We start from the raw sequence: 1,098,364 nt of genomic DNA, 5'->3' as shown, positions 1-1,098,364 counted from the left end.
AAAAAAGAAAAAAGGCTAAAAAGAAATACTGGAAGTGAAATGAATGCTTGATTAAAATACTAAGTAAAATGAGGACTGTGGAAATGTCATTACATTTCGTGCTTACCGTGGTCTGAATGTGTTCCCCAAAATTCTTATGTTGAAATACTAACCCCCAAGGTGATGTGTTAGAAAGTAGCCTTTTGGGAGGTGATTAAGTCATGGGGGTGGAACCTTCATGAATGGGATTTGTGCCCTTATAAAAGAGGCTCAAGGGAGCTTGTTCACCCCTTCAACCATGTAGGAGTATGCAGCAAGAAGGTTCCATCTCTGAGGCAGGGAGCTAGAAACCTCATCGGAATCCAAATCTGAGAATGCCTGATCTTGGATTCTCACCCTCCAGAATTGTGAGAAATAAATTTCTTTTGTTTAAAAGCTGCCCAGTTTATAGTGTTTTATAATAGCAGCCTAAGTGGACTAACACAGTGATTAAAAGATTTCAGAGGAAACAAAAGATTTTTAAAAGTATTAATTTTTAATTATTTACTATTATGTTTTAGAGAACAAGGTCTCACTATATTGCCCAGGTAGGTCTCAAGCTCCTGGGGCTCAAGCTATCCTGCTGCCCCTGCCTCCCTAAGTGCTGGGATTCCAGGTGTGAGCCACCATGCCCAACCACTTTTCAAATTAATTAATTAATTAATTAATTAGAGGCAGAGTCTTGCTCCGTTGCCCAGGCTGGAGTACAAGTGGCACTATTATAGCTCACTGCAGCCTCTATCTCCTGGGCTCAAGGGATCCTCCTACCTCAGCCTCCCAACATGCTGGGATTACAGGCATAAGCAACCACACGTGACTGAAGACTGTTTTTTAAGTTGGAAAGTGAAAGAAGTAGGACAGAAGTTACACAGAATATTCCAATTAAATTAATTTTTTAATAAAATAATATTTGAGGATAAACAGTAAGTTTTCTCCATTTATTCCTTATTCCCAGCTATATTTTCTGGATAGTTTGTTTTTAGACAATTTAAAATTGTTTAAAATGTAAAACAAATTCTTTTTCCTTTATTCTGGTGATTCTAGAATTTTAGGAGATATGCTTATACCTCTAATTCCTGATTTATCAACTTAACTTACTAAATATATTAATTTGTGAACTGATTTCTTGAGATGAATATTTAGATTCAACACACTTGTACTGTTTTTGTTTCCATTTTTCTTTCCTCATGTTTGATATTTATCAAAATTAAAGTTTTTGTTACCGTTGTAATTTTAATATATTTAAACCTCTGTTAGCACCCCTTCTTTTATTCCATCTTCCTTCTCCCCTACCCTGGCTAATATCCTCATTTCTATTAGCTGTACATTTATATTTTCAAATTTTCTAATAATTATGTTATGCCTACAAGTATAATCTATCTTCAGTACTTGGTTCATAGTTGATCTAAGATTTGAAAAGCAATGAGTAGCATTTACATTACTATAATTATTTAAATACTGTTCACCATTAGGCCTAATAACGTACTCAGTTTATATATATATATATATATATTTTTTTTTTTTTTTTTTAAACACAGAATCTTGCTCTGTCGCTCAGGCTGGAGTGTAGTGGCGCGATCTTGGCTCACTGCAACCTCTGCCTCCCGGGTTCATGCTGTTTTCTTGCCTTAGCCTCCAGAGTAGCTGGGACTGCAGGCGCCCGCCACTATGCCCAGCTAAATTTTTTTGTATTTTTATTAGAGACGGGGTTTCACCGTGTTAGCCAGGATGGTCTCGATCTCCTGACCTCATGATCCGCCCGCCTCAGCCTCCCAAAGTGCTGGGATTACAGGCGTGAGCCACTGCGCCTGGCCAGTTTATATTTCTTTCTCAGTAAATCCAGTGTTATAATTCCTGAGTCACTCAGAAGGGAATGTTCTTAAACATCAAAGTCAAATGACCGATTTTTTTTCTTACCTTTTATTCTTCCCTCATTTGGCAGTAATAGGCTAATGATACATTGTAGTTTCCTTTATACTTAGGCCAGGTATACAATTTCCCCTTCTTACTGTTCTGGTGAATTTTCTTCTCCTTTTTTGTCTCCTCATATTTACCTTTGTTATATCCTGATTTAAAAAAATTCAATATTGTTTTTGACTTTTTTTTTTTTTGGTTGAATACTTTCATCATGGAGGCCTGCTATAAACCATACTGGTTGCTCTCTTGGGCTGTGAACAGAGCCTGCCTTTTTACTGATTTCTTGGGATTGCTTCTCTGTTCCATGTGAATCATCTACCTTGGTGTTTTTATTTCTTTATTTTATTTCATTTTATTTATTTTGTCTTTGGTTTTGTTGGAATTCACTCTCAAGTAAAATCCTAAGAAAGAATTTATGCAATATAAAATGTGAATCCTTTGATGTCTGAAAATCTCAATTCCCCTTCTTCCTTTTATTGATGTTAGTTTATCAGGGTATGAAATTGTAGGTCAGAATTTGGAGTATAGTCACCCCTTTGGTATCTCGGGGGGATTGGTTCCAGGACCCCCACAGATACCAAAATCCATGGATGCTCAGGTCTCTTATATAAAATGGCTTAGTATTTGCCTATAACTGCACTTCTTCCCATATATTTTAAATCATGTCTAGTTTACTTATTAATGCTATATACATAGTTATTCTACTCTATTTTTAAATTACATTTTAAGGTTATTTAAATTGACTAGAAGTGTGTATGTTGTATACAGAATGATATTTTGAAGTATGTATGCTTGTAGAATGGCTAAGTTGAGCTAGTTAACATATATATTACCTTGGATGCTTATTTTTTATATTGAGAATATTTCAAATTTAAACTTTTAGTGGTTTTTCAAGTATTAAGATATTGTTATTAGGGTCTTCAAATTGTGCAATAGATCTCTTGAACTTATTCCTACTGCCTGACTGAAATTTTGTATCCTTTGACCTGTATCTCCCCAGTCCCCCTTCACCCCACCCCTATCCTCTTCCACTGTTTCTTTTTCTTTTATTGGCACACAATATTTTACATATTAATGAGGTATATGTGAGTGTTACTTGCATAGACTGTGTAATGATCAAGTCAGGGTATTTGGGGGTATCCATCATCTTGAATATTTGTCATTTCTGTACATATGGTATCATTTCAAGTCCTCTTTTGTAATTACTTTGAAATATATAAAATATTGTTACTAAGTATCATCACTATCAAAATTACCAAAGATAGGAATTTATTTCATCTAACTGTATGTTTGTACCCATAACCAACTTCTCTTCATGTTCCCCTCACACCCATCAACCCTTCCAGTCTGATATCTATCATTTTGTTCTCTGTGTACATGAGATTAAGTTTTTTAGCTCCCACATATGAGTGAGAACATGTGGCATTTATCTTTCTGTACCAGGCTTATTTCACTTAATTTAATGAACTTCAGTTCCATTCGTGTTGCTGTAAATGTTGTGATTTCATTTTTTATGACTGAATAGTATTCCATTGTGTATATATACCACATTTTCTTAATTTGTGTGTCCTTTGATAGACACTTGGGTTGATGATGTATCTTTGCTATTGTCAATAGTGCTGTGATAAATACACAAGTGCAGACATTCCTTTGATATACTGATTTCTTTTCCTTTTTATAAAGACCCAGTTAGTGGCATTGCTGGATCATACAGTAGTTCTATTTTTAGTCATCTGAGAAATCTCCATAGTCTTTGCCATAGTGGTTATACTAATTTACATTCCTACCAACAGTGTATAAAAGTTCCTTTTTCTCCAGATCCTCTGCAGCGTGTTTTTTTTGGTCTTATTAATAGCCATTTTGGCAGGGCGCGGTGGCTCGTGCCTATAATCCCAGCACTTTGGGAGGCTAAGGATGAGCTCAGGAGTTGGAGACCAGCATGGCCAACATGATGAAACCCTGTCTCTACTAAAAATACAGAAATTATCCGGGCATGGTGGTGCATGCCTGTAGTCGTAGCTGCTCGGGAGGCTGAGGGATAAGAATCACTTGAACCTGGGAGGCAGAGGTTGCAGTGAGCTAAGACTGTGCCACTGCACTCCAGCCTGGGCAATAGAGCTGTCTCCAAAAGAAAGCCATTCTAATGGTGGTAAGATGATATCTCACTGTGGTTTTGATTAAATTTCCCTGATGATTCGTGAGGTTGAACATTTTTTCATATACCTGTTGGCCATTTGTATATCTTTCAGAATGTGAATTCATGTCCTTTGCCCATGTTTTAATGTTTTTTATTTTTTGGTTTTTCTTGTTTTGGTTGTTGTGTTTTCTTTTTGAACCATTGAGTGCCTTGTGTATTCTTGTGTGTTCTTTATATTAGTCCTTTGTTGAATGAATAGTTTGCGTGTATTTTCTCCTATTCAACCAGTTGTCTCTTAATTGTTAATTGTTTCCTTCTGCCCTTCTGCTGTGCAGAAGCCTGTTAGTTTAATATAGTCCCATCTGTCCATTTTTGTTTTTGTTATCTGTGCTTTTGAAGTCTTAACCATAAAATCTTTGCCTAGACCAATGTCCTATAGTGTTCCCCTTATATTTTCTTCTAGTAGTTTTATAGTTTTAGGCCTTATGTTTAGGTGTTTAATCCATCTTGAGTTTAATACATATGGTGAGAGATAAGGGTCTAGTTTCATTCTTCTGCATACGGATATCCAGTTTTCCCAACTCGATTTATTGAGAGTGTTCTTTCCTCCAATGTATGTTCTTGGAAACTCATTGAAAATCAGTTGGCTGTAAATACATGGATTTATTTTGGGGTTCTCTGTTTTATTTGTCTGTGTGTCTATTTTTATACCAATATTATGCTGTTTTGGTTACTACAGCCTTGTAATATATTTTGAAGTCAGATAATGTGATGCCCCCGCCTTTATTCTTCTTGTTCAGGATTGCTTTGGCTAGTTCTGGCTCTTTATTGGTTTCATATGAATTTTAGGATTGTTTTTCTATTTCTGTGAAAAATTATGTTGGTATTTTGATAGCCATTGCATTGAATTTATAGATTGCTTTAGGTAGTGTGGACATTTTAACAATATTAATAATTCCAATCCCATGATGGTGGGATGGGATCTTTCTGTTTATAGCCTCTTTAACTTCTTTTATCAGTGTTTTGTAGTTTTCCCTGTGAAGGCCTTTCACCTCCTTGTTTAAATTTATTCTTTGGTGTTTTACTTTTTTCTTTGTGGCTATTGTAAATGGGATTTCCTTCTTGATATCTTTTTCAGCTATTTCATTCATTGGTGTTTACAAACACTACTGATTTTTAAATGTTGATTTTGTATCTTGCAACTTTGCTAAATTTGTTTTTTAGATCTTAAGAGTTTGTGTGTGTGTGTGTGTGTGTGTGGGTGGGTGGAGTCTTTGGGTTTTTCTAAACATAAGATCATTTCATCTGCAGAGAGGGATGATTTGACCTCCCTGTTTCCAAGTTAGATGTCTTTCTCTTGCCTGATTGCTCTGAGTAGGACTTTTAGGACTATGTGTGTGTGTGTGTTTTTTTTTTTTCTGAGACAGAGTTTTGCTCTTGTTGCCCAAGCTGGAGTGCAATGACAACATCTTGACTCACTGCAACCTCCGCCTCCTGGGTTCAAGCAATTCTCCTGTCTCAGCCTCGTGAGTAGCTGGGATTACAGATGTTCACCATCACGCCCAGCGAATTTTTTGTATTTTTAGTGGAAATGGGGTTTCACCATATTAGGCTGGTCTCGAACTCCTGACCTCAGGTGATCCTCCTGCCTTGGCCTCATAAAGTGCTGGGATTACAGATTTGAGCCACTGCACCCGGCCTTTTACTACTGTATTTGATAGGAATCATAAAAGTGTCTCATTCCAGTTCTTAGAGGGAAGGTTTTCAGTTTCATTTTGGTATGATGTTAGCTGTGGGTCTGTCAGAAATGGTCTTTATGATGTTGAAGAATATTCTTTCTATATTTAGTTTTTTGAGTGTTTTTTATCATAAAGAGATGTTTAATTTTATCTGCATCTATTGAGGTGATCTGTTTTTTGTCCTTCATTCTGTTCATATGATGTATCACATTTATTGATTTGCATATGTTGAACCATCCTTTTATCTGGGATAAAACCCACTTGAATATAATTTATTACTTTTTGATGTGATTTTTGATTCAGTTTGCTAGTATTAGTATTTGTTGAGGATTTTTACGTCCATATTCATCAGAGATATTGGCCTATAGTTTTATTTTTTTGTTGTGTTTTTGTCTGGTTTTGGTATCAGAATAATGCTGACCTTATAGAAGGAAGTTAGGGAGAATTTCCGTCTCTTCAGTTCTTTTGGGAATAGTTAGAGGAGAATTGGTGTTAATTCTTTATCAGTTTGCTAGAATTTGGCAGTAAAGCTGTCTCATTCTGGGCTTTTCTCTGTTTGGAGACTTTTTATTACTGATTTAATTTTGGTACTTGTTATTGGTCTGGCCAGGTTTTTGCTTTCTTTCTCATTCAACCTTGGTAGATTGTATTTGTCTAGAATTTATCCATTTCCTCTAGTTTTTTCAGTTGGTCTGCATATTGTTCATAATAGCCTCTGACATTCTGTGCTATCAGTTGTAATTTCTCCTTTTTCATTTCTGATTTCTTTATTTGGGTCTTCTTTTTTTTCTTGGTTAGTCTAGCTAGCAGTTTATCAATTTTATCTTTTCAAATACCCAACTTTTTGTTTCGCTAAACTTTGTAATGTTTTTCTAGTCTCTGTTTTGTTTGGTTCTGCTCTGATCTTTATTATTTATTTCCTTCTAATTTTGAGTTTGATTTGTTCTTGCTTTTCTGTTTCCTTGAGGTGCATTGTTAGATTATTTGAACTTTTTCTACTTCTTTTATGTAGATGTCTTTTGCTATAAAATTCCCTCTCAGCACTGCTTTTGTTGTATTACATGGGGTTTGATGTGTTGTGTTTCTGTTTTTACTTGTTTTAAGAAACTTTTTTATTTCCTTCTTAATTTCTACGTTGACCCAGTGGTCTGTCATTCAGGAACATATCATTTAATTTCCATGTATTTGTATAGTTTCCAAAGTTCCTTTTCAAAGTTTCCATGTATTTGTATAGTTTCCAATCAAAGTATTATTGATTTCTAGTTTTATCCCATTGTGTTCTGATAAGATATTTGGTATGATTTCAAGTATTTTAAATTTGTGGCCTAACATATGGTATAACCTGGAGAATATTCTATGCCAGTGAGAAGAATGTGTATTCTACAACTGCTGGATAAGATTTTCTGTAAATAGTCTGTTAGGTCTGTTTGGTCTAAGGTACAGTTTACGTCTTAATGTTTCTGGCCAGGTGCTGTGGCTCACACCTGTAATCCCAGCACTGTGGGAGGTTTTCTTGAGACCAGGAGTTGGAGACCAGCCTGGCCAACATGGCAAAATCCTGTCTCTACAAAAAATACAAAAATTAGCTGGGCGTGGTAGAATGTGTCTGTAGTTCCAGCTACTCATAGGCTGAGGCATGAGAATCACTTGAGCCTGGGAGGTGGAGGTTGCAGTGAGCTGAGATTGTGCCTTTGTTCTTCAGCCTAGGTGACATAGCGAGACCCTGTCTCAAAAAAAAAAAAAAAAAATTGATGTTTCTTTGTTAATTTTCTGTCTGGATGATCTGTCTGATGCTGGGAGAGCAATGTTTTGTTTAAGTCTGTAACTCTTATTGCATTGGAGTCTGTCTCTCCCTTTGGATCTAATAATTATTTGCTTCAGGTATTTCTTCTAGGTGCTTCATTGTTGGGTGCATATGTATTTAGATTTGTTATAATCTCTTGCTGAATTGATTCCTTTATTGTTCTGTGATGTTATTCTTTGCCTCTGTATACTGTTATTTGACTTAAAGTCTGTTTTATCTCATGTAAGTACTCTTGCTTGCTTTTGGTTTCTCTTAACATGGAGTATCTTTTTCCAGCTTAAAGAGCTGAAAAGTAAAGCTTTCAGTCTATGTTTCTTTACAGGTGATATGATTTTCTTGTAGACAGTATATAGTTGGGTTCTGGTTTTTAACTCATTCAGCCATTCTATACCTTTTAAGCAGAAAGTTTAATCTCTATGTTCTAGGTCATTGTTCATATGTGGTAAACTTATTTTTGGCATTTAAAAAATTGTCTTCTGGGGCCGGGTGCGGTGGCTCATGCCTGTAATCCCAACACTTTGGGAGTCTGAGGAGGGTGGATAACAAGGTGAAGAGATCGAGACCATCCTGGCCAACATGGTGAAACCCTATCTCGACTAAAAATACAAAAATTAACTGGGTTTGGTGGCTCACGCCTGTAGTCCCAGCTACTTGGGAGACTGAGGCAGGAGAATCGCTTGAACCCGGGAGGCAGAGGTTGTAGTGAGCCAACATCATCGCGCTGCTGCACTCCAGCCTGGGGACAGAGTGAGACTCTCAAAAAAAAATGTTTTCTGGTTATTTTGTATATCTCATGTTTCTTTCTCTCTTGTTTATTGTAGTTTGTTGGTTTTTTTTTTTGTAGTGGTAACATTTGAATCCTTTTTGTTCCTTATTTGTATTTGCTTTACCAGTAAGTTTTATACTTTTGTGTTTTCATGCTGATAGGTATTATCCTTTACCTTCCATGTATAGGACTCCCTTAAGCATTTCTTGTAGGTCTGTTCTAGTGGTGATAAATTTTCTCAGTTAGTCTTTCCCTTAATTTACGAAGGAATACTTTACTGGGTATAGTATTCTTGGCTGATAGTTTTTTTTTTTTTTTTTTTTTTGAGCACTGCAAATATATCACCTCATTGTCTCCTGGGCTACAAAGTTTCTGCTGAGAAATCTGTGGTTATTTGGATGGGGATTCCCTTTTATGTTACTAGATTTATTTTTTCTTATTGTTCTTAGAATCCTCTCTTTGTTTTTAACTTTAAACATTTCACTGTAATGTGCTGTGGAGAACACCTTTTTGGGTTTTACATATTTGGAATCTCTGAATTTACTGTATCTGGATGTTTAAGTGTCTTGTTTTATGTGAGAACATTTCAGCCCTTATTTTATTAAATAGGTTTTAGGTTTTCTTTTTCTTTTTTTTAAAATAATTTTTTTTTTTTTTTGAGATGGAGTCTCATTGTGTTGCACAGGCTGGAGTGCAGTGGCATGATCTTAGTTCACTGCAACTTCCACCTCCCAGGTTCAAGCAATCCTCCTGCCTCAGTCCCCCAAGTAGCTGGGATTACAGGCATGTGCCACCACGCCTGGCTAATTTTTGTATCTTTAGTAGAGATGGGATTTCACCATGTTGCCCAGGTTGATCTCGAACTTCTGACCTCAAGTAATCTGCCTGCCTCAGCCTCCCAAAGTGGTACAGGCATGAGCCACTGCACCTGGCCATTAAATAGGTTTTCGGTGCCTTTAACCTTCTCTTCATTTTTCTGGAACACCCAGCATTCAAATATTTGGTTACAGTATGGTGCTCTGTATGTCACATAGGCTTTGTTCATTCTTACTATTTTTTCTTTTTTTTGCATGTGTGTGTTACTGAGTTATTTCAAAAGGCCTAGGTTTAGATTCTGAAATTCTTTCCTCTGGTTAATCTAGTCTGTTGTTGAAGCTTTCAAATGTATTTGTCATTTCATGTATTGAATTCTTTTATTTTAGGATATCTGGGTTTTTAAAAATACCTATCTACTGGTAATTTCTCATTTATATCCTGAATTGCTTTTCTGATTTCTTTGTATTGTTCATCTGTGTTCTCTTACATCTCACTAAGCTTTAATAACATTATTTTGAATTATTTCTCCAGCATCTTATAAATTTCATTTTTATTGGAATATAATGCTGGAGAATTATTTTGTTTCTCTGGCTGTGTCACATTTCCTTTCTTTTTTTATGTTTCTTGTCTCCTTTATATTGATATTTGCATGTCTGGTGTAACAGTCACTTGTTTTAATTTTTTGTATTGGCTTTTGCAGGGCCAGACCTTTTCCTAAAAGTGTGCCTATGTTGTTGGTTGGGTAGGGTGCTTTAGCTTTGATTCTGGGTGCATGCAGTAGTGTAGTCTCTATGCAGTTTCTTAGACTTTAAGCAGCTTCAGTGATGTTTGTGATTTCATCATTCGCTTAGGCTGTAGCTATTAGTGGAGGCTGTGGTGAGGTGTTGCTGGATATAGGGATGCCAGGTGGGCCAGGCTGTCTTCAGGGCCCAGTAGTGGGAACAGTGAGCTGAGTGTGCCTGTCCTTGGGCCTCTGGGTGGCCATACACAGATACAGGTATTAACAGGTCCCAAGTAGCCTGTTCTTGGGCTTCCGGGTAGCTTTCTTGGGTGCTGGTAGTTGCATTGGTGGGCCAGGGGGGTGGGTTGTTGGGCCCCTGGGCAGCGTGTGTATCATGGGCAGTGTCTGTAGTGGTGGTAAGACAACTTTTGAGTTTCCAGATGGCACACACTTGTTTTGGAAATGGCTGTGTGGGGCTGAGTGGGCCAGTCCCCAGGCCCTCGGGGCACGTGCCAGTAGGTACCAGCTGTGATGTTAGTGGCAGGCTAAGTGAGCCCATCTTCAGGCCCCTAGGAGTAGTGCACAGATGCCAGCAGTGGTGGATGGGTTGGGGTGATCCCCACACCGCTGGATGGTGTGTTTGGAAATAGCCTGTCCTCAGTCTGTCCTGTGGTGTGCATGGGTGCAGTTTATGGTGGACACATTGGGGAGACCCTTATGTTTCCTGACAGAGCAATTGGATGGTGGCAGCTGCATTGTGGTGAGCGAAGAGAGCCCATCCTCAGGGCACACACTAGTGCACTGTTGTCCTTTTGCTGGCGGGGATGGGGTTGCTGTCAGTGCCCACAGCTGCAGGTAGGCAACTCTTAGGCTCTAGGGAGGACACACTCAACCTCTAGCATTGGTGGCAACAGCAGAAATAGTCCTCAGAAGAGTGTGTGCAAGTGCATGGCCGCTGTGCTGCTGAGGGGCGGAGAGTTGCTGCCAGTGGCGCACACTTGGGTCCCTGGTGGCAGCAGCAGTGGTGGCACACTGGAAAGCCATGCAGTTGTGTTGTGGCCCTGCTGCTGATGGAGGCAGAGTTTTTATCAATGGCAGTAGCTTTAGGCAGGCAGGTTTCAGGCTCTGGGGAACTTGTAGTACTATGGCGCCCTTTGTTCTGGGGGCAGCCTCCCTTGTGTGCTACAGTACCCAGTCCTTGGGGTACAGGATACTGTATGTGCTAGAGTGTCGGCGACCGTGTCATTCCACTGAGTCCAGTTGATGCTGTGCCACTGCAGTCATCCTGGTGAATGTAGGGGAATCAGTGCCGCTTCAGGGATGTGGAGATGCAGAGGCTGTTGAGCCCTAGAGCAGAAGGCTTAGTCTGGTGGGGCTGGATTTTGAAGTGGTACTGGGCTGCAGCAGCTTGGATTTCAGGGGCTGTGTGGTACTCGGCATGAGCTCCCTCTCTAGAGCAACGCTAACGTGCTATGTCTAGGCAGCTCCTTATGCTAGTCTGAGGGTTCTGTCCTGTCGCTAATGTTGCAGGAGTTTGCAGTGGGAATGTGGATGCCTGGGGATCCCTCACCCTTTTCCCACAGTGGAGAGCCTCTTTGGGCACCCAACTGAGCCGGCTGCCCGACTTCCTTCTCCTTCCATGCCTCAGGTATTTCCTGTCACTTGTCTGTTCAATTCCAGTGTTCTCTCTTAGGTGGTCTATTCAAAGTGTGATTATCTACATGCTATTTTGGTTCTTTGTGGAGGAGGCAAATGTCAGATGCCTCCTAGTCTGCTGTCTTGAAGCCCCTTCTCTTCTCTATTTGTATTATTTTTTATTGTTGTTTGTTTTTTTTCCCCACAAATATTGTGATCTGTGGTTGATTGATTCTGTGGATGCAGAACTCACAGTTACAGAGGAACTACTGCATATTGTTTTCTAAGTGTCAGTTAATATCAATATATCATCTTTTAATGTTGTTGGTGAGAAGTCTGAAGGAAATTTCATTTTGTTCCCTTTGTTGTTAACCTGATTTTTTTCTTATGGAAATTTGCTTTTTTCCCCCCCTTTATCTTTGGTTTCTGAGAATCACAATATAATGCATTTACATGTGAGACTCTGTTAAATTATTGTTTTGTTAGTTAAGGTTCTCTGAGAAACAGATTCCAAGATGGAATTAGACAATGAAGAGATTTATTGAGGAAGAACACCTGTGAAGGATTAAGGGGCGAGAGTGCAGAATTAGGTTGAAGAGGACTTTCGGATAATGATTCAGGTCTGTCATCAGTGAGTGGAGAGAGGGAAGGAAGAAAGATTGGGTGTAAACAGTCTTAGTGCAGCTCTGAGAAAGTCTCAAGCAGGGCAATGGCAATTCCCAGGGTAAAAATTGCCAGTTAGAATAGTCCCTCATTAGGTAGGAATGGCTGTATTCTGGATCCCGTGCTGTGTTCTGTCCTTGGCCTGGAGAATCTCCGGGGAGGAACCCGGGGAGGAACCTGGTATTTGTGTAAGTGCTGAAGGCTAAAGAACTATACCTCATAGCAGGCTTTTCTGCAGAGGAGAAACACGATTGGTGTACCGTGGCTGCCACCTTGTGTTCAGGCACTTACACCTGAAGACTCATGTTCTGAAATTCTGGGATTTTTTTTTTTTTTTTTTAATATTTTGAAAATTCCTTTTCTACTTTTCTTATATTTTTAATCTCTACTTTTTTTCTTTTTCTTTCCTTTTTTTTTTTGGTAACTTTTTACCTATAGATAATTTAATCTTTTATCTTTTGTTCTGAAAATTTTTTTCAGTTATGTATTTCTCTTGAAATTTTTTTCAGTAAACGTGTTTAATCTTCAAGAACATTTTAATTATACTTGTTTCTTTTTTTATTTTTTTATTTTTATTTATTATTATTATAATACTTTAAGTTCTAGGGTACATGTGCATAACGTGCAGGTTTGTTACATATGTATACTTGTGCCATGTTGCTGTGCTGCACCCATCAACTCGTCAGCACCCATCAACTCGTCATTTACATCAGGTATAACTCACAATGCAATCCCTCCCCCCTCCGCCCTCCCCATGATAGGCCCCGGTGTGTGATGTTCCCCTTCCTGAGTCCAAGTGATTTCATTGTTCAGCTCCCACCTATGAGTGAGAACATGTGGTGTTTGGTTTTCTGTTCTTGTGATAGTTTGCTAAGAATGATGGTTTCCAGCTGCATCCATGTCCCTACAAAGGACACAAACTCATCCTTTTTTATGGCTGCATAGTATTCCATGGTGTATATGTGCCACATTTTCTTAATCCAGTCTGTCACTGATGGACATTTGGGTTGATTCCAAGTCTTTGCTATTGTGAATAGTGCCGTGATAAACATACGTGTGCATGTGTCTTTATAGCAGCATGATTTATAATCCTTTGGGTATATACCCAGTAATGGGATGGCTGGGTCATATGGTACATCTAGTTCTAGATCTTTGAGGAATCGCCATACTGTTTTCCATAATGGTTGTTTCTTTAGTTTGTACTTTGTTTCATATATCTTGTCCTTTTTCTAAAGATTTATTATCTTCTTGAATCTCTCTATATTAAATTAGAGCTTTCTAGAAGTTGTCTTCTAAATTATCTGTTTCCTCTGGAGTTAATAATTAAATTCCGTTTGCTCCTCTTGGGTCTTCTGTCCTCACCATGCTTGCTAAGCCTTCAGTTATCCATGTTTCAGAAAGGCGAACTAGTTAACTGGTACTGGCTCGTATTTTTTTTTTAATGTAAGATGGACTTTTCCTGTTAGATGGCTTTCTCAAGTGAGAATTCAGACTGGGAGATCTTTTTTCTTGTGGGTAGGGCTTGGGGAGGGGAGTCTGTGACTGACAGGGTTTGCCTTGGGATGAACAGATAGGGACCTGGCTGGCAGGGTGAATGCTGTTCAGATGTCAGGAAGAGATCTAGTCACACTAGAAGCCTTTGCTTGTTCCAGTTTAATTTCTTTAGGCAGGATCTGTCCAGTGTTTTAGCCAGAGGTAAATCCAGGCTCACTGCCATGTGCCTGGGATTATAGGACTAGAATGGTGGTACCAAATATTTAGGTATTCTATGTACAGATCTTTAATCTTCCTCTTTTCACACTCATCCTTAATTCTGTATATAGTATAGGGAACACATCTTCAGGTACCAGCAGGTAGACCGGCGTCTAGGCCCTGGTAACAGATTCCGGGCTGTGGCTTTCTCTAGTTATTTTATCTTCCAACCTAATCCTCACTGCTCCTCCTTTCCTCCAAAAAAATGGAAAACCTCTTATTCGTCGGTGGCCTCCTTTGTTCTTTGTACTGTTAGGGGATTTCAGTCGACTCTGTGTTTTTTTCAGTGGGGTCTCAGGAGAGGCAGATGGTAAATGCATGTGCTTTGTCTGCCATCTTGAAGCTTAAGTTTTCTGTTAATGGTTACCACCTTCTGAAGTGATAGTGACATGAACAGGTAAAAGTTCAACTCAGCATTATTTTGTTTTGTTTTGTTTTTCTCCCCCTATGTTGGCAGTTGTTTTAAAAAACAGCACCCCGTTTATTACAGTTTCTTCTTTGTCCATCATTTTGCTTATCAGAAGTTACTCAAAATTTAGGGGGATATATTGTCTTTGCAGACTGTCATTTGCAGAGGAGTCATGAATAATGATTACAAAGCCCCTAGTTTAGTTCCTGAATCAAAGAATAAATGACAATATAAGAATGAATTTTTTACAGCAATATTATAATACCACATTGAATTACTACAGTGAAGTGGTTGCAATTTTCACAATAAAATATTACTAGCCCAAACACTAGACAAACTAAAATCACCCAACTGCTTACAAACCAAAGTGATCAGTGCAAGCAGTTGTTGCCTCAATAGCGAAAACCAAAATCGGTCAGGCTTTTCTGGCAGTCTCTGACATGAACACTCCATCTCTGCTCAGTGAGGACCCGGGCAGCCACACTTTGGTGTTTCTTTTTATCTAAAAAGGGTGGAGTGGATCCCCAGCTTTCTCAGTTCTGTCACCAGGTCCTCATTCTGGCACATCTGCAGAAGAATGTTACAGCCCCTCACAAACTCTCCATTGAGATATGCTTGTGACATGGTGGGCCACTTGGAAAAGTCTTTAATGCCTTGTCGGAGCTCAAGGTCATCCAGCACTTTGTAGGCCAGGTCGTCACGGAGGCTGTGCAGTTGGCAGGATATGCACCACCGCGTTGCTGAAGCCTCACTGGGACTGCTCTGGCGTCCTCTTGAGGAAGTCCAGCACCTTGTCCTTCACCAGCGCCTCTCCGCCAAGCCTCCATTGCCCAAGTCTGTCGCCCGTGCTGCATCCCCAGCACGGTAGAGCCACCACTTTTCACTGCTCATCCCCACACATTGCTGGAGCCCACAATGGCCCAGGCCCTCGAGTATTATTTTGAACTGATATACAGTAGACTTGAAAATTTCAAGAAAGACTACTTCTGGGTTCTATTTGGATAACTTTTCCCTTTGCTTTGATCTTATAACCTTTTAAATGGAAAACGAATACATGGTCCTTGAAGAAAAGTTGGAAAATGGTCAAAGATAGAAGAAAAATCACTCCAAGGCCATCACCAAAGCAGAGTTGCATTTTGCATTTACATATTTCCTTCAAGCTTTTATTCAAGTATCTTTTGAATTGTTGTAATTATATGTGTCTGTAATTTTATCTTTTTTCCTGAAACTTAATCCTCTAACATAAATCATTTTTATGTTACATACTCTTTTGTAAACTTCACTTTTAGTGTTTGTAAGTGGTCCATTTTGTGAATATAGTTTACTTGACTGTTCTTTTCTTGGTGAGCACTTAAGCTGTTTTCATTTTTTAAAAGGTTTTTAAAATAATTACATATGATGATGTAATATTAAATATCTTTATATATCCACTTTTGTTTTCTGGATTTAGGATAAGTTTAGGAATGTATTCCCAGAATTGGGGCCAGAATTTGGGGAAGGGGAGAGAGGGTAGTTAAGAAAAAAGGAGAAGATCATATTCTTTGTAACCAGGTTGATTGCAAAAAAAGACTTTTTAGGGCCAATTTGTAGACTTGGTTAGATGCTATAAAATTATTTTGTTAACATAGTGAGTGATTTTTAGTCTGTTTTTGCAGATGTGGTTCAGGGTTCATCGTGTGTCTATTTAGACAAGCATCCAGTGTTATAATCATGACAAACTAAACCTTCTGGTTTTTCAAAGTAGCAGCTACTTTTACAGAATTTGATGTGAGTGCTACAAAAGATGATGGGTTTTTTGTGTAATAGGAGAATGCTCTGATAATTTTCTACAAAGAGCAGTTAAGCAAATTATACATTGTGTTAGGTCTCTTGCTTGCAAGATGGAAATGTGACTCAAACTGCTTTGAGAAAAACAACTGAATTTTGTTTTTTGTGACTAAGAGTTTCAAGGTTTCACAGTTACATCTAATGACTTAAATTATATTATGAAAACATAGTCTTTCTGTCCTAGTCTCTTGGGCTCTGCTTTTTCTCTGTTAATTTCATTCTCAGGCACATTATCTTCCTGTGTAGGGGCAGCATCTCTAAGCTTATGTGGTATTTAGTATTTACTACTACTTCAGAAGGTGGAGAGAGTCCTTTTTTCTTTTTTTTTTTTTTAAATTGGAAAATTTCAGTAAAAGTCTTAAAGATGGCTCTAAATTTTCTGTCTTGGGGTAAATTTCCATCTCTGAACCAATCCCCTTGGCTGGGCCTTGGGATCGGGAGCTTCCCCCTGTGGCTGGGCAGGGTAATCCTCATCTGAATTATGTGGGATAAATTTCTTGTAAGTAGAGGGATTCTGTTATAAAAATGGAGTACTGTGTAGGCAGAAACAGCAGGGTCCATTTCACATAGGAATAAGCTTATTCCTCATTTCCTAGAAAGTCAGGTGTGTGTTTTAAAGGTTCCCACTTGCTGAGTAGTATTGACTCAGGTTTGTGTGAAAACGTTAAAAAAAAAAAAAGTTGATGCAGGATAAATATGAAGTCTCATTTTTCCATTTAAATTATTTTAGAAGTTGTTCTTACATCAAAGATCTATGAGTTATAAGTGAATAGAGCATAAGGTGAGTCAACAGTATAATGTGGGAGCTAAAGCAATTAAGGATGTATATAATAGAAGTTCAGTTTCCAAATTGGACCAGGCAGCAGTTTTTGGAAAACTTTGTTCATTCTGGGTGCCATATGTTAAATGTGCCTGCAGATTGCATGAACTTTGTAAATTTTACATAACTTGAGGGTACGTTTAGTTGAGAAGAGGAATCTAAGAGTATAGGAAAGGAAAATATCCTTGGTGCCAGAATTAAAAAAGGGATATTAAAACCTTTTTAATGAAAAGTGATAAAAGGATATTAAAACCAGATATAAGTTGTATGGACTAATGTTTTAATGTATAAGTTGATATAGAGATTCCTGCACAAAGCTAGGACTCTTAAAGGAGTGCTAAAAACTGAATGTAACATATCTGGAATACTTGGCAGAAACTGTACTGTAGTAATACTTAAGACTAGTTGTGACTAACAGCTTGTCCATAGACAAGCAATTCCTACTGAAATTGAGGACCCAATAAAAAGTGTGTGTATTGTATATTTCAAAATAAATAGAATAGAGTAATTCAAATGTTCAAGGGGATTGGTTTAGAGATGGAAATTTACCCCAAAACAGAAGAGTTACAGCCACCCCTAGCACAAAGAAAAGACAAATATTTAAGGTGATGGATATCCCAATTACATGGATTTGATCTTGAACTGCATGAACATATTGAATTAGCACATGTACCCTAAAAATATGTACATTTATTGTGTTTCAGTAAAGAAGTGAAAAAGGATTTAATTATGGTTTTAGGGTATCACTAAGGAAATATTCCAGTATGTTATGTCTTTTTAAGTGTATGTATCTGTAATTGCTTTATTAGTGTAAATACATACTGGCTTTCTATGTTAAAAAGCAAAAAATTCTTGCCCCCCCCCCCCCAAAAAAAAGTAAGCGTGCCACTGAGGGAAAACCAGAAGACATAATAGACTGGGAAATTAGCAACCTATGTAATTGAATTCAAAGAACAACTTGAATGAGATTTTAAAGTATATTTTAAAAATAATTTGAAAGAGAATAAAAGCCACAAAGAGCAGAGCATTATGAAAAAGTTTGAGGCATTGTTGATAAGAATCAATTAGAATGTATAGAAATGAGAAAATAGGGCCAGGCGCGGTGGCTCACACCTGTAATCCCAGCACTTTGGGAGGCCAAGGTGGCGGATCACCTGAGGTCAGGAGTTCGAGACCAGCCTGCTCAACATGGTGAAACCCCGTCTCTACTAAAAACACAAAAAATTAGCTGGGCATGGTGGTGTGCACCTGTAATCCCAGCTACTTGGGAGGCTGAGGCGTGAGAGTCACTTGAACCTGGGAGGCAGAGGTTGCAGTGAGCTGAGATCACTCCATTGTACTCCAGCCTATGTGACAGAGCAAGAGTTTGTCTAAAAATAAATAAATAAATAAATAAATGAGAAAACAGTCATTAAAAAAACGAACTCTTGCCAGGTGCAGTGGTTCATGCTTGTAATCACAGCACTTTGGGAGTCCAAGATGGGAGAATCACCTGAGCCCAGGAGTCTCTCCCAGCTTGGCAACATAGCAAGACTGTCTCAATAAGCAAACTCAAGGTGTGAGATTGGACCCAGCTAAAAAGAGAATATGTGAAATTACCAGAATATATTAACAGATAAATAAATGGGGGACGTTACGGGACAGAAGACAGAATGAAAAGTCCAATATGAGCCTTGTAGGAATTCCAGAGGGAAGACTGGAAGAGCAGCAACATTCAAAGAAATGGTACCTGAGAATTTCTCAGAGTTGATGAAAAATGTAATTCTTCAGATTGCAGAAGCACTTTGAGTCCAAAGCAGATAAATAAAAGTATATCTACACCTAAGGTCATGCCATTGGAAATCTACAGAATACGAAGGAAATTTGAAAGCAACCAGCAGGAAAAATTACCTATAAACAGCAAACTAATAGCCTTCTCATCAGTAATGATACAGGTCCAAAATTATGTATATACAGATGCTAACAAAATAAGTGATAAAATATTAACTTTGAGAGCAGGTATGATTATGGCTATCTTTTTTTGGAAAAAGGAAATGTGATCTTTCAAAAGGCAGAACATCAGAGAATCTTGGGGTTGGAGAAGACTGAAAAATGACTCAGTTCATTTCTATAGATATGGAATAGATATTTTGCTTAACCAGGGCCAGTGTGTGTTCATCCCAAGAGATCTTGTCTAATATTCAAACAGGCAGTTAGAGGAGGCTGTCCTCTTCCTATCAAGGTATGTGTTCACATGGAAATTGGGCAGCTATTTAACAGGTCTGAAGGATGTTTCTGTATTGAGACTGACCCAGTAGCCTCTGGGATTACTTCCAAACTCCTATTCTCTGAATGTTAGTAATATGAGAAACTCATTTTTGCATGTAATACTTCATATTTTTCAAAACAATCCTGTGAAGCAGTTAAGGCAGGTATTTGAATTCTCATTTTAGACATAACCTTAGGAAGCAGCTCTTTCAAATTGGGTTTTATAACTAAAACTGATTCATGATGAGGTGCTTTAAAACTTACACAGTGTGCTTCATTTTTCACTTCTGAGTTATGAAGGTTTGGACGTGGCAAAGAAAACCAGGGATTAGACATGGATTGGTATGAGGTAAAGGAAATGTGTAATCAGGAAATAAGTATTCTTCCTGCTGCTTGTTAGTAAGGGGAGAAGCATGTGCTCCTGATTAAAACTTAAGAGGCTTCTGCTTTCTAAATTGTTTTTCATTTATGGAGAAAGCTATTCCTTCAATTCTAAGGAATTGACTAGGCAGATGAATAATTGGCTCTGTTGATTAAAGTTGCACTTCTAGTATTTTTACTGGTGTTACTGAAAATGTTATCATTAGTTCATACTTTATTCAGTATTTACCTTGGATAGAGTTTTTGCCATGTTAAGTTCAGCCTGAAATGGTAAAGCTTTTAGAAACTGTAAAATGAGAGCATTATTAAAGTTGTGGATCCAGGCCAGGCATGGTGGCTTACACCTGTAATCCCAGCACTTTGGGAGGATGAGGCAGACAGATCGAGCTCAGAAGTTTGAGACCAGCCTGGCTAACATGGCGAAACCCTGCTCTACTAAAAATACAAAAAATTAGTGAGACATGGTGGCGCACGTCTGTAATCCCAGCTACTTGGGAGGCCAAGGCAAGAGAATTGCTTGAACCCTGGAGACGGAGGTTGCAGTGAGTGGAGATCAGGCCACTATACTCCAACCTATGTGACAGAGCAAGAGTCTGTCTTTAAAAACAAAACAAAAAAAATTGTGGATCCACTTGAGAGATGAGAAGTTCAAGAAAACAACCTGAAAATTAATATTTTGTTACTGCTTCACTGAACAAAATCATGTAACTGAAGTTCATCTTTCATAAGCTCTTGAAATTATGAATCTTGTTTAGAGAAAAAAAAGTCTATAGTCTCATGAGCTTTTTAAAGTAGGATATTGTTATTTTAGTTATATAGCTTTTTTTGTAACCTAAAGCAAAAAGTGAAAAATTGATTTTTTTTTTTTTTTTTTTTTTTTGAGACAGAGCCTGGCTCTGTTGCCCAGGCTGGAGTGCAGTGGCACAGTCTCAGCTCACTGCAACCTCTACCTCCTGGGCTCAAGTGATTCTCCTGCCTCAGCCTCCTGAGTAGCTGGGATTACAGGTGCATACCGCCACACCCAGCTTTTTGTATTTTTAGTAGAGATGTGGTTTTGCCATGTCGGCCAGGCTGGTCTCAAACTCCTGGCCTCAAGTGATCTGCCAGGCTTGGCCCCCCAAAGTACTGGGATTACAGGTGGGAGCCACTATCCCCAGCCAAGTGGTTTTACATTTCTTTATCTATAAAGTGAGGGAATTAGACAAGTTGATTTCTAAACGATTTTTCAATATTATAATAACATGAGTTTAACATGATAAATTATTGTGTCATTTTATGCTGTGGGTTGATTTAGTGTTTTAAAAAGTTAAACATTTGAAACATTTTAATATATAAACATTTTTAAAGAAAATTAGCTTTAGCATTTAAAATTATGTTTAATATCAATAGGTTTCATATAATAAATTTATGAAAACAGAAAACATGGCCAATTTGAAATCTTTATTAACTGGAACATAAGAGAATGTACTATTTCAAGCTAAAGGTGAACTAAGTATTTAGGAAGAGAGTTTGTTTTTTCAATCTCATGTAAAACAAAAAGTATGTGAGACAAATCTCAATCAGTTTAGAAGTTTATTGTGCCACGATTGAAGACACACCCAGGAGACAGATCTGTGCCTGTCTCCAAAGATGATTTTGAGGGCTTCAGTATTTAAAGGGGCAAAGCAGGCTGGAGGGGAAATAGGGAGTGCAGGGTCACATTACTGAATCCACACGTTGCAAGATAAAACCACATAGGGGAATAGTCAATTATGTCTTCGTCTTATGCTCAGTAAATCTGTGCTGTACACAAGATAAGGTGATAGAGTGGAGATATTTGACCTTTATCTGTAGCTCTCTGCTTAGGAACTAAAGGAAAGGCAGTTGCTTGCATGACTCAGTTTTTAGCTTAAATTTTTCCTTTTGGCCTAGTGAATTGGAGTCCCGAGTTTTTATTTTCCTTTCACATTTCTCCCCACTTTTCTTTTTAAAATCTTTCAGAGAAAGCATTTTAGAAGAAAACGATTCTCTGGTCTTGGGTTTTGTCTGATCTTTTGTGGCTAGGACAGTTTATTCCTAGACAAATAGTTCTCTATGTTGTTAGGAAGCTAATTTTTTGGCAGGTTGTGAAGTCTCATGTCCTACAAAGAGAACATAGAGGGAGGAAGAAAAACAAAAAAAGATGGAGAACAATCCTGGAATAATGACAAAGGCCATATTATATTACTCTGAAGTCCATTCATCAGTAGGCAGGTATGAAAGTGGTTTATGTATATAAGTAGGTTGCTGTTGTTTTCTTCTGAAGTTTAAGTTGTCTAGCTTCAGTTCACAGGGCTTTAAGAAAAGCGGAGTTTAATTTTCAGTGATTTCAAATCAGGAAAAAGTAGAAAACAAGAAGGAAAAGAAATAAGGAAAAGAAATTGAAAACATTATTTTGGAGAGTCATAGCCAGCAAAATTTTTAGAATTCAGTCCAAATTGTAGAAAATAATAAAAATGAAAGCATTTAGGCAAGGCTGGAGTCTAATAACAGGTATACTGTAATTTAATTTGAACAAGATTTTTCTCTCTCCAGTAACCCAATTTTATTTAAAATCATAGTAGGACCAACTTATTTGTAAAATACATTTTAGACCTATTGCACTTGGCTTGATTATTTGCATAAAGTACAGCAAGAATAATCATTTGTTATACAGGCTCTCTCCCTTTTTTTCTTTTTAATTGGCTTTGCTGGAAACTTTTTTTTATAAGGAATCTAAGATTCGACTTTCTTAAAAACCTTGAGCCCAGCCAAGGATTTATATCTGTGCCTTCAAATACCTGTGTGAATTAGGTGATTTTTTTCTCTTTTTGAGGTTCCAAGAAAACTTGGGGTTCCTGGGCCTGTCAGAAAGTGACATTCTTTACTTGCCACAGATTAGGACCCTGTAAAGAACAAGGTATGAGGCCAGTTTTTCCAAGGGGCTCCAATTATACACTTGTATAAAAGAAAATAGCTTCTTATTAAAGTTATGCAAATAACTATATTTTCATATTCTCCTGGGTGTGTCTTCAATATTGGCACAATAATTCTCACAAATAAGTTACCAAGTTTTGGAGAAATTAGGTTGAGCAAAAGGAATTATGTTTTAAATTTTTATCATAAGAGTATACATTACTGAATTGTTAAAAGCTGCAAGTAGCCTAAAAGAAAAAAAAGTTTTCTTGACTCTGAAAAACAAAACAAAAAGAATCAGCAAATGTTTTAAACAAAAAGTCATAAAAGATTATTTCCAGTCTGCTACTAGTTTAGCCCATGCAATTAACTCCTACTGTGTTCAATATTGGATCAACAAACCTCATGAATACACAGCTCTCCATAAGAATCCTGGAAGTTTTCCTCTTTATTCCAATGACACCATCTCTACATTTATCCATAAATCTACATTTAAGAGTACTCCTTGGAGTTCTATAGCTGATTAGAAACTGCCTTATAAAAGGATCAAAGTAAAACAACAATTGTGGATGACAAAAGTCTTAGAACAGCCATGTTTAAAGACACAATTGACAAGGAAATTTAGTTACTTCTCTGGCATACAATAATTTTACATAATAATCATAATTACTACTGATAACATATACTAAAACATCAGAATCACAGGAATCTCATAATTTTGGCACACATACTAATAACACATTTATATAAATATAATCCAAAGAAGGCTAAACACAATTTCATATTTGAGAATACTTCCTGTATGAATTTATTATACCAAATAAGCCAAATGTGTCTCTTGGACTTAAGGGTACTTAATGTCAAAAAATTAATGAAGACTGAATTTAGAATTTGATTTTGGAAAGTTTGTCAAATATAAAGAGTTTAAAATACTTGATATCACAAAATAGGATCACAGATCATTGTAAAATAAGTCATTCATTTAGCCAAAGTGATAAAGATTTTGTTAAAAAGGCAAAAATCTTTATTCTTTGAGAGGGGAGACTTAATTCCTCAAACAATAAGCCAAAATAAAGACAGCATAAGGCCAATTAAGTCTGTCTCTCAAACCTATTAAATTTTAATCATCTTGACCATAAAGATGGAATTTCCATAAACCTTTTTATAGTCTTTTATAATTTTTTTTTTTTTTTTTTAAGTGGGTAAGTGCTCCAAGAAAAGCTTGTTAATCTGACACGGGGGCCCAGATGCTGGTCCTGCATTAGTGTACCTTTGGTATTAATGTTTATAGAGAAACTTTGAACTAATTTTCTCTCTCAAAATCAGCCCTTACAATCTTATGCACCCACCTCTTTCAGGATAGTCCCTGGGCCTAGAGTGGTTGAATAGTTTTAATTTCTGGCCCTGTGCCTCATGAATGCAGTTCCTGATGTAATAACCTTAATTTAAAACCTTAAATCACCTTAAATTTAAAAATGTTTTAATCTCAGTTTTCCTGAGACAAACTCTCGCCTCCCCCCATACAAAACTAACAAAAAATCCACCACCTTCTGCCATGTGATTGCTTTTCAATATGGGGAGTACATTTAGATAACTTGCAAGCTAGGCTGGGCGTGGTGGCTCATGCCTGTAATCCCAGCACTTTGGGAGGCTGACGCAGGTGGATCACCTGAGGTCAGGAGTTCGAGACCAGTCTGGCCAACATGGCGAAACCCCATCTCTACTAAAAATACAAAAATTAGCCAGGCATGGTGGTGCGCACCTGTAGTCCCAGCTGTCAGGAGGCTGAGGCAGGAGAATTGCTTGATCCTGGGAGGCGGAGGTTGAAGTGAGCCAAGATTGTGCCACTGCATTCTAGCCTGGGCAACAGAGTAAGACTCTGCCTCAATCCCCCCAAAACCTTAAATTACCTTAAATTTAAAAATGTTTTTATCTCAGTTTTCCTAAGGCAAACAAAAAACAACAACAAAAAACCCCCACCACCTTCTGCAGTGTGATTGCTTTTCAATGTGGGGAGTATGTTTAGATAACCCGCAAGTCAAAACGAATGAAATGAAAACCACTGTCTTCCACAATGGTTGAACTAGTTTACAGTCCCACCAACAGTGTAAAAGTGTTCCTATTTCTCCACATCCTCTCCAGCACCTGTTGTTTCCTGACTTTTTAATGATCACCATTCTAACTGGTGTGAGATGGTATCTCGTTGTGGTTTTGATTTGCATTTCTCTGATGGCCAGTGATGATGAGCATTTTTTCATGTGTCTGTTGGCTGCATAAATGTCTTCTTTTGAGAAGTGTCTGTTCATATCCTTTGCCCACTTTTTGATGGGATTGTTTGTTTTTTTTTCTTGTAAATTTGTTTGAGTTCTTTGTAGGTTCTGGATATTAGCCCTTTGTCAGATGAGTAGATTGCAAAAATTTTCTCCCATTCTGTAGGTTGCCTGTTCACTCTGATGGTAGTTTCTTTTGCTGTGCAGAAGCTCTTTAGTTTAATTAGATCCCATTTGTCAATTTTGGCTTTTGTTGCCATTGCTTTTGGTGTTTTAGACATGAAGTCCTTGCCCATGCCTATGTCCTGAATGGTATTGCCTAGGTTTTCTTCTAGGGTTTTTATGGTTTTAGGTCTAACATTTAAGTCTCTAATCTATCTTGCATTAATTTTTGTATAAGGTTTAAGGAAGGCATCCAGTTTCAGCTTTCTACTTATGGCTAGCCAGTTTTCCCAGTACCATTTATTAAATAGGGAATCCTTTCCCCATTTCTTATTTTTGTCAGGTTTGTCAAAGATCAGATGGTTATAGATGTGTGGTATTATTTCTGAGGGCTCTGTTCAAAGACTTGGAACCAACCCAAATGTCCATCAGTGACAGACTGGATTAAGAAAATGTGGCACATATACACCATGGAATACTATGCAGCCATCAAAAAGGATGAGTTTGTGTCCTTTGTAGGGACATGGATGCAGCTGGAAACCATTATTCTCAGCAAACTATTGCAAGAACAGAAGACCAAACACCACATGTTCTCACTTATAGGTGGAAATTGATCAGTGAGAACACTTGGACACAGGAAGGGGAACATCACACACCGGGGCCTGTTGTGGGGTGGAGGGATAGCATTAGGAGATATACCTAATGTAAATGATGAGTTAATGGGTGCAGCACACCAACATGGCACATGTATACATATGTAACAAACCTGCACGTTGTGCACATGTACCCTAGAACATAAAATATAAAAAAAAAAATTGATGCTGTGGTGAGGTGGCTCACACCTGTAATCCCAGCACTTTGGGAGGCCGAAGAGGGCAGATCATGAGGTGAAGAGATCGAGAGCATCCTGGCTAACATGGTGAAATCCCGTCTATACTAAAAATACAAAAATTAGCTGGGCATGGTGGCACACCCCTATAGTCCCAGCTACTCAGGAGGCTGAGTGAGGAGAATTGCTTGAACCTGGGAGGTGGAGGTTGCAGTGAGCTGAGATCGCGCCACTGCACTCCAACCTGGCGACAGAGCGAGACTCAGTCTCAAGAAAAAAAAAAAGATGCCAAGTCAAACATAAAGTTATAGAAATCTACCATAGGATTGTATAAGGAGACCAATTTTATTTAGATTGGTAGTTTCAAATTTAGTCTCTATCTTTTAACTGGATTTCTGAGCTCTGGGCAGAGCCCACACTGAAGCCCTGGTTCTCGAAAGAGGGAAACATCATGGGCCTGTTCTGAAGAGACGAGGCCATGTAGTGCTTTTACAGTGCACTTTGTTACAAAGACTTTTCTGTAAGTGTCTAAACTATGTCCTGTCTTAAACACCCAAGAGCAGCCCCTGTGGTAATAACTATTTTAGTTAAAAACAAAACAAAACAAACAGGTAACAATACAAAAGCAAGCAGTTTAAAAATCTGAGAAACTTGTCTGTTTACACTCTTGGTGTCATAAGGAAAAACAGAGCTTCTCCCTAAAAAGGAGTCTGGAATCTTCTTTGTTTTCATTAAGGAATCCTAGGCTGTTAGAAACTGTTTTAGGTCCTTCATGCAGCAGAAGGTGGTAAGAGGAAGGAAAGATAGGTAGAAATAAATGGAAAAGGCAGAATTCAGTCTACTGAGAAGAAAAAAACTTTTTTCTCAAAAAACAAGATTCTAGGAGAGAAAGAAAGCATAAAGGCCTTTTAAATACACACACACACATCTTGATAGCAGCTTTTAATTAAGCTGACTTTCAACCATCAAACTGTTCAAAACATCCTTTTATATCTTATTACCACATTTTAGCTGGGACAAATTGCTTATATTTAAAAAGTAACATAAATATAAAAATATAAAGCCAGAAAGGACTTGATTTAAGAACCAATCCCAGGTGTCACGGTGAAAAAAGGGCAAAAGAACGAACCACAGTGTGGGGTGGTGGCCGAAGTTCTTTTGGTTTCGCTTGGCTAGCAAAAGGTAGCCTTGTTACATAAATAAAGTCCCTGTGTAGTCAAATCTTTTTTTCTTTTGCTGGCTGTTTTTTTTTTTTCCTCCTCTCTTTTTTCTTTTCCCCCAGCTGTGGGAATTTAACCAATTCAGAGGCCTTATTCCTTTTAATTTGGAATGTTCTTTTGCATTTGATCAGGTCAGGTAGAATTGGTCAAACCCAATGGGATAAAGACCGAAAAAACAAAAACAACAAAAAAACCAGAAACAAATCAACAACAACAACAACAACAAAAACAAGCAACACAAACGATGCTTGCACAATTTATATGACTACTGAACTCTTAATGGTAAGGAGAAATTAAGACCAGCTAGTTGTTAACCTTAACCTTTAGTTAATAAGGAGAATTTCCAAGACAAACCCTAGTTCAACTAACTAGGAATGGGGTCTAGGCTAAAGACACTAGGCTTCTAGTGTCCTAGAAGCAGGAAAACACTCAAACTTGCCTTCCCTGTTGGAAGCAAGCTGAAACTCCAGAAAGGTGTTGCCTGCTCTCCATTGTCATGGAAGCAGGCACACTCACTTTTTCTTGTTGGAAGCGAGTAAAACTCCAGAAAAGGAGTTGTATAGCAAAGTAAACCTTAGATCTCAATCAAATTTTGGGAGATCAGTGATTCTCTGGAAGGGAGAGCTCACAAGCCTCAGCAAATCATCCTATTTGAGCAATAAAGATAGCCCAAGCTGGTACCAAGCATCGATAGGAAATTTGTTCAAGGTCAGGGGACCTCCACTGAGCCCCTTCCTGGTCACAAATTTGTAAACCAAAAAGTTCCTGAGACAAGTCTCAACCAATTCAGAAGTTTGTTTTGCCAAGGTTGAGGACATGCCCAGGAGACAGCGTTGTGCCTTTCTGCAAAGATGATTTTTGAGGGCTTCAGTATTTAAAGGGGAAAAGCAGGCTGGAGGGGAAATTGGGAGGGTATGGTCACATTACTGAATCCACATGTTACAAGAAAAAAGGAGCAGGTAGGGGAATAGCCAATTATGCATTTGTCTCATGCTCAGTAAATCTGTGCTGTACACAAGATAAGGTGAACACAGAGTGGAGATATTTGACCTTTATCTGTAGCTATCTGCTTAGGAACTAAAGGAAAGGCAGTTGCTTGCATGACTCCACTTCCAGCGTCAGTTTTTCCTTTAGCATAATGAATTGGAGTCCAGACTTTTTATTTTCCTTTCACACTCATAAGAGATGTCTAGTAACAAAAATGTGTTCGTTTATTATTTGAAATGCTGTTTATTATTTATAATTAGGTGCAATAACCAAATAAGAATTGGACACTCTTTACTAATTGAATAGCTTTTAGACGTATCTGCTATGGCCACAGTTTTTTTTTTTTTGTAAGAGATATAGCTTTTGTTTCTTACTATGGGTCCTGATACAATTCCCAAACAATGGTGGAAATTATAAAGAAACAGATGATATGACTATTACCTGTAAATCATGACCAGAAATATAATACAGACCTACTTCATTTTGTTACACTTCATTGTGCCTCACAGATATTGTGGTTTCTTGTTTGTTTGTTTTAACATATTGAAGGTCTGTGGCAACTCTGTTGAGCAAGTCTGTCAGCACGATTTTCCCAACAGTTTGTTCTTGCTTTGTGTCTCTGTGTGACACTTTGGTAATCCTCGCAGTATTTTAGACTTTGCATTATTATTGTATCTGTTATGGTTATCTATGATCAGTCATCTTTGATGTTACTATTGTTATTTTGGTGTACCACAAACCACATCTATAGAAAATAGCTAACTGAATTGATAGATGTATGTGTTCTGACTACTCTACTTTCCCCATCTCTCCCTCTCCGTGAGCCTCCCTATTTCCTGAGATACAATCATTAAAATTAGGCCTATGGGTAACCCTACAACGACCTCTAAGTGTTCAGGTGATAGGAAAAGTCCCATGTCTCTCACTTCAAATCAAAAGCTAGAAATGATTAAGTTTCATGAGGAAGGCATGTTGAAACTAGGCCTCTTGTGCCAGACAGCCAAGTTGTGAATGCAAAGGAAAAGTTCTTGAAGGAGAGTATAGGTGCTACTTGATTGAACACATGAATGATAAGAAAGTGAAATGGCCTTAATGTTGATATGGAGAAAATTTTAGTGGTCTGGATAGAAGATGAAACCAGCTACAGCATTCTCTTAAGCCAAAGCCCTCACTCCAAGTCTATGAAGGATGAGATAGGTGAGGAAGCTGCAGGAGAAAAGTTTGAAGCTAGCAGAGAATGGTTCATGAGGTTTAGATAAAGAAGTCATCTCCCTAAAAATGCAAGATGAATCAGCAGGTGCTGATGTAGAAGTTGCAGCAAGTTATCCAGAATGTCTAGCTAAGCTCATTGATGAAGGTGGCCACACTAAACAGCAGATTTTCAGTGTAGACAAAAACAGCCTTCTGTTGTAAGAAGCAGCCATCTAGGACTTTGATAGCTAGAGAGAAGTCAATGCCTGACTTCAAAGCTTCAAAGGGCAGACTGACTCTCTTGTTAGAGGTTAATGCAACTGGTCACTTTAAGCTGAAGCCATTTGCAATTCCAAAAATCCTAGACTCCTTAAGAATTATGTTAAATCGGCCGGGCGCGGTGGCTCAAGCCTGTAATCCCAGCACTTTGGGAGGCCGAGACGTGTGGATCACGAGGTCAGGAGATCGAGACCATCCTGGCTAACACGGTGAAACCCCATCTCTACTAAAAAATACAAAAAACTAGCTGGGCGAGGTGGCGGGCGCCTGTAGTCCCAGCTACTCGGGAGGCTGAGGCAGGAGAATGGCATGAACCCGGGAGGCGGAGCTTGCAGTGAGCCGAGATCTGGCCACTGCACTCCAGCCTGGGTGACAGAGCAAGACTCTGTCTCAAAAAAACAAACAAACAAAAAAAGAGTTATGTTAAATCTACCCTGCCTGTGCTCCAGAAATGGAACAACAAAGTGTAGATGTCAGCAGATCTGTAGACAGCATAGTTTACTGAATATTTTAAGCCCACGACCTACTGCTCAGAAAAAGTTTCCTTTTAAAATTACTTCTGATTGACAATGCACCTGGTTATTAAAGAGCTCTGATGGAGCTGTGCAAGGAAATTCATGTTTTCATGCCTGTGAACACAACACCCATTCTGCAGCCCATGGATCAACGGGTAATTTTGACTTTCAAGTCTTATTTTTTAAATTTATTTTTTAGTTCAATATGGTTTTATTTAAACATGTGTACAGCTGAAGGGGGGATCTGATCTTTTGTTAGGTGAAATCAATTTTCACAGTTCATATTTGGCCATTTTAGCTTTGTAGTGAATAATAACAGAAAAGGAAGTTTCTGTTCAAGATCCTCACTCCAGCACACTCAGCCAGGTGCCTGGCAAGATGACACATTTCCTGGTCTAAAGTTCACAGCCAATCCTCTCACCCAAATGGAACACCAGTTCTCCTCCCAGCATACACACACACATACACATCTTATTTTCACTGCTCTACACAGGGCCCTGAGAATCCTTAATTTTAAAGTTGGGAAAAACGTGAAAGGATTCCTTAACTCATTGTCTGTGACAAATTCAACTACCTTTTAACTCTTAACAATTGCAAGTATAAAATATTTGAAATTTATGAGATGCTCCACTTTATGGAACAACTCAAATGCTAAAAAATTAGGTCAAGTAACATGCTTTAATATTTTAAAATGTTACTTAAAACTTATTGAGACAAGATAGCAGCACATTCTTGGTATTATAAACTCCTACTGATGACTGCTACTTGATAGCCAAAAACATTGAAAAAAGAGAAGAAACCATACTGGTATACAACAATGTCTGCAGGGAATGTCATGTTTTACTTTTTGTTAACTGAAATTAAACCTGACAAACCCAAAGATCTACAAAACTGACACTCATGTTATTTTAAATGATGAGGTAGGTTGTTTCCTATGCAGTAAAGTGAAGATAACAAAAAAATCCACACAACTTCCAAATTCTCTTAAAAAAAAAATTTCGGATTATAGTCACTTTCACAAACAAGACATTCATTCTTAAAGTAGAGAGGTTATACTCAGGCAGGTTCTGTACTTGATGTGTTACTTGGAGATTCAATAATCAGTCTTGGGTCAATCAACTCTCTCCAAAATACAGTAATTTTGCTCTCCTGTGTCACAGCGTACTCCACTACCTCGGTTCTATTTTCATTGTGATAAACCAAATCAAATTTCCCAGGTTCTCTCAAGGCAGGTAAGGATGGAAGAATTTGTGTATCTACTAGTGCTGGGTCTCTGGATTAGGGCTTAATATTCTTCTGGATGTTAGTTCTAAAAGCTTAAATGCAGTCTTTTCTCCAACTTGAGGGGCAGCTGCTTACAGTGGTAACAGACTATAGTCCTTGTGTGTCTTTACCGGATTCTGGATAATAGATGAATTTGTTACCATGTCACTTAATTGCTGTTGCCTCTGGTGGTCAGTGCTTCTATTTACAATACAGGAAACAGGATGCCATCATCCTCCACCTCTCCTCGGCATGCCCCGTCCCCTAGCTCCCTTCCAAGAAAAAAGGTTCTCTCCTCTACCCCATCCTCTTCCTAAACTAGTGGGGAGAGACACACTAGGAGAAGGACCAGGAGCCTGTCCGCCACCATTTGAGCCAGAATACCTCCATCCAGCAGCACCTGCAGTATGTGATGACAACTCTGGTCCTGGACAACCTCTTCCTGCAAAAAGGCCTACTGTCTTTAAGAAACCAGCAGCACACTCCAGGGTGCTTGATGACATCAAGCACTGGTCATCTGACTCTGAACTACAGTCTGAAATAGAAGATGTTGTTCCAGAAGTCTTGTCCTTGCTGGGGGTAAGGCTAAAGCCAGATTTTATACCCAGTTTGTCCGCAGTTGTATTTTTGGTAGAGGGTCCTTCCTTTGATAGCTCAGTTGGTAATTTCTCTGAGGAATTTCTGGCCTCCAAAGTGACTTTGCTGGGACCATCACTAATAGATTCATCACAAGACTCAGACTCCGAGAAGGAACTGGGACTCTCTTTTGAGCAAATGCTTACACTACCTTTACTTTTGGCTTTAACAGGCTGTTTCTAGCAGAACCTTTTGGAGAACTACATCTCTGATTGGCCCAGTCTTTTACTGCCTGTACTTCTGGAGACTTGGGATTCTTCGCCTTTTTTTTAATATTTACTTTTCTCTTTTTTCTTTGCTGATTTTCTTTTGGTCTCTTTGTTATCACCCGCTGTGCCACAGGTTGCTTTATTTTTTTCTCTTTTTTGTTTTTGGCTGACAGTCTGATCCGTAACAGCTTTTGGTTCCAGATCCAAGACCTTCTCATTATTGTTATTGTTCTCTTGCCTCTTCCGATGCTCCTTTGAATATTTGTAATCTGGTTCGGTTTCTCCATCCTCTAACTGAAATGCCCGCTTCTTGCTTTTCTAAGTGATAAATTAGTGTCACCATTACTGATGATTATAGAATTCTCAGCAACTCCTCTCTCTTCTAATTTAACTCTGAGGCAGCAGTTGTCTCTCACCAGGCGCACGCTCTCCCCCGGGGGCAGGAGCCCCCGCTCCAGGTAGAGGCCTAGGAGGTCCCCAGAACTGCAGCTGAAGCGCTGGTGGATGAGACTAGTGAGATCTGTGACGACTCGTCAGCTGTTCAAATCGACCAGAAGCCAGAAGGCCGTACAGTGCGGGGTAGCTGGCGGTGGGTAATCAAATTGAAGCCTTAGCCTGTTTCAGAGGCTGCCATCTTGCTCCGTGCTCAACGGAAGCCGACTTTCAAGTCTTATTGTTTAAGGAATACATTTTATAAGACTATACCTACCATAGATAGCGTTTCATCTGATGGATTTGGGAAAAGTAAAGTGAAAACCTGAAAAGGATTCACCATTCTAGATGCCATTCAGAGTATTTGTGATTCACAGGAGATCAAGGTCTCAGCTTTGTAAGTACTTTGTAAGGAGTGGATTCCGTGGATGGAATCCATGGAATGATTTTGAGGGGTCTAAGACATCAGGGGAAGAGGTCACTGCATATGTGGTAGAAATAGCAGGAAAACTAGAATCAGAAGTGGAGCCCGACAATGTGACTAAAGTGCTGCTGCAATCTCATGATAAAACTTGAACAAATGAGGAACTGCTTCTATGGATCGGTAAAAAAGTGCGTTTTTGAGGTGGAATTTACTCCTGGTGAAGATGCTGTGAACACTGTTGAAATAACAAAATACTTCAAATATTCCATACACTTAAGTCAATAAAGCTGCCGCAGAGTACAAGAGGATTAAGTCCAATTTTGAAAGAAGTTCTGTGGGTAAAAAGCTATAAAACATCATGGCATACTACAGGGAAAATGTCCACAAAAAGAAGGAATGGATGCGGCAAATTTCATTATTGTCTCATTTAAGAAATTGCCAGATCCATTCCAGCCTTCATCAACCAGTACCCCCGTCAGTCAGCAGCTATCAACATGGAGGTGATATCCTCCACCAGGAAAAAGACTGGCTGAAGGCTCAGATTATTGTTAGCATTTTTTAGCAATATTTTAAAAGTTAAGGTCTGTACATGTTTTAGACATAATGCTATTGCACACCTAATACATTTCAGTATAAACATAACTTCTATATGAATTGTGAAAAAAAATGTGTGTGTGACCTGCTATATTGTATTATTCTCTTTATTGCAGTGGTCTGGAACTGAACCTGCAGTATCTCTAAGGTACAGCTGTACCCTAATGCCAAGTTCCCCCATCTGCTAATCATTTAGTGCCTTATGGAGAAACAACTGTTTTTATCAGAAATTAGAATTTAACTTTGGTCAATATACAAAGCTGTTGATAAAGTAAGGCATACCCATGTATTTATTGACAGCTATGCAAACAATCTTACCTTTTTTTCTTCATGTTTCTTTTTAGAGAGGCAGTTTGTTTTATTTTGCTGCATTGTTACCGTAATTTCAAACTTTATAATTTAAACCTTTTTTTTCACATCTTTCCACATCCCTTTAAGTCTATCAATTTTATGTCCTTACCCAATTTCTCTCTGAAAAATGTTTTCCAGATGTAGCGATACTGTAATATTAATGCCAACCTAAATGTTAATATGCCATTCATTTGAGAAACATATTTGAGAGTCTTCTGTGTGCTAGTTTGTCCGGAATCGGTGGGTTCTTGGTCTCACTGACTTCAAGAATGAAGCTGCGGACCCTTGCAGTGAGTGTTACAGTTCTTAAAGACTGTCCGGAGTTTTTTCCTTCTGATGTTCAGACGTGTCCAGAGTTTCTTCCTTCTGGTGGGTTCATGGTCTCCGTGGCTTCAGGAGTAAAACTGCAGACCTTTGCGGTGAGTATTACAGCTCTTAAAGGCGGAGCGTCTGCAGTTATTCTTTCCTTAAATCCGGAGTTGTTCCTTCCTCCTGTTGGGCTCACGGACTCGCTGGCTTCAGGAGTGAAGCTGCAGGCCTTCGCAGGGAGTGTTATAGCTCATAAAGACCACGCAGACCCAAAGTCTGAGCAGCAGTAAGATTTATTGCAAACAGGAAAAGAACAATGCTTCCCCACCATGGAAGGTGAGGCTACAGGGTTTCCGCTGCTCGCTCTCCCAGCCTGCTTTTATTCCCTTATCTGACCCCACCCACATCCTGCTCCTTTTACAGAGAGCTGATTGGTCCGTTTTGACATGCTGCTGATTGGTGTGTTTACAAACCTTTAGCTAGACCCAGAGTGCTGATTGGTGCGTTTACAATCCTTTAGCTAGACAGAAAAGTTCTCCATGTCCCCACTAGATTAGCTAGACACAGAGCGCTGATTGGTGCTTTTACAAACCTTTAGCTAGACACAGAGTGCTGATTGGTGTGTTTACAAACCTTTAGTTAGACCCAGAGTGCTGATTGGTGCGTTTACAACCCTTTTACTAGACACAAAAGTTCTCCAAGTCCCCCCACCCATCCCAGAAACCCAGCCATCTTCATCTCTCACCCTCTGCGGCACCCAGCCCAGGCACTCTGGCAGCCCAGAGGGAGCTCCTCCCCTCATCAAGCCCTGCAGGCGCCCGCTGGCCGCGGGGCCCACTGAGCCTGCGCCCACCCGGAACCCGCGCCGGTCCGAGAGCATCGCGCGCAGCCCTGGCTCCCGCCGGTGCTTCTCCTTCCACACCTCCCTGGGAGCGGAGGGAGCCAGCTCCGGCCTCGGCCAGCTCCAGAGAGGGGCCCCACAGCGCAGCGTCAGGCTTAAGGGCTCCTCAAACGCAGCCAGAGCCGGGAGAGATCGAGGGCTGCTGGCACGTTGTCACCTCTCACTAGGCATGTTCTAAGTGCACAGGAGACAATCAAGAACAAGACGGACAAGGTCTGCTCTTGTGGGACCTTACATTCTGTTAATAGCGGGAAGACAGATTTTAACAATGGATATGTTAAAAAGGCACTTGCAAATAGTGCATGCCAAAGAAAATGAAAACACGTAATAATAGAATGTGCTCCAAAAAGCTGCTTTGAGGTGGTTAATTTTTTTAGCTGAGTTGTGAATAATAAAAAAGAATGTGAATATGGATAGGATAGCATTCCACAAATAGAAAACAAGTATAAATATGGCGCTGTGCAGAAAGAAATGGGCTTTCATTTTCAGGGAAAGAAAGATGGCTGGTATGATATGGAGTGGAGTGAGCACAGGAGAGCCTGAGAGATCAGGTCAAGAAGTAGACAGGGCCAGGTCGTGCCTATCTTTTTTTTTTTTTCTTTTTTCCAGTATCCGTATGAGAGATAGGTTATCCCTGTCTTGAAGGCCATGTTAGGAAGTTAGTATTTTATTCTAAGAACAAGATGCCAGTGGAATATTTTTATATGACCTAACAACATGTAAAATGAAAAGCACTTTTATTTGTGTGTGGAAAATGAACTTTAAGGGGAGAAAGATGGAAAGTAAAAAAATAAACTGAAAGACTATTGAAATAGTACAGCTGAGAGACAATGGCGGCAAGAAGAGATGGAGAAGGAAGAGAAGTGGATGACCTTAGGATGTATTTTAAAGTTATAGCCAAGGAGTTGCTGGTGGATTAGATGTAGAGAGTGAGAGAAAAAAGGGATCAGGAGTGACTCTTGGTTTTTGATTTGGGCAATTGGGTGAACAATAATGCCATTTATGGAAATGGGAAAAACTGGGGAGAAAAGTTCTGGAGGGGGTGAAAATCAAGAATAGAGAATTCTATTGAAGAATACAGACTAGAGATTGCCCTATTAAGTTGGAGAGGCCCATTTAGACATCCAAGTGGAGATTACTAAGAAGGAAGTAAACTCTGTGAGTCTGGAGCTTGTGGAGGAAGGCACTTTAGGGCTGGGGAAAATAATCTGGGAGTCATCAGCTTACAGGTAACCATGCCAGTGGATGAAATTATGTGGAGAGTGAATGTAGACAGACTTGTGGAAATTTTCACAGTTTACATCAAGTATGTATGGAAGTCGCTTGCCTTGGCCGGGCGCGGTGGCTCACGCCTGTAATCCCAGCACTTTGGGAGGCCGAGGCGGGCGGATCACGAGGTCAGGAGACCGAGACCATCCTGGGTAACACGGTGAAACCCCGTCTCTACTAAAAATGCAAAAAATTAGCCGGGCGAGGCGGCGGGCGCCTGTAGTCCCAGCTACTTGGGAGGCTGAGGCAGGAGAATGGCGTGAACCCGGGAGGCGGAGCTTGCAGTGAGCCGAGATCGCGCCACTGCACTCCAGCCTGGGCGACTAAGCGAGACTCTGTCTCAAAAAAAAAAAAAAAAAAAAAAAAAAAAAAAAACACTTTCAATTTAGAAACCTTTGCGATACATTTGGAAAGGCTAAAAAAAAAAAAAAAAAAAAAAAAAAAAGCGTCCATGAAATGCCTGAAAACCATGTTATCCCTTTCTGATAAATTTAAGCCTTGCAGTGCTTCTTCCAAGCCAAACATCCTCTGGCATGGTTTCCTCCTCCATGGGTCTAAAAGTTTTATGACAAAATAGAGAAATATATTTTTATTTAAGGGGATTAACCTCAGAGTGAGTGAGAACCTTCCTGCTTAGATTTGATGAATCTTTCTGGCATTGTTCTAGTAAGAGAAATTTTATCAAAAGGGAATGAGTATCAGTCTGTCTCAGACTATGTTTTACTTTTTTTCCTGTCACTTAGCTTTCTTGACTGATATGCTGCCGCTAAGTTTTAGGAGACCTTTGCATTAATCTGTTTCTCAGTAGGCTGTGCTGTGGGTATGTCTTACAAACAAGCAGCATAATTTGGCTATATACAAAGAGAATCCTTCTCTCAGGTTACTTTTCTGGATTTGAGTGTGACTTAGGAATCCTTGCATGAAATGCTATTTATCTTCCTTCAAAGGTGAGGATTTACTGGGAATGGGATTTTTCTTGTGCTAGAAAACACCCATCCTAGATTACCTTCAGTTCAAACTATTTAAAACAGCATTTCAGAAGATTTAAAATATTTTAATATTTGAAAATATTTAAAATTTTGTCTAGAATGCTCTAGTAAGCCAGAAAAATTCTAGTGACAATGTTGAAAAATTCTAGTGACAATGTTAACATTTATCCTATGAGGCTAAATGTGACCTGTATGTTCCAGAATATTCAGGTGTAGCAGAGCTTGGAAATATGTAAATTAAAATGATTTCTTCCTGTATGTTTCAACTCCAAAGCTAGTTTTGATGCTTTAATTTCATGTATATTCTAACAGATTACATGGTATTTAGTCATGTGTTGAATTTGTACAATGCATTATGCATTAGCTTTTAAAAAGTTTTCATACCTATTTGTAGTGGCTTTCTATCCAGTGATTAGGTAGGACAGCTGTTAAAATTCCTGCCACAGACAAAACTAGTAATGTGACTGGGCTGGAATCCAGAGTATATTTCTATAAGATAAGTACCCTTAAGCAAACAACAAACATAACTACAATACCAGTGTCCACCCTTTAAAATCCCAATAATTTCCTAATATCATCAAATACCACCTAACATCCAGGAACTTAATATCATAAAGATCCATTCATATTTTTGCAATTGTGCAATTGTCTTTAAATTTTTTTTTTTTTTGGTTTGAATCAGTATCTAAATAAGGTCCAAATAGTATCCTCAGAGTGTCTGTTTTACTTTTGTCTTTAAATCCATGCAAAAAAAATCTTAAAGTCTAGCTTACATAGTGTTTTAGTAAGATTATAGTATAATTGTTATATATTATCAAAGAATCTACTATGTCAAAAGAGTATTTTGGAGGAAAAAAATAAGGTAACTATGTAGATCTGAAAAAGTTTGATCAGTCAACTTTTTTTTTTTCCCCAGCCCAGAGGTCTTTTATTTATTTATTTATTTATTTATTTTTAACACCTATTATGCCATGAATTCATAAGGAATAGGTTCCAGCAGCTCAGGCTCCTTCCCATTGGTTCTCACAAAGCGTGCTTCTCTGGGTGGAACAGGCTGGCGCTTCAGTTGAACCCAGGTACCTTTCTCTTTGGCTTCTTTCTTTTTCTGATCATTTTCCTTCACGCATTTCAGGAAGCTATCCTTGGTTCTTAGAGTGCTTAATGTGCTCAATACACACATTAATTCTCTTGGCAAGAATCTTGCCCTTGTTTGTTTACAACAATGCCAACAGCATGCTGGGTAACATTGTAGACTCTTCCAGTTTTGCCATGGTAACACTTGTGAGGCATTCCTTTTTGAACAGTACCCATTCCCTTGATGTCTGCGATATCACCTTTCTTATAGATTCGCATATACGTGACCAAAGGAACAACTCCATGTTTTCTAAAAGGCCTAGAGAACATATATCGGGTGCCTCTCCTCTTTCCCTTTGTGTTAGTCATTTTGGTGAATTACTGGAAGATGGCGGTTCCGGCGGAAAGGCGATCTGTGAACTTTATGATACGATGCCAAAATAGTCTGTTGATTTTATTAATTTAGTGGAAAACATGATCAATTCAGTCAGCTCAGGTATTAACAAAACTGCAAATTAATTAGCCTTTAAAAAGTATCTTCTATTTGTTGGGTCCACATATACAGCCAAGATAATATTTATATAGGACCACAATTATATATTGACCACAATTATGTATAAGACCACTTCAGGTCAGGTGTGGTGGCTCACGCCTGTAACCTCAGCACTTTGGGAGGCCGAAGTGGGTGGATCATGAGGTTAGGAGATCGATACCATCCTGCCAACATGTTGAAACCCTGTCTCTACTAAAAATACAAAAATTAGCTGGGTGTGGTGGCGTGTGCCTGTAGTCCCAGCTACTCTGGAGGCTGAGGAATGAGAATCGCTTGAACCTGGGAGGCCCAGGTTGCAGTGAGCTGAGATCGCGCCACTGTAGTCCAGCCTGGTGACAGAGTGAGACTCCGTCTCAAAACAAAACAAAACAAAACAAAACAAAACAAAAAACGCTTGAAAATCTTTAATAATGCCACCTCAGTTGAGTAGTTCTTAGCTTTCAGAAATAATTACAACTATAGTGCAGTGCCTATTCTAATTTTAGAGCTGTCTTGTCTAACAGTTGGCTAATCACATACCAACTATGTATTCTTTTTTTTTTTTTTTGAGGCGGAGTCTCACTGTCACCAGGCTGAAGTGCAGTGCTGTGATCTTGGCTCACTGCAACTTCTGCCTCCAGGGTTCAAGCGATTCTCCTGCCTCAGCCTCCAGAGTAGTTGGGACTATAGGCTTGCGCCACCATGCCCAGCTAATTTTTATAGTTTTAGTAGAGATGGGGGTTTCACCATGTTGACCAGGATGGTCTCGATCTCTTGACCTTGTGATCTGCCTGCCTCAGCCTCCCAAAGTGCTGAGATTACAGGCGTGAGCTACTGTACCTGGCCAATTATGTATTTCTTATTAAAGATTAGAATAAAATTATATGCATAGATTAGGTTATATAGTACACACACACACTTTGTATGTGTTAGATGTGTTAGGCATAAATTCATACACTTATATGATGATCATTCTGTTGCTTTGTTATTCCATAGATTTGGTGATACTGATAAATATACCAAGGGCAGTTTCATATAATGAAGGAGTTCTATCATCTGGGTTTAAATTCTACCCAAACTCTTACTGGCTTTACGACCTTAGACACAATTGTTAATTTTTCTATGCCTGTTACCTTATACGTGAAATGAAATGATATCTACTCCAAGGTTGCTGTGAGAATTAAATGACAAAATACTTGTTTGTGAAATGCTCAAAATGGTGCTTTGCGCATAGTAAATATTTAATACATATGTTATGGCATTTCTTAGCCAATTTATTAACATTGTTTCTTAGAGAATTTACTTGTTATTTTTATTTATTTATTTTTTTGAGATGGAGTCTGGCTTTTGTCACCCAGGCTGGAGTGTAGTGGCGCGATATCGGCTCACTGCAACCTCCGCCTCCCGGGTTCAAGCTTCTCCTGCCTCAGCCTCCTGAGTAGCTGGGATTACAGTTGTCTGCCACCATGCCCAACTAATTTTTGTACTTTTAGTAGCAATGGGGTTTCGCCATGTTGGCCAGGCTGGTCTCCAACTCCTGACCTCAGGTGATCCGCCTGCCTCGGCCTCCCAAAGTGCTGGGATTACAGGCATGAGCTACCATGCCCGGCCTTAAGTGTGTATTTTGTAGCTAAAAGCTAGTCTTTTAAATACATACTTTTTATTTTAGCCATCTTCAGTAGAAGTATTTCTAAAGTGTATTAAATGCTCCATTAATTTATCCCAATATTCTGAACACAGTGTAATATTTTTATATGGATTCAAGTTCATTACAAATACTTACCATTGCCCTGTATTTTAGGCTTGTTACAGGGGTGTTGACGTCTGTTTCAAACACCAAAATGGCCTAAGACTGATTATGTTCTCGCTTTCATGAATGTGTAAGCTTCCATACCTTTCACAGTCACCTCCTTCTCTTCCCCTTCTAATCCACTGTAGACAGAGAAACCTGATGAACAGGTTTATTAGAATTATGCTGAAAAGAAGACAAAGTGAGTAGAAGGAATTGGAAATGACTCTTCTGAGTGTGACACCTTTACCCATTAGTCAGGGACTAATCCAGCGCCACGAGTCTTTTATACTTATTTCTGGATCCTTGGCTACACTTCAAATAGCTGAGGTTGTTGGATATAATGTCCGTATTAAATAAGTATTAATCTAATGACAATAGTGCTTTAAACTGAAATATGGTAGAGTCAGTTCAGTGCCATTTTGCAGCTTTATTGAGGTGTAATTGGCAAAACTTGCATATATTTAAGGTACACAATGTGTTTTGATATATGTATATACTGTGAAATGATTACAATACTCAAGCTAATTAAAATATCTATCACCTCATATAGTTACCATTTTTGGTGTGGTGAGAACACCTGAAATCTACTCTTAGCAAATTTCAAATATACATTATTAACATGTCACCCTACTGTAAATTAAATCTCCAGAATTTATTTTTATAATTGAAAGTTTGTACCCTTTGACCAGTATCTCCCCTTTTCCCCCACACAGTGACATATTTTGAAAAATCTATTTAGAACTTTCCTACAAACAACTAGGCCTTAAACTCTCAGTAGATCTTTGAGTCTCTTTCAAGTTACCGTGATTCAGTAATGCATGAAAGGATAGAAAGCAATACTCTGTCCTCCTGCCTTGGTCTCTGCTATGGTTTGAATGTGTCCCTCTCCAAAATTCATAATTTAATCCCCAATACAAGACTTGGAAAGTGGGGTCTTATAGGACAAGTTTAGGACATGAGGGCTTCACCCTCAATAATGGATTATTGATTGCCCCTATAAAAAGTGCTTACAAAAGTAGCGCTCTCTCCTCTGCCATGTCATACAATGTTGCTTTGGAGGATGTTGCATTCAAGGTGCCATCTTGGAGGTGGAGATAGGGCCCTCACCTGACACCAAACCTGCTGGTGTCTTGATCTTGGGCCTCCCAGCCTCCAGAACTGTGAGAAATCAATTAGTATTCTTTATAAATTACCCAGTTTCAGATCTTTGTAATAGCATAAAATGGACTAAAACAGTTGACTTTAGACTCAGGATTATGAAACATGTCAGTCCATGAACATTCATTTGCTGGCAACTTGGATCAGTAAATTACAAATTATTTTTAAAAATAGGAAATAACAAAATATAACGAATGCCCATGCCCAGTTACAGATAAAATGACCTTCATGCCCATCCATACTGATCCTTGTCCTCATGCCTGCCTCATAGGTAAGCAGTCTTGTGAAGAGGGTGTGAATGTTTTTTGTTTTTCATTATGAGAGAGTATATATTGAAGGATGCATTCAGAGCTAAAAGGCAAATAAACTGATAACTGACAGAATATATAAGCTTAAGGAGGAAAATGAATGACAAAATTTCTAGTGATCAAGAGTGAATTGCTTTTTAAAAACAGATGGTAAGTAGGCTGGGTGCAGTAGCTCATGCCTGTAATTCCAGCACTTTGGGAGGCGAAGGTGGGAGGATCGCTTGAGGTCAGGAGTTCAAGACCAGCCTGGCCAACATGATAAAACCCCAACTCTACTAAATACAAAAATTAGCTAGGCTTGGTGGCATATGCCTGTAGTCCCAGCTACTTGGTAGGCCCAGGAGGTGGAGGATGCAGTGTGCTGAGATTGCACCACTGCACTCCAGCCTGGGTGACAGAGTGAGACTCTGTCCCAAAAAAAAAAAAAAAAAAAAAAAAAAAAAAAATTGTAAACACTAAATTCCTATAGCATTTAGATTCCATTATACATATCTTAAGTCATGTATATAATTTAAACTGCTAATGTTTATAGCTGCTAAGATTATGACTGTTATGTTTAACTTAAAAATATGCAAAGGGGTATATTTTTAGGGGCTAGGAAAACAAGTTAGAAAACATGGGATTAGAGAATACATCTAAAAGTGAAAATTCTGGGTTACAGGGCACAGGCAACTTCAACTTTACAAGATACTGCAAGTTTGCTTTCCAAAATGGATATATCAAGTTCCAGCTGTGTTTCCTCTTCCTTGCCAACACATGGTGTATCTTGCCCTTTTAAAAAATCTTTCAGAAAGGATGATTCAAGTATCCTGAAAACTTACTTATGATACATCATCCATTTCTTTCCACAACCAGCAAACCAAATTTATTAGTATACTGTAATATCCCACAAGGACACCTAATGAGTCCTGGGGTGGCTGGAGCCTGGGTTGGTTGCCTTCTGATGCTTTCAGGCTCTTCTGAGCAGTGGGAGTGGAGCTGAGTCTGAAAGTAGGCCCCAGACAGAGAGCAAACTCACTCACTCACTACTCCTGGCCAGATGAGAATCACTGTCCATCACAGAAAAGGAGGGGCGGTCTACAAAGCTGTGAAAGCAATACATTCCAGGTGTTCAAAGAGCAGGAAGGAACCCCAAGTGTGAGGCCCCCAGGTGTGGCTAGTTGGATTTGAAAGGGTTGGGAGCTGGAGGTGGAAGGAGGGCTCCCTGCAGCCTCTAATTGCCTTCACATATATATAAAGTTGGTGGCTGTTAACTCTTCAGTGGTGTCTCACCTAACAGTAGGATTATGTAAGGGAGATCACAAATTAGAGCATCATGATTTAAAAATAATTCTAACAAACATCAATTTGAATTTAAAATTAACTCACAACATTATTTCCCAAAGAAAGAAAAAGAAGCGTTAAATTTCTTAGTTTCAACTGCATAAATTATGGGTTATTTTTAAAAAAGACCTAAAAATTACCTGTTTGTGGGGTGTTCCTCATTGGTGACAGTATTAAAACATTTTAATCAAATGTTAATTAAATCAATTAAAACATCTGGCAAGATTTTACTTGAAAGTTCCAAATTCAGTATTTTTTCCTCAAATCTTCTACATTTTTCATCATTTAATTTAAAAAAAGTAATTTTTCTCTAATTCTTTCTGGTTTATACCAGTATGCTGTAATATTTTCTATGTGTGCTACAACATGACAAAGGTTGGGAAACATTGATACAATGTGGTATGTTCCCTGGGTATCATTCACATGTGCTATGTTACTCCATTAGCACTGTGTTATGTTACTGGCTTCATAAGAATCCAATCTGATTCATGCTCTAAGTCCCAAGCAAGTTCCTGCATCTTTGTGTTCAATTTCTGCATCTTTGTGGTGGGGAAATGGAAAGTAATTTTAGATAGATATGTATATTTCATATAGTTTAATAAGCTATGTTTTGAAAATATTTAATACCTTTGTTTAAAGATGATCTCGTGTATCTGTGAGCTACTGAGCTAACAGCAATGGAAAATTTCAATGAAGAATCGGAATTTTAGCTAGACAAGTCCAATCCTTCATTTTAGAGATGAGGAAACCAAAACTGAAAGAGGTGTTTGTGCTCAAGTAGAGCCAGAGCTTAGACTGGAAAACAGATGTCAAGCCTCCAAAATTTAGAGCTTCACTACAATGACCTTAACTTGCATGCTATTCACATTAGATTTTCCTTTTTCATACATTTTGGGTATGTCTTAAATATATACTTAAACATGTTGATTCATTCAAAGGAGTTAGATGTGGCCAGGAAGTAATGAAGTGGTAAGTATAAGGACAATTATTTGTGAACACCAGATTATTCCTGGAAGAGTCAATGTCTGCAATGATAAGGAAGGGAAGATGGAAGGAAGAAAAGAAGTCCTTTTGTTTCCTATAAATAAGAGCTGTGAGTCTCAACAACCAAGAACAGAGATTAGAATACCAAAATAAAGGAATATGGGGTTTATGAAGAATTTAGTATTACCATATCCAAGTATTTCTGCATTTGGTATCTTTTAAAAAACAGCCCCTCTAGTCTATAAATTTTTACCATATTGATAATGTATTCTAGGTGCATAATATATTGAGATTTTGGGCTAAGAAATCCAGTGTTTGCTTTTAAGCTTGTATTTTGTCAAAGTGAATTTTTGTAAAAAAATTCTCCAAACTATTCAGCTAAGACTTTTTATAATGTATTCTCAAATTTAAGCTTTGCTGCACCAGAATACAACCAGAATACTAACACATTATTATACACAATGTAAGGATTATTGCAGTTTATTTAACACTAAAAGTAGTCATGCTTCATATACAATAAAATATATTACAATGATCATTTTTAATGCTTTATTCATTGATTAAAAGAATATACATTTAACATAAACCATACAACATCAGTCATCAGGTCAAACATTCAGCTGGTTTCCTTACAGTTTCTGTCAGGAGTTATTTTATCTGATCACATTTATAAGATAAAATCTCACCACATCTGGCATTTACACACACTGTGCCAGTGGATTCACACTACTGATGTACATATAAAATCCGCATGGTATGTGCTCACTGGAGACAAAACAGTGCACACCTGTCAAAAGGTCATTTTAATATAAGATGGTAAAACCATTTGTAAAACACATATAAACTTTTTTCCATAAATAGAATCATATCTGGACATCTGTTGCATAAATTGTGTTTCCAAAGCTTACAATAGAGCAGCCAGGTCTCAGCACTGCTGGGCACCCAGGTTGGCTACTTACTTTATTATTGCAGACTGTCCTTTAACATTAAATGCACAACATTCGTACCACTTAAAACTGGGGTCAGGTGGAAGTCTCACAGAGACCACGTCTGTACCGCGGTTGCCCTGAAACAGTTAATAGGCTTTTAAAGCCTCTCAGATATAACAAGGTTTTAAAACATACTTCATGGAATGTTCTTCATGTATCATAGCAGCTCATACCTGTGATAGAACAAGCTTTCAGTTTTTCCTTTCTTTCCTTTACATTCACTATTCACAGTGAAACAGGTGCATGTTTTTTTTTTTTCTTTTTTTTTTTGTTTTGTTTTTTCAGAGTTCTGAGGTTGCTGACTGAGCCACAGCACAGCTGTGTACCACAGGTCGAAATTCGACCTTAAATATTACAATCTAGCAGTATCTGGCTGGCCAGAGTGGGCCGGCCCCTGCCAGCATGTGGGCACTTCTTCATTAAGTCTATTCTTTGGCAGCTGACACGCGTGCTGACAGAGAAAAATCCAGTGACTTGTTGTTAGGGATTTCACGACTAATGTTTTTGCAAGCATGTGTATTTACAACTCTGTATTTTTATTTCCTTTAGGAGGTTTTACTCTGAAATACAGTTTCTTTCTTCCCCCACTATTTGAAATCTGGGCTAAATGAATGTGTAATGTAATTGATGAATAAAATTATGTCAGATATAGTTAAAAAAAATCCAACGATTTCAGTATTCATGTTTATGTAAATGCATTTTTTTAAAAAAAAACGATTAAGCAATGTTCTAGTACTATACAAAATTCAAAATGGTAACTGGTGATACCGACTATTAGATATGTAATGAAAGTTAAAGTCTTGGCTTTTGTGTTACAGATAATTCATTTGGGATATTATTTATCTTCCATTTGAAATCAAAATTAATGAAATGCTATCAGAATGCATGGATGCAGTGCATTGCATATAAATCTACCAGGCTATGGATATATATCTATGTATGTATAAAAATATTTTGGCTCCTGAGCTCTGAACTCTGACACACAAAGAATAAAAACGTCGAAAAGGCAGAGTAACTCAGTGAAAAATAAAGTTAGCCAGCAACCTCAGACAATCTTCGGCTGTATATCCTTAAGGTTTGGTAACAAGTCCATTAACCGTGAAAGCCCTATACATTGTCACTTTGAACTTCTAAACCAATACCCGACTACGTTCTTTGATCAAGAAGTAGAATATACATATATAATTCTATAAAGCTAATACTGATTAAACACAGCACAAAAGGATTAATTCACACTACTGAAAAAAAAAAAAAAAAACATAATAGGACCCTACTTGCATATGTAACCACAGGAATTCTACATTTAAAAAAAAGCTAAATGTCTTCACTGAAGCTTTGCATCTCTCTGTAAAAATGACGATTTGGTTCAGTGAAGACACTGAGTGATTCGATGTCCATGACTGCGTGCCAAGGTTGACCCAGGCCCAGGGATACCTGCTCAATAAGGTTATGCACTGGATCTACATCCTGGTCGGCCAGTTCACCTTGGTCAAAATCAATGCTTTCTTCGGTGACTTCAAGCACTTTCAGATCAGAGCCCCGAAGACGAGCAATGGCAATGAGGTTATGTGCCCACACCGTGTAACCTGAAAAATAAACAAAAGACAACACTGTCATTTCCTTTTCTCTTTGATAAGTTTGTCTTTTCCTCATTCAAAGCTTCTAGAGAAGCTTCAAATTTGTATCTCACTTACCATTTTGGTCTTTTTCCTTTAGAAATACATTGAAATTGGAATAGGAAACATGGTTGTATAGCCCAGAAAAAAAAAAAGGCTACAAGTTGTGTTCAAGAGTACCAATTATGATTAGATCCTTTATGATATTACTTCATTCAGTAAAACAGACATTTAAAGTATATACAAATAAATTTTACAGCTTTGGGTAACGATGTACCATAAGGATGAAATTTTTAGTTCATATATACACGTATCTGTTAACCACATATGGTAAATGTATTTTTCATTTGCGAAAATACACATATCTGTTAACCACATGTGGTAAATGTATTTTTCATTTGCGAAAAATCATCTCTCAAAATGCTTCACAAAGTTACGAAGTGACACTTTAAAGGTAAACTGTTAATTGTCAGTAGCAAATATGTATATTACAAAACAATCATGGGAATGATATACACCAACTTCAGAATAATAACTACTACTGGGAAGGAATAAAGGGGGATGAATGTGGGGAGCTTTAGCTTAAAGAAGAAAAAGGCTTTAAAAAGACTGGCTTAAATTAACTTTTAAATAACCTGATATGTCTTTACCCCACTGTGTTTACCACTTTCAGTATTGATCTAGTCTTTTCTACCACCTCTGACGACTGGCATAAAGCAAGACTTGAAAAGCAAGACATACATTCCCAAACACAAAGGGACGCTAAAAAAAAATAATGAAACAGTGCTGGTAAGATAGCTAATAAGAGAGTTTAAGACATTCTTATACACTACTTTGTAATTATCTTACAAGTATCCAAAAAGGAAGTAAATTTATTTGTCAGAATACCAACTCTCCATCCAAATGAGAACAGGTCACATTAAAATGAAAGAAGCATATCAATGGAACCATCGTTAAAAAAAATTACACACATTAATACTTTGATACCAAGAACCTAAAAGCTGAGGTAGTGAGCATGAAAGAAATAATACGTTCTCTTCCCCAGTGCTATGTTTTAAGGGGTCGGGTGATTAGAGGAAATGTATCTACCACAGGTATGTGTGCTTTCTTAGACAGTTAAATTAATTTCACTGATTTTTTTTTTTTTTTGAAATACCGCCATTCAAATGATGGACAAAAAAGTAACAGGGAAGCTGGAGCAGAACACTTAGGGTTAAATATGATTTTCCTTTTGTAAGTGATATATCTTGCAAGCTTTAGAAAGCATAAGAATCTGCATATCAAGTTGATACAAGATTTCTTGATACTATAAAGGTCAGTGATATCTCTTTACTGGCATAAAATGTTTTCGGTGTAATTCCAGTATTAGATTATAATGAACAAAATCACCTACCATGAATTGCCAGAAGAGAGAGCTTTGTGCACCTCCATGCTAATAAAACCAACGGATCTTCATTTCGGTTGTCACTAAGATCTGGAAAACCAGACGTGTCAATCACATCATTCATTAAAATAAAATGAGTGAGGAACTTGTCATATTGCCTGGATATAAGATCAACAATAGCCCCTGAAACACAAGTGATATAGCTATCAAAATGAATCCTCTCTAGTGGTATACTGGGTTTCAGAATCTTTAACATATCTTCACTCTTGATATCAAAAGCCATTATATAGACCCGAAGGTTGGTGCTCTTTCGTGACAGGGCTTTCCAATGCTCATCATTTGGCATGTTGTCCAGAGACTTGTGCATTATGGAAACACTGTGAACCAGAAGAGACAGTCGCTGCAAAGGCACATGGTTGCTATCAGTTAAGACTCTTGCCATCTCAGCTGTAAAGTCACAAAAATCCAAGGCAAGTGAGTGCAGATTCACGAATCGCTCCAGTTCAACTGCAGTAATAAGAGTGCTGTTACCAGGAATATTATTGTCAAGTAAACTCAGGTGCTCCATGGTGCTGGCAACAGCATTAGAGAGAGATGACAGTGATGTTGGCGTTACTATTTCCAGCATAAACCCACAGGACAGCCATTTCAGTTGCCTACTATTACTCAGGATTTCTTCAAACAGTTGCTGAATTCTATAAGGAAAACACATGCCACGGTGATCCCATTAACATTCAGTTCTAATCTTTTAACACTGACTTTTGAAAATAGGCAATGAAAAGCATGCAATTTTGAGATCTATTTTTCCTCATTAGGTAATTTCTATTCAACCCACAGTAAATACCATTAAAATTCACATTAAAATGTAATGAAAAGGTATATTAAACACACAGATCTATTAAACACACAGAAATATGCTCCTCATCCACGAAAAGCACCACTTATACCCGTTTAGTAGAAAAGTATGATGACATACAATTTATGTTATAGCAAAGGCAAGTAGGGAAATAATTTTAAATAGCAATAATTATTCACTTAGTTATTTGATTTGTCTTAAAGATTTATGAGATGGAATGGCAGATGCTGATCACTGTATTTCATCATTAAAACATTTCCAGGACTTATGTTCCTTTCAGGAAAAAAATCATTACTCTTCTGTTTGTATCTCATAATTTATTAGAAAAACACATTATTAATAAATAGTACAACCTCCTTTCTATTAACCATGTAACTTACTGTTTAATTTTTTTGCCATCAGGGTCCACCTTGCTGAGGTATGTATTTGACAAACTTCCTTGCTGTTGTAGAACACTTATGTCTCCAAAAAGACTAAACTTCTGAAGGTTCCTACAAGAAAAATCATTTGAAATGATTTTCTAAATAATTTATACTTAAAAAAATGTAAATATAAAAAATAAGAATATGCAAAGGGGATATTCTAGCAAGGTTTCTATTTTATAACTCACTTAGAATCCAGTTAAGTACTTTCAGATTTCTTTATACATACATTCAGATTTCTTTATGCATACAAAGCAACATGATACAGGAGAAGTGGCAAAAGCTTTAAAGAACAAGGACTATGGTATAAAGATTAGTTCAGGAACTGAATATTATAATGACTATGGAAAAGTCTCTTAATGTGCCTGAGACTCAATTCTTCATCAGTAGTAACAATACCTACCTTATAGGGTTTAGGGATAAATAACACAATGACATATGACAAACTATATAAGCTCTAAATTTTAGAGAGATGATAATTACAATATAAACATTTCCTCAAACCAGTTAATTTAGTTAACATGTTAAATGCTCCAGGGTAAATCACTGCCCTGAAGATACCTACTCAGTAAGAAATATTCCTTAACTAAAATCTAAAGAGAACCTTCTCCAGTTTTATGATCAAACCATACAGCTTATGAACAAGGGAAGTAGAAAACTACGTAAGGCTAGGTGCGGTGGCTCACACCTGTAGTCCTGGCTGGCACTTTGGGAGACCAACGCCAGGGAATCGCTTGAGGCCAGGAGTTCAAGACCAGCCTGGCGAACATGGCGAGACCTTGTCTCTACTGAAAATACAAAAATTGGCTGGGCATGGTGGCATACGCCTGTAATCCCAGCTGAACCGGGAGGCGGAGGTTGCAGTGAGCCGAGATCGTGCCACTGCACTCCAGCCTGGGAGACAGACTCTACCTAAAAAAGAAAATGATGTAAAAATCTTTTGGTTTTAGATAATTTTAGTTACAAAACATACAGCTTTCTAATAGTAAAATTGTAAATAAAATAGGAGAAAAACAAATGGATAAAGATAAAACTCCTGAGTCCAATAATAACCAACTAGAGATTCCATTTATAACATAAAATGGGATTTTAATTAAAAAATATATCATCTACAACAGTGATACAAGATTTAAATAAATGAAAAATACCTTTTCTTTTTCTTTTTTTTTTTTTTTGGAGACAGTGTCTCGCTCTGTTGTTCAGGTTGGAGTGTAGTGGTATGATCATGGCTCACTGCAGCCTCAACCTCTTGGGCTTAAGTGATCCTTCCAGTTCAGCCTCCTGAGTAGCTGGGACCACAGGCATGTGCCACAATATGTGGATAATTTGTAATATTTTGTAGAGATAAGGTCTTGCTATGTTCCTCAGGCTGGTCTTGAACTTGTGGGCTCAAGTAATCCTCCCATACTGGACTCTCAAAGGGCTGAGATTATAGGTATGAGATACCATGTCTGGCCCGAAAAATACCATTTCTTGACGGTATGTCACATTTTCTCAAGTAAATCACCTTAATTGCACTGAAAAGCCCAATGATTCTAAAATTTAGCTTGAGGAATTATCATTAATTTGTTTATTCATTTAACCAACAATTCCCTGAGGGCCTACGAAGTACCAGGAACTGTGCTATATATTAGAGACACAATAGTGATTCAGTGCTGTGAAGGACAAGTATCCATAAAAGTGGGTTATTTGGCTTTGGAGAATATAAGGTTTTATATAAAGTAGAAAAAACATATCACACTCAATTCCTAATATAATACTCAGGCGAGTCATACAATCTCAGTACTTTCCTCCTTTCAACTCAACTTTCATTTATTTGGTGGTATTAAAATACATATGGAAGAGACTTTTACTTCTTTTACAAAGAATTAAACAAGGACAACTGCCTTCCCTCTGTAAACCACTATAAAACTAGACAAAACATAAAATAATTGTTTTCAGACACTGGACAATAAGCAATATAGGACTCTGATCCTGGAAGATGGGGAAAAAATGAAGTGTGTACTATAATTGCCTGAGATTATGGCCTGGAGAGAGTTTTCAGGTTACAACATAGCCTGGTAGTCTGAGTGGAGGAGACAGAGATTTTAGGGAGTTTGCAGTCTAGAATTTTAGGGCAGAGTACCAGAGACAAAGGAAATGTACAGAGAGAGCTTCACAGATTTGCAAAGACTTCATATTACCCAGGTTTTTGGCTGAGTAATGATTTGTACACATGTGGGGCAAAACTACAAGGCTGAAGAAGAGAGTACCGCTGGAAAGCAGTAGAGTCCACACAGTGGTAAGGAAACATGGCTCACAACTAGGAGAAAAATCCGTCAACAGAAATATACTCAGAAATGGCAGATGAAGGATTTAGGGAACGAATTTAAATCAGCTATTAAAACTATACTCCATAAAACTATTTATCAATAAAAAGAATATGGATTAGAAAGGAAGAAGCAGAAGTGTCCTAATTTGCCAATTACATGATCATTTACACAAAAATTCTAAGGAATCTAAAAAAAGCTACTATGAGTTTAGTAAGGTTAATGAGTTGAGTAAGGTCACATGATACAAGGTCAATATATAAAAATCAATTGTATTTCTGCACGCTAGCAATGAACATTTGGAAATTAAAATTTAAAAAAGCACTATTTACAGTAGTATCAAAAATACAAAATATTTAGGAATCAACTGAACAGAAGTATCAATCCTATACACTGAAAACCACAAAACATTGTTGAAGTAAATCAAACAAGATCTAAGTAAATGGAATTCCACATCTGTTGGCTGGAAGTTTCAATACTGTAAACATGTCAATTCTCCCCAAATTGATCAACAGACTCAACACAATCCTAATAGGTACTATGCTTTACAACAGATCTCTAGAAATTTTTCATCTTGCAGAACAGAAATTTTATATTCATTAACAATTTTCCATTTTTCTCTCCTTACAGCCCTAGCAATCACCATTTTATTCTCTGCTTCTGGGAATTTGACTATTTTAGATACCTCACGTAAGTGGAGTCATGCAGTATGCATCCTTCTGTGACTGACTTATTTCACGTAGCATAATGTCCTGTGGGTTCATCCAGGTTGTTGCATACAGTAAGATTTCTCTCTCTTTATTTTTAAGGCTTAATATTTTTCCATTGCATGTATATATCACATTTTCTTTATTCATCTTTTGATGGACATTTGGATTGTTTTATTATATTGGCTAATGTGAATAATGGTGCACTGAACATGGGTGTGCAGATATCTTTGAGATCCTGATTACAACCTTTTTGTATACATATCCAGAAATATTCCATTACTGGATCATACAGCAGTACGATTTTTAATGAATCTCCATATTGCTTTCCACAGTGGCTGCACCATTTTACACTCCCACAAACAGTTGTATAAAAGCTCCAACTTTTCTACATCCTCACAAATGTCTATTTATTTAGAGACAGGGTCTCCGGTTACCAAGGCTGGAGTGCAGGGCGCCATCTTGTCTCACTGCAGCCTCAACTTCCCAGGCTCAGGTGATTCTCTCACCTCAGCCTCCTGAGCAGCTGGGACTACAGGTGTGCGCCACCATGCCTAGCTAACTTTTTTTGTATTTTTTAGTAGAGACAGGGTTTCACCATGTTGGCCAGGCTGGTCTTGAACTCCTAGACTCAATCAATCTGCCTGTTTCAGCCTCCCAAAGTGTTGGGATTACAGGTGTGAGCCACCAAGCCTGGCCTTAAATTTATTTTTGGTAACAGATATGCTAAGATGTGAGTTGATATCTCACTGTGGTTTTGATCTGCATTTCCATGATTAATGATACTCAGCATCTTTCCATATACCTGGAGGCCATTTGTATGTCGTCTTTGGAGAAATATCTATTTGTTTTTTGCTTGTTTTAAGATTAGGTTAGATTTGTTTTTTTTGCTATTGAGTTATACGAGTTACTTATATGTTTTGGATATTAACCTCTTACCTTGATAGATGTTTTGCTAATATTTAACTTCTATTTCTCTGTTTTCTGGACATGGAGTCTCACTCTGTGGTCCAGGCTGGAGTGCAGTGTGCCATCTCGGCTCACTGTAACCTCTGGCTCCCAGATTGAAGCAATTCTCCTGCCTCAGCCTCTCAAGTAGCTGGGATCACAGGTATGCACCACCACACCTGTTTTTTTTTCTTTTGTATTTTTTTTTTTTTAGTAGATACAGGTTTCACTATGTTGGCCAGGCTGGTCTTGAACTCCTGACCTCAGGTGATCTACGCCTCAACCTCCTTACTTTTATCTCACCTTTTTTTTTCTTTTAGACAGGGTCCTGCTGTTTCCCAGGATGGAATGCAGTGGCGTAATCATGGCTCACTGTAGCCTCGATCTCCTGGGCTCAATGGATCCTCCCACCTCGGCCTCCCAAGCAGCTGGGACTACACATGCATGCTACCACACCCAGCTACTTTTGTATTTTTTTGTAGAGATGGGGTTTTATCATGTTGTCCAGGCTGGTCTCGAGCTCCTGGGCTCAAGCAATCTGCCTGCCTCAGTCTCTTCAGCTTGCTTTTTAATTTTGTTGATTGTTTTCTTTTCTGTACAGAGCTTTTATTATGATACAGTCCCACTTGCCTATTTTTGGTTCTTTTGCCTTTGTTTTTGGTGTCAAACCACGAAGTCATTGCCAAGACCAATGCCAAGAAGCTTTCCCCCTATGTTTTCTGTGAGAAGTTTTACAGTTTCAGAATTTATATTTAAGTCTTTGATCCATTTTGCTTTGATTTCTGGCCATGGTCTACGATAGGATCCAATTTCCTTCTTTTGCCTGTGGATTTCCAGTTTACACAACACCATTTGTTGAAGAGCCTATCCTTTCCCCATTTTATGTTCTTGGTACCCTTGTCAAAGATCAGTTAATCATAAATGAGTGGGTTTATTTACGGGGTCTCTCTTCTGCTCCATTGGTCTATACATCCATCTTTATGCTACCATGATACTGTTTTGATTACTGTAGCTTTGTAATGTATTTTGAAATTAGGAAGTATGATGCCTCCAGTTTTGTTCTTTTTCAAGACTGCTCTGGCTATTTGGGGTCTTATGTAATTCCATATTAATTTTAGGGTTGTTTTTCTATTTCTGTAAAAAATGTCACTGAGGTTTTAATAGAGATTGCATTGAATCTGTAGACTGCTTTGGGTAGTATGGAGATTTTAACAATATTATTTCTTCCAATCATGAACATGAGATATTTTTCCATTTATTTGTATCTGCTTTAATTTCTTTCATCAGTAAAACTGAAGACTTTCACCTCTTTGGCTAAGTTTATTCCTAAATATTTTATTCTTTTTGATGTTACTGTCAATGGGATTTTCTTAATTTCCTGTGGGATGTATAGAACTGCAACTGATTTCTGTATGTTGGTTTTACATCCACCAACCTTGCTGAATTTGTTTATTAAGAGTTTTTTTTCGGTGGTGTCTTTAGTGTTTTCTATATATAATGCCATGTCATCTGCAGACAATTTTAGTTTTTCTTTTCAGATTTGGATGCTTTTATTTTTCTTCCCTAATTGCTCTGGCTAGGACTTCCAATACTGTGTTGAATAGAAGTGGCAAGAGCAGGCATCCACATCTTGTTCTTGATCTTAGAGGAAAAGGTTCCAGTTTTTCACTTATGAGTATGATGTTAAGCTAAGGGCTTGTCATACATGGTCATATATGGACTTTATTATAATGTTGAAGTACATTCCTTCTATGGTTAATTTTTTGAGTGCTATATCATGAAAGAATGTTGAATTTCATCAAATGCTTTTTCTGCATCTACTGACATGGTCATGATTTTTATCCATTGTTACAATGTGGCATATTATATTTATTGATGTGTATATGGTGAACCATGCCTGCATTCCAGGGATAAATCCCATTTAGGATGTATGATCCTTTTAATGTGCTGTTGAATTTGGTTTGCTAGTATTTGTTGAGGATTTTGGTATCTATGTTCATCAGAGACACTGACCTATAGTTTTATTGTTAGTGTCCTTATCTGGCTTTGGTATCACAGCAGTGCTAGGCATATAAAATGAGTTTAGAAGCGTTCCCTCTTCTTCAACTTTTTGGAAGAGTTCAAGAAGGACTGACATTAATTCTTCTTCAAATATTTGGTAGAATTCACCTGTGAAGCCATCCAGTCCTGGGTTTTTCTTTTTTGGAGGGAGGTTTTTAAAAATTATGGATTCACTCTCATTTGTTATTTGTCTGATGATATTTTATATTTCCTTCATGATTCAGTTTTGGAAGGTTTATATTTCTAGGAATTTATTTATTCTTCTAGATTATCCAATTTATTGGAAATGAAGGCTCATAGGAGTCTCTTATAGTCTTACTGTATTTTTCTGGCATCAGTTGTAATGTCTCCTCTTTCACTTCTTTGAGACTTTTGTCTTACTCTAAAGGTTTGTCAATTTTGTTTATCTTTTCAAAAAGCAACACCCAGCTTTGTTAGTCTTTACTACTGCTTTTTGTAGTCTGTATTTACTTCTGCTCTAATATTTATTATTTCCTTTCTTCTGCTAACTTTGGGCTTTGAATGTTGTTTTTCTAATTCCTTAGGGTTTAAAGTTAAGTTGTATGAATTTTTTTTCTTTTTTTTTTTTTCTTGAGATGGAGTCTTGCACTGTCACCTGGGCTGGAGTGCAGTGGTGTGATCTCGGCTCACTGCAACCTCCGCCTCCCAGGTTCAAGCAATTCTCCTGCCTCAGCCTCCCAAGTAGCTGGGGTTACAGGCAACCACCACCACACCCAGCTAATTTTTTGTAGTTTTAGTAGAGACAGGGTTTCACTATGTTGGCCAGGCTGGTCTCAAACTCCTGACCTTGTGATCCGTGTGCCTCTGCCTCCCAAAGTGCTGGGCTTACAGGCGTGAGCCACTGCACCTGGCCTTTTCTTCTTTCTTAACATTTTTTTGCTATAAATTTTCCTTTTAGTATTACTTTTGCCACTTGCTATACGTTTTGGTAAGTTTTTTTTATTTGTATCAAAATATTATTTGACTTCCCCCCCTTTTTTTTGAGACAGTCTCGCACTGTCGCCCAGGCTGGAGTGCAGTGGCGGGATCGTGGCTCGCTGCAACCTCCGCCTTCCAGGTTCAAGTCATTCTCCTGCCTCAGCCTCCCGAGTAGCTGGGACTACAGGTGTACGCCACCACGTACAGATAATTTTTGCATTTTTAGTAGAGACGGGGTTTCACAATGTTTGGCCAGGATGGTCTCGATCTCTTGACCTTCACCTTTCAAAGTGCTGAGATTACAGGCATGAGCCACTGGCATCCGGCCTGGACTTCCCTTTTAATATTATATTAATTGATATTAATATATCAATTATTAATAGATCAATTATATATTAACTAGTATATTAACATATCAATTATATATTAATTAGATATTAATATATCAATCTATATGACTTCCCTTTTAATATTTATTGACTTCCATTTCCACATATTTGTAAATTTTCCTCCTTTTACTGATTTCTAGTTTTATATTATTGTGGTCAGAAAAGATATCTGACATGATTTCAATCTTAAATTTATTAAGATTTGTTTTGTAGCCTAATGTGATTTATCCTGGAGAATGTTCCATGTGTGCTTGAGAAGAACGTGTATTCTGCTGTTGTTGGATGGAATGTTCTATATGTATCTGTTAGGTCCATTTGGCCCATAGTTTGGTTAAAATCCAGTGTTTCCTCACTGATTTTCTGTCTAAATGATTTATCCATTGTTGAGAGTGGTGTCTTGATGTCTTCTTTTATTATTATATTGTTGTTTGTTTTTCCCTTCAGGTATGTTAATATTTGCTTTACGTATTTAGGTGCCCTGATACTGGATGCATACATATTTATAATTGTTATGTTTTCCTGACTGACCCTATCATTCTATAATGACCTTGTCTCTTGTGTCAGTTTTTGACTTAAAATCTATTTTCTAAGATATAAGTATATAACTTATATACCCAGCACATGGTGGGTTCCTATTTTTTAATTCATTCAGCCACTCAATGACTTTTGATGATGGAATTTAATCCATTTATATTTAAAGTAATAATAGGTAAAGACTTACTATTGTCATTTTGTTTGTAGTTCTTTCATTCCTTTCTTCTCTTGCTATCTTCCTTTGTGATTTGATGATTTTTTTGCAGTGCTATGTATTTATCTTTTGTGTATCTACTACAGGCATAACTTGGAGATATTGCAGGTTCACTTCCAGACCACTGTGATAAAGTGAATATTGAAATAAAGAAAGTCAAATAATTTTTTGTTTTTCAAGTTAAAAAGCAATATACATACCTTAACTAAAAAATACTTTAATGCTAAAAGATGCTAACAATCACCTGAGTCTTCAGCTAGTTGTAATCTTTGGCTGGTAGAATGTCTTGCCCCAATATCGGATGGCTACTCACTGATCAGGGTGATAGTTGAAGGTTGGAGTGACTGGCAATTTCTTAAAATAAGACAATGAAGTTTGTTGCATCTGCTGACTCTTCTTTTCATGAAAGATCCTCTGTAGCATGCTATGCTGCTTAATAGCTTTTTATCCACAGTAGAGATTGTTTTTACAATTGGACTCTATCCCCTTAAACTCTGCTGCTACTGTATCAGCTCAGTTTATGGAATATTTCTTAAAGCCTTTGTTGTTATAATTTCAACAACATTCACAGCATCTTCATTAGAAGTAGATTCTAATCTCAAACACCACTTTCTTTGTTCATACACAAAAAGCAACTTCTCATGCATTCCAGTTTTATGATGAGATTGCAGCAATTTAGTCAAACCTTCAGGCTCCACTTCCAATTCTAGTTCTCTTGCAGTTTTTACCACATCTACAGTGACTTCCTCCACTGAAGTCTTGAACCCCTCAAATGATCCATGAGTGCTGGAATTCAACCTCTTACAAAGTCCTGTTAATGTTGATATTTTGATCTCCTCCCATGAATCATGAATGTTCTGAATGGCATCTAGAATGGGTGAATCCTCAGTTTACTTTTCCCAAATCTACCAGAGAAATCACTATCTATGGCAGCTATAATCTTATAAAATGTATTCCTTAAATAATAAGACTTGAAAGTCAAAATTACTCTTGGATCCACGGACTGAAGAACAGATGTTGTGTTCGCAAGCATGAAAACAACATGAATCTCCTGGTTCATCTGCATCAGAGCTCTTGAGTGACCATGTACATTGTCAATGAGATGTAATTTCAAAAGGAACCTTTTTGTAAGCAGTACCTCTCCACAGTGGGCTTAAAATAGTCAGTAAATTATGCTGTATACAGATGTGCTATCATCCATGCTTTGTTGTTCCACTTATGGAGCACAGGCAGAGTAGATTTAGCATAATTCTTAAGGGCCCTAGGATTTTTAGAATAGCAAATGAGCATTGGCCTCAACTTAAAGTGACCAGATGCATTAACCTCTAATGAGAGTCAGCCTGTCTTTTGACGCTTTAAAGTCAGGTATTGGCTTGTCTCTAGCTATCAAAGTCCTAGATGGTATCTTCTTGCAATAGAAGGCTGTTTTATCTACACTGAAAAATCTGTTGTTTACTGTAACCACATTCATCAATGACCTTAGCTAGATCTTCTGCAGCTTCCATGACAGCACCTGCTGACTCAGCTTACATTTTTGTGGAGATAACTTTTTTCTTTAAACCTCATGAACCAACCTCTACTAGTTTCAAGCTTTTTCTCCTGCAGCTTCCTTACCTCTCTCAGCCTTCATAGACTTGAACAGCATTAGAGGCTTGCTCTGGATTAGACTTTGGATTAAGGGAATGTTGTGGCTAGTTTCATCTTCTATCCAGACCACCAACACTTTATTAGCAACAAGGCCATTTCCCTTTCTTATCACTCATGTGATAGATGGAGTAGCACTTAGACTTTCTTTCAAAAACTTTTTCTTTGCATTCACAACTTGCCTGTTTGGTACAAGAGGCCTAGTTTTTGGCCTATCTGGGCTCTTGAAATGCCTTCCTTATGAAGCTTAATCATTTCTAGCTTTTGACTTGGAGTGAGAGACGTGGGACTCTTCCTTTCACTTAGCAATTAGAGGTCATTGTAGAGTTACTAATAGGCCTAATTTTTTCTTTCTTTTCTGAGACAGGGTCTTGCTCTGTTGCCCAGGCTGCAGTGCAGTGGTATAATCACAGCTCACTGCAGCCCTAATTTCCCAGGTTCAAGTGATCTTCCCACCTCAGCCTCCCAAGTAGATGGGAACACAGGTGCACACCACTATGCCCAGCTAATTTTAAAATATTATGTAGGAATGGGGGTCTATGTTCCCCAGGCTGGTCTTGAACTCCTGTGTTCAAGTGATCTTCCTGCTGCTGAGATTACAGGTGTGGGCAACTGTGAATGGCCAACTGGCCTAATTTCAATATTATTGTCTTAGGGATTTGGGCGGCTCAATGTGAGGGCAAGAAATGGGGGAAGGGCCGGTCAGTAGTCAGAACACACAAAAAATTTATAATTAAATTAGATATTTTCTATAGGTGTGGTTCGTGGGGTGCCAAAATGATTACAATAGTAACATCAAAGATTACTGACAACAGATCACATCAGATATAACAAGAGTGGGCTCAGTGTGGTGGCTTACACCTGTAATCCAAGCACTCTGGGAAGCCAAGGTGAGGATCTCTTTAGCCCAGGAGTTGAGGTTGCCATTAGCCATGATCATGCCACTGCACTCCAGCCTGGGTGTCAGAGCAAGACACTGTTTCTAAAAAATGACGACGATGACAACAACAACAACAACAACAACAACAACAACAACAAAGGTATAATAAGAAACACAATGTGAGCACATGATACTGGACAAATGGTGCCAATATAGTTGCTTGATGCAGGGTTGCCACAACCTTAATTTGTAAAAAACAAAAAACACAATACCTGTGAAGTGCAATAAAGTGAAGCATAATAAAACAAGGTATGCCTGTACATGTTTTTGCTTTATGATTACCATGCAGCTTACATAAATGATCTTATATATATAATAATGCATTTTAAGATAACAATATAATTGTATACAAAAACTGTACATATTTACTCCTGCATACTTTGCTATTGATGTTCTAATTTACATATTTTAATATTACATATCCACCAATTAATTATTGGAGTTATTCTTCATACTGTTGGCTTTTTCTTTTTTTGAGACAGAGTCTTGCTCTGTTGCCCAGGCCGGAGTGCAGTGGCATGATCTCGGCTCACTGCAACCTCTGCCTCCCAGGTTCACGTGATTCTCCTGCCTCAGTCTCCCAAGTAGCTGGGTTTACAGGTACCCGCTACCATGCCCGACTCGTTTTTGTATTTTTAGTAGAGACAAGGTTTCACTATGTTGGCCAGGCTGGTCTTGAACTCCTGACCTTAGGTGATTCGCCTGCTTTGGCCTCCCAAAGTGCTGGGATTACAGGTGTGAGCCATGGTGTCCGGCCTAATCCTGTTGGCTTTTAACATTTATACCAGAGTTACAGTGATTTATTAATCAGTAGTACAACATTACAGTATTTTCTATTTGTTTATATATTCACTAGTGAGTTTTTTACTGTCATGTGCTTTGTGTTATTTATTGTTCCTTTGTTTCATATTGAAGAACTCCCATTGGTATTTCTTGTAAGGCAGTTCTAGTAATGATACACTCCTTTAGCTTTTGTTTATCTGGTAAAATCTTTCTCTCCATTTTTGGGGGATAGCTTTGCTAGGCATACTATTTTTGGTTGACAGTTTTTTTTTCTTTTCTTTCAGCACTTATCTCACTTACTTTTTGTCTTTGATTTTTGACAATTTGATTATAATATGTGTTGGTTTCATCCTGTTTGGTATTCTTTGACCTTCACATTTCCCTCACCAGATTTGGGAAATTTTCACTCATTGTTTCTTGAAACAGCTGTCTGCTCCTTTTCTACTTCTGCGACTTCCATTGCTTATCTTTGCTTGATTGAGTTCCATAGCTTCACTCCTTTTCATTATTTTTATTTTGCTCCGCTAACTTGATAATTTCAAATGACCTGTTTTCAAGTTCACTGATTCTTTCTTCCGCTTGATCAAGTCAGCTGCTTGTTGAACTCCTGTAGTGAATTTTTCAGTTCAGTTACTGTATTCTTTCTTTTTTTTGTTTCTTTTTAATTGTTTCTTTGTTAACATCCTTACTTTGCTCATGTATTCTTTTCCTGATTTCATTTAGTTTCCTACCAGTGTTTTCATGTAACTCAGTGAGCTTCTTTAACAGGATTAATGTAAATTCTTTGTAGGTAATTAATACATCCACTTTTTTTTAATTGGTTACTAAAGAATTATTTTCTTCCTTAGATTGTGTCATGTTTTCTTGATTTTCCATGTTTATTGTATGGCTGCATTGTTGTCTGTGACTTTGAAGAAACAGTACTTTTTCCAGTCTCACAGAGTACTGTTTGCTGTAGGGGGCACCCACCCATTTCCCTTTATTCCTAGCTGTCACAGGCATCCAGGCTCCACCAGTCCTTTAGTACATGGCATGAACTGAGATGGAAATCAGCTCTTTGCATACCATACTGAAAGGCTAGAGACAAGGCTCCCTTCATTTCCCTCCTAAAGGGAAAGACTCTGTTCTGAGCCTTTTCCCAAACTTGCAGAACAGTGCCAGCTGTAGGAGGCCATTCACCCTTCTTTCATTCTCAGTTGTTCCAGGCATCTGGGCGCTATCAGTTTTTCAGCACCGGATATGAGGTGAGACAGAAATTGGCAAGAATGCACTAAGATGCCAGGAGGCCAGATGGCCAAGTGCACGCTCCATTCTTTCCTTTCCCAATGTGGGAGAAGTCATGGGTGATCCTCTTGGCTCTGAACTAAGCTAGTCTGGGGGAGAAGCTGATGTGGGCAAAGTGAATTTGCTCTCCTTACCTATCATGGTGTGGATTTTCTCAGTTATGTATGTGGCTGGGGTGCTACAACTTATTAAATGGATTCTGCATTTCTTATAAAGATATTTTAGTAGGAGTGTTGTTATTTATTTTTTTGAAACGGAGTCTTGCTCTGTTGCCCAGGCTGGAGTGCAATGGCACGACCCTGGCTCACTGTAACCTCCACATCCTGGGTTCAAGCAATTCTGCCTCAGCCTCCCAAGTAGCTGGGACTACAGGCATGCACCACTATGCCCGGCTAATTTTTGTACTTTTAGTAGAAATGGGGTTTCACCAAGTTGGCCAGGCTGGTCTTGAACTCCTGACCTCGTGATCCACCTGCCTTGGCCTCCCAAAGTGCTGGGATTACAGGTGTGAGCCACCATGCCTGGCCCAAGTATTGTTATCTTGATGTTTCTATGGGAGAGCAAAGGCTAGGACTTCCTACCCTCTGTCATCTTGCCCTCATGACAGGATTTTTAATTATGTGAAAAAATGCATGATCTAATCAATGAAAAAAGGAGTAAAACCATACACAGACTGTTATTCCAATTTTGTAGAAGGATGCATCACATTTTACCAGTGATCATATCTGGTAGACTTTTTTTTTCTTTGTAATTTTCAAGCTCTCTATTATTATAAGCACACATTACTTAAGAATTCAGAAAAAAATGCTAAATTTGATTTACAGAGCCTCTAAGTTCATAAGAACTTAATTTACTTTAAAATCATTAAAAAAATTAACAAACTGCATTACAGTAAAACTTAACAAGTTAATGTAGAGATTCTCTCTGGAATAGTTCCAGCAATACAATAATTTAAAAATGTTCTAGCAGTGTTAGAAATATGCCATTCAGGCCGGGCGCGGTGGCTCAAGCCTGTAATCCCAGCACTTTGGGAGGCCGAGACGGGCGGATCACGAGGTCAGGAGACCGAGACCATCCTGGCTAACACGGTGAAACCCCGTCTGTACTAAAAAATACAAAAAACTAGCCGGGCGAGGTGGCAGGCGCCTGTAGTCCCAGCTACTCGGGAGGCTGAGGCAGGAGAATGGCGTAAACCTGGGAGGTGGAGCTTGCAGTGAGCTGAGATCCGGCCACTGCACTCCAGCCCGGGCGACAGAGCAAGACTCTGTCTCCAAAAAAAAAAAAAAAAAAAAAAAAGAAATATGCCATTCAAAGGAAGCTGAAAAAAATTCTAATTGCAGCAACAAAATGGTAATAATCCCTTTACAGTATGGTACACAACACATGCACAAACTTTTCCTACATATGTAATGAGAGATACACTTTTAAAGCCAGAAGATTTGTGGGATTATCAAATTAATTCCTCTCCTGTTGTAGACAAAGAAATGGAAGTGACCTGTTTCAGACTACAACACTAGTTAAAGTACAGCAAGGTAGAGAACTGAGGTTTTAATTTCCACTTAGTGATGCTTCTTATAATTAAACCAGGTGCTTGAATACAATGGTTTTATTCAAGTGATAGGAAAAATTATAACTCACATATTTTAGAGCAGTATAGGATGAACATTTGCAAAAAACACTTTTAGGTACTTATTTTTCAATTCAAAATGAAAATTTATTAAGTGCTATGGAAAACAATAATTTAAAAGTTAGAAAAAACAAAAAAAATGACAACTCAAGGGCAGCTTTCAAACGTATGGTGTTGAAACTAGATTATAGACCACATGGTAAAGCCACGAAAACTGCATGTAGCCTCCAAGTGGCTCACTGTTTCAGATGGTAAAAAAGAGACTGAAAAGAACATCTAGGCAGCAATACTGGAACAGAACCTACTGGGCTGTGGTAATAAATAGATGCCTCATTTTGAGGCCAGGAGTCTATACCGTAATAAATAAGGGACTTGTGCTACATAATCCTTTTAATTAAGGTGAACTCAGTAACCTGGGTTTAATTTATTTACTCATTCATTTATTTATTGTTGAATAGCAAGTGAACTAAAGAAATCAACAGGGTTATTTCCTGCAGAATGTCACAAATAACACTTGCTTAAAAAGACATGTAACAAAAAACACTGGAAAAATATTACAGTTGGCTAGAAAGTTTCTTCAACGTACTTTGATTCCCATGGTAATACTGATAGGATATAACCTATTTACTAGTCCCTACGTAAATCCTAAAATGTGTTGTGAAATATCACAAAGTCATAAACAGTGCTTGATAATCTTTCTAAAGCATGCAAAAGGCCATATACTATCATCAAAAGAGAATGAATTTCTTCTACTTAATTTTGTCCTTCTTTAACAGTATTTTAAAGTAATGAGTTCCAGATCTAGAGCTAAAGCACATCCTTAAGCACTTACAACTTAGAAACAGCCTACACACCGCTCTCCTACAATTTGCTTATTTAATTACTAAAATATGCATATTGTGTGCCAATGACATGAAAAGTTATGGTGGTTAAGTTCTAAGTATCTGTGGGCTTATTAGATTCCTGGAATAGAAATAAAGGTTTTAAAAACAAGCTTGTTTTTAAAAATTAGATGATACCAAGGAATTACTGATAACTCTGTTAAGGTATCAATGGTATTGTAGAAATGTCCATTACATAGAATGGACATAATTTTCAGACCTGCATACTTTAGTAAGGTAAAATGGCAATGATATCTGGGATTTGCTTTAAAATACTTCAGTAAACAAGAAAGCGGCTGGGCGCCGTGGCTCACGCCTGTAATCCCAGCACTTTCGGAGGCCGAGGCGGGTGGATCACGAGGTCAGGAGATCGAGACCAACCTGGCTAACACAGTGAAACTCTGTCTCTAATGAAAATACAAAAAATTAGCTGGGCATGGTGGCAGGCGCCTGTAGTCCCAGCTACTCAGGAGGCTGAGGGAGGAGAATGGTGTGAACCCAGGAGGTAGAGCTTGCAGTGAGCCGAGACTGCACCACTGTACTCCAGCCTGGGGAACAGAGCGAAATTCCGTCTAAAAAAAAAAAAAGGCAAGCAAGCAAACGTGGTAAAATCTTCAAATTACTGAATCTGGGTGATGGTATTAATGGAGGTTCATGTGTCTAGTTTTTGTGTGTCTTAAAAATTTCACAAGTAAAATTAGAAAACAAGGCAGTCACTTCTCTAATTGTGTAACCCTAATAATTTCACTTAATTACTCTGTGCTTCAGTTTCACCATCTGTAAAATAGAAATAATAAAGAAGTCTAACTCCTAGAGTTGCTGAATACTGCTGTTAATATAGGAAAACTAGCTTAGGATTTTAGGGGATGTCAAGAACACATCCACTCAGCCCTCTGAAGCATGGCACTATGAATGGGCATTACCCAGCCCTGTGACCCTGGTGGTGACTCCTGTGGTCTAGGTGTGGATTCTAATAGGACATTGGTATGAAGGTGGGTGGCTTGAGAAGGTGGGGTTAAGATCAAAGACTCTTGCCTCAGGTCACTATGTTTCCTCTTCTTTTTCTTGAACAAAAATTGTCCTTTTGAGGTTTTGAAAAGTAGGTTTCATTTTTGAAGTTACCAGCAACAGTTGAGTAACAAACCAGATTAAAAGGTAGCCCAACTCTGGCCCTTATTTCCTCCCTTTTTTTGGTTTAACTTAAGGAGTACACGTGATGAGCATCTGCATGGAAAAACATAATTACTTTGGTCTAGTGTCACAGGTGATTAGACCACTGATTTGGATGCAAAGAGAGGAAAAAATCCACATAGGGAATACCATCGGCTTCTTCCTTTCTGCTCAGCCCTACCACATATGGACTTCATATGAGTCCACAGCCAGTATGAAGGTTAGACCTAGGCAAATTTCAGGGAGTCATGAGTTTATATGAAGCAAAAAAATGAAAGAGAAAAAAGAAGAAAAATGAAAATTTCAGGTGACCACAGTAACGAAGACCAGGAAGTTTCTGGGGGCAATTACACAGACTAAGCCAAATTTATATAACATGATATGAACAGAGCACTGTTGTGCAAGTGCTTGGTGGTAAAGGAGTTAAACACCAAAGTAAGTTATGTTTTCAGATAATAAACTGTATCTAAACCCTAGCTTTTTTTTTGAGTACAAATCTCACACACACACACACACACACACACACAAACACACACGAGTAAGAACAACCAAAAAGCAGAAAAATATTTTTAGATGTATTTAGGGAAAAGCAACTAGAAGGGCATTGTAATGTTAGAACATCATATCTAACTTTTTGTACTTTATTCCACTTCTAGAAAACCTCCAGCTAAAAATAAATACAGACCAGGCACAGTGGCTCACGCCTGTAATCTCCGCACTTCGCGAGGCTGAGGCAGGTGGACTGCCTGAGCTCAGGAGTTCAAGATCGCCCTGGGCAACATGGTGAAACTCTGTCTTTACTAAAAACACAAAAATTAGTCGGCCTTGGTGACATGCGCCTGTAGTCTCAGCTACTCAGGAGACTGAGGTAGGAGAATTGCTTGAACCCAGGAGGCGGAGGTTGCAGTGAGCCAATGTTGTGCCACTGTGTTCCAGCCTGGGCAACAGAGCTAGACTCTATCTCCAATAAAACAATAAAACAAAAAACAAAGTAAGTACAGAATCAGACTACTCATCATTTCTGTTGCTCACACCCTGGTCTAAGCCACCATTACTTCTTGCCTGGATTACTGCAACAATCTCCTAACTCTGCTTATTGCTTCCACCCTTGCCCTACTACAAGCTATTCCTAACACATTATAGACAGACTGATCCTTTTGAAACGTCAGATCACATCACTGTCTTGGCTCAAAACCCTCTGATGGCACCTCATCTAAGAGTATAAGTCAAAGTCCTTACAAGAGTCTCACAAATACCTACAGATTTCCATATCACCTTCCCCCTTACCTGGCTGACCTCGTCGATATTTCATTGCTTTCCGTGCTGTGTCTTTTTCTTTTTTCACCCTTCATAAGAATTTATTACCAGGTAGAGTGTAAAACAATAAAGCTTCTAAATGGTGACATAAGAGAATATCTTTTTGACTTTGCAGATATTTTTCTAACAAAGTTTTTGTTTCAATAGAACACAAAAATCTCTACCAATAAAGGAACAAAATGATAAACTGGAATTTTTAAAATTAAGAACTTCTAAATATTAAAAAATGCTTAAGGCTTGGCGTGATGGCTCACGCCCGTAATCCTAGCACTTTGGGAAGCCGAGGCGGGTGGACCACAAGGTCAGGAGTTTGAGACCAGCCTGGCCAACATAGTGAAACCCCGTCTCCACTAAAAATACAAAAATTAGCTGGTGTGGTGGCACGTGCCTACAGTCCCAGTTACTTGGGAGGATGAGGCAGGACAATTGCTTAAACCTGGGAAGCGGAGGTTGCAGTGAGCCGAGACCACACCATTGCACTCCAGCCTGGGTGACAGAGTGAGACTCCATCTCAAAAAAAAAAAAAAAAAAAAAGAGCTTAATATAATTAAAGAGAGAATTTTGTAATAACTACAACTATCAAAGGACTCATTTAGGACATATAAAAAGTTACCGGAAAAATACAAATTAAAAGTACAATGTAATACACTTGAAATTAAAAACACTGACACTTGCTAACACGTTAGCAAGACTGGAAAAACTGGAACTCATATATATTACTGATGAGAGTATCAAATAGACAACTCATTTTGAAAAGTTTTTCGGTTATTTCTACTAAAGCTGAGCATATGTATATGTTATGATCCAGAAATTTCATTCCTAGTTATAAGTCCAATATGAATGACTACATTAATGCACTAAAAAGAAGTGCACAAGTATGTATATAGATAGCAGCAATGATCGTTAACTACAAAAACTGGGAACAATTCATATGTCCATCAGCAATACAATAAATTATGGTCTACTCATCAATAAAAATTAATGAACAACTATTATTTTGAGGTCTCAGACATACAACATTGAGCAAAAGAGGTCAGACTCTAAAGATAACATACTGTATAATCTCACTTATATGAAGTCCAAAAAGAGGTAAAACTAATCCACGGTGTTAGAAGTCAGGATAATGGCTACCTTTGAGGTAAGGGAGTGGTAACTGGTAGGGGGCACAAAGGGAACTTCTAGGGCTCTAGCAATGTTCTATTTCTCTTTAAAAAATTACAACAACTTTTATTTTAGAATCAGGGGGTACATGTACAGGTTTGTTACAAAGGTATATTGTATAATGCTGAGGTCTGAGGTAAAAATGAATCCATCACCCAGGTAGTGAGCATAGTATCCAAGTGTTACCCTGCTGCCTCCCTCTCCACTCCTGTATTCCCCAGTGTCTACCGTTCCTATTTTTATAACTATGTGTACTCAGTGTTTAACTCCTACTTGTAAGTGAGAACGTGTGGTATTTGGTTTTCTGTTTCTGTGTTAGCTTAGGATAATGGTTTTCACCATGCTGTCTTTAAAACATGCCAGTCGTACTTGCACTACAGAGCTACTCCACTTAGTGCTACTTCTGTCTGGAATCACTTGCCCCAAAGAGACACACGGCTTGCTCCCTCCCTACCTTCAAATACCACTTCAGCAGTTGAGACCCTCTTTAACTTCCCTATTTTAAATAGCAACACTCCTAAGTCCACCATTCCCATCTCCCTTCACTGCTTTATATTTCTTCGTAGCATATATTACCAACTGAGATACTATAATTTCACTTAATGTGTTTTCTGTCTTCTTTTCCATAAGAAAAAGCTCTATGATGGCAGGGCCTTTTGATTATTGCTATATCTCCAAATACTAAAACAGGGTCTGGCATTCAAAAATATTTGTTGAATAGTATATTTACCTTAGTTCACAACAAAAATTAGTCTATTTAGCTACATCTCACACATCACAAATTTAGGGGGCAGACCAGTTTGCAGTTACATTATACATTAGGAATCCCTCTAAAACAATATATTTTCCCAGAAAACTAAAAATCCCCTTCTCAATTATTTCTTTGATGTAGTATATAGTACCAGCGGAAAACCGAAAAATGCAGCTACCTTATATTAGAGTTAATACAGCTAAGTCAAATTAGCTGTAGAAACAGAAAATAGAAACAAACAACTTAAGTCTGTATGTTAAGGCTGGGTGTGGTGACTCAGGCCTGTAATCCCAGCACTTTGGGAGGCCAAGGCAGGCCGATCATGAGTTTAGGAGATAGAGACCATCCCGGCCAATATGGTGAAACCCCATCTCTACTAAAAATAAAAAAATTAGCTGGGCGTGGTGGCGCGTGCCTGTAATCCCCGCCACTTGGGAGGCTGAGGCAGGAGAATCACTTCAACCTGGGAGTGGGAGGTGGACGTGAGCCGAGATCGTGCCACCGCACTCTAGCCTGGTGACAGTGAGACTCCATCTCAAAAAAAATGTTTATTAAAATTCCACTGAAACGAGATATCTTATTTTCTGTGCTGCACAAGAATTTCCTTATGAATTAAACAACCATCACAATTTTTTATTGTCTTATTTTTCGTCTCGGACTCCTGTTGGGACTGTTTAGCACAATTGTGACCCAATGCTTGAGATTTCAGACCTGATGACCTTGTTCTGTCTTCTGTGGGTCAGAACTGGGGAACTTCATCTATGGTAGTAAATGTTGGTAAGTTTCTTTTCATTCCAGAGGATCCAAAATTATTTCTTTAATACATAGGAACAATAGAAAAATGCAAACTGCAGCCACCTTAGAGTTATTACAGCTAAGAAGAATTAAGTTATGGAAACATAAAAGAACATGGTTCTTTAAAAAGATGCTCTTAAAAACATTAAAATCTTTTCCAATGCCATAAAAGAGATCATGACATATTTTTTTTTCCTTTTTTAAATTAATAAAAGCTAAAATAATCCACCATCATTGCATGAAATTATCTCAGGCTGGTTCTATTCTTCTTAGTCCACTTTCAGTATCATGTTTTAACATCCACATTATACTCTTTTAATAACACTATTTCCTTTCCTCACACATGCTAATGCTCATAGCCAAATCAAATGAACACAAATAATTTAGAGATGTGTTGTCCAGTAGTTTTCTATGGATGGAAGTGTTCTATTCTATGTTGTACAATATACTAGTCACTAGCCACATGTGACTATTGAGCACTCGAAATGTGGCTAGTGCAACTAATGGGATCTTTAATTTTATTTATTTAAAATTTAAATAGCTATCTGTAGCTACTGGCTGCCATATCTGACAGTATAACATTAGAATCTAGAAATAAGTCACTGGCCTACAACAGTATTCCTTATTAGCTTTATTAGGACCCGTTAACCAGAAGTTATTTCTCAGAACTTACAATTCCATCTAAGAATTGCCATCCCCCAATCTAAGAATAACTACCATCCCCAAATCCCAAAGGTTACACACAAAAGGTATATTTAAATAAAACGAACACTTAAGGTTGTTATTTAACATGCTATTAAAAGATAATTTTAACAGTAATAAGGACAAGAAAATCGAGTGAGAAAGAAATGATGAAAAATATTGTTTTTTCCTTTTCTCTTACTACTCATATCCAACTGTTAAGTACTCTGGGCTATACTTCCAAAATCCATCCGCTTTTTTTCATCTCTCCTGTCTCCATTGTAGTTCAAGCTACCATCATCTCTTGCTTAGATTACAGCAAAAGCTTCCCAACCTGTCTCCCTACTTTCTCTCTTGGTCCTTAAGTCGCTCATAAAATGGCCAGGGTGATTGTCTTAAAATACAAATGATATCACATTATTCTTGTCCTTAAAATTTTTTCAGTGACTTCTTCTATCCTTAGAATATATTCCAAACTTCATTAAATAAGCCTACCTAAACCCAATCCTTCCTTCCTTCTGCTTCTCAGAACTCATCATGGCACCATTTTCATCCTCACTTGCCACAGCCCTCTCACACTTTCTTTTCTACTGCTCGAACAGACCAAAGATTTGTCTGGCTAAAGACCTTCGTGCTTACTGTTTCTTGTGTGTGGAATGCTATTTGCTCAGATCTTCAGATGGGCAACTCTTGTCATTCATGTTGCAGCTCAAATATCCTTCTCAAAAAAGGTTTCCCCTGACACTTTACCTAATGTTGCCACCTAGTCACTATTACATCCTTCTGTTTTATTTTCAGATTTTATTTTCACAACCTGAAATAATCTTTCTTTCTTTTGTCTACTTGTTTCTTTCTTTCTTCCTCCTTTAGAATGACTCCATGAGAACAGGAAGCATGTCTTCCCTGCTTGGCACACAGTACGCTCTCAATAATTGGAGGAAAAAAACCATAGATTTTCTACAACTATCATTTTAGCTCCTAAATAAACTGATCGAGTTTGGTGAACTCTCCCAAGGCTGCCTCGGAACTAACAAATTAAAATGGAGATGTTTAATCATTCCACTCAAAAGTTGCTTAACACCCTCATTTAACACAGTCAAAAAATTTTAACTTTTTTTTCCCTTGAGTTTTAACCTATTCCATCTATCAGTTGCCAATACAGCTGTGGAATAAAAAGTCCTAAAACCTCTCAAAACAGCCTTCCAGGAGGTGAGTTTCTTTAGCCTTCCTTCTCAATAACTTTGAGGCTATCTCTAAGGAAACTTTTTGTCAGTTTTTAGGTAAGGAGTCTGCTGGGAATGCAGTGCTAAAGGAAACTAATTCTTGAACAGGGCAGATTGGTCACAGGGCCAGTATATTTTAATATATTTATTCTGTAAATCGGCTTTTTAAAGTAAATAATGAAACAAAGTAAGCTCTCAGAAATGAAACATTGTTATACATATTTATTATGCTACCACATGAGAAATATTTCAAGAAAAATAAGGCTAAAAATTGTTGGAGATAACACCTTCAAGGCATTTTCTACCATCTTAGGTAGTAATCTGAAAAGTCCAAAGAATTTTTAACTCATTTAAAAATGCATTTTTAGGCAGGGCACAGGGGATCACACCTGTAATCTGGGAGGCAGAAGTGGGTTGATCATATGAGGTCAGGCATTACAGACCAGCCTGGGCAACACAGTGAGACCCTGTCTTTACACAAAATAAAAAAAAAATATACCAGCCAGGCATAGTGGTGCATGCCTGTAGTCCTAGCTACTAGGGAGGCTGGGGTGGGTGGATCATTTGAGCCCAGGCATTTGAGGCTGCAGTGAGCTATGATCATGATTGCTCCGAGCTATGATCATGATTGCTCCATCCTGAGTCACAGAGCAAGATTCTGTCTCAGAATATTTTTAAATGGTTTTATTATTGTTTCCTGGTAGGAAACAACACAAAGGTAAGATTCTCCTTCACTGCGCCTGCCAAATCAACAAGACCCAAATCTAAGCATTATTAATAGATCCTGTTTTACTTACAGGGTATATAAGCAGACAGAGTCGTGAAATGGTCAATTTACATACAAGCAGTTAGAGCTATACCCAGAATATTAAAAAGAAAATCAATCTTATACAAAATTTCTCTGGTCTGTTACAATATGCATTCTTTTTTTAAAATTTTTTGAGATGGAGTCTGGCTCTGTCACCCAGGATGGGGTGCACTAGCATGATCTCCACTCACTGCAACTTCCGCCTCCCGAGTTCAAGCGATTCTACTGCCTCAGCTTCCTGAGTAGCTGGGATTACAGGTGTGCACTGCCACACCTGGTTAATTTTTGTATTTTTAATAGAGATGGGGTTTTGCCACATTGACTAGGCTGGTCTCGAACTCCTGACCTCAAGTGATCCACCCGCCTCGGCCTCCCAAAGTGCTGGCATTACAGGTGTGAGACACCACCCCTGGCCAACAACATGAATTCTTAAAAAAAAAAAAAAAAAAAAAAAAAGTAGTGCCCCCTAATAGCATTTCACCCAAGAAGAGTTTATGTAAAACATTTATACAGCCCATAAAAGCACAAACCAGATGAAGACAATGTGCCTGTGGCTATTGTTCAGGTATTTTTAGTGACTGAGTCCATTACCTATTATCATAAATCTCACCATGAACTCGTTTTTCCTAAGGAGTCTGAAATACAGCATTTCAATGGGCAGTACTCAACCTGACAACTGGTTTAAATGCTAAAAATGCATTTACAGATTTGTTGTTTTGCACTTCTAGGTACGATTTCTTATAGAATGACTGCAGAAGAAATTCAGCCTATGTGACCTAAAATACAGTTGAATGAGTACTTACTACCTTTCTGTTCTTACTTTTCATGAAGAAGACAGGTATCCTAGTGCCCTGTAGAGAAGCAATTTCCGAAACGTGAAGCACTGTGTTTTACCCTCAAAGAGGCACTTCTGCACCTTCTTTATCCTTATTAGTTGTTCCTAAAACCTAAGATACAGGTATGGCTACTATAATCACTGTGAGAATACATGTACATATATAACCCGGGAATCAAGCAAAACAAAACACCAATTGTCCTCTCTGAAGATCAGTACCCTTGAAAAGTTCCCACAATTCAAGTTTATACTTTCAGTTATTTTCCTGAGGGACATGAAAATAACTGGAACAAAACAAAATAACAGTCTGAATTGTATGAACTGTATAAAGGAATTCAGCACAAAGCCTGGAAGCAGAATGCTTATGATCTGGTATGATTCACACCCCCTCTTTTCTACTTATAGAATGGCAGAAATCATAAAGCAAAACCATTGTAAATTTAACTCGGAATATAAAGAGCAATGTCAAATGTCCCAAGTCTATAGTTTAAGGATTATAGAAAGAAATAATAGGCTTTACCAGTCACTGAATAAACAACCTGGTTTAAAACATTTTCGGATTTGTTAAAATTTAAAGGAAACTAGTCCTATTTATGGATTTAATATTCATATTAACTTTTCCCATATCACTGGAGTATCTCAAAACACTTTCAACAATAAAGATGAGATTAACTTATTTCCAAACATATGAATAGAATTTTTAAAAACTCTTTGATGTATCACTAGTACAAACAACATGCAATTACACTACACTTTAATTTGAGACACACAGAATGAATATGCTACCAAAGCAGCACGACATACAGCACCATGCTAATAGTAGATGACAAGCAAACCTTAAAATTAGGGATGATAGGTGTGATGTTTTTGCATAGGAGCGATAGCTGACCCAGAAAGGCAGGCATAGGTGGCCTTAGAGAGAAGCAGATTGGGATGCTAATAAAAATTGTAGGGGTAAGGAAGAGAAGGACAGGAGAATTAAGCTACAAAGATGTGAAATACCTCCATTTTGCCTATGTGTTATCCACCCATCCAACCAACCAGTTATTAAAATACTTAAAAGGAACTAGACACCGCTCAAGGCTTGTTCTTACTTGGATCAAAGGCACATACATTGTTTGGATGGTTGCATAAAAATGCAATTTGATCTCAGTACAGAAAAATCTAATTGGTACTCACTCACTGAATTCACCCTCAACCTTGGTCTCATTAGTAAGTGCTCACTGACTGCAACTTCGCAACCTTTAGGTCAGTTGGTCCTCTAGCCATACATTCAACTCTGAGAAAGTCTCTAACCTAATCAAGACCTGTTTTTAGCTTCAATGGCCTCTCCTGCCAGATAAAACCAAAGTAACGAAATGGAATGTCTTGTGAAAAGCTGGGGAAACACACACAGGCAACTGGAATAATGGAGCCATATCCCAGATACAACTTGGAGCTATATGCTTATCTCTTGACTTCTGGATTAAGACACAGAATAATGGTGAATATATATAAATATAACCTTATAATATATCTATATATCTATATATATCTCCTAGCATTAAACCAGGGACTGCTTTTAACCTTGTTCAACATAATGTTCAGTATATTTACTGCAAAAGGACACACTTTTGGAGAAAACCAATGTCGTACAGCAATGTGCAAATCACTGGATCGTATAAAGGGTCAGTTTCCTTTCTATAAAACAGGGATATTAATCATTGCCCTGCCTTACAGTGTCACTGAGAGGCTCAAATAACACAGTGAATGTGAAACTGCTGAAGTGTTTTTACTATGTAAGGTGCTCCTTTTGTGAACTTCCAAACTTTCTTCTAATAAGAGTTTTACTGTAAGGTTCTTTAGAATATCCATATACAGAAGATCTAAATTAATAGGGTTTTGGAGGTGGCGATGGAGAAAAATGACGATTGGAAGGGATACTGGGTCAGAACATAAGGTGTTGGTTCCAGAATTACAGGGAAGTCCTGATGCAAAACCAGAAGAGTTATGTGCTTACCCTTTGCAGACCCTGGCCAACTCCCTCGCTGCCCGCCCCCCTCCTCCGCCCGACTGTTACTTTTAAGTGAACTACTGGGGACAAGTTGAGTGTGGGGGTGTATGGGGAGGGTCTTTCAACCCTGAAGATCAACTTCTTCCCCAATCCCTTTAACAAACACTCCTCCTTCTCTTCCGGCCTTGTTCAGTTAGCCGAAACTATTTCTGGTAAGAAAACGGCTGTTACAAAATTTCTTTTAGGCAGCGTCCTATGAGTACTCCTTCCCCCACAATGAACTATTTCTAACAGACAGATTCAGAGTCAGAAAATCGTATTATGTGTATGTTTTGTTTCTTCCAAGGCTCACCCACAGGTCTCACCCTCCCAGCCTTAACTCTCCCATCTATAAAATGAAAAATGACAGCGCCTGTCAGCTCCATCCCACGGCCACCGAGAGGATGAATGACTGCCTAGAAGGCGCCAGAAGTGGTGTCTGTTAAACACCCAGTCCACCACTGTCTATAAAGTATCATGATGAGTCCCGTTATGCCCTTCCGCTCAAGGAAACCGCCTGGTTAGAACCAACACTTTCCGTCACTGAAGAAGGCAACGCTGAAGTTGGCCGGGCGCGTATTACGCACAGAATCTGTGTCGGGGTGCGGGAACGGAGCCACCCCCGTTACAGGGCGGGGCGGGGCTCACGACATGCCTACCTGTTGTTCCGGATGCTGACCAGGACGCAAAGCACCAGCTCCAAGTAGGTGCGCAGCACTTCCAGCCAACGAGCGGAGAGCTGCAGGGCCTCGACTTCCTCCCCTCCAGTCCCGGTGTCCGCGCCACCTCCGTCTCCTGGGCCGCCGCCGCTCAGGTAGTTCTCCGCGGCGAATTCAACACGCAGCTCCCGCACGAACCAGCCGCACTTGCGCATGAGGAATTCCAGCCGAGGCTGCTCCGCGGGCGAGACGCGGAGGCAGATGCGGAGCTGGGGCCAGAGGGCCGGATAGAAGAGGCACTCACGCCAGTGGGAGCAGGAGGCCGAGGCCCGCAGCCGGTCGGGCGCCGGCAGAAAGGAGAAGATGTGCACGATCAGCTCGCTGGGCAGCGACGCAGCGCCCGCCGCCTGCCCGCACAGAGCCATCCGGCCCCGTCGCCGGGTGCCGGCTTCCGGCCGCCCCCGCAGTACCCGGAGCAGCCCCCGCAGCCGTCGCAGCTGCTGCAGCCGTAGCCACCGCCACCGCCACCGCGCCACCCGGGCGGCCCCGGCTCGGGTTCGAGCTCCCGGCGGTCGGGGCTGCGGCACTGACAAGAACAACAACATCAATGACAAGGAAGAAGGGGGCGGAACCGTCGTGGGTCTCGGCGGAACCAACTAGAGCACAAGTTGTAGAGAGGGGGAAAGGCCTCTGCGGGCGTGGCCTGCCGGAGCCAGCCTCTGTCCTCTCAAACTCGACTCACGTGCGTCCGAGGCTGGCACACTGAATAACTGCAATGCCCTCCCTCCTAAAGTTCAGTGGCCCGGAAGCCTCAAGGCATACTGTAAGGGAAAGGCAGCTCTCCCTGCGCCAGTCGGGGGAGACAGAGAAGTGGTAGGAGCTGAGCTTGACGTCGCCTCAGGTGGGAGGAGTCCGGCGCGCACCAGCGCGACTTCCGGAAGAGGGGAGCGCCCGATTGCCTGTAGGGACGGGAGACGCGGCACGTGATCTCTGACGCACGCAGGCCGCGGGGCGGGGCGGGGCGGCACTGGGCGGGGTGGAAACAGCACTTGGCGCCCCTTACGCCTTAGGGCGGACGCTGCGCCCAGTCACATCCGTAAGTCGGTGAATTTTGGCGCTAAGTGGATGGAGGTGGCGGTACTCTGGCTTATTGCGAGAGGTCGTCACGCTTCTCTGTAAAACGTTTCTCAGTTTGGGCTGAGGACCCTGAGCCAAAGTGGCAGCATGCAGGGCCTTTCTCGGCCATCCCACCTGCCCAAAGTAGGGTTAAGAATTCCTGAGATTGCGCCGCTGAGAGGGAGCAGGGGGACGGGCTGGCTAACCCCGGCGGGCTGTGCGGGGAGGGGCGGCGTGGGGCGTGGCAGAGGCCGCGAGTGGACCTGCCCCGTCGGTCCGACCACGAAGGTGGACTTTCGCGCACTCGCTAATGTGTGGGGAAGCAGTGAGGACAGCGTCACCCTTTGGATTCAAAGGGAGAGATCCGCAGGTTGTTACCAGCCTCTTCTCCAGGGCATGAGGAAGGGTCTCTGTTCCCAGGGCTGAGATTTAAGGCTCTTATTGAAGAGAAGTTCACAGTGATGACAGAGCTTTGATTTTCTTTTTCTTCTTTTCTTTTCTTTTCTTTTCTTTTTTGCCTGTTACCCCTAACTTAGGTTGTCTAAATCATGTCCCTAACTTCACCACAGCCTACCTGCCAAGTAAACTCTGGTTGCAAAGAGTGGTGAAGTCAGAAAGGATTAAGTGACTTTATGTAATAATCGAGGGTTGCTGCTTTAGGGAGGCTGCCTCTTTATGTAATAATTGAGGGTTGCTTTAGGGAGGCTGTGATTTTGGAACAGCCTCGTTCTTTTGTGGTAAACACCAAGACTCTTTTTTTTGTTGTTGTTTTAAGGGGCGGATAGTTTAATAGGCAAGAAAGAAGGAAGAAGTAGGAAGGAAGAAGCTCCCCTCTACAGAGACAGACGGAGGGGGGGGCTCCAAAGTCGGAAGACGAGACCCCCCCCCGCCGCGTTCTAGATGTTCTTAACCCTTTGAGGGCAAAGCTCTCCGTTCATGTTTCTTAATGCCTTACATACGAGTTTGCCAACAACATGATGATGTTTATCAGTTGTGGTAGGTTACTTCTCCGAGCCCCTGTTTGCAAGAGTTTTAGGTAATTATACCTTATTAATTTTAATAAACACTTAGAGGGCGAACCGTGGGTTCGGCAGGATGAAACACTACCCATTTACCAGTTTAGAGACATTTAGGTCGTTTCCAGTTATGAATACTGTGAACATTCATATGCAAGTCTTTGTGTGGACGTATGTTTTAATTTGTCTTGGTTAGATAGGAATGAAAGTGATGGGTCGTAGAGTAGTTCTGTGTATAACTTTTTGGGAAACTGGGAAACTTTTCCAAGTGGCTACATCATTTTTCATTCCCACCAGCAATGTATGAGGGTTTCCAGCTCTGACTTTTTTTTTTGATATTCTAGAAATACACTCTAATTTGAGATTGATATTTGTTTCTTAGCATTTTGCTAGGAACAAGCTACCTTCTTGGATATTGTTAATAATTAGTCTTTAATTATTAAGAATGGTTCCTGAGTAAAATGAAAATATGTCAGTCTGCCATAAATGAAATTAATTAGTTTAGAATTTCAAACTTTCTCATTAAATGAAGTGTGATAGGAATCCTCTTTTAATAACTATAAGCTAAATAATTAGCTGTGAATCTTGCCCAGTTTCAATAATAAATCCGTGAATTCCAATGGTTGCCCAAAATTTATCTTATCAGGCCAATACATTTAGTATTAATTAAATGTATATGTGGTATGTATATTTAGCATGTTGAGTTAGATTCTTTTGACATGTATTCTATACTGCTAGAATAAAATTGACTCATATAGGGCAGAATGGAATTACATTTTGTGAAGTTATAAAATCTGAGCTATGATTCAGAGTGTGGGAGGAAGTACTGACGTTATGAAGCTCATAAGTACCTAGTAGTACTAAGCTCCAGGTTCCAAAAGTGGCATATTGTCACTATAGCAACCACCATGCTTATTTGGATTTGAAACCCAGGCAACGAGTGGTGGATAGGACTATAGCACTAAGGTAGATATGTGCTCTGGTAGATTGATATGCCTGCCTGTTGATAGTCAATGGTCTGTTCTGTTTTTCTTGTTACACTTATTATGATTAATTCTTTTAGAGAGAAATTAAGCATTTAATACTTTTATATTTCTTCTTTTCTAACATGTTAAGTTTAGTGTTTTTCCTAGTTAGGTAATTGGGATATTAAATATGTCTTTAATATAGCTTTTTTTCCATTTTTGCTTAAGTTTGGCAACTTTCTTTGGGTTAAATATAATTTTTATTGTACGGAATCACTTGCAATTTTATAATAGAAAAAAGTAACTATGACATTTTCTTTTAGCTGCATCATGAAACGCTGTTCAAGGCTACCAATAAACATGAACATTGCCTAAATTCTAATATTTCTTGAAAAAATATTGTTTTCTGAGTGATTTCTGGGTTTCAGACATTGTTGACAGGTAGAGGTGACATAATACCTTTCCAGTTTTCTCTTAGCATGCACCCATAAATTTACCTAGAGGCACAGGAGCCTCCTGGGACAATAGATCTGGGGACCTGGTTCCCGTCACCCTTGTCTGGTGGATTGAAGTGCTTCCTAGTGGGATCATATTGCAGTAAAAAGAAATGAGGGATTGAAGGGAGTTCATCTTTAGAGGGGGAAGTCTGCGATGGTGAGCTAGATGACAGAGGACCAGGTAATTGGTTTGTCAGTCTAGATGCAGCTTGTTGCTGATATCACAACTTTTTCTAACCAAGCCACTCATGAGTTGATTGTGCAAGACCTCTCTCCATAAACAGGGATTGATAATTCATGTCTCAGAGGAATCAGACAGGTGTAGTGAGAGAAGAATTGGGTCCTGTGCAACATAGGGAGATGGAAAGATTGTGTCTTACAGGAGGATGCTTTTTGCAAGTGGGAAAGTGGGTTCTGTGTTTCCAGATTTCCTAGTTTTTCAAAAGTAACTAAAATCCTCATTTTTAAAAAGGCTAAACCTTCAGGTTGCCAATTTATTTACATTAAAAATATTCTGTGGGCATAACAAAACCAGATTTAGTCTTCAGGGCACCAGATTTCAAATTCTTTACCAAAGCTCTCAAAGCTGTGGGCCAAAGCCATTTTTTGTCTCTGTAGCTAGGCCTGCTAGCTAATCCCTGCATTTTAAGTCCACTTCCAGAGCTGTTTTTTTCCCCATTCATCCCGTTTAGTTAAAAAATGAATTAAAAAGGTTTAACTTGAATGCCTCTTTTATTGCATTACTGATTTCTTCCGTTTTATTTAAGAGGATGGGTGTTTTCAGAGGTACCCTTTATTGCTTAAGTCCATATTAAAAACTGAGTGTTATGTTTAACACAGGTGATTCAACCAATAAAATTCCTTGACTTCTAGTTAAAATGAGTGATTGACTAATGATCTTCGCTGGAGTTGTGCAGCTTAGATTATAGGCAGGATCCCACAATGGGACTCACAGGACTGTTATTTAAAAGGCACAGTCTCCAAGTAGTCATTTTAATTGGGTTCCTTTGGTTGTTTAACCTAACTAGCTTAAGCACTGAGAGGATTTTCTTCCCTCCTTCCCTCTGGCCCTCTTCCTCCTCTTCCTGGAGTTTTGAGGACATCCACAGGTATCCTTTGATGCATAAGGACCAGAATGGAAAACTAAAAGCAGGAGCTAACGTTACTGTCTTCATCTCTGATACCAGAGTTATTTGGAATCTTCATCAAGCTTTTCCAGGTCATACTGGCTGAGTAATTGTAAGACTTTGTCATGAAGAAATATATTATTCATGGCTAATTACTGCAATATTCTCATTGCAAAACTTAATATTTAATCCTTTGGAAAATCTTTTTAGCCCATTATGTGCTGAAAAGGAGAAATGATGTGAATATTTTCATATAGTAGCATTCATTGGAATGTTGTCTTGCTCTAGGACAAAGGGGTTTCACTTGATGTGCCAACTGTAATTAGTTTTGGAGGCTGAGAAGTACTATGTTAAGAAAGATTTTGAGGTTGTCCTCATTCTACTGGAAGGGGTATCATTTGATTTGTGATGTCTGCCATAGTTGGAAAGAATTGGTGACCTGTTTAGTTAATTATTGTCTAATGTGACTATATGTTAGTATAATGTGACTATATCTACATTTGTTGCACAGTACATATACAATCTTTAGTGAATTGTATTCATGCTAATTCCTTATTTTGTGAATAGCAACAGATCACTTAAATAAATTTTATAAATTATTTCAAATTAGGAATTTTATAAACTACACCGTATTAAGTAAATTTTGACATTTATAAGTGAATCAGCCCTTAACTGAATTCTCTGTGAATTGGTAATCAGTCCTTCATTTATATTGAATATTAAAAGGGGAGTCATACTTTCATACCACAAGGGAAATAAAGCAAATTTTTCATTCACTTGAAGGTTATGGAATTTCTTCCATAGTATTCAGTTTATGTAGGAAGATTCTCACATCTCTAAAATCTAACCCTTTAGCAAGAAATTTCTAGTAGAAATTCATTACTTTTTTTTCTTAAAAGTAATACATGACAATGGTAACAAAAAAATCTAGTATAAAAGTACTGTTGATGAAAAGCAACAAATTTTCGTCTCTTGCCTCCCATTGTCAGTCCTACTCCCAGAAATGTTTTTAACCATTTTGGTGTTAGATTCATTAGGTAATTTTATTTCATTTAATTTATTTTTCTTTTTTTTCCCCCAAACCTTGCTCTCTTCCTTCCGCCTTCCCACCAGTAGTCCCCAGTGTCTGTTGTTGCTGTGTTTATATCCATGTGTACCCAGTGTTTAGCTCTCACTTATATGTGAGAACATTCGGTATTTGGTTTTCTGTTCCTGCATTAATTCACTTAGGATAATGGCCTCTAGCTCCATCCATGTTGCTGCAAAGGACATGATTTTTGTTATTTTTAATGGCTGTGTAGTATACCATGGTGTATATGTACCACAATTTCTTTATCCAGTTCACATGATGGGCATCTAGGTTGATTCCATGTCTTTGCTGTTATGAATAGTATTGTGGTGAACATGTGAGCATGTATGTCTTTTTGGTAGAATGATTTGTTTTCTTTTGGATATATACCCAGCAATGGGGTTGCTGGATCAAATAGTGCTTCTAAGTTCTTTGGGAAATCTCCAAACTGCTTTCCACAGTGGCTGAACTAATTTACATTTCCACCAAAGTGTGTAAGTATTCCCTTTTCTCTGCAACCCTGCCAACATCTGTTATTTTTTGACTTTTTAAATAACAGCCATTCTCACTGGTGTCAGATGGTATCTCATGGTGGTTCAGATTTGCATTTCTCTGACAGTTAGTGATGTGGAATATTTTTTCATATGTTTGTTGGGTGCTTATATGTCTTATTTAGGGAAGTGTCTATCCCTGTCTTTTGCCCATTTTTTAATGGGGTTATTTGTTTTTCGCTTGTTCAGTTGTTTAAGCTCTTTATACATTCTGGATATTAGACCTTTGTTGGTGGTATAGTTTGCAATTATTTTCTCCCGTTTTGTAGGTTGCCTGTTTACTCTGTTGATAGTTTCTTTTGCTGGGCAGAAGGTCTTTAGTTTAATTAGGTCCCACTTGTCAAATTTTGTTTTTGTTGCAATTGCTTTTGAGGACTTAGGCATAAATTATTTCCCAAGGCTGATGTCCAGAATGGTGTTTCCTAGGTTTTCTTCTAGGATTCTTACAGTTTGAGGTCTTACCATTTAAATCTTTCATCCATCTTAAGTTCATCTTTTTATATGGTGAAAGGTAGGGGTCCAGTTTAATTCTTTTGCATATGGCTAGCTAGCTACCCCAGAACCATTTATTGAATAAGGAGTCATTTCTCCATTGCTTATTTTTGTCAACTTTGTCAAGGATTACAAGGCTATAGGAGTGTGGCTTTATTTCTGGGTTCTCTATTCTGTTCATTTGTCTGTGCTGTCTGTTTTTATATCACTACTATGTTGTTTTGGTTACTGTAGCCTTATAGTACAATTTGAAGTCAGGTAATGCAATGCCTCTGGCTCTGTTCTTTTTGCCTAGGATTGCTTTCACTATTCAGACTCTTTTTTTGGTTCCATATGAATTTTAGAATAGTTTTTTCCAATTCTGTGAAAAATGACATTGGTAGTTTGTTAAGAATAGTGTTTAATCTGTACGTTGCTTTGGGAAATTTGGTTTTCTGTTCCTGCATTAATTCACTTAGGATAATGGCCTAAGTGATTTATGGCCTAAGTGTTAAAATGGCCATTTTAATAATATTTATTTTTCCAGTCCATGTGCATTGAATGTTTTTCCATTTGTTTGTGTCACTTATAATTTTTTTTCAGCAGTGTTTTGTAGTCCTTTTTGTAGAGATCTTTCACCTCCTTAGTTATATATCCCTAGGCTTTGTGTGTGTGTGTGTGTGTGTGTGTGTGTGTGTGTGTGTGTGTGGTTATTGTAAATGGGATCATGTTCTTGATTTGGTTCTCAGCTTGAACATTATTGGTGTGTAGAAATGCTACTGATTTTTGTGCATGGATTTTGTATCCTGAAACTTTACCAAAGTCATTTATCAGTTCCAGGAGCCTTTTGGTGGAGTCTTTACAGTTTTCTAGATACACAATTATATTGACAGCAAAGAGAGATAGTTTGACATCTTTTCGTATTTGGATGCCTCTTTAGGTAATTTCAAATTACATGCCTTTACTTACACTTTTTTGTCTTCTGTTTTTTTTGAGAAGGGGTCTCACTCTGTTGCCCTGGCTGTAGTGCATCAGCAGGATCATGGCTCACTGCAGCCTCAACCTCCCAGCTCAAGCAATCCTCCTGCGTCAGCCTCCCAAGTAGCTAGGACTATAGGCAGGCACCACCACACCTGGTTAATTTTTAAATTTTTTGTAGAGATGGGGTCTTCAGCTCCTGGTCTCAAGCAATCCTCCCACCTTGGCCTTCCATAGTACAAGGATTAGATGTATGGGCCAGTACGCCCAGCCACTACCTATGCTTTTTAACTGATTAACTTTAGACATCATCTGTTTACTCCCTTTTTGCAAAATATGTAGTTCAATTACATTACTCTCTTTCCGTCTTCCATATTCCTACCAATATTTGATAATTGTAATATTTTGTTTTTCTCTTGGGTTTTTTTTTTTTTTTTTTGGAGATTCAGTCTTGCTCTGTTGCCAAGGCTGGAGTATAGTGACATGATTTTGGCTCACTGCAGCCTCCACTTTCTGGGTTCTACTGCCTCAGCAATTCTACTGCCTCAGCCTCCTGAGTAGCTGGGACTCCAGGCGTGCATCATCACGCCTGGCTAATTTTTGTATTTTTAGTGGAGATGGGGTTTTACCATGTTGGTCAGGCTAGTTTTGGACTCCTGGCCTCAAGTAATCTTCCCGTTTCAGCCTTCCAAAGTGCTAGAATTACAGGCATGAGCCACCATGCCTAGCCTCTTGGTTGTTCTTACATTAATCAGCTTTTGCTACATAGCAGTCACAGTCTTTTGTCTATAATTGGCTAGATTATAGTAGATTAGATAATATTCTGCAAATATTCACTTTTTCTCCCTTTATCCACCTTTATGGAAAAAGCATACTTTCTCCCATGATTATTAATGTTGAACTTGGGTCTTATGATTTGTGTACAGTTACTTTTTCCTTTCTTCCTTTTATAAGAAGGGCTCTAATGAATAAGGATGCTAGTTGCTATAAAAGGGAAACCTGAAGATCTTAATGACAACAAAATAGCCCTGTATTTTTTTACTCCTTTAACCATCCACTGAAGGTGTTCTTGGCAGGCAGCTTTCCTTCATGTGATGATTCAGTGACCCTAATTCCTTCTGTTTTATGGTTATACCATCCTTAAAATGCTCTGTGATTCTCTGTCTCTTGTAATGGAAGGGGAGAGACAATGGAGAACGCATTTCTTAATTGCCTTAGCAAGGAAATGACAGATTACTTCCTACATTCCATTGGCTAAAACTAGACACATGGTCCTGCCTAGATGTAAAAGGCCTGAGAGATGAAGTTTTGCTACAAAGGAGGCCCATCCTTTTATTACTATTTTTAGCTGGAGGTAAATACTAGGGCCCTTGTATTTGCTGTGGACAGAGATGGAAGAAAACAGATTTGTTTGATGTGGTTTTCTTATATTCAGATCTTTAGTTAATCTCTGTTCCTAGCCTTCTCACTCTTTCCTTAATGTTCCTTAGAGATAGTTCCTCAGGTGCTCTGAACTCAGAATCTCTTAAGATTTCAGTGCACAGGCCAACTTTTATCTTGATTGCAGCTTCCTCCTAGTGATGGTGGCGGCTCATCTGGAGCAGCTGCTGCGGTTGAGCCAGCTGCAGTAGGGGAGGTGCATCTGGGGCTGTGCCCTCCGTGGAGCCAGCAGGGGGTGGGAACAGGTGATCCCAGTGGAAGCCTCACACTCTACCAAGTTGGCAGAGCAGGAGCCTGCGCTCCTAGGTGCAGCTGCAGCCACCCAGCCATGCCTCTGGACCTGGGCATCCCTGTGCTCTCTGGGGCCCAGGAAGCCTCTTTTCCCTGCAGGTTCGGAAGTGCCTGCTCCCACTCTCCCTGGCCTCTCCCTACTCTCAGTGCTCACTCTGGTGTGGAGCAAAGTTGTAGCTTAGCCCAGGCACTGTCGTGACCCAGCCAGGTGTTTGCATTCTTGGGGCAACACTGACACACCAACCCCCACCCCCCCCTGCTGCTACCTTGGGCACTGACGAGCTCAGAGGGAACTGAAACTCTGAAACTTTGGGCACTGATGAACTCAGAGGGAGGCCGGGGGTGCTGAGGGCAGCTTGGTGTGGGCCTGTGGGCTCCCCTCTGCACAGATAGCCTGGGCACAAATGGCATGTTGATGGCAACGGGAGGCAGACATATTCCTAGGTGGGAAGGGGCAGGTACCTGGTGAAACCCCGTCTTGAAGCCAGAGATGACCTGAAGCCTGGGGGCCAGGCTGTCAATTACAGGTGGAGTTCGCGACCCAGAGTGAGAACTTACGGTGTTTTTTCCATGCCTGCCCATGGCTACCCATGGATCAATCAGCATGTGTACTTCCTCCCTTCTGAGCCCATAAAAACCCTAGACTCATCCAGACTCAGATACTCTTCAGGATGACCTGCTGGTGGAAAGGAGCTACCCACTATGCATCTTCCTTTACTGTGAGCTGTTCTGCTGCTCAATAAAGCTCCTCTCTGCCTTGTTCACCCTCCAGTTGTCCATGTAACCTCATTCTTCCTGGACATGGGAGAAGAACTACGGACTCACCGAATGGTGGGTGTGAAAGCTGTAATGCTTTCCTGGCCTGCTTGCCAAGCTGCAGGCAGTGACACACTTCTGGACTGTGAGAGTGAAGAGTGACAACCCTTCTGGGGGCCCAGACCTTGGGATTTCCTGAGGCAGAACTGCTATAACACTATAGCACTCCCACCCTTTGTTGGCGCCGGGCGGCCGCCCCATGCAGTGGGAAGCAGCAGGTGGGGCTGGGCCAGCCACGGGCTGCGGTGGGGCGGTGCGACTGAAAGAGCTGTACCACAAACGAGCTTAAACACTCCCCACTGAAACGTGTTGCCGTCCCCTGCTCTCTGCACTGCAGGCAATGAGAAGGAGAGAAGAGCTGCAGCCCTTTTGGAAGCCCAGACCTTGGGGGTTCCTGCGCCAGAGCTGTGACGTGATGTAACACCGGTGCTCTGTGGTTCCTGGCATCTCCAGGCTTTTGGGTGCCACCTGGTTCCCCTTATTCAGACATTGGTCTTTGCAGCAGAAGCTGCTTGCGATACATCTGGTCCAGCCAGAGCCTCACATGGAGCCAGTGCCTGTGCTGGTGCTTGGAGCTGCCCACTCTGCGGCAGCAGCTGGTATGCCTGGCTGTGTGCAGTGGCTGGATTCCACACTTGATTGCTCATACATCCCTGTCACTGAGTGCCTGGCTCACCCTTAGCAGCCGTGGGATCCAGGCCAATAGTGAGAGCCAAGTGCAGCAGGCTGGATCGAGTGGGTGGAACAGTCCAGTGGGCGTGAGCAAAACTCAAGCAGAGGTACCGCCAGCCATGGAAGTTTCCGGCTGCAAAGTGACACCCAAAGGAGCATGGATCACTAGTATGTTATATTCTGCTTCGGTTGTCAGTACATTCTTGTCCACTTTTTGCCTTTGAGGAAATATTTGGAATTTCTTAGTGGCCAATGGTTATCTCTTTCCTAGCTGAGTTCTCTTCATTATTATACAGAGTCAAGTATCTGTACATTGTTTTTTAAATTTTAAGTTTCAGGAGTTCAGATGAAGTAAATCTGGAATACTTTCAATTAGTACCCTTAACAGAATTTTAATTTTTGAAAAAATATATGTTGCTTGAACAAGATGCATTTTCTATCTATGATGGGCTGAGGATCAATAAATAGGGGGTTCTGGAGGATATGTAAAAAGGTATAATATATAATCCTTGCAACCTGAAGAATTTCTACTCTACTCCAACTTTGATGTCACTACTGGCTTATCTTTCTAGAACATAGATTGTATCACAGTTCTTCTTCTTTTTTTTTTTTTTTTTGAGATAGAGTCTCGCTCTGTTGCCCAGGCTACAGTGCAGTGGCGTGATCTCGGCTTACTGCAACCTCCACCTCCCGGGTTCAAGTGATTCTCCTGCTTCAGCCTCCCTACTAGCTGGGATTACAAGTATGTGCCACCATGCCCAGCTAATTTTTGTGTTTTTAGTAGAGATAGGTTTTTGCCACGTTGGTCAGGCTGGTCTCGAACTCCTGCCCTCAAGTGATCTACCTACCTCTGCCTCCCAAAGTGCTGGGATTGCAGGCATGAGTCACCGCACCTGGCTATCATAGTACTTCTTTAGAAATGTTCAGTAATTTTTTTCCTTGCTCATATTTTGTGTGAACTCTGATTGGCTTTCAATACTCGCCTGTCAGTACTTGTCCTTCTACTGAGAGCTACCCAGTTTATTGTGTTATCTACATGCCATGTTCATTCTTTTACTTTTGTACATGTGGTCTCTACTCTCTAGAGTAATTATCTTTTCCATATCTGAGTCCTATTGAAACATAAATGTTGAATTCAGATTTCACTTTTTTCAAGTCTTCTGTCCTGACTACTGCAAATTTAGTAATGTTTTTCCTCTACTCAGCAACAAAGCTTATTTATCCATATTATTTGTAATTGTTTTACACTTCTTCGTGTTCTTCCTTACAAAGTATAGAAGTATACACTCTCTAAAGGAAAAGCCTTTGCTTTATACCTTTGTCATTGTCCTTCAGTGTCTAGCATGGTGAAGATTTCATGCTGAGTATATCATAAATATTTATTGACTGAAGCCCTGATTGTTTATTTCTACTCAAAGTGTGTTCTGTAGACGGATGTCAGTCCATGAACTGTTTATTACTGCTTTGCTGGAATATAAGTAAAGAAATTGAGAATAAGCTTTAGAAACTTTTATAGTCATTTGACAGGGTAGTTTTATATTGGTTGAAATTTATAATAAAAAATTTGACTTCTAATTTTCTTTTTTTTTTTTTCCTGAGACAGAGTCTCGCTCTGTCGTCTAGGCTGGAGTGCAGTGGCGCGATCTCGGCTCAGTGCAACCTCTGCCTTCTGGGTTTACGCCATTCTCCTGCCTCAGCCTCCTGAGTAGCTGGGACTACAGGCACACACCACAACGGCTGGCTAATTTTTTGTATTTTTAGTAGAGACAGGGTTTCACTGTGTTAGCTAGGATTATCTCAATGTCCTCACCTCATGATCCGCCCACCTCGGCCTTCCAAAGTGCTGGGATTACAGGCGTGAGCCACCGCCCCCGGCCTAGTTTGCATGTTTATAAAAATTTCTGGTAATCATCTTAATTTCATTTTATAAAAATATCAGTCCACAATGGCATAGAAAAACTAAAAAATGGCACCTCACTGTCGATTGCTTGAGAAGCACTGATTAGACTACAAGAGATATGAGAATTTAGCAATGAAGCGATCAGTATGTTTTGGCCTGGTAGAAGATGATTTTATGTTGGAGGTGAGATCTTTACTTGAAGGTTAAATAGCATTTGGATGGTTGTAGTGCACTGGGTTGTTTCAGGTAGGAATGATAAGGTTTTGGACCACAAATGGAGTAGAGGTGTGGTGATATGTTTTGTGGTGACCAGGGAGGAACGAGTTCTGGCAGAATTAAAAATCAAATTTATGGAAAGCTGAAGACACCAGATAAAAGGAGCATTTCCTATTTATTTGGTTACTGCTTGAGCTATGGCATGATGAAAACCTTTCATTCCCCATGTTTATGGCTGACTTTCCAGGGGACTAGTAGTACTAAATATGTTTTAAATTTTATGTATTTGAAACATTGCTTTTTAATTTAACCTTTAAAACATTAGATGGTTGACTTATTAATGTAATTGCTAAATGTATTGTAGCTTTACTATGAAGTGACGTAAGTAAAATGTATAGAAAAATAGTTGTTAAAAATTGTTTTACGCCAGGCATGGTGACTGTCGCCTGTAATCCCAGCACTTTGGGAGGCTGAGGTGGGTGGATCACCTGAGGTCAGGAGTTTGAGACCAGCCTGGGCAACATGGTGTAACCCTGTCTCTACTAAAAATACAAAATTAGCAAGGCATGGTGCTGTGTGACTGTAGTCCCAGCTACTCGGAAGGTTGAGGCAAGAAAAATCACTTGAACCCAGAAGGTGGAGGTTGCAGTGAGCGGAGATCGCACCACTACACTCCAGCCTGGGCAACAAGATTGAAAATCTGTCTCAAAAAAAAAAAAAAGAAAAAAAGAAAAAAATTGTTTTAAATAGAAAAACCCTGTTTTTATCTTGTTCTCTATTTTCCTTTGTCAGTTTCATCTTGGACCAAAGCTTTTCCTTATTATTGAATTGCAATCATGAATTCAGAGACCTGGTATTAAAAAGAATATTGATATAACCATTGTTCTTGGAGAATTAACATTTAGCTTATAGCATAAAATGTGAGCTGAACTAGTTATATTTTTTTATTGTGGTAAAATATACATAACATAGAATTTACCATTTTAACTATTTTAAGTGCACAATTCAGTGGCATTAAGTACATTCACATCATTATACAACAGTTACCACCACCCTTTTTCATATTCTCAAACCAAAACATTGTGTCCATTAGACAATAGCTCTCCATTTCCCATTTCTCCACAGAATTAGTTACTTGAAATCTACCCATTTTGGTATTTTCTTACTTGTCTTATTTGCTACTTTTATAAATGAATATATATTAAGTACTCTTTATATATATGGAATGGGGCCAGATGCTGAGCAGGGTTGAATTACAATTATAAAGAAGGCTGCACAATTTTCCATGATATTATGTGGATTCCTGGGTGACAGAGTCTTGTTGCATCACATTCTTTATCTTACATCCAAACTACAATCCAATTAAATGTGCAAAAGTATACAAGCTGATTTTTGTTTCAGAGGTTACCAGGAAAATAATAATACCAGTCTGACAATTTTAAATGAAGACTGAAGTATTGCTTTGGTTTCATCTGAGATTTTGAGTACCTAAATGAATATATTTGCAAAATTATTAAATATGAAAGTGGTGGTAGTTTGGTTATTTTTAAAATCCTGAATAAATTTTTATATTTATATGGATTTTGAGGTGTCCTGGTTTTTTTTCCTCTTTAACTTCCTTTAGTCTGTCATGTTCATTTGCACCCCTTGTTTCCCCTGATCTGTAAGTTCATCTATTTCCCATGGTGTTCTTTAGTCTTTTGGTTAGAAATCTCACCTTTTTCAGTTTCAATTCTCTCTCTGTAGTGGGGAAAACTCTCCTAATTCTGTATTTCTTAAAATTGTGAGTCACAGTTCTCGGTCTAGAACTGTGACTTGAAATTTCCACTTATATGGTCTGCTGTCACCTCAAACAAAGCATGTTTAATGTTGGACTAGTCATTTTTCCCTTAATTTTGTACACACTCCCCCCTTTTAAAAGTGGCACTATGTTCGTGTCATTTTCTAAGCTTGAAAATTTGTGGTGTTTCTTTCCCTGTTCAAGTAATAGCCAATCTCTACCAACTGTTTCTGTCTATTGTGATAATCACACCTGTCCTTTCCTTTCCATTTTTTTTCATTATGTTCAATATAGGGCCTGATCCCCTGATGCCTAGGCTGCTGCAGTAGTTCCCTACCAGTGGAATTTTCCCTCAAGTCCTTATAGCATTTTCTTTGTGAAAGTTGTGAATATTTAGATTACAGTTAATTGTGTCTCTCTCTCACATGGTCCTTTTATCTTTTCATTCCCCAGAAACCTTGCAGCATTGTTGCTACTAAACACATATTTTTGAGAATTTGAGAATATGGTATTCTAGTTATAATATTTTCTCCTTGTAATGTAGTTTGTATAGCATTGCCAGGTTCTTCATTAATTAAACAAATATTGGGTGCTATTATGTGCTAAGGACTCTTTTAGGAACTAAGGTTATAGTAAACAGCAAACAAAAACTTACGACCTTGGATGGCTTATCTTCTAGAGAAGTAAAGGACTGATAAATTAGCAAAGTACATAGCATGTTAGGCAGTGATAACTGCAAAGGAGAAAAAAAATGAATGAAGGAGGAAGACAGGGAGTATGGAGTATGAGACATTGACATTTTGTCAGAACAGGGCTTTCTGAGGGAAAAAATATTAAAAAGATTGACATTTTGGATTAAGGTGGCTAGGAAAGCCCTTCTATAAAGGTAGTGTTTGAGTAAAAACTTGAAGGAATTGAGTGAGGAAGGCAATACATATGGAGGAAGAAGGTTCGAGGCAAAGAGAAAAGCAGGTGTAAAGGACCTCAGATGCAAGTGTGCCTGTCATGTTTGAATATCGACGGGGAGCAGAGTGAGCTGGAAGATGACTATGAATATCGACGGGGAGCAGAGTGAGCTGGAAGATGACTAGTAGGAGGCAAGGGTGTGTGTTGTGGGAGAGGTATGATGTGGAAAAGTACAGATTGAATGGGGCCACATAGATCACAATTAGAGGTGTGGTTTTTACTCTGAGCTGGCTAGCCTTTGTAGGAATTTGAACATGCAAGTGACATCTGACATACAGGATAAAAGAATCATTCTGGCAATGATATTGAGGTAAGAGAGGAAGCAGAGAGGCCAGCTAGGAGCTTTGGCACAAATCCAGTGAGAGGAAGAGTCTGGTTTGGGATATACTTAAAGTAGAACTAACAGAATTTCTGATAGATTGGATGTGGGGTGTGAAGGGAAAAGAAAAGTCAAAGATTATTTGAAAATCTTTGGCCTGAGTAGCTGGAAGAATAGAGTTGCCATTAACTAAGATGGGAATAGCCCTGAGAGGAGCAGATTTGGCAGGGGGTTTTCAGGAAGTTCAGCTTTGAATGTGCTAAATTTGTGATGCTTGCTTGATGTCCAAGTTGAATGAGACGGCCTGGCTTCATGTGAGTGTAATAGATTAGACTGAAGTTCAAGAAGGAGGTCTGGGAGTTGGCATCACAGAGATAATATTTAAAACTATGAGACTCGTTGAGTCATCTAGAGAAAAAGTGTAGAGAGAAAAGAGATTACACTTTTTGAAATACTTTACTTTCATCTTTCAACTTAGTGCATACCCTCAAAGGCTGCAGGTTTTCCATGACGTTTCATAGTGGAATTAGTCAAACTGTAACACTTATGTTGCCTAAGCTCTCTTTTTGCATTGCTGCTTTCCTATGCTTATTTATTCTTTGTACGTGGAATGCTTTCTTACCTGCTTTCTACCTAACTTAAATGCAGTTTTCTCCAAGCAGCATTATCTTATTACCACAGAGTGTTACATTTCATTTTGCAAAATTTTGCATCTTTATTTCACCCCTCCTAATCTTGTCTATAAAGTTCATCATATTTTTATATATGTCTTTTTTTTTTCCTGATGAGCTAATTAGATCTATGGCTGGTACCATAATTTTGGATATTTCATCTCCACAGTGATCAGAACCCCAGTTCTACTTCACAGAGGCAATCTGTGGGGAATCAGTCTTTCCAAACACTATCAAGCTGGAGGAAGTGAGGCTGTTCAGGAATATCTGTACATTGATCCTGCTTCATCTTCTTAGGTAAAGTTGTGGCCTTATTGGCACTGGGTTTGGCTCAAGAACCAGCAAGAACCCAGATATTTGTAATTTTCCATTAAAGGGCGTAGCTTGTTAGAGTTTGTTATTCCCCAAATGGTGATGTAAGCCCTGAGCATCAAAGAGAAGTGTCACCCTAATAACTGAACTTGTTAAATATGGCAAAATGTCACCTTGTTATCTCATTGGTAGTGCATGACTCTGGAGGCCAGTGACAACTGTGTTGAGCCATGCTACATCTGTTCTTGCTCTGAGTGGCAGTCTGACTGCTAATAAGATTTTGGATCCTTAGCTAAGTAAGTCAGGAACTAAACGTAAACCTATTTTCTGTGTGTGTGTGTGTGTGCGTGTGCGCTCTTTCCTGTAGTTCATAGCTGATAGCTAATATTTGTTTAAGGTTTACTTATTATGGGCCAGACATACTTCTAATGCACTACTTGCATTAACTCTTTTAATCTTCGTAACATTCATATGAATTAGTCATCTCCATATTTATAGCCATTTTCTTTTTCTTTTTTTTTTTTTTTTTTTTGAGAAGGAGTCTCACTTTGTCGCCCAGACTGGAGTGCGGTGGCTCGCGATCTCGACTCACTGCAAGTTCCGCCTCCCGGGTTCACGCCATTCTCCTGCCTCAGCCTCCCAGTAGCTGGGACTACAGGCGCCCGCCACCACGCCCAGCTAATTTTTTGTATTTTTAGTAGAGACGGGGTTTCACCATGTTAACCAGGATGGTCTCGATCTCCTGACCTTGTGATCCACCTACCGCGGCCTCCCAAAGTGCTGGGATTACAGGCATGAGCCACCGTGCCCGGCCTTTGTAGCCATTTTCTAATAAAATTGAGGAGAAGAGAAGCTGAATAACTTTCTTTAACAGACTGTAATGTTAAATGGAGGAATGGGGTTTGATCCCAAGAAGGTTTGATTCGGAGTTTATATTTTTAACTGCTGTACTATACTAGCGATATGGTTAGCCTTTGTGTCCCCACCCAAATCTCTTCTTGAATTGTAATCCCCAGGTGTTTAGGGAGAGACCTGGTGGGAAGTGATTGCATTATGGGGTCGCTTTCCTCCATGCTGTTCTCGTGATAGTGAGTGAATTCTCATGAGATCTGATGGTTTTATAAATGGTAGTTTTTCCTGTGCTGATACACTTACTTCTCTCTCCTGCCACCATGTGAAGAGGGTCCTTGCTTCCCTTTCACCTTCCATCATGATTATAAGTTTCCTGAGGAAATAAAGCCATGTAGAGCTGTGAGTCAATTAAACCTCTTTCCTTTATAAATTACCCAGTCTCGGGGAATTCTTTATAGCAATGTGAAAACGGACAGATACAACTAGTTTATTTGAAATGCTGCAAGCCAATTTTGATTATTTCATTTTGTCTTGTGGGATGTTTCTATAATTTTAAATAATATGCTTATACTACTATTTCTTGATTTATCAACTAAGACGATAACTATTGATGACTTGATATTTAGGATGATTTACTCTTCTGCTACTCTATTGCCCTTCTTCAAACTTCATATAGTTATATATTATTGTTGTTATTTCCTGTGTTGGTTATCTTTGTGACTTCAATATGCCTGAACCTCTATTTCATGTTCCATTAACTTTTGGCAGTACTGTATCCTTTATTCCCCCTTTTATAAAGTGAGAGTTTATCACCCATACCCTCTACTTTCATTTTTACCTCCCTTCTGTCTTTTAACTTCTGTCAAATATCCGTTTACTTTAAAATTATCAAAGTTTATAATATTTATATTTTATTTAAGGAAGGCAGTATAAATTTGTGGTTAAGAATGTAGACATTGGAATTACGTTGCCTGGGTTTAACTCCAAGCACTATCACATCCTAGCTGTGTCACCTTGGCAAATTATTTAATTTCTCTGTACCTCAGTTTTCTCAGTTATAAAATGAGGATAGCATACTCTTATTTCACAGGATTATTGTGAGGATTTATGTAAAACGTTTGAAACAGGGCCTGATACATATTAAGAACTATATAAATGATTCCTATTAGTGTTATAATTATTTTGTAATCATAATGAACTCTTCCATGGTTTCAATTTATTCTAAAAGTTAAAAACCAATACATGATATTTAACTAATTAATTTGTTATGATTATACAATGGAGAATCAAATAGTACACTGTGGTTACATTTCTTTGTCTCTGTGTTCAAAGTCGTGACCCTAAAAATAATGTTTCTAGTATCAAGGTCAAATGGGTTATTTTTTCTTCCACTCCCTAAAATTTAAAACATACGATATAGTTGGGAGCAAGATGGCCGAATAGGAACAGCTCCAGTCTCCAGCTCCCAGTGCGAGCGACACAGAAGATGGGTGATTTCTGCATTTTCAATTTAGGTACCGGGTTCATCTCACTGGGGAGTGCTGGACAATCGGTGCTGGTCAGCTGGTGCAGCCCGACCAGCGAGAGCTGAAGCAGGGTGAGGCATCGCCTCACATAGGAAGCACAAGGGGGAAGGGAATCCCTTTTCCTAGCCAAGGGAAACTGAGACACACAACATCTGGAAAATTGGGTAACTCCCACCCTAATACTGTGCTTTACCAAGGGTCTTAGCAAACGGCACAGCAGGAGATTATATCCCACACCTGGCCCGGAGGGTCCCACGCCACGGAGCTTACCTCATTGCTAGCACAGCAGTCTGAGATCTAACTGCAAGGCGGCAGTGAGGCTGGGGCAGGGGCGCCTGCCATTGCTGAGGCTTAAGTAGGTAAACAAAGCCACGGGGAGGCTCGAACTGGGTGGAGCCCATCACAGCTCAAGGAGGCCTGCCTGTCTCTGTAGACTCCACCTCTGGGGAAAGGGCATAGTTAACAAAAAGAAGCAGAAACTTCTGCAGATGTTAATGACCCTGTCTGACAGCTTTGAAGAGAGCAGTGGATCTCCTAGTATGGAGGTTGAGATCTGAGAACGGACAGACTGCCTGCTCAAGTGGGTACCTGACCCCCGAGTAGCCTAACTGGGAGACATCTCCCACTAGGTGCAGACTGACACACCTCACACGGCAGGGTATACCCCGAGACGAAGCTTCCAGAGCAAGATTCAGACAGCAGCACTCGCTGTTCAGCAATATTCTATCTTCTGCAGCCTCTGCTGCTGATACACAGGCAAACAGGGTCTGAAGTGGACTTCAAGCAATCTCCAACAGACCTACAGCTGAGGGTCCTGACTGTTAGAAGGAAAACTAACAAACAGAAAGGACACCCACACCAAAACCCCATCAGTATGTCACCAGCATCAAAGACCAAAGGCAGATTAAACCACAAAGATGGGGAAAAAGCGGTTAGAAAAGCTGGAAATTCAAAAAATCAGAGCGCATCTCCACCTCCAAAGGAACGCAGCTCATCGCCAGCAACGGATCAAAGCTGGACAGAGAATGACTTTGACGAGTTGAGAGGAGAAGGCTTCAGTTGATCAAACTTCTCAGAGCTAAAGGAGGAACTACGTACCCAGTGCAAAAAAACTAAAAATGTTGAAAAAAGAATGGAAGAATGGATAACTAGAATAATCAATGCAGAGAAAGCCATAAACGAACTGACAGGGATAAAAACCATGACACGAGAAATACGTGACAAATGCACAAGCTTCAGTAACCGACTCGATCAACTGGAAGAAAGAGTATCAATGATTGAAGATCAAATAAATGAAATGAAGCGAGAGGGAAGTCTAGAGAAAAAAAGGAAAAAGAAATGAACAAAGGCTGCAAGAAGTATGGGATTATGTGAAAAGACTGAATCTACGTCTGATTGGGGTGCCTGAAAGTGAGGGGGAAAATGGAACCAAGTTGGAAAACACTCTTCAGGATATCATCCAGGAGAACTTCCCCAACCTAGTAGGGCAGGCCAACATTCAAATTCAGGAAATACAGAGAACGCCACAAAGATACTCCTCGAGAAGAGCAACTCCAAGACACATAATTGCCAGATTCACCAAAGTTGAAATGAAGGAAAAAATCTTAAGGGCAGCCGGAGAGAAAGGTCGGGTTACCCACAAAGGGAAGCCCATCAGACTAACAGCAGATCTCTCGGCAGAAACTCTCCAAGCCAGAAGAGAGTGGGGGCCAATATTCAACATTCTTAAAGAAAAGAATTTTCAACCCAGAATGTCATATCAAACCAAACTAAGTTTCATAAGTGAAGGAGAAATAAAATCCTTTACGGACAAGCAAATGCTTAGAGATTTCATCACCACCAGGCCTGCCCTACAAAAGATCCTGAAGGAAGCACTAAACATGGAAAGGAACAACCGGTACCAGCCATTGCAAAAACATGCCAAAATGTAAAGACCATCGAGGCTAGGAAGAAACTGCATCAGCTAATGAGCAAAACAAACAGCTAATATCACAATGACAGGATCAAATTCACACATAACAATATTAACCTTAAATGTAAATGGACTAAATGCTCCAATTAAAAGACACAGAGTGGCAAATTGGATAAAGAGTCAAGACCCATCAGTCTGCTGTATTCAGGAGACCCATCTCACATGCAGAGGCACACATAGGCTCAAAATAAAGGGATGGAGGAAGATCTACCAAGCAAATGAAAAACAAACAAACAAAAAGCAGGGGTTGCAATCCTAGTCTCTGATAAAACAGACTTTAAACCATCAAAGATCAAAAGAGACAAAGAAGGCCATTACATAATGGTAAAGGGATCAATTCAACAGGAAGAGCTAACTATCCTGAATATATATGCACCCAACACAGGAGCACCCAGATTCATAAAGCAAGTCCTTAGAGACTTACAAAGAGACTTAGACTCCTATACAATAATAATGGGAGACTTCAACACCCCACTGTCAACATTAGACAGATCAATGAGACAGAAAGTTAACCAGAATATACAGGAATTGAATTCATCTCTGCACCAAGTGAACCTCATAGACATCTACAGAACTCTCCACCCCAAATCAACAGACTATACATTTTTCTCAGCACCACATCACACTTATTCCAAAATTGACCACATAGTTGGAAGTAAAGCACTCCTCAGCAAATGTACAAGAACAGAAATTATAACAAACTGTCTCTCAGACCACAGTGCAATCAAACTAGAACTCAAGACTAAGAAACTCAATCAAAACCGCTCAACTACATGGAAACTGAATAACCTGCTCCTGAATGACTACTGGGTGCATAACGAAATGAAGGCATCTTTATTTCAAAGAAATAAAGATGTTCTTTGAAACCAATGAGAACAAAGATACAACATACCAGAATCTCTGGGACACATTTAAAGCAGTGTGTAGAGGGAAATTTATAGCACTAAATGCCCACAAGAGAAAGCAGGAAAGATCTAAAATTGACACTCTAACATCACAATTAAAAGAACTAGAGAAGCAAGAGCAAACACATTCAAAAGCTAGCAGAAGGCAAGAAATAACTAAGATCAGAGCAGAACTGAAGGAGATAGAGACACAAAAAACCCTCCAAAAAATCAATGAATCCAGGAGTTGGTTTTTTGAAAAGATCAACAAAATTGATAGTCCGCTAGCAAGACTAATAAGAAAAGAGAGAAGAATCAAATAGATGCAATAAAAAATGATAAAGGGATATCACCACCGACCCCACAGAAATACAAACTACCATCAGAAAATACTATAAACACCTCTATGCAAATAAACTAGAACACCTAGAAGAAATGGATAATTCCTGGACACTTACACTCTCCCAAGACTAAACCAGGAAGAAGTTGAATTCGTGAATAGACCAATAGCAGGCTCTGACATTGAGGCAATAATAGCCTACCAACCAAAAAAAATCCAGGACCAGACGAATTTACAGCCGAATTCTACCGGAGGTACAAGGAGGAGCTGGTACCATTTCTTCTGAAACTATTCCAATCAACAGAAAAAGAGGGAATCCTCCCTAACTCATTTTATGAGGCCAACATCATCCTGATACCAAAGCCTGGCAGAGACACAACAAAAAAAGAGAATTTTAGACCAGTATCCCTGATGAACATTGATGCAAATCCTCAATAAAATACTGGCTAACCGGATCCAGCAGCACATCAAAAAGCTTATCCACCATGATCAAGTGGGCTTCATCCCTGGCATGCAAGGCTGCTTCAATATATGCAAATCAATAAACGTAATCCAGCATATAAACAGAACCAAAGACAAAAACCACATGATTATCTCAATAGATGCAGAAAAGGCCTTTGACAAAATTCAACAGCCCTTATGCTAAAAACGCTCAATAAATTTGGTATTGATGGAACGTATCTCAAAATAATAAGAGCTATTTATGACAGACCCACAGCCAATATCATACTGAAAGGGCAAAAACTGGAAAAATTCCCGTTGAAAACTGGCACAAGACTGGGATGCCCTCTCTCACCACTCCTATTCAACATAGTGTTGGAAGTTCTGGCTAGGGCAATCAGGCAAGAGAAAGAAAAAAGAGTATTTAGTTAGGAAAAGAAGAAGTCAAATTGTCCCTGTTTGCAGAGGACATGATTGTGTATTTAGAAAACCCCATTGTCTCAGCCCAAAATCTTCTTAAGCTGATAAAAACTTCAGCAAAGTTTCAGGATACATAATCAATGTGCAAAAATCACAAGCATTCTTATACACCAGTAACAGACAGACAGAGAGCCAAATTATGAATGAACTCCCATTCACAATTGCTTCAAAGAGAATAAAATACCTAGGAATCCAACTTACAAGGGATGTAAAGGACCTCTTCAAGGAGAACTACAAACCACTGCTCAGTGAAATAAAAGAGGACACAAACAAATGGAAGAACATACCATGCTCATGGATAGGAAGAATCAATATCGTGAAAATGGCCATACTGCCCAAGGTAATTTATAGATTCAATGCCATCCTCATCAAGCTACCAATGAGTTTCTTCACAGAATTGGAAAAAACTGTTTTAAAGTTCATATGGAACCACAAAAGAGCCCACATTGCCAAGACAATCCTAAGTCAAAAGAATAAAGCTGGAGGCATCACGCTCCCTGACTTCAAACTATACTGCAAGGCTACAGCATGGTACTGGTACCAAAACAGAGATATAGACCAATGAAATAGAACAGAGCCCTCAGAAATAATACCATACATCTATAGCCATCTGATCTTTGACAAACCTGAGAAAAACAAATGGGGAAAGGATTCCCTATTTAATAAATGGTACTGGGAAAATTGGCTAGCCATAAGTAAAAAGCTGAAACTGGATCCTTTCCTTACTCCTTATACGAAAATTAATTCAAGATGGATTAGAGACTTAAATGTTAGACCTAAAACCATAAAAACCCTAGAAGAAAACCTAGGGAATACCATTCAGGACATAGGCATGGGCAAGGACTTCATGTCTAATACACCAAAAGCAATGACAACAGAAGCCAAAATTGACAAATGGGATCTAATTAAACTAAAGAGCTTCTGCACAACAAAAGAAACTGCCATCAGAGTGAACAGGCAACCTACAGAAAGGGAGAAAATTTTTGCAATCTACGCATCTGACAAAGGGCTAATATGCAGAACCTAGAAAGAACTCAAACAAATTACGAGAAAAAAACAACCCCATCAAAAAGTGGGCAAAGGATATGAACAGACATTTCTCAAAAGAAGACATGCATACAATTAACAGACACATGAAAAAATGCTCATCATCACTGGCCATCAGAGAAATGCAAATCAAAACCACAATGAGATATCATCTCACACCAGTTAGAATGGCAATCATTAAAAAGTCAGGAAACAACAGGTGCTGAAGAGGATGTGGAGAAATAGGAACACTTTTACACTGTTGGTGAGATTGTAAACTGGTTCAACCATTGTGGAAAACAGTATGGCGATTCCTCAAGGACCTAGAACTAGAAATACCGTATGACCCAGCCATTCCATACTGGGTATATACCCAAAGGATTATAAATCATGCTGTTATAAAGACACATGCACACATATGTTTATTGCGGCACTATTCACAATAGCAAGGACTTGAAATCAACCCAAATGTCCATCAGTGACAGACTGGATTAAGAAAATGTGGCACATACACACCATGGAATACTATGCAGCCTTAAAAAAGGACGAGTTCATGTCCTTTGTAGGGACATGGATGCAGTTGAAAACCATCATTTTCAGCAAACTATCATAAGAACAGAAAACCAAACACCGCATGTTCTCACTCATAGGTGGGAATTGAACAATGAGATCCCTTGGACTCGGGAAGGGGGACATCACACACCAGGGCGTATTATGGGGGGAGGGGAGGGATTGCATTGGGAGTTATACCTGATGTAAATGATGAGTTGATGGGTGCTGATGAGTTGATGGGTGCAGCACACCAACAGGGCATGGGTATACATATGTAACAAGCCTGCACGTTATGCACATGTACCCTAGAACTTAAAGTATAATAATAAAAAAAATTTAAAACATATGTAACATTTTAATTTTATTTATAAGTACATGATGACTTTCTTCTGTAAGTCCCCTCTCCCACGGAATTTGGAATTGCTTTTTTTTTAATTCACGAATAAGTTAGTTTAATCGTATTCTCAAAATTATCTTACATCTGTGTCACACTTGGTTGTAAGAACTCACTCTCTTTTTGGAGACAGTCCTTTAATGATCCATGAAAGAAAAAATTGATTAATTGGACTTATCAAAATTGAAGACTTTGCTCTACAAAAGATACTGTTGAGAGAATAAAAACACAGGTTATATCTGGGAGAAAACATTTTCAAATCACATATTCGTTATAGAATGGATATCCAAAATATAAGAAAAAAAATTAAGGAAACAGCCACTTTTAAAAAATGAACAAATGATCTGAACAATTGCTTCAAAAAAGACTTATGGATAGCAAATAACCATCTGTAAAAAGATCCTCAACATTATTTGCCATTATGAAAATTAAAACAGCAAGATATTACTGACATACCTATTAGACTGTTTAAGAGAAAAAAAAAACAACTGACAATACTAAATGCTGGTTATCTCACACTTGCCGCTTTGGAAGATGGTTTAGCAGTGTCTTATTAAACACACACTTACCACATGACCCATCGAAAGCACCTTTAGATATTTACCAAATTGGTTTGAAAATATAAATCCATACACGTGCTTTAATCATAGTTGCCAGGTTTGTTCATAATCATCAAAAACTAGAAGCAACCAAGAAGTTCTTTAGTAGGTGAATGCATAAACAACAGTGGTACATGCAATGGGTTATTATTCAATGATATCCAATTGATGGTACAACATGGATGCTTCTTAAATGCATTTTCCAAAGTTATAGAAGCCAGACTGAAAAGGCTACATCATATCGAATGATTCCATTCATATGGCATTCTAGAAAGGGCCAAATTTAGGAATGCAAAGCCAATCAGTGGTTGCTAGGGATTGAAGAAAGGGAAGTTTTGACTTGGGGGAAAGAATGGGGGAGTTGTAGAGTTATCAGTAAACTGTAGTGGTGGTCATATGATACTCTGCATTTGTAAAAACTGAAAGAACTTTATAGCATAAAGAGTTTTAATATGTGCAAATAAAAAAGTCAGTCAACCAAGAGTTAGGGATTCCAGAAGGGAATGCAGTGGTGACAAAAGAACCTAACAAGTGTGTTTCAGATATGTGATGTAACTTCACTAATGGGATGGGAGAAAAGGTGCTGACCTAAATAATTATTGGAAAACAGTGTTTTAACTAGAAACTGTAAGATTAAAGACAAAAGTGTACATAAATACTGCAGTTGGTAAAGTTGTTTCTCACAGGGGTATTGGTTAACAATTCTGAAACTGCTGTACATGTATACTGGAAACTGACAAGTAAATGTATTACCATACATTTGGTGATTGATGGGAGCCAAGTTTCTCACTATTGGAGAAGAAGGCTGCAGAAAAGCAAGAGAAGGATGGAATGAACCACGTGGTACTGAATTAGATTTGGAGACACCAATATGAAATTATATTTAGTTTAATATCGATACTGCTGGGCTTTGTAGCAGGTGGCTAGTTTCATAGTGTGCAGTGTTCTCATTTTCCCCCCACCATCACCCACCCAGACCACAACCCAAACACAATTGTCTTTATTTTTCTGCTTGTCTTTTTGCCAGTAGCCAAACTGTTATTTGTTCATACCTGAGATAGGTTGTTACACAAAATTCTAATGAACTAGTCCAAACGCTTAACTCTTGTAGCTGGAAGACCTTCAAACATTTTAAACAAAGAAAAAAAATCTTGTTTTTTTCTTTCTCTTTTGGATAGCATAGAGAACTTTTTATTTTTTGTGAAGTAGAATGTGAGTCCTTTTGGGTATATTGGAATTTCTCTGGGGACAATTTTGAAAGAAACTACTGCATATATCAAAAGAACATAAGGACTTCTGTTGTCCAGCTGTCTTCAAAATTTTACCTGAACACCATTAAAAAAGGCTACTAAGTAGAACTACTAAAATGAATAATAAAAGATATAAAAATGAATAATAATGAAAAAATACAAAAAAATAATAATTCAAAAGTTTACCTAGAGTACCATTTAAAAAAGGCTACTAAGTAGAGCTACTGAAATGAATAATAAAAAATATAATGTAAATTTCAAAGTAGCCTAATGTAGCAAGTTGAGAAGTAGAGCTTTTCCCATTCCCTGTGATTTTGGGCTGAGGGTCCAGAGCTGAGAACAAAGCATATTAGTGCCTGGATTTCTAAAGAAGGGATGCTGCTCCATCTGTGTGAAACTAGCTATGGCCACAGTCATTGCCAGGGAAGCCGTTCTAGGCAGTTCCTTGCATATGGTGGCTCTGTGTAGTGCCATGTGACTTTGCCAGCTTGTTTATAGCTAATTGGTGATTGTTGGGTCCAGTGCTCTTTCACTCTAAGTGTAGCCAGGCCAGTGGCCTACCAGAAGATGCAGTGAAGACAGTGCCTACGAAGAAGTGGCCATTTGCTGGCTAATAAGATATTTCTTTTTCTTTTTTCTTGTTTTTGAGACAGGGTCTCACTCTGTCACCCAGGCTGGAGTGCAGTAGTGCCATCATGGCTCACTGCAGCTTTGACCTTCTGGGCTTAAGTGATCCTCCTGCCTCAGCCTTCTCAGTAGCTGGGACTATATGTGTGCACCACCACACCTGACTGAATTTTTTTTTTTTTTTTTTTTGAGGTGAAGTTTCACTCTTGTTGCCCAGGCTGGAGTGCAACGGCATGATCTCAGTTCACCACAACCTCTGCCTCCCGGGTTCAAGCGAGTCTTTTGCCTCAGCCTCCCAAGTAGCTGGGATTACAGGTGCCCACTACCACACCTGGCTAATTTTTTTTTGTATTTTTAGTAGAGACAGGGTTTATATTTTTAGTAGAGACAAGTTTTCACCATGTTGGCCAGGCTGGTCTTGAACTCCCTGCCTCAGGTGATCCCCCTGCCTTGGCCTCCCAAAGGGCTGGGATTACAGATGTGAGCCACCACTCCTGGCCCTGGCTGATTTATTATTATTATTATTTTTTGTAGAGATGATGTCCCACTATGTTTCCCAGGCTGGTGTCAAACTTGGCTTAAGTGATCCTGTTGCCATGGCCTCCCAAAGTGGCATGACTACTGCACCTGACTGAATCTCCTTTCTGAAATTCTTTCTTTTAGTTTAGTTTTTTAGTTTTTTTGTTTGTTTGTTTTTGAGACAGAGTCTTGCTCTGTCACCCAGGCTGAAGTGCAGTGGTGTGATCTCGGCTAACTATACAATTCTTCTGCCTCAGCCTCCCGAGTAGTTGGGATTACAGGTATGCGGCACCATGCCTGGCTGATTTTTGTATTTTTAGTAGAGATGGGGTTTTGCCATGTTGGCCAAGCTGGTCTCAAACTCCTGCTCTCAAGTGATCCACCTGCCTCGGCCTCCCAAAGTGCTGGGATTACAAGTGTGAGCCACCACGCCTGGCTAGTTTTGATTTGTTTTTAAACAGAAGTTACAGCAAGATAGGCAGTTGCTTACAGGAGCAAAACCCAGTAAAGCATAGATAAATAACTGAGTCATGTCCGTGTTGAAACGTTGAAATAGAACTCCATCAACTCCTGCTAGAGCTGCCTGAATCTAAATTAAAACACTTTTTCATAGCATCAAATTCTATTTAAGTTTCATGTAAGCTTGTTTTCAGGTATAAACAGTTTTTGGTGTTGGGGGTAGGGCTCTTGTCAGTTTATGGGAGACATTCTTTTTGTTTCTGTTCTCCATACATATCCACTTGAAATCCTTATCTGAAAGGTTACTGTTGTTGCATCAGTGATTCTATTTGAAGCTTCTGCTATAATTCTTATCCACTTGAGCTATGAGGACTGACAGCATCTTCTGTTGCCTAAACATCAGGACTCCTTTAGGCTCAGGGAATGTGGTTAGATTTTGTATCTGTTAGCAAAGGAAGGCTTTAAAATTGTAAAATTGTGTTTCCTTTATAGAGTAAAATAGTATTTATTTTACAGAGTGGTAATAGTCTTAGTGTTGTTCTCCATCCTATTTAAAAAGTGTCACTATCAAACAAAAACTTCACTTCTAAGGAGAAAACATGTAATAGGATGATTGACCAGAAGGTTCAAACTATTTAATTTTGGTGGGTTTGTAATAAAACGTTAATTTGTGGGTTATATAGAAATCTCATAGGTTAAAGTAGAGGAAAGAGAGAGAGAGAGAGGAGGGAGAGAGAGAAGAGGAGAGAGAGGAGGAAAGAGGAGAGAAGAGAGAGGGGGAGAGGAGAGAGGAGGGAGAGAGAGGAGAGGAGAGGATGGAGAGAGAGAGACGACAGGAGAGAGAGAGAGAAAGGAAAGAAGGAAGGAAGGGAAGGAAGGACAGTCATCTTTTCCAGGTTTATGCTTTCCACCATGAACCCAAGAGAGTAATCCAGCTTCTATAAATAACTGCAGGCCTCACCTTGTTGCTGTAGATTTCCTAGAGGGAAATTGTATTGAAATTCTCATGATCACTGTCATGTGTCCCTGTTAAGTAGACAGTGGGGATGTCCCTCTCTCCCTCCAAGGTTGGAATGTGCGAGTTAGAAACACAGAACACACTGGGAACTCCAACTTGACCTTCTGCCTGTTCCAAATGAGGCTTTTTCTTGTTTTCCTTTCTGGTAGCTTTTCACTCTGTCTAATACCACTTGACAACCTTTTTCCATGATAGCAGCTCTCAGCACTTTTTCTTATAACTGACTTTCACCTTAGGGGGCTTTCTTTAGTAGTTGTAACTCTTACATGCAGGTTCTTAGTCATGTTTTACATCTAATGCTGAGCACAGGCTCTGGGCAGTAAGAATTTGTTGGATGAATGAAGGAATGGGCTCGTGTAGCTAGGCAGTTTAAACTAACTTTCCCAACACCATCTTTTTCTATGTATTTTAATTAATGAATGGGATCTTGCTCTGTCACCCAGGCTGAAGTGTAGTGGCATGATCAGTACAGCCTCAAATTTCTGGACTCAAGTGATTCTCCCACCTCAGCCCCCCAAGTAGTGGGACTGCAGGCTCAACACCATCTCTAAATGATAGCTTTTATCAGAGCTCCTGCCAGCCTTCTGGGGGTAGCTACATGCTCTTTACACTGCTCTTTAAAAAAGAGCAATAATGTTTAGAACCTTAATTCTATGTGTATTTATTATGTAAGGCAAGTATTAGTTGTTATTGTTATAGGAGACACAAAATAACCACAACATAATCCCTGGTTTCCAGGAGTTTTTAATATAGTGGAGGAGACAGATGTTAGTAACTTTAACGTAGGAAAGGGTAAATTCTGCAAAGACTTCATGAATGTGGTGGCTTTTGAGCAGGTCTTTGAAGGCTGGAGGAATGTAACACTTGGATATAATGCAGAAGAAAGAATGTTATTCCATGTGGAGCAACATGAGTAAAAGCATAGGAACAAGGAAGAAGGAAGCATAACTAGGAAATGAAGGCAGCACTATGCAGCTTTGTCTGTGTGTAATGACTGGGAAGATAACATGGCAACTAACCATTGTTTAAAGGATTTTGAGTGCCAAACTGAGCACTTTGGATTTTGTTTTGAGCAAAATTGAAAGCCATCAAATAGTTTTGAGCAAGGAGATGACGTATAGTAGAATTGTTTAATAAAGTGGTTTTATTATTATTATTATTACTATTATACTTTAAGTTCTAGGGTACATGTGCATAACGTGCAGGTTTGTTACATATGTATACTTGTGCCATGTTGGTGTGCTGCACTCATCAACTCGTCAGCACCCATCAACTCGTCATTTACATCAGGCATAACTCCCAATGCCATCCCTCCCCCCTCCCCTCTCCCCATGATAGGCCCCGGTGTGTGATGTTCCCCTTCCCGAGTCCAAGTGATCTCATTGTTCAGTTCCCACCTATGAGTGAGAACATGCGGTGTTTGGTTTTCTGTTCTTGTGATAGTTTGCTGAGAATGATGGTTTCCAGCTGCATCCATGTCCCTACAAAGGACATGAACTCATCCTTTTTTATGGCTGCATAGTATTCCATGGTGTATATGTGCCACATTTTCTTAATCCAGTCTGTCACTGATGGACATTTGGGTTGATTTCAAGTCTTTGCTATTGTGAATAGTGCCACAATGAACATACGTGTGCATGTGTCTTTATAGCAGCATGATTTATAATCCTTTGGGTATATACCCAGTAATGGGATGGCTGGGTCAGATGGTACTTCTAGTTCTAGATCCTTGAGGAATCACCATACTGTTTTCCATAATGGTTGAACTAGTTTACAATCCCACCAACAGTGTAAAAGTGTTCCTATTTCTCCACATCCTCTTCAGCACCTGTTGTTTCCTGACTTTTTAATGATTGCCATTCTAACTGGTGTGAGATAGTATCTCATTGTGGTTTTGATTTGCATTTCTCTGATGACCAGTGATGATGAGCATTTTTTCATGTGTCTGTTGGCTGTATGAATGTCTTCTTTTGAGAAATGTCTGTTCATATCCTTTGCCCACTTTTTGATGGGGTTGTTTGTTTTTTTCTTGTAAATTTGTTTGAGTTCTTTGTAGGTTCTGGATATTAGCCCTTTGTCAGATGAGTAGATTGCAAAAATTTTCTCCCATTCTGTAGGTTGCCTGTTCACTCTGATGGTAGTTTCTTTTGCTGTGCAGAAGCTCTTTAGTTTAATTAGATCCCATTTGTCAATTTTGGCTTTTGTTGCCGTTGCTTTTGGTGTTTTAGACATGAAGTCCTTGCCCATGCCTATGTCCTGAATGGTATTCCCTAGGTTTTCTTCTAGGGTTTTTATGGTATTAGGTCTAACATTTAAGTCTCTAATCCATCTTGAATTAATTTTCGTATAAGGAGTAAGGAAAGGATCCAGTTTCAGCTTTCCACTTATGGTTAGCCAATTTTCCCAGCACCATTTATTAAATAGGGAATCCTTTCCTCATTTCTTGTTTTTGTCAGGTTTGTCAAAGATCAGATGGCTGTAGATGTGTGGTATTATTTCTGAGTACTCTGTTCTGTTCCATTGGTCTATATATCTGTTTTGGTACCAGTACCATGCTGTTTTGGTTACTGTAGCCTTGCAGTATAGTTTGAAGTCAGGGAGCGTGATGCCTCCAGCTTTGTTCTTTTGACTTAGGATTGTCTTGGCAATGCGGGCTCTTTTGTGGTTCCATATGAACTTTAAAACAGTTTTTTCCAATTCTGTGAAGAAACTCATTGGTAGCTCGATGGGGATGGCATTGAATCTATAAATTACCTTGGGCAGTATGGCCATTTTCACGATATTGATTCTTCCTATCCATGAGCATGGTATGTTCTTCCATTTGTTTGTGTCCTCTTTTATTTCACTGAGCAGTGGTTTGTAGTTCTCCTTGAAGAGGTCCTTTACATCCCTTGTAAGTTGGATTCCTAGGTATTTTATTCTCTTTGAAGCAATTGTGAATGGAAGTTCATTCATGATTTGGATCTCTGTTTGTCTATTACTGGTGTATAAGAATGCTTGTGATTTTTGCACATTAATTTTGTATCCTGAGACTTTGCTGAAGTTTCTTATCAGCTTAAGGACATTTTGGGCTGAGACGATGGGGTTTTCTAAATACACAATCATGTCCTCTGCAAACAGGGACAATTTGACTTCTTTTCCTAACTGAATACCCTGTATTTCTTTCTCTTGCCTGATTGCCCTAGCCAGAACTTCCAACACTATGTTGAATAGGAGTGGTGAGAGAGGGCATCCCAGTCTTGTGCCACTTTTCAAAGGGAACGCTTCCAGTTTTTGTCCATTCAGTATGATATTGGCTGTGGGTTTGTCATAATTAGCTCTTATGATTTTGAGATACGTTCCATCAATACCGAATTCATAGAGAGTTTTTAGCACGAAGGGCTGTTGAATTTTGTCAAAGGCCTTTTCTGCATCTATTGAGATAATCATGTGGTTTTTGTCTTTGGTTCTGTTTATATGCTGGATTACGCTTATTGATTTGTGTATGTTGAACCAGCCTTGCATCCCAGGGATGAAGCCCACTTGATCATGGTGGATAAGCTTTTTGATGTGCTGCTGGATCCGGTTAGCCAGTATTTTATTGAGGATTTTTGCATCAATGTTCATCAGGGATATTGGTCTAAAATTCTCTTTTTTTGTTGTGTCTCTGCCAGGCTTTGGTATCAGGATGATGTTGGCCTCATAAAATGAGTTAGGGAGGATTCCCTCTTTTTCTATTGATTGGAATAGTTTCAGAAGGAATGGTACCAGCTCCTCCTTGTACCTCTGGTAGAATTCAGCTGTGAATCCATCTGGTCCTGGACTTTTTTTGGTTGGTAGGCTATTAATTATTGCCTCAATTTCAGAGCCTGCTATTGGTCTATTCAGGGATTCAGCTTCTTCCTGGTTTAGTCTTGGGAGAGTGTAAGTGTCCAGGAAAGTATCCATTTCTTCTAAATTTTGTAGTTTATTTGCATAGAGGTGTTTATAGTATTCTGTGATGGTAGTTTGTATTTCTGTGGGGTCGGTGGTGATATCCCCTTTATCATTTTTTATTGTGTCTATTTGATTCTTCTCTCTTTTCTTCTTTATTAGTGTTGCTAGTGGTCTATCAATTTTGTTGATCTTCTCAAAAAACCAACTCCTGGATTCATTGATATTTTGGAGGGTTTTTTGTGTCTCTATCTCCTTGAGTTCTGCTCTGATCTTAGTTATTTCTTGCCTTCTGCTAGCTTTTGAATGTGTTTGCTCTTGCTTCTCTAGTTCTTTTAATTGTGATGTTAGAGTGTCAATTTTAGATCTTTCCAGCTTTCTTTTGTGGGCATTTAGTGCTATAAATTTTCCTCTACACACTGCTTTAAATGTGTCCCAGAGATTCTGGTATGTTGTATCTTTGTTCTCATTGGTTTCAAAGAACATCTTTATTTCTGCCTTCATTTCGTTATGTACCCAGTAGTCATTCAGGAGCAGGTTATTCAGTTTCCATGTAGTTGAGCGGTTTTGATTGAGTTTCTTAGTCCTGAGTTCTAGTTTGATTGCACTGTGGTCTGAGAGACAGTTTGTTATAATTTCTGTTCTTGTACATTTGCTGAGGAGTGCATACTTCCTTTTATGTGGTCAATTTTGGAATAAGTGTGATGTGGTGCTGAGAAGAATGTATAGTCTGTTGATTTGGGATGGAGAGTTCTGTAGATGTCTATGAGGTCTGCTTGCTGCAGAGATGAATTCAATTCCTGGATATCCTTGTTAACTTTCTGTCTCGTTGATCTGTCTAATGTTGACAGTGGGGTGTTGAAGTCTCCCATTATTATTGTATGGGAGTCTAAGTCTCTTTGTAAGTCTCTAAGGACTTGCTTTATGAATCTGGGTGCTCCTGTATTGGGTGCATATATATTTAGGATAGTTAGCTCTTCCTGTTGAATTGATCCCTTTACCATTATGTAATGGCCTTCTTTGTCTCTTTTGATCTTTGATGGTTTAAAGTCTGTTTTATCAGAGACTAGTATTGCAACCCCTGCTTTTTTTTGTTCTCCATTTGCTTGGTAAATCTTCCTCCATCCCTTTATTTTGAGCCTATGTATGTCTCTGCATGTGAGATGGGTCTCCTGAATACAGCAGACTGATGGGTCTTGACTCTTTATCCAGTTTGCCAGTCTGTGTCTTTTAATTGGAGCATTTAGTCCATTTACATTTAAGGTTAAGATTGTTATGTGTGAACTTGATCCTGCCATTATGATATTAACTGGTTATTTTGCTCGTTAGTTGATGCAGTTTCTTCCTAGCCTCAATGGTCTTTACATTTTGGCATGTTTTTGCAATGGCTGGTACCGGTTGTTCCTTTCCATGTTTAGTGCTTCCTTCAGGGTCTCTTGTAAGGCAGGCCTAGTGGTGACAAAATCTCTAAGCATTTGCTTATCTGTAAAGGATTTCATTTCTCCTTCACTTATGAAACTTAGTTTGGCTGGATATGAAATTCTGGGTTGAAAATTCTTTTCTTTAAGAATATTGAATATTGGTCCCCACTCTCTTCTGGCTTGTAGAGTTTCTGCCGAGAGATCTGCTGTTAGTCTGATGGGCTTCCCTTTGTGGGTAACCCGACCTTTCTCTCTGGCTGTCCTTAAGATTTTTTCCTTCATTTCAACTTTGGTGAATCTGGCAATTATGTGTCTTGGAGTTGCTCTTCTCGAGGAGTATCCTTGTGGCGTTCTCTGTATTTCCTGGATTTGAATGTTGGCCTGCCCTACTAGGTTGGGGAAGTTCTCCTGGATGATATCCTGAAGAGTGTTTTCCAACTTGGTTCCATTTTCCCCCTCACTTTCAGGCACCCCAATCAGACGTAGATTTGGTCTTTTCACATAATCCCATACTTCTTGCAGCCTTTGTTCATTTCTTTTTCTTCTTTTTTCTTTTGGTTTCTCTTCTCGCTTCATTTCATTCATTTGATCCTCAATCGCAGATACTCTTTCTTCCAGTTGATCGAGTCGGTTACTGAAGCTTGTGCATTTGTCACGTATTTCTCGTGTCATGGTTTTCATCTCTTTCATTTCGTTTATGACCTTCTCTGCATTAATTACTCTAGCCATCAGTTCTTCCACTTTTTTTTCAAGATTTTTAGTTTCTTTGCGCTGGGTACGTAATTCCTCCTTTAGCTCTGAGAAATTTGATGGACTGAAGCCTTCTTCTCTCATCTCGTCAAAGTCATTCTCCGTCCAGCTTTGATCCGTTGCTGGCAATGAGCTGTGCTCCTTTGCCGGGGGAGATGCGCTCTTATTTTTTGAATTTCCAGCTTTTCTGCCCTGCTTTTTCCCCATCTTTGTGGTTTTATCTGCCTCTGGTCTTTGATGATGGTGATGTACTGATGGGGTTTTGGTGTAGGTGTCCTTCCTGTTTGATAGTTTTCCTTCTAACAGTCAGGACCCTCAGCTGTAGGTCTGTTGGAGATTGCTTGAGGTCCACTCCAGACCCTGTTTGCCTGTGTATCAGCAGCAGAGGCTGCAGAAGATAGAATATTTCTGAACAGCGAGTGTACCTGTCTGATTCTTGCTTTGGAAGCTTCCTCTCAGGGTTGTACTCCACCCTGTGAGGTGTGGGGTGTCAGACTGCCCCTAGTGGGGGATGTCTCCCAGTTAGGCTACTCAGGGGTCAGGGACCCACTGGAGCAGGGAGTCTGTCCCTTCTCAGATCTCAACCTCCGTGTTGGGAGATCCACTGCTCTCTTCAAAGCTGTCAGACAGAGTCGTTTGCGTCTGCAGAGGTTTCAGCTGTGTTTGTTATTGCCCTGTCCCCAGAGGTGGAGTCTACAGAGACAGGCAGGTTTCCTTGAGCTGCTGTGAGCTCCACCCAGTTCGAGCTTCCCAGCAGCTTTGTTTACCTACTTAAGCCTCAGCAATGGCGGGCGCCCCTCCCCCAGCCTCGCTGCTGCCTTGCCGGTAGATCACAGACTGCTGTGCTAGCAATGAGGGAGGCTCCGTGGGTGTGGGACCCTCCCGGCCAGGTGTGGGATATGATCTCCTGGTGTGCCTGTTTGCTTAAAGTGCAGTATTGGGGTGGGAGTTACCCGATTTTCCAGGTGTTGTGTGTCTCAGTTCCCCTGGCTAGGAAAAGGGATTCCCTTCCCCCTTGCGCTTCCCAGGTGAGGCAATGCCTCGCCCTGCTTCAGCTCTCGCTGGTCGGGCTGCAGCAGCTGACCAGCACCGATCGTCCGGCACTCCCCAGTGAGATGAACCCAGTACCTCAGTTGAAAATGCAGAAATCACCGGTCTTCTGTGTCGCTGGCGCTGGGAGTTGGAGACTGGAGCTGTTCCTATTCGGCCATCTTGCTCCGCCTCCCAAGAAATAATTCTTAAATATAAAGGAGCCAGAACTTCTTGGACTTGAAAATAAAGCTTTCTCTTTTCCAGTTTTTCCAGATGGCAGACAATTCTAAAATTAAGAAAAGCCTTTATGGAAGGAGAGCAAATCTAGGGTACTGTCATGAAAACATGGTTTACCATGAAGCCAAAGGAGTGATTGTAAAAATCTCAGTTCTAATACCTCAGGAAATTTAATGTCATGCCTCACACAGACAGTAGTCCCTGTAATTATCTTAAGGACATGACATGCCTTACAGATCCTCGTTATTAAAGAAAAAGTCCTTTGAGAATTTTAAGAGCATTGTCCCTCAGCACCCTTATAGGAAGCTCTGGGACTTATCTTGAAGAGATTTGTGGGTACAGATTTTGTCTAATGGAGTGGATTATAAATTGATTAACAAGAAATCCACAGAGCTTTTTGTTGTAAATTTTTTTAGAGCAGTTTTAATTTACACAAAATTAAGCTGAAAGTAGAAAGATCCTATATTCTCCCCATTCCCCTCTCTCCCTAAAATATCCCACACTATCAATATCCCTCACCAGAGTGGTACTTTTTTTTTTTTTTAAATAATCAGTGAACCTACCTTGGTACATCTTTCTCACCCAAAGTCAACAGTTGACATTAGGGTTCACTCTTGATGTTGTATATTCTATTTATACACCAATATGTTTTGACACATGTATAATGACACATATCCATCATTATAGTATCATGTGAGGTAGTTTCACTGCCCCCTAGATCCTCTGTGCTCTCCCTATTTATCTTTCCCTTCATATCCATGACAGTCACAAATCTTTTTACTGACTCTTATAGCTTTGCATTTTCCAAAATATCATGTAGCTCAGATAGTAATATACATTTGTTTCTTCCATGTCTTTTTGTGGCGTAACAGCTCATTCCTTCTTAGCACTGAATAATATTCCGAACTCTGGATGTACCAGAGTTTGTTTATCCATTCCTCTACTGAAGAACGCCTTGATTGTTCTCAGGGTTTGGCAATTATGAATGAAGCTGCTGTAAACATCTACATGCAGGTTTTTGTGTAGACGTAAGTTTTCAACTCATTTGGGCATATACCAAGGAGCATGCAATTACTGCATCGTGTGGTAAGAGTATGTTTAGTTGTGTAAGAAATTGCCAGACTGTCTTCCAAAGTGACTGTGCCATTTTGCATTTTTACCAGCAATGAATGACAGTTCCTGTTTCTCCACATCTTCACTATCATTTGGTCTTGGCAGTGTGTTGGATTTTTGCCATTCTAATAGGTGTATAGTAGTATCTCATTGCTGTTTTAATGTGCAGTTTCCTAATGACATGTGATATGGAACGTCTTTTCATATGCTTATTTTTCATTTGTATATCTTTAGTGAGGTGTCTTCATATCTTTTGTCTGCTTTTTGACTGGGGAGTTCATTTTCTTATTGTTGAATTTTAAGAATTCTTTGTATATTTAGGTAATGGTGCTTTATCAGATGTGTCCTTTGCAAATATTTTTTCCCAGTCTGTGGCTTTTTTCTCTCTTGATCCACACAGACTTTTAAAGGATTGTATCATTTTGGACTGAAAGGCACAGAGACAGTACAAAATGAAAAGAGGCCTTTGACCCCAAACTTCTACAAACAGGAAGCATGCTAAGAACATGGCTATTTTTTTATGGAAAAAAAAAAAAAAAAGAATAATTTAGAGGGTAGAACCAACAGCCCAGAGTGGAGAGCCATGAGCCACAGTGAATCATTCTTAAGGAGTACAGCTGAGCCCTAATCAAGTACTAGCACCCTTGTTCCTAGCTTGATTTCAAGCTTTTAATGGACCGATGACTTCTGTGTCTGTCCTTTCCTCCTTTTTAAATGGGAGCGTCTATAGCAGTTACCCTGTACTTGCTCCACCATTGTGCATTTGGTGTTTGTTGAGGCAGATAATTTTTCTCTTTTAGTTTATCGCTCTTGAGATCACAAGGAACTGTACGTAAGGGGCTGTACTTGAGGAACTATACCCAAGAAGTTCATCCATACCTGGACCTCAAGCCTCAGCCTGATGTTGTAGGTCTTGAGGGAGTGCATGAGTGTATTTTGCAACTGTGGTTAGAGGGTGGACTGTGGTATTTTGCATTTTCCAAAACTGACTTCAGCAATATTTGTGGTCCCACATTCTCTTCTAAACTTTGTCACTTCCCAACAAGAGTTGGAGTTTATTTCCCCTCCCCCTGAACCTGGGCTGTACTTTGCACTGTTTAATTGAATGTGGTGGGAATGAAACTATGGGACTTCCAAGGTGAGGTCATAAAAGATGGTACTGCTTCTGCCTAGCTCACTCAAGAACCCAGCCCCCATAGTGTGAGGAGGCCTAGGAGAGTTACAGAAGCCATATGTAGGTGTTCTGGCCCCAGCAAAGGTCTCATCTGACAATATCAACTATATGTTAGTGGGTGAGCATTCGTATGATTTTAGTCCCCAGCCTTTGAGACACACTAGCTGATGCTGAGGGGAGCAGAGATGAGCTATCCCCCTGAGACCTGTCCAAATATTGTTGTTTTAGGTTACTAAGTATTGGAATAATTTTTAAATGTAGCCATAGTAACTGAAATAATTAGGTTCATAGTTTTTAGGTTTATTTTTATGTTAACTTTTGGTAATAAAGTTATGTTGGCTTCATGAAATGAATTGGGAAAGATTTCATCTTTTTATTTGGTATGGGATAATTTAAATAACACTATAAATGCCCTTTTTTTTTTTTTTTTTTTTTGAGACGGAGTCTCGCTCTGTCGCCCAGGCTGGAGTGGCCAGATCTCGGCTCACTGCAAGCTCCGCCTCCTGGGTTTACGCCATTCTCCTGCCTCAGCCTCCCAAGTAGCTGGGATTACAAACGCCTGCCACCTCGCCCGGCTAGTTTTTTTGTATTTTTTAGTAGAGACGGGGTTTCACCGTGTTAGCCAGGATGGTCTCGATCTCCTGACCTCGTGATCCACCGGTCTTAGCCTCCCAAAGTGCTAGGATTACAGGCTTGAGCCACCGCGCCCAGCCAAAATGCCCATTCTTTAAAAGTTAGGTAGAACTCAGATTTGAAGGTTTTTTGGATATAATGCTATTATTACTATTGTTATTTAAAATAATGGTTACCTTCCCTTTTTTTTCTTTGCTAATTATTCATTTTGTATTTGCTTCTTGGTTCAATTTGGATTATTTATATTCTCTAGAAAATCGTACATTTATCTTTATTCCTAGTCTTGCTAATATTTTTTTTTTCCTCTTATATTCTTAGGCAGTACCATAAAGGGTTTATTTATATTTTTGGTTAAAAAAACTCTTGGAATTATTTATCAATTCTACTACTTTTTTCCCTTTTATCACCAATTACATCTGTTCATCCATCAACTCATTCACTCTTCACTTTTCTTAAAAATAATTCAGGTAAACATAATAATGTTTCTGCAGTTTCATTCTTCTTTGTAATGAAAGGATTTGGGGGCATACATTTTTATCTAACTGTGGCTATTGCTGGGTTCCATACATTTTTATGTAAAGTATTCACCTTTTCATTAGCCTCTAGAGTATTTGTAATTATTCTCTTTTATCAAAAATTAATTTTGAAGTCATTATGATGTTTCAAGCTGTTTAAAAATTATTTGTAATATTACTGTATTATGATCAATGACTATGGCCTGTTACATGTTTACTTTGAAATATTTGTTATGGTTTGCTTTGTGGAAGTTTCTATAAAACTATGAGCAAATATAATTCTTTCATTGAGGAAAGTAAGATTCTATACATAGGTAGAAAACAAATCTTTTTTTTTCTTTATTTTACTTTAAATTCCAGGATACATACGTGGAACATGCAGGTTAGTTACATAGGTATACATGTGCCATGGTGGTTTACTGCATCTATCAACTCATCATGTACGTTTTAAGCCCTGAAAGCATTAGGTATTTGTCCTGATACTCTCCCTCCCCTCACCCCCTACTCCACGGCAGGCACTGGTGTGTGTTGTCCCCCTCCCTGTGTCCATGTGTTCTCATGTTCAACTCCCACTTACGAGTGAGAACATGCAGTGTTTGGTTTTGTGTTCCTGTGTTAGTTTGCCGAGGATGATGGCTTCCAGCTTTTCATGTCCCTGCAAAGAACACGATCTAATTCCTTTTTATGGCTGCTTAATATTCCATGGTGTATATGTACCACATTTGCTTTATCCAGTCTATCATTGATGGGAGTTTGGGTTGGTTCCATGTCTTTGCTATTGTAAATAGTGCTGCAGTAAGCATACGTGTGCATGTGTCTTTATATTAGAATGATTTATATTCCTTTGGGTGTATGCCTAGTAATGGGATTGCTGGGTCAAATGGTATTTCTGGTCCTAGATCCCCAAGGAATCGCCACACTGTCTTCCACAATGGTTGCACTAATTTACATTCCCACCAACAGTGTAAAAGCATTCCTGTTTCTCCACAGCCTTGCCAGCATCAGCTTTTTCTTGATTTTTTAATAATCACCATTCTGGCTGGTGTGAGATGGTATCGCATTGTAGTTTTGATTTGCATTTCTCTAACGATAGCGATGTTGAGCTTTTTTTCATGTTTCTTGGCCACATAAATATCGTCTTTTGAGAAGTGCCTGTTCATATTCTTTGACCACTTTTTAATAGGGTTCTTTTTTTCTTGAAATTTTTTTAAGTTCCTTGTAAATTCTGGATATTAGACACTTCTCACATGGGTAGATTGCAGAAATTTTCTCCCATTCTGTAGGTTGCCTGTTCACTCTGATGATAGTTTCTTTTGCTGTGCTAAAGTTCTTTAGCTTAATTAGATTCTATTTGTCAATGTTAGCTTTTGTTGCAATTGCTTTTGGTATTTTAGTCCTGAAATCTTTGCCCATGCCTATGTCCTGAAGAGTGTTGCCTAGGTTTTCTTTCAGGGTTTTTATGGTTCTGAGTTTTACATTTAAGTCTTTAATACATCTTGAGTTAATTTTGTATAACGTGTAAGGAAGGGGTCCAATTCCAGTTTTCTGCATATGGCTAGCCAGTTTTCCCAACACCATTTATTAACTAGGGAATCCTTTCCCCATTGCTTGTTCTTGTCAGGTTTGTCAGAGATCGGATGGTTATAGATATGTGGTGTTATTTCTGAGTCCTCTCTTCTGTTCTATTGGTCTATATATCTGTTTTGGTACCAGTACCATGCTGGTTTGCTTATTGTAGCCTTGTAGTATAGTTTGAAGTCAGGTAGCATGATGTCTCTAGCTTTGTTCTTTTTGCTTAGGATTGTCTTGGCTCTATGGGCTCCTTTTTGGTGCCATATGAAATTTAAAGTAGTCTTTTCTAATTCTGTGAAGAATGTCAATGGTAGTTTGATGGGAATAGCATTGAATCTATAAATTACTTTGGGTAGTTTGGCCATTTTCATGATATTGTTTCTTCCTATCAATGAGGATGGAATGCTATTTCATTTGTGTCCTCTCTTATTTCCTTGAGCAGTGGTTTGTAGTTCTCCTTGAAGAGGTCCTTCACGTTTCTTGTTAGCTGTATTCCTAGGTATTTTCTTTTTCTTTTTCTTTTTTTTTGAGACAGAGTCTTGCTCTGTCACCCAGGCTGGAGTGCAGTGGTGCCATCTCGGCTCACTGCAACCTCTGCCTCCTGGGTTCAAGTGATTCTTCTGCCTCAGCCTCCCAAGTAGCTGGGACTGCAGGCATGCACCACCATGCCTGGCTAATTTTTTTTGTATTTTTAGGAGAGATGGGGTTTCATCTGTTAGCCAGGATGGTCTTGAACTCCTGACCTCGTGATCTGCCTGCCTTGGCCTCCCAAAGTGCTGGGATTACAGGTGTTAGCCACCACACTCGGACCATTCCTATGTATTTTGTTCTCTTTGTAGCAATTGTGAATGGGAGTTCATTCATGATTTGGCTCTTTGCTTGTATATTGTTGTTGTATGGGAATGCTTGTGATTTTTGCCATTGATTTTGTATCCTGAGACTTTGCTGAAGTTGCTTATCAGCTTAAGGAGTTTTTGGGCTGAGATGATGGGGTTTTCTAAATATAGAATCATGTCATCTGCAAACAGAGACCATTTGACTTCCTTTCTTCCTATTTGAATACTCTTTTTTTTCTTTCTCTTGCCTGATTGCCCTGGCCAGAACTTCTAATACAAGGTTGAATAGGAGTGGTGAGAGAGGACATCCTTGTCTTGTACCAGTTTTCAAAGGGAATGCTTCCAGCTTTTGCCCATTTAGTATGATGTTGGCTGTGGGTTTGTCATAAATGGCTCTTATTATTTTGAGATATGTTCCATCAATATCTAGTTTATTGAGAGTTTTTAACATGAAGGGATGCTGAATTTTATTGAAGGCCTTTTCTGCATCTAACGAGATAATCATGTCGTTTTTGTCTTTAGTTCTGTTTACATGATGAATTACATTTATTGATTTGTGTAGGTTGAACCAGCCTTGTATCCCAGGGATAAAACTGACTTGATCATGGTTGGGAAGCTTTTTGATATGCTGCTGGCATTGGTTTACCAGTATTTTATTGAGTACTTTTCACATCAGTCTTCATCAGGGGTATTAGCCTGAAATTTTCTTTCTTTCTTGTGTTTCTGCTAGATTTTGGTATCAGGATGATGCTGGCCTCTTAAAATGAGTTAGGGAAGAGTCCCTCTTTTTCTGTTGTTTGGAATTGTTTCAGAAGAAATGGTACCAGCTCCTCTTTGTACTTCTGATAGAATTTGGCTGTGAATCTCTCTGATCGTGGTCTTTTTTTAGTTCGTAGGCTACTAATTAGTGCCTCAATTTCAGAGCTTGGTATCGGGATTCGACTTCTTCCTGGTTTAGTCTTGGGAGGGTGTTTGTGTCCTAGAATTTATCCATTTTTTCTAGATTTTCTAGTTTCTTCGTGTAGAGGTGTTTATAATATTCTGTGATGGTAGTGTGTATTTGTATGGGGTCAATAGTGATACCCCCTTTATCATTTTTTCTTGTGCATATTTGATTCTTCTATCTTTTTTCTTCATTAATCCAGCCACTAGTCTATCTATTTTGTTAATTTTTTAAAAAAATCCAGCTCCTGGATTCATTGATGTTTTTGAAGGTTTTTTTCATGTATCTGTCTCCTTCAGTTCTGCTCTTAGTTATTTCTTGTCTTCTGCTAGCTTTTTTGTTTGCTCTTGCTTCCCTAGTTCTTTTAATTGCGATGTTAGGGTATCGATTTGAGATCTGTCTAGCTTTCTGATGTGGGCATTTAGTGCTAAAATTTCTGTCTTAACACTGCTTTAGCTATGTCCCAGAGAGTCTGGTACATTGCCTCTTTATTCTCATTGATTTCGAAGAACTTCTTGATTTCTGCCTTAATTTTATTATTTACTCAGGAGGCATTTGGGAGCAAGTTGTTCAGTTTCCATGTAATTGTGTGGTTTTGTGTGAGTTTCTTAATCCTGAGTTCTAATTTGATTTTACTGTGGTCTGAGACACTGAAAAACAAATCTTTGAAATAAAACTTCAGTAGATGGATTTAAGGAGAGTCACTGTGGAGACCTGACTGAATTAGTGGGTTGGAAAAATTATGAGGAATAAATATCTAAAAACTAAGAACAAATACATACAGAGAAGTAAATTATGATGAAGATATTTTACTCAAGATTCTTTTCCATACCCTTTCTATGAAATTGCTGGAGCTTGTGCATCATGAAAATAATGGCATAAACCTAGGAAGAAGAAAACAAAATTGAGGAAATGGGATCCAACACAAAAGAGAGACAACAGGATTAACTGAGTGCTCGTGAAAAGCCACAACCTGTAAATAATGCAGTTCAAATTGAAAGAGACCAGAAGTCTCAAGGAGAGACTTCTTCAAGAAGACGAAATTGGTAGAATTTGCCTAAGGAGTTTGAATGCATTGGGAATAGATTCATATCAGTTCTGGAGAACTGGGTGGATAAATTAATGTTAAGTACATAGAAAAGTTAAAAATGAAAATAATTCTCAATTCTAGGGAAAATAATCATAGTAAACTACATGATTTAGTTACCAATAATGTTTACATAGTCAGTATAAACAATGGATAGTGATATGAACAATGTATATTGATCTGTTATAACATGGTAAAATGCTATTGGGGAAACAAGATAACCTGTGTGTCGTCTGTGTGTGTGTGTGTGTGTGTGTGTGTGTGTATGTTTGTTGAAATTAGCGCTTTTATCTGGAAAATATTTAAATTATTATTTTCTGCAATAAATAATGTAGACAATAATGCCTATAACTAAAGTTAGTAATAGTATAAGACTATAAGAATGTTATTTAGGAATTTGGGGCAAATACCAAAAACCAGCAAAAAGAGTTGAAAGCAATTCAGGGAGTGAGAAATTTGAAATGTGGGGAGATCTAATTTTTTCATATCAAACCCTGTAGAAGTTTTAAATGATGTACATGTATAAATCCACTAAAAAAAGCCCCCTAAATTATAAATAAAAGGAAGTCATGAGAGAGGACAGACTTGATAGATCCAAGAGATGTAATATTAGGAGTCCTAGGAGGTGAAAAAAAAAGAAATTGTGAGAAAAAATAGTAAGAAATCTATATTAGAAGAAACCTACATCTGCAAGTTGAAGAATGCCCCAGTCTCTCACTATAATCCAAGCTTTATTTAGGATGGATGAGAAAAAAACAGATAATAGGCATATTCCTATAAAACTTTCGAACCCCAAAGATAATGATGAAATCTTACAGGGTTCCAGATAGAAAAAAACATTATTACTTGCAAAGAACAAATAGACAGACATTACATTTCCTGTGTGCAGCTCTAGAGACTGGAAGGTGGTGGGGTAATGGCAGTAGACTAGAAGATCCTAGGCTAGGCTAAGCTAAGCTATCAGTTACCTCGTAGGGAGAAAGAGGTTTGCAGATGTGTGAGAATTCAGAAATTAGAGAAGTCTTGAGAAAATACACCAATCAACAAAAGGGCTTGAACAGTGACTCTAGGATATGAGAAGATAATGAAGGGAAATAGTGGTAAGCAATGATCTTGGCAGTGTATACAATTTTCAGTCTCAGTGGTTAATGACCAACTGTTGGCAAATGTTTTCTATAAGTTTTAAAGAAGTATTCTTTTTTTCTCCTCCAGCTTTCCATTTGAAAACTTTCAAACACATAGAAAATTTAAAAGACTGTTACCTAGTTCCACCAATTTCTCTTGTGGTATTTCTCTTCTAATTCAGGTATACTCTTTGGAGGTGGCTCATTCCAGAGCAGGAGGGATAGAAAGTAAGCCTGCATTGTTTTTACTTGCCAAAAAGTAAGAGAATGATCAAAAACAGATGGGCACATGCCAAAAGGGCAGAGAGCACATGCAGAAGATTGATTGGAAAGTACTTTTCATAAGATCACCTGGAAGGGAATGAGCAAAGCAGCACTGGCAGAGGAGGTTGAGTTGTGATGCAGTTCATCTTGTGCACATGGAGAGTTCTGGACCTAGGATGACCCTTCAGAGTTGTTCTGAATTGGGTCAATGGGGCTGGGCCTTTATACCCAACATGGACCAGTCATTTGAAGTGGGCTTCCCCTAGGGAGGGGACATACCCTTGGGTTAGGAAGCTCCTTTCATAGAAGGCAATTCCTGAGGAGATGCCAGTTGTGAGCTCCCATATGCAACATTCTTGCAGCTGGGGAAGAGTGCATTGGTACTAAACTAAGTCCTGGACAGTACACCCGAGCAATCCCTACCATCGTTCACTTGCTGCATAGAATATATTCACCCCATCTGGGAACAGCAGCTCTAGTATTCTGACTGGTCTCTTTTTCTGGAAATACAGAGGAGAGTAACTAGGATTTATTCCAATCTCTTTCATTACACCTTGTCTTCAGGCCACAACTAATATTCATTGTCTCCTTCTGCTACTGATTCTAGATTTCCCCTTACCCTTGACTAACCCCTCTACTGATCTAAGCCACTTACTTTGTGGGTCACTGAGGCCTTTGTCACCATGCTTTCCTGACGCTGTGACTGTAGAATTTGTTCATTTGCTATCAAAATTGGGCAAAGGAGTATGAAGAGATACCCTTCATTTATACCCTTCATATGGCAAACATAATGTGTTCATTACCTGGGTGATAAAAATATGCTTCCCTATACTTACCATGTGACAGAAGCCCCACTTTTTCCTGATGATCAAGGTCTATTAGCCCTGCATAGATGGTGACTCCTTTTCTTGCCCTCTGGTCTCTTGGCCCAAAATGTATGAAATGACCAGGTGGCAGTTGCAGCTTAAAGTTTAATGGGCCATGTCCATTGTTGGGACCAGGACCTCTAGATTAATAGAACCTAGCATTGCAGGGATGAGAAATAAAAATAAAAATAAAAATTGCTAAGTGGGTTGACCATTGAGAATGACAGCAAGTGGGGCCATTCCTGCTGCTCCCCTTGGTTTCCTGTCTGCATTTTACCTATTGCAGATGCGGTCACTGTACAATGGTTTTTGATTTCAGGTATAACCTCATCCTGGAGCAGGTCACCCTATCCTCAAATGGTATCATCTTTAAGGGTTTGTCTCAGGCATGCCTTTAGAATGACCTTTCATTGCTTTGTCATACTAGAAGCTTCTGAATGTTGCATTTTGTGATAGAAACGGTGGGTACCATGGTCATGTGCTCACATCTCCTTTGCGGTAAAGAAAAGGATCACTCATTAACGTCCACCAGAGAACATTCTCCATGAACGCACTAAACAAGTAAGTATACAGAATACTAACCAATTGAAATTATCCAGCTTCTGTCATTGGCCCTCTTAGTGCTGGCATAATGGACAAAGCAGCCATGGTGACAGGGATGGAGGCTATGCCCGGGCCCAAAAGTATGAGTTCTCTCTCACCAAGGCTGAACTAGCTACTGCTGTGTTCACACCATGGTCATATGCTCACATCTCCTTTGCTGTAAAGAGAGCCCCTTGATCCAAGACAATGTTATGTGGAATATGGTTAAAGTGAACCAGAAGCATAAGCTCTCAGATAGTGGTTCTGGCTAAGACTCAGCAGGCAGAAAGGTCAAATCCATGTTGTAATATATGTTGATTCTTGTCTAAGTGATTTATTTCTACTTTTGGAGCGGAGAGATTCCAGTGTAATCCATTTACCAACAACTGTCTGGTTGATTTCTTTGAGGGAATGTGCTATATTGGGGGCTCAGCTTTGTGTCTGTTACTGGTAGGTTGGATAATCTGTAGTAGTATGGCAGTAGCTAGTTCAGCCTTGTTGAGAGAGAGCCCATACTGTTGGGCCCATGCATAGCCTCCATCCCTGTTACCATGGCTGCTTTGTCCCAGATTGTACTAGCAGTAAGACGACCAATGACAGAAGCTGGATAATTTCAGTTGGTTAGTATTCTGTATACTTACTTGTTTAGTGCCTTCTTCATGGAGAATGTTCTCTGGTGGGTGTTAATGAGTTACCCAAAGATCCTCACACTTCGTGTTTACCTCCCTAGGTCCATTCTCATGCCCCTTTTCCAGGAAAACCAATTAAAAGGCTTGGCAATCTTTTAGATGAGAGTTGAGGCCCTGAGCTAGCAGAGCGGCAGTGAGAATATAAATTAACGATTTATGAGTGGAATTTTAAGTTAGGCTTGTGACATTTTGGAGACCTTAAAGTTCCTAATCTGATTGATTAGGAAGATCAGAAGTTTGTTTATTTATTTATTTATTTGAGATGGAGTCTCGCTTTGTTGCCCAGGCTGGAGTGCAATGACACAATCTCAGCTTACTGCAGCCTCTGCCTCCTGGGTTCAAGTGATTCTCCTGCCTCAGCCTACTGAGTAGCTGGGATTATAGGTGCTCACTACCATGCCTGTCTAATTTTTTATTTGCTTTTAGTAGAGATGGGTTTTCACATTTTGGCCAGGCTGGTCTTGAACCCCTGACCTCAAGTGATCCACCTGCTTTGGCCTCCCAAAGTGCTGGGATTACAAGCATGAGCCACAGCGCCTGGCCAATTTATTTATTTTTAATTTCTCATTTATTTTTAATTTGGATAGGAGAACCTTATTTCTCACAAAGGGTTGCAGCCTACAGGTGGCCATTCTGACAGGCTAGGAAGCATAGCCTCCGGCCAGAAGCCATAAACAGATACTTCAAGGGGGCGGGGGTGGGCAAAGAGAGCAGGAATTTATGCTGAGCAGAATGGCCAAATATACATATTTAATAAGTTATAGAAGGAGTCATGAGTATTTATGAAAGGAGAAACATGTGCATGCATAATTGAGCTTTATACGCCTTCATGGGTCTCATGTACAAAATATGGCAGTGTTAGCACGATCTGAGGGTGGAATTGTTGGCCCTCTGATGCCAAAAGGTGAAGCAGAGGACATTAAAACCCTTATGTACATTCTTCGTAGATTGGCCAGAACCACTCCATGGTCATTGGTCTCTTACCGGGTGAAAAGGAAGGGCAGCATCAGGCTTTTGTTTGATATCAGTGGTGTAGTCTTTTGAAAGGGCTAGTTTCTGCTAAGCCCTTAGGGAAGAAAGGCTAATTATGGTTAGAAAGGTAGGGAGTATGAGATGTATCTGACTTCTCCATCCCATCAAGACTGAGAACTCAGTTTTCAAGGTTGCTCTGAGGTTACCTTGGCCAAGAAATGGTCTGTTTAATCATTTGAAGGGGTTTAGAATTTTATTTTTAGTTTACATTCTTTCCCTTTTGGCCAAGACCTGCCAGACTTTTCTTTTGTCCCATATCATTGCTGGGGTGATGTGGCTACCTGCTCCAGGTCCATCCTGTCCCTCAGTGGGACCCTTATGGTAGAGGGACTTAGAGCCAAAAGACTTACAGCCAACTAAACATTTTATGCCAGTCAAGAATGGAGGTGGGCAGGTAACCATCAACCCTTAAAACCTTTTAAGCAACATAAGAGCCAAAAACCAAAGCCAAAAAGTAAGGTTATGAAACTGACTTATCAGTTCTATGCATTGAGCTACTACAATCTTGGTGTTAGTTACCAACTTGTAGCCATTATCTATATAAAACATAAGCATTTTGCTAAAACCATTTTAAGCTTAAGGAATTTAGAGATTTTGTTGCTCTGCAATGCCTTTTGCAATCTCTTTAGTAATTTATCTTAAGGTGGCTGAAAAATTTCTTATTATGTCTTTATTTGTGTAAACCCCATAACTGGGAACAACTATACTGAGAAGGCTCTGTCACCAGGTGTCTTGATATTCTCTTAGTAATTCTCATTTAATTCTATGGAAAGCAGGAAATTCTTTATGGTTGGGATGGATGGAAAGGGACCACAAGATGGCTTAGGAGGAAAAGTCTCTCAAAAATTTGCCAGCTCTTTAGGCAATCTGTGTGCTTGTCCTGGATTTGGAGAGTCTGAACTAATTCTATAAACTGGCCCTTACAACCTCACACACCCACCTTTTCCTCCATAGTCTCTGGGCCTAGAGGGAGGGTACATCTGTTGTTTTAGCAGCAAGGCAATGGCAATGAAGAAAAGATTGGGCGCAATAAGATTGCAAATGAGGGCCATTCACAGCCTTTGTAGAATCATCTCTGGTTTTTACAATATCATGGTTCTGGTTTTCTCAGAAGAAGTATAACAGTGAGAGATAAATAACATTAATAATTTGAGAACCAAAAGAGAATGTGTGTGTCAGAATGGAAAAAGGAACCTATTCCATTAGGGAGCCAACTAAAAACATCATGCAGAAATTAATTTTAATTGAGACAAAATATTTAGGAAAAAGTTGCTCTGTAGGTTGGAGACACAAACTTTATTTTATACCAGGAGACTATTAGAAATGCTGGTACAAAACTCAAGAAAGGAGTCAGAATTCTAGACAAACACATAGCTGTGTCATAATCCTACCCATTTTATAACTGAGAAGTATGGGAGAAAAGATTGTTGTCGCCTCTAATATACCCATTATAATCTTCAACCTGCTGATTACTGGGGGTTAGGATCATGGAGGAACAAAACATAGACAACAGCTAACACAAGAAAATGGATTTAATCAGGTTTAAAGCTTAGTCTTATGTAAGAATTTAAGCATTTCATTTCAATAATGCTTAGTGTCTTGGAATAATTGTTCAGGGTCTCAGATAGCTTCTCTCCCTAAGACAACATCTGAGTATGTGGTACAGGGGTGGCTTCTATGATCTTATGGCTTAAGGAAGGCAGGATTCCCAGATTTGCATATTATCCCAAGGCTCCTCTGGTTGCCATGGCGATGTCCTTTGTTTGCTGGCTGCTGTTGCTCTCTCTCAGCATTTGGATTACTTCTCCCACAATTTAGTCAGAGCCTAGTGATGCTGCTGGTTAACAAAGCGTCTGGTATTGGGGAGCCCTTTGGATATGAGCTGGAGTCAGCTCAGCCAGGGTGGCTCATTCTGAGCCTCCATCTTCACTTCCACGCAGAAGCCTCGCCTGGCAAGCTCCCTAGCAAGATGCTGTCGGGCTGACATTTGCCAGCCTTGGGAAAGCTAAACTCATAGGCTCAGGTGCAAAGTTATTTTGATACTTTCTTGGTTATTTGCCTTTTAATTTGTTTAGTATCTATCATTGGCCACCCTCCTTCCTCTAACACATACACACACTAGAATATAAGCTCATGATAATGGGGATCTTGTAATTCCTGTTCATTGCTGAATCACAAGCTCCAGGAAAAGTACCTGTCACATCATTGGCTAATAATAGACCTCTGTTAAATCAATGAAGGGAGGAAGGACAAAAATAATAGATGAAATCCCTAAGGAAGAGCATGTCAAGTGAGAACAAGATGAGGACTAAAGTGTTTAGTACATCTTCTACTTTCTATTTTAGAGGCAGAAGGCAAAAGAGGTCCTAGGGAAGGAAAGTGAGAACTATTCAGGAGAAGTGTGCAGAGGTTGGGAGTGTAAATGTGGGGCAAGCATGCAGCAGTAGAGAGAGGTGATCACTGTTGCATAAAGTGTCAGAAGTTGAGCAGGAGTAACGGAATTGGCAACTTGAAGGTTATTGGTAATTTCAGGGAAAGTGGTACCAAGACACAAACCTGGGAAACTCAGTTTCAAGCAATTGTGCCATAAAAGGGAGAAGAGAATTGCAGCAGTTGAAGTCTTTTATGAAGATTGCAGTGAAGGGAAGAAGATACTAGGATATGCCACCTGACTCTTCAGAGTAAAAGACTCATGGAGGACTTTTTTTGCCTCCAAGATAGAAGAGACTTGGTGTGTTGGTATGTAGGGAGGAACTGGTGGAGAGGAAAATGAGGAAAAGAAGAAGATGGTTTATGAATTTAGGTCTCAGAACTTGACTGGGAAGGGATGAGATCAGCCTTAGAAAGGAAAATAGGAAAATAAGAATGGATGGAATAGGAATTCTGAAGCAAATGGGAGGAAAATAGAATTCACATCCAGTTTTGCTCAGTACAAGAGGTGTCCAGCTTATTGGCTAAGAATGTGTGTGTAGACCCTTGTGAAAATTGCATTGTGAAACAGGGCCATGTCACAAGGTGTGGCGCCTTACTGCCCACACTTCTTTGACCCTTTATTGACTCAAAGTGAGTGGCCATGCTCCCTGGAAGTTCCTTTAGAGAGAGGGCTTTAAAGAGAGTGCTTTAGACATTCTTGTTTAAATTCAGATAGGAGAGTTGGTTAAGGTCTGAGTGTCTTCTCCCTATGGAGTAATCAGTTTCTAAAGAGAGGCCCTGGGTGCCTTAGGGTTCCCTATAATCAATATGAGGATCTCAAATCTCAAACTCAACCCTGTTCATGATTCTGGGTTATGTAAGTAATATGAATAGTTTCAGTACTACAAATCTGAAGTTTCTTTGTCCCTTAGCAGTGCTGACTCATTATTAAATAAATAAAATTTATTTATGCTAAATTTTCCTCTTAGTTGATTCTCTTAAGAATATCTTGTTTTAGATTACCTTATGGTAATTAAGAGTTTATGAATTATATGCCAATGGGAAAACCTAACTTCACATATCTTTTTTATTCTGATTTCATGTATATGAATTTTGTAAAATGGAAAATTGGGCAAAGTAAAAGCCACTCCATAGACAAGGAAGTACATAATGTATATACTTGATGTTGAAATGTTTATTTAATTTTTTAAAAAAAGTTTATATAAAGTGATGTTTGCTTTGTTTATACTTTTTGATTGATCATCAATCATTTATTCATTTATTATATATTTATTAGCTATGTGCGGGTTCTGTTCCAGGTGCTAGGAATATAAATGCAGAAAAGATATAGTCCCTGAATCTTAGGAGTTTATGGTCTAGTTATGGGTGACAGTATAATCAAGTAATCAACTAAATACAATGGATAGTATATATTCTCAAAAGAGAGAGTTGTCAGTTCTGGTTAAGAAGGATGGGAAACCTCTATAAAGAAAGGTTTTACTGTTGAAATGGTGTCTGAATTCTGAAGGGCTACAAGTTGTTTTCATTAAGATTACTATTAGAGGATAAAATTTTGCAGGCAAAGAACTCATCTTATGCAAATCTGTGTTCCCATACAAGGGAAGAATTTGTCAGTAAATGAAAGATTAAGGCTCACAAAGTTTAAAATTATTATAAAAGGTATTTTTTATCAATACCAGTAGGTGGCAGTGTAATCTCATTAAAAAAAGACGGATGTAAGGATGAAAATGACTTTCCTGATTTTCCAGTCCTGGTAATGAGGGTCTTCTGGGTTAAAAATGGGTAAGAAAAAGTGGTTTTGAAATTTTTTTCTCTGCAGGCCAGCTTTTCCTTGAATAAGCTGCTGTCTCATTCCTCCCCTGCTTCTCATTCATCCTGAAAGATCTACATAAAATTGACTTGAACACCTCCCCTTCCAAGGCCTGTGGGAGTCAGAAGCCCTTCTCAAGATTTCTGCACGGCGCTGACCCAGAAACAAAACCGAGCTCCCTGCTTGATGTCCACTAAAAGCCCATTCACATAAAACATTCATGATTTTAAGTGCCTTTAGTGAAGATTTGAGGAAAGGATAGCAGCAGAGTGTATACAGCAGCAACAAAACAACCTCTAATGGATCAGGCAGCCTCTCTTGTCTCAAAATGTTCCTTGGCCACCCACCACTATGGAATTTTACTGAATTTCTTTTTGTCAGCCTTTCTGTATCCAGTTGACTCCTCTTTTTCCCTGTTCAGCCCTGTAATTTCGATTTTTTTTCTCTCTTCTCCATTCCTTCTTCACTCTACCTCTTTCTCCTTTTCTTTACCTCCCTTTTCCCTCTTCTTCTCTCTCTCTTCCTCTTTCTTTCTCCCCTCCAAACCCACTAATGTGCTCTGAGGTAGTGAGCCCTTCACTTAACAAAAATCCCTCCCTTCCTCCTCCTCCTCCCCACAATTGCCAAAAGGCAGCAGTGCCAGTTTATTACCCTGAAACAGAAAGCACGACATTAATTTCAATGTAATAAAAATGCTTTAAAAAACACTTCCCTGCAAATTATTTATTTAAATTAAGAAAATTGTGTTGGTTGCAGGTTTTTGCTAAGCAGGGTATTAATGAGTTTGTTAATATTCTCTACTCCTCCATCCATCTTCCATTTGCCTAGAAAATAAATTCCAGTTCCTATCCGACTATCAGTATTTACCTTATTTGCCATTGATGTTGTTTTTGTTTCGTTTTTCCTTTAGTGTTTATTCTTGGTCCATTTTATGCTGCTATAACACAACACCACAGACTAATTTATAAGGAATAGAAGTTTATTCGGCTCATGGTTCTGGAGGCTGGGAAGTCCAAGATCAAGGGGTTGCATCGATTGCTGACTCATAACATGGAAAGAGAGTACACTGCATAGAAGAAAGGAGGCCAAACTCATTCTTTTATCATGAGCCTACTCCTGAAATAACTCACTCTCAAGATAATGGCATTAATCCATTCATGAAGGCAGAATCCTCATGACCTAATCACCTCTTAAAGGTCCTATTTCCTAACACTGTTGCATTGGGGATTAAGTTTTCAACACATGAATATTGGGGGACACATTCAAACGATAGCAAGAGTTCTTTGTGTGACTCGGTGTGGTTCAGCAAATTGCGATTGGTCTGCTATAGTGGACTTTCCCCTCACCTCCCGAATGTTTATTTTGAAAAATTTCAGTATAAAGAAAGATGGAAGGAATTGTTGAAAGAATATGTCATCGAGTTTCTACTGTTGTTAACATCGTATCATATTTGCCTTTTCATCCATCCAACCACCCATCCATCTAGCCACCTTATAATTACTATCATTACTTATTATTACTATTATATTTAAAGACACCTCTATTAAAGCAACCATCTTATTTTTTGATTTTATTTATTTTTAAAGTTAGTTGCAGACATTAGTATAATTTACTCGTAGACATTTTAGCGTGAACATAATTAACTGGAGTATAATACTTGTTTCAAACTTCTTTTTATTTTTGAGGTAAAATTTACATACAGTGAAATCCAAATGTTAAGTTTACCACTAGATAAATTTTGATAAATGCATATGCCTGGGCTTCACAAACCCTTTTGAATATATAGAAAATTTCCAGATAATTTATTTTGTTGTTTTTTCACACACTATTTTCTAGACTTTTCCAGGCCCGAGGAAACTATCAGAGGGGAAAGTACTTGGTATAGTAAAAAAGATTTTTGTTGTGTTTGTTTTTAGGTGCAGAAACACATCACAGATTAAGGTCTGCATCTGTGCTTTTTGTTATTGTTCCAGTTTGATCTCAGTGACATTACAAGCAAGCAGAAACACTCAGACATGAAATGGCCCCTGCCTGTGAGTTAAGAGCAGGAACTAGGTCTATTTTTTTGATATGTATCTCAACTACCTGGAATACTTTATACTTTTGGCACTCAATAAATATTTGTTGCTGCCAGACGATCTGCCACAAAAATTTACTGGGTCTATTTTATGGCTATTGTTCGTTCGCCTTGAAAATAATCTTGGGATCATAGAAGTCAAAGTCATGGAGAGCAGCACAAGGTTTCTCAGCTGTTCATCAGTTCTTTACAGTAAAGCAAGGTTAAAGGTAGATGGTATGATACTGAGAGCTTCTCAAAGGTACAGAGGTGAATAGAGGAAAAAGAGCAGATAAATTCAGACAGAATGTCGTTAAGGTCCTAGCAGAAAAAAGACCTGAATTCTGAGTTCTCTTATGCTTTCTACTGGAGTTCCGACTCTGTGCTTGACCTTTCCAGGGCCTGCAGGTGCATGAAGATGGGTGGTTACTATTCCTAGAAAGTGTTTATGTAGAAAAATACTGATACATGCTGATGTGGTTTGGCTGTGTCCCCACCCAAATCTCATCTTGAATGGAACATATTGCAAAGTGATAGCATGATATTTTACTAAACTAAGTTACTGTCAAGACATTCAGAGATATTTTTAAATGGTACACCAAATTTCAACACCCTGAATGCTCACTCAAGCTGATTACAAACGATTGCTTGCCATTCTTTGTTTATGAGTGTGATTACCACCTGCAGTAACTTAGAGACAACTATTCAGGGTGAAATCTGCCTCTGAGTTGCCGTCCTGGTCACAAATCTTTTCCTTCCCATGTGGAAATCTTTTCCAGAAGAAATAATAACAATAGTATTTTGGTTAGTGTTCAGTTGTGGAGAGTAAAATGCACTCTAGCTAGTTTAAGCAGTAAGATATTCATCACGGAGCATTAAATGACTCACAGATTTTATGTTGTGTCCAGGAATGGTTCCCAAAGCGACACTGGCTGTCAAGGGATTATGCCTTTGCTACCATCAGAAAGCCATGGTATAAGAAAGATACCATCACAGCTATTAGCTCTAGAGCCTCTGCTATCAGTGGAAAATAGCCTACTAAGTTAGGAAACATTTGCTACAGCTGCTCTCCCAGGCTGTGCCACTGCAATTCTAAGGCACATAAACAAAATTGGATTGCAGACTCTAGGCTGAGTGTCATTCCTGGACATTCAACCTAGAAGTTTAACATCTGATTGTAGGAACTTAAATCTAGAATCCTAGGTGCAAGGGATTGGGAAATGGTGCAAGGGATTTAGTCCCATTATATTAAAAGAAGTTAGAATGCATGCTTGCTGGCCAGTGTTTACTAGAAATATCTAGCATTTGTCAAGAACCTGTATGTGAGTCATGGTGATTACTTCTTCACATGAATCATCTGAGTCTTATAACCACCCAATTAGGTAGTTATGTCCTATTAGTGAGATACTATTATTGTAGCCACTTTTACAGATGAGGAATCTGCTGGTAGGAAGAGTTACTTTCTCAAGCTCAGGTCACAGAACAAGAACATGGTGAAGTTGGCATTTGAACCTAATTATGTTTGACTCTAAATTCTGGAATCTGATCTCTTAACAATCATACTATACTGTTTCTACTAGTTTTTGAACTTGACAGATGATTTAGGGTATCTGGCAGAAGAAATTTCCAAGCAGCAAAGCATTCAAGATGTAACTAGGATGTGGTTAAAGGCATTCTGTTTTATAAGGGAAGCAGAGCATAACAGTTTGGAAAATTTGCAGCCTGACAAGGTGATAGAAAAGAAAATCCCATTTTCTGAGGAAAAATCCAAGCTGGCTGCAGATATTTGCATATGTAATGAGGAACTGAATGTTAATCCCCAAGACAATGGGGAAAATGTCTCTAGGGCATGTCAGAGTTCTTCATGGCAGCCCCTCCCATTACAGGCCTAGAGGCCTAGGAGGAAACAGTGGTTTTGTGGTCTGGGCCCAGGGAACCCATGCTGTGTGTGGCCTAAGGACTCGGTGCCCTATGTCCCAGCCACTCTAGCTGTGGCTGAAAGGGACCAATGTAGAGCTCAGGCCATGGCTTCAGAGGGTGCAAGCCTGCCAGTGCACAGAAGTCAAGAATTGGGGTTTGGAAACCTCTTCCTAGATTTCAGAGGATGTATGGAAGTGCCTAGATGTCCAGGCAGAAGTTTGCCACAGGCGCGGGGCCCTCATGAAGAACCTCTGCTAGGGCAGTGCAGAAGGAAAATGTCAGGTGGAAGCCCCCACACATAGTCCCCACTGGGGCACCACATAGTGGAGCTGTGAGAAGAAAGTCACCATCCTGCAGACCCCAGAATGGTAGATCCACTGACAGTGTGCACTATGTGCCTGGAAAAGCTGCAAGCACTCAACACCAGCCCATGAAAGCAGCAAGGAGTAGGGCTGTACCCTGCAAAGCCACAGGGGTGGAGCTGCCCATGACCATAGGAACCCACCTCTTACGTCAGCTTGCCCTGGATGTGAGACATGGAGTCAAAGGAGATCATTTTGGATCTTTAAAATTTGACTGCCCCGCTGGATTTTGGAGTTTCATGGGGGCTGTAACCCCTTTGTTTTGGCCAATTTCTCCCATTTGGAATGGCTGTATTTATCCATTGCCTGTACCCCCATTGTATCTAGGAAGTAACTAACTTGCTTTTGATTTTACAGGCTCATAGGCAGAAGGGACTTGCCTTGTCTCGGATGAGACTTTGGACAGTGGACTTTCGAGTTAATGCTGAAATGAGTTGAGACTTTGGGGGACTGTTGGGAAGGAATGATTGGTTTTGAAATATAAGGACATGAGATTTGGGAGGGACCAGGGGCAGAATGATATGGTTTGTCTCTGTGTCCCCACCCAGATCTCATCTTGAATTCCCATGTGTTGTGGGAGGCACCTGGTGGGAGGCGATTGAATCATGGGGGCAGGTCTTACCTGTGCTGTTCTTATGGTAGTGAATGAGTCTCACAAGATCCGATGGTTCTATAAGGGGGAGTTTATAAGCACCTTCTCTGCCTGCTGCCATCCATGTAAGATGTGACTTGCTCCTCCTTGCCTTCCAGCATGATTGTGAGGATTCCCCAGCCACATGGAACTGTAAGTTCAGTTAAACCTCTTTCTTTTGTAAATTGCCCAGTCTCAGGTATATCTTTATTAGCAGCATGAAAACAGAGTAATACAAGAGCGAAGGGGGGAAGCCCCTTAACAAAACTATCAGATCTTGTGAGAACTCACTATCACTAGAACAGCATGGAGGTCACCGCCCACATTATTCATTTACCTCCCACCAAGTCCCTCCTACGATGTGGGGATTATGTGAACTCCAGTTCGAGATGAGATTTGGGTGAGGACAGAGCTAAACCATATCCATAGTTAATAGTCACGGAAGTTGGAAATCCTGAGGCATGTGTGGACTAATTGCACATATTCCAATTTGGTTTGCATGAACAGCAAATAAAATGGAGCAGAGGAAAACATGGCTGAAAAGGCCTTGAATGCTAAGTCATTTGGAATTCCTTTTGTAGATTGTCAGGAACCCTGAAGGTTCTTGAGCAGAGGGGTTACATGAGAGCTCTGTTATATGAAGATATTAGGATCTTTTGGATAATCTGGAGTTAGAGGACTAGAGATCAAATTAGATTGGAGCTTCACCTTTACAAAAAATAAAAAAAAATTAGCCAGACATGGTGATGTGCACCTGTAGTCCAAGCTACTTGGGAGGCTGAGGTGAGAGGATCACTTGAGCCTGAGCAGTTGAGGCTGCAGTGAACCGTGATGGTGCCACTGTACTCCAGCCTGGGTGACAGAGAGAGAGCCTGTCTCAAAAAAAAAAAAAAAAAAAAAAAAAAGATTGGAAATTGACATAATGACTTTTGAGAACTGACAGATAGATACTCTAATTTGATGACAGTGAAAGATAAACTGCATATGAAGATTAGAATAAAGAGAGCTGGACTTAGCAGTTCTTAACAACTAATTGGATGTTGATAGCAAGGAAGAGAGAAGAGTCAGATTATTCTGAGGTTTTCTTCCTGGGTCATGAGAACAATGGTTTCATTAATAAAAGTGCATAAGGGCATAAGAAGTGCATAAGTTCTTAAGAAGAATATACTTACATGGGAAATTAATGAGTTCGATTTTGGATTTTTCAAGTGAGAATACTGGTGTGACAACCCAAGAGACATGGCCAAGAAATTTGGAAATGTGGAATGGAGAATCAGAAGAGAAGTCAGACTAGAAGCATAAAATTTTAAATGTATCTACTTATAGCAGTTCTCAACATAGTTGTACTTCAGTAGCACCTGGAGAGCTTTAAAAAATACGTGCGCTGGACCCCAGAGATTCTGATTTAATTGGTAAGGCTAAACATTTTGATTTAATCAGTTTGGTCAGTGATGCAGATTTAATTAGTATAGGGTAGGGACCTGGTATTTTTATAGTTTGTAAAGCTCCCCAGATGATTCTAATGTACAACCATGTTTGATAGCTACTGACAGAGGTAATTCATGAGCCATGAGGTTGGGCAGGATTTGAAAAGGATAGTAAAAAAAGAGAGAAAAGAAAGTTAATGATAGAGCCCTTTATAGCATTTATGTTCAATTAGTAGAAAGAGAAGTCAGACACTAGGCAAAGAGGTAGAAAATAAACCAGGAAAAGAGCCAGAGAGTTGAGAGGAGTCAGCAATGCCACATGCCACAGAGAGCAGAGGAGACTTCTAAGAAAGGGTTTAATAGAGGCAAGGGGTGGCATTGGAGGACATGTTATGATTTGCTTTGTACATGCTTGCTCACTGTTCTCTCCTGGTTAAGTTACAAATTCATAATTAAAAGGAAGAAGCTGAGAGATGAAAAGCTGAGAAAGTGGCTAGACAGGCAGGTTTACTGGGGTAAGCCTTGAGATGAATGAAATGATTTCAGAACTTAGTTGGAGTTTTGGAATCCAGGATTTCAGAAATGTAGCAAACCTGCTTGATGACAATCCAGTGGGCATAGTTCTGAGAGAGGAGTGGTGTAGTGAAGAGCCAAGTATGTTGTAGGAGTCTTGGTCAGACAACTGTGAGGTTACAATTCAGTGGATCTTCACATGTATGATTAAATCAGCTATGATGTGACAAGACTTGGAGTACAAAGGAGAATGCTGAACCAGATGCCTGAAGTTTTTTTAATTTTTTTAAAAATTTATTTATTTATTTATTTATTTTTTGAGACAGTCTTGCTCTGTTGCCCAGGCTGGAGTGCAGTGGTGTGATCTCGGCTCACTGCAAGCTCCGTCTCCCAGGTTCCTGCCTCAGCCTCCCAAGTAGCTGGGACTACAGGTGCCTGCCACCACGCCCAGCTAATCTTTTGTATTTTTAGTAGAGATGAGGTTTCACCATGTTAGCCAGGATGGTCTCGATCTCCTGACCTCATGATCTGCCTGCCTCGGCCTTCCAAAGTGCTGGGATTACAGGCATGAGTCACTGCGCCCGGCTGAAGTTTTTTTTTTTTTTTAGCTGCTTATTTTAAAAACTGGCACATTGCAAATGTATATGTTTATAGGGTACAATTTGATGCTTCAATACATATCTATATATGGATCATGTTGTATAATGATCCCATCAGGGTAGTTAATATGTTCTTCACTTCATGCATTTGTTTGTGGTGAGACCATTCAAAAACCTTTCCTCTAGCTATTTTGTGATATACAATATTTTGCTGTTAACCCTAGTTACCCTACTGTGCAATAGAACAGCACAGTAGAACCTATCTAATTGTAACTTTGTATCTGTTGATCAATCTCTCTCCATTTTTCTCTTCTCCCTTCCCTCCCCAGTTTCTGGTAACCATTGATCTACTCTCTGCTGCTATAAAATCAACATGTGAATTTTTTCAGATTCCATGTCTAAGTGAGATCATATGGTATTTGTCTTTCTATATCTGGCTTATTTCACTTAACATGATATCTAGATTCATCACAGATTACATCACATGGATGTTGTTGCAAATAACAGGATTTTATTCTTTTTTATGGCTGAATAGCATTGCATTGTGCATATATACCACATTTTCTGTTCATCCATTGTTGGACATATAAGTTGATTCCATATCTTGGCTATTGGAACCAGTGCTGCAATAAACATGGGGATGTATATATCTTTTCATCATACTGATCTCATTTACTTTGTATATATACCCAGCAGTGAAATTACCCGATTAGATAGTGGTTCTATTTTTAAGTTTTTGAGGAATCTCCATGTAGTTTTTTTGTAATGGCTGTATTAGCTTACAATCTCACCAACAGTGTGTAAGTGTTCCCTTTGTTTTCACATCCTTATCAACACTTGTTTTCTTTTGTATTTTTGATAATAGCCATTCTGACTGGCATGAGGTTGCATCTCATTGTGATTTTGATTTGCATTTTCCTGATAATTAGAGATGTTGCACATTTTTTCATACACCTGTTGGGCATTTTTGGTGTTCTTTTGAGAAATGTCTACTCAGATCCTTCGCTTATTTTTAAATCAGATTTTTTTTTTTTTTTTTTTTTTGCTATTGAGTTATACAAGTTTTAAAAAATATAATCTGGGCATTAACTCCTTGTCAGATATATAATTTGTGAATATTTTCTCCTATTCTGTAGGTTTTCTTTTCTCTCTATTTTTTCCATTGCTGTGCAAAAGCTTTTCATATTACTATACTCACATTTGTCTGTTTTTGCTTTTGTTGCCTGCACTTTTGAGGTCTTATTTTTTAAAAAATTATTACCCAGCCCCATGTTGTGAAGTGTTTCCTCTATGTTTTATTCTATTTTATAGTTTCAGATTTTACATTTAAATCTTTAATCCATTTTGATTTGATTTTTGTATGTGGTGCAAGGTAGAGGTCTAGTCTCATTCTTCTGTATGTGGATATCCACTTTTCCCAGCACCATTTATTGAAGAGTCTTTTTACTTTTTAATTTTATGTTTAGGGGGTGTAGGTACAGGTTTATTACACAGGTATGTTGTGTGATGCTGAGGTTTGAACTTCTAATGATCTCATGACCCAAGTGGCAAATACAGTACCTGATAGGTAGTTTTCAACACTTGCTCCTGCCTCCTTTCTCCCTTTATTTGAATTCCTAGTGTCTGTTGTTCCTGTCTTTGTACCATTTGTACCCAGTATTTAGCTTCCACTTATGAGAATATGTGGTATTTGGTTTTCTGTTCCTGAATTAATTTGTCCATGATAGTGGCCATCAGTTGCATCCATATTACTTCAAAGGACCATTTCATTCTGTTTTTATGGCTGTGTAGTATTCCATGCTGTATAAGTACCACATTTTCTTTATCCAATCCACCATTGATAGGTGCCTGGGTTGATTTCATGTCTTTGCTATTGTGAATAGTGCTGCGCTAAGCATGTGAATACATGTATCTTTTTGGTATTAATAGAATGATTTATTTTTCTTTGGGTATATACACAGTAATAGGATTGTTGGGTTGAATGATAATTTTATTTTCAGTTCTTTGAGAAATCTCCAAACTGCTTTTCACAGGGGCTGAAGTAATTTACAATCCCACCAACAATGTATGAGCATTCCCTTTTCTCTGCAACCTCACCATTATCTGTTATTTTTTGACTTTTTAATAATAGCCATTCTGGCTGGTATTAGATGATATCTCACTGTAGTTTTGATTTGCATTTCTCTAATGATTAGTGATGCTGGGCATTTTTTTGTATGTTTCTTGGCCACTTATATGTCTTCTTTTGAGAAGTGTCTGTTCATATCCTTTGCCCATTTTTATTTTTTTTAGGACAAGGCCTTGCTCTGTTGCCTAGGCCGGAGTGCAGTGGCATGATCATGACTCTCTACAGCCTCGACCTCTGGGGCTTAAGCAATCCTCCCAACTTAGCCTCTTGAGTAGCTGGGACCACAGGTATACATAAACACACCCAGCTAATTTTTAATTTTTTGGTGGAGGCGAGGTCTCATTTTATTGCCCAGGCTGGTCTTGAACTCCTGGGCTCAAGGAACTCACCCATCTCAGCCTTCAAAATTGCTGGGATTACAGCTGTGAGGCACCATGCCCAGCCTGCCCAATTTTAATGGGGTTATTTGACTTTTGCTTATTGATTTGTTTAGTTCCTTATAGATTCGGGGCACTAGTCCTTTGTTGGATGTGTAGTTTGTACATATTTTCTCCCATTCTGTAGGCTGTCTGTTTACTCTGTTGGTAGTCTCTTCTGTTGTGCAGAAACTTGTTAGTTAAGTAGATCTCACTGGTCAATTTTTGTTTTTGTTGCACTTACTTTTGAGGACTTCGTCACAAATTCTTTGCTTAGGCCAATGTCTGGAAGAGTATTTCTTAGGTTTTCTTTTAGGATTTTCATAGTTTGAAATCTTGTATTTAAGTCTTTAATCCATCTTAGTTGATTTTTACATATGGTGAGAGGTAGAGGTCCAGTTTCATTCTTCCGCATATGGTTAGTCACGTTTTGCAGCACCATTTATTGAATAGGGTGTCCTTTCCCCATTGCTTATTTTTGTTGACTTTGTCACAGATCAGGTGGATATAGGTGTGCAGCTTTATTTCAGGTATCTCTATCCTATTACATTGGTCTATGTGTCTGTTTTTGTATCAATATTATGTTGTTCTGTTTACTATAGCCTTGTAGTATAATTTGAAGTTGGGTAATGTGATGCCTCCAGCTTTGTTCTTTTTGCTTAGGATCATTTTGACTATTCAGGCTCTCTTTTGTTCAGTATGAATTTTAGAATAGTTATAATTTTGTGAAAAATGACATTGGTAATTTCATAGGAACAGCATTGAATTTGTAGATTTCATTGAGCAGTATGGCCATTTTAATGATACTGATTCTTCCAATCCATGTATATGGAATGTTTTTCCATGTGTTTGTGTCATCCCTGATTTCTTTCAGCAGTGTTTTGTAGTTCTCATTGCAGCAATCTTTAACCTCTTTGGGTCGATGTATTTCTAGGTATTTTTTCTTTTCAGCTGTTGTGAATGGGAGTGTGTTTTTGATTTGGGCAAGAGAGCAAAACTCCGTATCCAAAAAAAAAAAAAAAAAAAAAAAAAAGGAAAAATAAAGCTACTGAATTTTGTACATTGATTTTGTATTCTGAAACTTTGATTTTTTATTCTGAAACTTTGCTGAAGTTGTTTATCAGGTCTAGGAGTCTTTTGGCAGAACCTTTGGTTTTGTAAGGTATAGAATGCTATCATTAGTGAAGAGAGACAATTTGACTTCCTTTTTTTCTATTTGGATAACTTTTATTTTTGTCTCCTGATGATTGCTTTGGCTAGGACTTCCAATACTATGTTGAATACAAGTAGTGAGGTTGAAATCCTTGCTTTTTTGCAATTCTTAGATGCTTCCAACTTTGCCCATTCAGATGTTGACTGTGGGTTTGTCAGAGGTGGCACTTTTTATTTTTAGCTATGTTCCTTTGATGCCTAGTTTGTTGAGGAATTTTATCATGAAGGTATATTAGAGTTTATCAAAATCTTTTTCTGCATCTATTGAGAATTAGGGAGGAGTCTCTCCTTGATTTTTTGGAATGTTTCAATAGGATTGGTACCAGCCCTTCCTTGTATGTCTGGTAGAATTTGGCTGTGAATCCATCTAGTCCAGGGCTTTTTTTGTTTGGTTGGTAGGTATTTTTTATTACTGATTCAATTTCATTACTCATTATCGGTATGTTCAGGATTTTTGTTTCTTCCTGTTTCAATCTTAGGAGTTTTGTGTTTTCAGGAATTTATCCATTTCCTCTAGATTTTCTAATCTGTGTGCATAGCCATGTTCATAGTAGACTCTGGGGACCTTTTATGTGTCTGTGGAATCAGTTGTAATGTCACCCTTTGTCATTTATTGTGCTTACTTGGATAATCTTTTTTTCTTGGTTAATCTAGGTAGCCATCTATCAATCTTGTTTATCCTTTCAAAGAACTAATTTTTTATTTCGTTGATTCTTTATGTGGTTTCTGGATCTCAATTTCATTTAGTTCTGCTCTGATTTTAGTTATTTCTTTTCTTTACCTCCAAGATTTCAGTTTTGTCATTTTAATGTTCTTTTTAATATCTCTTTGTTGAATTTCTCATTCAGATAATGAATGTTTTCTTAGTTTCATTAAATTGTTTGTGTTCTCTTGTATCTCACTGAATTTCCTTAAGATCATTATTTTGAACTTCTTTTCAGGCATTTCATAAATGTCCTTTTCTTTGGAGCCTGTTACTGGAGACTGTGTTCCTTTGGGCGTGTCATGTCCTTACTTTTTCTTGTTTCTAGTGTCCCTTTGTTGATATCTGCACATCTAATAGTGATTTTTTTTTAAAAAATTTTATGGAGTAGCTTTTGTAGGGAGAGACTTTTTCCTGTAGATGCGTCTAGAGTATCAATTGGGTATGGTGCGTTGGCTTTATTTCTGGTGAATTCGGTAACATGGACCCCATGCAGTTTCTTCAGCTATTATTCTCATCAGTGATGTCTGTGATTGCTTCAGTGACTTAGGCTGTAGGAGTTTTGATGGTATTGGCACAGGGTTGCTGGGAGTAGGGGCACTGGTCTGATTGTCAGGCTGGGTACATGCAGTCACAGAGGGCTGACAGGCTATCTGGTGGGCTTTCCAGGGAGGCAGAGCTGCCGCTGGACTGGATGTTGGAGTTAGTGTGGGTGTGGTGGTGCCAGATGGCCCTGCAGTGGTGTATCCACGAAAGCAGGATACCACAGGAGAAGCTGTCAGGCTGGACATGGGCATGTATAGACTCAGTGATCTAGTCAGCTTTGCAGCACAGGTGTATGTGAGGTGGCTGGCCAGCTCTTCAGCAGCTTCCTTACTGTATAGGTTTGCCTGTTTCCTGTGGGGTAATGTGCCATGTAGGTTCAGATGCCAGGGTCTCAGTTGTTATATGGCCTAGGCTTCACACAGCTGGGGTCATAGTGCTGCAGGCATCCAGATGAACTTGGTAGAATGATGGTGAGTCTCAGAGACAGTGAGACTCAGTCACAGGTACTGGCTCTTAGTGCAGGGCACACTCTAGCTGTGGGTCCAGTGTCAACAGGGCATTAAGCATAGCAGTTTACATTATTGAGGTGGGAGGTGCTCAAGATAGGCTTCTCTGAGGCAATGCAGTTAAACAAACTCGATTACTCTCCAAACTGAATTTGGAGCTTTTGAGGACTGGAGGACTCTCCTGTAGCAAGGATTGCTGGCATTTGTGTTGGTAATGGGCACCACTGCATATCTGCAGCATACCTCTTCCCTATAAGAAGTTCCCCCTGACTTCAAGCTGATCTTGGGAGACAATGTGGCAAAGTCAGAATGCCTTTCTCACCTCTCTATGGTGCTATCCTGTGCTTCTATTCTCCACAGGGATTTCGTTGCTCCCTTGGTGTCTGCCAGCATACTTCCTCAGTCACTTTAGTTGACATATAGTTGTTTATTTATTGTTTTGGTCCCTTTATGTGGGACAGGAGTCAAATCAACTTGGCAACCTTTGATGATGTCACTACCTGGGATGGATGGAGTCTTATTTTGAGGGAGTGGTTTGGAGGTTGGTAATCATGGTAATGTGGATGGGAAGATAATGGTGGTTATATATAAACATGAGAGTTTCAAAGGAGAGGGCATTGTCAAGGGATATTTTTTAAAATCTGAAAATCGTAGCACGGACTTTAGAGAGTGGTAGCCCAGCATTTCCTTCTCTGGCTACATGGATCCAAAGGTGAGTGAAAGCATGTTTTCTTTCTCTCAGTATCTTTGTCACTTAACTTGTTGAATAAGTTTCTCTTTGTTAGAATTAGGTTCGGAATAACAATTTCCTTTTTGGTTACTCAGTTTTCTGAGAAGTGGAATTATCAACAAAGAAACAGGAATATTTCAGATCATCTGTATGTAAGAATCAAGTGAGATTGTATATTTCAGAGTGTTTTAAAAAGAGCAAAGTATTCCAAATATCTTTATTCCTATTAATCACATTAAAAATGGGATGAGAACTGAACTACCCATAAAGTTTCAACAAATGATGCCATTATTTTGTAGATGAGTAAAATTTTAATTAAAAAAAGACCAATATTGTATAAATTACTAAGTTCATAAGTTCTTAAGCTCTTTTATACTTGGTCCTGTGATCCTGGGTTGGGAACTCTGTAGACCCCATATTGACTTTATAAGCTGCTTTCTGTTGGGCTATGCCAGTAGGGGGTATAAAAGGGAGACTGGTAGGCCAGATGAGAAAGAAGGGACTTGATTCTTTCCCTGGGCTTCCAGCTTTCTTTCTGCCTTGTGTCTGTTCCTGTGAGCATCAGTACTGCAACACTTCTTCACCAGGCAACTAAAATTCCCTCCTATATATATATTTTGAGACAGAGTCTCCTCTGTAGCTCAAGCTGGAGTGCAGTGGTGTGATCTTGGCTCACTGCAACCTCTGCCTCCTGGGTTCAGACAATTCTTGTGCCTCAGCCTCCTGAGTAGCTGGGATTACAGGCATGTGACACCACGCCTGGCTAATTTTTTGTAGAGATGGGGTTTTGCCATGTTGGCAAGGCTAGTCTTGAACTCCTGGCCTCAGGTTGTCCACCAGTCTTGGCCTCCAAAGTGCTGGGATTATAGACCGGAGCCACTGTGCCTGGTCTCCTTCTATAGTTTATCTAAAGCTAGTATGCAAATTTTCCAACACCTGAAGAAAAAAACTTATCATGTGCAACCCCCTTTGTTCTCAACATGTGCACCAGGCAAGTGGCATCTCTTCTTCAGAGGTTTGGGTCCCCATGGGATCCTTCTTCCACATTAGTAAGTTTTAACAACCTCTTCTCTTGTTTCCCCAACTCTATGAGTGGTACCTGTTTCTGTAAAGTTGCCATCTCTCTGATTTCTTAGGGGGTCTCTTTTATCCTCCAGTTTTCAGTTCTTTGTATTAAATTCTCTCTGTCCAAATGGCTGATATGGTTTCTGCCTCTTTACTCAACCCAGACTGATAGAATTGTCATACTAATTTGTTAATTAGCAAGACAATTTAGGGTCATATCTTAACTGTACATACTGTCTAGTATTTACTATTTAGTTTATACTGTTATAATACTTAGTGAATAATGATGACATATACTAAAAATTAATTAAAACAGATATTATCTATAATAATAAAAATCAAGTTTAGCACTATGAAAAACTTACTACATTGCCTTTATTTTTATCATTTTATTTCATACTGGTGAAAACTTCATCAGAACCTTACCAACCTGTGGTGAGCCATTTAGGAACTATCTACTTAAGAAAAAGGATTAGGCTTTATGTTAAAATCTTTCACTTCAGTCAAGAATAGCACGTTTAGGTAATTTAATGGACATTTCTGAGCTCCAAATCAGTCCAGATTAAGCTCTGAATTTACTTTTGAAAGATAGAATATAAATGCCAATCACAAAAATTCAATTTGAGGTAGTTAATTTGAAAATTTCTGAGATCAGTGTTGTTCCTTTAGTATCTTTCTTCCCTGTGGAACTTTTAAATTTAAGATAGAAATCTTCAGTTTAGAAATCAGGGGAAAATGGAGACTAGGAGACAGGACTAACTTGCAGCTCACACTTAGATAGACAAAGAAGGTGTGGAGACTCACATCATGAACTTTTGTTCCAAGAACTAACACAGGAACATACCAGAAAAACTGAAAGAATTCACAAACCCTTTGAAAGCAGCAGTTTGCTGCTTCAAATGCCATGAGACAGCTGAAAATTTTTGAGTGCCCAAAGTGTGAGAAGGTGAAAGTCTGCTTCTGTCCAGACACCCTCATTGGGGAGCCTGAAAATCCAGATCATGAGAGAAGGATTTAACTTTACATAGAGCTGAAATGAATGTAGAGAGCTGAGCAAAAGATAAAAGTAGAAGAAGCAGTGGGAAAAGCCCTGTAGGCACTCCCAGTCCCCAGAAAAGCCCAGGGAAGCTATTTCTGACTTTATCTCACAGGGGTTCTTGAGGAGGGCTGCCAGTGGCATTTGGGGAGTGCCATAGGGAGAGAAAGAAACTTTCAGCTAAATGTTGTAATAATTTCAGCCAAGTGCAAATTTTCCAGGGCAGAATCTCAGGGTTGGGAAGGTGAATGGGAAGTGCAGGGTGAGCAAAGACACCGGGGTGGAGGAGGGGGTGAAGCCTGAAAGCCCTGGTTGCTCCCTCAGTGGGGACTCTTGTAGCCTGGGGCAAGTTTTCAGCCCTGCTCAGCTGAATATAAACTGAATTGCCTGGATATAAACTTGATGCTGTTGGGGGAGCATGGTGGGCAAGAGGTTGGTCTTTCTAGCTGCATAGGAGAGGGGTGAGGCCTGTCACTGCTGGCTTTCACCCACTTCCCTGGTGACCTAATATCCAGAATCTACAAGAAACTCAAACAAATTAGCAAGAAACAAACAAAGAATCCCATCAAAAAGTGAGCTAAAGACACTAATAGTTCTCAAAAGAAGAAATTTAAATGGCCAACGAACATATAAAAAATTCTCAACATCACTAATTATCAGGGAAATTCAAATTAAAACCACATTGTGATACCACCTTCTTTCTGCAAGAATGACCATAATAAAAAAAATAGATGTTGAAATGGATGTTGTGAAAAGGGAACACTTTTACATTGTAGTGGGAATGTAAGCTAGTACAACCACTATGGAAAACAGTGAGGAGACTCCTTATAGAACTAAAAGTAAATGTACCATTTGATGCAGCAGTTTCACTACTGAGTATCTACCCAGAGCAAAAGAATTCATTATGTGAGAAAGAAACTTGCACATGCATGTTTATAGCAGCACAGTCTGCAGTTGCAAAAATATGGAACCAGATCAAATGCCCATCAATCAATGAATGTATAAAGAAAATGTGGTATATTTATACTATGTGGTATATATGTATTCCATGGAATACTACTCAGCCATAAAAAGGAACAAAATAATGGAATGTATAAAGAAAATGTGATATATATATATATGTGTGTATATATATACACACACACACACATACACACACACCATGGAATACTATTCAGCCATTAAAAAAGAAGAAAATAATGGCATTCACGGCAACCTGGATGGAACTGGAGACCATTATTCTAAGTGAATTAACTCAGGAATGGAAAACCAAACATCATATGTCCTCACTCATAAGTGGGATTTAAGCTCTGAGCACACAAAGGCATCAAGAATGATACAGTGGACTTTGGGGATTCATTAGAGATTTATTAGATTTATTAGGATTTATTAGAGAAGTAAAGAAATGAAAAAATGAAGTGCTCAAGTCAAATCCAAAATGCATTTACTATTTACCAAAGAATCCAGTTAAAAGCAGTATTTAAAGAATAAATTCCCTGAAGATGTAACAACCTAAGATTTTATTCTCAAATGAGTTTTAATCTGTTTTTGCCACGTTTCACTTTCTGGTAATTTCAAATCATCCTTTCTTCATTCAGTTTCTTCCTCTCCCCCTTTTTTTCTTCCATTGGTGTATTTTCTTGGAGAAACTGTAGCCAATTCTAGTTAGTTTGAGTCAAAACATAAACTTATTAATAGAATACAGAGATAATGAACAGAATTGAATGTTGAAATAGTTGTTGTGAAAAGGGAACACTTTTACATTGTTGGTATTTACACTTTTATATTGTTGGTGGGAATGTAAGCTAGTACAACCACTATGGAAAACAGTGAGGAGATTCCTTGTAGAACTAAAAGTAGATCTACCATTTGATCCATCCAGGGGAAAGTGTTGGAGGGTGGTGAGGGATGAAAAAAATTACACATTGGGTACAGTGTATATTGCTTGGGTGATGGGTGCACCAAAATCTCAGAAATCACCACTGAAGAACTTATTCATGTAACCAAACACCACTTGTTCCCCAAAAACCTATTGATATAAAAAAAAAAGACTCTCAGGTTTGTCAAAGATCAAATGGCTGTAGATGTGTGGTATTATTTCTGAGGACTCTGTTCTGTTCCATTGGTCTATATCTCTGTTTTGGTACCAGTACCATGCTGTTTTGGTTACTGTAGCCTTGTAGTATAGTTTGAAGTCAGGTAGCGTGATGCCTCCAGCTTTGTTCTTTTGACTTAGGATTGTCTTGGAGATGCGGGCTCTTTTTTGGTTCCATATGAACTTTAAAGCAGTTTTTTCCAATTCTGTGAAGAAACTCATTGGTAGCTTGATGGGGATGGCATTGAATCTATAAATTACCTTGGGCAGTATGGCCATTTTCACGATATTGATTCTTCCTATCCATGAGCATGGTATGTTCTTCCATTTGTTTGTGTCCTCTTTGATTTCACTGAGCAGTGGTTTGTAGTTCTCCTTGAAGAGGTCCTTTACATCCCTTGTAAGTTGGATTCCTAGGTATTTTATTCTCTTTGCAGCAATTGTGAATGGAAGTTCATTCCTGATTTGGCTCTCTGTTTGTCTGTTACTGGTGTATAAGAATGCTTGTGATTTTTGCACATTAATTTTGTATCCTGAGACTTTGCTGAAGTTGCTTATCAGCTTAAGGAGATTTTGGGCTGAGACAATGGGGTTTTCTAAATATACAATCATGTCATCTGCAAACAGGGACAATTTGACTTCTTCTTTTCCTAACCGAATACCCTTGATTTCTTTCTCTTGCCTGATTGCCCTAGCCAGAACTTCCAACACTATGTTGAATAGGAGTGGTGAGAGAGGGCATCCCTGTCTTGTGCCAGTTTTCAAAGGGAATTTTTCCAGTTTTTGCCCATTCAGTATGATATTGGCTGTGGGTTTGTCATAAATAGCTCTTATGATTTTTAGGTACGTTCCATCAATACCGAATTTATTGAGCGTTTTTAGCATGAAGGGCTGTTGAATTTTGTCAAAAGCCTTTTCTGCATCAATTGAGATAATCATGTGGTTCTTGTCTTTGGTTCTGTTTATATGCTGGATTATGTTTATTGATTTGCGAATGTTGAACCAGCCTTGCATCCCAGGGATGAAGCCCACTTGATCATGGTGGATAAGCTTTTTGATGTGTTGCTGAATCCGGTTTGCCAGTATTTTATTGAGGATTTTTGCATCGATGTTCATCAGGGATATTGGTCTAAAATTCTCTCTTTTTGTTGTGTCTCGGAGAGGCTTTGGTATCAGGATGATGTTGGCCTCATAAAATGAGTTAGGGAGGATTCCCTCTTTTTCTATTGATTGGAATAGTTTCAGAAGGAATGGTACCAACTCCTCTTTGTACCTCTGGTAGAATTCAGCTGTGAATCCATCTGGTCCTGGACTTTTTTTGGTTGGTAGGCTATTAATTGTTGCCTCAATAAACAAGAAATGGGGAAAGGATTCCCTATTTAATAAATGGTGCTGGGAAAATTGGCTAGCCATAAGTAGAAAGCTGAAACTGGATCCTTTCCTTACTCCTTATACGAAAATTAATTCAAGATGGATTAGAGACTTAAATGTTAGACCTAATACCATAAAAATCCTAGAGGAAAACCTAGGTAGTACCATTCAGGACATAGGCATGGGCAAAGATTTCATGTCTAAAACACCAAAAGCAATGGCAGCAAAAGCCAAAATTGACAAATGGGATCTCATTAAACTAAAGAGTTTCTGCACAGCAAAAGACACTACCATCAGAGTGAACAGGCAACCTACAGAATGGGAGAAAATTTTTGCAATCTACTCATCTGACAAAGGGCTAATATCCAGAACCTACAAAGAACTCAAACAAATTTACAAGAAAAAAACAAACAACCCCATCAAAAAGTGGGCAAAGGACATGAACAGACATTTCTCAAAAGAAGACATTCATACAGCCAACAGACACATGAAAAAATGCTCATCATCACTGGCCATCAGAGAAATGCAAATCAAAACCACAATGAGATACCATCTCACACCAGTTAGAATGGCAATCATTAAAAAGTCAGGAAACAACAGGTGCTGGAGAGGATGTGGAGAAATAGGAACACTTTTACACTGTTGGTGGGATTGTAAACTAGTTCAACCATTATGGAAAACAGTATGGCGATTCCTCAAGGATCTAGAACTAGATGTACCATATGACCCAGCCATCCCATTACTGGGTATATACCCAAAGGATTATAAATTATGCTGCTATAAAGACACATGCACACGTATGTTTATTGCAGCACTATTCACAATAGCAAAGACTTGGAATCAACCCAAATGTCCATCAGTGACAGATTGGATTAAGAAAATGTGGCACATATATACCATGGAATACTATGCAGCCATAAAAAAGGATGAGTTTGAGTCCTTTGTAGGGACTTGGATGCAGCTGGAATCCATCATTCTTAGCAAACTATCACAAGAACAGAAAACCAAACACCGCATGTTCTCACTCATAGGTGGGAACTGAACAATGAGATCACTCGGACTCAGGAAGGGGAACATCACACACCGGGGCCTATCATGGGGAGGGGGGAGGGGGGAGAGATTGCATTGGGAGTTATACCTGATGTAAATGACGAGTTGATGGGTGCAGCACAGCAACATGGCACAAGTATACATATGTAACAAACCTGCACGTTATGCACATGTACCCTACAACTTAAAGTATAATAATAATAAATAAATAAAAATAAAAAAAAAGAAGAAGAAAAAAAAAAAAAAAAAAAAAAAAAGACTATCTTCACTAAAAAATTAAAGTGAAGTAATTATGTGAAGCCAAAGAAGGTTAGTCTCTATTCATATCTATCTCCATATTGAGTAAAAGAATTTAAAAATGAATAAATTAATGAAATAAAAAACACTTCTATTTCTTTGATGTTTCTATCCTCTTTGTTTAACTTATCTCAGAGTGCAACACAGCTTATTTTCATTAAATCATGTGTACCTGTTCTTTTCTCCCCCACCACTTTTTTTTTTTAGCATACACATTAGTGATCCAGAGCATCTTATCTTTTATATTCTGTATCCATAAACTTCTGTTTGTCTTTGAACTTTCAAAATAACAACTCTTAACTTTTAAAGTCTAAATTATATGGTCTTAAGAGTTGATCTAGTTCAGACATGGTCTCCTAATAACTTAATTTACAGAAGAAGAATTACTGTTTTAGATTAACACCAATATTTAAGTGTATATGGTGATGGTGACAGAACCAGCATTGACTTTATTTTGTTCTCTCTAAAGGAACAATTTTCTGGGTAGACATGAATACTTTAAAAACGAATCCAATGGTTATAAATATTGGCAAACATAGATTCAGGTTTAGGGGAATAATACAAACCTAAAACATATTTAAGCTAAATGATTTCAAATTATTTAATCCATCCTTCCAATTGTGGAGGTGTGTCATTTTACTAAAGCATAGTAATGTTGACTTTTCTTTATAAATGATATAGCTAGTGCTTTAAAATTTTTATTATTTGTTGGAGGTTATCACTTTAAATTATTTTTATTTCATCTAAAGATAATTTGTTTTCTCTGAACTTTGTTTAATTTTATCTTTTAGCCTAAGTCTAGCAATATACCAGATTTTGGTTGCCTCAAATGAATATGATTTTTTAATGTATTGATTTTAACTATTTTCTTTTAGTCATTCTAAAATCTTTTTAGCATTTGCCAGAAAAACTCATGAATGATCCTTAGTGATCAGAAAAGACACAGGAGTTCATAACATTGCATCGATTTAAAACAAATAAATGAGCAAAGATGGTTAAATTTATGATAATACCTGTAGTAGAATACCTTGTATGATCATTGTTTAATTCAGAAGAATTGCCCATTACCTGGAATAATCTCCAACATGTGCAGTGCGCATCCATTGACCACATCTATACAGTGACCTTCTGTAAGTTAGTTTCTGTGTGTAACAAACTTACCTAAGAGGGCATACCTTATCCAGCCTAGGTCTATTAGATTATTTCTCTAAAGAATTAAAAACTTGGTATTGAGACATACAGAAACTAGAAGTTTTGGGAATCTGGTCACATCAATGGCAATGCTCTTGAATAAAGTCCATGAGCTCTTGTTTTTGAGATCTCCAGAGTTGTGGTTATTCTTTCCAGTCCTGGGTATTATGTTTTCAATTTTTCTTCAATTCTGTTAATTATCTCTGTCTTCTATTAATAAGTTTATGTTTTGACTTAGACTAACCAGACTTGGCTACAGTTTTTTCAAGAAAATACCACAATGGAAGAAAAAAAGATGGAGGGAGAAACTGAATGAAGAAAGGATGATTTGAAATTACCAGGAAGTGGAACATGGAAAAAACGGATTAAAACTCATTTGAGAATAAAATCTTAGGTTGTTACACCTTCAGGGAATTTATTCTTTAAATATTGCTTTAAATGGAATTCTTTGGTAAATAGTAAATGCATTTTGGCTTTGATTTAACCACCTCATTCTTTTGTTTATTTCTCTAATAAACTTGCTCTCACTTTAAAAAAAAATGCCTTGTAGAACAACTCATGATAATTATTACTGTTGAGAAATAGGAGAAACATATTTTATTAGTCACAATTTTACAGAGAAACAGAACCAATAGGAGATATCGATCTATTTATCTATCATCTATCTATCTAAATATATGACTATAGATACAGATGAGGGAATTTATTATAGGAAGTGGCTCATATGGTTATGGAGGCTAAGAAGTCCCATGGCCTGCTATCTGCAAACTGGAGAACCATAAATTCTGGTGGTGTGATGCAGTGCAAGTCCAAAAGGCCTGGGAATCAGAGGGCTGTTGGGTCTAAATCCAAAAGCCCAAAAATCAGGTGTGTCAATGTCCAAAGGTAGGAGAAAATGAATCTCCGAGCTCAAGCAGAGAGAGCAAACTTGCCTTTACTTTGCCTTTTTATTCTATTCAGGCCCTCAATGGATTGAATGATGCCCACCAATATTTGTGAGAGCAGATCTTCTTTACTCAGTCTACTGATTTAAATGCTAATCTCTTCTAGAAACAGTCTCATACTCATACCCAGAAATAATGTTTAGCAGCTATCTAGATATCCCTTAGCCTAGTCAAGTTGACACACAAAATTAACCATCACAGATATTTTATTTGGCAATTGTATTAAAAGTAGACAATTTTATATCCTCCCAAAAAAGAGAGGAATAACTTTAGTGACTTTCTGTGTTTCAGAGTATTGACAATCTATACTTAGGGAAATGGCTCTTATTTATAGCAAATAGTTTGCTATATTTGACCTTAAAATACTTAGCTTTGCAAACTGTTAAACCTGAACACTGTTGTCTCAATCCGAAAATGTGGAACAATAACTCACATTGGTAAATTTTGGTTACATATGTCATTAAGATAGTTACTTACCTTTATGTGTCAGTTTATCCTACTGATGTTTATTACATACCTATTATGTGTTAGACTCTATACATATAGTGCCTGGGTTTCATCACTTAAGAAAATAGACAAAATCTCTGCTCTTGAGATGTTTATAGTCTAGTTTTAGAATGGGTACTTTTTGGGGTTGTTAATCAACTTTCTTTTTTAATCAACTTGATGTCCATTCAGATTGTATAAATTGAGACCCTGTAGGGAACTGTTTGAGTATGGGGTTAGCGGGAATGATGGAGGACAACAAAATGTCCACTATATAGACATCAAAATTGTTTAAAATATTCATAATTTTGTTCATTGATGTGGAACAGTGGTCATATTTTGATTCTCGTTAAAAATGAAATTAATATGGCAAATTGAGACTGGGAAATTTGTGAATATATATGCATATTTATAGATGCAAAAATAAATATGTATTTGCCACACACATACATATACACATGCACAAATATTGTGTAAGTATTCTTAATTAGCTATTTTGCCAGGGCCAGCCCAAGTGCTTATTTAACTAACCCCAGGAATTTTAGCACATAGAAGATATTTTAAACTACACAAAATAAACAGAAGCACAGTTTATCACTTTTATGAATTAATTGCAATATTGATATGTAATTAACTCTAACGAATTCAACAGTCATAAAGAAATCATTAAATTGATTTTTAAAACCAATCATTGTCACATTTAATTGCTGATGGCCATTTGCATTTCATAAATGTTACTACTATCTATGAATGTACCCATGTTGTGCTAATGCTAGTTTTATCTGTGAACTGAGTCATATTGGAAGTTATAGCACTGGTTTTGGTCCTTGGGCCTGAATTATTTTTGAAAATACTAAGACTGGTTACCTAGACAAGTTTTCTCTTCTGAAAACTGCATTTTCTTACTAACTTACTAGACAAATCCAACTTTTGCTATCAATTAGCAGAAGATTTTAACTGCAGTTCTCAAAGTAGTTCTCTTTTTCAGTAAGTCTGCAAGGTCAAAAATGTTGCATATTAATACTCAGAATAATTTTTCACTTTTCACCTCCAGAGACTACATAAAGTGATGACATCATGGCTCTTATGTTAATATGTTGAGTTTATTATGACTTTTAAATAAATGAATGAATAAATACATATGTAGGTATTTTCTGAGTTTCAATGTGTAATGTGATAATGAGTGATAGGATCCACATAAACAAAATCTCCTTGGGATCCTCTGTAATTGTGAAGATGATAAAGGGATCCTGAGATCAGGAAACTTGAGTATTACTGGCTTAGGATAATGTAAACAGTTATTTCAGGAAGTTAGTGTTCACAGTATAAAATTCCAAATCACTCATTTGGATATTTTATGCATTTTTCTGTGTCTTATATAGTTGCCACAGTGTGTCATATAAGCTAAGTCATAAAATGTTGTCTAAAGTGTTTTTAAAAAGTTTACAGAATGATGGTTACCAGAGGCTGGGAAGAGTAGTGGGTGGAGGTGGGGACACACAGGGATGGTTAATGGGGACAAAAATGTAGTTAGATAGAATGAATAAAATCTAGTATTTGATAGCATAACAGAGTGACTACAGTCAACAATAATTTGTTATACATTTAAAAATAACTAAAAGTATAATTGGAATGTCTGTAACACAAATAAATGATACATGTGTGAGGTGATGGATACTCATTTTTCCTGATGTGATTATCACATACTGTATGCCTGCATCAAAATACCTCATGTATCCTATAAACATTTATACCTATTACATACCCACAAAGATTAAATTTTTTTTAAAATTTACACTTTTTAAGTTGCAATAAAATATACATATAAAATGTACTTGGAAGTCCTAGCCAGAGAAATCAGGCAAGAGAAAGAAATGAAAGGCATCCAAATAGGAAAAGAAGTCAAACTGTCTCACTTTGCTGACAGTATGATTTTATACCTAGAAAACCCTAAAGACTCCACCAAAAAGCTCCTGGAACTGACAAATAACTTCAGTAAAGTTTCAGGATACAAAATCAATGTACAAAAATCAGTAGCATTTCTATACACCAATAACGTTCAAGCTGAGAGCCAAATCAAGAATGTGATTACATTTACAAAAACTTAAAAGAATGAAAATACCTAGAAATATATCTAACCAAGGAAATGAAAATATCTTTACAAGGAGAACTACAAAATGCTGTTGAAAAAAACCGGAGATGACACAAACAAATGGAAAAACATTCCATGTTCATGGACTTGAAGAATCAATATTGTAAAGGCCATTCTGCCCAATGCAATCTACAGATTCACTGCTATTCCTATCAAACTACCAATGTCATTTTTCACAGAATTAGAAAAAAATGATTCTAAAATTCTTATGGAACCAAAAAAGAGTCCAAATCACCAAAACAATCCTAAACCAAAAGAATATAGCTGGAGACATCACGTTACCCAATTTTGCAATACTATAAGGGTACAGTAACCAAAATAACATATTACTGGTACAAAGACAGACTCATAGACCAATGAAATAGGATAGAGAATCCAAAATTAAGCCACACACCCATACAGTCACCAGGTCATCGACAAAGCCAACAAAAATAAGCAATGGGGAAAGAAATCCTTATTCAATAAATGGTGGGATAGCTGGCTAGCCACAGGCTGAAGGATGAAACTGGACCTTCACCTTTCACCATATACAAGATGGATTAAAGATTTAAATGTAGACCTAGAGCTATAAGAATCCTAAAAGAGTCTCTACTAAAAATACAAAAAAATTAGCTGGGTGTGTGGCGGGCTTCTGTGGTCGCAGCTACTTGGGAGGCTGAGGCAGGAGAATGGCGTGAACCCAGGAGGCAGAACTTGCAGTGAGTGAAGATTGTACCATTGCACTCCAGCCTGGGCGACAGAGCGAGAGTCCATCTCGAAAAAAAACCAAAAAAACCAAAAAAACAAAAAAACAAAAAAAAAGAATCCTAGAAGAAAACAGGAAACAGCATTGTGGACATTGGCCTGGGAAAGAATTTATTACTAAGTCCTCACAAGCAATCTCAATTAAAATAAAAATTGACAAATGGGACCTAATTAAAGAGCTTCTGCACAATAAACTAAACTTATCAACAGAGTAAACGGACAGCCTACAGAATGGGAGAAAATATTTGCATATTGTGCATTTGACAAAGGTGTAATATCCAGAATCTGTAAGGAACTAAAACAATTCAATAAACAAAAACAACCCTATTAAAAAGTAGGCAAAATACATGAACAGATACTTTTCAAAAGAAGACACACAAGTGGCTAACAAACATATGAAAACATGTTCAATGTCTTCAATCATCATAGAAAGGCAAATCAAAACCACCGTGAGATACCATTTTACAGCAATTGGAATGGCTATTAGTCAAAACAAACAAACATGCTGGTGAGACTGCAGAGAAAAAGGAATGCTTATACACTGCTGGTGGGGATGTAAATTAGTTCGGCCACTGTGGAAAAAAGTTTAGAGATTTCTCAAAGAATTTAAAACAACTACCATCTGACTCAACAATCCCATTACAGGCTATATATCCAAAAGAAAACAAATAATTCTACCAAAAAGACACAGGCATGCACATATTCATTGCAGCATTATTTACAATAGCAAAGACATGGAATCAACCTAGGTGCCCATCAACAGTGGACTGGATGAAGAAAATGTAGTACATACACACCATGGAATACTACACAGCCATAAAAATGAAAAAATCTCCTTTGTAACAACATGGATGCAACTGGGAGCCATTACCCTAGGCAAATTATGCAGGAACAGAAATTCAAATACTGTAAGTTCACACTTATAAGTGAGAGCTAAATATTGGGTACTCATGGATATAAAGATGGCAACGATAGAAACTGGGGGCTAGTAGATGAGGGAGGAAAGGAGAAGGGAAAGAGTTGAAAAATTGTTATGTATCATGCTCAGTACCTGGGTGATGGGATTATTTGTATCACAAACCTCAGCATCATGCAGTATGCCCATGTAACAAACCAGCACATGTACCTCCTCAATGTAAAATAAAAATTGAAGTAATAAAATCAATAAATGAAAACCATCAATTATTTCACACATAAAATATCTTCCATCTTTACCATTTTTAAGTGTATAGCTCATTGGAAATAAATACATTTATATAAACATAAAATTTTCCCTTATTCCTCTCCCCTACATTTTCTGACCTCTGGTAACTATCATTCTACTCTCTATTTTTATGAGATGCACTTCTTTAGCTCCTACATATGAGTGAGAAGATGGGATATTTGTCTCTCTGCTCTTGGTTTATTTCACTTAACATAATGGTTCCATCCATGATACTGCAGATGACAGGATTTCATTATTTCTCATGTCTAAACAACATTCCATTGTGTATACATACACCACATTTTCTTTATCCATTTGTATGTTGATGGGCACTTAGGTTGACTTCGTATTTTGGCTATTGTGAATAATGCTGCAACAAATATGGGAGTGCCCATATCCCTTTGATATATTGATTTCCTTTCTTTTGGATGTGTACCCAGTAGTAGAATTATTGGATCATATAATAGTTCTATTTTTAGTCTTCTGAGGAACCTCCATAATGTTCTCCATAATGGATGTACTAATTTAAATTTCTACTAGCAGTTGTATGAGGGTTCCTCTTTCTCCGCATTGTTGCCAGCATCTGTTATTGCTTGTTTTTTTATATAAGCAATTTTGACTGAGGTAAGATGATATCTCATTGTGTTTTGATTTGCATTTCTCTGATGATTAGTGATATTGAGCACTTTTTTCATATATCTGTTGGCCATTTGCATGTCTTCTTTTGAGAATTGTCCATTCAGATCTTTGGCCCATTTTTGGTTGGATTATTATTATTATTATTTTTTGCTATTGAGTTGAGATCCTTATATATTCTGGTTATTAATCTTTTGTCAGATGGATAGTTTGCAAATTTTTTTCCCATTCTATGTGTTATCTCTTCACCTTGTTGATTCTTTCCCTTGCTGTATGGAAGCTTTGTAACTTGATATAATCCATTTGTCTATTTTTGTTTTAGTTGAGTATGCTTTTGACATTTTACACAAAAAGTTTGCCCAGATAAATGTCATGGAGTGTTTCCCCAATGTTTTCTTCTAAGTTTTGGGTCTTAGATTTAACTCTTTAATCAATTTTGATTTGATTTTGTGTATGGTGAGAGACATGGTCTAGTTTCATTTTCTCCATATCATTGTTTAGTTTTACCAGCACAATTTATTGAAAAAGCTGTCATTTTCCCATGTTTTGTTCTTGGTGCCTTTGCCTTTGCTGAAGTACAGTTGGCTGTAAATGTGTAGATTTTCATCTGGGCTCTCTGTTCCATTCAGTTTGTTGATGTGTGTGTGTTTTATGTCAGTGCCATGTGGTTTTGGTTAATATAGCTTTGTAGTAAATTTTGAAATAAGGTAATGTGATGCCTCCAGGTTCTTTTTGCCCAGGATTGCTTTGGTTTTTCAGGGTCTTTTGTGGTTCTAGAAATATTTAGGATTATTTAGGATTCTGTGAAGAATGTCATTGGTATTTTGATAAAGAATACACTGGTTCTCAGAAATACCATTTGACCCAGCAATTCCATTACTGGGTATATACCCAAAGGATTACAAATCATTCAATAAAGGCACATGCACATGTATGTTTATTGCAGTACTATTCACAATAGCAAATACATGGAATCAACCCAATGTCCATCAGTGATAGACTGGATAAAGAAAATGTGGCACATATACACCATGGAATACTATGCAGCCATAAACAAGGATGAGTTCATGTTCTTTGCAGGAAGCTGGAAACCATCATCCTCAGCAAACATAACACAGGAACAGAAAACCAAACACTGCATGTTCTCACTCGTAAGTGGGAGTTGAACAATGAGAACAGATGGACACAGGGAGGGGAACATCACACACTGCGGCCTGTCGGGGGTTTGGGGGCTAGGGGAGGGATAGCATTAGGAGAAATACCTAATGTAGATGACAGGTTGATGAGTGCAGCAAACCACCATGCCACATGTATACCTATGTAACAAACTTGCACGTTCTGCACATGTATCCCAGAACTTAAAAAAAAAAAAAAGATTACATTGGTTCTGTCAATTGCTTTGGGTAGCATTTTCATTTTAGCAATATTTGTTTTTTTAATTCAGGAACATAAAAAAATGATTACACTGGTTCTGTCAATTGCTTTGGGTAGTATTTTCATTTTAAGAATATTTGTTTTTTTAATTCAGGAACATAGAATATCTTTTTTTGGTATCCTCTTAAATTTCTTTTATCAGAGTTTTATAGCTTTTCTTGTATAGATCTTTCAATTCTTTAGTTAGATTGATTGCTAAGTATTTTCTATTTTTTTGTAGCTATTGTAAATGGGATTGATTTCTTGATTTCTTTTTCAGATTGTTTATTATTGATATTTATAAAGGCTACTAATTTTAATATGTTGATTTCATATCCTGGAACTTTACTGAATTTCTTTATGGGCTCTAACAATTTTTAAAAATGGAATCTTTATGCTTTTCATGTTTTTATGAACAAGGTTAATTTGACTTTTCTTTCTAATTTAGATGTCCTTTATTTCTTTCTCTTGCCTAATTGTTCTGGCCAGGACTTTCAGTATTATGCTGAATAAAAGTGATGATGCTGGGCATCCTTATTTTGTTCCAGTTCTTAGAGAAAAGACTTAACTTTTTCCCATTCAGCACAATGTTGGCTGTGGGGTTGTTATATATGGCTTTTATTATTTTGAGCTATGTTCCATCTATACCCACTTTGAGGGTTTTTATCATAAAGGATTTTGAAATTTATCGAATGCTTTTTCAGTATCTATTGAAAAAATTATATTGTTTTTGTTCTTGATTCTGTTAATATTATGCATTATGTTTATTGACTTGCATACGATAAACTATTCTTGCATTGCTGGAATGAATCCACTTGTTCAGGGTGAATGATCTCCTTCATGAATTACTGCATTCTATTTGCTAGTATTTTGTTGAGGATTTTTGTGTTGATGTTCATTAGTGATAGGGGCCTATATATATTTTTTGCTGTGTCCCTGTCTCATTGTGTATCAGGGTAATGCTGGCCCTATACAATGGGTTTGGATGTGTTTCTTTCTCTTTAATTTTTTTGAAGAGTTTGAGTAAAACTGGTATTAGTTGTTCTTTAAATGTTTGGTAGAAATCAACAATTAAGCCATCAGGTACTGGGCTTTTCTTTGATGGGAGACATTTTGTTATGGCTTTGATCTCATTACTTGTTACTGTTTTGTTGAGATTTTTCTATTTCTTCATGGTTCAATCTTAGTAAGTTGTATTTCTCCAGGAATGTATTCATTTCTTCTAGATTTTCCAATTTGTTGGCACATAGTTGTTCATAATAGTCTCGAATGATTCTTTGTATTTCTGAGGTCTGATTAGTTATATCTCATTTTTCATTTTTGACTTTATGTTTGAAGGGCTTCTCTTTTTTTTCCTTAGTCTAGCTTAATGTTTTTCTATTTTGTTTACCTTTTAAAAATCTTTTTATTGTGTTGATTTTCTGTGCTTTCCTTTGTTTCAATTTTATTTATTTTTATTCTTTCTTCTACTAATTTGGATTTGGTTTGTTACTGCTTTTTTATTTCCTTGATATGCATCGTTAGGTTATTTATTTGAAGTAATTCTACTTTTTTGATTTAGGCATTTATTGACATAAAATTCCCTCTTCATACTGCTTTTTCTATATTCTATAGATTTTGGTATGTGATATTTTCATTTTCATTTGTTTCAAGAAATTTAAAAGTTTTCTTCTTAAACTTCTTTTCTTAACTTCTATTTTAAGTTCAGACATAAAAGTGCAGGTTTGTTACATAGGTAAACTTGTGTCATGGGGTTTGTTGTACAGATTATTTCATCATTCAGGTATTAAGCCTATTACCCATTTGTTATTTTTTCTGATTCCCCTCCTCTCACCTGCCACCTTCCAAAAGGCCTCCAGTGTGTGTTGTTCTTCTCTATGTATTCATGTGTACTCATTAGTTAGCTCCTACTTAGAAGTGAGAACATGTGGTATTTGGTTTCCTGTTCTAGTGTTAGTTTGCTAAAGACAAGGCTCAAAATAAAGGGATGAAAGAAAATCTACCAAGCCAATGGAAAACAGAAGAAAGTAGGGATTTCAATCCTAGTTTCTGACAAAATAGACTTTAATCCAACAAAGATTGTAAAAGACAAAGAAGGGAACTACATGATGGTAAAGGGTTCGATTCACCAAGACTATCTTAACTTCTTTATTGATCTATTGGTTGTTCAGAAGCGTGTTCCTTGATTTCCATGTGTTTGTGCATTTTCTGAGGTTCTTTTTGGTATTGGTTTTTAGTTTTATCCTATTTTGGTCAGAAAAGATATTTGATATGATTTCTATTTTTTTGAATTTGTTCAGACTTGTTTTGTGGCCTAAGGTATGGTCTATTCTGGAACATGTCCCATGTCCTGATGAAAACAATATGTCTTCTGCAGCAGTTGGGTGAAATGTTCTGTAAATGTTAATTAGGCCTATTAGATCTAGTGTGTAGTTTAATTTTTTTGTTCTTTGTTGATTTTCTGTCTGGATAATCTGTCCATTACTAAGAGTGGGGTATTAAAGTCTCCTACTGTTATTGTATTGCAGCCTCTCCTTTTAGATCTATTAAAGTTTTCTTTATGTACTTGGGAACTCCAGTGTTGGGTATGTAGATTTTTATGCTTGTTATATACTCTTGTTGAGTTGAGCCCTTTGTCATTCTATAGTACTTTTTTGCCTCTTTTTACTAAAATAAATTAGACATCTATTTTATACTATAAAATAGATATACTTATTTGATATAAGTATAGTTACTCTTCCTTATTTATCATTTATCATTTAAAAAATATTTTTTTTGAGACAGAGTCTTGCTCTGTCACCCAGGCTAGAGTACAGTGCCACAATCTCAGCTCACTGCAACCTCTGCCTCCCAAGTTCAAGTGATTCTCCTACCTCAGCCTCCCCAGTAGCTGGGACTACAGGTGCACACCACCATGCCCGTTAATTTTTGTATTTTTAGTAGAGATGGGATTTCACCATGTTGGCCAGGATGGTCTAGATCTCTTGATCTTGTGATCCTCCTATGTCAGCCTCTGAAAGTGCTGGGATATCTGGCATGAGTCACTGCACCCAGCCTCATTTATCATTTTTAGTTGAATGGAATATTTTTTCCATCCTCTCACTTTCAGTCCATTTGCATCTTTCTAGGTGAAGTGGGTTTCTTGAAGGCAGCATAGAGTTGGGTTTTCGTTCTTCATCCATTCAACCATTCTATTATTGAATTGGAGAACTGATTCCATTTACATTTAGTGTTATTATTGATAAGGAAAGATTTACTACTGCCATCTTGTTACTTGCTTTCTGGTTGTTTTGAGACTCCTCTTTTCTTTTTTTTTTTTGGAGTGCAGTGGTGTGATCTCAGCTCACTGCAACCTCCGCCTCCTGGGTTCAAGCGATTCTCCTGCCTTAGCCTCCCGAGCAGCTGGGATTACAGGCACATGCCACCACGCCCAATTAATTTTTGTATTTTTAGTAGAGACAGGATTTCACCATGTTGGCCAGGATGGTCTTGATCTTTTGACCTTGTGATCCACCTGCCTCAGCCTCTCAAAGTGCTGGGATTACAGGTGTGAGCCACTGCACCCGCCATTCCTTTCTTGTTTTCTTCCTATCTTCCTTTTTGGCTAAGTGATTTTCTCTGTTAGTATGTTTGAATTCGTTGCTTTTTCTTTTTAGTGAATCTATTGTATGTTTTTGTGCTGTGGTTATCATGTGTCTTTCAAAAAACATCTTATAGTAATAACAAGTTGTTTTGAAGAGATGACAACTTATCTTTGATAAAAAATATAAGAATGTAAACAAGCACACAAAAATTATATTCTTTAACTTTATCCCCTTACCCACTTTGACTTTTAGTTGTCTCAGCTTACACTTTTTATATTATCAATCTCTTAACAGATTGCTGTAGCTATTTTTATTTTTGATAGATTTGTCTTTGGGGCTTTATACTAGAGTTATGAGTGGATTGTACACCATCATTACAGTAACAGTATTCTGGTTTTGTTTCTTTACTTAATTTCCCTAGTGAGTTTCATACCTTGAAAAGTTTTCCTTTTGCACATTAGTGTTCTTTTTTTTTTTTAATCCAAATGGAAAAAATTCCTTTTGCATTTCTTGTAAGATGGGTCTGGTGTACCACAGTACAATCAAATTAGAACTCAGGATTAAGAAACTCACTCAAAACCGTACAACTACATGGAAACTGAACAACCTGCTCCTGAATGACTACTGGGTACATAACGAAATGAAGACAGAAATAAAGATGTTCTTTGAAACCAATGAGAACAAAGACACAACATAACAGAATCTCTGTGACACATGTAAAGCAGTGTGTATAGGGAAATTTACAGCACTAAATGCCCACAAGAGAAAGCAGGAAAGATCTAAAATCGACACTGTAACATCACAATTAAAAAAATTAGAGAAGCAAGAGCAAACACATTCAAAAGCTAGCAGAAGGCAAGAAATAACTAAGATCAGAGCAGAAGTGAAGGAGATAGAGACACAAAAAACCCTTCAAAAAATCAATGAATCCAGGAGCTGTTTTTTTGAAAATACCAACAAAATTGATAGCTGCTAGCAAGACTAATAAAGAAGAAAAGAGAGAAGAATCAAATAGGCGCAATAAAAAATGATAAAGGGGATATCACCACTGATCCCACAGAAATACAAACTACCATGAGAGAATACTATAAACACCTCTACGCAAATAAACTACAAAATCTAGAAGAAATGGATACTTTCCTGGACACATTACACCTTCCCAAGACTAAACCAGGAAGAAGTTGAATCCCTGAATAGACCAATAACAGGTTCTTATATTGAGGCAATAATTAATAGCCTACCAACCAAAAAAAGTCCTGGACCAGACGGATTCACAGCCCAATTCTACCAGAGGTACAAAGAGGAGCTGGTACCATTTTTTCTGAAACTAATCCAATCAATATAAAAAGAGGGAATTCTCCCTAACTCATTTTATGAGGCCAGCATCATCCTGTTACCAAACCTGGCAGAGACACAACAAAAAAAGAGAATTTTAGACCAATATCCCTGATGAACATTGATGCAAAAATCCTCAGTAAAATGCTGACAAACCAAATCCAGCAGCACATCAAAATGCTTATCCACCATGATCAAGTGGGCTTCATCCCTGGGATGCAAGGCTGGTTCAACATATGCAAATCAATAAATGTAATCCATCATATAAACAGAACCAAAGACAAAAACCACATGATTATCTCAATAGATGCAGAAAAGGCCTTTGACAAAATTCAACAGCCCTTCATGCTGAAAACTCTCAATAAACTAGGTATTGATGGGATGTATCTCAAAATAATAAGAGCTATTTATGACAAGTCCTCAGCCAATATCATACTGAATGGGCAAAAACTGGAAACATTCCCTTTGAAAATTGGCACAAAACAGGGATGCCCTCTCTCACCATTCTTATTCAACATAGTGTTGGAATTTCTGGCCAGGCAATCAAGGGGGAGAAAGAAATAAACGGTATTCAATTAATAAATTTTGAGGAAGTCAAATTGTCCCTGTTTGTAGATGACATGATTGTATATTTAGAAAACCCCATTGTCTCAGCCCAAAATCTCCTTAAGCTGATAAGCAACTTCAGCAAAGTCTCAGGATACAAAATAAATGTGCAAAAATCATAAGCATTCCTATACACCAATAACAGACAAACAGAGAACCAAGTCATGAGTGAACTCCCATTCACAATTGCTTCAAAGAGAATAAAACACCTAGGAATGCAGCTTACAAGGGATGTGAAGGACCTCTTCAAGGAGAACTACAAACCACTGCTCAATGAAATAAAAGAGGACACAAACAAATGGAAGAACATTCCATGCTCATGGATAGGAAGAATCAATATCATGAAAATGGCCATACTGCCCAAAGTAATTTATAGATTCAATGCCATCCCCATCAAGCTACCATTGACTTTCTTCACAGAATTGGAAAAAACTGCTTTAAAGTTCATATGGAACCAAAAAAGAGCCCGCATTGCCAAGACAATCCTAAGTCAAAAGAACAAAGCTGGAGGCATCACGCTACCTGACTTCAAATTATACTACAAGGCTACAGTAACCAAAACAGCATGGTACTGGTATCAAAACAGAGATATAGACTGGATTAAGAAAATGTGGCACAGGTATACCATGGAATACTATGCAGCCATAAAAAAGGATGAGTTCATGTCCTTTGTAGGGACATGTATGAAGCTGGAAACCATCATTTGGAGCAAACTACCACATTTGCTTTATGCAATCCTCTATTGGGGGCATCCAGGTTGAGTCCATGCCTTTGCTATTGTGAATAGCATGGTGATAAACATGCCAGTGTATGTATCATTTTGTTAGAATGATTATTTTCCTTTGGGTATATACTCAGTCATGTGATTGCTGGGTTGCCTAGTAGCTCTGTTTTAAGTTCTTTGAGAGATCTCCAAATTGCTTTTCACATTTGTTGAACTACAATAATTTACATGCCCAACAACAGTGTAGAAGCATTCTTTTTTCCCCCACAACTTTGCCATCATCTATTATGTTTTGACTTTTCAATAATAGCCATTCTGACTGGTGAGATGGTATCTCATGATGGTTTTGCTTTGCATTTCTCTGATGATTAGTGATGGTGAGCATACAAGTGGCCAACAAATATATAAGAAAAGACTAGCATCTTTAAATCTCTCTCTGCTTTGTCTTTACATTGCCTCTTTTTCTGTTGCTAGTCAGATCTTTCTCTTTCTCCCTCTTAAAAGTACACTTGTAATTGCATTTAGAGTTTTCCTGGATAATCCAGAATAAGCTTTGCATCTCAAGAACCTTAATCATTTATGCAAAGATCCTTTTTTCTTTGTGGATAACATTTATAGATATTAGGACCTGATATTTTGGGGACTGCCATCAGCCTATCACAAGATAGGCTGACACAGCTTTCTAAGGAAAGATAAGGGGTAATTTGATTTTTGGCAATAACAGCCAACATTTTCATTTGAAATCTTCCCAATGGAACCTTTTAATAATGGAAAGAATGATTTGGTGTAACTTTCTGAATTGAGCTTAAAGCTGTGCTTGAAAGTTGTGCCCAATTAGCTATACGCACATCGTAAAATGATGCTTTTCAGACTTTTAACCCTTGGAAAATTAACGGGTTAAAGGGACATTCAAGTGTAATAGGCTATTATTCTACTTTCAAATGTTTTAACATGCTGGGATTATGTCCTCAGTACAAAAATTAATTCTAGGAAAAGCAACATGCTATCAAGCTATTCAGGTTCTTATTGATTATAGCAATTACAGTCCAACCAACAGATGATTAATATTGAGGAATGTTAGAGGAGTGACATTTACTTTAAGTAAAATTTTAATTGAATTATAATATACATACAGAAAAATGCAAAAAATCTTAATTGTGCAGTTTCATGAATTTTCACAAAGTGTATGAACCTATGTAAACAGCTCCTAGATTGGGAATATATTAGTAGTACCCTAAGAAGTTCTTCTTGTGCTCCCTTTCAACCACTATGCCCCCTCTGACTTCAACTGCTACATTCATTTTCATTGGTGTATAATATTATATTTTATGAATATACCATACTTTGTTTATCCATTCTCTTGGTGAATGACATTTTTTGTTTCCAGTTTCAGGATATTACAAATTGTACTTGTATGAACGTTTTGTTCATACTCTTTGGTACACATATGTATGGACATCTGTGACTATAAACCTAGAAATGAGCATGCTGGGTCATAGGGTATGAGTGTGTACAGTTTTAGTGTGTACTGCCAAACAGCTACATAGACATTGTATCATTCTCAAGTGTCACCAGTAGTGTATGAGCATTCCTGTTGCTCCATAAACTCATAAATATTTACTGTTGTCAGTCTTTTAAATTTTAGCCAAAGTGGTAGGTGGGTGATATCACATTTGTGAACTTGATTTCCATTTCTCTGATGACAGATGAGATTGAATACTTTTTCATATCCATATAGATTATTTAGATTTCTTCCGTGAAGTGCCAGTTGAGTCATTTGCTCTTTTTTTTCCTATTGGGCTGTTTTCTTCTTTTTTAAAAAACGTGCTTTGTGGTTGATGCAAGTTCTTTGTTGGATATATGTATTGCTAATATCTTCCTACTCTGTAACTTGCCTTTTCATTTTATTAGTTGTGTCTTTTGGTTATCAAAAGTTCTTAATTTTATTGTATTTCAATTTATCAATCTTTTATTTCATGAGTAACACATTTGTGTCTTATTTAAGGACCTTTGCTTACTCCAAGGTCATAAGATTGTTTTGCAGATTTATCGTCTAGAAGCTTTATTTTAAACTTTCACATTCAGCTTTATAATTCATCTGGAATTGATTTTGCACAGGGTGTGAAGTAAGGAGAAGTTTTAATTTTCTATATGGGTATGGAAACATTCATATATATATACATGATAGTGTTATCATATTCATAAATTGAGGGACCATTTGCGTGTGAGTTAGTTTTGTTTTAAACATTTGTTGAGTAACTAGTAAGTGCCAGGAGTTGTGTTTAGTACTGAGAATACGGATATAAATAATAGAGATTATTTTTTCTGAAGATAGTGTTGGTCGAATGGGTCGAAGATAATAAGTTGAATGATGATGAAAATGTGGTAATCATATAAAGAACTATATTTGGTGAGGGAAAGCAATGTATTCTTTGTGAGGAGATGAGGAAATCTGTCCTAGAGAAGGCAGCGTTTGAGCTGGGTCTTGAAAAATGAATAGGAATTTGATAAATGCATTCCATGTAGAGAGAAAAATACATGAAAAGACATAGGATTGTCAAAGGACAGGTGTGTTCATCAAATAATGAGAGGTTCACTATTTGAAGGAGCAGTGTGCAAGAAGGTAAGAGGGAGAAGGAAAAGGGAGGAAACTAGAAGATTGTAAACCATGAGGACTGCATGTGTAAAATTAGGTAATTATAAAAAACATGGCTTATTTGTCAAATGGTGAGAAATTCAATATGACTAGAAGATAGTGTTTGCATGGGAAAGAAGTGAGAGAGGAGGACTAGGGGAGGAATGAGGAGCAAATGGAGACGAGTGTGAGAGTTGGGTTGGATCTTATTGAGGAGAGCTTTCAAACAGGAAGCAGCATAATCAGATTTGATTTTTAGGAAGATGACCTTTTAGGAACTTGGAGGATAGATTAGTAGGGGGCAGATTGGAAGATGGAAATATGGTAAAAGATATGAGGCTTGGCCAAGATGTGGCAGTGGTGATGGTGCCAGATGTGGAGCTAGGAAAGAGGTCTTGGTCACTATGAAAGGTGAGGAATCAACAGGTGTGACAGATGGCTCCGGAGTTTACAGTTTAAGAGACTGAATAAATGGCCTGCCATTAACTGATACAAGAAATATTATAAGGAGGAGGTTTGGTGGTAACAAATAATTAAGATATGAACTTATTAGGTTTCAGATGCTAGTGGAATAAGTATTTGGAGATATTCAGGAAGAGTTGAGAATATGTGTGCAGAATGCAACAAAGAGATCAGGTCCATGAATATATATTGGACAATCACCAGCACATAGAAGATAGTTAAAGCTTTTAACATTTTTAGTTGTGAAAAAGTCTAAATATAAGTTTGAATATTGTCTACTTTAGATCATGACTATCGTAGTAGACAGAATAATTCTGAGCCCTAAGATTCCCTCCTCATGGTGTGCATGCCCTGTGTCATCCTCTGGACTTGAAGGTAGATGGATCTGTGAATAGGATGGGTTATCACTCCGATGATTAGGTTACTAATCAGTAGACTTTTACTTAATTAAAAAGAGATTATCCCAGGCATGGCCTGATTTATTCAGGTAAACCCTTAAAAGTGACTGAGTCTTTCCAGAAAAAGTCTTTCCTACAAGCCTTGAAAAAGGAAGGTGCCATGTTTTCAAAGAGGGCCACATGGCTAGGACCTGAGGATAGCCTTTAGGAGTGAAGAGTGATCTCTGACTGACAGCTAGCAATATACAGGGTCTTCACTTGTAAAACTGCAAGTAGTAAATTCTCCCAACAACCAGAGAGTTTGGAAAAGGATCACAAGGATGAGAAAGCATCCCTGGCTGACAGCTTGATTTTAGCCTGGTGAGATCCTGAGCAGACGATCCAGATAACACATAGCTGGACACCTGATTTACAGAAACTGTTGGATAATAAGTTTGTGTTGTTTGAAGTTTGTAGTAATTTGTAATGCAGCAATAGAAAGCAAAACGTTAAATTCCTAACTATAAAAAATTACTTTATCTCTGCCTTATTTCCCTTCTCATTATATTAATGTTAGTCCTTCAAATGGTTAATTTTATTTGTTTAACGTTTTCTGCTTCTATTTATTGTACTTTCAAACTTATGTCAGTGTCGTGATTCCTGTTAATGTGACAGGATATTAGCAATTCTACTCTTCCTTCTTCCTAGTTGCTACCTTTCACCTGGTGTGAGACTGCTGGTGAGAGAAACCTGGCTCATATTTAGGGCATCTGAGGACATGCAGTTGTACAACTAATGAAACGATTGTGTAATAAAAATGCAGTGCACCTGCTCAGAGTGAATTCTTATTAGGTAGATGTCCATAAACTATATGAGGTAATTGAAACAGGATGCATGCTTTATTTGCTAGTTGATAAAACTCAGCCGAGCCTTTCAGCGATGCTCTACCCTGCCTTGAAACCATCACTTGAGATGATCAGGGAAGACAAGTAAAAGCTGCCAGGAAAAGGCTAAAAAAGGCTAAGGGAAATTAAGTATAGAAACTCTGTTTAGGCAGCTCAGAGATAATTTAAGTTTATCTGATGTCAAGAGACTTAGTGAAGTTTAATTTAATGCTAGGAAGATAAGCAACAGCTCCATTAATTGGGAACTACCAGCATCAGATTTCCTGATCCTCTTCAATCTGCTTGTATCATTTGCTGTTAAAGAAGCCACATTTTACAGGGATCTTTGGAAGCATGCTAATAATGTCTTGCAATACCACCTTCCATGTATTCCAAGTTACTACCATTAAATTTGGTCTTTTCTATGACCAAAATTGTGTGTTTTGGGTTTCATTTTAGGTTGACTCTAAAGGTTGAAAAACCATAAACAGCATTTCTTTTCTTTTCTTTTTTTTTTTGAGACAGAGTACTGTGTCGCCCAGGCTGGAGTGCAGTGGCATGATCTCAGCTCACTGCAACCTCAGTCTGCTGGACTCAAGCGATCCTCATGCCTCCAGCCTCCTGAGTAGTTGGTGTCATGCGCATCCGTGTGAAGAGACCACCAAACAGGCTTTGTGTGAGCAATAAAGCTTTTTAATCACCTGGGTGCAGGTGGGCTGAGTCGAAAAAGAGAGTCAGCGAAGGGAGATAAGGGTGGGGCCATTTTATAGGATTTGGGTAGATAAAGGAAAATTACAGTCAGAGGGGATTTGTTCTCTGGCGGACAGGAATGGGGATCGCAAGGTGCTCAGTGGGGGAGCTTTCTGAGCCAGGATGAGCCAGGATGAGCCAGGAGAAGGACTTTCACAAGGTAATATCATCAGTTAAGGCAAGGACTGGCCATTTTCACTTCTTTTGTGGTGAAACGTCATCAGTTAAGGCAGGGATGGGCCATTTTCACTTCTTTTCTGGTGGAATGTCATCAGTTAAGGCGGGGCAGGGACTTTTCACTTCTTTTGTGATTCTTCAGTTACTTCAGGCCATCTGGGCCTATAGGGGCAAGTCACAGGGGATGTAATGGCTTGGCTTGGGCTCAGAGGCCTGACAGTTGGGATTATAGGTGTGTGCCACTATGCCTGGCTAAATTTTGTATTTTTTAAAAATAGACATGGGGTTTCACCATGTTGGCCAGGTTCATCTTGACTCCTTACCTCAAGTCATCTGCCCACCTTGGCCTCCCAAAGTGCTGGCATTACAGGCATGAGCCACCACGCCTGGCCCATAAACGGCATTTCTAATGTTATGACTGTATCATTGTTTTTGAGTTGCAAGTAGAATAAACCAATTTTAGATAAGCAAAAGGAATTATTTTTTGGTGGGGGATGGAGGGTGGGTCTCAGATTCCCTGGAATGGATGGAAAGTTTAGCGAACCAGGCTCAGAAACAGGGTGCTATCACTATAGTAAATTTGTGGTCGTGAGCAATAAAGGCTTATTTAATCACCTGGGTGCAGGTGGGCTGAGTCCGTCAGCCCATTTATAGGATTTGTAAGATAAAGGCAGTCAGCGGAACAGGAAGGGCAAGGGTGATCTTTCTGAGCCATGATGAAGCCCGGATGAGACCAGGAGAAGGACTTTCATCAACATCATCAGTTAGGACTTAACTTCTTTTGTGGTGAAATAAGTCCTAGGGTGGGGAGCTCGATAGGTTCCACCTACAGCCATAGGAGGAATGGGAGGATAGGTAGAGGAAGAATCTATCTCTCAGAAAGACTCTTTAGGATTTTATAGATGTCTTTCAAGGGTTGGGGGCCGGACATCTTGAGTACAGTTCCACTAGGAATGTACTCTGTGAAAGGGAAAGACTTACTCAAAGTAAACGGATGAATTGTTAGGAAGCATGCTTGGATGTCAGGAAGTGAAAAAAAAATATATGCTGAGGATCACATGCTGTCTAACATTAACAAGCCTGAGTAGAATCTAGGTTTTTTCAGGGCCGTAAAAGGTTAAAAAGGGATAGGGGAGGAAGGAGGGACATCATCAGACACTGAAGCGATACTGAAAAAGTCATGTCACCATTCACTAAGCAAGATCAGAAAACCACCTAAAAGGATACATCTGGGAGTTTAGACTTTTCTGCTTTAAAATGGTTATAGTCCAAATAGTGAAGAGAGATGGGAGAGTATTTTGAAGTATTTCTGCCTGGCTAGAGTTTTTTCTATCTTATTTGGTTAATTTCAGATTCAGTGTCTAGAATATTACTAAAATATTATTTCTCTTAACTTGTGACTACATAGTCAATACGGTCTATCTCTGATGAAATAAAATATGAGACTTACTCTGTTTTATTCTCCAATTGCTCTCTGACTGGAAACTATGAATAGGGTAGATTGCTCTCATTATTTTTAACCATACTGTTTTTCTTAACTTTGTTGTAGTGCTTTATTTTAGGGTTGCAGAAAGAGCTATTTGGATTCTGAAATCCTCAAGTTAACAAATGTATATGAAATGACTTTCTGAATGTCTAAGAGCTTTTTTTTTTTGAATTAGGTCTTCACTGGGATGATTAAAGTTGATAATTGGGAACTGTCTTGATACTTCAGTAAGAACATCATCTTGCCTCACTTAACATGAAAGTGGACTTCTTGGCTGTAACTTGAATAGCAGTATTTCTCCTTCCCTTCATTTAGCTAGTCAGGTCTTTGGCATAAGGTTCCTTAGAAGGAAGGTGGATACTGAAGATAGGGAGGCCTTCTTTCAGATTTTGTGAACATCCAATGGGGATGTGGTTGTGTTATAAGCCTGAAAATTGTTTACAGAAGGCTAATGTGATTGACTTCTCTATTATCACTTTAAAAAATAATTATGTGGTCAACTGCTATTTGAAAAAAGAAAATATTCTCAAATTAGATTTTTATTCCCATTTAAAAATAGAAATGTTTCATAATTGCTCAAGAAAAATAAAGCCTTTATGATTTCTTTAGGCATATGCAAAGCTAGAGGCAAAAGACTGAATAGTTTTATCTAATTGTGCTCATTTAAAAATAAGTAAAAGTTTAGTAAACTAATACCTAACTTTATTTTAATGTTCTATGTTTTACAGCTTTATAATTCAATTTATAGTGCCTATGTAGAAATTTGTTTCAGTGATTTTGGGGGGAAAAGTAGAAGTTATTTTGGAGATGGAATAAGAGAACCCATTCCTTCTTTGGCTGTCCTCTCTTACTTTTGTGACTTTTTTCTTCCTGAGACAATTTTTCTTTTCTCTTTAGAGAAACATGAAGGTCATCCTTAGTTTCTGTTTCTGCCTTATCTCCCACCATGATCAACTGCCTCATAAATATCTCAAATATCTCTGGAATCCATTCCATTCTTTCCATTCCCACTGCCCAAGTTCAGACTTACATGATCTCTTTTGGTGACAACTATGACAGTTTCCAGGCTCAGCTTCCTCCATCTCAATCCACATTTTCTTTCTTTTTCTCTCTCTCTCTCTCCTTTTTTTATTTTTTTGAGACAGAGTCTTTCTCTGTCACCCAGGCTGGACTGCAGTGGCGCCATCTTGGCTCACTGCAACCTCTGCCTCCCAGGTCCAAGCGGCAATCCACATTTTCCATTGGTATCAGAGTTTTTATTAAAAAATGCAAAATGTGTTTGCTTAAAACACTTCAGCAATTCCATCTCAATTGTGGAATGAAACCCAAACTGAGTTTGGAACATGAAGCCCTCTATGATACATCTCCTGTGCTCTTTTCTGTCTTTCTCACTGACCGCTTCTACCCACATATATTCCAGCAATACTGCACCGTTCGTAGTTTTCTGAATACTTGCTTCTCTTTAAAACCTTTATGCCTTTTCCTGTTTCTCTGATGTAATATACCCCATCCTCCATTGTTCCCCTAGCACACTCTTGTTGAGGCATTCCTTCTCTTTGATGCCTTCTGATGCTCCCAGCAAAATCAGTCACCCTCTATTGTATTACCTTTGCATATATTGTATTCTCCCTCTATTGTGTTACCTTCGTATTTGCTTTTTGTTTAGAACTGACTACTATTTTATAATTATTCATTTACTGCTCTGTTTTCCTATTTGCCTCTCAGTTTCTTGAAAGTAGAGGCTCCGGCCTAGCAGCTAGCTCCAGACTTACCATGAATTAGGTGGGAATAACTGTAGATTTTTAAGGATATATACTGGCACTCATTTTCTAATAATAAAGCTGTCATTTTTGTTTCTGGAACCAAGCCGGGTCCAGCTGTGTTTTCTTGAGGCCCAATAACGAGAAGCAGACAAACTAGGAAAGAAGGGAATTTATTGCTGTAACCGGATACAGGGAGAAGGCCGCAGCTAATTCCACCAGACCAACTCAAAGTATTACAATTTTCCTAGAGCTTATATAGGCTGGGGCTATGTGCCTACATGCAGTATAGCATTCGCCTAAGTCTATTGGTTACTAATTTTGTTTCAACTAGAAGGTCAAAGGCAAAAATGCTTGCTAAGTCCAATTAAGCCGTGAGGGTCCCAGTACCTTCAAGGCCTGTCTACTTTAGTACCAGAGTGATTATTTCTATTTTATCTCCCTTACAACTTGGTCTGAAGAGCTGCCTTAGACTCTCCAATGAGTCTATTCAAACAGCTGCTTCTGTTACCTTGATTCATTTCAGATTTCATCGACCTGGGATGGGTCCTGGCACTAGGAGTGGAAGACTGTCTCTATTATTTTGGCTTGTTCCAGGTTAGGAAGAAGCCCATGCAAGGCACTGAGTGACCATATGTTTCATTTCTAGCTTTGATGTCTGGGTACTGATTTCCCTAGGTTTGACTATTTGCTCAATGTTAAGGCAGTGCTGTGGAAATATTTCTGTGTAACTGGAGTGCTATCCAGGCCTGTCTGTGTGATTGTCAGGGAGAATTGGCCTGCCACAATTTTTTTCTCCAGTGTCAGTTACTGTGCTGGCTTCTTTAAATTTTTTGTTTCTAATCTGTAGAACAAATACTTGCAGAAAAAGCTAAAACACTTGCATTTAACAAGTGAAAACATTGAAGCTAAATTATTAAGTAATTTTCCTAAAATTACACTGTTATTAAGGGGGCAGGGCCAAAAAAAAAATCTAAGTTAAATTCATTTGATTTCCAAATCCATGTTTTCTCTATATCATGGTTCCTTCCCCACTCCTTGGTGTTGATGAATTAGGAATATAAATCATTTTGAGTCCTAATTCTTTATATATAACAACACACTGTGTAAATGTACAACACTGATTATCGTATACTAAACATATTTGTAATCTATTGCTGTGTAACAAATTAATTCCAAATTCAATCTTATCTTACAATCCTGAAAGTCGGGAATCTGGGCACAGTTTAGCTGGGTGCTTGAGGCCTCTCATAAGATTTCAGTCAAACTGTTGGCCAGGCTGCAGGCTCACTGCCAAGCTCACTCATGTGATTGTTGGCAGGATTCAGTTCTCATAGGCTTTTGGATCGAGGGCCTCAGTTCCTCACTGGCTATTGGCTGGAAGCCTCTCTCAATTCCTTGCCAATTGGGTCGCTCTCGAGGACAGCCCTCGTCAGACAGCTGGTTTTCCTCAGAATGAGCGAGAGAGGAAGAGAGAGTGAGTATCCATGACAGAAGCTACAGTCTTTATAATGTAATCTTGGAAGTGACGTCACATTACTACACAATAGAATCCATATTCGATTCATTAGAAGTCAGTCAGTAGTTAGGCTACAATCAAAGGGAGGGGATTACAGAGGGATGTTAGTGCTAAGACTTAGGGATCATTGGGACTTAGAGGCTGCCAACTGCACAAGATAATGAAAGCGTTCACTCTTAAGGGCAGAAGACAATATCATAGAAAGATGTATTCAAAGCTTTTCTAGAATAACATAATGTTGGGTTTACCATATTGTATGTAAGACAGCTACATATATATATATATATGTAAATATAATATATGTATTATATAAATATAATATATATTTATATAAATATAAATATATATTATATATATTATATATAAATATAATATAAAATATATATATAAAAATATAAATTCTGTTAGAACTGTTTAATATGGCTATATTCTGCATGTGGTCAAATTATAGCAATAGACCTACTTTTATATTCACTCTTATCTATATGAAACAATCAGACAGTTCTATGTCTCTTCTAATGCTCACTTAAAACACAAAAGATGTTGATAAGCAAATGCAATGGAGTGGCTCAAGTGGACTTTCTTTAGGGATTTTGTTTTTTAAAGGTGGTATTTTTTCATACCATTAAAAGGCTGGGTACATCTAGAGAATTACAATGAGCAGATCAGGAAGTTGTAGAATAATTTTGTAGATTTTAAAATAAGGACTACACACTGAATATAATATGTCATCTATATAAATTTATACTACTACCTGATATATTTTGACAGTGATTGATAAAGTCTAAAATTGTATTCATTGGTAAATATATTTTATAGGTTTATAAGGAACACAGGGATAGATGGATTGTTCTTACATATGCTAATGCTGAGGGCATGAGTAAAATAAAAACTTTGATGATCTGAAAATTAAATTATTTTAGGCCGAGAATGGTGGCTCATGCCTGTAATCCCAGCACTTTGGGAGGCCAAGGCAGGTGGATCACTGGAGGTCAGGAGTTTGAGACCAGCCTGGCCAACATGCTGAAACCCCGTCTCTACTAAAAATACAAAAATTAGCCAGGCGTGGTAGCATATGCATGTAATCCCAGCTACTTAGGAGGCTGAGGCGGGAGGATCACTTGAACTTGGGAGGCAGAGGTTGCAGTGAGCCAAGATTGCGCCACTGCACTCCAGCCTGGGTGACAGAGCTAGACTCTGTCTCAAAAAAAAAAAAAAAAAAAAAAAAAAAAGGAAATAAAATTAGATTAGTTTAAAGCTGGTGATTAAAACACAAAGTAATAAATAGTTGGATCCAGTGTATTTTTCCCTGAAGTTTTACCTTTATTTTAGACATGTGAGCTTAAAGGAGGAAAACAAGGAGAGATAGGCATGTAGTGTAGTGGTTAGAAACATAGACACAGGGGTTTGCAGCCTAGCTTTCATACTTTTGTCATGTGGCTTTGAGTAAGTTACTTAATTTCTCTGTGGCTCATCTTAAAATGGGAATAACTGTGTATGGTTGTTATGATTAAATTTATTCATATGTCAAATGTGCTTAGAAGAGTGCCTTGTATATTATAAGCCTAATGTAACTAACTATTTGTGCTGCTGCTGCTGATTACTATTATGTTCTATTGTTCTGTATACCCCAGCAGACTATAGTGTCTGTTCATCCTTAGCCGTTTGTCTGCCAAGTAATATTTTCTTCTTTGTTCACACTAGAGACCTAGATTACCTCAGGGATGAATATATTTAATTCAAAATGCCTTTGATAATAATGCTAAGCACTAAAATTACCCAAATTATATTTTTTAGAGTGATAAATGTCAGCTCAAAGTGTTATTCATTTTATTGTTTATTTAGTATGAACTTTGCATATGTAGGTAGTAGAGGTTCGTCTATAACATCTGATAACTTCCAGCAAATCAAAGGACCTGATTCAATGGTAAAATACTTTGAATAAGAAACTATAAATTTTTAGTATGCTGAACATTTTTTAGCTCCTAATTTAGAAAAATTAGAACAGCTGTCCTCAACATTGGATTTGTGGGTGTATTAGTTTTCTAGACCTGCTGTAAGAAAATACTAGAGGCTGGGTGGCATAAACAACAGAAATTAATTTTCTCATAGTTCTGGAGGCTAAAAGTCCAAGATCAAGGTGTTGCCAGGTTTAGTTTTCCTGAGGCCTGTCTCCTTAGCTTGCAGGTGGCTGCCTTTTCATGGTGTCCTCAGGGTGGCCTTTCCTCATGTGCTTCCCTGGTGTCTTTTCCTTTTATAAGGACATCAGTCATATCAGATTACAGGTGCCACCCTAAAGGCCTCATTTTAACCACTTTTAAAAAGACTATCTTCAAATATGGTTACATTCTGAGGTACTGGGGGTTGGGATTACAACATATGAATTTTAGGGGGATGCAATTAAACTCATAAAAGTGAGTATGCCATCAGGAAGTAAAGTCTCAAAAATGACTGCTATTTAAAACATAAATTTTACAGTCAGAACATTAATTTGCTACCAAGAATGAGTTAATGAAATAATTACTTTAGCTGATTTCACCATATTCATGAAATTTAAATAACACATTTTATATACTAGTCATATAAAGAAAGTTAATAGTAATTCATTATTTTATTTTCCAAGTATTTATTGTACACCTTCTATGAGTCAGTCTGAAGATCTTCTTAAGTGTTTCTTGTGATTCAGATCTGCTAGCAACAAACTCTCTTAGTTTTTGTGTATGACACTGCTTTTATTTCACCTTTAGTTTTAAAAAATGGTTTTACTGGATATAGGATTCTTGATTGAGAGATTATTTTTAATTTCAGTACTTTGCATCATTCCATTGCTTTCTGTCCTAATTGTTTATGATGCAAAGTCAGCTGTTAATCTTACTGTGACTCCCTTGAATGTAATCAGTCATTTTTCTCTTGTGATTTTTAAGACTTTCTCTTTGATTTTGTCTTTTAACATTTTTTGCTGTGATATGTCTGAGGGTGGATATTTTTGTGTTTATCCTGCTTGGAGTTTGTTGACTATTTTGATTGTGGAAATTTGTGTTTTTCATCAAATTTGGTAAGTTTTTAGCAATATTTCTTTGAATTTTTTTCTGTTCTTTCTCTCTCTTCTCTCTTTTTGGTTCTTCCAGTATGTGTTTGTTGATGGGCTTAATGGTATTCCACATTTCTCTTTGGCTTTGTTCATTTTTCTTCATTTTTTTTTTCTTTCTGGCATAATATTTCCAGAGCATATAATCTCTATTAATCTGTCTTCAAATTTACAGATTATTTTATCTGTCAACTTAAATTTACTTTTTGGCCCCTCTAGTTAATTTTTTATTTCAGTGGTTTTCAACTCTAGAATTTCCATTAAAAATAATTTCTGCCTGTTTGTTGGTATTATCTATTTGATAAATCACTGTTATCATACATTAAAAAATCCTTTGAACATGGTTTCCTTTAGTTCTTTTCATATATTTATAATGGGTGCTTTAGAAATATTTGCCTGCTAAGTCCAATATCTGGGCCCTTCAAAGACAGTTTCTATTGCCTCCAATTTTTTTTTTTTTTGTTTGGTCACACTTTCTCTCTTTCTTTGCATGTCCCATAATTTTTTCTTGAAAAATTGGACATTTAAGATACTGTATTGTGACAACTCTGGACACTATCTCTCTCTTTTACTTCCTAAGAATTATTGTGGTTGTTTCTTTGGTCATTTATTTGCTTGGTGACTTCTCTGGACTAATTTTATGACACATATTTTCTTTGCAGCATGAAGTCTCTAATGTTACTGTTCAGATTTTTGTTTGGTTTTTATCTTTTAGCCTGCCTCTTTAGGGGATGCCTCTGTCTCTTCATAAAACCGTAATTAGCCAAAGACATGTATGTGGCTACTATAACAGTGCAGGTAGTTTACAATTTGGTCCTGGCATTCAGCCGTTTACTAGTAGCTTAGAGGTTCTCTCTCTGGTTGCTTCTGAGAGGGCATAGTCTTTGACAGGCACAGTTTTACAAATCACCAGGGATGAGTGTGATTATATTTTTCAGTTTGATTTCTTAGGAGTCACCAATAGGTCAGTATAACTTATTCAGTAAGCGTTTGATCAGAGTTGTACTTAAGCCCTGTGAGCAAGTAAGGATTCTGTATTATATTGACAGATCTATGTGTGTTGTTTGTGAAATTCTTTCAAGTGTTCCCCACATCCTACTCTGATTAGTATTGAGTGGGTGCAGCTTAATACATGTGAACAGACTTCTGGATCTCCAGGTGTGAGTGTGATCCCGAAAAGGCTCTTGGCTGCCTCTTCCTGGTTCTCTCTGTTAAATTTTTGGCTAATTTGCCATTTCATTTGTTGCTACTGATATGAGCTATCCTCCCCACTTTAATTGTTAATCACCAAAATCTCCGTTGTTCCTGGGAGTGCCTTTAGGAATGAATTTCTCCAGGCTTTTTCCAAATAAAGTCATTCCTGTCAGTCAGAGCTTCAGAGCTCTTCATCCTTACAACCTGCGTTTCCCCTTGAGCAGAGACTCTGTGCCACTGAACTGAAGCTGGAAGTATGGACATTGACTTGCTTTTCCCAAGTGACATCCTTGCTATATGAGTGGGCACTGGTGGCAGCCTCTGATTTCCTTGGCTCATCCTTGTGAGTTGGGGAGGGGAAGGAGTGGTGCTAGTATTACCAGCCTGTGATGCTTGGAGTAGAGCCTGTGCCCTATGAGTGGTGGCTGAGTCGGGGAAGGGAGTCCCAGTCTTTTTCAGCCATTCCCCCAAGAATTGTGCTTCTATACACAGGAATGGGGATGGGGAGAAGAGATGCTGGCAGGATGAAATGATAGTCCTAGGAGCTTGGCGGAGCTGGTGAGGACTGTTTTGTTTTGTCATCTTTTTTTTTTTTTTTTTTTGCCATACCCACCTGGATTAGAGCACCTGGGTTATCTATTGCATAAAGCTAGGGGTGTGTGGGATCAGCTGTCACAGACTTTCACTGCTCTTACTGAGATTTAGGAAAATTTCCTAAATAAATTTTTTTTTTCATTTTCTGTGTGCCCTTAGGACAATTTTCAGAGAGTTTAAATCTGTGTGTGTTCTATTTTTAGTAACTTTAGTTAGATGGTTATCTTCCTGGGGAAAGGGTGCACTAGAATCCTCACATCACCTTTCTGAAATTCCAGAGACTACATTGATTGAGCTACATTCCATATCATTAATTCCTGTTGTCTTGAGTGGCGGGGTAGTTTTGGGAGAAATATTATTATGCTCCAATGACCCTATTGAAACAGATGCAATAACATTTTAACACAAAATAATTCTAGGAGTTGCAAATCTTTCTATTTGAATGTACAGTTAAAAGAAAATAAAAGACTTGCATAGTTTAGAAATAAGTACAAAACTATTTTAGCTTTTAAAATATGTATAGAATAATTATTAAGATAATTTTCTGAGTATAGCATATATTTTCCATAAATAATGATCTCTTACTATACTGTTACACTATAAAATGACATATTTTGAAATTTGTTTATTTTCATATTTAGTTTATTCTGAATTGCTCTGTTGCCATGTCAGTTGATTTTTGGGTAAGATAGTTTAATCTTTGTTTCTTAAGTTCACAAGAACTATTTGCCCACATAATCCCAACCCCACACTTTTTTATTTTTTTAAACAGATTATTTTGGTCCAGACAGCAGGCTACCAACTAGGCTTGCTGTTTGTGTGTGTGTGTATGTATGTGTGTGTGCGTGTATGTGCACATGTGTGTGATGAGGAGGCCATGAGAAATGGTCTCTTCTCCAGGCTTATCAGGAACAGGACACCTGTTTGGAAATAGGTTATCTGTGTTACTTAGGATGCAATTATGGATGCATTGAAAGCCAGGAAAGAAGTCAGATTACAGGGTATGATGCACTGGAATTAGCAAACTACAAATAGTTACTGATTGTTACTGTTTCCCGCTGCCAAAGGTCAAAGGTCATTCTGTGATTATGCTAATAACATTGTATTTGTTACTAACCTTAAGGTAATTGTGATGGGTTGAATTGTGTTCCCCCCAAAAAAGATGTTGGAGCCCTAGCCTCTAGTATCTCACAATGTGACCTTATTTGGAGGTAGGGCCTTTATAAAACTAATCAAATTAAAATGAGGTCATTACATTGGGCCCTAATCTACTATGACTGGTGTTCCTATAAAAAGGGGAAATTTGGACATAGGTAGACACACACACAGGAAAACAACATGTCAACATGAAAGCAGAGATTGGAGTGATGTGCCTATAAGCCAAGGGCCACCAAACATTGCCAGCAAACCACCAGTAGCTAGGAGAGAGGGATGGAACAGATTCTTTCTCAGTGTCCTCAGAAGAAACCAACCCTGCTGACACCTTGATCTTGCAGTCCTAGCCTCCAGAAATGGGAGAGAATCTATTTCTATTGTTTGAGCCACCCGTTTTGTGGTGTTTTGTTATAGCAGTCCCAGGAAAGTTATATAGTAACTTTTCATATTATGTTGCATAATTTTAAAAAATCTTTTAAAATAAAGATCATGTGCTATATCCATTAGTATAAATACATTCTGGGTTATAGGTTATGTTATTGCTTGTTGATACTTGACAGTCTTCCTTAAATCTAAAATTTCTTTGCCCTTCCCTTACTAAAATGTCTTAACATTAATAGTGTTGGCAGGAAGATATGTAAGTTTGTTGGGGCAATATTTGGTGCAATGAATGTTTTGATAACTGTGTGACATCTTTTGGAGTCACCATCATCTTTTCTTTTAGGAGATGTTTAGGTAGGACTTAAAACACCCTTATAGTTGTGTAAAGGACAATTTTGGAAGATAAATTACTGTGGCCAAACAAGACAGACCAGCAACTTCAACATAACTCATTCTATTTTTACTTTAATTTTTTAATTGTTTTTGTTTCTTGCTCTCTCACAAGGATTTTATGGGTCAAGTTAGGCTTTTTTTTTAAGAAATTGTTTTGCAACTTGGATCACTATCACTTTAAGTCAACTTTTGGCTAACTCAAATTTGCTGAGCAAGAGAATACAGTTATTTGTGCACGCAGTAGTAAGGGAAAGAAGAATGAATGACTTGTAACAGATCTGTGCTTACAAATGTCAAAGTTGTCAATGAGTCACTGACTTTAAAAGGTCATACCATATTATGCTTCTGTCTCTTAAACTTAGTATTGAAGACAGGATATGTGCTGTACTTCCTACTCTTAATGCATTTGTATCCCAATTTTCCATGTCAAAGTATGGCTTTACCACCTACCACTGTTTTTATATCATTCCTTCCAAGTCAAGACTTTCCTCTCCTCTGATAGGTTTATTAATCTTCAAGAGGTACTATCACTAAGGCCTCAGGCTATGGAATTTTCAATAATTTTTGGCTGATAGTGATACATGTGATTGATTTGGAACAGCCCCTCAATGTCAGAAATAAAATTGGATAAGAATTATATGAACTCTAGGATTATTGTTAAAATTCTGGTCAGCACAATTTAGTAAGAATATTATGTTATATTCCTTTTCTGCATGTCAAGTAGGTCAAACATGAACTATTTTATTTCATATCTTTATATCTACCTTTACTTATGTTTGTGTACTTGACTGGTCATGAACTGAAAGAAGAATATTGCAGTCTCCTACTGTGATTGTAGATTTATTTTTGCATTTCTGTCAGATTTTATTTTAGACTCACTAGAATTTCAAGCTATATCTTGACTATATGCTTTATCATATAATATATCCTAATTATATATATAGCCTCATTTTAAAATAACATTTGACCTTTAATTCTAACTTGTCTGATTTATTATCATTATTAATTATTATATTTACTTTTAAAAAAAGATGTCAATATCTCATTTTTTTTTTTTTTTTGAGATGGAGTCTCTCGCTCTGTTGCCACGCTGGAGTGCAGTCGCTCGATCTGGGCTCTCTGCAACCTCTGTCTCCCAGGTTCAAGTGATTTACCTGCCTCAGCCTCCCCAGTAGCTGGGACTACAGGCACGTGCCACCATGCCCGGATCATTTTTTGTATTTTTAGTAGAGATGGGGTTTCACCATGTTGGCCAGGATGGTCTTGAACTCCAGACCTCATGATCCGCCCTCCTTGGCCTCCCAAAGTGCTGGGATTACAGGCGTGAGACACTGCGCCCGGCCTAATATCTCCATATTTTTATTCTGAGTATTTTGTTTGGGATATGTCCTAGATAGATAGCTTATAGCTAGGTTTAGTAATGCAGTATGAGTTTCTATTTTTATTTATTTATTTATTTATTTTTATTTTATCCTCCCTGGGTTACTCCTTATTTATTTGTTTATTTATTTATGTATTTATTTATTTTTATTATACTTTAAGTTCTGGGGTACATGTGCAGAATGTACAGTTTTGTTACACAGGTATACTTGTGCCGTGGTAGTTTGCTGCAACCATCAACCTGTCACCTACGTTAGGTATTTCTCCGAATGCTATCCCTCCCCTAGCCTCCCGCCCCTGACAGACCGCTGTGTGTGATGTTCTCCTCCCTGTATCCATGTGTTCTCATTGTTCAACTTCCACTTATGAGTGAGAACATGTGTTTTCTGGTTTTCTGTTCCTGTGTTAGTTTGCTGAGAATGATGGTTTCCAGGTTCATCCATGTCCGTGCAAAGGACATGAACTCATCCTTTTTTATGGCTGCATAGCATTCCATGGTGTATATGTGCCACATTTTCTTTATCCACTCTATCATTAATGGACATTTATGTTTTTGCTGTTGTGAATAGTGCCGCAATAAACATATGTGTGCATGTGTCTTTATAGTAGAATGATTTATAATCCTTTTGGTATTTACCCAGTAATGGGATGGCTGGGTAAAATGGTATTTCTGGTTCCAGATCCTTGAGGAATCGCCACACTGTCTTCCACAATGGTTGAACTAATTTACACTCCCACCAACAGTGTAAAAGCATTCCTATTTCTCCACATCCCTTCCAGCATCTGTTGTTTCCTGACTTTTTAATGATCACCATTCTTGTCTTTCATAGTCCTTCAGTTTTAAGACCGGCTATGGGAGTTTGCCTTCCATTATTTTCTTGTTTGTTTTTCCTTCTCTATTCCTTGTGATCATTTCTTATGGAGCTTTGATGAAGGCTGGATCATCTGGGTTCATCCTTCCTCTGCCTTCTGTTTTCTAGGACTTCTTTGTTATTTCTGATATGCTAATGGCACTTGTTCTTGTTCTCTATACATGTGAATTTTTTTTTCATTATAAAATATAAAATATCAAAAAAATTCTAGGTATATTTTAGGCAGAAATAGGAATCAGGGGCATATTTTTGATCTGCCTTCTTACTTGTATTACTTCTATAAACATAATCATAAATTTAAATTACAGGAATAAAGTGCTTTTATTGTGATATCACCTATTTCTACTATCTGGGATGGTCACTTAATAGAGCTTACCTAAGATGACCGTTACACTATAAAATTTTATCTTAAGAAACTTTACCTTCGTAGGTAGAGTTTCCTTTGGAAGAATAAGGGGCCAAAAACTGACCACTTTAAAAGTTGTCTAGAGCTGACGGAAGATTTGAAAATCACATTCAAAGGTTTTCACCTTGAGCTGCTTTTACCTCTGCTACCTGAAGATGACATTTTTACACCAGGAAACAATTTTTATTTCTATTTTTTATTCATCGGAGTTAGCCAGTCTAGTTCCTAAGCCCTAAGGTTTAATATTAACAGACTTTTCCTTGAACATAGAGCCTTTTCAACATAAAATTGTTCTTTGGGAGTCAGAAAAGATGGACTTTGGAAAACTGCTATCCCATTAAGGGCTAATGACGAAAAGTGCAGCTTGTTTATTCACTTAAGTGCATTCATAAGTGGTGCTGCCACACAAACATGTTGGTTATTGAAACTATTTCCCACAGCATGTGCTTTTCCTGAAGAGTGTCTGCTAGTCATTTTATTAGTTTCACTTGGTTTCTTAAGCCCAGGAGAATGAGTAAAGGAATGGATGAGGTAAGAATAATAGCAGAGAAGTGACTGAATCTTGAGTTCCTCTCTTCACATCAGCATTTAAATATTCTCATCTGATCGTCTTTAAAGAGCCTCCCTCTATCCACCTCACCCTTCCCACAATTCCCCTTCCACAGTGATATCTATTTAAAAAACTGACTGTACTCTGTATGTCCATTTTCTTAACTCTCATCCTCTGCGATTAGGCTTATGCATTAGAACACTCTTGAAATTATAAGGTCACCTATCACTTCTTTGCCATTTAACCCAGTGGGAAAATGTTCATCTTTGCTCCTCAAACATTAGCAGAGCTACTCCTGTGTGCTAAGCACTGTTCTAGGTATTAGGATGCAGTGTTAAATAAGACAGAGAAAATTCCTGGTGTCATGGAGCTCACATGAACAAGAATATCAGATAGTGACAGTGTTATGATGAAAATAAAAGAGGGAGATGAGAAAGAGAGAGAATGAGTGGGGGCTACTCTAGGTTGTATGGCCTGGGATGCCTCTTTGATGAGGTACAGTTTGAGCTGATGTTTGAATACCAAGAAGGAGCGAGCCCTGCAAAGCCTCATCTTACTCACTGGTAGCATTGAAACAGCTTAACCACATCCATGATGTGATCCTGAAAGTTCTTCCTTGACTTCTATGATCATACATTTCAGGCTTTCCTATCTCCTTTGTGGCTATTATCTTTGAGTCAGTTTTGCAGGCTCATTCTCTTCTTCATCTTCCCCATCTTGAAATATTGTTGTTCATTAAGACTAGTCCTTCTTATTGTCTCCAATCTGTATTCTTCCTGAGCATAATACTCATTTATGCCATTGTCTTTATGTTTCGATCAGTTTGGATCCTCAATTTTGAGATTGCATCTGACCTCCAGGCCAAGTATCCTGCCATCTACAAAGCTCTCCACTTGGATGTTTCAGAGGCATGAATATGAAATACATCCTCTCCAAATCTTCCACCCTTCAACTTACACAAAACAGGAACCAATAATCATCCCTGTATATATTTATGTAAGTATTAAATTAATGCCTGTCACCCACAAGCCTATAAATTTCATTAAAGTAGAGACAAAATCTGGTGTTTTACCATTGTAAGCTCATGGGCTATGTAATAGTAGGTGCTCAATATATACTTGGTGATAAAGTAAATTAATATTTGGACCTAACCCTTATTTTAAAGATGACTCTGGCATACATGTGATAACTTCTGCTTAAACTAATCGATAACTCCACATATGGGTTATTTTGCAGAAAAAATGTACATAAGCTAATTTTTAGACTAATCCACATGAACTTCTCAATTACAGACAGCAAAAGTAGCAGTTTTTTTCTTCTAACAAATATGCTGGTCATTTCCTTGTTTGCCCTCAGTTCCATTCCTTGTTCTTCTCTTGCTTAAGTCTGTATTTCATGATACCAATTCCTGCAAACTACATTTACTAGACATATTTGCCACCTGGCCTCTGGTTATATTTGGCAGGAGGGAAAGAGGAGAGTATCCTCCCACCCTCACTTCTAGTGCTGTGGCTGAATTTTCTGTCTTTTTCCAGTTCTCACCAAGCAGCTAACACCGGTTCCATTTCCTGCTGGACTCCTAGACTTTGTTAGTAACATCCACTTCCTATTGCCCTAGTAGTGGCAGTAGCTTTCTGCTCTTGCTGATCTTTGGATTTTTAGCCCTTTCAGCAGCCTTATAACCAATCCTTGTGTTAAATTTCCTCTTTAGCAATACCTACTGTGGCCTTGTTTTCTTGAATGGCTCATAGGTAACACAAGCATCAAAAAGTAGGAAATTTTCCTTTCTTCTTAATTGTGTGTATGTGTGTGTGTGTGTGTATCTATCTCTCTCTCTCTCTCTCTATCTGTCTATCATCTATCTATCCATCCATCCCTCCCTCTATCCAATCAACTTCATCCACCTGGATTTGTCTGAAATGTGTCTATGAGAAACAGGAAGGTCATGTGACATAAAACCTTCCATTAATATATAACCCTGTTAGCAAACTATAGTCAGACATGATGGGATCACTTTCAGTAAATATATGTTTTTATAATATTAAACATTTTGTTTATAAAAATCTTCAAATGTACAAGGAAATACATTTAAAAATAAATAGCTATTCATGAATCCATAACCCAGATAAAAACATAATGTCTCACTTGCCATCTTTTCTACTCCTCCTCTTAGATTTAAATCCTATCTTAAAGTTGCTGTGTATTACTGTCGTACACACTCATTACACATGTGTGTATAAATGAGCATTATTTATAGTACTGATTGGTATGTTTTCAAACTTTAAATAGATGGCACTCCATTGTATGTATATTTCTTTTTCTTAGTAGCACTCAATTTTTATTTAATATTTTTCTTTATTGTAGTAAAACACATGTAACATAAAATTTACCATGTGAACCATTTTTAAGTGTATAGTTCAGTGATCTTAAGTACATTCAGAATGTTGTGCAACCATCACCACCATCCATTCCCATAACTTTTCATCTTATGAACCTGAAACTATACCCACTAAAGGGTAACTCCTTATTCTTTCCCCCACTCAGTGCTTGGCAACTGCCATTCTACTTTCTGTCTGTATGATTTTGACTACTCTAAGTACCTCATATAAGTGAAATCATACAATATTTTTCTTTTTGTGACAGGCTTGTTTCACTTAGCATAGTGTTCTCACGATTCATCCATGCTGTGGCATAATGTCAGAATCTCCTTCTTTCTCAAAGCTTAATAGTATTTCATTTTATATATATACCACATTTTGCTTATCTATTCACTTGTCAATAAACATTTGGATTGTGGCTACATTTTTAGCTACTGTAAATAATGCTGCTGTAAACATGGATGTACAAATATCTCTTTAAGACTCTGCTTACAGTTCTTTGGGATATGTACCCAGAAGCAGAAATACTGGATCATATGGTAATTCTATTTTTAATTTTTTAAGGAACTGCCATATTGTTTTCTACAGAGGCTGTACCATTTTTACATTCTCACTAACAATGTACAAGTGTTCCAGCTTCTCCATATTCTTGTCAACATTTGTTATTTTCTGTGTTTTTGTTTTTGTTTTTTGTTTTTTTTTGGTGATAGTCACCATAATAGTGGGTGTGAAGTGGTATCTCACTGTCGTTTTGGATTACATTTCTCTACTTATTAGTGATGTGAGCATTCTTTGGTGTGCCCATTGGTTACTTTTATATTTTCTTTAGAGAAATCTCTAGTCAAGTCTTTCAACCATATTTTTTTTTTGATTTTATGATTTTTTACCATAAGTTATTGGGGTACAGGTGGTATTTGGTTACATGAGTAAGTTCTTCAGTGGTATATGTGAGATTTTGGTGCACCCATTACCCAAGCAGTATACACTGCACCATATTTTTAGTCTTTTATCTTTCAACCCACTCCTGTTCTTCCCTACAAGTTCCTACAGTCCATTATTTCATTTTTAAAAAATCGTACTTTAAGTTCTGAGATACATGTGCAGAGCATGCAGGTTTGTTACATAGGCATACATGTGCCGTGGTGGTTTGCTGCACCCATCAACTCATCATCTACATTAGGTATTTCTCCTAATGCTATCCCTCCTCTTTCTCCCTACCCACCAACAGGCCCCACTGTGTAATGTTCCCCTCCCTGTGTCCGTATGTTCTCATTGTTCAACTCCCATTTATGAGTGAGAACATGTGGTGTTTGGTTTTCTGTTCCTATGTTAGTTTGCTGAGAATGATGGTTTCCAGCTTCATCCATATCCCTGCAAAGGACATGAACTCATTCTTTTTTTATGGCTGCATAGTATTCCATGTTGTATATTTGCTACATTTTCTTTATCCAGTCTATCATTGATGTGCATATGGGTTGATTCCATGACTTTGCTATCATGAATAGTGCTGCAGTAAGCATACATGTGCATGTATCTTTATAGTAGAATGATTTATAATCCTTTGGGTATATACTCAGTAATGGAATTGGTGGGTCAAATGGTATTTCTGCTTCTAGATCCTTGAGGAATTGCCACACTATCTTCCACAATGGTTGAACAAATTTATACTCCCACCAACTGTGTAAAAGTGTTCCTATTTCTCCACATCCTCTCCAGCATCTGTTGTTTCCTGACTTTTTAATGATCACCATTCTAACTGGTGTGAGATGGTATCTCATTGTGGTTTTGATTTGCATTTCTCTACTGATCAGTGATGATGAACTTTTTTTCATATGTTTGTTGGCTGCATAAATGTATTCTTTTGAGAAGTGTCTCTTCATATCCTTTGCCCACATTTTGATGGATTCTTTGCTTTTTTCTTGTAAATTTGTTTAAGTTCTTTGTAGTTTCTGGATATTAGCCCTTTGTCAGATGGATAGATTGCAAAAATTTTCTCCCATTCTGTAGGTTACCTGTTCACTCTGATGGTAGTTTCTTTGCTGTGCAGAAGCTGTTTAGTTTAATTAGATTCCATTTGTCAATTTTGGCTTTTGTTGCCATTGCTTTTGGTGTTTTATTCATGAAGTCTTTGCCCATGCCTATGTCCTGAATGGTATTTCCTAGGTTTTCTTCTAGGGTTTTTATGGTTTTGGGTCTTAGTTTAAGTCTTTAATCCATCTTGAGTTAATTTTTGTATAAGGTGTAAGGAAGGGATCCAGTTTCAGTTTTCTGCATATGGCTAGCCAGTTTTCCCAGCACCATTTATTAACTAGGGAATCCTTTCCCAATTGCTTGTTTTTGTTAGATTTGTCAAAGATCAGATGTTTGCAGATGTGTGGTATTATTTCTGAGGCCTCTGTTTTGTTCCATTGATCTGTGTATCTGTTTTAATACCAGTACCATGCTGTTTTGATTACTGTAGCCTTGTAATATAGTTTGAAGTCAGGTAGCATGATGCCTCCAGCTTAGTTCTTTTTGCTTTGGATTTTCTTGGCTATATGAGCTATTTTTTGGTTCCATATGAAATTGAAAGTAGTTATTTTCTAATTCTGTGAAGAAAGTCAATGGTAGCTTGATAGGAATAGCTTTGAATCTATAAATTATTTTGGGCACTATGGCCGTTTTCACAATACTGATTCTTTCTATCCATGAGCATGGAATATTTTTCCATTTGTTTGTGTCCTCTCTTATTTCCTTCAACAGTGGTTTGTAGTTCTCCTTGAAGAGATCCTTAACTTCCCTTGTAAGTTGTATTCCTAGATATTTTATTTACTTTGTAACAATTGTGAATGGGAGTTCACTCATGGTTTGGCTCTGTGTGTCTATTATTGGTATATAGGAATGCTTGTGATTTTTGCACTTTGATTTTGTATCCTGATACTTTGTTGAAGTTGTTTATCAGCTTATGGAGTTTTTGGGCTGAGGCAATGGATTTTTTTTTAAATTTAAAAACATGTCATCTGCAAACAGAGACAATTTGACTTCCTCTCTTCCTATTTGAATATCCTTTATTTCTTTCTCTTGCCTGATTGCCCTGGCCAGAATTTCCAATACTATATTGAATAGGAGTGGTGAGAGTCTTGTGCCAGTTTTCAAAGGGAATGCTTCCAGTTTTTGCCCATTCAGTATGATATTGGCTGTGGGTTTGTCATAAATAGCTCTTATTATTTTGACATATGTTCCATCAATACCTAGTTTATTGAGTGTTTTTAGCATGAAGCGGTGTTGAATTTTGTCAAAAGCCTTTTCTGCATCTACTGAGATAATTGTGTGGTTTTTGCCATTGGTTCTGTTTATGTGTGATGGATTATGTGTATTGGTTTGTGTATGTTGAACCAGCATTGCAACCCAGGGATGAAGCTGACTTTATGGTGGTGGATAGGCTTTTTAGTGTGCTGCTGGAGTTGGTTTACCAGTATTTTATTGAGGATTTTCACATCTGTGTTCATTAGGGATATTGGCCTGAAATTTTTTTTGTGGTTGTGTCTCTGCCAGGTTTTTGTATCAGGATGATGCTGGCCTCATAAAATGAGTTAGGGAGGAGTCCCTTTTTTACTATTGTTTGGAATAGTTTCAGAAGGAATAGTACCAGCTCCTCTTTGTACCTCTGGTGGAATTCGGCAGTGAATCTGTCTGGACCTGGGCTTTTTTGGTTAGTAGGCTCTTAATTACTGCCTCAATTTCAGAACTTGTTATTGGTCTTTTAGGGGTTCGACTGCTTCCAGGTTTAGTCTTGGGAGGGTGTATGTGTCCAGGAATTTATCAATTTCTTCTCGATTTTCTAGTTTATTTGCTTAGAGGTGTTTATAGTATTCTCTGATGGTAGTTTGTATTTCTGTGGGATCAGTGGTGATCTCTCCTTCATCATTTTTTATTGTGTCTGTTTGATTCTTCTCTCTTTTCTTCTTTATTAATCTAGCTGGAGGTCTATCTATTTTGTTAATCTTTTCAAAAAACCAGCTCCTGGATTCATCGATTTTTTGAATGGTTTTTCGTGTCTCTATCTCCTTGAGTTCTGCTCTGATCTTAGTTATTTCTTGTCTTCTGCTAGCTTTTGAATTTGCTTGCTGTTGCTTCTCTAGTTCTTTTAATTGCGATGTTAGGGTGTCATTTTAGATCTTTCCCACTTTCTCCTGTGGGCATTTAGTGCTATAAATTTCTCTCTAAACGCTGCTTTAGCTGTGTCCCAGAGATCTGGTACCTTGTGTCTTTGTTCTCATTGGTTTCAAAGAACTTATTTATTTTTGCCTTAATTTCGTTATTTATCCAGTAGTCATTCAAGAGCAGGTTGTTCAGTTTCCATGCAGTTGTGTGGTTTTCAGCGAGTTTCTTTTAATTTTTCTTTTCTTTTTTGAGAGGGAGTCTTGCTCTGTCCCTAGCCTGGAGTGTAGTGGCACAATCTCAGGTCACTGCAACCTCCACCTCCCAGGTTAAAGCGATTCTCCTGCCTCAGCCTCCCAAGTAGTTGGGTCTACAGGCTTGTGTCACCATGTGCGTCTAATTTTTGTATTTTTAGTAGAGTCGGGGTTTCACCATGTTGGCTAGGATGGTCTCAATCTCTTGACCTTGTGACCCACCTGCCTCTGCCTTCCAATGAGTGAGTTTTTAAATCCTGAGTTCTAATTTGAGTGTACTGTGGTCTGAGAGACTGTTTGTTATGATTTCCATTCTTTTGCACTTGCTGAGGAGTGTTTTACTTCCAATTATGTGGTCAATTTTAGAATAAGTCCTACGTGGTGCTGAGAAGAATGTGTATTCTGTTGATTTGTGGTGGAGAGTTCTGTAGATATCTATTAGGTCCACTTGGTCCAGAGCTGAGTTCAAATCCTGAATATCCTTGTTAATATTCTGTCTTGTTGATCTGTCTGATATTGATAGTGGGGTGTTAATGTCTCCCACTATTACTGTGTGGGTGTCTAAATCTCTTTGTAGGTCTCTAAGAACTTGCTTTATGAATCTGGGTGGTCCTGTATTGTGTGCATATATATTTAGGATAGTTCTTCATGTTGCATTGATACTTTTACCATTATGTAATGCCCATCTTTGTCTTTTTGATCTTTTGGTTTAAAGTCTGTTTTATTGGAGACTAGGAATGCAACCCTGCTTTTTTTTGCTTTCCATTTGCTTGGTAAATATTCCTCCATTCCTTTATTCTGAGCCTAGTTGTGTCTTTGCACATGAGATATGTCTCCTGAATATAGCACACCCATGGGTCTTGACTCTTTATCCAATTTGCCAGTCTTGCTTTTTTTTTTTTTTTTTTTTTTTTTTTTTTTTTTTGAGACGGAGTCATGCTCTGTCGCCCAGGCTGGAGTGCAGTGGCCGGATCTCAGCTCACTGCAAGCTCCGCCTCCCGGGTTCACGCCATTCTCCTGCCTCAGCCTCCCAAGTAGCTTGGACTACAGGCGCCCGCCACTTCGCCCGGCTAGTTTTTTGTATTTTTTTAGTAGAGACGGGGTTTCACCGTGTTAGCCAGGATGGTCTCGATCTCCTGACCTCATGATCCACCCGTCTCGGCCTCCCAAAGTGCTGGGATTACAGGCTTGAGCCACCGTGCCCAGCCCAGTCTTTGTCTTTTAATTGGGGAATTTAGCCTATTTACATTTGAGGTTAATATTTTTATGTGTGAATTTGATATTGTCATCATGATGCTAGCTGGTTATTTTGCACATTAGTTGATGCAGTTTTTTCATAGTGTCATTGGACTGTATATTTTGGTATGGTTTTGCACTGGCTGGTACTGGTTTTTCGTTTCCATATTTAGTGCTTCCTTCAGGCGCTCTTGTAAGGCAGGCCTGATTGTGACAGAATCCCTTGGCATTTGCTTGTCTGTAAAGGATTTTATTTCTCCTTCACGTATGAAACTTAGTTTGGCTGGATATGAAATTCTGGGTTGAAAATTCTTTTCTTTAAGGATGTTGAATATTGGCCCCCACTGTCTCACTCTCTTCTGGCTTGTAGAGTTTCTGCAGAGAGACTTGCTGTTTGTCTGAGGGACTTCCTTTTGTGGGTAACCTGACCTTTCTCTCTGGCTGCTCTTAACGTTTTTTCCTTCATTTCAACTTCAGTGAATCTGAGGATTATGTGTCTTGGGGTTGCTCTTCTCGTGAAGTATCTTAGTGGTGTTCTCTATATTTCCTGAATTTGAATATTGGCCTGTCTTGCTAGGTTGGGAAAGTTCTCCTGGATAATATCCTAAAGTGTGTTTTCCAACTTGGTTCCATTCTCCCCATCACTTTCAGGTACACCAATCAAATATAGGTTTGGTTTTTTCACATAGTCCCATATTTATTGGAGGCTTCGTTCATTTCTTTTCGTTCTTTTTTCTCTAATCTTGTCTTCATGCTTTCTTTCATTAAGTTGATCTTCAATCTCTGATATTGTTTATTCCACTTGCTCGATTCAGCTACTGATACTTGTGTATGCTTCCCGAAATTCTTGTGTTGTGTTTTTGAGCTCCATCAGGTCATTTATGTTCTTCTCTAAACTGGTTATTCTAGTTAGCAATTCCTCTAACCTTTTTTCAAAGTTCTTCCTTGCATTGGGTTAGAACATGCTCCTTTAGCTTGGAGGAGTTTGTTATTACCCACCTTCTGAAGCCTACTTCTGTCAATTTGTCAAACTCATTTTCCAGTCAGTTTTATACCCTTGCTCGTGAGGAGTTGTGATCCTTTGGAGGAGAAGAGTCATTCTGGTTTTTGGAAATTTTAGCCTTTTTGTGCTGGTTTTTGCTCATCTTCATAGATTTATCTACCTTGGGTCTTTGTTGTTGGTGACATTTAGATGGAGTTTTTGCATGGTTGTCCTTTTTGTTGATGTTGATACTATTGCTTTCTGTTTGTTAGTTTTCCTTCTGTCATTCAGGCTTCTCTTCTGCAGGACTGCTGGCATTTGCTGGAGGTCCACTCTAGACCCTGTTTGCCTGGGTATCACCAGTGGAGGCTGCAGAACAGCAAATATTGCTGCCTGCTTTTTCCTCTGGAAGCTTCATCCCAGAGTAGCACCTACCAGATACCAGCTGGAGCTCTCCTGTATGAGTTTTCTATCGACTCCTGCTGGGAGGTGGCTCCCAGTCAGGAGGCACAGGGGTCAGGGACCCACTTGAGGAGGCAGTCTGTCCCTTAGGAGAGCTCAAATGCTGTGCTGGGAGATCCGTAGCTCTCTTCCATTTTTTCATTCTTAAGCCTCTGAGTCCTCACAGCTTAGCTCCCACATATCAGGGAGAACATACGATGTTTGGTTTTGCATTCCTGAGTTACTTTACTTAGAATAATAGTCTCCAGTCGCATCCAGGTCACGGCAAATGCTGTTAATTCATTCTTTTTTATGGCTTAGTGGTATTCCATATTTTATATATATGTGTGTGTGTGTGTGAGAGAGATATATATATACATTTATCACAGTTATATGGCTGAATAGTATTCCATCATATATATATCCATCAGATATATGTATATATCTTATATATGTCACATATATACACACATATATATCATATATACATATGTATCCTATGTATATATGTATCATGTGTATATATACATATATATCGTGTGTGTATGTGTGTGTGTATATATATACACCACAGTTTATATACATATATATCGTGTGTGTGTGTGTATATATATAATACACCACAGTTTATCCACTTGTTCATGGGTATTTGGGTTGGTTCCATGATTTTGCAATTGTGAATTGTGCTCCTATAAACATGGGTGTGCAAGTATCTTTTTCATATAATGACTTCTTTTCCTCTGAGTAGATACCCAGTAGTGGGACTAGTCGATCAAATGGCAGTTTTACTTTTAGTTCTTTAAGGAATCTCCATATTGTTTTCCACAGTGGCTGTAGTAGTTGACATTCCAAAGCAGTGTAGCAGTGTGGAAGTTTTCTCTGATCACTGCACCCATATCAACATCTACTGCTTTTTGATTTTTGATTATGGCCATTCTTGCAGGAGTAAGGTGGTATTGCATTGTTGTTTTGATTTGCATTTCCCTGATCTTTAGTGATGTTCAGCTTTTTTCATGTTTGTTGGCCATTTGTACATCTTCTTTTGAGAACTGTCTATTCGTGTCCTTAGCCCACTTTTTGATGGGATTGTTTTTTTCTTACTGATTTGTTTGAGTTTGTTGTAGATTCTGGATATTAGTTTTTTGTCAGATGTACAGATTGTAAAGATTTTCTCCCACTCTGTGGGTTGTGTGTTTACTCTGCTGACTGTTCCTTTTGCTGTGTAAAAGCTCTTCAGTTTAATTAAGTCCCAGCTATTTATCTTTGTTTTTATTGCATTGCTCTTGGGTTCTTGGTCATGAAATCCTTTGTAGAAGCGTTTTCCCACTGTTATCTTCTGGAATTTTTATAGTTTCAGGTCTCATGTTTAAGCCCTTAATCCGTCTTGAGTTGATTTTTGTATAAGTTGAGAGATGAAGATCCAGTTTCATTCTCTTAGGTGTGGGTAGCCAATTGTCCCAGCACCATTTGTTGAAAATGGTGTCTTTCCCCACTTTATGTTTTTGTTTGCTTCGTTGAATTGGCTGTTAAGTATTTGGGTTTATTTCTGGGTACTCTGTTTTGTTCCTTTGGTCTATGTGCCTATTTTTATACCAGTACCACACTGTTTTGGTGACTATGGCCTTAAAGTATAGTTTGAAATCAGGTAGTGTGATGCCTCTAGATTTGTTCTTTTTGCTTTGTCTTCCTTTGGCTATGCAGGCTCTTTTTTGGTTCCATATGAATTTTGGAATTTTTTTTTTTCTAATTCTATGAAGAATGATGGTGGTATTTTGATGGAGATTGCATTGAATTTGTAAATTGCTTTTGGCAGTATGGTCATTTTCACAATATTGGGATTCTACCCATCCATTAGCATGGGATGTGTTTCTATTTGTGTCATCTATGATTCCTTTCAACAATGTTTTGTAGTTTTCCTTGTAGAGGTCTTTCAACTCCTTGATTAAGTATATTCCTAAGTGTTTTATTTTTATTTTTTGCAGCTATTGTAAAATTCTTGATTCAATTCTCCACTTGGTCACTGTTGGTGTATAGAAGAGCTACTAATTGGTATACATTAATCTTGCATCTGGAAACTCTGTTGAATTCTTTTATCAGTTCTAGGAGCTTTCTAGAGGAGTCTTTCAGGTTTTCAAGGTAAACGATCATATTGTCAGCAAACAGTGACAGCTTAACTTCCTCCTTACCAATTTGGATGCCCTTTTATTTCTTTCTTTGTCTGATTGCTCTGGCTAGGACTTTTAGTACTGTGTTGAAGAGGAGTGGTGAGAGTAGGTATTCTTGTCTTGTTCCACTTCTTAAAGAAAATGCTTTCAACTTTTCCCCATTCAGTATTATGTTGGCTGTGGGTTTGTCATAAATGGCTTTGATTACGTTGAGATATGTCCCTTGTATGCCAATTTAGCTGAGGGTTTTAATCATAAAGCAATGTTGGATTTTGTTGAATGCTTTTTCTGCATCTATTGAGATGATTATGTGATTTTTGTTTTTAATTCTTTTTATGTGGTGTATCACATTTATTGTCTTGCATATGTTAAACCATCCCTGCATCCCAGGTATGACACCCGCTTGATCTTGGTAAATTCTCTTTTTGATATGTTGCTGGGTTTGGTTAGCTAGTATTTTGTTAAGGATTTTAGCATCTATATTCATCAAGGATATGTCTGTAGTTTTCTTTTTTGGTTATGTCCTTTCCTGGTTTTGGTATTAGGGTGATGCTGGCTTCATAGAATGAATTTGGGTGGGTTCCTTCTTTCTCTATCTTGTGGAATAATGTCAAAAGTATTGGCACCAATTCTTCTTTGAATGTCTGGTAGAATTCTGCTGTGAATCTGTCTGGTCCTGGACTTTTTTTGTTGGTAATTTTTAAATTACTATTTCAATCTTGCTGCTTGTTATTGGTCTCTTCAGGGTATCTAAGTCTTCTGATTTAATCTGGGAGGGTTGTATCTTTCCAGGAATTTATTCATCTCTTGTAGGTTTTCTAGTTCATGTGCATAAAGGTGTTCACAGTAGCCTTGAATGATCTTTGTATATCAGTAGTGTCAGTTGTAATATGTCCTGTTTAATTTCTTAATGAGGTTATTTGAATTTTCTCTCTTCTTTTCATGGTTAATCTTGCTAATGGTCTATCAATTTTATTTATCTTTTCAAAGAACCAGCTTTTTGTTTCATTTATCTTGTATTTTCCTTGTTTTGATTTCATTTATTTCTACTCTGATCTTGGTTATTTCCATTTTTCTGCTGGATTTGGGTTTGGTTTATTCTTGTTTCTCTAGTTCCTTGAGGTGTGACCTTAGAATATCAGTTTGTGCTCTTTCAGTCTTTTAGATATAGGCGTTTAGGGCTATGAATTTTCCTCTTAGCACCACCTTTGCTGTATCCCAGAGGATTTGATAGGTTTTGGTGTTATTGTTGTTCAGTTTGAATAATTTTTAAATTTCCATCTTGATATCATTTTTGATGCAGTGCTCATTCAGGAGCAAGTTATTTAATTTCCATGTATTTGCATGGTTTTGAAGGTCCCTTTTGGAGTTGATTTCCAGTTTTATTCCACTGTGGTCTGAGAGAGTTCTTGATATAATTTCAATTTTTTAAAATTTATTGATACTCATGACCTATCATATGGTCCCTCTTGGAGAAAATTCCATGTGCTATTGAAAGAATGTGTATTCTGCAATTGTTGGATGAAACGTTCTGTTATGGATGAATATATCTGTTAAGTCCATTTGTTCCAAGTTATAGTTTAAATCTATTGTTTCTTTTTTGACTTTCTGTCTTGCTGACCTGTCTAGTGCTGTCAGTAGAGTACTGGAGTATTGAAACCCACCACTATTATTGTTTTGCTGTCTGTCTCATTTCTTAGGTCTATTAGTAATCGTTTTATAAATTTAGGAGCTCGAGTGTTAGGTGCATATATGTTTAGGATTGTGATGTTTTCTGGTTGAACATGGTCTTTTACCATTATATGATGTCCCTCTTTATCTCTTTTAACTGCTATTGTTTAAAGTTTGTTTTGTCTGATATAAGAATAGCTACCCCTGCTTGCTTTAGGTGCTCATTTGTATGAAATACCCTTTTCCACCCCCTTTACTTTAAGTTTCTGTGAGTACTTATGTGTTAGGTGAGTCTCTTGAATGCAGCAGATAGTTGGCTGGTGAGTTCCTATCCATTCTGCATTTCTCTGTCTTTTAAGTGGAGCATTTACGCCATTTACTTCCTTTTGTTGTGTGTGTGTGTTTCTTTTTTTTTGAGTCTTTTTTTTTTTATTAGACTTTAAGTTCTAGGGTACATGTGCATAACATGCAGGTTTGTTACATATATATACTTGTGCCATATTGGTGTGCTGCACCCATCAACTCGTCAGCACCCATCAACTCGTCATTTACATCAGGTATAACTCCCAATGCAATCCCTCCCCCCTCTCCCCTCCCCATGATAGGCCCCGGTGTGTGATGTTCCCCTTCCCGAGTCCAAGTGATCTCATTGTTCAGTTCCCACCTATGAGTGAGAACATGCGGTGTTTGGTTTTCTGTTCTTGTGATAGTTTGCTGAGAATGATGGTTTCCAGCTGCATCCATGTCCCTACAAAGGACACAAACTCATCCTTTTTTATGGCTGCATAGTATTCCATGGTGTATATGTGCCACATTTTCTTAATCCAGTCTGTCACTGATGGACATTTGGGTTGATTCCAAGTCTTTGCTATTGTGAATAGTGCCGCAATAAACATACGTGTGCATGTGTCTTTATAGCAGCATGATTTATAATCCTTTGGGTATATACCCAGTAATGGGATGGCTGGGTCATATGGTACTTCTAGTTCTAGATCTTTGAGGAATCACCACACTGTTTTCCACAATGGTTGAACTAGTTTACAATCCCACCAACAGTGTAAAAGTGTTCCTATTTCTCCACATCCTCTCCAGCACCTGTTGTTTCCTGATTTTTTAATGATTGCCATTCTAAGTGGTGTGAGATGGTATCTCATTGTGGTTTTGATTTGCATTTCTCTGATGGCCAGTGATGATGAACATTTTTTCATGTGTCTGTTGGCTGTATGAATGTCTTCTTTTGAGAAATGTCTGTTCATATCCTTTGCCCACTTTTTGATGGGGTTGTTTGTTTTTTTCTTGTAAATTTGTTTGAGTTCTTTGTAGGTTCTGAATATTAGCCCTTTGTCTGATTAGTAGATTACAAACATTTTCTCCCATTCTGTAGGTTGCCTGTTCACTCTGATGGTAGTTTCTTTTGCTGTGCAGAAGCTCTTTAGTTTAATTAGATCCCATTTGTCAATTTTGGCTTTTGTTGCCATTGCTTTTGGTGTTTTAGACATGAAGTCCTTGCCCATGCCTATGTCCTGAATGGTATTACCTAGGTTTTCTTCTAGGGTTTTTATGGTATTAGGTCTAACATTTAAGTCTCTAATCCATCTTGAATTAATTTTTGTATAAGAAGTAAGGAAAGGATCCAGTTTCAGCTTTCTACTTATGGCTAGCCAATTTTCCCAGCACCATTTATTAAATAGGGAATCCTTTCCCCATTTCTTGTGTCTCTCAGGTTTGTCAAAGATCAGATGGCTGTAGATATGTGGTATTACTTCTGAGTACTCTGTTCTGTTCCATTGGTCTATATCTCTGTTTGGTACCAGTACCATGCTGTTTTGGTTACTGTAGCCTTGTAGTATAGTTTGAAGTCAGGTAGCGTGATGCCTCCAGCTTTGTTCTTTTGACTTAGGATTGTCTTGGAGATGCGGGCTCTTTTTTGGTTCCATATGAACTTTAAAGCAGTTTTTTCCAATTCTGTGAAGAAACTCATTGGTAGCTTGATGGGGATGGCATTGAATCTATAAATAACCTTGGGCAGTATAGCCATTTTCACAATATTTTTTCTTCGTGTCCATGAGCATGGTATGTTCTTCCATTTGTTTGTGTCCTCTTTTATTTCACTGAGCAGTGGTTTGTAGTTCTCCTTGAAGAGGTCCTTTACATCCCTTGTAAGTTGGATTCCTAGGTATTTTATTTTCTTTGAAGCAATTGTGAATGGAAGTTCATTCCTGATTTGGCTCTCTGTTTGTCTGTTACTGGTGTATAAGAATGCTTGTGATTTTTGCACATTAATTTTGTATCCTGAGATTTGCTGAAGGTGCTTATCAGCTTAAGGAGATTTTAGGCTGAGACAATGGGGTTTTCTAAATATACAATCATGTCATCTGCAAAGAGGGACAATTTGACTTCTTCTTTTCCTAACTGAATACCCTTGATTTCTTTCTCTTGCCTGATTGCCCTAGCCAGAACTTCCAACACTATGTTGAATAGGAGTGGTGAGAGAGGGCATCCCTGTCTTGTGCCAGTTTTCAAAGGGAATTTTTCCAGTTTTTGCCCATTCAGTATGATATTGGCTGTGGGTTTTTCATAAATAGCTCTTATTATTTTGAGATACGTTCCATCAATACCGAATTTATTGAGAGTTTTTATCATGAAGGGCTGTTCAATGTTGTCAAAGGCCTTTTCTGCATCTATTGAGATAATCATGTGGTTTTTGTCTTTGGTTCTGTTTATATGCTGGATTATGTTTATTGATTTGCGTATGTTGAAGCAGCCTTGCATCCCTGGGATGAAGCCCACTTGATCATGGTGGATAAGCTTTTTGATGTGCTGCTGGATCTGGTTTGCCAGTATTTTACTGAGGATTTTTGCATTGATGTTCATCAGGGATATTGGTCTAAAATTCTGTTTTTTTGTTGTGTCTCTGCCAGGCTTTGGAATCAGGATGATGTTGGCCTCATAAAATGAGTTAGGGAGGATTCCCTGTTTTTCTATTGATAGGAATAGTTTCAGGAGGAATGGTACCAGCTCCTCCTTGTACCTCTGATTGAATTCAGCTCTGAATCCATCTGGTCCTGGACTTTTTTTGGTTGGTAGGCTATTAATTATTGCCTCAATTTCAGAGCCTGCTATTGGTCTATTCAGGGATTCAGCTTCTTCCTGGTTTAGTCTTGGAAGAGTGTAAGTGTCCAGGAAAGTATCCATTTCTTCCAGATTTTCTAGTTTATTTGCGTAGAGGTGTTTATAGTATTCTCTGATGGTAGTTTGTATTTCTGTGGGGTCGGTGGTGATATCCCCTTTATCATTTTTTATTGCGTCTATTTGATTCTTCTCTCTTTTCTTCTGTATTAGTCTTGCTAGCGGTCTATCAATTTTGTTGATCTTTTCAAAAAACCAACTCCTGGATTCATTGATATTTTGGAGGTTTTTTGTGTCTCTATCTCCTTGAGTTCTGCTCTGATCTTAGTTATTTCTTGCCTTCTGCTAGCTTTTGAATGTGTTTGCTTTTGCTTCTCTAGTTCTTTTTTTTTTTTTTTTTTTTTTTTTTTTGCAGTTTTTACATTTATTTAAACAGAAAACGTGCACACGAGCTGTCTACTCATTTTCTTCACTGCGCAGCCTGGCATTGGCGTTGGTGACTCTGATGGCCAGCTGGGCAGCTCTTTCCACGATGGCTTTGCGGTTCTTGGAGCAAATATGGTGAGCAATCTCGGCACAGTAAGATTTGTTGCACATCAGCAGCACTTCCAGCTCTTTGACGTTGTAGACCAGGAACTTCTGGAAGCCACTGGGCAGCATGTGCTTTGTTTTTTTGGTGCTCCCATAACCAATGTTGGGCATCAAGATCTGGCCCTTGAATCTTCTACGAACCATGTTGTCAATGCCTCTGGGTTTCCGCCAGTTAAGCTTAATTTTGACATATCGGTCTGACTGGTGCCGGATGAACTTCTTGGTTCTTTTTTTGACGATCTTAGGCTTCACAAGGGGTGTGAGGGCGGCCATGATGCCAAGGAGGAGATGGCTGCCACCTCCGTAGGCAGCACTGAGGAAGAGAGAAGGGCTCTAGTTCTTTTAATTGTGATGTTAGAGTGTCAATTTTAGATCTTTCCTGCTTTCTCTTGTGGGCATTTAGTGCTATAAATTTCCCTCTACACACTGCTTTAAATGTGTCCCAGAGATTCTGGTATGTTGTATCTTTGTTCTCATTGGTTTCAAAGAACATCTTTATTTCTGCCTTCATTTTGTTGTGTACCCAGTAGTCATTCAGGAGCAGGTTGTTCAGTTTCCATGTAGTTGAGCAGTTTTGATTGAGTTTCTTAGTCCTGAGTTCTAGTTTGATTGCACTGTGGTCTGAGAGACAGTTTGTTATAACTTCTGTTCTTGTACATTTGCTGAGGAGTGATTTACTTCCAATTATATGGTCAGTTTTGGAATAAGTGTGATGTGGTGCTGAGAAGAATGTATATTCTGTTGATTTGGTGTGGAGAGTTCTGTAGATGTCTATTAGGTCTGCTTCCTACAGAGATGAGTTCAATTCCTGGATATCCTTGTTAACTTTCTGTCTCGTTGATCTGTCTAATGTTGACAGTGGAGTGTTGAAGTCTCCCATTATTATTCTATGGGAGTGTAAGTCTCTTTGTAAGTCTCTAAGGACTTGCTTTATGAATTTGGGTGCTCCTGTATTGGGTGCATATATATTTAGAATAGTTAGCTCTTCCTGTTGAATTGATCCCTTTCCATTATGTAATGGCCTTCTTTGTCTCTTTTGATCTTTGATGGTTTAAAGTCTGTTTTATCAGAGACTAGGACTGCAATCCCTGCTTTTTTTTGTTCTCCATTTGCTTGGTAGATCTTCCTCCATCCCTTTATTTTGAGCCTATGTATGTCTCTGCGTGTGAGATGGGTCTCCTGAATACAGCAGACTGATGGGTCTTGACTCTTTATCCAGTTTGCCAGTCTGTGTCTTTTAATTGGAGCATTTAGTCCATTTACATTTAAGGTTACGATTGTTATGTGTGAACTTGATCCTGCCATTATGATATTAACTGGTTATTTTGCTCGTTAGTTGATGCAGTTTCTTCCTTGCCTCGATGGTCTTTACATTTTGGCACGTTTTTGCAATGGCTGGTACCGGTTGTTCCTTTCCATGTTTAGTGCTTCCTTCAGGGTCTCTTGTAAGGCAGGCCTGGTGGTGACAAAATCTCTAAGCATTTGCTTATCTGTAAAGGATTTTATTTCTCCTTCACTTATGAAACTTAGTTTGGCTGGATATGAAATTCTAGGTTTAAAATTCTTTTCTTTAAGAACGTTGAATATTGGTCCCCACTCTCTTCTGGCTTGTAGAGTTTCTGCCGAGAGATCTGCTGTTAGTCTGATGGGCTTCCCTTTGTGGGTAACCCGACCTTTCTCTCTGGCTGCCCTTAAGATTTTTTCCTTCATTTCAACTTTGGTGAATCTGGCAATTATGTGTCTTGGAGTTGCTCTTCTCGAGGAATATCTTTGTTCCGTTCTCTGTATTTCCTGTTTTGAATGTTGGCCTGCCCTACTAGGTTGGGGAAGTTCTCCTGGATGATATACTGAAGAGTGTTTTCCAACTTGGTTCCATTTTCCCCCTCACTTTCAGGCACCCCAATCGGACGTAGATTTGGTCTTTTTACATAATCCCATACTTCTTGCAGGCTTTGTTCATTTCTTTTTCTTCTTTTTTGTTTAGATTTGTCTTCTCGCTTCATTTCATTCATTTGATCCTCAATCGCTGATACTCTTTCTTCCAGTTGATCGAGTCGGTTACTGAAGCTTGTGCATTTATCACGTATTTCTCGTGTCATGGTTTTCATCTCTGTCCGTTCATTTATGGCCTTCTCTGCATTAATTATTCTGGTTATCAATTCTTCCACTCTTTTTTCAAGATTTTTAATTTCTTTGCCCTGGGTACGTAATTCCTCCTTTAGCTCTGAGAAGTTTGATGGACTGAAGCCTTCTTCTCTCATCTCATGAAAGTCATTCTCTGTCCAGCTTTGATCTGTTGCAGGCGATGAGCTGTGTTCCTTTGGAGGGGTAGATGCGCTCTTATTTTTTGAATTTCCAGCTTTTCTACCCTGCTTTTTCCCTATCTTTGTGGTTTTATCTGCCTTTGGTCTTGGTGATGGTGACGTACTGATGGGGTTTTGGTGTGGGTGTCCTTCCTGTTTGTTAGTTTTCCTTCTAACAGTCAGGACCCTCAGCTGTAGGTCTGTTGGAGATTGCTTGAGGTCCACTCCAGACCCTGTTTGCCTGGGTGTCAGCAGCAGAGGCTGCAGAAGATAGAATACTGCTGAACAGCGAGTGTAGCATCTGATTCTTGCTTTGGAAGCTTCCTCTCAGGGGTGTACTCCACCGTGTGAAGTGTGGGGTGTCGGTCTGCCCCTAGTGGAGGATGTCTCCCAGTTAGGCTACTCAGGGGTCAGGGACCCACTTGAGCAGGCAGTCTGTCCCTTCTCAGATCTCAACCTCCGTGTTGGGAGATCCACCGCTCTCTTCAAAGCTGTCAGACAGAGTTGCTGGCGTCTGCAGAGGTTTTTGCTGCTTTTGTTGTTGTTGTTGTTGTTGTTATTTAGCTGTGCCCTGTCCCCAGAGGTGGCGTCTACAGAGACTGGCAGGCCTTCTTGAGCTGCTGTGAGCTCCACCCAGTTTGATCTTCCCAGCAGCTTTGTTTACCTACTCAAGCCTCAGCAATGTCAGGCGCCCCTCCCCCAGTCTCGATGCTGCCTTGCCAGTAGATCGCAGACTGCTTGCTGGCAATGAGGAAGGCTCCGTGGGCATGGAACCCTCCCAGCCAGGTGTGGGATATAATCTCCTGGTGTGCCCATTTGCTTAAAGAGCAGTATTGGTGTGGGAGTTACCCGATTTTCCAGGTGTTGTGTGTCTCAGTTCCCCTGGCTAGGAAAAGGGATTCCCTTCCCCCTTGCGCTTCCCAGGTGAGGCGATGCTTCGCTCTGCTTCAGCTCTCGCTCGTCGGGCTGCAACAGGTGACCAGCACCGATTTTCCGGCACACCCCAGTGAGATGAACCCAGTACCTCAGTTGCGAATGCAGAAATCACCTGTCTTCTGTGTCGTTCGCCCTGGGAGCTGGAGACTGGAGCTGTTCCTATTCGGCCATCTTGCTCCGCCCCCCTACGCCATTTACTTTCAAGGTGGGTATTGAGATGTGAGGCATGGTTGCCTTCTTTGTGTTATTTATTGCCTGTATACTTGTGTTTTTTGTTTTTTGTTTTTGCTTTTTAACTTGTATTTTTGTTTTATAGGTCCTGTGTGATTTATGCTTTAAAGAGCTTCTGTTCTGTTGTGTTGCCAGGATTTGTTTCAAGATTAGAGCTAGTTTTAGCAGTACTTGTAGTGGTGGCTTGTTAGTGGTGAATTCTCTCAGCATTTGTTTGTCTGAAAAAGACTATTTTTCCTTCATATATGATGGTTAGTTTTGCTGGATGCAAAATTCCTGGCTGATAATTGTTTTGTTTGAAGAAGCTGAAAATAGGTCCCCAAGCCCTTCTAGCTTGTAGGGTTTCTGCAGAGAAATCTGCTGTGAATCTGATAGGTTTTCCTTTATAGATTACCTCGTTCTTCTGTCTCAGAGCTCTTAAGATTTTTTTCCTTTGTCTTAACTTTGGATAACCGATGAAAATGTGCCTAGGCAATGATCTTTCTATGATGAATTTTCCAGAGGTTCTTTGTGCTTCTGTTATTTCAATGTCTAGGTCTCTAGCAAGGCTGGGGAAGTTTTCCTCAATTATTTACCCAATTGTATTTTTCCAAGCTTTTAGAATTCTCTTCTTCCTCAGGAACACAGATTATTCTTAGTTTTCGTCATTTAACATAATCCCAGACTTCCTGGAGACTTTGTTCATATATTCGTATTGTTTTTCTTTGTCTTTGTTGAATTGGGTTCATTTGAAGACCTTGTCTTTGAGCTCTGAATTTCTTTCTTCTACTTGTTCAATTCTATTGCTGAGATTTTTCAGAGCATTTTGCATTTCTGTGAGTGTGTTGAATGTTTCCTGAATTTTTGATTTTTTTTTTTTCCTTTAAGCTATCTATTTCCTTGAATATTTATCCCTTCACTTCTGTATTGTTTTTTGGATTTCCTTGCATTGGGCTTCATTTTTCTCTGGTGCCTCCCTGATTAGCTTAGTAACTAACCTCCTGAATTCTTTTTCTGGTACATGAGGGATTTCTTTTTGGTTTGGATCCATTGCTGGTGAACTAGTGTGATTTGTTTTTTTTTTTGGTGGGGGTGGGGAGGGATGTTAAAGAGCCTCGTTTTGTCAATATTACCAGAGTTGGTTTTCTGGTTTCTTCTCATTTGGGTACGGTAGGCTCTGTCAGAGGGAAGCTCTAGGGGTGAAGGCTGTTGTTCAGATTGTTTTGGCCCATGGGGTGTTCCCTTGATGTAGTACTCTCCTCCTTTTCCTATGGATGTGGCTTCCTGTGAGCCAAACTGCAGTGACTGTTGTTTCTCCTTTTGGTCTAGCCACCCAACACCCAGCTCTGGGCTTGTACTGAGGGTTGTCTGCACAGAGTCCTGTGATGTGAACTATTTATGGGTCTGTCAGCTGTGGATACCAGCACAGTATTTGGGGCATGTCCTGGATTCTGCAGGAGCAGTCCACTTCTTTCAGAGGGTCTATGGGTCCTCTCGCGATTGCTGGTTTGTTCTTGCCATTGATCTGTAGCTAAAATTCACAATGCAAGCCTCTGTACTCTGCTCTGTCCATCCACGTCAGAGCTGCAATCTAGTCCTGCCTCCCATCACCATGATGATCAGATTTATTTATCTTGCATTATTTATCCAATATCCTGTTTTGGAGATTTATCTGTTTTGTTAAATATAGTTCTAGTCCATTAAAATTTTCTACTATATAGAAAACTATATGGGATTCTATTGAATGACTAACCCGTAGTTCATTTATTCATTCTCTTAACAAGTGATATTTATTTATTTATACTATTTCATGTTTCTTTGTGCACATGAAGGTTTCTCTAGGATAATGGCCCAGAAGTTGAATTTCTGAACAAGGAACATCATCACCTTTGAAATCTGTAGAGCCTTGTACTCTATTCTATAAGCAACTTTGAGATTTCTGATTTATCCCTGTCCTTAAAGGGTTATTAGTCTTTCAAATATTTACCAGTGTGATAGATCTTAAATGATATCACATTGTTGAGTTTCATTCCCCAAATTACAAGTGAAGTTGAACGTTATTTTTATGTTTATTATCTAGTTGAGTTTCCTCTTCTGTGAATTGCCTGTGCATTCCTGTAGTCTGTTTTCTACTGGATTGTCTTTTCTGTTGATTCATAAACCTTTTATATACATATGTGTATAATAAAATTAATACTGTATTATTTCTTTGTTAGTGTTATATATTACAACTATCTTCTCCAAGCCTAAAGCTTGCCTATTAAAAAATTGTGTATTGGTGAGGTGGCGGGCACCTGTAGTCCCAGCTGCTCAGGAGGCTGAGGGAGAAGAGTGATGTGAACCCTGGAGGTAGAGCTTGCAGTGAGCCAAGATCGCACCACTACACTTCAGCTTGGGTGACAGAGCGAGACTGTGTCTCAAAAAAAAAAAAAAAAAAAAAAAAAAAAAAAAAAAAAATAAAAAAAAAAATAAATAAATAAAAGTTTGTTTATTATATCCTTTATCAAACAATGTTGTTTCATTTTAATATACTCCCAATTTGTCAGTCTTTTTGTTATGGTTTATTCTTTTTGTCTTTTCTTATCTCAGTGGCATGATGATATTTTTATATATTTCTTGTGTTAGATATTTGGATTTCATCACCAATTGCCCCAGCAGTGCTTATTGAATAGTTCATTCTTTTCTCACTTATTTAGGAAAGAATGTAATACCATTTCTGCTGTAAAGCATCATATATGGGTTCATCCCAATAATAATGATCCACTATTATAATCACTATGGTTGTATAGTTTTGATGGACAGTAGGGCAAGTGTGGATAGGTAGCCAGGTAAATTTCTACCCCAACTCCGTTTTTCTTTTTCAAAATTGTCCTGGAAATTTCTTGACTGTGTACTTAAAAGGGAATTTTAAGCTAGGCACTATGGCATGCATCTGTAAATGCACTCGTAATCCCAGCTACTTGGGAGGCTAAGGCATAAGGATCACTTGAACCAGGAGTTTGAGACCAGCCTAGGCAACACAACAAGACCTTGTCTCAAAAAAAGAGAATTTTGAGGGGGCGGAGCAAGATGGCCAAATAGGAACAGCTCCAGTCTCCAACTCCCAGCGGGAGCGACACAGAAGACAGGTGATTTCTGCATTTTCAACTGAGGTACTTGGTTCATCTCACTAGGGAGTGCTGGACAATCAGTGCTGGTCACCTGTTGCAGCCCGACCAGCGAGAGCTGAAACAGAGCGAGGCATCGCCTCACCCAGGAAGTGCGAGGGGGAAGGGAATCCATTTTCCTAGCCAGGGGAACTGAGACACACAACACCTGGAAAATCGGGTAACTCCCACACCAATACTGCGCTTTAAGCAAACAGGCACACCAGGAGATTATATCCCACACCTGGCTGGGAGGGTCCCACGCCCACGGAGCCTCCCTCATTGCTAGCACAGCAGCCTGTGATCTAACTGTAAGGCAGCAGCGAGGCTGGGGGAGGGGCGCCCACCATTGCTGAGGCTTAAGTAGGTAAACAAAGCTGCTGGGAAGCTCGAACTGGGTGGAGCTCACAGCAGCTCAAGGAAACCTGCCTGTCTCTGTAGACTCCACCTCTGGGGACAGGGCACAGCTAAACAACAACAAAAGTAGCAGAAACCTCTGCAGACGCAAACGACTCTGTCTGACAGATTTGAAGAGAGCAGTGGATCTCCTAGCACGGAGGTAGAGATCTGCGAAGCGACAGACTGCCTGCTCAAGTGGGTCCCTGACCCCTGAGTAGCCTAACTGGGAGACATCCCCCACTAGGGGCAGTCTGACACCCCACACCTCACACGGTGGAGTACACCCCTGAAAGGAAGCCTCCAAAGCAAGAATCAGATAGGTACACTTGCTGTTCAGAAATATTCTATCTTCTGCAGCCTCTGCTGCTGACACCCAGGCAAACAGGGTCTGGAGTGGACCTCAAGCAATCTCCAACAGACGTACAGCTGAGGGTCCTGACTATTAGAAGGAAAACTATCAAACAGGAAGGACACCTACACCAAAACCCCATCAGTACGTCACCATTATCATCAAAGACCAGAGGCAGATAAAACCACAAAGATGGGGAAAAAGCAGGGCAGAAAAGCTGGAAATTCAAAAAATAAGAGCTCATCTCCCCCCGCAACGGAGCACAGCTCATCGCCTGCAACGGATCAAAGCTGGATGGAGAACGACGAGATGAGAGAAGAAGGCTTCAGTCCATCAAACTTCTCAGAGCTAAAGAGGAATTACGTACCCAGCGCAAAGAAACTAAAAATCTTGAAAAAAAAGTGGAAGAATTGATGGCTAGAGTAATTAATGCAGAGAAGGTCATAAACGAAATGAAAGAGATGAAAACCATGACACGAGAAATACGTGACAAATGCACAAGCTTCAGTAACCGACTCGATCAACTGGAAGAAAGAGTATCAGCGATTGAGGATCAAATGAACGAAATGAAGCGAGAAGAGAAACCAAAAGAAAAAAGAAGAAAAAGAAATGAACAAAGGCTGCAAGAAGTATGGGATTATGTAAAAAGACCAAATCTACGTCTGATTGGGGTGCCTGAAAGTGAGGGGGAAAATGGAACCAAGTTGGAAAACACTCTTCAGGATATCATCCAGGAGAACTTCCCCAACCTAGTAGGGCAGGCCAACATTCAAATTCAGGAAATACAGAGAACGCCACAAAGATACTCCTCGAGAAGAGCAACTCCAAGACACATAATTGCCAGATTCACCAAAGTTGAAATGAAGGAAAAAATCTTAAGGGCAGCCGGAGAGAAAGGTCGGGTTACCCACAAAGGGAAGCCCATCAGACTAACAGCAGATCTCTCGGCAGAAACTATACAAGCCAGAAGAGAGTGGGGGCCAATATTCAATATTCTTAAAGAAAAGAATTTTAAACCCAGAATTTCATATCCAGCCAAACTAAGTTTCATAAGTGAAGGAGAAATAAAATCCTTTACAGATAAGCAAATGCTTAGAGATTTTGTCACCACCAGGCCTGCCTTACAAGAGACCCTGAAGGAAGCATTAAACATGGAAAGAAACAACCGGTACCAGCCATTGCAAAAACATGCCAAAATGTAAAGACCATCGAGGCTAGGAAGAAACTGCATCAACTAACGAGCAAAATAACCAGTTAATATCATAATGGCAGGATCAAGTTCACACATAACAATATTAACCTTAAATGTAAATGGACTAAATGCTCCAATTAAAAGACACAGACTGGCAAACTGGATAAAGAGTCAAGACCCATCAGTCTGCTGTATTCAGGAGACCCATCTCACATGCAGAGACATACATAGGCTCAAAATAAAGGGATGGAGGAAGATCTACCAAGCAAATGGAGAACAAAAAAAAGCAGGGGTTGCAATCCTAGTCTCTGATAAAACAGACTTTAAACCATCAAAGATCAAAAGAGACAAAGAAGGCCATTACATAATGGTAAAGGGATCAATTCAACAGGAAGAGCTAACTATCCTAAATATATATGCACCCAATACAGGAGCACCCAGATTCATAAAGCAAGTCCTTAGAGACTTACAAAGAGACTTAGACTCCCATACAATAATAATGGGAGACTTCAACACCCCACTGTCAACATTAGACAGATCAATGAGACAGAAAGTTAACAAGGATATCCAGGAATTGAACTCATCTTTGTAGGAAGCAGACCTAATAGACATCTACAGAACTCTCCACCCCAAATCAACAGAATATACATTCTTCTCAGCACCACATCGCACTGATTCCAAAATTGACCACATAATTGGAAGTAAAGCACTCCTCAGCAAATGTACAAGAACAGAAGTTATAACAAACTGTCTCTCAGACCACAGTGCAATCAAAGTAGAACTCAGGACTAAACTCAATCAAAACCGCTCAACTACATGGAAACTGAATAACCTGCTCCTGAATGACTACTGGGTACATAACGAAATGAAGGCAGAAATAAAGATGTTCTTTGAAACCAATGAGAACAAAGATACAACATACCAGAATCTCTGGGACACATTTAAAGCAGTGTGTAGAGGGAAATTTATAGCACTAAATGCCCACAAGAGAAAGCAGGAAAGATCTAAAATTGACACTCTAACATCACAATTAAAAGAACTAGAGAAGCAAGAGCAAACACATTCAAAAGCTAGCAGAAGGCAAGAAATAACTAAGATCAGAGCAGAACTGAAGGAGATAGAGACACAAAAAACCCTCCAAAAACTCAATGAATCCAGGAGTTGGTTTTTTGAAAAGATCAACAAAATTGACAGACTGCTAGCAAGACTAATAAAGAAGAAAAGAGAGAAGAATCAAATAGATGCAATAAAAAATGATAAAGAGGATATCACCACCGACCCCACAGAAATACAAACTACCATCAGAGAATAGTATAAACACCTCTACGCAAATAAACTAGAAAATCTGGAAGAAATGGATACTTTCCTGGACACTTACACTCTTCCAAGACTAAACCAGGAAGAAGTTGAATCCCTGAATAGACCAATAGCAGGCTCTGAAATTGAGGCAATAATTAATAGCCTACCAACCAAAAAAAGTCCAGGACCAGATGGATTCACAGCTGAATTCTACCAGAGGTACAAGGAGGAGCTGGTACCATTCCTCCTGAAACTATTCCAATCAATAGAAAAAGAGGGAATCCTCCCTAACTCATTTTATGAGGCCAACATCATCCTGATACCAAAGCCTCTCCGAGACACAACAAAAAGAGAGAATTTTAGACCAATATCCCTGATGAACATCGATGCAAAAATCCTCAATAAAATACTGGCAAACCAGATTCAGCAGCACATCAAAAAGCTTATCCACCATGATCAAGTGGGCTTCATCCCTGGGATGCAAGGCTGCTTCAACATACGCAAATCAATAAACGTAATCCAGCACACAAACAGAAGCAAAGACAAGAACCACATGATGATCTCAATTGATGCAGAAAAGGCTTTTGACAAAATTTAACAGCCCTTCATGCTAAAAACGATCAATAAATTCTGTATTGATGGAATGTACCTCAAAATAATAAGAGCTATTTATGAGAAACCCACAGCCAATATCATACTGAATGGGCAAAAACTGGAAAAATTCCCTTTGAAAACTGGCACAAGACAGGGATGCCCTCTCTCACCACTCCTATTCAACATAGTGTTGGGAGTTCTGGCTAGGGCAATCAGGCAAGAGAAAGAAATCAAGTGTATTCAGTTAGGAAAAGAAGAAGTCAAATTGTCCCTGTTTGCAGATGGCATGATTGTATATTTAGAAAACTCCATTGTCTCAGCCTAAAATCTCCTTAAGCTGATAAGCACCTTCAGCAAAGTCTCAGGATACAAAATTAATGTGCAAAAATCACAAGCATTCTTATACACCAGTAACAGACAAACAGAGAGCCAAATCAGGAATGAACTTCCATTCACAATTGCTTCAAAGAAAATAAAATACCTAGGAATCCAACTTACAAGGGATGTAAAGGACCTCTTCAAGGAGAACTACAAACCACTGCTCAGTGAAATAAAAGAGTACACAAACAAATGGAAGAACATACTATGGTCATGGATAGGAAGAATCAATATCGTGAAAATGGCCATACTGCCCAAGGTTATTTATAGATTCAATGCCATCCCCATCAAGCTACCAATGAGTTTCTTCAGAGAATTGGAAAAAACTGCTTTAAAGTTCATATGGAACCACAAAAGAACCCGCATCTCCAAGACAATCCTAAGTCAAAAGAACAAAGCTGGAGGCATCACGCTACTTGACTTCAAACTATACTACAAGGCTACAGTAACCAAAACAGCATGGTACTGGCACCAAAACAGAGATATAGACCAATGGAACAGAACAGAGTACTCAGAAGTAATACCACATATCTACAGCCATCTGATCTTTGATAAACCTGAGAGACACGAGAAATGGGGAAAGGATTCCCTATTTAATAAATGGTGCTGGGAAAATTGGCTAGCCATAAGTAGAAAGCTGAAACTGGATCCTTTCCTTACTCCTTATACGAAAATTAATTCAAGATGGATTTTTAAGACTTAAATGTTAGACGTAATACCATAAAAACCCTAGAGGAAAACCTAGGTAGTACCATTCAGGACACAGGCATGGGCAAAGACTTCATGTCTAAAACACCAAAAGCAACGGCAGCAAAAGCCAAAATTGACAAATGGGATCTAATTAAACTAAAGAGCTTCTGCACAGCAAAAGAACCTACCATCAGAGTGAACAGGCAACCTACAGAATGGGAGAAAATTTTTGCAATCTACTCATCTGACAAAGGGCTAATATCCAGAACCTAGAAAGAACTCAAACAAATTTATAAGAAAAAAACAAACAACCCCATCAAAAAGTGGGCAAAGGATATGAACAGACGTTTCTCAAAAGAAGACATTCATACAGCCAACAGACACATGAAAAAATGCTCATCATCACTGGCCATCAGAGAAATGCAAATCAAAACCACAATGAGATACCATCTCACACCACTTAGAATGGCAATCATTAAAAAGTCAGGAAACAACAGGTGCTGGAAAGGATGTGGAGAAATAGGAACACTTTTACACTGTTGGTGGGATTGTAAACTAGTTCAACCATTATGGAAAACAGTATGGCAATTCCTCAAGGATCTAGAACTAGATGTACCATATGACCCAGCCATCCCATTACTGAGTATATACCCAAAGGAGTATAAATCGTGCTGCTATAAAGACACACGCACAGGTATGTTTATTGCGGCACTATTCACAATAGCAAAGACTTGGAATCAACCCAAATGTCCATCAGTGACAGACTGGATTAAGAAAATGTGGCACATATACACCATGGAATACTATGCAGCCAGAAAATAGGATGAGTTTGTATCCTTTGTAGGGACATGGATGCAGCTGGAAACCATCATTCTTAGGCAACTATCACAAGAACAGAAAACTAAACACCGCATTATGTCACTCATAGGTGTGAACTGAACAATGAGATCACTTGGTTCGGGAAGGGGAACATCACACACTGGGGCCTATTATGGGGAGGGGGAGGGGGTACGGGGGAGGGGGGAGGGATTGCATTGGGAGTTATACCTGATGTAAATGAGGAGTTGATGGGTGCTGACGAGTTGATGGGTGCAGCACAGCAACATGGCACAAGTATACATATGTAACAAACCTGCACGTTATGCACATGTACCCTAGAACTTAAAGTATAATAATAATAAAAAATAAAAAAAGAAAAATAAAAAAAGAGAATTTTAATTTCAACTTATCAAATCTTTGGGGATTTGATTAACATTCCATTAAGTTTATAATTTTTAGGGAATTGCCACTTCTAAATTCTGTAATTCCTGTCAAAGAATATAGCAGTATATCAATACTTTTATTAGGGTTTTTTTTTTTACTTTTCTTAGTAAAGTTTTAGAATATTTTCCACAAGCACCTCCACATATTTATTACATTTATTCCTTGGTATCTTTAGTTTTTGTTTCTATGATAAATGCCTTAGAAGTTATTTTGAAATATTTGTTACTGGCATTTAAGAATATGATTTGTCTTTGCACATTAATTTTTTTCTGAGACAGGGTCTTACTCTGTCATCCAGGCTGGAGTACAGTGGCATAATCATGTCTCACTGAAGCCTCAACCACCCAGGCTCAGGTGATCCTCCCATCTCAGCCTCCTGGGTAGCTGAAACTACAGATGTGCACCACCACACCCAGCTGATTTTTGTATTTTTTGTAGAGATGGAGTCTTGCCATGTACCTAAGGCTGGTCTCGAACTTCTGGGCTCAATCAGTCTGCCAAAGTGCGCGACTACAGGCATGAATCACTGTGCCTGGCTGCATATTGTCCTTTTAGCTAGAAACCTTTTTGAACCTTTTAAAAATATATACTTTTTAAAAGAACAATTTTAAATTCACAGTAAAATTGAGCAAAAGTTACAGAGATCCCCATGTCCCCCCATATGCCCCCTGCCTACATGCTTAGCCTCCCCCATTATCAATGTACCAGAGTGGTACATTTGTTATAATTGATGAACCTACATTGACACATCATCATCCACAGTTTACATTAGGATTCACTCTTGGCGTTGTACATCCTGTGGGTTTGGACAAATGTATAATGATGTGTATCCACCATCGTAGTGTCATACAGGGTAGTTTCACTGCCCCAAAACCCTTTGTGTTCCACCTATTCATCCCTCTCTCCCCTCTAAATTCTTGCAGCCACTCATCTTTTTACGGTCCTTATTGTTTTGCCTTTTCACGCTATCATAGTTGGAATCCTATAGTATGTAGCCCTTTCAGACTGGCTTTTGTTTTTTTTCACTTAGTAAGATGTATTTAAGTTTCCTCTATGTCTTTTCATGGCTTGATAGCTCATCTCCTTTTAGTGTGGAATAATATGTCATTGTCTGTATGTACCACAGTTTATTTGTTAACTTGCTGAGAGACATTTTAGTTGTTTCCAAGTTTTGGCAATTATGAATACAGCTTCTATAAACACCTGTGTGCAGGCTTTTGCGTGAACATATTGCTGAACCTTTTTATTAGTTTGAATAACTTGACAATGTTCATGTACTTTGTAGGTAAATAATCATATAGATTAGATATTTTAACAATTTATGTCTTCCTTTTCAGCGCTTATACTTTTCATTTACTTTTCTTGATTTGCTGTCTTAGTGAGGCGCTCTAGAACATGGTTGAATAGAAGTGGTGTTGGTGAGCATTCTTTTCTTGTTCCTGACATTGCTGGGAAGCAACTAATGTTTTTCGTTTTATTAAAATACTTCCTTTAGGTTTTTGGCGGGAACCTTTAATTATGTATAAGAAGTTTGCTCTTAGAATTAGCTTACTTAGAGGTTTTTTTAAAATTACAAAATCTTAATATCATCAAATAAATTTTCTGCACCAAGTAAAATTATTGTTTTTTTCTTTGATTTGTTAAAGTGGTGAATTACAATGATAAATTTTCTACATTAAATTATTTTGGATTCCTGGAATACGTCTCAATGAATTTTTTTTTTTTTTTGAGTTGGAGGCTATCACTGTTGCCCAGACTGGAGTGCAGTGGCATAATCTCGGCTCATTGCAACCTCCGCCACCCAGGTTCAGGCGATTCTCCTGCCTCAGCCTCCTGAGTAGCTGGGATTATAGGCGTGCACCACCACGCCCACCTAATTTTTGTATTTTTAGTTTCACCATGTTGGCCGGGTTGGTCTTGAACTCCTGACTTCAGGTGATGTGCCAGTCTCAGCCTTCCAAAGTGTTGGGATTACAGGTGTGAGCCACCACACCTGGCCTGAATCATTTTATATTATTTTTAATATATGATTCAGTGGGATGGTTTTATTTGCAAATTTTATATCTATTATCATAATTATGATTGCCTAAAACTTTTCTCTCTGCTTTTTAATTTTTCTGATTTTAGTACAGGTAGTCTATTCTTCAATAATGAGTTGGGCATTTTTTTCCTTTTTTTTGTGTTTTCTGCAATAGTTTTTGTAAGATAGGGATCATCATTATTATTATTTCTTAGACAGAGTCTTAATCTATCGCCAGGCTGGAGTACAGTGGCATGATTTCGGCTCACCGCAACCTCCGCCTCCCGAGTTCAAGTGATACTCCTGCCTCAGCCTTCTGAGTAGCTGGGACTACAGGTGCGCGCCACCAGGCCCAGCTAATTTTTGTATTTTTAGTAGAGACGGGGTTTCACCATGTTGGCCAGGATGGCCTCAATCTCTTGACCTCATGATCTGCCTGCGTTGGCCTCCCAAAGTACTGGGATTACAGGCATGAGCCACCGCTCCCGGTCGGGATTATCTTTTCTTTTCTTTTTTTTTTTTTTGAGACGGAGTCTCGCTCTGTCGCCCAGGCTGGAGTGCAGTGGCCGGATCTCAGCTCACTGCAAGCTCCGCCTCCTGGGTTCCCGCCATTCTCCGGCCTCAGCCTCCCGAGCAGCTGGGACCACAGGCGCCGCCACCTCGCCCGGCTAATTTTTTGTGTTTTTAGTAGAGACGGGGTTTCGCCGTGTTAGCCAGGATGGTCTCGATCTCCTGACCTTGTGATCCGCCCGTCTCGGCCTCCCAAAGTGCTGGGATTACAGGCTTGAGCCACCGCGCCCGGCCTCTTTAACTTTGTGTTAGAACTCACCTATGTATTCAAATGCATAAGGAAATATGTTTAAAAGTAAATAGTTATACATGAATGCATCATCCAATAAAAACATAATGTCTCACTCATCGTCTTTTCTACACCTTCTCTTTGAATTAAAGTTTGTCTTAATGTTGCCATGTATTATTCTCATACATTTACTACTCATGTGTTTATAAAGGAGCACTGTTTATAATATTGATTGGTATGTTAAATATATTTCCTTGTGTGTTTGCAAATTTTGTGGTTGTGTATTTCTAGTATTTAGATTTTTTTCTATCACTTTATTAGATTTAATTATTTTGGGTTTATTCAGTTGTTTCCTTTTCTTATGCTAGTTTTAAAAATTGTATTTTTGAAGAAGACAGTTTCACCTGTATCTTAAAGTTTATTGTCATAAAGTTGATATAATTTCTTTGGTTAATAGTGAAGATTTAAAATCAAGTGTAAAATTTCGGTTGAAAATTTCAGTTTGAATCTCCCACCTCCAACTTTCCTATTTTATTTTTCTCCTTAACATTTATTACATTAAAATGTTTTATTTATTGTTTGTTCTTCCTACTAAATTTAAGCTATTTTGTTTTTACTTTTTCCAGGCAATATCTCCAGCACTTAGAATATTATGGCATGTTGTAGAGGCTTTATAAATATTTATCAAATGAAAGAATAGAAGGAATTACAAAAATAAGTTACATGTGTTTTTATTCCTAATATTGTCATTGAGCTTATTTTATTTTACTTATTTTTTTCTTGATCAGTTTGGCTGTGGTTTGTATCCAGTATGTGTTCAGAATCAGCCTCGGACTTTGTGAATCCTTTCTTGTCTTCAGGGTATATGTGTGTGTCTTTCGTGAGAGTATATGTACATGTATGTTTTCCACCTTATGAATTACTTATTTTCAGTTGTTTTTCAACAAGAGTCCATGATTATTAAACTGTCTAGTTTTGTTTATTGGAAAATATCTTCCTTTTTTTCTCACTCTAAAATAATATTTTACCTGGATATAGAATTCTAGGTTGATAGTAATTCTCCTTCTCTTCTTTTTATTATTTCAGTGGCTTTTTTTGTCTATTATCTGTTAATTGTTATTTCCCTCTAAATATGTTTTCTATTTCTGCTTGTTTTTAATATTTTCTTTTTGTTTCTGCTGTTCTAGAGTGTTACTGTATCTAGAAGTTGATTTTTTAAAATCTTGTTTGGTGTCTGACAATATGAGTTTTTATCATTTTTCTAATTCTGAAAATTTTCTAGCCATTTTAATTTCACTTCAGACATTTCATTGAGCACCTAGTATTTTCCATGGGCTATGCCAGAGATGGAGGGATGAAATGATGGTTCCTTCCCTCATGAATCTTACTGTCTGTGTTGGGGGAAGGGGTGTGGGGAGGGGAGGGAGAGAGAGGCAAGTATACTAACAATAATGTGGCAAGAGGTGCAAGAAAAGTGTGTACAGAGCACAATGAGGAGGCTTATACAAAACTGGGAGGTAGGAAATGCTTCCTGAGGCAGGTGCTGAAGGAGCATTAATAGACAGCCAGGTGAAGATTACTTGGCCTCAGGATGTAGAATGGAGTACATGCAGGTGAGACTGGAGGAGGGGCAATTGAGCATGATGCTCTTGGATTTGTTTTAGTAGAAAGTGATGAGTACCTGGAGTAAAGCTGTGTTAGTGATAGTGGAGAGGGAGGATATTGTAGTACTATTTGGGAGACAGAATCTACAGGACTTGGTGACTCGTATCCTATTGAATCAAGGTTACTAGAAGACTGTAATTAAGACAAGGGTTGAGGAAAATGTTTTAAAAATTGTGGAAACTGTTTCTGTAATACATGGAATATTGTCCTTCAAGGAAGACAGACTACATAGGTAATAGTAACAACAATAATTTCTATAATCACATTGATATATGTTAGCAAGTCATTTTCATGAACATTATTCTCTTTAGCCATGAACTCAATTATGCAAGTCTATGTAATTTTTCTTCTTTATCATTTCTTTTTTTTTTTTTTTGAGACGGAGTCTCGCTCTGTCGCCCGGGCTGGAGTGCAGTGGCCGGATCTCAGCTCACTGCAAGCTCCGCCTCCCGGGTTTACGCCATTCTCCTGCCTCAGCCTCCCGAATAGCTGGGACTACAGGCGCCCGCCACCTCGCCCGGCTAGTTTTTTGTATTTTTTTTAGTAGAGACGGGGTTTCACCGTGTTAGCCAGGATGGTCTCGATCTCCTGACCTCGTGATCCGCCCGCCTCGGCCTCCCAGAGTGCTGGGATTACAGGCTTGAGCCACCGCGCCCGGCCTTCTTTATCATTTCTAATTCTAAAAGTAATTGTCTTAGCCTGGTTTCCCTAGAAAAAAGAACCTGTGGTAAAGCTGACCTGCTAATTCTACTTTGGGAAATACAATCCAAGAATGAGGGAAGAGAGGCAGGGAAAAACAGAAAGCGAATACAAGATAGTATTATCAAACTCGCCTCTGCTTCATGCAAAAACACATGTGGGGCTTCTTCCAGATGCCCTTGTGGAATTATAGGCCTCTTTGGAGGTAGAGGAGGAAGGAAGATGATTTTCTTCTTAGCTTCTTCCCATCTTCTCTCCCACACTGGTCACAGTTCATCCCTTGGGCCAAAATTTATCCTGCGCTTCTGGGGTTGTGTTATCTGCCCCCCTGGGCAGCCTTTGGGGAAGTCAGATTCCACACCCTGTGGCCTGGGCTTCATTTGGACCTAGAGGTAGTGGGAGGAGCCACTGTGACTACTGTAGGGTAGCCTTAAGGAAGGCCATGCTGAAGCTTGCCTGGGTGAGATAGGTGGTGGTGTCAGGAGATGAAGAGATGGGCTGTTGGACGGCTAGATTCTGACAAGCATCCAAGGCCCAGGAGATGCTGGGGTGGAGTAACTCTGAAAAGGTGCATAAACTGATGCCGGTGGAGTAACCATGAGACTAGTGAACTATTATGCATCTCCTGAAGTAAAACAACCTCTCTTTATTGCTCAAAAAAATAAAATATATGTACTAATAGATTTTTAGGGACTCGAATGGCTTTATCACCAATGGGATGGGCTACAGTTGATCTATGGTTTTTGCCATCACACCAATAATGCCCTTGGCTGGAGGTTTTGAATGTTTTTACCATAAATTTTATAAGGGATTGTGACTGTTTATCAGGCATTTAGTTTGTCATGGTGTAAGATTGACTAGGCAATTGCTCATGTAAGAATTTGTAGGTTATGATTTGATAAATTAGATGACTGCTGCTACTAGGGAGCAATTTTTGTTTGCCTTTTCTTTGATAATTCACTGGAAAACTGTGAATAATAATATTGCACGTAAAAGAGACAAAGATGGATAAAGGTAGACGGGAATAAATTTTCTCTGTAAGTAGCAAACAGCTATGAATCTCTTATTAAATTTTATAGGCAGGGAGCCTGAAACTCTGAGCATGAGTTCTTATTATAAGAAAAATGTAGATCAGTTATGGACTTACCATTCCAAAGCAATCAGAGTTGAAATATTTTATATTTTGACCACATTTTGCACAGGGAAATGGGTAAAAAGAAAAAGCTGTTATTGAAATTTGTAAGCATATAGTTCAAAGTTGAAAGCAGTGGAGACCGGATTTGGCTGATTTGAGTAGAAAATTATTTATTCAAAGGACATTGGGCTTTGCCAGTCTTGAGACTATGCAGATGGGAACAACAGTCCAATCATGCTGCGAACTAGCTCAGTAGGGACATCGCTGTCACTGCTGCTAAGAACTACAGCTTGCACTGTTGACATTGCTAGCAATGGCCTCCAGAAGCTGCCATCAGCTCTGCTATCCCTGCTACCTAAACACTTGATTTTTGTGACAACCACCTCCATTACCATAGATAATTTATTCCTTCTGCACCTCACCAGACAAGGGAAACAAGACTGCCTTGGCCAGCAAGAGACTGTCAGGGGATTTGGTGGGTTCAGGGTACTAATGACTTCCAAATTTATTCATTTCCCTCCATTCTATATCTCAGTTTTGCTCTATCCGGATCAGTGCTTTTACTTTCACATAAGTGATCTCAGTGGGCTGTGAATTCAACTGACATTGTAATTTAGAAACCTGCAGGATCAAAGTTTGAGTCTGATTTTCAGTTATCTCAGCCCTGCGGCTGAAAGCGATAAGAGATTCTTTTAGCAGTCAGAGAAACATGGGATTTCACTTCATGCCTCTAGCCAAGAATTTGTGATTTCAGCTTGTCATTCTTTTGCTTGAAGCCGTGAAGCAGTGTTAGAAGCAACCTCCATGCCTCACAGTTCTTGAATTCCTATGCTGTTTGCACACTTCTGTGATAGTTGCTTACGTCCTCATTTGCCTTGCCTTCAATGAGAACTTCTTGAAGGTGATAATGTGTGCAATGGACTTTCAGATTCCCATTCCTTAATACTGGCTAAATTTTATTGGTTTTACTTTTTATTCAATTCAATTTTTCGAAGGGACCATTGCCTGCAGCTACAACTGGTGCCAATTTATGTATTAGTCAGTGTTTTTAGTTAAAAGCAACTCTGTCTGATGTAAGCAGAAAATGAATTCATTATAAGGATACTTAGTTGCATGGAATTTCTGGGGCTAGAGAGCTAGGAACAATACCTAAAATCATGACCTGAAAGGACACCACTGCTGTGCTGCTGAGCCTGGTGCTGTACTTTGCATCATTAACAGCAGTAATAATGGACCCTGGATTGAGGCTACTAGCACTGCTGCCATTGCTACTCCAGGAATATTATCATGGTCCAACTCCTGTCATTGCCAGAGTAAATTGCTCACATTGTCCCCTTCTTTGCATCACATCTTGACAGTTCAAGATCTAAGTGGATGCATTTGGTGAGTGCAAAGTGGGTCTTAGGTCCATGCTCTAGCTTCCAGGGCCACTTAAGGAGGTATCTGGCATTTTCTTTTTTATAATGTGTGGCAGGCTCTGCCACTTACCTCATACCTTCCTTCATAAGGTGGAGAAAACCAAAACATAGGAAGTAGGTTGTTGCAAATACTATAGGTTGGCTTACTCAGTACCCATTCCAATCTTCTGCTAGATTGATCTTCACCTAGGAAGTGATGAATTATGTTCTTAGGTTCCATTGCCGCTGCAGAGTTGTACAAGACTGGGAAATGGAGCCAAGTCACCTGATGTGGTGGTTGCATGCAGGGAGACTAGAGCTTCTGTAAGCATGCTTGTGAAGGTGACTTAAGCATTTTTTCTTTTCTGTTTAAAATTGATACATAGTAGACATACATATGATATTTTGATACATTAATATAATATGTAATGAGCAAATCAAGGTTAATTGGTGTATTTATCACCTTAAGCATTTACCCTTTCTTTATGCTGGGAATGTTCAAATTATTCTCTTCTAGCTATTTTGAAATATACACCACATTATTGTTTACTTTACTGTAGTCAACCTATTGATTTATTGAACACTAGGTCTTTTTTTTATTGATAAATAATAGATGTCCATATCTGGTAATTAGAATATTCATCACCTTATATATTTATCTGTTCTTTATGCTAGAAACATGCAAATTATTCTCTTCTAGCTATTTTGAAATGCACAATAGATTAATGCTTGTAGCATCACCCTACTGAAACATCAAACACCAGGTCTTATTTCTTGTTTCTAATTGCATATTGGTACCCATCAATTAACCTTTATTCATCCCTTCCTCACTTACCCTTCCTGGCCTCTGATAATCACTAATCCCCTCTATCTTCATGTGATCCAATTTTAGCTCCCATGTATGAATGATGATGTGCAATATTTGTCTTTCTGTGTTTGGCTTATTTCACTTAACATAATGACCTCCCCTTCCATCAATGTTGCTGCAAATGACAGGATTTTATTATTTTTAATAGCCGAATGACATTCAATTGTATATATATAACCACATTTTCTTTATTCATCCATTTATAGGTACTTCGGTTGATTCCATATTTTGCCTATTGTGGATTAATGCTACAATAAACGTGGGAGTGCAGATACCTCATTGATATATTGTTTCATTTCTTTTGGTTATGTACCCAGTAGTGGAATTGCTAGATCATGTGATAGTTCTGTTTTCAATTTTTTGAGGAACCTCCATACTGTTTTCCATAGTTGCTGTACTTTGCATTCCTCACCATGTACAAGGGTTCCCTATTCTCCACATCCTTGCCGGTATCCATTATTGCCTGTTTTTTTTTTTTTTTTTTGATAAAAGCCACTCTAACTGGGGTCAGATGATATCTCATTGTGGTTTTGCTTTGCTTTTCTCTGATGATTAGTGATATTGAACTTTTTTAAAAATACTTTTTGGTGATTTGAATGTCTTCTTATAAATGTTTATTCAGCTCTTTGGCCCAATTTAATTGGATTTTTTTTTTTTTTTTGCAATTGAGTTGTTTTAGCTCCTTATATTTTCTGACTGTTAGTTCCTTGTCAGATGAATAGTTTGCTAATATTTTTTCTTACTCTGTGGGTTGTGTCCTTACTTTGCCGATTTTTTCCTTTGTGGTGCAGAAGCTTTTTAGCTTGATGTAATCCCGTTTGTCTTTTTTGCTTTTGTTGCTTGTGCTTTTGAAGTTTTACACAAGAAAAATCTTTTTGCAGGCCAATGTCCTGCAGTATTTACCCAACGTTTTCTAATGTTTTCCTATTTTCAAGTCTTAGGTTTAAGTCTTCAATCCATTTTGATTTTATTTTTGTATATAGTGAGAGATAAGTGACTAGTTTTATCTTCTCTATATGGATATCCAGTTTTCCCAGAACCATTTATTGAAGAGGCTGTCCTTGCCCCACTGTATGTTCTGGGAGTCTTTGTTGAAAATGAGTTGGCTGTAAATGCATGGATTTATATCTGAGTACTCTATTTTGTTCCATTGTTCTATGTGTTTTATAAGACAGTACCATGTTGATTTGGTTATCATAGCTTTGTAGTATATTTTGAAGACAGGTAGTGTGATGATGCCTCTAGCTTCATGTTTTTCCCCTCAGGGTTTCTTTGGCTATTCAGGATTCTTTTGGTTCCATATACATTTTAGTTTTTCTTTTTTTTTTATTGTTTCTTTGAATAATGACATTGGGATTTTGGTAAGGATTGCGTTGAATCTCTCAATTTCTTTGGGTAGAATGGTCATTTTAATAGTATCGATTCTTTTAATCCATGAGCATGGGCTATCTTTCCATTTTTTTGTCCTCTTTAACTTTTTTCATCATAGTTTTATAATTTTCTTTGTATAAATCATTCACATCTTTGGCTGAATTGATTCCTAGGTATTTAAAACTATATTCTAAATGGGATTGCTTTCTTAATTTTTTTCAGATTGTTTGCTGTTGATGTATACAATGCCACTGATCATTGTGTATTGATTTTGTGTCCTGCAACCTTACTGAATTCATTTATCAGCTTTAACATGGTTTTTGTTTGTTTGTTCAGTGAAGTCTTTAGGTTTTGCTAAATATAAGATTATGTTGTCTGCACACAAGGCTAATATAATTTCCTCCTTTCCAGTTTGAATGTCTTTCATATTTTTTCCCCTTGACTAATTACTCTGGTGAGGACTTTAGTATTATGCTGAATAAAAATGATAAAATGGGCATCCTTGTCTTGTTCTTAGATCTTTTTTGAAGTCTTTCCTCTAAGACGTTTTTCTCCTGTTCAGTATGATGTTGGCTGTGGGTTTGTCATATATGGCCTTTATTATTTTGAGGTATGTTCATTCTATACCTAGTTTAAAAAAATCATAAAAGGATGTTAAATTTCATTGAATGCTTTTTTGGCATCTATTCAAATGATCATAAGGTTTTTGTTCTTGATTCTGTTAATGTGACCTATAATTTGTGTATGTAGTGCCATCCTTGCATCTCTGGGATGAATCTTACTTGATTATAGTGAATGATGTTTTTAATATATTGTTGAATTTGGCTTGCTGTATTTTGTTGAAAATTTTGGCATTTATGCTCATCAGTGATACTGGCCTGTAGTTTTCTTTTTTTTTTTTTATTGTATCCTTGTTTTGGTATCAGGATAATCCTGGCCTTGTAGAATGAGTGTGAAGTATTCCTTCCTTTTCATTTTTTTGAAGAGTTTGAGTATACTTGATATCTTCTTTAAATATTTGAAAGATTTCAGCATTGACGCTGCTGGACTTGGCTTTTCTTTGAGGGGAGATTTTTTATTATGGCATTACTTGTTAATGGTTTGTTGAGGTTTTCTATTTCCTCATGGCTCAATCTTGGTAGATTGCATGTGTCCAGGAATTTATCTGTTTCTTCTAGGTTTTCCAATTTTTTGGCATATACTTGTTCATAGTAGGCTTTAATGATTCTTTGTAGGATTTTTTTTGTAGTCTCAGTTGTTATATCTTCTTTTTCATTTCTCATTTTACTTATTTGAGTTTTCTTTTTTCTTAGTCTAGCTAACAGTTTGTCAATTTTGTTTAATCTTTTAAAAACAAACCTTTCATTTCATTCATCTTCTGTATTTTTTTTAGTATCAGTTTCATTTATTTCTGCTTTGATCTTTATTCTTTATTTTTTCTACTAATTTTGAGTTCACTTTGCTGTTGCTTTTCTAGTTCCTTGGGTGCATCCTTAGATTATTTGAAGTTTTTCTACTTTTTTGATGTAGGTATTTATTGCAGTAAACTTCCCTCTTAGTACTGCTTTTGTTGTAATCTATGAATTTGGTATGTTGTATTTTTATTTTGATTTGTTTCAATAAATTTTAAAATTTCTTTCTTATCTCTTTTACTGACCTATTGGCAATTCAGAAGCATGTGTTAAAACTTCCTTTGTTTGTGTAGCTTTTGAGAATGTGTAGTTTCTGAGATTCCTCTTTTTATTGATTTTTATTTTTATTTTTTATTTTTTATTTTTTTCCTTTTTTTTTAAATTATACTTTAAGTTCTAGGGTACATGTGCATAACATGCAGGTTTGTTACATATGTATACCTGTACCATGTTGGTGTGCTGCACCCATCAACTCATCAGCACCCATCAACTCATCCTTTACATCAGGTATAACTCCCAATGCAATCCCTCCCCGCTCCCCGTGATAGGCCCCGGTGTGTGATGTTCCCCTTCCCGAGTCCAAGTGATCTCATTGTTCAGTTCCCACCTATGAGTGAGAACATGCGGTGTTTGGTTTTCTGTTCTTGCAATAGTTTGCTGAGAATGATGGTTTCCAGCTGCATCCATGTCCCTACAAAGGACACAAACTCATCCTTTTTAATGGCTGCATAGTATTCCATGATGTATATGTGCCACATTTTCTTAATCCAGTCTGTCATTGATGGACATTTGAGTTGATTCCAAGTCTTTGCTATTGTGAATAGTGCCGCGATAAACATACATGTGCATGTGTCTTTATAGCAGCATGATTTATAATCCTTTGGGTATATACCCAGTAATGGGATGGCTGGGTCATATGGTACTTCTAGTTCTAGATCTTTGAGGAATCGCCATACTGTTTTCCATAATGGTTGAACCAGTTTACAGTCCCACCAACAGTGTAAAAGTGTTCCTATTTCTCCACATCCTCTCCAGCACCTGTTGTTTCCTGACTTTTTAATGATCGCCATTCTAACTGGTGTGAGGTGGTATATCATTGTGGTTTTGATTTGCATTTCTCTGACGGCCAGTGATGATGAGCATTTTTTCATGTATCTGTTGGCTGTATGAATGTCCTCTTTTGAGAAATGTCTGTTCATATCCTTTGCCCACTTTTTGATGGGGTTGTTTGTTTTTTTCTTGTAAATTTGTTTGAGTTCTTTGTAGATTCTGGATATTAGCCCTTTGTCAGATGAGTAGATTGCAAAAATTTTCTCCCATTCTGTAGGTTGTCTGTTCACTCTGATGGTAGTTTCTTTTGCTGTGAAGAAGCTCTTTAGTTTAATTAGATCCCATTTGTCAATTTTGGCTTTTGTTGCCATTGCTTTTGGTGTTTTAGACATGAAGTCCTTGCCCATGCCTGTGTCCTGAATGGTATTCCCTAGGTTTTCTTCTAGGGTTTTTATGGTATTAGGTCTAACATTTAAGTCTCTAATACATCTTGAATTAATTTTTGTATAAGGAGTAAGGAAAGGATCCAGTTTCAGCTTTCTACTTATGGCTAGCCAATTTTCCCAGCACCATTTATTAAATAGGGAATCCTTTCCCCATTTCTTGTTTTTCTCAGGTTTATCAAAGATCAGATGGCTGCAGATGTGTAATATTATTTCTGAGTACTCTGTTCTGTTCCATTGGTCTATATCTCTGTTTTGGTACCAGTACCATGCTGTTTTGGTTACTGTAGCCTTGTAGTATAGTTTGAAGTCAGGTAGCGTGATGCCTCCAGCTTTATTCTTTTGACTTAGGATTGTCTTGGTGATGCAGGCTTTTTTTTTGGTTCCATATGAACTTTAAAGCAGTTTTTTCCAATTCTATGAAGAAAGTCACTCAGAGCTTAATGGGGATGGCATTGAATCTATAAATTACATGGGGCAGTATGGCCATTTTCACGATATTGTTTCTTCCTATCCATGAGCATGGTATGTTCTTCCATTTGTTTATGTCCTCTTTTATTTCACTGAGCAGTGGTTTGTAGTTCTCCTTGAAGAGGTCCTTTACATCCCTTGTAAGTTGGATTCCTAGGTATTTTATTCTCTTTGAAGCAATTGTGAATGGAAGTTCATTCATGATTTGGCTCTCTGTTTGTCTGTTACTGGGGTGTAAGAATGCTTGTGATTTTTACACATTAATTTTGTATCCTGAGACTTTGCTGAAGGTGCTTATCAGCTTAAGGAGATTTTGGGCTGAGATAATGGGGTTTTCTAAATATACAATCATGTCATCTGCAAACAGGGACAATTTGACTTCTTTTCCTAACTGAATACCCTTGATTTCCTTCTCTTGCCTGATTGCCCTAGCCAGAACTTCCAACACTATGTTGAATAGGAGTGGTGAGAGAGGGCATCCCAGTCTTGTGCCACTTTTCAAAGGGAATTTTTCCAGTTTTTGTCCATTCAGTATGATATTGGCTGTGGGTTTGTCATAAATGGCTCTTATGATTTTGAGACATGTTCCATCAATATCGAATTCATTGAGAGTTTTTAGCATGAAGGGCTGTTGAATGTTGTCAAAGGCCTTTTCTGTAACTATTGAGATAATCATGTGGTTTTTGTCTTTGGTTCTGTTTATATGCTGGGTTACGTTTATTGATTTGCATATGTTGAACCAGCCTTGCATCCCAGGGATGAAGCCCACTTGATCATGGTGGATAAGCTTTTTGATGTGCTGCTGGATCCAGTTTGCCAGTATTGTATTGAAGGTTTTTGCATTGATGTTCATCAGGGATATTGGTCTAACATTCTCTTTTTTTGTTGTGTCTCTGCCAGGCTTTGGTATCAGGATGATGTTGGCCTCATAAAATGAGTTAGGGAGGATTCCCTCTTTTTCTATTGATTGGAATAGTTTCAGAAGGAATGGTACCAACTCCTCCTTGTACCTCTGATAGAATTCAGCTCTGAATCCATCTGGTCCTGGACTTTTTTTGGTTGGTAGGCTATTAATTATTGCCTCAATTTCAGAGCCTGCTATTGGTCTATTCAGGGATTCAGCTTCTTCCTGGTTTAGTCTTGGGAGAGTGTAAGTGTCCAGGAAAGTATCCATTTCTTCTAGATTTTGTAGTTTATTTGCGTAGAGGTGTTTATAGTATTCTGTGATGGTAGTTTGTATTTCTGTGGGGTCGGTGGTGATATCCCCTTTATCATTTTTTATTGCGTCGATTTGATTCTTCTCTCTTTTCTTCTTTATTAGTGTTGCTAGTGGTCTATTAGTTTTGTTGATCTTTTCAAAAAAGCGACTCCTGGATTCATTGACTTTTCAGAGGGTTTTTTGTGTCTCTCTCTCCTTGAGTTCTGCTCTGATCTTAGTTATTTCTTGCCTTTTGCTAGCTTTTGAATGTGTTTGCTCTTGCTTCTCTAGTTCTTTTAATTGTGATGTTAGAGTGTCAATTTTAGATCTTTCCTGCTTTCTGTTGTGGGCATTTAGTGCTATAAATTTCCCTCTACACACTGCTTTAAATGTGTCCCAGAGATTCTGGTATGTTGTATCTTTGTTCTCATTGGTTTCAAAGAACATCTTTATTTCTGCCTTCATTTTGTTGTGTACCCAGTAGTCATTCAGGAGCAGGTTATTCAGTTTCCATGTAGTTGAGCGGTTTTGATTGAATTTCTTAGTCCTGAGTTCTAGTTTGATTGCACTGTGGTCTGAGAGACAGGTTGTTATAATTTCTGTTCTTGTACATTTGCTGAGGAATGCTTTACTTCCAATTATGTGGTCAATTCTGGAATAAGTGTGATGTGGTGCTGAGAAGAATGTATATTCTGTTGATTTGGGGTGGAGAGTTCTGTAGATGTCTATGAGGTCTGCTTGCTGCAGAGATGAGTTCAATTCCTGGATATCCTTGTTAACTTTCTGTCTCGTTGATCTGTCTAATGTTGACAGTGGAGTGTTGAAGTCTCCCATTATTATTGTATGGGAGTCTAAGTCCCTTTGTAAGTCTCTAAGGACTTGCTTTATGAATCTTGGTGCTCCTGTATTGGGTGCATATATATTTAGGATAGTTAGCTCTTCCTGTTGAATTGATCCCTTTACCATTATGTAATGGCCTTCTTTGTCTCTTTTGATCTTTGATGGTTTAAAGTCTGTTTTATCAGAGACTAGGATTGCAACCCCTGCTTTTTTTTGTTCTCCATTTGCTTGGTAGATCTTCCTCCATCCCTTTATTTTGAGCCTATGTATGTCTCTGCGTGTGAGATGGGTCTCCTGAATACAACAGACTGATGGGTCTTGACTTTTTATCTAGTTTGCCAGTCTGTGTCTTTTAATTGGAGCATTTAGTCCATTTACATTTAAGTTTAATATTGTTATGTGTGAACTTGATCCTGCCATTATGATATTAACTGGTTATTTTGCTCGTTAGTTGATGCAGTTTCTTCCTAGCCTCGATGGTCTTTACATTTTGGCATGTTTATGCAATGGCTGGTACCGGTTGTTCCTTTCCATGTTTAGTGCTTCCTTCAGGGTCTCTTGTAAAACAGGCCTAGTGGTGACAAAATCTCTAAGCATTTGCTTATCTGTAAAGGATTTTATTTCTCCTTCACTTATGAAACTTAGTTTGGCTGGATATGAAATTCTGGGTTTAAAATTCTTTTCTTTAAGAATGTTGAATATTGGCCCCCACTCTCTTCTGGCTTGTAGAGTTTCTGCCGAGAGATCTGCTGTTAGTCTGATGGGCTTCCCTTTGTGGGTAACCCGACCTTTCTCTCTGGCTGCCCTTAAGATTTTTTCCTTCATTTCAACTTTGGTGAATCTGGCAATTATGTGTCTTGGAGTTGCTCTTCTCGAGGAGTATCTTTGTGGCATTCTCTGTATTTTCTGAATTTGAATGTTGGCCTGCCCTACTAGGTTGGGGAAGTTCTCCTGGATGGTATCCTGAAGAGTGTTTTCCAACTTGGTTCCATTTTCCCCCTCACTTTCAGGCACCCCAATCAGACATAGATTTGGTCTTTTTACATAATCCCATACTTCTTGCAGCCTTTGTTCATTTCTTTTTCTTCTTTTTTGTTTAGATTTCTCTTTTCGCTTCATTTCATTCATTTGATCCTCAATCGCCGATACTGTTTCTTCCAGTTGATCGAGTCGGTTACTGAGTCTTGTGCATTTGTCAGGTATTTCTCGTGTCATGGTTTTCATCTCTGTCCGTTCATTTATGGCCTTCTCTGTATTAATTATTCTGGTTATCAATTCTTCCACTCTTTTTTCAAGCTTTTTAGTTTCTTGCGCTGGGTACGTAATTCCTCCTTTAGCTCTGAGAATTTTGATGGTCTGAAGCCTTCTTCCCTCATCTCGTCAAAGTCATTCTCCGTCCAGGTTTGATCCATTGCTGGCGATGATCTGCGTTCCTTTGGAGGGGCAGATGCGCTCTTATTTTTTGAATTTCCAGCTTTCTACCCTGCTTTTTCCCCATCTTTGTGGTTTTATCTTCCTCTGGTCTTCGATGATGGTGACGTACTGATGGGGTTTTGGTGTGCGTGTCCTTCCTGTTTGTTAGTTTTCCTTCTAACAGTCAGGACCCTCAGCTGTAGGTCTGTTGGAGATTGCTTGAGGACCACTCCAGACCCTGTTTGCGTGGGTATCAGCAGCAGAGGCTGCAGAAGATAGAATACTGCTGAACAGCGAGTGTAGCTGTCTGATTCTTGCTTTGGAACCTTCCTCTCAGGGGTGTACTCCACCGTGTGAGGTGTGGGGTGTCGGTCTGCCCCTAGTGGAGGATGTCTCCCAGTTAGGCTACTCAGGGGTCAGTGACCCACTTGAGCAGGCAATTTGTCCCTTCTCAGATCTCAACCTCCGTGTTGGGAGATCCACCGCTCTCTTCAAAGCTGTCAGACAGAGTTGCTTGTGTCTGCAGAGGTTTCTGCTGCCTTGTTGTTGTTGTTTAGCTGTGCCCTGTCCCCAGAGGTGGAGTCTACAGAGACTGGTAGGCCTTCTTGAGCTGCTGTGAGCTCCACCCAGTTTGATCTTCCCAGGGCTTTGTTTACCTACTTAAGCCTCGGCAATGGTGGGCGCCCCTCCCCCAGCCTCGCTGCTGCCTTGCCGGTAGATCCAGACTGCTGTGCTAGCAATGAGGAAGGCTCTGTGGGCGTGGGACCCTCCCGGCCAGGTGTGGGATATGATCTCCTGGTGTGCCCGTTTGATTAAAGCGCAGTATTGGGGTGGGTGTTACCCGATTTTCCAGGTGTTGTGTGTCTCAATTCCCCTGGCTAGGCAAATGGATTCTCCTCCCTCTTGCGCTTGCCAGCTGAGGCGATGCCTCGCCCTGCTTCAGCTCTCGCTGGTCGGGCTGCAGCAGCTGACCAGCACCGATTGTCCGGCACTCCCCAGTGAGATGAACCCAGTACCTCTGTTGAAAATGCAGAAATCATCTGTCTTCTGTGTCACTCGCGCTGGGAGTTGGAGACTGGAGCTGTTCCTATTCGTCCATCTTGCTCTGCCCCTTTTTATTCAGTTTTAGTTTTATTCCATTGTGGCCAGAAGAGTTACTTGATATGATTTTTATTTTCTGAATTTTTAAAATTTCTCTGTTTGTTTAGATTTGTTTTGTGACCTAAAATCTGGTTTATTCTGGAAATTGTTCCATGTGCTGATGAAAATAATGTGTATTGAATTGTAGCAGTTGGATAAAATGTTCAGAAAATATTAGTTAGGCCTATTAGGTTAGTGTGCAGTTTAACTCCACCATTCCTTTGTTGATTTTCTATCCTGATCATCTTTTCATTACTGAGATTGGGGTACTGAAGTCCCTATTATTACTGTATTGCTGTCTATCTCCTCTTTTAGCTCTACTGCTGTTTACTTTATATACTTGGGTGCTCCAGTGTCGGGTGTACAGATATTTATAATTGTTATATCCTCTTGTTAAATTAACCGTTTTATCACTATATAGTAACCTTTGTCTCTTTGTATAGTTTGTCTCTTTTTATAGTTTTTTACTTTTACTGTATTTTTTTGGTACATTTATAGCTACTTCTGTTTTTTACTTGCATAGAATATCATTCTCATCATCTCACTTTTAATTTATGTCTGTCTTTATAGGTGAGGTAGTTTTTTTGTAGGCAGCATTAGTTGTGTCTTGATTCTTTATCCATTCATCTTTTCCATGTCTTCAAATTGGAGTACTGAGACCATTTACGTTCACTGTTATTGTTGGTAAGTAAGGACTTACTACTGCTATTTTCATAGCTTGCTTTGTGGTTGTTTAGCAACTCCTGTCTTATTGTCTTCCTTTGTGATTATGTGACTTTCTCTGGTAGTAAGTTTTAATTTGTCACTTTTATTTTTGTATGTCTATTATAGGTTTTTTTTGTTGTCCTTATCTTGAGGCTTACAAAAAACATTTTATGGATATAACCAGTTATTTTAAAGGGATGACAACTTAGATCACACACACAGAGAATAGTAACAAACAAGCAAAAAACCTTTATACTTTAATTATATTCCTCCTCCACCACTATTTTGACTTTTGGTTGTCTCAATTTTCATTTTTATATTGCCTATCTCTTAATAGGTTGCTGTAGTATTATTCTGATATATTTGTCTTTTGGGCTGTATACTAGACATGAGTGGATTGCACACAATTGCTGTATTGGAGTATTCTAGCATTGTCTTTGTGCTTAATTTTGCCAGTGAGTTTTATGCCTTTAATTGTTTTATTGATGCACATTAGTGTTTTTTTCTTTCAGATTGAAGAACATCTTTTAGCCATTCCTGTAATATGGGTTGTTGGTGGTGAATTCTCTCAACTTTTCTTTGTCTGGGAAAGACTATCTCTCCTTCATATTTGAAGGTTAGGTTTGCTAGATACAGTATGCTTGGATGGCAGTTGTTTTCTTAGAGCACTCAGAAAATGTTGGCCCACTCCCTCCTGGCCTCTATGGTTTCTGTTGAGAAGTTTTTTGCTAGATGAATTGGAGCTCCTTTATATGTTACTTGCTTTTTATCTTGTACTGCATTGAGGATCTTCTCTTTATCCTTGACCTTTGAGAGTTTGGTTATTATACCCTGCCTTGGGGTAATCTTATTTGGTTTGAATCTGTTTGGTGTTCTCAGACGTTGCAGTACCTGGATATTTATATCCTACTTAAATTTTGGAGGGTTTTCCATTATTATTTATTTTAATAAGCTTTCTGTTCTTTGCTCTTGCTCAACTACCTCTTGAACATGAATAATTCTTAGACATTGTCTTTTGAGGTAATTTTCTTTTTTTTTTAATTTTTTTAATTATTTTTAAAAATTTATTTATTATTATTATACTTTAAGTTGTAGGGTACATGTGCATAACGTGCAGGTTTGTTACATATGTATACTTGTGCCATGTTGCTGTGCTGCACACATCAAGTCGTCATTTACATCAGGTATACCTCCCAATGCAATCCGTCCCCCTTGCCCCCTCCCCATGATAGGCCCTGGTGTGTGATGTTCCCCTTCCTGAGTCCAAGTGATCTCATTGTTCAATTCCCACCTATGAGTGAGAACATGCGGTGTTTGGTTTTCTGTTCTTGTGATAGTTTGCTAAGAATGATGGTTTCCAGCTGCATCCATGTCCCTACAAAGGACACAAACTCATCCTTTTTTATGGCTGCATAGTATTCCATGGTGTATATGTGCCACATTTTCTTAATCCAATCTGTCACTGATGGATATTTGGGTTGATTCCAAGTCTTTGCTATTGTGAATAGTGCTGCAATAAACATACGTGTGCATGTGTCTTTATAGCAGCATAATTTATAATCCTTTGGGTATATACCCAGTAATGGGATGGCTGGGTCATATGGTACATCTAGTTCTAGATCCTTGAGGAATCGCCATACTGTTTTGCATAATGGTTGAACTAGTTTACAATCCCACCAACAGTGTAAAAGCGTTCCTATTTCTCCACATCCTCTCCAGCACCTGTTGTTTCCTGACTTTTCAATGATCGCCATTCTAACTGGTGTGAGATGGTATCTCATTGTGGTTTTGATTTGCATTTCTCTGATGGCCAGTGATGATGAGCATTTTTTCATGTGTCTGTTGGCTGTATGAATGTCTTCTTTTGAGAAATGTCTGTTCATATCCTTTGCCCACTTTTTGATGGGGTTGTTTGTTTTTTTCTTGTAAATTTGTTTGAGTTCTTTGTAGGTTCTGGATATTAGCCCTTTGTCAGATGAGTAGATTGCAAAAATTTTCTCCCATTCTGTAGGTTGCCTGTTCACTCTGATGGTAGTTTCTTTTGCTGTGCAGACGCTCTTTAGTTTAATTAGATCCTATTTGTCAATTTTGGCTGTTGCTGCCGTTGCTTTTGGTGTTTTAGACATGAAGTCTTTGCCGATGCCTATGTCCTGAATGGTACTACCTAGGTTTTCCTCTAGGATTTTTATGGTATTAGGTCTAACATTTAAGTCTCTAATCCATCTTGAATTAATTTTCGTATAAGGAGTAAGGAAAGGATCCAGTTTCAGCTTTCTACTTATGGCTAGCCAATTTTCCCAGCACCATTTATTAAATAGGGAATCCTGTCCCCATTTCTTGTTTCTCTCAGGTTTGTCAAAGATCAGATGGCTGTAGATGTGTGGTATTATTTCTGAGGACTCTGTTCTGTTCCATTGGTCTATGTCTCTGTTTTGGTACCGGTACCATGCTGTTTTGGTTACTGTAGCCTTGTAGTATAGTTTGAAGTCAGGTAGCGTGATGCCTCCAGCTTTGTTCTTTTGACTTAGGATTGTCTTGGAGATGCGGGCTCTTTTTTTGTTCCATATGAACTTTAAAGCAGTTTTTTCCAATTCTCTGAAGAAACTCATTGGTAGCTTGATGGGGATGGCATTGAATCTATAAATAACCTTGGGCAGTATGGCCATGTTCACGATATTGATTCTTCCTATCCATGAGCATGGTATGTTCTTCCATTTGTTTGTGTCCTCTTTTATTTCACTGAGCAGTGGTTTGTAGTTCTCCTTGAAGAGGTCCTTTACATCCCTTGTAAGTTGGATTCCTAGGTATTTTATTTTCTTTGAAGCAATTGTGAATGGAAGTTCATTCCTGATTTGGCTCTCTGTTTGTCTGTTACTGGTGTATAAGAATGCTTGTGATTTTTACACATTAATTTTGTATATTGAGACTTTGCTGAAGTTGCTTATCAGCTTAAGGAGATTTTGGGCTGAGACAATGGGGTTTTCTTAATATACAATCATGTCATCTGCAAACAGGGACAATTTGACTTCTTCTTTTCCTAACTGAATACCCTTGATTTCTTTCTCTTGCCTAATTGCCCTAGCCAGAACTTCCAACACTATGTTGAATAGGAGTGGTGAGAGAGGGCATCCCTGTCTTGTGCCAGTTTTCAAAGGGAATTTTTCCAGTTTTTGCCCATTCAGTATGATATTGGCTGTGGGTTTGTCATAAATAGCTCTTATTATTTTGAGGTACATTCCATCAATACCGAATTTATTGAGCGTTTTTAGCATGAAGGGCTGTTGAATGTTGTCAAAGGCCTTTTCTGCATCTATTGAGATAATCATGTGGTTCTTGTCTTGGGTTCTGTTTATATGCTGGATTATGTTTATTGATTTGCGAATGTTGAAACAGCCTTGCATCCCAGGGATGAAGCCCACTTGATCATGGTGGATAAGCTTTTTGATGTGTTGCTGAATCCGGTTTGCCAGTATTTTATTGAGGATTTTTGCATTGATGTTCATCAGGGATATTGGTCTAAAATTCTCTTTTTTTGTTGTGTCTCTGCCAGGCTTTGGTATCAGGATGATGTTGGCCTCATAAAATGAGTTAGGGAGGATTCCCTCTTTTTCTATTGATTGGAATAGTTTCAGAAGGAATGGTACCAACTCCTCCTTGTACCTCTGGTAGAATTCAGCTGTGAATCCATCTGGTCCTGGACTTTTTTTGGTTGGTAGGCTATTAATTATTGCCTCAATTTCAGAGCCTGCTATTGGTCTATTCAGGGATTCAACTTCTTCCTGGCTTAGTCTTGGAAGAGTGTAAGTGTCCAGGAAATTATCCATTTCTTCTAGATTTTCCAGTTTATTTGCGTAGAGGTGTTTATAGTATTCTCTGATGGTAGTTTGTATTTCTGTGGGGTCGGTGGTTATATCCCCTTTATCATTTTTAATTGCGTCGATTTGATTCTTCTCTCTTTTCTTCTTTATTAGTCTTGCTAGTGGTCTGTCAATTTTGTTCATCTTTTCAAAAAACCAACTCCTGGATTCATTGATTTTTTGGAGGGTTTTTTGTGTCTCTATCTCCTTCAGTTCTGCTCTGATCTTAGTTATTTCTTGCCTTCTGCTATCTTTTGAACGTGTTTGCTCTTGCTTCTCTAGTTCTTTTAATTGCGATGTTAGAGTGTCAATTTTAGATCTTTCCGGCTTTCTGTTGTGGGCATTTAGTGCTATAAATTTCCCTCTACACACTGCTTTAAATGTGTCCCAGAGATTCTGGTATGTTGTATCTTTGTTCTCATTGGTTTCAAAGAACATCTTTATTTCTGCCTTCATTTCATTATGTACCCAGTAGTCATTCAGGAGCAGGTTGTTCAGTTTCCATGTAGTTGAGCGGTTTTGATTGAGTTTCTTAGTCCTGAGTTCTAGTTTGATTGCACTGTGGTCTGAGAGACAGTTTGTTATAATTTCTGTTCTTGTACATTTGCTGAGGAGTGCTTTACTTCCAATTATGTGGTCAATTCTGGAATAAGTGTGATGTGGTGCTGAGAAGAATGTATATTCTGTTGATTTGGGGTGGAGAGTTCTGTAGATGTCTATGAGGTCTGCTTGCTGCAGAGATGAGTTCAATTCCTGGATATCCTTGTTAACTTTCTGTCTCGTTGATCTGTCTAATGTTGACAGTGGAGTGTTGAAGTCTCCCATTATTATTGTATGGGAGTCTAAGTCTCTTTGTAAGTCTCTAAGGACTTGCTTTATGAATCTGGGTGCTCTTGTATTGGGTGCATATATATTTAATAGTTAGCTCTTCCTGTTGAATTGATCCCTTTACCATTATGTAATGGCCTTCTTTGTCTCTTTTGATCTTTGATGGTTTAAAGTCTGTTTTATCAGAGACTAGGATTGCAACCCCTGCTCTTTTTTGTTCTCCATTTGCTTGGTAAATCTTCCTCCATCCCTTTATTTTGAGCCTATGTATGTCTCTGCATGTGAGATGGGTCTCCTGAATACAGCAGACTGATGGGTCTTGACTCTTTATCCAGTTTGCCAGTCTGTGTCTTTTAATTGGAGCATTTAGTTCATTTACATTTAAGGTTAATATTGTTATGTGTGAACTTGATCCTGCCATTATGATATTAACTGGTTATTTTGCTCGTTAGTTGATGTAGTTTCTTCCTAGCCTCGATGGTCTTTACATTTTGGCATGTTTTTGCAATGGCTGGTACCGGTTGTTCCTTTCCATGTTTAGTGCTTCCTTCAGGGTCTCTTGTAAGGCAGGCCTGGTGGTGACAAAATCTCTAAGCATTTGCTTATCTGTAAAGGATTTTATTTCTCCTTCACTTTTGAAACTTAGTTTGGCTGGATATGAAATTCTGGGTTTAAAATTCTTTTCTTTAAGAATGTTGAATATTGGCCCCCACTCTCTTCTGGCTTGTAGAGTTTCTGCCGAGAGATCTGCTGTTAGTCTGATGGGCTTCCCTTTGTGGGTAACCCGACCTTTCTCTCTGGCTGCCCTTAAGATTTTTTCCTTCATTTCAACTTTGGTGAATCTGGCAATTATGTGTCTTGGAGTTGCTCTTCTCGAGGAATATCTTTGTGGCATTCTCTGTATTTCCTGGATTTGAATGTTGGCCTGCCCTACTAGGTTGGGGAAGTTCTCCTGGATGATATCCTGAAGAGTGTTTTCCAACTTGGTTCCATTTTCCCCCTCACTTTTAGGCACCCCAATCAGACGTAGATTTGGTCTTTTTACATAATCCCATACTTCTTGCAGGCTTTGTTCATTTCTTTTTCTTCTTTTTTCTTTTGGTTTCTCTTCTCGCTTCATTTCATTCATTTGATCCTCAATCGCTGATACTCTTTCTTCCAGTTGATCGAGTCGGTTACTGAAGCTTGTGCATTTGTCACGTATTTCTCGTGTCATGGTTTTCATCTCTTTCATTTCGTTTATGATCTTCTCTGCATTAATTACTCTAGCCATCCATTCTTCCACTTTTTTTTCAAGATTTTTAGTTTCTTTATGCTGGGTACGTAATTCCTCCTTTAGCTCTGAGCAATTTGATGGACTGAAGCCTTCTTCTCTCATCTCGTCAAAGTCATTCTCCATCCAGCTTTGATCCATTGCTGGTGATGAGCTGCGCTCCTTTGTCGGGGGAGATGCACTCTTATGTTTTGGATTTCCAGCTTTTCTGCCCTGCTTTTTCCCCATCTTTGTGGTTTTATCTGCCTCTGGTCTTTGATGATGGTGATGTACTGATGGGGTTTTGGTGTAGGTGTCCTTCCTGTTTGATAGTTTTCCTTCTAACAGTCAGGACCCTCAGCTGTAGTTCTGTTGGAGATTGCTTGAGGTCCACTCCAGACCCTGTTTGCCTGGGTGTCAGCAGCAGAGGCTGCAGAAGATAGAATATTTTTGAATAGCGAGTGTACCTGTCTGATTCTTGCTTTAGAAGCTTCCTCTCAGGGTTGTACTCCACCCTGTGAGGTGTGGGGTGTCAGACTGCCCCTAGTGGGGGATGTCTCCCAGTTAGGCTACTCAGGGGTCAGGGACCCACTTGAGCAGGGAGTCTGTCCCTTCTCAGATCTCAACCTCCGTGTTGGGAGATCCACTGCTCTCTTCAAAGCTGTCAGACAGAGTCGTTTGCGTCTGCAGAGGCTTCTGTTGTGTTTGTTATTGGTTTACTGTGCCCTGTCCCCAGAGGTGGAGTCTACAGAGACAGGCAGGTTTCCTTGAGCTGCTGTGAGTTCCACCCACTTCGAGCTTCCCAGCAGCTTTGTTTACCTACTTAAGCCTCAGCAATGGCGGGCGCCCCTCCCCCAGCCTCGCTGCTGCCTTGCTGGTAGATCACAGACTGCTGTGCTAGCAATGAGGGAGGCTCCGTGGGTGTGGGTCCCTCCCGGCCAGGTGTGGGATATGATCTCCTGGTGTGCCTGTGTGCTTAAAGCGCAGTATTGGGGTGGGAGTTACCCGATTTTCCAGGTGTTGTGTGTCTCAGCTCCCCTGGCTAGGAAAAGGGATTCCCTTCCCCCTTGCGCTTCCCAGGTGAGGCAATGCCTCGCCCTGCTTCAGCTCTCGCTGGTCGGGCTGCAGCAGCTGACCAGCACCGACTGTCTGGCACTCCCCAGTGATATGAACCCAGTACCTCAGTTGAAAATGCAGAAATCACCGGTCTTCTGTGTCGCTCGCGCTGGGAGTTGGAGACTGGAGCTGTTCTTATTCGGCCATCTTGCTCCGCCCCTCGGTAATTTTCTATATATTGTAGGCGATCTTCATTCCTTTTTATTCTTTTTTTCTTTTTTCTCCTCTGACTGTGTAATTTCAAATAGCCCGTCTTTGAGCTCGCTGATTTTGTACTCTGCAGGATCTATAGTACTGTTGAGAGACCAATGATTTTTTTTATCTCAGCAAGTATATTTCTTAGTCCCAAGATTTCTGTTCTGTTTTTAATAATTTTAATCTCTTTGTTAAATTTTAATCACTTTAATCTCTTTTTTAATTATTTTGTGTTAAATTTCTGACTTGCTTTTAAATAACAGAAATTTTTCTGTTAAATTTCTGAATTCTGTTAAAGTTCTGAATTGGATATCACTGAGTCTCCTTAAAACTCCTGTTTTGAATTCTTGGTCAGAGAGCTCACATATTGATATCTTGTTGGAATCAGTCACTGGTTCCTTGCTTTGTCCATTTGGGGAAGTCATGGTTCCCTGTTTGCTGTTGTTCCTTATGGGTGTATATCTAAGTCTTTACCTTGAAGGATTAGCTATCTATTCCAGTCTTCTGTGTCTGGGTTGTTTTGTTTTTATTAGTCATGTTTGCTTAGAGATATTTTGCAATTTACCTGTTGAGTTTTTAATTTACCTGTTGAATTTATTTTCTCTGCTGGGTGACTGTTTTCTTTTTAGCACTAGATGGCACCTTAATACCAGGTAGGCCTTGGTCTAGCAAACAACTGTATTGCTGCCCATCCCAAATGGCTGAGGTCCCATAGATGATATTCTGGCAGTGTGGAAGGTGGGCTAGTGGTTCAAGTCTGAGGGACCTGTGAGACAAACAGTGTGGTACTGCTGAACAGCCACTCTGATTTGGCATCTTCTAGGTCAAGTTACAGAGTGGTGTTTCCAGGGCTGGGATGATAGTCCCATCTCCCACCTTTGTCTATGGCCATTTTCAGGGGTATTTCCCCCTTCAGGAACTTCTGTTACTTCCTGTGGGCTGAAGCAGGGACAAGTCACCTTCAGGGAACCCAACATGAGGGGAAGCTGGTTGTTCACACTTTTCCACTGTAGAAACTATGAATCAGGGGAAATTTTTATAGTTTAGAAACCATGAATCAGAGAAAATTTTCCACACGCTTGGTGTCTAGCAGATTGGAGGAAAGGGTGTTGCAGATATTGAAACCTGAGTCTCTTAGTGTTTACTTGGATTTTTTTTCCCATGTTTCTGTGGTGTTGGGAACTGACTCATCCTCATATTTGAATTCTGGGATATTGCTGGTGAAAATCTTGGTGCTCTATATTTGCTTTTGGCTTTCTCTGTGTATGTCTTGGGGAGTGGGTGTGGGTGTGGAATGAAGCCAGCTTGCTTCTCTGCCACCATTTTGGTACCAGAAGTCACTACATCTTATTTCTTCAATCCAACTGTAATTTTGTACACATTAACTAACCTCTCTTCATCCCCCTTCACCCCCTACCCTAACCACCTTCATATGTTCTCTATGTGAATATGACTTTTTCCAGAATGACTGTGGACAAATTCTGGCATTTATAATCAAGTGTACAAAATTGTGAGTAAGGTTGGCAATGGAGTTTCTTAGAGCAGACCCACAATGTGCTATGCTCTTTTTTCTCACTGTTTATTTCTTAGCTTATTGACCCTATCTATTTGCCTTCCAGTTTTGTTCTTTGGCTTTTTTAGGGATTCTGTGAGCGACCTAATAACCTTCTACACAGCCTTTTCTGCTAAAAATAGCTCAATTCAATACTATTGTTTGCAAGTATAAGCCCTGACTAATGGAGAGTTTCAGGTGGTAGGTGTCGCCGCCCCCTCCCCCACACCAGAAAAATGATAAATACCCCCTCTGCTAAAATATACATGTAGAGATTGGAAATGTTGGTCTCCAGTCAGTATTTATAAAAAATATGGATTAACAGACCTAGAAAATGTGCACAACTGGTGATTATGACAGCAAAATATTCTACTGTACTAGTCAACCTGTGAGTTTCAAGCCTCATATGCTATATCACACATTTGATGCATAATTTAGCTCCAGCATTGCATTAATATGAATAATTAGCATTTGGTGAGTGCTCACCAGATAGTGTTATATAGGTTATTTTTTGTTATATAGGTTATTTTATGTAATCCTTGAAATAAACCTTTGAAGTATTTACTAGTGGTGTCTCTATTTTATAGAAGAGGAAATTAAGGTTTAGAGCAGTTTAAGTACTTTCCTGTGTTCAATGTGTTTGGTAGGCAGGAATGGGATAGGGACCTATATCTATCTGACCCAAGATTTCACATTATGCAACGTAAGCAACACTGGCTCTTACTATTATTGAGTGTAGATTTAATTGGTCTACTCAGAAATGCAGAGAATTTGATGAGGAAATTGTGATGGAGTATGTATACTTAACAAAATCTCCTGGATGGATCTCTCCTATATAGGAATTAGGAAAATCTTCCTGAGACAGGTAAATTATGCTCATTATGTTTGAAAACCTTGCCACTCAAAGCATGTTCCAGGGACCAGCAGCACTGGCATCAGCTGGCAGTTTGTTAGAAATGGCTTTGTTTATGAGAGAATGAAATAGGAATAGCAAATGAAGAATATTGAGAAGCCTTCTGGATGGAATCTTACATGTTGTTGTATAGAAGAATATTTTTTTTTAGTGTCCTAATGAAAATTTTTGTATGTCTAGGCAAGAATGCAGTGTAGACTAGATGTATAATTTAATGTTTTTAAAATATATTTTCTTCTCTCCTTTTAATTGCAGTATAAATATATAGTATCATATATGTATACCCGTATAAGTGAAAGACACTAATAGAACAAGAGTAGCAAGACCTACTTCTGAGCTCAGGTCTCCTTATTATCTCTTGAGCATTTACTAATGCCTTTATTCTTACAAGGCTTGATATTCTAAGTAGTATTAAAGGGTCTGTAAGACACATGGTACCTAAGAGATAATTCACATCATAGCTATCACTGACTTAGACCAATATCTCATCTTCTTTGTTTCATTTTTGTCATGACTCTGGGTGTAGACTTTCCTTGAAAAGGTCACCTAAATTCTCATTTCAGGAGGCACCTACCTGTCACAGATACCAGTCAGGGAAAAAGAATACATAAGGATTTCCTGCGAGAACCCAAAAGCTTTTTCTGCATTCCAGGTGGTTCTGATAGCCCTTACCAGATGTTTGTCCAGAGCCATTAAGTCTTGGCACGCTTGCTCTTGGGAAAATATTAAGCCGTCTCACCCATGAGCAACTGCTGAATGAATGGGAAGTTTCCAGCTGTGTGCCCAGAAAAAAATGTTTAATGAAGACAGCTGATGTCTTTGAATGTTTTATTTTCTCAATTGTTTTTGAGGCTACAACTTACATATCAATACTTCTGAGGGACTCAGTATACAAGAAAGACACTTAAATGAAACCCTTAGTATGTATTAGGACAATGGCCTCATTTTTATGTTCTCATTTACTTTTTAAAAAAAAATTATTATACTTTAAGTTCTAGGGTACATGTGCATAACGTGCAGGTTTGTTACATATGTATACTTATGCCATGTTGCTGTGCTGCACTCATCAGCTCGTCAGCACCCATCAACTCGTCATTTAAATCAGGAATAACTCCCAATGCAATCCCTCCCCCCTTCCCTCTCCCCATAATAGGACCCAGTGTGCGATGTTCCCCTTCCCGAGTCAAAGTGGTCTCATTGTTCAGTTCCCACCTATGAGTGAGAACATGTGATGTTTGGTTTTCTGTTCTTGGCGACAGTTTGCTGAGAATGATGGTTTCCAGCTGCATCCATGTCCCTACAAAGGACACAAACTCATCCTTTTTTATGGCTGCATAGTATTCCATGGTGTATATGTGCCACATTTTCTTAATCCAGTCTGTCACTGATGGACATTTGAGTTGATTCCAAGTCTTTGCTATTGTGTAAATAGTGCCGCAGTGAACATACATGTGCATGTGTCTTTATAGCAGCATGATTTATAATCCTTTGGGTATATACCCAGTAATGGGATGGCTGGGTCAGATGGTACTTCTAGTTCTAGATCCTTGAGGAATTGCCATACTGTATTCCATAATGGTTGAGCTAGTTTACAATCCCACCAGCAGTGTAAAAGTGTTCCTATTTCTCCACATCCTCTCCAGCACCTGTTGTTTCCTGACTTTTTAATGATTGCCATTCTAACTGGTATGAGATGGTATCTCATTGTGGTTTTGATTTGCATTTCTCTGATGGCCAGTGATGATGAGCATTTTTTCATGTGTCTGTTAATTGTATGCATGTCTTCTTTTGAGAAATGTCTGTTCTTATCCTTTGCCCACTTTTTGATGGGCTTGTTTGTTTTTTTCTTGTAAATTTGTTTGAGTTCTTTGTAGGTTCTGGATATTAGCAATAATTAATACTTACGAACCAAAAAAAAGTCCAGGAGCAGATGGATTCACAGCTGAATTCTACCAGAGGTACAAGGAGGAGCTGGTACCATTCCTTCTGAAACTATTCCAATCAATAGAAAAAGAGGGAATCCTCCCTAACTCATTTTATGAGGCAAACATCATCCTAATACCAGAGCCTGGCAGAGACACAACAAAAAAAGAGAATTTTAGACCAATATCCCTGATGAACATTGATGCAAAAATCCTCAATAAAATACTGGCAAACCGAATCCAGTAGCACATCAAAAAGCTTATCCATCATGATCAAGTTGGCTTCATCCCTGGGATGCAAGGCTGGTTCAACATATGCAAATCAATAAACGCAATCCAGCATATAAACAGAACCAAAGACAAAAACCACATGATTATCTCAATAGTTGCACAAAAGGCCTTTGACAACATTCAACAGCTCTTCATGCTAAACACTCTCAATAAATTCGATATTGATGGAACATGTCTCAAAATCATAAGAGCTATTTATGACAAACCCACAGCCAATATCATACTGAATGGGCAAAAACTGGAAAAATTCCCTTTGAAAAGTGGCACAAGACTGGGATGCCCTCTCTCACCACTCCTATTCAACACAGTGTTGGAAGTTCTGGCTAGGGCAATCAGGCAAGAGAAAGAAATCAAGGGTATTCAGTTAGGAAAAGAAGTCAAATTGTCCCTGTTTGCAGATGGCATGATTGTATATTTAGAAAACCCCATTGTCTCAGCCCAAAATCTCCTTAAGCTGATAAGCACCTCCAGCAAAGTCTCAGGATACAAAATTAATGTGCAAAAATCACAAGAATTCTTACACCCCAGTAACAGACAAACAGAGAGCCAAATCATGAATGAACTTCCATTCACAATTGCTTCAAAGAGAATAAAATACCTAGGAATCCAACTTACAAGGGATGTAAAGGACCTCTTCAAGGAGAACTACAAACCACTGCTCAGTGAAATAAAAGAGGACATAAACAAATGGAAGAACATACCATGCTCATGGATAGGAAGAATCAATATCATGAAAATGGCCATACTGCCCAAGGTTATTTATAGATTCAATGCCATCCCCATTAAGCTCTGAGTGACTTTCTTCATAGAATTGGAAAAAACTGCTTTAAAGTTCATATGGAACCACAAAAGAGCCCGCATTGCCAAGACAATCCTAAGTCAAAAGAACAAAGTTGGAGGCATCACGCTACCTGACTTCAAACTGTACTACAAGGCTATAGTAACCAATACAGCATGGTACTGGTACCAAAACAGAGACATAGACCAATGGAACAGAACAGAGTCCTCGGGGCGGGGGGGGGGGGGGGCGCGGAGCAAGATGGCCAAATAGGAACAGCTCCAGTCTACAACTCCCAGCGCGAGCGACACAGAAAACTGGTGATTTCTGCATTTTCAAATGAGGTACTGGGTTCATCTCACTAGGGAGTGCCAGACAATCGGTGCTGGTCAGCTGCTGCAGCCCGACCAGTGAGAGCTGAAGCAGGGCGAGGCATCGCCTCACCTGGGAAGCACAAGGGGAAAGGGAATCCGTTTTCCTAGCCAGGGGAGCTGAGACACACAACACCTGGAAAATCGGGTAACTCCCACCCCAATACTGCACTTTAAGCAAGCAGGCACACCAGGAGATTATATCCCACACCTGGCCGGGAGGGTCCCACGCCCACAGAGCCTCCCGCATTGCTAGCACAGCAGTCTGTGATCTCCTGGCAAGGCAGCAGCGACACTGGGGGAGGGTCGCCCACCATTGCTGAGGCTTAAGTAGGTAAACAAAGCCGCTGGGAAGCTCGAAGTGGGTGGAACTCACAGCAGCTCAAGGAAACCTGCCTGTCTCTGTGGACTCCACCTCTGGGGACAGGGCACAGTAAACAACTGCAAAAGCAGCAGAAACCTATGCAGACGCAAACGACTCTGTCTGACAGCTTTGAAGAGAGCGGTGGATCTCCCAACATGGAGGTTGAGATCTGAGAAGGGACAGACTGCCTGCTCAAGTGGGTCCCTGACTCCTGAGTAGCCTAACTGGGAGACATCCCCCACTAGGGGCAGTCCGACACCCCACACCTCACATGGTGGAGTACACCCCTGAGAGGAAGCCTCCAAAGCAAGAATCAGACAGCTACACTCGCTGTTCAGAAATATTCTATCTTCTGCAGCCTCTGTTGCTGACACCCAGGCAAACAGGGTCTGGAGTGGACCTCAAGCAATCTCCAACAGACCTGCAGCTGAGGGTCCTGACTGTTAGAAGGAAAACTATCAAACAGGAAGGACACCTACACCAAAACCCCATCAGTACGTCACCATCATCATCAAAGACCAGAGGCAGATAAAACCACAAAGATGGGGAAAAAGCAGGGCAGAAAAGCTAGAAATTCAAAAAATAAGAGCGCATCTCCCCCAGCAAAGGAGTGCAGCTCATCGCCAGCAACGGATCAAAGCTGGATGGAGAACGACGAGATGAGAGAAGAAGCCTTCAGACCATCAAACTTCTCAGAGCTAAAGGAGGAATTACGTACCCAGCGCAAAGAAACTAAAAATCTTGAAAAAAAATGGAAGAATGGATGGCTAGAGTAATTAATGCAGAGAAGATCATAAACTAAATGAAAGAGATGAAAACCATGACACGAGAAATACGTGACAAATGCACAAGCTTCAGTAACCGACTCGATCAACTGGGAGAAAGAGTATCAGCAATTGAGGATCAAATGAACGAAATGAAGCGAGAAGAGAAACCAAAAGAAAAAAGAAGAAAAAGAAATGAACAAAGCCTGCAAGAAGTATGGGATTATGTAAAAAGACCAAATCTACGTCTGATTGGGGTGCCTGAAAGTGAGGGGGAAAATGGAACCAAGTTGGAAAACACTCTTCAGTATATCATCCAGGAGAACTTCCCCAACCTAGTAGGGCAGGCCAACATTCAAATTCAGGAAATACAGAGAATGCCACAAAGATATTCCTCGAGAAGAGCAACTCCAAGACACATAATTGCCAGATTCACCAAAGTTGAAATGAAGGAACAAATCTTAAGGGCAGCCAGAGAGAAAGGTCGGGTTACCCACAAAGGGAAGCCCATCAGATTAACAGCAGATCTCTCGGCAGAAACTCTACAAGCCAGAAGAGAGTGGGGGCCAATATTCAACATTCTTAAAGAAAAGAATTTTAAACCCAGAATTTCATATCCAGCCAAACTAAGTTTCAAAAGTGAAGGAGAAATAAAATCCTTTACAGATAAGCAAATGCTTAGAGATTTTGTCACCACTAGGCCTGTCTTATAAGAGACCCTGAAGGAAGCACTAAACATGGAAAGGAACAACCGGTACCAGCCATTGCAAAACCGTGCCAAAATGTTAAGACCATTTAGGCTAGGAAGAAACTACATCAACTAACGAGCAAAATAACCAGTTAATATCATAATGGCAGGATCAAGTTCACACATAACAATATTAACCTTAAATGTAAATGGACTAAATGCTCCAATTAAAAGACACAGACTGGCAAACTGGATAAAGAGTCAAGACCCATCAGTCTCCTGTATTCAGGAGACCCATCTCACATGCAGAGACATACATAGGCTCAAAATAAAGGAGTGGAGGAAGATTTGCCAAGCAAATGGAGAACAAAAAAAAAAGCAGGGGTTGCAATCCTAGTCTCTGATAAAACAGACTTTAAACCATCAAAGATCAAAAGAGACAAAGAAGGCCATTACATAATGGTAAAGGGATCAATTCAACAGGAAGAGCTAACTATCCTAAATATATATGCACCCAATACAGGAGCACCAAGATTCATAAAGCAAGTCCTTAGAGACTTACAAAGAGACTTAGACTCCCATACAATAATAATGGGAGACTTCAACACCCCACTGTCAACATTAGACAGATCAACGAGACAGAAAGTTAACAAGGATATCCAGGAATTGAACTCATCTCTGCAGCAAGCATACCTAATAGACATCTACAGAACTCTCCACCCCAAATCAACAGAATATACATTCTTCTCAGCACCACATCACAGTTATTCCAAAATTGACCACATAATTGGAAGTAAAGCAGTCCTCAGCAAATGTACAAGAACAGAAATTGTAACAAAGTGTCTCTCAGACCACAGTGCAATCAAACTAGAACTCAGGACTAAGAAACTCTATCAAAACTGCTCAACTACATGGAAACTGAATAACCTGCTCCTGAATGACTACTGGGTACATAATGAAATGAAGGCAGAAATAAAGATGTTCTTTGAAACCAATGAGAACAAAGATACAAAATACCAGAATCTCTGGGACACATTTAAAGCAGTGTGTAGAGGGAAATTTATAGCACTAAATGCCCACAACAGAAAGCTGGAAAGATCTAAAATTGACACTCTAACATCACAATTAAAAGAACTAGAGAAGCAAGAGCAAAAGCATTCAAAAGTTAGCAGAAGGCAAGAAATAAGTAAGATCAGAGCAGAACTGAAGGAGATAGAGACACAAAAATCCCTCCAAAATATCAATGAATCCAGGAGTTGGTTTTTTGAAAAGATCAACAAAATTGACAGACCACTAGCAAGACTAATAAAGAAGAAAAGAGAGAAGAATCAAATAGACGCAATAAAAAATGATAAAGGGGATATAACCACCGACCCCACAGAAATACAAACTACCATCAGAGAATCCTATAAACACCTCTACGCAAATAAACTGGAAAATCTAGAAGAAATGGATAATTTCCTGGACACTTACACTCTTCCAAGACTAAACCAGGAAGAAGTTGAATCCCTGAATAGACCAATAGCAGGCTCTGAAATTGAGGCAATAATTAATAGCCTACCAACCAAAAAAAGTCCAGGACCAGATGGATTCACAGCTGAATTCTACCAGAGGCACAAGGAGGAGCTGGTACCATTCCTCCTGAAACTATTCCAATCAATAGAAAAAGAGGGAATCCTCCCTAACTCATCTTATGAGGCCAACATCATCCTGATACCAAAGCCTGGCAGAGACACAAGAAAAAAAGAGAATTTTAGACCAATATCCCTGATGAACATCGATGCAAAAATCCTCAATAAAATACTGGCAAACCGGATTCAGCAGCACATCAAAAAGCTTATCCACCATGAACAAGTGGGCTTCATCCCTGGGATGCAAGGCTGGTTCAACATTCGCAAATCAGTAAACATAATCCAGCATATAAATAGAACCAAAGACAAGAACCACATGATTATCTCAATAGATGCATAAAAGGCTTTTGACAAAATTCAACAGCCCTTCATGCTATAAACGCTCAATAAATTCGGTATTGATGGAACGTACCTCAAAGTAATAAGAGCTATTTATGATAAACCCACAGCCAATATCATACTGAATGGGCAAAAACTGGAAAAATTCCCTTTGAAAACTGGCACAAGACAGGGATGCCCTCTCTCACCACTCCTATTCCACGTATTGTTGGAAGTTCTGGCTAGGGCAATCAGGCAAGAGAAAGAAATCAAGAGTATTCAGTTAGGAAAAGAAGAAGTCAAATTGTCCCTGTTTGCAGATGACATGATTGTATATTTAGAAAACCCCATTGTCTCAGTCCAAAATCTCCTTAAGCTGATAAGCACCTTCAGCAAATCTCAGGATACAAAATTAATGTGCAAAAATCACAAGCATTCTTACACCCCAGTAACAGACAAACAGAGAGCCAAATCATGAATGAACTTCCATTCACAATTGCTTCAAAGAGAATAAAATACCTAGGAATCCAACTTACAAGGGATGTAAAGGACCTCTTCAAGGAGAACTACAAACCACTGCTCAGTGAAATAAAAGAGGACATAAACAAATGGAAGAACATACCATGCTCATGGACAGGAAGAAACAATATCGTGAAAATGGCCATACTGCCCAAGGTTATTTATAGATTCAATGCCATCCCCATCAAGCTACCAATGAGTTTCTTCATAGAATTGGAAAAAACTGCTTTAAAGTTCATATGGAACAAAAAAAGAGCCTGCATCTCCAAGACAATCCTAAGTCAAAAGAACAAAGCTGGAGGCATCACGCTACCTGACCTCAAACTATACTACAAGGCTACAGTAACCAAAACAGCATGGTACCGGTACCAAAACAGTGATATAGACCAATGGAACAGAACAGAGTCCTCAGAAATAATACCACACATCTACAGCCATCTGATCTTTGACAAATCTGAGAGAAACAAGAAATGGGGAAAGGATTCCCTATTTAATAAATGGTGCTGGGAAAATTGGCTAGCCATAAGTAGAAAGCTGAAACTGGATCCTTTCCTTACTCCTTATACGAAAATTAATTCAAGATGGATTAGAGACTTAAATGTTAGACCTAATACCATAAAAACCCTAGAGGAAATTCTAGGTAGTACCATTCAGGACATAGGCATCGGCAAAGACTTCATGTCTAAAACACCAAAAGCAACGGCAGCAAAAGCCAATATTGACAAATGGGATCTAATTAAACTAAAGAGCTTCTGCACAGCAAAAGAAACTACCATCAGAGTGAACAGGCAACCTAGAGAATGGGAGAAAATTTTTGCAATCTACTCATCTGACAAAGGGCTAATATCCAGAACCTACAAAGAACTCAAACAAATTTACAAGAAAAAAACAAACAACCCCATCAAAAAGTGGTCAAAGGATATGAACAGACATTTCTCAAAAGAAGACATTCATACAGCCAACAGACACATGAAAAAATGCTCATCATCACTGGCCATCAGAGAAACGCAAATCAAAACCACAATGAGATACCATCCCACACCAGTTAGAATGGCAATCATTAAAAAGTCCAGAAACAACAGGTGCTGGAGAGGATGTGGAGAAATAGGAACACTTTTACACTGTTGCTGGGATTGTAAACTAGTTCAACCATTGTGGAAAACAGTATGGTGATTCCTCAAGGATCTAGAACTAGATGTACCATATGACCCAGCCATCCCATTACTGGGTATATACCCAAAGATTATAAATCATGCTGCTATAAAGACACATGCACACATATGTTTATTGCGGCACTATTCACAATAGCAAAGACTTGGAATCAACCCAAATGTCCATCAGTGACAGACTGGATTAAAAAATGTGGCACATATACATCATGGAATACTATGCAGCCATAAAAAGGATGAGTTTGTGTCCTTTGTAGGGACATGGATGCAGCTGGATACCATCATTCTTAGCAAACTATCACAAGAACAGAAAACCAAACACTGCATGTTGTCACTCATTGGTGGGAACTGAACAATGAGATAACTTGGACTCGGGAAGGGGATCATCACGCACCGAGGCCTATCATGGGGAGGGGGGAGGAGGGAGGGATTGCATTGGGAGTTATTCCTGATGTAAATGACGAGTTGATGGGTGCTGACGAGTTGATGGGTGCAGCACAGCAACATGGCACAAGTATACATATGTAAGAAACCTGCACATTATGCACATGTACCCTAGAACTTAAAGTATAATAATAATAATAAATAAGTTAAAAACAAAAACAAACAAACAAAACAAAACAAAACATAACAAAAAGAACAGAGTCCTCAGAAATAATACCACACTTCTACAGCCATCTGATCTTTGACAAACCTGAGAAAAATAAGAAATGGGGAAAGGATTCCCTTTTTAATAAATGGTGCTGGGAAAATTGGCTAGCCGTAAGTAGAAATCTGAAACTGGATCCTTTCCTTACTCTTTATACAAAAATTAATTCAAGATGTATTAGCGACTTAAATGTTAGACCTAAAACCATAAAAACCCTATAAGAAAACGTAGGGATTACCATTCAGGACATAGGCATGGGCAAGGACTTCATGTCTAAAACACCAAAGCAACAGCATCAAAAGCCGAAATTGACATATGGTATCTAATCAAACTAAAGAGCTTCTGCACAGCAAAAGAAACTACCATCAGAGTGAACAGGCAACCTACGGAATGGGAGAAAATTTTTGCAATCTCCTCATTTACTTTACTGTTGAAATTTTTAGAATGATTTATCAAGATTCTTTTATTATTATTTATTGTTGTCCTCTGCCTAAATAAATGGGGTAAAATCTAAAACCATTTGCTTATGAGTAAATATGGTTGAGAAGATTTTTGTGTGCTCATATTTAAAAACAGAACCAAAAAAACAAAAAATACCTACAAAGTTGGTGTTGAACTTATTGAACCATGCTATTCTGACACTTCTCACATCTGACTCCTGTTTGCCCTTGGCTTCATCTGTCATCTCTCCCTTCTTCATGGCCCATGCTCAGACTTACTGAACTAGTTTTCCCTATCATGCTATGTTGTTTCATAGCTCTTCCTCTCATCTCTTTCTCCATGTAAAATGCATCTCTTCCCTGTTTACATTTTGAATGCCTTCTCATTTTCAAAGGTGCATCCAGTTTCCCTACTGAACAGAACCTTTCCCAATTTCCCAATAGAGAACTAACTGCCCCTCACTTGGTGCCTACCCGGTACCCCAGATCCCTGACAAAATATCTTTACATGGATATTGAGTAAATAGTGACAGAGTGAAACAATGAAAAGAACCATTAAGATTCGTTAACTCTTTAATGATGTGTTGACAGAACTAGAAAATTGCAGGAAAGAATCATTTTCTCTTTTCTGATATTTATGCCCTATTTTTCTATTATGCTGAAAACATTATGGTTCGGAGCCCATGGCTTATTCATGTTGGTATATCCAGTGTTCTTTCCGGTCCTAATTTTGTCTCTGGTCCTCAAAATCATGATTTTGAGCAGATGATCAAATAATGATTTCATTGAAAAGCATCACTTCATTGGCTTGGTACTTTCATCATGACCATAGATTTCTTGCATATACTACCTTTATATGGTATCTGAGGAGATTTGTTTTTATATAAAGGTTCTTAATAAATTTTCTTCAAATGTCAAGATCAAGAGCATAGGCACATTTGCTCTGGAATGTTTATCCTGTTCTTCACTGATGATCAATTTAGAATGTGTCTGTTCAGGCAAGAATAAACAGAGCAAATGATCTCTTTTTCCCATATGAGCTCTTGAATTTCACTTTTCCCTAGAATGAAAACTGCTTCTTGCCAATAGAGGATTTTTTATACTGTCATTTAAAAAATGGATTTTCTTTTATCAAACCAATAACCTTTATATGTGCATTGTTTTCTCCTACATGGAGCCTTGAGATCAGCTTTCACAGATTCTGTTTTGTGGCGAGTGCTCTCGATGTAGGAAGAATGTCGTTTGTCATGCCTTTGAGACTGTGTAGCACCCCTTCTTTCCTTTACTAAATAAGAAAAATAAGCTGCTCTCTGCCCAGACAGGACAAATGTACTTGGGATACTTATTCTTTCCTGTGATTTCTCTGGACTTGCATCACTGGTTTAAGATTTAAGGCATCTTCTTGGTTCTTTACTTTTCATTGTTTCACTGCTCTTTGCTACTCTTTACTCAATATCCATGTAAAGATTGTTTAACGGGCACTTTGAAAACTTCACAGTTGTAAAGCAGTCCAGGTTTGTTGTCTGTGGTGTCATTCTATCTTTCTTTTCTCTGTTGTTTTCCTCCCTTCTGACCCTTGATCCAGTAATGAGTGTCCTTACACCCTGACTACTCAGTTCTCCCCACAACTCTGCCTGTCCTATTGTGCTAGTCTCTCAATGACATAGTCATTCTTCTTTCTCCTCCAACTAAAAAGCTCACTAGTTGATTGTCAAGCAGAAAATCTTTGATTAACTCCCTCTCTCCAAGTAAGTGATCATTAATGGCCCAATGTCTTATTCTTCTAGAATGAAAATGAAAATTGTGAAATAGATGACAACTTTATGTGACAAATGCATTTACCAAGGATATAACTCTATGATTGTGGTATTTCACACATCATGAGGTGGAACACTGGGGTAGTTTCTAGCAGGGATGTGTAAGCTACTGCCTATTCCTCCTATTTGTTTAAGGATTTTCAGTCTTAGAATTGTTCATTTCTATTCTTCTTCCATGGAGGAATCTAAATGCTGTTATGTCATGGTAACTGACTGTATTGTGCTTCATATATTATCATGGAGATTGCAGGGCAAATTATTTTGTTTTCTAAAACATTACTGGTAGAACGTAAAGAACAGTAGCAATAAGACTATTAACTTCTCAATTGTTCATGGATACCATTATTATACATTCAAATTTTGGTGAAACCTCTGATCAGAATATTTAAAGGTGTGTGTATTTAAAAACCTGTGACATACATCATATATTAAAAATAGTCTGCTTCAGATTATTCTCTGGGAACAAATCAATGGAGTAGATGGAATGAGCTTAGTCATCAAAGCATTTCTTACATAATAGATATGACAATGATAAAAATAGATGAAAATTGAAGGAAAAGAGATGAAGCGTAGAGAATAGTTTTAAGGAAACTATACAAACAGACAGCAGATGTCACTGTTGCTTTTTCATTATCATTAATCTTATTTTGGGTTTTGTTACTAATGACATTTTTCATTTTATTTGAGAACTCTAATAGGTTGATCAAGTTCACATATGCTAAACTTCTGTTTTGAATTTTATGTTTATTAAGGTTATGCCTATAAACTTTGCATATATAATTATAAAGAAGATACTTTGTATGCTGAGGACCACTAATTTAACATTATAAATTGACAAAATAATTTTTATATTAAGCATCATCTGATTCAGAATAGTTTCCTACTAAAATGAAGTGTTAATCATCTTGAAGAACTACTGGTCTTGATCTTCTTTTAAATGACCAGTCATATCATTTGTTCTCTTTATTATGAACATTGAAATACGTATCACCAAATCTTCTCTGTGATGATGATCTAGGAGATTTTTTACCGTATGAACACAGCCAGCCAGTGTTATGTAGGACATACCTGAGAAACATGTTCCACATCAACTTTCAAAACACTATTCTCCCGGTTTCATTTTCTCTCCTTGATCAATTCAACTCTAGCTTTCAATTACAATGTTTCCTCTTCAGGCTGCTGTGTAGGATGCACAAACCTCAATTTCTCATCTTCCTATCTAATCATTTGCCAGATTCTGTTGATTCTAACTTCTGTGTTTTTATTTCTTTTCTCTTCTTTTTTTTCTTAAAGACAGGATCTCTCTCTCTGTCACCCAGGCTGGTGTGCAGTACCTTTGTAAAGGCACTACCACACTGTGCATTTCTAAAATCAACCTCCTTTTCATCACAAACTTTAAACTTCATAGTACACAACTTAAGTATGTGACACACATGCACACATTTCTGTAGGAAGAATAACTTGGATAGTTTTTCAGTTTCAGTGGGGCTCCATTATTTCATGAGAATGAAGTGATGCAAACTTGGTTTTAATGTGGAAAAAAATGCAGCAAGAACTAGTAATGATATAATTAGAGCTTCTAAAGATTTCTTTTTCATAAAACCTAATTCTATTGTCATCTTTTATTCAAAAGACTACAACTTTACCATTATATTCTTAAACATAGTAAACCTGTTTTGTTTTTACATCTATAAAATAAAGAACTTGGATAAAATGTTCCTAATGTGTTTTTCATTGATAAAATTCTATTATTCAATAAGAAGTATTGAAAGGAGTACTTAGGATTGCTTATTTCTCTTACAAAAACCTCATCAGTACATGTTCTATGCATCTATAAAAATGTATTACAGATGATTACTTTTGAAATTAAAATGAAAATATATATTAAGCACTTACTGGGGAATTATGATTTTTATAATCATAAGATTGTAGTGAAAATTGCTTCAAATCTGTTATAACTGAACAACAATTCAAGGAATTTAATGACATTAATCTATACATTTGAAGATAAGCCTGTGACTGTGTATATGTTTTAACTGTCAAAATAAATGATAAAAATGAGCTTCTATTTTGGACTTTGTTATCTTGATTGCTTACTGAAAATATTAATGGAAGTAATGACACAGGAGTCAGGGAGAGGAAGGAGGTGGGCTGTCCAAACACTGTTTTCCGTTATCCATGTGTCAATACTGCCTATCAACACTAAGGCAGGGGTCCTCAACCCCTGGGACAAGTACTGGTCTGTGGCCTGCTAGGAACTGGGCTGCGTAGCAGGAGGTGAGCAGCAGATGAGCAAGGGAGCATTACTGCCTAAGCTCTGCCTCCTGTCAGATCAACAGCAGCATTCAGTTCTCATAGGAGTGCTACTCTGTTGTGAACTGCACATGCAAGGGATCTAGGTTGCACACTCCTTATGAGACGCTAATGCCTGATGAGCTGAGGTGAAACAGTTTCATCCTGAAATCATCCCTCCAACACTGCCCCACATCCCCACTGTCCATGGAAAAATGGTCTTCCATGAAACTGGTTCCTGGTGCCAAAAAGGTTGGGTACCACTGCTCTAAAGAATGTATTTAGAATTGCTGGAATAAATAATTTTTATTACCGATGAATTGGCATATGATTTTCTGTGTTTGATTTATATGTTATTTAACTAAGGAAGTGTTCTAAAGAGGAATTTAGAAAAAGAGTATTTTATTCACTAGTAGGAACTTTAGTGCTCAGAGACATGTTTCTTTAGCCTATCCCAGCATGTTATTTTTTGAACACATTGCATCTTCAGTATAGATGTGGTTTGAAGCTTGGACTGGACACTTTTAATTCACGTCATCTTGGTTAGGAAATTTAACCTCTCATTAGTGAAATTTTCTTATAAAAGCGGGAATAATGCTACGTATATTTTTGGGGATTGTTGTGAAGATTACACTTGATGAATTTAAACGCCAATATATGTGTAAGGTGTACCATAAATTATTCATATATATATCATTGTAACCACTAATGGCAAATGTTTCTCAACAGCCTATTAAGTAAAAGGTGTTTTGTTGATTCTGGGATTATAAAAAGGTAGAATTTGTGGTCTTCATAGTTAGAAGTAGTATTGAAATAATGAACTTACTAATTGTAACAGTAGTTCTTTACCAGCAATCTTTAAAAATGGTTTTAAACTTTTTGTTGGATTTGAATTTTAGAGGCTTGCTAACTTTCCCTTAATAGTAACTCTTTGACTATCCCTACCCTTTTACCAACCAGGCTAGTAAAGTTGAACCACCAGTTTTAATGTACTCACTTTTCATCTGTAGACCTAGACATGAAAACAATGGAGGCTAAGATGGGATTTTTGAGTTAACCTGCTCTCCACTGACTTTCTGAGTGGATGGTGCAGGTACTTCTCATGAAATACCAAAGTAGAAAGTAAACTTTGCCCTTGTTGCATTTTGGCATGGCTTGCTTACAGCTTTTATGCATGTTAAAAGGTAAATTTATGACATAGAAATCAATAGTCTTAAGTTTAGAGTATGGATCCCAGCTGTCAGACCCTCCAGCCAGAGTGGGTCCTGTGGTATCCAGCCTTCTCGGCTCTGCTTCTCGTGCCTTGACTAGTGCTTCATAGAACTATGTATGATTTATTTTTGGTCACTATCATAGCCTCCCAACTCCTTTACAATTTTAGCTAATATTCTCTTTGCTATCATCTTAGCCTGCAAAAATGAAATGATCATGTAGGTTCATACAAGTGTACGTTGTTGTCTATGATACATTCTCACTTGTAAAAAACTTCCTAAGCAATAATCCGTACTCTTAGTATTTTTGTAGCAGTTCAGAACTACTGGAGGTGAAGTCACTATCAAGTTCTGAATGTTTGTGAGGTGAGGAAACCACTAACATGTAAGAATATTTCCCAAAATCACTTCCTACCACAATGTTTATGTTTCCAAGAAATTAACTGAGCATTTACAGTTTACTAAATACTTTAATGATTTATATATAACAGTGTATATCTGTTTTACAACAATTTAGGTGGGTACTATTATTATTTCTATTTTGAGGATGAGAGCATGAAAGCATGGAGAGTTCTACAGCTGATCTCCCAAGTGGCCTGATGTACCACAGCTAGGAAGGGGCAGAGTTGAGACTACAACCCAAGTCATGTGGGCAGAGTTTGTACCTTTGGCATTTGCATTGCCAGTCTTTGGGGGAGGTTTGGTTTTGCCATTTAGAGTTGGCAGAGGAGAGCAGGATGGAAAAGATGACCTCCACAGGATCATTCCAGGCTCTCAGAGCCAGAGAATGTTTTTCTCAATGCATAGTTGTGAATGGGGCTTCTGGATCAGGGACCACCTTTGAACAGCTTTTAATGATGATGTAATAGCCCCAGTATGATTCCATATTTTGGACTGATGCTTTTCTTGTAATCTAGTCTCAGGCTGGAAAATGTATCTACTTTATCAAGCATCATAAGGTCAATATTGGAGACTAGGCAACTTGAAGTCAGACTTGGAATTCACTGTTTGGTTCAAATTTCTTACATAATATAATTTATGTATGTAATGAACATTAGTAGTAATACATACCATTATCTAAAACAGTGGTTCTCCCTTGTAATTTTCAACACTTTGGAAGTGGTTCTAATCATCTAACTGAGTGTTATGAAATTATAATATATTAAAATATTCCTACTAATATATAAAACACCTATGATATTATTGTGCCTTTTGGTGGGTGGGAATGAGGGTTTTGGATGTGGTGAAACTTCACTAAAAGTGTTAATAACTATGTAAAGAGTGTGGAGAATATTTTTATTTATTTTGCTTTGTACCTATCCTCTGTAATGCCAAGTGTGAATAACTATTTGGTAAAAATTGAAGAGAAACATGAGACTGAGGTTCAACAGACTGAGTAAAGAGGGTGACACACAAATAGTGAGAGGAATAGCCTGATTTTTCCAAGGACAGGGATTTAGGCTGATGGGATGTATTATTGGGGGACTGGGTGAAGCAGGGAGAGGAGACTGAAATATGAGGAGAGGTTAAAGAAGGAAGAAATCTTCCTTTTAAGAATCAGTGCTGTCTGTAACAAAAGAACCATTCCAGTATCTCAAGGTAGCAGCAGGATGCTGTCTGTTCCAGCATCTCAGGGTAATTGGAGAAGGACGTTTCTCAGGCAGCTAAAAGTAAAGAAACAGAAAGGATTCTGCCTTATGGAAAAGCTCACTAACACAGAGACAGCAGAACAGGTGCGGGGCTGGAGGGCTTTGAAGATGTCACAGAAGCAGGAAGCAGAGAGCGTTGAGTTGTAGCATCCAGGCCCTACTCCCAGATTTACTAGGGATGGTTGGCACTGTTAGAGGGCCCAGTTCAAGTGTTTGAGAAAATGACTTCAGTGTGTGAGACATGCCAAGGGTTATACTATTTCTGCCTTCTAGAATAGGGTGTAGGGAACTGGATGGGAGGGAAGGGTTGCACTGAATCAGCCAGAGGGCTGAGCTTTGCACCATGACCCCTCCCACTATGGCAATGATGTGACATCTCACCAGCCAGCACATTGGTAATTTGAGTATGTCTTTTATTATGTTCTCTGTACTTAGAATTAAGGGAGTTCAAACACTGTAAAGAGAAGGTGTAATATGTTGAGGCTTTTAAAATGTGAATTTTTGGGCATATATGGTGGAGAAAGCAAATACTTAGTTGTGTGACAGGGATCAGAGTCTCCTTTGAAACTAATTGACAAAGTATCCAGTATATTAATTATTTAAATCCACAAAATCATGGACTTGTATTGGATGATCCTTCAGGCTTTTTCCATAGATAAAGTTTCACAGTACTTCACACACTACAATTTTTTTCTATATAGTCTGTGATGACCTCTTCATTTTACCCTCAGACACAAGCTTTTACAGTTGGCCTTTTGTGGTCTTTTTTGGTATTGATAGTTTAGATTGAATTTTTGGTTTCTGGCATTTGGCTTACTTATTGATTTTTTTCTCATCTTGTGCCTCAAGAGAGCTTTCTTAAAATAAAATTCAGGCTCTTTTGTTTTCAGCATGATTTCATCTAATTATGTAATTAGGCTAAATACATGCAATCAGGAGCAAGTAATAAATATTAGGTTCTAACTCTGTAAATTTTGTTTTTGATAGTAAATGCCTCAGGGGCAGAGCTTTTTTATTTATGTCTGCTAATACCTTCCACAGTGTTGTACATGTACTCAGCAGTTATTTATTGAATTAATGAAGTATTTTTAAGATGCTATGCAAATCTCATCTAAAAATATGTAAATTCTCTCAGATGCTGGAAATATTTTTCAAAGTTATTTAAAACCATATTATGTTTGGACCATGTATCGGTTTAGGCTAAATTGATTTATCAAGCTGTATGTTTGGCACAATGGTGGCTATGACTACATTAGTTGTCTTGGAAGAAAAATGATTTTTATAGGTCATAAGTTAGGTCAGTTAGTCATCATAGATTTACTGTGTTTCTGATGCTGTTTCCTTAGATTTGATCTGGCTTTTCTCTTGTACATTTGAAGCTTATTTAGGAGTGTGTCAGAACAAGCTGTCTCACCTGCCTCAATTGTTAACCTTTAGGGCAGGGACGACATTGTTATGTTATGTTCAGAGCAGGGCACAGGAGAGAGTTGCCCAGATCATAAAAAATGATGATGAGCTCAAGTGGGTGACCTGGTTCCTCTGTTCAGACACTATGGGCTGGAAAGCATGTGCCATATTTCTCAGGGGTTTTCCCTAATAACCCCTCTGCAGCTATCCTGCACCTTGTTACAAACTCTTCTTTTACATTACTTTGTAAACATGTACCTGTAATGTAACTTCCATTTTTCAAGCATCCTAATGTTATAAGCATATAAAAACACACCTTGTTTTATTTGTGTTTTTATACTCAATACGTAGCAGAATTCCTGGTGTACAGAGAAGTTTGAAATGCCTGTTGAATCAAATAGAACTGGTGCCTGTGGCAGTAGATAATCAGCTAGTTGAAAGCAGATTAAAATCTCGAATCTAGGTGGATAAGCTTTTTGATGTGTTGCTGGATTCAGTTTGCCAGTATTTTATTGAGGATTTTTGCATCAATGTTCATCAGGGATATTGGCCTGAAATTTTCTTTTTTTGTTGCATCTCTTCCAGGTTTTGGTATCAGGATGATGCTGGCCTCATAAAATGAGTTAGGGAGGATTCCCTCTTTTTCTATTGTTTGGAATAGTTTCAGAAGGAATGGTACCTGCTACCCTTTGTACCTCTGGTAGAATTCAGCTGTGAATCTGTCTGGTCCTGGACTTTTTTTGGTTGAGAGTCTATTAAATACTGCCTCAATTTTGGAACTTGTTATTGGTCTATTCAGGATTTGACTTATTCCTGGTTTAGTCTTGGGAGGGTGTATGTGTCCAGGAATTTATCCATTTATTCTAGGTTTTCTAGTTCATTTGCATAGAGGTGTTTATAGTATTCTCTGTTTATAGTATTCTCTGATCATTTGCATTTCTGTGGGATCAGTGGTGATCTCCCCTTTATCATTTTTCATTGTGTCTATTCTGTTTGATTGTTCTCTTTTTTCTTCTTTATTAGTCTGGCTAGCAGTCTATTTTGTTAATCTTTTCAGAACGCCAGCTCCTGGATAAATTGATTTTTTTGAAGGGTTTTTCGTGTTTCTATCTCCTTCAGTTCTACTCTGATCTTAGTTATTTATTGTCTTCTGCTAGCTTTTGAATTTGTTTGCTTGCTTCTCTAGTTCTTTTAATTGTGATGTTAGGGCGTCGATTTTAGATCTTTTGCACTTTCTCCTGTGGACATTTAGTGCTATAAATTTCCCTCAAAAAACTGCTTTAGCTATGTCCCAGAGATTCTGGCACATGGTGTCGTTGTTCTCATTGGTTGCAAAGAACTTATTTATTTCTTCCTTATTTTAGTTATTTACCCAGTAATTGTTCAGGAGTAGATTGCTCAGTTTCTATGTAGTTGTGAAGTTTTGAGTGAGTTTCTTAATCCTGAGTTCTAATTTGATTGCACTGTGGTCTGAGAGACTGTTTGTTATGACTTCTGTTCTTTTACATTTGCTGAGGAGTGTTTTACTTCCAATTATGTGGTCAGTTTTAGAGTAAGTGTGATGTCGTACTGAGAAGAATGTATATTCTGTTGATTTGGTGTGGAGAGGTTCAACTATGCAAATCAATAAATGTAATCCATCACATAAACAGAACCAATGACAAAAACCACATGATTATCTCAATAGATGCAGAGAAGGCCTTCGACAAAATTCAACGACTTCATGCTAAAATCTCTCAATAAACTATATATTGATGGAACGTATCTCAAAATAATAAGAGCTATTTGTGACAAATGCACAGCCAATGTCATTCTGAATGGGCAAAGACTGGAAGCATTCTCTTTGAAAACTGGCACAAGACAAGGATGCCCTCTCTCAACCACTGCTATTCAACATAATATTGGAAGTTCTGGCCAGGACAATCAGGCAAGAGAAAGAAATAAAGAGTATTCAAATAGGAAGAGAGGAAATCAAATTGTCTCTGTTTGCAGATGACATGATTTTATATATAGAAAACCCCATCGTCTCAGCCCCAAATCTCCCTAAACTGATAAGCAACTTCAGCAAAGTCTCAGGATACAAAATCAATCTGTGAAAATCACAAGCATTCCTATACACCAATAATAGACAAACAGAGAGCCATATCATGAGTGAACTCCCATTCACAGTTGCTACAAAGAGAATAAAATACCTAGAAATACAACTTACAAGAGATGTGAAGGACCTCTTCTACAAACCACTGCTCAAGGAAATAAGAGAGGACACAAACAAATGTTTTTTTTTTTCGTGTCTCATGGATAGGAAGAATCAATATCGTGAAAATGGCCGTACTGCCCAAAGCAATTTATAAATTCATTGCTATCCCCATCAAGCTTCCATTGAGTTTCTTCACAGAATAAGAAAAAACTACTTTAAATTTCACATGGAATCAAAAAAGAGCACACATAGTGAAGACAATCCTTAGCAAAAAGAACAAAGCTGGAGGCATCACACTACCTGACTTCAAACTATACTACAAGGCTACAGTAACCAAAAGAGCATGGTACTGGTACCAAAACAGATATAAGCCCAATGGAACAGAACAGAGCCCTCAGAAGTAACACCACACATCTACAACCATCTGATCTTTGACAAACCTGAGAAAAACAACCAATGGGGAAAGGATTCCCTATTTAATAAATTGTGTTGGGAAAGCTGGCTAGCCATATGCAGAAAACTGAAACTGGACCCCATCCTTATGCCTTATAAAAAATCAACTCAAGATGGATTAAAGACTTAAATGTAAGACCTAAAACCATAAAAACCCTAGAGGAAAACCTAGGCAATACCATTGAAGGCATAGGCATGGGCAAAGACTTCATGATTAAAACACCAAAAGCAATGGCAACAAAAGCCAAAATTGACAAATGGGATCTAATCAAACTAAAGAGCTTCTGCACAACAAAAGAAACTATCATCAGAGTGAACAGGCAACCTACAGAATGGAAGAAAATTTTTGCAATCTATCCATCTGACAAAGGGCTAATATCCAGAATCTTCAAAGAACTTAAACACATTTACATGAAAAAAACAGAGAACCCTATCAAAAAGTGGGCAAAGGATATGAACAGACACTTCTCAAAAGAAGACATTGATGCAGCCAACAAACATAAGGAAAAAAGCTCATCATCACCACAAGCAAATCAAAACCACAATGAGATACCATCTCATGCCAGTTAGAATGACGATTATTAAAAAATCAGGAAATGACAGATGCTGGAGAGGATGTGGAGAAATAGGAACACTTTTACACTGTTGAGGGGACTGTAAACTAGTTGAACCATTGTGGAAGACAGTGTGGCAATTCCTCAAGGATCTAGAACTAGAAATACCATTTGACCCAGCCATCCCATTATTGGATATATACTCAAAGGATTATAAATCATGCTGCTATCAAGACACATGCACACGTATGTTTATTGTGGCACTATTCACAATAGCAAAGACTTGGAACCAACCCGAATGCCCATCAGTGATAGGCTGGATTAAGAAAATGTGGCACATATACACCATGGAATGCTATGCAGCCTAAAAAAGGATGAGTTCGTATCCTTTGCAGGGACATGGATGAAGCTGGAAAACATCATTCTCAGGAAACTAACACAGGAACAGAAAACCAAACACTGCATGTTCTCACTCATAAGTGGACACAGGGAGGGGAACCTCACACACCGGGTCTTGTTGGGGGGTGGGGGGTGGGGAGAGGGATAGCATTAGAAGAAATACCTAATGTAGATGACGGGTCGATGTGTGCAGGAAAACACCATGGCATGTGTATACCTATGTAACAAGCCTGCACGTTCTGCACTTGTATCCCAGAACTTGAAGTATAAAAAATAAAGACATAAATAAAATCTTGGATCTAGATTTCTTGTCTCCTTTCAAAGGAGTAGTGGATTCTAATGGCTCCTAGAACCTAACTCAGAATCATCCAGCTTGGTTTAGGGTCATGGTAGATCTACAGCCAATGGGATTTATAGAAATGATGGTTTAGAAAAGGCAGTTGATTTTGTAATTATACCTGATGTCACTTTGGGTTTGTAATGTTTGCTGTCTGGGAGATGCCTGGTTCTCCTTTACTTAGAGATGTTTTTGCCCCAAAGGGGTCCAGAGGAATTGGGAACTTGGGCGCAGGAGGATTTACATTTATTCAAAATGGACTTTCCTTATAATCACATGTGAAAGCCTTATGAAACAACTATTTTGGTGCTCTTAACTGGACTTGTTTAAATCCTTACTGCTCAATGCCTTTATAACATGAATAAGAAACAGTGTTCTGACAGTAAAACATCCATTAGAAAAGATGGTAAATTTATTGGGAACATTTTAGGGCTTAAGCATATTTGTAACTGTGAGATATGGCCTGAATTATTAATTGTCATGAGAAACTGGAGAAGTGACTCAAGTGACTCCGATAGACTAGATTAACGGCACATGATTTTACTACCCCAAACTGAAATCATCATCTAAAAAAGAAGATTTGCAGGCTTTTCAGTGATTTATCCCTGACTGCATTAGAGCACAGAACTGTGGCTTTTAATTACCACTGATTTCATTTACCTTTACCTAGGAATGTCATTTTGAACTGCAATTTGTCATTTGAAGTGTGGTGAAAGGATTCAAATCATTCCACATTTGACACTTTGGACTAAAGTTAACCCAAAGATTGGTTAATCTCTGATTTCTTTTTAAAACAGTAAGAAATAGTGGTGAGGAGGTATTACTTTTTGAGGGCTTACTATGTTTGAGGAATAATACCTCAATTTGACTCAAATGTAGGTATTATTCCCATTTTACAGATGAGAAATTTGAGACTTAGAGTAATTAAGTGTTTTGCCCAAAGCTATGCTCTTAAAAGAAGTCATCCAGGATCCAAACTAACCTAAATGACTTCAAGGTCCATTTACTCTGCCTCCTCCACAGAAATTTCCCCCCGAGTTTTGCAGTGATTTAAATTTCTGCAGCAGGTTTTTCCTCATATAGCACTTACTCTGGTGTTACAGTTATGTAAGATTTGGATTTGTCTTAATGAATAGAATTGTATCTTTATATTTCCATAGCATCTGAGATAGTGCCTCTTGGACATAGATTTATAAACATTTATTAAATAAAATCATTTAATAATCTGACATTGTTGGGTTGCTACTTGATGTAGAGCTAGAGTTCAAAATTATTCTTTCCCAAATAATGCTAGTGGTTGGCAGTTATAATGTAAAATATCTGTTAAAATATCAGAATTTTTATCTCTGTCTTTAAAAAAACAAACAGAATATACATTCCTCTCAGCACGACATAGCACTTATTCTAAAACCACATAATTGTAAAACACTCCTCGGCAAATGCAAAAGAATGGAAATCATAGCAAACAGTCTCTCAGACCACAGTGCAATCAAATTAGAAGTCAGGATTAAGAAACTCACTCAAAACCGCACAACTACGTGGAAATTGAACAACCTGCTCCTGAATGACTACTGGATAAATAATGAAATTAAGACAGAAGTAAAGATGTTCTTTGAAACCAATGAGAATAAAGACACAAAGTACCGGAATCTCTGGGACACGGCTAAAGCACTGTTTAGAGGGAAATTTATAGGACTAAATGGCCACAAGAGAAAGCAGGAAAGATCTAATTTCGACACCCTAACATCACAAAGGAACTAGAGAAGCAAGAGGAAACAAATTCAAAAGCTAGCAGAAGACAAGGAATAACTAAGATCAGAGCAGAACTCAAGGAGGTAGAGACGTGAAAAACCCTTCAAAAAAAATCAATGAATCCAGGAACTGTTTTTTTTTGAAAAGATCAACAAAATAGACTGTTAACCAGACTAATAAAGAAGAAAAGAGAAAAGAATCAGACAGACACAATAAAAAATGATAAAGGGGATAACATCACCTATCCCACAGAAATACAAACTATCATCAGAGAATACCACAAACATCTATAAGCAAATAAACTAGAAAATCTAGAAGAAATGGATAAATTCCTGGACACATATACCCTCCCAAGACTAAACCAGGAATAAGTTGGATCCCTAAATAGACCAATAAGAAGTTCTGAAATTGAGAAAGTAATTAATAGCCTCCCAACCAAAAAAAAGTCCATGACCAGACGGATACACAGCCGAATTCTACCAGAGGTACAAAGGGGAGCTGGTACCATTCCTTCTGAAACTATTCCAAACAATAGAAAAAGAGGAAATCCTCCCTAACTCATTTTATGAGGCCAGCATCATCCTGACACCAAAACCTGGAAGAGACAACAAAAAAAGAAAATTTCAGGCCAATATCCCTGATGAACATCAATGCAAAAATCCTCAATAAAATACTGCAAACCGAATCCAGCAGCACATCAAAAAGCTTGTCCACTGTCATCAAGTCAGCTTCATCCCCGGGATGCAACGGTGGTTCAACATATGCAAATCAATAAACGTAGTTTGTCACACATAAAGAATCAATGACAAAAACCGATTATCTAATAGATGCAGAAAAGGCCTTCGACAAAATTCAACAACCCATCATGCTAAAAAGTCTCAATAAACTATGTATTGATGGAATGTATGTCAAAGTAATAAGAACTATTTATGACAAACCCACAGCTAATATCATACTGAATGGGCAAAAACTGGAAGCATTCCCTTTGAAAACCTGCACAAGAGAAGGATGCCCTCTCTCACCACTCCTATTCAATATAATATTGGAAGTTCTGGCCAGGACAGTGAGGCAAGAGAAAGAAATAAAGGATATCCAATTAGGAAAAGAGGAAGTCAAATTGTCTCTGTTTGCAGATGACATGATTTTATATATAGAAAACCATATCGTCTCAGCCCAAAATCTCCTTATGCTAATAAGCAACTTCAGCAAAATCTCAGGATACAAAAATCAATGTGCAGAACTCACAAGCATTCCTATACACCAATAATAGACAGAGAGCCAAATCATGAGTGAACTCCCATTCACAATTGCTACAAAGAGAGTAAAATATCTAGGAATATAACTTACAAGGGATATGAAGGACCTCTTCAAGGAGAACTACAAACCACTGCTCAAGGAAATAAGAGAGGTCACAAACAAATGGAAAAACATTCTATGCTCATAGATAGAAAGGATCAATATTGTGAAAATAACCATACTGCCCAAAGTAATTTATAGATTCAGTGCTGTCCTGCTATCCCCATCAAACTACCATTGACTTTCTTCACAGAATTAGAAAAAACTACTTTAAATTTCATACGGAACCAAAAAATAACTCATATAGCCAAGGCAATCCAAAGCAAAAAGAACTAAGCTGGAGGCATCACACTACCTGACTTCAAACTATACTACAAGGCTACAGCAATCAAAACAGCATGATACTGGTACCAAAAAAGATATATAGCTCAACGGAACAGAACAGAGGCCTCAGAAATAACACCACACATCTACAACCATCTGATCTTTGACAAACCTGAGAAAAACAACCAATGGGGAAAGGATTCCTATTTAATAAATTGTGTTGGGAAAACTGGCTAGCCATATGCAGAAAACTGAAACTGGATCCCTTCCTTACACCTTATACAAAAATTAATTCAAGATGGATTAAAAACTTAAATGTAAGACCTAAAACCATAAAAACCCTAGAAGAAAACCTAGGCAATACCATTCAGGACATAGGATGGGCAAAGACTTCATGATTAAAACACCAAAAGCAATGGCAACAAAAGCCAAAATTGACAAATGGGATCTAATTAAACTAAAGAGCTTCTGCACAACAAAAGAAACTATCATCAGAATGAACAGGCAACCTACAGAATGGGAGAAAATTTTTGCAATCTATCCATCTGACAAAGGGCTAATATCCAGAATCTTCAAAGAACTTAAACAAATTTACATGAAAAAAGCAAACAACCCCATCAAAAAGTGGGCAAAGGATATAACAGACACTTCTCAAAAGAATACATTTATGCAGCCAACAAACAAATGAAAAAATGCTCATCATCAGTGGTCATTAGAGAAATGCAAATCAAAACCACAATGAGATACCATCTCATGCCAGTTACAATGACGATTATTAAAAAGTCAGGAAACAACAGATGCTGGAGAAGATGTGGAGAAATAGGAATGCTTTTACACTGTTGGTGGGAGTATAAATTAGTTCAACCATTGTGGAAGACAGTGTGGCGATTCCTCAAGGATCTAAAACTAGAAATAATACTATTTGACCCAGCAATCCCATTACTGGTATATACCCAAAAGATTATAAATTATTTTACTATAAAGACACATGCACACATCTGTTTATTGCCACACTATTCACAATAACAAAGACTTGGCACCAACCCAAATGCCCATCAATGATAGACTGGATAAAGAAAATGTGGCACAGATGCACCATGGAATATTATGCAGCCATAAAAAAGGATGAGCTCATGTCCTTTGCAGGGACATGGATGAAGCTGGAAACCATCACTCTCAGCAAACTAACACAAGAACAGAATACCTGGCAGTACATGTTCTCACTCATAAGTGGGGGTTGAACAATGAGAACACATGGACACAGGTAGGGGAACATCACACACCGGGTCTTGTTGGGGGGGGGGGGGTGGGGGGAGGTATAACATTAGGAGAAATACCTAATGTAGGTGATGGGTTGATGGGTGCAGCAAGCCACCATGGCACATGTATACCTATGTAACAAACCTGCACATTCTACACATGTGCCCCAGAACTTAAAGTATAATAAACAAACAAACAAACAAAATTACAGCTTAGAAGTAGTAATTTCCTTTTTTTAAATGGTGGGAAAAAATATACAGAGGGTGTCTGTATAACAGACAGAGGGTGGGAGAAAATATACAGAGGGTGTCTATCCTTTGAGAGTTTGCAACCAAGTGTGATGATGGGAGATATTCATACTATGTATAATGTTAGGTAGAATATTCTATTAATGCCTTAAGAAAGAATTAAAGCAGAGTTGTAAAAGTTCGGAGAGAGATGGTTTTTAATTTGCAAGGATCAGGGAAATGTTCATGAAAGAGGGGACATTTGACCTAGAACTTGGAAAAATGAGTATGTTTTGACAGATAGATTTCAAGGGAAAGAACTCCAGGCAGAGGAAATATTTTGACAATAGTCATGGAGGCAGAAATGTCAAATATATGATAACTAGTTTAATTTGACGGGAATATAAGACTTGTTAAGATGGTGAAAAAGAGAAGACAGGGAAGGATAGTTGGAAATACAGCTTTGAGGATCTTGTACGAGATGATATTTAAGTTCCTTTTCAACAACTTTATGATCCTATAATTCTCTGAATGCCATGACAAGTCACTGGGTTTTATTAAGTAAGCAATTGTGAGTCTCAAAAATATTTTCAGTTGTGACATCTTCATTTGATATTTTATTGATTGATTGATTGATTGATTGAGACGGAGTCTCACTCTGTTGCCCAGGCTGGAGTGTGTGGTGCGATCTTGGCTCACTGGAAGCTTTGCCTCCTGGGTTCATGCCATTCTCTTGCCTCAGCTGCCCGAGTAGCTGGGACTACAGGTGCCCGCCACCATGCCCAGCTAATTTTTTGTATTTTTAGTAGAGACGGGATTTCACGGGGTTAGCCAGGATGGTCTCGTTCTCCTGACCTCGTGATCCACCCGCCTCGGCCTCCCAAAGTGCTGGGATTACAGGTGTGCGCCACTGCGCCCGGCCCATTTGATATTCTTACAGTGCTATGGAGTGACACAATCAGAACTGTGCTTTGTGAGCACAGATTTTTTTTTTTTTTTAAAGAAGATTATTTTGGCAGCAATGTATAGTGTTGAATGAAGTGGAAAAGGACTGAAGGTAAAAGTTGGAAGGCTATTGCAATAGTGAAAATTTAGGAAATAGTATAGATTATACTATTAGAAACTAGTATAGATTAGAAATATAGTACAGATTAGAAAATAGTATAGCATATATTAGAAACAAAGACCTGAATTAGAATAGCATCAATGAAAATAAAGAGTTAGAGGCAAATTTAAGACGAATTTTGGAATTATATTCTACAGGGCTGGGCAATTGATTGAATGTGTGACTATGTTTTGGGAGTAGTGTTAGAGAAGGAGAGCTTAAAGATAATTTCAGAGTTTGGAGGCTGGGGGATTATAAAAAGGTTGAGAACATAATATAGCTAAAGGAATCATTTGGTGATGCCTATTTAAAGAAGAGGGAAAAGATGAATTCATTTTTAGTTGTATTAAGTTAATGACAAGGAATTCAGGGCATTCAATTAGTTTTGAAATTGGGAATGCAATAAAAGACTGATATTATTTTCTACATGCAAATTCTTGGTGAGGAAGTTTAGGACAAAGTACCAAATGGAACATTATCTCATTTTCAACACATCCATTAATTACAGATCCTGAATGACTCTGTTGTTAATAAGTAGACACTCTCTAATAAAAATAGACTCATAGACACAGAGGCATACACATTCATACAAATACTCCTATAAAGATAGCTCATAATAGTTACTGTGATGAATTGAGAGTGACGATCTCTGGTACTAGGAAAGAATAAAAAAACTTTAACTTCAGAACTGATTTGGATAAAATGATTCCAGGAAATTCCATTATAAGTACTTCTTTTATTTAAAGTTCATGATCATTCCTCAGGCCCCTTAGGTTGCTTAATTTTCTTATCCTTAACAGTCTCCTTATGAGATATTGAGGGAACAGGATTTGTGCTATCTTGGGGCCATTTTATCAACTAGTCCTTGAAGGGGGCAGATTGATCTTCCCAAGGACATTATTAATTGATGTCCAACAGTTCCAGAATTTACTTAATTTAGGTGGAGCACAGTTGTTAGGCCATTAACTCTCCAGCTACATTTGTCTTCCATTAATCAAACTGAAATTCAGTTTCTAAGATAGGTTTTGCAAACCTCTTTACCCTCACTCCCTTTCTCTCCTCCTCCTTCCATTTGTGTAAAAAAGTTTATTAAATTTCTGCTCCCTGCCAGACATTATGTCAAATGCTAGTAATGGATTGATGAATAAGCTCCTGTTCATAGTACATGGGGGTAGAATCATATGTGCTCTGATAGAGGACCACAGAAAAGGGAACTAAATCACACCAGGTTAGGGAGGGGTAAATTAGAAAGGCTTCCTGGAAGTGGTGACATCTGAGCAGAGTTGTGAAGATGCATGGGAAGTAGCTAGCCAAGGGATGGGGGTTGTGGGATGAGAAGGTGGGTATTCTATGTGAGGATTAAAGACACATTAAAAGATTTACAAGTAGTCTATATAGCTGGAAAGAGGAGCATATTTGAAGAATTCTAGGAGATAAGATTAGATAAATAGGCAGAAGATAGATAATTGTGAGTTTTGGGTTTACATGAGGACTTTCAATTACTTCTTGAAATCTTTAGAGAGCCATTGTAGCATTTTATGCCATGGATTAACTTGATAAACTTTGTATTTTGTGAAGTTTATTCTGGTACAAGAGTGGAAAGTGTATTTGAGGAAGGCCAAGAAATCTGTTGGAGGCCACTGCTGAAATATGAGAAAGACATGGATGAAAATCTAAACTAAGGTAGCTGAAAAATTGAGAGAAAGGGTCAAATTCAAGAGTCATTGAAAAGATAGGCAGTTTGGGAACTGGAGCCTGATTTGATGGAGTAAGTGACAGACAGGGATAAACTCTCACATATTTGGTTTGGATATCTGCATCTTTTAGTTTGTTCATTCACTGGAGGTACAGAAGATCTGGTTTTTGGCAAAAGGTAGAAGTTACCAACTGTGACATGTGCTTGTTGAGGATTGCATTGGTTATTCAAGTAGAAATGTCTATTAGGCAACTCAGTTGAATGTTTTGGGCAAGAGATATAGATTATGGAGTTAGCCTATTAGCTGATGCTGTGGGTGTGGATGCCAAACCCCAGAGGTGCTGCATAATGTGAAAGGGCAGAGAATGAGACTGGAGCTTTTGGGAACACTAGAACCAATTACATGGGAAGATATTTAATTGGTAACCAGAGGAACACATGGAAGAGAAAGATAAACAGGAAGAGTAAGAGGTAGGAGAAAAACCAGAAAAGAGCAATGTAATTAATGGAAACTGAGAGTTTGAAGGAGTTGTCCTTAGTGTCAAACGTGCAAACATGTATATTAAGATCTACAGAATGTTTTGTATTGTATTCGGCATAAAGATATACTCGATGACCTCAGACTTGTAGTTTCAGTAGAACACTATGGGAAGAGCTGAGTTTGGGACCTAATATTTTCCAGGTTATAAGGGGAACAGCTAAGTTAGGAATTAAAAATGAATTGGCACTTTGGGAGGTTGAGGTGGGCAGATCAGTTTAGGCCAGGTGTTCGAGTCCAGCCAGGCCAACATGGCGAAACCCTGTGTCTGCTAAAAATACAAAAATTAGCCAGATGTGATGATACATGATTGTAATCCCAGCTACTTGGGAAGCTGAGGTGGGAGAATCACTTGAACCACGGAGGCGGAGGTTGCAGTGAGCCGAGATCGTGTGACTGTACTCCAGCCTGGGCAACAGAGTGAGACTTTGTCTCAACAACAACAACAACAACAACAACAACAACAACAACAACAACAAATGGTAGAGTGGTAACAGATCTTGGAATCAAAACCAGGTTGGGGGCCAAAATGGGCAGCAAGTGATCTCAGAAGCAGGCAGAGAACAAACAGGAGGCTCATAAAGATTCTGTTGAAATATGATATGATTTTATCTGCCATGCCTCTGGTTAGGATATCTTAAAGGCATTATGTAGCTTCTGCTATCACATTTCTGAGACATGTTTTGTATTGACCAGCCATTTCAAAAGCAGGGGGCAAATTGGGCATCCTGAACTGTTATATGCTCCTGGCCATCTGGCATTAAGTAGCTGCACAATGTTCCAACACAGTAAAGCAAAGTGTCAGTGGGAAGAAGAGTTCTTCATCATCTACTACACAGACTCAGAAATCACTAAGTGCTTGACAGGCTGGTAAGTATCCTTTTGATGATGGATTCCAATGCCACTGGAAGTACTTAAAAGCCTCGGAAATGTTTGTCTATTGTGAAAGAAAAACATAGTTGTAACTGGATGTCCTGAGAGGCTTGAAGCTCTTGCATTGCTTTCAGGATGGGCACGCTAAAAATATACATGTACCACATTTTGAGGGATATGAATCCAGTGGCATTGGCGAGGTAGCTAAGGAAGGTGTTCCTGGACATTTTAATTTGATGAGGGATGGGCAGGAGACAAAGGCTGCTGTGTGTGGGTGTCTGGCTGGACACCACCTGGGCTTATTGTGTTTTCCAGTGAATTACTGATAGCTGACTCTGGTTCTTCTGCTTGGATCATACCTTGTCTTATAAAGTATACTCACCTGGACAGAAATACACCTTGTTAAAACAGACTTGAGTAAAGTATTTCACCCACTCTGATCACCAGAGTGTTTTTTGTAAGAATCTGGAGGCTCTATTCAATCTACTTGTCTATCTATAACAGTATTGAAGAGTTCTGTAACTCAGTGCTTTATTAAGCAACAAAAGAATTTGTGGACAATGTCTGAATCCCCAATTTGGAAGGAGAACAACTTTAGTTCATATAGTTTAATACCACAAAGTATAAAACTGGACAGTGGTGTTTGATATACATTTTGGGTTTCTTGGTGAAAACTTTTAGTCAGAAAAATTGTTTTTGTTCTGGTCTGTTTTGAATTTTCTAATATTGGACAAATTTAGCTGACCATTCTGTGTCAGCTAAACTTGATCCTCTTCTGTGATCCTCTTCTTTGTGTTACATGCTATTTTTGCTGTGGTCTTTTGCCCAGGGATAAAACTTCCTTGCTTAAAGATCATTTGGTTTTTTTCATTGATACTGTAAAAAATGTTTAACTTATTTTGATTTTCAAAATATTGTTCCCTGCTTTCTTCTTATCCCTGCAATGGGTGGTTGTTGCTGCCCTGTGTCTGCCTCTCCATTATTCTATCTATCTCTGTCCTTGTGGTCCTTGCTTACCTTCCCCATGCAGTGCTCTCTGTCCTGACCTGCATTCTCCTCACTGTAGTAATGAATGGTTAACAACTAAGGCTTTGGGATGAGAAAGGCTGAAGCATACTTCTAGCACCATCTTTATTTGCTCTGTGGTCTTGGACAAATCACTTGACCTTGGTATATTTCAATTTTTTCATCTCTGAGGTGAGATCATAATGGTACCTACCTCATAAGTTGTTGTAAGGATTAAATAACAAAATGAGACAATATATGCAAAGTGCTTACACAGCACTGGCATGTAGTAAGTGCTTCATCGTGTTTACTGATTCAATTCTGAATACATATGATGTAATATAAGCATGGGAGTGATTGCCCATCACCTTTGCCATGTTCTGTTTGTTAGAAGCCAGTCACAGGTCTCTCCTATACTGAAGGGGAGGGTGTTACAAACGTGTGAATACTAGAAAGTGTGCAATCTTTAGGGGCCACCTTAGGAGTCGTTGACCATGCCCAGATGCTTGATATACTATTATAAGATAATACTGAACCACGGTCTAAATCTTGTTAATTTTATGAGAAAGATATCAAAATATGGTACCACATCTGAAGTTCTTAGAAAAATCTGATTGTAACAGGTAGTATGAGTTGAAGCTGTTTACTTTGTTTTTTTAAAACAGATTTTGTGGTTTTATAGTAGGTGTCTATATTTATAGATTACGTGAGATATTTTGATACAGGCATGCAATGCATATCAATCACATCAGGGTAAATAGGGTCTCTACCATCTCAAGCATTTATCCTTTGTGTTACAAACAATCCAGTAAACTCTTTTAGTTATTTAAAATGCACAATTAAATTATTTTTGACTATACTCACCCTGTTGTGCTATCAAATACTAGGTCTTATTCATTCTTTATAACTATTTTTTGTACCATTAACCATCTCCACTTCCCCCTCCCACCCACTACCCTTCCCAGCCTCTGGTAACCATCCTTTTATTCTCTGTCTCCGTGTGTTCAATTATTTGAATTTTTAGCTCCCACAAATAAGTAAGAACATGCGAAGTTTATCTTTCTGTGACTGCCTTATTTCACTTAGCATAATGACCTCCAGTTCCATACATGTTGTTGCAGATGACAGGATCTCATTCTTTTTCATGGCTGAATAGTACTCCATTATGTACATGTACCACATTTTCTTTATTCATTCATCTGTTGATGGACACACAGGTTGCTTCCAAATCTTGGCTGTTGTGAATAGTGCTGCAATAAACATGGGAGTGCAAATATCTGGAAGTTACTTCCTTTGAAAAGTCCCCTTGCAGCTAAAAAGCTTAGGAAAAGTCGACATATTTTTAAAAGATTTTTTTGGGAAATAAGGTAAGGGTATTGAGGTCTGAGAAAAGTGAAAAGAGTTTGGGATAGACCAAGTGAAGTGGTTAATATGATACTAGTTGATCAAATTGGAAGGAAAAATTGCTAAGTAACAGTGAACCTCTATCTTAGACTGGTTGGGATGAATTTGTAATGGAACCAACTCACAGTTTTAAGGCTTTGTGAAACAATGCTGGGCAGTCTGGAAGCAGGATAAGAAAAAGAGGTAAAGTTTAATCAGGGATAAGGATTGGTAAAACAAGGACAGTGGAAATTTAGAGTGTGGGGAATTCTGAATCTTATTACTATTGCAATTTGGCTTGTCTAGCTGAAAATAGTTAATTTTTTTCAATCTTAAATTATGAACTATTCCAAATATCAGAACAGAATGTAAAATAATGTTATTGGCAACCACCTGTTCCCGATTGTATTTAATAGGCATTAAAATTGCACATATTTCCTTCAAATATTTTTCTTTTTTTGAAAATAAAACTACATATCCTATTTTATCTTTCTTCTTTTTTCCTTTCTTAATGAAGATTTGAGGTTTGCAGTTATTATCATATCTGTTTCACTGGGTCAGTATGTATAATCTTAGAATGCCATTTTAAAAGAAGGGAAGTCTTTAACATACTCATTAACAAGTAGTGCATACATCATAAAGAAGGAGAAGAGAGTTACAACAACCTTTGAGGACAACAGTCAATGCCCAGATGTTTTGTTGCAACATTAATGTGCCTGATTTCCGAGTAAGCATTAAAATGCTTTAATATCCAGTTGGCTTAAAATACGAAGGGCAGAAAAACAAATGCACTCTTCTGTGGAGGAGTTAAACTGAAAGGCAAAGGGAGCTCTTGTCTAGCACAAGGTAGAAGAGATAATTGTTCATTAGGGAGTATGAAGTCTATCGTAAGTAAGCACAACCACATTCATTAGCCACTTCCCTGCTTTCTATGTGTAATGGGCATTAAGTTTCTCTGTGCTCAATTAGAATGAATTCTGGCTTTTGCACTACAGGCCCTTTCTTGTGTTTCTAATATTCTGCACTTTGATCTTTTTTCTCTTTGGATTTTCACTAAATTGGTATAAGCTTACTGTAGACTGAATGTTCATGCCGCCTCATTTATATGTTGAAATCCTGACTCTCATGGTAAAAGGAGGTGGGGTCTCTGGGAGGTAATTAGACCATAAGGCTGGAGCCATCATGAATGGAATTAGTGCCCTTACAAGAGACATGAGAGAGTTTGCTCTCTGTCTCTGCTTTCCACTATGTGAGTTCTCTTCAAGAAGTTATCTGTCTGCAAACCAAGAAGAGGGCCCTCACCAGACCTGAGCCTATCATACTGGCTTTAGACTTCCTAGCCTCTAGACCAGTGAGAAATAAATGTGTGTTGTTTAAGCCACCAAGTGTATGGAAATTTGTTACTGTAATCCAAGCTGACTAAAACAAACAGATTGTAAATTATCTCTTAAGTAATGTACCCAGAATGTATGACAAGTTCTCAGAGAATATACAGATACATAGAAATCAAGCTCTCAGAAAATGTAGAGTATATGTAGAAGTCGAGTTCTCAGAAGATATAGAATGTACTTAGAAAAGCACTCAACCAAACAGAAGACACTTATATAAAAAGATACCTAAAGTATGCTTATAACGATTGATGAGTATTACATTTTGTTACTAAGCATTACCAAAAGCCAGAAATCTAGGATGTCACCAAAATTATTACGTTTGTTGAGTTTTGGAGACAAGTCTAGCACCTTAACTTAATTGAAGGCCTTACCATTTTGACACATAAAGAATCTGTATCTCTAGGTGTCAGGATCATCTCCAGATTTAACCCTAGGGTCAGCTCAGTCAAAACCACATACTTTGGTCTTGTTTTCTGGGGAGCAAATATTCTAATCTTCCCTCTTACAGCTTATAGGTGGTTAAATGCCTCTAATAAGCAAACCACCATATAAAAGAGTGCATGTGGGAAAGAGAGTGAGTATGTAAATCTGGGGAACTGTGAGGGGTGCGAGTAGCTGGGAATGGGTTACAAATACACTTATAGTATTATATAATGGAAGTTCCAAATTCATTCAATTTAAACCACATACATACTGACTGACTTCTTTGTGCCAGATACTCTGAAGAGGAAAGGCAAATATGTGAAAATTGTTACTTTTATGGTATTAATGCAGATTGATGAAACCCTGTGAGAGGATAGGGAACTTCCTTCTTGTGGTGGCGGGGCTTGATTCAGTAGGTGATAGGCTGGATTCTTTGGAGTATGATTATGCCTTTGAGAGACCTATAGAGCCTCTTTATAATTGATTAGGTAAAGAAACTTATTTGTTAGGTATGTAAGAAACTTATTTGACATATTGAGATACTCCTTAGAGATTTTTTCTGGAGGTCAGCTCTGGGAAGGCTATATAACATTGAAGCAAATGCTATAGCCTGGGGGAATTTCAGCAGAATCTGATATACTCACATTTTGATATCATCTGTTCAACAGGAAGAGAAGGAAAAAGGCTCTCAATTCAAGTTTTCCTCTAGTATTTGTAAGATTCAAGTTTGAGAGGCCGGGTGCAGTGGCTCATGCCTGTAATCCCAGCACTTTGGGAGGCTGAGGCGGGTGGATCACCTGAGGTCAGGAGTTCGAGACCAGCCTGACCAACATGGATAAACCCCGTCTCTACTAAAAATACAAAATTAGCCAGGCATGGTGGCGCATGCATGCCTGTAATCCCAGCTACTTGGGAGGCTGAGGCAGGAGAATCACTTGAACCCAGGAGGCAGAGGTTGCAGTGAGACGAGATCAGCCTGAGCAATAAGACTGAAACTCTGTCACAAAAAAAAAAAAAAAAAAGAGATTCAAGTTTAAGAGTGTCTTCCAGCATACGATTTCAGATTAGCTGAATGAAGGTGACATTGGACTCTGTTGAGGTTCTCATTCACATCTCATAGTGCTGAAACAATCAGACAGAGTCTTCCTTTGGTAAGGAAAGTAGCTAAAGCCAGGATAACTAGACATTATACCCATTTAGGACTCAAATGGAGACTCCAGATGGAAACTACACATAATTATATAGACAAGTATAGTTTCTGAGAGGTAGAAATATATACTTTTCATCTCTTGCATCATTCTATTCTCAAAGCATTTATTACACTCTTATGTGTGAGTCATGGTTCTGAGCATTAAGGATACAAAGACAAATAAGCCATCACTCGTGGTCCCCACTCCAAGAGCAGTTACAGCGAAGTAATTAATGCTGTAACAGAGGAATAAACAAGATGCTGAGGAGCATGAGAGGAAGCACATAACTTATCCTGAAAGATTATAAGAGGTTTCTCAAAGATGGTAACATTTTTCTTTTTTTTTAACAGGGTCTTACTCTGTTGCCCAGGCTGGAGTGTGGTGGCACAATCATGGCTTACTGCAGCCTTGACCTCCCTGGCTCAAGTGATTCTCCCATCTCAGCCTCCTGAGTATCTGGGACTACAGGCATGCACCACCATACCCAGCTCATTTTTGTATTTTTTGTAGAGACAGGATTTCACCATGTTGCCCAGGCTGGACTTGAACTCCTGGACTCAAAAAATCTTTCAGCCTCTGCCTCTCGAAGTGCTGGGGATTATGATTAGATTCTTGAAGAATGAGTTCGTTTTCCAGGGTAATAAGAAGAAGCACTACAGACTAGGAGACAGCAGTCAAGAAAAGGCAGAAAAATGTGAAGTAACCAGGAGGCCAGGATATATGCACATACAACTTTTAAAGGTAGGCAGGAGCAGAAATTCTGAAAAGACTTGTATGTCTTACTTTGGATTTTGGACTTTAACCCATAGACATTGGGGGTCTTCAAAGGGCTTGACTTCAAAAGGTTGGAGAATGGAGGGTGGAGAAGGTGGGTGATAGCAGGGTCAAGGCTACCAGTTGCAAATTTATTGTAGTCATTTTGATGAGAAATAACTGGAGCCTGGGACTGAGGAGAGGAACAGGGGGTTAGTCTCAGCTTTCTAACTTTGTGTATCATTGTTTCATTAATCCAAAGAGAAGAAGCCAGGTTTGGGGAAGGGAACAATGGGTTCAGTTTTCAGCCTCTTGAATTAGAATTTTGTTGGAACATTCGGGTGGAGATTACCATGAAGCAGTGGGCAAAGTAAGCTTAGGTTCAGGAAAGAGATGCAGTTTGGAGATGATAGATTTTGGTATCATCAGTGTAAAGAAGTTTTCAGAGGCACAAATGTGACTAAGATTGCTCAGGATGAGTGTGTCCAATCAGAGGAGAAGAACAAAGGCCAAGCCAGAGAATCCCAGCAATTAAGGTGGTAAGGAGAGGACTCATTAAACACAATTGAAGAATGTTGGGAGAAATACAAGGAAAATCAGAAGTGGTTTCAGGGAAAAAAATGTGCAGATAATTTCAAGAAGGAGGTACTGGTTAACACTATCAAAGCCTATTGAGTGACCACGTTTGAAAATGACAGTGTAGGCCGGGCGTGGGGGTGGCTCACACCTGTGATCCCAGCACTTGGGGAGGCCGAGACAGGTGGATCACAAGGTCAAGATATCAAGACCATCCTGGCCAACATGGTGAAACCCCCATCTCTACTAAAAATACAAAAGTTAGCTGGGTGTGGTGGCATGCCCCTATAGTCCCAGCTACTAGGGAGGCTGAGGCAGGAGAATCGCTTGAACCCAGGAGGTGAAGGTTGTAGTAAGCCAAGATGGCGCCACTACACTCCAACTTGGTAACAGAGAGAAATTCTGTGTAGAAAGAAAGAAGAAAATAAAAAAAAAGAAAGAAAAAGAAAATGACCGTGTGTTAGGCCATTGCAGGTCAAGAAGAGAGCAAGAACAATTTTATTGGAATGACAAAAGTCGAATAACAGTGGGTTAATGACAAAAATGGAGGATAGGAAGTAGAGTCATCAAATGTTCATTTTGATTTCAAGAAGGTTTACTTGAAGGCAAGATAAAAGAGAGAGATTTGTAACTTGAAGACCCTGAAGAACTTAGGAATTATACTTTTGAAAGCAGTAGTAGAAATTTGATATTTAGGAGAGTTTAAGAACCTGGGCTGGTATACTGAGCTAGGTTAAAAAAAGAAGAAAGGCTTTTACCTTCTTTTTTGGGTGTTAGTATAAAAGTATTTTAAAATGAGCTGTGACTTCAAAATGTCTAAACCTGCCTACAAGTGGCTTCAGAAACTGTTGAGACAAGGGGCGATTTAGGAACGAGTCCCCACCACTGCAGCATGCAGTGTGGCTAGATGTCTGAGATGATGAGGTTTAAATAATGGCAAAGAAAGTTGAAAAGCTTTCAGCATCTTTGCTGACTCCAAGAAGTAAAAACAAGCTGCCTTCTGAAATTCTGTCAAATAAATTCAGAAGGACATGAAAAAACAATGGAAATGTATCTTGTAACATGTGCTGATGTGGTCTTACAGCCCCTGTTTCACAGATTGTGCACGATGAATTTCAACACTATATCTGATTTCTCTGGCGTGTACATTGTGTAAAAGAGCTTGCACAGGTACAACTTTGTAGTAATCAGGGAACTTGTGAAGGCATTGCCCAAAAATGAGACTACAGATACTATAAGCAAGAAGAAATCTTTTCCTCAAAAATGCAGGTACTGCATAATAACATTCAAGGAAAATTGCATATTTTGAGGCACTCTACACTTTCAGTCTTACCAATGACAAGAAATGCAGCCTAGGTTTAGCATTTCATCTGGAGTATCGCAGTCCTAGCTAGCTTTGAATGGGCTTATTTTTCAAGAACCGAAGTGGTAGCTCATCACATATTTCTCAGCTTCTGAAATGATTGGTATTCCTCTCCTATCTAGCAGCTGTTGGAAGGTTTTTTATTTAACCAGTGAAGAGTTCCAAAATAGAAGTGTTGTCCTGGATGTATTTTAAAAACACACATTTCAGGCCTTTCCTCTTTAACTTGAAGTAGCAGATAAAAATCCCAAAGTGAAAGTGACGAGATAACATTGTGACATTGACTCAGAAAGGCATAAGGAATCTATAGATGCCGCTGCATGTCAACAACCAAGGCAAACACTGCGACTGTCATACCAAACATCCCGAAGCTATGTAGATTTAGTCAAAACCTTGCTTCACGGCAATGCTTACGGAATTGAGAATTCTGGGTAACTAAATTGTCTAGTTATTAGGTGGCTAAATAGAATACTCCTTTTATTTGAGTTTTTGTTGCCACAGAGTTGTACAAATGTGTTACCATATTCTATTAATTTAGTGCTCTTCCTAATGGTGTGAAAGCTAGGTTTGATTTTGAACTGTTTCTGTTGAAGGTGGGGAGGTAGTTTTTTTTTTTTTTAATTTTCTTTTTAGGGTCTGTGCAGAGGAGAAAGACTATGGCTGGTGGTTACTAGCTATTTCCTGTTCTCGATCTTAACATGGGTCTGTTTATTCTGTTCTCAGGCACCTTCTGTCCATCGCCCTGTCAAGGGTACATAATATTTAATTTTTTCTCAATCTATTATTTAATCCTCATAAATTTGATATGGGTTGGGTACTGCTGCTGCTAAAATGATACAGAATTTACAAGTAATCTGTAACCTAATGGGAGAAGAAACAGCTTCTGCTGAAAAGCAAAACTGCCTGGGATTGAATCCTGGTTCTACTGCTTGCTAGCTATATGATCTGGAGTAAGAACTAAATATATTTGTTTCTCAATTTTCTCCTGGTAAAATGGAGATAATATTAATACCTACCTCAAAGGGTTTCTTTTAGTATCCCTAAAGTACTTACATCAGGGTTTAGTACAAAGTACACTCCACTCAAGCATTAGCAGTGATCCTGATCACCTTATATCCTTATTCATGGTTAGACCACAAAGTGCCTCTGCAAACCTGTGTGCCCTGAGAGAGGATGGGAATTTTCCCCAGAGAGCGTGGTCTTCAATTTCCAGGGTCTGGAAAGAGCCATTTCCCCTGAGTTGGGTGCTGCCTGGCCTTTTATGTTCGAATATTCTTACATTGGGTTTATATGTTCTAGTGCAGGAGACAATGTGCTAAAAAAATTAAAAGAGAAGAAACACAAAAGAACCCTGATATAGATTGTTGTCATTTGCCTCTCTATAGCCTTAACATTTAGAAAACAATTTCTGGTTACCAAATGATGGTAAATTGAGGGTTTCAATGGTTTAACCAAGATTTTCTCTAATATGTTACTCTAGAAGACAGTGAGCAATTACATCAATTAAAAAACATAAAGTAAACCGAAATATAATGAGAAAAGGCAATTTATTAGTGCTTTCCCCATGCTTTGGAGTATAACTTGATGTATGCGGAGAATAGCAATCAGTTTGGCTTTCCCCTCTCCAAGGGTAGACAGTAACCGGAGGATTCTTTTGATCATTTTATTCATTTTGTGTTAAAACTGTAGTGCTTCGAATTTATAGACATATTGTGAATGTCAAGGAAATGTCACCCAAATCATTGAAATACAGTGAAATTCATCTATTATATTTAAGTAACAGGTTGCCCTAGGCTCCAAGGGAAGCAAGCTTAAATGGAACTGGGATTTTGACTGTTCAATTTTAGCACTTTAAAGACACAGAATAATCAAGGTGAATTTCTTAAAGGTAGAGGCTCCGAGGATAGGTAACTGTGAAGTATTTCCGGAAAAACCATTAAATGGCAGATTGGCATACAGCTACATTTCAGGCCCTGATTTGTTTTGTTTGATGTGAACCTTTTTTTTTTCTTTAAATTAAATCCCAAATCTTATAATGGAGATATTTAAATGAACCCTCTTGGTCACTGGCATCTATTTCAGCATCCCTCTGAGAAATTCAATGGTCGGTTGTAAAAATTGTTTTATGTTTCTGTCAATACCTAAGGAAAAATTTGATTATTCTCCAGATTTTTCCCAATCCTGTAGCTAAATTGGATTATTTGCTGAATTAGCCTTTACTTTCCAGTGCCATGACAGTGTCTCAGTTGCAAACCTTACATTATCAGCTGACAAGAATACACAATATTTATCTTCCTAGGGAAGCAGCATGGGAGCTTTGCCTTTGGGCTTGTATGGATCCACATTCCACCTCTGCTTTCGCTGCTTAGTAATCAGGTGACCTTCTGCAAGTTACAGGATTTCTGTAGTTTTCACCTCTTTGTGAGTGAAGTGGGGATACTAAAGGTGACTGCGTGGGTTTGGGTAAGGATGAGATGAGACAGTGCACGTGGAAGCTCTGGCTCCTAAGTAGGTTCTCAGTGGATATCTTTCACCTTGCAACCTCTCATCCCCCAAATCATTGTTTATTTACTGGGGAAACATAGAACCAATTGTATGTTTAGACTCAGGATCTTTTGTGGTGGGAATCCAAAACAACGCACCATAAATATATCTGTATTAGGCTCAACCAGAGAGGCAGAACTAGCAGGAAGTTGATCACAAGGAATTGGTTTTCATAGTGGTGAAGGATGGCTAGACAAGTTTGAAATCCATAGGGCCAGTGACAGGAAGGGCAGTGGCTGAGGCCGCTGCCCACAAGTGGAATTTCTTCTTCTTTGAGGAGTCCTCAGCTCCACTTTTAAGGCCTTTTAACTGATTGAATCAAGACTACTCAGATTATCTAGGGTAACATCCCTTAAACTGCTTCTAGACATTAATCACATCTACAAAATGATTTTCACAGAAACACTTAGATTAGTGTTTGATTGAATACCTAGGGACTGTAACCCAGTCAAAGTGACACACCAAGGAGACCATCACGTCATTCCTTTGGCCTCTCTGGATCCTTTTGTTCATAGAAACCAGTAACTTTTGAAGAGAAGTTACTGTTATTGTAGTAAAACAAGAGACTCAGTTTTTTTCAAACTGCAGACAAATAATAAGGAAAATGTGTGGTTTCATTAGCAGAGACCAGATGTGAAGAGTCACAATAAAATAAATGTTTCATTTTCTGTTTACTCTCAGAAATTGTTTAATTTTTAATTTGTAATGGATTTATAGTCAGTCTCACCCACTGGGATAGAAGCTCTGTGAGGGCAGGGGATTTGTTGTGCTCACTCCTGAATCATCAACCATGTTTGGAGTAAAATAAACATTAGTAGAATGAGTATATAAATAGCTACTTCCAAGAAGAGTTGAATAGGCTGGGTGTAGTGGCTCATGCCTGTAATCTCAACACTTTGGGAGGCTGAGGTGGGCAGATCACTTGAGGCCAGGAGTGTAAGACCAGCCTGGCCAACATGGCAAAACCCCGTCTCTACTAAAAATACAAAAATCAGCTGGGTGTGGTGACACACACCTGTAGTCCCAGCTACTCAGGAGGCTAAGGTGGGAGAATCGCTTGAACCCAGGAGGTGGAGGTTGCAGTCAGCCAAGATCATGCCACTGCACTGCATCCTGGGCAACAGAGCAAGACTCTGTCTCAAAACAAAAACAACAAAGAGTTCAATTGCATTTTTTTTTGTCTGAATAAATAGTTTTCTATTATGTTTATCTGGCTCATTTTTGGTTTCAATTGTATGCTGCACCAAGACTCAAGGCCAAGGATAGCAAATTCCTCTAGAAAAAAATTATATTCCTGCATTTTCTCCACTGAGAACAAGCCCTGTTATTAAAGATGAGAGTAACAATTTATTGATATCTTTAAGATTTTGTACTCACTCCTTTATCCTCAACATTTTCCTAGAAAAATACACGTAATATTTAAAAAAATTATGGATTCTTTGATACATAAAAGGTTATATGTAACATATATGTAAGTTATGAAGTATAATAACCATACAAATACTTATGCACTCACCAACCTACCAATACTGTTGAAAATGCTGCTCTGCTCCATCTCCTCTCCCCACCCATTACCTGCCTTCAGAAATCACCAGTGTCCTGAATTTTGTATTTATCATTTGCTGGTGTTCTTTATAGTTCTACCAGACATGCATGTATCCCTAAACAATATGCTATTTCATTTTGCCTCTTTTTTTTTTTTTGAGAGAGGGTCTCACTCTGTCACCCAGGCTGGAGTGCAGTGGCACAATCTTGGCTCACTGCAACCTCCACCTCCTGGGTTCGAGGGATTCTCCCTCCTCAGCCTCCTGAGTAGGTGGGTCTACAGGTGCCTACCACCACACCCGACTAATTTTTGTATTTTCAGTAGAGATGGGGTTTCACCATGTTGGCCAGGCTGGGCTTGAACTCCTGACCTCAAATGATCCACCCAGCTCGGCCTCCCAAAGTGCTGGGATTACAGGTGTGAACCACCTTGCCCGACCTCATTTTGCTTCTTTTTAACTGTATATAAATGGCACCACAATATATATTTTGTTCACTGACCTGCTTTTCTTACTTATGCTTCTGAGATCCATCCAGTGGATATGTATAACCATAATTCTTATTGCCATAGAATATTTCCTTGCATGATTCAACAATTTATTATTCATTCTTCTATCAAGGGCCATTCTCCCCAACTTTTTGCTATTATAAACAAAGTTGCTTTGAATAGGATTGTACATATATCCTAAAGAATATGTGTGGGAAATGGATCTTAAAGGTTATCTAATTTAACCCTTCATTTATGGGTAAATGGAGGCTCAGTGCCTCCAGTCAGTAGTGAGATTAGAGATGAGTTCACTCTCATCCACAGTGATTTTCATCATTCTGTGCCATCTCCATATGACTATGTCGAGGTTTATATTTAGGAAAATATTTAGTTTCACTTTATAATCATTGGTAAGGATTTGGCTAATTATAGTCTCCTTTGAGTATGTGTGTGTTTTGATTACTTTAAGGGGAAAGGAAAGCCAGTTTAAGTCCAGTACCTGTGAGAGACAGAGGAAAGGGAGACTCAAGGAGCTGGCCTGGGATAAGGAGCAAATCTGAGGCCCTTGGCAAGCCCACTGCTGATCAAGTTTCTTAACTTTGTATGTACAGTTGATCCTTGAATACGCAGGTTTGAACTAGACAGGTACCACATTTTTTCCAATAAGTACTTTTAGTCTCTTTCTCATCGGGGGATTCTGCATCTGCAACCAAAGGCATTGCAGATCAAAAGTACGGTATTTGAGGGATGCAAAACCCACAGATATGGAGGGTTGACTTTTCATATGTGCAGTGCTGCAGGGCTGGCTGTGTGACTTGAGTATATGTAGATTTTGGTATCTGCAGGGGTCCTGGAACCAATTCCCTGCAGATACTGAGGGTCAGCTGTAGAAAAGTACATATATCATGTATATAGAAAAGTGCATATATAACATATATGCAGCTTGTTGAATTTTTACAAAGTGAACAAACCCATGTAACAAGCACACACTTAGGCAGAAAACAATCAGCACCCCGGGAGCACCCCTCACCTCTTTCCAGTGACTACAGGCACTCCTTCTTTTCCTCAGCCTCTGAGCCTACTCCCTCACCCATTGCCCAGGCAAGGCCCTTTGTATTTCTTCACATTTTGTAGTGATGCTGCTGTAATGGTGTGGCTAAATATTGGTCATGAAGGAAAAAGATGAGTTAAATCTTAGTGCTAATATTTTCTCCCCATGTGAATTGAGTCTTTTTAACTCTCTGGCCTCAGTTGCCTTATCTGTAACATCGAGATAATAAGGAATTGTTGAATTGGCAAAAGTTTAAGTGAGCTAAGACAAGCAGACCCTTCTCTTATAGATCTTGGCACCACAGAGTAGTTGCTCAGTAAATGTTGGGCCCTGAAAACTGGTTGTTTCTTTATGAGTTGAGGACATCTATGTCATGGGACATCTAAACTGTACCCCATAATGTCAAGTGGCTTTTGACATTAACCTTCCCATGCACATGTTCTCTTGCCATTGTTGCCACAATCCCTTTTCTCAGGCATTTTTCTGTTCTAGGAACAAGATTTCTCAAGCCACCTTTCATCCTGAGTGAAGTACGACTGGAATTCCATTATGTAGTCTAGTCTCACCCCGCCAGTTCTGGTTTGCTGGCCTTATTGTTAGTTGGATATGAGCTTTGATAAAATTCTTATTGTGGACTTGAAGAAAGCAGCAGTGTAGATCAATGGCTTCTCTCATATTTATGCTTCAGACTTGAAGCTTGTTTCAAGTTTCAACACTAGACACCATTGGAATGCAGTGCCACTCTCTGAATAGTTTCCATTCTGGGCCCAGCTCTTCAGCACTGAATGAAGGTCAATATTTCTATCTTTATTAAGAGCTAATGGCAGGTGCTCAATAGGGAAAAATATAATGCCATTGTCGACTTCTGCAATTGGATATAGGTGGTAAAATCTTCATGTTTTTTAAATCATTCCCATATTTAGAATAAAGAACTATTCATTTTGTATATTTTGTCATACAGTTTTTATCTTTTTCTTTACTGAAATCGTTAGAGTGGCTAGATGTGCACCAAATGTATATTTTATAATTCATTATTTTCCTGATAAGACGAAGAAACATTTTTTTTTTCTCTTGCCATGGTTTTATTTTCTATGCAGTATAAGCACATTTTAAATTGTGTCATGAATTTCAGTGCCCATTAATTTGAGGAATAGGCCATGTTTGTGACTTTCATGAGGCTGTGAAAATTTCAACGTTTGCTTAGATTCACTTGTAAATACAAATTAGTGCAGAGTAATAAAGTATGAAAAATGTGATTGGAGAGGGAAAGGTGAAGACATTTCCAGTTATTGTTTGTGTACTTTGTATGTGTGTGTTACTGTGCTTTTACCTTTGTTATATTATTTAATGTTACCATGCCAAAGTAAAGGCACCAGGAACATCAAATGCCCCTGTGGTGGCATCAAGGTGATGGTATCTCTCTGTTGGGCATCTTTAGAGTTTCCAGGTACCAAATTTAGGTTTCTCTAGGGGAACAACAGATTGATCAGCCACATTTTCTGAAAAACTCACATGTTTCAGGTTTATCCTTTATTTTTCACTAAAGACTTATAAGGCTTATATTTTATTACATTAAAAATGAGAAGTAAAAGAGAGATGATCAAATGATTTGTTTGAATTTACTGAGGACAGAATGTCCTTAGAGTGCTGTAGAAGGTTAACATGTTCTGGTTTTTGATTGTTTATAAATATGACTATTTATTGAGCTCCTACTTTGTGCCAGGCCCCTGCCATATGCTGGAGATGCAATAGTGAACAAGATATGGTCTGCCCATGAGATCATAGCCTAGTGAGAAGGCCAGATATGAAAGCACAGTCACAATCCAAAGATGGTAGTGGTGAAGTGGAGACACAGCTAAGTACTGTAATATCTTAGCTGTGAGAATGAGCAACATCAGGATCCTAGTTTACTTGTGGGGTAAGGAGCATCAGGGGTCTTCCCAGTGGAAGATAAATACAAGTTTTCCAGATAAATGAGTGGAAGGGGATTATAAACCAGCAAGTACAGAGACATGGCGTAGTTCAGTGAAATGCAGGAGTTGATGCTTCAGGTGTTTTGCTCAGATCATTTTAATAGCATTCAATCAGACACTGGTGGTGTATCATGTAACTCCTATAATACATCTCATAGGAGTATAAAATCCTGAGAGTCCAACCTCTGTAACGTTGCTTCATGTCCGTTCCCTCTGCTCTTCCTCCATTACTAGTGTTTATATCCTCGTCTCCTACCTGGACCATTGCAGTTGTCTTCTAAATCATCTTGCTGCCTTCAGTCTTGACTGCCTTGAATCTATTTTCCATATTGCTGCCAAAGTGATCCTTCTATACTCAATTATGCTCTTTTTTCTGTGTTTAGAATCCTGCAGTGCTTTCCAATGGCAATAACATTAATCTAGACACTTTTTGCATGGTATAGAAAACTCCCATGATTTGGCTCCTGTTTGAAAAGTTTTTAATATCTATGTTTATCTTGAAAGTAAGCCTGAGGTTTCTGGGGCAGAGATGAAAGTTATTAACCCTGCATGTTGGGGGATGGGAGAGTCTGCACTGCAAAAAAAGAAATCCTGAAATTGTGAATCTGGGGTCGTATATAGGTTATAGACTGCCCTTTCTGACTTCTTTTTGTTTGTTTGTTTGTTTTTGTTTAGCTCCCACTTATAAGTGAGAACACACAGTGCTTGATTTTCTGTTCCTGTGTTAGTTTGCTGAGGATAATGGCTTCTGGCCCCATCCATGTCCTACAAAGCACATGACCTCATTCCTCTTTTATGGCTGCATAGTATTCCATGGTGTATATGTGCCACATTTTCTTTATCCACTCTATCACTAATGGACATTTGGGTTGATTCCATGTCTTTTCTATTGTGAATAGTGCTGCAATAAACATATGCATGCTTTTATTTTTATAATAGAATGATTCATATTCCTTTGGGTATATACCTGGTAATGGGATTGGTGGATCAAATTGCTTTTCTGGTTCTAGATCCCTGAGGAATCACCACACTCTTCCACAATGGTTGAACTAATTTACATTCCCACCAACAGTGTAAAAGTGTTCCTGTTTCTCTGCAGCATCACCAGCACTGTTGTTTCTTGACTTTTTAATAATCACCATTCTGACTTGCATGAGATGGTATCTCATTGTGGTTTTGCATTTCTCTAATGATTAACGATATTGAGCTTTTTTCCTGTTTGTTTGCTGCATAAATGTCTTCTTTTGAGAAGTGTCTGTTCATGTCCTTTGCCCACTTTTTGGTGGGGTCGTTTGTTTTTTTCTTGTAAATTTGTTTAAGTTCCTTGTAGATTCTGGATATTAGACCCTTGTCAGATGGATTGATTGCAAACATTTTCTCCCATTCTATAGGTTGTCTGTTCACTCTGATGATAGTTTCCTTTGCTCTGCAGAAGCTCTTTAGTTTAATTAGATCCCATTTGTCAATTTTGTCTTTGGTTGCAATTGCTTTTGATGTTTTAATCATCATGAAATCATTGCCTGTGCCTATATCCTGAATGGTATTGCCTAGATTTTCTTGTAGGGTTTTTATAATTTTGGGTTTTACATTTAAGCCTTTAATCCATCTTGAGTTAATTTTTGTATAAGGTGTAAGGAAGGGATCCAGTTTCAATTTTCTGCATATAGCTAGCCAGTTTTCCCAGCACCATTTGTTAAATAGGGAATCCTTTCCCCATTGCTTGTTTTTCTCAGGTTTGTTGAAGATCAGATGGTTGTAGATGTGTGGTCTTATTTCTGAGATTTCTATACTGTTCCATTGCTGTATGTGTCTGTTTTGGTACCAGTACCATGCTGTTTTTGTTACTGTAGTCTTGTTGTGAAGTTTGAAGTTGGGTAGCATGATGCCTCCTTTGTCTTTTTGCTTAAGAGTGTCTTGGCTATGTGGGCTCTTTTTTGGTTTTATATGAATTTTAAAGTAGTTTTTTCTTATTCTGTGAAGAATATCAATGGTAGTTTAATGGGAATAGCTTTCAATCTATAAATTACTTTGGGTAGTATGGCCATTTTCACAATATTGATTCTTCCTATCTATGAGCATGGAATATTTTCATTTGTTTGTGTCCTCTCTTATTTCCTTGAGCAGTGGTTTGTAGCTCTCCTTGAAGAGGTCCTTCACATCCCTCGTTAGCTGTATTCCTAGGTATTTTATTCTCTTTGTAGCAATTGTGGAGGTTCATTCATGATTTGGCTCTCTGCTTGTCTATTGTTGGTTTATAGGAATGCTTGTGATTTTTGCACATTGATTTTGTATCCTGAGGCTTTACTGAAGTTGTTTATCCACTTAAGGAGCTTTTGGGCTGAGGTGATTGCATTTTCTGGATACAGGATCATGTCATCTGTAAACAGATACAGTTTGACTTCCTTTTTTTCCTATTTCAATACCCTTTATTTCTTTCTCTTGCCTAATTGTCCTGGTCAGAACTTCTTATACTATGTTGAATAGGAGTGATGAGAGAGGGCATCCTTGTCTTGTGCCAGTTTTGAAGGGGAACGCTTCCAGCTTTTGCCCATTTATTATGGTGTTGGCTGTGGGTTTGTCATAAATGGCTCTTATTATTTTGAGATATGTCCCATCAATACTTAATTTATTGAGAGTTTTTAATATGAAGGGATGTTGAATTTTGTTGAAGGCGTTTTCTGCCTCTATTAAGATAATCATGTTGTTTTTGTCTTTATTTTTTTTTATTTTTATTTTTATTTTTTATTTTTATTTTTTTTGAGACAGAGTCTGGCTCTGTCGCCCAGGCTGGAGTGCAGTGGCCGGATCTCAGCTCACTGCAAGCCCCGCCCCCCGGGTTCATGCCATTCTCCTGCCTCAGCCTCCCGAGTAGCTGGGAGTACAGGCGCCCGCCATCTCGCCCGGCTAATTTTTTTTTTTGTATTTTAGTAGAGACGGGGTTTCACCGTGTTAGCCAGGATGGTCTTGACTCGATCTCCTGACCTCGTGATCCGCCCGTCTCGGCCTCCCAAAGTGCTGGGATTACAGGCTTGAGCCACCGCGCCCGGCCTGTTTTTGTCTTTAGTTCTGTTTATGTGATGAATTACATTTATTGATTTGTGGATGTTGAACCAACCTTGCATCCCAGGGGTGAAGCCGACTTGATTGTGGTGGATAAACTTTTTGATGTGCTGCTGCATTTGTTTTGCCAGTATTTTATTGAGGATTTTTGCATCGATGCTCATCAGGGATACTGGCTTGAGGTTTTCTTTCTTTGTTGTATCTCTGCCAGATTTTGGTATCAGGATGATGCTGGCCTCATAAAATGAGTTAGGGAGAGGTTCCTCCTTTTCGATTGTTTGGAATAGTTTCAGAAAGAATAGTACCAGCTCCTCATTCTACCTCTGGTATAATTCAGCTGTTAATTCCTTCTGGTCCTGGGCTTTTCTTGGTTGGTAGGCTATTTATTACTGCCTCCATCTGACTTTGAGAGAGAGAGAGAGAGAGAGAAACCTTTTATTGCATTGTCTTTTGTAATCCTTTGGAATGTAAAGAATTGGCTCTAAGGAGTTTCATCCATATATACACTTAAGGAAATAAGTCTCTAAGTCTTTCTAGAGGTCTCTGGCTATTCAGTCACCTTTTAACTTCTAAAACTTGCCCCTCAACCCAGGTTCCAGTTTTCTCTAGTCAGAAAATTAAAATACTTTCCCTCTAGTTTCACACTGCTTGCCTTTCCAGGCTCAACCCCCGTGGCTTCCCTGCTGAAACGCTGTGCTCCACTGCTGCTGAACTACTTGCAGTTTTCCATTACAGGGAAGGAAAAATATCTTCCTTCTATCCATCTTGGGTTCATTGGCTGATTAACAAGAGAAGAACAAACAAAAGTTTATTAACATGTATTCCTTATGTATACATGGGAGATAACCAGGAAAAAATGAGTAAATATCCAAGAAGTGGTTTAGAATCAGGGTTTAAATACTATTCCCAACTGAAACAAGAGAGAAGGATGTAGGGGAGGTGAGTTCCGGAGCGGGACCCCTGGAAAAGTACTGTTACAAAAGCAAGGTTTTGTTAATGCTGATTTTTGTTAATGCCTTCTCCATTGATGAGTCTCTAATGATTTAGTCATACTTCTCTTTATGATATAGAGAAGGAGACACCGTTACGCATGGAGATTTCCTTTATTGATGTAAAATTCTCTTACGAAAAGGTAACTTCTACTCTTTTTTCAGAGCTTCTCCTGTGTCTGCTGTTTCTCAAAATCTTACACTAAAGAGGCATATTTTGGTGTAGCACATTCTGGTTTCCTACACCATACTATGTATTTTGGGCCCTCATACATTTGTTTGTTGTTTGTTTCAATATTGCCTCATTAATTTTTCGGCGTACTATTTCTATTCAGGCAAAATTTACATACAGTAAAATGCACTGAGCTTAATTGCAATTTGGTGAGTTTTGATAAATGTGTACGCCTCTGTAATACCACCTCAATCAAACTTTAGAACGTTTTTATCACATCAGAAGGTTCTCCTGTATCCTCTTCCAGTCAAAATTACTGTTCTGATTTCCATCACCACTGATTAGTTTTGCTTATTCCTGAGCTTTGCATACTTGGGATCATATAGTACTTACCCTTTCATGTGTGGCTTCTTTTTTTTTTTTTTGAGACGGAGTCTCGCTCTGTTGCCCAGGCTGGAGTGCAGTGGCGCCATCTCAGCTCACTGCAAGCTCCCCCTCCCGGGTTCACACCATTCTCTTGCCTCAGCCTCCTGAGTAGCTGGGACTACAGGCGCCCTTCACTACGCCCAGCTAATTTGTTTGTATTCTTAGTAGAGATGGGGATTCACCATGTTGGCCAGGATGGTCTCCATCTCCTGATCTTGTGATCCACCTGCCTCAGCCTCCCAAAGTGCTGGGATTACAGGTGTGAACCACTGCGCCCGGCCATTTTTTAAATTTCTTTTAGGTAAATACCTAGGGGAGAATTTCTGGGTTGTAGATGCAGTGTATGATTAACTACATATGAAACTGCCAAACAGTTTTCCAAAGTGGTTGTACCTTAAGGTTCCTGCTTTTTGCACGTGTTGCTTTCTCTGCTTGGAGTGTCCTTCTGACCCTTCTTGTAATACGGACAGGAGGCAGTGGGGCAGAGTCCCTGGTGAGGGCTTCACCCTGAAGCCTGGACCTGCGGCCCTAAATGAGAATAGGCATTCCTGTTTTCCTGCTCAAATGTTGCTTTTTGGCCTGCCCTGCCCATCCCTCCACCCCTGCCCTCACCCTCCGCCATCCTTTGCCCATATAAACCTCATATCTCAGCTGGCAGAGAGACAAGTGGCTGAGTGTTGAGAGGAGAAGCAACTGAGCATTGGAGACTATGGATAGGCGCAGCTTAACTTCAGACAGCATGACTTCGGAGAGGATCCTGGCCAGAGATGACTGGGCTTCAGGGAAAGATTACCTTCTTCCCGCACCATCTCCTTTCCAGCTCCGCTTCTGCTAAGAGCTGCCTCCATCACTCGGTAAAACCTCCGCATTCACCATCCTTCAAGTCCATATGACCTGATTGTTCCTGGACACTGGACAAGAACCTGCATACCAAGAGGACAGGGTGTATGACACCCTGACTCTCTACTGAGCTGGTTAACACTTAGCCATCAGTGGATGGCAAATGCTAAAAGGGCATTGTTTGTAAGACACACTCTCTGGGGCTCCAGAGGTGCGGGCAACTGCTAGACTGCCTGGGCCAATATGGAGTTTGGTCCTTCTGGTGCCTAAAGGCACTCACCTTGGCTCCTGCACCCATTCACCTATCTGCTCCCCCTCACCCAAGGGGGGTTCTAGCTCAGCAGCTGAGCAAAATAAGCCCCCTACCCTTCACAAGTTCCTGTGAGATGGTCAGGGAACATCTCACTTGGTGAATTTTTCCTCATCTTTTAAGCTGTAGCCCAAGCTTCCCCACCCCTGTGAAAACTTCAGCAGAGATGATTATACCCCTTTAGGCTATCACTTTGTCTCATTAATTCCTCTCTATCTCTGCCACTCCCCTTAGTCTGTGGAAAACAGGGATTGTGTCTTATGTATTTCACCCTCAGTGTGAAATAGTGTGTTAGGGGATGCTACCAGCATTATACATTATATGTCATTCATTCATTCCACGAACTTCTACTGAGCAGTTATGCCAGGAAGAGTGCATAACAACTGTACTCTTGGTACACAGGTTCTTGTCCAGTGTCCAGGAACAATCAGGTCATATGGACTTGAAGGATGGTGAATGAGGAGGTTTTATTGAGTGATGGAGGCAGCTCTTAGCAGAAGGGCTAAGTTTATAAGTAAGAAAAGTTATGACATCTAGATGCCAATTAATTATTTTATTGATTAATGAATGACTCTGATTGATGAAGAATGTTACCTTGAGGATCAGGAAGTTATGGCTGCCAAACAGGGTATATATTCCTTTTTTTTTGTTGTTGTTGTTTATATAGTGAAAATCTAGGGAAAGCTAGTGTAGAGTTACATCAGGTTAAACTAAAACTACTGTTGCCTGAACAAGGCAGAAAGAAATAAACAAGAGGAATGTATATGGATTATTTGATACTTAAGGTTACAAAACATTATTATCCCCTAATTCAAATGTAGGAAGGTGGTACAGCAAAGAAAAGTATCTTATTACTACAGCCGTCCATTTCTTTTATACTATTTTTTGGGTTGTAAAATATTTTATCTTTAATTCATCAAAGGAGCATGACACTGTCTCCTGTGATCCTGATCTAACCACAGAGTTTTCACTGACTAGACAGTAGACGTTGTGGGTTGTAGAACAAGATAAGAAACAACATCCAAATGACATATGTGCTGAGCAACAGAAAACAAAAAATGCATTAATTTTAACCTCTCCAGGTACTCTTTGAAAAACAGGTTTTAGAAGAGAATATTTTAATAATTTGTTGTTCAAAATCTATTGAGTTTCCTCTCCTCCTCCATAATCCCTAGGAAGAGGAGTTTATTATTTAGTAGTTAGTAAGGTTGATATTTAATGAGAAAGCAGTTCTAAAAAGTGGATGGATTTTAAAGATCTCAGCATGAAGAAGTTGAAGTATTAAGGGCAACAGCTGCCTGTAAACGATTGCTGTTAGCTGAAATTTACATAGTAAAGAGCAGAAAACTTCTAGGTTACTTCATTCTTAACATTTTAATGCTCAAACTATAAGACAATGCAACACTTCAAGTTGGTGACTTTTAAGTTTTATTTTTCAGGAATGCATTGAAGGCAAATGAATAAGCTTATATGTCTACCAAAAACACCATAAGAAAATTTTTATGCAACACCATTCTTAGCTAATGTGCCAGTTTTTCTCAGAATACACAATCAGATGCTATTTTTATGAATTTCACTGTCTCTAACAGAGGTTGCTTAAAGGGCTCATGGAACAAAGTGTTGAGGTGTGGGTATGCTTTTAATAAACCAAGGGACATGATGACTTGTGGGCAAACTACCAACACAGCTTATGTGGTGTGTATTCATTGAGTGTTTGCTATGTTCAAAATGCTGTGGAGGAAACATTGAAGATATGCAACCTGGCTAGTGGCTTCGAAAAATCTTAGATCTAGACTATGCTTTGGAACAATTGAGTGGCACGTTTACATATCAACATAAATAAATTCAATTTCAACAAAGCAGACAGAATCCTGAAATAACTTGAAAGGAGTCTTTGAGTGTGATTTTATTATGAGTTTAACCTACTTTAGAAATGAAATCTGGTAATGAAAACTGAAAACCTTTTTCAGCTCTCAGAATTTTATTTTAGGTCACTGTTAAGGTATAGATTTTTTTTTATTAAATAAAAAATAACTAATTTTTAATTTGATTTTAGAGAATATTGAGAATAAAATCACTTATAATTCCAATAACCAGAGAGAATTGCTTTTTATTCTATCCTTTGTATATGTTTGTATATATACATGTTCATATATACATGTGTGCACTAACATATATAATTTATTAATTTGTAAAATTTGCACATACTTTTGTAACCTGATTTAAAAAAATATGGCGTTAAGTTTTTCCTAAAACTGCCTCTGTATATATTTTAAGTTCGGCCTAAAGATTTCCCCATACATTAACTTGATGTATAAATGGACTGTAATTTATTCTTGTACCAATCACAGAGTTTTGGCCAATCAAGGGCAGCCAGCTGTTCAAACAGTGTTCAAATAGGGCAAATGCCAACTTGTAACATATCCAGCTGTTTCTGTATGTCACTTTTGTTTTCTGTATGTCACTTTCTTTTTTCTGTCCAGAAATGTTATCCAACCATGTGGCAACTCCGGAGTCACTCAGAACCTACTCTGCCTCTAGAGACTGCCCAACTTTTAAATCGTTTTTTTGCTCAATTAAACTCTGTTACATTTAATTTGTCTAAAGTTTTTATTTTAACAGAGGCAGTGTTCATAAATATTTTTGTATGTCACAAAATAAAAATTCTAATATAATTTAAAATGACTAAATTAAAACAAACTTATTGTGTAGTTGTTACATAATGTATATAACTAACTTACTGTTGGACTTCCGATTATTTCCAATGCTATGATGGATATTCTTGTGTTTGTGCTACATCCTTAGGGCAGATTTTTTTTTTTTTTTTTTTTTTTTGAGACAAGCTGGAGTGCAATGGTGTGGTCTCGGCTCACTGCAACCTCTGCCTCCCAGGTTCAGGTGATTCTCCTGCCTCACCCTCCGAGTAGCTGGGATTATAGGCACCTGCCACCATGCCCGGCTAATTATTTTGTCTTTTAGTAGAGATGGGATTTCACCATGTTGATCAGGCTGGTCTCGAACTCCTGACCTCAGGTGATCCACCTGCCTCGGACTCCCAAAGTGCTGGAATTACAGGCATGAGCTACCGAGCCTGACCAGGGAAGATTCTATATATATAGTCTTCTTGGATCAAAGGATATGTCCTTTAAGGTTTTTCACATGTATTGCTAATACCATAAAGCTTGTGTATTTGTATCCCACAGTTTCCTGACCCACAAAACAAGGAATGTATGTCCATTTCCATGAAATCTTGACAACATAGGGAATTGTCATTAAAAAGTACCCAAAGTCGTTTATAGAGTATTTGATGAAAAATGATTATTTTATTGTTGGAGTTTTTATTTGTTTGATTAGTAAGAAGGTTGAGATTTATTATATGTTTTTGGTTATATGTATTTCTTCTTTCATATATTCTTTGTATAATTTGCTGATTTTTCTTACTTTATACTTATTTTTCCTGCTGATTTATAAGAGCTCTTATTATATTAATAACACTAACCCTTTGTCACACAAGCACTCATTAGACAAACAAGGGATGATGAAATCATATTTCTGTTATTTTTACTTAATGTTATTTCAAATGTGCATTTCTGTGAACTGATACAAATCACAAACTTGTCCTTTAGAAAGCTGTTTAATATTACATCTCACATGTATATTTTCCAATTTAAACAATGTATAGACACTTTCCAAAATGTTCTTGGACATCCTCAGTGTTGAAGTAGTATTTTTATTAAGAATGTAATGAAGAAATATGCTAATATCAAACTAGGTTTGCACTCCTTTGTTGTAGGATCTAGGCAACTGTAAAACCATGATAAATTAACAATAAAAATACAAAAAATCTGTGACACTAATACCATTCATATTAACAATCAATGATGCTGCTTTGCTAAATGAAGCAATTTCTTAAAACATTAACATGGTGCTATTAGTGTGCATTTTGAGTTCTGCATTATTATTCTACCTTGTAGGGTGTGAATATTCAGTTATTCTGTGACTTTTCTGTTTGAACTATTGTGAATCTTTCATGAATACAGGGTATGAATTTGGTCCTCACTTGGGAATAATTTACCCAGTGATACTAAATTAAAAGATGGTCATAGATTATTGAAAATATGTTTATATTAATTCCTTTAGATTTTTATCTAAATATAAACCAAAAGTTTAAAATTTTTTATAGAACACGCTTAAACAGTAGTTTGAGAAGCCTCTAATCCAGATGAAAGTTATCTTTGCTCTTCACCTATACTTAGGTATTTGGGTTGATAAATTTGCAGGAAATAATATAGAAATGTAAGAGGGGGAAGTGGATCATGAAAGGTTTTATCTTGACAAAAATGATTATTGGAAATCTTTGATTTAGACAAAGTCAACTCATTTCTTAATCCTATAACAATTTGAGCATACTTTTACTTCTATACTTTCCATATCACATTATGATGTATTACGTGTGTTCAAGATAGATCATGAACTCCTGTAGAAGCTAACTTTATATCACTGTATCTCCAGCATCTGAGTCCACCTACCTCATTTTAAGTGCTTACAAATGTTTATTTTGTTGAACCACTATATACTTATTGTAATTGTTAACTTATATGTTTTCTGTCCAGAAATGTAATCTGACCATGTGGCGACTTTGCAGTCACTCAGAATCTATTCTGGCCTTTGTAACTCTATTTATTTTTGCTTTGTACATTTTGAGGCTATTAGATGAATTACCTATAAATTTGGAATTCTTAAATCTTATTAGTAAATAAAAACTTTACTACTGTGTAATTATTCCATCTCTAATGATACTTTTTGTCCTAAAGTTTATCACTAACCTCAGCTTTAGCCTGAGGCACAAAGCTGATTTTTTTTTTAATATAGAATCCATCTCTTTTTGTTTTTTACATGGCAAATCTAAACTACTTACACCATTGTGACCAACGAAATATATGAACTCGTGGCTTTTATCCAAATTTTGCTCTGTTTTACCTTTAGATATTTTAGTTGTTTTTCTCATTTTTTACTGAATACATTTTCTAATTTGTTATTTTCTTCTTATTTTTTCCCTGAATCAGTGTGAAAACTCTTGAAATTTTACCATACATGCTTAACAAAATCTAAATATCTTAACCTTTCCTCCAAATGATACAAAGGCTTTAGAACAATTTAATTCTGATCACCTACCTTCCAAATATTGTGTCATTGATGTCCTGTCCTGTATTTTAGTTTGGTTCTTTAATTATTATAGGAATTAAAGTAAATTAAATGAATTACTATAATAATATTGTAGCAATTTTTATAGTAATCCTAAGAACCTCCTGAAACTGGTGGTAGTATTGCCTCATTTTAAAGATGAAGAGACTGAGGCGCAGGGAGGCTACGTGTTCTTGTCCCAGATCACATGGTCATTAAGTAGCAGAGCTAAGGCTTGAGCCCAGACTTGGTGCCTCCAAAGGCTATGCTCCTTCTATCATTCCAAACTGCCCAAGGAATGAACATTAGCCAGTGTGGGCTCCTCAGCCTCCATCCATGGGTTTCACATTTCTTTTTAGACTGGCTAATATAGAAAAAAAATTTTCATCCATTAGTATTTTGTAATAAATGTCTTTTTAATTTGAATATAAGAAGTTTTTCCTTTTGTGTTTAGGAAAGTGCTTTGAATCAGTGGATTTATAATATTTTTGACATCTAATAATGGATGGAAAAAAATGGATGTTGGCATCATTTCTACCACAGCAACAAGAGCAAAGATGGTATATTTTGAAGATTGCATGCTACTTCAGTCTATTCAAAATTTCTGGGGAAATATTTTGATATACTTAAATATTTTTCATTTAAACATTTCATTACACTTTCAATATTTTGTATTAAAAGTAACTCAAATTATATTTAATTGTTTGTTGATAAAGCTGTTGAAGAAACTGAAATTATACTAAATAGTTTTAATGTTTTTTGGCTTTGTGTTTTTCTCTTGATTTAAAAAGAGTTGTTACAGAAGAAACCTGACAATAATAGGTGATATTGAGGCATATAGTAACCTCTTAGTTTTCTTTTCTGAAGATCTTTGAGGTGGTTTCTGGTACAGAAAGTTAACAGTAAACTCTGTACCAGGAAGCACTAGTGCACACTTGCTTTAAGTTATTTTAAAGACAGTGCTTGTTGTTTACTTGACTTTTTGAAAATACAATATATAGAATGAGGAATCCTTGAGGGATGCTATATGAAGATATCCACTGATATTTTATAAAAGTTTTGAAAGTTCGGGGTTTGATTCTATTTCTTCTCAAGTCTAGAGTTTAAAAGTAATTTAAGAACGAAACAAAAGTCTCTACAGGGACCTTTTAGTTTGTAGGCTTACCGATAACATTTTGAAAAACTCTATTTCTATTAAGCACTGCAGTTTTTCATTAGATTTCAATAGCCCTTTTTCTCTTTCCCTCTGACACGTTGCAAGTAACAGATCTGTACAATTGGAATGTAACACTTTACTGTGGCTTAGCATTAATTGTCTCTCTTAGCACAGGCAAATAGAATTTAAAACAATGCTTTGAAGAATATTAACATGAAGTGCAGCCTTTTCACTTTTCAGTCATGCAGAGAAGTGATTTCGAAGTGACATTAACTTTCAAATAAAATTCTTTTGAGGAACCTTATAATGCTCACCCCTCCCCGCCTTTTTTTGGTTTTTGGAAGACTTCCTAGCTATAATTTTTGACAATCTTTAGGTGCATTCATGTTTTTAGATTGCTTCACATAAGTCAAAATAACTTGGTACTATAGAGCCTTAAAGTTTAATACTAATGGTTTTAAATAATGCTCTTTTTGAAAACCATGTTGGACTTTTCTATTAACTTTTATCATTATTTGCCTTGGAGAAGCATCTTAAAGAGACTTTCATAAAGCCACAGCTTCTCTAATCTATTTAAATCTCTTGCATCTCTGAATTTCATATTTGATTGTACTTCTAACCCAATTCCAAGTTATATCTAAAAGCTTTTTTGTTTTGAAAGAAGTTTGTTGTTTGTAATTAATTTTTGAAAGTAATTTTGAGTAAATTTGAAGTAATTTTAGTAAAATGAATAAAAGTAAATATGAGTAATTTTAAATGAGCCATATAGAGTATTGGGAAAACTATTATATGCATATTTTCCCCTGCTTTTGCATGTAGAACTCCAGAAAGTCAAAACATCAAGGAATATTTGCCATTTCTTTAGGAATCTCATGATTTTCCCTTTTTGGAACTTCTGTCAACATGTAAGTGGATGGTGCATTTATTTAAGATCACTGGTAAATCTTAGTAATATTTCATCTCCACTACTGAAAATAACAACGGTTTTTTTATTTCATATGATTCTATGAGGCTTCTGGATGGTTCTTCTGCTACATGTTGTGTCGGCTGGGGTTCCTCAGGTAGGTTTGTCCACTTGGCAGATGGTCTAGCATGCAAGATCATCTGCACCTGTCTCATGTCTGGGACTGCGGTGTTGACTGTTGGTTGGGGTGACTCAGTTATTCTCCATGTGGCCTTTGTCTTCTGGTAGTATTTTTTGAGAGCAAAGCTGCAAACTAGTACAGCATCATTTTTTTACCATATTCTATTGGTCAAAGTAAGTTACCCAGTTTCAAGGTGGTGGAAATCGACCCTACCTCTTGATGAGAGAAACAGCAAGTGCAATTCTAGCATATTCTAGAGACATATCCTTCATGAGATCTATGATTTGTAATTCTGGGGGTGGGGGCAATGGTTTCTTAGATATGATAGCAGAAGCAAAAGCAACGATAAAAGGTATATTGGATTTCATCAAATTTAAAAACTTTTGTGCACTAAAGGATTCTATCAAGAGACTGAAAAGGCAAACTACCAAATGGAAGAAAATATTTGCAAATCATGTATATGATAAAAGACTTTCAATCTAATATATAAACATTTTTTACAACTTAACAAAAAGACCAACAACCCAATTAAGAAATGGTCAAAGGACTTGGTAGAGATTTTTCCAAAAGAGTTATACAAATGGCACATGAGCATGTGAAAAGATGCTCAACATCATAAGTCATTAGGAAAATGCACATCAAAAGCATAAGATACCACTTCACACCACACATAAGTTTTGCAAGGATGTAGAGAAATTGGAACCCTCATACATTGCTAGTGCGAATGTAAGTGTGAATGTAAAACCATGTGGCTGCTTGGAAAACAGTTTGTCAGATGTTTAAAACGTTAAACATAGATTTACCATATGACTTCTAGGTATATATAACTGAAAGAATTGAAAACAGATGTAAAATCTTGTACACAGATGTTCATAGAAGTACTATTCATAACAGCCAATAGATGGAAACAGTCCAAATGTCCATCAACTGCTAAACAGATAAATAAAATGGGCATCTTCTATAAGACAGAATATTATTCATCCATGAAAAGGAATGAAGTACTGATACCTGCTACAACATGGCTGAGCCTTGAAGACATTACGCCAAGTGAAAGAAGCCAGATACAAAAGGCCACGTATTGCGTGGTTCCATTTACATGAGATATCCAGAATAGGCAAAATAGAGACAGAAAGCAGGTTAGTTAATTACCAGGGAGTGGCTAGGCACAGCGGCTCACACCTGTAATCCCAGAACTTTGGGAGGCCAAAGCAGGTGGATCGCTTGAGCCCGGGAGTTCAAGACCAGCCTGGGCAACGTGGCGAAACCCCATCCCTATTAAAATACAAAAATTAGCTGGGCGTGGTAACAGACGCCTGTAGTCCCAGCTGCTCGGGAGGTTGAGGCAGGAGAATTGCTTGAGTCCTGGAGATTGAGGCTGCAGTGAGCCAAGATTGTGCCACTGCACTCCAGCCTGGGTGACAGAGCAAGACCTTGTTTTTGTTAATGTGAAAAAAAAAAAAAAAAAAAAAAAAAAGAAAGAAAAATACCAGGGACTGAGGGAGAGGAGAAAATGAGGAATAACGGGTATGAGATTTCTTTTCGCAGTGATGAAAATGTTCTGGAACTAGAGATAATAGTAATGATTGTCTGACATTGTGGTATTATTAAATGCCAGTCGGTTGTACACTTTGGAATTGTTGAAATGGTGACTTTTATGTTCATGTTTTACCACAATAAAATAAAGCTATTGGGAAACTGGACTTGCTTGGTCTTGTGCCTCAACCATGAGAACATACTCAGGCTAGTCAGTGGGATGTTAAAAAAAGTGGAACTAAATTGAATCTCCTCATCTGCACCAGCTAAAGCTATTCTAAGTTGCCAGACGGTCATCTAACACCAAAATATATGAAAGTGTTGGGCCAAGATCAGCAGAACCACCTGATCTACTCCTAGGTGACTCTAAATGTGTTAGCAATAGATGCTTATCATTTCATGCTGCTGAAATTGTGTAATTTGTTTTACTGCATTATTGTGACAATATGACTAATATATCTAATACCATTACTCATTAAAAGAAATCAGGGCTTCTCAGAGAAACAGATGATTTGAAGACTCGGGTAAAGAAGGTGAAAGGTAGATGTTCAACATCTCATATACAGGGAATCTTTCAAGGAATAATGAGGTTGACTTAAAAGGACACAAAGTTCTGGAGTTGGATAGTAGTCATGGCTGCACATTGGCATGAATGTACTTAATGCCACTTAATTGTACACTTAAAAATGGTTAAAATGGCATTGTTTTTGTTATTTGTTTTGAGACAGAGTCTTGCTCTCTCACCCAGGCTGGAGTGCAGTGGCACAATCTTGGCTCACTGCAACCACCGCCTCCCAGGTTCAAGCAATTCTCCTGCCTCAGCCTCTGGAGTAGCTGGGATTACAGGCGTCTGTTACCACGCCCAGCTAATTTTTATATTTTTAGTAGAGGTGGGGTTTCACCATGTTGGCCAGGTTGGTCTCCAACTCCTGACGTCAAATCATTCGACCACTTCAGCCTCCCAAAGTGCTGGGATTCACAGGCGTGAGCCACCCCACCTGACCAAAATGGCAAATTTTATGTTATGTTATTTTACCACAGTTTTAACAAAGGACACAGAAACCAGGTGAAAGGGATTCCTGCTGGTCAGGTATTTCAATATGAGCATTAAATTTGAGCCTCAAAAAATAATGATCGTACTATATTAAAACATATCAAATATGTGAAAATCTTGAGTCCACAATTACATTAGAAATAAAACAAAAAGCAAGCTAAAATGATTGGTGGTTACCAGAGGCTGGGAAGGATAAGGCGGAGGAGTGGGAATAAAGAGAGATTGATTAATGAGTACAAACATACAGTTAGATGGAAGAAATAAGACCTAGTATTAGATAGATTAGTGGGATAACTGTAGTTAACAATAATCTATTATACATTTCAAAATAGCTAGAAGAGAATAATTTGAATGTTCTTTACACAAAGATAAATATTTATGGTGTTGGATATCCCAGTTACCCTGATTTGATCTTTACACATATCAAAATATCACATGTACCCTGAAATTATGTACATCTGTTATACATCAATAAAAAAACCAAAGTGAGAAAAACATTCATTCATCAACAATCGAGGTGACTATTATGCCAACATAAAGATTCAACATTAAGGGATCACAACAATGCAGGATCCTGCATTAGGTCTTTATTTAGTTAAGACAGATGTAAATGCCATTTTCTGGGACAAATGGAGAATTTTTGGGGAAAACACATAACCTCATGGTAGAGATTGTTAATTGTCTTCAAATAGTCATTTTTTTTTCTTTTCTTCATTTAGATATAGAACTCCTTGAGTTTTAGCAGCAATCAGACCTCCCAACTAGAGACTACATTTTCCAGTCGTCTTGTAGCTTGGGTTGGCCATGTCATTACTTTAAGTTTTGTAAAAATATATTTTACATATAGTATTTCTTGTTATTCTTTGATTAATTTGGAAAGTAGAAAGCTAAACCTTAGTTATATAAATGGTGTTCTACAGAATAATATGTTCCAAGTGTGTAGCTTGCTGATGAAGTGGCTTAATACAGGGTAATACCAACTAAGGTAACCACAGGGAGGAAGTTATGATATCTTTTAGATCAGTGTTTCAAACTGAGTTCTGTAGATGTCAGGACAGAAGAGGGTCTCTACAAATGTTTAATTTGAATTTGCTTTAAATTTGTTTTAATTCATTTATTCATTCATTCATTTTTTTCAAATTTTAGATTCAGGGGTACATGTACAGGTTTGTTACAAGAGTCTATTGTGTGATGCTGAAGTTTGGAGTACAATTGAACCCATCACCCAGCTAGTGAGCATGGTATTGAATAGGTAATTTTTTAGACTTTGTCCCCCCGCACTCTTCCCCCTCTTGTAGTCCCCACTGTCTGTTGTTCCCATCTTTATATCCATGTGTACCCAATTTTAGCTCCCACTTATAAGAGAACAAGCAGTATTTGACTTTCTGTTTCTACATTAGTTTGCTTAGGATAATGGCCACCAGCTACATCCACGTGGCTGCAAAGGACCAGGTTTCATCCTTTTTTGGACTGCATAGTATTCCATAGTGTGTATGTACCACACAGTTTAAATATTTTTAAAACAATATTTTTAAACCACTTTTTAAAAGCAACTGTTATAAAATATTTTACTGATAGTGATGAGAATTCTGAGGATGCAGTATGACAACTGCTATTATTTGAGATTAATTTCTTGTGTGATTTAGGGTTATCTTAATATTTGCCACTACAAGAAAATACAAAGACTGATTGGATGGTAAGGCTGGTGTAGCTACAGCTGACAACTATAACCACTAATTTAAAGATTTGGGGAGTCCATCTGAACAACGTTATTTTCTTTGAATATGAACTAAACTTATATTAATAAAACACTATTTTATGTGTTAGAGTTGAGTGCAGAATTTTATTTGACAAGACGGTTTATTACTAAATGAAATTTGAAATCTACTTAGATTTTCCCTGTAGAATAGCGATTGTCTGCACTGGGTTTTGGACAGGAATCACCAGGCAGATAATATCCTATTTAGGTGGATAGCCAGTGTCTGATAAAAGGGCACTTTGCTGTTGATGGAAAGAAGATCGATATACTTTATACATGGAGCATGGACAGTGAAGTTGCTGGTCAGAGCCTAATTTATATTTAAGGGTTAATTAAGGGCTACCCCACGTTGCTGCATTTGGGCACAGGAGTAAGGACAAAACTTTCCTTATATTAACTCTGGATCCCTTCAGGTGCTAAATAGAGTCTGCTTGAAGGCTGAGAGTTTTGTGTCTTAAAGATAGAAGAATATCCTTCCTTGAATATTTTTGAGGCCACAAATGGTTAAACACCTACATTTATCACTATAACCTTAAGATTAATCAATAAATACCAGTTTCTTTGGATGAGATTGTGTCTTGATCGTTCCTCTAAAAGTAGGTCTCTGTAGAGCAGCAGTTTTTACCATTATCTGGAAGGTTGTTAGGAATGTAGAATGTTAGGCATTACCCCAGACCTATTGAATCTGAATGTGTGTTTTAAAAAGATCCCCAGGTGATTCATAAGCATATTACCTTTTGAGAACCGCTTCATAGCAAAGTGAATTCTGAGGCAATTCATTGAATTAATTAGCTGAATAGAGATTTTAAAAATATTGTCTCCTTTGATGACCCAATTCACAGTTTGGGTTTAATTATCAATATTTAAATGTTTTCCGGTCAATATCTGCCTAATAGTATGAGCTTTCCTATAGCCAGGAGCACAGTCTACTATAGAATTTGGTTATGGAAATTTCAGAATTCCAATGGGCTTTGTGTACCTTGCTCTGAATTGTAGCTTGCTCTGAATTGTGTGTGGTATTGGAACATCTGCAATTGGAATGTCAGGCAGTATTCTTGTCTGTTGTATTAACTATGACAACCCATCTTTTATGGTGTTCAGATTGTCAGTAATTTTGAACAATTAATAACTGATATGTCATTAAAACGGAAAGTTTTCAAAATATTTTAACATGCATTATCTTATTTAGACTTCACTGTAACTCTGTGTGGTAGTTTTCTAAAATCCTCATTATAGAAGTAAAGAATCTGTCCAAGGATGATGGATTATACTGATCACAGGGAGTAAATGGTAGAGGGCCTGGGGCTTGAATTCAGGTTACCTGACTTCTAATTTAGTACTTTCTTCACCACACATTTTTTCTCCTTTTCTCTTGTGGATTTTGTTTATCTCAGAATTTTCTTAAATACTGTGTTATCCAGTGTACAGGAGGCAATGGCACGTAACTCAAAGAAATTGATCTTTTAATATAAACTGTATCTGTGTTCTGCCCTAACTCTAGTCAAGAAGAAAGCTTTACTGAGTTTAAAGTTGTCTCTGCTCAATTCAATTATAATCTGCCCTTCAACTTAATAATTCTAGGATCTTAAAGCAAAATATACAGCCTTTCCTTTATGATTTTTTTATAGATTCCTACTTGAAGAAGAATGAGGTAGCACTCATTTCAGATTTATTATCATTTTAAACAATAAGCTTCCTAGTTACGGGGATATTCATGAAAATATTATAAATAATGGCTATTTGTAGCACTTGAAGGGCTTTATTAATAAGTTATGTCAAGCCATCTAATGCATTTTCCTCAGAGTTATTATTCACCAACACTTTATAGATTAGATTTCTGTTTTTATATTGCTTTTGAAATGTGGTAGGATTCCTATACTCAGGGAAATATTCTTTTGTTTCTCTGTTCAGTTTACTTGACGGTATCATTTACTCAGTTCAGGTATCATTTCCATGTAAAATTTACACACTGGAATTTGTAGTCATTATAAAATAATTGTCTCTATGGCTTCAAAACTGCCCTTTTGATTTCTAGGATCACTCATTTGCTTTCTTCTTATTGTAAACAATCAGATATATTATTTGTATCTGGCTAATTGTTTATCATAACTTGATTTTGCTTCTTCAATTATATTTGTTTGCAGCTCAGGAAAATATATACAATATGTTCTAAGTGTCTAAGACTATTTTTCTTGGGATAATTAACTTGTCTTGATTAGTTTTAAAATAAGTGGCCTTCAAATTCAGGATATTTCACTCTACCTTTGCATCCTCTCTTGATTTGCCTTCAGGATATCACCAGTGGAATGTCCTACTCCCAACTGAGGTTTTGTGGGCTTGAAAATAGGGTTCAGTTTCTCTTCCTTACAAAATAGGCACCCTTTCTAACTACCCAGACTTACCATCTTTACAAGATCTCAGGGCTTCCGCTTTGCTGAGATTCGGTGCTCCTTTCCCCCTTTGCATCCTGCATTTAGTTGGTGACCAGCTTTGGTGCTGGATGCTGAATTCTGTCTATGCCCTTTGTCCCCAAATTCATATGTTGAATTCCTAACTCCCTCTACCTCAGAATGTGACTGTATTTTGAGATCCCATCTTTCAAGAGGCAGTTAAGACTAAATAGAACCATCAGGTGGGCACTAATCCAATATGATCAGTGTCCTAATGAGAAGAGGAAATGAGGACACAGACGTACACAGAGGGAAGACCATGTGAAGATGGTCTTCTAGACAGGAGAAGATGGCCATCTATAAGCCAAGGAGACAAGCTCTCAGGAAAAACTAACATAGCCGATATCTTGATCTTGGACTTCTAGCCTCCAAAACTAGAGGAAACACATTTCTGCTGTTTAAGCTGCCCAGGCTGTGATGCTATGTCATGGGAGCTATAGCACACTAGTACACTTGGCAGTTCTCTGTAGGGTCTCTTGAATTTGGACCAGCTGAAGGGTGTATTTTGATTATTTATTATCACTTTATAGAGAATCTAAAACAGCACTACATTTTACGTACTTTGGCCTAATTGAGAGATCAGTTATTTTGGAAAAAAAAATTATTTGTTCTGTGATTCTCAGTTTAGAAGTAACCTCCTTGAGGAACTCATTCTTTAGGCTCCTTTGCACTTAGTGCTTGTCCCAATTACAGCACTTTATTACACTTATCACACTAATTACAATTGTATATTTTATCACTTCTCTCTCCTACCCACTAGCTTGTAAATCCCTAAGGTCAGGGATTGATTTTTAAACATTATTATATTCATACCACTTAGCATAGTACGTGACATGAAGAATGTGCTCAATAAATATTTATGAATAAATTACTCTATATTAGTATCAGTCAGGATGCTGAGATTTTTACAGTAACAATCTCCAAATATCAATGTCTTAAAACATCAAAAATTTCTTTCTTGCTTATGATACATATTCATTGTGGTTCTACTGGAGGCTCTGCTCTGTGTTATCCTCACTGCTGGGTCTGGGTTCTGGGAGCAGCCCACCACTTAGGGTATTGCCTGTCACTGTGGCAGAGGGAAAAGGACAGCATGGTGAGTCTTGTGGCAGCTCATAAGTCTTCGGCAGCTATCGTTTCTGGTCATATATCCTTGATCAGAGCAATTCACATAGCCACATATGATGTCAATGAGGGGAGGGAATTGCCATCCTATCATGTGCCAGGAGTAGAGAAAAGCCGGAGATATTTGTGAACAGCATTAGTGACTGCCAGAAACTCCCATACATGGTATATTGTTTCATTTATGATTTGCTCTTTTTGTTTTGCTTTTTTTTTTTTTTTTGATATAGAGTCTCACTCTGTCACCTAGGCTGGAGTGCAGTGGCACAATCTTGGCTCACTGCAACCTCTGCCTCCTGTGTTTAAAGGATTCTTGTGCCTTAACCTCATAAATATATTAGTGTCTGTGGTATTCATGGATTTAATCTCTGGTTGGTATAGAAGTGCATGGTTGTGGGTTATTACTATGTAACTGCTTCATTATTTAATATAAAGTCCTTACAAGAGAACCAACTATGTGTGATCTCAAATTACTGTTTTTTTCTGTCAAAACATAACTTCTTCCAATATAGATGACCCTGATGTTGTTGAGAAACCTGAAAATATCATACCCTTTCTAAGCAAGCCAATATGAATCTATAGTGAATCATTCACCGTTATCAAGTGGGATTTATTCCTGGGATGCAAGGATGGTTCAACATCTGTGATATATCACATTAACAGAATGAAGAACAAAACCATATGATCATCTCAGTAGATGCAGAAAAACATTTGACAAAATTCAACATCATTTTATGATAAAAGCTCTAAAAAAAATTAGGCACAGAAAGAATGCACCTCAACACACAATAAAGGCCATATATTAAAAGCCTGTACTAACATCATACTCAGTAAGAGTTGAAAGCTTTCTTTCTAACATCAGGAATAATATGAGGATATTCACTCATGCCATTTCTATTCAATATAGTCCTTGTCCAGAGCAATTAGGCAAGACAAAGAAAAGGCATCCCAATAGGAAAGGAAGAAGTGAAATTGTTTGTTAGCTGATGACGTGATCTTATACATAGAAAACCCTGAATACTCCACCAAAAACTGTTGGAACTGATAAACGAATTCAGTAAAGTCTCAGGGTACAAAATCAATACACAAAAATCAGTAGCGTTTCTTTAGCAACAACGAGCTGTCTGAAAAGGAAATAAAGAAATCAGTCCCATTCACAGTAGCATTAAAAAAAACTAAAAATAAGTTTAATCAAGGAGGTGAAAGATCTGTATACTAAAAACTAAAAGACACTAATGAAAGGAATTAAAGGTTATACAAATAAATGGAGAAATATTCTGTGTTTATGGGTGGGAAGAATTAATATTGTTAAAATGCCCATACCACTGAAAGCGATACAGAGTTAATGTAATCCCTATCAAAACTGCAATGCTATTTTTCAGAGATCTAGAAAAATAATCTTAAAATGTATATGGAACCACAAAAAACCCTGAGGAGCCAAAGCAATTTTGAGCAAAAAATCAAAACTAGATGTATCACACTACCTGACATCAAAACCTATTACAAAGCTATAGTTATCAAAGCAGCCTGATATTGGAATAAAAACAGACACATCCACCAATGAACAGAATATATAGCCCAGAAATAAATTAATGCATTTATAGTCAATTGATTTTCAATATGGTGCCGAGAATACACATGGAGAAAGGACAGTCTCTGCAATAAATCATGTTGGAAACATTGGATATCCACATTCAGAAGAATGAAATAGATCTCATGCCATATAAAAAAATCAACTCAAAATGAATTAAAGACTTAAACATAAGATATAAACTGTAAAATTACTAGAAGAAAACATGGAGAAAAATTCATGTTTTCTTGAGTATGACCCCAAAAGCACAGACAACAACAGCAAAGATAAACAAATGAGATTACATCAAACTAAAAAGCTTCTGCACAGCCAAGGAAACAGTTAATAGAGTGAAGAGATAATCCATAGATTGGGAGAAAACATTTGCAAATCATACATCTGATAAGGGGCTGATATCCAAAATATATAAGGAACTCAACTCAATCACAAGAAAACAACCCAATTGAAAAAAATGGCGAAGGACCTAAATAGGCATTTCTTAAAAGAAGATACGAATGACCAACAGATACATGAAAAAACACTCAGCATCATTGATTGTCAGGGAAATGAAAATCAAACCAAAGGGAGCTATCACCTGTTGGTATGGCTATTACCAAAAAGATAAAAGATAACAAATGTTGAAGAGACTGTGGAGGAAAGGGTACCCTTCTACATTGTTGGTGGGAATGTAAATTAATACAGCCATTGGGGAAAAAGTATGTTGGTTCCTCAAAAAACTAAAAATAGGATTACCATATGATTCAGCAATCGTATTTCTGGGTGTATATCCAAAGGAATTGACATCAGTGTGTTGAAGAAGTATCTGCACTCCCATGTTCATTGTAGCATTATTCATAATAGCTAAATATGAAAGCAACCTAAGTGTTCAACAACAGATGAGTGGATAAAGAAAATGTTATGTAAACACACACACACACACAATAGAGTATTCAGCCTTAAAAAAGAAGGGAATTCTGTCATTTGCAGCAACATGGATGAACCTGAAGGACATTATGCTAAGTGAAATAAGCTAGGCACAGAAAGATCAGTGCCACATGCTCTCACTTATGTGGAATCTAAAAAAGTTGAACTGAGAGCAGTTGAGAGTAGAATGATGATTACCAAAGGTTGGGAGTGGTCGGGGAAATGGGAGCTGTTGATTCAAGGGTAAAAAATTTCAGTTACAGAGTAGGAAAAAGATGTAGTAATCTATTGCATGGAATGGTGACTGTAATTAATTACAATGCATTGCATATTTTGAAATGGCTTAAAGATTGTATTTTAAATCTTCTCACCACAAAAAAATTGATGAGTATGTGAGGTGATGGAATTGCTTGATTTAATCATTCGTAATGGAAACATATATCAAAATATCATATTGTACCACATAAATGCATACAATTATTGTCAACTAAAACAAAATGTAATTTAAAAATCCACAGTGAAAAAAAATTTGAGTATGCATATATTTAAAATATGTGCATGGGTAAAACTACCCTCAAATATTCAAACCAAATGATATTCTGAGAAGAATATTTGTATTACACAGGGTAGACAAAGAGTTTTATAACTAGTATGCAGAGAGATTTCATAAAATAATAAGAGGAACTACAGTCCATTAGGAAAATTAGTAAAGGTATGAACAGGTCATTCTTGTGCAGGCTCACACACATGTGCATGTACACACACAGCCAACGAACTAAGGAAAGACACTAACTCTCAGCGCTGATGACAATGGGGGAAATGAGCATTCCTAGACACTGTTAGTAAAGTGTAGAATGGTATAAGCCTTTGTGGGTAATGTCTTGGCATACATTTTAAAATTTTAAATGTTTATATATTTTGACCTAGCCACCCAAGTTTTTGAAATCTATTACCTAGAAAGAAGAGGGAAACTCATTGCAGCACTGTTTATAAAAGCAAAAAATTAGAAGCAAGTTAAATACCTCTCGGTAAGGGAAAAGTGTATCCATAAAGTGGAACAGTATGCATATATTAGAAAAAGGAGGAAATAAGATTTATTGAGTGCTTACTATGTTCCATAGACAATTGTAAGTGCTCTTTTGAGAATAGGTTTGTAAATAAGAACAAGATAATATATACATGATATATTAAGTAAAAAATAAGGTTTCAGACCAATATGAAAATAAATGCAATAAATAAATGTAAGTATAAATATATTATTGTAAAGGTCCAAATATTTATATTTTATATATTTCTACATATAGATATATAAATATAGACATAGTTGTACAAATATAGGAAAAGTTGGGAAGGCTATACTCTGAAGTCTTAATGATTAAGTCTAGGTATTGGATTAGATGGGGGGAGGCTTTTATTTCTTACTTAATTATAGAACCAAGGGATTATGGGTAATTTTTACTTTTTTGTGTTTTTCAAATAAAAAAACAAATAAAAACATTTTGGTGGTGATGGTGCAGGAATAGTAGTGATTTGCTCCACCGTGGTAAACATAGCTTGATCTATGAATGTGGTTGTTGGCAGAAAATCTTGGAAGCAGAGCTCTTCTTTGATGAAGTGGTCAGAGAGAACTGGATGTTCTCCTAATTGGGGAGCCTTAATTCTGTGTGTAATTTATAACTAAGAATACATTTGAATTTTTTTCCCTTTTTAAAAAACTTATAAGTTCATAGGTACATGTGCAGGATGTGCAGGTTTGTTATATAGGTAAATGTGTGTCATGGGGGTTTGTTACACAGATTATTTCATCACCCAAAATACACTTTAACAATAGACAATAATCATTTCCCTTATTGAGATTGGCAGCCACCAGGGAAAGGGAAATTTTGGTAGTTACAATTGGGAAGATGAAGGATAGAGAGGTATATTTTGAGGAAAAAGTGTAGATGGGGTAGCAGTTTGGATTATTGTGGTGTCACATGAGGACTCTTATCCCAGGGGGGTTGGATAAACTAGGTAGGGGTAAATGCTTTTTGATTACTTTTGCATACCTGTCTTTGGTTCTATTGCTTGTTTTGCCATGAAAGTAATTTAAAATTCTAGATTAACGATGCCTAAGTTCGAGTATTAGGTCTGATTTGGAGGGATCAAATTTTATTATCAGTGTTTACTTAGCAGTTTCACTTTGTCTAGCCCAGGACTTCCTTAATGTTTCTCTCCTTTCCATTCTTCCTTCAGAGTCACGGAGAAGAGGAGACAGCGTGTGCAAAGGAATGAAGAAAAGGACCAAGACTATTTTCAAATCACCCATGGCACTACTAGAAAAGTATTTCAGCAAAAAGACTGGCTGATTTTATGATTCCTGTGTCCACCACATCCCTCTAATTTTTACATACGTACCCCACATCTCTCCAGATTTCAGGAAGACTATTATTCTTTGACTTTAGCTTTCTGATGGGTTCACAAAAAGCTGTTAGTGTGCTGTTGGTCCAGCTTTTTTCTTGTTGGAAATATGAGAGCTACAGTTCTGAGATGAAACCACAGGTAAGTGTTATAATTTTAAGTAATTGAATACTAAAGTGATGCAGGTGAACTAAATTAGGTTAAGTAGTAAAGAAAACTAGACCGAAGTCTAAAAGATATATGATTAGAAAGGATACATAAGCACTATAATTAAGAAAACAGCATCAGCAAAAAAAACCCACTCAGTTTTATAAAATGATTTTTGGCCGGGCACCAAAATCCCAGTACTTTGGGAGCCTGAGGCAGACAGATCACGAAAGAGAGAGAAACCATCCTAGCCAACATGGTGAAACCCCGTCTTTACTAAAAATACAAAAATTAGCTGGGCGTGGTGGCACGCACCTGTAGTCCCACCTACTTGGGAGGCTGAGGCAGGAGAATCACTTGAACCCGGGAGGCAGAGGTTTCAGTGAGCCAAAATCGTGCCACTGCACTCCAGCCTGGCAACAGAGTGAGACTGTGTCTCAAAAAAAAAAAAAAAAAAAAGATTTTTAGTTATTTGTCAGTATCTATGGAACATTTACTAAGTACAACATACCTTATTAAATGATTTGCCTACCTTTTAAAATGGAATCTTTTCAGCAACCCTCTGAAGTTCTTTTATTATTTCCATTATGAGGAAACTGAGGCACAAAGAATTTCAGTGACTTGCCCAAGGTCATACAACTAACAAATGTTGGAACTGAGACTCCAGTACAGGAAATCTGATTCTATAGTCTGTCTTTATTATATAAATAAAGTGAGACTATCACTTTTTCACATGTTAAAAGGAATCCAGTTGAACAAAGAAAGAACATGCTGTAAGAAATAGTTCAATAGCAGATGATCCTTTAATAGTATGTGAAAGGAGAAATATTCTCATATTGATGAAAAGAAGAAAAGAATAGGAAAACCTGTGAGGATTTTAGAGCACCCTGACCATCTGACCCAGGCAGACACTTCTAAGAGCTGCATGGAACTGTATCTAAGGTTGACAGGAATAAAACTGTCCATCTTATCTTACTTTTCTTGTACATACCCTTGGACTCCTCTCTATTATTCACTGGCAACTCCAGTTCTTGAACTCTGAAAATTCCACCAATGCTATTTGAGCATTGAGAAAAGATACTTTTCATTTTAAGTTACATCTTCCACTGTTTGTAGATGTTATGTGTATTCCATTGCTAAGGAATCATTCTCTTTGCCTGAGGAAAAAGACAGTTTAAAAATAACTTGTGTTGTGATTAGAAAAGTCTTTGTATACAGATACCTGAAAGAGAGAGAATGCACGGGCACCTGTATAACACATGATGGGTGATAGTTTTCAACTGTGCTTGGGGGGAAACATTTTGTTTTGTATAGAAATAAAGTGTAGACAAGAAAAAAAGGGATATGTTAATGTGAGGCATATTGGAATGTATTTAAGTATATCTGTTGTTAACAAACTGGATAAATCCACTAAATAGATAATATATAAAATTTACAGGTTGCAGGTGGCCATAGGTCCTCTTTTTTACCTGTTAGTGATGGTGGTAGAGGGGAAGGCAGGCATAGGGGAGTAAGGGAAATAGTATTTCCACCAGGAGAATTTTGAACCTGAAATGTAAGAAAAATTGTATTTTTCTATTGTATTTACCAGTTATGCTTCATACAGATATTGAGTGATTTTCAAGTTATTGTTTGTAAGGCCCTACTATAGTGTTGACTCTATACCCTTTACCATATGCCCAGTGAGGGGTGCATTTGGACATCTTAATGTGAGTCCAAGAATTCCAGGGAATTCAGGATATTTTGCAGCATCATTCTTTATTTCAAAGTCTAGTCTAGACTTTTAAATATTTGAATATATTGGACTGTAAACAAAACAACATCTTGTTGAAAAGAACAACTGTCTCCATGCAACCTGAATGGATGGAAGCAGTATTATCTTTAGTCCAAATCTGAAACAAAATCTGCTTCGCTAAACTTTCTTGCAGACAAGCAGACTGCTTTGTTTGAAAATGTGAGATTGGAAAATCTGGCTGGAAGTTTTACCTTAAAATTTTTTCTTCCTATGGGGAGGGCATGGGCTCTCTGGTGACTCTTTGTTCTGGCAGCAGGAGGAAGGACATGGCGCTGGTGTCCCGACTGGAGGAGCCAAGGGTTACCCGGTACCTTTTATTTTCACATTAAAACACTATAGAGAAAAGGATCTGGCTCTCCACCTTTTAATATTGCTCAGTCATTTCTTTTTACTTTTTGCTTCAGTGAGCACAGTATGTGGTTTGCTAGGGAAGCTATTAAAAAGAAAACCCTTCAGTTTTATGGATTTTGGCAAAATCTATAGTCAATGCATGTTTTTTAATTCCTTCACAACTACTCTAATTCTCTAAACCTTGGTGAGGGCATGCTCAAAAATTGGCTCATAATTTGTAATTTAACAAGTGACAGAATGTTTTGACATTAGCAAATGAAGGGAAATGTTTTATATAACAAACCATGATCATGGCTTTCCAGTTTGGTCATTTGTACTGAGCAGATTGTCACAATCAAAGCCCAGGCCGTTAGAAGCCTAGGCCAGTTTTGTTGAAAGTTCCTGGGTAACTAAGATCATTCAGGCTTGGCCTTGGAGTATATTTAGATTAAAGTGGTTATCCCCTCTTTGTGTTCAGAATGCCCACCCCTCTCCCATCTTTCTTTTTGCTCTAACTTATAAACTTGTTTGCATGTGTATTTATAATTTGTAGTCTATATTCACCTCTGGGTTTTAACTTCCTGCATTTCATTTCTTAAGAATCCTTCTCAGCATTTCACCATCTCCTAAGTGTTAGTGAGTAAAGGATAGCAAGAAACTTGACAGAGAAGGTGCTAGTGGGTCAGGGAAAAGTCCAGTGTAGAGGCTATAGTCTTACGGGATGGTAGAGGCCATACTTCTGGTGACTGTATTCATCATCCACTTGGATTCTCTCTCGCACAAAGTCTGATTTAGGGTAGATAGTGTCATCTTTTAGTTGGCTTAGAAAAGCTTGACCCCAAATGTACTCTGAGAAGTCCTTAAAAAGAAATGTATAATAATCCAGTAATTCTCTAGATAGGAAACTTAAAATTCTGTAGGAAGTATGTGTAACATACAGAAATAAGTGAAGTGGATGACAATGAAACTAACATTGCTTTTTAAATCACTGTATGTGCATAAAATACACATGCATAAATAAGGCCCACTGGCTGGCTGAGTATGACTCATGTTTTATACTCATTTTGTTTTCTTGAAATAAGAAAGCTTAACTGGGTAATAAAGCTCCCTCTCTTCTGGTCCCTGAGAAACCAACCTCCCAGCTGCAGGTCCCATTTTTAGCTTGGACAAATCTCATCTTATTTAACCAATCTTTCCATAAGTGGCTGAGTTGAGGAAGTTATTACTTTCTGTGGTCTAAATTGCCTAACAGAAAGTCGTTTTACCTAAATCCTAGGACCCCTGTGGGAAAATCCCAATTGGTTACTGTGCTTGTAAACTAAATATAGTTTAGTTTTATCTGTCTCCTCCTTATAAGCAGAACTAGTTTTAAGATCTTCACTCACATCACCTTAAACTTGAAAATTTCCTGTTTGTTATAGCGAGAAAAGCAACTCAATTCTCCTATTTCTTTTTTTTTTATTTTTTTATTATACTTTAAGTTCTAGGGTACATGTGCATAACGTGCAGGTGTTACATATGTATACTTGTGCCATGTTGGTGTGCTGCACCCATCAACTCGTCAGCACTCACAACTCGTCATTTACATCAGGTATAACTCCCAATGCAATCCCTCCCCCCTCCCCCCTCCCCATGACAGGCCCCAGTGTATGATGTTCCCCTTCCCCGAGTCCAAGTTATCTCATTGTTCAGTTCCCACCTATGAGTGAGAACATGTGGTGTTTGGTTTTCTGTTCTTGTGATAGTTTGCTGAGAATGATGGTTTCCAGCTGCATCCATGTCCCTACAAAGGACACAAACTCATCCTTTTTTATGGCTGCATAGTATTCCATGGTGTATATGTGCCACATTTTCTTAATCCAGTCTGTCACTGATGGACATTTGGGTTGATTCCAAGTCTTTGCTATTGTGAATAGTGCCGCAATAAACATACATGTAAATATTGTTAGAAAGGGTCTGCTGTTGGATACAATTCAATTCCTAGGACTGTTGTGGGGAAATCTGAATGAATATGTTGCATATTGACCTAGAAATATATTGTAAAACGTGATTTATTTGCAAAGAAGATCTGAAATTCTGTGGTATTCGTCAGATATTGCTCCTTTTGTAAACGTTAAAAGCCACAAATCTTTTTTTCTTGTCAATTGAATACTTAAGAGGATTGTATAATAATTATCCTTTAAAAATTGGATTAATATTTAACTGTGTTCAGTAAAATTAATTGGAAGCTTCTACAATTCAGGCACAGATAGTTGTCCAAGTAAACTGCAAAGGCTCTATGTTGCAAAATTATTTAAGCATATAATAATTATACCTTTCACTTGTGTATGACATTTTACAGATAACTCACTATTAATAAGTATTTTTTAAGGTAATTATAAGTACATTCTGCTTTTATTGTTATAAATAAGCCTTCTCGTTCCCCATAAGAGAGCTTATTATTATCCCCTTAATGTGGAAGAGTAAATGGAGGCAAAGACTGAGCATTAATTGTAGGACTGTCATCTATCTAAGCTGATTAGTATATGGTAAAGGGATTAATATCTCTGAATAGATTATAATTTTGATATCTATGACTTATCTCTAATAATATTTCTTAACCATATCAGCAAAATGGAATCATTTGCAGTTAAAAAATACCCTTGTAATGGCTTTAAAACATGACCAATCGATTCTCTGATACTCCTTCATTAAGGATCTTTGTCCCTTTTCCTTGAATTAGGGCCTTGTGACTGTTTGACTAATAGAACACAATGAAAGTCCCACTGTGCCCATTTCTGGCTTGGGCTTTAAGAAGCTAGCAGCTTCTATTTCCTATCTTAGGATAACTGCTCTTGGAACCCAGCTATCATGCCACAAGGAAACCTAAGCAGCCAGTGCAAAACCCCTCATGGTGACCTGCACATAGCTCTAGTTGAACTTCTAGTTGATAGCCAGCTCCCACTTCCCAGCCATATGAGTGAGTCATCTTGAAAGCAGGTCCTCTAGCCCTCCCTCAGTTGAGCTGCCCTTGATGACATTGTATGGAGCACAGGTTAATGATTCCTGTTGATCCCTGCCCAAATTTTAGATTTGTAAGCAAAATAAATGATTACTGTTTTTTAAGCCACTAAGTTTTTGAGGTGATTTTTTTTTTTTTTTTTGGAGACACAGTCTCACTCTGTGGCCCAGGCTGGAGTGCAGTGGTGTGAACTTGGCCCACTGCAACCTCCGCCTCCTGGGTTCAAGTGATTCTTCTGCCTCAGCGTCCCAAGTAGCTGGGATTACAGGCACCTGCCACCATGCCTGGCTAATTTTTGTATTTCAGTAGAGATGGAGTTTCACCATGTTGGTCAGGCTGGTCCTGAATTCCTGACCTCAAATGATCTGCCCACCTCAGCCTCCCAAAGTGTTGGGATTACAGGTGTGAGCCACTGCGCCCGGCCCTGAGGTGATTTTTAATGCAAAAATAGACAACTGGAGCATACTCTAAGGAAATGGCAATGTTCCCAGCTCTCTTCTCTTCGATGTAGCCAAAGCTAGGTGCTGTTCTACAGTTTAACTCTTGATGCTAATGGCTTGGAAAGAAAGAAAGTGAACACAACAGGTTTCCAGGGAGAGGCTCGGAGTTCTTAGTCAATATTGGTGGGTCTGTGCTTGTTTTCGGATGATGCATCATAGCCTAATTAATTTACTGAGCATCTACTAAGTGCCAAGCACAGTTGTAGCTCTAACGGGGCCAGCTTTGCTGTTTCTTTCTTTTTTTTTTTTTTTGAGACGGAGTCTCGCTCTGTCACCCGGGCTGGAGTGCAGTGGCCGGATCTCAGCTCACTGCAAGCTCCGCCTCCCGGGTTTACGCCATTCTCCTGCCTCAGCCTCCCGAGTAGCTGGGACTACAGGCGCGCCACCTCGCCCGGCTAGTTTTTTGTATTTTTTTAGTAGAGACGGGGTTTCACCATGTTAGCCAGGATGGTCTCGATCTCCTGACCTCGTGATCCGCCCGCCTCGGCCTCCCAAAGTGCTGGGATTACAGGCTTGAGCCACCGCGCCCGGCCCAGCTTTGCTGTTTCTAGTTCTCCTTGGGCTACTAACCCACCATGTAGTCTCCACAGATTATGCTGAGCTAAAGTATCCCATTTCTTGTTCTGTGTAAAATAAGAGGGCATGGATAAATGTTCTCTCAGGTCCTTCCAGCTCAAACACAATATTATTTATTCCTTATATATTCTAAATATGTATACTTTAAAACTTTAGCTGCTCCACTTGAAAATCTAAATTTTTATTGTCCCCCTCAAAGGACTCCTTGCTTCATTATCTAATATTTTTCCCTTTGAAGAGAGTATTTCATTCCTAAGAGGGGTTTAAAAGAAGATTCACCTGGTCTGAACCCAATGCTCTCCAAATGACAGTTCTCTAACCTAAATTTAAAAACACAAGCAAAAAAGGACTGAGAAGCTGAGATGAGGAAGCTCTGTTGGGCAAGTCAAAATGGGGCCAATAATATTTACTTCACAGGGTTATTAAAAGAGATAACATATGTAAAGCTCATAGTTCAGAGCCTGACGCTTAACAGATACTCAACAAGGGATGTTCTTATTCTTTTTTTCTTGAGAAGCAAGCTAGACTAATCATTTGAAATGTAAAATTTTGTTCATGGAATTGTGTATCTTTTTATTTCTACAACTGTTTCTGTAGTCTTAAATGCCCTGCATTAAAAGATTGTTGTTTAATATATTGTACCTCTTTTGCCATCTGTTTGTTAAATATTGGCTGCCTGGTCTCTGATTTTGCTAAACTTGACTCTTTTTTTAAAAAAATGTAATTGTTTTCTCCAAGAATATAAGCCAACATTGTAAAGGATGATTTACTCTAAGATAATGCTGAAAGAGATGTGATACGAAATTTTGTTAAATTTGTAAGATAAATTTGGGATATTCTTTTACTGGACAAACTTTTTATTAAGAACATATTGTTTCCTGAAACACTAAGTTTTGGGATAAGTTTTTAAAACAAATTTCGGAGTGGCTTAGTTGGGTGTTTCTCACTTGGATCTCTCATGAGATTGTAAACAAGATGCTGGCCAAAGCTCCAGTCACTTGATAGCTTGTCTCAGGGTTGGGGGATTTGCTTCCATTGGTTCATTCATGTTCAGGCAAGCTGGTGCTGGCAATTGTCAGGAGACACCAGTTTCTGGTCACGTGGATCTCTTCACAGGAAGGCTTCAATGTTTTCATGACATGGCATTTGACTTGCTCTAAGATGAGTGATCTAAGAGAGAGGAAGAAGGAACCCACAATGTCTTTTGTGATCTAGACATGTAAGTCAAACTCTGCCACAATTTAAATATCTTACTAGTTACACAGATCAGCCTTATTCACTGTGGGAGGAGACCACACACCAGCTTGAATACCGAGAAGTGAGAATCATTGTGGATGATCTTGGATGATAGTTACTCCCATATTAGGATTCTTCTGGCTTAGGCTTATTTCTCTTATCTTTGAGTGCATTCTCTGTGAGTGAATAAGCCCATTCGCATCTGTAGATACACATACCACCTTTATGCTTAATTATTTCCAAATATATAAGTAAGCCCAGATTTCTCTTCTGTTCTTCAGATCCCAATGCATAATACTTACATTTTATCCATCCCACCAACTGGTATCTCCTGAGTAGCCACTGGAAACCCAGCCTTAAACTAGTCTAGATAAATAGGGCAGGCCTTCAGCCCTCATGGAACTTACAGTTTAGTGAAGCAGGAAGAAAGTAAACATGTAAATAAAGAAAATATTTACAGCTAGTGGTAAGTTTAGTCAAAGAAATATACTGTTGTAATAATGATGGGGGAGCATGTGATAGAAGAGGAGAGAGTTGGCTAGTTTAGATGAAGTGGGCAAAGAAGAACTCTTTGAAGAAGTGATATTTAAGTTGAGACCTGAGGGATAAGATTTGAAAGATCGAAAAGAAACTATTCCAGGCACTGAGAACAGCAAGTACAAAGGCTCTGAGGCAAGGAAGAGAATGGTGAGATCTAGAAACTGTCAAAATTACTGTTGCTGGAGCACTGTGAGTGAGAGAGAGAATGGCAAGAGATAAGATTGATGAGATAGGCAATAACTAGAACACTTACATAGGCCTTAACCTATGCAAGGGGTTTTGAGTACAATATGAAGAAAGGGATTTTAAGCAGATCCAGTTCTATGGGATATATGATGGAATGAGTCTGTAGGTAAACCCATTTTTCTCTTGTCTCCCACTCCAAATTGCTGATTCTCCAATGTTTCCTGCATAACTGAATAGCAGTACCATCCACAAGTTGTTAAGAGTGCAGCTTTGTAATTAGCCAGGCCTATTTGAATCCTGGCTCTACCACTCACTAGCAAAGAGATCTTGGATGTGTTAGTCCCTCTGTCTGAGATCCAGATTTCTTACCTTTTAAGTAGAAACTGTGGTGAGGATTAAATTGTTTAGTACCTTGTACATGGTAGTTCTGATGATTATTTTATTTAAACAATGAAACTGGATCCTCTGAGGTATTTCTAATTCTTGTTTATTATCTTATTTCTAAAATGAGCTTTGCAAACCTTCTTTTCCCGGCCAGCAGTTTAGAATAAAGAATCTAGTGCAGCGTAAGGCTCTTGTTATAGGCCAGAACACTTTATCGGCTGGGTCGCACGCTGAGATAGGGCTTAATACATGAGCAATGCTTTTGAGATTAGCTTTACTCTCCTTTCTTCCTAAATTGGCTTGAGACTCTTTTGTTTCTAGTCTTTGAATTAGCTGGATTACTTATGACTAGGCTTTAAGTGCAAACCTTTACCATAAGTCCAAACATTCAATAATCATCCGATACCAGGTCTAGACATCAAAGTACAGTATTTCTTTTTCATTGTATCCTTCAGAATACTAGTTCCCAAAAGTTTCTGTAAAAGACTGATTTAATGGGGCTACTGTATATTGTCCCTCTCTCTAGGAGACTAACAATTATGGTGAACTAAGGCTGTACAGTGGTGTTAGGGAACCTGTTCCATGGTATTTACTCAGTGTTTCTAAACAGATTTTACCATAGAAGTCTTTTTCTCCCCCTTTGCCCATAAAACATGTATTAAACTGTCCCTCCATGAAACTCCATTTCAGGACGATTTCTCACTCTCCTGATTCCCAAATCCCTTGTGCCTTTATTCCCGGTGCCCTCAGCCATGGTCCAGTAGCATCCATTTCCCTATCCAAGCTTTTCTTTAATCCTACCTGGTTACCATATTCCAATATATTCTGCTTACTTGCTTTTCCCTGCCACCATCGGTTGTGTTTCATCTTTGTTTATGTCCCTTCCGGCCTCCAGGTTTATTGGTAACATTAAATATTTTCATTTTTATGGTCATTCTCTAATATTCATTATTTTCTGGGTTATATTAATGTCTCAAAAGCTCTCTTTCTTTATGGCCCAGGAGAGATGTTATCTATAGAAAATTAGAGACGCTTAGCATTGAATTTTGTTTTAGTTCCTTCTCCATCTCCCAATCAGGCACCCTCTCTACATTAGCCTTACCTGAAAATTTGAGTGCCAGGGAGTGCATCAGCTTAGACGGCAGCCCCCTTCCTTTTTTATAGCTCCAGGTTTTAGGAACTTTTTTTGTTTGTTTTTAAGAAACAAGGTCTTGCTATGTTGCCCAGGCTGGTCTTGAATTCCTGGGCTCAAGGCATTCTCCCACCTCAGATTCCCAAAATACTGGGATTACAGATGTGAGCCATAGTGCACAGCCTTGCAAATTCTTTCTTGTATTGAAACCAAACATGCCTCACTATCATTGGTGAACTTACTTCAGTCCTTTTGCATTAGGTTTTTGTCATGTCTTTCCTATACCTTTCCTTTTTCAGAACAACTCTGTATATGCTATTGTTTTATGACATTTCAATTTTTTTTTTACCCATTTTAAACTAGTATATACAATGAGAAACCTCTTTTATTAGTTACTCGTTAGCAAAACTCATCCTCAAAACTTAGAACTTCTTTCTGCCAAAAGGGCGTTAAATTTGGTTTGGATTGCAACTGGTGATACCACCATCTATATGGCCAGCAGAAATACTTTAGCGTCCTTGCAAGGCAGCAAGTTGAAGGTGCAGGAGGGAAAGATGGCAGAGGCTGGTTCAGGAAATAGAAGTCAGCCACTCATTGTAACTCTCGGAAAATTCCGAATTGGGTAAAGCTTGTTTTGACACTCTTACTTGCTCTTTCTAGACTCCTTTTCCCAATGCATGGATTCACTTCTTGTTTTTTTCCACTTAATGTGCACAGAATATCTTGCCTTTTTCCTCAATTAAAACTTGTTTACAGGAAAAGATTTTGTTTCAACTACTTGTATCTTTGTTGAGAATATAACTTACTGTCACTCTCAAGTGTATGTACACTTTAAGCACAGTATTGGTTAGTTACCCATGTCACTAACTATGGGTTGAAAGGCATTGCTGTCTTGTGTGGAAGGAATTTTAAGCTTCAACAACTAGGTGAGAGTGATTTTGGAGGGCTGGGAAAGGGATTTACATTGGTTTTCCTAAAATAATACAAATATTCCAGCTGCCTGTTTTCTTGCGTTTAAGTCTTGCCTGCAAATTTCCCTAAATATTCTGTTCCCTTAAATAAATTCTGTAAAACATCCTAAGTATTCTCCCATGCAGTGTTTCTCAAACTTATCAATGAACTTCTGGTATCAAAGGAGAGTGAATGCATAGAGCCCTGGGATCTGAGGGTGTAGCTTTACAGAACAGTGCTCAGAATGAAACTGATTCCTTTGTGAAATTGTTTCCGCTTTTTTCAGACTAAAAATCAATTTAACCCAAAAGATAGATGAAAATGGAGAATTATTGTGAAAGTCTTATCCATACAGGGCAGTAATGAAGGCATAGCAGTAATCTAGAGAGTAACTAATCCTTTTTGATGAATGGCATGTAAATAAATGCATTCCAAACAGATGTTTTTAGGTATCACATGTCCACCTTTTATTGTTTTGGGGTCACTTCAATACTGAGACATTTGATAAATGAAGCTCTCCTATATGATGTAGACTCTCACACAGAGAGAGACCGTAGCTCAAAATTCATCACCAAATTCAACCCAAGAGAATATCCTTCTTAACTAGGGATTCTGTGAATACACAACTTAATATTTCATTTTGATATACAGCCAAGGATCCTGAAAAATGATGAATATAATTTATACAAAGTCACCTTCATGCAAATGGCAATTTTGGATGAAAGTGGGAACGGCCATTTCCTAACCATAGTTTCTTCGTTTTTCCTGGTAGTCCTTGGAGTTCTGACACAAGATACTAATGGTAAAAATTAATATTGGGTGATAATAAATATATTCTTATGATTTGTCATTTCCCTTTTCTGCTTTTTGAGATTTTTATGATTGTGACTACTACAAAACTATCCCTAAAGTTATTTCAGTCTATATTACCTATGCATGTAGGTTGGTACGGTACTATATAATTTTACTGCACCTTTTCAACTGATGACAATTATTATTTAAGACTTTAACTTTATTAAAGTACATCTTAATATAATTAAGACACCATTGTTGAAGACCTGAGCACTTTCAAACTTTTCAATACTTATGTATTAAGAGTCTACACTGGACAGCATACTGTACCTAAAGACAAAATGCTTAAAATAAAAGTTTTAAAAAAAATACAGTTTAAAATTCATGTGATAAAAATGTGTGACTCAAGTGTCCAAAAGAAAACTGCTTATATTTGCAGACTGAAACCTGTGTGATTGTTTCCACTATTTGAATGATGATAATTATTAGTGAACGGTTTAATGAATCAACAATTAATTAGTGAACAGCTATAATCTGCAAACCTGTGGATTAAGGCGTGGAGAGGTAGTAGGGTTGTAATCAACATTGAGGAAGCACTGATTATGTTTATGTTTTATGTGTTCTGGCTATTTGTTTAAATGATTTGTTTATCCTGAGAAGTGACATATTCTTCCCTATTGACTTTGGGGTTGGCCATAAAACTTGCTTTGATGATTGGAAAATGGGCAGGAAGGAAAGCGTGCCAGTGAGCTGAGGCATTAAGAGGCTTCGTTTGTGTCCATTTGCTCTCTTACTCCAATTCCTCAGCTAAGCACTGGCTGTTACTTCAGCCTGGTTTTAGAATAATAAAACACATGGAGCCCCAGTGGAGTGCAGGAATACAAGAATTATTTGTTCTTGGAAAGTTTTGAGATACTGTGGTTGTTTGACGCAATCAATATAACCTTAGAAAAATTTTATATGTGTACATTTAAGCTTTATATCCATTATATGAGTAAGCTATAGTATTCACATTTCACAGATGAGGAAATTAAGGAGTCAAAGGGGTTCAGCATTTTTTCCATAGTCACATTACTGGGAAGTGGCAGATCTAACCAGAATGTCAAAATACTTACACTGCACCTTGTTTGGCTAGGATAAATATGGAACAATGGTAAGACTCCTGTCTGAAAGTCAGGAAAGCCATGTTCTAGTTTTAGAGAAATCGAGTCTCTTCCTCTAGGAAAGACATATAGATTGAAGTCTTTGTTGGGGTCATAATTCCCTCTCAAGCCTCCTGTTGTCTCTGATTAGTAGACTGTGCATACAGTTGACATTTACTGAGGATTACTTTGAGTAAGATTGTCCATAGTAAATATTAGCTGTTGGACTCTAATTTCTTTCAGAGGTGGTGCTATTACTTTTCAATATAATAGGAATGAAAAGAAAGCATTAACTCTCAATTCTCAAAAGATTTATATAATTTGTGAGTCATGGACTATAAGTAATCAGATGTTCAGAAACACTTAAAGAAGCTCCGGGGATAATGCCAGCTTCTACTCTGGAGTGGGAGTTAATGCACTTCCCCCGCAGAAAGAGCTGAGCAGTCAGAGTGCTTATCTGAGTAATTTAGGCAAAACTTGTGGGTTTTAAAAATATGCCTGAATTTCGTGGATAATTACACCAACTCTTATTTCACTGGAGACTTACAGAATGACCCTATAGTCATAGATTAACTATGACTAACTTAAACTTTTAGAAGAATGAATTCATGCATATAAATGAGGATATGGTATAAATGAAGTTTCCTTTGGGTCATGATTCACCTTTTCTGTCTTCTCCTTTCCACAAGTATTATTTTTCTTTTATGAATCATCATACTCTCACAGCAAGGAAGGCATTACAAAATCACCAGTGTCATCAAATCTTATTCCTGATACCCTACAATCAGGCGGTTTTGTGAGCTTCAGTTTCACTTACCATTTTCTCCAAAGAAGAGTAACAGGTTTTCTCCTATAATCTCTCTATTCTACATGAGAATAGGAAGGCCTATCTAGGTTGTCAAGACACTCTTGGTGCCTAAGAATTGCCTCTGAAACAACTGTGGTAGGAATTTTAAGTAGATTATCTCCTTTGAACTTCACAGCATGTTTAGATGCTATGGCTTGGCCAAATACATAATTTCCCTATGTGCCCAGAGTGCCAGGATTCACACCTACGTTGCCTGACTTCGAAGCCCATGCTCATCCTACTGCTCCGTGCTTCTAAGAGGTGTTCTAAAGCAAATTGCAATGTTTCCTAGTTAAGTCCATGACTGAGAGGGATTGTACAATGAGCTGTTTGAGGACCTGACAGCTCAGAAATGGGGATTATTAGGGAAGAATCAAGGGACGAATGAGAAGTGGACAGGAGAATAAGTGTGGTGGGGGGAGATGAGAAAGCCATGGTTTTTGTTTTGTTTTTTCTGCACTGTAATTTTGCCAAGAAAAAGTCCTGACTATAAGATTACTTTTAACAGCAACTATAAGCTTTATATGTTTATTCACATGGTGATAGTTCTTGTTTTTGATTTCAAGGTTTATTTTTAAGAGGATACTCACAAAACTTGATATCATGAGGTAGTCTTTAATGTCCTACAAATTGCTTTTTTGGAGTCTCCCCTCTCCTCAGACTTGTGACCTCTAATCCTACCTTCCAAGAAAGTTTACTATTCCTGTTGAGCTTCTACCATGAAGAAAGCACTCTTGACCTTGACCCTCCAGCTTTCTCTCTACATGACTTTCTTCTCCCTAGACAGGTCTCTGTAGTCCTGGCCTTTCCATTTTTTGACTTGCCTGCAAAATTTTCCAGTCACATGTTCTGTTTCTTTAGGGCCCTAAAGAAATCCATATATATACTCCGTGTCAATGGTTAAGTGTTTATTCCATGTGGATAACATGGTTGTACTTGGCCAGGGGGGTCTTCTGAATAAAATGGTTTTAGGTTTCATGGAAATAACTTATGATCTATTAGTCTCATAGTACTTTAAAGCTAAAAGCAAACTTAGAAGAAATTCTGGTATAATTTCATCAGCTTTTCAAATGGTACAATGAGACCAAAAGGCATTCCTAGAATTTAGTTCTTAAATCACACTTTCAAGATAGTGATATGGCAATTATTCCTTTAATTATTGCTTCAGAAATGGGCAAAAAAAAGAAGTACAGAAAGAAATGATTTGATTGAAGTTACACAGAGGGTCAAAAGCCCAACTGGAATGGGTTGCCTTTTACCTACCTTCCTTCTGATTTTGCAAGTTAATATCCACAAGATCCTTTTTCATGAAGATAACACATTTTAGCTACAGACCTCCTTAATTTTGCTTATAGAACTTGTCTGTCTTTTTAAATTCTGTTAAATTGAAATTTTATGAATATCTGAAACGTGGAAGTAGCAGTGGTTGAGCTGAAGGATGAGCAGAGTTAGGGAAAACTCCATCTTAGGGTTTAGTTGCTTTTATTTTAGAAGTCACCCTTCTCTGTTTTGGCATTATACTGGCAATGATGTGATTGAAAAGAAAATTAAGAACCAACTACTGTCAGTGTCAAATTAGTCACTTTTGTAAATAAGAAAAGCTTTTCAATCAGGAACTTGAAAGGCCATCTGGATTTTATAGTTTGCTCAAACAAAAATAAATACTAAATACTGTAAACCAATCATTTCTAAATTAGCTGTAGTAATAAAATATGCTACTTATAAAAATTACTTTCCTCTGTAGGCCTGGGTTGGTAACAAAAGAAAGCAAAACAAAACAAAAAACGATTACTTTCCATTTTCTAGCTGAATGAGATTACTAAATGTATTAGGTGTCTTTGCTTTGAATCTTGAAATCCAAAAGGGTTTATGAGTAATTCATAACTGATAGGTAAAGGAATTTCTGTGAGTAGTGATGTGAGTTTAGATTGGTTATTTACTATTTATTCTTAACAAAAGTACAGATTCTTATTATTATTAAAATAAATTAGTGAGGTTAAATTAGTCCAATTGATTGACTTCTTTTTTCTTGTCCAATCTCAAACGATAACTCTTATCAGTTTCTATAGGGTGAGATTTTGTCTTTTGACTTAATATGATATTTAATGCCTAATTTCTTACAAAATTCCAGACTAGACATCTGATTATATTTCATGATGTATGATATAAAAGTTGTAGTTACGTCATATGAGCATCTTACAATTGTAGGTCTCAAAGTTAAAGATTCATTACTTTCATTATGTTTGCTTTTATAAAATAAAAGCCCCTAATATAGGACATTTACTATTTTCCAGGCACTGTGTCGAAAGCATTACATGCTTTATCTATTTAATTTCCACACAAACCAATAAAGTAGACATAATCATCACTCCCATTTTAAAGATGAGGAAACTGGAATTTGGAGGGTTAAGTAACTTGCCTGTGGTCCACAGTTATCAAGGAGGAACTGGAACATAAATCTAGGTTTGCCTAACCTCAAAGTCTATGTGCATATCCATTGTGCCACACTACTTGATGAAGAAGAAAAATGCCAAAGAAACTAGGTGAGGACCAATGCATGCAAGCTGGGCAGAGACGAAATCTGAAGTAGCATCTGATTCTCGCTCTTATTACCAGTCCTAGCTCAAAACAACACCCTTTGCTCTGTTGCAAATATTCTCTTGCAAGAGTTGAAAAACTTTTAAGAGTAGATGAACTTGTGGCTGGCTGGAAGTAAAATGAAAGACTTTCTCTCATCATTGACATCCAAACATTGAAAAGTTCTGTTGATTCTTTCTTCTAAACTTCTCTCATCCTCACTCCCACCGACTTAGTTTAAAAAGTCCTCCTGTAGGTCTCATCTAGTATCCTCTTACTTGTCTCTCCATCTGTCCACTCTTCCTATTCATTCTATAATACCTTTCCAGTATTGAGTTAAATTAGCCACAGCTTGTGGATCCACAGGGGAGACAACATGTAAATAAGCAATTACAAAACAATGCAATATATCCCTGATCTATTTGGTTCTATGTGAGCATAGAGAGGTCAGAATTTCAAGGGAGGGGCAAGGCAAAAAGTAACATTTAATGGAGGCACTGTTTACTAATGCTGGAAATAAAAATAAAACATTCTAGTGATAATTTCACTATTCCTAACAGTTATTGAATTATTCCTGTGTGTCAGGCTCTGTTTTAAGTCCTTTTCATACATGATCTTATTCAATTCTCATAACCACACTCTGTAGTAAGCACTGTTGTTATCCCCTCTTTACACAGGAGGAAACCAAGGCTTAGAGAGTTTAAATAACTTGCCCAAGGTTACATAGCTTAGTAGAGGTGGAGTTAGGATTTTAACTGAGGCAGTCTGAATTCATTTATTTAGAGGCAAAGAGGAGATGAGTTTTCGTATGCATTGCATTTGAATAGTAGACGTGTTCCAAAGGCAGTGGGTATGTGGATCTTAGGTTCAGAAGATGCAGAGTTGGGACTCAGCAGTCTATAGAAGTTACTTGAAGCTAAGAATGTCCATGCAAATGCCTCCAGGAGAGTGAGAGTTTGAATAGAGGAGGTTCAAGGAGAGAAACTTAGATAAGACTACTACGATCACCATGTAAGGGGAAAGTAGAGGAGGAAAAGCAACCAAAAACATGTCCAGGCACTACCAGGGAGGATCATTATTTGGAGTATGAGTCACATCTATATTATAGTCAACAGTATTCACATCCAATGACAACAAGCCGGCGCACTGTGCTTTTCTTCGAAGCTCATTCCATAAGGTAGCAAATGAGCCATCCTGTAACCTCCTCAAAAGAGAGGAGTGGCCTCCCAACAGTCAGCTGAGCCTTGGCCCTCCTCTGGCCTATGCTGTTCAGCCACCTAATTATCCAAACAGCATGGCCGGGTTTGCACATAGGAGTTAGAAGAGATCACTGGTTGTCCTGAAACCCTGCCTTAGCTCTGTCTTTTCCCAAAGTAGCTTACTTCTTCATTTAAATCTATATCACAGCTACTAGCCTGGTGCCCTCTGTGACTCAGCTTCTGTAACTATCTAGAGTAAAGATCAACAAATATTTCAGCAAATGTTTTAGAGATCAGCAAACATTTTTAGCTTTGTGGACCATACAGGCTCTGTTGCAACTGCTCAATTCTGCTATCTGTTATAGCATGAAAGAAGTCATAAACAATATGTAAACATAGCTGGGTGCTCCAATAAAACTTTATTTACCAAAACAGGTGATGCATTGGATTTGGCTAATGGGCTGTGGTTTGATGACCCTTGATGTAGAATCATGCCTCTATATTTGGTGTCCTTTCAACAATTCTTTCTCACCTCTGATCCTTTCTTCATTAAACGCTTAGCTCCATACAGTTGAATGCTCTTGTACTCATTCCTTAGTCCTTTCTTATTCTCCTCTTTGTGTTATATTTTCTGGTATATTCCCTAGTAAAATTTTCTGCTTTGAGAAATATTTTAATAGTTATTGTAAGAACAGCTCCATAGGTAGGCTGAAATGGAAGTGGCAGTTAACTGAACTATGGCCTTGTGAAACCTGTAGTGTTTTGGTGATCTGATATTTCTGTTCTAGTTTCTTAAACACCTCTCCACCAAATTCAAAATCATTTATGACAAGTGATCTTGTTAATTAGTGGAGTTGCTCTTAATAATATAACACATTAGGTTTTATTTGTGAAGTCAGGGATGATTCTGATTCCCATGCAGCAAACCCTTTTGGTGTGCTTCTTTGGGAATTTGGTAATTTTGTGAAATATAGAAGGGTGCCTAGCATTTCTTAGATGGAATCCCTATGGAAGGACACACATGGTGACTGTGAGATTACCCTGAGAACTGGGGAAATTCAGCTTACCACTGAACATTTTAAGTAGAAAATGAAAGCATCCATTGCATTTCAGGAGAATTAAAAATTGGAAAATAAGAACCAAAACAGTTTGCTTCTTGGTAAAGCAAGATTTAGAAAATATTGGAAATCTGCTAAAGCATCATTTTCCTCTACAGTCCTTATCTTTACGGGATCTCGCTATTGATTATGAAGTACATTCAAATGTTTTTTTAAATTACAAAATGCTTATTTATATACATTGATCTTTACACCAAGAGGGCTGATGGAGTAAGCTTGATTTTCTAATCTTCCTGATCTTAATTGAGTTGTTTATACAGCATTTCAAGTCTGCTATCAATTAAGTAGCCATTCTGTGATGTGTGAGTTGAGGAGTGAAATACAGTGATTTTTGTGTCAACTCCATTTGTGATAAGAAATCAATGCATGAACAGCAGAGCCAGGAAAACACTGAAATCCTTTTATGGTTTTACATTAATTTCTATGGCAGGCAGGGTAGACATGTGCTGCTTGATCCCTCTTCAGAAAAGGTCTTCCTGCCCAGCTGTGGGGAGTGCAGTTAGTGCACAGCCTGAAGCTGTCAACTCCTTTAGGGTCAGTCTCAGCTGAGGTCATGCCATTCCAGACAGCTCACAACTGATATTGGTGTGAGATGAGGAGCTATAAAGACCAGGCCATTTCACCCTGAAGTAGGATATTCTGTTAGACAACACTTGTGCCAAAGTGCTCTGTCAGCTTTGTGGGGCTTGAATTGCAATTTAACTTCCCGTTCTGCCCAATTTTGCTTCAGCTCCTTCATTTACAGGAGTTTATCCACTCACAAACATATTGTATTCAAAACTCCATCTCAGCATCTGCTTCCAGAGAACCTGGGTTGCAGTAGCAGGTGAGTGGTCAGCAACCCTCTGGCTTCCTCATGCAAGGGATAGATCTATCAAGAGGACTTACACTTTGTAGTGTTTGGCCCTTAGTGGTGATGGGTTATCCCAAGTTATTCACATTGTCTCAATGGGTTCTCCAAGAGAAATGACTTGAAGCTTAAAACAGAGGTGGAAAATCTAGAGGCATATTCTGTTGAGCAGGTAGGAGAAACTGCTAGAAACCTTAATGGTTTGCCACCTTGCTAAAAAAAAAATATTTAGTCTTTTTGGCATCTGAGGTCTTAGTGGAAAACTTGTTTCTTCCATTTTTCTTGAACCCCTTTTTGTGTGTACACTCTTTTTCATTCCTCCAATTCTTCCTTGTATAATCAGTCTCCCAGTTGCCACAATTTCTGTGGGCTCAGTTATCAGGCCTGGCTGAGGCTTCTGTGGATCAAAATGGGCATAAGAGTGTGTGCTACAGGAAAGAAGAGGAGAGGAAGCCAGCATTGGGCCAGGGGCCAGGAGAGCTCAGCCAGTGTGACCCTGAGGAAGAGAACAATGGTGCCAATTATAGGCTCCAAGGAGTTTGGTGGATTGGAGTCATTCTGGTTTCTGTTGAAATGTGAAAGGAGGCTGTTGTTTACCAAGAACCTGCATGCCCTCGGCCCTTCACATGTCAGCTCATTTACTTTTCAAACAAACGCACAAGGTAGACATTTTAGAGTTGAGGAAATGTTTAGCATTTTTATTTTATTTAAATTGACAAAATTCTATGTGCTTGTTGTGTACAAATGTTATTTTGGAATATATGTACAGATTGTGGAATGGCTAATCAAGCTAATTAACAGGTGTGTTACCTCATGAGTTGAGGAAATTGAAGCATAGAGAGATTTAAATGACTTGTCCAAGTTCATTTAATGGCTCTGAATGTGCAGAGATGGTGGTGAGGAGTTAGTGCTGTAGTAGGTATCACTAGTTTTCTAACAAATACCCATTTTCCCTTCTGCTTTAGTAAGAGAACCCCAAATTTAAGCCACATTTGTTGTGGCCTTGAATAACAACTTCCCAGTGCAACTAGGTATAGCCATATGACCAGATTCTTACCTATGAGATGTAAATGGAAATGTTGTATGAGATTGCTCTGAAGTCTCTTGAAAAAAAACAAAAACAAAAACGGAGGTGATGAGATTTTTCTTGTTTCTTTCATCTTGCTGTCTGGAGTGCAGATATAAGAGCTGGAGCTCTAGCAGCCACCAGGACTATGTTACATTAAATTAAACTTGAAGTACAGTAGCTTCTGTACCTAGTATTCTGCAACCTAACTTATTTTGTACACAAACTGCAACCTCACTTTATCATAGTCTTGTAACAAATAGCTGAGTCTCAACCAATCCCAGTAGTTGAGCTTCAGCCAATGAGGGCTGCCAACTGATCAGATCATGCCCATATAAGGCAAATGCCTCAACCAGCATGCCTAAATAAGGCAGCTGCAACCAATCAAGTTGTTTCTGTATCACTTCCTTTTTCTGTTTATAAATACTACCTGTTCCCATTGCTGGGTGGAGTTCTCTGAACCTCTCCTGGTTCTCACTGCTAACCAGTAGTTCAGAGAGCTTCGTCCAATATGGGCAGGCAGCATTTATGGACAGAAAAAGGAAATACCATATAGAAATACCTTGATTATAGCTCAGTATTTGTCTTATGTGGACAAGTATAAGGCCGATCAGCTGGCAGCCTGTGACTGGCTGAGACTAGACTCAGCTATCTGTTGCAGAATATACTCTTAAGTGAGGTTGCATTTTGTTTACATACTAAGTTTGGTTGCAATTCACTACATAGAGAGACAGCATTAGGCCAAATTTCATTTAATAAACTTAAAATGGATCTCCATTAAACATAAATATGGATATAATGTAGTTATTATTGAATAACACCATTAAACTCCCCATGCCCCTTCTAAGAGCAGGACCTAGGAAGTAGTTCAGAACCTTTCTGTTTAACCACTTTACTTCCAATATTGTGTGACACATACAAGCATGCTTTTAAGTGTCACCCCTTTGATAGACAGGTATTAATAACATTCAGAGTTGCTGTCTGGAGTCTAAGTTTCAGTTACTAGTTTCCTGTATCCTCATCACAAATGGTAGCTTCTGCCCAGTTGTATTTTAAAAAGAAACTCACCCTTTTGCACATCTTTCAGGAAAAATGAAAGGCTTAGTCTCTGACTGAGAAGATTTTAACTCAATTAGGTTGAGTGATTTGATCTCTAACCCATGGCAGTTTTGTTCTGAGGATACCTCACAACCAAAATGAACACTGCAGTAGAGCAAATAGAGATCAGAACTAGGGTATCATTGGAATGAGTGTTTGCATCTGACTCTGATTACAATAAGCAATGTGGCCTAGCTGGGGAATGCTGTATTTTCACAATTGACAGACCAAGCAGCCTGCAGCAATCAGCAAAGGGCGGCTTATTTTGAGCAAAAACATCCATCAGACTGTGATGAGAAAAGCAGAGCTGCAATCAGTGGCAGGTTCTTCCAAGAGCTGTTGATGAAAAATGGACTTTACATGTATCAAGCTGAGAAAGAACTGCCTCTCATTTTTTAGCCTCATTTGCATGCATGAACAACAACATTGGAAACATTTTTGAACATGAAAGAGAGTGAGACAATAGTTCCATCATGAGTAGAACTTTTCTGTCCTCAATCATAAAATAGAATACCCACTTTGTGACAGGAATATATTAGGTTTCAAAAGGCAAGATAATAAGCAATTTCAAAGAAGGTTCTAACATTCACTCCAAAAGTCTTATGCAGATGTATTATTTTCATTGGTATTATGATAAAAAAATTCCACTGATGTAACCAATAGAATGGAAATCTTTGATAAGCTGTTCAGTCTTTATTAACTCTATTTCACATGACTAAAAAATTAGAACTCTTTAGCTCTTGAATCTTTCTAACTGCATGGTATATCATGAAAGCTCTGTAGGTTCAAAGTTTGTGATTTGAAGTAAAAGAAAATTTGTTCAAGTAGGAATCTTTAGCTTTCTTCTTTTGAGAGCATGTCCTGCTGTCGTTATGAGATTTTTGGTTTTGATATGTGCTAGGATATTTGGAAGTTTTTCCTAACGTGGCAGAAAGAGGCTAAAGATACAGAATGATCTTCATTTTTAAGCATTAAATTTCTCTCTCCTTAAGGCCTACTTACTATGCACAGAGGCATTTAGAACTGGGGCCTGATCTTGCCTTACAGGCTGCTCTGTTTGATTTTGTCCTGCCTCCTGCAGGGAAGCTGTGGGAGGAAAAGTAGATAATATATTGGTTTAAGTTTATGGCATCCAAGTCTATTCAAAAGCATGGGCTTTCTCTCCTGTTTCTCATTTCTCATGGGGTAGTTTCTGAATTAGGTCTCGCCTTTTGTATTTGATTAATTTCCTCTGTTTAAGTCCATGAGGATTGATTGTTTCTCTATATGGGTTTGCTGAAATGTAAAATAAGCAATCTGCCTGTTTCTTCAAACAAGACAAGAATTAATACTGTGACCTAAAAGGATATTAATTTTAAAAAGAATAATATGCATATCAATCAAAGATAAGGTCTCAGATGCCTCAGACCTGATAGACTATCACTTTCTCCTTTTCTTTCTTGCGTAGTTGTTGAGGATTTCAGATATGGACTCTGGAGCTCATGTTCTAAAGGTGAGGTTACTTTCCTGTCCTTGCTGTTTATATCTTATATAGAATTAGAAAGATGCCATGTGAAATGCTATTGGCCGCTCACTCGTGGCTATGTATGCATTGTATCCAACTGCTCCTTCAGTTTGTAGCAACCAAGGCAGGAGTGCTGTGGTCAGCTATTGGCTAAACTGTAAGCAGTGTCAGAGCAAATTTCAGAGGAACTCTGTGAATGGTTGCTGATATGCCATCCACAGAGTAGGACTGTCTAGAAAAAAATCCTGATATTTATTTATTATTTTCATATTGAATTAGCTCCCCAATATCTCCTTAGGCTGACCACCAGCACTGTTGCCCTGCTTACCAAAAACCAACTTGGTGGAGCAGGGGGCATGGTAGGCATGCCAACCTGAGCAATTAAAATGTTAAATGCCTGACTTTATAATGCGTGGATGGATGTTTGTGCTAAGTGTTAAAAAATATATCTTGCGTCTGTAATCCCAGCACTTTGGGAGGCCGAGACGGGCGGATCACGAGGTCAGGAGATCGAGACCATCCTGGCTAATACGGTGAAACCCCGTCTCTACTAAAAATACAAAAAACTAGCCGGGCGAGGTGGCGGGCGCCTGTAGTCCCAGCTACTCGGGAGGCTGAGGCAGGAGAATGGCGTAAACCCGGGAGGCGGAGCTTGCAGTGAGCTGAGATCCGGCCACTGCACCCCAGCCTGGCCGACAGAGCGAGACTCTGTCTCAAAAAAAAAAAAAAAAAAAAAAAAAATATATATATATATATCTTGCCACAGGGAGAGAATGGTGATTTGAATACTCTTTTCAGAGCTCCCTGAGTTTCCTTGCTGTGGTTGAATAGGAAGTTGTAGAGCATTTTCCCATCAGTGAAATGCCTCTGTTTCCTTTTGGGGTGGTAGTAGAAAGCCTATAGGACTCATGATCCCTGATGTCTTCTTTCAGTTCTCTACATGGCATATTACATGATAGCATGAGAAAAATATGCCAGCAATTCAAGCAGAAAGAATTCTGGAAGACTCACTTCTCAGTCTTTATTCTCTGATGTGTATTGAATGACAATAGCAGTAAAACCTCAAGCTGTTCATTTGGATCGGGCAGCCATTGTGCACTTGGATATGACTATTTTTTTTTTTTTTTATCAAATCTCCTGTTATTTGCATTTATATGATGCCTTTCTTCTAAAGCTCTTAAAGCAATTTCAGCTTCACAATACTTGTGTGAATTGAATAAGAAGAAACATACTTCGTTTTGAGGTTGAGATAAAAGATAAATTGTCAATGACTCTCCTCAACAGAACAGAGCACAGTGGGTACTCAGTTTTTCCACACTGATTTCCCTGGAAACCTCAAAGAAAACATTATTTTAAAAAGGAGTTCTGATCCTGGGTGTAGACATCCGGGGGCAAGGGTCCATTGACAGGCTTTAGGTCTTCTGTGAACTCCCTGAGAGATGTACAAAATGAAGTTCCCCTGCACATTTTCCTGGGCTGAGGGTTTGCATTACCATATTTATCAGATTCTAACACAGCTTAAGGACCATTGTCTGGAACCATGCTCCTTAAATATCTGGTATATTCAAATCAATTGAGATGTTTGTCAAAAATTCCAGGGCACATATCCAGGAATCCCAAGTTAATAAGTTTGGGGTGGGGTCTTGGGACCTGAATTTTGACACCAAGTGATTCCAGTTCTGGTGAACCAAGAGACACATTTAGAGAAACAATGGTCTAGCCCCTTGAGGGTGGCTTAGTAAGAAAGTCACTGACTGGCATCTTTGGAAATTACTGTTTCAGACTGGGGAAGAGAAGTTAAAGTGCAGGGCTAGAGAGAGGGTGCAGAAGTTGTAGTGACAGAGAATACCATATATTTCGTCATGTGTCCTAAAACCAGAATCGTATTTCAAGAGAAGTTAGGCTATCAGTCTGTGAAAGTGAATGATTGAAAGTGGAAAATAAAACAGCTTAGATGAGAATGATTTAAAATGTACAGGGGAAAGTGTTAGTAGACACAATACTGTTTTTAGGTCTTTCTTATCTGTTTTATATTGCCCTTATATCAGAAAAACAGCTGCTGGCAGGAAACAAATGCTCAATCAAGCCATCAAATATCAAGGAGCTGGAAATTCAGATCCAGCCATTAACCAGAACATAAGAAATAACATTAGGTGAAGAGGAGCATTTTACTGCATTGCTGGGAGAACTGAGTTAGCTGGACCAAGGTCTGTTCTAAAGCAGCAAAGTATTTTAGGATTTTCTGTCTTTACAAGCCCATGGAAGAATAGCATAAGTAGAGAGATTTTATTCCATCGAAGGGGGCACTTCTGTTTCTTTCCCATGAAGGTAGTGTGTTTGACAAGCAGTTCTATGAAACTGCTATTTTAAATACCTTCATTCCTGCATTAGGAGACCATCCGGATTCAGTATAAGCTGATGGGTTGACCAGGGCAGGAATACAGTTGATCCCATCCCCCGTCAGTTCTCCAGGCTTTCCTTCAGGAAATACTCTTGACAAGGCCTGACAAAATCCTCTTGTTACTGTGTCATCATTCATGTTGCCAAATATACTTTGATGTGTGTGGCACCAGACCACACTTAAGGAAAATTGCTTCATGAACTTTTATTTAAAGCTGTAATAATGTTAGCTCGGTGGCTTCTTTGCTTGTTACTTTGTCATTTAGTTTGGTTGTAAGAATATGATGCGGGTGGTGAGTCAATTGCTCTAAAACCTCACTGCAATCTGTAAAGTACTATATTCATAAAGTACCTTTTGGGAAGTACATAGTGTCTTTTTGAAGAGATTCATTTTAAATTTAACAGAGACTTTTTCTGTAAATGTATTGACACACACTTAGAGCACACCATGCTGGAGCCTGGCAAGATCTTTAGAGAATATGTGTGCATGGCTGATGAAATGCCATGATTTGTTTGGAAAAAGCTTTTAGGAAACTAAGTTGTATTAAAAGGGAAGTGAGCTTTTTAAATGTGGGTATAATGTACCCTAATGTAAAGTTGTAGCACTTGATCCTGAAGAAGGACTTCAAGGAAAGCAAAGGGCTGTCCTGGCTGAAGGGATCTCTGTCCTTCAGGTTGACCTGAGCCAACTGAAAGCAGTCTTCCTGCTGTCCTTCCTTGGCCCAGTTCTTTTGTGATCCCACTCTCCCTTCTCACCACCTTCACTTCCCTCCTCCAAAACACACTCGGAGTCCCATTCATTGTTGAATGCCCAGCACGGTGAAACTGGCACACACTCATGCTAAATAGATATTTGTTAAATGAATTGATGAATGCTTAAAAATCTCCATGGACCTTCTATCGGTCTCTGGATAAAAGTTACAATCTTTACAATGACCTACAAAGCCGAGGCTGATCTTGTCCCTGTGACTGCGCTGACTTCATCTCTTAATGTTCTCCATGTCCCTCACACTGTTCCAGCTACACTGGTTTCCTTGCAGTTCCTCACATAAGCCAGGGCTAATGCCACCTGAGGGCCTTGTCATTTGCTATTCCCTCTGCCTGGAATGCGTTCTCCAGATATCTACATGGCTTCTTTCTCAACCTCCTGTAGTCTTCCCAATGAAGTCTTCCTACTCCTTATTCCTTATGTCAGATATCTATTTATTGTTGTGTAATAAGCCACCCCAAAATTTAGTGGCTTAATCAGGAATGACTTGTTATTTGTGACAATATTGCAAGTGAGTGGGTATTCCTTCCCTATCCGGGGGAGTCTATTCAGCCGAGAGCTCCACTGGTATGTCTTGATTTTCCTCCACATGGTCTCTCTCCATGGTGGCTCGTCCTCTAGGGCCTCTCTACGTGGCTCTCCTTCCAGTAGAATAGCCAGGCCTTGCTTAAATCATAGAGGCTGACTTTTAAGTGACAGCCTTCCAAGAAGACAGGCCCCAAGGGGAAGGGCTTACCCAGCCTCTGCTTGTATCACACTTGCTAATGTCCTATTATTTAATGCCAGTCACAGCCATGGCCAGAGCCAATGTGGCAGGAGATTACACAAGTATATGAACGCCGAGAGGTGTGGTTAATTGGAGACTACCAATGCAATAGTCTACTCTAGTCTGCCCTTTAGCCCCAAGTGATTCACTTCTCTCCCACCTGCAGATTACACTCACAGCCTTCAAAGTCTCATCCCATTAAGTCCTGTGGTTTACACTTGAGTTCTAGTATCTTCCAGGTTAGATCAGGGCCAGGTGTGGCTGAGGTCAGTGGGTGCCATTCCCCAGGTGCTGCTCCTTAGTTGTCATTCTTCAGGTTTAAAGACCTATAAAATGGGTCAGCAAGATCATTCTTTGCCTCTCAACTTCTACTGTAGAAATGCAGCATATTCCTTTCCAGTGGCCAATGGGATTTATTCTATTTACCTTAACTATTTATCTCCTTATGCAATTTCCAGATTTTCCTTTTTGCTGTACCCTCAGAAAAGACATAGAAAATCTCATTGTTATGCTAAAAGTTCATGACTTTTATAATTACCAATTTTATCTTAAGTTCATCACTTTTATAATTACCAATTTAATTTGTTTTCTCCCGATGTTTTAGTTATCTATTACAATATTTTAAAAAGCACCCCAAAATTGAATGGCTTGAAACAACAGTACCTTATTATTTCTCTTAATTTTCTGGGTTTACTGGGTTTCTATTCTCTTTATGTGGTGTGGTGCCAGTGGGATCTCTCCTGTGTTTGCATGCAGATGGGAGCTCAGTGGTGCACCTTTGTTCTTCTTCCTCTTGTCATCCTCCCCACCTTGGTCTTGTGATCCAGGGCCTGTCCATGTGACCTGTATCCCCAGGATAGTCTGGACTTCCTTACAATGTGGCAGCGAGGTTCTCAGATAGTAATAACAGAAGCGGCCAGGTCTCATAAGGGCCAGCCCTGGAGCTGATACCTCCACCTGTTCTATTAGTCAGAGCAGGTCAGAAGGCCAGCCTGGATTCAAGGAGAGAGAAAATAGACCCCATCTCTTAAGTGGAGAGATGGAATATTGGTGGCCATCATTAGGGACTGTCTACCACATTCCTTCTTTCCTGTTCATTTTCTCCTAACTTCTAATCACTCTGTATTTATCTTATTATTTATTTCAACACTGAATGTATGCTCTGTAAAGTCAGGGATTTTTTCTTGTCTTTTTTTCTTTTTTTTCTGAGATGGCGTCTTGCTCACCTGACCAGGCTGTAGTGCAGTGGCGCTATCTTGGCTCACTGCAACCACTATTGCCCAGGTTCAAGTGCCCAGGTTCAAGTGATTCTCCCATCTCAGCCTCCTGCGTAGCTGGGATTACAGGCACTCACCATGATGCCTGGCTAATTTTTGTATTTTAGTAGAGACAGGGTTTCAGCATGTTGGCCAGGCTGGTCTTGAACTCCTGACCTCAGGTGATCCACTATTTTATTCATTTTATTTAATGCTGTATATTCTACAGAATATTGCTTGCCACATAATGGATGCTCACAGATTTTTTAAATGAATATTTAGCATGCTAGCTGCTGGGATACATCTCCTGGTCTCTCTACCTGGGCATTTATCATCTACATGTTCCCTCATGGCTGATTTGAATGCAGAATGTTAATATATATGTATATATTTGACTTTTGACATGTCTTAGCCCACTTGCTCTGTTTGTATCTTTGAACGTTAACTCTGGCATTGTTGGATCTTCACCTAGTGTGAGTCTTCTGATAGAGAATGACAATGCAGAACTTGATGCCAACTTGGCTAGCTGGCCCCATACCCACTTAAGAATGCTTCCTCGCTATCCACTGATCTTCCCATAGGGTCAGTATACTGAGAAAGTGATGCTTTCTCGTATGTGTTAGGGAAATACATGTATGAGACATGGAGACAAAAATAGGCATAAAAGACAGAGTATATTAGAGTTAACCTCATGATAAAGTATAGAATATCTCACAATGTGGGGTTCTGAAGAACTCTAAGGGAAGACACCCATTTCATTTTGACCATATTTGTCAAATGTAAAAGACAAATTTCATTTGACCATATTTGTCAAATGAAATTTAAAATTTTCAAATAATTTTAGGATATTCAAAAATTAATGGCTAATGTAAAACTGTTTTATTGTTTTTTTCTCTAATCCATTCCAGTGTAATTTCTTCTTACTCTTTTTCTTTTTGTGTCTTCCTCCAAGTTACTAAATTTTTTTTTTATTGAAAATGAACAGTTTTTACCTCTAAATCTCATCTCTCCAGTGATGCTTGATTTTGGAGTATATGATTGTTTTAACTGATTTCGTTTGGCCTAAAGCTTCCCAGTAAAATCTTTGGAGGAGGGAATTGCTTGTTGCTTTTTCGGGATATTGTTAGAGGTAGAATATGATATGCTTATATCATAAAGCCACCAATTCTAGAAAACACACATACAAATCAGCCTAATTTTTTAAACAGTCACATCTTATGTTGTAAGTGAAAGACAGTAGGGTGATATATGAAAATCATATTAATGGATGGTTTCATCTAATGTCTGTAACTGGAAATTGCAAAGGAAGTCAGTGACTGCTACATGATTAGTTGTGTAGAATGAAAACAACTTTTATTTGCTCATATGATTTCTGTTTAAGCAAGTGAAATACCACAGCTGGGGGGTAATTGCTGGCAGGGTTTGCTGGGTGAACTTTAAATAAATAGAGAGAAAGAGGAAGGTAAAAACGTTTAAAGAGAAATATTTAAATAATGCTTTCAAAGCAAATGCTGAGAAAGAAGGTGTAAGCGTCCTGAAACATACCATGAGACGTTTATGAATTATTAAAGACCAAACCATAATATTATTCTTTTCTGTTAAAGATAATGCTAGTATAAATTGGGAGCATTTATAAACTTCTTTAGGATGGCGGACACAGAATATATATCATAAAGTTGATTGCTTTTCTGAAATAAAATTAGTGGATACAGGCAATTCCATAAATAATAGTATTTAATCACAATTTCTTTGTTCAGTAAGTTTATATCTCTGTAAATTTATTTCTGGAAAGATAACTGAAAATCTTGCTTACAAGCTGAAGTAGGAACAATCACTAGGTACTCTCCATCAGGGTAATTTCAAATGTTGTTCCTTTCCACCCACCAAGCCTGATTTAAAGCATTTAATCATGGGCTAAGAAGGCTGAATTTTTTAGTTGTATTTTTAACCCAATTTTGGATGTTGAAAACTAACATCCCAAAGAGGGGTTTGATCAAAATGAGAATTATAAAACAAGGAAGGACATTTGATTCATGTTATCTGATAATGCAAGTTTATACAATTTTAAGGCCCTTTCTGTATGTGAAATGATAACCTCCTCTCTTATTTTTCTAGTGGTGAGAATGGCCCTCTGAAATGCCAACAATTCTTTTAGCCTAGACACACTTCATCCCTAGTGACAATGTTTGAGACTCAGATATGTATCCTTTCTGAGCACAGTTATAATTCTAACATTTTTCTGGTTATGAGAAAGAATGATCCCAGATTTGGGAAAATGAGAAGAGGGAATGTTGCTTAGAAAGCACATGCTGTGAAGACATGGTTTTACCAGGCACAGGGAATTCGGGGGAAAATGGAGTTATCATCCACAATCACTTGTTAATGTTCAACTACATACATATGGCACTCTTGAGGCACCGAGAGAGAGGGGGAAATGCCTGCCTCTCTCCCACCCCCAACTGAAACTGTGAAATAACCAGAGACGGGTTATAACATTTTTCACAGAAAGATAGACTTAAATGGATTTGTAAATATAAAATTCTTTGTTGGCAACAATAAAGGAAGCTGTATTTATTTTAGGGCTGATTCGTTTTGGTCATAGAACTATTAACTTATTATAAAGATTGATTTTCTAATTATCAGTAGATTGAATTCTTGTCATTAGCAATTTGTAAAATATAGAAAACATAAAGAAGGAAATAAAAATAATCTTTATTTATTTTTTAACTTTTAAGTTCAAGGGTACATGTGCAGGATGTGCAGGTTTGTTACGTAGGTAAATGTGTGTCATGGGGGTTTGCTGTACAGATTATTTCATCACCCAGATACTAAGCCTAGTATCCATTAGTTATTTTTCCTGATCCTCTCCCTCCTCCAAACCTCTGTCCTCAGGTAGGCCCCAGTGTGCATTGTTCCCTTCTATGTGTTCTCATCATAAAAATCATCTTTAAACCCTAAATTTAGAGATAATAGCCATTAAAATTTTAGTCCATTTGCTTCCAATATTTTTGAATATATATACACAAATATATATACTTTGCACAGTTAAGATTATACTGTTTATGTATTTCTACATCGTGAAATGTTTTTATCTGCTTATATTATTGATGTTTTTTACATCTTTACTTACTTTCTATAAACACTATTTATAAAGGCTGAATAAATATTTCATCATAAGTGTTAACTTACTTAGCACTCCCTTAGTATTGGATATTATATTAATTTAAAAATGTTATAATAAAATTTGTTGTGCATAAATATTTAGAAGTGGAAATACTGGTCAAAAAGATTACCTATTTTCAAAATTGTTTTTGATATATCTATTGTCAAATTGCTTTCTGTGAAGATTATGCCAATGTACATTAACCAATACTAATGAGACTGATCTCATCACATCATTGCCAAAAATGAAGAGCATCATTAAGTGCTGAAAAGTCTTGTGTTTTTTTATTGAACATTGTTTTCTGTTTGTCAGTGACTTACATTTCTGTTTTGTGAATTGTTTATTCCTATTCCCTTTTTGTCTATTTGTTTACAAAGACTTTAATGTTTTTCATATCAGGAATAGTAATTTTTAAAGGTAAAGTATTAGCTTATGTATTAAATTTAGTTTTAGAGAGCAGCTTCTACGAATACATCTAGTCTGTTAGTCAAATAGTTTAGCCTTTATTATCTTTACAGATATTATGGTGAAAAAATGCAGGTTGCAATGATCTTGCCATTCTGCTTATCAAAGGGCTTTAATGGTGGTGGCTGTGATCCCAGCACTTTGGGAGGCTGAAGTGGGTGGATCACTTGTGGCCAGGAGTTCCAGACCAGCCTGGCCAACATGGAGAAATCCCATCTGTACTAAAAATACTAAAAATTAACCGGGCATGGGAGCACGTGTTTGTAATCTCAGCCACTGGGGAAGCTGACCACATCTGGGAAAATCTTACAGCTGGCAGGTGTGGTATGGTTACCCCCTGAACTCAGTGGGCCCTCAAATTTTCCTACTTTCTGCAATGATTATTTCACTTTTTTACCCACTTTTCTCAACTCTCTCCACCCACAACTTCTCTACTTTCTCTTAAAATATCACATTGTTTTCTGCTCTACAGAAAAAGTAGAAGCCAGGGCAATAACTGCCTCAAATTTCCACCCCTAAATCTTAAACTCACCCTTATCTAGCAACTCATTTCTTCTCTTCTTTGCTTCTTTTGTAGTGCAAAAGATATCTCCTCCTGCATAGGGCAAGCCCTCCACATGTGCTCTCTTAAACCTTCCTGCCTACAGGCACCTTGCTCTAGAGCAGTGGTGTTCAAGCATAAGTGTGCATCAGAATCATTTTCGGGTAGTTTTTTAAAACCCTGGGGCCCACCCCCAGAGTTTCTGATTTGGTTGACCTGGGTGAGGCCAGAGAATCTGCATTTCTAACAAGTTCCCAGGTGATGCTGACACTGCTTGTTAAATGACCACACTTTGTGAATCAATGCCTGTATTAGGGTTTTCCAGAAAAACAGAAGCAATAGGATATACATATATAGAAAGAGATTCATTACAAGGAATTGGCTTATGGCATTATGGAGGCTGCCATGTCCCAAGATCTGCAGGGTGAGTCAGCAAGCTGGAGACTCAGGAGAGCCAATAGTGTAATTCTAGTCAGAAGGCTGGCAGGATTGAGACCCGGAAAGAGCCAATGTTTCATTTGAGTCTAATAGCAGGAAAAAAACCTGATATCCCAGTTTGAAGGCAGGCAGGCTGGAGGAATTCTCTCTCACTCAGGGGAGGGTCAGCCCCTTTTATTCCATTCAGAACAAAATACTGATTGGGATGGAGCCTACCCACATTAGGGAGGGCAATCTACTTTTACCAGGTTAAATATTAATCTCATCCAGTAGCACCTTCATGGAAATGCTCAGAATAATGTTTGACCAAATATCTGGGCACTTGTGACCCAGTCAAGTTGACACTTAAAACTAACCACCACATTCATAGGCTTGGGCAAAGACTTCATGACTAAAACACTAAAAACAATGGCAACAAAAGCCAAAATTGACAAATGGGATCTAATTAAACTAAAGAGCTTCTGCACAGCAAAAGAAACTATCACCAGAATGAACAGGCAACCTACAGAATGGGAGAAAATTTTTGCAATGTATCCATCTGACAAAGGGCTAATATCCAGCATCTACCAGGAACTTAATAAAATTTACAAGAAAAAAAAACTGTATCAAGAAGCGGGTGAAGGATATCAATAGATACTTCTCAAAAGAAGACATTTATGCAGCCAAAGAACATATGAAAAAACATCACTGGTCATTAGAGAAATGCAAATCAAAACAACAAGATACTATCTCATGCCAGTTAGAATGGCGAGCATTAAAAAGTCAGGAAACAGATGTTGGAGAGGATGTGGAGAAATAGGAACACTTTTACATTGTTGGTGGGAGTGTAAATTAGTTCAATCATCGTGGAAGACAGTGTGGTGATTCCTTAAGGATCTAGAACCAGAAATACCATTTGACCCAGCAATCCCATTACTGGGTATATACCCAAAGGATTATAAATCATTCTACTATAAAGACACCTGCACATGTATGTTTATTGCAGCACTGTTGACAATAGCAAAGACTTGGAACCAACCCAAATGCCCATCAATGATAGACTGGGTAAAGAAAATGTGGCACATATACACCATGGAATACTATGCAGCCATAAAAAAGGATGAGTTCATGTCCTTTGGAGGGACATGGATGAACCTGGAAATCATCATTCTCAGCAAACTAACACAAGAACAGAAAACCAAACACCACATGCTCTCACTCATAGGTGGGAGTTGAACAATGAGAACACATGGACACAGGGAGGGGAACATCACACACCAGGGCCTGTTGCACGGAGAGGGACTAGGGGAGGGATAACATTAGGAGAAATACCTAATGTAGATGACGGGTTGATGGGTGCAGCAAACCACCATGGCACATGTATACCTATGCAACAACCCTGCACATTCTGCACATGTATCCCAGAACTTAAAGTATAATTAAAAAAAGACAAAAACAGAAAACTAACCATCACATTACCCTGTAGATGATCCCCTTTCTATTGTGTTCTTTGTCCTTGATTGTCTGTCACATTTTCCCATTCACTAAATATGCCCAAGCTTTCCCACCTGTATAAAATACTACTGCCAAGCCAAAATCTTCTTACTTTAAATAATATTATCTTTCAGCTGTCTTCATACGTCTCTCCTCTCCTTCACGCCCCAAATTTAGTGTTCTTTTGGACTGTCTCCTAGGCTCTATGATGTTCTGTAAACTACGTAGGATTTCAGGCAATCTCATTTACTTTCACTGCCTCAATAACTATTTATATGCTGATTAACCCTCATGTGTATCTTGGCTGAGCTTCATACCCATATATTCCAGTCTCTCTTGACATCTTATTTGGATACTTTTTGTCAGGAGCCTCAATATTAGCTTGCTTATGACTGAACTCATCATCATTTCCCTTCTTCTCCTCTTCCTGTGAATTTGCCCCCATGGCACATTTCTCTGCATCATTAGGAACATTTAGTTTCCCCAGTTAAAGCCTTGGCAATTATTCATCACACTTCTCTTTCCCTAATTTTTTATATCTGATTTATAACACAAATCTTATACATAATGACTTCTAAATATCTCTCAAATGTATTTATGTCTCTTCATTGCCACTGCCACCATCCTAATTTAGACCATCATTATCTTTTTTACTGGCCTGCTAAAAATTACCTCCTAAAATCACCTCCCTGCCTTTATTTCTTATTACTGTCCTGTTCATTCTGTTTCTAAAGCCAGAGTGATCCTTTAAATGTCACATATGATCATCTTTCTCTCATGCTTAAAAACCTTAGTAACTTCCATTTGCCTCTAGGTTAATAGCCTCACAACTTAAGAGCTCGAGATAACCTTAAAGTTTTTTAAGATCTGCCTAGCACTCTGGAAAAGAAAGATGCTGTCTGTTTCTCTTAGCTTTCTGTCCCATAATATTAGGCTTCTTTCGTGTCCCACTTCTCAAAATACTCACCCTCTACTCTAGGCCTTTGAACATGTTGCTCTCTGCAGAAACAAGCTATCTCTCACATCCAAGACTCCTCTATTTCCTCCCTTGGCCCCCCCCATATTATGAGGTGGGGTTGTTACTGTTTATGAAACTCATCTGTCAAACGGGGTACCTCATTTAATCCTGAGAGGGAGATTGTCTGGTCTGAAATGAATAAAAAATGCTTGTAAAATATCCCACATAATGCCTACCATATAAAATGCTCAATAGATAGAAATTACTTTCTCTAACTTACATATATCACTACTGTTGACATCAATCTCATCCACCAGTTTGGAAATCTCCAAATGCTTTTATTCCTTTCCAAGTCCTGGTGTCATGCTTTTAAACATAGTAATTATAATGTTGACTTTTTAATTAGAATATTGATATAAAGAGATGTTGCCAATTCAGAAATGATTTTTACAATTTTTGTGGTCAAATATTTCTTTTTTTTTTTTTTTTTTTTTTGAGACAGAGTCTCGCTCTGTCGCCCAGGCTGGAGTGCAGTGGCGCAATCTCGGCTCACTGCAAGCTCCGCCTCCCGGGTTCACGCCATTCTCCTGCCTCAGCCTCCTGAGTAGCTGGGACTACAGGCGCCCGCCACCGCGCCCGGCTAATTTTTTGTATTTTTAGTAGAAACGGGGTTTCACCGTGGTCTCGATCTCCTGACCTTGTGATCCGCCCGCCTCGGCCTCCCAAAGTGCTGGGATTACAGGCGTGAGCCACCGCGCCCGGCCCCAAATATTTCTTTTAGAGTATTGAATCAGATTTCTGAAATGCATGGAAATTCATTCTCATTGACTAAGGCCTTTTCTTGGGCCATTAAAATGTCATATTTTTTCAGTTAAAAGGTACACTGGAGCGATTCAACATATGTACCACATACAAAGTGGTTCTGTTTCACATTATCTAAAAACAGGCCAAATTCATAGCTTTAAGGCAGAAGACACAATTGTGTGATATAAATAGCTATAAGTTAAGATTTCTATGTATGTATGAATCATAGTTAGTAACCTACATTTTGAGAGAGAGGTATAAAACATTACTGACCTCACATGGGTACAGGCAAGACTTTACTCATAAAATTTACTACTTGTGCTCAGTTTCAGATGAAAAGTACTCAGTTTTAGATAAAAAGATGCAGAATGCCATTCACATACATGATTAAAATCTCATAAGTGCCTAAACAGAATTCTCAGAACAAAAGAAACCCTGAGATTTTCTCTAGGCTGTGATAAATTAGCAAATCAAAAAGTAAAAATCTCAGTAATACCCACTATTAGTTCATGTTATAGGACACACAAGTGGGTTGAGTAAATTCATCTCTAAACAGCTGGATTTTATTAACTGACTTGTACAGATGGATCATGTTAGCATCTCTGAAAAATACATATGCCACTTTAAAACATTCTGGGAAGGACAAACCTAGAATTCTTGCAAACCTGCAAAAACAGTGACATAGAAAACATGTATAAGATAAATAAGCAACTCAAATTGTAAAGGGGAAGTATCTCAAGTCACATCTTATAGACCAGGTCATGTGAATCTACTATTGCATGATAATTTGACACTTGAATCTCCAGGCCACATTTCATACTCTCCTTTTAGATGAGTGTGGTACTTTTTGCTCCACGCAGATATGTGAGCAGGCATAGTTCTCATTTCCTAATGAGAAACAGATTCTCCCAGTGCGTAAATTAAGCTCTTTTGGAATCCACTACCATGCCACAAGGGTATTATTTAGTGCATTGAAGTAGTAATTTACTAAATGGGACCCTCATGGCCAAAAGAGTTCATGCAGCTTCTCAAATGCCTACCTTAACCAGGCAATGGTTTATGGTCTGGAGAACCAAATGAGTGTTCAATTACACTATTACATTTAGAAAAGGAGACTCTTTTTTTTTTTTCCTAGAAATTTTAGCTCCACTTTGTGCTTTAGCTCAAAATCAGATTATTTTTAACCTCCTTATTCCTACAAGAATTTTTTCTCTCATATTTTATATTTTGTTTCATAGCATTGTTTAAGTAGCACTCTTCTCCCTCCAGTGAATGATTCTATTGGATTTTAGTTACTATGACTGTTCTCCTCATTGGCCTCATTTGAAAGAATGTTGGGAAAGGTAACAAAAATGGAAAAGCTTGCCACTTGGTCTCATTCATTATTCTTCCAATTCATCTTCAATGACAAATTTTCTTCTCGGAAATTAAAAAACACTTCGAAATGGGTATATTGCAATATTAATAGTGCAGTACTTTCTTTTACTTTTGTATTTCAATAGCTTTTGGGGTACAAGGGGTTTTTGGTTATATGGGTGAATTGCATAGTGTTGAAGTCTGAGATTTGAGTGCATCTCTTACCCGAGTAGTGTGCATTTTACCCAATATATAGTTTTTTATCCCTCATCCCTCTCCTGCCCTCCCCACTTCTGAGTCTCCAATGTCCATTGTGTCCTTTTAGATGCCTTTGTGTACCCATACCTTAGCTCCTACCTATAAGTGAGAACATACGGTATTTGGTTTCCCATTTCTGAGTTATTTCACTTAGAATAATGGCCTCCAACTCCATCCATTTTGTTCTTTTTTTATGGCTGAGTAGTATTCCAAAGTGGGGATATATATATATATAAATCACACATATATATAATATATCACATTTTCTTTTTGATATAGTGACTTTTTTTTTTTCCATTGAGTAGATATCCAGTAGTGAGAATGCTGGATTGAATGGTAGATCTACTTTTAGTTTTTTGAGAAATCTCCATTCTGTTTTCCATACAAGTTGTACTAATTTACATTCCAACCAGCAGTGTACAGGCATTCCCTTTTCACCACAGCCTTGCCAACGTCTATTGTTTATTTGACTTTTTAATGCCATTCTGGCTGGAGTAAGGTGGTATCTTATTGTGGTTTTAATTTGTATTTATCTGATGATTGGTGATGTTGAACATTTTTTCATATGTCTGTTGCCCATTTATATATCTTCTTTTGAGAAAGTCTATTCATGTCATTAGCCCACTTTTTGATGAGATTATTTATTTTTTTTCTTGCTGCCTTTTATTAGTTCCTTTAAATTACGGATATTAGCCCTTTGTCAGATGCATAATAGGCAAATATTTTCTCCCATTCTGTTTTCTCTGACAATTATTTTTTTTTCTGTGTAGCAGCTTTTTAGTTTAGCTAGGTCCCATTTATTTATTTTTGTTTTGGTTGCATTTGCTTTTGGGGTCTGAGTCATAAATTCTTTGCCTAGGCCAATGAAGTACAGTACTTTCTATACAGGCATTCTGCTATTATCCAGCAATGACCCCTTCAGAATTATTTTGAACTTTTAAAGGATTGTCTCTGTTAGCCAACTCTCTCCAAAATCTTTAAAAGCACAACTAAGAAAGTAAATCTAAAATTTTATGAATAATTGGCTAATATTAAAAAGCGTAATTTGAATTTATTTCACTTTGCGTTTGAGATTTTGAATTAGATCTATTTTTAGTTAATAGGACAATATTGTTCATGTAGCAAATGTAGATGGCTAAGATGCTGTCATTTCTATATTCTCTAGGTGGCAGCTTAGCTCTACCTTTTAAGCATCTCCCTTTTAGTGTTTTTCTCACTGGCATTTCATTTAAAAACTGGTAACATAATGCACAACAACATGTAAAATGAATACAGCCAAACGTAATCTGCCTGCCTTTAATGTCTTGACAAGGTTTTTTCATGTAGCTTTGCCACACTGCTGATTTTAATGGAGGTATTCAGAGATAGCAGCACTGAAAAAGTACTCTTATTTACCATTTTCCTTATATGAAGGTCAATAACTGGGTCTTTTATGATTAAGCTTCAGTTATAAAGCATCCACATTGTTCTAGAGTTTGTACTTTTTCTGCATTGCTGTTGAGCCAATTATCATGCTATTTAGTCACATTTGAGATGTGTTTACTTCCTTCTCTCTATTACAGTTACATGAACAGCTGGGTTTGAATGTCACGATATCTTCATTCTGTTCAGTTAGAGTGCAAATACCTTCCGGAAAATTATGAAAATATAGCTTAACTCCGGAGTAAGAAATTGCACTGTCTTGTAGAGGAAAATCTCAACTGGGAGTGATGTTTGCCCCTCAGGGAATATTTGGCAATGTCTAAAGATGTTTTTGATGGTTGAACTAGTGGGAGGGAAGTGCTGTTACTAGCATCTCAGTGAATAGAACCCAGGGATGCTGATAAACATCCTAAAATGCAGAGGACAGTCCCCTATAACAAAGACTTAATCTAGCCCAAAACATTAATAGTGCAGAGGTTGAGAAATCCTGTTGTAGAGAACAGAGCCATAATGGTAGTAATATTAAAATCAGTACAAGTTTTAATAATCAACACAATAAATCCATATAAGAGTAGTTTACTGAGGTTCATAAACATTATAGACATCCTTTAGAAAAATATCTTGTTTTTGATTAATTTGATAATAAGCTTTTCATGAAACTATTCTTTTTCCCTATCGTCCTACCCGTTTTCCTCAAATGGTTAAAAATAAGCTGTGGCCTTGTATTTCATTTTCTTAATTAAAAATATTTCTCAGCTATTATTTTGCATATCTAAAACTCAGGAAATCTCTTTATGAGAAAACTGTGTTTACTGAGTACATAGAGTTAGTCTGCACATCTGTCAAGATCTATATGCAATTTTCTTTCTTTTTTGTAAGTCAATTTTATTAAAATGGGTTTGAGATGTCTCAAGTTTATCAAACCTATTGACTGTGGAATATATTAATTAAAACTATTGAAAATGAAGGTCTGAGTATACTGAAGTTCCCAAAGAATTTAGTGTAAAGGAAGCTACTTAATTTATCATTGCCAAGACGCTGTGAAATAATGACAAACTTGTTTAGCATTCTGAAACTGCTACTGGTACAATTTATCATGTTTTGCCTGAAGATCCATTGTGTGACATAATTAAGAATACATACTATATATGGATTCATCAGGTATTTCTGTCATCTAATACTCTGATATGGTGAGATGCTTTGGCTACTTTATGTTCTCCTTAGACCAGTGATTTTTCAAATTACATCTTATTATAAATCCCCATATATAAAATGGATTAAATCTGAGCTACTTTTCTTGTGAGGAAGGAACCTGCCTTGCCTTGTGGAGCAGCCCCAAGGCACCATTGCATCAGCTCAGCTTTCTGTTGAAAATAGTTCCAAAGCCACTGCCCTAAAGCATGAATATGCTAAGCTTGCTTTAATCACCAAATTTTAGTTTTTGTGATATCTGAGTGTTTATCTCAGGGGGAAAAAAAGACAAAACTTTCTCTTGAGTCCAATTCTCCTCTAACAACTGTCTCCTTTCTTTGTTCCTTTTCCAAGCATAATATCGCAACATGTTTTCTATATACCTTGCTTCTACTTTCTCATTTTTGATCCACTTCTAAAACTAATTAATTTTCTTCTAGTTCTATTATTCCATGGAGGCTACTTTTATCAAGATTACCAGCCATGTCCCTGGTGCTGTAACTGATAGTTGCTTTACTCTCTTCTTGCTCCACTTCTTAAAAACTACTGACAAAACTGACCCATCTTTCCTTTTTGAACCATTCTCCTATTTCCTGACTAGCTTCTTCTTGGTCTTTACTGCCTTTAAGTGTTGGAACTTCCTCAGGACTAGGTCTTGAGCTCAGCTATCTCTCTCTCTAAACTCTCTTCTAGGTCATCTTATTCATTTCTGTGACTTTAAATATCAACCATATGTTGATAACTACCATATTTTACATTTTCAGGCCAGTTTTTTCCTTTGAGTCCCAGATCTGCACACCCAAGTGCCTACTTGAAACCTCCTGGATGTTTCCTGGTTCTCATCTGGCCTGTCCCATCTCAGTGAATAGTACTGCCATCAGAGTTGCTTCGATGAGAAACCCAGAAGCCATTCTATATTCCCCATCTTCTTTCACCATCCACATTCACATCCGCCATCAGAAATTGCTGTCTGTACTTTCTTCAGTCATGTGCTTCAAATATTTCCACACATCTCTATTTCTACTGTAGCTATGTTTAGCTAAGTCTCCATCATCTCTCAATTAAGAGCCTCCTAAGTAATCTTTCTGTTTTCACCCTTGTTCTACTTTCATTCATTCTCCACAAGTCCACTGTTGTGGTTTTTAAATAGTAAATTGATTATATATCTTCCCTGCCTGCAATTCTTACATGAATTCCTATTGTATTTAGAATGAAATTCAAATTCCATACTGTGGTTTGGACCCAGTCTGATTCTTTAGTTTTAGTTTCTGCCACTGTAACTTCCCTCCCATGAATCTTTTACGTTTATTGATTTGGAGCATCTAAGAGAGGTTAAGTTCTTTTCACATCAGGATCTTGCTACCCCTGACTTTCCCTCCCCAGCTCTTTGCATGCCTAGTTACTTTGTATCCTTTAGGTCTTAGCTTAAAAATCATAACCCTAATTTATAAGGATTCACTTTTGGACTATTTTATATCTCATCTGCTTACTTGTTCATTTGTTCGTTGCCTGACTCACTAGAATTTAGGCTTTATGAGGACAGGGATCTGGTCTCTCTTCCTGGCCTGGAAGCTGGTAGTCACTCAGAACACATTTGATGAATGCATTAACAAATTAGTATAATAAAAAATCAGAATGTGTAGTAGAGGCCAATATACTAGACAGGCATACGCATGCTTACCCTATGCTTCTTGGTCTTATAGAGAAAGAAATTACTAAGTAGGAAGAGATGATATTTGGTGTCTAGCATTTGAGGATTAATATGAAAAATAGAATCAAACATGGATTTGGCATCTATAAAACAGAATGAGAGTATAAGAGGTGGAAGTTAAATTTGGAACAAACAATGGAATTGTAGGTGCATGAGCTTCGACTCACTGAAGATGTTCAACTAGAGTCTGGAAGAGAACCTGTACAGAATGTGGTGGTGAGATGTCCTGTTTTAGATTGGAACTTGGTCCAGAGACTTCTAAGGGCCCTCTTTGAGATGCTGGGATTTTATGATTATGGAAGATTTCTTGTCTGTATTTCCCAGTATTAATCTGTTATTGTAATTCTATGGGTTGTTCCTCCAAGTCAGACCTCATTGGGTGTCCTCTTAAGACCTTTCAATAAACATGTGTGTGTGTGTATGTGTTTGTGTATTCAAATCAATGTGTGCTTTAGGCATTATGTTCAAAGTCTTTACATAAATTTATATAAAATGGAATTGATAGGAACATATCTTCACTTATTGCATATTTTCAAAAGTTACCATGATGCATGATGGGAGCTAGAAAAGGAGGTCAATTCCAAAGCAACTCCACATATTACATTTTAAACTTTATTTTTAACAGCATCATATAGGTGCCATAATATCCTTTAATATTATCTTTGGTTATCAGCTAATGTGTTTGATGGGATAAATAAAGAGAAATAATGCCTAGAACTCCCCAAAGATGAATTGACTGACTTCTGGAGATCATAAAAATCTTAGGCAAGGTCTTTTCACTGACTACAGCATTAAGAGAGGTTCAAAGTCCATATTCAGCTGAAGAAAAGCCATATTTTCAAAAATAGTTTATATTTTCTCATCAGTAACAATTCATAAAAAAATTTCATTATGTCCTGTGACAGAATGTGACTCTACAAAGTACCAGAAAACCTACATTTAATGATTCAGCATTAGAAATCTGTGTGGTTTCTTTGTTGAAGTCATTCAGAAGGCATAGATTATGTAACACCTCTTCTTTTAAATAATATAAAATTACATGCTAATTTGGATGTTATTGATGCCATTTGTCCATATTTTCAATGTTATTCTAGCCATTTTAAAATTCTGGACTTTTTTTTTTTTTTTTGAGACAGAGTCTTGCTCTGTCACCCAAGCTGGAGTGCAGTGGCACGATCTCAGCTCACTGCAAGCTCCGCCTCTTGGGTTCAGGCCATTCTCCTGCCTCAGCCTCCCAAGTAGCTGGGACTACAAGCACCTGCCACCACACCCGGCAAATTTTTTGTATTTTTAGAGACGGGGTTTCACTGTGTTAGCCAGGATGGTCTCAATCTCCTGACCTTGTGATCCACCTGTCTCGGCCAGCCAAAGTGCTGGGATTACAGGCATGAGCCACTGCGCCTGGCTATTTCTTTACTTTTTGTAGCTTCTATAAGACATCTGCATCCCTTGGCTCCTGGCCCCCTTTCTCCATCTTTAATTCTAGCAACTGCAAGAAGTATCTTTCCACGTCCTTTGTGCATACATGTGGCCAGAAAAGACATAAAATAAAGTGCAACATCACAAATCATCAGAAAAATGCAAATCAAAACTACAATGAGACTCCATCTCACATCAGTCAGAATGGCTACTATTGAAAAGTCAAAAAACAAGAGATGCTGGTAAAACTTTGGAGAAAACAGAATGCTTATACACTGTTGGTAGGAATGTGGATTGGTTCAGCCATTGTGGAAAGCAGTTTGTAGATTTCAAAGAACTTAAAACACTATTTAATAAATGGTGCTGGGAAAATTGGCTAGCCATAAGTAGAAAGCTGAAACTGGATCCTTTCCTTACTCCTTATACGAAAATTAATTCAAGATGAATTAGAGAGTTAAATGTTAGACCTAATACCATAAAAACCCTAGAGGAAAACCTAGGTAGTACCATTCAGGACATAGGCATGGGCAAAGACTTCATGTCTAAAACACCAAAAGCAATGGCAGCAAAAGCCAAAATTGACAAATGGGATCTCATTAAACTAAAGAGCTTCTGCACAGCAAAAGAAACTACCATCAGAGTGAACAGGCAGCCTACAGAATGGGAGAAAATTTTTGCAATCTACTCATCTGACAAAGGGCTAATATCCAGAACCTACAAAGAACTCAAACAAATTTACAAGAAAAAAACAAACAGCCCCATCAAAAAGTGGGCAAAGGATATGAACAGACATTTCTCAAAAGAAGACATTCATACAGCCAACAGACACATGAAAAAATGCTCATCATCACTGGCCATCAGAGAAATGCAAATCAAAACCACAATGAGATACCATCTCACACCAGTTAGAACGGCGATCATTAAAAAGTCAGGAAACAACAGGTGCTGGAGAGGATGTGGAGAAATAGGAACACTTTTACACTGTTGGTGGGATTGTAAACTAGTTCAACCATTATGGAAAACAGTATGGCGATTCCTCAAGGATCTAGAACTAGATGTACCATATGACCCAGCCATCCCATTACTGCGTATATACTCAAAGGATTATAAATTATGCTGCTATAAAGACACATGCACACATATGTTTATTGCGGCACTATTCACAATAGCAAAGACTTGGAATCAACCCAAATGTCCATCAGTGACAGACTGGATTAAGAAAATGTGGCACATATACACCATGGAATACTATGCAGCCATCAAAAAGGATGAGTTTGTGTCCTTTGTAGGGACATGGATGCAGCCGGAAACCATCATTCTTAGCAAACTATCACAAGAACAGAAAACCAAACACCACATGTTCTCACTCATAGGTGGGAACTGAACAATGAGATCACTTGGACTTGGGAAGGGGGCATCACACACAGGGGCCTATCATGGGGAGGGGGGGAGGGGGGAGGGATTGCATTGGAAGTTATACCTGATGTAAATGATGAGTTGATGGGTGCTGACGAGTTGATGGGTGCAGCACAGCAACATGGCACAAGTATACATATGTACCAAACCTGCACGTTATGCACATGTACCCTAGAACTTAAAGTATAATAATAAAAAAAAATAAAAAAAAAGAACTTAAAACAGAATTACTATCAACCGAGAAATCCTATTACTGGGAATATACCCAAAGGAAAAGAGATTATTCTACCAAAAGAAACATGCACTTGTATGTTCATCACAGCACTATTCACAGTAACACAGACATGGAATCAACCTAGATGCCCGTCAATGGTAGACAGGATAAAGAAAATGTGGTACATATACGGAATGGAACACTATACAGCCATAAAAAAGAATAAAATTATATCCTTTGCAGTGACATGGAAACAGCTGGGGCCATTATCCTAAGTGAATTAACACAAAAACAGAAAACCACACACTGCATGTTCTCTCTTATAAGTGGAAACTAAACATTGGGTACACATGGTTATAAAGATGGGAACAATAGAGGCTGGTGATTACTATTGGGGTTGGGACAAGGGTTGAAACACTACCTATTGGTAACTATGCTCACTACCTGGGTGACAGGATCATTCATACACAAAATCTCAATCACACGTAATTTGCCATGTAACAAGTCTGCACATTTAACTCCTGGGCCTAAAATAAAAGTTGAGGAGAAAACAAAAACAAAAACAAAAATAAAACTACCAACTGTGGGCCATGTCTTTATCATATGAAGTCACTCCATAGTGATTCCTCTTCTGCCTCCCTCTTGTACATTTAAGAACTCTTGTGGTTACACTGAGCCTGGGCAATCCAGTATAATCTCCCTAAAGTCATCTGATTAACAACCTTAATTGCATCTTCCATTTTAATTACCCTTTGCCAAATAACAGGCAATGTAGTCACAGCTTCACCACTAGAGACATCGAGCAATATAAAAAACAAGAATCACTATAAGAAAACCTTTTAGTTATTAATGGTTTTATTTTTGTTCACCACACATTTTATACCATTTTTGTGATTTACTATGAATTGTACAAGTGATTTAGATTTGCTCCCTTCTCATTTAGTTTTGATATAAACCTATATAGTTATATTTCTGCCAGAGTCTTCTGTGTTTTAAAGTATGTGTCTTATTTTCTGGTTATATATAAACTAGATATTTAATCCTTTTTGAGAAAGAAACTAGATATTTAATCCTTTTCTGAAAGCATACAGGTGGTCTTCAGAAATTAAAACTATATAGTTGCTATAGTCTTGGTCCAGTTTCCAGCATTTAAGGTGTTTCTGTAGGTAATAAGCTGGTACTCATAGGCTATTTGTTTATGTTTACCCGACTTCTCTTAAACACCAAGGAGATAAATGTCATAGACCTAACCATATCCATATTTTGATATTTAGGATGTTCTTTCTTTATGTAAGGAGAACAGTACCTTTTCTGACTATTCTGAAATAAATCAAGAACAAATCTGTGTGGAATTTTGGACCATAATCAGGAACAAGAATCTTGGGAATCCTTGGAAATAAAGTAATTTTCTTACAATTTAAATTTACTTTCTGTCAGAGCTATTCATATGTTTCTGGACTATTTCAATTCATTGAGCTCTACTTGCTCAGGGTAAAGAGGCCCTTTCATACAATCAATGAAGCCAAGCAGAACACTGCAGTTTCTGAGTTCAGTACCATTAAGTATATCCCTGTTATGGATTGTTGGGAAATAGCTTTTTTATTCACAGAGATGATGAGAAAATGACATCTTGCTTTTTGCAGTAATATGAATACTTACTTTTGAGATCTAGTAAATTAACATTGCTGACTCTTCAGGCTGGTCCCTTGAATTAGGGTCAAATCAAGGAAATGAAATGCATATATGCACATTCTGAGAGTAAATTGAGACAACTAGTCATGCCATTGCTCTCTTCTCTGTGCACAGCACAGGCTTAGGGCTTTTCATAAATCAAATCAAAATATTTGTGTTTTTTCATGGATTTTAACATTTGTGTTTTAAATCTACTTTCTGAGTAGATTTTATGAACCTAATGAAAAAATTGAAAGCAGTTCCTCCAGCATAACTTCTGAGTGATACTACTGTACAGGAAACCCTGTATGAAAGGGAAAGAGTTTTATACAATGGACACTGGGAGGCTTTACCTGGAAGTGCCCAAAAGATACCATTAGTTGGTAATTTGTAACTGGCTCATATGTTAAACATTGTAGGGTTGAGAGTCTAGATGAAATGTGAACAACAAAATCTCCATTTTTAGTTTCTGATACTTTTATGCCATTCAGACAAGAGCTGGCAGGTTCAGACATTTATCCTGAAATAATGAGAAGTTTTTCATTTCTGAATTAGTTAGAAAGTTGGCACTAAAACTGCCCCAAGGCATGATCTGTAAATCCAAGTATATCCACACCAAGCCATCTTTCATTTAAGTCTGTTTAATAAATCATCTTCTTAACTGGTGCTGGGGGTATAAAGGTCATGCCTCTGGCACAACTGAAAAGAAGAAAAAGATCAGGAGCATAGAATTTTTAAGAAATGTACTATTATTTTCAGCTTGGGTTTTCTGACATACAAGGAAAAATGCTATTTAAAAATTATTACTACTTGGATAAAAGCGGCTGCTCCTAGTTAGTTCTATATAATAAAATTTGGAAAGCCGAAGAGATGGGCCAGCTTTTGTCCAGGGTTCAGTGGACTTCATGGGGCAAGTATTAGACTATACTAGAGCAACACTGCTTCATGAAGGCAGAGCTAAGTGACCACTGATCATTGAAAGAATTAACAAAATAATGAAAATTTCAGTTTCTTTTGACTCAGTTCTCAGGTAAGTTATTTTGCTACGGAGGTAGTTTTTGATATCACTGTTAGAGAGATTGGGCATGGAATTTTTTCCCCATTAAGCTTATGGATTTTTTTTGGCCAAACTTTATATTTGGTCACTAAACAGGTTTATAAGCCACTCATAGAAGTAATGTGATTTATTTTGGGGGCAAAATTTTGGTAGTTTCATGTATTTATTCAGTAAGTACGTGTTTATTGGATACCTACTCTGCACCAGGCAGTGGCTAGTACCCTAGACACTGACAATACAAAAGTGAATAGGCAAACACATATGTCCCTCTGCTCTTGGGTATACAGACATGTAGACAGTTAAAACTCAATGTAGAGTAAATGCTATAATGGACTACAAACAATGCATCACAGAAGTATGTAAGATAAGGATCAAACCCAAACTTGAGGGGTTAGGAAAAGCTTTCTAGAGGAAATTACATCTCAGCTGAAACCTTAATGCTAAATAGGGGGGAGGTAGAAGAAGGAGGAAGAAAGAGTGTTTGAGGCAGGAGAGCCTGGTGAGACTTGGGATGAAAACACTTCATAAGCAGAGTATGGAGTGGGGAGAGCGGAAGCTGCCAAGACGAGCAGAGACCAAGTTCAGAAGGACCTTGAAAGCCATGCCAATGAGTTTAGGATTTGTCCTTAGAGCTTGATTGAAATAGTAACCTAGTAAGTGAATAATAAGGCCTAGGGTTATAGGAAGCCATTGATAACTTTTTAAAAATGGAGCTATTTAATCAGACTTATGTTTTGGAATACTTTCTCTGGTTGTAGTGTGGAGAGCAGGTGGAGAGGACTCAAGACTAGAGACAGGAAGATTGTGGCAGCTGAGTGAGAGGCAACCATACCCTGCAGCAGAGAGACAGCCATGGGGATAGAGGGATGTGGGCTGACTCAGGAGATCATTATGAGAAAAAATGTCCAGATCTTGGTGTTTAGTTGGATATGAAGGGCATGAGAGACCAAGAAGTTCAGGGTGACTGCCAGGTTTCTGTCTTAACGAATAGAAATGGTGCCACTCACTGAGGAAGGAGGACTAGGATGAGGTAGATATATAAGTTCAGGTTTAGGCATGTTAAGTTTTAGGTACCTGTGAGATAATAAAAAAAGCTTAGAAAGCTGTAGTGTAGAAATTTCCAAATCTCAACTTCCTCATCCTCATTCTTCGAGCTGACCTACATACAAACTCTGATGTCTACCAATTAGTCTTTCCTTTTTCACCTTTCACATTGCCCTTCTCCATTTTACAAAAGAAAAGTATACTTCCCCCATCCTAAATCATATTTTGGTGTATTGCTCCAGGGCGTAAAAACATTTTGGGCATCAAAAATAGGGACAAATCTAGAATATCACTTTCTTGAGGGAACGTCTCTTGAAAGTAAAATCAAAAAAAGCTTCAGAGAAATATTTGAGGGGATCTTGTTTTATCCAGGAGACAAACTCAAGATAAGAATTTGTCTATCCATCCATGTCTTGTTTTATTCATCTCTCCACCACCTATCTACCCAACAATCAACCATCCATTTAAAAATCAATTAACCTATCTTAGAATACAGAAGTATTCCACAGATGCATGACTGTATGAATTTTAAAATAAAATTGTACTGGTTCTGATGAAAAGTAACCCTGATTTGGCTGATTAGTTTCACAATGTGGCCTGATTATCTGAAAGACGTGTTCTATAAATAGAATGAGCTAAATCTACAACTCCAAGATTTGGATAAAAATATATTTAATGTACATATATAATATAAGCCATAAATACATCCTTTGAAACTATTTCACTTTATGTGTTAAAAATGTTTAGATTTTGATTTCAAAATATGTGAGAGACAGTTTTCCAAAATTCTTTTGAGAGCATGAGAACAAAAATGTTTTGGACAAGTGCTTAGTCCATTACTTCAGTTACCTCCTTGTAAGTATCCTATTTACCTTCTCTCATTGTATTCCACCCATAAACAACCAGAAAATACCTACCGTGCCTGCTGTTTCCTTGGCTAAGCTGAAGTCTTGAGCATGGCTGGAGAAAAAAAACTTCACATAATCATATTGGTGCCACTATGATTTCATTGCATTCGACTTGTACTGGGGTCCTCAATGCTATTTGGCAATTCCTGTGTGTTTTTTAGCTTTCTTCTATTTCCCACAGCTTCCATCTGAAACATTTCACAAGCTCCTCAGACTTACAACTCCCACCACCTCCCACTGTAGCTTCAGCCAGCCAACATGCTGTCTGTTGCCAGCCCCGCCCCCACCCTGAAATATCTATTCTTGGGATTCTATACCCTTTTGCCTCCTCAGGAATCTTTTTTCTTTTAATTATTCACCCCCACCTCCATCCCTCTTATTTGATCTTCAAACTCTTCTTCCCATCAGCATTTAAACATACTCTGGTGTCACCCATTAAAACAAACAACATCAAAAAACCGAGAAAACACACAAAATATATACCTCTCCCTGGATTCCTTATCTATCTGGCACCATCTCATTGCACTGCTCTCCCCACATTCCAACTTCCCTAACATGGTGTGTGTGCTCCGGCCCTCTTCCCCTTGCTCTTAATGATGTGGTTTCTGCCTTCACCACCCCATGAATGCTGCTCTCTCCAAGGTTACTGACCACTTCCTTACTGCTAAGTCCCTTCAATTCATGGCAGGGCAGCCTCTTCTGAGCATTCCCTTCTCAAACATTTTCTTCCCTCAGCTTCCTTGGCACAACACACTTTCCTGTTTTTAAAATTTCCTCAAAGCACTTTATTATGTTTACAGGTAATGTATACATATATGCATATATGTATATATGTGTGTATATAAGTATACATATACATACATACCAATATGAGGATGGAATTGGTTCCAAGAGCATTTGAGGAACAAGGATATATATAGTAAATGAGGAAAGACATTAAAAGGATGTTAGAATAGGATAGCTGGGTTGGATACAACATTGGTTAGTGGCCCACGGGACAACAGAACAGCAATCTTTAAGGTTATCTTTTTTACTTGACAAAAATCTACTATTTAACATATGATTCCGTAGTGTCTAGTCTCTAATCAAATAGGAAATAGCAAAGTCAAACATGAGTAATCAGATAAATTGTCATGGAGTGGGCTATTGAAATAATATACCGGTAAGACACCAAAAGGACTTGCTGTACCCTTTTATCCTTATTTTCAAGTTTCATACTTTTTTTTTTAACACTGGCATTACCTAGTTACTGTACTTACCGTACCTAGTTACTGTACCTAGTTACTGCATGCTTTTTGCAGATTCTAAGGCTTTCTAAAATGTGTTGATTTTCATGTGTGTTATTATACATTCAATTAGCACTCCTAAATTTAGACAGGGTTTGAGTAATGCCAATATTCTAAAAGTAGTGCATAGGTTAAGAAAGACAAAGGAACATTTTTGCTAAGAAAATAAGTCAGGAATGGGGAAAAAAACAGGAGCATATTGTGATACTTTTGGGGCAGTCTTATTCATCTCAGAAACGACTTCCCTATAACCAATTACCTGTACTGTGAATTCTGTAATGCACCACATGAAGTAATAGTAAACACTTATATTGTCAATTATGTAAGATATTTGCTCAGAAATAGCCATGCTTATTATCTCAACAACCTTGTAGTTGGAGCAGATATATTATGCCTCTCATTTTAAGAATAGAGAGTGTGAATTAGGAAGTACTTCAGCAACAGGGCCAAGACTGTAAATCAAAGGTGCTGTCTTGACTCTAATCTATTGGATCTGACAGGCTGGAGATTGTTATAAAAGCAGCCCCCAGTTTCCAGACGAATTATGTTCCTAAGGATCATTTGTAGGTCAGTTGTTTTGAACTCGACACATTTTTCTATAGAAATTGTGTGACGAATGAAGGTTATGTCTCCAGTTCAGTCTGCCAAAGCCTTTAACCCACAATGTGTCCATACTTCAGTGATACAGAACCTCCTCACCATTTGTTTCTATTAGTTCAGGGCTTTCATTTGGAATGTAGGGAGCACATTTTCCTGTGCCCTACCTGTGTCCACTTCAGCACCAGAGCTAAGGGGGGTGACCTTTTCCAGCTTCATACAGCGAATGGTAGCTCTGGGGGTGGCTGAGTAGACAGAGGCGCTTACCAGGGGCGGCCAAGTGCACTCAATTCAGAATCACTGGAGAGAGCCCTGACGCAGGTGTCTGAGCAGGACAGAGACTGGAACTTTAGGGGGTGAGTTGGAGGAGGGGATGCCGAAGACTGGGTCGCAGGTGGTGTTGAGTGTTGACAATAGTAGACAGTTCTAAAAGTGGTAGACCTCAGGAGTGGGGGGGGGGGGGGGAGGATAGTGCAGTGCCTGTCTCTTAGTTTGTAGAATAGCTTGTTAAATGAAACCCAAAGAACAGGTTTGCAGGTGAGAAAGAACAAAGTTGCCTTTTGCTATCTTCCTGAGTTCAGCTCATTCAATAAACTTGTTGCATTTGTTTAAATCTCCTCGATGATTTTATAAAATGTATTGTCATTGAAATGGAAAATTAAGCAATATTTAAAAGTACAAAGAAAAATGTAAAAGTCACCCAAATCCCTTCATCCATAGGTAAGCATTATTAGCTTAAAGGTTTCAATCAGAATTGGAAAACTATTTCAGACATAACTCTAGAAACTATTCCAGAAACTTCCCAGTAAGGGATCCTAGGGCCCAAGCCTCAATGGTTAATAATTTTAACATTCCTTCCCAATCATTTTCTCAGATTAGGTAATGCTATAGACTTTCTCTAGTCTTTACTTTCTGTCTAATACATTGAATTATGTAATTGTTTTTCTTGGAATTTGCTATTATCTTGTCACCTTTGTTCAAATTTATATGTAAGAACTATGGAGAAATGGAGGAAGATTCAATATCAAAAAGTTTGAGCTAAATGTCACAAAATGCTGAACAGTAAATGAAGCCGTGTGCCTGTTAGTGTTCTCTGCAACACAAGACTGTGCCATTTTTTAAAATATTGACCCATCTAATAAGGGGGAAATGTTTCCCAATCTTAGGTAAGTTTACTCATCTGTGAAATGGAGATGATGACAGTATTTATTTTATTGGGCTATTGAGAAGATTAGTTGAGTTAATACATGAGAAAACATTAGGCCAGTGCCTAGAACATGATAAACTCTCAACCAATGTTAACTGTTCTTAAACTTTTTGTATGTAAAACAAAGGGGTGAAGGAGGTGATTTCTGTGGCCCCTCTAGAGCTACAAATCTAGATCCATGATACTGAAAATGTATAGCTATCTTTATTTGGTCCATAATTTAAATTTGGTCCATACTTTTAATCTGGTCCACCTATTTAGCTATGCTTCACTCTTACCAAGGAAGATGGAAAAATAGCTGGAAACCTTACACATAAATTCTGTAGAACATGAGGAACACTTATCAACTGTCATTCATCTCAGCCTCTACTGAAAATCAGCAACTTTTATGTAAAAGTCAAATGTAAATATTTGAAGCAATGTTTGAAAAAGATGGACCGTAATGAGCTTACAGAGTTAGAGCTGTTGACCTGCCAATATTTAGCTCTTCCAAGCCAAGTCTTTGTGAGCTCAGCTCAGTACATTCAAATATTGAGTATAGTCCTTTGTACATGGGAAGTTTCAGTGCTTCAGAGTTATTCATTTTACTCTAGGAAGCAAAATCCCTGATACTAAAGGAATCATCTGACATAAGTTTGGAATTCTAGAATCCTATAGTTTGAAGAGGCTTAGCAATCTAACTTTTTCTATAATATTCCTAGTGAGAATTTGAATTCTGCTTAAATCCTACTGAAAGTTATGGTAGATGTTACAAGTGCTAACTGAAACTTCTGACATCCTTCCTTTTACAGGAACTAGGGGATATTATATGTCTCATCTCCTTGAAATTATACATGGCCATGGACTGCTTTGGCCAATGAAATTTAAGTGAAATGATGTGAATCACTTCCAGGCAGAAGCATTTAAGAGCTGATTTATGATTCAAGCTCTGTTTCCTTGCCACAGTGGCCCCAGGAGATTTGTGTTTAGATGGCAGTGTCATAGGGTGGTGGATCCTCTGTCATCTTGAGTCTTTTGAAGGCTACAATGAGTAGGGCCTTTTGTGACCTATGTTGGACAAATAAAGTAGTATAAATAAGAAACAAACTTTTTTTTTGGATATACCATTGAGATTTGGGGGTTCTTTGTTGCTACAGCACAAACTAGACTAAATTGATTGATACTTTATAAAACTCTGCTTTTATGTAAGGACCTTTTATAGCTGGATAGAAACATTATTTTAATGTTACATTTCATATTGAGCTAGGATATGACTCCATATAAGATTAAATGTAATCTTTTTCTGACATTTGGAGCAGAAGAGAATTGCAACTTTGTTCTTCCATGTGACAGTCCTTCAAATATCAGAACATAAATATTATGCTCCCCACACCCTCTCTCTGCAAAGAAACCCTGTTTTCCCTCTGACACATGGTTTCCGGGCTTTTCACCATCCTGGTTACTCTTTGGATAACTTTTATTTTGCCAATGTTCTGTTAAAGCATAATGTCTAGAATGGAATTCTTACAAAATTAGATACTGCAGGAGAGATCATTGCGTGGCTTTTCTGAGGTTTTTATGATGGAGAGTTATATTTATTTATTAAATATACATTATTTTAGACCATATTTGAAGTTGACATTTTAAGGTAGCTTCCAGCACTGAATTTGGTTCAGGAAGGGTTTGTCCATCCTCAATCCCAATTGGAAGATGATAACCTTTAGAAAACAACAACATCAGGAACATAGCGTGGACCACAGCTGAGGTCCAGCTATGGACAAAATGAGTATTACTGAAGATTTTCCGTGGGGCAGTAATAAGGATATATTTGTGTTATAGAAAAATAATTCTGGAAAAATTTAAAAGAATAATCACTAGGTGAAGCATACTTGGGAAGGGGTGAGAGAGAAAGGCAGAGAGAAAAATCAATTAACCAATGAATCAACACAATTTATTAATTGCCTACTAAGTGTAAGGCGCTGAGCTACATGGGTTGGCCCACTGGTGAAAAAACTTATATATGAAAATAGGAAGGAGTAGGTGGATAGTAAAAATGGTCAACAGATATGACATTCTAATAGGACTGTAGGTACGTATAAGTGAACAAACTGAAAGGACAGGAGGCTGACATCTGAGGGTAGGATTTTTAAAGTAGGAATTTGCAAAGGAGCTGTTTCTAGTGATGACAAAGTCAATGAAAGTACAGAAAACCCATCTCAAGTGACTTAAAGACAAACAGAAAAGTCCAGAAGTAAAGTTGTTTCAGGAACTATTCAATCAGGTCTTGGTTCTACATTTTTTTTTTTTTCCTGTTTCTTTGGTTCTTCTTTTCTTTATATGTTAGTTTTTTCTTTAGGCTGATTTTCCTTCTGGTTGCAAGACAGGTATCAGCAGCAGTGGTGAATCCATTCTTCCTAGTTTGGCTCTGGTGGAAGAAAAAGTGTCCATTTCCTGCAACCACTGAACAAAAGTTTTGAGCTTCACTCTGATAAGATTATGCCTAAGGCCATCATTGTGGCCAGGTAAATGCATACACTAATTCTGGAGGTAGAACTAAAGTCAGTTTATCAGAAAGTTGACTTTAGGGGATAAATAGGAGATGGGTCACTGTTGAAAAAATTGAAGTCTAGTTAACAAGGGCACATGATAGAATGAATGCTGTGTAGGTAACTCATAGATGCCCATGATAAGTTGTACAGAAAAATGGGACCAGACTCAGAGGGGCATAGATTCTTACAAACAAATTGGGGTGGGAATGATTGAGAGGGTACTATGAGGAGTGAAGAAGACACTGATATGAACTCCTTACCCTTAAATATATGAGGATGAAAAGAATGAGCAACCTTGATACAAGGGGGACAGGGCAAGCAGTTCAGGGGAGAGCACATTTTTAGCTAAGGGAAAAAAGTGGAGATATAGTCATGGACAGTGGGTTTTGAGAAGCCCTGGATGAGCCTTGTGGTTTAGAAATGGAGCAGAGAAGTGGTGATACCATTAGTTCATATATGGAATGTTGCGGGAGGAGAAGGCCTGGCTAGATCTTTCAACATTGTCACCTGTAGATGGAGAATTTCCAGACATTTGATCTGCAGCTCAGAAAAGAGGGCTGTTTAGGAGGACAATTCTATTTTGGAAGAAAGTGAGAAAGGGGTTGGAGCAGTTTAGCAGGAGGGAGAAAATACTTTCCTCTATGAAGTCTTCTCTGGTTTTCTTCAGTTGGATGTGTTCTATTACATAGGGAGCTATTTTCCAACTGATAAAAAATATAGTTAATGCTAACTAAAAGCAGGAATGCATTATTTTGAAATCTTTGGGTGAAGAGCCAATTTCTGGGACTCCAAATTCCAATAAACAGCACTTTGTTAGCATTCGTAACCATTTATGTATTTATCATTCACATACTTGCATGCAGTTAGAGCTCGTTTCTCCTCAAGTGGAACACGATAGGTACGTGTTGCTTTTGATGCTCTGGCCACAGGAGCACCTGTTCTTGCTTAGCATCTCTCTGTACTTCGGGGATTTGTAGCTGTTTCTTTCAATTCAACTGAGAAGTAACATTAGGCTTAGATCTACAAATCCACCTCCTGGGAGCTGGACACCCATCTCCATTTGGCTCTGTAGGGTCAAGATGTCACTAATGGTGCAAGTGCCTGTGCCTGTGCTGTCCTCTCACAGCACACCTCCTCCTTTTAGTCATCTTCACAAATCACCAGTTAGGCACCACTCCACTGCGGCCTGGGGGAGCTTCCCTTCCTGATTCTCCATGCCCATGAAGTGCTTATTGCTCTCTTTGGCTTGGGCTTCCCTCCATGCTCTTGTTCACATTATTAATACATGTATCTCCTCAAGCTTTAAGTAGTTTCCCACATTACATCCTCTCACATTCTTATTCTTATGTTAGATATATTTATTTATTTAATCATTCTATTTGAATATATGATTCAATAATATTCCACATTTCTGCCTAATGTTTGTTTTTCTTCTTTTAGTATTTATCCGTTTCTGCCTTATGTGGTTGGTTGTATGTCTGTCCTATCTGAGTTCATGCATCTAACAGTCGTACTACTGTATCCATCATATCTTCACAAAAAAACAAGTGTTCTACTTTCTATAGTTGAGTGCAAGATCATTTCCTCAGCTCTGTATTCTATGCAGTACCAGCACAGTGCCTTGGGTATCATGGTCACTCAAATATTTGATGAAGTAAGTTTATAGACAAATGCATATCTAATAATATTAAATCAGAAGAGGGGGTAATGAATAGCTTGCTTTTAAATAGAATTTTTTAATGTTATTATTAAGTCAACTATTTTATATCTAGTTGCTTTTAGGAGTAAGGTAACATATTTCATACTTTGGCATTGGTTTCTGTAGCAGGGGGAACAAACTTACAGCTTGTTATGAGTTGTTCTGTGGTCAGGACAAAAGTTGCTAATGATCAAGCACTTATCTAGTAAGGCTAGTTTTTTTTTTTTTTTTCCTCAAAATTATTCTCAACACTGTATTATTGACAACTACTCCAAGTAATTAGAACAGGCATATAATATTGAACATTTCAATGGTTTACTACACTAAGGGAGAATATTATAGAGAAGATGTGAGTCCTGACTTATGATTTTAAAAGCTCTTCTCTATTCAAGGGACAAAGTTCTTGTGAAAGGAATGAGTCCAGTGTGGTCTGTGGTGTGCATGAGAAAATAAGCAGTGAAGGGTATGATTTTTTTTTTAAATAATAAGTTGGCTGAATCCTGAAATATTATAAATCTCATGTGAATAGGCCTTAACTGCAGATATAGAGTATACCCAGATTTTGAGAAAATGCCATAATTCTTATACCTCATGAATACTCCAGGAAAGACAATCCTTCAGGTAAGTTGATATCCCCAGTGGGTTCTACAAGAAATATGTTATAAACAATAATGTTGAAAGTTTTGGCCGGGCGCGGCGGCTCAAGCCTGTAATCCCAGCACTTTGGGAGGCCGAGACGGGCGGATCACGAGGTCAGGAGATCGAGATCATCCTGGCTAACACGGTGAAACCCCGTCTCTACTAAAAAATACAAAAAACTAGCCGGGCGAGGTGGCGGGCGCCTGTAGTCCCAGCTACTCGGGAGGCTGAGGCAGGAGAATGGTCTAAACCCGGGAGGCGGAGCTTGCAGTGAGCTGAGATCCGGCCACTGCACCCCAGCCTGGGCGACAGAGCAAGACTCTGTCTCAAAAAAAAAAAAAAAAAAAAAAAAAGGAAAGTTTTACTGACTGATGCAATTAAATTTATTCCTTTTTTTTTTTTTTTTAAAAAAAAGAGCTGCCAACTTTTCTCTCGGCTATAATGTAATATTCCTAAATCTATGTTTTATTATCCTTCACACTTAAAAAAGGATAATGCTACTATGAACACAATGGCTGTTAATCTAATGGAACATTTGTTAGTTTTACAAGACTGTCTATGTGGCCAGAAGCTAGGAAACAATCATTAATCTTTGGAATACTGAGATAAAAACCTAGCAATACTCAGTTATTAATTTTTAAAGATACTATAAAACTGAGTTCTAGTGGCAGAAAACCCATAAAACAAAGTATTGAAATCTTTTTTTAATGTTACTTTTACGAAAAAATAAGAATTTGATTCAAATATTTTTGTCGTCTTCAACTTTTTTTTTTATATTCTCATTGGTGATCTAAATTTATATATGTAAGAATAGTCAATCTCCTAAACTAGGAAAATTTTACTATGGTAACAAAGAGTAAATATTTTATTGGAGGAAAATTTTGCTCTTTTACCACTCACTATACTTCTTGAGTGGTAAAAGAGCAAAATGTTTAAACCCATCTATTAAAAGTTTAGATTTTTCAAAGATTTCCTAAAAGAATAATTTTAAGATTAAGATGATTACAATATAGATTTTTCCCCCTGGGGCAAATACTAAGAAAGTGCCTAACATTAAGACATTAAAGACATTTAATCCCAGAAATAGAGAAGCATAAAATTGAAGGTATGCCAATAGGAACTGATTTGTTAAAATGGCCAAATCAATAAAGGTTAATGTCAAAGAACTGTGCATTCTGATGAATTCTCATGACCAAGCAGATTGATCGGTGTTTCATTTCCTTATAATTTCATTTATTTTCAAAGTTTTGCAATTGAACTGTGTGCTTCAACTGATGAAAATTATAACTTTGTGAGATATGAAATTCACAGCTTCTTTACTTGGAGTAATGAGAAATAAATTCTATAGCTTTAAAGTAAATCTACTTTATTTGGCCCTTTAAAAAGATGTAAAACCTATTAATAGCTAAACAAAGTAAAAACATTTTAAAGAAATTATATGATTTGTTTTTTATTTTTTAACATATGTTATGTTGACTCTTAGAACAAAGGAAAAGCTATTGACATTTGTTCATCTAAAAATTTACTTTTAAACATATTCTCAATTATTAAAGAACATGCACCAATATGTTAATCTTTATCAGACTATTTCATTGAAATAGAATTGATATAATGTTGTTTAATATAATCAGAAAACATAGTAGAAAAACATCTTATTGCCCAAGGAAGAAGCTTAATGAGGAAAATGGCATTCAAAGAGAAAAATTCTTCATGAAACTTACTTAATTTTCTAATAGAATGATGTTTATATATATTTAATACAAAATGAAATTACAAATTATTAATGGAAGATTAAAATTGGGTATCATTATTATGATACACAGAATGATGGTTTCCTGAAGTTGTTCATGCCCTAGTCCCCAAAATACGTGAATATATTACATTATATAACACAGGGTAATTAAGATTGCAGATGAAATTAAGTTTGCTGGTCAGGTGACCTTAAATTCAAGAGATTGTTCTGGATTATCCATGCTGGTCCAATGTAACCACAAGAGTTTTTAAATGTGCAAGAGGGGAAAGAGTCATTGGCAGAGTAAATGCAATGTGAGAAAGACTACAATGGCCATTTCTGCTTTGCTGATGGAAAGGGGCCAGAAGCTAGGAAAGGCAAATAGCTTGTGGAAGCTGGGAAAAGCAAGTAAACAATTCTTTCCTAGAGTGTCCACAGCCTTGCCAATATCTTGATTTTAGGCCAGTGAGACCCATTCAGACTTTTCACCTCCAGAACAGCAAGATTAGAGATTTGTGTTATTTAGGTCACCTAAATTTGTGGTAATTTGTTACAGCGTTGTAACATGTTGGGTGATGGGTGCATCAGAATATCAGAAATCATCAGTGTCGTAACAATAATTACAACAATAATAAAAAAATTATTATGATAGTTGTAGGATTTTCCTATCATTGTCGTAACTATAATTTTTGTGGAAATTTTAGGATTAAAATTTTGAGACCAATTAAATGAGAGGGACCTGGCAATAGTGGTAGCCACAGTTACTATTAGCCACATTAGCTACTTTGTTAACAGAGTTTATAAAGTTCTTTTATGTATTTCATGGGTGCTTTATTGTGATTCAGCCAAGTGGAAGTGGCCACGTTGATGTTCCTTAACAGCTAAGGAAACTGAGCCTCAGAGAGATGATGTGGCACATAAAGAGATGACACTCAGTCCCTGAACTTTCCTCTGTAGATCCTGGGCTCTTTGGTTTGTGTGTTGGTACCCAGCACAGGTAGGCACGGAGAAGACTTTTAACAGACTTGAAAGTTGTTTCTATTTCCAAGGTCTCAATGACAATTTGGACAGTTGGCAGCTACTTGGGTTTCAAACCAGCCTTAAAAGTTCCGAACGTCTTTGAATCTGCTCTTCATAAATCTTCCAGGGTTTTGTTTGTGGGTAGGTGACTACAAGGAAATTACAGTTTCTTGTGAGTTTCTATTATGACCTTGAGAAAATAGTAAACAACTTCATTTGTTTCCTGAGCTAAGAGAATCTCATACTTCAGTTGCTAGGAAAATTGAGAGGGTAAATGACTTTCCTTCCTAGAGAGAGTTTCCTTTTTTCAAGTTTCATGTTTTAATTTATTTGGATAATGCATTTTATTTTAAATTTAATATTATTGAACTAATTCCATTTTTAACATGATTTATATCAGTCATGAAGTAAGAAGTTCGAAGCCATTATTAAAGAATGGCAGTGGGTAAAATGGTTGGATTCTGCCATGGAACATGGTAAGCTAGTATTGTGTAGTAATTTGGGCCAGTATTGTGTAGTAATTTTAAGTGCAGAATACTTGAGTTTTAATTCTGGGATCCCCCTTCCTAACTGTGTGACTTCGGGCAAGCTGTTTATCTCCTTGTGCTACAAATTATTTATCTGTAAAACAGGAGTTATAAAATTTATTAACTTGCCAGATTTACATGATAATTAATTGCGGTAATATATGGAAAGTTCTTAGAACAGTACTATGTAAGTGTTAGTTATATGATTCCTGTTTAAATAATTCATTACTATTAAAAGGGAAGAGAAACCACCTTCAAAAATAGTACTCTCTAACCTTAATATAATTAATCTGTCTGGCCCTAACTACCACTATATCTAAGGCAAATATTTTTTCAAGTCATAAGAAAACTAATGATTATGCGATACTCCAAAAACTTGTTTCCTAAAAAATCCAAAATTTTGTCTTCATATTGGAGCCATTTAACCATCCATTAATGGAGACAACAACCACATGGAACTTAAAAAATGTGATAGGTAGAGCAAATTATCATTGAGTTATCTAGTAGAACATTTTCTCCACATTTCTCTGTTGTATGCACCATCAGGAGGAATAAACAATTTCCTAAAGTTGCCAAAATGTTAGCATTTTTACTGAAAATGTCTAGTCATAGTTTTGTTTTCTGCAAGTTATTTTAAAAATTGGTGACATTATTCGTAAGTAGAAAGATACATTTTATGTAGTATGTGGCATTCTACACACTGAAACAAACAAACAAACAAACAAACAAAAAACAACAACAACAACAGTGGAACAGATCTGCAATGTAAAAAATAGGTAAAAATAAATATCTTATTAGAAACAAAAAGGCAGTGCTTTTAAGGCACATGTTCAAATAATAAGCAAAAAATAAAAATGTTATTTGATTAAAGAGATGTTTAGCTCTCAGGAAGGCAGTAGTGATTCTAAATCAATGGGATAAATATCAGCAATAACAAAGGTGATTAATAAACTATTTTTTGTTAAATATACCATTATTTATTGGAGAAACTGGAATTCTTAATTTTAGCATTATTAATTTCTTTGTGGAAAATAGAGTCTCATTTTATTTCAACATTTGAATAGAGTCATATTTTTAAAGACATTTATTATTATTATCTTTTATTTCAATAGCTTTTGGGGAACAGGTGGTGTTTGGTTACATGGATAAGCTCTTTAGTGGTGATTTCTGAGATTCTGATGTACCCATCACCCTAGCAGAGTACACTGTACCCAATGTGTAGACTTTTATCTCTCACTTGGCTTCCTTCCCACCCTTCCCCCCAAGTCCCCAAAGTCCATCGTATCATTTTTATGCCTTAGCTCCCACTTATATGTGAGAACATACATGTTTGGTTTTCCATTCCTGAGTTACTTCACTTAGAATAATGGTCTCTAATTTCATCCAGGTTGCTGCAAATGCCATTATACGTTCCTTTTAATGGCTGAGTAGTATTCCATGGTGTGTGTGTATGTGTGTGTATATATATACGTGTGTGTGTGTGTGTATATATATATATATATATATATATAACATTTTCTTTATCCACTCATTGATTGATGAGCATTTGGGCTCGTTCCATATTTTCACAATTGTGAATTGTGCTGCTATAAATGTGTGTGCAAGTGTCTTTTTCATATAACTTCTTTTCCTTTGGGTAGATACCCAGGAGTGGGATTGCTGGGTCAAATAGTAGATCTACTTTTAGTTCTTTAAGGAACCTCCATACCGTTTTCCAGTGTGCTTGTGCTAGTTTACATTCCCACCAGCAGTGTAAAAGTGTTCCCTTTTTACCACATCCATGCCAATATCTATGATTTTTTGATTTTTAGATTACGGCCATTCTTCCAGGAGTAAGGTGGTATTGCATTGTGATTTTGATTTACATTTCCCTGATTATTAGTGATGTTGAGCATTTTTTTTCATATGTTTGTTGGCCATTTGTACATCTTTTGAAAATTGTCTATTCAAGTCCTTAGCCCACTTTTTGATGGGATTATTTGTTTTTTTCTTGCTTATTTATTTCAGTTCCTTGTAGATTCTGGATATAAGTCCTTTGTTGGATGTATGGTTTGTGAAAATTTTCTCCCACTCTGTGGGTTGTCTGTTTACTCTGCTGATTACCTCTTTTGCTATGCAGAAGCTTTTTAGTTTAATTAGGTGCCGTTTATTTATTATTGTTTTTGTTGCATTTGATTTGGATTCTTAGTCATGAACTCTTTGCCTAAGCCAATGTTCAGAAGAGTTTTTCCAATGTTATCCTCTAGAATTTCTATGGTTTCATGTCTTAGATTTAAGTCTTTGGTCCGCCTTGAGTTGATTTTTGTATAAGGTGAGATATGAGGATCCAGTTTTATTCTTCCACATGTGGTTTGCCAATTATCCCAGCACCTTTTGTTTAATAGGGTGTGTTTTTCCCACTTTATGCTTTTGTTTGCTTTGTTGAAGATCAGTTGGCTGTAAGTATTTGGCTTAATTTTTGGGTTCTCTATTCTGTTACATTGGTTTATGAGCCTATTTTTATACCAGTACCATGGTATTTGGGTGACTATAGCCTTGTACCATAGTTTGAAGTAAGGTACTGTGATGCCTCCAGATTTGTTCTTTTCACTTGGTCTTGCTTTGGCTATGTGGGGCTCTGTTGGTTTCATATGAATTTTAGGATTGATTTTTCCAGTTTTGTGAAGAATGATGGTGGTATTTTGATGGGAATTGCATTGAATCTGTAGATTGCTTTTGGCAGTTTTGTCATTTTTTCAATATTGATTATACCCATCTATGAGCATGGGATGTGTTTACATTTGTTTGTGTAGTTTGCGATTTCTTTCAGCAGTGTTTTGTAGTTTTCTTGGTGGAAGTCTTTCACCTTCTTGGTAAGGTATATTCCTAAGTATCTTATTTTTTATTGCAGCTATTGTAAAAGGGGTTGAGTTCTTGATTTGATTCTCAGCTTGGTTGTTGTTGGTGCGTAGGAGTGCTATAATTTATGTACATTATTTTGTATTCTGAAACTTTATTGAATTCATTTATCAGAGCTATGAGCTTTTTGGATGAGTCATTAGGGTTTTTGGTGTATAAGATCATATTGTCAGTGAACAGTGACAGTTTGACTTCCTCTTTACCAATTTGGATGCCCTTTATTTTTTTCTTTTGTCTGATTGCTTTGGCTAGGACTTCTAGTATGATGTTAAATAGAAGTGGTGAAAGTGAGCATCTTTGTCTTGTTCCAGTTCTCAGGGAAAATGTTTTCAAGTTTTCCTCATTCAGTATAATGTTGGCTATGTGTTTGTCGTAGATGACTTTTATTACCTTAAGGGATGTTTCTTCTATGCCAATTTTGCTGAGGGTTTTAATCATAAAGGGATACTGGATTTTGTCAAATGCTTTTTCTATGTCCATTGAGATAATCATATAATTTTTGTTTTTAGTTCTGTTTATGTAGTGTATTACATTTATTGACTTGCATATGTTAAACCATTCCTGTATCTGTCATATGAAACCCACTTGATCATGGTGAATTATCTTTTAGATATGCTGTTGGATTTGGTTAGCTAGTATTTTGTTGAGAAGTTTTGCATCAATGTTCATCAGGGATACAGGTCTGTAGGTTTTTTGTTTGTTTGTTTTTGTTATGTCCTTTCCTGTTTCAGTATTAGGGTTGTACTTACTTCATAGAATGATTTAGGGAGGATTCACTCTTTCTCTATCTTTTGGAATAGTTTCAGTAGGTTTGATACCAATTCTTTAATATCCGATAGTATTCAGCTAGAATCCATCTGGTCCTGGACGGACTTTTTTTTGTTGGCAATTTTTAAAATTACAATTTAATCTTGTTGCTTGTTCTTGGTCTGTTCAGAGTTTCTATTTCTTCCTGCTTTAATCTAGAAAAATTGTATATTTCCAGGAATTTATTCATTTACTCTAGGTTTTCTAGTTTGTGTGCATAAAGGTGTTCATAGTAGCCTTGAGTGATCTTTTGTATTTCTGTGGTATTGGTTGTAGTAGCTCCCTAGTTGAGCTTATTTGGATCTTCTTTCTTCTTTTCTTTATTAATCTTTCTAATGGTCTATCGATTTTGTTTATGTTTTCAAATAATCAGCTTTTAAAAAATTTGTATTTTGTGTTTTTATTGGTTTAAATTTCATTTAGCTCTGCTCTGATCTTTGTTATTTCTTTTCCTCTGCTGGGTTTGGGTTTGGTTTGTTCTTCGGTTTGAAGTCCTTTTAGCAGTACTTGTGGTGCTGGCTTGGTAGTAGCAAATATCTCAGCATTTGTTTGTCAGAAAAGACTATCTTTCTTCATTTATGAACCTTAGTTTCACTGAATATAAAATTCTTCACTCATAATTGTTTTGTTTAAGGAGGAAAAAGAGGACCCCAATCCCTTTTAGCTTGTAGGATTTCTACTGAGAAATCTGCTGTTAATCCTATAGGTTTTCCTTTATAGGTTACCTGATGCTTTTGCCTCATAGCTCTTAAGATTCTTTCCTTCATCTTGACTTTAGTTAACCTGATTACTATGTGCCTAGGCGATGATCTTTTTGCAACAAATTTCCTGGGTATTTTTGAGCTTCTTGTGTTTGGATGTCGAGATCTTTAGCAAGGCCAGAGTTTTCCTTGATCAGTTCCTCAAATGAGTTTTCCAAACTTCTAGATTTGTCTTCTTCTTCAGCAACACCAATTATTCTTAAGTTTGGTCATTTAACATAATTCTAAACTTCTTGGAGGCTTTTTTCATGAAAAAAAAATTTTTTTTTTCTTTGTTGGATTGGGTTAGTTCAAAAGCCTTGTCTCCATGCTCTGAAGTTCTTTCTTCTACTTGTTCAATTATATGGTTAAATCTTTCCAGTGTATTTTGCATTTCCTTAAATGTGTCTTTGATTTGCAGAAGTTGTGATTATTTTTTATTTATAATATCTCTATCTGGAGATTTTTTGGTCCATATCTTGTATTATTTAAAAAAAATTCTTTTAATTGTTTTTCACCTTTCTGGAGCCATTAAGTAGCTTGATAATCAATTTTCTGAATTATTTTTCTTGTAATTCAGAGATTTCTTCTTGGTTTGGATCCATTGCTGGTGAACTAATGTGATCTTTCGGGGGAGTTGTAGAACCTTGTTTTGTCATATTACCAGAATTGTTTTTCTGGTTTCTTCTCATTTGGGTAGACTATGTCAGAGAAAAGATTTGGGACTCAAGGGCCACTGTTCAGATTATTTTGTCCCATGGGGTCATCCCTTGATGTAGTGCTTTCCTCCTTCCCCTAGGGATGGGCTTCTGAGAGCCAAGCCAGACTGCAATGATTGTTATTGCTCTTCTGGGTCTAGCCACCCAGCAGAGCTACCAGCTTTGCAGAAATTTGAGGAATTTCTGCAGAGTCCTGTGATGTGATCTGTCTTCAGGTCTCTCAGCCATGGATGCCAGCACCTGCACTGGTGGAGGTAGCAGGGGAGTGAAGTGGACTCTCTGAGAGTCCTTGGTTGTGGTTTAGTGCACTGGTTTTCTTGAATGCTGCTTATGCTAGCAGTGAAGTTGTCATGTGGACAGACTCAGGACCTCTGGTTAAGGACCTCTGGGTAGCCAGGATGTTGTAGGTGGGGGGATTAGCTGTTGTTTTCTCCTTCTTTGGAGCAGGGTTGTTCTGAGTTACTGTAATAGCCTGAGTTGGTTAGCCTCCAGCCAGGAGGTGGCGCTTTCATGTGAGCATCGGCTGTGGTAGTATAGGGAGACTACAAGCTTGCCCTTAGGTCATTTGGATAAGTTATTTGGGTTTCTTCGTGTTGGAGCACAGGGAGAGATGAGAAGGAAGACAAAACAAGACAGTGGCTTATCAGTTGAGACAGGTTTATTGAGAATAAACCTCAGAAGGCCTTCTGGCTGGCAGGGCCAGGAGAAAACTTTTTTTTTTTTTTTTTTTTTTTTAAACAGCCTGAGGCTTTTTAAAAAGGGCCTGGTAGGGGAAGTGTTCTCTGAGAGAGGTTCCTATTGGAGCTGTAAGAGAGGTTCCTTATCGGAGAAGGGTTAGGGAAGTGCTGGCTGATCTGGACTGCTGGGCACTTTGATAAGCTTGGTTAGGGTGGTTATGCACTGTTAAAGATATAGGTGGGGCTGACTTTTGCAGTTTGGTCAGGTGGCAATGGACAGTTCTGAGACACTTGATACTTTAAGGTGATGGAGTCTTGTTAAGATGGCAGTACTCTTGTCCTATCAATCTGGACTCTATGGTTAGATAAGGAGATGGGCTGGTGTACTTTTTCTGTCTACTTCCTGCTGAAAGGGGGCTGTGAGATTGTTGGTTCTGGATTGACTGGAGGAGTCTTCAGGTGTTCTGGGGTGGCAGCTTGTGAGATGGCTGTAATTCTGTAATTCTGTTGGAAGGAACATTTAACTGGGAACCGATTTGGTTTTCTTGTTGCTCTCTAACTCTTTTCTTAAGTTTTGAGCTGGCATCCCTTACCAAGCCTGACTGGTTGAGATAGAAGCAGTATTCTTCCCCTAGGGAGAGGCCGAGACCTCCTCTGCTGTAATGAGGTTGAGTCCTCTTCAGTTTTATAGGACTATTCCAGCTAGGGAGTCTAGCTGGTCTTGAATTCTTACAAAGTCTTTGGCTGTATCTTCCAAGGATTCTTGTAGGTCTGTGGAGAGAGTCTTAAAATATGAGAGTGAAGTGGCTAGTTCCCCAGCTTCTAAACCAATGCCTGAGCTGATGCACAAATTGAGTGGCTTCCTCCACCTTTCAGCTCTTGACCAAAGTCATCCCTACCTACTTTTGTGCCAGGAAGCGACACCGCTCCCCACCCAAAGTTACAGGGCCAACACCTGGCCTTAGCACTATAACTCAAACCAATCCCATTGTTTGGGATAAAATTCTCCATTCTTGGTGGCCCACCACTCCCCGATCAAAATTTCATTAAAGGATCCTTCTCATACATCACTGTCCAACAGTATTTTCTCAGCCCGGAGGGGTTTCGAGGACTCAAGCCCATCATCTCCCGACTGTTAACTGCCAGTGTCCTCATTCCAACCCATTCCCTTCGTAACACCCCTGTTCCTCAGGTCCGAAAACCAGATGGGTCCTACTGGCTCCTCCAGAACCTTCATCAAATCAGTTCTGCTGTCACTCCCGCACACCCAGTCATTCTTAATCCCTATACACTTCTCTCCAGAATCCCCCCGCATACCAGCCATTTTTCATCTTTCATTCAAAGATGCCTTTTTTAGTATACCTCTACACCCTTCCTCTTAAAATTTGTTTCACCTGAATGGATCCAGACACCAACCTCTCCCAGAAGCTCACATGGACTGTCCTCCACCAGGGTTTCAGGGACAGCCCCCACTTTTCTGGACAGGCCCTTCAAGCAAACCTCTCTAAGCTTTGCCTAACCCCTAGCACCCTCCTCCAATATGTTAATGATCTACTACCCTGTTCCTCTTCGGAGGAACTCTCCATTCAGCATACTGTTACCTTTTTAAACTCCCTTGCCCTAGTAGAGGTTCCTGTCAGGGAGGGGTTGGGGAGTGCTGGCTGGTTGGAATTGCTGGGGACTTTAATAAGTTTGGTTAGGGTCGTTATGCTCTGTTAAAGATATAGGTGGGGCTGAGTTTTGCAGTTTGGTCAGGTGGCAATGGACAGTTCTGAGAAATGGAAACTTGATACTTTAAGGTGATGGAGTCTCATCAAGATGGCCGTACTCTTGTCCTATCACTCAGATAATGAATGGGGCCATAGAGCTCCCACAAATTTATATGTTTTGTCTTCAACTACCAGAGTGGATAGAGAAAGAACATCAGGTAGTGGCATATTAGGCATGTGTGAGTTAAGACTCTCCTTTGGCAGGGCTTGTTGTGGCCACTGTGGGGGATGCAGCTGGTTCTCAGGCCAATGGCGTTATGTTCCAGGAGAAATTATGGCTGCCTCTTCTGCTTTGTACAGTTTTCCAGGGAAGTAGTTGAAAGCTGGCACTGAGAGGCTTCACTTAGCTTCCACACAGCCAGCAAGGCCAGTCTCACTTCCGCCATGCTTCCACAACAGCCAACAGAGCTGAATTTATATCCAGCCTTCTTCTTTATGTGCAGGGCTGTGATCTTGCCCCAGGCTACCAGCCTCCCTGATGAGAAGGCAAGCAGGACTTTCAGGCCATGCCCCTCCCTGCCTCCCATGGCTTCTGTGCTTACCTCTGCACTTCCCATTCACGGCCCCCTTGGATTCTGCCTGGGAAAATTTGTGCTTGGTCAAAATTATTATAAAGTTCAGCTGGAAGGCTCCTTCTCCCTGTGGTCATTTCCCAGTTCCCCCGGCTGCCCTCCCCAAGGACTCCGGTGAGAAAAAGTCAGAAATGGCTTCTCTGGGTTTTTCTGGGAACCAGGAGTGTCTATAGGGCTCTTCTTGCTGCTTCTTGTACTTTTATATTTCACTCAGCTCTCTAAATTTGTTTCAGCTCTAGGTAAGGTTAAATACTTCCTCTGTGATCTAGATTTTCAGGTTCTCCAGTGATGTGTGTTGGGAGGTGGACTTTCACCCTCTCACACTTTGGGCACTCAGTTTTTTGGCTGTCTCACAGAGTTTCCAGTGGCAAGCTGCTGCTTTTAAAGGGTCTGTGAATCTTTCAGTTTTCCTGGTGTGTTCCTGTGGTGGTTCTTGGAGCAAATGTTTATTATGTCAATCTCCATATGCTGTTCTGTCCATCTGAGTGGGAGCTGCAAGTTAGTCCTGCCTCCTGTCTCCTGTTTTTTTTTTTTTTTTCTTGAAGATATTTTCCTCCATAACATGACTGTTCATGTCATATAAACTGCAAAATGCCAATGGAATCTGAGTTGTAAAGAATTTGTAGCATAATAATTGCTGGTTTATTAAAATAGATAAGTACCAAAAATAGGAAAATAACCACCATAACTCACATCTTTATTATGACTTCACTTTTGCAGGATAATTTTTAACAGGGTATATATTTATAGACTGGCAGTTGTTTTCCCTAAGTACTTGAACTAGTGATTTTATGTTGCTGCTACTTAAATCCTAGGAGCTATAGTCTACATAACAAGGTCTTATATTGGCATTTTGGAATTTCTGCTGAGGCATTATATTGAGACTAGGACAGATCTAGTAATCAAATCAGGCTAGATCTGATCATATTTGAGACTAGTAACTGATAAGGATTAGTATTCAGGATAAATAAAGAACTGCAAATCAATAAAGGAAAGAAACAACATGTAAAATGGGCATAGCATATAAATAGGGATTTCACAGAGGAGAAAAATTGAACCCCTAATAAACATTTGAAAGGATAATAAATTCATTGATAATCAGTGATATTCAAATGAGATACTATTGCACACATATAAAATTAGCAAAAATTAAAAAGATTGAGCTTATGATATACTGATAATCATGTCAAGAAATAGGAACTCTTGAATACTGCTAATGAAGATTATAAATTGATAGTAATAACTTACAGTATTTTAGTCCATGAAAAATTTTAGTAGATAAATATAACAAAGACTTTATTCAAAACTGTTGTGATAGGGAAGAGAGATTGAACTCAACTCCACTTTAACAAAAAGTGAGAGGGATTTTAAGCTTTGAGCTGAGCTCATGGAAAAAGTTCTGGAAGTCTTTAGAGGAGGGGCTGGTCAATGTGATTAGGCCATCTCTGTTTGCTAATTGTTGCTTATTGAAGTTAGGCTCTTACCCTCCCACAGAAACCAGAATATTGGGGTGTTGCCATTCTTGATAATTACTTTTCAAAGGGGATGTTGCTAGGTTCTTGAGGAAGACATTCCTGAGATGCAAAAACTGGCATTCTGGGGTTGTAAAACAGGAAGATTTTAAGAAGATTTACTTCTCTAAGGGGCAGAGGAATAATTTGCTATTATAAATTTTCTAAAGTAAATGCTCTAAGAAAAGGGAGGTCAGGGGCCCACAGTCAGGAAGAAACCTATCTAAAGTTGAGTCAAACTAAAGAGAATGTTAAGGCCACCTTGGTTTCTTTGAAGAGCAATTTGACAATATCTGGTAAGGTTAAAGATGCATAGAATCAAGGACTCAGACATTCTATTTCTAAATATATACTCTAGGGAAATTATTGCACCTGTGCACAAGGAGATATATGCAACAAAATTCATTGTAACATTACTAGTAGCAAAAGGTTGGGGAAAGGAGAAACATTAATCAATAGGAGAATGAATGAAAGTATATTATGGAGTATTTATACAATAAAATACCAATGTCAAGGAAAAAATACAAGTTCCAGAATAAAATAGGTAGTGTAATGCATTTACACAAATGCTATATCTTCATGAATAAAATTATGCATAGGAATTATACCAACTTTTTTTAAGATAATAGCTTTAGTGTAGAGGGAAGAGAGGAGAATGAGATTGAGTTGGATTATGTTGAGAGCCTCAATCCTCTCTATAGCATTTTATTTCTTGAAGAAAAAAAAAATCGGAAGCAATTATGGCCACAATTTTAGACATTTTACATAAGATAATTTAACCTTTCAAAATAGAAAACAACCTTACAACTTCCTAACTTGCTGAAGTTTAAGCTTACTGGAAGTTTAAATTGCAGTAGCTCTGTAGGAAAAACACATATACAGTATTGGTCTTTGTGTATAGTACCATATCAGTCTCCTATGGCCGCTATAACAAATTACCAAAAACCTGGTAGCTTAAAACAAGCAATAATTATTTCATCCCAGTTCTGGAGGCCAGTAGTTCAAAATGGGTATCACTGGGCTGAAACCAAGGTGTCAGCAGGACGTTGTTCTCTGAAGGCTCTATAGAAGAATCCATTTCCTTGCCTCTTCTGGCTTTTGGTGGCTGCTAATATTCCTTGGCTTGTGGCCACATCACTTCAGTCTTCAAGGATAGCACCTTCAAATCTCTCTGTCTTCACATTGCTTTCTCTTCTGAGTGTCTGTGTCAAAATCTCCCTGTCCTCTCTCATATAATGATACTTGTGACTTTATTTAAGACCTACCCAGACAATCCAGGATAATCTCTCCATCTCTTGATACTTAATTAAGCACATATGCCAAAACCTTTTTTTCAGACAAGGTAATATTTACAGGTTTCAGGGATTAGGAATATTTATATTTAGAGATATTATTCAGCCTATTATAGTACCTACCATGCAACTGACTTTTAAAATTTTACAATGGAATGTATGGGTGTTTTCCATCATATTAACATAAACTTTTCTCATTCAATGCCTTTGCTATAGAGAATGCCCAGGATGAGTATATTATGTATTTTGATTTTCAATTCTTAAGTTTAGAAGCAATGTTTTTATTTTTTCACTATTACAGACGTGGTAATGATTAGTGAAGGTGCTGCAGTGATCTGTACTATAAGTTTTGTTAAATCTCATAGGTATGGGATGAATACTAGGTTTTAGTGGTGGTGAGAGAAAACATAGTTCTATCTATATGGTTTCATTTTTATTAGTAAAGAAATATAATTGTATGTTATTTATTTACTTTAAATAATTAAATAATAAAATAAATGTTTAAATGTAGCTTGGTTTTTGACACTATTACTCATTTGAACTTTTATTGTCAGTGCTTACAATGTATCTCTTAATCTTAATTTCTAAACTTTGAATGATTTTTTTGGTTGAAAGATCAAAGCAACAAAACAAAACAAAAATTATAATGATAGCTTACCTGGGTTTCTGAAATTGTTAAAAAGCACAGTGGGTTCTGGTTCTGGCAAAGCACTACTTACACTGAACTCACTGAATTGCAACCATAATAATAGGGCATTATAGAAATCTTTTGCTAAACTAGTATAATTTTGATGCTACTGAGACTAATTTCTTAAATTAGACTATAGTAATGACAATAAAAATTTGAAGAGTAATTTGATGCTTTGAGAAGAATTAGTTAAATACAGCATAATCTAATCAAAGGTTGATTATTATTGCTGAAAGTGTTAAATTTATAATTACCACTTTATGCTTTATGTTAATATCTACTTAGATTTACTTTTCATCAAACTAGTTTATAAATAGCCTAAGTGCAAAATCTAAGATTAAGTCATGTTTGTTTACTTAAACAAAATATATTTAAATGATGAGTGAACAAATTGAGAAAATTAACATCTAAGGATCTCTAAGATACGAACAGTATCTGAAGCTGTGATTATAGTGATTGTTTATTAACCAGAGAGAGCTTTCCTAGGAAGAAGTGCTCATAGTGCAAACTTTCTTAGCAGTTGTATTTGATGATAAGCAGGCATGAGAAGTTTAGAACTTGAGAGTAGGCTTACAAGTAATCAATACAAATAAGTTGTGATAAGTATGTTGTATTTTCTGGGCTCAGAAGATGTTTACTCTTTCTGGATAAATTGACTTAGTATCTCAAATTAATACCAGAATTCAGATCAGATGGCTGGAATACTATTATATTTCTATCAGAGTGAGGAATATCTACTACAGAGTTGCATTTGACTATGTTTTAGCATATCAGTAGTCGATCAAGGCAGTCATGCTTTGACGTGTGTGTCTGAGGTCTCCTATTTACATCCTCATTATATTTACATTAATTTTCTATAAGAATATAGCAGAATTAAATTAAGAATATAGTTTTGAAATATAATTCATGATATGAAAATCTTTTTAAAGTGGAATGTTACTTTTAAATTAAATGAGGTATGATTACCTGATCCGAAGGCAGAGCAGATGGCTAAAAGCTTCCACTGATCATTCCTCCTGAAGGAACACCAATTAAACAACTATCAGCACCAAAAAGCACCTTCATCAGAACCAAATATCAGGTGAATGATTACAGTGCCTGTTTTTTTTGTTTGCTTGTTTGTTTTGTTTTTTTGTGAGACGGAATCTCGCTCTGTTGCCCAGGCTGGAGTGCAGTGGTGTGATCTCACAGCTCACTGCAACCTCTGCCTCCCAGGTTCAAGCAATTCTCCTGCCTCAGCCTCCTGAGTAGCTGAGATTACAAGCACCTGCCACCACATCCAGCTAATTTTTGTATTTTTAATAGAGATGGGGTTTCACCATATTGGCCAGGATGGTCTTGATCTCCTGACCTCATGCCTCCCTCCTTGGCTGCCCAAAGTGCTGGGATTACAGGCGTGAGCCACTGTGCCCGGCCACCTGGTTTTAACTTCATATCACAGAAGGAGGCACTGAAGGGGATAGGAAAGACAATCTTGAATTGCTGATGCCATCCTCCCCCCATCCTCTGGTAATGGCCATGTAGTGCACGGAAAGAATCTGTGTGCTTTGGGGAGGAGGAGCAAAGTGATGATGGCACTTTGCATTGGAACTCAGTGCTGCCCTGTCATAGTGGAAAGCAACCCTAGACAGAGCTCAGCTGGTGCCCATGGAGGGAGCATTTAGATCAGCCCCAGAGACAGGGGACTCGCCTATCCCAACTATGAGAACCTGAGTTCTGTCAAGCCTTGCCACTGCGGGCTAAAGTACTCTGGAGTTCTAAATAAACTTGAAAGACAGTCTAGGTCACAAGTACTGCAATTCCTGGGCAAGTCCTGGGGCTGTGCAGGACTTGGAGCCAGTGGACTTGGAGGGCACAGAACCTAGTGAGGTGCCAGCTGGAGTGGCCAAGGGAGTGCTTGTACCACCCTTCTTCCAACTTCAGGCAGCACAGCTCTCAGCTCCAGGAGATACTCCTTCTCTCTGTTTGAGGAGGGGAGAGGAAAGAATAAAGAGGACTTTTTTTTTTTTTTTGCAGCTGGGGTACCAGCTCAGCTACAGTAGGATAGGGTAACAGGCAGAGTCCTGAGGCCCCTATTTTAGGCCCTAGCTCCCAAATGACAGGCTAGACACACCCTGGGCCAGAAGGAAACCCACTTCCTTGAAGGGAAGGACCCAGTCGTAGCGGGATTCATCAACTGCTTACTAAAGAACCCTTGGGCCCTGAATAATCAGCGATTATACTTGCCTTGGCCCTGGGTGAGACTCAGAGATGTGTTGGTTTCAGGTGTGACACTGCACGTTCCCAGCTATGGTGCCTATAGGGAGGGACTTCTTTTTGAGAAAAAGGAGAAGGAAGAATAAAGGAGATTTTTGTCTTGCAGCCTAGGTACCAGCTACCAGCTTGGCCACAGTAGGGTAGAGCACCAAGGGGTCTCTTGGGATCTCTGATTTCAGGCCTTGGCTCTTGAGCAGCATTTCTGGACCTGCCCTGATCCAGAGGGGAGCCCACTACCTTGCAGGGAGAGTCCCAGGCCTGGAAGCATTTAGCACAAGCTGACTGAAGAGCCCTTGTGGCTTGAATTAACATTGGCAGTAGTTAGGCAAGTACTTGCTGAGGGTCTGAAGTGGTAGGGGTCATGGGGATTCACCTCTTGTGGAAAGAGGAGGGAAGAGTGGGAAGGACTTTGTCTTATGGCTTGGGTGCTAGCACAGCTGCAGTAAAATAGAGCACCAGGTAGTTTCTTAAGGTTTCAGACTCCAGGCCCTGGCTCCCAGATGGTGTCTCTGGATCCACCCAGGACTGGGGAACTTGCTGCTCGAAAGGGGAGGACACTAGCCTGGCTGACCTTACGACCTGATGGTGGTAGAGCCCCAGGAATGTGAGGGAACAAAGAAGTTGTGATGGATACCCCACTTACCCTGATGTGATTATTGTGTATCTATGCCAGTATCAAAATATCTTATTTACCCTATAAATACATATACCTACTATGTAATGACAAAAAGTACAAATTAAAACAAATAAATTAATTAAATGAAATGTAATTTGAAAATAAAATAGATAAGTTCCAGTAAAATGAAAGAAAACATCTTTGAAGAGATTGTATTTTTTTTCCACTGGAACTCCTTAATCTAGATTTTCTGCCAAAAGCAGATCTTTTTTCTTTTTATCTAGAAATGCACAGAGCTATGTTAATTTGACTTATTTTGGATTAGAAAAGCCTTTATTATTCTTCATGTTATTTTATTTTATTTATTTTTAAAACTTTTTTGTCTTTACTTTTCATGGGTACATAGTAGGTGTATATATTTATGGGGTACATAAGGTATTTTGATGCAGGCATACAATGCATAATAATCATATCAGGATAAATGGGGTATCCATCACCTCGAGAATTTGTCATTTCTTTGTGTTACAAGCATTCCAATTATACTCTTGTAGTTATATTAGAATGTACAATTATTTTTGAGTGTAGTCATCCATTGTGCTGTGAAACACTAGATTGCATTTATTCTTTCTAACTATATTTTTGCACCCATTAACCATCCCCACTTTCACCTCCTCCCTGCTACCCTTCCCAGTCTCTAGTAACCATCATTCCACTTTCTATCTCTATAAGTTCAATTGTTTTAATTCATCTCCACAAATGAGTGAAAACATGTGAAGGTTGTCTTTCTGTACCTGGCTTATTTCACTTAACATCATGATCTGTAGTTGCATCCATGTTGCAAATAACAGGATCTCATTCTTTTTATGGTTCAGTAGTACTCCATTGTGTATATGCATAATATGGTTTGGCTGTGTATTGTAGTTCCCATAATTCCTATATGTTGTGGGAGAGACCCACTGGAAGATAATTGAATCATGGGGGGTCAGTTTTCACCATACTGTTCTCATGGTAGTGAATAAGTCTCACGAGATCTGATGGTTTTTATAAGGGGTTTCCCCTTTTACTTGGCTTTCATTCTATCTTTCCTGCCATCGTGTAAAACATGCCTTTCACCTTCTGCCATGATTGTGAGGCCTCCCCAGCCACGTGGAACTGTGAGTCCATTAAATCTTTTTCTTTATAAATTACCCAGTCTCTAGTATATCTTTATCAGCAGTGTTAGAATGGACTAATACAATGTACATTTTCTTTATTCATTCATCTGTTGAGGGTCACTTAGGTTGCTTCCAAATCTTGGCTATTGTGAAGTGCTGCAATAGGCATGGGAGTATAGATAACTAGTTGATGTACTGATTTCCTTTCTTATGGGTATATAACCAGCACTGGGATTGCTGAATCATATGATAGCTTTAGTTGTAGTTTTTTAAAGAACCTTCATACTTCTCTCCATAGTGGCTTACTAATTTATATTCCCACCAACAATGTGTGAGGGTTCCCTTTACTCCACATTCTCACCAGCACTTGTTATTACCTGTCTTTTGGATAAAAGCCATTTTAACTGGGGTAAGATGATATCTCATCATGGTTTTGATTTGCATATCTCTGATGATCAATTATTTTGAGCATTTTTTCATATACCTGTTTGCCTTTTGCATGTCTTCTTTTGAGAAATATCATTTCTTTTGCCTGTTTTAAATTCTGTTATTAGATTTTTCCCTATTAAGTTTTTTGAATTTATGATATGTTATAGTTATTAATTCCTTGTTATATCCTCTTGCTGAATTGACCCCTTTATCTTTGTGTAATAACCTTGTCTTTTTTTAAAGTTTTTGTCTTGAAATCTATTTTGTCTTTTATAAGTATAGTTACTCCTGCTCTTTTTGGGTTTCCATTGGCATAGAATGTCTTTTTCCATCCCTTTATTTTCAGTATATGTGTGTCTTTATAGGTGATGTGTGTTTCTTATAGGCAGCATATTGTTGGGTCTTGTTTTATAATCCATTCAGCCACTCTACATCTTTTGATTGGAGAGTTTAGTCCATTTACATTCAACATGATTATTTTTAAGTAGGGACATACTATTGCCATTTTTTAAAATTTGTTTTCTGGTTGTTTTGTGGTCTTTTCTTCCTTTCTTCTTTCCTGTAGTTTGACTTTATTTTTATTTTGTGGTATTATATCCCTCTAACTTTAGATAAGAAATATACCACCAAATTATTTTCATTTCTTCTTTTAAAGTGAGATTAAACTTCAATTCCTTAGTAAGATTCTTCAAATGATTAACCACACTCAAGAGAATTTACTGAGTACTCACTTTGTTTAAGGGGAAAGGATAGGGTGACAGAAGAGAGGACAAAGTTGAAGACATTGGAACTATCTATAAGAGTTTACAGCCTAGTTGTGGAGATAATATAGATGCCAGTTGAGCATATGGTTGCCTGTGGTCCAGAGTCTCCAGACCACAAGGGGAGTTTGATGAAGGAATAGCAGCTAGCAGACCCTCTCATTTTGCAAGGAAACTTTTCAAGATGAGTAAGTGGTTAAATATGTTGGGAAGAACATGACTATTTTTAGGGAAAAAACTGCCTATTGGCAGGTGGGTGGGAGTTCATGGGAACTCTATGCATCAAAGTCCTTGCTTGCAAACTCCAATTTCAATAGAATTATCAAAGCCAAGAGAAGCAAGAGGGTTAGGACGAGAGCAGCAGCCCCAAAAACTGTTTGCTGATTCTAGGGCAATAATTGCTTCTCTCTGTACTAGATTTATATTTTTTCTTATGGGTGGGTGGAAAGTGATTGAGTTTATATTCATACTCAGAGAGAGGAGGATTGTGCAGATCCTGATTACCACAGTATTAGGAAATTTTCAACAGCACCCCAAGCATTATATAACTATTCTGCAAATGCTGGATTAGAAAATTTTCTTCTTTGGAGAGCTGTTATCTTTAGGGAGAATTTTTAAAAAATGCACATTAACTTACTTTAGTGCTTGTTTTTCAGGCATAACTAGAAAATATTTCATTAATATACTGTTCAATTCAAGCTGTCCCTGACCTTGTCAGTCACAGATAAGGTTAGAAAACAGTATTTCAAAAATTTCTGGCTCTATTTTTACCACTCTCACTTGCTAATTGAGGGCATTAAGCTTTCTGAAAATTCTTCTCTGAGTAGGATGACTATCATGATTAATGAAAAATGTAGCCAAAATTTATGCTTGTTATACTACTGTCTTGTCTTGTTTTGCATTTGTCCTAGATTTCTGTTTTGTTTTAAAACAATGTATTATTATTTATCTTTGCATTAGAATACACCTGTGTGGATTTGGTAGACACCCTCTTGGTATGCCCACTTTCTGCCTTGTTCTTTTCTAGGAAGGTTTGAGACTCATATGCAATAACAGAGTTCTCACTTTAATACACATTTATATCTGAAGACACGACTAATGATAATTCTGTTTTCCCAGTCCTTTCCGGATTCAATGTAATACCTGTCTTTCAAGGACAGTGTGAAGAGTGATAACACCATGTTATGTGGACAGGATGGCTGTTTTGCCTTTGAGATGGTGGTCAGAAAAATGTTTGGCACTTGAGATATTAACCAGTTGTCTCCTGGCCTGTGGATTTTTTTTTTTTTTCTCAGCAGGAAGATTAAATTTATCTTACATAAGCAAGGAAAAAAACTAATCCAATCTAAACAATTCCTTAAATAATATACATAATTTAATTATGAAATTTTATAATTGTACTTTGGAGTGTCTTGACTTCTGGGAAGAATATTTTGATGGAGCTATAATATTTAATTACATAAATTTATATTCTTTATGGGAATAAGATAAAAGGGAGAAAGCCTGTGATTTTGCAGCATGCATAACTAATGAGATTTCATAAGACATAAATAGAGAAAAGCTTTTCTTAAATTTTTTAAAAGAAAATTCTCAATGGCAACAAAAGAAAATTCTCAATGGAGACAAGACAGTAACAATAGTTGGCGTAAAATATTTAAATGGGATATTTATGGGAATAATATTTTATGGGAAAAATTTTATGGGAAAATAATATTTATGGGAAAAAATTTATGGGAATGAGATAAAAGGCAGAAAGCCTATGATTTTGCAGCATGCATAACTAATGAAATTTTGTAAGACTCATAAATAGAGAAAAGCTTTTCTCAACAAATATTTTAGTAGAAAATTATCAATGGAGACAAAAGATAATTCTCAATGGAGACAAAACGACAGTAGCAATACTTGGGGTAAAATATTTAAACACTGAAACAACAAAATTGGAATTGAGAATATTCCATATCTGGAATACTTTTTTTCTGTGAGTTTTCTAGGTACCTCAGTGTCTATTGAGAGTATATTTCTGTTCAGTTAAAATATTGATAGAAAAGAGTCAATTTTAGGTTTCTGTACATCTGTATTGTATATGAATAAATAAAAATAAAAATATAAATAAAAAATAAAATATGCAGAAAAAATTTTAGGCCTCAACAATTTCAAATTTACTAATCACAAAATGCAATTTTAAGATGATTGCAGATAATTTTATATGTGAGGCTCTTTTTAAATGTATACATTCTTCTATAAAATACCATCGACTTGGTATTAGAAAAAGATACAGTTGAAAAGCTGATTAAAAGATTGTGACTATATTCAAAGGCTGATTCTTCTGCTTACATTATTTTTTCATGTTCAGATAATGAAAATATAGTAGTACTTCAAAGTAGTACTTTTTCTTCAATATACCTTGATGAATGTATGTTTTTTAAGAAAACTTTTTCTTTTGGAAATATTTTTTAATTGATCTCTTTTATAAGAACAACTCTATGACAAAATCAACTTATTTATCCATAAAGAAAAGTTTAAAATTATTTAAATTTGGTTATTTATAACAATCCCCTACACTCTCAGTTGTGTCTCTATTTGAATGAATGATAAATACTTTTCCTTCAGGCACATTTAGGAATTCCTAGGAGATTTCTTATAAATGGTGCAACAAGTTGACACATCCAGGGCTCTGCTGAAACTCTGCATTTTCAGCCAGAGTCCCCACTGTTCTGTCAGTTTGATGCCTCTGCCAGGTGTTACTACTGCTTGGTAGGAACTGTAGTAGGTGTCATAGGGTTGGCAGGCGGTGATGTCCTGTAGTGCAGACTAGCGTGCTGCTTGGTGCTACAATGGTTCCTCTGTCTTGACAAGGCTGATGGTGACCCTCAGATCAGAGGAGAAGTTGGGGAGGCATAGTGTCTCCCATTTGTCTTAGCTCTCTTACAGGGTCCTAAAAAGTATGGCTGTGCTTCTGTGATTTACCGTGTTTTTAGTGAACTTGCTTAAGTTTTTGCTTAGTGTGCATCTGATTCTACGATGTGTCTAAGGACTTCCCTTTCAAATAGGTACTTGTCAGTCTATCCTCGAGTTTATGAGACATTTCCAGATATGTATCAGACTCAGCAGTGGGATAACTTGAGTTGTTTCCCAGGAGACTCCTGACCTCTTTCTTACAAATAGGCTTCTCTCAACCTATCTTACCAGCTAAAGTCTGAATTCCCACAGTGGGCACAGCCTAGACTGAAATTTAGAGTTCCACTGAACTTAACAAGTAACAAAGTGTTTAGAGCAACTCTGTCTTGAAGGCATTCAACAAGTGTCTATCAGGTGACTACAATAGGATAGACACAGTGTTGCCAGTTATATAAAGATATCTAAGTTATGGTTCTTCAAAGATTTCGGTCTAATAGACACATAGTAATGCATAATTATAATATATTGTGATGACTTATGTATTATTAGTATATTAAAGTATAATGATAACATTATAACACAGGGGGTATATGCCTATACAAAGAGATGGAGATATAAAAGAGGAAACTATGACTTCAGAGTCCTGGAGTGTAGAGGTTTGCTTATGGTTGGGGAGAGTGGAGAGGAGGGGTTGCAGCTAATGGTGTGGAATGTAGATTGAAGGGTAGACACAGATCAAGTATAAATATCATATTCATTGTTAAAGAAAGTGAATGATTTAAAATCACTGGAAGAATTTAAATATGGAAGAGAGTTGCACTTATACATGTTTTAAAGAGATGACTCTGGTTGCAGAGGATGAGTATGGATTAGATTGCACTGGTTACCCAATGGAAAGGAGACAGAAAGGTGAATGAGGAGAGTATTGCAATTGTCTAAACAATGCACAGTGGCAATGGAGAGGGTATTTCAGATTTGTATATTATTTAGGATGCAGAATAAATGTGGCTCAGTGACTGGATATAAGGATTGTGTGAGAGAGCAGTGGAAGTCTCTGAAGACACCTGGATTTCTGATCTGGATATCTCTATGATGTACTTCAAATGGGAAATACAGGATAGGAAAAAATTTAGGGAGGAGAAACAATGAGTTCTCCATTAGAAATGACTAGTTAAAGGAGGAAACAGGAATGGAAAAAGGAGATAAAAATGCAGAGAGAAAAGAGGCAGGAAAAACAAATATGGGAAGAGATAAAGGCAGAAAAACAACATAAGAGAAAATTATAAAAGATACAGAGTCACATGTAAGTTTATATTTGAGAAATAATTCTATTTCAGTTCTTGGTAGTATGCACCTAAAAGCAATGTCTGTTTTGATTTTGCTGTTATAGCCATTGCTGTTGTTTTTTATTCATGATTAGAAATTGAGTAAGACAAAGATCTGCTTTTTAAGTTGGTGGAAAGTGAAGAATGGCATGGAAAAGGGAGAGAAAAGAAGTTAGGTTATCCTGCAGTAAAACCTGTTTTTATCTATGATTTCAGCTCTTGCAAAGGAATTTTTCTCTTCAAGATTAGAATTCCAGGAAAACCAACTTAAGTTTTTAACTGGATTCATATTCAGTTAAGATATTGAAAACTGAGGACCAAGCAAGATGGGGTACATAAAGAAAAGAAAATGGTTGACTTTAGTTTCTTTCTTGACTAGATAGCCATATCTACTGTAAAGGCATAAGTAAGACATAGAATCATGGGGTTTGAAAGAATTCATATAGATTGGTTTCTAATCATTGCTTCCATAATTGTTTTCACATAAAAATAACCACACAAGCTTGCCTGACCAAGTAGTTTTACATTTACAGAACTATTTGGTGGGATGGTATGGTTGGTTTTCGAGTGAATATAACACATCTAAATAAACATGCCAAGAAGTACTTATAAAGAATTGATTTTTTAAGGGAATATAAGCCTTGTCAAAACTGTGAACCTTACAACAATCAACATTTTTTAAATAAAACTGTTAAGAAAGATAAATTGTTTGAATTTTTCTTCATGATATCACTATGTGCCAAAAATATTCTCCATAAATTTTGTTCTGAAATCACTAAGGACAGATATGTTTTGAAATATGATTTGTATTAGAATATCCAGTCAATATCCAATTGATTTTCAGTTCCTGAAACTGTGGCTTTAAATTTAATCAATGTGGAGTAGGGGATCAGCAATTAAACTAATTTTTTTCAAGTGGAGGAAGTTAATATTGTAAATTTCTTCACCATGAATAGGTTCAGGCTCTTAATGTTTTGGTAAATAATTCTGGGAACAAAACAAAGCTTTCAATTACATTATTATTTGGGGCCTTAGTATATGGAATTTAAACAAAAGCATTATATATAAAACTATCACAACAAAGGTGTGCGACAACCTGAGAATTACTTTACTAACTTAAGAGACAGCCTCTTCAGATATATAAGGACTATCTGATTCTTTTGATCACTCACCTGCCAACTCATAAGAGATGTGCATGGAAAGCAAACAGTTGTGCTGGGCAGAAGAACAAAATTAGGCAAGAAATGATCAAGCCTGTAACAGATGGCTTTTCAGAAATGGCAACAGTAATCTCTCTAACATCTCTGTGGCGAATACAGAAATTAAAATTACTTTCAAACTCCAATAATGTAGAAACTCAGTACTCATTTAGCCAATACTATGCATTCTTTTTCTAGCAGCTCAGAAATACTAGGGAAATACACCTGGAGTTGCAGTCACCACAGGGTAGGGATTGCTTTCTTTATTCTGTGGCTATCTTGAGATCTTGGCCTGAAACATGTAGGCTGTGGTGCTATGAGAAAGGATTTGGTGGCTCAATGGTGGTCAAACTGGTTGAGAGGGAAGACTGAATTATCTGTTAGTGACACACTCATCCGTATGCTATCTGAAACTTATGTGAGGAAAATTCAACAAAATCTTGGCAATTCAGCACGCTGAACTCTGTTGACCACAAGGTGATAAGGTCTATAATGGGAAAATCAACCAGAGAGTTTGCTGTAATAAATTTAAACAAGAGTATCCCTAGTGGTCTACACCATCTTTTTCAGCCTAAAAGGAAAAGATGGGGTGCAGTGGTGATATTTCAGATAGTTTTGTAACAAAAGCAGTTCAGAACTAGTATGTCTCATAGGTCATGTATTACGCACAACATGTACAGAACCAGCAGCAGCCAGTTGAAATTTGATGTGAAACAGAATACCGTGAGGTACTTATTTACTTCAAACAGCTCTTTTTTTTTTTTTTTTTTTTTTTTGAGACGGAGCTTCATTCTTGTTGCCCAGGCTGGAGTAGAATGGTGCAAACTCGGCTCACTGCAACCTCTGGCTCACAGCAACGTCCGTCTCCCCGGATCAAGTGATTCTCCTGCCTCAGCCTCCCTAGTAGCTGGAATAACAGGTGCCTGCCACCAGTCCTGGCTAATTTTGTATTTTTAGTAGAGATGGGATCTCACCATGTTGATCAGGGTGGTCTCGAACTCCTGACCTCATGTGATCCACCTGGGGCCTCCCAAAGTGCTAAGATTATAGGTGTGAGTTACCATGCCTGGCCCAAACAGCTCTTCTTTTTGAGTGGTGCTACAAAACCAAGACGGAGTTTCAAATTTTACTTACTTTTTAATGGATTTTAATGCACAAGTAATACCAGAATACATCTGGAGGATTTTATAGCAAATTCCAGATCTCAGATAATCTCAAACATAAAAACTATGTTTCTCTGACACATTTTTTTAAAAAAGCATAATTACAATAATGTTAACATACCCAACATATTTAACATTTATTCCTCTATACCATCTAACACCCAGTCTATGTTCTATTGTCCTTCATTATCTCAAAAATATCTTTTTATACTTTGCTGGAATCAGGGTGTTAGCAAGACCCACACATTGCATTCGTTTGCTCTCTTACATTTCCTCTCCTTTTTGTTTTCTTTTTAATCTATAATTGTTCCCCCTCTTTTCTTCCTTTCATTTATTCATTGAAAATACTGGCTCATTTGTCCTGTAGAATTTCCCAAGTTCTTGCTTCAGCTAATTGTTCCTCCTGGTATCATTTAAGATGCTTCTTTTCCTATGTTCCCTGAATTTTCTGTAAATGAAGTTAAATAGAGATGCTTGATTAAATTGTTTATTTTTACATCCTTGTTTAAAAATATACTTCATGAATAGCGTTGTATACTTCTTACTGCGCAACATAAGGTGGCACATATATCTTATTTTCTCTCTTTGATGCTAAGTTTGATGAGTAGGGTCAGATGGTATCAGCCTAATCCCTCTGTTATAATTCCCCAAATGTTTTCCACCTAATGGTTTTAGCAGCCATTGATGATTGTTTCTTAAATCCATTATCTCATCAGGGATTGAATTCTGCCACTGTCATTTCTCTTGCATTTATAAGTTGTGAGTCTTCCATAAAAAAGCTCTTTCAGTAATTATCTGTATGATTCATGTGGGAAGGCAGGAATAATGCCAGTTTTTCCCATTTGTTGATTAATTATCAGTATAATGAGTTGATGCCTTAGCAACATCTAAGTAACCAATTCATTTTTATTTTTAATTTTATATTATATGTATTTATTGTGCATATCATGAACTCATGATTACACAAATATGTTAATGAAATATATATTTATCTTGTAAATAATTAAATATTATATACCTATGAATGAAATTTTTGTGCTTTGATATATTGGAGGGTTTTTTTTTTTTTCTGCTCAAATTGTTCCATCTTTGGCTAGTGGGAACCACTCCAAGTTGGCACCTATGTTCTTTTAACATGACCCCGGTAGTTTTTCATGGTTTTCTTACTTTCAGTCATAAGCAAGATATTATAGGTTTATTTCGTACATTTCTTGCTCCAGACCTGAAATCAGCTATTTCTCCAAGTACCCTGATTTCTTTTAGTGGGTAATGGCATTAGGAGACCACATCTGGGCACTGAGGGTCTTCATTGCCTTTGGGTTGTCATTGCTTTTAGGTCTTTTTAGTGGACAGAGCTAGGAAATAGATATATTGTGTAAAGATAAAAATAAATTATGAGTTTATACTAATATTTCAGGTTCAAATTTATTTACTTAACTTATTTTAGTATCTATTTTAATATATCTGTTATGATTTTGACTACCAACATTCATGTTAATAACATCCACGTTAATAACATGGATGTTGGTGAATATTGTATTTTCCACGTGACTGGAAATTGTTTGGGTCTTCATATGCTAAGTCATGTTTGATTATATCCTAAACACTTTGAATTATTACATTTTGAGGCTCTGTGTCTTCTTTAAATTCTATGAAGAATGTCATTTTTCTTTTTAGCAGTCAGTCGACACACTAAAGTCAGGCTGCAAGTTCCAATCTGACTTTTGTGAGCTATAATTTCGACGTCAGTTCAATTTTCAAAGCCTTTATAGTGCTCTTTGGATCTGCCTTGGGAGTGTGTCATCGAGTGGTCAATCTGTAACTTGGGCATGGTCTATCTGTGAGTGCAGTTCCCAACACCTTTTGTACGCTAATTCAGGTGAGATCCATGTGTGTGTGGCTCGAGGGTAAGTCCTAGCATTCATAAAAATAATTTTATGGGTTTTTTTTTTTTTTTTAATCTCTTCACTTTCTCTAATCTCCCCCCAAGTACTTTCCTGGTTTCTGTAACTCTCTTTTTCATCCTCTGGTCAAAAACTTGGGGCTCTTTAATGACCTTACTTATTGTGTTCTGTCACTCCTGCAATTTAGTCTGTCTTGGCCCAAGCAGAGGAAAGACAGAGGAAAAAGAGCACAATTGGACTTGACTAGCACTTTAAGAACTGTAGTTTCACCTACAGAACTCAGGGAGGTGATTCCTGTGGGTTCTGGGAGCTGCTGCTCCATAGAATTGCCTGAAGACTGGGGTACTAGAGGAGGAGCAATGTGGGGCTGGTGGTCAGGGGAGTGGGGACTCTAGGGGATTTCTGCATTTCTTTGGAGCATCAGGAGTACGTTTTTCGGACCCTCAAACTAAAGCCAGTGGGCTTCTCCTGGCTTTCTGTCTGTATCACAGTGCTCACTTTCATGTTTCTGGCTTTGGTGGGTTCAAGTAGGGGGATACCACAGGAAAAAAGCGTTAAAACTCACCTTACATGATTCGATGGGACTTAGAATTTCAGTAACACCTGCTGTTATTTACAAAGTCTTAAAAAAGGTGCTCATGCATTCTGTCTTGATTTTATAGCTGCATTCTGTAGAGGAAAAAGGTTGAAACATATCTTTTTTTTTGAAATCTCAACTGGAAACTTAATCTTTTAAATTTGATTCTGTTTTTAATTATGTAAAACATTGCATAGTTCAAAAGTCAAAACTATGAACAAGATACACTTAGATAAGTCACGCTTTTATTTCTGTTTTTCCCTCCCCCAGAGGTGTCTATGCTTTCTGAGTTTTGGGCTTATCTTTTCTTTTTTTTAATATTAAAAAGTAAATATTAATTTTTGTATTCTTCCCTCCCCCTCATTATTATGGAAAAGGTAACATGCTATGCACTCTTCTGTATTTTGCTTTTTTTCTCTTAATTATATATTCTGGCAATCATTCCACAACAGTACATAGAGAATTTCCTCGTTTCTTTTTAAGACTACATTGTTCCATTGTATGAATTTAGGATGGTTTTTTAACTAGTCTTTCATCAGTAGAAATCTCCATTATTTCTGGGCATTACCTATTGTTGATCAATATGGTTTTAAATCTAACTTTCCTATTCATTTTATTTGGGAAAATGGAATAGAGTAAGAAGCCGTCATAGTTTTCTTTATAGTCAAAATCGTTTTATCCTCTAGCTGTAGTTTATAGCTAATGCTGTAAATTTCTTATAAATCATTCTTAGATTTATTATACATGCAATAAGACTAAGATATTTGAATGCTGGCATTTACTCATTAAAGACACTGTCTTTAATGGCAGTCCACTCTTGGTGATGGTGATTTGTGAATAGCTTGAATTTTTTACGCAATTTCCCTTCTGATATTGTTGGGAGGAAAAACCTGCCAGTTTGTCAGCCCTGAATTATTAATTGAAAAATAGGAAACAGGGCAGGTAAGAGAGAAAATAGCAGAGGTAATAGTAACGATTGGTAGCAGTGAGGTTGCTCCACAAATTGGAGTAAGGTACTATGAATACTGAATGGGAAACAAACTGAGATCCCACGAAGGAGTCACTACATCCAAGAGGAAAGTACAGCAGAGTGTAGGAAACTAGAAAGCAGAAAGCCTGTGAGAAGCTGATGGCAGCCCTCTGCTGCTATAGTGCTTTTTCAAAAGTCTTTGATCTCAACCCCATGGACATATTTCAGTTGGTCTTAAACGGGGGAACCCAACATTTGGTGTTTTCCTTCTCTCCATCTCTAGTTTAAAAGCACACATCTGAGAAATACATAGGTTAATTTTCCTATTTCATTAGCCTGAAGATTTGGATAAGAAGATTTCTCCCCCAACCCCTTTCTTCCCTAATATCAACATTTCCTAGTACAGGAAACAACACAATCTGGGATTTTCAGGGACATGTAGTTCAGGGTTTTTACATTTAGTATTGCTGTCAGGGCATTAGACTAACATGTAAGAATAATCTTTGAGCAAAACACTCCAGCATAGAATAGATAATGTCATAATTAAGAATGATATAAGATATCGTAAGAAAGAGCACCCCAGTGAAGCTAGTGACCAGCATAAATTTCAAGTACTTAGCAACACAGTTAGCTGTGTGATGTTGTGACTCTTGCAGTAACATAAGGGCCTCCATCATCAATTTCTGCTGGATTTTGACCCCTAGGTGACATTATTCTTGAACAACGTTCATCCCTTTACATTCTGGACTTTTACAGCTAAGAACAGTTCCAATATTAAACTTGAAATATTTCTGTTAAGATTCTGATTTGTATTCATAATGTTGTACCTTGAAAACTGGTACCTGCATCTGCTTTCCATTTTGGAAGTACTTTATGATTCTATTTTTTAGCATGAAGTAATTCAGCTATACCTGCCTTAGGCTGAAGAAAATATTAAAACCTTAAATAGTTGAAGGAAAGCTTGAAGTTCCTGCTTTGCTGTTAGAATAGAACATATTATGCCATGTGTGGTATCTCACTTGGATAAATACTGGTAGCAGTAGGATGGTGGCACTGAAATTTCAATTTTGTATTTTGTTTTTATCACTTGGATACCTGAATATTGTTCTTCTGGAAGTCATTCCAGGTTCGTCCTCTGTTGATCCTATATGCCACATTTGTAGTCTTAGAGATCCAGATTATTGTGAAGTATTGAGAAGGCAAGAGGTGCACAGAATTTCCAACCTGAAGGTGGTCAACTTGACATAACCATTAAGATGTATGACTCTTTGATAACATCCTCAAGCATCTGGAATTGGTGGAAGGGTTAAAGAAAGGGAATGAGTATTTACTGAGTGGATTAGTCCGTTCTCACATTGTTATACAGAACTACCTGAGATTGGGTAATTTATGAAGAAAAGAGACTTAATTTACTTGCAGTTCCACAGGCTGTACAGGAGGCATGACTGAGGAGGCCTCAGGAAACTTACAATCATAGCAAAAGGTGAAGGGGAAGCAGGCACAGTCTTCACATGGCTGGAGAAGGAGAGAGAGAACATAGGGAGAAGTGCTACCCACTTTCAAACAGCCAGATCTCTTGAGAACTCTGTCATGAGACAGCAGTAGGGAGATGGTGCTAAACCATTAGAAACCACCACCATGATCCAATCACTCCCCAGCAAGCCCCACCTCCAACAGTGGGGATCACAGTTCAACATGAGATTTGGGGTGGGGGGGGGGGACACAGAGCCAAACTATATCACTGAGCATTTCCTATATGACAAGAAATCTGTCAAGTGCTTTACATAAATGCCTTACATAATCCTCATGACAAAACCTAAGGGATACTACTGCATTAATTTTTAAATCAGGAAAATGAAGTTCTAAAAGTCTCAGTAATTTGCCTAGTGATACATAGACCACAAGTAGTGGGACACATGTTTGAATTCAGTTTTATTGGCTTGGGCCCCTTCTACCATGCCTCACTGAATCTCTCACTAGCATAAGATTAGTCTTTAAAATACTGCAACCACCAGTAAAATGCTGTTTAACAGGGTTGGATGTGGGTGTTGTGGAAGAGCCTTATTAATATATTTACAGGTATATTTGTAATTGCTACAAATCTCATTTTAGCCAGCACATTTGATGTGGTTTATTTAGGATATGTGGCTGATTGAAAGACACAACTAAAATACCAAAAATATTTTTTCTTTCTTAGACTAAAATACATACACTTATTCTAGTGAATTGCTGTAATGGTAAGTATAGATACAATAACACTGGTTTCTTTTCATAAATTGAAATCTTAAGATGTTTTGAATGTGAGAAAATATTGGGAAATTTTAGAACTCTAATTATGGCATCTTTATGGCTTTGAATATCCTATGACATAAAATGTGTCCCAAGACTCCCTTGCTAATCAGACATAATCACGATGGTGGGGTGGGGAGAAGACAGGCCTCACATTAGACGATGAAAGCTCTCAAAGCCTTGACTATGGTTTAAATAAGACAAACTTTAAGTAGAGGGTCACATGACTTGTGAATATGAACTCTTTTCATGTCTGGAACTCTTTGCCATCTTTAATAATAAGAACTAGAGCTTCAAATCTTATAACTTGTGAGAATCCAGGTGACTGTAATGGGTTCTTCTGCACTTACTTTACCTGAACTGAGTGAAAAACTATGGACATCTGAGAAGGTCAAGGGGCTAAAACTTGTCTTTAAAGAACTAATTCTCTCAGATCCTCTCATTCTGAATCAAGGATGAGGCACCAAAAATGTTTAAGATCTAGGAGTGCTAAGAAAGATATAAAACAGGATTTAATTTTTTGCAATTGCATTCCAACAAATAGATATCTGTCTTCCTTTAAGCACCTGGATGTTGAGAGCTTAATGTAATTGACCTCATACAGGTTGTGAAGATAATTAGAAACGCCGTCTCATGCTGAGAGCTATCAAGAACTTGGACCTAGCCTGAGGCTCAGCTCTTACTACCTAAAAACATACATCTATTTATTTCCCAAATGCATTACTTAGAACACTAGTCCTGTAAGACACTCCATGGAAAAAAATGTTCCATAAATTTAATTTTGGGAAATAGCATATATCTATCTCTTAGATAATTATAATACACTTTAACATATTAAATAAGGTTTCTGATAATTCAGATAGTAAATGAAAACAACAAAAAATGTTTAACTTTGTTTTATATTTATCCTAATGATGTCTCTCTCTCTCAACACAAACACATACTCATCACTCCTTTAGAATCTTATAGAACTAGTAATTATGGCAGTATCTTCTTGACATAAAAATAGGCCAAGGGAACAGAATAGAGAGTCCAATAACAGACCCTTACTGTAATTTATGACCAAGAGGACACTGAGCTGCAGTGGATAATGTATGCTCTTTTTGATAAAAGGTACTGGGATCAATTGGATTCCACTGGAGAAAAAAAAATGATCCTTACCCTATATCTAAATATAACAGGTAAAACGATATGACTTTAGAAGAAAATATATTAGAATATCTTTATGACATGGAGAACAAACTTATATTAACACATAAAGTAAAAAGAATGGTAAAGTGGCCCACATTTAAATTAAGAATTTCTCTTCATCAAAAGGAACCATTAAGAAAATAAAGAGCCAAGGCACAGATTAGGAAAAAAGATATTTGTACTATATATGAAAAAAGACTTATTTTTAAAATATACAACAAAACTGCTACAAGTCAGTATTAGAGAGACACAATCCAATAGAAAAAAATTGGCAAAAGATTTGAACAGTCATGTCACAAAAGAGGATATTTAAATAGCCAAAAGAGATATAAAAAAGTTGGCCAAGCATGGTGGGTCACGCCTGTAATCTCGGCACTTTGGGAGGCCAAGGCAGGAGGATCACTTGAGGCCAGGAGTTTGAGACCAGCCTGGCTAACATGGTGAAACCCCATCTCTACTAAAATACAAAAATTAGCTGGGTGTGGTAGAGTGTGCCTGTAATCCCAGCTACTCGGGAGATTGAGGCAGGAGAATCGCTTGAACCCTGGAGGCCGAGGTTGTGGTGAGCCAAGATTGCACCACTGCACTCTGGCCTGGGTAGCAGAGTGAGACTCCATCTCAATTAAAAAAAAAAAAAAGATGTAAAAAGTACTCAAATTCATTTGTTCACCAAAAGATATGTACTAGAATGTTCGTGGCAGCATTATTTTTGAGGAATAATGGAGTCTCCCTGAAATGGAGACAACCCCAATGTTTATCAGCAGTAGAATAGATACAGTATGATGAATTCATACAATGAAATAACATACATCAGTGAGAATGAACAAACTTCAACTATACATAACATGGATAACTCTCACAAATATAATTTTGAGTTATAACAGATGAAAAAGAGTACATGGATGATTTATTTACATAAAGTTTATAAACAGGCAAAACTAATCTCTGGTATTAGATATCAATGCAATGGTTACTCTAGAAGGGGACTCATAGGAGATCCTGGGGTGCTAGTAATGTTTTCTTTCTTGATCTGTGTGTTGGTTTCAATTTGGGAATTTATTGAGTAATGTACTTATGATTTGTGCATTTTCCTATACATTTGATATAAACTTATGTGCCACATGACATTTTGATCAATGACAGATTGCATATACAGTAGTCATGTAAGATTATGATACTATATTTTTACAATACGTTTTTATGGTTAGATACGCAAATACTTACCATTGTGTTGCGGTTGCCTGTGTTATTCAGTACAGTAACATGCTGTATAGCCTTGTAGCCTAGAAGCAATAGTTTATACCATATATCCTAGGGGTGCAGTAGGTGTATACCCTCTATGGGTATACATTCTGTGATATTTGCACAACCACAAAATTGCCTAAGGACTCATTTCTCAGAAGGTATCCTCATCATTAAGTAATGCATGACTATACTAAAATACAAAGTATGCTAAAAAGAGCAGATACATCAAAATACAACTTTCCTTAAAAAAAGATTCTTAGATCTGGGCTTCCAAGAAATGCACTTGGGAAAATGCTGACCTCTTCACACATTGATATGTATTGTTCAAAATATATATATTTTTACTGAAGTAAGATCAGATAAAATGATAGTCTAGCAAAAACATTAATGGATACTTTTTCAATTAATGTCCAAATTTATCATTATTTATACATTAAAGAGGATGCTGCACTGAATGATAAATTATGAAGGAAACATTTAATGCACATTTGAAAAGTAAAGAAATTAGATGCATCTTAATTATATAAGCACTAAAGATCAATCTTTTTTTTTTTTTTTTTAGTTTCAAGAAACAAAAATAGAAACTTTCAGTAACCTCATAAGAAATGTATAAATAGCATTCTTCAGCAAACAGCAGTGTTGTGAATTTACTCATGGCAATTAAATCATTTTTTATATTTCAGGTTTCCATTTATCATTGAAATGTAAGAGTTAATTTGCACAGATACAAATTTATAAAATATAATCCCCTTTCCCAGTTCTCCGATATATGTTTTACCGTATCAGAGATACTTTTGATGACAGTGTGTGCCTGGATCTTGGTGTAGATACTTTTCTCTTACACTAATGAAATAATTAAATCACTTGTTCCAGAAAGTTAAAATGCCAAATGTCTAGTTTCTCTGCTTCCACAGACTTCTGACTCTGACAGCTAACAATTACTCTAAGTGTTTGACATTCAGATATTGGAGAGAATAGGTCAGGACTGTGGTAAGTGGGTTTGCATTTTAAGTAGCCGTGATTGAAAAGAGAGGAAAGAGATGTGTCCAGTGGCAATTTCTGTTAGTAATTTTTTGTGGTTCTCTTAAGACTTTGTTTTTTCAAGACAAAATAAAAACTAGAATGGTTGTTCTTACTCCAACTTTATTTTTTAATAGTAATATCTCTGGAAAATTATAAGAATCTGAAAGTATAACAATTCCAAAGTTAGATATCATATTTATAACATAGTCAAATGAGATCATTGTTGTTATTACCATGATACACAATTTCAAGGGAGTTAGAATCATTGAATACAGCACTACATTTTTTTGGTGACAACAGCTTTTGCATGTCCCTGCTTAAATTACTTTTTATATAGCAAACTTATGCTTTGAGATTCTTTTCACATAAAAATGTAATTTTTTTATTAATCCTTTTCACTTGGGTTTACACAGGAAGGATTGCTTAGAAAATATAAATTATTAATTCAATCACAATTAGCCAGTGCTCTTAATTTTTTCTTTAAGTAGAAATGTTTGCGTTATATTTTGAAGAATGTATTTGCTTGTGTTTCATTACTTTTATTTTCTCCTCCATACCTGCTGTGGAAAATGCAAATGATGCCAATAAAATTAGCAAAGAGGAGACAAGAAAGGAGGAGTAGCAGCAGTGACAGCAGCAAGAGATTAGGTATAATTAGCAAATTTAATAATTCGTTTCTAAATAACCAAGTCACAGGTCAAATCTCATACCAGCTCCTCCATGGGAAATTACACTTTTGTTGTTGTACTAAAATTTTATGGTAATAAATGTTACTAAAGATAGGGGAGTTCCAGTGCTTTGTCATTGACTTCCTGAGCCAGCAGCAGGTAACTGGTGGAGTCTGAGCCTGCGTGCTGACAACCTCATGGACCCCACATGAAAATGGTTGTGTAGTGATTAACAAGTAAAATCCATGATCTTATGCCATTAGGGGATGCGTAATAGTTGCTACCATTATGGGGTATCACGACAACGTGCAATGGAGTAGAGGTTCTAGGGCCTTTAGGATGAATACCATTTGGGTCTCACCAAGAATCTGGTGGAGATTCTTATGGATTTCTTAGTGCATTTGAAACTTGATATCAGAACTCTATTATGTAGTGTCATTTATGTTTACATATGTGTTTGTAATTCAGTTAAAATCATTGCTATATGAATAAGAATGTATAACTCTTTTAAAGAGTATGTTCAATTGTTTGCAAGCAAGCATGTTTGTCATTTTCATAAAGTCCCTTGGTAAAGAAACCCCATAAACATTGTTATTTATTTATGAATAACTTATGTCAACCCTATTGCAATATTACAATCAAAATTCTGGTGTGAGCAATGGGAAAAATCAGTGAAGTAAATTTTCTTTAAAACTCTCTTTCTGTGATTTCCCTTCTATCTGAATGGTTTGTTGCATTACTTTAGTTTATTTAGTAATCTCAAAGACACTTACAGTCTCATGCGGGTAATCCCAGCACTTCGAGAGGCCAGGGCTGGCAGATCACGAGGTCTGGAGTTTGAGATCAGTCTGGCTAACACAGCAAAACCCTGCCTGTAATCCAAGCTGCTCTGGAGGCTGAGGCAGGAGGGTCGCTTGAACTTGGGAGGTGGAGGTTGCATTGAGCCGAGATCGTGCCACTGCACCAGCCTGGGCAACACAGGGAGACTCCATCTCAAACAAATGAACAAACAAACAAAACACAGGGCTTCAAGATTCTGAATCTGTATAAACAGCCTTTAGGATAAATCCTTTGTGATTACTTCTTTAAAGCTGTATTATAAGTTTTTACATGTTAAACTGTTTTTGTTTAGTAATTTGATTTACATTATATGTTGACAATTTGTCAGGCTAATATATAGTATTAACTGACTCATTATTTCATTGATAGAAATGTGTTAATAGGATATTACAGTCAAACTTATCTACAGTAGAATTAGCTTTTCAATGTGTTTTTGCAGAAATTGTTGCAATATGTTTAAAAATGAGATAGCCGCCGGACACGGTGGCTCACGCCTGTAATCCCAGCACTTTGGGAGGCTGAGGCAGGCAGATCGCAACGGCAAGAAATTGAGACCATCCTGGCCAACATGGTGAAAGCCCGTCTCTCCTAAAAATACAAAAATTAGCTGGGAGTGGTGGCGCACACGTGTAGTCCCAGCAACTTGGGAGGCTGAGGCAGGAGAATCGCTTGAACCCAGGAGACAGAGGTTACAGTGAGCTGAGATTGTGCCACTGCACTCCAACCTGACAACAGAGTAAGACTCCCTCTCAGACAAAAAAAAAAAAAAAAAAAAAAAAAAAAAATGAGCTAGCCATTAAACTCTTAATGCAAATGAACAATTGTGAGAACTATGGAGACTGTTTACAGACTCAAAGCTGTAACACTTAAATGACTTGTTGTTAAATCACCTATAGCTAATTACAATATGTTGATGTGTACCTGATCTAAAGGGAAGATTAGTTTGGGATTGTCAGGTTAAACACAGACATTGTGGAGCAAAGATAAGACAGTCAAATTACCTTTTATTCTTAAGAAGTGTCATTGAATTCAGTTAACACCTTATCAAGTGCTAATAAAACCTTTCTTTGAAGATGTAAATGATTAAGCCCTAGTCCTTGTTCAGTGATTTTTGAATCTTAGAAGTTCTGAATCAAGTTAATTTCTAAATTATACAATTTGAGTATACTAACATTTTAATTTAACATTTTGTATGTTATTTAATTTGTGCTCTTAAATTTAGTTGGAATCCAACTTCCCCTTTTTTCTTTACTCAGAAAAATAATTTTGCCTTTGATTTATGCAATAATAATGAATGAATTCAACTTACTCATTTCAAATTATTTCTGCAGAATATTGAAAGTTAGGGAAATGGCTCCCCCCGCTCTTTTAAGTAGCTTTAGAAATTGCAGTTCTGTTCAACACTAAATACGGTGAATAGTTTATGTTCCAGAGCTTCAGGATAGAGAACACAGATTTCCCAGTAAACATTCAGCAAATTACAAAACAATTGAGAAATTGGGAAATCTAGGGTTACAGCAGATAGTCTTTCAAATGGGAGATGTTGGAGTGTTGATTTCTGTTCTGATGGGCTGTGAGTACTGGTAGCGGTGGCAGTGGCAACAGTGACTGTTCTACATCTAACGGGAGGAAAGATGGTACTTCACCACTGATGTGCCACAGAAACTTACTCATTTTCCTCCATTGTGAGCATGCTCTTGGTTCCACATTATACACTGGGGATACATCAGCAAAATGTGGTTAATTGCAGCAGATAAAGGCCAATTGTGAAGATTGGGAACCTGAAATTAGACCTTCCCACAATGTTTGAAAATGTTCCTGGGAAACAAACCTTTGAGTCTTGGAAGGAAGGATCTGTACACTCTGTGGTGATAGACAGGTGGTACATGGATAGCAGTGGGCAAACCCTGAGCAGCTGGCACTCAGAAATTTAGGTAGATCATGTGGTTTCTATCATCTACGTGTAGGTAATCAGAGCTCTATACTGGTTTCCAGTCCCTGGCTAAGAATCAGCAAAGGCAAAGCAAGGTTCCAGGCTCATGTGGGTGCCAGGATAGCCTCTTAGAGGGTAAAGCACAGGGATTAGTAAGAATATCCAGTTACATACCTGGGGTCAAGAAGAGCCCAGAGAATTTGGAAATTTGGCATTGTTAATAAAACTAAGGAGAAGAATCAGAGAAGAAGTAAGTGTGATGGTTGAAAATAGAGAACTAGGTATTATGGAGTGTAATTCGTGTGTTAGAACAAGCTTGCCATGACTGGGGAGAGCTGATAACATTTTAAAGACATTGTGAGCTCATTGATGGAGAACTTGAAATTCATCATGGTGGTATTATTAACACCATGGAATCACAAATGTTACAAATCAGGCCTTCCCCTTCTCTCTCACCTCTGGAACTGGCTGTTAAACATTTACCAGCACCCCACAGGTATGGTGTAGAGAACATAGCTTTGAGGTTGGCTAGAACTAGGATAGAATTCTGCTTCTCCGAGTTGTGACAAGTTATAAAACCTCCTTTCTAGTTTCTTATATAAAAAATTTGGAGTATAATGAAAATTAAATTATCTATAATAATATACAATGCACCCAACTCATTGCAAGTTCTTATAGCATTTTTGAATCCTTTTTCCACTCTCCTTATAGAACTGGTCCTAGAGTTTGGGGAAAAAGGAGTTGTAATGGAGGTGAAGATTCTACAACTGTGGGAAGAGAAGAGCCAGAATTCAGGCACCAGGAAAGAATTTTTGTTTTAGGGAAGGTACATGCCAAATAGTCACACCGAAGTTCTTTCTGGGGGAAATTAAGAAAAAAAAAGTTGAGAGTGGAAGCCCCTATATGGCATCACAGTACCTCTGAAGAGGCAAGAATTGCCCCAGGTCTTTCCATTTTAGATAGCTGTGCTGAGTAGGGATAACAAGCCCAAGCCTGGGGAGTGAGCAACCCGCAGGTATGAGGTATCAGGGCGATCAGAGCCTGGAGTCTCCCAGCAAGAAGTGCAGTTGGTCTTGGTTAAGACAACCCCTCTACTAGTCCCATGATCTTAGTCAGTATAAAAGTGGTTAGAGCTTACAAGACCCACTGTCCCAGATTTGGTAGAAGGGAAATCAGAACAATTCTCACACACATAATGTCATTGCAAACACATGGTCTGGACAGAGCTTCTCTCATGAAGCAAAATCAAAATATAACTATAGAAAACAACTGAAACCAAGCATACAAAAACCTATGCACACATACCAAGGGGAAAAGGGGGAAGAAGCCTGATATGCAAAGCAAGAGTGAACCCAGTATAAAGGAAAACATTATCCAGAAAGCATATATATTTAGAAACTTACTGAAAACATAAATTTATTAAAACTGGGACTCAAAGATAAGATGATTTAAGAGAAGAGTGGGATAAAAAGGGGGATGACTGGAATAAGAAAACAAATTGAGAACCAAAACAACACCCTTACTAATAAACAGCTTAGAGGCTGCAAGGAATGAGAAAAAAACTTAAAATTGAACTTAAGAGGTAAAGGTTTGAGATAATCGCAGTAAATGCAGAAGAAGATGACTAAAAGAAAAAAGGAGTTACATTTCTCAAAAAAGAGTTCCTATATTTGATTTTGTGTTTGCCCTTTCAAAAAGGAGGCCAATTTAACAGTCACAAAATTATTTCTATTGGCTTTAATCACGGAATGATTAAAGTGTGGCCCTTAACCGAAGTGACTCCTAACTGCCAATGGCTTCTAGAAATGTCTTTTTCAACGCACTGATGAAATTGTTTTATAAATCTCTCTGGCCTTATAAAGGAAAGTAGTAATTCTGGGATAAGTACAGCCTGAAAAATTTATTATAATCCTCAAATTTTGGTTAACAGTAGGTAGCAGGATGGGGTATGAGACTTCTCCTGTTTTGGAATTTTTGCTAAAACTTCAAAACAAAACTAACGAGTACTTCCATATTCAGCAGAAAGCCATCACTGAGCCGTGGGATCCCTCTGATGTGGTTTGGCTATGCCTCCACCCAAATCTCATCTTGAATTGTAGTACTCATCATCCTCATGTGTCTTGGGAGGAAGCCGGTGGGAGATAATTGAACCATGGGGGCAGGTTTTTCCTGCACTGTTCTCATGATAGTGCATAAGTTTCATGAGATCTGATGGTTTTATAAAGGGCAGTTCCCCTGTACACGCTCTCTTTCCTGCTGCCATGTAAGTCGTGCCCCAGCCATGTGGAACTGTGAGTAGATTAAATCTCTTTTTCTTTATAAACTACCCAGTCTTGGGTATTTATTCATTGTAGTATGAAAATGGACGAATACACCTTTCCTTTGTATTCTATCTGTATGATAGCATAAACAAAAATCATTTTTAAAGGTATAAAAAATTAAAAACAAAACAAATTAAATGGAAAGAGATAGTCAAATTATTCCTGCTAGTCTGATCGTCGCTCCCAGTGGGTGTAAGAAAAAGTTAAGGGATTTGAGGACGTTCACTGTGGCTTTGAGTTCTTGGCCTAGGAAGGAGTGTTATGGTTTTCCCCCCTCATAGTCCTCCCCTCATAAACCAAGGAAAATGGGGTCTAAGAGAATCCCTCACAGGAAATGGCATGCTTGGAAGAGGATGACATTGGTATCTCAAGCCTGTATTAGATGTCTCTTCCCATAGCAGCCTTGCCAACCTGCTCCACAATGATGTAAGCAAACTTTGGCGGGGAAACTGAGAGTAACCATAAGGCAGAGAGATGAGAAGTAGGTGAGGAGCTCGTGCATCATTCAGTGTTTAGGGAACAACGAGGTGGAATTTTACACTGGGCTACTAGTGCAAGGGAACCACGTGTGCTTGATCATTGGTGATATCATTTGAAGCAGAGACTGAAGTCCTGAGCCAGAGCAGGTGTACCACCTCAGAAGGTACACCTGTAGCACGGAGAGGCTGCCTCAAGGGGGCATCCAATGGAACTCACCTGTGGTGTCTTACAAAAAAAAACACCCCACAACACGAGCCTTTCTACGCACACCATATAGAGATTGTCTTTGGCTAAGGGAAGACTGTAACTGCACAAGGAAGGTAAACAGTGTTTTTGGCACTTTTCTCTAAGCTCTACTTTCTGCTTCAACAAAGGAAAAGCTAGAACAAGAAAAGGGAGGTGGGAAGGAGAAGCACAGGGAGCCTAAGTTAAGTGAGAGGAGTGTTTCTTGGGTATGAATTTGAAGTTTTAAATTTGGGCAAGATTGGGAACTTCAGTAGGTTGAAATATCCAGAAAGCATTTTAGATTCTGGCTCAATTTTTTTTTAAGAGATGGAAATGGAGATTCAAAAGGTCTATTATTGAAGACAATAAATCCATTCCATGTTTGGACTCCACTAAATTCAGATTGTTCAATTAATCTATCAACACTTGTATGCTGAAAAATGATACTACAGGCATTGTATAAACTGCTAATTTTATTTATCCTTTGGTATGACTGATACCTTTATAGTTAGAAGCCACATGAAATGTGTAATGGTCTAAATTGAGTTAAACCTCAGGACACAGATGATTGACTACATAATTTTTATGACACAAGGAAGCATTTAACAACTTCTTTAGTATTGATGATTATCTTTGAAATGAGGTCTATAAAGTTTACTCATAATTCATTAAGAATTATCACATCATTCAAAGTTTCTAAATCAAATCAATTCAGAAGTTAAATTCCCACTTTTGAAGGATATAAGAAAGTAAGTATCAATTATATTTTGGTACTTCGGTCCACATATCCAGAATTTCCAAAAATCGAATACAGTGCAGAACATCTGAGAGGAATCTCTAAGCTTGGTTCTTACTGGTTACCTTTGATATATTAAGGTCTGAGGGAGGCTTCATGTCCTTCAAAGAAGGACAATTTTCATGCTTCTGTATGAAACTTAAGGGGTATCTGCAAAGTCTGGGAATGTCCTAGATTCTGCTATAAAATCATTTCAATATAATTGAAAAACACAAAAGTTCAGGAAAAAAGATGTGAAATATGCATTTCTTCAAGAATGCTGTACGTCTTTTAAGTGTAGTATAAGGTGAAGATTTCAAAAAAGTTAAAAGATTTATTTTTTATACTTTTATGCTACAATAACTGTTTATGCAGCTCCTGATATGCATAGAAAGGTAAGGATTCTTAAAGTACAAATAAATTTGATTTTATATATATATACACACACACACGCACACAATTGTTAAAGACATCTCTTGCCTTCTAGGTGTTTCCAGAGTCTTTCAAACATTGTTAGATAATAAGTCACAAATCAATGGTTACCATGAAATTACATAAAAATTATTATCAGTGTAACTAAATAATTTAGAAGTAACTCTACTAAGTTTTCTTAAAGATGCATTGAATCTAAAATTACTATGATATAAGGCTCAGTTTGTTGAAGGTGTAAAAGATGCAGTGACTCTGAACGTTTTCCTGATTTTTAAATACAATGTAAAAGTTTCGCTTGGTGAGCTGACACTGACGCCAGGCACACTGTGCTACTCTTCTGTCTTTAGCAGAGGGAGCCGGAGTGTGTAGTTTTGCCTGTTTGAAGCAGGGAACACTGCTAAGAAAATATTTAGATGATATTTATTTTGATTTGCAGCAGGCTGGGGGCCCTTAATGGATCAGTGGCCTGGAAATTCTTCCTGGTTTCCCTCACTCGGGTCAGCACTGCTAGTAGAACTGGACGGCAGGTCCCACCCATGCACGCAGTTTCTTCCTCTGCCCCTCTGAGTGTTTTTTTTCCGTATCCTCCCTTTTTGGAAGGGTTTCACAGGCCCTCTTTTAGACCATCATTTTTTTCCTATTGTAGTGAAGGAGATGTTGACACTGTTAGTTTTTTCCTGTTACAGAAGTTGATGTCTCCGGAATCCTTAAAAGATAGAGAGAAAGGGTAAAAGGGAGAAGAAAACAAAGTGGAGGAAAAAAAATGGCAATGAAAGTATTATGAGAAAAAAAAAGGGTAAAAAAATAACCCAGAAAATAAGGGTGATATAGTGACATCAGAAGTTGCTTTGAATTTCTCTCAGAGGAACTGGCATTTCTGGGTCACCCTGCTCTGTGGTTTTCTGGTTTTCATAATTGCATGGATGTGTGAATGACATTACTTATGATCATATAAGAGAGCCTTAGCAGCTCATTGCTGTGTGAAAGTGAATGAGCTTCAAGTTTTACTCAACCGTGAGCCTGCTTTGGCAGCTGGTACTGTGTTAAATGATTGGAGAATTAATTAACTGAAGAAATTATTAAACTGTTAAAATGTGTTTCCACTGAGCAGTAATAATGGCAATTCACTGTTAGTCAATGAGTGTCCACCATTCACGGATAGAAAATTTCTAGTATTATGGGTATCGTTTTTGGAGCACATCTGTATTAGACCGCATGCTAGAGATTTATTTATCTGAAGAGGTGCTAAATTTTTCTCTCTCCACTGAAGGACTATATTGTCCTGAAAGGGTCAAGATCTCCCCATTTCAAACTTGCCTTCTTTCCCTCTGAGTACTCCCGCATTGTCTTATTTTCCCCCAGAAAGTTGTCCACCAATTCAGTTAGTGCTGAGTTGAATCTACCAATTCATTGAGGTTAAGTTTCTTCGTGGATGTAGAACAATTCATTATAAAAATTCAGAAGTCAATTTTTATTGATAAGAAAGCATTATCTTGTTGCTTTCCAAGAGCCTTTGAAACATTGTAAGATAATGACATAAGTCAGAAATCAATGATTAGCATGAAATTATAATAAAAAATTATTTTGGTGCAACTAAATAATTTAGCAGTAACCTCACTAAGCTTTTCTTAAAGATGAATTGAATTCAGAACTGTACTATGATATAAGGCTCAATTTGTCAAAATGTTTTAAAAAAGAGTAGGTATTCCTATTAGTTGCTATTCCATCAAGTATCTTTTAAACATTTGCATAACTCACTTCTATTTCAGAATATCTGAAATTTATAATAGGAAAAATTTGTAACTTTCTCTCTTTTACATACTTCTTAATAAGGGAATTTGTGACAAGTGGAATTCTTAAACAGTGGTCCTGTGACCTCACTTTGGGTAGTTTGGACAGTGAGCCAGTTTAGTCACATACTGTACAGGTTTATAGTCTAGGAGCAATAGGCTGTACCTTACAGCCTAGATGTGTAGTAGGTTATATTATCTAGGCTTGTGTGAGTACACTCTATGATGTTTGCCCAACAATGAAATCACCTAATTACACATTCCTCAGAAGGTATACCTATTGTTAATGACATGACTGTGTCTATTTTTAATGTCAAGTTACCTTAATTAGAATTCACTCTGTCTTTCAGGGAACTATAAAGATTCTTCTACCTGAACCCCATGGCCAACAAAACAACTTAGCAATTAAACTATTTATAGTGTTACAGAATTTTGACTTTGAAATGAAATGCTAGAATTTGCATGCTTGATAACTTCTTTAAAATATGCTATATCTCCATAGAGACTTCTAAAGCTATTTAAGCACTCTGCAACAGCCAGAATAGAGTTAAGCTAATGGACCATGAAATACCTATGACTATGTATTTCACAGATAATATTCTTCCATCTCTAGCTAGATACCATTGACACAATGAGGATGGGACTGAAGCATTTGGGTTACAAAATATCTGTTAGCTTGTTTATTGAGCTTGGAAGGAAAGTATCTTCAGTGGGATGATTTCAAAATTCACCAGATCCAAATGCTCAATTTTAAACATTTGCCATTTTAAGCATCTCTCTCCCCGTACAGCACCACCCTTTAAGAATACATGGACCCACCAGTGGAAAGAGTGTCTGTGCAATAGAGCATCTCTAGATGCAATGTTTAATCTTGAATTAGCTCTCTGCTGTATTTATCAGTGACAAGGATGACGTTTTGGACTTGAGCTTGCCTCATACACTTTTCTTATTTTTTAATTGCTTCAGAACTCATCAGAAAGAGATGGCACTGATTGGGGCTCCTTGGATCCCAACATCTCCTACATCTTCTGAAGTTGTAACAAAATGGTTATTTGTGTAGCTAAACATAGAAAAGGTACAGTAAAAATACAATATAAGAGATAAAAATGGCACACCTCTATAGAGTGCTTACCATGAATGGAGCTTGCAGGACTGGGAATTGCTCTGGGTATGTCAGTGAGTGAGTGGGGAGGTGATGTGGTGTCTGTACACTTTATAAACACTGTACAGTTAGGCTACACTAAATTTATTAAAAGTATTTTTCTTTAGTAAATTAACCTTAGCTTACTGTAATTTTTTTAAGTTTTTGACTCTTTTGTCATAATAAGTTTAAAACACAGATTGTGCAGCTGTACAAAAATATTTTCTTTATATTTTATAAGCTTTTCTCTATTTTTAAATTTTTTACTTTTTAAACTTTTTTGTTAAAAACTAAGACACAAAGATACACATTAGCTGGAGCTTACATAGGGGTTAGGATCATCAATATTACTGTTTTCTGCCTCCATCTCTTGTTCCCCTGGAAGGTCGTCAGGGATAATAACATGCATGGAGCTGTCATCTCCTATGATAGCAATGCCTTCTTCTGGAATACTTCCTGAGGAACTTGCCTGAGGCTGTTTTTTGATTTTTTTTATAGGTAGAAGGAATACAGTCTGAAATAATGATAAAAAGTGTAGTAAATATATAAATAAGATAGATTTTTATTATTATTTTATACTGTACCTAATTATATGTGCTTTATTTATAGTGACTGGCAGCACAGTCTGTTTGTTTACACTAGCATCACCACAAAGGTAAATAATGTGTTACATCTATGACATTATGATAGCTACAATGTCACTAGGTGATAGGATTTTTTCAGCTCTGCAATAATCTTATGGGACCACCGTTCCATACAATGTGACAGTGTTAGGTTTCCATGGGTCTGTTTTCTGACAATATTCAGAATTCTGGAAAATACACTTTGCTGTTATAAATAGAATAAACAAGAAGACCTGTTTTTAAATATTAGAGCAAAAATGTGCAACTTATGGATTTAAGCTGAAGTGAATCAGTCTATTCTCTTGGTGGCCATGCATTCTCATTGAATTCATTTTACTGTAATGCTTTACAGATAAAAGTAAAATTTCTTTATAATACATTGATGGTTGTCTTTGTTGGTGAATATTTTATTATATTTGACTGTGCTGCTAGAAATCATATTGCCTGTCCAAAGGAAATGTAGATGGATAAAATTTGTCCAGGTTCTCTGTGGAGGATTAACAAATATGAGAAAGTGATATGAGAATAGTAAATGGAAAGAGTAATTCCCTTTCTCTCTTCCTCTCTGCCTGGCATTTTAGTTCTAACCTTGAGACGTCTCAAGTTTGCATGAAACAATATGCATATTCTTTCTACCCATTTACTTTCATTATTTTTTCCTCTGATACTCTTATTTCCATTTCTTCCTGATAGCAACAAATTTTAACTATAGCTCTACTGTGCCACATTACATTTTTCTAGACTATCACTTCTTGAAGGAAGGAATTACAGTGTAATTGTTGTGTCCATTGAGGAATGCTTGTGCAGGATAGTAACCAATAAGTATTTATTAACTAAATAAATGAGCTGTTAGTATGTGAATATGTAGTATTTTTGTTATGCAGAAGCCTTTTTTGTAATGTATTATCTGTTTTGTGATTTTATTACAGAAGTCTATTTTGCATGTATTCTAAAGCAGAGCAACTTAATCCTGATGTTCTTTTTTGCTTAACATAATTGGTTTAATTGCAAGATATGTTTCTATGCAAAGTTCTAGTGATGATTCATTGTTTTTCATTATTGTGCTGGCATCTAACTGTGCCTGCTCCATTGCCCGTGCCATCACCACTAATGAAGAAGTACTTTCCAGTGGTGGGATGGACTGTGTACTCTGTCTTGTCTGCCTAGCCAGAGACTGCTGGTGGAAAATGTGACTGGTGATTTCCTGAAAGCTTACTATTGTTTTTTTGCTTGACCTTGGAATAATATGGATATCACTACTTATGTGTAGTCTTTTTTTAAGGTTCTGGATAAGTGTAGTTTATAAGGAATACAATTTGCCTGTCTCAGCAATGACTCAGACTAGTATTTAGTGAAAGCACTCAGATACATTTGTTGAACAAATGAAACAACAAGCATAGAATTGTTTTATCATTTATGAGAGCTGTGGAACTCCAGCTGTCATGTGAAAAGAATGCCATAGCCATACAAATTGAGCATAGACAGATGTCCAGTCTGGGGAGAGATGGACATACCCACCCCCCAACAGCCACATATACTTCTTATTAAGCATCCTCTAAGGAGCTGGTCTGCGCCACACTACTTTCTTTGAAAATTCTGTCTTCTGTAATTACATTTCCATAATTTTGCAAATGAGAAGCCTCAATGATATGAGAAAGGCAAACAATGTGTTTTTAAGTTAAGGGCAAGTTAGTTTACTAAATCTTTTCATATATTTAATTCTCAGAAGAAATAATGGACTTTTGTGCTTTGCATCCTTCTCTGGGTCTCCTCATGCAAACAAATGTCTGGGAGTGCTACTTCCTAGTTTAGGGAGGGTATAATTCAGATGTGGGAAGTATTCTGACATTTTAGTATCTCCTCTTGTTAGTAAAATGACAGGTTGGTTTATAAATTTGGGGTTTCTAAGTGTCTGATTTTTAACTGAAAATTACTGTATTTGAGTTCCCTGTCAGGAAAACAGGCTTAGAAGATGCTAGATGTGTGTCTGGTATTTTTCCATTAAGTATGTTTTATTATTACCATGTTATGCTATGACTTGTCTGTAAATATTCCTGCTCATTCCCGAGATCTGAAAAACATGCCACAGAGAGGCTATCACTGGGCTAAGAGCCTCTGTGTCTTAAAATGCCTCTCTGGAGCAATGCATACCAAGCGGGCAGGCCATGCATCGCCATGCAGAAATGCTGAGTAGTTTCCATCCACTTATGCACAATCTGGGGCATTGTGGTGGTCGTTGTTTGGCCTAAGGTTTATATTTTGGCTTTATCAAAATGATCTTTTAGGTAAGGGATATTTAGAAACTATGCCAAAAAAGCTTTGCTACTTTAAGCAATAATTTAAATAATTAATTTAGTACTAAAATTCCTCAGAGAAAAAAATGTGTGATAAATTTTTCAGTATAAAATTTACATTCCCTTTGTGGAAGGGCTGTTTTCGAGTAAATGCAGTCAATAAATTTATCTCCGAAGGCATAAATGTGTACACAAAAATCCTCAAACATCTGTTGAAGTGATTTCTTTGAGAAAAGCCAAAATACAGTGCTTTTGAGGTTGGTAAGCCATGAAAAATCTCTTTTGAAATGGAATTAAGATATTTTTGTTATTACAGAAAAAAAAGACTCAAATTTTCTTTGAATATCCAATATCTCTTAAAAAATTTTGTTTTGCAAATTTGTTAAAAACTGATTAACATAATTTGCACAGGAGATAGTGCAACTTCAGACAGGTTTTGTGGTTGTTTTTTAAACACAAGTAGGAGATATGGGAGATTGGCCTGGATAGCTAGGCATGGGATAGATTTTAAAACGCCCTTTTGTTTGGTAAGGGAGTTAGACCTTGTTCTATAGCATACGGGTTGGCACACTTTTTCTACAATAAGCCCGGTAGTAAATTTTTTATTTTTATTTTTTTCTATGTAGTAAATAGTTTAGGCTTTGTGGGCCATACACTTTAATATCTCCCATTACTAGTAAATTGACATTTTCGTTTACAAATAAACCAAATCTGAGTCTGTTACAATGACTCAATTCTCATTGTCGCATGAAAGCAGACGTGAACCATGTGAATGAGCATGAGTATATTCTACTACAATTTTATGGACACTGTAATTCACATTTTATATAACGTCTACATGTCATGAAATAGTAGTGTCCTTCTTTTGATTTTTTACAACATTAACACATATAAAAACAATTCACAGTCTGAAGACTGAACTAAGACAAACTGCAGGTATGATTTGGTCCACCATGGGCCATTGTTTTCTGATCCTGCTACTGTTATTGATGAACTCTCATTAATAATTGGAGATTTTTAATCAGGAAGGAGATACGATTATATGTGCATTCAACACGTTTTTCTCAGTGCAGCAATTTTTTTTTTCCATAAGTGATTGGGGTACAGGTGGTATTTGGTTACATGAGTAAGTTCTTTAGTGGTGATTTGTGAGATTTTGGTGCCCCCGTTATCGGAGCTGATGCAGATGAAGACCTTTGTGATGATCTACTTCCACCTAATAAATGATAAATATATTTTCTTTTCCTTATGATTTCTTAATAGCTTTTTAATTTTTGATAGAGCAGATGGAGTCCTGCTGTGTCACCGAGGCTGGAGAAAAGTGGTGTGATCTTGGCTCACTTGCAGCTTCCTGCGTCCTAGTTTCAAGCAATTCTCCTGCCTCAGTCTCCTGAGTAGGTGGGATTATAGGCTTGTACCACAACACCCAGCTAAGTTTTGTATATTTAGTAGAGATGGGGCTTCTCCATTTGGCCAGGCTGGTCTTGAACTCCTGACCTCAAGCGATCTGCCCACCTCAGTCTCCCAGTATGCTGGGATTACAGGTGTGAGCCACCACACCCAGCCTCTTTTGTTTCTGTATGAATTTTAAAATAGTTGTTTTTAGTTCTTTTAATTATGTCATTGGTAGTTTGATAGAAATAGCATTGAATCTGTAAATTGCTTTGGGCAGTATGACCATTTTAACGATGTTGATTCTTCCTATCCATAAGCATGGAATGTTTTTCTATTTGTATCACCTCTGATTCCTTTGAGCATTGTTCTGTAGTCCTCATTGTAGACATCTTTCACCTCCCTGGTTAGCTGTATTCCTAAGTATTTTATTCTTTCTGTGGCTCTAAGCTTGACTGTTGTTGGTGTGTCAGAATGCTAGTGATTTTTATAGGTTGATTTTGTATCCTGAGATTGTCTTGAAGTTATAAGCTGAAGGAGCTTTTGGGCCCAGACTATGGAGTTTTCCAGTTACAGGATCATGTTGTTTAAATTTTCTAGATACAGGATCATGTCGTTTGTAAACAGGGATAGTTTAACTTCCTGTCTTCTTACCTGGGTGCCCTTTATTTTTTTCTCAGGACTTCCAATACTGTGTTGACTAGGAGTGGTGAGAGAGGTCATTCTTGTCTTGTGCCAGTTTTCGAGGAATGCTTATAGCTTTTGCCCCTTCAGTATGATATTGGCTGTGGGTTTGTCATAGATGACTCTTATTATATTGAAGTATGTTCCTTTAATACCTAGTATATTGAGAGTGTTTAATATTAAGGGGTATTGAATTTTGTTGAAAGATTTTTCTGCATCTATTGAGATAATCAAGTGTTTTTTGTCTTTAGGTCTGTTTATGTGATGAATCACAAAAATTTTTCTATTTTGTTTCCTCTCTCAGAAATTCATAGAGAAGATTAGTGTATTAAAGGCTCTGAGAAGGGCTGCAGAGAACATAACTTTTTTGCTGTTTTGTTAACTTTGTGTTTATCACACTTATTTATGGAAGCTTCTGTGGAATATGACTTAGGAAATGCTACTTTAATGGCAATTTTCTTAAATGAAGAAGTGTGGTAAAGATCATTAAGATCAATTAAGAAGAATTCCACGCAATATTCATGAAAAAAAAAAAAAAAACACTGAGGGAACAAACAAGGGAGCAACAGTGGAATGTGGAAACGTTATTATCAAGGAAAAACAATTTCTGTAATACAGAAGTGCACGGTCTTAAAGATGTTTTTCTATTAAAGTGTGAAAAATTAAAATACATAAAAAACAAACATATATGCTTTTTTATTTTTTCATAAGTAATTTTTTCATAAGTTATTGGGTTACAGGTAGTATTTGGTTACATGAGTAAGTTCTTTAGTGGCGATTTGTGAGATTTTGTTGCACCCATCACCCAAGCAGTATATACTGTACTCTATTTGTAGTCTTTTATCTCTTGCCCTCCCCCCACCTCACCCTTCCCCTCAAGTCCCAAAGTTCATTGTAAGTATTTGGGTTTATTTCTGGGTTCTCTATTCTGTTTCATTGGTCTATGTGTGTATTTTTATACCAGTACCATGCTGTTTTGGTGACTATGGCCTTATAGTATAGTTTGAAATCAGGTAGTGTGATGCCTCTAGATTTGTTCTTTTTGCTAAGACTTGCTTTTGCTCTGTGGGGTCTTTTTTGGTTTCATATGAATTTTAGAATTGTTTTTTCTAATTCTGTGAAGAATGATGGTATTTTGATGGCGATTGCATTGAATTTGTAGGTTGCTTTTGGCAGTATGGTCATTTTCACAGTATTGATTCTGCCCATCCATGAGCATGGGGATGTGTTTCCATTTGTTTGTGTCATCTATGATTTCTTTCAGCAGTGTTTTGTAGTTTTCCTTGTAGAGGTCTTTCGACTCCTTTGTTAGGTATATTCCTAAGTATTTTATTTTATTTTTTGCAGCTATTGTAAAGCGGGTTGAGTACTTGATTTGATTTTCTGCTTGACTATTGTTGGTGTATAGAAGAGCTACTGATTTGTGTACATTAATCTTAATCTTGTATCCGGAAACTTTGCTGAATTATTTTATCAGTTCTAGGAACTTTATGGAGGAGTCTTTAGGGTTTTCAAGGTAAACAATCATATCATCAGCAAACAGTGACAGTTTGACTTCCTTTTTACCGATTTGGATGCCTTTTATTTCTTTCTCTTGTCTGATTGCTCTGGCTAGGACTTCCAGTACTGTGTTGCAGAGGGGTGGTGAGAGTGGGCATCCTTGTCCTGTTCCCGTTCTCAGCGGGAATGCTTTCAACTTTTCCTCACTCGGTATTATGTTGGCTGTGGGTTTGTCATGATGGCTTTGATTACATTGAGGTATGTCCCTTGTATGCCAATTTTGCTGAGAGTTTTAATCATAAAGTGATGCTGGATTTTGTCAAATGCTTTTTCTGCATCTATTGAGATATCATGTGATTTTTGTTTTCAATTCTGTTTATTTGGTGTATCATATTTATTGTCTTGCATATTTTAAACCATCCCTGCATCCCTGGTAAGAAACCCACTTGATCATGGTGGATTAACTTTTCGATATGTTGTTGGATTCGATTAGCTACTATTTTGTTAAGGGTTTTAGCATCTATGTTCATCAAGGATATTGGTCTGTAGTTTTCTCTTTTGGTTATGTCCTTTCCTGGTTTTGGTAATAGGGTGATGCTGGCTTCATAGAATGAATTAGGGAGGATTCCTTCTTTCTCTACCTTGTCGAATAGTGTCAAAAGGATTGGTACCAATTCTTTGAATGTCGTGTAGAATTTGCTGTTAATTCACCTGGTCCTGGGCATTTTTTTGTTGGTAATTGTTTAATTACCATTTTAGTCTTGCTGCTTTGTACTGGTCTGTTCAGAGTAGGTAATTCTTCCTGATTTAAGCTAGGAGGGTTGTTATTTTTCCAGGAATTTATCCATCTCCTTTAAGTGTTTTGTTAATGTGCGTAAAGGTGTTCATAGTAGCCTTGAGTGATCTTTTGTATTTCAGTGGTGTTTGTTGTAATATCTCTTGTTTCATTTCTTAATGAGATTATTTGCATTTTCTCCCTTTTCTTGGTTAATCTTGCTAATGGTCTATCAATTTTTTTTTTTCAAAGAACCAACTGTTTATCTTTTGTATTTTTTTTTTGTTGTTGTCTCAATTTCATTTAGTTCTGCTCTGATCTTGGTTATTTCCTTTATTCTGCTGGAAGAAGGAAATAAATAACCTAGCTCTTTTGTTTGTTCTTGTTTCTCTTGTTCCTTGAGGTGTGACCTTAGAATGTCAATTTGTGCTCTTTCAGTCTTTTTGATGTAGGCGTTTAGATCTATGAACTATCCTCTTAGCACCACCTTTGCTGTATCCCAGAGGTTTTTATAGTTTGTGTCATTATTGTCATCCAGTTTGAAGAATTTTTTAATTTCCATCTTGATATCATTTTTGACACATTGCTCATTCAGGAGCAAGTTATTTAATTTCCATGTATTTGCATGTTTTTAAAGGTTCCTTTTGGAGATGACTTCCAGTTTTATTCCACTGTGGTCTGAGAGAGTGCTTGATATAATTTCAGTTTTCTTAAATTTATTGAGATTCATGACTCATCATATAGTCTATCTTGGAGAAAGTTCCATGTGTTATTGAAAGAATGTGTATTCTTCAGTTGTTGGATGAAATGTTCTGTACATATCTGTTAAGTCCATTTGTTTCAAGATATAGTTTAAATCCATTGTTTCTTTGTTGATTGTCTTGCTGACCTGTCTAGTGCTGTCAGTGGAGTACTGAAGTCCCCCACTATTATTTTGTTACTGTCTATCTAATTTCTTAGGTCTATTAGCAATTGTTTTATAAATTTGGGGGCTCCAGTGTTAGGTGCATATATGTTTACGATTGTGATATTTTTTGATTGGACATGGCCTTTTACCATTATATAATGTCCCTCTTTGTCTCTTTTAACTGCTGTTGCTTTAAAGTTTTTTTTTTGTCTGATATAAGAATAGCTGCCCCTCCTTGCTTTAGGTGTTCATTTGCATGAAATGCCTTTTTCCCACCCCTTTAAGTTTATGTGAGTCCTTATGTATTAGGTGAGTCTCCCGAATGCAGCAGATAGTTGGTTGGTGAGTTATCCATTCTGCAGTTCTGTATCTTTTAAGTGGAGTATTTAGACCATCTACATTTAATGTGGATATTGAGATTTGAGGTACCCTTACATTTATCGTGTTATTTGTTGCCTGTGTACTTTTGTTTTTTTGTTTTTGCTTTTTAACTTGTATTTTTGTTTTATAGGTCCTGTGTGATTTGTACTTTAAAGAGTGTCTGTTTTGATGTGTTTCCAGGTTTTGTTTCAAGATTTAGAGCTCCTTTTAGCAGTTCTTGTAGTGATGCCTTAATAGTGGCGAATTCTCTCAGCATTTGTCTGAAAAAGACTGTATCTTTCCTTCCTCTGTGAATAATGCTTAGTTTCATCAGATACAAAATTCTTTGCTGATAATTGTTTTGTTTGAGGAGGCTGAAGATAGGTCCCCAAGCCCTTCTAGCTTGAAGGGTTTCCACTGAGAAAACTGCTGTGAATCTGATCGGTTTTCCTTTATAGATTACATTGTGCTTTTTTCTCACAGCTCTTAAGATTATTTCCTTCATCTTAACTTTAGATAACCTGATGACAATGTGCCTAGGTGATGATGTTTTTGAGATAAATTTCCCAGATATTCTTTGTGCTTCTTGTATTTGGATGTCTGGCTCTCTAGCAAGGCCAGGGAAGTTTTCCTTAATCATTTTCACAAGCATGTTTTTTAAGCTTTTAGATTTCTTTTCTTTCCCAGGAACACTGATTATTCTTAGGTTTGGTCATTTAACATAATCCCAGACATCTTGGAGGCTTTGTTCAAATTTTCTTATTCTTTTTCCTTTGTCTATGTTGGATAGGATTAATTCAAAGATATTGTCTTCAAGCTCTGATTTTTTTCTTCTATTTGTTCAATTCTATCGCTGAGACTTTCCAGAGCATTTTGCATTTCTATAAATGTATCCAAAGTTTTCTGAAGATTTGAATGTTTTTTCTTTATGCTATTTCCTTGAATATTTCTCCCTTCACTTCTTGTATCATTCTTTGGATTTCCTTGCAATGGGCATGATTTTTCTGGTGCCTTCCTGATTGACTTAATAACTAACCTCCTGAATTCTTTTTCAGGTAAAGTAGGGATTTCTTTTTGGTTTGGATCCATTGCTGGTGAACTAGTGTGATTTGTTTTTTCTTTGGTGTGGGGGGTGTTAAAGAGCCTTGTTTTGTCATATTACCAGAGTTGGTTTTCTGGTTCTTTCTCATTTGGATCGGCTTCATCAACCCTAGAACAGCTTCAGTTCTAGGGCTGAAGGCAAATTGTTCACATTCTTTTGTCCCATGAGGTGTTCCCTTGATGTAGTACTCTTCCCTTTTTCCTATGGATGTGGCTTCCTGTGAGTCAACCTGCAGTGACTGTTGTCTCTCTTCTGGGTCTAGCCACCCAGCAAGTCTACCCAGCTCCGGGCTGGTACTGAGATTGTCTGCACAGAGTCCTGTGATGTGAACCGTCTATAGGTCTCTTAGCTGTAAATGCCAGTATCTGTTGCTGTGGAGGTGGCAGGGGTGTGAAATGGACTCCATGAGGGTTCTTAGCTTTGGTGGTTTACTGTTCTGTTTTCATGCTAGTTGGCTTCCTGCTGGGAGGTGGCCCTTTCCACAGAGCATCAGCTGTGGTAGTATGTAGAGGAACCAGCAGTGGGTGGGGCCCTAGAACTCTCAAGATTATATGCCCTTTGTCTTTAGCTACAAGGGTTGATAGAGAAGGCCCATCAGATGGGGGCAGGGCTAGTGTCTGAGTTCAGACTATCCTTGGGTGGGTCTTGCTGTGGGGGATGGGGGTGAGGTTCCCAGGTCAATGGAGTTGTGTATCTAGGAGGATTATGGCTGCCTGTGCTGTGTCATACAGGCTGTCAGGGAAGTGGGGGAAAGTTGGCAGTCACAGGCCTCACTCAGTTCCCACACAAACTGAAGGGCCAGTCTCACTCCCACAGTGCCCCTCAAAAGCCCTGAATCTGTTTCCAGGTGGTGGGTGAGCAGGGTTTGAGAACTTGTGCCAGGCTGCTCACTTCCCAGCTGTGAAAGAAAAAGGCTTGGTTCTTCCCCAGCCTGTGGTCTGCACACTGGATTTATATCCTCCCTCGAGTTCTGGCCAGGAGGCTTCTCACCCCATTTAAATTGTTACAAAGTCTAGCTAGAGATTTCCTTCTCCCTGTGTTTTCCCCCTGCTCCTCTGACTGCCCTTCCAGTGGATCCCTGTGGTGCCAGGCAGGAAGGGCCTGCTTGGGAGCCCAGCGAACTCCCAGGGCCTTTCCCACTGCTTGCTCTACTCTGTATTTTTCTCTGCTCTCTAAATTGACTCAGCTCCAGGTTGGGTTGGAAACTTCTGCAAACAGACTGTCAGTTTCTCCAGTGCGAATGTGTGTTCGGGAGAGAAGATTCTCCCTTTTCCACTTCCACAGCTGGAGCACTCAGTATTTGGGGTGTCTCCTGGGTCCTGCAGGAGCAGCCCTCTTCTTTCTGAGGGCCTGTACATATATGCTTCTCATATACAGTATATGAAAAGACAACATTTTATAAAATGAAAGTAAGAATGAAGAGATATTTGGGTACTTAAAATAGAAAACCCAGAGTTCAAAGCATATGTTACCAATGCCAGTGGGGTAGAGACTTAAGCAAACCAAGATGCAAAATATTTCAGAATGCAAAAAAGAAAGCGCACTAAAAATGACTTAGAAAAAGAAGTCTTATTTTCCAAGACTATATTAATCAGGGTTCTTGATTGCTAGTAATAGAAACTGACTGGGTAACTTAAAGCTGAAAATAAATTTGTTAGAAATATATTAGATAGCTCACAGAATCACTCAGACAGCAAAAAACATGTAGTGGCAAAAGACACCAGCAACCACTACCTGAGTCGACTTATGCTGCTGGAATAGTCTTGTTAGAATGCTACAGCTAGGACCACATCTACTTCTGATGGCCTCTTCCTACTGCCCACTTCAGAGTGACTGATTTCTAAACTTGTCCTGTGCCTTTGCATTCCTCCCTCAAGATTCAAAGTCTTGGGGGAAAATACCAGATGTCTGATTGGCTAAAGCTACTTCTCCTGCCTGTGTCCAGGATCTCAGGGATGGAGTGGGGAAAAATACCACTTCCTCTCTTAAGCTTGCATGGTTGGAGGCAAGATACCTTATCCCACTGGTATTATTACCAGTTGAGAACTCCCCAGAAATAGGAAAGGAGTTTGTGTTGCCTCTCCCCAGATGGTAACTATCCATCTCAAAGACCAAGAAAGGGATTATCTATGAACAATATATCTGAAATTTGAAGTACAGTATTATCATTGAATAGACGAATTGCATTACTGAATTGCAGCATTTACTTAGGGAATAAATAAGCTAACATAATAAATTAAACATCCAAATGTGAATGTGATTTGGTTAATTCGAGACTTGGGGATACAGTAGAATTAGAATAGTTTTAATCAATAGGATTTCAACCCCAGATAATTTAAACAGTGACTAAAATCTTTAAAGTATTTCTGATAATTTCAACAAAATTTTCTGGAAAGAACCTAAGAGTTAAGATTTAATTAAGTGCCACTTACTTTTCTGTGGATTGAAAAATCTAATGATATAAGAAAAAAGTTTGTTTCTTATGTTCTAGGGATTAAAGGAATTTGACAAAATACTGATGTTTATTGAGATAATGGAAAACCACCTGTGTACCTCCTTCACTTGGTCCTGATATTGTGGAAGAGTAAAGTATTAAGAAACTTTTCATCCTATTCATCGAAATTGTGTTAATATTTTTATTGTTTACTGAGGTTTCTTTTCCCCTCTGGAGTCTTGGAAGGCAGATTTAAATATAAACTTAAAATTAGTAAAATGGAAATGATAAAGAAATTGATGAGTGATATTGGAGACTTATTTCAAAATGTAGTAAATATAATGGTTCAAATTTTCATAATTATATTTTTGCCCTAAATCGGGGATGGAAACAGTCATCTGTCAGTTTGTTTCTTAACAAAATTATAGAAGGGGAGACAACTGAGACGTTATAATAAAAATGAAAACAGAATTGTTTCAGAAAAGAGGTATATTGTATCTTTTTGCCTACTTGCTTTGACATAGCAGGTTAAAAATATGTGAAGTAGGTAATTTAGCATCTGCAACATTTAGTTGCACTTCAATACAGGAACCATTATCCTGGATCATACATCTGTCCCAAACCTCATCTCTGACGTACAACTCTGTTTAATACCTAGAAACTCTATGGAACAGGAGTTACAAGTAATTTTTATGAGAGTACATTGGATATGCCTAAGTTACTTTTAGAATATGTTACAACGAAACGCTCAGTGGACTCCCTAACTCATCTGTTGAATGATTTGCTAGAGCACTGAAAAAAAAGCGTGCAAGTTTGATAAAACTTCCAAAGGGGCTGCATGGCCTCTTCTAACAGATGAGCTTGAAGATAAAAATCACAGAAATTTGTGAAAAATGTGTTCTAATTAACAGACATCTGACTTTAGATACATAGATGAAAAATCGGTAATAGTTTTAGAGACAGTAAATATACATTTCTAGGGTTAAATTTTAAGTCACACAAAAATATCAAGTGTCCAGTATTTGTAGAGCATGCTTCTGGGTATAGAGAGAAGATCAACGTGAATTCATAGATACAGACCTTGTTTTCAAAAATATTTTAATTCCATAAGGAGATAAGGCATATAAAGGATAAGCTACCTCTGGGCTGGAGGAATATAAATAATGACTGATTGACTCCCTTCTTCCATTCCCCCGACCCCGTAATTTGCTTTGCATGTACCAGACTGTGCTTCTAAGCCTGTTGATTCATATTTTGGTTGCTGCTACCACCCAGTCTTATCCCTGATATTCCTCTTTCCACAAATACTGCTTCCCTCTGCTGTTCTCCTACTGCAATTCCCTAAGCTTTAGGAAAGTAGGCAGGGAATAATACAAATAATAAACAGGGAGAAGTGACAAATGTTGCAGCATTTTGTAAAGTCCTTACAGATTCCATTATAAGAGAGTAGCCGGAACTCTTACTGAGTGTCTGCCCTTAATTTATATTTCTGAGTATAGTGAGGGAACTAAATAACTCTCACTCCTTTCCTCTTAATTTACAGTAAATATCATTCAGGATTCAGAGAGGAGGGAAGAGAGAAGCTTTCCTTTGAACACAGAATTTTGGCAGGCTAAGGTTCTCTTTGCATGAAGGGAATAATTTTCCTTTCTTAAGACTTCTGGACAGTGTGACTTCTATTCTTACGCTTCACACAGAATTGGCAATTTTGAGAATTTCCTCACAGGACTTTCTGGCTACATTTTGCTAGTACTTTTGCCTTATTCGAACTTGGCTCAAAATAGCTTTTGTCTGTTTTCAAAAATCTAATTCAAACTTAAAGAACAGGGATTCATTACAAAAATTAAAAATGTGCTAAAACTTTTAAAAATGCACTTTGGGTTCTGCAGGCATTCCAGGAGAGTAGTTCTATACCAGTTTTTGCTACAGCAAAGGCACTGGGAGGAATGCACAGGCTTCTAAACTGAGGAGTGCAGCCATGCCTTTCCTATGGCTGTCAAGCAAAAAGTTTACTCTTATGATGACAGAGGTCCAGAAAGTTCTCCTTTAAGGGTGGTCTCTACATAAATTCAAACTCATTCTATTTATCTTTTACTTCATTACTAAAAAGACTAACAGGTTTTCACTACATTTAGATTTTATGCTTGAAATGGCCTGACTAAAAATACTGGTTAGACATACAGGGAATTCACTCTGGGCAACTTCAGGGTAGGGGTGAGATGTGGGCAGACTTTGTCCAGATGGTTGACGATTGTGATCGTGTGGCCTCACATAAATGGCAACCCCATGTTGGGTTTCAGGGTGGTTTATACGTTTAAGGATGGTTAATGCTCCTAGAGCAATGTGAAGAGGCCGCTTTCAAAGTAAGATTTTTAAATTTAGGGCAGTGCTAGCTTATTTCAATTTATTGGCTCCTTCTTGAAAAAAAGATTAATACAGTTGACCCCTGAACAACAAGAGGTTAGGGATACCAGTCCCCTTCTATGGAGTAGAAAATTCATGTATAACTTTGGACTCCCCTAAAACCTAATCACTAATAGGCTACTGTTAACTGGAAGCCTTACCAATAACATAAACGATTAACACATTCTGTATGTTATTTGTATCACATGCTATATTCTTACAATAAAGAAACCTCCACCAGGTACGGTGGCTCAGCCTGCAATCCCAGCACTTTGGGAGGCCAAGGCAGGCAGATCACCTGAGGTTGGGAGTTCAAGACCAGCCTGGTCAACATGGCAAAACCCCATCTCTACTAAAAATACAAAAATTAACTGGACATGGTGGTGCGTGCCTATAATCCCAGCCCCTCTGGAGGCTGAGGCAGAAGAATCATTTGAACCCTGGAGGCGGAGGTTGCAGTGAGCTGAGACTGTGCCATTGCACTCCAGCCTGGGTGACAGAGCAAGGTGCCGTCTCAAGAAAAAAAAAAAAGGATATGAAGAAATCATAACGAAAATATATTTATTATTTATTAAGTGGAAGTAGATCATCACAAAGGTCTTCATCTGCATCTTCATGTTGAATAGGGTGAGCAGGAGTTCATCTTGGTGTCTCAGAGGTATCAGAAGAGGAAAAAAAAATCTGCGTATAAGTGGATCTTCACAGGTCAAACCTGTGTTGTTCAAATGTCAACTGTAATTCTAAGTGACTTTCACTTTAGTTATTATGTAATTGAATAAATATCTTAACCATACAAATAACATAACTGATCAATTTTATCATGCAAATTGTACTATCATTATTTTTAAAATTTTCTAATTAAAAATTTGATTAAGTCCAATTTATTAGATTTTTCTTCCATGGATCATATTTTATGTTATATCTAAGAAATCTTTGCTCAATTCAAGGTCATGAAGCTATTCTGTTTTATTTTTTAATTTTTGAGACAGGGTCTCCTTCTGATACCCAGGCCAGAGTACAGTGGCCATTATAACTCACTGCAGCCTCAAACACCTGGGCTCAAGTGATCCTCTTGCCTCAGCTTCCTGACTAGCTAGGACTATAGATGAATGCCACCACATGTGCTCATTGTTATTTTTCTGATGCACTGAAGTAGAAATCAGAATACTTGTATTTACAAGACCCACATTTTGTGTCTATTCTTTCATAAATCTGGGCTCCTTTCATATTTTTCTTAAATGACATGGAATTATACTAATTTAAAAAATGTTTCCTGTGTTAACTGATAAATTAATTTAATCAACTGAAACTGAGTTTTATTATTTACAAAGTAGGAATAGTAACTATTCATCTTATCTCCTGGAATTGTGATGAGAACGTAATGAGGTAATAAATGTTCTGGAAACTGTAAAATGCAAGCTATATGGTATTGTAGTCATCATACTCCCCTGAAAAACCCTTGAGATGGAGATTTGTATAGAGACAATATGTTTTGGAATGCTCTTACTAATAGGATTTGTGAGAGAATGAAGAGATCAAGATTGCGCAGAGGAAGAAATTGAACAGTGAGGCAATTGCAACAAAGGTTTCAGCCAATTACAGGGAAGCACTGTATGGTCTTTAGAGTTGTCCTGAAATGAGGTAAGGGAGCCAGACCTTTGTACCTCTGATCAGCTTGTCATTAGATGTGGGCTGTCATTGAGGAGGATAGGTACTGTTGGATTAAGCAGTTTCTGTGGGTTTGTGGGTAGATAAAAATTCTACCCACAGGACTCAGCTGTGAATCCTCAATGGAAAACACTACCAGCAGCTGGGGGAATGCATGGCTGGGTCCTGAAGGGAGGATTTTGATGCTGTACCAGAGTATCCATCACAATGCACTGCTCAAATTCATTTGATCTGTATAAGTTTACCTCATCTGAGACCTGCTCGTCCTGAATTCTAGTCGATCTCTTTTACTGAGGAAGTTTATAAAAGGGGATTTAGGAAATGTACTCTATCCCCTGCTGATGTAGCTGGTCTCAGGACTATGTCAAAAAAGTTATCCTAGATTTTAAAAAATCTTCAGCTAGGTCAGGCACGGTGGCTGACACCTGTAATCCCAGCACCTTGGGGAGGCCGAGGCAGGTGGATCACCTGAGATCAGCAGTTTGGGACCAGCCTGGCCAACATGGTGAAACCATGTCTACTAAAAAAAAAAAAAAAAAAAAAGGCTGGGTGTGGTGGCAGGCACCTGCAATCCTAGCTACTTGAGAGGCTGAGGCACGAGAATTGCTTGAACCCCGGAGGTAGAGGTTGTAGGGAGCCAAGATCACACCACTGCACTCCAGCCTGGGAGACATGGTGAGACTCTGTCTCAAAATAAATAAATGAATAAATATATAAATCTTCAGCTAACACCTTGACTGGTCAGCTGGCTTGTATGGTACAGGAATCCAGACCACCTCTGGGGTTCTTTTCTCAGAGAGTGGCTACTTCACTTGCTCATTTTCTGTCAAAATTAGGCGAGGGAGTACCAATAGGTATCCCACTGGATTATTTGTATGACAAATGTATTCTTCCTTGCCTCTATTCTGTAATTTCACCTTTCATGATCAGAGTAAGTTACTCCTACCAGGATGGTGGCTTCTGTGTTTGCCTATAGATGTTTTGGCAAAAGAAACCCCAAATGACTGGGTTGCAAATGAAGCTTAAAATTTAGTGGAACTCCTGCTATGTTCCCTGGTAGAAGTAGGACCTATAGGTCTGTAGAACGTAGCATTCTACATTCTTTACCAGGGCATGGTCTTAATCCAGGACCCAGAGGTCTATGTTGCAATTCACCTCTTGGGCCTTAAATCCTACAGGTTATATTTTCCTAGCACAGATACCTCTATTACCTTAGGTTTGCCACATGTTATGGGCCAAGCAACAGGGTAACTTGAATTACAGTCTGGACTTGCTGCAGAGACCTTTCCTGATTTGAGTCCTTCCAAAGCTGGAGGCTTTCTGTATCTCTGGGTACAAAGGATGATTCCCAAGTGTTGATATGCTGCCTTCAGAGTCCAGTGAGGCCTACCAGGTGGGAAATGCAAGATGCACTTGTTTGTATTTTACTTTGGAGATGATGTTCTACCATAACTCAAGAGTACAGGATTCCTAAAACCTTCACTGATGTGTAGGTTCCTGAATTTTTATAGGTTTTGTATTCTAGCTTCATGAGTACATTTGTCTCATTAAGATTTCCAATTTACTTGCACTTTCTTTCCCATCGGGTTCAATGAACATGATGTCATCAATATAGTGGGCCAATTTGTTTTTCTGCAGAATGTTCACATGATCCAGGTTTCCTCAGACTGTATTATGATAGAGGAAGGCAGAATTAATAAAGCTTCAGGTATAAACATAAATGCATACAGTTATTTATTCCAAGTGAATGAGAACTGTGTCTAATCTTCCTCTATGATAGATATCAACAGCTGCATACTATGTGCTCATGGCCACATTCATTTACTCTAGCAAATATACCACATCTGATATAACTGCATCATATTATAACTGCTAATAATTGGTTAAGTTTTCAGAAGTCCACTGTCATCATCCAGTATCCGCGTGGTATTTGCCAGACTGGGTTATTAGGTGGAGATGGAATACAAGGATACTATGTATCCTTTATGTTTTTAAGCATAACACTAATCTGTCATTTCTTCTGGGATGTTGGATATTGTTTTTGACTTACTATCTTGTCTAGTTATTTCCCCACTATAATGGCTCTTACCCAAATGTCTTTGTGGGTATCCTGCCAATTACCAGGTATGTTCATTTCAATTATACATCTGAGAACCTGGGAAATGGCCATTTGGTGGGTCTGTGGATCCAGTGGAACCTCTCTGACCAAATGTGGGCTAGTACTCCACAGCTTCACCAAAGCAAATGCCATTTACTCAGCCTATGTTGTTTCAGGATCCTGCTATCATCCCCACTGTTACCAAGGAACCAGTTCTATAATAGCATTGTCCACCATTAGTCCTGGCTTATGGAGAAGACAGCTTCTCAGTGATGCAGGTGCCCCTTTCACCAGTACATTCCTGATTGCTTTGGTGAATGGAATATCTTTCAGCACCCCTTGCAGATACATAGTTGGCTGGTGGGTTTTTCAAACTTTTGTGGCATATTCACACTAGCATACCTATTTCTCTGTACCTTTATATTTTCCTTAAGTTGGTGATGAATCACCTTCAGGCTTTTTTTCCATCTACCATGAGAATTCTAGGGATTCTACATCAGATAGTATGGAGCATAGATTTTTTTTTTTTCTGCCTCCCAGAGCTATCCAAGCATGGTGTGAGCACCATCAGCCCGTTTTTTGTTTTTGTTTTTGGTTTTTTTTTTGTCAGAGTGTTAAATTCTGTGTCATGGGACAGTACTCTGTGATAGAGCTTCCCTTATTAAACTTTATGTTCTTGGCCGGGTGTGGTGGCTCACGCCTATAATCCTAGCACTCTGGGAGGCCGAGGCGGGTGGATCATGAGGTCAGAAGTTTTGAGACCAGCCTGGCCAATATAGTGAAACCCTGTCTCTACTAAAAAAAATACAAAAATTAGCCAGGCATGGTGGCACACGCCTGTAGTCCCAGCTACTTGGGAGGCTGAGTCAGGAGAATTGCTGGAACCCAGGAGGCAGAGGCTGCAGTGAGCCAAGATTGCACCACTGCACTCCTGGGTGACAAGAGTGAGACTCCATCTCAAGAAAAAACAAACACACACACACAAAAAAACAAACAAAAAGAAAACCCTTTATGTTCTGCTCCTCTTGCTTGATCTAGCATCCTAAATATCCATCCCCATACATACTCTTTTGGCTTCTGCTGCTACATTTTGGTTAGATCTTGCAAATCTTTTAGCATATAGTTCTTTTCCTTCTTTAGCAGGCCCACTTGGCACTGGCTGTTACATTATACTTAGGCAAGAGGAAGCATCATCCTTTAACAGGGAGGGGAGGGAAAATTCTGAAAGTTTAATAGTTTCAGGGGAATGTGGGCTTTAAAGATTTTTGAATGCATGGATCCTGATGTCCTGATCTTAAATCTCAAAGCCCTACCTTCCCCAAACAAGGCCTTAATCTTGGCACAGCAAACTTGCTGAGATTGATCTTTGAACCTTTTTGGAGTTCCCACTGTCTTTAAAGTTATGTTCTGGGCCTGGCCCTAAATCTGTCCTATTCTTTGGCTGCAGGAGTCAAGTCTATATAAATTGCTGCCAAGGGAGCTTTCTCACTTTCATATTTCGCCTTACTTTGGTGATGAATCAACCTTAACCTTTGTCTTTCTCTAGCTTATCAATAGCACTAGCAAGAGCCATCTGATACTGTTATCCATATAATTAATTACTACTTCTTAAGCCTCTGAAACTCATGAAATGTTAATTGACTAGTGCCTTCTCTTCTAATGGTGTCTCTTCCCAGTTCACACTGGTGAACGTTTTAACAATTGCACCACTAGAGCATGCCATGCACCTTCCATTTTCTACCTACTATCAGACATGGGATCCTCATGGCCAGCTTGCTGGTGGGTGATTCAGATCCTAATTTTAGAGTCGGCTTGCTCAGATCATTACAGACACCACCTATTTTTGGTCTGGTTTCTCAGGAAACAAATTCTGAGATTGCATGAAGGAAATTTTCTGGAGAGCACTCTCCCCACAATACCTGTGAGAAAATTGGGTGGAGGGAGAAGTTGGACTGGAAACTCTGGAATGTCCTTCCAAGATGTCCAAAATTGAGGCAATGAGTTGGGGTCTCTATACCTCTCATTATTCAGTTATTTGTTGCAAATTTGTGTCAGGAAGGGAGCATGACCATGGGCAAGGAAGGACCTTTGGATGAGTGTAATTCTTTGGGAGATTCAGCTGTGAGCTGTGAATTGTCAACAGGTGACACTCCCAACAGTTGGGTAAATAGGTGTCTTGATTGTGCAACACAGCATAGCATCTGCTTCAGCCTTCAAATACAGGAGGACAATATCATTTACCTGTTAAATTTTCATAAGCAAAATGTGATAATGGTACCTCCAGCACATAGACAACATAGGATATTTGAGGTGCTTAGTGGCACAGTGAGAGCTTTTAATATAATAAATTCTTAAACTTGTATGCCTCTTGAAAACCTAATTAAAATCTCAAATTGTTTTGAGTTTAAATCAGACAATACAACAATTTTAAATCAGGGAAAATCATTTTAAAAATGTAACCACTGACCTGCAAGTTTACCCATTCACTATATTTGATAGCACTGGTTAAATAAGTTGAAACCAATAGACTTCAATGTGGTACACAGTCTACTATGATGTTTGTGGAAATGTTGGAGAATAAATCACTTCAGTAGTCCAAGCAAAGTACAGATTAGTTATTTACTATTACATTCAGCTAGATACAAATCAAAGCACTCAAAGCTTGCTTTCTATGAATTAGAGAAGTGTGAAAACAAATAGAGTGTATTGCTTGTGGGATATTTAGTGAGATGACATTTAACTTTTAGGAAGCAAGTGATTTTTATTATTACAGATATTGTTTAGCTGTTAACAGAATGTTTTCTGGGGGAAATTCATTTATTTTGTCACTGCCAGTGTTTTCAGTGGCTAATATTTCCCTGTCTCTTCTGAGTATTCCTTTTTGCAAAACTTCTGCTGCCCCTAAAAAAGAATTATTGGCTATCTCTGCTGTGGGCTTTTTAAAATTAGTGCCTCCACTGATTGAAGTTTAGTAGTAATGTGAGCAAAATATAGTCTCATAGAAACAAGGTGCTGATATTAACTCAAAAATGGGTTCTGTTTCAAATACTTGGAAGTGTTTTACTTCTGCAAGCATACGAATCTGACTCAGATGTCACTATTTTTGTCCAATTTGGATCAACGTCTCTTGATTTATTCAAATATTGAAACATTAACAACTGGAGATGTGTCTGACAAAGACTTTAAAAATATTCCCATCTGACCTAAAATGAACAAAATTTGAAAATCTTGGCAAAATGATTCAATTTTACAACTTCAGATGTGTATGTATTCCTCCAAATATTTCAGTATTCACTCAGGGAACAATCTTTTGACAGTCTTTCCTAGTCTAATTTGATGTCTCTTTGGTGAGAGATCTGACATTTTCTCATAGATCTTGTTTAATACTGACACTGTGCTTTTAATTATTGGAGAAGCTGCAGGCAATGAAATGTAATTATAATGAAATGAATTACAGACCCCTGGACCATTTCACCTTTTGCCTCCTGGTGAAGATTGTGTAGTCTCAGCATCAAAGCATCTGATGCTTATTTCTAATCTCTCTATTTGGATGAGGCAAAGAGAAAATCTGATTGAGAAATTACCTGTTGTGCTGTCACAAGATGAATCTTTGAGACGGACATCATGTATATGAGATGTGGTATGAAGTGTTATTCTGCTTACTTCAAGGTACAGTTACCTGCAGAGAAAGAATTGTCTCCCTGGCTTTTAAAGTAGTATAGTCTTGTTTTTAAAAGAAAGTTTAGGAAGATAGATGTAAATGTTTATACTCTTCTGTATCATTTTAGTTGTTTTCCCAGCAAACAAATAGTTTAGAAATCAACAGTTGAATTGATATAGACGATAACTATGTTGTACCAGCCTAATGTTTAAGAGTAAAATTCTACTGAATAGGCCATTTGGACATAAATGAGAGTTAAAGAACTCTCATTTTTTATGTTTAAATTTTATGTTTAAATTTCTTTCTGTAAAGAGCTTTTACCCGTTGGAAAATATGGTTGCATCTTGGGTGAAGAGGTTCTAGAAATCATGTGTCTTCTTACCTTCCTTAGACAATTCTCATTTGGCAGGCTTTGGTGAATAAAATTAGGCAGATACTGAAGCTAATTAGCTGCCAAGTTACTTGATAGAGCAACTCTGTTCTCCTCCTGATTATTCTATAACCACTAATTCATTCTTGTAGGATTAAATTTCATTATCTCATTTTCTGGAGAAAGTGTTTGAAAGATCCTGGCCTTGCAAGGACATTAAAATGTTCATATACGTACGGCACTTGCTTTAGCATTTTACTTTCTTGTCTTGGGATAAATTCACTTATGGAATTATAATGTATCAATTGCCGAGGTCAAAAACTTTGGTGTGAGATGAGACTCCAAGGAAATGAGTTATGAGACTTAATAGAGTTTCTCAGCTGATGAGATGACAAATTGCACTCATTGAATAGACTCATTGGGGAAAAAGTAAGGAAGGTAGGCAAAATTAGAGTTTTTTTTTTTTTTTAAATAAAAAGATTTAGAATAGGAGAAATTTGCACAGAAAGAAAGAAGATCTCTGGAGAGACTGTGAGGTAAGGGATATAAAGTTAAAAAAGGGATACGAGATGAATTATAAATAGTTTATTTCTGTGGTCTTTCAATCTTTTTGCTATATTATTTCTTAAAATAATTTTAAACCAAAAATAACCTGTGTAGTCTCTCATATGGTTTTAGCTTGACATCTAACTTTTTTAATTGTAAATTTAAGTAGCTGGAAGTGATATATTTTCTTAATAATATAAATATTGACAATGTTAATATTTATATGTTTCCATTTGTGTTAGTCCATTCTCACACTGCTATAAAGGACTGCTTGAGACTGGGTAATTTATAAAGGAAAGTGATTTAATTGACTTACAGTTCCACATGGCTGGGGAGGCCTCAGGAAACTTACAAGCATCGTGGAAGGGGAAGCAAACAGGTCTGTCTTCACATGATGACAAAAAGGAGAAGTGCTGAGCAAAAGGGGGAATAGTCCCTTATAAAACCATCAGGTCTCATGAGAACTCACTATCATGAGAACAGCAGCATGGGGGTAACTGCCCCCATGATTTAATTACCTCCCACTGGGTCCCTCCCACAACATATGGGGATTATGGGAACTACAATTTGAGTTGAGATTTGGGTGGGGACATAGCCAAACCATATCACCAATGAATGTTTTAAGAGTATCTAAGACATGTAAATACAATTATTTCTTAAATATAAAGAAATATATAGGCAATTATGTTTTCTCTTCAATAGTCAAAAGGTTTTCATTTTTTATTTCCTTTTGAACTTGTACTCCATTCCATTTTTGCTCATAGATTTTTTTTCTTAATATAATATACTTTTATGCTTGGGAGTCTTTCAGTGATTGTTCCTTCATAATTTTCTGCAAACAAAAATATGTATATATAAGTTGAAATTAAATTTATAGTGTCAATATGTCTTTAAATGATAAATCTTTTTCTTGATTGTCAATTATTAAATTTTACAATTGATCAAAGTAGCATATAATTTACCAATTTTAGTAAATAATTGTTATTAATTTTTTAAAATTGAGAATGTATCTCTTGTTGAGATGAGCTATTTATTTCTCTCCTTATAGAATGAGGAACAGCTCAATACTAATTTATATTTTTTCAATTCTGTAGATTGGACAAACAAAACCTTGTTTATTTAAAAAAGTAAATTGGAATAGAGTTTTATTATATCAGTATGTGCTGTTTATTTACTGTTTTATTTTTTTTTTCTTACTCCTGAACCCACCCTTCTCTAGTCTTTTGTGGGATTCAGGGACTGGGATTCAACAAAATGCACTTCCCAGCCCTTCAGCCTTCTAAGGGGAGATGTGATAGCAGGAGAAGAGGAAAAAGGGAACTCCTTTATGTTTCCTCTGTACTTATCTGTGACACGGCAGCACAATTGGTTGATCCTCTTAATTTCTCGTACTGTCAGAACTAGACCTGTGGCTCCCTTACCCCTTAGAGGTACCACAGCATTGGAGTACCCTCATTCTCCAGAGATCTCTTTTGGTATCATGATGCAAAGCTATGTTTCAGAGACCACTATTGCAACATTGATCCTGTAGAGTCGTGAGACGTGTTCCATTTTCACATTTTAAAATTCATTAGGCATATTTCTTCTCTTGAATAAAGTAGTTCTGACACCCTAAGGGCACCAAATCCTTTATTCCCCCAACAGTTTAGGTTGCAGCTGCTTACTGTAGTTATCCCTGGGTGACTTCAAGTTCCTTGTTCACTCTCACAGTTTTAACAACTGTGAAACCAATTCCCTACATTAAATCTCTTCGTTTGAAATATCTAGTTTGGTTTCTGCTTTTTAAGTAGACTCTAGACACAGTGATCCATCATTATAAACTATTTTTCAAATTGGCAATTGGCTGACAAGTTGGTTAGATTTTGCTTCAGGTTTTTTTTTCCTTCTCTCTTTGAAATCGAAGAATTGGGGAAAACAAACCCCAACTTATAAAATGATTTGCTACTCGGTCATTAGTACCATTCACTTTCAAAATTTCTGGCAGGTATTACAAATACAATTATTAAGACTAATTAAATGGCTATTATAGCTATTTATAGTGGTACCTTATTTATTGTCCACATTTAAAAGCATTGAGAATATTGTTAATTTCAATACACCATTGCCACTACCACATTTTAAACAAAATGCCTTTCTTGTAACTGTACTTTAAATATGTTTTGATTTTATATTAGCAAAATTAATCTGTGTTTGCTATTAACCTAATTGAGAAAAGCATCGTCTGCCAATAAACCAGACTTATTTTCTCTCAGAAAATATGACTTATTTTTCAATTTTTGTTGGTCAAAACTTGTTTTCAAATTCTTAAAAAAATTTCCATTAACAGGTCATCAGGAAATTACTATCATTATTATTTTTTGAGACAGGGTTTCATTCTTGTTGCCCAGGCTGGCGCGCAGTGGCGTGATCTCGGCTCACCGCAACCTCTGCCTCTCAGGTTCAAGCGATTCTCCTGCCTCAGCCTCTTGAGTAGCTGGGATTACAGGCATGTGCCACCATGTGCTGCTAATTTTGTATTTTTAGTAGAGATGGGGGTTTCTCCTTGTTGGTCAGGCTGGCCTCAAACTCCTGACCTCAGGTGATCCGCCTGCCTTGGTCTCTCAAATTGCTGGGATTACAGGCGTGAGCCACCGTGCATGGCCAGAAAATTATTTTTCTGTGTGTGTTTTGCTGGAAAAGTTTTCAAGGGAAAAGTAAAATTGGCATGCATTCTATTTTCTGATGTCTGTTATTCTCACTTTGACCAATAACAGTGTCAGAGAAGGTGAGTGGAAGGAGGAGAAGCAGGGAGACTACCTCAAGCTTCTCAAAGGGAGTAGAAAAACGATTTTGTCTCTCTTTTCTACTTCTTAAATACTTTTCAGGGAGGGATTTCTTCCCCTTGATTGGGAGGATATTAATAAAAAAATTCTGAAATAGAGGAAATTTTTATTTTGCAGTGGTGTCCTTAAAGTGTCACAACTACTTTATTCAAGAGAAGAAATATGCCTGATGAATTTTAAAATGTGGAAGTGGAACAACATGTCTCATAACTCTATAGGATCAATGTTGCTATGGCGTTCATCTCGAAAACACATCGTGGCATCATGGAAGAATTCAGCATGTTGCAGTCAGTTAGAACCACTGAGTCTAAATAGTGATACCACTACTTGATAGAGAATTTCTTAAGCGCTTCAAACCTCAGTGTCTTCATCTATCTAATAATATTTACATTGTAGGATAGTTTTGAGGATTAAAGAAAGAAATGTATAAAGCACTTAGAACAGTGTCTGACACATGGTAGACATTCAATAATTATGAATTCATTAGCCTCAGGTGGCTATTAATATTAATGGACTTTTACTATTATTAAAGGGTGGCTATTAAATGAATTTAAATACCCAATTTTGCACACTAGGTATAGAATATGGATCACTGTGGTCTGGTTGGGGAGCACCCCATTTATTTTCATATTATGCTGCTCATCTTCCCAGTGTCCTTACTATTTTTGCCCTGTGCTATTCTGCTTTGGGACATATTTCACCTCTGTTTATCAGGACAGTATTTATGCAAATTTTTTTTTTTTTTTTTTTTTTTAGAGACAGTCTTACTCTGTCACCCAGGCTAGAGTGCAGAAGTGTGATCATAGCTCACTGCAACCTTGAGCTTCTGGGTTCAAGCAGTCTTCCCCACTCAGCCTCCTGAGTAGCTAGGAACACAAGTGTACACCATCAGGCCCTGCTGAGTTTTTGAAAGTGTTTTGTAGAGATGGAGTCTCACTGTGTTGCACAGCCTAGTCTCAAACTCCTGGACTCAAGCAATCCTCCTGCCTCTGTCTACAATTGTCTTTTTTTGTTTGTTTGTTTTCCTGGGACGGAGTTTCGCTCTTGTCACCCAGGCTGGAGTGCTATGGTGCAACCTCGGCTCACTGCAACCTCCACCTTCCAGGTTCAAGCAATTCTCCTTCCTCAGCCTCCCAAGTAGATGAGATTACAGGCAATTGTCTTTTGATAGAAGTTTTGTTTCCCTCCAACACACCATTAAATTGTGTGTGTCTTCCCTTATGAGCTTCTGAATGCTTTCTCAATGACTGTATGTTTCTTGTTCAAGTACCTCTAAGATTTTCCTGTACGTTGTGCTTCCTGCATTTTACTGGTTAGCCATTTCAATCATGACAAAGTGTAGATATCATTATATTTTTTCACTTTAGGACTCGATATAATATAGACTTGATAAAATATGGCACAGGATATGACTGATGTAACCATGTCCCTGCCTTCTTAAAATAAGTGATTTGCTCATATTCTCCTATGCAATAAAATATCAGGATGTTCTCCTATCTATGATTCTCTACTTGCTATGTTATCTCTCATTCTAGATAAGCAGAAGAGGAAAAATATTAAATATGTTAACTTGAATATTTGGTTTCTAAAGACAATTATTTTAAAACACAGTTGAAAAACAATTAGTGTGATTTTCAGCTTCATGTGCTTTCCTGTGTCTAGATTATAGGGTGTCTTTTAGTTCCCTTTTAATTGTGTTTCAAAATTTGGTGTTTTGGGAATTTAAAAAGCCAATATCCCTCTGACTTAGGAAAATCTCAATACTTCCATGGCGACGTTAGAGTCACAGATGAAATCATCTTTCTGCTCCCTTACACATCTCTTATTTGTATTGTCATCCTCATGCTTCTTTTGAACAAAACATTTCTTCTGATATTTTTCTCTCCAGACAGACCTCTTCCAAAATTGACTGGCAAAAAGGACAGTGTAAAACTTCACTTAACGTAATTCTCCTTTTCAAGTTAACGGAGCAACCAGGCCAGAGAATAATTCTGACTTTTGACTGTGTCTGTTTGTAGTATCCCAGTGAAGTCAGCAGCTTTTAAGGAAAAAATTCCCCAGGAGTGTCCCCAAGAAATACAGAGGAAAGGAAGAAAGTCTTGGAGGACTTTATGTAAGCATTTGTCTGTTATGATCCTAGAATTTTTAAAAATTTAAAGTAAAAGTGACTCTTTAGAATTACATTTTCAGCGACATCAAAGAAAGCATTTTTTTCCAGTTATTGAAATAGTTCATGTGAATTTCTCTATCATCTTTCATACTTGAATACTGCTTCCCCTTTTCTCACATTTGCTAGGTGTATGGATAATGTTTTTCCTTCAAAATGCAGCACATTAAAAATGAAAATAATTCCTATAAAAAGCATTCTCTATGTTTCAGTAGGATTACAAGGTTTCCATCTCCATGGTTTCTATTTCAATTTATCTTTTGAAATCAAATTAAACCTTTTTCTTTCTTTGAAATGCCAGGCTCCATTTGTGGTAATAGTTTCTGACAGTTCTAGTCTTTTACCAAACCTCTCAGTGAAAATGTGTTAGATGATTTCTTTGTTCCTCATATTGTTATTTAAAAATGGAAAATAAAGACAAGACTACTTTTTATGAGAAAGTCTAACAGAGCATTGGCATTTCCTAGTAATGAGAATACAATATCTTGCTTATCAATTTAATTAAGTTTATGAGATCTAAGTCTAAGTATGTTTTTGGTTATGCTGCAGAAGAAAAAATTCAATTATTACTATAATCACACTGAGAACTTAAAATGAATCCTTAAATATGAGTGATCATAATCAATTACAAGGCTTCTGTATATTCTTAGAAGGGATTACAATGTGCTGTTTTAACGTATCAATTTTTATATGGCTGTTCCATCTACTTGTGAAAACATTAGTATATGTCTAGTTAGTCTCCTGAATGAATAATATGTATACACACATACATATGCATATATGCATGGGCACATTTAGTTGAGTTTACGTACATTTCTTACACAATTAAGTGCAATTTTAATGGGTGTTACCTATATTAATTGAAAAAAGAAGTAGTGAATAATTTTATTTAAAAGTCACATTTTACTTTGCAATATAGTCAAAACTTTAGAAAATCTGTATATTATTCTTTTCTAGTGCTGACTTGGAGATAAGACATTTTGACACTTGGGGAATTTAGCTGCATTAAGGTAACCTAAATATTTTACCAATTTTTCTTTTTCCTCTGGCCTACACTTCTCTTCTTCCTGCCTAATTAATACATGGTGGAACTACTACTGATAGTTATGACATAGCTAGCAAGTCTTTTAGTAAAGGGAGCTGAGGGAATTCATAAATACAGGGCTTAAGTTTAATCATCTCAAAGATCTCTTTTTGTCTCTATATCTTTGAGTTTCAGAAAGTGCAAAAACATTGTTACTTCTGAAGACATTTTGGATTCTATTATAAATGCTAAAACATTTTTGGTGAAAATTTTTCTAGATCAATGGCTAAGTGCTTGCCTAAGGCTTGCTCAGACATTCATAGAAAGAAACAGAAAAGAGTTAAATTCTATAAGGTACCAGAAAAGCTGCAAATTAAAGTCCAAAGAAGTCTTTAATCTGAAGGAATTATATAGAAAAAATAAAATTTTCTTGTGTATGTGGGCTAAAATTCCAAAGAAATTAAAGTTTCAAGCTCTCAGTTTCTTATTTCTTGATGAATCTTAGCTGAGACATTTGAGGTAGCTGGGAAGTTGTCAAGTTCTTTTTAGCAGCTTTAGACCAGACTATCTTCCATTTGATTGCATGTAGCTGTTTCAGAACTTCAGAAGAAGAATAATTCTCTTCTGTCACTTTTTAAAAAATCATAGATACCCTGGAGCTATAAGATGATCATATCTATGCAGTACAATGAACACAATTTCTAGAATCTACTTTCTGTAGGAGGGTGTACACACAACTTGGCTTCCCACAGGACAACATTGTCTCACCCCTGATGAGGGCTCAAGGCCTGTAGCTGCTGGGTGTTAGTTATTCCCAGTGGACTTCTATAAGCAGCTGGGTCCACAGATCCAGACTGGTTGACACCAAGCAGCCTCTTGTATTCTCCCACTGACAAGGGGGGAAGACTCATGGGGTGGCAGGGAAGGGAGAAGAGTTCCTCCACTGGAATGCAGAATTACATTATAGACCCAGTTCCTGTTGTGCCTCTCCATGTGGTGATGGGAAGTTCAGGGCCCAAACCTTCCATGTTCCTGTTGGTTCTTGGCCTATGTTCGTGTCTTCTTTATTATTCATCTGTTTCTAAATACACATGATAGGGAATTTGTCTGGGACCCTGGTTCATGATAGATGGAGACCCAGAAGTTACCCACCTTATATGACAATGCCCTTCTCCTCCCATAAAATTTGGAAAACAAAATATGTAGTCTCAGAAAAACCCAACTTCTAATATTGTTCAAACCTATTTTACTATTGAAACTTATTGGTACCTAAGGGAAAGTGGACAGGTAGAGAAAAATCTGGTTTCCCTGAGTCAGTTTGTGTCAGTTTTAAATACCCGACAATGTATGAATGTAAACCCAAACTGTGTGTCTGGGTGTGGCTCTCTGCTGATATGTCAATTTAGGGAATTAACTATAGCACTGGCTTCCATATTTGTCAGGGGAGGTGGGCTCTTGGAGGAGAGGGATTCCTTTTTGCATGTTCTCATCTCTTATTGGAGACCTTCTTCTTATAAGTTTAGAAATTTAGAATAGTCGCAATCACTGTCATTGGTGTTATTACAGAAACTTTTTCAGCATATTAAAAGCTTCTTAATTTCTATTTTGCTTCTAAACGCTGGGATTCTAGCGTTCTAGTTCTACACTGAATGCAATGACATTGCTCTCACATTTTCTTGTGAACAGGTATTTTGAGTCCTGGGTCATTTGCTGGAGACCACTGCTCCTGGTAGAATTGCTGCGGTTTGGGTAACCCGTTTTCTAGGGGATCCTTTCCCCTGGTCTACACACTTATTCAAGCTGGAGAATTATCCTCAGCTGATTACACAAATGTAGCTCTACTGATGCTCTGAAGCCTGTGCCCTCAGGACCCTGGTGAGAGCCAAGACCTGTGTCATGATTTCCTAGAGGCTGCACTGTCTTTCCTCGGCTTTTAGAAGTTCCAGACTTGAATGGCATTTCTTTCTCTTATATCTTTTTCTCAAGTAGTGGGGTTTTGGTTTCTTCCCTCAGTTCTTTATTTTGGTTTCACTCAGTTCTTCCATGCTCCTCCCTTTTATTATTCTTTCTAGGCTGATCCCTTTTCTTTAGTCTATGTAGGGTGAACATTCTTTGTTGCATCTGTGTATTGTCTTTCCTTTACATTCCCTTTCGCTTTTTGGCCTAGGCATTTATTTTGCAAAATTTTAAATTTTGTTTTTGGGGGTCTTCCATTGTGACAGAGATGAAATTAAAAGATTCTATGCCTGCTAAATGTGATGATTGTTCTAGCAAACTTGTCCACTCTCACCATTCTGAGTTGTATAATCCCACCTAAAAGACAGTCTCCCATCAGAAAAATATCTAAGTCAGGCTTGTCCTGCCTGGCTCTCCTTTAATGTCTTCTCTTTTTTGTGCCTTTATTAGATTTCTAATTCCTGAGCATGCATATTGTCTAAGAGAACAGACTGTCATCTGAAAACCCATCCAATAATTCTTTGAAAATTTTACAGTCATCTTTTCAGTGTTCTCCTTTCAAATCTGTTTATATTTTATGTAATTCATTCTTTAGCTTTCACAAACCTGGAGGAGGGTGTGCAACTAATCACCTGTTTGCTGAGGTCCTACTGATCATCCCCCGATAGAAGTCTTTGGGGCTCTACTCATCATTTCTGCTCTGGAAGCAACTAAAGCATCCTTCCTCTTCTCTGATGGCCACTCTCAAAATGGTTATGACTGGTACATCTTCTTTACCCTTTATCTCTGTCTGTTGCCTTCAGCACCTCACTTTCCCTTTAGCTTCTGTTTACACTTTCTTTCCTTTAAGGAAATCAAGTTTTTTCCTCAAGTTTAACCAACCAATCTCTCTCCTCCTGTTTTTTTTTTATTTTACCAGTGTTCCTGTTATGATAGTAAGACTAAAGCCCAGTTTTACATCAGTCCAGTTCCTCTTTGGTTTCTTAGCTGATATAACTCCAAAGCAACAGAGCTTTTGAGGTCCAAGAACTACCATTTTTAATTGTATTTTCAGGCTTTTGAATAGTTTATTCACCCTCACCAAGTGATATATTCTTTGTCAAACATTAATTCCTTATTTATCAATATAATCTACCCAGGGTTAAATGAAATATTGGTTTCTGAAATGCAAAACCAGAACAGAACCTATGTAATAAACAAATTCAGAGTTAATATGAGACTGCTTGGTGTCCAGTAACACTTAAGAGCCTGTATTTAAGCCAAATGAATCTAAGATGCTAGCATACCTCAGCTGGCCCAGGACAATATTAAAGCATAAGTAGGAATAAAATTTGGGGCATTACAATGTGTCCTACTAAGGTCTAGCAAAGACAATCAAAATTATTTTTTATTGTAAAATAGGCATAACACAAAATTTATCATTTTAATGCTCTTTAATTGCACATATTAGCACATATTAGTGGCATTAAGTATATTCACCTTGTTGTGCATCCCTCGCAATGATCCACCCAGAACACTTTCCTTATCCCAAACTGAAACTCTGTACCCATTAAACAGTAACTTCTCCTTCCCCCAACCCCCCAGCCCCTAGTAACCACTATTCTTCTTTCTGTCTCAATAAATTTGACTATTTTGGGTACCTCATATAAGTGGAATCATAATATTTGTCCTTTTTTCTGTCTGGCTTATTTCACATAGCGTATCTTTAGGTTTCATCCATATTGTATCATGTAGCTGAATTTTATCCTTTATAAGGCTGAATAATATTCTATTGTATGTATATACCATTGTTGTATATACAAATGTTGTATGTGTAGAACATTTGGTTTATTCATTCATCCATCCATGGACATTTTGGTTATTTCACATTTTGGCTACTGTGAATAATACTATGAACACTGGTGTATAAATATCTGTTTGAGTCCCTTTGGAGGGACTCATTCTCAATTAAGTATTCTTTGGACTATATAACAAAAGTAAATTGGCAGATCATACGGTAATTCTATATTTGTTTTTTTGAGGATGGTAATTCTATATATATATTTTTTTTGAGGAACCTCCCCACCACGCTGTTTTTCACAATGACTGTATAATTTTACATTCCCACCAGTCATGTAAGAGGGTTCCAATTTCTCCACATTTTGCCAACTCTTGTTATGTAATATGTGAAATGGTGTCTCATTGAGGCTTTGATTTGCATTTCCTGATGATTAGTGATGTTGAGCATCTTTTCATGTGCTTATTGGCCATTCATATATCTTGTTTGGAGAAATGTTTATTCAAGTCCTTTGTTCGTCTTTAAATTAGTTTTTTGTTGTTGTTGAGTTGTAGGATTTCTTTGTATATTCTGGATATTTATCCTTCATCAGATATATGACTTGGAAATATTTTCTCCCATTTTGTGGGTTGCCTTTCTACTTGGTTGATTGTGTCCTTTGCACAAATGTTTTTAACCTTGATAAAGTGCAACTTATCTATTTTTTTCTTTTGTTGTCTGTGCTTTTGGTGTGATGTCCAGGAGATCGTTACCAAGTCCAGTGTTATTAAGCTTTCTACTGATATTTTCTTAGCAATAAAAATATGAACAAATATCTTGTAAGTGTTCTGTAGTATGTGCCACTCAAGGATCTTAGGGCTGAGTCCACTGCAGTCACAAAAATATACTTCAGGCCAGAGAGGATGGACTCAAGGAGGAGGGGGTAGAGCCCCTGTCAGGAAAGCAAGAATTTTCCAGGAATTTTCAGTAGGCTTTTGCTTCAATCTATTGGCCAGAATAGGTAATGTTGCTTCTCTTGACTGCAAGAGAGGGTATCTGGGAAGTATATAAGGGTTTTTTCATTGTTCATTTTTGAGCTGAGCACATCACCATCTAGAGTCTGTAGGTGAGGGTGAAGCAAAGAGTTATATAACAGTCGGTGGGCACATGGTGTCTGCCACAAGTTTCAACTTTCTGTTGGTGTATCTGAAACTTCTTCAGTACAATAGTTTAAAAGTCTTGTGACATGTTTAGTGCTTCCTTCAGGATCTCTTGGGCCAACATCATCCTGATATCAAAGCCAGACAGAGACACAACAAAAAAAGAGAATTTTAGACCAATATCCTTGATGAACATCGATGCAAAAATCTTCAATAAAATACTGGCAAACCAAATCCAGCAGCACATCAAAAAGCTTATCTGCCATGATCAACTGAGCTTCATCCCTGGGATGCAAGGCTGGTTCAACATATGCATATCAATAAACGTAATCCAGCATATAAACAGAACCAAAGACAGAAACCACATGATTATCTCAATAGATGCAGAAAAGGCCTTTGACAAAATTCAACAGCCCTTCATGCTAAAAACTCTCCATAAATTCGGTATTGATGGAACGTATCTCAAAATAATAAGAATTATTTATGAAAAACCCACAGCCAATATCATACTGAATGGGCAAAAACTAAAAGTGTTCTCTTTGAAAACTGGCACAAGACAGGGATGCGCTCTCTCACCACTCCTATTCAACATAGTGTTGGAAGTTCTGGCTAGGGCAATCAGGCAAGAGAAAGAAATACAGGGTATTCAGTTAGGAAAAGAAGAAGTCAAATTGTCCCTGTTTGCAGATGACATGATTTTATATTTAGAAAACCCCATTGTCTCAGCCCAAAATCTCCTTAAGCTGATAAGCAACTTCAGCAAAGTCTCAGGATACAAAATCAATGTGCAATAATCACAAGCATTCTTATACACTAGTAACAGACAAACAGAGAGTCAAATCATGAATGAACTCCTATTCACAATAGCTTCAAAGAGAATAAAATACTTAGGAATCTAACTTACAAGGGATGTAAAGGACCTCTTCAAGAAGAACTACAAACCACTGCTCAGTGAAATAAAAGAGGACACAAACAAATGGAAGAACATACCATGCTCATGGATAGGAAGAATCAATATTGTGAAAATGGCCATACTGCCCAAGGTAATTTATAGATTCAATGCCATCCCCGTTAAGCTACCAATGACTTTCTTCACAGAATTGGAAAAAACTGCTTTAAAGTTTATATGGAACCAAAAAAGAGCCCGCATTGCCAAGAGAATCCTAAGCCAAAAGAACAAAGCTGGAGGCATCACGCTCCCTGACTTCAAACTATACTACAAGGCTACAGTAACCAAAACAGCATGGTACTGGTACCAAAACAGAGATATAGACCAATGGAACAGAACAGAGTCCTCAGAAATAATACCACACATCTACAGCCATCTTATCTTTGACAAACCTGAGAAAAACAAGAAATGGCAAAAAGATTCCCTATTTAATAAATGGTGCTGGGAATATTGGCTAGCCATAAGTAGAAAGCTGAAACTGGATCCTTTCCTTACTCCTTATACGAAAATTAATTCAAGATGGATTAGAGACTTAAATGTTAGACCTAATACCATAAAAACCCTAGAAGAAAACCTAGGTAATACCATTCAGGACATAGGCATGGGCAAGGACTTCATGTCTAAAACACCAAAAGCAATGGCAACAAAAGCCAAAATTGACAAATGGGATCTCATTAAACTAAAGAGCTTCTGCACAGCAAAAGAAACTACCATCAGAGTGAACAGGCAATGTACAGAATGGGAGAAAATTTTTGCAATCTACTTATCTGACAAAGGGCTAATATCCAGAACCTATAAAGAACTCAAACAAATTTACAAGAAAAAAGCAAACAACCCCATCAAAAAGTGGGCAAAGGATATGAACAGACATTTCTCAAAAGAAGACATTCATACAGCCAACAGACACATGAAAAAATGCTCATCATCACTGGCCATCAGCAAAATGCAAATCAAAACTACAATGAGATACCTTCTCACACCTGTTAGAATGGCAATCATTAAAAAAATCAGGAAACAACAGGTGCTGGAGAGGATGTGGAGAAATAGGAACACTTTTACACTGTTGGTGTGACTCTAAACTAGTTCAACCGTTATGGAAAACAGTATGGCGATTCCTCAAGGATCTAGAACTAGAAATACCATTTGACGCAGCTATCCCATTACTGGGGATATACCCAAAGGATTATAAGTCATGCTGCTATAAAGACACATGCACACGTGTGTTTATTGCAGCACTATTCACAATAGCAAAGATTTGGAATCAACCCAAATGTCCATCATTGACAGACTGGATTAAGAAAATGTGGCACATATACACCATGGAATACTATGCAGCCATAAAAAAGGATGAGTTTGTGTCCTTTGTAGGGACATGGATGCAGCTGGAAACCATCATTCTCAGCAAACTGTCACAAGAACAGAAAACCAAATACCGCATGTTCTCACTCATTAGTGGGAATTGAACAATGAGATCACTTGGACACAGGAAGGGGAACATCACACACCGGGTCCTATTGTGGGGAGGGAGGGGGAAGGGAGAGCATTAGGAGATATACCTAATATAAATGACGAGTTAATGAGCACAGCACACCAACATGGCACATGTATACATATGTAACAAACCTGCATGTTGTGCACATGTACTCTAGAATTTAAAGTATAAAAAAAAAAAGTCTTGTGACATATAAACACACTCTTCTCTGGAGTGTAGAATTGATATATACTTTATCCTATTTTTATGTTTAAGTTTGGTGGATAGGAATCTGTTTTTGCATGTTCTCATCTCTTAGTGGAGACCTTCTTGTAAGTTTAGAAATTTAGAATAGTCACAGTCACTGTCATTGGTTTTATTACATTGGTGTTATTACAGACTGTTTGTTAGTTTCTGGGGATGGGAGGTTGAGAGTAGGGAGACGGGAGAAGTCAGTGAGACCTGGGGCAGAATGGGTATATATGCCCATATCATGTTCTTTTTGGAGTATATAAAGTACACTGTTGGACTACATCTCTGAATAATGAATTCGTGTTCTTTCTTCTAAGAAGAATGTAAATATTCTATTCTTTCAAGTTTTATGTATTTGGCTGAATTACTGTTTTAACTGTTGGAGCTCTGCAGACCACCAAGCAACTTGCCTTGGCTGCACTCAATGGTTAGATACTGTTCACTGGACTCTAGTCCTCCCTGCATGGGTCTGCCTGCTCTAAGCAGGGTGCACGTAGTCCGGCTAAGTGTAGAAAACCTCTTTCCTACAATGAAACCTCAGACTTTGCTTCCTGCCCTCTTGGAAATCCATTCTATTCCTTTTTAATCTGGTTTGGACACTTAGACCCCAAATATAGCTGCTGATTGGTCAGTGTTCTTGTCTGGCCCTACTTTTTTTCTGCAGAATGTCAGGAGTTGAATCTCATTTCTGAATCACAGAGCTTGTATTTTCTTTAAGGTATTTTTGATAAGATATTGCAGGAATTGTGACTTCTTACATTTTATCTTTGAGTTACATTATATATTGAGTTACAAAGAAGATAACAGAAAAATTCATTTCAAAAGCTAAACAATTGTCAAAAGCTAAACAATGAATAGGAAAAAATAAGTGTTTCTCTGTTTTCTGGGAATTTGCTAGTTGAAAAGCCTTAGAAGTAATTTTTTATGTTGGTTTTTGGATTTTTCTAATATTGTGTCATAAATAAAATATATGATATTACCTCTGTGTATAAGGAATTCTAGCATATTTACAGTGAACCATTTTACAGCCTCTAATTTTTTTCCATTTAATTTTCTTGTAATGAGCCTTTGGACCTTTTTGGACCATTTTGTATTACTCTAAAGCTGCAAAAAACTCAACAATGTGTCCTGTGGCTTCTTGGGCCTACGTGGACCTCATAGCTGTGACTACTTACCTTTCCTCCAGCCCTGTGACAATAGAGCTCTTAATAAGGAGAAATTCAATAAATGCTAGTGTAGTAGCTTAGCATTTTTATCCTTTTGGCTTATTTTACTCTAATTTTTTTTATCTTAATCCTAAAACCTGGACATTGGCTTTTTTTTTTTTTCTTTGTGCAGAATGCCCCATTTTAAGCTCTTTTTCCAGAAAATGAGTCCCTATTTCTCATTTCCTTCCCAGTGCACTGATTTCTCTGGGATTAACTTCCTGGGCCTAATTTCTGGGCCTCGGCAGCTCATTCCTATATTTAGGCCTTCTTTATTCCTGTAAATATTATGGGCACGTGGAGTCAGTCTTCTGTTAACCCCTTGCTTGTTTAAATATCAAACTAGACACTTTTTGAGAAACTGTGACTTCAGAGGTGAGTTCTTTTAATTCGGTGTTTATGCTTCTGCGGTGATTTGACTGGAGAACATATAGAGTGATAAGTTTGCATGGAGAAATTTGACAGCAACAAATGACTGTGTCCTAAAGTATGCATATTGCTTGCCTGCTTTATTTTATAAGCGAACAAAAATGGATGTGTATTCTTTTCATACAATACAATGAAAAGTTAAAGTTACAGTAATATTCTATCCTGCGATGCAGTATGATTAAATCTTCCCTATAGAATTACATTTTGCTATACACTAACTCAATACATGTTTACTTACAATAACTATGAATACTGTGCCATGGGTTTTCACATCAATTTTTTTTCCACTTAGGAACTTTTAATTAGGATGGCCAAAAGGTACTTTCTATCTTGCTTTGGTCTAGAGTCCTATCCTTCTGTGTCAATGCAACTATTCAAAGTTGCAGGTCTTAAGTCTTTATTCGTTTACATAACATTACATTTCCTTCTATACTCTCTATAACTTGCCAATTTCATGCCTTGTTTATTCATTTTATTATATTTAATAACTGTATTTAGTTTTAGTTCTCTTTTCTTAAGATCTGCCAGCTTTGATTCTATATTTTCTTGCCCCAAAATATTGCTGTGATGATGAGGGGTATTTCAAATATATTTTGGTGGTTACAGTTATGTCCACATTGTATTCTGAGCTGAAAACAGATTTCCCATAAAAGAGAGAGATGACAAATATGTTGTTTCTTCTGTAATATCATCAAGCAACTGTTTTTAGAGTAACTGAGGGGTTTGTTTTTCTACTCATTCTCTTATTTATTCATTCATTCAATAAATATTTATGGGATGTCAACTAGTGCCTGGCATTTTTCTAGGCACTTGGAATTCAGCAATGACCAAACAAATTCCTGCTTGTGTGGAACTTACATTCTAGTTCAGGGGTTCTCAAACTTTGCTGCATATTAGAATCTCTTGGGGGAGATTTTGAGTCTATTGATGCCTAGGTTTTGCCTTATGCCAGTGGAATCATAATGGAGTGGTCAACACAGGCATCAGTATGTCTTTGGAAATTTCTGAGGTGATTTCAATGTGCATCTAAAATGTGAGAGCATTAACGTATAGCAGGGGTTATCACATTTTAGCATAGATCAGAATAACAGGAGGATTTATTAAAACTCAAAATAGCTTCTAATTCAATAACCTAAAGGTAGGCTCGGGAATTTGCATTTTAAACAAGTTCCCCAATATTGCTGATGCTGCTGATTTGAGGACTAAACTTTGAAAATAACTGAGATAGAGCCTTGATGCTCAGTGTGTGGTTAGTGGATCAGCAGTGTGGGCTTTGCCTAGGAGGTTGTCAGAAGTGCAGAATCTCAGGCTTAACCCCAGACTAACGAGGCAGAATCTGTTTTTTTTTTTTTTTTAATTTATATATTATTATTATACTTTAAGTTGTAGGGTACATGTGCATAACGTGCAGGTTTGGTACATATGTATACTTGTGCCATGTTGGTGTGCTGCACCCATCAACTCGTCATTTACATCAGGTATAACTCCCAATGCAATCCCTCCCCCCTCCCCCCTCCCCATGATAGGCCCCTGTGTGTGATGTTCCCCTTCCTGAGTCCAAGTGATCTCATTGTTCAGTTCCCACCTATGAGTGAGAACATGCGGTGTTTGGTTTTCTGTTCTTGTGATAGTTTGCTAAGAATGATGATTTCCAGCTGCATCCATGTCCCTACAAAGGACACAAACTCATCCTTTTTGATGGCTACATAGTATTCCATGGTGTATATGTGCCACATTTTCTTAATCCAATCTGTCACTGATGGACATTTGGAAACCTAGGTAGTACCATTCAGGACATAGGCATGGGCAAAGACTTCATGTCTAAAACACCAAAAGCAACGGCAGCAAAAGCCAAAATTGACAAATGGGATCTCATTAAACTAAAGAGCTTCTGCACAGCAAAAGAAACTACCATCAGAGTGAACAGGCAACCTACAGAATGGGAGAAAATTTTTGCAATCTACTCATCTGACAAAGGGCTAATATCCAGAACCTACAAAGAACTCAAACAAATTTACAAGAAAAAAACAAACAACCCCATCAAAAAGTGGGCAAAGGATATGAACAGACATTTCTCAAAAGAAGACATTCATACAGCCAACAGACACATGAAAAAATGCTCATCGTCACTGGCCATCAGAGAAATGCAAATCAAAACCACAATGAGCTACCATCTCACACCAGTTAGAATGGCGATCATTAAAAAGTCAGAATCTGTTTTAACAAGATCTCCAGGTGATTCAAATGTGCATTAAAGTTTGAGAAGGTTTGCCTTAGTGGACCTTTTAATGTGTGTATTATTCAGGGTTCTCTAGAGGGACAGAACTAATGGATATGTAATATATATATATATGGAAGTTTGTTTGTTTGTTTGTTTATTTATTTATTTATTTTGAGACAGCCTCACTCTGTCGCCAGGCTGGAGTGCAGATAAAGGGAAGTTTATTAAGTATTAACTCACACAATCACAAGGTCCCACAATAGGTCATCTGCAAGCTGAGGAGCAAGGAGAAGCCAGTCTAACTCCCAAAACTGAAGAATTCGGAGTCCAATATTTGAGGGCAAGAAGCATCCAGCACGGGAGAAAGATATAGGCTGGGAGGCTAGGCCAGTTTAGTCTTTTCATGGTTTTCTGCCTGTTTAAAATTTTGCCACACTGGCAGCTGATTAGATGGTACCCACCCAGATTAAGGGTGGGTTTGCCTGTCCCAGGTCACTGACTCAAATGTTAATCTCCTTTGGCAACACCCTCACAGACACACCTGAATCAATACTTTGCATCCTTCAATCCAGTCAAGTTAACACTAAAGATTAACCCCCACAATGTGCATGTCACCCAAACTACAGGTTTATTCCTGACTCTTGAATAGATTCCATTAAAATAAGCTGATATCACGCATATTTTGGAAACAAAGCACTGTAGTGGTAATTTATAATGAGAGAATCTCTTCCAATGTTGTTTTTCGTGCTGCAAAGACTTATAGTGGCAAATACAAAATGACAAGATGCTTAATTCTCCCTGGTTGAATATAAGAGACTCTTGTTTTCTTTTCTTAGAACATTTACTTCAGAAAAATTGCAATGTCTTTCTCTGTCTCTGAAATATATGTAAAACTTTTAAAAACCTAAATACACCTCTAGCCAGCTTATGATCAAGGAATGTCTTTCTCAAGGATACGAGAGCCATCTCTTTGAGGTATAATCAAGGAAGGTAATACCCCTGTCTCCCAGTTTTTGGGGTAAGGTAGGACCTTAACTTTGGTGAGCCCCTCTGTCTCTCCAAATTTCAAAACTACCTTTTGTCATAAAGCTGTGAAAAGTTTATGGATGAAGCCAACTAGCTAACACAGAAGGTTATGCCAAATGTTTACCAAATTTAGAACAAACTGTATGTGACAAACAATGCTGTCAAGTCCTCTTAGTTGAAGACTAGTTATATACTTGAGAACAAGTATGTAATGGGTCCAGCCTGCTTGACTATGTAAAAAGGTGAGATTTCTTTGTCTTTGCATTCTCTTGGCAGATTGCCTGTGATGGGCATCATGATCTAGTTTAATGATTATTCAATAATAAAATTATCTTTTTTCTTTTCTACCTTTGTGGAGAAGTTTTCTAGGTGGGGAGGAAATTCTATTTTTATTTATAGTTTCCCAGCAGAATCAAGTCAATCATTTATTAACTTTCCAGACCATTCTTCTCTTGCTAACCAGTCATAGCATACATTCTGCATATATGACTTTTTATGATGAAGGAAGATTAGAGAGAATATGCAGAATATATTATATGCTAGAGAATATATTATTAATCTTATAAAAGCAAAACATTATAATTCAGATCTTCAGTTTCTCAAGCCTTGTAAAAATGGGCTCTTATGAAAATTTTCAATTGTATATAAAAGTAGAGAGAATAGTATAACACCCTTCACTTATCTTCCAGCTTTAGCAATTATCATGATTTCTCCAATCTTATTTCATCTACATCCCCTTTTATTTTTGGTTTTGGCTGAGGTATTTTAATACAAAATTTAGATATATCATTTAATCCGGAAACACTTCAATATGTACTTCTAACATATTTTTCAAAAAAAAAAAACAAACCATAAACACAACTATTTACAATAGCCAAAAGGTAGAAAAAGCACAAATGCCCATCAATGAATAAATGGGTAAATAAATTGTGGAACATACATACAATGGAATATTGTTTAGCCATAAAGTGAAGTACTGATATGTGCTACAAGGTGAATGAACCCCCAAAATATTATGCTAAGTGGAAGCAAGTAGGTGCAAAAAGTCAGATATTATATGGCTCTATTTATATGAGATGTCCTTAATAGATCATTCTATAGAGACAGAATGCATATTGGTGTTTGTCAGGGTCTCAGAGAAAGGAAGAATGCAGAGAAACTGCTTAACTGGTAAGAGTAACTTTGTGGTGTTGAAACTGTTTTGGAACTAAGTACAAGTTATACAGCATTTCAAATGGAAACTTTTTAGTCCTTCAGAATCTCTTATGGGACACTAACAAGTGAAGAGGTGAATATTGGAAGCAGTTACAAATTGTGAAAGTTTATAAAGAGAGCATTGGGCTGAGAGAGAAAATAATTGGGAAATTCTTTAGATGACACTGTCGACGAAGACCTTTCTGAGGTTGTAATATTTAAATCAAGGCCTAGAAGTTGAAGAGAAAAATTTCCAGCAGAGTCAAGGGTCTTGAGAAAGAAGAAGTTGCATGTTTGAGAAACTAAGTGCAGGTGTGGGTAGTGGATGTGTCTGTGTAGGCTTTCCCAGCAATCTAAGTGGGCCTGTGTCTGGCTAACAGTGTAATTGGATAAATGGAGCTTAGTTATTTGGTTCATGAATGAATGATGAGTTGCCATGTAATTTTCTCTTAAATTGTGGTAAAATGAGGATATTTATCTAGACTGGGGCAGGAACAATTGCATTTTTATTTCTCTAACACTCTACTTATCCTTAACTGCATGAGACTGAAAGGTCTGAATAATGTTGATAATGTTGGGCTAGGATACAGTAATTAAAACAATTTCTAAAAAGAAGGATAGGTTGAAGAAACTGTAAAGCTAGAATATCTTAGGAATCTAGGGTCAGAGAAAGAAGTAGAGGACTAGAGAGAGAGGGATGGGGACAACAAGAGGCAGAAGATATTTAAGCAAATGGAAGGAAACCGTCTTCTTTAGTGCATGATAGATAGAATGGCTTTGGTATAAACTCTGCCCCCTCTAGCTGTGTGCTCATCAGCAAATCGTTTTACCTTTGGAAGCATCAGCTATGGAATGGCAATCATCATAAGAGTACTTGTTCTACGGGGATTTTATGAACTTTAAATCAGATCATGATTGAAACTGGCTTAGCAGATTGCCTGGTACAAAGTAAACCCTTAAATGTTTACTTCTGTGAATATTATACATTTTTTGGCTCCTCAGCTTTTTGACCCCTCTCAAATTCATGTTTTGCCTCATGGTTTTATACTTTGAATTCATATTTTGGTGTTCTCTTTTCAGGACTTTAAAAAATGCTCCCATAGAGAAAATTGTTTAAGTCTCTGAAGAGCCCAGGTTTTCTCTTCAACCTCTTAATGCATGTTAAATAAATGAGGCGCTTCTTACCTCATTTATGTTACTATAGTTGGTATATTTTGACTCAAAACAGTAAAACGGTAGTCAGTACCTTTATACATACAAAGAGCAAAATGGTAATTGAAATCAGCCATTATTCAAAATATCTGGTTGTGTGAATTAAGTAGCTCAGATGCTTTTGTGTGTGGAAACTTTGGCTTACTTAGAAGTTTCATTACCAATTGTATATAATTTATTGAGTACCAGTTGCAAACAAAGCATGATGTTAGATGCATTTGAGGAAGTGGAGATGAATTGGGTACAAAGAATATAGGTGTAACATTTCTAGCATTTTGCTGCCATCTTTAACATTTATTATCTCATTGACTCATAGCAAATTTTATGAATTTATTTCATTTTATGGTTTTAAAAAATATTTATAGAGAAATAAAAGTTTGGAAAGGCAGATCACCTGAGGTCAGGATTTCAAGACCAGCCTGGCCAACATGGTGAAACCCCGTCTCTACTAAAAATATAAAAATTAGCTTGGCATGGTGGCACATGGCTGTAATCCCAGCTACTCAGGAGGCTGAGGCAGGAGAATTGCTTGAACCCGGGAGCTGGTTCACTGCACTCCAGCCTGGGCAACAGAGCGAGACTCCGTTTCCAAAAAATAAGAAAATAAAATAAAAGTTTGGAAAGGCAAAGTGATTTTCCCATGAGTAGTAAAGTAGTAATAGGATCTTGCTTTGTATAAGTTTTTCCTCCAAATCCCAGGGCTCTCTTTATCACATAGGTATCCAGAGAGAGAAAACATACTCATTTTTTAGCAACTGAGGCTAAGCAAAACCTAAGTAACAAGGCTATAAGCTCTAAACAATAGAAGATACTGAATATAGTAGAAAATTCCTAAGATTTTTTAGTCCAAAGATATATGCTTAAGTCTTAGCTCTGCCATTTACTACCTTTGGAGTCTTGGATGAGGTCACTTAACCTTGTTGAGCTTTAATTCCCTCATCATCTTTTCATGAAGATAAAATTATATGATATAGTGAAGGCACTGAGAAAAGGAAAATGCTCTAAAAATATAACAGCATTCCATTAATTGTAAGACGCTGATTTGACATTTAGAAAATAACACTTTCATTTTTGATAATTTTCACATACATCACAATTAAAATATTTAAGGAATGCTTTATATTAGGTTGGTGCAAAAGTAATCGTGGCTTTTGCTATTGAAAGTAATGGCAAAAACCACAATTACTTTTTCACCTAACAAATACAACTGATGTCAGATAGGTTTCACATACTTTCATATACGGTGGTTTTGCTGTGAAACCCTTTTACAGTAGGCAGCTTACTTATTTTAAGGAACATTATTTATCCTATTGTTTATCTGAATCCATGTAATAAGAAGACATATTATAGTTCTGCCATACCTTATGTATTATTATTTAAAAGATCTTTAAAAACTACTATTTTCCTCTCCTTTGGATTATAGAGATTTAATTAGTTAAGTTTATCAGTATGGTAGGTACCTTGAAAAATATTCTTTGTTCTGAGGCCCTCAAATACTTGTAATAAAGCTTTCTTCCTCTCTACCATTTGAGAACTTTAGTTGCCAGAAACAATCAACATATTTCCAAAAGTGCTGATTAGGGAATATCCCGCTAATTGCTTTTGATTTACCTTAAATAAAGCAATTAGCAACTCAAATTTAATCTTTGGGGATATGAACATTCTTATGAGCAAACTTGAGTTTTTAGTCCTAAAATTTATCATAGAGAAAATAATTATTCTAATCCCCATGAACACGTTTGAAGAGTTAGGCTGATGTTTTTCTCACATCTTTTTTCACTGAGACACACAGCATATACAGCCTACTTTCATGGGGGATTAGGATTCATAAGTACTTACATATTTAGTAACTATGAGAGTCTAAACTGATGATTAATAGTAGAGCATCATTTTAAAAAATGTATAGCTGAAGGCAGAAAATAAAGTGCTGATTGGTTCATTAAGCAATTCAATCCCAAACCATAAAAAGTTTAAGTTTAATCCTGCCTGAAGCCTGACTGATCCTGTCATAAACTTTCATAAACCTTCCACTTAAACCTGGTCTGTGGTTTTATTAATCTAACAATTATTCAAAATGACATACCATGTAGCAATATAAATCTATAAGATGGATATTATAAAATGTATACCAGTACAAAACCCTGGATAATTATGTAAAAATGCAATATCTTTTAGTTAGGTATGTTTTTCTGAATTGCAGCTTCTGGCTTGGTTAACATAAAAGTTCTCTCAATGTGTTGATATGCCTGAAGGAAAAGAAAGAAAAATTGAGATAGCCACTGACAAAAAGTTCTGGAGTTCAGAAAGCCTTATTTGCAAAACTCAGGGAGTTATTTAAAGAAGACCTAGTTTATGTTCTCTAGGAGAACTCTTCCATGTTGCTATGTGGCACTTTTAGCTCTTGGATTTAATGGCTATATTGATATTCTGTAGATACAGTTAGGGGTTCTGGGCAATAGGCACACTTTCCGAAACTCAAATGAACTCTCAGATGTTGGACTATTTTTTGGGAAGGGGGAGGATTTTCTTAGTTCTCAGTCTAGTGGTTAGATGAACTCTCAAACTAGATCATAAGAGTAAACCTTAGAAATGTATTATTCCAATCCTGTTATTTGGAATGGAAGACTGCATCTCTATTTTATAAGGGGCAGAGAGAGATATTTCCAAGAATAAGCCTAGAAGGAGTCCATAAGAGCTAGAGGGTTTGTTCTCATATCCCTGCCGTAGTCACTCAACAGAAGCAGTCTGCTCTTAAATGAAAAGGAGCCTTGAGCAAAAGTTCAAATGCCTGCTGTTGAACCATAGGACATTTAGGCTTTTATAAGACAGTTGTTGGAGAAATATCTGAAGCCATAGAGTTTTTTCCCCTGCCTGGTGCCTTATGGGTTTAGAATGACCATACATGAGAAAAAAATCCACTTTAATGTGATGGGATGAAAGCCAAGGTGCATTACACACTGTGATTTAGGATAGTCACAACTGTAACTCAGGAAGACGTGTGTGTAATTATTTGTCAAGGATCTTCTCTTCTGATAGACTTTGAAGTCCTCTCTAGTGTTTAGTTCAGTGCTTGGTGCATGGTGGGTGGTCACTGAGAATTTGCTGAATGATTTAATCACGAAGGATATTTATACAATAGAAAGGGAAATACGACATTTTGAATGTTACCCACTTCTGTGACCAAATATTGGCATTCAGACTTCATTCTAAAGCAGGTGCTTTTTAAGGGAAGTGTGTGCATCAGTGTTTGTGTTTGGTGGACACTTGTGCAGTGTTTGTAGTGTAACTTAGGTGGAAGATCATAATTGCTGCATATTTTATTTAGTAATTTGTTAAAAATATAGCAAAGAAATAAAATGTAGCATTCTTACATGGAAGTTTAAGATATCTGCATTAGCTCCTATACTTTCCTTAGCAGATTATCTGTCTTTCTCAAAAAGGCTTGTATTCTTTCAGTCTTTCAAATATAGGACAACACAACAATAATGTGAATCTGAGTATCATAAATATTTGGCAATTGCCTCCTACCCCCATCCTCTGCCCAGCCCCTGATATTAAACAGCCAGGTAGTGGGGGTGAGTGGTAGGCTAAAGTTATCATCCTCTGGTGGCAGTAGAAGTCATGGTGGTGGTAGTGGTAAGCCTGGGAAATGTAAACAGGAGTGTGGGACCCTGTGAGGAAACTTCAAGTACCAGGCAATCCCCTTCCTCAAAAGCAGCAGAGTAGAAATTAGAGACATTTGTTCCCAGTGTTCTCCAAATAGCCTCCTGACCCATCCTCTTTGGTTCAGGCTGATGAAATTGACCCTTCTTTGTCCCCCAAACATCATATCCCTGGAATTCTTGTTTCTTTGAAGTTCTCTTGATATTTAAATTGTAACAGGAAAATGACACCAGGGTGCCAGGCTGCAGTTAGACCAGATGGACTTGGATCAATCTCTTACTTCATTAACTTTGCAAGAATGGAATCCTGTATTTTACCTGTGTGTGTGTGTGTGTGTGTGTGTATGTGTTTTGACTCTACTCATAGCCTTATGGCAAGGTTTTGCTGGATCAACCACCATCATTTTGTCTAAACATGAAAAAGTAAGTTTCAATAAATATTGACAATATAGCTTATTTTCTGTTGCATTATGTGGTCTACTACTCCTAAGAGGCAACTTTATAGTAAGTCAAAAATTAAGTCCTGTATAGTGCAATGTTCCTATTGCTATATGATCAGATACTAAAATAGACAATTGCTGTCTTCCTTCTTACATCTTCATGTAATAGAATGATCTTTCTAATTTCAACATTCAGGTAGTACAAACAATGCTGATTTGCATTCACTCATCATGTTTAAGACTTTTCAGATCAGTATTGAACTAATGTGGAACCAGCACACATCAAAGCCAGAATCACAACTGCATTTATTATCCTAATTAATTTTGCTATCCCAATAGAGATATTTTTAAATTATTTTATTCAAATGAGAGGACAATTATAATTTACAATAGTAAACACTCATATTGTAATAATAAACACTGGGGCTGCCACTATTTACAGAACTCATTTAGTTGAATCTAAACAGCTAAATGTTTTGAAAAAAACCTGCTTAACCATAGGCAATTTTCCTTCAGCCATCAAAATAAAACCGTGTGTTTCTGCTTATACATGGGGCCTACAAATCTACTGTTCCATTTTGTCTTTTTCACGGGAAGGGGAGGAGAGAGAAAATGGATTCATCCTTAGGGCAAGCAGTATTCACCATTTCTCATTTTGGTGTTTTTGTTAAAACAGGATAACTAATTAGGAGAAGAGAGAAAGTTAACAGTTGAGCAATTCTTTAGAGATTTTGAATAAATACAGACAGGCAGAAAGAACTTTCATTCCAAAATAAAGTAGGACTTTTATAGTTCTGTTTTCATTATTGCCTTTGTATAAGAACACAGGAGTCTTGCAGCTCTAGAATTTACCAGCTGCCTTTCCAAATGGTGTTAAGGTAGGAAAGAACAGTATTTAGTGGCAAAATCTAGACGTGGCTTGTTGTCAGAATTTAGTACAGAAAACCTATTTAAATTATTAACAAAAATGTCCAAGAGTGTTAATATACTTTTTCTCATTCTTAGGGCATAGATAATTGTGAAGATCAGATGTTATCCTGGTGATTCTGTTGCCTATCTTCTGAGAGCAATGGAAAACTGAAAATTTAACTTTAAAAATGTTTTTAAATTTTGTATTCACTTTTTAATTTACTCACAATAAACTTCACTCTTTTGGATGCACAGGTTTAAGAATTTTAACCAATACATTGAATCATGTGACCACTACCACCATCAAGATACAGAGAAGACCAATTGTCTCAAATTATTTTTCCGTGCTCCGCCGTGCTCCCTCTACTTAATCAACCCTTCCTCCCACCTCAACCTCTGTCAACAGTGATCTATTTGTTCTCCATCCATATAGTTTTGCCTTATTCAGAGTGTCAAATAAATGAAATCGTACTATCCATAGCTTTTTGAGCCTAGCTTTTTTCACTTAATATGTTTCAGATTTATTTATGATGTTGTAGGTATTAAAAATTTGTTCCTTTTTATTGCTGTTGTGCTACAGTTTGTCTTTCCATTCATTAGGGTTGTTCTCAGTTTTTAGTGATTGTGAATAAATCACTATAAGCTCTTGCATACAAGTTTTGGTGTGACCACAGTTTTCATTTTTCTTGGATAAATACCTAGAAATGTGATCACTGTGATACAGTAATATATTTTTAACTGTACAGAAAATTGACCAACTGTTTTCTAAAATCAATGTGCCATTTTTCATTCCCACATGTAATGTGTGAATATTCCAGTTGCTCTGCGTTTTCACCAACATTTGGTATTGTTGATTTTTTTTTAAAAAACATTTTGCTGTTTAGATGATATATAGTCATATCTTGTTTTAATTTGTGTCTCTCTGATGAATAGTGATGTCGAGCTTTTTTCCATGTGATTATTTGCCATCTGTCTATCTTTTTTGATGGAAGTATTTGTTCAAATATTTTGCCCATTTTTGGTATTTTTTTGTTGTTAAGTTTGGAAGGCTCTTATATTCTGGATAAGTCATTTGTCAGATAGGTGATTTACAAATATTTTCTCCCAGTCCATGGTTTATCTTTTCATTCTCTTAACAGTATCTTTTACGAGCAAAAGTTTTGGTTTTAATGAAGTTCAATTTAACAAATTTTGTCTTTTAAGAATCATTACTTGAGTGTCATATTTAAAAACATTGCCCAATTCAAGATCGCAAATATTTCTCCTACATTTTCTTCCAGAAGTTTTATAGTTTTAGGTCTTAAATTTAGGTCTGTTATATATTTTAAGTTTTGTATATGAGTTGAAGTACTTTTTTGCATATAAGGACCAATTGTTCTAGCACCATTTTTGAAAAGACTATTATTTTCCTATTGAACTGTCTTTGTACTTTTACCAAAATTAAGTTGTCCATATATGTGTGGGTGAAAAATTTCTGGATTATTCTGCTACATTGAGCAGTGTGCCTATTATTTTGCCCATACCACACTGATTTTGCAGTAATATTTGAAGTTAATTAGTATGTGTTATCCAACTTTGTTCTTCTGCAAAATTGTTTTGGCTATTTTAGTTATCTGCCTTTCTATATATTTTTGAAATCTATATATTTTTGAATTATGTTTGCTACATAAAATTAAGTGATATTTTGACTGAGATTGTGTTAAATCTATAAATAAATTTGGTGAATATTATAATATTAAGAGTATCAAATCTTCTAATTCATGAACATGGTATATATCTCTATATGAGTTTTTTATTTTTCTTATCAGTTGTATAGTTTTCAACATACATATTATGAGTCTAGTTTGTTAGGTTTATATATACATGTTTTGTGGTTTTTGATGCTATTATGCATTATATTGCTCTAAAATTTTAATTTCTAGTTGTTCATGGCTAATAGAAACAGAGTTGAAATTTCTATATTGAACTTTGTATCCTGTGACCTTTTAAAATTTATACGTTGGTTTTAGGACATCTTTCTAATAGCCAATTGCATTCGTTTGTTAAGGTTGCTGTAAAAGAAAATGCCACAGATGGGATGGCTTACAAAAAAAGAAATTGATTTTCCCATGATTCTAGAGGAAAAGAAGTTCAACATCTCAAGGTATTGGAAGAATTGGCTTCTTCTAAGGCCTCTCTGGCTCGTAGATGGCCATTTTCTTGTATCTTCATATGATCTTTCCTCAGTGTGTATCTATGTCCTAATCTCCTTTTCTCCTAAGAATACCAGTTATATTGGATTAGGGCCTAACCTAATGACCTCGTGTAATTACCTCTTTAAAGACCTTATTTCCAAATGCAGTCACATTCTCACATTCTGAGAGACTGGGGATTAAAACTTCATATCAATTCTGGAGGAGACAAAATTCAGCCCATGACAACAATCATGTCACCTCTGAACAGCAACAGTTTTACTTATTCCTTTTTTATACACATTATTTTATTTTTTTTTCTTATTTCAGTGGCTAAGATTTATCGTATGATGCTAAATCTGAGTGGTGAGGACAGACATTCTTGAGTCATTCCTAATCTTATAGGTCAAACATTATCTTACATCATTAAGAATGACATGAGCTTTAGGATTTAACACATTTTTTGTGTGTTTCTTTGTAGTTGCCTTTTTATTATAGATGTGTGTTGAATTTTGCCACACATTTTTTTTTTGTCATCTGTTGGGATGATTAGATATTTTTTCTTTGGAATAATGATTTATAGCTAATTATTTATTTTTAATGTTAAGCCAGTCTTGTATTCCCAGGCTAAACCCCACTTGTTTGTGGTACACTATCCTCTTTATATATTGCCTACTTCAGTTTTCTATTATTATTTTTTAAAGAATTAGGCCTGTTTTCATGAGAAATATTGTTCTCTTTTCTTCCTAAGATATTTGGTAGAATTAGCCCATGAAACTGTCTGACTCTCGTGTTTTCTTTGTTGGAAGGTTTTCAACAATGAATTACATTTTTAAAAACAGATATAGGACTATTTTATCCAGTTTTCTTGAGTGAGTTTCTTTTTTTGTTTGTTTGTTTTTTTTTTTTTGTACTTGTGTATTTCCAGGAACTTGCACATTTTTTGAGTTGTCAAGTTGGTTGACATAAAGTCTTTTCGCAGTATTTTCATAGTATACTTTTTAATGATTATAGAGTCTGTAGTGATGTCTACTTTTTCTTTTTTTTCTTTTTGAGATAGTCTCATTCTGTCACCCAGGCTGGAGTACAGTGATGCAATCTCTGCTCACTGCAAACTCTGTTTCTTGGGTTCAAGTGATTCTTCTGCCTCAGCCTCCCAAGTAGCTGGGATTACTGGTGTGTGCCACCATGCCTGGCTAATTTTTTTGTGTGTTTTTTAGAAGAGATGGGGTTTCACCATGTTGGTCAGGCTGATCTCAAACTCCTGACCTCAAATGATTTGCCCACATTGGCCTCCCAAATTGCTAGGATTACAGGCGTGAGTCACCATGCCCTGACATCCCTTTTCTTTATTGATATTTGTAACTTGTGTCTTCCTTCCTTTTTTGTATTGGTTGGTTTGACTAGAGGTTTTTCAATTTTATTTTTTCAATAAACTAGTTGTAGGTGTCATTAATTTTTTTCTCTATGTTTTCAATTTCATTATTTTTCCTTTATTTCCTTCCTTCTGCTTGCTTTGGATTTAACTTGTTCTTCTTTTTCTGGTTTATTTTATTTTATTTTATTTATTTTTTAAATTATACTTTAAGTTCTAGGGTACATGTGTACAACATGCAGGTTTGTTACATAGGTGTACATGTGCCATGTTGGTTTGCTGCACCCATCAACTTGTTGCTTACATTAGGTATTTCTCCTAATGTTATCCCTCCATCAGCACCCCCACTCCCTGACAGGCCCCAGTGTGTGATGTTCCCCGCCCTGTGTCCAAGTGTTTTCATTGTTCAATTCCCATCTGTGAGTGAAAACATGTGGTGTTTGGTTTTCTGTCCTTGTGATAGTTTGCTGAGAATGATGATTTCCAGCTGCATCCATGTCCCTGCATCCATGAACTCATCTTTTTTTTTTGGCTGCATAATACTCCATGGTGTATATGTGCCACATTTTCTTAATCCATTCTATCATTGATGGACATTTGAGTTGGTTCCAAGTCTTTGCTATTGTGAATAGTGCCGCAATAAACCTACGTGTGCGTGTGTCTTTATAATAGAATGATTTATAATCCTTTGGGTATATACCCAGTAATGGGATCTCAGGGTCAAATGGTATTTCTAGTTCTAGATCCTTGAGGAATCGCCATACTGTCTTCCACTATGGTTGAACTAATTTACACTCCCACCAACAGTGTAAAAGCATTCCTATTTCTCCACATCCTCTCCAGCATCTGTTGTTTCCTGACTTTTTAATGATCGTCATTCTAACTGGTGTGAGATGGTATCGCATTGTGATTTTGATTTGCATTTTGCTGATGACCTGTGATGATGAGCATTTTTTCATGTGTCTGTTGCCTGCATAAATGTCTTCATTTGAGAAGTGTCTGTTCATATCCTTCACCCACTTCAGGCAATGTCTTCATTTGAGAAGTGTCTGTTCATATCCTTCACCCACGTTGTGATGGAGTTGTTTGTTTTTTTTCATGCAAATTTGCTTAAGTTCTTTGAAGATTCTAGATATTAGCCGTTTGTCAGATGGGTAGATTGCAAAAATTTTATCCCATTCTGTAGGTTACCTGTTCACTCTGATGGTAGTTTCTTTTGCCGTGAAGAAGCTCTTTAGTTTAATTAGATCCCATTTGTCTATTTTCGCTTTTGTTGTCTTTGCTTTTGGTGTTATAGTCATAAAGTGCTTGACCATGCCTGTGTCCTGAGGTTTTCTTCTAGGGTTTTTATGGTTTTATGTATATCACTTAAGTCTTTAATCAATCTTAAATTAATTTTTGTATAAGGTGTAAGGAAAGGATCCAGTTTCACCTTTCTACATATGGCTAGTAAGTTTTCCTAGCACCATTTATTAAACAGGTAATCCTTTCCCCATTTCTTGTTTCTCTCAGGTTTGTCGAAGATCAGATGGTTGTAGACGTGTGGTATTATTTCTGAGGGCTCTGTTCCATTCCATTGGTCTATATCTCTGTTTTGGTACCAGTACCATGCTGTTTTGGTTACTGTAGCCTTGTAGAATAGTCTGAAGTCAGGTAGCGTGAGGCCTCCAGCTTTGTTCTTTTTGCTTAAGATTGTCTTGGCAATGCAGGCTCTTTTTTGGTTCCATATGAACTTTAAAGTAGTTTTTTCCAATTCTGTGAAGAAAGTCATTGGTAGCTTAATGGGGATGGCATTGAATCTATAAATTATCTTGGGCAGTATGGACATTTTCATGATATTGATTCTTCCTATGCATGAGCATGGAATGTTCTTCCATTTGTTTGTGTCCTTTTTTATTTCATTGAGCAGTGGTTTGTAGTTCTCCTTGAAGAGGTCCTTCACATCCCTTGCAAGTTGGATTCCTAAGTATTTCATTCTATTTGAAGCAATTGTGAATGGGAGTTCACTCATGATTTGGCTGTCTGTCTGTTTGTAAGAATGCTTGTGATTTTGCACATTGATTTTGTATCCTGAGACTTTGCTGACGTTGCTTATCAACTTAGGGAGATTTTGGGCTGAGACAATGGGGTTTTCTAAATATACAATCATGTCATCTGCAATTTGTCAAGGGACAATTTGACTTCCTCTTTTCCTAATTGAATACCCTTTATTTCTTTCTCTTGCCTGATTGCCCTGGCCGGAACTTCCAACACTATGTTGAATAGGAGTGGTGAGACAGGGCATCCCTGTCTTGTGCCAGTTTTCAGAGGGAATGCTTCCAATTTTTGCCCATTCAGTATGCTATTGGATGTGGGTTTGTCATAAATAGCTCTTATTATTTTGAGATATGTTCCATCAATACTGAATTTATTGAGAGTTTTTAGCATGAAGGGCTGTTGAATTTTGTCAAAGGCATTTTCTGCATTTATTGAAATAATCATGTTGTTTTTCCTTTGCTTGTGTTTATATTGCTGGATTATGTTTATTGATTTGCGTATGTTGAACCAGCCTTACATCCCAGGGATGATGCCCACTTGATCATGGTGGATAAGCTTTTTGATGTGCTGCTGGATTCAGTTTGCCAGTATTTTACTGAGGATTTTTGCATCAATGTTCATCAGGGATATTGGTCTAAAATTCTCTTTTTTTGTTATGTGTCTGCCAGGCTTTGGTATCAGGATGATGTTAGCCTCAATAATGAGTTAAGGAGGAGTCCCTCTTTTTGTATTGATTGGAATAGTTTCAGAAGGAATGGTACCAGCTCCTCCTTGTGTCTCTGGTAGAATTTGGCTGTGAATCCATCTGGTCCTGGACTGTTTTTGGTTGTTAGGCTATTAATTATTGCCTCAATTTCAGAGCCTGTTATTGGTCTATTCAGGGATTCAACTTCTTCCTGGTTTAGTCTTGGGAGACTGTATGTGTCTAGGAATTTATCCATTTCTTCTAGGTTTTCTAGTTTATTTGCGTAGAGTTGTTTATAGTATTCACTGATGGTAGTTTATATTTCTGTTGGGTCGGTGGTGATATCCCCTTTATCTTTTTTTATTGTGTCTATTTGATTTTTCTCTCTTTTCTTCCTTATTAGTGTTGCTAGTGGTCTATCAATTTTGTTGATCTTTTCAAAAAAACCAGCTCCTGGATTCACTGATTTTTTTAAAGGGTTTTTTGTGTCTCTGTCTCTTTTAGTTCTGCTCTTAGTTATTTCTTGCCTTCTGCTAGCTTTTGAATGTGTTTGCTCTTGCTTCTCTAATTCTTTTAATTGTGATGTTAGGGTGTCAATTTTAGATCTTTCCTCCTTTCCCTTATGGGCATTTAGTGCTATAAATTTCCCTCTACACAGTGCTTTAAATGTGTCCCAGAGGTTCTGGTATGTTGTATCTTTGTTCATATTAGTTTCAAAGAACATCTTTATTTCTGCCTTCATTTCATTATGTACCCAGTAGTCATTCAGGAGCAGGTTGTTCAGTTTCCATGTAGTTGAGAGGTTTTGAATGAGTTTCTTAATCCTGAGTTCTAGTTTGATTGCACTGTGGTCTGAGAGACAGTTTGTTATAATTTCTGTTCTTTTACATTTGCTGAGGAATGCTTCCAACTGTGTGGTCAATTTTGGAATAAGTGCAATGTGGTGCTGAGAAGAAGGTATATTCTGTTGATTTGAGGTGGCGAGTTCTGTAGATGTCTATTAGGTCTGCTTGGTACAGAGCTGAGTTCAATTCCTGGACATCCTTGTTAACGTTCTGTCTCGTTAATCTGTCTATGTTGACAGTGGGGTGTTAAAATCTCCCATTATTATTGTATGGGAGTCTAAGTCTCTTTGTAAGTCTCTAAGGACTTGCTTTATGAATCTAGGTGCTCCTGTATTAGGTGCATATATATTTAGGATAGTTAGCTCTTCTCGTTGAATTGATCCCTTTACCATTATGTAATGGTCTTCTTTATCTCTTTTGATCTTTATTGGTTTAAAGTCTATTTTATCAGAGACTAGGATTGCAACCCCTGCTTTTTTTTTGTTTTCCATTTGCTTGGTAGATTGTCCTCTATCCCTTTATTTTGAGCCTATTTTGTGTGTCTCTGCATGTGAGATGGGTCTCCTGAATACAGCACACTGATGGATTTTGACTCTTTATCCAATTTGTCAGTCTGTGCCTTTTAATTGGAGCACTTAGCCCATTTTCATTGAAGGTTAATATTGTTATGTGTGAATTTGATCCTGTCATTATGATGTTAGCTGGTTATTTTGCTCTTTAGTTGATGTAGTTTCTTCTCAGCATTGATGGTCTTTACATTTTGGCATGTTTTGCAATGGCTGGTACCGGTTGTTCCTTTGCATGTTTAGTGCTTCCTTCAGGAGCTCTTGTAGGGCAGGCCTAGTAGTGACAAAATCTCTCAGCATTTGCTTGTCTGTAAAGGATTTTATTTCTCCTTCACTTATGAAACTTAATTTGGCTGGATATGAAATTCTGAGTTTAAAATTCTTTTCTTTAAGAATGTTGAATATTGGCCCCCACTCTCTTCTGGCTTGTAGAGTTTTGTTGAGAGATCTGCTGTTAGTCTGATGGGCTTCCCTTTGTGGGTAACCCGACTTTTCTCTCTGGCTGCCCTTAAGATTTTTTCCTTCATTTCAACTTTGGTGAATCTGACAATTATGTATCTTGGAGTTGCTCTTCTTGAGGAGTATCTTTGTGGCATTCTCTGTATTTCCTGAATTTGAATGTTGGCCTGCCTTGCTAGGTTGGGGAAGTTCTCCTGGATAATATCCTGAAGAGTGTTTTCCAACTTGGTTCCATTCTCCCCATCACTTTGAGGTACACCAATCACATGTAGGTTTGGTCTTTTCACATAATCCCATATTCTTGGAGGCTTTGTTTGTTTCTTTTTACTCTTTTTTTCTCTAAACTTCTTGCTTCATTTCATTTATTTGATCTTCCATCACTGATACCCTTTCTTTCAGTTGATCAAATCAGTTACCGAAGCTTGTGCATATGTCATGTAGTTCTCGTGCCATGGTTTTCAGCTCTATCAGGTCATTTAAGGACTTCTCTACATTGGTTATTCTAGTTAGCCATTCTTCTATTCTTTTTTCAAGGTTTTGGCTTCTTTGCATGGGTTTGGATTTCCTCCTTTAGCTTGGAGAAGTTTGATTGTCTGAAGCCTTCTTCTCTCAACTCGTCAAAGGCATTCTCTGTCCAGCTTTGTTCTGTTGCTGGCAAGGAGCTGCGTTCCTTTGGAGGGGGAGAGGTGCTCTGATTTTTAGAATTATCAGCTTTTCTGCTCTGGTTTCTCCCCATCTTTGTGGTTTTATCTACCTTTGGTCTTTGATGATGGTGTTGTACAGATGGGGTTTTGGTGTGGATGTCCTTTCTGTTTGTTAGTTTTCCTTCTAACAGTCAGGACTCTCAGCTGCACATCTATTGGAGTTTGCTGGAGGTCCTCTCCAGACTCTGTTTGCCTGGGTATCAGCAGCAGAGGCTGCAGAAGAGTGAATATTGCTGAACAGCAAATGTCGCTGCCTGATCATTCCTATGGAAGCTTCATCTCAGAGGTGTACATGGCCATGTGAGGTGTCAGTCTGTCCTTACTTGGGGGTGACTCCCAGTTAGGCTACTCAGGGGTCAGGGACCCACTTGAGGAGGCAATTTGTCCGTTCTCAGATCTCAGACTCCATGCTGGGAGAACCACTACTCTCTTCAAAGATGTCAGACAGGGACATTTAAATCTGCAAAGGTTTCTGCTGCCTTTTGTTTGGCTATGCCCTATCCCCAGAGGTGGAGTCTACAGAGGCAGGCAGGCCTCGTTCAGCTGCGATGGGTTCCACCCAGTTCGAGCTTCTCTGCTTTGTTTCCCTACTCAAGCCTCAGCAATGGTGGGTGCCCCTCCCCCAGCCTTGCTGCCACCTTGCAGTTAAATCTCAGACTGCTGTGCTAGCAGTGAGGGAGGCTCCGTGGGTGTGGGATCCTCTGAGCCAGGTGTGGGATATAATCTCCTGGTGTGCCATTTGCTAAGACCCTTGGAAAAGCATGGTATTAGAGTGGGAGTGACCTGATTTTCCAGGTGCTGTGTGTCATGGTTTCCCTTGGCTAGGAAAGGGAATTCCCTTACCCCTTGTGCTTCCCAGGTGAGACAATGCCTCCCCCTGCTTTGGCTCTTGCTCGGTGGGCTGCACCCACTGTCCTGCATCCACTGTCTGACATGCCCCAGTGAGATGAACCCGGTACCTTAGTTGGAAATACAGAAATCACCCATCTTCCGTGTTGCTCACACTGGTTGCTGTAGCCTGGAGTTGTTCCTATTCGCCCATCTTGGAACTGCCCCTTAAATATTTTAGGCAGTCAATCTACAACCTGATTAGGTTCAGACCATCAGTTTTATCCCACATTTGTGGGTAGGGTTTCCAATGTCATTTCGGCTTTCAAAGGCTTCACTTGGCTATTTTGACTAAGTTTTGTGCATGAGCCTCTCAGGGCTTATTTGGCAAATGGAATGTGTATTATACTGTAGTTCACTATTCATAACCTTTGCTATGTTAATTTGGGTTTGTGTTGTGCTTGCAGCAGGTTAGCCTGGAATGTGTTCTAAATCATAGACAGAATTAGAAAATTCTGTTCTCCAACTTTGTACAGAAGTCCCTCCCACACTCCTTGGCTTCTAAGATTCTCTTTCCGTGGTTCTCTTGCCAGAAAGACAAGACTTCTCTTTGGGATTTTTGTTGCCTGTACCTATTGCATAATTCCATAAAAGGGGCCACTCTGAGGTCAAAGGTAGGAGAGAAAAGATGATATATTATTTTGCAAGGGTTATCATAGCAAAGTATATAAAGTGAGTAGCTCAAACAATAAAACTATTGTCTCACAGTTCTAGAAGCTAGGAATCTGAAATCAAGTATTGGCTATTCTCCTTTGATGTCAGTGGGGGAAAGATTTGTTCCAGGCCCCTCTTGTAGCTTCTAGTAGCTCCTTGATTGTGGCAGCATAACTCCAATCTTCATATCGTGTTCTTTTGATGACCATGTCTGCTTCTGTGTACAGATGTTCTCTTTTTATAAGGAGACCAGTCATTGGATTAGGGACAACCCTAATCACCTTGTTTTAATTTGACTACCTCTGTAAAGGCCTTTTCTCCAAATAATGTCAAATGAGGAGGTGGCACAGTGATTTAGGACCCCAACATATCTTTTCGTGGGGATACAATTCAACCCAAAGCCTATAGGGGAGTGAAGGGAGACAGGATGCTCAGCACTATAGTAGTCACTTCTTCAAGTTTTAACTACTTTTTTCAATCTACCTACTATTATTTACCTTTCAGAATTTTCATGTAGTTGCCTCATGTATTTTTATTGCAGATTTTATTTGTAATCAGTGGGAAAGAGAGGCTGTAGTGGGTTTACTTCATCTTGGTCAACACTGGAAGATGTAGTTTTTAAAAATAAGTAAAATCGTTTAGTTTTAGGGTTGTACTAGTACTTCTGAGGTTCGAGTAGGTGTGTTGGCTGATCAGAATTGAAATGAGCAATAGGCTGAAAGTCTATTAGAAGGGGAATTTTGAGTCCAATATTCAGGACACTAGCCTGGGGTAGAGGTGAAGTTTATTTCAGTCTTGAAACATTTATGACTCAGAACTACTTAGTTTCATACTCTAATTCTTTCAGTTGTACCACTCTCAATTGATTGCTTAGGGGTAAAATTTGTCAGTGGGATTAGGACTAGAAAAATCTAAGTTGAGGCCGGGCGCGGTGGCTCAAGCCTGTAATCCCAGCACTTTGGGAGGCCGAGACGGGCGGATCACGAGGTCAGGAGATCGAGACCATCCTGGCTAACACGGTGAAACCCCGTCTCTACTAAAAAATACAAAAAACTAGCCGGGCGCGGTGGCGGGCGCCTGTAGTCCCAGCTACTCCGGAGGCTGAGGCGGGAGAATGGCGTGAACCCGGGAGGCGGAGCTTGCAGTGAGCTGAGATCCGGCCACTGCACTCCAGCCTGGGCGGCAGAGCATGACTCCGTCTCAAAAAAAAAAAAAAAAAAAAAAAGAAAAAGAAAAAGAAAAATCTAAGTTGAATGTTATTTCAAATGGTTGCTAGTTATAAAAAAGCCCAGTTCTGTTTATCATATATTAATTTATTGCTTTCTGGGATTACAAAGATATATGGAAATAGTTCCTGAGATTAAGGAGTCTCACTCTAGTCAGGGAGTCAAAAATGTGGATAAATGTTGTATTGATACACTAAAGGTACTGACACAGCGGGATAAAATGGTACACAGGATGAAGGGGGAAGGTAGGAGAAGAGTAATACCTACATTAAGATTTGAAGAAAATGATCTCACTATGTGGGGAAAATACTGGAGAGTGCAGAAGGGCTGTGAGGCAAAAACAATCTCTGCCATGTAAGCAGAGCTACAATGCAAATGGGCTTATGAGTTTGAAAGGTTCTCTGGTGTACATTTCTGTAAAATATTGTTTATTGAAAAGTATTATGTATTGGTGCCCTAAGACTTTATGCTATTTGATGATCAAGACAGAGATGACCAGCAGCCTAAAGAGAAAACTCTTAGTTGGAAGAAATATATTTTAGGCAAAACATTTGCTACTCTTTTTGAAACTCTTTTAAGGATTGATCTGAGAAACATCACACAGGATACAAATATAGAAAGATCTCAGGAGAATGAACTTTTATCTCCACAAGCATATTTTAGTTTCTTTGGTTCATTACATTCAATAATCCAGAATGGCTCATTCACAGTTTGGTCTACTCATAATCAGTCAGGGAAGGGGAATTAATTTATAATGCCACCCAAAGTCAGGTTGTATCCTGGAGTCTTTTACTGGAAATCTTATTTTGTTTTGAAGTTAATTGGAAATAGTGTTGGATGAGGCAGTGAAGAAAGAATTAATTTCAGTTTTAATGAAAGCTGGTACTCAGGACTTATGTAAACCATACAGGGCAAAATCTATCCAGTGTGTTCTTGCCAATTATCAGCTGATATAACTGTGGTGATGGCTATAAAGTAAATTTTGTTTGGTACTATTTTGCTTGGTATATTTTAGAGCCTTTAATAATGTAGTATTTCTTTAATCAAATATTTTTGAGTATGAGATATAGCATTGTTTATTAAATATTTTTTACCACCCTAAAGTCTGCTTTGCTTCTTTTATAGTTTATCCATTGTCTCTCAAAACTAGATGTTTTTATTTTTTGCAAAGTTAATTTCCAAAAATACTGCCTTAGTTCAAAAAGAATAGAACACTGAAGAATGTCACCTTAAACTCCTTATTGTATTACCATTGATTTTTCCTGTTTGTGGTGAGGAATATTTATTTTATTCTAGTCAAAATCTAGGACCTTAAATTGCCATTTGGATATTGAATCAATTGTCTACTTTTGTCTTTAGCTCTAAAGAATATCTTGAACTACTTTTTACTACATAGCACTAAGAGCCAGAAAAAATGTACACACCCAAGAATTATAGGGATATAAATACAGTCTCTCATAAGTTATTCCTTTTTGAAAGCAAAATAAATAGAGAACTATAAACTTCTTGTTAGCAGATGTGAACTGAGAGACTCTGCTAATTTGTTTTACTGCCAAACTCATAACTATATATATCAAGACTGACAATATTTGCAAGGACATTTGTTACTCAGATTTTCTCAGCAGGAATTAAAAATTCACCTATATAGTAAATTACTCCCTCTTTGACTGATAATTTATTCTATAATAAGAGATGTTTATCAAACCTAGCTAGATCATAAATTGCAGATTTTGATCAAAGTGTCAAATTGCTCTGTGTTGATAACCTAAGTGGCCATCAATAGTGACAGTGCTATTAAGCTATTTAATATAGAAACTTTAACATAGTTTCTTTAATATGGAAACTTTAACATACTGAGAGGTAAATCTCATATTTTTCAACATTACTTAAATGAATTCCTAGTGAACTTGCTTATGTGCTCAAAAACTCCAAGTTCACGTTTTTTCAGTTACTTTGATAACTCTTTTGAAATTGTCATGCTTATGCTACATATTTCTAAATTTTAAATGCCAGAGTTATAAAAGGAGCACTGATTTTGAAAGTGTATTTATCAGCTATAGTAGAACCAGAAGATGACAAATACTAGGGTAGAGAATACAAAGTCATTCCTAGAATTAAATGGTGTTCCTGATATAGGGAAAACCCAGTCATAATAGAGACAATAATTAAGACATAGTGGAACAAAACTTTTCTCAGCCCAAACAACAAAAATTGAATAAAACAAATTTGACTTACATAGTGGAACTGCTTATTAAATTTGAGGCAAAATCTAGGTTATTTATACTTAGTAGTATAATAGCAAAATATTTAAATTACAAAACTATGAAGACAATTTTACTATCATAAAAAAACTATGGACCAAGAAACAAGAATCTGATTGGCTTCAGCCTTCTCTGTAACAGCATACTCAATCACTCAAGGGCTTAAAAAGTAAAATATCTAAGTAAAATAAATCCTCATTAATGTTGTTGATAGGTTCTTGAAAACTGCAACTTTAGGCAAAACGGCATTAACAAAACCAATTTTACCTTAGGTGAATTGATATAAACAAGAGTTAAGTTCCTGCAGCATATTGCTAGTCACAAAAAATCACCACACTTCTAAATAAAGACCCAACAGACTTCTAAATGAAGCAGTGCAATAAATGTGAGCTATATACATTTAAGAAAGATCAATAAAAACAAGTGAGATAATTACCCATTTTTTGGTGAATCAGTGAGTGACAGTGGTCATAGTTGTGGTGGATTAAATCAAGGAATAAATGTTTGCGAAGTGAGATGGTAAGGGACACCTAGCACCTCTCAGTTCAAATGATAACAAACATGGAGGGCTCACTGAGTGCTTTTGTACTGCTTTGTTTATTGTCATGCATTTATATTATTATTGGAAACTTTATGAATTTTTATTTTACAATAATTTGTATTCATTCATTTATTTTCCAACCTACTTATTCCAGTTCAGGGTTGCAGGTGGCTGGAGCCCATCCTGGCAGCCCAGGGTGCCGGGGGGAACTAACCCTGGATGGGATGCCATCCTATTGCAGGACTACTCACACACACTCACCCACTCACTCATACTGGGACAATTTAGACACACCAGTTCACCTAACGTGCACGGTTTTGGGATGTGGGAGGCAACTGGGATACCTGGAGAAAACCCATACAGACATGTGGAGAACATGAAGACTCCACACAGATTATGGCCCTGGCCAGGAATCTATTTTTTTCTCATCAACATTATAAGGAAATGGCATTGAGCAAAATATTATTTGAAGGCTTGCTGTATTTCTCTTAGAAATGTTTTTTGAGTAAGTTTTTCAGTTAAGTGAGAGAGAACTCAAGATTAAGAATCAAGGTGAGAGAAACGTGACTAAAAGGGCTGTGCTATACTGAACATGTTCAGTAATAGCCAAGTGACCAGTTGCCTGATGATGAGCATCTCAGGAGACAGATACCACAGAATTTGAGTAGTTCTATTACTTTTGGGTTGTCTGATAGTGTTGAAATATTACCACAAGGCTTGAGTTGTATCATCAAGAATTAAATGTCCAACCCTACAGCTCCAGTCCCCAAGGAGCTGAGATGGCCAGCTGACTTCTAGTAGCAAATCAAACCAGCAACAACTTCCAAACTGAGCTGTGATCAATGCCTCAGTCTCATCACAAGATCTGTTGGGTATTGATCTGAATTTGATCTATTAAAATCACCATGTTTGAATATTCTCAGATATATGTGTTATGAAATGGTATCACTTTCAAGTGTTTGTCTATATACTCCACCTCAAGTGTTTGTCTATAGACTCCACCTCTATAATATCTGGACAGTGAAGCAAATATTGGGGTATGCTGCACACACACACACAACAAACTCCAGATGTGACATGTGCTGGACAAAAACACTAACTACTAGACTCCTAAACTTCTCTCTTGAGAAATGGAGGCATGGTCTAAATGACTGATGAGCAAAGTCTTCATAGTCACTTCTTTGCCTGTAAGCTTTTTTAATTAAAATAATCAAATAGACACATCAACTAGGTAAAATTAAAGAACTTAGGTAGAAGACAGTTGTTTTTGAAATTATTTTGGAAGCCGAGCTAAAAGATATTATAATGGGGACACTAGAAGGATTACAGTACAATTTGACCACTTTATCAGTATCTCCGGTGAAAAGAGTAGACTAATTTTCTCCCCCGGAATGCTTTTTGTTCAAATCTAAAATTTAGATCTTCCTAACCTTGTCATACATAAGACTCACTCTAATACTCCTACACATGGTTCAAAGTAAATGACTTAAAAAAAAAAGAATGGTGTAATTATGCCCTTGGTTATAGCTGGATGAGGCAATCTAGCAGTAGTTACAAAGAGGCAATAGTTCTTACATTTCAGTAGAAAAGAAAAATCACTTGGGGTGCTGGCTGAATTTGTATATTTCCTCAGAGATTTCAATTCAGAAGGGTTGGAGTACAGGTACATGAATTTGGATTTTAATAAGCACCCTAGTTAATTCTTCTGCAGAACATGTTTTAAAGAACACTAGCAGATGGTAATATCTCCATGCTGTAGTTTCTCTATTTGTAAAATTCGAAGTATAATTACCTTAAATTTTGTATAATTAGGACAATCCAATAATTGCCTTAAAAGGTAATAGTGATGATTAAATGAACCTACTTCTGTGAATCTGGCCAAGAACCTGGCATGTTGTAAATACTCAATGTATGTTGTTTTAATAAACTTATATTCAAAATGGGGTAATACTTAAGCTATTTTACATAAAGTTATAAAGCAGATCTATGGCACAATCAATTATGTAAATATATTTCTTGAAAAAGACTAGAAAAATAATTAGTAACATGTTAGTAGTGTCATTGGCCTTTTTGATCTATTTTCACAGCTTCTCTCTATATTGTGAATATAAAACGATAAACACATATTTACTTTCATATTTTCCATTGTATAGGCTTTAAACAAGGCACATAATAACTACACTATATTCTACATTATGTTATAGATCTCTACATTTTTGTGTGTTATTTTCATGATCTTAACTGTTAATAAGGTCCATTACTGTATTAATAACTGGCAAATAACATTTCTGAGTCTTGCAAATGTTGAATACATTTTATTTTCAGCTATAAACTTTAAAGAGAGCAAGGATTCAGAGTAGGAAATACTTTGAAGACAATGTAATCTATGAATTCTTTATAAATTTTTATTTTGAAAAATGAAAAAACAACCCTTACCCTTTAGAAAAGATTAATTCATGAGAAGCTTTACACAAAAGGAGCTTATTTCCCATGGTGGAAGTGTGTGTTGTATTATCTGTACGGCTTGTGTCACCTGCTACCATGAGAGATGAAGGTAGTTGGAAGGGGGTGTGCAGTAAATTATCCAAGACTTTGCAAGTAGTAAAAGAAACCATGGCCTGAAAAAAAGACGTTCTAGACATAATTCACAGATTTATTGTAATCGTTTTCAAAGCACTGAAACAGACCAAATGTGTGGAGAAATTATTTCTGATTGCATACTGAAATTTTAAAGGCACTCAGATGTCTGAGGTTTGTGTTCCATATAGAAACTCACTTTGAATGCTAGGTTTGGGAATTGGATAGAAAAAGGAGGAGATTCACATTTTGAATATGCCTGAGAAGCAGAAAGGCAGGAGAAACAAGGAGGCAAAAACTCTAAAGAGATTAAAGTGAGACTTGTCCTGGACAGCAAAGTGAAATAAAAAAAATCTGGGAACAAAAAGGGCTCAAAAATAGTCATTGCAATATGGATAAAGGTTAAATGATTATTGCCTAGAACTAAAAGAATACTGTGACTTAGCGTATTGCAGCAAGAGGCAGGCATAGATACTTGGTAGGAAAAAAATCATACAGGGCTGGGCACAGTGGCTGATGCCTGTAATCCCTGCACTTTGGGAGGCCGAGGCGGGTGGATCACCTGAGATCAGGAGTTTGAGACCAGCCTGGCTAACATGGTGAAACCCCCTTTCTACTAAAAATACAAAAAATTAGCCTGGCATGGTGGCATGTGCCTGTAATTCCAGCTACTCGGGAGGCTGAGGCAGGAGAATCACTTGAGCCTGGGAGGCGGAGGTTGCAGTGAGCCGAGATCTTGCCATTGCACTCCAGCTTGGGCAACAAGAGCGAAACTCCATCTCAAAAACAAAAAATCATACAGATGACTTTGGTTCTGTTTTCTATTCTAATTTGTTCACTAGAAACCTTGGGACTCATATTCCCTGCCTTTTCTGTAAAATGTGGACAATGAGGTGCTGGTTGAATTTGTATATATCACACAGTGTTCTTGAAAAAGACTAGAAAAATAATTAGTAACATGTTAGTAGTGTCATTGGCCTTTTTGATCTATTTTCACAGCTTCTCTCTGTATTGTGAATATAAAACAGTGTTTTTATATGTGTATATATGTTTTTATATGTATATATATGTGAATATATAACAGTGTTCTATATGGGTATATGTGAGTAAGGCTTTTAGATTAGTTTCTGTAATTTGTTTCTTGCTTGTTTCAGAAAACAAAGGTAGTCTTCTAAATTTGATGACAGCAGTGGTGGTAGGCTCTTGTAAAAAAAATGAGTGCACTGCAGTTTCACATATTCTACCGTCTTTTCCCAATAGAACCCTAGAAAAAAAGAGTTGAAATGGAATTTAGAAGTTATTTCCTCATTCACTGAAGTTTTTCCATATCACTTCAAAAGATGGCCATCTGACCTTGGCTTGAATTAAGATATACTGTGTCTATGTCATCAACTGTGATTTTACCATTGTATTAATCCTGTTAAAAAAAAGAAAGGTTAATTGAGTATAAAGTGATCTTAGAGAATTTAATATTTTAGAATTTTGCAGTGGAGGATATCAATATCACATTTATAGAATATAATTTGTAAACCCTATTTTTTTCCCATCAAAGTTTAGATATCTTTTCATAGCTCCCAACTCTCTGTTACTGAGTAAAGATAGCCAGTAGCAACTCTGACATCTGGTTCTTTTCATCTCTACAGTTACAACTCCAGGTTTGCCCCACTGTGATCCCTCTGTCACATTGCTGCCAGAATAATTTTTCTTAAAACTGTTCAAAATGTCTCCTGCTAAGTCATTCAATGACTTTTCATTAGCTTCAATATAGAAGTTCAAACTCTGCAGCATGGCATGTGATATGTCTTATAACAATGAATGTTTCTGTATCAGTTGACTATTGTGGCAAGAATGCTGCATAACAAACAAACATGCAACTCGGTGCCTTAAAACAATGAGCATTTTTTCTTTGAGTCTACAGGTCAGTGGGAAGTTTTGCTGATCTCACTTAGGCTTTGCTGGCCTCACCTTGGCCCTCTGATACGTCTATGGTCAGCTGGCTGGTGTCAGGTGGCTGGCTCTTGGCTGTGGTGGTGGAGTGACTAGGCCATGAGTCTACTTATCTAGTAGTTGGGACATGTTCTCTGGCTGTTTATCCTGGCTCCAGGAGAGGGACTGGAACTGTACAAGCCTCTTGAGACCTAGGCTTGGTTCTGGCACACTGTTGCTTCTGCTGGATTCCACTGGCCAAAGTAAGAAGTGAGCCCAGATGCAGGAGTAGTAGGCAAATAGGCTTTTGATAGGAGGAACTACAAAGCCACAAAGCAAAGGGTGAGGATACAGGGAACGGTGACAATTGGGGAGCTTCTGCTGCCAATCAATGATTCTTTCCTACGTCTTCATCTCCCATTCTCATTAAGCCCCAACTTATTTGTTATGCATAGCAATAATGAATTCTGCATAGTTCTCTAAATTCTTCCTTTAATTTTTTCATCTGCTGTTCACTTTGCCTATAACTGTCTTCTGTACTTAACTACTTCTATGCTCCTTCAATAAAAATGTAATAACCACAATAATGATAGCTAAATTATTAAGTACTTACTATATATTGGGCACCATTCTAAGTTCTTTACATGTAGTAACACATCTCATTCCCATTCTGAAATAAATTCTATTATTTTCTGGATTTTACAGAGGAGAAAACTGAGGCACAGTGAGGGTCTGTAACTAATTTTTCTAAAGTCAGGATTTGAACCCAGAAAGTCTGAGACCATCAGTCATCCTCACAGCCATTGCTAACAGCGGATGTTGATTGACTGTGCCCTCCTGTGGGAAGCCTTCCTTTGCCCTCCTGACAAGCTTAGGCACTGCTTTTGCTCTTTCACATATTCCTCTGTGATGAACACTAGCTGGGTCTTGCCATGTTGCACAGTCCTTTGTGGCTTCTTCATTGTCCTTGCTTGTGGATGGAGATTCTGGAGGACAGAGGTTTTATCCTTTATTTCTGGGTTTCTAGTACCATCAGCGTCTGTCATGGAGTCTGGCTTTGGTTCATATTTCTTGAATGAATGAATCAGGGTTTTTCAACCTTGGCACTATTGACATTTCTGACCTAATAATTCTTTTTCTTGGAGGCTTTCCTGTGTGTTGTAGAATGTTTACCAGCATTTCTGACCTCTACCCAATAGATGCCTGTATTATCCTCATTGTAACAACCAAATATGTTTCTAGTCATTACCAGATATCCTCTGGGGGCACATTTACCCTCAGTTCAGGTCACTGACATAAACGAAGGACCTAGAACAATTTTTATAGTTGTCTGAGTAGTAAAATAACCTGGGGGAACTTTTAAAATCCCTACCTCCCCAGACAAATTAATCAGGATTTCTGGGCATGGGGCCCAGGCTTAAGTATTTTTTGGAGCTCTGCAAATAATTCCAATGTACAGTCATATTTGAGAACCCCTGGCCCAGAGGCTTAAACTTTTGAAGATTCTTACTAGTTCCACACCTGTGAAGCCTTCCCCTAAAGTCCCACTGTATGTGAAATCTCTTTCCTATTATTAAATTTTTTGAAGTCAGGGACTACATCTTATATTTCTTTGAATTTTCCTAAGAGGCTAGCACAGTACTTTATATAGTTGGCATCTCTTTTTAACCTTTCAGGTGAGATTGAATTTGTACTAGATAAAAAACAAATCAAAGTTAACCATCCCCACAGCCAAGAAAAGAGGGGGCAAATAACTGTCTGCAAGGCATTTTCATTGACAGTTGTTTGACTGGTAGCGCTTACTCAAGTTTCTGAGTTTATATTCACTGAACTAATGGGATGCACTGTGTCTGTGTCCCAACATGCTGTTTGCATGGCACATGGTATAATAATATTGCTGTTTCCTGCTTTTACATTGCTCAGTGCTCCAAATGTTTTTTTTTTGTTTGTTTGTTTGTTTGTTTGTTTTAGATTAAAAGGGACCCATGTTACAGATGATACTTTGAAGGCAGCTGTGAAATTTTTTTTGCATCTCAAATGGACCCTCACATAGAAGTCTGTGGATGGGTTGTGTTATACATCTCTATGCCCTGTCATAATTCTGACCCATTTCACTTTGCTAAAAATACTTTTATTTTCAAGCAGCTTCCTAATTGTATTTATTGTTAAGTTTGTTGTTTTATAAACTGAACAATTACCTTTTCGGAATTGAGGCTTTATACTCATTTCTTTATATGGTGGTATATTGATTAGTACCAAATTACAATACAGCTTCCAAGTAAACCATACTCTGTAAAGAATACAATTCCTGGAGAAAATTTATAATCATAAGATTTTATTACAATAACTCAATGACTACCACTCTTAAAAAGAACACAAAATAAGTAAAGTATAATACATTAAAATCAGTCTTTCGTATAAAGAAAGCAGTGTAGTTGCAAATGTTGACCATCTATAACATTATGTAAAGGCAACAGATTAAATCACTGAGGTATTATTAGCATTCCTTCTTAGGTTTGGTTTAATTAAAAATCTCTACTGCTTATTGGATAAAACCTCACCCTAAAAAGATGAAAATATTTTGCTATTGCCTAGATATAATAAAACTGATGTTTTAATATTGATCATTGTGTCTCAAAATGAAGAGTTAGACATGCCATGACATTCTGTCTTGCTTATGTTAAGGCACCTTGGACTTTTATATTGCAATGAATTGTGTTTCTGACTTTATAAAACTCAATGATAAGAGGACCCTGGCTATATGTCTTAGTTCGTTGGGGCTGCTGTAACAGGATGTCATAGACTGGGTGGCTTATAAACAAAAACATTTATTTCTTATACCTCTGGAGACTAGGAAGTCTAAGATTAAGGTGCTTGCAGATTTGGTGTCTGGTGAAGGCTCATTCCTTATACAGGGTGCCTTCTAGTTGTGTCCTTGTATGGTGGAAAGGGTAAGGCAGCTCTTTGGGGCCTCTTTGATACAATTTCTGATACTGTTCATGAGATATCTACCCTCGTGACTTAATCACCTTCTGAAAGACTCCACTTTTTAATATCAGCATCTTGGGGGCTAGGATTTCAACATATGAATTCTGGAGAACACAAAAATTCAGACTGTAATGCTATAGAAATTAAAAAATTTATGTTTTCAGCAGCAAGACTGGTCATTAGTGAGCCTTCTTTATTGCCGTAAATACTATGCCATAATTAGACCACATAAATATAGATTTACATTCAATAGTAACTCTTTTTCTTGCTTATGTTTGATAATGCTATTCTCTTGGGAAATGTACTATTCTATGTCCTCAATTTTCATTAGAAATCTATTAAAATTTATTTAACTGGAAAGCATAGCTTCTCTTTAATATTATCAAAAACAGATATATTCTAGTAGGCCAGATCTTATTTTTGTCATCCTAGTGTGCCATTTATAGGCAGTGTGGCTCCTCATTCTAATAAAGAACACTTTTAATCTAAAGCTAATGAAAAGGTGAATAGCATGATCAGAAAGATCCCATTGTTTGCTGAGGGAACAGTAGCATACCATATCTGACTCTGATACAGGTCTAGAGAATGGCTCAAAATTATTTGGTGTCCTCAAATCAACCTGTCTCAGAAAGGTGACTTAATCAATGGATAGATGGCTGGTTCTCAACCTTTTGATGCCCATTGGGTAGTCACTTCTGAAATACTTTCAGCACTGAGTTAGAAATACTTAACCAATTTCAAGAGAAAATCTTGTCTTATATTTGAACAAAGTGCTCTCTTACCTTAGAGCTGGTATGTAATATTTGTCTAATTGCAAGGTAGCAAGTCAAGCTCTAAAACAATTGCTATCCACCAAAATATATAAATTGAAAGAACTGCCCAACTCTTAAATGGTCAGCAACACTTTTGTCATGTCATTTTGACTACCAATGACAACTTCTGTCTAGATAGTACAAATTGGGCCAGGGTGAACCGTAGACAACATGCCATCACCACGTCTCACTTTAGCAAATATTTTGAAACTCTATATATGGAAAAAATTATTTACATGGACAGTAATTATTTTAAATAGAAGCATTTTAGAGCAGGTTGTATTTTTTAATACTTTCAGTAATACTTCAGGATAAATAATCCTATAAATCTTATATACAAGAAAACAACAGTAGGTTAACTATTTCCAAAATTTTCATTACCCATAACCCATCTTCTTAAGCTTTAACAAAGATGCAGATAATTTATTTATAATTTTATTAACAACATGACAGAAATAGTTAGAAATGTTCACAGAAACATCCAAATGCCTACTTTAGTTCTGCGATGGAACAGAGCATTACTAGTACTCTTGTACATGCACAAATTGCCTTCATTCTTGGCTTGCCTTCCCATAGCCTTTCTGTTGTTTAATGATCACTGAATAATTGGGCAGGTCCAGATTTGCTTTTTCAGTGTGGACTTGCCTTCAAACTGATTTTAAATTGCTCTGAAAGATCTGGTAAAATTTTGAAGATGTCAAGATTTAGATTAAGATGGGGTATAAGTTAGCTTCAAATTCTTTGCCCAACAGAACAAATGAATAGGGTAATAAAAAACAAATGTGGTATAGTAAGAATTCTGAGTTTATCAGCCACCTTGACAGACTACTGAAAGACTTTGCATTTTCACAGTGCAACTGGCTGCTGCAAGAAGGAAGAAGGTATCAAGAAATAAGACATTTTGCAAGCCTTATACTTTTAGGCAATACACAGATAACACAGTCAAAATAATTTTTAGTTTATGATGTAAATAAAAAACACTCAACAGAATTCTTTCATATTGCAGCATTTTTGGTACCTTCAAATATCAAATAATATCTTCCCAAGGAGATCCCTTTATTTTACAAAAGATGCTTTTCCTGTTGTAGACATACACAGAAGAGAAACAAAATTATTTACGATTGTTTGAGTTGTCTAATATACCCACAGAAGAATACATTTTTCTTCAGATAGTCATTTTAAGCTGTATTTTTATTTACCAATTTTCCAAGATTTAATTACCCCATGCAATGGACTGAATTTTGTTCCTGCAACCCCAAATTCATATGTTGAAACTCTAACCACCAATTTGACTGCTGTATTTAAAGGTGCTTTTAAGTAACTAAGGTTAAATGAGATACAAAGGCACGGGTCCTAACTTGCTAGGATTGGTGATTTTATAAGAAGAAGAAAAAAGATTTTTCTTTCTCACCACCATATAAAGACACAGCAAAAAGTCGATCACCTGCAAGCCAGGTAGAGAGCCCTTGACAGAAACTGACAGTGCTGCCACCCTGATCTTGGAGTTCCCAGTCTCTACAACTGTGAGAAAATATATTTCTGTGGTTTAAGGCAGCTAGTCTATGATATTTTGTTACAGCAGCCCAAGCAGGCTAGGACAGCCCATTAATGGTTATAAAAGTCTTTGTTTTTAAATATTCCTTTCCCTCTGTTGACTTACTGTTTGTAGTCCTTTCTTACCACAACTCTCTGAGGAGGGGACAGGACAGGACTATCATATGATGGGGTCATTTCTCTAATGGTTAGTATCTTGGCTGTGTCTGGATGGAATAATTCATTCTACCACTGCTAACTATTAAATGCTTAATCTTCACCAGGCATCTTGCTAGGTCACATATAGTTGTTCTAATCCTTACAAAGATCTCTGCATAGTAGGTATTGATACATCTTTTCTTTTTTCAAACAGAAAAGCAACTGAACTTCAGAAAGTTTATATAATTTGCCCAATACCCACAGCTGGTAGGTGGAAAACTGGGTCTGATTAGCTTTAAAGCCACTGCTTTTCTTAGTATGGCCTATTGTGTTGTTCAGTATAATGAGAGATGCCTATACCAGGAGATTTACTCAGTGGAATTCAATTGGACCATGAAGAGGGGAACCATGACAAAGAGGCTTTGGAGTCAAATAACTGGGTTTCTATTAGAGAACCTGATTTGACCTCTCTGAGCTGCAATTTCCTAGTCTTTAAAGTGGAGATATAGCATCTAACTTTACTGGCTTGTTGTAAGAATTAAAGGGGGTAAATATTTGTAGCACTGGACACAGTCTTGGCATCCAATAATCTTTTTTGTTTGTTTCTTTCTCTTTCTCCTTCCAATAATTATTTAACCAAATGTCTTGATTACTGACCTATGTACCAGGCACTTTTCTAAATGTGGGGAACATCAGTATGAATAAAACTATGCCTCGAAGAAACAGCCTCTTAGAGAAGTGAGATGCGAACATTTATAATGTAATCTAGAAAGCACACGGAGTTTTATGTGAGACCAGAGAGTATACATATGACCAAGTGTGATCAGGGTTGGGGGGGTTCCTAAATTAGGTAATGTCTGAGCTGAATCTTAAAGAATTAATACTCCTAAGAATGAGTCAGGGATAGGAAGATGAGAAGGGAACACTAGGCAGAAGGGAGAAGGACAGCAACCATATGAGAGTCATAAAACAGCATTTAGTGTTACTGGGTCATAGAATAAAAGGGGGAGATCATACTGGAAAGAAAGGGAAGAGTCATATGTGGTGGGGCCTCACACCTGTCTGTAAGAGCATAAATATATTTCTGTTGGAAATGGGGAGCCATAGCAGGATTTGGTTTTAAGCACATGGGTCTTTCTGGCAGACCTTGTGTGTAGGGTGGATTTGAGGAAAACAAGATGAGTCAGGGAGTTAGTAGGGCAGGTGGGAGGGGATGGGGATTGAGCAGGGACAGTTGGAGTAGGAGATGGGAGGAGAAGATGGCCTTGATACATTTCATAAAATTAAATTTAATTTAATGGATTTAGGTGGAATTAGAGAAAAAGAGTTAAGGATGACTGCTGGGTTACTAATGTGGGTAAATTGGAAGGATGGTGGGACCACCAGATGAGAGAGAATGACGAGTGTGAGGGCAGTGCTGATGTGTCACCTATGTACTCTCTCAAGTGTACCCATGGCGGGGAATGTAGTGACCGACAGCCTCAACTATGGTGCCTTTGGATCTACCATAGCAAGGGATCCCTGAGCGGCTATGAGCAATGCCTGATCACTGTGGTAGCCCCAGAGTCGGGCCATTCCTGTCTGGTGTGACATTCTTCCATGGGCAATTTTGCTCAAAGATTTCCCATTGTTGTGGCTAGGACTCTCAGAACTGCAGTGCAGTATCAGGCTTTTTCTACCCAACCCTGCCTCTACCCTCTCCTTTCACAGGCATCAGATTCACATTGTGGTCTGAAGGGTCTCATTGGCTACTCCAGCTGCCTCCCACTTTGTCCTTCACAGGTGTTTCTCCTTCCAGATCTCTTGCACCTCTAATCTCAAAGTGGCTTCTACTTCTTGGAGGACTCAAACTGACATAAGTAGCATTTGGACATGGGTATGATGAAACACAAGGAGATCAGTTACAGAAATACTAAATTTGGTATCACTGAGAGACATTTGGCTGGAAATATCCTGTAGATAGTTGGATAAGGAAGTTAGAAAATCAGATTGAAAGGGCTTGACATACAGGTTTGGGAATTTTCAGCATGCAGTTGGTAATCAAAACTATGAGTGTGGATAGATTCACTCAGGGAATAGGAATAAAGTGAAAACAGCAGAAATTGTATATTTATATGCTATGGTCTGAATGTTTATGTGCCTCCAAAATGTATATGTTGAAATCCTAACCCTCAAGCTGATGGTATTAGGAGGTGGAGCTTTTGGGAATGGGGTTAGTGAACTTATAAAAGAGACCCCGGAATGATCCTTGTCCCTTCCACTATGTGAGGGCACAGGAAGGAGTTGGCAGTCTGAAACCTGGAAGAGGGCCCTCACCAGAACCTGGCCATTTTGGCACCCCGATCTTAGACTTCTAGCTTCTAGAACTGTGAGAAATACATTTCTATTGTTTATAAGCCACTCAGTCTATGTTAAGTTGTTATAGCAGCCAGCATTACTGGCATTCTGCAAGACACACGTCTGGATCAGCTTGTCTTTTGCCTTGGCCTCATGTTTTTGGCATATTTTATAGCATAACTGAAGGGTGGCTAAGGATGTCCCTGTAGTGGGGTGGGGTAGAAACATGCAGTATCATTATGTATGAACTTGGGCAACTTGCTTTTAAAATGATTTCTGGCAGGTATTAAAGCAAAATAAGCAGGAGGCCATTAGTCTGAGTTCCTATATAACAAACCACAACCTAACTTAGTATGTAAACCTCTGAAACCTAATTTAGGAGTATATTTAGTAACCAACGGCTGAGTTTCAGCCAATCACAAACAGCTATGCTTCAGCCAATCACAGGCAGCCAACCAATCGGCTCATTCTCAAGGCAGATGCCTAGTTGTGGCCTATTAAGTAATTTCTCTGCTTTGCTTCCATGTGCAGCCTATACCAACTTGTTGCTCATTCTGCTGGGTGGAGCTCTCTGAACCTCTTATGGTTCTGATTGCTGCCTGATTCGTGAATCATTCTTTGCCCAAATAAGCTGTTAAATTAACCTAAAATTTTTCTTTTACCACAGAGAATAAATAAACTGATATTAACAGTTCCACAATATTCTTAACATGGTGGCTGCTTTCAAGGTGCATGAGATTTGGGCATAGCAGAATACTTAGTCCCCAGCAAGATATATTAATATGCCCCAGCATCAAATATTCATATATATGATATACAATATATAATATATATCTATATTATATGTCTATATATAATATATATCTATAATATATGTCTATATATAATATATATCTATAATATATGTCTATATATAATATATATCTATATAATATATATCTATATATAATATATATCCATATATAATATATATCTATATAATATATATCATATATATAATATATATATTTGACAGAAGGAACATGCATGTGAATTCCAGAGGTTTATTTCTTGCCAGTTTTGTATTAGGTTAACTGATTTAATTGCAATATATTCAGTTTGTATACATCTGGCACCAATCTCAATTTTGTTTACATATATCTGCTGTCATTTTAGGTCATAGACTCTGTTCCACACAAGTCTTATATGAAAGTCATACCATGTGCAATGCCCCCAAATGCAGTGCATCCAAACTCGCCAAATTTTATGAGCTCCTCCATATAATCAATTTCATGAAACATTGATAGATTCTTTGTTTCTCATTATGAGTTCTGGCAATATTTGAAATACAAGGTAAGCACTCATTTCACAATGTTATATTGAGAAGACTAGTTAATCAGAAAACTATACCACATCTATGCTGAGTACCAACTGGGAAGCCAATGAAGGATTTGAGCAAAAGTTTACCCTATTACTTTAGAATGAGTTGGATGAATTGGAGGAAGTAAAATACATAGAATTATTGAGGTGAAAATTGGCTGAAATAATGAAGAGACTGAAGCTTTCAACAATGTGATATGAAGGCAATTTGAAAACAAGTTACAGGGAAACAATTGACATTTCACAATCAGAAATGGTGTGCCACAGGAAGCCTCAGGCACAAATAGTTTCACAAAGAATCTATTTTGTGCATACTGGCAGAAACATAGGGCTCTAGATTTTAATGTATCTATGTACATAAGTAATGGTCATAATAAATAGTATTATTTCTGAAGCTAACAAATAGTAATTCTAAGCATCTCTAGGCTAAAATTTACTATCAAAGTTTGGAAATTTATACCTATGCTGATAGTTATGCTTTAATCATAATTGTTTATTTAACTAATGGCTACCCATCTTAGGTCTCTGTTAATATATGAAAACATTGTCAACATGAGAGATTACCTTTGTATTTACTTTCCATTTGACTGTTTCCCTCCCCTTTCCTGCTTTCTCTTAAGCTAATTGTTAGGTTCTTAAATACTGCACTGATGGAATAATATTAATCAATGGAAATAAACAGAACTTCAGTTTAAGAAATGTTAGCATATGTATAATCTAATAATTTGCTTGCCATTGATGGTCATTAGTCAGATAATCAACCTTACATTATATACTCTTAAGTATATAATTATTTCAAAATTATCTAAATGTTCACCCATTTTTAGAATCTTCTTTATGAGAATGAGGCTCCATGATTCATAATTAGATCACCTTCTTTCAACTTGGATTAGTTTAATCATCTCTTCGTCCCAAATCACTTTTCGGTAAATTAAACTAATGGAAAATAACCTAGAGAATTGGAAAGAACGTGAATTTAGGCATGAGAAGTACAAGGATTAAACACACATCTGTTCCTCTTGGTCTTTTAAAACATTTTCTGTAGTTGTAACAGTAACTTTGGCATAAGAAACTATTGAAGCTGTGTGAAACCACTGAGAGAGTATGGAAAGTGGGATGACATTTAAGCTCTGTGAAATCTAGCTGTGACCTTGGACTTACAGTTTTAAGTATCTATTTCCTTACACACACAAAGAATATTAGCTAAGGTGTGTAGGTATCTTCCTTGCAACCTGAGAGAATCTATGATATTAGGAATGGAGGGTCTTTCGCAGATATGTGGACTTATTAGTCATTTAAAAATATGTGTGCGGTAGAATCTTTTCTACTTCATCTTCATCTCTATCCCAGGGAAAATAAAGACATCTTTGTTTGAAATTATCTCTATTGTATGTCCAGTTCTGGAAATGAAAATTGAAGACAAGTTCTTTGGATATCGATAATGCAGCTATAATTTCTGAGAGGTAACGTAGTCGTTTAGCTTATTTGACATGTGCTGTGCTGAAGTAATCTTGTTGAAGAAGCTTTATTCTTGTATCTCATGACTGTAAGCTGGATATTTTTCACTTAATGGACAACATACCGTGTTAAGTTCTATAGCCAGATGTCATTTGTCTTCTTCATGGACAATTAGAATATAGAATAAATCTAGATACTAGTATTTTCTACCAATACAAACTCATTGAAAATGATGTAGAAAAGAAATTCTTATCAACTCTGCTGGGAAAAGCTGAGTGTTGGGAGAAGCTGAGGCAGGGCTTGCATGTCTGACATAATGTAAAAGATCTTGGAACTTGTCCAGGGTCCAGGTTCTAAAACCCCTTGTGGCCTTTGGAACACCAAGCTCTGTGCTAAAGGGTGGAAGGATACCCTGAGGCACCATAATCTGAGTCCACGGCATAAAATGCCTCCTGACTTGGGTAGAATCCAGGGCTCATGGCTCTGGAATGTGTCTAGACTTGCTGGCTTCTTGCTCTCCCAGGGTTGATTGTATCTTGGTTAAAAGAACCTACTCTCCATTATCTCAAGTAGCAGAGCAAATGTTAAACCATCACAGCTGTAAATCATGTGCTTAATTCAACGTGCCCTTTCAACCACCACATTCTCACTACCTGTTTCTTTGTTGGATTACCAATAAATAGCGTGGGCTCCCAGAGCTCAGGGCCTTCTCAGCCTCCAGGATCGCAATGCCCCCCTGGGGTCCCACCTTTCTCTCTCAAACTGTCTTTTTCTCAATCCTTTGACTCCGCTGGACTTTGTCACCCCCCCCCGCTACCTGGTGTTGGGTCTGATCACCCCAACAAACTCTCCTTAAAATTATATGAAACATTGTGGTATGTGGATATACATCTGTTTTAAAAGAGAGGACCCATAGCCTTCCTCTGATATTTAAATGGGGTTTGTGACTATCCCAGATGTTTAGAATCATTAGTATAGAATACAAGAAATATTATGAGCAAGGATTAAAACAATAGAGTGAAATGTGTCTATTTCTTTCATGAATAATATTAATCATAAATTTCAAGGTTTAATCTGAATTTGTTTTACTCTATATATCTGTGTAACATTTAATGACATGTTATAATTTTATGACAAAGTTCCAATATCAATGATATTCAAAGGTTGCTGTTTAGGGGATATTTGTTTTACACATTCGAGTTGATGTAAGTAGCATTACTTCATTTAAATTCTCTGGGAAAAAAATCAGCCACAGAAAATTACTCAATTGAGCACTGTCTTCCTCCTATAAGAAAGAACATAAATTATTTCATGAGAATGATTCTAAAAACTTTTGAAATTTTATATGTGAATAAAATATTGACTAAGTTTTTAATTATCTAAAACTACATAGGCACTTTTTGGGTAGCAGTTTCTGGAATATTGTCTTAATATAACATGATGTTTAAAAGTTGAGTCTTTGGAATCATTTAATCTATTTTTAAATCCCAGCTTCAGTACTTATTGACAGTGTAACAGCCAAATAACATATATTCTCTTTCCACAATAAATGAGGCAATGTACAAAAAAAGCTTTGCCTACTGTCTAGTAAATGTAAATGCTTCATAAATAGTAGTGGTAGTAGTAGTATTCATTCTTAGGGAGAGCACAAAAAACTTAGTGTATAAAATAAGATATTACTGAGGGAAATTAGGAAGGAGTTCTGGGGAGGTTGAGTCACCTGGGAATATAATTCAGGCTTTAATCCATTGCATTAGCAGACACTGCCCCAGGAATCACTCCCTGTATAGAGGTAATTATATCAAAGTACGTCTCTATGTTTGAGCTAAGACTATGAAATGTAGCTAGTGTACAAAACCTTGAATATAACATAATTGATAATCCACAAAGGCACAAATTTTGTGAGATAATGCAAAATTGTCAATGCTATGCAACTACTGTTGTATTGATTGTATTGTGTGTAAATGATTTTCTGTATTTTGTACATGAGAAAATTTTAGCTATGTGCTTCTGCAGGTACACCAGGGAGCAGTTGTTATATTTATGTGCTATATTATTTTTATGTTTGGTTGTGAGTGTTGAAAAAGCCTTATTTTAAATGTAATTATAATTTGATAATACCTTAAAAAGTGGTGTATTTTCTTAGTTTTCTTTTCCCCATTTCTGTATGTCCAATTATAGAGAGGCCTCTATTGAGTGTTTTGGATCCATCTAGTGTCCTTCCAGGGAGTTAATATTAACTTGAGCTAATGTTCATTTAGCGCTTTCTATGGGTAGGCACGAAGAGCTCTATCAGTTTTATTTTGCTTAATCCCCACAATAACCCTGAAGGGTAAGAACTACCATTATTTCTATATCATAGATGAAGAAATTGGATCTTAGGGTAATTCTTCTGCTTAAGGTAGCACAGATAGTGAGTGGTAAAGCCACAATTCAAACCTCTGTGTGCTCCCAGAGCCCATATGCTACTACATGATATTAGCCTGCATCTCAGAAGGGAAAGCAAGATGAGCCATTGAATGTAGAACTTGTTACCAATAAAAATTACCTGCACCTGTGTGCCCTGGAGCCACTTCTAAGATGTTTTTGCCAAAAGTAAAAGACTACTGTCTGATGCTCATGTTTGTAATATGCCATGTACTTTCTCTCCAAACTCTTGAATGCGTATCACTTCAGTTTTTCCCCAAACACGGAAGAAATAGGATTCATTCATTTATTTCACCTTGGTTGCATGTCTATAGAACCAAGGCAATGTTTCAAGCATTTGTAATTTGTTTAATCCCTGAACAAAACACAAAACAAAGAAAACAGACTCTGCCTTTTTGGAGTAGTTTTGTGGGTTTCAATATAAAGGAAATTGACAGCATCTAAGAAAAAGGGAGAGTGTCTAACAAACAACTGGGCAATCATGTAGTAGGTTTTAATCAGCATTCATTTCTTACATGTTAGGCTCGCTGAAGACAAATATGCCTGGATTAAAATTTTTTTTTCTTTTTGTTTTTCTAGATTAGACTATCATCATTCTTTCTCATCTTTGTTTCCCTACCTATTAAATAGGGCTACCAAAAGAGAAAGTCGTGCATTCCTCTGTCTTAGGATATTTAGTCTTCACTTTTCCCATATTTGGACATGTTATATATTTTTTGGTGGTGGAAATGAGAGAGATCAATAGTCAATATTGTTGGTTGGAAGATGTCAAGTAAAACTTCCATCCATCTGGGCACCGCTCTTTGTTCATGGATGCTAGATGCCACAAGATATTGAGAGCTAATAAGAAGGCAAACTTGGGATCTTTCGATCTGCTCTTTGTCATAGTATTTGAGTTTTGTGGTGTTGACACTGTAGAACTAAAACATGAAGAGGATTGTGAAACTGTATAATGGGAGAACTTATTCCCCCAATATAATGTAGTCAAGATGTATACCTTTTATAGGTGATTGGAGTCCTCCATGACCTCACGTAGGAATGTACAAGTACGTACTAACACAATCTTTTAAATGTGAGCAGATTAGAATGGGTTCTCTTTTCTGTGTCCTCTAGCACTCCCAAAGGTTTATTCCTTAAAGGGAAGTCTTGTTACAATGACATATTGAAAGGCAATAATCTTCCTGAGCATTGGAAAGAGAAAAATAACAAGCTTGAATAACAGTATATTTTTTAAGATTCTTCAAAATTTACTCAAGATTTTTTTTTTCTTAAGATTTCCAATCTGGTATGTCTCCTGATTATACACTTAAACCTTTGAAGAACTTCCTATGTGTTTATAAAATGATTCATTCTACTTTGTTGAGCTCTTAAATGCCTGTGCACCAAACACAGTAAAAGCCCGTGACTATGTTCAGTATTATTAGGAACATGGAACAGTGAGTCATTTTTCCACCCCTGTTTAATGAAACCTCTTTGTTCTGATGAGACTGTGTGATATAGGGTTTTAAATTCAAAGCATATTAACTAGAAAATATAGAAGCTAAGAAAAAATGCAGAAAAGTGATCTCCTGAGGCACTGGGAAAAGCTAAGAGCTGTTTAAAGTGGAAAACTATAGTTTTGTAATAAATAAGATAAACAATATAAGCCGGTGAGTTTATGTTCCATTGAAATCTTTACTAAATGTATGTTATTTTCTAAAATACTCTTACTGTTTAAATAAATGCACACTAAACTGCTTGATAATTTAAAGATATAGCACTTAGTACTTATCAGATAGAGTACTGTGCACCTTACATAAATTAACCGATTAACTGACTTAACACTTATAACATTCCCAAGAGTTACCTACTATTACTATTCTCAGTTTACAGATGAAGAAGTTGAGGGACAGAGAGGTAAGGTAACTTGATCATTGTCACATACACAAGGAGTAGTAGCTCCAGAATTTGAATCCACGTAGTCTTTCTCCAGAACTCATACTCCTAACCACTAAATGTCTCTCAGGTTATCTATTTTTGTTCATATATTAGGCAGTTTATTAATAGCTTACATCAATATGTATACTGTTGTAAGTACTATTTTATCACATTTAGAGAGTTATTTTCAGCTGGGCACGGTGGCTCATGCCTGTAATCCCAGCACTTTGGGAGGCCAAGGCAGGCGGATCATGAGGTCAAGAGATTGAGACCATCCTGCCCAACATGGTGAAACCCTGTCTCTACTAAAGATACAAAAATTAGCTCGGCATGGTGGCGTGCACCTGTAGTCCCAGCTACTCAGGAGGCTGAGGAAGGAGAATTGCTTGAACCCGGGAGGCGGAGGTTACAGTGAGCCAAGACTGCGCCACTGCACTCCAGCCTGGCAACAGCGTGAGACTCCATCTCAACAACAACAACAATAACAAAGCTATTTTCTATTCTTTGGTGAAGTAGTTCAAGCAAAAGCTGGTCGGTTAGTTATTTGTATTCGGGATTGGAGCAGTAGGTAAAGGAATTAGGAAATAGCTATACTGTTTACCTGGAAATTAACAACCCAATTTTGTTGCTGTAAAAGTTGACTACTTTCTATGCTATAAATTATTTTGGAAAATAGTTTGAATTATGAATTATTATTTTGGAAAATAGTCTACTTTAACAAAGTGTATAGTGTTAAGCTTGGAGACTTTATAACACTTTCTTTTAATGGGGTAAGGGAGAAGGAAAAATTTTTTTGTTTTATTTTTGAAATGGAGTCTCACTCTGTTGCCCAGTCTGGAGTACACTGGCACGATCTTGGCTCACTGCAACCTCTGCCTCCTGGGTTCAAGTGATTCCCCTGCCTTAGCTTTCTGAGTAGCTGGGATTACAGTCACCTGCCACCACATTGGGCTAATTTTTGTATTTTTAGTAGAGATGGGGTTTTACCATGTTGGCAAGGCTGGTCTCAAACTCCTGACCTCAAGTGATCCATCTGCCTAGGCCTCCCAAAGTGTTGGGATTACAGGCATGAGCCACCACACCTGCCCAGGATAAGGAAAATTTTGATTAGTTCTTGATCAGAACATGGTACTTAGAAAGGATATAGAGCATTGAAGACAGGTCAGGATGCCCTGGATTCAAGTCTTATCACTTGCTAGATATTTGGTGGTGTGCAAAGGAGAGAGAGCGAACTTGCCTTGTAGAACCTTATTAGTCCAAGTGTGGCCCAGCAGTACTGGCATCAGTAGGGAGCTCATTAGAAATGCAGAATCTCAGTCCCCACCTAGACCTATTAAATCAGAACCTGCATTTTGATAAGATCCCCAGAGGATTCGTTTGCCTATGAAAGTTTGATAAACATTGTAATGGAAGGAAGTATAAACCAAAGATAAAATTCTAAGGTTCCCCTAACCATCTGAATGGACCCCTACTCTCTGCCAAGGGCATTCCAGAGTTAACCTGAAAAACTAGTTCAGGCCATGATGGAAGAGGGGGTCAGACCTGCCTCATTATGCCCTTTAGAATTAATGTCAACACAGACCTTAAGTCTGATAAGAAACATTTACAGTCTGTTCTCTCCCAGACATTCCTTTCTATTGATAATAACTCTTTCAACAAATTGCCAATCAGAAAAATTTTAAATCTACCTGTGACCTGGAAGCCCCCACTTCTAGTTGTCTCACCCTTCCAGATCAAACCAGTGTAAATCTTATGTGTATTCCTTGATGTTTTATGTCTCCGTAAAATGTATAAAAGCAAGCTATACCTCTATCACCTTGGAAACATGTTGTCAGGAACTTCTGAAGCTGTGTCACAGGTGTGTCCTTAACTTTTGCAAAATGAATTTTATAAATTGAGATCTGTCTCAGATACTTTTGGGTTCACAGGAGGATACACTTTTTAGGTTTCTGTTCTGTTTTGAAGGGCAAGAGATAACTTCAAGAATCTTTGGCATAAATCTCATCTCTTTAAGAGCCTTCTATCCAGCTGAGTGATTTTATTTTCTTGCAAAAGTTCTCTTTTTCTTTTGCAAATCATAATGACGCCTGAGATGATAACAATAATAGCTAAGATTGACTGAGTATATACTATGTGCCAGCCACTGTCCTACGTGTTTTATGATTGTTATCTCATTTAATCTTTATAGTTAACCAATTTAACTGATATTTTTACTTATCTCCAACTTACAGATGAGGAAATAGAGGTATAAACGATTGAATAACTTCCCCAAGATCATACGGCTAACAGAATCCAAACCCAAATTTGACTCTTAGACCCAAGTGGCATTATTTGCAGACTGAACTGTTTCTCAGCTATTAAGACCTACCCTACTGTTCATGTAGTGGCTTAATTTCTTATCTGATCCTCCCGTTAAAGAGGACAATGTAGAGAGATACTGTATGGACCCTAATACATTTTGAATTCTTCAAAGCTTCTAAGCAGTATCAGAATGCTTACCACCAAACTCTTCAAACATGCCTCATTCATAAGCAATTGGCATATTTGTGGATACACACTGCATTGTAGAACATATTTCAAAAAAGAAAAAAAAAAGTGGGGATTTACAACACCAGATATTAGACACATTTTTTTTTCAACATTAGAAGGTGCTACTTTTTAATTTCTTTAATATAATTTGTACCATCGGAACTACAGCAGTACTATCCTGGTGTGCTGATGGAGGCTTCTGCGGGGAGTAGGCTAATACCTCAACAGGTAACAGAAGAATCATTTCAAATGAAACATATTATACCTCCTGCTAGCAGGTCTCACCTGTTAACCTCAGGGTATGATGCTGTTGAATCTTTGAAGGTAAGGCCTCCTAGGGGATGCCACCTACTTCATCCCAGGGACTAAGATGGAAAATGTTTCCCATATGGCTCTCTGTATGTTCTTCGACCTGAAGCTTCAGCCCTGGATGAATGAGTGTTTTCCAAATTGTTGTTTTGGTTCAGTGAAAGATGTTTCTAATGCTCTTCAAATAGTAGAACTTTTTGTTATTGTTGTTCAAGTTAAGGCAAGGACAACAACTCTTTAGCAGCTATATTCCTTTTCTTATTTTATTACAATTTTCCTTTATATATTCAGTGTTTCATCATATGCTTTTTACTCATAAGGTTGTAACTCAATTAAAGCATTCAAGCATTTTAGCCTTGTGCATTAAAGACTATCATCAATAAATTCAAATGGGGCTAACCTTGGAGTGACATCTTCATTTCTATGATAATATACAATCTGCAAATCTTTTCATGTCATTGGTCACAGCTTGATCATACTCTCATAAGTAAAGACCTTGGAACTTTAAATAAGTTACTTCTTCATCTTTAGCCAGTTGGATTCATTTATTTATAAATGCTTATTTCCGTTATTTCACTGAGCTCAAGCTGTTGATTGATGTTTCATGTGACCATTTTCCTTTTCAAAACGCAGGAATATAGCTGGGACATAACTTTCCAATAGCCTTTTAGTATGAAAACCTATTTTGTATATGGTTCTTTCTGTAATCACTTGTGCATGACTGAGCTTAAATGGTTTGCAGACCTTGCTGATGGATTACAGAACAAGCAATGAACTTGCAATTCTTTCTTAAGGGATTAGATGATTTTGCAATGTGGTGAATTGTTCATTTTGCCCCTCATTTCACTCTTGCTTAGGTGCTGTTTGGCGATTAATTTTATGAGATATGATGAGAAATCCCCTAGATAAGCTGCACAAGGCAGATGGTACCTTCTGATAAAAATGACATTCTTGTCCAATAGTGATAGGCATGGGATAGAAGATGATGATCTGTTTGTATGCATTTCTAAAAGGAAGGCCAAAGAACTCAGTTAAGGAAGAAATAGTTCAAGACCCTTTTACCCTTTACAACTTGCAGGGCCATGGAACCATATAGAGAACCCCAGGTTGCCATTGATGCTCACTAGCCAACCTATGGCAAGCTTTCAGCTTGCAATATTTGTTTCACCAACTTGTTGTATTACAGCATTTTTGTTTTATGTTTGTTGACTGATATAATAGGGCAGAAATACTGCTAGAAGTTTGTCTAGCACAATAATTGATCAAGTAATTAATCAAATATATTTTGATTTTCTTCCAAAGAGCCACCCAGTCTTTGAATTCAACAGTGTTTTTAGCTTTTAAAAATGTGTTAGAAAAAGAGTAATAAAAGGAAATAGAGACTATCGCTATAATAAGCGATAAGCAGAATTAGTTTTTATTTTTTTTTTTTTTTTTTTTTTTTTTAGTGGAGACAATGTATTCACAGGTTTCAGAGTGTGGCTACTTGCTGTGAAAGCTGAGGTAAGTCACAAGATTTTGCAAAGCCCTTGCAAAATGGAGATAATGATGCACCCGCCTTTTAAGCTTGTGGAACTTGTGAGATTTGAATTAAATGATCCATGTATATTGCTAAACATAGTACGTAGTAAGTTTTATAGAAATATTGGTGTCTTCATCTGTTTTGTGTTGCTATTACAGAATACCAATACAGAATACCACAGACTAGGTAATTTATAAACAATAGAAGTTTATTTGTTTCATGGTTCTGGGAACTGGAAGGTCCAAGAACATGACACCAGCACTTGGTGAGAGCCTTCATGCTATGTCATGGGGGAAGGCAGAAGGGCAAGAGACGGTGAGAGCAAGAGAGAATAAGGAAGCTGAACTTACTTTGATAGTAACCTACTACCATGATAACAACAGTAATTAATTCATGAGGGCAGAACCCTAATGATCTGATCACCTATTATTGGTCCCCACCTCCTAACACTGTTGCAGTGGAAATTAAATTTCTAACACATGAAATTTGGGGGACACATTCAAATCATAGAAGTTGGTTACTATTATATATCTTTGAAGCCATGCCAAGCATACTCTGTTTAGACTTATTTTCCCATTTTATAAGTGCAGAAACAGACATGTCAAAAAGTTAAGCAAAATTTACAAAGTCACAGCTAATGGTCTCAGGCTGTCTCATATCAAAATTGTAACTATAATTCTGTGTTTAATGCTGAACATAACTTTAAGTGTTTTTTCTCCATAATTTTATCAGGAAACTGAAAATCAGAGGTTTTATGTATTATACAAAAGAACCCCAGGTTACTAAGTCACAAAGCTGGGATTTGAATGTTGTTCTGCCTGGATTCCAGATGTTCCTTGCTCATCCCCCTGCTCTCTGAACATCACATGGGATTATAGCATTTGAGGAAAGGGCTTATACATCCAGCAACATTTTCCCATTAATTTCCTATTCTTTTTATTTTCTCTATATTCACTAAATATTTCAGCGATGGTTGAAAGGAACACACTTTAAAATACATAGGCAAAAATATGAATAAGATACTACTTCAAAATTACCAGAATAGCTACAACTGGAAAGACTGACAACACCAAATGCTGGCAAGGATGTAGAGAAACAAAACTCTAGTACTTTTTTGGTGAGAGTGGGAATGGTACAACCACTTTGGAAAAGGTCTGACAATTTCTTTTTTAAAGTAAACATACCCCTCTACTATGACCTGGCAATTCCACTTATAGGTGTTTACCCAAGAGAAATGAAAACTTAAGTCCACAAAAAGACTTCACAAAAATGTTTATAGCAGTCCTGTTTACAATGTCCAAAAACTGGAAAAAGATGTTTATCAATCAAGAAAGTAGATAAACTGATGCATGGTCATATGATTACTACTTAGCAATAAAAAGGAACAAGCTACTGCAACATGCATGAACCTCAAAAACATTATGCTAAGTGGAAGAATTACACAAAGGAGTACATACTATTTGAGTACATTATGATAATTATGGTCTAGGACAAGTAACACTAATCTGTGGTAGTGCTTCCCTCACTAAACACAGTGACCTGCTCCTTATGGGCAGCAATAAGAGATCTGCACATATTTAAGGAAACACTATGGCTCATGTAATTCTCAGACAACTGTGGAGGTCTCTTAAATGAAACTACCCTTAGTTACTTTAGACAGCTTTGTGGAGGAATAACTGACATTATTTATGTCCCTACTGTGGGCAGTTTTACCTGCAACATGGGTTATCCACTTAAACTGATAATAAATTTGTCTCTGACATTAGCTAAAGTGGTTGATGACAACTTCTTGATTCTGTAAGCCATTCAAGCCAGCTTGAACTCACTGACGTGGGTTATTTTGTTATCTGTATTCATTAAATATTCCAGTGATGGTTGAAAGAAACATACTTCCACAAGAGATGCTTTCCATGATAAAATTTTACGTGGCTTCTTCCTTGTGGGCCAAGGCAGAGTTTGTGCAATCACTAATACATCCTGCTGTATATGAGTGAATGCCTTGAGGCAAGCAGAAGGTCAATACAGAGACCTAAGGAGTAAGCCATCTGGTGGTTTATCAGACTTGTTCAGCTGACTGCGTCTGGGACCCTGAGCAGGGCATGGTTGAGATAATAATGCTTGAAGTTCTGGTGATAGTACCTATAATTCAATACTGTATTAGACAAATTGAATGAATTACGTCCCAACACGAATTAGTCCCTGAGAGAATGGTATGTGTGGTACAATTCACGAGATGCCAAGATGGTGTAGAAATGAGGAGTGGAGATTGTTGTGAGATAATTCTCCATGTGTCTCTTGCTTTATCTGCATGTATTAAGAGTGATGCTCTTTGTTCTGAAAGTTCCTTTGTTACAAATGTTTCTTTGTTCAAGATCTTCTTTTCAAGGATGTAAGCAGGCATGGTCACTGCCCATTATAAAAGATTCAGTTTCCCCATGGAACCAGGATGAATATTGACACTAGTTGTTGCAAGAGGAAAGAACTGAGGCTGATTGATTGGCAAGGAAGTCATCCTACACAAAGGAGAGTCAGCCACAACTGATTTTTGTCTTTGAATCCACTTTCTGGTAGTAGGCCTGTAATCACCTTCCCATTTTTTTCTCTCTTTACTAAAAAATACATTGGGGGACTATTTGTTATCCATAGACCATACCATTTGATTAACATGTTTACTACCAGTTCTCATAGACTTTTCTCATATTTTGTTAAATGTCCTCATCTTTCCTCTTACAGAAATCCATGTATTTTCCAGCACTCAATCCTCACTGCCAAAACTGTCAAGAACATAAAGGGTCTGAGATTGTACCCTACTTGCAAGGTAACAAGTTAACCTCGCATAATTTCATGTCTGCTGGTAGAAGCTATGACACTCCTGAGTCAGAAGTAAAGAACTGCTTATATTGTTTATTTCTCACAGTAATAGCAGTATATATAAGCCTGTTTTCCAATTTTCGTAGAGAAGAGGGCTGGATGGTACCTCAGTAATTCAGTGGGTTGCATTTTAGGAGAGAAATCCTGAACGTAAGGTGCCTGAATCTCTATAATGGGCAGAGTTAGCATCTTTGCCCTTTGCTCCAGAGGGAGATGCTTTCTGTCTTCCAAGGCTGCTCACAATACAAATATCCTAAAAAATATAGTCCAGAAATATATTCAGCCATGGAGAATTGTCTTGATGGGTGCCTCATCCTATACATGGCTTCACATTTCATGACCTGCTCACAGCAGTGCCCTTCATTTTCATTTTTGTTTCACCTTCCTCCTCCTCATCACTCTCTGCTTGACATTGCCCTCATCTAGAAGTGCTCTTCCTGTAAAATCTTAAAACTGAAATGTCAAAATCTGACCCAAATATTGTACTTTTCTTTCTTCCTCATGGAGACTAAACAATCTTTGAAATTAATTCCAACTTGAACCTCAAACCCCTTATTTTCCTGGCCTGTCTTTCCTTCCTGGCTTCACTCCCTTCCCTGTCAGGTTAAGGCCCAGCCACTTTCTCTGCACCAGTGTCAATGCCTTTGCTCCTATTTCTTCTGTTATAGTTGTTTGACACTCGCAACTCTGGATTATCTACTACTTGTTTTCTCTCTTTCTGTTGGCACGCTTTCTAACAAATGTGGAGAACACTGAATGACCTTGTTGATGAAAACATTAAAAATGATGATTTCCAATTTTAGTAGCTTCAGGCTATCTCCCTAGTTCAGACTTCTTACCTGTAAAATAATTTGTAGAGATGGCAAGCACCGCAGCAATGAAAACTGAAATAGGCCTCAGATAATGGTCACAATAAAATGCTTATTATAATGCTAGCAGTAAATTTAAGAGACACTTTTCTGTCTAATGTCTACCTGGGTAATGGGCCAAAAGCATTTTAAGTTTACAAAGTGCAAACAATTAATACTTTCTTAAAGCTAGATTAAAACAGAACCTAAAATTACATACTCGATGGATCTATATTGTGATTATCTTCACTGAATCTCAGTTCAAGTTCAAGGATGTAACTTTGCAAGGTGACTTACGACTTTTCCTGTTTTTCATTTTGTTATTTTCCATTAGACAGCTAAACACATTACTAAGTGTCAAAAGCTTTTGCCATGAAGGTAGGTGAAGAAAATCTGAGAGTGAATACTCCAATGATGGTTTTAGTTTATGATGCATTTCAAGCTGTGCCTTTTCAACAGTTAAATACTTCAGCATTTTTAATGGGATGAACCATCACGTATTTAAAAAACTTAAGCACTTTTATTTCAAAGAGAAGAGTCAAGTTTAATGTCAATTGGTAAAAGCATAGAGTATGATAGGTTTTAGGAGGGAAACCTGAAATTGTACAATGTATAAGCATTTTGACATTCTTATTTTATGATCCCTTCCTTAGGGCAGTTCTTATTCAAAATCAAATTTGTGCTGACACTATCAGGCTTCTGATATTTATATTCATGATAATAAATTAGGAAAAAATTAAAAGGTAATAAAGTAGATACTGTTTTGAATGAAGGAAAAGCGAGAGGACATCATCGGAAGTCTGTGTTATTAATGTGTTATTAATGCATAAGAATGAAACGAAAAATGGGTGTATTAGGGAGGTTTCTTTTTGGTTGTAAGTTTTATTGAAATTTAGAAAGTTTAGTTGTTTTTTTTTATTTTTCACGAAAGCAATGTAAAAAATGGTAGATCTTAGTCTTGGAAACAAAAGCCTGTTTAATTTGCTGTGAATCTGACACAGACACTACACTATTATCAATATGATGATAGACCTTAAAATAATTGTGGGTGTCCCTTCCATACAGGAGAGTTTTAGACTTGATTGCTATTTCTGGCTCCTCTATTAATTTAGACTAGCTGCTTAATCCCTTTAGGTCTTCTTAAAATAAATGAATGTATTAGATAATCTTTAAACTCACTTCTAGTTTAAAATTCTTTTGTATTCTTCTATTTCCTATTTCCTCCCTTTTTAGAAACATAAAGTCCTTGCAGAATTTTTTTGAAGCAATTCTTTTGTCTTCACCCTGACATCTCTCCTCTCTCTCCTCTCTCTCCTCTCTCTCCTCTTTCTCTCTGTCTCTCTCTCTCTGTCTCTGTCTCTCTCCAGATAAGGCGTAGGTCTATATTTTGGGGCTATTATGTATCTAGGAGGTAGTCATCTTCTTTATGCTTTTGAAATAATGTCAGTGCTGTGTTTGTGCTCAGTTTCTTTTGATAAAGATAAAAGAAGATTGCAGGATGCTGTGATCATCTCAGTGACAGTCCCTTGGGTATTTATTTTTTAAAATAGCAATTCAGTTTAGAAAAGCTCAATGATTTAATGTACATTAACTGGCTGATGTTCACATGGGCCTGTCTAAGGAGTAGGAAGGGCTGGTATTTTACCATTATCTGCTTTTACAGACAGGCACAGAGGAGCCCCTGAAATGCAGTGGAATGAATATAATCTGACTAAAAGGTATCTCAAATTTTAACCCCATCTGCTATGGGAAAAGAACACCCAGTGCATTCCTTCACACAGCACTGAGCACATTGCATTGCACTTACTTATTTATGGATCTTTTTTACCCACTAGGCTGTGAGCTTTTCAAGGACAGTGCGTAACACATAATGAGCCTCGCGTTGTTATTTCCTGAAATGACATGGAACTTACTCAGTGTAACACATGTTAATTATTGCATCTGGCCTATTTTTGCAGCAGTTTTGTTAGATTCTTGGTGTTTGCCAGGTGTAGATTTTGGAGACCCCCTTCCGCCAATCCCTAAATTTCAAAGCCTAGGAATATTTGCACAAGTAATCAACTTTTTATATAATCACATTTCTGTATATCTTGCTTTACATTAGCCATTTTTAAAAGTTTGATTAAATAAAGCTTTTTGTCTTACTTGATGCCTATTTTCCCCCAAAGTGACAAAATCTTACCACATTATGGAAGGGACTACAAGTAGGAAAAAAAAAAAATGTCAGGTTGAGATGCGGATTGTATACATAAAATTTTAAAATTCCTATGATGATGATGATGATGATAATGGTTGTATTTGGAAATGTGTGCTGTTTCCTTTTTGCCAGGCACTCATGTGTTTTATATGTATTTATTTACTTCTCAAAATAATACAGCAAGGTAGGTATCATTCTCATAATGAATTGAGAAATCGAGATTTAACAGCTTTGTCTAAAATCAACTGCTAGTTAGAGGCAGCAGGCCTCACATCTGTATTTTTCTTTTAGAGTCTGTACTCTTAACTTTCTCTTGGACAGAAATTAATTTCAATATTTCACTTTAAACCATTTGCAAGGAAATCACAATTTTAACAGATATCTGAAGATTTATTGCTGAATCCTTTCATGGAACCCCTAATAAGTAAGCCAAAGTCTAGTTGTAGATTGTCATTTCTAAAGAGATACTACCAGTAACTTATTGTAGATTTTTTCATATTTGAAATTTAAAATATGTGCAATTTTTATGATTTGCATGTGTATTAATAAGTTATTCATATGTAATTTATCATTTGGTTGAGGAAAGAATTAAAATTCCGTGTGCTTTGATGCAGTATGTGGAAAGAAGTTAATTGCATAGTAAATATTTGCTGTTTTGGTTGTTGGGGTTTTGATTCTTCTTCCTTTTGGTAAGAACTCTTATTGGGTTTTAGGGAACCACTCCTGCCCCATTGTCAGCCCTGGAAGTTTCAGTGAAGCAGCTCAGCATTCCCTTCTTCCACAGGCAGAACGTGTAACCTAAGATTATTACAATCAGTCATTTCTTTTCCCCTGGTTGTAGTTATTGGTTCAGAGATAGGTACTGCAACACTGACTAGTTGTCTTCACAGCTGAACTAAACGTTTAAGCTCACTTCCATACATCACCCTTGATACTACTATACAAGGAAGGTTATAGGAGAGAAAACACAGCCTTCCAGTAGAATGGAATTAGACATTCTTTCTTGCAAAAGTCTTTGCAGAAGTCCAGCTTAGCAATAAAGCTAAGGTACAAGATAACATAATCTGCATTGCACAGGTGAGGAAATCGTCATCTCCAATAACCAATATCATTTGTAACAAATCTTTAGGCTTAACTTCAAGGGTCTCTGTGAGAAACATCATTTGGAAGAGTCACTGAACTCAAGGAAGTCCAAACCACGACAGCCCCATCAGTCGTTTAGTTGATTTATAGTTCCTCCAAGTCCAGATGCAATCTACTAATCAAGGGTCTTATTTTATGGTAAGCAATATTATCTAGCGATATCCTGACCCTTGACTCTTATCAGATGGCCAGAGGAGCAGAGCTAAATGGTTGAACAAAGGTCAGATTATCATGCAGCAGGGGAAATGGTTCTGTTAACTCTTTATCCATAGACACTAAATTCTAAGACTTTAAAAGCATGTTAGCAGGGAAGTGGTTTCTTTTTTTTGCCACTAGATTTTAAGCTTGAAAGGAGATATCACAGTGAACTGCTGTGGCCACATCACTACCATAAGTGGAGAGGCTGTGTGAGAATGGACCCAATCCAGAGGAAGCAGAATTCGGCAAGATGGAAAGAGATACTTGGGACCTGGTGGTTTCAATAAGCCAGGACTAAAACCTTTTTATACGAGGATCTTTCAATCATTTGAGTCAATTATTTCACTTTTGGCTTAAGCCACTGTGTGTTAGATGAATAGAATTGAGTTCTGACACATTGGTATAAAGGGGGCAATCAATAAATTTTTGTTAAATGCATAAATGAACATTGCTGATTATTTCTGTTTTGATAGGTAAAATGAGGACAGATTCTTTAAAAACAAAAAATGACATCTGCAAAAACACTAATGCTTAATGATTGACAGATATAACCCCATTGTATCTAGTCATTCAGGTTTAGCAGTAAAAAAATAAAATAAAATTGAATAAAAATCTCAAGAGCTAGAAAAATGGTGACATTTTGTGAGTCGAATGTTGGCATTAGAGCTTGGCATCATTTGATTAGATTGATTCATTCATCATGGTGTTCAACAATTAGTTGCTGAATAATTTTTATGTGCAGAAGACAAAAGCTTTTCAACTTTTAGAAAGTAGAAATGATCAGGTTAAACTAATGTAACAGGACACACCTGAGAAGTGGGAAACCTGGTGCTTGGTGTTGACTTTGTGAGAGATTAAATGGGGGCATAGCTGTGTGCTCTTATTTATCTCTTCACAAGTTGTGGAGAGATTGTATATACACACAAACATTTGTGTTTACATTTGTGATATATATATATGTGTATATATATGTATATACACATACAAACCTATATAGACATATATATGAATAAAAGGAGATTTGTTATGAGGACCTGGTTTATATATTTATGGAGGCTGGAGAGCTTGAGAAGTCTGCTGTCTGAAAGCTGAAGACCCAGAAAAGCTAGTGATATAATTAAGTCTAAGTCCTAAGGCCTGAGAACCAGGGCAGCCAATGGTGTAAATCCCACTCCAAAAACAGGAGAAGATAAAATGAGATGTCCCAGCTAACTCAGGGAGATACATTTTAAAAAAGCAAATTCTGTCTTCTTTGACTGTTTGTTCTACTCAGGCCCTCAATGGATTGGGTAACGTCCACTCATATGGGGGAGGATAATCTACTGAGTTCACTGATTCAAATGCTAATCTCATCCTGAAACACCCTCACACACACACTCTGAAAGAACATTTAATTTGGGCACCGTGTGGCTCAGAGAGGCTGACACATAAAATGAACCATCAGAGGTCATGTATGTAAAGCTCCTGGCATCAGGGCTGTTCAGCTGCCCAAATCCAGGGGTGGCTTTCACACTGTGTCTCTGTGTCTAAACCCTGTTGTCAATGGCTCTTCCTAGGACTGCCCCTGTTGCCTCATGATCCATGCTAATGAGTGCTACAGCTGTTATTTTGAACAGGCACAATTGTGGAACAGAATCAGAAAGCAATTTTACTTTTGTCTTTCTTCATTAATATTCATTCGGTGGGAATGTTTATTTTCCTCCAACAGTTCAAAAATTCAGTAAGATGCTCTACTTTTCTTGTTATTCGTAGGTAATACAAATGGTACTGGTCCAGAAGTTAAATTGCCTAACCCCATAGGATTGTCAAAACTTCACACTTGATTTAAAGTGAAAACATCTGTCTCTGAGCTGAAATTTCTGTGGGCTGGCTGCATGCAGTTAGGGAGCATATTGACAGCTGCTGCTTCCTTTCTATACCTCGCGTGTTCTTCTCTCCACGCCTGCTAACCATGATTTCCAACTCTCCTGGCATTAGAGCTGGGTGGAGGGTGTAGTGAAGATATCAGAGAGGGCAGGAAAGATTTTTCCTTCACCGGTACTGCAAACATTGCCCTCATTTTCTCTGAGCTTGGTGGATGTGTATGTCTGACTCTATTGTGGGACTCATTTGCAGTTATTTTTTATTATTTTTAAGAGACTCTGTGGTCTCTGGAGACCCTTTATTCTAGAGTATCCTTGACAAGGGAAGATGTTCTTTTATTACATCTTATCTCATATAGCTGCTTCCTCATCTCCTGAGAATTCAATCATTCATATCTAGCTACTTTCTGCTGAGGACCCTTCAGCTTTCCAGCCCACTCTCTTGGACAAGACCTAAAATCACTCCACTTTAGTGCTCTCTTGCACGTGACTCCCAGAAAACCCTCTAGAATTCTTTGTTCTGATGCATTCTAGGAGGCCAGGATAATCATCAAATTGCTATCTCACCTTTACTCTGCCATTAAGTGGCCGGCTACTTTCTGCTCTTAGATTTCTCAACTTTGAATCAGATAATTCAGTCTCTCGCCGACTCTGAAATAGCAGTTATTAGGTTTTCTGAGTAGTGCTATTGAAGCTTTTTCACTAGATTTGAGGTAAGGAGTGACATACCTTCCCTCCCTTTTTGGGAAGATTGGGGTCCACGCATCCTTGGCCGGACATGGTGGCTCAATTCTGTAATCCCAGCACTTTGGGAGGCTGAGGCAGGTGGATCACCTGAGGTCAAGAGTTCGAGACTAGCTTTGCCAACATGGTGAAACCCTGCCTCTGCTAAAAATACAGAAATTAGCAAGGTGTGGTGGCGCCCACCTATAGTCCCAGCTACCCAGGAAACTGAGGCAGGAGAATTGCTTGAACCTGGGAGGTGGAAGTTGCAGTGAGCCGAGATCATGCCGTTGTACTCCAGCCTGGGCAACACAGCAAGACTCATTTCAAAAATAAAATTTTAAAAAGCCCAAACAATTTTTTTTTTTTTTGCAAAAACTATTTTCACTCTTGACCTTTTATATATATCCTTAATGTAGGTGTAAGGGTTTAACTGGTTTTCAAATACTACTGTTGCAGGACTTTTCCTTAGTTCAGCTAAAGATGGAATTCCTGTCTGTCCTATGACTGTGAAAATTTAGGCTCACAGACAGTTTAAAGGGTGAGTAAAGCAGGGTTTTATTGGGAGAAAAAGGAAAAAAGGGGGAAACAGGGATCCTATGCAAGGCCAGAGTCCCAGCTAGAGTGTTTCCCACCCGCCGTTTGAATCCCAAGTTCCACACAGGGAGAGGAGGGGCCAGGCTCACTCCCCACTGCAAAGGGCGTGAACTCCCCGAGACTCCACCTCAGTGGGCAGTCTGGTTGGAGTTTCTTCAGGGACCCCCTTCCACCTGGCTATCTCATTACTTTTTTTAAAATTTAGCTTTATTGACCTTTTGAACCATATAGGGAGGTCCTAGGATGTATAGCTCTCATTATGTGTAGCTTTTGAGCTAGCCCTTCACATGCCCACATCACATGTTGTACTTTATTAGTTTATATATATATACTTTTGTGATTACAAGTGATATCTATTTGCTAGTTAAGCAAATTTTTTTGTTTTTTTCTTTTGAGATGGAGTCTTGCTTTGTCACCCAGGCTGGAGTGCAGTGGTGTGATCTTGGCTCACTGCAACCTCCATCTCCCGAGTTCAGGTGATTCTCCTGCATCAGCCTCCTTAGTAGCTGGAACTGCAGGCATGCGCCACCATGCCTGGCTAATTTTTGTATTTTTAGTAGAGATGGAGTTTTACCATATTGGCTGGTCTCGAACTCCTGACATTGTGATCCACCCGCCTTGGCCTCCCAAAGTGCTGGGATTACAGGCGTGAGCCACCATGCTGCACTGCAAATAGTATTTTCTGTTCTAAATACTGCTTTGTAAGTATTTCGTTTTTGCTTCCTCCTTTTGTTTTAAAGAATAGTTTCTTCCTAATCAGCTAAGTTTGGAATTTCATAGTTTGTATGTACCTTAGCACAATTTTGTAAGCATGGCTAATTAATAAAATTATTGGTTGAGCTCTCTATTTCTGATATTGTACAAGAGGGTGCATTTTATTAGCAGAATATCCTCAAGCATGGTACATAAAGAACCCTGCTGAATGATCCATTAGAGTCAAGTAATAGTTAAGAAATCAACCTTTGGACCAGAGCTTCATATTATGGGCCCCCCCTGGACTTCATCAAAGGTGAAAAGACATTCTGGAGAAAGACACTGGGACAGTGAGATTTTTTTCAGTAGAGAGAGGGGTAAGACAGTAGTTATCTTGAACACTGCAGACAGCCAGAAGTTAGGATGAGAGCTCTTCCTAGGACTTTTAACCAATAGTATTGTTGGTTAAAGAGTACCATGGGTGGCACTGTATGTGTTCACAGTAAACCATGGAAAACATTAATTGCAGATGATCATAATGAAAATTTGGTGATGTTTATATTGTCAGTTTAAAAAATATATTAAATAATTTTTAAAAAGCTAGTCAGAAATAGGGATAAGGGCTTCTACTAATTTAAAGTTGTTTTTGCTTCCAATTTTACTCACTTCTTCCTTAATATCCATGGTAACTAAATAATAAATGCCACTCAATAGGCAAAAGTCTCCTCTATAGTGATAGAGGTTCATGTGGGCTGGGGCTGTGTCTCATTTTCCTTTCTAATCCCTAGTGGGAGGGAAAGCAGTAGGAAGAAGGGAGCTTGTATGTGCAGGCTTTAAAATGAATCCAGCTGGTGACTGGAAAGCTGCTGTTGTGGCAGATTGGATCTGGATATGGGAAAAAGCCCATGGTGGGGATCAGGTTGATGTGTGCCTGCTGGAGGCCTAGGTAGAGGTGGTCATGACTGAGGTGAAATCACCTAATGAAAATAAGTTAGTGACCTAACTTAGGATGTGTCTTTATTCATTATAATTTTGGTTATTATTGAATTTTACTAGGGGAAGAATTATGTATGACTTATTTTGTTATTCCTAATGCCTAGAACATAGCTCTTGAATACTGTATATAGGCAAGTATATCTTTCTTGAATTCTTTGATAATTCTTCCATCCAGTAGGAAAATGCTTGAGGAATGTTTGTTTTAGAGATGGAGTTGGGTTGGGCTTATGCTATGCTTGTTTCAGGTTGTATGTGTGTTGTAGTACAGTAGTGGTAGTTGTAGTAGTAGTAGAAGACACATGAAACAAAATAAAAGAAGGAAGGAGAAAGAAAAGTGTTTGTTACGTGTCTCACAAAAACATTTTCTCCTAATTTTAAGATCGATAAATATATAAACATATTCTCTAGTTCAAAAGATAGAATCTAGTATTTTGTTCATTGTTTAGTTCAAAAGTCCATATTTTAAAGGAAACTAATCATCTAATTTCTTATTCTCTAATACCTCTGAAGCACTTATTCTTTGTTGAAAAGAATGCCTGTTGAATCTTTTCACTGAATATTAATCCTTCTTAAAATTGGAATTGACTTTTTGTTAAGCGTCATCTAACTGGAATACCTAAGAAGTCGTAACTTTGATGGGCTTTAAATATAGCCAAACTTTCTCTGAGAAATGTATTAAATTTCATATGATGAGACATTATTTCAGGAATAACTTCATGAACCTTAAATTAGATATTTTTAATTATCCTTTATGTAGGATAGGATTTGTGTTCAACTTATCTGAGGGTGTCTGCAGAATCACTGGAGATAAAAGCCCTTTTCATTTTGACAGGTTGTTTAGGGATTCTGTCAATGCAAAGAATGCTAACATTAAGAACATTTCAGCAGAATTGATTTCTTTATGCATAAAGAACTGTGATTTAATACCAAAAGTCATAGAAAGAAACCGATATGTTCATAACTTTCTCTTGCCCAGTGACAGAACATATGTAAAAGGTATGTGATGTTAGAAAAGCATGTACTTCTTTGGTAAACATTTCCATCAATATGAGGTTAGTTGGATAACCAATTACCTAATACAATACCAAGAACATTATGGTCTTATACATTGCATTTCTGACAGTAGGTACTAAGAGTGGCTCAGATGGCTGTGCGCTAAAACCACACTCATGTCTATGGCAGAAGTGATATTTTAACTTGGGTTGTTGTCAGCTGTGAGGCAGTCCTCATAGCTCCTCCTACACTCTCCTTTCTTTTCAACTTTCTGCCAGATTTAGAATGAATTTTGCATTGTGGGATGAAAGAACATAAAACCATAGTGCTCAGAGAATGCCAACCGAAACCTTGATGGATCTTGACCTGTTTTTCCCTCATAGAGAAGAGGCCATAAAGAGTGCTTACAGATAATTGGTTTAAAGTAATCCTAACTTCTTTTCAGTTTTAGGTGAGAATCCCTGAGTATTTTATCAGACTTGACTTGGGGCTAACATATAGGCGGGAAGTAATAGGAGAGTGGGCCAAAAGCTGATGCACAGGGAATGCTAGAAAGAATGCCTTTAGCTCTTACAGCTAATGGATCTCAAGGGAGAAGATAAACAAAGTTTTTGAGAGAAGCAGCAGTTTTTGTTATTTAGCGTTGATGGAGCATGGGCATTCTAATTTACATATTGAATACCAAGTACTGAAGGATGGAAGAGATGCGGCACAGCACAGTAAGAGGAGACTTCTGTCATTCTTACATTAGTCTGCACTTTCAACTAGCTTTGTAACCATGGGAAAGTGCAAACTCTCCGAGCCTCAAGTTCCTTAAATGAGGGCTCGTCTATATTACCGGTTTTAATGTCTCTGGGGCATTTTAGAAAGCTGTGGGATGTTTTCAACTGTCAAAATGATTAGGGAAACTCAACTCACATTTATAGGTGGAAACAGAAATGCCTAATGTCTTAAAATGGGTCCTGCACAATCAAAAATTGTCCTTTATCCGACATGACATTTGACTATCCCAGTGAACATTTATATAGGCAAAACAAAACCTGTTTGTAATTTTCTGAGCATAGGACCTAACTCCTTTTACATATCCAACAAGGTATTTTCTGTATCATATTGAGAAATCAGGTACAAAATTTAACAGATGTTATATTTTACAGGAGTCCTTATGTGTATCTTGGGAGAAAATTTTAATTTGTTTTCTTTGGGACTCTCAAAGAGTTGTTCACCATCCAGGAAATGATGTTCCAACAGTGTGCTCCTCATGGAATTTGAATAGCTAATACTCTTGTGCAGTCTGCATTTGTAGCAGTGGCAGTTATGGTAATTTATGCAGAGCTTAAGTCTGACTACTTTGTTATATTTTCCAACGTAGTTGTACACAAGCATCTACACTTTTGAATACATATTATTTTATTTAAAGTTAATTTGTCATTCTTTTTATTACAGTATGGAATTATACACACCTATTTGATAGTGTGTGCAGGTTGGTTATATTGTCTTTGAATTTAAATTTTGGGATAATAAAGGGACCATTACTAAATATTTGATATAAAAAGTATTCAGTCTGATTGGGTTGAGAACCACTGAATTTAGATGTCTTCAAAATTGCTTCTATTGTCAGCAAACTGTCTCTCTAAATAATATGACTATAGCACATGCTTTTTAACCAGTAAGTATCTAAATTTATTTGTCCTATTATAGTGAGAAAGGCTAACTTCCAGGAAAAGATCAAAAGGATGATGAGGAAACGGCCTGGAATATGGTGTAATTAGAAAAGAGTAGAGAGGAGGTTAACATCTCCTTTTCTTGTATCTAATGAATTTTGAAACTACTGTGATGTGCCTACTATTTGTTACTAGTCAGAATTTAAGATAAAGTGTTATATGATTACTGAATCTATAGTTAAGAAAAAATAGTTACTTTTTACAAGAGCTTACATGTCTTGAGCACATTTCTTGTCATTGAATTCACACAGAAATTTATAAATTCATAACAGGTTCATAAACTTCTAGATGAATTACTTTTTTCCCAATTTTAAAAATTGTGTTAATATACAAATAACATAAAATTTATCATGTTAACCATTTTAAACTACACAGTTTAGTGGTATTAAATACATTTATGTTGTTGAGCAACCATCACTACCATCTGTGTCTGTAATAACGCTTTTCATTTTGTAAAACTGAAACGCTATACCTATTAAACAATAACTAATTTTCCCTTGCCCCACCCCCTGGCAACCACTATCCCAATATCTATGATTTTGATTACTCTACCGCTTGTAAGTATAATCATATAATATTTGTCTTTTTGTGAGTGGCTTATTTGACTTCTCATAATGTCCTCAAGAGTCATTCATTTTATAACCTATGTCAGAATTTCCTTCCATTTAGTGGCCAAATAATATTCCATTGTGTGTTTATACTTAAATAGTTGGGTTTCTGAATAGAAGATATATATGATTTTTAAATAAACACCCAAGAGGACTGACATTACATTCTGCATGTCTCCTAAGGATAGTTTTGCAAGGTACAAATGATGTTAAAATAGCGATTCAGTGATGAGCATAAATGTTCACTGTTCTCTTTGAGTTATCATCATGGATGTCGCAGTGAGTAAAATGTTGCCTTCTGCTTTTTATCTATTGATGTCAGGAACTGTGACTTTGCCAGTGATTTTTCTCTTGGCATTATATATTTAATACCTTTTTCAGCCTTCAGTACAATCCAGTAACAAAATACAAAGATGCTCAGAGAAATGGGACAGGGCAAGGACAGAGTGGCAGGAAGCATGGGTTGTGCACCACATAACCATATACTCTTGGGTCTCTAATTATTTAGGTCTAAAATAATGCATTAGATAGCATGGTATCTTATTTTCTTCTGGCTCTAAATTTCTTTGGTTTGTAGATAAGCCAAAATTATGTTATCAGCTATAGACTTTGAATAGTATTGTGTGATACATTTGCCATATCCAAACTGCCAGGCATACTACCTACCTGTCTTTGAAAGATTTCATTAATGGTTTTTTCCATAGGCAATAAGTGAAAGTGATTTGCGGTTGAGGAAGGTGACAAGGGTATACTGGGAGACTGCTGATCTCTGGACATCCCTCAGGTCATGCAAGAGACAGAAAAGTCTAAAAGCCAATGTGAAATAGGCAAATGCCCAGTAGAGAAGAGAACCTAAAGTCTTAGATATTTTCCAGTGTCCAGATCTCCTGGAGCCAAGTGATATTGAAGTCCTTTCTTTTGGCCAATTAGATCAAAGACACTGGCTGCACTCCTCAATATTAGGCCACCTCTTGTCAATTGCTTTGCTTGTCTTTGCTTCAGTTATGATAACAGTTTACCTGCAGGCCTAGGGAGTCCACAGCAACCTGGTGTACTAGTCCTTGGCACAGCATTCTCTCTCGTAGTCCTTATACCTGGTCCATACTTTCATAAATAGTCCCTTTACTAAGCTCTCCTCAAATCGCTCTATTTGAATATGTCATCTATTGGACAAGGTGAGATGAAGAAAGGATGACTGTTACTCAGAGAGGCCAATTCCTCCAATGAGACATTGATTTGCGTAAGAATCATAATACGGGAAGGAGTTAGTGCTATTACCAGGTATGATAGGCTGATTAGTGGACCCCAAAGATGTCTGGGTATTATGCCCCAGAACCTGTGAATCTTACCTTATATGGTAAAAAAAAAAAAAAAAAAAAAAAAAAAGGACTTTGTGGATGTGTTTAAATTAACAGTCTTGCCAAGAAAAGATTATCCTGTTTTAGCCAGATAGGCCCAATGCAATCTCAAGAGTTTTATAAGGGGAAGGCTAGAGGGTAAGAGTTTGAGAAGGAGATGGAACAACAGATGCAGAGGACAGAGCGATACCATTGCTGGAAGGGGCCATGAGCCAAGTCATGCAGGCAACCTCTAGAAGCTGGAAAAGGCAAGGCAATGAAATATCCCTGAGAGCCTGCAGGAGGAATGCCAGCAACTTGGTTTTAGAACTGACCTACAGAACTGTAGATAGTAAATCTGTGTTGTTTAAAACCACTACTTTCAGGTAATTTGTTACAGCAGCAATAGAAAACAAACACGCCTGAGAATGGGATTAACAACTGGTTAGTTTTCAATTTTCAATGAGTTTATTCATTTACATTAAATAACATTTTGATCATATACAAAAATAGTAGAGTATAATGAGTTTTCTTCTATTGATTTAAAAATATCTCCTAAGACTTAGCTTCTTCTCACTTGTAGTGGGTTTTCATCATTATTTCTGACTTCTCAGCATCTGAAACCCCTGGCTACGTTTTGAGGAATTTAGGATTCCTCATCTTATGAGATCTTGGTTGGGGCAGAGACCAGTAGCAAAGCTGAAACCTGAAATTCCTAGTAACTTGTCTTCAAAACATTCCTTGCTGCTGGACTACAGACTGAAGGCCTAGACACTGCCAAATAGATGCACTATGCCATTCTTCAGAATCAGTGATAGAAGCAAAAGGATAGTGGTTGCAAATGAAGTTCCCAGCCCTGAAGTGGCAGCGGAGGTAACTGTAGCAAGGTTGAGTTTCTCAGAGACAGTAGCAGCAATTTACTCCATACTCCAGTTCTGCTGTGTGGTTTGGGATTTTGTTACTAGTTGTATAGCTTCAAGCCTAATTTTCTAAATGATTTTAAGAAATTATCTTTGTCCTTAACTTAGCTGGAATTGTCTTATGTTGCTTGAAACTAAGAACCCTGATTAATTCTTATAATTCACCTTAAATTTTTCGACTTCATGATGGGTTTATCGAGACATAACCCTATCATAAGTCCAGGAACACCTGTACGCACTTTCCATTCTGCCATCCTTTGTGTTGGCATTGACCTCAGGCAAGCTTCACTCTTGACCTCATGATAGCTGTAGTTGTTGCAGGAATTAGAGGCAGACATAACATCCAGAAGGAGAAGAAATTACCTATATATGTTTTACTGTTAGGAATGGAGGCCCCTTTACCTCAAGTCTCCTAGCAGGTCTTCCCTTACCCCTATGGGCTAGAATAACATCTCATGGCAGTACATAACCACTAACCACTGGCCAATAGAAAGAGACTACCATTTTTATGTTAGATCAGTAAGAACCTTATTACTTGGCTTTATGGTAGAGGGTGAATATCTGAATAAAGTCAGAGTTTTGCTTAAAAAGAAGAGTGGAGAAAGTATATTGTTTAATGAATCAACACTGCTGACCACAAATAAAGTTTCTGTGAAAAATAAATAAGACAATGTGTGAAAAGCTTTTCACACTGCACCTGGCACACTTGAAGCACTCAAATAAAAACTTGCAATAGTTCTAGCAGAATCCCTTGGGAAACCTGGTAGAATACATATAACTCAGACTTCATCCCAGTCCTACTGAAACAAAATATTTAGATGCAGTGCCTAGTCATCCATATTTTAAAAACTTCCTCAAGAGATTCTCAATATATCCCTGGTTAAGAATCAACAAAGAGGAACGATTGTTGCATTTTAAATAAGATGGAGTAGTGTTCCCAGTGGGGCAGTTCCTTAGAGCAGAGTGAGAGATCTATTTATTAAATACAGCATTATATTGCATCAGGCTGATGACAAAGGGAAACTAGGAAAAGTGCCTCTATTCTATCTTAAGAATGGGAGTTTCAGAGATATTTGACCTGAGTTGTTTTATCAAGGGGACCTTCTACCTAGGTGAAGTTTCCTATTGCTTCTTTTTGGTAGGTCATGAGTTAACGTTAAATTGTTGGCAAGTTAAAGACTAAGCAGTAAAAGCTATCTGTCCTCATAAAGAGCTGTTGAAACCTGAGGAAATAAAGGCTCGAATTGCCCTAGGGCAAGGCTGGTTGCCACTACTCTGTCAAAGGTGAATTGGTTTTTCCAGTTCTTCTGAGTCACTCAGCTCAGTGGTTTTTAACTTAACTGCCACCTTTTTAATTGGCTGACATTATTGTTCAGGGTTTCTCCTGGAGGTCTAGTGCAGGGGACTGTATGGGGCATAACAGCACCAACTAGAAAAAATCCATTTAGCCTGTTTGCTTTTGGCGTGGATAACCCTGTGCTTCCTGCCGATCAGGAATAAATAAGTAAAAGTTAAAGTCGTGATAAAATTTCTCACATATTTAGTGAAAACCACAATAGAAGAAAACTGATACAATGAAAAAGGCAATCAGATAAAATAATACCATGTTTGAAGATAAACATGCCCATGTAGAGAGCAGAAGTGTTTGTTTATACAGGGATTTTGGAGTATTCAGGGCATACATCACGTTTTCAGTTAGTGGTTGGTGAGTTGAAAGCTAACAGGAAATGAAGAAATGGATGAAGAAAGCCTAAGCCTTTCTAAGAAGACAAATAAGGAGATTCTTTGAGGATGGTTTTTAAAGATCTGAAATACTTAAGGCTATTTAAAGGTTCCTGACAAGGATTTATTAGAGAGGTACAGGTGGCAGATAGAGGATATCACAGGAATTATTTATAGTGTATGTTCTTGCTCTGGTGTGAATGTTTGTTGCCCACAAATTCATACGTGGAAATGTTAACCCCCAAGGTGATCATATTTAAAAAGGGGACTTTTCCAGATGATTATGTTGCAAGAATGAACCCTCTTGAATGAGATTAGTGCCCTTATGAAAGAGACCCCAGTGAGACTTCTTCTCAGCCCTTCCACCTGGTGAGGAACACAGCTCCAAAGTGCCATCTATGAGCCAGAATGCAGGTTCTCACAAGACACCAAATCTGTTGGTGCCCTGATCTGGAATTCCTCAGTCTCCAGAATGATGAGAAAGAAATTTCTGTTGTTTATAAGTCACCCAGTCTATGGTATTTTGTTATAGCAACCCGAATGGACTAAAACGGTTCTGAGAAAAGTTGGAGGAGCAATGATGTGAGTATGTTTGGAGGGATGTGTCTTAGCTAGGAGAGCAGAACCTTTCTTTTCAAGTCACTATGTATGAATGCTCTTAAGATATTCTTTTTGGCTTTCAACTTGCACGTTATTGGTGTATAGAAATGCTACTGATTTTTGTACACTGATTTTGTATCCTGAAACTTAAGTCATTTATTAGTTCCAGGAGTGTTTTGGCTGCCAGCGTCTTTAGAGTTTTCTAGGTATAGAATCATATAGTAGGTTAAGATAGATAGTTTGACTTTGACTTTTCTTATTTGAATGCCTTTCATTTCTTTCTTTTACCTGATTGCTCTGGCTAAGACTTGCAGATGTTCTGTTTTATGATGGGAAGCCAAGAGAGTTTATATGACCGTGTGTATTTTCTCTGTGAGGCAGCATGAGAGATCATTTGCTGAGAGAGATCATTTGCTGAGATTAAAGTGAGAGGTAGGGAAAGTTGAGATTTGATGGCACTAAGGAGGATGGGAAAAATGATACCTAAAGATATGTAGTCAGATTTAAAGACAGTGTTGAGTGCTCAGGTGAGTTGGTGACCACAAATTAAGAGTGACTTTATTCTACCCCACTGTCTGTTTCGTGGTTTCCTTCAGCAGTATTGAGGGCAGGCAAGCAAGAGATGCCTGTTTGAATTCATGTGGTTTTGGATTTTTACTAGATACATTTGGGAGAAGAATAAAAGGTCAAGAAAGTTGAGGGTGTTGAAAATGATGAAACACAAACAGGATAAGGAATAGAAAACAGGAGTAGGCAGAATGACAGGAAGAAAGAGAAAGTGCTAATGTGATTCAAGGGGAAAGGTAGCTAAAGAAAGAGAAATATAGAAAACTTCAGAGAAATGCTAGAATCCATAATTTTGCAGATGATAGCCAGATACATGGTAGACTTACGGGAATGAGAGGCACAACACCTCTCATTGTGCCTGTCAAGAAACCAAGTGGTCATGGTGTTGTGCCTTAAAGTCTCTGAGGATAATATCAGAATTGGCATGAAAGGAGGAGAGCTGAGAAAACCTAACTGGAAACTTTTCGGTAAATGAGGGGAAAAGCCCAGGGCATGAGTAGAAGACAGCAGTAATGAGGGCTATAGCATGTTATAGTAAACAACAACAACAAAAGACTTGGAGTAACAGGAATTTTAATAAAAGGTAGGAGTGTTAATAGTCTAGAAGAGGAAACAAGGAACATGGATGATTCTGAATCTCTGCTGAACCCCAAGGTGCAGGGATGTGTGGGACCAATGACCTCTCCTCGATGGCACTGTAGGGACAATACTTCACAGAGAGCTAGGTTCCAGTGCAAGTGAGGATGTGGAGTGTTCCTCTTTTCTCCCCCTCTATATGCTGTCTCTGGAACATCACCTACACTTCCATGGTTTCTATTATAATGTAAATGATGACTTTATCAGTCCCTCCTCTCTCACTGGTCGAAGGTTCAATCCACGTGCTACTGAATCCCCCCACTTCAGGTGGTATGTATGTGGTCACCGAGTGAGTTCTGAGGGATCAGCAGGGCAGCGCCAATGTGGAAGTTGAGAGACATGCAAGGTTTAAAGTTGTGACTGCATGAATTTGGTCAGAACCTGCCCAGAGCTGGTTAATATTGTGGCAGCTGAAAGAAGACCAGGGTGAGGCTGAGATCATCTGAAATGATGCAGAAGAGGGTCTAACGTGTTGGGTAACCTCTACTTATCCCACAGAGATCAGATCAAATATCACTTTCTCCAGAAGTCATCCCTGATGCTAAAACAAAATGAGATCCTTCCAGTATACACTCGTGGTCTCCTACACTTTCCTGTAGTAAAAGTCATCATATTTTGCTGCTGTAACTTGTAGCACAGGTGATTTGTCTTTCCCATGAAATGTGTCAATTCTGAGGGCAGGTTTATGGTCATCTATCACCAGGAGGTTCCCCTACCTTTGCCCTACAGTGTTTCACACAGCTCTGCCTGATATCACTTAGGTTCTCAATAAATACGTGTAGCATGAATGGATGCAATTTTGAATTAGTAAAACATACAATCATGTGTTTTTCTTCCAGAGCAAGCCTCTTTAGCAGAGGTACTTTCAGAACATAAACTGATTACTAAAGGTTAGTTTGCCTTGTTAAGGCTTTCACGGGCTGTCAGGCTGTAACCTGGAATAATGACTCGGGTGGAACATGCATTTTGACCAGTGAGACTCTGCATTCCCTTAGGTTCACTTGTTTTGCAAATTAGATTTGTCAGGTTGGAAGTTCAGATGAAAGCTCTTTTTTTTTTTTTACTGCTGCTCTTTGGCACATTCTAATGAGAGCCATAGCTCCTGAGTTGTTGCTTCAGCATTCACATCTAATAGGAAAGAAATTGAAAGCCAAAAGGAAACCTTGGGGCTCCAGATCAGCAGGTCCATCAGGCAGCACGCTTAGCCCTGTTCTTAAGCTATGTCTTCAATGAGAAAGGTTCTGACTACTGCATTATGCCCAGTGAGAAAAGCTTGGGTAAAGGAGATGTCACAAGGGGAAGCAGCATCAGCATTCATTCTGAACCCTTTCTGTGCCATCTTCGTCAACTTTTGTCATAGGGAAGTTATGCTGCCTGCTAACAAAATTACCACCTGGGGACCCCATTGTTGAGTGATGTCCTTGATGCCAACTCACATTCCAGCTAATTCCAACCTTATTACATATTCAGTATTTTTCTTGGAACCAATTAAGCTAATGGGAGAAACAAAATAGAACTCTCTTTCCCAAGAAATCATTCAACTAGAATTTTTAAGACAAGGAAAGAGCTGGAAACTAGGTATACTATCAAGAGCCCTAAAACACGCATAGAGTGATTCCAATCTGAAATTGCATGAAGTGATTCACCTTATCCTGGAGAGGACTAATGTATGAAGTTACTTATTTAGATTGGTAGCCTTCATTTGCCCACCACGAGTATTGATTTCTTTTTATTATTTAAATATTTTGAACCCTAAACCAACAAAAAAATTTTTAAAAATTCAAAGCAACAAAAGTTACGAATACTAACATGACAGAAAACTGGAAGATTGCAAAGTGGAGTCGCTTATTGCTTTATGGATGAAAAGAGAAGAGACAAAAGTAATTGTAGAAAGCGTAGACTACTGGACTTGAAATAAAGAGAGTTTTGTAAACAAATGCTAAGTTATTAAGTGAGAAAAGCTTTTTACTGGATCGACAGGACTGTGAAGTCTAACTACAAAATACTGAACAGACATGTCTTCCCACTCATGACCATTTAACAGCTGCTCAATAAATATTGTTGACCAGACTATCAGCCTGAGGATCTTGTTTATGAAAAATAGCCTGTAAAGGAAATTCTCAGGTAATAAATTTCAGTTGCTAACAAGTCTTTCATATTGAATAGTCTTTATAAGATCTTAATCAAGACAGTTTGATAATGAGCTTCCTGTTCAAGATGTTCTCCCTGACTATAAATAAGACTGTTAAAAGATAATAAGTCCCCATTTTAAAATTGGTTGTCACACTCAAAAATCTCACCCTTGAGAGTTTTAAGGGAAAAATCCCTTTTATTCTTCACATGAAAAAAATAATGTATTTTTAAAACCTAGGATACTTATTATACAGTAAAGGTATGGGATTCAGAGGCAGGTCATTGGCTTAGAGCCTCAGAACTGAGTGTAAAGGAGAACTCTGTCATTCTCCACCTATGAAGATTTGAGGAGTTTACATCACCATGTTGAGCTACAGTTTTCTTCTCTATGCAAGAGATACAATGCTAAATTCATTGCAAATATATTATCCCATGTAAAGTACCTATTCTGGACTCTGTTTAGCATTTAATAATATTAAATATTAAATATTAAATATTTAGTATTAATAATAATGTTTAACTGTTAATGGTTGTGATTGGTGATTATCATTTCTTGATGGGAACAAAAGTGCCAAAATATTCTCTCCTCTGTTATTAACTCTATGTGGCATTTGCTAATTACAATGCTCTCATTTCCTTTGCACTAAGCAGGTGGCAGGCATGGTTCTGTGTGCTTCATGCACATGATCTAATGTGCTCTTCACAGTACCCTTGTGATTTTACCACTCTGCACATTGCTTTGTGGTGAGACAGCTGAGACAGAGAGAGGTAGTGAAACTTGCTCAAGGTCACAGGGCAGGTACATAGCAGAACTTAGTCTGAATCCAGAGAATTATTTGCCTAGGATCTTATATTTGCTTTTTCTGAAGTGGTTTTTTTTTTTTTTTTTAAACTTCAGTGTGTGTGAGAACCACTTGAAAAACCTAATTCAAATGTGGATTCCTGGGCTGTTACCCTGGAAATCCTGTTTTGGTAGGTCTAGGTTTGGGGTCTAATGCATTTTTAACAAGTTTCCTTAGTAGTTTTTGAAATAGAGGTCATATAAAAGCTGAGTTAGAGTATGAAAATACTTATGTCTAATTATCTGCTCATTCACTTATTAATTCATGTAGTATTATGGAGGTTCTACTAAGAGGTATGCAGATGAGGTGCAAAAGAATTCCCTTAGTGTTTATATTCTGTCTTGGTGTCTTTGGGCCTGTAATCTCCACAGAGAGAGAAAAAAGTTACATTAAGCCAGCAATATTCCATTAGGACCCAGAGCACCACAGTAATACTAGTTTTAGCCACCTGATTCATATGTCTTTTTATTCCACATCTGAAGGATTTCTTAAAAACATGAAGACAACCAGAAGCTATGTTAAGAAGAACTTTACAGACTGGATTCTGATGACTCACATCCAATTTTTCCTTCTTAAGATTCCATTCAGAGAATAATTTGTTACATTGAGAATAATTTAACTCAGACCACTCATTCAGGTCTGATTCAGAGAATGGTCTGCTGTGTTCAGATCTTGATCTCCCTCCTTACATTGTTCAAAGGCTGCAATTTCACTGTTCTTGTTTTACATCTGCCTGTGCAGGGATACTGTGTTTGCTAGGGATTGCCTTTAAATAACGATGACCACAATTCCTTGAATTCTCAGGATCCTGCTACCAAATATTGCTTTAGGAGTGGCCTCTCTTCCTCTCCCTGCCTCTGCTTCTGAGCTGAGTACCTAAAGTATTGTACTGGGTAACCTACCTACTCTACTCTTCTGGGATGACTGGAGGGGTAAGGTCCACCTCATTCTAAGATTTCGTGGACATCTTGCTACTCCTTGGGTTATCTAATAAACACCCTCATGCCTGAAGAGGGAGCTTAAAGCTCAACAGGTATAGGATATATCATTACTATAAAATCTAACATTTTTAAAAACATGTTTTTTTCTATTAGCAGGGAAAAACATAACTGCAAATATATAGATTTAAAATAACTTGCCACTTCAGGAAAACTTTGTATCTGTTGCAAAAGGGGCATTAAATTGCCCTAAATTTTACTTTCTATTTTCCTGCGGTAGAGAACTGTCATTGAGATTCATTGGTCTCTGAATGAATTCATACATTTATTTATTTTACATTTCCCTACTGTACCCTCTAGAATGGTCTGCACACCAAAGACATTCACAAATTTTATTGACCTACTGACTGACTTTTTAAAACATGACATGGGTTGACAGATGTTTTACCAGCCATCTGAGGATGGCATACCACTGCTAGAAATTATTAACTTGCAGAAATCAATAGTTGGAATGTGCCATAAGCACTTACTTTCAAGCACAGGTTTTATAGAAGGGCATTTCATCAATTTACTTCAGATGGAAGAACAATTTACTTTTCATTATTTTGTAAACATGAACTCTACAGTTTTTATTGCCATATATTTATCACTTCAAAACACAATTTATGTACTGCTGACACAAAATTAGCCACATGCCCCAGCACTTAGTGCTCTAAAGCACAAAAAAAATTGAGACAGACTGGTTAGACTTTTTGATCTTTTCTTCAAAATTCTTCATTGTGAAGAATGAGAACAATATTGGAAGAATGAAGACAGGTGAATTCTCCTTAATTTTTCTTAAGGAATAACAAGTTTGCCATAAACTGTAGTTTATGTAAGAAAATAAGTTACTCTAGATAATATTTTTAAATTAAAGATGAAAGAAATGGTGAGTGAGCAGCTAGCAATGGAGGCAATAATTCCTAGGGCTGGTATGTGTTTACTAAGAAAAAACGTCAAAGGAATCAACTTTCCTTCTCTGATGGAGTTATTAGATCATTAGATCAGAGGAATGCACCAAACGGTGTATTTGGGCAAAAGCAAGGCATTGACCAAATATTTCAAGATAGCTTCGGGTTAAGATGGTAGCTGATTAGCTAAATGTTAGTGATATTAGGTGAGTGAGTAAAAAACAATACCTGGAGATAATTAGTACATCAGTGTCATTGGGCAGTTTCCATAAAGGTATACCTTCTGTCCTTAATCTTATTTTATTTATTTATCTATTTATTTATTTATTTATTGAGATGGTGTCTCACTCTGTCACCCAGACTGGAGTGCAGTGGCACGATCTTGGCTCACTGCAACCTCTGCTTCCTGGGTTCAAGCAATTCTCCTGCCTCAGCCTCCCGAGTAGCTGGGATTGCAGGTGCCCGCCACCACGTCTGGCTAATTTTTTGTATTTTTAGTAGAGACGGGATTTCACTAAGTTGGCCAGGCTGGTCTCGAACTCCTGACCTTGTGATCCCAAAGTTCTGGGCAGACCTCCCAAAGTGTTGGGATTACAGAAGTGAGCCACTGCGCCTGGTCATTTTGTTTATTTTCTAATGACTGACAAAGGCAACATGGTATAATATAGTTGCCACGATTAGAGTGCTGGTCTCAGACTATCTGGGCTCAAATCCTGCTCCCACCACTTATTACAGTATGACTTTGGGCAAGGTACTGAATCTGTCTCAGTTTCCTCATCTTTAAAATGGCTATAGTAAATAAATGTATCTACCTAATACAATTAGTGGGATAAATCAGGTAAAGCAGTTAACAAAGCAGTAGTGTGTGGTAAATGCTCAAAAATGTAGCTATAATTGCTAACTACTTGGATATGGGTATAAAATTCCAAGTCATGAAACTTGTGAATAGAATAAGATAGAAGAAAAAGAATAGCTATTAAACCACCAGTGGAGCATGGCCACACTTGCATCCCTTTCCTTCTCTTTAAACCCCAGCATCTGTGCTGTTCTAAGATAGGACAATATCTGACAAAGTGAAATATCATCAAGAATGCATTTAGGGCCCTGAATACATATCCCAACACTCAAAGGATCAACTACTGTATACAGGATATATAAAAATGATATGTAAGAAAGATAGAGTTTTAATTGCCAGAAAATAATATGAGTTAAAAGTATGATGTAGACACAAACAGGCACTTAATACAACCCTAGGCTGCATTAACAAAAATGTTTGGCTACCTAAGGTGGAAAATCAAAATATTTACTAGTTATATTAGTCCTGAGGTGTTTTGTTTCATGCTGAACACCACAATTTAAGTGACAGAGAGAATCTGAAGTGTGCCCAAAGAATAGTGGCTGAAATGGCAAAATAAACTCAAAAAATGTATCACAAAAGGAATATTAGAAATTGTAAGATGTTGAAGTTGGGGAAAAGGAGACACTGGAAACAAATTAACTTGAGGCCTTAGACTGGCTTTTTAAAAATGTTAATTTATGCTATGACATTAAAAAAAAACACAATACATACACTTCAGGGTTAAGTATCTCCTTAGTAGCACATCGTTGAACCTCTACACATAAATATGCATCACCTGTATGATGCCATCATAGCATCGCTTTTCTCAGTCTCTACAAAATCCACTTGGGCTTCTTTTCATTAATGCATCCAAATAACTTAAAAGTGTATGTTATTACTGATATTCTTGGCCAGATATTTCTCCATCCCTCCTCTCTTACCCCCAACTCATATACATCATAACGACTTTTTATTATAGTTCATCTCAAATTAAGGAAAACATAGAGTAGCCCTTGTTGAGGTAATGAGTTACCTGTTAACTATGTTCAAGTTCAGACTAAATGACTACTTTGACATTGCAGAGGAGATTTAAAATTCAAGGTTAACCTGGGTTACTGGATCAAATCACCTGTCCCTTCTAATAATTTCATTCTAAAATGTGCATGAATTATGGTCAGAGTATCTCTTCTATTGCCTATTCTAACCCTGATATTTCAAACCTTATGCTGGGGATGGTTTGAAGGTATAGAGGGAAGAAATGGACATTTTTGGCTAAATGTTATTCTGATTTTAAATGAGCAGAATTTGTTTAATAAGTGGCCAGCTTTTCAAATTTTTAGAGCAAATTTTGCAAATCATGAATTTTCTTTCCTGACTGAGGGGTCTAACAATAATTGTGTTAATGTGTAATACTTTACATTAATTTGACACATTAACTTTTATACCTATATTTTCACATACATTATCTTATTCAGAAATTCTCCCAGCTGACTTCTTAGGCAGATAATGAAACTGAGACTCAGTGAGGTTAAATGATTGCCTGACATTTCATGGCTTGCAAGGGGCAGAATAAGGACTAAACCCTCATTCTTCTCACCCTGACTTTAATTTAATTTTTTTTTTTTTTTTTTTTTTTGCATTAATAGTTTTAGATGTCAGCAATTTTATCAGTGAGAAGTTACTTTTCCCTTTGGTTGGAGAAAATTGCCTTTCCTTTTCACAGTGTCCTTTTGCTTTATTGTGAAATATATTTGCAGAACAATGCCAGCTTTGAAATGTCATGTACTTCAGAGTCAGAAATTGTTCTGTATTTGAAATGACATGATGATGTTTGCCTGAGGCAGTGGATATCACTGCTTGGGCTCTGGAGTTTGTGAGTTTAGCCAAACCAGGTAGGCTGTGTACACAATCCAGTCAGACATGTAAGGGATGCCAGGCTCTCTACGGATGAGGTCTTAATAGCTTATATCTAAGCAACATTTCAAAAAGGCCCAGCATGAGTGAGTTCAAAAGGGTCAACAGTGGACATGGGGATTGCAATGAACTATTGTATCTGGTATATCTGATGCCAACTCTGAGATCTAACCACAGGGACCATGATTCAGAGGCATACCTTGGACTATTGTGTTGCACATTGCCTGTTAAAGGCAGTGCAGGTGGATGGGAACTGAAGAGAAAAGGCCAGAGAGAGGAACCAATGTTAAAACTTACCAAAATTGAGCCTCTTAGCTCAGAAATGATACCTAAGAATGTGAAGAGGTTTGATGTGACAAGTGAGAGCTATGTGACATCAGTAGTAGGCTTGAGAGAATGCTGGGTCAGGGTGTTAGATGAGCCATTAGAGGTGCAAAATAACATCAATTGATAAATTAGATTTTAGATATTATAGATGTTGCTAGATTTTACATAGTTTAAAAATATTACTACTTATTAAATAATTAAATATTTGGGCTTTAAAAAATCCAAGTTAAAGTTTAAATAGGGAGGGGGTGGAACAAGATGGTGAAATAGAGGCTTCACCAATCATCTCCCCTGCCGGGACACCAATTTAACAACTATCTGCACACACAAAAAAGCACCTTCATAAGAACCAAAAATCAGGTGACCACTCACAGTACCTGGTTTTGACTTCATATCACTGAAAGAGGCACTGAATAGAGAGGAAAGATAGTCTTGATTCACTGACACTACTACTACTCTTTGCCCCCCAAGTGGAAGTGTATGGTGTGGAGAGTGTTTCTGTGTTCTGGGGAGAGGGAGAGCACAGTAATTGTGAGGCATTGAACTCAGTGTTATCCTGTTTTAATGGAAAGCAAAACTATACCAAAGCCATTTGACATCCACCTAAAGAAGGATCATTTAAACCAGCCCTAGCCAGAGAGAAATTGCTGATTCCAGTGGTCAGAAGTTGAGTTCCCACAAGCCTCACCACCATTGGCTAAAGCACTATGGGACGATAAATAGAATTGAAAGGCAGTCTAGGCTACAAGGACTGCAAATCCTAGGTGAGTCCTGGTGCTGAGCTGGGCCCACAGTCAGTGGACTGGTGGGGGGCATGTTACCTGCGGAGACACCAGCTGAGGTGGCAAAGGGAGTGCTCACATCCCCCTGTAACTCCAGGCTGCAAAACTTGCAACTCCAAAAGAGACCCCTTCCCTCTGCTTGAGGAGAAGGGAGGGAAGAGTGTAGAGGACTTTGACTTGCATCTTAGATACGAACTCAGCCACAGAGGATAGGGCACCAGAAAGAGTCATGAGGCCCCTTTTCAGTCACTAGCTCCTGGAGAACATTTCTAGGCACACCCTCAGCCAGAAGGGAGCCCACTGTCCTGAAGAGAAGCACCCAGTCCTGGCAGCATTCATGACCTCTTACTGAAGAGGCCCTGGGCACTGAATAACCAGAGCAATACACAGGTGCTACATTGAGGGCCTTGGACAAGTCTCTTGAAACTTTATAGCTTCGTGTGAGACTCAGTACATTCTCAGCTGTGGTTGCTACAGGTGAGACTCTTTCCACTTGAGAAAAGTGGAGGGAAAAATAAAGGGGACTCTGTCTTACATTTTAGGTACCAGCACAGCCATAGAGGGGTAGAGCACCAAGCTGGCTCTTGGGGTCCCGGATTCCAAGACTTGGCTCTTGCATGGCATTTCTGGACCTACCCTAGGCCAGAGGGAAGCCCACTTCCCTGAAGGATGAGTTCCAGGCCAGGTAGCAATCACCACGAGCTGACTGAAGAGCCCTTGGGCCTTAAGGAAACATCAGTGATAGTCTGGAAATATTCCTTGTGGGCCCATGGTAGCAGTGGTCATAGTTGAGGCTCCTCTGCCTTGGGAAAGGGGAGGGAAGAATGTGAAGAACTGCATCTTCTGGTTTGAGTACCAGTTCAGTTGCAGTACAATACAATACCAGGTAGACTTCGAAGGTTTTTGACTCTAGGCTGTGGCTCCTGGTCAGCAGCTCTTGGATCCACCAGGGCATAGGGGAACTTGCCACCCTAAAGGGAAGGGCACAAGACTGGCTGGATTTGCCACTTACTGATTGTAGAGCCCCAGGGCCTTGAGTTAACATAGGCAGTAGTCAGGCAGTAGTTACAGAGGGCCTTGGGAGAGACCCAGTGCTGTTCTGGCTTTAGGTCTGACCCAGCACAGTGATAGTGGTGTTGGTCACGGGGGTGCTTGTATCACTCCACCTTCAGCTTTAGGTGGCTCAGAACAGAGATTCCATTTGTTTTGGGGAAAGTAAGGGAAGTGAAGAAGAGTCTCTGCCTGGTAATCCAGAGAATTCATCTGGATCTTGTTCAAGATCAAGTTGGTACTTCTGTGAGTCTTCAAAAACCACAGTGTTACTGGACTTGAGGTGTCCCCTAAAGCAGATACAGCTTAGATAACAACACCCAAGTCATTTTGAGTACCTGGAAAGCCTTTTCAAGATGGATGGGTACAAAAAGCTCAGACTGGGCAGACTACAATAAATACTTAACTCTTCAATGTCCAGACATGGAGGAATATATACAAATATTAAGAACATCCAGTTCACCAAATGAACTAAATAAGGCACCAGAGACCAATCCTGGAAAAAAAGAGATATGTGACCTTTCAGACAGATAATTCAAAAAAACTGTTTGAGGAACCTCAAATTCAAGATAACACAGAGAAGGACTTCAGAATTCTATCAGACAAATTTAACAAATATATTGAAATAATTAAAAATCAAGCAGATAATATGTAGCTGAACAATGCTATTGACATACTGAACAATGCATCAGAGTCTTTTAATAGCAGAATGACTTAAGCAGAAGAAAGAATTAGTGAGCTCAAAGGTAATCTATTTGAACATATACAGTCAGAGAAGACAAAACACACAATGAAGCACACCTACAGGATCTAGAAAATAGTCTCAAAAGGGAAATTAAAAGAGTTATTAGCTTTACAGAGAAGGTTGAGAAAGAGATAGGAATAGAAAGTTTATTCAGAGGGATAATAACAGAGAACTTACTAAACCTAGAGAAAGATACCAATATCCCCAAGTACAAGAAAGTTGTAGAACACCAAGCAGATTTTACCCAAAAGAGACTACATCACAGCATTTAATAATTGAACTCCCAAAGGTCAAGGACAAAGGAAGGATCCCCCCACCCCACCAAAAAAACAGCAAGAGAAAAGAAAAAAATAACATATAATGAAGCTCCAATACATCTGACAGCAGACTTTTCAGTGGAAACCTTATAGGCCAGACGAGAGTGGCATGACATGTTAGTAAGTGCTGAAGGGAAAAATTTTACCCTAAAATAGTGTATCTGGTGAAAATATCCTTCACATGAAGGAGAAATGAAGACTTTCCCAGACAAATAAAAGTTGAGGGATTTTATCAACCCCAGGCCTGTCCTGTAAGTAATGCTAAAGGGAGTACTTCAATCAGAAAGATAAGGACTTTAATGAGCAATAAGTAATCACCTGAAGGTATAAAACTTGCTGGTAATAGTAAGTACACAGAAAAACACAAATATTATAACACTAAAACTGTGGTGTGCAAACTATTCTTAAGTAGAAAGATTAAATGATGAAACAAAAAAGATTAATAACAACTTTTCAAGACATAGAAAACACAATAATATAGAAATAACAAAAAGTTAAAAATCATGGAAACAAAAGGTGTCAAATCTTAATTAGTTTTTGTTTTTCTTATTTGTTTATGCAAACAGTGTTAAGTTGCTAGCAGCTTAAAATAATGGGTTATAATATAGTACTTGCAAGCCTCATGGTAACCTCAAACCAAAAAACATACCACATACACAAATAATAAGAAAATAGGAAGCAGAAACTAAATCATATCACCAGAGAAAATTGCCTTCATTTAAAGGAAGAGAGGAAGGAGAAAAGAAGGAAGAGAAGACTAGTAAATAACCAGAAAACAAATAATGAAATGGCAGGAGTCACTCCTTACTTATCAAGAATAACATTGAATGTAAACAAACTAAACTCTCCAATTGAAAGACATAGAAAGGCTGAATGGATGAAAAACCAAGACCTGTTGATCTGCTGCCTACAAGATACATGTGTTCCCTATAAAGACACATATAGACTGAAAAGAAAACAATGGAAAAAAGATATTTTATACCAATATAAAGCAAAAAAGAGGAAAAGCAGCTACAATCATATCAGACAAAATAGATTTGAAGACAACTATAAAAAGGGAAAAAGAAGGTCACTATATAATGATAAAGGGGTCAATTCAGCAAGATAATATAACTATTTTAAATATATATGCATCCAATGCTGGAGAACTCAGATATATAAAGCAAGTATTATTAGAACTAAAGAGAGGCATAGGCCAAAATACAATAATAGCTGGAGATTTCAACACCCCACTTTAAACATCGGACAAACTTTCCATACAGAAAAAATAACAAAGAAACTTCAGACTTAATCTTCACTATAGACCATGGGTCTGCAACCCCTGGGCCATGGACTAGTAGTGGTTCATGGCCTGTTAGAAACTGGGCCACCCAACAGGAGGTGAGTGGGCAAGCAAGCATTACTAACTGAGCTCCACCTCCTTTTAAATTGGTGGCATTAAATTCTCCTAGGAGCATGAATCCTATTGTGAACTGCACATGTGAGGGATCTAGGTTGTGTATTCCTTATGAGAATCTAATGTCTCATGATCTGAGCTAGAACAGTTTCATTCTAAAACTATCCCCAATACATGAATATTTGTCTTCCATGAAAGCAGTCCCTGGTGCCAAAAAAGTTGGAGACTGCTATAGACTAAATAGACCTAATGTTCTAAGAACATTTCTTCCAAAGTCTGCAGAATACACATTATTTTTCTCAGAACACCAATCATTCTCAAAGACAATATGTTGGGTCACAAAGTAAGTCTTAAAACATTCAAAATGATTCAAATAAGCATCTTCTCTGACCATAATGGAATAAAACCAGAAATCAATAACAAGAAGAATTTTGGAAACTATACGAATACATGGAAATTAAACAATATGCTCCTGAATGACCAGTGGGTCAGTGAAGAAAGTCAGAAGGAAATTGAAAAGTTTCTTGAAACAAAGAATGAAAACACAATATACCAAAACTTATGGGATACAGCAAAAGCAGTACTAAGAGGGAATTTTATAACTGTAAGTACTTACATCAAAGAAGAAGAAACACTTCAAATGAACAACCTAATGATGCATCTTAAAGAACTAGAAGAGCAAGAGTGAACCAAGCCCAAAATTAGTACAAGAAAAGAAATAATAAAGATCAGAACAGAAATAAATGAAATTGAAATGAAAAACAGTAACAGAAAATCAATGAAACAAAATAGTTATTTTTTTGAAAAAATAAAAAATTTGACAAATCTTTATCCAGACAAAGAAAAAAGAGAAGATTCAAATAAAATCAGAGTTCAAAAAGAAGACTTTACAAAAGATAATACAGAAATTTGAAAGATCATTAGTGGCTACTATGAGCAACTATATTCTAATAAATAGGAAAATCTAACAAAATGGAAAAATTCTTAGACACATAAAACCTACCAAGATTAAACCAGGAAGAAATTCAAAACCTGAACAGAAAAGTAACAAATAAGGAGATCAAAGCCATAATTAAAAGTCTCCCTGTAAAGAAAAGCCCAGGACCCAAAGGCTTCACTCCTGAATTCTGAGAATTCTTTAAAAAAGAACTAATAACAATCCTGTGCGAACTATTCTGAAAAATAGAGGAGGAAGGAATACTTCCATAATGATTCTATGAGGCCAGTATTACCCTGATACCAAAACCAAACAATGACACAGCAAAAAAAGAAAACTACAGGCCAATATCTCTGATGAATATTGATGCAATAATCCTTAACAAAATGCCAGCAAACTGAATTCAACAATACACAAAAAACGATCATTCATTATGACCAGGTGGGATTTATCCCAGAGATTCAAGGATGTTTCAACATGCACAAATCAATCAATGTGATACATCATATCAACAGAATGAAGGACAGAAACCATATGATTATTTCAATTGATGTTGAAAAAGCTTTTGATAAAATTCACCATTCCTTCATGATAAAAGCTCTCAAATTAATGAATATAGAAGAAACCTACCTCAAGATAATAAAAGCTGTATACAACAGACCCACAGCTAGTATCATACCAAATGAGAAAAATTCCAAATGCATTTCATCTAAGATTTGGAACATGACAAAGATGCCCACTTTTACCACGATTATTCAACACAGTACTGGAAGTCATAGCTAAAGCAATTAGACAAGAGAAATAAAGGGAATCCAAATTGTAAAGGAAAGAGTCAAATTGTCTGTGTTTGCAGATAATATGTTCTTATATTCAGAAGAACCTAAAGACTCCACACACACAAAAACCTGTTAGAAGTGATAAACTAATTAACTGAAGTTACAGGGTACAAAATCAATGTACAAAAAAGTCAGTAGCATTTCTATATGCTAACAGCAAACAATCTGAAAAAAACTTTAAAATAGTTCTATTTACAATAGCTAAAAAATTAAGTACCTAGAAATTAACCAAAGAAGTGAAAGAGTTCTATAATGAAAACTTTAAAACACTGTTGAAAGAACTTGAAGAGGTCATCAAAAGATGGAGAGATATTCTATGTTCATGGATTTGAAAAATTGTTATTGTCAAAATATGTATACTACCCAAGGCAATCTACAGATTCAATACAATACCTGTCAAAATACAAATGACACTCTTCACAGAAATAGAAAAAATAATTCTGAAATTTATATGGCATCACAAGAGAACCAGAGTAGCCAAAGCAATCCTGAGGAAGGAGAACAAAAGTGGAGGAATCACATTACTTGTTTCAAATTATCCTATAGAGGTATAGTAACCCAAACAGCATGGTACTGGCATAAAAACAGACACGTGGACCAATAGAAGAGAATAGAGAATCAGAAACAAACCCACATATATACAGTGAACTCATTTTCAAATGATAGTACTTTAGAGCCCTAAAGTATTCAGCATCTGGGATTGAAATTTGCTTAATACTTTAAGATTCTAAAGTACTGATAAAGCTACAGAGTTAATTTATTTATGTAAGCTTCTTAAGGAATTTTGGATTGGATTTTTCAGACTCTATTACTTGCCCCACAACTCTGAGGTAGAAAACCATGCCCAAGAAACATCCCTCACTAAATTTTCCTGTAAAATCTATAAAGTCAAATGAATTGTTTTATTTTCAAGGTCTACCAATTTGCTAAGGTCGTTGGTCTGATTACAGGGTAACACCCCTGGGAATCATCAGTAAGTCGGACACTAGTTCTGTTTTCCTGGGAGGGCTTTGTTGGCATTGACTCCACATATAAGGCTTGTCATACATATTTTCAAGAGGCTTAGTCTCAAATACGACACTCCAGGAATGGTCTTGACAGCAAAATTGATTTATCCAGTGACATCCTTTTAAAAAAGAGAACAAATTATTATTGAATCTATGCAAAGAACTATAACAACAACAAATCAAAGAGAATTAATAAAAGTATTTCTTTATAAATTTTCAAAGGTCAGTGAAATCAGATATCATTAAAAATGTTTTATTTCAGTTTAAAATAGTATAGTTGAGGGTTTAAAGTAGATTAAGAAGTAAGACAAAGGTCAAACATCTATACAAACAGAGAGTTAAAAATAATAACAATATTTCAGACTAACATTCATAATTAAATCCCCCTTATTAGTTTATTTGGTCCTATGTAATTCGTCTTTATTTCACTGGATCTTATATCAGCTGTTTTCTTTCAGAAACTCACCTGTTTCCAGATTTAAAACATGCTGGAAATTCTGACTCTGTCCACTGGTGTGGTCTGAAAGTAATTCAAGAGATGTCAGCATGGAAGCTAGTAATTAGGACTGTTCTTTCAATTAGCAATATTTAGAATACCTGGTAGAGTATTTGCCATAAAGTTCTGAGAATACTCTATATGTTGAATCCACAAATTCTAGCTTGTAGCAGGCCCTTCAGGCAAGCATGCAAGAAAAAAGAAATTATGTATAGTTAACAAAGATTGAATGATTGTAGTTAATTTATTACAATAATGAATAATAGAACTGAGGAGTTAATTTGTTATGATAACCAATAATAGAACTGAGGAGATAAAATTGTCTATTGAGGTATAGTAAATAACTGTGTTATAAGGGTTTTATCCATTTCCCTGAGGATATGAATATGCTATTTTTAATTTTTAATTTTTGTAGGTGCAGAGTAGGTATATATATGGAGTACATGAGATATTTTCATGGAGGTATACAATGCATAATAATCACCTCGTGTAAAATGGGAGATCCATACCCTCAGGCATTTATCCTTTGTGTTATTAACAATCTAATTATACTCTTATTTGTAAATGTATAATTAAATTATTGACTATTGTCACTCTCTTATGCTATCAAATACTTTATACTCTTATTTATTTTTAAATGTACAATTAGATTATTGACTATTGTCACTCTGTTATGCTATCAAATACTATGTCTTATTTCTAACGATTTTTTTGGTACCCATTAATCATCCCTACTTCCCCATCATCCCCTCACTACTCTTCCCACCCTCTGGTAACCATCCTTCTACTGTCTGTCTCCATTTCAATTGTTTTTATTTTCAGGTCCCAAAAATAAGTGAGAACATGTGATGCCTGTCGTTCTCTGCCTGGCTTATTTCATTTAACATAATGACCTCCAGTTCCATCCATGATGTTGCAAATGACAGAGTTTCATTCTTTTTTATGATTGAATAGTACTAAACTGTGTATAAGTACCATATTTTCACTATCCACTTATCTGTTGATAGACACCATGATAGTTATTACTGAGTGTCAACTTGATTGGATCGGAGGATGCAACTATACATAATTTATTTTTTCTCACATGTTTGCCTGAGGGGCTTGCTACCTCCTGGGTGTGTCTGTGAGGTTATTGCCAAGGGAGATTAACATTTGAGTCAGTGGGTGGGTAAGGACAGACCCACCCTTAATCTGGTAAGCACAATCTAATCAACTGCCAGTGAATATAAAGCAGGCAGAAAAACATGAAAAGGTGAGACTGGCCTAGCCTCTTAGCCTATATCTTTCTCCTGTGCTGGATGCTTCCTGCCCTCAAACGTTGGACTCCAAGTTCTTCAGTTTTGATACATGGACTGACTCTCCTTGCTCCTCAAGCTTGCAGACAGCCTATTGTGGGACCTTGTAATCATGCAAGTTAATATTTAATGAACTCCCATATATATCCTATTAGGTCTGTCCCTCTAGGGAACCCTGACTAGTAAAGATTTTGGTATCAGGAGTGGTTCTAGAGGAACAGAAGATTAAGGATGGAGTCCTTTCATTGGTTTTGGGCTTTCTGGAGTTGGCTGCTTAATATGATTCGATCCCAAAATGCTAAGGATTCTAGTTCTAATAGTATGGAGAACACTGATAGCCCTTAGTGTGAACTGTTTAGAGAATTATGCAAAATAAATGCTCTTGACATTCCTGATTCACTGCTTGCGAGAGGCAATGAGTTTAGTGACTCTATACATAATACCTTTGACCATATGTGGAGAACCACGGGACATAATGAAGCTGGTTGGTTGCTCTCCTAAGTTCAGTGCGCAAAGTGATGAAAGAAAATGATGAATTCAGGGATTCTGTCTCTGGCTTCAGAAGCAGATATTGAGCCTCAAATCTGCTAAGATTGCCCTGAGTGGGAGTCTTATCTCCTATAGAGAAAGAGCTGAAATTGTGGAAAAACAGACACAAGCTCTTATCATGCAAGTGGCTGACTTGTAACAAAAGATGCATGCACAGCCTCACCAGGTGTCTATTGTTAAAGTGAGGACATTGATTGGAAAAGAATGGTACTCTGCAAGTTGGAATGGGGACATGTGGGAGGATCCTCATGCAGCTGGGGACACTGAGTTTGTAAACTCTATGAACTTTTTTTCGCCAGAAGGAACAGCTTCCCCATCCCCAGTAGTGGCAATATTCCCTCCCTGACTGATGTTGCCATCAGCCTTTCCACCTTTGTCTGAGGAGATAAACACTGTGCTGCCTGAGACAACAGTGATGGCCTCCCCTGAGGTAGTTGCCAGGCAAGATAATGTTGATTCTCCTTAGGAGCCACTGCAACACTCCTGTTTGCTTCTAGACCTATAACTAGACTAAAGTCCCAGTGGGCCCCTAGAGGTGAGGTTGAGAGTGTGACCAATGAGGAGGTGTGTTACACTTGAACTGCTTGAGTTCTCTAATTTATATAAACAGAAGTATGGAGAATAGGCATGGGAATGGATATTAAGGGTATGGGAAAATGGTGGAAGAACATAGAGTTGGATCAAGCTGAATTTATTGATCTGGGCCAACTAAGTAGGGACTCTTCATTTAATGTTGCAGCTCAGGGTGTTAAAAAAGGTTCTAATAGTTTATTTGCTTGGCTAATTGAAATATGGATTAAAAGATGGCCTACCGTGAGTGAGCTGGAAATGCCTGATCTCCCTTGATTTAATGTAGAGGAAGTGATCCAAAGGCTTAGGGAGATTAGAATAGTGGAGTGGATTAGTCACTTTAGACCTACTCATTCCAGCTGGGAGGGTCCAGAAGATATACCCTTGACCAATGCCTGGCAAAATAGATTTCTGAGGGCAGAACCTGCATCTTCGAAGAGTCCTGTAATTGCTGTTCTCTGTATGTTGGATCTAAGGTGGGAACTGGAGTCACTCAACTACAAAATTTAAATACAGTGGAAATAATTGGATCTCGAGGTGGCAGGGGCCAAGTGGAGGCACTCAACTGTCAAAGGCAAGGTGGGCATAGCCACCGTAATGGACAGCAAAGACAAAGCAACAATCAGAATAGTCTGACTCATGTAGCACTCTGGCATTAGTTAATTAATCGCAGTGTTCCTAGAAGTGAAATTGATAGGAAGCCTCCTGCATTCCTACTTAATTTATATAAGGAGAAAACTTCTAGGTCAAATGGACAAAAGACTAATTTGAATTATAAAAACAGAGAATCATGGCCTGTCAGTCAATTTCCAGACTTGAGCCAGTTTACAGACCCAGAGCCCCCTGACTGAAGAGGCCGGTTCCCTTTGGGGAAGGGCCCCACTACATTACTGACAATTTATGCAGTGAATGTTTCTCTCATCCTTCCCCAAGGAGGCCGACCAGAGTAACCGTGCATTGGAGCAAGGGAAATGATCAGACCTGTCAGGGACTACTGGATACTGGCTCTGAACTGACATTGATTCTGGCTCTGAACTGACATTGATTCCAGGGGACCCACAATGTCATTATGGTCGTCTAGTTAAAGTAGGGGCTTATGGAGGTCAGGTAATTGATGGAGTTTTAGTTCAAGTCTGACTTACAGTGGGTCCAGTGTGTCCCTGGACTCATCCTGTGGTCATTTCTTCAGTGTTAGAATGTATGTCATACTTAGCAGCTGGCAGAACCCCTACATTGGCTCCCTTACTGGTTGGGTGAAGGCTATTATGGCGGGAAGGCAAAATGGAAACCATTAGAGCTGCCTCTACCTAGAAAAATGTAAGTAAATAACAATGTCGCATCCCTGGAGGGATTGCAGTGATTAGAGCCACCATCAAGCACTTGAAAGATGCAGGGGTGGTAATTCCCACCACACCCCCATTCAACTCTCCCATTTTTGCCTGTGTAGAAGACAGATGGATCTTGGAGAATGACAGTGGATTATTGTAAGCTTAACCAAGTGGTGACTCTAATTGCAGCTGCTGCACCAGATGTGGTTTCATTGCTTGAGCAAATTAGCACATCTTCTGGTACCTGGTATACAGCCACTGATTTGGCAAATGACTTTTTCTCCATTCCTGTCCACAAGGCCCACCAGAAGAAATTTGCCTTTAGCTGGCAGGGCCATCAATATACCTTTACTTTCCTACCTTAGGGGCATATCAACTCTCTGGCTTTGTGTCATAATCTTATTTGGACAGACCTTGATCACTTTTCCTTTGTATAACATATCACACTGGTTCATTACATTGATGACATTATGCTCATTGGATCCAGTGAGTAAGAGGTAGCAAACACACTGGACATATTGGTGAGACATTTGTGTGCCAGAGAATTGGCAATAAATATGACTAAAATTCAGAGACTTTCTACATCAGTAAAATTTCTAGGGATCCAGTGGTTTGGGGCATGTTGAGATATTCCTTCTAAGGTGAAGGATAGGTTGCTGCATTTGACCCCCCCACCACTACCAAGAAAGAGGCACAATGCCTCATGGACCTATTTGGATTTTGGAGGCAACAGATTTCTCATTTGGGTGTGTTACTCTGGCCCATTTATCAAGTGACCTGAAAGGCTGCCAGTTTTGAGTGAGATTCAGAACAGGAGAAGGCTCTACAACAGGTCCAGGCTACTGTGCAAGTTGCTCTGACACTTGGGCCATATGATCCAGCAGATTCAATGGTGCTTGGGGTATCGGTAGCAGATAGAGATGCTGTTTGGAGTCTCTGGCAGGCCCCCATAGGTGAATCACAGCAAAGACCTCTAGGATTTTAGAGCAAGGCCCTGCCATCTTCTGCAGATAACTACTCTCCTTTTGAGAGATACCTCTTGGCCTGTTACTAGGCTTTGATGGAAACTGAGTGTTTGACTATGGGTCATCAAGTCACCATGTGACCTGAACTGCCTATCATGGACTCGGTGCTTTCTGACCTATCTAGCCATAAAGTGGGTCATGCACAACAGCATTCCATCATCAAATGGAAGTGATATATATGTGATTGGGCTTGAGCAGGTCTTGAAGGCATAAGTAAGTTACATGAAGAAGTGGCTCAAATGCCCATGGTCTCCACTCCTGCAACCCTACCTTCTCTCCCCTACCCTGCACCAATAGCCTCATGGGAAGTTCCTTATGATAAGTTGTCAGAGGAAGAGAAGACCAGGGCCTGGTTCACAGATGGTTATGCACAATACACAGGCACCACCCTAAAGTAGACAGCTGTTTTTTCTAGGACATCCCTGAAGGACAGCAGTGAAGGGAAACCTTCGTAGTGGGCAGAGCTTTGAGCAGTGCACCTGGTTGTGCACTTTGCATGGAAAGAGAAACGGCCAGATGTGCGATTATATACTGATTTGTGGGCTGTAGCCAATGGCTTGGCTGGATGGTCAGGGACTTGGAAGAAGCATGATTGGAAAATTGGTGAAAAAGAAATTTGGGGAAGAGGTATGTGGATGGACCTGTCTGAGTGGTCAAAAATGTTGAATACATTTGTATCCCATGTGAGTGCTTACCAATGGGTGACTTCAGCATAGGAGGATTTTAATAATCAAGTGGATAGGATTACCTTTTCTGTGGACACTGCTTAGCCTTTCCCTAGCCACACCTGTCATCACCCAATGGGCCCATGAACAAAGTGGTCATGGTGGCAGGGATGGAGGTTATATGTTGGCTCAGCAACATGGACTCCCACTCACAAAGGCTGACCTGGCTACAGAAACTGCTGAGTGCTCAATTTGCCAGCAGCAGAGATCAACACTGAGTTCTTGATATGACACCATTCCTAGGAGTGATCAGCCAGTTACCTGGTGATAGATTGATTATATTGGACCTCTTCCATCATGGAAAGGGCAGAGGTTTGTCCTCACTGTAGTAGACACTTACTCCAGATATTTGTTTGCCTCTCCTGAATGCAATGCTGCTGCCAGACTACCATCCGTGGATTCACAGAATGCATTATCCACCATCATGGTATTCCACACAGCATTGCTTCTGACCAAGGCACTCACTTTATGGCTGAAGAAGTGAGGCAGTGGGCTCATACTCATGGAATCCACTGGTCTTACCATGTTCTCCATCATCCTGAAGAAGCTGGATTGATAAAACTGTGGAATGGCCTTTTGAAGTACAATTAAAATGCCAACTAGGTGACAATACTTTGCAGGGCTGGGACAAAGTTCTCCAGAAGGCTGGGTATGCTTTAAATCAGCATCCAATATATGGTACTATTTCTCCCATAGCCAGGACAGGTCCAAGAATCAAGTGATGGAAGTGGCACCACTCACCATCACCCCTAGTGATCCAGTAGCAACATTTTTGCTTCCTGTTCCCATGACATTATGTTCTCCTGGCCTAGAGGTCTTAGTTCCAGAGGGAGGAACACTGCCATCAGGAGACACAACAATGATTCCATACTGGATGTTAAGATTGCCACCTGGACACTTTGGGCTCCTTTTACATTTACGTCAACAGGCCAAGAAGGGAGTTACAGTGTTGGCTGTGGTGTTGACCCAGACTATCAAGATGAAATCAGTCTACTATTCCATATTGGAGGTAAAGAAGAGCATACATGGAATACAGGAGATCCATTAGGACATTTCTTAGTCAATAGGAAACTACAACAGCCCAATCCAGGCAGGATTTGACCCAGACACCTCAGGAATGGAGGTTTGGGTCACTCTGCAAGGAAACAAACCATGACCTGCTGAGTTGCTTGCTGAAGGCAAAAGGAATACAGAATCGGTAGTAGAAGAAAGTCGCCAATACCAGCTACGGCCATGTGACCAGTTGCAGAAATGAGAACTGTAATTGCCAGGAGTATTTCCTCCTTCTTTTGTTAGAAACATGTTTGTGTATATATACACTTTTACTAAGAAAATATCTTCATTTTATTTCCTTTTCCTTTATCACATGACATAAGATTTATTGATTTCATATCAGCATTTAAGTATTGTTAACTTTATGTAATAGTATTTGGATTGAGGATTGGTGCATTTCCGGTTGTATGAAGGATAGTTCTATTATGTTAGGTGTAATTATGACCTTATTATTATCTTTATTTGGAGATTATGTATGATCTCAGGAGATGTGTGTGGATTCAAGTTGACAAGGGATGGACTTGTAATGATTAATGTTAAGTGTCAACTTGATTGGATCGAAGGATGCAAAGTATTGATCCTGGGTATGTCTGTGAGGGTGCTGCCAAAAGAGATTTAACATTTGAAACAGTGGGCTGGGGAAGGCACACCCACCCTTAATCTGGTGGGCACAATCTAATCAGCTGCCAGGCAGAAAATCGTGAAAAGCTGGGACTGGCCTAGCCTCCCAGCAAACATCTTCTCTTGTGCTGGATGATTCCTGCTCTCAAACATCGGACTTCAAGTTCTTCAGTTTTGAGACTCGGACTAGCTCTCCTTGCTTCTCAAGCTCGCAAACAGCCTACTGTGGGACCTTGTAATCATGTAAATTAATACTTAATAAACTCCTGTCTATCTGTCTGTCTGTCTATCTCTGCCTGCCTGCCTGCCTGCCTAGTAGTTCTGTCCCTCTAGGAACCCTAACTAATATTGACACTTAGGTTGCTTCCAAATCTTGACTATTACGAAGAGGGTTACAACAAACATGGGGGTGCAGATATGTCTTTGATATACTGATTTGGTTTCTTTTGGATACATAGCAGTGTATTGCTATGGTCAGCAGTGATCAGCAGTGGGATTGCTGGATCACACAGTAGCTCTATTTTTAGTTTTTTTGAGGAACCTCCAAACCATTCTCTATAGTGGTTGTACTAATTTACATTCCCTCCAACATCGTACAAGTTTTCCCTTTTCTCTACATCCTCACCAGTGTTTATTATTATCAATCCTGTGGATATAAGCCATTTTGATTGGGGTAAGATGATACCACATTGTAGTTTTGATTTGCATTTCTCTGATGATCAATTATGTGAGCACCTTTTCAGATGACTCTTTGCCATTTGTATGTTTTCTTTTGAGAGATGTCTATTTAAATCTTTTGCCCATTTTTTGATTGAATTATTGGTTTTTTTTTTTTTTTAAATAGAGTTGCTTGAGCTCCTTATACATTCTGGTTATTAATCCCTTGTCAGATGGGTAGATGGCAACTATTTTCTCTCATTCTGTGGATTGTTTCTTCACTTTGTTGATTGTTTCCTCTGCTGTGCCAAATCTTTTTTTAACTTGATGTGATCTCATTTGTCCATTTTTGCTTTGGTTGCCTATAATTATTGGGTATTACTCAATAAATATTTGCCCAGACCAATGTTTTGGAGACGTTCCTGAAGTTTTGTTCTGGTAGTTTCACAGCTGAGGTCTTAGATTTAAGTTTTTAATCCATTTTGATTTGATTTTTGTGTATGATTTGAGAGGTCTAGTTTTATTTTTCTGCCTATGCATATGCAGTTTTCCCAGTACCATTTATTAAAGAGACTGTCTTTTCCCCAGTGTATGTTCTTGGCACCTTTGCAGAAAATGAGTTCACTGTAGGTATGTGGATTTGTTTCTGGGTTCTGTATTCTGTTTCATTGGTATGTGTGTCTGTTTTTATGCCAGTACCATGCTGTTTTGGTTACTATAGCTCTGTAGGATAATTTGAAGTCAGGTAATGTGATTCCTCCTCTTTTGTTCTCTTTCCTCAGGATAGCTTTGGCTACTCTGGGTCTCTTGTGATGCCATATAAATTTCAGAATTCTTTTTTCTATTTCTGTGAAGAGTGTTATTTGTATTTTGACAAAGATTGCATTGAATCTGTAGATCACTTTGGGTAGTAGAAATATTTTGACAATAATAATTCTTTGAATGCATGAACATGGAACATCTCCAATTTTTGGTGTCCTTTTCAAGTTCTTTCATCAGTGTTTTAAAGTTATAGGAGTCTTTCACTACTTTGGTTAAGCTAATTTCTAGGTACTTATTTTTTTTTAGATATGATAAATAGGATTACTTTTAAAGTTTTTTTTATTTTCTCCAGATTGTACGCTGTTGTCAGAAATGCTACTGACTTTTTTGTATGTTGATTTTGTGTCCTGCAAATTTACTGAATTAGTTTATCAGTTCTAACATTTTTTGTGTGTGTGTGGAGTCTTTAGGGTTTTCCAAACATAAGATCATACCATCTGCAAACAAGGATAATTTGACTCTCCTTTCCAATTTGGATGCCCTTTATTTCTTTCTCTTGTCTGATTGCTCTAGCTATGACTTCCAGTACTGTGTTGAATAACAGTAGTAAAACTGGGCATCTTTGTCATGTTCCAAATCTTAGGTAAAAAGCTCTCAGATTTTTCTTATTTGGTGTGATAGTAGCTGTGGGTGTGTTGTATATGGATTTTATTATGTTAAGGTAGGTTACCTCTATCTTCAATTATTTGAGGGTTTTTACCATAAAGGGAAGTTGAATTTCATCAAGTGTTTTCTCAGCATCAATTGAAATGATTATATGATCTTCGTTCTTCATTCTGTTGATATGATGTATCACACTGATTGATTTGCATGTGTTGAACTATCCTTGTATCCCTGGGATAAATCTCATTTAGTTATAATGAATGATGTTTTTAATGTGTTGTAGAATTAAGTGCCAGTATTTTGATTAGGATTTTAAAAAAATCAATATTCACCAAATATACTGGTCTGTAGGGTTTTATTTTTTCTGCTGTATTATTGTCTGGTTTTGGTATTAGGGTAATACTGGCCTCATAGAATGATTATGGAAGTATTCCCTTCTCTATTTTTTGGAATAGTTTAAGTAAGATTGGTATTAGTTCTTTAAATGTTTGGTAGAATTCAACCGTGAAGCCACTGAGTCCTGGGCTTTTCTTCACAGGGAGACTTTTTATTATGACTTTGATCTCATTACTTATTACTCTGTTCAATTAGGTTTGAAGAAATCTAAAACTTGATTAACAGTGGGGACATTGATAAATATCAAGCTTCTACCTATAAAATATATACTTTTTGAAATATTTATGCTAATAACATCTGCCTATATAAATTTAACCCATTGAATGCTGAGCATCTGTTCTGGATTGATATTTCCATAGTAGGTGTTAAAAATAATTGAGCTAGTTAAGAAATAGGGAGCATACTGGTTCAACATACGCAAATCAATAAACGTAATCCAGCATATAAACAGAACCAAAGACAAAAACCATATGATTATCTCAATAGATGCAGAAAAGGCCTTTGACAACATTCAACAGCCCTTCATACTAAAAACTCTCAATAAATTTGGTATTGATGGAACATATCTCAAAATAATAAGAGCTATTTATGACAAACCCACAGCCAATATCATACTGAATGGGCAAAAACTGGAAAAATTCCCTTTGAAAACTGGCAAAAGACAGGGATGCCCTCTCTCACCACTCCTATTCAACATAGTGTTGGAAGTTCTGGCTAGGGCAATTATGCAAGAGAAAGAAATCAAGGGTATTCAGTTAGGAAAAGAAGAAGTCAAATTGTCCCTGTTTGCAGATGACATGATTGTATATTTAGAAAACCCCATTGTCTCAGCCCAAAATCTCCTTAAGCTGATAAGCAACTTCAGCAAAGTCTCAGGATACAAAATTAATGTGCAAAAATCACAAGCATTCTTATACACCAGTAACAGACAGAGAGCCAAATCAGGAATGAACTTCCATTCACAATTGCTTCAAAGAGAATCAAATACCTAGGAATCTAACTTACAAGGGATGTAAAGGACCTCTTCAAGGAGAACTACAAACCACTGCTCAGTGAAATCAAAGAGGACACAAACAAATGGAAGAACATACCATGCTCATGGATAGGAAGAATCAATATCGTGAAAATGGCCATACTGCCCAAGGTAATTTATAGATTCAATGCCATCCCCATCAAGCTACCAAAGAATTTCTTCATAGAATTGGAAAAAACTACTTTAAAGTTCATATGGAACCAAAAAAGAGCCCGCATTGCCAAGACAATCCTAAGTTAAAAGAACAAAGCTGGAGGCATCACGCTACCTGACTTCAAACCATACTACAAGGCTACAGTAACCAAAACAGCATGGTACTGGTATCAAAACAGAGATATAGACCAATGGAACAGAACAGAGTCCTCAGAAATAATACCACACATCTACAGCCATCTGATCTTTGACAAACCTGAGAAAAACAAGAAATGGGGAAAGGATTCCCTATTTAATAAATGGTGCTGGGAAAATTGGCTAGCCATAAGTAGAAAGCTGAAACTGGATCCTTTCCTTACTCCTTATACAAAAATTAATTCAAGATGGATTAGAGACTTAAATGTTAGACCTAATACCATAAAACCCTAGAAGAAAACCTAGGTACCACCATTCAGGACATAGGCATGGGCAAGGACTTCATGTCTAAAACACCAAAAGCAACGGCAACAAAAGCCAAAATTGACAAATGGGATCTCATTAAACTAAAGAGCTTCTGCACAGCAAAAGAAACTACCATCAGAGTGAACAGGCAACCTACAGAATGGGAGAAAATTTTTGCAATCTACTTATCTGACAAAGGGCTAATATCCAGAACCTACAAAGAACTCAAACGAATTTACAAGAAAAAAACAAACAACCCCATCAAAAAGTGGGCAAATGATATGAACAGACATTTCTCAAAAGAAGACATTCATACAGCCAACAGACACATGAAAAAATGCTCATCATCACTGGCCATCAGAGAAATGCAAATCAAAAGCACAATGAGATACCATCTCACACCAGTTAGAATGGCAATCATTAAAAAGTCAGGAAACAACAGGTGCTGAAGACGATGTGGAGAAATAGGAACACTTTTACACTGTTGGTGGGATTGTAAACTAGTTCAACCATTATGGAAAACAGTATGACGATTCCTCAAGGATCTAGAACTAGAAGTACCATATGACCCAGCCATCCTATTACTGGGTATATACCCAAAGGATTATAAGTCATGCTGCTATAAAGACACATGCACATGTATGTTTATTGCGGCACTATTCACAATAGTAAAGACTTGGAATCAACCCAAATGTCCATCAGTGACAGACTGGATTAAGAAAATGTGGCACATACACACCATGGAATACTATGCAGCCATCAAAAAGGATGAGTTTGTGTCCTTTGTAGGGACATGGATGCAGCTGGAAACCATCATTCTCAGCAAACTATTGCAAGAACAGAAAACCAAACACCGCATGTTCTCACTCATAGGTGGGAACTGAACAGTGAGATCACTTGGACTCGGGAAGGGAATATCACACACTGGGGCCTATCACGGGGAGGGGGGAGGGGGGAGGGATTGCATTGGGTGTTATACCTGATGTAAAGGACGAGTTGATGGGTGCTGACGAGTTGATGGGTGCAGCACAGCAACATGGCACAAGTATACATATGTAACAAACCTGCATGTTATGCACATATACCCTAGAACTTAAAGTATAAAAAAAAAAATAAAAAGATATTGGAAAAAGGGAAAAAAAAAAAAAAAAAAGGAACAAACTACTGATACACTCAGGAAGCTGCATGAGTCTCCAGAAAATTATGCTGAGTGAAAATAGTCAATCCCCAAAGTTTACATACCATGTTATTCTACTTATAAAATATTTTTTCAAATGACATTATAGGAATGGAGAATACACTAGGGAGTCGCGAGGATTAAACAGGTGGTGAGGGAAGGCAAATGGGTGTGCTATAAAAGAGCAACATGAGGGACTCTTGTGGTGATAGAAATGTTCTTTATCTTGACTGCATCCATGTCAGTAACTTGGTTGTTACATTGTGCTATAATTTGACAGATATTACCACTGGGGGACACTGGGTAAAGGGTACACCATATGTCTGTATTATTTCCTGCAACTGCATGTGAATATATAATTATTTCAAAATAAAAAGTTTAATTTGGGGGAAAAAAAATAGGGAGCATACTCCATACAAAAAATGCTAATTCTAGTATTTCTCATTTCGTATGATGAAAGATTAAATATTTTTGCTTCCCCAGTGGCTTTCTGGGAAATCTCATGAGATTGCTTTTAGGTGTAGAGGACATCCTGGCACTTTATTTATTTGTTGATCTGTTTTAGATTTTAGATGTGATTCTTATATGGCAAACTTAAAAAGGCCTAATAAAAATACCTGATTATTTGATTAATACAGAATCATGGATGCCTGAGAAATAACAGCTTAGTTATCTAATTAGTCAGAGTGACTGTAAAATATTTCAAAATATAACTAGAAGAATATAACAGAATTGTATGTAAGTGAGGTTGCTGAAAAATAAATAACTTTGCTTTTTGAATTTTTAAATAAAAAGTTTATCATAATAATATAAAACACAAAATATTATGCTGATAAAATATAGAATCCGTGCTATCTAGGCAGGTTACAAGGAAAGTTAAAAAATCCCTTTACTCTGCCTTGTTAAGGACCCTAACACCAATTCATTACTTTACAGAGAAAACCAAAGTCTTATTTTGCTTTAATATAATACTTGGAAATAAATTTTCGTGAGTCACCTAATCTGTATTTATTATCTTTTGATTAAGCTCATTAAAACTGAGTGAATTTGTCAAAATTTTAACACATTTTATGGTTTTCTTTCAGATTCAGGTATTATAAGCCAAGGTAAATAAAATTCACTTGTTTAAAATTAAAACGCTACTACTTTTTACACTCCCTCAACTTTTGCCTTTCACTATGATCTTTCATATTCTGGAACAAACTGAGATGTGCTAGGAAGAATGTAGTCTCTTGGAAAAACAAAATCACATACACAGAGACATTTCTATGTCAGTAGTTACTTCTATTATTGTCTCAACAACCTATATTGATAACTTTTCACCAATGTATCTAATATTTTATTTCAAAGAAAAAGCTGTGGTGGTGGGCAGGGGGTGATGCCTAGGTGAAACTCTGATATACAAGCATTCTAGCAAACCAGCAAAGTTTATAAATATACATGACATAACTTTCTACAGCTGCAAACATCCCTTTCACATCTTACAGTGGTAAAAAAGAAACATGTTCATCAATAAGACACAAACATATGTCTACTCTGCAGAATATAGTAAGTAAAATTATATAAAGTTAAGTTAGCGTTTTAGTGTTCTATCTTATGTAGAAATTATCTGGATATCCAAGCATTACTTATTAACTTAATTAAATATTAGTCATAAGGTTTTGGTTTAGGATTATGGAAGTTACGTTTAAACTGTCATACTACAAGGTATAATTACTATTGATATAAACATTTTGTTATGGTTCAATTTATTAAACACAAATTTATATTTTTTATTAACTTAAACATTACATAGGAGTAATCTTAGCTTATTTGATCAGTTAATAAGAATAATAAGTTATTCTAAACCTTATGAAAACAAATGTAAATGTTATTTTACCATGTACAATCATAAGTCAGAGAAAAGACATTATTTTCCCTTAAGCCAAAGTTAATAAACCCATCTGATTTGTCCAAAGATTCACTTATGTGAATGTGGACTTTGAAATAGAAAAACTGAGTGGACGAATCTTTCTTTTTTTTTGAATAAGGTGCTTTACAATCAAATTTATTAATACCTCTCAAAGTGAAAAGCTTATCTCATTTATGGGCACATAGGGGCAAATAGCTTTTGATCTATGATGTCAACTACAGGTCTAAAGTTCATCAATCTGTATTTCAGAGTTGTTCTCTTTGCCAATGGTCACTAAATATTTTCTTAATTGATTTGCACTCACGAACTGGCCAGTAGATAAACAAAAACATCTAACCACCAGATTCTGTCATCTTTCAGCTGAAAGAATAGAATTTCTATTATGAACTTGACAGAGGTCACCAAATTCTCAATCTATGCTACCAGCATTGCAGAAAAATTAACATCCTTTTGCAAATCAGAAACAGCAAAAAACCCACGATAAATTCACGATCAGATGAAAAACTAGAGTAAGTAACTTTAATATTCTACTGGTTCTTGGTATTCACTCTTAGAGCCAGGAAAATGCATGCCTGGCTAAGACAATGTTAAAAAAGAGTTTGAACAATGCAGTTTAATGAATACTGTAGGCATCTTGAGCAGCTCAGTGGGTCCTCCAAAACTGCCGGAGAATAATTTTCAAAAAAGCAAAATCATAACTTCAGACAAATATAAAATGAACATATGCAAAGTTTTTAATCAATTCATTAATTAACAAGGGAATTAGATGTTAAAGTTGGATATCCAGCCCTATTCTTGACTTCTTTTTCATTCACTTATTTTCTCTTTCTCACTTTTTAGTTATTCATTTGGTCATTTGGTTCAAATTTAGTTTACAAGTCATATTATACGTAACCATCACTGGAAAATATCAAGTTTTCCTGTGTATGCCTAGAAAAATCTCAATTTTCTAAACTTTTTGAGAAATGGAACATTTTGTGCTTGCTTTTTCAAGATGGGGTATCAGAGAAGTCTCTATCCTTCAGTTTACTTTTTATTTATTTTTTATTTCTTTATTTTATTTTATTTTATTTTTTTTGAGATGGAGTCTCCGCCTTGTCGCCCAGACTGGAGTGCAGCGGCGCGATCTGGGCTCACTGTAAGCTCCGCCTCCCGGGTTCACACCATTCTTCTGCCTCAGCCTCCTGAGTAGCTGGATGTAGTATGTGTGTAGAAGTCATTAGCTGTTGGTGGCAGTGTTGACCATTATTCAGATAGTATGACTCTTAGTTTATTTAACTTCTTAAACAATTTTTAACTTTCTCTTCTTATGATTCATTTTCTATAAATCGATTCTACAAATGTCACAGGGACACCAAAAAGACAAACATAATAAAGTATAAACTACTTTGATTTTTTTGGCAAGTATTTTTTATATAAATATGAATTTATAAACAATATAAAAATCAAAGTAATTTTCTTTGGCCAGCTTCAGTGTTCAAAGGGAACATTTGAAGATCTGTTAGCTCCATAGTTGTAATTCTAGACTCTTAGGGTTCCTTGGCAACAAATGTGTGTGTGTGTACATAAATGTGTTGGAGGGATAATGTTTGAGCTGTTTTTACACTTCAAAGGCAGACTGCATACTTAAAATGGTTTATTCACCAGAGATAGGTTTTCATGGGCTATTAAATATATTTTTTTGATAAGACTAAATATATCACAACTTTGGTTTCATAGGAAAATATTTACAGCAAAATATTCTTGAGTGTCAAAAGCTTTTAAAATGTGAATTAGTTGACATCAAGAATCTTCATAGGCAAACAGGGCAAATTCTATTTTCTTTCTATTATGAAAATCAATAGCACACGTAGTCTCTGTGCAGCATAAAGGAAACTACTACGTGTTCCTTACTTTGAAAGATTGAAAATATACAGAACTCATGAGTAGTAAGTTGGTGATAGAGTTATATCCATCATTGCTGGGAGCTCTAGCATTTGTAATATACCCACACTGAAAGGTCCACGAATGAGCTGTCAATCAGTGCTTGAGTCCGTATACCTCCTAAGACTATCACCTGACAATGAAATCTGACTAGTGTCAGGCATGACCAAGGCTTCCTTACCTAGCTTATCCTCTGTTCCTTTTTTGAAAGCTCCAGAATGAAGTTTATTTCCTGCATTTAATGGATTTGTCATAAACCTTAATTGAATCTTCCAGATAAAGGAAATTTAGGACAACTTCAGTAGTCTAGCTTGCAGCTGTGCTGGATTCCTCAAGACCTGAATATCAATCTGGGCACTCAGAAGATAGGCTGGGATAATTGCAAATCATCCTTATCAGGTCCAAAGTATAAGTCCTTTTCTGGTCTTTCTAAAGGTTCAGACTTATAATTTTAGGAAGTAGAATGTATTTCAGGAAAAGAATTTGTGCTTGGTGGATCACATTCCCACAAAAGAATATCAGATAACATTTAATAATCAAATTTACTATAAGGACACATACTCCTTAGGCAAAAGTGTTTTGTAAATACAATATAATTACTTTTTGAAATGGCAACCAATCAATTTTAGTTTATACTTATTACAGTATTTTCCAAGATTAGAATAATCAAACAGATGTATATCCAAGATGTGATTTTTTAGAATCATGTAGAACTTTGAAATTGAGCAGGATATTTGGGATATTACTTGCTGTTAAAACATATATCCTACTCCAGTGTCTGATGACATGTTTTTATGAGCTGACAGAAGAGGATTTTTGATTCCTATATTAGGATCTAAAATTGCATATCAAAGAGTACCTGCATCTAAAAACCAAATACGGTTTATTATTTCTTTCCCATGGTCAATATTTTGTGGAAAACATCCGAGCTTTATAAATTGAGCTCTTTCTATAAAGTGCTTGTTTAGTCAGTCTTAGAAATCTAGGGTGTAATCAAATTGGTTTTCTTTTTGACAGTTGTTTCTGAAGTCATATTATGCAAACCAAGTTTTCTGGGAAATTGGAAAATATTATAGAGCAATGCTAGCTTTCTAACAGAACAAAGATGATTGATGTGGAAAATTAATACCTAAGGATAGAAGGATATTTTGCTCTTATTTATGACTTTCTGAATAGGCAGTTTCATTAATGCCCTCTGCTTCAAATAAAACAGTTGTGTAAAACATTAAGTTTTAGGAACAACTTCCCCCAATGTTTTTAAAAAATCCATATATCACAGTTTCAGGATTTTTATATTGTTTTAAAATTAGACTCTTAGCTTTACAATTGAGGTATCTTATTTCTGTTTTTTATTCCTCTTGACTACTTCGTTTTCACTTTTTAGAATTCTCCTGTTACCCTAAGAGATATTGTAGTTATTTTAATATACAAAAATATTTGGAAGTTTAATAAAAGTATGAATTAATAAGATTTGTTTCTCTGCTTAAAAACTGTACTTGACTTTTTTTTTGGCAAAAATCATCTTATTAGTCTCCAGGTAATTTAATCAAGTGGTATTGTAACGATCTGTTCTATATTGTTTCTCTTACTAGACTGCGACCTTCTTGAGAGCAGGTAACATGTTTTAAAATCTATATATACCAGCAGGAGCATGGTTTCTGGTCTGTAGAAAATTCTTAATAAGTGTTTGTTGACCAACTACCTAAAGAAATGAATGATGATGAGGCAAGATTATTTATTGTTTGGAGATTCTTAGAACTACTTGTAGTCACGATAGCTTTAGAAATTAGGCTGGGCTACATAAGCATAGTAGAACAAACTCAGAAAAAAAATGACTTATCTCTAATTTTTAGGTCCTGAATTGTGAGGAAATTTCTAAATAGAATAAATTCTGACACATTTCTAAATTCAAATGGCTAGAAAACTGTAGGTAACAATGACATAATTAATCTCGAGCAATAATATTAAAAACTGAAGCAAGCTTTTAATATACTTTTAGAATTATTTGGTCACAGAAATATAACATATAATGATTATTGTCATGTGCTAAATCAGTAAGGGAGATTTGGGTAACAGCAATAGATAACTCTGATTCAAAAAGTATTAAACAAGAAAACCTCTTCCTTCTCATGATTGGAAGTCTGAAGGCAGGATGGATCTCAGCATCAGGACCCTGTTTCCTTTCATTTTTCCATTCTGGTGTCCTCAACATTGACTCTATCTTAAAGTTGGTTTCTGTTAAGGTCACAAGATTCCTGGTATATATTCCAAAGATTAATTCCAGACATGATAATATTCAAAAGGAGAGGAGTGCATCTTTCCATTGGTTTCTGTTTTCCAAAGCTAGGAAAAATTTCCCAGAATTGCTCCAAAATACTTTCTCTCATGTTCCATTGGCCAATTGAACCTCATGCTTATTCCTAAAGCAATCATTAGCAATGGCAATGTGACTATCTTGATTGGCTTGCTTCAGTGGTTCACAACCCTGGATGCAATTTAACATCATGGGGAGATTTTAAAAATATCAGTGCTTGGGCCACACTAGATTAATTGAATCAGAATCTTTTGATATGTCCTAGGAAACCCCAAGATGATTATATTATAATACATGGTGAGGGTTGAGAACTAGGAACCTTAATGTACATCTAAGGTGAACTGGTGATTATGATTGCCACAGTTATCTCTGTACACCAAGGCTTATGACCTCCCTCCAGGGCTGTGAACTGAAATGGAAAAATTGCTCCTTAGCATTCACTCATTGGCATTCACTCTGTCACCCAGCTTCTCTTGTGGATATAGTATATATGTATTAGACAGCTGACTGGGGTTAGAATCTGTGAACTGTGAAGATGATTGGATTGAGCAAGAATTAAATCCAGGTCTTAGCAAAGAATGAGAAATTGAACTAATCAGTCAAGAATGTCCCCAAAAGACTTCCTAAAAATGTATGTTCTTTTCTCTTTCTGGAATGTTTTATATAAGTATTTAGGCCAAACCTTCAGAAAATCTCGTTAGTTTCTCTTCTCAGTCATGCATTCCTCAATAGCAGGGATAAGTACCTTACACGGACTTAGGTGTCAGAAACACCTGGATGAGCTGATGCTACTTATATAGCTTCTTTAAGCCTCATTTTATTTATCTATAACACTGGTATAGTAATTTTATAGCAGAGAGTTATTTTAAAAATTAAATTAGTTTATGAAGAAAAAGTACTTGGGCACAGTAAGAGCTCAGAAAATAAGCTGATGATAATGAATGGACTTACATTTAATAGGTGATAACTAACTCATCACTAATATAAACCCAAATAACATATTTATGTATTATTTCTGTTTCTTGATATTTCTTGTCAGGACCCTTTCCTCTGTTATATATGCCTTTACTTATTTTTCTTGAGGTACTTTCATTTAACTATATTATCTATATCTATATAAATATTAAAATCTTAGTTATGAAATTTTCCTTCTCCTAAATTAATTTTATTCACAAAATTTACGTTCGCAAATTTAATTTGTATACTTGTCTTTCCTTTACTCTGGTTCTTGATGGGACTTGGGTGGGCAATTATTTTTTTGTTTTTATTTTGGTTTCTCATTGATTAACTATGCTTGTAGCACACATCCATTTTTTCTTTGTTAAAAAATGTCTTTATTACCTTTTGCCTGAATCAAATATTTTCAGGTTGTCTTGAATGTCTGTTTTCAGAATATATTTTAAAAGGTCCCAATGCTAAATAATATTGGCTGCATTTTGACCAACACAAAAATAATGGATGTGACAGTTTGAAAATTCTGCAAAGCACAGGAATGTCACTTCCAGAGGACGGTTTTTTTTTTTTTTTTTAAACTACTCTCCAACAATTTCTGCTCCCTAGAAATGCTGAACTCCTTCCACTCTGGTGAGCCTTCTGTGCTCTCTTGCTTCTGGATCTTCCTGGGCTGTGTCCTCTTTCTTGACTAATTATCCCCTTTTCACCTAATTACCTTCTGCTCTTTCTCACCCTAGCTTCTGCTTCCCAGTCTAAACAGCTTTTTCCAACAACTCACCTGGTCCCATTTGCTAATTTCTATGCCACCTCCTATTACTGTAGCATGATTAGACTACGCAAAATTATTTAACTGTCCCCTTCTCTGAACTCTGATGCACTTAAAGGGCATCATTATAGCCCAGTATGTAGCATAGTGCTGGACATATTCCCACATTACATGAAAACTCTGTTTTTTCTCATGATATACACATGACAAAGGCCAGTAGAATTAAGGGTAGATGATCACACATCTTCAGCATATTTTGTTTGCTTAAGGATTTATTTTTCCTAAAATCCTCACAACAGCAAGTATCCATCTCCTTTTATTAAAAAATTTTTCCTTGTCACTGATATAAAACTTACTTTTTGCTTTCTTTTAAGTACAACTGGTATGTTTCCTTTCATTGTTTCAGGAGGTAATCTTCCCCCCTCCCCCCACTCCGCCCTGCTCCTGGCTGATGGAGTTGGATTTCTTACTTTTTCAGCACTTTATTTTAAATCCTAGCCTGCCTTTGGGGAGATTTGTCTTGTGTTTCCCTACTGAATGATTTCTTCTGAGCCTGTTGCTATGAGGTGCAGTAATTTGATTTTGAGATTTCAAGGAGAGAGTTTCAATTCTCGGCATTGGTTTTAGCAGCGTGACCTGAGAGTGTTTTAGTCATTCTTTAATGCCAAGTCTTTTCTCTGTTCTATTTTTGCTGAAGGCATATAGATTTTACAAACATACTGGGCTTTTGAACACAATCATCTCAGCCAGAATTCTCTGGGATGTAGTTAAGATGTGTTCATTTTGGATTAATAAAATAGGATTTTCTTTGACTTAAAAATGTATTTTCCTGTCACAATTATACTCTAATTTTCTTTAAACTTATTGCTTACTTATTGATTTTTTCCATCTATATATGTTAATATATTTTTAAATTTTATCTGGTTTCTTTAATAGTACATAACATATTCAAAATAATATTGTGATTATTGTCTTCTAAAATCTCAGAGGAGTTGAGAAAAGGTGGCTAGCAAGAGTAAATCATTATTTAAATTACAGTATTTGGATGACAGAATATTATAATTGACAAGTGAAGAAAATATATTTGAGGATATTGATTTTTAGTAAAATACCTGTATAGGAAAGGTCTCATGAAATTTTCTTAACCAAATTAATTAAATGGATTTGGCTGGAAACATCACAAATTAGATTAAAAATTGTCCCAAGTATCAAAAACTAGCTAATGATATTGCATGTTAAAGTAGGTAGCTTAGATTGCAGTTAGTAGAAAAGCTCAGCTTTGAATTTTATACAATTTTGTTATGAATGTCATGGAACTGAAAGCAATTGATAAAAATTTCAGTTTCCGTGTAACAGAAAATATCACTAAAATCTTAAAATTTCATGAAGTTATTGTGGACAGTGTAAATATGGTCATAGAACAACAAAGCAAGAGTTAATTTGAAAAAAAATGGAATCAAAATGGAGAAGATAAAATTTCATTTATGACCACAAATGACAATTTAAAGAAAAGTGAATAGTTTTAATGTTCCAGGTTTCTTCTTTTATGCTTAATACTCTGCCTTGAGATTCTAACTGTGAAGTCATGTCTTGGTCCTGTGTCCCTCTCTGCTCTCTCCTCTCAGAGAAGCAGTCTACTCAGCGGGCTTCAGAGGATACATCTGGGTTGATGACTTCCTCTCAGGTCTGTAGTGCTAGACCACGAGTTTGGTCCTGTGTCTCCATCCATCAACAGGGTATTTTCTCTCTTAGTATTGTCTTCATATGAAACATAAAACTCTAAAAGCCTTTAAAAATTGCCTTTTATGTCTCACTTCAGGTTTCTCCTCCCACTAAACTTGCTCATTTCTGTCAAGTGTGCTGTAAGACTGAAATCTTCAGCTTATTTTTTATTTCTTTCTCCATTATTCTTCAGGTTCAATGAATTCATCTAATGGGGCCTGTTACTTCTTCCACAGTGTGTTTTTGTCATGGGAAACATCCTTAGTTTTCTGGCAAACTGAGATTACCTTGAGTGTAAATCTCTGTAAATAGTTTCGAGCAGTTTCAGTGACCCCAGATTATCATTGACCCCTTTGATCTTTTGTAACCTTTTGAGGTTGATTTTATCCAGATCTTACAGAATATGTGGTGAGCATCTCTGTTTCAGTCTAGTTATTTGTAACAATTTATATTTCCTCTAATCCTATTGAAATGACCAAAAGTCATATGTGCACATGCACATGTGTGTATTAAAATCGCTGTCTGTGCTTTAAACAGAAGTGATTCTGAGGAATATACGGAAAGTATAGTGAAGCCTTGAGTAATTTGTGAAAAGTATAGTGACGGTAAGCTTGGACTGAGGTAAAGGAAAATACCATAAAAAGTAAATATCTAGGTTTCCACAAGAGAGGAATGAACCACTGATGTCAGACCAGCAAAGACTGGGAGTGAGGCGTTGATGAAGCAGGCAGCAAATGAAAGACCTGAGGGCTTCCCTGGAGCCTAGCGCATGGTGGTGGAGTTGGTGGACATTCATCCTGAAGCTTCCTTTGGCAGTGAAGGTGGAAAGGCAAGGCTGGAGCTATAGTAATGGGCCAGTAATAAGGTGAATAAAGCAGCTAGTGAGAGGAGGTTCTCCTTCAGCTACCTTCAATCTGCCATTACAAACATCAGGCTTTCCTTTTCAGTTTATCAACTGTAACTGAGACAGCATGGCCGCATTGAACTGCAAGAGAGGGTAGAAAAATATATCTCCTTTTCAGCCTCTGTAGTGATAGTGAGAAAGGGAATGTGTGTTAAGCAACTGGCAATGTTTGTCTTTATAGAAATCCAGACTAGACCAGTAACAGTGAAGGACATTGAGAAATTTGTCTAAGAACTGTCTCCTATAAAAGTGCTCATCTCAGAAAGATTTAGAAGATTAGGGTTCTCCCTAATGTACATTTTAAAAACATGAGATAATTCTAATGTTTAAGTTTTCTAAAATATATAGAATTAACGGAGAATCTTCAGTTTATTATATGAAACCTAATAGCAGAAAAATAGAAAACTACATACGAATATAGTTTAGGATGAGATAAAAATTTTAAAATAAAATATTAACAAATAGAAATTCGCTGTATATTAAATAAATACTACAATGAGATCAAGTGGAGTTCAGTTTAGTGTCATAAGGCAATTCTGTGTTATATTTCTACAAAAATTTTCTAAGGACTGAAAGGTAGATTTGAATAAATGTGAGGACTTTTAAAATGCCTAGAATAAACTTAATAAACCTTCTGACATGGTTTTAAATATTCCCTTATGTGGCAGTACTTCAGGAGAAGCAAATGTTTGCTGAGCATTTTCTTTGTACTAGAAACTTCATAGGCACAGTATCATCTAATCCTCTTAAACATTCTCAAGATAGGCATTATTCTGTCTCCTTTTTTTACAGATGAGGAAAGTGAAGCTTAGAGAGGTTAATTAACCTTACCTTAAGTAACCTTCGTCAGGTCTTAAATTTGATCTTGTCCTTTTTAGAAGCTGCTAAATAAGATTATTAATGTTTCCTGGGTGCTGGTGGAAGATATGAGACTCTAGGGTCAGAGACCAAAGAACTTATTACATATGGCACATGAGCATCAATGTATTTGTTCTGGTTCCCCTTCAGCTGCAAGCCCACAGGGGCAATGCAATTGGTTCAGATGTCTGATCTGCCCTCAAGTCGATTTGTATTGCAACTGAGGAATACAGGGATTGGGGAATCCACCACTTCTGTAGCAAGAGTAAGTAAGCCTGTTCTTTGTCAGAGTTGTGGAAAAGAAGATATTGCTTCATCTCTTACAGTTATCGGCTGCATAACAACTCTGAGTAATGGATTGGGTAAAAGAGTAGTCAGGGCCTTGCAATCTTGGCATTATAAGATATCTGAAAAAGGCTAGAGATCTGACTACATTGTCTTAATAACCTTCACCTCTAAATTTACTTACCTCAAATTTTAGCCATCTTAATTCTTTGACTAGTATCTCATACTTGTGATAATAGTGATTTTTGTTTGATACATTGATTCTTTTGAAGTAAAAAAGTTAACAAAGTCTTACTTTTCCTGAATTCATATTCTTTTTTTTTTAAATTTATTTATTATTATTATACTTTAAGTTGTAGGGTACATGTGCATAACGTGCAGGTTTGTTACATATGTATACTTGTGCCATGTTGGTGTGCTGCACCCATCAACTCGTCATTTACATCAGGTATAACTCCCAATGCAATCCCTCCCCCCTCCCGCCTCCCCATGATAGGCCCTGGTGTGTGCTGTTCCCCTTCCTGAGTCCGAGTGATCTCATTGTTCAGTTCCCACCTATGAGTGAGAACATGCGGTGTTTGGTTTTCTGTTCTTGTGATAGTTTGCTAAGAATGATGGATTCCAGCTGCATCCAAGTCCCTACAAAGGACTCAAACTCATCCTTTTTTATGGCTGCATAGTATTCCATGGTGTATATGGGCCACATTTTCTTAATCCAATCTGTCACTGATGGACATTTGGGTTGATTCCAAGTCTTTGCTATTGTGAATAGTGCTGCAATAAACATACGTGTGCATGTGTCTTTATAGCAGCATAATTTATAATCCTTTGGGTATATACCCAGTAATAGGATGGCTGGGTCATATGGTACATCTAGTTCTAGATCCTTGAGGAATCGCCATACTGTTTTCCATAATGGTTGAACTAGTTTACAATCCCACCAACAGTGTAAAAGTGTTCCTATTTCTCCACATCCTCTCCAGCACCTGTTGTTTCCTGACTTTTTAATGATTGCCATTCTAACTGGTGTGAGATGGTATCTCATTGTGGTTTTGATTTGCATTTCTCTGATGGCCAGTGATGATGAGCATTTTTTCGTGTGTCTGTTGGCTGTATGAATGTCTTCTTTTGAGAAATGTCTGTTCATATCCTTTGCCCACTTTTTGATGGGGTTGTTTGTTTTTTTCTTGTAAATTTGTTTGAGTTCTTTGTAGGTTCTGGATATTAGCCCTTTGTCAGATAAGTAGATTGCAAAAATTTTCTCCCATTCTGTAGGTTGCCTGTTCACTCTGATGGTAGTTTCTTTTGCTGTGCAGAAGCTCTTTAGTTTAATGAGATCCCATTTGTCAATTTTGGCTTTTGCTGCCGTTGCTTTTGGTGTTTTAGACATGAAGTCTTTGCCCATGCCTATGTCCTGAATGGTACTACCTAGGTTTTCCTCTAGGATTTTTATGGTATTAGGTCTAACATTTAAGTCTCTAATCCATCTTGAATTAATTTTCGTATAAGGAGTAAGGAAAGGATCCAGTTTCAGCTTTCTACTTATGGCTAGCCAATTTTCCCAGCACCATTTATTAAATAGGGAATCCTTTCCCCATTTCTTGTTTCTCTCAGGTTTGTCAAAGATCAAATGGCTGTAGATGTGTGGTATTATTTCTGAGGACTCTGTTCTGTTCCATTGGTCTATATCTCTGTTTTGGTACCAGTACCATGCTGTTTTGGTTACTGTAGCCTTGTAGTATAGTTTGAAGTCAGGTAGCGTGATGCCTCCAGCTTTGTTCTTTTGACTTAGGATTGTCTTGGAGATGTGGGCTCTTTTTTGGTTCCATATAAACTTTAAAGCAGTTTTTTCCAATTCTGTGAAGAAAGTCATTGGTAGCTTAATGGGGATGGCATTGAATCTATAAATTACCTTGGGCAGTATGGCCATTTTCACAATATTGATTCTTCCTATCCATGAGCATGGTATGTTCTTCCATTTGTTTGTGTCCTCTTTGATTTCACTGAGCAGTGGTTTGTAGTTCTCCTTGAAGAGGTCCTTTACATCCCTTGTAAGTTGGATTCCTAGGTATTTGATTCTCTTTGAAGCAATTGTGAATGGAAGTTCATTCCTGATTTGGCTCTCTGTTTGTCTGTTACTGGTGTATAAGAATGCTTGTGATTTTTGCACATTAATTTTGTATCCTGAGACTTTGCTGAAGTTGCTTATCAGCTTAAGGAGATTTTGGGCTGAGACAATGGGGTTTTCTAAATATACAATCATGTCATCTGCAAACAGGGACAATTTGACTTCTTCTTTTCCTAACTGAATACCCTTGATTTCTTTCTCTTGCCTGATTGCTCTAGCCAGAACTTCCAACACTATGTTGAATAGGAGTGGTGAGAGAGGGCATCCCTGTCTTTTGCCAGTTTTCAAAGGGAATTTTTCCAGTTTTTGCCCATTCAGTATGATATTGGCTGTGGGTTTGTCATAAATAGCTCTTATTATTTTGAGGTACGTTCCATCAATACCAAATTTATTGAGCGTTTTTAGCATGAAGGGCTGTTGAATTTTGTCAAAAGCCTTTTCTGCATCAATTGAGATAATCATGTGGTTCTTGTCTTTGGTTCTGTTTATATGCTGGATTATGTTTATTGATTTGCGAATGTTGAACCAGCCTTGCATCCCAGGGATGAAGCCCACTTGATCATGGTGGATAAGCTTTTTGATGTGTTGCTGAATCCGGTTTGCCAGTATTTTATTGAGGATTTTAGCATCGATGTTCATCAGGGATATTGGTCTAAAATTCTCTTTTTTTGTTGTGTCTCTGCCAGGCTTTGGTATCAGGATGATGTTGGCCTCATAAAATGAGTTAGGAGGATTCCCTCTTTTTCTATTGATTGGAATAGTTTCAGAAGGAATGGTACCAACTCCTCCTTCTACCTCTGGTAGAAATCAGCTGTGAATCCATCTGGTCCTGGACTTTTTTTGGTTGGTAGGCTATTAATTGTTGCCTCAATTTCAGAGCCTGCTATTGGTCTATTCAGGGATTCAACTTCTTCCTGGTTTAGTCTTGGAAGAGTGTAAGTGTCCAGGAAATTATCCATTTCTTCTAGATTTTCCAGTTTATTTGCGTAGAGGTGTTTATAGTATTCTCTGATGGTAGTTTGTATTTCTGTGGGGTCGGTGGTGATATCCCCTTTATCATTTTTAATTGCTCGATTTGATTCTTCTCTCTTTTCTTCTTTATTAGTCTGGCTAGTGGTCTGTCAATTTTGTTGATCTTTTCAAAAAACCAACTCCTGGATGCATTGATTTTTTGGAGGGTTTTTTGTGTCTCTATCTCCTTGAGTTCTGCTCTGATCTTAGTTATTTCTTGCCTTTTGCTAGCTTTCAAATGTGTTTGCTCTTGCTTCTCTAGTTCTTTTAATTGCGATGTTAGAGTGTCAATTTTAGATCTTTCCTGCTTTCTCTTGTGGGCATTTAGTGCTATAAATTTCCCTCTACACACTGCTTTAAGTGTGTCCCAGAGATTCTGGTATGTTGTATCTTTGTTCTCATTGGTTTCAAAGAACATCTTTATTTCTGCCTTCATTTCGTTATGTACCCAGTAGTCATTCAGGAGCAGGTTGTTCAGTTTCCATGTAGTTGAGCGGTTTTGATTGAGTTTCTTAGTCCTGAGTTCTAGTTTGATTGCACTGTGGTCTGAGAGACAGTTTGTTATAATTTCTGTTCTTGTACATTTGCTGAGGAGTGCTTTACTTCCAATTACGTGGTCGATTTTGGAGTAAGTATGATGTGGTGCTGAGAAGAATGTATATTCTGTTGATTTGGGGTGGAGAGTTCTATAGATGTCTATCAGGTCTGCTTGCTGCAGAGATGAGTTCAATTCCTGGATATCCTTGTTAACTTTCTGTCTCATTGATCTGTCTAATGTTGACAGTGGAGTGTTGAAGTCTCCCATTATTATTGTATGGGAGTCTAAGTCTCTTTGTAAGTCTCTAAGGACTTGCTTTATGAATCTGGGTGCTCCTGTATTGGGTGCATATATATTTAGGATAGTTAGCTCTTCCTGTTGAATTGATCCCTTTACCATTATGTAATGGCCTTCGTTGTCTGTTTTGATCTTTGATGGTTTAAAGTCTGTTTTATCAGAGACTAGTATTGCAACCCCTGCTTTTTTTTGTTCTCCATTTGCTTGGTAAATCTTCCTCCATCCCTTTATTTTGAGCCTATGTATGGTAGGCTCTGCGTGTGAGATGGGTCTCCTGAATACAGCAGACTGATGGGTCTTGACTCTTTATCCAGTTTGCCAGTCTGTGTCTTTTAATTGGAGCATTTAGTCCATTTACATTTAAGGTTAAGATTGTTATGTGTGAACTTGATCCTGCCATTATGATATTAACTGGTTATTTTGCTCGTTAGTTGATGCAGTTTCTTCCTAGCCTCAATGGTCTTTACATTTTGGCATGTTTTTGCAATGGCTGGTACCGGTTGTTCCTTTCCATGTTTAGTGCTTCCTTCAGGGTCTCTTGTAAGGCAGGCCTAGTGGTGACAAAATCTCTAAGCATTTGCTTATCTGTAAAGGATTTTATTTCTCCTTCACTTATGAAACTTAGTTTGGCTGGATATGAAATTCTGGGTTTAAAATTCTTTTCTTTAAGAATGTTGAATATTGGCCCCCACTGTCTTCTGGCTTGTAGAGTTTCTGCCGAGAGATCTGCTGTTAGTCTGATGGGCTTCCCTTTGTGGGTAACCCGACCTTTCTCTCTGGCTGCCCTTAAGATTTTTTCCTTCATTTCAACTTTGGTGAATCTGGCAATTATGTGTCTTGGAGTTGCTCTTCTCGAGGAGTATCTTTGTGGCGTTCTCTGTATTTCCTGGATTTGAATGTTGGCCTGCCCTGCTAGGTTGGGGAAGTTCTCCTGGATGAAATCCTGAAGAGTGTTTTCCAACTTGGTTCCATTTTCCCCCTCACTTTCAGGCACCCCAATGAGACGTAGATTTGGTCTTTTTACATAATCCCATACTTCTTGCAGGCTTTGTTCATTTCTTTTTCTTCTTTTTTCTTTTGGTTTCTCTTCTCGCTTCATTTCATTCATTTGATCCTCAATCGCTGATACTCTTTCTTCCAGTTGATCGAGTCGGTTACTGAAGCTTGTGCATTTGTCACGTATTTCTCGTGTCATGGTTTTCATCTCTTTCATTTAGTTTATGACCTTCTCTGCATTAATTACTCTAGCCATCAATTCTTCCACTTTTTTTTCAAGATTTTTAGTTTCTTTGCGCTGGGTACGTAATTCCTCCTTTAGCTCTGAGAAATTTGATGGACTGAAGCCTTCTTCTCTCATCTCGTCAAAGTCATTCTCCGTCCAGCTTTGATCCGTTGCTGGCGATGAGCTGCGCTCCTTTGCCGGGGGAGATGCTCTCTTATTTTTTGAATTTCCAGCTTTTCTGCCCTGCTTTTTCCCCATCTTTGTGGTTTTATCTGCCTCTGGTCTTTGATGATGGTGACGTACTGATGGGGTTTTGGTGTAGGTGTCCCTCCTGTTTGATAGTTTTCCTTCTAACAGTCAGGACCCTCAGCTGTAGGTCTGTTGGAGATTGCTTGAGGTCCACTCCAGACCCTGTTTGCCTGGGTATTAGCAGCAGAGGCTGCAGAAGATAGAATATTGCTGAACAGCGAGTGTACCTCTCTGATTCTTGCTTTGGAAGCTTTCTCTCAGGGGTGTACTCCACCCTGTGAGGTGTGGGGTGTCAGACTGCCCCTAGTGGGGGATGTCTCCCAGTTAGGCTACGCAGGGGTCAGGGACCCACTTGAACAGGCAGTCTGTCCCTTCTCAGATCTCAACCGCCTTTTTGGGAGATCCACTGCTCTCTTCAAAGCTGTCAGACAGAGTCGTTTGCGTCTGCAGAGGTTTCTGCTGCTTTTGTTGTTGTTTAGTTGTGCCCTGTCCCCAGAGGTGGAGTCTACAGAGACAGGCAGGTTTCCTTGAGCTGCTGTGAGCTCCACCCAGTTCGAGCTTCCCAGCAGCTTTGTTTACCTACTTAAGCCTCAGCAATGGGGGGCGCCCCTCCCCCAGCCTTGCTGCTGCCTTGCGGGTAGATCACAGACTGCTGCGCTAGCAATGAGGGAGGCTCCGTGGGTGTGGGACGTCCCGGCCAGGTGTGGGATATGATCTCCTGGTGTGCCTGTTTGCTTAAAGCGCAGTATTGGGGTGGGAGTTACCCGATTTTCCAGGTGTTGTGTGTCTCAGTTCCCCTGGCTAGGAAAAGGGACTCCCTTCCCCCTTGCGCTTCCCAGGTGAGGCAATGCCTCGCCCTGCTTCAGCTCTCGCTGGTCGGGCTGCAGCAGCTCACCAGCACCAATCGTCAGGCACTCCCCAGTGAGATGAACCCAGTACCTCAGTTGAAAATGCAGAAGTCACCGGTCTTCTGTGTCGCTCGCGCTGGGAGTTGGAGACTGGAGCTGCTCCTATTTGGCCATGTTGCTCCGCCCCCGAATTCATATTCTTATACTTGTATATATTGATTTGTAAAATCCAGAGATGTTTAAAATATTTAGAAAAAGAATTTTGAGATTTCCTTGGTATTTTTAAACCGTTATTCTAAAAGGGACATTTAGGCTTTATTGATGATGATTGCTCATTTCAAAGGAAACAAAACATTTTGAAGAAAAAGTATAAAATGAATTTAAAATCAATACAGAATTTATACTTTGTACAGTTTGGATGTGCAAACTCCAAAGCAATGGCTATAATGTAGTATTTAAGTGCTTCTGTGACATGGTTTAGATTTAGCATAATTCACCTTTCAGAGAAAGAATATATCTATGTTATTAAGTAATATATTCATGACACCTTTCCTAATTTCAGGTCCAACAAGCTCTTAGACACAAAGGCTTTCTATTTTGTCCAAATTAATTTCTGCAGCTTTTAATATTTATTTTTTTAAACCGTCCTCTTCCTTTTAAAAGAAAGTGTCACGCTAACAACTTGGAGAACAGGTATTGCCAAGGGAAAAAAGTTGTAGTTTTTGGAAAACTAGACAAAATAGAATTTAGAGCTAAGATTTGCTAATTGGAAGGGTTCACAGAAACAAGAATTTTGAAGAATTTTTTTTTCAGCATTGTGTGAGAAGCAGCAATTTCTGTCCTCCTGTTGTACTTAGAGCCTGTCATATGACTTATTTTTTCTTCTTTTTAAATAAGCCACTTTGCTGAGGCAGGAGTTTGCTTATCATTTCTATTCTGTGACTAACATTAGTCCTTTACCTAATCTTCACTTTCTAGTCGCTGGCTCTGGATGGCTCGGGTAACAACTCTAATGTAATTTCTGGGTTGCTGTTTGCATTTAATAGGTATTAAATTAAATGTGCAATTGGTCGACTGGAGATAAAAGTATCATTGAGCTTTTGGCAAAAAAGCTTGAAGCATATATTACATTCCAATGGGAAAACCATTAGCTTTAATAACTGAATATGAATTGTTGGCATTTATTATCCTTGTCAGTATGCTAATGCTCATTAGATTTTTAATGAGAGGATGACAATAAAAACATGGCATAGAGTTAAAAATGGATATTAATTGGGGTATTAAAATGTCATTTATGTAGTTGTGAAGAGGAAAGCTGGTAATTGAAGAAATACTTTGATAATAGAAACATTTCCTCACTTCTTTCCTTTTCTCTCCTACCTCTGTTATTAAACTATTATACAAATAGAGAAATAGAAAAAAAGGTAACAATATAACCACTTAAGGGAAATCTTTAAGACAAGCCCCTTGTGATAGGTATTTTTATGATGCCAGACAAATACAGATTTTAGCTATGGATGAACAGAACTATAATAAAGCACCCTGTAATTTTATAAGTGAGAAAACATATAGATTATTGATGCTTCTAAAAAGGCTTTATGGCATAAATTTAGGGTAGTTAATAATAAATAGCAAAGTTGCTGGGATTTAAAAATTCTGTCTTTACTACTCACTGGCCATGTTACTAAAACTCTGAACTTAAACTTTCTTATCGGTAAAATGAGAATGAAAAGTAAATGCCATATTCCATATAAACCTCATTTAGCATATTCTCTAGCACATAGTAGGTAAACACGAAGTTATATGTTATTATTTCTAATCAAGTAAACTAAGAATGCGGCATGTTTAAAAACACAGCTTCAATTTCAATCTTTAACTGCTTTTGGCAAGTCTGTTCATTGTGGTGTATTTTGTTAAAGCCTTTAGAGCCCAAACACCCACATTTCATGCATGTCTCTTCAGCATTCCTTTAAATAAACTAAACTCAATGACCTTTATCAAGTGCCATTCCTTAGGGCTTGTGCCAGATGCATGGATACACATATGAATGAGAAATAGCCTCTGACTTTAAAGAGACAGTAATAAACTATTAGCAGGTTTAGTAATTTGGATTTTGTTCAGCTTTTACTGAAATCTGGAATTTGTTTGTTTAAATAAAACGTCTAATTTATCTGAGTTACTAATGCCAAGCTATAAAATAAATACATAAATGTATGTAAATTATATACTCTTACATTTCCTGCAAATGACCCAGTGTCATATCTCCTTTCACTTATGGCACATTTCAAGATGACAAATGTACAAATAAAACTAACATGTTTTTATTGTTCACACAGAATGAAGAATGGGGGAATTTTGAATGCTTTCATAGCTATTCCTTGGTGAATACTTTTAGCCTAAGCTAAAGTTCAGCTGTGGTAAATGTGCACGTTGCTAACAGAGCTCCCAGCTGCTCACTAGTATCAGTTGCTCAATCCCAGAACCAAAAGCCAGACAAACCTAGGATTAAATCTGGTTCTTTTATTTACTCACAGTAGGACATTGGGCATATTACCTAAATTGGGATAACCTTCGGTTTCTGCATCTGTAAAATGGGAATAAAGATAGCCCACAAAGTATACAAAAATTACTATGTGCCAAGACTGTACTTAGCACAGTAGAAGACTATTTAGAAGAATATTTACTTAGCACAGTATAGTCCTGGCACATAGTACTTTTTAAACATAGTCTTATCAAACTCCTACACCCACTGTACTTAGCATAGTCCTGGCACATAGTAAGTGCTATGAAAATTCATTTTTTAAAATTATTCCCTTTTTGGTCTTTTTTAATGTGACAAGAAATGTTTAAGTGATTGAAGGATCCTTCTCGGAAATAATTTGTCTTTAATTCCTCACCCTTAAGACCAATTTAGAGGACCTCAAAGTAAATGGCATAATAGTATGAGGCAAAAAAATTTATTGAAAATGTAGCATTGAACAATTCTTTTAATCTAACCCACAATTTACACTGCATGATTTTTAAGGTGTATAGGAATATTAACAAATTATATTTGAAATCTGGAGGGACAAACATAAGATATCTCTATGGATGCATATGGTGCTAGGTCAAAGGATGAGAGCGTTTCAGTGAATCCTAACACCACGCTGTTTATTACAGAAAAGGAATGATCATATGAGACACACAGGTGTTTCTTTCCAAATGTACCAAGAACTGTTGAAAGTGTGAATCTGTTGTATAAACAGGGTTGGCTGCTTTGAAATCTAAGTTAATCCTTTCCCCTTCATCTATAGGGCCTCTCTTTGCATTCTAGTCTGATCAGCTATGTGCTATAGCCGTTCTCCACTAATCCTTAGCCCAGGTAACCATGAAAACTCTTCAGTCTTTTGAGATATTTCCTGGAAGCATTAGCTAATATATTCCTCTTATCACTCTTGGTAGAACTCCATGTAAGTTGTCACTTATACCTGGCATATGCCCCTATTTTTGTAATAACAATATTAGTAATAAGTACTAATGTATTACAGCCTTATAATGTGACAGGAACTGCATTCAGGATTTCAAATATATTTTCTCATTTTATCCCCACAAGGATTCTTTGGTAGCAAGTTGAAGTTACTGCTAGAGTTACCCATTCTGGATAGTTATAGTCTTGCCAAAGGCACTGGAGGGTGTAGAAAGAAACCTCGAGCCAAATCTAGTTTTTCAGGTGCAGAAAGATACTTGTGGGCATTCAGCTTATTCAAATACAAACAAAGTACAGTCCCTGGCCATGAAGGAAGAGAAGCAGATAAATAAATAACTGTTAGGTTGAGACATGAAAATTTCCAGTTTTGTAGAACAAATTGGTCACATGTAAAGAATTTCATTTGTTTAACTTCATATTATATAATGTAATAATTGAGGATGCAAAAGTATCAATGTTTGCTTTAAGAACTTGAAAATAAGAATGAGAGAAATACTTCTATAGTTCATAATGCAATTACTTATTTTACAAGTATATATAAACTTAGCCCCAGCAATTATTTATTCAGTATTATGAGAAATATTTATTGTAAGGGAAAAATATCAAGCTCTAAAACCACAGTGGTTAGATTATATGAAGGTAGAAAATAAAAGAAGGTTGATCTATGTTAAGCGTTTCTGTTATAGAAACCATACAGATTGAAATTTTTATTTTTCACATTTGTTCCTAATAGGGTACATATGAATTTTAGTGACTCCCCAGAGGAGCAGACACTTTCTTTTTTCTTTTCTTTTCTTTTTTTTTTTTTTGAGATGTAGTCTCGCTGTATCACCCAGGCTGGAGTGCAATGGCACGATCTTGGTTCACTGCAACCTCCGTTTCCCAGCCTCCCAAGTAGTTGTGGTTACCCAGGCCCTGTACCACACCTGGCTAAGAACAAACATTTTCAAAGACTATTTTAAACATATATTTTTTAATTTAAGGGGAGTAATAGTCATCAGATTTTCTGATCTTCCATGGATGAAAAAATAGGTTAAGCATTCAGAATAAAATGTTGTGACTAATGTATTTATGAACATATTTTTCACATATAATTGGTCCTTTAGCTTTATTAAAGATACTTCAGATAAGGACAATATTTCAATATGACAGTGGTAAGAAGTGAAATGAATTGCTTTTTCTAGTACAGTTAAAACAAAACTTGATCAGGGTGATAGCAGAATGTCTGTAGGGAATACTGAATGTCAGTTAAACTACAAGAGACAAATAGGATGTCCAGATATCAAAATATATAAATGTAATCATACATGTATAAACATAATAATATTATAAGTCTTTCAAATTGGATCAGTATTGAGGATATTTCATCAAATAGATGGGACTCTGATTCTAAGGCTAAAAGCCATTATCTCTGTGTTCAATGTTACATCTCTGGTTGCCCAGCATAAGCTTATTCATAAAAAGTGACAGTAGCTGTTACATGAAAAAATTAACTAATGAAATATATCAGAGTATAGACTTTTAAGTCTAATGATTTATTTAAAATTAGAAAATCTTTGCAGGCATGAAGGCATTTGTTATATTTGTGGAAACAAGTCAGTGAAGATGAAAATTCATGTTACAGAGAGGAACAATAAAGGAACAGGAGACTAAGATTAAACACTTAATTTTATTCATTCAAATGCACACCAATGAATATAGTAAGATTCATGTTAAAGACGGTATATTTTATTAGATGATTAAAAAGTTGATAAACAGATCTTTAATCTCTTGTGTTTCATTGAATGAGCTAAGTAAGTAACATTTGTGAGGGAAATAGGCAACTTTTCAGATTTTAACCATAGCAAACTCTTAGTTTGGGCTGCTATTACAAAGTAGCATATACTGGGTGTCTCATAAACAACAGAAATGTATTTCTTACAGTTTTGGAGACTGAAAGTCTGAGATTAGGGTGTCAACATGGTTGCCTACTAGTGAGGACCCTCTTCTGGGTTGCAGACCGCTGATTTCTCATTGCTTCCTCACAGGGCAGGATGACAGTGAGAGAGCTCTTCAGAATGCCCTTTACAAGGGCACTAATCCCACTCTTATTACCTCTCAAAGGATCAACATCAAAATACTATCATATTGGGGTTAGAATTTTAACATATAAACGTCAGGGGAGACACAGACATTCAGTCCTTAACAGATTATACTGATCTGCAGAGAAATGCAGAGGTAGAGGCTCAATGAAATGAAAGTGAAAAGAATCTGGCATTACTTCGTCTTTCTTTTGATTAACTTGTGATCTTTAGCCAGTGACTTAAAGCCTAAAGTTTCACAGCTGCCTACTCACTCACCTTAATCCAAACAGTACAAAGATAAATATATAATTTTACATATTAACTTTACCATAATTAGGTACATGTAAAGGAAATAAAATTCCAAGTTGGTTAAGAAAGTACCTAAGAAGGTAATACATTTCCAGGTGTACCTTGTCCCAGATTTGGAGACCAAATTATAATCTTCTAACCCACAAGTCCTCAGCCACCATGTACTCTGGCAACTCAGCAACAGGCCTATTGAGAGAAGACAACAAGCACTGAGGGGAAGAGATTTATCGTAACCCAGCTTTGGTATCCCGGGAGTTGCCATCAGTTGGAATCATGAGGTTAAGTTTGGTGATTTGAAAAGGAGACTTGGCTTTGAACCAGTTTGTTGTCAATACCATGATTCCAGAGAATTCTAGCAATTTGTCAAAGATATGGAAATCACGGACCAGCCCCTAGAGTAAAGGAGGCTGGCAAGACCCAGGTAGGAGGCTGGCAAGACCCAGGAGTATGTCGACCTGCTCCATTGATGTTGGGGTTGGTCATATTATTTGCTTTGACCAATGAAATGTAGCAGATATGACTCAAGCAGGGGCTTTAGAAGTTTCTGCCCTATTTTATGCTCTATAGACCCTTATAAGACCCTCAGGTAGAACATGTATGTAATATAGATCTGAGTCCAGCCCATAGTCTAGGACAAAGGCTAACTGACCCACAGCCTGAAGCACAGCTGTCCAGTTGGCTGAGCCCAGCCCTCTTCATTGGAATCACTATTGATCCTCAGACACATGAGTGTGGGAATACATCCCTGTGGTTGTAAGCCATTGGGTTTTGGATGGGCTTTTTTAGGAGTGTACTGTTGGAATAGGTGACTGATATAATTACCAAAGTGTGTATGTATATAATTTCCTCTCAACCTTTAACATTATCCCTGAGTATTATTAATTCTTATTAGTAGGAATTTTCCCAGTAATAATTTTTCATTGTTACCTGCCTAGCCAGTGGCTTTATTCCTGAGGGTTCTCAGTCCCAGTTCACCTGACAGAAACACCAGGGGAAAAGGTAATACCTATATCGGACCACGTCTGTAATCCCAACACTTCGGGAGGCCGAGGCGGGCAGATCACTTGAGGTCAGAAGTTTGAGATCAGCCTGGCCAATGTGGCGAAACCCCATTTCTACTAAAAATACAAAAACTAACCAGGCATGGTGGTGCATACCTATGGTCTCAGCTACTTGGGAGACTGAAGCCGGAGAATCGCTTGAAGCTGGGAGGCAGAGGTTGCAATGAGCCAGGATCAAACCACTGCACTCTAGCCTGGGTGACACAGCAAGACTCCACTTCAAAACAAAACGAAAGAAATACCTGAGACTGGAGATGGGTAATTTTTAAGAAAAGAGGTTTAATTGACTCATGGTTCTGCAGGCTGTCTAGGAAGCTTATAATCATGGCGGAAGGTGAAGGGGGCGCAGTTTTTTCACATGGCAGAAGCTAGAGCAAGAGAGGGTGAGGGGAAGGTGCCACACTTTTAAATGACCATTATCTCCTGAGAACTCACTATCGTGAGGACAGCATGAAGCTATGTGGGATCTGCCCCTATAATCTACTGCCCTACCCCGCACCAGGCCCCACCTCCAGCATTGAGGGATTACATTTCAACATGAGATTTGGACAAGGACAAATATCCAAACTATGTCACTACCTTTTAGCAAAGTCCTCTTACTATTTTTAAAATATTTCATGAAAACGTAAGTGCACTTATCTACTCAATAAATCCTAAATGTGATCAGCTAATTTATTTGCTTTTGAGAAAAAAGGGCCAATTAGCCCCATGTTTTAGTATATGCATCAAGTAACATTGTTTTCTTCAAGAATATCTGCCCATCTTTCTTCCAAATAATTTACACTCAGAAGATATTCCCCATGCTTATGTCATTATAAAAAGGAATTATGAGGTTGGTGCAAAAGTAATAGTGGTTTTTGCCATTACTTTTAATTGGTAAATATATTCTATAGGAAAAGGTGGGTAATCAGAACTATTCAGCATAATCTGAAAAATCCTTCTAATCTGTTGACTTCTGGTACATATCTGAATTTAAAAACAGTGTTTTATATGTAGATGTGTTTTTGTTTGCTTGTTTTAGCAGAATTGATTCTGAACTGGAAAATTTGTAAAATATGAATAATTTCTATGTGAAGGTGAATTTTAAATTGACTTGGACATTTGATTCCTGTAAATTATCTAATCACACTGGAATTTTAAAATCTTAACTTTAAGATAGTTAACTGTACTAGTTTTGGAATATTAATACAGTGATCTTTTTCTGATTTTCAGTGTCTACCATGACTAAGGTGCATTAAATATATAAATATTTAATCCTTAACCAAACTGTAACTGAAGTTTGTATTACTTTTCTAAAGAAAAACATACATTTTAACTAATTTTTGTAATCAACCTGCTCTCTTTTCACTACTAAGAAAATATAATTTAATCATTAAGACAAAACTTGAAATATTTCATAAACATAATAGTGATAATAACAAATAATAAAACATTTGCCAAGAGCCTACTATGAATCCTTCTAAGAGTTTTAGAGGTATTAACTCAAGTATCCCCCACAGTACCCTTTGAGATAAGACCTGCTGTTAGCCCTCATCTGTTTTTTTTTTTTTTTTTTTTTTTTTTTTTTTCAGATGAAGTCTCACTCTGTTGCCCAGGCTGGAGTGAAGTGACGTAATCTTGCCTCACTACAACCTCCAACTCCTGGGTTCAAGTGATTCTCCTGCCTCAGCCTCCCGAGTAGTTGGGACTACAGGCGCATGCCACCATGCCTGGCTAATTTTTTGTGTTTTTAGTAGAGATGGAGTTTTACCATGTTAGCCAGGATGGTCTCAATCTCCTGACTCATGATTCGACAGCCTCAGCCTCTCAAAGTACTGGGATTAGAGGCGTGAGCCACTGTGCTCGGCCAGCCCTATTTTACAGGTAAGAGGAATAAGTATAGAGAGTTTAACTCACTTTCCAATGTCATACAGAATGTAAGTGATCAAAGCAAGATTCCAACCTAGGCAATCAGGCTTTAGAACCTGCATTCTTAAAATTTATAGTGGTCAGTTACTAATGTTATGACTTTAATGATTGAACTAGTTAGCATGCTTATTGGTCATAATTTCCCTTTTGAACCACAAAAGCTACTAAAATTTACCTTCAGTAACTGGCAAAGATCATGTTATCAATATAGTAAAGAATTAGAATATTGGCAGGTGATAATGATTCTATACTCAGAGGTTGGAAACTCAAATCTTAAGATGCCTGACTTTGAGATAATTATTTTTCCAGGACCCTTTGGGTGGGAATGACCAGAAAAATGGCAAATATTCAATTTTGAATATTTTGGATAAAGTACTTTAAAATTTAGCACTTTTGTATGTTTTAAGATTTTATGTCAAGCTACTGAAATCTTAAATCTGATGAATGGTAGCTAAAGGAACTTGATGATCAACTTTAGACATCAAAATTAGGAAGAAAAAACTGCTTATAAGCAATAATCATTAATAATCATGTAATTTTGTAACAACATGGATATAAATATTGTTTGCATACTTGGTTGACCAATCAAACATTTTTTTTTCTGCAATGGAATGTTTAATATATTTCTAATTTCCTCACAGTGTCTGTTACCAGGGGGGCTATTTAACCTAAACTCCTCTATCTTTATGATTAGCTGTAGAAGCTATGGAAATAGATTTATTTTATCAAGTGTGGTTAATGGTGTTTTTGAAGGGAATATCTTAATTTGTGAAGTTCTTTCTTGGGAAGACAGAGCTTGGCACTTTTTGAAACATATTCTGTGTTATGTAAATACCTAAATTTGACTCGAAATGATGGAACTTACTCGTTTCTTCTTTAAAGCTCTAAAATTCTGTGGAGAAAAATGATTAGAAAAATCATCTGAAATAAAATTGAACATTTTGAACAAGGCAGAATTCTATCAGGGGTTAAACACATGTACAATTAATCTTTCTCAGAATATTAGATACCTAAATTTTTTGAATTCTTTTTTCTTTTTTTTTTTTTGCATTAATTTTTTAGGATCCAGTGGGAAGGTACCTAAAATTAATTTACAGGAAAGCAAATTACAAAACTAGATGCTTAAGGGCAATAAAGAACCATTTTTTAAAGGTCAGCAAGTGAATAGAGTGTTGAGTAATAATATACACCTCATCATCTTATAGGATGACCAACTAATCTCAGCTTCCTTGGGTTAGAAGAAAGGGCTTTCCCAGGATGTGGAACTTTTCAGTATATGTTATAATACATAGTAGCCCTGAGAATCTCTAAAAAGCCATGTGTTATATTTTTTCCTCTCTGTTGACTGTATGAAATAAAGAGCATTTTTAAATGTGGCCTTTTGTGCATGCAGGACACATTAAATAATAAGGGTATTATTACAGTTCTTAATAATAAGGGTAACAGTTCCTACCTTCAAGATGCTTATAACTTAGAATAGTTGAAAATTTTAAAAATGATTCTGAAATAAACCAAATGAAGATGCATAGTCTATAAAACTCAGTTAATACTGAATATAAAATTGTACCCTTTGGGCCATTGATGATTTTTAATAATAAAATTCACCTTGACATTTTTCTGTTGACCACTGTGGAGTAGCGAAGTCGATTATAACCACTGGATGTCTTGTCTTTCTACTTAGTTACCCCGTAGTCTCAGTGAATTCATTTCATTTACTTGCTATTTTCCAGATCCAGTTTAAGTTTAATGATTCTCTAGCTGTTTTACTTTGTCTTGTTTTGTTTTAATAGAGTTTTATTCTGCAACAGACATTCTGGTAGGCTTTTTGCTAATTCATTTTTAGAGTTTTCTCCACTTGAGCATGATAAATGTTATTATGATCAAGGAAATAATTAAAGTTACTAATAAAGTGTTGAGCTTGGAAAAAAACTGACATGCAAACACACTAGCAGATGCACACACCGCAGTCAGGGTGGATCATGTGAAAGGCTTTCAGCTGGACACGATGGCACGGGACGCCTAAGGAGGCTGAAACAAAACCCACTCCACTAAGGCTGCTGTTTTGTTTGCTTGCTTGTTCTCCAAGCACACACTGTACTCTGATTGCTGCTTTTATCTATTGTTTTTCAGTATGTTTTTCATGTGAAGATTGTATCATAGAGCATAAATCCCAGGGCAGGGTATACCTGTCATCATTTCACTAATGTACTTGTCTTCTGGCTTTATAATGTGATGGTAAATTTAATCATATTTGCGACCCCCAGAAAGACAGTTAGACATTTTCCTCTACCACATCACATGCATTCTCTGGTGATAAACACTTTTTATCCCAACTGAAGCATATTATTTTCTTCCTTTCCTTCATAAATAAAGTTTACAATGTTTTGCAAAAATCCTGTGGAACTTCCTCTGGGTCCCTCCCTATGGCTTTCATAAATCTGGCAAAATAAGAAATACATATTTGGTCCTCATTTCCAGTTCCTAACATAGATCTCCTAAGACCCTTTTGATAGGGGTGATAGGAATGTCTTTTTTTTCTAATATTTTGTCTCTGTCCCTCGTTCCTGACACAGAGCTCCTAAGTCCCTTAGAATTTCCCAGGTTATAGGAGCATCTTTTGTTCTAATGAGGTAACTCTTGGTAGGACCCTCAATAACTTCAGGATAGGGGCTGGTCAGAGAGGGGTAGGGCTGAAAGGCCCAGGCTTCAAAGCTATAATTCAGCTATAAAGCCTAGAACTTTCAGCCCTGTCCCTCTCTAACTTCTTGGAGGAGAGCAAAGCTGGAGATTGTGTTAATAACAGGTCCTGACTACATGATGACACCTCCATAAAATCCTCTAAATGATGGGATTCAGAGTGCTCTCGTATTTGTGAATGTGTTCATGTGTTGGGAGGGTGATGCACCCTAACTCCACAGGACAGAAGCTAATGCACTCGAGAAGGATATTTTTGAGCCTTGTCCTATGTACCTCTTTATCTGGTTTTTCATTTGTATTCTTTATAATAAACCAGTAAATGTAACTAAAGTGCCTTCCTGAGTTCTGTGAACCATTCTAGAAAATTAGTGAACTTGAGGGGGTGGGGCTTGTGTGAACCCCATAAGTATAGGCAGTTGTTCAGACATGCAGAAGGTCCAGGATTTTTGAGAGACCTGGGATTTTTGACTGGCATCTGAGTGGCGAAAGCAGTCTTGCAGGACTGAACCCTTAATCTATAGGGTCTGTGCTGATTCCAGGTAGCTAATGCCAAATTGAACTGAATTGTTGAACACCCAGTTGGTATCCAGAGAATACAAGAATTGGTTGTTGCTATTGGAAAATATCTAAAAATAAGGAGATTAAATGATTCAATTCCTTCTGTATATTGAGTATTATCCCCTGGGGAATTTAGAGATATACAAATATATTACAGGTATGCCAAAACTATGCCTTTAAAAAGAGATGAAAGATTAGATGGTAATTATAATGACAAAGATAATCTGGATGATGAGAATAATAGCCATAATTTGAGTACTTACTAAATGTCATTTGTTGATCAAATTGCTTTACATACATGATTTCATTGCGTTATAAGAGTAATCTCAGAGATAGCTACCATAATCTTTTCCACTTCACAAATGAGGAATCTGGGTCTTGCCAAGATTAAATAACTCTTCTTAGGGCCACACATTCAGTGTGGACCTGCATAGGAACCCAGGAGGAGAGAAAGGAGCCTCTACAACCATTTCCCAAAGGGAGACATGGATATGGAGAAGCAGCTTCCACTTAGCACTGCTGCTGTGAAGCAGACCCCCTAGGTTGCATATAAGCCCAGAAGGTGAAAGCAACATTCACTAAAGTGTAAATAATGACCATAGAATAAGTTCTCCAGAAAGCATAATGGAAGGTTTTGAGAGGAAGATGATCAGTGACAGGCTCAGTTAACGAGGTGGAGAGGGGTGCCCAAAGTATTTTATGGATGTGGATACTTGAGGGAGCTGCTGTGTGTTCAATAAGGGTATCCAGAATCAGAGCAAGATGTGTTTGGCTAACTATGAGTTTTCCAAGAGAAGCGTGTGATGGAAATGAATAGAGACGCTGTAACACTTTCTGAGGTTAGCGTTAGCCTGATATGTGCTGCTGGACCTTAAGTTCTAAGGTAGTTGTGAAAAGCCTTATATTTACTGCTAATGCTGGCTGGAGGAGGCCCTAGGCATCAGGATCTGAGCCTCTAGGGGCAGAGGACCATGACTTGAATTTTGTAAATCTTCCTTGCAATGTGTGTCTCTGGTTAGTGGTGTGTACTTACAAGGATGCATGATCCTTGTTGTGTGTTGGGGGTTGTACATTCTAGGAATTAAGTTATCTTCTGTATTGGTTAAGTCAAAAGCAAACGTAAGATCTTTTACCATTGAAGCAAGGGAGTAGGGGTTGGGGAAACAAAAAAAGAAATAATTTTAATTTACCACCCCAGTGTCAGCAATTTTACACATACTACTTATTTTAATCTTAAAACAATGGGTGATTTTTATATTATTATTTTAATTTTACAGATAAGAATAAAACTTGGGGTTTAGATAGATTTAAAAACTATCCCAAGGTTATATAATAGTTGTAGGTAGATCTGGGATTAAAATCCAGCTCAACTGATTATAAAAACTTGGCTTTTTACATAGCATATGGCAAGACATTTTTAGTAGTTGGAAGTCTATTGCCTGAATCTGCTAAAATACAAACATTAAACATATGTTAGTTTTTGAATCTTGTCTAGACCTTTTGCCAAGACATACAAGCAACTTCTGTGACCTATGACTTTTTCATTTCTCTGATTTTTGTCTTAGTACTTTAGGAAATCCAGGATTGTACATTTATAGGCAGCTTTCATTCGGGATTTTTCATTATCATCAATTATAATTCTGATAGATGTTGGGAAGGGACTTAAATGGGATTGAAATGGAAGTTCCATTACATTGGGGGAAGATCTTGACTTTCCTTTACTCAGAGATTCGTTGGGAAACATCTGTCCTCATCTTACATTCCTCAATGTTACCCAACATAAGTCATCAACACAGCCTCACTGGTCTAAGGTCAAGTCCCTTAATTAGAAGGAATAAACAAGAGGGAAGATTTCACTCTCTAATACTATCCCACGGGACTGGGGAAGCTTTCTAAACCTCTAGTCACTGCTATAATAATTTCCACATGGACCCAGTATAGCACTTTACACACCACATTATACATCTGTTTCATCAAGTACCCAAAGCAGGAGCACTGTTTTCATCCCCATACATTTCTGTTATCTTTATAGGTATCTAATAAGTGCTTGCTGAAATGGACAATCAGAACTCAAAAGGTGAGTGGTTTGCCAGAGAGGTTAGAAAGGTCCACCTGGAGCCTATTTTATTAGGCTGGCACTTTACCCCTATGGAAGGTGAAAAGTTCCTAACCAGGGATGTTGAAGCATGGGCAGGAAAAGCACTTGGCCAAGAACATTATAGATGACATTTTAAGACTCCTTTCTCAACACAGGTTGCTGGTTGAAGGGTCTAGGTGCTTGTTCCACCTCTGCTGTTCTTTGGAAATTTGCACAAAGCCCTTGATACATAACTGCTCAGTTCTTTGTTTGCCACATAACTAGGGAACATTTGATAATCTATAAGATCATTTATATCTCAATAATTCTTTGACTTTTATGAAGTACCATGTGAACAATGAATATATTTATTTGAATAAGTGCAGTATTTCTTAGAAGTATATGTCTTAATAACCCAAACCTAAATAACTTGAATCATAATGAACAAATGGAAAAAATAAGAGCATCAGAAATCTAATACTTAAATGTTAATGTCTAACAATATTTAAAAAAACTTCATTTGAATGATAGCATTTTGCTTTGAAATTATTAAAAGTCTTCACAGCATATAATCACTTATGCCTGTTGCATTCTCATGAAAATAAATGGTAATGTTTCTTTTGAGACAGCCTTCCCTAAAGAGAAGTCTTTAGAAATAAACCAGTCATTCAGATGTGTAAGAAAGAGACTATCATTCTGTGTCCCTACAGACAATGAACTGGAGAGAAAAAAGAATAAAAAATATAGAGAGGAGGGGAAATGAGAATTAAATGTATTCTTCAGTACGATCTTTATTTTTTATCCCTGTCTGTCTGAAATAGTCTCCTTCACCCTGGTCCTCAGCTATAGCTTAGACTGTAGAATTCGATTACCTGGCTTTGAATTCTGACTTTACCACTTATTGAGTAGTCTCAAAAGTTATTTACCTCTCAGTATGTCAATTCCCTTGGCCTACAAAGGATATAACAGACTTATCTCATAGAGTTGTTGTGAGGATTCAATTTTAAAACACACAAAAGGTGATTAGAAGAGTGCTTGGTGTGTAATAGACATCCAATAAATGTCGTCTAGTGTAATTATTACAGTCATTGTTGTTAACTTATGGCTGGAGTTAGTTGGATATCCAGAGCAATTCTATCTCATACTCAGACATGTTTTTTTTTGTTGTTGTTTTTTTTTTTTTTTTTTTTTGAGATGGAGTCTTGCTCTGCCACCCAGGCTGGAGTGCAGTGGCCGGATCTCAGCTCACTGCAAGCTCCGCCTCCCGGGTTCACACCGTTCTCCTGCCTCAGCCTCCCGAGTAGCTGGGACTACAGGCGCCCGCCACCTCGCCCGGCTAGTTTTTTTTTGTATTTTTTAGTAGAGACGGGGTTTCACCGTGTCAGCCAGGATGGTCTTGATCTCCTGACCTCGTGATCCGCCCGTCTCGGCCTCCCAAAGTGCTGGGATTACAGGCTTGAGCCACCGCGCCCGGCCTCAGACATGTTTTTAAAAGTAAAATTGCTCAGAGTTATTTTGTACTGAGTGGAAACCCCACCAAGTCCTGCTAATTCTATTTAAACTGCTTTCCACATCTACCACACACTTTTTATCTCTCTTGTTAATATACTTGGTTCAAACATTCATCATCATGTATGCTTTGGAATTAGTCGCCTAACTGAACTTGAAAGTCTTTATTTCTCATGTTGTCATCAAATATCTCTTTCTGACTTGCAAAACTGAAACCTGTTTGAAGCCCACTGTAGCATATAGTAAGTGTTCAACAAAAATTATTTTTCTTCCTAATATTTATCTTCTAGTGATGTAGCAGGTTGCTTGTAAATAAGCAAGCTCTGCAACATTGGTGACATTCAGGTAGCTGCGGAATAAAATGTATTAGGGATTCCATAGTAGGGATTTTCCTATTGTGTTGAGATTAGACTGGAACAACTAAATTGGTTTCTAGCTCTTGGGATTCTCTAATTCTATGGCATGGATATAGGCTGAGTTTAAGAAAATTATCACTGAAAAATTCACAATATTTTAGACTTTTTTTTTTCAGTACCATTTGGATGTCTTCTTAGTTCTAAAAATCTATGTAAATCCTATTAAGTGGCTGGGCACAGAGGCTCATGCCTGTAATCCCAGCACTTTGGGAGGCCGAGGAGGGCAGATCATGTGGTCAAGAGTTCAAGACCAGCCTGGTCAATGTGGTGAAACCCTGCCTCTACTAAAATCCAGAAATTAGCTGGGTATAGTGGTGGGCACCTGTAATCCCAGCTACTTGGGAGACTGAGGCAGGAGAATCACTTGAAACTGGAAGGCGGAGGTTGCAGTGAGCCGATATTGCGCCACTGAAGTCCAGCGAAACTCCGTCTCAAAAAAAAAAAAAAAAACTATTAAGTGTGAGATTTTAAAAAATAGATTTTAATGCCTACAGAAATTTGTTCATTATATTATGTTTACAGTTTTATACCTGATTGATTAGGAGAATCTTTATAATTTAAAAAGATATTTTTCCTTTGTTTCTTTTGAACATGCTAAAGAGAAACAGACAAAAGGGAACATTGTTTGATTATTTTGATGTTATAAAGAAATAACTAAAGAAAATGATATTTGCAAATATTATGGTTTTTATTATTTAAATGCGCTGTCAAATATCATGTAAGGTGATACAAATAAACCAAATAACAAACAAACACATGATGGCATTGGCAGGAACCTGCTGTGATTATGAATTATGGATTCTCATTGTCTATATATCATGATCTCACTATAACTCCAGTTGAGGAAGTTAGAAATGAACTTAGAATTCTGGCATGAAGTCACCACTTTCTAATGATTTTCTCTGTAACTAAAGGTTTTGGAATAGATTTGAAGAGAACCATCGTATGTTGAATTCTACTTCATAGCGACTAGTTTTACAGCACATTCTTGTAATGGTGAATTTTCAGTTTTTGTATTTGAATTATTATGATGACAGTCAAGCTGCTGCCTTGCTTGTGCTTGTATCTGCACCTGTACAATTCTCCGATATGCATACTTTTTATTGTATGATTAAGGGATTTTTGCTATATTACCCAGCCTGGTATTGCAATAAGACATATTTCTCCACAAAGTAGGCTGAGTCACACCCTGAGGATAAAGTCCTTATAGACCTGCTGTTTACTTAGGAGAGAGACTTGTCCCTGAAACCAGAAATTAGGGGTGGGAGGACATTTATTGGGCATTAGTGTTAGAATCCTTCTTGGATTATGGAGGCATCATAGTGACTGAAAGGCTCCTAGGTCCTAGAGATATTCTCTGTGTGAGGCCTCCTGGGATTTGTGAAGAAAGATTTATGGTGTGAAGCTGGTGTCTCTGAACTGACCCTTGGAAGCTAAGATATTGAAATTCTCTTTTCTCTGTGTCAGGAGTATGGGATAGGCCAGGTTTTAAGGGCCAGTTAGGGAAAAACAATTAAGCAACAATGAAAATAATTTACATTTGTCTAAGTTGAATTGTTTTAACTCTTTGATCCATTTTTACTTTCTTTTTCCCTTTCTGCTTCAGCATCCATTAGGGACAGAATTGTGCCACCCTCCCCAAATTCCTATGTTGAAGCTCTTACCCCTCGTACCTCAGAGTGTGACTATATTTGGAGTCTTTAAAGAGATGGTTAAGGTAAAATAGGCCATTAAGGTGGGCCCTATTCTAATCTGATTGGTGTTCTTTTAAGAAGAGGAAATTTGGACACACAAAGCGATACCAGGGATGTGTGTGCACAGAAAAAACATAGAAAGTGACCATCTGTTAGCCAAGGAGAGAGGCCTCAGGAGAAACCAGACCTGTTGACACTTTAACCTCTTAGACTTCTTCGCAACTGTGAAAAATAAAATTTTCTTGTTTAAGCCACCAAGTCTGTGGTGCTTTGTTATCATAGCCTGAGCAGATGAATATAGCATCTAACAAAGCACCCCTTTGGAGTACCAGCTGGGTTTGTCAGTGCTGAAGGGAACGAAGCAACCCAGGACGTAGAAATCAGTAAGAGGGAATACCAAGAGGTAGATCAAATTTGTGACTTCCATGTCCTGTTGCTTTTGCTCACTAAGCATGGGAGTTCTTTTTTATTTTTTAAGAAAGAAGACAATTCCCCTCAAATTACCAGTTATAAGCTGAATGATGAAGAAAGTTGGAAGATTAAAGTGAATTGTATTAACCAAATCATTTTCCTTTTGTGTAGTTTTAAATACAGTTGTTTAACATCTATGTGAGATTTTTTAAAAAATTGCTTTTGATCCTGGGAGAATGAGTTCTTACAAACTGTCATAATTCTGAGACATCAGCTTTTCCTTCGTCAGATATTTGTAGAAACCAGGAGCTGAAACAAAGCAATGGTTCAGACAACCACAGAGACTTGCACGGATGAGCACATAAACTAGACACCTATTCCCCATGTCCGAAGCTATCTGGAATATCATACTGTTTAAGTATAATATTCTCGGAATTTAGGGAGAATTTAAAACAAAAAGAGCTGCGGTTTTATTTTGCAATCATAGAAGTATTACATAAGACAATTGTAAACCATTTACAGTTGTTAGAATATAGTATAATAGTGCCTTTATTGTATTTCCTATATTTATGATTTTCAGTATTCTAATATAATTATTCTTGAGCTTCTGAATTATTAGATCCTCTATATTATTGACTATAGATTGAATTATCAAGTAATAAAAAGTGTAAAACATTTCTGATTTCATGTAAACCTTGATTTTCAAGTTTCCAATCAAGAAAAGAAAAAAATGAAGAAACTTTCATGTTGTTTCTAATATGTTTTTTCTCCCCCTTTCAAATCAGAAGAAGGACCTGTAAATTCTAGAGGGAACTATTTTTTTATGCCTCAGAGAAAAGGTCTGTTATTGACTTAGATTGGCTAAATCTTAAGGGTTAATGTTGGTATTTGTATCCTAACTGTTCTACTCTATTAATTTCCTATTAATAAAGATGATCACAAATTTAGTAGCTTAAAACAACACAAATTTATTCTCTTACAGTTCTAGGGGCCAAAATTCTAAAACTAGTATAACTGGGCTAAAATGAAGGTGTTGGTTGGCCTACGTTCTTTCTAGAGGCTCTAGGGAAGAATTTGTTTCCCTGCCTTTTCAAGCTCTTAGAGGCTGTCTACGTACCTTGGCTTGCGAATCCTTCCTTTATATTTAAAGCCAGCTGTGTAGCATCTTCAAATCTGTCTCTCTCTGACTTCTGCTTCTGTCCTTACATCTCATTCTCCGACTGACTCTCCTGACTCCCTCCTATAAGGACCCTTATGATTATATTGGACCAATGGATAATGCAGGGTAATTTTCCATCTCAGAATCCCTTACTTAGTCACATATGTGAAGTTTCTTTTGCCATTTAAGGTAACATATTTACAGGTTCTGAGTATTAGGACATGGACATCTTTTGGAGATCATTATTCTGCCTATCATACACATACAACCTGAAGTCCTTCTGCTTGTGAAATGGATCTATCAGGGCTCACACGCAGTGGATTATCTCAGGAATTTTAATAGTCAGACTTACAGAGTACACGTATGCAATCGTAGTCAGATTTAATGGGTGTACCAGATTTAATAGAGAACTGCTGTTGATGTGAAAACGGCCTGATGGATGCGAGTTGTCAGAGGATGTAGAGGCCTACAACCCATTATCTGTAACTTAGGACCAGCTGGGTTTCAGATTATTAAAAGGTAATGCGGTTCAGAACTATATATTACATAATGTTCCCAGTGGGCTCTGTAGCTAGATTAATTACTATTTCTGCAGTAAAATATGAATATTCATATTTCTTATTAAGATAAAAAGCACCATAAATAGCCTTATATTAGTTCATGTCAGGTTTTTGCTGCCTCTTAACTTGAAAAAAATATGCAATTTTTCATACCCTTTTAATTTTGTAATTGTGCATGGTATCATTGTGTAGGGAAGACCAAGAGCCGGAAAACACACTATGCACACATGCACATGTGCAGATACCTCTACAAACAACTTTAATATCCTTGTATGTTTAGTCAAGTTTGGGCTGAAATTTGTGCATGAAAATGAACTAGAAAAAAGGTAAGGTCATACATAATTAGAACTTTACTAAGTATTCTATCATAAATTTTTTTTCTCGCTTGAACATAAGGAGCTGTTCTTGTATAGTCAGAGAAAACAGCTATAGATGATTGAACTACTAGAAATTTTTGTTGGTACAGATCCCTTAGTTTTTCTAAAATTTATCTGGTAGGAACACTACATGAGGGAAAAGAGTATTTTTCTCTAGACTGATGGAAACTAACTCTTCTAAATGTTGTTAGAGCTCTCGGACAGCTAAGGGAGATCCATCAGTATGATTTTTTTTTTTTGGTGTGGAGGGGGTACCCATCACCTCAAGCACTTATCCTTTATGTTACAAACAATGCAATTGTGTTTTATCTCTGTGAGTGTAATTATTTTAATTTTTAGCTCCCAGAAACAAGTGAGAACATGCAAAGTTTGGCTTTCTGTGCCTGGCTTGTTTTGCTTAACATAATAACCTCTGGTTCCATCCATGTTGTTGCAAATTACAGGATCTTGTTTTTTATTTTTATTATTATTACTGGCTAGTACTCTATTGTGTATACATAACACTTTTGCATTACCCATTCATCTTCTGAACACTTAGGTTGTTCCCAAATTCTGATTATTGTGAGTAGTGCTGCAATAAACTTGGTAGTGAAGCTATCTCTTGCATATATTAATTTCCTTTCTTTTGGATATATACCTATGAGTGGGATTGCTGGATCATATGGTAGCTCTATTTTTAGGTTTTTGAGATACTTCCAAGCTATTCTCCATAGTGGTTGTATGTCCGGAATTGGTGGGTTCTTGGTCTCGCTGACTTCAAGAATGAAGCCGCGGACCCTCGTGGTGAGTGTTACAGTTCTTAAAGACCGTGTGTCCCGAGTTTGTTCCTTCAGACGTTCAGATGTGTCTGGAGCTTCTTCCTTTTGGTGGGTTCCTGGTCTGGAGTTGTTCATTCTTCCCAGTGGGTTCATGGTCTCGCTAGCTTCAGGAGTGAAGCTGCAGACCTTCGCAGTGAGTGTTACAGCTCATAAAGGCAGTGTGTACCCAAAGAGTGAGCAGCAGCAAGATTTATTGCAAAGAGCAAAAGAACAAAGCTTCCACAGTGTGGAAGGGGACCCAAGAGGGTGGCCACTAGTAGGCTCCTCAGCCTGCTTTTATTCCCTTATCTGGCCCCACCCACATTCTGCTGATTGGTTCATTTTACAGAGAGCTGATTGGTTTGTTTTGACAGAGTGCTGATTGGTGCATTTACAATCCTCTAGTTAGACATAAAAGTTCTCCAAGTCCCCACTAGGTTAGATAGATACATAGTACTGATTGGTATATTTGCAAACCCTGAGCTAGACACAGGGTGCTGATTGGTGTATTTACAAACCCTGAGCTAGACACAGTGTTGATTGGTGTGTTTAGAATCCTTTAGCTAGACACAGAGAGCTAGACATAAAAGTACTCCAAGTCCCCACTAGGTTAGCTAGATACAGAGTACTGATTAGTGTATTTACAAACCCTGAGCTAGACACCGAGTGCTGACTCATGCATTTAGGATCCCTTAGCTAGACATAAAAGTTCCCCAAGTCCACACCAGACTCAGGAGCCCAGCTGGCCTCACCCAGTGGATCCCACACCGGGGCTGCAGGCAGAGCTGCCCATGAGTCCCGAGCCCTGCCTGCACTCCTCAGCCCTTGGGAGGTCCATAGGACCAGGCACTACGGAGCAGGGGGCAGTGCCCATCAGGGAGGCTGGGGCTCTTGGGAGCCCATGGTGGAGTGGGGGGACTTGGGCATGGCGGGCTACAGGTCCTGAGCCCTGCCCTGCTGGGAGGCAACTGAGGCCTGGTGAGAATTTGAGCCCAGCGCCAGTAGTCCTGGGGGACCTGGCGCAAACTCTGCAGCTGCTGGCCTGGGTGCCAAGCCCCTCACAGCCCTGGGCCAGTGGTGCCTGTTGGCTGCTCCCAGTGTGGGGCCCGTGGAGCCCGCACCCGCGCCCCCCAGAACTCATGCTGGCCTGTGAGCGCAACTGCACAGCCCCGGTTCCCGCCGGTGCCTCTCCCTCCACACCTCCCCACAAGCAGAGGAGCCGCCTCCAGCCTTGGCCAGCCCAGAGAGGGGCTTCCACAGTGCAGTGGCAGGCTGAAGGGCTGTTCAAGCGTGGCCAGAGTGGTCGCGGCTTGACCGAGGCTGAGGAGGTGCCGAGAATGAGGGCTGCTAGCACGTTGTCACCTCTCAGTTGCACTAATATACATTCTCACCAAAAGTCTATAAGGGTTCCCTTTTCTCCACATCCTCACCAGCATTTGTTATTGCCTCTTTTGTATATAAGGCATTTTAACTGGGGTATGATGATATCTCATTGTAGTTTTAACTTTCCATTTCTCTGATGATCAATTATTTTGAGCATCTTTTCATATACCTGTTTGCCATTTGTATGTCTTCTTTTGAGTAACGTCTTTCCAAATCTTTCACTCATTTTTAACCAGATTATTAGATTTCTTTTCCTGTAGAGTTTCTTTACTTATATATCCTAGTTATTAATCCTTTATCACATGGGTAGTTTGCAAATATTTTCTCTCATCCTGTGGGTTGTCTCTTCACTTTGTTTATTGTTTCCTTTGCTGTGCAGAAGCTTTTAAACTTGTGACCTCATATATCCATTTTTGCTTTGATTGCCTGTGCTTGTGGGGTATTACTCAAGACATTTTTGCCCTGTCCAATGTCCTGGAAATTCTCCCCTCTGTTTTCTTTTAGTGGTTTCATAGTTTGAAGTCTTAGATTTAAGTCTTAAATCCATTTTGATTTTATTTTTGTATATGACAAGAGATAGGAGTCTAGTTTCATTCTTCGGCACATGGATATCCAGTTTTCCCAGCACCGCTTACTGAAGGGGCTCTTCTTTCCCCACTGTATGTTCTTGGCAACTTAGTCAAAAAAGAGTTCACTGTAGATGTATTGACTTATCTCTAGGCTCTCTATTCTGTTCCACTGATCTATGTCTCTTTTTATGCCAATACCACACTGTTTTGGTTACTATAACTCTGTGGTATAACTTAATGTCAGGTAGTGTGATTTCTCCAATTTTATTCTTTTTGCTTAGAATAGTGTTGGCTATTCTGGGTCTTTTGTGGTTTGGTATAAATTTTATGATTTTTTTTCTATTTCAATGAAGAATACCATTGGTATTTTGATAGGGATCACATCAAATTTATAGATTTATTTGGGTATTATGGATATTTTAACAATATTCGTTCTTCTAATCCACAAAAAATGAAATATTTTTCCCTTTTGTGTGTGTCTTCTTTGATTTCTTGCATCAATGTTTTATATTTCCTTTGTAGAGATCTTTCATTTCTTAGCATATTAATTCCTACATATTAAATTTCATTCATAGCTGTAAGTGGAATTTCTTTCTTGATTTATTTTTCAGATTGTTTGTTGTTGGCATATGGAAATACTACTGATTTTTCTATGTTGATTTCATACCCTGCAACTTTACTAAATTTGTTTATCAGTTCTAATAGTTTTTTTTCAGGTGGAGACTTTGGATTTTTCTAAATATAAGATCACATCGTATGTAAACAAGGGTAATTTAACTTTTTCCTTTCTAATTTGGATACCCTTTATTTCTTTCTCTTGTCTGATTGTTCCAGCTGGAACTTCTAGTACTATGTTGAATAACAGTGATGAAAAGGGGTGTCCTTGTCATGTTCTTAATCTTAGAGAAAAGGCTTTCAGTTTTTTTCCCAGTTCAGTATGATATTAGCTATGGGTCTGTTATATATGGCTTTTATTATGTTGAGGTATGTTCCTTCTATACCTAGTTTTTTGAGGGTTTTTATTATGAAGGTATGTTGAATTTTATCAAATGCTTTTTCAGCATCAATAAAATGATCATATGATTTTTGTCCTTTATTCTGTTGACATGATGTATCACAATAGTTGATTTACATATGCGGAACCATCCTTAAAACCCTGGGATAAACCCCACTTGTCATGATGAATGATCTTTTTAATTTATTGTTAATTTCATTTGCTAGTACTTTGTTGAGAATATTTGCATCAATATTCAGTGATATTAGCATGTAGTTTCCTTTTATTGATATGTCTTTGTTTGGTTTTGATATCAGGGTAAGACTGGTCTTGTCGAATGAGTTTGAAAATATTCCTTCCTTGTGATTTTTTGGAATAGTTTGAGTAGAATTGATAATAGTTCTTCTTTAAATGTTTTGTAGAATTCAGCAGTGAAGCCATTGGGTCCCAGACTTTTATTTGCTGGGAGACTTTTTATTACAGCTTTGATCTCATTACTTGTTGTTCATCTGTTCAGGTTTTGAATTTTTTCAGGGTTCAATTTTGTTAGGTTGTATGTGTCTAGGAATTATTTATTTCTTCTATATTTTCCAGTGTATTGGCATGTAGTTATAGTAGTCTCTAATGAACTTTTGAATTTCTGTGGTATCAGTTGTAATGTCTCTCTTTTCATCTTAAATTCATTTTGATTTGATTTTTGTATATGACAAGAGATAGGAGTCTAGTTTCATTCTTCTGTACATGGATATCCAGTTTTCCCAGCACCACTTACTGAAGGGACTCTGCTTTTATGTATTTGTGTCTTCTCCTTTTTTTTCTTAGTTTGGCTAAAAGTTTGTCAATATTTTAAATCTTTTTGAAAAAACAACTTTGTTTCATTGATCTCCTGTTATTTTTTTCATTTCAATTTTGTTTATTTCTGCTCTGATCTTTATTATTTATTTTCCTCTACTATTTTTGGGTTTGGTTTACTCTTGCTTTTTTAGTTCTTTAAGATGCATCATTAGGTTGTTTATTTGAAGTTTTCTTCTTTTTTGGTATAGGCACTTACAGCTATAAAATTCCCTCTTAGTTCTGCTTTTGCTGTATCCCATAGGTATGGGTATGTTGTGTTTCTGTTATCATTTGTTTCAAGAAATTTTTTAACTTCTTTCTTAATTGATCCTTTGACCCATACTTTCAAGTTTATTTAGAGCCTCAGAGTGCTTTATCCCACGGTGTTGAGGCTTGCAAGAACTGAAGTTCTGATTGCCAGGATGAGTGACACCCCTCTGGCTAGGGCCAGTTTAAATATTCCTTCTGTGGACATGAGTCTGCTGAGTTCAGCCACATTTTGCTTTTGGCTGTGACAGGTCAGCACTGAGTTCAATGCATTGTCTCACAATCACTGTGCTCTCCTTCCCCCAAGCAGACAGATTCTCTTCGTGTACCACATGGTCACTATCAGGGGATGGGAGAGGGGTGGCATCAGCAATTCAAGATTGCCTTTTCTACCCTCTTCTTTGCCTTTTTCAGAGCTATGAAGTTAAATCCAGGTACTGTGAGTGCCCATCTGATTTTTGGCTCTTATGAAGATTCTTTTTTTGTGTGTGGGTAGTTGTTAAATTGGTGTCCTTGCCCAGGGTTGGAAGGACAATTGGTGGAGCCTTCTATCCAGCCATCTTGCTCTGCCCCTCCATCATTATGTTTAAGGGAGTTTCTGAAAAAGTTCTGCTGTGGGGAGGCACAGTGGGTTCCCTGAAATGATGTAACCATGAGCAAAGGGAAAGATTGGACCCATGGGGTAGTTCTAACTCTGAGTCTGGAATTAAGATTAAGGAGAGTAAGTGGTTTTAAGGAGAGTAGTGACACGTGTTAAAAAGCTGTCCTGAGCCCTCAATATGTTGCCTTGAATCTAGGAAATGGCTGTGTGTGTGAATTCGAAGAAATGGTTAGTCTCTGGGTGCATAAGTCTTCTGAGGTATGGAGCACTCTCAAGTGAGCTTACAATTAAAAAAAATCCCTCAATAAGGGAAGGCTATGTCATGCAGCAGTAACAAAGAGCCCCCATGTCTTACAGTGATAACACAATTTTTCTCCCTTTTTTTTTTCTACATGTCTATCCATTCCCAAATGTTCCTGGTCATCTTGGCAGGAAGAAAAAGAACTCGAAGGGCACTGCACTGCCAAATGAATGCTTTTTTCCTAGCACTGATACACATCACTCTCATTCCATCTCATTGACCAAAACTAGTCATGTGGTGCCTCCACACCACAAAAGAGGCAGAAAATACCATCCTATCATGTCGCCAGTGGCACAGAAGCAGAAATATTTGACAAATGACACTAATATCTATAACCTCCTTCTTTAAAGGACTGCTATATCTAGAAATGTTCTAGGAATCAGTAAGAATAGAAGACCCAGGCTCAATCTCTGGGACTCAGATATTTCAGTTAGTTTTACCAATAGCGGTGCTATTGCTCTACAAGCCCCACATCTCTGGGAGAAAGCTCAATTCTTGCTGCCTCTCCCTAGCTTTCATTTCATAGGTGGTTCAGTTTCATGTCCCATTTCTGCACCATAGCCAACAGAAACAGAAACAGTAACTTATTCTGATCCCTGCCCTGGGGTAGCTTCATATAGCGTGGCAGAGTCCAAAAATCAAAAGAATATTTAACCCACGGGTCAAAATTTTGAAGGGAAGTCTTTTTTCATTGACTAGAGGAAGTGGAACCTGATTGCCTTTATTTACAGTGTAGAATATTTTGTTGAGTAATTACATTTGAGACATAACCCCAAACAAAGCTTCTGCTTAGCAGGCATTCCTCTTCAATACATCCTCATGGGGTGCCATCTCTCCCCATCATCCCCACCTCATTCTTTTCCACCCTCTCCCCCAAACACTTGCACATTCTCCAATAAGCGTATAGTACACAGGAATCCCTGGATGCATAAAGGGGAGGGAGTTGGAACTTACATGTACATGAGTGCTTGAGCCTTGCACTGAGAGATATGAATGGGGCCCCTTTTTTGCACCTTAAACTGTAAAATTAAACAATCAGCAGTTCAGGCAAATATTCTCTTTTTAAATTCATGAATAAACATTAATATTTACTAAACTGCTTTGAAGGGGGATTAAAATTGTCCGTATTTTGTTCTCCCTTTTGATTGCTGAATATGGATGCCCTAGAATTGGCTTGTAACAAGCAATAGCAAAATGTAAAGGATTGTTGCCTGCAAATATATTAACTTGAAACAGTCTACTGCACATACAAGGAAATATTATATATATGATCTATGCAGTGTGCCAAGTTTATTTAACTGTAAGAATCCATGGTAGTTGGAGTCAAATGTTAAGTGGTTAAATAAAGTATGCATTACTTGCTCGCTATCTCCAATTGGTATTGATTAATGCACTGCTACTGAATATTTTACTCTTATAGATGTTCACAAAATATCTTCTTTTCTGTTATCTCTGTGCTTATATTATCATCACTGGCAGGTGAGAAATTCTTCTCTTTCTACAGTGTGATTGTGTATAGTGCTTCATCTCACTCTGCTAAGACAAATGATAACTTTTTAGAGATGATTGCTGAAAATGCCACATTACACTACTTGCTGTTTCCCATGATTTTCGCATTAAGTAGGATGAATAAATAACTTACTTTTCAGTTGTTCATTCTTCTTGCAACTAGTCATATGGCCTGCTACATTTTCTATTTACCAAATTCTATTTTGCAAGTATATTTGCATTCCAATACGTATTTAATATCAGAGGAGGAATACAAATGGCCAGGTACTCAGGAGACTTAGAGTTGAGTTACAGTTTGTTACTGAATATTTTTAATCTTGGTGTCAGAAAACCTCCATGAATCCTGTTTTTATCTATAAAATCAATGTCTTAAATAATTCTTAGGATTGCTTTACTTTGAAAAGGATCTGATTCAAAATGTTCATTACCAATAAAAAACATTAGGAGGTTAAATTTACTGTAATTATTTGGAATTTGACTTTAAGTCATTCAAAATTTTTATTTTGTTAACAGAATTTAGATTAATATCTCATTTATATAATTTTGTACACATTTATATTTATAATTTAAATATTCATATAATAGCATACTATGTAATATATAATTAATATGTAATTTATGTGTATTTATAATTTTATTTTTGTTCATATTTTATTTTTTTTTATTTTGAGATGGAGTCTTGCTCTTTGCCCAGGCTGGAGTGCAATGGCTTGATCTTGGCTCACTGCAACCCTCTGCTTCCTGGGTTCAAGCAATTCTCCTCTCAGCCTCCTGAGTAGCTGGGACTACAGGCATGCGCGCCAAGCCTGGCTAATTTTTTTTTTTTTTCTTTTTTTAGTAGAGACGGGATCTCACTGTGTTAGCCAGGATGGTCTCTGTCTCCTGACCTCGTGATCCTGCCGCCTCTGCTTCCCAAAGTGCTGGGATTACAGGCGTGAGCCACTGTGCCTGGCCCCATATTTTATGTATAAACATATACTTTTGTCTCCCCATTACATATGATAATATATAAAAATCTGAATTAATAATTTGTTAATAAAAAGGATAAACTGAAGAGAGGTATAATCATTTACTGCAGAATTTTTTTTTTTTAATTTAACCATATTTCTAGAAGGGTGCTTAATTGTTTGCCCACAAATTATTAGCTCTTTAACATAGAAGCTTAGAGGAAGTAGACGTGCCTAAGAAAATTTAATTCTGAAGTGTTAAGTTTCATTCCCCAATAAGGTCTAACCAGATTTGAAGGAGAGGGTGAACATTTATGGCTTTCTTTTCCATTACTTAAATGATTATTACGTAGAAGAATAAGTTTGCTCTGTGTAGCTCTAGACGCTAAAATGAGGTCAATTACTGCTTATTTGCTCCTTTGTTTAGTAAATAATTACTGAGTGTCTTCTCTGTGCAATATGCTGTGGATTCAGGTCAGCACTCTGCTTTCATAAGTGCCCCCTGGACTGGAAAGTTATGGAAAGGTAATTTTTGTTATAATATGAGGAAGAATCATGATGTTTGCAGCCAAATAGGGCAGTGAGCTCCCCATCACTGACACTATTTTGGGAGAGAATGGATGAAAATTTGTTAAGGGAATCCTTGCCTCATGGAAGAGGAGGTGCTAGTTTATTAGTGAGTCATCTGATCTGATTCTGTGAAGAATACAAATGAATATAGGTTGTTTGATTTGATTATAATTTAGAGAATGCTTTTTTAGTGAATACTTAGATAAGCATTTGTTGGCCTAAGGTGAGATAAAGATACCTTCCTTTTTTATGAAGCAACCCTAAAAACTACCACAGTTGGCCTGTGAAAAAATATAAATGCAATCTCAGTTGTTGAAATGCCACCTGTTGGCCTACTTGGCCCATAGTTTATTCCCTTATCCAACCAGGTTAACATTACTTTGCTTGCTTTGACCATTTGTTTCCATTTATTATCTTTGCAACTTCTATGCAGCTCCTTGAACATAGGACACTATGTTAGTGGTTCCATCTGACTATGAATAATACAGCCATTCCTTCTTTAGGATCTGGCCTTGACGTGACCCTCAGGAGTGGTCTTAGCAAAAGTTCATTATGTTTATTCACACTCTTCTGTTCTCTCCTCTCCCCCTCCTTTTTCTAGTATGAGCTATGGGAATGTTTCTCCATCAAGTTAGATAGAACTGGGAATGCCACTCTTTGTGTGTGTGTGTGTGTGCACGTGCGCGTGTGTGTATTTTGTACAAAATATATTTCTGTATTTCAGATATATCTGTATCCCAAATGCTTAAAACATCTAAATTCCCCTAAGAGTCTAAAGTTTTTTGAAAAAGAAAATTTTAGAAAAACTGTTAAGGAGTTTTTCAGTTCTCCATTCCTCCCTTGACATCAAGAGTGAGGGAGTAGACAGCCAATATCATACAGAATGGGCAAAAGCTGGAAGCATTCCCCTTGGAAACTGGCACAAGACAAGGATGCCCTCTCTCACCACTCCTATTCAGCATAGTATTGGAAATTCTGGCCAGGGCAATCAGGCAAGAAGAAGAAACAAAGGGTATTCAAATGCAAAAAGAAGAAATTAAATTGTCTTCATTTGCAGATGGCATGATCTTATATCTAGAAAACCCCATTGTCTCAGTCCCAAAGTTTTTAAGCTGATAAGCAACTTCAACAAAGTCTCAGGATATAAAATCAATGTGCAAATGTCACAAGCATTCGAATACACCAACAAGAGACAAGCAGAGAGCCAAATCATGAATAAATTCCCATTCACAATTGCTACAAAAAGAATAAAATACCTAGGAATACAGCCAACAAGGGAAGTGAAGGATCTCCTCAAGGAGAACTACAAACCACTGCTCAAGGAAATCAGAGAGGACACAAACAAATGGAAAAACATTCCATGCTCATAGATAGGAAGAATCAATATTGTGAAAATGGCCATACTGCCTAAAGTAATATACAGATTCAATGCTATTCCCATCAAACTACCATTGACACTCTTCACAGAATTAGAAAATAATTATATTTCATATGCAATCAAAGAAGACCCTGTATAGTCAAGACAATCCTAAGTAAAAAGAACAAAGCTCATTATCAGACTTCAAACTATATTACAAGGCTACAGTAACCAAAACAGCATGGTGCTGATACAATAACAGACACATAGACTAAGAGAGATAACTCAGAAAGAAGACTACACATCTACAACCATCTGCTCTTCAACAGACCTGACAAAAACAGGCAATGGGGACATGATTCCCTTTTTAATAAATGGTGCTAGGAAACCTGGCTAGCTATATGTAAAAAAATTGAAACTGAATCCCTTCCTTTCACCTTTTACAAAATTAACAGAATGGATTAAAAACTTAAATGTAAAACCCCAAACTATAAAAACCCTAAAAGAAAATCTAGGTGACACCATTAAGGACATAGGCAGGGACAAATATTTCATGACAAAATTCCAAAAGCAATTTCAACAGAAGCAAAAATTGACAAATAGGATCTAATTAAACTAAAGAGCTTCTGCACAGCAAAAGAAACTCTCCTCAGAGCAAACAGGCAACCTACAGAGTGGAAAAAATTTTTTGCAAGCTATTCATCTGACAAAGGTCTAATATCCAGAATCTACAAGGAACTTAAACAAATTTACAAGAGAAAACAACCCCATTAAAAAGTGGGCAACAGACATGAACAGACACTTCTCAAAAGAAGACAGTCATGCAGCCAAACGAACATATGAAAAAAAGCTCAGCATCATTGATCATTAGAGAAATGCAAATCAAAGCCACAATGAGATACCATCTCATGCCAGTCAGAATGGTGATTATGAAAAAGTCAAGAAACAACAGATGCTAGTGAACATCAGATACTGCAGAGAAATAGGAACAATTTTACACTGTTGGTGGGAATGTAAATTAGTTCAACTATTGTGGAAGATGCTGTGCCAATTCCTCGAAATCTAGAACCAGAAATACTATTTGACCCAGCAATAGTGTTACTAGGCATATACCCAAAAGTATATAAATCGTTCTATTATAAAGATACATGGACACGTATGTTGATTGCAGCACTATTTACAAAAGCAAAGACATAGAGTCAACCCAAATGCCCATCAGTGATAGACTGGATGCATACACACCATGGAATATATACATATACACCATGAAATACTATGTAGCCATAAAAAGTAATGAGATCCTGTCCTTTGCAGGGTCGTGAATGGAACTGAGCCATTATCCTCAGCAAACAAATGCAGGAACAGAAAACCAAACACTGCTTGTTCTCACTTGTAAGTAGGAGCCGCACAATGAGAACAGATGGACACAGGGAGGAAAACAATACACTCTGGGGCCTGTTGGGGGATAGAGTAGGGGGAGGGAGAGCGTTAGGAAAAATAGCTAATACATGCTGGGCTTAATACCTAGGTGATGGGTTGATAGGTACAGCAAACCACCATGTCACATGTTTATCTATGTGACAGACCTGGACATCCTGCACATGTATCCTGGAACTTAAAATTTAAAAAATGAGATGAAACTAAAAACAGACAAAAAACAGGAGAGAATAGGGCAAGGAATGTAGTGGGGGGAAATAGCATTGATTGATTATCAAAAATTTTAACTTTATTCTTGCTAGCTTGATATTTAGTGGCATTAATGTGCATCTCATTCAGAATTGCATTTTGCTACATATTCAACAATTCCAGGTCTTTTATTTGCTTAGAATTCTGTTAATAATTGTGGGAGGAGTTGCAAAAGATAGAGGGCTCTACTACTGACAAATTTAGATGTTAGAGGGAAATGTTTACAGAGAAAAAAATTTAAGTAGGAGAAATATGAATTTAAAAATTATAAATTGAAGAAAACATGCTGTCCCAGGCATTTTCTAATGGGAGGGGAGAGAGTGGTCTATATAGTTTGACATCTACCTTCTTTCTTCATTTTAGAATTACTCTATAAAAGGCTTAATTGGATTTCACCAAGCACTAGAAAACTGGTAGGCAGTTTGTTAATAAGGACTATCTGGAGATATCAGTGTGAACATCAAGTAAAATTATAAAAGTAGTAATTTAGCTAGAATCACTTGGCATGAGGACCCACACAGGATTGAATGGAGGAGGAAGAAACTGGGCATAGGTAGGAATACGTTGTAGACAATACGTGTGAGGCGATGATGAAGGATGGACTTGGGGTGGAGACCAAGAGGAAAGAGAAAAACCGTGACGGATAATCATCAGAACCAGTGTTTTACAGAATTTATTGTATTGTAGACGCTGCCCTAAATACTTCTCTCACACTCACTTATGGAATCTTCACAACAGTTCTCTAAGGAAGGTACTCTTGTCCTCATTTTATAGATGAAGAAATTGAAACACGTACGTAGTGATTCACCCAAGGCACATAGGTAAAAGCAGTGGAGACAGTATTTGAACTTATGCTGTTGTCGACTACTTCTCAAGAAATTCCAGGGTAAATCAAAGAACCCAGAACATATTAGATCTAGATGGTAAAGAAGCAGAAATCAAGGCTCGCTCTGTCATCTTAATCCTGGATGACTAAAAGAACTATTGAAATAATGACATAAAAAATGAAATGGAAGGGAGGCTGTTTCATTCTCAGGTTATTTGACAGATTTATATAAAGTGTATATATTTTAGTTGTTTTGAACATAGATTTGGGAAAGACCCCGGTGTTTAGGGATTTTTTTCTCCGAATAACAACCCCTCCCAATTTCCTGAAATATACAGTTCCTAGTATCTTCAGGAGAAAGACAAGTTTTCCTGTAATCCAGGGGGTATTTTAAAAAGTGAAGCATACATTTCTTGTCCTAGAGTCTTTGTGTTTATTGGTGGCATTTAATTTTGTCATTCTCAAACAATTATTCTTTGGATCCTCTTCTAACCATCTTATTGCTGGGATATTAATTTGAAAATGAATTATCTTTTATAAAGCTTGCAAGAATTAATTGGCAGGGAATACTCCACTTATGTGCATCAAGGCTGTGAGTTTTAAGGTGAATTTGTTTTGGCTCTGTCCTTTGATTCTATTTTGTTGCTACCATTTTGCTGAACTTTAGATAATTGACAGCAGTATTTGGAGTTTACTATAATGGCACTCTAAAAATAGCAGAATTTCAAGTTACTTTAATGAAAAAGATTCATTGAGTGCCTGAAATTGGATATTTTGATATGTAGGGTACTAGGTATGTGTGCAGTGAGATCCACTTATAGTAGAATTTCCTTTGCTAAAATGACCCATTTTTGCTACACTCCTTAAATCAATACCACTTTGAAATGTCATTTAGGTGGGCACAAACCATTTTTAAAAGTGCATTATTCAGTGTGTCTTTAATTGCCTAATAGTGATACAAAAAATACACAGTGATTCATTAGTATTGACAAAAGAGCTGTCTTGCAATTCTCCAGGAGGTCAAAGATCACAATTAGAAATGCTTTAATAAATGTGAATGTTTGAACTGAATGTAAAGATGCTTTTGATACCTTATCTTTCACAGGATTGGGTTTTGTAGATTTAAGAAGGAATCTTTTCTCTTTCTTTCTTTCTTTCTTTCTTTCTTTCTTTCTTTCTTTCTTTCTTTCTTTCTTTCTTTCTTTCTTTCTTTCTTTCTTTTTTTTAACACTAAAGGTATAAGTAAGCAAGTTTGGTAAAAAGGTTGTGAGAGTCTAAGCACAGCGAAGGCAGAGACAATATTTGACCTGTGAATTCCCGTGTTTCTAGGGCTTAGCTACTGTGACTAGCAGAGAGTCAAGAGTTCAATAATTGTTGAATGAATTACAATGCAGATAAGCTTGGAGAAGACATGATTTAATAGGGAATAATAAATGAGCCAAAGGCAGACAGCAAGGTTTTAATAAATAGCACAACCTCACTCATTAAATTTTGAAATTTCTTAATGTATGAATTTTCTTAAGTTATGATACACAGAATGTCAGGTTTAAGAAATCACACTTTTTGCCACATGGTGGCATCGTTGTAGTTATGATGATGTTTTAACTCCAAGTTGAAGGAATGAATTCGTTTTTGACATATACCATTAAATACTCATCTTTTGATGAAATGTACATGAAGCATTATGCAATTGGCCTATAAAGGTATGACAAAACATTAAATATGCATTTTTTATGTGAAAAATTGAGAATAATCCGAAATTTAAGAATAACTTCTCCAGCCAGGTGCGGTGGCCCACGCCTGTAATCCCAGCACTTTGGGAGGATAAGGCAGGCAGATCACTAGGTCAGGAATTTGAGACCAGTGTCGCCAACATAGTGAAACCCCTGTCTCTTCTAAAAATACCAAAAAAATTAATGGTAGGCCCCTGTAATCCCAGCTATTTGGGAGACTGAGGCAAGGAGAAATGCTTGAACCTGGGAGGTGGAGGTTGCAGTGAGCCAAGATCATGCCACTGCACTCTAGCCAGGGCAACAGTGCAAGACTCTGTCTCAAAAAATAAAATAAAATAAAATAACTTCGCCATTCATAATGATTACTCCCCTTATTACCATAAATCTTCTCCAATAAAATGCAATTAGTTAAAAATAAAACTGAATTAATAATGCAGTTATTCAAGTAAATTGAAAAATGTAAGTTGATATAATGTTCTTAAGTTTTAGGATTTTAAAAAAATTTCAAATTTTAAATATATATTTTTTAAATGTTCCCCTTTAAAGTCATGAAACTTTATTTCTCATAACTATTAGAGATGGTGGTCTTCAGCTACTTCCTCTGGACCATTCTGGAATTCTCGTAATTGAGACAAAATTAGATACTTTCTTTTTGAACTGGCATTTTCTGTATGACTCCTTCATATTTACTTTAGTCCGTAGCCTTTGTGTTGTTTAGAGACTTGTGATTGATAGACCTAGCCTTATCATAGCAGAGGCTGGAAACTCAAAGTACCTCTGAGATTCAGGCTGTTGAATGACATTTTAGTATGGCAGTATACTCACATACGAGGCTAAGATGAGGTGGAAAAGTTGATTTGAGCACCATTAGATTGCTCAACTTTCTCTTAATACCTCCCTACAGGATCTTAGATAAACACTGAGAATGTCTCATGTTTCACCCCTGCTTAAATTTGGAAGACAAAAAGCTGGTTATTTTTATCTAGTACCCCTTCTCTTTTACTCTTTTACTCTGAGCTCAAAGTTGATTAGGACATTGCCTTACTGTTTAGTACCGGAAAAATTATTTAAAAATGTAAATTAAATGGGTATTTTTAGGAAAGCATAAAATGTCTTCTTTGGGCAAGATGTGTCTGCTTTTGATAAAGGTTTATACATCCTTCCTTAGTTGATATATTTATACATTTAAAATCTCTCTTAGAGTTAACTATGGAAGATGGCGGATAGCAGGGGGGGACTAACTTGCAGCTCCTGCTGGGATGGACAGGGCAGTGTGTGGAGACTGGTATCATGAACCTTTGCTCCAAGAACTACCACAGGAACATACCAGGAAAGCTGAGAGAATCTACAGACCCTTTGAAGGGACTGGATTACTGCTCAGGCTCCCTGAGACACTGAAACACTGTGAGTCCACTTGTTTTCTCAACGGGGAGGCTTGTGGTCTGGAGCAAGTTCTCGGTCCTGATCACCAGCTGCCTGGATATAGACTCGGTATTGTTGAGGGGGCACGGTTGGAGTGAAACCAGCCTTTCGGACTGTGGACTGCATGGGAGTGGGGTGAGGCCTGTGACTGCCAGCTCCCCCACTTCCGTGGTGATCTGTATGACTCAGCAGAGGCACCATAATTCCCCTGGGACCATAACTCCATTGGATTGGGAATCACACCCCTATTCCCCACAGCAGTGCAGCTGCAGCAAGCCCCACCCAAGGAGAGGCTGAGCTCAGACATACCTAGTCTATCCCTGCCCCAACCTGGTGGTCTTTCTCTACCCACCCTGGTAGCTGAAGACAGAGGTCATAATCTCTTGGGAACTTAATGGCCCTGCCTACTGCCTGAGCAACCTGAATACTTAACCAGGTGTCTTTAGGGCAAGTTTGCATCCTCCCTATAGGACTGAAGCTGATGCACTCTTGAAAGCACCACCTCCTGGCTGGAGGCCAACCAACACAAACTCAGCACACCAAACAAAAATACAACCGAGAACTCTCACAGAGTCCGTTTCAGTCTCCTATGACCTCAACCAAACCAGGTGCTGGTATCCATGGCTGTAAGACCTGAAGATGGATCATGTCACAGGACTCTTTGCAGACACCCCCAAGTACCAGTCCAGAGCCCAGTACCTCTACTGGGTTGCTAGACCCAAAATAACAAAACAACCACTACAGTTTGGCTCTCAGGAAGCCCCATTCTGAGGGGAAGGGGAAAAGCACTCTGTAGAACAAAAGAAACTGAAGAGCAACCTTTGAATCCCCAATCTTCCCTGTGACATAGTCTACTCAAATGAGAAGGAACCAGAAAAATAATTCTGGTAATATGATAAATCATGTTTTTTTTCACACACCCAAAAGATCATACCAGCTCACCAGCAATGGATTCAAACCAAGAATAAATCTCTGAATCGCCAGAAAAAGAATTCTGAAGGTCAATTGTAAAGCTAATCAAGAAGGTACCAGAGAAAGATGAAGTCCAACTTAAAGAAATAAAAAATATGATATGGGATATGAAAGGTAAATTCTTCAGTGAAATAGCATAAATAAAAAAAATCACAACTTCTGGAAATCAAGTACACACTTAGAGAAATGCAAAATGCACTGGAGAGTTTTGGCAATAGCATTGAACAAGAAGAAGAAAGAACTTCAGAGCTCAAAGACAAGGCTTTTGAATTCGCCCAATCTGTCAAATACAAAAAATAATTTAAAAAAATGAACAAAGCCTTCAAGAAGTTTGGGACTATGTTAAACGTCCAAACTTAAGAATAATTGGTGTTCCTGAGGAATATGATAAATCTAGAAGTTTGGAAAACATATTTGAGGGAATAATCGAGAAAAACTTCCTTGGCCTTGTTAGAGATCTAGACATCCAAATACAAGAAGCTCAAAGAACACCTGGGAAATTGATCACACACACACAAAAAACCTAGGTATGTAGTCATCAGGTTATCTAAATTAAGACGAAGGAAAGAATCTTAATAGATGTGTGGCAAAAGCGTCAGGTAAACTACAAAGGAACACCTATCAGCAGAAACCCTACAAGCTAGAGGGGATTGGGGTCCTATTTTTAGCCTCCATAAACAAAACAATTATCAGCCAAGAACTTTGTATCCAGCAAAACTAAGCTTCATAAATCAAGGAAAGATACAGTATTTTCCAGACAAGCAAATACTGAGAAAATTCACCATTAGCAAGCCAGCACTAAAAGAACTGTAAAACATAGCTCTAAATCTTGAAACAAATCCTTGAAATACACCAGAATAGAACTTTCTTAAAGCATACATATCAAAGGACCTATATAACAATAACACAATGAAAAAAAATAAAACCCAAGGTATTCAGGCAACAAATAGCATGATGAATAGAATAGTACCTCACATGTCAATACTAATGTTGAATGTAAATGGCCTAAATGTTCCATTTAAAAGATACAGAATGGCAGACCGTATAAGAATTCACCAACCACATTTCTGCTGTCTTCAGGAGACCTATCTAACATATAAGGACTCACATAAACTTAAAGTAAAGGGGTGGAAAAAGATATTCCATGCAAATGGAGACCAAAAGCAAGCAGGAGTAGCTCTTCTTATATCAGCCAAAACAAATTTTAAAGCAACAGTTGTTAAAAAGGGCAAAGTGAGACGTTATGTAATAATAAAAGGACTAGTCCAACAGGAAAATATCACAATTCTAAATATATATGCAACTAACACTGGAGCTTCCAAATTTATAAAACAATTACTAGTAGACCTAAGAAATGAGATAGATTGCAACACAATAATATCGTGGGACTTTATTACTCCAGTGATAGCACTAGACAGGTCATCAAGACAGAAATTCAACAAATAAACAGTAGACTTAAACTATAGCCTATAAAAAATGGACTTAACAGATACTTACAGAATATTCTACCCAATAGCTGCAGAATATACGTTCTATTCATCAGCACATGGAACATTCTCCAAGATAGACCATATGATAGGCCACAAAACAGGTTTCACTAAATTTAAGAAAATCAAAATTATATCAAGTACTCTGTTAGACCACAGTGGAATAAAATTGGAAATCAACTCTAAAAGGAACCTCAAAACCTTGCAAATACATGGAAATTAAAAAAACATGATGCTGGCCAGGTGCAGTGGCTCACACCTGTAATCCCAGCACTTTGGGAGGCTGAGGCACGTGGATCATCAGGTCAGGAGTTCGAGACCAGCCTGACCAACGTGTTGAAACCCCGTCTCTACTAAAAAATTAGCCAGACGTGGTGGTGTGTGCCTGTAGTCCCAGCTACTCAGGAGACTGAGGCAGGAGAATTGCTTGAACCCGGGAGGCAGAGGTTGCAGTGAGCTGAGATTATGCCACTGTATTCCAGCCTGGGTGACAGAGTGAGACTCCATCTCAAAGCAAAACAAAACAAAACAACAACAAAACATTACACATACACAAAAAAACAACAAGAAGAAACATGCTCCTGAATGATCATTGGGTCAACAATGAAATCAAGATGGAAATTAAATTTTTTTTCTTTTTCTTTTTTTTTTTTTTTTGAGACGGAGTCTCCTCTGTCGCCCAGGCTGGAGTGCAGTGGCCGGATCTCAGCTCACTGCAAGCTCCGCCTCCCGGGTTCCGGCCATTCTCCTGCCTCAGCCTCCCGAGTAGCTGGGACTACAGGCGCCTGCCACCTCGCCCGGCTAGTTTTTTGTATTTTTTAGTAGAGACGGGGTTTCACCGTATTAGCCAGGATGGTCTCGATCTCCTGATCTCGTGATCCGCCCGTCTCGGCCTCCCAAAGTGCTGGGATTACAGGCTTGAGCCACCGCGCCCGGCAAATTTTTTTTCAAACTGAACAATGTGACACAACCTATCAAAACCTCTGAGATACAGCAAAAGCACTGCTAAGAGGAAAGTTCATAGCATTAAATGTCTTCATGAAAAAGTCTGAAAGAGCACAAATAGACAATCTAAGGTCACACCTCATGGAACCGGAGAAACAAGAATGATCCAAACCCCAACTCAGCAGAAGAAAAGAAATAATGAAGATCAGAGCAGAACTTAAAGAAATTAAAAAACAACAACAACAACAACAACAACAAAACCAAAAAAAAAAAAAACACAGCAATGCAAAGGGTAAATGAAGCAGTAAGCTAGTTCTTTGAAAAAATAAATAAAATTTATAGATCATTAGCGAGATTAACCAAGAAAAGAGAGATGATCCAAATAAACTCAATTAGAAACAAAATGGGGGAGATGTCACAACTGGTACCACAGAAATACAAAAGATTATCAAGACTACTATGAACACCTTTATGTGCATAAAGTAGAAAACCTAGAGGAGAAGGATAAGTTCTTGGAAACCTAGGATTAAACCAGGAAGATACAGAATCTCTGAACAGACCAATAACAAGAAGTGAGATTGAAATGGTAATAAAAAAATTGCTGACAAAAACATGTCCGGGACCAGATGGATTCACAGCTGGATTCTATTAGACATTTACAGAAGAATTTGTACCAAACCTACTGAAACTATTCCAAAAGATATAGAAAGAGTGAATCCTCCCTAAATCATTCTATGAGGCATCACCCTAATACCAAAACCAGGAAAGGACATGACAACAACAACAACAACAACAAAAACTATAGACTTGTATCCCTGATGAACATTGATGCAAACATCCTCAACAAAATACTAGCAAACTGAATCCAACAGCATATCAAAAAGGTAACCCACCGTGATCAAGTGGGTTTCATACAAGGGATGCAGGAATGGTTTAACATATGTAAGTCAATAAATGTGATACACCACATAGACAGAATTAAAAACAAAAATCATATGATTATCTCAATAGACATAAAAAAAGTATTTAACAAAATCCAGCATCCTTTTATGATTGAAACCCTCAGCAAAATTGGCATAGAAGGGATATACCTTAAGGTAATAAAAGCCATCTGTGACAAACCCACAGGCAACATTATACTGAATGAGGAAAAGTCGAAAGCATTCCCCCTGAGAACTGGAACAAGACAAGGACGCTCACTTTCACCCCTTCTATTTAACATGGTATTGAAAGTCCTACCCAGCATACTAAGACAAGAGACAGAAATCAAGGTCATCCAAATCGGTAAAGAGGAAGTGAAACTGTCACTGTTGGTGGATAATAGGATCGTATACCTAGAAAAAACAAAAGTCCCCTCTGAAAAGCTTTTAGAACTAGTAAATGAATTCAGCAAAGTTTCATGATACAAAATTAATGTACACAAATCAGTAGCTCTGCTATATACCAACAACCACCAAGCTGATAATCAAATCAAGGACTCAGCACCTTTAACAATAGCTGCAAAAAGAAAATAATACTTGGAAATATACTTAACCAAGGACATGATAGACCTCCATAAGAAAAACTACAAAACACTGCCGAAAGAAATCATGGATGACATAACAAACGAAAACACATCCGATGCTCTTGGATGGGTAGAATCTATATTGTAAAAATGACCATACTGTCAAAACCATCTACAAATTTGATACAATTCCCATCAAAATACAACCATCATTTTTCACAGAACCATAAAGAACAATCCTAAAATTCATATGGAACCCAAAAAGAGCCCACATAGCCAAAGCAAGACTAACCAAAAAGAACAAATCTGGAGGCATCACATTACCTGACTTCAGACTATACTGTAAGGTCATAGTCACCGAAACAGCATGGTAGTGGTATAAAAATAGGCACATAGACCAATGGAACAGAATAGATAACCCAGAAATAAAGCCAAATACTTATAGACAACTGAACTTCGACAAAGCAAACAAAAACATGAAGTGGGGAAAGGACACCCTATTCAACAAATGGTGTTGGGATAATTGGCAAGCCACATATGGAAGAATGAAACTGGATCCTCATCTCTCACCTTATACAAAAATCAACTGAAGTTGGATCAAAGACTTAAATCTAAGACCAGAAACCAGAAAGAATCTAGAAGATAACATTGGAAAAACCCTTCTAGACATTGGTTTAGGCAAAGACTTCATGACCAAGAACCCGAAAGCAAATGCAACAAAAAACAAAGATAAATAGTTGGGATTTAAACTAAAAAGCTTCTGCACAGCAAAATAAATAATCAGCAGACCAGACATGGTGGCTTATGCCAGTAATCCTAGCACTTTGGGAGGCTGAGATGAGTGGATCATGAGGTCAGGAGTTCAAGACCAGCCTGGCCAACAAGATGAAACCCCATTTCTACTAAAGATACAGAAAATTAGGTGGGCATGGTCGCGCATGCCTGTAATCCCAGCTACTCAGGAGGCTGAAGCAGGAGAGTAGCTTGAACCCAGGAGGTGGAGGTTGCAGTGAGCCGAGATTGTACCATTGCACTTCAGCCTGGGTGACAAGTGGAGACTCCATCTCAAAATAATAATAATAATAATAATAATAATAATAAATCAGCAGAGTTAACAGACAACCCACAGAGTAGAAGAAAATATTCACAATGTATGCATCCAACAGGGGACTAATAGCCAGAATCTACAAAGAACTCAAATCACCAAGAAAAAAAGCAATCCCATAAAAAAGTGGGCTAAGGACATGATTACACAGTTCTCAAAATGAGATATACAAATGATCAACAAACATATGAAAAAATGTTCAGCATCACTCATGATCAGGGAAACACATATCAAAAACACAATGTGATTTCACTTTACTCCTACAAAAATGGCTATTAACAACAACAACAAAAAAAGTAGATATTGGCGTGGATGTGGTGAAAAGGGATCACTTTTACACTGTTGGCAGGATTCTAAACTAGTCAATCACTGTGGAAAACAATGTGGAGATTCCTTAAAGAAGTAACAGTAGATCTACCATTTGATCCCGCTATCCCACGACTAGGTATCTACCAGAAGAAAAGAAGTCATATGAGAAAAACACTTGCACACACATGTTTTATAGCAACACAATTTGCAAGTGCAAAAATATGGAACCAGCCCAAGTGCCCATAAATCAACGAATGTATAAAGAAAATGTGGGATATATATATATATATATATCCCACATAGATTCTGGCTATTAGTCCCCCATCAGATGCATACATTGTGAATATTTTCCTCTACTCTGTGGTTGTCTGTTAACTCTGCTGATTATTATTGTTATTATTTTGAGATGGAGTCTCAACTTGTCACATATGTGTATGTATATACACATACATACCATGGAATACTGCCTATTCATAAAAGTGAATGAAATAATGTCATTTGCAGCAACCTGGGATGGAACTGGAGACTAAGTAAAGTAACTTGGGAATGGAAACCAAACATCGTATATTCTTATTTATGTGTGGGAACTAAGCTATGAGGATGCAAAGGCATAAGAATTATACATTGGACTTTGGGGACTTGGGAGAAAGGGTGGGGGCTGGTGAGAGATAAACAACTACATATGGGGTGCACTGTATGCTGCTAGTGTGATAGGTGCACCAAAATCTCAGAAATCACCACTGAAGAACATATTCGTGTAACCAAACCCCACCTGTTTCCCAAAACCTATTAAAGAATATAAAAAATTTAAAAAACTAAAGAGGGAACTATGGAAACTTAAAAAATAGTCTCTCTCAGTGAAGAAGTACAAAATTAAAAAGCAAATAAATCTCTCTTGACATTAAATGCCAGATATTGGGCTCTCTACTCATGTTGCCTGGGCCAAAATACGTGTTCAGTATTCCCCACCTTCCGTGTCTTGCTTCTAAAATACTTTATTGTAATTCTCTAGTTTATCTTACAGTAATTTCTTTAGTCTTGTACTTTGTTTTAAATGTTGACTATTCTTCCAGACTTTTTTGTATAATGGAAATGTAATTAATCATCCATTTCCTTCTTCATCTACATTTATAACATATTAGAAGACATTAAATACTTAGACTCTAATAATTCTTGAGATTATGTATGACAGATTTGCAGTTCAATTTTTTTGTAAGGCATTTATATTTTATCTGGAAAGTAAGTAAAAGAGGTAAACACATTAATTAAGAAGGCATGAGGATTCTTATGCTGTGAATTTAATTTGAGATATTTAAATGGATTATGGTGCCATTGCTTTTCCTGGGGTAGCTCTGAAAAATGCCTTTGTAGAAACAGTATGTGACTTTATAGGAGGCCACAGTAGGCACTTTGTTGAGCAAAACTAGCCGGGCATGGTGGCGCATGCCTGTAATCCCAGCTACATGAAGAAAATACCTGGGTATAGAATATGAATTCTGTTGCAGGAGAAAACAGTGGACTCTTAACTGTTTGCCTTTGCAATTTTCCAGAGGCCAAATATATTCCATATTATCTTTCTCCCCACAAAGTGTACACAGGCTAGTTGGTCAGTCTTTGTAATTATTATCAGTTGATTACAAAGTACAACCTGTGGTTTAGAGTCCAGGGTCCCATTCCTGACTTCTCCGTTGCTCACAAGTTGATTAAACAAATAGAGTCTTAATGCTGAAATTTGAGTTGAAAGGATTATGTTCTTCTTTTGAGTCTTTGAAATCTAGCTTGGAGTTTGAGTAATACTGCATTTAGTGTAAGATGTGTATTGGAAAAGTGAATTAACTATCGCATTAGAGTGTCACCACTAAGAAGAATTCAGAACGATAAATATGTGGTCACCTTCTCTTAATAGGTAAAGGAAATTGCTCTAGTTTTGGGGGTTACAATGATTACTCTTTGAACAGCTGTAAAAGACACATTCTCTACTTTTTGTACTTAGGTCAGTCACACACTTTAATGAAAACATTATACCAATTTTAATCCCATGTATAACTCAAGAAGGAAGTATAGTTAGATTAGCATTCTAGTGTTATATTTAGTAGTTTGTTCTGTCATCAAATACTAATGATTCTGCATGTTTCTTCAATTCTTTCCATTTCACAATTTCCCTAAATTCAGCTAACAGCAACCCTAAACTTTACAGTAACCTAACAAAATTCTCAAAATATTTCAGAGCAGGGAAATAAAATGATAGTTGCACAGGACATTCTTCTTTCCCTGCTAAGTTTAGTACTTTACTTTTCAGTATCTATTTACTAAAATGAAGCTGTTTTATCTTGGAACATAATGATATAACTCTAATATGTCAACTTAATGAACACTCTACTAAAATAAATATATTTGGAAAACTGGGTAGTTCATTGTAACTTTTCTTTTTCTATAGTAATGGAACACTTTTTGAAAACACCTAAAAAATTCAAATAACATTTTGGCTGATTGGTGTGAGGTTCAGAGGAAAAAAGCACCAGAAGAGACATGGGCTAACATGAAAGTCAGGCTGACAGCAGGACACATGGAACATCTACTCTGCCACAGACTGAGAGAAAATTTAGTTACGATAACTAAAATAGATTTGTAAAGCCCATTAATACCTTACCATTTATATATTTGTTAGTCTTTCATTGGTGACAGCTTTGTGTTCTATATTATTTTTACTTGAGTGGCTTTAAAAACCAGCATTAGAATAAATTAATGTAAAGGCTTGATAAAGAGATCTTCTATGTTCCAGAGGCTAGTGGCATGGAATAATAGGGGAAAATAAGACAGCTAGGTCTGAAATACCAATTTAGCAATAGGCAAGCAATGCTGGGAGATATTTGAAGTAGTCCAGCAGATGTAAGCCAATAGCTAATATTTGAAAATCTATAGGCATAAGTTTTGTTTTTTCTTTTTAGTATAAGGACTCTGATAAATGCTTCTGATTCTATAGTCAAGAGTGCTTTTTGGAATCTAAGTCTACCTCTGTAATGACATCTACCTTAACCATGTGGTTGCACATATGATCTTTGAAAACTGATGAATCTTGTCAAATTTTCAGCTAATAAAATATCCATGGCACACCAAGTCACTTTCCTGAGGTACTGTGGGACTGTCTGTATAGAAAGGAAGTATTCTATTTTATGCTAAGCCAGCAGAAACATTAGAACCCAGTTAGCCAAGGTCATGTAATGCAATCAGGGTGATTCAGGCAGACTAGAAATCTCAGCTTTTAAAATCTTTCTGTGTGCATTGAAAAAAATATAGATGATGAAAAGGATATTAAAGAAAGTAGTTCTCTTTGGTCAGTTCTATCAAGGGCAATCCTAGAACAGAGCTAACATAGAGAGGTAGCTCCCTCATCTAGGCATTGGAGAGCTGTTCGCAGTTAGCTTATGCAACTTTGACACTGCACTATGCTTATAATTGAAGTTCATCTTTGTGAGATTTCAGCAGAGCCTGGTCAAAGAGGTTGGTCATTAAAGGCAGGAAGCACAGCAACTTTAGTAAATATAGTAGAAAGAAATGCAATTTTCTTTAGCAAGGTGTTAAGAAGGGAGTTTTGAAATTTATCTTAATTTAGCCTAAGAAAGATGTGACCTTGCTCCTACATCTTGCCATAGAGTTGTTTTTGATGTACTTCCTTTACATGCTAAGGAAGACGACTGTGTTCCCTTAATTGAATTTGTGTTCTATTACTTTCTCAGTAAATTCTATTTTAGTAGCTTTATAAATTGACCATAAAAACCTATGCTAGATTGAAATTCCAGGGACATAGGAGAAAAATATTTCTTTCATTAAAAAAGACATTTATTTATAAAAGATTCAACGTCATTTAAGCATTAATTATCTTTGTAAATCTTTAAAAGTTTATTAAAGTTTATTGATTTTTTCTCTTCAGAAAATAATCTTCTCCAACTTGCAGTAAAGAACAAAGATCATTAGTTAGGTAAGCATGGAATATGGTGTAACAATCACAAAAATCTGATTTTAGAAACACTACAGAGCAATAATGCCCTGAGAAGCTGAGTAGTAGAGCAATTTGCCAGGAGGGTAGGGGATTTCATGGAGCAGGTACTTTGTGGTAGGCACAATTCTATTTAAGAATGCTTTTAAGAGGAAATTTTGAAAGTTGCTCAGTTAGAAACTAAAGATAGTATGATGAAAAGAGGAAAGTGTTTCAACCCAAATGGTTTCCCTTTCTTTAACTCTTTAAAAGTCCCCTATAAACTTTTTTTTTTTTTTTGCCACTGTCTTAGGGTATGACACTAAGAACATTGCCTCATTATATACATTCCCCAAAGTTCCATGGCATTCCTCATTTCAGTCTCATTTCCTCTTTGTAATCTTCTCCTCCTCACTCTGTCCTGAGGTCCACATGTTTGACATACATACTGGCCAAAGTACATAACTGAATGTTGCTGTGGTCTACAGGAGCAGTGGTGACCAAATGTTATGTTAGAATAAAGCACAAGTGCTCCTTCCTGAGGCTCAAGTGTTTAGGCAGCTGATCACTGGCTGATCTTAGGGGTTTGCTGTTCTTATTTCCCTTTCATTCACAAATTCCCCACCCGCCCTCTATTTTTTTTTGAAATCTGACCCTTAGGGTTGTGGTTTTTACAAGTATACTCCAATTTATATTCTTATAAGTACATAACTATAAGTATACTCATAATAGGCACACAAGGGAGAAGGAGAAGGCAATGGAAAGATGGATGCAGACATGACAGTGATGTAGCCACAAGACAAGAAAGCCAAAGATTGCAGAAAGCCACCAGAAGTCAGAAAGAGGCAAGGAAGAATTCTCCCTTAGAGCTTCCAGAAGGATTGTACTTTTTACCTGTATCTTGATTTTGGAGTTTTGACTGACAGAATTGTAAGAGAATAAAATTCTGTTGTTTTAAGACATCTAATCTGTGATAATTTGTTGTGGCAGCCATAGGAAACTAGTATAGATTTTGGTATGGGGAAGTGGAGTGCTGCTGTAACAAATGCCTAAAAACATGAAAGTGGTTTTATTTTTATTTTATTTTTTTCATTGTAGGTGATAACCTTTATTTTTACACCAGAGGTGAAAGCTTCAATTTGCATGAATCCCAGTGACATTAAATGACATTTTACAGAGATGTAAACTCTTGAGAGGTTTGAAAAAACAACACTCTAGAAATTAATGTGTTTACAGGGAATAAACCTTAAAACACCTCAATAGCAACTGAGAAATCACTTTGCAGCATGCTTAGCCACCCTCTGCATATGAACTTTCATTGCCAGCAAAAGACCCCAAAATGTCAGATGACATATATCATGTTATCCTGAAAATAGCATATGAATATTTTTCCCAGAATAATTGTGAAAATTTTCATTACTTTATTCTGAAAATGCAAAGAGATATTCTAAAAGTTGTAAATATTTGTTATTTTCCTAAGAGAAAATCATTTTAATTGACACATACTAATTGCATATATTTGTGGGGTACATAGTGATGTGATACATATAATGTAAAGTGATCAGATAAGAGTAATTAGCATATTCACCATTTCAAACATTTACCATTTCTTTGTGTTGGGAACATCCAATATCCTTTTTCTAGCTATTTGAACCTATGTAACAGTATTGTTAGCCATAGTCATCATACAGTGGCATAGAACACGAGAACTTATTCCTCCTGTCTAGCCGTAGATTTATAAAAATTTTTACACAAATAAAATGATGCAATTTGTGTGTTTTCACTTTTCTCTCTTTTTTTTTTTTTATTATACTTTAAGTTCTAGGGTATATGTGCACAACGTGCAGGTTTGTTACACATGTATACATGTGCCATGTTGGTGTGCTACACCCATTAACTCGTCATTTACATTAGGTATATCTCCTAATGCTATCTTTCCCCCCTACCCCCTCCCCACAATAGGACCCGGTGTGTAATGCTTCCCTTCCTGGGTCCAAGTGATCTCATTGTTAAATTCCCACCTATAAGTGAGAACATGTGGTATTTGGTTTTCTGTTCTTGCGATAGTTTGCTGAGAATGATGGTTTCCAGCTGCATCCATGTCCCTACAAAGGGGACAGTCATCCTTTTTTATGGCTGCATAGTATTCCATGGTGTATATGTGCCACATTTTCTTAATCCAGTCTGTCACTGATGGACATTTGGGTTGATTCCAAGTCTTTGCTATTGTGAATAGTGCCGAAATAAATATACGTGTGCATGTGTCTTTATAGCAGATGACTTATAATCCTTTGGATATATCCCCAGTAATGGGATGGCTGGGTCAAGTGGTATTTCTAGTTCTAGATCCTTGAGGAATTGCCACATTGTTTTCCACAATGGTTGAACTAGTTTACAGTCCCACCAATAGTGTAAAAGTGTTCCTATTTCTCCACATTCTCTCCAGCACCTGTTGTTTCCTGATTTTTTAATGATTGCCATTCTAACTGGTGTGAGATGGTATCTCATTGTGGTTTTGATTTGCATTTCTCTGATGGCCAGTGATGATGAGCATTTTTTCATGTGTCTGTTAGCTGTATGAATGTCTTCTTTTGAGAAGTGTCTGTTTATATCCTTTGCCCATTTTTTGATGGGGTTGTTTGTTTTTTTCTTGTAAATTTGATTGAGTTCTTTATAGGTTCTGGATGTTAGCCCTTTGTCAGATGGGTAGATTGCAAAAATTGTCCCCCATTCTGTAGGTTGCCTGTTCACTCTGATGGTAGTTTCTTTTGCTGTGCAGAAGCTCTTTAGTTTAATGAGATCCCATTTGTCAATTTTGGCTTTTGTTGCCATTGCTTTTGGTGTTTTAGACATGAAGTCCTTGCCCATGCCTATGTCCTGAATGGTATTACCTAGGTTTTCTTCTAAGGTTTTTATGGTTTTAGGTCTCACATTTAAGTCTCGAATCCATCTTGAATTAATTTTCATATAAGGAGTAAGGAAAGGATCCAGTTTCAGCTTTCTACTTATGGCTAGCCAATTTTCCCAACACCATTCATTAAATAGGGAATCCTTTCCCCATTTCTTGTTTTTCTCAGGTTTGTCAAAGATCAGATGGTTGTAGATGTGTGGTATTATTTCTGAGGGCTCTGTTCTGTTCTATTAGTCTATATCTCTGTTTTGGTACCAGTGCCATGCTGTTTTGGTTACTGTAGCCTTGTAGTATAGTTTGAAGTCAGGTAGCATGAGACCTCCAGCTTTGTTCTTTTGGCTTAAGATTGTCTTGGCAATGTGGCCTCTTTTTTGGTTCCATATGAACTTTAAAGTAGTTTTTTTCCAGTTCTGTGAAGAAAGTCATTGGTAGCTTGATGGGGATGGCATTGAACCTATAAATTACCTTGGGCAGTATGGCCATTTTCATGATATTGATTCTTCCTATCCATGAGCATGGTATGTTCTTCCATTTGTTTGTGTCCTCTTTGATTTCATTGAGCAGTGGTTTGTAGTTCTCCTTGAAGAGGTCCTTCACATACCTTGTAAGTTGGATTCCTAGGTATTTTATTCTCTTTGAAGCAATTGTGAATGGGAGTTCACTCATGATTTGGCTCTTGGTTTGTCTATTACTGGTGTATAAGAATGCTTGTGATTATTGAACATTGATTTTGTATCCTGAGACTTTGCTGAAGTTGCTTATCAGCTTAAGGAGATTTTGGGCTGAGACAATGGGGTTTTCTAAATATACAATCATGTCATCTGCAAACAGGGACAATTTGACTTCTTCTTTTCCTAACTGAATACCCTTGATTTCCTTCTCTTGTCTGATTGCCCTAGCCAGAACTTCCAACACTACGTGGAATAGGAGTGGTGAGAGAGGGCATCCCTATCTTGTGCCAGTTTTCAAAGGGAATGCTTCCAGTTTTTGCCCATTCAGTATGATATTGGCTGTGGGTTTGTCATAAATAGCTCTTATTGTTTTTAGATACGTTCCATCAATACCTAATTTTTTGAGAGTTTTTAGCATAATGAAATGAAGGCAGAAATAAAGATGTTCTTTGAAACCAATGAGAAAAAGATACAACATACCAGAATCTCTGGGACACATTTAAAGCAGTGTGTAGAGGGAAATTTATAGCACTAAATGCCCACAAGAGAAAGCAGGAAAGATCTAAAATTGACACCCTAATATCACAGTTAAAAGAACTAGAGAAGCAAGAGCAAACACAATCAAAAGCTAGCAGAAGGGAAGAAATAACTAAGATCAGAGCAGAACTGAAGGAGATAGAGATGCAAAAAACCTTCCAAAAAAATCAATGAATCCAGGAGCTGGTTTTTTGAAAAGATCAACAAAATTGAGTGACCACTAGCAAGACTATGGCGATTCCTCAAGGATCTAGAACTAGATGTACCATATGACCCAGCCATCCCATTACTGGGTATATACCCAAAGGATTATAAATCATGCTGCTCTAAAGACACATGCACACGTATGTTTATTGCGGCACTATTCACAATAGCAAAGACTTGGAATCAACCCAAATGTCTATCAGTGACAGACTAGATTAAGAAAATGTGGCACATATACACCATGGAATACTATGCAGCCATCAAAAAGGATGAGTTCGTGTCCTTTGTAGGAGAAGAAACTTTGGCCAAATTGTGTCCTATATTTGTATGGAAAACAGAACTTGTAGGTGATAGCCTTTGAATATTTAGTCAAGGAAATTTCCAAGCTAAGTATTAAAGGTGTGGCTTTGTTTCTTCATTTTGATTACAATAAAATGAAAAAGATAAATTGAGGAAGGAACCATTGAGGCAAAAAAAGCAGCACATGTGATTTGGGAAATTTGCAATATATACAGATTGCAGAAGATGCTACTATTAGGAAAGCATGCTCTGGAGAGAAGCCAAGGGTATGGCTGGACCACTTTTTGCTGAGATTAGATGTATGATTTATGGAATCACTCAACCATGTCAGGAATAGAGCCAGGAATAGAGAGGAGGTTATCCAGGGAAATCTGTGGAGGACCTTCTTCCCTAATGACACAAGACTGGTTGACATACTTAGGAAATCCACAAGGTTTGTGAAGATGTTATGTCTGCAGACACACTACCAGGCTGGACTGAAAGAGACAGAGGATGAAATGAAAGAAGGCTATTGGACTACTGGAAGTCTAAAGGCAGGAAATGGGCTGCAAGAACTACTTGCCTAGAAACATGTGCTACCCTTCAAGATAAAAGAATGATTCCAATGCCAGAGCTATAACCTCAGAGACAGAGATATAAGCCACAGGCCCAGAGGCCTATTAGGGCAGAGCAGTAGGCCCGGTGATTGGAGCCGAGAGTCACAGAGGATTATTCTTGGGCCTTGAAACCTAATATTTCCCCTGCTGCATGTTAGACTTTCTAAGGATGGGTGACTTCCTTATTCCAATTTCTCCTATTTGAAATGGGAATATCTATAACTGTTACCCTATTCCACTCTCAGCATTTTATCTTAAGAGCAGATCACTTGTTTTTAGTTTCGCAGGTCCACAGATGAAGAGGAATTTGGCTCCAGGATTATTCATATCTAGTTTTGTTACAGTAGGTAGCTAGTCAGACATGAGCAGGTCGGGGGGCCCTCCTCCACCCAACCCAGGAATGCCAGGCAATCATCAGTTGATGATCAGGTGGTTGTTAACTGTCTCTCTAAAATAATAATTGGTCATAGCCAGTACAAGGGTAAGGAAGTCTTCCAATAAATAGAAACACCTGAAACTGGTGATTAGCAGCTCCCCAGTAAGATCTCAGGAGTTGGGCATGGCCTCAAGCATGTGCACTAAATGGCAAAATAGTGGAGTTTAACTGGTAGATGACCTTCTAGGAACATTTGACTGGTGAGGGAAGAACACCACAAATGAGCATGTGTACAACTCCAGTAAACACACTGTTCATGTGACCCCTCCCAAGTGCTGGCAGGACACTGCAAATGTGGACAGCCCACCCCAAGGAAAGAGTCAGTAGAGAAGGGACACCACCCCTGGGAAGTATGCTGGTATATAACATTCCAAGTCAAAGATCGAACAGTGCACTTGATCTCTCAAGTTGCCTGCTTGGCCATCTTCCAAGCATACTATTTATTTTTTGTCATTTCTGCTCTAAAGCTTTTGAATTAACTTTCACTCCCACTCTAAAATTTGCCAAGGTCTTTCACTCACCTTATGCCCCTTGGTCAAATTGTTTCTTCTGAGGAGGCAAGAATTAAGGTTGCTGCAGACCCATATGGATTCACTGCTATAAACAGTTTTACCCATACCTGATTTAGATGAAGAGATTTGGGACTTTTGAGCCCCCGACATTCAGATAGGATTGTGTACTTATAGTTGATGGCTGTAATAGGCTGATATTTCAGAGGATGTTGGGGTGACCTGAATGTGTTTTGCACATTGGAAAGATATAAATATTTGAGGGCAATAGGGTGGACTACAGTGGTTTGAATTCTGGCTCTCAAAAACCTATGTACACATGTAAATCTCTGAAACCAATGAAAGTTACCTTATTTGGAAAAAAGGTTTTTGTAGATATAATTAAATAACCTTGAGATATTACCCTGGATTACCCAGGTGGGCCTTAAATTCAATGCCAAGGTCTTTATAAGAGAGAAGAGAGAAAGATACACATGCGGGAGAAGGCAGTGTGGAGACAGGGGCAGAGACTGGTGTCATGTGGCCATAAGCCAAGGAGGTCAAGGAATGCCAGCATCTGCGAGGAGCGGGAAGAGGCAAGGAAGGAGTCTCCCCTTGAGCTTCTGGAGGTGGTGTGGCCCTGCTGACCCCCTAATTTTGGACTGTTGTCTCTGGAACTGTAAGAAAATAAATTTCTGTAGCTTTAAGACTCCGCATTTATGGTTATTTGTTATAGCAGCCCTATGAAACAAATAAAGAATATCATGTTCAAGCTGTTTTCTTTAAGGCATTGAGACTTTCTTGGTTATGGTTATAGTTTATTCCTCTATATTATAGTGACAATTAAGGTAATTCTGGGCCTCCCCTTCAAGTCAACATTTCCTAGTATTCCCAGAGTAGCTAATTCCCTGTAGAACTGTCAGAGGCACTAGAACCGGAGCGACTCCATTTTGAGTGAGGGCTAGGAAAATGAGTCTGAGACTTGCTGGGCCGCATTCTCAGAATATCAGGCATTCCTAGCCTCTAGATGTTTACGGTTAAGGAAACAAATTAATAATGTTTACTAAAACAAACCCAGACTAGGGAGTGTTCAGATATCCCAATATCTGGAGAACAAAGGCATTCTTAATTTTGCTTTAAAGATAATAATACTGATTCTTGCAAAATATAGTTAATTAAGAAAATTAATCCTTGATCACAAATCTTTGTAGCTGACCACATCTCCCTATATATACAAGCATTGTACCTAGGGTGGATGTGTTCCTCATCTTACTTTCAGGGTCATCTTACTCTGTCTGTGGAGTAGCTGTCCTTTCACCACTTGACTTTCTTCATAAACTTGCTTTTACTTTGCACTGTGGACTCACCCTGAATTCTTTCTTAAACGATATCCAAGAACCCTCTCTTGGGGTCTGGATCAGGACCCCTTTCCTGAAACAGAATGACTAATTTCCTTCTGCCTCACTATAAAATTCTCTTCTTCCCAGGCTGTAGGAGCATATCCTTGGTAGCTTCTACTTCATTCACTTTTCTTTCTTTTCAAAAAGCACACCAAGTTAGTACAGCACTCACCCAACTCTTTATCCTCTTTCCCATCACCTGGTCACAAAAATCCCCTGCACTTCACTGCCAATTCCTTTCTGTAATGTACCTCTGCTTGAATTCAAATGCACATTTGCGTTTTAATGGAAATATAATTGACTTCCAGTGAACATTTAAATAATTAAAACTTCACATTTACATTAAAATCCAGTTCCTTTATAGCCTATTCCTTCTAACTTTTGGCGAAGATAGTTCGAACGCAGATATGTCCAAATCCAGGCAGTGAGCTTTTAACCAGTTAACAGTACAATAATTCAAAAACTTCAAGACAAACACAATGTCTTATTACATGTATGAACCTGTTAGAGTCGGCAGATAGCCAGGCATGAGCAGGAGGGGTAGCCTTGAGAAAAGAAAAGTCTGGAAAGTCTCAGACCTGAAGGACCACCCCAAATTTACATATTAATAGCATCTCTAATGCTGGAGTGGGTAAGCAGCAAGGAGAGGAGGTACCTAGGCAGAAACACCCTGGAATGCCTCTGAAGATGTCACAATAATCATTCACTCTACAGTTAAAATGTGAGAATGTTGCTAGGTACATGATGATAAAGGAGGAAAGAGAGCAAAAGGGGCCTTCCCAAGAGATACACAGGTGCAATAAGTAGAGATGTGACTGCTATACAACTTTTCTGGGGTGGTGGTAATGAGCAGTACCACCATTATCAAGATTCATATTGATCTCTGGCCCGTGTATGTGGATTAACCAACAGTAAAGGAGGGTCCCACAAGTCTGGATGGGGACAAATGCAGGGACCTAAGCCAGGAGTGGGAAAACTAGACAAAAGGAAAACGTGGAAACTTGAGACAGAGGAGGGAACTTGAAAAGGGAACCTGACATGATAAAACTCACAGTGCAGGGCCCTTGGGGCTGTTTTCCTGCAAGAGCAGCCCACTTCTGTCTTGGTGTGTGCTTATTTTTTTCTGCAATAAGCTCTTTTTTCCCTGTTTTCCTTCAGTGACACTCTCCGTTATCTTTAAACTGCCTCCTGACTGAAATCTTTTTCCCAAGTTGACAAGGACTAGGGACTTCTGTGCTTCCTGGTAACAATCCCAGATTCTAACAGAGTGACATAACTTGGTAGTAAATGAACTATGTTCAGTAGATGTATTTTAGTCCTTCATCATGTTAATCATTACCGATCAAAATAGATGTTTTTTGAAACAGCTCTCAATTAAAAGGTTAAAAAGTACTCCACTTATGCTCCTAAAACATACAGTGACATAACTTGGTAGTAAATGAACTATGTTTAGTAAATATATTTTTGTCATACATCATGTGAATCATTACTGCTCAAAACAGATGTCATTTGAAGCAGCTCCCAATTAAAAGGTTAAAAAGTACTCAACTTATGCTCCTAAAACATGAATAATGAGAAAAGAGCCAAAAATTTTGAATCACAAATGGAAAATGAAATGTTATAATTATGGAGAAGCTTGGTTGAATAGTCAACACTTAGATAGGTACAAATGTGAATTGTGCATAATTTGAAACTCTCCAAGGATCATTCTTGACCTTGAATCACCTAAGCTTCCTTAAGAAAACAGCTTATGTTTTGTTTCATTCCAGTTCAAATATCAGCCCAGTCCTGTAAGTAGCCAAATCTTAACCACTTCCCAATTTATCGGTCTCAACTCCAGAACAGTCGGGGTGGATGTAAGAAGGGGCTTCTTGGTGGTGGAGATCTGCAAGATTCAGGCTTCCTGTTCCTCCTGGGTTTGCTTTCCCAAACCTGCCCTAGCCTGATGACATGGCATGGTGGGTGTATGCTGGAGTGGGTTCCTGGAGATATTCACGTATGTGTGGCCAATGGGTGAGAGGTGCTATTTACTGCCTGTTGGTTACTGATGAACTTGATGTGAAACTGGTCATTGGTTCCCTGGGTGACTGAGGTTGGTGTTCTGACTGTTAGCTGCAGTATAATTATTAATCCTTTGAGGGCTCTGCTCAGCTTTGCTGTGCACAGTTCTGTAGTAAGTTTTCTTCCTAACAAAGGTGAAAACTTTTGCTGTTGGAGTCTTCATGAACTGTTGGGTATCCACACAACTTCCTCTTCATTGAAGAGAATCTCGTATATCTTAGTGACACCTGCTCTCAACTTTGCTTACTTCCACCTGCATGATCCCCCTCTCCTGACACTCAGCAAATAACTTAGCAAATCATAAAAAAATGCCATCACATTCTACACAGTTGCAGAAAACTGTGCCAGTGCTTCTGTTCTGCCCCTACTGAAGGGGTGAGTTGAATGTGCCCTCTTCCTCCATGGTGAAGGATCCTCCATTGAAGATTAGGAAGAGCTGATGCTATGTACTGCTCCATGAAAAGATGGCTTCCCTTAGGCACTCTAGCTCCCTTATATAAAAGAATGGTAGTGTGTAGACTGGTATTTAGGATTTGATGGGATACTTTATTTTAGTAATCCCTGAGACAAGATGGTTAGCAACACAGTGAGAGTCTGACAGTTTTTTCCTAGTTGAAATGATTCCTTCAGCAATCCTAGCACATTCTATTTAACTCTTGATCCAAGAGTGCTCTGTTAATAGTACTAGGCCACAGCTGAACATTAGAATCATCTGGACATATTTAAAAATTATAACCCTTGGAATTCAACCCAAATCAATAAATCAGAATTTTGGGGAGTGTAATCCTAGCACCAGTATTTTTTTAACCAGTAGGCTAGAAGGGAAGCCTAGTGAAGATGAATGAACATCCTGTCAGTTCATTGCAACCATATAATCCATAGGAGGAAAGTATTATATGAAAACCCTAAACTGAAGAAGCTGATATAGTAGATAAAAGGATTTTAGTTCTTAATTTCAAGTCAGCCAAGACAAAGAGAGAAACAGGTTGTGCAGCTATAAATCTAAATAAAAGATACATTAATAGTTGTTTAGAGTTAAAACATTTCCCCCAGATAGAAGGAGTTGATTGTATGAGTCTTTATGCATTCAAAGGGATAATGGCTCATGTCTTAGATAACAACTTCATAATATAAAAAATGCCACAAATTGTTATTGCTTTTGTTTATCATTAGTAAAAGCTGAGAAATATGACAACATGAAGGAAGAATTGGCAGTGTTGTGATGCCATTAACTTGCTCTGATTTTCCTGTCAACACATTGGTTTATAAATGCTAATGATATTGTATGATCATTGTTTGGGCAACCACATACATGACCATGTTGGGAAATGCTGTGCATAACCCAGATTGACTCAAGCAGTCCTGAGATTGGCATTTTTCCCTGATGGGGTTATGCCAAAAATCAGCATGATGTGTATATTAGTTGATGAATTTGGGAACTGAAAAAATTAAGAGAATACCAATTCCCTAATGTAATAATTGTGCAACATTAGGAAAGTTCCTTAATTTATTTGAGTCTCAATTCCTTATTTTCAAAATAGTAGTAATTATCGCTCTTTAAAGAGTTACTATGAGGATTAAGTGAGAGGTACATACATGTGAAGATCCCAAAACAAGGCCCAGTACACAGTAAGTACCCTGTAAATATTGGTGGAGATTCTTGTTACTATTTAAACAGACCCATGGTGAAAGTGTTTCTAGAACTATATGGTGCTGAATATTATATTGTATAGATGTTGACACCAGGCCTTTCCAATAAAAGAGATATCAGAATATAGGACAATGACCTTAAAAATGAAATGCTTTTTAATCTTAATCTATTTGCTTTGCTGTTGGTTTTCTTTTTCTTAGATTATATAAGGGGCTTCACTTTCAATAAGAAGAGTGAACTCTGAGCCTCTTTCCCCACCTCAACACTAAGGCAAAGGCAGGATAAACATGTCAAAGATCCTTGTTTAATTTATAATGGAGATAGTCATTAGAGTGTTAGGAATTCTATGTATTATACCATAATCTCTTTCATTATATGAATTTCTTTGTAAAAAAGAAACATCACTATCTGTTTATGGGCTTTTACTACCTTTTCAATTTACCAGCCCTGCCACAAACATCACAATATTGTAACTTCCGAAATATTGTTCTCTTGCAGTACAATTCATGCTTCTGCAGATTGTGCAGACGTCATCCTTTATGAATTACACTGCTGAGATAGCACATATGTGGTTAAATTTTGCAAGGCTCCACAATGCTAATAATCTGTTCATGTCTTGGCTGGGTTTTGTGTTCAAGGGATGCAGAAGTGTTTTTTTCCCCCTCATATTTTTCAAAAATAGGAAGAAACACAGCAGTTGTCAGTATTTATTTTTATAAAAATATCCATATAAACTTAGTTCACCCAGGCCCACAGCTGTCAATCAGCAGGAATCAGTCTTATTCTCTCTCTGTTTCTGTCTCTGTCTAAGATCACACATTTTTATTTGTACACACATTTGTATCTGTATTTGTGTTGATAGAAAAGTCAGTCCTCTTTATTCTTCTCAAGTACTGATAACAAATTTAGAGGAAGGAGTTATAAAACTGGTGTAATTTGATATTAAACATAAAAAAATTAGCAAGAAATGTGAAGATGAAAAGTATCTTAAAAATCTGTACATTGAAATACCTTGTAGGAATAGCATGTAGCCCAGTACCCATATTATTAGACCATCTATATTGTGTGTTTCCCACCAATATAAGATAAGCAACTATGGTATAAACCTGATTTTCTAGGAAAAAATTAACTTCCAGAGGAAATATCAATTTTATGTCTTGCTCTGTAAAACTTCACTGTATATAAAGTCATTTATAATTGTCATTGGCGAAGTTATCATAATTTGTTTTCCTGGTGCCTGTGGGCTGGCTAAGTCAGATTTTATATTCACCTTTTCCTGTTTCATCTGTAGAGTGAGCAAAAGGAACTTGTAAAAGACATAATATGAGTCATCCTTCAACAATAGATTACTCCTGAGATGGTATTTCTAAGTGTAAATTGCCTTTTTTCTCTTCTGCTCAAAATAAGGACTGAGCGTTGTTTATTCTCTCTACTGCTTTGGCTATTGTGCCTGTAATCTCTCTCTCTCCTCCTCTCTTTGTCTCTCTGTTAGTTTAGTGGATGGCAATTATGTATTGTTTCTTTAGGTGCCAATTGTAACTGCCATCTTGCTATCACAGTCGTAGGAGGCAATTGTGTATCCTTTATCTGTTGAGAATGGTATATATAATCAGTAATTCTATGTATTACAATGGCAGGTGGGTCATGTCTAGAACAGACTCTCATTTCTCAAAATAAAATTATATATGTATTGGATATCCAGCTGGTAAGTGAACTAGAAACTTAAGAAAGGGCAAAAATATCAGAAAATTAATATATTACTTATCTTAAAAATTTCTTTGGTTCTTTACCATAAAGAACAATATATGGAATTTATGGTGATACTGTGTAGAAAGACAGATGTACATTTAAAATATGATTAAAATATTACAAAGCTATTTCTAGGTAAGCAAACCTGATATATATTGATTTTAAAAAGGATATTTAACATAGAAAATTGATCTTTTCACTTTTTATGACTTGACAAACATGTCATAATAAAAATTTTTCTTTTTTGTTTTTAAAAATATGAGTCAACTTAACTCAGGTGTCTGTAATTTTGAGAGCAAAGTACCACAACAGGGGTGCATCATAATATATTTCAGACTGTTCTCTATGTAGTTATTTGTTGGCTACTAGAAATAAGGAATCCAGAATAGGAAATTATAAGCATTCTGACTGATATGCCAAGCAAATCATTTAACCTCTCTCAGTCTGAGTTTCACAATTTTTACGGGGAAAAGAATATTTGCCTACTAAATCTATTGGGATAATTAAATGGCACCTGCACATAAAGCACCTAGCACAGTTTTTAGAATATAATCAACACATGTTATCTCATATCTGTGGTAGTGATAATAGTGATGAAATGTGAGAAATAAAAAGGACTATTAAAATGATGACTCACAATTCCTTTATTTTACAGGACAATCAGAGATGTAAGGAGACATACCCAAAGTCATATATTTGGATGGCAGGGCCAAAACAAATGCTAGCTAGCAATGCTCACTCTCACTGAGATCACTACTCATGGTGTTTTGCTATCTCCTATTCTGCAGGATTTTCTGCAAGAAACTCAGAGTTCTATATTTTGTCATCATAGACAGGACTAGTATTTCATGATTACCTTATAAATAGTAACAACCATGGTTGCAACATTTTAGTTCATAAGCAGTAAGGAAACACGCAAGAATTTCAAATAGTAGTCTCCATTGCTCAATGTTCTTCAAGCGAATCTCTGGAATTTTATTCTGGACTGGGTTCAAGAACCTGCCATGATCAATAGAAACTTTATAGGTTGGGAAATGAGTTCATTACCATTGACATTGGGGAGCATCTCTTTAAGGAATTATAAACTAATATCAATTAAAATAGGAACAACAATGATAGCTTACAATACCAACCACTTTAAATATATTAGGACATTACAGGGATTATTTCAACTTACCCTTATATAAATGTTATGAGGTAATTAGTATAATCTTGATGTTATAGATTAAGAAACTTAGACATAGAAAGACAAATAATTTGCAGGTTCAGTCAAGATCTGTCTGATTTCTCAGGCATGGTGACTCACACCTGTAATTCCAGAACTTTGGGAGTCTGAGGCAGAAGCATTGCTTGAGTCCAGGAATTCAAGACCAGTCTGAGCAACATAGTAAGACCTCACTTCTCTACATTAAAAAAAATAAAATTTTGTTTTGACAACTTGACTGTAATGAAACAACAACAACAACAAAAAACACCGAAAAGATCTGTCTGATTTCTTAGCATGACAACTAGAGTACATTGCCTTTGATGTGAGGCTAGTAAAATGTTTTACTTTTTATAAGGCACTTATAAATTTTAAAATACAATATAGATAGAGAAATATTTGTTTCCAGTTTAAAAAGGCAAATACTTTTATTGACTCACAATTATTAATTTACTACAATTTAGTATCATGATTTTGTCTCTGTAGTCATTTAAGTTGAAACATGTCAGTATAGTAATATCAGTATTTTAAAGACAAGTTTTCACCTCTGTTTGATGGTTTTGGTTTGTCTGAATTGTTTCATCACAGTTAATTTAGTTATCGAGGTCTCCTTCATAGTGCTGAGTTCTCTCTATTAAATACTGGCCGGTTTGATGTACAACTGGCTCTTTCCAAATTATATACTACAAGACAATGAAGAAATTTGTATTTAGGGTCTATTATTTGGTTAGAATGTTTTCTACTATATATAACAGAAAAGCCCCAACCAAAAAAGAGATCATAAGAAATTTATTTTATCATGTATCATAGGGCTGTTCCAAGGTTAGTTAATTAGAGGATACAATGCAATGAAGTCATCAATGATCTGATTCTTTATATCTTGTCTCTCTGCCATTTTCATTATGGTAGGTTCCTTTTCTCATGGGTTACAAGATGGTTGTTACAGTCCTGAAGTCAGTCACGTGGAAATACAATAACATCCAGGAGAAGAAGTGGGACCATCTTTTCCTTGCCTCTTTTTTTTTTTTTTTTTTTGAAACAGAGTCTCGCTCTGTCGCCCAGGCTGGAGTGCAGTGGCCAGATCTCAGCTCACTGCAAGCTCTGCCTCCTGGGTTCCCGCCATTCTCCTGCCTCAGCCTCCCGAGTAGCTGGGATGACAGGCGCCCACCACCACGCCCAGCTAATTTTTTGTATTTTTAGCAGAGACGGGGTTTCACCCCGTTAGCCAGGATGGTCTTGATCTCCTGACCTTGTGATCCGCCCGCCTCGGCCTCCCAAAGTGGTGGGATTACAGGCTTGAGCCACCGCGCCCGGCCTTCTTGCTTCGTTTTATGGCCACAGAAACTTCTACCAAAGACTTTGGTAGCTTTCCTCTTCTTTCTCATTGGCCAAAAATCACATCACATGTTCATGCCAAGGGGGACTGGAATTACTGTGACTGGCTGGATTAATCAGGCTCTACTTCTGGGGCTAGGCCTGGGACCCGTGTTTATGCAGAAGGACAAAAAGGGCAATGGCTGCTGAATAGGTAATCGGGAGTGTCTGACACATAGAAGGAGCTTGACAGTAAGTGATGGTAAAACAAGGCAAAAAGCAAATGGAAGAAAACTCTGAAAACAATAAATAACATTAATGCTCATCTTTTTAATTTATCTGGAAGAAAAGGAGAAGAAATATAACTTAATTGTGCCATCTAAATGGTTTCTTCTTCTGGTAAATTGTCCTCCTGCTGTTGATGAAGACAATTACTCCATTTGTGTATTAGAGTCCTGCTAGCTTAATAGATCCCTAATGAAATTAGCAGACAGTTTGTGTTTCATTATACAACTTTTCAACAAAAAATGTGCTTATTAGAGGTACCTATAAGTATCTTCATGCCGTGTACTTACATAGTTTATTTTATTGTTATTAAAGACCATTTTGGCTATGGTTCTTTATCAGAATTCACTTCTTTAAAGAATTGCCAAATAAATTGTAGCCTGTGAGGTCTTTCTAGCATTTTCTAGCATTAATTTGACATTGGTTTCTTGAATTTTTGCTTTTTCTTTTTGATGGGGTCATCACAATAGTTGTGAGACTTTGAATTTAGACTATTAGTGCTTTCAAAGCAGTGTGATTTGGAGTGTTGCTCATTATTATGAACAATAAAACACAACATTCTATGAAGTTTAAGACATTGAAGAGGAAGCATAGGCACAGGAGAGTGAGATATAAGCACCCTGGTGAATTCTGGAAGCAGATAGGTGAGATGAAATAATTGGAAGCTTAACTAGTTGCTACATACTCAGTTAAGAGTTACAAAGACTGTGGTCAGTGCAGTGGTTTCCAGGATAAGAGGAAAACAGGTTTGGGTGGAGACTGGTAGAAGGCAAAGAAAGAAGTGATAGTATTTAGTCCTGATATTGTGTCCCAGATGTGTCTTTGCCATTGGATTAGAACAACAACAACAACAACAAAATCTATATAGTTAACTTCTTTCTACATGTTTTTTCCTCTTCAGACTTTCTCCTCACTACTTGCTCATGTTATAGGACTTTTCTTAGATGTCACTTGAAAGCCTTTCTTGATCTCATTTACCACATACCATATTGCTATGATAAACCTTTGTTGGCTTGTCTGTATCCTGCCATGGAAGTTGGGCAGGAGAGCTGTCTCTTCCTTCTGTCTCCAGCATCTAGCTCAGTCCCATACAGGTAGTCTGCACTCAATAATGAGTGAATTCCCACTCCTACCCACAGGTTCTAATTTGAAGAAAATGACCCAAAATATGATATCTCCTTTATGTTAATCCTTCAATCATTTATTGTAAGATATTTTTGACCTAGAAGTTACTTTTTACCTTTTACAGTAGATTGGTAGCATTGATAGCCACAACTAATGGCTTTCTTTTAATCTTGTCCTCTACACTGTGACCTTGCAAACTCCTCCCATCAAGTGATAGAGACTATTTCACTATCCTTGCATTTGGGTTGCCTTATTAACTTTCTTTAGCCAATAGAAGGGGAAGAGAGGTGTTGTGCCTGTTTGGATCTTAGGTCTCAAAATACCTAGCTCTTCTGTTCTTTCCTAGAACCCTTCATCAGCTTGTGAAGAAGTCTGGAACCCTTGTGGAAATGTAGATTGGAGTAGCCATTCTGGAGGGCAATTCTGGAGTACTTATTGAATTATATACCAATATTTCCTATAACCCATTGACTCCTGGGCTTTTTTTTTTCCATAGAAGCATTTTCATAAGAACAAGTGAAAAAAATTGTTGCAGGCTTGTTAGTGGTAGTGGGAGGCTTGAGGCAGCAAATACATTGAACATAATGGAATAGTATGTAGCACTTAGAAACAATGACTAATGGACATAGACCAGCATAGATTTAAAAAATATGTACCTGAACAAAAATAGCAGAAATAGAATGAAGTCTACAAGGCAATAACATGTATGTAAATTATGCATATCTGTCTAGGAAATAGCTCTACATATTTAAAAAGACAGACCGTTGAAGGATTATGTATCTAAAACATTAGAATGGTTGTCTGGGAATGGGGCAGGGAGTGAAGACGAACTTGGAGATGAAAAGGAACTAAAAAATAAAATGAGAAGGCCTCAGAAAAAGCAATAAATAAAATACAATGTAAATGGTGAGGCTTACAGAAATAAAAGGAAATAATAACTTCTAAGAAATAAGGGATTAGAAAAAAAAACAACTAGAAGTTCTTAATATGAAGGTGCCATTTGACATTGCAAAGTACTATGAAAGACACAAGTTGTGCTGTGATGGAATAGAGCAGTGGCTGTGTGGGAAAAGGACTCTACTCAGATAAGTGGTGAAGAGGCTTTTTCTGAGCTGTGGAAGTTTAAAGCCAAGAACCAAAGGACAAGAAGCAGCCAACCCTATGAATACCCTTGAGAAGAGCCTCCCAGACGTAGAACTTGGCCTGTTATAGGAATTGAAAGAAGGCCAGTGCAGCTGGTGTGTGGTGAACGGCAGGAGAGAGGTCCAAGAGGAGATATAATCAGAGGCTAAGGCGTATAAAGCCTTTAGATTTCATTCCAATTATAATGGGAAACCCTGCAGGGTATTAAGCAGATGTTAACAAGATTTGGTTTACATTTTTAATTTATGAAAGTTTACTCTGCTGCTCTGGGTATAATGGATTAGCAGAGGGCAACAGAAGCAGCAAGAAACTGATTAGGAGGCATTCTGTGAGAAAAACAGTACGGTCTTGGACTACAGTGGTGGCCATGGAGATGGGGAGCAATAAACAAGATATAATTTTGAAATAGAATTAACAGGAATTACAGATAGACTGGTTTGGGAGGTGAGGGAGAGGGAAGAATAAAGGTTTTTTTCCTCAGGTTCTTAGCTTACCATTCATTGAGAGAGAAGTAGACGAGAAACATAATTTGAAGTAAAATCAAGAAGTCAGTATCAGACTTCTTTCAATAATATTCTCATCTGCAAAGTAATAATATTCTCATCTGTAAGTTTGGCCTCTTGTGAGACATCCAAGTGAAGATATCAAATAAGATACTAGATTACAAAGACTAGAACTCAAAGGATAGGTGTAAGCTAGAGATGTAAATTGGGGAGATGGCAGCATATGGCCCATATGTAAGCCATGGGAAAGGTGAGACCAGCAGATTGGGTGTGTAGAGGGAGAGAAAGAGATTTGTGCAAGATCTTGAGGAACTCTGTCATGTAGATATTGGGGATGGGCAGAGGAGCTAGTAAGGAAGATTGAATAGCAGTGGCCAAAATGGCAGGAGGAAAAACAGTTTGGTTTTCTCAAGGCTGAGGATGTGGTGTTTCTCAAGGAAAGGAACTGCTGATTCTGTCAAATGTCACTTAAAATAAAACGGGATGAGGCCAGAAAGGCGGGTCCATTAATCTGGCAACAAGGAAGCCATGTGTGACCTTAAGAGGAATAATTCCATGTTGTGTAAGGGTCGGAGGCCATAATGGATTGGATTGAGGAGTTAACATGAGAAGATGAAATGGAGACATCTGTAGACAACGCTTTGGAAAATGCTAGGAACTTATCCTAATTTCTTCACTCAAGGTAATTACATTCTCATCTTGGGCAATAGGTACAGGTAAGGGATGTTGGTTTAAAGATACTGTTATTTAAGGACCTATACAAATTAGTTCCAAACTCGAAGTAGTTTCTCTATTCCAGGCATATCTTTTCATCCACTCTCCTAGGATAGGCTAAATGGAGGCATTTAGTTTCCTCAGATAGGCTGATTACTAAGACTCGCAGGGCCAGTTAATAAATAGTACCCTATGAAACCAATATTCTTAAAGTATTTGCTCAATACTATTGGTGGTGGAGTCTGCAACAACAAACATTCTTTTTGTTTATTTCAATTTTCACTCTAGCCATATATTTTTTTTCTTTAGCAGGAATAGGACAAATCTATATGTTATTGAATGACCTGAGTTTCTAGCATCACGTTGATGCTTTATTCTGTTATAATTCAGTGTCTTTTGTAGACTGATCCCAGGACAGTTTACTAGCTGGCCTGTCATTTTAGTACAGCTTTCTTTACCTAGGTTGTTCACTTAAGGTAATAATATTCTCATCTGTAAATTCTTGCCTTTCGTGCTCCCTCAAGCCCTTTCCATTTAATTTCTTCCAGGTCTGAGTTTTCTTATCTGACCCAGAATATGTTAATGTCCTTTCCTTTGGGCTTGTGATTGACTTTTTGTTTATAACATCTATTTAGCAATTCATAATATTTGATATCTACTTGCGATTAAATTTTTAAAGTGTATCTACCTAAATAAGTAAGTACTCATATATATAGTACTTAATAGTGTTTTTGATTGGCTCCTGAGAAATTTGTAGGCTGGTTTACGTTTTGGCACTCTCTGTGATGCCTATTTATACACATATATTTCCTCAAGAAGTAAACATAGTATGTACATCAGACATTAAACGGGAAAGGACATTTTATATCATGCCTTCTTTCCCACTGCCCAATTATACACTAAAAAAATTCAGACTTAATTTACCTATTTTCCTTTCATATCCAAAATGTATTCCAATGATCTCTTAGTAAAAACAAATAAGAAAAGTTTAATCTCTTTTTGGAAGTCTGGAGTCATGCAGACCTGCTATAGAACTCCTGTCATTTGCAAGCTTTGCAATTGTTACTTAATCTCTCTGATTTCTGTTTCCTTCTGTTAAGTGGAAACAAAAATTGATTTCTTTGTTATATTTTAATGAGATAATTGTGAAAAGCATCTAAATAAGTGTGATCATCATGAATTATTAATTACCATAAAATAATAATAAAACTAAGCCAAAAATTGTAGTTACCCAAGTTAAAATTAGGCCCCTCTGGTCTCTCCAGGAACAGCTATGTGACTTTGATATAGTCTGGGTGATTTATATCAAAGGATCTATTTGACCTATTTTTCAACTTGATTAGGAATTTTCTCTCATTTACAAAAACAGTGCTTTTCACTACGTGTGGAAATTCAATATGTTTCTTAATTTCAACTGATCACTTACCCTCCAAATGTGTATGGGTAATCCTGATTTCAGTACCCCTCCCTCCTGCTCTACCCCTTTCAAAGATTACCTCTCAATAGGATAGTCAGCAAAAATCCTTGTTTGTATAATGTCCAGTTCTAAGTCAATTCTGTGCTTTACCTTTCCCTGCTGTACTTTGATCTGACCTAGGCAAAAAAAGATGGATTAGCGCTGGATACTTCTCAGAATTCCTTTCCTCTCATGTTGCTGTTACCACATTTGGATCTTAAAGAAATGAATGTGGGAAAGCCTCAGTTCTATTTTATCATTGCTAATTCTAATAGACCATTTTCCAAGTCTATATGGCTATTACAGGTTTTACTGAGGGAGTTGATCTGGTAGAGATTACTATGTAGGAGACATGAAAATAAATATTTAACCAAATGTTGAAATATCATGGTACTCATGAGCCATGGAAAGAGAATAAAAGGGTTAAATTTATTTCAGATTTCGTGGATGTACCTCAGATTCTTCTGCTTTCAGGGGTATCTCTTCTGCTTTGTTTTTCAAAACTCTGCATGGAGATCTCCATGCCCCTGTAGCAAATTCCACCCCCTCACATGACTATCTTGCCATGGGATACATTCCTTGCTCCTGTTGTGGGAGATGGACATCTGCCAACAGACTGTGAGGCTGGGCTTTAGCCCTCTAAATCTGGTCCCTTGGAGGATTCTATCTATTGAGGTATCCATATCCTTTTCCATCTTTTTTTGGTGTCCAATGGATTACTTACACATATACAAATGGCAAAACTAAAATCCAGGTTTCAAATACAAACATTTTCTTTACTGTGGTTGGAATCCTGCAGAACTACCCTTCAACAAATGAGGGGAAATGCTTCTTTTTGTCATTATGCTGAACACATTTAAAGTTTCTTTGTCTTTCCGACTGTATTTAGACTTCTCCTCAGTCTTTAAAATGCATAAAAATCAAGAGTCATTGCAGCATTGAACACTGTAGAACTCCTGGAAGGACAGCATCTCTTAGTGATAAAACCTCCACAGTAACTTTGAATATTTATGGATTTTTTTTCTTTAGTTATATGTCAGGTGACATCTTGGGTTACTGTTAATGAAGGAAGGCTATACAAAGAATTATTAAATTTCACCCAAGCAATCTGCAAGAACTGGGAAGGATATTTTAAAGGGAAATAATCAACTTAAAATTTTACCAAATATAGCTTGTAAAGATATTAAGGAAAAAGATTAGTACTCATATGAATATGTCCCAATGAGCAAGAAAAGAGTCATTGTGATACAATGCCAGTTATTGCAGGAAATTAAAGAATTCTGTTCTAGACACATAAAAAAATACATTAATTTCACAGTTAATATATAAAAACCATCATCAACATTTTGGTGACCATTTGGGGCTACCAACCTATCTATAATTTTTCTATTTAGTTATCTGAACAAACTTTTGATCAAGTCATACATGTTGTTTTATGATATATTTAATCCACATATATAATTGTGATTTTTATATATTATTACACATTTTTGAGGACTTGATCTTTAATGACTAGTATTCCATAATAAGTATATGCTATGTTTCAATCCATCTAATCAATCATCTATTTTTATACAATTAGAAAATTTTCAGAGACAGTTTTACCCTATAAAAGTACATTTTCAGTTTACTTCTAAGAAGTAAACAGACTGGTCATCCTTTGGGTCATTTCTTGTGAAATAAAAGTATTGTGATCTGAGAGTTAAAAAAATTTTTTTTGTTAGTAACAAGGCTCCCATGTAATTAAAAAATCTGAGTTCATAGCTAAATTCATAGATCTATAACAAACATTTGAAAGCAAACTATAGTTCTTAGGAAAATATATTATTAAGAGAACTACTTTAACTCATGGCAAGTTGTTTCTACTACTAATTTACTCCTTTGATATACTGAAGAAAATATAATCATGAACGATCTTAAGAAAATGGACATGTATGTATATAGAGAGTAAGGCACCTTTAAATATAAATAGATTGAGAAAAATGTTGCTTTGATTTCAGGAATAGTAGAACTTCATATTTAATGTCTCTGTGTGATCCATTTTCTCTTAAGTACCATATTGGCATTTCCAGCAGATGGCATTATTACACTAAGAAACCAAACACCACAGCTCAGGCATTCTTTAAGTAAATGTAGATTTTAGAAAGGAAGGGAAGAGGGAAAGGAAATATGTATTGAAATCTATTCGTTGCTTGTTCTTTTATATGTGTGGTTATATTTAATGCTCACAGTGGCTCTTATAGGTAGGTGTTAAGAATAAGTAAACTGAGGCTGAAAGAATTTAAGATACTTAATATTCACAAAGCAAGTCAGTGACAGACCCAGGATTTTAATCTAGATCTGGCTGATTCAAAGAGCCTGTGTAGCTGCTGTGTTTAAATTAATGGCACTACAGTGAAAATATTTGTTTATAGAGACCATTTCTAATGAATGAACTATGACAGTTTGACTGTACTTCCAAATGGGTAAACAGAATTATCATAATTAGATCCAGAAATTTCATTGATGCATACACAAATATTAATTACTGAATTACTATACATGCTTGCTTCAATTCTACTCTTATATATTTATAAAACCAAGAAAAAGAAAAACATGCCAATATGAAACCCTGTACACTGATGTTCATAGCAGCATTATTCATAATACTTCAAAGTATAAACTCAAATATCTATCAACTGATGAGTAGAAAACTAAAATGTAACATATCAATACAGTGGAATATTATTCATCAATATGAAGAAATAAAATACTGACATATTCTGTAGCTTGGATAAAACTTGAAAACATGATGTGAAAGAAGCCAGTAAGAAAACATATATAATTCCATTGATATTGTAATGCTAAGAAAAGTCAACTCTGTACATCCAGAAAGATTAGTGAACGCCTAGGCTTACCAAGTAGGACAAGGGAATGAGAGTAACTATTAATGGGTGCAGAATTTCTTTTTAGGGTAGTGAAGATATTTTAAAATTAGATTTCATTTATGATTTATAATTCCGTAAATATACTAAAACCCATGGAAGTGTACACTTTAAAAGGGTGAATTTTATGGTATATGAATTATATCTCAATAAAACTGCATATAAAAATGTATAAAACAAATGCAAACTGAGATAAAATGACCTTACCCTTTGGGGTACATATGAAAAATATATATCTACCTATGTTAGTTACCTTCTTTGGGCCAACAACTTTGGCAACACCATCTCATTTAAGACATTTAAGACATTATCCTTGTCATTTTGTAGATAAGAAAATATTATGTGAAAGATTACCTCACATAGAGTTTCACATCTAGCAAGTGCTAGATCCCAGGTCTCTGTTTTGTGAAGCTTATATACCTTCCATCCTTCACTTTGTGGTTCAGCGAAAATATGCTTTATTATAATCAAGTGCTAACTTCTTATACTTCGTGTCTGTTTTTGCACTAGACAGGGTAATATGGAGTTACTAACTATCCCAATTGTAGCTTTGATTATTGGCAAAAACAAGTTGAGAAAAATGTCAATTTTCTCTTCTCACAGCACTTCTTTAATTGGTGATTTCAAAGCTGGCCAATCTGTGACATTCTTATTTGGTATACTAAATGGAGTTTGGTACTGTATGGACAAATGCTTCTTATCTGTAGGCTAAAATTTGAATCCAGAATAAGGAAGATGATTATTTGGTGGTGGTGGGGGGTGGATTTTCATTGGTATAAGGATAGGAGATTTTTCTTAAATTTGAGTCAATAATGTAGGTCTTCACTGCCACAATCTTAGTTTTCAAGTATATATGTTTGTTTTGGAGTTGGTGTTGTTATGTTAAAGTTGACTTGTCTTTGAGAAAATTATATGTTTATCTGTGTGGAGTTTGTTGATCTTTTACAATAATAAAAGGATAGACTATGGAATTAAGAGGCATTATCTTAATACATTGATGATGTTTTTTTTTTTTTTGTATAGAACATTTTAGGAACAAAGTACTTATTCTTCCTGGATCTCATTTTCCAGAATGAAGCACTGCATTAGCGAGTCCTGAAGATCCTTTCCAGCTCTTTGATTATTTGACATTCTGACTGGCACAAAGAGGCACACCTGCAATCCTACTGAGCGTTCCATGGATCATTAATGATTTTTCATAGTGAAGGAAGCAGAGGTAATGTAGACTCTGAAAGCTGATACTTCTCACTGTAGATGTACACTCTTGTGTTACAGTGTTTTTGTATGTGAGAATTTCCACCTACCAACCCTTGAAGGTCTCTGAGCACAAGGGATTGACTGAGTGCACTTTAAGTTAAAATACCTCGTGCAAACCCAGCATGGTGTACCTGCAGTGAGGAGACTGTTATGGATGCTCATTTCATATCTTTTACAGCTTATGCTCTGCATATGCTGTTTAAGCCTTGTCTCTCTTTTTCCTTAAGTTTTGAAATGCTTTTTATTGTGTAGAAAAGTTAAATTTCTTTAAAATGTTAATTAAAAGTAAAAATGTTTTGAGAGTAAAATGTGGCTTATATGTATTTTTTTCTATTTAAAATACATAATGCATCTTTTTTTTTTTAATTCTGTGAGCTTGGAGAGTCTAATGTAAGAAGACTCATTGCCAGCATATTCCAGTCTACTTCAGTGCTCTGACTTCAGCCACCTCTCAATAACTAGTTTAGATAACTTTTTGAGCATTTGTACTATGCTGTTTAATATAAGAACAAGCAGTAGTGAATACATCATTTTCCTTCAACATTTATTTTACGTTCTGGGGTACATGTACAGGATGTGCAGATTTGTTATATAGGTAAACGTGTGCTATGGTGATTTACTGCACAGATCATCCCATCACCCAGGTATTAAGCCCAGCATCCATTTTATTCTTCCCGATAGTCTCCCTCCCACCCCACAGGTGTACAGTGTATGTTTTTTCCCCCTACGTGTTCATGTGTTCTCATCAGTCAGCTCCCACTTATAAGTGAGAACATGTGGTGTTGGTTGTCTGTTCCTGCATTTATTTGCTGAGGATAGCAGCTTCCAGCTCCATCCATGTCCATGCAAAGGACATAATCTCATTTCTTTTGATGACTGCATAGTATTTCATGGTGTATATGTACCACATTTTCTTTATCCGGTCTATCATTGACGGGCATTTGGGTTGATTCCATGACTTTGCTATTGTAAATAGTACTGCAGTAAACATACATGTGCATGCATCTTTTTAACAGAATGATTTATATTCCTTTGGATATATACTCAGCAATAGGATTGCTGGGTCAAATGGTATTTCTGTCTCCAGGTCTTTGAGGAATTATCACACTGTCTTCCACAATAGTTGAACTAATTTACATTTTTCACCAACAGTGTAAAAGCATTCCTTTTTCTCTGCATTCTCACCAGCATCTGTTTCTTGACTTTCTAATAATTGCCATTCTGACTGGCATGAGATGGTATCTCATTGTAGTTTCGATTTGCATTTGTCTAATGATCAGTGATGCTGAGCTTTATAAAATATGTTTGTGGGCTGCATGTATGTTGTATTTTGAGAAGTGTCTGTTCATGTCCTTTGCCTACTATTTTAATGGGGTTGTTTGTTTTTTTCTTGTAAGTTTGTTTAAGTTTCTCATAGATTCTGGATATTAGACCTTTTGTCAGATGGATAGATTGAAAAAATTTTCTCCCATTCTGTAGGTTGACTGTTCACTCTGGTGATTATTTCCTTGCTGTGCAGAAGGTCTTTAGTTTAATTAGATCCCATTTGTCAATTTTCACTTTTGTTGCAATTGCTTTTGGCATTTTCATCATGAAATCTTTGCCCATACCTGTGTCCTGAATGATATTGCCTAGATTTTCTTCTAGAGTTTTTATAGTTTTGGGCTTTACATTTAAGTCTTTAATCGATCTTGAGTTAATTTTTATAAACGGTGTTTAAGGAAGGGTTCCAGTTTTAATTCTTGCTAATTCTTCCAGAACCATTTATTAATGGAATCCTGTCCCCATTGCTTGTATTTGTCAGATTTGTCAAAGATCAGGTAGCTATAGATATGTGGTCTTATTTCTGGGTTCTCTATTCTGTTCCGTTAGTCTATGTGTCTGTTCTTATGCTAGTACCATGCTGTTTTGGCTACTGTAGCCTTGTTGTATAGTTTGAAGTTGGGTAGCATGATGCCTCCAGCTTTGTTCTTTTTGCTTAGGATTACCTTGGTTATTCAGCCTTTTTTCTTTTGGTTCCATGTGTATTTTAAAGTATTTTTTTCTAATTCTGTGAAGAACGTCAGTGGTAGTTTAATGGAATAGCATTGAATCTATAAATTACTTTGGGCAGTATGGCCATGTTCACAACATTGATTCTGCCTATTCATGAGCATGGAATGTTTCTTCATTTGTTTGTATCCTCTTTGATTTCTCTGAGCAGTGGTTTGTAGTTCTCCTTGAAGAGGTCATTCACCTCTCTTGTTAGTTGTATTCCTAGATATTTTATTCTTCTTCTAGCAATTGTGAATGGGAGTTCATTTATGATTTGTCTCTCTGATGGCCTGTTGTTGGTGTATAGGAATGCTAGTGATTTCTACACAATGATTTTATATTCTGAGACTTTGCTGATGTTGCTTATCAGCTTAAAAAACTTTTAGTCTGAGACGATGGGGTTTTTTAGATATAGGTTCATGTCATCTGCAAAGATAATTTGACTTCCATTCTTCTTATTTGAATACCCTTTATTTCTTTCTCTTGCCCAATTACCCTGGCCAGGACTTCTAATATTATGTTGAATAAGAGCAGTGAGACAGAGCATCCTTGTTTTGTGCCAGTTTCCAGGGGAATACTTCCAGCTTTGCCCTTTCAATATGATATTGGCTGTGAGTTTGTCATATATGGCTCTTATTATTTTGAGGTATGTTCCTTCAATACCTAGTTTATTGAGAGTTTTTAATATGAAGGGATGTTGAATTTTAACAAAGACCTTTTTTTGCATCTATTGAGATGATCAAGTATTTTTTGTCTTTAGTTCTGTTTATGTGGTGGATCATATTTATTGATTTGTGTATGTTGAAACAGTCTTGCATCTTGGGGATGAAGCCAACTTGATCATGGCGTAAGCTATTTGATGTGCTGCTAGATTCAGTTTGCCAGTATTTTATTGAGCATTTTTGCATTGATATTCATCAAGGATATTGGCCTGAAGTCTTCTTTTTTTGTTGTTGTATCTCTGCAAAGTTTTGGTATCAGGATGATTCTGGCCTTATAAAATAAGTTAGGGAGGAGTCTTCCCTCTTCAATTTTTTGGAATAGTTTCAGTAGAAGTGGTATAAAGTCTTCTTTGTACCCCCGTAGAATTTGGCTGTGAATCCATCTGGTCCTGGGCTTTTTTATTGGCAGTAGGCTCTTTATTACTGCCTCAATTTCAGAACACATTATTGGTCTATTCAGGGCTTCAGTTTCTTCCTGGTTCAGTCTTGGGAGGGTGTATTTGTCCAGGATTTTTTTTTTCTAGTTTATGTTAATAGAGGTGTTTATTGTATTCTCTGATGGTTGTTTGTATTTCTGTGGGGTCAGTAGTAATATCCCTCTTATCATTTCTGATTGTGTTTGATTCTTCTCTCTTTTCTTCTTTGTTAGTCTAGCTAGTGGTCTATCTATTTGATTCATGTTTTCAAAAAACCAGCTCCTGGATTCATTGATTTTTTGAAGGGTTTTCCATGTCTCTGTTGCCTTCAGCTCGGCTCTGAATTTGGTTATTTTTGGTCTTCTGCTAGCTTTGAGGTTTGTTTGCTCTTGGTTCTCTAGTTCTTTTTGTTGAGGTGTTAGGTTGTTAAGTTGAGATCTTTCTAGCTTTTTCATGTGGGCATTTAGTGATATAAATTTCCGTCTTTACAGTGCTTTAGCTGCATCCCAGAGATTCTGGTATGTTGTTCTCTTTTTACTCATTAGTTTCAAAGAACTTCTTTCTTAATTTCATTATTTATCCAGGAGTCATTCAGGAGCAGGTTGTTCAATTTCCATGTAGTTTTATGGTTTTGAGTTTAAACTTGAGTTCTAATTTGATTGTGCTGTGGTCTGAGAGACTGCTATAATTTCAGTTATTTTGCATATTATGAGGAGTGTTTTACTTCCCATTATGTGATCAATTTTAGAGTAAGTGTCATGTGGTAATAAGAAGAATGTGTATTTTGTTGTTTTTGGGTGTAGAGTTCTGTAGATATCTCTCAGGTCCACTTGATCCAGAGCCGAGTTCACGTCCTGAATATGTTTGTTAATTTTCTGTCTCGATTACCTGTCTAATATTGTCCATAGGGTGTTAACATCTCCCACTATTACTGTATGGGAGTCTAAATCTCTTTGTAAGTCTCTAAGAACTTGCTTTATGAATCTGGGTGCTCCTGTATTGTGTGCATATGTGTTTAGGACAGTTAGCTCTTCTTGATGAACTGAACCCTTTACCATTGAGCTTTGTCACTTACTACAAGATTCATGGCAAATCCAGGACACTTTAAATTCTTTTTTTAGTTTATGGGCCATGTTTTTTTTTAAAGATAATTTTTCCAAGTTCATTAGTGGCTCTAAATTAATGTTTCCTCTCATTAATTAAAAGAACCATAAACCAATAGCAATGAACAAAAGAGACAACATTTTGAACCTTAGAACTCCTTAGAATACAAAAACCATTTTTCTCCCTATAATCACATCTTACAAATTTTTATTATTTTTCTAGTATAAAAATAATATATACTTTATGGTTAAATATGTTGGAAAATACAAAATGTACATAGAGAAGAAGATAAATAGTTCTTGTTAATACTTTTGCATTTTCCATTGTAACTATCATACTTTTGTATTATGTACATCTAGCAGATATTTGTGAAGAATTTTAGTTGAAAAACTAATGTGAGATAATTCTGGGGGAGTTGCATCAAAATGGTTTTATATTCTCAGAGAAAAATACTTAGAATTGATAGAATATGTGATCATTAGAATTGATAGAATGTGTGATCATGCCTGGTTCATCTGTGCTCTGGGTGTTGTTTAGTTCAGGCTTCTGGGTTGCTTCCTTGGGAAAATTAGATGCAACTGATGGGTTATGTCTTGCAAGATAGGCAAATACCTTGTCCTTTTTCTATGGGAAACAGACAATATTACTTAAAAATGAACAAAGAATAAATATAGGAAAGAATGTCTGCAAAGACAAAAGTTTTAGGCAAATCCTGAGACATTATCCTTTCAGTAACTTAGCAGGACTATTTTTAATGGCTGAACTATGTGTCAGATACATCTTATGCACATTTTCAGACTACTGCGACCTCACATGTGCATCATCCTAAGCCTATTGCTCCATGTCCTCCACCGTTGCGGGAAACTGCCCTTTATAAAACCATCTCATGAGACTTATGAACTATCACGAGAACAGCATGGGAAGAACCCACCCCATGATTCAGTTACCTTCCAGGGGAACACATGGGGATTATGGGAGCTACAATTCAAGATGAGATTTTGGTGGGCACACAGCCAAACCATATCAGTATCCAAGGGATCCTAGTGTCTGTTTTTTCCATGGTAAATTATAAAATTATAAGACTATCAGTAATAATGCATAGAGAGTAAATTATTCTCAGTTTCTGGAAGGATATGTCCGGATGTCTGTTGGCACTTACAGAGGGCCATCTTATATCATTTACTTAGGTTTGAATACTTAGTGATATAGACAATTCTTTTCCATGAAGCTTTTATACTGTCTGTGTTGGTGACGGGAAGCTTTCTCATGCGCATTCATATCATGTATTTATTCATTCAACATTCAATGAATATTTATGGAGTGCCCAGCCTATTTAGAAATGGAATATATTAGGGCGGGCATAGTGTCTCATGCCTGTAATCCCAGCACTTTGGGAGGCTGAGGCAGGTGGATTACCTGAGGCCAGGAGTTTGAGACCAGTCTAGCCATCATGGCGACACCCCCGTCTCTACTAAAAATACAAAAAATAGTTGGGCATGGTGACATGTGCTTGTAATCCCAGCTACTCAGGAGAATGAGGCATGAGGATTGCCTAATTATGAGAGGCTGAGGTTGCACTAGCTGAGATCATACCACTGCATTCCAGTCTGGGCAGCAGAGTGAGACTCTGTTTTAAAAAAAAAATAGTGGGGTGGGGGATACATTCGTGAACTAAAAAGGAACTAACATTCAAGAGAAATAATATATAAATTTTAAAAAGGTGATAAAAGACTGTGGGAAAACTGAAATGGGATGAATAGGATCAGGAGTATAGTGAGGGAAAGAGGCTTGGGGATTGGCATGTTGCTATATTAAATAGTGCAGGGGCCTTCACTGAGAAGGTGAGGTTGATCAAATGTATCTTAAAGAAGTAAGGGATTTAGCCAAGTAGATACCTGGGGAAAGAGCATTTCAGGCAGAGGAAATTGTACAGCACGTTTTCAAGGTGGGAGCATGTCCAGCGAGTGTCAGTATCTGGAGGCGACTGCTGTGGATGCTAGCAGAGTAAGCAAAGAAGAGTGAAGTAGGAATTGAGGCCAGGTAGACTATGTTGGACCTTGTCCAGCTCTTATTAGCAGTGAGAAGGAATCAGCAGCATATATTATTTTTTATTTTTATTTTTTACTTTTTTTTTTTGAGATGGAGTCTCACTCTGTCACCCAGGCTGGAGTGCAGTGGCTCGATCTTGGCTCACTGCAACCTCCGCCTCCCAGTTTCAAGCGAGTCCCCTGCCTCAGCTTCTTGAGTATCTGGGACGACAGGGGTGTGCCACCATGCCCGGCTAATTTTTGTATTTTTAGTAGAGATGGAGTTTCACCATGTTGGCCAGGCTGGTCTTGAACTCCTAGCCTCAGGTGATCCACCCTCCTCCACCTCCCAAAGTGCTGGGATAACAGGTGTGAGCCACTGCATCCAGCCCAGTTGCAGATTTTGATCAAAGGAATGACCTGATCTGATTTGACTTTTAAAAGATGATTCTGGCTGCTGTGTTAATAATAGTCTTTGGGGAATGCACAAGAGTAGAAGTAGGAGACCCAAGCCAAAATGATGGTTTAGCCCATTGGTGAAGTGGTAAGAAATAGATGGATTCTGCATGTATTAAGAATGTATTAGGAATAGAGAATCTATAGTTTTTTCTTTGTGATAATGGAATCCTGTAGTTAGCTGTATGAAAAATTTGTCAAAGGACCTTCTGAAAAAATCTTTTGTAAGATATCTCAATTTAATATTAATATATTACAGTCGGATTCATCTACATTTTAAAATTTCTGCTTATGTTGCAATTATTGCTACATTTAAAACACTAGACCTTGTAAATACAATGCATCTGGTAGGTTTCATGATATGTACATAATAGAGATAATTTGTGAAGTGACAATAACTCTTCCTGTACTTTTTGCAATCGTTCTTAATGAAATATGTTCTCAAGTTGCTTTTCCCACACACAAATTTTTGATGTCACATCTCTGAATAGCCAAATACTAGACTGATACAATCCTCTGGATTATGCTTGTCTAGTTGGTATGCTTCGATGGCATGTTATAAAGTATAGTTACATTTTAATGTAATGCCTGTAAATTCTGAGACATGTAGTATTGTATTATTATTGGCCAAAGCCTTTGTGGGAGGCCATTATGAATACAAAATTTGATCCAGTTAAGAGGCACATTTGAGGACTTCATAAATATTAATTGAAAAGCATGCTGTTCAAGAAAATTGCAATTTTTGTGGTTTGAGCAAACCTTGCAGTTCTGCAACAATGTTGATTTTATTCATCAGATTTTTATCCTAAACAGATAGCTTTACAATGCTCTTTTGTTTAGGTCAAATATGAGAATCACGTTTAATTGCCCAATTATCTTTTAATGACATCTTTGCTACTGGAGGATGTTGTATTAGATAACACAAGTAGGTATGATAAACTTTAACCAAATAATCTTTTCATTTGATTTTAGTAAAATAAAGAAACTGTAAAAATATAACTTTTGGCTAACATTCTAAATATTCACGGGCCGCCACATGAACTCAGTACACATGCATGTGCACACATACACACAAATGTGCATGCACCCCGCCCCCACATAGAAACCCGTAATATTTAGACATGTCATCAGCTGGTAGGGTTAAGCTCAAGAAAGCTGTTGCTTTTATAGCCATTGTATAATATGATTTAGTTAATGACAAATAATAAAATAAATTGGTTTTCTGTAGTTTACTTCTGGCTTAAATCTTGCATTTCACAGAAATATTATGGAAATCTGATTAAAGGCATGACAAATGCACCACTGTTTTAAGGTTAAAAAAGTAGCAATTTAAGGAAAAGTGAATAGCCAGATTACATTCCTTTTTCTTTTTAAATCATGGTTTATTATATTATTATAAATGAATAAATTATTTCAGTTGTTGGCTTATGTTGTACTTAACAAGACAGATATTACAATAGTATAATTGTCAAAGAATTATATTGCACTTTTGAGTTGACTTTTTGTTAACACCTGCATTTTGTTTGGTTGGCAAAACTCTTTCAGAACAGAGTGGAAAACAGAGCTGTTTACAAGTTACCCCGAAGGTTGCTGCTGTGCCCCTAAGGGAGTGGCAGCTTTTTTCTCCTACATAGGTGATTGTTTTTTAACAAATACCCTGAGACACCTATTTATATTGGGAAGCAAGAGCATTCCAGGCTATGGTTTTGAAGGAGACTGATGGCTGGACTGCTCAGCATCAGAAATAAGTGGTTATTTCAAGGTGGGAGTAAACCCAGGAGAGAAAAAGAGAGAGTCAGGAACACAGTACCGAGTGATGGACAGTAGAGAACTATTAAGAGTGGAAACCTAGGAGAGGGATGATGAAAGGATTGTCCATACTCAGTCTTTTGGTGTTTCTTATCAGGAGCTGTCATCATCAGCATCTTGCTCCACACATAACTTCGGCAGTATCTGTCATATACACAAATTTCTTGATCAAATGGTGTTTGATGAATCAGAGAAAAAGGGTTATAATATCTGAGATTGTGCTGAGCAAAGAGGAGAGAATAAATATTTTGGGTCAAACACAAGTAACAGTGAATTTAGCAGAAGAAGAAATCAAAATTAGAGGTAACAGGATACAGGCAAAATTGGCAAATTTGGCAAAATTCTGCCTGAAGGAATTGCCTTTCCCCTAGATATGAGATAGAGGCTAGAGAAAATCATAAAGCAGATGATAGCTTCAGCTGACATCTGGATTATATTTGCTTTTGGCTCTCCACACAAAAGGCATTTCTTTCATATTCAGAAAGCTTACCAGCAATTTTAAATGTAGAAGGCCTTGTTTTAACTGTGTTGGTGGAGGCAGCTTGGCATTCCTGGGCTCCTTGAAGTTTGAGAATATAGTAAGGAATCTCTGAGATATTCCAATTATTTAAAAAGTCTAACAGAAATCTAATATTTATGCATGATAAGATGACATGAACTAACTTATCTGTCAAATATCTCCTCCATAATAGAATTATATCCACTCAGTTGATAATTCTGTAATGGTATCTCATGCTGATCAGAAGCTCTGATAAGCAGTTAGGCGTCTTTGATGGAAGAAAGGAGAAAACTATTATTAAAAATTTCAGCTTCCGTTTCTGCTCCTTTCTCCTGCGCTGAAATGAACTCTCTCATTATGAAATTGTGTTCCTTGAGCAGCAGATGAGATTGCATTACTGCAGTGAACATGGAGGCCTGTCGATTTCTAAAGCAAATTCCCTCAAAGACATCTACTTCACTGTGAAATAAGTGGTCATGGCTCAGCTAGCTGTCTTGTAACTATAGACAGTAAAGCCACAACAGAAGCATCTACAAATTTCTGGTGGTCGCTGCAGATACAGGGCCCTTGAAATGCTCTTACATCTCCTGGCATGGTCTGAAAAGGAAAGTGTGCTTTCAGTAGGACCTAGGGTAGCCTGAGGTGTCTCCAGATCTGTCATTGTCCAATCACCAGCAAATAAGACATGCAGCTGAAAGCCAGGATTGAGTTCATCCTGCAGCTCCCGGGAGAAATCTTAAACTAGAGATCTTGCCAACTCTCTTGCCAAATTCTCCCTGGGGGAATTTTGCATTGTTAATAATATATTGTCTTTGTGCCAGTCCCTATGCCTTTTAAATTAATTTTCATTATTAGAAATTGTAGCCCAGAATCTTCCCTCTTGATTTTTTTACAAATAAAAATTTTACCTAGCCACTTTAAACACCAAGAAAGAGCTAGAAGGAGTATGATAGGACAAAGGAAGATATCTGGGCCCAATTTTCATCAACCAACTCTTATTGAACACCTACTATGTGCAGAAATGCAAGCAGGTACACCGTGGTATTTCTTGAACTACTTTTGTCCTCTAACATGTGTCCCTCTTTAGAATAAACATTATGAACTTTTTGTCTGACATAAAATGTTCCCTGCAAGTGAAATAGATGAGGGGGTTTGCTTTTATCTCTAGAGATTTAGGGAACTAGACCTTGAAGGAAGAGGGGAGGAAAGTGTTGGATTACAGGATTTGGGGGAAGACATGGTCTGTGGCTGGAGACAACAAGCAAGATAGTGAATCCGAGGAGATTCTCTTTGTAGGCGGAAAACTCATCAGCTCAACTGGACACTTTGTTCCAGCTCAGAGAGTTCTTAGCAATGATTGCTGCCAAAATATATATACTCTTAACTGAATCAGAAATACAGTGCTAAATGAGTCACTTGTTGTGAGGACTCTAATAAAGAATTACATTTCAATACCTTTTTTTTTTTTCTGTTTCTATGATAATGTCTTTTGAAATATGTTCATGAAGTTCCTGGAACCCATGGTGACAATTCATAAAAATAGTCCTTGAAATTAGCAAATTTGACTTCATCACTTATTAATTACAAATGTCTGCTCTGACATCACTGGTGTTTTGGGGATCATAATGTATTAAAGTTTTTTTTTAAATAATAAGGTGTTATAGAAATTCAGATCTTGCAGGTTATAAAGCAGTGGTTAAAGACCTGGTGCTTGAAGCCAGATCCTAGATTTGAGTTCTTTTTCTGCCACACATTTTAATTGCACAGCTATGGGGATGCCTCTTGACCACTCTGAGGCCCAGGATTTCATTGCCTGGCACCTACTAAGAGCTCGACAGATACTATTTATATGTTTACTATATGGTATCTGATTTTAAGGCAAATGTATTCCATAAAATCATAAAATAACCCTTGACTGTCAATCTTTTTTGGCAAGCATTAAGGGTAGGTGGTCACGGGGATGTATTGTCAGGTGAAGAATGGCATAATTTATTATTATTTTTAATCTTGTAAAGAAGAAGAGAGCTTCTCCTATATTGGAAAAAAGTTACATCCAATTTCTCTAAAGAGTAAAACAAAATTTTACAGTAGTATATAAACTGTTAAAGAAACAATAAAACCCCCCAAACCACATGCATTAACCTGTTTTTGGTTCTTAGTGACCTTAGAAAGGAAAGAGTTTAGAGTAACAACTAAGTTATTTTAATTTCCATCAAAAATAAAATACTGAAGCAAGATAAATCTGACACGTGCTGGCTGTGGTGTCCAGAACAAGCAGTATTCCTTATATAGCCAACTGTGGCAAGTAATGACTGCGGTAAAGACAGTGGTCTGTGTGCAGGATAACATTTCAACTACCCAGTTTTGTAAAACTGCTGAAGAGCAAAAATGCAGCTGGGTTTGGGGAAAGGTCTTGAATACATGGAAGGTTGGAGGAGAAGGATCTTGTTTGACCAACAGGACATATTATTGAAGATAATTATTTAGGTTACCATAAGAATTTACATCAATATGTACTAAGAAATAATGTGAGGCAAATTTAGGAGTCTTAAAAAGATGTGAAATAATGATGGGCTTATGTTTTATGACTCTTTAGTATGGGAGGCATTAGGGAAAAACTATTAAATTATTAGCAACTCTCCCAAGTACAGCAGAGTGTTTTTAAGGCACAGTGCCAATTCCTAGTAGATTTGATAAAAGTTTTCTGATTTTTATTAAAAAAATCAAATGTTGCAAAAGATGAATTTTACTGTATTAAAGAATGAAATGATAAATAGCCAGTTTGAGAGTGGTGATGGAAGCAAACTCTACATTTGATATTAGGAGACACCATCCTTTAAAATACAAGAACCTATTCTGTTTCTTTAGTCTCCCCCATTTCTTCCTCTTTGATCTGCCTCTTAAAGGAGAATTATTCCAACTTTTTCTTCTAAGCCTCTCCATCTTCCTCCTTTCCTTCTTTTTTTTCTCCTCCAATAATTATCTTGACTTTGAATGTCAAGTTTGTGCTATATATATTCAAGGCACCACTGGGTATACAAAATTAATAAGTCATGATCTCTGCCCTAGTTTTGGTGTGTTGTGCACAGAAAGGCAAGAAAACTTGTAAAATGTGATAAAGTCTTTACAGTGATTAGGAAAATGTGTTCTAGAAGCACAAAAGAGGTGACATCTGAAGTTCCATGAAGGCTAAGCGAGTTAGTGGGGAGGAGGCATTTCAGGAAGGAAAAACTGCAAGGACTCAGGCATGGGGCACAGAAATGGATGGTATCTTGGAGACTTGTTAGTCATTTTGTGTGTTTGGAATGTCGAGTGTATATTGGAGTGTGCACCAGCTGAGGCTGGATAAGTGGGGAGCTAATGATTTATACTCTCCCAAGTATAGCAGAGTATAAATCCTGCGGGTAGTGGAGAGTAACAAGAGGTGTTTAAGCACTCAGTGGGCTATCTCATTTCTTTTCATGGCTTTAACCAGCATCCTTAAGTTAATTATTCCCAAATCCATACCTGCAGTTCTGACTTTGTTCCTAAGTATCATAATTGTATTTTAAAGTGCTAACTTATTACTGAACATATTATCCTGCTGTAAATCAAGCAAGTTCAGTTCAGACAAACTTACTTTGTCCCTTTACATTGTTCCTCCACTTGGGCTCTTTTCTTTGTTTCATAATGGCAACATTTCTCCAAATCAACTGGGATTAACATCTTAGTGCCATCTTCAGCTTCCTTCTTTATTTGTTTCCCCATAGTATTTTGTTTACCAGAACCCACCACTTTTGCTCCCAAGCACTTCATGGCCATTTCCCTATTTCTTTTTCTACTGCCAATGCCATATGGCTTAAACTTCTGTTCTTTTTCATCTGTATTTTTGCAATGGCCTTTTACTATCCTACTTATTTTCTGTTTTACTTCTAATCCAGTGTGCATAATTGAGTCATAATTTTCTTCCTAAAATATGGATTTCCTGACATAACTTCTAATCTTTGCCACTTTTCCTTATTTTTGCAATCTCTTTCCTAATAATATTGCTTGTCAGAAATCATCATTCTTTGTAACACCATAATGCTTTTAAAAATATCTTGATAACATCACATCTTGCCTTATATTAAAATAAACTTTATTTTTAAAATGCTTATACATTTTTGGAAGACAGAGCATATTAGTTACCTGTTGCTGTATAACAAATTACTCCAACATGTAGTGGCTTAAAATAATGCACGATCATTATTTCACAGTGTCACTGAGTCAGAAGTCCAGGGTGCATCTTAACTACACCCTCTGACTTAGGATCCTTCACAAGGCTGCAATCACAATGTCAGTTGAGGGTATGGTCATGATAAGGTTCAAGTGGGGTAGTGTCGGCTTTTCAGCTCACTCAGTGGTTGTTGCAAGGTTTAGTTTCTTCCCAGTTATTGGACAGAGGTTGTCAGTTTCTCACTGGCTGTTGGCCAAAAGCTTCCCTCAGTTACTTACCATATATATATATGTGTGTTTCTTCATGGGACAGCTTACAACATGACAGCCTGCTTCATCAAGTGGAGAGTGGTGAGAGACAAAAGTCGCAGTCTTTTATAACCTAACCTTGGAAATGACATCCCATCACTTTGCTATATTCTATTTGTTAAAACCATGTCACTACGTCCCGCCCACATTCAAGGAGAGTAAATAATTATACAAGGGAATGAGTAGCAGACAGCTGACTATCACACAGAGCATCTATAATTTTACTCCTGACCTTTGTGACTAATGCTTTATGCAACAGGTGTTTAATAAGTTTTACCGATCGTATTGAAAGATATTGTTGCTTTTTGTAACTAAGACTTATGCTAGTGTTAATCATTAACATCTACATTTGGTTAAAATTAGTTGACCCCTTTGAAATTTTTTGTGTAATATAAAATGAGAAAAAAATGAAAAGGTACTAAATAGTCAGTTGGATCAGTTGGGAGTTCAGTACATGAATGCCACTCAATCATTTGGCAAAAATAATGACAACATACTAGAGAGGGAGGAAGAGAGTAATGTGATGGAAATTATCCCGATACCACTTTTTTTTCTGAATTTCACTTGAAATCAACAACAAAAATTTATACTAAAATTCAGTTCTAGGTAATTTCTAAATTTGTTAATAGTTTAGATGTCTTAATTTTCTCTAATTAGATGTTTATATAAACATTTTAGAATTTAAGGCAGTTGCCAAGTTTGAAGTGAATTTCTGTGTAAAGATGCATAAATTTGAAGTAATGACGGTTTTAAAATTTAATTGTTTATAAACGTAAAAAACTCAGAAAAATATACTTTTCCTACATTTGTTTTAAGTAGCTTTTTATATCATTTTTATGAGCAAAACAATATATAGGTATTAAGGCCTAACTTTCAGGGACTATTAGTGTGTTATAGCTATTTTATTTTTAAATTCAGAAATATTATACTTTGACTCTAATAAATTATTTTTATATGCCTTTTCAAAGTTATAAACAGATTAAAAGAACATAATGTGAAAAGAGGAAAGTTCTGTTAGAAATAGTCCTGGTTTAGCTTAAGGTTTTATTCATTACTTGGGTCAAAATAACCTCAGCTTTATCTTTTTATGTGTGTGTTATCTATTTTTGAGATGCTTGAGATAGAATAAAGCTCAAGTTTCCAGGAGCAGCCAAATAATTGTACTATGAATTTATAAAATCATTTCTTTTTAGATGACAATAATGAAGCATTTGCATTTGAGCCTGGCAACAAGTGCATTTGAAAGTTTGCTAAATGAATATAATTGGGAATTAAACAATAAGAAACATATTATTATTTTAAAAACATTATTGAAACCATTACATATGAATTATAAAGTTTTTTTTTCAGGTAATACATTAATTAATCAACTTTTTTTCAGATCCTTATACGTTTATTCAGATATTTCCTTTCATAGACTTGTCTCATCTTCAGGTGTGATTTTTAATGAATATTTTCAATTCTGCTAAAGACTACATTATTAAGTTCTATAAGCAGGCCTAGCTATATATTTACATTTTATACCCTTTTCTCAAGTCAAGCCTATTTGGAATTTAAGAATTTGAAGGGTCATGTAAAAACTAATTTAAAATTTAGTTTAGATAATTTCAATTTTATCACATTTCCAACTGTTATGGTCTCCATAACGAGAGATCAAGCACAATGTCATATATGAACTAAATGTATTGTGTTTTGCAGGAAAGTGAAACCTTTATTAATAATGGCCTATGTGATGGTTAATATGAGTGTCAACTTGATTGGATTTAAGGATGTAAAGTATTGTTCTGGGGTGTGTCAGTGAGGGTGTTGCCAAAACATTAATATTTGAGTGAGTGGACTGGGAGAAGCAGACCCATTCTCAAGCTGGGTGGACACCATCTGGTCAGCTGCCAGCATGGCTAGGATAAAAGCAGGCAAAGGAATGTGAAAGGACTAGACTGTCTATAAACATATTACTTTTGACCATATATGGAGAACCAAAAAATATGATTAAGTTGCTTGGTTGTTGCTAAGTTTAGTGGACAAAGTGATGAAAGAAAACAATAAATTCAGGGATTCTAACTCGTGGCTCCAGAAGACATACTTTTCACCAGAACTTTGCAAAATAGATTTATGAGGGCAGCACCTGCATCCTTGAAGAGCTCTGTGATTGCTCTTCTCTGTATGCCAGATCTTACAGTGGGACTTGCAGTTACTCAACTACAAAATTTAAATACAGTGGGAATAATTGGATCCTGAGATGGCAGGGGCCAAGCGGTGGCACTCAACTGCCAATGGCAAGGTAGGTATAGTTACTGTAATGGACAGTAGAGGCAGAGCAGCAGTCAGAATAATCTGACTTGTGTAGGGCTCTGGCATTGGCTAATTAATCATGGTGTTCCTAGAAGTGAAATTTGTAGGAAGCCTACTGCATTCTTAATTTATATAAGCAGAAAACTTCTGGGTCAAGTGGACAAAAGACTAATTTAAATTACAAAAACAGACAATCACAGTCCCTCAATCAAATTCCAGACTTGAGCCAGTTTACAGACCCAGAACCCCATGAATGAAGGAATAGGCTGGGAAGGCCTTGAGGAAGGACCCCACTACACTATACTACAAACAATTTATGTTGTTAATCTTTTGCCCATCCTTCCGCAAGGAGACCGCTGGCCTTTTACTAGGGTAACTGTGTATTGGGGAAAGGGAAATCATCAGACCTTTTACAGACTACTGGACACTGGCTCTGAGCTGACGTTAATTCCCGGGTACCTAAAATGTCATTGTGGTCCTCCAGTTAAAGTATGGGCTTATAGAGGTTAAGTATTAATGGAGTTTTAGCTCAGGCTCAATTTACAGTGGGTCCATTGGGTCCCCGGACTCACCCTGTGGTCATTTCCCCAGTGCCAGAATGCATAATTGGCGTAGACTTACTTAACAGCTGGCAGAATCCCCACACTAGTTTCCTGACTGGTAGGGTGAGGGCTATTTGGTGGGAAAGGCCAAATGGAAGCTATTAGAGCTGCTTCTACCTAGAAAACTGGTAAATCAAAAACAATATTGCATCCCTGGAGGGATTGCAGAGATTAGAGCCACCATTGAGGACTTGAAAGATGCAGGGGTGGTGGTTCCCACTACATCCCCATTAAACTCTCCCATTTGGCCTGTGCACAAGACAGATGGATCTTGGAGAATGACAGTGGATTATCATACGTTTAACCAAGTGGTGACTCCAATTGCAGCTGCTATACCAGATTTGGTTTCATTGCTTGAACAAATTAACACATCTCCAGGTACCTGGTATGCAGCCATAGATTTGTGAAATGTCTTTTTCTCCATTCCTGTCCATCAGGTCCACCAGAAGAAATTTGCCTTCAACTGGCAAGGCCAGCAATATGCCTTCACTGTCCTACCTCAGAGGTATATCAACTCTCTGGCTTTGTGTCATAATTTTGTTCGGAGACATCTTGATTGCTTTTCCCTTCCACAAGATATCACACTGGTCCATTACATTGATGACATTATGCTGGTTGGATCCAGTGAGCAAGAAGTAGCAAACACACTGGTAAGCATTTGTATGCCAGAGGATGGGAAATAAATCTGACTAAAACTCAGGGACCCTCTACATCAGTAAAATTTCTGGGGGTCCAGTGGTGTGGGGTCTGTCAAGATATTCCTTCTAAGGTGAAGGATAAGTTGCTGCATTTGGCCCCTTCTACAACCAAGAAAGAGGCACAATGCCTAGTGGACCTATTTGGATTTCGAAGGTAACACATTCCTCATTTGGGTGTGTGACTCTGGCTCATTTATCGAGTGACGAGAAAGGCTGCCAGTTTTGAGTGGGGTCCAGAACAGGAGAAGGCTCTGCAACAAGTCCAGGCTGCTGTGCAAGCTGCTCTGCCACTTGGGCCATATGACCCAGCGCATCCAATGAGACTGAGGGGTCAGTGCAGATAGGGATGTTGTTTGGAGCCTCTGGCAGGCTCCCATAGGTAAATCACAGCAGAGGCCTCTAGGATTTTGGAGCAAGGCCCTGCCATCTTCTTCAGGTAACTACTCTCATTTTGTGAGAGAGCTCTTGACCTGTTACTGGGCTTTGGTAGAAACTGAACGTTTGACTATGAGTCCTCAAGTCACCATGCGACCTGCACTGCCTATCATGAACTGGGTGCGTTCTGTCCCATTTAGCCATAAAGTGGGTTGTGCACAGCAGCATTCAATCATGAAATGAAAGTGGTATATACGTGATTGGGCTCGAGCAGGTCTTGAAGACACAAATAAGTTACATGAGGAAGTGGCCTAAATGCCTATGGTCCCCATTCCTGCCACCCTGCCTTCTCTCCACAAGCCTGCACTGATGGCCTCATGGGGAGTTCCCTATGATCAGTTGACAGAGGAAGAGAAGACAAGGACCTGGTTTACAGATGGTTCTGTACAATATGCAGGCACCACATGAAAGTAGACAGCTGCAGCACTACAACCCCTTTCTAGGACATCCCTGAAGGACAGTGGCAAAGGGAAATCTTCCCAGTTGGCAGAATTTGAGCAGTGTACCTCATTGTGTACTTTATTTGGAAGGAAAAATAGCCAGATGTGTGATTATATACTGGTTAATGGGCTGTAGCCAATGGTTTGGCTAGATAGTCAGGGACTTGGAAGAAGTATAATTGGAAAATTGGTAACAATGAAATTTGGGGAAGAGGTATGTCGATGGACCTCTCTGAGTGGTAAAAAAACTGTGAAGATATTTGTATCTGCTGTGTATTTTCACCAAAGGATGACCTCAGCAAAGGAGGATTTTAATAATTACATGCATGGGATGACTCGTTTGGTGGACACCACTCAGCCTCTTGCCCCAGCCATGCCAGTCATCACCCAATGGGCTCATGAACAAAATGGTCATCGTGGCAGGGCTGCAGGTTACACATGGGCTCAGCAACATGGACTTCCACTCACCAAGGCTGACCTGCCTATGGCCACTGCTGAGTGCCCTATTTGCCAGCCCCAGAGATCAATACTGAGTCCTTGATATGGCACCATTCCTTGGGGTGATCAGCCAGCCACCTGGTGGCAGGTTGATTATACTGGACCTCTTCTATCAAAGAAAGGGCAGAAGTTTGTCTTCACTAGACTAGACACTTACTGCAATTATGTGTTTGCCTATCCTGCATGCAATGCTTCTGCCAAGACTACCATCCATGCCCTCATGGAATGCCTTTTCCACTGTCATGATATTTCACATAGCGTTGCCTCTGACCAAGACACTCACTTTATAGCTATGGAAGTGTGACATTGGGCTCATACTCATGATTCTTACCATGTTCCCCATCATCCTGAAGCAGCTAGATTGATGGAACAGTGGAATGACCTTTTCAAGTCACAGTTACAATGCCAATTAGGTGAGAATACTTTGCACGGCTGGGACAAAGTTCTCAGAAGACTGTGTATGCTCTAAAGCAGTGTCCAATATATGGTACTGTTTTTCCCATAGCCAGGATTCACGGGTCGAAGAATCAAGGGTTGGAAGTAGAAGTGGCACGACTCACCATCACCTCTAGTGACCCACTAGCAAAATTTTTGCTTCCTGTTACTGCAACATTTGTTTGTGTTGGTCTAGAGGTCTTAGTTCCAGAGGAAGAAGTGCTGCCCCAGGAGACATAACAATGATTCCATTAAACTGGAAGTTAGGATTGCCACCTGGCCATTTTGGGCTCCTTCTACCTCTAAGTCAGCAGGCTAAGAAAGGAGTTACAGTGTTGGCTAGATGATTGACCCAGACTATCAAGATGAAATCAGTCTACTATGCCACAATGGAGGTAAGGAAGGGTATGTGTGGAATACAGGAGATCCCTTAGGGCATCTGTTAGTATTACCCTGCCCTTTTTAAGGTCAATGGGAAACTAAACCCCTCCAGGCAGGACTACAAATTGCCCAGACCCTTCAGGAATGAAGGTTTGGGTCACTCCACCAGGTAAAAAGCCATAACTTGCTGAGGTGCTTGCTGAAGGCAAAGGGAATACAGAATGGGTAGTAGAAGAAGGTAGTCAATACCAGCTATGACTACGTGACCAGTTGCCGAAACAAGGACTATAATTGTCGTATTTCCTCCTTAGTCTGTTAAGAACATGTTTGTGCATGTATACACTTGTATGAAGAAAATATCTTCATTTTAGTTTCTTTTTCCTTTATAATGTGACATAAGATTTATTGACTTCATATCAGCATTTAAATGTTGTTAACTTTATGTAATAGCAATTGGGTTGGGATTGGTGTGCTTCCAGTTGTACAAAAGATAGTTGTCTTATGTTAGGTGTAATTATGACCTTATTCTTTTATTTCTCTGAAGATTATATATGATTTCAGGAAATGTATATAGGTTCAAGTTGACAAGGGGTGGACTTGTGATGATTAATATTGAGTGTCAACTTGATTGGATTTAAAGATGCAAAATATTGTTCTGGGTGTGTCTTTGAGGGTATTGCCAAAGGAGAATAACATTTGAACCAGTGGATTGGGAGAGGCAGACCAACCCTCAAGTTGGGTGGGCACCATCTAGTCAGCTACCAACACAGCTAGGATGAAAGCAGGCAAAGGAGTGTGGAAGGACTACGCTGGCTGTGTTCTCCAGCCTACATCTTTCTCGTGTGCTGCATGCTTCCTGCCCTTGAACGTTGGATTCCAAGTTCTTCAACTTTTGGACTCTTGGACCTTAGACCACAGACTGAAGGCTGCACTTTTGGCTTCCCTACTTTTTAGGTTTTGTGACTCATACTGGCTTGCTTGCTCCTCAGCTTGCAGACGACCTATTGTGGAACTTCACCATGTGATCATGTGAATCAATACTTAATAAACTACCCTTCATATATACATCCATCCTATTAGTTCTGTCCCTCTAGAGAACCCTGAGTAACATAGCTTGGTTACTAATTTGTTCAATACTGGCTTTAAGGATATTATCATAGACTACATTTTGATAAACAATAGAAAGTAATATTATTAAATACCTTCTTACTACTCCAAAAATGAAGATCAATAAAATTATTATTAAAAAGAATATCCACAAAAATTTGTGTTGATTTTCCCCAAGTAAACTGATAGGACAATTTAGTTGTTCAACTCAATGAAATTAGCTAAAATATAGTGAACGAAATGGGCACAAGCGTCTGTAGGCATGATAGATATCATCCATGTATGGAGAGCAAAATGTGTTAGGGGCCAGTGATATAAGATGTCAAGCTGTTGAAGATAGTCTTAGACATTACTTTTCCCAGTGGCCTGTCCCCCAATATCCCCCTTGAAACCAAGAACTTAGCACAAAGCTGGAATATTCACTGGATAATTTTTAATGCTTCACAAATAGATGATGTATTAGTCTGTTCTCACACTGCTAATAAATATATATCAGAGACTAGATAATTTATAAAGGAAAAAGGTTTAATGACTCACAGTTCTATGTGGCTGGGGATGCCTTACAATCATGGCACAAGGCGAAGGGGAAGCAAGACACGTCTTACATGGTGGCAGGCAAGAGAGCCTGTTCAGGGGAACTCCCATTTATAAAACCATCAGATCTTGTGAGACTTAATCACTACCATGAGAACAGTATGGGGGAAACTCCCCCCATGATTCAATTATCTCCACCTGGCCCCACCCTTTACACATGGGCATTATTACAATTCAAGGTGAGATTTGGGTGGGGGCACAGCTAAACCATGCCACATGATGTTACTGTTCATTAATGATTGGTACATATGCATGATGCTTTCTCTTATATTATTTATCCCTTGAATTAAGCATATAAACAGTAGCAGTTTCTTTGGGGAAACATACTGCCTACATTTTCAGTTTTTCATGACTTGTGTGTGAAACACATTCAAAGGTACAGATGCAGAAAGTCTTTTTTGTCTTGTTCTCTGATGCCACACTGGGAACACTAGATATGTACTCATCCATTACTAAAATGGTATTTTGTTTTCTGTTTCAGGATTTTTCTCCTTGTACACAGCTTTAAGATTGACTTGCTCATTCATTGCGGTGAGTAGTAAGACACAAACCTTCAATCTCCATATGCCTCAAGTAAGTCTTAAAAGCAAAATATGTTCTGCATAAAGGTGGAAGAATAATGATTTAGAATCTGTGAAGTACAGAAATAGGATAATGTTGAACCTGCTCCTCTCCTAGGCCTGTGGTACTTTGGGTACTGGAATTAGGCAGTTACTACCAAGGATTGCTGCAAAAGAAGCAGTGATGTTGGGTGAATAAATATTTTGGTACAGAAATGCCAACAATAGGTGGTTCATCTCAAATAAAACCAATAGATCACCTGCCCAACTTTGTTAGCTTGCTAGGAAGTTAGTTATAATTACAATTAGAGTCTAAGACATATTTTCTAGTCATTAACATATTCCATACAATCTTGATAGCATTATTCCAAAAACCAAGATCATGTCATTAATTTAAACCTATTCCATGCAGTGACTATTCAGAGAAAGTAAATAGTATCTTCTCTTAATAGATGTATGCTCTTTTGTACCATAGATTATCTTTACAGTAGTAACTTGGCACTAATTTGACTTTCAAAATTGAACTGCTGCTGATAAATCTCTTAAAAAGTCTTTTTTATATGTAGTAAAATGTTTAAGAAACATTTAAAAAGTTAGAACAAAAAGATAAAATGAGAAACAGAATATGAAATAAATTAGTATAAGACCTTGGTATTATACCAAGGTCAGGAAGACAGTTCAGTAAAATTCAAATTATTATTGTATTGCTGTTCTTTACTTTGGGAAAGGTGTATGTGTATGTAAGAAGTTGCACATATAGTGCCAAACAAATGTCTTCAAATTTAAGAACGATGCCCATGAAAGGAAAATCAACCTAACAAGAAGGAAAGAAATATTAGTATTTATAACACAAGAAACCTTAAAAGGAAGGGGTTATGATCTTGTATAAGAGTATACATATATAAGTAGATAGATACACATATTATAAATATATTGACATATGAACATACTTAACTACAACATAGCTGATATTCTAAAAATAAAATATCGAATTGTGATTTTACGTATGTTTCTTTTCAGTAAACAAAGGGTATTAAAGGAAATATAAAAATTAATGCAATGGAAAAAATATATTTGCCTGTGATAGTACTAAAATTTGTTACTGGATATTTCAATTAAACTTAAAAATGTAAAAAGACAAAACAAGGAAGCAACAAAGAGATTTGCAGCACAGCAAAAAATGGCCACCAAGAGATCACATTTGTCTTCTCTGCACCTGGCTTGGTCTGACAGTACTTCAAAATTGTACTGGGGATTCTGGCACCATTTTTATAAAGGTAAAGGTTGGGTAACTTGACATCCAAAAGAAAGTTAATATAATAATTGGTTTTACATGTGACTATATCCTCAGTTTCATCATATTTACTAAAGGAGAAAGAAAAACCTGACTTATAAATGTGGCTCCCCTTATTTAAAATTACTTAGCCTGTGGAATAAATAAATTGTGGTGGACAGAATCTAAGGTTGCATTCATGGTCCCTGACTCCTGGTGTTCATGTCCTTACTCTCTCCCCTAGAGCATGAGTGGGAAATATGACTTGCTTCTAAGCTCTAGCATATGCACAGGGGATGAGATATATGTGACTGTGCATACGTGGTTACATGATTACATGACATAAGATGAAGTGCCGTCTTGCTGGAGTCTCTCACTCTCTTGTTGACCATGAAGATGGAAGTTGCCATGTGGTGGGCTGCCTATGTTGGGAGACCCACAGAGGAAAGAACTGAGAGAGCCTACAGGCTGATGGTGGCCTCCATCCAACAGTCAGCAAGAAACGAAGCCTTCAGTCCTACAGGTGCCATTTTCGACTATGCGTTCCATCTAACATGAGTGGAACTGATATTTTTATAAAACAAAAACTGAAATACATGTTTCTATATAAATCTCCTCTTATAAATAAAATGAAGTAGTGGAAGGATACTTGAAGGTAGTGGTGCCAAAAAGTGGTGCCAATGTGAAAGGACAAATTGTAAGGGAACAGAAATCTCTTTCAGTGGATAAAAGAATAATACAATTAAAAATGTGATCAATTAACAGATTAAGCTGATAATGAATAATAAGCAAGAGGGTACTAACAGTAAAATTAGGGTTGTACTCCATCATTACTTGAACCCAAACTAACTTATCAATATGCTTCAGGATGAGAAGTCTGCCATCTTCCATCAGCCTTGCTTATTTGGGAACCAATTTAACTCAGTCTAGTATTAGGCAGTGGCGATTGAAGTTTGGAAATAAGTTGTTTGGTGTTCTATAGCCAAGGGTTAAAACTTTTGAAATGTTTTTGATGCCAGCAATGCTATTGCATGGTTGGCTCTTTAAATACTACCTGTGGAGGCCAGTTTGCTTGACTTTATTGGGCCTGGGTGTATGGACTAACTGGGGCTTCATAACTCTCTATTCTGTGTCTCTAACACCAGCTTTTGAAGAGTGCAGAAAAGTGTAGATCTCCCTGTTCTAAACTTCAGTTGGAAAACCAGTGCTCCTGTTTACTTTTCTCATTATTTCAACCCTTGCTAAGGGTTCCATGGCTGCTGGTCACCCTGATTGATGCCATCCTATAATTGGAATGACTTTTTAATACCTATATAGAATTGGTTTCTAGTCCCCCTCCCCCACCCTAGTTCTTCCTTGACTTTATAGTAGCTTCTCCCCAGAAGTCTGCTTTCTCTCTCTTAGATCATGTTCCTTTTCTTCCATGTATCTTGTAGCCAGTGCTGTGTGGTATGTTCTTTCTTCATCATGGAATTCAGTATGAGGGACACATATTTTGGATCATCAAAATGCAACGAAGGACTTATAACAAATGTTTTATTTTATGGAGACTTTTTTTGCCCCTTGGATTATGAATTCAATGATTGAAATTTGAAAATCAATGAACCTTGCACTTGAAATAATATATACTCCAATAACTTTCCCAAATAACAAATTTAAACTGGTTCCTCTGAAAGTATTCTTATACTATAGTAATTTCCTCTTTAAACCTTTAATAATTACACATAACCTATTACTGAAATAGGATGTAAACTTTGTACCCAATGTTTTGCTTCTATTATTTTCTGGAATGCTCTTTCCCCATTCTTATGGTTCCCCCAAAACATACACATATAGACTTTCTCCCTCTCTTCTGTTTCCTGAGGTGCCCCCCATTCCTTAAGTCCTTTTTCATTTTCCAATTTCACCCTGAAGGCTTTTCTGATTTACTTAAGTAAATAGTCTGTTTCTCTTTCAGCCTTCACATCTTGCTTTATTCCTCTGTTATGGTATTTCTCTTAATCTTTGCTTATATTTGTTGTTTCTTTTCTTCTTTATTAGATCCTAAGCTATCTGAAGGCAGGGGTCAAGCTGTTATGATGTTTATGTTACTTAAGATCTAGATAAATAATAGCTAGTTAGTTAATAGATGTGTATTGGGTTAAAACAAATTAACCCCCTTTAGCCGTGCATGAGGCCCTACCAACAATGAGCTAATGTTACCTTAAAAGAGATTTCCGTTACACTTACTCATGAAAGGCTCTTCTCTTTTACTGTATGTGACAAAATGAGAAGGTAAAGGTAAAATAGTGACTTTTCTATGAAGCTAAATTTATTCAAGTTTACAAAAAGCCTTTTATTTTGTGTTGCTGCTCTTTTGACTTGTTGAAAATTAACATTTCTCCTTTTTTTGTGGTGGGAAGTGCTTGATTGTTATAAGAATAAAGGTTTAGAATCTCTATATTAGTTTCTCTAATTTTTTACTGGTCTGTGAAATCAGAAGTCTTGGGAACTGCTGATCTAGGGTGTTCGTACATGCCAATATAACCAAACAAAAGGGTTAAGGGATTCTGGTGTAACCATGTATGGAGAAAAGAACAATGGACTAAGATGTAGGAAAACTGATGCCAGCCCTGATGGATCTTACAACGACTTATGTAACATTGGTCTTGGCTTTATGTAATTAAGCTGAGTAAAACTGCCTCAGGTATCTCTTGAGGTAGATGTGAGACCCAAGTAAATAATCAGGTTGTAAAATGTTTTTGTTTCTAGTATAGTTTAAAAGCAAGGGATTGTGTAGTGCTAGTTATCGGTAGTGTTTTCCTGTGTCTTTAGCGTCAACAGTATTTCCTTTAGAGAGCCCTTTCTTCATAACCAGAAGCAAGTCCATGATTTTCTATGCTTTGAATTACAAATTATTCCTCACCCTTCTAGTGACATTGATTTGATTATATATCATAAACTGTCCAGCAGGATTTTTATTGTCAGTTTAAAATGAAATAATAGCTTAAAAATCAGAATGCCAGTGGTAGATATTTGTATAAGTGATTCCAACTGAAATGATATATGGACACTATTTGTATTTTGGAGGCTCCAGTCATGTGAGAAGTGAACTTTAAGTCTGAAGCATACTTATGCAGATATTCTATATGAAGGGTTATTTCTGCAATGCAAAATTGTCTTTCACTTTGCATGAACAAAACCAACACAAATAGAACTGATTGCATTAATTCACTAAGTGACTACACAATCTGCTGTGTATAAAGATATGTTGCCAAAATATTGAATTGCAGGACTATTTGTTAAATGTGAGAGTAGAGTAGGGTTAGACCTAGAAGGGTAAACTTGGCCACTATATTAGTCCATTTTAATGCTGCTAATAAAGAAAAACCTGAGACTGGGAAGTAAAAGAGGTTTGATGGACTTAACTGTTCCACATGGCTGGGAGGCCTCACAATCAATGTTGAAGGCAAGGAGGAGCAAGTCATGTCTTACATGGATGATGACAGGCAAAGAGAGAGAGCTTATGCAGGGGAACTCCTCTTTATAAACCATCAGATTTCATGAGACTTACTATCACAAGAACAGCACCAGAAAGACCTGCCCCCATGATTCAGTTACCTCCCACCAGGTCCCTCCCATAACAGATGGGAATTCAAGTTGAGATTTGGGTGGGGACATAGCCAAACCATATCAGCCACTTACTCCCCTCTTCTGTGTCATCATCATTAAAAAATGACATTACACAGGCCACACATAACATTTTAAAGTTGAGAAACTTTGTCTTTTGCCCTGTCTTCCCTTAATACCTTACTGTAGTTTCCTACAAGCAATAGGTATTTCCATTTTTTACCTCTCAGGCCCAGTGGCCTCTGCTACTCTCTGACTTTTTACAGACTGCTAATGAGATACCACCACTCTCTTCCCTCCCAGGAAGTTAGTGTTACAGGCTCCTGAGCGAACCTTTTATCTTTTACTTCTTGTCTAACAAAACCATACTTTTTGGGGCTGTTGATCTCCGGTAGATGTTGAGAATATAGCAGAAAAATCAATTCACACCGAGATGCCACTGCTAATAGCTGATAATGAGGTAGGCATCCCAGGTTTTATTTATAAGACCAAAAAATGGACTGGACAATGTTGGACTCATAAGAAAGGGATTTAGATAGAGATCTTTCCTGAAGCCTCTGAAATTATCCCCTGGAGATCAACTTAATCTCACATATAATGGGACCTCCCTTTCTAAATTAAAATTTCAGTGGGTCACTGCATTGTATGCAGAGATATTGTTCTGAATCAAAAGTAAATTTTTTCTGTAGAGAAGATTTTTAAACTGTAAGATGAATGCAAATCCAATCTAATTCATCTGAAAAGGCCAAATGAGAGCTCTAGCTGAGATTAAAAATGGTTGGCTCTGGTCCACATCCATTTAAAACAAGTAATAGAAGATCAGTAAATACCAAAATGGAATGGAGGACAGGAGAATCCATGGTTTTGGGTGTATGAAGTCCTTAATTATCACTTACCAAACACATATTAAACACAGGGTGACACTAGGGTTTGATAAATGAAACACATGGTTCCTGAACTAAAGAAGCTCACTTTCTAGGGAGTAGATCAGCAAATAGAACATTATTTTATAAATGTGTCATAAATGGTCTATTAGAGGCAAGTCCAAGATATTCTGAGAGCTCAAAGTACCACCTAACGTAGACTGGGAATGGAAAGACATGGGGCAATATCTTAGAAAGCTTTTTTTAAGTAAATTAATTGAGTTTGGAAGACGGAACAAAGATTAAAAAGAGAAATAAAGACCACTCCTACTGTCTTGTTTTCTATCTTAATTTGAAAATCATTAACCCTGAATTAACTCATTTGTTTGTTTTTAAAGTATTTTCTAAGCTCACATGTATATTAAAGGACAAAGGTTGAAAAAGCACCTAAAGTAAAGGATGAAAAACTTTTATGTTCCTTTTGAGTGCCCAACTGTGTGTGCCTTTTGGTAATTATAGGCTCAGTTACCATGTGTATATTCCTACCAGTCCCACAAATGGTAGTTAAAGGAGAAGAGCATAGTAAGTGCAGCTAGAGACTATTTAAAGTGGTTCAGCATTCATTAACTTCAAAACCTCTAAATTAAAACAAATAAGGTAAATTATGATTATGGATTCAAGACACAGGAATGGATGTGCAATACAAATCTATTTGGTGTTCTCATACTATAGTAATTTGCCAGGGAGTTATAGAAACTCTAAGATAAAATAAATGTATCTCTGGAGAATCTATTTTACTGAAAATTTTAGGAATATAGTTAATGGTAAAACATAGAGCTACACAGCAGTCCATGATGGATTGATACATATTACACATACACACACACACACACACACACACACACACACACACACACACACGCCCTTCTTTGGTTTATTTGAGTAGAACAGTTTGAAAAAATGTAGCAGACTAAAAAGACACAGAAGAAAATAGCAAGACTATCAGGTATTTTATAGTCTTTACTGAACTTCATTTTTCTTCATTGTATAAATATGTTCAAATATGCTATCAGATTCAGAGCACAAATCCTGACTCATAACTCATCTCTCCCTCCTTATAATTGCTATACTTTAAAGGTCTTTTAGAAAAGAACATTTAACTTACTCCACTCAACTCTCTTTTGGCTGACATTTGCTTTCACTCTCTCTTTGTCATTTTCAGTCATCATAAAGGCTTCTGGAAAAGGTATGAAAAGAAGAAATACAAGGGAGGACTGTTCAGCTGGTGTCAAAGGACTAACTCTTGGCCTAAATTTTTCATTTTTCAGTGAATTACAACATGCAGGACTTTAACAATGACTCTGAATACATCTGGAGCATTTTAAGGAACAAAATAAAAGTGAGGATTGCCACTTTACAATCTCCGATCCAAGAAGCTACATGTTCTTTTAGGCAGATTGACACAAGCTTTAAGTGAGCAAAGGGCTGAAAGCAGAGTATTTTCAGTCACTGAATTATACATATTATAAATGTGACTTCTGTTGAATGTGAATTATATCTCAGTAAATCTGTTATAAAACAGAATATATAAAAAAATTATAAAACAATAAAATTACATATTGCTCTACCTCATAAGAAATTACAATATGTGTTTATATTTCTTTTTTTTTAGTTTACTATTAATCCTCCTAGGGAACCTATGAGTTTAGATAGTATGTGCTATGGATAAAGAAACACACACAAAATGACTTACTTGCTATATTACAATACTTCTTAGTTTTATAGACAAGCACATGTTTTGCAAATCACTAGGCTTCATTTAGAAAACATAATTTCATATTTCATCAATTTCTTTTATTGTTATTCTAATCATAGACTTAAAAACAGAGCTTCGAGATCTCTTAAATTCAGTCTTTTTATTTTACTTACAAGGACCCTGAAATCCAGAGGAGTTAAACTCCAACATTTCAGCACATGACTAATGGATCTGGGTTTAGATCCGGGGGATAGTCTCAAGTCCAGCGAATAGAGCACTGGACTGGGAGAAAAAGATCTAAATTTGAGTCTCAGAACTGTCACTTATCAACTTTCCCACTTATAATACTTATTAACGTGTTTAATAGTTAAAGCAGAATTCAAATATTGGTTGTCATTATTGATAAATAAAGAACTTCCAAATTGTTTATGGGGAAATTTAAATTGCCAAAATGATGTATGTTTCTCATCATATTAGTACAAGATGGATATCAATTTTGCCTAATTGGTTTGAATCTCAGTGCTATCATCTCTTAGCTGAATTATCTTTTGTTTTAGGGAATGAAGATTTGTCATTTTCAATCCCCAGTATACATACTAGTTTTTGTTTTTTGTTTTTTTTTTCTTTTAGAATTGCCTTTAAATTATAGAGATGAAATCATGTTATAGATGAGCCAAGTCATGATGAGGTCACCTACATACATCTACTTCATAAAGCACAGCTTTATTTTGAATTTAAATGTTATTAAAGACCATTGGTCCAGCCTGCATAAATAAAAGTCTTAGACCTTTACCTGGAAAGAATAACTTATTGATCTAAAGCCTCATTGACACAATGACACTTAGTCTGCCAATTTGCGCACTGCATACTATATCACCATAAGGAGAAAATTATTAACATTTATATGACCATGCCACGAAAGAAAGCAAGCAGCTTAGTTTTTCCTGAAAATAGAATCAGTGCGAATTTTATTTGAAAGATTGGAACTGAACTTCACTAATAGAGCTACTTTACACTGAAGATACATCCATGTCTTAAAAGAAACATCTGATCCATAACCTGTAAACTTACACAGGGTTGTCCTTCAGAATTATGTGAAAGAAGACTAAGTGCACGATGACTTGCAGTGTATTGGATGCTAGCATGTTTCTGGGATGATGTAGGAGATGTGAAGGCTGATCATTTCATTCTGGAGTGTAACCTTGGAGGGTTAGGAGTATTAGCAGGGCAGTGTCATTTTCAAGTGGTGTACATGTGTGTGTATTCTCAAATGCTCAATGAAATGTTTGTGAGTGTGTAGGTATACACAAATATTTCATTGAACGTTAAACATGTTAATTAAGCAGTAAAAATGATAATGCCAACATTCACATTAAACACATGAAAGCACAAAACCTTCTAATAAAATTGTAACTAGAAATAGTCTTTTATTTATGCATGTCTTAGTATTTCAGAAACCTTCACAATTTTCATAAATGAATGATAATAGTGGATGCTTACTGAATATACCAAAGAAGTTAGATATTAAACACTTTTAATGAATATTTCAAGAGGGAAAGCCATTGTAAACAATACTAGAATGTCAATACAAAGATGGGTGAGACAAGAAAACAAAATAAAGTAATGGCAACAAATAAAGAACTGAAACTAAAGAAAAACAGAGGCAATGAATTATGACTAAAGCAAATCTATATAAGTTTATCAATATTTATTGATAGCAATGCTATATGAAGAAAATTGGCCAATGTGGTAAATTCCAAAGATCAATGACTCAAGCACCTGTAAAAGTTATAAACTAGTCGAAACAATTGATGTTCTCATTGGACCCAAGTACAGCTATAATTCATGCTTATACAAAGATATATTTAGTTTCTTGAGTGCTTGTGAATACGATAGATTAAAAATCAATGTAAGATTATCCATTTTTATGTACTTCATAGAGGATACATATGATACATGTGATATTAGCAAACAAGATAGACTCCCTCATGGTTGTAATAACATTTTCATAGACTTTTCAAGTTAATTTCTTGGATTTATCCAATTGTAACTTTTCTGCCTTTTTCATCTTTAATGTAAACTAAAGGTTCTATCTTTTGACTAATTTGATAAAAGAGAGTGTCTCCCTGATACAATAAATGTGTAGATTTAGAAATACTTTAAAATGTCAAACAAGTAAGGTTGTTGTCTATACATTGTTAAATAGTCAATAAATATATAATTTTGATAAACACCTAACCAATTAATGAACAGAGAACATTATAAAAAACTGCTATCAATCTAATCTCTATACTCATGTTTCACTGGTTTAAAGTAGAAGATGGCCAGACCAAATGGGCGATCTAGATTTAAAGACCGGCACAAATGATAATGAGGGCTTGGCTCTTGGAATTTAAAAAGTGGAATTTAAATTTAGTGGGTTTGGTCTTTGTGACCCCTTCATTTTGATAGCTCTTCATTTTACTGACCTCTACTAAGAACAGTTGCATTAAGCTTAAATTATGGAGACCTTAAAAAGGCATTTCTGCTGAGAAGGATAACTTACTTTTCCCATTTATTCCAATATAAATTAATAAGAAATATACTTTCTTTATAAGATTCCCCCCCAAAAAAATTGGAGAATATTTTCTTTACTATCCTTCACCAGTGTGATGCACTGAAGTACACTGTTGTGTGCCAAAGCTAGTTAGAACTAAGTAACATGTGTCTTGGGTACAAAGTTCTCTGTTGCCTCATTAACTAGCTCTGAAAATGTCCTTTCATCCTTGGGGTGCTGGGTGATGTGTGAAGAATACCTTCTAGCCTGCCACATATCTTATCTCCTTAACATTCCCTCCTAATATCTCTGCAGTTGGAAGTAGAACTACTGATTAGTATTCCATCAGTGCTGAGCAATTTCCGGGCAACAGGAGAGGTGGAATGGTGTGGTGCCGAGAGTCTGGGCCTCATGAGATATGTAGTGGGACAGGGGCCATCTGGCTCACAGGCACATCATAGTACTGCATGTTCTTACTATTAAATGTAAGAGTCCCTAAACTACTGCATATACACCCCAGGCAGGGTCTGGGTCATACCAGACATTTCTGTGATTCTATGATGCTATGCCTCTCTTCCTCTGTTGTCCCTTGTGGAGTTTACCCAAAGTTAGCAGTACCAGGTGTCTCACAAAACATCAATAGGACGACAATCATTATCACAGACATCATTGATGTCTCCCCACAAACCTGGAACTTCTCTTTATGTAAAGAGAGTTAAACAGCACCACCCATCTCTACTTTGGAGATGGTACCTGAATTCCTTCCCTTCTTTTGTTGCTTAGTCTAATGTTTCTGCTGCTTCTTTACTAGGAGAGGGCCTGGGACTCCCTCCTGTAATTGTAGCTTTACTTATGATTCAGTAGAATAGCCAGTAAGATTGGGAAAGAGCCCATCACCTGTGAAAGAAGGACGAGGTGGTGCTTACCAAGACATCCTGATTCCCTAAGCTCTAATTTGGAGTATCTTTAATTATAGCATTGCTGAACAATCACACTACCTAATCCACGTTAGTTTTGAGTTAACAGGTCCAATTGGGGTAGAACGTTACTTGGCACTGTGGCCTAAGGATGACCTTAGGAAGGAGGTGGTCACTCTTTCTGGGAACCTTCACCTAGAGTCCTCCAAGGAGAGAAGGCAGAAAGTGAAAAGGTTAGTAAACCTATGGCCAGAAGGCCTGGTCTCTAGGCTTCCAGGTCTATGGGCATTTTTATGAATGCCATGACTGCTAAAGAATTATAGAGGAAAGACTCAGGCCATACACAAAGTCAGCTCTGCATCGAAACTCTTGTCCCAACCCTTCATAACTTGGCTGTTCTACACCCAAATGCCCCAGAATCTCCACAAAGATGCCCACATCTTAGAAGCTTTCAGCTGATGTGCGGTCCTGTAAGACAGGAATTTGGCAGAGCTGGCAAACCTTCTGTCTTAACATCCCACTTCTTAAATTACATGTGTTTTCCAAGAAGTTTTCCCTCAAATTCCATGGATCAAGTGACCCTGATCCTAGTGGTAGTAGGTTATCTGGGTAGCCTGGTGGTGTCACTCTAACATCAGTCCTCCCTTGTTGTGTACTTACCAGTCCTACTGACTCTTCCAAGAGCTGGCCAGAACAAATCATCTATTTCATGTCTGAGAAATGGTGACAATACATAGGAGTTGGCTTATTTTACTTTTAGTTTTGTTTACTCTTGTACTCTCAAAGAGGCAATGAAGAAGGCATACATAAAGTATTCTTTAAGAGCATAAAGTCCCAGTGTCTTCTTTTGAATCTCTTGAAGTCTGCACACCCAAATTTGGTGGTCTCTGAAGCTTGCGCAAAGTGGGACATCTGCCAAGCCACTTGGGTTTTCTGCCTTTTGTACTATTTTGCTTCAGAATGGAGTATGTACTATTAGTTTCCACCTATTACCAGCTAAGGAAATTTAGGTACATTCTTCCAGGCTGTATTTCTTACTGCATTTTTCAGGCCCAATTTTTAGTGCAGCAGGCCTGGCCATGGCCTACCACATATAACCATCCTGGACCAGTCTCTGGAAACTGAGTTCAATGGAATTGCTTTAAAAAAAAATTAAAGGGAGTCCCTGAAACTGAAGTTGGTCAGTTTTACCTGAGGCACCACACTTGGACTATGCTGGAGATGGATGCATTCTTGGTAAAATCAGGAAGGCCACCAAGCAAGCACTGAAGAGCCCTGCTTGTGGATGAAGGGTGCTGACGGTTGTTTTTATGTTTTCACTCAGGTTCTGGCCATGATGTTCAGATGCTGCACTGAATTCAACCCAGGCTTCTGGTGCTTACCTTTTTCTCTAGGTAGAAAAACGGTGTCCACTCCTTTTAATTCTAAATTTTAGATGTTCTTAATGCCATGAGAGTCACAGAGGAAGGAAATATCTATTCTAATTTTATAAACATACCTTTATTCAGAAGAATGGTTTAGGATGGGTTCTGTGGTCAACATTATTTAAGTTTTACTGGCTAGGCTAGATTAGGAAAACACCCAATGCATTAGTAATGTCATACTACTTAAATTTGCTACATTAAAAGCACATATTTCACTATGTGTCATTATTTTCAATCACATACAATAGGTGTTTTCTTACCTTACAATTTTCCAGTTATACATTAATTTTACATTTTTGCAGCCTACTAAAGAATAAAATTTGATATAAATACACATGTACACATATAAATACACATGCACACAAAGCCTACTAGGAGTAGACTAACAAGAATAATGAAGGCACAGCAATCTTACAGGCATTACTTCGGCTTGAAGTTTAATATACTGCATTTATTTTCTTATAGTATGGGATTAATGGGACTCTACTAATGGAAAACTTTATGTGTGTTATTTAAGCATATAATTTTGTTTTCTCAACAAATGAAACAGTGGCTATTAGAAGGTGGGAATGACTAGAAAGAAATGAGCATAGCTTTGCAAAAAAGGGAATGGAAAAGATAGGCTTCCTTTTGGCTGAGATAATAAAAAATATAAGTGAGAAGTATTTGCAAAGGGTTTTTGCTCTCTTGTTACTTGCCATCCTCCTACTCCTAGCTATATGTGCTTCTGATTTTTCCTAGTGTTTTTTTTTCCAGTTGGAAAATTTTGGTTGCTGGGGTAAAAAGATTTCTATTATTGTATGATGGCATTAAAATGGATTATCATAATCCTTTTCTTTATTATATGTATCTAGGTGGAAGCAAATAGAAATAAAAGGATTTGTCATTCGTAGAAACCAAATACCTAAAATGACTAATAAGCTTTACTGTTTGCAAACTTGAACTAAACCTGAAACCAATTAATATTATTATTTTTTCCCGGTCCAACAATTCCTTCTTTGTACTTAAAACTTTTTACATTCTGCTTTTATCAACTGGATTATTGTAAAGAAATTATTCATCTCTGAATTGATACTCTTCCTGTGGTTTGCAGTGAAATCAGATTTTCTCTAAGGTACAGTCATACTCGATGAGCCAATTTAGAGAAGCAAATGCTGAGGCCATGAGGACTGAGCACAAACAGGCTGCGTTTATTGTTTTAACCAACTGAAATCACTCAGGTTTCTTCAGCATTTAACAATATGCAGTACTTTCCTGCAAAGTAATTAGATATAAATAGTATGTGCTTTAAGAATATAACTTGATTAGCATTACTTTTAAACAACTGAATCATTTTACAATTAATTCTGTTTTTCTATTATCTGGGTCACTTTATGTCTAGGAATAATACTATGTTAAAAATAGTGCCTGATTCACTGTACTGCTAATTGACGTCCTCCCTCAATCTCTTCTTTACTTACCTGTGCCTCTCTGGCCTCCTGTTTTTCTAGTCTCATGTCTTTCTGGTTATTCTTTCCTGTGAGGAAATGATCTCCTCTTACTAGCATTCTCCAACCTCTTCTCTCTGGTGAAGTTCCTGAGTATTGGAACTAGCTGTTCTCAACACTATACTTGATATATCAAATAGGTATGAAATACATCCTGTGAGTGGGCTTAGCACAGTAGAAAAACCAGCTCTGAGGTCAATTGGCTGCGTAGAGCTGGCCCAAGGGTGCCGGCACAACTGGTACAACTTGTGGTGAACAAAGCAAAGGCTCAACAAGGTAGTAAAACCTGAGCTAGATTTAGAGACAGAACAGCCAAGCAGCTCAGGCACCATCCACAAGAGAAGCTGAAATATCACTGAAACGAAACATACTTATTTAAGCCAACTTTCCACACATAACTCCTTACATAACTGGAAAAATGTAAATTGTCTATGCTCTTGCCAAATTAGACAGTGCCCTTAAATGAAAAGAATAAAATAAAAGCCTTTTCACAGTGCTGATACATAGGCTAAACCTTAATTTTTTTTTATTGTGGTAAGAACACAACTTGAGATCTACCGTTCTAATAGATTTTTCTGTAGTACAAAACAGTATTGTTAGCCCTAGGCACCATGTTGGACAGCAGATCTCTAGAACTGATTCATCTCACATAGTAAATTTTACACACATTGATTAGCAGCTCCTCATTTCTTTCTCTCCCTAGCCCCTGTCAATCAGCATTCTACTTTTTGCTTCTATGAGTTTGATTATTTTAGATACCTGATATTAAGTGGAATCATGCATTATTTGTTTTTCTGTGACTCCCTTTTTTAACTTAGCATAATATCTTCAAGTTTCATCCATGTCCCAGGCATTATCACAATGCAATAAAGCCTCAAATTCCTGGCCTCAAGCCCTCCTCCTTCCTCAGCTTTCTAGAGGCACTGGGACTATAGGCAGAGGGACTACAGAAGCACACAACCGCACCTAGCTCCATGTTGTCTCATGCCAAGGAATTTTCTTCTTTAAGGCTGAATATTATTCTGTTGTATGTGTATAACACCTTTTCCTTATCCATTCATCTGTGGATGGTCATTTAGGTTGTTTTTACATCTTGGCCGTTGTAAATACTGCTGCAATGAATATGTGAGTGCTAATGTATCTTCAAAATCCTAATTTTACATTTTTTGCAACCTAAACCTACTTGCAATTGTAGGCTGCCAAAGTCAGAAGCTATAGTCTGCTTAAACGCTGATCTTGAATAACCCTTGGTATACTGTTGTTTACTTGGAAGGAGTGGTTTTCATAAAATGTAATTTAAATCTGAATTTAATTTCCTTAATATGTCTCCCAGGAAGCACTCTGGTTTATACAGTTACTAAAGAAAAGTGAAATGTGACAAAAGAATAAGAAATACAGGAAAGTGGCTTTGTAGGGTTTTTTATATAACCAGATTCTACTTAACCAGTGGACAAGGCTTAGGAAGCAAATTTGTTTTTATATAGTATTTTTGTCAACAAAAAGTCAGTCTCTTTCCACCCCCTAAAAATGTGAAACAGACCTTTAAGAAATATAATTTTAAAATGGTAATATGGTATTAAATTTCCAAGGTGCCTGAATATATTTGTGAAGCTGTGAGTAAAAAAAGCCTAGTTACTGAGAGCTTGGAGGCGAGTGTATATAGCATTGGCATCCCTGAGATCTGTGTATTCTTTGCCATAGGCAGGGAATGAACAAGTAGAGCTGCATGTTAAGAAAGAAATTATTTTACCCTTTTTCCTATTTTCCGTAACTCTCAGATGTTGGAATTTATGAGAGGTATGGGTGCAAGAGAGGTATGTAGTGGTGGCAACAAGACCAAGGAACTATATTTAGAGAAGGAGATCTGTAAGACCTGTATCTGTGTTCCACTGGCAAGCAAAGAAATAAAGAACAAAGATGGACCAGAAATTGCATAAATATTTTTAAGTATGATGGTACATAAAAACAAGCATATTGTAAAATTTCCAACTTGTGGATATTATTAGTCTATGATGATAGCTATTTTAAGACTTGAAATAACGAAAGCTATCAGTCTTGTGGAAGAAGATGAAAAACGAACTGAGAAATGAACAAAAAGTTCAGAGTGGAAATTGATTGTGAAAATAAAAATCTTGGCATACAGTTTTGAGATGTAGGTAGTATTTCCATGAATTTTAGTTATGCTTTTCAGAATGACAGATATCCCATACCTGTCAGTTCAGAAATATTTAATGGTACTTGCTAGGTGCCAGGTACTGTTTTAAGCAGTGAATAATTCAGAGTTCCTGCATCCAGGAGGTCACATTGGCCCATATTTTCAGGAGTTGAAAAGTGTTTTTCATACACATAGACAAATACATACACACATACGTAAATATATGTAAAACAGGACATACAATGGGAGGGCCCACTTTAGCACAGTGAAGAAAGGTATCTCTGAGAAAATTGGCTTGGAACTTGAGTAATGTGCAAAAATCCTGGAGAACAGCATCCCTAACAGAAGGAACAGCAAGATCAAAGGCCCTGGGGATGTAAACAACCTTTGGCTATTAAAGGGACAGAAATAAGGACAGTATGGCTAGAGTGTAGTGAATGTGGAGAGAGATTAGATCAGAGAGGTATGCAAGGGCCAGAATACACAGGATCTTAGGAGCCATGGTAGAAGTTTATTCTGGTTGTAATGGCATGCCAATAGTGTTGAGAAAAGAAGAATATGGGGATATCAATTCAGAAAAACACTGTAGAGGATGGACCATTGGGGAGAGCGAGAGACAGGGATATCTGTTGGGAAGTTAATGCAGTGTTCCGGGTGAGAGGTGATGGTGGTTTGGACTAGGGTTCTAGCAATGGAAAAAGTAAGAAATGATCCAGTAGGTGATGTATATTTGAGATAGAGACAGAAAGTAATTGGTAAATTGGTTGTTGAGTGTGATGGGAAAGAAAAGAGTACTCAAGCATCAATCCAAGTTTTTAGGTTTGAGAAACCATATGAAGAGTGAGCCATTCACTGAGTTTTGGTGAATGTTTGAGGATAAGTACACTTTATAGGGTAGAAAGTGTGTCCTACTTGGGTTTTATTAAGATGCAGTGGTGGTGACAAGTCAAGTAGTTTATTAATCTGTAGCAAAGGTGAATTGACTAGTCTGGAGATATGACTAGCAGGACTATTGGCATAGATATTGTTTTAAGGGATTTTGTGGGAAGAAAAGTCACCTAAGGGGAGATGGCACTAAGAAAAAGGTTGAGGGGAGTCCTTTAAGGCAATCCAACATTTAAAAGTCTGACGGGGAAGAGGAGCTAACTAAGACAACTGAGGAAGTGCAAGCAGTGAAGTAGCAGAAAAATCTGATAAGAGAGTTTACCTAGTTGTACATAGAGATTTTCAACAGAGAAAAGAATCAAACATGTCAAAAATTGTTGAGAGGTAGAAGATAAAGATGGAGAACCATTGGTGACTATTTGCTTCTAAGTGGTGATCTTCCCTCCTTGGGCCATGAACTTCCCCCTGTTGGTGGTGCCCTGACTCATCCTCAGGAAAGCAATCCTAGTTTCTGGTCAGTATACATTCTCAGGGTCTCACTTTATCAAATTAACCTATTGTCTAGCTTTTGGCTTGCTTCTGGATGGCTAGGATGGCTATATATGCCAGTTTCCTCAGGAAAAACTTAGATAATGTTTTTAAGTGTTTCATTTTATGACCAAAAGTGTTTGATCAGTTATATGGTCACTCTACAAACAATCCTATAAATCTGAAGCAACAGGGGCAAGGACTGGTTATAGGGAAAATATATTCTGCATGTAAAATGCAGAAGAGTATTTACTGCTTTTCAGCTGAGTCCTGTGAGGGCCACTGAGATTTGGTGTAGTTCTTCTAGATATAAATTGACAGACCTGGCCAGGTACAGTGAGATTTACTGTCCCAAACTGCATTTTATTGTATATGGCATTGAAGATTAAGAAAGGGAATAATCTTGTATTCATATTGCCTGTCTGCAGACTCAGGAGATACCTCATTAGGTGTCCTCAGTTTGGTTCTGGATCGGTTTCAGTATTTCCTAACCTTTTTCATGTCATTGCACGTATTGAACCTGATAATGTATCTTGCTGCTCAGTGGAGTAAATGTACCAACGCTATGACTTGCCTGGAGGACACAAGACTCAGTACATGAGTAAGCCATTCACAGCACATCAGTGTGTCACAGCACATTACAGGGATGGCTGCATGAGAAAACATGCTCCCTAGGAAGTAGGTGAGATAGTCCTGAAGAAATTTACAAGAGGCACGGGAAATAGCCAATGTGATATAGGACTGAAAATGCCTGCTCATGAGAAAGTGAACACAGTAGTTTCAAGTGGAGTCCTCATTTAATTCAGTACTTGGGGGAAATATGCTGGTTGAAAAAGAAAGATGTTTCAAATTAAAATTAGTAAGTATGGTCTATCAACATTCTAAATTTTCTATAGGTTGAGAAAATACAGTAATGTTTCCAATGTCACTTGTTTAGAGAATAGTTTGTATTGATGGATTTCTACCCCTTCTAAGATAACATAAACAAAATTAGCACAGTCTAAATTTTTATAGGCTAGTTCTTCCATTTGTGTTTATGTTCACAGCTCTTGGATTAAAAAAAAAAAACTGAGGTAAACTGACTCCAACTGCATTCCTAACTACTTCTAATAATACTTCTATGGCCTGGGAATTGGCTTATATTCTAAATTTGGAGAGTATCAGAACAGAACTGCAAAAATCTTGTCTTACTATACTTTGAATTCTTTAAAGCAAGGCTCAAGAGAAACTTACTGAATAATTCAACAACATAATTCCTAAAGGACTGCACACTGATTCCAGTAAAAAAGCCAGAACCTCATCTGGTAAAAGAACCCTAACTATAACAGCTGAGATTGAGAATTAGAAGGTTGGGATGGGAGGTAATAATTGAATGTTAATTAATCCACAAAGGTGAGATATTTTGAGTCTGGACTTTGGGATTTTAAATTTCAGCCTTAATTTGCAAACAAAAAAAATTATATTCAATTTCTCATAGAAAATTTTTACAATACATCGGATTTTTATATTTAAATTTGAGGCATTTCTAGAATGGTGGTATTTTATTGTTGGAAATTTGATATTGTCTTTTTATCTTACTGTAAAACCCCTCCCTACTAGGCCCTATTAGACAAAGTGGTTGAATGTAATTTAGCATGAGAAATACCATAGGCCATGACATTTTAGCCCTGTATATGGAAGGGACATATTGCAGAGGGTGTCTGATTAACCTTTGCTCTAACATAATTTCTTCAGTGAGATGATAACAGTCTTCCACAACACTTACTCTGCCTGTCTGAATCTTCACACTTTCTCTATACTTGGATCTGTGCTAGCTGACTGTTCTGTTGTTAGTTGAAGAGACACTCTGATTTTGGATTCAGCATAAAATTCTGACTAATGGCCCTTTTATCCAACTATATACAACTCCTGGCATTAGACTAACCTTAATATGGTCATCTCAAAGTACTTATCCCGGTATTTACTCAATGATTTCATTACCTGATAATAGCTTTTTACTTTTGTCTACCTCTGTGCTAAACTTTTCCTTGTCTTCCTTGATATATCCCAATGCCATCCAAGACCTAACCCTGACACTGATTATTCAGTTGTTCTGCCATGGCCTGAGCCTTTTAGTGTGACTCAAGTCACAGCTTCATGTTTCTGTTTATATCCAACCCGAACTTCTTGAAGAAGGTAGTTTGACATGGATTATAAAAACTATGTTTGTTATCAGAGTACATGGAATAGAAAGTTGACAATAAAAGTAAGTCTATTATCTCAGCAAAGCAATATTTTGTCCCATTAGTGGTAAGATAGAATTTTTAAAAAAATTATAGGATTTTTTTTTATTATACTTTAAGTTCTAGGGTACATGTGCATAACGTGCAGGTTTGTTACATATGTATACTTGTGCCATGTTGGTGTGCTGCACCCATTAACTCGTCAGCACCCATCAACTCGTCATTTACATCAGGTATAACTCCCAGTGCCATCCCTCTCCCCTCCCCCCTCCCCATGATAGGCCCTGGTGTATGATGTTCCCCTTCCCGAGTCCAAGTGATCTCATTGTTCAGTTCCCACCTATGAGTGAGAACATGCGGTGTTTGGTTTTCTGTTCTTGCGATAGTTTGCTGAGAATGATGGTTTCCAGCTGCATCCATGTCCCTACAAAGGACACGAACTCATCCTTTTTGATGGCTGCATAGTATTCCATGGTGTATATGTGCCACATTTTCTTAATCCAGTCTGTCACTGATGGACATTTGGGTTGATTCCAAGTCTTTGCTATTGTGAATAGTGCCGAAATAAACATACGTGTGCATGTGTCTTTATGGCAGCATGATTTATAATCCTTTGAGTATATACCCAGTAAGGTTATGAACAGACATTTCTCAAAAGAAGACATTCATACAGCCAACAGACACATGAAAAAATGCTCATCATCACTGGCCATCAGAGAAATGCAAATCAAAACCACAATGAGATACCATCTCACACCAGTTAGAATGACAATCATTAAAAAGTCAGGAAACAACAGGTGCTGGAGAGGATGTGGAGAAATAGGAACACTTTTACACTGTTGGTGGGATTGTAAACTAGTTCAACCATTATGGAAAACAGTATGGTGATTCCTCAAGGATCTAGAACTAGAAGTACCATCTGACCCAGCCATCCCATTACTGGGTACATAACCAAAAAATTATGGGATTTTAAGATCAATTTATCTCATCATTTTACATATATAATAGAATAATTGCTCTATATGTAACAATAGCATACTAGAACTATCAAAGGTTCTTCCCTCCTTGTCCTCCTGTCTCTTTCTGCAGAGCTGGGATACAGACTCATTCACCTGTCTCCAGAACGTGAGGCTAAAACTCCTGGGAATCACTTCCTCTGACAACATTGTGCTTTAGTCCCCATGACCTGTCTCTTCCTTTCATATAGTTCATGAATTTATTCCCAAGGATGGGATGCTGACTTCCTTGAACCAAATAAAGATAGTAAATACTTTCCAAATAGCAGATGACAGGTGTCATGAAGCTCAACTCTTTACTTAAAAAATATATATTTTTTACTTTGTGTCCCACGCTAGTTAGATGAGACTTCAGATTTACCCACAGACTAGGTGGCTTGAACAAAAAACATTTATTTCTCAAAGTTCTGGAGACTGAAAAGTCTAAGATCAAGGTTCTTTCTAGCAGATTCAGTTCCTGGTAAGGGCCCTATTCCTGGCTTGCAGATGGACACCCTCTCACTGTGTCCTCATATGGTGGAGATACACACACACACGAGAGTGAGAGAGAGAGCGAGAGCATGAGCACTCTCCTCTTCTTATAAAGGCACTAATTCCATCATGAGGACCTCACCCCCATGCCCTCATCTAAACCCAATCACCTCCCAAAGGCCCTATCTCTAATGCCATCACATTGAGGGGTAGGGCTTCAATATATGATTTTGGGGGGACACAATTCAGTCCACAGAGCTCCCCGATTATCAACATCCTGAAACAGTGATATATTTGCTAACAATCAATGAACCTACATTGACACATCATTATCAAATATGTTTTCAAACAATGTAATTAAAAATGTTGAATTTTATCTATTATGTTTTTCCTGCATCTATTAACATGATGGCATAACCTTTCTCCTTTAATCTTCTGATGTGGAAATAGCATTAGTTTACTTTCTAATGTTAAATCAACCTTGCATTTCAGTGATAAATTAAGTTGGTTCTGCTATACTATCCTTTGTAAAATTTTTTATGTTCATTTTGAAAAATTTTGTTTAGAACGTTTGTATATATATTTGAATTAGAAAGAACTGAGTGTTTCTTTTTCAGTATTGTCCTTCATAGATTCGTTATAAAGATTATGCTAGCGTCACACAGTAAAAAGAGCAGCGTTGTGTCATTTTAAAATCTCTGGAGGAGCTTTTGTAAGATAGAAATTACTTGTTCTTAAATGTTTGACAGGAATGTGTGGAGGAAGTTTGCCTATGGAGTAATAGAAAGACTGCAGTTTTTTCTTTTCTTTCTTCTTTAAACAGTTTGGTAACTTATATCTTTCTAGAAATGACTGTTTTATCTAAGATTTTAAATATATTGCTTAAGTTATTTATAATATACTTTTATCTCTCTTAACAGTAGCAACATCTGTAGTTAGCTCATCTTTCTGAATTCCTTATACTGGATATCTATGTCTTCTCTTTCCATTGATGATTCCTAGAGAATTTTCATTTTAGGACTTTCAAAAAACTGAGTTTTGGCTTTATTTATTCTTTTATTATATGTTTATTTAATTATTTATTTTCTTCTTTTCTGAAGTGTTTAGGGTACTGTTCTTTTCTAAATTCTTGATATAGATACTAAAATCACTAATTTTTAATTTTTCTTATTTTTCAGTTCATGCATGCAATTGGGTCTATAAATTTCCTTCCAAGTAATTTTAACTGTATCTGAAAATTTTCAGTATTGCAGAATCTTGTTATTGTTCAAAATATGTTTTATTTTCAATTATGATTTCTTTGAGGCATTAGCCATTTAATGGCTTCTTAGTGTTAAAAAATATCTAGTTTTTCTAGTTTTCTGTTTGCTTTGATTTTAGTTGCATTGAAGCTAGAGGACACACTGTGTTTGACTTCAGTCCTTTGAAATTTATTAAGATTTGTTTTGTGGCCTTACTATATGGACAAATTTTGAATATATACAAAGTTTTATATATATAATATATATATCAACAATTGAAGAATACACATTTTTTCATCTTTATCTAGGAAATATGAATTCAAGAGTTGATTAGAAATTTACTGCAGTGTTTGTGGTTAATAGTGCCTGATAAGTTCCTGTCCAGTAAACTTTTAGTTTTAGATAAAAGTCAACATTTTAAAATTATATTGTTTGAAAAGGTATTTGATAATGATGTGTCAATGTAGGTTCATTGATTGTTACCAAATGTATCACTATGTTGCAGGATGTTGACAATCGGGGAGTGCTGTGGACTGAATTGTATAAGAGCAGTCTTACGGTGATGTCATTTCCCTGAAACCAGGTTTCCAGGCTGTAGGTCATTCAGGGATTCCTGTGGTTTATATTTATGAGAACTCATTTTGGCTTATTGGTGGTAATCTTGAGTATATACCTTAAACCTTTGTGATATTAAGCCATATTAATCTGTAAAAGAGGAGAGTAAAGGACTGACAAATTGGAGTTTATATTAAGACACTTTGTGTTTCCTTTCTGGTAATGCTCTTTTCAAGTGAAGAGAATTAGTTCTGTAAGATTCTCAGAGAGTAAAATAGAAGATCATCAACATACTCTATAAGAGTGGATTACTGAGACGTCAATGTCTCTAAGTTTATAATTATTTGCAAGGAGTAAGAGAGTACTTCTGTAAATCCTGAGGTATAACTATTCAAGTATATTGTTGATTTTCCCAGGAGAATTGCAAATAGATACATTAAGTCTGGGGATAAGTGTACACTAAAGAGTGCTGAGAATAGATCTAACACTAGAGAGTAAATAGCTATGTCAGTGATCAAGGAGAAAATGATATTAGGGTTAGGGAACACAGGAAGCAGGAAGCACAGTCTTTTAATGGCCTTTAAAACTTGCAAAAAACAGTAGCTGCACCTATTTGTCTTTTCAATGAACAGAACAGAGTTAATACTAGGTCTAATACAGAGACTAATGAGTTGTTTCAGAAGGTACCAGATAGAATAGTTGGCATTTCTCCCTTAGTGTGTATTGGGCTAATTTTACCAGGGACTCAGCCAGATCAATTGAGGCTATTATAGGTTCAGCATCATTTATGTGCCCTACATCTGAACTGTTTTTAGCCCAGAAGCTCTTGGGAACAGATTCAGAGCTTAAGGTATCAATAGAGTAGGTATCAGGTAATAACATCTGTGCTATCATCAAACCACAGACTGGGAATTTTATTTAGAAAGTGGCTGTCTGATTCAGCCAACTTTAATGGAGGCTCCTCATTTTAAAAATAGGTTTTGTGCCAGAAGATTCACCAGAGTGAAATTTCTATGTAGAGAAGCTTAGTGACTAGTGCAGTGTCCCAGAGTGATAGGAAGTAGTTGAGACAAAGGCGAAGTTTGAAGGGTATTTGAGATTTTTACCCTGGAAAACTTTTTGTGACTCTAAGAAAGGCATAATAAAAAGGTCATAGGGTTAACTGCAAATGGAAGATGGTGTTTTTGCCAGTCACATGGACTATTTATTTATTTATTTATTTGGTGGTAAGAGCAATTTTGGGCAAAATGAAAATATTACGTCCTAGGAGGATGTTATTTTGTTATACAAATTTTGTCCTTTCTCTTTTGATATTCTGTCTTTTGAATTAAGGCAGGGCTAATGTTCTTTCAGTGTCCCATTTTCTTATAATTTGAACAGATGTCTTTGTCTAGATTCAGCATAGAGGTGTCCTTTTTGCTTAATCTGATTAAGTATTATTTGGTCTTTAATTTTTCTCTTTCTCAAGTCAAGGTACCTTCAGAGTTTTTTGCCAGCTCTTGTAATTCAGACAGATCATCGTATCATCTGTTTATAGGAGGCAGATAGGAGACTATTTTATCTTCTGCTTCCTAACTAAATCTGCCAGCTCAGTTTTAAGAGTGTTAACAAAAAGATGCATGGGACAGATATAATGTTCTCTGATTGAGGTTGGTATAATCTCTAAAGGTGGTAGTGCCATGGTCTCTAAGATCGGGGATTAATTTTATTTTTTCCTTTTTATAAGACTAAAGATTTTGCCAATTAGTTTGGTTTGAAAAGATATCAGGGCTAGTTGCTAAGAGATCTTATACTATTTTATATCCATTTTGTTATTCATTTCTGTTCAAACTTTGATACATATTTAACAAAAATTTTGTAATCAAGTTACTCTGCTTTTTTTTTTTTTCCAAAAGAGATTTTAGTATCTCTGGGTCTCAAAAGGAGATATGTTAATTGGGAAGGGTGAGAGAGTCCTAGACTATACGACCCAAGGACAATTCCCAGTTCTTTAATGAATTCTTATTTTTCAGTGTGAGAGAAGAGTAGATCTTATAGTTCTGACCTTGACCAATATTTGAAGCTACATTTTCAGTGGAACTGGGATGATACTCTTTCCCACTTATGTTAGAAGACATCGTGAGGCATTATGGACCAGTGAGATGGTTATGTTTAGAAAGAATAAGGGAAAGAGGAAAAGGTCCAGGGAAGGTGCAGAAAGAGGAACAGACCAAGTGCCAGGAGGAAACAAATATACAGGTGGACCTGTAAGAGGGAGGAAAACCTGTAAGATGAGAGGTAAAGCTTGGATTGCAGATGCTCTAAGTTTTATTAGACTTTTCTAAAGGCTCCTTAAAAGGAGAAATTTAAACTTTTTTGGTCTTTTAGAAGCTTCTTCATATGGATCTTAAAAATTCTGACAATCAAATATTTGAAGTCTTTGAGCCCTTTGATTCCAAGGCATCACGTAGTGGATTATCATATTCATATTTCAAATTCTCCAGTGTGGTCACTGAAGTTCTAAATTGCCCTTGGCAAAATCCTGTCATAGCTTCAAATATTTGGTGCCTTTAGTCTCATGATATTAGTACATGATCCAAACTGGACAATGACCCAGAGAGTCACTGAGTGACTAGAAATTGCCCGTTTTCAAATGATAAGAATAAACAAGAGGCAAACATTCAGGCTCCGAGAATCTCTGCACTACTCATTCATCTCATTTGTGAGAATGCTGAAGAGTGAAACAAATCAAAGGCTTTTATCAAGGATAAATTAAGGATAAAAGATTAGGAGTTATCCATGTAAGAGAGTGAAGCCCATGCAGGAGCAGGGCAGGCTCATATATTCAGTTGTTGGGACTCAGAGGAGCAGAGACATAAATGGAGACAAACATGTATGTTCAATATGCATTGTGTCACTGGAGGTTCCTTACTTTTTCCAGTACTCAAAACTTTTATACTATGGATATCCATTAGAATAACTGGAAGCTCTTTAAAAATATCAGTGCCAAGCACCACCCCAAGCCCAGGGTGATTAATTTAGAATCAATATCTATTTAAAAAAAATTTATTGAGAAATAATGATTGTGTATATTTAAGGGGTACATAGTGATATTTTGATACATATATAGTGATCAGATATAATTTATATTGTTTAAAGCTCTCTAAGTGATTATAATATGTATCAGAACCTCTGCAATTCACTAAGCTGCTACAAGAATTCAAACAATTCTCTTCCTAACTAGGAAAAGCGTGATTTGGGTTTTATATAAAAAAATCTTAGCTTAGTTTTCATATTTTAATGTGTCAGTTGCTTGACAGTGAATTATCTTTGTGTAGTTCACCTAAGGAATTTGTGAAAACAATGTGTATGACTGAGAAAAAGGTAAGAATAAGAGTTTGGTGCTGACTTCTCTTTGAATGTTTGAACCATTCAGTGCTAGAGTAACTTAGCAAGATCATGGAAGCATACATTGTTATTCAATACTTCCCCCTCCTATGTGAAAAATCTATATTCAAGATCAGAATGTAGTTTAATCTGTTCAATTATTTGCTTTGTAACTCTAGGATGGAGTATCTCTAGATATTTATTTCTTCTGCTGATTGTGACTGAGTTGTGGAGGAAGAGGCCAGGGCGGTAACCAGGGATACCCAGGGCACTCACAGGCCAGCGGAAGTTCCCCCCCCCCCCCCCCCCCCCCCCCCCCCCCCCCCCCCCGGCTCCGCGGGCCCTGCCAGGGCAGCGAGGGATTTAGCACCCAGGCCAGCAGCTGTGCAGGTGGTGCTGGGTCCCCCAGCACTGCCAGCTTGCACGCACCATGCTGAAATTCTCGCCAAGCGTCAGCCGCCTCCCCCGCGGGGAGGGCTGGGGACCTACAGCCCGCCATGTTCGACCCTCCCCTCTCCCCGGGTGGGCTCCTGCACCGCTGGAGCCTCCCCTAGGGATGCCGCCCCCTGCTCCGTGGCGCCTGGTCCCATCCACCGCCCAAGAGCTGAGGAGGGCAGGTGCAGCTAGGGACTGGCGGGCAGCTCCACCTGCAGCCTTGGTGCGGGATCCACTACTTGAAGCCAACTGGGCTCCTGAGTCTAGTGGGGACTTGGAGAACCTTTATGTCTAGCTAAGGGATTGTAAATACACCAATCAGCACCCTCTGTCTATCTCAATGTTTGTAAATACACCAATCAGTACTCTGTATCTGGCTAACCTAGTGGGGACCTGGAGAACTTTTCTGTCTAGCACTCTGTGTCTAGCTGAAGGATTGTAAATGCACCAATTAGCACTCTGTGTCTAACTGAGGGATTGTAAATGCACCAATCAGCACTCTGTCAAAATAGACCAATCAGCTCTCTGTAAAAATAGAGAACTCAACTCTCTGTAAAATGGAGCAATCAGCAGGATGTGGGTGGAGTCAGATAAGGCAATAAAAGCAGGCTGCTCCAATCAGCACTGGCAACCTGCTTGGGTCCCTTTCCGTAAGGTGGAGGCTTTATTCTTTTGCTCTTTACAATAAATCTTGCTGCTGCTCACTCTTTGGGTCCACACTGCCTTTAAGAGATGTAACACTGCAAAGGTCTGCAGCTTCACTACTGAAGCCAGTGAGACCACTAACCCACCGGGAAGAATGAACAACTCCAGACGGGCCACTTTTAAGAGCTGTAACACTCACCGTGAAGGTCTGCACCTTTACTCCTGTCAGCAAGCCCACGAACCCACCAGAAGGAAGAAGCTCCAGACACATCTGAATGTCTGAAGGAACAAATTCCGGACACACCATCTTTAAGAACTGTAACACTCACCACAAGGGTCTGTGGCTTCATTCTTTAAGTCAGCGAGACCAAGAACCCACCAATGCCAGATGCACTAGCTACTCGGGAGACTGAGGCAGAAGAATCGCTTGAACCCGGGGGGGGGCAGAGGTCGCAGTGAGCCGAGATCATGCCACTGCACTCCAGCCCATAACAGCGCAAGACTCCGTCTCAAAAAAAAAAAAAAAAAAAAAAAACCTTTATTAAACTTATTTTATTTATTTTACTTAAATTACTGCTTGATTGACAGAGAAGGATTATCCCTTTCATTATAGGGATTTTGGCAACTTTTTCAGTGTCACAATATTGAGTTTTTTTGTGGTAGATTTATATACATTTGTAAGGAATAAAAAGATTTTGAGTTTTTTTTGACAGAAAATTATGAGTAATGATTTATGAGAAATGTTCACTAGAGAAATAACTAAAATAAACTCATTATTTGCCTTTTAAAGAAATGCATATAACATATTTTTACTGTTATCTTTTCTATGTTTAGATATGTAAATACACCATTCTGTTTCAATTGCCTACAGTATTCAGTAAAGTAACATGCTGAATAGGTTTGTAGCCTAGGAGCAAAAGGCTGTGCCATAGAGCATAGGTGTGTACTAGGCTATAGTGTCTAGGTTTGCATATATATACTCTTATGACGTTCACACAATGACAACATAGCCTAACAATGCATTTCTCAGACCATATTCCTGTCGTTAAGCCACACATGACTGTGTATAAGCATTCGTCTTCGATGGTTATTTGAGTTATTACTATATTTTTGTTGTTTGTTATTATGGGAAATCTATGAAAATTCTTGAATGTATTCCAGTTCCTCAGTAAAGACATTTTCTCAGGTATATACTAAAGAGAGGGTGTTGTTGGATACAGAATATACACATATTCACGTAGTGTATAAATGTTTTTGTTGATTCTAATGTTTACATCTTTAGTAACACATGGATTTGTCACATTTGTTAGTTTTTGAAAATTTGCTGGCATAAAATATTATCTTCGTTGGTTGTAATTTTCATTTACTGATTGTAAAGTATGTTGGGAACTTTTATTATAGTTATTGATCATTTGTGTTTTATTACCCTATTAATTACCTACTAATTACCCATTCATGTCTTCTGCCAATTTTTATGTTTGGTCATTTATCTTTTTCTTATTGGCTTTTAGAAAGCTTCTTTATATCTTCTACTTAGATTTAGGGATATTTTATTTCCTTCCTGTGTCTTTTGGTGAACATTACTTCTGAATTTTGATGCAGTAAAATTTAGTGAGCATATACGTATTAATGTAGTTCGTGCCTTATTTAAAAAATATTTTTCTCTTGTGAGTTCGTAGAGAAAATTTCTTGATATTATCCTGTGAAACTTATAAAATTTGTTTTTCATATTTAAATATTCAGTCTATCCAGAATCACTTTTGCTATATGATATAATCAATTTTGGCTCTTTCCCTCTGTGGGTTACCACTGTCCTAGTATTATTTAGTAAAAATAATCACTTTCTTCCATAGATCAGGGTTAGAAGTTCAATTGTGTCTCCCCTTCAATTCATATGTTAAAGTCCTAACCCCAAGCACCTCAGAATGTAACCTTATTTGAAAATAGAATCATTACAGATTATCTTAGTTAAGATGAGGTCATGCTGGCATAGGGGGTAACCTTAATGGAGTATGACTGTGTCATTATACTAAAGGAAAGTTGGATACAGATACACATACTGGGAAACACCAAGCAGAAGTAAAAATGATGCCTCTACAAGCCAAGAAATGCTATATGTTACTACCAGAACCTAGAAAAAAGGCATGGAACAGATTCTGTCTCACAGCCTTCAGAAGTAACCAAACAATTCTAGCTTCCAGAACTATGAGGCACTAAATGTCTTTGTTTAAGCCACCTGGTTAGTGGTACTTGGTTACTGCAGCCTTAGAAAATTGATACAATCTGAAATGCCATTTCTCTCATAACAAAGTTCCTATAATTGTAGGAGTGCTTTTTTGTCCTTCTATGTATATTTCCTTATATCTCAATGGTCAAACCAACTGTTATGATTAAGCCTGACATCAGTGAGTGGAGAAGTACATTCTGCCCAAGAAGGAAGAGTATAGGGAATAAATATTTGCAGGTCAATAGTTCCAATTATCGCAGAGAACTTTCTCATTCTTTTTATAACTGATTTGTTTTTAGGATATGCCATAATTTATTCATGGGCTTATGGGTTGTTTGCATTCAGTTATTAATATAATCACAAGGTAATAAATACTCTTGTACATACATCATTTTTCACATATCCAAGCATACCTGTAGGGGGTATTCTTGGATGAGGTGATAAGTGAAAATTGTATGCCTTTGTAATATTGATACCTATTGCCAAATTATTTTACATTGAAGAGCTAACAATTGTACTCCCATAAGCAATGAACAGAGTATAGCTGTTTTCCCCCAAATCTATACTATACAACTTTTAAAATTTTGCCTGTCACTTATGAATAATAGAATCTCAGAGCAATTGTTGTTTCTTTCTTCACTTGTATTTCTGCTTTATTCTTGGCCTCTTTACCTCTTTCCCTTTTAAGACCTTTTCATGATTAAACATACTACTTTTCTAAAGTTATGTTTGTTTCCATCATATTTCTACACATGGAATCTTAGTTTCTTTTAATAAGTCAAAGCATGAATAAAGTATGTAGTTCAGCTAATGGTAATGCCCAAAGTTGATTCCTTAGTTGTGACAAATGTATTCTAGTAGTGTAAGATGTTAACAGTAGGAGAAACTGGGTAAGGAATATATGGGAACTTTATACTATCTTGGCAACTTTTCTGTTAATCTAAGACTATTCTAAAATTAAAACTTTATTTAAATTTTAAAATCAAAGCAAATATGTCTTAAAAGACGAATTTCATTTAAATAAATTCCAGGGATAAATCTAACAACCAGGCCATAATTCTCAAAGGAATAGATGATATAATTTCTTCCTATATAAAAAATAGTTTATCTGGTGAACAAAAATCAGAATTTATCTGGTGAACACAAAATCAGACCAAAGAGTGTTAGATAATATTTAAAAAATGTCCCTGAGAAAGGTTTTCCTAAAACCATCTTCTTTCAGTAAGTATTTTAGACATAACCATGATGTTCAACTTTGCCTTCTTTAGCTAAGGTCCTTGGATAACGGATCTCCTTTCTCTACGTTTCCATAGCAGACCATCTGCCTTCTGTTCATAAAATCTCTTTCCTGAATAGCTAAAATAAATCGAGCTTCCTGTTAAATCATTATAATTCTTCCAGTTCTACTTCCCTAAGATTATTCCCTAACCATTGTTTTCAAGTTTGGGTTATAACCACTTCTTTTTTTTCCAGTGTTTTGAAAATCATTCTAATATATATACAGATTTATATACATTCTAACTAATTTTAGCAAGAAAATTTCCTAGATGTGGGCGAAAAACTATTCATGTAGGATTTTGAGGCATTTTGTTAGATTACCCTATATAATATTTACATTAATATTTGTTCCCAAAAGGAGTAGGTAGGAATGCTCATTTTCTGATGTAATTCATAATAATTTTTAGTAAATAGTAATTATCTTACTATTTATATATTTTTAAGATATCTGAGTTAACATTTATTTCTTTTTTTTTCTTTTTGTTATACTTTAAGTTCTAGGGTACATGTGCACTGTGCACAACCTACAGGTTTGTTACATATGTATATGTGTGGTATGTTGGTGTGCTGCACCCATCAACTCGTCAACACCCATCAACTCGTCATTTACATCAGGTATAACTCCCAATGCCATCCCTCCCCCCTACCCCCTCCCCATAATAGGCCCCCGTGTGTGATGTTCCACTTCCAGAGTCCAAGTAATCTCATTGTTCAATTCCCACCTATGAGTGAGAACATGCGGTGTTTGGTTTTCTGTTCTTGCTATAGTTTGCTGAGAATGATGGTTTCCAGCTGCATCCATGTCCCTGCAAAGGACACAAACTCATCCTTTTTTATGGCTGCATAATATTCCATGGTGTATATGTGCCACATTTGCTTAATCCAGTCTGTCACTGATGGACATTTGGGTTGATACTAAGTCTTTGCTATTGTGAATAGTGCTGCAATGAACATACGTGTGCATGTGTCTTTATAACAGCATGATTTATAATCCTTTGGGTATATCCCCAGTAATGGGATGGCTGGGTCATATGGTACTTCTAGTTCTAGATCCTTGAGGAATCGCCATACTGTTTTCCACAATGGTTGAACCAGTTTACAATCCCACCAACAGTGTAAAAGTGTTCCTATTTCTCCACATCCTCTCCAGCACCTGTTGTTTCCTGACTTTTTAATGATTGCCATTCTGACTGGTGTGAGATGGTACCTTATTGTGGTTTTGATTTGCATTTCTCTGATGGCCAGTGATGATGAGCATTTTTTCATGTGTCTGTTGGCTGTATGCATGTCTTCTTTTGAGAAATGTCTGTTCATATCCTTTGCCCACTTTTTGATGGGGTTGTTTGTTTTTTTCTCATAAATTTGTTTGAGTTCTTTGTAGGTTCTGGATATTAGCCCTTTGTCAGATGAGTAGATTGCAAAAATGTTCTCCCATTCTGTAGGTTGCCTGTTCACTCTGATGGTAGTTTCTTTTGCTGTGCAGAAGCTCTTTAGTTTAATGAGATCCCATTTGTCAATTTTGGCTTTTGCTGCCGTTGCTTTTGGTGTTTTAGACATGAAGTCTTTGCCCATGCCTATGTCCTGAATGGTACTACCTAGGTTTTCCTCTAGGATTTTTATGGTATTAGGTCTAACATTTAAGTCTCTAATCCATCTTGAATTAATTTTCATATAAGGAGTAAGGAAAGGATCCAGTTTCAGCTTTCTACTTATGGCTAGCCAATTTTCCCAGCACCATTTATTAAATAGGGAATCCTTTCCCCATTTCTTGTTTTTGTCAGGTTTGTCAAAGATCAGATGGCTGTAGATGTGTGGTATTATTTCTGAGGGTTCTGTTCTATTTCATTGGTCTATATCTCTGTTTTGGTACGAGTACCATGCTGTTTTGATTACTGTAGCCTTGTAGTATAGTTTGAAGTCCGGTAGCGTGATGGCTTCAGCGTTGTTCTTTTGACTTAGGATTGTCTTGGCAATGTGGGCTCTTTTTTGGTTCCATATGAACTTTAAAGCAATTCTTTCCAATTCTGTGAAGAAAGTCATTGGTAGCTTGATGGGAATGCCATTGAATCTATAAATTACATTGGGCAGTATGGCCATTTTCATGATATTGATTCTTCCTATCCATGAGCATGGTATGTTCTTCCATTTGTTTGTGTCCTCTTTTGTTTCACTGAGCAGTGGTTTGTAGTTCTTGAAGAGGTCCTTTACATCCCTTGTAGGTTGGATTCCTAGGTATTTTATTCTCTTTGAAGCAATTGTGAATGGGAGTTCGTTCATGATTTGGCTCTCTGTTTGTCTTTTACTGCTGTGTAAAAATGCCTGTGATATTTGCACACTGATTTTGTATCATGAGACTTTGCTGAAGTTGCTGATCAGCTTAAGGAGATTTTGGGCTGAGATGATAGAGTTTTCTAAATATACAATCATATCATCTGCAAACAGGGACAATTTGACTTCTTCTTTTCCTAACTGAATACCCTTGATTTCTTTCTCTTGCCTAATTGCCCTAGCCAGAACTTCCAACACTATGTTGAATGGGAGTGGTGAGAGAGGGTATCCTGTCTTGTGCCAGTTTTCAAAGGGAATGCTTCCAGTTTTTGCCCATTCAGTATGATATTGGCTGTGGATTTGTCATAAATAACTCTTATTATTTTGAGATGCATTCCATCAATACTGAATTTATTGAGAGTTTTTAGCAGGAAGGGCTGTTGAATGTTGTCAAAGGCCTTTTCTGCATCTATTGAGATAATCATATGGTTTTTGTCTTTGGTTCTGTTTATATGCTGGTTTACATTTATTGACTTGCATATGTAGAACCAGCCTTGCATCCCAGGGATGAAGCCCACTTGATCATGGTGGATAAGCTTTTTTGATGTGCTGCTGGATTCAGTTTGCCAGTATTTTATTGAGGATATTTACATCGATGTTCATCAGGGATATTGGCCTAAAATTCTCTTTTTTTGTTGTGTCTCTGCCAGGCTTGGTATCAGGATGATGTTGGCCTCATAAAATGAGTTAGGGAGGATTCCCTCTTTTTCTATTGATTGGAATAGTTTCAGAAGGAATGGTACCAGCTCCTCCTTGTACCTCCAGTAGAATTCGACTGTGAATCCACCTGGTCCTGGAGTTTTTTTGGTTGGTAGGCTATTAATTATTGCCTCAATTTCAAAGCCTGCTATTGTTCTATTCAGGGATTCAGCTTCTTCCTGGTTTAGCCTTGGGAGAGTGTAAGTGTCCAAGAAATTATCCATTTCTTCTTGGTTTTCTAGTATATTTGCGTAGAGGTGTTTATAGTATTCTCTGATGGTAGTTTGTATTTCTGTGGGGTCAGTAGTGATATCCCCTTTATCATTTTTTATTGCATCTATTTGATTCTTCTCTCATTTCTTCTTTATTATTCTTGCCAGTGGTCTATCAATTTTTTTGATCTTTTCAAAAAACCAGCTCCTGGATTCACTGATTTTTTTGGAGGGATTTTTGTGTCTCTATCTCCTTCAGTTCTGCTCTGATCTTAATTTCTTGCCTTCTGCTAGCTGTTGAATGTGTTTGCTCTTTCTTCTCTAGTTCTTTTAATTGTGATGTTAGGGTGTCAATTTTGATCTCTCGTGCTTTCTCTTGTGGGCATTTAGATGGTCTTTACATTTTGGCATGTTTTTGCAATGGCTGGCACTGGTTGTTCCTTTTCATGTTTAGTGCTTCCTTCAGGATCTCTTGTAAGACAGGCCTGGTGGTGACAAAATCTCTAAACATTTGCTTGTCTGTAAAGGATTTTATCTCTCCTTCACTGATGAAACTTAGTTTGGCTGGATATGAAATTCTGGGTTAGAAATTCTTTTCTTTAAGAATGTTGAATATTGGCCCCCACTCTCTTCTGGCTTATAGAGTTTCTGCCGAGAGATCTGCTGTTAGTCTGATGGGCTTCCCTTTGTGGGTAACCCGACCTTTCTCTCTGGCTGCCCTTAAGATTTTTTCCTTCATTTCAACTTTGGTGAATCTGGCACTTATGTGTCTTGGAGTTGCTCTTCTCGAGGAGTATCTTTGTGGCGTTCTTTGTATTTCCTGAATTTGAATGTTGGCCTGCCTTACTAGGTTGGGGAAGTTCTCCTGGATGATATCCTGAAGAGTGTTTTCCAAATTGGTTCCATTTTTCCCCCTCACTTTCAGGCACCCCAATCAGACGTAGATTTGGTCTTTTCACATAATCCCATATTTCTTGGAGGCTTTGTTCATTTCTTTTTCCTTTTTTTTTCTCTAGACTTCTCTTCTTGCTTCATTTCATTCATTTGATCTTCAATCACTGATACTCTTTCTTCCAGTTGATCAAGTCGGTTACTGAAGCTTGTGCATTTGTCACATATTTCTTGTGTCATGGTTTTTATCTCTGTCAGTTCATTTATGGCCTTCTCTGCATGATTATTCTAGTTATCCATTCTTCCATTATTTTTTCAAGATTTTTAGTTTCTTTGTGCTGGGTACATAGTTCCTCCTTTAGCTCTGAGAATTTTGATTGACTGAAGCCTTCTCCTCTCAACTCGTCAAAGTTATTCTCTGTCCAGCTTTGATCTGCTGCTGGCGATGAGTTGCGTTCCTTTGGAGGTGGAGATGCGCTCTGATTTTTTGAATATCCAGCTTTTCTACCCTGCTTTTTCCCCATCTTTGTGGTTTTATCTGCCTTTGGTTTTGATGCTGGTGATGTACTGATGGGTTTTTGGTTTGGGTGTCCTTTCTTTTTGTTAGTTTTCCTTCTAAGAGTCAGGACTCTCAGCTGTAGGTCTGTTGAAAATTGCTTGAGGTCCACTCCAGACCCTGTTTGCCTGGGTATCAGCAGCAGAGACTGCAGAAGATAGAATATTGCTGAATAGCAAGTGCTGCTGTCTGATTCTTGCTCTGGAAACTTCGTCTCAGGGTGTACCCTGCCGTGTGAGGTGTGAGGTGTCGGTCTGCACCTAGTTGGGGATGTCTCCCAGTTAGGCTACACAGGGGTCAGGGACCCACTTGAGCAGGCCATCTGTCCATTCTCAGATCTCAACCTCCGTCCTGGGAGATCCACTGCTCTCCTCAAAGCTGTCAGACAGCTGTCAGACTCCACCCAGAGGTGGAGTCTACAGAGACAGGCTGGCCTCCTTGAGCTGTGGTGGGCTCCACCCAGTTCGAGCTTCCCCGTGGCTTTGTTTACTACTTAAGGCTCAGCAATGGCTGGTGCCCCTCCCCCAGCCTTGCTGCCACCTTGCAGTTAGATCTCAGACTGCTGCTGTGCTATCAATGAGGGAGGCTCCGTGGGCGTGGGACCTTCTGGGCCAGGTGTGGGATATAGTCTCCTGGTGTGCTGTTTGCTTAGACCCTTGGTAAAGTGCAGTATTAGGGTGGGAGTTACCAGATTTTCCAGGTGTTGCATGTCTGAGTTTCCCTTGGCTAGGAAAAGGGATTCCCTTCCCCCTTGTGCTTCCCAGGTGAGGCGATGCCTCACCCTGCTTCAGCTCTCGCTGGTCGGGCTGCACCAGCTGACCAGCACTGATGGTCTGGCACTCCCCAGTGAGATGAACCCAGTACCTCAGTTGAAAATGCAGAAATCACCAGTCTTCTGTGTCACTTGCCCTGGGAGCTGGAGGCTGGAGTTGTTCCTATTCGGCCATCTTGCTCCCGACTCCGTTAACATTTATTTCTGTTGGTCTTTAATATTAATTTGTTGAGAACTTGTGACGCTAAATATATTTTTATATATTTGTCTTTTTTACCTTTCCTGGTAAATTGCCTGATTTTGTTTTTGCGCAGGCATTTTTGTAAACTTGATTAATTTGTGGACAAATTCTCTTATTACTGAGAAAATCTGTTTTGTGAGCCTGAGGGCCTGCGCAGTGGTGAATTCACTTAGAGAAATATTTTGAGCCCCTGACCTCCCCAGCCAATACATTACTTCCTTAAACCATGGTCCTTGACATTTGAAATCAGAAGGAAAAAAATGTTGCATCTTGCCTTTCTACTCTACTCTACATCCAGGACTTTTCCAGATCTTATCCACCACCTGTTCTCTTTCCAACAGTTGCAGAAATTTCTTGTTCTTACAGTTAGCCACCTCCCAGTCTTATTTTTTTTCCTTCAAAATCAATGCCCATAAGCACTGGAAGTAAATATGGCCATTTCATTTTAATTGTCAACCTATCTGTGTCGAGGCCTCCATCTTCCTTCAACCCCAATTCAAGAAATATGTTATATTTTGGTTCTCACTCTAAAATGTTTCTTTGAAAAGTTTCTGAGAGAATAAGTAATGTTAATTCAAACTGTTTCTAAAGAGCACATGTACTAGAGTAAAATTTTATTTTTGTCCTTTAGCTGAAAAACTGAACTAGAGTGATGGATATTGCTGATTCTTCTTTTATTCTCAATAAAAATAAAATGTGTGCTCAAATAGTGTTTCTCAAAGCAGAGGATTTTTTTTCTTTATTTTTTTAGGTTGTGTTACATATTTACTTGCTTCTCTCATTATTTTCCCACACGGATTTTGAAGTCTTTTGAAATTCCCCTTGATATTTATTTTTGCCTTCCCTCAACACTCTATGTGCATGACTAGTAAGAAATAATTCATAGAATCTCAAAAGTTCTTCACTCACTCTCTTGAAGCAGAACGTTATTTAAATATATTTTAGAAGAGCTATTTGTAAAATGAGAATGGATATCATATTAGGCTTTATGGATGTTCTATATAGAGAGTAGATTTAGTCTTAGAAACTGTAGTGTTATCATTTCGGGGGCGGAGCAAGATGGCCGAATAGGAACAGCTCCAGTCTCCAACTCCCAGCGTGAGCGACACAGAAGACTGGTGATTTCTGCATTTTCAACTGAGGTAATGGGTTCATCTCACTGGGGAGTGCCGGACGATCGGTGCTGGTCAGCTGCTGCAGCCCGACCAGCGAGAGCTGAAGCAGGGCGAGGCATTGCCTCACCTGGGAAGCGCAAGGGGGAAGGGAATCCCTTTTCCTAGCCAGGGGAACTGAGACACACAACACCTGGAAAATTGGGTAACTCTCACCCCAATACTGCGCTTTAAGCAAACAGGCACACCAGGAGATCATATCCCACACCTGGCCGGGAGGGTCCCACACCCACGGAGCCTCCCTCATTGCTAGCACAGCAGTCTGTGATCTACCGGCAAGGCAGCAACGAGGCTGGGGGAGGGGCGCCCGCCATTGCTGAGGCTTAAGTAGGTAAACAAAGCTGCTGGGAAGCTCGAAGTGGGTGGAGCTCACAGCAGCTCAAGGAAACCTGCCTGTCTCTGTAGACTCCACCTCTGGGGACAGGGCAATAAAAAACACAGCCGAAACCTCTGCAGACGCAAACGACTCTGTCTGACAGCTTTGAAGAGAGCAGTGGATAGCCCAACACGAAGGTTGAGATCTGAGAAGGGACAGACTCCTTGCTCAAGTGGGTCCCTGACCCCTGAGTAGCCTAACTGGGAGACATCCCCCACTAGGGGCAGTCTGACACCCCACACCTCACAGGGTGGAGTACACCCCTGAGAGGAAGCTTCCAAAGCAAGAATCAGACAGGTACACTCGCTATTCAGAAATATTCTATCTTCTGCAGCCTCTGCTGCTGATACCCAGGCAAACAGGGTCTGGAGTGGACCTCAAGCAATCTCCAACAGACCTACAGCTGAGGGTCCTGAATGTTAGAAGGAAAACTATCAAACAGGAAGGACACCTACACCAAAACCGCATCAGTACATCACCATCATCAAAGACCAGAGGCAGATAAAACCACAAAGATGGGGAAAAAGCAGGGCAGAAAAGCTGGAAATTCAAAAAATAAGAGCGCATCTCCCCCGGCAAAGGAGCGCAGCTCATTGCCAGCAACGGATCAAAGCTGGACGGAGAATGACTTTGACGAGATGAGAGAAGAAGGCTTCAGTCCATCAAATTGCTCAGAGCTAAAGGAGGAATTACGTACCCAGCGCAAAGAAACTAAAAATCTTGAAAAAAAAAAAAAAAAAGTGGAAGAATTGATGGCTAGAGTAATTAATGCAGAGAAGGTCCTAAACGAAATGAAAGAGATGAAAACCATGACACGAGAAATACGTGACAAATGCACAAGCTTCAGTAACCGACTCGATCAACTGGAAGAAAGAGTATCAGCGATTGAGGATCAAATGGATGAAATGAAGCGAGAAGAGAAACCAAAAGAAAAAAGAAGAAAAAGAAATGAACAAAGCCTGCAAGAAGTATGGGATTATGTAAAAAGACCAAATCTACGTCTGATTGGGGTGCCTGAAAGTGAGGGGGAAAATGGAACCAAGTTGGAAAACACTCTTCGGGATATCATCCAGGAGAACTTCCCCAACCTAGTAGGGCAGGCCAACATTCAAATCCAGGAAATACAGAGAACGCCACAAAGATACTCCTCGAGAAGAGCAACTCCAAGACACATAATTGCCAGATTCACCAAAGTTGAAATGAAGGAAAAAATCTTAAGGGCAGCCAGAGAGAAAGGTCGGGTTACCCACAAAGGGAAGCCCATCAGACTAACAGCAGATCTCTCGGCAGAAACTCTATAAGCCAGAAGAGAGTGGGGGCCAATATTCAACATTCTTAAAGAAAAGAATTTCTAACCCAGAATTTCATATCCAGCCAAACTAAGTTTCATAAGTGAAGGAGAAATAAAATCCTTTACATATAAGCAAATGCTTAGAGATTTTGTCACCACTAGGCCTGCCTTACAAGAGACCCTGAAGGAAGCACTAAACATGGAAAGGAACAACTGGTACCAGCCATTGCAAAAACATGCCAAAATGTAAAGACCATTGAGGCTAGGAAGAAACTGCATCAACTAACGAGCAAAATAACCAGTTAATATCATAATGGCAGGATCAAGTGCACACATAACAATCTTAACCTTAAATGTAAATGGACTAAATGCTCCAATTAAAAGACACAGACTGGCAAACTGGATAGAGTCAAGACCCATCAGTCTGCTGTATTCAGGAGACCCATCTCACACGCAGAGACATACATAGGCTCAAAATAAAGGGATGGAGGAAGATTTACCAAGCAAATGGAGAACAAAAAAAAGCGGGGGTTGCAATACTAGTCTCTGATAAAACAGACTTTAAACCATCAAAGATCAAAAGAGACAAGGCCATTAATTAATGGTAAAGGGATCAATTCAACAGGAAGAGCTAACTATCCTAAATATATATGCACCCAATACAGGAGCACCCAGATTCATAAAGCAAGTCCTTAGAGACTTACAAAGAGACTTAGACTCCCATACAATAATAATGGGAGACTTCAACACTCCACTGTCAACATTAGACAGATCAACGAGACAGAAAGTTAACAAGGATATCCAGGAATTGAACTCATCTCTGCAGCAAGCAGACCTGATAGACATCTATAGAACTCTCCACCCCAAATCAACAGAATATACATTCTTCTCAGCACCACATCATACTTACTCCAAAATCGACCACGTAATTGGAAGTAAAGCACTCCTCAGCAAATGTACAAGAACAGAAATTATAACAAACTGTCTCTCAGACCACAGTGCAATCAAACTAGAACTCAGGACTAAGAAACTCAATCAAAACCGCTCAACTACATGGAAACTGAACAACCTGCTCCTGAATGACTACTGGGTACAGAACGAAATGAAGGCAGAAATAAAGATGTTCTTTGAAACCAATGGGAACAAAGATACAACATACCAGAATCTCTGGGACACATTTAAAGCAGTGTGTAGAGGGAAATTTATAGCACTAAATGCCCACAAGAGAAAGCAGGAAAGATCTAAAATTGACACTCTAACATCACAATTAAAAGAACTAGAGAAGCAAGAGCAAACACATTCGAAAGCTAGCAGAAGGCTAGAAATAACTAAGAGCAGAACTGAAGGAGATAGAGACACAAAAAACTCTCCAAAAAATCAATGAATCCAGGAGTTGGTTTTTTGAAAAGATCAACAAAATTGACAGACCACTAGCAAGACTAATAAAGAAGAAAAGAGAGAAGAATCAAATCGACGCAATTAAAAATGATAAAGGGGATATCACCACCGACCCCACAGAAATACAAACTACCATCAGAGAATACTATAAACACCTCTACACAAATAAACTGGAAAATCTAGAAGAAATGGATAATTTCCTGGACACTTACACTCTTCCAAGACTAAACCAGGAAGAAGTTGAATCCCTGAATAGACCAATAGCAGGCTCTGAAATTGAGGCAATAATTAATAGCCTACCAACCAAAAAAAGTCCAGGACCAGATGGATTCACAGCTGAATTCTACCAGAGGTACAAGGAGGAGTTGGTACCATTCATTCTGAAACTATTCCAATCAATAGAAAAAGAGGGAATCCTCCCTAACTCATTTTATGAGGCAACAAAAGCCAAAATTGACAAATGGGATCTCATTAAACTAAAGAGCTTCTGCACAGCAAAAGAAACTACCATCAGAGTGAACAGGCAACCTACAGAATGGGAGAAAATTTTTGCAATCTACTCATCTGACAAAGGGCTAATATCCAGAACCTACAAAGAACTCAAACGAATTTACAAGAAAAAAACAAACAACCCCATCAAAAAGTGGGCAAAGGATATGAACAGACATTTCTCAAAAGAAGACATGCATACAGCCAACAGACACATGAAAAAATGCTCATCATCACTGGCCATCAGAGAAATGCAAACCAAAACCACAATGAGATACCATCTCACACCAGTTAGAATGGCGATCATTAAAAAGTCAGGAAACAACAGGTGCTGGAGAGGATGTGGGGAAATAGGAACACTTTTACACTGTTGGTGGGATTGTAAACTAGTTCAACCATTATGGAAAACAGTATGGCGATTCCTCAAGGATCTAGAACTAGATGTACCATATGACCCAGCCATCCCATTACTGGGTATATACCCAAAGGATTATAAATTATGCTGCTATAAAGACACATGCACACGTATGTTTATTGCAGCACTATTCACAATAGCAAAGACTTGGAATCAACCCAAATGTCCATCAGTGACAGATTGGATTAAGAAAATGTGGCACATATACACCATGGAATACTATGCAGCCATCAAAAAGGATGAGTTTGCGTCCTTTGTAGAGACATGGATGCAGCTGGAAACCATCATTCTTAGCAAACTATCACAAGAACAGAAAACCAAACACTGCATGTTCTCACTCATAGGTGGGAACTGAACAATAAGATCACTTGGACTCAGGAAGGGGGACATCACACACAGGGGCCTATCATGGGGAGGGGGGAGGGGGGAGGGATTGCATTGGGAGTTATACCTGATGTAAATGATGAGTTGATGGGTGCAGCACACCAACATGGCACAAGTATACATATGTAACAAACCTGCACGTTATGCACATGTACCCTACAACTTAAAGTATAATAATAATAAATAAATTTAAAAAAAAACTGTAGTGGTATCATTTTCACATATTGACTGAACTGTGGCAATTCTTCTCTGTCAAAAAGAGATCATAGAACATTACACAGCAGGTAAAAGTTTCTGAGTTTTGTGCTGAACCTAGACCAAAAGGCCACAATAAAGTAAGATTTAGTGGGCATGTACTTCCCATGTCCTCCTTTCCTTTTACCATAAAGGTTTGATCAACCCCTTCCTATAATTTCAAGCCTAAAATCTAACCATAAGGATTTTCTAAAAGAGAGAGTACTTATTCTAACAGTGGAAAAGTGTCCTATAATTTTTGCTTGTTCTTGGGTATCCTCCCCTGCTATGGTTAATTTGTCCACGCCTAATCTTAATACAAGACATGAAAATTTTGATTACTTCCATAGTTACTGTAATTGACAATTTTATTGACTTAGGGGCTTCAAAAATTTCAGTTAAGCATATTGAAATGTTTGAATTTCTTCAGACCCTTGGTACCAAGGAATCTATGACTTCATGATTTTCTCCTTTACTTAAAATAATTATTTTTCCTGGGTCTACTTCAAAGCCTTTCCTTGTCTTTCAGAACTTTTGGCATAACAATAGAACTTTTATGTCTTTTCCAAAGAATTTTTTCCCTAGCTTTTATTAGAAAGTTATGTTGGGCCACTTTTTTTTATAGAATTCTATATCTTGCTACATTTAGCTGTTTTAAGCCTAGGAAAGTCTTATTGCCTTGCTATAAAGGAAAACCTGAAACTGGGTAACTTTATAATAGAGATTTATTTTGGCTCATGATTCTGTAGGCTGTACACGAAGCATAGTGCTGACATCTGCTTCTGGTGAGGGCCTCAAGAAGAATCCAGTCATGGCAGAAGGTGAAGGAGAGTCAGCATGTCAGGTGGTGAGAGAAGGAGCAAGAGGGGTAGGAGTTCCAGGCTTTTTTAAACAACCAGCTTTTGTGTGAACTACCAGAGTGATAACTCACCCATTACCATGGTGAGTGATAACTCACCCATTACCATGGGCATAGCATCAAACCATTCATGAAGTATCGTGTCAGTCCATTCTCACATTGCTGTAAAGAACTGCCTGAGACTGGCTAACTTACAAAGGAAAGAGACTTAATTAACTTGCAGTTCCACATGACTAGGGAGGCCTCAGGACACTTAACAATCATGGCAGAAGGGGAAGCAAACACATCCTTCTTCTTGGTGGCAGGAGAAAGAAGTGCAGAGCAAAGGAGAAAAAGCCCCTTATAAAGCTATCAGATTTTGTAAGAACTCATTCACTATCATGAGAACAGCATGGGGGAACTGCCCCCATAATCTAATCACCCCCATAAGGTCCCTCCCCCAAGACATGGGGATTACAATTCAGATTACAATTCAAGGTGAGGTTTGGTGGGGACACAGAGTCAGACCATATCATTCTGCATCTGGCCCCTCCTAAACCTCGTCTTTCTCACCTTTCAAAACACAATCATGCCTTCTCAGTGGTTCCACAAAGTCTTATCTATTTCCACATTAACCCAAAAGTCCAAGTCTATAGTCTCGTCTGAGACAAGGCAAGTCCCTTCCACTGATGAACCTGTAAAATCAAAAGCAAGTTAGTTACTTCCTAGATATAATAGAGGTACAGGGATTGGGTAAATATACTCATTCCAAATGGGAAAAATTGGGCAAAACAAAGGGGCTACAGGCCTCATGCAAGTATGAAATCCAATAAGGCAATCATGAAACCTTAAAGCTCTGAAGTAATCTCCTTTGACTCCATATGTCACTTGCATCAGGTCACACTGATGCAAGAAGTGGGCAGCTTTGGGCAGGTATATACCCCCACGATCCAAAAATCTCTTATTATGCCCCACCTCCAATACTGGGATCACATTTAAACATGAAATTTGAAGAGGACAAATATCTAAACTCTATCACCTGACACTAAGTCTTCATGGAGGTACAATTAAAGGGGAATGCAAGCTGTTATTCATGACCAATTTCTGATTTTCTTTATTCTCTTGTTTGTATTTTTCTGGTGCACATTATATTTTTTTTCAGATATTGCAAATACAAACCAGTAAAAAATTAGAAGATAGGAAAGAGGTTGGAAAATGATACCAAGTCTTCCAGTAGCAACAGAGGATCCAAATTGGATCCTTTCAGAAATTATTTACTTATGCTTTTAAAATAAGCCCTCATGGTATCTTCTTCTGGAATTGTTTCTTTTCATCTCCTGCTTATGTGAAGGGCCTTTATAAAACCTTGCACATATTTTTATCATGAATACTCTATTATAATTGTTTCTGTTTCCTTCATGAAACTGCACTTATTAAATTTAGGGCTGCATCGTACATTATTGTATTCTAAGCTTCTAGCATAGTACTTTTATATAGTGAATACAAAGCAAGTGTTATCTATTAAAAGTAGTGGTTTTTGAGGGCTTTTCTCATGTCCTAATTGAGTACTACCCAAATGGAATTCTCATTTAATCCTCTTTTGAACCTTAGGTGGGAAGTTCTATTATTATCCTCATTTTTGTGATGATGACCTGAAATATAGAAAGGACAGTCAAATGTCTTACCTGTTACATGCTACAGAAGTTTTAGAGCTAGGATTCAAACAAATGAGTCTGTCATCCCTGAGCATTGTTCTACACTGTTCCTCAGCATGAGCAAACGAATGGACAAATGAATGATGCTTCCAGATTAACTTCAACTTAAATCTACAAATGTCTCAAAAATACTATTTTTACTACTGGCTCCAGTTTACAGCTGTAGACCTGTTATCAGATTAACAAGGCTGCAGCAATATTGAGATTTCTCTCATTTTTCTTTGGTGGACATGCTTATGGATATTTAAATATCTCAAAGCCAGGCAACCAGAAAACCAGAAGAAAGAAATTTAAAAAGGAACATAGTTATCTAATAAACCCAATACTTAGCCCGCAGTGTTTGAACTTTTCTGGCCTTCTAGTTAATTCTATATTGATTTAGCATGTTGGTATGGTTTGAATGCCCTCACCAAAACTCATTTTAAAATGTAATTGCCCTTGTAATGGTATCAGGCAGTGAGTCCTTTAAGAAGAAGTGATTAATTCAGGAGGGTTTCATCCTCATAAATAGATGAATGCTATTATTGTGGGAGTTTGTTTCCCTTTCCCTCTCTATCTCAAGCATGTACTACTTTGCCATGTGATGCCTTCCACTATAGGAAAACCCTTGCCAGATGTCAGTGTCATGGTCTTGGATCTTCCAGCCCCTTGAAGAGTGAACCAAATAAACTTCTATTCTTTTTTTTTTTTTTTGAGACGGAGTCTCGCTCTGTCGCCCAGGCTGGAGTGCAATGGCCGGATCTCAGCTCACTGCAAGCTCCGCCTCCCAGGTTTACGCCATTCTCTGCCTCAGCCTCCTGAGTAGCTGGGACTACAGGCGCCCGCCACTTCGCCCGGCTAGTTTTTTGTATTTTTTTTTTAGTAGAGACGGGGTTTCACCATGTTAGCCAGGATGGTCTCGATCTCCTGACCTCGTGATCCGTCCGTCTCGGCCTCCCAAAGTGCTGGGATTACAGGCTTGAGCCACCGCGCCCGGCCTAAACTTCTATTCTTTGTTAATTACCCAGCCTCTGGTATCCTGTCATAGCAGCAGAAAACAGAGTAAGACACATGTCTACTTAGTTTGCTTATAACCTGCATATATAGGGCCTTTATTATTCAGTGTTTTAGTCTAGTGATGGTCATGTTCATCTTGACCTTTCCTTAGGCTTTTGTTTAAGTGCAAACTGTTTCTGGTGAGAACTTTAAGTGGATACCATTTGGGATTATAGTACCTGCAAAGCCTCTGAAATACATTATAAAGAACAATGGCTCTGATAAAGTATTCACAGCTTCTAAAAATTGTATTCATTTATGACTGCTGAGCGTTGCTGAGCAGTAGGTTTATTTAAAGTTAAATTACCATCATATTCCCTTGCCTCTGTTCATTTCAAAGCAGTAGGATATTGTAGCCAGACTTCCCTTGAGCAACCAAAAAATAAGAAGTCTATATAAAACTCAGATATTTAACTGATTGCTTCAAACAATTGCTTTGAAAATGCAGTGGCATTTTTGATGAAAGGCCAACAAGTAAAATTTTCTATCAAATGCATTCTTACAGGAATAACTTTTTCACTTGTTCATCTAATTGAATGATATGAATGTATTCAGAAAATTCTCAAATGAATTCATTTTGCAGTCTGAAAGCGCAAACAACATATTATAAAATTTATAATAAATGGGGTTAAAAAGGAAGTTAGGACTACAATGCCACATGAGTTTTGCCTAGGTTCCTGATTAACTCTTTCATTGTATAGCGTCCTTTGTGATTGCTCATAAGATGGCAGAAGGCTTTATGACATGCAGCAAGAAGATAACCTATAAGCTCCTTTGTACAATTCTTTCGACTGCTGCTACTTTAAATTGGGCTGCCAGCTGGCATCTGGGAGCTCAGCTCTGCAATATTTTAAGACTGGCAGACTGGAGAAACTGATGATTAGAGCTCAGCATTAAAGGTACTTCGTATGTACGGACATTTGTGCAGAATATTCTTCCTAGTGACTATAAAGAAGGTCACTCTTCCATTATTTGAAGAAATAACCAAAATATCTGTTATTTATTTGATATTAATTTAACTTTAATTTCAAAAATTTTACTCAAGTGTGTTTAAATCCAATTGTGGAGACAATGGCACTGACAATCCCATTGTAAAACCCTGAACTCTTTTAAAAATTGATGCACAAACCTAAGCATTTGAATAAATTATATACATTTAAAAATTATATTTCATATTGAAACAATGGAAAATGCCTATTTTGGGGGTATGTCTAGAAAATTGCTGAAACTTTCTTGTTGTAATAAAATCTTATCATCTAATATAAATAGCTCTACAAACAACTTTTGACTTTGTTTCTTATCATATATACTTGAGAAAGTCAATATCTAGATTAAGATGTTTTATATTCCTAAAAGTAATGTTTCCCTATTTTCATGTCTGCAAATCAAATAGCATATTTAGGTTATCAACAAAGGCAATTGAATATACTTCTCCATTAGAGTTCTGTAGTTATGATAAAATTTGAGGGAGATTAATGAAAGCTGTCAAATATGATATATCTTTAATCTTGGAGAGAAAAGTATAAAAACTGACTTATGTAAACACTGAATATACAAATAATAGCTAAAGAAAAAGATAATTTCCTTCTGTCTGCCTCCAAAGATTAGGACTTTATTCCAAATAGTAAATACTTCTAGGTCATGTTAAAACAGATATGAACATTATTTATATCACAGGAATGGTTATTAAATCTTAGAACATCTAGCTTGACTGAATGAGGATGTTTCAACCCTAGTTTTAAAAATACATTGAAAATAATATACTAGCATTACATTGAACATATCATGAAAATAAAACATTAAAAATATTATTTGATACTTTTGTTAGCAATTTAGATTACTTAACTTTTATTTAATTGATCAGACTGCCATTTAAGCCAATGTTTACTGGGATTATGAATTTTTCCTCTGTTCATTCTATCGTAAGTAAAGAATTGCTGATCAGAGAGTATTTCTGTTGCACCAAATTGCATGTAGGTATAGGGTGATCCAGGGGAGTAGAGTTGGATTGACTGTATTGACCAGTTGAAAGGACATGATCTCGTAGTGAATCTTTCCCCTTTCCTCATCACTGGTCACTGTGGCCATGCAGCTCTGACTGCCCGGTTGACCGTATGAATTATTAGACAAATGTGCAACTGGGGATGTTTGCTCCCAATTCTTTGTTTATGGATCAGATACATAGAAAATCTTTTTTTTTTTTTTTTGACAGAGTCTCTCTGTGTCACCCAGGCTCCCAGACAGGAGTTGGAGTGCTGGAGTGCAGTGGTGCGATCTAGGCTCACTGCAACCTCCGACTCCCAGGTTCAAGTGACTCTCCTGCCTCAGCCTCCCAAGTAGCTAGGACTACAGGCACTTGTCACCACACCTGGCTAAATTTTGTATTTTTAGTAGAGATGTTGACCAGGCTGGTCTTGAACTCCTGACCTCGTGATCCACCCACCTCGGCCTCCCAAAGTGCTGGGATTATAGGCTTGAGCCACTGCACCTGGCCTATATAGGCAATCTTATACTTCTCTTTCCTGAGTAAATGAACCAGGTGTGACCAATCATTGTTATTCACTTCCACTGAACACTTGTTGGTTGTAAGAGCTAGTCTTTGGTGGACTTGATTCTCCCTCATGTAAACAAAACCTTGGTGATGTGGATATTTGTCCACTTTTTAACTGAAAATTTTGAGAATAATTGAAAATTATCAGCAAGATATATATAGATATGAATATAGTTACTTTTGATAGTACTGGACTAGGAGTTAATAAAGTATGGAACAACTAGTTGTATGATGTTGGGCTGGTTACATAATTTTTTCTTTTCAGATTGTTTCACCATCTATGAAGAAAAGATAATCAGGGTACCTGACAGGGTTGTTGTACATATAAAATAAAGCAATATTATACATTTCTTAGCGCAATGCCTAGTGTAGTAAGTGCTCAGTAAATGGTTATTTTAAAATTTATATTATGTAATAAGTCAAGCAAACTGAGAGTAAAAATAGAATCACAGGCTTTATAGACAAAATATAATTTCATAAACTATCACCATATGGCTTATATAATTATTCCTACAGAATCCTATAGAATTAAATAACTTAAATATTTTAAAATTTTTAAGTGTTGTTTTTCTCACAAAGTTAGTGTTTAAAGAGATCTATATCATTTTCCGGACCAAAAAGTTATTCTTTAACCATGTTTTTCTTAAGATATATAATTTTGAAAATTTACAGAAGATATTTTTTGTTTTATCATGCTTTTTCCAAACACGTAGTCTATTTCTGTTAAGGAGTTTGTACTTTAACAATAAACATATTTGTATTTACTACTAATCATGTACACCTATGTGTGTGTATATATGTATATGTATAAATGTGTGTGTGTGTGTATGTGTGGTTGTCTATGCAGCAGGTCATTGAATAACATTGTTTCCTTTAACATCGTTTCATTATAATGTTGATGAGGAAAAAATCCTCAGCCAAGGTCATGTGTGTGTGGAGTTTACATGTTTTTTCCTATGTCTGTATGAGTTTTCCCTGGGTACTATTCCAATTTCCTCCCACATCCCAAAGCTATGCATGTCAGTTGAACTGGCATGCCTACATGGTCTCAGTCTGAGTGATTGCGTGTGAGTGTGACCTGTGTTGGAATCGTGTCCTGTCCAGGGATGATTCCTACCTTATGTTCTGAGCTGCTAGGATAGGCCTAGGTCACTCATGACCCTGAACTGACATAAGTGGGTTGGAAAAAAATGAATTAATAAATATAAATTATACTATTATGACATAAAAATTCATAAATAATACAATAATTATGTATTGACAATAAACAATGCAGTATGGAAGTGCGCAGCATGGCTGCCACATTTGATATTGTTTTTGAACTGAATGTTGGTTTTTGCTTTGTAAACATTTATTCCTTGATTTAACACCCCACCATTATAACTGCTGTAACTCACTGATTCACCAAAAATTGAGTAATCATCTTATTTTATTAATCTTTCTTAAATATATGTATATCTCACATTTATTTCAACGTTTCATATTGAAAGTTTCTGGGGTCTTTATTTTGAAGTTGGTGATGTCTTTGTGACCGGAAATATGCCATAGGAACTTAACTCTTGTTTATATCAATTAGCCTATGGTAAAATTCTTTATATGTTGTTTCTCTTAAAGTCACAGTTTCCAAGAACCTATCCACAAAGATAAGTGAGGACTTACTATATATGTATAGTCATGTGCTGCATAATGACATTCTGGTGAACATTGAAACACATATATGACAGTGCTCTCATAAGATTATAATACCATATTTTTACTATATCTTTTCTATGTTTACATATGTTGAGATATACAGGTACTTATAATTGTGTTACAATTGCCTACAGTATTCAGTGCAGTAATATACTATACAGACTTGTAGCCGAGAAGCAAGAGGCTATACCATATAGCCTAGGCGTGCTGTAGGCTATACCATCTAAGTATACTCTATCATGTTCACTCTATGATGAAATTGCCTAACAGTGCATTTCTGAGACCATATCTATATTGTTAAGTGATGCATGATCATATATGAATGTATGAGGTTTTCCATAAGATCCTAATAAGGAATTTTCAAAAGTAATTATGAAATTAAATTCCTTTTCCTGAAATAACATATTTATACAACAGTTGTAAATCATTTTAGCTGTAACTAGTCAGCAATGTGTGATTTAGTTTATATTTTCATTTCTTTGCATTTTTAGGCAAAGTATTTTCTATTTAAATCAGATAAGCATTTTCTAATATGCCAGGACTTTACTTAATTGACTGGGCATATGGTGACTTAATTCACCTATCCATCGCATGTCCCAGTTTTAGACATGTTCTATTAGCAAGGATTGTTTTCCCCATCTTGTAAACTGAGCATCTTAAGTTTTAACTGTGATATAATAACCAAAACTGCTACTGGAAAGGATTAAAATGCTGTAAGCAGAACAAGGACATTTCTTTTTGTAGAATCTTCGAAATTTAAATAGCTATTGCTAGTGAAAAGGATAATTTCCTTCTGCTTGCTTCCAAAAATTATTGTAGATTTCAAATGGTAAAAGAAAAAGACTCTGACTTTGCTACTTTTGATTAGGAAAAGCAATCATGGGCAGCTGAAAGATCAGAAGAACCTCTGCAAATATTCGTTCTTCAGAGGTAATGGAACTTTGGGCTTTTGAACTAATTAAAGATGCTTTTCACTGCAAGTCACTATTTCTTGGGTGCTGAATATCAATTCAAACCTGGATTGAAATTCAGATATGTGCACAGATCTCATACTGGCTCAAGCAGGTCCAAAATATTCCAGCGACTCATTTAGGCATAGAGAGCCATGTTTTCATCTCACTCTGAGATTTTTAAGCTGCCAAAAAACTGGAGAGGGATTTTATCCTGAGATGTCATTCATAACACAGATGCCAGAGTCAGCTACTGACATCCCTGGCTAGTTCTGCAGAACTCCAGTCAACAGCTGGTTGCTTGGACTGCCAAAACAATCCACAATATTTTGAGCTCCTGCCTTCCTTTTCTCTTTCCAGGCTTTGCAGAGAGATGGGAAAATAGTCATTCAGTTTCCATGGTTGTAAAGAAAACTAGAATTTGCCAGTTAAGACAGTTTTGCTGCTTGGAGGAAGGAAGATAAATTTTTAATAATGGAATTATGGACACAATTAGCTTGAGCATCACATTTGAGCAAATAATTAAAAGGGGTCCTCCTTTTGGAAGATATAGGTAGGATCTTAGGAGCAAGGCTGGGCCATCAGCTATCATTTGTATTTGAAAGATATGCTTCATCCTGAAAATAGAGAGACATAACCTTGAATACCCTGCTTGCCTTATGACCATCATATGTGGTAAACCTGAATCTTAGAGGCCTTTAAGGCACAGTTGAATTTCTTTCATAGGAACAAGAGAAGCAACATTTGCACTACCTTTGGTTCTTCTTAACTTATTCACCCGTATCTATTCTTATTCTAACAACCCAGAGATCCACTTTTAAGTATCAATAGGAAAAAGTCATTTATATATGTCATTTTTCCTCCTAACCAATGAGCTAAAATATCAGGTGTGTATAAGAAGTAGGAATCCAACATGATCTGATCTGCATTTCATTTTATTATCATATATTTAGCTTTAGTTTAAAAATGTAGTAGGTTATAAGAAATAATAAAAGCATTCCAAAGTTAGACTCCAACACTTAAAAATATGTCAACACCACACAATAGTTTATAAGGCTATTGAGGGTCCTTGTCTTATTTCCTGCTGTGTCACCAGTGTCTATTCTGTTGCTGTGTGTTTAATAAATGTTTATTGGCAGAAGGGAGGAAAAGAGAGAAAGACTTAAAAAGCTTTGTAAAATGTGGTAAATTTAGAAATTAAAATCAATCAGACTTTTCAAATGTGTGAGATAGTTTTTAATTGCAGAAGATTTAAATAAAATTTTAATTCAAAAGGTAAAGATCATGATCTTTGATCCACCTGTTACTGTTAAGTATTTTACTGAGAGAAAAGCAAATGCACTAAAAACAAAGTAAAATGTCATCTGGGCATATTGAGTGAGGCTCATATTATGGGATGATAACTAAAAATTCAAAGGCCAGATGGCTTATAACAAGAAAGATAAAACAGTTATTATAGGGACTTAGATGAAAATCAACACCACATTATACCCAAATGCCATAGAATTGATAGCAGTAATACATGAAAAGAGGAAATATATATTTTTTAATGTTGAAAGTTTAGGATTTGAAAAATAGTCTACAATTTATAGTGTCAAATAATCTATTTCATTAACATTTTTACTTTCAGTGAATTATGTTTATTGATTATTTATTAATAAATCAAGAATCCTCTTTTAAAGAATGTGATTGCAACTATAATTATAGCAGGAGAATCAACTGGAACTCAGAGGTATTGGAGTGAGAATATAAATTGGTCACTTTGACCCAGAGAAAACACGAATCCAAGCTGCTGCTACTGTTGTGGGATGTCCTGGGATATAATTTAATGCATGAAGAAAATGTACTTTGGAGAGACAATGAAAAGCTTGTCTCCAGAGAGACTTTATCTGTAATTGCGTTTTATGTGCTGGAACTACAAGACAAAGGCAAGGGCATTGATGAAGTGTTGAGTGAGCTAAAGGGGAAATCTGCCCATGACCAGAGTGGCCTTAGGAAACCAAGCCAAGCTTCACCAAAACCATGCAGTATGTAATGCTGCAAATTTAATAATGCGTATTCATGATGTACTTGGGAGTGTTTAACACATTTTCAATAGGATAACCAAACTGCAACATGTAAGGTGCCATGAGAAAATAATAATGATGACAGTGGTTACTATTTTTATATTTAAATTAGGAAATTTCTCTATGTTAGTAAGCTGTACACATAAGGAAATAGATAATGGCAGCAGCAGCGGAAAAGTGTACATGTGGAAAATTGTTGTGTAGTAAGGCTAGCTGGTAACAAGTTTCAACTGAGATGTTTAAACCAGTAAAAAATTGCATAGGGAGAATATGTCTTCCAATGCCAGACCCTTGAGAACAAAATTCTTGAATGTCAAGATATTTGGATCCTCAAGTTTAACATTAGCTACCTTTCTTTGTGACTGAGATCTTAATACATTAGTATATTGAGTAGACATTTAATAACACTATAAAAATAAAATACTGAGTTTTTATAGAAAAGATGGACTTATATAGACATCTAGCTTTTCTACCAAAAACAAAACCCTTAAAACATAAATTAATGATGGTGGTCTTCAACAGAAGATGAATTGTTTTACTTCTTTCAAAACCTGCCACTTTAGATGAACTTGTCAGCCTATATTGTGTAGCTGTGTGCACGACCATGTGAAAGGACTTGAAACATTTTTATTAATCTGTTAAAGAAAAATTCTAAATCCATTTATTATTTCTCTTAAATTTTATGGCAGGTATACACATTTAAATCTAAATAATACTTCTCAATTGATTTCCTTCCCCTACCACATGGCAGAGATGGCCTCTGACAGTCACAATACAGGAGGTGCTAGAGACCATAGCAACAGTGAAATGCTACCTATTTTAAATTTATACTATTGAGTATTTTGTATGCCATCTGTATTTTTGAATGGACACTGCACTCTGATGCGTTGTTATATTCTGTGAATACATCAAATAAATATGAGATTATTTTTGTCCCTAAGGCATGAGCAGTTTTACTTCAGTTTTCTGAAATAAAAATATGATGCAGCCCTGAATTGGTTAACTTTCTGGTGAGAGTAGGATTTATTTTTCCTTAAAGATCTTATAAAAGATTTCAGTTTCAGAGAGTTCCACTAGGTAGAAAGATTGAATGGATATGCACATGGATTTAGTGGAATGGGGAAGAATGGAACTTTGAAAAAGAGAAGGTGAGGAAAATACCAGAATCCAAGTACTTCATTAAGAAACATAGAGTGATGCCAGCTAAGAGATTGAAAGTCTGTAAAACTAGCTTATGACAAGATCAAGGGCACATTTGCTTGTCATTTCTATTTCTCAGTTCCATGGCAAAAATAAATTCCTAATGCATTTTTACAGATTGTCTTCCCTATAGATTTTATTGGCTGCCTTTAAACCATTGATTTGAGAATTCAGTCACTCTTTTTAATCTTTCACAGTTTGTTCAGTTTGTCTAAGGCCGAGAGTAGAGGTTAGGATGGAGGGTTGACACTCCTTTTATACCCAGAGAGTCAAGTTAAGTGGAGATTTCTAGGGTAGCCACTGGCACATATCAAGATAAGAATTCTGTGTTTTCCATAATAGGAAAGAACAGATAAGTTACCTGCATATCAACACAGAATGAATTATAAAATCGATTCCAAAACAGAAAGGTTGCAAAAACACTGTGTGGATATGTGTATTAACAGCACCTTGTGAATACATTGAAACATTCGAATTGTTTAACATGGGGGCATGTAATTGGCATTTATTCCCTAAAAAGTTTCCAATGTTCAACAAGGAGAATAAACGAATATGGAAGTATGGATGGACAAAATACAGAGAGCTTACTAAGTTTTAGTATAATTATTATTACTAGAAAGGGGGCAGGAGCAAGGATGAGAGTTGGTAATCAATCAGATATAGATTTTTCAGAGAGGAAAATTTATGGTTATATGATAGTGTGTAAAAATACAGTGCAGATATAAAGTATGCATACTTATGGCATTTTCTGATTTTCAAAATTCAGCTATAGCACCTGAATGTAACCTGGGATTTTATTTCTTCTATCACTTACATTGTAAATTTTAAAAGCTGTAGTGATTGAAGCATAACTTGATAAAATGTTTTTTTCCAATAGCCAGAACTTGAGGCCACAAGCTTCTATATTGCCAATAATTTTGCTCTGTATTCTTGTAAACATGAAATTGTCATTTGGATTAAGGACAGAGATATTTCTGGGAATAAAGCCCTGCCTATTACAGTCTCTTCCTGATGAGAGTCAAGCCAAGTAGACTGTGAAATGATTGTCTCCATAAAGAGGCATGTAAAATGGCATGTTAAAAGGCCAATCATAGGAGAATTCCACTCTGAACTCTAAAATAAAGTTGTTATGTTCATGGATCTGGTTACTGGATTATTTTTAAATTTAGTATGTGCCTTAAATGACTATGTTGTTGAAACTTTAGACTTGAAGCTGGGTGAACCCTGCCATAACGTTTTATACTTGAAAATTAAATGAGCTCCCTGCCTCTTTTGCTACAGAAATTCTTTTAGCTCCTATGTATTAATCTGATTTTTCAATATTTTATCATTTCATGCCCAAATCTTTGATTCAGGAAAATGTAATATTATAAGCTTAAGATGTTCATTTATTGGGTGATTTAGTTGAGGACAATTTACAATTATAGCATTTAAAATAGAAAATGAATCCCAGCCTACTTGCTCCCTTAATTAGACTGGAGAAAAAGAGAACTGTAAATTATCCAGATTTCACAGACACATTTTAAACTACTTCATACTACAGATTCTTTATAACATTAGAAAATGTGTTCCAAGAAAGGGCTATTGGAATGGATTTTTGAAAGTCTTAAAGCTTAGAACACACACTTAACACTGTCACAATTTATAGTGGAGGGAACTAATAAATGCTTACAGGTTAGGATTGTACATAAATTTTGAGATTGTTGCTTCTTCCCGGTTTTACAGTGCAAGAAGGAAAAAGGATCTCCTTTTAGGTTAACTCTGAACAAATGACTAGGTTTGAACTCTTCTTAACTTTTTGATTATTAGAATCATCAGCCTGGATTTATTTATCTTCTCTATTAGTAGCATTTCTTCTCATCATTACTACCCCTTCACCCAGACCCTCCTCCCAACCAATGGATTCATACAAATTCTTAGTTGGACATCACATTAAATTTTTTCATTATGTAATAATTCCATTATCTTGTGAAGAACTTTCATGAGCATAAACTTGGTAAACAGAATTAGAGACTCTGATTCTTTTTTCTAAAACTATGCATTCAGTTCACAGATGGATTTACTATGAAGTTAATAAAACTTAAGCTTCAGATATTTTTGCTTCCTTTGGGAGAGGTGCCTAGCAATATATTCATGTGATGGAATGTTTTTATAAATTCTCAAAGAATAAATGACTTTAACTGCATTTAATTAAGACCTACTGTCAGTTTGTTCCCGGACCAAACTGAAGGTCAAGCTGCTGTTTCTCACGGCCCAGTAATGAGATGCAGATGAACTGGGAAGGAAGGGAGTTTTTATCTCTGTAACCGATTACAGGGAGAGGGCCTGGAAATTATCATCAGACCAAGTCAAAATTACAAAGTTTTCCAGAGTTTATATTACTTCCAAGCTATATGTCTACATGTAAGTATGCATTCGTCTAAAGACATGGTGATTCACTTCTTTTAATCTGTAACTAAGGTCTGACTCTTGAAGACTTTCCTCTGGAGTCTCAGCAAATTTACTTAATCTAAATGGGTCCAGGTGCTGGGGTGATTACCCTTATCTTGTCTGCTGTTAAATCATGGAAGTTTCAGAAGTTCCTTCAGACCTCCAATAAACTTGTTTGTGGAGGCCTGGGGAGTTGCTTCAGACCCACAATAAAACTTGTTTAATCCTAAATGGTTCCTGTTAAGAATTCCTTCATTACTTTGACATGCTTTAGGCCCAGGAAAGGCCAAGGCAAAACTCCTGATGGGCTTTTGTTACATCCCAGCCTTTGTATGTGGTCATTGACTTTTAATATTTAACTTAACTACTCAGTCAGTGCTGAAACAGCTGTTAGTGAGACCTGGCCTGCCACATTTTTATCACACTGACTTTCCCTTCATTACATTTCCTTCTCTCAGGTGGTGGTAGAATAGTATGATTGGGTTCTGTTTAAGGGGGAAGATAGAGTTAGTGGAATATATTTATATTTTACAATCATTTTTGCATATAGTTAAGTCGTTGCCAGCTATCCTGGTGTAGAAATGAGGCCCAGAAATACTCCCAAACTCACTGTGCTGACTCATCTGACTTTGTGAGCCTATGGTGCAGGGCCAGAAGTTTTATTGCAATATGAACATGTCCTACAGCCCTGGGCAATGGATGTGTATGGTTTGTCGAAGAAAAACTTTGTTTTAACTGTATGGAGGCAGGGCTAGTTTGTGAAATTATTGGGACAATTGCTAATGATTGATGTCAATTCAAAGAGGGTTTAAGATTAGACACTGCCTAAGAAAACTTGAAATGCTGTGAAATCTTAAAGCTTATATGTGAAAAAACTTGAGAATTTCTGAAGTTTGACAAAAATAATAAAATTTTAAATTTAAATTTAAATTGTTAAGCTTTTAATCTGAAAGATTTATAAATTATCAATATTAAAAATTAAATTTAAATTAAGTTAATAAACATTTAATATTACAAAAATAAATTTTGATCCCAAACATTCTGGTGAAGTTTCAGACCTCAAAGTTTAATCCTGCTTTTAATTCTATTTTATATAGAAAAATGAGAGCTAATTATAATAAAGAACAGTAAAGTAGGGAGAAAAATTGGTTGAAATTTGGTAGTAAATGGTCTCTAATAGAAAAATATCTTAGTCTACTTGGGTTGCCATAACAAAATACCATGCACTCGGTGCCTTAAACAACATAGATTTATTTCTCACAGTTCCAGAGGATGGGAAGGTCAAGATCAAGTTGCTGGCAGATTTGATTCCTTGAAGGGCTTTTTCCTGGCTTGTGGACAACTACCTTCTTGCTGTGTCCTCACATATTCTTTTCTTGGTGCATGTTAAAAGAGAAATCTCCTTCTCTGTCTGTTTTTAGAAGGCCAATAATCCCATCATATGGGCCCCACCGGTGTGACTGAATAAAGCCCCTATATCCAAATACCATCACATTAGGGGTTGGGGCTTCAACAAAATAATTTTGGGGAGGACACAAATATTCAGTCCATGAGAGAAAGTACCTTGCGTGTGCTCACAGAAAAAATGTCTCAATTTTTATACATGACTTAGAAGTGATTCTCTTCTAGGAGACATTGGGTCAACAAGGTCGTTTTACCAATTTTCATCTCTAAAAGAGGCAGTCATTGATTCTAATAGTACCATTAAAGAACTTTTGAAAATTAATATGAGCATAAAAGGGACAAAAATGATGAGGTCAAGCAAAACAGTAGAGGGATAATATATAAGAAGAGTACAAGAAAAACTGAAGAATAAAGATTGAGAGACGTAATTGAGAGTGCCTGTACGTCTTACTCCAGGAACAAGTCAATTTGAAATGGGGCAGATAGCAAGGTAGACAAAGAGATGAAAGAAAAGAAATAATTTGAACAACTTTGGAGATTAATGTGTAAGTTGGAAAAAATCAGTAAGTTCATACTTTAAGCTATAGAATCTCTAAACACTGTGATGTCTTAGTCACTGTGAGATATGTCATAAATAACTTATTAATAGCATTTAAAGAATATGATTAATAGACCTATGGATAAGTACGTCTTTTGTTATTTTGTGTCTTCTTGGGTAGGAATCTTAGAAATGTGCATGGTGGAAAAAGATCAATGTGTATGTAATTCTAGATATTGATAAATTTTCTTTCATGAAGATTGCACAGTTTTAAATTCTTACCAGGAATCTTTGCAAATGCCAGCTTTGGCTCAGCCATACCAGTAGATTGTAACAATAGGAAATTTCAACCTTAAATAGTACACTTTCATTTTACTACAAATAATTGGATAATTTAACAAATGGCAAACTATAAAATTGATATGCAAGACAGAAACTTATTTTTCCTTTTTAATTATGTTGTGTCTCATCCTTTCTTTTGTCTAATCCACTTGTGGATGCCTTCAACACAGTGTTTAAGCTTGGTGCAAATATTGAACAGCCAAATATATGCATATTTTTTGTTGTTGAGAAATTATTCATCACTATGTTGAAGGATTTAACATGAATGTATATAGAATTTTGTTGATGTCTTTTATGTATCTATGGAGAGAATGTTGTGATTCTTATTTCTAACTCTTTTAATAAGATAGATTTTATCAAAGGTTTTGATTGAACCCCTTTTGAATTTCTGAAATAAACCACACTTAGTCATGGTGAATTCTTTTTTTTTTAACTTTTATTTTAAGTTCAGAGGTATAAGTCCAGGTTTGTTATATAGATAAACTTTTGTCATGGGGGTTTGTTGTCCAGATTATTTCACATAATGAATTCTTTATGTGCTATTCTCTTTGCTTACATTTTTTCTTTAATATTTTTGTCTTAATATTTTTAAATGAGCATTTTTGTAGTCTTGTTTTCAGGTACAATCTTTGTGAGATTTGGAGAACAGTGTTACATTTACTTTATAAAAGGAAATTTGAATATTTCTCTTTTTTAATACTGTAGACTTACTTAAGTAGTATCTGATATGTAAGGATTTCTTAAGAATAAATTACTAAACAACCATATGGGCCTGGTGCTTTTACCTGAGAGAGCTCTTTAAGTACTATTTTATCTATTGGCATTATTTATTGGCATTGTTCCATTGAAACATTTTGTCCTTGCAGGAATCAATTTTGGTGGGTAGTTTTCTATCAAAATACAGATTTGTTCTAAGTTCTTGAATTTATTTAAAATAATTATATAAAATACAAAAATTATTACCATCTTAACCATGTTAAATCTTCCAATCCATGAACTTGGGATCTCTTCCCACTTACTTGGGTCTTTACTTTGAACAATATTTCAGATTTTTCAGTGTACATATATCTTGTATTTCTTTAATTAAATTTAACCCTAAGTATTTTTTTGATACTATGAGTGAAATTGTTTTCTTAATTGCATTTTTATTTATTGCTAGAGCATATAAAAATAATTTTGGTATATGACTCTCATATGCTGCAACTTGGCTGAATTCATTAATTCTAAGATTATTTTATTCTTCAAGATTTTCTATGTACAAGATATACATGTGTATAGGGATAGTTTTATGTCTTCTTTTACAATTTTGATGCTTTTTTTTCTTGCCTTATTGTCCTAGATAGAATTTCCAGTACAATATTGAATAGAGGTGACAAAAGTGGACATTGTGTTCTAAATCTTAAGAATAAAGAATTTAGGTTTCACTATTTAATGTAATGTTAGCTGTAGGTTTTTCATAGCTGCCAATTAGAAGGTTGAAAAAGTTCCCTTCTACTCCCAAGTTTTTGAGTGTTTTTACAATTAAAGTGTTGTATTTTGTCAAATGCTTTTTCTGCTTTATTGAGGACATGTCATTTTTTTGTCCTTTATTCTACTAGTGTAGTGATCACATTGATTGATATTTACATATTAAACTAATCCTGAAAAATTTAATGATGAAATCCTTTTTATATGTTGCCAGATTCAGTTTGCTTTCATTTTGTTGAGATTTTATTTTGTGTCTATATTCAGAATAGATATTGATCTGTAGTTTTCTTCTCTAGTTTTAGTATCTTCAAAGAGTAAGTAGTGAAGTATTCACTGTGTTTTTTTTTTTTTTTTTTTTTGAACAATATCTCACTGTGTTGCCCAGGCTGGAGAGTGGTGGCACAATCATGGCTTACTATAGGCTCCAACTCAAGTGATCCTTCCACCTCAGCCTCCCAATTACCTAGAGCTACAGGCATGTACCACCACACTTGGCTCATTTTGTTTCTTTTTTCTTTTCTTTTTTTTTTTTTTTTTGGTAGAGATGGAGTTTCACTATGTTGACAGGCTGGTCTTGAACTCCTACCTTGAACTCCCAACGTTCTGGGATTACAGATGTGAGTCATCACTCCTGGCCCTGCTCTTCTATTTTTGGAAGACTTTGGGGAGCAATGGTATTTATTCTTCTCTAAATGTTTGGTACAATTCACAAGTGATGGCATTTGGTTGTGGAGTTTTATTGTGGGAAGTTTTTGTATATAGTTTTTCTTTGCTCTTGTAAGATTTTAGTGGCTTAAAACCACAAATTTATGATCTTACAATTCTAGAGTTAGCAGTCCAGCACAGTTCTTCCTGAATTAAAATAGAGGTGTCAGCAGTCCTACATTTTCTTTTTCTGGAACTTCTGGGGGAGAATCCACTTTCTTGTCTTTTCAGGTTTCTAGAGGGCACTTACATTCCTTGGCTCATGGTCCCCTTCCTCCATTTTCAAAGCCAGTGATGTTATATTTCTCTGGCCATTCTTCCATAGCCACATCTTGCTCTGATACCAGCTGGCAACAGCTCTCAGCATTTAAGGACTCAATTATATTAGACCCACTGATTGAGTTAATCTCCTCATCTCAAATTCCTCAACTGAATCACATATGCAAAATCTCTGTGTAAGGCAACATATTTACAACCTACCGAGTTTAAAATAGACTTTTTTGGGGAGTCATAATATTGCCCTACCACTTTTTAAATGACTAATTCAATCGTTTTAATTGTTATATGTCTATTTAGATTTTATATTTCTTCCTCACTCAGTGTAAATAGTTTTTCTCTTTTTAGAAATTTGTTCATTTGATCTAAGCTATCTAATTTGTTGGCATATAGTATTTCACAGTGTTGTCTTATTTTTCTTTCTATATCTTAAAATTAGGGATGATTCCCCCCTTTATTGCTGTTTTAATAATTTGCATATTTGCTTTAATAATTTGTATATTCTCTCTGCTTATTTCTTGGTCAAACAAAAGCCCTGTTAATTCTGATCATTTAATGTCTCTACTGTGTTTCTATAACTATTTAACTTGTTTACGCTCTAATCTTTATTAGATCCTTCCTTTTGCCTGCTTTGGTTTTAGTTTGCTTTCTTTTTTCTAGTCCTTATGATGGAAAGTTAGATTAATAATTTAACATCTTTCATGTTTTTTAATATAGAGGTTACAACAGTATTTTCCCTCTAGTTAATACTTTAGATGAATAACTTACATGTTAGTGTTTGTTTATGAAAGCATTTTCTAATTTCCCTTGTGATTTCTTCTTTGATTCATTGGTTGTGTAGAAATAAGTTGTTAATTTTCAAAATATTTATGAACTCTTCAATTTTCTTTTAGTATTAATTTCTAATTTCTACAATGGTCAGAAAAGATATTTTGTATGATTTTTAGCCCTTTTAAAATTATTGAGGCATTTTTATGGCATAACATTTGGTAAATCCTAGAGAATGTTTCAAATGCATTTGAAAATAATGTCTATTCTGATGCTTTTAGGTAGAGTGCTCTCTACACTCTTATAGTTCTAGTTGATTTATAGATCTCCTATTTTCTTATTTCAGTTGTTAGTCTTATGAAGGATCCTTTGACTGTGATGAGTCATTTTTCTCTGTCTGCTTTCAAGATTCTCTCTTTGTCTTTGTCTTTTTACATTTTGCCTATGATGTATCCAGATGTGGATCTTTTTGTGCTTATCTCACTTAGCATTTTTTTGCATTTCTTAGATGTATAGGTTATTGTTTTATTTTTCTATTATCATTTATTCAAAATTTCTTTGTCCTTTCTAACTTTCCCCTTCTTTTTGGACTCCTGTTATGCATTATTATTATTATTATTATTATTATTATTTTGTAATCTTGGTGGTATCCCAGAAGTCTCTGAGGCTTTGTTCATTTTCTTTATTCCTTTTATTTCTGTATGTGTTTCAGACTTCATAATATTAATTGAAATCTTCAAGTTCACTTATTCTTTTTTCTGATACCTCAAATCTGCTGTTGATTCCTTCTAGTGAATTCATTTAAGTTGTTGAAAATTTTAACTCTAAATTTACTATTTGATTTTTCAATAATTACTGTCTTTACTGATATTTTCAGCTTTATGAGATATCATTGTTACTAATTACTTAAATTTTTTAGACATGGTTCTGTTCTTTGAACATATTTGTAATAGCTGATATACAGTCTGTCTAATTAGTTAAAAATCTGAGTTCTTCAGAGATAGTGTCCATTAGTTGAGTCTTTTTCCTGCTTATGGACAATGACTTCCCATTTCTCTTATTTTTTGTTGTTGAAAACTATGTATTTTGTAATATATCATAGATACTCTAAAAGTGGTATCTCTCTCCTTTCCCAGGACTTTTTGTTTCTGCTATTTTTTGTTGACTGCTTTTTCTTGTTCTTGTTGTAGTTCCTGTTTTTTCTTTAGTTACTTTTTCAGACTATTTAAGATCTTTATATTTTTTGTGTGCAGACACTAAAGTTTCTCCTTGGATAAATGATAAGTCAATAATCAGACAGGATTTGTTAATTACCTTAAGCCAATAAATATCCATTCATCCCTGAGGGGCTCTGTTTATGTCTGGGGGCACATCTTCAACATTTTGGAAGTTTTCAATTCTGTCTTAGTCTTTGCTTCATTCTTGCCCAGAGCCTCCAGGTCAGCCAGAGGTGAGAGATTAGGATCTCCTTAGGTATTATCTGGACATGTCTACAGATCTGTATGTGTGTGCCTGTCCTTCTAGATTCTTAAAGCTCTTCAAAGTTCTGTGGATACTTTCTTCCCTAAATTTTCTTTTTATATTTTTGGCCAATCTCTTGTTTGCCCAAATTGGCATCACTACTTCAGGAAGCTGTGATTGTAACTGATTTCTGCTAATTGTTTTAAGCAAACATCCTAAGAAAAAGACTTTTTCCCCCCCAGAGCTTCATAGAAAGTTCTGAATCATGTCAAATAAAGATAAACCTTGCGATCGAGGCTTTCTCAGGAGCTGTCCAGGCCAAATAGTAACAGTTCCCTGAGGAAGGTCTTTTTGATTTGCTCCAAAACTTTTCTGCTCCTTCCAATATTTGTACACTGATGCAGATTTTGGTAAATAGGGATAGGTTAAGTGAAAATGCCTATTGATGTCCTTTGCCCATGGAGTTTAATGAGGTTATATGTTTTTTGCTTGTTGATTGAACAGACACTTCTTAAAAGAAAACAAGCAGCCAACAAAGATTTAAAAATGGTCATCACTAATCATAAGAGAAATTCAAACCAAACCCACAATGAGATGCCATATCCCACCAGTCAGAATCGTTTTTGTTAAAAAGTCAAAAAATGACAGTTGTTGGCAAGGCTGTGAAGAAACAGGAACACGTATATACTACTGGTGGGGATATAAATTTGTCCAACTACAGTGGAGAGAGGTTTGGAGATTCCTCAAAGAAGAGAGAGGTGAACTGCCATTCAAGCCAGCAATCCCACTATGTGAGATGTACCCAAAGGAAAATTAATCTTTATTCCTAAAAGATATGTGTACCTATATGTTCATCACAGTGCTATTGATGATAGCAAAAGCATGGAATCAACCTTAGTGCCCCTCAGTGGAGGACTGAATAAAGAAAATGTGGTACATGTATGTATTATTCTGTTCTCATGCTGTTGATAAAGACATACCTGAGAATGTGTAATTTATAAAGAGGTTTAATTTACTCACAGTTCCACCTGGCTGGGGAGGCCCCACAATCATGGCAGAGGGCAAGGAGGAGCAAAGTCACATCTTACATGGCGGCAACCAAGAGATCCTGTGCAGGGGAACTCCCATTTATGAAACCATCAGATCTCATGAGACTTATTCGCCGGAAAGACCTGCCCCCGTGATTCAATTACCTCCCATCAGGTCCCTCCCATGACATGTGGAAATTATGGGAGCTACAATTCAAGATGAGATTTTGGTGGGGAAACAGCCAAACCATATCAATTTACATTATGGAATACCATGCAGCCTTAAAAGCAATGAAGTCATGTCCTTCACAGCAACATGGATGCAGCTGGAAGCCATTATTTTAAGCAAACTAATGCAGAAACAGAAAATGAAATATTTATAAATGGGAGCTAAACATTGTGTTAAAGTTCTTATAAGTAGGAGCTAAACATTGTGTATATGTGGTCATAAAAATGGGAACAATAGATACTAGGGAACACAAGAAGGAAGAGAGAAGTAGGGGGAAAAGTTTGGAAACAGCTACCTATTGCATATTATGTTCATTCCTGTGACGAATTCATTCATGCAACCAAGCCTCAACATCATGAAATATTCCTTTGTAACAAATCTGCGTAGGTACCCTGATTCTAAAATAAAAGTTAAGGAACAAAAAAAAAAAAAAAAAGGAAAATGCCACAAAGCTCATGGTCACTCTTCTTGCTGACATTGAGCCTTTTTATTTTTGGAATAAGTAGTCCTTGAATTTTTACAGTCCTTTGTTTAGTATCTGGAGTTCTGAAAGTGTTGCTCTTCCTAATTTTTCAAGTGTCCTAATGGTGTATTTTTGGAGGTCCTTTTTGCCATTGTATGAATGTTTCTAGAATACTACATATCTACTTCCTAACATAACCAATGCTGAAATTAGCTAGAAAATTCTTATTTCTTTATTCCACAACATATAATTTGAAGTAAAATTCTTTTACTTTCAACTAATATTAATTATGCAATCAGTTAATGTATTCTACTTTTCATGTACTCTTTCCATTCTTTCCAAGTTTTTATAGTTGTTGTGTGTCAGAATTATCTAAGACTACTTGTTAAAATTATTTTTCCTGAGAAAAAATTTCTTGGGGTACAAGCACAGATATTTATAATTTTCTAAGGACACCTGGTGACCCATATATTACAGTTTGTGAACCACTGCTTTAATCTTTCCAGGAGGATTGGTATGTATTTTTGTATATTTTTTCTATGAAGAACCTGTTTAAAATAGTACATATGACACCTGTGTCTAAATATCAAGTTAGACTGGATATCAATTCTAACACAATTTCTTCTGGTTATATGCCAGTTACTTATGTATACCCTTTTTACAAGCAACACTGTAAGTAATATTTGAAATAAAATGAAGATAGGCATACATCTTGTCACATGATTTCACTGATAAAAATACAATTAATTTTTGGTATGGAAATGCAATGAAAAATACAGAATTTGGACTCAAATTAGACTAAGTTCAAGTCTTATTGTGTTCCTTACTATCTTCATGATTTCAGAAAATTCTCAAATCTTTCTGAACTTCACAATCTGTTTGTAGAAGGGGCACTATAATACTGACTTCATCGGGTGCTGGTGAGAATATTATGTCAAGCAATTAGCAGGATGTACCTGTAAATAACAGCTTTTAGATGTTACTAGCTAAGGAAACCCCTCCATATCACAAAAAGGATGGTACAGAAAGGTCTTTGTGTCTGGATTTCCAGAATACTGAGCCCAGTTGCTGATGCATATTTTAGTATCCATTGAGAGGTATAAGTAGTCAGTTTCTCATATTATGAATTCTTTTGCTTAGTCACTGGCCATGGTCAGCTAGATGTTTACCTGCCTCATTTACTCTGAAGGCTTGTAGATTACATGGTTCTGAGAATTTAAAGGTTTCATCAGGAAGAATCTAATTTAACTTTTGTTCAGGATTGGCTTTTTTTCTTTATATGCTTCTCTTTTCTCTATAGTTTCTTTAATTCATCAGAACATATTGGCAGTTGTATATGATCCATTGCTATTATACATTCCTAAGCTACTTTATATGTCAGGTAGATTTTCCTTTTCTCTTTTATTCTTATGTCTGATAATCATGTGTATAGGTCCATTCTTGCATTACTATAAGGAAATGCCTGAGACTGGAAAGTTTATAAAGAAAACAGGTTTAATTGGCTCATGGTTCTGCAGGCTGTACAGGAAGCATGGCTGGGGAAGCCTCAGTCAGCTTACAATCATGGTGGAAGGTGAAGGGGAAGCAGGCATGTCTTACATGGCTGAAGCAGGAGAAAGAAAGAGGTGGGGAGGTGCTACACACTTTTAAACAAATCTTGTGATAACTCAGTTACTATCATGGGAACAACATCAAAGGGGAAATGCACCCCTGTGATCTAATCACCTCCCACCAGACCCCCCTCCAACGTTGGGGTTTACAATTTGACATGAGATTTGGGCAGAGACACAGACTCAAACCATGTAATCATGATACATATATAAAACTTGATATGTACATTTGTCATTTTTGATGACAATTTCCCTTTCCTATTTTGAGAAAATTCTCCTTTAAGTGTTATGTTGGCCATTAGGAGTTCCTTCTTTTTTATTTTAGAAGTCAAATGGACTGATCTTTTCTCTATAAACTTTTATAAAGTTAGTATACACTTGATATGGCCTTGATTTTCAGGACATTTCTCTCTGGGACTGAATTTTCAGCAACTGATGAAAAATCAAAGTGATGGGCAAATTCTGTGGACTCAGCAGCAGTGATGGTGGAAGCGTTCTTCTAGATAAGTAATTATCGCTTTCGGCCTAGAACTGCCTTAGTTTCTGTCAGTTTTTCAAAATATCTCTTTTTACTTTATGTAACCACAGTTGCTTTCTATTGAATAGAAGTAAGAATCCCATTGGATGAAAAGCTTCTCATACTCTGGTCCTATCCTTCTTGGCATCTTCATCATTTTGCCTGCCATTCTTGCTTAAATACTCTATCCAACAGCCACATTTAACTTCTTATTATAATACAAACAGTAAGCTCACGGTTTACAATAATATCTATGTTCGTTTTCAATAACGAATGAATTCTTACTCTGAGTTTACATGAGATCTTTTTGTTTAAAAGAGCACAGCCCCTCCCCGCCACTTCTTGCTCTTTCTTTTGCCATGTGATCGCCTGCTGCCCCTTTGCCTTCCACCATGATCGTAAGCTCCCTGAGACCCTCAGCAGAAGCAGATGCTGGCACCATGCTTCCTTACAGTTCACAGAACTGTGAGCCAATTAAACCTCTTTTCTTTATAAGTTACCCAATCACAGGGATTCCTTGAGAGCAATGCAAAAATGAAATAACACACTGCCTTAACAAATTACCACAAATTTAGTGGCTTAATTAACACAAGTTTATTATGTTACAGTTATGTAGGTTAGAAGTCTGACTCAGGTATCACTGGGCTAAAATGAAATGTCAGTAGGCTTGTTCTCCTTTCTGTAGGTTCTGAAGGAGAATCTATATCGTTCTTTATTTAAGTTGCTAGAAGAATTCTGTCCCTTGTAGTTGTAGGACTTGAGGCTGTTTACTTGCTGGGTTTAAGCTAAGGGCCATTTCCTGCTTCTCCAGGCCACAGAATTCCTTTGATCTTGATTTCCTTTCTCTATCTTCAAAGCAGGAAATGGCAGGCCAAGTCCTTGTCATGTATTATCTTTCTGATTCTTCCTTCATCATCATATCTCTCTTTGACCTCAGCCAGTAAAGATTCCCTCCTTTTAAGGACTCATGTGATTATACATATATTCCATAATAATCACATTATTTCAAGATATATATTTTTAATCATGTCAACAAAAGTATCTTTTTCAATAAACGGAAACATATTTATAAGCTCCAGGCTTTAGGGCATGAACATCTTGTGGAGAAGATGATATAACATCCTCTGACTCCAAAAGACTTAATACAACCGATCTCAATGTCCCCTAAAGTCTTAACTCATTAGAAGCAGCAGCAGATATTCTAAGATATCATCTGGAATGCATACAAATGTGTGACCTCACATATAGACATACTTCTTTGTAGTACTTCTACAGATATAAAAATTCTGATAAATTATATTTTTTATGATTGTCACAAAAATGATTGTTGTGATCATAATTGTATTAGTCCATTCTCATGATGCTATAAAGCCCTGCCTGACACTGGAAATTTATAAAGAAAAAAGGTTTAATTGACTCATAGTTCTGCATGGATGGGGAAGCCTCAGGAAACTTTACAATCATGGTGGAAGGGGAAGCAAACATGCCCTTTTTCACAGGATGGCAGGAAGGAGAAGTGCTGAGCAAAAGGAAGAAATGCCTCTTATAAAACCATCAGCTCTGATGAGAACTCATCAATATCATGAGAAGCATGGAGGTGACCAACCCCGTGATTCAATTACCTCCCACCAAGTCCCTCCCACAACACATGGGGATTATGGGAACTACAAATCAAGATGAGATTTGGGTGGGGACACAGCTAAACTGTATTATTACACCCATGGCCCCACCTAAATCTCATGTCCTCACTTTTCAAAACACAATCATGCCTTTCCCACAGTCCCCTGAAGTCTTAACTCATTCCAGCATTAACCAAAATGTCCAACTCCAAAGTCTCATTTGAGACAAGTCCCTACTACCTACAAGACTGTAAAATCAAAAGCCATTTAGTTACTTCTTAGGTACAATGGGGGTACAGGCATTGGGTCAATACACCTGTTCCAAATGGGAGAAATTGGACAAAACAAAGGGGCTACAGGCTCCTTGCAAGTCCAAAATTCAACAAGGCAGTCAAATCTTAAAGTTTTAAAATAATCTCCTTTGATTTCATCACTCACATCCAGGGCATGGTGATGCAAGAGGTGGGCTCCCAAGGCCTTGGGCAACTCTGCCCCTGTGGCTTTGCAGGGTACGGCCACTCTTCTGGCTGCTTTCACAGGCTGGCATTGACTGTCTGCAGCTTTTCCATGTTCACGGTGTAAGCTGTTGGTTTATCTGCCATTCTAGGGCCTGGAGGATGGTGGCCCTCTTCTCACAGTTTTACTAGGCAATGCCCCAGAGGGGACTCTGTTTGGAGGACTCTGATCCCACAGTTTCCTTCTGCACTGCCCTAGCAGAGGTTCTCCATGAGGGCTATGCCCCTGCAGCAAATTTCTGCTTGAACATTCATGTGTTTCCATACATCCTCTGCAATCTAGGGGGAGGTTCCCAAATCTCAATTCTTGACTTCTGTGCACCCACAGACTCAATGCTACATGTAAGCTGCCAAGGCTTGGGGCTTGCACCCTCTCAAGTAATAGCCTGAGCTGTACCTTGGCCCCTTTTAGTCATGGCTGGCGCGGCTTGGTTGCAAGGCACCAAGTCCCAAGGTTGCACACAGTAGGGGTGCCATGGACTCAGCCCAGGAAGTCATTTTTCCCTCCTAGGCCTCTGGGCCTGTGATAGGAGGGGCTGCATGAAGATCTCTGACATGCCCTAGCAACATTTTCCCCATTGTCTTGGTTATTAACATTCAGCTCCTCATTTCTTATGCAAATTTCTGCAGCAGGCTTGAATTTCTTTCTAGAAAATGAGATTTTCTTTTCTATTGCATCATCAAGACTGAAAATTTTCAAACCTTTTATGCTCTGCTTCCTTTTGAATGCTTTACCCACTTAGAAATTTCTTCCTCCAGATACCCTAAATCATCTCTCTCAAGTTCAGAGATCCACAGATCTCCAGGGCAGGGCCACAGTGCCACCAGTCTCTTTGCTAAAGCATAACAAGAGTCACGTATGCTCCACTTCCCGCAAGTTCTCCATCTCCATCTGAGACCATCTCCACCTGGACTTCATTGTCAATATCACTATCAGGATTTTGGTCAAAGCCATTCAGCAAGTCTCTAGGAAGTTCCAAATTTTCCCACACTTTGCTGTCTTCTGAGCCCTCCAAGTCTCTAGGAGGTTCCAAACTTTCCAACATTTTCCTGTCTTCTATCAAGCTCTCCTAACTGTTCCAACCTCTGCCTGTCACCCATTTCCAAAGTTGCTTCCACATTTTTGGGTATCCTTACAGCAGCGCCTCACTCCATTGGTACCAATTTACTGTATTAGTCCTTTCTTATGCTGCTATAAAGGACTGCCTGAGACTGGGTAATTTATAAACGAAAGAGATTTAATTGACTTGCAGTTCTGCATGGCTGGGAAGGTTTCAGGTAACTTACAATCATGGTGGAAGGGGAAGCAAACATTTCCTCCTTCACATTATGGCAGGAAGGAGAGGTGCTGAGCAAAAGGGGGAAAAGCCTCTTATAATAGCATCAGATCTCATGAAAACTCACTCACTATCATGAGAACAGCAGCATGGGGGTAATTGCCCTCATGTTTCCATTACCTACCACTGGGTTCCTCCCACAATACATGGAGATTATGGAAGCTACAACTGAAGACGAGATTTTGGTAGGAACACAGCCAAATCATGTCACTAATTATATAAGCTGCATCATTAAGTATAAGCAGTACAGAAAATTTCTTTTTACTAGGTGGCAATAAGTATAGAATTCTCTAGTTACAAATTATATATATATATATAAAACTAGAATAATTTCTCACACACTAAATTCTGGTTCAGTTCAGTACATTTCAATCTTTGTTTCTCCTCCATTACTGATACTTTTCATCTTGAATGCCTTAGGATATGTTCACATTGCAGCCCCTGGTACAATATGTCATGTTACCAGATGAATCATGACTTGAGTAGTAGGAGTATAAACTTCTATAAACCACTCCTAGTCAGGATGTCTAGCAATATCTTAACTATACACAGAAGTGAGGCATATATCTCATTAAACTCAACCAAATATGCCCTCAATTTAAATTATCTTCAGCTGATCCCAAAAGTATGTGCGTCCATTCCAGACTTACCATATAGGAGCAGGAATTTTGAGGGGAGACAAAGTAAAAAGTAAACAGTAATCTTAGCTAATTTTAGTTAAAATATCTTACTTTGGTAAATCATAGAACTATATAAACATGTAAACATACTTTCACGACCTATTCCAGGTATTGGAAGGGACCATGCACATAAGGGGCCTTAAAGCATCAAGGAAAATTTCCTCTCCTAAGGAAAGTGTGATATATGTTAAGTCTTCTAGCAATTCTGTTCTTCAAGTAACTCAGCCCAGAAATCTTGGGGTAATTTAAACTTCCCTCTTTCATTCAGGCTCCATATCCATTAGCAGATCCTTCAAAATACACTCAGACTTCAAACACTTCTTCCCATCCTTCTCTATTATTGTGACCTGAGCCACCATCAATTCTTATTTGTATTATTTTAATAATCTCTTAGTTTATCTCCCTTATTTTGGTCTTCATCTTCTTTAATCTTCTGTCAACATGGCACCCATTCAAGTATATGTAAGTCAAAACATGGCACTTCTCTGCTTAATAGCCTCCAACAGCTTGTCGTCTTACTTCAAATAAAAGCAAAGTCATTACTGTGACCTGTAAGGCTCTCCTTGATCTGGCCCCTTTTGATCTTGATCTCATTTTTTCTTACTCTCTCCTCTACTGCTGCAGTCACACTGGCCTTTTACTTCCTCACATGTGCTAGGCAGGTGTCCATCTAGTAGTTTTAAGCCCTTACAGTTCCTGATGCTTGAGGTAAAGTCACCTTATGAGGCTTTTCCTTGCTATATTATCTATTATTTCACACTTGTCTGCTGCATAGATTCTTCCATTTAAACTCATTCCTTTTCTGTTTAGATGATGAAATGAGAACAACAGAGTTTCCTTTTTTCAGGGCCCATTTTCAAGGGAAAAAGTCATATGGATCAGTATTGAATACTAATCAGCCTTGAAACTTCCTGAGAATGACCTCAAACATTTATTTGCATTAATCTCTAAGTGAAAACAAAGAAGTAAACTTTAATGCTTTCCCTTCTCTAGATGCTCCTTCTATCATTCAAACCTCCACATTAACTTTTGCTCATATTTTTATTTTTTCTAAATTTTTTTCTAAATTCTGATGTGATTTCCAGTCCTAACTTTGGTTCATCTCTTTATGCATTGTTTGATATTTATTAAATGTCTTGTATGGTTTGATTTAGTTTTTAGCCCTGGATCTTTTCCTGAATTTCATCATGATATCTGACACAGTTCTAGCTCCCTCCTCACCTGGACTCATTGGAGCACACCCTTTGCTGACATAGGATTTATCTTTTATGTTCTCTCATGGCTCGTAGAAATGATAACTTTGATTTATATGAACTCTTCATTCCCTATTTAATCATTTAGTTTCCAATTCATTGGAAATTAATAGTAATTGATTAATTTATGAGATTCCCATGTCAGAATCCAACCCTGTTAAAAACATGTCTGACTCACCTTATATTGATTCATCAAAGAGGGAATTGGCTTGGGTACCATCACTAATGATCCTTTCCAATTACACTCATTAAATTGTCTTCACACATTGCTCATATGACTTGAATGAGCGTTTGCTAGGCAGAATTATAATGGTACTGAAGGGAACCAATATCCTGGGTGTCTAATAAATGCTTTGCTGGAAAAACTTTCAGATTATGTTGTAGGTATTAGCATGAAATCAACTATTTTGCATATAATGGGTACCCAGTGAATACTTTCTGAATTAAATCAAGTGTTTTCTAAATGTTTGACTTCAGACAAGTCTAAAGCACAATACATGGTGACATATTTGGCATTTGATTTGGAGTCAGTCCTTCAACAGCCTGTAACCTTTTATGTAGGCTATAATCACACACAGTTGTATTTTGGAACTTGGACAATCATGAGGCTGGAGATCACTTTGAAATCAAACAGCTTTTCACACAGCTGCTTAACTGTCTTGTGAAACATTTTAGATATGGGGAATATTCAGTTGGAAAAAGCAGCCTCCATCAAATGATGTGTTGAGAACACATCTAGTTATCAAACAGGGTTAGCAGAAAAGTGTTTTACATTTGCAAAATATTTTAATCCAATCGTGGTGCCTGAAAGTATCTAAATGGTTGGCAAAATGATTAAGTAGTTTCAGATTATTAGAATCCCCAGGTGAACTACTCTGGTATAAACAAAGGAACTTCTCAGACTAACATTATCTTAAGGTAGCACTTGAAGATCCCATGAACTGTCAGCTGACATATCTTCCTAAATGGAAAGAAATGTTGAATATACAACTGAAATATGTGTTTTAGTATTAGTTATAAATGACTGGTAAGGTGTTTTATGATATGAAGATGGTCCTTGCTTGTACATTAGCATAGCACTTGGCATCAACCCAATGAAGAACAGTACCTACAGTCAGAGTTTCTGTTGCTGACATCTTTTTATCTTAAACTATATGTCACATCTGTATTTCCTGTTTGTGGGGACGCCTCTAAAATGTGTCTCAGAGAAAATATGTCCAACGAAAAATATAAAAGGGTTTATAAACAAAAACTTTTGGAGAATATGAGTTTCTGTATGTACTTCTTGGTGAATCACAGCACATATTAAAAGCTATGGCAAATTGTGCAGTAGAGAAGCTATTTTAGGTTTATTTCATCTGTTAGTTACTTCTTACTTTTATTTAACCTTATTAATATCCCATGAACATAATTTTCACATTTTGTGAGATGCTGCTTTAGAATGTAATCTATAAATGATATAGTGAACATTTCAAGTTATTCTCTTCTTTTCATTCAGTTGAGAAATACTTAAAGACCCTTTGGGCCCAAGAATGTCTTTATTACATGCTCTAGGATTCTCAAACAAATGGTTTAATTGCATAATTCATTATGGACTCTTGTGATTCTGACTTTTGCAACTACTAAAATGACACTTTCTTGTTAAATGCAGAACTCCAAAGATTTTCAGACATGAATTTTCCAATTAAAAATTTTGGCCTGTCAACTCTAATTTTCTCGAAGTTCTCCCTTTAAGAGACAACAAATTTTACCTTGATGTTTAAGAATAAAATTTGTGATTGGCTTTCAGTCTATATGTTCACTTAGTTTTAAGTTTATTTTAATGAATAGTATTCAAATGCCTACTATGTTACAGTCAATATGCTAGACAATCAGTATACAGATGATCATGGCATGGAACCTAACCTAAGGGAACTCGTAGTGTAGACAGTAAAGAAGAAAGTTAAACAACTAAGCATAACACCGTTTGATTTAAACTTTGTAAGTTATTGCAAAATACTATGGTAACACATTGATTATATTAATTCTACTTTGAGGGCCTTCTTCATCAATCCCAAGTTAATGAACAAAGGAAGACTATGTATTCCTCAGGTCAAGAATTCATTCATTTTGAATGAATATTTATTAATAAATATTTACTGAGCACCTACTGTGCCAGGTACCTTTCTAGGCACTAAGGGGACACAGTGAACAAAAAAAGACAAACATACCTGCCTTGTGGAACTTATTGTCTAGTGATATAAGATAGGTAATAAATAACAAAATACATATATAAATAAAATAAATAAGTAAAGCAAATACTACATTAGAAAATAATCATAAAAAATAAAACTAAGCAAGAAAATGTATCCATATGACTTTTTCCCTTGAAAATGGGCCCTGAAAAAAGGAATTTCTGTTGTTCTCATTTCATCATCTAAACAGAAAAGGCTGGTGGGATATTTAAACAACTTAAATCTGGGGGTTTGTCCGGTCTACTCTAGTCAATCTGGTAGTATGGAAAAGAGCATTCGGGAGAATTAAAGGCAGAAATTCCCACTCAGCATCTCTTCCTTTCCTGTCTTCTCCCTGCAGTATTCTGGTGCTTGTCCTCACTTGGGCTTTTGACCACTTTTTCCTTTTCTTCCTTTATCTAGCATAGTGTAGGGGGATAGTGGTTCGATGGTGAGATAAATAGACGCTTGTGGAAGAATCATAAAGATCATCTCAGGCTTAATTTCAATGGTGTACCTTAGAGTTAAAATTATACCTACATCTATTTTTGTGACAAATCTAAAAGATTGTATTGCCTACATTTCTACTATCTTAAGTGTTCTAAGGAGCCAAGGTTTTGTATGATCTTTGCTTTCAGATAAGGCTGAAGGGCAAAAACTTTATTGAATTCCCTTAGTATATGATTAAGATATATTGATGCAATTCAAGAAATATTGATTGAAAGTCCTGGAAAGCAAGATGAACATTTTCCTCAGTCATAGAGCTTACACTAGTAACAAGTACCTGAAGTGTTACAAAAGAGGGCTTATTGAGTGATTTGGTAGTAGCTTTCAAGGTGCTTAACCTAGTCTAGAGAGTTAAGGAAATCTTTCTTGAGTAAGTAATACGATGAAACTTAAAAAGCCTGATGCAATTTGATAACAAGCAAGTTGTAATGGAGGGTACTCTCTCCAGCAGAGTAGTAACTTGCAGTGTAGGATCTACACAGATAAAATGAACAAGCTGAGCAAATCAAATTTCCTGGCACCACCATACTACCAAATGAATAAAATGCATACCAAATGAATGTGATCTTATTACTATAGATGAGGCAAGAGCAATAGTAACAATCACTCATAGATAATTATGATGTTTCAGTCTTCTCATGCCTTAATCTATTTGATCAGAATGATAACCAGAGAAGATGGATACTGTCACCTCCTAGGAAGACTTACGAATTTTCCCAAAGCAGAACATCTACTCAGAAGTAGGGACTGGTTTCAAATATGGTCTGATTTCAAAGCTTATAAAATACTTTATTCCAAATTCCTTTACTTGTACTTTACTTCTCTTTAAATAAAAATATAATTAATATTAGTAGTTTAATGGTTATAGCAGATGTCTTTTGATCCATACATCACATCCCTGGGCTACCTCTGAATTCCATTGCAGGTGAGCACCCAGGTCAAGTGTACACTAACAGTACATTTCAAGCAATCATACCTTACTGTATTTTCCTGGTTTTCTGTCTCAGAGCTTTCCCTGAAACCAAGGGAATTTGCTCAGTCTGGTTGAATTCATGGGGATTATAATAGCCTCTGAAGTAACTCTTGCACAGTGGAGTAGGAGAAAATGGGTAAAAGCCCAGTCTTCTCTCTTTTGGAAGGTCGTTTCTGAGGCACTTTCTACATGGTTACTCAGAAGGTTCCCGGGGAATTGAGACCTAGCTGTCCACAGAGATAATCAGCTCAACAATGTATGCTTCACATTTCTTGCTTCTCCGCCTCACTCTCTTCATTTCCTGCCCTTGTTTCCTGAGGAAACTTCCCAGAAAAAATCACCTGCATCTGGTCCTTGTGCCAGGTTTTGTTATCAGGAAAGTTCAAACTAAAACAATGCTTTTACTCATGGAATTTTTTAGTAAAAATTTTAAACTACATTTCAGTTGAAAGTCCACTAGATCTCAAGTAAAAATAATATAATATTACACATGTATTTTACTACCATATGGGAATCATCAGATGCTTCAATTTTTAAGAAACAACAAAAGCAAAACATACATGAAACATGGCATAAAATCCAAAGGAGGGGACATCAGCAAGATGGCTGACTAGAGATGCCTAACACTTATTTATCCCCTACCACAAGAAAAGGACCGAGATTACAAACAACTACATTTTAACCAGACTGACTAAAGGAAAGCACTGGAGTACCACAAGGGAGTTATGGAAACTCTGTGGAGCATAGAAACTCAGGATGGCTACATAGAAAAGGGAAAGAAACACCTTGTCTCTGCCATCCCATTTTGCCAGTCAGAATAAGTTCAGAACCAGGAAAAACTTCTCCCTGTGGGGAAAAGTTATCTAGGGGGCCTCCAGAAGCCTCCATTACTGCTAAAAACACCTGCAGTCTTTGAATTCATGGGGATACTGAAGAATTCTGCAGTCCTCACAGGCCCTAGGTCCAGTTTAGGGAACATCCTGGAGTTTGTGTGGCTACACGACTCCAGGGAATGAATCCACACCATGTCTTACAACCCTGTGATGCAAGATGTGACTGTACTGTAACATTGTGGAATTAGAGTCACTGCTAGAGTACATCCTACCTGTGGCACCAGTAGCCACTGCAGCTCTTCATCCCTGAGCTTCTATCATAATTCAACCACACTCTTACACAATAGTGCACCATTTGCTAGCTGAGTTGCTGTAGCTACCAAGCCACTGGAAACAAGCTTCCTAGGAGGCACTCTGTCTCTCCCATCTGAGTAGTCTCCAGCTACTTAGAGCCCTAGACCCAGCAGAACAGCCATGACCCTGATGTCCAATCCCACATGACACTCTGTCTCCCAAGAAACAACGCGTCTAGCTCAGGAGAGAAACTGTGCCTGAGTCAGCAAAGCAGCCATGTCCCTTCAGCATATGAAGCAACCCACTGCCCCACCCCCGGGGAAATGGAGCTTTGACTAGGGGAGCAGCCACAGCCACAGTCCTTGAGCCTGTGTGGCATCCAGCACCCCCAAGGAAACATACCTTTGACTGATCTGTATCACCCTGCCCTCTGGGCAGAACAGCTTCAGCTCCCTGTCTCTCAAAATTTAGAATAGCCTTCTGGAGTCTTAGCTGCTGAGCATACCACCTCCCTGGGGAGGAAAGCCAACATTGCACTGCTCCCTGCCCCCACCATCCCCCCTCCCCGCCCCAGAGCCCAAGCCACAGCTGTGCCTCACCATACCTAGGTCCTTGCTGCCAGTGCTCCTGGTCCAGTGCTGTGTCCCATAATTGCTGTGTCCAACAACTTCAGGAGCCAGAGTCTCCCGTATGCAGTGCCCTCTCCCCTCAGGGACATAAAAAAACATAGAAAGGAAACATGACACCATCGAAGGAACAGAATAAATCTCCAGTAACTGAGCCCCAAAGAAATGGAAATGTTTAAATTGCCTGTAAAAGAGTTCAAAATAACGATCTTAAAGAAACCAAGCAAGATAGAAGAGAATACAGATAGATAATCCAATGAATGTAGAAAAACAAACCATGATCTAAATAAGAAATTCGACAAAGAAATATAACAACAACAACAACAAAAAGAGAAAACAGAAATCTGAGAACTGGAGAACTCAATTTTTGAAATTAAAAAAATGCAATTGAGAGTGTCAATGGCAGACTAGAACAAGTAGAGAAGAATTTCTGAATTTAAAGACAGATTTTTATAAATAACCCAATGAGAGGAAAAAAACGAAAGAAAAAAAGAAAGCCTTTGCCATCTCTCCAACCTCTAGAATTCCCTTAATAAAATACTTTTCAACCAATAGCAGCAGAATATATATTATTTTCCAGCACATGTTGAATGTTCACCAAGATAGAACATATGTTAGGCCATGAGACAAGTCTTAAAGAGATTCAACAAAATTGAAATTATAACTAGTATTGTTTCTGACCATACAATATGAAACTAGTAATCAGTTATAGAAAAAAATCTTCCCTTAATGAAATACTTTCATTAAGGAAATTCTAAAGGGAGAAGAGCTGTTAAAAGGCACAGAAAACTTATTTGACAAAACAATTCTGGAAAATTTTCCAGGTCTTGGGACAAATATGAACATTCAGATTTATGAAGCTCAAAGATCATCAAACATGTTTAATCCAAAGAGGTCCTCATCAAGGCACATTGTAACAAAAATGTCAAAAGTAGAATTTTTAAAGCAGCAAGGGAAAGCTTGACATGATATACAAAAAGTTCTTTATTAGACTTCCAGCAGATTTTTTGCCGGAATCTTGCAGTGCAGGAGAAAATGGGATTATATATTCAAATTCAAAACGAAAAAAACTGTCAGCAAAGAATACAATACTATACCCAGCAAAGCTGTTCTTCAGAAATGAAGGAGAAATAAAGTATTTCAAGACAAGCAAAAGTTGAGGGAATTCATCACCACCAACCAACTTTATAAGGAATACTTAAGGATGTGCTTTAATTGTAAGCAAAAGAGCAATAATTACTATTATGAAAACAAATAAAAGTCTAAAATTCACTAATAAAGGTAAATTTGTAGAATTCAGAATATTCAATTACTGTAATAGTGGTGTGTAAATCTTTAAAATCTCTAGTATGAGGTTAAAAGTTAAAATGGTCAAAATAACTATCTACAATAAGTTGTTAAGAAATACACTATATATATAAAGGTGTAAACTGTGACAAGAGAAGTATGAAATGTTATGAAATGTCGGGGTGAGGGCAAAAGGCTAGAGGACTTACACATGACCAAAGTTAAGTTGTTGTCAGCTTAAGATAGTCTGTTATAACTATACATTGTTTTATGTAAGCTACATAGTAGCTTCACAGCAAACAATTACAACAGATAAACAAATAAGAAAGAAAGGAATCAAAGCTCAGCACTGAAGAAAATCACCAAACCACAAAGGTGAACAGTAAGAGTGAAAAATGGAACAAAGGGGTTACAAAAGAAACAAAAGAACAAAATGGTAGGAGTAAGTAATTATTTATCAATAATAATCTTAAATGTAAATGATTAAACTCTTCAATCAAAGGAGGTAGAGTCACTGAGTGGAACAAAATAACAATCAATTCTAAGCTGCCTATAAGAGACCCATTTTGACTTTAATAACACACATAGACTGAAAGCAAAGGGATAGAAGAGGATATTCTATACAAATAATAACCAAAAGAGAGCAGGGGTTGCTATACTTAAAGAGCTTCATGAAAGAAACTGTCACAAGAGATAAAGGTGGCCATAATTCAATGATAAAGAGATCAGTTCATCAGAAGGATATAATTATTATAAATATATATGCACCCGACATTGAAGCAGCAAAATATATAAAACAAATATTAATGGACATGAAGGAAGAAATAATAGCAATACAACAACAATAAGGGTCACTTTTAACAATGGATAGATCAACCCAACAGAAAGTAAACAAGGAAATAGTTGAGTTATATACCATTTAGACCAAGTAGACCTAACAAATATATATAGAACTTTTCAACCAATAGCAGCAGAATATGCATTATTTTCTAGCACACATGGAATGTTAACCAGGATAGAGCTTATGTTAGGCCAGGAAACAAGACTTAATAGAGTCAACAAGACTTAAATTATAACTAGTATTGTTTCTCACTATACAATATGAAACTAGAAATCAGTTACAGAAGAAATCTTGGAAATTCATGAACATGTAGACATTAAACAGCATGCTTCTGAACAACCAATGGGTCAAAAAAAAAAAAGATAAACTGACAGTGACATCAGTAAGATGGCAGAGTTGAAGATACCCTGCCATCCCTCTTCTGACAAAAATTAAACTTGAAACTATTTAAAGACAAGAATACCACACTGACTTTACTAGAATTCAAGGGAGAAGCAGAGAAACCCTCTGCGTCTACAGAATTGAGTGAAGCCGTGACTGGCAAAAGAAATGGTGATTTCAGACTGTGCTTTCCCTTTATGCAAGCCAGCACATTGCCACTCACAGAGAATATTCTTAGACAGATGGGTTCTGAGGGGAGAGGAGAAAACTGAAGTTGAACATTTGATCTCCTCACTAACCAGAGAATCTTTACGGGAAAGCCAACCTGGGTTTAATCCCACAGGAACTGTTGGAGGTGTCAGGAGGGCTGAACTACCTGGGGTGAATTGGGAATAAAGAGCAAAGCACTGATTGAAGCAACTGATCTGTAGATCTTGATGGTTACTCAGCAGTCTGATAAGTGGAGGTGCCACACTGAATAGACTGACCACTGCCATATTGCTGCTGGGGGTATAATACATGAAAAGGTCTGAATTCCTGGCTGAATTTGCACAAAGCCCAGGTGCTCATGCAGAGCCTCCCCCTATCCCAGAGACAACTAAAAATTTGTGATGAGTTTTGCTGAAGTCCTTCCCAGATTAGGAAGTAATAGCAGGGAAAAAATATAGTTCTGGGGCGATGTTTATGGCACTCACTATAAGTCTTCTGCAGGCCAGGCAACAATGGTAGGACAATGAGTTAATTTCAGTGTGGTGTTTTAGTTTCAGTGCTCACTATGGTTCTCTCCAGGATGAGTAGAAATGACAAATCAGAATTTAAATTCTGAAACTAAATAGTAAAGTTCTAGCACCACTGAAATGCAATGGCAAAAATTGGAAGAGGGGGCTATTTCATGAAATGCACAGGTATCAACATAAATAAGTTAAGAACTGTGAAAATTCAGGGAAATATAACACCACCAAAAGGAATAAAGCTCCAGCAACAAATCCAGAAAAATTAAAGATCTTTGAAATGTTGGATAGAGAACACAGAATAATCTTCTCTAAAGAAGTTTAGGGAATCATAAGAAAATATGAATAGAAAACTAAATGAAATTCTTAATCTAGGAACAAAATGATAAATTTGACATAGAAATATAAACAATTATAAAAACATAAAGAAATCCAGAAATAAGTATTATAATAACTGTACAAATAAAAACACATTAGAAAGCTTTAACAGTAAACTTGGCCAGAGAAAATAATTAGTGAGCTTGAAGATAAAGCATATGAAATTACCCAATCAAAGGAGTGAAAAGAAGAGAGAATTTAAAAAGAGTGATGAAATTGGCATATGATAATTATGTGGCACCATATTTCTTTGCATAAGGGTAGTTATCATAGGAGACAAGAGATAAAATGTCATAGAAAGCATATTTAAGAAAATGGATACAAATTTCACAAATCTGGAGAAAGAGGACCCCATCAGGTACAGAAATCTCAGAGGTTACCGATCAATTTTAATCCAAAGAGAGATTCCCCAAGACCTCTTATAATTAAATTAACAAAAATCAAAGACAAAATGAAGACCGGAGAAGAAAGTAGCAAGAGAAAAGAAACAACACATTCAATGGAACCTCAGTACAACTTTTATCAGATTTCTTAACAGGTTCTTGCAGGCCAAGAAAGAGTTGTATGCTATATTTAAAGTGCTGAAGGAAAAAAACAATCTGTCAACCCCGTAATACTGTTTCAGTAAAGCTATCCTTCAACTACAAAGGTGAGATAAAGACATTCCCAGACATACAAAAGCTGAAGGAATTGATTAACACCAAAATTGTCTGTCAAAAAAATGCTACAGAAAGTTGCTCAGTCTGAAAGAAATGGATGCTAATGTGTAACAAGAAAACACCTGAAGATACTAAACTCACAAATAAAAGAAAAAAATTCAAAATACTCTAATACTGTAATTGTGGTAAGTAAACCACTTGAATCTTAAGTATAAAGACTAAAAGACAAACTTTAAAAATCAATAATAACAACAATAATTAAGAGATAGGCATTGTAAAAAATTTAAATTGAAACACCAAACATCAAAATGTGGAGGTGGGATAGTGTTAAAGCGTAGAGTCTTTTTTTGTTACCTTCATTTTCTTCTCAGTTTTAAGTTATTATCTGTTTAAAATAACCTGCTGTAACTATAAAATGTTTTATTGGTAAGCCTCATGGTAACCACAAAGCAAAAACCTATAATAGATACTCTAAAAATAAATAACATGGGATAAAAAAAATGTTCCTGGGGCAATAATCACAAAGAAAGACTGTAAATGAGGGAACAAAAGAAAAAGAAGCAGCTACAAATCAACCAGAAAATAAGTAACAAAAAGGCCATAGGAAACCATTAACTACCAATAATAACCTTACATTTAAATGGATTAAATTATACAATTATAAGACAGAGTGACTGACTGGATGAAAAAACTAGAACCAACTATATTTTGTGTACAAGTAACTCACTTCATTTATAAAGATGCACATAGACTGAAAATGAAGAGATGAAAAATATATTCTGTGGTCATGGAAACCAAAAAAGAGTAGCAAAAAGTAAGAGTTATACTTATTAAACCAAAAGTAATAGTTATATTTATTAAAAATAGACATTGTGGCCGGGCGCGGTGGCTCAAGCCTGTAATCCCAGCACTTTGGGAGGCCGAGACGGGCGGATCACGAGGTCAGGAGATCGAGACCATCCTGGCTAACACGGTGAAACCCCGTCTCTACTAAAAAATACAAAAAACTAGCCGGGCGAGGTGGCGGGCGCCTGTAGTCCCAGCTACTCGGGAGGCTGAGGCAGGAGAATGGCGTGAACCCGGGAGGCGGAGCTTGCAGTGAGCTGAGATCCGGCCACAGCACTCCAGCCTGGGCGACAGAGCGAGACTCCGCCTCAAAAAAAAAAAAAAAAAAAAAAAAAAAATAGACATTGTTAAGAATGATAGAAAAGACAAAGAAGGCCATTATATAACGATAAAGGAGTCAATACAGCAAGAGAATAAAATAATATGAATCTCAAACTGGAATACCCAAATAGATAAAGTATATGTAATAAATATTGATAGACCTAAAGGGAGAGATCGCTTGCCATGCAATAAAAGTAATGAACTTCAATACATCATTTTCATCGAGACAGAAAATCAACAAAGAAACACTGGCATTAAACCACACTCTATACCAAAAAGATTTAACAGATGTTTACAGAAGATTCTATTCAACAGGTGCACAATACATATTTTTCTTAACAGCACACAGAACATTGTCCAGAATAGACTAAAACTTAGGTTCCAAAACCAGTCCTGACAAATTTGAAAACATTGAAATTATATCAAGTATCTTTTTTGACCAGAATGGAATAAAACTTAATAACAGGAGGAACTTTGGAGAATGTATACATTTATTAAATTAAACAACCTGCTCCTGAAAATGAACATTTGCCACAACATGGATGGACCTGAAGGACATTATGCTACATGAAATAAGACAGATATGGATAAAAATAGTATTGTATGATCTCATGTATGTTTGGTATTAAAAAAACAGCTCAAATACGCAATAGCAGATAAAAAGGTTGTTACCATGGGAGGGTATAGGAAGGAGAGGAACTGGAGAGATGTCAAAGGATATAAATTAGCAGATACAGAGAATGAACAAGTTTAGATATCTAATGTATAGCATAAATACTAAAGTTAATGAAATTGCACTGTATTGGGAATTTTTGTTAAGTAGATTTTAGCTACTCTTGTCACACAAATAATTATGTGAGATGGTACATATGTTAAGATGCTTCACTATATTAATCATTCTTATCTGCATGTATCCTATAAGATCATGTTGTATACCTCAAATATAAACATTTATTTTAAAAATAAAAATAAGTAAGAAAATGCATGAATTTATGAATTTTTTAAAAAGTCTGAAGGAAATTTGACTACTGAGAAAAGCACCATTGGAACCATTTATAATAGAAACTAAACTGCAGACTTAAAAATATTAAAGGTCAAATTCTTATAGTAACACGCATATTTATGAAGCTACCATTGTATCTTAAAAAAATCACTTGTGGCAATTCCATAGAGTTTGTATTACCATTGCATTGGCATTTATTTGGGCATTTTACTAATACAGAATAACTTCCTACAGCCGTTTTTTAAAAACTGATCCCTGTTGTAGAATACTTTTCAGATGTAATTGTGTTACTTAATTCAATGTGTTGTGTAGATGACACCAATGATTTAGAATTTATCTGAAGGAAGTGAAGCACCTTATGATCTGGTTTCTTTATCAAATGCCACACATTTTTCAGAAAGTGGTCTTCTAAGCTTTCTTTCTGTCACTCACATATATTTCAGAAGCAATTGCTGTAGTGAAAGGTTAGCCTTTGAAGGGTTTCTGTGTTTTTTTCTGTCTCCTTTAAGTGTCAAATATGGGAACCTAGAAAAAGCAAACACCATGCATTAAATGATCTATCATTCATTGGAAGGTGATGGATGAGGTCAGACTTATTCAGGCAGTAAATTCACATCCATTTTCTTGGAAAGCTTTTTGACATAGTTTTGGAAGTCCTCTCTTGAAGTAAAATATTATCTCCTTCTCCATGTTCCTCCTGTCTCTGCATTTCCTCCCTGGTCTAGAAGCCAGTGAGATTGCAATTACATTGAAGATCTTGTTTTAAAAATCAAACACATCTGATGTTTTCAATGGAAGTCAGTGCCTTGATAATCTAGAACTTTTTCAAAGAAAATAAATTACTTCATGAGTCTTTTTCTAAATTAAAATGAGTTGGAGGCAAAGGTAATTATTTCACACACTGAGAAACAGGTGTAGATGCTATTTGGAGATCCTCATGAACATGCCAGTTCGTGCATTAGGTTTATGTGCTAATGTAGTCTCACTTAATTGCCATGCCTGAGAAAATTTGGCTTTTTTATATAATGAGTTTGGGAAAATAACACTGCTAGTCATTCAGTAGTTATGATGATAGAATGCTAATGAATGAGAAGAGAATGTCTGCCTTTAGACATTTCGAAGATGCCAAATTTTGAATGCCCTGGGTTCTGCCCTCTCGAGAAACACTTTACTCTGTTGCACATTCCACTGGGGTTGTGATACTTTCTGAAACAGAGAACTACAGAAAGTCAGTTCTGATGGAACATGTATGTGTAGGTAATAGGAAATATAGAAAATATAATGTGGTATTTTATATTAATTTAGTAAGGCAAGAAAGGGCAAGAAAGCAATGCCTCTCAATTCTGATACATTTCATGATTACATGTCATGAGAAATAGTGTAAATTAAGAAACATTTGTTTTAAGTAATATTTCTAAGGATTAACATGAAAGTGCTTGATTTTGTTTCCATTTTCTTATGTTTTTCTTAATTTTAATCTAATGGAAGTGAATGAGAGGAAGCAGGCTAATTTTGTGAATATTGTCAAGTCTGACATGTGGATTGTGATAGTTCTTGTTCAAAATGCCTATAAATGTTCAACAGAATAAATTTACATGAAGTAAGCAGTATATAAAACAATTGATTGTTTAGAAATATCATGTTATGTAGACGACTATTTCTGCTAAGTGGATGGCAAGCTAAAACTAGCACCCCTTAGGAAAATTGCTGGTGATCTTACAGCCCAGCCACTTGTTTGAACCTCTCTGTCCTCTGTTTAGAACAAGAGGTGATAAGGGTTTAGAACAAGAGCCCTCTTGGTGGTGATAGGAAAAACATGCCATTCCTTCTTGAACAAATTGTATCAGTTATAAATATTATACTTGCTCAGAGCTATTTTGCTTTTGCAGTAAATAATTTAAAATAATTGGTTTTTTAAATGTAATTTCTGACAATATATTATGAGGAGTGTAGTTACAAAAGTATAGAAGAACAGAATGCATCAGTAAAAGTTAACGTAATCTATTTCCTACTATTTTGGGAGTCTTAGAAGCTGGCACATACGGAAATTGTTATTTGGCCTGTATACAAAATGTGTTTCTAAAATGTGTACTTTAGAACAATTCACTATTTAATATGCAGGAATTTTTTAAATCAAAAATGTTACTTCTACATGTCTTTGACTACATCTTGGGAAAAAATAAAATTAAATTCAAATCTGTAGTTGGCTCTGCAATCCCTCAAAAAACTTACAATCTAGTTTTGAAGACAGTGCATATGCATATTAATAAAACAGAAACTGAACAAAAGACATGAAACTATGACAGCAGATTGTGAAATCCACACTCATGAGAAAGAATAGGGATTTTGTATGAAATGAATGTTCTTTTCAGGGCAGCTTTTTTGTCTTCTCATAACTTCTTGGTTTGAAACAATGATTATCTTATTTATTTATTTATTTTTACTAACTGTTTGATATTTCTTAACACAGGAAATGTAGGCTTGTGCTTTACTCAGTTTTAATGGCCTAACCAACTGCACATAAAATGAGAAGAGCTGAGTGTTAAGAAGCAACTTGATATAAACCTCTCCGGTTTAACATCTCTAATGAATGCATTTTTGTTTCCTCCTACCAATATTGTTCCATAATCCTCTTCATTTCATGTGTTTGCTTTTGCTGGTTGTTTCTTCTAGCTTAGAATTAAGACCATGCCTCATAAAAAGGAAATATTTATTGAGTGAGCAAAACGTTCAGAGGGTTTTATATTTGATATTGCTGATACACTTCATTGAAAACACTTCAGATTTGAATAGATAGACAGTCTATATTGAATTCTACATAAGATTTGAATATCTGTAGCATTTATTTGCCATTTTCTAGAGTCAAAAGCAGCATTTTTGAGAGAGATAACTTTGTTCTGCTGGTATAATAGTCCGTTTTGTTACTCATAGGCTCCCAGCTGCTGCTTAATGAGAAACAACATAATTCAGAGAAAAATAGACGAAGAAACCAAGACTATTAGTAGCAAACGATGTAATAAAAGTCAGAGAGAAAAGAAAATGAGCCACAAAAGGATTTCTTTTACCAGGCTACCCTGTGGTACACTCTGATTGCAGGCAGACAGAAATCGAGACTCAACACTGCATTCAAGAGTTACCAACTGTTAAATAGGCAACTTTATGATGGAAAGAGGAGAGACTTTAACGTTCTTGCAGCTCTGGATAGAAGTCATTCTATAGATTGATATTTGTAGCATTTTAACTTCACCAGATAATCAGAAAGATTTTTAGTTCATGTACTTTGAATTTTGATAACTGGCAGGAGTGTGAAGACTGACAGATAATTTGTAAATGGTGCAATTATTCAAGTGTTATAAATTGGTTATTTCTAGTTTTTTGAAATATTTGGTATTTAATTACTCATAGGTTAGAATTAACATTTAGTCCATGTCATATTTTTAAGCTGCATATATAAATTGCCAAATAGACAAGCAAACAAAATTCTAGTATACGCGTAGACTAGTGTCTACTCACCTGAAAGATGCTAGTCTTTCATTTTTTTGAAGAAAGTCTCTTCACGATAATCACCCAAAGTATTTAGTGCTCTGAATGACTGCACTTGGAGGAACTCATTGAGCATAAACATTCTCTGCACAATTAGTAGGTTATCCCTGAATAGGTCCTACGAGGTATTAAAGATGGCAGATCACAGGGAAACTTCTGCCTTCCAAAGGGTGACATTATTCAATGGAATTATGATAAAAAGGCATGTCAGTGGGAATGAAAAACTAAATACACAATGGAATGAGATCACAAATCTAAAATTATTTGCAAGATATTTTTCAAATGCGTAAAGCAAAAGTATCTAGATACTCATTGGTTTTCTCAGCAGTGGGGCCTGTTCATCCTGTCAAAAAATATAAGTAACTAAAGAGAGACCATTTAAATTATTAAAGTAAGAAAAATATAAGTTATGCATTTAATAAGCAAGTGTATAAGTAAAAACTGTGTTCATTTTACCTGTCATATGTAAGATCTAAGTTCTCTTTTATTCAATAGTATCAATTTACATTAATTAAAATAAAAATGTTCCATTTCTCATGCCATTCCTATAAATCTCCATATAATAATTAACATTCTTTGTAAGCTTTGGTGAGCTTTAAAAGTTCTTATGTATCCATTTCTTTTGGGCAGAAGAGATTTCACTCTGATATGAAATGTTAGGCAGCTCACTTTTTTGCAGGCAAATAAAGTTTTATCAGTTTCCAAAATAGATGATTGTTTTCCTGTTAAAAATCCCTGTGATGAAACTTTTATGATCTTTAACAATAGTAATTTTGTTAATCACACTTATAGTAAGCATTATATATATATATATATTTCTTTCTGTATCTAATATAAAGTATCTATCTTCTAGAATAAACTGTTTTCCTTTAACTCTGAGCTTTGTGGATGTAGAAAACAGAGGCTCCTTGAAATTAATTTTCAAGCACTTGCAGACAGTCTGCTTCCCTTCAGGTGAACTGCTTCTGTCATCTTGGCCATTTTTTATGGTGTAGCTCTAAATTGTTTAATTGTTTATTAAATAATTTGTTCAACTGGTGCCTCTTGTTCTAAAAAATTGTTCTTAATATAATGACTGCTTTTTTTCCCTTAATAACTGGTTCCCTTATTTGAAGCAAGCCAAGAAAAGTTGTCATGCATGGAAGTTAAGGAGGTGTTTGTTTAGAGAGTTAAGTTTGTATAACCACATATTATATAATTTTAAATCCTTATTCTATAACTTCATTTAGAGACATTGTTATGATTAATGAGGTAGCTCATTAAAATTGCTATACTTGTTACTTAGACTTTGCTGAAATTAGTTCACTAGAGCACTGATGTAGACTTCCAGAGGTTTAAGTTTCACATATAACTTCAACGCTGAATAAATCTGTGACCTTGAGTAAATCTTCTCATCTTTAGTGGACTGCATTTACATATCTTTAATGAAATATTAATAGCGAGACTGTGTGTGTGTGTTTGTGTATGTGTATGCGTGTGTCCTTGAGGGTGGTTTTTACATGTAAATAATTTAGAAATTAATTTTGTTTTCATAACTTAAAATTTAATTATTAAAGTTCTAAACAAAAACCTAGCTCTTAAGCTTTAAGTTTGAAAATTTTTTTTATCCTGATTCTAAAAAGCAACATACTGTTTTAATCACTGCCAAAGGTAGTTGAGTAATGTTTGGCCCCATTAAGAGACTTAGTATTTGTTCTTTAGAATTTTGAATAACTTAAATATCATGTATAAATGTGATATATTTAATTTTCCTTTAAATATTTTAATTTCCTGATTGACAAACTCTTTAATAAACTAAATAATTCTTATAAACCTAACATATAAAACTTATAGTAAAATTTATATTCACTTAATATTGTAATAGATAAAATTGGTTCTGTTTCAACTTAAATCACAAATGTGAAGCATTTATTCAAGTATACATTTTAAATTAGCATTATTAAAGTTTACTCTAATTTTCAAAAATTCCTTGAACATTAGAAATGAACAAAAATATGTATATATGTTTTAAGATATTATTGTTTTAATTTTATAAATATTTTATACTTAATTATACATAAATATAAATTAATTTTAATTTATAAGTTTTTCTTGGTTGACAGAGGCTTAAAAGAAATGGTTACATTATTTTGCCCATATAATTTAGCATAGACTCTTAATTTTCTGGAGAAAATGTTAAGATATCAAGTATGAAAACAGGATTCTTATTGAAGTCATTCTTTAAAGTAGCTGCCACATGGGGGTTGTCACCTATTTTCATGCAAACTGTAGATTAATTATGTAATTTTTGTCTACTCATAGATCATGTCAGTTTTTCACAGGACTTAGGGTCTTTTGTTTCTTTGACTCTTAAAATACGGAAATGTATTTTCCAGCAAACTCTATAGACATTTATACTTGCTGAAGTCTTTCGTATTTTCTTATTTTTAGAACCACGCTAATTTTTAAATTAATTCATAATTAAATTTTGGATATCTTTCATTGCTCCAGATGATTATTCAGTTAGAAGATCATCCTAACGATGACATAAAAGATGGTTTAGCAACATTTTCAGCATTAATATTTCGACTCACTTAAAATTTGATTGTACTTTTACTATGCACGGGAATATTTCCAAGAATCTGAAGGAATAAAAGGTTCATCATAATCTGGTCATTCAGGTAACTAAAAATTAAAGAAGAAATAAGCAAGTCTCTTAAAGTAGAATTCAAATGCAACAAAATATATGGTATTTCTATGGATATAAAAAAGTACAGCTGACCCTGAACAACATGGCTTGAAATATGCAGGTCCATTTATATGCAGATTGTTTTAAATACATATATTGGAGAGATTTAGTAGATATGGTACCAGCTCCTCTTTGTACCTCTGGTAGAATTCGGCAGTAAATCTGTGTAATCCTAGGCTTTTTTGGGGGGGTTGGTGGGCTATTTATTATTGCCTCAATTTTAGAACTAGTTATTGGTCTATTTAGGGATTCAGTTTCTTCCTGGTTCAGTCTTGGGAGGGTGTATGCATCCAGGAATTTATCAATTTCTTCTTTATTTTCTAGCTTATTTGCATATAGGTGTTTATAATATTCTCTGATGGTTGTATTTCTGTGGGATCAGTGGTGATATCAACCTTATCATTTCTGATTGTATCTATTTGATCCTTCTCTCCTCTGTATTAGTCTAGCTAGTGGTCTATTTTATTAATTTTTCAAAAAAACTCAGCTCCTTGATTCATAGATGCTTTGAAGGTTTTTTTGTGTGTGTCTCTATCTCCTTCAGGTCTTTTCTGATCTTGGTTATTTCTTCCTTCTGCTAGCTTTGGGGTTTGCTTTCTCTTGGTTCTCTAGTTCTTTCAGTAGTGACGTTAGATTGTCAATGTAAGATATTTCTAGCTTGTTGATGTGGGCATTTAGTGCTATAAATTTCTCTCTTAACACTGCATTAGCTGTATCCCAGAGATTTTGGTATGTTGTCTCTTTATTCACATGAGTTTCAAAGAGGGTCTGCCTTAATTTCATTATTTACCCAGGAGTCAGTTAGGAGCAGGTTGTTCAAGTTCCATGTAGTTGTGTGGCTTTGGGTGTGCTTCTTAATCTTGAGTTCTAATTTGATTGTGCTGTGATCTGAGAGACTGTTATGATTTCAGTTCTTTTGATTTGCTGAGGAGTGTTTACTTCTACATATGTGATCAATTTTAGAATAAGTGTCATGTGGTGATGAGAAGAATGTATATGCTGTTGTATCTGGGTAGAGGGTTCAGTAGAAGTCTATCAGCTCCACTTGATACAGAGCTGAGATCAGATCCTGAATATCTTTGTTAATTTTCTGTCTTGATTACCTGTCTAATATTGTCAGCGGGGTATTAAAGTCTCCTACTATTATTGTGTGAGAGTGTAAGTCTCTTTGTAAGTCTCTAAGAACTTTCTTTATGAATCTGGGTGCTCCTATATTAAGCACATATATATTTAGGAATGTTAGTTCTTCTTGTTGAATTAAATCCTTTACCATTATGTAAGGCCCTTCTTCCTCCTCTCTCTTTCTCTCTCTTTTTTTTTTTTTTTTTGTTTTTACTTTAATCTCTTTGGGTTAAAGTCTGTTTTGTCAGAAACTAGAAATGCAACCGCTGCTTTTATTGAAGAGGAGCTGGTACCATTTCTACTGAAACTATTCTAAACAATTGAAAAGGAGAGACTCCTCCCTAACTCATTTTATGAGACCAGCATCATCCTGATACTAAAACCTGGCAGAGATACAATAAAAAAAGAAAACTTCAGGCCAGTGTCCCTGATGAACATCGATGCAAAAATCCTCAATAAAATACTAGCAAACTGAATCCAGCAGCACATCAAAAGGTTTATCTACCAAAATCAAGTCAGCTTCACTCCTGGGATGTAAGGTTGATTTAATACATGCAAATCAATAAATGTAATTCATCACATAAACAGAACTAAAGACAAAAACCACATGATTATGTCAATAGACACCAAAAAGGCCTTTGACAAAATGCAATAACGCTTCATGTTAAAAACTCTTGATAAATTAGGTATTTAAGGAACATACTTCAAAATAATAAGAGCCAGTGATGACAAACTCACAGCCAATATACTGAATGAGTGAAAGCTGGAAGCATTCCCTTTGAAAACCGGCACAAGACAAGGATACCCCCTCTCACCACTCCTATTCAACATGGTATTGGCAGTCCTAGCCAGGCCAATCAGGCAAGAAAAAGAAATAAAGCATATTCAAATAGTAAAAGAGGAAGTCAAATTGTCTCTGTTTGCAGATGACATGATTCTATATCTAGAAAACCCCGTCATCTCAGCCCAAAAGCTTCTTAAGCTAATATACAACTTCAGCAAAGTTTCAGGATATGAAATCAATGTGCAAAAATTGCTAGTATTCCTATACACCAACAACAGGTATGCAGAGAGCCAAATAATGAATGAACTCCCATCACATTTGCTTCAAAGAGAATAAAATACCTAGGAATACAGCTAACAAGGGAAGTGAATGACTTCTTCAAGGAAAGCTACAAACCACAGCTCAAGAAAATCAGAGAGGAAATAAACAAATGGGAACATATTCCATGCTCATAGATAGGGAAGAATCAATATTATGAAAATGGTCATACTGCCCAAAGTAATTTATAGATTTAATGCTTTTCCTATTAGACCACCACTGACTTTTTTTTATAGAATTAGAAAAAAAAAAAGATTTTAAAATTCAAACGGAACAAAAAAATGAGGCCATATAGCTAAAGCACTTTTAAGCAAAAAGAACAAAGCTGGAGGTGTCATGCTACCCAACTTCAAACTATACTACAAGGCTGTAGTACCAAAAACAGCTTGGTACTGGTACAATAATAGACACGTAGACCAATGAAACAGAATAGAGAACTCAGAAAAAGGACCACGTTGCAACCATCTGATCTTCTGACAAAAACAAGCAATGGGGAACAAATTTCCTATTTAATGAATGGTGCTGGGAGAGCTTGCTAGCCATATCCAGAAAATAGAAACTGGACCCCTTCCTTACACCTTATACAAAAATTAACTCAAGATGGATTAAGACTTAAATGTAGAACTCAAAACTATAAAAACCCTAGAATACCATCTAGGCAATACCATTCAGGGAATAGACATGGACAAAGATTTCCTGACAAAAACACCAAAAGCAATTACGACAAAAGCACAAATTGACAAATGGGATCTAATTCAAGAGATTCTGCAAAGCAAAATAAACTATTATCATCAGAGTGAACAGACAACCTACAGAATGGGAGAAAATTTCGGCAATCTATCCATCTGACAAGGGTCTAATATCCAGAGTCTACAATGAACTTAAACAAATTTACAGGGAAAAAAGAGCCCCATTAAAATATGGGCAAAGGATGTGAACAGACACTTCTCAAAAGAAGACATTTGTGCAGCCAACAAACATATAAAAAAAGCTCAACCTCACTATCACTAGAGAAATGCAAATCAAGACCAAAATGAGATACCATCTCATGCTAGTCAGAATGGCAATTATGAATAAATCAAGAGACAACAGATGTTGGCAATGTTGAGCAGAAAAAGGAACAGTTTTATATGGTTGGCGGGAATGTAAATTAGTTCAACCATTGTGGAAGACAGTGTGGTGATTCCTCAAAGATCTAGAAGAAGAAATATCATTTAACCCAGCAGTCCTATTACTGGGTATACACCAAAAAGAATATAAATTATTCTGTTATAAAGATACATGCACGCAATATGTTCATTGCAGCACTATTCTTAATAACAAAGATGAGGAATCAACCCAAATGGCCATCAATGATAGACTGGATAAAGAAAATGTGATACACATACACCATGGAACATTACGCAGCATAAAAAGGAATGAGATAATTTCCTTTGCAGGGACATGGATGGAGCTGGAAGCTATTATCCTCAGCAAAAGAATGCAGAAACGGAAAAACCAAACACCGCATGTTCTCATTTATAAGGGGGAGCTGAGTGATGAGAACACATGGACACTTGGTGAGGGGACAGCACATACTGGAGCCTTTTTGGTGAGGGAGGGAGAGCATCAAAAAGAATAACTAGTGGATGCTGAGTTTAATACCTAGGTGATGGGTTGATCTGTGCATCAAATCACCATGGCACACGTTTACCTATGTAACAAACCTGCACATCCTGCATATGTACTCATGACTTCAGTAGGGCCACAAAGTTAAATCACTAGATAGTCTAGGAATGGCAATGTAGAACAAGGATGAGAGTGATGTAAAGTTAATGAAGCATGTAGATAACTCTACTGAAAATAGTCTTGAATACCGCTAGAGGGTCTAAACTTTATTTATATGCATAAGAAACATAGATCTGACCATAATGTATTGGGTAAATTTGAGAGTGCTATGCTGTGCCCTGTGGTGTGTTCTATAAATGTCAGTCAGGTTAATTTGCTTAATAGGGTTGTTCAGTTATACCACATCTCTATTTCTTCTATCAATTATGAAGAGAGAAGTGTCAAAATATTCAATTGTAATTCTACTTATTTTTCCCTGTTATTTCTGTCCAGTTTTGCTTCCTGTATTTTGAAGCTCTGATATTGGGTGCACACACATTAAATATTGTCATATGTTATTGATGCATTAACTTTCTAACCGGTAATTAATTTGTCTCATTATCTATGGTAATATTCTTTGCTCTGAAATCTATTTTATCTGATAGTAAAACAGTCAGTCTTCTTTTATTTAGTGTTAGTCTAACACATCTCTTTACACCTTTCTATTTTGTTTTTCCTTTTTTGACTTCATAATTAAAGTGAGTTACTTGTATACTTGCATGTAGTTTGGTTTTGCTTTTTTTTTTTTTTTTGAGATGATGGGGTCTTGCACTGTCACCTGGGCTGGTGTGCAGTGGCATGATCTTGGTTCATTGTAACCTTCACCTCCCAGGTTCAAGCAACACTTCTGCCTCAGCCTCCCAAGTAGCTAGAATTATAGGTGCCTGCTACCACACCTGACTAATTTTTTATGTTTTGTTTTTGTATTTTTAGTAGAGTTGGGATTTCACTATGTTGGCCAGACTGGTCTTGAACTCCTGACCTCGGGATCCACCTGCCTGGGACTCCCAAAGTGCTGGGATTACAGGCGTGAGTCACTGCGCCGGGCCTGGTTGTGTTCTTTATCAAATCTGACAACCTGTCATTTTTGGAAGTGTTTAGATCACTTGCATTTAATGTAATTATTGATATGATTGAGTTTCTTGCCTTCATTTTGATTAATATTAATGTGACATTTAAACTCTGTTATTAAAAAACTAATTCTTCGGAGTTTGTTCTAGAATTTTTGCTATCAATTTTTAACTTATCACAGGCTACCTTGAGATAACACCACTTCTGTGTATACATGTATATATACACACACACACATATATACACACACATATATTTATATATACATATATACACATGTATTTATATATACATATGTATACACACACATATATATATGTGTATATATAATACTTTAAGTTCTGGGATACATGTACAGAATGTGCAGGTTTGATACATAGGTATAAATGTGCCATGGTGGTTTGCTGCACCCATCAACCCGTCATCTACATTAGGTATTTCTATTAATGCTATCCCTCCCCTAGCCCCCCACCCCTCAAGAGGCCTCAGTGTGTGATGTTCTCCTCCCTGTGTCCATGTGTTCTCATTGTTTAGCTCCCATTTATGAGTGAGAACATGTGGTGTTTGGTTTTTTGTTCCTGTGTTAGTTTGCTGAGAATGATGGTTTCCAGCTTCATCCATGTCCCTGTAAAGGACATGAACTCATCCTTCTTTATGGCTGCATAGTATTCCATGTTGTTTATGTGCCACATTTTCTTTGTCCAGTCTATCATTGATGGGCATTTGAGTTGGTTCCAAATCTTTGCTACTGTGAACAGTGCTGCAATGAACATACATGTCTATGTGTCTTTATAGTAGAATGATTTATAATCCTTTGGGTATATACCCAGTAATGGGATTGCTAGGTCAGATGGTATTTCTGGTTGTAGATTGTTAAGGAATCCCCACACTGTCTTTCACAATGGTTGAACTAATTTACACTCCCACCACCAGTGTAAAAGCGTTCGTATTTCTCCACATCCTCTCTAGCATCTGTTGTTTCCTGACTTTTTAATGATTGCCATTCTAACTGGCATGAGATGGTATCTCATTGTTGTTTTGATTTGCATTTCTCTAATGATCAGTGATGATGAGCTTTTTTTCATATGTTTGTCGGCCACATAATTATCTTCTTTTGAGAATTGTCTGTTCATATCCTTCATCCACTTTTTGATGGAGTCGTTTTTTTCTTGTAAATTTGCAGATTCTGGATATTAGCCCTTTGTCAGATAGATAGATTGCAAAAATTTTCTCCCATTCTGTAGCTTGCCTGTTTATTCTGATGATAGTGTCTTTTGCTGTGCAGAAGCTCTTTAGTTTAATTAGATCCCATTTGTCAATTTTGGCTTTTGTTGCCATTGCTTTCACTGTTTTAGTCATGAAGTCTTTGCCCATGCCTATGTCCTGAACGGTATTGCCTAGGTTTTCCTCTAGGTTTTTTATAGTTTTGAGTCTTACATTTAAGTATTTAATCCATCTTGAGTTAATTTTTGTATAAGGTATAAGGAAGGTGTCCAGTTTTAGTTTTCCGCATGTAGCTAGCCAGTTTTCCCAGAACCATTTATTAAATAGGGAATCCTGTCCCCATTGCTTGTTTTGGTCAGGTTTATTAAAGACCAGATGGTTGTAGATGTGTGGCTTTATTTCTGAGGCCTCTGTTCTGTTTCACCGGTTTATATGTTTGTTTTGGTACCAGTACCATGCTGTTTTGGTTACTGTAGCCTTGTAGTATAGTTTCAAGTCAGGTAGCGTGGTGCTTCCAGCTTTGTTCTTTTTGCTTAGGATTGTCTTGGCTATACAGGCTCTGTGTTGGTTCCATTTGAAATTTAAAGTATTTTTTTCTAATTCTGTGAACAAAGTCAATGGTAGCGTGATGGAGATAGCATTGAATCTAAAAATTACTTTGGGCAGTATGGTCATGTTCACAAAACTGATTCTTCCTATCCATGAGCACGAAAAGTTGTTCCATTTGTTTGTGTTCTCTCTTATTTCCTTGAGCAGTGGTTTGTGGTTCTCCCTGATAAGTTCCTTCACATGCCTTGTAAGTTGTATTCCTAGGAATTTTATTCTCTTTGTAGCAATTATGAATGGGAGTTCACTCATGATTTGGTTCTCTGTTTCTCTATTGTTGGTGTATAGGAATACTTGTTATATTTGCACATTGATTTTGTATCTTGAGACTTTGCTGAAGTAGCTTAGCAGCTTAAGGAGATGTTGGACTGAGACAATGGGGTTTACTAAATATACAATCATGTCATCTGCAAACAGAGACAATTTGACTTCCTCTCTTCCTATTTGAATACCCTTTATATTTTTTCTTGTTTGATTGCCCTGGCCAGAACTTCCAATACTATGTTGAATAGGTAAGAGAGGGCATCTTTGTCTTGTGCTGGTTTTCAAAGGTAATGCTTTCAGCTTTTGCCCATTCAGTATGATATTGGCTGAAGGGTTTGTCATAAATAGCTCTTATTATTTTGAGATACGTTCCATCAATACCTAGGTTATTGAGAGTTTTTAGCGTTAAGGGTGTTGATTTTTATCAAAGGCCTTTTCTACATCTATTGAGATAACCATCTGGTTTTCATGATTGGTTCTGTTTATGTGATGGATTACGTTTATTGATTTGTGTATTTTGAACCAGTCTTGCATCCCAGGGATGAAGCCAACTTGATCGTCATCGATAAGCTTTTTGATGTGCTGATGGATTTGGTTTGCTAGTATTTTATTGAGGATTTCCATATCAATCTTCATCAGGGATATCGGCCTGAAATTTTCTTTTTTTGTTGTGTCTCTGTGAGGTTTTGGTATCAGTATGATGCTGGCTTCATAAAATGAGTTATGGAGGACTCCCTCTTTTTCTTTTCTTTGGAATAGTGTCAGAAGGAATGGTACCAGATCCTCTTTGTACCTCTGGCAGAATTTGGCTGTGAGTCTATCTGGTCCTGGGCTTTATTTATTTATTTATTTATTTTGGTTTGTGGGCTTTAAATTATTGCCTCAATTTCAGAACTTGTTACTGGTCTATTCAAGGATTCAACTTCTTCATGATTTAGTCTTGGGAGAGTATATGTGTCCAGGAATTTATCCATTTCTTCTAGATTTTCTAATTTATTTGCATAGAGATGTTTATAGTATTCTCTAATAGTAGTTTATATGTCTGTGGAATCAGTGGTGATAATCCTGTTAATCATTTTTTATTGGGTCTATTTGACTGAGTTTCTTCATCCTGAGTTCTAATTTGATTGCACTGTGGTCTGAAGGACTGTTTGTTATGATTTCCATTCTTTTGCGTTTGCTGAGGAGTGTTTTACTTCTGATTATGTGGTCAATTTAAGAATAAGCGTGATGTGGTGCTGAGAGTAATGTATATTCTGTTGAGTTGGGGTGGAGAGTTCTGTAGATATCTATTAGGTCCACTTGGTCCAGAGCTGAGTTCAAATTCTGAATACCCTATTTGATTTTCTGTCTCATTGATCCATATGATATTGACAGTGGGGTGTTAAAGTCTCCCACTATTATTGTGTGGGAGTTTATGTTTCTTTGTAGGTCTCTAAGAACTTGTTTTATGAATCTGGGTGCTCCTGTATTGGGTGCATATATATTTAAGATAGTTAGCTTTTCTTGTTGCATTGATCCCTTTACCATTATGTAATGCCCTTCTTTGTCTTTTTAAAAAATCTTTGTTGGTTTAAAGTCTGTTTTATCAGAGACTGGGATTGCAACCCCTGCTTTTTTTGCTTTCCATTTGTCTGGTAAATATTCCTTCATCACTTTATTTTGAACCTATGTGTGTCTTTGCACATGAGATGGGTCAACTGAATACAACACACCGATGGGTCTTGACTCTTTTTGCCAGTCTGTGTCTTTTAATGGGCTAATGCCCATTTACATTTAAGGTTAATATTGTTATGTGTGGCAGACACATCATACAGGAGAGCTCCTGCTGGCATCTTGTGGGTGCCACTCTGGGACGAAGCTTCCAGAAGAAGGAAGAGGCAGAAATCTTTGCTATTTTGCAGCCTCTTCTGGTGATACTCAGGCAAACAGGGTCTGGAGTAGACCTCTTGCAAACTCCAGCAGACCTGCAGCAGAGGGGCCTGACTGTTAGAAGGAAAACTAACAAACAGAAAGGAGTAGCATCAACATTAACAAAAAAGACTTCCACACAGAAACCCCATCCGAAGGTCACTAACATCAAAGACCAAAAGTAGATAAATCCACAAAGATGAGGAAAAACCAGTGCAAAAAGGCTGACAATTCCAAAAACCAGGATGCCTCTTCTCTAAAAGATCACAACTCCTCACCAGCCAGGGAACAAAAGCGGCTGGAGAATGAGTCTGATGAATTGACAGAAGTCGGCTTCAGAATGTGAGAAATAACAAACTCCTCTGAGCTAAAGGAGCATGTTCTAACCCAATGCAAGGAAGCTAAGAACCTTGAAAAAAGGTTAGAGGAATTTCTAACTAGAATCACCAGTTTAGAGAACATAAATGACCTGATGGAGCCGAAAAACACAGCAAGAGAACTTCATGAAGCATATACAAGTATCAATAGCTGAATTGATCAAGCAGAAGAAAGGATATCAGAGATTGAAGGTCAACTTAATGAAATAAAGTGTGAAGGCAAGATTAGAGAAAAAAGAATGAAAAGCAATGAACAAAGCCTCCAAGAAATACGGGGCTATGTGAAAAGACCAAACCTATGTTTGATTGGTGTACCTGAAAGTGACGGGGAGAATGGAATCAAGTTGGAAAACACTCTTCAGGATATTATCCAAGAGAACTTCCCCAACCTAGCAAGATAGGCCAACATTCATATTCAGGAAATACAGAGAACACCACAAAAATATAGAGGAACAACCCCAAGCAACATAATCGTCAGATTCACCAAGGTTGAAATGAAGGAAAAAATCTTAAGGGCAGCCAGACAGAAAGGTTGGGTTACCCACCAAGGGAAGTCCATCAGACTAACAGGGGATCTCTCTGCAGAAATCCTACAAGCCAGAAGGGAGTCGGGGCCATATTCAACATTCTTAAACAAAAGAAGTTTCAACACAGAATTTCATATCTAGCCGAACTAAGCTTCATAAGTGAAGGAGAAATAAAATCCTTTCCAGACAAGCAAATGCTGAGAGATTTTTGTCACCACAAGGCCTGCCTTACAAGAGCTCCTGAAGGAAACACTAAATATGGAAAGGAAAAACCAGTACCGGCCACTGCAAAAACATACCAAATTGTAAAGCCCATCGGCACTATGAAGAAACTGCATCAACTAATCTGCAAAATAATCAGCTAGCATCATGATGACAGGATCAAATTTACTTCTGTATGTTATCAGAAACTTACAACAGTATTCTATTTATTCCGTTATACTTGTGTTCTGCTGCCATGAATTTTTCTTTCACATAAATTAAAAACTACATAATTCAGTATTATTATTTTTGCTTTAGCTGTCAGTTATATATATATATATTTTATTATTATACTTTAAGTTCTAGGGTACATGTGCACAATGTGCAGGTTTGTTACATATGTATACATGTGCCATGTTGGTGTGCTGCACCCATGAACTCGTCATTTACATTAGGTTTTAAGTAAATTTAAAATTAGAATTTCTTAACATTTATTAACATATTTATAATTTTTTTTGCTCTCCTTTACACTGAATATTCACATTGTCATCTAATGTCAATATACTTCTGCTTTAAAAACTTATCTTGGCTGGGCACAGTGGCTCATGTCTCTAATGTCAGCACTTTGGAAGGCCAAGGCAGGAGAATGGCTTGAACCCAGTAATTCAAAGCTGTAGTGAGCTATGATGGTGCCACTGTGCTCCAGCTTGGGTGACAGAAACCTTGTCTCACTAAATAAATACATAATTTAAAAACTTTTCTTAACATGAATTCTAATGTGTTCTGAAAACAAATATTATCAGCTTTGTTAATGCCTGAAAAATGTTTCCTATTCATTTTTGCAAGATGTTTTCTCTGAATAGAAAATTTTAGGTAAATAAGGTTTTACAATAATTCAGAACATTAAAGATATCATTCATTATCTTAAAGCTTGAGTTATTTCTGAAAAGAAATCTGTGATCATCATCCTTATCTTGATTTTGTTCTATGTAATAATTTTTCCCTGTTTGTTTTGATTTTTTTTCCTTGGCTTTGGCTTTTAGCAGTTTGATTATAGGGAGCCTTGTTGTATTTTATTTTGTATTTATCCTGCTTTGGAATCTGTAGGCTTATAGTTTTTATAAACTTGGAAGTTTTTGCTATTATTTCTTCAAATACTTTTTGTCTTTCATTTTCCCGTGGCTCAAATTGTACTGCTTATTATTGCCTACTCAGTCTCTGGGTTTTTGTTTAAAGCCTTTTTTCTTCCATGCTTCATTTTGTATAGTTTCTATTTCGATTGCTTCAAGTTTACTGATTTTATTTTCTTCTGTAGTTTCTAATCTGTTGTTAATCCAGCCAATATATTTTTCATTCCAGATATTAAATTTTTAATCTCTAGGTCCTCCACTTGGATCTTTTAAAATATCTTCTATTTTCCCACTCATTATGATTATTTTTTATTACATTCTTAAACATGTGAGGAATATTTACAATAGTTGTTTTAACATCCTTGCCTGCTCATACTGTTATCTTAGTCATTTGTGGCTCTGTTTTCATCACGACTTGACTTTTCTTCTACTAATTATGGATCATGATTTCCGATATTTTGCATGCTTTGTAACATTTGATCAGATCCAAGGCATTGTGATTTTCATCTTATATGTGAAGGATTTTATTATGTTTTTAATAATTTTGTATATTGTTTTTGTATGCAGTTAAGTTACTTGGATTAATTGTGGTCTGCTTTGAAGTCTTTGCTCTTGGCACTTAGTGTAATTAAACCCTACTATGTGTGATTTAGACTAAGGGATTTATGATTGGGATTAAACCTTATATACAATTGCAGGAAACTGGGGAAATACATGTATGAAAGGGGGAGATTGAAGGATCAGAAAACACACACACACACACACACACACACACACACACACACACACATGAATTAAGGATCATGAAGAGGAACTTGCGAAGAAGTATGGAAAACTGTCACCACTGCTTTTGGTGGGGGGCATGAAGGCATTGTAGGTGCCCTTAGTCTAAATCACACATTGTGGTTCTTCTATTTTTCTACTCAAACTATAATGTTTTTTATAAGAGTCTTCAATATATTCTCAAATCCTGTGGGACTAGCCAAGGTGCTGTTCCCAAAGATGAAGAAATCCCTCCAGAGCAGTGGTCCCCAAACTTTTTGACACCAGCGACTGGTTTCATGAAAGACAATTTTTCTATGGACTAGGGGTTGGGGAGATGATTTTGGGGATAAAACTGTCCCACCTCAGATCGTCATGAACTAATCAGGCATTAGTTAGATTTTCATAAGGAGTGTGCAGCCTGGATCCCTCGCATGTGCAGTTCACAATAGGGTTCACGCTTCTGGAAGAATCTAATGCCACTGATCTCACACAAGGCGGAGTTCAGGGGTTAATGCTCGCTTGCCTCCTGCTGTGCCACCCGGTTCCTTACAGGCCAGGAACTGATATGGGTCTGTAGCCTGGAGGTTGAGGACCCCTGCTCTAGATGGACATATCAGATGCTGAGATGTCTGAAACCATTGTGATCCTAATGAGAAAAACTGCCCAAATCCAAAAACAACAACAACAACAACAAAAAACCCTACTATGAAGATGATAGACTTCTGTGAAATTTATTCCTCATGTCTTATGAGGCCTCACCTTGTGTAAGCTTTGGAAATTTTTATGTCTCCCTATTTTGGTAGTTGTTTCCCCAGCTTATAGTTTCTGCTTTTGGTTGTACACATCACACTCACATAAAAACCTGAGGAAACTCTGAAGACCTCCATCTATCTCTGTCTGTACAGCTCCCTACTTTTTGGTACTCTGTAGCATGTATTCTGTCTAGATACTTCGATCTCTCAAAATCTAATCTTTGTTTCCTCAGTTCAAAGGGACCACCAGGTTCTCAATGTGAGTTCCTCCCACCTTTTTTGGGAACTGGTAAGTGGCTTTGGGTAATAAACTGGTATAATTTGAGGGCTTCTCTTCTTAATTTGTTTTTTACAGGGCTTACAATCCTTAGCTACTTATTGTCTAATGTTTGAACATCGTTGTTTCATGTGTCTTGTTTTTTTGTTTTTTAATTTTCTAAGGTAGTGGAGGAAATCTAATTTATGAACTTTCAAGTAGGCTGGAAGCAAGCCTTACAAAATTCATTTTAATTATCCTATTTATACTTTTCTTTAATCCTTCTTTTATCATCCTTTTGCATAAAAATTTTATCCTCTATAATTTGCAGTCTGTTCCATTCTTCTTACTTGTTCTTATTTCATTAATGCAGTCTTTCTTGCTTTCTGGGATGCCTAATATTTTTCTTTTCTTCTCTTTTTTCTTTTATTTTTTATTCCTTTCTCTCTCTCTCTCTCCCTCTCTCTCTCTCTCCCCCCCACCTTTAAGAGATAGTGTCTCTCTCTCTGTCACCCAGGATGGTGCAGTGGCATGGTCAGAGTTCACTGAATCCTCAAATTCCTGGCCTCAAGCAATCCTCCTGCCTCAGCCTTCCTAGTGGACTACATTTATACCCCACCATGCCTGGCTAATTTATTCTTTTTTTTTTTTTTTTTTTCTTTCAGAGACAGGATCTCATTATGTTGCCCAGGCTGGTCTTGAACTCCTGCCCTCAAATGATTCTCCTGCCTCAGTCTCCCAAAGTGCTGCGATTACAAGCTTTAGCCACCACATCTGGTCCCAGTAGTTTTGCAATTTTTTTTTTCTGTTATCTGTGCTACATTTTCTGATTTCTGTGGTAGTTTTTCTGCTTCTTGAAATATTTTCTAGGCCTGTTCTACACTTCGTTAGTAACTAGGTTGCATTTGATTCACTCCTGATACCATGATCTTGTCGAAAGTTGGATGACACCTTTTCTCAGACCTACCTATACTCAGGAAATATATATATTTGTGTATCTTAAAACAAATTCCTAATGTCTACTATCTGTTCATTTATTGCATGTCTGCTTGCATGAAATGGGATATTATTCTGAACCCAGTGCTGTGACTCTATGAATCACAATCCTTATCATATATTACAATTGGATTTTCTTCTTATCTTTTCCCCACTGATTTGTCCCATTTCCCACCCATACTTTTCCTACTGAGACTTATGTTTTGGAAAATTAGGAAAATAGGGTGACAGTCAACAGGCTTATTATGTTTCTGTGAATTTATAGAATGAGTCAACACTTGTGTGGTTTTTTTTTTCAAGCTTCAACTGTTCTTTTTATTTATTTTCAATCAGAAATGCAAAATGTCTCTCAGAACTCTCCCTGTCCTGTAGATGTCTGTCTACATATTATAATATTTGGGCATATGGTCATTCCTAGCTGCAAGGGAGGCTGGAAAAGCGAGTATTTGTTTTCATTTCTCTTTAGTCAGAGACAACAAAGGAGAAAGGGGGTTGGGAATGGATTTAGGTAGCTAAGTAATTGAATCAGTTGTGTTTTTAAATCACATTTCTTGAGCTTTATAATTAAGGGAAATGTCTCATAGATTTTTGATATAAACTCTGACATGAGTTTTAGGGTTGTTTTGAACTTTTGACTCTATCTTTATCCATACTTTACTAATAAGCTGGAAATGGAAGTATGGATTATGTCATCATGTTGCTATATTTAACTTGATCACTGTACAGACTACTTCTGAAGATCTGGAAGAGGAAGGATGAAACTTTAAGTTGAACAAAGTTGACAGAATGATTGTTTCTTTACTTACTTGTTTTCAGAATAAGAAATGCATGAAAAGTTTTAATAATAAATCATGTGGGTTTACTTGCATTTCCTCATAAGTGTTCATGCAACCCTACCAAAATATACAAATATAAGTCCTTCTAAGATTGATTAGTCCCCTGTGTTGATAAATGAAGTCCTATCAGGTTTCAAGTACTGGTTTTACTTTTTTTGTAAATTACTCATGAGGTATATATCCTGCAGATGTTACCACTGTTCTATCACAGACTTTTAGATAGGGCTTTGAAAAATGTAAAATGACATTTTATATAAAAAATCACTAATTGGTAGGTAAAAATACAAAACTTTTATTACTCTCTATACATGATAATATTTGTGGCTTCTGCTACAATATGTTTATTTCAATATGAATTACATTCACTAACCCTTGAAACATGATTTTTTCAGTTGATTAGTTTTCAGGAACTTTGATAAGGTATTTGTTTTGGATTATAAAATGTAATTAATCAGATATATACTATTGATAACTTTTTTGGTGGTTTTAAATATACTACAGTTCAAACAACTTGCTTCTTGTCTTAATCACCACATTAATTTTTTATTGTTGTTTTTTGACATGGGAGAATTGTAAATTTTCAAAAATAGCCAAACTTCTGAATGACTCAAGTCAAAACACCTGTATCAGATTATTATTGAAGACCGTCAAGTACTGGCACCATGATTCTATATAAGTTCTTTCTGAAGTTAAGCACATTCAGTACATCAAAGGCTATTATTCCTGACTGAATATGTCTAAAACAAAGTTTGCTTTTAATTTTTTTTTTTTTGTTTCGTGCTACGTGCCACTTCTGATGTGCAGGATTTACTCTTTAAAATACTCAAGCATCAATTCACATTATATCAGTAGATCTTATTCTGTTAGTGGATGCATTTCAGGGACTATTCGAAGCCTTGCAGATTGAAGAAACATTTTGTTTTTATATGGATATATAATGTACATTAGTTCTATACTTTCTGGAGTATAAGGCCTAATGGTACAAAACAGTTTAAGAGCCACAAAAGAGATTATAACTTACTATGGTACATTTTTAATCTGAAGGACTCATTAAAAATTATATAAAATTATTCAGTTTATGTTCTTTTTACCTTTTCTTTATTTCACCGAGTGAATATTTTACATTATATATATATTTATATATATTATTTAGAACTTGTAATGGTAAAGATGATTTGTAACTTCTATAACTTGTTAATCTTACTTAAAGATGACAATATTTTTAAACTTCCACAAGGAATTTGATTCTTGCCAGTGTTTTAAAGATTGTTTAAAAATAATGAAAGAAGTAACTGAAAATTGTATTTTTCACCAGAATTCCAGAGCCTCATAAACAATTTCTGTTACATTTCTGAAATCTCGATATCTGCAGAATATTGTTCACAGAGAGACAACTAGAAATAAGAAATTTTTTCTTCATGACAAACTTTGTGGTTAGTATTGATAATATGGTTGTTATATTTGTTAGTGTGTAGGGCATATCAACTCAAGGAAAATAATAATTTTTAATTGGAAAATGGTCGCAATAAAAATACTACATATATTTTTGACAATGTTTCACAGAATATGTCTGTGTAATAAAAATAACTTTTTTTATTATACTTTAAGTCTGGGGTAAAGGTGCAGAATGTGCAGATTTGTTACATAGGTATACACGTGCCATGGTGGTTTGCTGCACCCATCAACCTGTCATCTACGTTAGGTATTTCTCCTAATGATATCCCTCTCCTAGCCTCCCACCCCTGACAGGCCCTGGTGTGTATTGTTCCCCTCCCTGTCTTCATGTGTTCTCATTGTTCAGTTCCTACTTATGAGTGAGAACACGCGGTGTTTGGTTTTCTGTTCCTGTGTTAGTTTGTTGAGAATGCTGTTTTCCAGCTTCATCCATGTCCCTGCAAAGGACATGAAGTCATCCTTTTTTTATGACTGTACAGTATTCCATGGTGTTTATGTACCACATTTTCTTTATCTAGTCTATCACTGATGGGCATTTGGGTTGGTTCCAAGACTTTGCTATTGTGAATAGTGCTGCAATAAACACACATGTGCAGCATATAAAACTTTGTGTCTTTATAGTAGAATGATTTATAATCCTTTGGGTATATACCCAGTAATGGGATTGCTGGGTCAAATGGTATTTCTAGTTCTAGATCCTTGAGGAATCACCATACTGTCTTCCACAGTGGTTGAACTAATTTTAAAGCTTTTTTTTTCCTTCTTGGACTGAAATGAAGGAATTCACCTTTTTACCATATTGGTAAAATTAAAATATGGATGTTTAGTATGTTTTGACTTATTTATTGAGATAACTAATTTATACACCATAAAATTCATGCATTTTAATTGTTCAATTTAATGATTTTTTTTTTATGTTACATGATTTCTTTTTTTTTTTTAATTTATTTATTATTATTATACTTTAAGTTGTAGGGTACATGTGCATAACATGCAGGTTTGTTACATATGTATACTTGTGCCATGTTGCTGTGCTGCACCCATCAACTCGTCATTTACATCAGGTATAACTCCCAATGCAATCCCTCCCCCCTCCCCCCTCCCCATGATAGGCCCCGGTGTGTGATGTTCCCCTTCCTGAGTCCGAGTGATCTCATTGTTCAGTTCCCACCTATGAGTGAGAACATGCGGTGTTTGGTTTTCTGTTCTTGTGATAGTTTGCTAAGAATGATGGATTCCAGCTGCATCCAAGTCCCTACAAAGGACTCAAACTCATCCTTTTTTATGGCTGCATAGTATTCCATGGTGTATATGTGCCACATTTTCTTAATCCAATCTGTCACTGATGGACATTTGGGTTGATTCCAAGTCTTTGCTATTGTGAATAGTGCTGCAATAAACATACGTGTGCATGTGTCTTTATAGCAGCATAATTTATAATCCTTTGGGTATATACCCAGTAATAGGATGGCTGGGTCATATGGTACATCTAGTTCTAGATCCTTGAGGAATCGCCATACTGTTTTCCATAATGGTTGAACTAGCTTACAATCCCACCAACAGTGTAAAAGTGTTCCTATTTCTCCACATCCTCTCCAGCACCTGTTGTTTCCTGACTTTTTAATGATTGCCATTCTAACTGGTGTGAGATGATATCTCATTGTGGTTTTGATTTGCATTTCTCTGATGGCCAGTGATGATGAGCATTTTTTCATGTGTCTGTTGGCTGTATGAATGTCTTCTTTTGAGAAATGTCTGTTCATGTCCTTTGCCCACTTTTTGATGGGGTTGTTTGTTTTTTTCTTGTAAATTTGTTTGAGTTCTTTGTAGGTTCTGGATATTAGCCCTTTGTCAGATGAGTAGATTGCAAAAATTTTCTCCCATTCTGTAGGTTGCCTGTTCACTCTGATGGTAGTGTCTTTTGCTGTGCAGAAGCTCTTTAGTTTAATGAGATCCCATTTGTCAATTTTGGCTTTTGCTGCCGTTGCTTTTGGTGTTTTAGACATGAAATCTTTGCCCATGCCTATGTCCTGAATGGTACTACCTAGGTTTTCCTCTAGGATTTTTATGGTATTAGGTCTAACATTTAAGTCTCTAATCCATCTTGAATTAATTTTCGTATAAGGAGTAAGGAAAGGATCCAGTTTCAGCTTTCTACTTATGGCTAGCCAATTTTCCCAGCACCATTTATTAAATAGGGAATCCTTTCCCCGGAGGCTGACAGATGTGTTCTATAATTTGTATGTGATGATGGTTGCATAATTCTATAAACTTACAAAAAAAATCATTAAATTGTCAAAGATCAAATACCACACATCTACAGCCATTTGATCTTTGACAATTTAATGATTTTTTTGTAAGTTTATAGAATTATGCAACCATCATCACATACAAATTATAGAACACATCTGTCAGCCTCCAAATTCTATCATCCAGTTTGCAGTTAATGCCTGCTTTCATTCTCAGCCTTATGTAACCTTAATCTGCTTTTTACTAGATTTGCCTCTTTTTAGACGTTTCATAAAGATGAAACCATATAATATATAGTTGTCTGTATTTAAATTCCTTCCATTAGTATAGTATTTCTTATGTTCATCCATGTGGTAGTATGTATTTATGTTTTGCTGGTTTGCTCCTTTTTATTGCAAAATAATATTCCATTGTGTGGAAATATAATATTTTGTTTATACATTCGCCAATTGTTGGACATAAAGTTATTTCTAGTTTTTGGTTCACATGAGTAACTCTGCCATAAACATTTGTATACAATTTTTGCGTGGACATGTTTTAGTTTCCTTTGGGTAGATACCTAGGGGAAGAATTGCTGAGTCATATGGAAGGTTTATATGTAGATTTTTTAGAAATTGCCTAACTGTTTTCCAAAGTAGCTGTACCATTTTACATTCCTACCAACAATATATAAAGGTTCACATTTCTTCACATTCTCATCAACTTTTGTTTGTTTGCTGTCATTTTGTCTTTTTTTCTTAATAGCCTTATCATATTCTGCAAAACAAAAAAAATCCGTCATATTGTGATGAATCAATAGATTGTTTTGTAGGAGAATTGCTAGATAAAAATTAGAGTCATTCGACGCATGACAGTGGAAGGTCTCTTTAGTTACTTAGGTCTCTACTTTCTCACTGCAGTGTTTTTTTGCTTCTTTGAATGTTCAAGTCTTACGTTCTTTTTTGTTAACGAGTTTCCTAAATATTTTATTCTTCTTGATACTATTATGGATATAATTGTTTTGTTAATCTAATTTTCTACCTAATCTTTGCTAGTAAGTAGAAAGATGACTGATTTTTGTGTATGAATTTTTCATCCTGAGACATTGCTGAACTCAATTATAAGTTTTGGTTGTGTGTGGGTCTGTTAGTTCCTTAGGATTTTCTGTAAGAATTACGTTAGCTGCTAATAAAGACAGCTTTATTTCTTCTTTTCTAATCTAGGTGCCTTCCTTTTCCCTCTCTCACTCCTCCCCCCATTTCCCTCCCACCCTCCTTTCCTTCTTTCTGTTCTTCCTTCCCTTCCCTCTTCCCTCCTCCCTTTCTCCCTTTATTCCTCCCTGTCCTCTGGCCAACTTCCATCTCTTGTCCTGACATAATTATTAATAGTATTCTCTTTTACTTTCAAAGGTGTCACTGAAGATTACAGCAAGCACTAAGGATGAAAACATGAAAATATCTTCCCAAATCTTTCTATGATTTCTTACTATAGGGCTATCCCAAATTCTTAGAAGAGCAAAAATACATAAAATGCTTTTTTTATGTAAAGTAATTGAGGTGACCATTGCTGGAAAAACCTACTTAAGTCTGACAGTAATGCATGCAGAATAGAATAGTTCTTGAAGTTATTATTAAGGACAACACTGATTAGTGTGAAAAGAGTGTTAGCAATATCATAGTTCACCTCTGAAAATAAATGCCATTCATGAGTCATTTTCAATCAATAGCAAACAGCAATAATTGATTTCTAGAAGGAAGTTCCATAAGTAACAGAGCTCCAAAGTTCCTCTGGGTAGGATGTGTTGAAATTAACTGTTAAAGTTATATTTTATGTTAAATATTTTGTTAGCATTAGCCTCACTATGTAAAATATTGCTCTTGAAATCAGCTTCTTGTAAAATTCTATCTCAATTTACTTTAGGACATTAGGATTTACAAATAAAATTATTTGTTTTTCTTTTCACAATTGTTTGTTATGCACCAGCCTTTAATTTCATGTGAGAACTTATTCTACGTTTATCCAGAAATTTTAATTAGTTTGACTATTATGTCATCTTACATAACATTGGGGTCTTACATCAAATAATGTCTGACCAAGTATAATGGCTTAATTAGAATGTTTTTTGCAGTCAATCAAGACTTAAGTGAATAAAGCAGAGTGAGAAAAATCTAAATATTAGTTTTAAATATGCTTTTTTAGGGTATATTCGAATATACTCCCAATCAACATATAGGTAATAATCCCAGTAGCAGAATATTTTTTATCAATTTCCATAAATATTACACATGTATTCCATAATAACTTTTTATGAATATAATATTTTAAAGAATATCTTTGAAAATATTTTAAGAAGATTCTAAAATATAACTAAATCATATTTAATAACTAAAAGGAATTGTAGGTAACAAATGTTTATAGAATAGTCATTCTTCTCCAGTCAAAGGGATTGCATAGATATTTAAGTCATTTTATCTACTTCCCAGGAGCTGATGCTGTGGAAAAACATATGTGCTATGCTATTTCTTTGGCACACTATTTCATATGACTTTATCTTTTGCTGTGTAACCAAACACTCTATATTAGTGGGTTAAAATGGGGGTTCACAAATTATAGCTGATGTGCCATATCTAGTTTGTGTCCTGTTTTTGTGTGTCCTGTGGTCTTTTTAGTTTTTAAATTTTTAATTAAAAAAGCAAAGAATATGTGACAGAGATTTTATATAGTTTGTAATGATGAAAATATTTATTTTCTAGTCCTTTAAAGAACAAAAATTGTGCTGTCCTCTGGCTTAAAATGACACTTTATTATTCAGATTCTGTGGGTTGACTCTGATCAGATGTTAATTCTTGCTTTGGTTCTTTCATTTGGTGTCAGTCAGCTCTTGACTGGGGCTGCATCTGTTGAGCTTTACTGACAGTTCGTTTACATGGCTGGCAGATGATGCTATCAGTTGCCTGGGAACTCAATAGGGACGGTTTACAAGAACACCTGCACTTGGCCTTTCTATGTGGCTTGCATTTCATATTCTTACAGCATGGCATTGGGATTTTTAAATTGGGCGTCCTAATGGTAAGCATTCTGAGAGATCTACACTGAAGCTGCAAGGTTTTTATCTCTAGTATTGAAAATCATGAAGTATAATTTCTGCCTTAATCTACTGAAGATACATCAGCTAAGATTCAATGTGGGAGGTGTCCACCACATTGCAAAGTATATGCCAGGAGGTGTTCATTGGTGGGGCAGAGGGTGGGCATCTTAGGAGAGTAACTTCCACAGTACCCCTCTGTGGATTCCAATGATTTTCTTCCCTCCCAAGTACAAAATATACTGAGCCCTCCCAAGACTCCCAAAGTTTCATCTCATTATGTCATTGGGATCAGACCTAAATATAGAATTTCATGATCTAAATCAGGTCCAGATGTGAAAGAGACTCCTCAAATAAGATACATTCAGAGACAATGTATCTGCTTCCCACACACTCAGCATTGAATAGTGGGACATGATTAGTGCCATAGACATGTCCATTAAAAATGTAAAATAGAAGGAATATAGGAGTCCTTGTTCCATAGCAATTCTGAAATCCAGTTGGGCTCAGGTGGTAATTCACCCTGCTTTGGGTGAAGGAAATTTGTGCTGACTAGGGATCAGTTCTGTTTCTGGGATTTGCTTACTTCAGAGCTTGGCTCTATCCACTGGGGTTTTGGTTCCAGACTGAATCATTATTTTTCACAAGAAATGCCAATGTTCACAGCTGAGCAGCTTTCACAGTCTGTTTCCTTTCCATAGAAATTGGAGGGACCTGAAACATCTTTGTTTTACTCTGAGTTCCTTTTAGTACAAATTGGTCCACTTATTAATTTTGTTTGTTCTTATGTATCAAATTGTAAATCCGCTACAGTAGACTAGACTCAAACCTACATTTCATTCTGACACAATCCCTTCTCTACCTCGGTCACCTGTGAGTTTGCTGTGGTAGACTTTTATTCTTAGGCAAGAAAATCTAAGAAGCCCCCTTAAGAAATTTAGAAAACATTTTATCTAGCTGAGAGGGTCTAGGAGCCATGCCCTTGTTATTCTTAAGGTCATTTTTGTTTTCTAGTTGAGATGGTCTATAAGGATCTGCCTTAAATCAACCAACCAGCTTCCTCTCTCCCCTCTCCCTTTCCCTCCCCTCCCCTCCCCTCCCCTCCCCTCTCCTCTCCTCTCCTCTCCTCTCCTCCCCTCTCTTCTCTTCTCCTTTCCTCTCCTCTCCTCTCTTCTCTTCTCCTTTCCTCTCCTCTCCTCTCCTCTCCTCTCCTCTCCTCTCCTGTCCTCTCCTCTCCTCTCCTTTTCTTTCCTTCCTTTTTGTGAGACAAGGTCTCTCTCTGTCACCCAGGCAGGAGTACAGTAGCGCAATCATAGCCTACTGCAGTCTCCAACTCCTGGGCTCAAGAAATCCTCCCATGTCAGCTTTCTGAGAAGCTAGGATCAAAGGCACACATCACCATGCCTGGCTAAGATTCTTTATTTTTTATAGAGATAGGTTCTCACTATGTTGCCCAGGCTGGTCTTGACCTCCTGGGCTCAAGCAATCCTCCCACCTCAGCCTCCCAAGTAGCTAGGACCACAGGCACACACCATCACACCTGGCTAAGATTTTTAATTTTTTATAGAGACAGGGTCTCACTGTGTTGCATAGGCTGGTCTCAAACTCCTGGATTCAAGCAATCTTCCCATCTCAGCCTTAACAAAGGGTCTTTCTGAGGCTTTCTCAACATGAAATTCACTTTACCAAAGGAGTTCTGAATCTTTGCCCAGATGCCATTTCTGATTTTGAGAACAGTTCACTGTCTGGAAAGACCAGGTATGATAAACAGTCTGTATTTTAAACAAGCAAGTTCTTGTTTCTTACATTTCTTTTAAATTTAGATAAATAATTCTATTTTCTGTAGCTCATCTTTCTCTATATGTGTTTTTCCATATGCAGATAAAATAAACCAGTTGGCACTTTTGATATTTTGCCTGGGGAAAAAAATCTCCGAAGCTGTATCAATAATCTCACTAGGTAAATTTTTGATACCACAGGTAGTATGCCAAGCTGGGGACTAGTCAGAGCAGTTCACAAAGAGTGCAGGCAATTAGAGGGTGCATTGTCATTTTTTTTTTTTTGAGACAAAGTTTCACCCTTTTGCCCAGGATGGAGTGGTGCAGGGGTGCGATCTTGGCTCACTGCAACCTCCGCCTTTAGATTTCAAGCAATTCCTCTGCTTCAGCCCCTTGAGTAGCTGGGATTACAGCCACCTGACACCATGCCCGGCTAATTTTTGTATTTTTAGTAGAGATGGGGTTTCACTATGTTGACCAGCCTGGTCTCGAACTCCTGACCTCATGATCCGCCCGCCTCAGCCTCCCAAAATGCTAGGATCACAGGCGTGAGGTATGGCGCCTGGTCAAGATTGTGCATTGTCTTTAGATAATTTTAAAAATAATGCTAAAACTGACTAACAAATGTTCTTCTTTGTAATATCACCATGAAAACAGCAATTCTAAATAATACCACTGAGAAAATGCTCACTTGGGCAGACCAGTGTCACTATTCTCTTCTGTGGATAGGTTGGGATATCTCTCTCATGATTATGTTACGTTATATGATAAAAATAATTTTGCAGATGTAATTAAGTTCTCTAATCAGCTGATTTAATCAAAAGGGAGACTATCTTGTGTGACCCTGACCTAATAGATGGGCTTCTGAAAAGGGGTCTAGAAGTTGGAGACAATAGACAGAGAAGATGCTGCCAACATTAAAGGAACAACCATCTGTACTATGAACTGCCTATGAGGGATGTGATTACAGCTTGACGAGACCTTCAAGAGAGAGCCCAGCCATGCTGAGCCTGAATTTCTGACCTACAGCTATTGTGTAAATAACTATTGTTTTAAGCTACCAAATTTGTGGTAATTTGTTACACAGCACTGGAAAACTAAAACCTTTGGTTATATTTTGTCATGCTATGCTTTCCTGTGTTATAACAGGAAATGCAGAATGATGGTAAGTTACAAAATTCAGCACACTATCATATTAATAGTTACAACATTAAGTGTTGACTGTTTCCAAAGTAGAAGAAATATGTTCTTGGAAAGAAATATACTGTTCTTTAGAAATACAGATGAGGAAGCAATTCTTTATCCCTGAAGGTTTTGAGGCAAGCTGCATCATGTTGACATTTATGCAAGGCCTTGAAGGATGAGCAACAGCTGGCCAGGCTGACAAAGGAAAAAAGAACACTCTAGACTGAACATGGGTTGTCTTTCTGAATAAAAGTTGGTGGTGCTTGGGATGATGGAAAAGTAACAGACTGAGCATTAAGGTGATATTAATGTACAGTTAACTTCACTACCAAGAGTGTAATTTTAGATGAGACAATGTTTTGTATGAGTTGATAAATATAAATTCTTTCTTTTAAACATGTGGACACCTTTCAGAAGAAAAACTTTGGGAAAGATTAAAATCAATATTTTGTGTTTCTGGACTTTCTAATTGGTTACTATCATCTAAAGTGTGAAGCTGGGGCAGGTCAGAGAGTTTGGAAATATAACAATTGAAAAGGAGGGACTCCTCTCTAACTCATTTTATGAAGCCAGAATCATCCTATTACCAAAACTGGAAAGAGGCACAACAACAAAAAAATACAACTTCAGGCCAATAACCCTGATGAACATAGATGTGAAAATTCTCAATAAAATACTGGCAAACCAAATCCAGCAGCACATCAGAGAACTTATCCACCAGGATCAAGTTGGCTTCATCCCTGGGATGCAAGGCTGGTTCAACATATGCAAATCAGTAAACATAATCCATCACATAAACAGAACCAAAGACAAAAATCACATGATTATCTCAATAGATGCAGAAAAGGCCTTTGATAAAATTCAACATCCTTCATACTAAAAAACTCTCAATAAGCTAGGTATTGATGGAACATATCTCAAAATAATAAGAGCTATTTATGACAAACCCACAGCCAATATCATATTAAATGGGCAAAAGCTGGAAGCATTCCCTTTGAAAACTGGTAGAAGACAAGGATGCCCTCTCTCACCACTCCTATTCAACACAGTATTGGAAGTTCTGTCAGGGCAGTCAGGCGAGACAAGGAAATAAAGGTATTTAAATAGAAAGAGAGGAAGTCATCTCTGTTTGCAGATAACATGATTACATGTTTAGAAAACCCCATCATCTCAGCACAAAAACTCCTTAAACTGATAAACAACTTTAGCAAAATCTCAGGATATGAAATTGATGTGCAAAAATCACAAGCATTATATTACGCCAACAATAGACAAGCAGAGAGCCAAATTATTAATGAGCTGCCATTCACAATTGCTACAAAGAGAATAAAATACCTAGGAATACAGCTAACAGGGGATGTGAAGGACTTCTTCAAGGAGAACTACAAACCGCTGCTCAAGGAATTAAGTGAGGACATAAGCAAATGGAGAAAACATTCCATCCTCATGGATAGGAAGAATTAATATCATGAAAATGTCCATACTGCCCAAAATAATTTATAGATTCAAAGCTATTCTCATCACACTACCATTGTCATTCTTCAAAAAATTAGAAAGAACTACTTTAAATTTCATATACAACCAAAGAAGATTCCATATAACCAAGACAATCGTAAGGGAAAAGAACAAAGGTGGAGGCATCACGCTACCTGACTTCAAACTATGCTACAAGGCAATAGTAATCAAAATAGCATGGTACTGATACCAAAACAGATACACAGACCAATGGAACAGAGTAGAGACCTCAGATATAACACCACACATCTACCACCATCTAATCTTCTACAAACCTGACAAAAACAAGCACTAGGAGAAAAGATCTCCTATTAAAAAAATGGTACTGGGAAAACTGGCTAGCCATGTGGAGAAAACTGAAATTAGACCCCTTCCTTATACCTTACACAAAATTTAGCTCAAGATGGATTAAAGACTTAAATGTAAAACCCAAAATCATAAAAACCCTGGAAGAAAACCTAGGCAATACCATTCAGGACACAGGAATGTGCAAAGACTTCATGATGAACATGCCAAAGCAATTGCAACAAAAGCAAAAATTGACAAGTGGAATCTAATTAAACTAAAGAGCTTCTGCACAGCAAAAGAAACTATCATCAGAGTTAACAGGCAACAGAAAACCTACAGAATGGGAGAAAATTTTTGCAATCTGACATTAGATCTGGTCATTAGATCTGACACAGATCTAATATCCAGAATTTATGAGGAACTGAAACAAATTTACAAGAAAAAAAAAACCACATCAAAAAGTGGGCAAAGGATATGAACAGACACTTCTCAAAAGAAGATATTTATGTGGCCAAAAACATATGAAGAAAGCTCAATATCACTGATCATCAGAGAAATGTAAATCAAAACCACAATGAGATACCATCTCATACTAGGCAGAATGGCGATTATTAAAAAGTCAAGAAACAATAGATGCTGGTGATACTTTGGAGAAATAGGAATGCTTTTACACTGTTGGTGGGAATGTAGATTAGTTTAATCATTGTGGAAGACATGGCAATTCCTCAAGGATCTAGAACCAGAAATACCATTTTACCCAGCAATCCCATTACTGGGTATACACACAAAAGAATATAAATCATTCTACTATAAAGACCCATGCACATGTATGTTTATTGCAGCACTATTCACAATAGCAAAGACATGGAACTAACCCAAATGCCCATCAATGATAGACTGGATAAAGAAAATGTGGTACATATACGCCATGGAATACTATGTAGCCATAAAAATGAATGAGATCATGTCCTTTTCAGGGGCATGGATGAAACTGGAAGCCATCATCCTCAGCAAACTAACACAGGAACAGAAAAGCAAACACTGCATGTTCTCACTTATAAGTGGGAGTTGAACAATGAGAATCTATGAATACAGAAAGGGGAACAACACACACTAGGGCCTGTTGGGGGGTGGGGGGCAAGGAGAGGGAACTTAGTGGATGGGTCAATAGGTGTGGCAAACCACCATGGCACATGTATACCTATGTGACAAACCCGCACATTTTGCACATATCCTGTTTTTTATTTAGAAGAAATAACAAAAATTACAAAAAGAGTTTGGAAATAGAGGTAATAAAAATTTACTTAGTTATAACAATAGTCTTAGTACCAATTATAATCATATAATTATAAAAATTATAATAAAGGGCTGCATGCTTTATATAGATATATATGTTGTCCCCAAGTCTTGTAAGAAATTATGATTTTATGATGTATGAGACACTGTAAAATGTTGTTTTCAATAGCAAACCATACACACTCTATTTAAACATATTATCACCTCTAATAAAATGTTCTCTGTCAATTATAAGGGAATTGATTAATGAAAAGTATAATAAAGCCTGATAATGGTTTGAATTTGTGTCCCTGCCCAAATCTCATATCATATTGAAGGAGGGCCCTGGCGGGAGGTGATTGGATCACGGGGGGCGAATTCACCCTCTGCTGTTCTCGTGTTAGTGAGTTCTCAGGAGATCTGATAGTTTAAAAGTGTGTAGCAATTCCCCCTTGGTTCTGTCTCTGTCCTCCCTCCATGTGAAGAAGGCCCTGGCTTTCACTTCACTTTCCACCATGACTGTAAGTCTCCTGAGGCCTCCCAGTTGTGCTTTCTGTTAAGCCTGTGAAACTGTGAGTCAATTAAACCTCTTTTCTTCATAAATTGCCCAGTCTCAGGTAGTTCTTTACAGCAGTGTGAAAACAGACTATTACAAAGCCATTTTAGATTAAACAAGAATTTAGATTAAACAAGAATCCAAAGACTGATATAGAAATTACATGTGATATTATGTTATTTTAGGTTATACAATTTCCAAAAGATTGAAATGACTAACTTTACAACTTATGGAGAGAATTAAAGTTAGCTGAGATCACTTTATGGAATAATTGGGCATACTTCCAGGAGGGCTTGAAGGAATATATTGCATCTGAACCTGCTTCCTACTTGACTGATTATGACAGCCATGCTATACGTAGATTGGCTCATGTCCCTTTTCACTTTACCCTAATAGTCAGTTATGAAGCAGTTTAAAGCTACTAGATAGAAAAATATCAGGACTGTGCCCTTATAAACTGTCCAGAAAATACAGTAACACTTGTAATGGCATTTTTTAGCAAGAACATTATGACAGTCTTAACAATGGACAGATGTGATTTGCTCCAATCTTGCCATGGTTATTTTGAATGGGGAAAGATGTGCCATTAGGGAAGAGAAGGTCTGCCAGCTAATTAGCACATTAGATGCTCCATCAGCCTTGCTGGCTTCTTGCAAATAGTACAGTTTACTTACTTTTTTTGGCATAAAAAATGAAGCTTCCTTTTACATTTGAACTTGTATTGGTAAAAACATGTCATAGTGCAAAAAATGTGAGTAATGTTTAAGGTAGATTTATATTTTGTTATTTTTACTTGTATTTTCTTAACTTTAAGGTATTTCATATTCCTGTTCCCACTTCAGAATCCAATATAAGTATGGCATATCTATCAAAAAGTTTAAGTTTAAAAAAAAGATACTTTCACTTTAATTACTTATTTTACCTTTTTTAAGAAAGAGAAGGAAACTGTTACTTTAGAAGATAAATGGCTCATATGCACAATATAATGTAAGGAGTAGGGCATATGAAACTAATGTTTCTAAATGTTTTACGTGGAATACTCTTGATGGATTTGTAATAAATATTTCAGTTGCTATAAATATATAATTTTGCTACATTCTTGTTAAGAAAGAAATTCTAAGGGATAATGAAATAATTCTAAAATCATTTCTACCTCCACTTCTCTAGGTTTTCAGAACTCCATAGAAAGAAAGAAATCTGAAGCACAATGTCAATTGAATATTCTTATGGGTATTTAATTTGCAATTTAAGAAAATAGTGATTGGCAATATAGGTCTCCTATAGCTATTTAACACATGGTAAACTTAATAAATGTGGAAAGCTGTGGTCCACGTAGATATACAAAAACCAAAAGTAACAGAAAAAGTCTTCAGTCAGTTGATGCAGCTCCTTCGTAGGCCCTTTCCCTTTTGTCTCTTCTTTACTGCTTACCTCATCCCATAAAGTAGAAATTATATACATTGTATATCTCCTGCATCACTTTTCTATAGATGACTGCTTTCCCATGCTTAGAATGATCCAGAGGTCTCCTTTATCTTCAGTGAGGAAACATTTACCTGATTTTGTATATCACAACCTCTGCACTAAATGAGACTTTCATGTTCGATACACATTCAACAGTAGGCACCCATAAGTCTATGTCTTAACAGCCATGGCTATACAAAATATTTTAAGCAATGTGAAGTCCTGCACTTGTGTTTTGCATTTCACTCGCCATCTTCACTTTCAGGATTCCCACTATCCTTTCTTTATATTATACACTGAACCTTTCTAAGTACAATTTTCCCCCACTAATTAAAAAAGTTTCGTGTCTGTTGCCATTATGAATCAAGTAACAACTGAAAAAAAATTCTTTTAATTTCTACCTAACCCATATATCTACTATCCTATCTTCTTCTTTTAAAATCTACATATATTTTAATAATTAATCATTTTTATTATCTCAGAATTTCATTATCTCAGTGTGTCTTACTCCCTCCTCAAGCCATTGCAGTCTAGGTTTTTGGTCCATCACTGCCCTGGGACATCATTCAATAAGGTCACCAGTGGCCTCTCTGCTGCTTATCCTGGAGGCTATTTACAGTAACATCTCAGTATTCCAGAATCATTTGAAAATAATGTCCAGTTTCTCCTTCTGGGAAACTTCTTTTCTTGGGTTTCTATGTTAAAAATCTTTCTTTTTTTATTTAAAAAGTTACCCTTTTTTGATCTCTATCCATCCTTTCTCTTGCTTCTTTGCATGTTATTTCATTTCAGTCCGAGGGTTTCTCATCCTCCAACTCTTCACTCACTATTCCCCTGGGGATCTTATTCACATATAGCCACCTATGTGGAGATGACAATTGAACTCGTTACCTTCTCTCCCAATACTACTTTTTCCATGGTTACTAATATTAAAAATGGCACCATCCAGTGCGTAAGCCAAAAGCACAGGAGCAATACTAACATCCTCCTCTGTTTCCCTTGCCACTCCTCATCCAGTGTTTTAACAAATTCTGCTAAAAATTTCCACTTAAATATTTAACTTGTTTCTTATTCTACATCTCCACCAAAATCACTACTATTCTTATGCAAGTTATTAAGATGTTTTGCCTGAATAATGCCATATGTTGAATAGTCTAAGTCATTCACTTTAGCCTTTCTACAATTAGTTCTCCATATTGTAAGTGCTAATGTGACCATGTTGCCCTGCTTTCCACACTTAAATTTTTTAATGATTTCACATTTTTCTTTGGACAAAAGCAATCTTTTTGATATGACTTGTAAGACCTCCGCCAAAATGATCTCTAACAACTCCTAATTTCTTTGTTCCAATCACACATCACTCTTCAGTCCTTTGCATCCAACATACTTTCCATAAGTATCTGTTTATTTAGTTTATTTATTCTCAAATTTCAGCTCAAGCATTGCTGTCTCAATGTAGCCTTTTTGATCTCCATGATAAAAATCAATCACCCCCATGAAATCATTCAGTATCCTGGTAATTCTAATCTTTTAGCACTTCCCTCAGTAAGAACTTTGCATTTGTACCAGTGATTATTACATATCTTCTTTGCTAGTCAATTATAAGCTTCATCAGGAAAGACATTATATCTTTTTTCCTTATCTTTGCATCATTAATGTTCAATTAATCATTTATTGTTTGACCCTATGACAATTAACTCTTGTATTCTTTGAATTGAACAAATCTGTTTCCACAGCAGGAGTTCAGTAAGCATATGATAAATAGGAAAATGGCATTATAAGAATAATAAATTGGAGGTTCCATAGCTTTACAGCAAAAATAAACTTAGAAACAGGCCTGAGGAAATGACGGCTTGGACAGTTTTTGTGAGTGAAGAGAAGATAAACTGATGCATTCAGTCATTGAATCATACATTCATTCTAAAGGCATATAGCAAATACCTACATGCAAGGCAGTGAATAGATAAAGTTATGGTATGTACAAGGTTTGGAAGAGAAAAACAGTGTCTATATCTGTAATTCAAGTACGTTGACAGAAATAAAGAACAAAAGCAAACAAGCTGGTTGAAAAGAAAGTCAACAATTCTGCTTTAAGTATGATAAACTGAAGTGTGGATTTATGTAGAATATGTATTTGGCAATTCAGTACTGGAATTTAGAAGAGGAGTTGTGTCTAGAAATAAATGATTGAGAAATTTGCATGGTGAAGCTAGTTTAAAGTTATGACTCTAAAGGCAGTCAAAAAGGGCCATATACTGTGCAATCTCAATTAAAATAAATGTCCAGAATAGGAAAATCTATAGAAACAGAAAGTAGATTTGCAGTTACTTAGGGTTGGGGGTGACTGTAGAGTGATAGCTGAGGAGTACAGGATTTCCTTTGGGAGTAATGAAAATTTTCTTAAAATGATTATGGAATGGATACACAATTCTGTGAATATACTAAAAGCCATTGAATTATATACTTTAAGTGGGAAAACTGAATGGTTTGTAACTTGTATCTTAATAATGCTGTTAAAAATAAAGCCATAACTATAAATGCATTATCAGAGGGATTAAAAAGTAAAGAGAAAAAAATTATAGAACCAAAGAGACTGACTCTCAAAAATATTTATAATTGAAAGATAGGAGAAAGAAGGTAGATAAGGAGGCAACCAGTACATTCAAAAATCCCCTTGAGAAAATGCCCTGAATTTGAAAACTTAAATATAATTGTGGTATTCGACAGTGCTCATAAGAACATTCGTAGTGTTGAAACGAACAGTTTCAAGAAGGTAAGTCATAAATAAATAGGAAGTAAGTAAATGAAGTAATAGGCACATTTTAAAGATTTTCCTGAGGGTAAAAGGAGAATGGCAACTCTAAATAGCAAGAGGACTTGTCCAACTCCTGGACTTTCAGTAGATTCAGTAAACTGTCTAATCTACAAGTTCTCATAATAGGCCAAGAGTGTCAGAATGGCATATCCAAGTGTAATCCTTAGACGGATAAGAGTAAAGTACGACAGAGAACAGAAATACATGCCAGGACCAAAGACTGAAAAGCAAGGTCACAAAAGTGGATTAGATTCCAGAGTCATGAGCCCTCCAGGAAGCAGTTGGAAACTAATGCACAGGGAGATGTTTATGATTTTTGAATAAATGAATGATTCAATAACTGGATGCATCAGTTTATCTTCTCTTTACTCACAAAAACTGTCCAGGCTTTTATTTCCTCAGGGCTGTTTCTATATATATTTTCACTTTGAAGCTATGGAGCCTCCAATTTATCATTCTTAAAATACTACTTTCCTATTTAACGTATACTTACTGAACTTCTGCTGGGGAAACAGATTTGTGCAATTCAAAGAAGGCAAGATTTAATTGTCGTAAGTCCTGTGTCCAAGTCTTAATTCCTTTATTTTAATATATTGTGATTATGGATAGATTATCTTTTTTTGCTTCAATTTCATCTTTAAATTGGAAGAGATGAGGTTAGTAATGCCCATTCCAGAGGGGACTGGAAAATTTGAAGTACATAGCATAATACCTAGTATATTACAGGTACTCAAAAATATTGATGAAAGAAGACACTCAAGTGTTACGTATTTTCAAATACTTTTAAACTTAAAGAGATTAACCTATTAATCCTGTTTCAAACAGCAAGAGAGGAGTGATAAAATGTCTAAACAATGTTCTAGAACAAGAAATTTTGTAACTTGTAGCCTAAATACAAAGATGGATAGTACACTTTAATGACAATTCAGTAGTTTAATTGAAGAAAGACTTCCATGTTTCAAATTTTATCCTTTTCAATATGTTTTAAAAAAATAAAATTGGACATGGATTCAGCTGGAAACCATCATTCTCAGCAAACTATTGCAAGAACAGAAAACCAAACACCATATGTTCTCACTCATAGGTGGGAATTGAACAATGAGAACACTTGGACGTAGGAAGGGGAACATCACACACCAGGGCCTATTGTGGGGAGGGGGGAGGGGGGGAAGGGGAAGGGATAGCATTAGGAGATATACCTAATGTAAATGACGAGTTAATGGGTGCAGCACACCAACATGGCACATGTATACATATGTAACAAACCTGCACGTTGTGCACGTGTACCCTAGAACTTAAAGTATAATTTAAAAAAAATTGGTGCATAACTTCTCTTTATGTAGCTTGGCCCCCGAAACTAGGTTACACTTAATTAAAGTGGCCCCATGAGTTGAGAGGGTCTATGACCTTCTTTCAGGGCCATGTGAAGAAACAGGACTTACCCCTGGTCTGTGTGGATGCTGTGGCACCAGTTGAGAACCTGTGGCGGAGGAGTTGCTACTCCCTGCCAGGGTCAACCAGCATCCGTGGGCAGTTGCAGACAGCACAATCACTCCCTCTCTCCATGTTTCTTTGCCAGCAACAGAAACTGAAACTCTTAGGGAACAGCGAGAACAATAGTTCTTGGGCTAGGAATCGCCTCCTTTTCCTTGCAAGGTGTGGAAGAGAGTTGTGGATCTGTGCTAATTATGCAAAGAGTCACTCATTTTAAAGGAAAGCAATTATTCTGGAAGTAAGCATTTAGTTTTCCTTTATGTTTCAGGCGCTTTCCATTATTTATATAATCCTCACAACCACTCTTTCAGATAGATGACAGTTATCCCCCTTTTATAGGCAATGAAACTGACATTCATGAATTATTCAAATGTCACATCCAAGCTCACATAGCCAGGGCTATATGATATGATAGGGCTGATATTTGGAGCCAGATTTTCTTTAGCATAGTACACTGGAGAATCCAAGCTCAGTACCGGGGCAGCCAGCAGGGGTAGGGGGAGAACAACTAATTTTGTTTTCATGGTCACCTGAGTAATTAATAATGACGAGTGAGAGTAGAGGGTAGTCAGCTCTCAAATAGTGAGCAGGAGAAAGCCCTCAGTGTTGGCTTTTGAAGAATTTATTTTTAATCAGATTAACAGACTCCCAGTTGCTTAAATTATTAAAATATTCCATTGACCCTTTTTAATGGGACTCTGTAATCTGGTCTTGATGTATTTTGTAATAATATGTTTTCCACTTTATCTTGTTAACCATGTGATCCAGCAACCGCCATTGCCTCAGGGGCCTACAGATGTAACTATTTCTTTCTTGCCTTTTTACTTTATAAAAAATTTATCACTGCATGCTAGGAATATTTTCTCCCATTGCTGTGAAGACTTCCATGACCACGGAGATTCACAACTGTCTCCCCTTGTCTGACCCTCTGTAGAATTTATAGTCAGCACCATATCCTTTTAAGAATGACTTGCTTTCTCAATGAGATTATACAATTCTCAATTGTTTTTATACCTGTGTGTTCTCACTAGTGTCTAGTATGTTATACACATAGAATGCAGTCAATACCTATTATTCAATGGATAAAGTGAAATTTTCTGAAAGCTGAGGAAAACAGATATCATCAAGAAAAAAACTGTCTTAGATTACTTTGTGAAAATTTAGTACAAATATAAAACAAGGACTTAATTTTAAAACCAGAGATGGAAAAATACCTAAAAGAACAATGAAAGAGTTTATCAGTTAATTGATTTCAGAAATTAATCATTTTTATATGCATGCAGTGTCCCTGTTTTTACTCTAAGTTCAAGTATGAATGCCAACACTGAATTTAAATAGAACTTTTGTGAATGAGTAACTAGCTCAAAGTCAGCAATAGAAGCATGCTGCTTGTCTGTTTCCCAAGAAATATCCTGGAAGCTATGGGTGTACCTAAAAGATCACTACAGTACCCCATATTTTGCATTATTAAGGCTTCTGGGAATGTGACTCTACATCAAGATGCCATCTCTTCAACTACTTAAGTTTTTAAAGCAATAAGCTTTTGTGACCTTATAAAATGATATATCTTCCTAGAACCACCTCCTAAAGCATAGAAGAAATATGTAATAAAGGCAAAGTCATTGACCGTCTTTGCACAGTATTGACAGTTTGAAAACTATATTTAGGTAACAGGAACCCATGCGTAGATATACATGATCATACTTTCATTTGTTGGGCATTTCCATTCAAATAAATTAATATTGATTAACTGATTTTGCATCCAATTGTATTTACCTAGGTAACATCATTGAACTATTGTGTGTGTGTATGTGTGTGTTAATGATGTTGAGATATAGTCTCCGGTCACTACTGGATTAATATTGTGGATGTTTTAAGAAAAGCAGAGAGCATGGTTCCTCCCCTCTAGAAATACTTGACTTTGGAAACGTCACTTGAGACTTCTCTTAAACTGATGATTGAATTCAAGGTTCCTTTATTTAAGCAAAATGTTCTAAAGCACTGATATGGCCACTGCTGGATTTTTAATACTCATTTTTCACTGAATGCACACACTGGCATTCTATATCAGAAACATTATTATCAATTTAAAAAACGTATAACATTCATCTGTTTTCCTCCCACTTTGATTTTTAGCCCAGGGGTAACTCTATGAAAGCCAGGTCAAATGTTTTCTGTATACAAATTTCAAAGTTTATCAAAGGTGAGACACAGAGAAAATTTTATACACACACACACATACACACACACACACACACACGGATACACATATATATCTCACATACACCACATTTTCTTTATCCACTCATTCATTGATGAGTGCTTGAGTTGGTTCCATATCTTTGCAATTGTGAATTGTGCTGCAGTAAACATATACATGCTGGTGTCTTTTTGATATAAGGATTTTTCCTTTGGGTAGATATCCAGGAGCAGGATTGCTGATCAATAGGTTAACGCAACAGTAATTAATTAAAGTAATTTTACCATTAAAGGAATGGCAAAACTCACAATTACTGTTGTACAAACTGAATACTTTTGCTTCTTTAAGAAACCTCTATACTGTTTTCTGTAGTGATTGTGCAAATTTACATTCCCACCAGCAATGTATAAGCATTTCCTTTTCACTAAATGTATGACAACATCTATTGTTTTTTGACTGTTTAATAATGACCATTTTTGCAAGGGTAAGGTGGTATCTCATTGTGGTTTTAATTTGAATTTCCTGATGATTAGTGATGTTGAGCATTTTGTTCATATGCTCATTAACCATTTCTGTATATTCTTTTGATAAATATCTACTTATGCCATTTGCCTGCTTTTTGATGGAAAGTTTTTTTCTTGATGATTTGAGTTCCTTGTAGATTCCTGATATTAGTCCTTTTCTCCAACTCTGTGGGTTGTCTGTTTACTCTGCTGATTATTTGTTTTGCTATGAAGACCTTTTAGTTTAATTAGGTCCCATTTATTTATTTTTGGTTTTATTGCATTTGCTTTTGGGGACTTAGTCATAAATTCTTTGCCTAAACTAATATCCAGAAGATTTTTTCTTGGTTATCTTCTACAGTTTTAATGGTTTTAGGTCTTAGATTTAACTCTTTGATCTATCACGAGTTGATTTTTTGTATGAGAGATAGGGATCCAATTTCATTCTTCCACATGTGGGTATCCATTTTTCCCTGCACCATTTTTTAAGTAGGATGTCCTTTTGCCAATTTATGTTTTGTATACTTTGTCAAAGATAAACCAGTGAGGCTTAGGTATTTGGTTTTATTTCTGGGTTCTCTATTCTGTTCATTGGTCTAGTGTCTACTTTTATAGCAGTACCATGCTGTTTTGGTAACTATAGCCTTGTAGTATAATTTGAAGTCAGGTAATGTGATGCATCTAGATTTGTTCTTTTTGCCTAGGATTACTTTAGCTATTCAAGCTCTGTTTTGGTTCCATATGAATTTTAGAATTTTTTTCTAATTCTGTGAAAAATGATGTTAATATTTTATATGAATTGTGTTGAATTGTTAGCATGCTTTGGGCAGTGTGGTCATTTTCATGATATTAATTCTTCCAATCCATGAGTCTGGGATGTGTTTTCACTTGTTTCTGTCATCTGTAATTTATTTCAGCCGTGTTTAATAGTTTTCCATGTACAGATCTTTCACCTCCTTGGTTAAGTATATTCCAAGGTATTTTAATTTTTTTGCAGCTATTGTAAAAGGGATTGAGTTCTTGATTTGATTCTCATCTTGGTCATTGTTGGTGTATAGCAGTGCTACTGGTGTGTGTACATTGATTTTGTAACCTGAGACTTTACTGAATTCATTTATCAAATCTAGTAGTCTTTTGGAGGATTCTGGGGTTTTCTAGGAATACAATTACATCATTGGTGAACAGTGGTAGTTTGACTTCTTTTTTTTTTTTTTTTCCAATTTGGATGCCGTTTATTTCTTTCACTTGCCTGAATTGCTTTGGCTGGGACTTCCAGTACTATGTTGAATAGATGTGTTTAAAGTGGGTGGCCTTGCCTAGTTTCAGTTCTCAGGGGGAATGCTTTCAACTTTTCCCCATTCAGTATGATGTTGGCTGTGGGTTTGTCATATATAGCTTTTATTATTTTGAGATATGTCCTTTCTATGCCTAGTGTGTGGAGGGCTTTTATTATAAAGGGATGCTGGATGTCTTTCAAATGCTTTTTCTTGCATCTATTGAAATGATCATATAGTTTTTGTTTTAATCCTGTTTATGTGGTATATCACATTTATTGACTTGCATATGTTAAACCATCCCCGCATCCCTAAGATGAAACACACTTGATCATGGTGTATTATGTTTCTGATGTGCTGGTGGATTCATTTACCTAGTATTTTGTTGAGGATTTTTCCATCTATTTTCATCAGGTATATTTTTCCATCTGTGTTCATTGAGTATATTTGTCTGTAGTTTTCTCTGTTGGTTATGTCTTCTCCTGGTTTGGGTATCAGAGTGATGCTGGCTTCAGTTAATTAGGGAGAATTTCCTCTTTCTCAGTCTTTTGGATTGGTACCAATTCTTCTCACTACTCCTGCTTACTTTTGGTTTCCATTTCCATAAAATATCTCTTCCAACCCCTTTAACTTGAGTTTTTATGAATCCTTACATGTTAGATGAATGTCTTGAAGATAGTAGATACTTAGTTTGTAATTTTTTATCCATTCTGCTAATCTTTATCTTTTAAGAGGAGCATTTAGGTCATTTATGTTCAATGTTAACATTGAAATATGAAGTACTATTCCAGGCATCATGTTAATTGTTACCTAGTTATGTGGTTAGGCTCTGTGCCCCCATTCAAATTTCATGTTGAATTGTAATTCCCAGTGTTGGGGGAGGGACCTTGTGGGAGGCAATTGGATCATGGAGGTGCATTTCCACTTGCTGTTCTTGTGATAGTGAGTTTAGGCAATCTAGTTATTGAAAAGTGTGTGGCACTTCCCCCTTCATTCTCTCTCCTGCTTCACCAAGGTAACACATGCCTGCTTCCCCTTCACTTTTTGCCATGATTGTAAATTTCCTGAGGCCTCCCAGCCATGATTCCTGGGGAGCCTGTGGAACTGTGAGTAAATTAAACTTCTTTTCTTCATAAATTATCCAGCCTCAGGTAGTTCTTTATAGCAGTGTGACAATGGATTAATACACCTAAATACTTTATTTTCTTTGTTGTGTTATTTTTTATAGGTCTTGCGAGTTCCAAGAGTCTTTCAAGAGGTCTATTCTGGTGCATATTAAACTGTTATTTCAAGATTTAGAACTCCTTTTAGCATTTCTTGTAGGGCTGGTCTTGTAGTGACAAATTCTCTCAGCACTTGTTTGTCTGAAAATAACTTTATTTCTCCTTCATTTATGAAACTTAGTTTTGCTGGATACAAAATTCTTGGCTGACCATTTATTCTGTTTAAGGAGACTAAAGATATGACCTGAATCCCTTCTGGCTTGTAAGGTTTCCACTGTGAAGTCTGCTGTTAGTTTGCTAGGTTTTCCTTTATAGATAGGTTTCCTGATGCTTTTGCCTCACTTTTCTTGCCTGGCCCAGAGGGTCCCACGCCCATGGAGCCTCCTTCATTGCTACACAGCAGTCTGAGACCTAACTGCAAGAAGGCAGTGAGGCTGGGGGAGGGGCGTCCACCATTGCTGAGGCTTAAGTGGGTAAACAAAACCACCGGGAAGCTTGAATTGGGTGGAGCCCACCGCAGCTAAAGGAGGCCAGCCTGCCTCTGTAGACTCTTCCTCTGGGGACAGGGCATAGCTAAACAAAAAGGAGCAGAAACCTCAGCAGAGGTAAATGTCCCTGGCTGATAGCTTTGAAGAGAGCAGTGGATCTCAGAGCACAGAGGCTGAGATCTGAAAATGGACAGACTGCCTGCTCAAGTGGGTCCCTGACCCCTGAGTAGCCTAACTGGGAGACATTCCCCACTAGGTGCAGGCCGACACCTCACATGTCACATGGCAGGGTACACCCCTGAGATGAAGCTTCCAGAGCAAGAATCAGACAGCAACACTCGCTGTGCAGCAATATTCTATCTTCTGCAGCCTCTGCTGCTGATACACAGGCAAAGAGGGTCTGGAGTGGACCTCAAGCAATCTCCAACAGACCTACAGCTGAGAGTTCTGACTGTTAGAAGGAAAACTAACAAACAGAAAGGACACCCACACCAAAAACCCCATCAGTACATCACCATCATCAAAGACTAAAGGCAGATAAAACCACAAAGATGGGGAAAAAGCAGGGCAGAAAAGCTGGAAATTCAAAAAATCAGAGTGCATCTCCCCCTCCAAAGGAACACAGCTCATCACCAGCAACAGAACAAAGCTGGATGGAGAATGACTTTGACGAGATGAGAGAAGAGGCTTCAGTCCATCAAACTTCTCAGAGCTAAAGGAGGAATTACGTACCCAGTGCAAAGAAACTAAAAACCTTGAAAAAACAATGGAAGAATGGATAACTAGAATAATCAATGCAGAGAAGACCTTGAAAGAACAGATAGAGATGAAAACCATAACAGGAGAAATATGTGACAAATGCACAAGCCAGTAACTGACTCAATTAACTGGAAGAAAGAGTATCAGTGATTGAAGATCAAATGAATGAAATGAAGTGAGAAGAGAAGTGTGGAGAAAAAAGAGTAAAGAGAAATGAACAAAGCCTCCAAGAAATGTGGGATTATGTGAAAAGACCAAATCTACGTCTGATTGGGGTGCCTGAAAGTGAGGGGGAAAATGGAACCAAGTTGGAAAACACTCTACAGGATATCATCCAGGAGAACTCCCCCAACCTAGTAAGGCAGGCCAACATTCAAATTCAGGAAATACAAAGAATGCCATAAAGATACTCCTGGAGAAGAGCAACTCCAAGATGCATAATTGTCAGATTCACCAAAGTTGAAATGAAGGAAAAAAATGTTAAGCGCAGTCAGAGAGAAAGGTCGGGTTACCCACAAAGGGAAGCCCATCAGACTAACAGCAAATCTCTTGGCAGAAACTCTCCAAGCCAGAAGAGAGTGGGGGCTAATATTCAACATTCTTAAATAAAAGAATTTTCAACCCAGAATTTCATATCCAGCCAAACTAAGTTTCATAAGTGACGGAGAAATAAAATCCTTTACAGACAAGCAAATGCTTAGAGATTTTGTCACTACCAGGCCTGCCCTACAAGAGATCCTGAAGGAAGCAATAAACATGGAAAGGAACAACAGGTACCAGCCATTACAAAAACATGTCAAAATGTAAAGTCCATCAATGCTAGGAAGAAACTGCATTAACCAGCGAGCAAAATAACCAGCTAATATCATTATGACAGGATCAAATTCACATATAACAATATTAACCTTAAATGTAAATGGACTAAATAGTCCAATTAAAAGACACAAACTGGCAAATTGGATAAGGAGTCAAGACCCATCCGTTTGCTGTATTTGGGAGACCCATCTCACATGCAGAGACACACACAGGCTCAAAATAAAGGGATTGAGGAAGATCTACCACGCAAATGGAGAACAAAAAGAAAAGCAGAGGTTGCAATCCTAGTCTCTGATAAAAAAGACTTTAAACCATCAAAGATCAAAATAGACAAAGAGGGCCACTACATAATGGTAAAGTGATCAATTCAACAGGAAGAGATAACTGTCTTAAATATATATGCACCCAATACAGGAGCACCCAGATTCATAAAGCAAGTCCTTAGAGACTTACAAAGAGACTTAGACTCCCATACAATAATAATGGGAGACTTCAACACCCCACTGTCAACATTAGACAGATCAACGAGACAGAAAGTTAACAAGGATATCCAGGAATTGAACTCAACTCTGCACCAAGTGGACCTAATAGATATCAGCAGAACTCTCCACCCCAAATCAACAGAATATACATTCTTCTCAGCACCACATTGCACTTATTCCAAAATTGATCACACAGTTGGAAGTAAAGCACTCCTCAGCAAATGTGCAAGAACAGAAATTATAACAAACTGCCTCTCAGACCACAGTGTGATTAAACTAGAATTCAGGACTAAGAAACTCAATCAAAACTGCTCAACTACATGGAAACTGGACTACCTGCTCCTGAATGACTACCGGGTACACAACGAAATGAAGGCAGAAATGAAGATGTTCTTTGAAACCAATGAGAACAAAGATACAACATACCAGAATCTGTGGGACACATTTAAAGCAGTGTGTAGAGGGAAATTTATAGCACTAAATGCCCACAAGAGAAAGCAGGAAAGATCTAAAATTGACACCTTAACACCACAATTAAAAGACCTAGAGGAGCAAGAGCAAACACATTCAAAAGCTAGCAGAAGGCAAGAGTAAATAAGATCAGAGCAGAACCGAAGGAGATAGAGACACAAAAAACCCTCCAAAAAATCAATGAATCCAGGAGCTGGATTTTTGAAAAGATCAACAAAATTGATAGACCGCTAGCAAGACTAATAAAGAAGAAAAGAGAGAAGAATCAAATAGATGCAATAAAAAATGATAAAGGGGATATCACCACTGATCCCACAGAAATACACAGTACCATCAGAGAATACTATAAACACCTCTATGCAAATAAACTAGAAAACCTAGAAGAAATGGATAATTTCCTGGACACTTATACTCTCCCAAGACTAAACCAGGAAGAAGTTGAATCCCTGAATAGACCAGTAGCAGGCTCTGAAATTGAGGCAATAATTAATAGCCTACCAACGAAAAAATGTGCAGGACCAGACGGATTCACAGCCAAATTCTACCAGAGGTACAAAGAGGAGCTGGTACCATTTCTTCTGAAACTAATCCAATCAATAGAAAAAGAGGGACTCCTCCCTAACTCATTTTATGAGGCCAGCATCATCCTGTTACCAAAGCTTGGCAGAGATACAACAAAAAGAGAGAATTTTAGACCAATATCCCTGATGAACATCAATTCAAAAATCCTCAGTAAAATACTGGCAAACCAAATCCAGCGGCACATCAAAAAGCTTATCCACCACGATCAACTTGGCTTCATCCCTGGGATGCAAGGCTGGTTCAACACATGCAAATCAATAAATGTAATCCATCATATAAACAGAACCAAAGACAAAAACCACATGATTATCTCAATAGATGCAGAAAAGGCCTTTGACAAAATTAAACAGCCCTTCATGCTGAAAAGTCTCAATAAACTAGGTATTGTGGGATGTATCTCAAAATAATAAGAGCTATTTATGACAAACCCACAGCCAATATCATACTGAATGGGCAAAAGCTGGAAAAATTCCCTTTGAAAACTGGCACAAGACAGGGATGCCCTCTCTCACCACTCTTATTCAACATAGTGTTGGAAGTTCTGGCTAGGGCAATCAGGTGGGAGAAAGAAATAAATGGTATTTAGTTAAGAAAAGAGGAAGTCAAATTGTCCCTGTGTGCAGATGACATGATTGTAAATTTAGCAAAGCCCATCATCTCAGCCCAAAATCTCCTTAAGCTGATAAGCAATGTCAGCAAAGTCTCAGGATACAAAATCAATGTGCAAATATCACAAGTATTCCTATACACCACTAACAGACAAACAGAGAGCCAAATCATGAATGAACTTCCATTTGTAATTGCTTCAAAGAGAATAAAATACCTAGGAATCCAACTTACAAGGGATGTGAAGGACCTCTTCAAGGAGAACTACAAACCACTGCTCAGTGAAATAAAAGAGGACACAAACAAATGGAAGAACATACCATGCTCATGGATAGGAAGAATCAATGTTGTGAAAATGTCCATACTGCCCAAGGTAATTTATAGATTCAAAGCCATCCCCAAAAAGCTACCAATGAGTTTCTTTGCAGAATTGGAAAAACCTGCTTTGAAGTTCATATGGAACCAAAAAAGACCCTGCATTGCCAAGACAATCCTAAGTCAAAAGAAAAAAGCTGGAGGTATCATGTTACCTGTCTTCAAACTATACTACAAGGCTATAGTAACCAAAACAGCATGGTACTGGTACCAAAACAGAGATATAGACCAATGGAACAGAACAGAGCCCTCAGAAATAATACCACACATCTACAGCCATCTGATCTCTGACAAACAAGACAAAAACAAGAAATGGGGAAAGGATTCCCTATTTAATAAATGTTGCTGTGAAAATTGGCTAGCCGTAAGTAGAAAACTGAAACTGGATCTTTTCCTTACTCCTTATATGAAAATTAATTCAAGATGGATTAGAGAATTAAATGTTAGACCTAAAACCATAAAAACCCTAGAAGAAAACCTAGGTAATACCATTCAGGATATAGCCATGGGCAAAGACTTCATGTCTAAAACACCAAAAGCAATGGCAACAAAAGCCAAAATTGACAAATGGGATCTCATTAAATTAAAGAGTTTCTGCACAGCAAAAGAAACCACCATCAGAGTGAATAGGCAACCTACAGAATGGGAGAAAATTTTTGCAATCTACTCATCTGACAAAGAGCTAATATACAGAACCTATAAAGAACTCAATCAAATCTATAAGAAAAAAAATAAACAACCCTATCAAAAAGTGGGCAAAGGATATGAACAGACACTTCTCAAAAGAAGACATGCATACAACCAACAGACACATGAAAAAATTGTCATCATCACTGGCCATCAGAGAAATGCAAATCAAAACCACAATGAGATACCAACTCACACCAGTTAGAATGGCAATCGTTAAAAAATCAGGAAACAACAGGTGCTGGAGAGGATGTGGAGAAATAGGAACACTTTTACACTGTTAGTGGGACTGTAAACTAGTTCAACCATTGTGGAAAACAGTGTGGCGATTCCTCAAGGATCTAGAACTAGAAATAGCATTTGACCCAGCCATCCCATTACTAGGGGTATACCCAAAGGATTATATGTCATGCTACTATAAAGACACATGCACACGTATGTTTATTGCGGCACTATTCACAGTAGCAAAGACTTGGAATCAACCCAAATGTCCATTAGTGACAGACTGGATTAAGAAAATGTGGCACATATACAACATGGAATACTATGCAGCCATAAAAAAGGATGAGTTCGTGTCCTTTGTAGGGACATGGATGCAGCTGGAAACCATCATTCTCAGCAAACTATCATAGGAACAGAAAACCAAATACCACATGTTCTCACTCATAGGTGGGAATTGAACAATGAGATCACTTGGACACAGGAAGGGGAACATCACACACCAGGTCCTATTGTGGGGAGGGGGTAGGGGGGAGAGATAGCATTAGGAGATATACCTAATGTAAATGACGAGTTAATGGGTGCAGCACACCAACATGGCACATGTATACATATGTAACAAACCTGCACGTTGTGCACGTGTACCCTAGAACTTAAAGTATAATAATAAAAAAAATCTATCTCTTTAGAAAATTTTTCATTCACATCCTGATTTTTTTTTTAATTTCTTTGTGTTGGTTTTGTCTTTCCCTGATATCTCTTTGAGGAGCTTAATAATCCACCTTCTGAATTATTTATCTTGTATTTAAAATATTTCATTTTGGTTTGAATCCATTGCTGTAGAGTTAGTATGATTTTTAGGATTATTATAGAACCCTGTTTTGTCATACTGCCGTAATTATTTGTCTGGTTTATCCTCATTTAGGTAGACTATTTGTTCTAATTATTCCTGAACTTGCTTTTATTTGATTTTTTAAAAATTCTTTTCCCCCCATAAGGATGTGACCTTTATATGTATAGCGTATTATACCCTAATTTGGCTCTTGGTGGTTTTAGGAGTGAAGAACATGTGTAGGTTCCTTGGTTATAGAGAAACTTTTTATAATGGCTTTCTCGGATACTGTAAGTAGCGGCAATATGCTGGGTATGTGAGCAAATTAACTGTCTCTTATGGGGTTGGAATGATAGAGATCTCTTGAAGCTTATCTCATTCCCTCATGGTTTGCACTTTTTCATTTATTTATTTTACTCCAATATTTTATTTACTGGGTTGAATAGTTCAGGCTTCACACCAATAGGGGACGTGTTCCTGAGTAGAAACCAGTTGTGGCTCAAGCAGGTAAATAAATGCAATAATAAATGGTTGGCAGAGGTCCCCACCTTGACAGAGGTGGCTGGAGGAGCTCTCAGAGAAATGCACTGAAGTCTTATCAGAGGGAAAGATGAGACCCAGCTCTGCTCCCCTGCGAGGACAGCAGGAAAGCATATCACCTCCCAGACACACTCCTGAGTCAGTGTCCCGGCTCTTTAGATCCAACAGGCACTTTTTTAATCTGCAGGAATGTTGATGTCCCAAGTAGAGAGGAACTGTGACTCTATCCCTTGTGCAAACCTGAACCTAGAGGGACTTCTTCTGTGGGGATGTGGTCACCCTGAAATGTTCCAGAAAGGTTGTCTATAGGTGCACCCACACTGAGCTCCTGTGGGAGAAGTTGGGTTCCTAATTTTTGAAATGTAAATATATAGGGAAAAATAGTGGTCACATCTTCTTGGCACCTTGGACTTAGCCCAGGGATCTAGTCCAGAGCATTTGGCACTGGTAGTTCAGAGCAATTAACCAGAGAGAGGGCCACAGATCTAACTTTCATGTTATATGAAGAGTAAGATGATTCTAGACGAAGTGAAAGACTACATCACCTAACTTACATCATATACCCTTCCGTGTCTCTGGAGACTAGGGCTTTTCACAAGCACCCTGAGAAATCCAGGCGCATTTAATCTTCCCAGAGCTTCCTACAGGCTAGATTTATTGATAGATGCTTCCCAATATATTATTTCATTGCCACAAGAAGTCTGCATGATAACTATCATTATGCTAGAGTTTAAATTTGAGAAAAATGAGACTTGACAAGTGTAAAACAATCGGCCCAAGACTCTGCAGCTAGAGTAGTTATTGGCTTGGTAAAACAATTTCTGCCTGGCTCCAAGACTATCCCGTTTCCTGTGTGCCACACTGAAGTGAAGGAGAACATATTCAAGGAATCTCTTGTCCTAGGATATCTTTGACAAATAAAACAAGAAATTACTTTTAAAAAATGCTTTCACCATATATAAAGTTACATACCTAATATAAAATGAAACCACATTGATACCTCAGGTCTGGGTCAAACTCAGGAGGGGAAAAAAGCCCCCAATCTTGAAGCTTTTCTTGTAATTTTCAAAGGAAAACATAAGTATCTCATATCAGAAAGTAGACCTTTCTTAAAAGCAAAACTATTCCAAAATATGTTACGTTTCTGGTGTTAATCCTCAGATGACCACATCTCTCTTTATTGAGTGACTTTTACTCTTTCAAGTTAACCCCCAGAGACCCACTCTGAGAGCTAAGATAAGCACTGCTAAGCAAATGTACAACAACATATCACAGATCTGAGAAACATTTTCTACACACCTAAAGCCTAAGGATAAAATTTAAATAATGGGAGACAGGCTGAAGCTTGAGATCCAGATGTTATTACTCTACTAATGGCACTCTTTAAGCCTGAAGTCAAATGCAAGGCAAAAACAGTATTTTTCTTTTGTTGAAATAATTTCTATAACCTGAGCAGAACAGAGATGAACTAGCAATCTCCTCGTTTCCTTGTTCCCTCACTCATTCCACGACAAAACAAAGGAAATCAATCAAATTAAAACATAGCAAAACATAGTGGTTTTATATCGGATTTTTTTTTTTTTTTTGCCTATTTATTCATTTATTTATTTGAGACAGAATCTTACTCTGTCACCCAGGCTGGAGTGAAGTGGTGCAATCTTGGCTCACTGTAACCTCCGCCTCTGGGTTCAAGCAATTCTTCTGCCTCAGCCTCCCGAGTAGCTGGGACTATAGGCATGCACCACCACGCCTGGCTATTTTTTGTATTTTTAGTAGAGACAAGGTTTTACCATATTGGTCAGGCTGATCTTGAACTCCTGACCTCTTGGTCCGCCCACCTCTGCTTCCCAAAATGCTGGGATTACAGGCGTGAACCTCCACGCCTGGCCTTTGCCTTCTTAAGAAGTGATAAAAAGAATCAAACTGTCATAAACTAACAACCTTACCGATTGATAGCAAATAATACAAAACATTTTACAATGTGTCCTCAAAATTACAGTTTTGTAGTGTTTTAAATAATTGTGAATCATAGAACACTTATTTGTAAAATGTCAAATGGCTAACAGCTGATTCAGGGATTAATCAGAAGAATAAAGGAAAGAGCGGTATGATGCACTGTTCAAATTGGAGTTAAGATCTTTTTTTAAAATTTAATATGACATAAATTGTTGGGGGCAGGAGATGTGAAATTATTTTTTTGATATCCCCCCAATAAATTAAATATGGTCAGAGAAAACTTAAAAACTAATAAATCTGAGATTCTAAAAGCATCTGTAAAGAACTTATCAAGATTATTTTATTTTTTAAAAAACTATAAATTATAATAGGGACTGATATAATTGTGTAAAAGGAAACATGAGGATTATATATACATTTGTCCTCTAGATGTACTAATATTGTACTTTGTCACTTTCCAAATTCACTGTATTGTGAAGCTTTCTGTCACACAAGTCTTTTCAGGCTTACCTTTTATGCCTCAGAACCTCTCAGCTACTCAAGAATCCGCTGAGTTTTTTATTCTCTAGCATCTCAGGTCCTTGTCTTCTTCAAAGGTTAAATTTAGCTTATTCATAATTTTCCTATTTGGTCTTTTCATTTAGGTTGAAAGTCCCTTGAAATCATGAGTTTTCTATTACATGTTGTATAGGTCTACACAAAACTCAGTCTGGGACTGGGATGTTATTTGCAGAAAGGAATATTGAAGGAGGTTTTGGAACTGCAAGACATAAGTCACCAACCCTGAATGAAACATGTTTAAGCAATTCACTTAAGTGAGATGGTTCCCTTAGGAAGATTCTAAAGGAGTGGACACTAAATGGAGGGTGGCTTTCATAAATGTTAAATATATGATGCCCATTTGTCCTTGACTTTGGGAAAAATCAGTGTCTTATTGACAGGTAATCATTTGACTAGCTAGGCATAAAATTAAGACTTAAAATAATGTTCACATCAATGCACATCAGAAGAATCATATATAAAATAACATATATTAGAGATCAAGGCAGAAAATATAAAAAGCTTAAAAACCTATAGTAATAGGACCTTATCCAAGTGATTTATTCACTAACTCTACAAAATAATGAAGTTAAAACTGGTCTTTACTATTCTCCAGAGAACAATATCACTACAAAGCACTAAATTACCCCAATTACAACTTGCTTAATTTGGTAATTTAGAGACAAATAGAATGGAGGAGTATGAGGCAGTATCAGTCCCCCAAAGTGTGAGCTAAAACAGATACAACAGACGCTATGGGACCACACGTGGGTGCTTTTATAGTGGTTACATAAATTGCTTCTCTCATATCACAAGATTTAATTCCTTTCTTACATGGGGCTAAGAACACTTCATTTCTTTCTTTGAAATGTTGAAATGTGTAATAAAATATCATGCATATGAAACCTCTTAAAGACCCAATAAGATTAAAAATAGATCAGGATTAAATAGGGTATTAAGATTTCTACTACCAGTGTAAAAGTGTAATTCATTGCACTGCAGGCAGTAGGAAAGAGGTTTTACGGCTAGGCTTTCCTTTTCTGATCTGCACGGGTACACCAGACTTAGTGAAGTTTTCACACTACATATAAAGCAGCTGAATTTATATCTTCAGATTCTAAGGTTTCCCACATCCTGGATAATGTTTACCTTTGAGTGTAATACATAGCCACCCCACTTAAGAAACTGGTCTTATTAACCTTTGAAAATCTTTAAGTCTTACCCTGTGTCTAACATACTCATGCTTCACTGAGTAATGTTCTGTGGTTCATTCTCATCTTTTCTTTCTTTCTAAAACCTGATAATTCTTTAAAGCCAGCTCAAGTTCACACTTACCTTCTTAGATTGTGTCATGACAGATTTCAGTGCTTCTGATGCCATCTGTTTGGTAGGAAAGACATTTCCTTTGAGAGGCAGGTGAAAGGGCAACAAGAAAGTCAGCTAGTAGATAACCTTTACTTTAGGGACTGTACTCTGGTGGTAAAAAATCATTCTAGAATTTAGTGATTACTTTGCTTTTTCTGTGCTTCCTTTCATACTGACCGAGTTGAACATATAGCTGGGCTAGGACTGACCAAAAACAAACAAACAAACAAACAAACAAACCCCACACACACACACACACACACTTTGGAACTTTGAAAGAAAGACAAGTTGTCTCTGTTTAAGGCTGCTTTACCACAGGAAACAATCAAAATAAAAGATATATAGTAGATAAGAATATAAATGAACACAAAATGAGTGATGGACCTTCCCTCCCTCCATTGGTTCCTCTTTATCTTCCCTAGTTCTTGATAGAAGTAATGTCATTTCCTAGTTAGAAATCCCCTGTAGCCTTTTCCTATTAAGGGCTAGGGAGAGAAGTTAAGTTGGAGGAAGGAAGAAACCAGAGGTTCCATTCCTTTTAAACTTATTACAGCCCTGTGCCACTTACTCTGGATTCTGTTTACTATCGTATTAGACAATTAGTTTCTGAGCTAGTTCTATAGCTTTGCTCCACTAATATTATTGATGATATAATGATCCTGCAGAAGATTTGGCGATATCCTACCAGAAACATTTTAGGGCTGTGGGTGTTTTGATGTCCAGAGTGGACTCTTGGCAGGGGTGTCTAAGAATTACAACACATCTGCCTGAATAGAACAACAGGTAGCAAGACCCAGAGATACAAGCATGTCTGTACTTAGTGAGTTAAGACAACAGTAAGGCGAGACTGCATTTGGCTTAATTGTTAAACATAGTTGTTCTCTCCTTCACTGCCTTGCCGTATCATGTGAATTCATTTCTATTTTCATTTTATGCCCTTTGGAGCATTCTTTGCTTCTTTTGGTTCTAGTCAATTTAACAAATTCCCATCTATTGCTTTGCATTTTGTTTTTCATTTATTTTGTTCTCCTGTTATTCTTTTAGAATGTTCCTATTTTTAGGTTAGGTTATGAAAAGAGAGCTAGTAAGTTGAATTAAGTGTATCTATTTTTTTTTTCTTGGTTAAGTTGCACACAACTTAATGCCCTTGGTTGTTGGTGATACCTTACTATCTGGAGATTCTCATTCTATTTTAAGTGATGGACTAGCATAGATAAGGATCTTAGATTTTCTTAATTACTACTTGTAAACCTTTCCCAAAATTAGGTCTTTTAAACTGCTTCTTTTCTGATACAATATTTCTGATCAGAAACTTTGTGTAACTTTTTGTATTATTCACTGGATGTAGCCCAAACTCCTTCACTGTCCATTCAAAATCCTTCACAACGTTGTTGTAATATGAAATGTCAGTTTTATAAGCTATCTCTTCTCTAAGCAATAAATATTAGATATCCATTAACCATGACTTGATTTATATGGTGTTACTTGGAAAATTCTTCCTTTTCCCTTTATCCTGTATAAATCATAAGCATTCTATGAATGTAACTGAAACTTCACCTACATTACATTTTAACTCCAAATGCTTTCTCTCTCTTCTGAAATTGTATGTAATTTATTATCCTTACTATTCATTTTAATGCTTTTCATCAATTCTTTTTTTTTTATTATTATTATTATTATTATTTTGAGATAGATTCTTGCACTGTTGCCCAGGCTGGAGTGCAGTGGTGCGATCTCAGCCACTGCAGCCTCCACCTCCAGGGTTTAAGCAATTCTCCTGTCTCAGCCTTCCGAGTAGCTGAGATTACAGGCACCCGCCACAATGTCCAGCTGATTTTTTTTTTTTTTTGTATTTTTAGTAGAGATGGGGTTTTACCATGTCGGTCAGGCTGGTCTTGAACTCCTGACCTTGTGATCCACCCACCTCGGTCTCCCAAAGTGCTGGGATTACAGGCCTGAGCCACTGTGCATGGCCCATGAAGTCTTATTTGAAAACCATCTTCATACATCTACTAGACTGAAAATATTATAAGAAAGGGCCACTCTTTTTTTGCTTTTATTACTCTTGTATGGCTTTTCCAATAGCAATTGCTTAGGAAGTACTTATTGTTTATTTACTAGATCAGGAATAGCGTAGTGTAGATTTCCGGAGTCCCCCTATCAAAGAATGGCTCATGTAAATGGGTTAATGCAGATGATGCTCATTAAGGCTGCAAATCTAGGTGAAGTAGGCATGTGAGGAGATGATGCCTTACACTAGGATTTTATGTCCAACATGACACCCATTTACCTTTGTTTTTTGAATAGCTATATTTGAGTGGGATTGTGGAATGACTTTTAAAAAGCCAAAGATTAATGTGACAAGTAGTAAGTGGTGAGTTTGTATTAATCTCATTAGCTAATTGTCTAAATCTCAAGCCTTTATGAAACATACACATTTTTTTTACCAGTACAGATATATATCTTATAATACCATTCTTCTCTCAATATCACATTGCCCAGCCTCCATAATGTAACTTCGTACAACAAATACTGAATTCACTAACAAACATGTGACATCGTGTAATGAAAAGAATGGCTTTACCTTTTGTCTTCACATTTCACTACCTTTTTCTTTTTGTCAAGTGTTGTTATCTTACGATCTTCAACATCCATCACTAAATTCTAAAGAGTGAAAAAAATGCCAGCTGAGCTAGATATATTCGTATTAGGCACTTTCTGCCACATCTAATAATAATATATCAACAGATCACATGACAGAAAGTGATGACAATCATTCAAAGACAATATGGCTATTGAACAATATACTTATTGCTGACAAGTTCAGGTCAATACAAAAGGAAAATCAGAAGACTAAGGAAATATAACACTGCACAATTCTGTTGTAGGTACAATTACAGAACCCTGAGAACATTAAGAGAGCCCAGAATATTGCCCAATTCTGACTGATGCCTTCCTAATCTGACTAATTTGAGTTTAAGTTATCCATGGAATATCTAAGTGGGGATGACCTTTAGGTAATTGAATGAATGTATTTGGATCTTGAGTGATGTCAAGTATAGAAGAAATATAGCAATTAACAGTTATTACATGTCTACTATGAATTTGGCAGAATTTTTAGCACTTTACACATATGAAACGTTTAATCTTCACAAGAAGCCACTTTAATATTATTACTCTCTTAGTTTTAATGCTGAGAAAACTGAGGTACAAACAGAGTAAATCATCCACATCAAACCTCTAGAAAGCAGTGGAAGTTGGTTTTGATTCAGGTGTTCTAGTTCTAGGGCATCTGTTCTTACCTATCAGTCTTCTTTTCTAGTAGAACCTGGGTGGTGATTGAAATAGTGATCATGAAGGAAGTTTCTCAGTTAAACAGCTTGTTCAAAATAGTAAATGCTGTCACACTGGCCATTGCATTACTTAAGATTGTGCTAGTCATAATGACAAAATACCTAAACATACATGATAACTAAGATATATAGTGGCCAAAAACACTGAGAAAGTGTTTCTCAGTCAAAGTCTAAGCACTAATTCGGGGTTCCAACCTCCTTCCAGCTTGTGGTTCTGTCAAACTCAAATGTGGCATCTGAAATTGCTCTGGTCATCTGCATCAAGCCAGCCACAAAGAAGATCAAGGCCATGAATGTAGAGGAGAAGATTTTTGTGGTACATGATATAGGTTGGCTCTGTGTCCCCATCTGAATCTCATCTCGAATTGTAATCCCCATAATCCCTATGTTGAGGGTGGGACCTGGTGGGAGGTGATTGGATCATGGGGGTGGTTTCTCTCATGCTATTCTCATGATAGTGAGTGAGATCTCATGAAATCTGATGGTTTCGTAAGAGGCTCCTCCCCATTCACTTGTCTGCTCTCTCTCTGTGTCTTCACACACTCTCTCTCTCTCTCTCTCTCTCTCTCTCTCTCTCCTGCCACCATGTAGGATGTGCCTCTTACTCTTCCACCATGATTGTAAGTTTCCTGAGGCCTCCCCAGCCCTGCAGAACTGTGAGTCAATTAAACCAATTTTCTTTATAAATTACCCAGTCTTGGGTATGTCTTTATGGCAGTGTGGCAACAGCCTAATATGGTACATTTCAGGAAGATATATATATATATATATATATATCATTTGTTATCACATTTTGTTGGCTAGTGCTTTGTCATATGGTCAGTCTGAAGTCAGCTAACTACAAATGAGTCTAGTAAAGTTAGTCTAGTTATGGACCCAGAAACAAGAGGGCATAGGTTGGAGAGAGAGTTTTATGTATCCACAACATCTACTAATGAAACCTGGCTTATTTTATGGGTTTTAAAATTATGTAATTCTTGTTGCATTTGGGACAAATACTGTAAGAAATCTTACAATTTTGAACAAAAATTTAAGATAGTTTTATGATGGCTTCATGCACTTACCTACTTTATTTTATTTTGTTTATTTATTTAGAGACAGAGTCTCACTCTGTCACCCAGGCTGGAGTGCAGTTACACAATGTTTGCTCACTGCAACCTTTGCCCCTCAGTGCAACCTTTGCCACTCTGCAACTGCTGGAGTGCAGTTATACAATGTTGGCTCACTGCAGCCTTTGCCTCTTTCAAGCAGTTCTCCTGCCTCAGCCTCTCAAGTAGCTGGGATTACAGATTCCTGCAACCATGCCTGGCTACTTTTTGTATTTTTAGGAGAGATGGGATTTCACCATGTTGGCCAGGCTGGTCTCAAACTCCTGACCTCAAGTGATTCCAAAGTGCCAGGATTATAGTTGTGAGCCACTGCACCCAGCCTATTTTAAAATAAAAAATTTTTATGCCACTTTGGAATAAAATTGAAATCTCTCTGGCTTTTAAAATTATATATGCAAAAACTATTATTTTCCATAAGGAATATGGCAAAATAAATCTTTTGGAAACACTTTAATCTTAATCCTTAATTTAGTTTTATATTCAAAGGTTGAGAAATTCACATTTATAAAATGTTGAGGTGCTGTGAATGATGAAACCAAGTTGACATAAAGCATACTGCTATATTCTTAAAATATCTTGTAATACATATTAAAATAAATTCTTCAATTTACCTACTACAGAATTGAAAAAGAAACATGCTTTGCATAAAGACACACATGAAAAACACATTTACATTGATACTTAATATACTAAATACAGAGAAAAGTTTAATAGAGGTCTATTTTCCAAAAATAATCCCTAAAATGCTAATTATCAAATAAAGAGAGATATAAGTATCTAATCAGAAACTTGCATTTTCTCCATTAATTGAAGAGAAAATGATGATCAAAAAATATTTTTCATTTTATCCCTTACACTATGCTTTTATTTTGCTCCCCTATCCCCCAAATTCCCTATGCACACATATAAGACAACTAAATAACCTGAGTAGCAGAAGAAAATCACACACATATGCTAGCAAGATTTTTAACATTTTTTCATTTACACAGAAACTAACAATATGAACCATAAATGAGACAGCAAAAAGCAGTAAATATCTCTGCATCCTGTGACACAAGTATGTAATTATTTTCCCTTGAAATGTATGAGCATTTTTCTGGTAACATTAGGTGTACAAAATTACTAATTATTATAGTTGTGATTCACCATGAATTCCTACAATTACATAAAATAAGATATAATCTTCTTTCCTTTTAAAAGGTTGACATCTAAAAATAGTGACATCTGGAGTATCATACTTGAACTCAATAGAAGCTGGGGCATCATACTTGAACTTTGAATATTCAGATTTGATATCCTAATTACATACATCATACAAATGTAAAACTGTACCAACTAAAGTATAATGAAGGATCTGTGTGCATTATTCAGGTCTGTGTGTACTCTTATGAGGATTTTAGCATTACTATCTTTATATATTAAATGAAGAAAAAATGAAAATACTGTTTTAAAATAAAAATTTTAAAAATTAAAATACTGAGATTTAAAATATGTCGATATGTTTGGACATCCCAAAGAAATGTAAACAAAATGTCCTATAGGTTCTAATCATTGAACACTGTCTTGCATTTATATAATTTCTCTAGCTTTTGTTCCAAAATTACTCATGAAAATTGACACATTTTGCATGCCTCACTCTAAGAGACCACAATGTACTGTGAAATAATCATGCATGTTTTTGTACTCTGAATTTCACAATGATCAGTATGTACTTGGAGGGAGAGAAGAAGAGAAGAAGTGGGGGAATAATTAAATAATGCAGAAAATTCTGCCTGATATTATAGTTAAAGTATTTATGATTCAAGGTGAATCTAATAAAGAAAGTGGGATTTTTGCTGGGATGGGGTGGAGGGTGAGTGTTAGTTTCAGAGGAGCTTTCATAGTGTGAGCATCTTGCAGCCTGATTGTAATTTTAGTGTTTGAAGATTCATAATTGAGATACTAATGGCTCCAAGTGCCAGTCAAAACTTCCATCTGTTGCCAGCTGACAAAACATCTGTCTTATCCATTGTTGGAGGAAAAGCTATTTTTTTCCTATAGTAATTTAGTTACATACAACATAGGAATTAAGGACTGACTTTATAACATTTACCCTGTGTAAGATGGGATTCCACTGTAATGGACATTTATAGTTCTATATTATTTTTCTATAATCCACTTTTATGTTTACATAGTTCCTTATATTAAGTAGATTTATTTACATTCTTCTCTTTATCTTTCCAAAGAAACTTATAATCATTATTTCAGCATTATTTACATATCCCATTCCTCAGGTTTTTACTTGGTTCACTTATGATAGCCAGTAACTAATCTTTGAAAGCATCTCAAGGCAATGAGACGTAAGACTTGTAACTAAAAACAGGTTTCTTAAATTAGAAAAGAAAAACATCAAAAATTATCAGTTTCAAATATTCCTAGAGAAGGGTCAATAAATGCACAATAAAATTTATGAAGTATGTTATATTTCCAAAGATGTAGAGAATACTATTATGAATCATCCAGTTTATGGAAATGTTAAAACATGGAAATAATTCATAAAAATTTGAGCTTAAAGTTGTCTTTTATAGTTGGATAAAATCAGCAAGAAAGAGAAACATCGGAAGTGCAATAGGGAGCTTATATGGTTAGGCTTTGTGTCCCCAGCCAAATCTCATCTTGAATTATAATCCCCAGGTGTTGAGGGAGAGACTTGATGGAAGGTTAGTGGATCATTGGGAGGATTTTCCCCATGCTGTTCTTATGGTGATAAGTGAGTTCTCATGAGATCCGATGGTTTTATAAGTGTTTGGCAAGTTTATCCTTTGCTTCCTCTTCTCTGTCCTATCGTCTTGTGAAGAAGGTGCCTGCTTCTCTTTCTGCCATGATTGTAAGTTTCCTAAGGTCTCCCCAGCCGTGTAAAACTGTGAATCAATGAAATCTCTTTTCTTAATAAATTACCCAGTCTCAGGTAGTTATCTTTGTAGCATGTGAGAACAGACTAATACAGAAGCTTTACAATAATAGTAGTCACCAAAGTAAGTGTTACAGCTCTTGCTTGGGCGGACCCATGTAGGGCTGGAGGAGTTTAGAACTTCCTATATTTTATATATCATTTAAATATTTTTGAATGCTTAAAAATATGCTTAATATTTTAATATAATATTATGCAAATTAATACTATATATTGGTATTATTATTACAATATTATATATATTTGGGGTCATCCTAAAATTGTTTACTTACATGTTGGTATATGTTCATTTTGGAGATTGGAAGCTAAATATCAATACTCTGAATAAAAGGAGTGTCTAAAAGAAACCTTATGGAGACATATGGAAATAAATCTTTACTTTTTTTGGTAAGCATTTCTTACTGCTTTCAATATGATTTGTATTTTTATATTAAAGTTTCAGGGTTTAATGTTTTAGCAATTTGCTATAATATTAAAAGCTTTACTGGGAGTGGGTTATGATGTATAATTTCTTGCAGAGGCTTAGAGGCTGAAAATGGTGTTGTGCATCTTATTAACTTCATAGCATATTCATGTAGGCCATAGACTACAATCACAATTCCACTATACTCAAAGTTTGACTCTTGTGGTTTGTAAGCATTATATGACCTGCAGGAATTCGCCCTACATGAGACCTATATCTATAACAGAGAAAAGAAGGCAATGGCTTGAAAATGTGGCAATAAGGTTACATAGAATTCATAATGTTTCCAAACTCCTAAATAAGAGGTTAGCCTTACCAATATTCTACAAGCCTTACTGATCTGAGTATTTGGAATAATGGACAAAGGTAAATAAAAGGACCTCTGTTAGTTGCAGTAGATTACATTGTAATGTTAGTCAAACATTTTTTTACTATTATTACTTATGAGAAATTATTTGTAGGCACTTTGGTTTTTTAAAAATTATGTGAGCCTTTCAGCTTCCCAGTAAAATGGGTTTGTGTTTCCACTTTTTAACAGTGAAAAGTAAGGTATCTGGTAAGAGTCACAGAGAAAACTAATGACGAACTAGGAAGAAAACTTTTTCTTCATTTCTATGTCATTTGGCCCTGAGTCAAAGAGGTAACCAAACTCAAATTTAAAAATTAAAATGCTACTTATAATCTTTAATTTAAAATTTTACTTTTGAAAAATATTTATTTTCTAGTAAGCTATATTTTTACATACATATGGTTATTTTAATCTATTTTTTGGTGATACATGATTATTAAAAAATCTAATTGGGTTTCATGGATTGAGAATCTGGCCAATGAATAGAGAGTCTCTTTTCATGATATTGTTACAATTCTTTCAAATGCATATGAGACGTCAGCTTTCTGCTTATTTTCAGGGTTATTTTATTATTTTTGATGAGTTATAAAACTAGGTATTAATTTTCAAGCATGATTCTCATATACAGTATCATGATGCATACTCATACTCACAGCCAGGCATCATATTTGTATTTACAGCTTAGTATGCACCTCCTATTCTCAAGGAGCATACCTCATCTTTAATCTTTCCATAAACTCTGCAAAGCAAGGGCACGAAAGCTTACAGAGAGTATAAATCTTTGAGCTCACATGTTAAGAAGTGGCAGAGAGGTAATTTACATGGAGGTGGAGAGTATAGGGGATGGGTCTGACTCTAGATCCTTTCTTCTTTCATTACACTGTGTGGTCTGCCATCCTACCCTCTCAAATAAATAGAATATCAGTTAGAGAAAATTTATTTCTACCTAATTTTGACATTATAACAAATCTACTCAGATATTTTATGGCCTTTTTAAAAATGCAGGCATAATTCTAGAATTAGTCACTTACTTTGCAATGTGTCTTGGGTTTAATTATTTGTTTATTGTTGCTTTATCTTATTACCTTAGGCAGTATCTTTTAGGTGAACTTGACCTCCTTGTACACTTTGGTTTTTTAAAAGAAAAATCAATTAAAATTATTTTTTAAATTTATTTTTCCTTCCAATTTTTACTCTAGGTCCAAACAGTACAAATGGTTTGCTACATGGGTAAATTGCAAGTTGAAGGGCTTTGGTGTATAGATTATTTCATCACCTAGGTAATAAGCAAAGTACCTGGTAGATAATTTTTTGATCCTTACCCTCCTCTCTACCTCCACCTTTCAGTAGAACCCTGTGTCTACTATGCCCTTCTTTGCAACTATGTGTACTCAATATTTAGCTACTAGTCATAAGTGAAAATATGTGGTATTTTATTTTCTGTTCCCACATTAATTCACTCAGAGTAATGGCCTCTACTGTCATTCATGTTGCTGCAAAGGATATGATCTTGCTCTTTTTTAGCACTGCATAATATTCCATGATGTATATGTAACACATTTTTTTCTTCCAGCCTGCCACTGATAGACATTAGGTTGACTCCATGTCTTTGCTATTTTCAATAATGTTGTGATGATCATATTTGTGCATGTGTTTTTATGGTGGAACAATTTACATCCTTTTGAGTACATACCAGTAACTGGAACACTGGGTCAAATGGTAGTTCTAAGTTCTTTGAGAAATCTCCAAACTGCTTTCTGGAGTGGCTTAACTAATTTATGTTCCCAACAGCACTGTATAAGTTTTCCTTTTTCTCTGCAACCTTGCCAGCATTTTTTATTTATTGAGTTTTTAGTAATAGCTATTCTGACTGGTGTGAGATGATATCACATTTTGGTTTTGATTTGCATTTCTCTAATGACTAGGGATGTTGAGAATATTTTCATATCCTTGTTGGCCATGTGTATGTCTCCTTTTTTTTGATATATTTCCTTTTGGTGGATTTATCAGCCTATTTGAAAAAATAGTTTTGATAAAATGTATTGTAATGTATTGTTTTTCAAGACTATTACATATTTTATAGTTCTTTTAAAAATATTTTTATAGTATTTCATTGCATATGTATATTATATATTACTTTTTAAAATATTTTATTTTATTTTATTTTAAATTCCAGAATACATTTGCAGGATGTGCAGGTTTGTTACATAGGTAAATGGTGGTTTGCTGCACATATCAACCTATCACCTTAAGTATTAAGCCCCACATGCATTAGCTATTTATCCTTTTGAGGGGTGTCTATTCATGTTCTTTGCCCATTTTTTAATGGGATTGTTTGTTTTTTGCTTGGTAATTAAGTTTCTTATAGATTCTAGATATTAAACCTTTTTCTGGATGTATAGCTTGTAAATATTTTCTCACATTCTGTAGATTGTCTATTTACTCTGTACATTTCTTTTACTGTGTGGAAGCTTATTAGTTTAATTAGGTCCCACTTATTAATTTTTGCTTTGTTGCAATTGCTTTGGAGTCTTCATCATGAAATCTTTGCCAGAGTCTAGGCCCAGAATGGTTTTCTTCTAGGGTTTTTGTAGTATTGGGTTTTACACTTAAATCTTTATTCCATCTTGAGGAGATTTTTGTATATTGTGAGAGGAAGGGGGTCCAGTTTTAATTTTCTGTATATGGCTGGCCAGTTATCCTGGCACCATTTATTGATTTCTTCATTGTTGTTTTGGTGTCCACTTTGTTAAAGATCATGTGGTTGTAGGTATGCAGCATTAGTTCTGGGTTCTGTATTCTGCTTCATTGGTCTATGTGCCTGTTTTTGTACCAGTACCATGCTGTTTTGGTCACTGTGGCCTTGCAGTATAGTCTGAAGTAGGGTAATGTGATGCCTCAGCTTTGTTCTTTTTGTATATGATTTCTTTGGCTACTCGGCCTCTTTTTTGGTTCTATATACACTTTAAAATAGATTTTTCCAATTCTTTGACAAATGTCATTGACAGTTGGATACAAATAGTATTGAATCTTTAAATTGCTTTGGGCAGTATGGTCATTTTAACAATGTTGATTCTTCCAATCCAGGTGCATGGAATGTTTTTCCATTTGTTTGCATTATTTCTGATTTCTTTCACCAAGTTTTGTAATTCACATTTTAGATAACTTTCACTTCCCTGGTTAGTGGTATTTGTGTGTGTGTGTGTGTGGCGGGGCGGGGGCTATTGTAAATAGGATTGCATTGTTGATTTGGTTCTCAGCTTGAACATTGTTGGTCTATAGAAATCCTAGTGATTTTTCTTTTCTTTCTTTCTTTCTTTATTTTTATTTTTATTTTATTTTATTTTGAGATGGAGTCTTGCTCTTATCACTGAGGCTGGAGTGTAATGGCTCACTGCAACCTCTGCCTCCTTTTTTGTCTGAAATTAGAATAGCAGCTCCTGCTTTTTTTTAATTTTCCATTTGCTTGGTAGATTTTTCTCTATTCTTTTACTTTGAGCCTATTTGTAATTGCATGTGAATTGGGTCTCTTGAAGACAACATACAGTTGGGTCTTGCTTCTTTATCCAGCTTGCCCCTCTGTACCTTTTAAGAGTGGGGATTTAGCCTGTTTACATTCAAGGTTAATATTGATATGTGAGGATCCCGTTATCATGTTGTTAGCTGGTTGTTAGGTAGAATTAATTGTGTAGGAGCTTTATAGTGTCAGTGGTCTGTGTACTTAAGTGTGTGTTGTAGTGGCAAGTAATGGTATTTTGTTTCCATGTTTACCACTCCCTTAAGGACCTTTTGTAAGACAGGTCTAGTAGTATGAATTCTCAGGGTGATATTTTAAAGAGAGAATTTTAAAAAGTACAAGCTGAATCCTTAAAACAGTGTTTCTCAAAAGATGGTTAACTATATCCTTAGCTGCTCATTAAAAGGCAAATTTCTAGATCCAAATGCTGATGAATGGAATGAGAATTTCTGCTGCAGGGTATAGGACTACGTATTATGACAAGCCCCTTCAAGTAATTCTTATTCACTTTAATGTGGGAAAATCGCTCTTTAAAAGTGTACAAAGTATTCTGGAAAATGTGATTTAAAAAATTTATATATTATTTTCATTCATATTTAATTTTCTGAGAAACACATGAAAAAATCTACATATTGTTTTCATGAATATTTTGTTTTGGGAATGTTCTATTATATTTCAGATTTATAAAATGTTAGTGTTTCAATATATTATATCTTAGTTTTATAAAATCATATTAGGGTCACATTGAATACATCATAGTTGTCTAATAGTAACATTTAAAAATCTTGAGGACCAGTGCTCTCAGGAATAGACCATGGATATATATGTGTTAATTTAATAAGAAAGGTAGCAACTGATGATTACTACAGATAATATATCTCATGCTTGATTTCCAGTAAATGCATTATTATAAACCTTTTTCAACTGTAGCATAACGTATGAAATTGTGATGTAACTCCTAGTTTGTTGTAACAGCATTTCAATACATGACTGAGCCATATTTTTGTAGAATCAAAGTTTTCTGTACAAGTGAAAGACTCGTAATTAAATGTAATCAAACTAGGCATGCAGAACGTGAATATTTCCTTCATATCAGATAAATATGTATCAAAAATGTAGAAGAATGAATAGATTATTATTAACATTGCATGAATTTCATTCTTGGCATTTTAATAATCTTCAAGTGTAGGAAAACACTTCTTTATGTCTGCAAATCCAATTATTTGACCCTCATCTCAAAGCATTATTATTCTTATTAAGAATTTGTTTGTGTTTTTTAGTTGTTTTTGAAACACGTTTTTAAAGGTATTTCTTTAATAGCCAGTGTTGTCCTTTAACATTAGGATTAGGTATTCCCAAAACTGCTTGCTTATTTAGCAAACAAGGTAATTTTCCCTAGCAAAAAAGGAAATACATAAACAATACATTTTGAAAAACTAGCACATTTTGAATTTTTACACCCTCTAAGATGTCTACATGGATACATCCACAAAATTCCCCTCTCTTAAACAACTTTTATTTCTTAATAATTTTTATTACAGTTAAACATATAGGTAGAGATGTGTGTACAATTCAATCAGTTATCACTACATGGACATTTATGTTATCTCTAGTAGTGAAACATTACTACCACGCAGGGGCTTACCATGTATCCTTTCCCAACTACAAATTCTGATCCCCTCCCCAGAAGAAATCTCTCTTGGTGTCTAATACCATAGTTCAGTTTTGTCTTCTTGCATAAGTAGAGTCAAACAAAATGTGTTCTTTTTGTGTGGCTTCCCTTGCTGCACATTATTTTTGTAAAATTAATGACTATTTTTGCTTGTAGTAGCTGTTAATTTATTGATGCAACCATGTTACGTGCAGGAATACAGCACAATTTACTTATCTATGCTGTTGTTGATAGACATTGGGATGATGCTGTGAATATTATTGTATATTTCTGTTGGCTTCTGCTAGTCAATAACTGAAACACATACAATTAATGATTTACATACAGTTTACTTATATACAAGAAAAAACCAATCGACTGATTTCTTCTAATAAATACAAAAGCAGAATTTTTATACCTGGAAAAAAGGAAAAATATAAAAGGACAAACCAGTTAAAATGCCACATTTTATTTTCCATAATTTGAATAAGATGCTGATTATCTGGCAGTGAGTAAACAGACCAATCAGGGTTTTCTGTCTTTGGACACTGAAGGGATCATAAAAGAAATCATTTTCAGTAGTTTGAGGATTTTCCAGAATATCTTGGTTGTTTAACGTGGACATGTTAGTAGCAGAATATATTTGTAGTCTGACTGCCAGGGTCTTTTTTTTAACTTGTTCAGCCCAGTCATGCAAGGTTTGTATCATTTCCCATACAATTCATAAACTTATTTGTGCATTTAGTTGGATTATATACTTGAGAAATACAAGCAATGTATCATAGGCAATGTGTGTGCTCAACTGCATGCTTTCCAAAATGTTTGCGGAAGAAGTTTAAATACCTGCTAGTAGTTTATAGAGTTCTATTTTTTTATTATCTCCAACACTTTTCAATGACGTCTTTTGGTGGGTGTGGAACAGCACCTCATTGTATTTTTAAATTACATTTGCCTTTCCTTTAACCTCAGGGATAATACAAGGGTTTAAATATTCATAGAATCTTTCTTTCATCATTAAGTCAATGAATTTAGGGGATTGTATGTATAGTTTCCAATATCAATGTTATGTACCAAACTGAGGTACTTGTACCTCACTGTGGGGATTGTTCATTGAGAAATTATTAACACTGACAAGGGAAGTCGAATTGATGAGGTGCAGCTAAGATGGGAAATGGCAGCTAGTCATTTTTCCATGAGAGGGCTGTGGGATAGCAATATATTTAGAAATGAGTGCTTCACAGTGATCCAGGAACAACTGGTCTCCTCTCTTGACTGTGTTACCTACAGTGAGGAGAGAGATCATCAAAAAGTTCCATTTGGGAATTATGAACCTTCAGTATGCCATTATTGTGCAAGTTGTGTTACTGTTCTGTATGCTTTCTTAAAAATTTTCGTGATGAATGTAGCCTGTTGTATCTCATGAATTTGACTGTACATCAAAAACTAAGTTTATTAGCCGGGCACGGTGGCTCAAGCCTGTAATCCCAGCACTTTGGGAGGCTGAGACGGGCGGATCACAAGGTCAGGAGATCGAGACCATCCTGGCTAACACGGTGAAACCCCGTCTCTACTAAAAAATACAAAAAACTAGCCGGGCGAGGTGGCGGGCGCCTGTGGTCCCAGCTGCTCCGGAGGCTGAGGCAGGAGAATGGCGTAAACCCGGGAGGCGGAGCTTGCAGTGAGCTGAGATCCGGCCACTGCACTCCAGCCTGGGCGACAGAGCCAGACTCAGTCTCAAAAAAACAAAACAAAACAAAAAAAAAACTAAGTTTATTGTTGTTGGTTAAGCAGAGTGGGTTTTTAAATTTACAAATAGAAGAACTTCTCATATAATTTGTGGCCACTTGTTTAAACTATTTTAGAAAGTTTCGGGAAGTTGGTATTTGATATATTTGTCAATTTTTCTACTGGGTTCTCTGTATTTTTCATATTAATTTGAAAGAATTAACTATTAACTATATTTTTGAACATAAGCTCTTTGTCAGTTATATTTGTTCTAAAAACCTTGCCTTAAATTGTTATTGAAGACTTTAATTCTAAGTTTTGATATATTCTCTTTTATCAATATTTTTATTATAGTTAGTGCTTCTTATATTCTATTTAAAAAATATTTTACTACTTTAAGCTGTTTTCTCTTTCTCACTCTCTCTGACTCTCTCCCCCTACTCCCTCCTTCCCTCCTCCCATATATATGTGTATATATATTACATTAAAACTCTCACCATCACATCACATCTAACCTTACCCTAGCATCTACACAGCACCTTCTCACCTATCATGTAACTATCTATGTTTCAGAATAACACTAACGTAACACGAATGGTCCCTTTGATGTACTAGAGCACATTCACACTAGCTTCCACCCAATTTCAAAGCCATTTCCATATTGTTAGGTATTTGTTACATCCGCACCCCCAGTCTCAGTACCAATTTCTGTCTCAGTCTATTCAGGCTTTTATGACAGAACATCATAGACTGGATGCCTTGTGAGCAACAGAAATTTATTTCTCACTGTTTTGAAGGCTGGGAAGTCCAAGATCAAGGCCTGGTAGATTCAATTTCTGAAGAAGTCCCATTTCCTTGTCTATAAATTGCATTCTCACTCTGTCTTCACTTGAGAGGGAGAATGAGGGAACCACTTTGAGTTTTTTTTTTTTTATAAGGACATAAACTCCATGCACCAGGGCTCTATTCTTTGGACCTACTTACCTCACAAAACCCCACCTTCAAATACCATCGTATTGGGATATTCTAATAATTCCTCCCTCTAAAAGATAGTACTGAGTAGCTGTTATCAGCATGGACCATACAGCTAGACTGTTTGGGTTGAAATCCCAGCTCTGACACTATCTGTGTGACCTTGAGCAGCTTAGTTATTCCCTCATGCTCAATTTTTATATCTTTTATAATAAAGATAATAATAATACATCACAGGATTGTGAGGAATAAATGAGTTATTATTTGTAAATGATTTATAAGAGGGCTTTGCAGATTGTTAGCATGATAATAACTTTAATTAAAAAATTTCTTCTGCATCATCAGAATTAACTTTCTACTAGATTATTTTCATAACCATACATAGTTTTTAGTTTCCCTTTTATTAAAAAAACACTTTCTCATAACTCCAATTCCCCCTTTAGTTACTGCCTCAATTTTTATCCCCTTTACAGCAGAACTCCTAAGGAGAATTGACTCTATTCCCTGTCTCTGGGTCATCTTGTATTGTTCCAGGTTTTGTCCATACCACTCCCTAAATCTGTTCTTCTCAAAGTCACAAGTCACTTCGATGCTGCTAAGTCCCATGATAAATTCTCAATTTTCATTTTTTCTTTGATTGTTAGCAATACTTCATATATTACACAGTTAATTACACTGTTAATTTCTCCCTCTTTTAGATATTCTTTGTTCTCTTGGCTTCTAAGCCTCCACATGCTCTTAATTTCCCTGTCATTTCATTGATTACTTCTTTTCAGTCTGCTTTTCCAGTTATTTTCTTTCTCCTTGACTTCTTAAAATAGGTGAATTCCAGGTCTCCATCACCGGTCCTTTTCTGTTTTGTTACTTTCCTCAGTTTCTTGGTAAGCTAATTTCTGCCCATGACTTTTTTGCTGCTGTTGTTTTTTTTTTGTTGTTGTTGTTTTGTTTTGTTTTTTTTTTTGAGACAGAGTCTTGTTCTGTCACCCAGGCTGGAGTGCTGTGTCACGATCTCTGATCACTGCAACCTCCGCCTCCCAGATTCAAGCGATTCTTGTGCCTCAACCTCCTGAGTAGCTGGGATTATAGGTGGGCGCCACCACGCCCGTCTAATTTTTGTATTTTTAGAAAAGATGGGGTTTCACTATGTTGGCAGGCTGGTCTCAAACAGGTGATCTGCCTACCTTGGCCTCCCAAAGTGCTGGGATTACAGGTGTGAGCCACCAAGTCTGGTCCCCATGACTTTTTTGTTTTGTTTTTTGAGACTGAGTCGCTCTGTCACCCGGGCTGGAGTGCAGTGGCGCCATCTCAGCTCACCGCAACCTCTGCGATTCTCCTGCCTCAGCCTCCCGAGTAACTGGGATTACCAGCACCCGCCACCGCGCCCGGCTAATTTTTGTATTTTTAGTGGATACGGGGTTTCACCGTGTTAGCCAGTATAGTCTCTGTCTCTTGACCTCGTGATCTGCCCACCTCACCCTCCCAAAGTGCTGGGATTACAGGCGTGAGCCACCGCGCCTGGCCCCCAATGACTTTTAATACTTCTACTGTAGTGATTGGTAAATACTATCTCTCACTAAAACCTGTCTCCCAAAGCCTAGACTAATATATACCAATACCCTCTTATAGACTGAATGTTCATGTCCCCTAAAAATTTATATATTGAAATTCAATCCTCAATGTGATAGTTGGAGATGGGCTTTGGGGGGTAAATAGGTCATAAGAGTGGAGCTCTGGTGAATGGAGTTTATGCCTTTATAGAAGGGAGCTCTCTCATTCTCTCTCCCCAGTGAGGACACAGTGAGAATACAATTTGTAAACAAGAAAGTGGGCCTTCTTTAGACATGGAATCTACCATGCCTTGATCTTGAACTTCCCAGGCTTCAAAACAGTGAGAAATAAATTTCTGTTGTTTATAAGCCATCTAGTCTATGGTGTTATGTTATAGCAGCCTGGACAGACTGAGACAGAATTGGTACTGAGATAGGGAGGTCTGATGTAACAAATACCTAACAACATGGAAATGGTTTTGGAATCAAGTAGTGGGTAGAGGCTGCAAGAGTTTTGAGGTACATACTAGAGAAAGCCTACTTTGCCATAAATGGGTCATTAAGGACAATTCTGGTAAGGGCTCAGAAAAAAGAGAGGGGAGAGCTTCAGAGAAAGCTTCAGTTTTCTCAGAAAATTTTTAAGTAGTCAATCCTGAACAGAATGCTAGTACAAGTATAAATGGTAAAGACGATTCTAATGAGTTCTTACATAGAAATGAACAACATGTAATTGGACACAAGAAGAAAAGTTATTTTTGTATAAAGTGGCAAAGCACCTGGCTGAATTGCGTTTGTGTTGTAGTGATTTTTGGAAGGTAGAACTTGTGAGCAACAAAATTGGATATCTGGCTGAGGAAATTTCTAAGCAAAGTACTGAAACTGTAGCCTGGCTCCTTATGACTGTTTATAGTGGAATTTTAGAAGAGAGAAATATGATCTGAAGATTGAATTGTTAAGCAAAACGGAGCTAGAAATTAGAGATTTAGGAATTTTTTTACCTACTTATATTAAAAAGAATAAGAATGACTGTGTTGGATGAGAATGCTGAGTGTGGCCACGTAACTTGTAAGAAGATTAGTATGAATGTGAACCGCAGATGTGATCACTGATCACATTAGAAAAACTGTTAGTTTGAACTGAAGAAGCAGGAGAAATAAAGGGATTAAGGAAAGCTGTTGGACTTCTTGGATTTTACAGGATAAGACCGTAGAGCTATTTGGCTGCAAATGTACGCTATTTTTCAAAGCGAAGAATGAATGATCCTGAAGGTGACTGAGGAATCATCAGGGCTACCTCCTAAGTTGCAAAAGGCAGGACCATTGTCTTCCCTTTAACAAATAAGATGGCCTCTGCCCAAAGCCTTAGAAGTGAGGGTTCATCTTTAATGATCCTTGGGGCAAGAATTCTACTCAGAGGATCTCGAGGGCAGGATCATAGCCCCAGTTGGCCTGGAAGGCAGATTATTGAACCAAACAGATTATTCTTGAGTCTTAAGATCACATGAAGCTTTGGACTTGTCATCCATTTCTTCTTTCCTATTTTTCCCTTTTGGAATGGAAATGTATACATTATGCCTTTCCCACAATTTATTTTGGAAGCACATAACATATTTGGTTTTATAGGTTCATAGCTAGAAGATAATTTGTCTCAAAATGAATCATACCTTGAATTTCACCCCTATATGATTTAGATGATATTCAGATAAAATGTTGGACTTTAGACCTTAAAGTTGATGCTGGAAGGCATTTAGACTTTTCGGGTTATTGGGATAAAATTAGTGTATTTTGCATGTGAGAAAATAAATTTGGGGGCTAGGGATGGAACATTATAGATGGAATGTTTGTGTCCACCCCCAAATTCAAACATTGAAATATTAATATCCAATATGATGGTATTTGGAGATGGGTCTGTGTGAGGTGAATGGGATTAATGCTTTTATAAGGAGACTTCCTCATCCCTTCTGCTATGTGAGTACAAAGTGAGAAGACAGCTGTCTATGAATCAGGAAGCAAGCCCTTACCAGACACCGAATCTGCTTGTGCCTTGATATCGGACTTTCCAGCCTCCAGAACTGTGAGAAATAAATTTCTGCTGTTTATTATAAGCCACCCAGGCTATAGTATTCTGTTATATAGCAGCCCAGATGAATTAAGACATGTTCTATGAATCCTTGTATTCTGCACTATCATATTGACTCTCTACCCAGCTCTGTCACATTTTTTATCTCCTCCCTTTTCCATTTGCTCACTATACTTCAGTCACATTGGAATCCTTGCCATTTCTTGAGCATTACAAAAAGACTTGCATTGTAGGACTTTCATACTACAGATTTTGCCTTCCTGCAATGCTCTTCCCTAGATAACCATATCATTAACTCCCTCATGATTTTCAAGTGATTGCTCAGATTCTACCTCCACAATGTGGCCCATTTTTACTATCCTATTTAATTCTGTAACTGTGCTTTTTATGCAGATGTGTTCTTCATTGACTTTATTCTGCTATTCTCTATCATGATTTTTTTTCCATGACACTTAAATCATATAATATACTATGAAGCTTACTTATTCATTATTTCATTATTTATTTTGTTTTGCCTGCTGGAATATATGCTCAGTGAGGGTAAAAATTATGTACATCTTTTTTCATTTATATATATATACTAAAGACTTGATTAGACACCTGTAGTAAATATTTGCTGAATGGATGAATAAAAACAAAGAGAACAATAGAAGGATACCTAAAACACTGCCATGTCCTACTGTCCATGCCAGCACTCTAATAATTTTCTTAGGAAGCCCAATTGAATATTTAAAAGTTTTTAGCTTTGAATTATTAAGAACAAGGGATATAGCAACTTTTTCATTATTCACTGACAAATGCAGGCTGTTTGCCATTTCATATATATGAAGGTTTAGATGATCTCCTATGAAATGGTATTCAAAAAATGTTTTTAAATCCCTCTATTTAGAAGCATTTACTATATTTTCAAACATTAGTAATCATGGTTTGAACTATACATCGTTCTTTTAATTTATTTACTTAATAGTCTAAATGTAGAGTATCAAGAAGCCAATGTGGTACGTGAGGATCAAATTTGCACAAGACAGAGTAATTTTACTGCTCAGTTAGGGCAGACAGTTCTCTGCTTATCTTCAATAATGCTTGAGTGACTAACACAGACCTATGGCCAACGTGTTCATAATAAGATATTTGAATTTTGAAACTATCTTGCAGGTACCTGGGGCTAGTTTGTTTAGGGATGTATTGACTAATGGTTTGTATCAAAGTTGGCAAGTCACATTCCCTGGCTTTGCTAGAAGATCCCACTATAAACAGCTTCCCCAGCTCTCTTGAAACCAAGATTTCTCACACGTATCTTGGTGGTTCATGATCTGGAAATGAAGCACATCCTGGGCGTGAATTCCAGGGAGCTGTGCCTGGAAGTGTTTGGGTCTCCCAAGTCTTATTTATGCTTTCTTTTTCCTGAAATACCATATCCTTTACCTTTATTAAAGGACTAATGCTTGTGTATGTAATCTATGGATTTTTGAGAGTTCTTTCAATTATATTTGTATAATTTATACAGTGTTTATGCTTTTTTTCAAGAAAGACGTTACTATATATTTTAAGTTATAATTATTTCAGTGTGGTTTTCGTAATGTTTATTAGAAAGAGGTAGGCAATATTTTTTATCAGTTGTATAACCAACTTCTAGCTTCTCATAAATTATCATATTTTCCTTGTTATTTTGAAACACCAATATAAAGATCAAAGACCTTCAGTAGGGTAGGGTGATAATCAGATTTTTCATTATTATGAGATGATTTGACTACTGTTTTGTCACTTCTTAACTTCTGTGTGTCATATAAACCTTTAAGGCCATGTTGTATTTTTTTAATATAGTTCTCTTTATTTTTATACCAGCATGAAATTATATTTTACTTCTGTAACTCTAATAATTGTCAAATGTATTTGTAAACTGGCTTCTTTTCAATGGTCGAAGCAAATTACTTTTTATCCAACTTACCCATAAAGTTTAAAAGATATACTTTATAGAAATTTACTCTCTTCATTCATGTGTTGCATTTTTCTGATGATTTTCACACAGTCAGAGAATTCATAAGATGAACTTTAAGGCAAAGTCATGTCATTGTTGATCTCTTGTGCAGCAATCCTTGAAGCACTAATAACTCAAAATGGTTACAATATTTCATTACCATGGAAATTAGAAATGATGACTGTGACCTTGATATATGAGGTGGTGACCCAAAACATGTAATGGATTCTGAGTCCTGAGGTGCTTGACAGTTATGTTTGTATAACCTTTTGGGATCAAAGTGTTTACTTAAATTTGTTGGTAAGCTACATATTTTAAAACAATATTGTTATTCTACTATTTTTTGTTCTATTTGAATATAGCTATACAATTTCTGATAAGTGACTATATTTGTTGAGCAAAAACTATAAAAGAGTCTTGAAATATTTGTGCGATTTGTATTTATGAATGAAAAGTAGCTTTTCTTTAAAGAAATGTTTGGATAGAAAACTTTAAGACAGAAATAATAATAGTTAGCTAACTGTCATGCTTATTGGTTTATCTGTAATGTGTTTTCTTTACAAACAATGTATTTCAGTTTACCATGACATTGTTTTACTCTGAAATAACCCATTTATTTATTTATTTATTCATTCATTCGTTCATTCATTTATCTTTTTAATGCAAAGTTTACATGTGTTTATTTCTTTCATGGGTGTATTAGTCCATTGTCACACTGCTAATAAAGACATACCTGAGACTGGGAAGAAAAAGAGGGTTAATGGACTTATAGTTCCATGTGGCTGGGGAGGCCTCACAATTATGGTGGAAGGCAAAGAGGAGCAAGTCACATCTAATATGAATGACAGCAGGCAAAAAGAGAGTTTATGCAGGGAAACTCCCCTTATAAAACCATCAGATCTTGTGAGACTTATTTACTATCATGAGAATAGCATGGAAAAGACCTGCTGCCATGATTCAATTACCTTCCACCGGGTCGCTCCACAACACATGGGAATTCAAGATGAGATTTGGGTAGGGACACAGCCAAATGATATCAGTGGGTGTATTACATGCTGGTGGGGATTGGGCTTTTAGTGTACCCGTTACCCAAATAGTAAACATTGTACCCAGTAGGTATTTTTTCATCCCTCACCCCCTCCCACTCTTCCCCCTTTGGACTCCCCAGCATCTATTATATTCATCTTCATTTCCATGTATACCCATTGTCTAGCTCCCACTTATGAGTGAGAACATTTGGTATTTGGTTTTCTTTTTCTGAGTTAGTTCACGTTGGATGTGTTAGTTCCATCCATCCATGTTGCTGCAAAGGACATGATTTCATTCTTTTTTATAGCTATATAGTATTTCATGGTATATATATACCACCTTCTTTTCTTTCCAGGCAACAGCTGATGAACACTTAGGTTGGTGTCATGGATTTGGTGCTGTGAATAGTGCTTCAATGAACATATGAGTATAGCTGTCTAAATTTTACAAATTACTTTTGTGGAAAATGCTTGTCATGTGATCAACATCACTATTTTTTGTTCCCAGTTTTAATTGCAATTGTAGGGGAAAAATAACTGATTTTGGCAAAAAGGATGATGGCAGAAGTGATGCACTCTATTTCTAGTCCTAGATCTCCAAGGAGATCTACCACATTCTTTCCCTTTGATCTCCCAAATGAATCCAGAATATTCAGCATAAAATTCTGTAGCCCTAGAGTGAAGGGCCCCTGATTGTTGAACTACTATTAGTAGAAGAGCCAGTCAACCAGCAGTATCTACACTATACTTTGCATGAGTGGCACAAATACGTTTATTTGGTTTAGTTTCTAAAAAAGAAATGAGCATATCCTGACTAATACAGCTTCTTTATATTTTTAAAATGTATATCATACCTAAATTGTCACTTAGGGATGTGAATTTTGCCATGTCATGACTTCATTGATTAAAATTTTCCAAATTGTCTTGTCCTAAAACACTGGTATACTGACAGCAAAGTAAAAGAATAAGTTATATCCTGATAAAATAAAAACTTCAGTCGAATTAAATTTAAAGGAGTTTAAATGAGCAATGAATTGGACAGCTTCATAAGTCAAAATAGGCTCTGAAACCAGTGCAGCCACATGGTGGAAGAAGATTTATGGACAGAAAAAAGGAAGTGACATACAGAAAATGTAAGTGAGTAACCTTTAGGCTGAACTTAAAATATGTAAGGAGGCAGCGTTAGGCTAAACCTTATTTAACAATTCTGATTTTAATGCTTTTTTGGGGAGTAAGGAAAGGCAAGTTGGGGTCAAGATATGAATCTGACTACCTTCTAGATTTAAGACGATAATTTTAATACAAAATATTATAAAATTGTTAAAATAAATTAATGCTATTAAATGACTATCTTAAGTTTTATTATTATTATTATTATTATTGGTTGAAAATCCAGCCAAAAATCTCCTATTTGGATACATGTTCCTAGACTATTCTTTCTTTTACATCATATCTATGTTTTACTTTAATTTTATAAAATACTGTAAAGTTACTTTAATTTTATGAAACACTGTAATTCAGTACAATTTCATTCAACATTTAGTCAACACAAATTTATTGAAGACCTAATATCTTCCAGACAAGATGTTAAGTTCTGAGTTATACAACAGTGAAGAAATCAAACATGAATCCTGTCCTAATACACTTGGGTTCTAATAGGAAATATTATTAAATAAATAATATTTAATTATACAAATCATTTCATTAAAGTTATGGTAAACAAATAGATGTAGGGATCTGTGAGAGTATATTATAAGGAACCTAATCTAATATGGAGAAAAGAGGAATATTTACTGAGAAAAGGACATTTGTATTGGGATATCACAAAAAGAAAGAAAGAGAAAGAGGGTAAAGGGAAGGAAAGAAAACAAGAGAAAGGAAAGAAAATAAAAGTCTCAGACCTGGCTAATTTTGTGAGGAGATATTCCTGTCAGAAATAATATTACCTTCATAGTTGGAAATAGGAGTATTTTAAAACCGATTCAGAAAATTGTGGCAATTCTTTGATATTACACCAACAATCAATGAATAATATTTTAATAGAGATTAGTTGCAGTGTGGAATCTGAAGTCTTAGTGAACATTTCATACTTAATTATATTAAAATCCATTTGTCTTTCTTGCACTTTGGGTAATTATGTGACAACATGTATTAATCATTAGGAAAATATTGATTAACTGAATTATGCAGATCTTAAAAATGTTAGCACACATCATTATACAATAATTTAAAGATCAAATTTATTAATATAATATGTAAATATCACCATCAATATCATCAGGAAAATCTTTAAGTATGAAAAACTATAAGCTCATGTAGGTAAGATAGAGGTTTTTAAAAATTCTAAATTTCACTTGAATGCTCACATTTTATCATTAACAACAAATGCTGTCAATTATTTTCCTTGAAGTGACAGGCTCACTTTGAATATTTTTTGAAAATTTCCATCAAATATCCAAGTTTGACTTCCTGTGTTTTATTCTATCATTCTTTTAAGTAAATATTGAATTTCTTGGAAAATTGACTAGTTCAGCTTAAAATGCAATCAAGTACTTTTCCTTGAGACAGTCATTGTGCTTCTATGTAGCAGAAGTATTTTAAGCCTACTTTCCATTTTCTTATGCAGAAATTAAAAAATTCTTGTAACTGAAGGGTTAAAGTTTAATGAAATAGGAGCTTGAGTGGAGCAAAATGGCTACCAACCATACCCTGTAAAGGAACACCAAATTTAACAACTATCTACACAAAAAACACCTACATAAGAGCCAAAAACCAGGTGAGCACGCACAGTGCCCAGTTTTAATTTATATCACTGAAAGAGGCACTGAAGAAGGCAGGAAAGAGAGTCTTGTATTGCTGATGCCATGCCTACTCCACACCCAGCAGCAGCCGAGTGGTGTAGAGAGAGAATATTTGTGCTTGGGAGAGAGAGAGAGTGCAGTGATAGTGAGACTTTGAATTGAACTCAGTGCTGCCCTGTCACGGGGGAAGACAAAACTGGGCTGAATTCAGCTGATACCTACCCATGGAGGGAGCATAGACTAGCCCTTGATACAGGGTAATCGCCAATCCCAGTGGTCAGAACTTGAGTTCCAGCAAGCCTTCCCACAATGGGCTAAAGTGCCCTGAGGTTCTAAATAAACTTGATAGGCAGTCTGGGCCACAAGAACGGCAGCTACTAGGTGAGTCCTAGTGCTGAACTGGGCCCAGAGCCAGTGGGCATAAAGGGCACATGACCTACTGAGACATTAACCAGGGCAGCTAAGGAAATCCTTGGCCATCCCTCCAGGCAGCATAGCTTGTGGTTCCAAAAGAGACCCCTTCCATTTGCTTGAGGAGAGGAGAGGGAACTATAAGACAACTATAAAGAGGATGTTGTCTCGCATTTTGGATATCAGCTCAGCCACAGTAAGATAAGGCAGTGGTCAGAGTCATGAGGCCCCTATTCCAAGAACTATGTCCCAGATGACATTTTCAGACACACTGTTGGCCACCAGAGAAGACACTGACTTTAAGAGAAGGACTGAGTCCTGGCAGGACCCATAACCTGCTGACTAATGAGCCCTTGTGCCCTGAATTACCAGCAGTGATGCTCAGGTAGTGTGCTGTGGGCCTTGGGTGAGACTCTGAGATGTACCAGCTTCGGGTGAGATCTAGTACATGCCAAGTTGTGGTGCATAAGGGAGAGACTCCTTTTTCTTGAGAAAAACAGGGAGAAAAGTAAAAGCGACTTTGTCTTACACCTTAGGTACCACCTCAGCCACAGGGGGATACAGAATCATGCTCTTGGGGTTTGTGATTCCAGGGAATGGCTCTTGGATGGCATTTCTTGACCTTCCCTGGGCCAGAGGTAGCCCACTTCCATGAAAGGCAAGTCCCAAGCCTGGCTACATTCACCACAAGCTGACTGAAGAGCCGTTGGACCTTAGTGAACATTAGTGGTAGCCTGGCAGTACTCCCCATAGACCTGTGGTTGTCACCATGGGGTAAGGTTCGTTTGCTTGCAGAAAGGGAAGGCAAGAGTGGAGAAGACTGCATCTCATGATTTGAATGGCAACTTAGCTGCAATACAATAGAACATGAGGTCGATTTCTAAGGTTTTTTATTTCAGTCCCTGGATCCTGGATATTACCCCTGGCACTGCCCAGGGCCTGGGGGAACTTGCTGCCCTGAAGGGAAGGACACAAGCTTGGCTGGCATAACCACCTGTCATTGTAGAGCCCTAGGGCCTTGAAAAAACATAGGCGTTATCAAGGTAATGGTTACAGTGGGCCTTGGGTGAGACCCAGTGTTGTGCTGGCTTCATGTCTGTTCCAACACAGTCTCAATGGTGGCACCTATAGGGTTGCTTATGTCACCCCAGCCCCAGCTACATGTGGATCAGCACAAAGAGTTACTCCATTTGTTTGGAAGAAAGTAAGGGAAGAGAACAAGAGTCTCTTCCTGGTACACCAGATAATTCTCTTAAATCTATCCAAGACAATGATGGTGGTGCCACTACAAGTCTTCAAGAACCACAGCATTACTGGACTTGGGGTGCTACAGAAAGCAGATACAGCTTATATAACAACACACAAGTCCTTTCAAATATCTAGAAAGCCTTCTCCAGAGAGATGGTGTATTACTCTATTGTCATGCTAAAACATACCTGAGACTGGGCAATTTACAAAAGAAAGAGGTTTAATGGACTCACAGTTCCATATGGCTGGGGAGGCCACACAGTCATGGTGGAAGGTGAAAGGACTGTCTCACATGGCAGCAGACAAGAGAAGAGAGCTTGTGCAGGGAAACTCCCCCTTATAAGATCATCAGATCTCATGAGGCTTACTCACTATCACGAGAACAGCATGGGAAGACCTGCCCTCATGACTCATTTACCTCCCACCGGGTCTCTCCCACAACACATGAGAATTCTAGATGAAATTTGGGTGCAGACACAGCCAAAGCATATCATTTCACCCCAGCCTCTCCCAAATTTTGTGTCCTCATATTTCAAAACCAATCATCCTTTCCCAACAGTCCTCCAAAGTCTTAACTTATTTTAGCATTAACCCAAGAGTCCACAATCCAATGTCTCATCCAAGACAAGGCAAGTACTTTATGCCTATGAGCCTGTAAAATCAAAAGCAAGTTAGTTATTTCCTAGATACAATTGGGATACAGGCATTGGGTAAATAGAGCCATTCTAAATGAAAGAAATTGATCAAAACAAAGGGTCTACAGGACCCATGAAAGTCTGAAATCCAGTGGGGTAGTGAAATCTTAAAGCTCCCAATTAATCTCTTTTGACTCCATGTCTCACGTCCAGGTCACACTGATGCAAGAGGTGGGCTACTTCAGCCTTGGACAGCTTTCCCTCTGCAGCTATGCAGGGTATACACCCCCTCCTGGCTGCTTTTATGGGCTGGCATTGAGTGTCTGTGGCTTTTCAAGGTGCATTGTGAAAGCTGTTGGTGGAGCTACCATTCTGGGGTCTGGAGGATGGTGGCCCTCTTTTCACATCTCCACTGGGTCATGCTCCAGTAGGGACTCTGTGTGGGGGCTCTGACCCCACATTTCCCTTCCACACTACCCTAGCAGAGGTTCTCCATGAGGGCTCTGCCCCTGCAGCAGACTTCTGCCTAGGCATCAAGACATTTCCATACATCGTCTGAAATCTAGGCAGAGGTTCCCAAACCTCAACTCTTTTGAGATGGAATCTCACTTGGTTGTCCAGGCTAGAGTACAGTGGCACAGTCTTGGCTCACTGCAACCTCTGTTGCCCAGGTTCAAGCGATTCCCCTGTCTCAGCCTCCTGAGTAGCTGGGATTACAGGCAACTGCCACTGCAACTGGCTAATTTTTGTAGTTTTAGTAGAGACAGGGTTTCACCATCTTGGCCAGGCTAGTCTTGAACTCCTGACTTGGTGATCCACCCACCTCAGCCTCCCAAAGTGTTGAGATTACTGATGTGAACCAGCATGCCAGCCAAACCTCAGTTCTTGTCTTCTGTGCACCCACAGGCTCAACACCATGTGGAAGCTGCCAAGGCTTGGGGCTTGCACCCTCTCAAGCAACAGCCTGAACTGTGCCTTTTAGTCATGGCTGCAGTGGCTGAGATGCAGGGCACCAAGTCTCTAGACTGCACACAGTAGAGGGACCCTGGGCTCAACCCACGAAACCATTTTATTTCTCCTAAACCTCTGGGCCTATGATGGGAGGGGCAGCCACAAATATCTCTGACAGGCTCTGGGGATATTTTCCCCATTGTCTTGGAGATTAACATTTGGCTCCTCATTATTCATGCAAATTTCTGCAGCCAGCTTGAATTTCTTCTCAGAAAATGGAATTTTCTTTTCTATCACATTGCCAGGCTGCAACTTTTCCAAATTTTTATGCTCAGCTACCCTTATAAAATTGAGTGCCTTTAACAGCACCCAAGTCACATCTTGAATGCTTTGCTGTTTAGGAATTTCTTCCACCACATAACCCAAATCATCTCTCTCAAGTTCAGTGTTCCCCAGATCTTCAGGGCGGGGGAAAATGCTGCTAGTCTTTTTGCTAAAACATAACAATAGTCACCTTTGCTCCAGTTCCCAGCAAGTTCCTCACCTCCATCTGAGACCACTTCAGCCTGGATTTTATTGTCCCTATCATTATCAGCATTTTGGTCAAAGCCATTCAACGAGTCTCTAAGACGTTCCAAACTTTCCCACATTTCCCTGTTCTTCTGAGCCCTCTAAACTGTTCCAACCTCTGCCTGCTACCCAGTACCCAAGTCGCTTGCACATTTTCAGGTATCTTTGTAGCAGTGCCCCACTACCTTGGTCCCAATGTACTGTATTAGGCTGTTTTCATGCTGCTGATAAAGACATACTCGAGACTAGGCAATTTACAAAAGAAAGAGGTTTAATGGACTCATAGTTCCACATCGCTGGGGCTGCTTCACAATCATGGTGGAAGGTGAAAGAAATGACTCACATGGAGGCAGACTAGAGAAGAGAGCTTCTGCATGGAAACTTTCCCTTTTAAAATCATCAGATATCCTGAGACTTATTCACTACCCTGAGAACAGCACAGGAATGACCTGCCCCCATGATTCAATTACTTCCCACTGGGTCTCTCCCAAACACGTGAGAATTCATGATGAGATTTGGGTGGGGACACAGCCAAACCATATCAGAAGGGTACAAACAAGCCCAGGCTGTAAATATTATGAATATTATAATAAATACCTAAATATTCAATGCCCAGACACTGATAAACATCCATAAGCATAAAGACCATCCAGGAAATCATTACCTCCCAAACTAGATAAGGCACCACAGACCAATACTGGAGAAACAGAGGTATGTGACATCACAGGAAATTCAAATGGAAATTTGAATTTGAATTCTCTGTCTGTGAATTCAAATTTCTATTTGAATTCCCTGTCTGTGAATTCAAATTCCTATTTGAATTCTCTGTGAGGTTACATACTCCTGTTTCTCCAGAATTGATAGCTCAGATAAATTCAAGATAACATAGAGGAAGGAATTCAGATTTCTTTCAGATAAATTTAACAAAAAGATAAATTTAACAAAAAAATTTAACAAAAAGATAATTAATAAACAGAAATTATGGAGTTGAAAAAATGCAATTGACTTACTGAAGAATGCACAGACTGTTTTAATAGCAGAATTTACGAAGAAGGAAAAAGAAATAGTGAAACTGAAGATAGGTTATTTGAAAATAGAGTCAGAGGAAACAAAAGAAAACCTAATGAAAAAGAATCACACCTACAAGATCTAAAAAAGAACCTGAAAAGCTCAAATCTAAGAATGATTGGTCATGGAGGCAAAATAGAGAAAGAGATAGAGGTAGAAGTTTTGTTTAAATTGATGATATAATAACAGAGAACTCCCAAAACATAAAGAAAGAGATTAATATGTGAGTCCCAGAACATTATAGAACAGCAAGCAGATTTAGCCCCAAAAAGACTATCTCTGGGTATTTAATAATCAAACCCCCAAAGATTAAGGATAAGGAAAGGATTCTAAAAGCAGCAAGAGATAAGAAACAACATACAACAGAGCTCCAATACATCTGGCAGCAGACTTTCAGTGGATACCTGACAGGCCAGGAAACAGTGGCCTAGCATGTTAAAAGTGCTTAAGGAAGACCGGGCACAGTGGCTTATGCCTGTAATCCCAGGAGTTTGGGAGGTCAAGGCAGGCAGATTATCTGAAGTCAGGAGTTCGAGACCAACCTGGCCAACATGGTGAAACCTGATCTCTACTAAAATTATGAAAATTAGCTGGGTGTGGTGGCAGGCACCTACCATTCCCATCTACTTGGAAGGCTAAGGCAGGAGAATTTCTTAAATCCGGGAAGTGGAGGCTGCACTTAGCCAAGATTGTACCACTGCACTCCAGCCTGGGTGACATAGTGAGACTCTGTCTCAAATAAATCAATGAAAGTGTTGAAGGAAAAGAAATACCCTGGAACACTATATCTGGTAAAAATGTCCTTCAACCATGAAGGGGAAATAAAGACTTTTCTAGACAAACAAATGCTGAGGGATTTCATCAATACCAGACCAGTCCTACAAGACATGCTGAAGGTAATACTTAAATCAGAAGGAAAAGGACATTAATGAGCAATAAATAATCCTCTGAAGGTACAAAACTTACTGGTAATAGTAAGTACACTGAAAAACACAGATATTACAACACTGTAACCGTGGTATGTCACACACTCTTATCTTAAGTAGAAAGACTAAGAGATGAACCAAACGAAGATAGTAACTGAAACTTTTTAAGACATAGACAGTACAATAAGTTATACATGAAAACGATAAAAAGTTAAAAAACAGGGGGATGAAGTTAAGGTATAGAGTTTATATTGGTTTTCTTTTTGTTTGTTCATGCAAACAGTGTTACCAGCTTAAAATAATTGGTTTTAAGGTAGTATTCACAAGCTTCATAGTAACCTCAAGTCAAAACATGGAATGGATACACAAAAATGGGAAACAAGAAATTAAAGCATACCAGCGGATATAATCACCTTTAGTAAAAGAAGACAGGAACAAAGAAAATAAAAAAGAGAAGATAATGAAACAACCAGAAAACAAACAGCAAAATGCTAGTAATAAATCCATACTTATGAATAACAACATTGAATGTATATGGTCTAAACTCTTCAATCAATAGACATAGAGTGGTTGAATAGATTAAAAAAACAACCATTGTTCTGTTGCTTATAAGAAATACACTTTTTCTCTAAAGACACACATAGACTGAAAATAACAAGAAGGAAAAAAAAATCCATGCCAATACAAAACAGAAAATAACATGAGTAGCTAAAATAATAGATTTCAAGAAAAACAACTGTAAGAGACAAAAAGGTCACTATATAATGATAAAGTGGTCAATTCAGCATGAAGATAAAATAATTTTAAATATATACACACTCAACACTGGAGCAGTCAGATAAATAAAACAAATATTATTAGTATTAAAGGGAGAAATGGACCCCAATACAATAATAGCTGGAGAATTTAACACCACAATTTCAGCACTGTACAGATTTCCCAAGCAGATAATCAACAGAAAACCTCAGACATATGCAGCACTATAAACAAAATTGACCTAGTAGATATTTACAGAACATTTCATGCCAATGCTGCAGAATACACATTGTTATATTATCACATTGATAATTCTCAAGGAGAGACAATATGTCAGGTTACAAAGCAAATTGTAAAACATTCAAAATAATTGAATTAATATCATGCATTTTCTCTGACCACAATGGAAAAACCTAGAAATCAATAATAAAAGCAGTTTTGGAAACTACATGAACACATGGAAATGAAACAATATCCTGAATGAACAGTGGGTCAGTAAAGAAAGAAGAAAATTGTAAACTTCTTAAAACAAATGAAAATAGAAACACAACATAACAAAGCTTCTGGGATATAGCAAAGCAGTACCAATTGGAAAGTTTATAGCTATAACTGCCTACATCGAGAGAGAGAGAGAGAGAGAGAGAGAGAGAGAGAGAGAGAGAGAAACACTTCAAATAAACTACCTAAAAATATGTATTAAAGAAATAGAAAAACAAAAGCAAACCAAACCCAAATTTAGTAGAAGAAAAGGAATAAGGATCAGAGCAGAAATAAATGAATTTGAAATAAAGAAATATCAATGATTAATGAAACAAAAAGTTGATTGCTGAAAAGATAAACAAAATGGACAAATCTTTAGCCAGATCAAAAAAAAATGAAAAAAAGACCAAAATAAATAAAATCAGAGATGAAAAAGGAGACATTATCACTAATACCGCAGAAATTTAAAGGGACGTTAGAGGCTACTACAAGCAACTATTTTCCAATAAATTGGAAAATCTAGAAGTGAATAAATTCTTAGATACAGTCTACCAAGATTGAACCATAGATAAATCCAATAACAAATAACAAGATAACAAGATTCAAGTTATAATAAAAATCTCCCAGCAAAGAAAAGCCTGGGAACCAATGAGGTCACTGCTAAATTTTACCAAATTTGTAAAGAAGAAATAAAATCAATCCTATTCAAACTCTTCTAAAAAGTAGAAGAGAAGAAATAAGTTCCAGCCTCATATGAGGCCAGTTACCCTGATACCAAAACCAGACAAAGGCACATTGAAAAAAGAAAACAACTATAGACCAATATAACTGAAGAATATTGTTGCAACAATTGTCAACAAAATACTAACAAGCTGAATTATACAACACATTGTAAAGATCATTCATCATAACCAAATGGGATTTATCCCAGTGATATGGTCAGGTTGTGTCCCCACTCAAATCTCATCATGAATTGTGGTTCCCATAATACCATGTGTCATGGAAGAGACTCGGTGGGAGGTAATCGAATCATGGGAGAACCTTGATGCTGTTCTCATGATAGTGAGTGAGTTCTCATGAGATATAATGGTTTTATAGGGGGCTTTTCCCCTTTTGTTTGGCACTTCTTGCTGCTTCCAGGTAAAGGATATGTTTTCTTCCCCTACCACCATGATTGTAAGTTTTCTGAGGTCTCCCCAGCCCTGTACAACTGTAAGTCAAACCTCTTTCCTTTATAAATTATCCAGTCTCAGGTATTTCTTCATAGCAGTGTGAGAATGAACTAATACAATAAATTGATACTGCAGAGAGTGGGGTTCTGCTCTAAAGATGCCTGAAAATGTGGAAGCAACTTTGGGACAGGGTAACAGGGAGAGGTTGGGACAGTTTGGAGGGCTCATAAGAAGACAGGAAGATCTGGGAAAGTTTGAGCTTTCCTGGAGACTTGCTGAATGGCTTTGACCAAAATGCTGATAGTGATATGGACAATGAAATCTAGGCTGAGGTGGTCTCAGATGGAGATGAGGAACTTGGTAGCAATTGGAATAAAAGTGACTTTTGTTGTGCTTTACCCTTGCCCTAGAGATCTGTAGAACTTTTAACTTAAGAGAGATGATTTAGGGTATCTGGCAGAATAAATTTCTAAGTGGCAAAATGTTTAAGAGGAACCAGAGCATAAAAGTTTGGGAAACTGGCAGCCTGACAATGTGATAGAAAAGAAAAACCCATTTTCTGAGGAGAAATTCAAACATGTTTCAGAAATTTGCATAAATAACGAGGAGCTGCATGTTACTTTCCAAGACAATGGAAAAAATGTTTCCAGGGCATGTCAGGGACTTTCACAGCAGCCCCTCACATCACAGGCCCAGAGGCCCAAGAGGAAAAAATGGTTTTGTGGGTCAGGCTCAATGCCCACCCGGCTGTGTGCAGTCTAGTGACTTGGTGCCCTGTGTCCCAGCTACTCCAGCCATGGCTAAAGGGGCCAAGTTGCAGCTTGGGTCGTGGTTTCAGAGGATGCAAGCCCCAAGGCTTGGCAGCTTCCAAGTGGTGTTGAGCCTGAAGTTGCACATAAGTCAAGAATTGAGGTTCAGGAACTTCTGCCTAGATTTCAGAGGATGTATGGAATTGTCTGGATGTCAAGTCAGAAGTTTGCTGCAGGGTTGCAGTCCTTGTGGAGAACCTCTGCTAGGGCAGTGTGAAAGGGAACTGTGGGATTGGAGCCCCCACACAGATTCCCTACGGGGGCATTGCCTAATGGAGGTATGAGAAGAAGGCCACCATCCTCCAAACCCCAGAATGGTAGAAACACTGATAGCTTGCACTATTCACCTGGAAAAGCCACAGACGCCCAACACCAGCCCATGAAAGCAGCCAGGACGGTGGCTGTACTCTGCAAATCCACTGGGAAAGGAGATTATTTTGAATTTTAAGGTTTAATGACTGCTCTATTGAATTTCGGACTTTCATTGGGCCTATTGACTTTTTGTTTTGGCCAGTTTCTCCCATTGGAACAGATGTATTGACTTGATGCCTGCACCTTCATTGTTTCTAGGAAGTAATTAATTTGTTTTGTATTCTACATGCTCGTAGGTGGAAGGGACTTGTCTCAGATGCGACTTTGTACTTGGACTTTTGGGTTTATGTTGGAATGAGTTAAGACTTGGGGGACTATTGGGAAGACATGATTTTGTTTTGAAATGTGAGGACATGAGATTTGGAAGGGGCCAGTGGCAGAATAATATGGTTTGGCTGTGTTTCCACTCAAATCTCATCTTGAATTGTAGTTCCTATAATCCCCATGTGTTGTGGGAGGGACCCAGTGGGAGTTAATTGAGCCATGGGGGTGGTTATTCCCATGCTGCTATTCTTGTGATAATGAGTGAGTTCTCATGAGATCTAATGGCTTTATAAGGGGCTTTTCACCTTTTGCTTGGCACGTCTCCTTGCTGCCACCATGTAAAGAAGGATGTGTTTGGTTCCCTTTCTGCCATGATTGTAAGTTTCCTGAGGCCTCCTTAGCCTTGCAGAACCATGAATCAATAAAACCTCTTTCCTTTACAAATTACCCAGTCTCAGGTATTTCATCATAGCAGCGTAAGAATGGACTAATATCCCTAGTGTTGCCAGATGATTAAATATACACAAATCGATCAATGTGGTACATTATATCAACAGAATGAAAGAAGAAAAACACATAATAATTTCAACTGCTGCTGAAAAATCATTTTATAAGCTTCAACATGCCTTCATAATAAAAACTCAAAATACTGCATATAGAAGAAGCATATCTCAACATGATAAAAGCCATATATGGCAGACCTATAGCTAGTATCATACTGAATGGGGAAAAAATGAAAATTCTCTCCTCTAGGACCTGGAAGAAGATAAGGGTACCCACTTTCACCACTGTTATTCAACATAATACTGGAAGTCCTAGCTAGAGCAATCAGACAAAAGAATAAAACAAAGGGCATCTAAATTGGAAAGAAAGAATGTAGGGGATCAGTGAGGGAGGTGGGAAAAATTATAAAGATAAAGTTATGGGAAATAGACACAAACTTTCTTGGAAGGCCAGGAGGTTTGCATAGCTTCAGTGAAAGATTTGACTGAAGGCAGCCTAATCCTCTTACCTTGAGTTAATAACATAGAGTAGGTACAAAGGAATGTAAGGGAGTTATCTAAAGAGCTTATTTACTCATGTGGTCCTAAGACTGACCTTTGATCTTTCTCAGGCAGGACTGATCTCTCTGGGGGAGGGCGACCAGATTAATTACCCTCAGGTGTGTTGACTCAAAGTCTTTGTTATTAAATCCATATTAGTAAGTGACCTCAGAGCCAACTAGTCAGGGTGTGTGACTGCCAAAACTCTTTCTGTGAGTGGTCTGGCTCCCTGGCTCACTCTTTTACTGAATATTGGTGTCTGGGTATGTTATTCATCCATTGTACAGCCTGGGTCTATGGGTCAGACCCTGCCAGAAGAAGTCAAATTATTCTCCATGATTAAAAGTGGGAAATTATATCAGATTGCTACTGAAGCAAGGTATACTTGATACTGGAAGACTGCTCAGACTCCTCAACTTACTTAAAACTAGAGCAAGGATTATTTCCATATTACAGGGTGGAACTGAATAGGGACAAACTAAGACATTTCGACTTAAAAAATTATTAGGTAAAAATGTAGAGAAACATAAATTTTCACACAGAGTTACTGGATCAACAAATGTAACCAACATATTAGATGTTTAGAAACTGGGAGTATTCATTTACCAACTTCTACCTATATCCAAGAGACTGGGATTATGCTAGAACATGCATGTTGTGAACAAAATAAAATGTCTTCTGAACAAATTAGGTAACATCCGTTATAAAGTTTCTCTGTGGAACAGCATTGGTTTTAATTTGAGTAATGCACATTTCACTCACTCTAGCCTGGAGGTAAAGTACTTTAATGAAACTTGTCAAATGAATTGATGACCAACATAAGACAAGAAACAAAGCCTAAACCATGATAATCCTTTGGTCTGCACAGGGGAAAGTTACTCAAATGCCAGCATTTACAGTAAGTTTTGAAGTCATTTTAAAGAAGCACATTAGGTACCACTTAAAATGGCAAAAATATGTATGTTTTCTCCCTTAAACTATGTTTTCATTGTAAAAATAACATGCACACATGCACAGAATAAAGATAATTATGTAAAAAAAGATAAAAGATATTATGTAAAATATCCATAATCAAACTACCAAAACATAATTCTGAAACTTTTCCTATATTCTCATTTGGTATTTTCTTAATAGTTTTTTTACATAAAGTCATACCATTGTATGTAAAATTTGTATTTTATCTTTTCCATATTATAGTATTTAACTCAATAAAATAAAGTTCAATTAATAAATTAAAATTCATTCAATGAATGTTGTTTAGGTTATCTAGTCACACACATCTTGCTAAATATAAAAATTGTTTTCAATTATTTACTATTGATGGTGACAGGAGGCAGCCAAATGCCTAGGCAGATAGGGGAGGGTCCCTGCTGAAATCCCACCTCGAAGCCTAAGACAGTTTAAAGCCTGAAAGCCAAGCTACAAGTTAAATCCTCGGACTGGACTGAGAACTTTTCTTCTTGTTTGAGCTTTTCTTTGATTGGTCCCCAGTTATCACCTATTTTATATATACCTGCCTTTTGCTAAGTGGTTTTACAACACTGTCAGACCCACCTTTGTATGGTGTATTCACTTTAACCTTTTTTACATACTCACAAACCAATCAGCCCACATTCCCCATTCTGAGTTCATAAAAGGCCCCAGACCCAGCCACATGGGGAAACTTGCCTGCCTTCCAACAGAGGGACCAACCCTGCATCCCCGCTTTGCTGAAAGCTGTTTTCATCACTCAATAAAATTATACTCTGCCCTCCTCATCCTTCAATGTTTAGCATATCCTCATTCTTCCTGGATGTGGTACAAGAGCACAGGAACTGCTGAACATGGGTACAAGCTATAACACAGGCAAGCTGGGGTAGGCTGGTACACGCCAGCATGGCCAAGCGAGGCCCAGGTGGGGCGTTGCTGGCTGAGAGTCCCCAGCTTGCAAAGTGAGAAGAAAAATCCTACATCACGATGACACACGATACTGAGATGAAATTCTTTGTCATAGGTTTTATATTTAATAAACGTGTAAGGTGGCCCTTTTACAGTTTTTTAAAATATGATTAACACATAAAATACTATGAAAAATATTATAGTTATTTGTATGTAACTTAAATGTATTTCAAATATTCTGTACCTATTTACACAGTAAATTTACAGTATGAGTGACCATGTTATTAGTTCCTCCTCACAGTAGCATCTTTTTAATATTTCATAATATAAATTAATAACATAACTTTACCATCTTCTGGAATTTTCATTAATCTAGACATCCATGTCTAATACAAGAGAATACGTGGGCTATTCAAGGACCTAACAAATTACAGGATGTTATCTTATTTTATTTTCATGTTATTTAAATTTTAAATAAAGAAAGGGTGCAACAAGGCCTGGGAAGGTAAATGAATTGACATATACAAACGTAAGTTTGGATCGTTTTTTTAAAATCTAAAATTTTGGCTTTTTGTTCATCATATGTCTTTGCATTAATTTTTATATTTTTTAAGTATCACATTAAATATTATTTAATATTATTACTGAGTTTTTGGCACTTAAGTTTTGTCTCTGAAGAGAATACCATGTTTGCCTCATTCTAATTAAAATTATTGCCTAAACACTAGCCTGAAAGTATTTTGTATAAATTTTCTCAATTTAAAGAATTTAAACATTTTCCCCCAAATGCATTAACTTTAATTTTTTAAGCTACTTTATTCCTAAGTGTAATCCTCATTTCATTGTACTTTTTGGCAGGATTGAATCATACAATACAGCCTCAGTCATGGTCATGTTGATATAAAGCACTTTATAATTTATGATGTGTAAGGGAACACAAAGAGTAGATGCTATTTATCACAATGTGACAAGGCAGACTGTCTTAATTTTGAGAAAATTTTTAAAAATAAGCATCAACTAGATCACAAAACTACAAAGAACACATGTGTAAACTGTGCAGTCTAATAGCACTTTCTGCAATGGCCAAAATGTTCTATATCTATGCTGTTTGATATGGGAACAACTAGCCAAAGTGTCTATTGAACACTTGTAATAGTCAACTCAGTTTTACATTTCTTTGTGTTTTTATTAAATTTAAGCTTAAATAGCTCCATATGTCTAGTGACTACTGTAATAGATAGTAGATGTAGATCCTATGCCATGTCTTAAAGGTCCTACTATAATATAAACTACTTACATTACTTCCATTTAATCTCAAGTGTTACTTGAGCCTACAGATTATTTTCTAAACACAAGTCTGCATCTCAGAAATAGAATCACATATTTTATATCTCTTAAAAAGTAGGAGATTGAGAACATGATGTGCACTATTTCACAAACAAGTCCCATCAACATTCTTTTCAACAAATGCTTTATGGCTTCTGAACATGTTTTAAGTTGTTTCCAGTCTTGTGCATTTTGGGGCATATTTGCCTCTGTAGGATCCTTCTTAGAAGTGACAGAAAAAGAAATTTTCTCTGTGTCAAAATGATAACTCTGAAACAGGCTAGCTGCAAAAAACAAAACAACCCCAGCTCCACAAGCCACCCCTGCCACCCCCCCAAAAAAAACCCAGCAGTGTGTAATTTGCATAGAGCAAACAGTTCCCTAAAAGCCTGCCTTTGATAATCTGTCTGAGAATTTTGTATTATCAGCTCAGTGTAAACTTGATAAGCACCTGAGCTCTATGTAATCACAGAGTGAAAACTGCTGTGATCACACTAAACACCTTGTTAGTTTTTATCCCAGAATATAATAGAAGAGCCCACGCATACAAAAATGGGAGAACAGGTCTTAGGGGGAAATATGGGGATTCTTTTGTCAGGCATATAATTTTATTTAACAGTGTTTAGTAATGATATCAGACACTGACAGTTAATTATGTGAAGTGATTTTAAGTAGCTTAGATTGAATAATTAGTTTCCTTAAATGATAAGCAACAACATTCAAAGCTATCTCTTTTGAGTGTAGTTCAGAAAATTGTAACATTCTAGTAATAAGTACTATATTTAACTTATAAAGATTTTTTTCACCTTAAATTGCTGTCCTGCTTTTCTATCTAGATTAAAGTTTACGTGGTAAGAAAAATGACATACTCTAGCCTCAACCCATTATCGATGTCATCAAGTCTTCTTTCTCTGAATCTTAAATCATGTATTTTCGAAAACTTCTGTGTAGTTGTATAGCTCACACAATATGGATAGAGAAAAATATTTCTTTAATTTCCTCTTATAAATCCCATACAACATTATAAAGCTTGATCTATTCTCACATGTCAGTAACAAGTGCAAGGATGAAATAAGAAAATGGATATTTGATTCTCTAAAAGTGCATTTCTATGACCTGTGAAATTAGAAGATTAAGTTGATTAACTACCTTTCTAGCTTAGTGTAAGATTATATATAATTTAGTAGCAAGAATATTTCAAAAGCTAAAACACACTGTAGGCCATGGAGCCCACCTACCAATAATAGGCATTTACAAACTGCTCAAGTTTTTGTTTTATGCCATTTATTTCAGACAAAAGAAAATACCTTAGCTGGTGTAAGAAAAAAAATTGGTTAAAGGGTATTAATAGTTCAAAGTTATTGGGATGGCTGAGGACTCTAAACTGATCTTCCAGGAACAACTCCATTAATCAGACCACAGAACTAAAATGCTTCTGCTACTCAGAAAACTCTGAATCAAATAGATATCAATGGTGTTGCAGGCTCCAGTAACCTCTACCTCTACTTTAATCCAAAATCTACCATAACAGGAAACCACTATTAGAGTGACAAACCTAACACAATGTTGCCTTTGACACAATTCATATAGGCAAATGGATATCTTGTGTCCTGTCTTCTTCCTCACTCAGATCAGAATCTGAGTGTTAACGTGGTATATCTAGAGAGTAAAAGCCAGATTATAAGTCTCTATGTTAAGAGGGAATTTAGACAATGTGATTACATAAGTTCTATGAGATCTTAGGTTCTTCGTTAAAGTGGGACCCTTCGATTGGGGTAAGTGAGTTTTCCAAATGCGTTCTTTTTAAACATTCTGACTATACTTGATCTTTTGCCTTTCTATACAAACTTAAGAGCCAGTTTTCAAAATATGCAAAATTAACATTCTGAGACCTTGATAGAAATTGCCCTGACTCTATAGAAAAATTTAGAAGAATTTATATCTTAACAATATTGAATCATCTAATCCATGAACATGGAGTATCTCTTCATTCTTTTAGGTTATGTTTAATGATTTTTTCCCAATGTTTTATAGTTTTTTGTAGGTAGAGCCTGTGCATATTTAGCTATATTTATACCTAAGTTATTTTACTTTTATGCTATTATTCATTCTTGATATATAAGAAAACAAGTAACTTTTGTATATTGACCTTTTATATTGTGACTCTGCCATACACACTTATTTCTAAAATTATTTCCAAAAGAGTTTTTTCTGTTGATCCTTAAAGATTTGTTACGTAGGCAACCATGCCATCTGAAAATAAGTATATTTCATTGATTCCTTTTGATCTTATATTGTCTTCTTGTCTTATTGAGCTAGGTAGGACTTGCAATAAGATGTTGAATAGGAGTGGTGAGAAAAGGTGTCCTTGCCTTTTTATTGAACTTAGGAAGAAAGCATCTAATCTCTTACATTAGATATAACTTAGCTCTGGATGTTTTGTAGATGTTATTAATAAAGTTAATGTTTTTATCATGAATAGATATTGGATTTTTCTGAATAATTTTTCTGTATTAACTCACATGATCATATGATTTTTCTCCCTTAGTGTATTTAAGTAGTGGATTACATTGAATGATTTTTGAAGAAATGTTGAACCAGCCTTACATATGTAGAATAAGTTTTATTTTTTTACTGTGTACATTTTTATGCAATTATGTACTCAATTTGCTAATATTTTGTTGAGGGTTTTTGTATTTATGTTACTGAGAAATATCGATTTGCAGTTTTTTTTTCTCGTAATGTCTTTATCTGGTTTGGATCTTAGCATAATGCTGGCCTCATAGAATGATCCGGGAAGTGCTCACTCTGCTTCTATTTTCTGGAAGAGATTGCTAAGAAGTGGTAAAACTTCTGTAAAATTTCTTGCAGACTTCTTCAGGGCAGAGTTGGAGACTGGTGTTTTCGTTTTTGCAAAATTATCAATTGATTCAATTTCTTTAAAATATATATAACTATTCAGATTTTCTATTTCTTTTTGAGTTTGATAGTTTGTGTTTTTTAAGCAATTGGTCTATGCATCTAGGTTGTCAATTTTGTGAGCATTTAGTTGTTTATAGTGTTCTTTTGTTATCCTTTTAAGGTCTACATGATTAGTAATGATAACTTCTTTTTTATTTTATTTCTGATACTGATTATCTTTCTCTCTGTCTGTGTCTCTTTCTTTCTTTTTGTCTTATTAGCCAGGCTGTAATTCCGTCAATCTTATTCATCTTTTCAAAAGACTGCTTATCATTTCATTTGATTTCATTGATTTTCTCTATTATTCATGGATTTTCAATTTCTTTGAGTTCAGTTTTAATTTTTTCCTTTTTCTGCTGCTTACTTTTTCTTGCTTTAGGCTTCAACTGCTTTTCTTTCTCTTGTTTCCTAAGGTGGAAACTTAGGTTATTGATTTTAGAAGTTTTTTTCCAATAAAATAATTATATGCTATAAATCCCCCTTCTAAACACTGCTTAGCTGTACCCCACAAATTTATATATATATATATATATATATATTTAGACAGATCCTCACTGTATCACACAGACTGGAGTGCAGTGGCATGATCTTGACTCACTGCAACCTCCACCTCCTGAGTTCAAGCAATCCTCCCACCTCAGCATGAGTAGCTGGGACTACAGATTTATATGTATATTTCCATATAAATTAAGATTTCTTTATTTTTAAGTTATATACATGTAAGATTTCCTGCTTTGTAAGTTATTTTTAATATATATCTAATATATAGTGTAATATATATTAGAGATGAGGTTTTGGGAATATATATATTATATCTAATGTGTGTGTGTATGTATATATGTGTGTATATATACACACACACGTATATATACACAATATATGTATATATGTATATGTATATATGTGTGTGTATATGTACGCATATATATGTATGTATATATACACACACATATATATATACACACGTATATATACACACACACACACATACACACACACACACATTAGAGATGGGGTTTTTAAGTGATTCCACTTTGTGTTCTCTTTTATCACAGTTTATTTTTATAACTTCTTTTGTGGTTGGCCTAAATTTACAGAATGCATTTTAAACTTATGTAAGTCTACCTTCAAATAACATTACAGAACTTCAATTGTAATGCAACACAACTTATAACACAGTATTCTCGCATTCTCTTCTCAACCCTTGTATTATTTCTGGCATTTATTCCCCTTACCCATATGCTATAATCACCCAACATATTGTACTATTGCTGCATTAAACAGTTCTCTTTTAGATCAATTATATTAAATATAATTTTAACCTTGATTTATTCCTTATCTTATACTCTTTTTTTATGTAGGTCTAATTTTCTTCTATTATTTTCTTTCTGCCTAACCAACTTCTTTTAACATTTCTTGTAGAGAGTCTGTTGGTCATGAATTTCCTCAGTTGTTTTTTGTCTGAGAGTCTTTACTTCTACATTTTTGAGGAACAATTTTACTGGATATAAAATTTTTAGTATTTTTTCTTCAACACTTCAAATATTTTGCTCACCTCTCCCATTGCTTGCATTGTTTCTGGTGAGAATACTTCTATAATTCTTATTCTTGTTCCATAATAGATAAAGTATTATTTGCCTCGTGTTTTTTCTTATTATTTAAAGATATTCTCCTTGTATTTGATTGTCTGCAGTTTGAATATGGTATGCCTAGGTGTAGTATTTTCAGTACATATTGTGATTGTTGCTCTCTAAGTTTCCTAGATGTGTGGTTAATTATATTTGACAGTAATCACTTCAAAATTTTATGGTAGTTTTTTAAAATTTATTTTCCATGTTGTATTTAAGTTATACATATGCTATACCTTTGATGTTTTTCTATACTTCTTTAATATTATTGTTTTTTTCTTCTTTTCTCTGTATTTTAATTTAGGAAGGTTATACTGACTTATTTTGAAGCTCAGTGATTTTTCCTTAGCTGTATTGAGTCTACTGATGGGCTCATCAAAGGCTTTCATTATTGCTATTAATGTAAGTGCGCATATTTTAAATTTCTATTGCTTCTTTGTACTCTTTCTTAGAATTTCCACAGACTAGCCAAAGTTTACAGATTTCTGCCACTGAACAAGCAGCAGCTCTGTGATTACTTTTGCATAGCAGTGATCTAGGATAGGCAATGATCAGTGTGAACAGGAAGAGATAAAACAAATTTGGAAAATAAATCAAAATCAGCAACCCCCAAAGAAAAAAGAGCAGATACTGCACAAGGTTATACAGGGAATCAAAATGAGAAAAGTAAATAGATATAAGAAGAAATTTACAGCTAGAAAACATATAGACAAGTATGCATGTGTCTTTAATTCAACATAATAATTCCTCCACCTAATATATTTATAGGTACTAGAATCATGTGTCCCGATATTATTCATGTTTTAATAATTTATAATTAATGCTTAAATAATTAATGATGTGGTCTCTCAACAAATACCACATGATGACTCTTTTAGGTCACAGTTCTATTTTTTTTTGTGAGGGGTGTGAGAATATCCATTTATTCATCTTATACTGTGGTGAGAACACTTAACATAAGATCTACCCACTTAATTTTTCAGTGTACAATTCAGTTTTTTTAAACTATAGGTGCAATTTTGTAAAGCAGATCTCTACAAATCAATCATCTTGCATAACTGAAATTTTATATGTGTTGATAACTCCCCATCTTTCCCTTCCCCCAGCTCCTGGCAAGTACCATTGTACTCTCTGCTTCTATGCATTTATGTATTTTAGACACCTCATATAAATGGAATCATGCAGTATATATGTAACTGGTGCATTTCATTTAGCATAATGTCCTCAAAGTTTCATATTGTTGTAGATGGTAAGATTTCCTTCTTTTAAAATTATTGTTTATATATACCAGATTTTCTTTATTCATGTATCTGTCATTGGACACTTTGGATGTTCACACTTGCCTATTTTGAAGAATGCTTCAATGAATATTGAAATGCAAATATCTCTTTGAAATCCTGATTTCAATTCTTTTGCATAAATGCAACAAGGTAGGATTGCTGGATCATATGGGATTTCTATTTTAAATTTTGAGGAACCTCCGAACTGTTTTCCATAGCAACTACTTCATTTTACATTTCCACCAACAGTACACAAGGGTTTTGCTTTCTCCACATCCTCACCAGTACTTGTTATCTTTTGTTGTTTTGTTTTGTTGATCATAGCCAACTTAACAGGTGTGGGATTACAGCTCACTATGGTTTGATTTTTAGTTTTCTGATAATTAATGATGTTGGACATCACATATATGATATGATATATATCATATATATCATATATAAATGGTATATATAAATGGTATATATATTAAATTGTGTGTGTGTTCGTTTGAGAAATGTTTACTGAAATCCTTGGCCCATTTAAAAAATTAGGTTATTTGATTTTTTGCTGCTAAGTTGAAGAAGTTCTTTATATATTTTGGATGTTAACTATCAGATATCTGGTTTGCAGATATTTTATTCTATGTTGTAGGTTGCCTTTTTACTCTGTTGTTGTAGGTTTTAGTTGTTGTCATTGTTGTTTGCTGTGCAGACACATGTTAGTACCAGTTATCTATTTTGCTTTTACTGTCTATGCTTTTGGTGTCATATCCAATAAATTATTGCCATGACCAATTCCCAAAAGGTTTTTCCACCTATGTTTTCTTCTATGATTTTAAATGTTTCAGGCATTACATTTAATTATTTAATCTAGTTTCAGTTAATTTTTGTGTATAGTGTAAGGTAAGGGTCCAATCTCATTCTTTTGCATGCATATATCTGGTTTTCCCAGAGCCATTTATTAAAAGACTACCCTTTCTCTATTGTGTATTTTTGGTACCCTTGCTGAAGAACAATTGACTATATATATGCATGGGTTAATTTTCTGGCTCTGAATTCTGTTCCATTGGCCTATGGGTCTGTCTCTCTACCAGTAACATACTGTTTTAATTACTGTAGTTTTATAGTATATTTTAAAATCAGGATATGTGATGTCTCCAGCTTTGTTCTTTCTTAGGATTGTTTTGGTTATTTGGGGTCCTTTGTGGTTCAATATAAATTTTAGGGTTACTTCTTATATTTCTGTAAAAAATACCATTGTGATTTTCACTGGAATTAAACTGGAATCTGTAGATCACTTTGAGTGGTATGGACATTTGTACAATATTAATTCTTTCTATCCAAGCACAAAATGCCTTTCCCCTTACTTGTGCGTGCTTTAATTTTTTCATCAATATTTTGTAGTTTTTATTGTACAAACATTTCACCTCCTTAGTTAAATTTATGTGAAAGTGCTTTATTTTTTTTCTGATGCTATCGTGAATGAAATTATTTTCTTAATTTTCTTTTTGAATAATGTGTTGTTAATGTATAGAAATGCTACTGATTTTTCTATGTTAATTTGTGTCCTAAAGATTTACATAATTTGTTTATTAGTTCCAACAGTTTTTTGGTTGAGTCTTTAGGATTGTCTATGTATGATATTATGTCATCTGCAAAGAGATAATTTTACTTCTTCCTGTCTGATTTAGGCCTCTTATTTTTCATTTCCTTGACTAATTACTATGGCTGCTACTTTCAGTACAATATTACATAAAAGTGGCCTAAGTGAGTACCCTTGCCTTGTTCTAAATCTTAGAAGAAAATCTTTCACTTTGTAGCCATTGCACATGACAATAGCTGTGGGCCTTCCTTATACGGCCTTCATTATGGTGAGGTACACTTTCTATAGCCAATTTGTTGAGAGTTTTTATCATGACAGGGGATTGACTTTTGTCAAATACTATTTTTGCATCTATTGAAATGATTGTGTGATTTTTATTTATCATCCTCTCAATGTGGTGCATAATATTGATTGATGCGTGTAGGACCATCTTTGCATCCCAAGGATAAATTTCACTTGGTCATGGTGTATGATCCTTTAAATGTGTTCTTGAATTTGGTTTGCTAATATTTTGTTGAACATTTTTGCATTTATGTTCATCAGGGGTATTGGCCTGTAATTCTCTTTTATTATAGCATCTTTACCTCTCTTTGGAATCAGGGTAATGCTGGCCTCAGATCAGGAGTTTGGAAGCATGTTCCCTCTTCTTCATTTTCTTTGGAAGGCATTGAGAAGAATCGACATTATTTCTTTAAATGTTTCATAGAACTCACCTGTGAGGCCATAAGCCTTCTTGGGTCCTGCCCCTCTCATGTCCTTCATGTTCCTGACACAACCCTTTCCCAGAAACATTTACTGACTCTGATGATGTAATATTCTGTGATGTACAGTTTTTGTGTAAATTTTATTGACATGGTGAAATGCTCACAATATAATTTATTTTTAAAAGGATACAAAACCATATATCCAAAGTATTAACAAATGTAATAGGGGTTGGAATTTTATTATTTTAACTACTGACAGTGATATTTCTCTTGGGGAGAAACTATCCTTGCTTTAGAAAATAACTTGAAATAAGCACTTGAGTTAGAAGGGAAGGCCTATAGGTGGGAGAGTTGGTAGGAGCCTGAGCAACAGCAGGAAGTGGCTTAACTGTTCTACATGAAGCCCAGAACCAGGGAAACAGAGCCAGAATGTATTCCCAGCCTAAGGGCAGAAGGGCATATGGTAGCTGGTAGGAATCCACTGGCAGGAGGAATGGCCAAAGATCTATCCATTTTAAAGGCATGGTTCTCTAGAAAATAATATATAAGCCATGCAACTAACAGGGTATAAAATGGAGATGTTTTATAACCTTAATGCCCCCTGCTGTATGTGGTAGTTTCGTGTATCTCATTTAGAGACCCAAGACTGTGTCTCATGTGCACAGAAATTAACTATACTCAAAGTTCTAGACCTTCCTATGTGGTATCTGAGCATCTTCAGTGTGTGTATCCTCAAAATTTTAAGTAAAATGCAAGGTATCCTATTTGTATGAGTCTGTCTTGATAGTTCAATCTCTTGTTTAACGTAGTTATATTTTAGAAAGTAGAGATAAAAGGCAAATATTTTGGCAGACGAGCATAGGGTGATTATTTTTCTATTTAAAGTTTCTGAGAAGAGGAGTATGTAGAAACTAGCAGGTAATACCTTCAATGTGTAGTAAAGAGTCCTACCATTATATAGCTATGGAAATGATGCTAGTGTACTTGAACTTTCAGTTCCTTAGAATGTATAGGTGATGTCCAAAGAAAATAAAATGTGCTATAAATATTAGACCAAGCTTATTAACAAGAGGTATAGAGTTTTCACCTTTTTGTTTAATTTGCTTGATTTTATATTATAGTTTTTCATTCCTTTTGATAACTTTCATAATTAAATAAAAATCAATAAGCCAAATTAAACAAAAATGGAAAATATTATATCAGTGATATTCTTTGGAACAATTACAAATGCCTGAATATCTTTATTCTTTTCTAACTTTGCTAGAAATTATGTTTCTAAACATCAGATATTGATTTGTTTAGTTTTTCCCACCCCAAAAATAGTATGTTTGTTTGTTTTCATTTTAGAGACGAGGTCTCACCCTGTTCCTCAGACTGTAGTACAGTGGTACAATCATGGCTGTAACCTCAAACTTCTGGGTTCAATGGACCCTTTTGCCTTAGCCTCTCCAGTAGGTGAACTACAGCCATGTGCTGCCATAACTAGCTAACTTTTTTTAAATTTTTACTTTTTCAGAGATAGGGTCTTGCTTTGTTGCACAGCCTGGTCTAAAACTTTTGACTTCAAGTGATCTTTCTGCCTCACCCTCCCAAATTACTGGGACTATTGGTGTGAACCACTGTGCCTGGCCTCTAAAAATAGTTTTAATTTATCAACACCTTATTTTAATACATTAATTATATTTTATCTTCTTAATACATTCATTATTATTTCCTCAAGTATGCTTTGCTGTTAATTTTCTGAATTCTTGATTGGCAAGTTTTGTTTCTTCTCTTTTGTGTTTTCTTATTTACTTCTGAGTGAGGATTTTGGCTCTAAGGATCTTTTGTGTGTAATGTTCTAGAAGTTATTTTCTGTTTAATTATAGTGTTGATTTTCTACCATATTCAAGATTCTGAGTGTTTTATTAATTACCAGGTGGTTTTCTGTCTTGTACTTGCCTTATACTTTGTTATTTTTTTTTTCTATTCTTTAAAGTTTTGGTCATTATTTGTAACAAGACAATTTTATATCTTGTAATTACTTTGGGTTTTTTTGGTCCCCAAACTTACCAATAGATTTTGCCAGTGATATCTGGAAACTTTAAAAGAAAGCACAGTCTCTGTTAATAGACAATAGATCTCTGTATGTGAATCTGTGGACTACTGATAAATGTGTTTCTGTTAGTTTCCCCTTGTATTTCAAACAGAGTCAAAGTCATTATTCGCATGCTACAACATGACCACTATGGATTAAATCTTAGATCAAGAAAAAAGGCCCCAATTAAAAACAAGGAGGAACAGGAGGAGGCAGTGGCAGTTGTATGCCAAAAGCAAATGGAACAATTTTAGAAGAAAATATAGAATTTTTACAAATGAATTCAAGATGGGGAAGGATTTCTTAAATAAGACATGAAAGTGACAACTTTTAAAGAGAACATGGTTGATAAATTCTATTGCATTTTGTTAAAAATATTGCACATCAAAAGGCACAGAAGAAGAAAATGAAAAGATACACCACAAACCGGGTAGAAGAATATTTTCATATGAACATGTAAACCTCAGATAATTATTATTTACAATATGGAGAAAACTACAAGTCAGTTGAAAGTAAACAAGTCAATAGAAGAATTGGCAAACACAATAATAAGTATTTTACAGGAAATAGGAATGGTCAATAAATGAAAGAAATAGTTCTCAACTTAATTAGTAATCAGGACAATGCTAATCACAGTGACATAGCATTTTACATAAATCTAGGATGGCAAAAATTAAGTAATGAGTGCTTCTAAGCATGTGACTCAAAGAAAACTCATACACTAATGTTAACACGTAATTGCGACAGCTACTTTGGAAAATAATTGGGAATTATCTTGTGAAGCTGAGCATGGTAATCTGTATGCTTCAGCAATTTCACTATTAGGATTATAATACAGACATATTATTCCAGTCATACCAGGAGATACATGCAAAATGTTTTCAGTTAATAGTAACCATATTAGCAAAAGACATGAAAAGACTCAAATTATTTTGATAGCAGAATGCACATAATGGAATATTGTTATACAAAGTAAAAATTCAATGAACAATTATCTGCAACAATTTGGATATACTTAAAAAATTATATGGAGTGAATTTTTTTCCTGAAGATGTCACAACATTCATTTTTTATAAACATATTAACATTTTTAAGCAATGTTTTTCTTTAATTAATGTATACTCTTAAAAATCATGTAGGAAAATTGTTTTTAAAACTGCAAAAATGGTTGTATTTGAGATGTATGCGAAGATAGAGCCATTATGGGTAATTTAATATTTTAATTGGGATTTGGGGTTATTTATGTTTGAAAAATGGCGATACATGTTAATAATATTTTTATATTTTGCAAGCATCATATTAAAAAATTAAGTAACTTTTAAAAATTCCATAATTGGATCTAGGGCTATTCAATCTATTGTTTTATCAATAGACTTGTTAAAGGATTTACAGAATAAATAATACTTTCTGAAAATATTATCTTCCCTTTGTCTTGATTATTTCTAGAGAGAAACTGAATTTCTTTTTTAAATTATTAGTGAAAACATGAAGAATTCAAATATGTAAATATGTTAATTTTAAATATTTGTGGATAATTTCATAGATTCATTTTATTTAACCACTTATATTTGGCCCTTTTCAGTGTGTAATTTCAATATTTCTAGAGAAGCAGTAGTTTAAACTTCATTATAACTCTATTCATTTTAAAGAAATGATAAAAAAAAGTCATCTCTGCTACTTTTCTAAGTAAATGATACAGTCTGTGATAACTGAGGTCTAAATGTGTGACCCTAATACAGAAATGCAGATGGATGCATTATTTTGTAATAAAATGAGGTAAGTGTTGTGTTTTATTTGTTCTTTTTCTTTCATGATTTTGGATAGTTTACATGCTTGCCCAGGTCTGCATTTTTGCCTGCCATCAAGTTGATATTTGCAGAATAGTGATGAGTAAGTAAAATGAAGGATCATCCATGTAAATGAAATATTTTGGTTTAATTATGGTTTAATATTTAAAAAATTATTGCCTGATAGTTTATTATGTAAAGAATCATTATAAGTTTTGTTTTGTTTTGTTTTTTTGAGACGGAGTCTCACTCTATCACCCAGGCTGGAGTGCAGTGGCACAATCGCAGCTCACTGCAACCTCTGCCTCCCAGGTTCACATGATCCTCCTGCTTCAGCCTCCCAAATAGCTGGGATTACAGGTGTGTGCCACCACACTCAGCTTTTTTGTATTTTTGGTAGGATGGACTTTCACCATGTTTGGAATTCCTGACCTCAGGTGATCCACCTACCTCAGTCTCCCAAAGTGCCGGGATTACAGGCATGAGCCACTGCGCATAGCCATACAACATGATGTTTTGATATATGTGTACATTGTGAAATGATTACCTTCATCAAATAATGAACATATTAACTACTTCAAATAATTACCTTCTTTATGTTGCAAACACTCAAGATCTACCCTCTTAGCAAATGTCAAATATTCAATACATTATTATTAACAGTAGTCACCAAGTTTTACATTAGGTCTCTAGAACTTTTTCATCCTATAATGGCAAGTTTGTACCCTTTAATCAACATTTCCCCATTTCCTTATCCCTCAACCTCTGGTAACCACCCTGCTACTCTCTGCTACTATGAGTTTGACTTTTTCAGATTCCACATGTAAGTAAGACCATGCAGTATCTGTCTTTCTGTGTCTGGCTTATTTCAGTTAGCCTAATGTCTCCCAGGTTCATCCATGATGTCATAAATGACAGGATTTTCTTCCTTTTCTAAAGCTGTATTGTACTTTATTGTTTATATGTACCACATATTCCTTATTCTTTCATCTGTTGATAGACACTTAGGTTGCTTCCATATGTTGGCTATTGTGAATAATGCTGCAGTGAACAGGGGAGTGCAGATATCTCTTCAATGCACTGATGTTAAGTCCTCTGAATGTGTACTTAGAAGTAGAATTGCTGAATCATATAGTAGCTCCAGTTTTAATTTTTTAAGGAAACTCCATACTATTCTCCATAATGGTTGTACAATTTATATCCTCACCAACTGTGTACAAAGATTAGTTTTTCTCCACATCCTTGTTAACATTTATTATCTTTTTTTTTAATAACAACCATGCTAAAATGTGTAAGGTGATATATCTTTGTGGTTTTGATTTGTGTTTTCTTAATTACTGATTTTGACCACCTTTTTATATGCTATGCTTATTGACTATTGTATTTTTTTGACATATGAAGGAATTTTATTGTATTTTCCATCACCACCACCATCATCATCCTCCCCATTCCCTCCATCATCATCAACATTATCATCACCATCATGATCTTGTAAGAAGGAGAGCATGTCACAAATTACTGAGAGTATAGAACAACACTTAGAATATCTGGGAGCTTATTTAAAATGTCACTTCCTGGCCACAGCCCCAGAGATCCTGATTCAGAAGGTCTCAGTAGCACCCAGAAATATTCCTTTTTAACAAGAACTCAGGGTGAGTTTTGTTGTAGGAAGTCTGTGGACCACACATTGAGAAACACTGCCTTATAGTTGTAGGACAAACAAAAGGAGATTATACCACACACAGAGTTTAGTGATGCTTGTGAAACCCGTAAGCCTACGACAAGATGTGTAAGCAGTCCAAGACCTTTCCACATGGGGTCACTGACTACCCATCAGCATTCAGGAGCAGGAACAGCCTTCCTGAGTTTTCTGGTTGTGCTTTATCTAGTTTAAACCACCTGGGGTAAGTTGGGTAAAGCATATCTATCTAATACACTCATGTCTTGGGATTGAAACAGCAAATGAAGAAAGTATACTAACACAGTGAAAAGCAGTTAATCCTCACTATTAGCCATAATTAAATTCCTCAAAACGAAGACTTTCAACTTGTGAGCTGGAGCAAATCTCCCTCTATGGCTTCCTGGGGAGGGCAGGCATCTTCTCCTGCTCCCCTCTGCCCTGCCATCCTTGGGCTGGTGCTACTCTATTCCTATTGATTCCAAAGAGTTCCTGAAGCTGAGACTGGTGAATTTCTCTCTCTTTCTTTCTCTCTTTCTTTCTTTCTTTCTTTCTTTCTTTCTTTCTTTCTTTCTTTCTTTCTTTCTTTCTTTCTTTCTTTCTTTCTTTCTTTCTTTCTTTCTTTTCTTTCTTTTTTTCTTTCTTTTTTTCTTTCTTTCTTTCTTTCTTTCTTTCTTTTCTTTCTTTCTTTCTTTTCTTTCTTTCTTTCTTTCTTTCTTTCTTTCTCTCTCTCTCTCTCTCTCTCTCTCTCTCTCTCTCTTCTTTCTTTCTTTCTTTCTTTCTTTCTTTCTTTCTTTCTTTCTTTCTTTCTTTCTTTCTTTCTTTCTTTTCTTAGATGAAGTCTTGCTCTATGCAGGCTGGAGTGCAGTGGCATGATCTTGGCTCACTACCATCTCTGCCTCCCAGGTTCCAATGATTCTCCCGCCTCAGCTTCCCAAGTAGCTGGGACTACGGAAGCCCACCACCACACCCAGTTAATTTTTTGTATTTTTAGTAGACATGGGGTTTTGCTATGTTGGCCAGGCTGGTCTAGAAATCCTGACCTCAGGTGATCCACCTGCCTTGGCCTCCCAAAGGGCTGGAATTACATGTACCGCACCCAGTCATGTCTTCTTTAGATAAATGTCTATCAGGCTAACTGTGCATTTTCTTATTCTGGTTATCTGTGTTTTTACTACTAAGTTGTGAGAGTAGTAGTATCAAAATATCATATATTTTGATATTAACTCCTTATTGGACATATGACTTGCAAACATTTCCTTCTATTCTATAGGTTGCCTTTAACCCATTACTTTAAATCTGCATGACTAAATGGGTAAGTTAGCCACTTCTCAGAAATGAGTTTTATGAACTATATTATAGTTTAGCATGCTTAATAGGTGCTCACAATTTTACTTTTTGGATGATACTAAAATGGCATAAATTAATTAAAAACTGACTCATAGCCAGGTGCGGTGGCTCATGCCTATAATCCTAGCACTTTGTGAGGCCGAGGCAGATGGTTTGCCTGAGTTCAGGAGTTTGAAACCAGACTGGGCAACACAGTGAAACCCCATCTCTACTAAAAATACAAAAAAAAAATAGCCTAGCATGGTGATGTGCACCTGTAGTCCCAGCTACTTGGGAGGCCGAGGCAGGAGAATTGCTTGAACCTGGGAGGCGGAGGTTGCAGTGAGACGAGATTGTGCCACTGCACTCCAGCCTGAACAACAGAATGAGACTCCGTCTCCAAAACAAAACAAAACAAAACAAAAAACTGACTCATTCCAGAAAGTATTTGAGGGAGCTGAAATGAAACACAGATAATGTAAAATCAGGACAGAGATTAAAGTGAACAACAACAAAAAAGGTAAAATGAAGTCATCAGTGGAACCAATACACAAAAATGTACCATCAGGTTCTGCACAGCTTGTAAAGGTGAGTCAAAGCCCAGAGCTCATTGTTTTTTGCTGCGAAGCAGAGAGAATATGGCCAATTATAAGATGTATGATGTTTGTAACTTAAAACATAGCAGTCAAAATGGAATTAATCAGTAATACTGGAAGACCTTATGTCATAGATCTCCAAGAGGGTATGAAAATTAATCTTTGTTCAATTAAGAAAAGAAGAGCTTTCACGAACCTAATCACAAGATAAATCAAATCAATTTTTAACTTACATTTTGCTTTTGTAATTGTAGGATCGAGCAAATGCCCCACTTATAAATATCTTTCAAAATGGAATGTCAGTTGCTAAACATCTCTGAAACACCATTCAGGTTAACCCCTTGAGAATCCAATTGATGAGTGAATGTCTAAGATCGACCAATCTACCTTTATTTTTACACCTTGTGCAAACATGCTAAAAAAAGAAAAGTTTTTATTTCTAAACATTTAGCAGCCAAAATTCCAAAAAAGGGTATAGGAAAATACTAGCCATCCTTTCCCCCAGTGACTTCCAGTACCTAAACTATGGGCTACAAATCTGTTATCAACTATCCAAGACTGTCTAATTGTGAGACACTGGGAAACTGTTATCATGTATGTTGTTATTCTGGAGTCCCAGACATCAGCCCTCTGAGGTAGGATGTATGACGTGTATATGCCAGGGAGGCCCTAGAGCTGTGCTGTCCAATATCGCAGTTGCTGCCCACATGTGGCTACTGAGCCCTGGAATGTGGCTAGTCTGAATTGAGAAGTGCTGTAAATAAAAAGTAAAAGACTCACTATGAAAATAAGAAAGAGTGAAAATAACTCCTTAAACTTAAATTACATTATGAGTTTTCTCCTATACATTACTGTATGTTGAAAAACAACATCTATGGAAATATAGTATTCCAACCATGCAAGCACCATAATTGATTTAAGTATATTTCTATTGTTTGACATTTAAATCATGTTGTGTTGATCACTATTATAAATAATTCTGTAATAAATATCTTCTACACATGCATTTGCATAGCTTATGTTTTTCCCTTTGTATAAATTCCTAACTACTGGATCAAAGAGTAAAACACTGTCAAGACTCTTGACACATATTGCCAAATTGTTTAGCAATGGAATTTATCTATCAGCAATATATAAGCATTAGTTTAATTTTACTTATGCCAGTCCTGAATAGGATTATTTTAGAGTAGCTTCCATTGGATTAGAAAAATTTTAAAGAAACTATTTAAACAAGCTCTCCTAACTATATTTTTTACTAGTCGCATTACTGAAAACATTATTACAATGGGTTTAAATAATTTGATATTTCTGTCTTATACAAAATAGATTTTAAAATTAGGTCATATCCATGTGATAGGAAATTGTGCATCCTCATAGTCTTTGTCCTTCTGTGTTATTTTAGTTTGAGCTAGTTAAATATTTTTTGAGAAAAATATTGCATACAATATAATGATCCTTCTAGGCTGAACCAACCAGATTAGTTATAGCTCAGGGGAGGGTTGGCAAAACAACATTGCTATTGTTGTGTTATACTTTCCTATTTGTTGTTTTTATTTTTATATCAGTGAAAGTACATTGCATGCTAGAGCTTTATAAAAAATAGAAAACATGCCTCCAGCAAAGACACATTTTATATACTTCAGCATTAAGCAAAATATTCTACCAATAAACTCTGATGGTTTTTTCTTTTCAATTGTTAAAAGGTCTTCAAATTCAGAGTATGCATTTAAAAAAATATATGAGTCAAATTAGGTGAACCCAAAACTTCATCTAAGTTAAATTATTCTGTTTCATCTTAACATATTAATATTTACTAAATTAGTATTTCAAGCTTAAATTAACTTAGTCTGCAAGGCTGGCACGCTGTTCCACTATTTCCTGTATTTTAAATCCCTACACATTGCATTATTAGATAATCTTAGTCTTACCTATTTTATTAATTAAAAATGCAATTAAATCACTGTTATTTAAAATATATAGTCATATAGTTTAAAAATAACTCAAACTCAAATAATAATAGAAGACTAATCCAAATATTTTGTCTTTTGACCCAGTAATTTTTCTTGACACATTACTTGCCCAGAAGAGTTTCTTCTTGAAAGCCACATTTACAATTTCTAGTTATTACCTGTATGTTATTAAATACTCTATGTTGTTAATATTGGTCTCATGCAAACCTCATCAGGTAGGTATAATTATCTGCATTTTAGCACTGAAAATGTTAGGCCAAAGAGATTGAGGAATTTACCTATGGATTTCAGGCAACTAAATGGTGAAAGTAATATTTAAAGTTAAAATAGTCATCAGTGGGAAAGAAGAAAGGAACGTTCACAGTAAAAGGATTTGCCTATTTACCAGTTTTGTGGCCTATTTAATACAAGATGTTTACTTACACATTTCACAAGCATTTTGCAATAGAAGGTATTAACTTGTCATGTTTTCTTGAAAGTTTAATGTTTGCTACATTTTTTAGAGTTAAATAGCATGCCACTCATCTGAAAAATACAGCAGTGGAACGTTGCCATCTGTAATAGTTTGCTAAGGCTTCCACAACAAAGTACCCCAAGACTAAGTGGCTTAAACAATGAAAATGTATTTCCTTACAGTTCTGGAGGGCAGAAATTTAAGATCAAGGTGTCAGTAGGGTTGGTTTCTTCTAAGGACCTCTCAGTTTGTAGATTACCATTTTCTCCCTGTGTCTTCACATGGTTGTTCCTGTGAAAGCATCTGAGTTCTGATTTCCCTTTCTTATAAGAACAATAGTCATATTGGATTAGAGCCCATCCTAACACCTAATTTGACACTAGTTGCCTTTTGATTAGCTCTAAGTATAGTGGCAATCTGAAGTACTAGGGGTGAAAACTTCAGTGTATGAATTTGGGTAGTACACAATACAATTCACTGCACCATCTTAGACTGAATTTCACTTTCTACATTGTATTTTCTCTACTGTTTGGGTTAAGTATTCCAAAAATACATTATATTGCAATGTGAAAAATATTTTAAAATATTAAGTAAAGTTACATTTGCATAGCCAAATAATATGTCATTAAGTTTATGCTAATACATGTAAACTATGTTCAAAAGAAACCACCTTAATTCTTCACTCATAAGCAATTTGCTAACTTTATAAACACATATGTAAACATGTTTGGTTGCGAGGGCTTCTAGTTTTTAGCAAATTACAATCAGAAAAGTATATAGAGAAAGAGGTATGCCATTCCCATTGGAGAAAGGGAGATGCAGCTGCCTACTTCTCTTCCCTCAAGGAGCAGCCACTACTGAGCTGCTTTAGAAAAGAAGCCATCACATCTCCCAACCCCTCATGTGCCTCAATCCCTGAGCTACAGCCATCCTTCACGAGCCTGCACTCCAAACCTGGGCTCTATGGCCACTCTGCGAGTGCTCACATGCCAATCCTGGGCTCTGTGGTTTCATGGCAGTCACCCACATCTCAAATACTGCAACTATCTCCCTGGTGAGCTAATTTACACTCTTGTTCTGACACCAAGGTCGCTCTGAGTGTGCCATGCTCCAGGCACCAACTAAGCCTCCATAGAGAGATGGGCCCTGCCCTGACTTCAGAGCCACTGTAACTCTGTGCATGCCTGTGATCCCATTTAGGGCTCCTTGACTGCTTCATGAACATCTGCAGCAGTGTAGCAGCAGAAATATAAGAAAAGATGCAATATTACATATAAGAAAGTTTTAATAAAGCTAGCCAGATTTCTCAGCAGAAACCTGATAGAGTAAGGTAAACTGGGATGATAGATACAAAGTGTTGAAGGTGAAAAACTACCAAAAAAAGCACACTTGGCAAAGCTGTCCTTGAAAAATGAAAGAAAAAGACCTTCCCAGATAAACAAAAGCTAAGAGAGTTTATCACCAGCAGACTTGCTATACAAAAAACGCTAAAGGATATTCTTCAAGCTGAAAGAAACAGATGCTAACTAGTAATATGAAAACATATGAAAATATTAAACTCACTGGTAACATTTAGTACACAATCAAATTTAGAATATTCTAACACTGCAATACTGGTATGTAAACAACTTATATTTTTAGTATAGGGGCTAAAAGGCAAAACTATAAAAATAGTAACAGTCACAATAATTTTTCAGAGATATACAATATAAAAAATGTAAATTGTGACATGAAAAACATGAATTTTGGGGGAGGGAGTGGAGTAAATGTGTAGAATTATTTTATGTGATCAAGGTTAAGTTGTCATCTTAGAATAGCCTATCATTACTATAAGATATTTTACGTAAGCCTCATGGTAACCACAAAACAAATACTTGTAGTAGATACTCGAAAGATAACATGTAAGAAATCAAAGCATGCCACTAAATAAAAAATCATATAATAAAAAACAAAGACAGCAGTAGAGGAGAAAAGGGGAAAAGTACCTCCAAAACCCTGGAAACAATTAACAAAAAGACAATAGTAAGTCCTTACCTATCAATAGTTACCTTGAATTTAAACAGATAAAATTCTTTAATCAAGAGACATAGTGGCTAAATGGATAAAATAGTAAGTTCAAACTATATGCTGCCTGCAAGAGACTCACTTCACCTTTAAGGATGCACATGGATTGAAAGTAAAAGAATGGACAAAGACATTCCATTCAAATGGAAAACCAAAGAGAGCAGAGGAAACTATGCTTATATCAGATAAAATATACTTTTGAGTCAGAAACTATAAAATGAGACAAAGAATATGACCTTCTTTAATATAATAATTTTCATATAATAATACAAACATCAACTCACCAAGAATTGATAATATTTGCACTCAACATAAGAATATCTAAGTATATAAAACAAATATTAATAGATCTGAAAAGAGAGATACACTGTGGTACTATAATAGTAGAGGACTTCAGTATCCCAGTTTCAACAATGGAAAGATCATCCAGACAGAAAATCAATAAAAGACATTAGACTTAAACTACAAGTTAGACCAAATAGACCTAACAGACATATACAGAAAATTCTATGCAATAGAAGCAGAATGCACATTTTGCTCAAACCCACATAGAACATTCTCCAGGTATATCATATGTTAGGCCACAAAACAAGGTTAACAAATTTAAAAACACAGAAATCATATCAAATATCTTTTCTGACCACAATTATATGAAACTAAAAGTCTATAATGGGGAAATTTTAGGAAATTCACAAATATGTAGAAATTAAATAACAGGCTTCTTAAAAACTAATGGGTCAAAGAAGAAATTAACAGAGAAATAAAGGCCAGGTGCAGTGGCTCGTGCCTGTGGTCCCAGCACTTTGGGAGGCCAAGGCAGGCGGATCCTGAGGTCAGGAGTTTGAGACCAGCCTGGTCAACATGATGAAACCCAGTCTCTACTAGAAATACAGAAATAGGATAGGCATGGAGACTGAGGCAGGAGTATCACTTGAACCCAGAGGCAGAGGTTGCAGCGAGCCAAGATCATGCCATTGCTCTCCAGCTTGGGTGACAGGGCAAGACTCCATCTCAAAAAAAAAAAAAAAAAAAAAAAAAGGAATAAAAAATAGATTGAGATAAATGAAAATGAAAATACAACATATGAAAATTTATGGTATGTTCCATAAATTTTAATTCCCTAAACCCTACGAGGGAAGTGTATAGCAATAAACACCCAAATAAAAATCCTAAATAAACGAACTAATGTTTCATCACAAGGAACTAGGAAAGGAATAGTAAACTATGCCCACTGTTAGTAGGAAAAAAAGGTAATAATAATCAGAGAATTAATAAATGAAATATAAACTACAAAAACAATAAAAAGGTAAACAAGACTAAAAGCTGGTTCTTTGAACAGATAAACAAAATTGACAAAACTTTAGCTAGACTAAGAAAAAAAAGAATGAAATAAAACCAGAAATAAAAAGGATGCATTGCAACTGATGCCACAGAAATAGAAGGGTTAATAATGAAACCACTATGAACAACTATATTTCAACAAATTTGGCAAGCTAGAAGAAATAGATAAATTCCTAAACACATACAACCTATCAAGACTGAATCATTGGAAAATAGAAAATCTGAATATGCCAATAACTAGCCAAGAGATTGAAACATAGTAAAAAGTTTGCCATGAAAGAAAAGCCTAGGACCTAATACCTTCATGGATGAATTCTCCCAAACATTTAAATAACTAATACCAATATTTCTCTCACTCTTCCAAAAAAATTAAAGCAGAGAGAATATGTCCAAACTTATCCTATGAGACAAATGTTATTCTGAAACCAAGACTAGACAGGGGCACTGCAAGAAAAGAAAATTCTGAGCCAATTGCCCTGATGAACACGGATGTAAAAATCCTTATCAAAATACTAGCAAACTGAATTCAACAGTATATCAAAAGGATCATTCACCACGACCATGTTGATTTATCCCAGGGATGCAAAGATGGTTCAACATACACAAATATACCAATGCAATATACTACATTAACAGAATGAAGGACAAAAACTTTGTGATCATCTCAAATGCAAAACAAACAAACAAACAAAACAAAAAACAAAAAGAAAAGGTTTTCAACAATTCAACATACTTTACTATTAAAAAAATCTCAAAAAAAAAATAGGTATAGAAGGGATTTATCTCAACACAATAAGGGCCGTATATTACAAGCTCATAGCTAACATCTTACTCGATAGTGAAAAGTTTAATGCTTTTCCCTAAGATCAGGAATAAGATGAGGATGCCCAATCTCGCCACTTTCTATTCAACAGTACTGTAAATTTAAGCCACAGAAATTAGAAAAAGAGAAAAAAATAAAAGATATCTCAATTAGAAAGAAAAAAAAGTGAAATTGTTACTGTTTGCTGATGACATATAATATATGAAAAATTCTAAGGACTCTACCAAAATAACATTAGAACTAATAAACAAATTCAGTAAAGTTCCAAGATGCAAAATCAACATGCAAAACTCAGTAGCATTTATATAAACTAATAACTAACTGAAATATTTTAAAAATCATATTTGTAATAGCTACAAAAAACTTAGGAATAAATTTCACTAAGGAGGTGACAGATTTGTACACTGAACACTATAAAGCATTGATCAAAGCAATTAAATGAATAAATGGAAAGATAACCTATGTTCATAAATTGGGAGAATTAATATTATTAAAATGTCTATATTACTGAGCGACCCACAGATTCAGTGCAATAGGTCTCAAAATATCATTGACATTTTTTCACAGAAATAGAAAAAGTCCTAAAATTTGTATGTAACTACAAAAGAATAACCAAAGCAATCTTGAGAAAAAAAAAAATCCAGAGGTATTACACAATCTGAATTCCAAATCTACTGTAAAGTTAATCAAAAGCATGGTACTGGCATAAAAACAGATACATAGGAAGATAGAATAGAGACTCCAGAAATTTATCTATCTACTTATGATCAATTGATTTTCAACAAAGATGCCAACAACATACAATGGATAAAGGTGACTCTTCAATAAATTGTGTTGGGAAAACTGATATTTACATAAAGAATGAAATTAGGCCCTTATGTTATACCACATACAAAAATCAACTTAAAATGGATTGAAAACTTCAACATAAGACCCAAAACTATAAAACTACTGAAACAAAACATAGAGGAAAATCTCCACATTGTTCTGGGCAATAAGCTTTTGGATATGACCCCAAAAGCATGGGAAGCATAATCATAATTAGACAAGTGAGACTACGTGAAACTAAAAAGCTCCTGCACAGGAAAGGAAACAACAGAGTGAAAGACGATCTAGAGACTGGGAGAATATATTTTCAAGCCACACACTGATAAGTGCTTAATATCTAAAATATATAAGGAACTCCTTTACTCAATAGCAAGAGAACAAATAACCAGATTGAAAAATGAGTCAAGGACCTAAATGGACATTTCTCAAAAGAAGATATAAAATGGCCAAGTATATGAAAAGATGCTCAAAATCACTAATCATCAGGAAAATGCAAATTAAAACTACAATGAGATATCACTTCACACCTGTAAAAATGGCTACTACCAAAAGATGAAAGAAAACAAGTGTTGGTGAGGAAGTAGAATAAAGAAAACCCTTGTACATGGTTGGTAAGAAGGTAAATTAGCATAGCCATTACGGAAAACACTATGGAGGTTCCTCAAACAATTAAAAATAGACTTACCATATAATCCAACAATCCCACTATGGAGTATATATTTAAAGATATAAAATTTTTAAAAATATGAAATTAGTGTGTTGAAAAGATGTCTTCATGCCTGTGTTTGTTGGATCACAATAGCCAAGATATGAGATCAAACTAAGTTTCAGCAATGGATGAATGGATGAAGAAAATTTGGTATATATACACAATGAAATACTGTTCAGCCTTCAAAAAGAATGAAATCTTGACATTTGTGACAACATTGATGAACCTGACAGACATTATGTTAAACAAAATAAGCCAGAAAGAAAAGTACCACATGATGTAACTTATATATGGAATCTATAAAAGCCAAACTCATAGAAACAGAGAGTAAAATGGTGGTTATGAGAGGTTGAGAAAGTTGGAGCAATGGTCAAATAATATAACATTTCAGCTAGGAGGAATAAGTTAAAGAGACCTCTTGTGCATTATGATGAGTGTAGTTAATAACAATATATTGTATACTTGAAAATTGCTAAGAGTAAATTTGAAGTGTCTCACCACATAAAAATTGATGAAAACATGAGGTAATGCATACTTAAATAGCTTGATTTAGCAATTCCACAGTGCATACATGTATCAAATCATCATGCTGTATCCCATAAATAGGTACAATTTTTACTTGATGAAGAGAAGTTGGCTAATGGGTACAAAAATACAATTAGAAGGAATAAGTTCTAGTGTTGTATAGATCGTAAGATGACTATAGTTAACAACAATTTATTATGTTTCCATGTCACTAGAAGAAAATATTTAAAATATTCCCAACACGAATAATAGATATTTGAGGTGATGGATATCCCAAGTATCCTGAATTGATCATTACACATTGTTTGCATGTATCAAAATATCATATGTACCCCAGAAATATATGCAATCATTATATAACAATAAAAAGCAGGGAGATATTTACATACTCACATACACATATACATACACATAAACTCAAACAAGCATGCATGCAAACATTTATAGGTCATTTAATATAAAGTCAAACATTGAGACACTTCAAATCTTCATCTTATCACTATATTATTATAGAGGGTAATATAGTAATGACAAATAATGACAAATCTGGGTTAATAAGTAAAATGTAAAAAAACGATTCATTGTTAATGTAGTTATTTAATATAAAATAAGACTAAATTTATTGAGAGGATGTTAATGTGTTTATTAGATCTATAGGTCCTTTTAATGGTAAAACATTTTGTCTTTAAGAGATCTACATAACTTGATCATTATATATGTTTTTTTTTTTTTCAAATTGCTCAATTCAGTTGGTAATATTCTGGGGAATTTTAGCATCTGTGTGCATAAGTGAACTTGATGTGTATGTTTGCCTTTTGATGCAATTCTTTTATGACTACATAATCCCATATCTACTCCTCATAGAATGATTTGAGGAATGTATCATTTTCTATATGATAGAATATGATTTATTCCTTGAATGATTAATAGAACCTGTCTTTAAAATTTCTGAGCTTGAGATTTTCTTTTTCTGAATACTTTAATATTAATATTTCTTTCATAATGGGTAATTTATTCTTCTTGTATCAACTTTTTGTAAGTAATATTATTCTAGACATTTCACCATTCATCTAAAGTTTGAAATTTCATGGCATAATTTAAAATATAATTACCTTAGTAAGCAGAATTTTTCGTCTCTTTAATATAAAAGAAGCACAGAGTACTTTAATGTGCAGGATCGCATCTTGACTTTCATGCTATTGGTGCCTAGTATTTTACTTCTGTCATATTTTTAATCACGATCTACTTTTTTGCTATTACTGAGTGACAACCCACACTAAAATACACTGGCTTAAAACCAACATTTATTCAGCTTACAATTTGTGGTTATAAAATTATCACTGGACTCGTTTGGTAGTTCTGATCTCAGCCCAACTTCTCCAGTAGGCTGTAATCAGTTGTGAGTCAGCTAGGTGCGTCTACATCTGGATTTGTCAGGCTATTGGCAGAAGTGCATTGATTCTTCTTTCAGTGGTCTCCCATCTTGCAGCAGACAAGACTAAGATATGTTTACCTGGAGTTGAGTTCCAACAAAAGAACAAAATCACACAGGCCTTTTGAGCCTAGGTTAGGAACTGGCACATCACTTATGTTTATATATATTTTTACCAGTTCTTTTTCTTACTGTTCTTTCTTTCATCTCATGCTATCATCTAGGATAATTGCCTTTAGTTCTCTAAAAAATCCGTTACAATTTCCTTTAATGAAATTTTTGTCGCTGCTTTTGATGAATTTTGGAAGACTTTTTAAATTTTTTTTTTTTAATCTAAAAATTTCTTACCTTTTGCAAACGTGCAGTTTTTTTTGAAACTTGTGGAAATGTTGCTGTGCTGCACCCATCAACTCGTCATTTACATCAGGTATTTCCCGGAGAGGCCCCGGTGTGTGATGTTCCCCTTCTGATTCGAGTGTATTTTCAGTTCCCACCTATGAGTGAGAACATGCGGTGTTTGGTTTTCTGTTATTGTCAGTTTGCTAAGAATGATGGATTAGCTGCATCCAATCTCAAAGGACTCAAACGCATCCTTTTTTATTCTGCATAGTATTCCATGGTGAACAATTTTCAATCTGTCACTGATGGACATTTTGATTCCAAGTTTTGAATAGTGCTGCAATAAACACATAATTTATAATCCAAGTAATGGGATGGCTGGGTCATTTACATCTAGTTCTAGATCCTTGAGGAATCGCCATTCTGTTTTCCATAATGGTTGAACTAGTTTACAATCCCACCAACAGTGTAAAAGTGTTCCTATTTCTTCCTCTCCAGCACCTGTTGTTTCCTGACTTTTTAATGATTGCCATTCTAACTGGTGTGAGATGGTATCTCATTGTGGTTTTGATTTGCATTTCTCTGATGGCCATGTGATGATGAGCATTTTTTCATGTGTCTGTTGGCTGTATGAATGTCTTCTTTTGAGAAATGTCTGTTCATATCCTTTGCCCACTTTTTGATGGGGTTGTTTGTTTTTTTCTTGTAAATTTGTTTGAGTTCTTTGTAGGATCTTTTTAATCTGAAAATTTCTTCCTTTTGAAAACATTTTTGAAAGGGAAATTTCCCGGAGATCTCATTCAGTATTTTCATCCTATTTCACTTATATCATCTCAGCATTTCTAAGAAAATTTTCAATATTATTTTGATTCCATTATCAAGAAGTTTAAATGTCATTCTTTTGAAAGTCTTTTCTCTAGGGCTGCTTTTAAGATTCTTCATTGTCAAAACCATAAAAACTCTAGGAGAAAACCTAGGCAATACCACTCAGGACATAGGCATGCGCAAGGACTTCATGTCTAAAACACCAAAAGCAACGGCAACAAAAGCCAAAATTGGCAAATGGGATATAATTAAACTAAAGAGCTTCTGCACAGCAAAAGAAACTACCATCAATGTGAACAGGCAACTACAGAATGGGAAAATATTTTTGCAATCTACTCATCTGACAAAGGGCTAATATCCAGAATCTACAAAGAACTCAAACAAATTTACAAGAAAAAAAGAACCCCATCAAAAAGTGGGCAAAGGATATGAACAGACACTTATCAAAAGAAGACATTTATGCAGCCAACAGACACATGAAAAAATGCTCATCATCACTTGCCATCAGAGAAATGCAAATCAAAACCACAACGAGATACCATCTCACACCAGTTAGAATGGCAATCATTAAAAACTCAGGAAGCAACAGGTGCTGGAGGGGATGTGGGGAGAAATAGGAAGAATTTTACCCTGTTGGTGGGACTGTAAACTCGTTCAACCACTGTGGAAGACAGTGTGGCGATTCCTCAAGGATCTAGAAATAGAAATACCATTTGACTCAGCCATCCCATTACTGGGTATATGCCCAAAGGATTATAAATCATGCTGCTGTCAAGACACATGCACACGTATGTTTATTGCGGAACTATTCACAATAGCAAAGACTTGGAACCAACCCAAATGTCCATCAATGATAGACTGGATTAAGAAAATGTGGCACATATACACCATGGAATACCATACAGCCATAAAAAAGGATGAGTTCATGTCCTTTGTAGGGACATGGATGAAGCTGGAAACCATCATTCTCAGCAAACTATTACAAGGACAAAAAACCAAACACTGCATGTTCTCACTCATAGGTGGGAATTGAACAATGAGAACACTTGGACACAGGAAGGGGAACATCACACACCAGGGCCTGTAGTAGGGTGGAGGGAGCAGGGAGGGATAGCATTAGGAGATATCCTGATGTAATGGGTGCAGCACACCAGCATGGCACATGTATACATATGTAACTCTTACATTGTGCACATGTACCCTAGAACTTAAAGTATAATAATAATAAAAAAAGATTCTTCATTGTCTTTGTGGTGGGCACTATCAGTAGAATTATTGTAGAAATGGTACAAAATTACACAAAGTGAATTCAAGAAAAGTTAGTGAATGCTGAGGTTTTAAACATGCACCCTTAAAAAACTGTTGCAGGAACAGAAAACCTAATACCACATATTCTCACTACACATGAGAACAAATGATTAGAACACATAGACACCGAGAGGGGAACAACACACACTGGGACCTTTTAGGGAGTAGATGGGGGGAGGAGGGACAAGATCAGGAAAAATGGGTTCTAAGCTTAATACCTGAGTGACAAAATAATCTGTATAACAAACCCCCATGATACAAGTTTACCTATGTAAGAAACCTGCACATGTACCCCAGATCTTAAAATTAAAGCTAAAATAATACGTTTTAAAAAGTATGTTACTGATGAATAGATGACTTATTCTAACATAAATGACATGATGGAAACACCAAATAAATCATGAAAATTTCTTGTGATAATTGAGAAGGTGTTTATAAATATAAAACAAAACCAAAGAGTAATTTAGAATTTAAAAAATCCACCAAGGACGAGGTATCTTGAAAATGTAGAGGAAGGAGAATAAGAAAAGGAAGATTCAAGAAGATCTTCTGTTGGATAAGTAAGAAATAAAGACAGCTTTCAGATTCCAATTAAAATAAGCAACAAGATATTAGTATTTCCTTTTATTGCTCTAGACCTCCAGCAATGCAAGACATTTCCCAGGGTGGCCTTGTGATGACCCAGTTCTCCCCACTTTCTTGTTTGTAGTTCTTAAGAATAACTGTATGACGTGCTAGGAGTACAACATCCCTTAGACAAGGAGAGACTGACTGGAACAGCATGGGCTCAGTGCCAGTTCCACCCTAAAAGGAGGCTGTTCTTCAATGCTTTAAATCAGCAACTCACATGACCTCAAGATATAAAAATTGGAATGGCGGGCTGCTTTCCATGCTCCCTTCTCTGTGGTGCTGGTGGAGAATACACAGAGGTGACTTCTTCTGCCCTGGGCAGCTTTCCTGAGCCTTGGGGCCAGCTCACAGTGAGTCCTAGGCTTCTGTTGTTCCTTGCTGCCTAACTGTAAGTATTAATAATAAGACTCAAATAAGTTGGTAATCAGTCCACTGTGAACCTGCTTCATATCAATATTTTTTATAATTCCCTCTGTATTGAAGAATTGAAAGATCATGAAATCTGATCTAAATAACTTTGTGCTGTTTGTGCTCTGTAAAATGGACCAATCAGCTCTCTGTAAAATGGACCAATCAGCAGGATGTGGGTGGGGGCCAAATAAGGGAATAAAAGCAGGCCACCAGCGCCAGCAGTGACAACCTGCTTGGGTCCCTTTCCAGGCTGTGGAGGCTTTGTTCTTTCGCTCTTTGTAATAAATCTTGCTGCTGCTTACTCTTTGTGTCCACACTACCTTTGTGAGCTGTAACACTCACCACAAAGGGCTGCAGCTTCACTTCTGAAGCTGGTGAGACCACGAACCCAACAGGAGAAATGAGCAACTCTGGATGCGCCACCTTTAAGAGCTTTAACACTCACTGCGAAGGTCTGCAGCTTTACTCCTGAAGTCAGTGAGACCACAAACATCTGAAGGAACAAACTCAGACACATCATCTTTAAGAACTGTAATACCCACCACAAGGGTCCACGGCTTCATTCTTGAAGTCAGCGAGACCAAGAACCCAGTAATTCTGGACACAGCTGGACCCCATGTTCGCTCACTCTTGCACCTCGCAGCATCCCACACCTGGCTCGCCCTTGGCAGGCATGAGATCTAGGCTGGTAGCACCAGCAAGTGCAGCCTTTCAAGCTGAGTGGATGGAATGAACCCAGCAGGCCTGAGCAAAACTCAGGCAAAGGAGACACAAGCCACAAAGGTTTCTGGCTAGTGAAGTAACACCCTGTAACATTGTAAGGAGGAAAAGTCATTAAACTTTGTTCTTAAATGAAAAAAACTTTACTCGTAGTCTCCATTCTTCACAAATTACATGTGGAAGCCTCGAAATTTTCTTTTAAAATAATTTATGTTAGTATTCTCTCCTCTGTTGTTCTCTGTTAGCAGAAGGAAAATAAATTTTAAAAATTATGTTCCCTCCTGCTGGTAGCCCAAACCTAAACTGAGCATCAAGTTTCATTCTTCTTCTATCAATTACTAATATTTTATAAGATATTTTAGTTACTTGCATACAATAACATAAGCTATTCTAGAATACACAAAGTATATTTCTGTGGAGAGAATAAGAATAAAGCCCATTTTCAAGTAGTAAATATCCCAGATATTCCATATACCCTCCAAATGTAGAAGTTTATAAGATGTTTGTGTTTGTTTTGTTATAATGGCAGTAAGAATCACAGGGGCCTCTAATAGTAAACTGGTATTTTGGTAGAAAGTTGTAATTGAGCTGCAATGAAGTACTATTTGCAACACATGATTTGCAACTGGATATCCATATCTTAAATAATAAAATTGGGCCCCTGCCTCACACCATACACAAAATTTAACTCAAATGGGTTATAGGCTTAAATATAACGTTTAAAACCATAAAACTCTTGGAAAAAATATAGCAATAAATATTCATGACCTTGGGATAGACAATAATTTATTAGAGAAGTCCTCAAAATCATGGCAATAAAATTATAAATTGAACTTTATCAAAATTAAAATCTTTTAACTTTCCAACAACATTATCAAGATAATAAAATTTATCTACTGAGTGGTAAAAATATTTGATAATCATATCTGATAAAGGATTTATACCCGTAATATATAAACTCCTATATATTCCTAAACTCCATGAGGTAAAGATAATAATTCAATTTCCAAATGGATTGTTGTCAAAGGATTTGAATGACTATTTCTCCAAAAAAGACATACAAATGACCAATAAGTACATCAAAGTATGCTCAAAAGCATATACAATAGAAAAATGCAAATCAAAACCACAATGAAGTAGCATTTCATACTCACTAAAGGGTTATCTTAAGAGAGAAACATACTATGCATGTTGACAAGAATGTGGAAATCTGAAATATTTGCTGGTGTGTGTGTACATTGATGCAACCATTTTGGAAAACAGTTGTATAATTTCTCAAAAATGTTAAGCATAGACTTAGAAATTCCATTCCTGGGTATCTACCCAAGAGAAATAGAAACATATGTCCTCATACAGACTTGCACACAAATATTCATAGCAGCATTATAAATAACAGCCACAAAGTGGAAACATTCCAATATTCATCAAATGATGAATGAATAATCAAAATATGGTATATCCATACAGTGGAATAGTATTCAGCAGTGAAACAAATGAAGTGCTGATAAACGCTGTAACAAGAATTGCCCTCAAAAACATGCTAGGTGGAAGAAGCCAATCACAAAAGATAATATATTATTGCATTAATAAATTTATATAAAAGCTCCAGAATAGACAAATCTCAGAGACAGAGAGTAGATTAGTAGCTATTTAGAGCTTAGGGGAAAGAGGAACAAGGCGTGAATGCTAATGGTATGAGGATTCCTTTGAGGATGATAACAAATGTTTAAAATTTGAGTATTATGGTGGTTGGACAACTCTTACAAAATGCTAATAAATATTAAATTGTACACTTAAAATAGATGAATTTTTGGTATATATATTTTAACCCAAGAATGTTTCTTAAAAATAAAATATTGTTATCCCTATTTTGATACATTGTAAAATTCATTTCTCTCCTTCTTTATATATTTGTTCCTGATCCCTTGCTTTTCTTAGTTTATCTTTGTTCCCACCAAATGACTCAGTACAGATAGAAATATCAACTTCTTTTATTAGACTTTTGGCATTTGTACACACAAAAAAAATACCACACAGGGAAATATCATTACAATTAAAAAACATAAAGGGGCTGACCACAGTGGCCCATGCCTGTAATGCTAGCACTTTGGGAGATCAAGGTGGGAAGATCACTTGAGCTCAGGAGGTTGAGGCTGCAGTGAGCCGTGACTGTGCTCCTGTACCCCAGCCTGGATGACAAAGAAAGGCCCTATTTCAAATAAATAAATAAAAACTATAAGAGATTATACAAAGATAACTACATAAAACATAAGGTAATCTCCTTCTTTCTGAAAGATTTTTGTTTGTTCTACTCCTTTGTACTACCCACACCACCACCACCACCAGCATGCATGCATTTATAGATGAACTCCAAGGAAGAATGTCCATCAGTTATTAGACACATTTAAAATGGTTTGTAGGAAACCTTAAAAAATACAGACAAAAATATGAAGCTGTAAGAAGCTAATCAATTTCACTTCTGGGAGAGCACATGAAATCAAGTTGTACTCCTCTTCTGAGAGAATGCAATTCTCTCAACTGAAAGACAGAGGTAATGCGTGCAATATGATAATTTAAATTCTACTTCAGCACAGTAAAATTTAAATTTTACTCCAGTTAAAATCCAAATTAATGCCTCCCACCCAAGTCTCCAGTTAACATCTCATTTTTCTGCCTTACAATTCTGCTATAGTTCATCTGATGGAATATATTTACACGTTAAAATAGAAATGAAAGAAACCCCATGGATTCTCTTTAAAAACAAAAAAAAGTTTTGTTTTAACGCATCAGTGTTTTCCATCTTATTTCTTGCTTTCCACTGGAAATTTTTGCCCTGAGAAATTTTGACAAGCAAAGTTGGATGGAGCTTACTAGCTTACATTATTTTTTAATAAAATTAAAACAGACAACTTTGTAGGAATCACAGATTTTGAAAATTATTATGACAAATAGTTATAATTTACTAAATTAACATATTTCACCTACAGGCATATTGAAGAAACAGAATATTTGATAAATTACAATTGCTCTTATTCTCTTTCATGAAGAACAAAATTTATAAAATTTCTAAGATTAATACAAGTTTATAAATTTAGGTTATTTTACTCCAGAAACTCTGTGTGCATATGTGTGTGTTTTAAAGTGTATGAACGTGTATTTTGCTCAAGGTTTACATAGTGAAGACCTTAAAAGGACAGGAATAGGGAGAAATCTTACTTATTACTCATATTTTTGTGGAGATTTGGAAAGGTACCCAAGGTCCATACTGATCTGATTTGCTGGAGAACCTTCATAGTGATATTCTAGAGGGAATAATTAGGACTCCAATAAATGTATGGTACATTCAGGATGGGAGAAAACTGCTTGAAGAAAACTTGTTGATTAGTGGAATTGAAGTTTTACTCAAGAGGGCAGTGGAGGATTGAAAAGGGGGTACAGATTCCAAGGAGGGAAAAAAAGGAACACAGTCCTCAACATAGATAATTTGGACTAGGAAATGGAGAGAACCTTTGAAAAGACACTTGCAAAGGATTTAACATTCTTCTGAATTTTTCCCTGGCCTTTGCTAATAGCATATATTTACCCTGTAGTTGCAAGAAGGCTTTTCTCACCACATTGTTTTGCTAGCCAGATATCAAACTTCTAGTTTAAAAAGTGTGTGATGTTAAGGAAAATTTAGAAACTATTTAAGTAAGGGGTTAAACTCTTCTCAGACTACTCTGGGCTGTATGGAATTGGCAATATATTTTCAGTAGGAGCCATACTTTATTCATTTGGGAAGCAGGCAACTGTGTGGACTAAATATAATCGAAATAATTGAGACTCTCCCCAACCCCAAATCACCTTCCCTGAACTTTACTTGAAGCAGATCCTCCTGGAAAGGGAGAAATGTACACATTCATTGCTCATATAATGAAACATTAAGTCTTCTTGATGTCAAGTAATTCCCAGCTGATCTGTTTCTAAATGTCAGACAATTTATCTGAAATTTCCCTATTTCCAATGTCACACCCTCTAAATTGTTCTCCCCAGAGATGGAAGAGTATCAAAGTGATATCTCTGAAAATGCATATTTAATAATATAGTGTCCTAGCTTTAAAAATTCTTCTGGTTTATAATGACCACAGAGGAAAATCCAAATTATTTTGTTGAATATCCAAGGCTTTCAAGAGTCTTAACTCTTCCTTTTCTCTCATTATTTCTTTATCTTCTCCTCCAGGAAAAATTTCCTTTGGTCCATCACTCCCCCGTCTTCTTAGGATACTGTAATTACTCATAGCAGCATCTGTATGTTGTTGACTTTATTTGTGTTTCTCCTCTGCTAGCTTATGACCTTCAAGAAAGCAAAAATTATATCTTCTACCTCTATATTCTCAATACATGGCTTGTAAACTAACAGAGTAATTAACAAACAGTATTTTTTAACAAACAATATTTTATTGAATTAATTGACACGTGATCTTTCCTACGCCCCTCTTTTGTTAGTTATAATAAAACACCTTCCCCTGTAAGACAGCTGTTCAGGTCCAGGTGATTTCCTCATTCTCCCTTTTTAGTTAGTTGGGGTCATCTGAAGGGACTCTGATCAGTTGGTGGTGAGTGGACGTATTAGGTTCAATTGTAGATAGAAATCATGTTCCTAAAAGCAGAAACCCTTCACTTTCTGTTTCCACTTGCTGCAGGTTAGAAAGCAGATAAGATGCTGGTGACCCAGATTTGACTTTAATGAGGAGTCATCACTCTGGAAAAGGTAAAACAGATAGAAGGAAACTAGATCCTTCGAAAACTTCATGGACTAATTTCCCCTGCTCTTCTTGGATTGCTTACATGCCTCTGGACATAAGGGAGAAATCTTTTTTAGTAAAGGTTAGCCTATTCTCTAACTAGTATGTCTGGGAGTGCATTGGATAAAATGCCTGTGTTGCTTCTTTTGTGTGATTGCACAGGAGTTCATTTGATTTACTGATTTTAATTATTTACAACAACCTCTCTGCATCTTTCTCATCAAGACAACTTCCCCAGGATTGATCTTTAACACATACAAGTATTTAATTTGGGAGGTAAGGAAAAAAATATTTTTTCTCTTTGGAGTTTTTGTCATAGTTCTTACTTTTCTAATATTAAACAAACAAAAAAAATCCTTCAGCTAACATCTTGGTAAGTGACTAGGGACTAAATGGTTCTACAACAATCTTTAGGTACACCATACACACATATTTTCTAAAATCTTTACTCACATGCTTTTTAGCAAAATATCCTCACAACATCACTACAGTGAAGATCTAGCATAACTATATCTATAGATAAAACTATATAAACTCTATGTAACAGGCTTGTTGAATTAATGAACATTTTCAGTTTTCTTCATAGGCATGATGACTAATGCTGAATTTTTAATGATGGTAAGCTACTTTCTAGGAGACTTTGGGGGATCTGCACCACCATTTGAGCTGCAAAAGAACACTTTTACACTGTTGGTGGGACTGTAAACTAGTTCAATCATTGTGGAAGACAGTTTGGTGATTCCTCAAGGCTCTAGAACTAGAAATAGCATTTGACCCAGTCATCCCATTACTGGGTATATGCCCAAAGGATTATAAATCATGCTGCTATCAAGATACATGCACACGTATGTTTATTGCAGCACTATTCACAATAGCAAAGACTTGGAACCAACCCAAATGTCTATCAGTGATAGACTGGATTAAGAAAATGTGGCACATATACACCATGGAATACTATGCAGCCATAAAAAAGGATGAGTTCATGTCCTTTGTAGGGACATGGATGCAGCTGGAAGCCATCACTCTCAGCAAACTATTGCAAGAACAGAAAACCAGACACTACATGTTCTCACTCACAGGTGGGAATTGAACAATGAGATCACTTGGACACAGGAAGGGGAACATCACACACCAGGGCCTGTTATGGGGTGGGGGGAGCAGGGAGGGATAGCATTAGGAGATATACCTAATGTAAATGACGAGTTAATGGGTGCAGCACACCAACATGGTACATGTATACACATGTAACAAACCTGCACGTTGTGCAGATGTACCCTAGAACATAAAGTATAATTTTTAAAAAAAAGTCACTTATACCTGTGTATGCTAGTTAGGGGGTTGTATAACACTCTAAGAAAAAGTACTTACTCTTTTAGAGTCAGTTAACATCACTGACTCTGGAGTCAGAGAATTTATACTTAAGTTGTGGGCTGCCACGTGCTAATTGTATAGTCTTGGGAAAGTTACTTCTGTGTTTTATAGTATTTCCTCATTTATTAAATAGAATTAATGATAGTAAATATGCCATTGGGTTCTTGTGAGGAATAAATGTTTTAATACAAATAAATCTCTTAAAGCAGTGCGTTAAAAGTAGTCACTATGAAAAAAGGCAATAAGTAAAGAGTACTCAACAAATGTTAGCTAATTATAATCATGTAATTTAATTAACTGTTGCACAAACCGATGAAATTCAATAATGCAAAGAAGTTGTATCTACGAAAATTAAGTTGAATGCTTTAGAATCACCCCAGAATCATAAATGACCCACATCCACACTGATACATACACACTCACACACACACGCACACACCCCAAACCCACACATACAAAATTAAGCCTGGTCAGGGAAATACAAAAGTTAGGGGAAGAAATTCATGATATTCCATATGGATTCTGCATTCAAATTGTTTTGCAACTAATCTTAAATAGCCCCAAAGGAACACATAATTAATGCTTATTTCTTAATTTATTTTTATTTTGTAGAGACGGGGACGGGTGGTGTGGGGGTTCTCACTATGTTGCCCAGACTAATCTCAAACTCCTGGTCTCAAGAAATCCTCCTACTTTGGCCTCACAAAGTGCTGGGATCACAAGTGTAAGCCACCACACCCAGAAAATTAATGTTTTTTACACAAAAGAATCAGATTTCCAGTCTGCAGAGCCATACTCACAGACAAGGTCTTGGTCCCACTGCAAAGAAGCAATGAATAATTGCACATTAATATATTTTGAGTTATAGTAAAATAGTAGGTACAAGTAATCCCCCCTTATCCATGGTTTCACTCTCTGTGGTTTTAGTTATCCATGGAACTGTACAATGAGATATTTTGAGAGAGAGATCACATATCTAAAATTTTTATTACTGTATGTTGTTATAATAGTTCTATTTTATTATTAGTTGTTATTCTCTTACTGTGCCTAAATTATGAATTAAACTTTATCACAGGTATGTATGTATAGGAGAAAACATTGTATATGCAGAGTTCAGTACTATCTGAGATTTTAGGCATCCACTATGGGTCTTGGAATGTATCTCGCATGGATAATGGGGGACTACTGTATGTATATTTTCTTTAAAAAATTATCCCATTAATCAAAATAATTACCAGTCAAACGACCAACAGTGCTTCTATGTTGCCTTTCTCTTTTAAAATGAATTAACCCTATTCTCTTTACTCAATCAGTTCTCATTACCTTATCCTATGTCATTTCTGTTTTTATTTCCCCTAGGTTTAAAGGAAAGATATTCACTTTCCAAAATTTTGTTTAAAACATAAAATTTTTTTTTTTTTTACATTAGATAAATTATAATTTGAAGAAGATGGTAGCTCCTGAGATTGGGTAATGACAAAATTAAGAAAACAGCAAAAATCGAGTAGATGAATTCTGAATTTATTCAAGTATATAAATTGCCTAACTGACCACTCCAAATCTCTCCTACTTAGATATTAAAATTCTAATCTATTTAAATTCTATTCTTGGGGGAATGACAAAATAATTGAGAAAACTAAAGTCACATTTTAGTTTTCCTGACAATTGTAAGAATTGTCATTCATCATATTTATTATTTTAAATCAAATTTGCCCATTTGTTTAACATAGTAATACTTGAAAAGGAATTTTCTTCTGTTTATATCAAAAAATTTATGTTAAAATTAACTATGTAGAACTTGAGATTAAAAATGAATATTTGAAAATTCAAATTTTTATCACATTAGTATGTACACAGAAGTGTAAAATAAACTCTCCCATTTCAAAGACACTCTTTTTCTTGGTCATTATGTTAATTCATTTTTAGCTCCATTCCTGGCACATATTAAGTACTTTTAAAACATTTTTTATATAGATGAATGAATAAATAAATAAATGGAGATGTGGTCACTGCCCTCAAGGAGATTACCATCTAGGAAAAAAGATACGTAAGTCCAAGCAAAAGACTACTGAATAAACAACTTAGGTCATAAATGCGAACTAAATAAAACCAAAATGTGCTAAAATATACACAATCAATGTTGAAATATTTTGTAATAAATAATGATGGGAGACTATGGAACTTTCTTCTGTGGAGTACTCTACTGAAGAACAGAAGTTGTCAACAATTTATGACAATTGTGTTCCAATACAAATAAATGGCATGAGGCAGACATTGTACTCCATAGTAAAGTGGAGTGCATATATATTCAATATTTTAATAATTTGAATTAAAATACCATGTTGTCATTAAAATATTGAAAATTCTAAATTAATATTAGCACCCATGAATTTAATTTTTAAAAGAAATTTTGCATCGAATTAGATATCTAAATAATGAAACACACTTACCTAGTATTAGGAGGGTTATAGGAAAGGTTGACTTTAAATTTTTAGCACTTTACATTGCCTATTTTCATTATTGTTATTTGATTATGCAAATTCATAAGCTTTATCAATATAATTTTATTCTTTATTATTATTATTATTATTATTATTATTATTATACTTTAAGTTCTAGGGTACATGTGCACAACGTGCAGGTTTCTTACATATGTATACTTGTGCCATGTTGGTGTGCTGCACCCATCAACTCGTCAGCACCCATCAGCTCGTCATTTACATCAGGTATAACTCCCAATGCAATCCCTCCCCCCTCCACCCTCCCCATGATAGGCCCCAATGTGTGATGTTCCCCTTCCCAAGTCCAAGTGATCTCATTGTTCAGTTCCCACCTATGAGTGAGAACATGCGGGTGTTTGGTTTTTGTTCTTGTGATAGTTTCTGGTTTTACATTGTGACACAAACTCATCCTTTTTTATTTGCATAGTATTCCAAGATATGCCACATTTTCTTAATCCACTACATGTGCAGTCTTTGCTATTGTGTACATGTGCTTGAGCAGCATGATTTATAATCCTTTGGGTATATAACCAGTAATGGGATGGCTGGGTCATATGGTACATCTAGTTCTATATCTTTGAGGAATCGCCATACTGTTTTCCATAGTGGTTGAACTAGTTTACAATCCCACCAACAGTGTAAAAGTCTTTCTATTTCTCCACATCCTCTCCAGCACCTGTTGTTTCCTGACTTTTGAATGATCGCCATTCTAACTGGTGTGAGATGGGATCTCATTGTGGTTTTGATTTGCATTTCTCTGATGGCCAGTGATGATGAGCATTTTTTCATGTGTCTGTTGGCTGTATGAATGTCTTCTTTTGAGAAATGTCTGTTCATATCCTTTGCCCACTTTTTGATGGGTTGTTTGTTTTTTTTCTTGTAAATTTGTTTGAGTTCTTTGTAGGTTCTGGATGTTAGCCCTTTGTCAGATGAGTAGATTGCAAAAATTTTCTCCCATTCTGTAGGTTGCCTGTTCACTCTGATGGTAGTTTCTTTTGCTGTACAGAAGTTCTTTAGTTTAATTAGATCCCATTTGTCAGTTTCGGCTTTCGCTGCCGTTGCTTTTGGTGTTTTAGACATGAAGACTTTGCCCATGCTTATGTCCTGAATGGTACTACCTAGGTTTTCTTCTAGGATTTTTATGGTATTAGGTCTAACATTTAAGTCTCTAATCCATCTTGAATTAATTTTCGTATAAGGAGTAAGGAAAGGATCCAGTTTCAGCTTTCTACTTATGGCTAGCCAATTTTCCCAGCACCATTTATTAAATAGGGAATCCTTTCCCCATTTCTTGTTTCTCTCAGGTTTATCAAAGATCAGATGGCTGTAGATGTGTGGTATTATTTCTGAGGACTCTGTTCTGTTCCATTGGTCTATATCTCTGTTTTGGTATACCAGTACCATGCTGTTTTGGTTACTGTAGCCTTGTCATATAGTTTGAAGTCAGGTAGCGTGATGCCTCCAGCTTTGTTCTTTTGACTTAAGATTGTCTTGGAGATGCGGGCTCTTTTTTGGTTCCATATGAACTTTAAAGCAGTTTTTTTCCAATTCTGTGAAGAAACTCATTGGTAGCTTGATGGGGATGGCATTGAATCTATAAATAACCTTGGGCAGTATGGCCATTTTCACGATATTGATTCTTCCTATCCATGAACATGGTATGTTCTTCCATTTGTTTGTGTCCTCTTTTATTTCACTGAGCAATGGTTTGTAGTTCTCCTTGAAGAGGTCCTTTACATCCCTTGTAAGTTGGGTTCCTAGGTATTTTATTCTCTTTGAAGCAATTGTGAATGGAAGTTCATTTATGGTTTGGCTCTCTGTCTGTTACTGGTGTATAAGAATGCTTGTGATTTTTGCACATTAATTTTGTATCCTGAGACTTTGCTGAAGTTGCTTATCAGCTGAAGGAGATTTTGGGCTGAGACAATGGGGTTTTCTAAATATACAATCATGTCATCTGCAAAGAGGGACAATTTGACTTCTTCTTTTCCTAACTGAATACCCTTGATATCTTTCTCTTGCCTGATTGCCCTAGCCAGAACTTCCAACACTATGTTGAATAGGAGTGGTGAAAGAGGGCATCCTGTCTTGTGCCAGTTTTCAAAGGGAATTTATCCAGTTTTTGCCCATTCAGTATGATATTGGCTGTGGGTTTTGTCATAAATAGCTCTTATTATTTTGAGGTACATTCCATCAATACCGAATTTATTGAGAGTTTTTAGCATGAAGGGCTGTTGAATTTTGTCAAAAGCCTTTTCTGCATCTATTGAGATAATCATGTGGTTCTTGTCTTTGGTTCTGTTTATATGCTGGATTATGGTTATTGATTTGCGAATGTTGAAGCAGCCTTGCATCCCAGGGATGAAGCCCACTTGATCATGGTGGATAAGCTTTTTGATGTGCCGCTGGATTCGGTTTGCCAGTATTTTATTGAGGATTTTTGCATCGATGTTCATCAGGGATATTGGTCTAAAATTCTCTTTTTTTGGTGTGTCTCTGCCAGGCTTTGGTATCAGGATGATGTTGGCCTCATAAAATGAGTTAGGGAGGATTCCCTCTTTTTCTATTGATTGGAATAGTTTCAGAAGGAATAGTACCAACTCCTCCTTGTACCTCTGGTAGAATTTAGCTGTGAATCCATCTGGTCCTCGACTTTTTTTGGTTGGTAGGCTATTAATATTGCCTCAATTTCAGAGCCTGCTATTGGTCTATTCAGGGATTCAGCTTGTTCCTGGTTTAGTCTTGGAAGAGTGTAAGTGTCCAGGAAATTATCCATTTCTTCTAGATTTTGTAGTTTATTTGCGTAGAGGTGTTTATAGTATTCTCTGATGGTAGTTTGTATTTTTGTGGGGTCGGTGGTGATATCCCCTTTATCATTTTTTATTGCGTCTATTTGATTTTTCTCTCTTTTCTTCTTTATTAGTCTTGCTAGCGGTCTGTCAATTTTGTTGATCTTTTCAAAAAACCAACTCCTGGATTCATTGATTTTTTGGAGGGTTTTTTGTGTCTCTATCTCCTTGAGTTCTGCTCTGATCTTAGTTATTTCTAGCCTTCTGCTAGCTTTCGAATGTGTTTGCTCTTGCTTCTCTAGTTCTTTTAATTGTGATGTTAGAGTGTCAATTTTAGATCTTTCCTGCTTTCTCTTGTGGGCATTTAGTGCTATAAATTTCCCTGTACATACTGCTTTAAATGTGTCCCAGAGATTCTGGTATGTTGTATCTGTGTTCTCATTGGTTTCAAAGAACATCTTTATTTCTGCCTTCATTTCGTTATGGACCCAGTAGTCATTCAGGAGCAGGTTGTTCAGTTTCCATGTAGTTGAGCGGTTTTGATTGAGTTTCTTAGTCCTGAGTTCTAGTTTGATTGCAGTGTGGTCTGAGAGACAGGTTGTTATAATTTCTGTTCTTGTACATTTGCTGAGGAGTGCTTTACTTCCAATTATGTGGTCAATTTTGGAATAAGTGCGATGTGGTGCTGAGAAGAATGTATATTCTGTTGATTTGGGGTGGAGAGTTCTAGATGTCTATTAGGTCTGCTGGCTGCAGAGATGAGTTCAATTCCTGGATATCCTTGTTAACTTTCTGTCTCGTTGATCTGTCTAATGTTGACAGTGGAGTGTTGAAGTCTCCCATTATTAGTGTATGGGAGTCTAAACTCTTTGTAAGTCTGTAAGGACCTGCTTTATGAATCTGGGTGCTCCTGTATTGGGTGCATATATATTTAGGATAGTTAGCTCTTCCTGTTGAATTGATCCCTTTACCATTATGTAATGGCCTTCTTTGTCTCTTTTGATCTTTGATGGTTTAAAGTCTATTTTATCAGAGACTAGTATTGCAACCCCTGCTTTTTTTTTGTTCTCCATTTGCTTGTAAATCTTCCTCCATCTCTTTATTTTGAGCCTATGTATGTCTCTGCATGTGAGATTGGTCTCCTGAATACAGCAGACTGATGGGTCTTGACTCTTTATCCAGTTTGCCAGTCTGTGTCTTTTAATTGGAGCATTTAGTCCATTTACATTTAAGGTTAAGATTGTTATGTGTGAACTTGATCCTGCCATTATGATATTAACTGGTTATTTTGCTCATTAGTTGATGCAGTTTCTTCCTAGCCTCGATGGTCTTTACATTTTGGCATGTTTTTGCAATGGCTGGTACCAGTTGTTCCTTTCCAGGTTTAGTGCTTCCTTCAGGGTTTCTTGTAAGGCAGGCCTGGTGGTGACAAAATCTCTAAGCATTTGCTTATCTGTAAAGGATTTTATTCCCCTTCACTTATGAAACTTAGTTTGGCTGGATATGAAATTCTGGGTTTAAAATTCTTTTCTTTCAGAATGTTGAATATTGGCCCCCACTCTCTTCTAGCTTGTAGAGTTTTTGCCAAGAGATCTGCTGTTAGTCTGATGGGCTTCCCTTTGTGGGTAACCCGACCTTTCTCTCTGGCTGCCCTTAAGATTTTTTCCTTCATTTCAACTTTGGTGAATCTGGCAATTATGTGTCTTGGAGTTGCTCTTCTCGAGGAGTATCTTTGTGGCGTTCTCTGTATTTCCTGGATTTGAATGTTGGCCTGCCCTACTAGGTTGGGGAAGTTCTCCTGGATGATATCCTGAAGAGTGTTTTCCAACTTGGTTCTATTTTCCCCCTAACTTTCAGGCACTCCAATCAGACATAGATTTGGTCTTTTTACATAATCCCATACTTCTTGCAGGCTTTGTTCATTTCTTTTTCCTTTTTTTTCTTTTGGTTTCTCTTCTCACTTCATTTCATTCATTTGATCCTCAATCGCTGATACTCTTTCTTCCAGTTGATCGAGTCGGTTACTGAAGCTTGTGCATTTGTCACGTATTTCTTGTGTCATGGTTTTCATCTCTCTCTGTTCATTTATGGCCTTCTCTGCATTAATTACTCTAGCTATCAATTCTTCCACTTTTTTTTCAAGATTTTTAGTTTCTTTGCGCTGGGTATGTAATTCCTCCTTTAGCTGTGAGAAGTTTGATGGACTGAAGACTTCTTCTCTCATCTTGTCAAAGTCATTCTCTGTCCAGCTCTGATCCGTTGCTGGCGATGAGCTGCGCTCCTTTGCCGGGGGAGATGCGCTCTTATTTTTTGAATTTCCAGCTTTTCTGCCCTGCTTTTTCCCCATCATTGTGGTTTTATCTGCCTCTGGTCTTTGATGATGGTGACGTACTGATGGGGTTTTGGTGTAGGTGTCCTTCCTGTTTGATAGTTTTCCTTCTAACAGTCAGGACCCTCAGCTGTAGGTCTGTTGGAGATTGCTTGAGGTCCACTCCTGACCCTGTTTGCCTGGGTATCAGCAGCAGAGGCTGCAGAAGAATGAATATTGCTGAACAGCGAGTGTAGCTGTCTGATTCTTGCTTTGGAAACTTCGTCTCAGGGGTGTACCCTGCCATGTGATGTGTGAGGTGTCAGACTGCACCTAGTGGGGGATGTCTCCCAGTTAGGCTACTCAGGGGTCAGGGACCCACTTGAGCAGGGAGTCTGTCCCTTCTCAGATCTCAACCGCCTTGTTGGGAGATCCACTGCTCTCTTCAAAGCTGTCAGACAGAGACGTTTGCGTCTGAAGAGGTTTCTGCTGCTTTTGTTGTTGTTTAGTTGTGCCCTGTCCCCAGAGGTGGAGTCTACAGAGACAGGCAGGTTTCCTTGATATGCTGTGAGCTCCACCCACTTCGAGCTTCCCAGCGGCTTTGTTTACCTACTTAAGCCTCAGCAATGGCGGGCGCCCCTCCCTCAGCCTCGCTGCTGCCTTGCGGTTAGATCACAGACTGCTGTGCTAGCAATGAAGGAGGCTCCGTCAGCGTGGGACCCTCCCGGCCAGGTGTGGGATACAATCTCCTGGTGTGCCCGTTTGCTTCAAGTGCAGTATTGGGGTGGGAGTTACCCGATTTTCCAGGTGTTGTGTGTCTCAGTTCCCCTGGGTAGGAAAAGGGATTCCCTTCCCCTTTGCGCTTCCCAGGTGAGGCGATGCCTCGCCCTGCTTCAGCTCTCGCTGGTCAGGCTGCAGCAGCTGCCCAGCACTGATTGTCTGGCACTCCCTAGTGAGATGAACCCAGTACCTCAGTTGAAAATGCAGAAATCACTGGTGTTCTGTGTCGCTCGCGCTGGGAGTTGGAGACTGGAGCTGTTCTATTGAGCCATCTTGCTCCGCCCCCTGTAATTTTATTCTGAATTAGATTTTGCAGTGGCTCTTTTGTCTTCAATTAGTTTTGGATGATTTTCAGAGAAGAGGCTAGAAAAATGGTTTCAGCTTTTACAGTGTTGATGCACGCATCAACAATGTTCATTTCCCATGTGTTTCAAATGATAAAGGCACCCAACTGACAATTACTTTCTCCTGCTTCATCAGATAGATCAAAACTTTTTATTATAGTTTATAGTTTTTTGAATCTTGGCAAAAGGCAGTAGACTGTATACTCTGGTTTTCTGTTTAACTGTTATCTAATAGGGAATAATACTGTTTTTAAAAGGTTATAGTTGTAATATGACTTGTAAAATGATAGACATCATAATTATTAGTTTGTAAACAAAAAGTTTCCACTTATGCTATTTATGATAAAGTCAAAACTGGTTCTCAAACATTTAAATTATACATTGCATATTTTTAAAAAGTTTTAATATGTGAGTTATTAATAGAAGGTGATTGTTACAGAGTTAATAACAACGTCATGTCAAAATTTACTTGGAAATTTTGTCTTTGATGGCAATTTAATTAGTCGAGGGATGAGAGTAGTAAGTTGCAAAAGAACTTCTTCTAAATCAATGGTGTGTGGGAGTATGGTTGATAAAATTCATACTTTTTTGACAAACTCAAAATGTCAAAAACAAAGCAAAGCAATTGTGCCAGATATATCTGTAAGAAGAAAAGTAGTTTTTTGATGATGGTCTTTTAAAAATTAAGGTTTCAAGAGAAGCTGGGATAGTTTTTAAAAAGCTTTCCAACCAAAACTAAAGAAAGATGTTACACATGCACAAATAGAAGCATAATGATAATTGAATACTTTTTTCCTCTACTGTGTCAGGATTTACAAGTCCAACATAGTGAGTGTGAATGTGGTGGCCAGAAAGATTTTTCTTTATGTTTGTTACTGAGCCTCTGCAGGCTTTATTACCACTACCTGAAACAATCTACTTTCTGGTAATAAAAGGTTTTCTTAAATTTACTTTTTTTTAAAAAAAATAGTAGTAAACAAGAGCAATTCTCAAAGTCTATTGATAATTTTAATACTAAGTAGTTGAATAAGTTCTCAATCAGAGATTCTAAACATATAATATATTCAAATATAAAGGTTATTTTTCTGATTCATACAATAAATGTATGATAAATGTCCCATCTGCTTTGTTAACTGAGTTGTATCAAGACACCCCCAGTGAGATTGTTCATCAGCACTGGTTATTTGTCCATAGAAAATACTTTTGGGTCAATTGTAATAATATTTAAGACTGTAATTGTTACTTCTTTTTGGATAATCTTCAAGTAGATACCTTGTCCAAATGAGAATTCTCGTAATTGGCCTTGATTCATCCTCCCTCATTAGCTACATCTAAATATTCCTATTGATTTTACTTCATATTTTTCTGTGCTTAAACTCCATTTTTAAATTTCTGGTGTCTACTTCTACCTAATTCAATCCTTTCTCACAATCTTGCAAAGATTGTTTTTCCAGTAACTTCCTATCGCATCCCTTTTCCAGGTATGTCAGCCCATTCCATGCTTTGTCATCAGGGTAATAAAAAATTAATTTATTAGACTACTGTCCCACTAAAAATTTGGGCAGTTCTATAATAATGCATCAGGCTATGGTTTTAGAGGAAAAAATAATAAATTTAATGGCAATTTTGTAGGTATTTAAATTCCCAAAGCTGGTTTTAACACTAATATGTAAAAAGCTTATTACAATGAGAAAAAGGCTGAACCAACCAGAAGTGAGCTATTTTTTTTTTTTTTTTTTTTTTCCTGGACTCATCAGGGAACTAAGGTCACAAGGCAAAGTCACCTTGAAATGTGGAAAGACAAGGAAATCCATGGAGTTACAACTGAGGTCTAGTTTTCTGGTTAAAGCAGAAACCACTGAAGCAATACACAGAAAATGATATTTGAATGTAATTTTGATGAATTGCCCACAGCCTGGGTGTGGACTAGCATGACAGAAGCTTCTGGGAACCACAGGCTTAGGAAGTTCCAACATTTTTGTGGGTTTTATCTCTAGGAACGCCAACCGTGTTTCATTGTAAATATTTTTATTATTATTATTATGCTTTAAGTTCTAGGGTACATGTGCACAATGTGCAGGGTTGTAACAAATATATACATGTGCCATGTTGGTGTGCTGCACCCATTAACTCATCATTTACATTAGGTATATCTCCTAATGCTATCCCTCTCCCCTACCCCCACCCCATAACAGGTCCCGGTGTGTGATGTTCCCCTTCCTGTGTCCAAGTGTTCTCATTGTTCAGTTCCCACCAATGAGTGAGAACATGTGGTGTTTGGTTTTATGTCCTTGCGATAGTTTGCAGAGAATGATGGTTTCCAGCTGCATCCATGTCCCTACAAAGACATGAACTCATCATTTTTTATGACTGCATAGTATTCCATGGTGTATATGTGCCACATTTCCTTAATCCAGTCTATCATTGATGGACATTTGGGTTGGTTCCAAGTCTTTGCTATTGTGAATAGTGCCACAATAAACATACGTGTGCATGTGTCTTGATAGCAGCATGATTTATAATCCTTTGAGTGTATACCTAGTAATGGGGTGACTGGGTCAAATGGTATTTCTAGTTCCAGATCCTTTAGGAATTGTTACACTGTCTTCCACAATGGTTGAACTAGTTTACAGTCCCACCAACAGTGTAAAAGTGTTCCTATTTCTCCACATCCTCTCCAGCACCTGTTGTTTCCTGACTTTTTAATGATCGCCATTCTAACTGGTGTGAGATGGTATCTCATTGTGGTTTTGATTTGCATTTCTCTGATGGCCAGTGATGATGATCATTTTTTCATGTGTCTGTTGGTTGCATAAATGTCTTCTTTTGAGAAGTGTCTGTTCATATCCTTTGCCCACTTTTTGATAGAGTTGTTTTTTTCTTGTAAATTTGTTTGAGTTCTTTGTAGATTCTGGATGTTAGCCCTTTGTCAGATGAGTAGATTGCAAAAATTTTCTCCCATTCTGTAGGTTGCCTGTTCACTCTGATGGTAGTTTCTTTTGCTGTGCAGAAGCTCTTTAGTTTTATTAGATTCCATTTGTCAATTTTGGCTTTCGTTGCTGTTGCTTTTGGTGTTTTAGTAACGAAGTTCTTGCCCATGCCTATGTCCTGAATCGTATTGCCTAGGTTTTCTTCGAGGGTTCGTATGGTTTTAGGTATAACATTTAATTCTTTAATCCATCTTGAATTAATTTTTGTATAAGGTGTAAGGAAGGAATCTAGTTTCAGCTTTCTAGTTATGGCTAGCCAGTTTTCTCAGCACCATTTATTAAATAGGGAATCCTTTCCCCATTTCTTGTTTTTGTCAGGTTTGTCAAAGATCAGATGGTTGTAGATGTGTGGTATTATTTCTGAGGGCTTTGTTCTGTTCCATTGGTCTATATCTCTGTTTTGGTACAAGTACCATGCTGTTTTGGTTACTGTAGCCTTGTAGTATATTTGAAGTCAGGTAGCTGATGCCTCCAGCTTTGTTCTTTTGGCTTAGGATTGTCTTGGCAATGCAGGCTCTTTTTTGGTTCCATATGAACTTTAAAGTAATTTTTTTCCAATTCTGTGAAGAAAGTCATTGGTAGCTTAATGGGGATGGCATTGAATCTGTAAATTACACTGGGCAGTATGGCCATTTTCATGATATTGATTCTTCCTATCTATGAGCATGGTATGTTCTTCCATTTGTTTGTGTCCTCTTTTATTTCACTGAGCAGTGGTTTGTAGTTCTCTTTGAAGAGGTCCTTTACATCCCTTGTAAGTTGGATTCCTAGGTAGTTTTATTCTCTTTGGAGCAATTGTGAATGGGAATTCATTCATGATTTGGCTCTCTGTTTGTCTGTTATTGGTGTATAAGAATGCTTGTGATTTTTGCACATTGATTTTTGCATCCTGAGACTTTGCTGACGTTGCTTATCAACTGAAGGAGATTTTGGGCTGAGACGATGGGGTTTTCTAAATACACAATCATGTCATCTGCCAGGGCAATCAGGCAGGAGAAAGAAATAAAGGGTATTCAATTAGGAAAAGAGGAAGTCAAGTTGTCCCTCTTTGCAGATCTCTGTAAAGATTTGAGAAAGATCCCCTAGTGGGTCTGTCAAAGGTTGGGGGAAAAGTTACCAAGTAAAATATGCCTACAACATTTCCCATAACAAAGGCCAACTGTCCCTAGGGAAGAAAAAGCAAACCAAAAACCCTATCAGAGCCTTGTTCCACCTGAGGTAAAGATATTTTCCTAATATCGTCCATCTATCACCTTCCCACCTCACCAAAGAGAAGAAGTTAAGAAACATTAGTGAAGGTACAACCCTGGGACACAGGTCCATTAAAAGACTGATTTTAATTATGAGACTATAGAGAGCATTATCTCTCTCGTGTCTTACCACTCCATCAACAGGATTCAAGTATAACATTGGATTGCAGCTGGCAGAGTTGCAGGACATGTATTATATCTAAAAAGGGGAGCCCAAAGGCAACCAGTGGTGAAAAGAAAACTAAAGAAATTTAAAGCCTATGACACCTACAACTACAGCGAACATTAAAGGTAGCCCATGTCCTACCCAGATTAAAATAAATCCTCACACCAAAGGCATATTTATGTCAGTTACTGTCACCAGACAAATCATGTTTATTGTTCAACAGAAAAGTTACAAGCCTTGTTTAAAGAAAAATGAAAAAAAAAAAATGAACAAAATCACCTAAAGAGATGAAGCCAAATCAGAACCAAAATTAGATATGACACCAATATTGGAACTATTAGAGAATTCAAGATAACCATACTTAATATGTTTAAAGTTTCAATAAAAGAGTAAACAACATGCAAAAAATCGTGGGTAATATAAGCAGATAAATAAAATTGTAAGAATGAATAAAAAGAAAATTCTAGAAATAAAAATATATAAAGATAAATGAATAATGCCTTTGAAGAACTCATCAGTAAACTGGACATAAATGAAGAAATAATCAATGGGCTTGATGATAGCCCCATAGAGAGATTCCATGTTAAAATAAAAAGAGAAATAATAATTGGAAAAAGTGATTCAGAATATTCAATAGTTGTGGGACAATTTATAAATGTATAACATATGTATAATTGCATTACCAAAAGTAGAAGAAAAAGAGATCAGAATAAAGTAAATATTTGAAGTAATAATGGCTAAGTTTTCAAAATTAATGACAGATATCTAGCCACAGATCCTAGAGGCTCAGAGAACACAAAGAAGGATAAATAACAAAAATTTACATCTAAACATGTCATATGCAAACCACGGAAAGCTAACTATAAAGAGAAAATCTTGAAAAACAAAAACAAAAACAAAAAACACCAGACCTTTTTAGACAAACAAAAACAGGTAATTTATTGCCAATGAGCCAGACCAAAGAAATGTTAAAGAAGTTCTTCAGGGAGAATAACAATGATACAGGTTAGAAACATTGTATGTATAAAGAACGGGGAAAGCATCAGAGAAGAAATAAATGAAGCTAAAACAGAATCTTTTATTTTATTATTTTTAATTGATATAAAAGAGAACTTCATTTACCATAATATTAAAGAAAATATATTTGATGACCATAGCATATAAGTAAGTGAAATAAATGAATGAGAGCAATGTCGCAAATGATAGAAGGAAAGGATTAGGATTAAGCATACTCTATTATAAAGTATTACATGTGAAGCAGCATAGTCTTGTTTGAGGGTGGACTTAGATTGGTTAAGGTACATTATAGCCTCTAGGGAAGTCACTAAAAATGTTTTTTTAAAAAAATATAATTAATATTCTAAGAGAAGAGATAAAATAAAATTATATAAAATACTCGTTAAAACCTGAGAAGACAGAAAAAGAAAAAAAAAAAGAAACAAAGAACAAGTGCAATGAATAGCAGTTAAAAACTGGTCGATAATCATGACTTGAAATGCAAATGGTCTAAATACAGAAATTTACAAAAACAGATTGTCAGAGTGGATAAAAACTACCAGCAAATATTCTGTCTATAAGACATTACTTTAAATATAAAGGCTCAGATAGGTTAAAAGTAAAGGGATGGAGAAAGATATATCACACTAACAGTAATCAGAAGAAAGCTGTAGTAGTTATGTATAAATTTCAGACAGAGCAGGCTAGATAACAGAAAATTCATCAGAAAATTAATCAGATAATGAAGGTCATTATATAATTATAATGAGTCTATTCTCTAAGAAGACATAACAGTGCTTAATATGTATGCATCAAAGCTTTCTTAGCTTGATTCCTCATGTGTAAAATAGGAAACACAAAACATCCCTCAGAGAATTTTTAATATTAAAAATATGTAAACTGACCATTCATTTTATATATCTTAGTGTTTTTGGCATGGTGTACTTGACATTCACAATGTGTCATCACTTTTCTTTCTACTCTCAATTACTGCTACTCTTTCCCAAACTTGATTCCTGCAGCCATGCCAAATGCTAATGGTTTCGTGAATTGCCCCACACATGTTCATATATGAACTTTTTCACATGTAATTTATTCTGCCATTAGACTCAACCTGTTCATCCTATGAAATCTTTACAATCTTGCAAGACATTGATACAGAATTAATTCCTAGGCTCTCACTGTTTTCATAGAGATTATAGTTAACTTTAATAGAACTTATTGCATTGCCTTGTGTGCCATTCCCTATATCCTTTTTCCCATTGTAATGAAAGTTCCTGATGTAGAGGTACTGTATGGTATTTTACCTTTTTGTCCTTTGCACTTTGCAAAACAACTTGCACAAGACAGTACTTACTAATGAAATAACGCTATATTCTCATGATTTCCTATTGACACAATGAATTTACATTTGAGGCCTTTAGCATGGATTATTTTTCTTTAAATTGGATCTCTGTTTTCTCTCAAATGCTTATAAACTCTTACTTACCATTCACGATCTTGTTCACTTTAACACTGGTATGCTTTCTTCTAAATGGTTTATAATTTTAGCATCTATATTTAGGTTTATGAGTCATTTTGCATTAACTTTTATGTTGAATGCATCAAGAAGAGGAGATTTATTTTTTCATCTACTCTTTATTCAGTTGTCCCAATACACCATTGCTGAAAATGTTTTTTTCTCCATTGAATTACATTGTTGCCTGTCAAATATAATTCAATTGTATCTATGCAGAGCTATTTCTGGACTCTCCTTCATTTCATGCATCTATTTGTTTATCTTATGCCCATATCACAGATGTGGTTGGTGTAGCTTTATAATAAGTCTTGAAGTCCAGTGTTACAAATCCTCAAATTTCTTTATTTTTCAATAACGTTTGACTACTTTTTCTAGGTTTGTTATACTTCCATACAAATTTTAGCATTTGTTTTTCAGTAATGGCAGAAAAGCCTCCTCAGATATTGGTTGAAATTGCATGCCATCCTTGATTAAGTTGGGAATAATTGATATCTTTACAATATTTATTTAGGTCATCTCTAATTTTTCTCAAGAAAGTCTTCCTATTTGCAGAGTAGAGGTCTCGCTCAACTTTTATTAGATATGGCCCTAAGTGTTATAGTTTTTTTTGTAATAAAATGAATGATACTGATTTTTAAATTTTATTTTGCAACTGTTTTTGCAAATTTGTAGAAATGCAACAGATTTTGTATTGATCCTAAATCTTGAGACCTCACTGAATTCACCTATTACATCTAGAATTTTTAATATAATAATATTTCCTAGATGTAAATAATTTGGTCATCTGCAGAAAAAAATACTTACATTTTTCCTCCCTTGTTACTTTTCCCTCTCTTTCCTCTTTGCTCCTTTGCTCACTCCCTTTCCTCCTTATTTTTACTTTAATGCAATAACTAGGACCTTTGAAAAGTACAATGTTGAATACAAATGGTGAAAAAGTGTACTACCTTTCCTTGTCTCCAATCTTAGTGGTGGTGAATGTCTAATATTTCATTATGTCTAATGAAATGTCTAATATGACATCAGTAAGTGTGATGTCAGCAGAAAGGTATTCACAGATTACTCAAATTTTCAAATTGAGGAAGAGTTTTATTTCTAGATCCTGAGAAGTTTTAATGGGTATTAGATTTTTGTCTAATGCTTTTTTGCATCTGATAAACAATAATGTGATTTATCTTTTTTATTTTTGTGAACGTGATACATTATATTCATTGATTTCTGAATGTTAATATAACCTTGAATTCTTGGCATAAACTTCAGTTAACAATGATGTATTTTCTAATTACACATATGCTAGATTGCCTTGTATTTTCCCACTGGTAATTGGCTTTCTGATCAGTTGCTTTTTTTTTTTCCCCTCTGTACTTCCTTTAAGGTAACATCTATTGACCTGTCTTTAAATTCACAGATTGTTTCTTTTTCAGTTTAATTCTCATGTTAATCCCATTTTGTATTGCAGATGATAAAATTTCTATATTCTAATAGTTTTATTTTCTCTGTTGAGATTCACCATCTGTTTATCCATACTGTCTATCTGTTTCTGTCAATTCTTGTACTTATTTAGATAGTTGTTTTAAAGTTCATGTTTGCAAGTTCCAATATGTAGTTTATCAGTGAGTTAGATGCTTTTGATTTTTTCCTTCATTGTGAAGTCCAGTTTTTTGCTTATTCACATACCTTATAATTCTTATACTGAATATCAGACATTGTGTGTAGAAGAACTAGGAAGGTCAGAGTACACTGTTGTTTAGTTGTGTTTCCCCAGAGTGTATGAACATTATTTATGCCTGTTGGTTAAAGTGAGAAAGTAATCATTTAAATTGTACAAGTTGTTGAATGACTGAAGTCAACTGAGTTAAAAGTTTTAAGATTAAGTTCATTTCGGCCGGGTGCGGTGGCTTACACCTGTAATCCCAGCACTTTGGGAGACCGAAGCAGGTGGATCACCTGAGGTCGGGAGTTCGAGACCAGCCTGACCAACGTGGAGAAACTCTGTCTCTACTAAAAATGCAAATAAAACTAGCTGGGCATGGTGGTGCATGCCTGTAATCCCAGCTACTTGGGAGGCTGAGGCAGGAGAAGCACTTGAACCCAGGAGGAGGAGGTTGCAGTGAGCCGAGATCGCGCCATTGCATGCCAGCCTGGGCAACAGAGCGAGACTCCGTTAAAAAAAAAAAAAGAAAAAAGAAAAAAAAAAACAACGAAGATTAAGCTCATTTCTGGCTAGTCCAGTCCAAGACATCCAGTTTTGTGGCTGTAGCTTGCTGCTGGGAGCTGCCACTGCTGTGGAGCAGTTACTCTGTTTTATCAGAATTTGAATGTGGTGTCTAGAGAGGTATTGCCATCACATTTACAGTTCCTGAAATTATTAGAGTAAGTGTGAGAGTTTTTCAAATATGTAAATTATATGTCTTTCAATCTCAGCATCATTGTCTTTATTACTTCTGTGAAACTGAAGAGGAGTGAGATCAGGAGAAGTGTTACACCAAAAAAAAAAAAATTTGTATTACTGTCTACTTAACAGTTGTCAATATCTTGTCAGATCCCTTTTGAACTGGGTATAGTTTCTGGATTTTTTGGAAGTTTGTTTAGACCTAGACCTAGACCTAGCTGTTGAAGGAAGCTGATTGCCTATGAATGCTTCAGTGGAAACCCGTTCATCAAGTCTTTCTTGCATCTGCCACTAATAAATAACCCTATAGACTGGTATAGTTTTCAAATATTTTCCAGTTTTTTTTCCTGGTGTTACCATAGAGGTAAAGTTCTTCTTTATCCTTTTACACCAAAACTGGAAGTAGTTCTATGTAATATGTACATTTGGTTTGAGTGTTAATTTCTCAAATATGGCCTCTGAAGAGTCTATAGACCCTTATTATGTAGGAGAGTAAATATTCCTTTAGACCCAGTCATATTTTCAAGGTAGATATGCTCAACATATTTGCATTCCATAATTTATGAAGCTTTTCCACTAAAAAATAGTCCAAATAGTCTATTGTGGAAGAGCAAGCTTGGGTCCACTAACAAATAAAGATGAAGCAGATATAAATTAAAATCGGTTTATCAGCATGGTGTGCAGTTATGTGGACAGCAGGGTAAGAGAAGAAAAACTAGCTGTGAACCAAGGGAGAAAAAAAATAGTTGACACTCATATTTCAGTGGCATAACACTACTGTTCAAAGAACCAAGGAAGACTTCTTAAAGATTGGTGGATATATGGAAGTATGCCAGTGTTTTAGTGAGGAAATATATAACTACATGGGTGAGGGCATCTGCACTGTGGTGTAGAGGTCACTGAGGTAGATTTCAGATAACCTAAAGGTGTACAATATTGCTAGAATGCATTTTCAGAATTTAACACAGAGTGAATATTTTAAAATGTTTTTCAAATTAGAAAAAAGTAGTACATATTTGTAGTAACAGGATAAAATAGCACAAAAATAGCACAAGTTTTATTAAGTCAAAAATATTTACCTCTCATCCTCTGAGCTATTTAGTGTTAACAATTTTGTGGATATCTTTGAACACTTTTCTACCTGCTTACATGTACATAAACAAATATTTTATATATATTTAAACAGAAAAGTTCAACCTATTTCTTTCAACCAAAGTCTGAACATACTGCATACATTTCCTTGCAACATTAAATCATGGAAGTCTGTAAATTCAAAGATAGCTATAAGTTCTGCATGACTTTTATTATGAACTACTATGCTACTTATTTCCTCATTCTGACCGCCCCCCACACTGTCTCTCATTCTATCCACATAAACCTCCACTTCAGTACCCTTGTAACTCATATTAACAAATTGGTGGGTATCCATCTGTACTTTGCCTCATGCAGCTGAACCTTATATGAGCACATATTCTCACAGTATTTTAGATAGATAGATACAAGTGTGCAAAGTTTTTTTAATTTTATTTTATGTTTCTTTATAATGTCCTAATAACAATTACTCAGACCCTAGAACTTTCTTTGAACTGCACAATGGTCATCTCATTCAACAATACCTCATGGAAAACAATTCAGAATAAATTTTATATTATAATTTATGTTTTTGATAGTCTCATATTACATAGTGTGACTCTATCATAATTTATTTAGCCATTCTCTTACTTAGTATGTAATCATTTTGTTGTTATCTATTTATAACTACAAATAATTCTGTGATAAAAATTTTGGGGCATATTTGTTTAGGTACTGGCACTTTTATTTCTATAGGATAGAAATCTAAAAGTGGGATTGCTAATAATGTATAAAGTTATTATAGTGGATGTTGTTAGATTTATTTTCCAAAGATCCATAACAATTTATAATTTTTACCCACAATGTGAATTGTCTTAAATCCCAACCAGCAGTAGGTACTATAATCCTTTTTTAACTTTTGTCATTTTGGTACATATAAAATAAGAGTTCACAGCTATTTTGTAGTGTGCTTTGCTGACAACTAGGAAGTTTGAGCATTTCTTAACATATCTGTTATTACGTGATTTTTTTCCTTCTATAACTTAAGCATTTCAAAACATTTTATTCTTTTTCTGCCATCACTATATTTTTCTTGTCATTTTTTAGGAGTTCTTTGTATAGATAGCTAAGATCTCTTAATTGTAGATAAGATATTGTACATTTTTGCATACCTGAGTTTGTGGCCTATAAAACAACAACAAAAAGAAGCACTACATGTATGAATAGGTAGGACATATGAGTGTGCCTGAGACTGTCTCAGTTTGCTCCTGTCTAACCAGTGTACGTCCTGGATAATGCCCCTTTTTATTCTCAAAAGTTTTCTGGTATAAGCTATGTGGTTACCTTAGATATAAGTAACATTCGAAGGAACTAGAGATGTTCAACCAAGAGAAAATAAAATTATTGCTTATATATATAATATATGTATGTGTTGACATAATAAACAGACACATACATACATATCTATATATACACACAAGCATATGGACACACACATATATCTATATACCTATTGTTTCTTTTACCATTATAGACCCAATGAATAGAACTAAGCCACTGTGTGGGAAACAAAGAATGATTCCTTACTCTAGGTAGAAAATACATACAATTCTTTCTTTGGGTCACTTTGGGAGATTAGTTCACTGTTTTAGGCCATCAATTTTACATTTATATTTGGTGGGACTAATATGATGGAATAAAGTCCCACAGAAATCCAGGATGACTTTTGAAGTCTACCTTTTATGATTCCACATGACTGGAATAATAGAAGCAACTTTGAAAATAATTAAAAGACATTTGGATATTCTGTAGAGTAAATGATGGGCATTACAGGCCCTGGAGTATATCAGGATTCTAATTCTGGCTAGGCTATTTACTTCCTATGTGGCCTTGGGAACATTACTAGGCTTCTCTAACTCTTGAATTTCTTCTTTTGTAAAATGATAATATAGTGGTTACTCCATATAGTAATTATAAGTTTTTTTTTTGTTGTTGTTGTTTGTTTTTTGAGATGGGGTCTCACTCTGTTGCCCAAGCTGGAGTGCAGTGGCACAATCTCGGCTCACTGCAGCCTCTGTCTCCCTGCTTCAAGTGATTCTCATGCCTCAGCCTCCTGAGTAGCTGGGACTACAGGCATGTGCCACCATGCCTGGGTAAGTTTTTTTTGTATTTTTAGTAGAGACAGGGTTTTGCGATGTTGGCCAGGCTGGTCTCGAACTCCTATCCTCAGGTGATCCACCTGCCCCGGCCTCCCAAAGTGCTGGAATTATAGGCATGAGCCACTACCCCTGGCCAGTAATTGTAAGTTTTAAACAAGACTGTGAACATGAAGTATGTAGTATGCATCTTAATATTTTGTATGCAGTATCCATCCATTTGTTGCCAAAACACCAGGGGTTTGGTCTAAGTTTCGCTGCTTTCCACACAGAAAGCCAATTATGAGACAACGAGAATTCTCAGGGAACAAAGGCTTTATTTAATTGGTTGCCGAAGCTGAGGAGATACAAGATCAGTCTGAAATCCATTTCCCTGATCTACTACAACTGGGAGTTTATGTAGTGGGGGAGGAATATAACTATATGTAGGTAAACAGGAATTAGAGAAGGCTAAGGAAGAGGAGTTGGTCAACAGGAAGCAGGTGGTTGGATAGGCAATCATGATGAGTGAAGGATATGGTGTCTCATTGTCCAGATGCTGTGATCTGGTAAGTTTCGCTTCCTTGATACTATGTAGGGGACCTGAGGGTTGGTTTCCTGAGAAAGGAACTCAGATAAGACAAATGTAATTTTTTTAAGTTTTAAGACTGGGAGGGTAAATTTCTGCGTTCATTCCAAAGGAACCATAAACTTCAGTTCTATGGGATTATTGAGCCAGTTTCAAATTTATGAGGACTGCTCTTATTAATACCCTTAGCTGTGATGTATTAAGAGTACTTAGTAATGTTCTGCACTGGACAACAGGACTCTCTGTGGATCACTGTTGACATTTTGAACTTTGATCTCTTACAGCAGCCTGCTTCTTGTGGGGTCACACAGTAAGGTTAGTTAAAAGAAAGTCAAAAGACTATATTACTTAAAGTTTTCTTAGATATGGAAGCAAATAATTAAATGAGACACCAACAAACTCTCTTGTATAAAAACAACTTGGCTTCAATGCTTTCATATCCCATACTTGATTGTGTTTGAGGTCCTTCCTGAATAACATGAGCTTAGAGATACCTGTTGTATCATGTCCTCTTCACTATTTTAGAAAACAACAACAGTAACAACAACAAAAACTCAAGAAACAGGAATGTAAGCTCTACATTTTGTTAAAATAAAGACATCTCTTACTCATAATAATCAGATATAAAAAAAGTGCTGCCACAGGGGCAAGAATGATGCTGAGAAGGTCTTTTAGGGCTACAAATCTTGTATCCAACTGACTGAGCAGTTCTTACACCGAGAAGCAAAACAACAACCTTTTGTTTCAAGAAACACGTATGTGTTTCAGGCAGAAAGCTTTATATGATTTTTTTTCCCCATGGGTACCAGGGAAGGAAGAGTAAGGGCATTGGAAATGTGGCATGGAAGGAGATCCTATGTTATATGTAGGACTATAGCTCTAAATCTCTTTTTAATGAGAATAAATAAAGCATCCTGGACATTCAGACAATCGTGTGTTAAAACCCAGGGAAAATTCTTGCTAGTTTGTAATATTACTTTAGTTCCTGTCTAATAAGAATGTGAAAAATGCTGATACTGAAAGATTTCTTTGCATTCAAAGACAAGTAATTATCAAAAAAGGACCCAGTGTAAATATACTACACAGAGCAAAGAAGGAAAAGACAAGATTGAAACATGTGCAAAAATAAATGGAAAAAGAAAACTCATGGAAAAATTTGTTGGTGATCCAATAAACTGTGATTAAATATACCAGTGTGAATGAGCACAACTCAGTGAAACCATCATAAATTCATGGCACAGAAACAAAAGCCTAGGGAGATATGGTGCCACCACAGGCATATAAATAGCATGAGAAAGAGGAGCCAGGAAATACTTAGAGGATAAAAATAAAATAATCCTAGAAAGGAAGTTAACATTGACAGTGACACAGTGACATATATGAAAATAAATATTATGGGAATATAATGACAGTCATAAAGGGCAAGATTGAAAAACAAGCAGAAAGGAATGGAAATGAGCAAATTTTAAAGGGTTTGAAATAAACTAGTATGTATGGAAGACAAATGATCCTGTATTAAATATAATTAGTGTCCCTGAAGAAATAAACTTAACAATTATAAGGGAAAATAAACATTTAACAGTGTATTTCAAGGAGAAATTTCACAAATAAAAGACTTGAATTCGTAGGTTCAAATGATATATTGCGTCCTAGAGAAAAAACTCATGCAGAATGATTAACAGACAAGTCTGGTGATAATTTTGTCAAATATTAAGAAAATTATTTTTAGTACCCAGGCAAAGTGAGTGTAACACCAGTAGGGAAATAACAGTGCAAGCTATCCTTTTTAAAATATAAATTGCATGTAGGATGTGGAGTAATGTCCCTAAATTTCTCAGCAAAAATGCCTAAAACTGTTATGCACACCTAAATCACCATTCAACTATGAAAGATATATGTACATAGTTTTTACATGTGCAAGAATTAAAGGAATGGAATATCCATAGACTTTTTGAAGAAAAGTGTTCCTTGGCCAAAGAGGAGAAAATTGAATAAACAATGATGAAAGGACTGGTAGCCAGCCTTGAATTCATGTCCTGAAAGGGAGAGATGGAAACAAATATGTGAATTATTCTTATTGAACAAAATTTAAATGTCTTCTATGATGACAATGTAAAAATAATATAACTAATAAAGAAAGAGAGAGAAGGAGGAATTAGAAGAGGTATGATATATGAGTAGATTTTCTCCATTCTTTATAGCCAGAGATTAAAATATATAACTTACAATTGATTCATCAAATAGCCAAGCTATAAATATGCTTCGAGGTACAAAGTAAATACTGAAACAACTAAGAAAGAATAATACAAAATTGAATAGTGAAAAAGTGAGAAAAGAGGTGGGAAAAAGTGGAAATATGCAATTTTTATTATTGTTCACAATAAAAAGCCAATAAATATGCCAAACCATTCCTGGGCAGCCACCCTCATTCTGCCCCTACTTCCTACCTATAATAAAACCCAAACCCAGCTTTGCTCCTGCCAGTCAGACCAGCTTGAACTTGTCTTACTCTCCCGAGAAAGTCCAATTGTATAAGTAAAAAATCTTTTCATACTATTTTGGTATATGCAGCACCATGGGTCCCAATATACTTTGAATATTTTTAAATATTTCTGAATATTGAACATTACTAACTATAACAATTACACAATTATGTTTTATTTTACGTATTAACTACTTCTTCAAGGGTTCATTCTTTTGTTCTTTGAATATTTACATTGCATCCATTGGTTTCCTTATATATTGTAGATTCTTCATTGTCTGTCTTTATTATTGAGAACTTAGAATGAATACTATTGACAGCTGGAGTAAGTGTCATCAGCATAAGTATAATTTCTTCCTACAGTAATGAATTCAGATTATAATAGTAGAAATATTCATTCTGATTATTGAGAAGGAGAGGGTTGCATGATATTTTCTAATTGTCAGTTTTCTATAGGATGTTGAGGCAGTTTACTTTCTTGGTGCAGGCTGTTCATATACTGTTGTGTCCAGAATTAATCTGGGCGTCTGCCTGATTTTATCTCCAACCCCAACAACTTGTTTGGCAAACTTCATGTCCATTTGCCACCTTACTGCCCAAGGGCAAAAGCTATTGGCAGCTGTGCTGAAATCTGATACAGCTGGTTTGCAGTTCTTTCACAGCGACCCTACTGACAAAATCAAAATCTGCTTGTGCTTTTGTATCCCGATCACTCTGTTCCTAAAGTGATTATAAGATTTTTGTTTAATAACTCACTATTTAGAAAGTCCTTTTGATCACTGAGTGGATTTAAATTCCTACTTTTTCATGGGTTTCTTTTAATTCTCTTCTATCTACCTTATATTTCCAGAAATCCTTCTGTGTTATACTTGCTAATGACTTATGTCTCAGCTCTTTATTAGGGCTATGGATGTGTTTGTACTTTTATTTTCCTTCTGTCAGTCCAATGAGATTTTTAGGAAAAAGAAGAGATAATTGCCTATCAGATTTCTTGAATTGTAAATTCTGACCTTTGCTCTTGTCTTGTTGTTTTCTCTCTTAAGTTTGCCTAGTCCTGATCTTTTCCTAGGCTCAACTTTTCTTAACGAGGCTCTATTTTTTTCAAGACATATTTCTATTTATTAGATTTTATGCAACGATGCTTTGGACATTTTTTCCTCTTATATACTTTTCATAATCTATAATACAATCTATCTGAGTCATGCCATAACATTTGTGTCCAAGTTTGGAATAACTGTCTTTCTCCCAGTTGACAAGATGCTTATCATTGAAATAAATTTGATCATAATCTTATGATATCTAAATATACTCAGTTGTTTGATAATTAATTTGACTTTCAAATTGAAGCAGTGTAGCAGAACAACAAAGTCATAGAACTGACTGTAGTGGTTTATATAACTATACTTTTTCTTCTAAAAATAATTATCAAATACAAAATTTTATTTACCTAACTCTTACACAATAAACATGTCTATTTTAATTCAACACATTTTTCTCCATTTTCACACATCCAAGATCCAGTCTAGAGGATGAAATATGATCTAGGTTCTTGTTAGAAGAGGAAGCAGAAGTGAAAGTATGAGTCAAGGTCAATCTCATAAGATGCTCCTGAATTAGGGATACCTGAGATGAAACAGGACACAAAGTAAGAGAGTAACTAAAATCAAGAAGCAAAGGGACTGCAGTATCTCAAATATAGACCTCAGAAAGCTCAACACACATATGAATAGACAGCTTGTGGACAGTTGGCAGTAGGTTAGCCCTTTTCATTAGGCATCAAAGACATACTGTTACTTTTATCGGAATAAAGGGACATTATTAAAACAAATAAAAACATATTCCCTCTAAATCCCATAGGCTAATTACATAAAAGCCACCTCAAAAAAATTGCTTAGGTCCCTAGAACTTTGTTGTGTTTTTCTTTTAGGGGACAATAAAAGTGATGGCAATAGTAGTCTTGAATCTCCATAGGCAATGGGAGGAAGAAATTAACAGGACTTGCGACTGTTATGATATGCATTTTTTTCATCTTTGCTCTTTTTACTTCTTCTCACAAATTTGTGCTCTGGAAAATATAAAACGCAAATTTACCATGCCTGTCTCACGTGGGCATGTTTGGATTAGTTTGGATTAGTTTGGATTAATTTGTTGGCCTTGATATTGGTGACTTGGGGATGGGTGATACCTTAGCTGAACAGGTGATTTATCAGCAATCTGATAAGACAATCTGTGCTTTAAATGCTTTCTGGGGGCCTTTGCAGCAACATGGATGCTGCTGGAGGCCATTATCCTAAGTGAATTAATGCAGAAACAGAAAACCAAATACTGCATGCTCTCTCTCGTAAGTGAGACTTAAACGTTGGGTCCACATGGACACAACAACCCACACTGGATACTACAAAAAGGGGTGAAGTAGGAAGGTAGATGTGGCCTAAAAAAACTACCTATTAGATACTAAGGTCACTTCCTGAGTAACTGGATCAATTGTACCCCAAACCTCAGTGTCACGCAATATACTAATGTAAAAAACATGCACATGTACCCCCTGAATCTAAAATCAAACTGGAAATTAAAAAAGAAACCACTCTTTGCTTAGATTTAGCTATTTTTGCAAAGATTTTATATAATATTATATGTGACTGAAAAAGCTTATTCTTGTTTATTTTATTTAATACATATTGTATATTTGAAAAATGTAGACATTATTAAGGAAAAAAATTTTACTTTTATTTAACCAGAAATCACCTTTATTACTATTTTGTGACTCTCCTCTCTTTGTTTTGTTAACTTTGTCTCATTCTGCCTCTGCTTCTTCCTTGTTCTAAGTGTACATTTACATTTATAGCACTGAGATCACACTGAATTGAGATGCCAATTTTAAATAAATATAATTTTAATAATGTCATATCTATTCATTATATGAATTACTACAATTTACCTAGATGCTTTTATTGTTGGACTTTCAGAATGTTTCATATTTAATCATGAGTTTTTACATCATTGCTACATGCTATTCTATGTTGAAAGCCTAAGGATCTCACTATGGAGACATGCAAGATTGAACTATTTTAGGGCTCTTGATGCATGCTGTCAAATTTTACTGTAAACCTTGCACATTAATTTCTGCTTTCATCAATAAATTAAGATAGCACACATTTCCCAGAAATTATATCAAGGCAGCATATTTTCATTTTTTTCTCTTTGTAATATGGCTAGGAAAAAAGAACACCCATGATTTATTTTTTCAATTTTTTTGAATATTAGTGAAAATGAGTATTTCCTCATGTAGTCATTTATTTTTATTATATGTTAAATAATATCAAATATTTACACTAAAGTAAAAAGTTTTGGTTATCATTTTATAGAGACTTGATTTGCATATTGTGACATTTGCCTATTACTGCACTACTTTAAAAAGTCTCTTAAGTTTAATACAACTGGTAATCCTGTCACTGTATGTGTGCATATATACCCATATATACTTAATATTTAATATATATGGGTATATATGTATCTATACATCATATATACTATATATGTATATAATGCATGTATATATACATTATATATGCAATGTGCACATTATACAAGTACATATTATATATGTAATATATATGTTATATATGCATATATGTATATAAATATATGCTATATACTCATATATTACATATGTATATACTTATATATTATATATGTAATATATCTATATATTACATATGTAATATGTATATAACATATATAATATATACACCCATATGTATATACACATATATACACCTACATATATACATATGTATAATATGTGTGTATATATATAATGTGTGTGTTTCTGTTTCCTTCAGATTATTGTTTGTACTTAAATTTCTAGATTAAATTAATGGATAGAAATGAGAAATTTTTGGTAGTAAAATTTATATACTTTCTTGAAGATTTTTTTGCCTACCTCTAGTTTAGAAAATCTTTCCTCACGGAAAAATTATGTGCATCTACTTTTGTTTAATTTGTACATTTATGTTTTTTCATATTTCAATTTTTAATCCATCTGAACTTAAATGTTTTTAACAATGCTTTTTCCTATGTGAGTAATGAATTGTCCTCAAATCTTTTTATGGATCATTTCTACTGAGTTACGTTTTCACTTTTACCAAATACAGTATCTAGAACTTCTTAGATGCTCTAAACCTTAGAACATCTTTTGAATCTAAACCATTTTATTGATGTCTCTGTCTAGTACTAAGCCCTATGGAGGAAAGTTCTAGAAAATCACAGCCTTCTAGTGTCTTGGCTTCTCATCTACCTGATGACAACCAAGCTGAACACATCACTGTTCCACTGTAAGAATGCAAAATGGCACTGTAATACTTATTCTGAACATGATCTTCCCTTCTTCCACATTCCCTGGCAGCGTTGGTACCAGTAGCCTTGTATCTATTTTTAACTTCTCATTCCAGCCAAATAATCAAATACATTTTCAGGAGTTCTGGTATTTCCCCATCTACCAAATATTTGAACCTCTAACACAGATTTGAACGGATAACCAGTTAGTTGTTCTAAGAACACCACTCATTCTAGCATGGGCTTTCAAAATTACTTCATTTGCAACAATTTTGCTTCTGTAGTTATTCTCTTTTGTCTGCTGTTTTCTTTCTCTCTCTCCCCGATACTTCATTCTCATAATACTAGTAACATAACCAGTTGTTTCATAGTTATAAAAATAAAAAGCAAACAACAAAATAACCTATCCAACTCATATTTTATTGCAGCTATTGCTACATATTGGTACTCCATTTTTCTCATAAAACAACAAACAAAAAATATGAAAGTATGGATTATATTCAGTTTTTTATAAGTCATCACTTAAAGTCTCTCCTCAGCTAATTCCATCTGGGACTCTGTCCAGCAACTCTCCTGAACTGCTAGTCAAGACATATCAGATTGTCATGGTTCTCTTACTGTCTTACTTGACTTCGGAGCAACGTTAATTATCATTGACAATTCCTCTTTAAGACACTTTATTTTATTTTTTACTTTTGAAACTTTTTAAATGTTTGTGGATATGTAGTATGTGAATGTATTTGGTGTATATGAGATATCTTGATATAGCCATAGCATGTGTAGGAATCAGATTAGGGTAAATGCGGTATCCATCCTCTCAAGCATTCATCATTTCTTCGTGTTATGAAGATTCTAATTGTACTCCTTCAGTTATTCTAAAAATGTACAACAAATTATTACTGACTATAGTCATCCTGTTGTACTATCAAATACTGAAACTTATTCATTGTACCCAACTATATTTTTGTACCCATTAATCTTTCTCATTTCCTCCCCCTTTCCAATGCACCCCTAAGGCTCTGGTAACCATCATTCTACTATCTCCATGAGTTTAGTTGTTTGAATGCTTAGCTCCTACAAATGAGTGAGAACGTGCAAAGTTTGTCCTTTTGTGCATGGCTTATTTCACTTAACAAAATGTTCTCCAGTTCAACCCATGTTGCAAATGACAGGATCTCATTTTTTGTTGTTGTTGTTGTTTTGGCTGAATAGTACTCCATTGTGTATATGTAGATTTAGGGCTACAAGTACAGTTTTGTTACATGGAAATATTGTGTAGTAGTGAAGTCTGAGCCTTTGGTGTAGCCATCACCCGAATAGTGTACCTTGTATCCACTAAATAATTTCTTATCCCTCACCCACCTCCCACCCTGCCACCCTCCAGTCTTTTATCCCACATTCTATATACCTCTGTACATTTCTTCTTGATTTCCTCCTACTCAGTATCCTCTCTCAATTTCTTCTAATGTCTCCTTTCTATTACTCGATCTCTAAATATGGAAATTCTCCAGGCTCTCTCCTTGGCCTCTTTTCTTCTACTACTCTGGTTATGATTGTTTAGTTATATGGTTTTACGCATGCTCCCAGCTATCCTTCTCTGTATCATGGTTCTGAAATATTTATATCCTGCCATAAATTCCTTGCAGAAGTCTGAACACATTTATTCAATAATTGCCTTCCTTGGTTGTCCCTGGAGCTGATTAATAGTTACCTTAAAGTTTGCATATTCTAAACAATATTCTTGTCTCTTCCTAACCAAGTTCTCTCTCTCTTTTTTTTTTTTTTTTTGAGGCGGAGCCTTACTCTGTCACCTACGCTGAAGTGCAATGGCTTGATCTTGACTCACTGCAACCTCTGCTTCTTGGGTTCAAGTGATTCTCCTGCCTCAGCCTCCTGAGTAGCTGGGATTATAGGCATGCACCACCATGTCGGGCTAAGTTTTGTATTTTTAGTACAGACGGGATTTCACTGTGTTGGTCAGGCTAGTCTCGAACTCCTGACCTTGTGATCGATCCACTTCAGCCTCCCAAAGTGCTAGGATCACAGGCATGAACCACCACGCCTGACCAAGTTCTCTCATTTCTTAATCTGCACTATCTCAGTAAGTGACACTACCTTCCACTTAGTTGTACCACCTGATTCCTTTCTTCTTCTTCCAACTTATGAAGAGCCAACCCATTAGAATTCTTGTTGACCTTACTGAACCATTTACTACACACGTTCTCTTTTTAAATGTAAATTAGATCTTTTTATTACCCTGGTACAACATTGCAGCTGATACTGAAAAAACTAACTAGGCAAATCTCAACTGTGGAACATTTTACAAATAAAAACAAATTTCTCTAGGAGTAAAGAAGAAAAAGAATAGGATAGCATGATTCACTGAACTTGCAAAAACTGTTTGCATAGTAATATAACTTAATTTTACTTTGTGTCTGTCTTTTACTTTTCTATTATCTTGCTTTAGACTTATTTGTATTGCTTTTTTCAGGATATTGATATCAATCTTCAGTACCTTGTGACTAAGAATATTTTTTGAAACAATTGCTAATCATATATTAAGGTTCTTTCCCTTAGTAGTCAGGAAACAAACTTTTGATATATTACAATGTCTGTTTCCGAATTTATTAGTTGTAAGTAATATACAGTCACATAAACTGGCTTAATAATTTATAAACAAGCTTAATAATTTTCTTATTAGAGAATTATTATAAGAACATGGGAGTAGCTCAGAAAACAGAGTATTTTTGCAACTTTGCATCAAAGGTAGTTAAGCCTAGACATTAGATTGTACCAAAACCAAATAATTTTTCTGGCTTTTTTGCTATGCTAGGTCTAGGTGTAGGTCTCTCTCTCTCTCTCTCTCCCTCCTTCCTTCCCTCCCTCCCTCCCTCCCACACCTCTTGTTTTTGTTATGAAGATATGTGGATTTGCACCTCTGCTTTATAATGCACAGTTGCTTTATTTTTCCCTCCATCTCTGCAGACTGACTTTTCTTGCCTCCTGATGCAAAAGGCAGAAATCATTGTATAGACAATCTTGACAGCAGTTTCAAGCTATAAGGACCAAACAGACAGAAGCTAGTGTCTTTCAGTTCTGATTTCAATCTGAAGCAGAGGAGAATCTGTTTGGTTCTGCATGAATCAACTGTCCAATCTTGAGTAATCAACCATGGCAAACAAAGTGGGATAATTGGCCTGTTGCCCACTTAGGAAGAGCAGGATCTGTGAGATAAGAGTTTGGGGCTGGCTAAGAGATAATAGGTAGCTCTAATTTATCCTAAACAAAATGCAACTGAAATAAAAGTACCTTGCATTTATCTAAAAATAAATGGTAACCAAATACACAAATACATTCAACAACATGAGACAAAAAACCAATTCAAATAAAAATAATAACAAAAGTAACAATTCCTAATTTCCAATGAGGAAAATTTAGCAGTATTTATCAAAATGTAAAAATACCATCCTTTGATAAATATTTATTTTGCAGGAAATTATCCTACAGATATATTTTTATTTGGACAAGTACCCATTTTATACATACTAATTAAAATATTGATGGAAGATAATTGGTGGGAAACAACCTAAATGTCATCAGTAAGCATCTCGTTCAATAACTTATAGTACAACCATAAAATTGTTTATTAAACAATCAGGAAAAATGATGAGGTAGAAGTATATGAATTGATGTGAAAATTTCTCTAAAGTATATATTATTAAGAGAAAAATGGGAAGAAAGCTCTATAAATATTATGGCTCCATTTCTTCAGAAAAAAATTCGCTCATGTGAAATGAGTTCCTTGAAAGAGCTAGACAGTAGTGACATAATGATAAAATAGCCCCAACCACGTTAATGCTTTCAAAAAAGGTACATCAGATCTTTATTTTCTCTCACCTGGGTGAAAATATTTCGTGGATCTAAGAGCTTCTTCTGTCATTTTCTGATTGTTGTAAGCACAGTAGAAAATAATATTAACACTTCAAACTTAATTTTGATACCAAAACATAAAGCTCATGCCCACAGTGCAGAAGTGGGCATAGCCAGTGTTTATTCATTTTCCCTCCAGGAAGACAACTACAAATAGGTTCTTGATTTTCAACCCAAGTTTCTTTTCCTTCTGAACCCCAGCTTCACAATGTCCATGTTAGTCAAGTTCTTTAAGAACTTTTCTTGAACTCTCTTTACTTGCCCAGGTAAATAAAGGGTAAAGTGATGATGGTGGTATTGTGGCTTTTTTACTCCTATAGTTCTGTGAGCAGGAGTGTCGCAGCTCTGTTACACCAGCCACCCACAGCTTGGCGAGCAGGAGCATTACAGCTCCTTCACTCTCGCAGCCCAGTGAGTTCCAGGTTCTTGTCCTGCAACCAAGAGGAATAACGTACATGAACATCAGAGAGGGGTAAGGCAGAGTAGGATTTATTGAGTGACAGAGAAGCTCTCAACAAGAGGGGACCTGAAAGTGGGTAGGAGTAGCCATCTGTGAGGCTAAGTTCAGGGTTTTTATGGGCTTAGAATGGGGGAGTGTGTGCTGACTGGTTTATGGGTGAGCTTGGAAAAGGCACTATTCAATTGGTTGAAAGGTATTATTCAGAAAGAACCAATTGAGAGAGAGTGGGTAAGTCGGAAATGGAAGTTCTCACTCCAGTCTGTGGATTCTATCTGGAACTGTTGGAAAACTGATAGCTTGGTTTTCAGGCTTTAGACTGTAGTTGGATTGAAGGTTGAGTTTTACCAGGGACTCATCCCTGTCTGCCTAGGAATTTGTCTGTCTCTTGTCACTATCAGTGGGGCAGTATGGAGAGATATTCTAATGCCTCTATTTAAATTAATTCTTTCTATTATACTGCCTTTTGACTTCTCCCTAAAACTCATGATATGACTATTGATTTTTATTAAATCACAAAATATTTCTTAGCCTCTTAGCATGATCAGTATATATGGTCTGCTCTATTTTTCTCAGTCTTCAATGCCTGTCTTACATAATACTTGTAAAAATTATAACAGTAAACATACACCACACAAGCACATACATTTACATCTTATACATAGATGAGATATTTCTGGGAGGATGATAAGGAAATTAGAATTAGTGTTTATCTCAGAAAGGTATGTGAAACTGGAGTATTCTTTATGTATTATTTTGATCTTTAAAAAATTTGCCAAGCACGATGGTACACACCTATAATTTCAATGCTTCAGAAGCCTGAGGTGAATCACTTTACTCTAGGAGTTCACAACCAGCCTGGGCAACATAGCAAGATCCCGTTTCAAGAAAAAAGAAAATAAAGCATTAATATTAACATACCCTTCTCAATTACAAATTAATTTAATTGTACTAAATTATAGTTCAGTGTCCCAAACACTACAGTTGAATTAGTTTTCATACTCATCAATATAACCAGCTTGTGATTAAAAAATACCTTTAAAGGTACAATATAAATCTATAGATGAATTGCCGAAACATAAGCTATAAGGTCCTTTACACACACACACACACACACACACACACACACACATAAACATACACATGCATGGAATTCTGTTTGAGTTCTTTTGCTTAACAAAAGCCACAAATAGGGGTCTGATTGTTCTAACTAGCTAGGACCTCCAGTGCTATGACGAATAACAGTGCTGAAAGTGGGCATCCTTGTCATGTTCCAGATCTAAGAGAAGAGGCTTTCCATTTTTCCCCATTCATTGTGATGGGGTCAGTCATATATAGTTAGCTATGGGTCAGTCACAGATAGTCTTTTATTATGCTGAGGTATGTTCCTTCTATACATAGTTTTCTGAGGGTTTTCAATCATGAAGTGATATTAAAGGTGATCAAATGCTGTTTCAGCATCCATTAATATGGTCATATGGTTTTCTCCTTTGTTATGTAGATATGACATATCACATTGATTTATTTAATGCTGAACCATGCTTGCATCCAAGGGATAAATTCCACTTGGTAATAATGAGTGACATTTTTAATGTATTGTCAAATTTGGTTTGCTGGTATTTTGTTGGGAATTTTTACATCAATATTCATCAGAAATATTTGCCTGTAGTTTTCTTTTTTAAATGTGTCTTTATCTTGTTTTGGTATCAGGGTAATACTGGCATCATAAAATGAGTTTGGAAGTATTTCCTCCTGTATTTCTCAGAACAGGCTGAGTAGGATTGTTATTAGTTCTTCCTTAAATGTTTAGTAAAATTTAGCAGTGAAGCCATGTGGTTGGGGCTTTTCTTTGCTGGTAGACTGTTTACTGTGGCTTGGATCTTGTTACTGGTCTGTGCAGGTTTTGGATTTCATCATGGTTCAAACTTGGTAGGTTGTATGTGTCTAGGAACTAATCCATTTATGCTAGAGTTTCCGATATATTGGCAGATGATTGTTCGTAGTACCCACTAATGATCGCTTGAATTTCTGTCATATCAGTTGTAATGTCTCCTTTTTCATTTCTGAGTTTGTTTTTTTGGGTCTTCTCTCTCTTTTTATTTTACCTAATCTGGCTAAAGTTTTGCTCATTTTGTTTCTTTTCAAAAACTCAACCTTTTGTTTCATTGTTGTTTTCTACTGTTTTCTTCATTTCAAATTCATTTATTTCTGCTCTGATCCTTATCATTTCTTTTCTTCTCCTAACTTTGCATTTGTTTTGCTCTTGCTTTTTCTCATTCTTTAAGATACATCATTGGTTTATTTATTTGAAATTTTGCTTCTTTTTTTATGTAGGCCCTGATAGCTATAACTTTCTGTCTCAGTACTTCTTTCCCTGTATCCCACAGATTTTGATATGTTGTGTTTCCATTATCATTTGTTTCAAGAAGTTTTTAAAGTTCATTCTGACTTTCTTCATTGACCCACTGGTCATTCAGGAGCATATTGTTTAATATCCATGTGTTTGCATAGTTTCCAAAATTCCTCTTGTTATTAAATTCTAGTTTTATTTGTTTATGATCAGAGAAGATGTTTGATATTATTTCAATTGTTTTGAATGTTATAAGACTTTTTTTTTGACCTAATATATGTTCTATCCTTGATAATAATTTATGTGTTGAGGTGAAGAATGTGTATTCTACAGCCATTGGATAAAATGTTCTGAATGTATCTCTTAGGTCCATTTGTTCTATAGTGCAGATTAAGTTGGATGTTTCTTTGCTGATTTTCTGTTGGGGAGATGTGTCCAATGCTGCAAGTGGGATGTTGAGGTGTATAACTATTACTGTATTTGAGTCTGTCTCTTGCTTAGCTTTGATAATATTTGCTTTATATATCTAAGTCCTCAAGTTTTAGGTGCCTATACATTTAAAATCAATATATCCTCCTGCTGAATTGACCCCTTTATCATTATATAATGATAATCTTTGTTCTCTTTTGCAATTTTTTTCTCTTGAAATCTGTTTTGTCTGTTAAAAATATAGCTACTCTGGCTCTTTTTTTATTGTTTCCATTGGCATGGAATATCTGTTTCCGTGCCTTTATTTTCAGTCAATATGTTTCTTAACAGGTTAAATATGTGTCTTGTAGACAACAGATTATTGTTCTTGTCTTTTCATCCATTCAGCTACTCTATGTCTTTGATGGAAAAGTCTAGCCCATTTACATTCAATGTTATTATTGATTGGTAGGGACTTACTTCCTCCATTTTGTTATTTATTTTCTGGCTGTTTTGTGGTCTTATCTTTCTTTTTTCATTCCTCCGTGTCTTCCTTTTAGAAAAGGTGATTTTCTATGGTGGTATGCTTTAATTTCTTGCTTTTTATTTTTTGTGTATACTTTGTATGTGTTTTGATTTGAGCTTACATGAGACTTATGAATACTATCTTATAGCCCATTATTTTAAACTGTTGACAACTTAACATTGATGGAATAAACAAACAAGCAAGCAAACACACACACAAAAATAAACAATAAAAACTCTACCCTTTAACTTCATTCTTCCATGGTTTCGCATTTTGTTGTTTCTTTTTATGTCTTATTGTACTGTCTATGTCTTGAAAAGTTGCTGTAGCTATTATTTTTGATTGGTTCATCATTTAATCTTTTTACTTAAGACAAGAGTAGTTTACAAACTTCCATTGTATTGTGCTGGTATCCTGTGATTTTATGTGTGCTTCCTCTTCTCAGTGTGTTCTGTTCCTTCAGATGATTTCTTATTGCTCACTTACATTCTTTAATTTCAGTTGCAATAATTCCCTAGCATTTCTTATAGGACAGGTTTGGTTTTGATGAAATTTCTCAGCTTTTTTTTTTCTGGGAAGATCATTATTTCTTTTTCATAATTTAAGGATATTTTTACCAGATATACTACTATAGGTTAAAAGTTTTTTTCTTTCTTCACTTTAAATACGTCATGACACTCTCTCCTGGCCTGTAAAGTTTCCACTGAAAAGTCTGCAGCCAATTGTATGGAGCTCTATTGTATGTTATTTGTTTCTTTTCTCTTGCAGCTTTTAGGATCCTTTCTATGTCTTTGACCTTTGATAATTTGATTATTAAATGGCTTGAGGTAGTCTATTGGGGGAACCCACCCCCAATATTTCAACGTAGGTTCTTTCTATTTTCCCTAAGTTTTGGCCTGCTGAGACATAAAGAGAAAGGGCACAAAGAGAGGAATTTTACAGCTGAGCCTCTGGGGGTGACATCACATATTGGTAGGACCGTGATGCCTGCCTGAGCTGCAACACCGGTAGGTTTTTGTTAAGGACTTCAAAAGGGGAAGGGGTGTACAAACAGGAAGTAGGTCACAAAGATCACATGCTTCTGAGGCCAATAAAGATCACAAGGCAAAGGGCAAAGCAAAGATCACAAGGCAAAGGGCAAAATCAAAAACTCCTGATAAGGGTCTATGTTCAGCTGTGCACATATTGTCTTGATAAACATCTTAAACAACAGAAAACAGGGTTTGAGAGCAGACAACCAGTCTGACCTCAAATTTACCAGGGTGGGGTTTCTTTCCCACCCTAATAAGCCTGAGGGTACTGCAGGAGACCAAGGCGTATTTCAGTCCTTATTTCAACTGCATGAGGCAGACACTCCCAGGGTGGCTGTTCATAGACCTCCCCCCAGAAATGCATTCCTTTCCCAGGGTATTAATTATTAATATTCCTTGCTAGGACAAGAATTCAGTGATATCTTCCCTACTTGCACATCCATTTATAGGCTCTCTGCAAGAAGAAAAATATGGCTCTATTCTGCCCGACCCAGCAGGCAGTCAGACCTTATGGTTGTCTTCCTTTGTTCCCTCAAAATCACTGTTATTCTGTTCTTTTTCAAGGTGCACTGATTTCATAGTGTGTTTTTTTTACAATCAGTGTTTACAATAGTGGTCCTGAGGTGACGTACATTCTCAGTTTATCGAGATAACAGGATTAAGAGATTAAAGTAAAGACAGGCATAAGAAATTATAAGAGTATTATTTGGGAACTGATAAATGTCCATGAAATCTTCACAATTTATGTTCCTCTGTTGTGGCTCCAGCTGGTCCCTCCATTCAGGGTCCCTGACTTTCTGCAACAGTAGTCTTCTTTGGGTTTAATCTGCTTGCTACAACCTTGTACTTGAATGTTGATATCTTTCTCTAGGTTTGGGCAGTTCTCAGATATTATCTGTTTGTTAAACTTTCTACACTTATCTCTTTCTCTACCTCCTCTTTAAGGCTAATAACTCTTACATTTGCCATTTTGAGGCTATTTTCTATATTGTATAGTTGTGCCTCATTGTTTTTTATTCATTTTCTTTTGGTCTTCTCTGACTGTGTATTATCATATAGCCTGTCTTCAAGCTGACTTTTCCCTGATCAATTCTGCTATTAAGGTACTCTGATGTATCTTAAGCATCTCAGTTGCATTTTCCACCTCTAGAACTTATGCTTGATTCTATTTAATTATTTTAATCTCTTTGTTAAATTTAGCCAGTAGAATTCTGTGTTATCTTGAATTTCTTTGAGTTTTCTCAATACAGCTATTTTGAATTCTCATATATCTGTTTCCCCAGGATTGGTTCCTGGTGCTTCATTTAGCTTATTTGCTGAGGTCATATTTTCTTAGATGAGGTTGATGCTTGTAGATGTTTATTGGTGTTAGGGCATTGAAGAGTTAGGAATTTATTGTAGTCTTTACAGTCTGGGCTTCTTTGTGCCTATCCTTGTTGAGAAGGCTTTCCAGGTATTTGAATGGACTTGTGCCCCAAGCTCAACAACACTAGATTTTCAGACTCTTAGAGGTACCTACTTGGTGGGAAGAAATCTATGGGCTATCTGGAATAAACTCTTTCTTTTATCTTACTGTGTCTCAAACAAATGGAGTTTCTCTCTATGCTGAGCCACCTGGGACTAGGATGGTGCCCTATTTTACTGTGACTGGGCTGACATCCAATATGCAAGACAAAGTCCTCTTTACTGTTCACTGTAGTCTCCTTAAGTGGAAGGAAGTGGTTATATAGGGAATTTGTTATATAGGGAATCACTGCCTGGAGTTGGGGGAAGGATGGTGAAAGCACTCTCTTAGCCACACCAGCTGGTATCTCCCTAGGTCACATGCCACCCTAGTCTACTGGCTCTAAGTGCACCCTAGCACTAGGAGTTGCAGTTCTTGTGTCCGAGAATGCCTTTCAAGTTTATTTAGGACCCCAGAGCACTTTGGACCATGGCGGCAAGGCCTACTGAGAAACTCAAATTCCGACTGCTGGGTAGCTGATTCTCTTCTGGCTATGGCTGGTCCAACTGCTCCCTCCAAGCACAGGTACTGGCTCAGCCTAGCATAGCTTTATTCTCCTCTATGACAGGGCGGCACCGAGTTCAGTGTAAAGTCCCCCAGTCACTACATAATATGGTTCCCTGATATGATTTGTCTCTGTCATCTTGAATTCCTGTGTGTTGTGTGAGGGACCCACTGGGAGGTAATTGAATCATGGGGTCAAGTCTTTCCTGTGCTGTTTTCGTGATAGCGCGTAAGTCTCACGAGATCTGTTGGTTGTAAAAAGAGGATTCCCTTGCATAAGCTCTCTCTTTTGTCTGCTGACATCCATGTAAGACATGACTTGCTCTTCCTTGCCTTCTGCCGTTATTGTGAGGCTTCCTGAGCCATATGGTACTGTAAGTCCAATTAAACCTCTTTGTTTTTCAAATTACGCAGTCTCAGGTATATCTTCATGAGCAGTGTGAAAACAGGCTAATACACTTGCCCTTCCCAAAGTGCACAGACTCTCTGTGCTGCCCTTCTGCTTCTGGGGAATGGGGAAGCAGTGGTGTCAGTGATTCAAGACAATCTCTCCTACCCTCTTCAATACCTCTTTCAATGATATGAAGTTAAAACCAGGTACTGTGATGCTTACCTGATTTTTGGTTCTTGTGACGGTGTTTTTCTGTGTGCACATAGTTGTTGAAATGGGGTGTCCCAGTGGGGGAAATGAAGGTGTAGGCTTCTATTCTGCCATCTTGTTCCACCCCCTCAGCCTTCCTGTTTCTTGCTCTTTCTCTCCTTTTTTTTTATTGGGCTAATTACAAAATCTTGTTTTCATGTGTTACTCATGTACTTTAAAAAATATTCCAGAGTTTTCCTGTCCATAATCATACTGTGAGTCAACCTTGGGCACAGATACCAAAATTGAAAAGTCTTTGAGGTGGAATGCATAGAAATAGATTTTAGGATTCTGAGGAGTTTGCCTAAGGGCTGTCTAGGGGGAGGTGGGTATTAAGGGAGAGGCTAAGAAAATGAGATTCTTGGCCCTCACTCCATTTCAGCCAGAATGCCCAGTTTTTATGTTTATTAAAGTGCCACATGAGATGTTACTTAAAAATAAACCATGGAGGTGGTGCTGCAGTTAGAAACAATGCTTTGAAATTCACTAACCCCAAATAAGGATGGTGTTGGTTTCCACTTTGCTTTTCTCTGACCACTCCTGGGGGCCAGGTTTATTTCTTGGCTTTTCACCTGAAGGTGGAAACCAATGCAGTGAATGCACTCCAAGGAAAGCACCTAGGATGGTGAAGGTACTGAAAACTAGAGAGGTTAGTTAGTAAAGCCAGGCTTGGAGAACTGAATTATTTGAAGGGCTCTCAGGTGAGTAGATTGGTTCTTCATAGCACTGGGGTCAGGACTAAAACCCTGGGTAAATGGAGAGTTCAGCATTGTCCAAAGATAAAATGGGTTGCCTTGGGAAATAGTAGGATTCCCGTAACTGGAGACGTGTAGGCAGAAACTCTTTGTCTATGATGTTTGTGGCAGATATTTCAACAACAGATGAAGGTTTGACTACAGAACCTCCAAGGATCTCTAAACACAAATATTGTTTAGTTCCTATGATTCAGAATATATATTGGACACTGAAAATATGTAAATGATTGAAAGAGACATTTTTTCCACTCTCAGTGAAAAAGCAAATAAGACAAACAAACAAGAAAACTTTTAAATTTTAAATATTGTTCTGAGGACAAGAGAACATGGTGATGTGATAAAGAGTAACTGGAAGTGGGGACATTTTTAGATAGGAATTCAAGGAAGTACCCTCTGAAGAGATATCTGAGGCCTGAGGATGAGAAGGAGCCATTTATGCAAAAATATTCTGGGCAGAGAGAACAGAACATAGTAATAGCACTAGAAAGCTGTTGCAGAATTTAATACAGGACAATTCTGTGATCTGATTTAGGATTTACAATGATTTTTTTAAAAAAAGAATTACATGCCCAAACCAAACAATATTTATTCCAGATATGCAAAATGGGTTCAACATTTGAAAGTCCATTAGTGTAATAAACCACATCAAGAGGCTAAAAGGGGGAAATTATATGATCATATCAATTGATGCAGAAAAGGGAATTACAAAATTCAGCAACCATTCTCAATAAAAACTCTAAGCACACTATGAATAGAGGGAGCTTCTTCATCTTTATAAGGAATATCTACAAAAAATCCTAACAGTGAACATCATACTTACTACTGAGAAACTGAATATTTGGCCATATCTTAATATGAGCCAAGTAAGTCCTATTTTACTACCGCTACTTAATAGCATACTGGAAGTCCTAGCAAGTTCAATAACACAAGAAAGGGAAATAAATACAAGGTATACAGATTTCAAAGAAGGACGAAATCTGTCTTTGCTGGCAAATGACATGATTGTCTATGTAGAAAATTCCAAAGAATGAAACAAAAAAGTGAAACAAACCTCTCCTGAAACAAATCTGTGAGTATAGTGAGGTCACAGGATACGTAGTTATTATATGAAAGGCAATTGTTCTACTTTATAGCAATGAACAGTGGTAGTTTGAAATATAAAATTTATAATAACGATTCATAGTTGCACATAAAAATGAACTAATTAGGTACAAATCAAAGTATGTATAGAATCTATATGTGGAAAACTATAAAATTCTAAAGAAATTGAAGGAAATATAAATAAATGGAGAGATATTTTGTGTTCATGGATTGGAAAACTCAATATTGTAATATAATTTTTTGCAACTTGATTTATAGATGCAACACACCCTCAATCAAACTTCTGTAAGCTATTTCATAATACTGAAAAAAGGAATCTAAGTTTATATGGAAAGATAAAAGATCTAAAATAGGTATACTAAAATATGGAAAAGCAATAAAGTTGGAAAACTCAACCCAATTTCAAGACTTGTTATACAGCTAAAATAATCAAGGCTGTATGGGATTGGAAAAATAATAGAGACATAAACAAATGGAACAGAATAAAGAGCCTAGAAATAGATTACAAATATAGTCAATAAATCTTCAACAAGGAAGCAAAGACAATTAAATTTAGAAAGAATAGTTTTTTCAACAAATGATACTAAAACTGTTGGATATCCATATGAAAATGTATCTAGGTACAAATTTAATATATTGTACATAAATGAACTCAAAATGGATCATTGATTAGTGTACAACTCAAAGTTCTAATACTTCTAGAAGAAAACATAGGAGAAAATATAGGTGACAGGGTTTGGCAGTGAGTTTTTATTTTTATTTTCATTTAATTAATAGGTTTATTTATTTGTTTTAGAGACAAGGTCTCTCTCTGTCACCCTGGCTGGAGTGCAGTTCTCACAATTATAGCTCATTGTACCTCAAATTCCTGAGTTCAAGTGATCCTCTTGTCTCAGCCTCCCTGGCATTTAGGACTATAGGTGCAACACCATGCCTGGATTGGCAATGAGTTTTCAAATACAAAACTAAAAAGTATGATCCATAAAAGAAAAAATTGAAAAGTACACATTATGAAAATGTTGACCATTGTGACATACCTTGCTAAAATATCTTTATATTGTATATAATGTATTAAGTTATTGTCCAATATCTTTCTTTAAATACACATCTAAAAATTTCCTTCAATTTTCAATCTGGAAAGCGGCAGTGGCACTTGTATACATTTCTGTATTAGCTCAGGCTGCCATGACAAAACCCTAGTCTGGGTGGTTTAAAACAGAAAATAATTTTCTCACAGTCTGGAGGCTGGGAAGTGCATAATCAAGGTACTAGCTTTTTGGGCTCTGGTGAAGGCTCTCTTCTTGGCTCATAGAGGGCTGCCTTCTCTATGTATTCTCACAGGGTAGAGAGCTCTGGTATCTCTTTCTCTCTTATAAGGGCACTAATGCTATCAAATTAGGGCTCCTCCCTGATGACTTCATTTAAACATAATTACTTCCTGAAAACACTGTCTCCAAATACAGTACAGTCACGTTGAAGGTTAAAGCTTTAACATACGAATTTTGGGGGTCACAAATCAGCCCATAGCAATTTCCATTTGATCTTTTATAATAATACTTATTTGCATTTTTTAGACAACAAGCTTTGAGCTTTGCAAAAAAGCACACTAAAACCACACACTTAGAATTTTTGGCTGTGGCTCAAAGGACATTAGCATTCTGATTCAGCATAGGAGCGCGGGTGTCTTTCGGAACATATTTGTTGTGAGCCATATTTTTTAGTACATCATGTTACATATTCTTGGGGATAATTCTCCTCCATGAAACCCAAACCAGTTTGTAATAGGAACTTACTAGATTGATAGTCAATGCAGTTTGAACCAACAGAAGGAACAAAGAAAAATTACACTCTAAATTCAGAAAAAAAATTGATAACACATATTTTCACCACAACTATCCTTCTTCCCTGAGAATTTTATATCATGATGTTAAATTTGTTTAGATTCTCACAGTTAAATAAGAGTCATGTGCTTTTTTTTTATCAGAACAAAATATTGACTGTTCTAACACAAAAAAATAATATGGGATATTTAGGAAAGTATTTATATGATTTAGGGTCACACATATTTTTTCTAATGACTTTGGTTAATACTTCCTGTTACTTTAGAAATATATAAGTAATAGACTTCTAGCTAAATGGCCATTTCACCACAAGGACATGGCTATCTAATTTTCAAAATTTAAATAATTAAATAGGCATACATATATCTAAATTAATTCTGGGACCTCTTATATTTCAATCCTACTGCAATATTGAATTCAGAGAAATACTATATACAACCTAGAAGTAAAATATATACTTTTGTCTCCCCAAGTCCATGTAAGGAAAACTTATAGCCTACAGCGTGCATTTATTGGATCCTCTTGCATTCTCTCTGCAAGTGTCCTGCAGCCTTAAACTCTTTCAAATTATCTCACTCTCTAATTCTTACTCTGACCTCTATACCAAACACTCACCTGTATTTAGCTCCCTTGTCTATTCAGTCGGTCTTTTCCAATTCTCATTCTCTCTTAGGTACCTGTTATCCACACTCCTTCAGTTATATGCATTCATCTCTCTCATATCTTTGATGTCATGTGAGCATTGGAGAGGAGCTGGAATCCCTGACAGCAGTGATGCATGAGGACCTGGGGAGGTGGGATGAATGGCTCTCAGTCCCTGCATTTGGATAAGAGAGGCTGCATACTCTTGGGAGACTTGGCATAGGTAGTCTTTTTTTTTCACTCCTAGCAGTGTCTGAGTTCATCGGTTTATTTATTACCCCCCACAGTATTAAATATGCTCTCCACTACTGTATGATTTTTCAGTACTCAGGAAACACTACAACCTGTGTGACAGCTAAGCATTCAGCAAACATTAGCACTTTTTGAATGGTCTATTAAATCACCAGGTAAAATGCACATAAATTTTAATTAAGAATATTTTCACCATAGTAGTCTACATTAAATAAAAATTCCTTGTTCCGTTCCAAGATGACAACTTGTTGAAATCTTCAGGTTCCAACCAACCTCACACCTTAAAAGTATAAATAGTTCTTGAAAATATCTGGGTCACCTGATGACAACAACATGAACATAAAGAAAATACAAAATAATAAAGCAGCTCTGGGAGACTGCTATATAGAGATTCGGCTGCTTTTTGTTCCCTGATTATTGAAATGAGACTCTTGCATTTGCTCTTGCTTGATCCAGACTGTGTTCAGAAGCCACTCTCCTGTGATTAATGTTATTCATCACATTTTTGAAATCTATGCAAAAAATGCTTCTTATTGTTTTAATACCATATATTTTAAACTGAAATTTATTTTAATCAACCAAGTATGAACAGCACTAAATATTTTTATCCTAGCATTATGTATAATAAATTAAAAAACAAATGGCTTATATGGTATTTATTGACACCTGTATAATTAATTGAAACAGGCTGACAAGTAGGTGGTGTTTCCTTTCCAAAAACCACCTACTACAAAGTCATGAATTGGCAAAATATTACTTAGCAATGTTTAAAATGCCTCAGACACATAATCTTTATGTTCTCCCAGCTGATGTACTGTGAAAGGAAAGTAAATCTCAAGACCCTCAAATCACTAAACCAAAAGGAAAAGTCAACCTGGGAACTGTGTCAGACAAACCTGCTTCCCATTATATTCCTAATTAAGATAGCTTAGCTATAAAGCTAAAAAAGCCACATATTTCTCTCACATTTGCCCGCAAATAAATTCCTTGTGGGTATCAAGGTTTTTACCCTAAAACACTTCTGTTGAATTTCAGTCTGGCAATGTAAATTGATAGCTTATCCTCACAAGTGCAGGACAAAAGTGCAAAACTCAAAGTCATCCCTCTGCTGACCTGAGAGGAATGGATATCTGATCATTTTCACTGCCCTATTGTTTAGGTAAAAATGGAGATTCACTGAGCCAGACGAAGGCATCAGTGACATTTCCTCTACCCTGCTCTCACATGTAAATTGTGTGTTTAGTAAAAGGCTAATCAAAGACTCAAAAGAATGCAACCATTTGTCTCTTACTTACTTATGACCTAGATGACACCTCCCTACCATCCCCCCAACCTCTGAGTTGTCCTGGCTCTCCACACCAAACCAATGTGTATATCTTACGTATATCGATTGATGTATATGTCTCTCTAAAATGTATAACACCACGCTGTACCCCAACCACCTTAGGCACACATCATCAGGACCCCTTGAGGCTGTGTCACAGGCACGTCCTTAACTTTTGCAAAGTAAACTTTCTAAATTGATTGAGAATTATCTCTGATATTTTTCGCTCACAATACTTAATAGCACTTCCAGTTTCTCTGGCATAAGGAGGTAATCTTTGTAAAGAAAATATAGGTATTTTTCTGGATACCCCTTGATTCTTAGGAAAAAATTGAGAAGATTAATAGCAATCAGATAGGTATAGTAGAAGTCAATGAAATGGTAGTAGAAGAATGGAACCAGTCAATTCTAAATTCAATCCTTTTAGACCCTATGATTCTTGGTATTATTGATAGAAATTAATCATCATGTAGAAGACAAAATGACAATACCTTTTGTCATTATTTTCAAAGCTTTCACTGAAAATTTATCTGATATAGATAAGTGATAGATTTCAATCTGATAGTCCAAAGCCTAAATTCTATCTCCCAGAATTTTCCATGTCACTAACTTTAGAAGGTTAACTGTCCTTTAACTCTCCCTGAGGATTACAGATTTCTCATCCTCACTTCTTACATATTTATGTCTAAGTAGCTGTGGATTTTATATGGCTTTAAAAATCTTTGCCTCTTTTAGGCTTTTCTTAGGGTCCAATTTCTCTTAAGAGCAACAATATCTCTTCACTATAAAATCATAGTTGTATATTGACTCACACACATATGCATACAAACACACACACACATACACACATGAATTTATTGAGAAAAGAGTATTTTAAAAGGTATTTTAAGATTAGATGCACAAAGTTATGTATCTAAATTATCAGTGCTATACGGGACCTGTAACCATTTTTGTAACCCATTGTTTCTGTAGAAGGAATTCTGCAAAAAAATTTCCTTGTTTTATGTTTTTATAACAATGTCAATCTTTCTAATTCTTATAACTTAAAAACACTGGATTGTGCTATAATCACATTCAATTTAAAATAAGTTAAGCACATTATTTTTATTGAAACATAGTTTCTCAACCTTGGCACTATTCACATTTTAGGCTGGGAGATTCTTATTATAGGAAGATGTCCTGTGCTTTGTAGGATGTTTTGCAGCATCCCTGGCTTTTACCCTGTAGATCCCAGGAGAATCCCTCAGTGGTAACAACCAAAAATGTTGCCTTACAATTGTCACTGCGGGGCAAAGTCACTCCTAGTTGGAAATCACTGCCTTATTTAAAATAAAGGAGTTAAAAATATTTGATTATTTGTCATAATTAATATGTGACATTATTAATAACAATGTCCACACTGGGTGGCCCACTCTGGATGTGTTCCAATAGAAATCAATACAACTGGTTTCCATTTAATAGATATTTCTCAATTTTAGTGAATTTTATAGAAATAAATGCAAAATCTAAAGCTCAATCAAATAATCTTCACCTTTGGATTAATATTTTGAGGGCATTTAAACCTCTCTATATGTATGCCTTTTTCCCTCTTTGTTTTATATATTAGGACATGATTTCATTATTGTCTCTGTATAGCTTACTGATGACATCTGCTGTTTTGCCCTGAGCACCTCACAGAAATTTCAAGGCAAATTAATGTCCAGATGGTTTTATCAGTACAAAAAACTTTTCTAGATATACAGCCTATTTTAGCATAGTATCTTATGTCCTAGAGGGAAAATCAAGAGTAATTTAATGCCATTAGACAGAGTAAAACTTAGAAAATATGATCTATTTATTCTTTAAAATTCTCTTCTAGTTTTACATCTTCTTTGACTTCTGTATAATGCATCATCCCTTTGCAATTCTCTTCTCTAGTTAATATTGACTGCTGTGAATATTATATTATTTCTCATTATATTATTGTGAACATTATTCAAGCAAGTTTCTAAGCCAATTTGGTTTTATATAAAGAAGAAAGGTGAATCCATATTTAAGAAGCAGATACATGCAAATATATATTTACTAAATCTAAATTTAAAACTCTAAAATTATTGTTGTGCAAATAAATATTTTTATTAAGAATGTTAAATTATGATAAAATAAACATAAAATTGCCATCTTAGCCACTTTAAGTATGTAGTTCAGTAGTATTATGTTCACACTGTTGTGCAACCAATCTCCAGAACTTTTTCATTATGCAAAACTGAAAGTCCATACCTATAAAACAACAACTCTCCATTTCCCCCTCCTCTCAGCTCCTAGCCAGGACCATTCTATCTTCTGTCTCTATGATTTTGATTACTCTAAGTACCTCATATATGTGGAAGCATACTGTATTTGTCTTTTTGCGACTGGGTCATCTTATTTAGCATACTGTCCTCAGTGTTCATCTATGTTGTAGCTTGTGTCAGAATTTCCTCCTTTTTAAAGGCTGAATATCCCGTTTTAATGGTATACCACTTTTTTTTTTATTCATTCATCTGTGAATGGATATTTGGGATGCTTTCACCTTCGGATTTATTGTAAATAAACTTATGATCATGGTCTACAAATACTTCTTCAGGACCCTGCTTTTGATTCTTTTGGCTGTATACCCAGATGTTAAATTGCTGGATCATACTACATTAATTCATTTTAATATGAATTTTTCACATGTACTATTCTCTAGCCGACTTTCTAAAATAGTGTTACCTGGATGCTTACCACGTAAGCACTTACATATCCACATTATTCTTTAAATTGCTGCATAATATTCTACTACATCTATTTACTGTGATTTATTTCCCCAATAACTCTTTGAGAGACATTTAGCTGTTTGTAATTTGTAAAATCGACAATGCTGCACTGAACATTCTCATACATGTCTCTTTGCACACATGTGAGAATATACAAATTTCTAAAAGTAGAATAACTGTTGACCCGGTTATTCTGTTTTTTCCTTGTAATAGACATTGACAAAAGATCCCTTAAAGAGGCACACTGATTTTACATTTTCACCCAGAGGATATGAGTGGAAAATTTTAAGACTTGTCTTTCCATTCCATTTTTGAATTTTGAGGAAGGTTTTTAAATTAATTTGCTGGGCAAAATATTATTTTAAATTTGCAAATAATAATTGCATATATTTATGGGGCACATAGTGATGTTTTGATACATATAATGAATAGTAATCTGACCAGGGTAATTTGCATATCCACCAACTCAAGCATTTATCATTTCTTTGGGAATGTTCAATGTCCTGTTTGAAACTATATAATATATTTGATAGCTATTTGAAACTATATAACATATTATTGTTAACTATGGTCATTCTACAATGGTATAGAAGAGTAGAACTTATTCCTCTATTGAGCCAAATTTTGTATCCTTTAACAAATCCCTTCCTATTTCCCGATTTCCCTACATTTTCCAGCTCTACCCAAAGCAGTCTACAGATTCAACACAATCTCCCTAAAAATAGCAATGACATTCTTCACACACACGCAAACATCTAAAAATGTGTTGGAACCACAAAAGACCCCAAAGAGCCAAAACAGTCTTGAACAAAAAAGAACAAAGCTCTTTTTCTTCTTTTTTCTTTGGTTTCTCTTCTCCGCTTCATTTCATTCATTTGATCCTCAATCGCTGATACTCTTTCTTCCAGTTGATTGCATCATTTGTCACGTACATACTACTACTAGACTCATTTCGTTTAGGAAAATATACCACAAAGCTGTAGTAACCAAAACAGTATGATACTGGCATAAAAAGCAGATACATGGACCAATGAAGGAGACTACAGAAGCCAGAAATTAATACACATATCTGCAGCCAACTGTTATTTGAGAAGGCACCAAAAATACTAATTGGAGAAAGGAAGTCTCTTCAGCAAATGATGGTGGGAAATCTGGGTATCCATAGCAGAAGAATGAAACTAGACCTCTACCTCCCATGCTATGCAAAAATCAACTCAAAATGAATCAAAGACCTAAATGTAAGATTTGAAACTATAAAATTACTGTAATAAAACATAGGGGAAACATTTCTGGACATTGGTCTGGGAAAATTTTTATGAATACCACCTCAAAAGCACAAACAATGAAAGCAAAAATAAACAATTGGGACCCTATCAAACTATAAACCTTATGCACAGCAAAGGAAACAACAGAATGATAGATGACCTACAGAATAGGAGAAAATATTTGCAAACTATCCAATGGGGGTTACTATCCAGAATATATAAGAAACTCAAGCACCTCAACAGCAAAAATCCAAACATTCCCCTGATTAAAAAAATGGTCAAATAATGTGAATAAACATTTCTCAGCAAAAGATACACAAATATCCAACAAATATATGAAAAATTGCACAACATCCTAATCATCAAGGAAATGGAAGTCAAAACCACCATGAGTTAACATCTCACCCCAGTTAGGGTGGCTACTATGAAAAAGAGAAAAAACAGCAAATGCTGGTGAGGATACAGAGTAGGGGAACTCATAGACTTCTGATGAGAATGCAAGCGAGTACAACTATGGAGAACAGGATGGAGGTTCCTCAAAAAGGTGAAAATATTAATAGAACTACTGTATAATTCAGAAATCTCACTTCCGGGTATTTATCCAAAGGAGAATAAATCAGTATATTGAAGAGATACCTGTACCCTCATATTTCTGGCAGCACTATTCACAATAGCCAAGATATGGAATCAACATAGGTGTCCAAAAACAGATAAATGAATAAAGAAAATGTGACTTATATACACCATAAAATCTTATTCAGTCTTATGAAAGAATAAAATTCTGTCATTTGTGGCAACGTAGATGGAACTGGAGGACATTTTGTTAAGTGAATTAAGCCAGGAATGGAAAGTTAAAATACCACATGTTCTCACTCATATATATAAGCTAAAAACAGTTGATCTCACTGAAGGAAAAAGTATAACAAATAAATATTTTTGTTTCAGTAATATTTCAAATATTTTTCTAATTACATGTGTTCATTTTATAAAGATGAATAACTGTAGTATATTTAATAAAGAAAATAAAAATTATCCATAAATCAACACAGAAATAACTAACTGCAATCATAATGACTGTTGAGCTCACTGTAAAAATAAAATTTCTATATGCACACATTCATACACACACACACATATATATGTATATATATACACACACACACGCAGAGTACTTTGAGGCCATATGTATAGAAGGTACTCATAAACCAGTGAAAAATGTATGTTTTACTTTACCTCTGTAATCTTGGTTTTTCTCTGTGAGAGATATATTTATTGGAAGTGTGTCATGCTCCTCTTGGAAATGATATAGCAAATCTCTAATTTTACTATAGCATTTTTTGATTATTCTAAAAATAAAATATTCTGGTATGTTTGCGAAGGAGATACAAAACCATACCTAAACATCATATAAAAATGCTTTAAAAAGGGAACAATCATTGTGTTTCTAAACAAATGAGTAGTGAATACTGTTCAGTGTCCACCTACCACCTCAGAATCACTATCCCTTATCCTGTAATTAGATCTGTGAAAACTGGAAAAAGTACACTAAAGATAAGTAAATAAATAAGTTGTGTCAGTTGTATGTTTCACACAGCAATTTATTTGGTTACTTATTATTTTTGCTTGTTTGATTGGCTTGGTAATTAAAAATGAAACATATATGCAGATTTTCTGAATTTTCTGAATAAGTATTTGTAATACTTATGAAAAATCTACCTGGAAAAGCGGTGGCTGCATAAATTGTTAATCATGAGTTCTTTGGACAGAAGCATTTCTTTTTCTGTCATGGTCAGAATGACTTATGAGTTTCTGCATAGTGTAGGCTCAAGGAGAAGGTATGTGCCTCATCAGTGTGACTGAGTTATGGCAGGAACCATTTAGAAAGCAATGCTGCTGCAGATGTAGGAACTGCTTTAGTGATGTATGTATATAATCTTTATATCTCCAATGACTTCTCTCCCCTGGCACAAGTTAGTGTTTATACCATTTTTTGATTTTATGCTGACAATTCATGTCTTTTCTTAGTATGCAAACTGATAGATTTTGCTTTTAAAAAGAATAAAGTGCATTCAAAAAACTCTACTTTCAATTTTGCTGTGTGTGGTTTAAGTTACCAAGCATTGTTTGTATTACTGAATGTTCAGCACTATTGCAGTTATATATTAAAATGATTTAGCTGAGTATGTTGCAGTTAAACTGGCATTTTGTGGAGAGTACTGTACCCCTCTGATGTTTAATTCAGTTTTAACAGTTTAATGGGACAACATTGTTTATGCTATAGAATGATTCACTCAGGACATTGAAGTGCAATGAGAAAATTACTACCTCTAGTAAAATTTATGACAATGTGGTGTCTAGAAATGCTTGATAAACCCCAAAGAGAATTATTTCTTACTTGGTAGATAACTATAGTATATACTTGTAAATTTTTCAAAAGTAAATTCACAAGTAACTAAAATTACAGGATCTTTATGAAATTATATTTGCATATAATGAAACAAACAACAATAGAGGTACTTGTTTGGTTCTAAATTAATCATTGTCATTTATAGATAAAATAACTAGAAATAGTTATTGATAGTTTTTGATAGTAGATTAGAATACTTTTGTATCACTCCTAATTTTTACTTTCTTTTTCTTGTAAGGATATTCAACTATAAAAATAAAACTTATAAAAATAGAAAATCTAAAAAGGAGAAATTAGAATGAAGGTAAAGCATGCTATATTTTTTTAATTTTTAACATTTAATATTTGTGAGTACATAGAAGGTATATATATTTATAGGTTACATGAGCTATTTTGATACAGGCATGCAATGCATAAAAATGACAACAGAGTAAATGGGATATTTATCACCCCGACCATTTATCTTTTGTGTTGCAAACAATTGAATTATACTCTTACATTATTTAGAAATGTACAGTTAAATTATGGTTGATTATAGTCATGGTCTTATTCATCCTTTTTAATGAAATTTTTATGTCCACTAACCATCCCCAACTGTCCCCACACCCCCACAACCCTTTCCAGCTGGTAACCATCCTGCTAATCTTTATCTGTATGAGTTTAGTTGTTTTAATTTTTAGCTCCCACAAATAAGTGAGAACAGGCAAAGTATTTCTTTCTGTTCCTGGGTCATTTTGCTTAATATAAAGATCTCCAGTTCCATCCATGTTGTTGCAATTGACAGGATCTCATTCTTTTTTTACGGATGAATAGTACTCCACCGTGTATATGTACCACATTTTCTTTACCCATTCATCAGTTGCTGAACACTTAGTTTGCTTCCAAATCTTGGTTATTGTGAATAGTGCTGCAATAAACATGGGAGTGCAGATACCTCTTGGATATACTGATTTCCTTTCTTCTGTGTATATATCTAGAATGTGGGATTGCTGGATCAAATGGTAGCTCTACTTTTAGTTTTTTGAGGACCCTCCAAACCACAGCCTCCATACTGGTTATAGTAATTTACATTGCCATGAACAGGGTACAAGGATTCACCTTTCACCACATCTGCAAGCATTTGTTACTTCCTGTCTTTTGGATAAAAGCCATTTTAACTGGGGTGAGATGATTTGTCATTGTATTTTGATTTGCATTTCTCTGCTGAATAAAGATGTTGAGTACCTTTTCAGGTGCTACTTTGCTATTTGTATGTCTTTTTTGAGAAATGTCTACTCAGATTTTTTGCACATTTTTCAATCAGATTATTAGACTTTATCCTATAAAATTGTCCAAGACCCTTATATATACTGGTTATTAATCCCTTGACAGAAGAGTCATTTGCAAATATTTTCTCCCATTCTCTGGGTTGTCTCCACACTTTGTTGATTGCTTTCTTTGCTGTGTAGAACCTTTTAAACTTGATTTGATCCTATTTTTCCATGTTTGCTTTCAATGCCTGTGCTTGTTGGGTATTACTCAACAAATCTTTGCCACTGCAATGCCCTGGAAAGTTTTCCCAATGTTTTCTTGATGTAGTTTCATAGTTTGAGGTCTTAGATTTAAGTCTTTAATCCATTTTGATTTGAATTTTGTACATGGTGAGATATAAGGGCCTAGTTTCATCTTTCTGCATATGAATATCAAAGTGTTCCCAGCACCATTTACTGAAGAGAATTATCTTTTCCCTAGTGTATGTTCTTGGCACTTTTGTCAAACTGTTGGTTTTTGGACTTATTTCTGGGTTCACTATTTTGTTCCACTGGTGTATGTGTCTATTTTTATATCAGTACTATGTCGTCTTGGTTACTATAGCCCTATGGCTAATTTGAAGTAAATTAATATGATTCATACAGTTCTTTCTGCTGAGGATAGCTTTGGCTATCCTCTATCTTTTGTGCTTCCATATAAATTTTAGGATTTAAAAAATTACTGTGAAGAATGTCATTGAGATTCTTCATAGAGATTGCATTAAATTTGTAGATTGATTTGGGTAAAATGGACATTTTAACAGTATGATTCTTCCAATCGATGAACATGAAATAACTTTAAAATTTTTTGTGTCCTCTTCAATTTCATGTGCGAATATTTTTTAATTTTCCTTTTAGAGATATTTTACTTCTTTGAATACATTAATTCCTAGATTTTAAGTTTTATTTGTAACTATTGTAAATGGGATTATTTCTTGATTTCTTTTTCAGATCATTTGCTGTTGGCATGTAGAAATGCTACTGATGTTTGTATATTGATTTTGTATCCTGCAACTTTACTGTGTTTGTTTGTCAGTTGTAATAGGTTTTGTTGGAGTCTTTATGTTTTTCCAAACATAAGATAATCTCATCTACAAACAACAATTATTTGACTTCCTTTTCAATTTGGATGCCCTTTATTTCTTTCTCTTGTCTGATTGCTTGAGCTAGGACTTCCAGTACTGTGTTCAATAACAGTGATGAAAGTGAGTATCCCTGCCTTGTTCCAGGTCTCAGAGGAAAAGCTTTCCATTTTTCCCCATTCAGTATGATAACTATCTATGGGTTTGTTACATATGTCTTTTCATATGTTGAGGTATGTTCCATGTATACCAAGCTTTTGAGGGTTTTTTATCATGAAGACCTGTTGAATTTTATAAAGTTCTTTTACAGCATCAATAGAAATGACTATATAGTTTGTATCCTTTATTCTGTTGATATGATGTATCACACTGATTGATTTGCATATGTTGAACCATCCTTGAATCCCTGTAATAAATTTCAACTGATCATGATGATGATCTTTTTAAATGTATTGCTGAATTTGCTTTGCTAGTATTTTATTGAGGACTTTTGCATTAATATTCTTTAGACATATTGGCCTGTAGTTTTGTTGTTTTAATGTGTCTTTTTCCGGCTTTGGTGTCAGGCTAAGACTGGCCTTGTAGAAGTATTTTCTCTTACTCTACATTTTTGCAATAGTTAGGGTAGCACTGGTATGAATTCTTCATTAGATGTTTGGTAGAATTCAACAGTGAAGCCATCAGGACCAGGGCTTTTCTTTGCTTGGATACTTTTTATTATAGTTTTAGTCTTATTACTTGTTAATCTGTTCAGATTTTGGATTTGTTCATGGTTCAATCTTGGCAGGTTGTATGTTTCTAGGAATTTATCCATTACTTCTTGATCTTCCAATTTATTGGCATGTATTTGCCCAGAGTAGCATGTGATGATCCTTTGGATTTCAATGATATCAGTTATAACATCTGCTTTTTCATCTCTGATTTTATTTATTTGGGTCTTCTCCCCTTTTTCCTGTTAGTCTGGCTAAAAGTTTTTCAATTTTTTGATCTTTTCAGCACAAAATCAATGTTTTGCTTTAATGATCTTTTGTATTATTTTATTCAATTCAGTTTTATTTATTTATGCTCTGATCTCTATTATCTATTTTCTTCTCCACATTTTAGGCTTGGTCTGTTCTTGTTTTTCTAGTTCTTTTCGATGCATCATTATATTATTCATTTATGTTTTTCTTCTTTTTTGATTTAGGCATTTAAAGCTATAAATTTCCCTTTTAGTACTGCTTTCACTGTATCCCAGAGGTTTTAGTATGTTGTGTTTCCATTATCATTTATTTCAAGAAACTTTTCAACTTTCTTTTTAATTTCTTTATTGACTCACTGATCATTCAGGAGCATAATATTTAATTTTCATGTGTTTTTATAGTTTCTAAAATTTCTTTTATTATTGATTTCTAGTTTTATTCCATTGTGGTCAGAGAAGATTCTTGATATTATTTCAATTGTTTTGAATGTTTTAAGACTCATCTTGTAACCTAGTACACAGTCTATTTTTGAGAATAGTTCATTTGCTTAAGAGAAGAATGTGTACTCTACAATCATTGGATAAAAAAAATATGTATATAGCTATTAGGTTCATTTGTTCCATAGCACAGATTAAGTCAGATGTTTGTATTTGATTTTCTGTCTGGAAGATCTGAAAAATCCTGAAGGTGGGATGTTGAAATTTCCAGCTATTACTCTATTGTTGTCTACATCTTTCTTTAGTTTTAGTAATATTTGCTTTATATACCTGGAGACTCTATTATCTGGTGTGTGTGTATTTACAATTGTAGTATTCCCTTGATGAATTCACCTCTTTATCATTATATAGTGTCCTTCTTTGTCTCTTCTTGTAGTTTTTATCTTGAAATCTATTTTGTTTGATATAAATATAGCTACTCCCCCTCTTTATTGGTTTCCATTGGCATTGAATATCTCTTTCTCTTTTTATTTTCAATCTGCAGGTATCTTTATAGGTGAAGTGTATTTCTTGCACTTCACAATGCAGTGTTGCACAATGATGCAACAGATGATTGGGCCTTTGTTTTTTTTCCATTCATTCAGCTACACTATGTCTTTTAATTGGAGAGTTTAGTCTATTTACCTTCAATGTTGTTATTGATTGGTAGAGACTTACTCCTTCCATTTTGTTATTGGTTTTCTGGTTGTTACGTGGTTGTCTTCTTTCCTCCCTTTCTATCTCCCTTTTAGTGAAGGTGATTTTCTCTAGTGATATGCTTTATTTCTTACTTTTTATTCTTTGTGTATTCATTGTAGGTTTTTTGATTTGATGTTACCGTAGGGCTTGCAAATACTTTCTCATAAACCATTATTTTAAACTGATAACAACTTAACACTGATTGCACATACAAACAAGCAATCAAAAATAACACTATATAAAAACTCCAACCCTTAACCTCATCACCCCACTTTTAAACTTTTTATTGTTTTTATTTTTATTTTGTTATACTGTCTGTGTCTTGAAAAGTTGTAGTTACTGTTTTTGATTGGCTTATCATTTACTCTTTCTACTTAAAGTAAGAGTAGTTTACACAACACAGTTACACTATTATAATAGTCTGTGTTTTTCTGTGTACATAATATTCTGTGTTTTTCTGTATACTTACTATTACCAGTGAGTTTTGTACCTTCAGATGATTTCTTATTGTTCATTAACGTCCTTTTCTTTCTGACTAAAGTATGCTCTTTAGCATATCTTGTAGGATAGACTTGATGTTTGATAAGTTCATGTTTTCCTGGATAGTGTTGGTATTTGTAGATGTTCTTCAGTGTCTGGGCACTGAAGAGTTAGGTATTTATTTTAGTCTTCACAGTCTGGGCTTGTTGGACATCCTTGGGAAGGTTTCTCAGGTATTCAAAAGGACTTGAATGTTATAATCTAAGCCATGTCTACACTAGGGAGCACCAGAATCCCAGTAACAGTTTGTTTCTTGCAGACTTGTAGAGTTACCACTTTAGTGGTCTTACATGAGAGCTTAAAAAATTATCCAGATTACCAGGCAGAGACTTGTGTGTGTGTGTGTGTTTTTTTTTTTCCTTACTATCTTCCAAACACGTGGACTCTTTGTCTTTGCTGAGCTGTCTGGAGTTGGGAGGGCATAACAGCAAACACCCTTGTGGCCACCGCCATTAGGACTGTTCTTCGTCAAACCTGAAGCCAGCACAGCATTGGGTCTCTCCCAAGGCCCACTGTAACTACCACCTGGCTACCACCTATGTTCTCTTGAGGCCCTAAAGCTCTACAGTCAGCTTATGGTGAAGCCAGTCAGGCTTGTGTTCTTTTCTTCAAGACAGCAAGTTCTCTGAGACTCTGGACTGGTTTAGAGACTTCATATAGAAGCCATAGGCTGGAGTCAAATTCTTAGAAGTCTGCCTGGGGTTCTATTGTTCTGTGATTGAGTTTGCACTCAAACTATGAGACTCAGTCCTTCCCACTGTTTCCTCTCCTTTCCACAGGCAGAGGATCTCACCCTGTGGCCACCACCACCAAAGGCCCTTGGGGAGTACCAGGCTACCACTGACATTCACTTCAGGCCTAATGGCTCTTCAGTCAGCTTGTGGTGAATGCTGTCAGGCCTGGGACTCACCCTTCAAGGCAGTGAACTCCCCTTTGGCCCAGGCCTGGTCCAGAAATGCTGTCCAAGAACCAAGGCCTAGAATTGAGGAACCCAGGAGTCCACTTGGTACTCTACCCACCTGTTGCTGAGCTGGTTTCTAAGGTACAATACAAAGTCTCTTTTATTTTCACCTCTGCTTTTCTCAAACCAAGGGAGTCTCTCACCATAGCAACCAAAGCTAGGAATGTATTGGGTCTCACTTGGTGTCAGTGTGACTCAGAATCTCACCAAAGGACCATGGCATACTACCTAGGTATTATTGCTGGCTATTTAGTGCCAAAGGGCTCTTTATTCAGCAAGTGATGGATCCTGCCCAGACTGGGTCCTTTCTTTCAAGGCAGCAGATTCCCTTCTAGTCTAAGGTGTGTCTGGAAATGTCATCCCGGAACTAGGGCCTGGAACACAGGACACATGACTTTGATCAGTGCCCTATCCTACTGTGGCTGAGCTGGTATCCAAGATGAAAGACAAAGCCCTCTTTTCTTTCCCCCGTCCTTTCCTCAAGCAGAAGGAAGGTGTCTCTTTTGGAGCTATGATCTGAGCTGTCTGAGGCTTGGGGAGGGGTGGGACAGTCACTCTCTTACCCTGGCTAGTGTCTCCGTAAGTTGCGTGCCCCCCAATTTCACTGGTTCTGAGCACAGCTTGGCACTCAGACTTGCATAGGAGTTGCAGTCCTTGTGGCCTAGACTGCCTTTCAAATATATATAGGGTCACAGAGCACTTTAGCCCATGGTTGTGAGGCTCGCTGGAACTCGAGTTCCAACTGCTGGGATGGGCTATTTCTCTCTTGATAGGGCCCATTTAAATGCTCCTTCCATGGGTAAACATTGGCTGAATTTACCCAAGTTTTGTCTTCTGCAGTGACAGGGAAGCACTGAGTTCAATGCAAAGTCTCACAATCACTACACTCACCCTCTCCAAAGCACATAGATTATCTATCCACACCCAGAGACTGCTGCCAGAGAATTAAGGAGGGGTGGCTTTGACAATTTAAGACTGTCTTTCTTAGGCTCTTAAGAGAAGATTGAAAAACAGGGAAAAACAAATTTAAAAATCTAGAAAGTTTATGTGATACATATAGATATGATGAAAAAAATGACTACTATGTATGAAAGTATACTATATTTGTTAGGACATTTATAAAACCAATAAAACATAAGGAAAGAACTCCATGAACCTCATGTGAATCTTTAACTACAAAACCAAATAATTTAAAATAAAGTTGTAATGCATGGGCTAATATCAGATTCATATAAGTTCATGGAGCCTCTTGGAACTATTTTTTATTATCATGCCTAGTATTTTTTATAGAATTCTTCACATTGTATATTAAAATTGTAGAGGCCCTGAATGATGTTATGTTCTTCATTCATTTAAAATGATTTGATTTTCTCCTGGAGGATGAAGGGGTTACTTGCAGATTACTCTGATCCAGTTGAGAGTGGGCTTCAGGCTTCCTTAGGGTTAGTCTGTTTCTTGTTTGTTCTTCCTCCCAGGAATAATTTACAACTAGGGCATGGCTATTCCAAGATTTCAGTTGAAATTCCAGGATTTTAAACAAAATCTCTCTGCTTCTTGAGTCATAGATTGACTTTTGTCACCCGACCTCCATGAAACTGTCAAATCTCTGCTTAGACCTTCAGCTTCCTGCATTTTGCTTTTTTTAATTTATTTCTTTTTTTAGTATTAAGTTTATTGCATTAGAAGCTTAGGGTTTGACAAATACTTAGAGGAGGAGAAATTGAATAATTTCAGGTTCACATCTATGATTCTCTCTTCTTCAGGATTTGGCATTTCTGTTCCAGTTTTTGCCTCCAAAACCCAGTGAAATTCCCACAAGCACCTGGATGTCAGGACACTGGTATTCTCTTCACAGCACAAGAAATTTGCTGATATCCTGGAGGAAATGTGGCCAAACATCAATGTGCTTCTCTTTCCTGTCAGATGTTGGTCCCTCAAATAAACAAATGGATTATTGTTTTTAATCCATGTTTTAGATTTATACTAGTTGGGACTGTTAATCTGATACAAGCTTTTCTGGTGAGAACAAAGAACCAGTGATTTTAACAACTGGAATATATTCCATATCCCTATACTGGCACCAGCATGGGATAGGCTTCTAAAACTGCTCAATCTCTGTGAAGGCCATTCTTCCAAAAACCCTGTTTAATTATAATCTCTGAGTACAATATTTAAGGCAGATATTCTTAGTATGTAGAATAAGGGATTGTCAGATTGTCTAACCTAGAAAATTTCCACAGTGAAAAGGAAGAAGAGTCAGCTAGTATAAGTTTGCTTCTTCTTCTTTTTTTTTTTCTTTTTCACCTTTCCTTTCTTCCTGCTTTAAATAGTAAGAGGAGCTTTCTATGTATGGCTAGCTAGTTTTCCCAGCACCACTTATTAAATAGGGAATCCTTTCCCCATTTCTTGTTTTTGTCAGGTTTGTCAAAGATCAGATGGTTGTAGATATGTGGTATTATTTCTGAAGGCTGTGTTCTGTTCCATTGGTCTATATCTCTCTTTTGGTACCAGTACCATGCTGTTTTGGTTACTGTAGCCTTGTAGTATAGTTTGAAGTCAGGTAGCATGATGCCTCCAGCTTTGTTCTTTTGACTTAGGATTGTCTTGGCAATGCGGGCTCTTTTTTGGTTCCATATGAACGTTAAAGCAGTTTTTTCCAATTCTGTGAAGAAAGTCATTGGTAGCTTGATGGGGATGGCATTGAATCTGTAAATTACCTTGGGCAGTATGGCCATTTTCGTGATATTGATTCTTCCTATCCATGAGCATGGTCTGTTTTTCCATTTGTTTGTGTCCTCTTTGATTTTACTGAGCAGTGGTTTGTAGTTCTCCTTGAAGAGGTCCTTTATATCCCTTGTAAGCTGGATTCCTAGGTATTTTATTCTCTTTGAAGCAATTGTGAATGGGAGTTCACTCATGATTTGGCTCTCTGTTTGTCTGTTATTGCTTGTGATTTTCGCATGTTGATTTTGTATCCTGAGACTTTGCTGAAGTTGCTTATCAGCTTAAGGAGATTTTGGGCTGAGATGATGGGGTTTTTGAAATATACAATCATGTCATCTGCAAACAGGGACAATTTAACTTCCTTTTTTCCTAATTGAATACCCTTTATTTCTTTCTACTGCCTGATTGCCCTAGCCAGAACTTCCAACACTATGTTGAATAGGAGTGGTGAGAGAGGGCATCCCTGTCTTGTGCCAGTTTTCAAAGGGAATGCTTCCAGTTTTTGCCCATTCAGTATGATATTGGCTGTGGGTTTGTCATAAATAGCTCTTATTATTTTGAGATACGTCCCATCAATACCTAATTTATTGAGAGTTTTTAGCATGAAGGACAGTTGAATTTTCAAAGGCCTTTTCTGCATCTTTTGAGATAATCATGTAGAAAGCTGAAACTGGATCCCTTCCTTACACCTTATACAAAAATTAATTCAAGATGTATTAAAGACTTAAATGTTAGACCAAAAACCATACACACCCTAGAAGAAAACCTAGGCAATACCATTCAGGGCATAGGCATGGGCAAGGACTTCATGTCTAAAACACCTAAAGCAATGGCAACCAAAGCCAAAATTGACAAATGGAATCTAATTAAACTAACGAGTTTCTGCACAGCAAAAGAAACTACCATCAGAGTGAACAGGAAACCTACAGAATGGGAAATTATTTTTGCAATCTACTCATCTGACAAAGGGCTTATATCCAGAATCTACAAAGAACTCAAACAAATTTACAAGAAAAAAACAAACAACCCCATCAAAAACTGGGGAAAGGATATGAACAGACACTTCTCAAAAGAAGACATTTATGCAGCCAATAGACACATGAAAAAATGCTCCTCATCACTGGCCATCAGAGAAATGCAAATCAAAACCACAATGGGATACCATCTCACCAGTTAGAATGGCGATCATTAAAAAGTCAGGAAACAGCAGGTGCTGGAGAGGATGTGGAGGAATAGGACCACTTTTACACTATTGGTGGTACTGTAAACTAGTTCAACCATTGTGGAAGGCAGAGTGGTGATTCCTCAAGGATCTAGAAATAGAAATACCATTTGACCCAGCCATCCCATTACTGGGTATATACCCAAAGGATTATAAATAATGCTGCTTTCAAGACACATGCACTCGTATGTTTATTGTGACACTATTCACAATAGCAAAGACTTGGAACCAACTCAAATGTCCATCAATGACAGACTGGATTAAGAAAATGTGGCACATATACACCATGGAATACTATGCAGCCATCAAAAAGGATGAGTTCATGTCCTTTGTAGGGACATGGATGAAGCTGGAAACCATCGTTCTCAGCAAACTATCGCAAGGACAAAAAACAAACACCACATGTTCTCACTCATAGGTGGGAATTGGACAATGAAAACACTTGGACACAGGAAGGGGAACATCTCACACCAGGGCCTGTTGTGAGGTGTGGGGAGGGGAGAGGGATAGCACTAGGAGACATACCTAATGTAAATGACAAGTTAATGGGTGCAGAACACCAATATGGCACATATATGCATATGTAACAAACCTGAACATTGTGCACATGTACCCTAGAACTTTAATAAAATAAAGTAAAACAAAATAAATAAATAAATAAATAGTAAGATGAAGACCAGAGCTATAGCCTCTCTCTTTACTTTCTTCACATTTTGAGGGTAAACCTAAGATCTTAGTCTTGGACTCTGATAGCCACGATCAGTTGATATAAATGTCAGCATATGCCTACCTTCTGACATTTTGTAGTTTGGGAAAATAAAACCCTGAGTTATTTAAAGTTCTATACAATTAACTCTTTTCCTTATAGAGAACCTTTCCAGTATCATATCTACAGTCTCATTTCCATATGAAGTAGAAAGCATGACACAATAGTCTTTTTTTCTCATAGTACCATCAAATCTGCACTTAATTAAATTGAATGTCAATAAAATATATACTTATTTCATTCATACACCAAAATTAGGGAAAAGACAAAGTAGACTAGATATAATTTACACTTGTGGGATTGGGAACATGGTCCAGCATTTTTTCAAAACCATGTCTCTACTTGCTTAAATAATAGAGCCATTAGAATAAGAGTGGGCAATAGATCAAGGCCAAGGGTTATTTAGAGTTGTGATTTCTTTGGAATCTGTGTTCTAAATAGAAGGATATATAACTGAAATTTCAAGCAGTGCTAATCCATTTACACTAGGATGCTCTATAACTTCAATTGTTTGCTGAAGTTCCAATGCTATTTATAGGCCCACATAAAACCCAGACCATTTTATAGATATTAAGACTTGTCCAGGCTTATATGTAAATCCCTAGGTTTGTGTGTCCGTCTTTCAGATGAGTATTGTCTTTATTACTTTTCCTCTAGAGTTTAAGTTTGCTAATCACATAATTACTTTTTTCCTCAAGAGCTTTTTACTAAAATGCACAGAAATATTTCTATATTTTTATGACAAAGGCATGTAGCAAATAGTATTTTTCTCTATGATTAAGCAATTTTGAAAATTCTATGTCATCACATAATTATTTTATCTAATGTCTATGAAAGCAAACAAACTTCTGAGGATGCAAGAAGGGTAGCAGAAAGACAGAAAAAGGAGAGGAATGGAGTGGATAAAGGAAAAAACCGAAAACAATGAAGAAGAAAGACAAGGAGAAGGGAAGGAATGGTACTATTTTTTTCTGTGTTTAGTTTTTACCAGGTACTGGAATAATGTCACTGTGTTTATAGAAACATTTAATCTCCTCGAGAACTCTATGTAATAGGTCCTAATTATGATAAGCATTTTAACATGAGAAGAATCAAAATTTAGTGAGTTAAAGAGATTTATTCATGATCATACAAGCAGTGTGGAATAGAAGAGGGGCTTAATTCAAGATGCCTATCTTAGGAACCAATGCACTAGTAAAATATAGATCATGTTGTCTCAGGTCTTTTCTTGCTACCTAAGGCCAAGAGGTAGAATAGTACTGTGAGAGATACATAGAAATGATTTCCCTCTTCCACAGTTCTTCAATTCATTCTCTTACTGACTTCCTAGGAATCAATGCACTGTTGCCTGTAAACGTTACTGTCTGAAGTTTTACTGGGATTTTCTACCCAAAAGATATGGAAATTAAGAGAATAATTTCAAGACCCTTCTTATTTGAAATGTGCCTATAAGCCCCAAAATTCAATTCCTCGATGACTAGAGGATGCCTTTCCTCCAACTAATTTGTGAACACTGTGTTTCTGAAATAGGTATATTTCAGATCAGGTATATTTGAATATATATACCTGAAATAGTTATATTTCAGGTCACAAATCCAATGTACAGCATGCTCCTTTAGCAAATCTGATGCTTCTTCAAAATGTCTACTTCGAATGTAAAATGAATTCTTAGAGTTGGAAAGGAAGATAATTAAGTTAGTATCACTCTTGGCCATCTGTGAAACACATCCTTAATTATAACTACCTGCTTCACACCCTGTCCAGTTCTACCACTCACAGCTTCCACTTACGTTAGCAACCTACACAGATATGTGTCCAAAGATCTAACACAGAATTCTGGCGCTCTGTGTTACTCTATTGCCATTCACTGCTACTTTCCCTTCTCCACTGGTAAATGACCATGTGCCTCCAGCCTGTGTGGAGGCTGAGGTTACTGCTGTTCAGCAATGACTCCTACAGTTGCACCCACACAATGAGTTACAACTGCAAGAGCAGATGTAGTAGGGAGAAAAGTGGGAGGTCTCTGTATTTGGTTTCTTCCTGACAACCAAGAAGCTAAATAGATGATTGTTGGATAAATGGTGATTTACAACTTTGACAGCTCTCCGCCAGATTAAGGGAGGAAAATCTATTATACTCTCTAATTCTAGGCCTTAACATTAAGAAACTCAACATATTTCTTTTTGATCAAGAATATTGTGATACATAAGAATGCCATTAGCATATCCATTGCACTTTTTGCCTTTAACACTAACCTATAAAGGAATTTTATATAACCAATATGCTGGCCAGAACTCTTTTGTAATGAACTTTACACAAAATTCAAGAATTTTCAGTCAAAGTTCTTATGTTCATCTACCACCCAGCAGAAGAACTGAACAACATCTGAAAATATACACACACATTGAAGATTATGCTATTAGTTAAGAAATGTTATTCTCTTTTCACACTCAGAAGAGTTGGTTGTGAAAATCTAGTTAGTAGCATAGATTTTATTCTTTACACAAGTATTTGCTGCTTGAGAGTTATGATCACCTCACACACATAGTCTAAAAACTCCTATGACCAAAGGCACACATGACTGATCAAATAATCTACATAATCCCCAATTAGAGGTAAAATCAAGCCTTTACCAATGTCACGAAGTTGTGTTTGAAATGGCACATGCTTTGTTGATGGTAGAGAGGCATCTGCTTTTGGTGATGGTTTTCACATAATGCAAGGAAGGCCATATGTCCCTCGAGGTAGCTTGCTTGACATCATGACCTGAATATTCTAGAATTTTCACAATACTTTTTAGAAGGCAGTGGAAGGGCTTAAAAGCCTATAGTAAGATTTTTCTATACACATTTTCCTAAACAGACTTATGAAGAACCAATATATGTTAATCAAGACTTTACCATAATTGTAATTACAGATAAACACAGTAGACTATCTGACGAAAAAAGAAATGCAAGCCTGACTTTACTAGGAATATTACGGTCAAATAAAAGACAGTGCAGTCCCACTAGGGTAGATCAAATTTTAGGACCCAATTCTTTGTCTCTCCTTGTATCTGCATCTTTACCATGTGGCTTTCCAAATCCTGACACTAGATGTACTTCTCCACCTCTTGATTTTGAGCTTGGCCATGTAATTTGTTTTGATAATGAAGTGTTAGCAAAATATGACTGAAGCAGAATAGGGAAATGTGCTCATACATTTGAACTTGACATTTTGTGCTCTGTCCACCATGAGAACCACTGAACCCAGGAAGCCCACTAGTCTCAGAAGAATCGAGGCATGCAGAATAGACTAAACCATATATGTAGCTGGGAGTTAAACCTAGTTAAACCTTGCTGGTATCAGAAGACCTACCCTGGCTGACTTGCAGACACATGAATAAGAATAAATGATTATTTCAAGTCATTGAGTTTTGGGGTGTTATGGCATACAACTTTACTGTGGCCATAGCTAACAACTGTAGAAGTTGCTCCCAGGAAATTAGGTGTACTTCAAGGAAAACTTAAAATATGATTTTGACCAAGGTTTCAAGTGGAAAGAAAACTACAATAATTGGCCAGAAGAACAAAGAGAAAACTACTATAGGATGCTAGAAAAATTGTAACTTACAATATGTAGTAATGAAACATTTAATACAACTATTGCCTGCAACTGGAAAAAAGATGATATATGTCATAAACATGTAGAGGTACTACAAGGAAAAGATGGAATCAGAAAAGAAATAGCCAATTTGCAAACAATATTTAGGAGTAGCAGAGACAGTTCAGAATTGCAGAGTTGCTAAATGAAACTGTTTTTCACCAAATTAAAGATGTAGCCATTAAAATAGAGCCTCAAGGAAAAGGTCTAATTCAGAGGATTGCCATTAAAAGTCATCTCAGGAAAAAATATTCAAGGAAGGGTGCTGTCATCAAACCTTTCATTAAAACTTCTAAAATAATTAACATGCCTTGTAGATCATGTCTCTAAAAACTAACTAGCTTGCTCTTCAACAGGGGACAAGTGGTGCTAGAATGATTAAAGTAGTATTTTTATCAAAATATGATATATCTAAAATACATATAGTTGAATCTAGAGAGAGAGGCATTTGGGAAGAATTATGGACATTGATTTTGGTAAATAGAGTAGATCTCAAAATACATAGAAAACTCATAACCTTGTAAAATAAAGTTCCGTTAGCAAAAAGCACTGCCATCTAGACTAGTAGAGATTGAGAGTTCTACTAAAGACTTCTGACTTTTTAATGATTGCCATTCTAACTGGTATGAGATGGTATCTCATTGTGGTTTTGATTTGCATTTCTCTGATGGCCAGTGATGATGAGCATTTTTTCACGTGTCTGTTGGCTGTATGAATGTCTTCTTTTGAGAAATGTCTGTTCATATCCTTTGCCCACTTTTTGATGGGGTTGTTTGTTTTTTTCTTGTAAATTTGTTTGAGTTCTTGGTAGGTTCTGGATATTAGCCCTTTGTCAGATGAGTAGATAGAGAGGATGTGGAGAAATAGGAACACTTTTACACTGTTGGTGGGATTGTAAACTAGTTCAACCATTATGGAAAACAGTATGGCGATTCCTCAAGGATCTAGAACTAGAAGTACCATATGACCCAGCCATCCCATTACTGGGGATATACCCAAAGGATTATAAATCATGCTGCTATAAAGACACATGCACACGTATGTTTATTGCAGCACTATTCACAATAGCTAAGACTTGGAATCAATCCGAATGTCCATCAGTGACAGACTGGATTAAGAAAATGTGGCACATATACACCATGGAATACTATGCAGCCATCAAAAAGGATGAGTTTGTGTCCTTTGTAGGGACATGGATGCAGCTGGAAACCATCATTCTCAGCAAACTATCCCAAGAACAGAAAACCAAACACCGCATGTTCTCACTCATAGGTGGGAACTGAACAATGAGATCACTTGGACTCGGGAAGAGGAACATCACACACCGGGGCCTATCATGGGGAGGGGGGAGGGGGGAGAGATTGCTTTGGGAGTTATACCTGATGTAAATGACGAGCTGATGGGTGCTGCCGAGTTGATGGGTGCAGCACACCAACATGGCACAAGTATACATATGTAACAAACCTGCACGTTGTGCACATGTACCCTAGAATTTAAAATATAATAATAATAAAAAAATTAATTAATTAAAAAAAAAAAGACTTCTTAGTCTCTAGATTTCTACAAGTAGTTAACTGGTTGCCAGAAAAAGATGTATGTACCAATTCCCTCTTTATCATTGTCCAAGGTGTATGATGAAAAAGAAATGAACTCCCAGAAGGCAGAGGATGAGAACAATGATCTATGGACATACTCCTAAATTTTAAGTCAAGGAATATTTCCTACCCCCAGATAATGCCAAGTGGGATTTTAGAATTACTATGAACTAGAGACCGCTAAATACCTCCTATTCTCCCCTTTTTAAATGAAATAAGTTATTGTTGTTATGTTGTCTCTTTTTCACATTATATGACAGATTATTTGACTTTTGAGTTCATAGGTCTGTAGACCCAGAGACACTGCATCTAGAGTTCAACTAGATCATGAGATCCTGGACTGTGAGCCTGATATCATTATGTGGTTGAAACTTTTGCAGGTCTTATGATGAGGAAAGGACAAAAAGGAAGACATGATCTTTAGCTTCTAAATATATAGCTAAGAATGAAATCATAGCATAGTGCTTAAGAGTGTACCGAAAAACTGAACCAGGATTTTAATCACTTACTAATTCTTGGTTGTACTTTATATTTAAAATGGTAGTAATAACATGTAACTATTAGTTATATGTTATAATATGTATATAGTGTACTATATGCAAAGCCCCAATACACCAGTGATTCAGTATATTGTGATCCCTATTATTCTCAAATGAATTGCTGGTTTTAATTCATTTTATGCCTACCTTTGGCATATTAAAAGAACTGCATTTTCATTGATGTGATAGTCATGAGATACACATGGTTTTAAAAGCTGATAAAAATTTCCAACTATAATTATTTTCTTAGGTAGAATTCTATTATTAACACAAAATTCAAGCTGTTAGAATGTCCTATTTTTAATGACAATAATGATCTACTTGTATAGCTATGCTAGCAATATCTACTAATTCCAACTGTAAATTCTGGATATTAAGCTTTTGTATTACTAACTACAAGAAAAGCATATTATTAATAGTTAGGAGAAGGCATATTTAGTAAAAAGATTTCAGGCCCAAATTTCTCTTTGAAATATTTATTGGAAATACCCATTCTTTAAGAATTTCTATTTGTAAAGCAGGTACAGTAGTTAGTTTTGCAATAATCATTTTGGTTTTCTATTTTTAATTTTTAGAAATAACCATTCAACCACTCTTTTGTATAACAAATGCTGTAACAGCACTTATAATGTCCTATTCATCACTCTATTGTAATTATTAAAATGACAGTCCAATTTAGCCAACTTTGGAGCATTTCTTTCAGAGGCATATCACAAATTTTAAAGGGTGCCTGCTCCTTACTTTTACTACACACACACACACACACACACACACACACACACACAGCCACGCACAGCCACACAGACATTCAAGGTTGAGGAGAAGAGCAAGTCCATGTCAGAAACCCTGAATATATGTAATATGGAACTGGTGTTATTAACTTTTGTAGGTAAATAAGAAATTTGTGTCACATCTCTTACTAAAAGAAGCAAAAATAGATTTATATAGGCTAATATTACTGAGCAAATATAACAAACACAAGAACTTTGTAATGGACTATCTCTTCCTAAGATCCCTGTTTACAGGTTTGGAAGTGCTCTGGTTTTGGAAGCCTTGTTATCAGCTATTCCTATCCAGACTGTGACAAGAATCCTTGAATTCCTGTCTATTGATAATTGGTGGGCAATTAGACTTGTTCCAAATTCCCTCTTGCAGCTTTATGTGTAAGGAGACTTGCATCAAATGGTAAAGACTAATAATAGTCCAGAAAAATGTTTATTTGGCAGTAACTACAGGAATGCACAAAGGCTAGCCTGTTGGAGAGTAGTCTTATGTTTCATCTTGTCTGTTTTACTCAGAAGATCTCATCTATAATCCTTTCATTGGGAGCAAGAAATAGTAACCATTAGGACAAATGTAGCCTTTGGCCCAATTGCTATTTCTCAGCCTGTGGTAACTATGGAAGTTATCTCCCATCCTGAACTCCTACTTGATCCTGAGAAGTAAAGAATATTCTGACTTGTGTCATGTAAATAGTAGTGGTGTGTTACTTCAGTTCATTACGAATTACGTCCCACATATCAGCAATCTCCAATCATTTTGGCAGCAGGGACCGGTTTTGTGGAAGACAATTTTTTCACAGATGGCAGAGGGGTTGGTTTCTGGATGAAATTCTTCTACCTTGGACCACCAGGCACTAGATTCTCATAAGGAGTGCAACCTAGATTATTCACATATTAGTTCACAATAGGGTTAGCCCTCCTATGAGAATCGAATGCTACCGCTGATCTGAGAGGAGGCGGGGCTCAGGTGGTAATGCTTGGGCACTGCTTACTTCCTGTTGTGCAACACAGTTCCTAACAGGCTATGGACTGGTACTGGCCCTTGGCCCAGGGTTTGGGGACCCCGCTATATATAACAGATAGGACAAATCACCAACACATACACTTTTTGAATATATCCTAGGCTTGGCGCAGTGGCTCATGCCTGTAATCCCAGCACTTCGGGAGGCTGAGGCAGGTGGATCACCTGAGGTCAGGAGTTCAAGACCAGCCTGCCCAACATTGTGAAACCTGTCTCTACTAAAAATACAAAAATTATCTGGGCATGGTGCCGGGCACCTGTAATCCCAGCTACTCAGAAGACTGTGGCATGAGAATCTCTTGAACTTGGGAAGTGGAGGGTGCAGTGAGCCGAGATTACACCATTGCACTCCAGCCTGGGTGACAAGAGCAAGACTCCGTCAAAAACAGAAAAATATATATATATATTCTATGCAGTTTATAGTAAGTACTTCTGTATTTTTGGCATGTTTTATTTTCTTTCAGATAACGCCTCTGGTTTCTTATTTGTGTTTTTATTTATGGAAAGGAACTGCTACTATTCATATTTTGATACATAATTATCGTTAATTATCAGTTATTTTCCTTCCCTGTTTCTTAGGCCCATCACTACTCAAAGAATTTCTGTCACCATCAATACAATTGTAGCACATGGTACATATAAATTATTTCACACTCTTCTTTAAACTTGCTTTGTGACAAAGCTTTACTCAAGGGTGGGAAAATAAGATGAAAAACCCTTAGCTCAAAAACTGTCAAATTGTAAGTAATTATTCAACCAGGAAATTCTAGAATGCATGGAGTCTTGTGCTAGTGGATAAATGAGCTTCTTTGGAGCTCTGACTTCACATAAATTGCTCTGTCTCAGCACTCTGTTTTTTTAAGGGAACTAGTTGGTCCGTTTGACCCCCAGAGACAACCTAGTAGGCAGCCAGCATGAGGTTTTAATAACATATGAATTAATTAATAAGACCTCTCTAGTTAGCAGAAGTGTTGGATTTAGAGGCATTTAATAAGATTAGACTTTCAAACATTATTTGGTGCATTAATTCAAATATGCAAATTAGCATAGCCTAGAGACCCAGGAAGGAAAAAAAAGTGAGGGCAGTTAGGAATAAAATTAAATTTTGGAAAGATATTTAAAAAAATACACTTACAACATGAAATTGAGAAGTGGTATTAGAATTCTTCAGCTAACTAAAACTTCCACTATCAGTATGTGAGATCACTAAGGTAAGTAGATTGGTAAATTTTCAGGCAGGCATATATTTAAAATTGGAAATTACTGTCTTTTTCCAGGCATTAAATTTGAGTCTACCAAAGTCCTCTCTTGTAATTGCTGCCAATAATGCAGCATCTGTATTCTTAAAAGATTAAAAATAGTACTGCTTTCTATGAATTACAATTAAAGATTTTTACTGTATAAGTTGTTTGGTATTTCAGGTTCATCATGCTAATACCTACATATTTATTCCTGCTACCTCCAATAGTTCGCTGATAATTCAGATTCAGACCAGTGGAGAAACCATGGAAGGAAAAAGCAGATTTTTACTCTGAGTAAGCAACACCATTAAAATCAAGTTTGCAAATAGAAATTCAATATAATTGAAAGTCTTTCTGGCCAAGCACTTCAAAAATGTAATCTTTAGTGCATTTATCAGGTAGCATGCATTTTAAAAAACTGTAGTTAGTAAATTAAAGCTAAAATAAAATTTTAAAAGAGCCTGTTTCCACTATGTTGTAAATGGAAGTTATTATAATTCAATATTAGATATGAATCAGTTAATTCTACCTCAGCCAAAGCTCTGATATTTTGGAGAACAGCAGATGTTACCCTTTCTAGTACCCCATTAATATACCTAGTCAGTTTTCCACTACTATCCCTCGGGCAGAGAATAAAGGCATATTTTCCTTTCTGTTCCTTAAGCAAACCCACTTGCTCCCTGAAGCACAAGATTTAATTATCCTTATTGCATTATATTTGCTTGAATAGCTACAGAAATTATTAATGGGCATAACATTTTCTGATCTTTTTCATGAAATTCAGCTATGATATTTATGCTGATTTAATTACCTCTAGTACATTAATTATTCTAGCAGTAAGAACTAAGGACTTAGGATTTATAACAAGTGTAATTTGTTTCTGTTGATCAATATGATGTGTTATAGCTTAGATATAGAATTCATGTATGTATATATGTGTCTGGAAAGAAGGGAGAGGTGACATACTACATTAACTAGCTGACTAGCTGTTTATGGAAATATTTATCAAGAAAACACCCTGGATCTCATAGTGGGTGCTAGATCAAATACTAAATGACTGTATAGCCTTAGGGAAATAATTTAAATTCTGTATCTCAAATTCCATCAATTGCAAAGAGGAAATAATTATAATCTTTATGTTATTTGGGGATTTTTAAGTATTAAATAGATTAATGCGCATAAAGCACCAAAAGCAATATCCAGCACATCATATGTTGCACATAGTGTCATTTGCTCTTATTGTTTTTAGTATTATTATTAAAGATAAGGAGAATAGATAGACTTTGAAAAACATATAATGAATTTGTTTTCAGTCACTTTGAGTGCTAAATAGAAACTCACTTCCACACAGACCTCATATAATTCATATGCTTAAAAACTCCAGAAGCCATGAGCATTAAGAGGAGGAAATCAGAAAACTGATAAAATACAAAATATCACAAATAACATCCAGCAAAAACAATGCTAAGCAGACTCAGAAATGTAATAATGTGAAATATTGAATTTAACAGACACAGAGTTGAAGACAAGTCCCTCTTAAATAAATAAATGGAGGGATTAAAAATATGAGCAAAGACAATAGATGATAAAAGTGGCCAAACATATTCAAAACAGAATAAAACATAAATTCCAGAAATGAAAACTGTATTTATTAAAGTAAAAAAATACTTAAGCATGTTAATTTGCAGATATTTATTCTATCAAAACATGAAGATATTATTTTTTATCAAATATATTTCATAGTTTAAATGAAAGTTAAGCATGCATTAATTTTCAGAGTTGCATACAAATATAGCAGTATAAAACACCACACTATTATCTCACAGGGTCTATGGGTGAAGATTCTAGTTATGGTTTATCTGGGTCCTCTGCAAGGCTGCAATTAAAATGTTGGTCAGGACAGGGTTCTCATCTGGAGGCTTCATGGGGACTGTATTAGTCCGTTTTCATGCTGTTGATAAAGACATACAAGAGACTAGGTAATTTATAAAGAAAAGAGGTTTAATGGACTCACGCTTCCACATGGTTGGGGAGGCCTCACAATCATGGTGGAAGGCAAAAGGCACCTCTTACGTGGCGGCAGGCAACAGAGAATGAAAGACAAGCAAAAGAGGAAACCCCTTATAAAGCCATCAGATCTCGTGAGACTTCTTCACTACCATGGAGAAACACAGTATGGGGGAAACTGCCCTCATGATTCAATTATCTCCTACCATGTCTCTCCATAACACGTGGAAATTATGGGAGATGCAATTCAAGATGAGATTTGGGTGGAGACACAACCAAACCATATCAAGGAATAAATTTACTTTCAAGTTCATTAAGGTCATTGTAGAAATTATTTCCTTGTGGTGGTAAGAGTCCCTGGCTTCTTGCTAGCTGGTGTCATAGGCCATCCTCAACTTCTTGCCTTAAAGACCTCCCAACATCATCATTTATTTTATCAAGCCAGTAAGGTGAGAGAGAGATCAGAGTGAGCCTGCAAACAGGATGAAATCTCATATTGTATAATATAATGTAGTCACGAAAGTGACATTTTTACACTGTGTCATATTCTGTTGGTTAGAGGCAAGTCACAGTCCTCACCCACACTCAAAGGGAGGGAATTATACAAGGACATAAGTACCAGAATGCAGACATTGTGAAGAAAAGGACTATCAGTGCCGCCACGAACATCATAATGAAATATTTGATATAGTAAAAACTGGTCTTCAATTATTAGATTGATGGACTCTGAATAAAACAAGTAGAACAATATGTCTCTAAAGCAAAGGCCTACAAATACCTTTGCTGAAAGTGCTTTGTCAAAATTGCTGATATAACAATAGTTGAGAGAAGGCATTTTTCTCTAGATTAGTTTTCACTTTATCGATTATAAGGTTAGACTTTGGAAAATGACTATCAAAATCATTATATTTTATACTTTCATGTGTCAGTACATATCCATCTCACTGTTTGTTTCATATTGGGCAAACTGACTGATCATTTTTTGTGAATTGGCTTATCAAATTATATATTTTTCAGATATGATTTCCAGTATATTCATTTACATATTTACTTGAAGTCCCTAGTTTCCTTGAGTTAATCAATTATTTCAGTATCTTGCAGACTCAACTTCAAAAGAATGGAAACATTTAAATTTTCCATGTCACATAAATGTGTAGAGATTTTGAAAAGAGTTTAAAAGCATAATCTTTCAGTGAAAATCTATTCTTAAAATTGTATTAATTAAGAGATAATAAGAAACAAAGTTTTTCATTTAAAACATTTTGGCTTCCTCTGTCCTAACAGTGAATGCTAGTAATTCACCTCTGCAAAGAAAGTAGCAAAATATAAAATGAGTATTAATATACAAAAGATTTACATTAATTCTAATGATTCAGGTATCATAGACAAATATACTTTTTAAATTGTTTTTTAAAAGTATTGAATAAATCAAACATTCACAATTTCAATTGCTGTGCATAAAAATATTTTTAAAGGTATATGTAGTGGTGGCCTCTAATTTAATCTATTTCAAACATTTCTTATGACAGCCTGTAATTATATCCTTCATATGTTAGAAATTAGAGACAAAGTATGCACTATAAATTTGAAAAGCACTTTTAAAAATGAAAAAGTACAAAAATAGAAAATGGCCTAAATTTCAAAATGTAATAGGTTTATCTCTATGTCTGATTAAATGTGTTCCTTTCAGTACTTGGCATTATCTATAATGATAGTCTTCTCCAGAGGTTAAACACCTTAGCTTTATATGGGCACAGTTGTAAAGATTTAAGATGTAAACTTGGAAAAGGTCTATTTATTGACAGGAAGTATCTGCCCTTTATTTTCTGATACACAAGGGCATCAGAATATTATGATAATTATAGAATAGAGATTGCTGCACAGGTTTGATTTATTGGGCTGCAAAAAAAATATCTATTCTCTCAAAAATCAGTGCTGATGCATGTATTGTATAATTTCATGTAGCTGCATCTGCCTGACCCATCTCCTACCTAATCATATGTTGAATGGAAAGGAGGCTGAAGCACTGACAGGGTATCAAGTGGTATCTTCTGGTGACAGAAGAAAATGAATAGGCACACCAGTATTTAATGATATGCCTAGAAGCAATTTTCTGCCACTGAAAAAGTTAAAACTAAGGGGAAAAATGTATTCCTTCTGTCCTGATAGGAAGCTCACTGAAATTAATAAAAGTTTCAGAAACAAAGAAAAAAACTGTTCAATGTTTCCATTCCAGAATTGTTACGCTCTGAGAAGTTTTAGAAGAGTTTTAACATGATTGGAGAAAAACATTCTGTCCAAGTGATTTCCAAAGGTTGATATTTAGGAAAGTGATTTTCAAAGTTCAAAGAAGTCGTATTAAGGGATGCTTTAAAGTTTTATTTGAACAAATTTCAAGGCTAAACATTTTGAAAACAATTGACTAAAGGGCACCTATTTCAAAGACTTGAAACAACTCTCTGATAATAAGGAATTATAACATTTCCCTTCATTATTAATATACAACCCTTGGAAAAATAATGTTGCCTAGTTGTGTCTTTACATTTTTATACTGTGTAGGAATTCATGAGACTCAGGATTTTAAAGTAAAGGAAAATAATAATATGAGGTTGCATAGTAGAATGAACTGAAAGGAGTATTTGTGTAGGATAAAGGAGATATGGAATTTTATTTACATAAGTGTGAACTGTGTCACTGTCATTCAGAAAAATCAGTTATTCCATTTGTGCATAAGTCTCCTAATCTGTAAAACACATATATGAAAATAAATAATCTATTCTAGGATAAAAATAAAATTGGTTTTGAGTCAATGAATTCCAAAATATTTGTTTCCTGTTGTCAAAGATTTTCGGTAAATTTTTACCAAATCATATACAATCGAAGACTTAGGACATTTAAGTTATATACTTGGTACACTTATTTGATATAGCTTCAATGTTTATATTGTAACTCTTAACAGTTTGTGTTAACAGATTAAACACTTTTTATGAGCTTTGTATATATTCTAAAAAATGACTAACTCTGTAGCAGAAAGCAACACTTGTACACAGATTGTGATCTCTAAATGGTATTTCAAAAAGAGAGGGGAAAAAAAGGAGTCAGAGCTCAGGGAAAAGGCTGAGTTCAGATCTGGAACAGAAAATGTAAAAGATGATCCTGAAACATATTGTCATATAAGAAATCTAGAAAACTATAAAAATACATGATTGCCAAAAAAAAAAAAAAAAAAGGAACCTATGTGAACAGGCTCCCATTGCTCAGATATGGGACAATTTGACCAACATAACAAAAAATAGCATATTTTAAAAATTTAATGTTTATCAAATATTTTTAAGTCATAATGATACTTTAAAAGACTCTGGGCTAGTGCAGTGGCTCACTCTTGTAATCCCCACAGTTTGGGAAGGGGAGGTGGGCAGATCAGTTGAGTCCAGGAATTTGAGACTAGCCTGGGCAACATGGCAGAATCCTGGCTCTCCAAAAAAACAAAAAACAAAAAAACAAAAATTAGCTGGGTGTGGTGGCACATGCCTATATTCCCCGTTGCTGGGGGCTGAAGTGGTAGGGGGCAGAGGTGGATTGCTTGAGCCCAGGAAGCCAAGGCTGCAGTAAGCCATAATTGTGACAGAGTGAGATCTTGTCACAAACAAAGAAACAAACAAAATAAATAAATAACAAAATAAAATAAAAGTAAATTAAAATATGCTAATTATTCAGTGTTGAAGAATACTAGTAAATCAGTTCATTATTTTGAAACCTGATAAACAAAGTGAAAAATAAGCAAGAATAATCAATGAGAGTGAGATTTTTTTTTATGCAAAAGCTCCAGGTAATTGAAGAAGGAGTGGTAGAATTCAAATATAAATAGTCTGCAATACCTAATTAGTTCATTGGATCAAAGTAGTGATCATTAATCATCACCTGTGAAGCACCTGCCTCCTCAAAATCTTACTGGAATTTAATCTAAACTTAATGTTTATTTGTTTATTTTATAGGAAATGTAGAGGGTAGAGGTGTATGTGTAAGTATACCACAGGAATGCAGTGAGCAAAATCCAGATGGAGAAATATTCCATAGGACTAAATACCTGTTTCCCTCAACAAATATGTAGTGAGAAGGAAAATAAAGATATTGAGGAAATATGAGACATGTCAACAGATCATAAAATGTGGACTTTATTTGACTTCTGATTCAAACAAACTGAAATAGAAACATGACATTTATGAGAAACAATTGGAAATTTGACCACTGATAAGGTATTTAAAGATAATAAGAAATCAACTTTTTCTTGTAAAAGTAATAATGTTTTTAAAACTATCATTGAGAGATTTAGTGAAATATTTATGGATGGAATAACATGGTATCTGAGATTTGCTTCATAATGATATGGATTTGGAAAATGGGTGAGTTCACAAGTCTCATGAATTGATAATTGTTGAAACTGTATGATGGGTACATGGAGGTTCATTTTATATGATGTCTACTTTAATGTGTCAAATTGGTCCTTAGTAACGTTTTAACTATATATATATATATACACACACACACACATACATACACACACACATGTTTTTACTCAGTAGCCCATTACACCAAAGTGCAGCCCCTGACATAAATCTATATCTACATATATATGTACATACACACACACACGTATATATACACATATATACTGTATATATAAATATATGTACATACACACACACACACTTTGTCTGTATTTTTATTGCAACTTGGATCCTAGAAAACAGCTTAATTTTGTCAAGGTTTATTTTATGAAAAATGCCTCTTTAAAATATATAAGAACAAATTAGTAAACTCCTCCTCTAGATATTTTTTTAAATTGTTAGTTCAGATGAACAGAAATGTACTATATTCCCTTAGACTTCTAAATTTATAGGAAGATATTAAAGAGTCCACATGTGACACATTTAAATTCTATACTTAAAATTAGTTTGTTGTCAGTTATAAATTTATACTCCTTTTTATTATTTACATTTTTATTTTAAGCTTTTATCTATATTTATTTACATTACCCACTCTTATTCTTTCATTTTAAAATTAATATATGGAAAATTATGAAAATATTAGGATCTTGGTGTATCACTACCAAAGGCAAACTTGTTTATTAAGTTTTTACACTCACTCAAATTCTGTCTGATACCCTGAACTTCATAGTAATCTAAAGCAATGTTTATAGTTCATGAGATCTAGATCTTATAGTATTTCTGTGATATTTAAGACAACCATTGTTGGTTATAAAATGTCAAGAACCACATTATTGTGTATTTAAGAAAAAATAAATATAAACATAGTCATACTTCGTATGTCTCTATATTCATGGATTATATATAGTCTGGAGTTGCTTTTTGTGCTTCTTTATCTAGTTTCCTAAACTATCTTAGGTTATTAATTTTAGATCTTTCTGCTTTTCAAATATATGCTCAATGCTATGCTTTTCCCTCCCAGGACTGCTTTAGTTGAGTTTTTCAAAATTTAATTAGTTGTACTTTTATTTTTTACTTAGTTAAAATATTTATAAACTTATCTGGGGACTTCTTTGACTCATGGGTTATTTAGAAGTGTGTTGTTTAATATCCAAATTGTTGAGAATTTTTATCTATCTTTCTATTATTGATGTCTAAATTAATTCCACTGTGGCAGAGAATATAATTTCTATTGTTTTAAAATCGTTAAAATATATTATACAGAATGGAATACAGTCTATCTTGGTGAACATTCAATGTAAGCTTGAGAATATTTATTGTGCTGTTGACTAGAGAAATCTACAGATGTAATTTAGATCAAGTTTATCGTTGTTCAGGTCATATATGTTCATCCTTATTTTTTGACTAATTGATCTATAACTACTGACAGAGGACTGTTGATGTCTCTGATTGTAATATTGGATTTTTGGTATTTGGTTACATGAGTAAGTTCTTTAGTGGTGATTTGTGAGATTTTGGTGCACTCATCACCAGTTTACACTGCAGCATATTTGTAGTCTTTTATCCTTCGCCCCCTCCCACTTTTCCCCAAGTCCCCACCTTCCATTGTATCATTATTATCCCTTAGCATCCTCACAGCTTAGTTCCCACATATCAGTGACAACATATAATGTTTGGTTTTCCATTCCTGGGTTATTTAATTTAGAATAATAGTCTCCCATCTCTTCCAGGTCTCTGCAAATGCTGTTAATTCATTCCTTTTTATGACTGAGTAGTATTCCATTGTATATCTAGACCACAGTTTCTTTATCCACTCACTGATTGATGGACATTTGTGTTGGTTCTATGATTTTGCAATTGTGAATTGTGCTGCTATAAATATGAGTTTGCAAGTATATTTTTCATATAATCACTTCTTTACCTCTGGGTAGATACTTAGCGGGATTGCTGGATCAAATGGTAGTTCTACTTTTAGTTCTTTAAGGAATCTCCACACTGTTTTCCATCGTGGCTGTACTAGTTTACATTCCCATCAGCAGTGTAGAAGTGTTCCCTGATCACTGCATCCACGCCAACATCTACTGTTTTTTTTTTATATTTTTTTATTATGGCCATTCTTGCAGGAGTAAAGTGGTAGCACGTTATGGTTTTGATTTGCATCTCCCTGATCACTAGTGATGTTGAGCATTTTTTTAATATGTTTGCTGGACATTTGTCTATCTTCTTTTGAGAATTCTCTGCTCATGTCCTTAGCCCACTTTTTGATGTATTTTTATTGCAACTTTTGCATTTTATTGCAACTATTTCATTTTTGATGTTATTTGCTTTTTTCTTATTTGTTTGAGTTTATTGTGAATCTGGATATTAGTCCTTTGTCAAATGTATAGGTTGTGAAGATTTTCCCCCACTCTGTGGGTCATCTGTTTACTCTGCTGACTGTTCCTTTTGCCATGCAAAATCTGTATAGTTTAATTCAGTCCCAACAATTTTTCTTTGCTTTATTGCATTTGCTTTTGTGTTCTTGGTCATGAAAATCTTGCCTAAGTCAATTTCTAGTAGGGTTTTTCCAATGTTATCTCCTAGAATTTTCATAGTTTTAGGCCTTAGATTTAAGTCTTTAATCCATCTTGAGTTGAGTTTTGTATATGGTAATAGATGAAGATCCAGTTTCAATCTCCTGCATGTGGCTAGCCAATTATCCTAGCACCATTTGTTTAATAGGGTGTCTTTTCTCACTTTTATGTTTTTGTTTGCTTTGTCGAAGATCAGTTCGCTTTAAGTATTGGAGTTTATTTCTGGATTCTCTATTCTGTTCCATTGGTCAATGTGCCTATTTTTATATCAGTACCATGCTGTTAGGGTGACTATGGCCTTACAGTATAGTTTGAAATCAGGTAGTATGAGGCTTCCTGATTTATTCTTTTTGCTTAGTCTTGCTTTGGCTATGCAGGCTCTTTTCCGGTTCCATCTAAATTTTAGAGTTTTAAAAAATTCTGTTTAGAATTATGGTGGTTTTTTGCTGGGGATTGCATTGAATTTTTAGATAGCTTTTGGTAGTGTGATCATTTTCACAATATTGATTCTACTCATCCATTTCTTTGTGTCATCTATGATTTCTTTCAGCAGTGTTTTGTAGTTTTCCTTGTAGAGGTCTGTGGACTCATTAATTATGTATATTCCTGTTTTGTTTTTCAGCTATTGGAAAAAGAGGTTGAGTTCTTGATTTCATACTCAGCTTGGTCACTGTTGGTGTACAGAAGAGCTACTAATTGTTTTACATTACTCTTGCATTCCAGAAACTTTGCTGAATTCTTTTATCAGTTCTAGGAACTTTCTGGAGGAATCTATAGGGTTTTCAAGGTAAGCAGTCATATTGTCAGCAAACAGTGACAGTTTGACTTCCTCTTTATGGATTTGGGTGCCCTTTATTTCTTTCTCTTGTCTGTTTGCTCTGGCTAGGACTTCAGTACTCAGCGTAGAGGAGTGGTGAGAGTGGGCATCCTATCTTGTTCCAGTTCTCAGAGGGAATGCTTTCAACTTTTCCCCATTCTGTATTATGTTGGCTGTGGGTTTTTCATACGTGGTTTTGGTTACATTGAGATATGTCCCTTGTATGCCAATTTTGCTGAGAGTTTTAATCATAAAGGGATGCTGGATTTTGTTGAATGCATTTTCTGCATCTATTGAGATGATCGTGTGATTTTTGTTTTTAATTCTGTTTGTGTGGTGTATCACATATGCTGACTTGTATATGTTGAATGAGCCCTGCATCCCTGGTATGAAAACCACTTTATCATGGTAGATTATCTGTTTGATATGTTGTTGGATTCAGTTAGGTAGTATTTTGTTAAGGATTTCAGCATCTATGTTCATCAAGGATATCAGCCTATAGTTTTCTTTTTTGGTTATGTCCTTTCCTGATTTTGGTATTAGAGTGATGCTGGCTTCATAGAATGAATTAAAGAGTGTTCCTTCTTTCTCTATCTTTTGGAACAGTGTCAAAAAGATTGGTACCAGTTTTTCTTTGAATGTCTGGTAGAATTCTGCTGTAAATTCATCTGGTCAGTGGTGACAGTTGTCTCCTGTTTCTTTACTTAATGAGGCTATTTGCATCTTCTCTCTTCTTTTCTTCGTTAATCTTGCTAGTGGTCTATCAATTTTATTTCTTTTCAAAGAAACAGATTTTGTTCCATTATCTTTTGTATTTTTGTTTCTTTGTTTGTTTCAATTTTATTTAGTTCTGCTCTGATCTTGGTTATTTATTTTCTTCTGCTGGGTTTGTGTTTGTTTTGTTCTTGCTTCTCTAGTTCCTTGAGATATGACCTTAGAATTTCAGTTTGTGCTCTGTCTTGTTGATGTAGACATTTAGGATTATGAACTTTCCTTTTAGCACTGCCTTTGCCATAAACCAGAGGTTTTGATAGGTTGTGTCGGTGTTGTCATTCAGTTTGAAGAATTTTTTAATTTCCCTCTTTATTTCACTTTTGACTCATTGCTCATTCAGGAACAGGTTATTTAATTTTCACGTATTTGCATGGTTTGAAGTTTCCTTTCAGAGTTGATTTCCAGTTTTATTCTGCTGTGATCTGAGAGAGTGCTTTGTATAATTTCAATTTTCTTAAATTTACAGAGGCTTGTTTTGTCTCCTATCATATTGTCTGTCTTGGAGAAAGTTCCATGCTCTGTTGAATAGAATGTGTATTCTGTGGTTATTGGATGAAATGTTCTGTGTATATCTGTTAAGTCCGTTTGTTCCAAGGTATAGTTTAAATCTACAGTTTCTTTGTTGACTTCCTGTCTTGATGACCTGTGTAGTGCTGTCAGTGGAGTACTGAAGTCCCCTACTATTATTGTGTTGCTGTCTATCTCATTTCTTAGGCCTATTAGTAATTGTTTTAAAAATGTGGGAGCTCCATTGGTATGTGCATTTATATTTAGGATTGTGATATTTTCCTGTTGGACAGGGCTTTTTACCATCTTATAATGACCTTATTTGTCTCTTTTAACCTCTGTTGCTTTAAAGTTTGTTTTCTTTGATATAAGAATAGCAATCTCTGCTCACTTTTTATGTCCATTTGCATGAAACACCTTTTCCTACCCCCTTACTTTTGGTTTCTGTGAGTCCTTATGTGTTAGGTGAGTCTCCTGAAGGCAGCAGATAGTTGGTTGGTGAGTTCTTATTCATTCTGTGGTTCTGTAACATTTAAGTGAAGCATTTAGGCCATTTACATTCAATGTTAGTATTGAGATGTGAGGTGCCTTTGCATTCATTGTGCTATTTGTTGGCAGTGTACTTTGGTTTATATGTTTTTTGTTATTGCTTTTTAACCTATATTTTTGTTTTATAGGTCCTGTGTGATCTATGCTTTGAAGATGTTTTGTTCCGATATGTTTCTAGGATTTGTTTCAAGATTTAGAGCACTCTTTAGAAGTTCTTGTAACAGTAGTTTGGTAGTGGCAAGTTCTCTCAGCATTTGTTTGTCTGAAAAAGACCGTATCTTATATGATGCTTAGTTTTGCTGGATACAAAAATTATTGGCTGATATTTGTTTTGTTTGAGGAGGCTGAAAATAGGGCTCCAATCCCTTCTAGCTCATAGGGTTTCTGCTGAGAAATCTGCTGTTAATCTCATAGTTTTTCCTTTATAGGTTACCTGGTGCTTCTGTCTCACAGCTGTTAAGATTCTTTCCTTTGTCTTAACTGGATAACCTGATGACAATGTGTCAAGGTGATGATCTTTTTTTGTGATGAATTTCCCAGGTGTTCTTTGTGCTTCTTGTATTTGGCTGTCTACATCTCTAGCAAGGCTGGGGAAGTTTTCCTCCATTATTCTCCCAAATATATTTTCCAAGCTTTTAGAATTCTCTTCTTCTTCAGGAACAGTGAATATTCTTAGGTTTGGTCATTTAACATAATCCCAGACATCTTGGAGACTTTGGTCATATTTTCTTATTCTTTTTTTTTTTTTTTCTTCATCTTTGTTGGATCGGGTTAATTTGAAGACCTTGTCTTTGAGCTCATTTTTTTTTCTTTGACTTGTTCAATTCTATTGCTGAGACTTTCCAGAACATTTTGCATTTCTGTGAGTGTGTCCATTATTTCCTGAAGTTTTCATTGTTTCTTATTTACGGTATCTATTTCCTTGATTATTTCTCCTTGCACTTTTTATATCATTTTTTGGACTTCCTTGCATTGGACTTCACCTTTCTCTGGTGTCTCCCTGATTAGTTTAATAACTAACTTCCTGGGTTCTTTTTCAGGTAAATCAAGAATCTCATCTTGGTTTGTATCCATTGTTGGTGAACTAGTGTGATTTTTGGGGAGTGTTGACAAGCCTTGTTTTGTCATATTACCAGGGTTGATTTTCTGGTTCCTTCCCATTTGGGCAGCCTGTGTCAGAGAGAAGGTCTAGGGCCGAAGGCTGTTGTTTAGATTCTTTTGTCACACAGGGTGTTTCCTTGATGTAATACTCTCCCCCTTTTCCTATGGATGTGGCTTCCTGTGAGCTAAACTGCAGTGATGTTGTCTGTCTTCTGGTTTTAGCCACCCAGCAAGTCTACCCAGCTCTGGGCTGATACTGGGGGTTGTCTGCACAGAATCCTGTGATATGAAATATCTATGGTTCTCTCAGTCATGGATACCAGCACCTCTTCTGGTGGATGTGGCAGGGGGGTGCAATGGATTCCTTGAGCATTCTTCGCCTTAGAGAGACTGAGCTATCTGTTGTCTCTCCTCATAAGGACTCTAATGCTATAATGAGGACCTCATCCTTATGACCTCATTTAAACTTAATTTCATCCTTATATATTCTACCTCTAAATATAGTCACATTGCAGGCTGAGGCTTTAGCGTATGAATTTGGGGGGACACAATTCAGTTCATATCAATTATTATCATTCATTTCACTAACCCATATACAATAACTACCCAATACATTTTTTCTAGTATTAATGTATTTTCATTACTTTAAACAAATTTTTTAAAAATTTCTATTAAGAATATGAAAAGTAAAATATTTTATTTTACCTTCATTTGTTTCTTCTCTAATAGTCTTCTTTTCTTTATGTAGATTGACATTTTAGCCTATATTATTTTTCTTCTGCCTGAAGATCTAAATTTCATGCAGAGCAGGTCAGCTGACAATGAATGTCCTGAGTTTTTTGTTAGTTTGAGCAAGTCTTTATTTCTTTTTTTTACTTCTGGAGGGTGATTTCACTTAATATAGAATTCCAGGATAGCAAGGGGTTTTTGTTAATTTGTTTGTGTTTGTTTTTGTTTTGTTTTGTTTTTCATTCCAGTCCTTTTGCCCAAGTTTATTTTCTTGCGGCTTTCTGAGGAGACAACCACCATAATCCTTGCTCCTTGTTTATCTCTTGCTTCCTTCATAATTTTCTCTTTGTTTTTGGTGTTCTGAAGTTTAAATATATACGCTGACGTGGTTTCTGTTTGTTTTCTTGTGTGTCATGCTAAGTGTTCTCTGAGCTTCCATGATCTATGTTTCAGTTACTGCCATTAATTTTAATAGATGCTTACTGATTATTTCTTAAAATATTTTTTCTACCTCATTCTTTCTTTTATCTCATTCTATTATTCTAATTATTGATGCATTACAACTTTTTAAATTGTCCCACACCTTTTTTATTTCATTCTCTTTGCACTTGAGTTTGGGAAGTTTTTGATTATTTTATTAATTGACTTCATTTTTAGAGCTTATTTAGAGTTACAGCAAAATTTAGAAGAAAGCACAGGGTCCCCATATGTCCCTTGCCCCCACATGAGTACAACCTTCACTTCTATGAACGTTCCATCAGAGTGGAACATTTGTTATGACTGATGAACCTGCATTGACACGTCATTATCATCCAAAGTTCATAGTTTACATTAGGGTTCACTTTTGCTGATTTGGAAGTTTTTATTGACCTGTCTTCAAGCTCATCGATTCCTCATCTCTGTCATCTACTGATGAGCCATCAAAGGCATTCTTCATCTCTGTTATGGTGCTACTTTTTCATTTATAACATTTACTCTTGATTCCTGTCAAATTTCTCACCTTTCTACTGATACGACCCATCTTTTTATTATATGTTTTCTACTTTTTCGTTACTGCTTTTAGCATATTAATCATTGTTATTTAAAATCATCTATCTGATAATTCACGTATTTGTGTCAGATATGATTCTAGTTCTCATGATTGTCTTTTTTCAGACTTTTTTTTTTTTTGGCTTTTTGTTATATATTTTAATTTTTGGTTGTAAGCCAGATAGGCTATGATGAATAATAGCAACTGAAGTAAATGGGCCTTCAGTGTGAGGATTTATGTTAATCTGGCTAGGAGTTGGGTTGTGTTCAATGCTTGTTGTAGCTGTAAGTGCCCAAGGCTTCAACTTCTGGGTGTCCTTGTTTTTTATCTCCCTTTAACTCTGGGACTTCTTTATATACTGCTACTGAGAGAACATGTACATCTTGCAGCTCTTTCAGTTATAATCTACTGAAACAACCTTAAGGTAGTGAGAGAGTAACAGTGAGAGGGGGTGACATTCCAAAATCCAATTAAATTTTAGTCTTCTGGTAGACCCAGGTGCCTGGGCTACAGCCTCTTCACAAGTGTTCCTGTCTTTCACCTTTACTCATATCCCAGATGCAACCAATGTTCCCAGTGTGTTTCTTTGAAATGCTCAACCATGTTGACTATTTTTCCCCCTTAGGTAAGATAATAGGCTAGAGGGCACCATAATTGGTAGGAATCCTTTTCCTGGTTGAGGCAAGATTTTAAAATTGTGCTCTGACAATTACTTCAAGGACAGCAGACCTTAGTTATGGAGAACATTCTAAAAATGTTTTACAAAGTTATACTCCTCTCCTGATTCCAAGGGCACTGAGAATTTTTCTTGGATCCTCTCTAAGAACTTGATCGTTCTTGGAGTACAAATATGAAAATGTTGCCCTCCTAATCTTGAGGCCACCAGAAAGTCTTTACTCTCATGCTAGTGCACACTCAGTATCCAGAAATTAATCAAAATTATAATTTAAGTGTTCCTAACAGCTTGTACCTCCAGCTGTTTCTGCTCCAGGTAAATAGATTTCATCTGTGATTCTCTGGATTCACCTTTCCAGATTTCAGGGTGATGATTTGCTCTGAGACTTCAGTTCTTTAATGGGTCCAACAAATGTCACTGAATTTCAATTTGTCCAGGTTTTCTGTTGTTTTTGTAAGGATGAGAATGACTACTTCCAAGTTCTTTATATTTTGAAACTGAAAGTCTACTATGCTTCATTTTAATGTGTTTATTGTAATTTAAATGTGTAAGCATTTCTATCTCAATCAGTTTTAGTTCTAGAATATCTAAGCAGTACTGAATATGCTGTAGCAATTTAATTTTTGCAGCAGATAATTTGGGGCATGCATCTGCTAACATTTGAATGGAATGTTAAATAGAACTTTAGGTAAAAATATTCAAGGGTATTTACTGAATGTTTTAAAGTCTTCCACAAATATTATAAATATGTATGCAAAAACATGTTTGGTTTTGTGCTTTAAACACACTTTTTTGATATATGCTATAACAATTAACTGTCATTTATGAATGCAAATTTATTAAATATTTGAAGACTTCCCTATTGCTGATTTTGCTGAAGTTTTATTATCCCTATTACGTGTAAAATCTAAGTGAATTTGGTTTGAAATGCTAGTAATCTAAATCATCAGAGGTGTTTTGAAGTTTACTGGCTCTGCTACTTTGAAGACAGCATCTAGATGTCCAGCTAATATTTTCGGAATTGACCACAAAGAAAAGACAGCTTATTTTCTTCTCATTTTAAAGGTTTTGCTTACATTAAAAAATAAATTTTATGTGAAAAAGGAAAATAAATCATTGTGACACCATAACTGAATCTGTAGCAAATTCTATTCATGCTGCTACTGTGAAAGCTGGAAACCAACTAGAATGAATTAGAGGTGCTGATTCTAAAGATTTCACAAGTAAATGGAAGCCAAAAATAGTGCTAGAATCAGACACAAACCAATAGAATTATAGTAGCATCCCAAAATGTTGATGTTTAATATTGCAACAAATGTCTTAAGCTTTATTAATGATTTGAAAATTTATCCATATAGATAGTATACATAATCCAATGCACACAATATATTTCTTAAAAAGAAATAATAATAAAGGATGTGGAATAATTGCATTATAAGGCAATACTTTTCCTGCTGTTATATATTACCTTATCTACGTTTCAGTTTCATTTTCCTATGAATTTAGTTCAGAGATATGGTAATTCAAATATAATTTTTAAAATGATCCTAGTTTAAAATTCAATCCACTTATGTCAGTGTATTACATACTATGAATGATATGTTTCCAGAACAATTCAGAACCCAAAACAGCTAGGTTTCTTTAGCCTAAATTACTAATTTGTTCATAAAATGAAATCAAATGCAATAACCTTAAGAAAAAAATTTAGTGAAAACTTAATTACTATTTTAAAATAACAAATATTAAATTAGTGAAATACTAAATCAACCAAAGGTGAAACCTCTAGCCATTTGTTACTTTGACAGAAAGTTTACAATTTTTGGATTATCTCAGTTTTAATGCCACAGAATTTTTGTAGAGAAGCACATGTGCCTTAATTTATGACCTGAGTTGTATATATGCTTCAGAAAAGATTGTTCACACAGAAGAAAAAAAAAAAACACCAAAGGGAAAAGGCACAAAAAGTTTTTTGTGTGGTGGTAAACTAGAAAATTATGATTAAGTTGATGCATATATATTGCTTGTTTCCATCTAAGAACTCAGATGCATAAGCTTCTTTTCACCAAGACCAACCCTTCATCATTTTCAACCTTGACAATGAGAGTCTCCCCAAAGAAACAAGAAGAGTCTTGTTTGCCCAGCGTTAGAATTATGTTTGACTGGTGTTATTTCTCAAAGCCATATCTTAATTTGTTTCCTGGGCTTCACTGGAAATTTCTTGATGCATCTCAGCATTCATGTTTGCAGTCTTGAAAGTGAATCTTTGCAGAATAAGAAGATTGTAGAGGACTTTAAAAAATAGTTTCAAAATAAAAATATATGAGAGATTAAAAACGATAAAAAATATTCACAAATTTGACTCAACACAATATGTAAGGTCTTTGGGAAACAATAATTTCATGTTTTATATGGGTTCATGCTCATTCAAAACTTACATTCAAATTATTTTAATTTAAGACAAAGTTTGGTAGCACTTCAATAAGGTACAGAGATATGATAGAAGTGGGGTTATTGCTCTCTGAACTTATTGTTAATACCTTATATGAAGAAGTGGCATTGGAGTCCTGACTTCAAAATTTTACGCAGTTAGGGGTAAAGGAAATCATTTAGAGTCTGTGAACAATAGTACAGAGAATGAAAATGCAAATATATATATATATATATATATATATATATATATATATATACACTCCATAATAAAGAATAGCTCACTTTTGTTTCAGTGGAGGAGACATGGTCACTAGAATTTGGAGATGAAACTTGGATATGGTCAGTTTATTGAGGCATGGCTTCAGATTTTAAAACATTATTTTGAAAGCAATTCTGGCATAAGAACAATAAAGAGGCAATTACAGTTTTCTATGCACCAGAAAAATACTTGTTGGAAATATAAATTTTAAAACTGGAACATTGTGACAGATAAGTTAGAGAATTAATAATATTTGGTACCTGGTTAAAATAAAAATGAAACTGGGAAAAGAAAAGAGTCAGAGACTGACTTCCAACTTGGATACCAGGGGTTATCTTTATACAAAAATGGGGGCAAAGAAAGCAGATTTACATGGGAATTATTGTTTGTTTTGGATATCCTGTCCTTCAGATATTGCTGCCTATCAGTCTTGCATTTGTCATGTTAATTTGCTGGTATTACAGATGTTAAATTGACTCTCAAACACACTCAAGTCCAAAAATCTGTGGTTCACTAGCAGATTTTTAAACTCAATAACTTTGTCTGCAATAACAGCTGTTTTTCTATAATACACTCTTCTTTTTCCAAACATAAGTTTGATAGGTAGGTAGTACCTTACATAGCAATCATTCCTAACATTTTTGGCATCAGGGACTAGTTTTATGGAAGAAAATTTTTCCACAGACTGGGAGTGGGGGGGATGGTTTTGGGATGAAATTGTTCCACCTCAGATAATCAGGCATTAGATTCTCATAAGGAGCGTGCAACCTAGATCCCCCACATGCACAGTTCACAATAGGGTTTGCATTCTTATGAGAATCTAATGACACTGCTGATCTGAGAGGAGGTGGAGTTCAGGAGGTAATGCTAGCTCACCTTCCACTCCCTTCCTGCTGTGTGGTATGGTTCCTAAGAGGCCACGGACTGGTACCAGTCCTTGTTCAAAGTGTTATATGTAATAATGTTTTAATAGGCAGAGTAGTATAAATGAGGATAAATTTGTATAAGTCTGGAAGATAATTGAATCCTGCCCATAAGCCACAGATATCAAAGACTTTTGCTAAGTTAACTACATAAATATGACCCACAACTCACCTTACTAACACTGTGAAAACAAAATAAGATCTGTTACACCTATTTGGAGGCCACAGATATGAAAACAGTGTGATACGATAGCATGGATTGGGAAGCGCAGTATTGACCTATTTGCACTCTACTGAGCTTGATTGCCCTTTACTTGTATGACAATTGAATTCCTGAGAAGCTATAGATAATCACACTGTAGATATTTAGTGTGTGGGCCAAAGGTACATGTGATAATAAAGACAGAAAGTTTAACCTCCTCCACCATGTGATTCTTTCTTGATACAACAGGGCTGATGCATATTTTAGCCACTTCAGGAAAGAGGTTTGAACATAGTCTCATTATATTTGTATCACAGAAGCTGGCCCTGGTAAATGGGACTCACTAGAAACAGAGGAGAGTCTAAATAAAGGATACCTGCTGGGACTACCTGTCACCCACCTAGCTTCCTTTTTGTTTCAAAAACCTGGGTTTCTTAACCGGAAGTTTGGCATCACCTCCAATATGGCGAACACAAATCTTTGACTTTAGGAACATGAAAGGAAGAAAACTCACCAGACTTACTGTTTGTTTCTAGGGGTTACTTAATAATCTGTTTTGCCTTATTTTCCCAAGTATAAAAAAGATTACTGCTTAGAGAAGAATCGTGATGATCTTTCTACTCATAGATCACTTTACATAGTAGTAAAAAGCTTAGGCTTTGGTACCAGACAAACTTGAATATGGATCCTTGATCTGATGCTAGTTAAGAGGCATTCAATTTTGGGTATGATTTTTAAATTAACTAGACCTCAGCTCACTTGTCTGCAAAAGAGGAATAATAAAAACAATATAAAGATAATACCTTATGGGTTGCTCTGTAGAATAAATAGGATAATTCATACAAGCAATTGGAACATAGACTGGCACATAGTAAAGAATTATTGAATATCAATATTATAACTCATAGAGCATTGAATTTTATTCCCAATTGGAAGAGCTATCAAAAGGCTTAAAAATTCAACACCATTCTCAATCTCTCTCTTCTTATTGTAATTCAGTCTTCTATTTATTTTGTGTGACAAACTACCTCATAACTTACTAACTTAAAACACATTAATAGTTATCATCTGTCACAGTTTTGTTGGTTGACTGCACTCAGCTAGGTGGTTCTCTTCTGGAGTATTTCATATGGTGGCAGTCAGAAATTAACTGGGGCTGAGTCTACTGCTTGACTAGGCTAAATGTCCAAGATGGCTCACTCAGATGGTTTGCATTTGATGCTGGCTATTGGCTGGAAGTCAGATGCTCCATGTGGCCAACACATGGCCTCTTTGTGTAGCTAGGACTTCTCAGAAGGCAGCTGAGTTCCAAAGGAGAATGTCTGAAGAATATTTTAACAAAAAGAAGTAGAAAATTGCAGATAAACTCAGATTTCTTAGAACTGATACAGTATCTCTTTGGCCATATACTATTAGCCAAGACAGTTATGAGTCTTGGCCACATTCAAAGGTATGGAGAAATAGACTCTACCTTTTTGGTAGGGTGGGAAGACCACATTGTAGAAAAGCATGTGGGATGGGAAATGTTATTGTGGTTATTTTTGGAAAATGCAGTAAGGTATAGAATACTCCCTTACCAGGACAATTTACATCCCTCTCTTAAGTAAAATATATTCACCTTCTCCCTTGACCTTATGAAAATCTCATCATTATGGCATCAAATCTACAAGGGCAGGATCTTAGCATTTAAACCAGGTCAATGTTCAGATTTGTTGAGTGCTGCTCTTCAAGTAGTTCCTCTTGATCTAAAGAACTATGTAAAACAAGATATGCTATTTAACCCTTATAGACTCAATGCTTAATGTTTTTTACACATAAGATATCTACAGTATATCCTTCTGTTCAAAAAGGAGCATGGAAGAGGAGGCTGATTGTCACTAAACCACAGCAGTTCTGGAATCCGGCATGGCACATGTCACCACTTATTTGATTAGAACCTCTTGCTGCCTAGCAGCAGTGCTCAAGATATCTTGACTTTGTCCAATGAGTTACTCTTTTTCCATATGAAATAGCCCATGTTTGCAGTGAAAACATGCGGGCCTACAGACCTCTTTTTATAATGAACATCTCTGTCCTATTCAGCCTAAGTTGATATAATTCCTTTTAAAACTCTGTAGGTTTCTTATATACCAAAGTAGAAGTAATTCCATTAGGCAGAATACACATCTATATTTTTCTCAAACCAACCTCCTTTCTACCTTGACCTGGCTATAATCCTGTGTGGGACAATATCCTTAAGGTTCTTAGAAACATTTTTTCTAGTTCAATGTTAGGCATCACCTTAAATATTTGAAGTCTCTACAAATAACCTAAAATCCATATCCTTGATGGTAATTTTAACCTGGGGCCACATAGTACTGCCATCCCCCAACATTTGATGGATCTGAGTTCATCTCTTATTTTGAGAACTTTTTGCTGTTTGGATTCACTGGGGATGAGAAGCTTCTATTTCATATTTTCTCAAAATTCTGCTCAAAATCAGAATAGTCCCTTCTTTAACTCTCTTTATAAATTATCATATGAAGCTAAAACAAATCAAGTAGTGAAAATGTATTTCACTAGAACTTTAAATTTATTAAGTACATATTATTTTTTTAATGTTACCACAAACAACAATTGTACTAACCTTCCCACCAGTATATAACATTAGTCATCTTTTTCTTATTATTCTATAGCAATTTCCCCACTGTTATTTTCACCCCCTGAACATTTTTCTTGTGGTCCTTCAGGCTCTGCTTTTATATGACTGCATAACATTCCATGGTGCGTATATAGGTTTTCTTTATTCAGTCCAACACTGACTGGCATCTAGGTTGATTCTATGTCTTCACTATTGTAAATGGTACTGTGGTGAACATACAATTGCCTGTGTCTTTTTGATAAATCAATTTATACCCCTTTGAGTATATACACAGTAATGGAGTTACTAGGTTGAAGGGTAAACCTGTTTTAAGTTCTCTGAGAAATCTCCAAACTGCTTTCCACAGTGACCAAACTAATTTAAATTCCCACCAGCAGTCTATAAGAGTTCCCTTTTATCTGCAATCTTGCCAACATCTGCTATTTTCTGACTTTTTCATAATAGCCATTCTGAATGGTGTGAGATATTTTCTCATTATGGTTTTGAAGTGCTATTCTGTAATAATTAGTTATGTTGAGCATTTTTTCATATGCTTGTTGGCTGAATGTATATCTTTTTTTGAAAAGTGTCTGTTCGTGTCCTTTACCCACATTTTATTGCTTGTTTCTTGCTTATTGATTCATGTAAGTTCCTTATAGATTCTGGATATTAGGCCTTTGTTGGATGCATAGTTTGCAAATGCTTTTTCCCATTCTGTGGGTTGTCTGTTTATTCTGTTAATAGTTTCTTTCACTGTGCAGAAGATCTTTAGTTTAAGTAGGTCCACTTGTCTACTTTTATTTTTGTTGCAATTGCTTTTAGAGACTTCATCATGAGATCTTTGCCAAGGCCTATGTCTAGAATGGTTTTCCCTAGGTTTTCTTCTAGGATTTTTATAGTTTGAGATCTTAAATTTAAGTTTTCAATCCTTCCTGAGTTTATTTTTGTATACAATAACATGAAGGGGTCTAGTTTTAATCTTCTGCACAGAGTCAGCTAGTTATTCTAGCACCATTTATTGAATAGGGAGTCGTTTCTCCATTGCTTGTTTTTGTCAGTCTTTTTTAAAATCAGACAGTCGTAGGTGTGCTGCTTTATTTCTAGGATCTCCATTCCATTTCACTGGTCTATGCTTCTCTTTTTGTACCAGTACCATGCTGTTTTGGTCACTGGAGCCCTGTAGCATAGTTTGAAGTCGGGTATCATGATGCCTCCACGTTTGTTCTTTTTACTTAGGATCACATTGACTATTTAGGCTCTTTTTTTGGTTTTGTGTGAATTTTAACTCTTTTCCCATTTGCCCCAAGAATATTTGCTGCCAGTGCTAGTAGCTGAAACATTTACCCCAGATAATTTTGCCACAAAAACATCTCATTTTTAAAATTATTTTTGCATTACTCTAGTATATAGACTTTGGAAACAAAAGACATCATTCTACTTATAGCATTCTGTTTTTAGTAGTGGTATTTTCATTTACAAAATATAGTAATTCTTGATCACTGAAAATGTCAAACCCTAGAAAATGTAGCATTCCTATGCTTGATGTTAGCATCATTCTCAAACAGTTGTTGGCCGAAGATTCACTTGATGCATCCAATTTTTCCAAAGTAGATGATTCTGATGATTCAGATTCTGCTGTTAGTTCTGTTTAGAAATAACTCCAAGACAGTTTTCATATTTTGTTTTAACTTGAAAATTAGATTTGCTTCAACCTCAAAGAGCTTGTTTATGTGAAATTAAATGAGCATTGGCAACGAGCTATACTTTTTTTCTAAATGAGAAAAGGGTTAAAAAGTTTTTCCAGGTTCTGTAAAGAATGTCTTTGCCCGTTTGATAAAAATAGAATTGAATCTATAAATTGCTTTGGGCAATATGGCTATTTTAACAATATTGTTTCTTCCTATCCATGAGCATGGAATACTTTTCCATTTTTTTGTGTCATCTCTGGTTTCTTTCAGGAGTGTTTTGTAATTCTCATTGTAGAAAATTTTCATCTTCCTGGTTGGTTGTATTCCTAGATATTTATTCTTTTTGTGGCTACTGTGAATGGAATTGAGTCCCTAATCTGGCTCTCAGCTTAGATGTTATCGGTGTATAGAAACGCTACTGATTTAGGAGGCATTGATTTTGAATCCTGAAACTTTACTAAAGTTGTTTATTAGTTCTAGGAGCCTTTGGGTACAGACAGTGAGGTTTTCTAGATATAGAATCATATTGTCTGTGGAGAGAGAGAGTTTGACTTGCTCTCTTCCTACTTGAATGCCTTTTATTTCTTTCTCTTGCCTGATTGCTCTGGCTAGGACTTCCAGGACTTCTGCATAGGATTAGTGAGAGTGGGCATTCTTGTCTTATTCTGGTTGTCAAGGCGAATGCTTCCAGTTATTGCCCATTCATTTGTCTGTGGTTTTGTCATAGATAGCTCTTATTATTTTGAGGTAGTTCCTATGACACCTAGTTTGTGGAGGGTTTTTAATATGAAGGAATGCTGAATTTTATCAAAACCCTTTTCTGTGTCTATTGAGATGATCACATGGCATTTGTTTTTAGTTTTGTTTATGTGGTGAATCACATTTATTAATTTCCATATGTTGAATCAACTTTGCATGTCAGGAATAAACACTACTTGATCATGGTGGATTAGCTTTTTAATGTGTTACTAGATTAGATTTGCTAGTATTTTGTTGAGGATTTTGCATATATCATTAGTGATATTGGCCTAAACTTTTCTTTTTTTTTTTCATTTCTTGTGTCTCCGCCAGGTTTTGGCGTCAGAATAATGCTGGCCTTATAGACTGAGTTAGGAGTCCCTCCTCCTCAAGTTTTTGGAATACTTTTAGCATGATTGGTAGCAGTTCTTCTTTATTGTGTGGTTGAATTCAGCTGTAAATCCATCTGGACCAGGGCTTTTTCTGGTTGGTAGGCTTTTAATTACTGATTTAATTTTGGAACTTATTGTTGGTCTCTTTATGAATCCAATTTCTTCCTGGTTCAATCGTCAGGGGTTGTATGTTTCCAGAAATTTATCCATTTTTTCTATATTTTCTAGTTTGTATGCATAAAGGTGTTTATAATAGACTCTGAGGCTTTTTTGTATTACTGAGGTCAGTGGCAATGTCCCCTTTGTCATTTCTGATTGTGTTTATTTGAATCTTCTCTCTTTTTTTTTTTCTTCTTTATTAATCAGGTAGTAGCCTACCAATCTTATTTATTCTTTCAAAAAACAAAGTTCGGGTTTTGTGGATCATTTGTATGAATTTTTCCATCTCAATTTTGTTCAGTTCAGCTCTGATTTTGGTTATTTCACTTCTACTAGATTTGGGGTTGCCTTGCTCTTGTTTTTCTAGTTCCTGTAGGTGTAATGTTAGGTTGTTTGAGATCTTTCTAACTTCCTCATGTAGGATTTTAGCACAATAAACTTCCCCTTATCAGTACTTAAGCTGTGTGTCAGAGGTTCTGTTATATTATACCTTTATTTTTCATTAATTTCAGTGATTTTCTTATTTTTGCCTTAATTTCCTTCTTTATGCAAAAGTCACTTAGGAGAAAGTTGTTTAATTTCCATGTAATTGTATGGTTTTGAGAGATCTTCCTGGTATTGATTTGTTTTTATTGTGTTGTGGTCTGAAAATAGGTTGATATGATTTTGCTATTTTTGGGGGAGGTTCATTAAGAATTGCCTTATGGTCAAATGTGTCATTTATTAGAGTGTATGCAGTGTGCAGATGTGAAGAACGTATACTCTGTTGTTGTTGGGTGGAATATTCTGTATATGTCAGGTTCATTTGGTCAAGTGTCACGTTTAGGTCCTGAGTATCTTTGTTAGTTTTCTGCATCAATGATCTTATGCTGGAAGTCGGTTGTTGAAGCCCCCACTATTATTGAAACAGGATAAGTTTCCTTATCCCCCTCACAGAACATGTGACAGGGGTATGGCTTGTTTCTTCTGTGCCTCACTACTTAAACTTCTAGGGCGTGCAGAGGTTGTGGGGAACATTTTTGAGCTCTGACCACACGATAGCATCTGGGGTGAGTGTTTACAGCTCCTGAGGCCCAAGTGGGCATGTGTTAGTGTGCTCTTTCAGCTTTGCAGTCTGCAGGCGACGTGTGTTAATCAGCTCAGTCAGACCCTCTGCCTTAATGAAAAGACGGAGAGCTTTGTGTCCCAGGTTCTTAACCCCGTGTACTAAAAAAATCGGATCACACATGGGCTTGGAGAAGAGTGCAAGGTTTTATTGAGTGGTTGAGGTAGCTCTCAGTGAGATGGATAGGGAATCAGAAGGGGGATGGAGTGGGAGGGTGGTCTTCCTCTAAGGTTGGACTGCCTAGTGATCAGACTCTCCTCTGACTGCCCACAGCTAAATTCCCCTTGGTGTCCGCATTGTTCCACCATTGCTGGTCTCCTGATGTCTGCTGGTGTGTTCTTCTGCTCCTCTCAGCTTCCAGTCACTTGTGTGTGTGCCTGCTACAGTCTTGGGTTTTATGAACACAGGATGGGGGATGTGGTGGACCAAAGGCAACTTTTTGGGCATGAAGAAAGAAATGCCTGTTTTCATTTAGGTCCATGGGCACAGGCCTGAGGGTTGAGCCCTTGCCAGGGACCCAGCCCTTCTCTACTTAGCACTTCCTTGCCCCCATCTCATATCATTGTGTGGTTATCTAAATCTCTTTGTAGGTCTCCAACAATGTGTTTTATGAATCTGGGTACTCCAATGTTGGGTGCACATATATTTAGGATAATTAAGTCTTGTTGTTGAATTGAACCATTATTCATTATGTAATGCCCTTCTTTGTCCTTTTTGATCATTGTTGGTTTAAAGTCTGTTTTGTCTGAAATAAGAATGGCAACCTTGCTCTCGTTTGTTTTCCATTTCTTAATAAATCTCCATTACTTTACTTCGAGCCTGTGAATTTCTTTACATGTGAGTTGGGTCTCTTGAAGATAGCATTCAGCTGGGTTTTGCTTCTTTATCCAACTTACCACTCTGGGTCTTTTAAATAGGGCGTTTAACCCATTTACATTCAAGGTTAATATTGATATGTGAGGATTTGATCCTGTTATGTTGTGAGCTGGTTGTTGTGTAAACTTAATTGTATAGTTGCTTGATGGTGTCTGTGAGCTATATGTTTAAATGTGTTTTTGTGATGGTTGGTAATGATCTTTTGTTTCCATATTTAACACTCCCTTAAGGACCTCTTGTGGGGCAGGTCTAGAGGTAACAAATTTCCTTAGCATTTGCTTGTCTAAAAAAGAAATTTATATCTTCTTTACTTATGAAGCTTAGGTTGGTGGGATATGAAATTTTTGGTTGGAATTTCTTTTCTTTAAGGATACTGAATACAGGCCCTGAGTCTGTTCTGGGTCGTAGGGCTTTTGCTAAAAGACTTGCTATTAGCTTGATGGGATTCCCTTTGTATATGACCTTACCTTTCTCTATAGTTAGCATTAAGATTTTTTCTTTTATGTTGACTTTGGCGAATCTTATGACTATGTGTCTTGGGAATATAGTATCTTTCAGGGATATATTCTGCATTTCTTGAATTTACATGTTGACCTGTCTAGCCATGTTTGGGAATTTTTCATGGGAAATATCCTCAAATATGTTTTCCAAGTTGCTTGCTCTCTCTCTGTTTCAGGAATGCCAGTAAGTCACAAGTTTGTCCTCTTTACATAAGCTCATATTTCTCAGAGGTTTTGTTTATTTTTAAAAATCCTCTTATATTTTTGTCTGCCTGCATTGATTCTAAGGAGCAGTATTCAAGCTCTGAGATACTTTCTTCAGCTTAGTCTACTGTGTTATTAATGCTTCCAGTTGCATTCTGAAATTCCTGTAGCAAATTTTTGTATTTCCAGAAGTTTAGTTTGGTTCTTTTTAAAAATGGCTATGTCATCTTTCAACTCTTGGTCTGTTTTACTGTGTTCCTTGGATTGAGTTTGACTTCTACTATATCTCTATGAGCTTCCTTGCTATCTAGATTCTGAATTCTGTGTCTGTCATTTCAGCCATTTCAGTCTAGTTAATAACCTTTGCTGGGTAGCTAGTATGATTGTTTTGAGGTAAGAAGACACTCTGACTTTTAGAGTTGCCAAAGTTCTTGCACTGGGTCTTTCTCATCTCTCTGTGCTGATATTCTTTTAATCTCTGAAGTTGCTGTCTTTTGGCTATGGCTTTTTGCTTTCATGTTTTTTGTTGCCCTTGAGGATTTGACTGTGGTATAAAATGGGTTTAGTCAATTGACTTTGTTTCTTGATGGTTTCAGGAAACCAAATCTCAACTTAGTACTTCTGGGCTGTGTGCCCTAACCCTGTGGAGGTGAGACCAGGCCTGTGGCTTTGTTCTCTTCCTCCTCCTGATTAAGCACTTGTTGCTCTGGAGAGTCTGAGTCATTCCCAGTATACCGGCAACCACACTTTGATGGCGGCTGCCCTAAAAAGGGCTCTGGTGGGGTAGTGGTGGGCCTCCACACATGTGTACTCCAGTGGGGCAGTGGAGAAAGACTGTGGGCAGGTGTCCACTGGTGGGGTCCATCTGCAAAAGTGCGCTGACAGGTAGGAAGGGTCTGCTAGTGAAAGAGCTATGGTAGTGGCTGCTGGCAAGCTGAGGTAAAACTACAAGTAGGTGTGGCCAAGCAGGGACCCTGAGAAAAGCTGGCAGACAGAGTGGTGCACAGATCAGACTGTTCCTGTCCCATGGGCAAGAGAGCCTTGCTCTGTCCATGTCCACTAGCTAACTAATGTGAAAGCTGCCTGGAGGAGTATACCAATCCTTGGGAGACGGATGTCCATGGCCATGCTCCAGTGCAGCCATTCCTACACAAAACCTTCTGGGCTTCATGCAGGCTAGATTTTGGTTTCTGCTGAATCTCTGAGTAGTTTTCCCTGCCAACTCAAATGGGGGTGACAGGGTCTCCTCCAGCTAGGATCCCAGAGGTCCATGGTGAAAGTGGGTCACCCAATGCCGATTTCACTCACCCTTTCCCTAGGTGGCTCTTGGAGGCAGAAAAAGTCCTGATGCTCAGCAACCCCTTGCAGGTTTCTTAGCTTCCTCCCCTTTTAGCCTTGGGTCTGTTGCCTTCCTCTGTCCTCTGTAAATGTTTTCTTTCTGAATAACTATTTGGAGTTTGCCTGTTTACTTGTTGGTCTGTTCTCTCTTGGTGGGAGAAGGTCTTCCTGGCTGCATCTACTCAGCCATCTTAGCTCTCTCCAAGAACCTCATTCTTTGTTCATTTTCTCCTTCTTATCCTCCTCCTCTCTGTGTACCTTTGCTGCCTCCTCCTTTCCCATCTTGTTCTCACATAACAGCTTTGCCAAAAGCTACAATTTAGGAATGTCTGGGTAGGAGGTTCTAGACATCAGGGATAAATACTATTTTCTACCCTGCCTCTCCAGATATATTTTATTATGTGCGGCACATCTCAACATAGTTTTACTTTTTGATATTTGCATGACTTAGGGGAAATAGGTCATTTCTTTGCTTGGTCTTTGAGTACATTCAGTAGTAAATGAGGCAAAATAGTGTTCCATATGTTCCCTGTCAGATTGTTCACATCATTAGTGTATTGCATAATGGTTTGGGACCAAAAGTCAAGTTATAATTAACATGCTATTTTGATTCCTTTACTTCTTTCTGTGTATTCCTCTGTTTGAGTCCTCTTGGGATATTGTGTGAGAGCCAAGTCAGGACTCAGGTTAATGTGGATTTCTAGTGAAAGGCCATGTAAGATCTTATGAATACCATATGAATATAATTCACATAACATAAAAAATTAGCATGAGACACAAAGAAAGGTAACAATCTCTGTATTAGACAAAATCATGGCTGTTTGAAACAATGTTCCTGTAAGAAATATGAAAACTTAAAAATTTCAACTTACGTCTTTAATAAAATTGGAAAGGATATTTAATGGGATTAAATAGATTAAAAGCAGTCATAAAAATGTATACAAATTATTGTAAAATGAAAACATGATTGACTACTTTTTGTTTAAAAAGCACAATGGAAGGAGTAAATATAAGATAGGGCATTAAAAAGACACATTTTTTGAAATAGAAGACATGGTTATGAAATCGATGACTCATAGATCAAAACATATAAGACAGCAGATCTTAGATATATATTTAATATTTTACATATTAAGTGAGCATCTATTATAATTTTATGTAAAGCAGTATCCTAATTATTTGGAACATAACACTAAACATAGTAGACACTGTTCATTTTTTGCAAGAGATGAGAGTCAAGCAAATGAGACAGAAAATTAAGTAATTACAGTAAAGCATGATAAATTATCAGATCAAGGAAGTACAGGTTGCTAAGGGAGTGAATAACGATTATTTGAAAGTACTCATAATAAGGTCAGAAAGTTTATCAGAGCAAGTGATATTTAAAACGAGATCTGAAACATGAATAATAGGTAAAAACGATAGTAATGTGGAAGAGGAAACCGGAGGAAATACCATATATAGCACCCAATTAAAACCATACAGACGTATAGAAAAAGAACACACCATATTCAAATAAATCAGAGAACTATGTTGATGACATTTGGTTCTTCTTTCACCTCTGTGATTCATCGAGTTAAGCTAAGTTAAGGCAGATACTTGCAAACTCTGGGTGAAGCCTCAAGCTGAGAACCAGCCTGTAGCATGGCCCAGCATGCCTTGAGACTTACATTCTTTAGTAGGACTGCACCAGAGTTGAATACATTCAGCAGAGTGTTCTTAGATTTCATAGGACTTACCCATGGCACTTTTATAGTTTATTGCCATTTCTTTCTTTTAACTGTCAGTCTCATAATCCTGGATCTATGGGCACCCTTTATTCATTTGATTAAACTCAAAACAATTGCTTCCCAAAATATGCTTTAAATTTTAAATTTTCTGTTAGATATATTTACATCAAATCTATAATCTTTGTTCTTGAACACTATATTTTCCATTTTTTTCTCTGCCAAATATAGTAATAATGTTTATTGAATATATCAGGCACCATTTCTACCATCTTATATTTAATAAATAATAACCCTATAAGTAGGTTTTGTTTTTAAGTTATTAACACTTTACAAATAAGAAAAGTAAGCAGGGAGCATGACGTACTTGCTTAAAGTCATCATTGCTAGAATATGGTGGGGCTAGGTTTCAAGTATTTTAGTCTGACTGCAGAGCCACATTCTTAATCATTATATTAAAATATGTACCTTATTATAGAAAACTATTTTTTACAGTAGTCTCATATTTGCTGATTTAAGAAATGTAGTGGAAGAAGAAAAATAAGATAAATGGAAATTAGCGATAAAAGATTCAAGCAGAAAATAATTTTTCTGAGCTTAAGAGAGAAGCGCAACTTCAGCTTGAAATTTCTCAACAAATGTCACACAAAACTTATACTGTGTGGTTCATAAGAATATGAATGTGTATATAAGTGTGTGTCTGTGTGTGTGTGGGTGTGTGTGGGTGTGTGTGTCCTTTAAGAATCTAGACCAACGCATACAAATTTTATTTTGAAAAGTAGACTGACAATAGACTTTTTTATAACTTTTAAATTTGATAAATAAATGTAGTGAGGCAATGACTGGAGATCTTAATGTCATCATAAGGATTGATAATTTTAGACACAGAAAAGGCTTTAATCTTTAGTGAGATACATACATCATCCAAGAGTTTAGATGATGTACCGCCAAGATACTCTTCATCAAAATGTTTCAGGAGAAAGAGCTTAAAAAGTGGGAGCTAACTAGTGGAAGTTCAATGTCTTTGTGATGGTAGAAGTATGGTGAATGAGAGTAATTGAAAGGCAAAAATATTCAACAAATATTTTTAGAGCACCAGGCAGGATCTTGGGACTCATCAGTGATAAAAGCATAAAATATTTTTTCATGTAGAGTTCTCATTTTGGGGGGAACATAGATAATAATAAGCATTGAAAATAAGAACCATATGTAGTATGTTGAGTGATGATAAATGCTATGGAAAGAATCAAAGAAGGAAAGAAGAATTTAGTGCTGGGCATGGAGGAGGACAGATCTCAACTGCAACTTGTATGTTCAGGTCAGATCTCATTAAGAAACAGGCATTTGAGCAAATACATAAAGGGGTGAAGGAATTCACCATATGGAACAAAGAGGGGTACCACCATTGCAAAGATACTTATGAGGGATTGTGGCTGATGGGTTTGAGAAAGGGATGGAGTATCTGGTCAGAGTAAAGTAAGAGAGAAGTCTAGGGTAAGAGTAGTGGGGTGGAGTGGGGGCACAAATCAAAAAAGGTCTTTAAGGCTTCATAAAGGTCGGCATTTTGTTTCAAAAGAATTGGGGAGCTATGCCATGGTTGAAGAGGACACAGAATATAATACAAAATACTTTTTAGAACTATTATAGCTTTCATGAAGAAAATACACACTATAGTGGGGGCAAATGTTGAGCTGTGATACCCAGAGACCAGCAACAGCAGTAGGAAGTCAATGGAACTCCTAGTCCCGAGGAAAAGATATTATAGGAGTCTCGGGACCTGAATCCAAGAAGGAGAGGCAGTCCCAGTGAGGCTGTTCTGTGGTAATAGAGGGACTCAGAATAAGGAGGCATGGGAAAAACATACTTAAACATTTTTCTGCTCCTTTCCATTGATCTCCTCCCATGACCTCAGTAGCCAGTGCATCAAGAGGCCATCTTCAGAGGAGTTCTTACTTGTCTTTTTTCTGTTAATTCTAACATCCAAATTATCCTAAGATTGATTTTCTTTATTGCCTTTCTTATTATGCAAGGATTTTTTTTTTTTTTTTTTTTTTTTTTAAATTTATTTATTATTATTATACTTTAAGTTGAAGGGTACATGTGCATAACGTGCAGGTTTGTTACATATGTATACTTGTGCCTTGTTGCTGTGCTGCACCCATCAACTCGTCATTTACATCAGGTATAACTCCCAATGCAATCCCTCCCCCCTCCCCCCTCCCCCCTCCCCCTTCCCCCCTCCCCCCTCCCCATGATAGGCCCCGGTGTGTGATGTTCCCCTTCCTGAGTCCGAGTGATCTCATTGTTCAGTTCCCACCTATGAGTGAGAACATGCGGTGTTTGGTTTTCTGTTCTTGTGATAGTTTGCTAAGAATGATGGTTTCCAGCTGCATCCATGTCCCTACAAAGGACACAAACTCATCCTTTTTTATGGCTGCATAGTATTCCATGGTGTATATGTGCCACATTTTCTTAATCCAATCTGTCACTGATGGACATTTGGGTTGATTCCAAGTCTTTGCTATTGTGAATAGTGCCGCAATAAACATACGTGTGCATGTGTCTTTATAGCAGCATAATTTATAATCCTTTGGGTATATACCCAGTAATGGGATGGCTGGGTCATATGGTACATCTAGTTCTAGATCCTTGAGGAATCGCCATACTGTTTTCCATAATGGTTGAACTAGTTTACAATCCCACCAACAGTGTAAAAGTGTTCCTATTTCTCCACATCCTCTCCAGCACCTGTTGTTTCCTGACTTTTTAATGATCGCCATTCTAACTGGTGTGAGATGGTATCTCATTGTGGTTTTGATTTGCATTTCTCTAATGGCCAGTGATGATGAGCATTTTTTCATGTGTCTGTTGGCTGTATGAATGTCTTCTTTTGAGAAATGTCTGTTCATATCCTTTGCCCACTTTTTGATGGGGTTGTTTGTTTTTTTCTTGTAAATTTGTTTGAGTTCTTTGTAGGTTCTGGATATTAGCCCTTTGTCTGATGAGTAGATTGCAAAAATTTTCTCCCATTCTGTAGGTTGCCTGTTCACTCTGATGGTAGTTTCTTTTGCTGTGCAGAAGCTCTTTAGTTTAATGAGATCCCATTTGTCAATTTTGGCTTTTGCTGCCGTTGCTTTTGGTGTTTTAGACATGAAGTTTTGCCCATGCCTATGTCCTGAATGGTACTACCTAGGTTTTCCTCTAGGATTTTTATGGTATTAGGTCTAACATTTAAGTCTCTAATCCATCTTGAATTAATTTTCGTATAAGGAGTAAGGAAAGGATCCAGTTTCAGCTTTCTACTTACGGCTAGCCAATTTTCCCAGCACCATTTATTAAATAGGGAATCCTTTCCCCATTTCTTGTTTCTCTCAGGTTTGTCAAAGATCAGATGGCTGTAGATGTGTGGTATTATTTCTGAGGACTCTGTTCTGTTCCATTGGTCTATATCTCTGTTTTGGTACCAGTACCATGCTGTTTTGGTTACTGTAGCTTTGTAGTATAGTTTGAAGTCAGGTAGCGTGATGCCTCCAGCTTTGTTCTTTTCACTTAGGATTGTCTTGGAGATGCGGGCTCTTTTTTGGTTCCATATGAACTTTAAAGCAGTTTTTTCCAATTCCGTGAAGAAACTCGTTGGTAGCTTGATGGGGATGGCATTGAATCTATAAATAACCTTGGGCAGTATGGCCATTTTCACGATATTGATTCTTCCTATCCATGAGCATGGTATGTTCTTCCATTTGTTTGTGTCCTCTTTGATTTCACTGAGCAGTGGTTTGTAGTTCTCCTTGAAGAGGTCCTTTACATCCCTTGTAAGTTGGATTCCTAGGTATTTTATTCTCTTTGAAGCAATTGTGAATGGAAGTTCATTCCTGATTTGGCTCTCTGTTTGTCTGTTACTGGTGTATAAGAATGCTTGTGATTTTTGCACATTAATTTTGTATCCTGAGACTTTGCTGAAATTGCTTATCAGCTTAAGGAGATTTTGGGCTGAGACAATGGGGTTTTCTAAATATACAATCATGTCATCTGCAAACAGGGACAATTTGACTTCTTCTTTTCCTAACTGAATACCCTTGATTTCTTTCTCTTGCCTAATTGCCCTAGCCAGAACTTCCAACACTATGTTGAATAGGAGTGGTGAGAGAGGGCATCCCTGTCTTGTGCCAGCAGGAAAGATCTAAAATTGACACTCTAACATCACAATTAAAAGAGCTAGAGAAGCAAGAGCAAACACATTCGAAAGCTAGCAGAAGGCAAGAAATAACTAAGATCAGAGCAGAACTGAAGGAGATAGAGACACAAAAAACTCTCCAAAAAATCAATGAATCTAGGAGTTGGTTTTTTGAAAAGATCAACAAAATTGACAGACCACTAGCCAGACTAATAAAGAAGAAAAGAGAGAAGAATCAAATCTACGCAATTAAAAATGATAAAGGGGATATCACCACCGACCCCACAGAAATACAAACTACCATCAGAGAATACTATAAAAAACACCTCTACGCAAATAAACTGGAAAATCTAGAAGAAATGGATAATTTCCTGGACACTTACACTCTTCCAAGACTAAACCAGGAAGAAGTTGAATCCCTGAATAGACCAATAGTAGGCTCTGAAATTGAGGCAATAATTAATAGCCTACCAACCAAAAAAAGTCCAGGACCAGATGGATTCACAGCTGAATTCTACCAGAGGTACAAGGAGGAGTTGGTACCATTCCTTCTGAAACTATTCCAATCAATAGAAAAAGAGGGAATCCTCCCTAACTCATTTTATGAGGCCAACATCATTCTGATACCAAAGCCTGGCAGAGACACAACAAAAAAAGAGAATTTTAGACCAATATCCCTGATGAACATCGATGCAAAAATCCTCAATAAAATACTGGCAAACCGGGTTCAGCAACACATCAAAAAGCTTATCCACCATGATCAAGTGGGCTTCATCCCTGGGATGCAAGGCTGGTTCAACATTCGCAAATCAATAAACATAATCCAGCATATAAACAGAACCAAAGACAAGAACCACATGATTATCTCAATAGATGCAGAAAAGGCTTTTGACAAAATTCAACAGCCCTTCATGCTAAAAACGCTCAATAAATTCGGTATTGATGGAACGTACCTCAAAATAATAAGAGCTATCTATGACAAACCCACAGCCAATATCATACTGAATGGGCAAAAACTGGAAAAATTCCCTATGCAAGGATTTTTTTCCTTTGAAAATGCAAATTAACAAATAAAAACTGCAGAGAAAATAAGAAAATTGTTTATTCTAATAATTGCCCCAAAACTGTCATCCCAGAAAAATTTAAAGGTAATGCTCATTATCTTTAGACACAGAGTGGAAAAAACAAGGGTTGCAAATGAATCTGATGTGGAGGGACAGACTGACAGTAACCAGCCATATCTACCAAATAGCTATAAATGTACTTTATATGTTACAATGAGAAATCTAAACCAATTACTACAAGTATCATGACTGCACTTCAACTTAGTAAGAGATTGGAACATCATTGAGTAATACTGCCTTCATAAAAAATAATTCCTAAAATATAGAAGATGAACAATAATTTATTCATTAAAAATAATATTTACATGCAGATACTGCAATTTGATTAAAAGCTATCCATGACTACTTTGGTTATTAAAAGAGCAGAAACTAGAAGTTGCTTTTCTATAAATGTTTAATTATATTTACAACTGTTCTGTTGTAGATAATTGTTGCAAATAACAATTAGATCTAGTTGGTTAATAATGTTGCTAACATTTTCTATATTGTTACTTAATTTATTTCCCAAATAGTCTATGAATTATCAAGAGAGACAGATTAAAATATTCAAACATCACTTTGGATTTCCCATTTTGCTTAGTTTTATTCCATATGTTTCAAAGCTCAGTACATAGACACAGACATTTATAACTGTTATATCTTCCTTGTAAGTTGGCTCTTTTTTCAATTGTAGAAAGTCTCACTTTAAATCTGGTAATATTCCTTTTCTCGAAGTCTATATTAGTTGATATTAATAAAGCCATGGCAGCTTTTGATCCTTCCTCCCTGTATGTATTTTTTAAAATCTTTTTACTTTCAAGCATTAGACATCTTTAATGTCCATCTCTTACATACAGGGTATAGTTGGATCTTGCTAAGAATCAAGGTCTTTGAGTAGAAGATTTTAGTTGGTTCTCAGTCATGTTTGCATTCATGTTTATTGTGTTACTACAATAATTGCTTTCTATTTGTCACATCCTTTTTGTTGTTCATAATTTTCCTGTGTGTTTTTTCCTTCTTGTTTGAACTGATTATTTTATTTTAATTCCTGTACAAGCTTTTAAACTACATGTATTTGCATTCATTTTTGAGTAGTTGATCTAGGCACAATTAGAATATGCATCATTAATTTATCACTGTCTTCTTAGAGTCCTTCTTAGAGTCCTTGAATATATCTTTAATTGGAAATTTCAAGACTTTTTGTTATAATTCCAATATTATGGTTATCCTAAGATTTGTTTCTGCTGATACTACATTTTATTAAAATGCAAAGTTTCCTCTCTCCTATCCTGAAGAAAATGCTAATTAACAAAAAAATTAAATGAGAAGCTGAAAATAAAATAAAATAAATCACATATATTTTTAAAGAGTTAACCTAATGTTGCCAGTCCAGATAGCTTTAAAGGCAATTCTCATCATTATTTTTAAAAATCCCTAAAATAATCTAGGTTTTTCAAAGTATAGGGAATTGTGGAAACTTTGTAATTCTAGTGGGCCATATATTTATGATTCAAAACAATGAAGTCACCAAATAAAACTTTTAGTATTCTAAAATTAGAAAATTTAGCCATATTTCCATATCATAACAAATAATAATTAGCAGTTACCATCACAATTCATGGTAAAACTTGACAGTCAACTTGTTCTGGAATAACCCGAGGTGCTTGATATCATCATTTTTACTTACTAATGTTGCTATCATCCTATCTAATGCAATAATGAAATAATAATTTTTAAAATTAAAATAATATTTGAAAAGTTACAGTAAAATCCTCCTTATTTGTGTAAAGGTCTAATAATATGATTATATTCTGGATAAATCCAGCAAATGAACTGTAATATTATTATCCCAAGTAAACGTTCAGTAAGATTATAACTTAGAAATGGACATATTTCATTGAAGAGTTAACTAACCAAAACATTATTTTGTTTCTTTCAAGAAATGGGTGTCTCGCTGTATCTCAAAGTGATCCTCCTACCTCAGTCTCCCAAAGTGCTGAGATTGCAGACATGAGCCACTATGCCCAGTCCCAAATTGTGCCAGCTTATGCACATTCCAAATAACGTTCTAATGGAGAATATGGTTTTCTTTTGTACTCTTGGGAACCTGATTCTATTTATTACTATCTGCCCTTTCACATCACATTCGGCAGTTTATAAATGTATAGAAGAGGCTGCTATCATTTTAAGTTAGAAGGTTTTAAAAACTCATCCTGAATATCATCATTTTTATGACATATATTTTTCTATGTCATAAAAATATATTTGAGATACAACATATGTTAAAAGAAACAAAACAAAAAAAAGCTGTAGAAGAATGCTCCTGTCATCATTTACTAAACCTTTCATTTAACACAGCTTTTTGTGATATAAATCTAAAGATAGAAACCATAGAGGAAAGTAATCATTGAAAACAAAACAATGAAGTATTTTAAAAAGTAAAATACAGAAACCACCATTGCTAGAGAAAGATTTGGAGTCATCTTCATGAAGGTGTTAGAGTAATCTGTAAGAATTTATAAAGCTGGAATAAAGGGGAAAATGTTCATTGAATCAATTTTTTAAATTATACAGTAGGAGACCAGAAAAAACAAAAACACCTTTCTATAGAGACAAAAAAGAGGCAGTTCAAGAAAATACAAGGGAAACAGCATCATAGAACACAAGAGATTACAGTTTTAGTAGAAAAATGTGTTCAAATGATTTAAAAGCTAAGCGAATTTCAAAATTCTGGAAGTTTCCAGAATTAGTGATTGAAAAGTCACTGATAACATGTGATTATATGATATGTCTGAAGATGTTTACATAGTAAGTAAAATTAATTATGAATTACATAAATCAACCCAATTAAACATATTATTAAATGTTATGTTATTTTTAATTCAACAATGTTTGATGAGCATTTTTTCAGTGGCTCTTGATAAGACAAGTAAAACCATGAATTGCATATGTCATTTTAGAAAAGGAAAAAACAAGATCAACACCAAGATGTGAATTTTCATTACGTTGTTAACTTACAATAATAACTATCTTTACTTTCTTTTGTAAAATGAAGTTCTATGTGCTTTCTCATTCTCCAAGAAGCATTTAAAGAAATATAGAATGGTTGCAAAAACATATTAAACATTTTGAAGAACTCTATAAGTACAAAGTACGCTCTGTGTTTATAATTGTTGTCATGTAGGAGTGAAATAGATAATTCCGAATTCTCTCAAATCTGTCAGTGGGAGATTTTTCTAGTTCTCGTACTAAAATGCTATATTAAACTTACAGTATTATGTAAATTTGAAATAAATTAAATGAAACTGGTAAATTCAGAGTTTTAAAAAATAACCACAGAAGAAAATAAAATTGGCCTTTGTACTATCCTCCATTTTCATGCTATGGCTCGTAAATTTTCTTGCTCTATAAAAGACATGATAAATAATATGTCATTGTACTTTTTCCTCTAAATTACTTAAAAATAACTGTCTTGGAAAAAGCTAAGGTCATTGACTGGACTGGAGGTATAGGTAGCTAAGTAAAATTGGATAAGAACTAGTTGATATTTCTATTATCAAAGAAATAAAAGAGTCATTTATTTACTGTACTTATCTATGCTAATTAGTCTTTAGGACAATGTAGGTTACCACAGTGGAGAAATTATGTTAGTTTCTCTAAGCTTCAAGATCCTATCAGTAATATGAGAATTATCTAAGTTACAGTCTTGTAATACTGTATTCATGTAACTAGTGACTAAAACAATTCTTGGCAAAGAATTGATATTCAATAAATGAGAGCTTCTGACATTTTTATTATTATATTTTATTGATCATAAATTAAAAATTGCTACTAGGTTATAACATTTAGTTTAATAAAAGCATCTATGTCCAAAAACTTACAAACATTGCTGCTAAGGTAAGGAGTGATGACGTTTTTACTCCCTGGAAATCAGCTTCTCCATTCTTTGAGACTAAATGTTCATTACTATCTACCCTTTCACATCACACTCAGAGATATACAAGTATATTGTAGGATACTGCTATAATTTTAATTTAGAAGATTTTAAAATCTTATCCTGATATTGTTGTTTTGAAATATGATTGTGTATAAAGCTATGACTCCTTTTTACTGGCTGAGTTTGCTGTCTTGCAGGGTCAAACAACACACATTACATTTTTAGAAAATATTTAAATAGCCAGCAATATGTTTCATCTTTCCAAACTGAAATGAAGTTGTATCACAACATTAATAAGGTCAGTCTCATGTTTATTTTAGAAAAAATAAAAATAAGATTTGTTGACAGATTGATGGTTTTTATATCACACATAAATGTAACCAATAGATTCATTAAAAATAATTTTTAAATAGTAAATTAATGGAAAAAGAAATTCAGTTTGTTTAATTTGGCCAAAGAATTTACTTAATTATTTGTTTGTTCAAGTAATTTTTGAAATATGAAATCACAATCATTGTTTCAGGAATTAATTTGCATTTTTCTCATATAGGAATGTATTCATGTGTATATTTTATATTTTTCATTTTTTCTATAATACATTCTTCATACTCTAGATTATTTTCCATAAATTTTAGCCCAGACAGTTGTTTGTAAAGCAAGATATTTTCAAACTACTTATCCTGGTGTTATAGTAATTCTAGTGTCTTAATATCGATTGCTTATACACAAGATGAAAGAGGTTATTTTCAGGGTGTCATTGTTTTAGTGGCCTTGTTTAAACTGCTCAGCAAAAGAAGCCAATCTGAGTTTCTGTTTACTGCATTATAAATTGCCTGTGTGTTGTATATTGGCATTAGGAACAGACTGAAAAATGGATACTATAAGGTGGAACTTCTTGAAAGTGTAAATTTCTGAGGTCCTAGAACATCACATACCCCAGAGAGATCTATTTTGCCTTGGAATGTAGTTTAAGAACTCTGTTCATAATATTGTAGGAATTTCTTCTGCCAAACACTTGTATGAAGAAAAAGAAAAATCCGTTTGGATTGTTTAGGAAATTCAGATGGGAAATTGAATTTTGAGATACAAATGATACAGTTAACCTTTAAAGAAGTTTTAAAGTATATAACATAAAACAAATTTTTACAAAAATAGAGAAAAAATATTAAAACTTACTTTGTTCTACATTATAAAATGTGACTGAAGCTTGCTGCAAAACAGGAATAGGATTATTTTCCTCTTGTTAGTATATTGATACATATCTTTAATATGTCTTATATTTTTGTGTCTCTGGCTTTCAATTTTCTTCCTTTCAGAATATATTTCGCTCAAATTTATTAAATGTTACTCCCTTTTGGAAAGAAGTTGAGTGATTCAATTGACTATGTTGAAGTTAACCTAGAGAGAGTTATGAATAAAATATTGATCTAAAAATTGTTTTACTGTGAAAAGAAACATTTTATAAAGTATTTTACATAAGCCATACCCAGTGTATTATTTCTTGATTAAAGCTTTAATATATCTAGCATTGATTTAATACAACCTTTTAGTATTGATGGCAAAGAACATAGTTTTCACACTAAAGCATTTTATTTCTATTATCTTGCTTGTTCTTTCCTGGTTCAAACAAGATTGTCTCGAGAAACACTATTATTGTCCCAATTTTACATATTGGGAGGGTGAGCCAAAAACTGCAAGTAACTGATCCAAGCTCATTCAAGTCTATGTTGTAATTCTTTATTAGTTATGTAACTTTGACAGGAAGCTCCTGTTTCTTTACCTACAAGGAACATAAGTAATATGCATTTAGTTTAGAATGATGATGGTGAGATGCTCCCAAAGCTGAATCTACATCCTGTATATGTTTGTTAGTTGTGCTGTTTTGTTGGACCCCAATGTTTCTGGGGTCCCTTAGCATCAACTAAAATGATTAAGAAAATAAAATGTTTTACTGATAAAGCAATTCTTATTTCTGTGTATTCATTGAGATGAAACTGTAACTTCTGCCCTAGAAGTAATGACAGCAACATTATATTAAGGATTATTAAGGATGGAAAATGTCTGAAGGAAGAAAGAAACTGAGAAGTCTCTCTCATTTAAATCTCTCCTGGTAAAATAGTCATCTGTTGCTTTCCTGCCTGGTATCTGTTTAGCTTTCTAAAAACAGCACTCTGAATTTTTGTGTGGGAAATTACCCTTTATCCCATTACATCTAGTGAGAGAGTTTGTCCATGCTGTTTCAGCTAAGGAATAGGCATGAGACCCGAGCTGCAACAAACAGACTTAATTTGCTGGGAATTTGAACTTTGAGAAAAGCTAAAGTGAAAAGACTGAGGAAGGTTGAAACTTATTCATCTACATTAATTGATGGTGCCCTGAAGAGACTTACCTTGGTTCCCATACCTAGTCCACCAAATAATTCTCAGTTTGTTTTTTGACAAGTTATAAAGATTTCTGATATGGGTTGGATTTGTGTCCTTGCTCAAATCTCTTGTCATATTGGAAGAGTGGCCTGGTGGGAGGTAATTGGATCATAGGGGTGGATTTTTCCCTTATTGGTATTGTGATAGTGAGTGAATTCTCATGAGATCTGATGGTTTAAAAGCATGTGGCACTTCCACGTTTACTCTTTCTCTCTCCTGCTCCACCATGGTAAGATGTGTTTGCTTCTACTTCCACTTCCGCCATAATCATAGGTTTCCTGAGGCCTCCCAGCCATGCTGCCTGTATAGCCTGCAGAACTGTGAGTCAATTAAACCTCTTTTCTTTATGAATTACCCAGTCTCATGTAGTACTTTATAGCAGGGTGAGAACAAACTAATACAGACATGGTACTGGGAGTTGGGCTTTGCAATAAAGATACTTGAAAATATGGAAGAAACTTTGGAACTGGGTAATGGACAGAGGTTAGAATAGTGTAGAGGGCTCAGAAGAAGGCAGGAAGATGTGAGAAAGTATAGAATTTCCCAGAGATTTGTTGAATGGTTTTGACCAAAATGCTGATGGTGATATGGACAATGAAGTCCAGGCTGAGGTCGTCTCAGATGGAGATGAGGAACTTATTGGGAACTGGAGTAACAGTCACTCTTGCTATGCTTTAGCAAAGAGACTGGTGGCATTTTTCCCCTGCCCTAGGCATCTGTGAAACTTTGAACTTGAGAGAAATGATTTAAGGTATCTGGCAGAAGAAATTTCTAAGCAACTAAGCACTCAGGATGTGACTTAGCTTATTCTGAAAGTGTTCAGTCATATGTGTTCACAAAGAGATGGTCCGAAATTAAAACATATATTTAAAAGGGAATCAGAACACAAAAGTTTGGAAATTGGCAGCCTGACCATGCAGTAGAAAAGAAAATCCAATTTTCTGAAAGGGCATTCAAGGCTGGAGAAATTTGCATAAATAAAGAGGAGCTGAATGTTAATAGCAAAGACAATTGGCAAAATGTCTCCAGGGTGTTTCAGAGACCTTTGTGGCAGCCCGTCCCATCACAGGCCTAGAGACCTAGGAGAGAAAAATGGCTTTCTGGTCAGAGCTCAGGGACCTACTGCTCTTTGCAGTCTCAGGACATAGCACCCTGTATCCCAGCTGCTCCAGCTTTAGCCATAGCTAAAAGGGGACAAGGCAAAGCTCAGGCCATTGCTTCAGAGGGTGCAAGCCCCAAGCCTTGGTAGCTTCCATGTGGTGTTGGGCCTGCATGTGTGCAGAAGGCAAGAGTTAAGGTTTGGCAACCTCCATGTAGATTTCAGAGGATGTATGGAAAGGCCTGGATGTCCAGGCAGAAGTCTGCTGCAGGAGCAGAGCCCTCATGGAGAACCTCTATGAGGCCAGTGGAGAAGAGAAATGTGGAATTGTGGGTCAATTAAACCTCTTTTCCAGTCTCAGGTAGTTCTTTATAGCAGTGTGGGAACAAACTAATACACACTCCATTTAGATTTTTGATCTTTTCAATACATCCCCTTTCTGATTAGATTAGCTTTTACAAATTTCAGTTGTTTAAGAAAATAATGTCTTAAAATGTTAAATTCTAACCCACATTTCCCTTCTCCACTGGCCTCACAGTGGTAAACATGTCTCTGGTAAACATGTCTTACCATGGCAGAGCAAGAGAGAGACAGAGTGAAGGGGGTGTGCCACACACTTTTAAACCATCAGATCTCATGATAACTTACTATCACAAGAACTGCAAGGGAGTTCTGGGGCACTGCCTAGTGGAGCTGTGAGAAGAGAGCTATTATCCTCCTGATCCCAGAATGGCAGATCCACCAACAGTTTAAACCATGTGCCTAGAAAAGCAGCAGGCACTCAATGCCAGCCCATGAAAAGCTGCAGGTGCTGTACCCTGCAGACCCACAGTGGTGGAGTTGCCAAGGCCTTGGGAGCCCACCCTTTGCATGAGTGTGCTCTGGCTGTGAGACATGGAGTCAAAGGAGTTTTGGTGTTTTTTTTTTTTTTTTTTTTTTTTTTTAGCTTTAGATTTAATGACTGCCCTGCTGGGGTTTGGACTTGTATGGGGCTTGTAGCCGCTTTGTTTTGGCCCATTTCTCCCATTTCAAATGGGAACATTTACCCAATGTCTGTACTCCCATTATATCTTGGAAGTAACTAACTTGTTTTTGATTTTACAGGCTCATAGGCAGAAGGGACTAACCTTGTCTCAGATGAGACATTGAATTGTAAACTTTTGAATTAATGCTGAAATGAGTTAGGATTGGGGGACTGTTGAGAAGAGATAATTGTATTTTGCAATGTAAGAGAACACGAGATTTGGGAGGGGCCAGAGGCAGAATAATATGGTTTGAATTTGTGTCCCCGCACAAATCTCATATCGAATTAAAGGGGGGGCCTGGTGGGAGGTGATTGCATCATGGTGGTGGATTTCTCCCTTGCAGTTCTTGTGATAGTGGGTTATCATGAGATCTGATGGTTTAAAAGTGTGTGGCACACCCCCCTTCACTCTGTCTCTCTCTTGCTCTGCCATGGTAAAACATATTTACTTACCCTTCACCTTCTGCCATGATTTTAAGTTTCCTGAGGCCTCCCAGCATTGCTTCCTGTAGAGTCTGTAGAACTGTGAGTCAACTAAACCTCTTTTCTTTATAAATTATCCAGTCTTGTGTAGTTCTTTATAGCAGTTTGGAAACAAACTAATACACATTCCATTTAGATGTTTGAGCTATCCACTATCTTTTAAATACATCATCTTTCTGATTAGGTTAGCTTTTATCAATTTCAATTGTTTGAGTAAAGAAAATACTGTCTTAAAATGATAAATTGCTAAACTTTTTACTACCCCCACCCCATAAAAGACTCCTCAGTTCTATTCTTTCATCACAACTCTAGAGAGGGAGTAGAAGTATGAAAGATATGTGTTAAGGAAGTCTAGGTGAAAAAAGATTAAGCAGAAAATCTGCCCCTTTTGTCCCTCATACATTTTTAAATGAATGGATGTGAAGGGAGGGTGACAAGTTTTGCAGTAATCTCCTCTACTGTGTAAGACTGATCTTACCGAAAGGAGGGGTACATAACACAGTTAGAGGGAAAGGTCGAAGAAAGAAGGCACTTTTATTTCTCCAACTATCTGTTTTGGACTTTGGCAACTGAGTGAACTATGACAAACTAGGATAAGTACATTTGAATAAAATTCTGTCCTGTGGTGTGATTATCCAGGCTGAATGCCTTCATTTAACTTCTCTGAGACTACCCTGAACTTCAGTGGCTCCAGAGAGACACATAAAGTATCATAGTTCCTTTGTGTGCTGTGTAGCAAGATGTGATTCTGTGATCAACAGTGCAGGGGACTCATTCAGGATAGAGTGTGAGTAGAAGTCACAGCCAAATTTCAGGGGATCTGAAGCACTACCATCGATGAAATGAGACTAAGCCAATATATAGGGACTCCTGGAGCTGATCTAGTGAAGAGTAAACAATTCCCAAATATCAAAGAAGTGAACAGTTAGTAGGAAGAATTCATGTCAATGTCACCAAGGTCAGAAGGAGCAGTTGTTCTCTCAGCAGAAACTAATCCTAGTTAGCCACTTGGAAGCAGAGATCAAAAAGAAACCAGAAGGCTGTGACTAATGGGACTGTATCCTTTTCTGACACCTTAAGAGCATACGAATATTTCCATATCTCTGTAAATCATCTTGGGGAGGATAACAGAGAGGGATCAGAAAAAGAGAGATTAATTATTTAATAATTTCAAATGGAAGGGGGCGGAGCAAGATGGCCGAATAGGAACAGCTCCAGTCTCCAACTCCCAGCGCGAGCGACACAGAAGACCGGTAATTTCTGCATTTTCAACTGAGGTACTGGGTTCATCTCACTGGGGAGTGCTGGATGATCGGTGCTGGTCAGCTGCTGCAGCCCGAACAGCGAGAGCTGAAGCAGGGCGAGGCATTGCCTCACCTGGGAAGAGCAAGGGGGAAGGGAATCCCTTTTCCTAGCCAGGGGAACTGAGACACACAACACCTGGAAAATCGGGTAACTCCCACCTCAATACTGCACCTTAAGCAAACAGGCACACCAGGAGATCATATCCCACTCCTGACCGGGAGGGTCCCACACCCACGGAGCCTCCCTCATTGCTAGCACAGCAGTCTGTGATCTACCGGCAAGGCAGCAGCGAGGCTGGGGGAGGGGCGCCCGCCATTGCTGAGGCTTAAATAGGTAAACAAAGCCACTGGGAAGCTCGAACTGGGTGGAGCTCACAGCAGCTCAAGGAAACCTGACTGTCTCTGTAGACTCCACCTCTGGGGACAGGGCACAGTAAACTATAACAAACGCAGCAGAAAACTCTGCAGACGCAAACGACTCTGTCTGACAGCTTTGAAGAGAGCAGTGGATCTCCCAACACGGAGGTTGAGATCTGAGAAGGGACAGACTCCCTGCTCAAGTGGGTCCCTGACCCCTGAGCAGCCTAACTGGGAGACATCCCCCACTAGGGGCAGTCTGACATCCCACACCTCACAGGGTGGAGTACACCCCTGAGAGGAAGCTTCCAAAGCAAGAATCAGACAGGTACACTCGCTGTTCAGAAATATTCTATCTTCTGCAGCCTCTGCTGCTGACACCCAGGCAAACAGGGTCTGGAGTGGACCTCAAGCAATCTCCAACAGACCTACAGCTGAGGGTCCTGACTGTTAGAAGGAAAACTATCAAACAGGAAGGACACCTACACCAAAACCCCATCAGTACATCACATCATCAAAGACCAGAGGCAGATAAAACCACAAAGATGGGGAAAAAGCAGGGCAGAAAAGCTGGAAATTCAAAAAATAAGAGCGCATCTCCCCCGGCAAAGGAGCGCAGCTCATCGCCAGCAACGGATCAAAGCTGGACGGAGAATGACTTTGACGAGATGAGAGAAGAAGGCTTCAGTCCATCAAATTTCTCAGAGCTAAAGGAGGAATTACGTACCCAGCGCAAAGAAACTAAAAATCTTGAAAAAAAAGTGGAAGAATTGATGGCTAGAGTAATTAATGCAGAGAAGGTCCTAAACGAAATGAAAGAGATGAAAACCATGACACGAGAAATACGTGACAAATGCACAAGCTTCAGTAACCGACTCGATCAACTGGAAGAAAGAGTATCAGCGATTGAGGATCAAATGAATGAAATGAAGCGAGAAGAGAAACCAAAAGAAAAAAGAAGAAAAAGAAATGAACAAAGCCTGCAAGAAGTATGGGATTATGTAAAAAGACCAAATCTACGTCTGATTGGGGTGCCTGAAAGTGAGGGGGAAAATGGAACCAAGTTGGAAAACACTCTTCAGGATATCATCCAGGAGAACTTCCCCAACCTAGTAGGGCAGGCCAACATTCAAATCCAGGAAATACAGAGAACGCCACAAAGATACTCCTCGAGAAGAGCAACTCCAAGACACATAATTGGCAGATTCACCAAAGTTGAAATGAAGGAAAAAATCTTAAGGGCAGCCAGAGAGAAAGGTCGGGTTACCCACAAAGGGAAGCCCATCAGACTAACAGCAGATCTCTCAGCAGAAACTCTCCAAGCCAGAAGAGAGTGGGGGCCAATATTCAACATTCTTAAAGAAAAGAATTTTCAACCCAGAATTTCATATCCAGCCAAACTAAGTTTCATAAGTGAAGGAGAAATAAAATCCTTTACAGATAAGCAAATGCTAAGAGATTTTGTCACCACTAGGCCTGCCTTACAAGAGACCCTGAAGGAAGCACTAAACATGGAAAGGAACAACTGGTACCAGCCATTGCAAAAACATGCCAAAATGTAAAGACCATTGAGGCTAGGAAGAAACTGCATCAACTAACGAGCAAAATAACCAGTTAATATCATAATGGCAGGATCAAGTTCACACATAACAATATTAACCTTAAATGTAAATGGACTAAATGCTCCAATTAAAAGACATAGACTGGCAAACTGGATAAAGAGTCAAGACCCATCAGTCTGCTGTATTCAGGAGACCCATCTCACATGCAGAGACATACATAGGCTCAAAATAAAGGGATGGAGGAAGATTTACCAAGCAAATGGAGAACAAAAAAAAGCGGGGGTTGCAATACTAGTCTCTGATAAAACAGACTTTAAACCATCAAAGATCAAAAGAGACAAAGAAGGCCATTACATAATGGTAAAGGGATCAATTCAACAGGAAGAGCTAACTATCCTAAATATATATGCACCCAATACAGGAGCACCCAGATTCATCAAGCAAGTCCTTAGAGACTTACAAAGAGACTTAGACTCCCATACAATAATAATGGGAGACTTCAACACTCCACTGTCAACATTAGACAGATCAACGAGACAGAAAGTTAACAAGGATATCCAGGAATTGAACTCATCTCTGCAGCAAGCAGACCTAATAGACATCTATAGAACTCTCCACCCCAAATCAACAGAATATACATTCTTCTCAGCACCACATCATACTTACTCCAAAATTGACCACGTAATTGGAAGTAAAGCACTCCTCAGCAAATGTTCAAGAACAGAAATTATAACAAACTGTCTCTCAGACCACAGTGCAATCAAACTAGAACTCAGGACTAAGAAACTCAATCAAAACCGCTCAACTACATGGAAACTGAACAACCTGCTCCTGAATGACTACTGGGTACAGAACGAAATGAAGGCAGAAATAAAGATGTTCTTTGAAACCAATGAGAACAAAGATACAACATACCAGAATCTCTGGACACATTTAAAGCAGTGTGTAGAGGGAAATTTATAGCACTAAATGCCCACAAGAGAAAGCAGGAAAGATCTAAAATTGACACTCTAACATCGCAATTAAAAGAACTAGAGAAGCAAGAGCAAACACATTCGAAAGCTAGCAGAAGGCAAGAAATAACTAAGATCAGAGCAGAACTGAAGGAGATAGAGACACAAAAAACCCTCCAAAAAATCAATGAATCCAGGAGTTGGTTTTTTGAAAAGATCAACAAAATTGACAGACCACTAGCAAGACTAATAAAGAAGAAAAGAGAGAAGAATCCAATCGACGCAATTAAAAATGATAAAGGGGATATCACCACCGACCCCACAGAAATACAAACTACCATCAGAGAATACTATAAACACCTCTACGCAAATAAACTGGAAAATCTAGAAGAAATGGATAATTTCTGGACACTTACACTCTTCCAAGACTAAACCAGGAAGAAGTTGAATCCCTGAATAGACCAATAGCAGGCTCTGAAATTGAGGCAACAATTAATAGCCTACCAACCAAAAAAAGTCCAGGACCAGATGGATTCACAGCTGAATTCTACCAGAGGTACAAGGAGGAGTTGGTACCATTCCTTCTGAAACTATTCCAATCAATAGAAAAAGAGGGAATCCTCCCTAACTCATTTTATGAGGCCAACATCATCCTGATACCAAAGCCTGGCAGAGACACAACAAAAAGAGAGAATTTTAGACCAATATCCCTGATGAACATCGATGCAAAAATCCTCAATAAAATACTGGCAAACCGGATTCAGCAACACATCCAAAAGCTTATCCACCATGATCAAGTGGGCTTCATCCCTGGGATGCAAGGCTGGTTCAACATTCGCAAATCAATAAACATAATCCAGCATATAAACAGAACCAAAGACAAGAACCACATGATTATCTCAATTGATGCCTTTTTGTCAAAAGGCTTTTGACAAAATTCAACAGCCCTTCATGCTAAAAACGCTCAATAAATTCGGTATTGATGGAACGTACCTCAAAATAATAGGAGCTATCTATGACAAACCCACAGCCAATATCATACTGAATGGGCAAAAACTGGAAAAATTCCCTTTGAAAACTGGCACAAGACAGGGATGCCCTCTCTCACCACTCCTATTCAACATAGTGTTGGAAGTTCTGGCTAGGGTAATCAGGCAAGAGAAAGAAATCAAGGGTATTCAGTTAGGAAAAGAAGAAGTCAAATTGTCCCTGTTTGCAGATGACATGATTGTATATTTAGAAAACCCCATTGTCTCAGCCCAAAATCTCCTTAAGCTGATAAGCAACTTCAGCAAAGTCTCAGGATACAAAATTAATGTGCAAAAATCACAAGCATTCTTATACACCAGTAACAGACAAACAGAGAGCCAAATCAGGAATGAACTTCCATTCACAATTGTTTCAAAGAGAATAAAATACCTAGGAATCCAACTTACAAGGGATGTAAAGGACCTCTTCAAGGAGAACTACAAACCACTGCTCAGTGAAATCAAAGAGGACACAAACAAATGGAAGAACATACCATGCTCATGGATAAGAAGAATCAATATCGTGAAAATGGCCATACTGCCCAAGGTAATTTATAGATTCAATGCCATCCCCATCAAGCTACCAACGAGTTTCTTCACAGAATTGGAAAAAACTGCTTTAAAATTCATATGGAACCAAAAAAGAGCCCACATCTCCAAGACAATCCTAAGTGAAAAGAACAAAGCTGGAGGCATCACGCTACCTGACTTCAAACTATACTACAAGGCTACAGTAACCAAAACAGCATGGTACTGGTACCAAAACAGAGATATAGACCAATGGAACAGAACAGAGTCCTCAGAAATAATACCACACATCTACAGCCATTTGATCTTTGACAAACCTGAGAGAAACAAGAAATGGGGAAAGGATTCCCTATTTAATAAATGGTGCTGGGAAAATTGGCTAGCCATAAGTAGAAAGCTGAAACTGGATCCTTTCCTTACTCCTTATACGAAAATTAATTCAAGATGGATTAGAGACTTAAATGTTAGACCTAATACCATAAAAACCCTAGAGGAAAACCTAGGTAGTACCATTCAGGACATAGGCATGGGCAAAGACTTCATGTCTAAAACACCAAAAGCAACAGCAGCAAAAGCCAAAATTGACAAATGGGATCTCATTAAACTAAAGAGCTTCTGCACAGCAAAAGAAACTACCATCAGAGTGAACAGACAACCTACAGAATGGGAGAAAATTTTTGCAATCTACTCATCTGACAAAGGGCTAATATCCAGAACCTACAAAGAACTCAAACAAATTTACAAGAAAAAAACAAACAACTCCATCAAAAAGTGGGCGAAGGATATGAACAGACATTTCTCAAAAGAAGACATTCATACAGCCAACAGACACATGAAAAAATGCTCATCATCACTGGCCATCAGAGAAATGCAAATCAAAACCACAATGAGATACCATCTCACACCAGTTAGAATGGCGATCATTAAAAAGTCAGGAAACAACAGGTGCTGGAGAGGATGTGGAGAAATAGGAACACTTTTACACTGTTGGTGGGATTGTAAACTAGTTCAACCATTATGGAAAACAGTATGGCGATTCCTCAAGGATCTAGAACTAGATGTACCATATGACCCAGCCATCCCATTACTGGGTATATACCCAAAGGATTATAAATTATGCTGCTATAAAGACACATGCACACGTATGTTTATTGCAGCACTATTCACAATAGCAAAGACTTGGAATCAACCCAAATGTCCATCAGTGACAGATTGGATTAAGAAAATGTGGCACATATACACCATGGAATACTATGCAGCCATAAAAAAGGATGAGTTTGTGTCCTTTGTAGGGACATGGATGCAGCTGGAAACCATCATTCTTAGCAAACTATCACAAGAACAGAAAACCAAACACCGCATGTTCTCACTCATAGGTGGGAACTGAACAATGAGATCACTTGGACTCAGGAAGGGGAACATCACACACCGGGGCCTATCATGGGGAGGGGGGAGGGGGGAGGGGGGAGGGATTTCATTGGGAGTTATACGTGATGTAAATTACAAGTTGATGGGTGCAGCCCACCAACAAGGCACAAGTATACATGTGTAACAATCCTGCACGTTATGCACATGTACCCTACAACTTAAAGTATAATAATAATAAATAAATTTAAAAAATAATAATAATAATTTCAAATGAAAGAGGCGATAATATCATAAAGTGGCTAATTTAGCACTTGTTCTTTTTCTTCTTTTTAATCTATCAGTTAGATCATTTGTAGCTACAAAGCAAGAGAGGAAGTGACCAATACTGACTTAGACAGCACAGGTTTCTTTTTATCTGTATAACAAGAATCAAAGAGGTGGGTAATCCCAGACATAGCACAGAGATCAAGATGATAATTTGGGGCCCATATTCCTCTTATCTTTTTTTATTTTCCATCCTTTGTACATCAGCGAAGTCTTTCCTCCTGGTTGTAATACAGCTACAACAACTCCACCCATCACATTCTAAACACATTCAGAAACAGAAAGAAGAAATCAGGGGACAAAGAAACATATTGAGAGGTGGGTGACAAGGACAAAGGGTGTGATAAAGACAGTCTTTTTTATGTACCTTTCTCTTTTTATTAAGATAAATAGTTTTACTTCAGAAACTTCAAGTCGATTTTTCCTCTTTTATATTGTCTACTCCAAGTTGGAAGTGCAGTAGGAATAGAAACATATGGTATTTTCAGCCTTCATGGTCAGTGAAGGCTCTGCTAGCATGGAGTAAGTGTACCTGCTGCATTCATATTGTCATAAAATCCTTACTGGTCTACTCTCTCCATTAAATCAGGTAATCAAGACTTGATAGTAAGGCTCTGGGGAGTAATGTTCTACTGTGGAAAAAAACTAAAGTTTTACTTAGAAGTCAATGGATTAAGTCCTCTCTATGTAATGTGCAAGGCATGTGACATTGCATGTCATGTAAGCTTTCTAAGTAGTCTCATGATTAATTTGCAAAATGAGGTAATCAGCATCACATGCATCACTTGAAAGAGGTAATGCATTTTATTGTTTTTATATTGAAAATTTTGTATGGGGTGACTTTCATTTTTTATTTTATTCATTCATTTATTCAATAAATGTTTAAGAACTACAGTTTGCCAGGCACTGATATAGGTTCTGGGGATACCTCAGTGACAAAATAAAGTCACTGCTGGCATGGAACTTAGTTTCCAAGTGGGGGTTATGGCAGAAGATGGGCAATAAAGAGTAAACATATTATCTGATATTAAATTAAAATGTAAGCTTCACGAGAGCAGGGACTTTTGTCTGCTTTTCTCAGTGATTAGAACAGCATCTCATACATAGCAAGCACTTAGTAAATAAATCAATGGTGATAAATGTTACAAAAAATATAACAGTGTAAGGTGATACAGAATGACAAGTGGGTACTAATTAAGTTGGGGTGATTGATTTCATCCTCTTCAATTAGATGATATTTCAATGAAGACTTGATAGCATTAAGGATATCTGGGAGAAAAACATTCTGGGAGAGGGAATAGCATGCACAGATTTTCAAGGAAGCAAGACTGCTTGGCACATTGGAGGAACAATAAGAAACCCAAGGGGAGGGGAATGGTAGGAGATGAAACCAAAGTGGTAGATAGGGGCCAGATAAGTTAGGGCTTTGAGAAGGGTAGGAAGGGCTTGAATTTCACTACCGGCAATGATGAAGATGGGATGCCACAAGAGATGTGTCATGATACAACACGTAAAAATATCATTCTGGGTTGTTTATTTAGCGAAGACTGTGGAAGGTCAAGCAATGCTGTAATTACAATTGTTGTCACACTATTAATATTATTTTATGATTAACATTTTTGCTTTCCTTATTGAGAAATATTATTCTTTGAAAAAATAAGTCACTCTTTCTGCTCTGGGCCTATTAATTCAAAGGAAGAAAACATAAATTTTTAACCATATCAAAAGCTTTTTCTTTCAATAACCTCAGTTAATAGGAAGCAAAGAAGTCACTTTGCCTTAAATGAATTTTATTCCCAGAACCCTTGTTAAATGAAGTATTACCGAATATTGCTTTTGAAATAAAATTATGCTATAAACCTGGGGTGAGGGCAAAATTTTATTACCAACAGAACAAATATTTTATAACAGTGGTTGCATGAGCATATGAAAACATTTTCAGACAAAAAACTCTATTTACTAAATCACATAAAAATCTTTAAACTGCTTTTCAGAAGGGCTATTCAGAAAAGACTATGCAGTATAAAAGGTATCTAGTTTATTTATTTTATGATCATCTAAAGTCAAAGGTAAAAACTAATTTCTGGTTACCCTTTTAGTTCTCTACTATGATAATAGGATGTCATGAACCCTTCATTCTATAAAACACTAGAAAAGAAAACAATATTCCAAGTATTTACTAAAGAAGAAGCAGAGACAAATGTGACTACTTCTTAACAACTGTTACATAAATTTTAATGTAAAAACTGTAGGACTAACAAAAATCACACCAAAATTAAAATGGCTTTATTTGTATATTTTATTATAATATATAGTTACAGGATTTGTTTTGTTATTTAAAATGGTATGGGAGCTACATTGGGAACATGCTGTACGAGGGAACAATTTTTTTTTTTTAATTTGAGATTTTTAATTGATAGCTATTCATGGAGATTACAGTAATAAAACATATGTTTCTTCTGACTCAACTATGAACTTTTGATGACATTTTTCCCCACTTACCTGTAGGGGACATATTCCAAGACCCTCAGTGGATTCCTGAAACCATGTATAGTACTGAAACCAAAGCCTATTTATCCTATTTTTGTAAAATCTGATGACCCAGGTGGCCAATAATTGACTAACATGCAGGTGGCATATATGGCATGGATACTTTAGACAAAGGGATGACTCATATCATGTGCAGGAGAAGGATGGCATGAGATTTCATCACACTACTAAGAACAGTGCACAATTGAAAAAATTATAAATCATTTATTTCTGCAACTTTTCATGTATTAATAATATTTCTGGACTGCCATTGACTGCATGTAACTAAAACTACAGAAAACTACTTCCTTTAGATAAGGAAGTACTACTGTACTTATTTTAAGAGAGTGGTGCTGATACTAGAAGTCGTGTTTTTTGTGAAATGATTAAATAGAATTTGTTACATGGCTAGGTATATTTCACTAATACTTTCCAGGTGCTGATTTTCAACTGGAGATGATATCAAATAATGAGCTGTTTTTATGCTTATAAGCATCTTCTGTTAAAATGCAAGTAATCCTATAACTTCTTATAAATGTGTTTAATCAGATTCCCTTATAACAATGTTTTCAGGAACACTCTGAAGATGGTGATTTGCAGTTGGAAAAAGGGGAGCAGGGAAGAAATAAACTGAAAACTTGCTACGGTCTGAATGTTTGCGTCTCTCCAACATTCATATGTTGAGATCTAATCCCCAATGCATTGGTATGAAGAGGTGGGGTCTTGGGGAACTGACTAGGTAATAAGTGACCAACCCCCATGAATAAGATAACTGCCCTTATAAAAGAACACCTAGAGAGCTGCCTTGCTCTTCTGCCATGTGAGGTCACATAGATGGTGGCATTTATAAGAAAAGGGCCCCCACCAGACACTGAGAACCTGCTAGTGCCTGATCTTGGGATTCTCAGCTTCCATAACTGTGAGCATAAATTATATAGTTTATAAATTATCAGTTTTGTTTCAGCAGTCCAAATGGATTAAGACAGGGTTGGTTTTTTGTTGTGGGTGAAAATATCTGAAAACCTGTTTGTTACATGCAAATTCAAAGACTAGAAAAAATAAACTGTCTTTTAAATTACTATTTGGGCTCTTGAGAGCGAATAAAAATGTATCAAAAACAGATATAGAAAATGCAAAAATCGTGATGCTCTGGCTTCCTCGAGGGGTTGAATTCCATCTCATTGACCTGGGAATTGGGTTGTTTAAGCATCCATATGAAACAGGAGAGGGATCTCGGGCCATGGGGGAGGTAAGTATTTGAGGAGCTGAAAATGGCATTCCTTCTTAAAGCCACAAAAAGATTAAGTTCTACACGAATAGAAAAATAAGTACATTCCCGGGGGGCGGAGCAAGATGGCCGAATAGGAGCAGCTCCAGTCTCCAACTCCCAGCGTGAGCGACACAGAAGACTGGTGATTTCTGCATTTTCAACTGAGGTACTGGGTTCATCTCACTGGGGAGTGCCCGACGATCAGTGCTGGTCAGCTGCTGCAGCCCGAACAGCGAGAGCTGAAGCAGGGCGAGGCATTGCCTCACCTGGGAAGCGCAAGGGGGAAGGGAGTCCCTTTTCCTAGCCAGGGGAACTGAGACACACAACACCTGGAAAATCGGGTAACTCCCACCCCAATACTGCGCTTTAAGCAAACAGGCACACCAGGAGATCATATCCCACGCCTGGCCGGGAGGGTCCCACACCCACGGAGCCTCCCTCATTGCTAGCACAGCAGTCTGTGATCTACCGGCAAGGCAGCAGCGAGGCTGGGGGAGGGGCGCCCGCCATTGCTGAGGCTTAAGTAGGTAAACATAGCCACTGGGAAGCTCGAACTGGGTGGAGCTCACAGCAGCTCAAGGAAACCTGCCTGTCTCTGTAGACTCCACCTCCGGGGACAGGGCACAACTATACAACAACAAAAGCAGCAGAAATCTCTGCAGACACAAACGACTCTGTCTGACAGCTTTGAAGAGAGCAGTGGATCTCCCAACACGGAGGTTGAGATCTGAGAAGGGACAGACTCCCTGCTCAAGTGGGTCCCTGACCCCTGAGCAGCCTAACTGGGAGACATCCCCCACTAGGGGCAGTCTGATACCCCACACCTCACAGGGTGGAGTACACCCCTGAGAGGAAGCTTCCAAAGCAAGAATCAGACAGGTACACTCGCTGTTCAGAAATATTCTATCTTCTGCAGCCTCTGCTGCTGACACCCAGGCAAACAGGGTCAGGAGTGGACCTCAAGCAATCTCCAACAGACCTACAGCTGAGGGTCCTGACTGTTAGAAGGAAAACTATCAAACAGGAAGGACACCTACACCAAAACCCCATCAGTACATCACCATCATCAAAGACCAGAGGCAGATAAAACCACAAAGATGGGGAAAAAGCAGGGCAGAAAAGCTGGAAATTCAAAAAATAAGAGCGCATCTCCCCCGGCAAAGGAGCGCAGCTCATCGCCAGCAACGGATCAAAGCTGGACAGAGAATGACTTTGACGAGATGAGAGAAGAAGGCTTCAGTCCATCAAATTTCTCAGAGCTAAAGGAGGAATTACGTACCCAGCGCAAAGAAACTAAAAATCTTGAAAAAAAAAGTGGAAGAATTGATGGCTAGAGTAATTAATGCAGAGAAGGTCCTAAACGAAATGAAAGAGATGAAAACCATGACACGAGAAATACGTGACAAATGCACAAGCTTCAGTAACTGACTCGATCAACTGGAAGAAAGAGTATCAGCGATTGAGGATCAAATGAATGAAATGAAGCGAGAAGAGAAACCAAAAGAAAAAAGAAGAAAAAGAAATGAACAAAGCCTGCAAGAAGTATGGGATTATGTAAAAAGACCAAATCTACGTCTGATTGGGGTGCCTGAAAGTGAGGGGGAAAATGGAACCAAGTTGGAAAACACTCTTCAGGATATCATCCAGGAGAACTTCCCCAACCTAGTAGGGCAGGCCAACATTCAAATCCAGGAAATACAGAGAACGCCACAAAGATACTCCTCGAGAAGAGCAACTCCAAGACACATAATTGGCAGATTCACCAAAGTTGAAATGAAGGAAAAAATCTTAAGGGCAGCCAGAGAGAAAGGTCGGGTTACCCACAAAGGGAAGCCCATCAGACTAACAGCAGATCTCTCCGCAGAAAACTCTACAAGCCAGAAGAGAGTGGGGGCCAATATTCAACATTCTTAAAGAAAAGAATTTTAAACCCAGAATTTCATATCCAGCCAAACTAAGTTTCATAAGTGAAGGAGAAATAAAATCCTTTACAGATAAGCAAATGCTAAGAGATTTTGTCACCACTAGGCCTGCCTTACAAGAGACCCTGAAGGAAGCACTAAACATGGAAAGGAACAACTGGTACCAGCCATTGCAAAAACATGCCAAAATGTAAAGACCATTGAGGCTAGGAAGAAACTGCATCAACTAACGAGCAAAATAACCAGTTAATATCATAATGGCAGGATCAAGTTCACACATAACAATATTAACCTTAAATGTAAATGGACTAAATGCTCCAATTAAAAGACATAGACTGGCAAACTGGATAAAGAGTCAAGACCCATCAGTCTGCTGTATTCAGGAGACCCATCTCACACGCAGAGACATACATAGGCTCAAAATAAAGGGATGGAGGAAGATTTACCAAGCAAATGGAGAACAAAAAAAAGCGGGGGTTGCAATACTAGTCTCTGATAAAACAGACTTTAAACCATCAAAGATCAAAAGAGACAAAGAAGGCCATTACATAATGGTAAAGGGATCAATTCAACAGGAAGAGCTAACTATCCTAAATATATATGCACCCAATACAGGAGCACCCAGATTCATAAAGCAAGTCCTTAGAGACTTACAAAGAGACTTAGACTCCCATACAATAATAATGGGAGACTTCAACACTCCACTGTCAACATTAGACAGATCAACGAGACAGAAAGTTAACAAGGATATCCAGGAATTGAACTCATCTCTGCAGCAAGCAGACCTAATAGACATCTATAGAACTCTCCACCCCAAATCAACAGAATATACATTCTTCTCAGCACCACATCATACTTACTCCAAAATTGACCACGTAATTGGAAGTAAAGCACTCCTCAGCAAATGTACAAGAACAGAAATTATAACAAACTGTCTCTCAGACCACAGTGCAATCAAACTAAAACTCAGGACTAAGAAACTCAATCAAAACCGCTCAACTACATGGAAACTGAACAACCTGCTCCTGAATGACTACTGGGTACAGAACGAAATGAAGGCAGAAATAAAGATGTTCTTTGAAACCAATGAGAACAAAGATACAACATACCAGAATCTCTGGACACATTTAAAGCAGTGTGTAGAGGGAAATTTATAGCACTAAATGCCCACAAGAGAAAGCAGGAAAGATCTAAAATTGACACTCTAACATCACAATTAAAAGAACTAGAGAAGCAAGAGCAAACACATTCGAAAGCTAGCAGAAGGCAAGAAATAACTAAGATCAGAGCAGAACTGAAGGAGATAGAGACACAAAAAACCCTCCAAAAAATCAATGAATCCAGGAGTTGGTTTTTTGAAAAGATCAACAAAATTGACAGACCACTAGCAAGACTAATAAAGAAGAAAAGAGAGAAGAATCCAATCGACGCAATTAAAAATGATAAAGGGGATATCACCACCGACCCCACAGAAATACAAACTACCATCAGAGAATACTATAAACACCTCTACGCAAATAAACTGGAAAATCTAGAAGAAATGGATAATTTCCTGGACACTTACACTCTTCCAAGACTAAACCAGGAAGAAGTTGAATCCCTGAATAGACCAATAGCAGGCTCTGAAATTGAGGCAACAATTAATAGCCTACCAACCAAAAAAAGTCCAGGACCAGATGGATTCACAGCTGAATTCTACCAGAGGTACAAGGAGGAGTTGGTACCATTCCTTCTGAAACTATTCCAATCAATAGAAAAAGAGGGAATCCTCCCTAACTCATTTTATGAGGCCAACATCATCCTGATACCAAAGCCTGGCAGAGACACAACAAAAAGAGAGAATTTTAGACCAATATCCCTGATGAACATCGATGCAAAAATCCTCAATAAAATACTGGCAAACCGGATTCAGCAACACATCCAAAAGCTTATCCACCATGATCAAGTGGGCTTCATCCCTGGGATGCAAGGCTGGTTCAACATTCGCAAATCAATAAACATAATCCAGCATATAAACAGAACCAAAGACAAGAACCACATGATTATCTCAATTGATGCAGAAAAGGCTTTTGACAAAATTCAACAGCCCTTCATGCTAAAAACGCTCAATAAATTCGGTATTGATGGAACGTACCTCAAAATAATAGGAGCTATTTATGACAAACCCACAGCCAATATCATACTGAATGGGCAAAAACTGGAAAAATTCCCTTTGAAAACTGGCACAAGACAGGGATGCCCTCTCTCACCACTCCTATTCAACATAGTGTTGGAAGTTCTGGCTAGGGCAATCAGGCAAGAGAAAGAAATCAAGGGTATTCAGTTAGGAAAAGAAGAAGTCAAATTGTCCCTGTTTGCAGATGACATGATTGTATATTTAGAAAACCCCATTGTCTCAGCCCAAAATCTCCTTAAGCTGATAAGCAACTTCAGCAAAGTCTCAGGATACAAAATTAATGTGCAAAAATCACAAGCATTCTTATACACCAGTAACAGACAAACAGAGAGCCAAATCAGGAATGAACTTCCATTCACAATTGCTTCAAAGAGAATCAAATACCTAGGAATCTAACTTACAAGGGATGTAAAGGACCTCTTCAAGGAGAACTACAAACCACTGCTCAGTGAAATCAAAGAGGACACAAACAAATGGAAGAACATACCATGCTCATGGATAGGAAGAATCAATATCGTGAAAATGGCCATACTGCCCAAGGTAATTTATAGATTCAATGCCATCCCCATCAAGCTACCAATGAGTTTCTTCACAGAATTGGAAAAAACTGCTTTAAAGTTCATACGGAACCAAAAAAGACCCCGCATCTCCAAGACAATCCTAAGTCAAAAGAACAAAGCTGGAGGCATCACGCTACCTGACTTCAAACTATACTACAAGGCTACAGTAACCAAAACAGCATGGTACTGGTACCAAAACAGAGATATAGACCAATGGAACAGAACAGAGTCCTCAGAAATAATACCACACATCTACAGCCATTTGATCTTTGACAAACCTGAGAGAAACAAGAAATGGGGAAAGGATTCCCTATTTTATAAATGGTGCTGGGAAAATTGGCTAGCCATGAGTAGAAAGCTGAAACTGGATCCTTTCCTTACTCCTTATACGAAAATTAATTCAAGATGGATTAGAGACTTAAATGTTAGACCTAATACCATAAAAATCCTAGAGGAAAACCTAGGTAGTACCATTCAGGACATAGGCATGGGCAAAGATTTCATGTCTAAAACACCAAAAGCAACGGCAGCAAAAGCCAAAATTGACAAATGGGATCTCATTAAACTAAAGAGCTTCTGCACAGCAAAAGACACTACCATCAGAGTGAACAGGCAACCTACAGAATGGGAGAAAATTTTTGCAATCTACTCATCTGACAAGGGGCTAATATCCAGAACCTACAAAGAACTCAAACAAATTTACAAGAAAAAAACAAACAACCCCATCAAAAAGTGAGCAAAGGATATGAACAGACATTTCTCAAAAGAAGACATTCATACAGCCAACAGACACATGAAAAAATGCTCATCATCACTGGCCATCAGAGAAATGCAAATCAAAACCACAATGAGATACCATCTCACCACCAGTTAGAATGGCAATCATTAAAAAGTCAGGAAACAACAGGTGCTGGAGAGGATGTGGAGAAATAGGAACACTTTTACACTGTTGGTGGGATTGTAAACTAGTTCAACCATTATGGAAAACAGTATGGCGATTCCTCAAGGATCTAGAACTAGATGTACCATATGACCCAGCCATCCCATTACTGGGTATATACCCAAAGGATTATAAATTATGCTGCTATAAAGACACATGCACACGTATGTTTATTGCAGCACTATTCACAATAGCAAAGACTTGGAATCAACCCAAATGTCCATCAGTGACAGATTGGATTAAGAAAATGTGGCACATATACACCATGGAATACTATGCAGCCATAAAAAAGGATGAGTTTGAGTCCTTTGTAGGGACTTGGATGCAGCTGGAATCCATCATTCTTAGCAAACTATCACAAGAACAGAAAACCAAACACCACATGTTCTCACTCATAGGTGGGAACTGAACAATGAGATCACTCGGACTCAGGAAGGGGAACATCACACACCGGGGCCTATCATGGGGAGGGGGGAGGGGGGAGGGATTGCATTGGGAGTTATACCTGATGTAAATGACGAGTTGATGGTTGCAGCACAGCAACATGGCACAAGTATACATATGTAACAAACCTGCACGTTATGCACATGTACCCTACAACTTAAAGTATGATAATAATAAAAAAAGAAAAAAGCATAAAAAAAAAAAAAATGAAAATAAGTACATTCCCTAGCCACCACTCCCCCCAAAAAAAATCATCTTCAGAAGATTTTGAATAGAGAACACTTTTCTCTGAGGATTCTTACCCATAGGCTACATTTCAAATACGTTAGGATTGAGATTTTCATTATAAATGTTGTCTTAAATCACCAGAAGAATAGTTCCAAAAATTATCAGCTATTATGTCAGTATTTATTTTTACTAGTTCTCTCTAGAGCTTTTTTTCTGTAAGTTCTTTTATATGTTACCTTATAGTATCCATTTATCTTAAATTTTTACCCAGTTGTCGTCTCTGCTACACAGGACCACTATATATCATGTTTTATCAAATATTTTCATCCACTTATTTAGACACATACTAGAAAATTATCTGCCATGAGTAAAAGTAAGCATGATTATAACAAGAGAAATACAGAAGCAATGATTATTTTTCAAGCAATTTGTATATTAAAACCATGAAGAAAAAAATGTAAAAATTCATATCTGGACAAAAGTAAAATGGAATGTCTAATAAGTATTTATAAAAAATATTATTGTTACAAACTCAGTGGGTCGTTAAGCAACATATTAAATACAACTAATAAACTGATCTGAGGTTATTTACTAGGATGCAGTTTAGAGAAATAGAGGTGAAAAGTAAGTGAGAAATTAAGAGTTGTGGAAGATAGGTTGACAAGGTCCAAACACCATCTCAGAGGAAGGTAATAGAATGGATGAAGGTAAAAGAATAGATGAACTATGTATGTTGGCAAAGAGGCTGATAATTTTCTGGAGTTAATAAAAAGCAAGTGTTTTCGCAGTCAACAGAGGAAATATATAGCAGAAAAAGTAAAAAGTAAAACCATCTTATAAAATTTTACTGAAATGTAGAATACAAAAATGAAAAACAGTCCCAATAAGGAACATAATACTTACAAATTAATTGGTTGCAAATACACCAACAGCAAAAAAAAAAAAAAAAAAAAAAAAAAAAAAAAAAAAAAGGAAAAAAAACAGTCCAGAAGACAAAATAACAAATTCAAAATGCTAAAACTGCAGCTAAATTAACTGTCAACCTAGACTCCTGCACTCAGTTCAATTGTCATTTAAGATTACTAGTCAAACAAACATATTTCTATTCAATAAAGACTTAGTGAGGCTACCACTCACACAGCATCCCTGAAAACTATGACTCAGAGAGAACGAAATTGAATTCAAAAGGAAGAAATGAGATGCCAGCAGGAAAGTTGAGCAAATAAATTAGTAAACCTGAAACTACAATAAGAAAAAGTGAAAATAGTGATTCACATTAATATGTGAAAACAAGGTTATATAAAATAATTGTTTGAAAAGTCACAAGATGATAATTTTACTTGAAGTTCTATAAATTGTTTATAGTACTTAACTTAAAAATTTTAATGTCAACGGTACAAATTCGAAATTTAATGCTATTCAAAAAGACAAATTAATGGAGTGTGTAACATTCAAAACAGTAAAAGAGGAGTAGGAAATAAAACATATGAGCAACCAAAATTAAAAGGAAGAAATAAATTAAAAACAATTAAAAGTATAATAAATTTCAAAAAATAAGCTAAGAATAAACGCACACGCATACTTGCTTTATTACATTTCACAGATATTGCAATTTTTACAAAATAAAGGTTTGTGGCAACCTTGAATTGAACGTCTATTGGTGCCATTTTTCAACAGCTTGTGCTCCCTACAAAAATGTCTCTCTGGGTCACATTTTTCTAATTGTGCCAATATTTCAAACTTTTTTATTAGTATCATACTTGTTGTGGTGTTTTGTAATCAGTAATCTTTGATGTTGCTATTGTATTTGTTTTGAGGCTCCATGAACAAGCTGTCATATAAGACAGCAAACTTAATCCGTAAACGCGTGTGTTCTGACTGCTCCTTTTATGATGTTTTCCCCCGTCTCTCTCCCTTCCCCTCTCCTTGGATCCCCTCATTCCCTGAGACACAATATTACTGAAATTAGGACAATTAATAACCCCACATAGGCCTTTAAGTGTTCAAGTAAAAGGCAGAATCTCAACTTTCTCACTTAAATCAAAAGCTAGAAATGATTAAACTTAGTGAGGAAGGCATGTTGAAAGCTGAGACAGGCCGAAAGCTAGACCTCTTTCACCAAACAACCACGTTGTGAATGCAAAGGAAAAGGTCTTGAAGAAAATGAAAAGTGTTACTCCAGTGAACACGTGAATGATAAGAAAGCTCAACAGCCTTATTGTTGACATGGAGAAAGTTTTAGTAGTCTGGATAGATCATACCAGCTACAACATTCCCTTAAAACAAAGCCTAATCCAGAGGAAGGCCATAACTCGTCAGTTCTGTGAAGGTTGAGAGTGGTGAGGAAACTGCAGAAGGAAGGTTTGAAACTAGCAGTATTTGGTTCATGAGGTTTAAGAAAAGAAGCCATCTCCATATCACAAAAATGCTAGGTGAAGAAGCAATTGCTAATGGAGAATCTTCAGCAAGTTATACAGAGACCTCTCTAAGATCATTGATGAAGATGGCTACACTAAACAATAGATTACCAAGGTAGACAAAACAGCTTGGAAGAAGATACCATCTAGAATTTTCGTAACTAGAGAGGAGAAACCAATCCTCTTCAAATCTAGTGATTTTAAGTTGAAGCCGATTCTCCTTAACCATTCTGAAAACTCTGAGATCCTTAAGAATTATAGTACATCTACTCTGTCTATGTTCTATAAATGAAGCAACAAAGCCTGAAGGACAACACATCTCTTTACAGTATGGTTTACCAAATAGTTTAATCTCACTGTTGAGACCTACTGCTGAAAAAACAGATTATTTTCAAAATAATGTGGTTCATTGACAATGTACCTCACCATGCAAGAGCTTGGATGAAGATATCCAAGAAGGTACATGTTTTTATGCCTGCTAATGCAACATCCATTCTGCAGCCCATGGATCAAGAAGTAATTTTGACTTTCAAGTCTTATTATTTTTAGAAATACATTTCATGAGACTATAGCTGCCACAGACAGTCATTCCTATGATGAATATGGGAAAAATCTTATTCAACTGAAAATTTTCTAGAAAAGATTCACCTTTCTACATGCCATTAAGAACATTTTTGATTCAAGGGGAAAAGTCAGAATATCAATATTAACAGAATTTTGAAAGAAGTTGATTCCAACTCTCATGAGCAACTTTGAGGGGTTCAGAACTTCTCACTATAGATTTGGTAGAAATAGCAAGAGAACAAGAATTAGAAGTAAATCCTGAAGATGTGATTGAACTGCTGCAGTCTCATTATAAAACGTCAGTGAATGAGGATTTGCCTCTTTTGGATGAGAAAAGAAAGTGGTTTCTTGAAATGGAATCTATTCCGATTTGCATTCTGTAAACATTGTTGAAATAACAACAAAAGATTTATCAACTAAATTCCATGAATTTGATAAAGCAGCAGCAAGGTTTGAGAAGATTGACTCCAATTTTGAAGGAAGTTTTGCTATGGGGAAAATGCTCTCAAACCACTTGGTGTGCTACAGAAAAATCTTTTGTGAAAGGAATAATCAATCAATGTATCAAACTTTATCACTGTCTTATTTTAAACAATTGCAAAACCTGCTTAACCTTCAGCAACCACTAGCCTGGTAAGTCAACAGCCATCAATATTAAGACAAGACCCTTCACCAGCAAAAAGATTATGACTTGGTGAAGGCTTAGGTAATTGTGAGCACTTTTATTTGGCAATAAAGTATTTTTAAATCAAGGTATATACATGGTGATATGGATTAGCTGTGTCCTCACCCAAATCTCATTTTGAATTGTAGCTCCCACGATTCCCATGTTTTGTGGGAGGGACCTGGTGGGAGGTAATTGAATCATGGGGGCAAGTCTTTCCCGTGCTGTTCTCATGATAGTGAATAAGTCTCATGAGATCTGATGGTTTTACAAGGGTACGATTCTCTGCACAAATTCTCTCTTGTCTACCGCCATGTAAGATGTGCTTTTTGCCTTCCACCATGATTGTGAGACCTCCCCAGCCATGTGGAACTGTGAATCAATTTTTCTTTATAAATTTCCCAGTCTCAGGTATGTCTTTAACAGCAGCATGAAAACAGACTAATATATATGGTTTTAAAACATATTATTGCACGCAATACACTACAGTATAGTGTAAACATAACTTTTTTATGTACTGGGAAACCAAAAAATTTGTGTGACTCATTATGATATTTGCTTTATTGCAGTAGGCTAGAACTAAACTTAAAACTTCCTATGTTACTTATATATGGGAAATTATTAGAAACTATAATTGGACTACACTTATATGTGATAGATCTCTCAGATTTGATTTTTCAAAATAGTTGGCAGTTAAGGGACTTAAAAATGATATATCAGGCAAACCGGAACATGATGAATACTTATATAGGTAAAATAATATGAATATCAATCTAGATATAAGGACAAAAGAAAACAAAAACTAAGCTCACATTACTACAAAGAATGTATAGTGGACTGTATTTTCCAAAAATGGCTGCAAGAATGTCTGTCTTCTTTTTTTTTATTATTATACTTTAAGTTCTAGGGTACATGTGCACAATATGCAGGTTTGTTACATGTTATATATGTACACATGTGCCATGTTGGTGTGCTGCACCCTTTAACTCGTCATTTACATTAGGTATATCTTTGCTAAGGCACTAGGCAATGGCAATGAGGGTTATTTTCCTGCCCACTGAATCTCAGCAGAGCTTTGTGCCTACCTTGATGAATGAAATGTGGTAGAATGGAAGCTGCATCAGTGGTCAGGAAAGGTGACATGGATTTTCCTTGGTGCTCTTTTTCTTGATACAGATTCCATTGGAATCCAGTCAGTGTGCTGTTAGGAAATCAAAACCAAAGGGAAGTTTCACATGAAGAGCAATCAAGTCATTTAGCCCTCAGCTTGATGACCACCCTACTGACTGCTGACCATATGAGTGTGCCATCATAAAAGCAAATCCAACAGTTCTCAACTGAGCCTCAGTTGAGGATGCATGTGATAGAAACAAGTCTCTCCCATAGAGATCTTTCAAAACTGCATGTTGGTAAGCCAAACAAATAATTATTGTTGTTTTATGCTGCTAAGTTTTAGGAATGATATGTTTTCTATTTAGCACTATATAACAAGAGCAGAGAGTGACTTCATAATAATAGAAAATTCAATAGGAATATGCAATAAATTGAATATTTGATAATAATATATATTCAAAATGTATGGGAAAAATTGGAGAATCAGAAGAAAACATTTGTAAAATATTTTAATAATATGTATATATGTATATATGCTTATATATTTGTTGTAGATCATCTAAACAGGTATTGGAAAAAATATAGACTATTTAACAAATATATTTAACAAATTGTACATAGTACACATATACAGTATCCTGTTTCCATTTATTAAAAATACATGTTCAAGCATTTAAGAATCATAAATATATTGTAACTGAGCAATCTCAATGGATATTAAAAATATAATGAAATATCATTAATTCCATTCATAATAAGCAAAGTTTACAATGTAATAAAATATTAAATCTTAAATGTTAGACCTAATACCATAAAAATCCTAGAGGAAAACCTAGGTAGTACCATTCAGGACATAGGCATGGGCAAAGACTTCATGTCTAAAACACCAAAAGCAACAGCAGCAAAAGCCAAAATTGACAAATGGGATCTCATTAAACTAAAGAGCTTCTGCACAGCAAAAGAAACTACCATCAGAGTGAACAGGCAACCTACAGAATGGGAGAAAAGTTTTGCAATCTACTCATCTGACAAAGGGCTAATATCCAGAACCTACAAAGAACTCAAACAAATTTACAAGAAAAAAACAAACAACCCCATCAAAAAGTGGGCAAAGGATATGAACAGACATTTCTCAAAAGAAGACATTCATACAGCCAACAGACACATGAAAAAATGCTCATCATCACTGGCCATCAGAGAAATGCAAATCAAAACCACAATGAGATACCATCTCACACCAGTTAGAATGGCGATCATTAAAAAGTCAGGAAATATTAAATCAATAACATAAATGCAACCTAAATTCATTTATATCATAAATTTTAAAAAAAGAAACAAGGCTGCAAAATAATGATATGTTAAAGAAATAATTAAAATAGAAATTAGCAATATATTTAATGCTAAAAAAGAAAACATTGCATATTAAATAGTATATGATGTAATAAGGCAATATTTAATGCTAAAAATTATAGCTTTCAGTACATATTAAGAGGAATAAAAGTCACAATTCAATAATCTAAGTATTCCCATATAAATACTTCATAAATGAACAAGGAACATAAACAAGTAGAAGAAAGGGAATAAGTAATATGAGTATACTATGTGAAATAAAAAACAAAGAAATATTTTATTAGTTTCTGAAGCTGTTTAAAAATCTTTGTTAAGGATTTTTTTTTTCAAATAAAATCAAGGAAAACTTAATATTAGAAATAAAAGATTAGTTCAAAAGGGATTAAAATATGAAAATGTTTATGAAAATATATTTAGAAAAATTAGACACTATAGATAACTTTAGAGAAAAAAACATGATTTTTTTTTTGAGGAGTAATAAACATTTACTGTAGACCTACAGCCAGTAAAGTATTTAAAATCTGTACTAAAGTTACATCAGGCACAACTGTCTTTTCTCTTATTCCATGACAATAATCTAATCTATACAGTGTCTCATCATTTGATATGCCTTGAATAGACTTAATAGAGAAATTAAGTAAGAAAAAGTGGAGATGGAATAATGAATCTCAATCCTACTTGTGAATATGAGTACAAAAGCTGTCTAAAAACTATCTAAATAAGGAAAATAGCCTTCTTTTAAGGCAGGGTTGCTACAAAAGGCCTATAGTTTTACTGTTATTTGTGAAATTCCAACAACTAAACAAGTAGCTAAGAAATGGTAATAAAAAGAGAACTAAAATCACCTAGAGCTTAAGGATGAGCTTGCTGTCAAATAACAAAACAAATAAACAAACAAACAAAAAACAACTAGAGCAAAAAAGACACCTAAGAGAGGAACATAAACAAGAATGACCGCAAATTTATCATCAGAACCTATTCAAGACATAAGATATTAGGGTAACATATTCAAAGTGAGCAAAGGATTAATATTCAGAATACAGTGAAGACCTCACAAAGAAGTAAAAGACAACCAACACAAAATTAGCAAATAATATAAAATGATGATTTACAGAGAAATAAATCCAAAAGGCAAATAACTGTGAGAATATTTAATTTTAGTACTAATGAGAGAACATATTAAACAACAGTATATCAAGCTGAGTCACACCTATTAAAGCAATATCACCAAGTGCTTGTGAGGATATGAGGAAACAGGTAATTTTATGAGTGGTTGGAGTGTAAAGTGAGGCAACAACTTGAGGGGGCAATTGACAAAATACCTAATAATGTTGTAAACGTGTGTACACAAAGCCCAGAAAGTGTACTCCTAGATATACATTCTAGAATACACTTCATATATAAAGCTATATTTATCTTGGAGAAAACTTCACATAATGTACACTAAATAGTATTGGAAGTTCTGGCCAGGGAAATCAGGCAAGAAAAAGAAATAAAGGGTATTCAAATAGGAAAAAAGGAAGTCAAGTTGTCTCTGTTTGCAGTTGACATGCTTGTATACTCAGAAAACCTCATTGTCTCAGCCCCAAATCTCCTTCAGCTGATAAACAACTTCAGCAAAGTCTCAAGATAAAAAAATCTATCTGCAAAAATCACAAACATTACTATACACCAAAAACAGACAGAGAGTCAAATCAAGAGTGAACTCCCATTCACAATTACTACAAAGAGAATAAGATACCTAAGAATACACCTTACAAAAAATGTGAAGGACCTCTTCAAGGAGAACTACAAACCACTGCTCAAGGAAATAAGAGAAGACACAAACACATGGAAAAATATTCCATGCTCATGGATAGGAATAATCAATATCATGAACATGTCCATACTGCCCAAAGTAATTTATAGATTCAGTGCTATCACCATCAACTTATCATTGACTTTCTTCACAAAATTAGAAAAAAACTAATTTAAATTTCATATGAAAGCCAAAAAGAGCCCATATAACCAAGACAATCTTAAGCAAAAAGAACAAAGCTAGAAGCATCATGCTACCTGACTTCAAACTATACTACAAGGCTACAGTGACCAAAACAGCATGGTACTGATACTAAAACAGATATATTGACCAATGGAACAGAACAGAGGCCTCAGAAATAACACCACACATCTACAACCACCTGATCTTTGACAAACCTGATAAAAACAAGCAATGGAGAAAGGATAACCTATTCCATAAATGGTGTTGGGAAAACTGGCTAGCCATACGTAGAAAACTGAAACTGGACCCCTTCTTACACCTTATACAAAAATTAACTCAAGATGGAATAGAGACTTAAACATAAGATCTAAAACCATAAAAATCCCTAGAAGAAAACCTAGGCAATACCATTCAGGACATAGGCATGGGCAAAGACTTCATGACTAAAACACAAAAAGCAATGACAACAAAAGCCAAAATAGACAAATGGGTTCTAAATAAACTAAAGAGCTCTGCACAGCATAAGAAACTATCATCAGGTGAACAGGTAACCAACAGAACGGGAGAAAATTTTTGCATCTATCCATCTGACAAAGGGCTAATACCCAGAATCTACAAGTAACATACAAATTTACAAGAAGAAAACAAACGATCCCACCAAGAAGTGGGCAAAGGATATGAACAGACACTTCTCAAAAGAAGACATTTATACAGTCAACAAACATATGAAAAAAAGCTCATCATCACTAGTCAACAGAGAAATGCAAATCAAAATCACAATGAGATACCATCTCATGCCAGTTAGAATGGTAATCATTAAAAACGTCAGGAAACAACAGATGCTGGAGAGGATTTGGAGAAATAGGAACGCTTTACACTGTTGGTGGGAATGTAAATTAGTTCAACTATTGTGGAAGACAGTGTGGAGTTCCTCAAGGATCTAGAACCAGAAATACAATTTGACCCAGCAATCCCATTACTGGGTGTATACACAAAGGAATATAAATCATTCTACTATAAAGACACATGCACACGTATGATTATTGCAGGACTATTCACAATAGCAAAGACTTGGAAACAACCCAAATGCCCATCAATGATAGACTGGATAAAGAAAATGTGGCACATATACACTATGGAATACTATACAGCCTTAAAAAATGGATGAGTTCATGTCTTTTGCAGGGACATGGATGAAGCTGGAAACCCAAATTATCATCAAACTAACATAGGAACAGAAAACCAAACACTGCATGTTCTCATTCATAAGTGGGAGTTGAACAAGGGGAACACATGGACACAGGGAGGGGAACATTACACACCAGAGCTTGTCCAGGGTGGGAGCCATGGGGAAGGATAGCATTAGGAGAAATACCTAATGTAGATGATGGGTTGATGGATGCAGCAAACCATCATGGCACGTGTATACCGATGTAAGAAACCTGCATGTTCTGCACATGTATCCCAGAACTTAAAATATGTATATAAAAGTACACTGAAATAGTTTTTCATAGCAATGTCAAGAAAATTTAAAATTAGGGGAAAAACATATATTTCAGTATGATAAATGTATTTAGAACAAAGGAAAGCAAATGCTCTGTTTTCTTTATGTATTGTAGCGGTTAAGATGGATAAGATACATCTTTAAGTATTATCATGGGAAAAGAATCTCAAAAACAGTTTTTTTTTGTTTTTTTCTTTTCTTTTTTTTTTTTTTTTTTTTTTTTTGAGAGGGAGTCTCACTCTGTCACCAGGCTGAAGTGCAGTGGCGTGATCTTGGCTCACTACAACCTCTACTTCCCTGGTTCAAGCTATTCTCTTGCCTCAGCCTCCTGAATAGCTGGGACTACAGGCATGTGCCACCATGCCCAGCTAAATTTTGTATTTTCACTAGTGATGGAGTTTCATCATGTTAGCCAAGATGGTCTGGATCTCTTGACCTCGTGATCCACCTACCTCAGCATCCCAAAGTGCTGGGATTACAGGCATGAGCCACTACGCCCGGAAAAAAAAATAAAATAAAATAAAAAAATAAATTAATAAAACAAATTGTCAGTTGCTGTAGTATTACATAATTTATGTAATGTTTAGCAACATGCACATCAATAGAATATAATATTTATTCTTCCAAATCCAGTATAAATACAGAAATATGAGAGAATAATGACATACATTTTGGAGTCATGTGTAGGTTTTTGTGTAGCATAGCAAAGTGTCCTCAGTCAGTTAATAGTGTGACCTATGGCTAAGCATCAAATCAGAGATAGATTCTACCTGGAAATCAAATCTAATTAACAAAGAATTGTTCATTTTTCCACCAGCTGATCAACCAGAGTTGTTAATAAATATAGCAGAATTTTATTATGTTATATTGGTAGAAGAAACTAAAATTATGTGACACAATATGTCACTGAAACACATATAATTTTTAAGTTTATGACAACATTCATACATTATAAGATTAATATCTAGAGACAATCTAATATTAGAGAAGACAATTTGAATTATGTATGAACCTACAGGGAGTATAATTTTCTTACAAGTAAATTAATTATATTAAAACTGTAGATATTAATCAAATTTTTTAATTTTCTGGGATCAAATGTTCATAGCTTAAAATATAACCAAAACAACTAACATTTCTTTAATAAATATTAATAGTGCCCATTTTACATAGCACTATTTTTGGTACAAAATGATTTTGTACAGTTCTGAAATAAAGATCTGGAAATTTGGGGGATAACTGACATCCTCAAATCCTATGTCCAGAGCTCCACACTTCTACCTTGCATGAGTGAAAGCTTATACATTTCTTAGATAGCATTTAAGAGTTGTAAAATACAGAACCTTTTTACCATGTCTTTACTGCTTTCCTTAGCTAGATGTGTGGCCAATTCCCTCACTGTCTTCCAGTCTTTGCTTTTCAAGAAGGCTTACTCAAACTACTCTATTGTATTTTCAGTTACAACTCTTTCCTACCACATTCTGATCTCTCCTGTCTTGCTCTGTTTGTTTTATCCCCCAAAGTACTTAGGATTTTCTAATATGATTTATAATTTACTTATTATGTATTTTTTGCTTACTATTTATTATACTCTAACACAAAGTAAGTCTTGAAATGGCTTTGACTATTCGTTCACTGCTGGGTGTACCTAGTACTAACCAATAAACATTTGCCACATTAATGAATGATAAAGTACACTATAAATGTTATAATAAATTACAAGGAGAAATTTATTATTTTAAAGCATCCTTATCACTTTTTAATTTTCCATTAGTGAGATAATTTAATAAGAATAAATATTTGCTTAGCATGGTCTGAGGTAGAAAGACTGCTTGATTTTTCTTAGAAAGTTATTAGGTTAGAGATATTTTTCTATCTCTAAAGGATCACTTCCATGACACCTCTCAGTTACATAAACTTAAGATCTGCAAGCAGCCACTGAACTGGGAGAGAGATATGACAAAATATTTTCTGTTAATAAAAATGTTACAACTCTAGGTAAAAAGGAAACCTGAAGAGAAATTTAAATTTTTTTTAAATTAAAAAAAAGAAAAAAAATTCTTATCAAGGTTTGTGGAAAGCGGTAAAATCAGTGTCAAGAGAAAAAAAAATATGGTATTCATGCATATAATAGAAAAGGATAAAGATCCATAATTAATCATCTAAGCTGCTACCTTAGGAAAATAGAAAATAAGAGTAAATTAAATCCAATGTAAACACAAGAAAGGAAACGATAAAAATTAGAGTAGAAATAAATAAAATTTAAAACATAAAGTCAGTAGGAAAAAATCAGTAAAACCACAAACTGCTTCTTTGAAAAGATCAACAAAATTGATATACCTCTAGCCAGGCTAACTATGAATAAAAGAGATAGGATACACATTCATATCAGAAATAAAACAGGAAACATTATTGTACGTCCCATAGACATTACAAGGTTAATCAAGGAACACTATTAACATCTCTATCTGCACAAATTCAATAATTAGGTCAATGAGACAAATGCTTTGAAAGACACAAAATCTGCCAAAATTCACACAAGAAGAAATAAACTATTTGTAGGTCCATGTATTTTTAAAAATTGAATCTATAACTGGTAACCTTCAAAACAGAATGCATCAGGCCTAGATGGGTTCACTGGTGAATTCTACCAAATATTTATGGAAGAAATTATACCAATTTCTATAATCTCCTTTAGAAGATAGAAGCAGACAAAACACTTCCAAACTCATTTTATGAGGCCAAACTTACTCTAATATCAAAACCAGACAAGGACGTTATAAGAAAAACACAGATCAATATCTCTTATGAACATAGATGCAAAAATCTCAAACAAAATATTAGCAACTCAAATTCAACAATATGTGAAAAGAATTATACAGCACTACTGTGTGGTATTTATATCAGGTATGCAAGGCTGGGTCAACATTCAGAAATCAATTAATGTAAGCCCTAACATCAGCAGGCTAAGGAAGAAAAATCACAGGATCATATAAATAAATGAAGAAAAAGCATTTGACAAAATAACAACATTTATGATAAAAACTCTCAGTTAACTTTGGAATAGAGGTGACCATCCTCAACTTGATACAAATTATATGCAAAAATATCTGCAGCTAACATGGTACTGAATGTGAGAAACTCAATGTTTTTCACCTAAGATGGCAAGGATATCTCCTCTCACTGCTGGTTTTTCACATCTTACTAAAATTCCCCGCTAGCTAATGCAATAAGATGAGAAAAAAGAGATATACCTATCGGAAAGGAAGAAATTAAACTGTCTTTGTTCTCAGATAATATGGGCATCTATGTAGAAAATCTGAAAGGATGGACAAAGAAACTCCTAGAACTAATGAGCAACTATAGCAATGTTGCAGGACACAAGATTCATGTGCAAAATTCAATGCCTTTTCTATATACAAGCAATGCACAAGTGAAATTTTAAATTAAAAACACAATGCTGTTTAAATTAGGACCACAAAAATGAAACACTTAGCTATAAATTTAACAAAATATGTACAAGATCTATATGAGGAAAACTATAAGCTCTGATGAAAGAAATCAAAGATGAACTAAATAAATGGATATCCCTTGTTCATAGACAGGAAGACTCAATGTTGACAAGATGTTAGTTCTCAGTCTGATCTATAGATTCAATGCAATCTTAATCAAAATCCTAGTAAGTTATTTATGGAGATTGGAAAACTAATTCTAAAATTTATATGGGAAGGCAAAAGACACAGAATAACTAACACAACATTAAAGAAGAAAATCAAGGGAAGAGGACTGATGCTATCCACCTTGAAGACTCACTATAAAGCTACATTAATCAGTGGTCTATTGGCGAAAGAATAGACCAAAAGATTAATGAAACAGAATAGAAACACCAGATATAGATCCACATGAATATAGTTTACCAATCTTTGACAAAAGAGCAAAGGCAATACAATAAAGACAAGGTAGACTTTTCAACAACTGGTGCTGTAACATCTGGACATCCATATGCAAGGAAAATAAATCCCATTGCAGACCTTAGACCCTTCACAAAAATTAACCCAAGCTGGATCACAAATCTAAATATAATATGCAAAGTCATAAAATTCCTAGAAGAAAAATCTAGAAGAACTTGTGCTTGTATTTGGTGATGACTTTTCAAAACATATCAAAGTACAGTATAAAAAAAAATTTAACTGGACTTCATTAAAATTACAAAATTCTGCTCTGTGAAAGACTCTGTCAAGAGAGTGTAAAGACAAGCCACAGAGTAGGAGAAAATATTTGCAAAGATATTTGATAAAATATTGTTTTTCAAAAAATACAAATAATTATTAAAATTCAACAATAAGAAAACAAACAACCTGATTAAGAAATGGGCCAAAGACCTTAACAGACATTTCACCAAGAAGATATACAGATGACAAATAAGCATCTTAAAAGATGTTCCACATCTCATGTTATCAGAGAAATGCAAATTAAAATAAAATAACAATGGGATGTGACCGTTGTGACACAATAACAATATATACTTTTTCTCTGCTTCAGGCTTCTAAAACCCTCAAAAGTTCCTGCGTGACAGCATAAAAGAGGTATCGTTTCTTATTTATAATAAGCCCCTTTTAGTCATACCTAAGTTTATTCTAGTAAGTCTGCTCTTGGAGCATAGGAGCTGGTTGTGGGAAGAACCAACCACAAGACAAGAGGGTTGAAACTTTCAGCCCCATCCACCTCTGGAGAGGGGTGAGTAGTTGGACATTGAGTAAAACTAACAATGGCCAAGAATTTAATCAATCATGCCTATATAACGAAACATCCATTAAAATCCTAAACAAATGGGTTAACATTGTTTCTGCATTGGTGGCTGCATGGAAGTATTGGGACAGTGCCATGCCTGGACACAGCATGAGAGCTCCATGCCCCTTCATCATACCTTGTTCTATGTACCTCTTCATCTGACTGTACATATGTACCCTTTATGATATTCTTTATAATAAACCAGTTAATGTAAGTAAAGTGTTTCCTTGGATTGTATGAGCTGTTATAGAAAATTATCAAATTTGAGGAGAAAGTTTTAGGGAACCCAACGGTAGTCAAGTCAGACAGAAATGTGGGTAACCCATGACCAACTACTTGCAATTGGAATCTGAAGTTGGAGGTGGTTCTGTGGAACTAAGCCCTTATCCTATAGTTAGTGCTAGAATTAAATTGAGTTGATGTTCACAGATAATTTGTAAATTGCAATGTGTGGAAAATCTACATATTTGATGTCAGATATGTTGTAAGTACAGAACATCGCTACAACAAATGTTGGCAAGGATGTGAAGCAACAGGAACTCTCACTCACTGCTGATGAGAATGCAAAATGGTACAGCTACTTTGAAGGACATTTAATGGTTCTTACAAAACCAAACATTCTCATGCCATACTATCTAACAATCGTTTTCCTTGGTATTTAACTAAAGGAGTGGACAACTTATGTCTACACAGAAACCTGTAGAGGAATGTTTACAGAAGCTTTATTCATAGTTGCCCAAACACGGAAGCAACCAAGATGCCCTTCTATAGGTTAGTGGATAAATAAACTTTGGTATATCCAGGAAATTAAATATTATTCAGTGCAAAAAGAAATGAGCTATCAAACTATGCGGAGAAAATGGAGAAACTTAACTGCATTTTACTAAGTGAAAGAAGCCAATGTGAAAAGGCTGCGTACTGTGTGATTGCAATTATATGACATTTGGGAAAAGGCAAAACTATGGAGAGAGTAAAAAGATCAGTTATTTTCAGAGTTGGGTTGGGAGGGAGGGATGATGCATGGAATACAGAGAATTTCAGGTCAGTGAAACTACTAATATACTAAGGTGTACTATTAATGTATAGTACCATATACTAATATGGTAGACATGCATCATTATATAATACATTTGTCCAAACCCATAGAATGTACAACACCAATAGTAAACCCTAATATAAACTATGGATTCTGGGTGGTAATGATGTATTAATGTAGGTTCATCATATGTAACAAATATACCACTCTCATTGGGCATGCTGATAATTGATGAGGCTATGCAAGAGCCAGGGGATAGGTAGTATGCAGGGATTCTCTGTACCTTCTGCTCAATTTTGCTGTGAACCTAATACTTATCTTTAAAAAAGTCTACTTTTAAAAAGTTACTGCTCTTGCACATCCTGCACATGTACCCCGAAACTTAAAAATAATGAATATAATAAGAAAAAGAAGTTACTGCTCTTAATACTACCTCATCTTCCAAAAGAGTTAAAAATATCTGCCTAGGACCTGTGAACCCAAAAGTATCTGAGACAGATCTCAATCAATTTAGAAAGTTTATTTTGCCAATGTTAAGGACACACCTCTGACATAACCTCAGGAGGTTCTGATGACATGTACCCAAGGTTCCTTGGGCACAGCTTGGTTTTATACATTTTACACAGACATGAAACATCAATCAATATGTGTAAGATGTACATTGGTTTGGTCAGGAAAAGTGGGACAACTTGAAGTGGGGAAGGGGCTTCCAGGTCATAGGTAGATAAGAGACAAAAGGTTGCATTCTTTTGAGTTTCTGATTAGCCTTTCACTGAATACATAATTTACATGTGAGAGAAGAGTAAAGGAATAGTCACTTATGCTTTAGTCTGGCTTAGTGAAATAATAGGGCAGAGGAAGCAGTCAGATATGCATTTGTCTCAGGTCAACAGAGGAATGACTTGGAATTCTGTCTGTCCTTTAGGAATTTACTTGTGGGCAAATTGTGAGGTAGATATGTAGCTTTTATATATATATATATATATATGTAATGTATATGTAATACATATATATACACACACACATATATATGTAAATCTTTATAGTTATATCATTTTTTTTTGACACGGAGTCTCGCTTTGTCACCCAGGCTGGAGTGCAGCGGTGCGATCTTGGCTCACTGCAACCTCCACCTCTGGGTTCAAGTGATTCTGCTGCCTCAGCCTCCTGAGTCGCTGGGACTACAGGCACATGCCACCACGCCTGGCTAATTTTTGTATTTTTAGTAGAGATGGGTTTTCACCATGTTGGCCAGGATAGTCTCGATCTCCAGACCTGATCCACCAGCCTTGGCCTCCTAAAGTGCTGGGATTACAGTTGTGAGCCACCGCACCTGGCAGCTATCTTATTTAAAAATAAAATAGGAGGCAGGTTTACCTGACACAGTTCTTAGTTTGAATTTTCGCTTTCGCTTTGTGATTTGGGGGTCCTTTATTTTCTTTTCACAGAGCTTACTGGGAGAAACGAGTTGGAGTTAACTTCCTTAATGAGGTTTGACATTATTAGAAACTCTCCGATGGGTGGGCTGATCAGGAATAAAGTCCTGGAACTTTGAAATGAAAACTTGTCTTGGGTATAATAGGAATCAATTAGGACCAAACTTTACACTCAAGTAGTTGTATGTGAGTAGGTTAAGTGGATGAAAACAAGCGAAGTAGCGTTGAGTCTTGTATTGCTCGTGATTGAATTTCTGACCTCCTTTTGGCCTGGTTCCATTCAAATAGTGAGTGATATTTCAATTTCAAATTACTCTAAAGACCTATTAACTTAGGGGATCAATTAGATAGCCATTCTTGGTTAAATTTAAGACAGAAATTCTACAACCTGCATGGAGCCTCAGGCCAACAAGTCCAAAAACTTAGTAGTGGGGAGGGATGCACTGAATTGTTTGAAATAATTTTTCACAGCAAAGTTCCTGTGAGAAAAGAAACAGCAGCTAAAAATGCTTTGTTCTACTGTTCTCTCTTTGCCATGAATTTGTAAAGAGGATTAGATGCTTTGGATTTTTATAAGAATAAAAATGGGATGAGGGGCTCACAGAGAAAGCAACTGGATGTTCTGTTCATATGAGCAGGAGAAGGCCCACAATTTCATGTTAGTATTAAAAAGAGAGGTGGCTTAATTATTCCCAAAACTAGTAAGTGGAAGCCTACCAGTAATACCAGAATTGCCTACATTCGTGTGTGTGCTTCTGTTACCAGAAACAGGTTGTGATCCAGACCCCAGGATAGAGTTCTTGGTTCTTGCCCAAGAAAGAATTCAGGGTGAGTTCATAAAGTGAAAGCAAGTTTGTTAAGAAAGTAAAGCAATAAAAGAATGGCTACTCTATAGGCAGAGCAGCCCCAAGACTGTTGGTTGCCCTTTTTTATGGTTATTTCTTGATTATAGGCTAAACAAGGGATGTATTCATGAGTTTTCCAGGAACAGAATGAGCTATTTCCAGAACTGAGAGTTTCTCTCCTTTTTAGACCATATAGGGTAACTTCGTGATGTTGCCATGGCATTTATAAACTGTCATAACGCTGGTGGAAATGTCTTTTAACATGCTAATGCAGCATAATTAGTGAGGATGATCAGAGGTCACTCTCACCACCTTGGTTTTGGTGGGTTTTGGCCAGCTTCTTCACTGCAACCTGCTTTATCAGCAAGATCTTGACAACCTGTATCTTTTGCCGACCTCCTGTCTCACCCTGTGACTTAGAATGTCTAACCTCCTGGGAATGCAGCCCAGTAGGTCTCAGCCTTATTTTATCCAGCCTCTATACAAGATGGAGTTGCCCTGGTTTAAATGCCTCTGATACTTCCTCTTTATTTAAAGACATAAATCTAAATAATTATTACATTTCTCAACACAAAGTGGAAAAATGGAAGTTATTTCAGAGATATGTTTGTATAACACATTAGCAGACTACTTGGAAACATATGTGAGCATTTAGCCTTTGATGGCTAAAATTTTACCCCATCTTTGATTTTATTTTGGAGATTTTTACTTGGAAACATGGTTTAGAAGTCATGAAAACTGGATTTTTCTTTGTTACTCTCTCTGAACTTTAGTTACTATCCCAGAACTGCCAAGAGATTGTATAACCTTATGTTTATGAAAGTGTTCAAAACCTCTCTTTCATTTTGAGCAGAGTATTTTTCATAACACTTTGTGTAAGAAAGCTGATGGCTAGGGTATTGAAATGAAAACAAAGGCCTGGAGTGGTGTCTCATGCCTGTAATTCCAGAACTTTGGGAGGCTGAGGCGGGCAAATTACTTGAGGTCAGGAGTTTGAGACCAGCCTGGCCAACATGGTGAAACCCCGTCTCTACAAAAAATACAAAAATTAGCTAGGCCCTATGGTGGTGCACACCTGTAACCCCAGATACTTGGGAGGCTTAGGCAGGAGAATCGCTTGAACCCAGGAGGCGGAGCTTTCAGGGAGCCAAGATTATGCCATTACACTACAGCCTGGGCAAAGAAGTGAGACTCCTTCTCAAAAAAAAAAAAAAAAAAAAAAAAAAAAAAAGAAACAAGAAAGTTCAAAAATAAAATGTTATTTTTTAATGTGAGTTTTTAAAATCTTCTCTATCTTTTTCTCTTTCTTTCTTTTTTTTTTTTTTTTTTTTTCCACCTGAATGACAATCTTGGATGGTGGAATAGGGGGATTTGTCAGTGAAATGTCATCCATAAGATGATGGGTTGTCAATATCTCAACTCATATTTTCTCAAATATTTTTATTCATTTTATTTTCTTATTTGTCTACTCTTACCAGAATTTTCTAATTGTAGACATTTGAGGAACAAATATCAAATGCATATGAAAAATGAAAACTCAAAAAAAACATACTAGACACACTTTCAACCAGTTATCCACCCACCTTATATTACTTACAGTGCAGAACACTCAATTATAAATGCAACTCTCCAATTCCACAGCACAGAAAATGAGACTATGTATATCATTACCGGCCCCAGTAGAGATAATAAGAGCATATGCACAGCTACAACTATCCATTGAGATAATGAGATTATAAATACTATACTCCTACTGCTTCCAGGTATAATGAGAAGCTACAGTTTTATGATCATATTTCTGTAATCATCCTTGAAACCAGGAGACAGTGAATTTAGAGATAACCTAATGAGGAAAAGAAACAGATAACCATTTATCATAGCCTTTCCAAAACCAGCTCATGAAGAAAGACGCAAATGGAAACAAAGTAACTGAATACATTCATTTGTTAATTAATATCTGCTGTTCTTAGAGAACCATGAACAATTTATTAAAGAGGCGATAATCTGAAATACTCTATTACAGGGTTAATGGTCATAAAAACAGGTCTCATAAAAGTAAGGGACAATCAAGAGCTTTCTGGAAGTGCTCATTTAATATATTTCTATTCTCTTAAACAAAAAATAGTCTCTGACACATTATCAGTAAATCATGTCTTAGGCAATACTATTGATTTTCTTAAGCCAGAGGATATTTACATTCCTTAGGCATGTCTACTTTCCTGGAAATATTTATTTGTGTTCACAAAAGTTATGTACCAAGAAAAAGCTCCAGGCTCAGTTTGAGGATACGGTAGAGGATTAATTGCCACGAAATACAAATTGGAAAAATTTTTAAATGTACTTCTGCTCAAATTTGATTGTTGAAATTAAATTCCCCAAAGTAAAATATCCCTGCGTGTGAGACAAGGTGATTCTCATTTTAGGAAGATAGGAATACAATTTTCAACCCTAACTACATGTACTAAATTGCACATTTCTAACCTCTGATTATTTTGAGTTGTTTCTAGTATTTTTAAAGTAAAATCCATATTCTGATTGTTCCACAAAATTGTTTCTGCCTATTTTTGAATTTCATTATCCACCCCTCACCACCCTCTGTTTAAGATCCAGGCATACTGTTTCTTTACTATTTGTCCAACATGCCTATCTCTTTTTTGTACCTTTGCAATGGTTCATAAGCTCATAGCCTGAGAATACTCATTCACCTTCTTTAGGTAGCCAAGCAAGAGAGCTTTGTTATTCTTAATTATCTTATTTATAACAGGGAGACCACCCTTTCTCCCTATCAAGGTAATCCAGGTTACTATCTCATGACACATTGTCCATTTTGTTCTCAGAAATTATAAACATCTGAAAATATGTTTTTTTCTCATTTAATATTTATCTCACTCACAGGAGCGTAAGGGACAGGAGGAAAGAAGACTTTTAAAAATTATGTATGGCTATAAAATAGGAATAAAAGACATCCCTGAGACATTATACATATAGATAGATATCTATATCTAGGAATGGATAGATAGATTAGTTATGAGCACTGATCTCTGATGTTTTATTCTCTTGCCCAAATTCCTAAGAGGTATGGGGACTCATTCCTAACAAACCATAAAATCTCATTATGTGTTTTTTTTTAATTAACCCATATAAGGTGTCTTACTTTTGTTGATGAAATGAGTCAAACTCTGTAAAATATGTGAAGAGATTTATTCTGAGCCAAACGTAAGTGACCAGTGTTGCGGGAAGTCAGGGACCCTGAATGGAGGGACGAACTGAAGCCATGGCAGAAGAACATAAATTGTGAAGATATCATGGACATTTATTAGTTCCCCAAATTAATACTTTTATAATTTCTTACACCTGTCTTTACTGCAATCTCTAAACATAAATTGTGAAGATTTCATGGACACTTATGACTTCCCCAATCAATACCCTTGTGATTTCCTATGCCTGTCTTTACTTTATTCTCCTAATTCCGTCATCTTTGTAAGCTGAGGATGAATGTCACCTCAGGACTCTGTGATGATTGCATTAACTGCACAAATTGCTTGTAGACCATGTGTGCTTGAACAGTATGAAATCTGGTCACCTTGAAAAAAGAAAACGATGACAGCAATGTTCAGGGAGCAAGGGAGATAACCTTAAACTCTGACTGCTATTTGAGCCGGGTGGAACAGAGCCATATTTCTCTTCTTTCAAAAGCAAATAGGAGAAATATTGCTGAATTCTTTTTCTCAGCAAGGAACATCCCTGAGAAAGAGAATGCGCCCCTGAAGGTAGGCCTCTAAAATGGCCACTTTAGGGGCAGCTGTCTTTTACGGTCAAAGACAAAGGGATGAAATAAGGCCCGGTCTCCTGTAGTGCTCCCAAGCTTATTAGGTTGAGGAAATTCTCAACTAATAAATTTTAGTCAGACCGGTTGTCTGCTCTCAAACCCTGTCTCCTGAAAAGATTTTATCAATGACAATGTGTGCCCGAAAATTCATTAGCAATTTTAATTTTGCCCCTTCCTGTGGTCCTGTGATCTTGCCCTGCCTCCATTTGCTTTGTGGTATTTTATTACCTTGTGAAGCATGTGATCTCTGTGACCCACACCCTATTCATACACCCCCTCCCCTTTTGAAAATCGCTAATAAAAACTTGCTGGTTTTACGGCTCAGGAACCTGCCGACATGTGATATCTCTCCCGGACACCAAGCTTTAAAATTTCTCTCTTTTGTACTCTTTCCCTTTATTTCTCAGACCAGCTGATGCTTAGGGAAATAGAAAAGAACCCACATTGAATATTGGGGGTGGGGGTTCCCCCAATAGACCAGTGAATTGTGACATAGCCCCAGGAGATCCTGAGAATATGTGCTTAAGGTGGTTGAGCTATGGTTTGGATTTATACATTTTAGGGAGATACAAGACATCAATCAATAAATGTACATTGGTTCAATCCAGAAAGTTGGGGAAACGTGGGCATGAGGTGGGGATGGTACTTCCAGGTCATAGGAAGATTCAAAGATTTTCTGAAGACCTAGAATCAATAGAAGGGAGTGACTGGGTTAAGATTAGGGGTTATTAATACCAAAGTTCTTATTATGCAGATGAAGCCCCCAAGATGCATGCTTCAGAGAGAGTAGATTATAAATTTTTTTATCAGACTTAGTCTTACAATCTCTGTTTTGATGTTAATGCTGGTCAGCTGTGCCTGAGTTCCAATGGGGAGAGTATAATAAGGTACTCATTATAAGTGAGTCTAACTCCCACTTCCCATCATGGCCTGAACTAATCTTTTAGATTAACTTTGGAATGCCCTTTGTCCAAGGTGAAGGTCCAGCAGTTGGTTGCAGGGCTTAGAATTTTATTTTTGGTTTACACTTTGCAACCTGCATGTGGTAAAGCATCACATGACAAATAGCAGAATTGAAAGGAAATCAAAATATTTTAACTCAAAATATATTTTGAGATGGCTGCTACAGGGCCAGCGGACTGAAATAGCTATGCAAAGCCATCTTTTTTGGGGAAAATGTATACCTGTAGATAATCTCCATTAATGCATCCATGACTTCCCTTTCTAGACCTTTCCTACATCCAGACGAGATTAACTGAGAGTACAACACCTTTAAAGATCTGAAAAGAGATACCTTTTATCTATTTTCTCTGAGGGCTGCTACCTGTGAGTCTTGATATGCATAACAAGGCTACCTTTGCCATCCAAGTCTCTTTCTTTCTCCTTCCCATAACCTGTCTTGTGACTAAAACCTATTTTTGCCTATACTCTAAGCCAGCATTCTTTCTCTAACCTTAAGATGATAAGCTTCTGAACTTCTTTGGGAGGTGGGGTCTTCATTTGGAAGACTCTCATGTATACACTTTACACAAATTTGTGTACCTTTTCTCTTATTAGTCAATCTGCCTCATATCAGTGATTTTTCAGGGAACCTCCAGAGGCTAAGGGCCTTGTCCCCCACAGCCCCCTTATCTTAACTCAAGTATTTCTTTCTACTGACTTTAAGTCTTTAAATAATAGTTTCACTCTCAACCAGTTGTCAATGAAAGAATCCCTAAAACCCATCTATGACTTGTAAGCTCCCCTTTTCAAGATTCGCTGCCTTTTCAGGCCAAACCAATGTATATCTTCCATGTATTAATTTATGATTTTATCTGCAATTCCTGTCTCCCTAAAATACATAAAACCAAACTGTTACCCAACTGCCTCTGACACATTTTCTCAGGATCTCTTGAGATTACATAACCCTGGGCTGTGGTCACTCATATTGGTTCAGAATAAATCTTTTAAAATATATTTTGGCAAAATTGTGGTTTCTTCATCTTTAGATAGATAGAAAGAAAAAATGACTTGGTATAGGTGATCATAAAGACTTTAAAACAAAAAAATTAAGCATATGATTACCTTTTGTTGGGTATATATTTCTGAATATATACACACACATGCTCACTTATATATCTTAGCATTTAGTGTGTTCATTGCTATTAGAGTATCATTGCTTCTAGACTCATCAGAAAGAACTAGGAAATATATGTATGTATTCTCATTCATGAATACACAGAGATCAATATTTATTTCTATGTTTATCTGTATATATAATTTAACAAAAACCTAAGTTTTTATTGATACCTCTAATTTCAGTCTAACTCTACTGGATTCATCTTAGCCTTTTACATTTCCTTATTTGTAATGTTCTTCTCTGACAGCAAGGAACCTGGATTTCTTTTCCCATGATATGTACACATATTTGGCCAATCCCAGTATATGTACAAACTTTGCTCTCATAACTTTGTGCTCCCATAACAAGAATTATGGATTAATCTTCACATTGCTAAATCATAACCATTGAAAACACAGTAGCTTTAATTAGAGAAACATTCATAATTCCAAAACCAAGTTATGAAAGAAGAGATTTGGTTTCCTTCAAACCCAGAATTTAGTGTTTAAAAGGCCTGGAGGAAGCCAATTGCTTATACCTTTCCCATAGCTTGCTGCTAACTTCATGTTTAGATTTCTTGATTCCTTGATAAATGTTTCTAATCTAAATTGTCACTTCATCTCTCTATCTGGCTTTATTGGATAATACCTTGTTTTGTAATTTCATTGTACTTTGACTTTCTATAGCACTCAATTTCTTAACTTTGGTATCTGGTTCATTTCAAAGCCACTACTACTAAGAATTATCCCTGCTCCTTACTTAACATTTAAGCAGTCCATCCCAAACCAAATGAAGTAAGTATCAGAAGCCTTTTTAATATTTAGCTCCTTAATCTCCTGACTTCCACCACTTTTAGACTCATTCAAATAAATTTTTAGTTAAAATTCCTCTTTCCCTTGATGGCACAACTGTCCCAGTCCACCATTATTACTCAGGCTGAGACTTTAGAGACATTGTTGATTCTGCCTTTTACTTTGCTTTTAAATCCAATTAATGGCTTCACATTTTACATTTTAAGTTTTCTTTCTCACCTGTGGCCTCTTTCAGGTTTTTATGCCCAGGAGAGGCTTTTGTAGTAATAAAAACCAGCAGCGCATCCTGCATGGGAAATTTCAAACAGTTGCCCCTATGACCCTGACTTATTCTGCATACTGCTAAAAATAAACCTTATTAAAATATCTGATGTTATGTTTTCTAGGGCCAATTTGGTTACATTAGAATTAACTAAAATGCATTAATCAAATATTCAAGTCTTATTATGCTGTGATTTCAACCAGTATTTCTGGAGGTGATCCTTGCTCTTCTCTTTGACATGTAACACCCTTGAACCTTCCTTCTTGTTAATTTTCTTTATATTATTTCCTTTTTATTTCAGAGAAAAAGTTATATCCCTAAAATTATATATTAAATTTTTCTAAATGCTGTTTTAGTAATATTAAAAAACCAGAAAAGAGCAAATTTATCTCAAAGAAAGTAAAATAAATTATAAAAAGAAACCAATGAAGTAGGAAACTATTATCTAATAGAAAAAGTCAACAAAACTACAAGTTGATCTATTAAAATGTTTAATAAAATTAACAGCACTCTGATAAAACTGATAAATCTAATAAATATATAATTTATATATCTGATAATTCACATATATTATATATACAATTTCAGTAGACAAGCAGGCGATGACTTGATAGATCCTACAGATATTAAAAAGATAATAAATGGGTAATAAGCTATATTACAGATAATAAAATATATACTCATTAATATCTGTATACACTCTGAGTAACATAAATTGACATAAAAATTTTGAGTACTTTTATAGTTACTGAGGATGTTGAAACTCCCAAAAATTATCTACTCAAAACAAGTAAAGCTCATATGATTTTGCTAATGCATTTTGTTAGTTTTAGGCAAAGCAAAAAACTATTTTAACACCAATTCTTCTTAAGAATAGAAAATGCAAAATGTATTGAAAATAACTAAACAATAACTAAATAGTCTCTTCTAATTACAAATTCAATACTTTTGCATTCAAATTTTCATCAGGTTTTAGAATTGGAAATTGATAAGTTGATTTTAGAACATATGGGCAAACAAAATGAACCAAAAAAAAGCCAAATTTTTCATACTTGTTTTCAACTGCTGCACAAGTTACCAAAGACTTGGTGTCTTAAAACATCATGTATTTATTATTTCCCAGTTTCTGTAGATCAGAAGTCCAGTTTAGCTGAGATCCCTGCTTAGAGGACCATGAGTCTAAAATCAGGGTGCCAGCCAGGCTGCATGCTTATCTGCAGGACTGCCTTAAGAATAATCCATTTCCAAACTCAATCAGGTCATTGAGAGAACTCAGTTCATTGTAGGTGTCTGTTTTCTTGCTGACTCTTAGCTAGGGTGGCTCCTACATCCTAGAGACTGCTCTCATGTCCTAGCCATATGGCCATATCACAACATGCCTTCTTACTTTTAAAGCCAGCAAGTGACTCTTTCTCCAGTTTGCTATGGGATAGTCTTACAAAATTTAATTTAATCAAAAGAGGAACAATCCCATAATTTACTCTATGTAACATAAACTGATTAAAAGAGTAATTATCTCATCATATTCACAGGTCCTGCTTCCACTCAATGAGAGGGGACTATGGAGAATGTATATAACTGGGATTTGGAAACCAACCATCTCAGCATTTTGTCTGCTACAATATTTCTTGAGAATAAGAATTAGGCTTCAGGGACCTACACCACCAATCATAAAAGGTTACTATGGAGCTAATTCACAGTATGTGTTAGCTGTTGAAAGATTGACAATTACAGCAATAGAAGAAAATTGAAGCATAGGAAAAAGACACACACATCGAGAGCTGCTATTTGGTTTAAAGATGACAATGCAGTGCGGTAAAGAAAACATGTCGTTTTCAATACAGAATGTTGTTTCAATTGGATAATCACCTTGGAAAAATAATAAAAACATAAGCAAATATTTACCTCCTACTTCCATCATATACAAAAATTAATTCCAATTGACTACATGTCTAAGTGTGAAAATTAAAACAGTAATGTTTATGGAAGACAACATATGTAAATATTTTTAGGACCTTGAGTTAAGCAAAGCTATTTTGTAGAGAAACAAAAGGCATTATTCATCAATAAATTAATAGGCTTGTCTACCTTAATCTTATAATTTATATTTGTCAAAAATACCATTAGAAAGTAAAAATAAAATGCGCAAATTAGGAGAAGATACACTTATCCACAGTATATCAAGGACTTCTAGAAATCAATAAGAAAACAGTTATCTCTATTTAAAAAATTGGTTAGTAGACTTTTGGGGTAAAACAAAGAATATAGCCAATAAATGAAAATCTGTTTAAACTAATTATTAGTAACATGCTTAACCTAATTATTAGTAATCCATGATGTTATACCAGCATTCATCCAACAAAATGGCTAAAATTGAAAACAAGCAAACAAAAAACAAAAAACACCCTGACAATTCCAAGTTTGGGGCAGTATATAGAAGTAACTGGAAATCTCATACATTGTCATTAGCAACGTAATTTAGTAAAATCACTTTGGAGAGGAGCACAATTGTGTCTAAAAAAGCCAGACATATTCATAGTCTATTACTAAGTCATACCACTTCCTGGAAATTTCATTTATATATGTATCAAAAGATACCCAGAGAAAGATTTATAGCAGCCCATTTGCACTAGCCCTAATTTGGAAGCAACCCAATTGTATATCAACAGTAGAATGGATAAGTAAATTATGGTATATTTTAACATATAATGGAATGCTAAAGGGCAGTAAGAATGCATGAACTGCTTTATTCAGGAAGTATGAATCTTGCAGATACTGAACTGGACAAACCGTATGCAAGAAAGTGCATCACTCTATGATTCAATTTAAATCAATTATAGAAAAGGCATATGTAAGTGATAGAATTCAGGATAGAGGTTACTCTTGACAATGAAGGAAAAGAAACTAGAGGGCCATACGAGGGCCTCTTTGTGCTGAGAGTTCTGAGTCATATTTCTATGATCCAGTTTGTGAACATTTACTGAACTTACTTTTGCAAATTTTTTGTACTTCTCTGTATATATGATATATTTCAATTTGCATTGTGTTTAAAAAAGTAATCTTAAACTTTGTAGGATAGGGTTTAAATAATTTGACTTAACTTTTGACTGGCATTAAATCTGTGCACGCTTTGAGAAAGTCTATGTTTAGGGCAATATTTAAAACAATTTTTCTGTTAATTAATTTAATTTGTGTCTTAAATGCTGAAATCAAGCTTTATACTGGTAGACATAGAACGAAAGTAGAGACTAGCGATAGAATAGAGAGTACATGATGTGACTACATATTATTCAGTTTAAATTGTGATAGTGAGAGGCTTCTTGTCAGCCTGAACGTTGATGCTGACAGTAATTTCAAGCAATTTACTCTAAGTTTTTCCAAAGTGCACTGTACTTGCTGTCTCATGGGTATTATAACACATTAATTTTATTCATTTTCCCCACAAGGTGAAGGCAATATATGTTTGAAAAATCTACTATGTTAATTTGTGTAGTGCTTTATAACTTTTACCTTGAACACATGCAAATTTAATTTAAATTAAAATGTACAGTTAAAGTTGGGTTTCAGATTTTTTTTTAATGTTGATTTAGTTTGTCCATCCAGCAAACACATTTCTAATCAAGGAAGATATTACTTGGTGGTGGTTTTGCATTGAATGCTCATAAGACAGCTCTAATCTGGGTTATAACTTTTTACAAGCATTGGTTTCTATTCTATAGTAGTCTGACAGCTACAATATTAGGAAAAAGTATTTCATCTTAAGAATACATTCTTAGTTCATTGATGCTTGCTTCTGATACTTGTAAGCCAAATGACAAGTAAGCCTTGTATGTCAATGGCCTCATTTTAAGAAATTTTTCTCTGCTTCTAAGAATATTAGTTATTGAATGCATAGAATTCATGAGTCATCCATCCATAGTAGTCCAGAGTAGTCTGAAAAAACAGGGAGTTATCCACTACATTTAAAAGAGAAGATTCTACTATTTTTTTCTATACTAGGTTAAAGTCACGACACTAAGATTTTATATAATCGGTCTAGTAAATTATGATCATGACACTAAGATTTTATATAATCAGTCTAGTAAATTAAGATCAGTATTTTAAAAAATTAAATAGCTGAATAAAAATTATGAGATGCATCACATGTATTAAGATTAAAGAGTTTTATGTGAAAAAAATGTTTTCTTACACACATACACACAGACATAAACACACATATTTATTACTTGGCTGCTCTTTAAAATATAAATCTTACTGAATGTTATCATCTAAAATGTTTTCAAAGCACTGAATTACTGGCATAAAAAATAGCATATGGAAAATATAGAGACAAGACAAAACACTGTATTCAAGTAACTATAATTAGTTTGATGTGTCTAGATTGTAGAGTACATTGTGGTAGGGAAATAAATGGAGAGAAGATATAGAGAGGAGCACCCATGATATGTTTTAAATGCTCTATACGGAATTTGTGCTTTAAAAATTTGTTTTATCAGTAGGTCATGATGCTTCTCTGAAAATACAGACTGCTCTTTTCTTCAAACATACATAAAGGTTATATTTTTAACAGTATGATGCAGTTAAGAGGCAGTGATCTTCTTAATTTCTTATGTCTCGTTCTAGGAATTCAGGGATTTCAAAACAAGATGATGCGAGTTATTTTTTTTAGCCTGTATACCTAGTGGAAAGGGACATTATATGCCAGGGCAGCTGATACCTGTCAAATAAAATGAGACAGACGTGAGCAGGTGAGGTGAGGAATACAATCCTTAAGCTCCAAAGTAGTTTATCTGAAGAGGAAGAGACTCACCTAGAGGAAGAAGGAGAGTGCTTCAAGTTGGTTTAGGAGCACATGAGACCTGCTGTTGAGAGTGAATGATCTGAGATACTCCCTGTATGCCACATCCATTTGTTTTTAATACAATCTCTGGAAGAATTTGGATCAAAAATTATAGAACGAGGACTACAGAAAGTAAGAAAAATCATCCAAGTGTATGTAAGTGGCTGTAAGAAACTAGTAGGCCCCTACTTTAATTCTATTAAATACCTTTAGTTCAGTAGTAGTATAATTATAGAACCAAAACATAGGATTTTGACAAATATTTTTATTTTTTCACTGAGAAGATATGCAAAGTTAAGGATAACTGGAAGATCTGCCTTATAAGGCAGTAGCAGAAATAGCATCTAAAGCCAGGAAAAGAGAGGAAGTGATCCTGGGTGTACCTGACCATAGGCATAAGAAATAACAGAGAGAAAGGGACAAGAGAAGTGCCTGGAAATGGGACCAGTATTCATTCATTTATTTATCAGTCATTTGCGGCACAAAGGATAATTATGTGGTATGTTTTCTTCAATATTATTATTAGTTAAACCTTAATCTACAAGGAGCTTCAAAGTCATTGTGCTTTTTAATTACTCCTGCTCAGCATCGATCTAAATATTATTAATAAAGAGCATTGTTATTGAGTATCTAATAAAATCCTCTGCACTGCAGCATATGATCCATTCCCTCATGGAAAGTTTCTGTTTTGAAAACTGTTCCATTTGTTCACTTAGAGATGTTGCATTAAGCTTAAGCCTAAACTGAAGCCATTCTATTATATTTGTTTGAGTTGTCTCACTTTTGCATTTCAATGTGTCCATTTAAATTTTATTGTGTTAATGGAGATTACTTACCTGAATACGTGAAACTTTTGCATCGTGATGTCTAAGAGCAGCGGTCTCTTATGCACAATTACCAGCTGAGCCTTGAGCAAACCAGCTGGCATACTCTGTAGACAGAAGGAGATATCAACACCTCAATTTGGCTATATTTCTGTTTGATATGGGCTGGAAATATTGTAAAATATCTTTATATATCCATATGTAAATATGTAAAAATAAATTTAAATATGTCTTAGCTCAATGAGTATAATATTGTAAGTATTAAATCAAAAGTCAAGATCTTGACAAAAATGTTCATGTCTCCATGGAGCAGAAATGCAAAATCAAGGATAACTGGAAGAGTTGCCTTGTGAAGCAGCAACAGAAATAAGATCTAAGGCCAGGAAAGGAGAAGAAGTGACTATCTATCTATCTATCTATCTATCTAACTTACACATTTTTGTCAATGTCATATTTACAGTCACTTCATAGACTGACACACACAAAAAAACAGGATGTTTACTACATGACAGGTGTATATATATTTTTTGGTGAAAACAAATTTCCTTGGCCTGTGTTGCAAATTTTTAATTCATGTATGGTACTCATCAGATTTACATTGATTCACACCATCATCCTCCTTACTTGAGACCCCATTGTTTTTCTATATTTTAGTCTACTATTTGAATATCTTTTCTTCTCACCATAAATACACATTAATACAAATTAACTGCTTAATCTGCCCATCATTCATTTCTACTTTTATTTAGAGCTATATATATCTGTAAACATTAATGTTGTGTTACTATATATGCTTTTAAATATATATGTACAATACATATTTAATATGCACATTCTACTGCAACTTGCATTTTCACTCAGCAATTTTTATTTACAATCTAGTGGAAAGAGAATGGAGAGAACAGCAGGAGGTATTTCAGTGTTACCATAAGGTTCAAGCTTCTCTGAGATTACAAAGTACCTCCCCATACAAAAAATGTCAAGATATTTCTGCACCAATACCCCTTAGCAGTATGACTTTGTTGGTCATCACATCAAAAGGTGAGATTTACTTCTCAATCCCTTAAATCAAACTTTGACCATGTAACTTGCTTTGACTAACTGGACCTTAGCAAATATGACATAAGAAGGGGCTTGAAAAGTGCTAGTGCACTAGACATTGGCTTCTCTTGCTACTTTTAGAACTCAGACACTAAGGGAAGAAGCCTGACTTTGTTAGGTACTGGACATGTGACCTGTTTGCCTCTTTCACTCTAGCCAAACATCATACATGTGAATGAAGTCATCCAGACTGATCATCCTCAGTCAGCCAGCCAGCTGAGACCAGCAGAAGAATCCCCAGCTATGCCCATCCTACATTGCCAATATACAGTACCAGGGGACAAATTATTGTGATTTTAAGCTATTAAAGTTCTGCATAGGTGTATTTGTATTGTAGCAAAAGTTAGACAGTACACATCTACTACTTATCTCTGCCGTTTGTATTTCTCACTGTGATACTGAACTTTATTTTTAGCACATGGTAGAAATTTTCATCGTTTTATGGTTTTTTTTCTTTCTTTTTTTTGTTTTTTTTAGACAAGGTGTTCCTGTACTCCCCAAGCTGTTCTCACACTCCCAGATTCAAGCACTCCTCCTGCCTTGGTCTTCCAAAGTGCTGGGATTACAAGCATGGACCATCTCACTTAGTCTTATTTTGCAATTTAATAACTGTTTTTAGATAACAGTCCATGGATTCATGGAAAGAAAGTACCTATTTAAAAAACTTAAATGTATCATTCTGGTTTCAAATGAGTAAGCATGGACTGAAATTATGTCTTTCTTGCCAGAAGCCAAAAAAAAAAAAAAAAAAAAAAAAAAAAAGCCAACAAATCACACTATCAAAATGTGTGGTCCACATCTTAATATAGCATGAATATGTGACCATTTTTCTGGCTCTGGATCCCTAAGTAAAGATTTAAGACCTTGCAGACATTTTCCAGGAATGTAGGAAAAGATGATATAAAGTATAAAAAGATAAAAATAAATAGAGGAAGAAATGGAGGGAAGAAAGAGGAAGGTGAAGAAAGGGAGACAGAGATAAAGATAGAAAATCAAGATAAATTACTGAGCATCTAGATAAGGCTTCTTGGTTATATAAGCTGTCTAGGTTTGCAGGGATGCTGTAACACAATATCACAGACTGGGTAAGTTATAAACGGTAAAAATGTGTTTCTCATAGTAGTAGAAGCTGGGTAATTTAAGATTAAGGAACCAACAGATTTGGTGTTTAGCGAGGGCTGCTCTCTCCTTCCAAAATGGTGCCTCCCTTCTGTGTCTGCACATAATGGAAAGGCAAAATGGGAGGAATGCTGTATCCCCACGTGGCAGAAGAGATAAAAGAATCAGGAAGCTCTCTGAAGCCTCTTTTAAAAGAGCATTAATTCCATTCATAAAAGCAGAGCCCTCATCCTCTAATAACCTCTCAATATCTCCACCTCTTAATACCATCACCTTGGGGTTTAAGTTCTCACATATGAATTTTGGAGGGACACATACATTCAAGTCATAGCATAAGTCAATGCATTCTCTTATTTTGCTTATGGACTTCTTTGCAGGACTCTTAAAACAAAGAGTCAAGTGCAAAATTGGTACTTGAATGTAGGTGTTTAAAATGACAGGCAGTGGCTGAGTACAGTGGCTCATGCTTGTAATTCCAATGCTTTGGGAGGCCAAGATAGGAGGATTGCTTGAGGCCAGGAGCTAGAGGCTGCAGTGAGCTCTGATAGTGTCACTGCACTATAGCTTGGGTGACAGAGCAAGCCTCTCTCTCTAAAATAGTAAAAAATAATATGAATAATAATAAAATAAAAAAAGATAAGTGACACAATGGAGATAAGATTAATGAATGTGACAATTACTCCCTAACTATATCTATCTATATCATTTAACATTGCTGTATTTGACTTTCATTACATTTGTTTAATTATACGTTTGAAAACTAAATTAATTTTAGTTATTATTGTTTATTAATAAACACTATTGAAGCATATTTTTCTCTGAGCATGGTTTTGGGGAAAATCCTGTAAGCTTTGTCAGGTTTTTTCCATATCATATCCCTGAAACCTGCAATTTACAACTGGATTTATACTTTTAATTTGAAACTTAGTTAATGTATTGTCATAGTTTTTTATTTAATAAAAAATTAAATATTATATTTTTCTTTGAGAATGTTATGTTGGTAAAATTCTATGAAACTTGATGGTTTATTGTCATTATTTTTTATTTTTTAAAATTCTGTAAAGTTTAGATTTACTCATTGATCTCATTAAATGGATTATTTTTCCTTAAACAATCTTTTTTTATTTGTTTATAATTTTGTAATTAATTTTGCTGCTTGCATTACTTTAGATTTTTAAAGTTAGTCAATTTTATGTAAGTATTCCACCTACACAGGAAAGCTAACTCTGTTTCTTGGAGACAGAGTTTGATATATTTTTACTTAATACAAAATAAATTTTTTTGCTCATGTGACATAAATTCTTAGTATTTTTTACACTTAATCTACTGATATGGTTTGGCTGTGTTCCCACCTAATTTTCATCTTGAATTGTATCTCCCACAATTCCCACATGTAGTAGGAGGGACTCTGTGGGAGGTAGTTGAATGATGAGGGCAAATCTTTCTCATGCTGTTCCTATGATAGTGAACGGGTCTCACGTGATCTGATGGTTTTATAAAGAAGAGTTCCCCTACACAAACTCTCTTCCCTGCTGCCATGTAGTATGTGACTTGCTCCTCCTTGCCTTCTGCCATGATTGTGAGGCCACCGCAGCCATGTGGAACTGTGAGTCCATTAAACCTCTTTTTCTTTATAAATTACCCAGTCTTGGATATGTCTTTATCAGCGGTGTGAAAATAGACTAATACAGTAAATTGGTACTGGTAGAGTGGAGTACTACTGTAAAGATACCTGAAAATGTGGAAGCAACTTTGGAACTGGGTAACAGGCAGAGGTTGGAACAGTTTGGAGGACTCAGGAGACAGGAAAATGTGGGAAAGGTTGGAACTTCCTGGAGACTTGTTGAATGGTTTTGACCAAAATGCTGATAATGATATGGACAATGAAATCCAGACTGAGGGGGTCTCAGATGGAAATGAGGAACTTGTTGGGAACTGGAGTAAAGGTGATTTTTGCTGTGTTTTACCAAAGAGACTGGCAGCATTTTGCACCTGCCCTAGAGATTTGTGGAACTTTGAACTCAAAGGGCATGATTTAGGGTATTTGGTGGAATAAATTTCTAAGCAGAAAAACATTCAAAAGATGACTTGTGTGCTGTTAAAAATATTTAATTTTAAAAGAGAAACAGAACATGAAAGTTCAGAAAATATAACCTGACCATGCAATTAAAAATAAAAACCCATTTTCTGAGGAGAAATTCAAGCTGGCTGCAGAAATTTGCATAAGTAACAAGGAGCCAAATGTTAATCACCAAGACAATGGGGAAAATGACTTCAGGGCATATCTCAGATCTTTGTGGCAGCCCCTCCCATCACAGGCCTGGAGGCCTAGAAGGAAAAAGTGGTTTCATGAGCCAGGCCCAGGTCCCCCCTGCTGTGTGCAGCCTAGGGACTTGATGCCCTGCATCCCAGCCTGGCAGCTCTAGTCATTGCTAAAATAGGCCAAGGTATAGGTCAGGCCATGGCTTCAGAGGGTGCAAGTCCCAAACCTTGGCAGCTTCCATATAGTGTTGAGCCTGCAGGTGAACAGAAGTCATGAGTTAAGGTTTGGGAACCTCCACTTAGATTTCACAGGATGTACGGAAATTCCTGGATGTCCAAGTAGAAGTTTGTTGCAGGGGTGGGGTCCTCATGAGAACTCCTGCTATGGCAGTACAGAAGGTAAATGTGAGTTTGAAGCATCCACACAGAGTCCACACTGGGGCATTGCCTAGTGGAGCTGTGAGAAGAAGGCTACTGTCCTTCAGACCTCAAAATGGTAGATCCACTGGCAGCTTGAACCATGTGCCTAGAAAACTGCAGACACTCAATGCCAGCCTGTGAAAGCAGCCAGGAGGGAGACTTTAATCCTTCAAAGCCACATAGGTGGAGCTGTCCAAGACCATGGGAACCCACCTCTTGCATCAGCATGACCTGGATATGAGACATGGAGTCAAAGGAGATCATTTTGGAGCTTTAAGATTTGACTGCTCTGCTGGATTTCAAACTTGCTTGGGGCCGGTAGTCTCTTCATTTTGGCCAATTTCTCCCATTTGGAATGGCTGTATTCACCCAATGCCTGTACCCCCATTGTGTCTAGGAAGTAGCTAACTTGCTTTTGATTTTACAGACTCAGTGGCAGAAGGGACTTGCCTTGTCTCAGATGAGACTTTGGACTTGGACTTTTGAGTTAATGCTGAAATGCATTAAGACTTTTGGGGACTGTTGGGAAGGCATGATTGACTTTGAAATGTGAGGACATGAGATTTTGGAGGGGCTGGGCAGAATTATATGGTTTGACTGTGTCTCCACCCAAATCTCATCTTGAATTATAGCTCCCACAATTTCCACGTGCTGTCGGAGGGACCTGGTGGGAGTTGGTTGAATTACAGGGACCGATCTTTCCCGTGGTGTTCTTGTGATAGTGAATGGGTCTCATGAGATCTGATGGTTTTATAAAGGGGAGTTCCTCTGTATAAGTTCTCTCTTCCCTGCTACCATGTAGAATGTGACTTGCTCCTTTTTGCCTTCTACCATGATTGTGAGGTCTCCCCAGTTACATGGAACTGTGAGTCCATTAAGCCTATTTTTATTTATAAATTACCCAGTCTCTGGTATGTGTTTACCAGCAGTGTGAAAACAGACAAATACATCTATTAAGTACTAAAAATGTATGTTATTATCATCAATATGACTATACAACTATACTTTTCTTTTTTTTTTTGTTTGCTATTTATATATGACTATAGGAGAGTACATATGCATTGATGGATTGATAGATTAATTGAGTCATTATTTTGAAAGCCCAGTGGTTTCCAGGAGTTATAACTTTACTATAAACTAATTGCTTCATAGAATTTTTCAATTGAATTCAGGTATTCACATTGCAATTCTTGTTTTTCTGTTGTTTAATGTCTCATGGAATTTGTTAGTTGGTCTCTTAACTTTTAACCTTACAGACAACATTTATTTGTTTTAAAACTTTGTATTTTCATGTGCACACATGTATTTGCAGGTTTGCATGTGATTTTAGAAATCATATAGCATATGTGTGTGTATTTTTAAGAAAACATGTAGAGGTCACTTTTATTACTGCATCTGGGAATTCTTTTTTAAAGATTAATATCAGCTTTGTACACTTATTTTTCAGAACCATATCATTAGGCTTTTATTGTATTTCTAACAAGAATCACTAGTGGAGCCTGCTTATTACTAGGTGCTTGAGAAAGTTAGAGGTTTTTACTATATGCGAGAAGAAAGCACTTTGAGTTATGGTAAAATGACACAGAAGAAATGCTGTAAGGATAAATAGACTTGAAGTAAAAAAGGGTCATTAATTCATCCATGTATTTATTTATTCATCCAATCGTGGTCAAAGGCAAAGACTGTAGTCAGCTCTTCACAGAGCTTACTTTTTAGAGCAGATGCTGTGAACATTTATAAAGTTCAACTAAAAGGGTTAAATATAAATGAATAACACAAAAATGTCATTTCTATGTAGGCACACTACAGTCCTTAAACTAGTGGTTAACTGAGATTTATATAAATATTCAAAATGGCACATTAGTGGCTTGTTGAAATTTTATTTACTAGGAAATTATAGAAGGAAAAGGTTCAGAGATCAAATGCTCATACTAAATTTTCAAGATTTTAGGAAAATTTAAGAAGAACACATATATAGTTAGTAATAAATAATGTTGAGCATAATTTCCATTTTGAGGTCCTGCATGAATTCTCAATGTATATTAATTTATTAGAAAATTTGAAGAAAATAATCCCAAATCAGAAACTCTAGGGAACAGGGCCTAGGGGAGATATACGAGGCTAGACATTCATGGTGCTACATCGTCTTCTCAAGATAAGACTCCGTAAGTGTTAATAGAAATCTGAAAAAAGGAAAGCAAAACCAAAACAGAATGGGATTTTTCCTAGTGCAGAAAGGGAAAGAGACATCAGGACCTCCCTTTTCTTACAGCATTTACTTGAGAAAACTTGTACAGTAATTGTGAATTCTTCCTCTCTCCCTTTGAGATGTATATGAATCTTTAAAAAAGCTGAAGTCTTACAATCCAAGAATTTATGTTTTCAAGGCGCTGGGAACCATTTACTTGAAATATAAACATCAAGGAAGATAGTATCATTCACTCTCCATTCTCGTGGGAGTTTAACTTAGGCCTCTGCTCCAAACTGTAACTAAAGTTGACTCTTGAACAACAAAGTTCCAGTATGGGTCTACTGATATGGGGATTTTCTTCTGCTTCTGCCACCTCTGAGATAACAAGACCAGCCCCTCCTCTTCCTTCTCTTCCTCAGTGTACTCAGCCTGAAATTGACGAGATGAAGACCTTTGTAATAAACTACTTCTATTTTATGCATAGTAAATATATTTGCTCTTCCTTGTGATTTTCCTAACATTTTCTTGTCTCTAGGTTATTTTACTATGAGACTATGGTATATATACGTATAGCATGCAAAATAGGTGTTAATTGACTGTGTACATTATCAGTAAGGCTTCTGGTTAATAATAAGCTATTAGTAGTTAAGTTATGGGGGAATCAAAAGTTATATACAGATATTTGACTGTGTAGGGGTTCAGTGCCCCAAAACCGCTGCATTATTCAAGAGCCAACAATACCTACCTTCATAGAAATCTTAGAAGTTGTGTGGGTCTTTTGGATAAAGGAAATTTGCAAAGACAAGTGGCCACACCAATTGTAGGTGAGTATAAGATGAACTATGTGTAACAAATGGTGCTGTCAAGACCCCTTACTTGAGGCCCAATTATTGTTTATCTTGAGAACATGTAAGCAATGCTTTTTATCTGCTTGCTTAAAAGGGTGAGATTTCTTTCTTTAGTGGCAGGCAGTAAGTTGCCTAGCATGTGTAAGAAAAGAAAAATACTTCAGAGCAGTCTGAGCTATGTGAGGTATGCAGGCCCAGAGAGACATGAGCATAGGACATCAGTCATGCCCCCAACACCTGTGCTTGGAGGCAATTGTTTCAAGTCATTTTATTTCTGACTAGCTGCCTCACCCATTATCTTCATGTTTCTGGAATTTGTCATACAAATAACAATGTAAGCCAATCAAAAACTTCTGTTATTTTAATACAAATTCTTGATAAATAACTCAGAAACTGCCTTCTCTTTTCCTTTATAAATCCACTTTTAACCACTGGTAATTGGAATGTATGTTTAGGGCAACTTGATTTAGTCTATGCTCCTGGGTTGCAGTCCTCAAGAATGTTCCAGATAAACTCTCCATGTACATTAATTTTGCCTCAGCTTCTTCCTTTTAGGTCAATGTATGCATCACATTCTGACTTAATGTTTATTCAGTAATAAAACTGTTTTCTTTCTCTTCCATTATGAAGAGGTTTTCTGGGTTCACAGGAGATTTTGTATTAAACTATCAAACTAGATTTCACCAACAATTCCCAATCAGTCCGTAGCAGACAGTAAATGGCAGGTCAACAAATTCCAATCATGCTCCTCAAGAGTTAGCCTAGTATCTGAAAAATGGGCAATAATACCTGATTTTCTTTCAGAGTGACCAAGGATTGGTGGAGTTATTTGGCCATTTGACCATGATGTGTGGCCACAATGTGTATAGAAAGTAATGATTTGGGGGGTATGAGATAGTGTGGTGCTCGCTTCAGAGGTGGCAAAGTGAGCTTGCCTGTGACTGTTGGCTATAAGCAGCTGTTTTCTTCTCCAATTTAAGATATATGTTTTTGTATTCGAGAAGATTAAACAATAACAGTCCGTGATTGCTTCCTGAGAAGTCATTTATTCCCCAGTTTAAAAGATTGTATTGAAGTCAGCCAAACTCTGAGTTGTTGTACCAAAAAAATTTCTAAAAAAATTTTAACCCTCCTAGTAAAAGAAGAGAAGACAAGAGCTGTTGTGCTGAAAATGGAAGAAATACTTGGTAGAAAGTACACACACACAAATACTGAATATAATTTTAGGATCCGCCAGCCTTTATCTATACTTAGTCAAAAGTGAGAGAGGTAAGTCTTGAACAGCTACAAGAGAGAAAACCATGTTTTACATGATAGTAGTATATGCAAGTTAGGGAGCTTTCAGAACTGGGAGAAAAGCATGCAATTAAGGAAGAAAAAAGCATTTTAGGATTTGGTAGAAGAGTGACATTCCAGTCTGGAGCCGAGGCTTAGGTGGGAATACGGGGATAAGCATAATGTGAAATAAGACCTGCAGTCATTCCCACTCTTATTCTTCTTACAGTGATCTCAGCTTATTTTCTGTGAAGGCTGAAAGTTCTAGCACCTGAAGACAAATCCTTTTTCTAAGCTTTAATAGGCAAGGCCACACAAAATTACAGCATAAAATTCTATGTATTGTAGGGAGAGTAAGGAATTGATCCATTTTTTACTCATCATAAGGGTCATGGCGGACACCCCTATAACAAAAGACAGGTTAACAAGAGAACAACCTAACAAATGTATTTTTTTTTTCTAGTTTTACTGGACACAGGAACCTTCAGACCAAGACCCAAACATACAGGGAAAGCTGTCCATTTTTATGCTTAGGTTCGATGAAGAATGGATAAGCGTGTGGAACTGCGGTAGGACAAAAAGGGTACGGTCTAATGCTAATAGACAGTGGAGAAACTCAGCAAGGCCTGTTCAGATTTTTCTTAGTTTGTGTGTGTAGCATTCCCTCCTCCTGGGTGTGGGGCAAGACCCCTTCTGAAATGCGTCTTATGACTTATGATGACTTACAATCAAACAAGGTAGGTCAGAGAGAATTTCTTTATAGACCCCTCTTGCACAGAAAGGTGGGAAAAAATTAGAATACAATTTTTAGGTTTTATAGCTGGATGCTGGGAAAAGGGGCCCTGGTTTCTATGACCCACTGTGGCAAAGATGGATTCTAGCTCCTTTGACTTGCTTTGGGGGAGGATGAGGGGTGAGAAACAGGATGGCAGGAAAAGGCAGAGAGAAATATTGTTAGGAGGCTGCTTCTGAGGCCTTCACTATGGGGGTATCAATTTCTGAGCCCCAACAGTACACAACCTTATAAGTTCTAAGAACTAGAGAAAGAGCCTCCTATATACCATACTTTTCAGTAATGGTTTCTTCAAAGCTGAGCAAGTAACATAAATGGATTTCAAATGGCTTGTGTTTTAAAAAAAATTCTGGCATCAGCATAAATTACTGTTTAGAGAATTCCAGCTCCATTGCGTGTATCTCACATTGTTGTCAGCTGTCTCCTTCTGAGCATATCCCAGCCTTTCCATAAATATCTTAACCTGGCTTTATGAGAATAAACTGCAGCAATGATCTAATACCAAAAAACCCTAAGGGCCAAACATGAAAATAAGTGGATGTGGAACTTCCTTATCTCTTCATCTTGTCAGTTTTATCAGGCTGACAGGCAATATTCACTGTAGGCCCATTATATCTCATCTACATCTGAAAGTGTACCACAGCATTCTGAATAGAAATTAAGGTCATTCTGTCTGAACCATTTGAATTGCAATGCACATCATTTTTATCTTAGTATAATAAGCTTTTTCCCCCTAGTACTTCACAACGTGTTTAGCTTCACCCTTTACTTACAAGCAGCAGGAAATTAGAATTGAACATAAGTATATTTTTCAGACAGAGAAAATGAAAGTGTGGATTGCTATTTCTCAGGGTTCAATGTGGGAAACCTTCCTGTTTTTATTCAGTGTAAATAGTCTAGATTATTAAACCAGCTATAAATCTATTAAATTAACTGATGAGAGAGAGAGAGAAACTAGGATAGCAGTTAAATGTTCTGCAAACAGCAGAAACATCTGTAAATGATTTAGACCTATGATACAATTTTGTTAAAACATACTTAGGAATTTAACAGTGATATATATTATAATGGGGCAAAATTGTGCAAGTGAGTAACAAGGAAGTAGACACCAAGAAAAGTAGACATGAACAGGTGTTGGCGAAATAAGACCTGTGTGCCAAATCTCTATTACTATTTGTTTTTGTGAATAAAAGTTTATTGGAACTTACCATCATTTTTTACATGTTGTACATGGCTATGTTCATGCTACAACAGCAGACTTGAATACTTGCAGCAAAGATCTTACTTGGGACCCACAAAGACTGAAATACTTACCAGCTGACCTTTAATAAAAAAAAGTTTGACAACTTCTGCTGTAGAGGATATTTTAATACATCTAGATCAAAAAATAAATAATACCTAATTTTTAAATGAATGTTAGCTTAATTAAATATTCATGCCCACATATTGAGAATATCTTGAGCAATGAACAAAACTTTCATAAGTACTAAACACATGTACTGATTTGATACTAAATTATTCTAAAATTTAATTATGTGGATAGGAAAATACAGCATGCTAAAGCCATTTAAAAATGGAAACTGTATGATATTATTTAGAACAAGTCAATAATTTATATTATAAAAGTGACATATGAACATATTAAAATATTCAGACAACAAAGAAAGTAACAAAATTAAAAATAAACTCTTTGCCCTCTTTACACTGAAGTCCACTCTCTAAAATAACTATTGATAATTTCTGTTTGTATTTATGTTGCTAGACATTATTATAATACTAAATATACTTATTTCTACATTTCTTTACTGTTAATGTAAGTAGTTTCTTTTTTTCCCTTAAAGGGTTCTTTGATTGTCTTACTCTTTCTTTCATATCCTTCCCACTGTCTCTTTGACAGTATTTTAGTTGTATCACTTTTACATATTCTAGTTATCTATAATATTTTAAAACAGATTTTAGGTCATGATTCAATGTAGTATTTTGGTATTTTCTAGCAAACATTATTTAGCCTGTATTTTGTGTTTAGTTGGTGTTGTAGCCCATTTCTGCTGCTGTAACAAGATATTTTAGACTGGATTACTTATAAACAGCAGAAATGTCTCACAGTTCTAGAGGTTGGGAAGTACAAGAGCAAAGCCCTAGCAGGTTTGATGTCTGTTGGGGCCTGGTCCTTGCTTCTAAGGTAGTGACTTGCTGTGTCCTCACATAGTGAAAGAGATGGAAAGGAAACAGGCCTCGCTAGTTCTCTCAAGCCCCCTTTTTTAGGGCACTAATCCTATTTATGAAGACACTGCTCTCATGACTTAATCATGTCCTAAAGGCCCCATCTCTTAATGCTATTACATTCGGCTTTAAGTTCCTGCATATGAATTTGGGACGGACACATACATTCAAACTACAGCAGTTAATGATAAAATTGAGAATGAGTAAATAGAATGAAATATTACAAGTATGTACATATTTTTAGTTAAGAAGGATCTTTCCAGCATCAGGATTTAGCTGTCAATACCAACTCAAATTTATACTTAATTGTTTTGATTCTAGGTTCTTAATATTCTTGGGCTCCTTTTCCATGAAAAAAAGTCTTCTGAGTAATTTAGATGTTAAACAAATCCAAATGTATTTTAACTTTTATTTTGCTTTCAAACATTATAGAAAGATTGCTCAGGCAAAATAAAAAATCTTATTTTAGTATAATTTTCTTTCAGAACTTGCATTCACTTCCGCCAAATAGAAGTCCAGTGTTAACCTGAATTTTATTCTCTTGTAGGAAATTTTGTTTTTCTCCTTAAAAATGTTCAGTTTTCTCTTAATGATTGGAATTGAAATTTTATAATGTTTAATTTGAGAGTGGCTCTCTGGTCATTTATACTGCTTGGTCTATATGTGCTCTTTCAATTCAATCTTTTTCCAGCTTTGAGAACTTCTCTTAAATCCTCCCTCAGTTTGCTGGAACTACCCTTAGGCAGATGTTGGACTCAGTGAATCCATGTTGGACTTTATGACTCAGTGTTGAACTTCATAAATATTAGCTTTTCTCTTATATTTTCTATTTTTATATTTATGCTCTGTGTTCTGTTAGAAATCTTTGATATTAAGTCTTGTATTGCCACCTTGTTTCTTATGTGTAACCATTTAATTATTTTATTTCAGTAATTATATTAATTTCTTACATTGTTTTTTCTGATTGCTATTTTTTTTAGTAATCTGTGCTGATTTTGTGGATGCATTATCTGCTTAAATATCTCTGACATGAGTGTTGAATGAATTAAAGTTCATTTATCTTTCTTATCTCTGGGAGTTCTGGTTGTTTATATTAGTGCTTTCCAGTTTTTCTTTCTTTTTTAAAAAACCAAGTAACTATATTGATTAATTGAGGTAGCTGGTACTGTTACATCTATAAAAGATAAGGATTGATTTCTCTTGAGTTAGATCTGATCCTTAAATGGCCTACTTCAGATTTGCATAAGAGAACAGAGAATGTTAACTGGTTGGATTCCCTTTCAGGTATTTGAATAGGATGGCTATAGGTAGATCTCTCTTCTACAAACTCTGGCAAACACACACATACACTGCTGCCAAAGTAAACACATTCTTTACTTTGCTTTTACTTTTACATGATGTCTTAGTTCAAATCATGTTTCTACTATTCACTAGCTGTGTGACCAAAGCAGTCTTTACTTTAGCAGCAGAGATATTTAATCTTCCACCCTTAGGTAGAACTCTCTTTTCTTTTATTCTTTCTTTCTATTCATTTCTGCCTTTTGCCCAAATAGGAACTCTCAAAAGTCAGATTTCTTACTCCCAAGAAAGCAATTCTCTGTATCCTGGAGTGGGGTGTTGAAAGAGGAAATGGCCTGATAGACTCAATTTTTCTATACTCAGTTCTTCAATTATTTATCTTCCTATTTGTTCAGTGATATGCAATTTCTCTTGAAGATGTTGACTATGACCTTGAAACATCTTCTAGGGCTTACTGAAAAGAACTTATGTCAGACTGTGGTTGCTTCTGTTATTATACTACACTAATCCAAATCTTTATTTAAGTATTGGATTTGCTACTATCAGGCTTCCCTTTTTTCAATACTATTATGGTTTTGTTAAATATGTAGTAAAGCATACATACACTTATGTGTATGGATGTGTATGTGTATGTGTGCATATCTATTTCTGCCATTCCCATGAAACCTCAGGAAAAAGGAGATATAGAATACTCTTGTTTGCAATTTTAAAAATAAAGCTTCTCAAATTGATTTAAATTAATCTCAAAGAACCAGGCACAAGATACATCAAATAATTGTACATCTTTCTCTGCATTTTATAAGTGAACATAGCCAGATCAAGAAGAAATATTTCTATCTCAAGACAACTTAAAAATTCTGGAGCTGTGTTGTCTTAGTTCGAATCATGTTTCTACTATTCACTAGCTGTGTGACAAAACCTAGGTGCAAAGAGTCTCAATATACCTTTAAAATAAGGATAATTCTAGTGCCAGTCTTAAAGAGTTGCTGTGAGGGTTAAAGGAGTTAGTATACTAGTGCATAATATGAAGGAAGTGAATAAAAGGGTTTGCTATTGTTGTTACTAGTGTTATTATTAATCTAAGACATATGTCATTCTTATAAGTTATACATTTTATAGTATCATAAATACGTAATTTTATCAAGAAAGAAAGAGATTATTGTGTCAATAAATAGAGACCATTTCTTATGTTCGTAGCCTTTACTGTCTATGCTGCACTGTATAATGTGGCAGCCAATAGCCACATATGCCTACTTAAATTTATGATTTAATGAATTAAAATGGAAAGCTCAGCTTTCAGTCAGTCTAGCCATATTTCAAGCAATCTATAGCCACACTAAATGAAAAAGCAGAGCTATAGAACATTTCCAACATTTCAGAAAGTTCTACTGCATAGCACTGGTCTACAATCTTCACTGATCTAGTCAAATAAATATATTAGTGTATGGGAGCAAGTACAAACTGAATATAATTTTTATCTTTTAAAATATTTGTCATCACATCATAACATAGCCTAAAACTAAAGTTGCATATACTTAGTATTATCTAGGCATAAATATATGTTCTCTGCTCATTAGTTTAATTTAAACTATGATTGTCAGCAAGAATTAGTTGTCATTTCCTTTCCAAATAAGCCACATGATTATAAAGACAGTAGAAATTTAGTTATAACTGTTACTTAAAAATGTTATAAAATTAATATCACAATAATAATTTAATAAGTAAAGGAGAAATTATCTATTGTTATAAAATAAAACGTTTATGAAGGAAAATAATTTATTGAATGAATACTGGATATAGAAATTCTTAGTAGATACTTTGAAAAGAATTATTACCTGAAATCATACAGTATGGATTGTATAGGCTACACTCTGGTTAAAATAATAGACTTTGAATATGGAATTTGAATAATTTAATAATCCCAAAACAAAAGACTCGTTTTAATAATTTGAGTGAAGAATCAAAACATTTGGGAGAGTTAGAACTTTGTGAAGGAAATGACCATTGATGATTTCAATTAAAGCAGAGTGTTTGTATCAGGAAGTAGATTCAAGTAGAAAAGTGAAAAGGTTTAAGGTGTGCTTTGAAACCAAACAAAAATATTGCTTGGCATAAACACATAGTTGTAAAAAATAAGTCCCATAATTTTCATATTCTTCCAGTACTTTCTATTTTCCATATGTAAAATATTAACAATTATTATAACAACCAAAAGGCTGTTAATAAAATGATGATGTATGCCAGAATTAGTCTCCCGTGAGAGAAGCTTAAGAAAATCTTTTCTAGCTAATCATTTATAAATAAAAATTATCTAATAATAGTTAATTGTTAATACAATTATTTATACCATTTTTTGCTTGTGTCAACAATTTTTATTTTGAAAGTTATTAAACAGGAAAATGGAAAGAATAGTATGATGAAGTCTTACATGCACTATCTATGTTCAACAATTGCCATATTTTGTGATTTTTAAAAAATAATTTACAGATTACTATCTTGCCTATATTGAAATTTCTATGATTGTCCATAAATATTGTTTTGGAGATTTTGTTTTGTTTTTCTTACGAGATCATTGCATTGATTATTATTTCTCTCTCTCTCTCTCTCTCTCAATCTAGAAGAGTCTTAATGCTCTTTTTATGTCATTGATATTTTTGGAAACACCAGGCCAATGTCCTTATAAAATACCTTATATGAGCATTTTCTCATGGTGCTGACTAACCTGTTCCTCCATTTCCTGCATTCTCAAGATACTAGAATTTTTGTTACCAGGCAAGTGGAAATAGACCAGACAGAGTCAGTTTGCCTATCTTGGTTTTGTGTTACCTTTTTGTTTAGGTTTTGGAAAGTCTTTCATTCTGAAGCCCGGGTACCCATGATGTTTTTGAATATGTAAACCAGCATTTCTGTATGTTGGTAGCAAGGATATGAGACAGAGCACTGGATTGTTACTTCATTGTGACCCAAAATTTTTTTCATAAAATGTCTTCTTTTTTTTTTAATGTTATATGTATATATACTATATTCTTTTTTTTTCTTTTTTTTTTAATTATTATTATACTTTAAGTTCTAGGGTACATGTGCATAACGTGCAGGTTTGTTACATATGTATACTTGTGCCATGTTGGTGTGCTGCACCCATCAACTCGTCAGCACCCATCAACTCGTCATTTACATCTGATATAACTCCCAATGCCATCCCTCCCCCTCCCCCCTCCCCTCTCCCCATGATAGGCCCCGGTGTGTGATGTTCCCCTTCCCGAGTCCAAGTGATCTCATTGTTCAGTTCCCACCTATGAGTGAGAACATGCATAAAAAAGGATGAGTTTGTGTCCTTTGTAGGGACATGGATGCAGCTGGAAACCATCATTCTTAGCAAACTATCACAAGAACAAAATGTCTTCTTAATCTCTGTTCTCAATTAAAACTTATATTTTCTTTAAGGATATAATTCTTCCTGAAACTTGAATGGGAACCTCATTGTGAATAAAAGAGTTAGAAGTTAGTATTATCTTTCTTCTCCACTGCCACGTCTCTTTCATCATTCTTCCATTGTCATTAGATCCATACTCCCATTTAGACTCAAGTGTTCTGCTATAGTTTTCTTTCCTTCTCCTAGTCAGTAGGATAACCCTGACCTCTAACTCACTTCCTCACAATACACTTGACTTGAGCTCCCTATCTCCATGGAAGTAACCAGAATAACTCTACTGGGAAACTATGACAAATGCCACATTTTCACCTACAACCTCCATCATTTTTTTTACTCTTACTTCAACTTCAAGTTGACTTAATCAAGATTTTAAATTACCTAATTCTTACCAATTCTCTCTCATCAAACTACCCCCATTTTTACTTCTTTCTCTTTAAGCTTTATTCACACAGACATCATAAATTTATTTATTTTGTTGTCTTTTCATTTCATTTCATCACTAAATCTACCATTAGAAAGCAGTACTAAAATCCACAACATCTATTCATATTTTAGGTTGCAGAACACAACTATACACAATTATAGACTCACAGATGGACACCACTACATATTTATCATAAAACTAGAATAAAATCACCAGGAAATTCAAATTGTCTTGGGTATAAATACAGAAAGAAACCACAAATAAACAAAACACAATCAATCAAAGAAATAATAAAAAAGAAAGGGGGACTTCTCCATCCATGGAGCATGTAGTTGAATGTGGTCTATTTGACCAGGTGCCTCAATTCTAAGACTATACCTATACTTGTTCAATTTTAGCAGATAACCGCTTTTGATTTCATAGGGATAAAAAGTTTTCCATGAACTTGAAGTTGACCTCTCCAGCTTGCAATTTTATCTATTGCCTTTAGAGTTTCTATTCTCTCGGGGACTTCAATCTATTCTTTGTTCCTTATTTTTGATATCCTCAAAAAATTGCCTTCACTTGCTCCTCTTATATAACCTATAAACTCATACTTTTAAACCTGGTTTTCCTCTTAGTTACTTCAAGGATATTTATTAGACACCAACCCTAAGCCAGTCACCATTACGGAGACCAGGCCCAGTATTGTACAGAGCCGAACTTTCTACTACTATAGGACACATTCAGGTAAAAACACATACAGACACACAAACGTGCATACACGCCACCAAGAAAATATGATAGTCTTATCATTTACCATTTTTTCTTCTAACCACAGTTCTCTCTGACAGGTTGCCAGAAAGTCTGATTGCATTACTAAATTATTAAGTAATAGTTATTATTCATTTTTGTAATCATAGAAATAGTTTTGGGAAGATAGAAAACACCAATAAATGTATCAGTTATTAACAGTTTAGTGTAATGTATTTTTATCAGAACTTTCAATTAATAATAGAATTTTGGAGACATTTGTGCAGGTTGTTTCATTAGCGATACATTCTGATGGTCATTCTTGACTGGGAGAGATCCCCTGGCAGCAACAGCTTGCTCAGCCTGGGGCTGGTTAGTCCGCAAGTGCTACAAATAAGTATTAGAAATGGTGAGCAAGAGAGATATGGGAACCACAAGGATGTTGGTGATAGAATTCTTTTATTTTACAGATTTACCCAAGGCAAGCTTGACCCTGAGTGGCTTTTATACTGTCTGTATCAGTATTATCCTTTGAGGCCCCAGGTAATATTCAGATTTCTAGATCTAGCACGAGGTCTCTGGAACTAGAATCATTAAGTGGGAACTTGGGAATCTGCATTTTTAACCAGCTCCCCAGGGCTTCTTATGTACTCTGAGTTCTGAGAGTCAATGCATGGTTAACATGATGAATTAAGAAAACATTTGGACTTAGTAACTGTTTATAAAAATTTTGTCTGCCACTCACATTCCTAATATTTATTTCACCACTTTTCAGTTTTAGTTCTGTCACAGTGATCAACATTAGCTAGTAATTTATATCATGACTTGGATGTTTAAAAAATAAATTATATATGTGTGGTTACAGTTCATTTCAACTATATTCAATTTCAATCATAAGTTTATTTTGCCATATTATTACCAACTAGAATTTTTTTAAATGGTAATGCCTACGTATCACTTATAATGGCAATAATTCTAATTTTAAAAGACTGAATGACAATGTCATAATGAAAATTAAGTAATTATATCACAAAATAACATCCTGAAAAAGGCAAGTAATTTCTAATAATTGCGTTATCAAATTTAAAAATTAGAATACTTGTATTATTTAAGCTATGTTTAAAAATTCAGATTTTAGAAATTCACATAGAGCCATTACAATTCATTTAAAAGCAAAGTAATAAAATTTTATTTTCTACTGATAGCTTGAGAAAAAAATAACGAAATTCAATAAAAATATTTCCTATACAATCAGTTTCTATGTGAAAGTTTATAGACATAAAATAATGGGAAAGATGATAGCTTTGAAAATCATAGTGAAAAACACACAAAGGAAGAAAGAAAAAAACAATTCCGAATAGTATTCAACGTTGGCCATTTTTAATGATTTGCCTAAAAGCATATAGCTTATGGGAGAATGTTTTCATAAACATTGAATAAGAAAATATTCTTTTTAATATATAAAATTTTATTTTCAGTTTAAATTTTTTCCAACTTTATTGAGTTTAATTGACAAAATTATATTTAAGGTGTATATGATTTCCGATATACATACATATTGTTTAAATGTATTTTACATTTTTTTATGAGAATACCAAATCAATATTTTTAATAAGGTTCAATTGTACAATACAGTATTATGATGATGATGATGATGATGATGATGATGATGATGATGAAACAGTCTCGTTCTGCCACCCAGGCTGGAGTGCGGTGGCAAGATCTCGGCTCATTGCGAGCTCCGCCTCCCGGGTTCACGTCATTCTCCTGCCTCAGCCTCCCGAGTAGTTGGACAATACAGTGTTATTAACTATGGTCACCATGTGTATATTTCATTTCAAGAACCTATTATCTTGTAACTGAAAGTTTATACTCTTTGACTAGTATCTCCCCACTTGTCTCACTCTCCAATCTCTGGAAACTGCCCTTCTACTGTGCTTTTGAGTTTGATCCTTTTTGATTCCACGTGTAAGTGAGATCATACTGTATTTGTTTTTTTTTTTCTGTCTGACTTATATCTCTTAGCATAATGTCCTCAAGCTTCACTCATTTCACAAATGGCAGGATTTTCCCCTTTTTACATTAAATACCATTCTTTATAAACCATGTAACAGATAATATATTTCCAAGGTACATAACCAGCAAAGGTCTTAGAATACACAAAGATGTAAATCAAAGTAAAAACAAATAATCCAATAGAAGTGAGCAAAAGAATTCAAAAGATACTTTATGAATATTAGATATTAATAGTTAATAAATACATGAAGATATATTCAACCTCCTTAGTCATCATGAAAATGCCACAATGAAATATCATTACACACACAACTGAATGGCAAAAACCTGGACATAATGAATAAATATATTAAAAATTAAAACGGAATGGTGAATATTAACAAAATGTGAAGCAATGGGAAATCTCATACGCTAGTGGTAATACTATAAATGAGCAAAATCCGACCAAGTTGCAATGCTGTAAACTTGATTCTACCTGTTTGGAAATTTGTATTTGCTAAAACTATGAATATCTTAGTACTAAAACATTTCATCCCTAAATATATATAGCTACAAAAGTGTATGCACATATCACGTAACACATATATAAGAATGTTTGTGGCAGCTTTATTTGTAATAGCTGCACATTGGAATCTATCTGCATTTTCATCAATTGTAAAATAAATTGTGATATATTCATGGAATAAGTATACTGTAGCTATTAGGAAATAACACTAATGAATCTCAAAAACACCATGTTTGCAAAAGATGCAAACATAAGATACAAAAACATGGTATATATATCATGTTTTATATATATATATATATCTCATGTTGTATATATACACAACACAATATGTTTCTTTTTTTTTTTTAAGGAAATGCTGTTATTTAAAACAAACAACAAGGATGAACCTGGAGGACATTATAATAAGGCAAATAAACCAAGCACAAAAAGACAAATACCACATGATCTCACCTATAAGTGGAACCTAAAATAGTTGAACTCACAGAAGCAGAGAGAAGAATGGTGGTTACTAGGGGCTTGCTGGGTGAGGGCTGTGGGTGTTGGGGGATTGAGGAGATGTTTTTTAAAAGATATAACATTTCAATTAGATAGAAAGAATAAGCTAAATTGACTTATTCTACAATGTAATTAACACCATTAATAACAATGCGTTATATTCTAGAAAATCACTAGATTTTAAGTGTTTTCACTATACAAAATAAGTAAATGAAATAATTAATATTTAATTAGCTTGAGTTAGCAATTCCACAATGTATACATATTTCAAAATAGCATGTGTATATGATATATATGTATGATTTTTGTCAAATTTTTAAAAATATGCAAACATAAAATAGTTTATATTGTGTGATTCCACTTATATGAAGTTCAAAGCCAGATAAAATTAATATTTTTTATTTAAAAATGTTTAAATTTTATTTTTGATTGACAATAATTTTATATAATTATAGGGTATAATGTGATGATCTGTGTTCACAATGTGGAATGATTAAATCAGGTTATTTACCAAATCTATCACCTCACATACTTGTATTTTTGTGTTGAAAACATTTAAAGTATATTCTTTTAGCAATTTTGGAATTATAATTATTATAGTCACCATTCTATTCAGTAGATTACTAAAGCTTATTCCTCCTGTCTACCTTAAACCTCTTACCGTTTGATCAACATCTCCTCTTTCTTCATCCACCCCCCTCACCTACCCTCTGGTAATCATCATTCTATTCTCTTCTATGGGTTCAACTTTTTTAGATTCCACTTATAAGTGAGACCAGAAGTATTTCTCTTTCTGTGCCTGGTTTATTTCACTTGGCATAATGCTTAGGAGTCTTCCACGTTTTTTCACATTGTCACAAAAGACAGCATATCATCCTTTTGTAAGGTTAAAATGTATTCTATTGTGGATATATATCACATTTGTTATTAAACCATTCTTCCGATGATGAACATCTAGGCTGCTTTCATATCTTAGTGGTTGTCAATAATGTCGCAATGAATATGGGAATGCAGATATTTCTTTGGTATACTGATTTCAGTTACTTTGGATATATACCCAGAAGTGGGATTACTGGATCATGTAGTTATTCCATTTTAAGTTTTCTGGTAACCTTCACATTATTTTCCATTATTTTCCATAATGGCTGCATTAATTTACATTCCCATCAATAGTGTACTAGGGTTCTCTTTCCTCCATACGCTCTCAAACTCTTATCTTTTTGCCTTTTTGATAATAGCCATTGTAACATGTGTCAGGTTATATTTTACTGTGGTTTTAATTTGCATTTCCCTGATAATTTGTGACGTTGAGCATTTTCGTAAATATATCTGTTAGCCATTTGTATGTATTCTTTTTTTTTAAAAAAAAAGTCTATTTTGATCCTTTGCTCATTTTTGGTTATGAATTTAAATTGATATTTTTTAAATTATTTATTTATTTTGTATTGTTGTGGATGCATAGTAGTGTCCTTACCCATTTTTGATTGTGCTATTTGTTCTCTTGCTATTAGTTGCTCATGTTCTTTATATATCTTGGACATTAGCCTCTTATTAGATGTACAATTTACAAATATTTTCCTCCACTCCGTACAATGTGCTGAAGCTTTTTAGTATGATGGAATCTCATTTATCTGTTTTTGCTTTTGTTTCATGTACTTTTGGAGTCATATCCAAGAAATTTTTGCCAAGACCAATGTCGTGGGACATTTTCCTTACATTTTCTGCTAGAAATTTTAGTTTCAGGTCTTAACATTTAAATCTTTAATCTATTTTGAGTGGGTTTTTTTTCTTATAGTATTAGAGGAGCATTTAATTTAACTCTTCTGCTTGTGGATATTCAGTTTTTCCAACATTATAAAAACAGTCCTTTTTCTACTGTGTGTTCTTATTACAATTGTTGAAAATCAATTGACCTTAATAAGTTTGTGGGTTTATATATGGCCTAGCTCTCTGTCCTATGTCTTTGGTTAATGCTTTTATTTTTATGCAAGTAGCATCCTGTTTTGGTACTCTGATACCTTTGTAATAGATTTTGAAGTAAGATAATATGATACTTTTAGCTTTGTTCTGTTCTTTATACTGAAGATTGTTTTGGCTATTTGAGGTCTTTTGTGGTTTCATGCAAATTCTCAGAATTTTTTTTATTTCTGTGAAAAAATGACATTGAAATTTTGAGAGGGTTTACATTGAATCTGTAGATTGTTTTTAGTATAATAGATATTTTAACAATATTGATTATTCCAATTAATGAACATGGGATACCTTTCAATTTATCTTTGTCATCTACAGTGACTTTCATCAATGTTTATAATTTTCTGTAAACAGAATTTTCACCTCCCTGGTCAAATTTTCTCCTAAGTATTTTATTTATTTTTGATGCTAATGTGAATGGAATTGCATCTTAATTTTTCCAGATAATTTGTTGTTAGTGTAGATAGCACTACTGATTTTTGTGTGTTGATTTTGTAACCTGGAACTTTATTCAATATGTTTACCCATTTTAACAGTTTTTCGGTGACATCTTTAGGACTTCCTCTATATAAGATCATATCAAATGTTACGTTTTCCTTTCTTATTTGGATACCTTTTACTTAATTCCCTTGTCCAACTACCCTGGCAAGAACTTTTAATACGATGTTGAATAGAAGTGGTGAGAGTGGACACATCCTTTTCTTGTTCCTCTTAGAGGAAAAACCTTTAAATTTTACCATTGAGTATGATGTTAGCCATAGGCTTTTCATATATGGCCTTTATTCTATTGAGATACATTCCTGCAATGCCTAATTTATTGAAAGTTTTTATAACGAAATGATGCTAAATTTTGTCAAATACTTTTTCTGCACCTATTACAATGATCATATGGTTCTTGTCTTTTATTCTATTAACATGGTATATCACATACCTCTAAGAGTAATGTGGCCTCATAAAATGATTTGGGAAGTATTCCCTCCACTTTGATTTTTCAGAATTTGAAACGGATTGGTATTTGTTGCCTGTTAAATGTTTGGCAGAATTCTGCCACTAAATATCTGATCTCAGGCTTTACTTTCATGAGATTTTTTTTTTTTAATATCGAATTAATCTCCTTTCTTGTTATTGGTGGGTTCCCATAGTTTATTCTTTTTGATTCAGCTCTGGTATGTTTTAGGTTTCTAGCAATTTACTAATTTCTTGTAGATTATACAATTTGTTGCCTTATAATTGTTAATAAGTCTCTTATAATCTTTTGTACTTCTGTGATATCAGTTTTAATGTTCCCTCTTTAATTTCTGATTTTATTTATTTTAGTGTTCTCGTTTTTTAAGTTAGCCTGTCTAAAGTTTTGATGTTTTTTTTTATCTTTTCAAAGAACAAATGCCTAGTTTTACTGATCTTTTTATTGTCTTTTTTCTCTTTCATTTATTTCTGTTATGATCTTATCATTTCCTTCCTTGTACTGATTTTGGGCTTTATCTTTTTCTATTTTCTTTAAGATGTAATGTTTATCTGAGATCTTTCTTGTTTCTTGATGTAGCATATATATGTGCTACATCATTATATATATCTCATATATATGGAGTATTTTAATGTATTATATATAAAATATATTTATATTATATATATATAGTGTGTGTGTGTGTATATATATATATATAGGGTAGTTTTTGGTATAAACTTCCATCTTAGAACTGCTTTTGCTGCATCCCATAAGTTTTGGTATGTTGTGTTTCCATTTTGGTTTATTTCAAGATTTAAAAAAAAATTTCTTTTAATTTTGTCTTTGACTCATTGGTTGTTCAGGTCCCTGGTGATTAATTTACACATATTAAGGAATTTTCTAAAGTTTCTCCATTTTTTTTTTTTAACTTGTATTTTAAGTTCAGAATTACATGTGCAGGTTTGTTAAATAGGTAAACTTGTGTCATGGAGGTTTGTGGTACAGATTATTTCGCCAGCAAAGTATTAAGCCTAGTACCAAGTAGTTATTTTTCCTGATCCTCTCTTTCCTTACACATTACACCCTCCAGTATGTTTTGTTCCTCTTTATGTGTCCATGTGTTCTCATCATTTAGCTCCCACTTATAAGTTTCTAGTTTCATTTCACGGTGGTCAGGCAATAAACTTGACATGATTTCAAACTTCTTAACTTTGTTAGGACTTATTTTGTGGCCTAATGTATGCTCTATTCTGGAGAATATTCTGTGTGTGCTTGAGAAGAATGTGTATTTCACTGTTGTTGGATGGAATGTTCAATATATGTCTGTTAGGTCTATTTGTTTAAAGTGTTTTTCAAGTCCACTATTTCCCTATTGATTTTCTGTCTAAATAAGCTGTCCATAATTCGTACTGGATTGCTGAAGCCCCCTACTGTTTTTGGATTGCAGTCTATTTCACCTTTTGGAACTATTAATATTTGCTTTATGTGTCTATTTAGGTGCTCCAATGTTGAGAGTGTATATATTTGAAGCTATTGTATAGTATTGAAGAACTGACCACTTTATTATATTATAATGACTTTGTCTTGTCTTTTTACTGTTTTTGAATTAAAGTATATTTTGTCTGATATAAGTATAGCCACCCCTGCTCTCTTTTGGCTACCATTTGCCTGGAATATCTATTTCCATTTCTTCACATTAGTCTATGTATGTTCTTAAGGATAAAGTGAGTCTCTGATAGTCACCACATTGTTGGATCTTGGTTTGTTTGTTTGTTTAGCAATGTAGCTACTCTATGTCTTTTGACTAGGAAGTTTAATCCATTGACATTTAAATTAGTTATTGAAAGGTAAGAATTTCCTTCTGTCATTTTATAAATTTTTGACCATCTTGTTTGTAGTTCTTTCATTCCTGTTTCTTAATCTTACTGTCTTTATTTGTATTTCATGTACTTTTGTAGTGGTATGCTTTGAGTCCTTTCTTTTTTCTTTTGTGTATCTATTAGAGGTTTTGTTTGTGGTTACTATAACTTAGCTTATCTAAAACATCTTATAGTTATAATGTCCTAATTTAAGGTGAGAGTACCATAGATTCAATTGTGTATAGCGACTTCTCTCCCACATTTTGTACTATTGATGTTATACTTTATATGTACATATATTGTGTACATGTTATCTTATTATTTACAGCTGTAGTTTTTAAAAATATATTTATATTTTAGCTGTTAAGGAGTGGTTTATGCAGCGTCTTTATAGTATTACAGTATTCTGAATTTGACTATATATTTACCTTTACAAATGAATTGTATACTTTCACATTGTTAATTATCATCCTTTTCTTTCAACCAGAAGAACTTATTTTAGCATTTTTTTTTAAATACCCTCTTTTTAAAAATAGAGATGCTGTCTCACCTTGTTGCTCAGGCTCGTCTCAAACTCCTGGGCTCAAGCAATCCTCCTGCTTTGGCCTCTCAAAGTGCTGGTATTTTAGAAACAATAATAATAATATTACAGAAATAATAATAATAATAGTACAGTAATATTTTTAATTGATCTTGCTTGGAATCTTTTGTTTCCTGAATCTGTATGTTCATATCTCTCCCAAGATTTGAGAAGTTTTTGGACAGTATTTATTTCTATCAGACAGACAGTTTTTCTTTAAACAAGCTTTATAACCCTTCGTCTCTTATCCTTTGGGCTCCCTCATAAATTGTACATTTGTATGTTTGATGGTCTCCCATAAATCTCCTTTGTATTCTTCACTTTTCAAAAATCTTTTTTTCTTTTTATTCTTCTAATGGGCTAATTTCAAATAATCCATCTTTGAGTTTGCTAATTCTTTCTTCTGCATGAGTGAGTCTGCTACTGAAATTTTCCATTGAATTTTTCAGTTCTGTAATTTTGGTCTTCAGCCCTAGGATTTCTGTTTTTTTTTTTTTTTTTTTTTTTTAATGGTTTCTAATTTTTTTCTTAATCTAATTTTTTAATGGGTTGCTTTCTTTATTTCATTGAGTTGTCTATCTGTATTTTTCTGCATTTTATTGGACTTCTTTAAGATGAGTATTTGAATTCTATTTCAGGTAATTTGTAAACTTTTATTTATAATTGAGTTGATTACTGAAGCTTTCTGAGTTTCTTTTGGTGGTGTAACATTTGCATTATTCTTTGTTATTCATGGAACCTTGTGTGGGTGTCTGCATTTGAACCAAAGCAAACCCTTCTTTCAGTTTTACAGACTGGTTTGTGAAGTTAAAGTCTCCTCCTGTTTGATCTTTGTGCTAATAGGATTGCCTCTCAGATTAGATTGAGTGGGGTTATGTGGATAATACTGGGTCCACAGTAGAGACCACAGCTGGCAGACCTATTTCTACAGGTCCAGTTGGAATGGGTTTTATTGGGCTCCTGTGTGGCCTGGACTGTGTCCAGTACTTTGGTCTGTGGGGTTGCCACTGGGATAAGGGTCTGCTTCAGGGTTTGCAGGCAGTTTACCTGCTACAAAGTACACTGATGGTTGTGAATTCCTCCTTGTCTTTGGGATGGCTCCTGTTTGATCATTGGATGGGGTCCTGGGCTGGCCATACTGCTCCAGTCAATGACTGAGATGGTGTGAAACCGAGATAGAGGGTTGTCTGAAGTCTACGGCTGAGACCGAGATATTCAGACCTGACTCCAGTTTTTCAGTGAGTTTCTGGGTGAACAAACCTGCCCTCAGAATGTCTCAAGAAGGGCTGGAGCCAGTTCACAGGGCTGTTTCAGTATCCATAGTGAGACTGAGGTCAAGGCATCGGCCTGCTTGTTATCGCTGGGTTTCCCTCCATTCGGATTACCAGGCAATCCATACTGCTCTCCGCCTGCAAACTAAATGGGTCAGGACCAAGATCCTGGGCTACTTAAGAATCTACTCAAGGACAGAAGTTGGCATGCTTGCCATAGGGGCCGAGATGGGTATGTCTTCTGGTGGAACCCTGGCTGGGTAGAACTTTTCTGAGACTACAACTTGAAGGAACTAAAATAAAGCTTTGAAGCTAAATCAGAGTCTTCTGCGGGATTGATATTAGTAAGCCCAACCCAGTGGCACCAGGGAATGACATTCCTAGTCGTTCCCTATGAGGGTAGGATTGTTCTCAGAATGCAGCTGAAAGAGACCGGAGCCACATTCAAGGCCCTTTTCAGAAGTAATGTAGAAGAAAGCCCAGCAAGCCTATCTGCTTGCATCTCCCAAGAGTTCTCTGCACAGGAAGGGTAACTCTGCAATTGTGGCAAAAAGGGGCTGGAGCTGCAACAGAGAAACTTCAGGATCTACTCTGAGGTACAGGCTAGCAAGCCTGCCCAGTTGGCACAGACAGGCTTGTCTCCCAGCAGTTTTTGTGCCAACTGTTCCCTGCAAGGATGGAATAGTTCTCTGGCTGCAACTGAGAAGGGCTGGGGCCAGGATAAGGCCCCTTCAGGATCTGCTACAAGGAATCCAGCAAGGCACTCCTGATTGTTCAGACAGGCTAGTTTCCCAGCACTTCCCTGCACGGGTGGGATTACTTCCAGGTTGCAGTAGAAAGGAGCTGGAGCCAAGACAGGGCTCCTTCAGGATCTGCCTGTCCTGGTGGCATACCTGGGTAAGTCTCCCCCTGGGTCCTTGTGTAAGCAGTACTAAGCTGGGACCAGGTGATGGGGCTGGAGCCAAGTTATACAAAAATTCTATGTTCACTGCCGAGACTGATGTTGACAGGCAGATGAGCTTGTCTGCAAAGTCACTAGTGTGTGTAATTCCTCTTGAATCCCTTGCCAGATAGTTTTGGTAGCAGACTCAAGGCCAAATGGGGCTATATCCAGTCCTTCAGGGAATAAGGCCATTTCAGGGTTTGAACCTAGGAGGACAATTAGCAGGAATGTCACCTGGGTTCAAGTCTAAACTCTCAAAGTGACCCCCCTAGGTCTTGTGCTCCATTGAAATTTCATAACCTCCTACCTCAATCCTAAGGCTCCCACAAACAGACTTTTGTCTCTGGATAGTTGAAAATTTCTGGCTGCTTGTGGGGAAATGTAAGCAGGTGACCTTCTATTCCACCATCTTGCTGATGACATTACAAAATGTATTATAATAGAAGTTGGGATAATAATTTCCCTGGGGGAGGAGGGCAGGGCTAGCAATCATGATAGCATGTTCGGGGAGGTCCGTTCTGGGATGTTTTTGTTGATTAGTGGTTTTATAGTTGCATTCACTTTGTTGTAATTCATTTAGATATTTGTTGTATGCTTTTCTTATGAAAGTTACATTTCAGTAAAAAGTTAATATATTTTAGCTTATTATGCAATTTAACAAATGAAGTCCAGATTTAAATAATTTATCTAGCAAATTACACTGAACAAATTTTAAGTTATGGTACATTTAATAAAAACAATTTTCTCATTGCCTGAGATCCTTCCAATTACACTAGTTTAAAACAAAATGAAATAAAATAATGTTAATTTAATTAAAAGTAGAATAATATAAGAACCTCTAAATACTGTCGATTGCGAATGTAGTTTTCTCCACAGTGGTAGTGTCCATGTGTTTTCTGCTTTAGTAAATATGTTTCAATTCACACAACGTTTATTGAAGTGTTAATTGTATAAGAGACACTGTGATAGGTAAAAAATAAGGTAGAGACCTCACACTTCTCTCAAGAAACTAGACTAGTCATTTAAATGGAAACTTAAGGCACATTCACTATTTTGTATTTAATATATTTTTCACACTTTGGATATAAAATTTCAATATAAAGTATAAAGTTATCATCATTGTAAGGTTCCAAAGTTTGTGCCTTTTATATGCTTAAAGAAAAAGAAAATCTCTTTAATATAAACATTAAGTTCATGCTAGTGGTTTTATATTTAAATGTGTATATGCACACACACAGGTATCAGTGTGAAAGCAATTGAAAAAGATTTTAAAAGATTGAGGAATGGCTACATTTGCCTGTGAAATGAAATAATTAATGGGCAAGGGTGAGCCAAGGGCACTCCAGGAGAAGATGATTACTTGAGCTCAAAAGGAACTGTTGACAATTGTGGGATATTTCCAAACAACAGCTGGTCATATTGCTTGGCAGTGTTGTGAAATAAAAATCTGAAAGAAATATAAGGCAAGATTTGCAAGTTAATGGTGCTACTTTGCTTAGGACTTGAAAAAGAAACTAGAATGAGAATTATCTATTTAATTTGGTAGTCAATAGGAAGAGCCTACTAAAGAGTTTGGTTTTAGGTAATTTATTTAGAATATTAATCTATAATTAACACAATATGGATGAGCATGGAAGACAAAATAAATTCACCTTTTAGAGAGGCATAATAATAATATAAATGAATGTAAATAATCAAATCACCAAACATAGTATAATCATGAATAGAAAAAAATCACTTGACTAGAAATTAGAGGAGAGAAATTGAGGTCAAAACAATATTGAAGTGTAAGGCATATACGACTAGGTGGCAAAAGATGGAAATTGTAGATCTAGCTAAGTCAGCAGAAAAGGAATTTTTCTTCACATCAATAGAACCTTGCCAATGTAGGAAGAGAGATTAGAGGACAGTTATAATTAAAGGCAAAGGAAGATATTTCCTTCTTTGAGCTAAAACATATTTTTTCTCTCATTATAATTTTTCAAACATTTATATTTAAAGTGTGTTTCATCTTATTTTGTTGAGAAACAAGTTAATATTTTGAATTGTTTTCAAATTCTCAAAAATCACTATCAGTTTTTACTTGGATAATAATTGATATATACGTTGGGAAGACAAGGGCTTTCAAAGTCTAAAAGAATCTGAACAGACTTTCATATCATTTGCACATATTGAAAAAAACATAAACAGTTGACTAAAAATGTCAGGATTCAATGTATATATTCGTATTTCATTTCTCACAACAAATAAATCACATTTTCTATACCAAACAAATAATGAAACATCAGAGTAAAAGCTTATAATATCTCAAAACACTGCCTTTAAAATATAGTATTGCCTAATAGTTTCTTGCAAACTCATTAGCCAACAATGGATATTTACAATAAAGGGTATTCAGAAAACTTAAATCCACATTCAGAAGAATGAAATTAAACCCTTATTTGAGACCATACACAAAAATCAACTCCGAGTGGTTTAAAAACGTAAACGTAATACCTGAAACTGTAAAACTACTAGGAGAAAACATGAGGGAGAAGTTCCATGACTTTGGATTAAGCAACGATTTTTTTTTTGATATGCAAAATCACAGGAAATAAAAGCAAAAATGGATAAATGGATTTACATCAAACTAAAAAACTGAATAGCAAAAGAAGCAATCAGCAGACTGATATGACAGCCTGCACAATGAGAAAAAACATTTGCAAACCATATATCTCTGATTAGGAGTTAATATCTAAAATATATGAGAAACTCATTTCAATAGCAAGAAAACAACTCATTTAAATAAATAGGCAAATGGCCTAAATAGACATTTCTGAATATAATACATATAAATTTGTTAGGTATATGAAAAAATACTCAATATCACTTATCATCAAAGAAGTGCAAATTAAAACCACAACGAAATATCACCTCACATCTATCAGACTGGCTTTTATCAAAAAGTTAAAAGTTTTGGTAAAGATGTGGAGAAAAGGAAACCCTTGCACATTGTTGGTGGCGATGTAAATTAGTACAGTCAATAATAAAAACAGTCTGGAGGCTTTTCAAAATATTAATAATAAAACTGCCATGTGATTCAGCGACTTCACTACTGAGTGTTTATCTAAAGGAAATAAGATCAACATTTTGAAAGGTATCTTCACTCCTGTGCTTGTTGCAGCATTATTCACAATAACTAATATATGAAATCAATCAAAGTGTTCATACATTGATGAATAAATAAAGAAAATGTGGTATAGATACAAAATGCAACATGAATTAGCCTTAAAAAAGAATGAAATTCTGTCATTTGAGATAACGTGAATGAAGCTAAAGAACATTATGTTAAGTAAAGCAAGCCAGGCAGAGAAAGACAAACACTGCATGATCTCAATTATATATGGAATCCAAATAAGTCAAACTTAGAGGAGTAGAGGATAGAATGGTGCTTAACAGGGGCTGGGAGATGGTTACAGGATACAAAATTTGAGTTAGATAGAAGGAATATCTTTAAGAGATCTGTCGTGGAAAATAGTGACTATAGGGGCCGGGCGTGGTGGCTCATGCCTGTGTAATTCCCAGCACTTTGGGAGGCTGAGGCAGGTGGATCACGAGGTCAGGAGTTCGAGACTACTCTGGCCAAAACAGTGAAACCCTGTCTCTACTAAAAATATCAAAAATTAGCTGGGCGTGGTGGCAGGCGCTTGTAATCCCAGCTACTCGGGAGGCTGAGGCAGGAAAATTGGTTGAACTGGGAGGCGGAGGATGCACTGAGCCAAGATCACGCCAGTACACTCCAGCTCAGGCGACTGTGAGAGACTTGGTAAAAAAAAAAAAAAAAAAAAGAAAGAAAGAAAGAAAGAAAGAAAGAAAGAAAGAAAGAAAGAAAGAAAGAAAGAAAGAAAGAAAGAGAAAGAAATAGTAAGAAAATAGTGATGGTAGTCAATTATAAGTTATTTTGAAAAAAATTAAAAAGACAACAATTAGAATGAATAAGTATCTGTCAAAAATGAACTAGTACTTAAGCTGGATTAATGTTCATAGCTATGGTATCTTTAATTTGTATATTTTAGCTTCTTTAATTGTTTTGGTCTTTTTTTTTAATTAATTAATTTATTATTATTATACTTTAAGTTCTAGGGTACATGTGCATAACGTGCAGGTTTGTTACATATGTATACTTGTGCCATGTTGGTGTGCTGCACCCATCAACTCGTCAGCACCCATCAACTCGTCATTTACATCAGGTATAACTCCAATGCAATCCCTCCCCCCTCCCCCCCCACCCATGATAGGCCCCGGTGTGTGATGTTCCCCTTCCTGAGTCCAAGTGATCTCATTGTTCAGTTCCCACCAATGAGTGAGAACATGCGGTGTTTGGTTTTCTGTTCTTGTGATAGTTTGCTAAGAATGATGGTTTCCAGCTGCATCCATGTCCCTACAAAGGACACAAACTCATCCTTTTTGATGGCTGCATAGTATTCCATGGTGTATATGTGCCACATTTTCTTAATCCAGTCTGTCACTGATGGACATTTGGGTTGGTTCCAAGTCTTTGCTATTGTGAATAGTGCCGCAATAAACATACATGTGCATGTGTCTTTATAGCAGCATAATTTATAATCCTTTGGGTATATACCCAGTAATGGGATGGCTGGGTCATATGGTACATCTAGTTCTAGATCCTTGAGGAATCGCCATACTGTTTTCCATAATGGTTGAACTAGTTTACAATCCCACCAACAGTGTAAAAGTGTTCCTATTTCTCCACATCCTCTCCAGCACCTGTTGTTTCCTGACTTTTTAATGATCGCCATTCTAACTGGTGTGAGATGGTATCTCATTGTGGTTTTGATTTGCATTTCTCTGATGGCCAGTGATGATGAGCATTTTTTCATGTGTCTGTTGGCTGTATGAATGTCTTCTTTTGAGAAATGTCTGTTCATATCCTTTGCCCACTTTTTGATGGGGTTGTTTGTTTTTTTCTTGTAAATTTGTTTGAGTTCTTTGTAGGTTCTGGATATTAGCCCTTTGTCAGACGAGTAGATTGCAAAAATTTTCTCCCATTCTGTAGGTTGCCTGTTCACTCTGATGGTAGTTTCTTTTGCTGTGCAGAAGCTCTTTAGTTTAATGAGATCCCATTTGTCAATTTTGGCTTTTGCTGCCGTTGCTTTTGGTGTTTTAGACATGAAGTCTTTGCCCATGCCTATGTCCTGAATGGTACTACCTAGGTTTTCCTCTAGGATTTTTATGGTATTAGGTCTAACATTTAAGTCTCTAATCCATCTTGAATTAATTTTCGTATAAGGAGTAAGGAAAGGATCCAGTTTCAGCTTTCTACTTAAGCAGGAAAGATCTAAAATTGACACTCAAACATCGCAATTAAAAGAACTAGAGAAGCAAGAGCAAACACATTCGAAAGCTAGCAGAAGGCAAGAAATAACTAAGATCAGAGCAGAACTGAGGGAGATAGAGACACAAAAAACCCTCCAAAAAAAGCAATGAATCCAGGAGTTGTTTTTTTTTAAAAGATCAACAAAATTGACAGACCACTAGCAAGACTAATAAAGAAGAAAAGAGAGAAGAATCCAATCGACGCAATTAAAAATGATAAAGGGGATATCACCACCGACCCCACAGAAATACAAACTACCATCAGAGAATACTATAAACACCTCTACGCAAATAAATTGGAAAATCTAGAAGAAATGGATACCAGGAAGAAGTTGAATCCCTGAATAGACCAATAGCAGGCTCTGAAATTGAGGCAATAATTAATAGCCTACCAACCAAAAAAAGTCCAGGACCAGATGGATTCACAGCTGAATTCTACCAGAGGTACAAGGAGGAGTTGGTACCATTCCTTCTGAAACTATTCCAATCAATAGAAAAAGAGGGAATCCTCCCTAACTCATTTTATGAGGCCAACATCATCCTGATACCAAAGCCTGGCAGAGACACAACAAAAAAAGAGAATTTTAGACCAATATCCCTGATGAACATCGATGCAAAAATCCTCAATAAAATACTGGCAAACCGGATTCAGCAACACATCAAAAAGCTTATCCACCATGATCAGGTGGGCTTCATCCCTGGGATGCAAGGCTGGTTCAACATTCGCAAATCAATAAACATATAAACAGAACCAAAGACAAGAACCACATGATTATCTCAATAGATGCAGAAAAGGCTTTTGACAAAATTCAACAGCCCTTCATGCTAAAAACGCTCAATAAATTCGGTATTGATGGAACGTACCTCAAAATAATAAGAGCTATCTATGACAAACCCACAGCCAATATCATACTGAATGGGCAAAAACTGGAAAAATTCCCTTTGAAAACTGGCACAAGACAGGGATGCCCTCTCTCACCACTCCTATTCAACATAGTGTTGGAAGTTCTGGCTAGGGCAATCAGGCAAGAGAAAGAAATCAAGGGTATTCAGTTAGGAAAAGAAGAAGTCAAATTGTCCCTGTTTGCAGATGACATGATTGTATATTTAGAAAACCCCATTGTCTCAGCCCAAAATCTCCTTAAGCTGATAAGCAACTTCAGCAAAGTCTCAGGATACAAAATTAATGTGCAAAAATCACAAGCATTCTTATACACCAGTAACAGACAAACACAGAGCCAAATCATGAATGAACTTCCATTCACAATTGCTTCAAAGAGAATCAAATACCTAGAATCCAACTTACAAGGGATGTAAAGGACCTCTTCAAGGAGAACTACAAACCACTGCTCAGTGAAATCAAAGAGGACACAAACAAATGGAAGTACATACCATGCTCATGGATAGGAAGAATCAATATCACGAAAATGGCCATACTGCTCAAGGTAATTTATAGATTCAATGCCATCCCCATCAAGCTACCAATGAGTTTCTTCACAGAATTGGAAAAAACTGCTTTAAAGTTCATATGGAACCAAAAAAGAGCCCGCATCTCCAAGACAATCCTAAGTCAAAAGAACAAAGCTGGAGGCATCACGCTACCTGACTTCAAACTATACTACAAGGCTACAGTAACCAAAACAGCATGGTACTGGTACCAAAACAGAGATATAGACCAATGGAACAGAACAGAGTCCTCAGAAATAATACCACACATCTACAGCCATCTGATCTTTGACAAACCTGAGAGAAACAAGAAATGGGGAAAGGATTCCCTATTTAATAAATGGTGCTGGGATAATTGTTTTGGTCTTATAAGTATTCCTTAGATTTCTTTGTAATCTTTACAATAAGATGTTAAAGGTGAACTCAGTGTTTTCTGCATTCTTAGATCCTTTTGCCAATAACTTTTCATTTTCTTAAAGTCTGTGCTTTAAAAATCAGCCAACCAACCAACCAACAGGAAACAAACACATTGTGGCCTCTGGTAATAATTTCTATCCAGTGCAACAGTTAATTGATATTATGTGGTTATAATTCCAAGAGTACAAAAGGGCATATAGTGAAACTAGGCCTTTTCTCCAAATTCCATCAACATAGAAAAATGTAGGCAGATTGCATGTTCTTTCAGGGATATATTAGGCTCATTGGTTTATATATACAAATGCATCTCTGTGAAAAATAGCACATTTCATACATCTGGAATTGCTTTCATTCAATAATGTCTCTTGGTAGTCATGCCCTATTAGTAAATTTTTGTAAGAGCTACCATGGAATACTTAGCATAGTTGTGCCATAATGGATTCATTAATTTTCTACGTATTTGCTACTATAAGCAATGCTTCAATAAACTACTCTCTCTATATAAGTATATATGGCAGATATATATATATATTTGAGTGTGTATGATGGTATATATTTAAGATGGATTATTAGAAGGAGAATTACTGCTAAAATATTTCCAAATATTATTTTCAAGTTTACAATACATTACAATTTACAACCATAAAAAATATGATTTATAATATATGAGGCATATGAAAGTACCTGTTTTCCTTCACATTTTGTATTTTGATCTTTGCATGCCAATAGATGGATACTTGGTATTTCAATGCACATTTCATTTTCATTTCTCATATAATTTAGGCTTTATAACTTTGAATATGATTAAAAACCATTTGTATTTTCTTTTCCCAGTAAACAATGTGCTTATAATTTTGTCCCTTTTTCTACTCTGTTTATCTGCAGGACTTTCTCTTGTTCAACTTTCCATACTGATTTGTGTGTTGAGAGCTACTCATCATCCAGTTCATTTTGGAACATAGCCTAATGTTAGCTTAGTCTGTTGCTTGAATCTGTGATTGTTTTTTCATTTATTTAAATCTTTCTCCTTTGATGTAGTATTAGTCCATTCTCATGCTGCTATAAAGAACTGTCTGAGACTGGGTAATTTAGAAAGGAAAGAGGTTCGATGGCTTCACAGTCACACATGGCTGGGGAGGCCTCAGGAAACTTACAATTGTGGAGGAAGGGGAAGAAAACACATCCTTCTTCACATGATAGCAGGAAGGAGAAGAGCTGAGCAAAAGGGGGAAAAGCCCTCTATAAAACCATCAGATCCCGTGAGAACTCATTCACTATCATGAGAACAGCATACGAGTAATAGCTCCCACGATTCAGTTACCTCCCACCAGGTCCCTCCCAAACAGATAGGGATTATGGAAACTACAATTCAAGATGAGATTTGGGTGTGGGCACAGTCAAACCATATCAGATGTCAAACAGGCTTGTTTTCTAGAGTCTCAAAACTGCTGTCCCTTGGTTTGCCATATTTTTGTGCATTCAGTGAAAAACTTTTAAAAGACCAGTATTTATATAGTTCTACTTTCTTATTATTGTCTTACTCTGTAAAATTTTATAATATAAGAAATTTTTCTATCACTTAAATTGTACTCTCACATCATTAGAGTCATTTTAATCTTTAAATAGAAGATATTTGCAATCCTTCTGTATTTGATTTTATTTAACATTTGTACCTGTTGATTACTGTCTCTCTCTTGAAAATCAATGTAATGTAGTTAGTTCTAGATCTTCTCAATACTCTGAGGATTATTTGTCTTATTTCAGATTTTGGGGGCCTTCTCTCTATATAATCTTCTACTGATGATTAGATGCTGTGTTATCACATCACCTGTTCTTTTTGTGATACTGTCACATATTTGTTTCTCAAATTCTAATATGAATGCAAATCTGCATTCACATTATAAGCTTTATTTGAATAAACCTCTCCTATTTTAAACTTAGTAAGTCTGTAAACAAACCCATTACTTTCTCTTCAGTATTCCTCTAGCTTATTTCTATTCTCTAAATGACATCACCATTTTTCTTGCTTTTGCTTTTTTTATTCTTTCCAAAATATTTAAAAACGGTTATGTCTCAAACAATTAATTGGTAGAAATAAATATGCAAATTCTGAAATAGAGGAAAGCAGAAAGCAGATCAGAGTTGGAGATCATGACCTCATGATTATAGGAGATCCATAATCATGAGAAACTTTATGGCATGTAGCTAAATTCCATGAACTGAAAAAATGAATAGGATAAGCATTTAGTCATCATCTTTAGTGCTTAATTGAAGGATTGCTATACTCGTTAACTCTTCTATATCTCTGTGTTGTAAGCATCTGTGTGCCAAGGGCTTCTGTGTATTTAGGGTTCCTGCAGTTATTCCATTCCCATTATCTCTAAGAAGCCACAGACAGAAAGAAAGAGGCTCACTGTAGGTACCCTGGCAGGCACATTTGATTTACACTTATAAGAAGCTGTCCTAGGATAGCTAAAAGTACATGGAGCTAGTTGCTGTAGTTGTTACCAAAACAAGAGTTGAGAGACGAGAAGTATTGCATAAGAAATATCTGACTCATTGTAATTGTCATGTATTTTAACAGACCAGATTAGTATTCACTTACAAAACCCGTTCTCTACTTTCTCACTTGGTGATTTTGATTGAGCTAATCTGTACCTTCAGGTGCCCATCATTCTGTATCTGCCAATCCTAATCCTACCCATTCTTTAATTCCCAGTTTAAATTATCCCTCCTTGAGTTTAGTTCACTACTAAAAACCTATCTTTTCCTCCTAACTTGTATATACCAATAAGAGGTCTTTCATAGCCTTAGTTAAATGAATGCTTTTTAAAGACAATAATATTTTTCTTTTGTTTGCAGTGTTTGATTGATTCTATCCCAACTATTGAGATTGAAAATGTTTATCATGATGCTATTATATCTGTGACCAGTTATTTATTCTGTTTTTGCCTCAGTTGTCTCATCTATATCATCTGGGTTAATAATACCTATTTTGCTAAGTTATTTCAAATTTTAAATAATGAACTATAAGTAATGTGGTTGCACAGAGTAAACGTCTTCCACAACTTATTTTCCTACCTGCAAGGCCATGCTAGGAACTTATTGGTGTTTTCTATGCTCCTTTGAATTAACTAATTGCAAACAAAGTTGTCTACAGTTAAGCAATGCTTTGCTCCTCAGTGAGGATGACAATTTTTATTGATTTATTTTATTCACTGATTGCCACAGAGATTACATTGCCATCATGGCAGAGGAGGAGGTGGAAGGAGATTCTGAAGCCTTGGGATAAAGCTGGTGCTGCGGCAGTCAGAGCAGAGAGACAGAATGATGCCACTGATTGCTGTGCTTCTGGAGACTGTTCTACTTCTGAATTTCCGATTCAGTGAAATAATGCCTGTGCTCATTTATTAGCCTGTTAGAGTTGGGTTTTCTGGTTTGCATTGTTTAAAGTATTCAAAATGGCACATACTTCTACTTAGCTGTAATGTTTATTCTTTTTATTTATCTTAGTCTCTGCTGCAGTCCTGTCCATAAGGTTGGTGGTTCGTAAAATATTAAACCACAGGAAGTATAACAGCCTCAGAAAAACATGACTCAACATGCAGCCTGGGACACTCAGGGCCTTTCTACTGTGCACAGCATTTGTTCTGCTTTCATGGCTCCCCACAGCATCTGAAGCTTTACATCCCTGGAGGCAACTGCCCATATGTTTACCTTTATTACCAACCTGCAGTTTCCAGGCATCTGCTAAATTACAATTTTGAGTGCTTAATGGTGATTTCATTTGTGTAAAAAAAAAAGTGGGAGACTCTTTGCCTCCCATTAACTTAGAATGGCATTGCACCACAGCGTAGAGCTGGCATATAGATATATTGAAAGAATTGGGTAGAGCTAAGAGGATTAGAAGCTTATGTGTACCATGAGGAGGTAAGAATCAGGTTGTGTTCATGTGTGTTCATGTTCTTTCTTGGAACAATAAAGTAAACAGATTTTCTCCTCTGAGAGAAAAGAAGTTTCAATAATAAAGAAATAGCTTTGCCCCTATCAAGGGCCCTTATGTCTTTTTAACCCCAAGGGCCATATTACAGAATATGTAGGAGAATATGGCAATATATAAAAGGCGATAAAGGCCACAGAGCTACAGATGTTCCCCAATCCTATGCAAGCTGATTCTCTATGGAGTCTTCCATTCTGCAAAGCTTCCAGCTTGTTCTGTCATAGCACCTGATTAGACAGCAGTGCCTCCCACACTCTTGGCTGTCTTTTATTTCCTTGGTTAACTTCTCTTGCCATTACAGTTGAGTTATCAGAATGGTATAAGTGTTACATCAATACCATTTCAGAAATAAAACACTAGCCATGCAAAGGCTGAGGCAAATTGTTTTCCAACTAAATGCTGGCAGCCTGCTCTTATAGATTAAGGCCGGGTTTCTCCACAAAGCACTGAATCAGCAAATTTAAAAGGAGGCAAATAGAACACAGACTATATAGCAACAGAGATAAAACAGTTCATTACCTAGCTAACGTTTGCATTTTTCTGCTTTAGAGCAAGGATAAAATTAGAGATAACAAAATGACACTTATTAGACGCTGGACATTGAGAGAGAAATGTAGCTTTTAAAGATGTTTTTCTTCTATTCCTGGAAAAAGTAAGTGAGGAGAAGGTGAATGTACCAGGTACAAATCACAAAGGCAGAAAATATAGAGGAAAGAACTAAAGCCTAACTCAATTCTATGGATTTTAATTACGGAAATCTGGCCAAGTCACTCTCCTCCTTGCAGGGACTGTTGCTACTTTATTATGAAGAAATTGAAACAGTTGTCTTCCCTACTGCACAGGGTTGTGGCAAAAACAAAATGGCATTGTGAATGTAAAGGTTCATTAAAAACTCTAAAATGTGATAGCACAATGTAAACCACTTTTTTACATGAAGATGCATTGCGTTGAGTTTTCAATCTCATAACACAAGAGTCACAAAGACACAGAACATTCAGCTGACACTGATATAGTCATGATTCACAAAGACATTTTAGAAACTATTGAATTCATCTACAGCTACAGTCATATACAGCTCTCTGCCAGGGAGATTTTCTGCCTGCATTTGGACATGTACTGTGACAGGAAGTTCAGCACTTATTTGTTTGAGTCCAACCTCTCCTCTCTGCAGTGAGCTGGATCATGCCATGCATAAAGCACAGAGTCTTCTAAGAAAAGGACACAAGTCCCTGCTTTGCCACTTATTGTTTTTCCTTTTTTTTTTTTTTTTTTTTTTTTTTTTTTTTTTTTTTGAGACGAAGTCTCGCTCTGTCTCCCAGGCTGGAGTGCAGTGGCCGGATCTCAGCTCACTGCAAGCTCCGCCTCCCAGGTTTATGCCATTCTCCTGCCTCAGCCTCCTGAGTAGCTGGGACTACAGGTGCCCGCCACCACTTATTGTTTTTCTAACACCAAGCAAGTTACTCTCAGATACCACTGCCTCATTTATAAAAGTTTGTTAATAATGCTATACATGTCATAGGGTTATCATAGGGTTAGCAAAGTCCATTTCAGATGCTAGTTATTATCTTGAAGTGAGAATTCATTTTATCTTAATAAATATGTTATATTGACTGAACACAGGCAGCAATAACAGAGTGCTATAGGTAATATGTGTCATTCATATTCCAATAACTCTCATAAATGTTATCTTTTAGAAAACATGTTATTAGCACTGAGAAATAATAAGGGATTACACATGAACTCTGGATCCCCTCAACACACCTTAATAAAAAGCCACTGTGCTTTTTCTTTTAAAACAGAAAAAGAAACGTGTTTGGATATCCATGACCTTCAGTAACTCATAGAATACAGCCTAGGCTGGGCCTGTGTGATGGCTCACGCCTGTAATCCCAGCTTTTTGGCAGGCTGAGGAAGGAGGATTTCTTGAGCCTAGGAGTTCAAGATCAGCCTGGTCAACAAAGTAAGACCTCGTCTCAACAAAAAAATTAAAAAGTTAGCCAGGTGTAGTGGTGTGTGCCCGTGGTCCCAGCTACTAGGGAGGTGATGTAGGATGCTCACCCAAGTCTGCGGTGAGCCATGATTGCACTACTGCACTCTAGCTGAAGTGACAGAGAGAGCCACTGTCTCAAAAAAAAGAAAAAGAAAAAGAATAGAACATAAGCTAGAAATCTTATGGGTGCTAAAGGCATTTCAGATGACCAGGCACCAGGCACAGGCTGGAGTGAGACAAAATTGTCATGTTTTGGCAGGTCATGAGACAAAATTTATCCTTGTCGTCTTCTAGGCTCTTGCCTTTCTCCTGATTTTTCCCTGCATAGGTCAGACTCCTCACCTTCCCACTGCGTTTTCTTCACTGTTCTTAGGAAAGGGGATTCTCTTGTTCTTTATTAGGTGCTTCAACTGATTCAATGAGCATCAACGAATTTCACTTGTTTGTGTTTGGGTCATTCACTTTTCAAAGTGTTCATTCAGTTACTTCATCCGTAAAATGGTGACAATAACATCAGCTTTGTTTAATAATTAAATAGGACAATCTGTGTAAAGCATTTAGCATATTGTCCCACACATAGTAAAGTTCAATGATTTTTTAGCTATAATTACAATATCATAATTAAGATACAGTTTTATATTATACTTTCAAAAGTTAGATTTCCAAAGAGAAATAGCTTGAGAGCTGGAAAGACTGTATTTGAAATCCAGATTTATCAGTTACTAGTTGTATCGCATTAGGCACTGTTTCAACCTTGATTTTCAGTTTTTATATGATGGGAAATATAGTTATCCGGTTAATCACTGCTATTGTGAGGATTAGTTGGGAAAGCCCTCATCAAAGACTTGGCAATGAAAACATTCATAGTAAATAAATATTAGCTATTTGTTACTATTGTGGTAGTTTAGGAACAATTTCATATTATGCTCTTAAAATATATATAAAATGGGAAATGTTGATTTTGTATGTTGTCTGTTACTAAAAGTTCATGCAAATAATGATGTCCAAAAGTTTAGGGGAAAGAATATTTCCACAAGAATGAGGAGAGAGATTTCACTAATTGTAACTAAGCTTTGTTCTTTCTGACCCTCTGTATCTGCTTCCAGAAGCTGAGAGTCAGGTTAGCATCTCACTGTATTTCTGTGAAGAGGAGATATTGGTGCAAGATCTCAAGCAGACAAGCAAAATCCATCCCTATCCAGCAACTCTTACCTATTGAGCAAATGATTTAAAAAGTGGTTACTGTGCCATCACAAAAACTGTTGGGGATTGATGTGTCTCTTTTTGTTGAACTGGCTGAGTAGTTAAGTACACAGAATGACTTATACCATCACTTTATATTTACACTTACCTAATATGATATTGTTATGGCTGTCTTGTGAAATCAAGTTGTTTTCAGCTTACTTCTGTCATTCATCCTTCTTCTTTGTGATTAAATAGAAACAGATGATGTAAAATATGTACTCTGTTCTTTACTCTCCCTAACTTAACGTAGGTGGGGTAGGTAGCCTCTATTATCTGGGCAAACATAGTGCAGGGATAACCTGCATTGTTGAATTGAGTAGTATAAAAGTGACAATGCTAAAAACTCAGTGATAGTTCAGGACTAGCCACTGAATATTTGTTACACAGTATCTCAAAGTTCTCAACTGCATTATGACATTATTTTATTTAAAATTTTCTAATATTTAACATGTCTTTTTTCTACATTATTTAAATCGTTTTTATATTCTTTTTTGGTTATAAAACATAATAAACAAGAAAATAAAATAAAACATACAAAAAGATTTAACTGCTTAAACATAATGCAAATTTGAGACATATTAATGGAATTGATGGTCCATAAGCCAGTAATGGTTGATTAAATTTTTGTAATTTATAGAAAAATAAATGTATCAAAATGTTTGTATGCTATATATTGAGATATTATTTTATTATTTCATTCATGCTTATTCATTGAAGACCAGGAGTGATATCTAGGAGGAATATTTTCTACTTAAAAAGTATAAAATATCATTTATTTTTTATTTTCAAAAAATCATATAAGTAGATGCTTTATATACACTGTAATCTCTACAGCTAGGAGTCTTTACAAATTTACTATGCCAAAATATCCAGTCCATCCATATTTTTTTGCCTGCTAACATAAATCAAGGTGGGTAAGGAAAATGGTAATTGGGATAGGAGTACAGATACATTCAGAAGAATCAAGAAGACTGTTTAATGCAGAGAATATAACAAAATTGAAAACAGTTTGTGGCAGTTATCATTTTTATGGCTTTCCTGCATCTGAAAATCCTTAATATATTTAGGCAATTATTGTCATTCATTCATTTACACATTTATCATGTATATGTGGAGTGCTAACTCTATCTATGAATATTAGACTGTATATGCAGTGGTAAGTCACTGCCTTCATTGGACTTAACATTCTAGAAGTTTGTTGTAGGAAAAAACAGGCTGCTACCCATTATAACAAAAAGAAAGATACTTTAATTCCCAAGTCCCCTCAGTACTTCCCCTCTATCTCCCTAACTCCTCCTGTTCCTCTGCCTGCTCCAGATCCTTTGCAACATGGGCAAGAACTTTAACCTAGCTTTAATCACTTAGAAGGAATCATCTAGGATTTTAAATTAGTAGCCATTGATGCAAAGAATAAAGAACAATAGCAAATCCTTTCTGGTCATATTATTAGTGAAGACAGCAACACTCAATCTCATATCCACAAATTAGATCCCCCATTTGTTGATGTTTAATGATTTATATATATTTTACTACATTCTAATATTGTTGTTATTCAAATATAGTATTTTCTTTTTATTTTTTGAGATGAATATTGCTTCAATGTTATAAATATCTTTGCAAATTTCACATCTTAAAATATAATTAAGCTCACTTCTGCATACTTCTAAAACTTCCTTATCATTATTCACTTGTAATTAACATAATGCTCAGCAGAACATGTACGATAATAAGGGGGCCCAAACTGATGTAATAATTGATCTTGACTAACTGGGACCCCTAGGATTAAGGTATATATACAATATGTTAACTTCCTATTTAATTCCCAACTGTGGGAAAAGACAAGTATCTTAAGTCACAATGCTTAAAATTCAAGGCTGTTTTCCCAGTTCTAAGCTCTGAGTTTCTTTATAGATTCATAGAACTTGAAGAAAGGGGTGTCCAGGCATTTTTCGGAAAAGTTCTTACAATAACATTACAAATACATACTGTGAATCATTTCGTTATTTTCTCAAATAATCCTATGACCATTCTCTCAGTATCTGAGTATATGATATAAATAAATACATAATAAATAAATGTCCTCCCAAACTGACAAAATAAGTATCTTCACATTGATTGCATAGGTGAATAAAATAAAGGTTATTGGGTTAGAAGGTCTTGGAAGTCCCTAGATTTCCCACTTTATCAAGGTAATAAATGAAAAATTAATACTACATTCCCAAAGGAATGGCAAATCTTAGTGAAATTGTCAAAGGCTTGAAAGATTCAGATGTGATTATATGTTTCATAGTACCATTTAATTCTCCAGTTTGCTGATTACAGAAAACAAATGAGACATGGAAAATGATGATGGATCATTTCAAACCTAATTTGGTGGTGACTTTAAGTGTAGATCCAGTTCCAAATGTGGTATTCTTGGTGAAACAAATCAATACTGTCTTAGACACCTTAAATGAAACAATTGATCTCACCTTTTTTTCCTCTATTACAGTAGGACTTGAACTTTGAAAATAATTTCTTTCACCCCATAAGAACAGCAACACAATTTCACTATTATGTCTTAAATCACAACTGTCATCTTCTGTGCCACAATTTAGTCTGCAATGACATTGACAATTTCACTATCCCACAAGACATAATACTGGTTTATGATTTTAATAATATATCGATCATGGGAACTGGAGAGCAGGAAGTAGCAGGAATAAATTTGCCTTGGTAAGATATATTTCAGTAAAGTTTCTGCTGCTCAGTATAATGGGGCATATGGGGATATCACCACTAAAGTGAGTAATCAATTCTGCTTCTAAAGGAAACAACGTTATATAGATATCTTTGACTTTGGTTGCAGTGCACATTAGCTTTGAGCATTACTCATACTCATTTACCTGGTACCTGAAAATACTGCTACCTTTTGATCAGAAGTCTCTTTATTGGGTCTAGGCTGCATTACAAGCTATGTGAACTTATCCACAATGACTCACTGGATCTTACAATAGTTGAAAGCTCTGTGGATGATTGGTGATGTTGCATGGAGTCTGTAGAAAACACAATTACAAAATCACAGAGAAAGCTCCAAGTTTTTTGAAATAATGCCAAACTTTTTTTGGTAAATAAATATTCTGCTCCACAGAGATATACCTTGGCTTGGGACTTCACATAAGAATCAACCATAATACAGGAGATAAACTTGTGACTGACTCATCACGCTATATCCACTTAGCCATTAACTTGATTACATCTAGCATTTCTACTGTGGAGCCCCAGTAAGTGTAAGCAGTTTGCATCAGCAGGATCTTTCAAATATCTATCCTTCCACGGTATTGGTTCTCTCTCAGTGAACAGCTATGGTTTCATAGGGTTTTCCCTATGACCATTTTACTGAGGTGAGGAAGAAACTGAGCTGGAATCACAGATGCCTCTATGTGATACATTGGCAGTAGTCATAGCTGACTGTAAAGAATGAAAAGAAAAAGATACACTGAGAGCAGACTTCAGAGCAACCCAGTTCACTGTTCATCTTAGCTAACTTTAATAGAACGACTTTAGGATTATATCCACATGTCACATTAACCCATGTGAGAATTTAACTGGAATATCATAGTAGTTATTCTTATCAACACCAGCTATGTGAAAAATGTAACATTTCATAACATTCAAAAGTCTTTGTCATCAGGTGGAAAATAATCCTTTGGATCCTCTCACACCTTCAAGGGTCATTAATGATAAATTGGTAAATATACACACCCATTTTAAGAACAACAGATTTTTAAAAATTGCATTTTGCTGATCAAACTAGGTGGGAGCTACGTGCTTTGGTAATCAGATAAGGGGATGAATTAGTCACCTTTGAGTGTAGTGGCTGAAAATATAGTAATTATTTAAAAAATGGCTCACTGACAATTCTCACTATGCATATTGGTAGTTGTGGTCTTACACTCAACTGAAACCTGATTGTAAATAACTTCAATTAACTGAGATGATATCTGTGTTCTTCCTGGATGGCCAAATTCATTTAAATGTGATGTGCTGTGAAACATTTGAGGGTGTTTTTTTTGTTGTTGTTGTTTTCTGTTTCTTTTTTTTTTTTTATGTTGTAAGATAGAACCAAACTCCCTTGAGAGTAATTTTTAAAATCATTTCACTTGTAAACAAAAGAAAAATAATTTTATGACTGACTTTAATAGTTGAAATAACTCTGTTTTAAACTTATAACCAATAAATTAAACACTAATTGTTTAAAGAAAAAGAAAACTTCCAAATATTTGAAAATAAAGCTAACCTGAAGGAAGTATCTGTATACCTAATGGTTTTTGTGGATTGATCACAAAGTTGGAAGGGATAAGTTTGGACCATTATCTACACAGAAGTTTGAACCTGAGATGGGGGTATTTTATGTAAATGTATTAAAAAGTCCCCACTATGATGAGTGATCTTAATGATCTAATGCAGTGATTGGCAAACTACAACCTGCAGGCTAAATCTGACCCACTGCTTGTTTTTTAACAGCTGGAAAAAATAATAGACTATTTCGTGGCATGGAAAAATTCTGTTAGTTTTTCAGTGTTTGAATTTCAGTCTACAAAAATAAAGTTTTATTGGTACATACTACACCCATTCATTTATGTATTTTATATGGCTATATTTGTACTCTAAAGGCAGAATAGAATAGTTGTAACAAACACTATATGCCCTGAAAAGCTTAACATACTATCTCATCTTTACAGAAAAAGTTTGCTGACCGCTGGCCTAGTGACTATGATGACATGATGACATGTTCTGTGGGTTTCACTGAATATTATGCATTCCTCATAGTAACAGAGAATTCTGGGTTTGGCTATGTTTTCTCCAACTCCCCAGTCTTTGCAATTGTTATGATCATAGACATTTTGCATCCTGTGAGCTGTCAATGTCCTGTGCTCTGTGGCAGCAGCAGCAGTGCCTTCAGCTCTGGGTCTAGTTGAATAGCCTCTTCATTTTTCTGAGTGGTCCCAGAGGTATCCTGCAATCCCAGAGATTCTAGAAACTATCCTGTATTTTTTCAGTTACTTCCTTTTCAGATTAAATAAACCAAAATGATTATTTGCAAGTAAGAATTCTGGTACAAAACCAAACTCACAAGTGAGTGACCAAAATAGGATTATGAAGATATATAGTTGGTAAAGTATTTAAGTAGATTAAGTGGATATACAAAAATGCTGTGTCGCATATGAAAAAGCCAACATCCAAAGATTTCATCTGCATAAGACATCAGAAATCCATAAAATAGAAAAATAACCGACCAAGGTCAAAGAAATGTAAGACATGAAATAATTGGTCAAAACTGAGGACTAAATTTGAGTAACTTGTAAAATAAAACAAACATGGACAGTGACACAATGAAGATAGTTTTTAAAACTTTTGTTATATTTTTATTTTCTCCTGAAAAGATATTTCTAAACAGTCACTGAATGTGAAGGAGTCAGTGAGTGTCAGTGAGTAGTTCAATCAATGTCACAAAGAATGAGAGACCCACAAAAGACTGGCAGGAAGTAAA

General features: G+C 36.8%; 2 protein-coding genes, 1 long non-coding RNA gene and 2 pseudogenes across 6 annotated transcripts; 1 reads left to right on the top strand and 4 right to left on the bottom strand.

Moving 5' to 3' along the window:
- Positions 1 to 31,055: 31,055 nt before the first annotated feature.
- Positions 31,056 to 33,908, bottom strand: LOC126959153 (coilin-like; annotated as a pseudogene).
- A 4,432-nt stretch (positions 33,909 to 38,340) lies between these two features.
- On the bottom strand, positions 38,341 to 39,107 carry LOC126959613 (60S ribosomal protein L21-like; annotated as a pseudogene). Its single transcript, XR_007727577.1, has one exon. The product of XR_007727577.1 is annotated as a 60S ribosomal protein L21-like (transcript).
- Positions 39,108 to 45,030: 5,923 nt separating this feature from the next.
- Positions 45,031 to 77,487, bottom strand: FBXO33 (F-box protein 33). The gene is made up of 4 exons (XM_050798965.1): positions 76,526 to 77,487; positions 49,792 to 49,902; positions 48,565 to 49,250; positions 45,031 to 47,141 (listed from the first exon to the last, which is right to left on the bottom strand). The coding sequence occupies exons 1-4, from the start codon at positions 77,128 to 77,130 to the stop codon at positions 46,870 to 46,872; spliced, it is 1,674 nt and encodes a 557-aa protein (XP_050654922.1). The 5' UTR covers positions 77,131 to 77,487; the 3' UTR covers positions 45,031 to 46,869.
- A 93,222-nt stretch (positions 77,488 to 170,709) lies between these two features.
- Positions 170,710 to 675,102, top strand: LOC126959618 (uncharacterized). Of its 3 annotated transcripts, XR_007727580.1 has the most exons (9): positions 302,907 to 303,008; positions 304,424 to 304,509; positions 304,616 to 304,665; positions 317,337 to 317,642; positions 472,405 to 472,500; positions 646,844 to 646,988; positions 663,931 to 664,143; positions 667,335 to 667,409; positions 668,563 to 675,102. It is a non-coding gene; the product is annotated as an uncharacterized LOC126959618 (long non-coding RNA). The 3 variants fall into 3 exon arrangements; XR_007727579.1 differs by having other exon boundaries at positions 304,424 to 304,665; XR_007727578.1 differs by lacking the exons at positions 302,907 to 303,008; positions 304,424 to 304,509; positions 304,616 to 304,665 and adding an exon at positions 170,710 to 171,378.
- On the bottom strand, positions 203,197 to 203,718 carry LOC126959616 (60S ribosomal protein L32-like). Its single transcript, XM_050798977.1, has one exon. The coding sequence runs from the start codon at positions 203,665 to 203,667 to the stop codon at positions 203,260 to 203,262; it is 408 nt and encodes a 135-aa protein (XP_050654934.1). The 5' UTR covers positions 203,668 to 203,718; the 3' UTR covers positions 203,197 to 203,259.
- Positions 675,103 to 1,098,364: the final 423,262 nt, after the last annotated feature.

This window comes from Macaca thibetana, chromosome 7 (genome assembly GCF_024542745.1).
Source record: "Macaca thibetana thibetana isolate TM-01 chromosome 7, ASM2454274v1, whole genome shotgun sequence".
Classification (NCBI taxonomy): Eukaryota; Metazoa; Chordata; class Mammalia; order Primates; family Cercopithecidae; genus Macaca; species Macaca thibetana.
The sequence above is the reverse complement of the archived record's forward strand: the minus strand, read 5'-3'. Positions and strand labels throughout refer to the sequence as shown.

Coding starts and splice junctions, on each gene's coding strand:
- FBXO33 (XM_050798965.1), bottom strand. CDS start 77,130: ATGTTGTTGTTCTTGTCAGTGCCGCAGCCCCGACCGCCGGGAGCTCGA. Junction 49,251..49,791: donor GATGGCAAAAAAATTAAACA/GTAAGTTACATG, acceptor TTTTCCTTATAG/AATTCAGCAACTGTTTGAAG. Junction 47,142..48,564: donor CTCTCTTCTGGCAATTCATG/GTAGGTGATTTT, acceptor TTTATTTTTCAG/GTTACACGGTGTGGGCACAT.
- LOC126959616 (XM_050798977.1), bottom strand. CDS start 203,667: ATGGCCGCCCTCACACCCCTTGTGAAGCCTAAGATCGTCAAAAAAAGA.